The sequence below is a fragment of the Pleurodeles waltl genome, chromosome 9, assembly GCF_031143425.1.
Source record: "Pleurodeles waltl isolate 20211129_DDA chromosome 9, aPleWal1.hap1.20221129, whole genome shotgun sequence".
In the NCBI taxonomy this organism is placed as follows: domain Eukaryota; kingdom Metazoa; phylum Chordata; class Amphibia; order Caudata; family Salamandridae; genus Pleurodeles; species Pleurodeles waltl.
In genome coordinates, this window is record NC_090448.1 from 29,046,436 (window position 1) to 30,199,868 (window position 1,153,433).

The 1,153,433-nt window shown below is 47.2% G+C and overlaps 3 protein-coding genes across 3 annotated transcripts; all 3 read left to right on the plus strand.

Moving 5' to 3' along the window:
- The first annotated feature begins 140,731 nt into the window (after nucleotides 1-140,731).
- Nucleotides 140,732-875,333, plus strand: LOC138258883 (G-protein coupled receptor 22-like). The gene is made up of 6 exons (XM_069206194.1): nucleotides 140,732-142,438; nucleotides 398,263-398,347; nucleotides 578,281-578,392; nucleotides 695,146-695,296; nucleotides 842,033-842,117; nucleotides 872,451-875,333. Exon 6 carries the CDS (start codon nucleotides 872,504-872,506, stop codon nucleotides 873,791-873,793), a length of 1,290 nt encoding a protein of 429 aa, XP_069062295.1. The 5' UTR covers nucleotides 140,732-142,438; nucleotides 398,263-398,347; nucleotides 578,281-578,392; nucleotides 695,146-695,296; nucleotides 842,033-842,117; nucleotides 872,451-872,503; the 3' UTR covers nucleotides 873,794-875,333.
- LOC138259568 (uncharacterized) lies at nucleotides 757,972-758,499 on the plus strand. The gene has a single exon (XM_069207400.1). The coding sequence runs from the start codon at nucleotides 757,972-757,974 to the stop codon at nucleotides 758,497-758,499; it is 528 nt and encodes a 175-aa protein (XP_069063501.1).
- Nucleotides 758,502-759,911, plus strand: LOC138259569 (perilipin-4-like). Its single transcript, XM_069207401.1, has one exon. The coding sequence runs from the start codon at nucleotides 758,502-758,504 to the stop codon at nucleotides 759,909-759,911; it is 1,410 nt and encodes a 469-aa protein (XP_069063502.1).
- Nucleotides 875,334-1,153,433: the final 278,100 nt, after the last annotated feature.

Here is a 1,153,433-nt window from a genome sequence, read left to right on the forward strand (position 1 = left end):
ATGATCGGCTGCCAGGCGAGGGTCTATCGGGCAGGAGCTCTTCCCGATCGTTGCAGTCGTTCACTCTGTCGTCGGGACCTCTCCCGTTGGATCCACGTGTCGCTGATGGGCCCCACGTTTGAGACGCCAATTGTTAAATGGTAGCGGCAGTTTCAGTCGATAACCTTTCAAGTATTGCCCGGCGGTAATCGCCTCTCATACCATTCGATGATTAACCAACAAAAGAGGCAGGCACCGGAGACTGGAAGGCAGGAAACAAAGTTTTATTCCGTCGGAGCATAACACGTCAGATCGGACAGCAAGGTATCGTCTCGAGGTGCTCTGCTCGCATCTCTGAGACCTCGTCTCTTATACACACATTTTTGACTTTATTACCGGTTTATTGTACATGGCACATTCTTGAGATTGCTTTGATACATGAAAGAACATCCTCGGAATCCCCGGCTCGGATCCGCTCCCACACATAACTACAGTGGAAGTCCCCACCCCACCCACAGTAGGAGATGGCTATCACACAGCTGGACATTCCGCCAATTCCCAGGGGTGTGTGCGACTGGTCGGGTCTCAGGGGGTGGGGGCCTTGATCTACTGCAATCCTTTTGATGTGAGGTGTTTCCCTTACAGTAGGGGCAATAAACTGCAACCGCAGGGCTAGGTGATGGCCTGGGATCGGTTCGGACAATCGGGCGCAGAGGAAGGGGGTTATCAGAAGGATGTATGACCATGTATGGGATGAAAGGAGGTGTTGGTCAGGTGCGGGATGTGGTTCCATGGCAGGGTCGCGCAGAAGGAGAGGGTTTTATGGCCCATGTATGAGAGAGCGGGGGCGGCGCGCGGGGGATGTTTGCGGCGCCTGGGGAGAGACAAGATGGCGCAGATAATGTTCAGATACGAACTAAATTTCCACACAGGGAGCCTGTTTTTTAATGTTGATTTTCCTGCTATTACCACAAACATTGCCTGCACCAAACACAAAGACATGCTGTCTCACATACCTTGCAGAAAACTCATACCGCATGTCTTTACCAGTTCAAAACTGATATTAAAATGTCGGCCACTTTTTACGCTATCTGGTTCACTAATGGTGGACCTTTTGTATTTTGGCCTATTTTAGTCCCAGTCCAGCCCTGCTGGCCGCAGCACTCCAGACCCTTAGAGTAGCACCAGACTCTGAGTAAAAACTGGACATGTGTGATGGGTTTAGTGTTCCATCAATCACACACGGTTCTAGCTCTTTGAGAAGAAGTGTTTTAGCTGCCTAAAAGAGAGGTGGAAGCTGAAACTGCACCCCCGCGCCCTCTGTCAGAGTGTTGCAAACCTGCCCCACAACCAGCCAATCACCAGGCCCCGCGCTCACAGACAGTGTTACTGATAGGAGCATATGTCTGCAACATAGCCAATCACCTGCGGTGTGACTGATGTCACAAGGCCCGCTATATGTTTAATTAACATGTAGCTATGGCCATGTGGTGCCTGGTCGTGCTGCAAACCCACACTGTCAGTTACACTGTAAAGGAAAGCTGTTGACCCTCTGGTTTAGATGGACCTGTGGGGAGGTGCCAGAACTGCTCAATGGAGCAAGTGTTTAGCGGATAGGACCAAATGAAAGTGGATTAAACAGGGAATTGATGTGCAAGCATGCCTGGGTCTGTGTGTCTGGCATGTGTCTGAAACACCATTCAGTGGCATCTGTTATCACCCATTGGCATACGGGGGCCACCACTGGCATAGTGGCACCTACTCCTGGCTTAATGTTGGCAGCACCTGGGATAATGACCCTGTTATTGACATGTTTCAGCACCCTGAAATGGCAATAGCAATATCTGACAGATTGTTGACAGTCTTAGATTGCTCATTCCTGGAGTATTGGACTTTCTGGAATAAAAGTGATAGTCTTTGCCTCATTCTGAGCATCCTTGGTAATGGTGCTGACAGCCCCTGTCACGTGATGGTGTACCTAGCATCTCATGGTAAGGCATAGTCATGGTAGCAAAATCTGTCCCTGTGTGTCAGTTGTGAATGTGAGTACTTATGAGTTTCAGGGCTTCCTGTGGGGAAACATCCTGAACAACTAGGTCTAAACCACTACTTGCCTGAACCACTACTGTTAAACAACTAAAAAGTCTCTACAACTAAGTACTGAACAACTACTGTCTAAACAACAATTGTGCCTGAATAACAATTGCCTGAACAACTAATTTTAAGGTAAGCTTTTCTTTTTGTTTTTTATGGTTTATTAGTTGTTTAGAATATATATATATATATATATATATATATATATATATATATTAGTTGTTCAGACAATTGTTATTCAGGCACAGTTGTTGTATAGACAGTAGTTGTTCAGTACTTAGTTGTAGAGACTTTTTAGTTGTTTAGCAGTAGTGGTTTAGGCTATAGTTGTTTAGGACCTAGTTGTTCTGTCACATATTCCTTCCTGTGCATTCTGCAGCACACGGCACCCCAATGTCCTGAGCTGCTGTGTGTCCTGTAGAGTTTGCAATGTCCCAGAGGTGTGCACCCACATCCCATGTGCTTTCCTTCTGTATGACATGTAGCATGGAGCACCACCTTCCTGTTCCACAGCTCCCTGTGCTCGCTGCGGCATGCAGCTCCCCTATGTCCTGCGGCATGCAGCTCCCCTAGCTCCTGCACCAAAGATTCCTCAACTCCTGTGTTTGATGTGTCCTATAGAAGAGTGATTCCCAACCTGTGGTCCAGGGACCACTGAGGGTCCGGGAAGCCTACTCGGGGGGATCCACAAATACTTATAAAATTAAATTATATGTACAGGCTAAATGTATAATTTCAAAGTTTAAAATGGTCTGTAAATGTGGAGACATTTGAAACTGGAGGCTAAGGTTTAAGTTGGTTTCCTGAGATTGATCTGTGAGAGCAGGGCAGGTGCATCATACAGAACAGAGTGGGGATGATTAGTGGCCTCAACTGCAACGCTCCGACCCTCCTATTAAAATTACAATTTTGATTTTTGTTATATTTGATTGTGAATTAAATAAATTATTTCATAATGTGTGTATTTGTTTGGTGAATGCTCGTTTCTGTATTGTTTGCGTATTGTTGAGCGTTTCAAATCATTGAAAATACTCAGACCAGCATCCATGGCTTCCAGTAATAACTCAGTTGGTTCCAGTAATCATTAAGTAGGGGTCTTCAGAAGTCACAAGGCTAAGAACATCTATAGAGCGCCTGGTGACGCGCACCCAGACTCCCCGTGCTTTCCATGTGTTCGGTGTGTAGCACAGAGCCCCGCCCTCCTGTCTCACAGCTCCCTCGGCACCCCTAGTCCATGGACCCCAGTTTCCTCATCTCCTGCCCTTGATGTGCCATGTAGAGTCCACCAACAAACGTCACCTTGTCAAGAATGCGGCAGCCCCTACACTCCTGGGTGTTCCAAGAACTCAGTCGCGCGTCAAGCACGTAATCCTTTGCACTGGTTGGCAGTCAGCTCCAGAACACAGCTCAAGACACTGAGCATGGCACACTGAGCTACACAGAAGCAGGGCCTTGGTATCCTCCATCAGCTGGTTCCCTCCTATCAGCCCTATAGAGATCTCCGATCACAGAATTCAGGTCTCCTTGTTATCCCCAGGGTGGAGAGGACCAGCGGAGGAGGGGGCCCTTTCACTCATCTTGTCCGCAAACTCTAGAACTCATTACCACCTGGTCTGAGATTAAAGAACAATTTAACCAGGTTCAGGAAACATTTTAAAACTCATATTTATCCCTGAACTCTGGTTATTCTTCTCTCCATCGAGCACTCCCAGCGCTGGGAAGCCCGCTCGGGTAGCCGAGCGCTTTACAGCCCCTGGGTGTCTGCTGTGGTATGCAGCACCACAGCTTATGCAGCCCACCCGCCTGATATAGCATCCTGCATCGCTAGCTTATGCGCCCCAGTTTCCTCAGTTCCTGTGAGTGATGTGTCCTGTAGAACATGCAGAGCCCCAGGGGTGTGCGCCCACGCTCGCTGTGCTTTCCTTATGCACGGTACGGTCCGTGGAGCACCCACCTCCCTGTTCTACAGCTCCTGTGCCCGCTGTGGCATCCTGCATCTCTAGCTTATGCGCCCCAGTTTCCTCAGCTCCTGTGAGTGATGTGTCCTGTAGAACATGCAGAGCCCCAGGGGTGTGCGCCCACGCTCCCTGTGCTTTCCTTATGCACGGTACGGTCCGTGGAGCACCCACCTCCCTGTTCTACAGCTCCTGTGCCCGCTGTGGCATCCTGCATCGCTAGCTTATGCGCCCCAGTTTCCTCAGCTCCTGTGAGTGATGTGTCCTGTAGAACATGCAGAGCCCCAGGGGTGTGCGCCCACGCTCCCTGTGCTTTCCTTATGCACGGTACGGTCCGTGGAGCACCCACCTCCCTGTTCTACAGCTCCTGTGCCCGCTGTGGCATCCTGCATCGCTAGCTTATGCACCGAAGAGTCCTCAGTTCCTGTGAGTGATGTGTCCTGTAGAACATGCAGAGCCCCAGGGGTGTGCGCCCACGCTCCCTGTGCTTTCCTTATGCACGGTACGGTCCGTGGAGCACCCACCTCCCTGTTCTACAGCTCCTGTGCCCGCTGTGGCATCCTGCATCGCTAGCTTATGCGCCCCAGTTTCCTCAGCTCCTGTGAGTGATGTGTCCTGTAGAACATGCAGAGCCCCAGGGGTGTGCGCCCACGCTCCCTGTGCTTTCCTTATGCACGGTACGGTCCGTGGAGCACCCACCTCCCTGTTCTACAGCTCCTGTGCCCGCTGTGGCATCCTGCATCGCTAGCTTATGCACCGAAGAGTCCTCAGTTCCTGTGAGTGATGTGTCCTGTAGAACATGCAGAGCCCCAGGGGTGTGCGCCCACGCTCCCTGTGCTTTCCTTATGCACGGTACGGTCCGTGGAGCACCCACCTCCCTGTTCTACAGCTCCTGTGCCCGCTGTGGCATCCTGCATCGCTAGCTTATGCGCCCCAGTTTCCTCAGCTCCTGTGAGTGATGTGTCCTGTAGAACATGCAGAGCCCCAGGGGTGTGCGCCCACGCTCCCTGTGCTTTCCTTATGCACGGTACGGTCCGTGGAGCACCCACCTCCCTGTTCTACAGCTCCTGTGCCCGCTGTGGCATCCTGCATCGCTAGCTTATGCGCCCCAGTTTCCTCAGCTCCTGTGAGTGATGTGTCCTGTAGAACATGCAGAGCCCCAGGGGTGTGCGCCCACGCTCGCTGTGCTTTCCTTATGCACGGTACGGTCCGTGGAGCACCCACCTCCCTGTTCTACAGCTCCTGTGCCCGCTGTGGCATCCTGCATCTCTAGCTTATGCGCCCCAGTTTCCTCAGCTCCTGTGAGTGATGTGTCCTGTAGAACATGCAGAGCCCCAGGGGTGTGCGCCCACGCTCCCTGTGCTTTCCTTATGCACGGTACGGTCCGTGGAGCACCCACCTCCCTGTTCTACAGCTCCTGTGCCCGCTGTGGCATCCTGCATCTCTAGCTTATGCGCCCCAGTTTCCTCAGCTCCTGTGAGTGATGTGTCCTGTAGAACATGCAGAGCCCCAGGGGTGTGCGCCCACGCTCCCTGTGCTTTCCTTATGCACGGTACGGTCCGTGGAGCACCCACCTCCCTGTTCTACAGCTCCTGTGCCCGCTGTGGCATCCTGCATCTCTAGCTTATGCACCGAAGAGTCCTCAGTTCCTGTGAGTGATGTGTCCTGTAGAACATGCAATGCCCCACACTCCCTGTGCTTTCCCACTGGATGGTGCGCACCCATGGAGCACCTACCTCCCTGTGCCACAGCTCCCAGTGCCCTCTGTGCCATCCTGCAGCCCAACCACACTTTTCCCAGCATCCTGGACCCTCTAGACTGTGCATCAACCCTCCCTTATGCATTCAGTCTCCACGGCTCCCTGCAGAATGCAGCTCCCCGTCACCCTTGGGTTCCTCAGCCACCACAGCATGCAGCACCCCCTCCTTGGCACCCACGCCCTGAGGGCTCCTCCACGGGCCCCACAGACCCAGGCAGTATTCCCTAATCCCTCACTGTGCACCTTATGCATGGCACCTACCCCACATCCTTGCATCATCGTCATACACAGGCGGTTTAGGTCCCTGAATGTAGGTCTCTGAAATATGTCTGCATGATATTAATACATATTCAGTTCTTCCACGCTGCCCCCTCCTCCCTATTAATTGTATATCTGACATTGATCTGCGTGGTACAGAAATCGCAGCGGAGAGAGGTTTCCTTCTAAGCGCTTTACTTCACAAACTCCAAGCTATTAGCATTATGAAGAAGTGAAACCGCTGAGGGCTGAGATTCCTTGGAGGCACCGTGTGTACACGACAGTATGCTGTGGATGCGGGTGACTCTTCTGTCAGTAAGGTAGCTCAGTGGGTTGAGTACAAACCTCCAGCTCACAGGGCTGAGCTGAGGTGCAGAGCTCTGAGTATGACCTGCAGCATCTACTCAAACTTTTTTTTTTCCGAGGTCGCTAAAATATGTACTGCTGAGTAAGGTTAAAAGTAACGTATTACTAAGCTCCAAGAAGCAATGCAGTTTGTGTTGAGCGCTATACACATTTTCAATGTGAATTCTGCACTTTCCCACCCTGTCTGTGTCTCAGTGACTGCTTGGCGACCCCCTTTCTCTTCTATCATTAATCATTGCATTCATTTATTTTAGCTGTTTGATACAGCACACAACAAGCAGCACGTAGCAGCTAGGCGCTTTACACAGGGCATTTTATTGCAGCAGGAGCATCTCCTACATAAGGTTCTGCACACTGAGCAGTGTGGTCTGTGAACTGCCTTTCAATGCAAATTACAGGAAATGGTGATGATGAGGAAGAAGCTGGGAACATGCGAAGTCGACTTTTTAATTTACGCAAGTTCAGGCTGGAACTCTCAAACACTGTTCTACCTCAATCAAACACTGTTCCACCTCAATCAAACACCGTTCTACCTCTCTCAAACAATATTCGACCTTTCACACTGTTCTGCCTCCCTCAAACACTGTTCTGCCTCCCTCAAATTCTGTTCTACCTCTCTCAATCACTGTTCTACCTCTCTAAAACACTGTTCCACCTCAAACACTGTTCCACCTCTCTCAAACACTGTTCTACCTCTCTCAAACACTATTCGACCTCTCACAAACACTGTTCTGCCTCCCTCACACACTGTCCTGTCTCCCTAAAATACTGCTCTACCCCAATCAAACACTGTTCTACCTCTCTCAAACACCGTTCTACCTCTCTCAGTGATATACGTCAATACCTCTCTCATATGCTGTTCTGCTTCAATCAAATGCTATTCTACCTCAATCAAACACTCTTCTACCTCTCTGAAACACTGTTCTACTTCAATAAAACACTGTTATACCTCTCTGCAACACTGTTCTCCCTCTCTCAAACACTGTTCCACCTCCCACAAACACTGTTCTACTTCTCTCAAACACTGTTCAGTCAAACACTGTCCTACTTCAAACACTATTCCACCTCTCCCAAACACTGTTCTACTTCAAACACTGTTCTACTTCAATAACACACTGTTCTACATCTCTGCAACACTGTTCTACCTCTCTGAAACACTTTTCTACTTCAAAAAACACTGTTCTACCTTTCTCAAATACTGTTCTTCCTCTCTCAAACACTGTTCCACCCCCCTCAAACACTGGTCTGCCTCTCTCAAACACTGTTCTACCTTAATTAAACACTGTTCTACTTCAAACACTGTTCCACCTCTCTCAAACACTGTTCTACTTCAAACACCGTTTTACCTCTCTCAAACACTGTTCCACCTCTCTCAAACACTGTTCTATCTCAATCAAACACTATTCTATCCCTCTCAAACACTATTCTACCTCCCTCCAACACTGTTCTACCTCAATCAAACACTGTTCTACCACAAGCAAACACATCCTACCTCAATTAAACACAATTGTATCTCTCTCACTGTTCTACCTCTCACAAACAATGTTCTGCCTTTCTCAGACACTGTTTTACTTCAAACACTGTTCTACCTCTCTAAAACACTGTTCTACTTCAAACACCGTTTTACCTCTCTCAAACACTGTTCCACCTCTCTCAAACACTGTTCTATCTCAATCAAACACTATTCTATCCCTCTCAAACACTATTCTACCTCCCTCCAACACTGTTCTACCTCAATCAAACACTGTTCTACCACAATCAAACACATCCTACCTCAATTAAACACAATTGTATCTCTCTCACTGTTCTACCTCTCACAAACAATGTTCTGCCTTTCTCAAACACTGTTTTACTTCAAACACTGTTCTACCTCTCTAAAACACTGTTCTACTTCAAACACCGTTTTACCTCTCTCAAACACTGTTCCACCTCTCTCAAACACTGTTCTATCTCAATCAAACACTATTCTATCCCTCTCAAACACTATTCTACCTCCCTCCAACACTGTTCTACCTCAATCAAACACTGTTCTACCACAATCAAACACATCCTACCTCAATTAAACACAATTGTATCTCTCTCACTGTTCTACCTCTCACAAACAATGTTCTGCCTTTCTCAAACACTGTTTTACTTCAAACACTGTTCTACCTCTCTAAAACACTGTTCTACTTCAAACACCGTTTTACCTCTCTCAAACACTGTTCCACCTCTCTCAAACACTGTTCTATCTCAATCAAACACTATTCTATCCCTCTCAAACACTATTCTACCTCCCTCCAACACTGTTCTACCTCAATCAAACACTGTTCTACCACAAGCAAACACATCCTACCTCAATTAAACACAATTGTATCTCTCTCACTGTTCTACCTCTCACAAACAATGTTCTGCCTTTCTCAGACACTGTTTTACTTCAAACACTGTTCTACCTCTCTCAAACACTGTTCCACCTCAAACACTGTTCCACCTCTCTCAAACACTGTTCTACCTCAATCAGTGTTCTACCTCAATCAAACACTATTCTACCTCAATCAAACACTGTTCTACCTCTCTCAAACACTGTTCTACTTCAAACACCGTTTTACCTCTCTCAAACACTGTTCCACCTCTCTCAAACACTGTTCTATCTTAATCAAACACTATTCTATCCCACTCAAACACTATTCTACCTCCCTCCAACACTGCTCTACCTCAATCAAACACTGTTCTACCACAACCAAACACATCCTACCTCAATTAAACACAATTGTATCTCTCTCACTGTTCTACCTTTCACAAACAATGTTCTGCCTTTCTCAGATACTGTTTTACTTCAAACACTGTTCTACCTCTCTAAAACACTGTTCCACCTCAAACACTGTTCCACCTCTCTCAAACACTGTTCTACCTCAATCAGTGTTCTACCTCAATCAAACACTATTCTACCTAAATCAAACACTGTTCTACCTCTCACAAATACTGTTCTGCCTCTCACAAACACTGTTCTACCTCAATCAAACACTGTTCTACCTCTCTCAAACACGGTCCTACCTCTCAAAAACACTATTCTACCTCTCACAAACACTGTTCTACCTCTCCCAAACACTATTCTACCTCTCAGATACACTACTCTACCTTTCTCTGAAACACTAGTCTACCTCTCACAAACACTATTCTACCTCTCACAAACACTATTCTGCCTCTCACTAACACTTCTACCTCTCTCAAACACTATTCTACCTCTGTCAAACACTTTTCTATCTCTCATTAACACGAGTCTACCTCAATCAAACACTATTCTACCTCAATCAAACACTATTCTAGCTCTCACAAAGATTCTTGTACCTCTCACAAACACTGTTTTAGCTCTCTCAAACACTGTTCTACCTCTCACAAGCACTGCTCTGCCTCTCTCAAACACTGTTTTACCTCTCTCAAACACTATTCTACCTCTCTCAAACACTGATTTACTTCTCTCAAACACCGTTCTACCTCTCACAAACAGTATTCCACCTCAATCAAACACTATTCTACCTGTCTCAAACACTATTCTACCTCAATCAAACACCATTCTACCTCTCTCAAACACGATTATATCTGTCACAAATACTAGTCCACCGCTCTCAAACACTATTCTATCTCTCACAAACATAAGCCTACCTCTCACAAACACTATGCTACCTGAATCAAACACTAATCTACCTGAATCAAACACTGTTCTACCTCAATCAAACACTGTTTTTCCTCTCTCAAACACTGTTCTACCTGAATCAAACAACATTCTACCTCTCTCAAACACTATTCTACCTCAATCAATCGCTGTTCTGCCTCTTTCAAACACTATTCTACCTTAATCAAACATCATTCTACCGCTCTCAAACGTTGTTCTACCTCTCACAAATACTGTTCTGCCTCTCTCAAACACTGTTCTACCTCTCACAAACACTGTTCTACCTCTCACAAACACTATTCTACCTCTCACAAACACTGTTCTACCTCTCCCAAACACTATTCTACCTCTCAGAAACACTATTCTACCTCTCTCTGAAACACTAGTCTACCTCTCACAAACACTATTCTACCACTCGCAAACACTATTCGGCCTCTCACAAACACTTCTACCTCTTTCAAAACTATTCTACCCCTGTCAAACACTTTTCTACCTCTCATTAACACGAGTCTACCTCAATCAAACAATATTCTACCTCAATCAAACACTATTCTAGCTCTCACAAAGACTGTTTTACCTCTCACAAACACTGTTTTTGCTCTCTCAAACACTGTTCTACCTCTCACAAGCACTGCTCTACCTCTCTCAAACACTGATCTACTTCTCTCAAACACCGTTCTACCTCTCACAAACACTATTCCACCTCAATCAAACACTATTCTACCTATCTCAAACACTATTCTACCTCAATAAAACACTATTCTACCTCTCACAAACACCGTTCTACCTCTCTCAAACACTATTACATCTGTCACAAACACTAGTCCACCGCTCTCAAACACTATTCTATCTCTCACAAACACAAAACTACCTCTCACAAACACTATGCTACCTCAATCAAACACTAATCTACCTGAATCAAACACTGTTCTACCTCAATCAAACACTGTTTTTCCTCTCTCCTCTCTCAAACACTGTTCTACCTGAATCAAACAACATTCTACCGCTCACAAACACTGTTCTACCTCAATCAAACATCATTCTACCTCTCAAAAACACTATTCTACCTCAATCAAACACTATTCTGCCGCAATCAAATGCTGTTCTGCCTCTTTCAAACACTATTTTACCTCAATCAAACATCATTCTACCGCTCTCAAACACTGTTCTACCTCAATCAAACATCATTCTACCTCTCACAAACACTATTCTACCGCAATCAATCATCATTCTACCTCTCTCAAACACTGTTCTACCTCAATCAAACATCATTCTACTGCTCTCAAACACTGTTCTACCTCAATCAAACATCATTCTACCTCTCACAAACACTATTCTACCTCTCCCAATCACTACTCTATCTCTCACAAACACTATTCTTCCTCAAAAACTGTTCTACCTCTCACAAACATCATTCTACCTCAATCCAACACTCGTTTACCTCAATAAAACACTAATCTATCTCTCATAAACACTATTCTACCTCAATGAAACACCACTCTACTTCTCACAAACCCTATTCTACCTGTCACAAACACTATTCTACTTCTCACAAACCCTATTCTACCTGTCATAAACCCCTAATACCCCTTACTACCACTATTCTACCTCTATCAAACATTACTCTACCTCTCTGAAACACTATTCTACCTTTTTCAATCACTTTTCAACTTTGGTGAACCCTGTAGTGTGTTTGCTATTGCACCTGCTCCCAAAGCGAGGGTTTATTGCCTTGAGGTAGAGGGAGTTTTTGTCCTGCACATTGGGTGTCATTGCCTGATTTCCCTGCCTCGGCCCACTATGACCGTTCCAGGCAGGAAATGATAGCAACGGTTTCCGCCTCCTAAATAGGGCGGGGGGACCGTCAGAAGACCTGAGGACTGATTGGCTGCCAGATCAGAGATTTACGATGGCTCAGCCAAACAAAGCTCTTCCACTGTAAGCTCAGTGGTCACCCCACCTCTAATGGAGTGGGGGAACCTTGACTTTGATAGGGTGGCATAACATGCCCTAAAAACCATTTACAAAAATAATGTCCGATTGTTTGTAGATTTTCTATTTTTAACTCCAAAGAGGATTTTGTGGACAATATTCAAGGCATCATTTTTATATCAACTAATACCCTGTGGCAGACTCCCCAAGTATATTGGCATATCTGCCTATGAACCTCACGGCACATCAGCACTTGGCCCACTCAGGGGCCATGTGCACCATTCACTCCACTCCTTCATCTGCCTCTGTGGGAGTCTAGGCTACGTCTCTCAAAGACTATTTACCTCTCCCGAAGTCTACACTATGAGAATATGATGATGCATGGAATGTTGAGCGTGGATGCAGTGAGAATGCGATGGAGTATGGAATGTTGAGCATGGATGCTGTGAGAATGAGATGATGGATGGAATATTGAGTGTGGGTACAGGGAAAAAGTGTGGATGCATGGTATATTGTAGGTGAGTTCTGCAAGAATGTATAGAATGTTGGATGCTGTGAGAATGAGATAATGCATGGAATTTTGAGTGTGGATGATGTGGGAATGAAATGATGCATGGAGTGTTGAGTGTGGGTGCTGGAAAATGTGTTGTAGGTGAGTGCTGCGAGAATGTATGGAATGTAGAGCATGGATGCTGTGAGAATGAGATGATGCATGGAATGTTTAGTGTGGGTGCTGGGAACGTGTGATAATACATGCTATGTTGTAGGTAAGTGCTGCAGGAATTATGGAATGCTGAGAATGGATGCTGTGCGAATGTGATGATGCATGGGATTTTGGGTGTGGGTACCGAGAAAGTGTGATGGTGCAGGGTATGTTGTAGGTGAGTGCTGCAAGAATGTGTGGAATGTTGAGCATTGATTCTGTGAGAATGTGATGATGCATGGCGTGTTCGATGTGGGTGCTGGGAAAGTATGATGGTGCAAGGTATGTTGTGGGTGAGTGCTACGAGAATGTATGGAATGTTGAGCGTGGATGCTGTGAGAATGAGATAATGCATGGAATGGTGAGCGTGGATGCCCTGAGAATGAGATGATGCATGGAATGTTGAGTGTGAGTGTTGGGAAAGTGTGATGGCGCAATGTATGTTGTAGGCGAGTGCTGGGAGAATGCATAGAATGTTGAGCATGGATGCTGTGAGAATGAGATGATGCATGGAATGTTCGATGTGGGTGCTGGGAAAGTATGATGGTGCAAGTTATGTTGTAGGTGAGTGGTGCGAGAATGCATGGAATGTTGAGTGTGGATGACGTGAGAATGAGATGATACATAGAATGTTGAGTGTGAGTGCTGGGAAACTGTGATGGTGCAATGTATATTGTAGGTGGCTGCCGAGAGAATGCATGGAATGTTGAGCATGGATGCTGTGAGAATGAGATAATGCATGGAATGTTTAGCGTGGATCCGGTGAGAATGAGATAATGCATAGAATGTTGAGCATGGATGCTGTGAGAATGAGATGATGCATGGAATGTTCGATGTGGGTGCTGGGAAAGTATGATGGTGCAAGTTATGTTGTAGGTGAGTGGTGCAAGAATGCATGGAATGTTGAGTGTGGATGACGTGAGAATGAGATGATACATAGAATGTTGAGTGTGAGTGCTGGGAAACTGTGATGGTGCAATGTATATTGTAGGTGGCTGCCGAGAGAATGCATGGAATGTTGAGCATGGATGCTGTGAGAATTAGATAATGCATGGAATGTTGAGTGTGAGTGCCGGGAAAGTGTGATGGTGAAAGTTATATTTTGGGTGCTCCAAGAATGTGTGGAAGGTTGAGCGTGAAAGTGTGAGAATGTGACATTTTATGGAATGTGGAGCGTGAAAGCTGTGAGAATGTGACAATGTATGGAATGTTGAGCGTGAAAGTTGTGACAATGTGACAATGTATGGAATGTTGAGCGTGAAAGCTACAAGAATGTGACATTGTATGGAATGTTGAGCGTGAAAGCTGTGAGAATGAGATGATATATTGGATCTTGGCGGTTTTGTGCCGAGGAAGCCTTGCGCTAAGTTACAGTTAGAGGAAGAGTAGTACCTCGAGAGGAACTATGATGCCGTGGCTGTAAGTAAGTGCATACCATGAACTATAGAACTTGCCTTATAACTATCTGCCTTCTGACTTATCTGTGCTGAAGACCCTGCCCTCCAACCAAAACATAGAACTTGCTTAGGACATGGGTCATGTGATTTCACATTTCTGCCCTGCCCCCACCCTCACATACATTAGATAGTAAGTACACCCAGCAGCAGTTTTTCCAGTCTCCACCCCTTTCTTCCTGGAGCAGTTCACCTCACTCTGGGTTCTTACCAGAGGGTTGCCTTTCCGTGGCTGGGTCTGTGCTGAAGGCTCAAAGCCTTTAACATGAGCCTGGGCCGGTCAGGGACATCTTAAAGATTGAGGGGGTCCTGGGCAAGGCATATTTTGGGGGGCCCTCCCCGGAACAACTTTGAATTCTAGTAAACATTTTCTACTAAATCAAGCTCAACTCATGTTAAACAATTCTTCGTGATATGCTTAATATATAGTAAAAGGGTCACGCAAAACAGTTAAAATATGTTTTGCCCTTGGCACAAAACTCCTTAAGATGACACTGAGTAGAGTAAGACACAGAGCCTAATTTAGATATTGGCGGATAGGTTACTCCATCACAACAGTGACGCTAAATCTCACAGGATATAATGGGATTTAGATTTCGGCGGACGAGATATCCGTCACCAAGGTGACGGAGTAACCCGTCTGCCAGTACATAAATCAGTCCCAGAGTCAGTGTGAGAAATGGGCAGAGAAGAGGGAGAGACATTAGGTTAAGGGAAAAGGCAACTTGCCCAATTTGCCCATGCCTTAAACTATATCTGGGACCAGTGAGACCTTGTCGGCCTGAGAGTTGTGTGATCTTGGGCACATTTTCCAAGGTTCATCAGCATTTTGGGGTAGTTGTAGCTCTGGACTTTTTCCCTTTGAAGTGCCACTGAAGGCACAGAGTTGCAATAATCTGAGGTGGCGATGAATGTTCTGTGTGCTTCTGATAAAACTGCTACTTCCTCACAGAATCTTAAAGACACAATTAGGGGTTGCATTGACGCAGTTGACCTGTTTGTCCGTTTTCATTTCAGATTGGAAGAAAACTGGATGAATACACTTAGGGCTGAACTGAACAGTCTCATTACACAGTTTAATCTTTTTTTAGCCTTAGTTCCTGGGATATTAGCAGAAGGTCAGCTTTTCCTCCACTAAGACTTAGCCAGTGTGTCCTCATCCTCGCCTGGATGGCCTGGAAAATACGCTGGAAAAAAGATATTTGGCAGGAGATGTTGTTGACTAGCACACTGTCTGGCTTACCCCATAACTGAGTCAGATGATGATATATCATGTTCTATGGATTTGTAGAGTGCTGCTAATCACCCCCTAGGGTATCCAGGCACTGAGGAGGGCAGGTCTGAGGGGGGAGGAGGAGATCAGGCCTGTTTCCTATGGAAGAGCCATGTCTTGAGGTTCCTTCTGAAGTCCTTGAGGGGGGGAGGTTCTGAGGTGTTGTGAGAGGTCGTTCCAGGTCTTGGCTGTGAGGTATTAGAAGGAGCATCCTCTGATTCTGGCCTTCTTGATGCGAGAGAGGTGTGCTCTTGCCTGAGACACAGATCGAAGGTGTCCAGTGGGTTGGTAGAAGTTGAGGCAGTGGTTGAGGTCTGCTGGGCTGCTGTTGTGGAGAGCTTTGTGGGGTAGGTGAGTCGCTTGAACTTACATCTTTCCTGGACTGGGAGCCAGTGGACATTTTTGAGGTGTGGAGAGATGTGGGTATTTCACTGGATGTTCAGGATGAGTCTGGTGCTGCATTCTGGGTGATTTGGAGTTGGCATAAAACATGGACTGGGATTCCGATGTAAAGGGCATTTCCATAGTCAAGTCTACTTGTGATAAGAGCTTGGGTGAATGTGCATCTGGTGTTAACTGGGATCCACTTGAAAATCTTGCGTAGCACATGCAGGATATGGAAGCATGATGAGGCTACATGATGATCTGTCTGCTCATGGACAGGTTGGTGCCTAGGATGATCCAGAAGTTCTTGGCATGGGCTGCAAGGGTTGGTTCGGGCCAAGTTTGGAGGGCCACCAAGATGCATTCCAGGGGGAGTGGTTGTTGCTGAAGATAAGGACGTTAGTTTTGTGAGTGTTGAGCTGGAGGCAGTTGTTATGTGGCACCAGAACCAAGGAAGGGCTCTCTTAGACACCACTTCTAACCGATGAGGGTGAGATGAGGATTGTCCACAGAGACCCTAGTCCTTCTGGTATGAGACCTCTCAAAGCATGAAGTTTGGAATATCAAATAGGCAATATTGAGATGCTTAGCATTGTAGCCAAAATACTCAGGACCAAAAGATTGAGGATGTAAGTGCTATAGGTAAGTAAGTATTTTTAAGGTGTTACCAATATATTATATTATATATATACATCTTTGAGGTATATAGATGTGGAGGTAGGTGTAGAGAAATCTATACATATTTATCTGTCAATATTTATGTCCTCAATATTTTGGCTACGATATTGAGCTATCTGAATATTGCTTACTTGCTATTCCGTACCTGCACCCTCTCTAAACCCTTTCAACTCAGGCTGATGTTCTTGGTATTGAAAGTCACAGAGGAACTTCAACAAAGCTGAGTCACCTTCATTCAGGGATCAATGATAGAATATCGGTTCCAAAAATATCACGTAGACAGAATATTGTGTTGAAAATATCAAGGACCAAAATATCGAGTAGGTAAGAGCAAATAGGTAAGTATAGATTTACTATTCTTAACTTCACATCTATGTACCTTGAGGATATATATATATATCGTCAAGGTGCATATATGTGGAGTTATATATATCTTAAAACTTTGCTTGCTATAGAAACATATCTTCACAGTATTTTGTCCTCAATATTCTTGATGTGATATTTTGTCTACACAATATTTTGTCTCTTATATTTTCCCTAAACACCTCATCCAGAATGCCAAGAAAAGACGATTAATCATGCCGCGGGGTCGTCGTTGCACCTCAGACAACTCTTCCAAGGTGTTGCTCATGTGCAGGAAACCCTAAGGGTGATGTCCGCCTCCCTTCACCAGGATCACAATAACAGAGGAATAGTTCAAATATGATGGTCATTCTCACACCTCAACCAGCTGAAAGATTTCTGGATGAAAGAAGTAACATAAATCTTCTCATGAAATGTGGTGCTAGTTGGATAATTGCTCTAAACATCCAGGAATAATCTTATCTCATGAAACTGTGTCTTATCAGCTAAACATTCCTGCACATGAACCCATCAGTTCACAAACAGGTTTACTGATGAGGGCAAAAGAGACTGCATAAAGCCTGTAAATAGAAAAAAATATAAAAGGACTGGACTGACAGTACTTCTGCTGAATAGGTCCACAGAAACTGACCATGCCATAGCCCTTTATGTACAAGAAAGAAAATATCTCCTTAAGCAGAATGGGGACAGCCTGTGCAATCCTTGTCCAGCTTATAGGAGCAATGTTGTGTATTTGAAATGTTTTCCTTCCCAGTTTTGACTTCTTCTGTAACATTTCCACACAAAAATAATTTAAGTGAGAGAATTCTCTGGAAAAGAAGTTTTTACTAGAAAAATCCTGGCAAAAGAGGTTTTTCTAGATGCTTGCTTCCTGATGAAGTTTCACGAAGTTGACAGAAACTTGTAAACATTGTAAATCCCATGGCAAAATGTACATTATCCCCACTCCAAAATGTAGCCCACAAAATACCTGAGCAACCCTATCTACACTGTTTTTTTTTGCCTAGAAACCACTGTTGAATGAGGAGCATGCCATGCAGAATGAGAATGAAAATGCTGAATACAGACACCCGACATTCAATAAATTAATTAAAACCCTGAGTCACAGTTTTCAAATTATTTATTTCCTGGTTTTCTTTCTATTATGAAGTGCGAAGGTTATTAGACAACCATGTTTTACAGTCCTGGACTTTCACTGAAGAAACCAGCGCATATCTGCCTTGGCTCAGTTAAAGAGAAGTGGTTGAACTGACCCACAGAAACCAGTTATTTGAGGAAGGAAACCTCAGGACTGGTAAAGTTGTTACCTGGTAACATGGAGCCGCCTGGTAACCCTACACACAGGACAACTGACTGAGGCTCCTCTGTATGATCTGGTCATGTGTATATGGTGGCACCTTGTCCTTATTTCTTTGAGGTCCATCTGCACATCCAAGGGGCATGTGGTAATGAAAGTAATGGCCTGCTTGAAGGTAGGGACCATGGGCCAGATGTACATAGCTTTTTCTTGGTCGCAAACGGCCCGGTTCACAGATTCCAGTGTACAAACCCAAATTTGCGATTCGGTAATCTATTTACCGAATCTCAAAATGGGTTTGTGACTCGCTATTCGGAAGGGGTGTGCCAAGGGCGTCCCTTCCTAATAGCGACTCGCAGTGGTATGTATGATTATTTTGTGACCGCAAATGCAGTCTTAAAACAATCCTAGTTATCACCAATTTTAAATTTGTGGTAAGCCATTCGCAAACCAGCTAGGGGTCCCCATCGTGAATGCATGCTAAAACGTTTTTTAAGGGCAAGCAGTGGTCCCACAGACTGCTGTCTACTCTTGAAAAATTAAACTGAAAAGTTTCATTTATTGCTTTTTAAACACATCCTGGAAAATGGGTTGCGTTTAAAAAAAGATTACTTTATTTAAAAGCACTCACAGAGATGGTGGTCTGCTGACCCCAGCAGGCCACAATCACTGTGATTTTTGCGATTCCCAGTGGGTCGCAAATTGTGATCTACCTTATTAATGTTAATGAGGTCGGTCTATTTGCAACTGTAGGAGGCTGGCCTGGCTTATAGCGGGTACCTTGTGGTACTTACACCCTGTGCCAGGTCCAGTTATCCCTTATTAGTGTAGAAGAGGTGTTTCTAGCAGCTTAGGCTGATAGAAGGTAGCTATAGCAGAGCAGCTTAGGCTGAACTAGGAGACATGCAAAGCTCCTACTATACCACTGGTGTCATATGCACAATATCATAAGAAAACACAATACAGAGTTACTAAAAATAAAGGTACTTTATTTTAGTGACAATATGCCAAAAGTATCTCAGAGAATCCCCTCCCTTAGGAGGTAAGTAATATACACAAGTTATATGTACACAAACCCAAAACAGGTAAGTAACAGTAAGAAAAGTAGTGCAAACAATGTAGAATCACAATAGGATGCAATAGGTGAACATAGGTCTGGGGCAACACAAACCATATACTCCAAAAGTGGAATGCGAATCACGAATGGACCCCAGACCTATGGGAGCTGGTAGAGGGTCGCTGGGACTGTAAGAAAACAGTCAGGGTGTCCAAGATACCCCACCCCAAGACCCTGAAAAGTAGGAGTAAAGTTACCCTACTACCCCATAGAGACACAATAGTCGTGATAGGGGGATTCTGCAAGAACCACAAGCACCAGCAAAACACTGAAGACGGATTCCCGGACGTGAGGACTTGCAAGGCAAGAGGACCAAGTCCAAGAGTCGCAATAGTGTCTGGGGGGGCAGGAGCCTAGGAAACCCCGGATGAAGGTGCAAAAGGGCTGCCTCCGGGTGGAAGAAGCAGAAGATTCTGCAACAACTAAAAGGGCTAGGAACTTCTCCTTTGGATGGAATATGTCCTACGGCGTGTTGGATGTTGCAGAGGTGTTTCCACGCAGAAATACCGCAAACAAGCCTTGCTAGCTACAAGGGTCGTGGTAGAGGTTTTTGGGTGCTGCTGGGGACCAGACATGTTACATGGCCATGTTCGGAGTCACCATTGTGACGCTACACATAGGTAGTGACCTATGTGCAGTGCACGCGTGTATTGGTGTCCCCGCACTCACAAAGTTCGGGGAATCTGCCCTGAACAATGTGGGGGTACCTTGGCTAGTGCCAGGGTGCCCACACACTAAGTAACTTGGCACCTAACCTTCACCAAGTGAGGGTTAGACATATAGGTGACTTATAAGTTACTTATGTACAGTGCAAAATGGCTGTGAAATAACGTGGACGTTATTTCACTCAGGCTGCAGTGGCAGGCCTGTGTAAGAATTGTCAGAGCTCCCTATGGGTGGCAAAAGAAATGCTGCAGCCCATAGGGATCTCCTGGAACCCCAATACCCTGGGTACCTCTGTACCATATACTAGGGAATTATATGGGTGTACCAGTATGCCAATGTAAATTGGTGAAATTGGTCACTAGCCTGTTAGTGACAATTTTAGAAAGCAGAGAGAGCATAACCACTGAGGTTCTGGTTAGCAGAGCCTCAGTGAGAGAGTTATGCACCACACAGGGAACACATACAGGGCACACTTATGAGCACTGGGGCCCTGCCTAGCAGGATCCCAGTGACACAGGCAAAAACAAACCTACATACAGTGAAAATGGGGGTAACATGTCAGGCAAGATGGTACTTTCCTACAGCAACCCACTGGAAATTGCAAAAGAAACTCAGTGGGGATTTGTACATTTGGAATTGCGATTTCCTAGCTGAGATTCGCATGGAATCGCAATTAGGAAATAGCAATCCCAAATGCTCGTACATGTGGCCCCACGTCACTATAATACACAAAAATAAATACTTCCAAAAAGATAAATAGAGCAAACAGAGTTTGCTAACTTTGTGCTGATCAAATGGAAGGTCTCAAAATAGACTGGACAAGCTATCGAGAAGATTGCTGATCTAAGACGGTGAAGGTTACTAGATCATCAGGCTTCAGTCTTGTGTCTTAATTTAACAACCCAGTGCTTAATGCTGCATGTTTGTATGTTTATATCTATGTATTTATGCATGTATGTATTTATGTATGTATGCATGTATGTATATTTGTATGTGGCACATGTATAGCCTGAACCTAGCCAAAAGTCAGCGGGTGAGGTACTGGGTCAAAGGCAAGCTTAAAGTCAACGAGCAATTGGAGAGGACACTGGTTTGTGGATGGTAAATGCATGGCAATGTAGTGTTCTGTCAAGAGGTGAGTCTTCAATTTTCTATTAAATTCGAGCAGCGTTGGAGTGGTCCAGAGGGAATCAGGGATGTTGTTCCAGATCCTTGGTGCATAGAGGAAAAGGCCTGTTGTTTTGTTTGTTTTTTTACACTTCATAGTCTATAGTCTGCTGGTCTCCTGGCTGTGGGTGTTGTATAAACCACCAGAGACGGTGAGCTTGTCTGCAAAATATGCGGGGTGCTGGCTGTGGGTGTGTTGAGAACCCCCAAATACAGTGAGCTTGTTTGTTAGATAAGCAGGGGTCCTGGTCGTGCTGAGTTTGTGAATGATTCAGCTGGTTTTGAAGCTGGTGAGGGCCGGATATAGGAGCCAGTGAAGTTCCATCAGGATGAAGATGTTGTGATCATATTTCTTTTGGACCTGGATGGGATGCACAGCAGCATGTTGGATGCAACTAATGGGAGCCAGTGTCGAGTCTAGGAGGCCATACAGCAGAGCATTAGCATCATCCAGATGTGATAATATGAGAGCTTGAACAGTAGTTTTAAAGCCATTTTCTGGCAGTAAAATCCATCTTTGATTATTTGGAGTGTGGTCCTCGAGGGTCAGGATGGTCTTGAGGGTGACTCCAAGCGACCTGGCATTTGGTGAACGCTGGGGTAGAAAACCAACAAGGTTAATGTCATTGAGCCAGGTTTGTACAGTTTCTTGTTAGCTCAGTTTCACAACCCCTTTGAAAGGGGTTCGCACATTGGTGGGAATGGCTCCCACTACCCAGAATCCTTTGAGATTAGACAAGAACACTGAACAGCCAGAGCATCAATGAAGTACACTTCAACCAGAGCTCCAAGGCAGCCCTGGCTTCAAAAATGCAAAAGAAACCCAAAGATTAAAGAATAATCAGTGGTCAGGATAACAAAAGGTCAATAGGAGAATGCAAGCACTAGACAGAACCACAGACAGAAAATGGTTGCACGTTTCATCCTCTTAAGTGCTTGAGCAAATGTGTTTTCAGGGTCGGAAAGGGATGGGAGCACCATCACAATTAGCAGGGAAACAGCAAAAGGGGGGGTTTCATTGAGAAAATATCTCTTTGTTGAGAAACAAATGTTTCAAAGCGCAAATTGCCCTTGCATGACATCTTTAAAATTACACCAAGGTACGCTAACTGTACTTACACGAGCTTTAATGATTATACATGGTAGTAACACGGAACACACATAGTATTCCAGAACTAACATATGGAATCTACCAGCAGTGGTGGAACAATTTCCAAAGGAGTGTCAATGTTACATCACTGAAGTCACAGGGACTGTGAAAAATCCAAGCTCAAAGTACAAGTGCAGCAAATCACTCCCTCCCATTCAGCGGGAGCGTGGTAAGGGTGCAGTATGTAGTCGGCGCTACATATCGGAGCACATTGTAAGAAATATATCACTAAAGGATGGTGTGGTAGCGCTCTGCCATTTACAGGCAGCAGATTTCCACTGAAATAACCACGAAATTCTCACTTCCATGTAGTATTACCGATTGAAATTATGCGGCCCACAAACGATAATGTGCAAAAATCCGTTTTTAGCAAATAATTATTATTTACAAATCATCAAATAAAGTGTATTGATTTGTTCTGATCACATTAACTTCTTTGTTTGCATCACACTTCAGAATAAAATGTGCTTCGCTTGTGCTTTCCTAACTACAGATATATTTTGAAATGTTTGTACAGTTATTTCACAGGTATTCAAATGCTGTTGTGTGTTAGAAATAAATTACATCCTACAACCTTTCCTTTCACACTCCATGTGCCCCAGCAAGATTGCCACATAGTTAATTAAAAAAAAAATCCTCTAACTTTGCAGTCAGAGAAAGAGAAGTAAACACCAATCTCCAGGTTAAACGAATAAGCAGCATTTAGTCAGACGGCATAGCTTGACCCTTGACCTCTGTCTTTCAACACAAGCAAATGTGACATGATAAAACCAAAATGTAAACACCTTTTGTTGCTCATTCACCTTCTGAAATCCAGCATGGTTATCTCGGGAATGCTACAGCACCCCCCCCCCCCCCCCCAACACCACCCTCAGGCGCCAAAGGAATCTACAACTGTGGCACGTTCCTGGGATATTCCTATGATCCTTGGTGAAGTTAGTCACTCCAGAAGTCGTAAAATGAGTCTGTTCATTAACATACGTATTTGTTTTGCTTGCACAGAGCCAGCAGAATAATGACCACTTCTTTTGTGTGCAGAATTGCCACATATTTTCTGCTCCACCCTGCTCATCTTGAAGGGAAGCTTTCCCCTTCTGCACAGTTTGCTGTTACCAGCAGCTGATGAGTAAAGAACTCTCCACAGATGGACTTGTTAAGTCTCTGGTTCCCAAAGCAAAACTAATGTTTCTGATGCTTCAAATGAAAGTCTAGTGTTTGGCAGGTGTGCCCCCACAAGCTCCATAGAGATGCTATTTGTTTTAGGCTCCATAAACTCCCCCCGATTTCCGAGCATGAGAGAGAGCTGGAGCCTGCAGCCTGAGGGACAGTTCACTGAAGGTCACCTGGTCTGCAGCAGGTGTGCAGGAGGTGAGGCACATCACGACAAAAACAGTGGTGGCCCCTTCAGGATCGGTCCCCCTGCTGCCAGCACTGCAAAGGTGAAAAATAAAATGGTAATAAAATTATTTTATTACCATTTTATTTTTCCCTTTCCCCGGTCAGCTGTGTTTGGGGGCAGGGCCACCACCGCTGACTGGCAGCAGGGAAGTGGTGCTCACTCCACCAGTTTAGAGTGCGCATGTCATTTTGGCCAGCTGGTTTGCGGCGGGCAGCCTGACATGCGCACTTTAAACCACTCCATCTACCTGTCTTAAACAAGTTGGGTGGAGGGCAGGCAGAGGCCCACAGTGCCTGTAGGAGTGTTGAGGTAGCCCGTTCCAGCCAATCCTGGTGCTTCTCTTGTGCTGCTTAACGTCAGCAGAATGAAAGCAGCGTCTGGATTGGTGTGGAGACTTCAATCGCTGCAGAGACCACCAGCGCCGAGGGACTGAAGCATAAGGAGGACAGGAGGAGGCGAGCCAGCGAAGTGGGTGAGTACATTTTTTATTTTTTATTTCTTTCCCACTGACAAGCACTGCCTTCATTCTCAACGCCAGAGCTCTCAGTCGCGGCTCATTATCAACACTGTTTATAAAGAGCCATGACTGACAGCTTCGGCGTTGACCTCATGTTGGTCAGTGGTTGGTTGGTTACCACACCAAATATTTAGGGTGCCAGCCGTCAATGTACAGCAAGGAGCATCATACCATGATACTACAGGGGAAATAGAGACCTTGAGATGAACAATTAAAAGTATGGCTGATCTGCTCTGTTACTAACATCCCAAAACTCCTGTAAGGCTAGCCGGACTAGGGGGTGGGAAATCCCAGTCTGTTATCCTTGTCTCTGCTGAGGGGAAGGCTAGGTATCTGCCTCTGGGGGTTCAAGGTAGCAGAGCTACTCAACAATACCAAGAGGAAAAGAGCAGTGCAGCCACTTGAAAACTCACCAACCTTTGGCTATCACACAGTGCACTTGATGACTTCTGACCCCTCGCTGACTCTTCCTAAGGAGGTCCATTTGCAGTCACGACCCAAGCTAAGAGGCAAAGATGTGAGGACACAGTAGGGTAGCAGATGTAATCTGCTCAACAAAAGCAGTGAAGGCAGCAGTGGTGCCTTTATATGAAGATCCACCTACTCTTGGTAAGCAAAGGGTGCACTTTATCACTTCTGGTCTTTGGTTGGGGTCTCACCAGGTTACACCCCAAAAAACTGGGGCACCCTCTATCCCCAAGAACAAGGGTAACTAAAAGTGCTCTGCCAGGAATTGCTGAGCTCAATGCGTCTGCTGATGGGTCAATCTTAACACATATGAAAATTATGTCAAATAGAAAAAAAGACAAGCATGAACTTAAATGATGATGGATGAATTGTATTTCACCAATCAAAATCAAGGTTACAAACTGATCATCATCATGCAATCAAATGTAGGTGCTTCAAGTGATGGCACAGTGTAAGTGCAGTACAGTGAGACATACATTTCAACACGAATGTGACGAATGAAGTCATTACAATATGTACACCGGGTCATTAGAATACATGAGTACATCAAAGACAAACCAAAGATATGGGTGTTTGAGTTTGAAAGTCTGTCAATTAAAGATATGGGTAGATCCATGGAATGTCGACATTCCAACCCACTTACAAAGAATCACCTAGGGCCACCATCAAGACAAAGCAATGATAGCAATCTAACCAGACCAATCTAGAGCAGAATGTCACAAAAATTGTGTGTATCAATTTCTTCAAAACATTACAACCAAAGCACTCTCATAGTCAAGAACATGTAGCATGAAGTCCAGAATATAAGTCTTTCAGAGCAACCCGCCTTGCGTTGCCAGGTCTTCTTTTTATTTGAAAACTTGGATTCAGTTCATATATTCATATAAATTTTTCATTGCAGATGTTCGAACAGCCAACACGTGTTTCGTCACAAAAGTGACTTTATCAAGGCGATAAGTGTTCCAAAAACATTTATCATGGAAAACTTGTAAAAAGTCTAAGCTGACGCTTCGCTGTATAGCGAATCCGGTCAGTAAATAGTGTACTTCAAAGGAATAAGCAAGTATAATGGTCAGTGCCAAGTATGAAAAGGAGATATGTCCTCAACGTGATATGTTTGAGAACTTAATAACTAGAACTCACATAACTAGGCCATGATAAGCCCCGTGATTGTATGTGTCACCTGCTGCCCGGAGTATTCGGCTACGTGCTGTCGGGAACAAAGCAGCACGTGACGACACACGTGTTGGCTGTTCGAACATCTGCAATGAAGAATTTATATGAATATATGAACTGAAACTATGGTTGTAATGTTTTGAATCTATTATGTATTTACAAATACATCCTTCTACCTGTAGGTAGCAAGGTAGACAACCATTTAGCACCTGGGTGGATATTTTGAAATACAGAGTATCCACATATGCACTGTTGGACACTTATGGGAGGTGCAATTAATTATGCCATTGCTACCTTTCTGTTCTATGTTTGCAGTGTATCAATTTCTGTTTAGTCAAGGAGCATGACGGATACAAATCTCACTGCGAAGTTACCGGTCATCTCACCGGGTAGCAGGGAGTCTACAAGGCAGCCACTGCATTTTTTCTCCTGTATTTGGTCATTTGGGAAAGTTTTTAAGGAGATATTCCTTTTTGAATGCTAAAGTCATCAATGACTCTAAGGTTGTTTTTATTGGGGGGACGGCTAAGCTACCAGCTCCTAATTTTGGTCCACTCAGTCATCAGAAGATGGAGAATTATAGAGTCAAGTTGTTCAAATCTTGGCTGGGCTCAAAATCTATTGATTTAGTCACAGAGTGCTTACAAACAGACCGTCACATTCCCACAAAGGGATCCTGTGTGTGATTCAAACACTGCTCCATTTGTCTGAGGCCCTCGATAATGCTAGTAGGGTAAGCAATCACAGGGCAGGGTTTTGTATGAAAGACTCTGAAATGTAAGTCTTGAATGGGATTAAAAGAGGCACAATGGTTCCATGTCCAGCTTGCCCAAACTAGTCTAAAATATGAGTTTATGTCACCTCTCGAGATAGTTCTCAGTTCTCTTACATACTCATGATACCTCAATTGATACACAGGTTCAAGCCTCAAACTGAGCAGTCTTTAAACTGAAACTTCAAACGAATTTTTTGCAAACACTGGTCTCCTCTTTGGGTTTGACTGATTTCAAAATTGACAGACATATAATAGTGCTCTTTCAGGAAGGGTTGTTTGTTCCTTCCCCTCTACTGTAGACAGATTCCCTGCTCTACCTCAATCTTAAATGGACAGTCTGAAAATATTATTTAAAGCGAATATCAGGCCATGGTTTATGTACTTTCTACACATTCTCAGGGCTCTCCGGATACTTTCCATGCTACATCACTTGATCATGAAGGTACTTTAAATATCCAGAAGTCTGCCACTGCCCTCTTTGAGGGCTCTAAACCAGCTTCAGATGGTTCTTGGGAAATGATGGAATTGATGAATCTCAAGCAGCCTCCTCCTCCACTTTCAAGGAAAAATAAAAAGAAGTTAACAATTAAATAACATTGACAGATCAACCCATTTTATTCAGACCTTGAGTAACAAGCTCTGAGATGATGTTTCTAAGAAACATTTTTGGTTATTCAGTTGCCCAGTATTAAGACCAACCACTTTCGCTCAACATTTAATTATCTCTCTGGCAAAATTAGATGACGCTTGTGGTCTGTCCGCAGAAACACCTCTATGAACCATAAGTGAACTATACCTGTGCAGCCAGTTTACACCTGGGATTGTCGCAGTCCTTTGAGGTATTAATGGCTTGAACACTGTCGTATTATCTGGTCCGGAGAGTGCTAAGGGATCGATAAAGCATTCCTAATCCCTGGTGTGTCTAGTACTATGAAAACTTTGTCTCTGCAGAGGGCCCCGGGTTTGTCTCTAGTAACATCCGTTGGCATCCCAGAGGTGAATTCATATGAGCTTGGCATGCTCATCAAAAAATCAATCAATCAATCAAGCATAATTTATAGAGCATGGTTAATCACCTGCGAAGGTTTCCAGGCACTGAGAACATAGTTGCTAAGGGGCTCGGTTGAACAGCCAGGTCTTGAATTCTTTCCTGAATTCCAGAAGTGCATATGATGTCCATTGGTGAAGGGGGAGGTGGTTCCAGGATTTTGCCACGAGGTAGAAGGATTGTCCTGCACTGTTGCTCGGGTGGATGCAGGGTGTGTGTGCAATGGAGAGGGAAGGGAGGCTGATGTATGCAGGTCCGAGCTTGTGAAAGGCTGTGTAGGTGTGGATCAGCATCTTGAATTGACCTCTTCTGAATGGGGAACCAGTGGAGCTTCTTGAGGTGGGGGTGGTGTGGATCTGTTTGTGGAGGTAGAGGATGAGTCTGGCCGCTGAATTCTTTATGGCCTGTAGTATCTTCAGGAAGTGCATGGTGATTCCTACATAAAGAACTATCTGTGCCGTTAGTGCTCTATTTACCAAATCCTGAAAAATGGTGGTGACTAGTATGTCATCAAACTTTGGTTCTGATCAGAACACCAGGATAGCTTACCTTGAGTTGTCTAGCCAAGAGTCAGTAGTCATTGTAAAATGTTATCTGGCTGTGTCACATGGTATACGTAGGGAGGGTAATTGCAATGTGACACATCTGTACACTACTGCGGTTTGCGGAACCCTGGATCTTCTCCACGGTGCATGCACCCTGTGACACGGACTGCAGTAACACACTGGAGCCAATAGGGGAGAATCAGTAATGCTTGTGATTTGCAAATGAGTCAACTAAGATTGAAGGGTTGGCTTAAAATGTAGCAGTGATGATTTGCACTTGTTACAAACAAAAATATTCCACAAACCTATTTTGCCCTGAAGAAGTTCCTCAGGATGGATTGAAACTTGTTGTCTGGGCACATCTACTGAGTATATGAAATGTCTAATGACAATAAAGATTTTTTAGAAGTGTTGAAGAGTTGAAGGTTGAAGTACAGCGGTGGACAACAAATCGTCTGTTTCCCACAGTGCACCGCACTTGAACTCTACTGCGTTTGAATAAGTGCACCCCCAACCATAGTATACATTTTCATGTAAATTTTTAGATGTAACTCCAACAATCGAGTCCACTGGTGGCTGGACTCAGGGAGTCTAACATTTGAATAAGACATGGTGGAAAAACAAGGGGGCAGATTTACAAACCCCTGACACCGCCTTAGCACCATTTTTATGACGCTAAGGTGGAGTTAAAATGGCTATTCCCCTGCGCCATATTTACAAAGTGGCGGAATGCATGCATTGCACCACTTTGCAACCCCTTCTGCCACATTATGACTGTATCAGACATAATGTATGCAAGGAGGTGCATTCCCATGCAGGGAGGCCCACAGAAATGACGCAGTGAAATTTACAAGCTTTCACTGTGCCATTTTTTTCCGTCATTTTTAACACCTGCGCAGGGCAAGCGTTAATGTGACGCACCCATAATAACTATGGGCAACCCTGTACTTTACTTCACTAGCATCAACATTTTTGGCACTAACGCCGCAAGCGCCACAACAGCATAAAAAATTTTCATGCTGTTGTGCTGGGGACCGCCATGGTGCGCTGTATTGTGTCGTTAGGGAAGGCAAAGGGGACGCAAGAAAAGTGGTGTATTCTTGTAAATATGCCCCTAGGTGTTGTGGTGAAACCATCCGTTGCGCTACTGCAAATGTTTTTGTAGAATTGTTTATTCTTACGGTAATTCCTCATTAATTCCCCCCACCCAAGAACTCGTTGATACTGAGGGGTATATGTTTTAATTTTAAGTCAATCGTCCGCTACATGTAAATTGTCAACTTTTTTTAACAATTCTATTAAACAATTGTGTGACAAAAATTATTTTAATATATCTGTGATGACTCGGGTCACTGTTATTGTATGTTGTGTTTTATGACCATTCTAGTTAAACCACAAAAGGTTTGATCAGAAATGCCATCCATCTTAGAATTTTCGAAAGTATTTACAATAACACTAATGTTAGGAGAATCTGCGCAGATAGCTGCTAGTCTCATATGGGAAAACAAAATCTTGAAAAGAAATCTCAAAGATTTAAGTAGAATCTTATTTTAAGAAATATTCATAATGAAAGGCCCTCTTCAGAGCCACAAACTCTACCGAAGAGCACCTTTCATGGTTAAAATGATGGCATGTCCTATTTCCGCGTAATTCACACAGCTCCTTTGATAACTTCACTAGTTCTCTTGGTGGAATGCCCTCACATGTTCCTTGCTTTTTTGTGTAAAAAATGAATTTTTATTTTGAGGCTGCTGCTCCCTTGTCCACAATAATGGTGTTATCCTCCCCGTCCTCTCCTCAGCAGTGGGACATTTTGGCCCTAGTTTATACTTTTTGACGCACACCTGCGCTAACGCAGGTTTGCGTCAAAAAGTATAGCATCGGCTTGCGCAATTCCAGGATGCCAGCCAGACGCAATATTTATGGAATGGCGCAAACTGGCGCAAAGGGTGGTCTAGTGTCATTTTTTTTTACATTAGCCAGGTGGGGTGGCGGTATGAGCGATGGGTGTTTATCACCTAAAAATGACGCTAGGCTGGTTAGAGTAAAAAAGATGACTCTAACCAGATTAGCGTCATTTTATGGCACTAAACCTACCATGCCACATGACTCCTGCCTTAGAAAAGGCAGGAGTCATGCCCACCACCCCAATGGCCAGCACTGGGCAGGGCCATTGCACTCTATGCCATATGGCATTTAAAAAAAGTAAATACTTATCTGTACTTACCTATACTTACCTGGGATGGGGTCCCCCATCCTCTGCTGTCCCTCTGGTGTGGGTGGGGGTGTCCCCGGGGCCTGGGGAGGGCACCTGTGGGCTCTTTACATGGTGTTCCACCATGGAAATGAGCCCACAGGTCCCCTAACGCCTGCCCTGACTCAGGCGTTAAATAATGGTGCAAAGCAAGCTTAGAGCCGTTATTTAGGCTCGCCTCCCTCCCATGCACCATTTTTGCACGGGAGGATAAATAAGGCGCAAGGGCCTTAGAGTCATTTTTTGCCCGGTAACGCCTACCTTGCATCTCATTGGTGCAAGGTAGTTATCCGCAGGCAAAAAATGACTTTAACTCCAATATTTTTACGCTAGACGGGTCTAGCGTCAAAATATAAATATGGAGTTAAGTTTGCGCTGAAATAGCGTAAAATAAAATGACGCTATTACAGTGTAAACAGAGTATAAATATGCCACTTTGTGTCCCACAGAGGGAGCTCCCAGCTGAATAGTTTCAAAGGTCCCTCTGTTGATTAAATAAAAGTACTTTTTCGCTACATGGAGGGCCCTTAAATCAATCATATAGAATACACAGCGGGTGACATGTATCCATGGTCTTAAATATCCATCGAGAACTTCTGGTGGCATCATAAACCTTGAAACCGAAGTCCAAGGGGCTTGTAAGTGTCTCGGGTTCGCTGACTCACTTTTTCTTATTTTCCTCATTTATTGCCAGGAAATGGCACTTCATAAATCAGGCAGATAGCAGGGCTCTTTTAAACCACCCCAAATGGAAGGGACATTTCACTTCGGATTAATGAGAGCATCTCGGCCTCTGCAAGATCACTCTGTGCTCCGACCCGGCCGTGAATCAATAACTTCTAGATGTCATTTGGTTTCGAGAAATTGACTTTTTTTTAGGAAATAAGTTTATCATTTTTCTAAACAGAAGGATTAGAGGGCTTACTTGCTCACCCAATCCAGGATGCTGCGTGCACTCCTTCCGTTGCTAACACTGATGGTATGTGCACGTGCACGCGACCCAGTAAACAAACTAAAGCAGTAGGGTCAGGCACTGGCGGCCGATGGAATAAGTCATGCATTTTGTTTAAAGAGAAGCTCCCTATACGGGGCTTCGAAGCCAAATAGGTAGGTGGCCTCGTGGAGTCTGATAAAAAAATACCTGCAGCCGAATAGGAGACCCTGGAACTATGAAAGTGCTTGAGATGCCGTCAAACCTCGATTCACCTGAATGTTTTGGTATCTGAATTCAATGTGCGGGTTGCCCAGGGCTACTGAACATCATCTGGTTCAATGATTCTCAGCCCACAAAATCAGGTCACTTCACTCTTCAAAAGGCCAGTTGGAGAATCATCTCAATGTCAGTGTCAGAAATGGGGTTTCTGGTTGGCCAGGGTATGCACCTAAGTCAGGCAGACCTCACCACTCTAGTCAGGGCGAGTAAGTTACACACCAAGGATAACCTGACCACCCGCTGGTAGGTTGGCGCCGAGCACTCAGGCTTATCCCCAGGGGTCATGTGCAAAGTGTTTGTGCAACACACTCAGACTAGTGACACAATACACAACAAAAGGGAGACTCTACACAGAAATATATAGAAGTATATGTCTTATAATATTGTGGACCATAGGTGACAGAAGTCATCAGTACTGTGCATATCATGAAATCACTGACATAGTACTGGATGTCTTGGTAAGGCAACACACGTACCCACTGTGCGGGGTGTACACGCTGTAACCATGGAAATCTCATGTATACTTCTATAAGTTAAAGTTTCAAATCTCGAGGCAATCGTATGGGCTGCAGACCACACATATGCTATGGTATGCAATGGAGATATAGGGCCTAGGAGCACACGGACTTCTATTAGATTTTATATGGTAATTTGTTGCCCACACTGAAAACGATTGTAGCTATTAGCAACAAAAGGCAATGGTATGACACTGAGGCACCTGCGTGCCTCGTAAGGTAAATATGGTAATTTTCCCTTGCTCGTGTCCTCAAGCGTACGAGTGGCCTCACGCCACTCTCAGGGCCTTCTCCAGAGGTGCCCCCTCTTGTATTCGTGGAATTATCAGTACTGCTCCTGCGATCCACAGACCTCAACAAAGTACCTCGCAAGGGACAATGCTGGCGGTTCCAGTGGGCTTGGAGTTGCCGCTGTGGTCCTCCTTCAGACCCAGAAGCACTCACACAGTGGCATTCAGCTCAGTTTGGGCTCCGCCCGCTGAGTTTGTGAAGAGCATCGCAGCTGTGCTACCTAGGTCTCCGTCCCTTAGAGGGGTGGGTTGAGGCGGTTCTGGCAGCATGATTTACCACAGGGACCCGCTGGTCCCACTCCCACGGTACACTGGGTGCAAGACGGGGTGATTGCTTTTTAGCGGTTGGGTCCCACCTACAACTGATGTCGGTGAGGGATCTCCTCTCCATGCTGCAGAGGTAGGGGGGACATGCTGAGCTGTCCTCGGTCTGTTGGGACAGGCTCAGAGTCACAACACGGTAGAGCTGGTAATGCAGCGGGTAGGTCAGCAGACCATTCTGTGCTGTTCTCTCATCCTTGAGAAAGCCTTGGTGGTCAGCGATCCACACGGGCAATGCAGGGGCAGGAAGGCTCTCTCACACTCCATTCTGAGCGCTGGTGACTCTAGCCTGGTTAAGAGCAGAGCTAGAGGGTACAAAGTACTCAAGGTCAACGCTGCCCTAGGCTCCAAAGCTACAGCAACACCCCACACAACAGAGGTGCACTAATGTGGAACATATAAAGTGCTATCTGGGCGCTAGTCTCAGACAGAGAAGGGGCAGAAAACAGCGCCCACCACACACTTGGGCCCCTTGGAGAACACTTGAGAAGCCAGGCAGCAGGCAAGCTCATAAAGTAAATGCAGCATGGCAGTCCTTCTAGGAACCTAATAAGTACCAGGGCAGCACAACATGGCAAGTAACTCCAATGGGGATCCCCACTGGCAGTCACACAGTGCCTTGGCAGGACAGGGTCAGGGAGCAGCTGGCAGCAGGGTAACAAGCAGAAAAGCAATCCAGTGAGTTCTTTATGCCACCCAGCAGACAGCAGGGCAACAGCAGTTCTTCTGACAGAGGCTCAGTCCCAGTTCCAAAAGTGCTCTCAAAAGCTTAGGGTCAGAGCCCCGGTACTTATACTCCAAAACGTCTTTGTTCAAGGGTTGCTTCTTAAAGGAACCCTTTCAAGTGTAACACGATCCCTTTCAACCCAGCCATGGCTCCAGCCATCAGGAGGGGGTAAATCAGCCCATTTAGTGAGGAAAGGACACAGCCTATACAGATGTAAGTGTGTGTGGTAGTAAAAGATTCAGTTACATTAGCATTATAGCCAGTCGCATTTATTGGAGCACTTACATGCTCTCCCAATGAACGAAACGCTCTTTCTCGTCTCCGCCGGAAAGAACGTTCCCTTTACAAAATTCTACATTCCCATAATACACACTATTACTGTGTGCCCTGTCACCCTCTCTCCCAGCCCAGGAAGACTATCAGTATGCAGACGGATGCAAATGCCTCTCCTTTCACACCTAGCCCCTCCTGTGCTGTGGCTGTCTGGGAAGTATGCGCAAAGTGTAGCTGTCGCTCAGCCCCAGACGTGGAATGGCGTCAAGCTGCAAAGCACATTGGGCTTCATTTAAGGAAAGTGGAGCAGCACTCAGTGCAGCACCACTTTCCTTGCACCCCTTAGCGTGCCCCTAACGCCAACATGTGTGCACCGTATCAAAGATACGGCTCACCATGGCGGTAGTTAGGGAACTAGTGTCAAAATTATTGATGCTAGTTCCGAGTTTTGCAAGTTAGCGTCAAAAATGTTGACGCTAATCCTGCAAAGCCCATTGAGGGCCATTGTAGACAATGGTGTGCCTCCTTTTAACGCCTGCTCTGAGCAGGTGCAAAAAGGTGGCGAAAAAAATGACGCAAATAAATCTCTTAGATTTCTTTGAGTAATTTTTTCGGCTCCCCCTTAAGGGGGAATGCCCCCTTTGCATACATTATGCCTAGTGCAGGCAAAATGTAGCGTAAAGGGTTACAAAGTGGTGCAATACATGCATTACACCACTTTGTAAATTTGACACAGCAATTTTGGCCTCGTTGGGCCACATTAGCATAAAAATAATGACACTAATGTGGCGGAAGGAGATGCTAGGGGCTCTTAAATCTGCTCCATAGAGTATTAAGCACAGAGAAATGTCCACTTTCTAAAAGTGGCATTTCTAAAATAGTAATGCAATATCCAACTTCACAGTAAGCAGGATTTCTCACTACCTTTCCAAAAATTCCAAATATGCTTCATCCCGATCAGAAATACCACTTCAAAATATTGAAGGGAATTCTCAGTGCTACCCTATGAGAGGAGCAGCCCTCACAGAAGTAAGAAACAAAATAGGTTGTTTGTCACTGGTAGGACATGTGAAACATAAAAGTACAGGCCCTACATTTTACATCCACAGCACCCTGCCCATAGGGCTACCTAGGGCCTCCCTTAGGGCTGACTTATGTGTACTAAAAGGGGAGTTCAGGCCTTGGCAAGTAGCTTGAACTGCCAGTCAAGATGGCAGTAAACTGTGCATGCAGGCACTGGGGTAGCAGGCCTGAGACAAGTCTGAAAGGCTACTTCTGGGGGTGGTACAATCAGCGCTGCAGGCCCTCTAGTAGCATTTAATTTACAGGCTCTGGGTATATGGTATATGTAGGAGGCTGGACTGGCTTGTAGTGAGTACCAAGGGGTACTTGCACCTTGCACCAGGCCCAGTTATCCCTTATTAGTGTATAGGGTGTCTAGCAGCTTAGGCTGATAGATAATGGTAGCTTAGCAGAGCAGCTTAGGCTGAACTAGGAGACGTGTGAAGCTACTACAGTACCACTTAGTGTCATATGCACAATATCATAAGAAAACACAATACACAGTTATACTAAAAATAAAGGTACTTTATTTTTATGACAATATGCCAAAGTATCTTAGAGTGTACCCTCAGTGAGAGGATAGGAAATATACACAAGATATATATACACAATAGCAAAAATATGCAGTATAGTCTTAGAAAACAGTGCAAACAATGTATAGTTACAATAGGATGCAATGGGGAAACATAGGGATAGGGGCAACACAAACCATATACTCCAGAAGTGGAATGCGAACCACGAATGGACCCCAAACCTATGTGACCTTGTAGAGGGTCGCTGGGACTATTAGAAAATAGTGAGAGTTAGCAAAATAACCCTCCCCAAGACCCTGAAAAGTGAGTGCAAAGTGCACTAAAGTTCCCCTAAGGACAAAATAGTCGTGTTAGAGGGAAAATGCAAGGAAAACACAAATCAGCAATGCAACAACGATGGATTCCTGACTGAGGGTACCTGTGGAACAAGGGGACCAAGTCCAAAAGTCACAAGCAGCTCGGAGATGGGCAGATGCCCAAGAAATGCCAGCGGTTGGTGCAAAGAAGCTCTTACTAGGCTGAAGAACTGTGAATACTGCAGGAACGACAAGGGCTAGAGACTTCCCCTTTGGAGGATGGATCCCCCACGCCTTGGAGAGTCGTGCAGAAGTGTTTTCCCGCCGGATGGACACCAACAAGCCTTGCTACACGCAAATCGTGCGTTTGGCGTTTTTGGACGCTGCTGGGGCCCATGAGGGACCAGGAGGTCGCAAATTGGACCTGCAGAGAGAGGGGACGTCGAGCAAGACAATGAGCCCTCACTGAAGCAGTTAGCACCCGGAGAAGTGCCAGAAACAGGCACTACGAGGATGCGTGAAACGGTGCTCGCCGAAGTTGCACAAAGGAGTCCCACGTCGCCGGAGACCAACTTAGAAAGTCGTGCAATGCAGGTTAGAGTGCCGTGGACCCAGGCTTGGTTGTGCACAAAGGATTTCCGCCGGAAGTGCACAGGGGCCGGAGCAGCTGCAAAGTCGCGGTTCCCAGCAATGCAGCCCAGCGAGGTGAGGCAAGGACTTACCTCCACCAAACTTGGGCTGAAGAGTCACTGGACTGTGGGGGTCACTTGGACGGTGTCGCTGGATTCGAGGGACCTCGCTCGTCGTGCTGAGAGGAGACCCAAGGGACCGGTAATGCAGCTTTTTGGTGCCTGCGGTTGCAGGGGGAAGATTCCGTCGACCCACGGGAGATTTCTTCGGAGCTTCTGGTGCAGAGAGGAGGCAGACTACCCCCACAGCATGCACAAGCAGGAAAACAGTCGAGAAGGCGGCAGGATCAGCGTTACAGAGTTGCAGTAGTCGTCTTTGCTACTATGTTGCAGGTTTGCAGGCTTCCAGCGCGGTCAGCGGTCGATTCCTTATCAGAAGGTGAAGAGGGAGATGCAGAGGAACTCGGATGAGCTCTTGCATTCGTTATCTGAAGTTTCCCCAGAGACAGAGACCCTAAATAGCCAGAAAAGAGGGTTTGGCTACCTAGGAGAGAGGAAAGGCTACTAACACCTGAAGGAGCCTATCACAAGGAGTCTCTGACGTCACCTGGTGGCACTGGCCACTCAGAGCAGTCCAGTGTGCCAGCAGCACCTCTGTTTCCAAGATGGCAGAGGTCTGGAGCACACTGGAGGAGCTCTGGACACCTCCCAGGGGAGGTGCAGGTCAGGGGAGTGGTCACTCCCCTTTCCTTTGTCCAGTTTTGCGCCAGAGCAGGGGCTAAGGGGTCCCTGAACCGGTGTAGACTGGCTTATGCAGAATTGGGCACATCTGTGCCCAACAAAGCATTTCCAGAGGCTGGGGGAGGCTACTCCTCCCCTGCCTTCACACCATTTTCCAAAGGGAGAGGGTGTCACACCCTCTCTCAGAGGAAGTTATTTGTTCTGCCATCCTGGGCCAGGCCTGGCTGGACCCCAGGAGGGCAGCTGCCTGTCTGAGGGGTTGGCAGCAGCAGCAGCTGCAGAGAAACCCCAGGAAGGGCAGTCTGGCAGTACCAGGGTCTGTGCTACAGACCACTGGGATCATGGAATTGTACCAACAATGCCAGGATGGCATAGAGGGGGCAATTCCATGATCATAGACATGTTACATGGCCATATTCGGAGTTACCATGGTGAAGCTACATATAGGTAGTGACCTATATGTAGTGCACGCGTGTAATGGTGTCCCCGCACTCCAAAGTTCAGTGGATTGGCTCTGAACAATGTGGGGGCACCTTGGCTAGTGCCAGGGTGCCCTCACACTAAGTAACTTTGCACCTAACCTTTACCAGGTAAAGGTTAGACATATAGGTGACTTATAAGTTACTTAAGTGCAGTGTAAAATGGCTGTGAAATAACGTGGACGTTATTTCACTCAGGCTGCAGTGGCAGGCCTGTGTAAGAATTGTCAGAGCTCCCTATGGGTGGCAAAAGAAATGCTGCAGCCCATAGGGATCTCCTGGAACCCCAATACCCTGGGTACCTCAGTACCATATACTAGGGAATTATAAGGGTGTTCCAGTAAGCCAATGTAAATTGGAAAAAATGGTCACTAGCCTGTTAGTGACAATTTAAAAGTAATGAGAGAGCATAACCACTGAGGTTCTGGTTAGCAGAGCCTCAGTGAGACAGTTAGGCACCACACAGGGAACATATACATGCACACCTATGAGCACTGGGGCCCTGTGTGACAGGGTCCCAGTGACACATACATATAGGCCACAAACCTATGAGCACTGGGGTCCTGACCAGCAGGATCCCAGTGACACATAACAACCATACTGAAAACATAGTGTTTTCACTATGAGCACTGAGGCCTGGCTATCAGGATCCCAGTGAGACAGTGAAAACAGTGACAAACATCCTGACATACACTCACAAACAGGCCAAAAGTGGGGGTAACAAGGCTAGAAAGAGGCTACCTTCTCACAGTATACCACCTTAGAAGGGACTTACAGTTAACTATGCCAAACAGGTGTAAGGCAATCACACCAAGTTTTAGGGAGAGAGCACATGCATGTTAGCACTGATTAGCAGTGGTAAAGTGCCCAGAGTCCTAAAGCCAACAAAAAGAAGGTCAGACAATTAGGATGAGTAAGGCAAAATGTTTGGGGATAACCCTGCAGAAAGGGCCAATTTCAACAGTCAGGTAATTGAAGAAGAACCAGGTGGATTTGGTTTCTCTTCTGCAGCACAAGACAAAGGGCTCTGGAGTGCCCGGTGTCTATTCATCATGGTCAGGGTAGAAGCCATCACACTGCTGCTACATGGCACAGCTAGGGATATAAAGCACAGATAATAACTGATCCAGAGAGACTGGGGTAGATGTAGAGAAATCCACCTCTTTGCAGTGTGACACTCTTTTTCTTCATTTTGGACAACTGTTGTTTTTAATCTCTTAAGTGGCTAGATATCTGCTACCTGGGTGTCAGCCACATGTGCTCCTTTTAAACAAACAATAATTTGTATTACAAAATTGTCATATGGTCTCTGTGGTAGATCACGTTAAGGCCCATATTTATACTTTTTTAGAGCCGCATTTGAGTCATTTTTTGACGCAAAAATAACGCAAACTTACAAAATGCAATCGTATTTTGTAAGTTTGCGCCGATTTTGCGTAAAAAAACGATGCAAATACAGCGTTAAAAAAGTATAAATATGGGCCTAAGTGTGTGCATAGTTTTTTCAAAATTGTGTATATTGCATGTTTATGGTATCAGAGAGATGGGACTATGGGCCTGATTTAGAACTTGGTGGACGGGTTACTCTGTCACAAGGGTGACGGATATCCCATCTGCCAAAATGTAAATCCCATTATCTTCTATGGGATTTAGATCTCGGCGGACAGGACATCCTTCACCATTGTGACAGAGTAACTCTTCTACCAAACTCTAATTCAGGCACATGTGGGCCTGATTTAGGCTTTGGTGGATGGGGTTTCTCTGTCACAAACATGACGGACATCCCATCCACCGTATTACAATCCCATTATATCTAAGGGTGGTCGGACCAAACAGAGTTCTACTCTGCGGAATTCTGCTGAGTTAGGTAAAAACTCAGTGAAATTCCACGGAGTTCCACGTGCAGCGAAATGCCACCTGCCCTAATCAGGCCTGACCCTGCTCAGCGCTTCCAAGATCAGGCACATTCAGGCCAGGGTGGTATGCCGTAGGCAGCAAAAGTTGCAGTTTCAGGCCTCTTGTGCTGACAGCCCACCGGCCTGGAGCCTGCTGCTCTCAACCACACCTGCACACTTCCCTTCACCCACTTCCTCCTTCACAAACTTGCTACGGAGGGCCAAGCACACCCTTGTCTTGTACCAGCTATGCTATTGCTTCCTCTGCACCTACACACAGCCTCAGAGACCGCCCTTTCTAGGGCACAGCACTAGCAGCAGCAATCCAGCTCACCACCAGCAGCCTGGTATTTTAAAGTGCCTAGTTTTACTTGCAGCTGGGCTCTAAGGCACTCTCTGAGGCCACACACATCTCTATCTGTCGGGGGCTGCTGACTACTTACCATTCAGCAGCTTATGCTCCCCCAATCTCCAGCTCTCCCTGTTGGCCTCAGCACCGTACCCCATAACACCTCTTTCTTTCCCAGGGACCCTAGAGAAACAGGTTCTTTTCAAGTGGAGCACTGACTGCAAGTGTCTTTTTTTCCAAGCAAAGACCTCTGTCATATGCAAATCTTGTCCGTGCCCAGTGCAGGCCCCTGCGTGCGCTCAGCAGGCTTGGAGGCATCATACATTAAACTAGGTAGGTTGTGTGATGTCGTTTCAGAGAAGAAATGCTTTCAGTCTCTCCCCAGAATGATGGCGATGTCTGATGTGAAGCTTTGCAGGAGCGCAAAATGCACTACATCACAGCGCCCCAATAAAGAACTATGGGCCTAATGTAGATTTTGAGTTATACTCTGTTACAAACATGACGGATTTACTGTCCACCGCATTACGATCGCCATAGGATTTAATGGGATCGTAATACGGCGGACTGGATATCTGTCACGTTTGTGACGGAGTATCCCCTCCGCCGAGATCTAAATCGGGCCCTGTGTTGCCAAGCAGCCCCTGAATTCCAATGTCGTATGGACATGGAGGCGGCCATTTTGAGTTTTGGCATGTATCTTTCGTCTCACTTTGTATTTGTTGGCAATAGTGATTCTGTGTTTGTGCAGCCAGGACCTTGCTACTTTGGTTCAAAATGTCTTTCGTAAAGAACAGCATCTTTCCTTGGAGTCTGTTTGTGGACATTGGGAATACAGAGAAACATTCTGAAAATCGAGTAATTCTCAGAAAATTAATTTTGAACTACTTTGTTTTTGAACATTTTACTTTGAGCTCGCTTAAGATGTAAGGATTGTTTCATTTGCAGTTTGAAGTTTATTCTTGTGATGGACACGACAGATTCTAATGTTAGGCTATGATTCACACATTATGTACTGTTAATTACCTTTTTAGTGGTACAAAGAGTCAGTTAGTGACAGTGTTCATGCACAGGAATGAGCACAGGTTATGAAGACTGAAGTGTATATAAATATATATATAAGACACATCACTCGTATGTCTTAGTATCAGGAACAGCAAGCTTCATATGACAGCAGAGAGAGTTAGATATACAGTGATATATCTCAGGCACTGCACAGAGAGCTGGTTATACAGAGATACATCTCAGGCACGGCACAGAGAGCTGGTTATACAGAGATACATCTCAGGCACGGCACAGAGAGCTGATTATACAGAGATACATCTCAAGCACGGCACAGAGAGAGAGCTGGTTATACAGAGATACATCTCAGGCACTGCACAGAGAGCTGGTTATACAGAGATACATCTCAGGCAAAGCACAGAGAGCTGGTTATACAGAGATACATCTCAGGCACGGCACAGAGAGCTGGTTATACAGAGATACATCTCAGGCACTGCACAGAGAGCTGGTTATACAGAGATACATCTCAGGCACGGCACAGAGAGCTGGTTATACAGAGATACATCTCAGGCACCGCACAGAGAGATGATTATACAGAGATACATCTCAGGCACCGCACAGAGAGATGGTTATACAGAGATACATCTCAGGCACCGCACAGAGAGCTGGCTATACAGAGATACATCTCAGGCACCGCACAGAGAGATGGTTATACAGAGATACATCTCAGGCACCGCACAGAGAGATGGTTATACAGAGATACATCTCAGGCACGGAGCTGGTTATACAGAGATACATCTCAGGCACCGCACAGAGAGATGGGTATACAGAGATACATCTCAGGCACGGCACAGAGAGCTGGTTATACAGAGATACATCTCAGGCACCGCACAGAGAGATGGGTATACAGAGATACATCTCAGGCACGGCACAGAGAGCTGGTTATACAGAGATACATCTCATGCACCGCACAGAGAGCTGGTTATACAGAGATACAACTCATGCACTGCACAGAGAGTTGGTTATACAGAGATATATCTCAGGCACGGCACAGAGAGCTGGTTATACAGAGATACATCTCAGGCATTGCACAGAGAGCTGGTTATACAGAGATACATCTCAGGCACGGCACAGAGAGGTGGTTATACAGAGATACATCTCAGGCACTGCACAGAGAGCTGGTTATACGAGATACATCTCAGGCACTGCAGAGAGAGCTGGTTATACAGAGATACATCTCAGGCACTGCACAGAGAGCTGGTTATACGAGATACATCTCAGGCACGGCACAGAGAGCTGGTTATACAGAGATACATCTCAGGCACTGCACAGAGAGCTGATTATACAGATATACATCTCAGGCACCGCACAGAGAGCTGGCTATACATAGATACATCTCAGGCACTGCACAGAGAGCTGGTTATACAGAGATACATCTCAGGCACCGCACAGAGAGCTGGCTATACATAGATACATCTCAGGCACTGCACAGAGAGCTGGTTATACAGAGATATATCTCAGGGATAGCATAGAGAGATGGTTATACAGAGATACATCTCAGGCACTGCACAGAGAGCTGGTTATACAGAGCTACATCTCAGGCACGACACAGAGAGCTGGTTATACAGAGATATATCTCAGGCATGGCACAGAGAGCTGGTTATACAGAGATATATCTCAGGCACAGCACAGAGAGATGGTTATACTAAGCTGGTTATACAGAGATACATCTCAGGCACTGCACAGAGAGCTGGTTTTACAGAGATACATCTCATGCACTGCACAGAGAGTTAGTTATACAGAGATATATCTCAGGCACTGCACAGAGAGCTGGTTATACAGAGATACATCTCAGGCACTGCACAGAGAGCTAGTTATACAGAGATACATCTCAGGCATAGCACAGAGAGCTGATTATACAGAGATACATCTCAGGCACGGCACAGAGAGCTGGTTATACAGAGATACATCTCAGGCACTGCACAGAGAGCTGGTTATACAGAGATACATCTCAGGCACCGCACAGAGAGCTGGCTATACATAGATACATCTCAGGCACTGCACTGGGAGCTGGTTATACAGAGATATATCTCAGGGATAGCACAGAGAGATGGTTATACAGAGATACATCTCAGGCACTGCACAGAGAGCTGATTATACAGAGATACATCTCAGGCACGGCACAGAGAGCTGGTTATACAGAGATATATCTCAGGCATAGCACAGAGAGCTGGTTATACAGAGATATATCTCAGGCACAGCACAGAGAGATGGTTATACTAAGCTGGTTATACAGCGATACATCTCAGGCATAGAACAGAGAGCTGATTATACAGAGATACATCTCAGGCACGGCACAGAGAGCTGGTTATACAGAGATACATCTCAGGCACTGCACAGAGAGCTGGTTATACAGAGATACATCTCAAGCACGGCACAGAGAGCCGGTTATACATAGATATATCTCAGGCACGGCACAGAGAGCTGGTTATACAGAGATACATCTCAGGCACTACACAGAGAGATGGTTATACAGAGATACATCTCAGGCACGGCACAGTGAGCTGGTTGTCCAGAGATACATCTCAGGCACTGCACAGAGAGCTAGTTATACAGAGATACATCACAGGCACAGCACAGAGAGCTGGTTATACAGAGATACATCTCAGGCACTGCACAGAGAGCTGGTTATACAGAGATACATCTCAGGCACAGCACAGAGAGCTGGTTATACAGAGATACATCTCAGGCACGGCACAGAGAGCTGGTTATACAGAGATACATCTCAGGCACGGCACAGAGAGCTGGTTATACAGAGATACATCTCAGGCACGGCACAGAGAGCTGGTTATACAGAGATACATCTCAGGCACGGCACAGAGAGCGGCATAGCACAGAGAGCTGGTTATACAGAGATACATCTCAGGCACGGCACAGAGAGCTGGTTATACAGAGATACATCTCAGGCACGGCACAGAGAGCTGGTTATACGAGATACATCTCAGGCACGGCACAGAGAGCTGGTTATACAGAGATACATCTCAGGCACGGCACAGAGAGCTGATTATACAGAGATACATCTCAGGCACGGCACAGAGAGCTGGTTATACAGAGATACATCTCAGGCACGGCACAGAGAGCTGGTTATACAGAGATACATCTCAGGCACGGCACAGAGAGCTGGTTATACAGAGATACATCTCAGGCACTGCACAGAGAGCTGGTTATACAGAGATACATCTCAGGCACGGCACAGAGAGCTGGTTATACAGAGATACATCTCAGGCACTGCACAGAGAGCTGGTTATACAGAGATACATCTCAGGCACGGCACAGAGAGCTGGCTATACATAGATACATCTCAGGCACTGCACAGAGAGCTGGTTATACAGAGATATATCTCAGGGATAGCACAGAGAGATGGTTATACAGAGATACATCTCAGGCACTGCACAGAGAGCTGGTTATACAGAGATACATCTCAGGCACGGCACAGAGAGCTGGTTATACAGAGATATATCTCAGGCATAGCACAGAGAGCTGGTTATATAGAGATATATCTCAGGCACAGCACAGAGAGATGGTTATACTAAGCTGGTTATACAGAGATACATCTCAGGCACTGCACAGAGAGCTGGTTATACAGAGATACATCTCATGCACTGCACAGAGAGTTAGTTATACAGAGATATATCTCAGGCACTGCACAGAGAGCTGGTTATACAGAGATACATCTCAGGCACTGCACAGAGAGCTAGTTATACAGAGATACATCTCAGGCATAGCACAGAGAGCTGATTTTACAGAGATACATCTCAGGCACGGCACAGAGAGCTGGTTATACAGAGATACATCTCCGGCACTGCACAGAGAGCTGGTTATACAGAGATACATCTCAGGCACGGCACAGAGAGCTGGTTATACATAGATATATCTCAGGCACGGCACAGAGAGCTGGTTATACAGAGATACATCTCAGGCACTACACAGAGAGCTGGTTATACAGAGATACATCTCAGGCACGGCACAGTGAGCTGGTTGTCCAGAGATACATCTCAGGCACTGCACAGAGAGCTAGTTATACAGAGATACATCTCAGGCACAGCACAGAGAGCTGGTTATACAGAGATACATCTCAGGCACTGCACAGAGAGCTGGTTATACAGAGATACATCTCAGGCACGGCACAGAGAGCTGGTTATACAGAGATAAATCTCAGGCAAAGCACAGAGAGCTGGTTATACAGAGATACATCTCAGGCACGGCACAGAGAGCTGGTTATACAGAGATACATCTCAGGCACGGCACAGAGAGCTGGTTATACGAGATACATCTCAGGCACGGCACAGAGAGCTGGTTATACAGAGATACATCTCAGGCACGGCACAGAGAGCTGGTTATACAGAGATACATCTCAGGCACTGCATAGAGAGCTGGTTATACAGAGATACATCTCAGGCACGGCACAGAGAGCTGGTTATACAGAGATACATCTCAGGCACGGCACAGAGAGCTGGTTGTACAGAGATACATCTCAGGCACTGCACAGAGAGCTGGTTGTACAGAGATACATCTCAGGCACGGCACAGAGAGCTGGTTATACGAGATACATCTCAGGCACTGCACAGAGAGCTGGCTGTACAGAGATACATCTCAGGCACCGCACAGAGAGCTGGTTATACAGAGATACATCTCAGGCACGGCACAGAGAGGTGGTTATACAGAGATACATCTCAGGCAAAGCACAGAGAGCTGGTTATACAGAGATACATCTCAGGCACGGCAAAGAGATGTGGTTATACAGAGATAAAGCTCAGGCATAGCACAGAGAGCTGCTTATACAGGGATACATCTCAGGCACGGCACAGAGAGGTGGTTATACAGAGATATATCTCAGGCAAAGCACAGAGAGCTGGTTATACAGAGATACATCTCAGGCACGGCACAGAGATATGGTTATACAGAGATAAAGCTCAGGCACGGCACAGAGAGCTGGTTATACAGAGATACATCTCAGGCACGGCACAGAGAGCTGGTTATACAGAGATACATCTCAGGCACGGCACAGAGAGCTGGTTATACAGAGATACATCTCAGGCACTGCACAGAGAGCTGGTTATACAGAGATACATCTCAGGCACGGCACAGAGAGCTGGTTATACATAGATATATCTCAGGCACTGCACAGAGAGCTGGTTATACAGAGATACATCTCAGGCACGGCACAGAGAGCTGGTTATACATAGATATATCTCAGGCACGGTACAGAGAGCTGGTTGTACAGAGATACATCTCAGGCACTACACAGAGAGCTGGTTATACAGAGATACATCTCAGGCACGGCACAGTGAGCTGGTTGTCCAGAGATACATCTCAGGCACGGCACAGAGAGCTGGTTATACGAGATACATCTCAGGCACTGCACAGAGAGCTGGTTATACAGAGATATATCTCAGGGATAGCACAGAGAGCTGGTTATACAGAGATACATCTCAGGCACGGCACAGAGAGCTGATTATACAGAGATATATCTCAGGGATAGCACAGAGAGCTGGTTATACAGAGATACATCTCAGGCATAACACAGAGAGCTGGTTATACAGATATACATCTCAGGCATAGCACAGAGAGCTGGTTATACAGAGATACATCTCAGGCACTGCACAGAGAGCTGATTATACAGAGATACATCCTAGGCACTGCACAGAGAGCTGGTTATACAGAGATACATCTCAGGCATAGCACAGAGAGCTGGGTATACAGAGATACATCTCAGGCATAGCACAGAGAGCTGGTTATACGAGATACATCTCAGGCACTGCACAGAGAGCTGATTATACAGAGATACATCTCAGGCACAGCACAGAGAGATGGTTATACAGAGATACATCTCAGGCACGGCACAGAGAGCTGGTTATACAGAGATACATCTCAGGCATAGCACAGAGAGCTGGTTATACGAGATACATCTCAGGCACTGCACAGAGAGCTGGCTGTACAGAGATAAATCTCATCTTAGGCACCGCACAGAGAGCTGGTTATACAGAGATACATCTCAGGCACAGCACAGAGAGATGGTTATACAGAGATACATCTCAGGCACGGCACAGAGAGCTGGTTATACAGAGATACATCTCAGGCATAGCACAGAGAGCTGGTTATACGAGATACATCTCAGGCACTGCACAGAGAGCTGGCTGTACAGAGATAAATCTCATCTTAGGCACCGCACAGAGAGCTGGTTATACAGAGATACATCTCAGGCACAGCACAGAGAGCTGGTTATACAGATATATATCTCAGGCATAGCACAGAGAGATGGTTATACAGAGATACATCTCAGGCACCGCACAGAGAGCTGGTTATACAGAGATACATCTCAGGGATAGCACAGAGAGCTGGTTATACAGAGATACATCTCAGGTACTGCACAGAGAGCAGGCTATACAGAGATATATCTCAGGCACAGCACAGAGAGATGGTTATACTAAGCTGGTTATACAGAGATGCATCTCAGGCACCGCACAGAGAGCTGATTATGCAGAGATACATCTCAAGCACTGCACAGAGAGCTGGTTATACAGAGATATATCTCAGGGATAGCAAAGAGAGCTGGTTATACAGAGATACATCTCAGACACGGCACAGAGAGCTGGTTATACAGATATCCATCTCAGGCACACTACAGAGAGCTGGGTATTCAGAGATACATCTCAAGCATAGCACAGAGAGCTGGTTATACAGAGATACATCTCAGACACGGCACAGAGAGGTGGTTATACAGAGATATATCTCAGACACGGCACAGACAGCTGGTTATACAGAGATACATCTCAGGGATAGCACAGAGAGCTGGTTATACAGAGATACATCTCAGGCACTGCACAGAGCTGATTAGACAGAGATCTATATCAGGCACGGTACAGAGAGCTGGTTACACAGAGATACATCTCAGGCACTGCACAGAGAGCTGGTTATACAGAGATACATCTTAGGCACTGCACAGAGAGCTGGTTATACAGAGATAAAGCTCAGGCACTGCACAGAGAGCTGGTTATACAGAGATACATATCAGGCACGGCACAGAGAGCTGGTTATACAGAGACACATCTCAGGCACGGCACAGAGAGCTGGTTATACAGATATACATCTCAGGGATAGCACAGAGAGCTGGTTATACAGAGATACATCTCAGGCACAGCACAGAGAGCTAGTTATTCAGAGATACATCTCAGGCACTGCACAGAGAGCTGGTTATACAGAGATACATGTCAGGCACGGCACAGAGAGCTGGTTATACAGAGATATATCTCAGGCACATCCTTTCACTGTATGGTTGGCTGCAAGGCTTTTACAGAAGGTTGCTAATAGATGTCTGTTGAGATTCCAGGAACGCTGACTCTGAAGGCAGGTGTCGGTAACAACTTTATTCGCCAAAAAGTCCAAACAGATACAGAGCCACTTCAAAGTGTGTCCGGCATCTTCCCCAACCGCCTTTTCTCTCCCGCCAGTACTTTCCACATTCCACCCCATGAGGCCCGCATTCCATTGCCCACATTCTACCCACAGGCCCTGCAAGCCAATAAACATCCCTCGTACCCTGGATTACGATACTACAACATAACAATGTCCTGTCTTTAAACCCCCATCTTTGACCTGCAGCATCACTGGAGGCAGAGGGGTGGTGTCAGGTTTTTCTGTTTTGTCTCCTATCTTATTCCAATGTCCCCATTTTTACTGTTGGCTCTCATACATGTGATATAGGTGGACACTGGTGGAGGAAGTGAGAGATGGACAAGTGCAGTGCACCTTTGAATCCGGGGTACAAGGCTCGTGCTTTAATGGAAGAGAAATCCTGAAGTTCCACACACCTCCTGACCTAAGGTGGGAGAAGAGAGCCCGGCATCCACCCAGAACGAGAATCCCCTTGAATTTCCAAGTCCTATAAGACAACAAATAGGTACAAACTGTAGAAAAAGGGTGAAAGAAAAATGCAGCAAAACATAAAGGAACCTGGGCTGTAATGTAGGCCCCTGCAGTGCCGGGAGGCCCCACCCTTCGGAAACACCCTTTTTATGCCCAAGGTCTATGAATAGTTGTGAAATATGGGAGTCTCAGGGCAGCACCCCCTAACCAGGTTCTGTAAGGGAGGGGTCACCATTGTGCCACTGCAGAGACCTAATGCATTGTGACACATCTTCTGCTCATGTTAGCCTCCTTTATATATGCTTCAAACAGGAACTGACATCACAGGAAAAGACAATACTGCATCTTGGACTATGAACCGTAGATAACATTCTATGAACAGACTACCATCATGGAACAGGTAGTCCCGGATTTCATAGCTGTAAGGAAACAAACTCTTTGCAAGTTTCCGCCAATATTTGCACCCATTTGAACTATTAGCTGCTGTTTTTTGACTCTGAGAGTGCACTGAGGTCTGCTGTCTAGACCTCGTGATAGTGTTCAGTCCTTTTACAAATGTTATGTTGAATTGCGTGTCCCCAATTTGCAAGTACTGACTTACTTTTAAGTCCCTAGTATATGGCACCCAGGTACCAAGGGCATGTAAGGCAGCGTGTCCACACAAGGCTGAAGCACTGGTTGCACCACCCGGTGCGTGAGAAAGTGAAAACATGGCTCCCAGTCTGCCACTGCAGACTGGAAAGGCAGTGCCACACTGCAAGTTTGACTTTGCCATTGCAATTAATGACTAAGGGCCTGTTTATAAGTATGGCGGTCCTCGGACAGCCACACTCACATGGCTGTCGCACTGCAGTGGTTGTGGTGGTCCGACCACTACATTACGAGGTTGGTGGGCAACCCCTCCAACCTACCAACGTCTCCACCACGATATTCGATCCCAACGGGCTGACAGTGGCTGAGGTCGAATCAGCCAGGGCGGCGCTGAACTCAGTGCCGCCCTGCTCATGACGACCTGGTTCTCTGACAGCCTTTTCATGGAGGTTTCACAACCATGAAAAGGCTGGTGGAGAACAGGTGCAGTGGGCCACTGGGGGTCCCTGCACTGCCCATACACTTGGAATGGACAGTGCAGGGATCCCTCTGCCCAGCACCCTCTCAATGCTCACTGTGCAGACAGTGAGCATTGCGAGGGTGCTGGTGCACCCTGCGTGCGGCAGCATTTCCACCGGCTCGATTACGAGCCGGCGAGAATGCTGCCTCCACTTTCCCGCGGACGGCGTTTCCTGAGGCTGTGTTAAATCAGTAGAGCAGCCTTGAGCTGTATCGAAAGCAACGTATATGCCACGGGTTACACGGACCGCCGAGAACAAAGTTCAAGGTTGATACCGAACGGATAGCAAAATCAAGTTTATGACAGAGCCTCTGAGGTAAATACAGTAGAATTAATTGGAAACTAATTCTTCAGTTAAAGTACGGATTTCAGATAAAGAGGTGCCAGTGCCCCCTGACAGTCCTGAAGAGGCCAAGAATTGTGAGGCCGAAACGCGTCGACATCGGATAAGCGGGACCAAGGGTTTTGAAACAAAAAATGATATACAAAACTGATGGTGCACTACTCAATACCTTGTAAAAAATAGTTAGGTATTTTACAGCTGGGTGCCAGACCCTTGGTTACCTACAATGGATTGGATCACAGTGTAAATTGTGTTATTGTGACCATAATTGAAAGTCATGTTGATGGGCATTACCCCTCTTGTGGGTTTTTATGTTATGTGTTTTTATGAGTTTTGTAATTAATATGTGAGATGTAAATTTGATGTATATATAATTTATTGTTTGTGTTTCAGTAATTTAATAAGCAATATGTATTGGCATGACGATTTGTATATTGCATTTTATTATTATAAATAAATTTAGTAAGTTTTGGGGTAGTAATTCACCCCCGAAACCAATAGTGAATATTTGGTTGCTTCAAATAACAAGTAAATTTGTCCCTGACTGCTAGTTTTTTGTGATTCCACTTTCCCGCTGGGCTGGCGGGCAGACACCTTGTTTTCTGCCCGTCGGTCCAGCAGGAAAGTCGGATTGGGCCTGGCGGGGAGGTAGTCAGTATGGAGTCAGCCTCCCCGTCGGACATTCGGCAGACGGGTCCTCCCGTCCACCAAACTCGTAATCAACCCCTTAGTCCTCAGGTCCCTTAATAATATTTATAGGTCTCCTCTAAGGAAGGCCTATCAATTCCTTTGGCAAGGAGCTAAATATTATTAAGCAAGAGGTATATAGTTTCATATATGTCTTAGCTGCAAAACCCTGAAAGTTGTTTTGCTGAGGAAAGTTATTAGCCCCCTGGGCTAACAAAGGGTTCCCGGCAGGCAGCTCAGTCTGGCTAACCCTCGAAAAGAAACTACCTAAATGGGTATTCTAAGGTATCAAATTATTCATGGCATTAAATGAGACTTGATGGTCAACTCAACATTTATGTCACTTTTAAAGTTTAATAACTTTTAGGAAGTTGCCACTCAGTGCTCTAGCTAGTCCAGTGGCCTTGCAAAGGCCCTGGCACACAGACAGCTTTCTGCCCACCTGGGGAGACATGTGAACAACTCCCAGGCTCAGGAACGAAGGCAGTTGCCACAGAGTGAGGTGTGACCTCCTCCATCAGGATGGCCACTTGGATGTTAGCCCAAAAGGTGAGCTTCAGAGGGGAAACAGACTTTGATGGGCAAATGCTGATAACATCCCCGAACAGGCTGCGTTTTGTTACTGGTTGAACAGGTTGCAGGCAGGGACAGCGAGTGAAATCCAGTGTCAGAACCGATTTTCCTGTGGTTGTGTAGCCCTTAGGTAGCCACATAGCTGGGGTGGGCTACCAAGCTCCTGATGACCAAGGAAGAATTGTGCCATCTTGAAAGGGGCAAGAATGTTGTGCTCTGGGATAGCTAGATGCCACACAAGACAGGAACTACGTCAACCAAGAGGAGAGGATCTAATAGCCCGCTGGCTAGTGACTGCATTGTCCTATTGGGACTCTTTCCTGAGATAGATATGGCTCCTCTGACACCCTGTCCCTCAGTACACTGTGGATTTAGAGAGAGGAGTGAAGAACGACCATCCTGCTGGCATTGAAAACACACAAAGAGAAGGCTGCATCGTCGGAAGGACTGCACCTTCTGCACTTTGGGCTAGTAAAGTTTGGTTCATATCCATGGCTCCTAGCTCAGGGAAAATTCCCAGCCCCACAACGAAGCAGAGACTCCAAGGGTCAGTCAGCTGCCCCCCCCCTGGAACAGCAACAGGACATTGAAGCCTGAAGATCCCAAACCACCACCACTGCAGATGTTTTTCTGCTACAGAACATCAAGCACTTTGAAAGACTTATCCGAGAGATCCAAAAGTTGCACCTGTCTCTGCTGGACACAGGAGTCTTGTCTGTTCTTGAATTTGTCATCCGAAAGGGACACTAGCCTCCACCAAAGTTTTGCAGCCTCGCCACTCTGTTTCAAGAACCAAAGGTCTGCCTCAGATTCCTGTCTAACATCACAAAGAGGACATTGTGAGACCCCAAGTTCTGGGGCCAATGTCACCCCACCTCACCCATGGGCCGAAGAATCACCAGGAACATACCCTTGTCGACTGCACAGCATCAGGAGCATCCATGAGCATCTTTTTCTCCTGCATCTCCAGCATCAGGACCACTACATTGACACCTATAGCAAAAAGGCTCTGGCAGCCATGAAACAGTCCAAGGTATCCTTACTGGTCTCCTAGACCTCTATCCTGTTGGAATTGGTCACCCAACTTGGGTCAGAGTTCCCGAAGAAACTCTTTCAAACTTTTCAAAAGTTTACAAACTTTATGTTGACCAATGCTTGTTTGCAGTTGACTTAAATAATTATTTAATTCATATCTCTAGAACTCTGCGGTGGATTTTGATGATCAAGGACTCTAAAAATTCCTAAAGATATGCTCTAGTTTTATAAACTGGTGTGTGACTTTCTTATTTAATTATTTGATGCTGTTAAATGCTTTTCACATAATTCCTTTGCCAAGCATCTCTTTTCAAAGCCATAGCTACACAGGGTGGAGCTTAAGGTTAAGTAAACTAGCCTGACTGGACTCAAGACAGTATTTGTGAGTGTTCTGCATGATAAGGCCCCACAACTATATCATATAATACCCCAAAATCCTCACAACTGTGTTCTTTAATCCAGCGAAGAAGACATGCTTTGCATCGCACTGAATTCTGCAGTCCCGCTGTTGCCCTCTATATTCTATGCTCCATGCGACTTCGCTAACACTCTGGGTGACAATGAGTGCAGCGAAGCCAGGTCAATGGAGGGTGCCCAGCCATGAGAGGCACACGGCACTCAAGAACTTTCTTGTGGTGCGGTCCTCCCTCTTCTGAATGTATGAGCTCTCTGATAAGGTCTTGGTACCGCTCTCAGCTCTAAGCATAGATCTAACAGCCAGAAGGTGTCAGTACAACAGAAAGCTCCACAAAAGCCAGGATAGAGAGAAAGAGAATTTGTTTGCCCTCCTGGAACACATCGAACTCTGAAATAATCCTTGCAGTACATTTTTGCACTGAACATTTGAATGCATTGTCTGAGGCATCACATCATGCACTAAGGTGATTACTGGAATCCAAGCAGACAGACCTAAGCCTCCCAGAAGACAGGAGTTCTTGGTATTTATTTATGTCACAAGAACTCCTCCTAATCAGGCCCTGGAGAAATAGAGTACTGGGAAACTGGAAGGAAGAGACACTGAAATACCTCATACTTAGAAGTCTGTTCATTACCTGTAATTAAAAAGCTTTCAACAGCATTTCAGTACCATCTCAGAAATTAACATCACAAATATACTCGTAACATACGACAATCAAGGGCATATTTACAACATATTGGTGTAGGGCAGCGTCGCAAGTCTTCTTGCAGCGATTCCCTATGCCAATGTGAAAGGGCAGCAATGCACTTCACCCACCGCTGGCACATAATTTGGTGCCTAGCAGCAATGCAGACACTGTTGCACCATGGTGCAAGGGTGTCTGTGTTGCATGCTGGATTTTTTTGTGTAGGAAGGGACAACTTCCTGCACAAAAACAAGCCAGAGAGGTGCTTTCCTCTTTCTACGTGTGCTGCAGCAACACACGGAAAGAGGAAAAAATGAGGAGAAATAAAATTATTCCAAAGTTTGTCATTTAGTAAATATGGGGCAGTGTCAATATCCATGGGCGTTGCATAGAAAAACCCTCCACAACGCAAATGGCATTCTTTCAGACGTTGAATAGGGCAACGCAGCCTTGTCTTACTCCATATCTATGAGATCATTCAAAGCCACGCAAAGTGGCTTTGCGTGGCCTCACAGATGTAGGTCTGCGTATTACAACTCGTCCTACCAGAGCCTATGGGCCAGCTTCCATCCTGTGGAGCCTATAGGCCAGCTTGGGCCAGCTTCCATCCTCTGGAGTCTGTGGGGCATCTTCCATCCTCTGGAGCCTGTGGGGCAGCTTCCATCCTCTGGAGCCTATGGCCAGCTTGGGCCAGCTTCCATCCTCCGGAGCCTATGGGCCAGCTTGGGCCAGCTTCCATCCTCCCGAGCCTATGGGCCAGCTTGGACAAGCTTCCATCCTCCGGAGCCTATGGGCCAGCTTCCATCCTCTGGAGCCATGGGCCAGCTTGGGCCAGCTTCCATCCTCTGGAGCCTGTGGGCCAGCTTGGGCCAGCTTCCATCCTCTGGAGCCTGTGGGCCAGCTTCCATCCTCTGCAGCCTGTGGGGCAGCTTCCATCCTCTGGAGCCTGTGGGTCACCATGGGCCAGCTTCCATCCTCCGGAGCCTATGGGCCAGCTTGGACAAGCTTCCATCCTCCAGAGCCTATGGGCCAGCTTCCATCCTCTGGAGCCCATGGGCCAGCTTGGGCCAGCTTCCATCCTCTGGAGCCTGTGGGGCAGCTTCCATCCTCTGGAGCCCATGGGCCAGCTTGGGCCAGCTTCCATCCTCTGGAGCCTATGGGCCAGCTTGGCCCAGTTTCCGTCCTCTGGAGCATGTGGGCCAGCTTCTATCCTCTGGAGGCTATGGGCCAGCTTCCATCCTCTGGAGCCTATGGGCCAGCTTCCATTCTCCGGACCCTTTGGGTCAGCATCGGCCAGCTTCCATCCTCTGGAGCCTGTGGGGCAGCTTCCATCCCCCAGAGCCTATGGACCAGCTTGGGCCAGCTTCTATCCTCCGGAGCCTATGGGCCAGCTTGGGTCAGCTTCCATCCTCCGGAGCCTACGGGCCAGCTTCCATCCTCTGGAGCCTGTGGGGCAGCTTCCATCCTCCGGAGCCTGTGGGGCAGCATGGGCCAGCTTCCATCCTCCGGAGCCTATGGGCCAGCTTGGGCCAGCTTCCATCCTCCGGAGCCTATCGGCCAGCTTCCATCCTCTAGAACTTGTGGCCCAGCTTCCATCCTCTGGAGCCTATGGGCCAGCTTCCATCCTTCGGTGCCTTTCGGCCAGCTTCCATCCTCTGGAGCGTATGGGCCAGCTTCCATCCTCTGGAGCCTATGGGGCAGCTTGGGCCAGCTTCCATCCTCCGGAGCCTATGGGCCAGCTTGGGCCAGCTTCCATTTTCCAGAGCCTATGGGCCAGCTTCCATCCTCCGGAGCCTATAGACCTCCAGAGTGCACTCTATGACCCAGAAACCCCTGACAAGATCCAACTAGTGCAGAAAAGAGGGTCTGGCAGTGACGTAGGGCCCTGCAGGAAGAGAATGCCCCTTGGTTCACATCCGCACCCAAATTGATGGGGAAATGGCTGAACCATGGACCTTAGTGGAGGCCACCCCCAGGGAGCAGACCCCAGACTGGCCGGGGAGTTAAGGCGGGCAAGGAATTTACTGGAGGGGGGCCCTGGGTCCAGCGTGATCGTAAGTTTAGCTGTTGGAATGAGGTTTGGGGTGGAAGGTATTTAAACAAAGGCACCTGGCACGGGCCCTCTTTCTCCTGGGGATTCTTCAGAGGACAGCCACCCATCCTACAGAAGGCAAGGAGCAGAGATTGAGTACACCAGGGGAAACAGTTGCAGGGGCTTAGTAGACTTACAGGAGGTCCTTTTGGTGCAGAGGCCTGGCAGGTTGCTGGAGGGGAGCACACCATAAACAGGTGACAGTCAGGACCCAGGGGGTACTGCAGGCTACCAGAATGGCCTAGTGGGTTGGAAACAATCAAGGGTAGAGCCTGGGGCCCGGAAGAAGTTGGTGTAGAGGTGACTGGGTGAACTGGCAAGGAAGGGTGGAGACTTTCTTCCAGGATATCAATTAATTCTTGGACTGGAAGCAGACACTTGCCCTAAATGAAATGAATAGTGATACCGGAAGTGAATGGTCACCCGGTGGGCTGGAAGCGGACCTTACCCAATAGAATGTGTGGCAGCGCCAGAAGTGAAAGGACACCCGGCTGGGTTGGAAGCATACGCCTACCAGGAAGGAACTGAGTGGTTGCACCGGAATTGAAAGGCCACCTGGTTGGTGCTGGAAGCCGGAATGCGAATGACTGGTTACACCAAGGTGATAGGGCACCTGGGGCAGACTGGTCGGCTCTGAATGTAGGGCAAAGAGCTTGGATGCCATGAAAAGGAGGGCACAGACTCCTTGAATGTTACCTGGTTGGGGCTGGAAGACGCTTGCCCTGAATGTTATGAATGGTTACACCCAAGGTGATAGGGCACCTGGGGCAGACTGGTCGGCACTGAACTTAGTGCACAGTGCTTGGAGCCCATGAAAAGGAGGGCACAGGTTCTTTGAATAAAATGAAATGGTGCTTGGAGGATCGCTTGTAATCTGAAAAATTGCCAAATAAACTGCGGCCTCAATTCTTGCACAAAAGTGAAATTGGTGTGGTCTGAGTATTTGGGATCCGGGAGGGCAGCTAGTTAGGGGGTGCCACCACTATGGGTTGCAGTTGGTTTGGGGTGCTGCTTGTGGATTTGAGCTATTAAGTGTCTGTTCAGAGAAACGCCAGCAGGTGGCAGCCAATATTATTTTCATTTGTAGCTGGATAACCTCCACCAGAGGAGGTACCCTCCACCCAAGATGTGCCTGTCTCATGTCTGTACATGTTATTGTACTGTACCTGTGCATGTTGTATGCACGTCACTGTATCCTACCTGTGTATGTCTGCACGCCCCAGTACACTGCATGTGCCTGTTGTATGCATGTCAGTGTACCCTGACTCTGTCTGTTGTGTGCACGTCACTGTACCCTGTCTGTTGTATGCACATCACTGTACCCTGCCTGTGTCTGTTGTAGGCATGTCACTGCATCCTACCTGTGCATGTATTCACGCCACAGTACACTGCATGTGCCTGTTGTATGCATGTCAGTGTACCCTGACTCTGTCTGTTGTGTGCACCTCACTGTACCCTGCCTGTGTCTGTTGTAGGCATGTCACTGTATCCTACCTGTGCATGTATTCACGCCACAGTACACTGCATGTGCCAGTTGCATGCATGTCACTGTACCCTGCCTGTGTCTGTTGTATGCACGCCACTGTATCCTACCTGTGTATGTATTCACGCCACGGTACACTGCATGTGTCTGTTGTATGCATGTCAGTGTACCCTGTCTGTACCTCTTGTATGCATGTCAGTGTACCCTGACTCTGTCTGTTGTATGCACGTCACTGTACCCTGTCTGTACCTCTTGTATGCATGTCAGTGTGCCCTGACTCTGTATGTTGTATGCACCTCACTGTACCCTGTCTGTGTCTGTTGTATGCACGTCACTGTACCCTGTCTGTGTCTGTTGTATGCATGTTATTGTACTGTACCTGTGTATGTTGTATGCACGTCACTGTAGCCTGGCTATGTCTCTTGCATCCACGTCACTGTACCCTGCCTCTGTCTGTACCCTCTCTGTGCCTGTTGTATGCACGTCACTGTACCCTCTCTGTGTCTGTTGCATGCACATCACTGAACCCTGTCTGTACCTCTTGCATGCATGTGACTGTACCCTGTCTGTGTCTGTTGCATGCATGTTATTGTACTGTACCTGTGTCTTGTATGCACGTCACTATATCCTACCTGTGTATGTCTGCACGCCACAGTACACTGCATGTGCCTGTTGTATGCATGTCACTGTACCCTGACTCTGTCTGTTGTGTGCACCTCACTGTACCCTGCCTGTGTCTGTTGTATGCATGTTATTGTACCCTGACTCTGTCTGTTATATGCACGTCACTGTACCCTGTCTGTACCTCTTGTATGCATGCCAGTGTACCCTGTCTGTGTCTGTTGCATGCATGTTATTGTACTATACCTGTGTCTGTTGTATGCACGTCACTGTATCCTACCTGTGTATGTATGCACGCCACAGTACACTGCATGTGCCTGTTGTATGCATGACAGTGTACCCTGTCTGTGTCTGTAGAGTTCACGTCACTGTACCCTGTCTGTGCCTGTAGAGTTCACGTCACTGTACCCTGTCTGTGCCTGTAGAGTTCACGTCACTGTACCCTGTCTGCGTCTGTTGTATGCACCTCACTGTACCCTCTCTGTGCCTGTTGTATGCACGTCACTGAACCCTGTCTGTACCTCTTGTATGCATGTCAGTGTACCCTGACTCTGTCTGTTGTATGCACGTCACTGTACCCTGTCTGTGCCTGTAGAGTTCACGTCACTGTACCCTGTGCCTGTAGAGTTCACGTCACTGTACCCTGTCTGTGCCTGTTGTATGCACGTCACTGTACCCTGTCTGTGTCTCTTGGGTGCACGTCAGTGTATCCTACCTGGTCCTGTTGTATGCACGTCACTGTACCCTGCCTGTGTCTGTAGAGTGCACATCACTGTACTCTGCCTGAGTCTGTACCCTGCCTGTGTCTATGGAGTGCACGTACCCTGCCTGCGTCATTACGCAGGGCTGGTGCATGATACGCCAGAAGCAGGTGTGCAGATAATGCCCGTGAGCACGTGACTCGGTTTAAATAGACAGTGGTCACGTGGCTGGTTTACATCCCCATGGCACAGGCCTCTTTGTGCCATCACAGTGCTCTGCCAGCTGGCGCCGGCTGATGTGGGCAGTCTGGTGGCACCACTGCAGCCTTGTCAGCCACCCCGTGCTTCTAGGGGGGCCGTGTGGGGCTTGCTGATAATAATCAGTGCATCCCAGTTCCCTCAGCAGGGGGTAGTTACCTGACTCATTAACTCTCTAGTCTTCTGAAATGCAGACTTGTCAGCAGCTACAGGAGTCAGGTCCGGGAATCTCGTAGTCAGAACAAGACTGCCCTCTGTGATCAAAGCTCACTCATTCATGCCTCGTGACGTCATCTGAGCCAGAAGACACACCGTCATTCCTTCTGATCTCAATCCCACTTCATGTCATGTGATTTTTTTTCTGTGACTTCCCTCCAGGATGTTACAGACACTGTGCCCGATTAACAAAGATAAAGTTAGACCAAAAGCCTAGACATGTGGGCCCATATTTATACTTTTTTAGCGCCGCATTTGCGCAAACTTACAAAATACAATTGTATTTGGTAAGTTTGCGCCGCTTTTGCATCAAAAAGTGGCGCAAATGCGGCGCTACAAAAGTATAAATATGGGCCTTGGTCTAACTTTACCTTTGTGAATATCGAAAAGTAGTAAAGTTAGACTTTTGATGTAAGTGAGACTTGTGGTCTTTGTTAGACTTTTGGTCTAACTTTCAGGTCCAGTGTTTCCAGCTCAGAACTTATGTGGGCCAGGCTGATGCATTCTGGGTGTTGTGGTTTTGTTTTCTAACATGCAGCTAATAACATTAATGCCGATCTGTGGGTTCAAAGTTCACGACTGGAGATCTTGCCCATTCTGCTCTGGAGTGAGTTAATCGGCCTAGACACTGTTGTACCAAAGTTTATGTGCTGGAAAAGGTTCTGTTTTAACAATATTAGAAAATCTAAACATTAAGTAAAGAAATGTTCTAAACCTATCTGTTGCCCTTTGCATGTAGCTCCTTGATGCCGGTAAATAGAGCAATGAGCTATATTAGAAGGATTGTCACTTATGAACTTCAAGTAGTATTGTATCTCTGTGACAAATGGGGAACTCACTGAGCTATCTGCATACATTACAATTCTAAGATCTACATGTTACACAGTGTTCTGTGCTCCAGGCCCTCTATGCTACTTTAAGGCGAGTCAAAACTGTGACTAAAGAAAACACACATCTCTCCTGCAAGTGCATGAACCACCACGGCTATCTTGGCATTTTTATCATCCCCTGAAAATTACTGGGCACACAAGTATCTTTGCAGCAGATGCATTAACAGCCATAAAATATTTTAAAGTGCACTCTGGTTCTGACCAATTAATTAGGCCTGAAAAGATTTACTGTCACATTTGTCCTTGTTGCCAATTTCTTTGCTGCAGCGTTTTTAAAAAATAAGCATAAACTGACTGTCAGTCTGCTTTTCCTGACTCCACACCTTCCGCTGCCACTCTTGACACCATGGATGTCAATTCATCAATGTGCCAGGGGTAGGTGGCATCACACCTCATTTCCTCTTTACTTTCACTCACACACACATGCTGACACTACCACACAGTCACAGACCTGCCAACTCACACGGTGCCACCGTATGTCACATGATTTCGGCTATCTTCACTCGGTCACCTGGTGAAGAGGCGAAATCACACAGTAGAAGGTGAAAAGCGCTAGAAACCACTGAAAAGTGTGGATTTCCAGCTCCTCTTTGTAGGCTGTGAACAGCCGATGTCCATTAAGAGGTGTGAAAACACGCCATCGACTGCACCCCAACAACATTTGTGTTTTTGTTTTTTTTAGAGAAGGGGGAAGGAAGTCATTGATGGCAAGGCACGGGGGCAGTCGGGCCTCAAGGGTAGTTCAGCATATCGCCTGCCCCCTCTACAGCCACACCACCTTCTCACACAGCGTGTTTTAGGTCGAGCATTGCAGAGCGCAAGCGCTGATTTTCTGACGTGTTGGTATGTATCTGGGCTTTTAACCACACCCACCTCACGTCCATCACCACCACTCGTTCGTGAGCTTGCCCTTCAAAAATCTTTTGCTGACATTGGTAAATGGTTTGCGTTTGTCCCTCCTTGGGGAGGTTTTGTTACTGCCTTGGCCATCGCCCCTGTTACATGGCTAATTGCACTTTTGCCGATAAGTTTGTCTGTGAGCAAACTTCTTTTTCTTTTTGTGTGTCTCGTCACGCTAATTGATGCTCATGGCGTCCGCGGCTCGCTTATGTCAACCGTTTTACTTTGAATTTTCAGTTTATTTGGCAGGAAAAGTCCAGTTGGGAGTTTACAACGCTAATAGCTCTAACTCGAGCAAATGCGAGACCCGTTGCATTGCAAATGCTTGTTATTTTCAGGTTGGCAGGTCTGCATTCACTCAGACACACCCTTTCTTTTATATAAGCACACTCTTACCTGCAAGCAAGCGCACAACATACACTTAAAAGCGTTTTTGCCTAGCTCCGCTACCAAGGAATGTCATATATAGTCCAGCTAACTGTACTCCACTTTTATTACACTATTCCTGCAACGTTATTTGCTATTAGTGTTATAAAAAATTGACAGAAAACTAAGAAAGTGGGGCCACAACTGACGCCCATAAGGAAGAGCTGCCACGGTGTGCCTGGCACTGATTTTGCCACCTCTGAGGCCAGGGGTTGCAGAGGCAGTGCCGGGGGTCACAAAAGGCAAGCCAAGGGTTGCAGCTGCGACCCCTGGCAACCCTTAAATAACATCCATGCTTGACCCCTAATTTATGGTATTTCAGAGCAGTGGTGTAACCAAACTGAAGGGGCCCCCCTGCAAAAAGCATGGAGCCCCCCACTGGACTCACTCAGGCCAAGTGCTGTGCGTATGGGGCCCCATGGAGCTCAACTCCCTGCACCACAGGGACTGCGGGGGCATTTGTTATGCCAGTGCTTCAGAGTAGTAAGTTTCTATTTTCATCACTGCTGCATATGTAAGTATATGATTTAGGTATAAATGTGGGAGAATGGTAGGAAAATAGGAACTATCTACTCTTAAGTGAGAGAGGGTTAGAAAAATGAATCGTGGGGTTTAGGGAGGGGCATGCTAATGCAAACACGCACCCCATTGCTATTCTACAGTTACAACAGCTCCAAAGGTCCCCAAAAAGGTGCAAATGTACTAACGTCCTGATTTCGAATAAGTCTAGTACCACAAATTGCTATTAACAGGTACTGCAACACACTCCCATAAAAAATAATGGAGTCAGGATTTAAACTAACACCCCATAGGAGATAATGTTAAAATAATTGCATTGCTTCAACTTTGTTTTAGTGTTAACATGTATGGAAAATCAATAATTACTTATGTTGTGATTTTAAAATGTAATAGTTAACTTAATAAACAAAATGCTAGAGATGGTGAGATTTTGTATTATTTATTATTTTAAAATTGATATGTATAAAATAGCAACACATTTAAATTATTTAATAAACATTCATTTAAAGAGTTTCTGTGCTGTAAAATCTTACTGTATTAGCTCTGGTTAAAAAATAATTATTTTAAATAAATATTAATAATAACAACAGTAATAGTAATAAGGACATTGTTACAATTATTATTATTAATAATAATAATGATAATAATAACAATAATATTGTGGATAATAATAATAATAGTAACGATAATAAATCAATAATAATATTGTCAATAATTATAATATCAATTATAACATTGTTAATAATAGTAATAGCAATAATAATAGTAATAATATTAATAACAATCAATCAAAAAACGTATTAAGCGCGCTACTCACCTGATAGGGTCTCAAGGCGCTGTGGAGGGGGAAACGAGTGCGTGCCGTTTACTCCCATAATTATGTTGTCAATAATAATAATAATAATAGTAATGATAACATTGTGAATAATAACAATAATAATAACAATAATAATAGTAATAATAACATTCTTAATAATAACAATAATATTATTAATATTAATATTAATAATAATAACATTCGTAATAACAATAATAGTATTACTATTAATATTAATAATAATAATAACAATAATAATAGTAGTAACATTCTTAATAATAACAATAATAGTATTACTATTAATATTAATAATAGGAATAACAATAATGATAGTACTAATAATAATCCTGTCTGCCTGTCCAGAACATGACGACAGTTGTGATTTGCGGCAGGAGCTTTATTTCCACCCATTAGTCCCGGGAATCTACAGCAATGTTTCTAATACCGCAAACATGGCTGATGGTAATGCTAATACAGAGCCGGACTGTTGATGGCGTGGTTCGGGGAACTTACCACGAGGGTCCAAGGTCCCGATTCAGAGCTTTCCTTGGAACCATGCTGGGGATGACTTATTGGGTTTGAACCCTAGCGGCAGCCCACTCTGCCATATGTGGAAGGGGCCACGTAAAATTAGGAATAACCAGCAGGAACAAGGTTACCCTCGCTCATTTCTGTGCCTGTCCTCCTGTAGCTAAAGACGGCCAGTTCCTGTACATGACCACCAGATGTGTTACCACCCCAAAGCTCAGTAATTTCAATTTCTGAAAATATAGTGCTGCACACCAGAAATAAATGTCCAGTTTCTGGACATGTGTTTCCTGCTCAGCGGCGCTATCAGAGTACTAAAACACCCTACGAATAGATGCTGTTGATGCTGTTTTTCTGCTTTCAGTTTGTATGACTTTTTAGGTTTGGTGTTAGTCAAGACCTTTTGATTTTGCTCAAATTAAATATTTATTATTATTATTTATGGGAGTTTCTGACAGTCTCGTCATTTATTGCTCTGTTGTTGTCTCATCCTTCTTTCACACACTACAGTACACAGCACTGTGCAGTGGATCCGCCCTCCTCTGCCATTGGCTAACTTCACTGTGAGTCACAGCATTCTGCCCTTTCACAAGGAGCACATCCACACTCAATGTAGTCCCATTCTGTACAGGGACTACAGTAGTGATGTATGCTTTCGAAACAAACAAAAATATTTGGAGAGGGCCCGGAAGCTCCCCAATAATAAAGTTTTACAAAAACGGTAACAAAACAAGCATTGACAAAACCAAAAGGCTGGCAGTCAATACAAGAGGAGCCAACTTTGCTAATGCTTAGTCCTCATTTGGTTTACTAGGATGCTAGTGAGACAGTTTAAAAGTTTTGACACATGGAGTTCATAGTGTTTTGTCTGAATGATTAGATACATAGTTCTCGATTCTGCTATTCTGTCTACGCAGTGGTTCAAAGGTGCCGTCAAGTTCACGCTATACAAAACATCTAAACAAACAAACAGGTTATTAGGTACATCTGAGTGCTAAAAATAAAGCTCTCCATCCCTGTTCACGTCAGCTCCAGTGCACTCCGATTGAAGAGGCAGCGTCTGCATTAGGGACTCAAATCAAATAATTATTCTTCATTCGGCTGAATGAGTTCCCAGCTGCTCGGCTCAATCTGTGCTCGTCAATGGCGCCCGGGCCGCCTTCGTCATCTGATCAGAAATACTCCTTAAGTACAGACTAGTTTGCTTATTGCTTTTTAAATATGCATGTGAGTCTGCAGATGCCCTTCACAACAGGAGAAGTCAGTGCTGGGCAGGGGTGCTGGGACAATCTTCAGGGTGGTTGGGTGCTGGCCCTCCACATCACCCACTAAATTCAAAAGGATATTGATGGCTGCTTAAAAAGCAAGTTTACCAAATGAGTCAAACCCATCCAGCTGGGTGGGGGAGAAGTGGCGGGGTGGGGTTGGGGACAAGGTGATACAGAGTTGGTTTGTTACATATATTTGGCTAACATGTGGTTGGATATTGTCATTCATAGAGAGCACACCCTCCAGCTAAATGGTCTCTTTGATGAAATAAAATTACTAGAAACAAGCATGGGAATTGTGAGTCAGGAAGTGTGAGCTCTTAATCCCTTTTCATAACTTGGGGTGGCCTATTTTGAAGACAGATCTGGAAGACCATGTACCTTCTACCTTGAAATAAACAGGTGTTGTACCAACATTGGGGATTGGTCAAAGTCAACAACTAAATTCATCCCTGTCTGTCTTCTGGTTGGTGTTGAGTGTGCTTGCTGGGACTTCTTACGCTTGAATTTGAAGTACCCTGGAGATAATCTGTGCCTGATAGAAGTGGCAAGTGGGAACTGGAATGACAAACCGACATTGGAGCACTCGCTCTCTCTGTCTCACCCTCTGTCTCTCATGTGTCCAGCATTAACCTCTATTTCTAAGCTTCTGGATACCCTCTCGGATGATTAGTGTGCTATTCAACATAACATAACATTTCTTAGGGCCTCATTACAAGTTCGGTGGGTGGGATAACCTGTCCACCGAACTTCCGATGAGGAGGTTGCCGCCATGCTGGCTACCTTCCCGCTAGGCCCATTACGACTTTCCCACTGGGCTGATGTGCAGAAACTACGTTTTCTGCCCATCAGCCCAGTGTGAAAGTGGTGGGAGCATTGTTGCTGTCTCGTAAGCGAGCCGGCGGCAATGATGACCTGGCAGGGTTCACCAGCACCCTCTAAATGTAAAACCGCCATGAAAAGACTAAGGTAGTACCAGGTCATAATCATCAGGGTGGCACTGCATGAAGCACCACCCGGGCTGATAGAGACCTGCACCCACCGTCGACCCGTCGGGATCACGGATGCCGGTGAAGACGGCGGTACCCTGGCGATCCAGAAAACGTCATTGATATGTATAATTTGCATGTTGCTCACACCTCCCTGGAGCCATCAAAGCACCTGCAATGGTTGGTTGGATATGGTGTAGCACCAGCATACATCGTAGTCAGAATATAGAAAATGTAGATGCTATGGGACATTACCGTTGGTAACAATTAATAGGACACATTATTCATGACAACCAATACAGGGTGACTGGAATGTTCTAACGTTCAACCACTGTGGCACTGCCATGATCTCAGGGCCTGATTACGAGTATGGCGGTCCATAGGACTTCCATACCTGTGGCACTTCCATGATCCCGGCAGAGATGGCAGCCTCCTCGCGGTCCAACCGCCAGGATTGTAAATCTGGTGGTGGGACCACCAGCATAGTGGCGGGCCGGCTGCACCTGTGAGTTTGGCGGTTTTAGGATTGCAAAACTTGCAATGAGGGCCTTAGACTGTGCCAACATATCATTTACTTACTGTATCACTCAATTGTCATCTGTAGCACATTTAAAACAAAAGAAGTCAAACAACAGCTAATCCAGCACCAAAAGCATTTTTAGAAATAGACATTCCAGATCATCTTACTTTAACCTTTAATTTAGCATTGCACACAAAAATAAAATCTCTAACACAATGTATTTTATGGCTTATGGATAAAATAGTGAAAACATTCCCACATTGATTTTAACAACTATACATCATCCAGGGGAAATTACAAGTGAACAACATGCCAACATATATGTACTATTACCAACTAAACTACAGTGAACTATTGACCATAATTAAAGAAAATGCAACAACTATTTAGCAAATAAAAAGTAATAGACTTTGGGGGTGATTCCAACCCTGGCGGTCGGTGATAAAGCGGCGGCCAACCCGCCAACAGGCAGGCGGTCCAAGAAATGGAATTCTGACCCTGGCGGGAACCGCCAACACAGACCGCCACTTTAACACTCCGACCGCCACGGCGGGACAGACAAACAGCGCGGCGGTCACCGCCAACAGGCAGGCAGCAGACAATGTACCGCCCACCCTATCACAACTCACCAATCCACCACCTTTTCCGGGGCGGGAGTCCCGCCGATAAAAACACGGCGGAAACAGACTACAAACGGGAAAACACTCACCTATACACACTCCACGAGGAAGGAGGACAGCATGGAACCCGAATTAAACATCCTACCGGCTATTGTCTACTTGCTCATCTATCACGAGTACGAACGCCGGCGCAGACGACAACGGTGAGTACTGCACCTACGACACAGGGGAGGGGGGAGGAGAAAAGGTTACGGGCACACACATACGCGACACACCCACCTCCCCACCCCAAATACCCACACCCCAATGCAGAGCAACAAGTCAGAGTGACACCCCCCAAACCTCCCCGAATAATGCAAAGACATAATTAAAATGAAGTATAAAATGTATGTACGTAATAGCTCTATTGAAGTTATTAGAAATATGCAATATGAAAGATACAAAATAAAGAATGAACATAGTGAAAAATATATACATAGGCAATAAGTCCTGCACATTTAGTCAAAGTTCCATAGTCCGTGGGCCAATGTGCACAAACACATGGGCAAAGCACACACAGGAGACCAGATACCTTTGGAGAGAACACTGCTGGGGCATCAGATGAGAAAACTACAGGCACCTCAGGGGGAAGGTAAGGGGGGGCACCTCAGCCACATGAGTCCACGACGCCAGATCCACGAGGGGCCTCCATGCCCACTGTACCATCCTGGGGAGTGCAAAGCCACAGTCTCTCAAGTCTCTACAGCGGGTGGCTTGCCCACTGTGCCATCCTGGGGAGTGCAAAGCCACAGTCTCTCAAGTCTCTACAGTGGGTGGCTTGCCCACTGTTCCATCCTGGGGAGTGCAAAACCACAGTCTCACAAGTCTCTACAGTGGGTGGGTTGCCCACTTGACCATCCTGGGGAGTGCAAAGCCACAGTCCATCAGACGGATTACCGACTCCACTGGTAATGGAGGAGGCATGGTGCCCAGAGTGCTTCGTGAAGCCCTGCTCGACACAGAACCGGCACTGTCAATGGGCCAGCGGTGCTTGAGACGGCGGGGCCCAGCAGAGCGGTGCTTGACAGGAAGGGCCCAGCGGAGCGGTGCTTGAGATGAAGGGCCCAGCGGAGCGGTGCTTGACAGGAAGGGCCCAGCGGAGCGGTGCTTGAGACGGCGGGGCCCAGCGGAGCGGTGCTTGACAGGAAGAGCCCAGCGGAGCGGTGCTTGAGACGGCTGGGCCCAGCGGAGCGGTGCTTGACAGGAAGGGCCCAGCAAAGCGGTGCTTGAGATGAAGGGCCCAGCGGAGCGGTGCTTGAGACGGCGGGGCCCCGCGGAGCGGTGCTTGACAGGAAGGGCCCAGCGGAGCGGTGCTTGAGACGCCGGGGCCCAGCGGAGCGGTGCTTGACAGGAAGGGCCCAGCGGAGCGGTGCTTGAGATGAAGGGCCCAGCGGAGCGGTGCTTGAGACGGCGGGGCCCAGCGGAGCGGTGCTTGACAGGAAGGGCCCAGCGAAGCGGTGCTTGAGATGAAGGGCCCAGCGGAGTGGTGCTTGAGACGGCGGGGCCCCGCGGAGCGGTGCTTGACAGGAAGGGCCCAGCGGAGCGGTGCTTGAGACGGCGGGGCCCAGCGGAGCGGTGCTTGACAGGAAGGGCCCAGCGGAGCGGTGCTTGAGATGAAGGGCCCAGCGGAGCGGTGCTTGAGACGGCGGGGCCCAGCGGAGCGGTGCTTGACAGGAAGGACCCAGCGGAGCGGTGCTTGAGATGAAGGGCCCAGCGGAGCGGTGCTTGAGACGGCGGGGCCCAGCGGAGCGGTGCTTGACAGGAAGGGCGAAGCGGAGCGGTGCTTGAGATGAAGGGCCCAGCGGAGCGGTGCTTGACAGGAAGGGCCCAGCGGAGCGGTGCTTGACAGGAAGGGCCCAGCGGAGCGGTGCTTGAGATGAAGGGCCCAGCGGAGCGGTGCTTGAGACGGCGGGGCCCAGCGGAGTGGTGCTTGACAGGAAGGGCCCAGCGGAGCGGTGCTTGAGATGAAGGGCCCAGCGGAGCGGTGCTTGAGACGGCGGGGCCCAGCGGAGCGGTGCTTGACAGGAAGGGCGAAGCGGAGCGGTACTTGAGATGAAGGGTCCAGCGGAGTGGTGCTTGACAGGAAGGGCCCAGCGGAGCGGTGCTTGAGACGGCGGGGCCCAGCGGAGCGGTGCTTGACAGGAAGGGCCCAGCGGAGCGGTGCTTGAGACGGCGGGGCCCAGCGGAGCGGTGCTTGACAGGAAGGACCCAGCGGAGCGGTGCTTGAGATGAAGGGCCCAGCGGAGCGGTGCTTGACAGGAAGGGCCCAGCGGAGCGGTGCTTGAGACGGCGGGGCCCAGCGGAGCGGTGCTTGACAGGAAGGGCCCAGCGGAGCGGTGCTTGACAGGAAGGGCCCAGCAGAGCGGTGCTTGACAGGAAGGGCCCAGCGGAGCGGTGCTTGAGATGAAGGGCCCAGCGGAGCGGTGCTTGAGATGAAGGGCCCAGCGGAGCGGTGCTTGACAGGAAGGGCCCAGCGGAGCGGTGCTTGAGACGGCGGGGCCCAGCGGAGCGGTGCTTGACAGGAAGGGCCCAGCGGAGCGGTGCTTGAGACGGCGGGGCCCTGTTCAGCGGTTCTTGTGACGGCGGCCCCTGTTCAGCGGTGCTTCTCACGGCGGGGCCCTGTTCAGCGGTTCTTGTCACGGCGGCCCCTGTTCAGCGGTGCTTGAGACGGCGGGGCCCTGTTCAGCGGTTCTTGTCACGGCGGCCCCTGTTCAGTGGTGCTTCTCACGGCGGGGCCCTGTTTAGCGGTTCTTGTCACGGCGGCCCCTGTTCAGCGGTGCTTCTCACGGCGGTTCCCTGTTCAGCGGTGCCTGTCCTGTGTTTGTAGGGAGCCAGACCTGGCCAATACCTCCCGCTCAGTCGCCATCCGACCTTGCGGTAGCGGGGCCCTCCTGTGATGGAGTCCTGGGCCCGTGGGTGTCGTCCGTTACACCCGGAATGGGGCTGGTGGGGCCCTCCTGGGCAGCTCACCTGCTGCCTGACTTCTCCGCCCTGCTGCCCTTGCCCTCCTTCGCTGAAGCTCTGTGGCCCTTGCCTCCCTTTGATGATGTGGCAGGTGACGGGGCAAGGCTACTGTCCTTGGTGGCAGCCGTCTCAGGCTTGTCGCGCCGGCCCTTTGTTTTTTTGGTCCTCTTCCCAGGGGGTGGGCTGGCTGTCCCCTTGCTGCTGGCCGATGTTCCTGCCCTAGGAGCTGGGGGACTCCAATAGCCCTGCACTATGGTCATAGTAGATGCAGGGCTGGTGGTGGCTGAGGTGCTCTTTGGACTCTTACCAGATGGAGGGGGTGGGTCAGTGGTTGGAAAGAGGTCAAGGTTGGAAAGGAAAAGCAATTTGGAAAGACAGGGACGGGTAGGTGTAGTGGGTATGGGAGTGGAGGAAGAGGATGTGGTTGTAGGAGAGTCAAGTGTGCTGTCTTTGGGTGCAGGTGCTTGTGACGGAGGCTGTCGTGAGGTGGATGGCTGTTGGGTAGGTGGCTGCCTGCGTTTGTGTGGTTTGGAAGAGGGGGTGACAGACACACTGGGAGAGGACACAGGGGACGTGTAAATGGCAGTGGGGGTGGTGACTGCACGTGTGCGGACTGTACTGGAGGGTGTGCTGGAAGTACTGGCTGATGGTGGTGTGCATGCAGGTGTGAGTGGAGACGTCACAGGGAGGGAGGAGGGAGACGAGGAGGTGAGGGACACAGAGGTGGTAGTGACTGTTGGCATGTCTGCTTCTGGATGTTGCTTGGGTGAATGCTTGTGTGATCTGTGGTGCTTATGTCTGGATGAGCTGCCCTTGGGTGTTGAGGTGTGTGCAGGCTGGTCTGATGGTGTGGATGGGATAGGCAGAGGAACAGGAGACTGGGACTGGGTGGAGGGAGTTAGAAGAGGGAGGCTGGAGACAGGGACAATGGCTGCCGTCAGTGCTGAGGCCAGAGCGTTGAACGATCGCTGATGGGCAGCCTGACCCGAATGAATGCCCTCCAGGTATGCATTGCTCCGATGCACCTCCCTTTCTACACCCTGGATGGCATTCAAAAGGGTAGACTGCCCAACAATGATGGTCCTCAGGAGGTCAATGACCTCCTCACTGAGGGCAGCAGGGGTAACAGGGGCAAGGCCTGAGGTGCCTGGGGCGAAGGAGATGGCCGGCTTCCTGGCCGAGCGGGCACGGAGCGAAGGCTGAGGGGCTGCTGGGAGGGCGGGGCTGGTGCGCTGGGTGGTGGCTGTACCTGTTGTGGCGGTGGGCACGGATGTTGCCGCCTCCGCAAGGGAGCTCCCTTCCGAGGACGTGTCGGTGTCGCTGACATCTCCACGGGTCCCCGTTGTGGAGCTCCCCTCACCCTCCGTCTCACTGGTGTACTCGGAGTCTGTTGCATGGCCCTCCGGGGCCATGTGAGATGCAGCTCCCTCGTGCGCCGATGCCACTTCTCCTCCGCCTGATGATGCTAATGCACACATGAACAGGAAGACAAAGAAAAGGGGGGGGGGGAAATGAAGACAGGTTGAGTGCATGCATTGGCAACACCGTTGGCGGAGAGGACAGAGACAGAAGCCCTCAGCACTAGGCCGCGCAATCGGGGTACACTACTCAGTTATTGTGATTAGGCCTACAGGTCTATGGACGACAAATGCACACATGGGTGAGGCCGGACCATGGATAGCTGTACTTGGCACCCTACAGAGGTGTGGGGCGGGGGCACAGGGCCATGCCTAACGGAGGGGCCTAGCCTACAGAATACGCCCTGGCCTAGGGATACCCACAGCCCTCCTCCCCCACCCAGACACCTCCACTGCGCGTAAATATAGCTGAATGTGCTGCTACTCACCCTCTTGTGTCTGCTGTGATGTCCTCACGCGCCCATCCAAATCGGGGTAGGCCACCACCAGGATCTGGGACATCAGGGGGGTCAATTGGCGGCTGGCACCCCTCCTACGTTGGGAGGCCATCCCCAGCAGAGACTCGGCGGTCTTTCTGGTCCTGCGGCGGATGTCCTCCCACCTCTTGCGGCAGTGGGTGCCCCGTCTGTTGTGGACCCCCAGGGCCCGGACGTCCTTGGCGATGGCACGCCAAATATCGATCTTCTGATGGGCGCTGACCTATGTGACATGTACAGGGTGGGAAAGGAAATATCATCACTTTTCTGCCTGGTCAATGTGAGTGGCCCCCCCTCCCCAAACTTGCCATGTGGCACATGCTCTCATCTGTCGTGCGTTGCACTCCTCATTCGCTCACCTCCCCACCATCTTACATCCACCCCACTCAACACAGGCATAGCCCATTCAACGTGCACCCTGTGTACTAACCTGTTGGTCTGGAGGACCGTAGAGTAGCGCATACTGGGGGAGGACCCCATCAACAAGTTTCTCCAATTCTTCTGAAGTGAAGGCAGGGGCCCTTTCCCCAGTCGCAGCAGCCATTGTATCTCCCAGACCGAGGTCACAGCAGCACTTGCAGTATAGGTCCTCTCCTGTGGATGATCAGGTCTTGAGTGATTAAGCAGATAGAAAATGGCGGTCACGCCCGCGGCGTTGCATACCGCCGCGGTGTGTACCGCGACCGCCGGCGCACATCGTCATTGGCTACTGAAACCCATAGGGTTCCATGTTAACCAATGCGGCTTAGCACCGCGGTCTTCGACCGCCTACCGCCACGGTGTGCCACGCCAGTGCATTGACCTCACATCCCACTGTCACACTTCACAGGTCAGGCAGCCGCCATTTCGAGGGCCCACATGGCATAATTTATACTGCGTCACACAGGCCTAGGCCTTGCATTGCCATTCATACTAGCCTTTCAATGCATAGCGATTCGTTTACTGTGCAAGCTGTGTGTACGAACCTGTGGGTTGCTTGACTCTGTGCTCCATGTTGTCCTTCCTAGGCACCGTCCGCTGGGACTTGCGAGGAGAAGGACGAATCCTCCCGTGTACCGACCGCTGGTGGACCTGTCGACAATGGAAGAACGACATATCTTACTTAGATACAGACTTGACCGTGCCACTATACATGAACTGTGTGCCCAGCTGGAGCCAGACCTGATGTCCCCCATCCGCCAACCCACAGGGATTCCCCCTCTGGTGCAGGTTCTGTCAGTACTCCATTTTTTGGCAAGTGGGTCTTTTCAGACAACAGTGGCCATGTCATCAGGGATGTCTCAGCCTATGTTTTCTAAGGTTTTGTCCAGAGTGTTGCCTGCCCTGATTAAATACATGCGGAGCTACATTGTTTTCCCTGAGGTGGGAGATTTGGCTACAGTGAAGGGTGATTTCTATGCCCTTGGACATATCCCCAACATCATTGGTGCCATTGATGGGACCCATGTGGCTTTGGTCCCCCCAAAGAAAGTGAGCAGGTGTACAGGAACAGAAAAAGTTATCATTCGATGAATGTCCAGGTGGTCTGTTTGGCTGACCAGTACATCTCTCATGTAAATGCTAAGTTCCCTGGGTCAGTGCATGACGCGTATGTCGTGCGAAATAGCAGCATCCCTTATGTGATGGAACAGCTACAGAGACACCGTGTGTGGCTATTAGGTGACTCTGGTTACCCCAACCTGTCGTGGCTACTGAACCCAGTGAGGAATCCCCGGACCAGGGCAGAGGAACGGTACAATGAGGCCTATGGGGGAACTAGGAGGATAATAGAAAGGACCTTCGGGCTCCTGAAGGCCAGGTTTAGGTGCCTGCATATGACAGGTGGATCCCTAATGTACTCACCAAAGAAGGTGTGCCATATCATCGTGGCCTGCTGTATGCTTCACAATCTTGCTTTGCGACGCCAGGTGCCTTTCCTGCAGGAGGATGGTCCAGATGGTGGTGTTGTAGCAGCTGTGGAGCCTGTGGAGAGTGAGGAGGAGGAAGACGACGGGGACGACACAGACAACAGGGATACAGTGATACAACAGTATTTTCAGTAGCACACAGGTAAGAATCACCCACGCCATTTTACATTTACTTAAGGCCTCCTGGCTCTCTACTGTCTGTGTTTCCCCCCAGTTCCTGTTAAGTGATTTGTGACTTTCCCTTCCCTTTTCAGAGCTGTATCCCACTGCGGGACTTCTGCTTTGTTTGCCCATGGACTAAAGCTTATTGACATTGGTATGTTGTCATCACAATGTAACTGAAAAATATTGCACCGTTATGTGTAAGACATTTGTTAAGAATACAAGCAGACTCCTGATATTTTAAGTGCAATAAGTGATTTATTTCAAGTGCTAGATATTGGTACATGATTGTAAAACGGTGATGGGTGGGGGTGGAGTAATGTCCATGGCAGAGTCCAGTTCTCAGTCTCACAGGTGCATTGTCCATATGCCTGTGGAAGGTGGAGCAGGGGCAGTTAAAGGTTGGACAGGGTGACAATGTGGGACCGTGGGATGACATCAGGGGGTATCTTATGCTGGCGGGGGTCTTGGCATCCTACTCTGTCTTCTTGTGAGATCTCAGGTTCCGCTTGCGGGGTGGTTCTTCTTCAGCAGGAGGTGGGGTTCTGGTGGCCTGTTGTTGTGTGGGGGCCTCCTGTCCACTAGCGCCGGCGGAGGTGGTAGGCTGTTCCTGGTCTGGGTTAGTGACAGGGGCCCTTTGGGGTGCCACATGGTCCCGCAATGTGGTGACTATCTGGTTAAGGGCCACGACGATGGTCCCCATTGCGGAACCAATGTTCCTCAGTTCCTCTCTGAACCCCATGTACCGTTCCTCCTGCTGTGCCTGGATCTCCTGGAACCTGGCCAGTACCGTCGCCATCGTCTCCTGGGAGTGGTGGTATGCTCCCATGATGGAGGAGAGGGCCTCTTGGAGAGTGGGTTCCCTGGGCCTGTCCCCACCCTGTCGCACAGCAGCCCTCCCAGTTCCCCTGTTTCCCTGGGCCTCTGTCCCCTGGACGGTGTGCCCACTACCACTGCCCCCAGGTCCCTGGGGTTGTTGGGGTGGTAGGTCAACCTGGGTGCCCTGTAGTGGCGGACACACCGCTGATTGACGTGTCCTGGAGACAGAGGCATGGGCCCGCTGGGTGGGAGCTGTGCTGGTGTTCCCAGAGGGGGTTAGGTCTGGTGTAGCCTGTGGCTGTCTGTGGGGAACCGACTGTCCAGAGGTCCCCGATGGGCCGGGCTGGTCATCTGGGTCCAGGGAGACAGAGCTGCTGTCATCGCTGGGGGCCTCTTCTGGGGGTGGGATGGACATCTCTGTACCCTCCGTGGCGGTGTGGTGGCGTTCGGGTCCTGCAGGGGTATAAGGGTATGGTTATAGCTTCTGTGTGTGGCATTTCGTGTGATGGGTGGGTGGCCGTGTTCCCATGTGCAGGCATTCCCTTGTGGGGGCTTTTGTGAGGGTGGCTTGTGGGGGTGATGTGTGTGTGCAGTGGGCATGCTTTGGTGATGGGTGTCCATGGTTTGTGGTCGCATGCAGGGCTTGGTGTTGGGATGGGTGGGTTGTGATGGTGAGCCATTTGCAAGGAGTTGGTGTGATGGGGGTGGGGGTATGTGCTGGCATGCAGGTGGGGTGGGGGTGGGAAGAAGTAGTTAAGATTTGACTTACCAGAGTCCATTCCTCCGCCTACTCCTGCGAGGCCCTCAGGATGCAGGATGTGCAAGACTTCCTCCTCCCATGCTGTAAATTCTGGGGGAGTAGGTGGGGGTCCGCCGCCAGTCTTCTGCACCGCAATGTTGTGCCTTGATACCATGGAACGCACCTTCCCCCGTAGGTCGTTCCAGCGCTTCCTGATGTCATCCCGATTGCGTGGATGCTGTCCCACCGTGTTGACCCTATCCACTATCCTTTGCCATAGCTCCATCTTCCTAGCAATTGTGGTGTGCTGCACCTGTGCCCCGAAGAGCTGGGGCTCTACACAAACTATTTCCTCCACCATGACCCTGAGCTCTGCGTCAGAGAACCTGGGGTGTCTTTGGGGTGCCATGGGGTGGTGTGGATGAGGTGAGGGATGTTGTATGTGTTGTAGAGTGTGATGTGTGTGGTGGTGTATGGTGTTTTATGCGTGGTAATTGTGTGGGTGATGTTGTGATTTGCCTCTGTGTGATGGTCTACTCTAAGCAGTGCTGTCTCTCTCTGTCCTTAATTCGCAAATGTGGTCGTAGGGGTTTGTGGGTGATGTGGGTGTGTGTTTTATATTGTATTGGGTGTGTGGGAGTGGTGTGTGTATGTGTATCAGGTGTGTGTATTTCAAATTGTCCAATGTGGTTGTGTTTTGTAAATGTGTGTGTATTGTGACCGCGGCGGTGTGTACCGCCAATAGACTACCGCGGTTGAAAGACCGCCACGTGGATTCGTGGGTCGGAATGGCATGGGCGTATTTGTGTTGGTGTGACGGTGGAGGTTTGGTCATCGCCATTTGTTCGCTGACCTTTGGTGTGGCGGACTATTGTGGATGTCGGGTTTTTGGAGGTTTTCAAGTAGCGGGTCAGAATGACCGTGGCGGTTTACCGCGACCGCGGCGGTGTTATGGCGGTCTTCTGACCGGCGGTAAGCGCCTTTTACCGCCAAGGTCAGAATGACCCCCTTTGAATTTGTCTTGCTGTGCACTATATCAAACATGTATCCAAACAGTCAAATAAAGGTTTAATTCTAGCACAACAGACCCATCTGAACCATCTTAAAAAGGCTACCTTACATATAGAAGTATTCAACAAAAGCAGGTACCAATTCCAGCTCAAAGAATTATTTGCTCTCACCTTTGTACCACTTAAACAAGTGACCAGATACTGTGACTTGTTAATAGAATCCACATTCTAAAAAGAAGAGTTGACTTGTCTCCTAGACTACTTTGAGGGCACCTGGGTTGGCCATCTACACTGTTCAGGACACAAATGTCAAGCTCTGTCAGGAATTTGTCTTTAACATACCACTGCTAGAGGCCTGGGTGAACAATTCCAGCACTTTGGCTCTGCGAGAGGCTCCACTCACAGATGTTCTTTGCCGGTGCCTGGCTAGCTGGCCACTGTGGTCTTATATTTAACTTTAAGCAGTCATCTCCAACATGGCAAGAGAGGTCTGTGCTAGTCTAAGAGTGGTCTTACGTTTACCTTTCAAAAGGCATCTTCATCCTGGCATCAATGGTATTCTATGTACCTTTAAGCAGGCATCTGTATCTTAGAATGTGGTGGTGGCCTCTGAGTGATCTTGTATTTAACTTTAGACAGGCACCTGTATCTTTGAATGACCATGGTGGTCTATGAGTGATCTTGTATTTAGCTTTAGACAGGCACCTGTATCTTAGAATGAGTGGTGCATGGCAGTCTATGAGTGATCTTGTATTTAACTTTAGACAGGCACCTGTATCTTAGAATGGGTGGTGCATGGTGGTCTATGAGTAGTCTCATATTTAGCTTTGCACAGGCATTTGTTTCTTGCAATGAGTGGTCTAAGTGGTGTATGAGTGGCTTTATAATTTAATTGAGACAGATATCTTCATCTTGGAATGGGAGGTGTATGAGTGGTTTTCTATGTAATTTTACACAAGCATCTGTATCTTGGCATGTTTGGTCTGTGGTGGACTATGTGTAGTCTTGTGTTTAACTTTAGACAGGCACCTGTATCTTAGAATGAGTGGCCCACGGAGGTCTCTGAGTGATTATATATTTAAATTTAGACAGGCATCTTCATCATAGAATGAGTGATCTATGAGTAGTCTTCTATTTGACATAGGCAGGCATCTGTATCTTGGCAAAAGTGGTCCATGGTGGTCTGCAGGTGATCCTATATTAACTTTTAGACAGGCATCTGTTTCTTTGCATGAGTGGTTCATGGTGGTCTATGTGTGGTTTTATATTTACATTTAGACATGCATCTGCATCTTGGAATGAGTGGTCTATGGTGGTCTATGAGTGCTCCTTTATTTATCTTTAGACAAGCATCTGTTTCTTGGAATGAGTGGTACATGGTGGTCTATGATTCGTCCTATATTTAGCTATAGACAGGCATTTGTTTCTTTGCATGAGTGGTTTATGGTGGTCTATGTGTGGTTTTATATTTAAATTTAGACATGCATCTGCATCTTGGAACAACTGTTCTATGGTTGTCTATGAGTGATCTTGTATTTAACTTTAGACAGGCATCTGTATCTTGGAATGAATGGTCTATGGTGGTCTATGACTGATCTTGTATTTAACCGTAGACAGGTACCTGTATCTTAGAGTGAATGGTCTATGGTGGTCTATGAGTAATCTTGTATTTAACTTTAGACAGGCACTTGTATCTTAAAATGAGTGGTCTATGAGTAACATTATATTTAGTTTTAGAAAGGCATTTGTTTCTTGCAATGAGTGGTCTGAGTGGTGTATGAGTGGCTTTATAATGTATTTGAGAAATATCTTCATCTTGGAATGAGCGGTGCATGAGTGGTTTTCTATGTAATTTTACACAAGCATCTTGACATGAGTGGTGTATGGTGGTCTATGAATGATCTCATATCTAACTGTAGACAGGCATCTGTACCTTGGCATGAGTGGTCTATGGTGGTCTATGAATGATCTCATATCTAACTGTAGACAGGCATCTTTACTGTATCTTGGCATGAGTGGTCTATGGTGGTCTATGGGTGATCTCATATCTAACTGTAGACAGGCATCTGCACCTTGGCATGGGTGGTCTATGGTGGTCTATGAATGATCTAATATCTAACTGTAGACAGGCATCTGTACCTTGGCATGAGTGGTCTATGGTGGTCTATGAATGATCTCATATCTAACTGTAGAGAGGCATCTGTATCTTGGCATGGGTGGTCTATGGTGGTCTATAAATGATCTCATATCTAACTGTAGACAGGCATCTGTACCTTGGCATGAGTGGTCTAGGAGTAGTTTCGTATTTACCTGCAGATGAGCACCTGTTTCTTGGCATGAGTGGCCTATGGTGGTCTATGGTGGTTTTCTATTTAGCGTTAGACAGGCATCTGTTGCTTAGCATGAGAGGTCTATGATAGTCTATGAGTGATCTTGTATTTAACTTTAGACAAGTGTCTTCATCGTGGCCTGAGTGGTCCATTTGTGGTTCTTATTTAGCTTTAGACAGGCATCTGTATCTTGGCATGAGCAGTCTATGTTGGTTTATGAGTCATCTCATATTTAACTGCAGATGGGCATCTGTTTCTTGACATGAGTGGTCTATGAGTGGTTTTCTATTTACCTTTCGGGTGGGCATCTGTATCTTGGCATGAGTGGTCTAAGTTGGTCTATGAGTGATCTTGTATTTAACTTTAGACATTCATCTTTATCTTGGCATTAGTGGTCTACGGTGGTTTATGCTGGTTTTGCTATTTACCTTTAGGTGGGCACCTGTTTCTTGGCATGAGTGGTATATGAGAGGTCTTATATTTACCTTTACACCAGCATCTGTTTCTTGGCAGGAGTGGTCAATGATAGTCTTATAATGAAATTTCGATTGGACATGAACGCAGCGTTCATCTTTTCAGCCCCATCCATGGTCAACAAAGGGCTCTGAGGAACAGGACCAGAACCTCCTGTTCTATCATGCACCTTTTCAGGTGCCCATCGGATTGCACATTGGATCCAATAGAGCTCACCTGCAGTTCACTAACATAGGATAGTTTTTAAATTTAGAAAATCTCAAATAACCTTACTCATTTGCCTAACTAGTACATATAATAGTACCTTAGATTTAACCTAAAAAAGGACATAGAGCCTGATTACCAATGTGGCGGTCCTCAGACCACCACACTCGTGGTGGCTGGTGGACCGCTGCGGTTGTGGTGGTCGACCACCACAATACGAGGATGGCGGGCAGCCCCACCAACCTACTGCCGTCTCCGCAGGGATTTTGGATCCCGGCGGGCTGACAGTGGCCCAGATCAGAGAGGCTGGCAGAAAACAGGTGCAGGGGGGCATGGTGCAGACAGTGCGTTCTACGAGGGTGCGGGTGCATCCTGTGGGTGGCAGCATTGCCGCTGGCTCAATTATTAGCTGACGACAATGCTGCCGCCACTTCCCTGCAGGGCTGAGAGACGGAAACCTTGGTTTGTGCCTGTCAGGCCAGCAGGAAAGTCATAATGGACCAGGCAGGGAGGTAGCCAGTAAGGCAGCAGCCTTCCCGTCGGAAGTTCAGCGAATGGGTCATCCCATCCGCCAAACTTGTAATCAGGCCCTTAATCTAAATATACATAAAATGTTATATGGGAACTCATCATCTTTGTTCCATGTTGACAGGTTCAGATACTCCCAGGGACCAGTTCACAAAAAAACTCCTAAACTTACATCCTTACATGTACTCCTGTACACAGGTGAAGATTTACTGATTTTAGAAATTGACCTGTAGTAAGCCTGGAAAGCTGTATAGTCACAGGTTTCCACTTGTAGCACTGGGAATGTCATGCATGTTTCAGAATTGCTGTTTCCCCAATTTGTAGTTATGTGCACATAAAACATTGTATTGTATTTTTTTGTCCACAGGAAAACATTTCTCATTTGTTGTGAACAACCTTCTCCTCCACCCTCATGCATTTGGGGATGCCCTTGTCCCCTTTTCAACCAGGTGGGTGATTTACTCCACCACTTTGCTGGAACAAATCTCCATCCATTTCCAGGGCAGGAAAGGTTTGGAAATAAGTACTCATAAGGTTGTGGGTGTTCACAAACTCTCAAAGCAGACCATTCCTTGATTCACCAACTGCCCACCCCTTCCTTTGCATACGTGTATGCACCTGTAGTATGCAATTGCTTAGTGGTAAGAGTATTGCACCTTCAAGTTACCCTTTTGTGCATTCCTGGTAAGTATAGATGCATCAATTTCCAACTGTAACTAGAGGGTTAAAGTAGAAAATGCCTCTGCCAATAAGGTCCACCCTTTTACTGGCACAGATTTAAGGATGATGTTCGATTGTATTAAACAGTCCAACTTCATCTATGTGTTAATATTTAATACCTCTTGGGCTATTTTAGATTCCTTCTTTAAAACCAGAAGCCATAAACAGCAACACTTCTGTCTGTTACTAATTATTCTTATGAGCAGAGGAAGTACTGTCTGCCAAGAGGAGGGTCAAAAGAAGGAAGTGGGGAGAGAAGGACCGTGGAAAAACACCAGTGGAAAGAGGGAAGGGGGTTCAGGCTCAATCCCCCCCAGTACAGCAAATTATAGGAAGGGAAACATCACCTAGTGACAGGATGTGAAATGAAAAAGGAACAATGCAAAACTTGTAGAGAAAGCCAACAGAGAGAATACTGTTTCAGGATTAAGATGACTGACTGCTTAAAAAATGTAAGTAAAGTGAATTTTAAAAAAATGACTTTCTAGGAATTGTTTTTACTAAATGATAAATGTCGTTAATCTCGAAAATTTCGTTGAAACAGTTTAAGTGAAATTGTTTCTCAGAACTGGCATTCTATACAATTGTTCCTATGGGAATCACACTAGCCTTCTCCTGTTGGGCTGCTGTGGTCGCCAGTTATGTGATATATATGTGCTGTGTTCAATGTATATGAGGTGTTCTGGCTAATGACATCTGCTGGATGCTAGAGAGACCAGTGGGAGCATTGTAGGCAGGGTCAGCAATTTACATGATGTACCTGGAGAGAATGCGCCTGGGGCATTCAGTGAAAAGTGGTAAGTATATTGTTAGGCGTGTCAAGAGGGCAGGGTCAGCACTTTACATGATGTATCTGGTGAGAATGAGCCTGTAGCATCCAGTGTAATGGAGAATATAGTTACTCCGCTCTTAGACCCACTCAGAAATTATATATATATATATATATATATATATATATATATATATATATATATATATATATATATATATATATATATATATATATATATATATATCATAGTTACTCAGGTCTTCGAATCACTCAAAAGTGATGTATGCAGAATAGAGTTACTCAGCTTTTAGCTCCACTCAGAAGTCATATATAGTGAACATAGTTACTCAGCTCTTAGCTCCACTCAGAAGTCATATATAGATTACAACGTTACTTAGCTCCACTCAGAAGTCATATATAGATTACAACGTTACTTAGCTCTTAGGTCCACTCAGAAGTGATATATGCAGAACATAGTTACTCAGCTCTTAGGTCCATTCAGAAGTGACATATACAGAACTTAGTCAGCTCTTAGGTTCACTCTGAAGTGATACATACCTGGCACAGTGACTCAGCTCTTAAGTCCACTCAGAAGTTATAAATACATAACGTAGTTACTCCGCTCTTAGGCCATGCAGAAGCAATATATACAGAACATAATTTCTCAGCTCTTAGGTCCAAACACAAGTGATACATGGAGAACATAGTTACTCAACTCTTCGGTCCACTCCAAAGTAATACATACAGAACACAGTTACCCAGCTCTTAGATCCATACAGAAGTGATATATACAGAACATAGTTACTCAGTTCTTAGGTACACCCAGAACTGATATATACAGAACATAGTTACTCAGCTCTTAGGTCCACTTAGAAGAGATATATCCTGAACACAGTTTCTCAGCTCTTTGGTCCACTCAGAAGTGATATATGGAGAACATAGTCACACAGCTCTTAGGTCCACTCAAAAGTAGTGCATGGGAACATATTTACTCAGCTCTTAGGTCCACTCAAAAGTGATGCATAGGAACATAGTTACTCAGCTCCTAGGTCCACTCAGAAGTGAAATATGGGAATATAGTAACTGTGCTCGTACACACAGAAGTGATACATAGAGAACATAGTTACTAAGCTCTGAGGTCCACTCAGAAGTGATATATGGATATCATAGTTATTCTGCTCTTAGGTCCACTCACCTGTGATATATAGAGAGTAGAGATACTCAACTCTTAGGTCCACTCAGAAGTGATATATAGGAACATAGTTACTCAGCTCTTAGGTCTACTTAGAAGTGATATATACAGAACATAGTTACTAAGCTCTGAGGTCCACTCAGAAGTGATATATGGATATCATAGTTATTCTGCTCTTAGGTCCACTCACCTGTGATATATAGAGAGTAGAGATACTCAACTTTTAGGTCCACTCAGAAGTGATATATAGGAACATAGTTACTCAGCTCTTAGGTCTACTTAGAAGTGATATATACAGAACATAGTTACTCCGCTCTTAGGTCCACTCAGAAGTGATACATGAACAACATATTTATTCAGCTCCTAGGTTCACTCAGATGTGATATATACAGAACACAGGCCCTGATTGATACTTTTTGACACAAACCTGCGCGAACGCAGGTTTGCGTCAAAAAGTTTACCGCTGGCTAGCGCCATTCCTGGACGCCAGCCGGGCGTCATATTTAAGGAATTACGCTATCTGGCGGTAAGGCCCAGTTTGCGTCAAAATAAATGACGCTAACTGGGTGGGGGAGGCATAGGGGAAACAGGAGGTTGTGCGTCAAAGAATGACGCTAGACAAGTTAGAGTCAGAAAAATGACTCTAACCTGACTAGTGTAATTTTTTAACGCACAACCCCCATGGACATGACTCCTGTCTTAGTCAAAACAGGAGTCATGCCCCCCTGCCCAATGGCCATGCCCAGGGGGCTTCTGTCCCCTGGGCTTGGCCATTGGGCACAGTGCCATGTAGGGGGGCCCAAGTTAGGCCCCCCTTTGGCAATTTAAAAAAAAACAAAACTTACCTGGACTTACCTGGGATGGGTCCCCCGATCCTTAGGTGTCCTCCTGGTGGGGGTGGGGGTGGGGGTGGCTGGGGCTGTCCCTGGGGGCAGGGAAGGGCACCTGTGGACTGCTTCCATGGTCTCTGACCATGGAAATGAGCCCACAGGTTCCCTAACACCTGCCCTGACCCAGGTGTTAAATAATAGCGCTAACCAGGCTTAGCACCATTATTTAAGGCCCTCCTTCTCCAGTGCATGATTTTCGTAAGGGAGGATAAATAAGGCGCAAAGGCCTTAGAGTCATTTTTACCCGGGAACACCTACCTTGCATCTCATTGATGCAAGGTAGTTTTCCGCAAGAAAAAAATTACGTTAACTCCAATATTTTGACGCTAGACAGGTCTAGTGTCAAAATACAAATATGGAGTTACATTTGCACCAGATTTCCGTAAAAAAAATTACGCAAATCTGGCACAAACAGAGTGTAAATATGCCCCACAGTTACTCAGCTCTTAAGTCCACTTAGAAGTGGTATATACAGAATATAAGTACTCTTAGGCGGTCATTCTGACCGCGGCGGGCGGCGGTCATTCTGACCGCGGCGGGCGGCGGTCGCCGCCCGCCATGCGGTTCACGCCGAATTACCGCCCGCGGTCAAAAGACCGCAGCGGCCATTCCAACTTTCCCGCTGGGCCGGCGGGCGACCGCCAAAAGGCCGCCCGCCGGCCCAGCGGGAAAGCCCCTGCAACGAGGAAGCCGGCTCCGAATGGAGCCGGCGGAGTTGCAGGGGTGCGACGGGTGCAGTGGCACCTGTCGCGATTTTCACTGTCTGCAAAGCAGACAGTGAAAATCTGTATGGGGCCCTGTGAGGGGGCCCCTGCACTGCCCATGCCAGTGGCATGGGCAGTGCAGGGGCCCCTAGGGGCCCCACGACACCCGTTCCCGCCATCCTGGTTCTGGCGGTGAAGACCGCCAGAAACAGGCTGGCGGGAAGGGGGTCGGAATCCCCATGAGCGCCGCCATGGCGGATTCCCTGGGCCAGGGGAAATCCGGCGGGAAACCGCCGGTTCCCCTTTTCTGACCGCGGCTTTACCGCCGCGGTCAGAATAGCCCAGGAAGCACCGCCAGCCTGTTGCCGGTGCTTCCGCTGCCCTCCGCCCTGGCGGTCATGGACTGCCAGGGTCGGAATGACCCCCTTAGTTCTCTTCGGAATTGATATATGGATGACATAGTTACTCAGTTCTTAGGTCCACTCAGATGTAATACATGGAGAATATAGTTACTCCGCTCTTCGGCCCCCTCAGCAGTGATATTTAGAAGGCAGCATACCTAAGTAAAGCTAGAGAGACATTGGACCCTATTTGTGGCCTGGCTTGGGTCGCATCTCACTTAAGGTTTGCATCTCTCCTGCAACGTGGTGCAGGAGAGAAGCAAGCCTTAAGTGAGAATTATGAAGCCAGGGAAGGCCACCTTGATATATGTTGGCAAATCGCTGTGTTATATTACTCTGCGCCAGGGAGGTGTATCCTTGGGTGTTGCATGGGTGTTCCCGCGCAACATCCTTGGATTTTGACACATTCCCAGATTCACAAGGACTTGTAAACCTGGGAATGTGCAAAAAAGATACGCCTCCCCAGGAGAGGTGCAACGAGCAGGACTATGTTTATTTCTCCTAGTTTTTCCTTTTTCTATGTGTGCTGCATTCTGCCCATTACTGCCCTTTCCCCGTGACGAAAGCGGAGCAATAAGGTGACTTGCTGCGTGCCCCGTGCCACAAATCCCATAAATATGGCATGTAGTCCAGGATTCAGCTGTGGTGCATGCTGGGCGATGGAAGGCGTGCACCCCAAGCAGGTTCCATCAGTGTCCTCTGAGGACAAAAGATTGGGGTTATTTATCTCCTAAAAATGACGGTACTTGCATGTGTCCTTCCCATTGGGTCAAAGAAATGAGACAATGAGACCTTTGGTGCTTTCTGGTCATTGGGTATTTTCAAGCCTCGCAACCTATTAGTATTTCCGGTTTTGGGGAATTCATTCTGTGGGAAATCAAGACAAGTGAAAGAGCTTCTGTGAAAAGACATCTTTCTTCTGACTATTTTTCAGATGATAAAAGAGAAAGTGTGGCAGGAGGGTTTCAATGCTTTCTTCCTGTGCTGACCCTAAACGTCTGGAATCAAAGACATAAAACAATGATTCACCAAGCTGTTTCTGAAGTTCAGGCAGAACAGAGTTAAAAGAAAACGTGAAGAAATCACAGTCCTTCATAGAGATGTGATTCTTCACCCAGTGATTCAGATACAGAGCCCAGAACCTCCACCTCGCAGGTGCTTTAGGAGCGAAGGGGTCAGCCAACTCCTTGGCTTTGTCAGAAGGAATTTGGGTTTTCCAGGGTCCTCATTTGGATAATTCACAAAATGTATTGCCACAAGGTCACAGACCTTTAAACCTGCCTCTTTCTCTGCATGTCTTTCTTGAATAATCTTCAGAGAATGGAAAGACCTGGAACATAGAAAGATCACACATTACTGCAGAGGATGTGTGTGCTGGACAATGCTGAAGAGGTTCTTCCTGGTTTAGCCTAAAGTAGAGTATATTCTGGTTACTTTAGTTGGTAGCACATCAGTCATGAAGACTGCAATGCCTCAGACCCTGTAGATAAAAAGAGAGTGTAATGAAAAGTGTTTTGCAGCTGACATTTTAGCACTTGAAGCAGATACCATGCTGGTTATACATCCCAACCACTGCTAAGAGACTGAGAGGCATATTGATGAGAGTCCTGCCCAAAGTTACACCACTGTTTGTGACGCTCCAGCGGCACAAACCTCTCAACCATATCTATGAGGCCGCGCAAAGCCACTTTACGTGGCTTTTCAATGGCCTGCACAAAAACAATCCTGCCTGCAACACACACACCCTTGCACCATGGTGCAATGGTGTCTGCATTGGTGCTACGCTTCTGAAACAGAGCCCGCGCAGGGGAAAGGACAGGAATGCATGGGATGCTATAGATATGGCGCATTCCGGCCTTTCACTTCGACATAGAACAGCGCAGCAAGGTAGCTTGTTGCTGCCCTGTGCAAATCACCATAAATTTGGACCTGAGTATTTGATGGGTGCCAGGCAAGAAAGAGAAGATTGTTCTGTGTTTTTAGTTCATGTGGAAGAGCATGCCAAATTTTTCATGATAACATCATGACATCGGTACTAGCCTTTGGAGAACCCATTCCGGCCAGGGGATACATGTGGGCAAGGGACAGGAAGGCTGGCATATCTTAAAAGTCATCATTTCTTAAAGTTCTGTTTTTGAGAAGCTTGCTATTTGGAGAACAACTTGATCAGAGAGTATCCAAAGTTTTAAAGAAGAGAAACCAGGACGGGCTCTATAAAGGGAAATCTGGGTCATTATTCCATTCATATCAGGATTCAAAGAGCTATACCTACTTGAGGTCTTCTCGTAGGAAATGTTTTCTGCTGCCGTAAAGTCATAAAAACAGAAATCCAGACTGTCGAGCAAAAGGAGAGGACTAGCATCCCATTGGATTGGTAAATTCAGCTCTTTATGGATAACAGGGAAACAGATGCCATGGGTCTCAGTATCACTCCATGCCCCCAGATTTGGGATAAATCCCTAATTTCTTTCTGAAGAACAAGTGCAAGCTAGAGGTCTTCCGAGAAAGTATTTCATCTTTGGTAAAGATCAATGCATAAAGCCACTTCCTCTTCCAAATTAAGGACAAGGTTTTTACTCAAATCCCTTTTGGGTAGAAAAATGTGTCAGGAGAGTTTAGGCATGTGCTCATCCTGAGGGCAGCTAAGTCCTGACTCAAGGACAACCATGGACAGTTTTCATAAAGTAATTCCAATGGTTTGCCTGGAGACTTTCTCCTTATCCTAGATCTTCATGAAGCCCATCTTCCTTTTCCAGTTTGGCTCAGTCATCAGAACTTCCTAAGGTTGATGGCGAAGAAAAAACTCTCTCAGTTCACTGTCCTCCCATTTTGCCTGACCAAGATATGGAGGGTGAAAGTTACAGTCATTCTGGCTGGTCTCTTTTGGGCCGTTCATCCTGATTGCCTCAGATAACTCAGATTACAGTTTGTCCATAGTGGGTATTCCTGAGGGTTTCTTCTTCCCAAACATATCCACACCTGTCACAAAAGGCTCTTCTTCATCTGCATTTAATGGTTTGGAAGTTAAGCATGTTGGCTTAGAACGAAGGTGTTTGTAAAAGGGACTATCTGATGCTGTTCAAGCTTCCGGAAAGCAACCAACTCTTAAGTCTTTTTCACATCACTGAGTCTTTTAGGAAATTGTGTGAGTCAAGGAGTTTTGATCCTTTATTTTGTGAAGACATTAATGTATTGTTTATTGTTTAGAGTGGTTTCTCAATGGGTCTAAAAGTGGCTGCTTTAAGAAGCCTATGGGCAACCAATAAAATATTTAGCAAAGGTTTAGAGAACATAAAGAATTGTGAATCTTTTTATTTTCGTCTTGATAGGGGTTTAACTGTTCTTCTAGAAGATCATTAGTTCTTAGCTAAGTTCTGTTATTAGATCTGATGCACTCAACGTTTCACCTTTAGAAACTTTGCATTCAGTAGATTTAATGATTTTAGTAAAATAATAAGGGAATTAGGTTCTCTATGTTGTAAATATTCTAATCTCTGGATTCTTACTTGAAGACTAGTTCTGAGACGAGGTCCTTCTTTTGTGCCTAAGATCTCTACTTCTTTCCATTTGAACCTGGAGATTATTATACCAGAATGTATTCCTCCTACGTTTCCAAAGTCAGTCACTATGCATTCTTTGGGTGTGAAAAGTGCACTGTTAAATTCATTGGAATAAGTTTCCTCTTTCTGGACTGCAGATTTTTTGTTTGTTAATATTACCTCAGCTAAGACAGGGTTCAAACCTTTAACCCAGACCTTAAGCCACTGGCTAAAATCTTTGATTAGTTCTCCTTACCAGATACAAGTACTTCCCTGTCATTTATTAGTGCAAGGTCAGCTTACAGGAGGTGTGTCTGCCTCTAGGTTAAGATTTTGGACTAGAGATTTGCAGAGCAACAATTGTCAACCCATTATACCTTTGTTGAGCATTACAGGCTTTCACATGGTGGTCCGTCTGAAAATGCTTTCTTTTAGTATGTAGGCTCTCTCTACTGTGAAGCAGAGAGTTGTTTTTTTGATCCTTATATAATAAATGTTTCTGTTTCACAGCAATGCTATATAATAAATGTTTCTGTTTCACAGCAATGCTATATAATAAATGTTTCTTCTTCACAGCAATGCCATATAATAAATGTTTTTGTTTTACAGCAATGCTATATAATACATGTTTCTGTTTCATAGCAATGTTATATAATAAATGTTTCTGTTTCACAGCAATGCCAAGCTTCAGATATGTGTTATCTACTCATCCTGGGGTCACAGCTTGGGCATTTCCTCAAAACATAATTGTTAGACCTGACAGCCTTAGGGTAGTCACCCCTAACTTTTTGCCTGCCTCCCTCCTCTTTTTGGATACTGTTTTTGCTGGTTTTTAGACTCTGCGCACTTTACCACTGCTAACCAGTGATAAAGTGTATATGCTCTCTCTCTGTAAACATGGTAACTTTGGATCATACCTGATTGAACTATTTAATCTACTTATAAGTCCCCAGTCATGTGCACTCCAGGTGCCTAGGGCATATAGATTAAATGCTACTAGTGGACCTGCAGCACGGATTGTGCCACCCACTTAAGTAGCCCCTTTTCCTTTTCTCAGGCCTACCATTGCTAGGCCTGTGTGTGCAGTTTCACTGCCACCTCGACTTGGCATTTAAAAGTACTTGCCAAGCCTAGAACTCCCCTTTTTCTGCATATAAGTCACCCTTAATGTGTGCCCTGGGTATCCCCTAGAGCAGGGTGCTGTGTAGGTAAAAGACAGGACATGTACCTGTGTAGTTATATGTCCTGGTAGTGTAAAACTCCTAAATTCGTTTTTGCACTGCTGGGAGACCTGCTCCCTTCATAGGCTAACATTGGGGCTGCCCTCATACACTGTTGAAGTGGCAGCTGCTGATCTGAAAGGAGCAGGGAGGTCATATTTAGTATGGCCAGAATGGTAATACAAAATCCTACTGACTGGTGAAGTCGGATTTAATATTACTATTCTAGAAATGCCACTTTTAGAAAGTGAGCATTTCTTTGCACTTAAATCCTTCTGTGCCTTACAATCCACGTCTGGCTAGGTTTAGTTGACAGCTCCTTGTGCATTCACTCAGACACACCCCAAACACAGGGTACTCAGCCTCACTTGCATACATCTGCATTTTGAATGGGTCTTCCTGGGCTGGGAGGGTGGAGGGCCTGCCCTCACACAAAGGACTGCCACACCCCCTACTGGGACCCTGGCAGACAGGATTGAACTGAAAGGGGACCTGGTGCACTTCTTAGCCACTCTTTGAAGTCTCCCCCACTTCAAAGGCACATTTGGGTATAAAACAGGGCCTCTGCCCTACCTCACTAGACACTTGCTGGGGAAGAAACCGGAACCAGAAACTACATCCTGCCAAGAAGAACTGCCTGGCTGCTCAAAGGACTCACCTGTCTGCTTTCTACAAAGGACTGCTGTCTTGCTGTTGCCCTGCTGCCTTGCTGAACTCTTGTCTGGCTGTGAAAGTGCTCTCCAAGGGCTTGGATAGAGCTTGCCTCCTGTTCCTTGAAGTCTCAGGACCAAAAAGACTTCTTCCTTTCACTTGGACGCTCCGTGCGCCGAAAATTTCGACGCACAGCTTGTTTCGCGGCGAGAAAAACGCCGCACACCGACGCTGATCGATGCGACGCCCTCGGGACGATCGAGACTTCGACGCACAACCTCGCAAGGACAAAGCCGCTCGACTTTCCAGGAGAAATCGACGCAACGCCTACCGTGAGTGCGAAACTTTGACGCACGGCCTCGCAAGGACAACGCCGCCCGACTTCCAAGGAGAAATCGACGCCTGCCGTGAGACCAAACTTTCGACGCACGGCCTCGCAAGGACAACGCCGCCCGACTTCCAAGGAGAAATCGACGCGACGCCTACCGTGAGATCGAAACTTCGACGCGCAGCCCCGCAGAACGACGCGCAGCCGGAAAACAAGCAGGAGAATCCACGCACAGACCCGGGACATCTGGTAATCCCCGCGATCCACAAAAAGAGACTGTCTGCGCGCCGGAAAACGACGCCCGACTTCCCCGCGTGGAAAAGAACGACGCAAGTCGGTGTGTGCTGAGAGGAAATCGACGCACACCCCCCTTTTTCCACGCACCTCTTCACCTGTGGCCCTCTGAGGAGATTTTCCACCAGAAACCAGGTACTTTGTGCTTGAAAGACACTTTATTACATTCCAAAGACTTAAGACCCTTTATATCACTTTCCTGTGATAGTTCTACAATTTTCCATTGCATCTTTATTCTTTTTGACCTACAATTATCCTGATAAATATTATATATTTTTCTAAACACTGTGTGGTGTATTTTTGTGGTGCTATATGGTGGTATTGTATGATTTATTGCACAAATATTTTACACATTGCCTTCTAAGTTAAGCCTGACTGCTCGTGCCAAGCTACCAGAGGGTGGGCACAGGATAATCTTGGATAGTGTGTGACTTACCCTGACTAGAGTGAGGGCTTTTGCTTGGACAGGGGATAACCTGACTGCCAACCAAAAACCCCATTTCTAACAATAATTTTCAGAACAGGGATGTGGACGAAGAGGTAATGCTTTAATTACAAGTCATTCTATCACTCTAAGATCATTCGTCCCTCTTCTGATCATTACAACCCTTCCTCCCAAATGTGGTCTCCAGGTTGATGGAGATCGGAGGAGGGATATGTACCTTCTAGCCACGGTGCGCCCAGGGTGGGTGTATCTGTTCACAGTCCCACACCAGAGGGAGGGATTTGTTTCCACATTTGTTTTAAGTGTGATCAGTTTGTTGAAGGCTTGTCTGTTACACATCTCATAACGTAATGATCAGGATAGGATAGACTTGGAGTAATGGAATTACCGGTAAGTAATTAAATAATGTCATACTTTAAACAAAAACTAACAATCTGTATGAGGTTAGTTGTGTTTTTAAAAACCTCTGCCTAGATATTCCACACCCCATCTCTTTCCTCTTCTGCACCCACCTTTTCAGTCTCCTCTGCATCTTCACTTCACCACCCCAAGGACACCAGAGCACACCCACTCTCCTGCGAGCACTGCATGTTCCCTCACTTTCTACCTGTTTCTATTCTGTCAGCCCTGTACCTCCTTCGTACACTGTCCCATAGCATCCCAGTAACAACTGGAGCATGTGCCCACCGCTCTGAGTGCTCTGCAGGAATGCAAGACTAGGTAAAACATGCGAAACTTAAATATGGACAGGAGAGCTGACCTGGATGGCTTCCGTGTTTTTTACACTTATTGTTGAGAGATTGATCAGAGCTTTTGCCTGCAAAGTTGAAGACAAAGATGTGAGGGGCCGATGGGGACCTGTTACAAAGTTAGGGGCATATTTATGTAGGTTATGTGTCATCACCTGGGCACACAAGAGTGGGCACAAGTGCGACGCAAAACCTAAGTCAGATTTGTCAAGCGACGGAAGGCCGCCTTGCGTGGCACTGAGTGGCTTGATAAATCAAGAGTAACGTAACGCTGCGCAAATTGCTGTGTTGCAAAACTCTGCCTCTGGGAGGTGCTTCATGGATAGAGCATGAGTGTTCCCACGCATCCACCCATGAATTTGGCGCATTCGCAGATTTACCAACACTGGTAATCCTGGGAATGCATCAAAATGCTACGCCTCCAATGGGGGGGCGTAATGAGGAAAAATATATTTATTTCCCTTCTTTTCCTCTCTTTCAGCTGTGTGCTGCATTCTGCAGCACACAGAGAAAAAGGAAACACTCCTGTCTCCAATGCAGACACCCTTGCACCAGTCGCGGCTCGCGGGAGTTGCAGGGGGCGGGGCGGCGCGCAGAGGTTAGGGGGGATTAATAAAAATTTTAAAAAATAAATTTAAAAAACGTACTTGCCGCCAATCCTCCGTCGTCTCCTCAGCAGGCAGGCACAGGCTCCCGGCCTTCCTTGTGGCCAATCAAAGCAGTGTCAGGATTGGCTGGGAGCGCCCAGCCAGGGCGCTCCCAGGGAGACTAGGAGCCTGTGCAGGATCTCTCCAGCCCGGCAACACAGTGCCGGGCTAGAGAGACCACAGTGCGCATGTGTGTTTGGCTGGTCCGAGATGGCTGGCCAAACACACATGCGCTCTGAGGGGAGTGCCCAGTGCGCACCCCTCATTGCTCACTGCTCGTCACCCCCAATGCCCTGCCCCTTTAACAATGAAAGAATAATAAACATAGTGTATTATCCTTTCTTTGTGAAAGGTTTGAAGCTTCTGCTGCTGGCGGGGGGCGATGCTAGCCGCCACGGTCTTGCACCATGGCGCAAGGATGCCTGTGTTGGGGCTAGTCTGCCAAAAAGGGTGCCCGCTCCAAGAAAGTACAGGAATGAGTCGTACTATGTTAAATATGGCACAAGCTTGGTTTTAATGTCTGCCGGGTCTAAGACTCCATATAAAGCGCTGGTGGCACAGACTGAACAGACCTTGGTGTTATTATGGAGGGAACCGTCACCACAGAGAGCTCAGGAGAACAAAAATGGTACCTTCAAGCTCACAGGAAGTTTACTTCTTTACAGGACCTCAAACAATGGAAGCAAAAAAAATTACCCAAATAATTTGGAAGAACTGGTCTTTTTTTTTATTGGTCTTTTTTTTTTAATTTGTATCTGAGTTCATTTAGTAAGAAATAGATTGACGGATTGATTGATGAAGGATGTGTGTATGTGTGTATGTATGTATTTATGGTTTTGCATAGCATGAACCAGGTCCAATCGCATGAAACACTACACGGGTTTATAGAAAAACAAAAAGAAATTCCAAATATAAATCAGAACCGGAACTGGTTTTGTTGCCGATGGGACTGTGAGGTCAGAGTTCACTAGATGGGAAGGTCAACAGCTGCAGGATGTTCCATTTCTGTGGCCCACCTCCCCGGAAGTGGACATGAGATGTGGGTCATGAGAAGAACTCGCACTGCAGCTGCTTTTCACAGGAAAACATCGGAAAGTACGTGCAGAAAAACACGTGAAAGCGGCTAGAACTGGAACAAAATGGCACAGCTCCCCTCCAACTCACAGGTCACATCCTCAGCTTCCGAACACCATCTGTGGAAAAGGACCAGGGTCTGGGACGTGGAGCATCGGTGCAGAACCAAGGCGAGACAATCAGTATTCTTTCTTCAGCTGTAGCGCCTGGAAGCCTAGCAACTGCTGGCACTGTGCGCTATATTCTGCGAACAGCTAAGTTCATAAAGGATAACTAAGCTAAGCTAAATTTAACATAACATAACAAGGCACGACATGAGACATACTTCATGGATTTATAGTGACAGATTTCAGCCCCATCCTAGATGCTGTAAAAGAACAGTTGTATGTCACGTGATCAGTGTCACCAGGATTCATCTTTCCTATATTTTCCAGGGAAGTATAGATTTCCTATTTTTCACTCCATGGGCCATGTAGCAAAGGGGCATATTTATGAGCCCCTTGTGCTGCCGTTGCGTCACTTTTTGCGACTCAACAGCAGTGCAAACCTTCCAATTATACCTATGGGGCCACGCGAAGCCACTTTACGTGGCTCTGAATGGCCTCATAGGTATGGGGTAAGCTAAGGCAGCACAAATCGCTGCGTTGCCGTACTCTGCGTCAGGGGAGCGTTCCATGGGCGTTGCTGTGGGTGTTCCCAGGCAACACCCATGGATTTTGACGCATCCCCAGATATACAAGACCTTGTACGCCTGGGGATGCGCCAATCCTTACGCCTCCCCAGGAGAGGCATAACAACAAGAAATATCTTTATTTCTCCCTGTTTTTTCCTCTTTTTATGTGGGCTGCATTCTGGAACAAGCCTCCTAGCATTGTTTTTTGTCCAGAAAGATGCCCGTTCCTGCACAAAATAATCCTGCATGCAGTGCGGGCACCGTTGCACCATGAGGCAAGGGTGCCTGTGTTGGTACTAGGCTGCCGAAACGACACCAGCTCGGGGGAAAGGACAGGACAGGAATGCACTTCTGCCCTTTCACTTTGACACAGGGCAGCGTAAAAGGTTGGTTGCTGCGCTGCCCTATGCCAAATCTCCATAAATTTCAGACAAAGTGGGTACTGGGGGCTCTAAGTTAAGCCAGTCCCCACCACAGCTTTGTCTGACCGGTGGTGTCACTGATGTGCTGGAGCTGTGCTATTTTACCACCATAGGCAGGGGTTAATGGTGGCTTGTCACGCGCACTCTGAAGCCGTGGATGTAATTGTGGATGGAAATGTAGATAGTATTGCAAGAAAGCAACAGAACACAACTCAACGTACACAAAGCAACACTACACAATTTAAACAGAACAGCAGATAACAACAAAAAAGTCAAAAAAGATCTCAACACAATAACCGCAGGACAACACAACAAAATTGCATTGCAAAATTCAGCACCAAAAAACTGAAAAACAACATAACACATTATCACCACAATAAAATTGCACCCAGCAAATGCGCACAAACTTTCTTGTTGCACATAAACACTGTCACAAGCTTGTAAAATGAATTTGGAGCAACTACCTTACGGACTACCAGGGACATGAAATAGAGCTGGTCAAAAATGTTTTGGGGTCCGACCCTATATGTACGTACCTTGACAATATAGTGGTGTTCGATACAGTGATGATGATACTGTTGCACTTCGCCAGTGCTTAATTTGAGCCGGTGTTTGTCGGTGGGGGCCACCATCACTTTTTTTCGGTACTGGACCCTATTTTTCATCATCAGACTTTGGCACAGTCCATGAGAAAGAAAAAACACAAGAGAGGAAGAAGAGAAAGACAGAAAAACAGTGAGGAAGGGAGAAAGCGGGATGAAAAATAATCTGTGAGAGTGAGGTAAAAAGGCAGGGAGTTATATCCAGTGGGTGAAGGAGCCATGAGGTGGAATCAAGACTGGACAGCCTTGGTATACGCCAGTTCCGACATTCGAAAACACTCACTGTCGGCTTCCGAGCTAAACTCTGGGCTCCAGCACTTATTCTTCAACAAATTAAGCACTGCACATCCCTATTGCAACCTTGATATCACGACTCCCACATACAAGCCCTCTCCAGATATGCTATTGAACCTGATCCCAGGGTTTGTTCCTATTACTCAGGCACAGCGGTGGGTTTAGGATCACTGATATGTGGCGTTATGTATAGCAAAGCCTTACCTATAGAAACATAACTGCATGATATTTTCGTCCTCAATATTTTTGACACAATATTCTGTCCCACGATATTTGTGTTTCCGATATTCTGTCTGAACACCGTGGGTCGGACTAGATTTGTAGGATGCAAAGGGCTTGGGATGCACCGGTCTGCGCCAACACTCCTTTCACACTGTGAGGCATCCCTTGAACAGATCGGCCCAACACCTGAACAACACCTAATGCCATCAGAGCATCTAATGTAATAACCACTTGTACGTGTGACAACAGAAGTGCTGTGGCGGGTTATTCCATAGAGCAATAGTTCAATTTACTTCTTAACTCAGCAGTTGGATAAAACATGCATTATTTCTCACCATTTGCTTTGTCCCACAGGACGACACATCATCCAACACAATACATCACACAGAACGTGTCACGCACACGTACCAAAGCTCATGTGTGCCTTAGACTTAGGTATCACAGGCCAACAAACAAGATGCGCTACAAACTGACATGGAACATGTCAAATAGAGGTGGGCGAGCCCTTGAAAGCTCACGCCTGACTCAAGCAAGATGGGTGGCTCAGTCTCAGCGGGGTTCCTCCTGGATGCTGGAGCCCAACAGGATCCGAGCGCGACGCTTCTTAAGAAACTGTGGCTTTAACACTCAACAACTTTCATGCAAAAAGAACACTGAAGAACGTCAAACATTCACCCCCAGTAAGAGATCTGGGCCTAAATCCATCGTTTTTTTGCTCACCAAGCCATTACAGTTTGGGCCAAGCCATATGCAAATCAGTCTTGACCCTTCTACCCTTGGGAAGACTCCAGCCCGAGGTGTCTTCTTTGAGTCTTATGCTAATGCCCTATATTGATTTACTTATAATATTTTTTCCTTCTGTATTGCATTTGCAGTTGCTTGATAATCCTTCATGGGTTCTAACTTTCACTGGCCTGAAGAGGGTGTATTTAATTGATTATGCTGATTTATTTGCTGTCTGTCTGATATCTGTAGGGACATAGGGCCATATGTATGAACATATTTTCCCATAGACACAGAATGGGTAAAACCCTTTGCTACATCTGGCCCATACTGCCTCGTTTGATCTTGAGGACAACACCATCCCGATGCTGTGCACTGGGTAGGTGCTTTATATAAGATTATCTGATAAGAAAGCACCAAGATGTGTGATTGGCGATTGGCTATATATGTAGTTGCCATGTATACTACCTGGAAAGACAGTGAACACATCAGTGAAGTAGCCCCTGGAGACCTCTTGCACGTTGATGGAGTACCAACTGTGTTTGTTGCAGTAAGGGTGTTCACTGTGGCGGTGGTTGAAGTGCCAACTGTGTATAATCAATGGTACCAAGTACACTAGGGAAAGCGTGTAGCTACATAATATTCCCATGCCCCATCACCTTTCTGCCAGCGACTTTGGAAGGGCAATGAACTGGTGCAGCTGGCTTGTGAGACAACTGAGTATCTGCAGCAACTATCCTGATTGGCTGGGCCATGATGTCCCAGTGACCTTCAGGAAGAACTCAGTGGCCACGAAGAGGAGTGGTTCGACACATGAGGGCGTGGCCTGGAAGTGACCTGTAGACGAAGTGAGCTCCTGCTCCCAATCATCAACTTTGTCCAGAATACTTTCAGGTGAGAAGCTCTATCTGACAATGACTGCTTCCCTGCACATGCTAACAATGTCATTTTCTGGCTGTAAATCATCTCTTGCCTCCTTAAATAAATGTTTCTCCAAGTAAGGGGCAAAGCAACAAAGATTTTCACCTTTGTGCTGAAAGGAATCTTTTTCAAGTCTACCTGTTGCTTTCTTATCTAAGCAGGTTGTGTGTAATTACTTGTTGTAAGAATGAGTTCCCCCTGTTGGTGAGTGTGGTGGATACATCATAGGATTATCTGCACTCCCCCTTTTGTAGCTGCAGGTGATTTTTAGTACATTTTAACAATATTTTGGGGATTTAAATGGTTATCTGTGATATTTTGCTAATTTTACATTGTTTTTAGTGTCCTATAACTACTGCATTCAATATTTTTGTAGCTGACATTGTTGCATTTTACACAAGGTTATTAAAAAGTCTACATTTTTGTTGCCAATGTTTTTGCAGTGATATTGTTGTATCACAATATTTTTGTAGTTGATCTGACTTCCATTCGGTGTGCTCAATGATTGGTATGCAGTCAAGAATATTTGTTGAGTCTTGTGGGGTAGAGGAGGATTGAGGAGGGATGAGTAGGGCCAGATGTGTCATTATTTCAAATAGCGATTACCAAATTGTGATTCTATGCGAATCGCAATTAGGTAATCATTATTCTAATTATGACACTCCATGAGTTTTATTTAGCGTTTCCTAATGGGTCCTAACGATTCATATGGCCTTTAGTTTTAGATTTAATATTTATGAGGCAGGTCGCAATTTGCGACCCATTAGGAAACACAAAAATCCCAGGGATGGAGACATGCTGGGCTCAGCAGACCAATCAATCAATCAATTAATTTATAAAGCGCGCTCTTCACCCGTCAGGGTCTCAAGGTGCTGGGGGGGAGAGGGGGGAGAGGGGGTGGGAGCTACTGGTTGAACAGCCATGTCTTGAGGCATTTCCTGAAAGTCAGGAGGTCTTGGGTTTGGAGTAGTAGGAGCGGTAGGTGTAGGAGGCTGGCCTGGCTTGTAGTGGGTACCAAGGGGTACTTACACTCTGTACCAGGTCCAGTTATCCCTTATTAGTGTAGAAGAGGTGTTTCTAGCAGCTTAGGCTGATAGAAGGTAGCTATAGCAGAGCAGCTTAGGCTGAACTAGGAGACATGCAAAGCTCCTACTATACCACTGGTGTCATATGCACAATATCATAAGAAAACACAATACACAGATATACTAAAAATAAAGGTACTTTATTTTTATAACAATATGCCAAAAGTATCTCAGTGAGTACCCTCAGTATGATGATGCCAAATATACACAAGATATCTGTACACAATACCAAAAATATGCAGTAATAGCAAAAGGAAGTAATGCAAGCAATGTAAAGTTACAGTAGATTGCGATAGGAGCACATAGGTATAGGGGCAACACAAACCATATACTCCAAAAGTGGAATGCGAACCACGAATGGACCCCAAACCTATGTGAGCTTGTTGAGGGTCGCTGGGGCTGTAAGAAAACAGTGAGGGTTAGAAAAATAGCCCACCCCAAGACCCTGAAAAGTAGGTGTAAAGTGCACCTATATTCCCCAGAGAGCACAGAAGTCATGATAGGGGAATTCTGCAAGGAAGACCAACACCAGCAAAGCAACCAAAGTGGATTTCCGGACTAGAGTACCTGTGGAACAAGGGGACCAAGTCCAAGCGTCGCGACAAAGTCGAGAGTGGGCAGATGCCCAGGAAATGCCAGCTGAGGATGCAAAGAAGCTGCCACCCGATGGTAGAAGCTGTGGATTCTGCAAGAACTAAGAGGGCTAGAAACTTCCCCTTTGGAGGATGGATGTCCCACGTCGTGAAGAAGCTTGCAGAGGTGTTCCCAGGCAGAACGACCGCAAACAAGCCTTGCTATCTGCAAGGGTCGCGTTTAGGGTTTTTGGATGCTGCTGTGGCCCAGGAGGGACCACGATGTCGCCACTTGGATGAGGAGACAGAGGGGGTGCCCAGCAAGTCAGGGAGCCCTCACAGAAGCAGGCAGCACCCGCAGAAGTACCGGAACAGGCACTTGGAAGAGGAGTGAACCGGAGCTCACCCAAAGACACAAAAGGGAGTCCCACGACGCCAGAGGACAACTCAGGAGGTTGTGCACTGCAGGTTAGAGTGTCCGGGACCCAGGCTTGGCTGTGCACGAAGGAAATCCTGGAAGAGTGCACAGGAGCCGGAGCAGCTGCAAATCACGCGGTACCCAGCAATGCAGTCTAGCGTGGGGAGGCAGGACTTACCTTCACCAAACTTGGACTGAAGAGTCACTGGACTGTGGGAGTCACTTGGACAGAGTTGCTGAGTTCCAGGGACCACGCTCGTCGTGCTGAGAGGGGACCCAGAGGACCGGTGATGCAGTCTTTTGTTGCCTGCGGTTGCAGGGGGAGGATTCCGTCGTCCCACGGGAGATTTCTTCAGAGCTCCTGGAGCTCCTGGTGCAAGAAAGAGGCAGGCTACCCCCAGAGCATGCACCACCAGGAAACAGGCGAGAAAGCGGCAGGATCAGCGATACAAGGTTGCAGTAGTCGTCTTTGCTACTTTGTTGCGGTTTTGCAGGCGTCCTGAGCAGTCAGCGGTCGATCCTTTGGCAGAAGGTGAAGAGAGAGATGCAGAGGAACTCTGATGAGCTCTTGCATTCGTTATCTAAAGAATTCCCCAAAGCAGAGACCCTAAATAGCCAGAAAAGGAGGTTTGGCTACCTAGGAAGGAGGATATGCTAGCAACACAGGTAAGAGCCTATCAGAAGGAGTCTCTAACGTCACCTGCTGGCACTGGCCACTCAGAGCAGTCCAGTGTGCCAGCAACACCTCTGTTTCCAAGATGGCAGAGGTCTGGAGCACACTGGAGGAGCTCTGGGCACCTCCCCTGGGAGGTGCAGGTCAGGGGAGTGGTCACTCCCCTTTCCTTTGTCCAGTTTCGCGCCAGAGCAGGGCTGGGGGATCCCTGAACCGGTGTAGACTGGCTTATGCAGAGATGGGCACCATCTGTGCCCATCAAAGCATTTCCAGAGGCTGGGGGAGGCTACTCCTCCCCAGCCCTGACACCTTTTTCCAAAGGGAGAAGGTGTAACACCCTCTCTCTGAGGAAGTCCTTTGTTCTGCATTCCTGGGCCAGTCCTGGCTGGACCCCAGGAGGGCAGAAACCTGTCTGAGGGGTTGGCAGCAGCAGCAGCTGCAGTGAAACCCCGGGAAAGGCAGCTTGGCAGTACCCGGGTCTGTGCTAGAGACTCGGGGGATCATGGAATTGTCTCCTCAATGCCAGAATGGCATTGGGGTGACAATTCCATGATCTTAGACATGTTACATGGCCATGTTCGGAGTTACCATTGTGACGCTATACATAGTTAGTGACCTATGTATAGTGCACGCGTGTAATGGTGTCCCCGCACTCACAAAGTCTGGGGAATTTGCCCTGAACGATGTGGGGGCACCTTGGCTAGTGCCAGGGTGCCCACACACTAAGTAACTTAGCACCCAACCTTTACCAGGTAAAGGTTAGACATATAGGTGACTTATAAGTTACTTAAGTGCAGTGGTAAATGGCTGTGAAATAACGTGGACGTTATTTCACTCAGGCTGCAGTGGCAGGCCTGTGTAAGAATTGTCAGAGCTCCCTATGGGTGGCAAAAGAAATGCTGCAGCCCATAGGGATCTCCTGGAACCCCAATACCCTGGGTACCTTAGTACCATATACCAGGGAATTATAAGGGTGTTCCATTATGCCAATGTGAATTGGTGAAATTGGTCACTAGCCTGTTAGTGACAATTTGGAAAGCAGAGAGAGCATAACCACTGAGGTTCTGGTTAGCAGAGCCTCAGTGAGACAGTTAGTCATCACACAGGCAACACATACAGGGCGCACTTATGAGCACTGGGGCCCTGGCTGGCAGGGTCCCAGTGACACATACACTAAAACAACATATATACAGTGAAATATGGGGGTAACATGCCAGGCAAGATGGTACTTTCCTACAATAGGTAGTTCCAGGTCTTGGCGGCGAGGTGAGAGAAGGATCTTCCTCTGGCGGTGGTGCGGCGAATGTGGGGGACGGAGGCGAGGGCGAGGCTGGTGGAGCGGAGCTGGTGGACGGGGGTGTGGAAGGTGAGTCTGTCGTTGAGGTAGGCCGGACCTGTGTTGTGGAGGGCTTTGTGTGCGTGGGTAGTAGTTTGAAGGTAATCCTCTTCGATACGGGTAGCCAGTGTAGGTCTCTGAGGTGGCCAGAGATGTGGTTGCGGCGTGGGACGTCAAGGATGAGTCGGGCGGAGGCGTTTTGGATATGTTGCATTTTCATTTGTAGTTTGGCCGTGGTTCCTGCATAGAGGGCGTTGCCGAAGTCCAGTCGGCTGCTGAATAGGGCGTGGGTGACTGTCTTCCTGGTTTCGATGGAAATCCACTTGAAGTTCTTGCGGAGCATGCGGAGGGTGTTGTAACAGGAAGAGGAGACTGCGTTGACCTGCTGAGTCATGCTGAGTGCTGAGTCAAGGATGATGCCCAGGTTCTGTACTTGGGTGATGGGGGTGGGCGCAGCTCCGAGGGAGGTAGGCCACCAGGAGTTGTTCCAGGCGGAGGGGTTGCTGCCGAGGATGAGGACCTCTGTTTTGTCTGTGTTTAGTTTGAGGCGGCTTGATTCCAACCTGTATTTCACTGTGACCCTGTCACCAGGCAGGTCGCTCCCCCCATCTGCCACGCAGCCCCCTGTGGGTTGAACCTCCGTTGCCGCTTTTGCCGCCTGACTACTCGCTCCCTTTTTTCTGTACCCCTGCGCTTGGCCTCTGTGCCACTTCGTTTTTTCATTCTGTGCCCGTGTTTTGCTTTCTGTACCCCTGTGCTCTGTTGTCCCTCTCCCGCCGTCTTTTCCCGACGTTTTTCCCGGGTTTTCCCCTGGGTTTTTCCCCGGGTTTTTCCATTGCTGCTGAGCCCCTGCTGCCCCGCCCCCTTCACTCCCATTGGCCGTCCGGCTCCCCCCTCCCAGCTGCTCCTCCCTCCCTCTGCCCTCATATGGAGGCCGCGAAGCGGGCGCGCCGAAGGCGTGCCTAAGGCAAGCCTGTCTGTGCCCGTCCGCGCCTGGACCGCACCCAGCACCAGAACCCCTGGAACCCACACCCCCCGCAACGCCAGACTGCACTACGACGCAAGCACCCTCCACGCAATCAACACCAGACGAGCCCACCCCTGCTACCGGGCCACCCCGAAACGCACCCAGGGTCCTTTCACCTGCCGGAACTGCAGATTCACCAGCATCCAACCCTCCACACCACCAGCCAGAGAACCCAACCACCTCCGCTGCATCCTCCTCAACACCCGCTCCGCTCTCAAGCACGCCATCGAACTTTGGGACCTGCTAGACTCCACCGCCCCGACGTCGCCTTCCTGACAGAGACCTGGCTGAACGCCACCTCAGCACCAGACATCGCCATAGCCATCCCACAGGGCTACAAGATCTCCCGCAGAGACCGCACCAACGGAGTGGGAGGAGGAATTGCCATCATCCACAAAGACTCCATCAAAATCTCAACAAACACCGATGACACCCTCACCACCGCTGAGCACATGCACTTCCAGATCCACACCGACCCCAACACCACCCTCAGAGGAACTCTCATCTACAGACCTCCCGGACCCCGCCCACAGTTCAGTGACACCATCGCCGACCTCATCAGCACCCATGCCCTCGCTTCCACGGACTACATCCTCCTCGGGGACCTGAACTTCCACCTCGAGAACAACAACGACGCCAACTCCACCGCCCTGATCGCCAACCTCAGACTCAAACAGCTCGTAACGACACCCACTCACGACGCTGGACACACGCTCGACCCCATCTTCTCCGCAAGCCCCCATGTCTCCTTCAACCACACCACCGAACCACACTGGACCGACCACAGATGCGTCCACTTCACCTTCAGAAAACCCACCACATACCACCGCACCCAACAGCTACCACGCTGCTGCTGGGGCAAGGTCACCGAGGACCAACTGACTACCGCCCTCGCCCTGAGACCACCCACCGACCCAGACACCGCCACGACCAACCTCATAGAGTGGATCAACGACTGCGCCAACACCCTCGCCCCTCTCAAGACCTTTACAACCAACCACACCAACAAGAAAGCCGCCTGGTTCACCGAGGACCTCCGGATCTCCAAGCACACCTGTCGGAAGCTGGAGAAGAAATGGCTCCACGACTGAACACCAGACAACCACACAGCCCTCAAGAGCGCCATCCGCAGACATCACCAACTCATCAGGACCGCCAAGAAGACCGCCTTCAAGGACCACCTAGACAACAACGCACACAACACCAAAGAGCTCTTCAGCATCATGAAAGAACTCTCCAACCCCAGCTCCATCACCAACGACATCCAGCCATCTCAAGACCTGTGCGACTCCCTGGCCACTTTCTTCCACCGCAAGATCACAGACATCCACGACAGCTTCAACTCTGACCCCCCCGCACCCACCACCGAGTCCACCACCTCTGCGACTACCATTCGCACCAGTCGCCTGACCGTCTGGTCCAGCGTCAGCGACGAAGACACCATCAAAACCATGAACTCCATCCACTCCGGATCCCCATCGGACCCCTGCCCTCACCACGTCTTCAACAAAGCCAGCGCAGCCATCGCGCCCCACCTCCGGAAAACAATCAACTGTTCCTTCGAGAAGGCAACCTTCCCAGAAAGCTGGAAGCACGCCGAGATCAACGCCCTTCTGAAGAAGCCCAAGGCGGACCCCAAGGACCTCAAGAACTTCCGGCCCATCTCCCTGCTCCCTTTCCCGGCAAAAGTGACCGCGAAGATTGTCAACAAACAGCTGACCCGCTACCTCGAAGTCAACAACATCCTGGACCCTTCCCAATCCGGTTTTCGCAGTAACCACAGCACAGAGACCGCCCTCATCGCCGCCACTGACGACATCCGGACCCTGATGGACAAAGGAGAAACAGCCGCCCTCATCCTTCTGGACCTATCAGCAGCCTTTGACACGGTCTGCCACTGCACCCTATCAGCACGCCTCCATGACGCCGGTATCCAAGAGAAGGCCCTGGCCTGGACCACATCCTTCCTCTCCGGCAGAACCCAGAGCGTCCGCCTCCCACCCTTCCGCTCCAAAACCACTGAGATCATCTGCGGCGTACCACAGGGATCCTCCCTCAGCCCGACACTGTTCAACATCTACATGGCCCCCCTCGCCCACGTTGCATGACAACACAACCTCAACATCATCTCCTACGCCGACGATACCCAGCTGATCATATCCCTCACCGAAGATCCCCACATCGCCAAAGCTAACCTCCACCGAGGAATGAAGGCCATAGCCGACTGGATGAAGGACAGCAGACTGAAGCTGAACTCAGACAAGATGGAGGTCCTCATTCTCGGACCCACCCCATCAGCCTGGGACGACTCTTGGTGGCCCACGTCACTAGGCACAGCCCCGGAACCCACGGACCACGCACGCAACCTGGGGGTCATCCTCGACTCCACTCTCTCCATGACCAGGCAAGTCAATGCCGTCTCTGCATCCTGCTTCAACACCCTCCGTATGCTCCACAGGATCTTCAAATGGATCCCCCTCGACACGAGAAAAGCCGTTACCCAGGCCCTCATCACCAACAGACTCGACTATGGGAACGCCCTCTACTCAGGAACTACAAACAAGCTCCTGAGACGACTCCAACGCATCCAGAACGCCTCGGTCCGACTCATCCTCGATGTCCCCCGCCGCAGCCACATCACACTCCACCTGCGAGGCCTGCACTGGCTCCCCGTCAACAAAAGGATCACCTTCAAGCTCCTGATCCACGCACACAAAGCACTGCACAACACCTGACCCACCTACCTCAACAACCGACTCAGCTTCCACACCCCCACCCGAAGCCTCCGCTCAGCCAACCTCACCCTCGCCACAGTCCCCCGCATCCGAAAAACCACAGCCGGCGGCAGATCCTTCTCCTACCTCGCCGCCAAGACCTGGAACACTCTCCCCACCATCCTACGACAGACCCAGGACCTGCTGGCCTTCAGAAGACTCCTCAAGACCTGGCTCTTCGACCAGTAACAGCCCCCCCCCTCCCCAGCGCCTTGAGACCCTCGCGGGTATGTAGCGCGCTTTACAAATGCAGTGATTGATTGATTGATTGAGTTGGCGATGGCGAGAAGTCCATTGTGGATGTTGTTTCTTGCGGTTGTGGGGTCTTTCGTGAGGGAGATGATCATCTGGGTGTCGTCTGCGTAGCATACTATGTTGATGTGGTGGGATTGTGTGATGTTGGCGAGAGGAGCCATGTAAACATTGAAAAGTGTTGGGCTGAGGGAGGATCCCTGTGGGACGCCACAGAAGGTTTTGGAGGATTCGGACAGGTAGGGCGGAAGGTGGACTCTCTGGGTTCTGCCGGAGAGGAAAGAAGAGATCCAGTCGAGGGCCTTGCCACGGATCCCGGCGTTGTGGAGGCTTGTTCGAAGGGTGTGGTGACAAACGATGTCGAAAGCTGTGGAGAGGTCTAGGAGGATGAGTACTGCGGTTTCGCCTTCGTCGAGCATGGTCCTGATGTCATCTGTGGCAGCAATGAGTGCGGTCTCCATGCTGTGGTTCTTGCGAAATCCAGATTGGGAGGTATCAAGCGCTTTGCTGTCTCCCAGGTAGCGGGATAGTTGACTGTTCACAATTTTTTCAATGACCTTCGCTGGGAAGGGGAGGAGGGAGATGGGCTGGTAGTTTTTGGGGTCCTCTGGATCTGCTTTGGGTTTCTTCAACAGGGCGTTGACGTCAGCGTGTTTCCATCTCTCCGGGAAGGTGGCTGTCTCAAAGGAGCTGTTGATGATGGTGCAGAGGTGGGGGGCGATGATGTCGCTGGCTTTGTTGAAGATCTGGTGTGGGCAGGGGTCCGACGGGGAGCCGGAGTGGATGGAGGCCATGGTGTTGATGGTGTCTTCATTGTTGATGTGGGTCCAGGAGCATAGAGGGTTGGTGTTGCTTGATGCGTTGGGTTCGTGGTTGTCTGTGGTTGGCTGGTGGGTCTGGGGTTTGAAGCTGACGGAAGTGGGTGGCGAGGGAGTTGCAGAGCTCCTGTGATGGCGAGTGTTCGTGGGAGCAGGGCCTGGGGTTGGAGAGTTCTTTGATGATGCCGAAGAGCTTTTTGTTGTTGTGGGCATTGGTGTCTATGCAGCTTTTGTAGTAGATTCTTTGGTAGTGCGATCAGCTGGTGATGTTTGCAGATGGCAGTCTTGAGGGCGGTGTGGTTGGATTCGGTGGGTGCAAGGCGCCAGGTCTTCTCCATTCTTCGACATTCCCGTTTGATGGCCTGCAGGTCGGGAGTGAACCAGCTGGCCTTAGGTCTGTGGTGGGTGTCTGATGGTTGTTTGAGTGGTGCGAGGGTGTTGGCGCAGTCTTCTATCCATTTATGCAGGTGGGTGGTGGCTGTACTGGGGTCCGGGTCCTGGGAGGAGGTGCCTGGGTGAGGGTGGAGATCAGCTGTTCTGTTGAGATTCTGTTCCAGTAGCGGGGGGAGTTGAGTGGTGAGTGACCGGCTTCTGAAAGGAGAAATGGATGCAGCAATGGTCGGTCCAGAGGAGTTCGGTGGTGTGGCTGAAGGAGACGTGGTTGCTGGCTGAGAAGATGGGGTCAAGTGTGTGTCCTGCTGTGTGAGTGGGTGACGTGACGAGTTGCTTGAGGCCGAGATTGGCGAGGTTGTCGATTAGGTTGGTGGTGTTGATATCATTGTTGTTTTCTAGGTGGAAGTTCAGGTCGCCGAGGAGGATGTAGTCCGTTGAGGCGAGGGCTTGGGTGCTGATGGTGTCGCAATGTCGTCGCAGAACTGTGGTCGAGGGCCTGGGAGTCTGTAGACCAGTGTTCCTCTGAGGGTGGTGTTGGCGTTGACGTGGATGTTGAAATGGAGGTGCTCGGCAGATTTGATGGTGTCTTGGGAGATGGTGTTTTTGTGGACTATGGCGATTCTTCCTCCTGGTTTGTTGCTGCGGTCTCTTCTGGTGATCTTGTAGCTTTCCGGTATGGCTATGACTATGTCTGGTTCCGAGGCCGAATTCATCCAAGTTTCTGTGAGGAATGCGACGTCGGGCGAGGATGTGACCAATAGGTCCCAGAGTTCGATTGCATGCTTGTGGACGGAGCGGGTGTTGAGTAGGATGCATCTTAGGAGGCTGTCTGAGGCTTTGAGTTGGAGCTTGGAGGTTAGGTTGCAGGTGAAATTGTAGGCTTTGCAGGAGAAGGGTCCTTTGGTGTGCTTTGGAGTGGATTGGAAGCAGATGAAGGAGCGTCCTGGATTGGGACTGTAGTGGTGATTGGTGGTGCGGGGCGTGTGGGCCAGGGGGACTGGCGCTGGGCGTGGTCTAGGCACGGACGGGCGCAGATGGGCTTGCCTTTGGGGCACCTTCGGCGCGCCAGCGGCGCGTCCGCACCGCAGCTGCCATAAGAGGGGAGGTGGAAGGGAGTGGCAGCTGGGAAGCGGGAGGGGATCGGCAAATGGGAGAGCAGGGGGGTGCGGCCGCAGGGCTCAGCGGTGGGAAATTAGGAGATCCAAGGAGGAGGGAGTGGGGCGGGGACGCAGCGGCTGGGGGTGTGCTGCAGGAAAAGAGAACGGAGGAAAAGGAAGGATGGCACCTGAGTGGAGGCGGCAGAGGCAGCGGTGGAGGGAGCGACCTGCCTGCCAGAAGCACAGACCACCATGCCTCTGATTGTTTTAAATAAAGCTATCTTTTTTTTTTAATGCAGTCCATTTTCTGGAAAGGATAACGGGATGCCTTTAAAAAGAAAAGTGAAAAGTTTTCTTATAATTTTTTAAGGACCACTGCCTGCTCTTAAAATAAGTTTCAGTAGTCGGTAAAATGTGAATGTTTTGTGACCACATTTCAGACACAATGCAATTTGTTATTAAGAAGGGACGCCTTGAATACGTCCCTTCCTCACACCGAATCAGTATGTATTTGCAATTCCAAACCAAAATCCGGTAATATGTTGCAGAATCGCAAATTGGAATTTATACATACCAAAATGCATTTTTGCAGTCGCTAACGGTCTGATGCAAAAATGCATGATACATACGGCCCTTAGTTTTTAGGATTAAATGTGATGCAAAGGGCAGTAAGCCAGGAAGATATTTCAAAGAGAGGAAACCTTCAGATAGCGTTGTGCCTCATCTGTACATTGGTGGTATACTATACCACGCTCTTTAAAGATTTTACCCAGAGGTTTGATATAAAGGTTGAAGAATTCAGGAGCAAGAACAGATCCTTGAGAATCTCCTTAAGATACAGAAACAGAATTTTAGAAGAAGCTGCTGATCATAATGTGCGGTAAATGATCTGTGAGGCAGGACTTGAAGTATTCCAGCAGTTTGAATCCTATTTGATCCTGTAGCGTGTGAATAAATATGTTAATGGCCAATGGCACTGACTGCTGGAGATAAATCTAGCAATATCAGAAGGCAGGAGTCAACGTTGTCCAGGATGCTCGGTGCAACATTGGTGACTTGCTGGGATAGCAATTTCAGTGTTGCATTCTTCTCTAAAGCCTGCTTACCCATCCCCCCAAGGAGTATTATTCTTGGGGCTCTTTTGCATTAGATTCTAAACACAGCTTTTAAGCCCGGCGGCAACAAAGTTTCGTTCTTTGCAGATATCTGGACTTTGTTTATGGACTCCAGTAGAGTGCCACAAAGGGATGGTGACTTCAAATGAGCTAACTGTATCTCTGTGTGCACTGACCTCCAGGGTCCTGGCTGTGTCTTAGAGAACCAGCTCCATGCCATTGGTGGGCTTGGGTTGAACCTTACGGTTGGACTCAGTACAGAGCACCAAGTTCACCTCTTTTGCACTGGACATTCAGAGTAGGGAAGTCGAGGAGTCCCAGGCTCACTAAGGGAAGTGATGTGTGGTTAGAGACCCAGAACTCAATACACTAAGACAAATCAATTATTGAATGTCCGAACAGTGCTCATTCTTTTGAAAAAAAAGAAGTACTTTACTAAAATCACACATGATTTAATATTATACATAAGTGGTTGAGAAGCAGTCATTCAAAAGATGAGCAGTGGTACAACTGTTTGGTGACTACTGCCCGAAGTAGCTAAGCCTACTTCTATGGTTCAATGTTGTGTGATATTTTTGAGCCACCATTTCCTCTCTGGGGCTTTCCCATGGTAGTTCACTCGGAGCTTGGAATTCATAGACAGCTGTTGGGGGCCTGATTACTATATTGGCGGTCTGATCGCCGGACCACCAATACATCGCTGGGGAGGAAGACGCCAAGCTGGCAGCCTCCCCATGGCTGTATTATGATGTTTCTGCTGGGCTGGCCGGCGGAAAAAAAGTGCAACGGCATTGGTTTGTCTCTCGGAGAGGGCCAATGCCGCTGCACACAGCACGCTCGGAATGCGCACTGTCTGCCATGGAAGACAATGCTCCTTGCAATGGCCCCTGCACTGCCCACAACTATGTCCAGGCCACGATGACTGCCCCCCTGTGGCTCCAACTCTGCCTTTCCGCCAGCCTTTTCATGGCGATGACACAACCCTGAAAAGGTTTGTGGAAAGGAAAGTCATGATCAACATTGCGGTGACAAACTCGCACCGCCATGGCTGACCACGGCTTGCACCGCCGCCAACCCGTCGGGATCTCTAATCCTGGCGGTGGCGTGCTGGTGGTCGAACCCCCAGCATCGTAATGTGGAGGTCGGTTGCAGCGGTCCGACCGCCACCATGAGTATGGCAGTCCATGTACTGCTGTATGCATAATCAGGCCCTGGGTCTCTGTTTGGCAGAGGAATGCACCCTGTCCCAGTAGGGACCACAAGCCTAGTCAGGGTAGGTCAGATACACAACCTAAAATAACCTGTTCTCACCTTCTGGTAGCTTGACATAGAGCAGTCAGGCTTAACTTAAGAGACAATGTGTAATGTATTTGTGCAACAACTAAATTATAGTAACACAGTAAAAAACACCACAAAAACACTCCGCACCAGTTTAGAAAAATAGAAAATATGTGAGTAAAACAATACCAAAAACAAAAAAATTAAATAAGTAGAACTCAAGATGTGGGTTTTTAAAGAATAAACTGCAATGTAGTGCTTAGAAGCCAATATCGCTGAAAGGTTACTTGAGGTGGCGCTAGAATGGGGTAACTCAAATGTTCAGGCTGAGTAACGGATCCACGCTGGGTGCGCTGAAAAAGTACCTTGAATGGAACGAGCGTCAGAGCTGAAAACTCGATGCATCAGTTCTGATTTATGCAGTCGGGTAGAAGCGTTGTTGTCGAGCCTCAAAGTCAGGTCCTGCTTCTGTGACGAACCCCTCTAAATGCAGGAAAAAGTACATCATCTAGCCATGGAGCAATGTCCTCAGATCAACATTGTGTTGTTGTCTAACCTCGCAGTCGGATCCTGCGTTGTTATTGAATCAAGACTGCATTGGCACCGAAGGGCACTTCAGCAGTTCTAAGTGGCGCAACGGCCTGGATGAATCAGTTTTTTAAGAAAAACAGCTTCAGAGTCCCCTCTCAGGGCCCAGGACTCGATTGGCGCCTCTTGGCAGGGCAGAACTCCCAGTGGCAAGGACCAGGATCTGAAGCATAGTTGAGGGAAGTCTTTTATGGCCCTCAGACTTCCAGAACACGAGGCAAGCCAGCAAGCCCTTGAAGAACTTGGTTTCAAGGATGTAGAGAGCAGGTCCAGTCGTTCTCACTCCCAGACAAAAAGCAGCAGGCCAACACAGCAAAGCAGGCAGCAAAGTGACAGTCTCTTCTACAGCACAACAATCAGCAGGCAGCAGGCCAACATAGCAACGCAGTTAGCAAAGCGTCAGTCCCTCCTGGCAGCACAACAGCTCTTCCTCCTGTCAGAATGTCCTTGATTCCAGCAGAATTCACCAGAGTGATGCTCCTTTCAGCAGCACAGCAGTCCTTCTTGGCATAATGTCCTCAGGTCCAGAAGTGTACAGATTTGGGGTCCAGTACTTATACCCAGTTAAGCCTTTGAAGTGGGGGAGAATACGAAGACAGGCCTCTGAACCTCACAAGATCCCTTCCTTTCCTCCCCAGGCTCCAGACTCACTATAGGGGGGTTATTCAGCTCTTTGTGTGAGGAGAGACACAGCCCTATTCAGGTGTAAGTATCCGTTCCTCCTTCCCACCTAGTCCAGGAAGACCCATAAGCCTGGTGATGGGCCTTCAGGATGCTAATGTCCCACATAAGCTCCCATTTTTGTGTGAATTTCTAGTCCAGCCAGCAGTTGCCTACCCCAAACATGTATTCAGAGACAGGCAGAGGCACAGGATGGTTAAAGTAAGAAAATGCCAACTTTCTTAAAGTAGCATTTTCAGACTTACAATTTAAAATCTGACTTCACAATAAGGTGTGATTTTAAGCTGTGAGTCCACAGACACCAAACTCAAAATGTCTATGTTTTCCTATTTGGATGTTACACTTAAAGGCTGCTTAAAGGTAACCCCAAAGTTAACCTATGATGGAGATAGGCCTTGCAGTACTGAAAAACAATTTTAATAGTTTTTCACAACCAGGACATGATGAACTTTTTAAATGCATGCACCCTGCCCCTAGGGCTAACTACTGCCTACCTTAGGGGTGGCTTATATTTAATAAAAATGAAGGTTTGGGCCTGACAAGAGGGTGCTCTTACTAGGTGGTCCAAATGGCAGCTTGAAACTGTACAAACAGGCTCTGCGGGGACAGGCCGGAGGCATATTTACTGTGCTATTAAAGTGTGTGGCACAATCAGAGCTGCAGGCCCACTAGTAGTATTTAATTTACAGGTCCTGGGCACATATAATGCACTTTGCAAAAGGTTTGGGGTGACCCTGCAGAAATGGTCATTTCCAACAGCGCCCTTTTTTGGCTCTTTCCCCCTTAGTAGTGATAAGGGCTTTGTGCCAGCCTATTCTGGCCCCATGTTGTGCTCAGAGCCTTTTTGTTGTTGAATTGTTTGTGGTGAAAGATTGACCATCTTGGTGGAACCTATACTCAAGGGTGATGCAGTGAGCAGGGACCTCACCCTGACCTGACTAGCTGGTGTGCGGTTGGCATTCACCACGCCAGTGCAGTTCTTGGGGTAATGGAGACATTACCAGTGCCAATAAGAGAGGCAGCTCAGGGGTCATTCATTTGTGGTTTGATTAATCTTAGGGCACGGGTGGCTTCCTCAGACACAAAACGCCTTGCCAGTCATCTAGGCGTGCACCTCTTCTGAGTACTTCGCTCCTGGGGGCACCCTCTCAGTTATTGTGAGTTTCCACCTCCGCTTGTTACTTGGATCTTGGAAGCTTCAGGGCCATCAAATGTCACTGGGGAACTCAGGCAGGTTGAGTGTCCCAGATTCCCTCCATCTGTGGGGATATGCACTCTGGTGATGTCATGTGAGCACCTCAGGGACCCCCAGGCCTCACCTCCACAGTAGTGGGCATCCTCTCCGTTGCACCACCTTCTTTAGCTCATCCAAGCTTTGGCTTCTCTATGGCCTCCTTCTTCTGAGCAGCATTTCCCCCATACAGTGACACCTCTGCTGTCCTTCCTGGGCAGTTGGTCAGTTGTCTCCTTTGACGCAGAATCCAAGCAGATTTCTGGGCAGTTTAAAGTGAAGCCTCCAGGTTTCTGGTCCTGCATAAGGCAAGGAGACTTTTGGTGAATATCCCAATTCTGTTGCACTGAGTTTCTCTTCACCACTGGTGCGGAGACCCTGGAAACTGGTAGAGAAATCTTAGAACGCTGACTGACAGTTCCTGCCCAATCTTTAAGACATAAGTTGTGTATTCCAGTATTAAGCTTTGCGGCCCTGGGCAGTTACGCCCTTTTCCTTACTCCACTTAGACTGGTCCACCCAGGGTCTTAGTAACTAGGTGTGAGCAGGAGGTGAGGTGGAGCTGGGAGTCTCCAGCCAGGGGAAACCCCAATGAAGGTCAGAAAGGCAAGGGTGGCTGCCCCTCTTCAATCTAACAATCAATCAATTTGTTTTGTTATGGTTAAACAGTCATAACTAGGAAACATACATAACAGTCACAGTTGTAAAATGTCAGTTTAAATTCACAGCTAGATGACCAATACTTATTAAGAATAAGTTCAGTTTGGGAATTTTTCATAGTTTAATTGCTTTATTCTGCTCTACGGCCACCCCAAAACAGATCTGAGGAGCAGACAACATTTTATGTACAAAAATGCAGGTTTACGCAAGGCAAAGTTTTCCATTTTAGCAAAGGCGCTAAATACAGAATATTTATAAAAAATCACAAAAACCATAAAGTGTAACTTAGTTTGCTCTGAGCTGTGGTCGCAGATATGCAGGGCTCACCCAAAGGAGACACCCTTTTGGAAATGGCAGCTGGTGGTGCACATGGCCTGCTCTAAACCTGCTGATCAGATAAGGACTGTATGCATTGTGCACCAGGTTTTGACAAGGCTCTCTGCCAAGACAGGTATTAGTGTCTAGAAATTATCTCACACTGGGATTCACTAATTTACTGGACCCCTGACTAACTGTCTATGCATGAAGTGAAAGTCATAAAATACTCTGCACAGTTTGTGACTAGTATTTTTGCGAGCAGTGTTGTATTTTGTGAACTGGCTTATGTACTAATAGGTTGGTTCACAAAATACCAAATTGTGGTGGGTGGTGACCTGCTATGTTTGCAGCCGTCACAGGGATGGTGGCCTACTATGGTCATTTTTAGGTTGAAGTCTACAACATCTTGGGGACATTCAGAAAGCTTCCCTGAGAATGCCTTTTGCCCGTTGCTTTACTATTGGCTTTGTGGTTCGTACCTCACATTTTCTGGCTTTATTTGTTTTAGTCTGTCCAGCGAAAGCTTGTCCCTCTCAAAGAGGAAAGCCTTTTGCACACTACCTCTTCTCGTATTCTTGCACAAGTGCTCCTTTCTGTAAACAGGCCTGTAAATCTTGGTCTTATCTTGCCACATTTGCTGTGCAATCAAAGACAAAGGTCAATTGTCAGGCTCTCTCTTCCAGGTTGCTGGGTGGTTACTTTTCTTTCTCTGACTTCAAAGTGAGAGGATTTATGTGGCAATCTTGCTCTACACTGGGGAAGGAAGTTTTTTCCTGGCAAACAACACTTAAATGAACCGCAAGCCTTTTAGAATATATCACAAAGAACAAACAAAGCATATTTCTGTTAATTCTGAAGCGTCTTGAAAACAAATATTTTCATATAATCAAAGCAAATCAATTCACTAGGTGATGCTATTTCCACACATTATCATTTGTGTGCTGTGTAGTTTTATTTGTAAAACTGTATGTCTGTGCAAATGTAATCATTATGATGTGTTGTCTGTTATGGCATTGTGCTACCCCAACATGTACACTCCACTCTACACCATTCCACTCTAATTTACACCACTCCACACCACTGCACTCTACTCCACCCTGCACCACTCCACTATTTTCCACTGCACTCTAAGGGCCAGATGTGCAAAGCCAGTTAGCATATCTTAACGCTCTGAATCTCTATTTTGGACGTTAAAAAATGCTAAATTGGCTTTTCAGATGTAAAAAACCCTTTAGGGAATCACAAATTGTGATTTCTACCCAGGAGAAATCACAATTTGCGATCCTCTAAATAGAAAATCTCACATAGGGATTACCTATTTGTGATTCCTATTCAGATGTACAAAGCATTTCCTAAATGTGCATTGGGCATTTAGGAAATGCAATTACCATCGACTCCAAGTTGATTGTAACTATGTGCAATTTAAAAAAGCACTCAAATATACTTTTTTCAAAAGTGCGATGGAGTGCACACATGCCCCTAAAGTTTATGTGTGCTCGACATGTGCACCACTATTTTTGGAGAGCATCATGGGGGGGCTTTTCCCCATAGCCATCCTTGGCTTTGCATTTCCAAAATACGCAACTTTGGAAATGCAAAACTGGCCCGTTGTAACAAATGGCATGGTCTTTCTTAATTATGATTTCTCAATAGGGATTCCGACAATGTAGGAATCACTATTAGGAAATCGGTATTTTGCTGCACATCATTTTGCATTTCCTAAATAGTGATTTCTTTGGAGTCGCAATTTAGGAGATGCAAAATTGCATCTATGTACATCTGGCCCTAAGCCACTTCACGCTACGCCTCTCTACTCTAACCTGTACCGCTCTACTCAGGGCCAATACACTCTTCGTCACTATACTGTGCACCACTGCACTCTGCACCACTTCAGTCTAGGTCACTCCACTCTGCACTGCACAACTCCGCTATACGCCACTCTGCAACACTGCACTTTACGCCACTGCACTCTACACCACTTCAGTCTAGGTCACTCCACTCTGCTCTGCACAACTCCGCTATACGCCACTCTGCAAAACTGCACTCTACTCCACTGCACTCTACACCACTTCAGTCTAGGGCACTCCACTCTGCTCTGCACAGCTCCGCTATACGCCACTCTGCAAAACTGCACTCTACGCCACTGCACTCTTCGCCACTGCACTCTACACCACTTCAGTCTAGGTCACTCCACTCCACTCTGCTCTGCACAACTCCGCTCTACACCACTCTGCAACACTGCACTCTAGGCCACTGCACTCTACACCACTTCAGTCTAGGTCACTCCACTCTGCTCTGCACAACTCCGCTATACGCCACTCTGCAACACTGCACTCTACGCCACTGCACTCTATGCAAATGTACTCTATACCTGTCCACTCTACGCCACTCCATTGTATGCCACTGTACACGACTCCAATCTATGCCACTTCAGTACACGACACTCTGTGCCACTCCACTCTACAATACACTACTGCACTCTTTGCCATTCCACTCTACGACACTCCACGCCACTCTCCTCTGTGCCACTACCTTTCAGCCTTGCCGAAGAGCAGCCACACTGGTGTACAACATGGCTAAAACATACTGGCAAAGCCAATAGCTCTTGCATAGGTGTGTTTCAAATGCAGCCTGTTTTCCTTATAAGAAAAATGAAAAGTTTAGGTAACATTTTTTTAGAGTAGGCAGTGTTCCACGGGACAGCTACCTATCCTAAAAATGTTTCTGTCGCTGACTATACTTGCGTAGTAGGTAAAATAAGAATGCTTCGCAACTGGATTTTGTTAGCAAAACAATAATACATCACATTCCGAATCAGTATTTGTAATGGACGCCGTAAACACGCCTCTTCTGAATTCCGATTCCATATTTAATCACGGACCCAAATTTACAATTTGGTAACATGTTACCAAAGCACAATTTGGGTTTGTTACATGTCTAACGGCCTTTTTGCAGACGCACACGGCCTGATTTTGCAAATCGGACTCTTTGCAAACGTAACACGCCTGTGTAGATCCGGCCATAGGAAGTGTAGAGTGGGCTGAAGGCACTCTGTAACTATTTAGAGCCTCACTTGAGGTGGACAAAAGTGGGGCAGCTACCAGAAATCAGCAGACATCCCTCTGCCAGGGACACTAAAACCAGGGGTGCGGGGGTGCTGCAACCCCCCCCCCCCAGAATAATCTCACAAGAGTTCAAAAGGAGAATAATCAGTAAAGAGCCCTTTCATTGTGTTTTAATCTTGTAGCATTTGCTCTGCATTTAAAGACAGAGGTCAAATGTCAGGCAATGTCTTCTGACAAATAACATGGAGATTGGTGCTTACTTTTCCCTTCTTTTTGCAAAGTGAGTGAATTTTGCAATCGAATGCGAATCCTGGAGTACAAAGAGATTGAAAGAAGGCTGCAGTATAGAGTGAAGGCTTTCTAACACACAGCCAAATTGAAGTACTTCTGAATGAATTGCATAAATGTATCAAAATATATCAGCAACAAGTAAAGAGAGAATAAGGCTGAAGATGTGTCTAGTAAATATTAGAAAAATATACGACTGCAAATGGGGCCTAATATCTAAGTGTGATGAAAACAAAAATCTTAATAGGATGAAAAGAAACCAAGACACTTTACTCCTGTGATAAATATGTGCAGAAACTGAAAAGGTCCACGCATTGCTTCTGTTCCATATACATGTAGCAGTAAACTGCATGCCTGGTGCAAAGTTAAAGTCATTTCAAGAGAACATTTGAATGGAAAGCATGCTCTCTACGTTATTATCCAACCAATCGACGGGCAGATTTAAGAAAAGTGGCGCTACATGCAATGCAGCGCCACTTTTCTTGCGCCCTTTAGCGCCCCCCTAACGCCACCATGTGTGTGTCGTATTAAACATACGGCACACAAATGGCGGTAGTCAGGGAACTAGCATCAAAATTTTTGACGCTAGTTTGATGCTTTGCATGATTTACCGCCAAAAATGTTGATGCTAGTCCTGCAAAGTACATAGAGGCACATTTTTTAAAATGGCGCTAAAAATGGCACAATTTTTTCGCCACCCTAGTGGGGGAACACCCCCCTTGCATACATTATGCCTGGTGCAGGTATAATGTGGCACAAGGGGTTACAAAGCGGCGCAATGCATGCATTGCGCCACTTTGTAAACATAGCGTGGCGATTTATGCAGCCCAATGCCACATTAGCATCAAAAAAAGTATGCTAATGTGGCGCTAGAGCTTCTAGAATCTGGGCCCTGGTGCATCAAAATGTACTACTGAGCGCATACTACAGTCCTACCCTTCTCCCATTGAATGAGGTGGCTCGGTTGCTACACTTGTCCTTTGGGTAGCATTTTGTTTCCTCATACACCCTCTGACTTCAGTGAAGTAACATTGACAGCAGCACCCCCACTTTAAGAACTCTTCCAGTGTCTCTGCCCTCTGCCCGCCTCATGGTTCCTCCGCAGCATCTAAAGTCAGGGAGCTGTTGGTTTTTTAGCCACCAGAGTCTCAGCTGGCTTTGCCTTCAGGGACAGGGCGCCCCATTAACACCCTTATATCTGTTGTTGTCTGTTCACGACCACCATAAGGCTGTGAAGAGAAACAAGTATTGGTAAAGCCAATAGGCTTCCCTTATGCAAAATGTTTTGGCCTTGTCAATGTTTTTTACATGTGCGTTGCTGTGCAACACAGCTTAAAGTTTAAAAAAAGTGCTATGCTGCGGCCAGCGTATGGCTTTTTTTCCTTCAAGCCATGTTGCACAGCAGCCTGTGCTGTTGTGCAACATGTAATAAAACAGAGGCTGTGTTTTGGGAGGACTGCAACACATCGCAGAGCAGCAGGAGGGAAGGTGAGGGTGAACAGCAAGCTAGGGTGGGGTGGTGGGGAAACACAGGCTGGATGAAGGAGAGTTACTTTTGGACATGCACTGAATAAGAGTGAATGCCTAAAAGTAGCAAAGGAGTAGATTATATTAGATTAAAGTATTTGTAGAGCGAATGGCCACCCGGAGGCCTCCCAGCGCAAGTTTGGACCAATCCAGACCAGTGAAGGGGTTAAACTCTAAATAGCAAGGTTTTAAGCAATCTCCGGACGGAGAGTTCATGGCTGGTCAGACGGAGATCAAGGCGGAGGGAATTCCATAGTTTGGCTCCTAGATAGGCCATGGACCTCCCACCTCACCTGGCATGTTTTACCAAAGGAAGCATGGCTAGAGCAGCCGCTGACAATCTGAGAGACCTGAGAGGACTGTAGAAGGAAAACACTGATCTTAGTAGGGAGGGACCTCTGTTGTGTAGTGCCCTGTGTAAAACGCTTTGAACTTTATTTGCTGTTCCACAGGGAGCCAATGGAGAGAGGAAATGGTCGCTTTTGGCAGATTGGTGTCTGGGAATGTTCAGGAGGAGCCGAGCAGAGGCATTCTGAACCACCTAAAATCTTCTGATCACATACTTATGGGAGCTGAGATACCGAACATTGCCATAGTCTAACTGTGAGATGATCAGCGCCTGGACTATGAGTTTTTTTGCTGAGAATGGAAGGGCTTTAAAAACTTTCCTTAAAAGTCTAAGAAGACTTCTTTCTTATCACTTGATGATGCATGGTGAGCCGAGGGTCCAGCCAGACTCCTAGGCTCTTTATGTTATCTTTGGGGGGAGGCAGAATCTTCAGAGAGTCTGGGATGGATGTTTGAGGCCCATGAAGAAAGTGGTTCCCCAACAGCATCACCTTTGTTTTGTCTTCGTTTAATCTGAGTTTACAGTCAGACATCCATCTGGTTACTGCCTGAAGACATGACGTCAAAGAGGAGTGACCAGTATTGGAATTGGTGGAAAAGGAGACGACCAACTGAGTATCATCCGCAAACGACACCAAAGACAGACCATATGGTTTTATGATCTCTGCTAACGGGGACTTATATATAGATTAAACAAAGTGGGGCTTAGGCAGGAGCCCTGGGACACCACACAATTGAGTGAGATGCAATTGGAGAGGAATGAACGGTCTAAAACTTAAAAGGTCCTAGCCTCCAGAAAGCAGGAAAGCCATTTAAATGCACTACCAGTGTTCCCAGCCTCTGTCATTTTCTGGATCAAGATGCAGTGATTGACTATGTCAAAGGCTGCACTGAGATCGGGCTAGATGATAGCCGGAGCACCACCCTGATCGAGGCGTCTTCTAACCTCTTCCATGACCGTGAGCAATGTTGTCTCAGTACTGTGTAGAGGCCTAAAACCCATTTGCGTGGGGTGGAGGATGTTATGGTCTTCAAGAAAGCCTGAGAGTTGGATGTTTACATGTTTTTCAATTACTTTAGACATGGCAGGCAGCAGGAGAGTACCTGCAGGAGCCTGTGGCCAGTGAAGGGTACTGGCTGCAGGAAGCTGTACTTGGTCCATGCTCGACGGCATAGGCAGGTAGAGAAGCCTCAGGAGCAACCTAAGGCGAGAAGGAGGTGCTGTCCAATGGTATGTAAAGAAATGTGAGTGGCATGGGAGCCAACCAATGGTAAGTAAAGGTAGGTAATGGGCGGGCTCTAAGCCCCTTTTAAGATTTTTTTAAAAGAATTATAACTTTTGCAGCAGAGCATGAGCGCTGTAGGTAAAGCCTAAAAACAACATTGCTCACTCTCCTAGGAGGCCCTACTACCAATTTGGGAGAAAATTCCTCCACCATCGTTGCTGCTAGCACTTTGGGGCCCTACAGCCATGCCAAGCTTAGGGATGGAGAGTCAGGAAGTCATGAATAAATGAATACACGGGTTTACATATATAGCGCACTCTTGCAAACTGAATAGCCTCTGGGTGCTCCCATTGTTGGTATAAAAAGGGACTGAGGCTCAGGCAGATTATGTAATTTGCCCAGAATCACACATTAAGATCGAGCCAGCAATTTTAGCTATTTCTCCACATCTCGTCCTTTTAGGCGGTGGGGCAACACTTTGGAAATCCTGCCATTGTGCCTAGAAGATAGATAGATTTTCTTGAACAAGTTTACTCCTAAAGGGATAGTAGTGTGCCAAGCACCAACATCTGAACAGAAAGAGGATAAGAGAATTAGAGATGGCGCCGTGTAGCTCCCTGACAGAGGCTGGGGGGCTCTTGACTCGTTAATTAGCGGTCACTGCGTCAGGGATTATCGATCATGCACGCAGGGCCTTTCGTTTCCGATGGGGAACAACGCTTGATCGCGTCTCCCTGTGTAACCAAAAAGTCACTTTTTTTTAATTTCGCTGTGGGACTGCCATGCACTAGTCGTTACATCAAAGGTGTCAGCTCTCTGTCACGTGACCCCCGCATCCCACCCAAGCCTGAAACCCTGGCGTGCTGCTTAATATTACCATTCTTCCCAAGGTATCGGAGCGCTTTACAAGAGCACCAGTTACATTACACAAAGACATATTTTTTTTTTTAACGCACGGGGACATTACGTGATTTGCCCAAAATCACAGGCTGTTGAGCAGACGCCGAGAATCAAACCTGGTTTCCCAGCTCCAAAGTCGAGGGGTCCTATTATGTCATGTATAACATGATTGTATTTGCAGTGGGCCCTGCCTATTCCCCACGCCTGGGGTGAGGCACATTTTCCATCACAACAGTTTCAGCAGGTTGCACGCTCTCCCGGCGCCTGGGGGCCACAGATAATGGCCCCCGCGAGGGTTGCCTTCAGATATCCTCTCTCCCGGTTCACTTTGCATCCGAGGAAGCCACCCGAGCCTGTGAGGATAAACGTTCCTGGCGATGATGGATCGCTCTTGGCAGCGTCCGAGGTCGCTTGGCGGGAACACCGGGGACTCAGGGGCCTCAGTGGGCGGGGCCTGGGCTGATGCAGAGAGGAAGGATGCTGCGGCCACCACCGAGGGGAGGCAGCGCTGTCTGTAAGACAAAAACTCATCCCAGTCTCTGCAAACCACCCCTGGATAGACAGTTTCCCCGGGTGAGGCCACTAACCCAGGGCCCAGGGCATCTGTTACTCTTCAGTAGCGCCAAGAGACCCTTCGGGGTGAACATGTGCTACAAATATGCCTGCTGGATGGAATGAGAGCCCTGGTGTCCTTTGGCACTGAGATAATATCGGATAATCCAGTCACTCCCTGCGTACACTCCATTCTGTGGAAGCAGCGAGTGGGGCCTGAGCCCCTTATTTATACTTTTTTAGCGCTGCATTTGCGTCATTTTTTTACGCAAAAGCGGCGCAAACTTACAAAATGCAATAGTATTTTGTAAGTTTGCGCCGCTTTTGCGCCAAAAAGCGGTGCAAATGCGGTGCTAAAAAAGTATAAATATGAGCCTCAGTGTTTACGCTCATGGACGTCAACGAAATTCGCATAACTTGCTTTTTTTTAATTATGCAAAATTTCTACAAAAAAAATACACAAAGTGCAAAATCAGCATGTGGTGCAATATTTTAGCGCACTTTGGGCCAGCTGTACAAATGTTTTTAGCAGTCGCAAATTGTCCGATTCGCTGGATTAGGCCCTATGCAACCACTGAAAACCAACTTCCCATGTCTCAACCCCTATTTTGCGATTCTGTAACCTATTACCGAATGGCAAAATGGGTTTGCGATTCGGTATTAGGAAGGGACGTATTAAGGGCGTCCATTCCTAATAGTGACGTGAACTAGTATTTATGTGAATGTTTTGTAACTGAAATGCAGTCGCAAAACATTCACACCCTACTGACTCCTTGAAGGAGGTGGCAACCCATTCGGAAATGGGAAGGGGCCCCCAAAGGTCCCCTTTACCTTTGTTAATGTGAGTGCAAACATTTTTTTAGCTCAGGCAGTGGTCCCACAGACCACTGCCTACTCTTAAAAAATGAAAAGGAAACTTTTCATTTTTGCTTTTCAAATGCGGCCAATTTTTTTCTTTAAAGGAAAACAGGCTGCATTGCAAAAAAAAAATGCTTTGTGTAAAAAGCAATCACAGACATGGTGGTCCGCTGACCTCAGCAGGCCACTACCCCTGTGATTTTCAGTCATTCCCAAAGGGTCGCAAATTGCAGCCTACTTCATGAATATTGATGAGGTAGGTCTATTTGCGTGACCCACTGGGAATTGCAAACAGTGTAAAGCACACTTAAGTAACTCGCTCTTTGTGATTTCCTAGTAGCGAATAGTTAAAATTCACTATTAGGGAACCACAAACCAGCGATTTCATACATCTGACCCAATGTGCCCTCACAACCATTTTTGATACAAAGATACAAAGACGTTTTTCGTGCTAAAAAATAGTGAAAAAACACAAGCGTTGAATGCAGCAGACGTTCCAGTTGGGGCGTTTGCATTGTAAACGTGCACTCACGCTAAACGTATGCAGTGAACAGAGTGTAATAGGACAATGCGGCATGGTAGCTTAATTTCAGGAATTTTGCATAGCAAGTATAAAGCCAATTTACCAAAATTGCACAAGACAACGTCAGTATAAAGAGAAAGTTTGCATGGGCCTTGCACCAATTAGGGCTAGCCATGGGTAACATCTGCTACTCTTCGTATCCCCAGGGACTCCCCTTGCAACACTGGTGTAACAATAGCCCCCGCCGAACAGGTGAACCCTGAGCTCTCGAGGGGCCCCCTCAGCACAGTAAGCTGTGCATGGGTGGCAGGCCCCTGGCCTGAGAGCTCCTGACTGGGTGGAGGAGTGGACCCCTCCAAGTACTTTGCAGGGGGGGTCTCAAGTTTCGTTACACCACTGCCTTGCTACTCCTTGATTCATTTGTCTTGAAGGAAGCGGCAGGAAGTGACCCGCACTTCCTGATTACTTCCTGTGGTGCTCACTCTTTCTCCCGCCTCTAGAATTTCAAATGCAAATAGCAGGCTGTGGCAGGACTAAGGGCCATATGTACGAACACTTTTTCCCATAGACACAGAATGGGTAAAAACCATTGCGACATCTTACCCTAAAAGTGGGGAGGTGAGGGCAAGAAGTCAATCCTGTGATGTAATTGGGGGTCAAAATGTAATATCACTTCTGCTATCCTAAGATTTTGGTGAAGAGCTATCCATGTTTATCAAGTCGTCTGACCTCCCAGCTCTCCTAGCCTCTTCTGCACTCCACGGCCCCCCTTAAAACCCCCACTGGCCAGTGTTAGCCGCACCAGACACTTTCAGCTTTACCTGCCTTGCTGATCTTTTCACCTGTGGGGTCACAAGTCTGTACACTACTTGATTCAAACTGCCTTTCTTGCAAACTCCTAAATGTGTGATCTGTAGAACTCCATAAATTGGTCAATAATATTTCTTATTTACAAAGCTTAGAAATAGCAGAAGTGTGGTATGAGGTTCTGTATAAAAACATGTTATTAACAGTTTAATTTTCATTCTCCAGCCCAAATAAACTTCAGCATTAAACAAACTTTTCAGCCAGTTGTCCTTCTCGTGGCAGTGTAGCGGTGTCATGATGATCCTTGCACCATGAGGAGGACACCAACTTGACCCTATAAGATTTTTTTCTGTGTTTTGACACTGCTACTGTCAAACAGACATATTGCGTACAATCTACACAGAATGGGCTTTGGGTCCCCTCCCAACCACTGATTTCTTTGAGGAGCCTCTTTCAGATATTGGCTTGAGACTTTGTAAATTGAATCTGACTTAGCCCAAACAGTCTTCATCTCCCACCGGTTACCATTGGCTGTTTCAGTGGATCCTCCCTTTTCCGCCCCAGTGCTTGCATCGAACCGCGTGAGGGACCATTTTACAGCCGTAGCCTGTCTAGTGTGTCAGAGCCAGTTTAAGCCAAGGGCACAGTGGGCGATTGCTCATGGCTCCCACCTTCCAAGAGGGGCCTGGTAAATTGATCGAGGCAGGCACAAACAACTGTATGCATAAGAAACATATATATATTTTAATGTAACAGCAGGGAGTGCATGTTCACAAAACCTTCATGTGTGCACATGGCCTGCCCATTCGTAACTCTCATTCTCTTAGGCAGTTGGTCCGAAGTAAACAAACAAATGAAGGATGGATTGCTTGACTTACTCTCAGCCACTGGTAATAATTTGGGTCCAGTGCTCATTCTGCCACTGGAGGAAAGCTGTGCCCGACTGATTAGCTCATAATGGCGAAACTGCTCTTGGGTTGCTTATATTTCAGTTTGGGCAGTCCTTAGCCTGGAATTTCAGGCTGGGCGGTTCCTACTGGAGCAGGGTCAAGACTGATTTGCATACAGGTAGGTACAAACTGAGGTGGCATGTTGGGTAAACTAACGATGGGCTGAGATGTGGCTCGAGCAATTACCAGCGCTTCGGATGAATTAAAGCGTTCCATCCATCAATTTGTTATATACTTCAGTGCGACGCGCTAAGTGGAACAGGTCAGGCCAGAAGCGCACCAGGTGCCACTGGAACCAACCTATACCCGACTGATGAACCCTAATAAGGGCGGAACCAGTCCTGGGCGGCTTGTGTTCCGGTTCAAGGACCCGGCGTGGCAGTTCCGGCTGGAATGTTCCTATTGCAGCAAGGTCAAGACTGATTTGCATACGTCTGGGTCCAGGTTGAGGTGGTATGGTGTGCAAAATAGTGAGGGGCTGGAATGCGGCCTTAGTAATTACCAGTGGCTGAGATTAATACAAGCATTCCATTCATCACTTTGTTTATCCTGAGGCAGTTAGTGTCAATTAAATTAAATGATAACCCCTTTTCTTTCTGTATCTACACCCCCTCTCTTCACTGCTCGGTTTCCCTGTCCTTCTGCACCTCTTATTAGGCGCCTCTCTACCTCACCACACCCTCTCTTGCTTTCTTCTCTCTATTCTTCTCTATTCTTCTCTATCTCACCTCTTTTCTGTCTTCATCTGCCTCGCTCCTCTTCCTGCCTTACCACTCTCTCTTTCCTTGTCACACCCACCCCTCTGCCTTTCCCTCCTCCTGGTCTTTCTCTCTCTTGACCTCCCACCCTCAAGCTAAACTCGACCCATCTGTCTACCTCTCTACCTCTCTTTCTTGACCTATGTGTTCCTCTTTTTATCTCTTTGTATTTTTCCTTCTGATGGCTTCTGCTTTCTTTCTCTGTCCCATTTCTCTCACTCTATTTGTTCTTCTTTTTATTTCTTTGTATTTTTCCTTCTGAAGGCTTCTGCTTTCTCTGTCCCATGTCTCCCACTTACTCTCCATCTCATCTGCAGCTTCACATTCTGACCCCTCTACATCACCTATTTTTTAATTAAAGAATCTGTTTATTGGCATTTTCAACGTACTCCACACAGTACACCAACAGAGGAAACACAGGGCCAAATGTACACGACTGAGAAACACCTGCCAGCTGGCTCCCATCCTCCGACCCCCAAACAAAGTCCAGGCAGTCGGCTCCATACCGTGCACATATACAGCAAGCCCAGGTATCTGGTCGCGCCACCCCCATATCCACGGATTCTCAAAACACAAGTGGCGGAAAACGTCCCCTACTTGTCAATCACCCACCAAGACCTGGAGCCCGGAGCCACCCTTCCACCCATGCCTAGACTATCCTCCCCTGCAAGCCTCGGAGCTCCCCCCACCAGTGGTCAGTCCTCAACCACAGGCCTCCTTGGCTCTTCGGGGATGCCTGGCTCTCTCAAACCTGCAGCAGCAGCCCCTACAGTCATACACCTGCTCCTCCGCCCTCATGCTAAGATCTGATGCCCACCCCCGCAGCATGGGCACCACAGTTCTTACCGCCAAAGCCACATTACAGAAAAGCATGGTGTATCTCCCCAAAGTCTACTCTCCCTAGATGCCCAGTGCAACCAGCTGGACGTGAGCTGTGTCCAGACCTCCACCACCTCAGACAGACGTGACCCCCACTCTCTCCCAATACCTGCGCACCAGTGGGCACTCCCAGATCGAGTCGAGCAAGGTGCTCTTCTGACCACCCCCACTTAGACAGAGGCCAGAGTTACATTGCCCCACTTCATGCAATCTTTCCCTCGTGAAGTGCACCCTCTACAGTAATTTTACCTGGATCAGAAGAAAACCAGCCCAGATCGCCACCTCCCACAGGTAGTGGCAGGCCCTAACACATGCCTCATCCTCCAGCCTACCCAGCCCCCCTTCCAACTACCCTTGGGGGGGCAATTTGGGGAGCCTATGGGCCAGGAGGACCGGTGTACAGCAAGGAGATGGCATATGCACGCAGGGGGGAGTCAGGACCATATACTCCAGGGGGGAGTCCTCTGGCAGATCTTCCAACTTATGACCATAGGTCTTAAAAATATGCTGCATCTGCAGGTATCAGAGTGACACCTCCAATTTGGCCTGCAACTCCAGAAAAGAGACCAACCTCACATCCTCCACCACTGATATGCCCAACATGTTCCACTTTTTTTAGCCCTCAATGTTCCTGAGCCCCTTCTGTGCCTCTGCCTCCCACAGTGGTGTCACCCGTGTAACTCACCCCTTCCACCCCATGAGCTTCTCAGCCCTCCTCCGCACACTAACCACATTAGCTGGGGGTTGCAGGAGCCCTTTAATCCCTGTCCTCATACAGATACTGTAGGTACCCCACCAGGTACAATACTCTCCTATCTGCCATAAGGGAAGGCTCCCTCTGGTCCGAGAAAACCCACTCATTCATCACCACCAAGTGTGCCATCCAATAATGCAGCCTGAGGTCAGGCAAGGCAATCAAGCAATCATTCAAGGATTTGTAAAGCAAGGCTAATCACCCATAGGGTCTCAAGGCGCTGGATGTAGCTGTGCTGCTCAGTCGAACAGCCAGGTCTTGAGGTCCTTCCTGAACTGCTTCAGTGACGCGATCTGCCTGAGCTTGAGAGATAGCGTACATCCTTCCTGAACTGCTTCAGTGACGCGGTCTGCCTGAGCTTGAGAGGTAGCGTGTTCCAAGTCCTTCCTGAACTGCTTCAGTGACTTGGTCTGCCTGAGCTTGAGAGCTAGCGTGTTCCAGTCCTTCCTGAACTGCTTCAGTGACGCGGTCTGCCTGAGCTTGAGAGCTAGCGTGTTCCAGTCCTTCCTGAACTGCTTCAGTGACGCGGTCTGCCTGAGCTTGAGAGCTAGCGTGTTCCAGTTCTTCCTGAACTGCTTCAGTGACGCGGTCTGCCTGAGCCTGAGTGGTAGTGTGTTCCAGTTTTTCCTGAAATGCTTCACTGATGCGGTCTGCCTGAGCTTGAGAGGTAGCGTGTTCCATGTCCTTCCTGAACTGTTTTGGTGACGCGGCCTGCCTGAGCTTGAGAGGTAGCGTATTCCAGTTCTTCCTGAACTGCTTCAGTGACGCGGTCTGCCTGAGCTTGAGAGGTAGCGTGTTCCAGTTTTTCCTGAAATGCTTCAGTGACGCGGTCTGCCTGAGCTTGAGAGGTAGCGTGTTCCAGTTCTTCCTGAACTGCCTCAGTGACGCGGTCTGCCTGAGCTTGAGAGGTAGCGTGTTCCATGTCCTTCCTGAACTGCTTCAGTGATGCGGTCTGCCTGAGCTTGAGAGCCAGCATGTTCCATGTCCTTCCTGAACTGCTTCAGTGACGCGGTCTGCCTGAGCTTGAGAGGTAGCGTGTTCCATGTCCTTCCTGAACTGCTTCAGTGACGCGGTCTGCCTGAGCTTGAGAGCTAGCGTGTTCCAGTTCTTCCTGAACTGCTTCAGTGACGCGGTCTGCCTGAGTGGTAGTGCTTTCCATGTCCGGGCTGCGAGGTAGGAGAAGGATCTTCCTCCTGCTGTGCTTTTCCGGATCTTGGGGACGGCTGCAAGGGTGAGCTGGGAAGAACAGAGTTGTCTGTTGGGTACGTAGAAGGCGAGGCGGTGGTTGAGGTATGCTGGTCTTGTGTTGTGTAGTGCTTTGTAGGTGTGGATCAGGAGTTTGTATGTGATGCGCTTGTTGTCTGGGAGCCAGTGTAGGTCTCTGAGGTGGGAGGGGATTCGGCTGCGTCGGGGGATGTCCAGAATGAGTCTGGCTGCTGCGTTCTGGACCCTTTATACTCTTGATTGTAGTTTCTTGGTAATGCCGGCATAGAGTGCGTTGCCGTAGTCCAGTTGGCTGGTGATGAGTGCGTGGGTGACTGTCTCCCTTGTGTAGGAAAAAAATCCACTTGAAAATCTTCTGCAGGAGACGGAGGGTGTGGAAGCTTGATGAGGAGACGGCATTAACTTGGCAGGTCATCGATGCCCCCATCCCAGGCTTTCCTGGTCAGCGTCATCAGGGTTATGGGCACCCTCCCCACCCCCCATCCCAAAGCTAAATCCTTGTGACCTCATGTACCTGCCAAAAAAACCTGTCTGGCCCGTACAAGGTGTGCTTTGGGGGACATACATGAACTTGGAGAGGTACATCACCTTCCTTGCAACCCTGTTCTCTTTCCCCGGTCACCCGCCTCATGCCATGTATTTGCTCCTCAGCAGAACTGGAGGCCACTGCTTAGCAGAGAAGTGCACACAAGGGGAGAGGGAGCAACGAACTAGGCAGTGGAACAGAGACAAGGAGGAAAATAATCACATTTCACCTGGTGAAATGGCGAAAATCCTCTGAATGATGCTCTGATTTTCACTGTTGCAGTACAAATGCCAAATGTAAAGGTGGTTTTATAGATGATTACCAATATCCATCAATTACGTCTACAATGTCAATTGCTAAGTGCATCTGTCTTATTGTAAGATTATGCACTGGTCCCCAAAATACCTACAAGGTCAGGTCACCCACAGGAACTTCTTACAGGCTAGCTGATCACCGTGTAAGATGCTCTTTACAAGGCAGTGTAGAGCCATAAATAAAATGTCTTCACCAATGGTTGTTTAAACTTTCTTTTGGGGATATTTGGTTGTCAGGCACGGGGCAACTTGATCTTTTGCTCCTTTTGTTGATCTTTGTAAGAAAGTTTAATGTATAATTCGCCACTGTTTGGCATCCCCAGGGCGTGCATTAGTTGAAAATGGGTAACAAATTCAACTTTTTCAAAAAAGGCGCCAGAAAATAAGATTTGTCTTAGTCCCCAAAAATCATTGAGCTGGCACTGCCCCAGGTGTCTCACTCTAATGTGCTAAGACTGTGTGTGGGAGCAGAACAAAATGATACCTATTGACTTTGCCAATGCCTTTTTCTCCCCTTTAACCTATGGACGTAGATGGCATCTCCGTCTGCCCGCCAAACATTAGGTTGGGGCAGAGAGACATGCCCACCGGATCCCTCCTACATCATCCATCTCGTCTCTGCCGACTGTTGTTCACCCCTCTTTTAATGTGCACACCTACAGGATCTGGGGCACCCCAGTTGCTTACCCTAGAAGCATGTACCACACCACAACTTGTTTGCCCTACACACTAGGGCCTATATTTATACTTTTCTAGCGCCGCATTTGCGTCGCTTTTTGACGCAAAAGCGGCGCAAACTTACAAAATACAATTGCATTTTTTAAGTTTGCGCTGCTTTTGTGTCAGAAAATTACGTAAATGCGGCGCTATAAAGTATAAATATGGGCCTAGATGCCCCGTGCCAGCTCCTCTCTAGACCTGCACTCACGAGGCATGTCCTGTTGTGCTGCCCCTTGTGACACAGCTACACCTGGCATCTCTGCTTCACCACTCAGGCCCTGTGCCCTCCATCCGGACATGCTTCCTGTTCTGCTGTCTCACACACAAGCCTTGTGCTGTTCACATGAACACCATAATGTGCCCTCCACCCACCGAGCTCTGCCCACACGCACACTTTTCTTGTGCTGTCCACGTACAAGCCAACCCCTTGCTCTTCATGTGTGTCCTACAACCATTACATGTTCTGTACTTTACACACTCATCCTAAGCTTTTCACGTGCACACCCACTCTGTTCTCCGCATTTCCACGCCCGGTGTCGTGCACAGACACACTCACCCTGCATCCCTTCGTGGGCATCCGTCCTGTGATCCCTGCTTGCACACCCACCCTGCACAGCCCACATGCACACCATTGTGCAGTCACAACCCTCACACATATTCACCCTCTGCTAAGTGTACAGGCCTTTAAGTGGGCTGGGTACCTCCAGGTCTCAGGCTCGGCAGTAATTTAAGATGGACAATGAAACGGGTCCCTATAGGGCCCTATGTTCATGTCTTTAACTTCAATGGCAGAAGCCGGGATCAGTTTCCGAATAATGAATGTAAAAACGTTAAGGTAATCCATGTCAGCGATTTAGTTCTATTTACTTGATAACAATGTCAGCTACTGTCAGTATCTTGTGTGTCTCTAGTGTTTGTCATGTAGCATACAACTCCTGTAAAGTGCATACTTTAACTGAGTGAACATCAGGTGTTTATAAGGCAGTGATGGAGAGCTCTTGGGTTGAGGCTGAAAACAGTGTGACTTTCTCTCAGTACCTGCCAGCGGATCAGAGAGGTGTTCAGAATACATGATCATCCAATCATTGGCCTCTTTCCAGAGCCCACAGAGCGATGATGAAGTATTCCATTTGCAATTGTGATTCCATGCAAATGTGTGCGAAAAACTACACAGTTGTCAAAATACTGACAGTGACAGTGAAAGTAAAGTAGCGTGCAGTGTGTGCAGGTGAGTGCAAGTGTTGTGTGTTTAATGAGGGAGATATAGGGAGGTGCATGCAGTGCTTGCAGGTGAGTGCAAGTGTTGTGTGTTTAATGAAGGAGACATAGGGAGGTACATGCAGTGCTTGCAGGTGAGTGCAAGTGTTGTGTGTTTAATGAAGGAGATGTGAGGAGATACATGCAGTGCTTGCAGGTGAGTGCAAGTGTTGTGTGTTTAATGAAGGAGACATAGGGAGGTACATGCAGTGCTTGCAGGTGAGTGCAAGTGTTGTGTGTTTAACGAAGGAGGTGTGAGGAGGTACATGCAGTGCTTGCAGGTGAGTGCAAGTGTTGTGTGTTTAATGAAGGAGGTGTGAGGAGGTACATGCAGTGCTTGCAGGTGAGTGCAAGTGTTGTGTGTTTAATGAGGGAGATATAGGGAGGTACATGCAGTGCTTGCACGTGAGTGCAAGTGTTGTGTGTTTAATGAAGGAGGTGTGAGGAGGTACATGCAGTGCTTGCAGGTGAGCGCAAGTGTTGTGTGTTTAATGAGGGAGATATAGGGAGGTGCATGCAGTGCTTGCAGGTGAGTGCAAGTGTTGTGTGTTTAATGAAGGAGACATAGGGAGGTACATGCAGTGCTTGCAGGTGAGTGCAAGTGTTGTGTGTTTAATGAAGGAGGTGTGAGGAGGTACATGCAGTGCTTGCAGGTGAGTGCAAGTGTTGTGTGTTTAATGAAGGAGGTGTGAGGAGGTACATGCAGTGCTTGCAGGTGAGTGCAAGTGTTGTGTGTTTAATGAGGGAGATATAGGGAGGTACATGCAGTGCTTGCACGTGAGTGCAAGTGTTGTGTGTTTAATGAAGGAGGTGTGAGGAGGTACATGCAGTGCTTGCAGGTGAGCGCAAGTGTTGTGTGTTTAATGAGGGAGATATAGGGAGGTGCATGCAGTGCTTGCAGGTGAGTGCAAGTGTTGTGTGTTTAATGAAGGAGACATAGGGAGGTACATGCAGTGCTTGCAGGTGAGTGCAAGTGTTGTGTGTTTAATGAAGGAGATGTGAGGAGATACATGCAGTGCTTGCAGGTGAGCGCAAGTGTTGTGTGTTTAATGAGGGAGATATAGGGAGGTGCATGCAGTGCTTGCAGGTGAGTGCAAGTGTTGTGTGTTTAATGAAGGAGGTGTGAGGAGGTACATGCAGTGCTTGCAGGTGAGTGCAAGTGTTGTGTGTTTAATGAGGGAGATATAGGGAGGTACATGCAGTGCTTGCAGGTGAGTGCAAGTGTTGTGTGTTTAACGAAGATGTGAGGAGGTACATGCAGTGCTTGCAGGTGAGTGCAAGTGCTGTGTGTTGAATGAAGGAGACGTGAGGAGGTACATTCAGGAGAGGGTGAGGAGAGTGCTGAACAGGAAAGAGAGGAGGTGTGTGTAGGGTTGGGGTTTACAATGTGCCAGTTCGGCCCCAGCCCATGGCACACACCTTTAGAGGGGCCCTGGGGCTAACTGGAGCAGTTTTCTACCAATGTGGCCCCCAAAGAAAAGTTAGTTTAAAAACTGTTTCTGGAGGCTGCAGCTGCCTCTGCATTTTGACAGGTTTATTCCCATCTCTCCTTTCCCTTGCTCCCCTCACCTCCCCCACCCATCCCATTTTCTCCCAGCACACGGACAGAAAGGATGAACAGGAGGGGGGTGCTAACTTTGGTTTCGCCCAGGGCGCTCTCTACAAAGGCCAGCTCTGGGTGTGAGATATGCAGGTGGGTGAGATATGAACAGAGAAAGGGCTACATGTCTAACATAGAGGGGACATCGCAAGAGTGACCCACGTACTGCGTAGACCGCTACCCCCTCCACAGGGCTCAGTAATGTTCAATTCACAGTCTCACAATTAAAAAATTGAAACATTTTCAATATAAATTAATTCCAACAAAATCATTGTTGTTACTCATTTATCTCTCTAACAAACCATTGACAAAGCCAATAGTCCTGGTTGGGTTTAGGTGTGTGTCCGTTTTGTGTTGTATATCTGCATGCAAGAACAGAAAGCTCAGAGAGGAACCAAAATACAGGTCAGGTGGCACACTCTGGGCATCACAGAAATTAAAAAGGCCAATCCCCTTTGGGAGATCCCTCCTCCCCCAACTTTCTTCATCCCACCTAAAGCCTGGTATTGCACGTCCACCCTGTGGACAGATCTGAAAGCCCATGATATTTTGTGTGATTTCACATGCAACAGGTGCTCTCCATGTTCACACGCACACTGTGCTCTCCATATGCACATGCAGTTGCCCACACACACATTCATCCAGTGTCGCTCACTTCCAAACCCACCCAGTGCCTTAAGCTTGTTTTCTACACCCTCGATGTGTCCTTCATTCGTTTTGCACGCTCACCCTCTGCTCTACACTTGAATCGCAGACACATTGTGATCACCTGGAGGTTTTCACTTACAAAGTTGCACACTCACTTACACATCCATCCAGTGTTATTTGTTTTGCAGTTTTCTATAGTGCAAAAGCGACCCAAAGGTATTGCAGCTCTTTACATAGGCACCAGTTACATTACACAAGGACACATTCATTTTTTTGTAGGTTTGGGGGGATGAAGTGATTGGCCCAGAATTACAGGATGTTGAGGGCTTTTGATGCAGAACAGCATGGCAAGTCACTGTGCCACGTTGCCCTGCGTCAAAAGGACAGGGCATGAGTGTGTTGTATCTATGCAATATAGTGCTTTGCTGTCCTTTCCCACTACGCTGGTGCCGGTTTGGCAGTCTAGCACCAACTCAGGCACCCTTGTACCGTGGTGCAACAGTGTCTGCGTTGTAGGCAGGATTAGTTTTGTGCAGGAAGGAACACCTTCCTGCACAAAAACAATCCTGAAAAGCTTTTTCCTCTTTTTACATGAGGAAAAAGTAAAGAGAACTAAAGATATTTCTCTTAGTTGTGCCTCCCCGGGGGAGGTGTAAGGTTTTGACGCATCCCCAGCTTTACAAGGTCTTGTAAATCTGGGGGTCCATCAAAATCCATGGGTGTTGCGTGGGAGCACCCACTGCAACACCCATGGATCGCCTCCCTGGCGCAGAGTAAGGCAACGCAGCGATTTGCACTGCTTTGCTTCACTCCATTTCTATCAGGCCATGAAAAGCCATGGGTGGCCTCACAGATATGAGTGCAAGGTTTGCCCTCTGTTTTGTCTCAAAACGTGATGCAACAGCAGTGCAACGGCTCATAAATATTCCCCCAGTTGCCCAGCTCCAAAGTTCCCCAGCTCCAAAGTCAGGAGCTCTAGGGATTCTGCTACTTGTGTAACATTAACCCCAGCAGCCCCTGTGGCACGGGGGAGGGGGTGAACGCCAAGGGGGCCCCCTCAGCAGAGTAAACTGTGCAGGGGAGGGCAGGTCCCTGCCTGAAAGCTCATGACTGGGTCAGTGGCTCCCCCTCGACATACTTTGCAGCGGACCCCCTCAAGTTTTGTTACGCCACTGCAGTGCTTAATTTGTAAATGAAAACGTGCAGGTGCCCATAGCTCTCCTCTTAAACACACGGCTGCTGCATTTAACTGTGGGAACACGGAATACTGAGGCAGCGTAATCCTTAAGCAATCTCCGGCCTCTTTCATCCATTTACAGCCACTCCCTGCCCCTTCAGCGCACTCTTGCAGCTTTCTACTTTCACCCTTTTTTGACGCTTTTTAGTTGTTGCTTTCCTCCATCTTTCCAATATGTGTCTTTTGCTCGCAGCAAATGCTTGACGCAGAAGAATAAGCGTGGTGCTCAGCACCGGAAACAACAAGCACAATTTAAGCACTGCACCACTGGGTTACGCCACATCCTCTGCTTGCATTCCCACCCCGTTAGCTCCACCTGCTCACCACCCTGTGTTCCTCACTTGTTTTCACACCATCTTGTGCTTGTGTTTTTTGCGCCCACCCCTGCTTCCTGCTTGCACATCTGACCTGTGATCTCTGGGGAAGCTCTGATTGCACCCCCATCCTACAGGGCTCTCTGCCTTCACCCCCATCCTGTGCATGACCCTTGCACCCTCATCCCACCGGGCTCTCTGCCTTCACCCCCATCCTGTGCAAGCCCCTCGCACACCCACACCTGCTGCCTTCACCCCCCCACCTGTGCATGCCCCTTGCACACCCACACCTGCTGCCTTCACCCCCATCCTGTGCATGCCCCTCGCACACCCACACCTGCTGCCTTCACCCCCATCCTGTGCATGCCCCTTGCACATCCACACCTGCTGCCTTCACCCCCATCCAGTGCATGCCCCTTGCATCCTCATCCTACCGGGCTCTCTGCCTTCACCCCCCCACCTGTGCATGCCCCTTGCACACCCACACCTGCTGCCTTCACCCCCATCCTGTGCAAGCCCCTCGCACACCCACACCTGCTGCCTTCACCCCCATCCTGTGCATGCCCCTTGCATCCTCATCCTACCGGGCTCTCTGCCTTCACCCCCATACTATGCATGCCCCTTGCAAACCCACACCTGCTGCATTCACCTCCCCCCCACAACATGTGTATGCCCCCCACACACTCATCCTACCGGGCTCTCTGCCTTCACCCCCATCCTGTGCATGCCCCTCGCACACTCATCATGCCGGGCTCTTGCCTTCACCCCCCCATCCTGTGCATGCCCCTTGGACACCCACACCTGCTGCATTCACCTCCCCACCAACCTGTGCATGCCCCTGATTGCACCCCCATCCTACCGGGCTCCCTGCCTTCACCCCCATCCTGTGCATGCCCCTCGCACACCCACACCTGCTGCCTTCACCCCCCCACCTGTGCATGCACCCCCCCACCTGTGCATGCCCCTTGCACACCCACACCTGCTGCCTTCACCTCTCCACCTGTGCATGCACCCCCCCACCTGTGCATGTCCCTCGCACACCCACACCTGCTGCCTTCACCCCCATCCTGTGCATGCCCCTCGCACACCCACACCTGCTGCCTTCACCCCAATCCTGTGCATGCCCCTCGCACACCCACACCTACTGCCTTCACCCCCATCCTGTGCATGCCCCTTGCATCCTCATCCTACCGGGCTCTCTGCCTTCACCCCCATCCTGTGCATGACCCTTGCACCCTCATCCTACCGGGCTCTCTGCCTTCACCCCCATCCTGTGCATGCCCCTCACACACTCCTCCTACCGGGCTCTCTGCCTTCACCCCCATCCTGTACATGCCCCTCGCACACCCACACCTGCTGCCTTAACCCCCCCACCTGTGCATGCACCCCCCCACCTGTGCATGCCCCTTGCACACCCACACCTGCTGCCTTCACCCCCATCCTGTGCATGCCCCTCGCACACCCACACCTGCTGCCTTCACCCCCATCCTGTGCATCCCCCTTGCATCCTCATCCTACCGGGCTCTCTGCCTTCACCCCTATCCTGTGCATGCCCCTCACACCCTCATCCTACCGGGCTCTTGCCTTCACCCCCATCCTGTGCATGCCCCTCGACTACCCACACCTGCTACCTTCACCCCCCCACCTGTGCATGCCCCTTGCACACCCACACCTGCTGCATTCACCTCCCCACTAACCTGTGCATGCCCCTGATTGCACCCCCATCCTACTGGGCTCTCCGTCTTCACCCCCATCCTGTGCATGCCTCTCGCATCCTCATCCTACCGGGCTCTCTGCCTTCACCCCCATCCTGTGCATGCCCCTTGCAAACCCACACCTGCTGCCTTCACCCCCATCATGTGCATGCCCCTCGCACACCCACACCTGCTGCATTCACCCCCAACCTGTGCATGCCCCTTGAACACTCACACCTCCTGCATTCACCCCCCATCTGCGCATGCCCCTAGAACACCCACACCTGCTGCCTTCACCCCCATACTGTGCATGCCCCTCGCACACCCACACCTTCTGCATTCTCCCCCCAACCTGTGCATGTCCCTCACACCCTCATGCTGCCGGGCTCTTGCCTTCACCCCCATCCTGTGCATGTCCCTCGCACACCCACACCTGCAGCATTCACCCTCCCCCTACCTGCGCACGCCCCTGATTGCACACTCACCCTACCGGGCTCTCTGCTCTCCCAGGTACTGCGGGGAGCTCGTCAGGAGCACTGAGTGAACAACACCTGCCAGAGATGAAGCGTCCTGCACACTGGGGCTGCAGGGAGCTCTCCCTGAGCAGTGAATATTCAACACCTGCTGGAGCTGACACCACCCAGCACATGGGGGCTGCAGTGAGCTGCAGGGAGCTCTAGTGGAGCAGTGAATGCACAACACCTCCTGGAGCTGACACCTCCTTGCACACTAAGGGCTGCAGTGAGCTGCAGGGAGCTCTAGAGGAGCAGTGAATGCACAACACCTGCTGGAGCTGACACCACCCAGCACATGGGGGCTGCAGTGAGCTGCAGGGAGCTCTAGAGGAGCAGTGAATGCACAACACCTGCTGGAGCTGACACCTCCCTGCACACTGAGGGCTACAGGGAGCGACAGGGAGCTCTAGAGGAGCAGTGAATGCACAACACCTGGAGCTGACACCTCCCTGCACACTGAGGGCTACAGGGAGCTGCAGGGAGCTCTAGGGGAGCAGTGAATGGACAACACCTCCTGGAGCTGACACCTCCCTGCACACTAAGGGCTGCAGTGAGCTGCAGGGAGCTCTAGAGGAGCAGTGAATGCAGAACACCTGCTGGAGCTAACACCACCCAGCACATGGGGGCTGCAGTGGGCTGCAGGGAGCTCTAGTGGAGCAGTGAATGCACAACACCTCCTGGAGCTGACACCTCCTTGCACATTAAGGGCTGCAGTGAGCTCTAGTGGAGCAGTGAATGCACAACACCTCCTGGAGGTGACACCTCCCTGCACACTAAGGGCTGCAGGGAGCTGCAGGGAGCTCTAGAGGAGCATTGAATGCACAACACCCCCTGGGGCTGACACCTCCCTGCACATTGAGGGCTGCAGGGAGCTGCAGGGAGCTCTAGAGGAGCAGTGAATGCACAACACCTCCTGGAGCTGACACCACCCAGCACACAGGGTCTGTAGTGAGCTGCAGGGAGCTCTAGAGGACCAGTGAATGAACAACACCCGCTGGAGCAGACACCTCCCTGCACATTGAGGGCTACAGGGAGCTGCAGGGAGCTCTAGAGGAGCAGTGGATGCACAACACCTCCTGGAGCTGACACCTCCCTGCACACTGGGGCAGCAGGGAGCTCTCCCTGAACAGTGAATGAACAACACCCCCTGGCGCTGACACCTCCCTGCACACTGGGGCTACATGGAGCTCTCCTGCAGCAGTGAATATACAACACCTCCTGGAGGTGACACCTCCCAGCACATGGGGGCTGCAGTGAGCTGCAGGGAGCTCTAGTGGAGCAGTGAATGCACAACACCTCCTGGAGCTGACACCTCCCTGCACACTGAGGGCTACAGGGAGCTGCAGGGAGCTCTAGTGGAGCAGTGAATGCACAACACCTCCTGGAGGTGACACCTCCTTGCACACTGAAGGCTACTGGGAGCTGCAGGGAGCTCTAGTGGAGCAGTGAATGCACAACACCTCCTGGAGGTGACACCTCCATGCACACTAAGGGCTGCAGTGAGCTGCAGGGAGCTCTAGAGGAGCAGTGAATGCACAACACCTCCTGGAGCTGACACCTTCCTGCACACTGAGGGCTACAGGGAGCTGCAGGGAGCTCTAGTGGAGCAGTGAATGCACAACACCTCCTGGAGCTGACACCTCCCTGCACACTGAGGGCTACAGGGAGCTGCAGGGAGCTCTAGTGGAGCAGTGAATGCACAACACCTCCTGGAGGTGACACCTCCCTGCACACTGAGGGCTACAGGGAGCTGCAGGGAGCTCTAGAGGAGCAGTGGATGCACAACACCTCCTGGAGGTGACACCTCCATGCACACTAAGGGCTGCAGTGAGCTGCAGGGAGCTCTAGTGGAGCAGTAAATGCACAACACCTCCTGGAGGTGACACCTCGCTGCACACTGAGGGCTTCCGTGAGCTGCAGGGAGGTCTAGAGCAGTAAATTCCCAACACCTCCTGGAGGTGACACCACCCAGCACACGGGGGCTGCAGTGAGCTGCAGGGAGCTCTAGTGGAGCAGTGAATGCACAACACCTCCTGGAGGTGACACCTCCCTGCACACTAAGGGCTGCATTGAGCTGCAGGGAGCTCTAGAGGAGCAGTGAATGCACAACACCTCCTGGAGCTGACACCTCCCTGCACACTAAGGGCTGCAGTGAGCTGCAGGGAGCTCTAGTGGAGCAGTAAATGCACAACACCTCCTGGAGCTGACACCTCCCTGCACACTAAGGGCTGCAGTGAGCTGCAGGGAGCTCTAGAGGAGCAAAGAATGCACAACACCTCCTGGAGTTGACACCTCCCTGCACACTAAGGGCTGCAGTGAGCTGCAGGGAGCTCTAGAGGAGCAGTGAATGCACAACACCTGCTGGAGCTGACACCACCCAGCACATGGGGGCTGCAGTGAGCTGCAGGGAGCTCTAGTGGAGCAGTGAATGCACAACACCCCCTGGAGCTGACACCTCCCTGCACATTGAGGGCTACAGTGAGCTGCAGGGAGCTCTAGTGGAGCAGTGGATGTACAACACCTCCTGGAGCTGACACCTCCCTGCACACTAAGGGCTGCAGTGAGCTGCAGGGAGCTCTACAGGAGCAGTGAATGAACAACACCCCCTGGAGCTGACACCTCCCTGCACATTGAGGGCTACAGGGAGCTGCAGGGAGCTCTAGAGGAGCAGTGGATGCACAACACCTCCTGGAGTTTACACCTCCCTGCACACTGAGGCAGCAGGGAGCTCTCCCTGAACAGTGAATGAACAACACCCCCTGGAGCTGACACCTCCCTGCACACTGGGGCTACATGGAGCTCTCCTGCAGCAGTGAATGCACAACACCTGCTAAAGCTGAAAGCTATCCGCAAGCTGGGGGCTGCAGGGAGCTGCTGGAAGGTCCCGAGAGCACTGAATGCACAATACCTACCCACATACTAGGAGGTGCATGGGTGCTGCAAGGAACTCTCTCGGTGCAGCGAAGGCACAACAACTGCCAAACGTGAATCCATCCCTGCACAATAGGAGGGTGCAGGGAGCTCTCCCAGAGCAGTGAATACATAACACCTACCAGAGCTGAAGCCTCCTGCACACTGGGGCCTGCAGGGAGTTCTCCCGGGGCAGTGAATGTACAACACCTGCCAGTGCTGAAGCCTCCTGCACACTGGGGCCTGCAGGGAGCTGCAGGGAGCTCTCCCAGAGCAGTGAATGCACAACACCTGCCAGTGCTGAAACTCCCTGCACACTGGGGCCTGCAGGGAGCTCTCCCAGAGCAGTGAATGCACAACACCTGCCAGTGCTGAAACTTCCTGCACACTGGGGCCTGCAGGGGAGCTGCAGGGAGCTCTCCCAGATCAATGAGTGCACAAGACATGCGGGAGCTGAAACCCCCTTCACACTGGGGCCTGCAGGGAGATGCAGGGAGCTCTCCCAGAGCAGTGAATGCACAACACCTGTCAGAGATGAAACCTCCTCCACACTGGGGCCTGCAGGGAACTCTTCTGCAGCAGTGAGTGCACAACACCTGTCAGAGATGAAACCTCCTGCACACTGGGGCCTGCAGGGAACTCTTCTGCAGCAGTGAGTGCACAACACCTGCCAGGGATGAAACCTCCTGCACACTGGGGGCTGCAGGGAGATCTTCCAGGGCAGTGAGTACACATCACTTGCCAGATATAAAACCTCCTGCACACTGGGAGCTGCAGGAAGATCTCCCAGAGCAGTGAGTGCACAACATCCCCTGGAGCTGAAACCTGTTGCCCACTGGGGGCTGCAGGGAGCTCTCCCGGAGCAGTGAGTGCCCAACATCCCCTTGAGCTGAAACCTCCTGCATACTGGGACTGCAGGGGTGCTGCGGAGTTCTCTCCGGACCCCGCACACTCTGCCCCCTGCCCGCACACCAGCCTGCGGGACCCTTCTGGCAGGGTGGTCTCGGCGAAGATCCTGAAAGGAGAGATCTGGGTACCTGCATGAACCACACTCTCCAGGTTGCAGGGACTCTGACCTTCAGCAGATTGTAGAAGGAGACGCTCCAGTACCAGCATGGACTACCCCTGACAACAGATGTCCAGGCTGCAGGAACGCCGCAGGGAGATGTCCAGTTTCTGCGCATGCCCAGCGCGTGAACAGGCTGCAGGTCGTTCTAAGAAGCTCTCCAGGCGCTATAAACGCGCAGCGCCCACCTGGGCTGCAGGAGCGCTGAAGTTTCCCTCGTGCCGCAGGGAGCTTCGCGCACGCGCACGCGCGCTCACGCATACACACACATGCACAGCCTGGATGCTGCAGGAAGCTGGCCGTGCACCATGAATGTACGACACCCGCAGAGGCTGCGCGGGCTCGGGGCTCTCACTGCCGCTGAAGGGAGCTCTCCCTTCATCCTTAATGAGCAAGCATTTCAGATGCTGCGAGAGTCGCGGCCTGGCACGCAACCTGCGCGGAGCTGCTGATGCGCAAAGGATGCTGCCTGGATCTTCCTGGGTACCACTGATGCGCAGCATCCTTCCCGGCTGCGGGGGCTCTGGTCGTTCACGGATGCTGCGTGGAGCTTCTATTGTGCATTGCACGTTGCAGGGAGTTCCCCAAGTACCCTGAATAAACGTCCAGCAGAGGCTGCAGCGTCTATGATTGTTCGTGTACTCTGAGTGTACAGCTCCTACAATATTCTGCAGGGCTTCTAGTCTTTGACGAGCTCCGAAGGATCCCGCGCGGAGCTCCCCAACCTGTCACAGACCCTGCTGCAGGGAGCTCTCCGGGGGGCCCTGAGAGAGCATCCCACCGTCTATGATCGTTCGTGGACTCTGAGTAACAGCTCCCGCACATTCTGCAGGACTTCTAGTGTTTCACCGGATCGGGAGGATTCCCGCCCGGAGCTCCCCAGCCTGCCACAGACCCCGGGATCCTCCTGAGGGTCCCGGATGTGCAGCACCTGCACAGTTTGCAGGAACACTGGCGCTTCATGGATGCTGAGATGATGCTGCAGGGAGTTCTTCGGGTACCCTGAAGGTGCAGTAGTGAACGGGGGTACCGGGAGCTCGCATACCTCTAACTGATGCTGCGATTCTTGGACCGCTCGAGCGTGCCCCGTCTCCTGATCTAGAGTGGATTATGCAGGGAGTTCTGTGACCTTTTCCGGGTGTTGAAGGGAGTCCTATGACCTTTCAAGGATGCTGTAAGAAGCAATCTCTCGCGGATGCTCAAGGAATTCCTCTCTGCTCCCACGGATGCTGCCGGGAGTTCAGTAACCTCCCACGGATGCTGCAGGGAGTTCAGTGATCTCCCACGGATGCTGCAGGGAGTTCAGTGATCTGCCACGGATGCTGCAGGGAGTTCTGTGACCTCTCGTGGATGTTCCGGGGAGTTCCGTGACCCCTCAAGGATGCTGCAGGTAGGTCCGTGACCTCCCACTGATACTGCAGGGAGTTACTTGACCTTTCATGGATGCTGCAGCCATATGAGCACTCACGGATGCTGCAGGGAGTTCAGTGGATGTCCAACGGATGCTGCAGGAAGTTCCTTAACCTCCCAATGATGCTGCAATTAGTTCCTTGACCTCTCAAGGATTCTGCAGGGAGTTCTATGACCTCTCACGGATACTGCATGGAGTTCTGTGACCTCTCAAGGATGCTGCAGGGAGTTCTCTGATCTCTCACGGATGCTGCAGTTCAATGGTGGAAGACACAACGAAAGCAAATTCTGCAGAAAAGAGGAGAGATACAGCCAAAAGGTAAGAGCCCGCTACATAACTACTAACAGCGCCCTGAAGCGTCTCCAATACAGGCGCTGAGCTTTAAGAAGCATACACATAGACAGTCCCCAGGGCAGCGGTAACTGGAAGTTGGTTTTCCTCTCTGTTTTAAGGGTCCGATTTTGCTCATTTTAACTAAGATCACCCATACAATAATTACATTCATGTTATGCCCATGTGGTACCTTAGCCTCACGTGTCAGCTTATCTGCCCTCCCCCCCCAAGTCATTTATGCGAACCCCAAATGGCCCTTCATCTATCCCTCGCAATATCTTACTTTATCCTAAATGCCTCATTTTCTGACCAAATGGCACTTTATCTCACCCTATATGCTCCTTTAATGTAGTGCCACATTGATATAGCGCTTGCTAGCCCTATGTGGGACGCTGAAGCACTTGACCACATGGGTAGCGCGAGTGTGAGGTTGTAGGTGTGTTGTCTTTGTTTTCATCTTGTGTGGGAAGTGTTTCTATGTCATGTCTGATGACCACCGAGGTGCGGTTATCGTGTTATGGGACGCAGCGCTTAGAGGTGCGCTGGATGAACTGTGCAGTGGATGAAGGAGTGTGCGATACAGGCACATAGTTTATGGTTCTCAGTAAGCTGGCAGCTTTCAGCAGCTCTGTTTTGCCACATATCGTGTACACCGACGATTGAATACTACTGTTTCCCCGACTTGCGGAAGAATAGAAGATGCACAACTTGGAAGTACTAATGGCAAATGAAAAATAATATGGCAAATCAAATTTGAAGTCAATTGAGTAGCCCTGAAGAAGTCCTATGTTAAAGGACGAAACGCGTTGGCTGTTGCTGCAATGAATTTATGTACTGTTGGAAAAGAGAAAAGAATAAAAAGAAGATTTGCATAATATTACATCAAAGAATTGGACATTGAAACATTATTAGTAGTGGGGAACTACCATTGTTCTAAATTAAGCTCTGCGGGTCCCTTTAGGTTTTTTTCTTATTTTGACAGTCCACTTCCCTGGTTACTGCACAGGATTAATCATTCTGATATATTTTATTTAAAGTTTATAGTCCTGAGCAGGCTTAAGAGAGAGGAAGACATTGGTCAGAGATCCGCTGGGGTGGACTTTGTACAGATCATTCCATATCTGAGTGTCATTGTGAGATGCAAAGAAGTGGGAGTAGTGTGTAGCTTGTGGGGTGTTACCCTTCAGCATCAACTTATCTGACCCTATGTGACCCGTCATGTGACATCCCTAGTGTCACCTCCTCTGACCTCAAATACCACATTAGCAGACCTGATGCACCTTATCTTACCCAATATGACCCCTAAACCACTTTATGTGACCTCCTTATAATGTGACCAAGCTAGTAACACCGCATCTGACCCTCTAGGCCTCATTATCGGACCCAATGTCACCCTCTTGAACCCTAGATGTCCCATCATCTGACACTCCTGGTCTCACCATACCTAACCCTATGTGTCCCAGTATCTGATTACTAAAGAATTTTATGTGAAACCAAAATGCCTCATAATCTGACCCCCAGAAACACCTTATGCTACCCTACATGCCCCAGTATCTGGCTCGCTGTCACCCTATCCGACCCTGTATGCAACATTATCTGACACCCCAAGTACCACCTTATCTGCACCTATATGCCCCATTATATGTCCTAATGTCACCCTATCTGTCCCTGTATGCAACATTATCTGACACCCCAAGTATCACCTTATCTGCACCTATAAGCCCCATTATCTGACCCAATGTCACCCTATCTGACCCTGTATGCAACATTATCTGACACCCCAACTACCATCTTATCTGAACCTATAAGCCCCATTATCTGACCCAGTGTCACCCTATCTGACCCTGTATGCAACATTATCTGACACCCCAAGTACCACATTATCTGAACCTATAAGCCCCATTATCTGACCCAATGTCACCCTATCTGACCCTGTAGGCAACATTATCTGACACCCCAAGTACCATCTGACCCTGTATGCAACATTATCTGACATCCCAAGTACCACCTTATCTGAACCTATAAGCCCCATTATCTGACCCAATGTCACCCTATCTGACCCTGTATGCAACATTATCTGACACCCCAAGTATCACCTTATCTGAACCTATAAGCCCTATTATCTGACCCAATGTCACTCTATCTGACCCTGTATGCAACATTATCTGACACCCCAAGTACCACCTTATCTGAACCTATAAGCCCCATTATATGTTCTAATGTCATCTTATCTGACCTTGTATGCAACATTATCTGACACACCGAGTACCACCTTATCTGAACCTATAAGCCCCATTATCTGACCCAATGTCACCCTATCTGACCCTGTATGCAACATTATCTGACACCCCAAGTACCACCTGACCCTGTATGCAACATTATCTGACACCCCAAGTACCACCTTATCTGAACCTATAAGCCCCATTATCTGACCCCATGTCACCCTATCTGACGCTGTATGCAACATTATCTGACACCCCAAGTACCATCTTATCTGAACCTATAAGCCCCATTGTCTGACCCAATGTCACCCCATCTGACCCTATATGCAACATTATCTGACACCCCAAGTACCACCTGACCCTGTATGCAACATTATTTGACACACCGAGTACCACCTTATCTGAATCTATAAGCCCCATTATCTGACCTAATGTCATCTTATTTGACCCTGTACACCACAATATCTGGCCCATACGTCACTGTATGTGCCTTTCATATGCCCCATCATCCGACTCTCTCTATTAACACCTTATCTGACCCTATATGTACATTTATTTCAGTAGATGCACCTTACCTGACCCTCTATCCCCCATTATTTGTTCTATAAATCCCTTTATATATACCTCATAATCTGATCCCTGGTAACATATCCCTTTATTTGTCTCAGTGTCACCATATCAGGCACTATACCCCCCATCGTTTGATATTCCGAATATTAGATTATACGAACCTACATGCACCATTCACTGATCGCTAATTCACTTTATGTGAAGTCACTGTGCCTCATAATCTGACCCCAGTAACACAAGTGACCCCGTATGCCCCATTACCTGAGACAAGGTTGCCTTATCTGACCCTATAAGCCCATGATCTGACCCCTAAGTCACTTTGTGAAGTCACTGTGCCTCATAATCTGACCCCAGTAACACAAGTGACCCCGTATGCCCCATTACCTGAGACAAGGTTGCCTGATCTGACCCTATAAGCCCATGTTCTGACCCCTAAATCACTTTGTGAAGTCACTGTGCCTCATAATCTGACCCTCAGTAACACAAGTGACCCTGTATGCTAATTTGACCCCCAATAACACAAGTGACCCTGTATGTCCTATTACCTGAGACAAGGTTGCCTGATCTGACCCTATAAGCCCATGATCAGACCCCTAAATCACTTTGTGAAGTCACTTGGCCCCATAATCAGACCTCCACTAGCACCTCATGTGACCCACTAATACCTCATGTGACCCTGTATGCCCCATTACCCGAGACAAGGTTGCCTTATCTGACCCCATAAGCCCATGATCTGACCCCTAAATCACTTTGTGAAGTCACTGTGCCTCATAATCTGACCCCCAGTTACACCTCATGTGACCCTGTATGCCCCATTACCCGAGACAAGGTTGCCTTATCTGACCCCATAAACCCATGACCTGACCCCTAAGTCACTTTGTGACCTCGTGCCCATCATCTGATGGCCTTTTTGATCCTATCTGACCTCATTTGTCCCATTAACCGGTCCTATAATACCCTGAAGTCCCTTTATTTGACTCAATCTATCCAGTAACTGCCTCTCTCGTCACCCACCCTGACTCGGTACCCCAATGCGTGTCTCGCAGTGCCCCCTTATTTCCTCAACAAGTCCCACTGTGACCCCCACGTTACTCTATCAAACCACTCTGTATTGAGATATAAGCTCCCTGTCACCGGATCAGCCCCCCAATACTTGACCTCACCCAAGTGTCTCCCCTTAAACGCCTTTACATTTGTCACCTCACCTCCATTAGTGTGGATCCCCTTAACCAGCTGGATATGGCCATCTCGTACCCTCCCCCCCAAGATGTCCACAAATCACCCCCCAGTACGGATCTCATTGATCCGCTCTCTGCCCCCGTGGTGCCCACATGCCCCCTTTTTCTTCGCAGCACAGATGCCCCTCTTATCGCCATATAAACATGTTTATTACCCCGGTGTATCTCATCTGTTCTGCCCCATTATCTGCCACCCATCCGTCCATTTATCCATCCATCGTTCCAGCCATCCATCCATGCATCCGTCTACCTATCTACGTATGTTTCCTGAGCTGGCACATATGGACTCCATACATCCTGTTATCAGCTCAGCTGTTGTCTCCATCTCAGGCCCCCATTGGTTCTCGCGTCTGCCTTCTGTCCCCCGCGTGACCCTCTTTCACCTTTTGGGGTTCTGTATGGTCCTCTCCCTGCTTCTGATACCCCTTTAGTTTCTCATGTGGGTTATCATCTGCGCGCCCAGATGCCCCGTTTCTTGGCACTCTGCAGCCTTACCTGTGTCCAGCGAGCCCCCTTTTCAGACCCAAATGTATGTTTTACTTTTATTCAGACCCTGGGTCGCCATACATTGTCCCGATGCACCCCCGACGACCCCCCCCCCCAACTCCTCTGCTAGCCCAGGTCTAGTAACAAGGTTACTGGGCGAGTAAAGATGCTCGGCCCCAATAGCCGTCAGCAGGGGGTAATGTGTTAATATGCTGTTTTACGTGGTATGAGGATACTATGGACGGACTAGTATAGCGCCTATATGGCCCGAGAGCTGTCCTGGGGGCTCTAGCACTGGGCTGGGGATCGCAGGTGTCTGTGACTGACCCCTAATGCTCGTCCCTGGGTGTATTTTCGCCGACGTCGCAGGCAGTGCTGAAGCTTGACTCTCGCAGATCTGTCCTCTCGCGCTGCTGGACAAGCGCCTAGAGGCCAGCTCCTCCTGGACCGTGCACATCCACCTCGCCGGCTCCGGACGCGCGAAGGCGAAACCGCTTCCATGCGATTTCCAGCTGCGAAATGGCTTTGGGCACTGAAGCGTGGTAAAGTCTTAATCCGCGCAGCGCCTCGTGGGAAGCGGTTGTGGAAACGACCCCTGTGGAGGTTACTGCTGCGCGCAGCGCTAGGCAGCGTTGCCGGGGACACAACGGGGAACAGACTGCACAACTCCGCACCATTTAACCTCACACCACTAGCCACCGACCCGTTAATGCACGGCTCCGAGTTGACCTTTTTACTTGTATCTATGTATGTGGTGCTTGCATAGCGCCGACCTAGCCAAAAACGCATCGCAGCGCTATAAAAGGTTCTCTGATATCGCAATGATAAGCCCAGCACATGTTTTGCTATCACAGAAGAGTCTGATTTGGAGAAGGACGTTTGCCATTGTCTTTCCCCCTTTGCCATCTTAAACATTCGTTTTGCTCACTAATTTAAAATAGGGTTTATAAATGCATTTTATTACTAAAATTGAAGATAGAGACGCAACATATAGCAAGTAGCAGACATTGCCATTAGCGGGCGACGTTTTTTGTAATTCCCTTTCTATCGGGGGTGGGGGGCGCCGAGAGAGCGGTAGACTGTATACAAATTCATATATTTTAATGACAGTAGTAAGATATACATTGCTCTGCACGTCACCCAGCCTTCCATGCCCCCACGGTATACCACACCCCTAGAATACTTTAAGAACCCTGAGTAGAGAGTGCTGTGGCCCTGAGTTTCCTACCTCGATGTTAGAAACCTGCTCTCTAGTTGGCAGAGGTATCACCCTGTCCGAATAAGGACCACAGCTCTAGTCAGGGCAAGTCAATGACACATCATAACTTAAATGGCTCTTTAAGAGAAAGTCAGATTTTTTTTAGAAAATATTCAATCCCGTATCTGCATTTCAACACCCCCTTACACAGTTCATGTTACGCTCTGGTGTTCAGCTCAATGCACACTTAGTAAGGAGGTGGGGTCATGCAAGATTTAGTAAATGACACATCATAAATTAGCCTGTGCTCACCCCCTGGTAGCTTGGCGCAGGGCAGGCAAGCCTAACTTGGTGGGCAGAGGTCACGGAGTTCCACTACGTGAAATCCCTCAGACTTGATTTAAAACTCCGTAGAATTCCGCGGAGGCGGAGTTCCGTGAGTGGCGGAGTGCCACCTGCCGAGTGGCACACTGCCCTGAATGTACCCGATCTAGGAAGCGCTAGGCAGGGTCGGGCCAACAAGGCCCGACCCTGCTTAGTGCTTCTCAGATCGGGCGCATTCAGGACAGGGCCGTGGGCAGTGAAAGCTGCTGTTTCAGGCCTCTTGTGCACCGGCCTGCCCTGTGTGCACTGCAAGGCAACAGGCCGGTGCACAAGAGGCCTGAAACGGCCCTGGCCTGAATTCAGACCAGGGCCATAGGCAGCAAAAGCAGCAGTTTCAGGCCTTTTGTGCACCAGCCTGCCCCGCCGTGTGCACACAGAAAAGAAAGGGTAACAAGGGTCTTACCTGGGTCCAGGTCGACTCCAGGGTCCCCGTTGCCGCTTGCCAGCAGCTTCATGCCACTGACATTAGGCCGAGACTGTGCACTGCAGCTCAGTTATGGGCCACACAGCGCAAGTGCAGACTGTCCGCGCTTGCGCTGTGTGGTCCGTACCTGGGCTGCAGTGCGCACGCGGTGAGACCCATTCCAAGGGCGGGGCTAGTGGAGTTTTTAGTCCAACTCCGTGCTTCAAGCAGAGCGCAGAGTGCCAAAAACTCCATTAGCACTGCCAGTGGAGCAGAGCTCACCACCCACCCCTATGTAGGAGGCAATGTGTAAAGTGCTTGTGCCACAGTAACACAATAATCATGCAAGGTACTCCACAGAAAGAGACTTCACATGGGTATACAGAAAAATAAAGCTTGCTTATCTAGACACTTTTAAGTTCAATATGATACAGAAATATTTAGCATTGAAGACTGAAGGTAGTACGATAAATGTGCAACAAAAGAGTAATAGGTCAAAAAGATGATGCCGGGAACTCCTTGGCACGAGTATCCGATGCACATGGTCACGTTCCTACCAGGAGCTTTATGTGGCTATGCAGGGCCAGAGCCGCCGGGTTGAAGTTGATGAAGTGCGAGCAGTGGAGCTGTGCAGGGGCCGCTTGAGTAAAATTGAAGACACGAGAGTGGTGATGCAATGTAGAAACTGCACGGGTGAGGTCGCTGTGGTGAGAGCGGCAAAGCAAGACAGGAGCCACTTGGGTGAAGTTGATGCGTGTGAGCGGCGAAGCAGGGCAGAAGCTACTCGGCTGAAAAGTCAATGCAATGAAAGCGGCACAGTAGGACAGGGGCCGCTCAGGTGAGGTTGATGCGATGCAAGCAGCACAGCAAGGCAGAGGCTGCTCGGGGGAAGTTGATACGATGAAAGCAGCAAAGCAAGGCAGAGGCCGCTCAGATGAAGTTGATGCGATGCATGCGACACAGCAAGGCAGAGGCCGCTCAGATGAAGTTGATGCGATGCAAGTGACACAGCAAGGCAGAGGCCACTCAGATGAAGTTGATGCAATGCAAGCGGCACAGCAAGGCAGAGGCCGCTCAGATAAAGCTGATGCGATGCATGTGGCACAGCAAGGCGGAGGCCGCTCAGATGAAACGGTACAGCAAGGCAGATGAAGCGACAGAGAGGCAGAGCCCGCTCAGATGAAGTTGATGCGATGCAAGCGGCACAGCAAGCCAGAGGCCGCTCAGATGAAGCTGATGCGATGCAAGCGGCACAGCAAGTCAGAGGCCGCTCAGATGAAGTTGATGCGATGCAAGCGGCACAGCAAGGCACATGCCGCTCAGATGAAGTTGATGCGATGCAAACAGCACAGCAAGGCAGAGGCCGCTCAGATGAAGTTGATGCGATGCATGCGGCACAGTAAGGCACAGGCAGCTCAGATGAAGTTGATGGGATGCAAGCGGCACAGCAAGGCAGAGGCCGCTCAGATGAAGTTGATGAGATGCAAGCTGCACAGCCAGGCAGAGGCCGCTCAGATGAAGCTGAAGCAAGCGGCACAGCAAGTCAGAGGCCACTCAGATGAAGCTAATGCGATGCAAGCGGCACAGCAAGGCACAGGCTGCTCAGATGAAGTTGATGCGATGCAAGCGGCACAGCAAGGCAGAGGCTGCTCAGATGAAGCTGATGCGATGCAAGCGTCACAGCAAGGCAGAGTCCGCTCAGATGAAGTTGATGCGATGCAAGCTGCACAGCAAGGCAGAGGCCGCTCAGATGAAGCTGAGGCGATGCAAGCGGCACAGGAAGGCAGAGGCCGCTCAGATCAAGTTGATGCGATGCAAGCGGCACAGCAAGGCAGAGGCCTCTCAGATCAAGTTGATGTGATGCATGCGGCACAGCAAGGCAGAGGCCGCTCCAATGAAGCTGAGGTGATGCAAGCGGTACAGCAAGGCAGAGGCCGCTCAGATGAAGTTGATGCGATGCATGCGGCACAGCAAGGCAGGGGCCACTCAGATGAAGTAGATGGGATGCAAGCGGCACAGCAAGGCAGAGGACGTTCAGATGAAGCTGAAGCGATGCAAGCAGCACAGCAAGGCACAGGCTGCTCAGATGAAGTTGATGCGATGCAAGCGGCAAAGGAAGGCAGAGGCCTCTCAGATGAAGTTGATGCGATGCAAGCTGACCAGCAAGGCAGAGGCCGCTCAGATGAAGTTGATGCGATGCATGCGGCACAGCAAGGCAGAGGCCGCTCAGATGAAGCTGAGATGATGCAAGCGGCACAGCAAGGCAGAGGCGGCTCAGATAAAGTCAATGCGATGCAAGCGGCACAGGCCGCTCAGATGAAGTCGATGCGATGCAAGCGGCACAGCAACGCAGAGGCCGCTCAGATGAAGTCGATGCGATGCAAGCGGCACAGCAAGGCAGAGGCCGCTCAGATGAAGTTGATGCAATGCAAGCGGCACAACAAGGCACAGGCCGCTCAGATGAAGTTGATGGGATGTAAGCAGCACAGCAAGGCAGATGCCACTCAGATGAAGTTGATGTGAGCGGTGAGGGGAAAGCAGGTCTGCTCGGATTCCCTCTGGGCTTGGAGGTTGAGTCTTGGGTTGCTGGGCAGAGATCAGCAGGGTGGCATACCCGAGCAGGGCAGCAGTTACTGACAGCAGTCAGTCCCGGCAGGGAGGCAATCCTGCAACAAAGCAGGATTAGCACTGATCAGCAGTGGTAAAGTGCTCAGAGTCCTAAAGCCAACAAAAAGAAACAGCAACACAACTTGAGGTAAAGGCTGAAAGTCTGGTTGCGGACCACCCTAAGGATGCCAGGTCTAACACTCAATATCTTATCTTCTTAGCTCCCGACCACCAGCTCATTTCTAGTCGGCCACTGAACGAGCAATACATAAAGATGCCTTTGCACAATCGTGTCACATTTGTTGTGTTCTGACGGATTGCTGCTTATTCTTTTAACATGTGGGCTGGCGTTTACTTTTCTTTCTCTGACGGGAAAGTGAGACGGGTTTCTTTAAAGAGAAATATCTGACAATCTTGCTGGGCTGCAAGGAGGGTGAAAGGAAAGGCTGTAGGATGTCATTTTTTTGTAACATTCAACAACATTTAAATACCTGTAGATGAACTGTACACATGTTTCAGACTTTATCAGCAGTTAGGAAAGCAAAAGGGACGCACATGCTTTATAATTCTGAAGTGTGATGGAAACAAAGGTTTTAATGGGACCAAAACAAATCAAGACACATTTACTTGGTGGTGATCCAAACCTGATTTCCACACACAATCATTTGTTTGCTATGTAGTTTTATAAGTCAAACTTTATCTGAGCAGAAATGTAGAGGCCATTTCTATAGAAAATGTTTTGTCTGTAAACGGCAGTGCAGTACCACACCATACTTTAATAATGTATTTGTGACTGTGTGCCCCAAAAATCCATCACCAGCTTCATTCTACACCCTTTCCACTCCCCATCTGAATACACGTGCTACGCTTTATGTTAAGCCAGGATTTTTCTCAATTCCTCTGACTTCAGTGATGCAACTTTGATGTCGGCACTACTACTCTGAAAATTGTTCCCGCACAACTGGTTCAAAAGTTCCAAACTACGTCCCTAAGTCCAGTTTTGAAACAAACCATCACAAGCCAGACTCCGGGTGAACCTTCCAGTATTTTTTGAGGCTGTTTCTTTTTTTCACAAAGTCATTTCAGCTGAGAATGTGCTCACTACACGTAATTATGCACAGTTACCCCACTTGTGTATGACTTTTACACATAAATTGTGAAATATGGATGTGGACTAACGGCCAGAGCTGCCGACTTTGGATCCAGGGAACCAGATTTGAGACCCAGTGTTGGCTCTGAGTAAATCACTTAATTAAAAAAAATTAATCTAACCTTAAGTATTGTAATCTGGTGCTCATGTAAAACAATCAAACACCCTTGGGCAGTATTTGTGCTATATAAAACTGTATTAAGGACGCTGCTATTTATAGGAACATTATCAGTTTACCCCACAGCTTTTTCTTTTGTGCAAGATACTGATTTTTGAGTTACCTCAGAATTCTTAGGGCCACATGTACAAATAATTTTTCTAGTTGCAAATGGGACGAGCCACAGAATCGGCCTGTTTGCGACAAAAAAAATGCTTTCTGGGATGGACAAAGCCCAAATTGTGATTCTGTAACTTGTTTCGGAATCGCAATTTGGGTTTTGCAATACTTTATTTGAAAGGGGCGTGTTCAGGGCGTCCCTTAAATATCAAACCTGAATGGCATGTATGATTGTTTTGTGACTGTGAATGCGGTTGCAAAACTATTGCAGTTAGCACCAACTTCAAACTGGTGTTAACCCGTTTGCAAAGGGGAATGGGTCCCCAAGGTACCCCTTCCCAATTATGAATGCATGCAAAAACGTTTTTTAAGAGCAGGTAGTGGTCCCACAGACCACTACCTACTCTTAAAAAATGAAACTGAAACTGAAACATTTCATTTTTTTCTTTTTAAACTCATCCCGTTTTCCTTTAAGGAAAACAGGCTGTGTTTGGAAAAAAAGATTGCTTTATTTAAAAACAATCACAGACATGGTGATCTGCTGACCCCAGCAGGCCACCATCCCTGTGATTTTTTTAATTCCCAGTGGGTTGCAAATTGTGACCTACCTCATGAATATTACTGAAGCAGGTATATTTGCGACCCACCAGGAATCGCAAATGAAACTCAATGACTTTCTTACATTTGGAATTGAGATTTCCTAATTGCGATTCCCAAATGTTAGTACATGTCACCCTTAGGGCCATATTTATACTTTTTTTGCACTGCATTTTCGTAATTTTTTTACGCAAAATCAGCGCAAACTTACTAAATACAATTATATTTTGTACGTTTGCGCCACTTTTGCATCAAAAAATTGCGCAAATGCGGCACAAAAAAAGTATAAATGGGAGCCATAGTTCTTTGTAGATTTTGGACATTTAACACATTTTTCAAAGATTTCTAAATTCTAGAAAGTACCTGCAGATTTTATGGTTCTACCTGAAGAACATTTGTAGAAGCGGCGGAAAGGAAGAAGAGATGAGGGGCACAGCCTTAGGGGCAGGTGTTGACACAGACTAGACACACTGAAGGCACTGAGTGCGGTGCTCATTCATTTTATTTGACACTCAGGTGAGCTGCGGCTGGGCGGAGCAGCGGTCACCTGCAGAGTGAGTCTTGTAAGAAAGCCGACCGGCCAAAGTCACCTGGGTGCTCTTACCCTCTATAGCCAGGAACACTGGAATTATTCGGCACAGGAGGACCAAGTTCAGCATAACTGATAACTAAATAGCGCGGCAAGAAAAGACAGATCATGTGGTGTAATGTGGCATTTTTGTGACAGTATTACTTTCTTATTTTGTCATTTGTACACAGGTTAACACTGTCTGGGCAAAGGTTTCATCTCATTAGTATCAGTTTGATGAATAAATACAGTAAAAAGACCCTAAAAGATGTCTAGTCAACTTTTGCAAATGGCCTTCCATTGTGTGGGAACATTTGCTGCCGTGCTTTTAGTAACTTCTGGTCTATTTGGGCTGGAACCCACATTTCTTTTTTTGCTAAAATCTGCAGATCATGCAGCAGATGACGGATTATGTGGTAAATGCGGCAAATCCATAATTATGCGGTAAAATGCTGCAGCCAAGGAATCACACCATTCCAGTGGCTATTACTCAATGCAATTTGTGGATGCTATTGGGGTACGAGCATGCCGAAGGGGGGTTAAGGAAAGAGGTGTGAGGGTGCAGATACCCCGGCATCAGGACTCAGGAGAGCTGCTGACAGGTGAATGTAGGCAGGAGGAAAATCACGAACTGGAGCTCCAGAGATGTGCATGAGGTGGACAGAGACCACACACATCTCAATTAGGGTGTTATCTGAACACGCTCAAGAATGCACTTAAGTAGTGTGTGCGCCCCCTGATATACTTTTCTAAAAAATCTTTGTGCAAATGTTGGTATATTCGGGCTCCCGTCATCTAGCTGCCCTTTCAGTGCAGGGAACTACCCCCCTCTCAAATTCAAAGAATATTACAAACATATTTCACCCCTTTCTGAAGATCCCACTTCAGACATTTGTACTGCAGGCCCAGCACTTGTTGACTGTCATTGTTTTTGGGGTAGCCCCCCTCACTACGCAGACCGTACACCCCAAGAACTCATCGCCGTAATAATAATTTGTTCTTTACAAAGCTCTTTATATCACGTTTCTGCTATTTCTAATCACTGTATAATAGATGTTACCATATTTAACCTCGGAAGGCTGAATGTCTGAGTTGGCCTTGCCAGGATTCAAACACAACCTGTCACTCAGAGTCTATGGTAGCGATGATGTAGCTGTCTTGCTAGGTGCTGTTGCCGTGTTTCCCTCATTTACTAGTTTATGCAGGTTGACCTCAAATTTATGTTACTAACTCATTTTGTATGGAGACTCCAACTCACTGGTGCCACCAGCTGGCCACACGGGTAGACTGCATGCTTTCACCTTGGTAACTACAGCTGCAGACCCTCCCAGGCACGCGTCATGACTCACCAAGCATACAACAGGATCCCACTCCGAAATGGTCTCTATCAGTCTGGAGTTTGTAAATGAATAAATGAGTGCAGAGACCAAAGATTTCCTCGGAGCCAGTGCTTAATTTGTGCTTGTTGTTTCCGGTGCTGAGCACCGGCACTTATTCTTGAGGGCCGGCGGCTATTTTTCTGCCTCACGCATTTACTGCTAACAAAAGACACATATGGGAAAGACGGAGGAAGAGAAAAACGAAAAAGTGTCACAAAGGAGAAAGTAGAAAGCTGCAAGAGTGAGCTGAAGGGGCAGGGATTGGCTGTAAATGGATTGAAGAGGCCCGAGATGGCTTCAGGATTAGCCGCCTCAGTATTCCGTGGTCGTACATTTAATTACAGCAGCCGCATGTTTAAGAGGAGGGCTTTGGGCACCGGCACCTTTTTATTTACAAATTAAGCACTGCTTGGAGCCCACCAATGGCACTGACGAAAGCCAGGGTTGCCCAGTACCAATGCTGCAGGGTCTTCGTTCCAGATTTTGCCTCTTTCATTCACCACCCTACACTTCAAGTCTCATCTGACTCCTGCAGGATCTTTTTCATATCTGCTGTCTCCATTTCTAACTGTTTTCCAGTCTTTGCCTTCTGTGTCTTGTTTCTGCCAATCTCTGAGTTTGAGTCAAAGTCTGAGGTTGAAAAATAGGCCCCAGACTGCAAAAATGAGTGCCGGTGCCCACCGCCTGCAACCACTGTCACTAGTTAAATATTAGTGCCTTACCCTGGTTCAAACAATGGTCTCAAACAGGCATCCACTTCCGTGGTGGGCACCTTGGCATGAATCTGACCAGTGTGTAACCAAGTACACGGCCAGCGCTTAACCTAAAGCACCTGGGACCTCCAGCTAGGAACAGCTGTTAGTCCTGGGCTTTTGTGTGATAGCCTGATGCATTCTGGTTATTGTAGTCTTGGTTTGCTTCCACTGAACTACTTGGAAAAACAAACTTTAAATCAATGATTTGTTGGCACAGGACTGGAAGTAGTATCCTTAATAACTGGCGTGAGGTTGTCCCTGTCCAGGTGAAACATTGTTGGGCACCGAAGATGATAGTCCCCCATATCAACGTATGGTTGGTTACATGCTTTGAGAGTGTCACTCTGTAAAATGCAGCCCCCTTGCCAGCACCAGTGGGTGGGGGGTGCTGACAGCCTTATTTTGTGGCCATGGTTAATGGCGTTCATCACAGGTCACCTACAGTGACTTAACAAAGGCCCTCACAGGTCCAGCGATGCAGAGGGGTCCCCGAGCACCAGGGGGCATGCTCAGCATAGTACTCTGGCCTGAGAGCCCCTGCCTGAGTTCGGAGCCCCCCTCCCACCCCCCTATTTACTTTGCAAGGGCCCCCCTCACGTTTCCTTACTCTACTGGTTACATATAGTGTCCAGGAGGCAGGTTTCTAAAATGGGCGTGAAGCCTTGTTCACAATATAGGATGCTAGCATGTATTTAAGGAAATCTCATCCTGTTTTCAACTCCCCACGTTGTGGATCTGCTCAGTTGTTGGCGTCGAATTCATGAAGGGCACCGTGAAGATTCACTCACACGAATGACACTTTCTGTAATTTTCTTCTTTCAGAAATAAATACAGAGAGGAAATACACTGTGTTCTGTCTGTTTTTATCAGTAAAAATCATGAAAAATTGAAAAACTGTGTCCTTAAACTTAAGTTAATGCTGCAGTTACCTGCTCCACTTCACGACTGACGCCTGCCTGCTCCTCGTCTCCTTTCCCAGGGCCCCAGGGCAGTCACGACTGACGCCTGCCTGCTCCTCGTATCCTCTCCCAGGGCCCCAGGGCCCCAGGACAGTCACCACTAGTCGCCACATCTCTTCCAAGAAACCTGTTTCAGTATGGCCAGATAACCCCACACTCTGACCGGTGCGAGACATTACACCAGATGTACATTGTCCTAATCCCAATCCAGGGGCAGGGAGAACAAGAGGGTGAGACAGAGAGAGAGACAGAGGCTCACTCAACAGGGTGAGACAGAGAGAGACAGAAACACCAGGGGGTGTGACAGAGAGAGACAGAGGCACCGGGGGTGTGACAGAGAGAGACAGAGGCACCGGGGGTGTGTGTAGCAGAGAGAGACAGAGGCACCGGGGGTGTGACAGAGAGAGACAGAGGCACCGGGGGTGTGTGTAACAGAGAGAGACAGACGCACCGTGGGGTGTGTGTGACAGAGAGAGGCAGGGGCACCGTCGAGTGTGATAGAGAGAGGGAGAGACATGGCAGGACCTGGTGTGAGAACAAGAGGGTGACCCAGAGAGACAGAGTCAGAGAGTGAGAGTAAGATTGTGCGACAGGGAGAGACAGGGTAAGAGGAATGAGAGTGTGCGGCCGAGATACAAGAACACTGAGGGAACGACAGGGACCAAGTGTGAGAACGCGAGGGAGTGACAAAGAGACAAGGTCACAGGGTCAGATCGAAACAGAGAGAGACAGATAAAGTGTGGAAATAAGAAGGTGTGATAGACGAGTCCCGGGGGTTACCGCCTGGGAAGAAGATACGTACTGGTGAATTCTGGCGGAGCCGGGGGATGGGGTTACTGCATGGGGGGAAGATATGGACTGGTGCATGCTGGCAGAGCCGGGGGTTACTGCCTGTGAAGAAGATATGGACTGGTGCATGCTGGCAGAGCCGGGGGTTACCGCCTGTGAAGAAGATATGGACTGGTGCATGCTGGCAGAGCCGGGGGTTACCGCCTGTGAAGAAGATATGAACTGGTGCATGCTGGCAGAGCCGGGGGTTACCGCCTGTGAAGAAGATATGGACTGGTGCATGCTGGCAGAGCCGGGGGTTACCGCTTGTGAAGAAGATGTGGACTAGTGGATTCTGGCGGAGCTGGCGGATGGGGTTACCGCGTGGGAAGGAGATGTGGACTGGTGCATGCTGGCGGAGCCGGGGGATGGGGTCACTGCATGGGGGGAAGATATGTACTGGTGCATGATGGCCGACCCGGGGGTTACTGCCTGGGAAGAAGATATGGACTGGTGCATGCTGGCAGAGCCGGGGGTTACCACCTGTGAAGAAGATATGGACTGGTGCATGCTGGCAGAGCCGGGGGTTACCGCCTGGGAAGAAGATATGGACTGGTGCATGCTGGCAGAGCCGGGGGTTACCGCCTGGGAAGAAGATATGGACTGGTGCATGCTGGCAGAGCCGGGGGTTACCGCCTGGGAAGAAGATATGGACTGGTGCATGCTGGCAGAGCCGGGGGTTACCGCCAGTGAAGAAGATATGGACTGGTGCATGCTGGCAGAGCCGGGGGTTACCGCCTGTGAAGAAGATATGGACTGGTGCATGCTGGCAGAGCCGGGGGTTACCGCTTGTGAAGAAGATGTGGACTAGTGCATTCTGGCGGAGCTGGCGGATGGGGTTACCGCATGGGAAGGAGATGTGGACTGGTGCATGCTGGCGGAGCCGGGGGATGGGGTCACTGCATGGGGGGAAGATATGTACTGGTGCATGATGGCAGACCCGGGGGTTACTGTCTGGGAAGAAGATATGGACTGGTGCATGCTGACAGAGCCGGGGGTTACCGCCTGTGAAGAAGATATGGACTGGTGCATGCTGGCAGAGCCAGGGGTTACCGTTTGTGAAGAAGATGTGGACTAGTGCATTCTGGCAGAGCTGGCGGATGGGGTTACCGCATGGGAAGGAGATGTGGACTGGTGCATGCTGGCGGAGCCGGGGGATGGGGTCACTGCATGGGGGGAAGATATGTACTGGTGCATGACGGCAGACCCGGGGGTTACTGCCTGGGAAGAAGATATGGACTGGTGCATGCTGGCAGAGCCGGGGTTACCGCCTGTGAAGAAGATATGGACTGGTGCATGCTGGTAGAGCCGGGGGTTACCGCCTGGGAAGAAGATATGGACTGGTGCATGCTGGCAGAGCCGGGGGTTACCGCCTGGGAAGAAGATATGGACTGGTGCATGCTGGCAGAGCCGGGGGTTACCGCCTGGGAAGAAGATATGGACTGGTGCATGCTGGCAGAGCTGGGGGTTACCGCCTGGGAAGAAGATATGGACTAGTGCATTCTGGCGGAGCCTGGGGATGGGGTTACCGCATGGGGAGGAAGATATGTACTGGTGCATGATGGCAGAGCCAGGGGTTACCGCATGGGAAAAACATGTGGGCTGGTGAATCTGGCGGAGCCGGGGGTTACCGGCTGGGAAGAAGATGAGGACTGGTGCACACTGGCAGAGCCCGAGGATGGGGTTAACGCATGGGGGGAAGATATGTACTGGTGCATGCTGGCGGAGCCGGGGGTTACCACCTGAGCAGAATATATGGACTGGTGCATGCTGGCAGAGCCGGGGGTTACCGACTGGGAAGAAAATATGGACTGGTGCATTCTGGCAGAGCCAAGGGATTGGGTTACCGCATGGGGAGGAGATGTGGACTGGTACATGCTGGCGGAGACGGGGCTTACCGCCTAGGAAGAAGATGAGTACTGGTGAATGCTGGCAGAGCTGGGGGTTACCGCCTGGGAAGAAGATTCGTAATGGTGCATGCTTGCAGAGCCGGGGGTTACCGCCTGTGAAGAAGATATGGACTGGTGCATGCTGTCAGAGCCGGGGGTTACCGCCTGTGAAGAAGATGTGGACTGGTGCATTCTGGCGGAGCTGGCGGATGGGGTTACCGCATGGGAAGGAGATGTGGACTGGTGCATGCTGGCGGAGCCGGGGGATGGTGTTACTGCATGGGGGGAAGATATGTACTGGTGCATGATGGCAGACCCGGGGGTTACCGCCTGGGAAGAAGATATGGACTGGTGCATGCTGGCAGAGCCGGGGGTTACCGCCTGGGAAGAAGATATGGACTGGTGCATGCTGGCAGAGCTGGGGGTTACAGCCTGGGAAGAAGATATGGGCTAGTGCATTCTGGCGGAGCCGGGGGATGGGGTTACCGCATGAGGAGGAAGATATGTACTGGTGCATGATGGCAGAGCCGGGGGTTACCGCCTGGGAAGAACATGTGGGCTGGTGCACACTGGCAGAGCCCGGGGATGGGGTTAACGCATTGGGGGAAGATATGTACAGATGCATGCTGGCGGAGCCGGGGGTTACCACCTAGGCAGAATAGATGGACTGGTGCATGCTGGCAGAGCCGGGGGTTACCGCCTGGGAAGAAAATATGGACTGGTGCATTCTGGCAGAGCCAAGGGATGGGGTTACCGCATGGGGAGGAGATGTGGACTGGTACATGCTGGCGGAGACGGGGCTTACCGCCTAGGAAGAAGATGAGTACTGGTGAATGCTGGCGGAGCCGGGGGTTACTGCCTGGGAATAAGATGTGGACTGGTGCACGCTGGCGGAGACGGGGTTGACCACATGGGTGGAAGATATGGACTGGTGAATGCTGGCGGAGCCGGGGGACACTGCCTGGGCAGAAGATATGGGCTGGTGCATGCTGGTGGAGCTGGAGATTACTGGTTGGGCCGAAGATATGGGCTGGTGCATGCCAGCAGACATAGTGGTAACCGCCTGGGCATAAGATATGGGTTACTGCATGCTGGCGGAGCAGTGGGTTACCTCCTGTCCGGAACATATGGACTGGTGCATGCCGGCTGAGCCGCGGGTTACGTCCTGAGGAGAAGATATGGACTGGTGCATGCTGGCGGAGCCGGGGTCTCTGTCTGTGCGAAAGATATGGACTGGTGCATTTTGGCGGAGCCGCGGGTTACCACCTGGGCAGAAGTTAAAGGCTGGTGCAAGCTGGCGAAGTCAGGGGTTACCGCCTGGGCAGAAAATAGTTGCATGCTGGCGGAGCCAGGGATTACCAGTCGGGCAGAAGATATGGACTGGGGCATGCTGGGGGAGCCACAGGTTACCACCTGAGTGCAAGATATGGACCGGTGCATGCTCGCAGAGCCAGAGGTTACCTTCTGGGTGGAATATACGGACTGGTGCATGCTGGCAGAGGCAGGGGCTACTGCCTGGGCTGAAGATATAGGCTGGTGCATGCTGGTGGAGCTGGAGATTAGCGGTTGGGCAAAAGCTATGGGTTGGTACATGCCAGCAGACCCGGAGGTTACTGCCTGGGTGGAAGATATGGGTTAGTGCATGCTGGTGGAGCCACGGGTTACCTCCTGTCTGGAAGAAATGGACTGTTGCATGCAGGCTGAGCCGCGGGTTACCTTCTAGGCAGAACATATGGACTGGTGCATGCTGGTGGAGCTGGGGGTTACCTCCTGGGAAGAAGATATGGACTGGTGCATGCTGGCAGAGCCGGGGGTGACCGCCTGTGAAGAAGATATGGACTGGTGCATGCTGGCAGAGCCGGGGGTTACCGCCTGTGAAGAAGATATGGACTGGTGCATGCTGGCGGAGCCAGGGGTTACCGCCTGGGAAGAAGATATGGACTGGTGCATGCTGGCGGAGCTGGGGGTTACCTCCTGGCCAGAACATATGAACTAGTGCATGCTGGCTGAGCCGCGGGTTACCTCCTGGCTGGAAGATACAGAATGGTGCATGCTGGCAGAGCTGGGGATTAGGCGGAAGATATGAAATGGTGCCTGTGGGCTGAGCCGTGGGGTACCTCCTGGCCAGAAGAAATGGACTGGTGTATGCTGGCGGAGCCGGGGTTTATTGCCTGGGTGGAAAATATGGACTGGTGCACGCTTGCGGAGCCGGGGATTACATCCTGGGTGAAAGATATGGACATGGACATGTGCACGCTGGTGGAGCTTGGGGTTACCTCCTGGCCGGAAGATGTGGACTGGTGCATGCTGGCAGAGAAGCAAGTTACGGAGGCAGGGAATGCCCTAAAACATGGGAGAAAGTGTGAACTCCCTGGCAACGCTTCAGGGGTGTCACTGTCGCTCCATGAGCAATATCAGGAGACTGCATGGGCAGGAGAATGAGTTGGGGTGCGAGTGGGAACAGGAAAGAAGGTGGTGAGGACAAGATCTGGTCATGGGGGAATAGATAACCGGTTAATGCTGATGTAAATTAAGGCGGTCAATGGTTTATTTCTTTGAAACCAAAAACAAATATTTAAAACAAGAGTGTGGTAGAGGGAGCCTGGGCCCCCCACATGGCACTTTTTTAGACAGGAGTCATGTTCATGGGGGTTGTGCGTCAAAAAATGACGCTAGTCACGTCAGAGTCATTTTTTTTACGCTAGTCATGTCAGAGTCATTTTTTTTACTCTAACCTGACTATGCCATTCTTTGACGCACAACCTCCAGTCTTCCCTACGCCTCCCCCACTCAGTTAGCGCCATTTATTTTGACGCTAACCGTGCCTTAGCGCCGGCAAGCGTCATTCCTTAAATATGACACCCAGCTGGCGTCCAGGAATGGCGTCAAAAAGTATAAATCAGGGCCTGAGTGAGAATAAAAGCAGGCAAGAGAGGCACAGAGTGAAAGGCAGAGAAACATAAAAGAAAGAAGAGAGATGGCTGCCCGCGGCCTCAGCATGAGGAGGGTGAGACCCAGCTGGGTGAGAGTTCCATCCTTTATTACAGATTACTGTACCCCAAGAAGTATGTCAGAGAGTTGCACCCTTAATACTGCAGTGCTGACTACAGAGAAGGTTTACATACTGAGAAAACATAAATAAATACCTGGTGTGATGAGGTGCAGATCCCAGAGCCGCTGATGGAGTGTTTCAAGAGCCCATCTTGAGAGTGTGTGGCCTTGGGGAGGGAAGATGCTGGCAGAGGTCAGAGGTCAGACTCGCCACAGATTCAAACCATCTTATGCATAAGTACAGCGAGCGTGCTTTATTGATGTAATTATTATTAGTGTTATTGCTATTATTACTGTTGTTATTGTTATTATTACTTTATTTCTTATTACTTTTATTATTGTTATTATTATTGCGACTACTGCTATTATGATTATTACTGTTCTTCTTCTTATTATTATTATTACTGTTATTATTATTGTTATTACTACTACTGCTATTATGACTATTACTATCATCATTATTATTAATATTACTTCTATTACTGTTAATATTGCTGTTATTATTACTACTACTGCTATTGTGGTTATGATTATTACTGTTGTAATTATTATTAGTGTTGTTATTATTATTATTATTATTATTATTGTTATTGGTATCATTATTATTATTGTTATTATTATTACCACTACTGCTATTATGATTATTATTACTGTTATTGGTATTATTATTAGTAGTATTATTACTGTTAATAATATTGTTATTTCTACTACTACTATTATGATTAGTATTACTGTTATCATGATAATTACTGCTATTTCTGTTATTATTACTACTACTGCTATTATGATTATTATTATTATTATTATTATTATTGTTGTTAGTGTTATTATTAGTATGAAGATTACTATTATTAGTGTTATTATTATTAGTAGTATTATTATTATAATAATTATTATTATTATTGTTATGATTACTACTACTGCTATTATGAATATTATTACTATTATCATTATTATTATTAATAATAAATGTATTATTATTACTACTACTACTACTACTGCTATAGTGATTAATATCACTGCTATCATAATCATTATTACTTCTATGATTACTAGAATTATTATTATCATTAGTAGAAGTATGATTATTATTATGATTGTTTTTATTAATATTAGTACTATTATTAGTAGTATTATTGTTATTACCATTGTTATTATCATTATTAGTAGCAGTAGTAGTAGCATTATTATAAGTATTATTCTTGCTATTATTCTTGTTATTGTTATTATTGATGTTAGCATTAGTATTGTTATTGGCCTTATTATTATGATTATTAATATTATGGTTATTATCATCGCTGCTAATATTGTTATTATTAGTATTATTTTTGTTACTACTGCTACTGCTATTATGATTAACATTACTACTATTATTAGTAGTAGTATTGTTATTATTATTAGTAGTAGTAACAGTAGTAGTAGTAGTAGTAGTATTACTGTTGTTGTCGTTTTTGTATTTTACTCATACAGTACATTATTTTTTACATGTCGTCTTCCCGCCATTGTATAATCAAATTATTGTTATTTTCTTATTAATAAAAATAATTAAAACTCCTACTACTATTAATAATGATGGTACCAAGAAGAAAAAGAGGAAAGTACGGGAGATAAGCACTGCTATGGTGAAAGCCAAGCCTGACAGGCGGCACAGGCTGTACAGTATTCGAGTGACGGCTTCATTTCCTATTAAGAGGCCGGAGGGGCCGGTCCTGTGCCGCGCGTTACCAGCGTGTCCTGATAACGAGACTGTAGAGTGAACAGACACTTCTGTTGTCTTCTTCACGTCGGGCATCTCTGTTCTTGTGTTCAGTGCCCCAGGGGCAGAGCCCTGCTTTCAGACGCGGCGGCACTCAGGCCCTGATTACGATGTTGGCGGATGAAATACTCCATCACAATTCCGTCTGCCGTATTACGATCTCCATAGGATACAAAGGAATTGTAATTTGGCTGACGAGGTATTCGTCACATTTGTGACGGAGTAATCCCATCTGCCAAGATCGTAACCAGGCATAAATGTCTAACTTGTAATGTCTCTCCCTCCCCTTTCCCCCTCTCCTCCTGAGCCCGCCGATGCTGCATCGCCGATCAGGTCCATTTTGCATTCTGCAACACTCTTGAATCTTATTTCAACACCTATTGTGGGGCCTTGGAGTGCCCATAAATCACAGCAGCAGGTTTTACTGGTTTTAATTTGCTGCCGGGTTGCTTTAGCCGTCAAAGGATGAAGTGAGACATACGTTTCCTGGGTGCAAGCTCAGGTGCAGTGTTTGAGGGTTTTAAACAGGAGGGCAGGTGCGAGCTTCAGCGGGTGATACTGGCTGCAGAGAGGTGGACTGCTGGCCACATGCATGGTTTGTGCCCAGGGCTCGAATCAAACACATGGTACCAGTTACTGGCAGGCTAGGATAGCAGCTGCTACACCCGGCTAGCCCTTTTGTGCCCCTGACACTGCCTATGCAAGATCTATTGGCATTGTCAATGTTTACTTTAGCTATATTGTGCAGATAAAATGCTATGATGTGGCAAGCATTGACCGCATCATAGCATGTTTTTTTTCACTTTCAGCCATGCCGCACTATGTGCCAAAATAAAAAAGTACGCAAAGCCAATAGAGCTTGCATAGAAGAGACCTTTTTGCTTTGCAAATGCTTGTTTTTCCTGGCACAAATGGAGATGGCAAGCAGCAATGCCAGAAGGGGCGTGGCAAGCAGGAACGCAGATTCAAGCAAGAACGCACGGGGGTGCACGCCATGCAGGAGGAGGGTGGGGTTATAGTACAAAGAGCAGCGTGAGAGCAGACCAGGACGGGGCAAACAGGGGGAAAAGCGCTTCAACGCCTCGTCATGGGTAGTAAGCTCTATATAAATACAATTACGATAACAATAACTGGGCAACCAATGACAATGGGCAAGAAATGATGAGGCAAGGACAGCAACAGGTCAAGAAACGATAAGACAAGCAACGGGGCAATAACAATGTGTCAGGCAACAAAAACAGAGCAACAACAATGCGGAGCGGGAGGGGAGAGAGGGAGATAGCCGGTAAACACATGCAACCTTATGGAGTGCTACAACTAAAATAGAAAAGTAGCAGTGGAAGGACACTGGGTGCTGAAAGGAAGCAATACATGGGCATGCTTCAGGGGAGGGACAAACACACAAAGAGGAAGTGAAGCTGGCACATGATGACCTAACAGAAGAAAGACAATAAGAGTGATGATAAGACCAACCAATGGTAAGGCTGGGCCGGCCTCAAGCCCCCTGTAAGCTAACATAATGTCTCTCAAGTGATAGCACATGCAATTTCTCAGGTGAGACCTAAAAAAGCTGTATTGTTCTCACTGGGAAATCCAAGACAGATGCTCCTGTGTTTTAATGTCCCTGTCACGCTTCAAAAGGACTTGGTTGTCTATAAAGACCAAATAGTGTCTGTAGATACCCTGAAAAAACACCACCAGTGTGTGATTTCGCAACTATTCCCACTTCATGAATCCAGTAACCAACACAAAGAAATTGAAACAGGTGCCTCATGAGCCCATGTTGAGTCCATGGTTAAAGCCTGGAATCGTGGACTGGATTTACCCCATGCCATCACTGGTACACTTCCTATCCCACTATGGTACACAGCCTCACAATGCCAACACCACCACACAGTGCAGCAAGGATGGTTCTGTCGCCAGTGCTCATTCCTGCAACCACTATCCCTAACTCAAGGTAGTTACTATCTAGGTCAAATCACATTGGTGTTCCCACTGTATACCCTGCCCCTTACTGTGCCAATCCTCGATATTACAGAATGTAAAACAGTGAAGTACTCACTAGCAGAAAAATATCTCAAATTCTAATACTGTGTAAGCTGTCACACAGCACTAGTCTTTAATACTGATTGGTGAAACTACACAGAGAAAGTGGCAAGGGTAAGATCTTACCATTACCAACCAGGTTAACATGTTTCAGCAACACAAAAGGATGATGGACGGAATGCGGAACAATGCAAACACTCACCCCCAGTCACAGATCTGGGTTTAATCCATCGTTCTTTTGCTCACCACGCCACTCCATTTTGGACCCAGCCATGTGCAAATCAGACTTGACCCTATTCCCCCTGGGAACAGTCCAGCCCAAACTGCCAGGCAGGTCCTCCCTGGACCAGAAACAAGCATCCTAGGACCGGTTTCAGGGTATCACCCTTCATCAGCCAGGCTAGCTTGAATCCAGTGGCACAGTGAGCAAGGGACCCACGCCGGGGTATACCCTTCCCATGTTTCAGCACCCATGATATAGTCAGTGGCTTTCATCAGGACCAGAATGAGAGATTTATATTTACAAAGGAGACAAGAGTAAATGACTGCCTAGATAAGCACTCAAATCAGAGGCAGCTACAAGGTGACAATGCCACTTAAACACTTTATAGAATAAACTTCATAGAGCAGTGCACGCCAAATAAATAGCTGGTGTGATAAAAGCATGATTTGAACAAGCTTAGCAAATGAGAAGAAAGGAATTATTGTTAGGCGGATGTAAACATTGTGCACAGGCTTTGTGCGGTCGCTCAAACGGAAGGGGACATTGGGTAACGTGGGCTGACCCACTGCCTCATGCTGTATGCTGTGGTGGGCGATAGCAAAATGTGAATGACAATTTAACAAACCAAGGGGAGAAGCCCAATGACAAACAGCCTCTCTGTGGCAAGACAATTCCCACATAATTTACAAATATTGCACAGATTTTGTTTGCTCTACAACATTTGATATTTGTAGATTAGGTTGACATAAACATATCTCCTAGACCTCAACAAGTAATATTAATGCTGTACTCAGAGTTAAATATGTGGATATTCAGAGATAAGTCAAGCCACTGGAACTTGTATTCAGTCCTGAGGGGAGGGAAGTTTTGGGGGTGTTCATACATACATGAGACTTGCACTATGCCAAGGCCCGCTGATGGGAGCAAGTCTGAGGTAACCTTGGGTGATAGGTCAGCTGGTTAGGATGTAAAGTCTTCTGCAGGTAGTCAGTGGTTTATGGACTGAGTCCATCCTCTGCCTTGGAAGATATGACAAGACTTGAGGCAGAGTGGGATGTGATCTGTGCTGAAGGGGGTGTGATTGACATGGTTTAGGCCATCTGCACAGAGTCCTTTGCAGAGACCTGTCTGAGAATGGCATTACAGGGGATCACGCAGGACTTTGCAACAGCTGTGGCCGGCAGATCGCGTGTGGCCTCATCAGGACTGGGAGGGTGTGGGATAACAATATCAGTATTTTAATGTGGACCCCCAACAACATTGTCTCCACCATATCAACCACCCTTCTACCTCCCTTCTTGGATGATACATATATTATCAAGGTAAGTTAGAGATAGTGCATTGAGGGCCTGATTACAAGTATAGGTGCTAATTAGCTCACCTGATAAACATACCACTGGGTACGTTATTTAAAGGGTGTGATAAAAAAAAAGAAAACTATTAGGAGGTATTGGGGAGTAACATAAGGATTTTTCTTGGTGAGGAGCACTGATGGGAGGAGATGGGGGGCAGATGCTGGTGGGGTGAAAAAAGGCACTAGGGGTGCACACTGTGGAGTAGCAGGGAGGAACCACAAACCTCGGAGAACAATCTCTTGGAGAGTAGGGATAAGCGAGGCATGGGAATAATGTAGGCTTGGAGTATGGCAACTACAGATGTGGGAGTTGGGAAGATGGCGGCTAGGCGCGACGGAGATGAGAGAACTTTGAGCAGGTGGACATGGATGCTGGGAAGACAGACCCTGGCAAAGAAGAGAGATAACTGAGAATCAGGACTAGGCAGGCTACCAGGGGAGGGTGGGCCCTGAGCAGGTGGGGTCTAGAGAAGATGCTGGAGGAAGGAGTCTTCTAGAAGAGGATGGAGACTGCACCCTGGGAAGATCTGAGAGTGAATGAGATTATAAGGATTGAGGCTGTTGGGCATATTGGATGAGGTGAGTCTAGATACTTGGGTTGGAATGAGACAAGGGGGGGACAAGGAGGATGGAAAAAAGGCCGTGGAGCTAGGGATGGTGGCCACCGAGTGGGTGGACACTGAAAGAGAGACTGACTACAAGCAAAGCATGGAACAAACATGGAGAATAGGGAAAGATAGAATGGAGTGTGGAGTGATTTTAGGGATGTGGAGGGATGCTATGGGTCAACCAGGTTTGGCAAGGGGTACTAATGGGGTGGAATCTCCAGTTAAAGGGTAAACCTGCACCAAAATATGGAAATTAAAAGTTTTTCAGCTAGAATGAGAAGTAATGTGGACCAGGGAATGTTGCATCCAATTCTGTGTGCTCTTCCCTGATCCCAAGGACAAACCTGCTGACATTTTCTGATTGCTCACACCAGGCAAAGCATGTCCACGGGAGGGACGGTGGGGGTTGGAGATAGGGTGGGTTTAGGCTGGAGGAGCTTGCTTGCTGCCCCTGTGGGGATGGAGGGGTTGCGCACGGATTGGGCAGTGGTCCTGACTAGGTGCAGATTCATACGCGTACCCATGGCTGCCTATAACTAAGGCTCTCAGTTTTCAGCTTTTACTGATTTTTATGGTAAATACAGACAGAAAACAATGTGTTTACTGCCTGTATTTATTTTTAAAAAGTGTAAAATACTGAAAATTGTGCCTCTTGTGAGTGACTCTCCATGCTGTCCTTTGTGAATTTTAGGACAACAGCTGAGCAGATAGACAGATGAGGAGTAAAAAACAGAATGAGATTTCCTTAAATATAGGCATATGTAAATGTATTTATGAAGTATAATAAGAATATTTACCTGTGTGTGTAACATTTTGTTATATTTGGCTGCTTAATTTGCTAAAACGCAACAGGCATCAAAGTATGAGTGTATGTTGATCAGTTAAATAAATGTAGAAATGCACCATTTTACGACTCCATTTATTCTCAAGCACATAATAGAAAATGGATAATTGCCAATAAGATGGCCAAAATATAAATATGGATAAATATAGACGGAAATGTTCAAAAAATAAATACCATTGAACTGGAAGCCCTACCTATAGTGGCCCGGAGTGGTATCCTACCGACCCTGTTGCCCCGGCTGTTAACGCTCTCGGGACAAATACCACTACTCGTCAGGGGGACCTTAATGAGGAAGTGGAAACTGTAAGACAAAAGGGGAGGGAAAAGGGATTAGAACAGTGTTTAATACTCCATAGATATGTCTGTGATGCTGATCTGTTGTAGTCTGATGCAATAGTTCCAATAATGCTGTTTAAGTGATCCAATGTTATGTATGGATTTATATTTATTTGCTTGCGGTGCGACTCACATCTCTCCCCTTGTTTAGGGGGTGGGGGAAGGGGGATGGGACAAGTTAATGAATTGTAATGTTATTTTGTTTTTCAAATCAATAAATAAAATTTAAATAAAGAACAGTGGAGCCTGACATAGTGATAGTCGAATAAAAATAAGAAAGTGTTGCAGGAATGTCAATGAACGAGCAACAGCATAGATGTGAACGGTGAAGACTGCACCCTGCGGGTTGCTCCCCATCTCAGGAGTCATGAAGGCAGTGACAGGATTAGAAAGTCAACAGCAGTAGTGGCTCCTGCCAGGAAGGGGTGGGGGGAGCTATAAAAAAAAACGTACCTGCCGCCTCGGTGTTCCGCCGCTCCCGCCGTCTTGGTAAAATCTTCTCTTCTTCATCATTTTCCTCCCCTCCCAATCCCAACTCTTCTCTCATGCTGTTACCCAGCATGAGAAAAGCGCCAGGATTTGACTGAGCCAGCTGAAACGCTGCTCAGGGAGGGAATGGGAGACTACGCTTGGTCTCCACCTAGCTGTGAAACACAGCCATGTGGAGATTTCTAAGTGCGCATGTCAGTGGCCGGCCTCAGATGGTCGGCCAAACTGACATGCGTACTTAGACATGCACATACTACTCCTCCCTGTGCTGACACGGAGGATGCTGGCCCTGCCCCGCCCTAAGAAAGCGGAAAAATAGGGCGATAATAAAATACTTTTATTATGACTTTATTTTTCTGCTTTCAGCAGCGGAGTGACGCTCCTCCGCCATGGGAGAGGCAGCGTCCTTGTTAACCAGACCTCTAAGAACACTGGTAGCTTTTTGAAGTTTACGTCCTTTGTCGCCAGTTAAGAGGAGGAATTAAGTGAAGGGGAGGGGGTGCACCCTGTGGTATTATCAGGGTTCATAATGTGTGATGATACTGAGGCAGAGAGAATATACATGAGGGAGAAAGAAATTGAGATGGACAGACAGGAGAGCGTTGAGAGAGAGGGAGATTCACACAAACAGAAAGAAAGAGGACGGAGAATGAGTGGGAGAGTGAGTGAGAGAGAAGGAGAGAGAGAGATAGAGGGAAAAGAAGAGAGGCTGAGAGTGCGCGGGAGAACAACAGAGAAAGAGAGAGAGAGGGAGAACGGCAGAGAGAGACAGGGGGGAGAGAGAGAGATAGTGATAGAGAGACAGATATATGGAAAAGGAGGGAGGGAAGGAGAGAAAAACAGAGAGAGAAAGAGAGAGGCTGGGAGTGTGAGGGAGATCAGGAGAGAGAGAGAGAGACAAAGAGAAAGAGAGATGGATGAAGCCAGAGACACAAAGAGAGAAGGAGAGAGAGAGAGAGAGAGAGAGAGAGAGAGAGAGGGACAGAGAGAGAGAGAAAGAGAGAGAGAGTGATAGAGAGACAGATATAGGGAAAAGGAGGGAGGGAAGCAGAGAGAAACAGAGAGAGAAAGAGAGACGGTGAGAGTGTGAGGGAGAGGTACAGAGACAGACAGAGCGAAAAAGAGAGTGAAAAAGAGGGGAAAAGGCCAGAGGCAGAGAGAGATAGATGGAGAGAGAGTGATAGAGAGACAAATTGGGAGAAAGAGTTATGGAGACATAGAGAGTGCAAAAGAGGGGGTAGGAGAGAAATTGCGCAAGAAAGAGAGATGTGCTGGCAAAGAAAGAGTGAAGGCATGAGGCATAAAGAGAGTGAGAGAGGGAGGGTGAGACAGAGAGAAAGAGAGAGGGAGAAAGCCAGACAGAGAGAGAGAGAGTGAGTGAGAGAGACAGAGAGAGATATATAGATGGAGAGATAGTGATGGACAAAGAAAGAGTGCGGGCATGAGACATAAAGACAGTGAGAGACATAGTGAGAGTAGGAGAGAGACAGGGAGAAAGTGAGAGGGAGAGAGACAGAGACAGAGAGAGAAATATAGATGGAGAGATAGTGATGAACCAAGGAAGAGGGCAGAGCTGAGACATAAAGAGAGTGAGAGACAGAGAGGGAGAGAGATAGACAGAGGGAAAGAGAGAGGGAGAAAGCCAGAGACAGAGAGAGATATATAGATGGAGAGATAGTGATGGACAAAGAAAGAGTGCAGAGATGAGACATAAAGAGAGTGAGAGACAGAGAGGGAGAGAGCGAGACAGAGGGAAAGAGAGAGGGATAAAGCCAGAGACAGAGAGAGATACATAGATGGAGAGATAGTGACGGACAAAGAAAGAGTGCAGAGATGAGACATAAAGAGAGTGAGAGACAGAGAGGGAGAGAGGGAGAGAGCGAGACAGAGGGAAAGAGAGAGGGAGAAAGCCAGAGACAGAGAGAGAGATATAGATGGAGAGATAGTGATGGACAAAGAAAGAGTGCAGGCATAAGACATAGTGAGAGTGAGAGACAAAGAGTGAGAGAGGGAGAGAGAGAGAGACAGAGGGAAAGAGAGACTGAGAAAGCCAGAGAAAGAGAGAGAGATAGTGATAGACAAAGAAAGAGTGCAGGCATGAGACGTAGAGCGAGAGACAGATAGAGAGAGAGGTGCGCTTGTCGAAGAGACAGTGGGGTTAGGAGACATAACGAGGGTGGATTGGGAGGGATGTGAAGATGTAAAAACAAGATCCCACTGAACAAGCGCGGAGGGCGAGACGGCAGATGGGCAGAAGGAGAGAAACCGCCAGCTAGACACAACAGAGGCGAGGCGGACACAGATGGGCATGATTCGCCTTTTCAGATGGAAACGCTCCTTTGTTGGGAAGTGGATTATGGGTAAGGGCAGGAAGGTACCTACACTTAGCGATAGGCCACAAACCCCCACTCGGTCCAGGCAAGGTCTCAAGTAAGTAATCCTGTCTCCACAAGTACTCCCTATTTTCACCATCACTGGTTTCTCTCACTGAGACAACCCTTACCCCTCTCTGTGAGTGCTACTCCATAAAGCACTGGCGAGGATTGGGCACCTTTTTAATTCCCGCACATAGGGCCTCTTGTACCAAGGGTTTTAGCATTAGCGAACCCTCTAAAGGCACAAAAGTCGATTGATGAAGGCTTAAACCCTTTCTCAAATGTACTAAATTCACTTAGTGAATCAGAAAAGGTTTTCCGAATTGGTAAAGGGGTTTAGAAATGGTTTCAGTCACTATTTGCAAAGAGCGTGTTTAAGGCATCCCTTCCAAGTAGTGATTATGCCCCTGATGTATGAATATTGTGCAACTGTAATTCAGTCTTAAAACATTAGAAGTAACTGACTTCCAAGTTAGGGTGGTGACTGATTCGCACTGGGGCCCCCTGGGGACCAGTGGCACAACAAAACATGGATTGGCCTGCGTACAGGACAGGCTGAAGAGGTCCCCCACACTTACATCAGCAGAGGCTGAGGGAGCCCCCTTCAGTATGGGTAAGCCTGGCCACCCCTCACACCTCAGGCTGCAGGGGGGCTCTATTACACCCCTGCTTGGGGTTTCTTTTTGAATCTTGAATAAAGTCCTGTGGACCACTGCCAACTATAAGTAAAACATTTCACAAAAGAAACATTTTTTTTAAACACAGACCTATTTCCTTTAGGGAAAACTTACTGCATTAAAAAACTCTTCATTTAAACACAGTCACAGTGATCTGCTGTCCCTTGCAGGTCACCATTCCTGAGATTGCAGCCAATCGCAGGGGGTCGCAAACTGCAACCTCCCTAATGAAGGAAGCAGGGGGCACATGTACGTACCATTTTTCCTTTTGCAAACGGCCCGATTCGCAGAATCGGACCATTTGCGACTGGAAAAAAACATTTTGGTATGTACAGAGCCTATTTTGTGATTCAGTAATCTATTTACCAAATCGCAAAATAGGTTTGCGAGTTGCAATTAGGAAGGGGCGTTCCCTTCCTAATTGCGAGTCGCAGTGCGATGGAGGATTGTTTTGTGACCGTGAATGCGGTCACAAAACAATCGCAGTTAGCACCAGTTTCAAACTGGTGCTCACCCATTCGCAAACGGGAAGGGGTCCCCATGGGACCCCTTCCCCTTTGTGAATGGAAGCGAAAATGTTTTTTCAGAGCAGGCAGTAGTCCCACGGACCACTGCCTGGTCTGAAAAAATGAAAAGAAAACTTTTCAATTTTGATTTTGTACTGCATCTCGTTTTCCTTTAAGGAAAACAGGCTGCATTTAAAAAAAAACTGCTTTATTTAAAAGCAGTTACAGACATGGTGTTCTACTGTCTCCAGAAGGCCACCATCCCTGTGAGGGCAGCATTCCCAATGGGGTCGCAAATTGCGACCTACCACATGAATATTCATGAGGCAGGTCATTTGCAACCCCATTGGGACCCGCATACAGTGTAAAGTACACTGTTGTACATCCGGTTTTGCTACTCGCAAATTGCGAGTCGCTAAGACTCGCAGTTTGCGAGTCGCAATACAGGATCTTTGTACATGTGGCCCCAGGTCTTTCTGCCAAACCGTGCGCTTTGGTATTTTGTGAACAGACCTATTTGTACAGATCAGTTCACAAGATACTATTCCATTTGCAATTTGGAACCACATTTCATCAATCGAATGATAGTACCTGAGGCCCTAGAAGTCAAAATCCTGGAGTAGTGCGGTTCGGTTTTAGTGCTGTTCAGTTTATTATCGACTCCCCAGAAGGCAGAAGGCTTGATCCTGAGTGGGGGGTCTTGAAAACCCTCTTCTGAATGAAATGCTTCAAAAAGAGGAGAATCCGCGACTAGGAATCGTTCCACCCGATTATTACTGAGAGAGAGCAAAGTCCACAAGTAACATTTCACTAGGTTTAGGCCATGAGGTGCTGCTTTGTGCGCTCACCTGGGAGGGGGTGCTGACCTCAGGTGGGGTGCTGTGTTTAGCAATAACTTACCATTTAAAAACACCTAATGCAGAGTTCCTTGTGCTCCAGCTTTCAGGCAGCAATACAAATGTCAGGCTAACTCTTGTGATCAATGTCACTGCTAGAGAGAGAGACGGAGCTTTGTTTAGTGCCAGTTTCGACTCGCCATACGGTTGTGCAGAGGGTTAATGTGCCTGCTGCAAAGAATGCACACAATGCAGATCACAGATCTGTATTTTATGTGGATAGGTGCTTACTGTTGATGGTCCCTCTTCATGTGATGGAAGCTTGCTTACTTTTGATGGTCCCTCTTCATGTGATGGAAGCTTGCTTACTTTTGATGGTCCCACTTCATGTAGTGGAAGCTTGCTTACTATTGATTGTCCTGCTTCATGTGATGGAAGCTTGCTTACAGCTGATGTTCATGCATCATGTGATTGAAGCTTGCTTACAGCTGGTGTTCACTCTTCATGTGGAGGAAGCTTGCTTACTGTTGATAGTCCAGCTTTATGTGGTGGAAGCTTACTTACAGCTGATGTTTATGCTTCGTGTGATGGACGTTTGCTTACAGTTGATGTTCAACGCTTTGTGTGATGGAAGCTTGCTTACTATTTATGGTTCCGCTTCATGTGGTGGAAACTTGCTTATTGCTGAGGCTCACGCTTTGTGTGATGGACGCTTGCTTACAGCTGATGTTCATGTTTCATGTGATGGAAGCTTGTTTACAGCTGATGTTCATGCTTCATGTGATGGAAGCTTGCTTACAGCTGATGTTCAACACTTTGTGTAGTGGAAGCTTGCTTACTGTTGATGGTTCACGTTTCCTGTGGTAGAAGCTTGCTTACAGCTGATGTTCATGCTTCATGTGGTGGAAGTTTGCTTGCAGCTGATGTTCAAGCTTCATGTGAGGGATGCTCGCTTACAGTGGATGTTCAACACTTTGTGGGGTGGAACCTTTCTTACGGTTGATGGCCCAGCTTCATGTGGTGAAAGCTTGCATACAGCTGATGGTCACGCTTTCTGTGATGGAAGCTTGCTTACAGCTGATGTTCATGCTTTGTGTGATGGAAGCTTGCTTACAGCTGATGTTCAACAGTTTGTGTGGTGGAAGCTTGCTTACAGCTGATGTTCAATGCTTTGTGTTGTGAAAGCTGGCTTGCAGCCACTGTTCGTGCTTCACGTGATGGAAGTTTGCTTACAGCTGATGGTCATGCTTTACATAATGGAAGCTTGCTTACGGCTGATGTTCACGCTTTGTGTGGTGGAAGCTTGCTTACAGCTGAAGTTCATGCTTCATTTGGCGGAAGCTTGCTTACCATTAATGGTCCCACTTCATGTAGGAGAACCTTGCTTACTGCTCATATTCACACTTTGTGTGGTGGATGCTTGCTTACAGCTGATGTTCACGATTTGTGTGGTGGAAGCTTGCTTTCAGCTGATGTTCGTGCTTTGTGTGGTGGAAGCTTGCTCACAGCTGATGTTCGCGCTTCGTGTGGTGGAAGCTTGCTTACTGCTCATGTTCACGCTTTGTGTCGTGGAAGCTTGCTTACAGCTGAAGTTCATGCTTCATTTGGTGGAAGCTTGCTTACCATTAATGGTCCCACTTCATGTAGGAGAACCTTGCTTACTGCTCATATTCATGCTTTGTGTGGTGGAAGCTTGCTTACAGCTGATGTTCGCGCTTTGTGTGGTGGAAGCTTGCTTACTGCTCATGTTCACACTTTGTGTGGTGGAAGCTTGCTTACAGCTGATGTTCACGATTTGTGTGGTGGAAGCTTGCTTTCAGCTGATGTTCGTGCTTTGTGTGGTGGAAGCTTGCTCACAGCTGATGTTCGCGCTTCGTGTGGTGGAAGCTTGCTTACTGCTCATGTTCACACTTCGTGTGCTGGAAGCTTGCTGACAGCTGATGTTCGCGCTTCGTATTGGCCATCATCCTACCCCTAAGTATATGCTTTGATTGACAGCTGACATCAGTACCACTTGTATACAGAAGCAGTGGGATGAAAAGGAGTCGCCCATCAAGTAGTGAGTGGGAGACAAGCACGTGACATGCATCACAGGATCTTCAAGCATTGCTCGCCGCAGACACTTGGGCCTATATTTATACTTTTTTAGCGCCGCATTAGCGTCATTTTTTTATACAAAAGTGGCGCAAACTTACAAAATACAATAATATTTTGTAGGTTTGCGCTGCTTTTGCGTAAACAAAATGACGCAATTGAGACGCTAAAAAAGTATAACTATTGGCTATATGGATTATTTACCACTTTTATTGCACTCCCCCCTAATGACACCATGTGTGCGCCGTTTTTACAATACAGCGCACCATAGCCCACGTTAGGACAATAACGTCAAAGAATTTTGACGCTATTGAGGTTCTTTGCAGTATTAGCGCCCTGGGGCGGCTCCTTCACAATGGCAAAGGAGCGTCGCCCCCCTGGCTAAGCCAGGAGCTGAAAGATAAAACGATATTTCATTATCGTTTTATCTTTCAGCTGCTGGCTCAGCCATCAGAAGGTGCAGGGAGGGGCGGGGCTGGGCCACGGAAGGGAGGAGAGGGGAGTGGAAATTGGTGCACTAAGTGCACATGTGTGTTTGGCTGGTTCTCTCAGATTGGCCAAACACACATGAGCACTTAGGTTTCTCCAACAAGGCTGTGCTACACAGCTGGGCTGGAAAAACTCCACAGGCTCTGGCATAGTGTCTGAGCAGCAGAACAAGCCACTCAGACCAATCCTGGCACAGCTTTCATGCTAGGTTTAGCATGAGAGCAGCACCAGGATTGCTGGGAAGCCTGTGTTGTTGTCTCAGTGAATGCTGGAAGACCAGAATAAGAGGAGAGGAGCAACGTGGCAGACGGCGACAGGAAAAGGTAAGGTTTTTTTTTAATTATTTTTTTATTCCTCCCCGTCACTCCCCCCGCCCCTCTCCTTAAGATTTGCGGCAGCTGTTAGCGCCACAAATTGTGGAGCTAATCCTGCAAAGTAAAGGGAGGCCTATTGAAAGTAATGGGCGTGCCATTTTAACGTCAATTACGCTAAAGTGACGCAGTGAAATGTTGCAAGTTTCACTGCACCCTTTTTACGGGCCTCCCTGCGTGGGAACGCCCCCCTTGCATGCATAATACCTGGCACAGGTATAATGTGGAGCAAGGGGTTACAAAGTGGTGCAATTTTGTAAATATGGAGAAGGAGAATGGCCTCCTTAACACCACATTAGCATAAAAATCATGAAGCTAGTGTGGCGCTAAGAGACGTTAGGGCCTTGTAAATCTAGCCCACCGCATTTTTCCCAGTTTGCTTTTTCTGTCTTTGCAATGAACACCCGAAGCTACAGGTTGCTTTGAAGTGACCTGGTTGATGTGATTCTGAACAGGACTGATTTTCCTGCTTGCACAGGAAGAAGGAAGTGTTGCTTCAGAAGTTGGGGGGCGGGGCTGCTTCCAAATGAACCCCTATGTGCACATCGTTGCTTTAACCAGAAGTCCATATTTGGAACAGAAAACTCGATTCATCATTTTCAAAGGTTAACAAACGTTTCAAGATAAATAATAATTATTCATAATTCAAGACCTCCTTCCCCCACTCTGCAGATCATTTTAAAGGCCACTCAGTGGCCTGGGACTTCTCTGGTACTGATAAAGAGGACATTGCAGCTTGGACTCAGGCTTTTGCTGAAGGGGGTGCAGGGGCTTGGGAATGCCTGGTAAATCCATATATTGAGGGCTTTACAAAAAGGATCTGTAGTGATCTTTCATATCAGCGTAGAGGAAGTTGAGTGCTGATTGCCAGTTTGAAGCATTCACTGAACAACTGGTGAGAGATCAGTACATTTGCAAATATTCAGATAAGACAATACAACAGTGTAGGAGGCTGGCCTGGTTTGTAGTGGTACCAAGGGGTACTTACACTCTGCACCAGGTCCAGTTATCCCTTATTAGTGTAGAAGAGGTGTCTAGCAGCTTAGGCTGATAGAAAAGGGTAGCTTAGCAGAGCAGCTTAGGCTGAACTAGGAGACATGCAAAGCTCCCACTATACCACTGGTGTCATATGCACAATATCATAAGAAAACACAATACACAGATATACTAAAAATAAAGGTACTTTATTTTTATGACAATATGCCAAAAGTATCTCAGTGAGTACCCTCAGTATGAGGATAGCAAATATACACAAGATATATGTACACAATACCAAAAATATGCAGTAATAGCAATAGAAAGAAATGCAAGCAATGTACAGTCACAATAGATTGCAATGAGAGCACATATAGTATAGGGGCAACACAAACCATATACTCCAAAAGTGGAATGCGAACCACGAATGGACCCCAAACCTATGTGAGCTTGTAGAGGGTCGCTGGGACTGTAAGAAAACAGTGAGGGTTAGAAAAATAGCCCACCCCAAGACCCTGAGAAGTAGGTGTAAAGTGCACCTAAGTTCCCCAGAGAGCACAGAAGTCGTGATAGGGGAATTCTGCAAGGAAGACCAACACCAGCAATGCAACAACAATGGATTTCTGGACGAGAGTACCTGTGCAACAAGGGGACCAAGTCCACGAGTCGCGAAAAAGTCGAGATTGGGCAGATGCCCAGGAAATGCCAGCTGAGGGTGCAATGAAGCTGCCACCGGATGGTAGAAGCTGTGGATTCTGCAAGAACAAAGAGGACTAGGAACTTCCCCTTTGGAGGATGGATGTCCCACGTCGTGAAGAAGCTTGCAGAGGTATTCCCACTCAGAAAGACCGCAAACAAGCCTTGCTAGCTGCAAGGGTTGCAGTTAGGGTTTTGGATGCTTCTGTGGCCCAGGAGGAACCAGAATGTCGCCAATTGCGTGAGGAGACAGAGGGGGCACCCAGCAAGACAAAGAGCCCTCTCAGAAGCAGACAGCACCCGCAGAAGTGCCGGAACAGGCACTACAAAGAAGAGTGAACCGGAGCTCACCCGAAGTCACAAAAGGAGATCCCACGACGCCGGAGGACAACTCAGGAGGTTGTGCACTGCAGGTTACAGTGTCGGGCACCCAGGCTTGGCTGTGCACAAAGGAAATCCTGGAAGAGTGCACAGGAGCCGGAGCAGCTGCAAATCACGCGGTACCCAGCAATGCAGTCTAGCATGGGGAGGCAAGGACTTACCTCCACCAAACTTGGACTGAAGAGTCACTGGACTGTGGGAGTCACTTGGACAGAGTTGCTGAGTTCCAGGGACCACGCTCGTTGTGCTGAGAGGGGACCCAGAGGACCGGTGATGCAGTTCTTTTGGTGCCTGCGGTTGCAGGGGGAAGATTCCGTCGACCCACGGGAGATTTCTTCAGAGCATCTAGTGCAGAGAGGAGGCAGACTACCCCCACAGCATGCACCACCAGGAAAACAGTTAAGAAGGCGGCCGGATCAGCGATACAAGGTTGCAGTAGTCATCTTTGCTACTTTGTTGCTGTTTTGCAGGCGTCCAGAGCAGTCAGCGGTCGATTCCTTGGCAGAAGGTGAAGAGAGAGATGCAGAGGAACTCTGATGAGCTCTTGCATTCGTTATCTAAAGAATTCCCCAAAGCAGAGACCCTAAATAGCCAGAAAAGGAGGTTTGGCTACCTAGGAAGGAGGATAGGCTAGCAACACAGGTAAGAGCCTATCAGGAGGAGTCTCTGACGTCACCTGCTGGCACTGGCCACTCAGAGCAGTCCAGTGTGCCAGCAGCAACTCTGTTTCCAAGATGGCAGAGGTCTGGAGCACACTGGAGGAGCTCTGGGCACCTCCCCTGGGAGGTGCAGGTCAGGGGAGTGGTCACTCCCCTTTCCTTTGTCCAGTTTCGCGCCAGAGCAGGGCTGGGGGATCCCTGAACCGGTGCAGACTGGCTTATGCAGAGATGGGCACCATCTTTGCCCATCAAAGCATTTCCAGAGGCTGGGGGAGGCTACTCCTCCCCAGCCCTGACACCTTTTTCCAAAGGGAGAGGGTGTAACACCCTCTCTCTGAGGAAGTCCTTTGTTCTGCCTTCCTGGGCCAAGCCTGGCTGGACCCCAGGAGGGCAGAAACCTGTCTGAGGGGTTGGCAGCAGCAGCAGCTGTAGTAAAACCCCGGGAAAGGTAGTTTGGCAGTACCCGGGTCTGTGCTAGAGACCCGGGGGATCATGGAATTGTCTCCCCAATGCCAGGATGGCATTGGGGTGACAATTCCATGATCTTAGACATGTTACATGGCCATGTTCGGAGTTACCATTGTGACGCTATACATAGGTAGTGACCTATGTATAGTGCACGCGTGTAATGGTGTCCCCGCACTCACAAAGTCTGGGGATTTTGCCCTGAACGATGTGGGGGCACCTTGGCTAGTGCCAGGGTGCCCACACACTAAGTAACTTAGCACCCAACCTTTACCAGGTAAAGGTTAGACATATAGGTGACTTATAAGTTACTTAAGTGTAGTGGTAAATGGCTGTGAAATAACGTGGACGTTATTTCACTCAGGCTGCAGTGGCATGCCTGTGTAAGAATTGTCAGAGCTCCCTATGGGTGGCAAAAGAAATGCTGCAGCCCATAGGGATCTCCTGGAACCCCAATACCCTGGGTACCTCAGTACCATATACTAGGGAATTATAAGGGTGTTCCAGTATGCCAATGTGAATTGGTGAAATTGGTCACTAGCCTGTTAGTGACAATTTGGAAAGCAAAGAGAGAGCATAACCACTGAGGTTCTGGTTAGCAGAGCCTCAGTGAGACAGTTAGTCATCACACAGGGAACACATACAGGGCACACTTATGAGCACTGGGGCCCTGGCTGGCAGGGTCCCAGTGACACATACAACTAAAACAACATATATACAGTGAAATATGGGGGTAACATGCCAGGCAAGATGGTACTTTCCTACAAACAGAATTACTTTCAACGGGAAATCCTATGCTTGAAGAAACAATGCAGACAGCGAAAAGCATAGAATTGTCCAAGGCTTCTGTGAAAGGGTTGAAGGACAAGAGAAATGATAGCGTAGGTGAAGTAAAACTGAGAGAACCTAAAAAAAATGTCGTTCATAGGAATGATAAGAGGACATTTTTCAAACAATGTAATATTCGTTTCAGATGTGGTAATACACCTCATTTTAGAAGCAACAAAGGTTGTCCCACAAGAACAGTTACAGGCAGAGTTGTGGGAAGGTTGGTCATTTTGAAAAAGTTTGCCAAAGTGGTAGACAGGGTGGTGGAGCTGGCCAAATGTTTAAATCACCTAGCAAAAGTACAGATCTTGCCAATGTTTCTGATGCTCTATCATATGATTTAGAGAATGTCCAGAAAATTCAAGATGATGTGAGAGATATGGTGATGGTAGTGAGTCATGAATCCATTGTGGAAGCCGCTGTTTCGTCATGTGTTGATCCCTATACCGAAATTAGTATTGGTGCAAAGAAAGTAAGTCTGTTAGTGGACTCAGGGCATGGATAAGTATGATTACCCAAGAGTTGTTTGAAGAAACATGGCAAAACAGACCATTGAAGCCTCCACATAGAGCGCCTGTCTCATATGAGGGACGAAAGATAGATCTTGCTGGTTTTTTTGAGTATGTCCCAGAGTTCAAAGGCAGGAACATTTTTTGTTAGGTTTATGTCGCAATCAAAGGGTTGTCCATTCTGGGTTGGTTTCACCAGGGGCTTTTCCAGATGGTCCTCAGACCAGGAACAAGTGTCCATCGTGGAATCCAGCGATTTCACTGAAAACATTGTTAACCAGTTTCCAAAGTTTTTTGGTGAAGGGTTAGGATCTATCAAGGGTTTAGTGCTCCAAATCAAAGTTAAGGATCGAGCCATTCCAGTTAAGCACCGTTTGAGGAGCACACCTTTCAGTGTTAGGGACCAATTGGAGCAAGAACTCAAAGGTCTATGTGAAAAGGACATTATTGAACCAATTGATTCTTCCCTGTGGCTTTCTCCATTGGTGGTTCCTAAAAAAAAGAATGGAGATATACGAGTTTGTGTGGACCTTCGTAGCCTGAACAAAAACATGTGGGTGGATTCACATCCTTTACCCAAAATCTCAGAATTGTTGACCACTATCGGTGGTCCAAAATGGTTTACTAAGTTAGATCTGGCTTCTGCTTACCACCAACTGGTACTTGATCCATCGTCCAGACACTTGACAGCTTTCGTTTCTCCAATCAGTACTTTTCAGTATTGTAGAATTCCTTTTTGGCTGGCTTCAGCCGCAGCTGTTTTTCAAAGAGTCATGTTCAACATGTTAAAGGATGTCAGTGGAGTTGTGGTATTCCAAGGCGATGTTCAAATTTACAGTGATACTAGAGAGAAACATGAGAAAACATTGTTACAAGTCCTCAACATCTTGAAAGACAAAAGGGTGGTGTTGAAGAGAGAAAAGTGCCAGTTTTTAAAGAGAAAAGTGGAATATTTGGGGCATGTTGTGTATGATCAAGGTATTGAACCCCGTCCTGGTTTAGTTAATACTCTCTTTGATGCCAAGGCACCTTCAGACAAACCAGGGCTGAAGTCTTTTATTGGACTATGTGAGTTCTATTCTAGGTTTGTTCAGGACTATGCATCCAAAATCCAACCACTTACCTACATGCTGAAAATAAATGTTCCTTTTGTATGGGATAAAGAGTGTCAGGCTATTTTTGAATGGATCAAAGCTCAACTGGTTGGGTCAAAGGTTTTGAAACTGTTTGACCCTAGTGTCAAGTGTACCATCACGGTTGATGCAAGTGGGTTTGGCCTTGGGGCAATCCTGACTCAAAACAAGGATAATGTGGAAAACACGCTGAGTTCTCAGGGGTCTGAAATTGAATTTCTCTGTGATTGAGAAGGAGCTTTTGGCATGTTGGTGGGCTATCAGGAAGTTTCATCCCTATGTCTGGGGTAGGCATTTTGAGTTACACACAGATCACAGCCTCTTAGTATCAATTCTGTCAGGAGACAAGTTCAATGATCATACCCCAAGAATAGCCAGGTTTTCTACCAAACTGTTGCAGTACAATTTCACTGTTACGTATGTTCCTGATAGCAAGAATGGGGGAGCTGATTTTCTGTCTAGATTTCCTGTTGCTGAAACGGAAGGTAGAATTTTTGAGGAAGAAGAGCAGGAAAGTTGTTTTATTGCTTCGGTTGATATGGAAAGCATGTGTGCCATCAGTGAGGAATGGAGAGCTGAAGTATCTAAGGATGAAGTGTTGCTAAAAGTGATGGAGTATGTGAGAGAGGGTGGGCCTAAAGAGAAAAATGTTAGCTATCAGTTTCAGACGTATGTTAAAGTTTCTCTTGAATTATCGATTAAAGATGGCATCCTCATGCGTGGTGGGAAACTGATAAGTCCTGTAAGCTTAAGAATGAGACTGATGCATGGAGCACATGAGGGTCATCTAGGCAAATTTTGACAAAACGTAGGCTTCGAGAAATGTTTTGGTGGCCTTACATGGACAAAGCAGTTGAGGAAGTTGTAGACGATTGTGTGGTGTGCTCCAATTCTGAGAAAGGGTTCAGAGTAAGAACTCCACCCATGCAGCCGGTAGAATACCCAAAAGGACCTTGGGAGAAGCTAGGCATTGACTTAGTGGGCCTGTTCAATATCTTGCCATCTTCTTCAAGATATGCTGTGGTAGTCATTGACTACTACTCAAAGTGGACTGAAATTCGTTTCATGAGTGAACCATGTTAAAAAAATATTGTGGATTTCTTGAAGGACATTTTTTTGAGAGAAGGTTTTCCTTCCTCCATTGTTTGAGATAATGGTGTTCAGTTTTTCAGTATGGAATTTTTAAAAAAAACTAAACAAGGGGGGATTACACACTCTAGAAGCTCTCTGCACCACCCTCAAACCAATGGGTTAGTTGAAAGAATGAATTGTGTATTAAACAATTGTGTGCAATGGGCAATTGCGAGGAAGTGTGTAGTGCAAAATACTCCACACTCTTCGACTAAAGTATTTCCTTTTGAACTGTTAAGGGGTCGGAAACCGTTGACCAAAATTTGTCCGGGATGGATGTCTAAGTGGGTGAAAATGGATGTCATGGATGGAGTAGATGATGTCGTCAGACGGAATGCTGAAAGGTCACAAAAGCTTCAAAAACAGTATTTTGACACTAGGAAAAGAGTTTCTCAACAACAGATTGAGGTGGGTGATGTGCGCATAAAGGCACCTGTTCATATAAGGAAAGGTGTAACTAAATATTATGAACCAAAAGTGGTTGATAACATTTGTGAGAATGCCATCCGAGTTGGGAAAAAGAGTTGGTGGAATAAGTCAAGGGTCTACAAAGTAAAGAATACTGTCACGAATGAGGAAAATGGAAGTAAGTGTAGCTCACACAAGTTTCCTGACACAGAGTTGTAGGAAACACCAGTCCGAGTCCATAGGAGCAGACATCAGATTTTGATTTCACTGAGGTTTGGGCCTTAGTGATCTGAGGGGATAATGTATACATCATTGTCTGTAATAGGTAGGATACATCATTTTCTGCAATAAGTGAGTTCCTTTAGTCATGTCTTTAATTTGCCTTTATCCCATACTGGTTGACGTTATCAATATGTTTCTGTTAGTTCTAGTTTTCTGTTATACTTAGGTTTTATTTTCTTTGTTAGCAACTCTTATTTTGTGTTGAACTGTTTCTGCACTTTTAGGGAAAAAGAAACATGTTTCTTTTTAATGCTATGCTCTTCCAAACATGTTTCTTTTAAATACTATGTACATCCATGAAGGTGTGCCGATTTTTGTTAGTTCAGTTTGGTCCATTATCGTTTATTAGTTTTACTTCATGCTTGCATTTATGAGAAGGAAGAGATAATGTAGTGATCTATGCTGCGTATGTATGCTGCCGCATGTATGCCCCTGTGAGGCATTATGATGTATTAACATTCCAGGTTGGAATTTGAATGCACATGTGAAGCTGGAGGCAGTTGGTGAGGCACGGTTGGTGTACGCAGTTCGAGCTGCAGCGCGGCACCTGTTTTACGAATAAATCTTCTTATGAAACAACTCGTTACTGGAGTCGTTACTACAGGATCCTGGGCCCTGCCACTAGGAGGCATTCAATTCAGGAAACTTCATGTAGAAGAAGTGAGCAGAGAAGGGCTGGTTCTTAGGTGTGACTTGAGAGCGCATCTGTCCCTATACCTATGGCCACTGGAGTTATGTGGCATGAGAGGGCCAAATTATGCGGCAGCGTTTAGTAAATTTTGCGGCAAGAAAAGGCACATTTTGCAGCATAATGCAGCACTTTTTGGAATAGTATTACTTCATTGTTTCATCATTTCATTTTTAAACTTGCTATCCCTGTCTGGGCATTGGTTGCACCTCATTAGTACCATGTTAATACCCAGATATAGCAATAATCAACAGAGAGGTAACCAGTCCAGTTTTGCAAATGGCCTTTCATTACGCTGCAACTCGTGTTGCTGCATTTTAAGTAGCTTTTGAACCATTTGAGCTAGAAACACTTTTTTTGTAAAAATCTGCAGATTATGTGGGACAAAATGGATTTGTAGTTGCTCCCGATAACATCAAGGGGTGGGGATGCGCGCGCGGGAGGAGGGTGTAAATTAAAAAAAAAATGTTAAATAAAAATAAAAACACTTACCTTCTCCACAGCACACCACTCCTCTGTCTGTAATCGCTCCAAACCAGGAAAGCAGGTACAGGCTCCCAGACTGCCCTGCGGCCAATTCTGACGCTGCTCAGAGCAGCATCAGGATTGGCTGGGAGCGCCCAGCTAGGGTGCTCCCAGGCAGACTGGGAGCCTGTGCAGGCTCTCTCAAGCCCAGCTTGTTGCCGGGCTTGAGAGAGCCTCCGGCCAAACATACATGCGCTCTGAGGGGGAATGCTGAGCACTCCCCCTCGCTGCTCTTAACCCCCGTGACCTCGCCCCTTTAAAAGAAAAGGATAATAAACAAGGTTTATTATCCTTTTCTTTTAAAGGTTTTGCAGCTGCTGCTGCTGGCGGTGGGGGATGACGCTCCCCGCCCTAGTGGAGGAGTCGCCCCTGAATGGATTTTGTGGGAAATGTGGCAAGCCTGTAATTATGTGAAAATCAGAGCGGCCACACAATCACATAATTCCAGTTGCCCTGCCTATACCTTATGTGAGCAACAAAAAAGCTTTAAGAAACAACTTACAGTGGAACAATGGGTCTGTGCACATGCTGATTTTCTTGAGTACAACATTAGATTGGACAGATAGCGTGTGCTTCCACTGGAAAAAAGTGCTTGATTAGTAGATTTTACTACATAGGAGAACTTACGTTCAGTACTACAGGGCAGAGTTGGTTATGAAGACAAGTTATTGATCAAGTCTATAGGCATGATCTGTTTACTATTAAAAGTTGCAACAAAGGCTTTAGCCCTGACTTTTTTAATGTGACACATGAGTGAAAGACAACAGGGAATTAAGAGTTGCTAATTAATATACTGTGTCGTGTCCATGGCCTCAAGCACATGCCACATCCAATCCAGCGTCTCTGCAATCAATAATCAAATCGTCATAGTTACCATCTTGAATGTTCATATAGTTTTATTGTTCTTAAAACTCCTGGGTAGCCAACACGTGTTTCGTCGTACTCACAACTTCATCAGAGCTGAAAAATCGAATATAACACCACTGTTGTGATTTCAACCAATGCATCTGATAATAGTGAACCCCCCTCCCCCCATGTGACATGCACATGTGATCACCGTGCTACAAGTTGAATCTATGTAAATCCACAAAAGGAGTAGTGGGAATATTATGAAATATGTGGGTCCAATACTTCATGACATTATCCTGTAAATACTACAAGTACAGATTTATTCCAATACATATGTGCATTCTGAATAAAGTGCAAGATTGCCACTCCGCCACACTGTGTCACGTGCACAAAACAAAACCACATCCCATTACAAAAGCAAGTGCTAAAACATGTTCCAATCCAAAAAGCCACTACATGAGACCATGCATCTAAACACACCCACTCGGTATCTCGTGTCCAACCCAACAAAATCATCCTTACCTGAAAAATACTTTTTAACACATTCTGTAAAAAAGACGATCCTTTGCCTTACGCATTTGGCTTTGTAAGGGCATGTAGGGTGGACATCCTCCCTCGTGGACACCATGAATAGGGTTTTTTCAGATAAGAGTATCTATTTTTAGAGTGTATGCTGTGTTGAAGCCTGTAAACAGCATTTTATTACATGGAATCTTGCGGATTATGGCAGTAGACAAGGGTTTTGGTGCTGATTACTTCCTCAGACAAACCCTGGAGTTGGAGGACTTGCACTGGGAGACTCCATATTAGGCCCTCTTGGAATGGGCTTTTCCAATTGGAATTGTGTACATATTTCTAATTGTAAGACGGCATGCCTCGTGGCTGCCTTTGTGGGGAACCTTATGTTGTAGCTCCGAGCTGGTTATGATGACACGTCAATGATAAAAGCCACAAACATGATTGGTTTATTGTGAACAGTTATGTCTGATGCTAGAGGTCTGATCAGTTTATTGTAAAACGTTATGACAAAGTCAATAAGTCTGATTTAAGTCAATAAGTCTGACTTATATATTGTGAGAAGCATGTTAAAGTCAGTAGGCCTTTAATGATGAATTGGTATTACATCTTCGTTTAAGGATACAGGAATCTCAGATTACCATAGTAGGTAAGGTTTTTAGTGTGGGTTACCCTCTCTGAAACTTTGTGCTCAAATAATCCTTACTAGCCCTCTTAGAAGGTGTTGCATATTATTTTTGCCAGCTGTAATTGTTTACATATTTCAATTTTTATGACTGCATATTAAGCACTCACAAAATCTCATTTACATCTGCATAATCTTGCATAGTTTCCAGAATTTTGTGTTACACCTATTTTGTGAAATGCCTGAGATTACACCATTATGCCAAGTCACATAACTGAGACTGCGTTCGAGTAAAAATCCAATTGCTGGCGCAAGAAAACAAGAAGGAAGCAAATGAGAGTGACGTTTGTTCATGAAGTGTATTTTTGTAACTATTTAAAGGCGCATTGTGCAGGCCTATATCTACACTAAATGCCTCCTCGTGCCAAAAATAAATGCAAGGGTGCATTTTCGATTTGAAAATAATGCACATTGCAGGCTTGGCATTTTACATAATAACCCTTAATTTTGCATTATGTTTTGGGCATTTTGTTTAAGTTCCGCATTGGACTACACTATATCAAAACCTGCACACTGTATTTATTTTAATATAAATTTCACATATGACTGTAGAAGAGTTTTGTTGTTGTTGTTGTTGCCTTCTGAGACAAATCCTGGGTGTAAAATAACTGCACTTTGGAAATCATCATGTGGGTTGTTTAGGAGGGGAGGCATATTTTTGTATTTTGTAAATATTTGTAATTTTATGACTGCATGCCTAATGGTTGCCTTCTGGGAAAGCTTGTGGCTATTTCAGTAGGCCTGAGCTGGTGATGGTGGACAGCCAGTGGTACAGGCCATGAGCTTTATATGTTTATTTGGAAAAGTTATGTCAGATGCCATAGGTCTGGTCTGTTTATTATGAAAAGCAACAAAAAAGACAGTAGGTGTGACTAAAGTTTTATTAAAAGAACATATGTTAAAGATCCTTAAGGATGGACTGATAGTATCCTGTGTCAAAGATTGTGGGTCCGGGAGATTTTCGCTCACGTCTTTTGGGGGGCACTGTTTCAGGTGTCAGAGGCTTTGGCATGTAGGAGCCGTGCCGGCCTGCCTTGGAACATAGGTTGGTTTTCAGGCCATCCTTTGATCAGTCCTTTTGTAACAGATGATGGACTTCTATCCCGCCCTAAGGTATAGGTTCACTCTCCTCATCAAGTCCTGAGGAGCCGCTATGTGATTGGCCGAAACATTCCACAGTACGTACAAGGAGTCTGACAAATGGCAAATTACCTTCATGGCCAATATGGTCAAGACTGGCCCACAGTGAGCGTATATAGGATGGGACTGTGCATGACTTAGGCTGGTCCGTGGACTACCTTGAGGCGGATCCAGAAGGAAAAAATATTACAGGACCACCCTTATAGTTTGAATGAACTTTTAGGAGTCTGTACCCTGTGAAAAAAGATTGTTTTTTGTAGGATTGTAAATAGGCTTTATATTTTTAGGTTTTGGACATGGTGTTCTCACAAAGTGACAATATGTGTATGATGAATATGTGTTCATGTTGCCTTTATAAGTTGAGTATTTGTAATTTATAAGATTGCTGATCATTGATCTTATCTGTTTAACATATGGGAACGAGTCCTACATGGAGATAGTTAAAATCAGCTGTAAATGAAAAAGCTTTTTTAGTCCAAAAATAGTTCGGATGTTATTGTTGACTGATTTATTCATTTATGTTTATCCGTCAAAAACCTACTTTGTTTTTTGTTTGCTGTTCGAGGTGCCCAAGGCTTATGAGGGTTACATGGGCAAACCCGCACCCTCCCGCCCCCCATTTTTCCCCTATTAAAGATTCTGGAAAGGCATTTTGCTACATCAACCTCACAGATTACTGTGGGAGAAAATGTTTTAAGTTCGTTATTCTCTCTGAAAAACTCCGGACTAGAAGACTTGCGCTTTTGATGATCCCTGTGAAATCCTGTCAGGGGGAGCTGTATTGTTTTCCCAGCTGCTATTTTGTACTCGTGTGCTGTTATGATTGCATTCCTGACTTTTGCCCTGTGGGAAAGTGTATGATCAATATGGTAGCCTGAGTTGGTCATGGTGTCAAGCCAAGGACGAGGGCCATAGGCCTGATTGATTAATTGACAACAGTTATGCTGGAGGTTATGGGTCTGATCTGTGTATTATAAATAGTTTTGATAAAGGCAGTAGTCTAGGCTTCCTTATTGTGAAAAGCATGTGTTCAAGACAATAGGACTTCAAGGGTAGATTATTATCACATTGTGTTAAAGCCTATAGACGGGTACTTTGTGATATGGAATCTCGTAGATCACCATAGCAGGCTAAAGCTTTGGTGTTGGTGACCCCCTCTGATGAACCCTGGCCATAGAAGAAAAACAATCTCTGCTAGGCCCTCCTAGGATGAACATCATATTGTTTTCCCATGTTATTGTGCACTTATTCTATGTACGTATACCTTAACTTTGTTTGTGGGAGACCTCATGAAGAATACAAAACGCAAAGGTTGACTATGGTGATAAACCAATGATCTAGGCCAGATTAGTTCATTGGCAAAGTTTTTATGAAATGACAAAGGCAGCAGGCCTGGCTTATTTATTATGAAAAGCATAACTTTAAGGCCATAAGAGGTTATGGGTGGTTAGATCTTGGAGACAGGTATTTTGATATGTGGAATCTCACAGATTACCGTCGTAGGCAATGCTTTGGTTTTGGTTACCCCATCTGACAAACTCTGGAGGCAGAAGATTTGCACTGTGATATTATCAATAATATTATTGATTAATCTTATATAGCGCAGGTACAAAATGAGGTATAGATTGCTTTACAGCATAGCAACAGTGACTTGAAGGTCGTACATTGAAGAAGAAATGGAACCAAAAAGCGGAGAATTAGGAGAATAAACAGAATTAGGAAGAAATGATGGCTAGAAGTGTGCATGAGAGAAGGAATAGAGAGAGAGCGGTAGGGAGTAGCGCGAATAAGAGCGGAGACGATGGAAGGCGCTTGCAAGATGGAGGCTGGAGAAGGGGGGCGAAGGGAGCATGTGGGAGAGGGGGGGAATCAGCAACAAGGCTGTGAGCAGGAGCCCAGAAGAGGGGAACAGAAGAAGTCAAGCAAGTGATTGGTTGAGGAGAGTTAAGGGGGAGGAGAAGTTAAAGGGGTCAGAGGGGAGAGGGAGCACAGGGAGTTGATGCCAGGACCAGAAGACTGGGTTGGGAAAAATAGCTCTGAGGGGCAATTTTTAGAAGAGTGGGGGCAAAAGCAGCTTTATTGTTCTAGAGCCTTGAAGAGAAAGTTTGCCTTTTTTGGGAATCTGATTCATTTTGGGGATCATGGATATCAGGAGGCTGAACAGTGGGTGAAAGGGAGGGAAGCCTGCATCGCTCCAGCAGATCTGCACTGAAAGTCCATTACTGTTTAGGGGAGAACAGGAGGAGCTCAGTCTTGTTAGGACTGACAGGGAGGACTTTCTCCACCATTCAGGTCTCAATGCTCATAAGGACTGCTTGGATTGTAAGAATGTCAAGCGGTGCAATGATCTGTATTAACCCCTCCTATGCTGGCCTGGCAGGTTTGCCTCAAGCCACTGACCAGTCTCAGTGACTTCAGGCAATTTTAACCAACTTTTGCACTGATCCCACCACCCCTCAAATGAGTGGAGGAGAGACCTTATGATGATGCTATTGACTACCAGAACTCCAGTCGTGAATATATCCCGCTGAAGGAGGGTCTCACAATTATCCAGAGGCAACCAGGACTTATTGAGAATGGTGTGGGTGCCCTCCAGTTGATTTTTGCTGATATTCATCCAGGAACCTCATGTTCATGCTTCTTACTCGTTTGATTATTTTGAGGTTTATTTGTCTGCAAGGGCTTTGTCTTCAAGAGATTTTAATTAAAAATTTCTTGCATCTGCGTACATATGTATACATACAGATCAAGAGTTATACATTTCCTGCTTCCACCCACAGCAGCATCCAGCATGGAGCAATCGCTTAGCCCTCTTCAGCCATCGGCGCTATCGACATGTGACGGCGCTTTGCTTGGTCACACATGCACATCCGCGTGAAAGTGACTGCACTTCAGTGCAAGGACTCATGGGCCAGTCTTTTATGTTTCCATTTTCTCCTTTTACAGGTCTAATTTAATTTATTTCCTTCTCCTTTTCATTTTTTTCAGAGCTCCTTTCAGCTCTCCGCTCATTTCATCTGTGTACCGCATCCCTCATTGCTGCTGCGTCTAATGGAAAGTAAAGTATGTGAGTGCGGGCGTCAGTCGGTGGATGATTGAATGCATAAGTGCAAGGATGAGTGACACAGAGCATGCAAGATGACTTATTAAGGGCCTAAACCCACCAATGGCCAAAGAAGCACTTGCTGCTATAAGGCAGACCTATTGCAATCGCCAATGCTTGTTGCCCTGGAGGATGATAAAGATTAGGATCTTCTCTGTTGTCCTCCCCCACATCAGATTTCTCCAAGGACATCCACCCTCAGGCTTTCAGGAGCAGAAACACAAGGAGAGTATCTGGGAGACCTGGCTTGGGTTGGGAGGTGGTCACTGGGCACACGGGGGCTGCTGGCATCTAGGTGTAACAGATGGCACCATTAACCTCTGATGTCCTTGGCCAAGAACACCGCTTATACTCTAGACTTTCAGGAAAGGCAGAGCTGTCCAAGGAGCATCCAGAGAGATGATGAGAGTTAGACACTCAAAAGTCAGAAAAATGCTTTAAAACCACTTAATAAAGCAATGTCCAGTTAGTGCTTTAGTTTTAGATAAAGAAAGAGTTCTTTAACACATAGACACTAGGCACTATAAATTACATGGAGATGTACTATAAATATAGAGCCCTCCATAGCTCCTTTCCAGCTTAAATTCAAACATTTGTAGTATTTGAGGACTAGACACCTTCTTCTGCCTTACAAGAATCCCTGGGGCTTATTTACGAGCCCCCTGTGCCGCTGGTGCGTCACTTTTTGTGACGCACTGGTGTCGGATTGTGCAGGACATATTTACAAAGCCACTTTGCATCACTTTTCATGGCCTCATAGATACGGAGTAAAGTAAGGCAGCGGAAGCCGCTGTGTTGCCTTACGCTGCATCCTGGAGGCGTTCCATGGGCGCTGCAGTGTGTTTTCCCACGCAACACCCATGAGTTTTGGCACGTTCCCAGACTTACAAGGCATTGTAAACGTAGGAATCCATCAAAATCTTACGCCTCCCCAGGGGAGGCGCGTCAAGGACAAATATCTTTCTCCTTGTTTTTTCCTCGTTCCATGTGTGTGCTGCGTACTGCAGCACACATAGAAAGAGGAATATGCCTCCATGGATTCTTTTTATGAAGGAAGGTGCTCCTCCCTGCACAGAAACCACACTGTGCATCACAGGCTTTGCATGCATCGGCGCTAGGCAATCCATTGTGCACCAGCGCAGCGGAAGAGGACAGAAATGTGCCATCTCTTGTAGATACCGTGCATTTCTGCCCTTTCTCGATGGCACAGGGCATGCACATGGCTTGCTGTACCGTCCTGCGCCACGGGGCTGTAAATAAGCGCCCTCTGCTTTCTGATCCCAGCGCAAAAACTAGTTTGCACACGGGTCGGAGTTATAAATTATACAAATGTTATTGCGCCCTGTAATTAATGGGTGTGATAAAGCTTGGTACCTGTTAAACTCTGGAAGGCCAAACCTGCTGGAACCTAACACTTAAAAATGCCTGGTAATGACGGAAGCATGAGGTTTTTGGTACAATAAGCTCACTCGTTCGCTCCCTCCGTTTCTCGCTTCTTCTCTCGACTTCTCTCTCTTTCGTTCACTCCGTCTCTCCTCTTCCTCGTGTCCGGCCACGCACTGCGCTCTACAACTTCACTGGCATTTGTGGAGAACCCTGTTGTCGATAGCTTTGCTGATGAAAGGATGCTGCAGTGTTGCCTCGTGCACACACACACGCACACACACACACACACATGAGGTCGTGTGTGCTGCCCCAGGCATGTTGTCACTTCGCCTGCGTCACAGAACCAGGCTGCTTTCAAAACTGAAAATGATGACCTTTGCTTTGCGAATGAAGTCCTCTGGGCCATTATCACGAGCTGTATTTTTTTTTACATATTACACATGTGGCTCATTAGTATTTGTGAACATTGCATCCTACTATTGTGCAATACTTGTTTTCAGTACACACCATTACTAATGGGACCTGGTGCTAATTCTGGGGATTCTAAGCCAAAAATGACTTGTCCCCCAGCCACCCATACCGGATGCTAACCAGACCTGTGCCTGTCTCCCTGGAGGTTCTGCTGATTCCAGGGGTTCGGTCCACACCCCTGGACCCAGCTCCATCACCTCCCTTCCAACCTGGAGAAATCTGGAGGCTGGTTTCAGCCAGTGCTTGTTTGCTCCTCCTCAAGTCTCCCTCAATGTAAATATGTCTATATGACGCATGTGGTCGTACAGTTATTTTTATTGCTTCACCCAACCTCACCATGCAGACAGACTTACCTGCTGAATTCTAACATAAAACCTTATCAATCAACCAATCATTTATAAAGCGCGGCAATTCACCCATGAGGGTCTCAAGGCGCTGGAGTTGCTAGCTGCTTCGTGCTGCTCTGTTCATTCAAACAGCCAGGTCTGGAGTTCTTTCCATAATTCCCGGAGGGATGCAGCACTCCTGAGGTGCAACGTAGGTCGTTCCAGGCTTTGGCTGCCAGGTGAGAGAAGGAGTGTCCTCCGTTGTTGGATCGGTGGATCGAGGGGAGGAAGGGGGGTCTGGGAAGAAAAGGGAGGCAGATCGCAGGTGTCTGGTCGGTGGTGGAAGGTCATTCGTTTGTTGATGTAAAGCTCACAAAGGGTTAAAATAGTTATGAGGCTTTGCAGCAAACTTTTAGCAGGAGAAAGATGGAACTAATGAGCCCCCTTGAAGAGACAATTCCAAAATCCATTTATTACAGAGTTTGGATTTTGTTTTCCAGAAGGATATCTGAGAACATCACAGATAAAACAACTCCTAGTTAAAATAACAATCAGCTCATATCTTTATAGAAGGTCAGGAAACATATGTAGGGTCAACCTGTTCTGGGTTTGGGATCAGATACAAGGGGAGGAATTACATTTAAAAAAATTACCTCTTTGGTTGCCACCGTTTTCAGCCCCCTCAGTCGTCGCTCCTCTCGTTCTGGTGTCCCAGCATTCACCGGGACACCAGCACAGGATCCCCAGCAATCCTGGCACTGCTCTCATGCTAAACTTAGCATGAACGCAGCATCAGGATTGGTCGAAGTGGCTTGGACTGCTGCTCAGGCACAGCCCTCGGGTCTGAAAAACCTAAGTGCGCATGTGTGTTTGGCCAGCCTGAGACAGCCGGCTAAACACTCAAGCGCACTTAGGTGCACTTATCCCACCTCCCGTGGCCCAGCCTCACCCTTCCCTGCACCCGCTGATGGCTGACCCAGCAGCTGAAAGATAAAACGATAATTAAATATCGGTTTATCGTTCAGTTCCCGGCTTGGATAGAGGTGCCACGGTCCTTCGCCATTGCAAAGGAGCCGCCCCTGTATTGAACTTTCTCTCAGACGATCAGTGCTACACACCACCCGCCACTACTAGTCAGACACTTGTCAACCACTCACTATTCACTCCCCATATTTGGAAATCCCACCCCTCAGGAAGGGTCAACAAATGGGCAAGGAATGGTGGTGTCCAGACTGTGATACCCAGACTATAGTCTAATCTAGTGGTTCCCAAACTTTTGACTTCTGTGGACCCCCACTTTATCATTAACTTCTGTGGACCCCCTCTTTATCATTACTGAAACCCGGGGAATCATTTTTGGAATCCGGGAACCCCTTCACTGAGTCATTACTGAAAGCTGGGGACCTAATCTGTTAATATTATTTAATTTTCTAAGCAGTCACAAACCCCCTGAGGACGCTTTGCAGACCCCCAGGGCCCCAGGACCACAGGTGTGGTAGACACTCCTGGTGTAATGTTTGTGAGGGGCGGGCCCTTATGAAAGTGTCAGAAGATATCTTTATCTGGATAGGATGCACACATTGAGGAGGTCAGACTGGCGTTAATTAGGGCCAATTGCATGCATCCATTGGGCACAAAAAATAGGATCATAAAGAGAACCCTGATAATAACAGGATTCCGTGACTGAGATCTTTAATACTGGCCAGGGGTCTTGCATCTCTTGCTCTAGTCAAGAGCTAGATGGGCACTGTATTCTGAGTAGAGTACCTGAAGATGCCCCAAAGTGGTCTCCCTTTAACGTGTGGCCCCTAAGAAAACATGAATAAATGGACACCTTTACCTGGAACCATAGTTATGGAATCAGAGGAAGAAGTTTGCTTGAGCATCATTGTGTGGTCAAATTTATTGTTGCATGTTATTGATTTATTTTTAGTTTGAGATAGCACGTAGCAGAACCTATGCTGTGGCAAATCAATGTACAGATAAGTGTTGATCTGTTGCCCTCTGATTCTGATATAAAATAAATAATATATTGCAGCAACTAAAGGTGGAATATGCCACCCCGGAAGTTGCAAGGAGGTTAGGGATACTTCTCAGCAACCTTGCACCATGATGGAAGAGCTTCCAGTCCAGCGATATTGAAGCCAGGGGCCCTGCTCGAATTTGTGTTCATTCTTTGGTTCTGCAGTTAGTGCAGGATAACTGGAGTACCCAAAGATTTAGGGAGGTTTGAATTTTGTTGTAATCCACCTTGGATATTTGCTTTGTTTCCACTAGAAAGATAATTGAGATTCAATATAAACCAATTTCCTTAATCCACAGAGGGTCTCCCTTTAGTGTTCTTGACTTAGGACCTGATTTAGAATTCGCCAGACGGGTTACTCTGTTACAGCAGTGACAGATATCCCATCCAACATACTATAAATCTCATTATTTCCATCAAATATAGAACTTTTTACTCTTGTGTAGTGTTTTGAATATCAAGGGTCTACAAACCTTCTCCTCTGTAGATCTCTGCGCCAGAGCAGAGTGGTGGAACAAGACCCATGAGTCAGACTCAAAGGCTGGCATCTAAAAATGAAATGAAAGCTCTGTCTTTTGCTGGATAACGTTACTATAGTAACCTGATGAAAGTGACAGAGAACAGAAGTTGATCTGACGGGATCACGTAGATGTCAGTTTGGCTCATCCAGGAGCCAGAGGCTCCTGCTTCTTTCTCCACACCCATGAAAAGAAAATAATGGTGTGATCTTGGGCAAATGTCACTCTATTGTGACCTGTTGGTCCATGGTCTGCTTAGTACAAAGGGAGATGCTGTTTTCATGCCCCCAGGTGTGCTGTGTATTTCGGAAGCATTTGCACACATGTGGTCAAGCTCAGTCCTTTCGCAGTCTTAAATTTGAACAATTCTTTGACTTGGCCACCTACAATCGCTACTTTTAACTACTTGCAGCGCGCCCACTGCGCTATTGTTTTTGTCTAAACTACCTTCCTTCAGTGACCAAAATACAGGATGGTCTGACATGAGCATTCGTTTGCTCATTAAACTGTAGCTGCAAATTTAGGATGAGCAAAATGGTACTCACAAATGCACTGGCATGGTGTCTAAAAATATATTTCATAGCCAATTTTAAAATCCCTAAATATTTAATAACTTCTGCCAAAACATGTAGAAAGGTTATTTTGTGCCCTCAAATGGGCTAATTCATAGAATCGACCCGTTTGCGAACGCAAAAAGGCTTTTTTATATGTACAAAGCCCTATTTGTGATTCGGTAACCTATTACTGAATCGCAAATTGGGTTTGCGATTCGGTATTAGGAAGGGGTGTGCTTAGGTTATCCCTTCGTAGTACTGAATCGCAGTAGTATGTTTTGCGACCGAAATGTAGTTGCGCATTTTACTGCCTACTTCAAGTAGGTGGTAACAAATTTGCGAATAGAAAGGGGTCCCAAACGGACACATTCTCCTTTGTGAATGTTTGTAAAAATATTTTCTAAGATTAAGTAGGCAGTGGTCCCGGCCACTTTTTCATTTTTTCATTTTTTTTACATGCATCCCGTTTCCTTTAAGGAGAATTGTAGGAGGCTGGACTGGCTTGTAGTGAGTACCAAGGGGTACTTACACCTTGCACCAGGCCCAGTTATCCCTTATTAGTGTATAGGGTGTCTAGGCTGATAGATAATGGTAGCTTAGCAGAGCAGCTTAGGCTGAACTAGGAGACGAGTGAAGCTCCTACAGTACCACTAGTGTCATATGCACAATATCATAAGAAAACACAATACACAGCTATACTAAAAATAAAGGTACTTTATTTTTATGACAATATGCCAAAAGTATCTCAGTGAGTACCCTCAGTATGAGGATAGCAAATATACACAAGATATATGTACACAATACCAAAATATGCAGTAATAGTATTAGAAAACAGTGCAAACAATGTATAGTTGCAATAGGATGCAATGGGGACACATAGGGATAGGGGCAACACAAACCATATACTCCAAAAGTGGAATGCGAACCACGAATGGACCCCAAACCTATGTGACCTTGTAGAGGGTCGCTGGGACTATTAGAAAATAGTAAGGGTTAGAAAAATAGCCCACCCCAAGACCCTGAAAAGTGAGTGCAAAGTGGACTAAAGTTCCCCAAAGGACATAGAAGTCGTGATAGGGGAATTCTGCAGGAAAGACACAAACCAGCAATGCAACAACGATGGATTTCCAGTCGAGGGTACCTGTGGAACAAGGGGACCAAGTCCAAAAGTCACAAGCAAGTCGGAGATGGGCAGATGCCCAGGAAATGCCGGCTGTGGGTGCAAAGAAGCTGCTACTGGACAGTAGAAGCTGAAGGTTCTGCAGGAACCACAAGGGCTAGAGACTTCCCCTTTGGAGGATGGATTCCCCACGCCGTGGAGAGTTATACAGAAGTGTTTTCCTGAAGAAAGACCGCCAACAAGCCTTCCTAGCTGCAAATTGTGCGGTTAGGGTTTTTGGATACTGCTGTGGCCCAGGAGAGACCAGGATGTCGCCAATTGCGTCTGAGGACAGAGGGGGCATCGAGCAAGACAAGGAGCCCTCTCAGAAGCAGGCAGCACCCACAGAAGTGCTAGAACAGGCACTATGAAGTGGAGTGAAACGGTGCTCACCCGAAGTTGCACAAAGGAGTCCCACGTCGCCGGAGGACAACTTAGGAAGTCGTGCAATGCAGGTTAGAGTGCTGTGGACCCAGGCTGGACTGTGCACAAAGGATTTCTGCCGGAAGTGCACGGAGGCCGGAGTAGCTGCAAAAGTCGCGGTTCCCAGCAATGCAGTCTGGTGTGGGGACGCAAGGACTTACCTCCACCAAACTTGGACTGAAGAGTCACTGGACTGTGGGAGTCACTTGGACAGAGTTGCTGGATTCAAGGGACCTCGCTCGTTGTGCTGAGAGGAGACCCAGGGTACCGGTGATGCAGTTCTTTGGTGCCTGCGGTTGCAGGGTGACGATTCCGTCGACCCACGGGAGATTTCTTCGGAGCTTCTAGTGCAGAGAGGAGGCAGACTACCCCCACAGCATGCACCACCAGGAAAACAGTTGAGAAGGCGGCAGGATCAGCGTTACAGAGTCGCAGTAGTCGTCTTTGCTACTTTGTTGCAGTTTTGCAGGCTTCCAGCGCGGTCAGCAGTCGATTCCTTGGCAGAAGATGAAGAGAGAGATGCAGAGGAACTCGGATGAGCTCTTGCATTCGTTATCTAAGGAATCCCCACAGACAGAGACCCTAAATAGCCAGAAAAGAGGGTTTGGCTACCTAGGAGAGAGGATGGGCTAGCAATACCTGAAGGAGCCTATCAGAAGGAGTCTCTGACGTCACCTGGTGGCACTGGCCACTCAGAGCAGTCCAGTGTGCCAGCAGCACCTCTGTTTCCAAGATGGCAGAGGTCTGGAGCACACTGGAGGAGCTCTGGACACCTCCCAGGGGAGGTGCAGGTCAGGGGAGTGGTCACTCCCCTTTCCTTTGTCCAGTTTCGCGCCAGAGCAGGGCTAAGGGGTCCCTGAACCGGTGTAGACTGGCTTATGCAGAAATGGGCACCATATGTGCCCATGAAAGCATTTCCAGAGGCTGGGGGAGGCTACTCCTCCCCTGCCTTCACACCATTTTCCAAAGGGAGAGGGTGTAACACCCTCTCTCAGAGGAAGTCCTTTGTTCTGCCATCCTGGGCCAAGCCTGGCTGGACCTCAGGAGGGCAGAAACCTGTCTGAGGGGTTGGCAGCAGCTGCAGTGAAACCCCAGGAAAGGCAGTTTGGTAGTACCAGGGTCTGTGCTACAGACCACTGGGATCATGGGATTGTGCCAACTATGCCAGGATGGCATAGAGGGGGCAATTCCATGACCATAGACATGTTACATGGCCATATTCGGAGTAACCATTGTGAAGCTACACATAGGTAGTGACCTATGTGTAGTGCACGCGTGTAATGGTGTCCCCGCACTCACAAAGTCCGGGGAATTTGCCCTGAACAATGTGGGGGCACCTTGGCTAGTGCCAGGGTGCCCTCACACTAAGTAACTTTGCACCTAACCTTTACCAGGTAAAGGTTAGACATATAGGTGACTTATAAGTTACTTAAGTGCAGTGGTAAATGGCTGTGAAATAACGTGGACGTTATTTCACTCAGGCTGCAGTGGCAGGCCTGTGTAAGAATTGTCAGAGCTCCCTATGGGTGGCAAAAGAAATGCTGCAGCCCATAGGGATCTCCTGGAACCCCAATACCCTGGGTACCTCAGTACCATATACTAGGGAATTATAAGGGTGTTCCAGTATGCCAATGTAAATTGGTGAAATTGGTCACTAGCCTGTTAGTGACAATTTGTACAGAGAGAGCATAACCACTGAGGTTCTGGTTAGCAGAGCCTCAGTGAGACAGTTAGGCACCACACAGGGAACACATACATATAGGCCACAAACTTATGAGCACTGGGGTCCTGACTAGCAGGGTCCCAGTGACACATAACAAACATACTGAAAACATAGGGTTTTCACTATGAGCACTGGGCCCTGGCTAGCAGGATCCCAGTGAGACAGTGAAAACACCCTGACATACACTCACAAACAGGCCAAAAGTGGGGGTAACAAGGCTAGAAAGAGGCTACTTTCTCACAAGAATGGGATGCATTTAAAAAATGCTTTATTTAAAAGCAATCACAGACGTGGTCTGCAGTCCTCAGCATGCCACCATCCCTGTGAGTTTATTGATTCCCAGTGGGTCGCAAACTGAGACCTACCTCATTAATATTCATGAGGTGGGCCTATCGAATCGCAAAGTGTATCAAAGACACATTTGTGCATTCATGTTTGCAATTACCAAATAGCGAATCACAAATATTTGCTGTTTGCTAAACGCAAAATACTGCCGTTGTACATGCACCTTTGACTTATTTACATGCTTGAAATGCTGTGTCGCAATCATGTCACTTTGTCATTTTTAGGCTGCGCTACTAATGCAACATTTTACAACTCACAAGCATTTTAAAAATAAACCTCTGTTTCCAAGTGTTTCTGTGGACTGCAGATGACTGCTGCACCTACAACAAAATGTGCTTTTGTGCACCAGAATGACTTTCGCTTACATGGTTCTTGGAGAATTGAGTTGGAAGAAGCAAATTGAACGTTTCATTAGTGCATTAATCTGTTGCATTCTCCAAGAGGAACTGCATTCATCTTCATAAAGTGAGCTCAGTCTGAGCAGTCACCAGTTAATAGAGAGTGCTTAGGACAAGTTATAAGAAAGGAGAGAGAGAATTTAAAGAGCCCTTTCCTCCTATGTCGGCGCATAGCTGATGAAGGAGCTGATTAACAGATTTAGTAGAAGACACTGGGCCAGATGTACTAACATTGGGAATAGCTATTTCCAGATTGCAATTTACTCTAAATACCTCATGACTATTAATGAGGTAGGCCACAATTTGTGACCCATTAGGAATCACAACCATCACTGCTGAGGTCATCAGACCACCATGTCTGTGATTGCTTTTAAATAGAGAAATCTTTTTAAATTTGTTTTAACTTAACCCTTAAATGAAAACTGGATACATTTTTTAAAAAGTGCAGCTTCGTTTTTTCTAAAGAGTAGTTAGTAGTCCATAGTAGCACTGCGTACTCTTAAAATATATATTTTTTAACATTCTCAAAGGGGAAGGGTCCACTTCCGGTTTGTGAATGACTTACCACCTCCTCTGAGGAGGTGGAAAAGTATTGCTCGTTTGTGACCAAAATTTGGTTGGAAAACATTACTACATACCATGAGGAATCACTGTTTGGGAGGGACACCCCAAACACTCCTCTTCCAAATAGCTACTCCGTATGATTCCCTAAATCCATTTAGTGATCCGGTAACATGTTACAGAACCGGTACATGGGTTTAGCACATTAGTAGAAGCCAGTGATTTGTACAAACCCTGTGGTTTAGCCAATCACAAGCTTTGTAACCCCTAAATACTTCATACATCTGACCCAGAGTGCTCTAACTGAGCAGGTACTATCAGGTACACAATACCTGCACTACTTTAATGTGGAAGGTAGAGCACTGGCACTGCTCGAATGCTTTTAATAAGAGAGTACCAGTACTTCTCAGCACTGCCCGAATGCTTTTAATAAGAGAGTACCGGTACTTCTCAGCACTGCTCGAATGCTTTTAATAGTATAGTATTGGCACTTCTCAGCACTGCTCGAATGCTTCAATGGGAGAGTACCGGTACTTCTCAGCACTGCTCGAATGCTTTTAATAGGAGAGTACCGGCACTTCTTAGCACTACTCAAGTGCTTTTAATAAGAGGGTACCAGCACTTCTCAGCACTGCTCGAATGCTTCAATGGGAGAGTACCTGCACTTCTCAGCACTGCTCAAATGCTTTTTATGGGAGAGTACCAGAACTTCTCAGCACTGCTGAAATGCTTTTAAAAAGAGAGTACCAGTACTTCTCAGCACTGCTCAAATGCTTTTAATAGTAGAGTACTGGTACTTCTCAGCACTGCTCAAATGCTTTTAATAGGAGAGTACTAGCACTTCTTAGCACTACTCAAATGCTTTTAATAAGAGAGTACCAGTACTTCTCAGCACTGCTCGAATGCTTCAATGGGAGAGTACCAGCACTTCTCAGCATTGCTCAAATGCTTCAATGGGGGAGTACCAGCACTTCTCAGCATTGCTCGATTGCTTCAATGGGAGATTACAGGCACTTCTCAGCACTGCTCGAATACTTCAATGGGAGAGTACAGGCACTTCTCAGCATTGCTCGTATGCTTCAATGGGAGAGTACAGGCACTTCTCAGCATTGCTGGAATGCTTCAGTGGGAGAGTACAGGCACTTCTCAGCACTGCTCAAATGCTTTTTATGGGAGAGTACCAGAACTTCTCACCACTGCTGAAATGCTTTTAATAAGAGAGTACCGGTACTTCTCAGCACTGCTCGAATGCTTTAAATAGGAGAATACCGGCACTTCTCGGCATTGCTCGAATGCTTCAATAGGAGAGTACAGGCACTTCTCAGCACTGCTCAAATGCTTTTTATGGGAGAGTACCGGAACTTCTCAGCACTACTCAAATGCTTTTAATAAGAGAGTACCGGTACTTCTCAGTACTGCTTGAATGCTTTTAATAAAAGAGTACCAGTACTTCTCAGCACTGCTCGAATGCTTTTAATAGGAGAGTACCAGCACTTCTCAGCACTGCTCAAATGGGAGAGTACAGGCACTTCTCAGCACTGCTCAAATGCTTTTAATGGGAGGGTACTGGTGCTTCTCTGCACTGTTCAAATGCTTTTAATGGGAGAGTACCAGAATTCTCAGCAATTCTCGAATACTTTTAACAGGAGAGTACTGTCACTTCTCAGCACTGCTCGAATGCTGTTAATGGGAGAGTACTGGCACTTCTCAGCACTGCTCAACTGATTTTAATGGCAGAGTGCCTGCACTTCTGAGCACTGCTCAAATGCTTTTAATGGGAGAGCTTCAGTGCTTCTCAGCACTGCTCCAGTGCTTTTAATAGGAGAGTACCAGCACTTCTCAGCACTGCTCAACTGTTTTTAATGGGAGAGCTTCGGTGCTTCTCAGCACTGCTCCAGTCCTTTTCATGGCAGAGTACATGCACTTCCCAGCACTGCTGCAATACATTTAATGGGAGAGTACCGACACTTCTCAGCACTGCTCCAGACCTTTTCATGGCAGAGTACTGGCAATTTTCAGCACTGCTGCAGTACATTCAATGGGAGAGTCGCGGCACTTCTCAGACCTTCTCAAACGTGTCTAATGAGAGAGCACCAGGTCTTCTCAGGACTGATAGAATGCTTTTAATAGGAGAGTGCTGGCACTTGTTAGCAGTTCTCCAATGATTTTAATAGGAGAGTGCTGACACTTCTCAGCATTGCTCCAGTGCTTTTAATGGAAGAGTGCCTGCACTTTTCACCACTGGTCCAATGCTTTTTATGGGAGAGTACTGGCACTTCTAAGCACTACTCAAGTGCTTTTAATGGGAGAGTACCGGCACTTCTCAGCACTGCTCTAATGCTTGTAATGGGAGAGTGCCGGCACTTCTCAGCACTGCTCCAGTGCCTGTAATGGGAGAGTGCCGGAGTCCCTTCTCAGCACAAGGGACAAGGAGCATCTGCACTTCTATATTCTAATTTCACGCACTTAGAAGACGTCACTGGGGGGACTGAAGGCGCTATTGTATGATCAGGGAAGTTTTTTCTCATTCCCTCTCTCCTATGTGTTTTTACACTGCTGCTTCTCTGCATGAGCAGGTGAGAGCACCAGTCTCCCATCTGACACAGGTGAGCACAGATCACACACAGAAAATGAGGCATCCTTACCTGGTAATGTACTCCATGAAAGACAATAATGACTCCTCATGGGGTCACTGCTGAGCACTGGTCGTGTACTCTGAGGCAGAAAATACAGAATCTTTAATAGGCAAATGTTGAGTAGCAATCACATATTCTATAACAGAAAATGTGACATCCTCACTTAGCAAATGCTGAGCACAGACCACATATTCTGTCAGAAAATGAAGAATTACTTGCATTTCTCAGACTAGAAATGTTCCAATTATGGCTTCCTTTCTGACCAATTCCATTTGCTCAGTTTCCCTCAATAGACCTGTTCAGCTCTGTCAGCTTCCCAACTACTTATCCTGCAAGCAAAGGTGTTTTTATGTTGGTCACACGCTTAAACCCTAACAGTATATATCGGTGCCCCAGGGGTTGAGGTATATATATTATTGTGTAACCTGCAAGTCACATGTTACTGTCCTGATATATGGCCTGCTTTCTTATGCCTCTATATAAGCAATAATGTATAAGTTTGATTCGTTTAGGGCCACTGACAACTATAAAATATGAGACAGGTGTGTTCATTAACATCTATTAATGGATGCCACACATATTTCAGATTGTTTTCTGTGCTATCCAAATGGAAACTGCTACAATAATTGTGCACACCGGGTCTGGTGGCTTAGTGGACTAAGGCATCCACTGTAGGAACCTGTTTTCGACCTCATGGTCACAGTTTCAAATCCCAGTGGGTCCACTCAGCCTTTCATCCAAAATTCTGAGGTCGATAAAATGAGTACCATTGAGTTGGGTAACAATAAACATCTGTTAATCAGCGCCTACATACCTACGGGTTATGTGCGGTTTACAAATACATATGTTATTTATGGCAACATCACATTGCAAATCCTATGCAATTAACAAGCAATAGATACTCAAAGCCAAAGTTATCATTATTTCACACAACACAACGCAGCCGGATGCCTTGGTGCACTGTGTGGAAGGGAGAGAGCAGGAATGTGCCATATCTACCAAGGTACGGTGCATTCCTGCACAGGTGCACGCACTGCTGCTTAGCGCCAACATATGCGCCGTTGCACTGTGGTGCAAGGTGCCTGTGTTAAAGCAGGAAGGGGGCCTTGCGTGGCTTGGTAAACCTCATTATAGGTTATGCGTCACCCTGCGCCCCCTTGCGTGGAGCAAGAGCGACGCATAGCCCGTGATAAATATGCCCTTCAATATTCAGATGAGTGGAGAAAGTAATAATAGAAGACTTTTATCCCTTCAACTCATACACTTTAAAATACTGTTTTTCATATAAATGTGCAAGAAAAAGGCAGTAAATTAAAAGGCACCTTATATTGTTTACATCTGTCTTCCGTGTGTCACCTTGGAATTCGTACTTTTCCTTCTGATTTGTGCATGTTTTTGCAAGAAAATCTACAGAGGATGTAAGTGCTGTGCAAGAAACCCTAATTTCATGCTCCATGGTAACCAGGGAAGCAATAAGCTATTGTTAGGTGTAAAGGATGTGCACTCCACAGCACACACACAACTGAGGAATAGGAGCAAATATTCTAACAGCCAATGCTGTGTAACCCGCAGAGCCTTGGCTAATTGGAGCCCTCACTAATTATCTCACAAGAAATATCACCTCCCATTGGAGAGAATAGACATGTGGGGCCTATTCACCAAGGTACATTTACATGTGTAAAAGTACTCACGCTTAAATCTAATCCTGGGCCTAGGTGTAGAAAGATACTTTTGGGCTCTTCACCATTTCCCTGTGTAGATTTACAGTCTGGTGTATACTTACATGTCTAGATCACGCAGTCTAAGACTCGCAGCCTGATTTAGAACTCAGTGACAGATATCCTGGCCACTGAAACGTAAATCTTATAGGACATAATGGGATTTAGATTTTGGGGGATGGGCTATCTGTCACCGTGGTGATGCAGCAACCCATCCGCTGAGTTCTAAATCAGGCCCTAAGTGTTTTCCAATCTCCTTACATTTCCCCAAGTGATGTGGAATCTAAAGGCGACAGAATAAGGATAAAAGATGATTGAGCACAGGTCAATAAAATAGGAAAGACCAAGCTGTGAAATAAGTGATGCACTAAGCAGGCTAAGTGAAGATGGTTGGTGTGGAGGGATGTTGGGCCTGAGCCCCCAAGTGTCTTCCGATTCTCCATACAGAAAGAGAGGGTCAACTGGTAAATTTGAGGGGCTTCCTGATTCCTCATTTATCTTTATTCCAATTAAATTATGTATTGGTTTGTGCCATTTAACGTCCTCTCCCTGTTTTTTTTTCTATTTGTGTTTCTTTTTTTCCTGCATCTTCTCTTCCGTTCTTTGGTTCTCTAGGGTGGGGAGAACGGGATTATAAAAGTGTTTTTTCTTGACAGCTATGACTTGTTGTGGAGAGCTGCTGGCTGTGTAGCTGTCTTTTTAATAACCTCATTTCATCAAATTTTTCTTTGAAAGCTGGTGTGTATGTGGTAAAACCCAACAGGTTTGATAAAAAATTGAAAAAAGAAGATTTGAAAATTAAAGGGGTGTCCTATTAAGCAGTACATGTGCAAGCATTTATTTTGTAAAGTTTTTAAACTCCATCCTCACCTCAAGAGAGAGCGGGCGCTACCAAAACCCCAGAAAAAGTAACAAAGGAAAAAAATTTAAAATAACAAAAAATATGTTGCTGAATGGGCTGAATAAAAATGCAGTTGAAATAAAAACAGCCAACAGATTAAAAGAAAAAGGCCGAGGTGACTGATTGAAACTGACATGTTTCACAGGCAGCGACTCTGACTTAGGCAGTGGTGGTTAAAAAAAAGGTTGTTAAACTATATAAAAAAAATAATGATCTGAATGGGAATTATAAAGAACTTGTTCCCTTCAATAAGAAATTAACCAAAGGGTATTGTTTGGGCGCCACTCGATTCATAGGCTACGAGATAACCCTCGGTGCTCGCAATCTCGGGCCCTCTTTCCATCTATATGCAAATGGCGACGAGGTGTATGGCGCGCAGACCCGGAAACTCTTCCGACTGCAGGATTAATTGCATGCCCCTCACAATGGGGCATATTTACAAGCCTCTTGCGCCATCTGAGCCCCGCCATAGTGTCATTTTATTTACGCTAAGGCGGCACTAAGGTGACTCTTCTGTTATGCCATATTTACAAAGTGGCGAAATGCTTGCATTGTGCCATTTTGTGACCCCTTGTGCCACATTATGCCTGCATGTAGTAAAGTGTCACAATAGCGTAAAAAATGTTGACGTTATTGTGCTAACGACCGCCATGGTGTACCACATTGTAAATACGGCGCAACCATGGTGTTGTTAGGTGCCGGTAAGGGCGGGGGGGCACAAGAAAAGTGGCACATCATCTGTGATGCGCCACTTTCTTGCAAATATGCCCCAACGGCTTTTCTCCCCAAAAATTTCCTTCCATTTAAAAAAAATGCCATGCTTGTGTAATATTTGCCATTTGTGAGAAAATAACGTATGGCATCTCAGTAGAACTACCTGTAGGTCATACAAGAATTTTAGCCAAATTCAGCAGCTGAGGGACAGGTTTTCAGGGGTGTACGGCAGAGACATCTTATGGCGTGGGCAAAGTGGGCTCTGGCCCAGGACCCCAGCTTTTCAGGCTCTCGATAGACCCAGCTCTGTCCTGCAGACAGTCTTACCTCGACGACCTTGGATAACTCATAAACAGATTGTTTGAAATACCGTTTTCCTTTAATATATTTTGAATGTGGATGATATATGAGAACCTATTACACACATTTTGCAGAGAAATGTTGTGTTTATGTTTCATGCAACACCCGTAAAAGTTATTTTTAGATCAAAACAGGACATGATATATAAGAAATGGAGAATGTCAGAGAGATTATTTGCAGTAATATTAGTGGGCTGAAGTTTCTGGGTGTACACGCTGCCTGATATTCTAAAAAAGACTCTAATAGACCTGGGGTGTCCAGTATAGGTTCATGAGAGCTGCATTCATGACAGAGTGTTGGATAACCACAGACTGTGTGTGTTCAATTTATTGCGTGTAACTATATCTTGTGTGGACACCCTGAAGATGGGGCGTGGATTCACACTTTGCGGTTCTGGGTTGAACACTCTTGTACTAGAGACACATGCAGTCCTCGCGATTTGTGCATCGCAAAGTTCTAAATTTGAAAAGACCTGAAGGCACGTGCCCGGGGCTTCTAGCTGATAGCTTGAGTACAGAGGGAAGGACCAGCAGTGGAGCCATGAGGACTGGAAGAGTTAACTACAGGCTTTCCTGGGCACCACCAAACAACTGGATGGAGTCAATGGGATGGTTTTAGCTTCCGCCAAAACGGAGATCTTTGGTCTGGCACAGGTGGACAAAGTGAAGCCCATCTTCTCTGCCATGCAGAGCAGCGTGCCAGGGCATCAAAGCTCTCTTTCCATGATCTTGTGGGTGTATCACTCATCTTCTCCACCTTGCAGAGCAGCGTGCCAGGGCATCAAAGCTCTCTTTCCATGATCTTGTGGGTGTATCACTCATCTTCTCCACCTTGCAGAGCAGCGTGCAAGGGCATCAAAGCTCCCTTTCCATGATCTTGTGGGTGTATCACTCATCTTCTCCACCTTGCAGACCAGCATGCCAGGGCATCGGTTTCCATTTCCACCATATCTTGGGTTTCTCGACCATCTTCTCCACCATGCAGAGCAGCGTGCAAGGGCATCAATTTTCCATTCCCATGATCTCTTGGGTTTATCACCCATCTTCTCCACCATGCGGACAGCGAGTCAGCGTCAATTTTCCATTTCCCTAACCTCTTGAGTTTATCACCCTTGACATCCACAGCGACCCTCCTGTTGGGCTGGGGGAACCACCTATGCTGCAAGGGCCTGTGTTACACCCATGTATAGAGTTTGATTGGGTGGACGTTGTTTGCTCCTGCTGACAAAGAGTCCCTGTGTTGTATTGTGACATTTGATGGCACTTGCTAGCTCTGTGAGCCGTCTAAGCACTAACCTACGTGGGTAGCACGCTACACCCTGTCGGGTGAATGGCTGGAGGAGTGCCCTCTTTGATTTCACCCACCATGAGAAGTGTTTTGTGCTGCGGGTGATACCCACCGTGGCACAGTTCTCATGTTGTGGGGCACGGTGACTGGCATTGTGAGGGAAGAGGGAACGTGACAGATACTTTTGTTTATAATTTTATGGAAGGCTGGTATGTTGGTAGCTGTGCCTACCTCTAGAGAAGGGACCTTTATCATGTTTTATAGGGCCAGATGTACGAAGCCTTTTGCATGTTGCAAACTGCGAAAAACGCAGTTTGCGGCATGCAAAAAGCCGAACGCGATGCTCATCCCCAAATTGCGAGTCGGTACCGACTCGCAATTTGGGAATGCGGCTCGCAAATAGGAAGGGGTGTTCCCTTCCTATTTGCGACCGCATCGCCATTCAGAGTTGCTTTGTGATCGTGAATGTGGTCGCAAACCAACTCGCAGTTACCACCAGTGTCACACTGGTGGTAACTCATTCGCAAAAGGGAAGGGATCCCCATGGGACCCCTTCCCCTTTATGAATGCCGAAAAAAACGAAACCAAATGGTTTCGGTTTAGTTTTCATTTTGCAGCTCGTTTTCCTTTAAGGAAAACGGGCTGCAAAATGAAAAAAAAAAACTGCTTTATTTACAAAGCAGTCACAGACATGGAGGTCTGCTGACTACAGCAGGTCACCATTCCTGTGAGTGCAGGGACTCGCTATGGGGTCGCAAACTGCGACCCACCTCATGAATATTGATGAGGTGGGTCTTTGCGACCCCATATCAAGTCACAGAAGGTGTCTGAGACACCTTTCTGTATCCAATTTTGCGAGTTGCAAATTGCGAGTCGGCCCATAGTGTTTTTTGTTGTTTTTTTGTTTTCAATTCAGTGCCCTCAGCTGGTTGAGCGGGAAGTTGTCCATTCTAAGATATTCTGGACCTGGAGGAGGGACCAGGTGTCGGATAAGGGTGAAGGGGGTCAGAGGTCTGCCAGGAAGGACTGGATTACATTCCTCCTCTACTTGATTGCCTGTATGAGTGTCAAATATTGTGATTTGCCAAGATGGGCCGTGTTATGTTCACCCTTCATATCATTCACATAGAGGGATGTCAGTGTTGAGTACATGACTATTTGAGACCTCCAGGGTGGACTATTTTATAGTCCTCCGGCGACCAGCAGTACAGCAGATCTCTTCAGTCACAGCTATCCGTTCAGTTGGTATTTAGTTATTAAATATACCATGCCCTCCAAATTGCCAGCAAAGTTCTAGAGATTCATTCACATATTAGCACATTGGAATGTTGAGTGCTTCATTGAAGACAACGGAGTGCTCCCGGCTTCGCCTGGAGCATCAGCATTCTATAGCCGTGTAGCCTGCTCTAGCGGGCTATACCAGCCATTAAAGGCTCGCTCCACCGTTAAAAGGCCAAGCTGAAACTATAAAGACATAAAGCTATTAGAACATTCCGCCCCCAGAGGGCAGAATGTTCTAAGTAATAAAAGAAAGGCCTCACGGAGGCCGAGGGGGTTGAAGTCCCCTCAGGCTCTGGGAGGCCTTTGTTCACAGCTACTGCTGTGAACAACGAATATTGGGATGTTGAGGCTTCGGGATTTACCAGCTATTAGAAGCCCGGAGCACTCCATTGTCTTCAATGGAGCTCTCAACATTCCAGCGTTCTAATCCATTGCCTTCAATGGAACTCTCAACATTCCAACGTTCTAAACCATTGTCTTCAATGGAGCTCTCAACATTCCAATGTTCTAATCCATTGTCTCTAATGGAGCTACCAACATTCCAATGTTCTAATACTCATAACGCAGACCTTAATATGTTTATGCTATAAGGCTATACTATATGACTGTCCTTTTCATAACAGGGATCAAGGAAGAAGATGGTATACCTTTTCAAATGATGACACAGAGATTACATGAGATTTGCAGAGGAAGAACTGATTCAATAGCTAACTTTACTGTCATTCTTCATGTGGTTGTGATTAGGAAGTGGGCAGACATTATTTATTTTTGGGGTTATCTGTAGGAAGGGACTATACTTTAGAGTCCTCCATCTCATGAGACAGGAAGCAGATTTCAGGTGTCGACAGTTAGGGTATTGGTTGGTGTTGCATATTGCGCAGATGACATAACTAACTCATTGTATCCCACCCATGTCAGGACCGTTGCAGGCCATGTTGTGTGGACAAGTATTCCATCATTGGGAGGGTCCCTGTGGTCTTCTCGCGGTGGTGTATTGGCCGGGACCGTTCCATAGTTCAGTTTCTCACCTGTACTGATGTGTGGGTCATTGGTCCATGTTCAGTCCCAGTATCTGTGGTTGACATAGTCATGTTGGTAAGAACCAGGTTTTCGACTCTCTTTGGAACTTTTTATGTTCCTGGATGCATCACATCTTGGGTGGTAAAGACTCCCAGAGCTTGGCTGGTTGGACCAAGAAAGCGGATCGTCCTGTGAATTTCTTATTGTAAGGCAATATGACAAACTGACGTGCGAGCCACGAGAACAGATTCCTCTTTTGTCTGTGTAATTTAAAGCTGATTTTAAGTGACAGTGGAGCTTTTCCTGAGCAGGATTTGTGGATAATTAAGAGTACCTTAAAAATTGATAGACTAGCTACTGGTAGCCAAGTGGAGTGGGAGCTGGTGGAGGAGAGGCAATGCTGAAGTGTTCTGCATCTTTTATAGTTTAAGTATGATGAACAGGAGAGGCCAGAATATACACTATTAGCATACCCGTGCTTGAAGATTATGTGTGTGTGAGGAAAGCCTGTAATTTTTGTTGACATTCAAGGTATGAGTTGATGCATCGCAGTGTTTTCCTTGTATAGCAGGTGCGCCTAGTGACCTCATTGACCTACGGAATCTGGTATGGGTCTTGGTCCATATAACCCTGAGATTCCTCATCTCTTTTGACTTGGTTGGTGGTCATCCAGTTTCTTGGGCTTGGCAGCTGTCGACTTTTGTTTGTGGCATTCTTCACGGCTCATGATCTCTGACTTTTTAGTGTTGAGCTTTAGGTCTCTCACCATCGAAGCGTCTGTGATACGGAGGCGGTTGTCAAGGCTTCTGGGCCATCCATATTAAGGATGGTTTGTGTGTCATCCCCATAACATGTGACATGTAAGGTTAAACAGTCTTACTAGGTCCAATAGAGAAGTTAGGTAGATGTTGAACAGAAGCGGGGAGAGGATGGGCCCCAATGTTGGGTATTTGAGGTGAAAGCTAGAGGTAGTAGGCACGGGTGTGGCTTGGTCAGTAAGACTTGGGGGGAGATTCAGATATCCCAACAATCATGCTGGTCTATCTTGTTAAGATACATTATCTGAGAAGCAGGATAAGAGGGGGGCTTAGGGTGAAAGTGGAAAGGGAAATAGTGCGGATTGTTAGGGGCACTTAAAACTAAATATTTTGTAAAATAACTAACATTTTGAAGAACTTCAAAACAGCGATGAGAGAGAGTGGGTGCATGTTTTAGTCTGTGTGTGCGTGTAACAATCCTAGGTGAAATCTCACAGACACCTCACCATACCCGACTGTAAGCACCTGTTCCCAACTATTTGCTACCGAAAACATTTACTAGGGGGTGTCGCACCCAATACTCCAACCTGAAGCTATGCTGCTGGTGGTAGGAATACCAGACTTTTTTATTCCTTTCTATCTTTACGGTAGGAGGTAGCTCGTTTTAGAGTGTTTTCACGTATGCTGGGTTGATAGAGCCCATGTGTTTGATGGTGAACATCTCCAAAGCTGCAGATAGCTCCACAAGCAGTATGGCAGCCACTCTGTTCTTGTCCATTGTACGCTTCGGGTTGCCCCATATGGGTACGAAGGTTGACTCAACATCTGTACCTGGTTGGAATCCAGATTGTTGATACAGCAGCAGGTTATTCTCCTCTGTAAAATAGGAGAGTCAGGTAAAAAAATGCTCAGATAACTTACTCAAGAATGAACCATTAGATATGGCCCTGTAGTTTTCTGGGTTGGATGGGTTGGATGGGTCAAGTATGTTTTTATTGAGGAGTGATCTAATGTATGAGGTTGTGAGGTCTGGTTGGAAACATCCTAACGCCAGAAAGCTGTTCAGTTTCTGTCTGGCTACTTCTCTTGCACAGTTTGTCCAAATGTTATCTTTGAAGATCTTTTTCGCATTGACGGTGGACTGGGATTCCGTCTGAAGGGCATCCGGATGGTATGCTTGCATTGGTGATGTCCCAGAATTATTTTCTGGAGAGGAGGTTGAGTGTGGTGTTGCACTTTAAGCCTTATTGGAAAGCTTTTGCTCAGTAGAGTAGGCCTGAATTGCTTGTGGTGGCAATCCAATGATCTCGTATGTCTGATGCCATGGGGCTGACCTGTTTACTATGACAGGATTTGACAAAGGGAGTTGGACTGACATATGTATTATGAAAAGCAGACTTTGAAGATAATGAGCCTTTAAGCGTGGATTGCTATTTGACTGTGTTAAGCCTCTGCATAGGCGTTTTTGTTACAGGGAAGCTCACAGATGACCATAGTTGTCTATGTATTTAGTGTTGATTACCTCCTCACACAAATCCTGGGGGAGAATATTTACAATGTAAGAATCCTTATTAGGTCATCTTAGGAGGAGTTATCTATTCTTTTGTCAACATTATTTCTCCATATTTATAATTGATGACTGCACAGGGACATACAGTCATAGGAAAACCTGTGCTCAACACAGCAGGCCTTGGTTGCTTTTCATGGTGAACAGCCAATGATAAAGGTTGCAGGCCTGACTGGGTAATTTGGAAAAGCCATGCTAAATGCCATATGTATGATCTGTTTCTTATGAAATGTTATGACAAAAGTAGCAGGCCTGATCCATTTACTGTGGAAAGCATTAAGTAAGGCCTGTAAGCCTCTTGTGGAAAGCATAAATTCAAGGGTGGGTTGTTTTTAAATTGTGGTTACAGATGTAGACAGGTGTTTTGTTACATAGAATCCCAGTAATTACTTATTCATAGTAAAAACAATACACAGGCTTTTAAGGGTGGATGGTTATAACACTTTGTTAAAACCTGTATCAGTGTTTACCATTCCAAGATGGCTGACACTTGGCTCCTAAATGTGTCAGCCATGTTGAAGCTCTAAAACTATGATACACTATGCACAATATCATTCCAAGATGGTTGCACACTGCTTTGTTTAATATTTTACTTATTTTTATTCTCCAAGCATATCTGCCACTTCAATGCAGAAATATTTTTACTTTTTCTACTTTTATTCTATTAAACATTTTCCTGCAAATGCTTGTTGAATTTACGTGTATGCTTTTTTGTGGATTACAGTGTGTGACTGCAAAAATGAGTCAACTGGTGGATGAATGGGTGTACAAGTGTAAGGATGAGTGACAGAGTGCATGACTGATTAGTTATTGAGTGCCTAAAGTCACCAGTGAACGAAGAGGCATTTTCAGTCATAAGCCAGACCTATTGGCTTATGCTATTTACTTGCTTGCACCAGTTGTTGTTATTGAGAAGTAGTCACATTGATGTTATGTTGGTGCATTTTTAATCCTATTTTACATATATATGGTAAACACAGCATAAGGTAAGATAATATGGACATTTAAGTAACATATTATAAACAAATAAAACACAAGGTTGAATAACATAACATAACATGGAATAGGATAACAGATCGTAGAATAACATAAGAACATATGATGACATCACATAAGCTAATGTGACAAAGCAAAGTATAGCACAAGAACACATAACATACAATAGTGTAACGTATGGTACTTAAACTAATATAACAGGATAACATGATGCAAACTAACAAAGAACTTACAACTTAAGATAACGTTAAATACCTTGAATAATATAACACGAAAAAATATTTTAAAGTAAGGTACCATTTGATAACAACCCTCGTTAAAGGATTTACTTTGATGGAGGTTTCCGTCTGAGTAAATGTTCTCCAGTGGGTAGGGAACGGGTTTTCCAGAGTTGGAATGCCTTGACAGTTTGTGAACAGGCACACGTTTGTGGGAATTCATAAACCATTATCTGACTCCACCCACAATTGAAAAAGTACAACCTTTTCCAGAGCAGAAAGAACATGAACACCTCCCTAGAGTTGTGGTAGAAGAGGTTTCTACAGAGGGAAATATACTTTCCTTGTGCTCTAATGCTGTCCTCACATGGGAGTATACATATTTATATTCCAACATAGCAAATAGAATTCAGAAAACCATTCCATGATTAAGTGTGGAAAGATATAAGTAGTTGAGGTGTAACTCCAAAAAGTTTGCAAATTCCTGAAATGAGTAAACCTACACCAACGGAAGGTTGTAAACCTCTGGGTGCGGAAGCCTACCAGACAGTGCAGCTGCCTGGTTTGCAAAGACATCTTGGGGACATTCTGAAAGGCTGGGAATCCATTCCACCCATTGCTTACCATTGGTTTTGTGGTTTGTAACTCACATTTGCTTGCTTTTTATTTGCTGGCTTTATTGGTTCTAGGCATCCAGCATGTCTTTGCCCCTCCCGTGGAGCATCACCTGTTTACCATCACTTCTTGTATTCTCCCACGAGTGCTCGCTTTCTGTAAACAGACCTTTATATTTAGTTCTTGTTACATTTGCTGTGCATTCAAAGACAGATGTCAAATGTCAGGCTCTGTCTTCCTTGGTGGTTGGTGTTTTCTATTTTTTCTATGATTTCAAAGTGAGAGGATTTATGTGACAATTCTGCAGGGTTCCCGTTTGAGAGGAAAGACTGTAGGATGCTATTTTTCTAGCACATGACAAAATGTAATAGTCCGTAAATGAACAGTTCAAGTACTTCAGAATAGTGCAGAATTAGAATAGCACAAATGAAACACATTTTTTGTCATTCTGAAGAGTGGTGGAAACAAATATTTTAATACGATCAAAACAAATGAATGCCCTAGGTGATGACATTTCCACCCATTATTGTGTGTGCTGTATACTTCTATCAGTAAACCTGTATGTCTTTGAAAATGTAATGATCATTTCAATGGAAAATGTGTTTTATGTGATGGCGGTGCTCTACCACACCCTGTACACTCTACGCTTCATAACACCAGTGTGTGACATTCTACTCCACTCTATGCCAGTTCACTCCACAGCACTCTTCTCCACGACACTCTGCTCTCCTCTAGACTACGCTACTCTACAGCACTCTACTCTACGACACTATACCCTATGACACTCCACTCTATGACACTCAAAGCCACTTTACTCCACATTATGCCACTCCATGCCACTTTACTCCACTCTATGCTACACCACTCTACGTCACTCTACTCGGTCACTCCACTCCACTCTACGCGTCTCAATGGCACTTTACTCCACTCTATGCTAGCCACTCGAAGCCCCTCCACTCTACATCACTTCACTCTACTCCACTCTATGCCACTCTACACCACTCTGTGCCACTTAGTTCCATTCTATGCTCCTCAACTCTATGCCCCTTCCACTCTATGACACAACAATCTACTCAACTCTATGCCACACTATGCCAATCTATGATGCTCTACTCTACTACTTGACACCCTACCACCCTCCACTCTTCTTCACTCTGCGACACTCCACTCTCTGCCCCTGCACTCCTCTCTATGCCACTCCATTTCCATCCCCTCCATGCCACCAGCCTCTACGCCACACCACTCCCCTCCACACCACTTCACTATATGCCACTCCACCCCACTCTGTGACACTCCACTCTCTGCCACTCCACTCCTCTCTATGCCACTCCACTTCCATCCCCTCTATGCCACCCGCCTCTAAGCCACACCACTCCTCTCCTCTCCACACCACTCCACTCTCTGCCACTCCACTCCTCTCTGTGCCACTCCACTTCCATCCCCTCTATGCCACCCGCCTCTATGCCACACCACTCCTCTCCACACCACTTCACTCTGTGCCACTCTGCTTCACTCTACGGCACTCCACCCCACTCTGTGACACTCCATGACATTCCACTCCACTCTCCTCTGCGCAACAAACTTTTTACCGTGCTGAACAGCAGCCACCCTGGTGTACAACACAGCTAAATCACAATGGCATGGCCGATAGCTCTTGTGTAGGCGAGACCTTTTAGCTTTGCCAATGCTTGCTAAAACGTGATGCCCACTAAAGGCCAGGTTTTAAGTGGATGTGATATTCTGGTGGTTTTTAAAAGAAATTTCTACTATTATGTTAAGTTGAAAACACTTTCAACATAGGTCAGAGCTTCATGGTTTTTACAGCCATCAAGGTAGTGTAATGTTTTCCAAAATACCTAAATACCTTAAAAACCAATGAAGTACCCTTCAATAGTCAGAATTATAGGTACGTGTCCACCGTTGGCAGCACAGAGCTCTCTGGACAGTTTTCAGAAGTCAGCATTAAAAAAGAATTGCTTTGCTGCTGCAGTGTTTTGAATGGAGGCACATATCAGTCTGATGTAACAGTAGAAGTTGTGATACCCTTAGCAGTGACATTTATTTTACATAGGAAGTGACTCACATAGACAGGAAATGACATACATCCAGGTTATGCCACACTTATTTAGGAAGTGACAAAAAAAGAAAATGATTTTGTTGGACAAGTAATCACATATATACAATTTTTAAATACGGGGTGGCGTACATACCCAGAATTTAATATTCAGACGACAATGTGTAAACTTTTCCCAAGTAACCACTTGTCACTATCACCTAAACCACACCAGATTGATTTGAACTCTAACTGCATCTTTTGTGTTTTGAGTGGCTTACGTCATTGTTGATATTTGCAGCTCGTGGTTTTAGAGGGTTCTCCCACCAGTGATGCAGTAATACTCTTGTTTATTCCAGATCTCACATGATACTCTGTACATAGGCATGGTGAACACTCTAGATCGTTTCACCCATTGGGTGACTCGTTTATTCATTTTGGAATTATATTTACAGGATTAGGCATGTGCATTTTACATGTTGATATTTAACCATATACACCGTCCCAGCTTTAAATAAAAGAAAAGTTGGGATACTTTTCAAATATAAGTCATTTTATAGACATTGAACTTAGCAGAATCTCGCCTTATTACTGAAGAACAAAATCAATGTTTACTCATGTTATGCAGCTGCACACCATTTCTCCTATACATCATATATAGTATGATCAATTTTGCAGCTGAAAATATTTTCCTGCCTGAATGTGACCAGCAGCTCAAGTGCATTCACCCTACAAAAAATGTAATTAAGTGCTCCACATCATAGACGTATTGCATTAAATAATGATCCAACGCGTCTTTGTGTCGCTGATGAGAGTGAGTATGTGCCAACTATTCGTTGCAAGACGTGATTGTAAATTAGTCCATTTTTCAATATTATAATTTGTGTTTCAGTATCAACAAAAGAAGAAACAGACAATGCAAATGAGAAAAGATTATGGGTTCGATAAGATGTATTTGTGTTCATTGTTGAGTGCTAACGTTTAACTGAATGAAGTATTTTATTATTTTTTATTTCTTTATTTCTTTGTTTGATATTTTCTTCTTCCGTTACTTAGGTTTTTAATTGTTTAAGTTTGTTGGTGGGTAACTGGATATTTGTTTAGTTAGTTGGTTATTTTGTAAATTAGTTTGTTGAAAGGTTTTTTAATAAGTTGGTTGGTTGGATAGTTTCACGGCCTGATTCACAAAGGTAAAGTTAAACTTTTGGTAAAAGTTTAGACTAAAAGTCTAACTTTAGTACTTTTCGGCATTCACAAAGGTAAGTTAGAAGTAGTATTTTTACGTCCGCAATTGGGGCAGATTCCCCGCACTCGTGGTGGAATCTCTGCACTCAGGGCGGAGACCCTCCCATAGTGCGGAGATTCTGCCCTGAGTGCGGAGATTCCACTCCGGGTGCAGAGATTCCACTCCGGGTGTGGACATAAAGGCCCTCATTAGGACTTTGGTGGTCTTTTTCAAAGACTGCCGGAGCCGCTGCAGCCCGCATTCCGCGAGTTCTGGCAGTATACTGGCCGCCTTCTTAGGAGTTTACCGCTGGGCCAGCGGGCGAAAACAGCGTTTCTGCCCACTGGTCCAGCAGAAAACTCACCACAACATTGAAGCCGGCTCGTAATCAAAATCGTAATTCGGGCAGTGAAAATTGCGATGGGGCTGTCCATGGGGGCCCCTGCACTGCCCATGCCAAGTGAATGGGCAGTGCAAAGCCCACCACGGGGCCCCGGGCACCCCCTTTCCACCAGCCTTTGCATGGCGAGGCTACTGCCATGCAAAGGCTGGAGAAAAGGGGCCTCGTGATCGCCCTGGCAGATTGCGTCCGCCGAGACCATCAGGCTGTTGACAGGTGGCAACCTGGTGGTGCCTGCAGTCAGATTGTGGGCCATCTGGCATGCTCTTAATAGGGCAGCCGGACCGCCCTGTCTGCGGTGGACCGACTGCCATCGTGAGTGTGGCAGTCTTAAGAGGGCCAAAGATGCTACTCGTAATTTACCTTTGTGAATACGGATACAACCTTTTAACTTACCTTTGTAAATATCGAAAGTCGTACACTTAAACTTTTTGTCTAAGTTTACCCTTGGGAATCGGGCACGTAGTTGGTTACTCGGTTAGTTTAAGTAGTTGTTTAGGTGGTTAGTAGCTTGCGTAGATCATTACGTTTTATTGATTGCTTAGTTGATTTCTTATTTCATCAGCAGATTGGTTGGTTACTTAGTTATTTGGGAAACAGCTTACTAGGTTAAGTAGTATATTTTTGAATTTGTTTGTGCCTGGAGTACCCACACTCTGTCCTACACCCACCTGTTGGTGCTTAGAAATAGTAATTAACATGGGCAGATCAAGGTGTTTTTGCAACACTGCAGGAAAACACACAAAGGGCCTGATTTATATCTCCACGGATGGAATACTATGCCACAAACATGACGGATATCCCGTCCGCCTTATTCCGATCCTCATAGGATATAATTGGATCATAATATGGCAGACGGGATATCCGTCACGTTTGTGACAGAATATTCCCCTCTGCTGAGATCTAAATCAGGCCCTTAATCAGGTAACTTGCACCAGGTCTAGCCAATGCTGAGTACAGAGTAGACATGACCTAAGATCCGAGTCCTGGGGCCATTGTAACAGGATGAGCTCTCTTTTCCATCACACAGTGCTGTGGTGGTTTACAGCCAAGGGATTAGGATGTTTCAGAGAGATACCTAGCATCATGAAACAGAGACAGGCAGAACTCAGTCGGTCTTTCTGATGCAGCCTCTGGAGTCTGCTATGAATGTATGTATGTATACCCGTGTATGCGAGGTACACAGGGCCTCTCTTATGGACAGTTGTAGCAGCAAAGCCTGACTTGCCAGAGCCAGAAATCTATTCCTTAACTTGTTTCCTACTTTAGGCATAGAGGTACAGAGGTTATAGGATTCACAAAGATTTCCAGGAGTATCCCTGAATATCAGGGGCATCACTAGATTTTCAAAGGGATTCCTACTTTCCTAAATGTACACATGCACATGTTCTACATGGTACTAAACCATGCAGATTCCTGCATTTGCACAGCTATGTTTTTTTCCATAGGTAAGATACTTTACCTGTGTAAAAACCTTAAAACCCTGTACTGGTGGGTGGTGCTGCTCTTTTCTCCATTACACAACTTTCCTAAGACAAGCAGGAGGGCTTTGACAATCCCAACCCTTGAAGCAGGGAGCAAGGGCAGCCCAGCCAACAGCAGTGAAACCTCACTCCTTGATTCAGCAGCCAGAAAAAATCTTTAGAGAAACTCTGCTGGCCTGAGTCAGGAGTAGACGGAGAACATCAGTGGAACAGATGGGCTACAAACTGCGTGTAGCAAGCGTGTTTAAAGGAAATCAGCATGTGACATTGCATAGGGTGTGCATTAGGTGTGTATTGACTAAACTCAAATTTCTGTGAGATTATGCTTGAATTACGCAAGGAGTTGTTCCTGATTTAGTGCTATTTCTTAGCGCAAAAACGTCCCTTTGCATCCAAAATGGACGCAAGGATGCATTTTGTGCTACAAAACAGCATTAAAGGCAGCAGAACATAAATAGGGAACGGCCGAGTGCACTCACTCGCTTGCACTAGTGTTCGAATTTCCCCCACAATATTACTCTTAATTATAAGAGGAGGAATGATAATGTCATGAATGTGTGTTCATTAGCACACTTGCTCTATATGCTATTTGGCTACATTTATTTTCAATGATATGTTAGAAATTCATAAATATATATTACTGAACGGTGCTTGAAATGTCACGTAACTTCGCCCTGCGCGACAGGTTGCACGACGGTGTGTAGGTAATGCCAAAAATTGTGTAATGCGAAACCTCTACAGTATAATATAAAACCTGAGGTTTCATATTATACAATATATAAATATTAATATAAATATATAAATATCAGTATATTTATGGAATTGCAAGCTAATGACTGAAATATGATGCAAATCTTACATTTGCACATTCTGATGTAGAGCTGCAGTCTTGGGTTGAGATGGAGGAATGTCCTTCACTTAAAAACTTGAACTACCTTTAAAAATGTGGCCTCGAACTTGATCGGCATAATTGAGTACTTGACTTAAGGCCTGATTCAGAGTTTGGCGGAAAGAGTTACTCAGTCACAAACATGGCGGATATCCTGTCCGCCATCTTACGATCTCCTTAGGATATAATGGAACTGTAATACAGCGGATGGGACGTCCATCGTGTTTGTGACAGAGTAACCCCCTTCGTCAAACTCTAAATCAGGCCCTAATTGCCTGACTTAGATCTTGGTGGACGGGTTACTCAGTCACAATGGTGGCCGATGGCCCGTCCGTAGAAATATCAATCCCATTGTATCCTATGGGATTTATATTTCGGCGGACGGGCTATCCGTCACTGTTGTGGCTGTGTAACCCGTCGCTGAAATCTAAATCATGCCCTAACTCCCGAGGGATAAATATGGGTTATAAATAAGAAAAAAAGTTGATTTAGGGGCAAACTTTAATCACTGAGTTGTACACTTTGGCAACAAACTAGATTGGAAAGGTGAACTTGCATTTATCTAATTGTGTGCTAGAATTTACAAAAGGGCTGATGGTAAGTGATGTCTAAGGCATTCAAGTATAACAACCGGAGACGACTGCCGCACCATAAGGTGTGCAAATCTGGGGGCATTTAATATGTTTCCACAAAGCAGGTGACAAAAAAGCAACCAAGGTCATCATTGCCTGCTCAATGCTAGTTTTGTTTCAGGTGCCAACTGCTAAGCTCTTTTCTTGACTTTTGGGACAGTTTGCACTTAAGCCTTTGTGTCGTTTGCCATAAATCATATCCATGCTGCATTTGCATCCTTTTTCCCCACATGTTGGAGTTTGAAACACTACCCTGCATTTTCACTTTACTCTAGAAGGGTCTGGGAAACTGCCAAATTATGGAAAACATACATTGAAAAAAATGCAGTGCAAAAAAGGATGTGTTTTTTTCTTTAAAAAGTGGCATCAATAGTTGCCCTATGGTAGTATTAATATTGCCCTCTTTCTAGCTTTCTTAAACTGGCAGAGAGAAAAAATACCATTGCTTTGTGTTTTTGTGAGTGGTGGGTCAATCATTTTTGTAATATTTTGGTAAGTTCCTAAAAAAAATCAAAGTCAGAAATATTTAATAATATTAGTAAATGGACCACAATCCTACATCCCACAGTACCTCTAATAAAACCGGTATCGCAAATATGTGTGTGGTCCTATTGTGCAAGACAGGAAAAGGCCAGACCCGCAGCCATCACTACTGTGAGTTAGGGAAAAAACACTCATGTGACCTGACCCCATTGGTTGGGTATGGGAAACTTACCAACTTCAGGTGTTTCTGAAAACTAAAGACTCAGGGAGCGACAAGGAGGTGTGAGTCACACGCAGTGCACAGGTTATCATTGGCCACACTACCCTTGAGATGTCAGACTCTGACTAAAATCCTCAATTTCCTCACAGTTAGGCACTGGAAAAGACCATAATTTGTGGCCAATGGGAAATATCCAAATAGCCAACTTTTCGAGGCTACTCCCAATAACAAAGGTACCCTACATGAGTGGGTGGACTTATCGTACTAGAAAGGAAAGGGGCAAACCCAAAACCATGCCTTGAATGATATGAAGAAAAAGAATTAGGGCCTATTTAGATATTGGTGGATGAGTTACTCCATCACAACGGATAGCCCATCCGCCGATTATATCCTATCGGATTTAGATTTCAGTGGATGGGATATCCGTCACCGTTGTGACATAATAACTTGTCTACCGATATCTAAATCAGGCCCTTACTCTTAAACTCTTGTTGAGAATAGCTGCAGTAATGGGGCCTGAAGTTGGCCAGCACCTGAGGAACCCTACCAGGGCAAGCACAGCAATTTCCGAAAACTAGAGACAGCAGAAACCCAGGGAGGTCTGATTAGCGTGGATTTTACCACCTTTTTTTTAAACAATCGCAAACTACAGCAGTCTACTCCCCCCTCTCCCAACCCCCAAGAGGGCAAATATTGCCATTTTGGCAGGCCACAAGCCTTACATTTCAGTGTGCCTGATGGGAACAGGATATTAGCATGCTGTGGTATGGTCAATGGAAGTGCGGATGTCCTGGTGCCTTCATTGCAGGTAGAAATGTTTTTATGAATCGTCAGCTCTCTCCTTGTTCTTGCAGTACAATCGCTCCTTTTTATCCGTCCCAAGTCTCTCTGGCGCCTGTAATGTATCCATCGAGCAGGACTAGCCAGGGATTTTGGAGGTGCTTCAAAATACAGATGCCAGCTGCTGCGAATGTGCTAAAGAATTGTATTATCTTGTCCTCCAGTAAAAAGGCTGACTCGTGAGGAGCTGGCCTCCACATGTTTTATATTGTCCCTTTCCCATTGGACACTGCCCACTTCCTGTCCCTTTCGTGGTTGCGAGGAAGTTCCTGTTAGTGGCTTCTAATCTGCCCTGTATCCTGTATGGAGGAAATTACATCTCCCAACCCCACTTAGAAAATAATTCAATCAATTTCTTCAATGAGTCTTTATGTTTCTTGTCTAGGCGCTTCGACTTGTGGGTGTTGGGAGTGGGATCTGTTGCTGGGGGTGTCTTGCTGGTGAGTGTGTCTTCACTCTTGCACTCGGTGTGGGGGTTTGAGATTCTCGCTCCTATCGCATTTGTCGCGTCATAGTACGGTATTAAATGGGATTTGTTCAGGGTTATTTGCTTGACTCGGTTTTTGGGGGTGACCGTTGTCCTCTTACTCTCCAGTACGTAAAAAGGGCAGGGGTCGTCTCTCATGTTGGTCTTCTTGGCTTGGTGTTGCCTCACCAACACCAAGGCACATGCATGAATGTTGGAGCCTCTAGCCTGTCTATGGCTATCCTCATGTTCTTTCATCTTCTCGTTTGCTTTCGTGTTCTAGGCTTCTATTTGGGCGTGAGCCCTGTGTGTGCGTTCTTGATTCAGCTTGGTATTCTGGTTTGAAGTTCCAGCCTATACATGAGTTTGGCAGGACACAGTCCCCTGGTGCTATGTGGAGTGTTGTGATATGCTCTTTGTGTGGATAGTTTGTTGTAGGGGGTGTGCTATCCCACTCAGACTGTTGCATTGCTTTCCTGAAAGTTCACATGGAATATTCCACCATGCCATTTCCTTTTGGCCATAGGAGAGTGATCTTTTGGTGTTTAAAATCTAGTTGTGTAGTGAACTTGGCAAAGTCTTGCCCATTGAACGGGGCTCCATTGTCTATCCTCACTGTCTCTGGAATGCCGCATTCCACAAATAACTCAACCAGTTTGGGGAATACTAATTTTGTGCTGGTGGATGACATCTGTTTTTCAAAGGGAAATCTTGACTATTCATCCAGCCCAACCAGAATGTACTTTGGACCTCAAGCATCTGGAAAGAAGTCTACTGTATAGCAATGTTGTGCCAGACAGCATCCAGTAGAGCTGACATTTGGAGCAGTGATGGTCTTGAGGTCTCTCTTATCACCTGACATGGATGGCATTCCTTGAGTTTGTCCAATAATAATATATCCAGTCGTGGAAGCCAAACTTGGTCACGTAGGGCTCTCTTTGTTTCTCTACCTACTTCATAGGTGAGATCTACTTCTCTTGATTGGAGTGGTTATCCAGTATCCCAGTATCTCCTAGTGTTATTCCTCAAGGTGTCACGGTTAGTTCATCATGTACTGCAGAAATGAGGATAGGTCTATCTTTCATGTTTGTTCCCTCTTCCACTAATTTGTCTTCCAAGTGTCCTCCAAAAACAAGGCTTGCCTTTACCCCAAAAAAGGTACTATGACATTGTATTAAATGTGGGTAAATATACATATACATTGCAGTATATTTCAGTATCTTGACATAACCATCACCAAAGATCATTTATGTAACTTTAAAAAAATCTGACGCATGGATATGCGTAAACTTCAGTTTAAATATCTTCTAGCTACAGGATTCAGAAAACCCTGAATGAGGGTTGGATCCGTCTTCTCACTTCTTTCCTGGGTGGGTCAGTCCGAGTGGCTTCTTTCATCATGTTCAACAACAGTGATGGTGGTACTGCGTGGCTTATCAGAAAGTTCAGATATTCTTCTTCAGGAGACGGCATGTTCTTCTTCCTCTGGAGTGGGAGGTGAAGCATATAGATCTGTTCCTAGTCTGTGGCGATCTTCTAGACATATTCCCCAGTTTTCAATTCTTGGTGACATTTTGCTCGGGGTTGCCGAAGATTGCACACAAGTGCTTGGAGGTCTGTTTTTATGCCGGAGTGCTTTCCAAAGATGATGATGTGATATTGTTCACATGTCCAGACTACAGCAGGGCTTTCCTTCTCTGCTTGGGAGTAAGACCGTTCGCCATCTGACAAGCTGCGACTGGCATATGACACTATGCGTCTCTCTTCCTTATGTCGACGTTGAGTCGGAATTGCTCCTAAACCTACTGGGCTTGCTTCCACGTTGAGCTCTGTAGGCCACGTTGGTGGTACCACTGACTCTCCTTTTGATTTCTTCAAAGTTTTCTCACAATCCAGAGGCCAGTCGAATATGTGACGTCTCCATGTTAGTTCCCTCAAGGCGGTGCTGATTGTCGCATAGTCCTTGATGTACGGAGCGCAAAACATTTTATTCATTTTGCTCCCAACACGACTATGTCAATGCATTGACAATATTCAAGACAACGTTAAGCCTGAGACTCAAGTCAAGTCAGGTAGAATCAACTTTATTCGGTCCTATAAAATAGACCATAATAGTACGCAAGTACATCGCATTATAAAATAAAACACGGCAATTAACAACGGCCCCCAAAGTAGAGTCATAGTACATACAAAACACAGTCCCAAGGGTTTAGTTCCAAATGTAATGCTAATCAGAGAAGACAACCGCCGTGAGATGTTAACAAGACACAGATTAAAATTCAGCTCTACAACAAAGAATTGTGCAATCAATGGCACTTAATAAGATTACGAGTCTGTGGCTGTGATATATTAAAATGTTACTCTTATTGGCAGAGTGATATGTATAGTTCCTTGAATTGATACCTGGTCACATGGACAAGGCACTAGGTTGCGTCACCAGTCATTGCACTGAGGGGAGGTGACTAGTCTATGAGAAATCTTATGGTGAATCCTAAGGAAAATAAAATGTTTATAGTGCTGTTTGTCAATATGATGTTCCTGAGACTTTCCCTCCCGTCAATTCCTGATAAGCCTTATTTTGTGCCCTGCCTCTAGAGCACCTCACTGGAATACACTGACTTGTCTTGCTGTATTAACGACTCCGAATAATATATCTGTGTCTATCATGTTTCAATAATGGATGTTATAAAGAGGCTTGAGGGAGGTTAAAGCTATGATTTTCAATAGCTCTGCCCTTTGAGCAGGCTCCCAAGGGACCTTTACAGATCTCCTGGTAGTTTGGTGTTTTTAAAGGGCTAGGAAAAGCCAGTTACATGTCATTGCATGTCAGTTACCTAAGGCATGTGCATAACGGACAATCGCTGAATGTAACAGCAACACCTTTAGCCAGCCCTGGCTTCTAAATTATGACTGCGTGGATTCTGGGACTTGTAGTTTAAAATCTTAAATGGGGCTTAAAGCCCGCCCATTACTTACCCATAATTACCATTGGTTGGCTCCCATGTCACTCTCCATTCCAGTCTTCCTATTGGTCAGCTCCCATGTCACTCTCCTTTCCAGTATTCCTATTGGTCAGCAGCTCCTCCTGGGCTCTGTCTGCCTGCTAGGCTTCCAGTCGAGACTTTGTCCATGGAGCTTGGACCAAGTACTCCTTCCAGTAGCTAGTGTCCTTACACTGGCCTCAGGCTCCTGCAGGTACTCCTTTTTACTTTTTGGCATGACACACTCTTTTCATATATTACTTTTAGGCACTCTCCCTCCCCTTTTCTCTTTAACCCCCTCTCTAGCCCATTTTTCGTGCTGGTTTATATTATACGTTTCAGCGCTCGTCCCTGTCCCTCCCACCCCTTTCTGTTTCATTGGAGTCTCTTCCACTCCACTTCCTGCTGTCCCTTCTTCTAACTTTAAGACAAGCTGAACGCTGTGTAACATGTCTAGAAAACCAATATATTTTTCAGAGGCAAAAGCTATTAGCTTTGCCAATGCTTGTTAGCACTGCACGTATGGGACTGGCTGAAGGTGTTACATATGACAAAGGCCACTTCTCAGCTATGCCTGTCACTTACCTTTTCAATCACACCTTACTTTTCAAAAGAACTGGTGTGATAATAAGCCTCCAGTTTTCCTATTGGCAATATCACATTTGTGATACTGTAAGTAGGACATAGACCTTGAAAATCTGTCCCACATTGAGGATTCACAGGTGAACTCACTGCATCTGCCCTCAGATGGCTCAGTGAGTTAAAGGTTTGCTACCGAGATAGCAGGTGATCTGTAGATCACACCTGTCAATCGAAGCAAAGCTTCTGCAATCTAAACAGCAAATTGGGGAATAGCAACGCCTGTTAAGTGCAGCGCTTAGAAATGGCTAGAGTGTGCTATAGCATGCAATGTGCAAACAAGTTATTATTACAATTAGGCACACTATCTAGTTCATTACCAGGGGAGGGGGAGGAGGCGGTTTGAGCATGCTCGGTGGGTCTTTCCAGGAAACGGGGACAGAAGATGCTTCTCTACACAGCCCTTCCCAAAGGATGTTTTCAGAGCCAATTAAGCTTTAATGATATTTTGTTACTCGTCAGTTTCTCTGCCCCTCTTCTGCTCCCCAGAGCTCGAGTGATCCTGGAGCTGCGGCATGTTTTCAGCTGTAGCAAGTCGTGTAAATCCGCCCTTGCTTCAGTTGAATATTCACGCAGGTAGACAGACCTAAGGTGCTTGTTTACGAGCCCCGGGTGCCGCCGTTGCGTGACTTTTTCTGACGTTCTAGCGACGCAGACCTCTCAACCGTATCTATGAGTAGGACGAAAAAGCACAAGTCACTACGTTTTCCCAAGCAACACCCATGGATTTTGATGCTGTCCCAGATGTACAAAGTCACGTAAACCTGGGGATGCGCCAAAACCGTACGACTCCCGAGGTCAGGCGTAATGCAGATAAATATTTTGATTTCTCCTCGTTTTTCTTCTTTCTATGTGTGCAGCATGGAAAAAGGAAAACGCCTCTTTGGATGGTTTTTGTGCTAGCATTGTTCCATGGTGCAAGGGTGCCTGCATTGGCGCGGGGCAGGCAAAATGGTGCCAGGGCAAGAGGAAAGGACAGGAATGCGCAGTATTGCATAAGTACAGTGCATTCCTGCCCTTTCATATTGGCATAGGGCAGTGCAACAACGTGACTTGCGGTGCCGCCTATGCCAATTGCCCATAAATATGCCCCTTAGTTTTTAGGTTGAGCGTGCAGGCACTCTGGCCTGTTGTAATTTATCTGTGGGCTTTTAACCACACCCACTGCACGCCCATCACTATCACTCGATTGTGGGCTTGCCTTTCAAAAAGCCCTTGTTATCATTGGTAAATGCTTTACGTTTGTCCCTCTTTATTTGGTTCTAGAAGCTTTCAAGGGTTGCAGACCTCGCAAAGATCTCCCTACTTCCTGTACGTGTGCATCTCTTCCTGTCTAGGGTTTTTTCTGTGCTTTTGGATCCTCCCTGTTCTGATTTTATAATTAGATAAAGGTCAGGAGAGCCCTGTAGGTGTGTGTGATGATTCCATACGTTAAAATAATTTTCATAAAGATCCTTTGCTAAAATTTCTTATACAAAATATATTTTACAGTAACCTATTTTTCTGTATAATCTATCATTTTGAGCAAACAATTTTTTGGAATAAATTTCATTCTCTGCATGACATATCTTTATTTAATGTGTTTTCTGGGTGTCATACCTAGGTTTCAAAATAATAAAGTATATGGTTTCTCTTACATATGGATTTGTAGGCAGTGACCTGCATCATAGAACGACATGACGAAGGTGTGGGGCTGGCCGCCTTGTGAACATCAGTGAGGGAATCTAACATTGAAAATCATCAACCCTTCACCCAGAGCAGTGGACCCTTGCCTCATGAATGGTTTCTGAGATTGACTGGTCCATCGCCCATCCCGTTATTGTGCCCCCAGTTGCCCCAGCCTGCCTTTACCAGGCTCTCCATCGTAACCATCACCTGGACCCACCAGCACAACTCTTGTCTTAACCCTCCCTGGCACCAACACCTGGTTTCTCTTATCCACAATCCTCTTTGGCTCCAACACCTGGCACCTGGTCTGTCTAATCTTCAATCCTCCCTGGCTCCAACACCTGGTCTGGCGAATCCTCAATCCTCCCTGGCTTCACACCTGGTCTGTCTTGTCCTCAATCTTCCTTAGTTCCACACCTGGTCTGTCTTAAGCTCAATCCTCCCTGGCTCCACACCTGGTCTGTCTTAACCTCAATCCTCCCTGGCTCCACAACTGGTCTGTCTTGTCCTCAATCTTCCTTGGTTCCACATCTGGCCTGTCTTAAGCTCAATCCTCCCTGGCTCCACACCTGGTCTGTCTTAACATCAATCCTCTCTGCGTCCAACACTCGGTCTGTCTTAACCTCAATCCTCCTTGGCTTCATCACCTAGTCTGTCTTATCCTCAATCCTCCCTGGCTCCAAAACCTGGCCCGACGTATCCTCAATCCTCCCTGGCTCCACACCTGGTCTCTCTTATCCTCAATCCTCCCTGACTCCACACCTGGTCTGTCTTATCCTTATCCTCTGAGTCTCCAGCACCCAGTGTGTCTTATCTTCATTCCTCCCTGCCTCCTGGACCTGGTCTGACACAACCTCAATCCTCCCTGGCTCCATCACCTTGTCTGTCTTATCCTCAATCCTCCCTTCCTCCAATGCCTGCTCTGTTGTATCCTCGATCCTTCCTGGCTCCAACACTAGTCTGCCTTATCCTCAATCCTCCCTGGCTCCAACACCTGGTCTGACGTATCCTCAATCCTCCCTGACTCCAACACCTGGTCTGACGTATCCTCAATCCTCCCTGGCTTCAACACCTGGTATGACGTATCCTCAATCCCCCCTGGCTCCAAAACCTGGTCTCTCTTATCCTCAATCCTCCCTGGCTCTAACACCTGGGCTGTCTTAACCTCAATCATTCCTGGCTCCAACACCTGGTCTGCCTTATCATCAGTCCTCCCTGGCTCCATTCCTGGTCTGTCTTATCCTCAATCCTCCCTTCCTCCAATGCCTGCTCTGTTGTATCCTCAATCCTTCCTGGCTCCAACACCTGGTCTGTCTTATCCTCAATCCTCCCTGGCTCCAACACCTTATATGGCGTATCCTCAATCTTCTTTGGCTTCAACGCCTGGTCTGTCTTATCCTCAGTCCTCCCTGGCTCCAACATCTTGTCTGTCTTATCCTCAATCCTCCCTTCCTCCAATGCCTGCTGTGTTGTATCCTCGATCCTCCCTGGCTCCAATTCCTGGTCTGACTTATCCTCAATCCTCAATCCTCCTTTTCTCCACCCTGCTCTGTCTTATCCTCAATTTTACCTGGCTCCGACACCTTGAACAATGTATCTTCAATCCTCCCTCGCTCCACATCTGGTATGTCTTATCCTCAATCCTCCCTCACTCCACATCTGGTCTGTTTTACCTTCAATCCTCCCTGGTTCCAACACCTGGTCTGTTTTATCCTCAGTCCTCCGAGTCTCCAGTATCTAGTCTGTTTTATCTTTAATCCTCCCTGCCTCCAACACCTGGTGTGGCACAGCCTCAATACTCCCTTGATCCAGCACCTGGTCTGTCTTAACCTCAATCATCCCTGGTTCCAACACTTGGACTGTCTTATCCTCAGTCCTACCTGGCTCCAACACCTGGTCGGTCTTAATCTCAATCTTCCCCGGCTCCAACACCTGGTCTGACGTATCCTCAATCTTCCCTGGCTCCAACACCTGGGATGTCTTATCCTCAATCCTCCGATTCTACAGCATCTAGTCTGTCTTATCTTTACTCATCCCTGCCTCCAACACCTGGTGTGGCACAACCTCAATACTCCCTTGATCCAGCACCTGTTCTGTGTTAACCTCAATAATTCCTGGCTCCAACAACTTGTCTGTTTTATAATAATTCCTTCCTGGTACCATCACCTTGTCTGTCTTATCCGCAATCCTCCATGGCTCCATTCCTGGTCTGTCTTATCCTCAATCCTCCCTGGCTCCAACACCTTGTCTGTCTTATCATTAATCCTCCCTTCCTTCAATGCCTGCTCTGTTGTATCCTCAATCCTTCCTGGCTCCATCACCTGGTCTGTCTTAACCTCAATCATTCCTGGCTCCAACACCTGGTCTGCCTTATTATCAGTCCTCCCTGGCTCATTTCCAGGTCTGTCTTATCCTCAATCCTCCCCGACTCCTACACCTGGTCAATTTTATCCTCAGCCATCCCTGGCTCCAACATCTGGTCTGTCCTATCCTCAGTCCTCCCTGGCTTCACACTTGCTCTGTCATCCTCAATTTTCTCTAGCTCCAACACCTGGGCTGTCTTCCTCAATCCCCCCTGGCTTCACATCTGGCCTGTCTTATCCTATATACTCCCTGACTCTACACCAGGTCTGTCTTCTCCTCAGTCATCCCAGGCTACACACCTGGTCTGTTTTATCCTCAATGCTCCCTTGCACCAACACCTGGTCTTTCTTATCCTCAGTCCTACCTGGCTCCAACACCTAGTCCGTTTTATCTTTCTCTGTCTTATCCTCAACGCTCCCTGGCTCCAACACCTGGTCTGTCTTATCCTCAATCCTTCCTGGCTCCAACACCTGGTCTGTCTTATCCTCAATCCTCTCTTGCTCCAACACCTGGTCTGTCTTAACCTCAACCCTCCCTGTCTCCACACCTGCAGCATCTTAACCTCAATCTTACCTGGTTCCACACCTGGTCCGTCTTATTTTCAATCATCCCTGGCTCCACACCTGGTCTGTCTTACACTCAATCGTCCCTGACTCCACACCTGGTCTGTCTTACACTCAATCCTCCCTGACTCTGGCACCTGGTCTGTCTTGACCTCAGCCCTACCTGGCTGTAAAATCTGGTCTGTCTTATCTTCAATCCTCCCTGGCTCCACACCTGGTCTGTCTTATCCTCAAGCCTCCAAGACTAAAGACACAAGACTAGGTAACACTGAGGCAGGATCCAGAATCTGAAACACCCTTAATCCAAACTTCACATCTAAACTGTTTTAGGTTATAACTGTAGTAGCAGGCCAGCGCTGGGGAGCCCTATCTGGGGACTGCTGTGAGCTTTACAAATCTGGAATATAATAGAATAGAATAGAGTAGAATAGAGTAGAACAGAACAGAACATGATAGAATAGACTAGAATAGAGTAGACTAGAAGAGAAATGAAGAGAAGAGAAGAGAAGAGAAGAGAAGAGAAGAGAAGAGAAGAGAAGAGAAGAGAAGAGAAGAGAAGAGAAGAGAAGAGAAGAGAAGAGAGGAGAAGAACTACAAAATATTTTTTAAAAATTAAACAATGGCGTCCTGCCTTTAACTGAACCCACGGAACAGGGGGCACAATTCAGTAACCTTGAACTTGGTCCCACATCCTTCCACCTTGACTGTGACCTTCTCTCCATAGCCCTCTTGCTGCACACACTTCTCATCACTCTATGAAGTGCTCTGAGGTAGCAAAAAGGATACACGCAGCGCTTTACAAAAAGCCTCAGTAAGTGAATGAATAAAGCCACAGCCTTGACACTATCTTCAATGCTTATGATTGGCAGGAAACCCTAATTTAAACTTAGAAACATTGTAGAAACTCTTTTGTTGTTGTGAAGTGTTTTTTTAGTTTATATACACTTTTTTAACTGGAAGGACATTTGATTACCCATTGTATAAATCTGCATATTTATTCAGTTTAATATATCGGTAGTTAATTAATCTAACACATGGATCCGCATTGTTCAATCACAGCTCCTATGCCAGACCCTAAGGGCTGTAATCATTCATAAAGACCTCTTTACAGCACCTGTAAAATCTGCTTACAGCTCTTTGGCCAATGTATTGGGAACATTGCGTTGTAAAATGAAGTTGTGTGTGGGAGGGGCTCACACCCAATGCTCCCGGGGACTGGTAATAAAAGATGCTGAGGGTCTGCTGTGACCACCTGGTCCAGCCATAGGCACTTACAAGAATATCACAGAGCACGACAACATATACTTCCACAGACTCTTCCCTCCTCCATCCTCTTTTACTCATCCCAAACCTAAATCCTATTACCATATACTCCCAATTAACACTTCTGGATTATTTCCTCCGCCACCCCTCCATTACTCCAGTCAATCTAACTAACAAACTCTCATATCCGCGGCTCAAATTAACTCATAATAATACTAAAACTGTACTAATGTTTCCCGATACTAATCCAGCACTAATTCTTGTTGGGTTCCGGAGCAGCGTGCTACTCGCCGAAAAGCACTTCGACGCCTCGTCAGGGGTAGTAAGCGCTGTATAAATACCATTACAATACAATACAATATATATTGTAAGGGCTTGTGGCACACCCAAACACAGAATGTTTAATGACCCTAGATATAGGGCTCACAGAAGAAGGTGTTCCAGCTACTATTGACAGGTTTGGGAGACAATGTGAAAGAAGAGGTTTGGTACCGGAGTATAAGAGCCAAAGTGTGGGCTGGTAGAAGTATCCTGTCCTACACATTGTACACAGAAGCATCATCTGGTTGGGATAATTACTAGAAAATATACACCCAAGTGGATGATATTCTGGCATGCAACCCTGAACTTGGCTCTGGTGGTTCAGTATAATAACGAAATGTAACTAATTGAAAGAGATACACTCGGGGTCCGATTCATAAAGATAAACTTGGACTTTTGGTGTAAGTTTAGACCAAAAGACTTAGGGCCTGATTTAGAGTTTGACAGACGGGTTACTCCATCACAACGTGACAGATATCCTGTCCATTGTATTACCATTTCATTATAGACTATGGCACTCGTAATAGGTTGGATGGGATATCCGTCACCTTTGTGATGGAGTAGCCCCTCCTCCAAACTCTAAATCAGGCCCTAAGTTTAATATTTTTTCAGTATTCATAAAAGTAAGTTACGAGGCGTATGCTTATTGCTGCGGAGTGTCCGCACTCGGGGAGGAGTCTCTACACCCAGAACAGAGCTCTGCTCCACGTGGGGAGACTACACCAGAGTGCAGAGACTCCACAGTTTTAAATTTTTTAGTTGTAACTTACCTTTATGAATATTGAAAAAGTAGTAAACTTAGGCTTTCGGTCTAAACTTAGAGCAAAAGTCTAAGGGCCTCATTTATAAGAATCTGATGCATTGCCATTGATGCGTCAGATTTCTTGTGCTTCCCTCACAATCCCCTAACGACACCATGGATGCGATGGATTTACAGTACAGAGTTCCATGACACACGTTTTCACAGATGCATCAGAAATTCTGATGCATCTGTTGGCGCTAAACTCATGCCTTGCTGGAGTAGCGTTGTTCAACTGACGCAACTCCAGCAATGCAAGGAGTCTCCCATAGGAAAAAGCCCTGCGCCAATTTTACACCTGCTCTGAGCAGGGAGTAAAATTTTGATGCAGTGAAGTCGCAGAATGACATAGTGAAACGTTGCAAATTTGACTGCATCAGTTCTGCTTGGCTTTTCCCGTGGGAATGCCTACCCTGCATACATTATACCTGGCGCAGTATAGTGTGACGCAGGACTTTACAATCTGACGCATTGGGCCCAATGCGTCAGTTTGTAAATATGGAGCAGTGTAGTGCACTGCTAGCACCACCACTGCGTAAAAAAAAATGACGCATCGGTGGCGCAAAGGGCTTGTAGATGAGGCCCTAAGTTTACCTTTGCGAATCGGGCCCTCAGAGGGGTTTTGTGTTCTTAAGGAGCTCTGGGGTTGACTCTCTTCTGTTTTGAGGGCAGACATCTGGGTGGTAAAGTAGAATAACATGTTATTGTCAGTGTACTAATCATAGTCCCTTCAGTTTTCTCAGACATGAAGGGCTCTGGGGCATCCCTCACGTGGGGGGCATGGCAAGAGGTGGAGGGGTCCATCTCTGTGCCTTCTCAGACTCATCCTGGTTGGGTTAGACAGTGGCCTGGAGCTAGGGACACACTCATGGGAACCAGGAAGTCTTCACAGCAGCCATATTCTGGGGGCACATTTATGAGAGACTTGTGCTGCCAGAGAGTCACTTTTTTTGTTATGTTCTCGTGGCGCAAGCCTCCCAACCATATCTATGAGGCCACACAAAGCCACTTTGCATAACTTTTCATGGCTTCAAAGATATGGCGTAAGACAAAGCAGTGCACTATGCTGAGTTGCCTTACTAAGTGTCGGGGGCGTTGCATGGGGGTTGCAGTGGGTTTTCCCACGCAACACCCATAGATTTTGATGCTGCCCCAGATTTACTTAATGACGTAAACCTGGGGCAGCGCCAAAACCTCACGCCTCCCCAGAGCAGGCGCAACGAGGAGAAATATTTTTATTTCTCCTTGTTGTTTCCTCTTTCCATGTGTGCTGCATTCTGCAGCATTCTGCAGCACAGAAGAAAGAGGAAACACCTCTCTGGACTGTTTTTGTGCAAGAAGCTGCCCCTTCCAATACAAAAACAATCCTGCATGCAAACGCCAGCACCCTTGCACCATGGTGCAAGAGTGCCTGCATTGGCGCTAAGATGCCCATTGTGGCCAGCGCAGGAGGATAGGACAGGAATCCACCATATTGCATAAATACGGTGCATTCCTGCCCTTTCACATTGGCGTAGGGCAGTGCAGCCTGAAGATTAGTGCCGCTGCCCTAGGACCATTCCCCATAAATATGCGCCTGGGTTTCTGGAGGAGGAGTTTGGGCGTATTCCGGCCTGAGCTGGACACAGGTTTGGGCGGATGGGCCCGGAGCACATCTTATTGTGTCGATCTGACCAGGGTCCCAATCCCCTCACCCTTTCTGTTGAGCTCAGGGAGAAGGAAGTTGTAGTAGCTTCACTCTGAGTAGCATCTCCTCGTAAGCCACGAGGGGATCTGACTAGGACAGTGGTCTTTTCAGAGAGGAGGGGTGGGGGGTGGCTGATACAGCACCTGAGACAGGTACAGGCAGAGAAGGAAAGGACAGGCAGCTTACAAGATCAACTTTTATGCATGGCATGAATTAAGGTGTTTGCCCTTTTTAGGGTCGAGCACAAAAGCGCTCCCTCCCTTTTGTAATCTCTCTTTGGGCTTGTAACCACACCCATGTAAGGCCTGTCACTTTCATTGGCTCGTGGGCTTGCCTTTTAAAATCTGCTTGCTTTCATTAGTGGAAGGCATGCATACGTCATGCCTTTTCGGGTGTTTAACCCTCGTCCAGCGCACCGGCCAACTACTGAAAACACACTAGGCTCCATGTTTTCAGCCTGATTTCTGCACTACTTTATCTTTTTATATTCCATGCAGCGCAATTGCACTGGGTTTTACATAGCGCGGTCGCGCTCGTTTTTTTTCTTTCATTCTATGTGGCAAGAAAAGTCCGGTTAGGAGTTTACAATGCTAATAGCTTTAACTCGAGTAAATGCGAGACCCGTTGCATTGCAAATGCTTGTTTGCGGTATGTTAACGCACCCCCCCCGTATAGGATCTCACTTTTTGATGAGTTTCAGTTGCATGAGGTTGACCCACCCAAGTTGGTGACATTCACAGTTTAATAGTCAGGAACGGAATGTGTGAAATTATCGATCGACGTCAATAGCAGGTTTGATTCCCCCAGAGGGGTTCTAAGTGAGGTATCAGATGACTAGAGCAAATCTTTATTAATTAATGTATGTATTCATTTATTTAGAGGCTTTGTAGAGTGCTGGACATGTCGCCAGCTCGGGGCCTTGCATTGGCTACGATGGCACCCAAAACTCCGTTATAAACTGCATTTTATTGATAATTCACTGGACTTTTCTTACATTTTTGCTGCCATTTTTATTTTTGGACAGGGTACTCCGTCGCAAAGGCGTAGAGAGGGGACGTAGATATGGTGCTACAGCGCTAAGACACTTTATTTTATCAACCTAATGCATTCTGGGCATTGAAGTCCTGTGCTTCTTGATGTGCTGCAGTTAAGCTGATACTTCTTTAAACAAATACTGTAAAACAAAAGCCTGGGCTGGGAGCACGGAGCCACCCGGCGACCCTTCTTCTTTTATTTATTTAACTATCTGCCAATTCTTTCCTGGGGTCCCACTACACCAAGACCCGATACTGGACTGGCGTGGATACGCCGTGCCTCAACTTCTTCATAAACTCCTATTCTGCAAATACTGAGCGCCTCGTTCCTGTTGTTGGATCGGAGACAGAGGCCCAACAGGGGACCTTTAAACCTTTAAATGGCCTCCGGCCTCCTGCCTCCCAGTTCGAGAAACAGCGTTTTCAGGACCATATTCAAAAGCACTTATTTTTAGCCTGAAACCTGCAAACCTTGGGTTGTCTCCCAGCTTCATCACGTGACCAAAAATCATGTAATTGTGATAAAATGACCGGGTCCCCCAGGGCCCCAAGCTGCACATTTTTAGAATACAAAAGCGAAGGTCCTTAATTAGAGCTGGGCGGCTGCCAGAGATATCTGCCAAATAGTGACGGAAGTCCCGTCCGCTGTGCTGAAAGCGCCTCGATGCCAGCGGAGCGCTGTATGTGGCAAACGAGACAGGAGACCAGTGCTTTAAATGGAAAAATAGAAGTGCGGGTACTCTGTACAAGAGTACCTGCTTGTTTCTGAGAAGTGCCGGTACTCTCCAATTAAAAGTATTACGTTTTTCTTGAGATATGCCGGTACTCTCCCTCTCAAAATAAAAAAGTGCCGGTACTCAGTACCGGAGAGTACCGGCCCATTTAAAGGACTGGACAGGACAGCCGCTACTTTTGCAAGAAGTCCAACTCTACGAAAGTCTAAGTAAGGCCTCACTCTTATTGTGCGCTCTAGAAGTGTTACAATGTCACCCCACATCATTTGGGAATTTGCGCGTAACCCATCAAGCCACCCTGTGTTTCAAAGTTTTGCAGTTAAGGTGCTATGATTGCACCCAGTTCTCGGATTTAATGTCTCATATATACTTAGGCACCAATGCATTATGGTAACTGTAGGTGTTAACGCTGCTCCATTTCCCTGCAACGCATCTCCTGGTGTGTATTGCGCTGTATACATGGTGGTTTCAGGGAGGAACCCACATTATAAGTTGTGATTTCTAGGAGCTAGTGGCATTTCAGCAGTGGTGGGGGGATCCTCTGAAGGAAAGTCTGAACATTGCTGACCCTATCACTTCCTACCCAAGACCCCTCACCCCCTGTATGCCCCTCAGAGACACCCTCTTTTGGTAGGGTATGTGGTGTCGCTGGACCGTGATGTAACCGGCCATCCGACACCGCACAGTACAGTGGGGGAGTCTTATGGTGAGATCCCCGTATGTTTAAATACCGTGTAACCTCTGTTTTGTTCCACTAATGGTTTGCTCCGAGGCCTCCGGCCCGGAGCTATAAAATAAAGAGAGGCGTGGTCGGGGCCGGCAGAGGGAGCGGCCCAGCAAGCAGAGAAACGTCTGCGCGGCCGAAATTGCACCTGTTTAGGCCCGACCCAACCGCATCTTAATAGAACCACTTAAAGTGTGTGCTGAGTGGTTTATTTACACACAGAAGTGTCATCCATATGTTGGTGCCCCTGGAAACCCACAACATAACATTTGGCGACGAGGTAGGCGGACCCACGCCTGGAAATTGCCCTGCAGCGGCCGCTAGTCACGCGGTGCTCATGCGGCGGGCACAATTTCCCATATATGCATAACAGGCAAAGCGGTGGCCGCACATCACGCGGTGCTCGTGACGCTTTGAGGGTGTAAGCTGGTCCACGCCAACACAAGATACCTTTTCTAGCCTCCTGCGGAGTCAGAAGGCTCAGGCTCAACATTTTCAAAGATTCTGGGCACACAGAAAGAAGGATCTCATCAAAGCAGCCAGCACGGACAAAGCTGAGGCAAACCGTGAAGCACATCAAGCCGCAGTGAGTAACTTGGCGCCCCCCAAACCCCGTGCCTAGGGTTTTGGAACCAATCACCGCCACCGGACAAAATTCCCAATACCTGCAGAAATAAGCAGGTCCTGCCCATCATAACTGGCCATAATGTCTGCCATACCTCCAGTAGAACCGTTCATTGTCGAAGGAGCCCCATCCGCGCAAGCCCCAAAATGGAAGGAATGGGTGGAAAGAGTACTTCTTTTCTTCGAGGCCACCAAGGTAGCGAATGACCAGAAGTGTGCCATGCTCATCCACATAGGAGGGAAGGACATATATAAGATATCAAAAACCCTCGTGGAAGATGCGCCCAAAACACACGTAACGCTCATAGCAGCATTAAACAGGCATTTTGAACCCATGGTCAACACTGATTATGAAAGGTTCATATTCAGGCAAGCCAGACAACAAGCGTAGGAGTCGCTAGACGCCTTCCACATGAAGCTGAGAGAGTTAGCGAGCACCTGCAGGTTCAGTGGAGAAACAGAAGAAGTGAGAGAGCAGTTAATCCAAGGTTGTGCCTCCCTAAAGCTCAGGGAACGCATCCTAGAAGAGTCCAGAAAATCCCTGCCGGACATCCTGCAAATGGCGTGCACGAAAGAGCTGTCAAGGGCCCGTGCCTCGCACATGGAGGCAGCCCTACAGCGACCCATAAAAGAAGAGATGGCCAATGCGATCACGGCGCCCACGAACAGACCCAGACAACAACCGAACAAGGCCCGAACGAGGCAGTGTGGGCATTGTGGTGGGATGCCACACAAACCATTAGAGTGCCTGGCAAAAGGAAAAGTATGCTCCAGCTGCGGGAAGATGAATCACTTTGCAAAAGTCTGCAGGGCCAAGAGAACTGGAAGTGCATCCGTCGACACTGCACCGGAGGAGGCCCCTCCAGAAAAGTCGGATCATGGGAGTGACATGGACGATGACGAGGTCGTAATACACGTAGTTCACTCCCTTTTCACCGTCAGGCACACCAACTATCGTCAAGCACAACTTCCAAAGTGCCAGATCTTGATGGGCAAGCATGAGATCGTCGCAGTAGTACACACGGGAGCGTCCATAAACCTACTGCCCGCAGAGGAACACTGCCGGATGGTACCAACTCCGACGCTAACAAAGGCAAACGTAAAGGTCTATGCGTATGGGCAGACTACTCCTTTAGCCATGAGGGGCATGTTCCGAACTACCCTCACACATGGATCGCAGTCCACCCCAGCGAAGGTCTACGTGACCGAGGAAGGAAAAGGAATGCTGTTAGACTTCAAGGCTGCGGAAGAGTTGGCGAATGTAACATTCGCATTCAGCATTCACCAAGAGTCCATAACCGACCTGATAGCCCGATACGACGGAGTATTCGAAGGAATTGGGTGTCTCAGAGGCCGTGAGATCAAACTCCATATTGATCAAATGGTACAGCCAGTAGCACTCCGCTATTGGCGAGTTGCGTTCCACCTTCGGCCCCAAGTGGAGAGAGAACTGGATAACCTTGAAAAGGCAGGAATCATCGAGAAGGTCTCTGGACCCACACCATGGGTCTCACCCATCGTGGTGGCGCGGAAACCCAAACAACCTGTGGAAGTCCGCATATGTGTGGATATGCGCCTCCCCAACGCCGCCATCAAACGGGAAAGGCATATGACCACCACGATTGACGACATCCTGGGAGAACTCAGCGAATCACATTGGTTCTCCAAACTAGACCTCCGGTCCGGATACCACCAGCTTGTGCTAGCAAAAGACTCCTGATACATCACAACATTCTCTACACATGTCGGTCTAAGGAGGTATAAGCGGCTGAGTTTCGGGATATCTAGTGCCGCTGAGGTGTTCCAAAATGTCATACAGGAACTGTTGGCTGACTTACCCGGAACCATCAATGTCAGCGACGATATCCTCGTCCATGCGCCTACCATCGCGGAACACCACTCCCGTCTCCAGAGTGTCCTACAGCGCGTTCAGGATTCCGGACTCACCCTGCACCGCAGAAAATGGGAGTTCCTATGAGACAGGATACAGTTCTTTGGATACACGTTTTCAGCAAGTGGCGTAGCCCCAGATCCGGCCAAGGTGAGCGACATCAAGAAAGCTCCTCCTCCCACCAACATCACAGAAGTCAGGAGTTTTCTAGGAATGGTCAACTACTGTGGCCGTTTTATTAAAGATTTGTCCAACCTCACCCAGGCACTGCGGAGTCTAACCAAAGCCTCTGAGCCATGGAGATGGGGTCCAGCAGAACAAGCTGCTTTTGAAGCCATCAAAGAGGCACTGTCCAGCGAGACCATCCTACGATATTTTGACCTAAAACGAAATACAAAGATCGCTGTCGATGCTGGACCAAGAAGACTAGGTGCCGTATTGTTGCAAGAACAGGCAGAAGGGATGTAGTCCCCAGTTGCCTACGTCAGCAGGTCACTCACTGACACTGAGCAACGATATTCTCAGATAGAAAAGGAAACCATCGCAGTGCACTGGGGCTGTAAGCATTTTCATATCTATGTGTATGGCCGCCCATTCATTGTGACTACCGACCACAAGCCATTACTCCCCCTCGTCACTGGCACAGCATCCAAGCCGCCGCCGAGGATTGAGAAGTGGATGTTACAGTTGCAAGACTATCGGTGTCAATTGGAGTACCGCCCTGGGTCTGAGAACCCGGCAGACTATTTGTCGAGACACCCACGAGCCGCGTCGGACGTAGAGGTTGAGGAAGCGCAAGAGACCGAAGAGTATGTCCGATACATAACCGACCGGTCCAGGCCAATACCCATGTTAATGGACGAAATTGTGCAAGCCACCAAAGATGATGAGGGCTTACAAAAGGTGCTAGTAGCAATGCAGAACAACCAGTGGCACTGTCTAAAAGGACAACTGCCTTTGCTGACCTCCGGATCCCAACGTGTCATAGGGAGTCTGTACAACGTCAGGGACGAACTCACCACTGACGCCGAGGGATGTATCCTGAGAGGGAACAGGTTGGTCATCCCATCATCCCTCACCTCAAGAGCGGTCGAGATGGCCCACAATAGCCAACAAGGTATGGTTAAAACGAAGAGCCGTCTCCGTTCGAAAGTATGGTTTCCCCTTATGGACGAACAGGTTGAGAGCATGGTGAGGTCGTGCGTGTGGTGTCAGGCCACTGGTGAGTCGAGTAGGCCCAACCCCATAGAGACTGAGCCCTCACCGGAATGACCCTGGGTGTCTGCTAGCCTGGATTTCGGAAGCTTGCCTGATGGTCGCCACACCTTAGTCCTCATCGATGATTTTTCCAAGTACCCCGAAGTGGAGATCATCCCGGCCCTCACGGCAGACGTAGTGATCTTGGGTCTAGAGAAAGCCATGGCCACACATGGTCTAATATCTGAGATAAAGACAGACAATGGGCCACCATTCCAAAGCCGGGAGCTAGCTGAATATCTGAGCACCACTGGCACACGTCACCGACGGATTACCCCGCGATGGCCTCAGGCCAATGGGGAGGTCGAGAGATTCATGAGGACGCTGAATAAAGTGATTCGTATTGCCCTCGCTGGTGGTCAGGCTGTTGACTATGCTATCTTCTCATTTCTGCGCAATTACCGACAAACACCCCACTCCACCACCAACCGGGCGCCGAGTCACATTGCATTTGGGAGGGCCTCCATGGACACTATTCCCCATCACTCCTCCTGGAATCCTCCCGCCCTGGCTAGAGACCAGGTCCAAGAGAAACAGCGTGTGTCTAATCAACGTGCGAGCCGTGTTCGAAGAGCAACTCCTTCTGACCTCACTGTGGGGGATCAGGTGTTGCTGAAACAATTCCTACCGGGGAGTAAGTTTCGCACGCCTTTCAGCACCATCCCGTGGACAATTGTTCACAGAAAGGGGTCGGCTGTTGTAGCCCAGCGTGGGAGTGAGACCGTTACCCGCAACATATCATTGTTTAAGAGGTTCTACCCCTCAGGTGAGGCTGTTGAAGAAGGTTTTTGTGACAGTGGTGACAGCGCTCCCTCGTCATTGTTGACTGAAAGTGATAGCCTCAACTCCCGTCCCGCTGGTCATCGCGAAGAGCTTCCAGATCCCACCATGCCTGAACGTTTGGATGTCCCTTTGGGTCCGGATTCCATGCCAAGCCGGTCAGGTGCTACCAGATATAATTTGCGTACCAACCCCTGCCCCTCCACGCATTTGCGTGACCATTTGTGTGAAGGGTGAACATTTGTCTTTGTGTTATGTATTATTTGTTATTTAGAATTTTGTGGAGGAATGTGGTGTCGCTGGTCGGTGATGTAACCGCCCATCCGACACCCCACAGTACAGTGGGGGAGTCTTATGGTGGTGAGATCCCCGTATGTTTCTGTTTTGTTCCACTAATGGTTTGCTCCGAGGACTCCGGCCCGGAGCTATAAAATAAAGAGAGGCTGGTCAGGGCCGGCAGAGGGAGTGGCCCAGCAAGCAGAGAAACGTCTGCGCTGCCGAAATTGCACCTGTTTAGGCCCGACCCAACCGCATCTTAATAGAACCACTTATAGTGTGTGCCGAGTGGTTTATTTACACACCGAAGTGTCATCCATATGTTGGTGCCCCTGGAAACCCACAACATAACAGGGTACCCCATATTCCTCGATAGGCAGCCTGGCGCCTCCCCCACCCCACCTCACTGAGTAGAATATGGCCCTGTCAGTGCAAGTACTCCTGCAGGAGGCTGCAGCTCCCCACCCCAGGACCGCACCTATAGAATCTGTATTCTTTCGCTGTGAGGTCGGCCGTACACTTGCAGGGCACGTACCGTGCGTGGGGGCGGGAGGATCACCCGCCCCCCCTCGCTTATGCTTCCATCCCCCGAGACACGTGGGCTTCTCCGGCCGAGGAAGCCCTCCCTGGACTGAAGGCAGAGCAGACCCCGCCAGCCTCCCCATCACCTCGGGGACAGGCCACACGGATACCCAGACGTGAAGCACTGCCTTCTGCAGCAGGGCAGCCGTGCCAGGGGGGCTGGGGCAGTGCCAGTCACATACTAAAGTACATTGACATAATCTGCCCGAACCCTAACGGCCCATAGCATCACCAGCCCGCCTCTCGACTGCAGCAGGAGTTCATGTTTAACAGGGAAAGTGAGAGTCCCTGGTGATATACTCCGTTAAAGGCCCAAGCGAGAGTCCCAGGTGATATACTCCGTTAAAGTCCCAAGTGAGAGTCCCAGGTGTTATACTCCGTTAAAGGCCCAAGCGAGAGTCCCAGGTGATATACTCCGTTAAAGGCCCAAGCGAGAGTCCCTGGTGATATACTCCGTTAAAGGCCCAAGCGAGAGTCCCTGGTGATATACTCCGTTAAAGTCCCAAGCGAGAGTCCCTGGTGATATACTCCGTTAAAGTCCCAAGTGAGAGTCCCAGGTGTTATACTCCGTTAAAGGCCCAAGCGAGAGTCCCTGGTGATATACTCCGTTAAAGGCCCAAGCGAGAGTCCCAGGTGATATACTCCGTTAAAGGCCCAAGCGAGAGTCCTAGGTGATATACTCCGTTAAAGTCCCAAGCGAGAGTCCCAGGTGATATACTCCTTTAAAGTCCCCTCTGCCATTGTTGCACGTCTGGAGCCAGGGATACTCTAAGGAGTAAAACTCACACCCAGTGAATCATACTACGTTCCAAGGTGTGAGAGTCACACAAAGAATGAGTGAGGCTATGTTCCAGTGTGTGACTCTCACTCTCAATGAGTGAAGTTGTGTTCCAGTGCGTGACTCTCACTCTCAATGAGTGAAGTTGTGTTCCAGTGCGTGACTCTCACTCTCAATGAGTGAAGTTGTGATCCAGTGCGTGACTCTCACACGCGCCAGCGTGTGACTGTCACTGTCAATGAGGGAGTCTATGCTCCAGCATGTGACTCTCACTCTCAGTAAGTGAGGCCACGCTCCAGTGTATGACTCTCAGTGACTGAGGCAATGCTCTAGTGGGTGAATCTCACTCACAGTGAGTGAGGCTACGCTCCTGTGAGTGAGTTTCACTGTCACTGAGTGAGGCTACGCTCCAGTATGTGACTCTCACCCTCAATGAGTGAGGCTACAGTCCAGCATGTAACTGTCACTCTTAGTGAGTGAGGCTGCGCTCCAGTGTGTGACTCTGACTCTCAGTGACTGAGGCTATGCTCCAGTGCATGAATCAGTCTCAGTGAGTGGGGCTACGTTGCAGTACGTGACTCTAACTCTCAGTGAGTGAAGTTGTGATCCAGTATGTGACTCTCACTCTCAGTGAGTGAGGCTTCGCTCCAGCACGTGACTCTCACTCTAACTATCAGTGAGTGAGGCTACGCTCCAGTGTGTGACTGACTCTCAGTGACTGAGGCTAAGCTCCAGTGTGTAAATCTCACTCATAGTGAGTGAGGCTACGCTCGTGTGTGTGAGTTTCACTGTCACTGAGTGAGGCTGCGCTCCAGTGTGTGACTCTGACTCTCAGACAGTGAGGCTACCCCCCAGAGTGTGACTCTCACTCTCTGTTAGTAAGGACACGTTCCACCGTTTGACTCTCACTCTCACTGAATTAGACTATGCTCCAGCATGTGACTCTCAATGAGTAAAGATATGCTCCAGTGTGTGACTCTCACTCTCAGTGAGTGAGACTATACTTCAGCACATGAATGTCACTCTCAGTGAGTAAGGCTATGCTCCAGAGTGTGACTCTCATTCTCAGTGAGCGTGGCTACTCTACAGAGTGTGGCTCTCGCTCTCAGTGAGTGAGGCTACGCAACAGCGTGTGAATCTCACTCTCAGTGAGCGTGGCTACACTATAGATTGGTGCTCTCACTCTCAGTAATTATGGCTACCCTCCAGTGTGGGACTAATACTCTCAGTGAGTGAGGCTGTGCCCCAGAGTGTGACTCTCACTCTCAGTGAGGGAGGCCATGCTCCATCATGTGACTCTCACTTTCAATGAGTAAGACTATGCCCTGGAGTGTGACTCTCACTCTCAGTGAGGTTATGTTCCAGTGCATGACTCTCGCTCTCAACGAGTGAGGACATGCACCAGCATATGACTCTCACTCTCAATGAGTGAGGCTATGCTGCAGTGTGTGACCCTGACTCTCAGTGAGTGAGGCTGCCCTCCAGAGTGTGACTCTCATTCTCTGTTAGTGAGGACACGTTCCAGCGTGTGACTCTCACTCTCACTGAATGAGGCTATGCTCCAGCATGTGACTCTCAATGAGTGCAGATATGCTCCCGTGTGTGACTCTTACTTTCAGTGAGTGAGGCTACACTCCAGCACATGAATCTCACTCTCAGTGAGTGAGGCTACACTCCAGAGTGTGACTCTCGACTCTCATTCTCAGTGAGCATGGCTACTCTACAGAGTGTGGCTCTCGCTCTCAGTGAGTGAGGATACGCCACAGCACGTGAATCTCACTCTCAGTGAGCGTGGCTACACTACAGAGTGGGACTCTCACTCTTAGTAAGTGCGGCTACCCTTCAGTGTGTGACAGTTACTCTCAGTGAGTGAGGGTATGCCTCAGAGTGTGACTTTCAGTGAGGGAGGCTAGGCTCCAGCGTATGACTGTCACTCTCAGTGAGTGAGGCTACGCTCCAGTGTGTGACTTTCACTCTTAGTTAGGGAGGCTACGCTCCAGCGTGTGACTGTCACTCTCAGTGAGTGAGGCTACACTCAAGTTTGTGACTCTCACTCTCAGAGAGTGAGGCCATGCTCCAGTGTGTGGCTCTTACTCTCAGTGAGTGAGGCTATGCTCCAGCATCTGACTTTCACTCTCAATGAGTGAGGCTATGCCCCAGAGTGTGACTCTCACTCTCAGTGAGATTATGTTTCACTGCATGACTCTCACTCTCAGTGAGTGAGGCTACGCTCTAGCGTGTGACTGTCACTCAGTGAGTGAGGCTACACTCAAGTGTGTGACTTTCACTCTCAGTTAGTTAGGCCATGCTCCAGCATGTTACTCTCACTCTCAATGAATAAGGCTGTGCCCTAGAGTGTAACTCTCACTCTCAGTGAGTGAGGTTATGTTCCAGTGCGTGACTCTCACTCTAAACGAGTAAGGCTACGTGCCAGCATGTGGCTGTCATTGTCAATGAATGAGGCTATTCTCTAGTGCATAACTCTCACTCTCAATGAGTGAGGCTACGCTCCAGCGTGTGACTGTCACTCAGTGGCTGCGCTCCAGTGTGTGATTCTCACTCTCAGTGAGTGAGGCTGTGCTCCAGCATGTGACTCACTCTCAATGAGTGAGGCTACGAAGCTGAATGTGACTGTCACCGTCAATGAGGGAGGCTATTCTCCAGTGTGTGACTCTCACTCTAAACGAGTGAGGCTATGTGCCAGCATGTGACTGTCATTGTCAGTGAATGAGGCTATGCTCCAGTGTGTGTCTCTCACTCTCAGTGAGTGAGGCTATGCTCCAGCATGTGACTCTCACTCTCAATGAGTGAGGCTACGCAGCAGCGTGTGACTGTCACAGTCAATGAGTGAGGGTTTTCTCCAGTGTGTGACTCTCACTCTAAACGAGTGAGGCTACGTGCCAGCATGTGACTGTCATTGTCAATGAATGAGGCTATGCTCCAGCATGCGACTCTCACTTTCAGTGAGTGAGGCCATGCTCCAGCATGTGACTCTCACTCTCAATGAGTAAGGCTATGCCCCAGAGTGTGACTCTCACTCTCAATGAGTGAGGTTATGCCCAAAGGTATAACTGTGACACTAAATGACAGAGACTGTGTACCAGTGTGTGAGACCATCACAAGACTATCACCAAACTAGTTCTCTGAGGTGTGAGTCTCCCAATCGATGAATGAGCTGTGTTCGAGAGGGAGAGACTCACACCTAATAGAAGGGTCCAAGGACAATGACTGTGCCCTGTCGCCCCCACACAAAGAGTGGAACGTCTCTCCAAGGCACGAGACTCACAAATAATGAGTTCTGCTGTGGCATGTAGGAACAATTTTAGGGGTACCAATGTGGAGCCTGAGAGGCCATGGATTCCCACCAACCAGAAGTGAGAGCATGAAGGTGTGAACATCAGTTCTGAAGTTGCATTCTGGAAGAAACTGTTACACTTTCTTCAGAAGAGAGAGCTGGGGCCAAACCATCTTTCCTTTATTTTGGCAATGTGTACCCCGAGGGTGAGGTGCCCAGGATGAGTCAAAGTGACTTGGAATTCAGTGAAAGTCAGGGTTTGAAGCCATCAAGGTTCATGTCACTGAACCAGCTTTGTTGTTCTTGGCAAATTACAGGAATTTTGTCTTGAGTGAAACTTCACTCCAAGATGTGAGACTTGTACACAGTGAGTGATACTGTGCGCTGCCACCCCCACCAGTGTCAAAAATCACTCCAAGGTGAAAGGCTCACACTTAATGAGTGAGACTGAACTTTGCTCTCTTCATGCAAAGAGTAGAACTTCGCTCCAAGGTGTGAAGCACATGCATGATGAGTGAGTTGTGCCCTGCTACCCACACTTGAAGAGTGGAACTTTGGTCCGAGGCGTGACACTCCTGTGTAATGAGGGAGACTCTGACACCTCACACAAACAGTGAAACATTGAGGCGTGAATCTTACACACAGTGAGTTAGAATGATCTGCTTTTCCCTAGACAAAGAGTGGAACTTCACTCCAAGGCGTGCGTCTCACATAAAATGAGTGATAGTTTGCTCTGCTGTCCCCAGACAAAGAGTGGAACTTCACTTCAAGGTGTGAAGCACACACATGATGAGTGAGTTGTGCCTTGCTACACCACTCGAAGAGTGGAACTTTGGTCCGAGGTGTGGGACTCATGCGTATTAAGTGAGACTGCGCTCTGACAGCCCACCCAAATAGTGAAACATTGTGGCGTGAATCTTACACACAGTGAGTGAGATTGTGGTCGGCCATCCCCACTCGAAGAGTGGAACTTCGCTTCGAGGGCATGGAACTCATGCATAAGTATGTGACACTGTGCTCTAACAACCCCACCCGAAGAGTGGAATATTAGGGCGTGAATCGTACATGCAGTGAGTGAGACTGTGGTCTGATTTCCCCTAGACAAAGAGTGGAACTTCACTCCAAGGCGTGCGTCTCACATAAAATGAGTGATAGTTTGCTCTGCTGTCCCCAGACAAAGAGTGGAACTTCACTTCAAGGTGTGAAACTCACACATGATGAGTGAGTTGTGCCCTGCTACCCCCACATCGAAGAGTGGAGCTTCACTCCAAGGCATGACACTCATGTGTAATGAGGGAGGCTGTGCTTGACAACCACCCAAACAGTGAAACATTGGGGCGTAAATCTTACATGGCATGAGTGAGATTGTGTTCTGTCATCCCCAATCGAAGAGTGGAACTTCGCTCCGAGACGTGGGACTTATGCGTAATGAGTGAGACTGTGCTCTGCCTTACCCACAGAAGAGTAAAACGTTTGGGCGTCAGTCTTACACGCAATGAGTAAGTCTATGCTCTGCTACCCCTACCCAAAGAGTGAGACTTCACTCCAAGTCTCACACATACTGAGTGTGACTGTGCTGTCCCCATGCCAAGAGTGGAACTTCGCTCTAAGGTGAAAAACTCACACATAATGAGTGAGATTGTGCTCTGCCACCCCATCAATGAGTGGACCTTCCCTCCGAGGCGTGAGGCTCATGCTTAATGAGGGAGACTGTGTTCTGACACCCCACCAGAAGAGTGATGCGTTAGGGCATGAGAATCACACGTATTGGGTGGAAGTGTGCTCTGCCACTCCTATCTGAAAAGTGAAACTTCAAGGTGTGAGATTCACACATAATGTGTGAGACTGTGTTCTGACCACTCATCCCCCCACCCGCCTTAAGAGTTGTACTTCTCTCTGAGGCGTGAGACTCACACATAATGAGTGAGACTGTGCTCTGCCACCCACCCTCCTTAAGAGTGGATCTTCGCTTTGAGGCGTGAGACTCACACATAATGAGTGAGACTGTGTTCTGCCACCCCCGCCAGCCTTAAGAGTGGAACTTCTCTCTGAGGTGTGACACTCATACATAATGAGTGAGACTGCTCTGCCAACTGCAGCTGAAGGGTTGAAGTTCGTGCTAAGGCATGAAACTCACATCCAAGGAGGCTGCTCTTGGAGGTACAAGGATCACAATCAGTGAGTGAGACACAAGTGTGAGATGTTTCTTCTCCAGCAGAGACAGAGGTTGTAGGAGGCTAGATTTTGCACTGATCAGACATGGTTTCCTGTTCGCTGTCTTCCAGTTCAGAGCGCTCTATATTTTGCTCGCCCTGGGAGTTCAGAAGATTGGAGGCAAAGGTGAAAAAATCCACCAGGGAGCCGGTGAAACCACACACACAGGATGTGTGGACCCAGGGGGCGAACACACAGCGACCTGTTCAGGGGGCGGGGCTCCAGGCCGGAAACAGACCTTCTGACAACAAGCCTCCACGAGGACTGGAGCTCAGTCAGCAGAAGTGAGCGCACGTGGCCTGGTGCGGTCCAACTCTCGAACTTTGGCAAAGGAGCATTGGCAATGCCAACCATTTTGTTTGTTTTTTGTGTAGTGAAGGTGTTTGCAAGCTTGAGTGATACATAGAAGAGACACAGCAGCAATGGGTGATGCTTGTTTCTATGCACACGAAGCCTGCAATGCTGCTGCACACCAGGGGCCTAGCATGGTCAGTAAGTTTGGGGTGAGGGAGCTTCAGATTTCTGGACAATCACACTGGCATATAATGTTAAAATACATTATACAACAGGCAGGGAGCATGAGAGGGGCCTTAGGGGGGCAGTGGGAAGGGAAAGGAATGCAGACTGGTAGGAGTACTAAGAGAGAAAACTCAATATTTTGTAAAATAATAAAAAATTTTAGGGCTTTCAAAACAGATGGGAGAGTGTGTGTGTTTTTGTCAGTGTGTGCATGCACAAATCTCAGGTGAAATCCGACAGACACCTCACCATACCTGAATGAGAGCACCTGTGCCCAACTATTCATGAGAAAATAGATATATTAGGAGGGTGTAACACCCCAAACACCCCTCCCGAGGCTACGCCCCTGCTGCACACACTTGGACCTGATCTGTGAATGTGTGAGGAGTACACTGAGCTGCTGCCTGTCCCATAAATGTTCTGTGTGGAAGGAAGCTTGTACTTCTGCTCCCAACGTGGTACCTGTGTTGTATGATAGGGAAGCTTGGTGAACAACTTTTCACTATACAAAAAGCTCACACGATTAGGACTATCGGGTACAGAGAGTTTAGGGTGCAAGGGGAGGGGATGAAAAGGGCGGTGTAAGTTGGACTGCAGAGGGGAGCATGTAAGGGTGTAGTCCTGGACATGCAGTACTGCACTGTGTACGTTCACAAGCAGGATAGTGACAGGCGTGCACCCCAGCCCTTCTGCACCCATCCAACCCAGACTACGTCAAACGCCAGAAATGCTGGCAGAATTACTTTCGATCAAGGACCCATACTTACATACACTAAGGACTTTCCCCTTAGTCTAAAAATCCAAGGTGGTTTCACATCTCTGTGCTTTGTACTTGTCTCTTAGGTACGTTGGTCAGGTAAATGCAGTTCCTACGGGGTATCTGTTCAGGACCAAGCAGGTTCCCTTACGAAGGACACCATTCTCCACATCTCTCCTAAGGCCAGGAAAACTCTGTCCTAATCCACCAGTGTGCCCAGCAGCCATCATCCAATTTCAGGATTTCTGATTCATGGTCGATCCCTTCCCAGAAATAAAATGAAAACCCATATCTTTATTCTTGATTTTAAACCCAATATATATTTTTCTTTTTTTTGCAGTTTTTAAATAGCGCAAATTCGACCCAAAGGTATTGGAGTGCTTTACACAAGGACATATTCATATTTTTTGTAGACAGTCAAGATTACGTGATTTGCCCACAATCACAGGATGTTAAGCTGAAGCCAGGACTCAGGCCTGGTTCCCCAGCTCCAAAGTCGGCAGCTCAGGCTGTTACACCACACCCTCTCTCTAATATATGATACCCAACGGAGACCTGTCTCAAAGACTATTCTAACCAGAGATCTGTCTTGAAGACTTTTCTGGCCCTGACATCGCATACGCCATTCCTATGGCGTCTCCTCCACCCCTCCGCCGAGGTCAGGCTCTGCTTCAAATACGCCGCAGGCAGCCAACCCCACGCTGCAAGGTTGGCCACTAGGTTGGCCGGTTTCCTGCCTCAATTGCGCTGATACGCACAGCGGGGGATTGCAATGATATACCTCAAAGACGACTCTTGCACACTACTAGACAATATTTCCACCCTTTCAAGGGCTTAGAATCTCTGACACCTGTGCCGTCCCAGGGGTGCTGATATATGGCACCTCAAGGTACAGATCAAATTCTCCAAAGCCCTAGCCCCTTTCTTGGAACCCTGAATGAATGAATAATAGCATTTATACCACGCACAGCTACTCCCAAGAGTGTCCCGCTAGAGGATGAGGACGGCTTCAGAACGAGGGCACCGCATCAAAGCCTAAGGAGCCAAGCCGTGAGAGCTTTGCGGTAAACAGATTCATCTTTGATGCCGAACATCTTGACAGGGAGGCAATTCCAAGCTTGTGCAGCCACAGAAGAGAGGACGCGCTGCCTTTCCTAGTCCGGTTAATCATAGGAACCTCAGCGGGTAAATCGTCAGAGGAGCGTAAGGCCCGCGGAAGAGGATAATGAATGAACCTCTCAGTGAGGTATTGTGGACCAGAATCATAGGAGGCCTGGTGCGTGACACCAGGCCTTAAACAGGATCATTTTGTTAATTGGCAACCAATGAAGGGCGATGAGGTGATGAGAGTCATGATCACAGCGAGGAATTTCTAACAGCAAGCGAGCAGCTGCGTTTTGTACCACCTGCAATTGGTTAATCAGTGACAATGCTAAGCTCAGATAAAGAACATTTGCGTAGTCCAATCTCAGAGTAATCAGAGCATGGGCCGCCAGTCTTCTAGCGTGCGGTGGAAGGAGAAAAATAAATTTCTTTAGAAACTGTAGAATAGCAAAGGACACCTGTAGGAAGCTGGTTCTGTATATAGTATATAAAAATGAGATATAGTGTGCACAGAGTCCAGTGGTTCCCCAAGAGGCTTTACAGAGGCAGTAATAGATAATACTAATGCTCTATTTGTGGTAGTGTGGTCGAGCAGTAGGCTTATCAGAGGGTAGTATTAAGCATTTGTTGTACACACACAAGTAATAAATGAGAACACACACTCAATGACTTAACTCCAGGCCAATAGGTTTTTATATAGAAAAATATTATTTTCTTAATTTATTTTAGAACCACAAGATTCAAATTGCAGGTAAGTACATTAAATGTAAGGTACTTTACATAGGTATAGTTAGGACTTTGAACCAAAACAGTAATGTACACAGTTTTTCATAAAATGGCAATAAGCTATTTTAAAAGTGGGCACTGTGCAAAATTCAACAGTTCCTGGGGGAGGTAAGTACAGTTAGGTTATTGTGGCAAGTAAAGCACTTACAAGTTCAGTCTCCAGGGCATAGCTATCCCACCGTTGAGAGATCAAGTCAACCCCAAACACCAAGCACCAGCAACACAGGGCCGGTCAGGTGCAGAGGACAAAGAGGAGCCCAAATAACATGGGCGCCTATGGAGACGGTGTGCTCTTGTTCCGGTATGCTGGCAGGTAAGTACCCGCGTCCTCCGGGAACAGACCAGGGAGGTTTAGTAGAGCACTGGGGGGGTCCCAAGTAGGCACACAAAACACACCCTCAGCGGCACAGTGGTGGCCGGGTGCAGTGGGCAAATGGGGCGTCGGGTTTTCGATAGGTTTCAATGGAGAGACCCAGGGGTCACTCAGACGTTGCAGGCAGGGCACAGGGGGGCTTCTCGGGCCAGCCACCAACTGAGCAAGGGTGAGGGCTGTCTGCTGGTCACTGCTGCACCGTTGGTCGGTTTCTCACGGGCCTGGGGGGGCCACCCTTTGTGAATTTCCAAAAATTGTAAACTTAGACATTTGATCTAAACTTAGACCTGAGGTCTAAGTTTACCTTTGTGAATCGATCTTTTAGGGGCAGTACTGTCCGTTCCACGTGGGGAGCCGAGTCTGGAAAATGCCCAGGTCACCATCAAGAATTTAAGGGCCAGATGGGCAAGGGTTTTTTGAGGTCGCAAACAGTCCTATTTGCAGAATCAGGCCATTTGCGACCGCAGTAGAGCTTTTTTTGATGTATCAAGGCCAAATTGCGATTCAGTAACCTAGCTGTTACTGAGACATAACTTTGGTTTGCAATTCAGTATTTAGGGCATCCCCTCTTAACAATAAATCGCAGTGATGTGAATGTTTTGAGGTGGTAACCCAAGGGACCCCTTCCCCTTTGAGAATGTTGGAAAACATTTTTTTTAAGAGTAGACAGTTGTCCTACAGACCACTGCCTACTCTTGAAAAATTAAAAGAAAACTTTTCATTTTTCTTTTTGAAACGCATCCCATTATCCTTTAAGGAAAACGGACTGCATAAAAAAAGCCTTATTTAAAAGCAACCACAGGCATGGCCACCATCCATGTGATTTTAGCGATTCCCAATGGGTCGCAAACCGAGACCTACCTCATGAATATAAATGAGGTAGGTTTATTTACGACCCACTGGGACTCGCATAATGTGTGGAACACACAGGAGTACACTTGTGTTTGCGATTACCAAATAGCGAATCGTAAAAATTCACTATTTGGTAATAACAAACCATGAGCTAGATACAGCTGGGCCTACGTTCGCTGGTAGTCGTAGAATCATCCTTTCTCACTGAGTTGATCACAGTTTTATTGGCTGTTAGCTCTCTCATCAACCTTTCCAGCATGACGTCTGCCATTTTCTCTGTGCTGCTTTTGATTTCCCCGTCACCGATCCAGCAACAAGAAGTTGACAGGACGATTTGCCCGTAGACATTTGACGTGTATAAATATGTCCAGTTAAGGGTTTATTAAGTACCTTCAACAGACCCCATCATTATCCCAGACAAACAATGATGGGTCTCTATAATGCTGTCCCAAATATGTTCTAGTCCAATACTGCTAGTTCTTATGCAAGGGGGTGGGAGGGCGCAGCGTCGAGCTGGTCATTTGAAGCTCACTGTATCCAGGGGGTGATAGCAGCCCAGCTCAGGCATCAGCAGCCAATGTGACTATATCGTCCATCCCCCTCAGCCCTGGAGTATGCAAATGAACACGCCACACACAGAGCTCTGCAACAGACGTCTTTATTCCTCAGCATACAATCAAACACTGCACTCTGATTACATAGTAACTGTTAACAAGCACACCTTAACACCTCCCAGCATGTTATCTAATTCGTCTGTTGAGTCCGCCCAGAACTGCAAGGGTCCCAGCGCACACAGTCTCACAACACTACAGTGACCTTAGTAAACAGGCTTAAGTCTGTGTCTTTCATGCCACCTGGACATTTCTGTAGGTATCGTCTCTTCCAGGTGCAGTCACTCGCGTGGTCAGTGTCCCGGCAGCTGAACCAGACAAACAGGGTTAATCCCATTGCACAGGGACCTGTCCAAAGCAGCAGGGAGTCAGGTCCTGATGGAGGAGAAACATGGAGCATACATGACCAAGGCAAATGTCGTCTCCGAGGCTATGGAAGAGCCAAAGGAGGTGACCCCAAAAAGAACAGGGGGAACAAGAATGCGGTAGTGTTAGCGCCCACTATTTTGGGTCTGTGTGGTTAGTGATCCCAGGCCCTACCGTAGAACCCATTCAGTGAGCAGGACACCGCTCCAAAAACTTCCACTGCTCATGGACCTCTGTAGCTTGGGTGTCCCAGCTGGACCATTTCCTTTCTTTAGTAATGGTCGACTGTGCCCTAATATGTGTGCCTTCGATTATGGCATAGTGGAGGAATAAAAGTGGGTGCATCACCACAGCTGGGGCCTGCTGTTTGTGTCAATCATTAGTGTGATCACCTTCAAATTTTGTTCACTCCCCCAGTTGTTCTCAGTCTCCACAGGTGTATGAGGGGGATGGCACCCTCTGTTATGATGGGTCTTCCTTCAGTGAGGGACCAGCCAGCCCGTCACTGCCGGACCTGTAGGTTGGACCTGTACGCTGTTGCATCACACGCCACCTTCACTTGCCAAACAGTGCTAGGTCACTGTGTTCTTGATCTCAGGCCTCTATTGCCTCCCCCTCCTTCAGTGTCCTCCAATCCTGCGCAAGCTCTCACGGAAGTAGTAGCAGCAGTTCGGCACCAGGCTGCCCGGAGTCAGCCATCTTGGGTGAGGCCAAGCTCCTCCTCTCTAAATTGTCTTTTAAGATCAGCAAAAAAGGAAAACAGGGACTTCTATCAGGGTTCAGAAGTAGGTCAGTTTCAGATTCGGTTCATAAATTTTGCATACTTGGCAAACAACATATTGATGAAGCTTCTGAAGTTGGAGATCAAGTTCCAAATTTTTCATTTGAGTTGGCATGTTTGTGTGTTGAAGAATATTAACCTGCACACATCTATGAACAATAAACTTTCTACTGATTGTGGGCAAATTCAGTAAACATTTTTGCATCTATTTTTTACTTTAACGAGCAAATGCTCAGGTCTATGGTTTTATAAATAGGACCTGCATACATTTACTCCCAGAAATGGCACGTGAAACTCTGGAAAATCTGCCATGTGGCTTGATATTCAGTAGTGAATTAACATGAGAAAGCTTGGGTGGTCAGTGTCCTCAGAGGAAGGGCAATGGCATTCGGAAATTTGAAAAGCTCCACAAAGGCGGGAATTTTCCACCTAAAACTCACATGGAAATTTACTCCACAGAATGCGTAGAATAAGTATGTACCCTAAATAACTGAGGGACAGCCAACAGTGTATTTGCCTGGTGACAATCAGTAGGTTTGGCATTAGGGAAAGAAGCACATATAGGATTTGCAGCTTTTTGTAGCAGAGGTTAGTTTCCCAGATCCAGCCATGAGTAGCCGGTACACTCCGGGTTTATTCTTGCAATTCTGAAACTTGAGCCCCTCAACAGCATCATTCAAGAAAAAAGTTAAAGTGCTTCTGTCGAACACATTTATGCTCTAGAACTCACAAACTCTACTCCCAGACCCGACACATTGCATTGTCTTCACCCATGTTTATCACTCCCATGTTCTGATCTTATTTGTGGTTTTGCCATCTTGGGCCTTGAGTTGTCTCTTCCTTCACCGGGGAGGCTGTTGCATCTTCTTCTGTCCTCGATTAGGTTGTTGTTTACTGTACCTGTCTCCTCTTTCCATAACACTTGTAAAGCGCTCTGATACCCTCAAGGGTCAGGCATGCACTATACAGAACTATATATATAAATAAATAAATAATTCAATAAGCAGGCCCACAAATCCCAGAAAACAAAGAAAATACATTGGACCTGGTGTGGTGCTCATGTATGGACCTGGGCAACTCAGGAGTTCTGGGGCACATTTCTTGGAGAACACCTGAAAATGTTTGTCAAGCTAGACAATTTAGTAAATATAATGAAATTGTAGATGTATGCCTGTACCTCACGGCCTACATTTTTTTAAGAATGGGCCCTGAACTAACTTAGCAATTATATGTTAGAAATTTGTTGATTGAGATAAGAAATCTGGCATATACTATTTCTGGACAGTCCAGTGGCAGAGTGTGAGAGATCTGGTCAAAACATCTCAACTTGTGATCTTTGGTCCTCGTTGGCGCGTGTACTTAATGTGACACAGAGGCAAAGTCCTGTATTGAAAAGGATGTTGAAGATGCTCATATGTCCTAACCGAACCCTGTCCAGCTCTGTGCATTTCAGCTGTCGTCTGCTTGTGCGATGAGGCAGGACAGGTCGAGCGTGTCAGATGGCCTCCCGCGCGCCTCAATGCAGTTGTCCATCTTCTGATGTCAACCATCCGTGATGGCAAATATTTTCAGAAATATCAGCTTGACTTACCTCATCAAAGGTTAACCAGGCACTGCCAGTTAAAAACAAGACGTCTGAGGGAGATCAAGCAATCTGACACAAAATTGCCCCATTTAATTCTTGAAACTGCCCTATTGAATATTAATATCTGTTATGACCCTCCTTGTGAGGTGTGAAATCATCCATGAGTTTCAAAATAAGCTATAATTCTTGAAATTGCCCCTTGAACTGCAAAATTAGTTAACGATCCTTGAACTTACCCCAGGAGCTTGTTTAATTGATCCATGAAAATAAACAGTGTGTTTTTAGTAAGACAATTGTCCATAAAACCAGTAAACATTACACAAAAATCATTGCAACAATTCATTATCACAGCAATATTCATTGCTAGGCTTCTCCCAGCTCGTAAAAAAGTCTTAACCCAACTGCAACATCTAAGAATAAAATAAAATTGCAAAAAAATATATGGGAGTATCTAATGTTAATACCATATTTTAAGAAGAAAGGTTTTAAAAATGTCTTGCATATTAAAAATGCAATACAATTGACTAAAACATGAATCATAGTACATTTAATTTTTAAAAAGCATATACAACCCCCCCCTTTTCCCTAGTGTTTGAGGCCAAACATACAAGCTCCATGGGGGGTTACAACCTAATCTGTATTTTAAAATGTCATGGCGTAATGAAGGTGTATCAAATGAAACAGATTAGGAAACATGTCCATGTTTTCCTGGGTGAGTCGAGTCATCCCTAGTGATGATTTCCAGGATAAATACATCATGTTCCTTTGTAGGGACAGGATCATCACACCATTGTCAAGCCCCTTCGTAAAGGGGACTGCAGCTGAACCACCAAAAACCTATGAAGGCAGAAAATACTGTTTGATGCTGTTTATTGGTTTCAGAACAGTGGTTTCCAACCTTTTGACTTCTGTGGACCCCCCACTTTATCATTACTGGAATCCTGGGACCCCCACTAAATCATTATTGGAATCCGGGGACCAATAATTTGAACTGCAAAACATTGCACAAAAAATACAGAAACAAGTATTCCATCAAACACATACAGAAATGATAACACATTTTATTTAATTTGCAAACAAATAAAATTCAACAAAATATTTTTAATTAGATAGTTGTAGCTTTTCTAAATTCGATTGAAGCCACACATCATCCATAGTATATTCTGTTTGATGCACCTGCCCTGCTCCCACAAATTAATCTGGGCATACTAATATAATTTTTAGTCTTCAGTTTCAAATTCCTTGACATTTACAGTGCGTTTTAAAATTTTGAATTATACATTTATTTATATAGACGTTATTAACCTGTTCATATTAGTTAATTTTTTAAGCAGTCACGGATCCCCCGAGGAGGCTTTGCGGACCCACAGACCCCCTGAGGAGGCTTCGCCAACCCAGACCACAGTTTAGGAACAATTGTTTTGGAAGGGCCTGTGCTACATTGGCCTTCTAGCCAACAGATTTGAGATATTTCATTTGGGTAAAAATCTAGTGAAAAGGTATTTACAAATTTTGAAAGTCGTATCCCAGCCATGTGTGACCAGAGTAGAAATTTCAGTTTGCAAAGTATGCCATGAATTCTTGATCTTTTTGGCAGGTTTAATGTTCATGGTAGGCACACACACTGTACAGAATCTAAAATATTACTTTTATCAATCCAGAAAAGTTCTGATCCAGAATGTGCTATAGGTAGAATTTTGTACAAAAATGCTTTTGGGAGTTGGGTGAGGGACACCCCCGCCAAACATAGAAATAAAACTCACAAGAGAACTTGCCGGTAAAAGTGTTGTAGTTTTCATAATGTTCAATTGTTCATTAAATTTTACATTTGTTGTAAAATGCAAACCTAAATATTTATATCTTTTAACTTCTTAATCTTTCGTCTTATCTAAAAACCAACTGAAAAGAGACACTTTTTCTCCCAAAACTTAATACTATGTTTTTTCCCTATTTATCTTTAAATAATTTGTCTCACTATATGCACATAAGACATCTTGGGCCTCATTTACAAGGCCCCAGCGGCACACTGCGTCACCAGTGTGTTTTTTTTTTTTTTAACGCTCCGGTGCCGCAGTGTGCCGCAGATATTTACAAGGCCACACAAAGCCACCTTGCTTAGCTTTTCATGGCCTTGTAAATATGGCATCCTTTCACACATAACTCTGCATGAAAGGGGCGTTCCATGGGTGTTGCTCTAGGTGTTCCCACACAGCACCCATGGACTCTGACACATTCCCAGATTTACAAGCCTGGGAATGCGTCAGGTTCCTACGCCACCTCAGGGGTGGTGTTAAAATCGTGCAACGGGGAGAAATAACATTATTTCTCCCTGTTTTTTCCTCTTTCTATGCGTGCTGCATTCTGCAAGACACATAGAAAGAGGAAAACACCATTAATGATTGTTTATGTGCAGGAAGGGATACATTCCTGCACATAAACAATTATCCCTGCAACGCAGGCACCCTTGCACCGTGGTGCAAGGGTTCCTGTGCTGGCGCTAGGCAGCAGTTTGTGCACCAGTGCAGAGGAACTACAGGGATGTGTCGTATCTATGTAAATGAGATGCATCCCTGCACTTTCAAAATGACGCAATATAGCGCAGCAAGCTGGCTTGCAGCACCATTCTGCGTAATTTCTTTGTAAATGAGCCCCCTAGTTTCTTCTGAAGACCCATTGGGGTGAAATCTAACATAACAAGGTCATTGCCATACATGTGAATTGTTCCTATTTTTGGAGAAACATAATTTTATTATCTTAAGGTACTAGGAAAATCAGCCACTTATAGGCTGAAAAGAATTGGATCTAGGAAACAGCCTTGTCACAGTCCATTTCATATGATTATCTTTTCAGTAAGAGACCGTGAGAAATCCATTTCTACTTGTGTCCAATTAAGTATATATACTTCTTAGAGATGGATGTGAAATTGACCCATGTGCTGCAAATATGTTCATATGAACAGTAAAATTGCCCCTATCACTTCTAAAATGTCTCCATGAACAGTCAAAAGCCTCTATCCAAAGTTACTACTTTGCCACATTATCTGCTAAATATCCCTATTGGAGTTCATATTTTCCTTGGGAGGTGTGAAAATGCCACCATGATTGATGAAATCACCCTAGAACTCTGCAATTGTCCCATGATACGCAGCACTCCCGGGGATCTCCATACTGTTGATCTCAGTGAATAAGGGCCTGGTTTAGATCCTGGCAGAGGGGAGTACTCTGTCTCAAATGTAGCAGAAAAAGATTGTGTACCTGGGGCTTTCTAGTACTAGAACGCCAGCACATTCGCTTTGTGTACCTGATGTTCGGGATTTAACTCGGGACCGTAATGAGACAGATTATGCTCTTGTGCTTTTGACCGGCAGTCTACACAATCTGTAGTAATCAAAAATGGACACATATTCCTGATTGTTTCTAGAGCCTTGCGAAAGCCCCAGGTACGCAAAGCGTTTTTGGGCGAAACACGTGTCAGCTGTTGTTTTTTAAGCTTCTGTAATAAAAGGCAGTTGGATTTACCAATATGATTCTGCTCATTAATTGAAAAGACTGCCTGTGAAGATGGGACCCTTACACTTGAACCAGGGTGGCCTCACCAATCTTTTTTTGACACAAGGAACTTACCCGAGAAAAAGTGGCCCACGCCTCATCTGGTGACCCAGATGAAAATGTGTATTTGCTAAATAGAAGAGAGTGTTGGACCATTTGGAGCAATTAATTTGTCTCAAATGTGACAGATATCCTGTCCGCCTTATTACGATCCCATGATATCCTATGGAGATCGTAATAAGGCGGACGGGATATCCGTCACATTTGTAACGGAGTACTCCCTCCACCAAGATCTAAATCAGGACCTAAATTTCCTGCTTTCCGATAAAATTGCACCACAGTCCTTGGTATTGTCAATGAACCTTATATTTGCTCCATGAACTTTCACAGTAGGAAGGGGCAGACAAACATTGAGAAAGCTAACACGCCTGGCTTGTTTTAGGAGCGTTTTTAGTTATAAAAGATATATACTGTTGTGTGATAAAAATGGATGCACAAACAGAAACCCCCTTTTGTTGCTTGTGTGCTTGCAGCTGTGTTGATACTGTGATGGTGGCTGTTGTTGTGGTGGGAGATGGGAGTACTGCAGTGGGTCTCTTTGTTGTAGCAGCTGTTGGTGCTGGTATTGTCCTTGCTGTGGTTGCAACTGCGCTCACTGCAGTTTTCACTGCCTTACAGTTAAATGTTGCAACTATTGTTTTCCTGCCATGGTGACAGTTGTTGTCACTGCTGTTGCTGTTGCTCTGAGTACTATTTTGGCTGTAGCTGTGGGCACCACTGTCATGGCAGCTGCAGTTGCTGGTGTGATCATAGTTTTGTTAGAGGCAGGTCTTTCGGTGGCCTCTAATGATGGAGCGTGTGCTGTTGCCGCTGTGATTATAGTTGTTGTAGTTGTTTCTGTGTCTCTCATGATGGAGTGTGTGCTTTTGCCGTTGTGATTATAGTTGTTGTAGATGCAGTTCTTTTTGTGGTCTTTAATGATGGTGCTGGTGTTGTTCCTGCTGTGATTATTGTTGTTATAGTTGTTGTAAGTGCAGTTGTTTCTGTAGTTCTCAATGACAGAGCAAGTGTTGTTAGTGTGTGATTATAGTTGCTGTAGGTGCAGTGTGTCTGTGGTCCCTAATGACGGAGCAGGTTGTGTTGCTGCTGTGAATATAGTTGTTGTAAGTTCAGTTGTTTCTGTCATCCCCAGTGATGGAGCAGGTGTTATTGCTGCTGTAATTATAGTTGTTGGAGGTGCAGTTGTTTCTGTGGGCCCTAATAATGGAGCAGGTGGTGTTGCTGCTGTGATTGTAGTTGCTGTAGGTGCAGTTGTTTCTGTGGTCCCCAGTGATGGAGAAGGTGTTGCTGCTGCTGTAATTATAGTTGTTGGAGGTGCAGTTGTTTCTGTGGGCCCTAATGATGGAGCAGGTGTTATTGCTGCTGTGATTACAGTTGTTGTAGGTGTAGTTGTTTCTGTGGTCCCGAATGATGGAGCAGGTGTTGTTGTTGCTGTGATGATAGTTGTTGTAGGTGCAGTTGTTTCTGTGGTCTCTGATGATGGAGCAGGTGTTGTTGCTGCTGTGATTATAGTTGTAGGTGCAGTTGTGTTTGTAGTCTATGATGATGGAGCAGGTGGTGTTGCTGCTGTGATTGTAGTTGCTGTAGGTGCAGTTGTTTCTGTGGTCCCCAGTGATGGAGAAGGTGTTGCTGCTGCTGTGGTTATAGTTGTTGTAGGTGCAGTTGTTTCTGTGGTCCCCAGCAATGGAGCAGGTGATGTTGCTTCAATGATTATAGTTGCTGTAGGTGCAGTTGTTTCTGTAGTCCACAGTGATGGAGCAGGTGTTGTTGCTGCTGTGGTTATAGTTGTTGTAGGTGGAGCTGTTTCTGTGGTCCCCAGCGATGGAGCAGGTGTTGTTGCTGCAGTGATCATAGTTGCTGTATGTGCAGTTGTTTCTGTAATCCCCAGGGATGGAGCAGGTGCTGTTGCTGCTGTGCTTATAGTTGTTGTAGGTGCAGTTGTTTTTGTGGTCCCCAGCGATGGAGCAGGTGTTGTTACTGCACTGATTACAGTTCTTGTAGGTGCAGTTGTTCCTGTGGTCCCCAGTGATAGAGCAGGTGTTGTTGCTGCTGTGGTTATAGTTGTTGTAGATACAGTTGTTTCTGTGGTCCCCAGCGATGGAGCAGGTGTTGTTGCTGCTGAGATTATAGTTGTAGGTGCAGTTGATTTTTAAGCTCCCTAATGATGGAGATGGTGTTGTTGCTACTGTGATTGCAGTTGTTGTAGGTGCAGTTGTTTCTGTGGTCCCTAATGATGGAAAAGGTGTTGTTACTGTTGTGATTATAGTTGTAGGTGCAGTTGTGTCCATGGTTTCCGATGAAGGAGCAGGTGTTGTTGCTGCTGTGATTATAGTAGTTGTAGGTGCAGTTGTTTCTGTGGACTGTAAGGATGGAGCAGGTGTTGTTGTTGCTGTGATTATAGTTTTTATAGGTGCAGGTAGTTTCTGTGGTCCCCAGTGATTGTTGCTGCTGTGATGATAGTTGTAGGTGCAATTGTTTCTGCGGTCTCTAAGGATGGAGCATGTGTTGCTGCTGCTGTGAATATAGTAGTTGTAGGTGCAGTTTTTCTGTGGTCGCTAATGATGGAGCAGGAGTTGTTGATGCTTGATTATACTTGTAAGTGCAGTTGTTTCTGTGGACCATAACGATGGAGCGGGTGCTGTTGCCACTGTGATGATAGTTATAGTAGGTGTGGTTGTTTTTGTGGTCCCCAATGATGGAGCAGGTGTTGTTAGTGCTGTGATTATAGTATTTGTAGGTGCAGTTGTTTCTGTGGGCCCTAATGATGGAGCGGGTATTGTTGCCGCTGTGATTATAGTTGTTGGAGGTGCAGTTTTTTCTGTGGTCTCTAAGGATGAGCAGGTGTTGTTGCTGCTGTGATGACAGTTGTAGGTGCAATTGTTTCTGTGGCCTCTAAGGATGGAGCAGGTGTTGTTGCTGCTGTGATTATAGTTTTTGTAGGTGCAGTTGTTTCTGTGGTCTGTAAGGATGAAGCAGGTTCTGTTGTTGCTGTGATTATAGGTTTTGTAGGTGCAGTTGTTTCTGTGGTCCCCAGTGATGGAGCAGGTGTTGTTGCTGCTGTGACGATAGTTGTAGGTGCAATTGTTTCTGTGGTCCCTAAGGAGGGAGCAGGTGCTGTTGCTGCTGTGAATATAGTAGTTGTAGGTGCAGATTTTATGTGGCCGCTAATTATGGAGCAGAAGTTGTTGATGCTGTGATCATACTTGTAAGTGCAGTTGTTTCTGTGGACCATAATGATGGAGCTGGTGCTGTTGCCACTGTGATTATAGTTGCTGTAGGTGTGGTTGTTTCTGTGGTCCCCAGTGATGGAGGAGGTGTTGTTGCTGCTGTGATCATAGTTGTTGTAGGTGCACTTGCTTCTGTGGTCCCTAATGATGGAGCGGGTGCTGTTACTGCTGTGATTATAGTTGTTGGAGGTGCAGTTGGTTCAGTGGTCGCTAACAATGGAGCAGGTGTTGCTGATGCTGTAATTATACTTGTTGTAGGTGCAGTTGCTTCTGTGGCCAGTAATGATAAAGCAGGTGTTGTTGCTGCTGTGATTATAGTTTTTGTAGGTGCAATTGTTTCTGTGGTCCCCAATGATGGTGCAGGTGTTGTTGCTGCTGTCATTATAGTTGTTGTAGGTGCAGTTGTTTCTGTCGTCTCTAAGGATGGAGCAGGTGTTGTTGCTGCTGTTATTATACTTGTTGTAGGTGCAGTTGTTTCTGTGGGCCCTAATGATGGAGCGGGTGCTGTTACTGCTGTGATTATAGTTGTCATAGTTGCAGTTGTTTCTGTGGTCCCTAATGATGGAGCAGGTGTTGTTGCCACTGTTATTATAGTTGTCGTAGGTGCAGTTGTTTCTGTGGGCCCTAATGATGGAGCGGGTATTGTTGGTGCTGTGATTATAGTAGTTGTAGGTGTAGTTGTTTTCTGTGGTTTCTAAGGATGCAGCAGGCGTTGTTACTGCTGTGATTACAGTTGTTGTAGGTGCAGTTGTTTCTGTGGTCGCTAATGATGGAGCGAGTGCTGTTACTGCTGTGATTATAGTTGTCATAGGTGCAGTTGTTTATGTGGTCGCTAATGATGGAGCAGGTGCTGTTACTGCTGTGACTATAGTTGTTGTAGGTGCAGTTGTTTCTGTGGTCCCCAATGATGGAGCAAGTGTTGCTGATGCTGTAATTATACTTGTTGTAATTGCGGTTGTTTCTATGGTCCGTAATGATGAAGCAGGTGTTTCTGTGATTATGCTTGTGGTGGGTGCAGTTGTTTCTGTGGTGTCTAATGATGAAGCAGGTATTGTTGTTGCTGTGCTTATGGTAGTTGTAGGTGCAGTTGTTTCTGAGGCCTCTAATGATGAAGCAGGTGTTGTTGTTGCTGTGCTTATAGTAGTTGTATGTGCAGCGTCTCAGCTGTTGTGACTGGTGTGGCTCACTACTGTTGTTCCTGCTCATGCCTATGCTGGGGTGCCAGATGTGTGGTTGCAGCCATTGTCCCTGCTGTGGTGGCTGCAATCGGTCCTCCTGTCATAGCAGCTGTGTTTGCCACTGTGGTTCCAGCTGTGGTGTTTGCTGGTTTCCCTTCTAGGCTGACAGATGTTGTTGCTGCTGTGTGCCTTGTTGGGATACAACCTGAGGTGGCTGCTGAAGTACCTGTTGTGCTTTCAGCTGGGTTGCTACTACCATCCCTGGTGTGTCTGCAGCTGTTGTTACTGTTTGACCTTGTCATGTCAGCTTTCATTTCTACTGTGAACAGCATTGTGGCAACTATTGACACTACAGTTTGTTCTCGTCATTGCTGCAGCAGCATTTGCTGTTCTGGTTGCATCTGTTTTTGCTGTTGTGTTCCCAGATGTACTGGCAGTTGTCACTGTTTCTGTCTCTGCTGTGTTTGCATCTTTTGTCACCGTGGTGTTCCTTGTTGTTGTTCCACCTGTGGTTGCTGCTGTTGTTTCTGCTGTGGCTGTTGCAGTGATCCCTCTTGTACTGCCTTCTGTAGTGACACATGGATGCTACTGTTGTGATAACTGTTGTTACAGCTGTTGTTCCTGCTCTTGTGGCGACAGTGGTCACAGCTTTCATTCACAGCTTTTATTTAGGGGTGGACAAAGATTCCTCTCTGCTTTCTGCTTGGAGTGCGGAGTTCCTGCAAAACTCCACAAAACACACGTGTTGGAGGTCTTTTTAGCACAGCTTGCCAATATTAGGTTGGCGAGCGCGAGGGAGAATCTACATCCCCTAGTGCGATTTTCGGTGCTAGAACGCCTTACGGCAAGGTTTCTCAATGCGGGTGGTCCCGGCAGGTTGTGACTGTTGACTTTGAGAAAACTGCGACTCGCGTATAGAATCTACACAAGCAGCAGGAAGAAGCAGCGGCCTCTGGCGCTACGTTTGGTGCAGTTCGTGTTACAGCACAGAACAAGCTCCTGACGCTAAAATCAGTGCGAGCGCCGGGACATGCCCGATGTTCTGGCCGCTCCCGACACTCCACAGAATCCCGCTGAGTTTTTATGTAATTCCGTGGAATTCCACAGAGTGAAACTCCACAAGTTCGACCCAGGCCTCCTGTTATTGCTACTGTGTTCCCTTCTTTGGGGGGCGATGTGATTCTTTCTTGGGTGGCATCTCTGGTAGGCGCTGTGGTACGTGCAGTGGTTACAGCTGTGTTCCTGCTGTGGTTCCTTCATATAGTGGCAGTTGTTGCTGCCCCTGATGTTGTTAGATCTGCACTGGCTGTTGATTTCCTGCATGTGGTTGCAGTGGTGTTTTCCGCTGTTATTGTTTTGGTGATGGCAAATGTGAATGTTGCTGTGGTCCACGCTTTTGTGGAAGCTATTTTCTTGCTGCTGTGGTAGCTATGCTGAGCTGGGAACTATTGTTGCTGCTGTGGTAAACGTTATTGTTACTGCTCGTGGTTATCCCTCCTGTGGTCATAGCTGTGGTATTTGCTGTGGTAACTACAGTGTTTACTGCAGTTGCCCCTTTTGTGACAGGAGTTGTGGCCACTCCTGCTGTGGTTGCTGCTATGTTTGTAATTATTGTTAAACCTCTTGTTGCAGTTGTGGTAACAACAGTTGTTGTGGCTACTGCTGTAGTATTCGTTGTTGCTGCTGTCGAATTATCGGTGGGTGGTACTGCTATTGCTGCTACACAACTAGCAACAACTGTGGCAAGCATACCAGGGACTGCAGGTGTACCAGCAGCAGGGACCACAGCAGTGACCACAGCTGTCAGCACTGCAGGGACCACAGCAGCCACAGCAGCAACCACAGCAAGTGCCAGGACAGTGACCAAAGAAGCAATAACATCTGCCAGGAAGGCACAGACAACAGCAGTAACTGCAGTTATACCCACAGCAGGGACAATAACAACTGCTGTTACAACAGTCGGGAAATCAGCAACAGCTGGCATCACAACCGGGCCAGCGATAGCAACCAGAGTTTCAATCACAGCATTAACCACAGCTGCCATCATAACATGGTCCTTAGCGTTGATCACATCTGCAACCTCAATACTAACAACAGCATCATCCAAAGACACCGCCACAGCAGCAACAACAGTGACAAAAGTTTCTACCACTGCAGGGACCACTGGATCAAAAACAGGATACACAACAAATGTGAGAATTGTGACTGCAGCCAATACCAAAGCAGCAACAACTGCAACAGAAGTTTCAAGTGCAGAGAGGTCTACACATGCACTGCTTTAACTACAGCAGGGACCACAGCCGCAACCACAGCTGCTGCCACAAAATGGACAGCAGCCGGCAATACAGGTGTAACCACAGCAAAGACGACAGCTGCTGCAAAGACTGGGAACACAACAATAACAACAACTGGCATCGTAGATGGAACATCTGCCCGAATAGCAAGGACCAAAACAGAAGCCACAACAATAACAACTGTAACAAAAACTTCAACTTCTTCTGCCACAATAGCAAGGACCATAGCAGCAACAGTGGTTGTCACAACACCAATGAGCACAGACACTGCAACAACGGTAATTAGAGCTCCGGCAACAAGTGCTACCATTTTGGCATTGACAACAACAGTCCAAAAACAGCTGGCAGGTGTGAATGAGGCAACTGTTTCTATTGAGAATGGTGCTGTTTCCACTGCTGTCCCTCCTTTGTGGCAGTAGTGGACATTGTTGAAGTCCCTTATGTGCTTACAGTTCTAGCAACTGCTGTTGTTGCTGCTATTATAGTGCTGTTGTTGCTACTTTGGGAGGAGATGTTGTGGCAGTGCTATGGTTTCTGTAATGCCAGCTGTTGTTGCTGCTGTTGTTCTTGCTGTTATAGCAGCAGCTGCCTCTGTGATTCCTTTTCTTCTGTCAGCTGTTGTTGCTACAGTGGTTTGTGCTGTGGTTGCACCCCTGGTTATTGCTGATAGCTGTTGTTGCTGCTGTGGTTCTTACTGTGGTAGCAGCTGCTGTGATTCCTTCTCTTCTGTCAGCTGTTGCTGTTGTTATTGTTCCTGCTGTGGTTACAACCCTGGTTATTGCTGGTAGCTGTTGTTGCTGTTGTGGTTCTTGCTGTGGTACTAGCTGCTGCTGTGATTCCTTCTCTTCTGTCAGCTGTTCTTGCTATTGTTCCTGCTGAGGTTACAACTCTGGCTATTGCTTGTAGGTGTTGTTGCTGCTGTGGTTCTTGCTGTGGTACCAGCTGTTACTGTTTTTGTGATTCCTTCGTTTTTGTCTTTTGTTGTTGTTGCTATTAATTCTGCTGTGGTTACAACTCTGATTATTACTGGTAGCTGTTGCTGCTGCTGTGATTCCTACTTTTTTGTCAGTTGTTGTTGCTATTGTAACTGCTGTGGTTACAACTCTGATTATTGCTAGCAGCTGTTGTTGCTTCTGGGGTTCTTGCTGTGGTACCAGCTGCTGCTGTGATTCCTTATCTTCTGTCAGCTGTAGGTGTTGTTATTGTTCCTGCTGTGGTTACAACTCTCATTATTGCTGGTAGCTGTTGTTGCTGCTGTGGTCCTTGCTGTGGTACCAGCTGCTGCTGTGATTCCTTCTCGTCTGTCAGCTGTAGGTGATGTTATTGTTCATGCTGTGGTTACAACTCTGGATATTGCTGGTAGCTTTTGTTGCTGCTGTGGTTCTTGCTGTGGTACCAGCTGTTGTTGCTGCTGTGATTTCTTCTCTTCTGTCAGCTGTTGTTGTTGCTATTATTCTTGCTTTGGTTACAACTCTTATTATTGCTGGTAGATGTTGTTGCTGCTATGGTTCTTGCTGTGGTACCACCTGCTGCTGTGACTCCTTCTCTTCTGTCAGCTGCTGTTGTTGCTGTGGTTCTTGCTGTGCTACCAGCTGCTGCTGTGACTCCTTTTCTTCTGTCAGCTGCTGTTGTTGCTGCTATTGTTACTGCTTTGGCTACCACTCTGGTTATTGCTGGTAGCTGTTGTTGCTGCTGTGATTCATTCTCTTCTGTCAACTGTTGTTGTTGCTATAGTTCCTGCTGTGGTCACCCCTCTGATTACTGCTGGTAGCTGTTGTTGCTGCTGTTATTTCTCTTATGGTAGCTGCTTGTTTCCTGATCTCCATCTTTCTGCCTGCTTCTCATATTCATCTCTGCTGGTTGTATAATAATATGTGGAGGTCAGTATTCTTGACCTGCTATGATGTTACCTCCAGTACTGCAGCAGTCACTAGATCTTGCCAATTATGTTATATTTGTTTACCTCATATATTCCCTACCTATCAATATTGACTATTCCAATCATCTATTATAATTTCCTACACTCAGGACCACTGGAATAATTTGATTCTGCAGCAGCAATGTTTTCCGCATTATTATAGATTTGCCACATAATCCATCATCTTCTGCAAATTCTGTGTATTTTTTTATAAACAAATTTGGTTGCAGCTCAAAAGAATGAAACGTTACTAAAAAACAATGCAGCAACACATGTTGTCGACTACTAGGAGACCCTTTCCAAGCTTGATTGGTCACCTTTTTGTTTTTCTTGCTGTTGTTTGGGTGTTAACTGCTACTAATGAGGTGAAACCTTTGCCTAGACAGTGTAAACCTGTTAAAATGACAAAATAATGAAGTAATGCTATTACGAAATCTGCCGCTTTGAGTTGCATAATTGTGCCTTTTGTTGCTGCATAATTTACTGAACTCTGCCACATAACGTGGTCCTCTCTTACCACATAATTCCACTTACCTTGTAATGCGGGGATTAGGTCAGTGCAGAGAATGTGATATAGCCAGGTAATATAATGCTTGTGATACAGTGAGGGCAGACCTCTGTGCTTGCTTCCTAATATCTGTGTCTGCCTCCTTGCTGATAGCCATGTCTCCTTGCTTCTTTACATTTACCTGTGCTTCTTGCCTTGTCATCTCCATGCTCGCTCCTTGATATTCATCTCTCGCCTTGCTTCCTGACTCCCAGCCTCCTGATCACCTCCTGGTACGTGGCCCCAATAAGACCTCATCATCTCAGCTCTCAATAACTCCCATGACACCCCCCACCAGCCCTGGACACCTCTCTTACTGTTGTCACATCTATTCAAACCTCATACATTTTTTATTTGTAAACCCAGAGCAGATTAGCTGTCTGCAGGGCACCTGAGTGCGTTGTTCTGACAGTCAGACAGTGGGGGGAGGGATGGGAACAATGCATTTCTGTGTTCACTATTGCACCTTGCAGATGCTGTGGGGTGGGGGGTGGGCTGCTGCATGAGTCCTCCACTGCACTGGCTGTGGGGGATAGGATGCTGAGGCACTTGCCTTTCAGAACAGGAAGAATGAGCTGTCATTCTCTGGAACTGTGACGCTCCGCTGTCAAAAATCATTTCACTCATCCCTGTGGAGCAAAAAATCACTGCTCGTGAGTACCTCAGTCTACGCCCCCCAGCCCCGCACAACCATGTAGGTGTGTGGAAGATGCTAAGGGCCTGATTTAGAACTCGGCAGAGGGGTTACTCCATCGCAACGGTCCTCCAAAATCTAAATCCATAGGATTGGGGTGACCAGCAGTTTAAAGCCCAAAACTGGGATATTTCACAAAAATAGAAGAAGGACTACAATTTTACTTCAAATGGGCACACAGAATGACAGCGGTCATAAGCGTAGAAGTCCAGAAAAGGCAAAATAAAATGCGATTTTTAAAGCCAGTATCATGCCTGTTAATTAATGTACTTTCTTATAACAGCTGCTACCTGTCCCTGCTTTTGAAAACATAAAAAGGCACCTCTCACAGTTTTCAGTCAACCCTCTCAAAAAAACCGTGACATGAGATTCATTTCCTGAAATATGCCGGGACAACTGGTGAAAAACCAGGACGGACTCAGCAAATCCGGGACGCCTGGTCACCCTACATAGGATAGAATGTGATGTACATTTTGGCGGGCAGGATATCCATCACTGTTGGGACGAGTAACTCATCCGCTGAGTTCTAACTCAGGCCCTTAAAGCCTTTAAGAAGCAGTGCTCTGCCTTGAAAGGTACATTGGGACAGGTCAGGAAGACCCTTCAGCCTTGCGTAGGGGAGCTCTGCTGTACCATGGCAGTGAAGGAGCGCCAAGCACGGCCAAAACAACATGGTGCCCACTTGGTGCCCTTGTTTTTTATAATGATTTTTGCTGTTTTTTTAGACCATATCACAACAGAACTATACGAAAACAACACACAAACAAAAGTCGCCGGCAAGCGTAACTCAGTAATAGGACAACTGTGAACAGATAACACAATAAACATACAGCTAAAGGCAATAACAAAACCAGTATAAGGCGACGCATTCCCGTAAAAAGGGTCCCAAAAGACACAGGAGTACTAGTTACACCAAGTGGACACGGACAAGTAAATTCATCCCCCTTCGGGCTGCGCACCACATACAGAGCCCGAGGATGGCGAAAGTAGACAGAGCGCTGAAATAAAGAGAGCTAAGGGCCACCGGGGGGCACTCAAATCCGGACTCATCTCTCCAGTGGAGCCTTCAGACGGAAGGTCCTCCAGCCGCAGCCGGCCTCCTCGGTCCATACTCGGACAAGCTAACAAAATGGTGCCCCATGTGGGCAGCATCAGCCGGACCCCCGAGCCTCTGCCAAGTAAATCACCTCCCGCACGCGGTCCGCCCCCCTCTTCAGTTCCGACCACCGACGATATACATCGGGTCCCCGGGCGGACTTCCAGCTCATAGTGTCTGCGCCTGCCTGGTGCAAACACCGCAGGGGCCGACACACCAAGGAAGTGAAGTCCTCACCTGGGAGGTGATGATGTCATAGGGCTGTGGGCGGGGCCTCCATCAGGGGGGGCATGGTCCCTGCTGAGGATAAATGAACTCTGACTCCTCAATTTCCGCAAATCCTACCAAACACCCGACTTTAATCAGACTGCTTCTATTTAGCAAACTGATGACAGCCTGTTTTTCTAGGGGACATTTGAACTAGTTGCCAAGACAGGAAATGTTTATACCTCTCAGACCTTCTTTTTCCTCATGCCCCCTTTTATATCACAATTAAAACCCCTCATACATGTTTTAATAGCTCTAATACTTAGACATGTGGGCGGGCTGCATGTCAGATCCAAGCATGGCCTTTCATCCTCCCAAGATGAATGGCATGAGTACTGGGTTAACAATATGAGTTATGAATGCCTTGTGTGAAAATGTATGGATAAAAGGGGTACATTAACTTATGTTTTATTACACTAAAAGCTTCAGTTATTCTCTTTGCAGTTAAAGTGGAACTTCACTACTGAGCCCACCTAATGGGAACCTGTGGCAAATGAAATTAGGTAGCAAGGGAGGGTCAAATTATGTGGCAAGAAAAAAAGCCAATTATGTGGCACAGTGTGGCACACTTTGTAAAAGTATTACTTCATTGCTTAGTGTCCAAATCCAGCAAAAAGCAACACAAATGTAACCAGTCAACTTTTGCAAAGGGCCTTGCACTGCATAGCAATACCTGTCACTGCACGTTTGGTAACTTTCGAACCTTTGGAGCAAGAAACAATTTTTTTGTTCAAATCCAAAGATTATGCAGCAGATGATAGATTATGTGGCAAATCTATAGTTATGCGAAAACGCCACAGCCGCACAATCACATATTTCCAGTGGCCCTGGATATTCTGCTGAGTGCTGCCAGTGGTAACATATAGCCAGTGTGTGCTATACCTCTGAAAGCTCCTACTGCTAACATATGGTAAGTGTAGGCTACACTGCTGAGTACTGCCAATAGTAACATATGATCAGAGTGTGCTGTACCTCCGAGCACTGCCACTGGTAACATATGTCAAGTGGGGTCTATAATGCTGAGTGCCGCTCGTGTATGGCGAGTGGAGGATGTACAACTGTACTGTGCAAGTGTTATTATGTGGCAAGTACGTGCTTTATTTACTGTTGTGATTTGTTGGTGTTATTATAGGGTGAGTTTATGCTCCACTCAGCTGCTGTTTTTATGTGGAGAGTGGGTGCTGTAATGCTGTGCTCTACTGGTGTTATTATATGGAGAGCATGTGCTTTACTGCTGCACTCTGCTGGTGTTATTACATGGCTAGTGTATGCTGTACTGCTATGCTCTGCTCGTGTTATTATGTGAGGAGTGGGTGCTGTACTGCTGTAGTCTGCGAGTGTTATCACATTGAGAGTGGGTGCTGTATTCTGCTGGTGTTATTACATGGTGAGCTGATGCAGTACTGCTGTGCTCTGCTGGTGTTATTACATGGTGAGCTGATGCTTTACTGCTGCACTCTGCTGGTGTTATTACATGGCTAGTGTATGCTGTACTGCTATGCTCTGCTCGTGTTATTATGTGAGGAGTGGGTGCTGTACTGCTGTAGTCTGCAAGTGTTATCGCATGGAGAGTGGGTGCTGTAATGCCGTGCTACACTAGAGTTAATACATGGTGAGTGTATGCAGTACTGCTGTACTCTGCTGGTGTTATTATATGGTGAACTGATACTGCCGTACTCTGCTAGTGCTATATGGTGAGGAGTGTATGCTGTACTGCTGTGCTCTGCTGGTGTTGTTATATGGTGAGCAGGTGCAGTACTACAGTACTCTGCTGGTGTTATTATGTGGCAAGCTGATGATGTACTGCTGTACTCTGCTGGTGTTATTATATGGGGGGTGAGTGCTGTACTGCTGTGCTCTGTTGGTGTTATTATATGGTGAGCTGATGCAGTACTGCTGTACTCTGTTGGTGTTAATATATGGTGAGCTGATGCCGTACTGGAGTGCTCTGCTGGTGTTATTATTTGGCGAGCTGATGCCGTACTGTTGTACTGTGCTGGTGTTATTATATGGTGAGCTGATGCCGTACTGGTGTACTCTGTTGGTGTTAATATATGGTGAGCTGATGCAGTACTGGCATGCTCTGCTAATGTTATTATATGGTTAGCTGCTGCAGTACTGCTGTACTCTGCTGGTGTTATTACATGGTGAGCTGATGCACTACTGGTGTGCTCTGCTGGTGTTATTACATGGTAAGTGTGTGCTGTACTCTGCTGGTGTTATTATATGGTGAGCTGATGCACTACTGGTGTGCTGGTGGTGTTATTACATGGTGAGTGTGTGCTGTACTCTGCTAGTGTTATTATATGGTGAGCTGATGCAGTACTGGTGTGCTCTGCTTGTGTTATTACATGGTGATTGTGTGCTGTACTCTGCTGGTGTTATTACATGGTGAGTGTGTGCTGTACTCTGCTAGTGTTATTATATGGTGAGCTGATGCAGTACTGCTGTACTCTGCTGGTGTTATTATATGGTGAGCTGATGCCGTACTGGTGTGCTCTGCTGGTGTAATTACATGGTGAGTGTATGCAGTACTGGTGTACTCTGCTAGTGTTATTATATGGTGAGCTGATGCAGTACTGCTGTACTCCGCTAGTGCTATATGGTGAGTGTGTGCTGTACTGCTGAGCCTTGCTCATGGTAATAACTGGCGAGTGTGGGCTTTGCCTAGCTAATGGTAATGTATGGTGAGTGGGGGCAGTACTGGTGTGCTCTGCTGGTGTTATTACATGGTGAGTGTGTGCTGTGGTCTGTTGGTGTTATTATATGGTGAGCTGATGCATTGCTGGGGTACTCTGTTGGTGTTATTACATGGTGAGCAGATGCAGTACTGCTGTACTCTGCTGGTGTTATTATGTGGCGAGCTGATGCAGTACTGCTGTACTCTGCTGGTGTTATTACTTGGTGAGCTGATGCAGTACTGCTGTACTCCGCTAGTGCTATATGGTGAGTGTGTGCTGTGCTGCTGAGCCTTGCTCATGGTAATAACTGGCGAGTGTGGGCTTTGCCTAGCTAATGATAATGTATGGTGAGTGGGGTTAGTACTGGTGTGCTCTGCTGGTGTTATTACATGGTGAGTGTGTGCTGTGGTCTCTTGGTATTATTACATGGTGAGCTGATGCCGTACTGGTGTACTCTGTTAGTGTTATTACATGGTGAGCTGATGCAGTACTGCTGTACTCTGCTGGTGTTATTATGTGGCGAGCTGATGCAGTACTGCTGTACTCTGCTGGTGTTATTACATGGTGAGCTGATGCAGTACTGGTGTGCTCTGCTTGTGTTATTACATGGTGAGTGTGTGCTGTATTCTGCTAGTGTTATTATATGGTGAGCTGATGCAGTACTGCTGTGATCTGTTGGTGTTATTACATGGTGAGTGTGTGCTGTACTCTGCTAGTGTTATTATATGGTGAGCTGATGCAGTACTGCTGTACTCCGCTAGTGCTGTATGGTGAGTGTGTGCTGTACTGCCGAGCCTTGCTCATGGTAATAACTGGCGTGTGTGGGCTTTACCTAGCTAATGCTAATGTATGGTGAGTGGGGGCAGTACTGCCAAGCCTGTGTCAAATTAACTGTTAGCGAATGGTGCTGTACTGTTAACCCTGATGAAGCTGATGTATAGCTATTCCATACTGCACACTGTTACCTGTCAATAGTAGCATATGGTGAGTGGGTGCTGTACTGCAGTGCTCTGCTGCTGTTATTATATGAGGAGTGGGTGCTGTACTGCTGTGCTGTGCCGGTGTTATTACATGAAGAGTGGGTGCTGTACTGTTGTGCTGTTGTGCTGTGCCGGTGTTATTACATGAGGAGTGGGTGCTCTACTGTTGTGCTGTGCCGGTGTTATTACATGAGGAGTGGGTGCTGTACTGTTGTGCTCTGCCGATGTTATTACATGAGGAGTGGGTGCTATGTCTGTGTTATTATATTAGTGGGTGCTGTACTGCTGTGCTCTGTCGGTGTTATTACATGAAGAGTGGGTGCTGTACTGTTGTGCTCTGCCGGTGTTATTACATGAGGAGTGGGTGCTATGTCTGTGTTATTATATGAGTGGGTGCTGTACACCTGTGCTCTGCCGGTGTTATTACATGGTGAGCTGATGCAGTACTGCTGTACTCTGCTGGTGTTATTACATGGTGAGCTGATGCAGTACTGGTGTACTCTGTTGGTGTTATTACATGGTGAGCTGATGCAGTACTGCTGTACTCTGCTAGTGTTATTATATGGTGAGCTGATGCAGTACTGCTATACTCCGCTAGTGCTATATGGTGAGTGTGTGCTGTACTGCCGAGCCTTGCTCATGGTAATAACTGGCGTGTGTGGGCTTTACCTAGCTAATGGTAATGTATGGTGAGTGGGGGCAGTACTGCCAAGCCTGTGTCAAATTAACTGTTAGCGAATGGTGCTGTACTGTTAACCCTGATGAAGCTGATGTATAGCTAATCCATACTGCACACTGTTACCTGTCAATAGTAGCATATGGTGAGTGGGTGCTGTACTGCAGTGCTCTGCCGCTGTTATTATATGAGGAGTGGGTGCTGTACTGCTGTGCTGTGCTGGTGTTATTACATGAAGAGTGGGTGCTGTACTGTTGTGCTGTGCCGGTGTTATTACATGAGGAGTGGGTGCTCTACTGTTGTGCTGTGCCGGTGTTATTACATGAGGAGTGGGTGCTGTACTGTTGTGCTCTGCCGATGTTATTACATGAGGAGTGGGTGCTATGTCTGTGTTATTATATGAGTGGGTGCTGTACTGCTGTGCTCTGTCGGTGTTATTACATGAAGAGTGGGTGCTGTACTGCTGTGCTCTGCCGGTGTTATTACATGAGGAGTGGGTGCTATGTCTGTGTTATTATATGAGTGGGTGCTGTACACCTGTGCTCTGCCGGTGTTATTACATGGTGAGCTGATGCAGTACTGCTGTACTCTGCTGGTGTTATTACATGGTGAGCTGATGCAGTACTGGTGTACTCTGTTGGTGTTATTACATGGTGAGCTGATGCAGTACTGCTGTACTCTGCTAGTGTTATTATATGGTGAGCTGATGCAGTACTGCTATACTCCGCTAGTGCTATATGGTGAGTGTGTGCTGTACTGCCGAGCCTTGCTCATAGTAATAACTGGCGTGTGTGGGCTTTACCTAGCTAATGGTAATGTATGGTGAGTGGGGGCAGTACTGCCAAGCCTGTGTCAAATTAACTGTTAGCGAATGGTGCTGTACTGTTAACCCTGATGAAGCTGATGTATAGCTAATCCATACTGCACACTGTTACCTGTCAATAGTAGCATATGGTGAGTGGGTGCTGTACTGCGGTGCTCTGCCACTGTTATTATATGAGGAGTGGGTGCTGTTCTACTGTGCTGTGCCGGTGTTATTACATGAAGACTGGGTGCTGTACTCTTGTGCTTTGCCGATGTTATTACATGAGGAGTGGGTGCTGTACTCTGCTGGTGTTATTACTTGGTGAGCTGATGCAGTACTGGTGTGCTCTGCTGGTGTTATTACACAGTGAATGTGTGCTGTACTCTGCTGGTATTATCACATGGTGAGCTGATGCAGTACTGCTATACTCTGCTGGTGTTATTACATGGTGAGCTGATGCACTACTGGTGTGCTCTGCTTGTGTTATTACATGGTGAGTGTGTGCTGTATTCTGCTAGTGTTATTATATGGTGAGCTGATGCAGTACTGCTGTGATCTGTTGGTGTTATTACATGGTGAGTGTGTGCTGTACTCTGCTAGTGTTATTATATGGTGAGCTGATGCAGTACTGCTGTACTCTGCTAGTGTTATTATATGGTGAGCGGATGCAGTACTGCTATACTCCGCTAGTGCTATATGGTGAGTGTGTGCTGTACTGCCGAGCCTTGCTCATGGTAATAACTGGCGTGTGTGGGCTTTACCTAGCTAATGCTAATGTATGGTGAGTGGGGGCAGTACTGCCAAGCCTGTGTCAAATTAACTGTTAGCAAATGGTGCTGTACTGTTAACCCTGATGAAGCTGATGTATAGCTAATCCATACTGCACACTGTTACCTGTCAATAGTACCATATGGTGAGTGGGTGCTGTACTGCGGTGCTCTGCGGCTGTTATTATATGAGGAGTGGGTGCTGTACTGCTGTGCTGTGCTGGTGTTATTACATGAAGAGTGGGTGCTGTACTGTTGTGCTGTTGTGCTGTGCCGGTGTTATTACATGAGGAGTGGGTGCTCTACTGTTGTGCTGTGCCGGTGTTATTACATGAGGAGTGGGTTCTGTACTGTTGTGCTCTGCCAATGTTATTACATGAGGAGTGGGTGCTATGTCTGTGTTATTATATGAGTGGGTGCTGTACTGCTGTGCTCTGTCGGTGTTATTACATGAAGAGTGGGTGCTGTACTGCTGTGCTCTGCCGGTGTTATTACATGAGGAGTGGGTGCTATGTCTGTGTTATTATATGAGTGGGTGCTGTACACCTGTGCTCTGCCGGTGTTATTACATGGTGAGCTGATGCAGTACTGCTGTACTCTGCTGGTGTTATTACATGGTGAGCTGATGCAGTACTGGTGTACTCTGTTGGTGTTATTACATGGTGAGCTGATGCAGTACTGCTGTACTCTGCTAGTGTTATTATATGGTGAGCTGATGCAGTACTGCTATACTCCGCTAGTGCTATATGGTGAGTGTGTGCTGTACTGCCGAGCCTTGCTCATGGTAATAACTGGCGTGTGTGGGCTTTACCTAGCTAATGGTAATGTATGGTGAGTGGGGGCAGTACTGCCAAGCCTGTGTCAAATTAACTGTTAGCGAATGGTGCTGTACTGTTAACCCTGATGAAGCTGATGTATAGCTAATCCATACTGCACACTGTTACCTGTCAATAGTAGCATATGGTGAGTGGGTGCTGTACTGCGGTGCTCTGCCACTGTTATTATATGAGGAGTGGGTGCTGTTCTACTGTGCTGTGCCGGTGTTATTACATGAAGACTGGGTGCTGTACTCTTGTGCTTTGCCGATGTTATTACATGAGGAGTGGGTGCTGTACTCTGCTGGTGTTATTACTTGGTGAGCTGATGCAGTACTGGTGTGCTCTGCTGGTGTTATTACACAGTGAATGTGTGCTGTACTCTGCTGGTATTATCACATGGTGAGCTGATGCAGTACTGCTATACTCTGCTGGTGTTATTACATGGTGAGCTGATGCACTACTGGTGTGCTCTGCTTGTGTTATTACATGGTGAGTGTGTGCTGTATTCTGCTAGTGTTATTATATGGTGAGCTGATGCAGTACTGCTGTGATCTGTTGGTGTTATTACATGGTGAGTGTGTGCTGTACTCTGTTGGTGTTATTACATGGTGAGCTGATGCAGTACTGCTGTACTCTGCTAGTGTTATTATATGGTGAGCTGATGCAGTACTGCTATACTCCGCTAGTGCTATATGGTGAGTGTGTGCTGTACTGCCGAGCCTTGCTCATGGTAATAACTGGCGTGTGTGGGCTTTACCTAGCTAATGGTAATGTATGGTGAGTGGGGGCAGTACTGCCAAGCCTGTGTCAAATTAACTGTTAGCGAATGGTGCTGTACTGTTAACCCTGATGAAGCTGATGTATAGCTAATCCATACTGCACACTGTTACCTGTCAATAGTAGCATATGGTGAGTGGGTGCTGTACTGCAGTGCTCTGCCGCTGTTATTATATGAGGAGTGGGTGCTGTACTGCTGTGCTGTGCTGGTGTTATTACATGAAGAGTGGGTGCTGTACTGTTGTGCTGTGCCGGTGTTATTACATGAGGAGTGGGTGCTCTACTGTTGTGCTGTGCCGGTGTTATTACATGAGGAGTGGGTGCTGTACTGTTGTGCTCTGCCGATGTTATTACATGAGGAGTGGGTGCTATGTCTGTGTTATTATATGAGTGGGTGCTGTACTGCTGTGCTCTGTCGGTGTTATTACATGAAGAGTGGGTGCTGTACTGCTGTGCTCTGCCGGTGTTATTACATGAGGAGTGGGTGCTATGTCTGTGTTATTATATGAGTGGGTGCTGTACACCTGTGCTCTGCCGGTGTTATTACATGGTGAGCTGATGCAGTACTGCTGTACTCTGCTGGTGTTATTACATGGTGAGCTGATGCAGTACTGGTGTACTCTGTTGGTGTTATTACATGGTGAGCTGATGCAGTACTGCTGTACTCTGCTAGTGTTATTATATGGTGAGCTGATGCAGTACTGCTATACTCCGCTAGTGCTATATGGTGAGTGTGTGCTGTACTGCCGAGCCTTGCTCATGGTAATAACTGGCGTGTGTGGGCTTTACCTAGCTAATGGTAATGTATGGTGAGTGGGGGCAGTACTGCCAAGCCTGTGTCAAATTAACTGTTAGCGAATGGTGCTGTACTGTTAACCCTGATGAAGCTGATGTATAGCTAATCCATACTGCACACTGTTACCTGTCAATAGTAGCATATGGTGAGTGGGTGCTGTACTGCGGTGCTCTGCCACTGTTATTATATGAGGAGTGGGTGCTGTTCTACTGTGCTGTGCCGGTGTTATTACATGAAGACTGGGTGCTGTACTCTTGTGCTTTGCCGATGTTATTACATGAGGAGTGGGTGCTGTACTCTGCTGGTGTTATTACTTGGTGAGCTGATGCAGTACTGGTGTGCTCTGCTGGTGTTATTACACAGTGAATGTGTGCTGTACTCTGCTGGTATTATCACATGGTGAGCTGATGCAGTACTGCTATACTCTGCTGGTGTTATTACATGGTGAGCTGATGCACTACTGGTGTGCTCTGCTTGTGTTATTACATGGTGAGTGTGTGCTGTATTCTGCTAGTGTTATTATATGGTGAGCTGATGCAGTACTGCTGTGATCTGTTGGTGTTATTACATGGTGAGTGTGTGCTGTACTCTGTTGGTGTTATTACATGGTGAGCTGATGCAGTACTGCTGTACTCTGCTAGTGTTATTATATGGTGAGCTGATGCAGTACTGCTATACTCCGCTAGTGCTATATGGTGAGTGTGTGCTGTACTGCCGAGCCTTGCTCATGGTAATAACTGGCGTGTGTGGGCTTTACCTAGCTAATGGTAATGTATGGTGAGTGGGGGCAGTACTGCCAAGCCTGTGTCAAATTAACTGTTAGCAAATGGTGCTGTACTGTTAACCCTGATGAAGCTGATGTATAGCTAATCCATACTGCACACTGTTACCTGTCAATAGTAGCATATGGTGAGTGGGTGCTGTACTGCGGTGCTCTGCCGCTGTTATTATATGAGGAGTGGGTGCTGTACTGCTGTGCTGTGCTGGTGTTATTACATGAAGAGTGGGTGCTGTACTGTTGTGCTGTGCCAGTGTTATTACATGAGGAGTGGGTGCTGTACTGTTGTGCTCTGCCGATGTTATTACATGAGGAGTGGGTGCTGTGTCTGTGTTATTATATGAGTGGGTGCTGTACTGCTGTGCTCTGCCTCTGTTATTACATGAAGAGTGGGTGCTGTACCGCTGTGCTCTGTCGGTGTTATTTCATGAAAAGTGGGTTGTGTAGTGTTGTGCTGTGCCAGTGTTATTACATGAGGAGTGGGTGCTGTACTGCTGTGCTCTACCGGTGTTATTACATGAGGAGCGGGTGCTATGTCTGTGTTATTATATGAGTGGGTGCTGTAGTCCTGTCCTCTGCCGGTGTTATTACATGAAAAGTGGGTGCTGTACTGCTGTGCTCTGCTGGTGTTATTACATGAAGAGTGGGTGCTGTACTGCTGTGCTGTGCTGGTGTTATTACATGAAGAGTGGGTGCTGTACTGTGGTGATGTGCTGGTGTTATTACATGAAGAGTGGGTGCTGTACTGCGGTGCTCTTTCGGTGTTATTACATGATGAGTGGGTGCTGTAATGATGTGCTGTGCCGGTGTTATTACATGAAGAATGGGTGCTGTACTGCGGTGCTGTGCCGGTGTCATTACATGAAGAGTGGGTGCTATACTGCGGTGATGTGCAGGTGTTATTACATGAAGAGTGGGTGCTGTACTGCGATGCTCTTTCGGTGTTATTACATGATGAGTGGGTGCTGTAATGTTGTGCTGTGCTGGTGTTACTACATGAAGAGTGGGTGCTGTACTGTGGTGATGTGCTGGTGTTATTACATGAAGAGTGGGTGCTGTACTGCGGTGCTCTTTCGGTGTTATTACATGATGAGTGGGTGCTGTTATGATGTGCTGTGCCGGTGTTATTACATGAAGAATGTGTGCTGTACTGCAGTGCTGTGCCGGTGTTATTGCATGAAGAGTGGGTGCTATACTGCGGTGATGTGCTGGTGTTATCACATGAGAGTGGGTGCTGTACTGCAATGCTCTTTCGGTGTTACTCCATGATGAGTGGGTGCTGTAATGTTGTGCTGTGCTGGTGTTATTACATGAAGAGTGGGTGCTGTATTGCGGTACTGTGCTGGTGTTATTACATGAAGAGTGGGTGCTGTACTGCTTTGCTGTTTCGGTATTATTACATGATGAGTGGGTGCTGTAATGATGTACTGTGCCAATGTTATTACATGAAGAGTGGGTGCTGTACTGCAGTACTCTGGTAATGGTAGTGTATAGGGGGGGTGCTAGTTTACCGCTACTCTGCTAATGTTGACATATAGTGAGAGGGATCTATATTGCTGAGCTCTGCTGACAGTGAGACGTTGAGAGTCGGTGCTGTACAGAGTACGTGACATAGGATTATTTGTCCTACAGGGGTGTACATGGGTGTTGTGCTGCTGTGGTGGTGACGTCAGGTGAATGGGTGCATGCAAAATACTCACTCAACACACTAGAGTGCTGCTTCTCACAAGGCTACTATGTAAAAGTGTGCAACATTTGTAAAGGTCCATGGAAAACTACACAAGCCTTTGTGCATAGAAAGTCTCTGAGAAATGTAAACTTGCAGAGAAAATGTTTGCACACATAAGGTTTGCACACATAAGGTTTGCACACACAAGGTTTGCACACACAAGGTTTGCATACATAAGGTTTGCATACATAAGGTTTGCACACATACGTTTTGCACACATACGTTTTGCACACATAAGGTTTGCACACATAAGGTTTGCATACATAAGGTTTGCACACATAAGGTTTGCACACATAAGGTTTGCACACATAAGGTTTGCACGCATAGGATTTGCACACATAAGGTTTGCACGCATAAGATTTGCACACATACGGTTTGCACACATAAGGTTTGCACACATTAGAATTGCACACAAAAGGGTTGCACACATAAGGTTTGCACACATAAGAATTGCACACATAAGGTTTGCACGCATAAGTTATGAGTGCATAACGTTTGCACACATAAGGTTTGCACTCGTAAGATTTGCACACATGTTTGCTTACATACGGTGTGTATACATTAGGTGTGCCTACGTTTCCCAGCTTGGAATAGCAGTGAAAATAATATACACATAGGAAGCTCCTCAATCATTGGTTGGTGTGTGGCTGGGACGATTTTTCTACTTAGCATGGCTGAGCCGAAAGAAACTTTTGCACGGATGAAGGAAGACTGAGGATTATCGCTCACCTCGTCATGGCAAAAAGGGGCCAACTTTCAGCACTTTGTGGGAAAAAAACCTTTCCTCATACCTAATTTTTACTTAGCATTGGTTGGGTAGTTGTTAGATATGGTGAACAACTACTAGCCAATCAGAAAGCCGGACAGGAGGGTAGTGGCAACTGCCACCAGCCCAGAATCTCCGCCCACATTGTGAACTGAGCTCCAGTCAGAGATTGTGTGCTACTAAGTGCTCCCAGTAAGTCAATCACTAGGCCTCAGTCAGTCAACTAGTCTGAGCTCTTTAGTCAACACCTGTGTCACTGGTAAGAAGAGAGGGCTAGTTGTAGTAAACAAGTTAGCCAAATACCGGTCACTATTTGTGCGACCAGTGTGGCATTTTGTAAACGGAACAGTAAGGTCAGGTCCGTTGTAAGACACTGACTTAACTCATGAATATTAATGAGGTAGGCCACAAATTGTGACCCACTGAGATTGAAGGCCATCACAGGGATGGTGGCCTGCTGGGCTCAGCAGTCCACCATGTCTGTGATTGTATTTTGAAAAACAAAAAGGTTTTTTTATGCAGCCAGCTTCCCTTGCATTTACAGAGATTTTCTTTTTTGTTTAACCTTTTCGGTGCGGGCGTCGGCCACTGGCCGACGCCCACACACCCTCCCTGGTGCGGGTCACGACCAGTGGCCGACACCAGGAAGGTATTCCCGAGGTTTTTTTTTTTTTTTTAAACTTCCCCCGGGAGACACGGAAGCTTCCGTGTCTCCCCCCGCCCCCCACCCGCCCCTTTGTGACGTCAGCGCGCCGCGAGGCGCGCTGACGTTTCAAAGGTGTTTTCCCCATCAAAGCAGGAAGCAGCCTTGCGGCCGCTTCCTGCTTTGATGGGGAAAACGGCCTTTCCCACGTTCGGGAAGGCCTCGTAAGAAAGGGGAGAGTCTCCCCTTTCTTACGAGGCCTTCCTGAAAGTGTTTTCTGGCCCCCGGTCGCAGCTGTGCTGCGATCGGGGGCCAGGAAACACTTTCAGGTTTCCTGGACCCCCGATCGCAGCACAGCAGCGATCGGGGGGCCAGGAAACACTTTGAAAAGGCCTCGTAAGAAAGGGGAGACTCTCCCCTTTCTTACGAGGCCTTCTTAAACTGTTTCTGGCCCCCGATCGCAGCTGTGCCAGGAAACCTGAAAGCAGCTGTGCTGCTGGGGCCAGGAAACACCACTAGACACCAGGGATTTCACTTTGGGGGGGCGGCCCCCCTGGAAAACGGGCCGCCACCCCGGCATAATTTTTATTAAAAAAAAAAAAGGTAGGTGCCCCCTGGGGGGGGGGGGGGGGGGGGGGGGCGATCGCGCCATCCCCCCAGGGGATTTAAAAAAAATAAAATTAAATTTTTTTTTTTTTTTTTTAAATGACAGGGGGTCGCCCGTGGGCAGGGTGACCCCCTGTGGGGGCAATATTTTTTTTAGATGTTGTAGGGTTTCCCTGGGGGCCATTTTGGCCCCCAAGGAAACCATACAACAAAAAAAAAAATAGATGTATATATAGATCTATATATATCTATGTAGATAGATATATCTAGGTACATGGATATATCTATAGATATATCTATGTAGATAGATATATATATATATAGAGGTAGATCTATATCAATCAAAGAGATTTATAAAGCGCGCTACTCACCCGTGAGGGTCTCAAGGCGCTGGGGGGGGGTGACGGGGGGAGGGAAAGGGGCTGGGAGGTTCACTGTTCGAAAAGCCAGGTTTTGAGGCCCTTCCTGAAAAGAAGTAGGTTTTGGGTCTTGCGAAGGTGGGTTGTGAGGGCGTTCCAGGTTTTGGGTGCAAGGTAGGAGAAAGATCTGCCCCCGGTGGTGGTGTGTTTGATGCGGGGGACAGAGGCGAGAGAGAGGTCAGCTGAGCGGACGTTTCGTGTGGGGGTGTGGAAGGTGACTCTCGTTGAGGTAGGCAGGGCCTGTGTTGTGGAGTGATTTGTGTGCGAGGATGAGGATCTTGAAGGTGATCCTTTTGTCAATGGGGAGCCAGTGGAGGGATTTGAGGTGTGGAGAGATGTGTTCGTGTCGGCGGAGGTCGAGGATGAGTCGTGCTGCTGAGTTCTGGATGCGTGTAGTTTGCGCTTGAGTTTTAGAGTGGTGCCGGCGTAGAGGGCGTTTCCGTAATCAAGCCTGCTGCTGATGAGTGCGTGAGTGACAGTTTTTCTGGTCTCTGTGGGGATCCATTTGAATGTTTTTCAGTATACGGAGTGTGTTGAAGCATGAGGAGGTAAGAGCGTTGATTTGTTGGGTCATCGAGAGGGAGGAGTCTAGGATGATGCTGAGGTTGCGTGCGTGGTTGGCGGGGGTGGGTGCAGGGCCTAGCGTGGTGGGCCACCATGAGGGGTCCCAGGTGTTTTTGTGTGGGCCAAAGAGGATTATTTCGGTTTTGCTTGAGTTGAGTTTCAGGTGGTTGGCTGTCATATATATATCACTTTTGTCAATATGTGTGTGGTTTCCCTGGGGGGAAAAGTGTCCGACTTGTCTAGTGGCAGTTTTAGTGCCATAAAGAAGCGCAGAAGGTTTATATGCCTACTGCAAAGAGCAAATCTGTATTTTATGTAAATAGCTGAGTACATTAGTAAAGTCTATGGAGAGATGAAGGGCACTTTTGCTGGGTGGTAATGAGGGAATCCGAGGAGGAGGGAGTGGGAGCACCAATAATGATTGTTGGACTGGGCGCAGGAGGTGCTAAAGACTGTGACGAATGGTATGTGACAAGGTGTTTTTTGAGTGTCTTGAAAGTACGTGCTGATTGAGGGAAGAAGCGCAGGTAAGGTGGCCTCTAATGTTGCACGTATCTCACACACACCATCGATTTTGTGACTGTCTACGTAGGCTAGTGTTTTAGAGCAACAGTTTAGCCAATAGCAGAGATGGCATCTTGATGGATGACTGCTGCCTGCACTCGGGTTATAGAGGACCGCTCTGACATAGGATCAGAGACTGAGACATCAGATACTGAGACAGCATCTGAGGGATAGGACAATGGCGCAGACTCTGGGAGTGATTTTTCAGTCAGAGGAGTCCCATTCGATAACTCCTCTTCCAGTACATTATGAGGGAGGTGATGAGGACAGTCCTGCTGTCCCTTCGCAAGCTGTTCGTGCAACTGGGTAATAGTGGGTTAGGCCAACCCAGAGAGCAGGTGAATGCGGCGGCAAGCAGAGAGAGAGTCCTCTCTTGGGAGCTCCCTAATTTAGTTCAGCCCCAAATTCCACCACCCAAATCATATTGTGGAGACATCAAAATTGTCTATGGCAAAACAAACTGGTTTTGTAAGGCAGGCACCTGTGTTTTTGGTCCTGGATTCGGCGGCCATATAGAGAAACACACTTAACCCAAACATTTCTGGAAACTAGACATTCAGGGGAGTCCACAGAGGTGTGACTTGTGTGGATTCCCCAAAGTTTTCTTACCCAGAATACCCTGCAAAGCTGAAATGTTGAAAAAAAACTCAATTTTTCTCGCATTTCTGTCACACAAACTACAGGAATATGCTGGGATCCACAACATTCCTACCACCCAGTGACTCCTCACCTGTCCTGATAAAAACACTACCCCACTTGAGTGTCTACACCTAGTGTCTGTGTCAGGAATGGATCACCCCAGGGTCAACAGCTGCCTCACGTAAGGACCAACATTGACCGTTGTGTGATCTATTCCTGTCGCAGGCACCAGGCCTAACCACACAAGTGAGGTATCATATTTATCGGGAGACTTGGGGGAACGCTGGGTGGAAGGAAATTTGTGGCTTCTCTCAGATTCCAGAACTTTCTGTCACCGAAATGTGAGGAAAACGTGTTATTTTAGCCACATTTTGAGGTTTGCAAAGGATTCTGGGTAACAGAACCTGGTCCGAGCCCCACAAGTCACCTCATCTTGGATTCCCCTGGGTTTCTAGTTTTCAAAAATGTGCTGGTTTGCTAGGTTTCCACAGGTGCCGGCTGAGCTAGAGGCCAAAATCCACAGGTAGGCACTGTTTTCTATGAAAAAATGTGATGTGTCCACGTTGTGTTTTGGGGCATTTCCTGTCGCGGGCGCTAGGCCTACCCACACAAGTGAGGTATCATTTTTATCGGGAGACTTGGGGGAACGCTGGGTGGAAGGAAATTTGTGGCTTCTCTCAGATTCCAGAACTAGAACTTTCTGTCACCGAAATGTGAGGAAAACTTGTTTTTTTAGCCACTTTTTGAGGTTTGCAAAGGATTCTGGGTAACAGAACCTGGTCCGAGCCCCGCAAGTCACCCCTCCTTGGATTCCCCTAGGTCTCTAGTTTTCAGAAATGCACAGGTTTGGTAGGTTTCCCTAGGTGCCGGCTGAGCTAGAGGCCAAAATATACAGGTAGGCACTTCGCAAAAAACACCTCTGTTTTCTTCCAAAAATTTGGATGAGTCCACGTTGTGCTTTGGGGTGTTTCCTGTCGCGGGCGCTAGGCCTACCCACACAAGTGAGGTATCATTTTTATCGGGAGACTTGGGGGAACGCTACTTGGAAGGAAATTTGAGGCTCCTCTCAGATTCCAGAACTTTCTGTCACCGAAATGTGAGGAAAACTTGTTTTTTTAGCCACTTTTTGAGGTTTGCAAAGGATTCTGGGTAACAGAACCTGGTCCGAGCCCCGTAAGTCACCCCTCCTTGGATTCCCCTAGGTCTCTAGTTTTCAGAAATGCACATGTTTGGTAGGTTTCCCTAGGTGCCAGCTGAGCTAGAGGCCAAAATCTACAGGTAGGCACTTCGCAAAAAACACCTCTGTTTTCTTCCAAAAATTTGTATGTGTCCACGTTGCTCTTTGGGGCGTTTCCTGTCGCAGGCGCTAGGCCTACCCACACAAGTGAGGTATCATTTTTATCGGGAGACTTGGGGGAACGCTGGGTGGAAGGAAATTTGTGGCTCCTCTCAGATTCCAGAACTTTCTGTCACCGAAATGTGAGGAAAACTTGTTTTTTTAGCCACTTTTTGAGGTTTGCAAAGGATTCTGGGTAACAGAACCTGGTCCGAGCCCCGCAAGTCACCCCTCCTTGGATTCCCCTAGGTCTCTAGTTTTCAGAAATGCACAGGTTTGGTAGGTTTCCCTAGGTGCCAGCTGAGCTAGAGGCCAAAATCTACAGGTAGGCACTTTGCAAAAAACACCTCTGTTTTCTTCCAAAAATTTGGATGTGTCCACGTTGCGCTTTGGGGCGTTTCCTGTCGCAGGCGCTAGGCCTACCCACACAAGTGAGGTATCATTTTTATCGGGAGACTTGGGGGAACGCTGGGTGGAAGGAAATTTGTGGCTCCTCTCAGATTCCAGAACTTTCTGTCACCGAAATGTGAGGAAAACTTGTTTTTTTAGCCACTTTTTGAGGTTTGCAAAGGATTCTGGGTAACAGAACCTGGTCCGAGCCCCGCAAGTCACCCCTCCTTGGATTCCCCTAGGTCTCTAGTTTTCAGAAATGCACAGGTTTGGTAGGTTTCCCTAGGTGCCAGCTGAGCTAGAGGCCAAAATCTACAGGTAGGCACTTCGCAAAAAACACCTCTGTTTTCTTCCAAAAATTTGTATGTGTCCACGTTGCGCTTTGGGGAGTTTCCTGTCGCAGGCGCTAGGCCTACCCACACAAGTGAGGTATAATTTTTATCGGGAGACTTGGGGGAAAGCTGGGTGGAAGGAAATTTGTGGCTCCTCTCAGATTCCAGAACTTTCTGTCACCGAAATGTGAGGAAAACTTGTTTTTTTAGCCACTTTTTGAGGTTTGCAAAGGATTCTGGGTAACAGAACCTGGTCCGAGCCCCGCAAGTCACCCCTCCTTGGATTCCCCTAGGTCTCTAGTTTTCAGAAATGCACAGGTTTGGTAGGTTTCCCTAGATGCCGGCTGAGCTAGAGGCCAAAATCTACAGGTAGGCACTTTGGAAAAAACAGCTGTGTTTTCTATAAAAAAAATAGGATGTGTCCATGTTGTGTTTTGGGGTATTTCCTGTCGCGGGCACTAGGCCTACCCACACAAGTGAGGTATCATTTTTATTGGGAGACTTGGGGGAACATAGAATAGCAAAACAAGTGTTATTGCCCCTTATCTTTCTCTACATTTTTTCCTTCCAAATATAAGAGAGTGTGTAAAAAAGACGTCTATTTGAGAAATGCCCTGCAATTCACATGCTAGTATGGGCACCTCGGAATTCAGCGATGTGCAAATAACCACTGCTCCTCAAAACCTTATCTTGATCCCATTTTGGAAATGCAAAGTGTTAGAAATGGGGTTTTTGGTTGGCAGATAGGTTGCCCTCTGTCCAAGCAAGAACCCTCACTCTAGTCAGGGTAAGTCACACACAATCCAAAATCAGCCTGTGCTCACCCTCCGGTAGCTTGGCACGAGCAGTCAGGCTTAACTTAGAAGGCAATGTGTAAAGCATTTGTGCAATAAATCATACAACACCATAGTATAACACCACAAAAATACACCACACAGTGTTTAGAAAAATATAGAATATTTATCTGGATAATTGTAGGTCAAAACGATCAAAGTTGCAATACGAATTTGTAAAGATGTCACTGAAAAGTGATATTAAGAGTCTTTAAGTCTTTAAAAAGCAATAAAGTGTCTTTCAAGCACAGAGTACCTGGTTTCTGGTGGGAAATCTCCTCAGAGGGCCACAGGAGAAGAGATGCGTGGAAAAAGGGGTGTGTGCGTCGTTTTCCGCTCAGCACACACAGACTTGCGTCATTCATTTCCACGCGGGGAAGTCGGGCGTCGTTTTCCGGCGCGCAGACAGTCTCTTTTTGTGGATCGCGGGGATTACCAGATGGCCCGGGTCTGTGCGTGGATTCCCCTGCTTATTTTCCGGCTGCGCGTCGTTCTGCGGGGCTGCGCGTCGAAGTTTCGATCTCACGGTAGGCGTCGCGTCGATTTCTCCTTGGAAGTCGGGCGTCGTTTTCCTTGCGAGGCCGTGCGTCGAAATTTTGGTCTCACGGCAGGCGTCGCGTCGATTTCTCCTTGGAAGTCGGGCGGCGTTGTCCTTGCGAGGCCGTGCGTCAAAGTTTCGCACTCACGGTAGGCGTCGCGTCGATTTCTCCTTGGAAGTCGGGCGGCTTTGTCCTTGCGAGGTTGTGCGTCGAAGTCTCGATCGTCCCGAGGGCGTCGCGTTGATCAGCGTCGGTGTGCGGCGTTTTTCTCGCCGCGAAACAAGCTGTGCGTCGAAATTTTCGGCGCACGGAGCGTCCACGTGAAAGGCAGAAGTCTTTTTGGTCCTGAGACTTCAAGGAACAGGAGGCAAGCTCTATCCAAGCCCTTGGAGAGCACTTTCACAGCCAGACAAGAGTTCAGCAAGGCAGCAGGGCAACAGCAAGACAGCAGTCCTTTGGAGAAAGCAGACAGGTGAGTCCTTTGAGCAGCCAGGCAGTTCTTCTTGGCAGGATGTAGTTTCTGGTTCAGGTTTCTTCTCCAGCAAGTGTCTGATGAGGTAGGGCAGAGGCCCTGTTTTATACTAAGTTGTGCCTTTGAAGTGGGGGTGATTTCAAAGAGTCTCTAAGAAATGCACCAAGTTCCCTTTCAGCTCAATCCTGTCTGCCAGAGTCCCAGTAGGGGGTGTGGCAGTCCTTTGTGTGAGGGCAGGCCCTCCACCCTCCCAGCCCAGGAAGACCCATTCAAAATGCAGATGTATGCAAGTGAGGCTGAGTACCCTGTGTTTGGGGTGTGTCTGAGTGAATGCACAAGGAGCTGTCAACTAAACCTAGCCAGACGTGGATTGAAGGGCACAACAAGTTTTTAGTGCAAAGAAATGCTCACTTTCTAAAAGTGGCATTTCTAGAATAGTAATATTAAATCCGACTTCACCAGTCAGCAGGATTTTAGATTACCATTCTGGCCATACTAAATATGACCTTCCTGCTCCTTTCAGATCAGCAGCTGCCACTTCAACAGTGTATGAGGGCAGCCCCAATGTTAGCCTATGAAGGGAGCAGGCCTCACAGTAGTGTAAAAACGATTTTAGGAGTTTTACACTACCAGGACATCTAACTACACAGGTACATGTCCTGCCTTTTACCCACACAGCACCCTGCTCTAGGGGTTACCTAGGGCACACATTAGGGATGACTTATATGTAGAAAAAGGGGAGTTCTAGGCTTGGCAAGTACTTTTAAATGCCAAGTCGAAGTGGCAGTGAAACTGCACACACAGGCCTTGCAATGGCAGGCCTGAGACAAGGTTAAGGGGCTACTGAGGTGGGTGGCACAACCAGTGCTGCAGGCCCACTAGTAGCATTTAATCTACATGCCCTAGGCACATGTAGTGCACTCTAATAGGGACTTACAGGTAAATTAAATAGTCAATCATGGATAAACCAATCAATAGTACAATTTACACAGAGAGCATATGCACTTTAGCACTGGTTAGCAGTGGTAAAGTGCTCAGAGGTCAAAAGCCAACAACAACAGGTCAGAAAAAATAGGAGGAAGGAGGCAAAAAGTTTGGGGATGTCCCTGTCAAAAAGCCAGGTCCAACATGACCCCCCACCAGCCTAAAGCCAGGGGAGAACAATCACTATCCTGATGTACTTCCCTGTTTGAGGCGACAGAACAAGGACCCAGGCCCACAACAGCAGGGGCATGCTCCAGTTCTTCGCCTTCCTGACTCCAATTGGATCCCTCTGTCCATACTCTCAGGGCCCACTAAGCCCATCCATGGGGAACCTTTCTCCTTTCCTGCGGATCCCATCTGTGCAGCACCTAACCTGACATTGCTCACAGATGTATCCCAGGAGCAGGATAGTACCACCAGGACCAACACAGTGGTGTTACCCATTCTATCCCCGGGGTGTGACACTTGTCCCCTCCCCAGGGATAACTCTGTCCACCCGGACAGCAAGCCACTGTGGTTACTGACAGTTGTCAGGGATGAGAGCCAGGCCCCAGGCCTCTCAAAGCTCTCCCACCACTGTGGCTGTGGAGAGTGGGGGGCGGTAGCCCCAGGTGCTGGGCACCCTTTAACCACTCTCCCTTCCACCAGGTCAGGGATGACAGCCTGAACCTGGTCCTCCCCTCTGGGGCTCTGTACCCTCCCTCCTGGAGCGGTACCCCCAGAGTCCACCATGGTCAGGGTGCTTATAGAAGTCGCCCTGTACCATTCCTCCACCAGTGCAGGGCTGTTAACCTGCAACTGGCCCTCCAACCTGGGGTCTGTACCTTCAGGTTGGACTAGGGCCCGGGGTGAGGCTTCCCTCCCCCTGCCCTCCCTTCTGGGGTCCAGCACTCTCCAACTAGGAGTGGCCTCCTCAGAAGACAATAGGGTAGGGGCACTGTTATCAGTAGCCCCTCTCTCCAGGTCCGGGGGGACACCCTGAACCTGGTCTTCCAGCCCAGGGTCTGTACCCTCAGACTGGATCACTGCCTGGCAAACCAGGACTTTCTGGGGGGCACACCTACCCCCCACCAGGTCAGAGTTTAACCTCTGCACCTGACCATTCAACTCAGAGTCGCCACCCTGAAGTTGAACAATTGCCTGGCACGCCAGGACTTCCTGGAGGGCACACTGACCCTCCACCAGGTCAGAGTTTAACCTCTGAACTGGGCCATTCAACTCAGAGTCACCACCCTGAAGTTGAACAATTGCCTGGCGCACCAGGGCTTTCTGGGAGGCACACCTACCTCCCACCAGGTCAGAGTTTAACCTCTGAGCCTGGTTCTCCAACCCAGGGTCACCACCCTGAGGTTGGGCAATTGCCTGGCACGCCCGGACTTTCTGGGGGGCACACCTACCCCCCACCAGGTCAGAGTTTAACCTCTGAACCTGGTCATCCAACCCAGAGTCAACACCCTGAGGTTGGACAATTGCCTGGCACAGCAGGGCTTCTTGGGAGGCACACCTACCCCCCACCAGGTCAGAGTTTAACCTCTGAACCTGGGTATCCAACCCAGAGTCACCACCCTGAGGTTGAACAATTGCCTGGCACGCCAGGACTTTCTGGGGGGCACACCTACCCCCCACCAGGTCAGAGTTTAACCTCTGAACCTGGATATCCAACCCAGAGTCACCACCCTGAGGTTGAACCATTGCCTGGCAGGCCAGGACTTTCAGGGAGGCACACCTACCTCCCACCAGGTCAGAGTTTAACCTCTGAGCCTGGTTCTCCAACCCAGGGTCACCACCCTGAGGTTGAACCATTGCCTGGTATACCAGGACTTTCTGGGGGGCAAACCTACCCCCCACCAGGTCAGAGTTTGACCTCTGAACCGGGTTAGCCAACCCAGAGTCACCACCCTGAGGTTGGGCAATTGCCTGGCATCCCAGGACTTTCTGGGAGGCACACCTACCTCCCACCAGGTCAGAGTTTAACCTCTGAACCTGGCCATCCAACCCAGAGTCGACACCCTGAGGTTGGACAACTGCCTGGCACGCCAGGACTTTCTGGGGGGCACACCTACCCCCCACCAGGTCAGAGTTTGACCTCTTCACCTGGTAAGCCAACCCAGAGTCACCACCCTGAGGTTGAGCCATTGCCTTGCATTCCAGGACTTTCTGGGGGGCACATCTACCCCCCACCAGGTCAAAGTTTAACCTCTGAACCCGGTTATCCAACCCAGAGTCACCACCCTGAGGTTGAATCTTTGCCTGGCATGCCAGGACTTCCTGGGGGGCACTCTCACCCCCCACAAGGGACACGCCGTCCCCAAGGGCCACACAAGAGTCTGGTTGGCGCAGGTCTCCCGACCTCTGCCCATCCGGCAGAGTCTGGGTTTCCCCCAAACCAGAAACGGTCTCACCTGGGTCATTCCTGGGGGGCTCTGCTCTCAGAGCTGACCCCTGACTTTCAAGATCCTCCACTGGGGTCTGCCACCCCCTCTCAACCCTATGTCTGGACTTCTGCACCCCCTCACTAGGAGTGGTACTGCCAGACACCAGAACTGTTGGGATGCTGTCTACAGTCATCCCCCCAAGTTCTTCTGACACTGCGGGGCTTCCCTCAAAAGGTGGCCCTACGGTACAGGTTAGGCTCTGAGACCTACCTGGGACACTACAATCCTCTCCCACCTCACTTGGTCGCGAACCACCTAGACCACTCCCTTCAGGAGCACCCCCAAATGCCTCTTCAGACTCTCTGGTACTCACCCAAAAGTCTGCCTCCACTGTAAGTTCCCTTGGGTCAGAGAACTCACACTCCACCTGGTGTTGGCATAGCTCTGGAAAATAAGGACTAGACATATGCTCTCCAGCAATTACATCACTCTGCCCTTCACATGTATTAACCACAGTACCCTTCACCCAACCACCCAGTAACTCAGCCTTGGAAAAGCACTCTATGTCACCCTCTTGAGACTGGTGAGACAGTATCTGCCTGTCCCTGACACTCAACCCATACTCTTCTGGGATGTCTCTACACTCTATATCCAGGACGTCCACCAGGGGGGAACCCTTTTCTCTGTCACTCTCTGCTAGAGTCAGTAAAGTGTCCCTCCCCCCAGTAGGAATATGACTCCCTGTGCCAGTTCCCCAATCCTTCTCAGGGACCCTGTGCATAACGGGAACTACCTCATACCCTTGAACTACCTGGGGTGTGTCAACTCCCTTCTTCAAGTTGGGCACCACATCTCTGGGCTTGTGCCCTTCTTCAGCAGTACTAGATGCAAGATTTTTGCTGCCACCATCTGAACTGGACTCAGCCCTTCCGGCCTCCAGTTTCAGCTCTTTACCGCTCAGCTCTTGAGCTGCAATCTTTTCTTCTTCCAGGGCTAAAAGTCTTTTTGCCTCAACCTCTGCAAGATACTCCTCTAATTGTTGCTCCTGTCGCCTTTGACTTCGGAGCCATTCATCTATTTCTGGGTCACTGTCCAACTCTGAGTAGCCCTCCTCCTCATCTGAGTAGTCTTCCTCCTCATCTGAGGGGTACTTAGTCATTTGGTTTCTTGCTGCCTCTCTCTCTGCCCATCTTTCCTCCCCCCAGACTATGTAGTGATGGAGCATCTCCGCTTTAGTAGATCTCCTTGCTACAGGAAGGCCCCATTGTCTGCAAAGCTTCCTTAGGTCAGCCTTAGTGAGGTGGTCAGTACGAACAAAGCATGAGTTGGTAAGCAATCCCATTCTGATAAGATCTTATCAGCAAAAACCAAAATCCAAAGTCCAAAATATCACTAGTATATCCAGGAGGACATCAGAGAACAAAAAGCCAAAAAAGATGAAAAATCAAGTTGACCTTCAACTGTGGGTAGGTAGTGAAATACTTAGCTACTGTATGTCACTGCACAAACACAAGTCCTATCCTCACCGCTGATCACCAATGTTAGAAATGGGGTTTTTGGTTGGCAGATAGGTTGCCCTCTGTCCAAGCAAGAACCCTCACTCTAGTCAGGGTAAGTCACACACAATCCAAAATCAGCCTGTGCTCACCCTCCGGTAGCTTGGCACGAGCAGTCAGGCTTAACTTAGAAGGCAATGTGTAAAGCATTTGTGCAATAAATCATACAACACCATAGTATAACACCACAAAAATACACCACACAGTGTTTAGAAAAATATAGAATATTTATCTGGATAATTGTAGGTCAAAACGATCAAAGTTGCAATACGAATTTGTAAAGATGTCACTGAAAAGTGATATTAAGAGTCTTTAAGTCTTTAAAAAGCAATAAAGTGTCTTTCAAGCACAGAGTACCTGGTTTCTGGTGGGAAATCTCCTCAGAGGGCCACAGGAGAAGAGATGCGTGGAAAAAGGGGTGTGTGCGTCGTTTTCCGCTCAGCACACACAGACTTGCGTCGTTCTTTTCCACGCGGGGAAGTCGGGCGTCGTTTTCCGGCGCGCAGACAGTCTCTTTTTGTGGATCGCGGGGATTACCAGATGGCCCAGGTCTGTGCGTGGATTCCCCTGCTTATTTTCCGGCTGCGCGTCGTTCTGCGGGGCTGCGCGTCGAAGTTTCGATCTCACGGTAGGCGTCGCGTCGATTTCTCCTTGGAAGTCGGGCGTCGTTTTCCTTGCGAGGCCGTGCATCGAAATTTTGGTCTCACGGCAGGCGTCGCGTCGATTTCTCCTTGGAAGTCGGGCGGCGTTGTCCTTGCGAGGCCGTGCGTCAAAGTTTCGCACTCACGGTAGGCGTCGCGTCGATTTCTCCTTGGAAGTCGGGCGGCTTTGTCCTTGCGAGGTTGTGCGTCGAAGTCTCGATCGTCCCGAGGGCGTCGCGTTGATCAGCGTCGGTGTGCGGCGTTTTTCTCGCCGCGAAACAAGCTGTGCGTCGAAATTTTCGGCGCACGGAGCGTCCACGTGAAAGGCAGAAGTCTTTTTGGTCCTGAGACTTCAAGGAACAGGAGGCAAGCTCTATCCAAGCCCTTGGAGAGCACTTTCACAGCCAGACAAGAGTTCAGCAAGGCAGCAGGGCAACAGCAAGACAGCAGTCCTTTGGAGAAAGCAGACAGGTGAGTCCTTTGAGCAGCCAGGCAGTTCTTCTTGGCAGGATGTAGTTTCTGGTTCAGGTTTCTTCTCCAGCAAGTGTCTGATGAGGTAGGGCAGAGGCCCTGTTTTATACTAAGTTGTGCCTTTGAAGTGGGGGTGATTTCAAAGAGTCTCTAAGAAATGCACCAAGTTCCCTTTCAGCTCAATCCTGTCTGCCAGAGTCCCAGTAGGGGGTGTGGCAGTCCTTTGTGTGAGGGCAGGCCCTCCACCCTCCCAGCCCAGGAAGACCCATTCAAAATGCAGATGTATGCAAGTGAGGCTGAGTACCCTGTGTTTGGGGTGTGTCTGAGTGAATGCACAAGGAGCTGTCAACTAAACCTAGCCAGACGTGGATTGAAGGGCACAACAAGTTTTTAGTGCAAAGAAATGCTCACTTTCTAAAAGTGGCATTTCTAGAATAGTAATATTAAATCCGACTTCACCAGTCAGCAGGATTTTAGATTACCATTCTGGCCATACTAAATATGACCTTCCTGCTCCTTTCAGATCAGCAGCTGCCACTTCAACAGTGTATGAGGGTAGCCCCAATGTTAGCCTATGAAGGGAGCAGGCCTCACAGTAGTGTAAAAACGATTTTAGGAGTTTTACACTACCAGGACATCTAACTACACAGGTACATGTCCTGCCTTTTACCTACACAGCACCCTGCTCTAGGGGTTACCTAGGGCACACATTAGGGATGACTTATATGTAGAAAAAGGGGAGTTCTAGGCTTGGCAAGTACTTTTAAATGCCAAGTCGAAGTGGCAGTGAAACTGCACACACAGGCCTTGCAATGGCAGGCCTGAGACAAGGTTAAGGGGCTACTGAGGTGGGTGGCACAACCAGTGCTGCAGGCCCACTAGTAGCATTTAATCTACATGCCCTAGGCACATGTAGTGCACTCTAATAGGGACTTACAGGTAAATTAAATAGTCAATCATGGATAAACCAATCAATAGTACAATTTACACAGAGAGCATATGCACTTTAGCACTGGTTAGCAGTGGTAAAGTGCTCAGAGGTCAAAAGCCAACAACAACAGGTCAGAAAAAATAGGAGGAAGGAGGCAAAAAGTTTGGGGATGTCCCTGTCAAAAAGCCAGGTCCAACACAAAGGTTTTCTTGATACCTCTTTTTCACTCTTCATATTTCAGCAAATGAATTGCTGTATACCCAGTATAGAATGAAAACCAACTGCAGGGTGCAGCTCATTTATTGGCTCTGGGTACCTAGGGTTCTTGATGAACCTACAAGCCCTTTATATCCCCGCAACCAGAAGAGTCCAGCAGACAAAACGGTATATTGCTTTCAGAAATCTGACATCGCAGGAAAAAGTTACAGAGTAAAACATAAAGAAAAATGGCTGTTGTTTTCAGCTCAATTTCAATATTTTTTTATTTCAGCTGTTATTTTCTGTAGGAAAACCTTGTAGGGTCTACACAAATGACCCCTTGCTGAATTCAGAATTTTGTCTAGTGTAGCATTCCGGGATCCAGCATTGGTTTCACACCCATTCCTGTCACTAACTGGAAGGAGGCTGAAAGCACCAAATATAGTAAAAATGGGGTATGTCCCAGTAAAATGCCAAATTTGTGTTGAAAAATGTGGTTTTCTGATTCAAGTCTGCCCGTTCCTGAAAGGTGGGAAGATAGTGATTTCAGCACCAGAAACCCTTTGTTGATGGCATTTTCAGGGAAAAAAACACAAGCCTTCTTCGGCAGCCCTTTTTTCCAATTTTTTGGGAAAAAACTAAATTTTCACTGTATTTTGGCTATTTTCTTGGTCTCCTCCAGGGGAAACCACAAACTCTGGGTACCATTAGAATCCCTAGTATGTTGGAAAAAAAGGACGCAAATTTGGTGTGGTTAGCTTATGTTGACAAAAAGTTATGAAGCCCTAAGCGCGAACTACCCCAAATAGCCAAAAAAGGGCTCAGCACTGGGGGGGAAAAGGCCCAGCAGCTAAGGGGTTAAGAAGAGGCAGTTGTCCTAAGTGAGCCCACTGTTTTTTGCGAATGGGTTACCCCCTCCTTTACGGTGTCCATATAATATCCATGTTTTGCGCCTGGATTTCAGTTGCAAAATATTGATACATAGCATAATGATTCAGTATTCGAAAGGGGGGCCTACAACTCTCTCCTTCCAAATACCAACTCAGGCCCTCATTTCGACCCTGGCGGTCCGAAATCGCCAGGGTCTCGGTCTCACCGCCGAAGACCGCCACATTACGAGTGTGGCGGTTTGGCCTCTGCCAAACCACCACATTCCCGCTGGTACTGCCAGAGCTGTAGGACAGCAGGGCTGGAGGATAGCACCTCCAGGCCGGCTGTCCACTGAAGACCGCCGGCGGTATTAGGAGTCGCCTGTCTGCCAGGGTTTCGCGGCTGTAGCACCTCCATGAAAACCCTGGCGGAAAGGCCAACATGAAATTCCTTTCCTGTCGCTGGCAGATGACTCCCCCACCACCTCCCCTTTCACAGACAGCACATCCCACACCCCCTTCCAAGGCAGCACCACCCTCCCCACATACACGCACACAGACACCCACATGCACCCTGCATATACACATTCACCAACAGGCATACATACACCTATTCACCAACACGCATACATACACGCATTCACTCGCACCAACAGACATGCATTCACACAAACATGCCAACACGCACTAACTTCTACAATCACACATGCATACACACACGCATACACACTTACATTCACACGCATACACACTTACATCCACATACGCATAGACAACATCCCCACCCACCCACCCCCCTCCCCTGTCAGACGATCGACTTACCTTGTCCGGCGAAGAGGTTGTATGCCAGGGAACGGGAACAGGCGCTTCCACCGCTGACAGCACCCCGCCATCAGGACACCGCCACGCCGTATTACTGCTCGTAATACTGCAGGCGGAATCATTGTGGTAATACTGCAGGCGGAATCATTGAGGCTGTGGAGCTGCCTCTGCGCCGCCAACCGCCAGAACGACTGCTGAAGGATATCTGCCCAAACTGTTTGCAGGAATCCCTCAGTACTCGTAATATGGCAGTCTTCTGGCGCCTGCGGCTTCAGCGGTAAAGACCACTGAAGTCAAAATGACCACCTCAGTGCCCATTTCTAAACACGTTTAGCGATTCGGGAAGACTTTTTCAATTTTATAAATATGTTTGGTATACTGGAAAAAGTCTTTAACCCTCGCAAACCACCTGATTTACATATTCAAAGAGTTTCCGAATGCTAACCCCCTTTGCACCTCTGACCCAGAGTGAGGTACCTCGCCAGCCTGTCAGAAAGCCAGACTCCCTTGCCTCATGCACTTTATTATAGGCCCCAGGTTCATCCCTCTTTCTCCTAGAAATAAATTAAATGCCACCCTCTAATGGCGCAGGAAACTGCAAGGCAATTCTCCCATTTTCCGACTCGCCGCTCGCGTTCAGGGTGAAGGATCTGATAGGTTTTAAAAATGCAAGTGCCTTCCCTCGATGTTTGGAAGCTTCTCTTGGTCACCTCCCTCCTGCTTGGAGGGTGCGGTTCCAATGCTTTACTTAAGTCCAAAGGCGGTGCACTCAGCCATGTTGGAACAAAGACACTGTTGTGAGTTGGAGTGGGTTTGGAGAGAGGCTTGGGTGGTCAAACTCTATGACAGTGGTTCCCAACCTGTGGTCCGAGGACCGCCGGGTGTCTACAAAGCCTCCTCAGGATGTCCGTGACTCTCGTGTACACTCGCCATATAATAACACTAGTAGAGCACACAGTACAGCATATTCTCTCCATATAATAACACCAGCAGACAACAGCAGTACAGCACTCACCCTCCATATAATAACACTAGTAGAGTACAGCAGTACAGTGTACACTCGCCATATAATAACACTAGTAGAGCACACAGTACAGCATATTCTCTCCATATAATAACACCAGCAGACAACAGCAGTACAGCACTCACCCTCCATATAATAACACTAGTAGAGTACAGCAGTACAGCGTACACTCGCCATATAATAACACCAGTAGAGCACACAGTACAGCATATTCTCTCCATATAATAACACCAGCAGACAACAGCAGTACAGCACTCACCCTCCATATAATAACACTAGTAGAGTACAGCAGTACAGCGTACACTCGCCATATAATAACACCAGTAGAGCACACAGTACAGCATATTCTCTCCATATAATAACACCAGCAGACAACAGCAGCACAGCACTCACTCGCCATATAATAACACCAGTAGAGCACACAGTACAGCATATTCTCTCCATATAATAACACCAGCAGACAACAGCAGCACAGCACTCACTCGCCATATAATAACACCAGTAGAGCACACAGTACAGCATATTCTCTCCATATAATAACACCAGCAGACAACAGCAGCACAGCACTCACTCGCCATATAATAACACCAGTAGAGCACACAGTACAGCATATTCTCTCCATATAATAACACCAGCAGACAACAGCAGCACAGCACTCACTCGCCATATAATAACACCAGTAGAGCACACAGTACAGCATATTCTCTCCATATAATAACACCAGCAGACAACAGCAGTACAGCACTCACCCTCCAGAAAATTTTATAATATTGAAACATTAATAAAGTGCGTATAAATAAAGTGGACAAATATACAATTGAAACTGTTAAAATGTACTGTAAATGTCAAGTAATTTGAAATTGGAGGTTAAAAATCAAATTAGTACCCTCAGATTGATTAATGGGAGCCGTGCAGGTGCGTCATACAGAATGTAGTGTGAACAATCTGTGGCTTTGGTTGAATTTATAAAAGCTTCAACCTTCCTATTAAAATTATTTATTTATTTTGTATTTATATTTGTTTGTGAATTAAGTAAAATGCTTTATCATTTGTGTATGTGTTTGATAGAATTGTTGTTTCTGTATTTTTTGTATTGTTTTGCTGTTCAAATCATTGCTGATATTTATGCCGGAGTCCCCAGCTTCCAGCAATGACTCAGTGGGGGCGGGGTCCCCGGTTTCTAATAATGATCCAGTGAGGATCCCCGAGTTCCAGTAATGATAAAGTGGGGGTCCACAGAAGTCAAAAGGTTGGGAACCACTGCCCGACGACACTCACTACTTGATTGCCAAATATGATTCACTTTCTGCCTATAGTCATCATACACCTTGAGACATCATTAAAGGTGCTCTCACCCCTGGATCGAGGAGCCAATAACAACCACTCATTTATATGTGTATTTTGGGGAGTCAGAATCTGTGCCGATGCCTGAGTCTGGTCAAGAGATCTGTTCTACAGAATTTCACAAGAATAATAGAAGGAAAACTGGATGATTTTCAGGCCTTATGCAGTATTTTCACATCACCACTAGGAGGTGCTCTAGGAATGCTGTCTGGTATCACCCTATATATGAAAGAACCATGCATTTATTGCTTCACTTCTGCTTCTTTCATGCAGAACGCGTGGGCACCTCTTAGAAAACTCAGCCAGGGTGCCGTGCTCCATTGTTTTATGCAGTTTTGTATAGGACAGTTTAACCAATTCACCACTTTTTGATGCTTTCGGTTCTTGGGAAGACCACTGCTTGCACCCAACATTAATGCTTTGCCCCTCTCAACCCAATTGGTAGCAGGCAGGGCTGGCGAGTCAAGGGGTTGCTCTCAAAGGCTTAGCTCATGTTAAGACTTCCTTCACCTCTGAATATGTTCAGCATCCACTCTGAAATGAAAGATATGTAATGTATCTTTAGTTTTTAAATGATGAGTGAAACTGCTGCTGCATGGCCACCTATAAAAACTACAGTAACATGTGCTTGTTCAACTTTGCCAACTCAGCTTTTTTGGAATAATGGTAATATGTTTGCTAAGAAAGCACCTCCTAATGTATTACTGCAGATTCTGAAAGCAGTAAATAACATCTTACTGTCACCTAGTACATGGTACTCAATTTATGGACCTTCAGGAGAAAAGAAGAAGGTTGAGTCAGCCTTATTGGGATCAAACTGGTAACCTGATAACCTAATGATCACTGCTTCCTCTCATTGAGCTATATTGACCAGGTAGATTCCTGCTAATACAAATGTTGTTTCACAACTTTTTAAAGTCATCCTTCCTAAAGCATTCTTCACTCCTGATCCATTTTGAATTCACTACCTCTCATCGATCTTTAGCCTCATCTCTCACAGCTCTTCCATCATCTTGTTTCTTTGCGCTGTGGATGTAGGGTGGTAAAACAGAAGTGGTCCTCTTTGGGAAATCCACTTCTTGCTGGTCGAGAGCTGGTGACCTGAAGATTTGGGAGTCACTGTCCAACCCACCAACTGCGCCAAGGATTGAGGCAGAATTCTTTATAATAACCTCTCAATGGCAGATCACGCCTGTATTAGCATCCTGTATTGACATCCTTAAAAGGTTTCGAAAGTTGTTTGCACAGCTTCCCATTGACACCCCAAAATGGTCCTGTGCACCAGCCGGATTCATGACAGATTTATAAGATAACTACATTTATCTGAAAGTGGGAATGCTAAATAAAAACCTGGCATGGATCTGGCCCTCCAGGACCGACATTGGAGAACCCTGGTCTAGATTGTGGAAATGCCCACTGTACTTGCATCCCTGCCTATCTCATGAAGAGGGTACAATAATTTAAAATGTGGTGGTGCGAAAGGTCCTAAACCACGCCATTGTGTCCTCTCATCTCAGAGGCCTCTTTTGGCTTTCCATGCGCAGACAATCCCTCTTCAGAGCCATACGCCACACGCAGAGCGCTCTACAGCAAAGGCCCACATTGCTGGAACTGTAGGGTATCCCGCTGTGCACCCCTCATAATTGGCACGTGTTCCTCGCTTCCACCATGCAAGAACTGCAGGGCGGTCCTTTTCCTAATTTGACCCTCACAGTTGGGATTTTCTCCCCTTCCAGTGCCATCTGATCACCAACCTGGCTGTGCTAACTTCTCTGTTCTGTACCACCTTACCTAAGTGGAATCCACTGAATTCTACCCTGTTTAGGATAAGTGACCACTTTTAAACAAATCCACACTGTTTTTAATAGCCCTCAGCACCAAGCAGATGTAACAGTGGCAAATTCTGCTCATGTCATCAGCACAGCCTCCTAAACTTTATTCCAAAAACCCACCCCGCTGATTTGTGCACATGCTGAAAAATGTACCCCTTGACCAGTAGACATGAGCACAGACCCATGTGCTGCAGACCCGGCCCTTTGACATGTGTACATGAGCTGAAGGCCCATCCCTCTGGTATGTGTATGTGCGGTAGAAGCAACCCCTTGATATGTGGAAATACAATTCTGCTAGTGTGCGCACATGCTACACACTCGGCCCCTTTACGTGAGTACATGACCTTCCACGACCGAGGACCAGCATACATCAACCACCGCCTGAACTTCCACCAACCCTCTAGACACTTACACTCCGCCTCCCTCACCCTCGCACACACCCCGCATCCGCCGAAGCTACAGTGGAGAGCATCCTTCTCCCACTCGCCACCAAGTCCTGTAACAACCTTACCTCTCACCTCCGAAATTCATCCTCCCTTCGGCAGTTCAGAAAGGGACTCAAGACCTGGCTTTTTAGCTGCTCCTAGCACCTGGATACCCTCATGAGTGATTAGCTGCGCTCTACAAATCCGAGTTGATTGATTGATTGATAAGCCAAAAAAACATACTGCTGTGTGTGAATATGCTGAAGAATGTACCCCTTGACCTGTGGACATGACTCAAACACCCACTAGGCTTGTGTGCTCACATGCTGCAGAACCAACCCCTTGACATGTGGACAAGAGCTGCAGGCCCCTTCCACTGGTGTGTGCACATGCCGAATAACTTACCCCTTGACATGTGGACATGAGCTGCAGGCCCATTCCACTGGTGTGTGCACATGCTGAAGAACTTACCCTTGACCTCTGGATGTGAGCTGCAGGCCCCTTCCACTGGTGTGTGCACATGCCGAAGAACTTACCTCTTGACATGTGGACATGAGCTGCAGACTCATTCCACTGGTGTGCGCATTTCGAAGATCTTAACCCATGACATGTGGACATGAGCGGCAGACCCATCCACTGGTGTGTGTACATGCTGAAGAACATACCACTTGACATGTTGACATGAGCTGCAGGCCCATTCCACTGGTGCTTGTACATGCTGAGGAACTTACCCCTTGTCATGTGGACATGAGCTGCAGACCCATTCACTGGTGTGTGCACATGCTGAAGAACATACTCCTTGAAATGTGGACACGAGCTGCAGACCTATTCTGCTGGTGTGTGCACATGCCCAAAGAATGAACACTTTAACATGCAGACATGAGCTGCAGACCCATCCCGCTGGTGTGTGCACATGCCCAAAGAATGAGCACTTTAACATGTGGACATGAGCTGCAGACCCATCCCGCTAGTGTGTGCACATGCTGAAGAACATACCCCTTGAGATGTGGACATGAGCTGCAGACCCATCCCGCTGGTGTGTGCACATGCTGAGGAACATACACATTGAGATGTGGACATGAGCTGCAGACCCATCCACTAGTGTGTGTAAATGTTAAAGAACATACCCCTTGAGATGTGGACATGAGCTGTAGACCCATCCCGCTAGTGTGTGTACATGCTGAGGAACATACCCCTTGAGATGTGGACATGAGCTGCAGACCCATCCCACTGGTGCGTGTACATGCTGAAGAACTTACCCCTTGAGATGTGGACATGAGCTGCAGACCCTTCCACTGGTGTGTGCACATGCTGAGGAACATACCCCTTGAGATGTGGACATGAGCTGCAGACCCTTCCCGCTGGTGTGTGCACATGCTGAGGAACATACCCCTTGAGATGTGGACATGAGCTGCAGACCCGTCCCGCTGGTGTGTGCACATGCTGAAGAACTTACCCCTTGAGATGTGGACATGAGCTGCAGACCCGTCCCGCTGGTGTGTGCACATGCTGAAGAACATACCCCTTGAGATGTGGACATGAGCTGCAGACCCATCCCGCTGGTGTGTGCACATGCTGAAGAACTTACCCCTTGAGATGTGGACATGAGCTGCAGACCCATCCCGCTGGTGTGTGCACATGCTGCAGAACATACCCCTTGAGATGTGGACATGAGCTTCAGACCCATCCATTGGTGCATGCACATGCTGCAGATCTTATCCCGTTGCATGTGGACATGAGCTGCAGACCCATCCCCCCGGTGTGCACATGTGTTGCAAATTCAGTCCCACACCTGCAGACACCAACGTTGAGAGGATTTTCAGAATTTTGCTTTCTGGAGTTTCCCCCATACACTGAAAACAGACATTTTATTGGACTTTTGCAATAATGTGCAATGCTGCTGATGCCCCCTATGTGCATGACATGGTTTCTTAGCTACACTTTTGTGTGTAGGATTCAAAGTTTGCACGACCTATGTCTATTTAACTCAACACAAAGTGGCACTAGAACAGCCAATATACTGCTTATTGCCACCCATGTCACTGTTGTGTTGATACCAACACAGTCTTATTCAGGATGGCATGTTAGTAACAAATGGAGTGCAGCCAATCAGTAGAACACTGTGGGTTGGATCACAAAACATTTGTGACTGGCACTGTGGCATGTCCTTGGTCATAAGTTAGGGCAGTGCCTGCTCCAAACTCCTTTTACCACTGTATTATAAAAATAGACTTCTAGTGGTGGTGATGTGTGACAAGAACGTATGTGCATGTTTGTTGTGTGGGATGTTGTTGTGTTGGTGATGCATTCTCTTGTTTTTTCAGCTGCTTTATTTTTCAGCTGCATTTTTGTGATGTGATTTTGTGGTGTTGTCCTGCTTTTTGCATTACATTCTGTTTTGTTGTGCTGCCCCCTCATGTCTTATTTGTGTTATGTTGCTTAATGTACACCATTGTGTTATGTTCTTTGTGTACTTGGGTAGGTCCACAAATGCCGCTGCACTTCCAGCTAAAAGCAGCGCTTGCCTTCAAAGTACCTGCGACAAGCAAAAATGTACTACTGTCCAAGGTGGTAAAATAGCGCTATGCCAGCTCTTCAATGAAGGAAGACACCAGTCGTCCCAAAACTGCGGCAGTGAGTGTCTTAACATAGCACACCCAGGGCTCACTCTATGATAGGCAGGTACACTGGAATTATGTGATTGTCTGGCTACAGCGATTTTAGCATAATTATAGATTTTCCGCATTTACCACATAATCCGTGATCTGCCCCATAATCTATAGATTTTGGCAAAAAAATGTTTTTTAGCTCACACAGTTCAAAAATTTACTAAAATAAGAGAACACGTATTGCTGCACAGTGGAAAGGCCTTAACACAGCTGGACCTGTCATCTTTCTGTTGCGTATTGCTATGTTTGGGTGTTAAACTGGTACCAATGAGGTGCAACCAATGCCAAGAGAGTGTTACCAAGTTTAAAAATGACAAAATAATGAAGTAATACTATTACAAAATGTGCCACATTATGCCACACAATTTGCCTTTTCTTTCCTCATAATTTACTCAACCCTGCCGCTTAATTTGCTCCCTTCCTACTGCATAATTCCAGTGGCCCTGATGCTAGGGCTCTCAGTGTGCACAGAAACAGCCGGGAAACACACTTCTGTCTACAGAGACAAACCACCCCTGAACCACAGCATCAATTATAATCAAGTGCAGAACCACTGCACTGTAAAGGTCAGCTCCATCTTCTATCTAGATTAAATGAAGTGCTGGAATCAAAGTGCTTTTATCGAACCAGCAGAATCCGCTGCATTCGGGAGGCAAAGAAGGTACCAGGGTTTATTCTTATTCATTATCTAGAGAATTACTAAAGATGAACCAAATCTGTCTAGCAATCTGCAGAATATCTCTAATTCAGTCATCATTTCCTCCACCAATCTCCAAAGTTATCATTTCACTAAAGCGCTCAGCACTTGATCAGAGATGTTTTAAGTCATGGGCACAGTGGGCTCCGGCACAGGCCCCAGCCTTTCAGGGGCCCCTGATAGATCCATCTCTGTTCTGTAGAGTGTCCTGTCCTGATGACTTTGAATAATTCTTAAATAGATTGTTTTAAATGCCCTTACCCTTTAATTTATTTTAATGTGGGTTATGTGTGAAAGTCTATTACATACATTTTGCAGATAAATGTTGTGTTTGTTTCATGCAACATCCATAAAAAAAATTCTTTTAGATCAAAACAGGACCTCACATTTGAGAAATTAGAGGGTGTCACATGGATTATTTGCAGTAATAATAGTGAGCTGTTGCTGTGTTACAATATTGAAAACACACCTCACTTTCTCTGAATATTAGATAAAAACACATTTAAAATTTGGATCAGTGTCCTGTGCACTGTCAGTGACCTGGCCAAAGAGGGCATGAAAGAGCTGATATTGGATCATAAATTCAATGGTGTTCTGAACAGAGGACCCTCAAATTCGTTTGGCACAGGGCCGCTAAAATTCTTCAGATGTCCCTGCACTTGATATAGGGGCACGGGGTGCCCACATCTCAGGAATGCAGGCAGAGGTGTGGTCGCACTCAGGTAATGAGCATCTGACCTCTTGCATGTGTGTGCCATCAGGTGAGGTCAATCAATAATGACCTTTCACTCAATAATTCCATGTATTGCTCATGGTTGATGCAGTCTTGGGTTTCAGGTTCCGAGTCATTTTAAAATATTACCCTCGTTCTAGTAACCTCCTGACTATGGGCCTGATTACGATCTTGGCAGATTGGGTTGCTCTGTCACAAATGTGACGGATATCCCGTTCGCCAAATTACAATTCCATTACATCCTATGGAACTCGTAATATAGCGGATAGAACAGGTGAGTATTCCATCCGCTAAGATCGTAATCAAGCCCTATGTCTGAGCTCGTCAGAGGAGCATAGACTGGACCTATGACCAGAGTGGAAGTGCAAGGAGAAGGGAAAAAGGGGGGGAGTCATTGCAACATTCTACCCCTTTCTCCTCTAGCATCAATGTCGTTGGTGTTCTCGGTATGGCAGCCAAAGGCCGGAGACAAACTGGTTGGGATACTTGTTTCAGAAGCCACACGTGATCTCACACAGTGGAAACACCCTTTCTTCTTGGAACAGGTACATCTTGGGCAGACACAGTGCAAGCTTCCCTCCTTTGGAGGACAGGTATAGCTGGGGTCACCTCAGCATAAACTCATCACATCAAAGGATGGATACAATTGAGGCACGTTGTAGTGAAAATAAGCATGTTTGACCACTGACTTTGTATTTCACCACTGTGCATATTAGTTGCTCAATGTTCACCAGTTGCAGATTACATTTTGTATTCAGTTTAGCTGCCTATTGGCTTTATCGTGGCGTTAGACATTACATTTTGTATTCAGTTTAGCTGCCTATTGGCTTTATTGTGGCGTTAGACATTGCAGTTGAGACATTGCAGATGAGCAGTGTTTTTCCACATGGTAAACTAAGCTTGTGTTTTTCGTATTTTCTCTTACCGAACACGATAGCATGATAAGGAAGCGCATATTTTGTATTTTTCTTTAGTGCAGAAAACAGTCTGACCTTGAGGGGCGTGTCTCGAAACAATGACCAGCTTTCAACACATTTCTGTCAAGGTTTACCTAAACAAGCCAGCATTTTTAAATAATTCACATCTGAGAGGGAAGGGCCTTTCAGAAGGCTTTTTCCCATGATTATTTAACCTATAAAAGGTGTCCCTGGGCAGCAGCGAGGGGAATTTTTCTGAGACTTCAGTCAGGATTGGACGTCAAATGCCTGACATCCCGTGAGGGTGGAAAACTCTTTCTCTCAGTTGAACAGGGGTCATCAACTTGCTGGCATGAGAAAGATGAAGAGCAGTGACAGGCCCTACAGTGATGAATTTTGACTTTATTCTTTGCTTTGCAATTATTCTATAATATAATCACATATATTTGCTGTGTACATTGCAGTTGAGAATCACTTTGATATATTTTCCTTTCATTGCTGTGATTATTTTTAAACGTGTGCCTCCAACCAACTAATCTCCTTTCTCAGGAACCTCGTGGTGAATTAATAATAAATGTCTTCTTTAAACTAAGAAGTGCATTCCAGAGATTTTTGTCAGCTCGGTCATTAGTGAAAGCAAAACACACGTGCAGTGCAAGCTTTGTGCCCTCTCAGAAGAGGTGCAGCATGGCAGCTGCAAAGCAAGCTTCCCTCTCATGGATGGCAGCAAGTGCCCTCTTTCATTCACCTCTGAACAGATTCAGCAGGACAGACTAGTACAAGCTTTCATCACCAACAGAACATGTACAGTTAGGACGAGTGACATAGAGGTTACAGATGGATCCCTGGAGCAGATATGTAACTCACTGAGCATGAGCGAGTGAATATGTGAGTTCTGACATCTTTTTCACATAGGTGATGATCCATGTCAGCGTCCTGAAAGTCTTGCTGTGCTCACTTGGACATCCACTTTAACTGTTGTAACTCCTGGTGTCATATCCTGTAGCCTTGCTGCTGTCACTTCCTGTAGATCCATCTTCTGCCATTCACATGCACATCTGTCAATCAACCTTAGATGTAATTGTCTGAACCCTTGCTATGCCAGTACAGAGACTTTACCTTCTTGTGGCATGAAAGTGGGTGAAAGGGGGGACGTGTGCTCAGTGTGGTCCATTTAAATACAACATTGTTAAAGCAAAAAACAACATGCCTGTAGGCTGCTCTTTTGTTGTGTTCCCTCCTGTACAACCTTGTTTCTATTTTCCAATTTCCATTCAATATGCTGTCTCTATCTCTCTCTCTCTCTCTCTCTCTCCCCATCTATCTCGCTCTCTCTCTCTCTCTCTCTCTCTCGCTCTCCTTATCCAGTTTATACCTATATCTATTCTGTCCCAGCCTCCCTTTACAGTCCTCTTTTGTTCCTTCCCTCTCCCTCATGTTCACCTCTTCAACGTACATTTCTCTCTCTTCCCAGTATCGTCTCATTTTCCTTGTCTTTCACCATTTTTTGGTTTTTCATCCTTTTTTCTTCCATTCAACCACCACTTCATTTGCGCCTGCCTTTGTCTCCCACTCACTTCTAGCCCAACATCGGGGCTGATTTAGGTGTTGGCAGAGAGGGAACTCTGTTGCGATGTCGACGGTGACCCCTCCCTGCCAACACAGTGGTCCGTCCGCCCGATTTAAATGCCGACGGTCCATAGCTTTGGCCATGGCGGTGACTGCTTTTTCAGTGCTGTAGCCAAACTTCTCTGATGGCCCGATGGAGTCATGGCAGTGAAGAATTGGCTATATGTCTGTCTGCCCACTTAGGATAGGTGCATATACAGCCGTTTTCTAGCGTTCGTCCCCGCCAGGCAAACCGTGATGATAAGGGACAGTAAAAAACACAAAATACCCCCGCTCTACACGTGAGATGACCCTTGTGGTGAAGGGTGGCAATCTCTTTTATTTTCAAAAATAAAATCCCACTTTGGGATTTTTTTTTAAATATATAAAAAACAGTTTGGCACACGGCTCTGTCACGTTGATGGAGCCCGGCACCAAACTGAGCAAAGAATTGACAGGAGCTGCTGTGATGGCGGTTCCTGCCCATGCTTTTGAAATGACCACCAGCTTAGCAGTCCTTTATAAATTCAGCAGGCGGCATCTCCGTCAGGGCGAAGAAACGGGCCACCTGCGGACACTTAAATCGGCCCCTGGGTTTGTCATCCATAACTTCTGAAAAGGAAGCTGTAGTACATAATCAGGCAATATGAATTTAGAGGCTGTGCTGATGAGGTCTGAATAGAAAATCTTAAGCTGTATTATACACTTAAATCAATGCAGTAATGATTTTCAAATGAATCAGGGATATTTAGTTCTGAAAATTGAGCAAAATGAAGGTCGGGGCAATTTACAGATATCTGGAGTCTGTGTTGATTCTTAGGCTTTTCATCTACTGAGAAACATCCATAGCCTTCTATGTCTTTGTTATATGGAGCAGCCCTGCCACAGCCTAAATAACTATGAACTACCAGGGCACCAGGTGCCAACCTCTTTCAAAAGGTTTTAAATGTGCCTGCACCAGTCCCAGTGCAATCCTAGCCTCAGTGTTTCACCTGTTAAAAAAATATTGAGGATTGTCATCCTCCAAAAACTTTAATTTACAAGCCTTTGGAGTTTGTAAGACTGCTTTGCTTTCTTTTCAGGAGGAAATACTAGATGTGTCATTTCACAAAAGTTCAAAAATAGACACCAGCAGACTTCTTGTGAGTTATAATAGTGGATCTAACTGAGAAACCATTTGCATTGAAAAACACATTTGCCTACACTGAGCAGACATATATGTAGACCTGGTTTCCCTCGTTCACAATACCCACTATGGCACTAGTTGGCGCTGACCAGTACTTGAGGGGGTTTACGTCCTGACTGGGTTATCAGGACCCAGGAGATCTGTATATATGTATCTTATGAATTCCGATAACGACTCGCACTCGGGAGGCGGGGTACCATACTCTGACTACATTGAATGTAATCAGTGTTCCCTTTGCAGCAGTGTCCTCACATCCTTACGGGTGGCAGACAGTCAGCACTGAGACGGCATGGGATGCAGAAGATGCCGTGAGGTTCATCCCCTGAGGCTCCCTAAAGGCAGCCTGTGCTTGAAGTCCGATAGAGGAACCTTGCATGAAACTACCTCAACCCCAAGTCCTGGAGTGGTGAACCCCTACCTACCTTGTTTCACCCAGTGGCCACGGTAGCCCTATCGTTGTTGGACTGTACCACATCACCCAGGTGCAGGAAAACCAGAAGGCATCAGGCCTGAGTTGATCTGACTTCTCGACATCTTCTATGCCTCCTGCTTCATGAACACAAGCGGCAGCAAGGATGTACCCAGGCATCTGCCTACATGTCTCTTAGACCTTGGCTCGTGTCTGACGGCCCAGCCGTTGGGTTCTTCTGAAGAGATGATTTCCCATTTTATTTGCTCACCTCATACTGCTAGGGCTGAAGCTTAACCAGACAGGCCTTTGGGTGGTTCACCCAGGACCTCATTGCTCTGTCTTTCTGCAAAAGATGCTTTGGAATCTTCCAGACCTTTCATACACCCTTTCAGGTAGGCCCCAACAGGTGCACATCCAGGGGACTCCCTGCATGCGCAGTCGATCATGCCTGATGGGTATAACTGGTCACCTCCTCCCTCCTTCCATACAGCAATACATCGCCCTGGCTACAAATCACCTTCCACCAAGACCCGACACCTGCGATCTGCCTCCCTTTTCCTTGCAGACACCACCCTGATCTAGTGATCCGACAGCAGAGGACGATCCTTCTCTCACCTGGCCACCAAAGCCTGGAACAACCTTTCCCTGAGCATCAGGAACACTGCATCGCTCCGGGAATTCAGAAAAGGATTGAAGACATGGTTGTTCAAGTGAACAGAGCACTGTGAAGCAGCAAGCAACTCCAGCGCCTTGAGACCCTCACGGGTGATTAGCCGTGCTTAATAAATCCTGATTGATTGATTGATTGACTGTCTTCTGCCAGGGCTCACTATCAGAGAATGCACACAGACTTGCAGGAACATGGTTCTTGCTGCAACTCACAAGCATGGATTCCACCCAGGGGATGGAAGTTAGCTCCATACATGGATTTTCAAACTGCAAAGGAAATCTCATCCTCTGTTTCAGGCTGTTCGGGACAGACAGGGTTTCATTTATATACTGATATCACATTAAATAAGGAAGAGGTTGAATGTGTTCAAGGGCAGGTATTGGACTCTCTTTTGACCAGGAAGTGTTTTCTGGTTTTAAAAAAACTGCCTGAAGGTAGGACGCTTCACTGCTTCATGTCAGGCCATTCAAGTGCCTGAAGTCAGGCCATTCAAGTGCCTGAAGTCAGGCCATTCAAGTGCCTGAAGTCACGCCATTTAACTGCCTGAAGTCATGCCATTCAGCTGCCTGAAGTCAGGCCACTTAACTGCCTGACATCAAGCCATTTAACTGCCTGAACACAGGCCACTTAACTGCCTGATATCAGGCCATTTAACTGCCTGAAGTCAAGCCATTTAACTGCCCGATGGCAAGCCATTTCCTGGGAAAATTCAAGCCATTCAACTGCCTGAAGTCAAGCCATTCAACTGCCTGAAGTCAGGCTATTTTTCCTTGTATATCACTAAAAGTCTGATAAAGTCGTGGATGCAACTGAATTGTAGTCAAAATGTTGCTAATGTATTTATTTGTATCTATACATAGATTTATAGAGCACTGACATGTCACTAAGGCCAGTGCCTAGTTTTTTATGGTGGTTGTAGGTTCTCATTTTTGGGACCAGGACCCAGAACAAGAGAAATGCATAAAATGGAGAAACCTAGGAAAACAGTAACAAAGGCAGGAAGGAATGGTGAAAGAGAACCTGCATGGAAGAGACAGAGACAGGAAGTTTAGGGTGTTGAAACAAATAGGCACGAGGTAGATTCAAGACTAAGCAGCTGTGGGTTTTGACACCCCTGGCATTCTGCAGTGCTAGTAGAAGGGTCCTAAAGAAACTTCGGGGAAAACGTATTTGTTTTTACAAATTAAACACGTCCTCGGTCGCTGAAGAGTGCTAAAAACATTTGCAAAAGAAGGGATGAGTGTAGGTGTTTGCAGTGTTCCACTTTTATGGAAACCTCTCCGACACGCGGTTGGTATCAGTACACAACCCTTACAATTGACATTCAACAGTGAGTGTGGGGAATTATCTTGGGCCTGGGGCAGTTTCCCAGGGGAGCGATTTATCAGGCGGGATCGTTGGTAGCGTCTCATCTCTGGAGCTGGAGCGCGGGTGCACCAGAGCCGAGACGGTGTTACTGCCAAACGGATCCCACAAGAATATTGGCCAGTTTGCTTTATCTCTGTGTACGCCTTTTTAGACGAAAGTAATTAGGTATTAATGATGTTTCTTCTCCCCTGAATTCTACACCTGTCAGATACTGACGCGCAGAATCCAGCTATCGATTCTGTCTTGGGTGTTTAGCGGTGCTAGCGCATAGACAAGACACAAAAAGGTGTGTCGGAGCAAATGAGATGGTTCGGAATCTTAAATTTCCCCTCTCCGGCCCGATAGGGAAATGGTCTACCAGTCAGAAGCATATCAGATCTTTGGCCTTGTTTGATCATTCTTATTGACTGAAATGAGCACTGGTGGCTAAGGAAGCTGGCACATTATCCCAACAGAAGGTACCAGTGAAAGGCTGATCATCCGCAATAGACAAACATCCGCGGTTCAATGACTGTCCACGCTAACAGGACGATGGAAGGGTTCAAGGAATATTACCCATTTATGTTATGTCATGTGAATATCACTTGTAGAGCGCACTATCACTTCAAGGTGTGTAGGTTCGGTTCTCAATGTAGGTGAGAAAAACTATCCCGGGGACCTATCTTGTTTGCCAAGAGGATGTCTAAAGAGCCATGTCTTTCGGTGGCAGCAAAATTGGAATAGGGAAGTTGCAGGATGTAGGTTTGAGGGTAGAGAATTCAAGAGTTTGGCTCCCGGACCCAGCTCTCCCCATGCTGCTGCACCATTGCTTAATTTGTAAATAATAATGTGCCGGTGCCCAAAGCCCTCCTCCTAAACATGCGGCTGTTGCAATTAAATGTATAAACACGGAATACTGAGACAGCGTAATCCTGAAGCCGTCTCGGGCCTCTTTAATCCATTCAAAGCCATGCCCTGCCCCTTCAGTTCACTCTTGCAGCTTTCTGCTTTCTCCCATTGTGACGCTTTTTAGTTTTTCTCTTGTTCCGTCTTTCCCATATGCGTCTTTTGCTCGCAGTAAATGCTTGAGGCAGAAAAATAAGCCCTGGCCCTCAGAAATAAGCGCCGGCCCTCAGAAATAAGTGCCTGTGCTCCACACCGGAAACAACAAGCACAAATTAAGCACTGTGCTGTACCCCTCTTGCTCCTGTCTTCTTCTTACTTTTTCAGCACATTGAGACTGGGTGATTTGCTGCGCTTTTTAAATCCTTGATGGATTGATTGACAAAACAGCATTGTCACCCTGACCTAGATTTGTAGAATTTAGATTCCCCTACAAAATGAGCATTAGATCTCAATTCATTCCTTGCAATATACACTCAGGGCCTTATTTAGATACTGGCGGACGAGTCCCTCCGTCAGAGTGGTGACGGATATCCCATGTGCCGAATTCTAAATCCCATAGGATATGATGGGATTTAGATTTCTGCGGACGGGATATCTGTTGTGACGGAGTAACACGTCCACCAATATCTAATTCAGGCCCATAGCCCCTTGCAGTTAAATAGTTTGTCTTCCCATGTTGAGTTACTGTCAGAATATTTTGAGCCCAATTTGGTAAAGTTTTTGCTCACCATGTGCCACTTATCTGTGCCATAAAATGCAACTTAATCCAAGAAACCCCAAATACTGATTTTGGGAACCAGCCCTAGCGGAAGTTTTGCAAACGCAAAGTGCACTTATGGGGACAGGACCTTGCCACCGTGGCTGAATTTATGCCATCAGAAGTTTAGAGTGAGGGAAGGAACATAGCACAAAAAGAAATCAGAAATCACTTGTAAAATTATAGCTTTGTGGTTATTCACATTTTTTCCAAGAGAGTGTTTCACTTCATTTACAAACCTAATTCTACTCCAAAAAAATTAACTAGGTATGTAAATGACGTGTGAAAAATACCCAGATCTGTCGATGGTAGTTTTCTTGCTCGGCTGCTGCACATGGGAAAATGCTGATGTGCACCGTGAATAACCACAGACGGATACTCCATCACTTGTAAATGTTCCTGGTTAAACATCCACGCAGGAATCCACCCACACGTTCGTACATTTAGTTAATTTGATCTGGGAATTTTGTGGCTCTCATAAAAGATTCAAATCTACTGAGTTCGCATTAGGAAACCTACAGATGTAATACTTTTAAAATATCTTTATGAGGCTGCCCCCACAAGCATTACTAATATTGTATAACAAACAATGGATACATATAATATATGGCAACATGCATTTATCTTTCTCGGCATGAGCAAAGAAAATCTGTCAACATTTGATCAAAATTCCTTAAAAATGTACATATTCCTTTACTTACAACCTCATCGTCTCTATTGAACGCAATGTGTTTATTTTCCTATTTGTATTTAACCCAAAAGGTCAAGCATATTTAGTTTGAAAGTGCTTAGGGCCAGATTTAAGGAAAGAGGCGCTGCCCCAGTGCATCCCCACTTTCCTTGCACCCCTTAGCACCCCCTAACGGCACCATGTGTGCGCCGTATCTAAAACACGGTGCACCATGGCGGTGGTTAGGGAACTAGCGTGAACATTTTTGATGCTAGTTTGGAGCTTTGCAGGATTAGCGTCAAAAATTCAGAGCAACTCTCCAGCCCGGCAACTGTGTTACCGGGCTGGAGAGAGCCTACTGCGCATGTGTGTTTGGCCAGCCTGAGACAGCCGGCCAAACATACATGCGTGCTGAAGGGGAGTGCTGTACACTTCCCCCTCAGTGCTCGTCCCAACCTGTGGCCCACCCCTTTTCCCAAAAAACAATAATAAACACAGTTTATTATAGTTTTTTGCTAAACGATTTGCAGCTGCAGGCAACCAGGAACGTGCCGGAGTCCCAGAGTGGCTGCTGGAGACCCCCTACTCTAACACCCGTGAAATCCTGAATGGTGGAGGAAAGGGTTATATTCTCCCAACTGATGGCTGGAATTGCAAACCAAGCACTGACTTACATGGGTTCTTTAGGGGCCGTACATGTCAGCGTGACCCGTGGATGATTTTGGTATGTGGGCGGGAGCCTGCTGAGATGAACAAGCCACTGTTGCATGCACACTCATAAGAGCCAATGTCTATAAGGCAGTAGCGCTGAGGCTGTCCGTTCCTTATGCATTTGCAAAACATATGGAGCTATCCAGGAACCCCAGGACCTGGGTAAGGCCCTTATCAAAAACACAAATGGTCCTTAAGAGGAACAAATTTATAGGTTAGAAAAATATCTTATACATGTCAGGAACTTGTTTTGGTTCTGAAAACAAACATAGACCATGTGCTCCCAAAAGTGTAACAGTGCAGTGCAACCGACCAAGTGAATAAATAGAGCACAAGTGTGTGATATTTCGAGTGCTTTCTGCTCCAGCCATATGTCCTTATCAGTCACATGTACACATTTGGACCTTGTATACACTTGTGCACTATTTATTCACTTGATTGCTTGCACCACAAATAAGTTGCTGATGTGTTTAAGCTATTTTTCTAACCAATAAATTTGTTTAAGCATAACCTATCTACTGAAGGTTTGTTAATAATTATTGCTGTGAAAGTCTACAGTTATACTCAGTGGCGTAACAAAGGCCCTCACAGCCCCCACGGTGCGGGGGGGCCCCCAAGCTCCAGTAGCCTCCTCAGCACAGTAACCTAGCTTAGAGCTCCAGAGTGAGTCCAGAAGGGGTCCCTCCATGCACTTTGTGGGGGCCCCCCCAAGTTTCGTTACCCCACTGGTTATACTTCCCTCTTCAGGACCATTTGTGTTTTGTGAATGTTGCATTATGCATGGCGGTCCGGACTGTAACAGCGTGAGCAACTCTGGCAATGGGCACTGAGCTCCATCCGCCGGACAGTTGATAGGGGCACTGTCAGGTCCTGCCTACAGCTGGCTCTTGTGTCAAAGGTGAATTGCAGACAGTACCAATAGTTACACTGTGCTTTGGGACAACCCACTGCTCACCATTGGTTGGCTGTCTCATCAATCTAATTTGCCTGCTTCTTATTTAGTGCCTTTAATTCCCCTTCTTGTGTTTGTCCCTCCCCTGGACCGTAGACGCTTTGCTATTCTGTGGAATGGATAACTTGTATCCTTCCGCTGCTATTTTTCTTTTGCCTTAGGCACGGTAGCGCATGTTTTCTTGCAATCTTCCTGGTGTGCTGTTTTCCCATTGTTAGCCCCGGCGCGCACGGTCCTTGTTGAAAGCTCTTCTGTTGCTCCCGTCTCAACATTTCTTGTCACTTTTTATTTATTTATTCCACCTCTTCTGTCTCGCTCACGGTTTCTGTCTCTGCCCGCAGTATTTATTTTACACACTGTTGACGTCTGCTCCACCTTTGCCCCACAGCCCTCCAAGTTGCGTGATTTGTGAAAACATTTTTTTTATTTTGTTGAAGAGCCCAGCTGCTTCAATTTTCTGTTCAGTTTCTTCCTTTGAAAACAGTGCTTTCATGCACACTTTTTTTTTATCACTGCCCTAAATTTGGCATCCGTCCTTCTCCAACTCTATTTAAAAAACAAACAAAATGGCTGCCTCATTATGACACGTGTATGCTGATGCACGCATACACATACACCGTGAAGCTAAGTTGCTATTGCATTGTGATGTATACGCATGTATGTGTAATCATCCATGCATGTGTACACAGTTACACTTTTCTTTAACCAATGCTTTTACTGATGCTGTTCAGCATCGGAAATAAACATTTTTTTTATTTTTCCCAATGCTCAGCAGTAGCTGCAAAAGGTATTGGCAAAGCCAAAAGATATAACCTACTGACTTTGTCAATGCTTCTTCCTCTTACAGATATGAGCTTGTGTCTAGGTGTTTGAGGCTCTTTGTGTTAAAAGATTCCAGTTTGTTTGAGTCCGGCACCAGTGCCGACTAATCTTCTGCATACCTGAGTAAGGCGCGGCACGGTGGCTCGGATAACTGTAGCCGAAAGTCACAGGATCCAACTTCCAAGTGGGAGACACCACCTTTGATTTTGTGGTACCCACTGAATTGTTATATTGTGCCTCCAGCTCTCCCACACAATATTCCACTGCCGCTCTGCTGGTAATGTGTTGACTCCGGTTGAGTGAATTCCATTTTGAAGTGGCCTCCATGGGCCATCGCTTCTATTACAGAGCAGGTTCAGGCTCATTACATTCCAAACAGCAGTCCATGTTCTACCTCATCTCTCCCCCTGTAAACCTCCCTCATGGTTATCTTCTTCAAGGATAGATCATTCTTGGTGGCAAGTGTTTGTCCGGAGAAACCCTCCCCTCTCACTCAGAAGCCGGCGAATCTTCAGCACCTTCAAAAATACCGATACGCACTCTCTAAGCACCTGGATACTTTCGAGGGTGATTAGTGGCGCTTTAGAAATCCCGTTTGATTGATTGATTGATTGCAAAAATATCTTGGGTATCAACAGTTTGGAAATAAACAACTGTTGTGCTCACCTCAAAATTAGACAAACAGTGCCACCATGTGGCAGACTGTCATACCTGCCAGTGTTGACAATTAAGAGCCGGTGCCTAGCTGTGGAAATCCCTGGCTCAAATTAAGCACTGGTAGTAATTACATGGTGGTGCATGCATACCACAAATTTACAAACAAAGTGGTTGTTACAATGCTTTTCTGAACTGAACTGTGGTCAGCTGCACTGCCACAGTCCTATCAGCCTGTGTAACCTGGCAGATCCTATGGACAACTCTTCACTCTCCATACGCCTCTCCGAGGCCCGTATGTTTTCCAAAACTCTTTTATACATGAGGGCCCTAGTTAGGACCTAATTTTTATAAAATCTTGTATACTCCAATCTTTCTAAAATCGTTTAAAGGCAACATTTTTAGAGGCTTCACAGAATCCTTAATTGCTCCCCAGCATCACTGCCAGAGAAATGTCTGCCTCAAAACCATCCTTTTCTTTTTCTACAGTAGCTCTCCCAATTAGAAGAAGCTTTCACTAAGGTACTGGATGTTTTAGTAGTAGGAAATATCCTTTATATAAGGGAACTATTCAACTAAACAGCCTGCCCTTTCCCACAGGAAATATACAGTCTCCATATCCAGCGATGGAAATGTCATGATTTAAGGGTCAAATATAAATCACAGATTGATGATCTACTTCAGATCAGCTACTAATCCACTATCTGGTTCACCTCATTTGCAGTCATCCTGAGCTCTCTCCCCCAACCCATGGCCCACTGTGGTCTTCAGTGATAGAGACATTCCTCACAACTCACCTTTGGCAATTTCTCCTCCATCATCCCAGGTCACAGGCCACTCTGAAGCACAGATGAGCGGGTTCTTACTACTTTAAAACCTTAATGGGTATTATTTACACCTCTTAATAACTAAAATTCTTATAATCCACAGTCACATTTGAATTCCAATGGACTGCTCTGATCAGTTCTTAATATCTCCTTTGCCTCCTTTGCAACAAATCATAAGCCACCGGTCAAACTAGAAACCGAAAGTCTAGATAAACGGTCAAACTAGAAAGTTTAGATAAGAAGCTTAAAAGAAACCGACAGGTCTTTATAGGTTAATACAATCTCTAAAAATGTATTGAACCAGGAATTAGTACCTGACACAACCGTGACATTAGACCATCATATTTCAATCATAACTGAAATTGAATAAGAACTTGCCCAACTAACAAAAAGGCAGCATACAAACAACTCTTCTCAATGGTTCTCCTGAGAATTACATGCAAAGTGGCAACTATAAAAAGACAGAAATTCTCAATCTTCTTCCATGAAAATAATAGAAAGCTACAGCTCTTAAAGACCTCCAAATAATGTGTTGAATATTTGATGCCTTAACATGTAAACACACAGAGGTGTGGTCTTCAGGGCGCTAGATTTTACAAGCAGATATGACAACGACTATTGTAGATCTTAGCTGAAGGTCTCACTTCCCAGATACTCTCCCAGCCAAGATGGGGAAAGACATGAGCTAATTAATCATATGTACCTAACAACTGAAGTCAAGTCTTCCCTGAGCCAAATTGGCCCAGGAACCCATTACACAAAAAATTGAAAGCACACCCCAAAGATCTGAATAACGTTTGGATGACAGAGAACTGCATTGTAATGCAATTAAAAGTTATTCAAAACCAACATTGTTGATGATCTTCAAACTAGTGGCAGATGCGGTTGCAGCACAGAGTCTGCCTTGTTACACGTGGTGAATGATACACATCCTAGATAAAGGGGAATCCTGTCTACTCATACCTCTGCACCTCTCGGCGGGGCTTGATATGGTCATCCATGGCACACTTTTGAAAACCGTGGACCTGTAGTGGGAATAGTTGGAATCCTATCTGACTAGCCTCTCCCAGCCAATAAAACTGACAAAGTCCCCTTTAAATTCATACCTCCTGCCGCAAAGAGTCTCACAAGTATCTATACTTTCATCAACTCCCTTCATTTTATACATGGAGAACCTCAGCCCGTGCCTAAGGGTGAGAGACAGGAATTCCCTTCCCCCCTACATTAGGACAATCCGTTCATGTAGCTCCTGCACAGATACCTCAAAGTCCCACTCCCCTTCCAGGTTGGAATGTCTAGAGGTGGATCTTCCTACATCTTGAGAATTGACAATTCGGACTAGAGTGTTCTGTAAAAGAGATTCTGTTGCTACTCTTTGCTGTTCTTTCAGGAGATGTTATATGACTTAACAATGAGCTCCCATTGAACATGGCTCAACCTGACAGAAACCATCCCCTTGGCCTCTTAGCTCATGGAGCTAGACAAGATGTCTGCTGGTAGTTTTGATGTTAATGTTGTTGACCTCCCAATTACTGTAGTTTGTATTCTTTTGCAACTTGTAAAGTGTTCCACTACCTCAGTGGGTATGGTTTGTGCTTAAAAAAAAAAATACATGTTGATGGGAAGGATTAGCAGAGACCCACAAAGGGTTTATTATTATTTTGTTTCAGGTAAGCTCTTCCTTAAACTTCTCAAATCAGCAGGAAACAGCTAGAAAACTAGACAACCAGTTATTGGGGTTTACCAAGTATATTTACGAAGAGGGTGAGATAAATTCAAGCCGTCCACACATCACTATTACTTTTTTGGGCCTCATGCAAGGTGTCTACAGTACCTGTAAAGCCTCAAACCCTACCCAAGATCTTGTTGTGAAAAGCAAGCATCATTCTTCACACTGAGCTACTGCCATCCTCAACATCCAGCCTTCATTCTCCAAACGGAGAGTGCTCAGAGAAGGCGGTTCTGGAAGTAAATGTATCGTAAACACCCACCAGACCACCCTGAATTATAACATCCTGCAAATGACTGGTTATACATACACAGATCAACCAACCTCAGGGAGATGTGCATAGTGTGACCTTCATCAGCTTTGCAGTGTGAGCCCAAATACTAGAAGGATAAAAATGTGCGCTGTTGAGTTGTTGGGTAGGATAACATTAACACCTGATATTTGTAATGCTATAACCTTATACAGTGTGATATCAGGCACTTCAAAAATACAAGTTATTAGTTGTAACAAAGTTCTCATTAGCTATGATGCGAATAGATGAGAACATAACTTTTCCCAGACGTTGAACACAGGGTTAGTTTTAAGCAAGTCTTGGATTTTAAGCGACAAGCTTGTATTTTCATGCTGTCCCCTCACAACAAGTTTTCACCGCCTCCCACTTTCCTTGAATCCCATTAAAGCCAGTTTAGTTCTTATTAATGTGATATCCTGGCAGACCTTACAGAATGAGGGTTTTGAGTTGACTCCTGTTTCTTGGCTCTTGAGGGGAAGCTGAAATGTGATTCATTTATCCTTCATGAGCCATAGGAGGACAGACGCTGGCATGCCATGCACAGCGCACTGTATGCACCCTGCCAGCCCGTATACCTCATAAGCCACCTGCTGCATTTCTCTGGCCTGTTAGTGCTTGCCACAGATGCAGGGTGTTGTGCGATGGGTATGGATGTTCATTCTGCAGGTTTGTTGGCACTGGTCGGCTAGTACATTATGCATGGATTTATTAGTTCCAAACTGAGAGGCTTTCCAACAGGCTCATGGTGGTATTTTATCTCTAATAACTGTAAAGCATGCAGGATGGACACCACTTCTGGACCTCTAGACAGAAAGAGATTGTATGCAGAGAGAGAAAGGGTCTTTTGCACAGGAAGAAGCGATTATGCCAGCAAACAAGGAAAGCAGTGCAGGGTAGTAATACATTCTGCTGTTTATCATTGAACACACAACGATATTTCTTGTTTCATGAATTATAAATCTGTAGTATGTAGGATGATCCTGTTTTTCTGTTTGTTTGCAGTGTTATAATATATTTCTTAGCAGTAGGCAAAGATTTAAGCTTTACAGTTTGTAAAGTTTTTTTTTACTTCCCAACTTCGTCCGATTCCTCCTAGGTGAAAAAACATGTCCTCCAAAACAAATCAAAAGATTTTCAAGGACATTTTCTTGCAAAGCCATTCTTTGTGAGACAATTCTCCTGAGAAAGTTAGAGTTTGCCTCTGAAAAGGCTAGTTGTACTAAAGATTTGCTGCTGCAAGTTCTTTAATATTTACACAAACACTGCAAAGAGTAGAGACCTCTCAAACTTGTACATCAGGATTTTTGCAGTGGTAGTAAAGGGGTCAGATTGCTCCAAGCCCCAGACCCAGCCAACATATAGCTCTGCTACTGTTGTGGTATACATTGTAGTTCCTGGTGGAGTTTTGCCATCTGCTCCAGACCTCAGATTCTGGGATGGTCTTGATTATGTGCCTATTGTGTTGGTCAACCAGTGCCGAAGGATACCAGTTGTCCATACATCTAGAAATGCTACTAATCAAGTTTCCGAGTCCATGAGCAGCAGAGGATGCTGGGTGAAGTTGGCTATTTCATCTTGGGTCTCCTCTATTTCCAGTTAGTGGCACTCCCAGGTTGTCCACCCATCAAGGGGGCAGTGGGCTTGATTACATTTCCAGTGTGAGTCAGTTCAAACCCCCAGCTGCCTGATGCAGTGAATTCTGCACCCAGAGCTCAACCCTATAGGAAAAGGTGATAAAAAATGGCCCCAATTCTTGGTGCATCCCTCCTCCGCCTGTGTGCCCTGCCTGGCTACTCTTGCTTTTTCATACCAAATTAAAGCACTTTTGTTAAGTAGCCACTATCACCCTAAGGCTTTTAGGGCCAGATGTATCAAAAAACCAAATTGCATTTCTTAAATAGCGAATTTTAAGAAATCACTATTTAAGGAATGCAAAATGGTCTGTATGAATTTTGCGATTCGGTAATAGCGATTTCTTAAAATTTGCAAATGCTATTACCGAATCACAAATAGAGAATCCATCCCCATTCGCACCTAGGGGCCTGTTGCAAATGTTTTTGCATTTCCCAAATTCTGAATTCCAGTTAGGAATTCGCAATTTAAGAAATGCAAATCCCATGGTGCTGGGGCCTAAGGCCCCCTCTGCTGCACCACGAAAATATTTTTACAGACATGTGAAGCACACACATGCCTTAGGGGCATGTGTGCCCTGCATGTCAATTTTAAAAATGCATTTATAATGCATTTTTAAAATTTGCACATGGTTACCACCAAACTTTAGTTTGTGGTAATGCATTTCCTAAATGCCCAATAGCGCTGTGTAGTAGCTATGGCGCATTCAATGCCAAGGGCCATCTAACCCGGTTTCAGTCCCAGACACTGGGGGTACCACCTAAATGGTCCCCAATAGTCTTTGGGGTATATATATGAGAGGCTTGCACTGCTGTTGCGTCTCTTTTAGTGACGCAGTGGAGGCGTAAACCTATCAACATTATCTATGAGGCCACGCAAAGCCACTTCGCGTGGCTTTCAACGGCGTCATAGATATGGAATAAGGCAAGGCAGAGCAAATCGTTGGGTTGCCGTACTCTGCACCAGGGAGGTGTTCCATGGGCGTTGCGATGGGTGTCCCCACACAACACTCATGGGTTTTGACACATCCCCCAGATTTACACCAGGGGAGGCGCAACAAGGAGAAATATCTTCTTTTCTCCTTGTTTTTCCTCTTTCCATGACAAATATTTACAAGAAAGTGGCGCATCGGTCCAAGTGCGTCACTTTTCTTGCGTTCCCCTGCGCTCCCCTAATGACACCATGGTTGCGCTATATTTACAATACGGTGCACATGGCAGTCATTACCACAACAGCGTCAACATTTTTTACACTATTGTGGCGCTTTGCTGCACTAGTGCCAAAACTTCGGCGCTAGTGCAACAAAGCACTGGGAGGCCCATAGGCCAATACAGGAGCATCACTTTAGCTCCTGTCATGGGCATGCATTAAAAATGACGGAAAAAATGGTGCAGGCATAATGTGGCACAAGGGGTTGCAAAGTGGTACAACGCATGCATTGCGCCACTTTGTAAATATGGCGCAGGGGAATGGCCTACTTATCGTCAAAATAATGTCACTAAGGTGGTACTAAGAAGCGCTAGGGGCTTGTAAATCTGCCCTTATGTGTGCTGTCTTCTGCATTGTTGCTTGGCAGTCACAACGGTGCCAGCGGAGTTGGATGGGACAGGAATGCGCTGTATGCATAGATAGGGCGCATTCCTGCCCTTTCCTTTTGACACAGGGTAGCGCAAGTCCCTGCGCCAAATTCTCATAACTTTGGCCCTTTCTGTCTGGGCCGGTTCCCAAAATGCGTCGAGTTGTTCTTGGCAGTATGCAGCATTGTGAATCCAGTCTGACACCTGCAAGGTGGAGGGGGTCCTCGTCTCCATATCATGGCTCTCGGACGCTTTGCCAACACCAGCAGTAGGGCCATGAGTACCCCGGCTGGGGCATCCTCCTTGACGTATCCCAAGAGGTAAATAAGAGATGAGCACTGGACTTTGAAATAAATCAGCAATCCCAGCAATGACACAGAGTACAGATGTCCACTATGTGGCTAAGGAGGAGAATACTTTAAGCTGGTAGAGGTCTGGGATGAGGGATAAGATGGAGGATGGAAAGAGGACCAGATTTCAATGGAGCTTTGCGTAGGAGCGGGATTAGTCCAAGAAAAAGAGGAATAGGTATGTTTTCAGTTGTTTTCTGAAGGTCAAGAGAGGTGGTTTAGTACAGACATTAGTAAGTATAGATTTCCAAAATGAGACTGCTCTTTAGCGAAGGAGCAGTTTTGGGTGAAGAATATTTTGAATTTGAAGACTTCAATTCTTAAGGCATTCCGGCTGCAAAGGATCCTGATGCCTCCCAAGACAAGGCAGAGAGGTATTAAGAACTAGTCACTTTGATTGGCTCATGAGCCAGGCAGCACATCTTGAAGACTACCCTAGTTCCCAAGGACAGCTGGTGCAACTGTTGTGGGGCTGGAGAGATGCAATCAAATTCCTTCAAGGAAGTCACCAGCCTGGCTGCAGAGTGGATGTAGGGATAATGGCTCTTACCTTTTTGAGGGAACAGCGGAAGCCTTGGCCACATTTTTGATGAGGGTGAAAATTCAGCGAGGGATCCCAGATAAGGCAGAGAGACTTTACAGCTGGTATAAGTGCAGAAGAGAAGACATCTAGTTTCACTTCATCAAGGAAGTTGGAGTTTAGCTTACGTTTCAAGGGGGGGAGGCAGATAAAATTCAGTCATTCTCTTTTGGGCTGAGAAGGCATTTTTCTGACATCCAGTTTTGAAGAGTGTTCAAGCAATATCTGAGGAGGCAGATGTCCATAACCAGGACTGGCCCTGGCAAGGGTGTGATGGGCACAGGGCAGCGACCTTCAGATGGGCGCAGGAGCTGGCTGAATGAAGGTCATGCATGCAGCTGCCTTCCTCGGGCATGACTTCAGTGAGTCACCTTAAACTGTTTTTGTTAATTTCCATATCAATCAATATCATACATCATTATATAACTATCAATGAATCTACCCTCCACAGACTTCAGATTGTTCAAAATGCATCTGCTCGCTTCACTCTGGATGTCCCTAAACTTTGTTCAGTTAGGGATCACATTTGGTCCCTTCACTGACTGCCGATTAACAAGCATGTGACGTCTAAAGCTTTGGGTCTGGTCTACACTGCCCTGCACCTGCAGGGCCCGCTTGTCCTGAGATCTTCTTTACAATGGTGCACTCCTAACAGACCGTTTAGGTCATCCTCTCTTAGGTAGAAGAATACGCCAAGATTTTGTGAAGCCAGATGGGGAGGATGGACCTCTTCAGTAGTTGCAGCTGAGCTGTGGAATGTGGTTCCTCCCGACATTGCTAGTATCACCTCCCAGACAATTTTTCTTAAGAAACTCAAAACCTGGCTTTTCTCCCTCCCGTGATGACTGGTGAATGTTTCCCTCATGTTTATTGCTTCTTCTTTCACTGCTAGCGCTTTGACACTCTCGGGTATCAAACGCTTCAGAAATCTCAAATACAAATATATCCTGCAGGTGCCCATGGTTAACACGCCTTCAACCTTCTTCCTGCCATCTCCCACCCATCATCTGCTGCAAACCCCCCAACCGCCCGCCCCTCAACAACAACTTTGCACTAGTGTGAAGCAGGTGAATGGTGGGTGATTCAGGTGAGGTGAGGTGGGGGACGAGCGGAGATGTTTTGTGTTCAGAGTTCGGTTACTGCCCTACGGTAACCAACCAGGGACAGGCCTGTGTACACAAGGGGTTCCCTGTGCCTCATTATATTCACCATCAGCAACAAGGGCACCAAATGTGGTGGCTCCCAGGGTGCTATCCCAGCAAAGGCCAGAGCTGTCAGTGATGATAGAAGTTTTAAGGCAGAGTTGCATCTCATCCACATATTCATGAAAATATACACCAGAGGCTCATTCTCAGTGGTCCAGGTGTAGCTTGAACAAACAGGATGACACAAAGATTGAGGCTTGTGCAGCATTGCATGACATCTCAGCCTCTCCAGTGGTGAGGTGCCCTAGTTCAGGGGTCTCCAACCTTTTCTGTAGCGAGAGCTACTTCTGATCAGTGAAATTCATTGTGAGCTACTGAAGATTAAACCACAGCGTGCACTGTTACCAGACACCCCCACGCCCAGCTTCATTGACCTTAAGCCTAATGTTCATATACCCATATACTGTGGTTCAACAAAGTACTTTAAGGATGGCAATATGACAAGGCTGCCATGTGTGTCAGTGAGAGCATGGTCTTTGGGGATGTATAAACACGTGTGCATATGAATGTGATGTATATGTAGGGGTGACTGAGAGCCTCTGTGGTATCTAATTGGGGCACAGGATATTTATTTTGTCATGTGCGGTACCGTTTCATGTATAACACAAACATACAACCATTTATTTTATATGGGAGAAATTTAATGTGCAGATAAATGTTCTGCAAAAATGTTCAAAATGAGGAACATTTGAAGGCACTTTAAATTTCTCTCAATAAAAAAATAAATGTCTTTCATTTAAAAAAAATTACTTTATTTTTCAGTTATACATTTGGCACAGTGTCTACAGGGCACTGGGAGCAAGAGACCTGCTACTTGTAAATGTGACTCTTTGAAACAGAAACAATTAAAATGAAGAGTTACTTAATCATTAAGGTAGCTTTTCACTTTATTTTTCTCCCATTTAACAGCATTAGAAACATAATTTTGTTCTCAGTTCCAATATTGCTAAGACAAGGACTTTAGATAAGATTTGAATACCTCAGTGCTTCCGTTCTTCACCTCTGTGCCACAGCCCCAACCTCGATCATTAATCTGACTGAGCACTGCTTGTTAGGGGTTGGTGGAACTCGCAGAGTTTCACTCTGTGGAATTCCATGAGTTCCTTAACAACTCTGCTAGATTCCACGGAATTCCTTGAGTGGCAAAATTTGGCACATCGTGCTGATTTTTAGCGCAAGCAGCTTCTTCAGAGCTGTAAAATCAGCTTTAACTGCACCACCCAGCGTGCCAGAGGGTGCTGAGTCTTTCTGCCGCTCGAGTAGATTTTCTACTTAAGTGGCAGCTTTCTCAAAGTGAACCGAAGCGACCTACCGTCCACGTTGAGAGATCTCGCTGAGAAGCGATTGATCGATCAATTTTCTCGCTTGCACTCACCAACTTAACGTTGATGAGCAGTGCGTGAAAATAAAACTCCGCTATGCGGTGGTTGGCGCAATTTCCCCAAAATTCCATGCTGCAAGCGGAGTGCGGAGTGGGCAAAGCTCTGCTATCCACAGCCTGATTACAATAATGTAAAATAAACATGGCGATGCAAGCTACTCTGAAGGTGTCTGGGAGCGCCTGGTAGCTTGTGATCGACTGGTTGGAGATGCCTGGCTACAGGATGTCCGTGACAAATGAGAGCTGTGCTATAGAGAGCGGGTGGATGAGTGTGGAGGAAAGATGGTGGAATGGACACGAGTGAGAAGGAAGGATAGCGGTGTTGGGAAACCTGCGGAGTGGCATCAGTGAATGGGAGACAGTCGATAGAAGAAAGTATTGGGAGAGACAGAGAGTGAAGGACAGAGACCATGTTCTAGACTGGAAAAAGAAAGATGGTTTTTGAGAGAAGGCGGGGGATGGGAGAGCAGTGAGGGAATAAACTGTTGAGCGTAGGAGGTTACGAAGAAAAAAGAGGGTGGGCAATGAAGAGATGTGTGTTGGGACTGACAGACAGCTTTGGAACATGACTTGGGAGAGACCCAAGAGAAATTTGAGAAAGACTAAACCATAACTTGAGCACCGGCTGGGAGGAGAGTCCTCGGATCCCTCCTCGGTAATATGACACATTCCTTCCCCTCCCTGCCGTTTCCACTGTAATTCATTTTACAATAATAAACACACAATTGTCGCCTTGCATTACCGCTTTCCTTGCTGCTATATTCATAACAAACGGGCCCATTTATCATTTCAAGCGCCTGCTGTTGCAGAAAGGGCCTTCTGTGAGCAGTGACAGCCGCCAGCAGGACCTGGAATGAGAGGCAGGAGAAGCTAGAGCCAAGCCTAGGTCAAACCCGGACTCTAGGCGCCACACAGGGTCCACCCGGGTGCACCCTTACCTCGTTACACAGCCGATCTCAGACCATTATGTATTTGTGCCAATGCTTGTTGACATTCCCGCCCCCTACCTGTCGGCAAGTAGTAATACTATCATTATTATGAAAAAGTGTGTTCTGCCGGCAGCAGTAACCCTTCATCTGGCAGCCAGTTTTCAATTACTGACCCCGAAGAAGCTCTGTGAAGCGGAAGGCTGAGCCCAGGAAGGTATTTTTTAATTAAAATCCTGTCAAGTGCGCAGGGCGCAGCCTCCTGCTGCCGGCTCTGGATAGAAGGCCTCCTGGCAGTGCTGCGCGCAGGCCCAGGAAGGGGCCCGTGTTGGCTTCGGTGGGGATCTGAGCGCTTACCACACTTCCTGGCTTCTCTGACCCTGGTACCCAGGGGCGGCTCCTCTGCTATGGCGGAAGAGCGCACCACCCCGACAGCGGCAGCTGAAAACAATGTTTATTCTTATTTAATTTTTAAAGGGGCGGGCCGTGGGGGGATGACAGCCTCATTGCGCATGTTTGTTTGGCCGGCCGTCTGAGGCCGGCCAAACACACATGCGCACAGGGCTCTCTCCAGCCTGGCACTGTGTTGCCGGGGTGGAGAACGCAGGCAGAGGCTCTCACTCTGCCTTGGAATGTCCAGCCAGGGCGCTCCAGCCAATCCTAACGCTGCTCTGAGCAACATCAGTATTGGCCGCAAGGCAGGCTGGGAGCCTGTGCCTTCAGTGCAGCGGAGAGCGGAGGTGCGGTCAAGGTAAATTTTTATTTTCTTTATTTTATTTTTGTTTTGTTTCCCCCACCCTGCCTCTTTGGCCTTTTGCCAGCCGCGGTTGCTGATACCTGTGTCCTCCAGCGGCCCTGGCAGCTGGGGACCCCCACACACCCTCAGCATCGCTTCCTTAACCTCCCCCACAAGCTCTCGGCCCACATGGAGGTTGCACTACTGAGCATTGACCCTGAAAATATTGTGGCACACTACTATCATGGACTGAATATCGAAGCATAAGTTTGTATATATAGAAGTGTAGATTTCCTGATCCTAACTGCACATCAACGTACCTTGAAGATATATGTACCATACAGGCACATAAATGTGGAGTTTTGTGTAAAAAATATACAGTTACCTATCAGTTGATGTGTATATATATGTATATATATACATATATGTATATTAGCTTCTATTTTATGCCCCATCGATATTCTGGGGTCCACATTCCACAACCACACCCGTAGGTAACTACATCTACTTACTAGCAGCTGCAACCAGAGCCGGCCTTTGCTAAGGTAGCGCCCGGGGTGTGGGCGGAGAGACACGTGGCACCCTTGCTTATGGTAGTGAATTAAATGACTCAGCAGGGGGTCCATTTTGTATTCACTGGTCAATACCTGAATGGGCAGTGACTGGCCACTGGACACAAACATCCCCGCCCCTCCCCAGCTCGCCTTAATCACCCATACCTTAGCTGCCTCACACAGATGATGGTTTTGTTAATATGTGTCAGCAGGGGTCAGAGGGTGAAGGGGGGGAAGGCAGTTTTCTAAAGAGGTGTTAAAAACATCACCTGTGGTATGATAATATAGGACTAAAGCAACTTTAACATCTGTCTGGCAAGTCTGTCTGGCAAGTCAGACAGAAGTGAACAGGGAGGGACACGGACAAGGTTGGCGCAGGATGAGAAGGGACAATGGCAAGGTTGGCGTAAGATGAGATCGGACATGGACAAGGTTGGCGCAGGATGAGACGGGACATGGGCAAGGTTGGGGTAAGATGAGAAGGGACATGGACAAAGTTGGCGTAAGATGAGAAGGGCGCTGCTGTCGGCATAACCTTAATATCACAGCTCTGTGCGCCCCTCAGGATATGGGCGCCCTGGACCTCGGACCAGCTCACCCATGCTAAAGGCCAGCCCTGGCTGTAACCTGCATGTCAGGAGTGACTGTCACCACCCTGGTGGTGATGAGGTGAGGCCTCTCCGCCGCCTCAGTGGGACTCTCCATGCTCAGTCCCAGCATCACTTGAACAATGTCCATTGATTTCAACCTCCCAGGTTCCTGACACTTCCCTGGACTTCCATCTCCTTCTACCCAATATACACTGCTGCCCTCTTCTTCTCTCTGCCCTCACCTCTCCTGTCACCTCTTGCAATACCAAAAGAACACACATTCAAGGTTGATTACCCACAATGCACCGGCTACCTTCGGTGAGCTATTAGTGCCTAGAGGATGCCTGTCCCACCCAGAAGGCTCTCCTCTCACTTCCTCCATCTTCTGCTTCAGTTCCTCTTTTTCAATACTTCTAACCCTCTCAGTTCTGAGAGGACCTTGATGAGTTCTCAAGTTCTACACAGATTGCGACACAACATAAAGCCAGGTAATTCACACCTATGGAGGTGGCTCTTTGACTAGAGCTAGCTAGCTTGAGTTGAAATAATTACCTCCTTCTTAAAACAATTTGGTTTGAGACCCTTATATCACACAATTGACCATCCCAGTTTGCATTTCCTAAATAGCGATTTTTAAGAAATCGCTATTTAAGAAATGCAAAATGGGATGTATGAAAATTGCGATTCGGTAATAGCGATTTCTTGAAATTCGCAATCGTTATTACTGAATTGCAGTTAGGGAATAGGAGCAAATTGTTTTGCATTCCCGAATTTGCAAATTCCTGTTAGGAATTAGCAAATTAGGTAATGCAAACCCCAGGGTGCAGGGGGCCTAAGGCCCCATTTGATGCACCCCAAAAAAATATTTGTGGACATGTGACGCTACATGTCATTTTTTAAAATGCATTTATCATGCATTTTTAAAAATTGCACATGCTTACCACCAACTTGGATTTGGTGGTAATTGCATTTCCTAAATGCCCAATTCGCATTTAGGAAATGCTTGATACATGTGCTTTGGAAGTCGCAGATAGGAATTCCCTATTTGCGATTTCCTATTTTGAGAATCGCAATTTGCGATTCTCTGAATGGAGTCGCAATTTCAGGGAATCGCTATATTAGCGATTCCTTGAAATTGCACAGCGAATGCCTTTCATACATCTCGAAAGGCATTTCTGCATTCGCAAACGGCCAATTTTGCGATTCACACCGTTTGCAAATGCAAAATCGTTTGATACATCTGGCCCTCAGAATCCCGGAACCAGCTGTTGAATTTATTGGTTAACTATTCTCTGAGCACTGTAGTCTATATATGATCTACGCCTCATCAACAGAGTTGTAAAAGGCGGGCTGGCGTGAAGAAGTTTGGCGCTGGGGTTCCGCTGAGAGCGTGGCGTTACCGAGGGAGGAGTATTGCGTGCTACACAAACAACCCATAGCCATCAGCGTCTCTGAAAAGCTGCAATTGCTTCACAGCAATCATCTCTAATACTTTGGTAAAATACTGAATTTTGATATTGGCTAAAAACTAATCTGAAGGTCAGGATTTATGGATTTTTGTGAGGAAAGGGGTCAGAGTATCATGTTTGGAGCTGATTGGCACCTCACACTCCCAGAGAGATTCATTACCAGCTTGTAGACGTAAACCCCAGTCTCCACACTACTCAATATTTGTTCGCATGTAGCCGGTGGCGATGAATCGCGTGAGGAGCTCAAACATTTCCTGGGTTTGATCACTCTTAAGATCTCTTTAAGAGATAATTGATGGAAAACAGATATTGTCTTTCTCCAGGCAAGACACCCACAGAGGGAGGAATCAGAGTCTTGGTGTAAGTAGCTGAAAACCCTAACTTTTTATGTGTAGAGAGAATTTTTCTAATGAAATAGGAGCTAAGACCATAGGGACATCTCAAGGATTTTGGGGGCCCTGGGCCAAGCATATTTTGGAGGCCCCTGTTCAGAACAGTTTTGAATTTATGATCCAATTTCAGCTCTTTCATGCCCTCTTTAGCAAGATCACTGACGGTGACAGACACATTCGTCCAAAATCTAAATGTGTTTACATCTAATATTCAGGGACAGTGGTGTTTGTTTCAAAATTGTAACACATCAGCAGCTCACTAATATTACTGCAAATAATCTGTGACACCCTCCTATTTCTCATATGTGAGGTCCTGTTTTGCTCTGAAAGAAACTTTTTATGGATGTTGCATAAAACATAAACACATTTTTCTACAAAATGTCTATAATAGATTCTCAAAATGAAACAAAGGGAAACGGTATTTAAAAGAATCCCTTTAACATGTTTTCAAGGTCATCAGGGCAAGATTCTCACAGAGCAAGGCTGGCACCATCAGGGGGGCCCTTAAAGGCTGGGGCCCTGGGCCAGAGTCCCCTTTACCCATGTCTTAAAACGTCTCTGAAGGCCATCACATATCTCTTGCATTGAGGAATCATCTGCTTAAGTCTAGGGATTCCAAAATTCATCAATGGTCTTGGAAATCAAAGGTGCTGCTAATCTCTTTGTATTAAACTTCTTTTTAGCTGATGTTATGTCTTGTTCCTAGTTTTTTAGATAAACAACAAGTTTCAATTTTATTCACCAGTGGAATCCTTTCTGTATTTTTTTTTCACCTTTTATTTGATTTTTTTACTTTTAATTTTGTAGAGTAACTTCCAATGAGCTCTTTGGGTAAAGTAGTGGAATGTTTGTCTTGTACCTGAACAGTGAGAGATGAGTCAAACTTAGACACACATCACCTACAGGCTTTTCTGCATTAAGGTCAATATGACAATGCCCTGATGCTCGACTCCAAGTGGGCGTCAACAAGTGTTTCCAGTGGCAAATCCACACACTTTGTTCTCATGGAGTTCGGATAAGAAGTTGTTTCTTCGAATACATCTTAAAAGGGCCAGACGGGGATGTACAATCAGTTAAAAAGGCAAGATGATGTCATCAAACAAAGGAACATTCTGAAATGCAGATTGTTGCTGGTTTCTAGAGGTGAAAACCTAGATTAAGAGAACTATGTGGTCAATGTAGGGTTACATAATTATAAATAATTACAAAGATGAGTGACAGTTGTCAGACTAGGAAAAGAAAAAAGTAACTCCTGCCAACCAAAAATTGTAATTTGAGAAAATCCTATCTAGAGTAGAAGTGGGCGATAAACTCCACCCTGCTGGCAGAATTAGCAAAGTTTTGCCCACTCCTTGCGGGCAGCGAAATTCCAGAAAAATTCTACAAGCCGCCATTAATTTGGCGAGTGCAATCGAGAAAATTGAGAGCTAGATTGCGTCTTGGTGAGATCCCTCAATGAGGCCGGTCATGACAGGTCGCTACCATTCAGGTTGAGAAATAGTAGAAAATCTACTCTAGAGGCAGGAAGAAGCAGCGCCCTTTGGCGTGCCATGTTTGTCCGTCCGCACTGATTTTACAGCGTGGAACAAGCTCCCGCTGCAAAAAATCAGCGCAAGCAGCGCGAGGTGGCGAACTCCGCCTCTTGGAGGACTCCGCGGAATCTAGCAGAGTTTTTCCGGATCTCCGCGGAATTCCATAGAGTGAAACTCCACAGGTTCCACTTCCCCCTAACGCAGAGACGTGCCTAAACAATGAACGATTCCAGGTTCCTGAGTTATGTTTTGGTTTCTTTCTTATAAAGCAAGTGATATCTTCCAGTTGAATAATTAACACTTTCTCAACAGTCAGATATCTGTGATTGATGAAGGTTTCCAGATTGTGTGGAAAATTAGGGAGCCCGTCCGTACATCGATGTAGTAACACACAAACATGGCAGTAATTCGAGGGAAGCGTGCAGTGGATCACTAGTGATCCCCAAAACCACAGAAGTAGTTGGGAGATCTGTGAATATAGTTTTGTCATGAATAGTTCTGTACCACCCCCTGTCACCCGCTCTCGACTGATGGTTTCCAGGTCGTGAAGGAACAACCCAGCTACAATGCCAAAAGATCTTCCTTAAACTGTGTTTCTGTGTCAGAAACTGATCAGTCATGCAGGTAGATCTCAAGCAGTTCAATATTACATAGATATGGCATTGCTTTTGGTTAAACATAGTATGGATCGGCAGGTGGCTATTTTATGCTCTTACTAAAGGTTTGGACTTGGGGTACGTGGGCGGAGTCATTGAAGGATGGTGGGATACGCGCACACACCACAGTTTAGGGGTCTCTGTTCATGCCATGGTTCCTTCATTGTTATATCAACAACTGGGGCAAGAAGGGTAATAAAACGTGAATGAAAATGTGTCTGCCAGGAAATTGTTTGTTATATATAAAGACATAATGGGTCAATTTCCAAGAGGAAGAAAAGAATCCACACAAATGGAGATGTTCAAAACTGTATTCAAAGTGACAAATAAACGATACTGATCATCATATTGTAATCATTCATTTTTGCTTACACGTTGATCCAGATCGTTCTGGCTGGGTAAGATCCAGATCATTGATCCAGATCATACTTCCTCTATCTCCTACTCAGTGAGATTCCCTATCGGCTAAGACTGATCATCTTTGTATTTAATCCTTTAGGTCGCTACCAGTTTCTTGTTCTGATGAAGACCCTGATTGATTTGTCGTAACTGGGGTCGAAACATTGACATTGTAAGGGCCTACCCTGCTCATAACATTGGGTTTTGTGATTGATTTACTCATATATCCATGGGGGACTTGCCCTCTGTATATATTGTATTACACTAATTGTTTGCTTTTACCTTTCCTATTTTTCCTGGCTCACTGTTTTTTACTTGCACTGTTCCGTCACTTGGAGCACCTATCGCTCATTACAATATGATGATCAGCATCATTTATTTCCTGGCAGGAGACTTCTTCACTCACCTGGTTCCTTCATTGGGTTTTGTTGTGCAGTATCAAAGTGATCTCAAGACTTCTAGCTCTGTTCCACATGTACTATGGCATAACATTTTAACTTAAGCAAAATTAAACCAATTTAGCAAAATATTCAACACAATTTAACATATACCTTAATATTTAGTTGTGTTTAATTCTTTTCTTTAGGATTACAACATTTCTGTTACAGTACAGCAGAGGACATATGATAGAGAGTTATACATTGGAAGCACTAATTTGCATAAGCATCATGTATTACCAACAGAAGCAAGTGCGGGCATCACCTTGAACACTAGTACTCCGGCCACTAGTCCTGTCAATCTCAGTGAGCACTGAGGTGTTCAGTGCATCTGAACTAGGGGGTGGCAGCAAATAACTGCAGGACAGTGTCCAAATGTCCTTTGATCTTGAGAATTTGGGCATTGCTTCATTATACGGTTCAGTTTGTTCACTACAGTATGTAAATTCGTGTAGGCCTTGCTCACTAGTCGGTTCTTTTCCACGACCCCAAATTTTGCCACTAATCATTTTTTAGGTAGCAGCGCAAGGATGTCAAATTTAGCGTGTATATGGGAATCTTCGGGATCCAACCCAGAAGTGTGGCGAGTGGGATCGGTTGAATTGTGATTCCTGTCATTTCTTGCAATAATCATCCATTCTGGATCCAAAAGTTGTTAACCACTCCTCATTGCAGAATAAATCTGCTTCCCTCATTTCACATCTTTCACAATTTGAATCAGGCCTCAGGCCCCATTTCTTCAGTCTCCAGGGTGTGTGGTATAGACTGTGGAGGAATATGAAGTGTACTAAGGGTAGCCTGCTGCCAGGAAGAATCTCTCCTGCTATAAGATTTCTTAATATGTACCTGCATACTTGGGCAAATTCACAAATTACGTATTTCGCAAAGAAGTGCCAAGTATTGCCCAATTGTCTCTTAGCTACAGTTAGCCCCATTTCTCCAGCCTGACACTCCAACCAACATGCATAGCCATCAAGATGCAGAAAATGGTTTTGATGAAGCTATTCTCATTCTAAGTTTCCTATCCCGAAAGCTGGTAAACTTTCAAATAAACTGAGTAGGTGTGAGCCATTAATTTGCACAGTGCAAAATGTATGTAGTGCAAACAAATCCCACAATGAAGTGCACAATTTCTCAAATGTACTGATTGGCCAGATGCCACTCAGCTTTATTTCATGCTAAAAGAGGTTACTGGAATAAAAACCACTGCCAAAGTCCACTCTCAATCCCTCTTGAATGCCACCCAGCCCTCTTTCCCACCATCCTTCAGCAGTGGGTCAATCCCACAGGTATATGAACTCTTCAAAGGTCCTCAGCATTCTACCTCACAAAATACTTACCAAAAGGGAAGGAATTTTAATGAGGTAGGAGCTGAAATAAAATCCTTTTGTGACCACAAAGTACCATCATGAGTGTTACTCCTTATATAAATTAAAAACATATTTATATTGCTCTTAGCAACCATGTCCCTTAATTCAATGTAGAATTATCTCTCCTTTGCAGAAAGATCTATACAAATTTTATTTAAAAAAGAATAGATGCCCCTGGCCCTGGCAGGCTGGTGTTGCTTGACTTGGCCGCGGCCTCTTCAAACCAGAATTGGGAGAGTGAATTTTGACGAACGTCTTTGTAAATTTCACAGAATTGGCTTAAGTCTGACTTTTTTTTAAATAATGGAGAAAAATTTGGTAAAAATGTATTTTGCAAAAAAAAAAAAAAAAGAAACTGGCATTTTACTGTTTTAGCACAATATTGTATTTTCTAAAAAATCTGAAAACTTTTTTAGGACAATTTTCCAGGGGAAATTGAAAATTTCAGGAGTGATATAACAGGAAATAAAATAGCGATTTCCTGAAATTGCAAAATGATGCACTCTGCAAAGGTAGATATGCAAAATGATTGCCTCAATCCTTTATTTAGATGCTTACCCAGGACGCGTCACTTTCATCTGATTTAGAATATTTACAATGTCAAGAGAATCAGTGAAGGGGGTACCATTAGCTGAGAAGGTGGGAATACAGTGCCATTAGATGGGAATAATTATCAATTGAGATGATGGTCCTTCCCACAGTCATAGAACAGAACTAGTGATTGTGGAAATGCTTTCTACATAATATTGCGCACAAGTAGGCGTTGGACACCGCCAGTAGTTAGATAGTTGAGTACAGTTTGAATCTGGTTATCTGAACAATGAGATCGTTTCATGGTGTTAGGCTGGATTTGGAAAGATGCCCTTATGGGTCCTTTAAGCAGCTTAAAGATATCCCCTTCAAGAGAATGGAAACAATCTTTCAGACCTGAGCAGGGTTTTAAAGTAGGTTTGACGCCTTAATCTTGGTTGCAGTCTCCAGTTCTCGGTTAGGACTTCTCGCCTGGAAGGTAAATCGGGAAGTGTGAAGTAGGTGTTGAGTTTGTTCCATGAGATGGAGCGATGGGGTTATGCAAGATGCCGATGGAGAGAGGTTGGTTGTTGAGTCTCATCCACAGGCCAGGAGACACTAGGACCAGAGAGCCTCGCCTTAATGTGCCACCCATATATTAGTAACTCAAGCTGAATAGTTTGAATTTTCTCTTGACATCCACATGCCAAGGACCTCAAGTCTTCTACATTTCAATTGGTCCATAAAATCAAACAGTTTCGGCACAGCAGCACAAACACTGGGTCTGTCGCACATAGAATAACATACCTGATGTACTTGTACATCACACGTTCACCCACAAGGAGGCCCCCTGGCACTGTTACCAGATATCTAAGCTGACTATCACACATTCATGGAGGCAACTATCTGATCAGCAGCCTACCCAACTGTGTGCAGTCACCTCCTGAGGCCATCTGTGGATAGCTGCATGTGTTGATTTTAAGGTGGAAAAACAAATTTTTCTCTGCTCCAAACCCCGTTCTGGTTCCCACTAGCCCGTCGCATGACATATCAGGTACGCTGTATTACGTCAAGGTGGTCCATTCCCAGCAACGCTCATTGCTGGCAACACTTTGAAATAGGCAGCAGGGTTAGGTTCCTTAAGTGTCAAAGCCTTACGACAACTGAATCAAGATCAATCTGATCTGTTGTCAACTAACCTCTGACCTATTGGCGTAAGATCCAGAAGAATCAAAGAAGTATGACTACTGATTCAAAATCAAGGTGGTCCTTCCTTAATTACCCTCCTACCTATTGGCGTAAGATGCACAAGAGTGAAAAACTCATGTCAACTGCATCAATCTAAGCGGTCCATCCTCATCAGCTCTCGTACTCATGAAAAACCCCGTAATGGGCGGTAGGCCGGAGACGCTTTGCCAACAACCCATGTTTTTTACGCTTAATCAATGTTGCTTAATTTCCCCTTTTCACATTCACCCTTGCCTGCACCCTGAAAGCATTACCACTGCATCTTAAGATAAGTTCCGCTTGAATCGAATATATGTTAGATGGAAAATTGATGCAGAATTGTTCTCTGCACGCTTACCTTTTGTAGAGAGTTTCTAAACACAGTGGTATTAAGCAAGAGTAGAACACTAAGGGGCATATTTACAAGCCCTTAGCTCCACCTTGCCCTACCCTAGCATAATTTTTTTTACGCTAAAGCGGCGTAAAGGAGGCCTTTCTCCTGCGCCGTATTTACAAAGTGGCACAATGTTTCCATTGCACCACTTTGTAAACCCTTGCGCCACATTATGCCTGCGCGAGGAATAATGTATACGAAGGAGCGTGGTCTGACGCAGCGAGGCCTAAAAAAATGATGCAGCAAAATTTACAAGATTTCACTGCGCCATTTTTTCTGCCATTTTTAATGCCTGCTCAGAGCAGGCGTTAAAATGATGCACCCTTTATATTCAATGGGCCTCCCAGTGCTTTGATGCACTAGCGTCAAAAGTTTTGACGCTAGTGCAGCAAAGCGCCACAATAGCATCAAAAATGTTGACGCTATTATTCTAATGACCGCCAAGGTGCGCCATATTGTAAATACAGTGCAACCATAGTGTCATTAGGTGGGGCGGGGCGACGCAAGAAAAGTGGCGCTTCGGGACCGACGCACCACTTTCTTGTAAATATGCCCCTAAGACCCACATTACCCAATGGTTGGATAGAGTAGACGGTAATTTTATCCAGTGGTAATTCTAATTCTGCAACCTACAGTATTACCACAAGTTGAAATGACTGTCTAATTCTAGTTTCTGAAATCAGACTGAGGTGTAGGTTGTGGTATGGAATTTTGCACAGCGGTTTACTACACATAGGGGGTCATTCCGACTCAGGCGGGCGGCGGTTGCCGCCCGCCTGGCGGGAACCGCCATTTGGCCGTCACGCGGCCAAAATAGCGCTAGCGCCCGCCGGCCCAGCGGGAAGGAGGCCTGCAACACAGAAGCCGGCTCCGAATGGAGCCGGCGGTGTTGCGGGCGTGCGACGGGTGCAGTTGCACCCGTCGCGCTTTTCACTGTCTGCTAAGCAGACAGTGAAAAGCTTCATGGGGCCCTGTTAGGGGGCCCCTGCACTGCCCATGCCAGTGGCACCCATTCCCGCCAGCCTCTTCCTGGCGGTGTTAACCGCCAGAAACAGGCTGGCGGGAAGGGGGTCAGAATCCCCAGGGCTTGCAGCGCTGCCCTGGCGGATTCGCCCAGCTGGGGGAAAACCGGCGGGAAACCGCCGGCCCCGGTTTTCTGACCACGGCTTTACCGCCGCGGTCAGAATGGGCTTGGAAGCACCGCCAGCCTGTTGGCGGTGCTTCCGCCATTCGTGGCCCGCCAGGGTCAGAATGACCCCCATATTCTCTCTTTCCAAACTTGTATGCACTGCATTACCTAACAACATCTGCAAGTGCCAACATCAAAGGAGTGTGGTACGACCACACAAAAGTAATAGAGGGGTTGGATGTAAGGAGTGTTACTGTCCACACCCCGGTATTTCCTAGAAACTTATAATAAGGACCTAACTGGTTTCTGCAAAGAATATCTTATGCAGCCAACTTTGTGTTCAATGAGGATAAGCAGAATGTAAATTGTTGAAAACAGTATACATTTTTAGTCGATGTGGCAAGGCAAAACACTTTCCAACTGCACAAAGTTGCAAAGCTTTCCACAAAGTTTGTAATGGTTACAATTGGTTTTTAACTTCACACACTGCTTGACTTCAGCACCTGTCCACCTCACTTAACTAATCTGTCTGCTTCGCTATGGTCGGGTAACCTTCCACACTACGGGACATGTTAATACTCTGTCAGGTTCACTATGGTCGGGTAACCTTCCATACTACGGGACATGTTAATACTCTGTCAGGTTCACTATGGTCGGGTAACCTTCCATACTACGGGACATGTTAATACTCTGTCAGGTTCACTATGGTCGGGTAACCTTCCACACTTCTGGACATGTTAACACTGTCTGTTTCACTATGTGTGTGTAACCTTCCATACTACTGGACATGTTAACACTCTGTTAGGTTCACTATGGTCGGGTAACCTTCCATACTATGGTACATGTTAATACTCTGTCAGGTTCACTATGGTCGGGTGACCTTCCGCACTACTGGACATGTTAACACTCTGTCAGGTTCACTATGGTCGGGTAATCTTTCGCACTACTGGACATGTTAACACTCTGTCAGGTTCACTATGGTCGGGTGACCTTCCGCACTACTGGACATGTTAACACTCTGTCAGGTTCACTATGGTCGGGTGACCTTCCGCACTACTGGACATGTTAACACTCTGTCAGGTTCACTATGGTCGGGTGACCTTCCGCACTACTGGACATGTTAACACTCTGTCAGGTTCACTATGGTCGGGTGACCTTCCGCACTACTGGACATGTTAACACTCTGTCAGGTTCACTATGGTCGGGTGACCTTCCGCACTACTGGACATGTTAACACTCTGTCAGGTTCACTATGGTCGGGTGACCTTCCGCACTACTGGACATGTTAACACTCTGCCAGGTTCACTAGGGTCGGGTGACCTTTCGCACTACTGGACATGTTAACACTCTGCCAGGTTCACTAGGGTCGGGTGACCTTTCACACTACTGGACATGTTAACACTCTGTCAGGTTCACTAGGGTCGGGTGACCTTTCACACTACTGGACATGTTAAGACTCTGTCAGGTTCACTATGGTCGGGTAACCTTCTGCACTACTGGACATGTTAACACTCTGCCAGGTTCACTAGGGTCGGGTGACCTTTCACACTACTGGACATGTTAACACTCTGTCAGGTTCAATACGGTCGGGTGACCTTTCACACTACTGGACATGTTAACACTCTGCCAGGTTCACTATGGTCGGGTGACCTTCCGCACTACTGGACATGTTAACACTCTGCCAGGTTCACTAGGGTCGGGTGAGCTTCTACACTATTGGACATGTTAACACTCTGTCAGGTTCACTATGGTCGGGTGAGCTTCTACACTATTGGATTCGCTAAGACCAGGTGTTGAACAGGCCTTGTAAAGCGCTTTGCTACCCAGGTGGCTAGACCCATACTGAAGAAGTTGCGCTTACCCTAGGTAATCATGTTAGATAGTTTGACGTCCCATATTACATAGTCTGCTCACATAGGAATATTTGCCCAGTGCGTCTCCGTGTGCCCAAGCACCGTGTCTGTGGGATTATTACACCCAGCTATGGCAATGGCACACCAGTGCCTCCACCCGGTGCCAGTATGGCTGGCACTGCACCAGGACACCACCCACACGCGTCCTCGTGCACAGCTCGGTGCTTGTATTGTGACGCCCAGCCCCCCCTGCACAGCACACCCCATTAACCCCGGCGCGTAGGTGAGCGCGCGTGTACAAGCTTTGCACTTTCCATTAACAGCACGTGCCCGCGGGCGACCACATGGGGCAGATCATCAATGCCAGTCCCTTTTTAATTACCACGTCTCGGGAGTCGATGCACGCGGGGAGGGGGGTTACCCCTGCAGAGAGCCTGTCTGTCCTCACTAATGACAGGGAAATGTGTCCCAGGATGCACTGGGCGCAGGTAAAGAGATGCTAAGAAATAGGGACTTTCTAGACAGAATGACCCCAAATCTTTGCATAAAAATATGAATTAATTTTACCTGAAGCAACCGCTTCACGTGCCACGATCGTAATCTCATGCTTTTTGATTGATTCATTTTATTTCTGCTTTCAGCCAAGACCTTTCGATTCTACCAACATTTTATGCATCATGTACTTAAAAGGGTGTTCAGCCTTCCTTACCCACCCCTTAGTCTGTTATTGGGCCACTCACGGTGTTCTTCCAGCCACTGCAGCATCCAGCCTGGGCAGTGGGCGAGCCTGCTGCAGCCATTGGCTGACTAAGCTGTGATTGACGTCATTCTGCTCTGTCACAATGAACACGTGTACAGAGCGAGGATCTCACTCAGCCTGTCAGTTAAAAATGAGGACCTGTCGATATATTAGTGAAAGAATGAGGTAATCTGTTTCCATCTCTCCCCTTTAAAGTGGTTATTGCTGCATTGGGGTTGCACCTCCAGAAAGGCGGGGGTGGGTTGGGGGTTGTCAGTGCTCACACTTCGAGTCTCCCTAACACATGTGGGGGGGTTAGTGACACCATTTTCCTGACAAATCACCAACCATGATCCAGGGTGACTGACTCCTGCACTGATTGTCAGAGTTAGTCCAGCTGAAGGAGAGCAGTTGAGTGTATAATATATTGTGATCAGAATGATGTGGGTAGAGGGCTCTGTTGTAAAATGTTCACAAGTGGAAAGACATGTGCCCTGCAGTGGTGGGGCAGCTGCCCTGGAAGAATGTCTCATGCTCTGACCTAGGTGTACAAACGAACATGGTTATTACTGAGACTGGGTATCCTTGGACAGATGGGTTTGTAATAGAATAATTAGATAGCACTTGACAAGTCCACTAAAAACATGTTGAGCATCCCACAGGACTCCTCTCTCTGAATTTGTGTTTTAAAGGCACACTGCACCTGGAAGCATCCTCGGTGAACAAGCCTTAGCTAGCCCAGGTCTCAAGCTGAGCAGCTCTGCTGGGGTTGGGATCAGCACCTGTAAAGTCTTGTACCCCATAACTGAGAACCTGTCCCTATAAAACCTGCGCATCCAAAGAGAGCAGCCATCTTAAAATGATGTCTTCAGACACCTTGGCCCATTGATGGAGAACATGTGGCTTTGAATAAAATATGTTCCGTCATCATCAAAAGAGTGTAATATAGTTTAGTCTATTTACATAAATTAAATTTTCTGACAATTTAGAAAACTGTTAAGAATTTGGAAAGAACTGTGAAACACACCATCAAATAATTCCCACAAACGAGTTCTAGGTTAAAATATATCTCCCACAAACAAGTTCTGTGTTAAATTCATCACCCAGCTCTGAATCAGGCCCTTAATTCGTAAAAATGTGGCTTTTTAATCCAACTAATTGAAATACCTGACGTGATTTCATCTGCAATTTTCACAAAAGATGCAGCCTTTAATGCCTTGCGCCTTTGCAGCCTTGATATTTAGTTTGTCCTTTTGGCGAGTGCACTGTGAACATTCTCAGATCCTTATTCACGTCACGCCTAGGGCCTGTGAATATTTGCATGCATAATGTTCCTCTGGTATTTGCAAGCAGGCACATAGCTTTGGCTTCCGCAACCTTACGCATTTCCCGTGCTATTCTGGTTTCTTCTTCTTGGGGCTCAAGAGCCCCCACCCACCCACTCTCTTGCCAACCTTGGGACCCTGTGCATTATTTCCAGTCTCTGAATGCATAATGGACTTCCAGGCGCTATGCAGCGGGGTGAGTCTGCCTGACCCCCTCCATGGTTCATGGAGCGCCTGCCTGCACCGATATGATTACGCGGTAACAAATTTGCTAGCTTGCGGGAAAAGTCAATATCATAAGTAGGAAATATATCAATGAGGTCACTGGAGCGAGCGGAGTGAGCCAGGGGCATTTTTTGTAAATTAAGTCGTTTCATTAGTGTAACATGGCTGAAACATTTATGGAATTATGTGAAAAGAGAGAAATGGAAATGAAGACACGCGGGAACCGCAAAGCCATAATGAGCAAATTCCATAATGGAGAGCTGTATTGATGAAAAAAGTAAGGCAAATTAACACAACATACAACTTCAATAGTTAAAAAATAGCAAACATGAATTAATTGATTACCAGTAGTTGACAATGATAATTGAACTGGCTAACATTTTCTTTCACTAGCCAGACTTACTAGCTTTGCCAATGCTTGTTCATTTGTTGATGCCTAAAAACACTTTTTATAAAATGTTGTAAACCTAAAAAAATAAACCTGCCCAAAGGACATCTGAAGGGGTTAGTTATTTGCATTGGAGATTCGTATACAACTGCAGAAAAGGGAATGATGATTTTAAGGAGATCTATGGCATTTGAAAATACTTTTCCCTCTCAGCCTCTTGTCTGTAAACTCTGTCCTTTCACCCCCCTCCCCCTTGCAGATCAGCAGACAAAGCATTTTCAGTGCGTTATAAATTAGTGCGGCTTCCTGAACTGTGTTAGATGCCAGGAGGAAGTGTGTGGGGATGGGGTCTGCACACTGTCTGGCCCTGTGGTCCATCAGGATGTACAAAATATCACACATCGCCCATTGCAGATCACCCCCAAAGTGACCCTAATAGATAACGGGGATGGCTAAGGTTTCTCACCAAGGGAAAAAGATAATGCTCCTTATTGGTCAAATCATTGGTAAATGTGATGTAGGTGAACGCTGGAGACCGCTGGAGTCCCCGGTGATCCATGCTTAGAGGCATAGGGGCTTATTTATTGGGAACTGGCGTAGGGCAGCACTGGAAGTTTCCATGCCGCACTGCCCTAATCCAGTGTGAACGGGCAGGAATGCATCGTGTTTATGCAATACCGCGCACTCCTGTCCTTTCCTCAGTGCTGGCACACAATGGGTTGCCCAGAGCCAACAAAGGCAACCTCAGGGCACGACACTGCAGAACAAAGTCGGCTAAGCCGGTGGCATCGTGAAAGACTGGGGCCCTGGGCCAAAGCCCACTTTCCCCATGCCTTAAAATGTCTCTGCCTGTTGCCTGGGAGCCTGTGGGTGTGAACCATGCACTCACCAGCACTGCCACTCATGTCTCGTAGCACAAGCTGACTGTAGTTTGTAAGGGGGAAATAAATTCTTCTGAATGCACCAGCTCTGTGTTCAAGTGAAAGAGCACCTCCTACTGGCTAATCAGTGCACACACCCTTTCATGATTTATGGGTCAGGGAATCCCCTGCATAGCAGCAGCTGTATAAAAGAGATGGGTACTTTTTCAAAGGGGCCCATGCCTGCAGGCCAGTGTAGGGCCATGCCTCTACCTGTTGTTATCAGTGTAACCAAAGCCACAACAGACCCCTGGCCCACTAATGTATGCATCAGAGACAAGGCCAATCACCCCTGCCAATACTGTAGAGTGCTTGTGAGTGCAAGTTTCGGCACATGGCAGGAGCACCGTGTACCCAAGAGACTCACTGACAATCTTGCGACTGGTGCACAAGTGCTCCAGCTCTCCTTTTTTGGTGTTTTTGTTCGTATTTAGACAGAATATCAGAAACAAAAATATCGTGGGACAAAATATTGTGTCAAGAATATCGAGGACAAAAATATTGTGAAGGAAAGTTTCAATAGGGAAGGAAAGTTTTACTATATATAACTCCACCTATATGTACTTTAACAACATATATATCTTCCAGATTTGTAGATCTGGAGTTAAGAATACCAAATCTATACTTACCTATTGGCACTTACCTTCTCCATATTTTGGTCCTCGATATTTTTGAGACAATATTCTGTCCACGTGATATTTATGCTTCTGATATTCTGTCAGTGATGCCCTTTCTTTGCTCCATCGTCTGTGCCCGGCCTCCCAGTGCATGCTGTGGAGTGACTGCACCGAAGGTGACAGACTACATCCCTTGCCAGTTCTAACAAAGAGCATTATTGCCTTGTGTTTAGCACATGTAGTCCCAGAGTCTCTCTGCTGGCTGGAGGTTGTGGCATAGGTTATATCTACCAGAGCCGTCTCCAGGGTCTCACATGTCGGGCTGGGCTACTCCTGCTAGGCCCCAATATTCATATGTGCTCAAAACAATGGTTTACCTGTAATTCATTCATACGAACTTTGTAGATAAACAAATAACTATGGGGGTCATTCTGACCCTTGCGGTCTTTGACCGCCAGGGTCGCAAATGATGGAAGCACCGCCAACAGGCTGGCGGTGCTTCCATGCCCACTCTGACCGCGGCAGTAAAGCCGCGGTCAGAAAACCGGGACCGGCGGTTTCCCGCCGGTTTTCCCCGGGCTGGGCGAATCCGCCAGGGCAGCGCTGCAAGCAGCGCTGCCATGGGGATTCTGACCCCCTTCCCGCCAGCCTGTTTCTGGCGGTTGTCACCGCCAGGAAGAGGCTGGCGGGAACGGGTGTCTTGGGGCCCCTGGGGGCCCCTGCACTGCCCATGCCACTGGCATGGGCAGTGCAGGGGCCCCCTAACAGGGCCCCATGATGCTTTTCACTGTCTGCCTAGCAGACAGTGAAAAGCGCGACGGATGCAACTGCACCCGTCGCACCGACTGTTGCGGCCCCCATTCCCGCTGGGCCGGCCGGCGCTAACTTGGTTAGCGCCGGCCGGCCCAGCGGGAATGTCCGAAAGCGGGAAGCGGTATTTTGGCCGCGTGGCGGCCAAATGCCGGTTCCCGCCTGGCAAGCGGCGGTAGAGTCGGAATGAGGGCCTATATTCTAACCATGCAATTAATTTAGTAGATATTGGGAGTTAGCCATTCCTATAGACGTCGCTTCTGTTTCACAGACTAGCTTGGTCAATAGGTCACTGGGTTGGGGTTCTTTCTGTTCGACCCACTCATGGACTTCCTCTGGGTCATGGTTGGGAGTTCCTGGTGGGTGAGTGGCCTAGGATGTGTTCAGTCATTTGAATATTGATATATTCCTGGTTACGCTTCACTTTCTCTTCTGGACGTGACTATTGTGCATTCTTTCTGTGTTTATGACACTTAAAAGGAGTCCAGAATAGGAGTGGGCAATAAATTCCTCTCCACCAGCAGAGTTGGTGTTGGTTTGGCCACTCCGCATTACGAATGTAACGCAGAGTTCTGGGCAAATTCAGCTGACCACTGCGTGGTGGAGTTTTTCTTGCACTTGGCTCAACAAAGGTAAGTTGGTGAGTGAGAACTGGTGTCCCCTAGAAAGATTTTTGGGAACTACGAGAGCCCCCAGCAAGATTTTCCCAACGCGGATGGTTGTGTGTGGCCACAACCATTCGCGATGAGAAAGCGGCCACTCGAGTAGAAAATTAACTCGAGCGACAGCAAAACCAACTTGAGCAGCAGCGCCATCTGGCGTGCTGTATGGTGCTGTTTGTGCTGATTTTTCAGTGCTGAACAAGTTCCTGGCACTAAAAAGTCAGCGCAATCAGCGAGACATGCCGATTTCTGCCTACTTGTGGAACTCTGCAAAATCTTGCGGAGTTTTCATGTAACTCTATGGAATTCTGCAGAGGGAAACTCTGCAACTTCAGTCCACCCCTAGTCCAGAATTTGCAGTGTGACGGTTGTAGACCACCACTTGGCCCCCCCTTCTTGAGGATGTCACTCTGCTAGAGCAGTTGTTGTGTCTGACCCATCTTTGCTGCTTACCCATAGATCTGCCTCTGGATGGGTACATTTTGGTGCCTCTGGTTCACCATCCACTGCCAATCTTCGGAACAAGTGGTTGGTAGGGGCCCTTTGTGTGGTGCTGTGTCAGGTGGTCCGATATATTCTCAGGAACTTGTGGATGGCCCACTCATTGTTGTTATTCTGCTGAACACAATTTGAGCTGTTTTATTTAGCGTTCTCATGAAACACTTAACCTACCTGGTAGCTTGGGGCCAACGCGGGATGATTTTCTGGTGATCCATTACTAGTTCAAGCAAGTATGCTTGCAAGTCTGCCCCTTGAAAGGGGTGTCCTTTCTCATACACAAAGCTCAATTAGCAGCTACACTCAGACATGTCACCCAAAGTCGGGCGAGAGACTAAAAATAGCTAAAGCAGGAAAATGGCAACTTTCCAAAAGTAGCATTTTCAAAACTGTAATTTAAAATCTGACTTCACCATAAATTAAGATTTGTCATTACAATTCCAAAGACAACAAACATGAGATGGTTGCCTGTTCCCATTTGGAAATGACAGATTATTACATGTAGTAAGGTAATTCCAATGTTATCCTTTGGGAGAGGTAGGTCTTGTAGTAGTGAAAAACGAATGTAAGAGTTTTTCATTACCAGGACATGTAAAGCTAAAAAGTACATGGTGGGTCATTCTGACCCTGGCGGTAAAATCCGCCAGGGCCAACGACCGCTGGAGCACCCCCAACAGGCTGGCGGTGCTCCCATGGGCATTCTGACCGCGGCGGTACAGCCGCGGTCAGAAACGGAAAACCGGCGGTGTACCGCCGGTTTCCCGCTGCCCTGGGGAATCCTCCATGGCGGCGCAGCTTGCTGCGCCGCCATGGGGATTCCGACCCCCATACCGCCATCCTGTTCCTGGCGGTTTTGGCCGCCGGGAACAGAATGGCGGTATGGGGTGTCGTGGGGCCCCTGGGGGCCCCTGCAGTGCCCATGCCAATGGCATGGGCACTGCAGGGGCCCCCGTAACAGGGCCCCACAAACCTTTTCAGTGTCTGCCATGCAGACACTGAAAATCGCGACGGGTGCAACTGCACCCGTCGCACCCCTTCCACTCCGCCGGCTCCATTCGGAGCCGGCATCCTCATGGAAGGGTGTTTCCCGCTGGGCTGGCGGGCGGCCTTCTGGCGGTCGCCCGCCAGCCCAGCGGGAAACCCAGAATACCCGCTGCGGTCTTTTGACCGCGCAGCGGTATTCCGGCGGTCACAGCCAGACCGGCGGCTTCCGCCGCCGGCCGGGGTCAGAATGACCACCATGGTCTTCTAGATACACTTCACCCTTCCTTCTGGGCTGTCTGAGGTCTACCATAGGGACGAATCTATCAAAAAGGAAGATTTGGCCTTGCAAAAGATTTAGTTTACCACGTCGACATGGCAATTTTAACAGTGCACACACAGGCTGCAATGGCAGGCCTGAGACACGAGTGCTGCAGGCCCACTAGTAGCATTTAACTTACAATCCCTGGGCACAGGCCGTGCCACTTTACTAGGGACTTAGAAGTAAAGTGAATACACCAAGTGGTTATAGGTCAATTCTACCATGTTTTAGGAGAGAGCACAAGCACTTTAGTATTGGTTAGCAGTGGTATAGTGCATAGAAAGCTAAAGCCAGCAAAAACAAAGTCAGCAAACCGGAGGGCTGAAGGCAAAACGTTAGGGGGGAAACCACTTCAAGGATGCCAGGTCTAACAATGTGCTTTACAAATACATATGGCATGTCTTGTGGTGTTTATGATATGTGTGGGAGGTGAATAGCTGTATTGATACATAAGTAAATGGATTGAGACATGGATGGTGGTGTAAGTGGGTGGACAAGTGGGAGAGTGGGCGGCTGAATGGCCATTGAATTTGTTTTGATGAATGGTGAATTTGAACTACTAGATGGAAAAGTAAATTAATGAAATGTGTGGATGGAGAATGCAGGTGAATAGAAAATGAGGATTGATGGGTATTTGTACAAGGATGGCTGATGGTTAGTTTGTGTGTATGGGTAAAATAAAAGCCACTTCATGTACATGCATGGATGGATCTTGTGTGTGAGTGTATATGTGTGCCCAGATGGATGTGTGTAAATTACCTTATTCTGCTGCAATTGGAGCTGCCCCCCTTATGCACACGCTGAGCTGAAAAAATGAACTAGTGATCTTGAAGGGCATGTACGTCTACCTGCTGGGTGGAGAAGCACAATAAACATCTGTGATGGGGAAGCACTGTTACTGAATCTTACAAAGAATCCTGAAACCACACAGTGATTTCAGGTTGTCTCATGTGCACTTAAGTGTCTTACCCCAGTAATAAAAGATTCTATGTTAACAAACATGATGCCTTTCATTTGACACTGTGGCCTTTGCTGGCTGTAAGAGCAGCTCATAAAAGAAATAACGGCAGAGAGACATCTCAAAATAATGTCCAGTTGTGAGGTCACACGTGGAACTGTGACTCCAGCAATTGTGTTAACAATGTGCCCCGATTTATCAGAGTACATTACTTACAGCACTTCGGAATGACACAACATAAAATGCTGTTATGATGTAAGTGTACCTGTTTCACTGCTATTCCCAAGGTAGATATGGGACCACCACAAACTCTGGCCCTGTGGCACCGGAGATGGACAGGGGAGGGTCCAGGCAGAGCTTTAAAGACCAGGTGGTGCGGTGCTGGGGGCTTTGAAGACCTGACTTGAACCCTGTGAAGAGGAACAAAGCCGGATTTTGTTAGGACCTGACAGCGTCAGATAACATCCCTGGCATGCACATCCCAGGTCTGATACTTCACTTCTCGTACACCTGAGTGGCTAAGGATAGAGGCACACTGATGGATGCGGCAACAAGGAACACAAAACTTAAAAGCCGACTTCCCTTGCTGAAGCTCTGTATCCCAAGTACCCTAATACCACACCCAACCTGAGAGGGTTGTGAAGTTCTGATTCTGTGCATGGCTCAGATCACTGGTGCCATCATCCAGGCAGCCAGTACTTAAAGTGTGAGGAAAGGAGGGGGGTCTATGAAAGTGCTATAACCAAAGAAGTGCAACCAGGAATCCTGTCCAAGAGGCAGGGCCTCTGTAGTTAGGGGTGTGGCTTAAAACATGAAAACTAAACTCCTGTGCTTAGAAAAGGACTCTCTGACCACTATTTGTGTGCCTTTCTGTGAGGTTTATGTTATTACATCCAGACATATAACACATCAATGGATACATGGCAACAACAAGCCAGTGCTTGTTAGCAGAATCAAATAAATGCATAATTAGAAGTAAAAATGTTTGGATTGTGGAAGTTTGAGACTGAATTAAACATTGCTAAGATTTGTGGCAGGAGATGGGCTCTGTGGAGTGTCTCAGTCCCTTCCCTTCTCATTCATGCCACTTTCCTCTGCCGCCTCCCACTCAGTTAGACACTCACTCCCTTTTTATCCCCACATTTTTCTGAAAGCCTCCATCTGTATATCACATGCATTATTTTCCTCTTCACATCGTCTGGGCACTCTCTTCTTGTGCTCATACTTTTGTCCATCTCCTCCACTTTATCACCCCCTAACACACACACACCAACCCCCCCACGGCACTGCAAATTCACAATTACAGTAGGCACTTATCTGACCATGTATCTATGCACTCTACCGAGAGGCCAAGAATTGATTGTGCATGAAGTCTGAACATCAAGATGGCCCACTGATAGACACAGTGAGAAATTCACACTACCTTCAGCCTCATCTCCAGAGCCCTTCATAAAAGAGTCACATGAAAAAACTATAGAATCATAGCATATATTCTAAAACAAACAAGGGGGAGGAGGTTGCGTAATGGCCAGAGCTGCTGACTTTGGAGCTGAGGAACCAGGTTTGAGTCTCGGCGTCAGTTCAACATCCTGTGATTCTGGGCAGATCACTTTATCTCCTCGTGCCTACCGAAAAAATGAATGTGTCCTTGTGTAATGCAACTGGTGCTCATAAAAGCACTCCAATACTTCAGGTTGAGTTTGCACTATATAAAACTGCAAAATAGTACTCTTAGGCAATGAAGGCTAAAATGAAATGTAAATGGTGACTACCTCAAGCCTTTCCACAGTTGTTGTTGGGAAAGCGAGCATTGTTTTTACCTGTAGAGGACGTGTACTTACGTTCGAATAGTGACCCATTTTTATTGCTGCATCTGAGCCCATGAAGGACCCGTCCCACTGACAGCCCTGCAGGCAGCACACTGATGGGGAGTGAGTGACAGGCAGGGGGCCCAATTAGATCCAAGCCCTGAGCCCTGCTTGAGCATCACACACATCTTTGTAGGTCACTCTAACTCCAGGCCCACTCTGAAGTAACTGTGGGTTGTTGCTGTTGGGCCCACAATACTTTTCTAGACTGGCATGTGTGTGTTTTGCATGCTTCTGATGTTATTTCCACCCCTATCCATCACACTAAGGTCACTGTACATCTGGTAAAACATGCTTTTAAATACATTTTGTAATGTATCTAATTGAACTTTGGCCAAATTTGCAGGGATTTGGCACAGGGCAGTGCAGCCAGCCTTCTAGCCGCGCCACCCTACGCCAAAGAGAAAGGGCAGGAATGCACCGTATTTATGCAACATCGCACATCCCTGTCCTTTCCCCCTCCGCTGGCGCCATTTTGGCAGCCTGCAGGATTGTTTTTGTACAGGAAGGGACACCTTCCTGCACAAAGGAAATCCTGAGAGGCGATTTCTCTTTCTATGTGTGCTCCAAAATGCAGCACACAGAGAAAGAGAAAAAAATAAGGAGAAATAAAGATATTTCTCCTTTTTACGCCTCACCTCGGGAGGCGTAGGGTTTTGGTGCTCCCCTAGATGTACATGATTTTGGAAATCTGGGGCAGCATCAAAATCCATGGGTGTTGCATGGTAACACCCACCGCAATGCCCATGGAACGCCTCCCTGGCGCAGAGTAAGGCAACACAGTGACTTGTGCTTGTTTACCTTATCCCATATCTATGAGGCCATTCAAAGACACATAAAGTGGCTTTGCGTGGCGTCCTAGATATGATTGAAAGGGTTGTGTCACCGGAGCGTCATAAAAAGTGATGAAATGGAGGCGCAAGGGGTTCATAAGTATGCCCTTTTTTAGGGTCGAGCAGGCATGCGCTCTGACCTCTGTTGTAATTTCTCTGTTGTTTTTTAACCACTCCCATGTCACGCCCATCAGTTTCATTGGTTGGTGAGCTTGCCTTTTAAAATTTGCTTGCTTTCATTAGCGAAAGGCTTGCATATGTCATGCCTTTTCCTGTTTTGAGCCCTCCTTGAGCGCACCGGTCAACTACTGAAAACATACGAGGCTCCATGTAGTCCAGCTGGCTTCTGGACTACTTTTTCTTTTTATTTCCTACGCAGCACGATCTCGCTGGGCTGTTGCCGAGCGCTTTGCATGACAGTGACCCTATTAGATGGATAATTGCATAACTGCCGATACGTTTGACTGCGAGCGAACTTCTGTTTCCTTATGTGTGCTCCTTCGCGCTCATGGTGTGGGGCTTTAAATCGACTCGCTTAAGAAAAACTGTATTACTTTTCATTTTCAATTTATGAGGTAAGAAAAGTCCAGTTAGGACTTTACAACATTAATAGCTCTAAGTCAAAGAAATGCGAGACCCATTGCAAGGGCTTGTTTCTCTTATGTAAAAGGAGTGGCTGGACAGAGAATCATTCATAACTGTCACATCTTTACCAAGTTGTGAGTCTGTAACCCCACACTCCTCCCTGGGGCTGAAGAGCAGGACAAAGTCCCAGGACAGCAGTGGTCGAAAGCTCTGTTACAGTTCGGCACCAGGTGTGCTCTTGGACTCGTGAAAAAGGCACCTTTTAGCCCTAGCGTCAATGACTTCGGAATGATGTTCATTCAATCAATCAGAATTCATAAAGCGCCTCAAATCAAATCACCCGTGAGGGTCTCAAAGCGTTAAAATGGATGACAGATGGAAATCTGCGTTTTATGTTCTCTTTCATTTCCTTTCTCTCTGTGTCGCTCTCTGTTCCTCCTCCGTTCTCGCCTCCTCTACCCCGCTCACTCTCTGTGTCGCTCCCCAGCTCCTCTTTATCCAGCTCTCTCCCTCCCCATCTCTTGCCCTCTCTCATCCTCTCACATTTCTCCTCATTCTCCAATTTCTAGTCGCGTCTCTTCTTTCTTCCTCTCTACTCGTTCTCTCTTTCTCATTCTGTTTCTCTTTCCCTCTACCCCCTCTGCCCTTATCCATCTTTCCCTTTGACACTCTCTCTCTCTCTTTTCTCTCCACTTCTACCCTCTCTTCTATCACTCTCTATCTCTCCTGTTTGTCTCTCTTTTCCTTCACACGGTTCTTCGTTCTCCATCCTCTCTCTTCCTCCTGGCCCTTCCTCTATTTCTTCATCTCTCTCACCTCTCCATTTACGCCATTTCTCTCGCTCTCTCTCTCGTCTCTCTCGCCTCTTTCCCATCTTTCCGCATCGGTCTCTTTCTCTGCTCTCTTCCTTCCTCTCCTACTGTCTCTATCCATCACTTTCGTCTCACTTCCCTTTTTCCTCTCTCTCTCTCCCTTTTGCGCTCTCTCTCTCTTTCCTTCTCTATCTCTCTCTCTTTCTCTTTCCCTTTCTCTCTCTCTCTTTCCCTTTCACTCTCGCTCTCTTTCCCTCTCTCTCTCTCTCTTTTTCTCTCTCTCTTTCCCTTTCGCGCTCTCTCTCTCTTTCCCTCTCTGTCTCTCACTCTCTCTTTCCCTTTCGCTCTCTTTCCCTTTCTCTCTCTCTCTCTTTCTCTTTTGCTCTCCTTCTTTCTCTCTTTCTCTTTCCCTCTCTCTTTCCCTTTCGCTCTCTCTCTTTCCCTCTCTGTTGCTCTCTCTCTCTTTCCCTCTCGCTCTCTGTCCCTCTCGCTTCCCTTCCCCTCTCCGGTCCCTCTCTCTCTCTCTATCTCTCTCTCTCTATCTCTCTCTCTCCAACACTCTGGCTTTCCCTCTCGCTCTCTGTCCCTCTCGCTTTCCCTTTCGCTCTCTGTCCCTCTCGCTTCCCTTCCCCTCTCCGGTCCCTCTCTCTCTCTCTATCTCTCTCTCTCTCCTTCTCTCTCTATCTCTCTCTCTCCAACACTCTGGGCTTTCCCTCTCGCTCTCTGTCCTTCTCGCTTCCCTTCCCCCCTCCGGTCCCCCTCCAGGTCTCTCTCGATCAGCTCCCCCCCTCCCCTGTTAGTTCTCTCTCTCACAACAAAATGCTCAATTAAACGGCCGCCCGCCTGGGCCCGGCGCACTCCTGTTACTTTGAAGACCGTCCCCCAAGAAGAAAAAAAAATCTCATCAGGGATGTGGGGAATTGGGCCGCTTGTTCCAGGGAAGATGCTGTGAAGGCGCTCCCATGGTTACAGCATCCCCTCCCCCTCCACCTGGTACCCTCGCTCCTGAGACATCTCCATCAGACAGGGAGAGACCGAGAGGGCGCTAATGGCGCGTCCATGAGACATCTCCCCAATGCGGCGTCATCCCGCCGTGACCTTCAGCCTGGTGGTAGAGGGCACCCTATGGATGCAGCTCTGGTACAACCAGTGCAAGGGGGGAGCGGGAGTTGTCCCTGGCACAGAGGCCTCTGCCCACCTATGGTGTCCCCCCTGCACACAGGCCGTGGCAAGGGGGCGCAAAACATCTGAAGTTAGCCTGTTTGTGTCAATCAATCAATCAAAGAGACTTATAGAGCGCGCTACTCACCGGTGAGGTCTCAAGGCGCTGGGGGGGGGGGGGGGGGGGGGGGGGGGGGGGGGGGGGGGGGGGAGAGATCACTGTTCGAAAAATCGAAAAGCCAGGTGTTCTGACAGGAATCCGTGGTCTTGTGGCCAGTGTAGCTAGCTCAAAGACTCCTGCCTTCTAATCACGGCTTCCATGCTGCGCGCGTTTGTGACCCTGAGCAAGTCGTTCATCCATCTGTGCCACGTCCCCTTATCTGTCAAAATTAATCTGCTTTCCTTTTTTATCCATAAAACCATTGACCTGTCTGCTCGCACACTCAATTCATGTTAGGACGCCCCATCTTATCAGCCAGCGTCCAGCGCCCAATATTTCATTCCATTTTCCAATAACACTTCAGCAGATGCGCCTGGAAAGTGGCCCGGAAAGGACAGTTTAGCGGGTCAATAGCTGTCACCAAGATGGACGACTCGTGTGCCCCACCGCGCCAGCCACCGTGCTGGACGAGGCCTCCAGGCTAACTATCGCTCGTGCCCCTTGCGATCATTTAATTTCTATGTACATGTGTTTAATAGCGCTAGGTTGGCACCTTCCAGGCGCTTTGCAGCGCTAGGAAGTTGTTAGGAGTAAGTATTCTCTAGCTGCCTTCCAGTGGGGGCATCAGCTTCGGGTTGGAGGTCAGAGGAAAGTTGAGTGGAGACCCTGAGGTCCAAAGGCCTCCAACTTCTATGGACATTAGCAGAGGGTCAGAGGGTGTGTCAGAGGCTTCTTCCAGCTGTCAGGCTTGATTGATGCTTGACTCCTGGGCTCTCGGGGTTCCTGAGCTATGAGCCTAGAACATGGACCATTCCATCCAAGGCCTTCCATTGACTCTGTTACGGTGATAGGGTTCGCTTTGGCTGGCCCAAGGTTGTGTATGAATGTGTAATATTTGTGCAGAGCACACCTTACAATGGGGTGTGACATTTGTGGGAATTTTGGTAGCCTTCAGGTGACTTTTTAAACATTTTTGAGGAATCCATTGCAGAGTAGAGCCAGGAGTCTGAAAGAGTCTGTTCCTATATCAAGAGAATGTGTCAGCCTCCATTGGTTGAGTGACAACGCTCTTGGTGACTGATGGGCGCGATTGGAGTGTGTCCGGAATCACTTGGCCATCCCTTAGTTTGGTAGTCATTCTCTGTGCCTGGCAGTAGGACAGTAGGCCTTAGTGAGTGTTCTGGGTGCTGTGAAAGCCCATTGATAGCATATTTGTTCTAAGATGTGAGGAATTCTGTCTTCATGTAGTCTGTTTCATGACAGTCGGTGGTGTGGGTGTCAGTCTCTGTTTACGTGTGGGCAGAACTCCACGGAATTCAGTGGTTACATGAAAACTCTGTGAGATTCCGCAGAGTTCCACAAGTGGGCGGAAGTCGCACATGTGCATGTCGCGCAGCCTGTGCTGATTTTTTAGCACAGAGAGCTTGTTCTGCGTTGAAAAATCAGCAAAAGTGCCACCACGTGGGGGGGGGGCTGAGGCCGCTGCTGCTCAGGTTGGTTTTGCTGCCACTCAAGTATATTTTCTACTCGAGCGCGGGCTTTCTCAATGCGAATAGTCGCGACCCGCCCACAACCGACCGTGTTGGGAAAATCTCACCGGGTGCTCTCCTATTGCTTGAAAATTGTGCTATGCGATGTCAATTCTTGCCCATACTCGCCAATTTACTGCACATGAGAAAAAACTCGGCCACGCAGCAGTCGGCGGAATTTAGCTGGAATTCCGCTTTATATTTGTAACGCTGAGTGGCCAAAACTTGCCAACTCCCCCCTTGGAGTGCAATTTTTCACCCACCTCTATCTCTGTTGACACGTCAAGTCATGTTCTGAGCATTTCAAAACACAGCATTGTTTTTAATTGTAAAATCAATTATAGGAGAAATCTGTTCATGGAGTAACTAAGTACCTGATTAATAGTTTGGTGCAGGGGTACTCCATCATATACGTGACGGATAACCAGTCCTCCTTATTTGAAGTACATCACATCCTAACCCACATCTAATAAGGTGGACGGGACATCCGTCACATTTGTGATGGAGTACCTATTGACTGACACTCTAAATCAGTCTCTAAAAACTCAGTAACATCTCAAAGTTGTTGCAGTCAAAGCGCTATAGATGCCAAGACCATCATCTGCCACCTTGTCACTTATTGTCTTTGGTAACAGAGCAGGTCTCCTGACAACGAACAAGGTGTCATGAAGACAGCCTGCCCATCCCTGAATAACAAAGCCATCATTTCCTCCAGATTACCTCTAATAATTCTTTGAATCTTGGCTTCAACATGCATCACATGAGGTGGTTCGTTGGGCATCCCATATCGTTTATATCTCGTGGAACGGGGGATTTCCCTCGTTGAACGCGCCATAACAAACACCTGTGACACCTGACTGAGGGGCGTCCCTCTTACAACTAAGAAAATAATGCTCTGCCCAGGCACGCTCCCTTCACAGTGATGTCATTATTGATGTTATTTCACGTGCAATTGGGATGTCATCAAGATATCACAAGACACGTCAAGAGTGATGTAATATGTGAGGTCATAAGTGAGATTATAAGCGGTGCATGGTGAGCAGGCAAGCTTGAGTTATTTCACTGAAATGTAACTGGTGAATTTTAGTGATTGAGTTTAAAATGATACGTTGTTAACTTATATTTTCACCTAATTGCAACATCATTTTAACCTTTGTTTTTTTCAATGAATTTCTAGGATTTTTTTTCTCACTTAAAGTCATATGTTATTATCATTTCCATTCCTCCGCGGGCAGCTGACCCACCACTGTGCATGGCCTTCAGCCAGGCTCTGTCCCTGCTCCCTCCCCCGTGGGTGCCCAACGCTTCACTGTGTGTGGTATGGGGTTGGCCACAGGACTGACATGCCCTAATGGACACACATTTTTTCAAATGCTTTTCGATCCCACAGGACTCTCACGGGACTAAGTGAGGTCATGCTTGCTCCTATGACTGTCCAGCAGGAACCCCAAAAAAACACTTATTTTAAATTTGGACCGGGTGAGGGAGGTCCCTCAGGTCCACCACACATGGTCCAGGTATGCAGGGTATCCCTACAGTGGCCCATTATACTTAGTTTTTTTCATTTACAGGACATCCGCACCTATTCTTTGTGTCCCGTAATAGCAAGAGCAGTATTCCTCTTCATATTCCCGACTACAACCCTTTTGTAGTGAAGGAAATGTTTGATAAAATATGTCCAGAGTAATTGGAAGGAAAGAGCATAGACATCTTTCTTCCAAAAGGAACCTTGGGCAATAGACAGCTTAGCTTTGTTAAAAGTGCTTGTTGCAAGAAAAGCTCTTTGTTCATATTAAGATGGAGAAATCAGAGAGGTCCACGTTATGATGTATTCTTGTAAGAGGGATGCAGAGCTGGTGGAAAGATGAAGCTGGGTGTGGATTTCTAGTATTCCAGGGTGCTTGGTGATCATATGAGAAAAGTGAAAGTGTATTCTCACATTACTTGGCTACCCTTGTTATGCGGTTCCTACTTTAGTAATAGGACTGCATATTTAGGACAGCAGAACAGCAAAGTATGGGAGACTGAGTCGGTACCTGCCAGCCTAACTCTCGTCCAGCTCCATGTGCCTCACCCGAACCTCCAAACCCACCGTGTTAAAAGATGATTATAGCGACACCCTGACTCCCCATGGAAGCCATTGAAACAGATCTTACCCTTTTCGTGTGGTTACTCATGCATGCCAAGGCAAGACTAGAAGATGCAAGATAGGTCTTCAATGCATTTATTGAAACAATCACAATGTGGCAAATAAAGATTGAGCTGCAATAATTAGGCAGATGAAACAAAGCAAAGTAATCAGCATTACGAACATGCTAAAGAAGATGAACAATCCAACCATGATGTATGTGATTCTCAATGTGCTAGAGGTTCCTCCCTAACCCAATGTCTATGCTGAGAGCATAGCGGGTGTGCCCTTCTGCCTGACCTGATCTAACGGATTAGCCCCAGCCGCATACCTGGAAACAGAGTCAGGAATCAGCCTGTGGGGTAGATGGTAATCCTCTCAGGAAGCTGGAAGATCATCGCCAGCCGTGCTGCATGTCACACACCGTGTGTCCGAGGATAGTCGTGGTTGGAATCCTCTGCCCTCTCTAGGGCAGTGCATCGTTTATATAATAAACCATACCATATCGGAAGTACTGTTCCGATGCAATGCTGTATCTAGGTGATAGAAGCTGTCTCCTGAACAGGCAACACAAAGTAGCATATTGTGTACCGCATTCCTTAGCCTTGTACCGAATGTACTGATTATATGTGATTATATGTATTGCAAAGGATAACTAAACCAGCAGCTTGTTCTTCGATTTCCTAGAATAAAAGCAAGGTGATTAAAATATGTCAAAATCATCGCTAAAAACAGCCTCACTAAAATGAATACAATATGAACTGTAAAACTAAGCTAAAAGAGGGGTGACCAACGCAGGTCCTAGAGGTCATCACAGCACCCTCAGATGCCAAGCAGATTAAGCACAAAAGTACAGGGCTTAACATTTAAGCGAGTGAGGAGTTGAATAAAGTTTGGAGCAAACGGTGCGGGAAGGAATTAAAGAGAGGTGCTATCTGGGTTGGTCCTCACCGTTGAGGTGCAGTTTGAGTCCTGGGATGCGGTGACCACAGGACCTAGGTCTGGGCACATATGTCTCACATAGGTCGTCTCGGTTAAAAAAAGCAAAAAAAAAGTGATGGGTGGAATGCTACTATTATTCTCAGCCTCTTGCCATTATTTGGGCCACATTCCAGTCTGTTATTTTTATGCCCACTATGACGCTCCAGGCAATGATGGGTATGCACAGACCCGGGTCCTCTCGATCACTGCTCACATGTCCAAAGCTGCAACTGACTGACGAGGCTCAATAAGGGTAAAACTTGTCCGGGGTCCTTGTGTTCCCACTCCTAGGGTGCCTGAAGTTAGGACTGGGCTGCTCCTATTGTCAAGGCCGGACTGGCTGTAGCGGGCATCAGGCATTTTCCCAGGAGGTTGGAAGGGTGGGGGGAGGCACTTTTGTTACTGGAAGGGTGGTTTTGTAGCAGTGCATCAGTTGTAAAAGCCCTGCAGAGATCCTTGTATACCAAAAAGTTTTCAGGGAACAATAAAAGTGCCAAGATAACTTTGGTGATTAATGTACCTGCTGGAGAGAGATCCCAGTTTTGTCTAGTTGCACATTTGACTCATCTATGGTAGTGCAGAGGGTTAATATGCCTGCTGCAAAGAACGTGTACTATGCAGATCAAGGAACATTATTTTTCATGCAACATTCAGTGGGATACTGCTTTTGTCACAGAGCTCCTTTTGTTCTGTGTAGTTCATAAATTACATTTATAATCCAGCACAGTGAGCTATGAACTGCCATCAAAGAGCTGCATAAAAACTGCATGGTACAGGTTAGAAAGTTATGTTTTTTCCACATTCTTTGATTATCATAATTTTTCTAAAAATGGGTTTGTTTGGGTAGAAATAAATTGTTATTAGCAAAGTCAACCCTAACCACTGTGTTATTTTCTGAATCCTGAGTTTATGCTTCCCCAGACCAAACACTCTTGAAAAAATAAAATGCCTCCCAGAATGGGTGGCATTCGAATCCCGCACCTTCTAGTCCCCTTTCTCTTATATAACATTTTCTGTACACTGATTTACACACGTATGATTCATTATCTCTGTATGTGTGTGAGATGCAAAGTGCTCCAACGCCCTATGCTGGTAAGAGAGGCGCTATATAACAAATTAAATACATATGAGAGAGGGGCTATGGAGAGATGAGAGCCACTGTTAGAGGGTGATGGCGAGGGAATAATTGAAGAGCCCCAATAAAGATTGCGGTATCCTGATGTTCTGTAAGGTCATCATTTACTTTGCTTTACAATTGAATAATGAAATGTGTGTTGTAGAATGCATTGTTTTTGCCATTTTTCCCCAACTTTTCTTGGGGGGAGAACCCCACCAAAGCCCCATTGTAGTGGTCAGGCTCGTTCACTATATGCACCCTAATGGGGCTGGTCTGACTAAATCTGCCAGGGCTGCTTTGGGTTCCTAGTCCAGCCCTGTGTATTGTAGCAGAGGCTTGGTTGATTGCCATGGGATTGGCCTCTGTTTGTAGCACCACATTGAACAATAAATTGATGGCCTGGAATGCAGCCTGGAGTAGAATTGCTATTGGCTGAGTTTTGTCCAAGAATTCTACCCATAACGTTTAGTTTTGCAGAGTTAAGGAGGTGTTAAGAGTCGCCGGAGTAAGTCATGCAGCAGTAAGGTAGGCACTGTGTGCACCCTTCTGTATCTCTGTACGTGCCTTGTTAGGAGTGGTTTACTCGTCTCGTGGTCAGCATGGATGCCTTGGCTGGTATCTGCTTACCTGAGTATATTGTGCTGGGTGGACTGGTCAGCATGGACACTTTGGCTGGTATCTGCTTACCTGAGTATATTGTCCTGGGTGGACTGGTCAGCATGGACACTTTGGCTGGTATCTGCTTACCAGAGTATATTGTACCTGAGTATATTGTCCTGGGTGGACTGGTCAGCATGGACACCTTGGCTGGTATCTGCATACCTGAGTATATTGTCCTGGGAGGACTGGTCAGCATGGATGCCTTGGCTGGTATCTGCATACCTGAGTATATTGTCCTGGGTGGACTGGTCAGCATGGACACCTTGGCTGGTATCTGCTTACCTGAGTATATTGTCCTGGGTTGACTGGTCAGCATGGACGCCTTGGCCGGTATCTGCTTACCTGAGTATATTGTCCTGGTTTGTCTGGTCAGCATGGACGCCTTGGCTGGTATCTGCTTACCTGAGTAAATTCTCCTGGGTGGACTGGTCAGCATGGACGCCTTGGCTGGTATCTGCTTACCTGAGTATATTGTCCTGGGTGGACTCCTGCGATGGAGATGCTTGACGTAGTTGGCTTTGAACAACATGCTCAATAACTCTTCCTGTCACCCCTAATCCTTCTCAGAGCCATCTTTGTAATGAAATGCTTGTGACATGGTATACAGTGGCTGGTATTGATCTTCTGTCTGTGTCTCTTACCAGTCAAGGGGGAGCTCTGCCAGCCTCGTCCCATTCATCACGTTGTACCTTCATGTACATTTAGAGTTGCATCTGCCTTGTCGTGGCAAGTTAAAGCTACATCTTTCAGGACTTAAAATAAATGGGATGAGGCGTTGACCCCGGTCCCAAGGACACGCCCCCCCACTCCACATGAGCATCTTCACCTCACCCAGCCCTACCGGCCCTTTATTGAGTTTAAAAAAACAGAGACAGCAGCTGCAGAGCTGCCTGGGAGCTAAACCTTGTGGTCTGTGTTAGATTAACTTTTAATGTAATAATACATCCCACATCCAAACTCATTCTACCAAGAAATACAATTTTAATAATTGAGGTTACAAGTGCAGACAAATGGTTGCTTTGACAGCCATTTACTGTTCTGTCCTTGACGTTCACTATGTCTGTATGAATGCATGTATCTATGCATATATGTATGTGGTATTTCTATAGCATGAACCTAGCCAAAAAGCAGCAGAGCGCTTTACAGGGTCAAAGACAAGCATAATGTCAAGGGAGTCATAGGACAGATAGCTGGCTGTGCACGGTTAATGTAGTGTGATGTAGTGTTGTTTAAAGAGGTGACTCCAACTCTTTCCCAAATTGGAGCATCACTGAAGCGGTCCTGATGGATACGCGGATTTTGTTCCAGATCCTGAGTCCATAGATGGGAAGGTCACCCGTCCAATGGTGTCCTGGCTGTGAGTGTCACGAGAGCAACCAGAGATGGTAAGCTTGTCAGCCATGTAATGATTTGTTCTGCAGTCTCCTTCACTCATTCATTCATTCCCAAAAACATCCTAGATAAAGTCTGCAAAATGCTGGAAAAATAATCCTTTGGAAAGTCCATGTTCAACATCCACTGGGCCTGTGCACCTTTGGAGCATGCCTTATTCCAGTCCAAAGTGAGGTCCCTTGATGGTGTAAAACTCCTCTTGGGATGGGGATGACAGCTTCCAAGTTAGCAAATGATACCATCGATCAGAGGGAATGCAGCGCATTGAGTCTAAACTACACCACGTTCATTAACCCATTACTGATTGAGCCCTGGCCAGGAACAGAGCAATTTGCACAGAGATTAGATTTGCACAACTCTATTCCTTAGAGGTCCCGGAGCAGTAGTGGGGATAGACACTTTTTTGGCACTTTAATGTGCTTAATTTGTAAAAGAATACGTGTTTGACCCAAGGTCTGTTTCAGCAGCCCATGATTAGTACTTTCAAACATCCATGGTGTTAAATACCAAGGCTGCGTAGTTTTGATTCCACCTCATGCCTCTTTCATCCACCACCAGACACTTCCTGCCCCTTTATCTCAGTCTTTCCAATTTTTTCATCCCTGCTTTCTTTCTTTGTCACTGTTTTTCTATATGTCTCTTTTCTTTTTTTGTATTTTTTCTTTCTATTGTTCTAGTTCAAATTCTGATCAGGAAAAAAAAAGTGCTTATCTCCAAACAACAATGCTGGTGGCCCCCACCTGAAATTAAACACTGTCCATATTGTGCCTTCATTCTCTGCTCACTGAGCTCACGTTTTGAAGGACTTGATCAGCTTTTTTTTTTTTTTTAATTTGGCTTATTACTAATTATTAAAATATATGTGAAGTAGGCTTTGGTTGAAATGTCTCTCAGCTCATGCTATTGGATTTTTGGGGCATCAATCAGCCTCTTCTGGAGAAATTGCATTGGAATGCAACAGGGAATATTTTACATCTCAAAAGTAGACCAAATCATCAAACATTAAGGGCCACATGTAAGAAAGTTTGAAATAGCGATTTCCTAATTGCGATGACCTGCGAATTGCAATTAAGAAATAACAATTTCAAATGTATGAAACTCTTCTGACTTTCATTTGCAATTCCCAGTGGGTCACAAATAGACCTACCTCATGAATATTAATGAGTTAGGTCTCGCTTTGCGACCCACTGGAAACCACAAAAATCACAGTGATGGTGGCCTGGTTGGGTCAGCAGACTATCATGTCTGTGATTGCTTTTCAATGAGGCACTGTTTTTTTTTTTTTTAATACACCAGTTTTTCCTTAAAGGAAAACAGGATGCATTTAAAAGATATTTCACTCCTTGCTCTCAAAAATGCTTTTACTAACATTCACAAAGGGGATGGAGTCCCTCAGGGGCCCCTTTTTCCACCAGTTTGAAATTGGTGGTAAAATGCAAATGTTTTGCGACTGGAGTTGGATCGCAAAACATTCACACATACCACTGCGATTCAGTATTAGGAAGGTACGCCCTAAACATGCCCCTTCCTAATACCGAATCGCAAACCTAAATTGCGATTCGGTAACAGGTTACTGAATCGCCATTTTAGTTTGGTACATGTCAGAAAGTCCTTTTGTGTTCGCAAATGGGCCGATTCTGCGAATTGGCCTGTTTGCGACCACAATAAGGCGCACATGTGGCCCTAAATACTTTATTTGTTAGATGCATATGTATTTCTATTTTATAAATGCAAGATGCTTTTTTAATACTTTAGTTACGACTCATCTTCAACATCACAAATGTTTATTTCGTAAACATAGGATTCCATAACTTATACATATAAAAATAGAAAGAAAAATACAAAGGATACAAACTATCCAGCCAGAGGCTTTCTAAACACCGAAATACACAAATACAGAAGTGCATATTGTCGAAACCAAAATAAAAGAAAGAGAAAAATCCATCTCAACATTTCTAAGAATAGATTTCCTGGATCCTGATAGACAACATTTATAAATGCACAATATCCTACTTCAACCACAAGAGCCTCCTTCAGAAAGGCCATGCCCTAGGATAAAGTCTGCAGTGAAGACTGAATAAAAGGAGTATTAGTTTTACTATAACTAGATAGACTTTCTTTACTTGAGTTTACTTTAGACATCTTCAAAAACGGTTTCAAGCAGAAAGTTCTTCCCTTACATAGGAAGAACAAAACAAAAGGCAATGCAGGTCATGCCCTAACATCCCACATTACCATACAGTACTTGTGGTCAGCGGAAGACCATCTCAATATAAAACTGGCCACGCGTAAAGTGCCAAGCAAAATTGTTTTGTACGGATTTCTCAGTGCTGATGAAGACAAGATATTCCTCTCTTCTCGTGGATGTTGTAGCAGAAGTACAAGGGACACAAGGATGAGTTACACATTGAACTATTGATCTCCAAGATCATCTTACCTCAATTTGTACTTTGAATAGTTGCCATGCTTTCCTGTAGTATCAAGGATGGGTCTGCCAGGTCTCAATCACTCCTGTGTCCATTAATGACCTTCAATTCTCCTTCGCCTTTTAAAAGAACATTCAAAGATTGTCCCTATAGTGATATTTTTGGGGTTGAGCACAGTTTTGTTCAAAACAAATGGAGGCAAATTAAAAAGTGCCTGCATGAAATGATTTATACTGAATTCTGAACGTGATTAAATAAAGGGGCATATTTACAATAAAGTGACACAGCGCTGTGCCACAATTGCACAATGCAGCACACATAGAGCTAAAAAAGAGGAGAAATAAAAGTATTCCTCCTCGTTGTGCCCTGCTAACGCCACCCCTGGGGTGGCGTTCGGTTTTGGCGCTGCCTCAGACTAACGACATCTTGTAAATCTAGGGCAGCTTCAAAATACATAGGGTGTTGCTGTGGCACGCGCACAGCAACACCCATTGCGCGCCCCTTCCACGCAAAGTGCTGCGTGTGAACTGGCCATGTTTACAAAGTGGCGTTAAGCCACAAAAAGTGGCTTAACGCCACCGTGTAAATAGGACGCAGTGCACAGCGCCACTGGAGCGTCACAAAAAGTGACACTCTGATGGCGCCAGGGGCTTGTTAATATGCCCCAAAGGCTGTTTGAGGGAGGCAACAAAACTGCTTCAAAAAGCATTTTGGGATAATTCTAAAGCCCTCAAACTGGACTGCCACATAGGCCTACAATATCCAAAGGGGAGAGGTGGACCATCCCCAGTTTTGCTCTAGCAACTCTAACCACCTGTTATTTGATATCATCTGTGAACTTTCATGGACCTGGGCTTCATAAATTCCTTTATGGGTAAATCTCAAGCCAAAATATTCAGACTAATCCACCAACAAAACTGTGGAAACGGCTTAAAAGATGCCTTGGTAATAAGTAGAACCTGTAGTGAGAGCCAGACGTATTGGCTCTGACAGTGTTTAAAGGAAGCTTATTCCATGAGGCAAAAACTGCACTAGAAGTTGCAGAGAGATCATACCTGTTAACGAAATGACTGCAAACCTGAGGTCGCGGTCAAGGAGGACAACGTCAAACTACGTATCCCCCAAACTCTGGGGTACGGAAGGTGTCTCTGTGCCTCATAGTCCCATTGAACTGCTGGAAAGAGATATGGATATTCAACTGCTCAGTAACAGTTGAAGCTGGGATGCCACACTTAATGAATCGGTGCTCTTATCTCTCACACAAGCAGACGATAGCGGGAGGCTGCAGTCTTTATCCGTCTGATGAGGCAGCCTCCACAACTTGACCCAAGACTCGGATGAGGCTCCCAGAATCCGCTCAGTATGCCAGGTGAGAGTTCTTACTGAACCACAATTAGGAAATCATAACTCCTAATGTAAAAAACCTTAGAACATTTAATTAGTGATTCCTAGTGGATCGCAAATCGAACTACCTCATGAATATTAATTAGGCACATCGCTGTTTGTGACCAATTAGGAATGATAGACATCACAGGGATGGTGGCCTGCTGGGGTCTATGATTGCTTTTAAATAAAGCATATTTTTCCCCTCAAAGGAAGCAACATATGTTTCAAAAACAGAAGTAGGTTGTGGTCCATGGGACCAGTGCACGTTCTTAAAAAATATTTTATTAAACATTCCCAAAGGAGAATGGGTCCCATGGAAATGATTACCACCTCCTTTGAAGAGTCTGTAAAAAAATAGTGTTTTGCGACCCTAATTCAGTTGCAAAACAATAATATATACCACTTTGATTCGGCATTCGGAAGGAGCACGTCCAACCTGCACCTTCCAGATACCGAATCGCACAGCAAAATTGCAAGTTACAAATCACAATTTGGCTTCTGTACATTTCACAGTGTTTTTTTTGTGGACACAAAAGGCTCGATTCTGGGAATCGGGACGTTTGCGACCCTCAAAAAGATTTACGTAAGAGGCGTTTAGAGACTTAAGGAGCTAACTAATGTGCAAATCAAGGGTCTGATTCAGAAAGGTAAACTTGTACGTTTGTGTAAGTTTACACTGCTTTAGTATTCACATACTGCATTACAATAGTAAACGTACGAGTACGGAGACTCCTCGCTCGGGTGGAGAACACCACACATAAAAAGATAGGCCTATCTTATCCCATCATTTTATGTGCAGAGCTCTCCACCCCAACTGTGGAGGCTTCACACTGTTTGTGTGATCCTTGAATGGATTGTGTTGGAAATAAAATAGCCTCCCCTTTACACTTTTCGGTCACAACAACTCATATTCAAGAGCTCTTTCAACATGATGGCCCTCATTATGAGGGCCATCCTCATAATCCTGCTAGGGTGGCTGCCACCTTCATGGCGACCATCCCACCGGTCCTATGAGGAGTTTCCTGCTCGGCCGGCGGACGAAAACCGAGGTTTCCGCTGGCATAGCGGGAAACAGGCTACAGCATTGTCTCTACTCGTAATTGAGCCTGCGGCAATGCTGTCACCTGCAGGGCATGGCAGATAGTGAACGTTGCCAGGGTGCTGGGCAGGGGGACTCCTGCACTGCCCATGTTATTGCCATGGGCAGTGCAGCAGCCTCCCTATGGCCCCCTGCACCTGTTCTCCACCAGCCTTTTCAGTGAAACCACCATGAAAGGCTGGCAGAGAACGAGGTCGTAATTTGCAGTGCTGCCCTGGTAGATTATGATCTCTGCCACTGTCAACCCGTCAGGATCACCGATCTTGGCAGAGATGGTAGAACCCTGGCAGTCTGACCACCAGGATCCTAACATGGCGGTCAGACCACCACAGCAGCAGCAGTCCTGACTGCCACCGCGGGGCTGGCGGTCTCAAGACCACCAGTTTTGTAATGAGGTCCCACATCTTATGCACCCAACATCCCACACCCCTTGGGATAAGGCAATCAGCTCAGCGCTCGCTATTTGATGTCACTCAGAACCCTTCGGTGAAAAACATCCCCATTATTCACTGTTACCCATCTATAATTCTATATAAGTATCCTGTGTCCAGGGCTCCCGCTCCCGGGTGAATTTCTTCTCCTTCGTACAAGCACTGACCATTGTCTCTCACTGCTGGCTTTGGGGGGGCGTGGGAGGAGGGGCACTCACTCCAACATTAGAGCTGCATTTGGGGCATGCAACTCTCTCATCCCATTTCTGAAGGATGAACGTGGCATTAGGTCCTGCTGGTAACCTTGTGAAGAGCAAAAGTCATTCTTTTTCAGCATGGGCTCTATTGGTCATCGGGTGTTTTCCCTGGAGGTTGGAAGGGTGGGGGACGGTTTTGTGACTAGGGGCCGATTCTGCAGCGGTGCTGCCTTAACGGCCCGAGTAACAAACCCAGCGGCAAGTTTAACAATGGCGAAATAAAAAAAATAAAAGTATTTGAGCACTTGTGGATATCTAATGCTTGTGCAACTTTTCAGGAGTATTCCTGGTCCTCTGTATGAATTATGTAGAGTCGAAAATTGACTGTAAATCGTGAGTAGCCCAATTAGAATAATTTTCCACATTTTCTACTGAACGTGTTGTAAACTGGACCTTGTGCGGTTACACACTGTTGTCCCTCGTCTTTGGCCACTGATGAGCAGCGCTAGATCCCAGGTGCAGCTGTGAAGGTCAGATGTGCCTGTGTTCCTATGATTAGTTGGTATTATATTCCCTCTGGATGGGTGAAACACGAATAGTTTAGTCTTGCTTAAAGGTGGCTTGCTCCACGGATAATTAACCCTGGGGTTTCGCTTCTAGGGGTGGAACTGCTCAAGTCTAAGCTAACTGTAAACTTCGTACTTGTATAGCACACTACTCACCCATTAGGGTCTCAAGGTGCTGTACGCATACCGCTGTGGAACCCCTTCTGGCTTTTCCCTGTGAGGCGCCCACTCCTGGACAGCCCCGGGGTGAAGCCAGGCATCCAAGCGCTGTGAGGGCCGTTGTGGAGATTAAGCAATCTATTGCCCAGAGTTACAGAGTGGGACCCATTAATTAGATTAGGCACCGAGGCGAGAATTATCTGGTCCAAGGGAATTGAGCCCAAGACCCGCCGAGGTGGGAATTGAACCCTGGTCCTGGGCCAGATCTCTGCATCAGGGTCTGTCGCTCTAACCAGTGTCTGCTGCTCTAACCATTGTGCCACACTTCTCCACTTCTCCAAACGTGCAGTTTTTACATAGATTCTTAAACCTCAGGTTAGCTTTTCTCTATTTTATTTACTTTGGAGTATTACACTGCGCTGTGTGCTGCCTCACTGTTACTTCAGAGTGCTGTAACGTCCAAAATGTGAGGCAAGTGGTCAGGGCCGGCTTTAAGACTGGGGGCGCCCTGTGCAACAATTTATTTTGCTCCCCACCCCATGACCTCCTCCTCGGTTTCACTCACTACCACCCGCCAAATATGCCCCTCATCTCCCCATCGCTCCCCTTTCACATACATTCATCCGCTCAGCTAGCCACTTAAAATATAGGGGCATATTTAAGAGCCCCTAGCGCCATTCTAACGCCACATTAGCGTTATTTTTTTATGCTAATGTGGCATTAGAAGGCCAAAAATGCTGTGCCATATTTACAAAGTGGCGCAATGCATGTTCAGAGCAGGCATTAAAAGGAGGCTTCATTGGTTACAATTGGCCTCTGGGTACTTTGCAGGATTAGTGTCAACATTTTTTATGCTAATTCTGCAAAGCACCAGACTAGCATAAAAAATGCTGACACTAGTCCCCTAACTACCAGCATGGTGTGACGTATTTTAAATATGACGCACACATGGTGCTGTTAGGGGGGTGCTAAGGGGTGCAAGAAAAGTGGCGCTGCACTGTCTTAAAGACGCGGCTGCTGCAATTAAATGTGTGAACACGGAATACTGAGGCAGCGCAATCCTGAAGCCATCTCCGGCCTCTTCAATCCATTTACAGGCACTCCCTGCCCCTTCAGCTCACTCTTGCGGAGTTCTGCGTTTTCCCTTTGCGATGCTTTTTCGTTTTTCTTTTCTTCTGTCTTTCCCATATGTGTCTTTTTCTCGCAGTAAATGCTTGAGGCAGAAAAATACATACAAACAAGCACAAATTAAGCACTGCCATAGGGGCAAATTTAAGAGCCCCTAGTGCCATTCTAACGCCACATTAGTCTAATTTATTTTACATTAATGCGGTGTTAGAAGGCCAAAAATGCTGCGCCATATTTACAAAGAGGCGCAATGCATGCATTGCGCCACTTTGTAACCTTTTCCACTACATTGTGCCTGCGCCAGGCATAATGTATGCAACGGGGGCATCCCCCAGTTAGGGGGCCAAAAAAATTACGCAAAGAAATCTGTTGGATTTCTTTGCATCGTTTTTTTTTCGGCACTTTTAACGCCTGCTCAGAGGAGGCATTAAAAGGAGGCTTCCGTTGGTTACAATGGGCCTCTGGGTGCTTTGCAGGATTAGCGTCAACATTTTTTACGCTTATCCAGCAAAGCGCTGGACTAGCATAAAAAAGTCTTCTACTCCCCCCCTGACTACCGCCACGGTGCGCCGTATTTTAATTATGATACACACATGGTGGCGTTAGGGGGGCTCTAAGGCGTGCAAGAAAAGTGGCGCTATGCTGTGGCAGCGTCACTTTTCTTCAATATGCCCCATAGTTCTGTTCTTTGCAGCAGCATATTAACCCTCTATGCTACCTTATGTTGAGTCAAAGCTGCCACTAGGCAAAACTCCCATCTCTCTCCCAGCAGAAACATTAATCACAAGAGGTATCTAGACATTTTAAATGTTTCTTGAAGGATAAACGCACAAGGTACATTTCAGCAGGTGCTTTTAAATTTCAAGTTTCTGAAGTTATTGCTAAACACAGCGTCCCCCTGAGGTCAGCGCCTGGTGCGGTCGCACCACTCGCACTGCTCAAAAGCCGGCCCTGCCAGTGGTCTGATGCTGCCGGGGTGCTGTCGCATGACCTCCGATACTCCTTACACCCCAACATTAACTCTGTGGTTCAGTCAGAGGCCAGTTTAAGTAATTCTGGTTTAGAAGTTTCTTAATGGAAAGATGGTTGGATCCTGCAGTCAGGCCAGATTCAAAATACTCCACGTCTCTGACCCTTGAACTCCTAGCGATCTGCCTCCCTGTTAATTTTAGGGAATGGGTGCACAGGGTGATTAGTTATTTGCCCAGGATCACACAGTTTATTTACATGTTTTTATAAGGACACTTATTTTCTGAGTTAGCCTCATAGCCATCAGACCACACCTGCTACCTGTTCTGTAATTTTTAGTTTTGACTAAATATCAAGTGGTGTCCCAAAAGGGCACCAAATATACAACAGAAACAGCAAAATGTGTGCATTATTTAATGCAATTATTCATCACTCCTACTTTTAGTTTTTTGTGTACTTTTTCTAGAGTATTTCAGCTTTTTTTGTTCCATTGACAGGGACCTCCACAAAGACTGACTCACCATCCTGTTCACCAACTTATTTTCCTCCTGTGACCAATTGCTATGTTTCACGTAGCTGCTTAAACCCTTGGATCCTGGGCCTGTAAGCTCTGTGTTGTGTTGCCCAAAGAAAAGCAGTTTTTGCTTTCTTGAAGTGTGTAAAACCCCCATCCTTTCTCTCTTTGAAGACACTAGGCCTGATTACGAGTTTGTCGGTCGGAAAACCTGACCGCCAGACCTGTGATGAGGAGACCACTGTGGAGCTGGCGGTCTCACCACCGGCCCCATTATGAGATTTCCATTAGGCTGACCAAGGGAATCCAGGTTTCCTCCGGTCAGCCCTGTGGAAAACGTGCAGTGGCATTGGACTTGGCTCCATATGGAGCCGAGTCCAAAGCTGTCGCACAGGGGGTCCCCAGCACCCTTGGAATGCACACGCATTCTGACAGTGCTGGGGAGGGGGGGCCCCTGAACTGCACACAACAATGTTCTGACATTGTCATGGGCAGTGCAAGGGCCCCCGTGGCCCACTGCACTTGTCCTCTGCCAGTCTTTTCATGGCGGTTGAACCACCATGAAAAGGCTGGTGGAGAACGAGGTCATGATCAGCAGGGTGGCACAGACTTCAGCGCCGCCGTGGCTGATTACAACCACGACTGCCGTCATCCCATCGGGATCAGAGATCCTGATGGATACGGTGGTCTTTTGACAGCACCAACCGCCATCTTCTAATGTGGCGGTCTGGCCACCTCAGCCGCGGCGTTCCTGCGACCTCAGCCGCGGTGGTCTGAACTCCACCACCAGTCTGGCGGTCTTCAGACAAGACTCATGATCGGGTCCTCTGTTTTCCTCTCTTCATCCTCCGCTCTGTACTCCCTTTTCCTCTCTACCCCTGCGGTAGCCCCCTGAGCCTTCCTCCATTTTCTAGCTCTGCTCCCCTTTCTTTGCTTTGCTTTACCTATTTGCAGTCTCTCTAATTCTGCCCGTCCCCTCAGGCACCCTACATTTACTGGCTCTGCCCCTCTTTCTTTCCTGTGTGTTCCTTCTTTGTTACCTCTGGTTTCTTTGCCGCCCTGGCTCTCCACTGACATACCTCTGCTGACTACCTGAGTATACTTATACAATACATTACAATACATTTGAAAAGCGCACAGCTGCCTCCAGGGAGGAACGCCCACAAGAACCCGAAGAGAAGTAACTGATGTTAATGCAGGAATCCAAGAGCAGCGTTTTTGGGCCCTTTCTAAAAATAGTTTCAGGTGGGCGACTACTCAGACCAAGAGGAAGCGATTTCCACAACTTGGTGCCAGATGTATGTAGATGGAATTTTGCATTTCCTAAATAGCAACTTCAAAGAAATCGCTAATTAGGAAATGCAAAATGCTATGTACCGGTATACAGATTTCCTAATAGCAACTCCTACAAAGTAGGAATCGCTATTAGGAAATCACAGATAAGGAATCACATTGCATTTGTGTCAATAGGCCGGTTTTGCATTTCCAGAATTCCTATTAAGAAATAGTTATTTGGGAAACGCAAAACCAAGGATGGCAATGGCCAAAAGGTCTCCCTTTTAGGAAATGCTTTGTACATAAGAAAAGGCCGTTTTGCATCTTTTAACGGCCCAAAATACCGATTTGGACCATTAAGAAATGCAAAAGGGCTTTGTACATCTGGCCCTTGGATGCCAGAAAAATAAACGATCATCTACAGGGTTTCTCAGCCGAATAGATGTGTACTCCCTTGACGATAATCAAGTGCTTTTTTTTAGAGATATAGGCCAGCAGTTTTGGTGACAAACTGTGCTTCTGTGAACTCTAAAACTTTGTGAATTTTGTTGTAATTCTGCCCGCCATTAACAAAGCTTACTGCTGCTAGACCCTCTTTTTCCCCCACTTTCCTACTCTCCTTGACCTCTTCCTGCCCATTGTCCCAGGCATAGATGGTGGATTACGAAGCTCAACACACCCCTCCTCCAGGGGAGCTCCTTTGGTGGCTACTAGACAACCTCTTGACAGGGCTTGAAGGTGAGCCTAGAAGGCTGAAAGAGGGACACGCGACTTCACCACCAGTCTTAAAAAGCTCTCTCCTCTAGGGCACCTCAGCCCCGGCATCAAGGCTAAGGGTGGAGAGGTCTAGGGTGACCTGCCTGTTTGAGCCTGGTAGGGCCTAGGGTCAGAAATACTGCCCTTTTGTACCCACAAACCTCCGTTAGGGCACATCCACAACCGTGCATGCACACTCACACCAAACACACACCTATCACTCACAGTAAACAAGGTCAAGTCACACTCCACTCACTTACCAACCACTAGCCACCTTTATGAGACACGCCAACGTACCTTTCTACCCCTGTATCTACACAATGGCCCCTTTCCTCCTACACAAACCACAGCTCTACGACAAACTACATTCAAAACCAGGTATCACCAATAGCCCACACTGCACACAGCCATAATCCTGTCGAAAACCCTCTCCTTTTTCACAAAAAATAATTCCACTACCATTTTCCTACTCCAAACACTGCCCACCGCAGCCCCATCAAACCTTTAATCAACCCTCTAACATACCATCCCCCTACACCACGACCACCTCCCAAAACACAGAACAAGACACCTTCTACCCTCCTCTCAACCACTAAGGCCACCTTTACCCTACTCTGCCTACAACCAACCCTCTGAACTCCCGGTTACTCCCTCTCACACGTCACAAAGGCTTTCCCTAATGCACATCCCACCCGCCATCAACATCCACATATCCCCAGCTCTCCACAGTCAAATCCTACACATGAAGTCCCTACACCAATATCAGATATCACTACCCCACCAAAACAAAAGCAAACACTTTCTTCTCAAAATCAAATCATCACACAGGTACAAACTCCCATCCACCCCAAAATGCACACTTTGCAAACAACAAAGACACCAACCACCCACTTATTAACAATACACAGCAACAAAACTCATTCACCCACCCATCACCCCTTGCAGAATTCAGAGCCAAAAAACCCATGACCCACCTCTTATCAATACATCCTGCAACCTCAACATACCCACAAGAAAGCAACTCCACACCATTGTTCATAACCTTACATCTCCTCGTCTATCATACAACAACGATGCCTTTCAAAAACATCTCCACAGGCCACAGGGAAAGCACTTTTAAATGTTTAACAAATTAGTTAGATTAAAAAACATATGTTTACTTATACAAAATACACATGGGAACAACATATAAATATTATTACATGAATATACATATAGGTTTGTGCACTTAATGAGTTTTGTGTCTTGTGCATAAAATTGCATAATTATAATGTGTTTATGTTTGTATGTATGTACACATATTTCTTTATATTTAGATGTGTCGGTATGTCTCTATATATTTATATATTAATGTTTGCATACTTGGAGATAGGGCAGAAAAAATGTCCCCTTTAACCTCTGCCCCCACCCGCACTCTTCATCGCATCTCAAAGCTCCCGACTACTATGAACTCCCAAACACCCTTTCCAAACTGTTCCCTCCTTATCCAGTTCATCCAACCAACAGGCACACATGTTCACCACACCCAATAACAACTCACATCTTCCCTTTACTAATCCACTTCAATTAATCAATCCCTTTAAAACAATATGGCAGTGCATGAGGTCTCATTGAGCACTAACTTAACACACTTACCACAACTAACCCACAAGAAAATAAGGAAAAAAAACTTTTTACTAATGCAGGAACTTCTTATCCCTGACTTTGGGTTCTGGAGCAACGTGCTACTCGTCGCAAAGACCTTTAATACCTTGTCAAGGGTAGTAAGCGATATATAAATACAATTTGCAGTTATCATGTGTGACATCATCAGCAGGTCTGACTTTTTAGCTAACACAACGTTGCATTCTGGGTAGTTTGTCCTTCAGATAAAAAGCCAGGACTTCAGTATTTGAATGGAGAAATATAAACATCAAACCTGTCTATGCAAAAATCTAAAGAAATTAAATAAATAAAAAATGCCCAAAATCCCCCTCCACCCCTCAGCCCTCACCTCATCTCGCCTCCTCTTCCCTCCCCCCGCGACTCTTTGGTTGTATCAACAGTAGAGCTGCAGCTGACACGGCGTCCTGCGGGGTCGGTTTGTAAGGACACACAGATGGTGTCTCCATACGTCACTGGAGCAATCAGTGCTGGCCAAGGAGCCGCTAAAGAGACCAGAGAGTGCTCATTAGATCTTTTACCTGCTTGTTATCGTAATGCCGCTCGTTCATCACATTAGCGCAATGGGGAGGGGGGAGTGTGCACGCCTCCACCAACTGCATCTTTATCGAAGGCGAGGGAGGTAGCAGTGGCTGTAAGTCACGCACAGGAGTATGAGCATTATTCACTGAAAACTGAGATACATCTAGTGCTGGGAAGCCTTTGGGTGGCCGAGAGCTCTACAAATCCTGAGATACATCTAATGCTGGGAAGCCTTCGGGTAGCCATGCACTCTAAAAATCCTGAGATACATCTAGCGCTGGGAAGCCTTCGGGTGGCCATGCGCTCTACAAATCCTGAGATACATCTAGCGCTGGGAAGCCTTCGGGTAGTCATGCGCTCCACAAATCCTGAGATACATCTAGCGCTGGGAAGCCTTCGGGTAGCCATGCGCTCCACAAATCCTGAGATATATCTAGCACTGGGAAGCCTTTGGGTAGCCATGCGCTCTACAAATCCTCTAAACTAAACTAAAGTAAACTAAACATCGGTTAGCGATAGGCAGGAGTAACTGATTCTACCCCAGTCCTGCTCTTTGGTACTCCTGGCACTGCCCTTCTTGGTGATTGCTCAAAATATCACATTTTTATTGTTGTGATACCTGAATATCTTGTCAACAATATCGTTCAAATAAGTATATTGTCTCACAGAATATCGCTGTCAAAATTATCTTTTTGGAGGGGTAAACAATATTGTTTTTAATCATATTGTTTTATTTAATATTGTTTACTAAAATTTTGTTGTAGAAATATTGTTTTTTAATTAATGTAATATATATTTGTTAAAATATTAATTGTAGGTGTTAGTATTGTTAGTATAATTGTTATTAACTTTTTTAAAGTATAGCTTGTGAGTAAGAATGTTTAATTTTGTTTTTTTTTAACAAGTTAGCAATTGATAATGTAGTATGGGTTGTAGAGGAACAGGATGGGAAGTAAATTAAATTATGATTACTTTTATTTTATTATTAATTAAGTTTGCATTTTAAGTTCAATTTTTAATTTTATGTTAAGAATGTTGTTTTTAGTTGTGAGCTGTTGGGTTTTGGGGGGAAAAAGCATGGCATGTTCATTAAATTATCAGTAATTTTATATTAATAAAAACATTTTTATTTTTAATAATGTAATTTATTAATTATTTAAACTTTTAGTTTTTAATTATTGTTTTATTTAAATTTGTATTTTAAAATTTTAGAGATATATTAATGTTAATTGTTTTTGTAAATAATTTATATTTTAATAGCAGGATGTTCAAATATTTCAATTATTTTGTTAGTTTTTTGTTAAAAGTTTTTATTAATAATGTTGGTAAAATATATTTTTAATTTATTGCATTGTAAGGTTTTCTGTTATGTATTCTTTGTTTTCTTGTATGTAAGTAATTACATATTATTTTAATTATGTTTATTTATTTATTTTTGGTTCATTATTTAGTTTAAAAAAATAATTAACAATATATAATATGTAATTGTATTTATAATATGACAATTTTGTTATATGATATTGGGTATTTAAATTTTGATTAAAATGATTTGGAATGATAAATGTAATCCCATCGAAGTCTAACATCTTCCCTACTGTTTATTAGGATGGAGTGAGAGTTTAAATTAAGCCTTTTTAAAGTACATACTTTATAACAGCATTTATAGTAATTATTTTTTTCTTTTGGTATTTCATACTGTATGTTTTTATTTATCTACTAATGTGTATGCTTTTCTTCATATTCGTTTTGAGAAATATAGGGCCTAATTATGAGTTTTACTGTAGTGGCGGCCTCCCCGCCGGCCCCATTACGACTTTCCAGCTGGGCTGATGGGAGGAAACCAAGGTTTCCGATCGTCAGCCCACCAGAAACGTGGCGGCAACAATCTCGTAATGCGCACTGTCTGCACTGCCCATGCCACAGGCGGGCGGAGAACAAGGTTGTAATCAGCAGGCTGATTTCAACCTGCACCTGCCGTCAGCCCATCGGGATCACCAAACCCAGTGGAGGTGGCGGTACCCTGGCGGTTGGACCACTACAGCAGCAGCAGTCCAGACTGCCACTGCAAGTCTGGAATTCTAATGACCCCCAGACTCGTAATTAGGACCATAGGGTTTGCTTTGAAAATGTTTCATATTAATTATATTCGTTTTAATATTTATCATACCTTGTTATATATGCTTTATAATTGTGTTTTACTGTTAATAATATATTAATTTTTCATGATATTTTTTTTAATTTACATATATTTTACAACTGCTTTGTGAATGCGCCCATTTTCTGTTAAAGGGACATTAATGTTAGGTGAAAATGTCAACTATAACATACCGTTTTAAAAGTACAAAACCACTGCTGAAATTCACCAGTTATATTCATCTCAAGTAACTATAACTTGCACCCTTGCCATGCTCAGAGCTGTCATTGATGTTATTTCAGATCCTGCAGTGATATTATCAATGATCTCATCGAATATGTCACAAGTGATGTAATATGTGTGGTAATTAGCAGTGCATGCATTGGAGCGAGTTGTAGTTACTTAAGGGCACTAGTTATAATTACTTGAGATAACTAAAACTGGTGAATTTTGGTGGTTTTGTGAATGTAAAACAGTATGTTATTACTGCCATTTTCACCTAACTATAACATCCCTTTAACCTTTGTTTTTTTCTGTGAATTTCTAGGTTTTTTCTTTTAGCATAAAGTAATATTTAATTACCTTACATAATGCCAAACCCACATCGTAGGCCGTGCATCCCATGGGGTTGGGCCTCTGGTGGGGAGTTGGGGTTGTTTGGTTTGGGTGGTTTGCATGCAGGGCCTGGTGTGCAAACCACCCAATTCCCCACGGGTGAGCACAGTTGACTATGTGATGTTACAATATAAAGGTTGTAATTTTGAATACAGCAGCCCTACTGGGTTAGACCCAGTGGCTTTGTCAAAAAGTCAGACACCAAAATATAAAAAGTGGGCCTATTAGCTTTATGAATGTGTCAGCATATCAACATACATAAAGCACATCTATTGTCTTTCTAAAAAAATCACCAATAATTATAATCAAATTTATGTTTCACTAATTCACACAGTGCAATGTTTATTAAAAGAGAGTTTGTCAAAAACAAAGCTTTATTAAAACATTAACGTCTTTGAGTTTTTTAAATAAACAATTTGCAAGATACAAAGTGCAGTTACAGACCCAACCACAAGAGGGCTCTGCACTCCAGCTGAAGAGCATAGAGGTTCAGGTAAGAGTGCTTCAAAAAATATGGTACTCTCTCATGAGGTCATTTATTTAATAACCCAGGAGATCTACTACGTTTTACATGTTGCTAACGGGCTAGTGCATGCCCTACAGCCCCCTACAACATTAAAACAAGGCTTTGTGGTGCCCCAACCTCTTGTAGGGACACTACCAAGCTCCCAAAATATATGTAAAGTACTCTTGTAGGGCATTATGGGGCACTTCTTGTAAGGAGCAGTGAATAATTGCTGTTGCTGCTCATTTATTTTTCATTTTTTCTTCAGTTATTCCTTTATTCATGTTTTCACTGCTGCGGCCCGGCGGGGGCAAAGCTCAGTTTTCTGCCCGGGAGAGTGTGGGCAGTGCATGCCCACACTCTCCTGTGGATACAATTGTAGTGTCCCAGGGGATGGCATCCCCAAGTCACTGCAGCTGTATTTGGCCCAAGAGATTAGGGGTCAGATGTAGCAAAGTATTGCAAGTCGCAAATGACCCGAATCGCTATTTGCGACCTCGCAAAATCCGAAATGGGATGCAAAAATCCTAAATGCAAATAGCGATGCGACACAGCACCGACTCTCAAAAATTGCGCCCTGATTTTGCGACCCGCACATAGGAAGTCGCAAATTGCGAGTTGCAAACCATATGCAAAAAGCCAGTCGCAAATTGCGACTAGTCGCAAAAAGCCCGTTTTGCATGTCCAGATTACCACTGATTCAGAGCAGGTGGTAACCAGAACCAAAGTATAAAAGGAGACCCAGAAGGCATCTGGGTGACTCACAATGGCTGGACTGTATGTGATAGCATGGAGGAGGAGAGTCCACGTCGCCCAGCAGAGGAGGAGGAGGCAGAGACAGGAGAGGATATACCGAACCAGGCAGACACTATTCCAACAAACTGAGGAGGAGATATATGACAAATATAGACTGAGCAGTGCTGTAATCTTAGAATTAAGTGAACTACTGAATCCTCAGCATGAACGATAGACAATGCGCGGCAGCGCCATCCCTACACATGTGCAAGTGCTATACTCACTGCACCTCTTGGCCTCGGGTAGCTATCAGGGGGTGATTGCTGTGGCAGGTGGGGTATCCCAAAGGGCACTGTCACGATTCTTCAGATGTTTCCTAGATGCCATACTCACACACATGTCCAGATACATATACCTACAAAGGAATGAGGCAGAAATTAACAGCACCAAGTTGGACTTTTACAGAATTGCCAACTTCCCCATGTCATAGGGTGTGTAGATGGGACACATATACAAATTTGCCCTCCTGCAAATCTGGAATATGTGTTCCGCAATAGGAAATGTACCCACTGGTATGTGATGCCCATAATGTCATTACTGCCATTGTAGCTAAATATCCAGGGAGTACACATGACTCATACATATTCAGGCACAGTGGGATACACCGACGCCGAGAACGTGGGGAGTTTGGAGACGGATATCTATTAGACACCCTGAAGCCTTACATACAGGTCACTGTGTAACCCATTGATGCCCTGCTAAATTTGCCTTTTTTGTCAAACAGGTGACAGTGCATGTGCCCTGAGGTCATGGATGCTCATCCCGTACCTAACACCTGGCAATCAGAACGAGAGGCGATATAACAGTGCACATCGGCGGACCAGAACTGTAGTGGAGAGGACCTTTGGCTTGTTAAAGGCAAGATACAGATGCCTCCACAAAAGTGGAGGTGCACTCCAGTATGCCCCAGAAACAGCATGCAAGATAGTTGCCGCCTTTGCCATCCTACACAACATTGCCACCAGACGTGGCCTACATCTCACCCCTGAAGACACAGACACAGAGGATGAGGAGCAAGACCTACCACACCAACAGCCTGGGGATAGAAGCTTCGCAAATGAGGGCAGACAGAGACGGAACCACATTGCAACCCAATACTTTGGCAGGTACGTGGCACCCGTGACCACACTCACTAATGTCAGACACACATAGCCCAGTTGTGTAGTCACACAAACAAAAACTTTTTATTTCTAAACTATGAAAAAATTTGAATTGTGCTGTATGCCACAGTCTTGAATTGTCAAAAGTCATATAAGACACATTAATTGCATGTGCCTTATTAAGAGTACATTTTGGTGGCTCACAGCCTCCTCCTACTACAGCCACCATGGCTCAATCCTGGTGGGTCCCCTGGCCCCTGCCGTGCACTGCTACTCCGCAGCACACGGGAATCGGTGGCAGACACACTGCTGATGGTCGATCACTCCACGCTCTCCTGCGGGGTATCCCCTGTGCCCCTTGCAGCCTGCCTGGTCTCCATTAGGTCTACCGCATGGCTGATGCGGCCAAGTCCCCATGCCACATACCCTGCGAAATGATCTAGTTCAACCTGCAGGCTGACAGTACGCCTTGACAGGCATGTGGTGTTAGTAGCAAGGCGCCCAATGGATGCTGCCAGTCTGTCAAACCGGGCGGCAGTGTTGTGCTCCCTGCGCCTTGCCTGTGCCCCGTCTGCCACAAGTTCAGTGACCAAATGTTCAATGGCCTGTGTCAAGTTCCCCAGATGTTGGTTCATGTGTTGGAACTGACTGTCCACATTTGCCATCCCATGGGTCATAGTGGTCTGCAGTCTATTGAGATTCCTATTTATTGACCTCAACTGTCTGTTTTGCAGGCGCTGACCCTGAACCAGTGATGCCTCCAGTCCCGCAAACTCTACGTCTGTGACATCATCCCGGGGCACAGACTGCACTCTGCGCCGGCATCTGCCCACTGCTCCAGCGGCTGGCTCTGTGAACCTCTCTGTGGGGCTGGGCCCTGGTGCTACCTGTAGGAGGCTGGCCTGGCTTGTAGTGGGTACCAAGGGGTACTTACACTTTGTACCAGGTCCAGTTATCCCTTATTAGTGTAGAAGAGGTGTCTAGCAGCTTAGGCTGATAGAAAAGGTAACTTAGCAGAGCAGCTTAGGCTGAACTAGGAGACATGCAAAGCTCCTACTATACCACTGGTGTCATATGCACAATATCATAAGAAAACACAATACACAGATATACTAAAAATAAAGGTACTTTATTTTTATGACAATATGCCAAAAGTATCTCAGTGAGTACCCTCAGTATGAGGATAGCAAATATACACAAGATATATGTACACAATACCAAAAATATGCAGTAATAGCAATAGAAAACAGTGCAAGCAATGTATAGTCACAATAGATTGCAATGAGAGCACATAGGTATAGGGGCAACACAAACCATATACTCCAAAAGTGGAATGCGAATAATGTATGGACCCCAAACCTATGTGAGCTTGTAGAGGGTCGCTGGGACTGTAAGAAAGCAGTGAGGGTTAGAAAAATAGCCCACCCCAAGACCCTGAAAAGTAGGTGTAAAGTGCACCTAAGTTCCCCAGAGAGCACAGAAGTCGTGATAGGGGAATTCTGCAAGGAAGACCAACACCAGCAATGCAACAACGGTGGATTTCCGGATGAGAGTATCTGTGGAACAAGGGGACCAAGTCCAAGAGTCACGATCAAGTCGGGAGTGGGCAGATGCCCAGGAAATGCCAGCTGTGGATGTAAAGAAGCTGCCACCGGATGGTAGAAGCTGTGGATTCTGCAAGAACGAAGAGGACTAGAAACTTCCCCTTTGGAGGATGGATGTCCCACGTCGTGAAGAAGCTTGCAGAGGTGTTCCCACGCAGAAAGACCGCAAACAAGCCTTGCTAGCTGCAAGGGTTGTGGTTAGGGTTTTTGGATGCTGCTGTGGCCCAGAAGGGACCAGGATGTCGCCAATTGCGTGAGGAGACAGAGGGGGCACCCAGCAAGACAAGGAGCCCACTCAGAAGCAGGCAGGACCCGCAGAAGTGCCAGAACAGGCACTACGAAGAAGAGTGAACCGGAGCTCACCCGAAGTCACAAAAGAAGGTCCCACGACACCGGAAGAAAACTCAGGAGGTCGTGCACCGCAGGTTAGAGTGTTGGGGACCCAGGCTTGGCTGTGCACAAAGAAAATCCTGGAAGAGTGCACAGGAGCCGGAGCAGCTGCAAATCATGCGGTACCCAGCAATGCAGTCTAGCGTGGGGAGGCAAGGACTTACCTCCACCAAACTTGGACTGAAGAGTCACTGGACTGTGGGAGTCACTTGGACAGAGTTGCTGAGTTCCAGGGACCACGCTCGTCGTGCTGAGAGGGGACCCAGAGGACCGGTGATGCAGTCTTTTGTTGCCTGCGGTTGCAGGGGGAAGATTCCGTTGACCCACGGGAGATTTCTTCGGAGCTTCTAGTGCAGAGAGGATGCAGATTACCCCCACAGCATGCACCACCAGGAAAACAGTCGAGAAGGCGGCAGGATCAGCGATACAAGGTTGCAGTAGTCGTCTTTGCTACTTTGTTGCGGTTTTGCAGAAGTCCTGAGCAGTCAGCGGTCGATTCCGTGGCAGAAGGTGAAGAGAGAGATGCAGAGGAACTCTGATGAGTTCTTGCATTCTTTATCTAAAGAATTCCCCAAAGCAGAGACCCTAAATAGCCAGAAAAGGAGGTTTGGCTACTTCGGAAGGAGGATAGGCTAGCAACACAGGTAAGAGCCTATCAGAAGGACTCTCTGACGTCACCTGCTGGCCCTGGCCACTCAGAGCAGTCCAGTGTGCCAGCAGCACCTCTGTTTCCAAGATGGCAGAGGTCTGGAGCACACTGGAGGAGCTCTGGGCACCTCCCAGGGGAGGTGCAGGTCAGGGGAGTGGTCACTCCCGTTTCCTTTGTCCAGTTTCGCGCCAGAGCAGGGCTGGGGGATCCCTGAACCGGTGTAGACTGGCTTATGCAGAGATGGGCACCATCTGTGCCCAACAAAGCATTTCCAGAGGCTGGGGGAGGCTACTCCTCCCCAGCCCTGACACCTTTTTCCAAAGGGAGAGGGTGTAACACCCTCTCTCTGAGGAAGTCCTTTGTTCTGCCTTCCTGGGCCAAGCCTGGCTGGACCCCAGGAGGGCAGAAACCTGTCTGAGGGGTTGGCAGCAGCAGCTACAGTGAAACCCAGGTAAAGGTAGTTTGGCAGTACCCGGGTCTGTGCTAGAGACTCGGGGGATCATGGAATTGTCTCCCCAATGCCAGAATGGCATTGGGTTGACAATTCCATTATCTTAGACATGTTACATGGCCATGTTCGGAGTTACCATTGTGACGCTTTACATATGTAGTGACATATGTATAGTGCACGCGTGTAATGGTGTCCCCGCACTCACAAAGTCCGGGGAATTTGCCCTGAACAATGTGGGGGCACCTTGGCTGGTGCCAGGGTGCCCACACACTAAGTAACTTAGCACCCAACCTTTACCAGGTAAAGGTTAGACATATAGGTGACTTATAAGTTACTTAAGTGCAGTGGTAAATGGCTGTGAAATAACGTGGACGTTATTTCACTCAGGCTGCAGTGGCAGGCCTGTGTAAGAATTGTCAGAGCTCCCTATGGGTGGCAAAAGAAATGCTGCAGCCCATAGGGATCTCCTGGAACCCCAATACCCTGGGTACCTCAGTACCATATACTAGGGAATTATAAGGGTGTTCCAGTATGCCAATGTAAATTGGTGAAATTGGTCACTAGCCTGTTAGTGACAATTTAGAAAGCAGAGAGAGCATAACCACTGAGGTTCTGGTTAGCAGAGCCTCAGTGAGACAGTTAGTCATCACACAGGGAACACATACAGGGCACACTTATGAGCACTGGGGCCCTGGCTGGCAGGGTCCCAGTGACACATACACTAAAACAACATATATACAGTGAAATATGGGGGTAACATGCCAGGCAAGATGGTACTTTCCTACACTACCCCTGCTGCCTCCATGTCCTGCGTAGGATCTTCCATGGACTCTGGTGGTGTTCTGCTGTGTCACTGGCAGCCTCCTGCTGTGGGTCTGGCCCATGTTCCTCTCCCTGCATGTGTTCACTGCTGGGAGTGCCTTGTGGGAGACCTGTGGGACTTAGGGGATACACTGTCAGTCTTGCACATCTGTTTTATGCTTCATAATAAACATTTGCCTATATTTGAACCACTGTACTACATTGCCCATAATGCACTATCCTAGAGGTTGCTAGATTGGAATGGAGCTAGTCTGGTGGTGCCTGCTGCTGTGTACTGGGATAGTGTGTATACTGCATTTGTGGGTGTCAAAGCATATCTCATGGTACTCACTTTTGGATGTCCCAGGCGCTGAACTGTCCACTTCTCCCATGCCCAGTACGGCCTCTGGCTCCAGTGTCGTCTCAACCATGGTTTCCAGGGCTGTGGGTGGTGGTACGGTGGATGGGCCTCCTCCGGTGCCCCTCATCTCCCTCATGCGCTCCGCAACCCTCTCCTTGGTCCTGGAGCGCAGGTCATACCACCTTTCCCGGATTTCCTCTAGGGTGCTTAAATTCTTTTCTTCTGAGTGTCAGGGACACTCATTGCTGCCTTGCCGAAGAGTCGGTCATGGCACAGGCAGCACTCCTCCGTAAGGACCTCCAACTCCTTGTCTGAGAATTTCAGTTTTTTGAGTGGTTAGATTTACTGTTCCTTCCTTCCGCTTCTGTCCCCCTCTTTTTCTTAACCTGGCAATGCAATATTTGACTTTACTACAATCCTCTGCTCCAGTTCTCTTCTTGTTTCTCATACGGCGCTTCCATCAGTGGTTCCTTTTCCAGTGCAGATATCCATGCGCTGTTCCAGGCTATGCCTCGCCTGTGCTTCGTTCCATTTTCAACTCAAACCCTAACCTGCTCCCATCTCTCTGTACCCTCAGTGCCTCTTTCTTGATGTACGGCAAAATATCGCAGACAAAAATATCAGCAGCAAAAATATCACCAAAATGCAGCAACGACACAAATATTGACTTTATATACCTGGGGCCTAATTATGACCTTGACGTATTACAAGTTCCATTATATCCTATGCAACTTGGAAAACAGCGGGCGGGATATCCGTCATGTTTGTGGCAGAGTACCCATCCGCCAAGGTTGTAATCAGGCCCCAGTATGTAAAGTCACAAATACTGACAACAAAAATATAGAACACCACAATATCCTCACAAAATAGTTTTTAAACTATTGCAAACAATATTAACTTCAATAATAATATTACATTAAAAAAATGTATACTTATATTATTATAAAAAAAGATATAACTTACAAGTAAAAAATACCAATATATGCTTTAAATAATCGCCACACAAAATAATATTAAAAAATATAAAACTATTATTTAAACATAAATGGTACAAAATTCTATTAATAATTACTTATACCTTAAATATTACAAAGTTAAACACATTTCTACAATAACAACATGAAAATAAAAAATAAAAAATATAATTATAAAAATAATTTACCTTAAACTAACTTTAAAAAATGAAACAATACAATATATATAAAACATTTTAAAATAATCAATATAAAAATATTGGACTTGGTGGGGTGAAATTTCCCTGCTCCCCCTCCAACCTGATCAACAGTAGGGAAAGTGTTGGACTGTGCGGGGTCGTATTTATAGTTCCCACTCCAATGTAAGCAACAATAGGGAAGGTTTTGAACTTTGAAGGGGGTCACATTTACTCTTCTCACTTCATCCTGAGAAACAGTAGGGATTGTGATGGGCTTTCAAGGAATCAGAATTACTATTTCCACTGCAGCGTAAGCTACTGGAGGGAAAATGTTGAATTTTAAAATCTCAGATTTAATTTCCCCTATCCTAAATTAATACAAAATAGTTACATCTGCATATACAACAAATAGATATACAATACATTTCCATAAACATATTCAAATACTTTTCCAACTATATAGTTTATGTAAACTATTTAAAAACAAAATTAGCAGATACAATTGTATTTAAAATTGTCAGTTAAGAAAATAAAAATAGATTTAACATACTCCCCACACGAAATTCCAACATCAACAAAAACAGATTGAATTAATAACTGGAAAAAATTATATTATTTTGAAAAATAGTAACAGTATAAAATTATTATACAAAACATACCATAATAAATTACTATTCAATGTATTAAAAATGATTAAATAATTAACCAATTTATAACTAAAAAATGTTTCTATATTTTTAAAAATGTCTAATAAATAACAAAGAAATGTGTACGCAATTCACTATTAAATTACTAAATGGACCTTAATTTAAAAACCTATAACCAATTAAAAAAATAAAGTCACAAAAAATAAAGAATACTCAAAAATAAATACACTTAACATTAAGATAATAATAACTTGCAGAGCAAAAACGAATACACCACAATAAAAAAAGTAAACAAAACAGAATATACAACTGTACTAAAACAATATAAAGTGCCTAAAAATGACATTCTTAACTTTTATGTTCTGTCACATGATATTTTTGAAAGCAGAATATTTTTGACATGATGGTTGAGTCTCAGTATTTTTTAAACACTATTTTGGTGGAACTTTGGGATTCCCTATTGACTAAAGTGCAGAATTCATGTAGTGCCCAGGAGCAGGCAATGAGGGGTGAACAGGTCCAGTATGGACTGCAATGGGAGATGCACCATTTCTGCACCATTTTGTGCAGGTAACTACAGGTGGACAACATGCACCAAGGTGACTGAATTTTTCCCAGCCATTACCCTTGCACTGAGTTTCCCGATTGTCTATTTTTACACACTGTCTCCACTGCTTCTTTTTGATAAACCTATAGTTTGGAACTGAACATCTGCATCCATTCCCCTCCTAGTCTAAGTAAAGGACTAGATAATTCTTACAAAAGATCAACACTTTTGTCATGGTTTTCAGAAATTGATATTTACCCAACTAATGAGCAATTCTCTTGTTGCTGGTTGCTTCATTTTGTTCCCAAATCCACTTTTCCCCATTTTGTTTAGTAATTTTGTTTCTGGTAAAAATGTTGAACCCCTTATCTTTTTCATTTTTGGCTTTATTTTACTTAAACTTTTGTACATTGTAAGTTCTTTATTTCTTACTGAGATAGAAATGTCCTGCCGCTACAGAAACTTTCTCTGCTCATGCTCAGTTATCAAAGGTGAGCAACGGTACCTGTTTATTACCTTAAACCGGTGGTCTCTGATCAACAGGCCAATTCCTCACAATTATGTTATTGGTATTTGTGTGGTACCCCTCTGCCAATGGTCTTGCCTCTTGGCACCGGTTGGCTGTTATGGCTACACTTGCGCTGTCCAGGATGAGAATCACTGCCCTATGTGGTCTCTCTGTGATTTAGTCATAGTGCTCAGGGAGCCTGAAGAACCAGTTCCAATGAGGTTGCCATGGATTGGAGGGGCGTCTTGACTGGAGGTCAATACGATCAGACCAACACGCTCCACTCCATGACCATTAGGATGTGAGGTCCAGTCTGAAGGGTTGACGGTAGGTAGCTGTGTTTTGTTTGAGGCACACCAAGAAAATCTGAAACAAGACCCTGACAATAAGGAGGACATTTCCAAGGACTAATTTACTTTCCAGAAGTCTCTGAACAACCCTAAATGTTCCAGCCATTTGGTCCTCTGTAGGACCAGGCTAAATTTCGTTTAGACTGGCATATTCTTGCATAATTTGTTAATTTCATGTTACACTTATGCACACTTCCTGAAATTATGGTTTTATGCTACATAATTATGTGCAATTTGTGGCTGTGGCAAACATTTAGCGTCAGCACACAAGAACAGGTGAGATGCTAAGTGTAACATCTGCCTGAAACGCCAGCGGAGCAAGTGATGAAACTGGCTTGTCCCCCACCACCATAAAAGCCTTTGATTGCCAAGGCCTGTGACTTCATGCAATAAGCAGAATGTAGGAGATAAAACAATGACCACCCCAAAGGTCTGCTCTTTAGCCATATCCCAGCAAAAAGGTATTTGTTGGTGTGCTTTGGCAGACAAGGTGGGGGGGGGGGTTGGGAGAAACTCTGGAACCGCGGGTGTGGGTATTTAAAGGCGGGGGGAAGCAGGACGTGACAGCAAGAGCAAGAAAATGCATGCACCATTATGGAGTGCTGAGTAAAAAAGAAAACAAGAGCTCCCTGAATGTGAGCAAGAGAAGCAGAAAAGTTATCCATTCAAAAGGGTAGTAAAGAAGCTGGGCTCCATGGGCGGGACAACCAACGGAAGAGGAAGAGAACCCTTTGAAATAGAAGTATGCGATTAGAGTTACAAGAAAGTCAAGCAATGGTAAGCAATGAGCGGGCTTTACGCCACTGGTATGGTCTGCAAAAGGTGTTTCGCAAACAACAAAGTTAAAAGCGGTCTGTAGGCGAGACCTAAAAATTAAGTTATAAGTGGAGTCCTAAAGCAGAAACAAACCAATACACGAGAAGGCACTCTTAGGACAAGTGAATAGAAAGGGACAGCAAAAGGACAGAAAATAGGACTGGAAAAAATAGGGCAGGGATTAGAGAAAAATGAGAAAGATCAAGGAATGACTCTAGAGGGACTGAAGAGTTCAGAGTAACGTTAGGTTTCCTCAGGAGGAAGTGTTTGCACTGCTCCTTCTGCTCTTCTGTAGATCCAGCCCTTGTGTTTGGGGTGGGAAGAATAGCTACATGTTTACCATAATTTGCATATGGGCTGTTGATTCTGCATCCCACACATACCCCACATTAGAGTTAGTGATATTAATTTGTCCTTCAGTACAATTCCTCCATGCACAGCTGCTCATTGGGACATTCTCTAGCCATTTATTTTGGGGGTGATTCTATGTTTTCAATATGTTGTTGCATTAAATATTCAGCTGAAGCTATTTTTAGTGTAAACTGGAGAGAGCTCCTGTCCAAGGCGAAACATGAAACTGTGTGCCTGACCCTGGGGCATGTGCTATCATGGTTGCCTTAAATACACATACTGCGGGCTGACAAGCACAGACTCCCTGCCCTGGGCCCCTCCGGGGTCTGTCCATGGCCTGGGGCGGTGAAGAAGCTGCCATCTTGGGTGGGACAACCTTGGGGTGTGAAGACACAGCTGTCAGCATCAGGCAGTGGTCACAGATCAGCTGCTCGTGTGATGGGCCACTGAGGCTTGTTCGGTCCCTCGGGTGGCTATTAGCCCATGACCCAGCCCCCGGGCCAGCTGGGAGCCTCTCAGTAGGCCACTTACTTGTCTTTGCACAGGAACTTTAATGATGGCTCATGACAGAGCTAAGAGAACGTTGACCCAGATAAGTCAACACTTTTTGAATACACCGAGGGCCCAGTTTATGCTGCCTCTGCCTTGTTATGTGGCTCATATTATTACCTTTTATTAAGGAGACATGTGGGACACTGGCTCAGTTGTCAGGGGTGGAACGAGAACTCACGTCCATTGAACCAAAGTGTGTGATTCTCGGCAAATCTCTTATTATCACTTTGTGCCCCAGTTCCCTGCTCTAGCAAACTTGTAAGTGTAAAGAAATAGGTCGAACATCCGTCTCCAGCTCGAGTCAAGATATTTTTCTCCGTCTCCTACCAGAGTCAAGATATTTTAAAAAAAAATCACACAATTTATGTTGTAGGAAGATGCACTGGGAATGTTTGTGAAAGCCGACAAAGTTCAAACTTTGTGGTTGTTTGCATCTGAATTCCAATTTGCAATGGCTACAGAGTACACATGGAGGAGGGAACTGGACAGGAGCAGGCGACGTCCGTCCAGTCTTTTCAGAGGCGACGTCCGTCCACCCAGGTGTGAGGCCCATGGAGAAGATAATGACGCTTTTTGTTGTTCACCAAGTATTGGCGTCTCCTTGTGTCCTAGCATTACTTCAGTGCACTAGCAATGTGACGTCATGGGCACTGGTCAGACGAATACTAGCTGTTTATTCACAGAGCTTGCTTTTCACTCCTTTAAGGCCACGGCAGGCAGCTGCCTTATGGCAGTACCAGAAAAGGCCACAGGAGGGTGCCAAGTGACACAACAAATTGCCTTATAAAAGGATGTGTTGGGTCCATATTTATCAAGCCCTTGCGTTGCCACGCCACGGGGCGCAAAGACGACTCAATCCTTAAAACAAATTTACCAAGCCACACAGTCACCTTGCGTGGTTTGATAAATCTAGAGTAACGCAAGGCAGTGCAAGTCCCTGCCTTGGCTCACTCTACGTGGGGAAGGTGTTACATGGGTGGATCATGGATGTTCCCACGCATCCACACAGGCTTTTTGTTAAATTCACAGATTATTTAAGAGTACTAACCCTGGGAATGTGTCAAAGTTGTACACCTTCCTGATAGCAGTGCAATAAAGAGAATTTTTCTTAATTTCTCCTCTTTGTACCTCTTTCCATGTGTGCTACATTCTGCAGCACACTTAGGAAGAGGGAAAACCCTCAGAGGATTGTTTTTGTGCAGGAAGGTGGCACTTCCTGCACAAAATCAAACCTGCCTGCAATGCAGGCATCGTTGCACCATGGCGCAATGGTGCCTGCGTTTGTGCTAGGCTGCCCTCGGTACACCAGCGCAAGGAGAGAGCAGGAATGTGCCATGTTTTATTGGACTTGACGCATTCCATCCCTCTCCATTTGACGCAGCGCATAAAGTTGTGATGCTGCATTGCACTGCGTCAAATATTGATAAATCTGGTCCCTGCTTTTCTCCCATCCAAGTTCCCTGCTTTCCCTGGAAACAGACTATCTCTGCTTGCAGTTTAATTCAATACAACTGCATGAGTTAGCAATTGAAGGCATTTCTGCCAAACCTTGGGCACCTGTGCAAGCAAACCTAATGGTAGTAATTTTAGGAGCGGTCAAGATGGGCTTTTGCACAAGTCTTATGCGTCTGTCTTCCGCCGTCTTCAGACTGCTTATAATTTTTGATGCAAAACTGCACTAACGCAGTTTTGCATCAAAAAGTTTAGCACTGGCTCGCGCCATTCCTGAGCGCCAGCCGGGTGCCATATTTATTGAATGGTGCAAGCCGGTGCAAAGCGTGGGCTAGTGTAAAGCAAATGGCGTTAGCCGGGTGGGGGTGGCGGTATGGGAGAAGGAAGTTTTGCACCAAAAGATGTCGTTAGGCTGGTTGGAGGCAAAAATAAATGCTTCTAACCAGCCTAGCATCATTTTCTGATGCAAAAACATCCATACCACATGACTCCTGTCTTAGAAAAGACAGGAGTCATGCCCACCACCCCAATGGCCAGCACAGGGGACCAGTGTCCCCTGGGAATGGCCATTCCACTGTGTGCCATGCAGGGGGCCCCAAGTTGGCCCTCCGATGGCACTTTAATTAAAAAAAAAAAAATACTTACCTATACTTCCCCTACTTACCTGGGAAAGGGTCCCTCATCCTCCGGTGTCCCTCTGGTGTGGGTGGGAGTGTTCCTGATGCTTGAGGAGGGCACCTGTGGACCCATTCCATGGTGTTTAACAATGGAACTGGGTCCACAGGTCCCCTAACGCCTGGTCTGACCCAGACGTTAAATAATGGTGCAAAGGAAGCTTTGCACCATTATTTAGCCCCTCCTCCCACCCGTGCGTCATTTTAGCACGGGGGATAAATATGGGGCTAATGGGATAGCACCATGTTTTAGATGGGAATGCCTAAGTTGCATCTCATTGACGCAAGGTAGGTTCACGCATCTAAAAAATGGTGCAAACTCCAATATTTGGATCTAAGAATAAATATGGAGTTAGTTTTGCAATGAATTTGCATTAAAAAAATGATGCAGATTCGGCACAAATGGAGTATAAATATGCCCCTTTCTGTTTTTATGTAGTGCAAACATTAATGCTACAAAGGTTTTTATCACTAAAATATTATATTCATGGATGCGATAATTGAAACATTGTATTTTTTAACTTTCAGAGCAAAAGACATTTCTCTGCAAGTTCCAGTTATTGATGTGGCTATGCAGGTGGTGTGCCCTCACTAACCCGCAGACACCCGAAATGTAAGTCTCTTTATGAGTTTCTTTAATGATAAGTCTGTACATGCCAAGGAAAAGCTGTGTTTATGGATTTTGGCAACTGCGTGTTTGACTTCTATGATTATCTGTTGGTGTAGCGCCAACTGGCGCACATTATGTTTTTTTAACACTATGAGGATAATTCCTATGCCTCTGTGATGGGCACCACAAAGGTGTAAAAGAAAGGCACTTTGTGCTGAGAGAGAAGTGGACTCTGTGAAAGTGACAATTAGGTATAACAGCATCAGTTACGAGGAAGGGGAATCTGCTCGGATCCATCACCAGAGCGCAGGCCTATAAAAGCAAGCACTGGCAAAGCCAATAGGTCTTGCCTATGAGATGTATTGACAAAGCAAGTAGAGTGAATTTGCTTGAATAAAACTCAAAACAGGAGAGGATTGTGGCGGGTAAGATGGAGAGCAAGCCAATGTGAAAGTGGTGGTGGGGACAATGGGAAGGGACAGAAAGTTGGGAGAAAGTGACAGGAAGGGTGTCGGGCTCAGACAAAAAGGAACAGGAAGATTAGCGGGCCGAGAGAAAAAGCAACAGGAAGGGGGCTGGACGAGAGAAAAAGCAACAGGACGGGTGGCGGGCTGAGAGAAAAAGCAACAGGACGGGTGGCGGGCTGAGAGAAAATGCAACAGGAAGGGTGGCGGGCTGAGAGAAAAAGCAACAGGACGGGTGGCGGGCCGAGAGAAAAAGCAACAGGAAGGGTGGCGGGCTGAGAGAAAATGCAACAGGAAGGGTGGCGGGCTGAGAGAAAATGCAACAGGAAGGGTGGTGGGCTGAGAGAAAAGGGTGGCGGGCCGAGAGAAAAAGCAACAGGGTGGGTGGCGGGCCGAAAGAAAAGCAACAGGAAGGGTGGCGGGTCGAGAGAAAAAGCAACAGGAAGGGTGGAGGGCCGAGAGAAAAAGCAACAGAAAAGGTGGTGGGCCGAGAGAAAAAGCAACAGGAAGGGTGGCGGAGTGACAGAAAAAGCAACAGGAAGGGTGGTGGGCCGAGAGAAAAAGCAACAGGAAGGGTGGCGGGCCGAGAGAAAAAGCAACAGGAAGGGTGGCGGAGTGACAGAAAAAGCAACAGGAAGGGTGGAGGACTGAGAGAAAAGCAACAGGAAGGGTGGTGGGCCGAGAGAAAAAGCAACAGAAAAGGTGGCGGGTTGAGAGAAAAAGCAACAGAAAAGGTGGCGGGTTGAGAGAAAAAGCAACAGGAAGGGTGGCGGGGTGACAGAAAATGCAACAGGAAGGGTGGCGGGCTGAGTGAAAAAGCAACAGGAAGGGTGGCGAGCCGAGAGAAAAAGCAACAGGACGGGTGGCGGGCCGAGAGAAAAAGCAACAGGACGGGTGGCGGGCCGAGAGAAAAAGCAACAGGAAGGGTGGCGGGCTGAGTGAAAATGCAACAGGAAGGGTGGCGGGCCGAGAGAAAAAGCAACAGGACGGGTGGCGGGCCGAGAGAAAAAGCAACAGGAAGGGTGGCGGGCCGAGAGAAAATGCAACAGGAAGGGTGGCGGGCTGAGTGAAAATGCAACAGGAAGGGTGGCGGGCTGAGTGAAAAAGCAACAGGAAGGGTGGCGGGCTGAGAGAAAAAGCAACAGGAAGGAAGGGCGGCCGGGCAGACGTTTGACAGAGGGAGGAGGATAGCAGCACAAAGGCAAGAGTGATGAATGTGGAGCATGAGCTGGAAGACCACATGGAGGGATCGATGTGGACCCACCAGGGTTGGTGCAGGGGGCAAAGGAAGCAAACATGAGTTTGCAGATCACAGAGGTGGAAGTGGGAAGTACATGAGGACGAGACCTGGCAAACACACTTGCACTTTAGTAGAGTGCTATAGCACCTGTGGAGGGGGTGGGGCGGGCCGGTGCATGACGGGGAATTAATTTTTAAAAATCACAAAAAACGTACTTGAATCGCCATTGCCGCTGCCACCTCTGCGCCGCTCCTCTTGCCTTCGTTGCAGACACAGGCTCCCAGCCTGCCCTGCGGCCAATCTGAACGCTGCTGTCATGCTGCTGGCAGTGTTCAGATTGGTTGGAGCACCCAGCCAGGGCACTTCAAGGCAGAGTGGGAGTCTCTGCCTGCTGTCTCCAGCCCGGCAACGCAGTGCCAGGTTGGAGAGAGCCTAGTGCGCATGTGTGTTTGGCTGGCCTGAGACCAGCGCCCAAGACCACCTTCTTGAAGCTGGTGCCGTAATGAGACACCCTATGTCTGCCCCCGTCCCAAATTAGTTTCCGAAGCAGAGCATCTACCTGCCTGACCTGGAGGTTGCGAGGGAGCATCATCATTTTGGAGATGGCAATTCATGCCATTAGTGACAATCCTAAAGATGTCCAGAAGGAGACACAACCCTTGAGAGAGCGGTACACACCCCCATATCCCCTTTGCATAGACTCAATAGTATGGGATGTATGTACACATGAGTACTTACAGGAGGTAGGCAACCATTACAGCCACAAGGGTATATTCTGCGGGCTTGGGGTATCCTTTGCAGACAGGTCTTTGCACGGCTCAGTAGCAGGCCAGACACCCTCCCAAACCCTTCAAGGCGAGTGGTCGCATCATGCGCTGCTCTCGGGCCATCCTCGAAATACAAGAGAAGGTCATCCGCATATAGAGAGATAATATGTTGTTGTCCGTCCACCACAAGGCCACCACCTTCACCCTCACCCCAGAACAGTGCCACCAGTGGTTCTATGGCCAGGGCAAAAAGTACAGGTGACTGCAGGAAGCCCTGCCTCGTCTTTCTAAAAATATCATAAGGGGTAGAGACTGCGGAGCCCATCCTGACCCCGGCTGTCAGTTCAGTACAAAGCAAGGCAACCCATCTAATCCACTCTTCTCCCAGACCCATCGGTCGCATGACTCCTGTTAGGAAGTCCCATCATGTGGAATTAAACGCCTTCTCGAGGTCTACTGAAATGAGTGTTGCGTCAGTCTGGGCCTGCACCCCAGGGTGGTACAGAATATGGAGGAGTCTTCGCAAGTTGAGGGATGTACTACGGTTCAGTATGAACCTGTTCTGGTCCTTGTGAATGAGTGTCTGCATGTAAGGGAGGATTCTACTTGCCAACAATTTACTAAGAATTATACAGTCTATGAAAGAGCTTCCGGACGACCATAAAGGTATCCACAATAGGACCAGAACTCATTATTAATGGGCCCCGGCGAGTATATGTGTGTCCCAGTACAGTCGTTAAGTCTGCCGCTCAGCTCTGGGTGAATAAGCCAAGCTATCACCTCCCAGATGTGCCTTCCACATTCTAGCTACATAGATCTTGCAATCATGGCATCTCATCCTGTCCATGATGGTGTTGTGTTGTTCTTTGGCATCTAAAGGTTCTCGATGTGTGGAGGGGTCAGACCCTTGAGCCGTTTCCAAGGGATGAAGTGGAGCGTCAAGTGTTTGCAATTCATGACTCTCTACAGACACCTACTGGATGACCCAGGCGTAGCAGTAGACAGCAGCAGTGGTCCTCAAGTGCTGGGGGTTGGAGCTGCCACAGGGGGACCACAGGTCTGTCGTCCAGTGGGTCAGTCCCCAAGTGATCTGAGAAGGTGCGCCCCAAATATTCGGTGGACCTCACATATTGGCACAACCTCTCCGAACACAGAAATCTATCCAGTCTGGTGTGAAGATCACGAATATGGGAAAAGTTTGAAAAATCCTGTTCTTGGCCGTGCTGGGTGCGCCAGACATGTGTCAGGGAATTAAAACCCTTCAGGCGTGAATGTTCCGGTGTACTCCATCGATTAATGAGATGCAGAAACAAACTGGCTGCATCTTTGTTCTTTCATAAACCCCAAAATAAATATGGATAAAAAAATAAAAAGAAGATACATGAAGACAGACTGGAATAAGATAAAAATGAATCCCATAAAACCAAAGCCCAACTTACATTATAGATCTGCATGGATCATGTAGGGATATCGGCTGAGCCCTCCCTCTGGGTGATAAGTAAAGAATGACTAGTCATCAGAAAGACCAATTCATGAAGTCTGAATATTGTGCAATTAAGTTAGTACCTAGGGATTGGTTTATGAGGCTGACCAGGATGTGACCTTTGTGTGAGCCAATGAGAGAATAGGGAACACGACAAAAAAACTTATCAGCATTTACAACAGATGAATGATCAGAATCAAAGCAAATTCCGAACTCAAGTATGTCCTTAGCTTTATATTTGTTAAATCCACTGGTTCCAAACAAGATGCAAGCAGATGCTAATGAATCTTCTAAAATGATTCTATCAGCAGCGACCACCGCAATTGTCAGAGGGGGGGGAGACAGAGGGAATAAATAATTAAAAAAAACACTTACCCTTACCGCCGCCCCCGTCTCCTACTACTTCGCTCCTCTGATGTTCTGGTGTCCCAGAATTCACTAGGACACTAGCACAGGCTCCCCAGCAATCCTGGCACTGCTCTCATGCTAAACCTAGCATGAGAGCAGTATCAGGATTGATCTGAGTGGGTTGTACTGCTGCTCAGACACTGCATGTGGAGTTTTTCCAGCCCGGCTGTGCAACACAGTCAGGTTGGAGAAACCTAAGTGCGCATGTGTGTTGGCCAACCAAACACACATGCGCACTTAGTGCAATCCATTTCTCCTCCTCCCCCACTCCCTCCCATGGCCCAGCCCCACCCCTCCCTTCACATGCTGGTTTCATTTTTCTGCTGCTGGCTCTTAGCTTGGGGTGGGGGGAACCTCCTCCGCCATTGTGAAGGAGCCGCCCCTGGATTCTATAACACATAGATTGTCCAGTGCTAGCGTACTTGAGAGCCTGCAATCCGTGTATACAATCCCATTTCTAACTTCCTTATTACAAGCAATTTGTGACATCTCTTGTCGCCTGTACTACAGAAATGGCACAGCTGTTCAAGTGTAATATGTTATTACAGTTCAGTTCTGAGCCACAATGCCTGATTCCAGAGCCAGCACCCAGGGTGAAAGGCAGGCCACAGAGCGTAATTAAAATTGCTGCATAAAAAAGGAGGAGGAAACCTAGATTTTTTTCTTCTGATATGCTTTTCTAAAAAGAAAAATTGATAAACTGAAAGGAGCTATTTATGGAAATGTGTTTATTTGTCCCCTTTTTAGGCAATTATAGGAAAATTCGATTGTGTCTACATGTTTCTGCACATTCTGTGTTACAGCTTTTTTATTCTGATTTACATTAAACTGATTCTAATATATTTTTGCAACAAGTTGCTAGATCCTTCTGGGTTTGCCTAATTTTGCACTCCAGACTCTACTCCTATCCTTCATGTCTTCAAACATCACTTATTTTAAATATGAAAAAGCAACACGCCAAGAGTTTAAATGTTTGGTGGGAAAATTGATTGCATTGCCATGTATTATAAAGAATAAAGTACCCCCTGCAGTGCCTTGTTAGGACATAGCAAGTCACCTCAGAGTTCCATGACCGTATAAATGGACTTGGTCTTCCGTCTGGATGCTGTATGTGTCACGGTACACCTCTGTGACCTCCAATATCTGTCTTGTGTACTGAAGCTGGTACTTCTCACATCTATTTTGAAAAGGTCAAATTAGCCTTACTGAACCTGAGGGGGTGTGACCTCCACCCCTGGGTTTATATAAAGTGCTGTGTCCTACATAAAACCAAAATGAGAAATCCGGGCACACTTATTGATGTCACCAGGTATAGGAACAGTTCATTATGAAGTGGGTGGGTGATCGGATGCTTGGTACATGATTATTATGTGTACATAATCTGGAGATTGGCACTGCCAGAATTTTCCCTGATGGTAAAGATCACCTGCATGTCCTTGTGAAGTGTAGTCTGAGGTTCACCCATTCTATGAATAACTCCATGCAGGCAAGGGATATGCATACTCTGGATAACTCCAATAATATCATTGACAGCTTCTCCCCTTTCCAACAACTCTAGGTGTTGTTCTACACCTCCAGCAAAGCCAGCTTAGTGTTCTGACCTGAACTATAGCCCCCCCGCACCTCAGACAAAGCCCGTTGCTCACCATCTTCAGGAAGAACCTCAAGACGTGGCTCTTCGGATGAGGATTCTCTCCTCCCCCGGCAGCACCTTGAGACCCTTACGGTGAGTAGCCGCGCTTTACAAATACTGATTGATTGATTGATTGTTGATAGCCATACTGAAGATCGCCCATAATATTATCCATATTATAGGCCCTTACCACCTGCTTCGGCTCATAACTTGTCTCATAAAAAATATCAGGACAGCTCATTTAGATTTCTGAAAATATCTATAGTTAAAGGCCAGATTAAGGAATATCTGGTCACAAAATGTTGGTCTCAAACTGAAACCAGTATTTTTGCAACCAGGAAAGATTTTTAAGAACTGCCCTAGAAGCTAATATAGTCAGTTCTTAAAAACCTGAATCATAGTGGTTCAGAATCCAATCTACCTGATGAATATTAATGAGGTAGGTCACAAAGTGCGATTCAATATGATTGGAGGAAATCAAAAGGATGGTGGCTTGCTAGGGTCAGCAGACCACCATGTCTGTGATTGGTTTTCAATAAAGCAAACTTTAAAAAAAAAAAAACTGCAGCCCATTTTCGTTAAAAGAAATGTGAGTTTGCTCAAAATGAAAAGTTTTTTTTTGTCCAAGAGTTGCCAGTGGGATATTGGACAGCTACTTACTCTTCAACAAACTATTTGCTTTTAACAGTCACAAACTTTCCCTTTTGCAAATGTATTACCATCTCCTTTGAGGTGTCAGTAAAATATCACTGTTATGCAACCGGATTTTGGTTAAAAAAAATTGAAACATAACACACCGTGTGGGTATTTCGTAAAGACGCCTATAATATGCCCTTTCCAGGCACCAAATCAGTATCTATTAGGAATCAAATTTTTGAGTCAGAAAAACGTTTCCGACTCCTGAAATGTGATTAGTACATAAGAAAAAAAAAATTAACAGACGCAAACACAGAATTTGAATGTTAAAATGCTTTGTACATCTACTCCGCTAAGTTATTTTATTTAGAAGTCAGTCAGTGAGCAATTAGCATAATTTCTTTGTTTGAAATGTAAATGTTGCTGCCTCATTAGTTTGTCTCGCCTGTCTCTCCTTCCTTCATTTAAATGTCACTATTTCTAATTGATTTCTATCTACACTTTTAGTACTAAACCATAAAAAACTACCAGCCGCATAAAAAGAACAAATAACTCACTACAGTAAATATTACCATTTATTAAGAAAAAGAAAATAAATATGTTATGTTATCACAAATTACAGCATGACTGAGAATTATACATTTTAGACCTTTGGGTGGTGTGTAGAGGTACAGAAGCTTTCACAAATACCCCAGATCTTGCTTCAGCAGCCTAATGAGCAGTCCAAGATGTTAAAAGTCTCAGTGGTAGTCGGCAGTGCTTAACTTGAGCCGGGGGTTTCTGATGCTTGGCAGCGGCACTTAATTGTTAACACCAGCGCTTTTGACAGTCTGCCACAAGGTGGTGCTGTTTGACTAATATAGTCAAACAGTTAAGTATTAATTCAATACACATTATAAATGACTATTGCCTGCCGTCCAAGCCAATCTTATAGCTTTGGGAGTCTGGAAGAGGCCTAATTGTCACACTTGTAAGAGTTTGATGGTTAGTAGTTGTGTTGTTACCAACACTGGCAGCATGACAGGGGCAATGGGTGGTGCAAGCTGCCTTGGCCTCCTGATGAGAGCCCTGGCACTTATATTTTTACAAATTAAGCTCTGGTAGTTGGGGAACGCTTTCAAGGCTGGTTTCAGATGGTGACGTTTCGGGGGGTCCTGGTACATTGCAGCAGCTGGTTCTGCTGTCTGGGCACCCAGTTGGTGCGTTTTTTGAGGTGCTCAGCACAGTTCACACTGGGGTTGTCCATTCATTGGCTGCCACTCGCTGCACTTTGTATGATGAAATGTTAGTAACCTGCTCCAGTCTGTTCCCTGTATGTGAATGCGACACGCCGGGGCTGGTGCTAGGATTCCGTGTGCTGTTTACATGCGTGTGGTCTTAAACGTCACAGGGGGCCTGAGCCCTACCTCTAGCCTGTAATGTTCACATACAGAGCTGCCAGACAATGCACACCAATACCCAGTAACCATGTGGGCATCTAGACTGGCCCCCTAGCCTCACCCACACACTTATAACATATGTGATTATCAATACAGCACATCATATACCCTCTCACTGCCAGATACTCATCACAGATCCTAAACAACACCAGTACCATTAGTACTACAGTAAGTAGAACATCCAGTAGTATTATTACTGTTTGATTTCATGCTGGTACCTCTAGCGCTTACGTGCTGCATTGGACTAGTGTTATTCCTGCTTCTAAGTGCTAGATACAGTACTCAAGCAGTTACCAGCACTGTCACTGAGGAACTAGAACAGCACTACTCTTGGTATTAGTCCTACTACTAAAGGTACAAGCACCACTACTGTTCCTCTTACATTTAATACTGCTATACATACTACTACTGTCATTCGTGTGTTACGGGTTTAGGTGTGTGGGTCTGTCATTCGTGTGTTACGGTTCCAAGTGTGTGTGTCTGTCATTCATGTGTTACAGGCCCAGGCACACAAGTCTGTCATTCATGTGTTACAGGCCCAGGTATACTTCTGTTGTTCATGGGCCTGTCATTTATGTATTACGGGCCCAGTTATATCTCTCTGTCATTCATGTATTACGGGCCCAGGTATATGTGTCTGTCATTCATGGGTCCGTCCTTCATGTCTTACGGGTCCAGGTGTATGAGTCTGTAATTTATGTGTTATGGGTTCAGGTATATGGGTTTGTCATTCATGTGTTACAGGTCCAGGTATATTGGTATGCATTCATGTGTTACTGGTCCAGGTATATTGGTATGGATTCATGTGTTTCAGGTCCAGGTATGTTGGTATGGATTCATGTGTTACAGGTCCAGGTACATAAGTCTGCCATTCATGTGTTACAGGTCCAGGTATGTGGGTCTGTCATTCAAGTGTTACTGGTCAAGTTATATGGGTCTGCCATTCATGTGTTACTGGTCCAGGTATGTTGGTATGGATTCATGTGTTACAGGTCCAGGTACATAAGTCTGCCATTCATGTGTTACAGGTCCAGGTATGTGGGTCTGTCATTCAAGTGTTACTGGTCAAGTTATATGGGTCTGCCATTCATGTGTTACTGGTCCAGGTATATTGGTATGGATTCATGTGTTACAGGTCCAGGTACATAAGTCTGTCATTCATGTGTTACAGGTCCAGGTATGTGGGTCTGTCATTCAAGTGTTACTGGTCAAGTTATATGGGTCTGCCATTCATGTGTTACTGGTCCAGGTATATTGGTATGGATTCATGTGTTACAGGTCCAGGTACATAAGTCTGCCATTCATGTGTTACAGGTCCAGGTATGTGGGTCTGTCATTCAAGTGTTACTGGTCAAGTTATATGGGTCTGCCATTCATGTGTTACTGGTCCAGGTATATTGGTATGGATTCATGTGTTACAGGTCCAGGTACATAAGTCTGTCATTCATGTGTTACAGGTCCAGGTATGTGGGTCTGTCATTCAAGTGTTACTGGTCAAGTTATATGAGTCTGCCATTCATGTGTTACTGGTCCAGGTATATTGGTATGGATTCATGTGTTACAGGTCCAGGTACATAAGTCTGCCATTCATGTGTTACAGGTCCAGGTATGTGGGTCTGTCATTCAAGTGTTACTGGTCAAGTTATATGGGTCTGCCATTCATGTGTTACTGGTCCAGGTATATTGGTATGGATTCATGTGTTACAGGTCCAGGTACATAAGTCTGCCATTCATGTGTTACAGGTCCAGGTATGTGGGTCTGTCATTCAAGTGTTACTGGTCAAGTTATATGGGTCTGCCATTCATGTGTTACAGGCAGTCGCAGCTCGCAGGGGTTTCAGGGGGTGGGTTGATGCGCATAGGGGAGAGGGGGGAATTAATAATATTAGAAACATTTTTTTTTAAACTTACCTGCCCACTGCCCGCCCATCCTCCTTCTCCTCAGCAGCAAGCAGGCACAGGATCCCAGCCTGCCCTGTGGCCAATCCTGACACTGCTCGTTACCGGTCCAGGTATATGAAGTCTGTCATTCTTGTGTTACAGGTCCAGGTATATGAAGTCTGTCATTCATGTGTTAAGGGTCCAGGTATGTGGGTCTGCCATTCATGTGTTACCGGACCAGGTATACAGGTCTGTCATTCATGTGTTATGGGTCCTGTTATATGGGTCTGTCATTCATGTGTTACAGGTCCGCGTATGTGGGTCCGTCATTCATGTGTTATCCGACCAGATATATGGGTCTGTCATTCATGTGTTATGGGTCCTGTTATATGGGTCTGTCATTCATGTGTTACGGGTCCGGGTATGTGGGTCTGTCATTCATGTGCTACTGGACCAAATATATGGATCTGTCATTCATGTGTTACTGGTCCAGTTACATGGGTCTTTCATTCATGTGCTATGGTTAGGGTGACCAGACGTCCCGGATTTCCCCGGACAGTCCCGGTTTTTAGAGGACTGTCCCGGTGTCCCGACACTTCTCTTAATTTTAAACAAATGTCCCGATTTTTGGGACAAAGGTCAAATCATTACATGAATGTCCCTGTTTTTTGGACAAAGGTCAGATCATCGAGGGAAGCATAAGTTAAAGGTCTGCTCTCCTTTAACAGACGCCTACAATGTATGCGGTAATTAAAGTAATTTATCTGTTACTGTCAGGCAACACAGTCCCCTTTCTGGTCCCAGAAGAGAGACGGAGTGGGGAGCAGAGAGAGGTTGGTGGGGGCGGGTTGGGGTGCAGGGTAGGAGCTCAAGCCATAGCTCATTTTATATGTGTGGTGTTGTAAATGTGTTTGTGTGTGTGTGTGTGTGTGCATATAAATAAACACACACCTGAATAGGCACAAATTCACAAAGCTATGTAACAAAACCGGGACATGCCAGATATAAAAGTGAGTGTAAAGTCTTTAGTCCTTCTTTTATGTCTGACCTGCCCCAGTTTTTGCTCCTCAAAATCTGGTCACCGTAGTTACGGTCCTAGTATATGGGTCTGTCATTCATGTGTCACAGGTCCAGGTATATGAAGTCTGTCATTCACTTTAGCTCACCTTCGGCTTATTAATTGAATATTACACCTCGTAATCCCATTCATCCAGTCTTATAGTTTAGTTTAGTTTACAGGATTTATAGACCGCATGGCTACCCAGAGGCCTCCTAGCGCTGATAGAGAGTCACTGGACATGAGAAACAGAACTAAGCAGGGGACAATACAGTTTTCAGTTTTCTACGGAAGGAAAGTACTGACATGTCATGGCGGAGTTCCAAGGGGAAGGAATTCCAAATTTCAGCTGCTCTGCGGGCAAAGGATCTACCCCTCGCACGAAAGGAATTGATTAAAAAAGCTGAAGAGGATCTAAGTGTTCTCCGGGGGGTATAAAGAGTGATCATTTGTCTGAGAAAGACTGGACCCTTGTTTCGGAGCGCTCGGTGAACAAAACACATAGCTTTAAAAATAATGCGTTGTTCAACAGGAAGCCAATGGAGAGAAGCCAAAGCTGGAGTGGCAGATGAATGTCTGGGGGTATCTGTATGTAGGCGAGCCGCAACGTTCCGCACCACTTGAAGTCTCTTTAGGACATACGAGGGAGAACTCAGGAACAATATGTTCCCTTGGTCAAGGCGTGAGAGTATCAGAGCCTGAGTAAGGAGTCTTTTGGCTGAGAATGGATGTAGCTGAAAGATTTTCCTGAGGGTTCTTAGAAAACCGAAACAAGTAGCAGCCAATTTCTTAGAATGGCATTCCATTGTAAGGTGAGGGTCTAACCAAAAGCCCAAACTTTTTATGTTTTTTTTTGGCGGATATAGTTCCTTAAGCAGGTCCACTGCTGGAGATGGGGACCTGAGCAGAGAAGGATTCCCAATCATCATAACTTCTGTTTTCCCATCGTTGAGCTTGAGCTTACTATCTGTCATCCATCTGGCGATATCCGAGAGACAGGAAGATAAAGTAGCCTGTTCTCGGGGATTCTTGGCAGAGAAGGAATAGACCAACTGAGTGTCATCCGCATAGAATATTAGAGATAGTCCATACTTTTCTACACTCTGAAGTTTTGTCCTGGCCTCTACCCTAACACCTTGTAAGTCCTCAAAACATAAATAACATTGATGCCAAAATGTCTGAGCGGGTCATTACTTCCTGCCCATCCGATGCTGCTAGTCCAGTAGTTGAACTCAGGGCTTATCATGATAACAAACCGTGTCCATCTTACTCCCATTGAAACTGGTGTGTCTGGGACACTTCCCGTGCCATTTAGACTGAAGTCACTGCAGCAATCTCCTATATTTCTGGGCTCTGTAAACTGCTTCTGGGTCACTGCTCCTCCTAGGGTTGGGGCAGTGGAACTGAGAGAGACTCTATAAATTACCTCTCTCTCCTCCAGGGCATTTACGCCATCTTGGGTTTCTGAACTTTAACAGTTGTCTGTTCTACGTCTTTCAATGACATTTCAAAGACACAAACAAGGTGTCTTACCATCAAGACCATCAGCCCCGCGGAGGGGATGTTTTCAGGCAGCTTAGGATGTACTCCCCAGCTTTACTCCAACAATGGCTACCCATTGCCTCTAAGAGGCTTCCCAGCTCTCCAGTCTTCCTCATGTCTCCACAATGATGTCTGCGCATGTGTGTGTGCAGTGGAATTTGTGTACCGTGAACTCAGCTGGGGGCAGTAGAGAGCCAAACAGAGTGACATAAATAAATAAATCCCGGATTTGTAAGGTGCAGCAACTCACTGTGAGGGTCTCAAGGTCCTGAATTGTAGGCATGGGGAGATTAACGGGCACATTACAACATTAGCTGTAAGTGCCGCCTACTGCCGTGGTGATGGCCAACAAAAGACCGTCGCCGCGGCCAACATCCGTCCGCCAAATTGTGACCACAGCCAGATTTCCACCACAAGAAGGGCAGAAATCTGGCTGTGGCCATACTGGCGGATGGTGTTAAGGCGGCGCTGTTACTACCACCAGCTCCACGCCAGTAGATTGCCGCCAGCCGTGTTATGAAAAATAATACAGCCTGGCGGTGTTCTGGTGGCGGGCCCTGCAGGCGGTAGCAGCGCCCCGTCCCGTCCCATGCCGGAAGACCCCTGGATGCAGGTAAGTTGGGTTTCCGAGAGGGGATGTGGGTGGGGGAGTGTTGTGTGTGTGTTGGGGTGTGTTCACGAATGTGTGAGTGTGTGCGTGAATGCAAATGTGTGTGTAGTGTAGGCCATGCGGAGGAGCTATACCAGAACTGCGTTCTGTAGTGAGGGAGCGTAGATTCAGGTGTTATGGTAGTTAGTCAGGACACCAAAAGCACTTGGGGCCTTCTAACATGTCAAGGATGTGACTCTCTGAAGAGGTGAGCCTGACGCATCTTCTGAAGTGCGGGAGTGCTGGTGCACACCGGTTATGAGGGGACATTTCCTTCCAGATCCTCAGTGCACTGAGGGAGAACACCTCAAGTTTGGTTGTAATTTTTTTCCACTTGTTGAATTCCACCCTAGTGATGTCAACACTGCTATGGTCAGCCTGGTGAATTCCTGACTCCTAGCGTCATTTCCGTGACAGATGTGGTTAGTTTTCAACCAGGTACGCTGCTGCACTGGTTCATGCTTCCATGAAGATGCAGACATCATCTAATGTGAGCTTGTGCCCAACACAAATACAACCCAGACTAAAAGAATTATTATCATATTAATAAAAAACAAATGGCCTGATTTAGATCTTGGCGGAGGGGAATAAACCACCACAAACGTGACAGATATCCTGTCCGCCAAAATATTAATCCCATAGGGAATAATGGGATTTATATTTCAGCTGACGGAATATCCGTTACCGTTGTGACAGAGTAACCCCTCCACCGAAATCTAAATCAGGGCCTTAGTTTTCGATAAGGAGTAGTTTAGCATTCGGTGAGTGTTAACACTTAAGATTATGATTTTGTGTTCGAGTTGTGGTTAGTAACTACTGTTCACTGACATGTTTATTGTTGAGAATTCCACTGAGAAGGTTATTCATAATGGTATTTCTTCATAAAAGTATTACTTCTTCCAAAATAGATTACCCTATGGGTGACTTCTCACCAGTTTGCAGCACTGTTCCTGGAGCTGGACCAGGGACACGCAAGGACGATGCCACCGACTGGGTTCAAGCTCCGCCCCCTCCCCAGAGCTCCACTCTCTAAAGCTGGACATGACTGAACTTCTCTACTCCCCAAAGTCCAAAATATTTGCATTCTTAGAAATTTGTTAGGAAAGTTCAGATAAGTGATTGGTCTGAGCTCCACTTACCAACACAAACACGATGCTGGTCACATGCCTGAATCCTAGAACAGGCAGATTACCCGGTCACAAATGTAACGGATATCCCATCTGCCGTATTATGATTCCCATAGGATATAATAGGATCGTATTACGGTGGGCGGGATACCCATCACGTTTGTCATGGAGTATCCCCATCTGCCAAACTCTAAATCAGGCCCAAAGTTTCTTATATCACTATATAAATTGTTATTCTTTAAAAAATATCTACAGTATTGTAAAACTAAGCATTTACTCAAAACGCCATTAAATACCCTCTCTGTCTCACTTCTCCCCGTACATTTAGGATGCTCCATAGAAGCCCACCAGAGTACATCACACCTCACCTATTTCCAGCAGTCATCCAATTCACCACCAAGTTCAAAACACTTCTTGATGCAGCTCCTCACCACACTCCAGCGCTGCCCACCTCTACTCTCCGTGCCACGGCTCCCCACACTTAGGGCCTGATTTAAAGTTTAACAATCTCCATAGGCTATTATGGGATTGTAATGTGGCGGATGGGATCTCCGTCACGGTTGTGAAGGAGTAACCCCCTTCACCAAACTCTAAATCAGCCCCTCAGACTTTTTTTAACAAAACACCATTTCCCACCACATCCCATGTCTAACTCATCTTCTCCAGAATGAACATGGCCTCTGACAACCTTTAACTCCTTCTGCTGAAAACAGACGACAATATCGCCAGGTGATCCTCGACCTTCATTGGGGGACTGAGTCCAGGTAATGGAGATGGTAGTGGAACCATGAATAGTTGTTTTAGATGTTCCCATCTTAACATCTGCCTCAATTTATCTGTTCTATGGATAAATGCATTAAAAACATCATATTTTGGGACAGGGCGCCTAGACTCAAACCAACCAAGCACTATTACTCCACCACTGTCTGCTAAGTATGGAGCTCTGCCATCTGGCGCATCAATGATTGCAATCGGTGTACATGTTGTCACATCTAGATCGCCACAGAATGCTCATCCTTGAAGATCTCGCCAACTTCTGACGATCAAAGGTTTTAGGGACATGTGGGCGCTAGCCAACACATGGCTGAATATCTCTGATACCTCCATACGGGAGTGCCACTGTGGTACAATGCTGGTCTCCTATTTGATAGAGAGACATTTAGATGGCACCTCTGAGCTTCTCAAGGTGCTGTCAAAATAGAAGACGTTTCTGAAGAGGATGATTTAAAATCATTTGCAACCCTACAAAAAGAATTATGTCTGCCAGATTCCCAATTCTGGTGGTACCAACAATGATGCTTTGCATGAAGGCCAGATAGGAGGAATCACTCTCTCTCCACTGAATCTCCAACCCTCTCCTACATAGATCAGTGGGGCAGAGTTATATCCGGTATCTACAGCACACGTATTGGCAAACTTTATTAAACCAAAAAGACCTAACATTACACTCAACTACATTGGCAGCTCAATTGTCTTTGGGCCATACAGAGAAGGACCGGTCTTTGGTACCCATCATGCATGAAAAGGTTTGATCATCAGGACTGATATAGGTTGGAGGTGTGTGGCTCCTCGATGTGACCTGAGGCACACATTGTGGTCGCAACCACATGTTTCACAATACTGTTCAGACATATGGAAGGTGCTGGCGATCACCGGTGACCATCCCTTCCGATTCTCACCTACATTGGCTAGACGACACATCAGTATTGACATAGAAACTGCCCCATCACATCGTAGGCGCTGGATGGCAGCCTCACTGTCAGTCCTTATGTCTACTTAGACATGGAGGACGGGGCAGTCACAGTGCCCACTCCAGATATGTGGGTTCTGAAGCTGGTCAGACTGAGGTTCCTGAATGTACTGATTACAGATTGGAAGAACAAATCCCAATTTTTTAATGTTTCCAGGGCTCCTTTTTTAAATGAATCGTCCACTTAAACCGGTTGTGTGGGATTGTACAATTGCGTGGTAAAGCCGTGTTCCAGCACCCAATACGCTATCCATGGTTTTTAAGGGTTTTTTTCTGCTCACTTGCACTGAAGCTCTGTTTTTAAGGGTTTTTTCTGCTCGCTTGCAGTGGAGCTCTGTTTTTAAGGTTTTTTTTCTGCTCACTTGCAGTGGAGCTCTGTTTGTAAGGTTTTTTTGGGCTCACTTGCAGTGAAGCTCTGTTTTTAAGGGTTTTTTTCTGCTCACTTGCAGTGAAGCTCTATTTTTAAGGGTTTTTTCTGCTCACTTGCAGTGAAGCTCTGTTTTTAAGGGTTTTTTTCTGCTCACTTGCAGTGATGCTCTGTTTCTAAGGGTTTTTTTCTGCTCACTTGCAGTGAAGCTCTATTTTAAGGCTTTTTTTCTGCTCACTTGCATTGAAGCTCTGTTTTTAAGGTTTTTTTTCTGCTCACTTGCAGTGAAGCTCTGTTTTTAATGTTTTTTTCTGCTCACTTGTAGTGATGCTCTGTTTTTAAGGGTGTTTTCTGCTCACTTGCAGTGAAGCTCTGTTTTTAAGGGTTTTTTCTGCTCATTTGCAGTGAAGCTCTGTTTTTAAGGGTTTTTTTCTGCTCACTTGCAGTGAAGCTCTGTTTTTAAGGGTTTTTTCTGCTCGCTTGCAGTCAAGCTCTGTTTTTAAGGGTTTTTTCTGCTCACTTGCAGTGAAGCTCTGTTTTTAAGGTTTTTTTTCTGCTCACTTGCAGTCAAGCTCTGTTTTTAAGGGGTTTTTTTCTGCTCACTTGCAGTCAAGCTCTGTTTTTGAGGTATTTTTTCTGCTCACTTGCAGTGAAGCTCTGTTTTTAAGGGTTTTTTTCTGCTAATTTGCAGTGATGCTCTGTTTCTAAGGTTTTTTTTCTGCTCACTTGCAGTGATGCTCTGTCTGTTATTTCTTCCTGAGACTGACAGTATGATGTATTTTAATAGATGTTCAGAGTACTCACAGTACTTAAAGTCACCATCACACTCTGAACTTTTGTGGATGTGACTTGATGGTTATAATACTACTGTAGTGATTTACAAAGATTTCTGTTTGAAACTTTAAATATTGGACTCTAAAAAAGAAAGAACAAAGGGACTTAAGGCCTGATTACGAGTATGGCGGTGTCTTGGATCCACGTCCTCACCTTCGTGGTACGACCGCCAAAATCATAATCACGCCCTAAGTTACTAGTGGGAGAATTATTATATTTTTTTTGTTTTTTTTTAGCCCTCTCTTTAAATTGGTCTGGTGGCTGAGCTTCTGGAAGGCCCGCCGGAGTGGGTAAGGTCAGTCACATGTTTTGCATCATCCTGCCCATGTTTGACTCTGTTGTAGCCCAGACCTACTGGGAATCCAAAACATTTCCAACTTGACTAGTCGGTCACCTTCAGGGGTTCCACACTGACATATCACTCGAGGCACTTTAACCCAGTCATGGCTTTTTAGGCCAATGCAGACTTCATCTGATGTGTAGGATTGCTGCTTCCATCATCGGTATAATCAGAAGGTTGAGATCCACACAATGCAGCTGAACCCCTGGGACCTGTGGCATTAACTGAGACCATGGTGGCTGCAAAGAGAAAATGCTGCTGCATTGAGTAACTCTGATTTAACGAAGCTTAGGTAAAAAAATACATTTATATGTAACATATAAATAAACCTGTATTGGGTTTCCTCTTTGTGGTCTACCTAGCCACATTACTTCTTGCAGAGCTGGACTCTCCACCCAGGGAGTAGCTGAAAAAATAAAATATCCCCACTTTGAGCCACACACAATCTCCAAACATAGTGAGCCATTCATAGGAAGTCCTGGGAAAATTGTATCCCTGAGGGAAAATATGCAGGAAATCTCCAAAATGATTCACAGCGTCAGATTAAAAGAATTTGACCAAAATGCAACATTTTTCAGTATTCACTTTTTCTCACCACCTTTCTTTCCTATCTGTATTTTTCTTTCTTTTCTTCTTCTATGCTCATTCTTTCTATCATTCTTTCCTTCTGCCCATTCTTCTTTCATTTTATATAGGCTTCCGTCCAGCTTTAAATCCTTCTTTAAACTCCTCTTTAATTTTTTCCTTTTTTCCACATTTCTTCCTTCTTTCCATTCTTCTTCTTCCATTCTTTTGTTCCTGCCTTTTTCTTACCATCCTCCTGTCCTTCCTTTATCCCTTATTTCATCCCTCTTTTTATCATTCTTCCACTCATTATTCTATTTTGATTTCTTCTTTCATTTGTTAAATTCTACTTTTCTGCTTTCCTTGTTTCTATCATTTTTCTTTCTTATTCCTTTTGTTTTTGTTGCCCTCCTTTCCAAGCTTACTTCTTCTTTCCCTCTTTTCCCTTCTTTCCTTTCGTCTGTTCCTCTGTTGTACCTATGTTCCATACTTCTTCCTTTTAACTTTCCTAATTTGCGTTCTCCTTTCCTTCCCTCATGCTGTCTAGCTTTATTCGCCTCCTCATTTTTTCTTTAGCATTTTAAAAACTTCTTCTGTCTGTCACTGTTTTAAGCTTCTTTGGCCCTCTATCAGAGGGTTGTGCCAGGGTTATTAATTATCAAGTACTTCTTAGTTTCTCCTTCTGCCTTGAATGACCTGCGAGTCAGAGATGAACATTATGAAGTGCCATAAACCATTCTTTTGTTCCTGCCTTTTTCTTACCATCCTCCTGTCCTTCCTTTACCCCTTATTTCATCCCTCTTTTTATCATTCTTCCACTCATTATTCTTCCTTTCTCTTCGTTCCTTCCATCGCCCTTTCATCTCTTTTTGATTTCTTCTTTCATTTGTTAAATTCTACTTTTCTGCTTTCCTTGTTTCTATCATTTTTCTTTCTTATTCCTTTTGTTTTTGTTGCCCTCCTTTCCAAGCTTACTTCTTCTTTCCCTCTTTTCCCTTCTTTCCTTTCGTCTGTTCCTCTGTTGTACCTATGTTCCATACTTCTTCCTTTTAACTTTCCTAATTTGCGTTCTCCTTTCCTTCCCTCATGCTGTCTAGCTTTATTCGCCTCCTCATTTTTTCTTTAGCATTTTAAAAACTTCTTCTCTCTGTCACTGTTTTAAGCTTCTTTGGCCCTCTATCAGAGGGTTGTGCCAGGGTTATTAATTATCAAGTACTTCTTAGTTTCTCCTTCTGCCTTGAATGACCTGCGAGTCAGAGATGAACATTATGAAGTGCCATAAAACCATTTAAGATGTCCCAGGTGTCCCCCCTTAAGCTGGCATAGCAGGTGGTTCACTACGCCCTTGACTCCACCTCCTTCTGCTCTGAACTAACCCACTGGGGGGGCACAGGTGCTGTGACTGTAAGATACCCAAACTTTTGACTTGGTTTGTGCATCAGGTTAATTGCAGCTCAACTAAAAACAGAGATTGTATATGTCTTCAGCAGTGCTACTGAAATTGTTTAAGGCCTTTCAAAATGAAAAAAGAAATGCATGCTCTGTTGTAAAACAAAAACTTCTAATTCCTGAAGGGCCTGGTTAGCGAAATGACAGATTCTTGCCCAAAAACATGCATTCATGTTGTGCATTGCTTTCTGGCCTCTGGGATGATCTGCTTTGTCAAGAATATTTTTTGTTGTTTCAGATTTGACAGCTGGGCTTGAGGCATGAAGGGGTTGTACATAAACTGTGTTAGTGTGTGTTGCAGACCTTTGATGATATCTTTTAATGTTATGTTTGGCACAATGTGGGACAACGAACATCATTGATTTTATTCCTCTCCTTGTTTTGCAATAGATGGAAAGGGGAAGTTCCTACATCTTCATCCTGTTTAATGCATTTGCTTGCACCCAGGAGGTTACTCTCCTGGTGGAGGTTCATACGTAGGATGACGTTATTTCATCTGCATGAAATGCCCTAGTCTGTTGGACCTCTCCCGATGATGACTATGCCATCTACTTGACCACAGCATGCATTCAGCTTGTGTTGTTGGAGCCCTGCTTCTAGGCTGCCCATTATGAAGCTTGCATATTGTGGCGCCATGCGTGCACCCATAACTGCAGAATACATTCACGCATGCATGTGGAGTTGTCAGTGCTTAATTTGTAAATAAAAACGGGCCGGCGCCCACAGCCCTCCTCTCAAATATGCAGCTTCTGCTATTAAATGTGCGAGCATGGAATACTGAGGCAGCATAATCCTGAAGCCACTGCGACCCTCTTCAATCCATTTACAGGCACTCCCTGCCCCTTCAGCTCACTCTTGCAGCTTTCTGCTTTCTCCCTTTGTGACGCTTTTTCGTTTTTCTCTTCCTCCGTCTTTCCCAAATGTGTCTTTTGCTCCCAGTAAATGCTTGAGGCAGAAAATTAAGCGCCGGCCCTCAAAAATAAGTGCAAAGTGCAAATATTGAATTGGTGAGACAATGTTGGCTGCCCAAAGAGAATGAATCACCTAAGGACATCAACGTCCCAACATTAATTGATGGCAGAACAGGAGATAGCTAAACGCAAAACAGCATGTGACCTAGTGCATTGCAGAGTTGTTCTGTGCATACAACTCTGCATTTGGAACAATGCCACACAGATAACCTATTTCACTAGCTAAACCCTGTTTAGGGTTTGTGGAAACAGCAACACATTCCTTGGTTTGCTACTAGGAATGGGAAATAACGAGTGACATTCCTGCATTATCACTCATTCCATGATGATGCAACAGGTAATACCACACCCAATAAAAAACACACTAGACTGCATCACTACCCATGTCGCGCTACCCCCGCCTTAAGGGCTAGCTCAGAATGTAATGTCCATGGTGGGAAGAATCAAGTTAGAATTCAGCCATCTTCTGATGACGTCTACTGATTCTTAAAGGGGCCAACTAGTGAAGAAGGTCACAATAGGTCTCAACCCAAGCCGACATCATCAAACAGTGGAACACAATAGGATGTTAGTTATTGCTGTAAAAGCTGGTGGTCCCTTTAAATACCACTGCTAGTGTTTGTAACCTGTGGAGTCAGAGGAGGTGTGAGAGTGAAGATATTTTCACTGAGCAAGTTGTGGTGACCAGTGAGCTCTGATATTTAGACCTGGTGGGGCTGGTGGAAAGTGCTGAAGATGTGTTTCCTGGGCCCAGGTCCTTCAGAAGGTGTTGCTCTGTTGCTAGGCGGGTTAGATTTAAGTCAAACTCTTGTTATATTTCTGGACGGTGTCTACTTCTCGACAGTAAGGCCCATATTATTACTTTTATTGCGCCGCATTTGCGTCACTTTTTGACGCAAAAGCGGCGCAAATTCACAAAATACAATTATGGGGCATATTTATACTCTGTTTGCGCCGAATTTGCGTCTTTTTTTTCGACGCAAATTCGACGCAAAACTAACTCCATATTTATACTTTGGCGTTAGACGCGTCTAGCGCCTTGCCCACCCCAGGAGGACACCCAAGGATGGAGGGACCCATCCCAGGGACATTAAGGTAAGTCCAGGTAAGTATTTTTTTTTGTTTTTTTTTGTGGCATAGGGGGGCCTGATTTGTGCCCCCCTACATGCCACTATGCCCAATGACCATGCCCAGGGGACAGAGGTACCCTGGGCATGGCCATTGGGCAAGGGGGCATGACTCCTGTCTTTGCTAAGACAGGAGTCATTTCAATGGGGGATGGGCGTCGTAAAAAAATGGCGCAAATCGGGTTAAGACGATTTTTTTGCCTCAGCCTGACTTGCCCCATTTTTGGACGCCCAAACGCCATTTTTCCCTCCGCCGGCGCTGCCTGGTGTACGTGGTTTTTTTTCACGCACACCAGGCAGCGCCGGTCGGCTAACGCCGGCTAACGCCATTCAATAAATACGGCGCCCGCATGGCGCTTCAGAATGGCGTTAGCCGGTGCAAATTTTTTTGGCGCAAAACTGCGTTAGCGCAGTTTTGCATCAAAAGGTATAAATATGGGCCTATATTTTGTAAATTTGCACCGCTTTTGCATCAAAAAATGTCGCAAATGCGTCGCAAAAAAAGTATAAATATGGGCCTAAGGCGGCGTAAATGCGGGGCTAAAAAAGTATAAGTATGGGCCTAAGTGTCCCGCTGCATCTGCACTACATGAGTCCCAAAGTGGATTTTAAACCTCACCTGCCCTTTAAAATGTGGAATACTGAATAAATATATGCCCATAGTGAAGCCTCCCAGTAAGCTCTCTGTGTGTTTTATAATGTTTTTAAATTGTTGTGTAATCTGCATTTTACAATAGTTTCACTTCTGTGTGCGTGTATTTTATTTTTGTTGTGTAATTAAAGCCACATATTAGTAGGTGTGTCACTTTGGCAATAACTGTTTTTCAAGTGTGTTGTGCTCATTACAATATGTTTTCAACTTCATGTTGACAGTGCTTAATTTGTGCTTGTTGTTTCCGGCGCTGAGCACCGGCACTTACGGGGGTTATTCTTCTGCTTCAAGCAATTGCTGCGAGCAAAAGACACATAAGGGAACAACGGAGGAAAGGAAAAATGAAAAAAGCGTCAGAAAGGGAGAAAGTAGAAAGCTGCAAGAGTGAGTTGAAGGGGCAGGGAGTGGCTGTAAATGGATTGTAGAGGCCCGAGATGGCCTCAGGATCACGCCGCCTCAGTATCCCGTGTTAGCACATTTAATTGCAGCAGCTGCGTGTTTGAGAGGAGGACTTTTTGGCACCAGCGCGTTTTTATTTACAAATGAAGCACTGCATGTTGATCTTTTGTCCAAGAGAAGTCAGGCTCCTTGTTCAGTTCTATACTTCAAAGCACACACTCGTGCACATCTCACGCTTCGGAGCATGCATCTTGTTGAATGTTCCGCTTGGAGAGCGCACGTGTGCCCGATGTCACGCATGAAGGAAACACGCATGTTTGTGCAACGTTACATTTCACTGGTACAAGTCTTCAGCGTTGTGCTCCAGTGGCCCGGGCTCAGGGCAATGTCACACTTCAGTGGCACCGGATTTGTAAAGATTAGGCTTAGGGACACAAGCTTCCTGTCACCATCACACTTGAAGGGCACGTGCTGGTGCACAGCACTGACTTCCCTGTCCTCTACTTTCATCAGTTACCCTCGGAGGGCACGAGGCACTGGTTACTGTGACGCTTTAAGGGCACGTCCTTACCTGGAGATAATGAAAACGACTTAGGTGCCTGTGCGGTGCTGCTATGGACATGATGATGTCATTGTGATGTCCTTGAGGGTCAAAGGACTGTCCGATCACGAGGAGATTCACCCTGCATCTATACTCAGAGTACTTACCACTGTTACAGAGTACTAACCATTGTCCGATCACGAGGAGATTCACCCTGCATCTATACTCCGAGTACTTACCACTGTTACAGAGTACTAACCACTGTCCGATCACGAGGAGATTCACCCTGCATCTATACTCCGAGTACTTACCACTGTTACAGAGTACTAACCATTGTCCGATCACGAGGAGATTCACCCTGCATCTATACTCCAAGTACTTACCACTGTTACAGAGTACTAACCACTGTCCGATCACGAGGAGATTCACCCTGCATCTATACTCCAAGTACTTACCACTGTTACAGAGTACTAACCACTGTCCGATCACGAGGAGATTCACCCTGCATCTATACTCAGAGTACTTACCACTGTCCGATCACGAGGAGATTCACCCTGCATCTATACTCCAAGTACTTACCACTGTTACAGAGTACTAACCACTGTCCGATCACAAGGAGATTCACCCTGCATCTATACTCAGAGTACTTACCACTGTTACAGAGTACTAACCACTGTCCGATCACGAGGAGATTCACCCTGCATCTATACTCCAAGTACTTACCACTGTTACAGAGTACTAACCACTGTCCGATCACGAGGAGATTTACCCTGCATCTATACTCAGAGTACTTACCACTGTTACAGAGTACTAACCACTGTCCGATCACGAGGAGATTCACCCTGCATCTATACTCAGAGTACTTACCACTGTTACAGAGTACTAACCACTGTCCGATCACGAGGAGATTCACCCTGCATCTATACTCCAAGTACTTACCACTGTTACAGAGTACTAACCATTGTCCGATCACGAGGAGATTCACCCTGCATCTATACTCCAAGTACTTACCACTGTTACAGAGTACTAACCACTGTCCGATCACGAGGAGATTCACCCTGCATCTATACTCCGAGTACTTACCACTATTACAGAGTACTAACCACTGTCCGATCACGAGGAGATTCACCCTGCATCTATACTCCAAGTACTTACCACTGTTACAGAGTCCTAACCACTGTCCGATCACGAGGAGATTCACCCTGCATCTATACTCAGAGTACTTACCACTGTTACAGAGTGCTAACCATTGTCCGATCACGAGGAGATTCACCCTGCATCTATACTCCAAGTACTTACCACTGTTACAGAGTACTAACCACTGTCCGATCACGAGGAGATTCACCCTGCATCTATACTCAGAGTACTTACCACTGTTACAGAGTACTAACCACTGTCCGATCACGAGGAGATTCACCCTGCATCTATACTCAGAGTACTTACCACTATTACAGAGTACTAACCACTGTCCGATCACGAGGAGATTCACCCTGCATCTATACTCAGAGTACTTACCACTGTTACAGAGTACTAACCACTGTCCGATCACGAGGAGATTCACCCTGCATCTATACTCCGAGTACTTACCACTGTTACAGAGTACTAACCACTGTCCGATCACGAGGAGATTCACCCTGCATCTATACTCCAAGTACTTACCACTGTTACAGAGTACTAACCACTGTCCGATCACGAGGAGATTCACCCTGCATCTATACTCCGAGTACTTACCACTGTTACAGAGTACTAACCACTGTCCGATCACGAGGAGATTCACCCTGCATCTATACTCCGAGTACTTACCACTGTTACAGAGTACTAACCACTGTCCGATCACGAGGAGATTCACCCTGCATCTATACTCCAAGTACTTACCACTGTTACAGAGTACTAACCACTGTCCGATCACGAGGAGATTCACCCTGCATCTATACTCAGAGTACTTACCACTGTTACAGAGTACTAACCACTGTCCGATCACGAGGAGATTCACCCTGCATCTATACTCCAAGTACTTACCACTGTTACAGAGTACTAACCACTGTCCGATCACGAGGAGATTCACCCTGCATCTATACTCCAAGTACTTACCACTGTTACAGAGTACTAACCACTGTCCGATCACGAGGAGATTCACCCTGCATCTATACTCAGAGTACTTACCACTATTACAGAGTACTAACCACTGTCCGATCACAAGGAGATTCACCCTGCATCTATACTCCAAGTACTTACCACTATTACAGAGTACTAACTACTGTCCAATCACAAGGAGTTTCACCCTGCATCTATACTAAGAGTACTTACCACTATTCGATTACCGACGTGATTCGCCACTTTTTTGGCACAACCCAATGCAAACTCTCGTTTGTTAAATCTCGTAATGTGCTTAGATGTACTCCTGATAGATCAGCTAAAAATGTCTGCGAGGTCTTAATATCTGACGTCACTTCTTGGATGTCACTGTCATGTGATGCCGCATTCGATGTCACGCTCCGTGACGTCATGCACTGTGATGTCACACATCATGATGTCACTTGCTTGTTTAGACCCCCACTTCTTTTTTTTAGAACTTGTGCCCTGGATAGTCTAACTTACAGATTGATCATTTTTCAAACATTTCTTTCAAACAAAAGTTTTCCACCAAAGGTTTTCATCTTTTTCACCTACTTCCACATGTGCAAGTTTGTATCCAGTCTGTAGCTCAGCAGGTTCATACACCTTCTTTGTATTATTCTAAAAATAAAATATATAGAAATTACTTTAAGCTTTGTTTGACTCATTTTTTGGAGTGTGCCAGCACCTTATATTATATATTACAAATGTCACCGAGCGTTTACAGTACACGTGATCTCCTTCATTCTTCGTGTAATGTGCCTGTGGTCCCCCCCGCAGTCCATCTGCGGCTGCCTCGATTGCAGGACATGCATCATGGCCTGTCACGTGAAGCAAGCTTGGAGCTTTCAGTATTCTGGGCACCGCTGACATCACACCCTGGCACGCGCCTTGTTCTGTGCATTGGTATGCGATGCATAGCGTCCATGCTGCCTCCAGTTCATGACTGCATCACTGCAGCTAATGCAGCCGAGGCCTGGAAACCCCGACGAGGCTCGAAGTCAGCGGGGGCGGTGACAAGCTCCAGGCTCTGCAGCTTCAGGCCTCAGGCAGCCTCCGTGGGAAGGGGAATTTGGGGGGCAGCCGACCAGTATAGGTCCTCCCCATAGGGGAGTTTGGGAGATAGTGTAGTTCAGCGACTTCTTTTTATTTGGGCTTTTAGGAAGCACATTTGCAGCCCAGCAGGGTGTACTTGGGCTCCTTTTGGACTCCCTGCCACCATTTTGGGACAAGGTGACCTGGTGGCCGAGTGTCAAGCGGTGGCAACATTTGTATTTCCCGCCCTCTGACCCCTTCTTTTTTAGGGTGCCTGAGGACTGGACTTCTTTGTTGAATTGCCCTTTGGCTTCTTCCTTGGGACAGGTGCCCAAGGGGAGGTGTTTGTGGTGTGGCCTCAGACAGGTGCTGGAAAAGTTTGCAGAAGTTAATTGAAGTTTGATTGGTGTTGCAATTGGGGAAACAAGGGGAAAGGGAGGGTAGGCAGGAATGCAAGGTTAAGGATATGAATTTTAGTTGATTACAGGTTAGTACTTTGAGTCATAGGCGGTAGGCGAAAGTTATGGTTGGAAGTTAAGGTTGAAAATATTGGGAAAATTAAGGTTTAAAAGGTTGAATGTAGCTGCAATATAGCAAAAAAGTTAGTCAGTTAAATAATCTTTATTCAGCCAAATATATATGGCCTAAAAGTACAAGATCAAAATAAATTTCACAATATCAACATCCAAGATACAAAGACTCATAGAATAAATATAACTATATTAAAAACCATAAAAGGCATAAACTTATACATTAAAGTGCATAATTCTTCCTCAACTTCATAGCGGCAGTGATATAACTGAGCAAATGAGTTAATTGCGGGTTGGGGCACGTGGGTGGGACTGTAGGGGTGGTTATCGGTTAGGTTATTTGATGTCTAGGGAGGTGGTAGTTTTGTAAGGCAGTTTTGCCTAGGTTTAGTTGTAATGTACACCTGTTTCAATAAAGCGGCCTTTTTCACACCCTAAAGTGGTCCGTGGTCTCTGCTGCACCCCTGTCGCCTAGGGAGAGAGAGTTTGTTAAGTGGATAACCTCAAAGTTACAGGATCAGAGCCCGCCAAAGGTGTACCACTGCCCTATTGGAGGCAAACACCTCTGGTTCAATGGATAGCTATGGACTGACCCTAAACTCAGGTAACATTCTGTTCCAAAGGTTGAGCTGGGCGCTTTGAACGGATCTGCTCTTTGTAGCTCCCACTGGGGCTCCTGACAGCTCCTGATGAACCACAAGTCTACAACCCAAAACAGAGCTCCACTTTATCTCATCGGGGTCAAGAAAATGATTTAAGGGTTTTGAAGGATGGAACTGGGCAGCTGACATATGCATGTTCTCTGCCATCTTCCACGAAGTCTTTGGCCCATAATTATACTTTTTTAGCACCGCAATTGCGTTATTTTTTGATACATTTTTTGATACATATAATTGTATTTTGTAAGTTTGCGCCGCTTTTGCGTCAAAAAATTATGCAATTGCGGCCCTAAAAAAGTATAAATATGGGCCTTAGTTCTTGAGGACAGGTTGAATCTGGTTACTAGGGCTTTGCACTTGTCTCTGTGACAAAGCCACCTGGAGGCTGTTTATCAGGGTAGGCATACCTGGCATAAATCTCTCTAGTTTAATTGCTCGCAATTTAGGCAAAATTACATGTAATTATGCATAATTACCTGAGAAGCGTAATCCAGGATTTAGTGCCATTTTCTCAGTGCAAAATGCACCCTCATGTCCAAAATCGACCCGAGGATGCATTTCGCGCTAACAAATCAGTAATAAATGCTACAGGACACGATCAGCAGTAACCAGCAGCCAGTCACTCCTAGTTATTTATTCCTGTGCTCCCCCAGTATGATTTTGTGCCCTAAATTACTCTTAATTGCTCAAATTGGTGTAATTGCATAATTTTTGTAATTTCACACGAGTAGTGTTTAATTACTGAAATTCTTCTGATTATTTTGATCAAAGTTTCTCTCAGGCCTACAGTCTACCTCGTGTTTAATGCCACTGCCATGTTTGAGCTGACCTTCTGGAGAACATCAGCTCAGGATTTACAGCCACAACTTCTTGTCCACTGACCCCATCACAACTATGTTTCTGACCAAAGGGCCAAGAAGGCAACAGAAAGGTCCCACTGCTGAAGCCGTTACTCTTTACTTTCAGGAGAAGATGGACCTGGAACCACGCTGGTTGATCTGGGAAAAAGCGCTTTATTTGGGAGCAGTTTAGGCTCACAATGTAAACATCCTTCGACTATGCTGTGCAATTTAAAATGCCCTAAACCCTTGCCCAACACTCGAAACAATTTCGCACCCCTACAATTCCCACACCTTCTCCCTATTAGCTAAATAACTTTCAATAAACTTTTAACCAGGGAGTAACTAGGAAACAAAAAGCAGCCCTAGCAGACATGGTCAAACCAGCCCTGCTCCCTTCATTTCCTGTCATTATCTCCATCCATCCATCCATCCTCCCGTCTGTCTGCCCGTCCATCCAGTTACCACAAAAAGGTATGGGGTTCACCAAAGATGTGGAGCTAAGTTCACGAGAGATTATCCGTGGGCTCCTAGACCTCGCTGGGTTTAGAAAATGCGTGGTGTGGGTGCTGTGTGGGGTGAGGGAGGGAAGGGGGAGTTCCTTTTACAGACTAGGTGGTCTCACACACTATATAGTGTCATGCTTCATCATTTGACCACCTAGCCCCACCCAGGTAGGATAGTACCACCTGGGCGGACTCAACATCACCGTTAAAAGAACGGGACGGAGTGCGTAAATATATTTTATCTGGAGATAATGGGATCCAGCTAAACTACTGGGATATAAAAACACCTAGGCAATTACCTGTGTGTAGTCTACACATTTAATAGTGGTAACTGCTGGTGCAACTAAAAACGGGGCGGGACACCACAGTGAGAACAAGGACTCACTGGGTCACCTCACTAAAAAATTGTCAGACATGTTTCTGCCCTCTACTATGAGCTGTGGAAGGTCTAGGGGCATTCTTCAGGGCCTGGGATCCCTAAGCATCATGCAAGGTGCAGATAGATGAGCCTCCCCTCATAAAAAGGGGGGGGGAGGGGAAATAGGCCCTCTCAATCAATATATACCTTCGCTCTCCCAAGCATTCCTGATGGAGGTGGTGGTTACCTCCCCTCCGCCTCAGGCCTTGTTGTCCCGCAGGGTCTCCCAGACTAACCTGAGAGCACAACTAACGAGCTCTCCTAGCCAGATCTGCTTTTATAAGGGTTGCCCTGTCTCTGGTGTCACTCTCAATCTCTGGGGTGCACAGAAGAACTTTGTAAGCTTCAGTCCCACCCTCTTTATCATTCTTCCGGCCCAGAAGAAGGAAGTAGAGAAAATTCCCTTATTATTCCTGTGCAATGTACGTGAATCCTGTACTTCAGAACTGCCCCCCTAGCCACTCTGAGGGATATTTGAGGGCAACCCCAGGGTTGCTGCCAAACCACAACAATATTCCAACCTCGCTTCAGTGCACACAAGTACATTCACACTCAGCCCAGGTGCAAGTATGATAGTGACTCTCCTCAGGCACAGGAGAACTGCTCCGCTAAAGTCCTGTCCCACACAGAAACAATGAAAAAGCTCCTAGAGTCAGGCCATTGGATCTCTTGTGGCTCCTGCTTGTTATTACAACCAACCCTAAGAAACAACCAGCCTGATTGGATGATAAGACATCAGCAAACTAGTTTCTGTTTGTGCTGCTAAAAGACATGCTGACTTCTATTGAAGCAGGTTTTTATGATCTGGCTTGATAGCACAGCTTTTGCTAGACAATCCTGTGTTCATCACTAGAGAGTGGCTTTGGCTCCACCCACATGTTGGCAGCCAGGAGCGCATCAGTGCTTAATGTGTAAATAAAAACGTGCCAGTGCCCAGAGCTCTCCTCTTAAACTCGCGGCTGCTGCAATTAAATGTGCGAACACGGAATACTGAGGCGGCGCAATCCTGAAGCCATCTCAGGTCTCTCTAATCCATTTACAGCCAGTCCCTGCCCCTTCAGCTCAATCTTGCAGCTTTCTGCTTTCTCTCTTTGTGATGCTTTTTTGTTTTTCTCTTCCTCAGTCTTTCCCATATGTGTCTTTTGCTCGCAGGAAATGCTTGAGGTAGAAAAATAAGTGCCGACCCTCAAAAATTAGTGCAGGTGTCCAACACCGGAAAAAACAAGCACAAATTAAGCACTGGAGTGCATTTTTTTCATAGGGCAGACCTTGTGTGCTTTCACAAAAAAGTGCATGTCCTCCACCAGCTGTGATTATGTTGGTTATTTATCTAGCTGCCTAAGTGTGAACATTCATGGGCACACACATGACATTGAAATGCTATTAAACTGACTTAGATAACTAGAAAACGTATGTTGTTTTTCTCTGACAGCAGCACAGATGGGAAGAGGGCAGTCATCAACCTACATGGATTGTTAGGTCTGATTTGACAGTGCAACTGTTGCGTGATCTTTTAACCTGCACCAATATTATTCTAAAGTTCTTTACTTTCACCCAAATGCATATCTATTCCCACGCTATTTCCTTGTAATGCTTCACATTACCATACAACATTCCTTTAAAGCTAGACCTACTGGCATTGTCAATGATTGTTTAGGATCGTTGTAAAAGTCAAAGTCCAAAAGGAAGTGTGTTAGGCTTCACTAGCATATATTCACTTGGTGCTTTATTGTGTAACAGGAAAAAGAGTCTGGTGTTTCTTCAAAAAGGCTTTAGATTAGATACTAACAGATGGGGAACATGTGTCCATGACCAAACAACATTTGGAGATGGTCCAGGTGTGGCTTGAGTCATGGCATGACGCAGACAAACGCAAACATAGAGTCCAGTGCTTAATTTGTAAATAACGACGTGCCGGTGCCCAAAGCCCTCCTCTGAAGCACGCGGATGCTGTGTTTAAATGTGCAAGCACTGAATACTGAGGCAGCGTAATTCTGAAGCCATCTCGGGACCCTTCAATCCATTTAAAGCCACTCCCTGCCCCTTCAGCTCACTCCTGCAGCTTTCTACTTTCTCCCATTGTGACTCTTTTTCGTTTTTCTCTTCCTCCGGCTTCCCCATATGTGTCTTTTGCTCGCAGTAAATGCTTGAGGCAGAAGAATAAGCCCCGGCCCTCAAAAACAAGTGCCGGTGCTTAGCACCTGAAACAACAAGCACAAATTAAGCACTGGTAGAGTCTATTACATATCATGTATCTTGTTTCTGCCTTGCTCAGGTTTCGTGGTGACTGGCCATGTGTGGTGGTCGGGTCAACTGAGCGGGGAATGCTGGGACAGGGGCTTATGCTGTTCTGGTGCTTCCAGTCAGGAAGCTGATGCGGGTGGAGCAGGCAGTTTGTCCCAGAGGTGCGGACTTCAGAGGTTGAATGGAGAAGTTGTGGAGAAGTGTGGCTCAATGGTTAGGGCGGCAGACCCTGATGCAGAAATCTGGCCCGGGACCAGCGTTCAATTCCCGCCTCGGTGGGTCTTGAGCTCAATTTCCTCAGACCTGATAATTCTCGCATCGGTGCCTAATCTAATTCATGGGTCCCACTCTGTAACTCTGGGCAGTAGCTTGCTTAATCTCCACAATGGCCCCAACAGCGCTGGGATGGCTGGCTTCACCTTGGAGGTTACCCAGGAGTGGGCACCTCACAGGGAAAAGCCAGGAGGGGTTCCACAGTGGTATGCGTACAGCGCCTTGTAACCCTAACGGGTGAGTAGTGTGCTATACAAGTACGAAGTTTTTGAATGTCTGGAAGGTTTGCATCAGGGTTCGAAGGCGGTGAGTAGGTTGTGTTTGGTCAGTCGAAGATTTCTGCCAGGTCTGTAGTAGAAAGAATGTTATAAAGAGTCAAGGAAAAGATTGGTTCAGTGTTTTGGAATAAAGCTTCTGCATTTTTTTTATTCTCTGTTTTTTTGCACATTCAGGGTGGAGTCAGTCCTGGTGCAGGTAGGTGGAAGTGGGTGTAAGCATGGGGGCACATGCATACTGGGGAAGGGTGGATGCTGATCTGATGGTGTTATTGATCATGTAATAGAAGGTGGGTGAAGGAGTGGGACAAGGCGTAATACACATCTGATCGAGGTATGTACGCTTAGGCTTGGTAGTGTGCTCTACAACCAATAGAAGACGTGATTGCAGTGATAGTAAGAGAGAGGAGATCTCTGTATTTTCCTGTGGCATAATGGCCAGAGCTCCTGACTTTGGAGCCAGGGAATCAGGTTAAAGTCTGGGTGTCGGCTTAACATCTTGTGATTCTGGGCAAATCACTTAGGGCCTGATTTAAAGCCTGGCAGGCGGTTTACTCCATCACAACGGCGACGGATTGCAGGTCTGCTGAAATCTAAATTTCATAGAATATAGGCCCTCATTACGACCATGGGGGTTGGCAGAGAAGTGGCGGTCTTACCGCCAACAGGCTGGCGGTAAAAAAATTTGAATTTTGACCATGGCGGTTACCGCCATGGTCATCCGCCACTTCTCCGATCCGACCGCCAGGGCGGAGACGACCGCTGGGCGGGAGACTTGGGTCTCCAGCCCAACTGCCGTCACAAGACCGCCGGCGGTATCAGGACCCGGCTGACCGCCATGGATTTCATGAGGTTGGGAACCGCCATGAGATCCATGACGGTAAGCACCATCAGTGCCAGGGAATTCCTTTGCTGGCACTGATAGGGGTCTCCCCCAACCCCCACCCCCAGCTGCTCCCCAAAGGTGGCAGGACCCCCCTCCCCACCCCTACCCCTGACATCGCTACACAGACACACACCCTACACGCATGCAGACACCTCCAACACACATACCCGCACACATATCAACATACATGTCAACAGACACACACACAGTCATACATGCACACCCATATACAGACATACACGCACACATCCATACAGACATAAATACAGACAGACACGCACACATTTTCAAACACACTACACCCCCAGCATGCATACACGCACTCACACACCCCCTCTACATACTCACACACCCCCATACATGCACACAACACACAACACCCCCCACCCCCCTCCCCTGACGGACGATCAACTTTCCTGGTCCGTTGATCCTCCGGGTGGGGACGGGATCCATGGGGGCTGCTCTGCCGCCAGCACCCTGTCAACAGAACACCGCCACGCCGAATCACAGAACGTGATTCGGTGGGCGGTGTTCTGTTGACGTGGCGGTGGAGGTGGAGCAACCTCCACTTCCTCGCCGACCGCCAGTATGGCTGCTGGCGGCTCGCCGTCCGAAAAAGGACGGAGGGCTGCCAGCAGTCATAATATGCTGCGTGGAAAACCGCCTGCACTAGCGGTCTTCAGCATGGCAGTACCTCGGCGGTCTTGCAAAAAGACCGCTGAGGTTGTAATGACCACCATAATCTCCTCTTGCCTACTAACAATGAATATGTCCTGCTGCTCATGTGAAGCACTCAAATACCTTTTGGTCAAATTTGTGCTATGTACAAACTGCAACAACAAAAAAAAAAAAAAGTGTGTAGGGTAGACTTTTGCACCGAGTAGCTCGTGAGCTGCTGGTAGCTCACCAGCTACCTGTAAGTGGCTCTCCTGTGTTCAACCCAGCCTAGTAAATGAGAAGGTTTGCTTGGTTGAGTTAATATACCTGTACCAAATATGGAATGCATGTATTTGAGATTGAAACATCTGCATTTTCAGAACTCATTAGCTGATGTTTGGAGAAAAATAGTTAAATTAGTAGCTCAGGATAATTTTCATTGAACTTAAGTAGCTCTTATTACAGAAAAGGTTGGAGACCCCTGGTGTGGGTAAGGCACCCCCCCAAAAGATCACAGTAATGCCTGTCAGTGGTTGAGGGGTGCCTGTTGATGAGGGGCTGGCAGGAGAGACTTGACTCTCACACCATGCAGAGTCTGCTGAACGCAGTTTTGCAGCTTGACGTATTAAGATTCAGGTGGCGTGCTTGCGCGTGCCGCTGCTGATCCGAGTGCAGCGAGCTCGTGCAGCTGAATACCGTAATATGAACAGATCATGTGCTAATTAATCAGCTCTCGAATACTAATATCCTCATGTTTTTATTCATGTTTTTATAATCTCTTTATTCATGATTTTTGATGAGCACCGACACTTCCGGGCCCTTGATGCCAGTGGTGTTGATAAACCTAACCGGAAGTGAGCCGGAGACTCTAAAGGGATGGTAGGGTTGGGATAGAGTCAGCCCCTTCTCAAACTCACCTCGGAAATTTCATTTTGGTTGCTGCACGTCGGCAGGGCCTATGCGAGGTAGTCACGTATTGTTATTTTACTCAGTGTAGTTAGCTGCCTGGCTGGGCTTCACTAAGCTGATCATTGTCTCTTTACTCTGAAACCAAGAAACTAATGTACATGTGTACAGTAGCTATTGAGCATCACAGTTACAGGACAAGTGAACTGACCATGAAAGAAGCCCTATTTATTCAGGAAAACAATATTTCATTTATGTAACTGTACTAAACAGCCATGGCATGCTCCTTGCTCTGTAAGTGATCAGTCTGTGCGAGGGAAGCTTGCACTGCAGCTGCCTGTTCTGGAAGTCATCTGTGTGTGCGAGGGAAGCTTGCACTGCAGCTGCCTGTTCTGTAAGTGACCTGTGTGTGCGAGAGAAGCTTGCACTGCACCTGCCTGTTCTGGAAGTCATCTGTGTGTGCGAGGGAAGCTTGCACTGCACCTGCCTGTTCTGTAAGTGACCTGTGTGTGCGAGAGAAGCTTGCACTGAACCTGCCTGTTCTGTAAGTGACCTGTGTGGGTGATATAAGCTTGTACTGCAGCTGCCTGTTCTGTAAGTGACCTGTGTGTGCGAGAGAAGCTTGCACTGCACCTGCCTGTTCTGTAAGTGACCTGTGTGGGTGATATAAGCTTGTACTGCAGCTGCCTGTTCTGTAAGTCATCCGTGTGTGTGAGGAAAGCTTGCACTGCTGCTGCCTGCTGTGTAAGTGATCTGTGTGTGTGAGGAAAGCTTGCACTGCAGCTTTACCTGTGGTACCTATTCTATGTGTTCGGAAAGCATGCACTGCTGCCTGTTGTGTAAGTGATCTGTGTGCGCAAGGGAAGCTTGCACTGCAGCTGTACCTGTCTGTTGTATAAATGATCTGTGTGCAAAGGAACCTTGAACTGCAGCTGTACCTGTTGTACATGTTCTATGTGTGTGGAAAGCATTCACTAATTCTGCCTGTTCTGTAAGTGATCTGTGTGCGAGGGAAGCTTGCACTGCAGCTGCACCTGTTGTACCTGTTCTATGCGTGTGGAAAGCATGCACTGCTGCCTGTTCTGTAAATAATCCTTGTGTGTGAGGGAAGCTTGCACTGCATTCACACCTGTTGTACCTGTTCTATGCGTGTTGAAAGCATGCACTGCTGCCTGTTCTGTAAATGATCCTTGTGCGTGAGGGAAGCTTGCACTGAAGTCACATGTGCTGAACCTGTTCTATGTGTGGAAAGCTTGCACTGCTGCTACCTGTTCTGTAATTGTTCTGTGTGGGTGAGTGAAGCTTGCACTCCAGTCACACCTGTTGTACCTGTTCTATGTGTGTGGAAAGCATGCACTGCTGCTGACTCTTCTGTATGTGATCGGTGTATGTGAGGGAAGCTTGCACTGCTGCTGTACCTCTTGTACTTGTTCTATGTGGGGGAAAAGCATGCACTGCTGCCTGTTCTGTAAGTGATATGAGTGTGAGGGAAGCTTGCACTGCAGTCACACCTGTTGTACCTGTTCTATGTGTGTGGGAAGCTTGCACTGCTGCCACCTGTTCTGTCAGTGGTCTGTGTGCGAGGGAAGCTTGCACTGCAGTGTGCCTGTTGTACCTGTTCTATGTGTGTGGAAAGCATGCACTGCTACTGACTCTTCTGTATGTGATCGGTGTATGTGAGGGAAGCTTGCACTGCAGTGTACCTGTTGTACCTGTTCTTTGTGTGTGAACAGCATGCCCTGTTGCTGCCTGTTCTGTAAGTGATCTGTGCGCGAGGGAAGTTTGCACTGCAGATGCACCTGTTGTACCTTGTCTATGTGTGTGAAAAGCATGCACTGCTGCTGACTCTTCTGTAAGTGATCTGTGTGTGAGGGAAGCTTGCACTGCAGTCACACATGTTGTACCTTGTCTATGTGTGTGAAAAGCAAGCACTACTGCTGCCTGTTCTGTAAGTGATCTGTGTGTGAGGGAAGCTTGCACTGCAGTCACACCTGTTGTACCTGTTCTATGTGTGTGGGAAGCTTGCACTGCTGCCTGTTCTGTAAGTGATCTGTATGTGAGGGAAGCTTGCACTGCAGTCACACCTGTTGTACCTGTTCTATGTGTGTGGGAAGCTTGCACTGCTACCACCTGTTCTGTCAGTGGTCTGTGTGCGAGGGAGGCTTGCACTGCAGTGTACCTGTTGTACCTGTTCTATGTGTGTGAACAGCATGCCCTGTTGCTGCCTGTTCTGTAAGTGATCTGTGCACTGCAGATGCACCTGTTGTACCTTGTCTTTGTGTGTGGAAAGCAAGCACTGCTGCTGTCTGCTCTCTAAGTAATGTGTGTGTGCCAGGAAAGCTTTCACTGCAGTCACACATGTTGTACCTGTTCTATCCGTGTGAAAGGCATGCACTTTTGCTGCCTGTTCTGTAAGTGATCGGTGTACGTGAGGGAAGCTTGCACTGCCGCTGTACCTGTTGTACGTTTTCTGTGTGTGCACAGCATGCACTGCTGCTGACTCGTATGTAAGTGATCTGTGTGCGAGGGAAGCTTGCACTGCAGCTCTACCTGTTGTACCTTGTCTATGTGTGTGGAAAGCCTGCACTGCTGCTGTCTGTTCTGTAAGTGATCTGTGTGCGAGGGAAGCTTATACTGCAGCTGTACCCGTTGTACCTTGTCTATGTGTGAGAAAAGCATGCACTGCTGCTGACTCGTCTGTAAGTGATCTGTGTGTGAGGGAAGCTTGCACTGCAGCTCTACCTGTTGTACCTTGTCTATGTGTGTGGAAAGCCTGCACTGCTGCTGTCTGTTCTGTAAGTGATGTGTGTGTGCATGAGGGAAGCTTGCACTGCATTCACACCTGTTGTACCTTGTCCATGTGTGTGAAAAGCATGCACTGCTGCTGACTCTTCTGTAAGTGTCTGTGTGTGTGGGAAGCTTGCACTGCTGCCACCTGTTCTGTCAGTGACCTGTGTGAGGGAAGCTTGCACTGCAGCTGTACCCGTTGTACCTTGTCTATGTGTGTGAAAAGCATGCACTGCTGCTGACTCTTCTGTAAGTGTTTGTGTGTGTGGGAAGCTTGCACTGCATTCACACCTGTTGTACCTTGTCTATGTGTGTGAAAAGGATGCACTGCTGCTGACTCTTCTGTAAGTGATCTGTGTGCGAGGGAAGCTTGCACTGCATTCACACCTGTTGTACCTTGTCTATGTGTGTGAAAAGGATGCACTGCTGCTGACTCTTCTGTAAGTGTCCGTGTGTGTGGGAAGCTTGCACTGCTGCTACCTGTTCTGTCAGTGATCTGTGTGCGAGGGAAGCTTATACTGCAGCTGTACCCGTTGTACCTTGTCTATGTGTGTGAAAAGCATGCACTGCTGCTGACTCTTCTGTAAGGGATCTGTGTGTGAGGGAAGCTTGCACTGCTGCCACCTGTTCTGTCAGTGATCTGTGTGAGAGGGAAACTTGCACTGCTGCCACCTGTTCTGTCAGTGACCTGTGTGAGGGAAGCTTGCACTGCTGCCACCTGTTCTGTCAGTGACCTGTGTGAGAGGGAAGCTTGCACTGCAGCGGTACCTGTTGTACCTTGTCCGTGTGGGTAGAAAGCTTGCACTGCTGCTGACTCTTCTGCAAGTGATCTGTGTGTGAGGGAAGCTTGCACTGCAGCTGTCCCTGTTGTACCTTGTCTATGTGTGTGGGAATCCTGCACTGCTGCTGACTCTTCTGTCAGTGATCTGTGTGAGAGGGAAGCTTGCACTGCTGCCACCTGTTCTGTCAGTGATCTGTGTGCGAGGGAAGCTTGCACTGCTGCCACCTGTTCTGTCAGTGATCTGTGTGAGAGGGAGGCTTGCACTGCTGCCACCTGTTCTGTCAGTGACCTGTGTGTGAGGGAAGCTTGCACTGCTGCCACCTGTTCTGTCAGTGACCTGTGTGAGAGGGAAGCTTGCACTGCAGCGGTACCTGTTGTACCTTGTCCGTGTGTGTAGAAAGCTTGCACTGCTGCTGACTCTTCTGCAAGTGATCTGTGTGTGAGGGAAGCTTGCACTGCAGCTGTCCCTGTTGTACCTTGTCTATGTGTGTGGGAATCCTGCACTGCTGCTGACTCTTCTGTCAGTGATCTGTGTGCGAGGGAAGCTTGCACTGCTGCCACCTGTTCTGTCAGTGACCTGTGTGAGGGAAGCTTGCACTGCAGCGTTACCTGTTGTACCTTGTCTATGTGTGTAGAAAGCTTGCACTGCTGCTGAGTCTTCTGCAAGTGATCTGTGTGTGAGGGAAGCTTGCACTGCAGCTGTCCCTGTTGTACCTTGTCTATGTGTGTGGGAATGGTGCACTTGCAGGTGTCTGGTCTGTGAATGGTCTGTGTCTGCGAGGGAAGCTTCTGCTCCTGCTCTAGAGGTGATGTGTTAGTGAAGCTTGGTATAAGGCTTTTTTTGCTCCCCGCAACTTACAACAGTATGTCTTGGCGCGCTTGCTGTTGTAGGTGAGCGATGTGTCGGAACTCCAGTTGGCAGGGTCCTTCTTTAAAGGAGCATGAAAGAGCTGCACTTCTGAGAACACTGCGCAAAACGCTGGGCAGAGTGAGCTCATCGTCTGAGATCTTCCTGGCAGTTGGTCCTCCTAGGCACTGCAGTGTTGGCACCAGCAGCAACAGCGACAGCCAACCGCCCACCGTCTTTGTGTCGTCAAGGGCAGGCGATGCTCCTCTGCAGCCACGGCAGGACAGCACACGAAGTGAGATGCAGGGGTAGCTTGGGCATCTCGTAAGACTGATATTTGGGGAGAATTCCGCTGCCCAATGATGTGGTGGTCACTCAGTGAGTTCAACGCTCGCTGCTGATATCTTGCAGATCATGGGCCATATGCACAAACAAATTTTCCCATAGACACAGAATGGGGAAGAACCTTTGATATTCTGGCCCGTGAGTTTTAAACCATGGAAGACCAACTTAGCCACATAGCTCTCCAAGCTTGGTAAATTCAGTACCAATAAATTAAGCAATAGTAACATCTGTCACTTAAAGTGCTCAGAAGCAGAAGAAGTGGTATATAAGAAGTAGGTCATCAGTAAGGCGATGTACACAAATCAGTAAGGTTCCACCAGAGGTGAGAACAACCACGAAGGCCACGCCCTGGGCATCATAGACTATCATCTTGATGCCTTTGTAGGCATCCGGGTTAGTATTACAAGAACTTTAAATTAATGCTAAAGCATCATGCAAGTCAACTGCACCATTTTTGGAGCACTGGAAATAGGGAAAGCAGCAAATAGTATTTTTTGCCATGCCACTTATGGCACAAAATAGGTTGGCAATGTTTTATCTGCTGTGTTTATGTAATAGAAATAAAAAATGATTTTTTTTGTCTTTCATTGAGACAGAGAGCACTATGTTTGAGACACAATCAGTTTGCTCCAGTTTTTGTTTATATAAGTAGAAAAAACAGTGCAAAATCGCTTTCTTTTCAAAAGGTTGTTCATGGACTGTGATTTCTTGGTTCAGCCCTTTATTACACATATTGAATGATCCATGAGCAAAATAAGCAATAAGGGCCTGATTCTGACATAGGTGGTCTGACCGCCAGACTGTGAATACGGCAGTCGGCAGGATGCCGCCGAGCTGGAGGTAGTGTCTGCGGCGGTGTAACTGCGGCGGCATGCCTCAGCCCCAGAAAGTGAGTCTGCACCACATGCTGCAGCAGTACAGCTCCACATGCACCTCAGGGGCATTGTGTGCCATGTACAATCTTGTGCATGGCACACGGTGTACACCGACAGTGCAGGCATAGAGGGGCCCAACAAAGTGCCCCCAACCACACTGCAGTATGGGGTAAATGACCCTGGTGACCTGTTTGGGTTCCCTATCATGCCTTCCCGCTGAGCTTTTCATGATGGGGTCCCCGTCATGAAAAGTTTGGCGGAAAGTCAAGTCGCATTCAGCATGGTTGAACCACCTCCATTGATCTCTGCCACGGGATCCATGATCCTGGCGGTTGTGGCAGTCCTGTGGTGGTCCGACCGTCAGCTTCTTAATCTGGTGGTCGGACCTCCAAGGAAGCCACAGGCGGACCTCCACCGCAGCTACAGCTGTCCCAGGATTGCTGTACTCGTAGTCGGCCCCTATGTATGACTTTCACAGGAAGGTTCTGTCGTTTATCGCAGTGGATATCAACCTTTTGACTTCTGCGGACCCCCACTTTATCATTACTGAAAGCCAAGGACCCCTACTGAATCATTATTGGAAAGCGGGGACCCCCCCTCCACTGACTCACTGCTGGAAGCCTGGGACCCAGGCCTAAACACTGTTGATGATTTGAACTGCAAAACAAAACTCAAAAAATACAGAAATGAGCATTCCATCAAACACATACACGAATGATAAAATATTTTATTTTTTTGCAAACAAATATAAATTTAAAAAACTCAAAGAATTTAATTTTTATAGGAAGGTATGAGGTTTTCTAAATTCAATTGAAGCCACACCTCTTTCGTTCTGTATTCAGTTTGATGCACCTGCTCCCAGAAATCGATCTGAGGATACTAATTACATTTTTAGCCTCGAATTTAAAATTCCTTGACATATATGGTACATTTAAAAAAATTCTGTTGTACATTTAGCCACTTCATTTATATACATTTATTAAGCTGTTCATAATATAACATTTTCTAAGCAGTCGTGAATCCCCTGAGAGGGATTTGCGGACCCCGAGGGGTCCCCGGACCACAGGTTGGGAATCACTGGTTTACACCACAAACCTGGTCACTCAGTGTTGCTGGTGGAAAGGCCCGCCAGACCAGGCTGACATTACTCTGAGAGCCCCTGAGTGCAGCATTGCCTGCCTGCTGGGAAGGGAACCAGAAAGCACAGCTGCAGGAGGGGGGGGGGGGGGGGGGAGGCAGAGAGGGCGGAGGGACTTGAAAGGAATGGCAGGTATGGTATGTATAACTCCTCCATTCACTCCTTGCCACTGCATAGCAGCGGAAAGCAAGGGCAGATGAATCTGGGGGCCACACATAACACACTGTTATAGATAGAAGGGTAAAAACTGAATTACACAGAAGCAAGGTCAGACTATGTAGAACAACAGTGACCTGCAAACAAATACTCGATAATGTCACATTTGTGAAGAAGCATGGGGACCACGAGCCAAAGCCCATTAGAGAAAGCGATGAAGTTCTGGTCACGTGACACATCCCAGGGCAATCTGGGCTAACATTCGTTGCTAGGATACCAGACATAGTAGTAAAAGGGAAATGACGGCCGCGGCTGGATCCGCGAAGTTTCTGCTCCCAGAGAGAGGGGAGATTATAGGACATCAAGCAGTGCAATCTAAAGCTGTCAGTGTCTGCAGGAGGGAAACTGACATGGCACATATAGAGCAGGAGATGGAACCGGCCTGGTATTTACTTAATGGGCTGTGGGGACCCAGCTACCACAGCAAAGAGAGTTCACCTGAAACTGGAGGAATAAATACACGAGAGGAGGTTTAAAGGGGCGAGGCACAAGCAGGTTACACATTCGGGTACATTGGGCACCGGTACATCTTTGAGTCTTTCCGGAAGGATAGCAGTTTGAGGGCGAGCAAGGCCGGACTGGCCATACCGGGCGTCAGGCGTTTCCCTGGTGGGGACCACTTTTGTTACTGGATGCTGGTTTTGTTGCAGTACAGCAGTTTTAAAAACACTGCAGAGTTCCTTGTATATCCAACAGTTTTCAGGCAACAATAAAAGCGCCAAGATAACTCCTGTGATTAGTGTTCCTGTTGGAGAGAGTTTTGTCTAGTGGTAGTTTTGACTCTTCTAAGGTAGCCCAAAAGGTCAATATGCCTGCTGCAAAGAATGTGCACTATGCAGATCATGGAACAGTATTTTACGTGCAATGTTCAGTGGTATACTGCTTTTGTCAGAGAGATCCTTTTGTTACTCTGGAGTCCATTCTTTACAATCAGAGTATAGCACAGCGAGCTATGATCTGCCACCAATGAGCTGCATGCATTGCAAACTCCATTGTACAGGTTAGAAAGTTATGCTTTTTTCCATGTATTTTAGTATCCTAAGTTGCTAAAAAAAAGGTATCTTGGGAAGAAATAAAGTGTTATTTGTAAAGTCAACGCTAACCACTGTGTTACGTTCTGAATCCTAAGTATGCCTTCCCAGACCAAGCACTCTTAAGAAGTGGCTACTAGTAAGGATAGCATGTGAATCCTACCCCGTGTAGACCCCTTTTTCTAATGTATAGTTTCCTATACATTGATTTACACACATATGATTCATTGTATGTGTGTGATGTAAAGTGCTCCGATACTCTACGCTGGTAAGAGAGGCGCTATAAAATAAGTGGAATACATGTGAGAGAGGGGCTATGGAGAGATGAGAGGTGGTGTCAGAGGGTGATAGTGAGGGAATCATTAAAAAGCCCCAACAAAGATTGCAGTATCCTTGTGCACTGCAAGGTCATTATTTAATTGGATCTATAATGAAATATATGTTGTAGAATGCAGTTTTTGAACTTTTTGCCCACATTTTCTTTGGGGGGAGAGAACCCCCCAAGTCCCACTGTAGTGGTCAGGCTCACTCACTATGCACCCTATGGAAGCTGGTCTGACAACATTTGCCAGTGATGCTTTGGGTTCCCAGTCTGGCCCTGAGGTTGAATCTTGGAACAAGGGCCTACTTAGAATGAAGGCTGGTGAAATAACACACACACAAGGAACCAGGTGTGAACCTTGGTCTGGGCTCAGGATCTCGGCAAATGTCCCTGTGCCAAACAAAAAAATTGAATATCATCTTAATTCATTGTGATGGGCTCTAGTGTCCTTGAGCAAGGTTTTGCGCTATATATATATGACAAAAAAATGTGGCTTCTACTTGTCACCCACTCTCTAATCTCAGACGTTAACAATTAAACCCTTTGATTGTGGTTGGATTGCACAGTGTGAAACTGGAAAATCAGGGTAAATCCCAATTTCTATGCTGGGCCAAATTGTGCGATGCTAGGCAAATACTTTATTTCACCAAACCTCATTTTTTGTTCATTAAACATACGAACACATTTTCAACTATATGAATTTAGAAAGTGTGTTGCAGAAAAACCTGTCAATGGCCTACAATATTGCTTCATCTATGATAAGAATTTAAGCTACACATAGGGTACACATGACAACTGACTGGCCTGTTATTTCACTAAGTACATTGTTGTGATGGCTGCGGGATGGGGCAGGAAACTTGCTCTGTAAGGGCGGGCGAAACTCGTGGAGTTTCACTCCACTGAATTCTGCAGAGTTGCATAAAAAGTCAGCAGGATTCTGCGGTGTTTCACCAATGGGTGGAAATATGCATGTCGCACTGCTCGTGGTGCAATTTAGCAACAGTAGAGCAAGCATCTCTGAAAAATTAAAACTAACGGTACCATGCAGTGCACCAGAGCCATTTTAGTTGATTCTGCTGCAGCCCGAGTAGAACATCTACTCGAGCAGCAGCACATCTACTCAAGAAGCAGCCCTTTGATCGGGACAGCCCGCATTCGAATATAGAGCTAGGGGGACATCAAATATCGCTTGTATTTATGAATGCTCGGCTATGCAGTGATTTGCAGAATTTGGCTGGAACTCAGCATTACAAGAGTAATGAAACATTCTGCCCACGCCCTTTCTCAGTTTGTATCTAAAAACTCTCAGTTTTGCAGAGCTATAGGTTCTCATTATGTACACGACGGTCTGGACCGCCATGCCGGCGGTGGCAGTAATTGCTGCCCATGGCATGGCGGTCCAGACCGCCATATAATGAACGTGGCTGAACCGCCACATTTAAAACGCCACCACCGCCAGGCTTCTGCCACCAGACAGCCTGGCGGTGGCAGCGTTTCTGATCCGACTGTGCAGCGCTGCAAGCTGCGCTGCCCGCCGGATAATGAGTCAGATTCCACCAGCCTTTCCCTGGCGGTTTACACCATCAGGGAAAGGCTGGCAGAATGAGTAACTCGGGCCCCCCTGGGGGCCCCTGCACTGCCCATGCCAAGTGCATGGGCAGTGCAGGGGCCCCCATGCACAGCTCCGTCGCACATTTCACTGCCCGATTTACAAGCGGTGAAATGCACGATGGGTGCTGCTGCACCCGCCGCATCGCTACATTGCCGCCGGCTCCAAATGGTCAACGTTCAGGCCCTGCATCCAGCTGGGCCGGCTTGCGGAACCACTGTTTCCGCCTGCCGGCACAGCTGGATGTTCATAATGTGGCCGGCGGGGGGGTTCTGCGCGCTGGCAGTCTTCTGTTGACCGTCAGGGCCAATCTCTGCGGGTTTCCCAGCCGAGATCGTAATGACCCCCATAATCTGAAGTACTAACGTGAAACACTTCAGTGTTTTAGAGAGAATATATATTTTTTTAATTTTGAAGACATCTTGTCTGATTTGAAGATGATCTTTGTTGCATGATTGACAAGACCAAATATTTTCTGGGCTTGCCTTCTGCATGGGCGATACAAGCCAGAGTCGACCCTTGACTCGGCTGTGGCTCGGCTCTCCTTGTTAATTTGTTGTTTCCGCACCATTGGTCTGATGGAATAAGGAGCCATTGGTGTAAGACCATTCAATTGCTCGCCCTATTTAGAGAGGACTGTCTGATGTTCTTTCTGTTCTATTTGGGACTGTCATGGAAACCGTGGTGGTGCTGAACAGAAAAAAAATACTAATGACCCCCACACCCTGGGAGAAAAGTGCCAGCATGTGATGACGCAGAAAATGAAGGTTTTCATTTATTGACGCTTAAACGTAGTGCTGCAATAATCATGTGTGACTTTAACCGAACTAATAAAGATTGTACGGGGACAAAATGTGCCCTCAGAGTAGTTTGCCAACATTTATAAGCGTGCTTTATATAACGTGGTGTATTAGAATTGCACTAATCCGACATAATCATAAACGTGTGCTATGATTTGCTTGTTTGAAATGTTTTAGCTTAGCATTACTTTAATGGAGGCTTCGGCCTAGTTGCCTGGTCTCCCGGTTTAGATGCTCGTATTTTTCCAATGTGCTAATAAACATGTATTTCTGCTTGAAGCTGTACTTTTCCACTGAGATCGTTCACATGCTTATCTTAAGGTTTCGTGCCAGCCTGGCATTTCTCTCCTTGCTCCAAGGTCAATCTGCAGGTGCGGACAATGGGAGCTCTGAAAGTGAGTTAATTGGTATAAAATGTTGCAACTTGCGTACCCGTCTCCAAGGATAATGTATGCTTAAGTAAAAGCTTGAGAACTGTTGTTTTTGATTGGACAATTTGAAGCTAACCTATGAACCCTCCAATGGAAGACCCTACTGGATTTGAACTGTTGTCTATTTAAACCAGGTGCACAAGAAGAAAGTAGCCATTATTGGACATCGCCCATACCCGCCATTTTGCAGGACATTGCAGCTATTATGGCCCACCTTGCTGCGACGCCATTTTGAAAGAGACTTTGATGCTTTCTCTAATCGAGAGAAATAGATTTAAATGATTCTTACCCTAGAGACTTTAACTTTGATCCCTTTGCATGAAGTGGTAGTTTTATCTTGCCGCCGTGAGGCAACTGCCCCGTCCACCCCTGCCCCTTTGCCCTGTCCCATGCTGATCGAGAAACGGTACCTGTGAGACGAAGACTTCCTTGAATGCTGATTGTAATTGGTAAATACGAAAGGAAATTGTACAATTGCATTGTGTTTCTTTTAGGTAACCAACTGCTGATTTTGATAAGAGCCCTAGTTAGGAGTTTTCTAAATTAATGTTGCTAAATTGTTTTTGCATGAAGTCCCACATGCCGATGCTAATTTGAGGTAGATGAGGATTCCTTTTGTTGCACGATGCAATTTGAGACCTTGTTATGCTGACTAAATGTATGCAATTAGCTCATTACAGATTATCGTATTAGTGATTTGCATTGCTATTATCGAATGCCTTGTTATTCAAATGCTGCATAGATTGCATCTTTTCCGCCGTTATGGACAGCTATTAATGTTCATTTACGTTTATCATTTTGTGTTGAGACACATCTATATTGTGCTAGCTTTGTTAATATAGGGAAATAAATTCACTAACTTTGAATAAACTGGTGTGGTTATTCCTGACTGCAAGGTCAGGGTTCGCCGAAATGTATTCTGGATTAATTGTTAAGTGTTATGTTGATCAGGGTATTGCTTATGTTCGTTATTGATTATTGATTTGATTAAATCGACTGATCTCGGGTGAAGAGAGTCCCACTTAGCCAAAAGATTCATCGGCCTAAAGAGCGTCCAAATACAGGTAAATTATTACCACGGAACGCTCTATCACATGTCAGGGTCAATATTAATTTGTTTTCCACAAAATCTCCTACTTTGGGGTGCTATGGCAGTGACCTCTATGAAGGGACAGAGATCACATCCGGGCCAGCGGTGATTTTTAGACGTAGCGGGGATAGTCCATCGGAGTGGTGGACATAATGTCCTCCACCGCCCTGACTGATCCTGGGACCTCTCAATCTTGAGCTCAGGACCACTAAGTTTCTCTCTCCCTCTTGCGCTCTCTATGTCCCCTCTCACTCCCTCTCTCCATTGCTTTCTCTTCTTCTTGGTTGCTACATTTTGTTCTCAGCCTCACTCCCTTGTTCTCTCTCTTTCATTATATCTCTTACGGTGTTTCACACCACTACCTCCCTTTCTCCCTCTCTCCTTTCTCGCTCGCTCCTTCCTCTCTCATCTCTCTTTCTCTCTCTGCTCCTCTCAATCTCACCCCTCCCTCCCTCTCTCTTTCCTCACTCTCTCTGCCTTTCTCTCCTCTCTCTCTTTCCTCCCTCTCTCATATCTCACCTCCCTCTCTCTCTCTGTTCCTCTGTCCCCATCTCCTCTCTCTTCTTCCTCTCTTTCCCATTCTCTCTCTCTCTTGCTCTCTCTCTTCGTATCCCTCAATCTCTCTCCTCTCTCTCACCCTCTCTCTCTATTCCTGTCTCTCTCTTCTCTCCCTCTCTGTTCCTGACTCTCTCTTATCCCTCTCGCCTTCCTCTGTCTCTTATCTTTCTCTCCTTCCTCTCTCTATCTCTCTCTCTTATCTCTCTCTCCTTCCTCTATCTCTCTCTCTCTCTGCCCTCGCTCTCTCTGTCTCTCCTCTATCTCTCTCCTTTCCCCTCTCTTTCTCTCTCCTCTCTCTCTCTGCCCTCTCTCTCTCTCTCTCCTCTCTCGCTCCTTCCTCTCTCATCTCTCTCCTCTCTTTCTCTCTCTGCTCCTCTCAATCTCACTCCTCCCTCCCTCTCTCTTTCCTCACTCTCTCTGCCTTTCTCTCCCCTCTCTCCTTCCTGTCTCAGCTCTCTCTCTCTCTCTGTTCCTGTTTCTCTCTCTCTCTTTCTCTGTCTCTCTATCTCTCTCTCTGTTCCTCTCTCTCTCTTTCCCCTCTTTACTCCCTCTCTCATATCTCACCTCCCTCCCTCTCTCTGTTCCTCTGTCCCCATCTCCTCTCTCTTCTTCCTCTCTTTCCCACTCTCTCTCTCTTGCTCTCTCTCTTCGTGTCCTTCAATCTCTCTCCTCTCTCTCACCCTCTCTCTCTATTCCTGTCTCTCTCTTCTCTCCCTCTCTATTCCTGACTCTCTCTTATCTCTCTCTCCTTCCTCTCTCTCTTATCTATCTCTCCTTCCTTTCTCTCTCTCTTATCTCTCTCTCCTTCCTCTCTCTTTCTCTCTCTCTGTCCTCGCTCTCTCTCTCTCTCTCTCTCTGTCTCTCCTCTATCTCTCTCCTTTCCTCTCTCTTTCTCTCTCCTCTGTCTCTGTCCTCTCTCTCTCTTTCCTCTCTCTCTCCTCTATCTCTCTCCTTTCCTCTGTCTCTTTTTCTCTCTTCTCTCTCTCTCTCTTTCCTCTCTCCTCTCTCTCTCCCTCTCTCTCTCTTCTGTCTCTCTCCTTTCCTCCCTCTCTTTTTCTCTCTCCTCTCTCTCTCGCTTATCTCTCTCTCCTTCCTCTCTCTCTATCCTCTGTCTCTCTCCTTTCCTCTCTCACTCTTTCTCTCTCCTCTCTCTCTCTGTGCTTGTTTTTCTCTTTCCTCTTCTATATGTTCAGTTCTCTATAAAAACATCAGTAATCCCCACACATCTTTAACCCATTGAGTCCATGGGGGTAGATTTATGTGCCCCTTGCGCCATTTTAGCGCCGCCTTAGCATAATTTTTTTTTTTCTGCTAAGGCAGTATTATGATGGCCTTTTTCCCTGCGCCATATTTACAAAGTGGTGCAATGCATTGCGCTACTTTGCGACCCCTTGTGCCACATTATGACTGCGCCGCGCACAATGTATGCAAGGGGGCATTCCAGCACTAGGAGGCATGCAAAAAATGGCACAGTGAAATCTACAAGATTTCATTGCACCATTTTTGGCATCATTTTTAACGCCTTCTCAAAGAAGGCGTAAAAGGACGCACCCATTGTAATCAATGGGCCTCCTTGCACTTTGCTACACCAGCGTCAGACTTTTTGACGCCAGTGGAGCAAAGCACCAAAATAGCATTAAAAATGTTGAGGCTATTGTTCCTAATACCATGGTGTGTCGTATCATAAATATGGCGCACACATGGCGGCGTTAGAGGGGGCGCAAGAAAAGTGTCGCTGCACTGGAAGCAGAGGCAGTCTTTTAAATCCGGCCCCATGTTTTGCTGATGAGCGTCCGTCCCACTCACACCGTGGAAGGCTTCAGTGCGCACTGAGAACTGTTCTTAAGAGACACTGTGCGGGTTCCCTCTCCCTCGGCACCTCTTCCCCCACCCTCCCTGTAATGCCCCTCTTCCCTGGCTCGCCCTCCTCGCCCCATTTCTCAGTCACTGACACATTGCATCTCTCCCAGCGCTTTGGGCTTTGACAGCATTGAAAGTAAAACAAGCATTGGCGAGGATGTGCGGCGTGCATCTCAATGAGGGGGGTTGGAGAGCCGCGGCGGCAGCAGATTGGGGACTGCCCTCAAGGCGCCCTTGGGGAGCCGGGAGCCGAGCATCCGTATGCAGCGGGAGCCTGGCTCCATTCCCAGCCAGCTGCAGAGGTTCCCTCTCTGGGAAGCTGTGGTAACAGATCATGGGCAGCACTTACAGAGATGTCCTGCTGAAGCATCTAGGACTGTGTCTGAATTCCCCTCAATAAACACACCCCTTGATATCCTAAAAACTCTCCTCTTTGGTCCTTCTCAGGGATTTCACACCAGATTTAATCCACAAACAAACCTACTAATATATTAAATTGCACTGAGGAGCTTTAAGCTGTGTTTAGTACGCATAAAAATAAGTGAATTACATGCTGGACAACATTTAAATACTCATTATTATGCAATACCAACAGTATGCATATGGCATATGTCATTACTCAAGAAATACCAACCAAACTGTTCCTCAAAATAATGAATCTAAAGTTAGTGGGAGCCAAGGAATATTTCTTAACAGAAGTACATTGGATAATATCCACTCCATGAAAGTAACTCCGCTGACTAGTTGGACTAGTTAATGGAATGTCATAGTTTAGCAACACAATTGGACTAATTCCAGGCAGGCGATGTTCTGTCATCCAATAACTTCAAGACAGAGTGTACCGTCAAACAACAGAGTCCCATTTCTGCCTCCGATGTCCTTGGAGATGGACCTATCTCTCTTTCTAAATTAACCAGAAATCTTGGATAGTCTGTCTTCAGTGTTCACACACCTGTCTCATTCAAACATCAGCTTACCAGCTCATCATCTTGAGACCCTCTCGGGTGAGTAGTGCGCTTTACAAATTCCTGATTGATTGATTGATTCCCACCCTTCCTCATGATGTCAATGTCTACATAGCCAGCATCTCCACTCCGACACGCAGGTCTGGAATCCAAGACCTTGGTGAGGCTCTCTCAAGCGCAAGATGTGCTGCTAAACCCCACACACCAAACTCTCTTTTTCAAGCAGCAACTGATTTGTGCCAGAAATGAAAGTCCCCATTTACCTGGTCCACTCTTCCCACTGTCTCCACAGTGCTATTGTTATAACACTCTCTCCATAGCACTGACCATGAGCTCCCTGGGCCAAAGTGGTGTAACCATAGCCCCCGCAGCTCCCGCGGTGCGGCAGGCCCCGAGCTCCAGATGGGCCCCCAGCAGCACTGTGCACGGGCAGTGGCCCCTGGCCTGAGAGATCCTGACTCGGTCCGGAGCGTGGGGGGCTCCCATCCATGCATTTAGCAGGGGGGGGGGCTCAAGTTTCATTAGGCCACTGCTTGGCCACATCACCTCAGTTTATAGCTGTCCTCAGGTGGCTTTGTCCTTGCCAGACCTTGCCCGCCCTCCTCTTGGCAAATTGCAGAGGTCACTATCCTCAAATAAATGAACTGCCCCTTCTTATCAATGCCTTCTTTATTTCAGATAAATCCATTGAGCACTTTCACAAAAACATCACCTTTCACCATAGGCTTCTGGAGACACATTAATTCTTCTGCAGATCTTAATTGAAGGAATCCGTCACGGGCCTTCATGTTCACATGAGTGCCTGTTCATGCACACCCCCTTCTGTGCATTGGATCCAGTCCCTAATCACCCCTTTGAGTGACACTTTTCCCTCGTTAAACTATGCAGCATCAATGAACCCTTCTTCTGAGCGCATAAATACATGATAAGCAGCTCCAGTCAATGCTGTCAGGCTGTAATATCACTTTATACCTCAATATAGTCATCCCGGGCTCTGTCGGTGGAGTAACAAAACTTGAGGGGGCCTCCCTGCGAAGTACATGGATGCCTCCCCCCTCTGGACTTACTCAGGAGCTCTCAGGCCCGGGTACTCTGCTGCGGGGCCCCCTGGATCTCAGGTCTGCGGGGGCCCTTGTTACACCACTGGGCTCTCGATTAACCGATTACAGCTTTTGAGTATTAGTTTTTGTCATGTACATTAATGTTGTGCCCTACATATCCTCTGCAAAAATAGTGTCTCCTAAATATCATGAACAAAATATTATAACATTCACAACAATAAATTTTGGGTGTAGATTTTCTAACATGAACTTACACCGGGGGATATTTAAGTAAACAATATTTAGGGCACAATATTTAAGTCAGACAATATTTTGACCTTGTAAGTCCACTACTGTATGGAATACTAACCAGCCCAAGAATCAGCCACATCCCTGCACTGCTTTCTAGAACCAAAGCTTGTTATTTCATCCTCCCAAGCATGTTTGACTTCTGGTAGCTCCTGGTCCCCCTAAGAGCCCTGGCAGGCTGAGGCATAGCTTCGGAGGCTGGCGGGGAGGTGTTTGGGATGTTACACCCCCTTATTAAATGTATTTTCAGACAAATTGTTGGGTGCAAGGGTTTTCAGTCAGGTATGGGTGAGGCGTCTATCGGATTTCACCCTATATTTTTATACACACATTGGGAAGAGGATGTGGTGGAACTGCCAGAGTGGCCAACTTAGGAACGAGGGGAACTAGATTTGAGTCTCGGCGTGAGTTCAACATCCTTTGATTCTGGGCAAATCACTTGATCTCCCCCATGCAGTGCTTCATTTGTAAAAAATAAAGAGGTGCCAGGGCCCTCCCGAGGAGGGCACTGCAACGTGCGCCACCCATTGACCCTGCCTGTGCTACTAGTGACAGTATCAACGTGACTACTAACCATCACACTCTTATAAGTGTGACAATTCAGACTATTTCAGGCCCCCAAAGATATAAGAATGGCTTGGGTGGCAGGCATTAGTCATTATTAATGTGTATTGAATGAATTAACAGCCTGTGTTGTGCTCATACCTAGATTAGACAGAGAGCGCCACCATGTGGCAGATTGTCCTAAGCACTGATGCTGACAATTAAGTACCAGCGCCGAGCACCAGAAGCTGCCAGCTCAAATTAAGCACTGCCTACTATTCACTGCCTTGCAACCCTCATAGATGATTTGCTGTAGTTTACAAATCCAGGATTTATTATTTATTTACAAAACCACACACACTGTTTACTTCACTCTGTTTTGAAAGTCCTAAAAAATGGTAGTTATTTAAAAAAAAAATAAGTTTGTTTCTCGCTTAGTCCTCCAACCAATCCCCAGCCCTCCCCCTTTCCACTACACCTTAGGCCCCTCTCATGCGCCCGCTTGTTGCATAATGTATTTTAACAATATATGCCAGCCTAATTGTTGGAAATCTGCAGCTCACCCCCCCCAATCCTTCTGACCATGTTACGCCCCTGATGGCAGGGCTTGCGGTAGCAGGACTCTTGTTGTACAAACTGGGGTGTGCTGGAAGACCTGACCTCACTATGGATGTTTGCAGTGCTCCCAGGTGTGGTCCCCAATGGGTTGTACTCATAGTAAGGTAGAAGTGGGCAAAGTTTTTGACGAGACCGGGGGTGATCCTAGAAAATTCACTTCGGAATAGTGAGGTTTCCCCGAATATAAATCCACTTCATCCGAGGAAGCGCTGCGTCCTTGTCCAGTTGGTGAGACAACCTGGGCCAGGATGTGTGAAGCGACTTCAAGATGTCAATGCCCTCCCCGGGCAAGAGGCATGGAGGGGGGGTTAGTGCAGAGTACCTGTGTGCCTGGTTTACCGCAGCCGCATTGCAGTGGACTTTTCAGGTCCATCTGGGAGGTCTTCCTTGGGACCAGTGGCGTAACATTGGTCCCTTCACCCTCTGTGGGGCAGAGGGGGACCTCTGAGCTCCAGGGGAGCCCCTCAGCCCTGGCCTGAGAGCTCCTAACTGAGACCAGAGGAGGGGTTCCTCCCTGTACTTTATGGGTGGCTTAATCAAGTTTCATTATGCCACTGCATGGACCTCCTTAGGACCAGGGGGTCAATGGGACTGTAGTGGGCTCTCAGGTCTGGGTAGGGTGGGACTGGGGCACCAGTGGGCTTGGAACAGGCTTCCTGATGCTACAGAGTGCTGCTGAACATGTCCCGGAAAAAAAGCCTTTAAAAAGTCAAGGGACTTCACAATTTTGCAGATCCCTAAAGCAACGTGCTTCGGTGTGGTCTTTCAGATGTGTCACACATCCAGGAAAGGGGTAGTGCTCAAACCATGTTTTACACAATCTAGAAATTCGATCTGCTGGACATTCTGCAAACACACCAATATGAATTGTTCCTGGAGGATGAGGCCTACTCAGGCCTATCCGGAAAAAGGGTCCTAGGTCCCACGTATACTCATTCGAGGAAAGACATGCTTCCTCACTCAGCCCAAGCACCTCCAAAGCATGTGAGGTATGGTCTGCTGGTCAGCATGGGATCACCTAACTCCCATGGGATATGAGTGCCAGATCCTCTAAGCTGCCCTTGGCGAAACCATCCCTGCTGCTTCCATGCCCTGATCTCATATCCGCTCGCGAGGGAAATGGAAGCTTTCCTGCTGGAGAGGCAGTGCAGCCCTGAGGGTCACACTGAGGGAAAACATCCCCCCACCTTATCAAAGGGAACCACCACAGGATTTGGATTACCCATAATGCCTACCATGGGACATCCAGATCTCCGCCTCATAGACCAGACCTTTTACATGACATTCACGGTTCATATGCCATGATGGTAAATGCAGTGTTCTCTGATGCAGAAATGTCAAAGAAAGTAATGATAACACATATCACATGTTCTGCCACACTATGTATGACATGTGGTATTTGTCCGGACACTTCAGTTATGATGGGCAACATTTATTTCATAGTATATTCTTTTAAATGGGCCTAATTTCTCCTCAGGTACAAACATTGTTCTGCTGTGTCCTCTTTGTTTGCTCTGGCCCCATATTGTTCCCAGTGCCACTGGGATGTCTTTCCAGCCGCAGAGGGCTCTGGGAGCTGTGACACATTTTGAAGTAGAACATTTTAAAAGCCTCCATTACAAAATTGTCTCTAAACACCTAACCTGTGAACTGATTTATACACATTGAGTTCTCTTTCTCAGACCCACGTCTATGTCAGGGCCCCATCTTAGAGGGGAGAGGCAGCATATAACCAGGTGTCGGGAACATAAATTCTGTTTATTGTGTACATCAGTGGTTCCCAACCTGTGGTCCGGGACCCCTGGGGGTCCGCGAAGCCTCCTCAGGGGGTCCGCTACTGCTTATAAAATGAAATACTTTAACAGATTAGGTCCCTAGATTTCAGCAATGACTCAGTAGGGGGTCCGTAGATTTAAATAAAGATTCAGTGGCGGTCCCTGGGCTCCAGTAATGATAAAGTGGGGGTCCACAGAAGTCAAAAGGTTGGGAACCACTGGTGTACATGAATCCCATATACATACATTGCAGCACTGACATGCAACATACCTACACATCATGGTGCTTCCAGAAATATTTGCCACCAAAGTACACCCCACACAAGCACATCCAGTGTGGTTTGAACATGCCACATAGCCAGGGCCACAAAAAATATGTGACTGGTGAGGGTCAAATTATGTGGCAGGGTTGATAAATACGCTCCAAGAAAAGGCAAATTATGCGGAGCAACGTGGCACATTTTGTATTCGTAAAACCTAATTATTTTGCAATTTTAACACTATCTGGGCAAAGGCTCCAACTTCTTAGTACTACTTTGACACCAAAATACAGAAATAAGCAGCAAAAAGGTCAGCCTTTGTGAAGGGCCTTCCGGCATGCAGTAACACGTTGCTGCATTTTTAGTTACTTTTGATCCATTTGAGGTAGAATATTTGTTTTTTTCAAATGTGCACATTACGCAGCAGATGACGGATTTGGTGGCAAATGTGGCAGCCCAATATTTTTGTGGAAAACACTACAGCCACAAAATCGCATAATTCCAGTGGCCCTGCACTTAGCCATCAATACTGTCCTCAGACTATGGTCCACTCTTGGCCAGCAGCATTTTACCAATCTTAAGTATGAGTAAGTAATCAGTAAAGCTGCTAAAATACACCTCTTTCAAACCACACAATGCACTCTCAGGTCATTGATTAAGTCATTGGCATTCACCCTGGGGCCTGTGTCTGCCAATGCCCGTGTGTTAGTTTTGTGTACTGGAATTGAGGTACTTTTTTGTTGTTGCCTGCTTGCCCATTGTTGCTTGCACATGCCTGCCTCTTGTCATCGTTTGCCGTCCTCCCACCTCCCGTCGTTGTTGCTTGCCTCCCCCCTCCTGTTGCGTTTGCTTGCACTCCCTTCTTTGTAGGCTGCTTCCCCTCCCCACCCCCTGTTGTCGCTTGCCTCCTCTCCCTTCCTCCTTCCGCCGTTGATGCTTGCCCTCCCGTCATTGTAGTGTACACCCCTCCACACTCTTGTTGTTGCTTACCTCCCCACCCTTTCACCTCCCGCCATGGTTGCATGCCCTCCAGTCGTTGTTGTTTACCCCTCCTCTCCTCTGTCGTTGTTGCTTGTCTTCACTCCACCCCCTTCTGTTATTGTTCCTTGCCCCCCCTCATTTCCACCAGAAACGAAGATCTGCGCTGGTGCCAGCTCTGACTCCTTAGTAGTTCTTGTGGTGTCTTCACCTCAACTTCCTGTGGTTTCTAATTTCTAGCTGTGCTGATGAAGGGAGACACCTCGAACTGGTCCCAGGATGCTTGTTTCCGGTCCAGGTAGGACCTGGCCTGTTCCCATGGGGAGCACCGTCAAGACTGATTTGCACATGGCTGGGTCCAAACTGGAGTGGCGTGGTGTGCAAAAGAATTGATGGATTTAACCCACATCTGTGACTGGGATGAATTGATTCCGCATTGTGTCCATCATGTGTGTCCATCATGTGTGTTTGTTTGCTTTTGTCACCTTAAGTGCGTCAGGTATGCCCAGACGTGGGTCCCCGGTTCACTATGCCACTAGGTTCAAGCTGCTGTGGCTGATGCAGAGTGACGCCCCAAAACCAGTCCCAGGATGCTTGTTTCTGGTCCAGGGTGCACCTGGCCTTGCAGTTTGGCCCGGACTATTCCCATGGGGAGCAGGGTTCAGGCTGATTTGCATATGGCTGGGTCCAAACTGGGCTGGCACGAGAGCAAAAAGACGATGGACTGGGATGTGACCTCGAGCGATTGCCAGCGGCTGAGATTAATAGGCATTCCATCCATCACCATCTTGGTTCTGTATGCAGGGCGCAGGGCTGTCACACCACAGAGGGCCAGCCTGCTTCTTTTGTAGCTCAGGTCTTTTGTGAAGGGTGTCACCAGAGCTGCAAGATTAACAAATGTACAACTTTGTTCCCACAGGGCATGTGCAGGGATGAGTGAGATGCAATCACTGCTCCCCAGAGCATAGGTTTCTCTCTCCCATCACCACTCCATCCCAACTTTTCAATCAACTCGAAAATGCCTTCAGTGAGCTCTTCTGTTTCCAGGAAGCAGCCTGCCGACAGCGGCGGGGACGGAGACGCCCGCTCAGAAAAACTATAAAAAATCTTCCGAAGATCCTTCCAATCTTCGGTGGTCGCCGGGGGTCTTTTTATCATTTCCAGTATTGATGGAACGCTTTGTTCCCCTTCAGCGGAGACGTAATCATTATCTGAGGGGCGTCGTCTATAGACAGAGAGCACGGAAACTTTATGAAAACACAGAAATACTAGACAAACCCCACTGTCGACATCAGAACAGAGCCCACTGGAATGTTCAAGAACACACGTGCCCAACCCGTGTCCAGCGCCAGATATACCCAGGGACACTGGAATAGTGGCCAGCAACGCCAGATATACCCAGGGCCACTGGAATCGTGTCCAGCAATGCCAGACATACCCAGGGACACTGAAATCGTGTCCAGCGCCAGATATACCCAGGGACACTGGAATAGTGGCCAGCAACGCCAGATATACCCAGGGCCACTGGAATCGTGTCCAGCAATGCCAGACATACCCAGGGACACTGAAATCGTGTCCAGCGCCAGATATACCCAGGGACACTGGAATCGTGTCCAGCGCCAGATATACCCAGGGCAACTGGAATAGTGGCCAGCAATGCCAGATATACCCAGGGCCACTGGAATCGTGTCCAGCGCCAGATATACCCTGGGCCACTGGAATCGTGTCCAGCTCCAGATATACCCAGGGACACTGGAATCGTGTCCAGCGCCAGATATACCCAGGGCCACTGGAATAGTGGCCAGCAACGCCAGATATACCCAGGGCCACTGGAATCGTGTCCAGCGCCAGATATACCCAGGGACACTGGAATCGTGTCCAGCGCCAGATATACCCAGGGACACTGAAATCGTGTCCAGCGCCAGATATACCCAGGGACACTGGAATAGTGGCCAGCAACGCCAGATATACCCAGGGCCACTGAAATCGTGTCCAGCAATGCCAGACATACCCAGGGACACTGGAATCGTGTCCAGCGCCAGATATACCCAGGGACACTGGAATAGTGGCCAGCAACGCCAGATATACCCAGGGCCACTGGAATCATGTCCAGCAATGCCAGACATACCCAGGGACACTGGAATCATGTCCAGTGCCAGATATAGCCAGGGACACTGGAATAGTGGCCAGCACCGCCAGATATACCCATGGCCACTGGAATCGTGTCCAGCAATGCCAGACATACCCAGGGACACTGGAATCATGTCCAGCGCCAGATATACCCAGGGACACTGGAATAGTGGCCCGCAACGCCAGATTCCCAGGGCCACTGGAATCGTGTCCAGCAATGCCAGACATACCCAGGGACGCTGGAATCATGTCCAGCGCCAGATACACCCAGGGACACTGGAATAGTGGCCAGCAACGCCAGATATACCCAGGGCCACTGGAATCGTGTCCAGCGCCAGATATACCCAGGGACACTGGAATCGTGTCCAGCGCCAGATATACCCAGGGACACTGGAAAAGTGGCCAGCAAACGCCAGATATACCCAGGGCCACTGGAATAGTGTCCAGCGCCAGATATACCCAGGGACACTGGAATAGTGGCCAGCAACGCCAGATATACCCAGGGCCACTGGAACCGTGTCCAGCGCCAGATATACCCAGGGACACTGGAATCGTGTCCAGCTCCAGATATACCCAGGGACACTGGAATCGTGTACACCGCCAGATATACCCTGGACCACTGGAATAGTGGCCAGCAATGCCAGGCATACCCAGGGCCACTGGAATCGTGTCCAGCGCCAGATATACCCAGGGACACTGGAATCGTGTCCAGCTCCAGGTATACCAAGGGCCACTGGAATTGTGTCCAGCGCCAGATAAACCCAGGGACAATGGAATAGTGGCCAGCAACGCCAGTCATACCCAGGGCCACTGGAATAGTGTCCAGTGCCAGATATACCCAGGGACACTGGAATCGTGTCCGGCGCCAGATATACCCAGGGACACTGGAATAGTGGCCAGCAACGCCAGATATACCCAGGGCCACTGGAATCGTGTCCAGCGCCAGATATACCCAGGGACACTGGAATCGTGTCCAGCTCCAGGTATACCCAGGGCCACTGGAATCGTGTCCAGCGCCAGATATACCCAGGGCCACTGGAATAGTGGCCAGCAACGCCAGGTATACCCAGGGCCACTGGAATCGTGTCCAGCACCAGATATACCCTGGGCCACTGGAATCATGTCCAGCGCCAGACATACCCAGGAACACTGGAATCGTGTCCAGTGCCAGACATACCCAGGAACACTGGAATCGTGTCCAGCGCCAGATATACCCAGAGCCACTGCTGGAATCGTGTCCAGCAACGGCAGGTATACCCAGGGCCACTGGAATCATGTCCAGCAATGCCAGATATACCCAAGGCCACTGGAATCGTGTCCAGCGCCAGATATACCCAGGGCCACTGCTGGAATCTTGTCCAGAAACGCCAGATATACCCAGGGCCACTGGAATCGTGTCCAGCGCCAGATATACCCTGGGCCACTGCTGGAATCGTGTCCAGAAATGCCAGATATACCCAGGGCCACTGGAATCGTGTCCAGCAACGCCAGATATACCCAGGGCCACTGGAATCATGTCCAGCAACGCCAGACATACCCAGGGACACTGGAATCGTGTCCAGCAACACCAGATATACCCAGGGCCACAGCTGGAATCCTGTCCAGCATCGCAGATATACCCAGGGCCACTGGAATCCTGTCCAGCAACGCCACATATACCCAGGGCCACTGGAATCGTGTCCAGCACCAGATATACCCAGGGCCACTGGAATCATGTCCAGCAACGTCAGACATACCCAGGGACACTGGAATCGTGTCCAGCATCGCCAGATATATATACCCAGGGCCACTGGAATCGTGTCCAGCGCCAGATATACCCAGGCCCATCGGAATCGTGTCCAGAGCCAGATATATCCAGGGACACTGGAATCGTGTCCAGCAACGGCAGATATACCCAGGGACACTGGAATTATGCGATTGTGCAGCCACAGCGATTTTTGCATAATTATAAATTTGCCACATTTTCCACATAATCCAGCATCTACTGCATAATCTGCTGATTTAAAAAAATGTTGTTTCCATCTCAAACGGTTCAAAAGTTACTCAATATGCAGTGACACGTGTTGCAGGGCAGTGGAAGGACATTTCCAAAGCTGGACTGGCCATTCTGTTGATAATCGCTATATGTGGATGTTAAACTGGTACTAATGGGGTTCAACCAATGTCCATACAGTGTTAGCAACTTTAAAAATGTTGAATAATGTAGTTATACAATTACAAAATGTGTTGCATTATGCCACATAAGGTGGCCTTTTTGCCACATAATTTACTCAACCCCACCACACAATTTTGCCCTCTCCTGCAGCATATTTCCAGTGGCCCTGGATATACCTCAGAGTCCAAGGATAACCCTTAGTTTTAAATTATTACCATGCCGGATATCTTGAAAATATGACATGGATTTGTGTCCTTTCTTGATGCCGCTCCGAAATTTTCGATTAAGAAAAACATTTTACTAATTTCACACTTATGAGTGGTCAGGGGCATGGTTTGGTCAGTACAATTGGTGGGGACTTCAGGTTTTCCAACAATCACGTTGTCATATAATGTTAAAATACATTATATGACCAGGAGGGCTCATGGGAGGGACTTAAGGGGCAGTGGAAAGGGAGAGAAATGTATATTTGCAGGGTCCTGAGTGAGGAAGACAAAAAACAATATTTTGTAAACTAACCAACATTTTTTAAGACTTTCAAAACAGTGTGCTTTGTGCGTTTTTGTCTGTGTGCATGTCTGAATTATAGGTGAAATCCGACAGAAACGTCACCAAATTCGGCTGTTTCAGGTCCTGAGCTCGCCCCCCACGACCGCAGCACCAACCTGCTGCCTTCTGCCTCTGTCCCACGAGCACGCTGCCGTTTGCGTGTTCGAGGCCCTCCTCCACCCGCAGGCATCCTCCTGCGCCTCATCCCTGGTGGCTCGTGGGCTCACTTGACCCGTGTGCCGCTTCCGCCGTCCTGTAAGTGTTTTTTGGCTTTTTCGTTTTTTCAGCGCCTCGCCGCCGGCGCTTCTGCCCCCTTTGTGCCCCCCTGATTGCTGTCTCCCCGATCGTGTATTGTGCCATTATTGTATTTCTGATTGTATTTCTGATTGTATTTTCTCATTGTAACTGCTTGTAGTTTTGCTAGTTTTTCAGTGTTTTTTGCCCCTTGTGCGCTCCCCGTTCCCTGCCGCTGCCTCCCTGCGGCCCCGCCCCCCTCGCGCCCCCATTTGCCGCTCCCTCCCGCCTCCCGCCTCCCGCCTCCCAGCTGCTCCTTTCTCCCCCGTCCCTTCTTAATGGCTGGCGCTGCGCGTCGCGAGTGAGCGAACTCTGACCTGTTTCAGGTCCTGAGCTCGCCCCCCACGACCGCAGCACCAACCTGCTGCCTTCTGCCTCTGTCCCACGAGCACGCTGCCGTTTGCGTGTTCGAGGCCCTCCTCCACCCGCAGGCATCCTCCTGCGCCTCATCCCTGGTGGCTAGTGGGCTCACTTGACCCGTGTGCCGCTTCCGCCGTCCTGTAAGTGTTTTTTGGCTTTTTCGTTTTTTCAGCGCCTCGCCGCCGGTGCTTCTGCCCCCTTTGTGCCCCCCTGATTGCTGTCTCCCCGATCGTGTATTGTACCATTATTGTATTTCTGATTGTATTTCTGATTGTATTTTCTCATTGTAACTGCTTGTAGTTTTGCTCGTTTTTCAGTGTTTTTTGCCCCTTGTGCGCTCCCCGTTCCCTGCCGCTGCCTCCCTGCGGCCCGCCCCCCTCGCGCCCCCATTTGCCGCTCCCTCCCGCCTCCCAGCTGCTCCTCCCTCCCCCCTCCCTTCTTAATGGCTGGCGCTGCGCGTCGCGAGTGAGCGAACTCTGACCTGTTTCAGGTCCTGAGCTCGCCCCCCACGACCGCAGCACCAACCTGCTGCCTTCTGCCTCTGTCCCACGAGCACGCTGCCGTTTGCGTGTTCGAGGCCCTCCTCCACCCGCAGGCATCCTCCTGCGCCTCATCCCTGGTGGCTAGTGGGCTCACTTGACCCGTGTGCCGCTTCCGCCGTCCTGTAAGTGTTTTTTGGCTTTTTCGTTTTTTCAGCGCCTCGCCGCCGGCGCTTCTGCCCCCTTTGTGCCCCCCTGATTGCTGTCTCCCCGATCGTGTATTGTGCCATTATTGTATTTCTGATTGTATTTCTGATTGTATTTTCTCATTGTAACTGCTTGTAGTTTTGCTCGTTTTTCAGTGTTTTTTGCCCCTTGTGCGCTCCCCGTTCCCTGCCGCTGCCTCCCTGCGGCCCCGCCCCCCTCGCGCCCCCATTTGCCGCTCCCTCCCGCCTCCCGCCTCCCAGGTGCTCCTCCCTCCCCCCTCCCCCCTCCCTTCTTAATGGCTGGTGCTGCGCGTCCGCGCAGCGGGCGCGCCGCTGGCGCGCCGGAGGGGCGCCAGAGGCAAGCCCGTCTGCGCCCGTCCGCGCCTGGACCGCGCCCAGCGCCACACCCCCTGGCCCTCGCGCCCCCCGCATCCGCTACTCGATCAACGAACTCCGCGCCTTCAACCCCGGCCCCTCCACTGAATGCTGCCGGGCATCCCCGAAGCACACTAAAGGACCTTTCTCCTGCCGTACTTGCAACTTCTCCTGCATCAGAACGACCAATCCAACTACTGAAACATTCAACCCCAACCACCTGAACTGCATCCTCATCAACACCCGCTCCGCACGAAAACACGCCATCGAGCTCTGGGATTTGCTCGACACCACTGCTCCTGACGTGGCTTTCCTGACCGAAACCTGGTGGAACGACTCCTCGTCTCCGGACATCGCCATCGCCATACCGGACGGCTACAAAATCACCAGAAGAGATCGAACCAACGGAATCGGCGGCGGAATAGCCATCGCTCACAAAGCTACCCTCAAAATCCACACCCACTCGGACGACACCCTCAGGACAGCCGAACACCTCCACTTCCAGATCCACACGGACCCCAACACGACCCTCAGAGGAACCCTCATATACCGCCCTCCAGGACCAAGAGCCCCCTTCAGCGACACCATCGCCGACCTTGCAAGCACCCACGCCCTCGCTTCCCCGGATTACATCCTCCTGGGAGATCTGAACTACCATCTGGAAAATGCCAACGACGTCAACACCGCATCACTGACCTCCAACCTCCTCAACCTCGGACTCCGCCAGCTAGTCAACACGCCCACCCACATCGCCGGACACACCCTTGACCCCCTCTTCACCTCAAGCAACCACGTTTCCTTCAGCCACACCTCCGAACTCCACTGGACCGACCATCACTGCGTCCATTTCACCTATAAGAAAACCACAGAGCAACACCGCATCCAGCTACCTCCCCACCGCCGCTGGGGCAAAGTCACCCAAGACCAACTGACCAGCACCCTCATCAACAACCTTCCACCCGACGCAACCGACCCGAGCACAGCCGCCATCAACCTCCATCAATGGATCCTCGACTGCGCCAACACCCTTGCCCCTCTCAAGAAACCCACCGCCATCCAAGGAAAGAAAAAACCAGCCTGGTTCACAGACGATCTAACCACCTCCAAAAGCATCTGCCAGAAGCTCAAAAAGAAATGGATCCAAGAACGCACACCCGACAACCTCGCCGCCCTCAAAAACGCCAACCGCGAACACCACCAACGGATCCGCATCGCCAAGCGCGCCCACTTCACCGAACGCATTAACAACAACGCCCACGACTGCAAAGAACTCTTCGGCATCGTGAAGGAACTCTCCAATCCAAAAGCCAACTCCAACGACATCCCGCCCTCCCAGAAACTCTGCGACGACCTCTCCACCTTCTTCCACCAGAAAATCGCTACCATCCACGACAGCTTCAACACCGGTCCACCGCCAGACCCCACCCCCGACGTCTCCTCCCGCGACTGCCGCCTCACCGCCTGGACCCACGTGGACGAGGCAGAAACCATAACAACCATGAACACCATCCACTCAGGCTCCCCCACGGACCCCTGCCCCCATCATGTTTTCAACTCAGCCAACGCCACCATCGCCCCCGAACTCCGCAAGATCATCAACCTCTCCTTCACTTCTGCCACCTTCCCGGACAGCTGGAAACACGCAGAAATCCAACCCCTCCTCAAAAAACCCAAGGCCGACCCCAACGATCTCAAAAACTTCTGTCCGATCTCTCTCCTCCCTTTTCCAGCGAAAGTCATCGAGAAGATCGTCAACACTCAGCTCACCCACTTCCTCGAAGACAATTCCATCCTGGACCCCTCACAATCCGGATTCAGACGAAACCACAGCACTGAGACTGCTCTCCTCGCCGCCACAGATGACATCAGACATCAAATGGACAACGGCGAAACCTCAGCCCTCATCCTCCTCGACCTATCAGCCGCCTTTGACACCGTCTGCCACCGCACCCTACTGACCCGCCTCCAGGAAGCCGGCATCCAAGATAAAGCCCTCCACTGGATCTCATCCTTCCTCTCCGACAGAACGCAGAGAGTCCGTCTCTCCCCTTTCCGCTCCAAAGCCACCAACCTCATCTGCGGCGTCCCCCAAGGATCCTCCCTCAGCCCTACGTTGTTCAACGTCTACATGGCCCCCCTCGCTCAACTGGCCCGCCAACATCATCTCAGCATCATCTCCTACGCCGACGACACCCAGCTCGTCCTCTCCCTGACCAAAGACCCGCTCACCGCCAAAACAAACCTCCACGAGGGACTAAAATCCATCGCCGATTGGATGAACAACAGTCGCCTGAAACTCAACTCCGACAAGACGGAAGTCCTCATCCTCGGGCGCACTCCCTCGGCCTGGAACGACTCATGGTGGCCCTCCGTCCTCGGACCCCCGCCCACCCCTGCCAGCCACGCAAGAAACCTCGGCTTCATCCTGGACTCCGCCCTCACCATGTCCAAACAGGTCAGCGCCGTCTCCTCCTCCTGTTTCAACACCCTTCGAATGCTCCGCAGAATCTTCAAGTGGATTCCAACAGAAACCAGAAAGACGGTGACCCAGGCCCTCGTCAGCAGCAGACTTGACTACGGCAACGCACTCTACACAGGCATCCCAACCAAAGACATCAAACGACTCCAACGTATCCAAAATGCCTCCGCCCGACTGATCCTCGACATACCCCGCCGAAGTCACATCTCCCCTCACCTAAAGGAACTCCACTGGCTCCCGGTAGACAAGAGGATCACCTTTAAACTCCTGACCCACGCTCACAAGGCACTTCACAACACCGGACCCTCCTACCTCAACACCAGACTTAACTTCTACACTCCAACACGTCAACTCCGATCCGCCAACCTCGCCCTCGCCATCGTACCCCGAATCCAGCGCAAGACATCCAGCGGCAGATCCTTCTCCTTCCTCGCCGCCAAGACCTGGAACTCTCTCCCCACATCTATTCGCCAGACCCAGGACCTCCTCGCATTCAGAAGGCTCCTCAAGACCTGGCTCTTCGACCGCTAAATCAGCAGCGCTACCCCCCCCCCCTCAGCGCCTCGAAACCCTGACGGGTACATAGCGCGCTTTATAAATACTATGATTGAAAGCGCCTGTGCCCAACTATTTAGCAGAAAATACATTTATTAGGGGTCTGTAATAACCCAACCGCCCCCCCCCCCCCACACCCGGAGCTACGCCCCTGATTGTAGCAGGGCCACTCTGTTCTTTTACTTTCATGGTTCAGCTCATCTGTGTTGCTTGATTTCTTTGAAGATTTCATTTTATTTTAGATTAAACTGCTTCATTGGATCATTGGAGGTCTGGGGAATGGTTACATTCCTTTGCTTTTTTTTCTTACCATTTTGGCACTGATTTTCATTAGCCAGCCCTGGACATCTTATGTTACATTGTTCACTTCTGCACAGCTCTCATGACCATTTCAAGGACACTTTAGTCCAACGAGGCACAGTTTGAGGTGGAACAGGTTAAAACATCTATTGTGCCGGTGTGAGAATTGCAGAGTATGTTTAATGTTTGGTTGTGACGTAGTTGTGTAGTTCAGTGTGAGGATAAACGTGTAGGTCTTGGGAGCTCATTCCACAGTATTTGAAGAATTGTATTTGTATGAGTGGGTGTATCGAAGGACTATCATGGTGTCCTGCCTTGGCTGGTTGGTTGTCCATTGATCAGCCAGGATATGGTGTTGTCCATCCGTAGATCACAGCTCCAGCTGGTAGTTTTGACGCTGTGATGTGTGCATAAAGGGATGCTGTGTTACACCAGATCACTCTGGTTTCTGGGCTGGTTGTTGCTGGGGTGCTGGGCAGGCCTGTTAGTTTGGCAGAGTTTGGTGACCAGGTGACCCTGGTGTGGGGTGTGCACATGAGGGTAGAAATGGTCAGTTCAAGATACTCTGGGGGTTATTCTAACTTTGGAGGAGTGTTAATCCGTCCCAAAAGTGATGGTAAAGTGACGGATCTACCACCAGCCGTATTACGAGTTCCATAGGATATAATGGACTCGTAATACGGCTGGTGGTAAATCCGTCACTTTTCCGTCACTTTTGGGACGGATTAACACCTCCTCCAAAGTTAGAATAACCCCCTCTGTCTGGTGATGAGCATTTGAAAGATGTCTCTGGAAATTGATGTGTGTCAATGTTAATTATGGGATATCTGACTTATTTCGGGTGGGTGTGGCAAGGACTGTTTATAGAGCTAATTGTCAGCGCTTTGTGGTGGGTCTTGAACAATGGTGATGTGTGAATCCTAAAACTGGCTGTTCTACTGCCCCAGGCTTGTATATCTGTAAGCGTGATGTACAGCAGAGCTTCCTGGATGGAGGTAGAATGTCCATCGTGCAGGAGTAGCCAGAAAAACAAAATACCCCCCACTTTGACCCATCTATAGCAATACATGCCCAAGCAGCTCCTTCGCCATAGCGAAGGAGCGTTGCCCCCATGGCTAAGCCAGCAGCTGAAAGATAAAACAATATCTGAATATCGTTTTATCTTTCAGCTGCTGCCTCAGCCAGCAGTGCAGGGAGGGGCGGGGCTGGGCCACGGGAGGGGGGAGTGGAATCTGTGCACTAAGTGCACATGTGTGTTTGACCGGCTGTCTCAGGCCGGCCAAACACACATGCTCACTTGGGTTTCTCCAACGACTGCACAGCCCCCCCGGGAGTGTCTGAGCAGCAGTCCAAGCTGCTCAGTCCAATCCTGACGCTGCTCTCATGCTAGGTTTAGCATGAGAGCGGCGCCAAGATTTCTGGGGGATCTGTGCTGGTGTCCCAGTGAATGCAGACGAGTGAGGCGGCAGGAGGCGGCGACGGGAACAGGTACTTTTTTAAAAAATGATATTGTTTCATGTGTATTTCGTTCTTTCCTTCAATCTTTCCTGCTGTCTATTCTTCTCTCATTCCATCCGTCTCTTTTACTAGCTTTCTATCCTTCTTTATATGTTATTGTATTATATTTTTCTGCTTTGCTTCTTTCATCTCATTGTTTCTTTATTACTTTGATCTTTCCTTTTCTTCGTCCACTCTTTATTCTTTATTTTCTTCCTTCCTTTTAATCGTTTACACCTTTTTTCCCTATTGGGTCACTAAAAATGGACTTGAATTTGATTTGAAATGAACCCTGCATATATATAATTGTGGTTGCCCTTCCCCTACTTCTCTCCTACTGGATATAATATCAATACGATAGTTTTTTTAAATTTTATTGTTTAACTCAAATATATTCCTATGGGAACCACTGTCTTCAGAAAATATTATTGTCAGTGTGGGCATGCTTTCCTGCATCAGTGAATCTGCACACCTACCCTAGTCTGACAGTGTGTGCAGACACAAAGTTTAAAATAAATTGGAATAAAAGCATTAGGTTGGTGTACAGCATCCAATCAAGATGTCCTGAGGCTATGCACAACATCTCTCAACACTCATTAATATGAATGATTTTTTAGAATGTGCACACTGGCCTTGACTTCAAGACCCAGTAGAATAGGGGTCTTCAAACTGGGACCTAGGTGGGTCTCAAGTTATCCTGAGGGGGCACCAGGCTCTGGCCAAAAGAAGCATTATGCTGATAACAGATCTTTGTTTTAAGTTGAAAAAAATGAGCAGCTGTGAACCGCTCTGTAATGGGCCATCACTGACATGTTTTCTCATTTATATCCAAGCTGGTAGTGTGTATCAAAAAGGAAGGGAATCCAAATACTCTGCAAAACCCTCATTTCCACGTCAAATAATCACACTGTGGATACTTTTACACGTTAGTAACGCCTGCTTGACCAGAATAGTATGTTTGGCATTGTGTATTTGATTGCATTTTTAGAACAGTAACAGAACTTAACTTCAATGTTTAATAAGTCTAGACACATGTAAACATTGGCAATTTAATAGAATAATTGTGAAAAAATCAAAAAATTTGTAAAGGGTCCGCAATATTCTTTTTTTTGTTTCACTGGGGGGAGGGGAGATTGCGGCATTAAAAAGTTTAAAGGCCACTCCTGTAGACTAGCTAATACTGGGTCCACTCAAGGGCTCTTCCTCCAGAAGACAAGTCCACTAGGTTGAGGGCCCTTTAAATTCTTATGTGGCCCTTGGTGCGCAGGAACTGCAGTGTAAAGTCTGGGCATCTCATGTGCTTCTCTGACCATCAACTCTTTTCTTCTGTGTGTGACTGGCTCATCCCCAGACTATCTGTAAACCTCAGAGTGCTGCCCTTCTATCAGGCATGATTGTTTGCCCAGCACCATCCCTAATGGAGTTTATCACAGGTCTGTTCCCTTTTGTATCTGCGCCTCTTGCGATACAAGCCACCTCTTAAAACTAAGCATTGGATGAGAAATGTGACAGCTGTGCGGCTGATCTTGTCGGCGATGAGGATAGAGTGATTTCTAAGCACTCCGCAGTGCGCCTTGAATACCAATAAGCACCCACTTGCTACCACAGCTCTGCGGCACTACCAGGCCTGGTGTTCCTCGGCTTGTACTTGCCACCGCTACAAATGTGGAATAGCAACAAAATGGAGGGTTTTCAGGCAAGTAAAAATGGGTGGAGATATTTAGTGGGGGCATCAAGCCCTTGCATAACACAGACCCTAAACTAATACAAAAAGATAAAATAACGTCACCCCTGATTTAAGTGAATGGTTTCAGGAAATATAAGGTCTAGTAGGGGTGCAATGGCAAAGGCTAGGGACGATGAGATGTAGGAAGTGGACCAGTACAGTACAATACGGTCATGGTGCCGTGTCGCTCTGGGACTAGTTGCATGTTTGCACAATGGTAAACAAACATGTTCTCCCCTGTGTGGATTGTCCACACCGAGGCGCATACAGCCCACCTCATGAACATTAACTCCTTCACTTTCTTTGGACATACAAGTATGCCACCTTCTCATGACTTCAGAGTGCCTTATAACACATGCATATCCCAAGTTCACATTTGAGCATGCAAAAATTTATTTTAGAGTGTTCCTCTATTTGGGGACCCTCACAATATGGGAAAAAGGTGCACGTGGAAGTGACCGTCTGGACATCATTTTTTTGCAAAGAGATCTGCGCACCGTGAAGCTTCCTGAGATAGCCCAATGCTACTTATTAGTACCCTCATACCTATGAGGTGAATTCATGGGACCTGACAGCATACCAAGAGGCCTTGAGAACCGGCTCCACATTCCGACACAGGCCTACCGGGAACCATCAAGGGGGATGTGGTGATAGGGAAGGCTGAGAACAGAGAATCACAGCTTCCAGCCCCCTCTCCTGCCTCACCCTCACACAAGTGTTCTGGTTTGTGGTAGGGATGTGAGAGGAGGCAGAAGGAAGGATGCAGGTCTGACACAGCAGCACCTCTTAACTTCTGACCTGCCCCAGCAACAACATTGAGAGTTGAGAGGTTGACAGAGAAAGTGACGACAGACTGTATCCGAGTGTCTTCACTTGAGGCACCCACATCCCAGAGCTCTTGCTGGGGCTGGAGTGAGAAGTAGCAAGGATAGAGGCTGGGGTGTTGGTCTCCGCTCACGACCCACTCATGGACATGCCCAACTTCTGATGCAGCAAGTTCACACCTGGAATGAGATATGGCCCCCAGCCCTCCCTCCTCCTCCTCTTTCCCCGGCCACATACATGAGGCCTGGATATTGAGGACCAGAAGTGATATCATCGGTACTGCTTCCAGTGCTTTCATTTCCTGTTGACGCCTTCCAGTTTTCAGATTCCTGGCTGGGGTTAGAAGCAGTGGCGGCTGCCACGGAAAAGGGGTCGGGCGGTTGAAAAACATAAAGAAATTAAAAAAAAGCTCTTACCTCTCTTCCGGAGACGTCTCGTCTGTCCTCTTCCCGGCAACATACAGGCACCCAGCCAATCACAGCGCTGCTGCCACCAGCATGACAGCAGCGTCGTGATTGGTCTAGGCGCCCTACTTCAGGCGCTCGCACAGGGAGTGGGAGTCTGTGCACTTTCTCCACCCGGCTGTTCGATACAGCCGGGTAGAGAAATGTAAAGAGCGCATGTCCGTTTGGCCGGCCCAACACGGCCGACCAAAGCGTCATGCGCACTTATGCACACATAGCCTTCCTCGAGCACAGCCCTCCTCCGACCCCCTCCAGCCCAGCCCAGCCCCGCCCTACAGCTTCGCTATTTCATTTTATTTTTCCTTCCCCTTTGGCTTAAAAGCAGCGGGGCGACGCTCCTGGTTAGAAGGGAGTTCGGAGTGAACGTAAGAATGGGGAAGCACTTATTTCTTTTCACCTCCCACCATATCCCAAGAGGGTATCCTAGAGAGGGGAGGAAGGGAGGATAAGAGGCAGTGTTCTTAACCCCCCCAACCTCAGCGCCTCCCTGTGACCTTGAGGGGAATGGTGATGCACTCTCGCGTCTCAGACCCACCAAACAGGGGCGTGGGCAGATGACACATTGTGCGTAAAAGAGCATGGACATTTCGTTGACTTGAGGTATTATAAGACCACTGTAGCGGAAATTGTAATATTGCCTATTTTTTGCACCCCTGCATTTGCTTTGACTACACTTGCCCTTCTCGTCCTGTAAATGAAGCCCATTTCTCTATGTTTTATTGAGGCACCATATGTGGCCATCTTCCCCGATGGCTATTTCTATGTGAGGGAACCAGGAAAAGAAATGCCTCATATTTACAACTTCTTCAAAAAAAGGAATAATGAAAACACCTCGCTTCCTGCAAGCTCTCCTGGCCAGGCCACCAACAGATTCATTAGGTTGTACATAAATGTTGTTCTTTTTACATCTCCCTGTGGCCCTCTGACTGATATAGGTCATTAAAAGACCAGTGCAGGCTAGTCTGTCACAAATTAGTAATTAGTGCAGATATGTCAAACCTAATGAAAACCTGCACCCAACATTTGGTGTTGCTTGATTTCGGATTTTCAGGACAGCCTGTCCTGGGTCCTTGTCGATTATTTGTCTGTTAGAAAAAAGTGACTGACTTTGTTAGAAAACATAAAAAAGTTCACGTTTTGAATGATATCTCCAGGATGAAACTAGATAGTGGCAGAAGGCTGCAGTAACAGGTGTGTGGTCACAAGATCTAAGCCAGTTTGGTTGGCCTAGTGGCAGAATGTTGTACCAGGCTCTGGCACAGCTGGCGCTGAGAGTGGCTAGTAAGCAGTGCTTGGCTAGATGCCTCGCACAGTTATGCGTTGGAGCTACAGGCTTGCTTTGGACAGCAGACCTCCATGTATGCTTTTAGCTGGCAATAGGCCGGCATTGGGGCAGTGCCATGCCTGGGGTCTCAGTGCTTCAGTCAGTGGCTCAGTGTGAAGCAGACATTGAGGAACCATACAGTGGTGTTCTCTGCTCTCAGTACTGGCAGGTGTGCCCAGCACAGTGGAACATGCCCACAATGGACAGTTTTCACTATACAGACAGGTGCAGTCTGCCCAGAGCACATTGCATCTTTCCAGTACGATGACAAGACTGGTATGAAGCATGGACACATTGGACTGAGAGAGTTACAAGTGAGTGGAGGTGTCCCCATGCTATCCATTTCATTTGCTCTCATGAAGGGTTCCCAGTCAAGGCACTGTGACCCGCAGCGACAGGTGTGAACTGAAGTGCCCACATCATGAGCTCTGCATTGGAGCTTTGCACTCTCAGACCCTCACCTTTTCTGTGTGTTGACTTTACAAACTCAAAGACATAATGACACATTTGGATATCTGATGCTAAATGGCTTGTGAATGTAATTGTATTTGTAATTTTTAGAGGCACTTTAATGTTAGAAGCACTTTGCATCTTGACCAGAAGCACTTTTCATAGATCCCAGGAGGGCACATAAGACTAGACAAGTAGACTTACAAAACACCTAGAGGTGTCAGTCGACTGGCAGCTGTGCCGAAGGTGAGATTTAAAGATTGCCTTAAACAGACATTGAGTGATCTGATACAACTGATTTCTATTGGACGGGCATCCCAGTGGTGGGGATCTTCTGATGCATCATGCACGGGAAACCTAATGTCGGCTTATGTGTGTGCTCCCGTAGCCATGAGGGGTATCTGGGTACCATAAGCAGTCCCTATGATCAGGTCTGGATGTCGAACAATGACTTGAAGACCAGGGTCAGGAATTTAGTTCAGCGTGTCTAGCCATCCCGTGTTCTGGCGGTGAGCTCTAGTGAGGATGCAGTAAGGGAAGGTGTGTATGGGACATGTTGCAGTGTTGAATTTCCTGGCAAGTGCTGGAAATGAGAAAAGGACGAGGCTGAAGAAGAGGTCGCAGCAGAGGTCCAGCTCACTGGTACCCACCTTGATACTTGACACCACCAGTGATAGTTGCCTCGGTCTTGGCAGCTCGGTAAGTGGTAAAAAGGACACTTTTGCAGACATTGCCCACTGTAAGGTGAGCACGCCTGGTGGTGGAAGTGATAAAAGAGGTCAGGTGTATTCCTCTCTAAAAATTAATTCCCATGTTAATTAATATTGCTTCATTTTTACTGATGTGAGCACCAGGTAGCATAGGACCACCCTGTGCTTAACTATGAAGAACAGTAATTAGTGCAGCTTCATAGGTCAGGGGTAAGAGTGTACAGAAGATAGATTTGCTTGGTGAAGGAACAAGAAGGAAGGGATGATGCTGCATAGGGAGGCAGACTAGGGAATAAGAGCAGAGGGTCGGGTACCAATCAAAAGGAGGCAGGTGATTTGTTGTTGGTCTGTGATAACAAAGAATGAGAGATGGAAAGACAAGAGAGGAGAGGACACTGAGGCAGAAACGCAGGGCAGATAGGCTCTTGTGGGGAATGTGGTGGCCTATGGTATCGAAGGCTGTGGAGAAGTCACCTATTATCAGGATGGAAGAGAGGTGATGGTGAAATCAGAGATGAGAAGGTCTGAGATAAATGCAAGTGCCAGCTCAGAGAACTACATGTTCTGGAATCCTCCTTGGAGAGTATTGTTATGATGGGGTAGAGCGGTTGTTAGTGCTTTGGTTGAAAATAACCCTTACATGTGCTTTAGCAATGCTTGGAAGGTGGGGAATTGAGTGGTAGTTGGAGGGGTTGTCAGGGTCAGCAGTAGTCATCTTAGTATTTGCGATGATTATAGCAGGCCGGCAGCCATTAAAACCCGAGGAGTTGGGTGTAGAGGTGGGAAAGTGGGAAGTGCAGATGGAACAAGGTTTTTCATTTGGGAAGCAGAGAGGGTAAATGAAATATAATATGGGTTGGCTTTGGGTAGGATGGGGCAGTTGACCGTGGCATGCTTGGTTGAAGGATGCAATTTGAAAAAAGCTAGGGATATCTCAGGGCTTCTGGTAAATCAGGAAGTTGGATTTAGACTTTGGTTGCTAGAGTCACATCTTTTTGAGGTATTTGAGGTTGTGAAGAAGGTGCTGAGAATGAAGTTTGTGGTGATGATGGAAAGAAAGAGGAATGTCTGGAGCATCTACAGGGATCTGTCGGAGTAATGCCATGATAATGATGTCCTATGGGTGATCCAGTGGACAAGGAGAGATTATTTACTCCACCAGCCTTGAGTATGTGCATCAGGGTCTTGAGAGAGGGTGTGCTCGAGAGATGTAGGTCTAGAGCTGTCGCTTGTTCAGAGAAAAGTGCAACCTGGCAATCCAGCTTCAAGAAAGGCTGGAAACTTATGAAGGAAGTCAGTTAAGGTATCTTTGAGAGGGAGAAATTGAAGAGAAGACTAAATGACAGAGACAGGCTAACAAAGTGTGCTGCTGGAGATTTGCACTGGATGAATATTCAATCAATCAATCAGCATTTATAAAGTGCAGCACTATCACTCCTAGGGATATCTGGGCACCGAGGGTACCGTGTCTCCGTCAAAAAGCCAGGTTTTGAGTTTCTTGCTGGAGTTCTCTGGGAAGGGAGCTGTTCGGAGTGGAGGGGCAGGTCATTCTAGACTTTGTGGTGATGTAGGAGAAGGTGCGGCCCCTGTCGTGGGTGTGCGAGTGAGGAGGAATGCAACTGCCTTGTGGGTAGATGGAAGTTCAGTCGATGGTTGATGTAGGATTGTCCTTGATTGAGCAGAGCTGTGTAGGGGTGCGCAAGGATCTTGAACTGGCACCTCTTCTGGATGGGGAGCCAGTGGAGGTTTCTGAGGTGGGGGGTGATGTTGGTCCATTTGGGGAAGGAAGTGAAGGTGGAGAGGAGGACGCAGTCTCCCCAACCATGAGACATATCCATCCCCTGATAAGATTGAGGCTGGATGGGGTGTGGCTGAAGAAGCTTTTTGTTGCGTGAAGTGCTGCAGGAGTGAGTTTGTTATTCTGGGCTGTGACGGAGAATCTCAGTAGTTTAATTGGATGATCACATGGTGGTCCATGGGGGATAGTAGAACTGCAAGACAGCAAAAGCAGGGGTGTGTGGTAAGGCTGTATGCCTGGGGTACAGACATGAGGAAAAGGTTCAGAAGTAGGGGAGCCGGGAAGCGGTGGAGAAAAGTTTGGGGATGTGTATGAGAAGGCAGAAGACTTCAATCGGAGTCATATTGTGTGAGACTCACTTTGCAGCTGCCTCTCCGAGCTGCCTCTGGTCTAAGGAGGCCAAGGTGAACTGTGGATACAGGAGGCTTGGTGAGCGTAGGAACTCATGGCCTCCTATCTCATTCGGCTAAAGCTACTTACTCTGTCTAGGGAGGTGGCTGCTGGTCTGGCATGGCGGTTGAAATGCTGGACTGCGGACATTGTAGACAGCTGCTCCACCCCACCTCCTGTGGGTTCCAGTGTGTGGCCAATTTTCATTGTGTTTTAGGTCTAGGTGTGCATTTGTGGATGGAGGAGACCTTGTAAGGATGAGGACGAAACAGGCTCCTGTTCTGTTGGGTAACAATACTCTAAACCCGCTTGTGCTCAGTTTCTTTCGAGAAAGGAAAGGCTGATGGCAAATACAGAGTATCAGTGCTGTCTGGACTGAAGGTGTGTGTGTATATGTGAATAATGCACTACATGACAGCATCCCACCAATGAACTCCAATTCCCAGCAGGAAATGAGCTCTTGCATAGTGTGGACAAATGGCTACCACCTTGGACATCAGAGTGTCTTGTCTTATGGCCCACGGTGTCTTTGCTAGGTAACCCGGTAGCCAGGACATTGCTGGGCAGAATCCACTTTTCATTGCCAAGACTTGTTTGTTTTGCGATGGATTTGTATTGAAGGACATTGGGAATACAGAGAAGTATTAAGAAAGCTGTGTTGCGGATAGAAACAAACAAACTATTTGTTGAACATTAGCATGAGCTCTTCTAAAATGGGTTTGTTCATTTTACTAAAGCTTATCCTGTGACAGAACAGGAGGGATATTTAGCCTGGACTATTTGACTATGTATAAATGCCAGAGTGTAAGGTATTATGTATTAGAGTTCTAGTATGCTTGTATGAATTGCTAAGAGCAGGGAGCAGCATAATATTAACATTTGTTAATTACCTTGCAGTCCTACAAGAGTCAAGTAGAAACTGTAACTCATCTTCCACAGAGAGTGCATAGTGACAAAGCTTGAGGTAGTTATTCAGGGCAAAGGGAGAAGTGTTAATGAATATAAATGTGCCCTACTAATCCTTTGTACGATTAGATTTCAGAAATTACAAGCTACACATTAAAGTACGGAGAGAAGGTTGCACAGAGATATTGCTACGGTCTGTCCATTCACTATTACAGCCAAGCATAGAAACTTCTGTGGCAAGATGTCTCTCAAGAGATGTCTTTGTCTATAGATAATCACTACATCCTGCTGACATCCTTGATCAAGATAGAGTAGTGGAGTGCAGTCTCCAGTTTCTGTCTCATCACATTCACCTTTCCCTGTTGCTAGGTTCTTCCTCTTGTCATCACATTCTTGTGTGTAAGTGGTCATTGATCAGATGGAAGGGTGCATTGCATCCCAGGAGCACAATTAGTGCATCCAGGAACTGGCTCAATTCTAATATGGGATATTTTTTGGTGGTTGGCGTTTATTTACCCCGCTTTGGACATTTTATTTCTGCTGAAGTGGTCACTGTATAGGATTTTGCTTGGGCCTCTGCTGGTGGCTGGTTTTTGTGGTCTTTAGTATTTCAATGTTTCTACGTGACTTTATCCATATTTATGTTTCGCTTATTTGGTTAGTGTTCATATACACTTACAGAAGGATTAGTGAATAGTATATTTCCTCATTTATTTAACCTTTAAAGGCACACTCACCAGTCATTACTGTCAGATTCTAGCATCAGAAGCATGCATGGCACACTAATACACACAGATGAAAACATCAGTGTTGTAGCACAAGTATGTGCGGCAAACAAGACTCTTCGAAGGTGAAACGCGTTTGTGTTTGTTGGCGTGGATTAAACACTGTTAAGTTTCAGGAGAAATGGAGTGCAGTTGTTTTTCTTTAGATAGATAGATAGATAGATAGATAGATAGATAGATAGATAGATAGATAGATAGATAGATAGATAGATAGAGTTTTGAGTGCGAAGGGTATTTTTAGGTTTTAGGGTGGATATGCGTTTTTGAGGGGAGAAGGAATATTTAGGGTTAGGGTGAGAATAGGTTTTGGGGTGGCAAGGGTATTTTTAGGATTTAGGGTGGCTAAGGGTATGTAGGTGGCCAGGGTACTTTTAGGTTTTTAATTTGGATGGCAAGTCAGACGTGGTTCTATCATACAACCTGTATGTGCACATTTACAGTTATTTCGGCAAAGCTCATCCTTTTTGACTCCCCCCATGTTGATAATCTGCATGGATATTCACCTTGTATTCACGGGTGGCAGCACCGAAAGACACTTAAATGAAGGAATTACTTCTGTATTTTTCTGTATTAAAAAAATTCATACAGATAATTAAACTGTATTTGTGGTGAGCTTTTATGTGGCTGTATTTATGTGTAAAAATCAGTACAAATAGAATAAGGAGACCCTTAGTTAGTGTAAAAGTGAGTGAGAATGCTGATGAAAATACCCTGCGCTTTGTCACAGGTCGGATGATAGGCTGGGCTTCGCTTCCAACGCTGTCTGAAGTGATGCTATTAGAGGCTGCCTTGGACCTGAGAAATATGGCTTAGTGTGTGCCACAGGGAATGGTCTCTGCTCCGTTCCTCTGCACCCTAATGACCAGCAGTGCAAAAAGAAGTCCTGTTTTAGACACAGGGCCCAGAGGAGTCTGGGACGGTGAGCTGGCTGTAATAACTCAAAGCTGCTCCTCCAACAGAAGATTTATTTATTTAGGGCCGGATTACTATCTTGACTGACGGTTACTCCATCACAAACGTGACCGATATCCTGTTTGCCAAATTTTGATCCCATTGTTTCCTATGGAACCTGCAATACAGCAGACGGGATGTCCGTCAAGGTTGTGGTGGAGTATTCCATCCGCCAAGATCGTAATCAGACCCTTAATTATTTATTTCCATGAACTTCATGACATTTCATAATATTTCCATTAAAAAATGTGTCACAAATAACTAAATAATATAATACATTTAGCGATTGGTGGAAAATATGGATAAAATAAACTGGTAATGTGGGTCAGACATTTGTACAGAGATTATGTCTTTGGTTCATAGACAGAAGACAAACACAGCAACCTGTGGAATAATCACATATTTCAGGTATTACAGAAAAACATATAGAGAGGGTCATCTCTAATTATTGTAATGTTACAATTGCATTAGAAGACATTTCATGAAGGGTTTTGAACTCAGCATGTGAGGGGGGCAGCTTTGAACCCGGACACAGTGAGCTCTAAAGGTGTAAACTGGATGTAGAGCAATGTAGAGGGAACACAACATTTTGGGGTTTTTAATCAGGTTGTGGTTGGTGGACTGCAGACGATCCTCTAGTGGATGCACGTCAGGGCCGGCTTAGAGACTCTATTTTTAAATGCATGGTTTTAATTTAGCATTTCTTTTCTGTCTGTAACTCCTTACCTGGCTTCTCGTTTACGTGATACTGTACTGAGAAATCATTGTGCATATTGCTCGTTCCTAGTAAGAAATCTAATCTGTACAGTCTGTCCACGGCTGAGCACACAGAACATGATGCCTGAATATTTTTATTATCCGTGGAGACACTTCCAGGTTTGTAGACACATCACATCGTCAAGCTCGCACCTCTGACACAGTGTGACATGAATGGTGTGTGTATTATAAAATCTGACTACGCACCATATGCGATAGAGGAGCACTCCCTCCGGACTTATCCTGGATTGTGGCTCTCAGTGCCCAAGATGGAGCTTGGCTAACTCTGATGTTGATCCTGAATCTGAACTCTACCCTTCACAGGAAAAATAGCCAGCACTACAGCAGACCGGCTCCCTGGCTTTCCGGTACATCTCACCCAAGTATGGGGGACCAGGTTTTCCCAATAGATCTGGCAGAGGGGTTTTCCCACTATGTTCTCAGCAGTGTAGGTAGTTACAGATAGGAGTGTACCAACACAATCTCAAAACCATGGTTGAACTGTTTATCTTTTGCACCGTTTTGTAATGCTGGTTATAATGTCTCTGTCTCCTTTGCCTCATAATCGCAGCTCATGATTTTTATCCATGAATACGATTACTGCAATAAATGTTCTAAACAACATTTTGGCATTTTTTCTTATGTCTAATCTTGGGTCCTCTGAGTGACAACAAATGTAGAGATTTATTTCCACGATATCCTTGGGAATCTGAGTAGTCCTGTTCGAGGTTGCGGAACCCATCTGTTACCCGGTGTTTAGGGGTTCAGACGGGGCACTGTGAGCCAGCTAAGAATCGTATTAGCATTTCCTGATGGTATATGTGGACTGAGTCCCTATACCCTGACATTTATGTTGGCCAAATACAGTCTTACTTCATTCGTCGGAACAGTATAACAACCCTAGAAGCTGAAAAACGAGTCAGTGTGTTGGCGGGGGATGGCCTGACGTACCTAGAAAACAAATGTAAGCAATTGTAGGTGTCCCCGTTTGTGGCAGGGAGCTATCCTGCCTTGCTACGGAAGGAATGACGGGTTTGTGCCATTGAAGTGAGATCTAGTCACCAGGACAATCAGCTTGTCTATTCATGACTAGGTAAGATTAGAATCCAACAGCTGGAACTTTAAGGTTTCAAATAGTTTGTAAACTGGAGCCATTTTCAAGAATGTCCTTTTGGGGAGATCTGACTGGGAGCAGGAGAACACCCTTGGTTTATCCTACAAATGATTACTATTGAAACTACAATCTGTGCTCCTTCTGTGAAGCACGCAATAAATAGCAAACTTAATTTGGCAAAAAGGAAAACATTTCCTTTCGTGGACTTTTATTTCATTCTTACTTTTTTTGATTTGTATATTTCGGGTTTTGCTTGAGTTTCATATTTCGTTATCCTGTTTCCAATATATACAATGTCTATCCTTAGTGTTCAGGGTTTTTTTTAACTGTGTTTACTGTTGTTGGGCTTATTTATTTGTCAGTGCTATGATGCATTTTTGCTTAGGTGGTGCTTTAATAAACCTATGAATAAAATTTAAATTTATTAACATTTCACCTTAACTTTAAAACGTATTGTGAGAGTAAACCATACTAGATACTACTGCATAACTCTCTGGAACAGGGTGGTTCAGCTGAATGGTTGATTATTTGTCAAAAATATCAAAGGTGATCCATTTTTACAGGCTTACTTCCCTCCTGGTTGGTACTGGAAATATTCTTCTCTTCGGTCCCTGAAATATCCTTGAAGCTGTTTTAAACAACATTTTTAGAGTCCTAGAAGGGAACTATCATCATCTAAAAATCTGAATTATCCCTTCTGGGTGCCACCAAAATTTGTGGGAGGGACTTCCTGTCTCAAGGCATCACTTCCTAGTATGACCAGCAGAGTCAGGAATTCACTCAACATAAATGTGTGTGGTCGGTCCAGTTTGAAACTGAGCTACATATCCGGGCAGGAATTCATACCTCACCACATGAAGCCTGCTTTGTCAGGTGAAGATCCATCACCAATTTCGAGTAGGGATGTTATTAAAAGTTTTGTATACATAAAGAAGTATGCAGATGTTTAAAAGTGGCAGAATTTCCCATTAAATACAGAATTTTACCAAAGTCATCATGATCAGCACAGTGTGTTGCTTCTTTCTATCTGTATGTAGCCCTCTAATATCAACCATGACAATAGTGTCTTCATTAAAGCTGTTTGGAGAGATATTGGTGTCATAAGTGGTTTATTCGTGTCGATAAGGAGTTTGGCAGTACTTATAGCACTATGTCAAGTAGTGGAGCATAGACCACGGCATCAAAATATCTAGTGCTCCAGAGGGAGGGCTACTTGGTTCTCCGCCCCACTTTACCCCGCCGCAGGAGGAATGTGAGGATGTGTCCACCGGGTTGACACTTTACTTGTTGACAGTGCTTAATTTGTGCTTGTTGTTTCAGGTGCTGAGCACCAGCACTTATTTTTGAGACCCGGGGCTTATTTTACTGCCTCAAGCATTTACTGCGAGCAAAAGACACATACGGGAACGACGGAGGAAGGGAAAAACGAAAAAGCGTCACAAAGGGAGAAAGCAGAAAGTTGCAGGATGAGTTGAAGGGGTAGTAAGGTGCTTTATTTGGGTCGTAGAGGCCTGAGATGGGTTCAGGATTATGCCGCTCAGTATTTCGTGTTCACACATTTAATTGCAGCAGCCGCGTGTTTAAGAGGAGGGCTTTGGGCACCGGGATCTTTTTATTTACAAATTAAGCTCCGCCTTTTGATATTAAATCTCAAGAAAAACCACACATGATTTTTAAACATGAATTCATAGTTAAAGGACCCACTCTTGGAGGCAGAAGTGGCCTCCAAGGAGCGCTCCTCTCTCCCGCCCTACAGGTTGCGGGATCCATTTTGGCTCATGAAGCGTGTTTGTGAGTCTCACGACCCCGATACCTCACAGAGGAAGGCCGCCTTCTGGAAGGGGCGGGGCCTTGGCCATCTTTTGAGAGTTTCTGCTCTGCTTTTTATCCTGTCTCTAGCCTGCTCAGGGACGAAGGAGAAAGAGAAGATCCATGGGGCTGAGCTCACTTTTTTTACACATGGCAGCAATATTTCAATGATCATTAATCAGCTCCTGTACATTTTTATCAGTAGCCAGAGACTTAAAAGTCCTGGATTTTAAAACATTCCTATGTTTAGGTTCTTGCAGGTAACAGATAGCCATCTTGTAGGTTTCCTCATCCTCTTGTAATATCCCTGCATTTTTTGAAGTATTTAGATGTTGGTTTGTGGTAGTGCAGTGTGGGAAAAAATGGAGTAAACAACTTTTTTCTCTGGCATTGACTGGCTCACATGTAGTTATGCCTGTTTGTGTTTCCTTATTGATGCTTGTCTTGTTGTAATTTGGGTAGGTTGCATTCTTTAATCCTTCCCAAGTGTGCACATCATCTGCAGCGTTGGTAACTATTTCGGTCAATTAGTGTCAAACAACATTGTGCTGTTCAGATACTTTTATACGTTTAGAGCGTGTTATTTGAGGTGCATTCATATTCATATAAATTGTGATATCATTCCTGTGTGATGTCACTTCTTGTGATGACATCAGAATCAAAGCCTATGTGATGTCACTTCCGGTGATTTCATTACATATGCGAAAAAGGGCACCAACATTTTTGGTCCATGGCAGTTAAATGAAGTATGTTGAAGGTGCCTGTGGGATTTCAAAAGCATATATACTGTGATTCATTCATCTGATTATGGAGTGCATTGTACACCAGAGACAGCATTGTGGCGGTGGGACATGACGTACACACCACAGGACTAACAGAACCAGGAACAGGACTCCCTTATGAGTCTGGGCTGGACGAGCTGTTAAGGTCCCCTCCTGCCCCAAAAACAGCTATAAAGAGCCTAGGAATGTGGTTGGAAAAATCCCTAAATTTTGACTCCTAAGTAGTAAAACCTAGAGCCATCTGCTGCAACATGCTCAGAAAAATACTCCCTCTTCTCCTTCCTACTTCGAAGAGGATTCTTCCCGCCTGGACTACGGCAACTCACTCTACTTGGGAGCTCCAAAAGCTACCATAAGGAAACTGCAGGTGGTACAGAATTCTGTCGCTCGGATATTGTACAACATACCCAGACATCAATCCGCTCGACAAGCTTCGGGCTCCCTCCGTTGGATCCCGGTGGCTGATAGGATCAAATTTAAATCACTCTTTATCGCCCACAGGGCACTCCTTGACTAAGGGCCTTGGATCTTTCATTCTTTGCTGTTGTCCTATTTCCCCAGTAGAACTTTTGATCCTCTAACACACACTTGGCCATAGTACCTACTGTTAGAAGTGCATAGTACGGAGGGCGCTTCTTTGCCTGTATTGCAGCTAATTTATGCAACAGCCTTCCTCATTCTCTGCAATCAGCCAAAAAGGAACATCATTTAATAAACTATTAAAGACTTGGCTATTTCAGAAATAGTTCCCTTTAATTCCCTCCAGCTAGTCTGTGCCGCACTATCAGCGCTAGGAAGCCTACGAGTAGCCATGCGCTTTATAAGTGCTTTATAAGTGCTTTATAGAATAGAAGGTTTATCCTTTCACATAGAAGATGGTATTTGATGCTGTCAGAAACTGCAATTGTCAGCAATCTGATGAAGATGGGCTGGGAGGTTATTCACAGTTGAAGCCCATTGACCTTAAAATTTGATAACATTTTTGGAGCAGGGCAGCTTCTGCAGATAGAGAGCAAGATCTTGAGGGATAATGAAGTCAGAGAAATGAAAAGCACTTCTTAAATGGGCAATCAATCGAGGCAACCGCGCAAAGTGTGAGAAAAGAGACGCGGTCTTACAGGGGAAGACCCCATGCACGAAGAGTCACCACCTCCAGGAACTCAAGGGATAGATCGTTGCTGGAGTCTCTGCCCTTATGTTGATGCTCCAGTGTTATTTGTCTCATCCAACAAACACAACCATTTAAAATTGATTCTCTATATGGAGTTCCTCATTAGATGAGATGATTTATTACAGGTCTTTTTCTTCCTTGAACGCCTGAATGCAACAAGGTACCTTCCATATTAGATGATGAAATGACGCGGATTACGGCGTGATGAATACGGTGAGCATTAGCGGGCGGTAATGTACGTGGCCCATGGGTCCCTTGCCACTGGTTAGAGCACATTCATCGTTGGAACAGTTCGAAAGTACTTTCAGCATTGATTTCACTGACCTTGCTGGGGAAGTGGTCCAGTAATCAGACTTTAAAAGAAAAGCCCAGACTTTGAGGGACAAGTGTGATACAGTGGGATTGAAATAATGAAGCAATGTTTTTCCTTCTGCTTTTATGAGACTGTGAATTGAAGGCGGCCTGAGTTTCTTGTTCCCGCTGCAGCACAAGGGATTAGAACTGAGCCCCCGCGCGTGGCCACGCGGCCCGATCCACGACCTTCTATCTGATTCCCGCTCTTATTGTGATCACAGGCCTGACTCTAATTCATAGCTCTAAGGCATTTCATTATGAAGCCATTCACAGGTGTCAATGAATGCTAATCAATATGCCACTAAATGAACTTGAATGATTTAAGTATATAAAGAGGTTTTAGACAGCTATTTGCAAATTTTTGGGAATAGATTCTCTGTTCTTGTCGCTGCTGTTGTCTGAAGCGATATATGTTGTGCACCAGATTTTGGTTGCTCTGTTATCCCAGATGAATTTGCCAAATCTTTCAAGGGTTTGATGGTTGGAATCAACATTTTATACCCAAATCTGATCCTACCCACATTTAGATTTGTTTCCTAAGATCTGGATGAAGGTTTTGAGTAGGTAGAGAAATCAAGATGATGAGATGTCAGACGTGTATAGTAGTTTTATGATTCCTTAAGCACCGGATGTTACCAGGATCTACACAGCTCACTCCACATCTTCAGCAGCAGAACAGGTTGAGGTAGGGTTACAAGAAGGAAACCAAGGGAGGTGTCAATATTGGAAACGTTCAGGAGAAATGTAAGAGAATCAATTTCCACCCACATGATCTTCAGGAGGTCCACTAACTTTTAAACCTGGTAATTCCCAAGATACTATGATGTGCTGTGCCCCAGAAATTAAAAACGTGAAGTGCATGCATAGTCCTGTTCGTGCTACACCCCCAAACTACTATTTTGGAAATTGGGAAACTCCTGAACGATCAGAAATATTTTACAAATTATTTTGACAAGTATGACATTGACTGGTCCAGTCACCAAGGTCATAAAAAATGTACACAGTCCAGTACTGCAGCTTCTGTGTCATCTTCAGATGTCCTAATGTAGACCATATTTTTAAACCTGTGTGCATGTGCAGTTAAAGGAAATTGTGTCTGACTGGGCTAATTGAAAAGCAAATATTCCATTATACTTGGAGTTCATCAGAGGCATCACTTTGTCCATATACAAAGGAGCATCCGGTATAAGCCATGACAATATCCTTTCAGGCTTAGAGTGGTGCATAAATTATGCAAAAAAGAACACAGGGAACTTTGAGTAGTTCCCAAGGTTTAGGTGGAGAGCAGCTCCTATTAGAGCACCTTACAACACCAGCGACACCCTGAATATTCTCACCTCAATTGTCTGTTTTTCTAGCAGAGTTTTTAGGCATAGGATCCGCACAGGCTGATCCACTCTGAGCTAGAAAGGGACAAAGCCTTTTGCCATATTTACAGCAACGTCTTTAAGCATAGGATTAGGTAGTGTCATTTATGCTGAGCTGAAAAAATAATAAAATCCTTTTACCACTCCAGACGCCATATTACAGCTTTGAATGGTATAGGTTTGTCCAGAATATGGAAAAAGGCTTTGCCACTTTCCTTTCTTTCCCATGGGACAGGCCCTGACCGGCTGGCTGTAACATGAAGAGAAATGTTGTGGCGTCATTTCAGGACGCGAGGACTCGTTCCCCCTGCACTGTGTTTACAAAAAAAGACATACAAAGGGGGCAGGGTTGGGGTACCCTGACCCCTGGCCCTTGTGAAAAAATATTTCATACCCCATGTCCCCTGGGAATCCTGCAGGAACCAGTAAGGTGTCCTGTAAGGTATCACTGGGCTCTCGCAGGACTCTGTGCATCCCTCCGATGTGGTCCAGCGAGTGTACGTGGCATACCGTGGGACCAGACGAGCGTTAACAATTGAAACTTGTGTTGTCCCGCTGTACCTTGGAGTGTCAGTTGTGCAATGGTACTGAGGGAGTACAGCGTTACTGCGAAACAAATATATATTATATATATATATATATATGTCTATCTATCTATCTGTCTATCTATCTATATTCACTGAAAGAAACAAAGGTTGCTGGGACGTTATGGTTAGGTTGACGTTTTACCCCCACAAAACCATGGAAATTCAGCAGCTACAGTTAGACTTATTGTTATCTGAAGAAACTATAACTCATGCCAGAAAGTAACTTTTTAACATATATATATATATTCAATGAAAAACCCAAAGGTTAAAGGGACGTTATAGTTAGGCTCACATTTTAAACGTAAAAAACCATAGAAATTCACCTGTTACAGTTAGAGTTATCTCAAGGAATATAACTCGTGCCCTAAGGTAACTATAACTCCCCCTCCCACCATGCACAGTTTTTTTTGTAAAAAGTTTACTGAAAATATTACATTGATATTATCAGTGAAGTTATCAAAGATGTTATGAGTGCTGTCATTTGTGAGGTAATTAGAAGTGCATGGCGAGGACGCGAGTTATAGTTACCTTAGGGCATGAGTTATATTCCTTGAGATAACTCTAACTATAACAGGTAAATTTATGAATTTCTATGGTTTTGTACATTTAAAATCTGAACCTAACTATAACATCGCTGTAACTTTTGTTTTTTTCGATGAATTTTTATGTTTTTTTAATTCTATTTCCTAACTATAACGTCCCTGTACCCTTTGATTTTTTTCAGTGAATTTCTACGGGTTTTTTAACGTATAGTAATTTTCATTACTGTACGTTAATCCAACCACTGCCACGCACAGCTGGTTGGCCACAGGACCTGGCCTGTGCCAGGTTCTGAGGTCAACTCCCTATAAGCATTCAACCTGGCACGGTGCACAGCCTTCGCCCGTGTGCGGCGGGGGTCTCTTGCAAGGCCCTGGCCATCAGGCAGACCCTGCGGCCAACCCGCCAGCCATCCAACCCTACACTGCGCACGGTCCTTTGGAAGTGTGCAGCAGAAGTTGCCCACAGCTTGTCTCACTGGGTGTGAGAATAGGTGTGAGAGGTTGTTTCTGGGGATGAGAGTGGCTGTGAGAGTCACTGTCTGGGTGTTGAAGTGCGCGCATCAATGTCTTAGTGGGTGCGTCAGTGTCTGTGCAGGTTTGTGAGTGGGTGTGTGAGAGTCTGAGTGGGTGTGTGAGTGGGTGTGTGAGTGTCTGAGTGGGTCTGTGAGTGGGCGCGTGAGGGTCTGAGTGGGGCTGTGAGTGGGTGCGCAAGGATCTGAGTGGGTGTTTGAGTGCATGCGTGTTTTCCGAGCGGGTTTGTGAGTGGCATGTGAGGGTCTGAGTGGGCCTGTGAGTGGTTGCGTGAGGGTCTGACTGGGGCTGTGAGTGTCTGAGTGGGTCTTTGAGTGGGCGCATGAGGGTCTGAGTGGGGCTGTCAGTGGGTGCACAAGGATCTGAGTGGGGCTGTGAGTGGGTGCACAAGGGTCTGAGTGGGTCTGTGAGTGGGTGCGTGAAGGTCTGACTGGAGCTGTGAGTGGGTGTGTGAGGGTCTGACTGGGGCTGCGAGTGGGTGCTTGAGTGTCTGAGTGGGTCTGCGAGTGGGTGCATAAGGGTCTGAGTGGGTCTGTGAGTCAGTGCATGAGGGTCTGACTGCCGCTGTGAGTGTCTGAGTGGGTCTTTGAGTGAGCGCATGAGGGTCTGAGTGGAGCTGTGAGGGGGTGCACAAGGGTCTGAGTGGGGCTGTGAGTGGGTGCACAAGGGTCTGAGTGGGTCTGTGAGTGGGTGCGTGAGGGTCTTACTGGGGCTGTGAGTGGGTGCGTGAGTGTCTGAGTGGGTCTGTGAGTGGGTGCATAAGGGTCTGAGTGGGTCTGTGAGTCAGTGCTTGAGGGTCTGACTGCGGCTGTGAGTGGGTGTGTGAGGGTCTGAGTGGGTCTGTGAGTCAGTACATTAGGGTCTGACTGCGGCTGTGAGTGGGTTGGTGAGGGTCTGACTGGGTTTGTGAGTGGGAGAAAGAGATTGAAAGAGCTAGAGAGAGAAAGAATCAGAGGGCGAGAGATAGAGAGTTTTTAGGCTTTGATGGATAATATACTTAGAATGAGGTATTATTGGACAAATTAAAAAGAAAACCGTATTAGTCAATTAAAAAGAGTGAGATTTTCTTTCACTATGAACCCTAAATGTTTGCAGTATAAAAGAAATTAAAGGAAAAACATGATCATGGACACATCTGGAATAGAACCCTCAACTTTCAGCGTGAGGGTCTGTGACTTTAACCATTAAGCCACAGGTGACTCCTTGATGAACTGTTTCCAGACATACCTATGGCATGCAACCCACACATGTGAGAGGAAAGAAACATGAATGTTCCTTTACTAGGAAGGCTTAACAGTCAGAACCCTCGTAAATAAACACACTGCCAAGTGAAACTCCGATTTGAACCTTCAGCATACTGAGTGACAGCACAAGACCTTGACCATTAGGGCAGCAGTGACTCTGTTCTGCTCTGCATCCAAAGGGAACTATAACATTTGTACCAAACATCTTGCTAGTCTGAATCTTTGAAGTCATTGCACGGAGAGACCATTGCATTGACAATCTCTCTCTCTCTTCATTCCCTGCACAGGGGGGCCACGCAGCCCCACGGCATCACATTTGTGTAAATCCTGGGGGAGGTGGTGGTCCCTAGGGCTCCGGGGGGGGGGGGCGTGCCCCCTGCTTCATATTTCTGTAAAGACCCTGGGAAGCGGAAGTCTCCAGGGCTGCGGGCGGTGCACAGCTTCGTTTTTTTAAAAATAACTTTGCTGGATCTGCAGATCCACTGCAAATCGCAGCAAAGTGTGAAAAAAAGGCTTTTTAGCTCTGGGGAGTTCCCTCTGGTCCTCTACACCAGAGCTCAGGGGTCATGGCGACCCTACCCGGCCCCTTGGTTTTTTTAAAAACTATTTTTGTGGGACTTGGCTTCAGCCGAGTCCCAAGGTGTCTGCCAACACTTCCTGGTTTGAAGTGTTGGCAGCCAATCAGAGCTGTGCATTTGCTGTACACAAGCTCTTAATCTTTGCGAAGTCATCACGGCCGGAAATATACAGATTTGTTTTCCTTTTATTTTCTCAAAAAGTACTGAACAGATTTACACCAAATAAGCGAAAGCTCAATCTGCATACCGAAAGCTAGCTGCCTGCCAAATTTGGTGTAATTCCGTCCAGTGATTCAGGCTGTAGTTGTGCTCAAAAGTCCTATAATAATTAGTGAAGTGCAACTTTTTTGACTTCTCCCTTTTTCTCGGCCCCCACTTGACGGATCACCCCGAAACTTTCTGTGCCCAGCAAGAATCACCGACACACTTTTTGGGGAGAATTCTGTGAAAATTCTTCAGACGGTGCCAAACATATAGACAAGTCAAAAAACGCTTTTTCTATGGAACCTTGGTCCTAACTATAACTATCTAGTGACGACCGACAGTAGGTAATATATATATATATTATTAGTGATTTCATTAATAATTTCACTTAACATGTCATGAGTGATGTAATGTCTGAAATCATAAGCAGTGCATGCTGGGCGCTCAATTTATAGTTAGCTCAGCAAACTATAACGGATGAATTTCAGTGTTTTTCCAGTGTTTTTTTAACCGTTAACGTTTGGATTATTACAAGGTCTAACTATAAAGTCACTTTAAACTATGTTTTTACAGTGACCTCCTAGCGTTTTATTTAATGTGAGCTTAAGTTGTAGTAGCTTACCTAACTATAACATCACTTTAACCATTTGTTTTTTTCAGTGAATATACACACACATATATATATATATATATATATATATATATAATAATCAGGAACACATAACACTCCAGCTGTTTTTAAATGTTCCTAATTATGTAGATATACATAAAGTAGATCTCAATGAATAAAGAGATTTTTTTCATCATCCAAAATCTGATCATGGATTAGAGTTTGCATCTTCTAGTTTCACGGTCAACAATGTAGCCACAAGGCTGAGGGCCTGATTTAGAACTTGGCGGATGGGTTACTCCATCACAGCGGTGACCCAGAAACCTGTTTGCTGAGTCCTAAGTCAGGCCCTGATACTCCTCTTCTATTTATTGCTCACTAGGTCAGATGGCTTCAGCATCCTGTGGCTACATCCACCTTTCCTTGATGAACTTGTCTTTGTCTTGAGCTAAAAGCAAATACAGACCAACCAGTGAGTGAATACTGGGAGTTCACCAGAGTGCACACATGCGCGTCCATGTGTGCGCGGGCCAACCCAAATACACATTCATAAAGGCACCTCCTCAGGGGCTGAAGGACAATCCAATCCTGAGAGAAGATCCATTCCCTGGAGGTGGGATATTCAATTGATGATTATCCCTGGGGATATTGACTAATTCGTTGCTACCCTTCGGACATTGAACATTTGCTTTAATTTCTGTAAGGCTGCTCATATTCATATGACTCGTACAAGGAAGCAATGAGGTGGATAAAACATTTTATTTGCGAACAATAAATCAGGGAAATTGCTTTGGCGCTCAGTGATTGGGAGAGACGCGATCCGCGTCTGTAGAAGATGAACGTCTCGCGTCTGTAGCCCGTCTCCTGCTCTGATCTGCAGAGCCGATGCCAGTGGAGGTTTTAAAGACCAGGAACAAAGAGATTGATGCAGCCTTTATATACTTCCAAGCCGCCTGGCTCAGCCTCATTACCACACCAAAACCTCAGGCATCAAGCAGACAATGGTTACGTCCATTCATTATGTCAGCTTTGTGATGTTGGCGATACAGAGTGTACTTATGGGCTGTCGGAGAAGAAGCGAATGAGATGGAGCTGAGGGCTGCATGTGGTGAGACAAGCTTTTGTCCTATCTTCTTTGGAACGGTTTATAGAATTTCAGAATTCCTGAGGATACAGATGCACAACCAAAAACCTGAGAAGGCCACCACAGTGGAACCATGAACCTGCAGTGCACCTGATGTGGTGGTAGCTTTCAGTGACAGGGATAATGTAGGTTTTTGTTTTGCAGTTTTAATGAGCCTGAAGCAGAACATAAGGGTATCAGAATGGTACCTCACTGAGACATAGAATTTGTGGCCAAAATATAAGGTAGCCCTCTGCCTTCCAGGCCGCCGAGGGATTTAATATGCTGCGTCTAGCTGATCCTGTCTTTGGGGTGAAAGAAAGGGGTCAAGAAAGAGCTTTTGAAGGTTCAAGACATGGTAGCGTGAAGTCACAATGTGAAGGCACCAATAAACTATGCAGTAGCACAGGATGGCAGATGATGTCTCAAAGGAGGATAGGGAAAATATGAATTTGGACTTTTTTCAGTCTTTTAATACAGACTGCTTTACAATGTGCACATGTACACACTCGACTTGTAATCCAAGCCTATCTGTGAGCGTCACTACATGAAACTGCTATGAAGCATTACACCAGAGGAGTTCCTATGCATTCAGAGGAACACTGCAAAGGCCATGGCACGTCCGGTTTGTAGTGCATGTTTGCTCCTGTTGCACCTAGTGTACTATGCTACATCTGTTGACACTGAGCGCACAGGGTAGGGATGCTCACCGAAGATTGCTCATCCAGTGACTCCGGACAGCAACACCCTCCTCCTTTTTGTTGTGTAAGTGTGACTTTGAGACTTGTTCCAGCAGGTCTCTTAAACTGGCAGGGTGGCTCAGTAAGTTAACACTTGCAGACGACATGTGTGATACTCAGGTCACAACAAGGCCAACTCAGCCTTCCATCCTTCTGATGTTGGTGAAGTGAATACCACTAATTGCGTCAGAGCCAGACACATTATTTAAAGTGATCAAAAATGACAGACGTGCCGTGTCTTGTGCTATATGTAAATTATGGTAATATTATTTTTAAATAATGTTCACGAGTTGTTTGGAAATGTCTGATGCCTTCAGTTATAAGAATAAATGACATTAAGGCACAGGAACTGGCCAGGTCTTAAATATTCTACATATCAAAGTATAAAAACGAAAACTTGTAGCTCTGATTTGATTCGGACTTTGATTTCCAGGCCAATTTGCCTCTAGGATTTAACTTTGATATGAATGGCTACAATACTAACCATAAATTTATGTTTACTCACTTGAGACATGAGACAGATGTATAGTTCTTGAAGCAAGACTTCTAGGCACCCGGAGATACATGTATAATTGTGGGGTGAATGTCCTGCTCCAATGTTCCATAAGTAACCAGATGCAACAGGCAGGCAGCTGTCCACTTTAGGTATCAAGTTATTATGATGTGTTAATTAATGTTTCATTATTGTCCAATTTGAGCACAAGATCCCGACAGACAGGCCAGGCCATCTCTGCTTTAATTGAATTGAATTTTATTGAATTTTTAGAGCGCTTTGCCAAAACGCAGTGCAGAATTAAATAGAAAGGTTACAAAAATAATTTCTTGTTTTATTAGAACATTGCAACAAAGACAACACATCACTAACTTTGAGAAACAGAAGCGAGAGAGAGGTGGTTTTAAGGATAAAACTGAAGGTTTCTAAATTGGAGGCACAACACATTGAATGAGGTCAGGACGGAGAGTGGGTTATAGTGGCGGGGACAAGCACACAGAGAACGGAGAGTGGGTGATAGTGATGGGGACAAGCACACGGAGAACGGAGAGTGGGTTGGAGTGGTGGGTACAAGCACACAGAGAACGGAGAGTGGGTGATAGTGGCGGGGACAAGCACACAGGGAACGGAGAGTGGGTTGGAGTGGTGGGGACAAGCACACAGAGAACGGAGAGTGGGTGATAGTGGCGGGGACAAGCACACAGGGAACGGAGAGTGGGTTGGAGTGGTGGGGACAAGCACACAGAGAACGGAGAGTGGGTTACAGTGGCGGGGACAAGCACACAGAGAACGGAGAGTTGGTTATAGTGATGGGGACAAGCACACGGAGAACGGAGAGTGGGTTGGAGCGGTGGGGACAAGCACACAGAGAACGGAGAGTGGGTTGGAGTGGCTGGGACAAGCACACAGAGAACAGAGAGTGGGTGGAGTGGCGGGGACAAGCACACAGAGAACGGAGAGTGGGTTGGAGTGGTGGGTACAAGCACACAGAGAACGCAGAGTGGGTTATAGTGGTGGGGACAAGCACACAGAGAACGCAGAGTGGGTTATAGTGGTGGGGACAAGCACACAGAGAATGGAGAGTGGGTTGGAGTGGTGGGTACAAGCACACAGAGAACGCAGAGTGGGTTATAGTGGTGGGGACAAGCGCACAGAGAACGCAGAGTGGGTTATAGTGGTGGGGACAAGCACCCGGAGAACGCAGAGTGGTTTGGAGTGCCGGGGACAAGCACACAGAGAACGGAGAGTGGGTTATAGTGGTGGGGACAAGCACACAGAATGGAGAGTGAGTTGCTGTAGTGGGGATAAGCACAAAGAGTGGGTTATAGTGGTGGGGACAAGCACACAGAATGGAGAGTGAGTTGCTGTAGTGGGGACAAGCACACAGAGTGGGTTATAGTGGCGGGGACAAGCACACAGAGAACGGAGAGTGGGTTGTAGTGGGGGGGACAAGCACACAGAGAACGGAGAGTGAGTTGCAGTGGCAGGGACAAGCACACAGAGAACGGGGAGTGGGTTAGAGTGACAGGGACAACAAAGAGTGGGTTGGAGCAGTGGGGACAAGCACACAGAGAGCACAGAGTGGGCTGGCGCTGAGAACAGAGAGTGGGTTGGAGCGGTGGGGACAAGCACACAGAGAACGGACAGTGGGTTGCAGTGGTGGGGACAAACACACAGAGAACGGAGAGTGGGTTGCAGTGGTAGGGACAAGCACACACAGAACGGAGAGTGGGTTGCAGTGGTGCGGACAAGCACAGAGAACGGAGAGTGGGTTGCAGTGGTGGGGACACGCACACAGAGAACGGAGAGTGGGTTGGAGTGGCGGGGATGAGCACACAGAGAACGTAGAGTGGGTTGGAGTGGCGGGGATGAGCACACAGAGAACAGAGAGTGGGTTGCAGTGGTGCGGACAAGCACACAGAACGGAGAGTGGGTTGCAGTGGTGGGGACAGGCACACGGAGAGTGGGTTGGAGTGGCGGGGACAAGCACACAGAGAACGGAGAGTGGTTTGGAGTGGCGGGGACAAGCACACGGAGAATGGAGAGTGGGTTGGAGTGGCTGGGACAAGCACACAGAGAACAGAGAGTGGGTAGGAGTGGCGGGGACAAGAAGACAGAGAACGGAGAGTGGGTTGCAGTGGTGGGGACAAGCACACAGAGAACGGAGAGTGGGTTGGAGTGGCGGGGACAAGCACACGGAGAATGGAGAGTGGGTTGGAGTGGCTGGGACAAGCACACAGAGAACAGAGAGTGGGTTGGAGAGGCGGGGACAAGCACACGGAGAATGGAGAGTGGGGTGGAGTGGCAGGGACAAGCACACAGAGAACGGAGAGTGGGTAGAAGTGGCGGGGACAAGAAGACAGAGAACGGAGAGTGGGTTGCAGTGGTGGGGACAAGCACACAGAGAACGGAGAGTGGGTTGTAGTGTGGGGGACAAGCACACAGAGAACGGAGAGTGGGTTGGAGTGGGGGGGACAAGCACACAGAGAACAGAGAGTGGGTTGGAGTGGCGGGGACAAGCACACAGAGAACGGAGTGTGGGTTGCAGTGGTGGGGACATGCACACAGAGAACGGAGAGTGGGTTGTAGTGGGGGGGACAAGCACACTGAGAACCGAGAGTGGGTTGTAGTGGGGGGACAAGCACACAGAGAACAGAGAGTGGGTTGGAGTGGCGGGGACAAGCACACGGAGAATGGAGAGTGGGTTGGAGTGGCAGGGACAACGAAGAGTAGGTTGGAGTGGCTGGGACAAGCACACAGAGAACGGAGAGTGGGTTGGAGTGGCGGGGACAAGCACACGGAGAATGGAGAGTGGGTTGGAGTGGCAGGGACAAGCACACAGAGAACGGAGAGTGCGTTGCAGTGGCGGGGACAAGCACACAGAGAATGGAGAGTGGGTTGGAGTGGCTGGGACAAGCACACAGAGAACGGAGAGTGGGTGGAGTGGCGGGGACAAGCACACAGAGAACGGAGAGTGGGTTGGAGTGGCGGGGACAAGCACACAGAGAACGGAGAGCGGGTTGCAGTGGCAGGGACAACGAAGAGTAGATTGGAGTGGCTGGGACAAGCACACAGAGAACGGAGAGTGTGTTGCAGTGGTGGGGACAAGCACACAGAGAACGGAGAGTGGGTTGCAGTGGTGGGTACAAGCACACAGAGAACGGAGAGTGGGTTACAGTGGCGGGGACAAGCACACAGAGAACGGAGAGTGGGTTATAGTGATGGGGACAAGCACACGGAGAACGGAGAGTGGGTTGGAGCGGTGGGGACAAGCACACAGAGAACGGAGACTGGGTTGGAGTGGCTGGGACAAGCACACAGAGAACAGAGAGTGGGTGGAGTGGCGGGGACAAGCACACAGAGAACGGAGAGTGGGTTGGAGTGGTGGGTACAAGCACACAGAGAACGCAGAGTGGGTTATAGTGGTGGGGACAAGCACACAGAGAACGCAGAGTGGGTTATAGTGGTGGGGACAAGCACACAGAGAATGGAGAGTGGGTTGGAGTGGTGGGTACAAGCACAAAGAGAAGGCAGAGTGGGTTATAGTGGTGGGGACAAGCGCACAGAGAACGCAGAGTGGGTTATAGTGGTGGGGACAAGCACCCAGAGAACGCAGAGTGGTTTGGAGTGCCGGGGACAAGCACACAGAGAACGGAGAGTGGGTTATAGTGGTGGGGACAAGCACACAGAATGGAGAGTGAGTTGCTGTAGTGGGGATAAGCACAAAGAGTGGGTTATAGTGGTGGGGACAAGCACACAGAATGGAGAGTGAGTTGCTGTAGTGGGGACAAGAACACAGAGTGGGTTATAGTGGCGGGGACAAGCACACAGAGAACGGAGAGTGGGTTGTAGTGGGGGGACAAGCACACAGAGAACGGAGAGTGAGTTGCAGTGGCAGGGACAAGCACACAGAGAACGGGGAGTGGGTTAGAGTGACAGGGACAACGAAGAGTGGGTTGGAGCAGTGGGGACATACACACAGAGAGCACAGAGTGGGCTGGCGCTGAGAACAGAGAGTGGGTTGGAGCGGTGGGGACAAGCACACAGAGAACGGACAGTGGGTTGCAGTGGTGGGGACAAACACAGAGAACGGAGAGTGGGTTGCAGTGGTAGGGACAAGCACACACAGAACGGAGAGTGGGTTGCAGTGGTGCGGACAAGCACACAGAACGGAGAGTGGGTTGCAGTGGTGGGGACACGCACACAGAGAACGGAGAGTGGGTTGGAGTGGCGGGGATGAGCACACAGAGAACGTAGAGTGGGTTGGAGTGGCGGGGATGAGCACACAGAGAACAGAGAGTGGGTTGCAGTGGTGCGGACAAGCACACAGAACGGAGAGTGGGTTGCAGTGATGGGGACAGGCACACAGAGAACGGAGAGTGGGTTGGAGTGGCGGGGACAAGCACACAGAGAACGGAGAGTGGGTTGGAGAGGCGGGGACAAGTACACAGAGAACAGAGAGTGGGTTGGAGAGGCGGGGACAAGCACACGGAGAATGGAGAGTGGGGTGGAGTGGCAGGGACAAGCACACAGAGAACGGAGAGTGGGTAGGAGTGGCGGGGACAAGAAGACAGAGAACGGAGAGTGGGTTGCAGTGGTGGGGACAAGCACACAGAGAACGGAGAGTGGGTTGTAGTGTGGGGGACAAGCACACAGAGAACGGAGAGTGGGTTGGAGTGGGGGGGACAAGCACACAGAGAACGGAGAGTGGGTTGGAGTGGCGGGGACAAGCACACAGAGAACGGAGAGTGGGTTGCCGTGGTGGGGACATGCACACAGAGAACGGAGAGTGGGTTGTAGTTGGGGGGGACAAGCACACTGAGAACCAAGAGTGGGCTGTAGTGGGGGGACAAGCACACAGAGAACAGAGAGTGGGTTGGAGTGGCGGGGACAAGCACACAGAGAATGGAGAGTGGGTTGGAGTGGCAGGGACAACGAAGAGTAGGTTGGAGTGGCTGGGACAAGCACACAGAGAACGGAGAGCGGGTTGGAGTGGCGGGGACAAGCACACGGAGAATGGAGAGTGGGTTGGAGTGGCAGGGACAAGCACACAGAGAACAGAGAGTGCGTTGCAGTGGCGGGGACAAGCACACAGAGAACGGAGAGTGGGTTGGAGTGGCTGGGACAAGCACACAGAGAACGGAGAGTGGGTGGAGTGGCGGGGACAAGCACACAGAGAACGGAGAGCGGGTTGGAGTGGCGGGGACAAGCACACAGAGAACGGAGAGCGGGTTGCAGTGGCAGGGACAACGAAGAGTAGGTTGGAGTGGCTGGGACAAGCACACAGAGATCAGAGAGTGGGTTGGAGCGGTGGGGACAAGCACACAGAGAACGGAGAGCGGGTTGGAGTGGTGGGGGCAAGCACATGGACAACGAAAAGTGGGTAGGAGGGGCAAAAGCAAGCACAACGTCAATGGAGGGTCGGTGAGAGGTGCGTGTGGCAAGCAGAGGGTGATAGAGAGCGGCTGAGGTAAGCAGATGGGCAACAGTGGGCAGTCGGGAACGGTTGGCGTAAGCACATGGACAACAGGGGCCTAGGTGGGGGGGGCTGGGACAAGCACACGGACAACGGATGGCACCGGAGCAAGACTGTGGAGGGGAGGAATAATTATTCGAAGGAGACAGCTGAAAAGCACATGCACTCTCGTACAGTTCTTAAACAAAAGGAAAAAAGTAGAGCCTGAGAAACCAAACAGTGGAAGGACACAAGTAATGCAGCCATGCTCCATGGGATGGACAAACACAAGAAGACAGAGGCAGCCTTCACATAAGAAGGAAGCAAATGAGAGTTACAATAGTGCCAGATAATGGATAGCAATGAGCTGCCTCTAAGCCCCCTGTAAGGTATCCAAAGGTTGTGCAAGAAATAGCACATGCTCCGTCTTAGGCAAGACCTAAAAACACGGTGAAGCAAAGTAGGCCGGTGAAATGCATTATGTTCTGCCAAAGAGTGATTCTATTGCTGAGCAGCCGCCATGCAGTACTGCACTGATGTAATTCGAAAGAGTAGATGTGCCATTCAAAAGAGTGGATATGCCATTCGAAAGAGTGAATGTACCATTCGAAAGAGTGGATATGCCATTCGAAAGAGTGGATATGCCATTCGAAAGAGTGGATGTGCCAATCCAAAGAGTGAATATGCCATTCGAAAGAGTGGATGTGCCATTCGAAAGAGTGGATGTGCCAATCCAAAGAGTGGATATGCCATTCAAAAGAGTGGATGTGCCATTCAAAAGAGTGGATGTGCCATTCAAAAGAGTGGATAAGCCATTCGGAAGAGTGGATATGCCATTCGAAAGAGTGGATGTGCCATTCGAAAGAATGGATGTACCATTTGAAAGAGTGGATGTGCCATTCGAAAGAGTGGATGTGCCATTCGAAAGAGTGCATATGCGGTTCGAAAGAGTGCATATGCCATGCCAGATGGTATTAGTTCCAGGAAATTGTGACCTTCACTTATCTGAACAAGAAACCTGAAGGGTTCCTAGAGAATTTTATCTGTGTTATTTACTAGAAATTCGTTTCGTTTTTAATTTGCCAACCTAAAGGATAACCTCCATGGCATGTTTACATCTGTCATTACAGTCATATATCCTTATGCAGGGACACAGACATGGTGGCGTTTTTTAATTTATTGTTTTGATGCTCATTAAAACCCCTTTAGGATTTCCACGCTCCCAGTTATACATTCAGTATTACTCAGGCCTGATGAGGGATGAGCTCTCTCTGGTTCTTACATCCTCAGATAACGCTGGCTCCATCGAAGCCTGGACCAGGACAGAGGAAGCCCTGCTGGGCCTGGATCTGGTGCAATCAGTGACGACCAGATGGGGGCATTTACGCAGAGTGTCACCCTCTGATGGAGAGGTTTCATAAAGTTCATTATAGGAAAAGGCATCAGTAAACACAATTTCTGTGAGCCGGAGGGCCTCAGAACCTAACCAATTGGCAAACAATCAGAAATGAGAATCGATTCTGCCCCGCACGCCCGCTAGTTGGGGGAACTGATGAGATTCTGAAGTCATTTATTGGACATAATACATTAGTTAAATGCATTAGCTGTGAGCTTGAATTTTCCTTTTTCAGTATGAATTAGCTTACACTTTGTTTAGTATCGATGCTGTTTATAGTGTGAGATGCGGGATGTCCTGCCCTTCTTGTAGAGGGAATTCACAAGCTTTCTTGTCAGGATGCTGCCCGTGAAAGGCCGGGAGGGCTGGGAACAAGTCAGCCGCCTGACCTTCATTCCAAAGTTGTTCTGTGGGGAGGATTTTAGACAGTATTCTTTTAGACACCTAAGCACCTCAGGGCTTATTTATAGGGAATTGTCCGAGGACAGCGGCGCACGCCTTCTTGGCGCGCTGCCCTGCGCCAATGTGAAAGGGCAGAAATGCGCAATATTTATGCAATACAGCGCGTCCCTGTCCTTTCCTCTGCGCTGGCGCCCTTCTGGTAGCCTAGCACCAATGCAGGCCCCCTTGCACCATGGTGCAAGGGGGCCTGTGCTGTCCGCAGGATTGTTTCTGTGCCGCAAGGGCCACCTTCCTGCACAAAAACAATCGAGGTGTTCTCCTCTTTCTACAGTATGTGTGCGGCAGAAAGCACCGCACATGGAAAGAGGAAGAAACAAGGACAAATGAAAATATTCTTCCTGGTTACGCCTACTCTGGGGAGGCGTAAGATTTGGGCACATTCCCAGGTTTACGTGATTAAGTAAATCTGAGGCAGCGTCGAAATCCATGGGTGTTGCGTGGGGAAACCCACTGCAACGCCTCCCTGGCACAGAGTACGCCAACACAGCGACGTGCGCTGATTGTCTTACTCCTTATTTGTGAAACCGTGAAAAGCCGCGCAAAGTGGCCTCATAGATATGGTTAAGAGGTCTGTGCTGCCAGCGCATCAAAAACAGTGACACAACTGCAGCGCAAGTCTCTAAGTGTAGCCCCTCGTTTTAGCGGCACAATGAGTGTTTAGTAGCAGCTTGACGGGTTTTGCTGCAGTTGTTGCGCCGCGGGCCACTGAGTTGCATTACATTTTCCCATTTGCATACACGTCATTCTGTGTCTGTTGTAGTTGGCTATAGAGTGGACTCCTTAGAAGGAGTTTTGGGGTTTTGGGGCCGAGAGGGGTGCTCCAGGTGAGTCACTGTGAACCTGCTGCAGCAGTAAACTCGAGTTAAGGTTTAGGGTCAGGTTTGTGAATCCCGCATTAGAGTAAGAAGCTACTCTGCTTGTTGCTCATGGTGGTAGAATGTGGTTTTATGGTGAGGTCTATTTTTGAGTAGCAGTTTAGTATTGAGTGAGGCATGGAGGGGTGCTCAAAATGTTTCACATGAAGTTAAACAGAGATAGGTTGCATATATTTATCATCCAATCCAGCAAGAGTCATGGGGTCCTCTGATGTGCACCCAGGATCAGCTGAGGTGCAACCCAACTTCTCGACACCCACCAAGTATGTGCACCTAGTGGGAGAAGCCACCCTCACTAAGGATGTCTGCCAGCGATCTGAGCTATTGTGTGTAGGGAGGAAGGAATCGTGGCCACCTGAGTGTGGCTGGACATCCCTAGAGTGAGTTGGTTAATTGGCAGGCGTATCAGAAGAAGTGTTTTGCTGGTGACGGAGTAGAACGAGAGGGGAAAAGGGGATGTGCCATTCAATACCCAAAACTGGAGCATCCTATAACAGTGGTTCTCAAACTTTTGACTTCTGTGGACCCCCACATTATCATTACTGGAAGCCGGGGACCCGCTGAATCATTATTGGAATCTGGGACCACCACCGAGTCATTACTGGAAGCCGGGAATCCCCCTGAATCATTATTGGAATCCGGGACTGCCACCGAGTCATTACTGGAAGCCGGGGACCCAGGCCTAAACATTATCAATTATTTGAACCACAAAACACAAATACAGAAACGTGCATTCCATCAAAAACATACATAAGTGATAACACACTTTATTTAATTTGTAAACAAATAAAATAAAGAAATACCATTTTAATTTCAATAGGAAGGTGTTGCAGCTTTCCTAAATTCAACTAAAGCCACACATCATCCATACTATATTCTGTTTGATGCTCCTGCACTGCTCCCACGAATCAATGTCAGGATACGAATTTAGTTTTTAGCCTCCAATTGCAAAATTCCTTGACATTCACAGTATCTTTTTTAATTATCATTTGTACATTTAGCCACTTTATTTATATACACTTTATTAATTTGTTAATATTAGTTCAATTTCTAAGCAGTAAGGGACCCCTCCTGGGGAGACTTCGCAGACCCACAGGGTATCCCGGACCATCGGTTGAGAACCATTGCCCCTCAAAAACACATCCTTAACCTCTCCCCCCTTTCCCAGGGCACCTGGCAGGAAGCTTTGGGGGCAAATGTTATGTAAAAGGTAAAGACCAGAGAGGCATGGATGATCAGGGAGTGGTTTGACCTCTTCTGGTCACATGATCAAGGGCAGGGAGCAGGCCAATTTGAATAAAAATGGAAAACAGACTGCTAGGTAAAGGAAACCCAAACCATACTGAACAGGACTAGTATGTAACTGGCCCACACAAATGCAGGCGTGGCTGCATCAGTAGGAGACGGTTCTGCAGTTACAATCTGTGATCCTTCTGGGTAACTAGGCGTGAGAGTGGTAGTTGAGTGGAAACTAGAGTCGCAGTGTCCAGGTCAAAGCCACATCCCACCTTTGGCTGCCACCACTGTTACTTCGCCTTCCAATATTTTCATTTACGCCTTTGTTTAATGATCTAATCCCACCTTGGACCAGTGCCTAATTTGTGTGGGTGGTTGCGGACTTTGGGCACTGGCAATTGAGTTTGTGGACTGGGAGTTGTTTTCATCAGCAGACTTTGACCCAGAGCAAGAAAGAAAAAAACAAAGAAGGTGGAAAGATGGAAAGAGAGACAGATTGGAAAACAGTGACAAAGGAAGAAACCAGGGGTGAGGAATAATGTGCAAAACTGAGATAAAAAGACAGGAAAAGTAGGGTGGTGATCAAATAGGCAAGATATGGAACCAAGACTAGGACTGCTTGGTGTTCAAGAGATAAAGAGACAGGAACTGGTTGGTGTTCATGAGATAAAGAGACAGGAACTGACAGGTGGTGTAAGAAAGAGGCTTGAGGTGGAATTAGGACAAGGAAGCCTTCTTGTTCATGAGATAAAGAGACAGGAAGTGTAGGGAAATTGAACATAGAGGCATGAGGTAGAATCAAAACCAGGCAGCCTAGGTGTCCATGCGATAAAAAGACAGCAAGAATAGGGTAGTTGAAGAAAGAGGCATGAGATGGAACCAAGACCGGGCAGCCTTGGTATTCATGAGATGTGACCGGAAGTATAGGGTGGTAGAATAAAGGGGCAAAAAGGGGGCATGAGATGAAACCAAGAATAGGCAGTCTTGGTGTTCATGAATTAAAGAGAATGGAAATTTGGGGTGGTAGAAAAAAGAGGCAAGAAATGGAACCAAGACCAGGCAGCCTTAATGTTCATGAGATGCAGAGGCGGGAATTGTAGGGTGGTAGAAAAGAGGCAAAAATTGGAACCAGGACTAGGCCGCCTTAATGTTCATGAGATGCAGAGACGGGAATTGTAGGGTGGTAGAAAAGAGGCTTGAAATGGAACCAGGACTAGGCAGCCTTAATGTTCATGAGATGCAGAGACGGGAATTGTAGGGTGGTAGAAAAGAGGCATGAAATAGAACCAAGACTAGGCAGCCTTAATGTTCATGAGATGCAGAGACGGGAATTGTAGGGTGGTAGAAAAAAGAGGCAAGAAATGGAACCAAGAGTGGGCATCCTTAATGTTCATGAGTTACCGAAACGTCAGGGGGCATATTTATTAAAAGTGGCTCACCATGGCCTGATGTGCCACTTTTCCTGCACCCCCTAACGCCACCATGTGTGCGACATATTTATGATACGGCGCACCCTGGCACACGTTAGGGAACTAGCATCAAAAATGTTGACGCTAATCCTGCAAACTGAAAGGAGGCCCATTGAAAACAATGGAAGCGTCATTTTAATGCGTACCCTGGGCAGGCGTTAAAAATGACACTAAAAATGGCGCAGTGTAATCCCATAGGTTGCACTACGTCATTTTTCTGGGCCTCCTAATGCCGGAACGCCCCCTTGCATACATCATGCCTGGCGAAGGAATAATGTGGCGCAAGGGTTTACAAAGAGGTGCAGTGCGTGCATTGCGCCACTTTGTAAATATGGTGAGGCGTTTTTGCCAACCTAACGCCACATTAGAGTAAAAAAAATGACACTAATGCAGCGCAAGGTGGCGCTAGGGGCTTCTTAAATCTGCCCCAAGTGTAGGCTGGTTGAAGAGCCATGGTAGGAACCAAGACGAGACAGCCTTGGGATTAAACATTCGTGGCATTAGGCAGCACCAGTGGGGGCTCCTGAGAAAAATCATGGGCCCAGCACACATGCTCCTAAATAAATATTCTCTGCAATAGACGGAGTGGGATATTTCATCTGACAAGAGTTGGATTAAATTCATGCCTGTGATGGGATTGAGCATTACCAGGGGCGTAACAAAGGCACCTGCAGCCCCCTTGGTGCGGGGAGGGGCCCCGAGCTCCAGGGAGCCCCCTCAGCACAGTACACTGTGCACGGGCAACAGGCCCCAGAGTCCAGGGCGAAGGGGCCCCCTACAGGTAGTTTGTGGGGGGGTGGAGCTATAAATTTTGTGACGTCACTGAGCATTGCACCTCCACAGTTTGGCACGTGAGCGAGGAGTCTCGTGTAATATCTCGGACGGAAAAGGAAGTTGGGAAGTTCTGTTGGGGTTCACGGCCTCTTGTACCTCTTCCGGGGCAGTCGTCAGACGTTACATCTGCGCAGTTATTGCGAAGAAAATGGTTTGTACTCCTTCCCCACCAATCACCCAATGTCAATGTTGGTTAAACTAATATTTATATAGTTCGTAAATGTCGTGACAGAGTAATATAGAGCCTGGGTGATAAAAAATGGTGCTTTATGGCAACATTTGTGAAATGTTTAATCAGTGCTTAATTTGTAAATAAAAAAGCGCCAGTGCCCAAAGCCCTCCTCCAAAACACAGGGCTGCTACAAACACGGAATACTGAGGCAGCATAAGCCTGAAGCCATCTCTGGCCTCTTCAATCCATTTACAGCCACTCCCTGCCCCTTCAGCTCACTCTTGTAGCTTTCCGCTTTCTCCCTTTGTGACGCTTTTCCGTTTTTCTCTTCCTTCGTCTTTCCCATGTGTCTTTTGCTCACAGTAAATGCTTGAGGTAGAAAAATAAGTGCCAGCTCCCAAATTTAAGTGCTGGTGCCCAGCACCGGCAACCACCGGCCCATATTAAGCACTGTGTATACGCCTCCAAACGTTTACAATAATATCATCAAATTAAGGTTACATATCTCTGTAGCGCACGGTGTCTTGTGTAAAGATAGATCATTGTCCTTTTGTAAAATTGATTTACAAAATAATTCCAGGAATGTTGATCAGAACCTGTCACTGTTGCACACTGCACGACTTTGGAGTACATTTCAACATTTTTGGATTTCACAAACTTAAGAGTAAATTTCCAACTTTTGACAATGATCGAATCCCTATAGAAGTAATTTAGGGCCATATGTACCAAAAAATGTTCCCATAGACACAGAATGGGTAAAACCCTTTGCTACATCTGGCCCTTATTTGGGAAGTACGAGTCTCTCCTAAGCAGTCAGCCAGCCCAGACTCTCCTGTGGTTTAAAAACTGCCCGGCTTGACAACATGTGGGATCAGGAAGACAGGGGAGAATCAAGGGCAGGGGCAGCTTTTTTCGAATTAATTGTCCTTCCCATTCCTTTAGTAAAGACAGATAAAGTTTTCAAAAATTCGATACTTGGAGAGATCACCCCTGTTACAGGTGCCTTCCCTTAGAGCCATCCGAAGAACAACCATTTATCAATGTCAACAAAGCAGGCATCAGCTCCAGCAGGGGACCTCGCCCTGTTGTGCACCAGGTGCCACATTGTCACATGAAATGCTGAGCAGTGACCTAGAATCAGGAGAATCTGAGCTATGTGAAAATAAACAGAGCCTAACTCTGGAAAGCCATTACCACAACCACAAAACACCATCAGCACAAAATGTTAAATTAAATGTGTAATAATCTCAGTACCAACTAAAGAACACCTTCACTGCAAAAAACACCTTCTCGTCTCCCTTTTGTTCCCTCTTCTCCAGTGACTTTTATAACCTCTTTTTGGTGACCTGCTGCACTCTCTCCACAGCCCTCTACTCCCCACACCCTCCCACAGCCACTCACTGCCTTTTTCTTTATATATACACCACTTTTTATTTTTAAAACTAGTAAAGATGTTTTATTATTCTTTTTTGCTGTATTTGTTATTTTTCTGCATGTGCAAATATTTTAATGCAATGTTAGACTTTTTTTATTAAAAGGTATGCTGCTGAGCATATTTATTCCTGAATCTACTGTAATAAATCCTGTTTTTTTTTTTTTTTGCAGCATCTTTAAATGTAAACCTGTTTAACTTACTACCACGACATTTCTCCTCTATTCCTTAAGATAAAATAATAGCGAATATGTTTCCTGTTTAATTTATAACTTTTATAAATCATTCTTAAGACAACTCTTCATTTTGCTTTTGTGGTTATGACTTTAGTGTTGAAAAAGTCAGGATTTTCACACAGTGCCACATCGGCTTCCATCAGCCTCTGTGTGCAAGTGCAGTCTGTTCTGTGATAAGACATGACAATCAACAGGACCGTGGGCACATTGTGCAGTGAACATGCAACTCACACTGACAACATTGCTCAAAATGTGATGTAACAGAACTTTACAGGCAGGCTGGGGGTCCTCCCAAGGAACAGATGACAAAACCCTGGAGTAAAGACTGTCATACCTACGACCCAAGTGTTATATCACAAGAAAATCTAGAACAAGGGATGTGTTGGTGCATGCAGGCAATGTATAATATTTTGGAAATTCCTCAGGAAGAGAAGAGACTGGGGTAGCAGACTATGGGGCTGGAACAACAGCAGTGAAAAGAAAGTGTTGTAACTATCAGTGGCATATTGGATATTCGACCATGTGTGAAAATACAAATCCTGTTGAACTCTGCAGAAGGTTGCCCTCACAGACAGTGCTTCCACTTAAAATGTAATTTATACCCACCTGGGCAGAAAGGCCACATCTAGAAACAAAGGGTAAACATGAGAACATTCCATAGGAATAATGTAGCCACGTGTAGTGCTGGGCTACACCAACCCCCAGTCTTGTATTCTGACACTCAGTGGGCCCTGGCACGTTGTGCAAATACCACGACGCCCCAGGTGGCAGTATCCATACCACACAAGTGTGCACACTCACACAGTGTCCCAGACAGCACAACTTTCTGCTTTCTCTGATACCCTAATTAACAGTTTACATACTTTGAACACTCTGTAATGCTCTGGGTATGCGTGGATGCTAGAATGCATAGTGCCCTAGGAGCATGTGTTTGAGATGTCCATATGGCCCTAGTTAACGCACACTGCATCTTCACTTCCTGCATGAGCTAGATACTATGCCGTCTTCTATCATGTACCATCTGCACACTTTGCTGTTTTCCTGAGGGCTACTGGTTAACACACTTTGAACAGATCTATAATGCATTATTAGCACAATCCTGTGCGTACACTTTACAAACTCCACACTATTCCAGTTACACAAACACATGATTCTGGTTCCAGGTAGATGGGCCCTGGATGGCTAAACCAAGGGAATAGACTGGGGTTAGACTCTGTTTACAGAGCATCAGACTGCCAATGAACTCCTCCACCTTAGGTATGGTGGCCCTGCCAATGTTGTGGTGTGATGGCCGCTGACCTGGTGTGGTACAGGGTCCACTAAAGCAGAAGGCCATGGCATTGGGAGGCTGTGTAAGTAGGGGTGGGTAAAAAATTCTGATCCACTGGTGGAGTTTGCAAAGTTTTGACCACTCCACGTTCTGCTTGGAGCACAAAGGTCCGGCAAAACTCTGCCGACCGCCACGTGGCAGAGTTTTTTCTCATTCATTGCTCTCCAACGTTAAGTTGGCGAGAATTTGCATCCCCTGGCATGATTTTCAGGTGCTGGAACGCCTTGCGGCAAGATTACTCAGCACAGGTGGTCACGGAAGGTCAAAACTGTTCACGCTGAGAAAGGTGCCTCTTCAGTAGAAAATCTACTTGAGCGGCAGAAAGACGCATCACCCTCTGCAGTGCCACATGGTGCCGCATGCGCTGATGTTACAGCCCGGAACAAGCTCCCGGTGCTAAAAATCAGAGCGAGCAGTGCGACGTGCCCTTAAGCAACCTGCTCGCAGAACTCTGCGGAATCTCACAGAATTATATGTAACTCCGTGGAATTCCAAAGAGTGAAGCTCCGCCCAGGCCTGGATGTCAGGTATGGCTGGCACGGCATTTTCAGTGGGATGGTACCATAAGTGGAGCCATTCACTCGCTGCCTCGTCTTCTGGCACTCTACTCTTTGATTGCCATCCAATACCTTCTAGTCTTGACTCCAGCGATGGACCCAAGTGTTTTACCATCACAAGACCATGCAAGTGGTAAATGTGTGTCTTAGAGGTACCAAGCATTAACATCTACTGATCTTGTCCCATGCATTAGCCTGGGAGATGTGCCCGTTGCTGTCCTAAAAGATGCCTTTTAAATGAAGAGTGCATTTTCTCTGAATGTAAACTAGGGATTGGTAAAGCATATCTATTCTTGGAAAGTAGTTTCTCTTCTATTTCTTGCTGTCGTTTTAATCACATATTATCAATTAATTGTTTCCCTTGGTTATAAATATTTTTTACAATATTCATAATTTCATCCTTGGGAGTTGATGATTTAGACTGTTAATACTGTATTGGTAGCTCGGTGTTTATTCTTATAAGATATTATTATTGTTCTATTTGTTTGATCTCCTTTTCTAATTTTTCGGAATGTTTTTTGAACATTGTTGTATCCTTGGTGTGATATTCCATGAATTGGATTGCAGGTATTTGTTTATCCTTATGTACATAATGTTGTATTCTGTTCCTGTTGATATTATGATGTTTTTAGTGGTGTGAAGTGAAATACACATAGGTAATCGATTTAAAGAGTGTATGAATCAAAGGTGAGAATTTTAAACCTTGTCAAAGATGCACCAACTCTCAGATCACACTGGCTTCCGGAGTTAGGACCTGATTAGATTTCAGCAGACTGGTTTCTCTGTCACAACAGCGATGGATATCCCATCCGCTGAAATGTAAATCCCATAGGATATCATGGAATTTATATTTTGGTGGACCGGATATCTGTCACTGCTATGATGGAGTAACCCATCCACCGAACTCTAAATCAAGACCTTAGTCGGGTGAGCATGTTACAGGGAAGGTCTAGGTCCTGAGAAAAGACTTGTTTGGGAGGCTCAGGAGTCATCAAGGGACTTCTTTAAACTAAAAGCTGCTGCGGGGTGGATGAGGTGGAAACATTAGCAGAAATCAACGGGATTTGGTTTGCTACTTTTAAATAATAGTAGCCTAAAAACAAATTTAGAGTTTGTACTTCAGCCTGATAATGAAAATCCACCTTCCCTGCCCATATGGAGAAAATGATGGAGAAAATTCCAGCAGAATCTTTTTTTCTAGATTTGACTCTTCATCCAGAAATCAGATAGAGGATAGTCCTTTAGGATCCAGCTATCCATCAAGGACTTAGCAGGGTCCCATTCTACAGTGGGTGGCGGCCTACGCTATTCTCCTGCAGCTGTCCCCATGGTCATTTCTAAGTCTCAGGTATCTACGACTTGAATCTGGGTACCGAAGGTCACCTTTACAGATATTATCCACACTAAGGTCTCCGCCCACTGAAAACAATTTGCTTCATGAAGGATGACTTTCACATTTCAGCCTCGCGATCAATCTATCTCAAGCCGACTCGTCGCCGCTGTCATATCTGAGCTCCCTTCCTAAGCACTGAAGATGGATCGCAACAATCGGATAAAGATGCTCCCTTCTGCTCGGTTGCGGGGTCCATGGATAAGCTTGCCCTTGACACCCCTCAAGCCTTCTCTGGCTTTCATTGAAGCCCCGTTCGTATTGAAAAATAGAGAAAAGTTTTAAATAAATTCCTTGGGAGGGATTATATTTTTGATTTTGCAAGATAGTACACCCCTGGACAGGGTCAGGTCCAGACTGGCCGTAGCATGCATCAGGCGTTTGCCCGGGAGGCTGTAAGGGTGGGGGCCGGTTTTGCAGCAGTGGGGGCCAGTTTTGTTACTGGGAGTCAGTTTTTCAGCATGATGGAGGAGAATGTATTCTCATCTCCTTTGCAGATCATTATATAGGTTCACAAATCACAACCGAAATAAAGGCTGATACAAAATGGGTGGGATCTTGTAATCCAATTAGGCGAAGAGCTTCGGGGAACATATTGGACCACAGTCAATTCATGTATCTCAAACCCTGGCTACCAATGTAAACCAACAGCATCAACGTCTACAGGGGACTCAACCCATTCTGCAGGGTTACAGTTGAAGTGACCGCCTAATTCTTGATGACAAAATGATGATCTGGGACCCTCACTAGCTGCCAAATGATTACACAATTAAGGACAGCTCCTAAAATGTGAGATCCTATGAGGTCGAAAGTTACTGCAAGAATGTTGTGGACTCAGTAGTGCCCAGTGGGCTGTTCTGTTGTAGATGTGAACCAGAACTTTTCAACTTCACGTTCATAAGAGAGTGCATCCTTTACAGGGAAAACCTAGTGGTCCCAAATAGAAAAAAATAAAAGTAACCCCCACGCCCGGGGAGAAAAGTCCCAGGATGTTATGGTCATTAGTCTTACATCTTTCAGCAACAAACTTTCACTTTAAGAGTTTGTTTTTGGAAAACAAACAAGTTTGATGAGCGTCTGCTTGAAACATGGCCATCGCTTACCAGACTCACGGTGTCTTCAGAGGAGCCGCCATTGCGCAGCTCCTCGAAAGCCAGAGAGATCTGTAAATATAACCAGCTTAGCCGAGGTAATCAATCAATCAATCAATCTTTATAAAGTGCAGCACATCACTCGTGAGGTCATGACCTCCATCACCTTGTCAGACACAGGTCTCTTGCCATACTCTGAAGGAGGCTGTTAGTTTTTGGCATTTATCCCGCAGTGGAGAGATTCCAAAATGGCATTCATGAACCTCTGGCCGGCTTCCCTGAGTGATGATTCTGAGTAATTACACTCTAATTATGTAAAAACTATCTGAGAGCATCACTCCTGGCTAAGGGACAAAGTGCAATCCAGCCATGGCCTCGCTCTGGTGAAGAAGGTGTACATTTTTGAAGAATAGGTTGGACATTCTTGGATTTCTTTTCTCACGGTAGGAGGTGTGAACAGACCCTAAAAGATCAAAGCCATCAAATCTGCCAATTCTCAGAGAGTGTGATGGCACTTAGGTGTTCTCCGGGCATGGCCATCTAACTAAATGGATGGCATTGTCATCAAAGTAAAACTTATACCATATGAGTGACACTGCGCTAAGGGAAGTGAGACTCACACCAAATGAGTGACATTGTGCTAAGGGAAATGAGACTCACACCAAATGTGCAATGCTGTGCTAAGGGAAGTGAAACGTTCATCCAATTAGTGATGCCGCACTAAGGGTAGTGAGACTCACACCAAATGGAAGTGAGACTCACACCAAATGAGTGACGCTGTGCTATGGGCAGTGAGAGTCACACCCAATGAGTGACGCTGCGCTAAGGGAAGTGAGACTCACACCAAATGAGTGACACTGCCCTAAAGGAAGTGGGACTCACACCAAATGACTGACACTCATCTAAGGGAACTGAGACTCACACCAAATGAGTGACACCGTGCTATGGGCAGTGAGAGTCACACCCAATGAGTGACGCTGCGCTAAGGGAAGTGAGACTCACACCAAATAAGTGAGCCTGTACTGGGTGTGCTCTCTTCAAACCCTTGCACCCCCCCCGCCCACACACACACATGTTCCAGTGTTTAGCGCTACAGTAGTCTTTGCTCTGGCGCAGGTGGGTGGGAAGAGTGTTCCACGTTTTGGCGGCGAGGTGCGAGAATGATCTACCGCCAGTTGTAGTTCTGCAGACCAGTGGGACGGTTGCGAGGGCCAGGTCGGCGGAGCGGAGATACCGGGTCTGGGCGTAGGAGGAAAGCCGTCTGTTGAGGTATTCTGGTTCGGTGTTATGCAGTGCTTTGTGAGCGTGGGTGAGGAGTGGAAAGGTGATTCTCTTCAGGAGACAGTTTCACGTGCACACAGGATAAACCCTAACCTGGGCTCTGGAGGTTGGGATTACAGCAGATGTGGTGTCTAAAACACAGTAAAACGGCCTCTGTTGTAAGAGGCTCACAGAGGCTTCTTCTCTGCAAAGTGAAGCCATGAAGAGATGTCTCGACCACCGTAACCTGCTGCTGATAAGCGGTGGTTTCAGTGAGCCCCGCTCACTGTAGTCACTTCTTTTTATAGAAACGGCGTCTTCTTCATGGGGTTGGAGTACTGTTGGACGAAGGGTCCAGATAGCTCTGGAATGAAGCCTCAGGGCGCTACACAATTTGCCCTCAACGTATAATAACTGAGATTTCCCTTTCCAGGGTGCTGTTTGTAGCAGCCCCTGAGGTTCATGTTGGTTCTCAATAATTCTTGTGATCTTGAATATGAGATACTGCTTGTGGGTCTACCGTTTCTGTGTCTTGTCTACCGCTTCTGTGTCTACCACTTCTGTGTCTGCCACTTCTGTGTCTTCTGCGTCTACTGCTTCTATGTCTACCACTTCTACCGCTTCTGTGTCTACCGCTTCTGTGTCTACCACTTCTTTGACTAACGCTTCTGTGTTTACCACGTATGTGTCTTGTCAACCGCTTCTGTGTCTACCACTTCTGTGCCTGCCGCTTCTGTGTCTTGTCTACCGCTTCTGTGTCTACCACTTCTGTGTCTACCGCTTCTGTGTCTGCCACTTCTGTCTCTTGTCTACCGCTTCTGTGTCTACCACTTCTGTGTCTACCACTTCTGTGTCTACTGTTTCTGTGTCTACCACTCCTACCGCTTCTGTGTCTACCGCTTCTGTGTCTACCGCTACTGTGTCTTGTCTACCGCTTCTGTGTCTACCACTTCTGTGTCTACCACTTCTGTGTCTGCCACTTCAGTGTCTACCGCTTCTGTGTCTATCACTCCTCCCGCTTCTGTGTCTATCACTTCTGTGTCTTGTCTACCGCTTCTGTGTCTACCACTTCTGTGTCTAATGCTTCTGTGTCTTCTGTGTTTACCGCTTCTGTCTACCACTCCTACTGCTTCTGTGTCTACCACTTCTGTGTCTACCACGTCTGTGTCTACCGCTTCTGTGCTAACACTTCTGTGTCTGCCGATTCTGTGTCTTGTCTTCAGCTTCTGTGTCTACCACTTCTGTGTCTACTGTTTCTGTGTCTACCGTTTCTGTGTCTTGTCTACCGCTTCTGTGTCTACTGCTTCTGTGTCTACTGTTTCTGTGTCTTGTCTACTGCTTCTTTGTCTACTGCTTCTGTGTCTTCTGTGTCCACCGCTTCTGTGTCTACCACTCCTACGCTTCTGTCTACCCCTTCTGTGTCTACCCCTTCTGTGTCTACCACTTCTGTGCCCTACCGCTTCTGTGTCTGCCGCTTCTGTGTCTGCAGCTTCTGTGTCTACCATGTCTGTTTCTACCATGTCTGTATCAACCGCTTCTGTGTCTACCACTTCTGTCTACCGCTTCTGTGTCTACCACTCCTACCGCTTCTGTGTCTACCACTTCTGTGTCTGCTGCTTCTGTGTCTTGTCCGCCACTTCTGTGTCTGCTGCTTCTGTGTCTTGTCTACCACTTCTGTGTCTACTGCTACTGTGTCTTGTCTACCGCTTCTGTGTCTACCACTTCTGTGTCTGCCGCTTCTGTGTCTTGTCTACCACTTCTGTGTCTACCACTTCTGTGTCTACCGCTTCTGTGTCTTGTCTACCGCTTCTGTGTCTACCACTTCTGTGTCTGCCGCTTCTGTGTCTTGTCTACCGCTTCTGTGTCTACCACTTCTGTGTCTACCGCTTCTGTGTCTATCACTCCTACCGCTTCTGTGTCTATCACTTCTGTGTCTTGTCTACCGCTTCTGTGTCTACCATGTCTGTGTCTTGTCAACCGCTTCTGTGTCTGCCGCTTCTGTGTCTTGTCTACCGCTTCTGTGTCTACCACTCCTACCGCTTCTGGGTCTACCGCTTCTGTGTCTACTACTTCTGTGTCTACCGCTTCTGTGTCTTGTCAACCGCTTCTGTGTCTACCACTTCTGTGTCTACCACTACTGTGTCTTTTCTACCGCTTCTGTGTCCACCACTCCTACCACTTCTGTGTCTACCACTTCTGTGTCTTGTCTACCACTTCTGAGTCTACCACTTCTGTCTGCCGCTTCTGTGTCTTGTCTACCGCTTCTGTGTCTACCACTTCTGTGCCTACCGCTTCTGTGTCTTCTGTGTCTACTGCTTCAGTGTCTACCACTCCTACCACTTCTGTGTCTACCGCTTCTGTGTCTACTACATCTGTGTCTTGTCAACCGCTTCTGTGTCTACCACTTCTGTGTCTACCCCTTCTGTGTCTTGTCTACCGTATCTGTGTCTACCACTTCTGTCTACCGCTTCTGTGTCTACCACGTCTGTGTCTACCGCTTCTATGTCTACCACTTCTGTGTCTTCTGTGTTTACCGCTTCTGTCTACCACTCCTACTGCTTCTGTGTCTACCACTTCTGTGTCTACCACGTCTGTGTCTACCGCTTCTGTGTCTACCGATTCTGTGTCTTGTCTACCGCTTCTGTGTCTACCGCTTCTGTGTCTACCACTTCTGTGTCTACTGTTTCTGTGTCTACCGTTTGTGTCTTGTCTACCGCTTCTGTGTCTACTGCTTCTGTGTCTACTGTTTCTGTGTCTTGTCTACCGCTTCTTTGTCTACTGCTTCTGTGTCTTCTGTGTCCACTGCTTCTGTGTCTACCACTCCTACCGCTTCTGTATACCACTTCTGTGTCTACTGCTTCTGTGTCTACCACTTCTGTGCCGTACCGCTTCTGCCGCTTCTATGTCTGCCGCTTCTGTGTCTACCATGTCTGTATCTACCGCTTCTGTGTCTACCACTTCAGTCTACCCCTCTGTGTCTACCGCTTCTATGTCTTGTCAACTGCTTCTGTGTCTGCCACTTCTATGTCTACCGCTTCTGTGTCTTGTCTACTGCTTCTGTGTCTACCACTTCTGTGTCTGCTGCTTCTGTGTCTTGTCTACCGCTTCTGTGTCTACCGCTACTGTGTCTTGTTTACCGCTTCTGTGTCTACCACTTCTACTGCTTCTGTGTCTACCACTTCTACTGTTTCTGTGCCTACCGCTACTGTGTCTCGTCTACTGCTTCTGTGTCTACCACTCCTACAACTTCTGTGTCTACCGCTTCTGTGTCTTGTCTACCCCTTCTGTGTCTACCGCTTCTGTGTCTGCCACTTCTGTGTCTTGTCTACCGCTTCTGTGTCTACCACTTCTGTGTCTACCGCTTCTGTGTCTATCGCTCCTACCACTTCTGTGTCTACCGCTTTTGTGTCTACCACGTCTGTGTCTTGTCAACCACTTCGGTGTCTAGCACTTCTGTGTCTGCCGCTTCTGTGTCTTGTCTACCGCTCCTGTCTGCCGCTTCTGTGTCTACCACTTCTGTGTCTACCACTTCTGTGTCTTCTGTGTCTACTGCTTCAGTGTCTACCACTCCTACCACTTCTGTGTCTACCGCTTCTGTGCCTACCACATCTGTGTTTTGTCAACCGCTTCTGTGTCTACCACTTCTGTGTCTACCGCTTCTGTGTCTATTGCTTCTGTGTCTACCGCTGCTGTGTCTACCACGTCTGTGTCTACTGCTTCTATGTCTACCACTTCTGTCTCTTCTGTGTTTACCACTTCTGTCTACCACTCCTACCGCTTCTGTGTCTACCACGTCTGTGTGTACCTCTTCTGTGTCTATCGCCTCTGTGTCTACTGCTTCTGTGTCTCACTCCTACTGCTTCTGCATCTAACGCTTCTGTGTCTACCACTTCTGTGCGCTTCTGTGTCTGCCGCTTCCGTGTCTTATCTACTGCTTCTGTGTCTACTGTTTCTACCGCTTCTGTGTCTGCCGCTTCTGTGTCTTGTCTACTGCTTCTGTGTCTACTGCTTCTTTGTCTACTGCTTGTGTCTCCTGTGTCCACCGCTTCTGTCTACCGCTTCTGTGTCTACCACATCTGTGTCTACCACGTCTGTGTCTACCGCTTCTGTGTCTACCACTTCTGTGTCCTACCGCTTCTCTGTCTACCACTTCTGTGTCTACCGCTTCTGTGTCTGCTGCTTCTGTGTCTGCCGCTTCTATGTCTACCGCTTCTGTGTCTACCGCTTCTGTGTCTACCATGTCTGTGTCTAACATGATTGTATCTACCGCTTCTGTGTCTACCATGTCTGTGTCTACAGCTTCTGTGTCTACCACTTATGTGTCTGCCGCTTCTGTGTCTTGTCTATGACTTCTGTGTCTACTGCTTTTGTGTCTTTTGTGTCTACCGCTTTTGTGTCTACCACTTCTGTGTCTACCGCTTCTACTGCTTCTGTGTCTAACGCTTCTGTATCAACCACGTCTGTGTCTACCGCTTCTGTGTCTACCATGTCAGTGTCTACCTCTTCTGACTACCACTTTTACTGCTTTTGTGTCTACCTCTTCTGTGTCTACCATGTCTGTGTCTACCGCTTCCATGTCTACCGCTTGCCTGCCTTCCAGTGGGCATAGTGTCCAGGACCCATGAGGCAGGCATTTCATGGTGTGAAGCTACCACTGGTGTGCCAGGGAAGAGAGGGCCCACAGGACTGAATATAAAACTTCAAGCACATTTTCAGACATAAAGGAAAAAATAAGGGTAAAAAATCCTGAAGTTCTGCAGTGAGCTGTGACCTCAAAAAAACACCTGGAGGTCCCATTAGTGGCGGCTGGTGACTTTAAAATGTGGTGGGCGTAACCCCTGGCTCAAATTCCAAAAAGCTTTTTTCTGAGAGGGTTCTCACGGTTTCTTGCAGTAAGTTTACTGTCTCACTCTGACTCACTTGGTCTCACAAATTCATGCAGTCTCACACATTCTGGCCCACTCTGTCTCACTCAGTCCCACTCATTCACAATCATTCTGAATTACTCACTCTTACTGTGACACATTCTCACACAGACTAACACTCAGTTGCACTCATTGTCATTCTCTCTCACTCACTCACATTCATTCTCACACATACTCGTCCTTACCGTCACTCATTGTCACTCACTTTCACTCACTCCTTCACTGACTCTCTCTCTCACTTTAACTCACTCACATAGTCACACAGACCTGGTCGCAGTGCTGGGATTTCACAGCTCAGAACAGTATCTCTGATGGCTGACGAAGGCACATTCACGCACACGTGTCCGCAATCAGGCAATGCCACTAGCTGCCTCAGTTTCTTGCTGGACCCGAAGCCGGTCTGCATCTTATTTTTTATTATTTCAAGAGTGAGTAATTATTCACTCTTGATACAATAAAAATGGACCACCAAACAAGGAAGGTGTAGTGTAGCTGTGGAGCCCGTAAGGGAGAGCCGTCACCGGTCCAGAGACACCCATCCATCAAACAAATCAATCCACTCAGTCATTCATCCTTTCACTTACCACCCCCTTTCATCCATCCATTCATCCAACATTTCAATCGTCCATCCACCCTTTCGCTCCATCTATCCATCCTTTGACTCCATACATCCATCATCCTCCCTTTGGCTCATCCGTCCATCTACCCTTTCTCTCTGCTATCCATCCTTACACCCGATCCATCCACCATCCACCCTTTGTCCCATCCATCCATCAATTCATACATCCCTCTATCTACCCTTTCACTCAGCCATCTATCCTTTCACCCATTTATCCATATAGTTATCCATTCAGCAAGTCACCCTTTCACTCATCTATCCTTTCATGCAGACAAACATCTACCCTTTCACTCATCCATGCATTGTTTTACTCATCCATCTTTACATACATCCTTTCACTCATTCATCCTTTCGCTCATCCATCCATACTTTCATTCCATCTGTCCATCATCCACTCATCCATCCATTTACCATTCCACTCATCCATTCATCTTTTCACCCATTATACCATCCATCCATCCTTTCTCTCATCATCCATCAACTCATCCATCCGCCCACCCTCCCTTTCTCTCATATAGCCTCTCACCCTTTCACTCATGCGCCCTCTCCCTTTCACTCTTTCATCCATCCTGTCACTCATGCATCTATCCATCCACCATTTCATCCGTCCGCCCTTCCATCCGCCCATCCTTCCTTTCACTCACTCACCCTCCCAAGTTAAGAATGAGCCTTTGTCTGCCGAGCTGCAGACAGAAGAGACCCATCAACAACCCTACCCCACTGTAGCCACTATGGGGGTGGGGGAGGTGATGATGCCCCTGCTGCAGAAGGTTAACTGCACACTTATCCTTTAGTCCACTAGTGCCCTTGCTTTTTGCAGCTGTCTCCTTCCCTCTCTTGGGCCTCTACAGAGTTGAGATAAGGATAATGTTTTTTCCAAAGTCAAAGCAAATGCAGTATTAAACATGTGTTACTGCCAGGAGCAGTCAGCGCTCGCAGATCTTAAAAGGGGCGGGTGCAGCATGACGGGGAGGGGAAGGGGGAGCAGGGGGAGGAAGGAGCGTGGGAGGGGGTACGGTAAATTATTTTAAAAAATAAAATAAAAACGTACCTTAACTCGCCGCGCGCCGCTCCTCCGTCGCAGGCTGCAAGCATAGGCTCCTAGCCTGCCCTGCACCAATCCTGACGTTGCTCAGAGTAGCATCAGGATTGGCTGCGAGCGCCCAGCCAGGGCACTCCCAGGCAGACTGGGAGCCTCTGCAGGCTCTCTCCAGCCCTGCAACTGTGTTGTCGGGCTGCAAACAGTCTACTACGCATGTGTGTTTGGCCGGCCCAAGACGGCCGGCCAAACACACCTGCGCTCTGAGGGAGAGTGCTGTGCACTCTCCCTCAGTGCACGTCACCATCGAGGCCCCGCCCCTTTCAGAACGAAAGGATAACAAACATCGTATATTATCCTTTAGTTCGGAAAGGTTTGCAGCTTCTGCTGCTGGCGGGGGCTACACTCCTCTGCCTTTATGGAGGAGACTCCGCTGGCCAGGAGCGCAGCCCCTGCACCCTTCCTACGGCCTGCCTCTCTGTGATGGTTGTTGCCACCCACTCTTCCCTGTCAATCAATCAATCAATCACTTGTTAAGCCTGCTACTCACCCATTAGGGTCTCAAGGCGCTAGGGGGGAGGAAGGGTTGCTACTGCTCTAATAGCCAGGTCTTGAGATGTTTTCTGAAGGTCAGGAGGTCCTGGGTCAGACGTAGGTTGACGGGGAGGGAGTTCCAGGTTTTGGCGGCGAGGTGGGAGAAGGATCTGCCGCCGGTTGTGGTACGGTGGATGTGGGGGACGGTGGCGAGGGCGAGGTTGGTGGAGCGGAGCTGGCGGGTGGGAACGTGGAAGCTGAGACGCTTGTTGAGGTAGGCCGGGCCTGGGTCCTGGAGAGCCTTGTGATTGTGGATCAGGAGTTTGAAGATGATCCTCTTGTTGACGGGGAGCCAGTGAAGGTCTCTGAGGTGGCCTGAGATGTGTTTGTGGCGTCGGAGGTTGAGGATGAGGCATGCGGAGGCGTTCTGAATGCGCTGGCGTTTCCTCTGGAGCTTGCCCGTTGTTCCCATGTAGAGTGCGTTGCCAAGTCTAGTCTGCTGCTGACGAGGGTGTGGGTGACCGTTCTTCTGGTTTCGATAGGGATCCATCTGAAGATCTTGCGAAGCATGCAGAGAGTGTTGAAACATGAGGATGAGATGGCGTTGACTTGCTGGATCATGGTGAGCGTGGGTGGTGGGAGTTGGGGCGGTTCCTAGTGTGGCAGGCCACCAGGAGTCGTCCCATGCTGATCGGTTGGAGCCGAGGACGAGGATCTCCATCTCATCCGAGTTCAGTTTGAGACGGCTTATCTCCATCCAGTTGGCGATGGCATGAAGTCCGTTGTCCTCATCGGCCTGCCCCATCCCCTGCCATTGGAGTGAATGGAGCTTTGTAACACCTCCCAGGGTTTATGTGCCGCCCCAAAAGGAACCAGATCCATGGCTTTCTAATTCAGCCCTCCATCTCCTATGATGTCACTGCTGTACCTAGTGCCTGCAGGTGGAAGAAAACTGGAGCTTGCGCAGTAGGACATCTGCAAAGCTCACTAGAGTTCACCCAAGCGATTCGGCACACTGTCTCCCAGCAGTGATTTCTTTTAAGCTGCTCTGTCTTTATTTCCCTGTTCTTGCCTCTCCCCCAAAAGGTGGCAGGGCAGCACCACTTGTGCCTATTAGCCAGTGCTTAATTTGTAAATAAAGAGGTGCCGGTGCTCAAAGCCCTTCTCTTAAACAGGAGGCTGCTGTAATTAAATCTGCCAGCACTGAATACTGAGGCAGCGTAATCCTGAAGCCATCTCGGGCCTCTTCAATCCATTTACGGCCACTCCCTGCCCTTTCAGCTGATCCTGTAACTTTCTACTTTTTCCCTCTATGACGCTTTTAAGTTTTTCCTTTTTCCGTCTTTCCCATCTGTGTCTTTTGCTCGCAGCAAATGCTTGAGGCATAAGAATAAGCCCCGGCCCTCACAAATAAGTGCCGGTGCCCAGCACCGGAAACAACAAGCACAAATTAAGCACTGCTATTAGCACCAGTTGCGCTTGGGTCCCAATTACATTAACTTGCGATAGACGCAGTATCATCTTGTACGACACGTATCATAATTCTAAGTTTCGAGGTCTATACCACACCCTGCAATTTTTTCCACCAGCAAATTTCAAAAGGTCTAACATGCCTTAATTTACCACCAGAAAACAGCTGGTAAATGCCAATGTATTGGGAATTTCGTGAGATAAGCACAACATTCTGGCTCTTATGTCTTATGCAAAACCAGATTAGGCGTATTTCAGTATTTACTACACTCTTCAGTACAAGAGCAGGTAATACCTCCCCCACCGTTCCCTAAAGTGGTCCCTCGGTGTGTGTAAGGGTGTACTAATCCCCCTGACCCTCTCCAAGTGAATTCTCAGCCATATTGTGACTTATAATTTACCTGGAAGCTACAGAATGTGAAACTAGTTGGCAGTGAAGGGTGAACTCAGGGGAGGTGTTTCACATATGATCTGCCATGCCAAGCAGCAGACTATCTTTTGAAGGCTCACAAGGCTTAGCAGACCGCGACATATTGGGATATTTCCCACATCCATTTACATCATCCTCAGTTGTCATTTTCACAAAGACTCATTGGTGGGTTTTTGGATGCCAAACGCTTGGGATAGAAATGTGTGCTTCACTGGTGTTAGAAATGGGGTCTTTGGTTGACAGTCAGGTTACCCCCTGTTCAAGCAAGGACCCTCACTCTAGTCAGGGTAAAAGAGAATCACCCTCAGCTAACCCCTGCTTACCCCCTTGGTAGCTTGGCAGAGCAGTAGGCTTAACCTCAGAGTGCTAGGTGTAAAGTATTTGTACCAACACACACAGTAACTTAATGAAAACACTACAAAATGACACAACACCAGTTTAGAAAAATAGGAAATATTTTTCTAAACAAAACAAGACCAAAACGACAAAAATCCAACATACACAAGTCAAGTTATGAATTTTTAAAGATTAAACTCAAAAATAGCGCTTAGAAACAAAAATGCTTCGATGAGATGTTAATACGGTGTCGTGACGGAGTCGTTCCCAACAAGCCAACACCAGTGGCGCCGGACACGGAGTCGTGTAGACCCCCAAGTACAGTACCTTTGGTGAAGAGTGAAAACAAGCCGATGCGCGAAGTCGGGGATCGCGGCGTCTGTGCGAAACGTTGAATCCGTGCACTTCGAGCGGCGTCGGTCACAACTTGGTGCGGCGACTTCAACGGAGTCGCAGACTTCAGCGGGGCTGCTGCGGCGTCGGCCCTGCGAAGAGCGTCGCGTTCCAGCGAAGGTCACGGCGTCAGGTGCAGGCGGCGTTACCGGATTCAGCAGCGGCATCGGTCCGGAGTCGTCCGAAGTCGATTTCTTTGGATTTCCACCAGCTTTCCTTTCAAGGGCCCAGGGACTGGATAGGGCACCACTTGTCAGAGCAGGAGTCTCTCCAGAGACTCCAGGTGCTGGCAGAGAGAAGTCTTTGCTGTCCCTGAGACTTCAAACAACAGGAGGCAAGTTCTAACTCAAGCCCTTGGAGATTTCTTCACAAGATGGAAGGCACACAAAGTCCAGTCTTTGCCCTCTTACTCTGGCAGAAGCAGCACTGCAGGAAAGCTCCACAAAGCACAGTCACAGGCAGGGCAGCACTTCTTCCTCAGCTATCAGCTCTTCTCCAGGCAGAGGTTCCTCTTGGTTCCAGAAGTGTTTCTCAAGTCTGTAGATTTGGATGCCCTTCTTATACCCATTTTAGTCTTTGAAGTCACCTTTCTTCAAAGGGGACTCACACCTACTTGTGAAATCCTGCCTTGCCCAGGCAAGGCCTCAGACACACACCAGGGGGTTGGAGCCGGCATTGTCAGAGGCAGGCACAGTCCTTTCAGATGAGAGTGACCACTCCACCCCTCCCTCCTAGCAGAGATGGCTAATCAGGAAATGCAGGTTACACCCCAGCCCCCTTCGTGTCACTGTCTGGTGTGAGGTGAAAAACAACCCAACTGTCAAACTGACCCAGACAGGGAATCCACAAACAAGGCAGAGTCACAGAATGGTTTAAGCAAGAAAATGCTCACTTTCTAAAAGTGGCATTTTCAAACGCACAATCTTAAAATCAACTTTACTAAAAGATGTATTTTTAAATTGTGAGTTCAGGGACCCCAAACTCCACATGTCCATCTACTCTCTAAGGGAATCTATACTTTAATCATATTTAAAGGTAGCCCCCATGTTATCCTATGAGAGAGACAGGCCTTGCAACAGTGAAAAACGAAGTTGGCAGTATTTCACTGTCAGGACATATAAACCACATTACTATGGGGGTCATTCTGACTTAAAGTCCCGCCGGCAGAATACCGCTGCAGCGTCAAAAGACCGCCGCGGTAATTCTGAGTTTCCCGCTGGGATGGCGGGCGACCGGCAGAAGGCCGCCCGCCAGCCCAGCGGGAAACCCCCTTCCATGAGGATGCCGGCTCCGAATGGAGCCGGCGGAGTGGAAGGGGTGCGACGGGTGCAGTTGCACCCGTCGCGATTTTCAGTGTCTGCCTGGCAGACACTGAAAATCTTTGTGGGGCCCTGTTACGGGGGCCCCTGCAGTGCCCATTGGCATGGGCACTGCAGGGGCCCCCAGGGGCCCCACGACACCCCATACCGCCATCCTGTGCCTGGCGGCCAAAACCGCCAGGAACAGGATGGCGGTATGGGGGTCGGAATCCCCATGGCGGCGCAGCAAGCTGCACCACCATGGAGGATTCCCCAGGGCAGGGGAAACCCGGCGGTACACCGCCGGTTTTCCGTTTCTGACCGCGGCAGAATGCCCAAGGGAGCACCGCCAGCCTGTTGGCGGTGCTCCCGCGGTCGTTGGCCCTGGCGGATTTTACCGCCAGGGTCAGAATGACCCCCTATATGTCCTACCTTATCCATACACTGCACCCTGCCCTTGGGGCTACCTAGGGCCTACCTTAGGGGTGCCTTACATGTAAGAAAAGGGAAGGTTTAGGCCTGGCAAGTGGGTACACTTGCCAAGTCGAATTTACAGTGTAAAAATACACACACAGACACTGCAGTGGCAGGTCTGAGACATGATTACAGGGTTACTTATGTGAGTGGCACAACCAGTGCTGCAGGCCCACTAGTAACAGTTGATTTACAGGCCCTGGGCACCTCTAGTGCACTTTACTAGGGACTTAACAGTAAAACAAATATGCCAATCATGGAGAACCAATTACATACAATTTACACAGAGAGCATATGCACTTTAGCATTGGTTAGCAGTGGTAAAGTGCTCAGAGTTGAAAAGCCAAGAGCAACAGGTTAGAAAAAAATAGGAGGCAGGAGGCAAAAAGACTGGGGATGACCCTGTATAAGCAAAAGTCCAACAACTGGGGTTTTGTGATACTGGATGCAAATGTGTGCCCAACTTGTGCATCTCCAAAACCAGCATGTGGAAACTGATAGGCTGGCACATCAGTCCAAGCCAAGCTGTACCTGACCAATGCTTCTGGCTGCAGTTATGTTGGGGATGTTTGATCAAATACCACCTTGGCGTTAGTCAAACACTCAAACGTGTGTGTCATTGTGTGTTTGGTGTGAGGTGAGTGTGTCTGTGTGTTTTTGGTGTTTGTGTGTGTTTGGTGAGTGTTTGGTGTGTGTCATGTGTGTGTGTGTTTATTGTGTGTGTTTGGTGATTGTGTGTGTTTAGTGTGTCTGTGTTTGGTGTGTTTGTGTGTGTGTATGTGTGTATTTGGTATGTGTCTACGTGTTTTTAGTATGTGTGAGTGTGTGGCTTGGGTGGTGTGTGTGTGTGTATGCGTGTGTATGTCTTTTGTTTGGATGTTTTTAAGGTTGTCTGCTTATATTTTTGCTCATAATAACTGCTGTCAGCTGTAACTTGTTTCATGAAGTATTATCTACTTTAGGTATATTCCAAGATTGGCCTCAGTAAGTTTGTGCTAGGCCTGGCCCTACCCTGAAGGCTTGTCCTACAGCTGTCTGTTGTTTAGCTGCATTGCATGGTGAGGGATGTTTGCACCCCTGCTGCCCCGGCTCTGCCTGTCCCATGACTATGGTCGAAGCCTGCTTTGCCTCAGCCCATGCAGTCCTGATCTCTGTGACCGAGTGAGCCTCCCAATCATAGCCGTGCCTATTCATGTGGGGGAGTGACTGACATTGAGAGCTGTAATTGGACAGTTTGGATTGTAATTGCTCAGCTTAGCATGGTGGTTTGGCCAATAATGGCTGCCCGTGGGTATATGGTGGCTGAACTCCTCATACGGTAGCAGCCCTCTTCGTGCATGGGTAATAACTAAAAATCTCCTCTGCACTTTAATTAATGTTACACTTCTTGTACTTTATATCATTACCTCCTGTGATATCATTCTAGGTCAAAGGGTATTTACGCCACTTCTGCTACTCTTGGCATTAGAAAATGCAATCAAAAAAGTTTTTGACACACATGGTTTGATGTCTGGATTTTCTCACACCGGCAAAAGCTGGCAAACTTTTTGGACTACATGAGGTCTGGTAATGTCCATCAAATTTAAATTCTGTTCACCATCACCCCTAATTACTCTGCGTCACGCACCTTAACAGATCAGATCACCCTAGCAGCGCCAGGAGATCAAGTGCGTGATTTAAAGTTCGACGCACTGGTTACTCCGCCACAAGCGTGACAGATATCCCCCGTCAGCATTACAAGTGTCATTGAACATCGTACGGTGGACAGGACATGCGTCACAGTTGTGATGGAGTAACCCGCCCCACAAACTCTAAATCGGACCCAAAGTTTGCACATACGTGGATGAAGGCTAGACCGCGATTTATGTACTGTGTCCTGTTCGTGCTTTAAGGATGCATCGTATGATTATGTACATTCGTGGAGGTTAAAATATTTTTACCCAATGTGTGTCCTTCTTCCAGTTTTAGGACCGTTGCGGATGCCTGCAGTGCATTGTGGGCCTCTCCAATTCATCTGAAATAATTAACTGCCATTAGGCCCATTAATTCATTCTTCAAAATAGCTGGTAAATTGCTGTGGACTCACTGGTTCCAATTAAACCGCACATTGAGAGTTCGTTGTCGGCGCTCGGGGGGGAAGCGTGCGGTACTTGGCGGTAGCCTTGCCGCGCGTGGCTCGCTCAGTGGCCAGCCTATGAACATTGCTCTTTCTGTTTTTACACTAAGGTCCTGATTACAAGTTGTGCAGAATAGCATGAGGTATTTACCAACCCCATAAATATGATTAGCCCCGCGTGAGGTATCTACCGGGTGAAATAAAGAACACCTGTATTTATCACACTTAATTGCCCATGTTTTGCCTTTTTTCCACGACTTTTCACCAGATAAATGTTGGCAGGTTTAAGGTGGTGAAATCTGGCAGGGGAAGAGAGTGATAATGATCTCACAGTTCAGCAGCTCTGCTTGTAGAGGGAAAGGAATGGAGCCCTGAGTTTGTAACTCAGGCATTAGTCTCCATAGCAGCTTGTGCCCTTTCAAAGCATGGCCTCTCCTCCGTGGGAATCTGCACACACACACCTTTTGTAGTCGCCCTCAACTTAGGTGGAACCGCAAATTAAGAACTGTAGGGGGCGCTCTTCTCTACAGCTCACTTCAGTGCACGGTGCCCTTCCATTTTAGCTTCATTTTGACAAATCATCATTTTGTTTTAGGAATTCTAACCTAATTCCTAATATATACTACAAAGGTATTGTGGGGTAGTGATTTAGGGCCTGATTTAGAGCTTAACGGTGGTGAGTGATCCATCACGAACGTGACAGATATCCTGTCTGACATATTACGATCCCATGATATTCTACGGAGATCGTGATACAGGGATGGGCTATCCCTCACATTTGTGACGGAGTATTTCATCCACCAATATGTAAATCACACCCTTAATGTTGTCCCTTAATCTCCTGCCATAATCCCCAACACCTGAAATACTTAAAAGACCCCCCCCTTTTACTTTTCCCTTCTGTACATCATTTTTTCATCCCTCCTCTTCTGTTTGTCAGACTTGCACCATCCCGTCTAGGCTGGCGGAAATCTCCTCGCCCATATCTGCATTGGTTAACATGATGTCTTTGCTGATGTTATTGGTGCAATGTCTGTCCATCTAATTGTCTTAAATGTGAATATATTGTCTGCTTACTATATTTGTACAATATGTAATGCCCTCGCCTTTTTATAAAGCGCTCATGTCCATTTGGACTTTGTCTACACCATACAAAAAACTACTAGATATATTGAAACTAAAACACTATTTCCATGCGACTGATGCACCTGCTCCTCTAAAATGAGTTCTGCATCCTGCTTGGGGAAGAGTTACTTGAATGACAGCCCTGTCCGGGTGACTTATTCCTCCTCAGCGTCTGATCAGGGAATGTTTCCAAGACCCAACCCAACCCAAGACAGCACTGTCCAAGCTCACACTGGAAACCAAAATCAGCCGTAAGAGCAGTGTTCCAGTATGCCCCACTCTGCATGAGCGCCAGAGCTTAATTTGTAAAACAAGAGTTGCCGGTTCCCAAAGTTTTGCTCGAAATCCCGCAGCTGGTGATATCCAGTGTTGGGTGTGCTGAACCCCAAGGTTGCATAGTTCTGATTCCACCTCATGCCTCTTTCATCCCCCACCAGACACTCCCTTTCCATTTATCCCACTCGTGCATGTTATTTTTCAATCCCTGCCTTCTCCTTTTGTCAATGTTTTTCCATCGATCTATTCTCCGTTATTTTCTCCTTTTGTATTTTTCTCTCTCTTGCTCTGTAGCAAAGGCTGTTGAGAAAAAATAAGTGGTGGTCCCCAAAAATGAGTGCTGGTGGGCCCCAATTGCAACCACCTCTCAAATTAAGCACTGATGAGGGCGCTACCAGAATGAGGCCATGGGGGCATGGTTGGGCCATGGCCTCCTTCTCTCCTCTGAAAGCAGACCCCCTAGCATGCCATCTACCAGGGAGGTGCCACAGGGCCAGAATGGCCAATGTGGTCTCCGGGTGATTGCCTCAATCCACGAATCCTCAAACTTGTCTGTCTTTGCATAACACAAAATGATGGGTTCCCTCCTGCAGAATGTGATGAAGTGCCCCTTAGTCTTATATAACTTAGAGATATTCAGGCTGCAGGGTGTGTAATGCCACTGGCCCCCCCTTAGCTCATTCCCCCCCCCCCCAAACCCCCTGAGGGTGACAAGGGTTAATGTTAAGTCACTGCCTATCTGCCTAGGTCATGTTTTCCTTAGCCAGTGTTCCTGTAATGGTGATACGGCTCAGATGTATCAGGAAATCCATGCCCCAAAGAAAATGAGAGAATGCCACTTCACAATGCGTGGGTGCAAAATGTGTACCTGGGCAGTGCATACCACAGAAAGGAGTCTGCAAGCATCCTTGGACTCTGTGTGCAACACGAGTGCTTCAGGAGGGCGAAGACAAGTACTGAACACTCTACCTGGACACTCTGGGGCCGATTATGAGTTTGACGGACGCGAAAGCCCATCCACCAAACTCCCGACAGAATGGCCGCCACCTTTGTGGCGACCACCTCGCCGGACCTATTAGGAGTTTCCCACTAGGCCGGCGACCAGAAACCTCGGTTTCTGGCTGCCGGCCTAGCGGGAAACAGGCTACAGCATTGTCTCTGGTTCGGCAGACAGTGAACGGTGCTGGGCAGGAGGACTCCTGCATTGCCCGTGCCAAGTGCATGGGCAGTGCTGGGGACCCTGTGGGGCCCCCATGGACCTGTTCTCTGCCAGCCTTTTTATGGAGGATGGACACAGGAAAAGGGATTACAGGTTGGTAGCAGGTAGGAGTTTTCACTGGTTACAATCAAACACCTGATTGATTTGAAGATCTTATGCCTTGTGCACATGGCCTTTAATGGACTCAAAGTCTTTCCATTCGTAGCTTGTTTTTCACCTTATAGGCCTAAATTAAATCTCCGATCGAAAAGTACCCTGATGTTTTGCATCCCTAAATTTCATAGGTCCAAACTTTGGAGGTAGAGCGTTGAGGGTGATTGGCCCACATGAAACAGGTTTCTGTTGAATTTGAAAGGTATACAATAGCACTTTAGCTTCAGGAATGCTCTTAAAACATTTTTTCTGCTACGATTTTGGTCTCTTTGTCTGCCACTCAACTCTTACCACATAAATTATCCTATTGCAAAGATGACCTGGATTGAGTATGTTCACGCTTTATAAGCGTAATATTCATTCTTTATATCAAATACTTGAGTGCCTCATTGGCCATGGAGACTCTACACTGGCACCCCTTAGGGGCACCCTAACGCCCGCAGCATGTCTCACCATGGCCTGAAGAAATATGATGACATCACCCCAATTTTTATGGAACTCTATTGGCTCTCCTTGCCAGCCCCACCATCTTCAAAGCCACCTTCATCATTTTCAAAGGCACCCTCTTCAGTGGTTTGCGGTGTGCCTGCAGCCAGGACACAATCAGACTGGAGACACAGAAGTGAAAAAAGAAAAAAGGCTGCAGGCTCTTTCTTGTATGCACCTGGGTCCAGAAACAGCATCCCTGTGTCTACCAGGATCACCCCAAAGCTTCCCAATTCAGGAAACAGGTGAAGACTCACCTCACAATTAATTCACCGGCCACAACTCAGCTTCTTCTCCGGTTACTCATTGCCTTGATTCTTCTCTCTGATCATGTTCAGTGCTCCACTGCCTTTTGGCTAGGTTTCCACTATAGAAATACCAAACATATAGCTATATTTCCCTTTATGATGCCTGTTTTGCTTTTAAGTCCAGAAAGTCCTGTGTGCAATGATATTTACCTGGCTTCGAGATTCCAGAAGGTCCTTTTGATCGTGTCTGATTGTGTTTTCTCCTTTTGTTTGATGAAATCTGGTTGGATTTTAGGTTCCAGAATTTCCTTGTGCTTGATGTCAGGTTGGGTTTGAAATTGCTGAATGTCCTTTTGATTGATGATGCAAGGTTGGGTTTTAGTCTATGGAATGTATGATGGTGGATGGCGTTCATCAGGGATTGAGACCTGTTGTGATATCATTCATCAGGTGGCCCCCAATACTCACACTGTCACTGCTTTAGCTTGTGACTTGGTTCTGAAATGGTAACATTTGTTGGATGGCTGGTACTGGACGCAGAGTGATGGTGGAGGTAGGACCATGGGCCTACGCAATCGTGGGGAGTACTTCTCTATGCCACCTTACAGTGGATGCTTTATCAATCCATTTACACAAGTTAATATCAAAGGTTTTGAGGATAACAAATATAAGACCACAAAGGTCAGGTGAGAAGCAGGGATGTGTGAAACATGCGTAATTTGCTTCAGTGTTTCTACAGCAAAATTCTGGGAAATTATGCGTAATTACGCAAATGCAGTCCATCAATTTGTGTTATTTATTTTGCGCGAAGTGTATTCTCACAACAATTTTTGGTGCAAAGTCACATTGAAAAATTAGCACTGTGAACAACAGGCGTTCACATTCTGTCGTTCTTGTGCATTTGTGGTACATTTTTACTGCAAAAGGTGCCATTTGCCATAAATTGTCACAACGAATGGCACATAATTACACAAAGGTGCATAGTGGCGTAATTTCTGGAATTTCACATAACAAGCGTAACACAAAGTTGCTCAAATCATGTAGGTATAGTTTACATTTTGCTCAGGCCAAGTAAGAGGCTTGGCACCAGCAGATGGCTTTTATGTTTTCTTATTTATCCTAAAGTGTTCCATTCTCTGGACTCCATGACTCACACTTTCCAAAGTCAGCTATTTACAGAAATAAGCAGTGAGAGTATCATCCAGTCTGTATCATTTAAGGGACAGGGAGCGATGTCTCCATTAATGAGGATCATCCATGGGTCAGTCGTGAACTAAAAGCCTTCTGGGAAGTCTAGTGAACCATAAGACAGACTGAACATGATCTCTTGCCGGCAGACGGTGGCTGTGCAGGAACATTTGCTGTGAATCATTCTCATTAAGGCTTGAAATAAATTCCCTGTGTCCATCTCCTCATTTCACCACCGTAAAGTGGAATTTTTCACAAACAAATTAATTTTTCACAAATGTATTTTTACTTTGTTTTTGCAACTCGTTATTGGTGGGGGATAGATATTCCAAATTTGGATTAGTCAGGTGTGTCTTTCATGTAAGAACTTCACAGCATGATTAATACTGATCCGCCTATCATGGTATGATTGTATTAGAAAGTGTGTTTTATAACATCCAGATTAACAACCTGCTGGTGGAGGCAGGTGGTCATATATGCCAGTGGAGGCCACCTTTGAAGTGTAAAAGGCACACACCCGGCTCACCTCTGCAGATGTTTGCTGGACTGGGGAAGGAGAGAGGAGTGTGTCGGTGCAAGGAAACAATTAGTCCACATGCACAGGAAGCAGACCCAGTAAAATGGAAATGACATCACTTGCAAGACAACTGTGCATGCTTGCCAACAGTCCCGATTCAGACGGGAGGAACCCGATTTTAGAAGCAAGAATTGCCTTATTTTAGCTGTCTCCCACATGTAACTGCCTCTGCGTCAATAGAAGTCAAAGGAGGAAATACCCCCCCACCCCACATAAAAACAAAAAAATATCTCCACTTTCTACTTCTGAAATGTTAGCATGTATGATCGTGCTACCACATTTGCGAACACATGTACATACATTAGAAATTGCGAGTTTCTAATTGCAATTCCATGTGGATCGCAATGAGGAAGTCATAATTTCAAATGTATGAAACTCTATTGAGTTTCATTTGCGATTTCCAGAGGTTCGCAAATAGACCGACCTCATAAATATTCATGAGGTAGGTCTTGCTTTGCGATACATTGGGAATCGCAAAAATCACAGGGATGGTGGCCTGTTTGGGTCAACAGACCACCATGTCTGTGATTGCTTTTCAATAAAGCAATCTTCTTCTTTTTTTAAATGCAGCATTTAAAACAGAAAAATAAAAGTTTTCTTTTCATTTTCAAAGAGTAGGCAGTGGTCCCTGGGACTGCGTTTTGGTCAGAAAACATTCAAACATACCACTGCGATTGGTTATTAGGCAGGGACGCCCTTAACACGCCCCTTTCGAATACTTAATTACAAATCCAAATTGTGATTCAGTAACAGGTCATAATTTTGCATTGGTAGATACCAAAAAGCTTTTTAGCGGTCGCAAACGGCCCGATTCTGCTCTGTACATCTGGCCCTTAATTAGCCTATGAAGGTAGGTGGCCTTAACAGAACAGAAATTACAAGTCAATTGAGCCAGGAAAATGTTTCTTTTCTCCAGGGCCGTCATAGAGGGGGCGGAGGAGGCATCATTCCCTCTGGGCACCATGTGCTCCTGCCACATCTGGAAGTAGATTTCTACAGCAGCCATGAACAGTTTAGTTAAGACATGGCAGCAAACAAGGCCTACATGTAGAATGTGCCGGATGCTGGCAGGGGCGTAGGTTGGGGGAAGGTGTTCGGGGTGTTACACCCCCCTAATAAATGTATTTTCTGGTAAATAGTTGGGTACAGGTGCTTCCAGTGGGCAAGGTGAGGAGGCTGTCGGATTTCACCAGAAATGTTCACATATACACAGACAAAAATGCACACCCCCATTTCAAAAGTGTTAAAACGTGTTGGTTATTTTACAAAATATTGTATTTTCTTCCAACTCCTACCCGACCAATCCACATTCGTTTCCCTTTCCATAGCCCCTCTCAGCGTCCTGCTTGCAGGAAATCTGAATCTCACACCCCCTAATGTTGCCAAAGTGCGCCCCTGGCTGCTGGAGCAGATGCATTTTCCAGAAGGCACATTTTCAATGCGGGGGTTTCAAGGCGGAGGCTTTTACCCTTTTCTGTGGCATACCTCAGGGATCGACTCTAAGTCCAACTCTTTGTAATGTGTACGTTGCTTCTCTGGCGGCTCTGGTTCGTTTGGATTCAAAGCACAATCTACACTGATGACACTCAAATTTTTGTGTCTGTCTCTAACGATCTGACCTCGGTTGCTGTGAATTTCATTCACTGTATGTCCAGCATTAGTAAATGGATGAACGATAACGCCCTTAAACTTAATGCTGGCAAGACAGAGGTGCTGGTTTTTGGCACCCAGGAATCAGCCTGGTCTAACATCTGGTGGCGGGGGGAATGTGGACCTCTTCCCAACCTGGTCAAATCAGCCAAAAACCTGGGAATTGTATTTGACAACACTGAGTTTTGATACCCAGGTCAATCGTACATCGAGCACGTGTTTCCATGCCAACAGAATCCTGAGGAACATCTTTCCTCACATCCCGGAGGGTCTACACCAGGCTGTTGTTACTGCACTTACTACATCACATTTGGACTATTGTTATTCTCTTTACCTTGACATCAACATGTCTTGTGTCAACAAACTGCGGGTTGTGCAGAATGCAGCTGCTTGCCTCATTCTGAGTATCCCAAGACATGCTTCGGTCAGAGAGGATATAGGTCTCTCCACTGGCTCCCAGTCAAAAGAGGGTTGCTTGTAGTGCTCTCTGTATGGCCTTCCTGGCCCTACACCAACAAAGTTCGGACCAGTCGAACTCTTTATTTCACTGGTATTCCCCAGGCAGACTGCTTAGGTCCTCCTCTTGGAAAAGAGTGCACGTCCAAAGCAAGTGGCAGAGGCAGGGCCCTCTCGGTGCCTGCCGCAAAGCTCTAGAACAGATCGCAGACATGGGGTCCTTTACGGTTTTAAAAAACAGCTGAAAACATAGCTCTTTAACCTCCATCTTCTGCTCTCATCATCTGCATCCGTGTTCTCCTAGGGCACCTGGACCACAATGTTTAACTCCTAGGACATTATATGCAGGGCCCCTGGAATTATGTAAATGTGAGGCCGCAGCGTTTTTCGTATAATTTGAGATTTGCCTCATTTGCCGCGTAATCATCATATTTTAACAAAAAAGTTGTTTCTAGCTCAAACGGTTCAAAAGTTACTAAAAATGCAGTGACTTGTTGCTATGCATGGAAAACCCTTTTGCAAAGTATCTTTTTGTTGCATTTTCGATATGATTGGGTATTAAAATTGTACTAATGAGGTGCAGCCAATGCCCAGACAGTGTTACCAAGTTTAAAAATGCTGAATAATGAAGTAAAACTATTACAAAATGTGTCCCATTATGCTGTTTAACTAGCCTTTTCTTGCTGTGTAATTCACTCAACCCTGCCACATAATTCAACCCCCTCATGCCGCATAACTCCAGTGGCCCTGATTGTATGGTCAACGTATGACAGTAGATTTAATGCTTCAGGGATTCCCTTGTCTTTGTCGTGAGACCTGCCCCAGCATCAGTCTCAAACCCCACCCAAGTGACTCCAGTGCCAGGTATTGGCACTATGGGAGCACCCACATTAAATGCTGTGATCATCTTGCCAGAGGTTCAAGGCCTGCAGGTGCCACTTTGCCATCGGGACCTGATGAGGGGGAAGAGAGCCAGCCAGCTACATGGATGCTGCTCTTGCTTTTCCATCCAGGACCTTCCTGCATAAAAAAGCAGAAACAAATGCGCATATTTATGGGGCTTTGGAGTAGGCAGTGCTGCAATTCACTCCCTGCCCTGTGTCAAGGGGAAAGGGCAGGAATGCACCGTATCTATGGTGTACAGCACTTCCTGTCCTTTCCCCCCATGCTGGTGCTGTATCGTCTGATCCGCACCAACATAGGCACCCCTGCACTATGGTGCAAGGGTGCCTGCATTGCATGCAGGACTGCCTTTCGTGCTGGAAGGGGCACCTTCCTGCACAAAAACTGTCCGGGATGCTTTTGCCTCTTTCTATGTGTGCTCCTTGTTGCACCTCCCCTGGGGATGCATAAGGTTTTGGTGCGGCTCCAAGTTTATATGATTTTGTAAATCTGGGGATGCGTCAAAATCCATGGGTGTTACATGGGAACACCTACCCCAATGCCCATGGAGCACCCCTCGGCACAGAGTGATGCAACGCAGCGATTTGCATGGCCTTGCCTTACTCCGTATCTATGAGGCCGCTCAAAGCCGCAAAAGTGGCTTTGCGTGGCCTCATAGATATGGTAGAAACGTTTGCACCCCCGCTGCATCACTTAAAGTGCTGCAACGGGGGCATAAGCCTCTCACAAATATGCCCCTCAGGGCCTGATACTTTGCAGTGCTCTGGCTTCCTTGAGCCGTGTAGGCCTCAAGAGGGGGGTAGCACTGCTGATGTCCACAGTCTTCTGCCCAACAGCACCCGTAGGAGCAGTATTGACCAGTGCTTAAGTTGAGCCAGCGGTTGCTGTTGGAAGCCAACAGCACTCCTTTTTGGGGACCAGCACTTATATTTCTTCTTCAGACATTTCTCAAGAGAAGAGAGGGGAAAACCCACAAAAAGGAAAGAAGGCAGAAGAAAAAGATGGAAAAACCACCACAAAGGGAGCAAACAAGAACCCGCAAGGGTGAGGTGGAGGGGCAGGGAGTGTCTGGCAGTGGATTAAAGAGGACAGAGGTGGATTTAGGACTAAACAGCCTTGGTATTCTGCACGCTGACATTTAAAAACGCTGCAGGCAGGCTTTGAGCAGAGCTTTGGGCACAAGCATTCACTCATTTGCAAACTAACCACTGGTATTGACAGCTGAGGGCCTTGAAGCCCACGACTTAGACAGCAGAATTGTGCGAGCAGGGGCGGGTGCATTCATCTGACTCGTGGGAAACTTTAGATATTTTATCCAGGCTCAGACAGGTGGGCAACAGGCTACTCCCAGGGTGTGTGTGTGCATCCTCGAAATTCAAAGGATCCAGCCAATCGGGTTGGAGCACATCTCATCTCTTCTCTTCCCTCCCCTCCCTCCCCTCCCCACCTGTCCTCTTCCCTCCCCTCCCCTTCTCTCCTCTCCTCTCCCCTCCTCTCCTATCCCTTTCCCTCCTTCCCCTCCCCTCCTGTCCTCTCCCCTCCTTTCCCCCTCCCCTCCTCTCCTCTCGTCCCCTCCTCTCCTCTCCTCTCCCCTCCCCACCACTCCCTCCCCTCCACACCTGTCCTCTCCCCACCTGTCCTCTCCCCTGCCCTGTAGGAAAGTGCCATCTTACCTGGCATGTTACCCCCATCTTTCACTGTATATATGTTGTTTTAGTGTATGTGTCACTGGGACCCTGCCAGCCAGGGCCCCAGTGCTCATAAGTGTGCCCTGTATGTGTTCCCTGTGTGATGACTAACTGTCTCACTGAGGCTCTGCTAATCAGAACCTCAGTGGTTCTGCACTCTCTGCTTTCTAAATTGTCACTAACAGGCTAGTGACCAATTTCACCAATTCACATTGGCATACTGGAACACCCTTATAATTCCCTAGTATATGGTACTGAGGTACCCAGGGTATTGGGGTTCCAGGAGATCCCTATGGGCTGCAGCATTTCTTTTGCCACCCATAGGGAGCTCTGACAATTCTTACACAGGCCTGCCACTGCAGCTTGAGTGAAATAACATCCACGTTATTTCACAGCCATTTACCACTGCACTTAAGTAACTTATAAGTCACCTATATGTCTGACCTTTACCTGGTAAAGGTTGGGTGCTAAGTTACTTAGTGTGTGGGCACCCTGGCACTAGCCAAGGTGCCCCCACATCGTTCAGGGCAAATTCCCCGGACTTTGTGAGTGCGGGGACACCATTTCACGCGTGCACTATACATAGGTCACTACCTATGTATAACGTCACAATGGTAACTCCGAACATGGCCATGTAACATGTCTAAGATTATGGAATTGTCACCCCAATGCCATTCTGGCATTGGGGAGACAATTCCATGATCCCCTGAGTCTCTAGCACAGACCCGGGTACTGCCAAACTACCTTTCCCGGGGTTTCACTGCAGCTGCTGCTGCTGCCAACCCCTCAGACAGGTTTCTGCCCTCCTGGGGTCCAGCCAGGCCTGGCCCAGAAAGGCAGAACAAAGGACTTCCTCAGAGAGAGGGTGTTACACCCTCTCCCTTTGGAAAAAGGTGTCAGGGCTGGGGATGAGTAGCCTCCCCCAGCCTCTTGAAATGCGTTGATGGGCACATATGGTGCCCATCTCTGCATAAGCCAGTCTACACCGGTTCAGGGATCCTCCAGCCCAGCTCTGACGCAAAACTGGACAAAGGAAAGGGGAGTGACCACTCACCCGACCTGCACCTCCCAGGGGAGGTGCCCAGAGCTCCTCCAGTGTGCTCCAGACCTCTGCCATCTTGGAAACAGAGGTGCTGCTGGCACACTGGACTGCTCTGAGTGGCCAGTGCCAGCAGGTGATGTCAGAGACTACTTCTCATAGGCTCTTACCTGTGTTGCTAGCCTATCCTCCTTCCTAGGTAGCCAAACCTCCTTTTCTGGCTATTTAGGGTCTCTGCTTTGGGGAATTCTTTAGATAACAAATGCAAGAGCTCATCAGAGTTCCTCTGCATCTCTCTCTTCACCTTCTGCCAAAGGATCGACCGCTGACTGCTCAGGATGCCTGCAAAACCGCAACAAAGTAGCAAAGACGACTACTGCAACCTTGTATCGCTGATCCTCCCGCTTTCTCGCCTGTTTCCTGGTGGTGCATGCTCTGGGGGTAGCCTGCCTCCTTCTTGCACCAGGAGCTCTGAAGAAATCTCCCGTGGGTCGACGGAATCTTCCCCCAGCAACCGCAGGCAACAAAAGACTGCATCACCGGTCCTCTGGGCCCCCTCTCAGCACGACAAGTGTGGTTCCTGGAACTCAGCAACTCTGTCCAAGTGACTCCCACAGTCCAGTGACTCTTCAGTCCAAGTTTGATGGAGGTAAGTCCTTGCCTCCCCACGCTAGACTGCATTGCTGGGCACCGCGTGATTTGCAGCTGTTCCGGCTCCTGTGCACTCTTCCAGGATTTCCTTCTTGCACAGCCAAGCCTGGGTCCCCGACACTCTAACCTGCAGTGCACAACCTCCTGAGTTGTCCTCTGGCGTCGTGGGACTTCCTTTTGTGTCTTCGGGTAAGCTCTGGTTCACTCCTCTTCCAAGTGCCTGTTCCGGTACTTCTGCGGGTGCTGCCTGCTTTTGTGAGAGCTCCCTGACTTGCTAGGCGCCCCCTCTGTCTCCTCATCCAAGTGGCGACATCCTGGTCCTTCCTGGGCCACAGCAGCATCCAAAAACCCTAACCGTGACCCTTGCAGCTAGCAAGGCTTGTTTGCAGTCTTTCTGCTTGGGAACACCTCTGCAAGTTTCTTCACGACGTGGGACATCCATCCTCCAAAGGGGAAGTTTGTAGCCCTCTTCGTTCTTACAGAATCTACAGCTTCTACCATCCAATGGCAGCTTCCTTGCACCCTCAGCTGGCATTTCCTGGGCATCTACCCACTCTCGACTTTGTCGCGATTCTTGGACTTGGTCCCCTTGTTCCACAGGTACTCTCGTCCAGAAATCCACTTTGGTTGCATTGCTGGTGTTGGTCTTCCTTGCAGAATTCCCCTATCACAACTTCTGTGCTCTCTGGGGAATATAGGTGCACTTTACACCTACTTTTCAGGGTCTTGGGGTGGGCTATTTTTCTAACCCTCACTGTTTTCTTACAGCCCCAGCGACCCTCTACAAGCTCACATAGGTTTGGGGTCCATTCGTGATTTGCATTCCACTTTTGGAGTACATGGTTTGTGTTGCCCCTATACCTATGTGCTCTCATTGCAATCTATTGTGACTATACATTGCTTGCATTACTTCCTTTTGCTATTACTGCATATTTTTGGTATTGTGTACATATATCTTGTGTATATTTGCTATCCTCATACTGAGGGTACTCACTGAGATACTTTTGGCATATTGTCATAAAAATAAAGTACCTTTATTTTTAGTATATCTGTGTATTGTGTTTTCTTATGATATTGTGCATATGAAAACAGTGGTATAGTAGGAGCTTTGCATGTCTCCTAGTTCAGCCTAAGCTGCTTTGCTATAGCTACCTTCTATCAGCCTAAACTGCTAGAAACACCTCTTCTACACTAATAAGGGATAACTGGACCTGGTACAGAGTGTAAGTACCCCTTGGTACCCACTACAAGCCAGGCCAGCCTCCTACATTGGTTGTGCCACGGTGGGATAAGTACTTGTAACTACTTACCACTTTGTCATTTTGTACTTTTCATAAGAGAATAATATACAAAACAAGTTCAGTGTATGTACACCTAACCAAAAAGTTTTGCTTTTCTTCTCTTACAATATTTGCTAAGTGTTGAAAAGTACTCCTAAACTTTCTAAAAGTTTCTAAAAAGTAGAAAAAGTTTTTTTCTGTTTCCTTAAAAAGTCCTGAAACTTTTTCTCTCTTTTATCTGTCCCTAAACCTTTCTTCTATCATGTCTGATGTAGAAACTTCAAATAACTTGGTCAGCTCAGCTTATGACCACCTTAACTGGAAGGGTTTAAGGAGTCTCTGCACTGATAGAGGTTTAGGGGTGGGAAAGAATCCCTCTAGAGAATTGTTATGTAACATGCTTATTGAGAATGATAAGGCCTTAGCTGGCACATTCATTGAGACGTTAGGAGATGGTTCACACTCTGACTCAGGGGCACCCCCAGTAAGAGTGTTAGAAGGTGACCTTCCCAACCTGCCCCTTAGCAGACCACCTAGCATAGCTGGTAGTAATGTGAGCTCACATCACAGTAGGAATGTTATTCCTGCAGGCCAGGTTGTTAGGGTGCCAACTGTTAGGGAAAGGTCTCCCTCTGTTCATTCACATCATTCTTCTGTGCCAAAGCATGCCCAACCCACCCACCCTGATGACAGATTGTTAGAAAGGGAACTCAATAGCTTGAGAGTGGAAGAGTCCAGGCTGAAGCTTAAACAGCAACAGCTGGCTCTAGACAGGGAATTTTAGACTTAGAGAAAGAGAGACAGAGGTTGGGGTTAGGACCCCATGGTGGCAGCAGCAGTATTCCAGATAGTAATCCTGTGAAAGAGCATGATTCTAGGAATCTGCATAAGATAGTTCCCTCTTACAAGGAGGGGGATAACATTAACAAGTTGTTTGCTTCACTTGAGAGGGCCTGTGTTGTACAGGGGGACCCTCAAAGGCAGTGGGCTGCTATCCTATGGCTATCTTTCAGTGGAAAGGCTAGGGATAGGATCCTTACTGTGAAGGAAAGTGATGCCAATAATTTTACAGTTTTGAAGAATGCACTCTTGGATGGATTTGGCTTAACCACTGAACAATACAGGATTAAGTTCAGAGAAACCAGAAAAGAGTCCTCACAAGACTGGGTAGACTTTGGGGGTGATTCTGAGTCTGGCGGGCGGCAGAGGCCGCCCGCCAGACTTCCCCCTCCAAAATACCGCTCCGCGGTCGAAAGACCGCTGAGGGTATTTTGGGTTTTACACTGGGCTGGCGGGCGACCGCCCGCCAGCCCAGTGTAAAACTACCTTCCCACTAGGACGCCGGCTCAGAATTGAGCCGGCGGAGTGGGAAGGTGCGACGGGTGCAGTTGCACCCGTCGCGAATTTCAGTGTCTGCAAAGCAGACACTGAAATTCTTTTTGGGGCCCTCTTACGGGGGCCCCAAGACACCCCATACCGCCATCCTGTTCCTGGCGGGAGAACCGGCAGGAACAGGATGGCGGTATGGGCTGTCAGATTCTCCATGGCGGGCAGCATGCTGCGCCGCCATGGAGGATCCATTTGGGCAGCGGAAAACCGGCGGGAGACCGCCGGTTTTCCGCATCTGACCGCGGCCAAACTGCCACGGTCAGAATGCCCTGCGGGGCACCGCCAGCCTGTTGGCGGTGCTCCCGCCAACCCTTGCCCCGGCGGTCCATGACCGCCGGGGTCAGAATGACCCCCTTTGTTGACTATTCAGTGAAGGCCTTGGAGGGGTGGTTACATGGCAGTACAGTTTCTGACTATGAAAGCCTGTATAATCTGATCCTGAGAGAGCATATTCTGAATAACTGTGTGTCTGATTTGTTACACCAATATCTAGTGGACTCAGATCTGACTCTCCCCAAGAATTGGGAAAGAAGGCAGACAAATGGGTCAGAACAAGAGTGAACAGAAAAGTTCATACAGGGGGTGACAAGGATGGCAAGAAGAAGGATGGTAAGTCTTCAGACAAGGGTGGGGACAAATCTAAAAATGAGTCTTCATCAGGCCCACAAAACGCTCTGGTGGGGGTGGTGGGTCCAAATCCTATTCTAATCAAGTAAAAAAACCATGGTGCTATTTATGTAAAGTAAAAGGCCATTGGACAACTGATGCCAGTTGTCCAAAGAAAAGCACCAAGCCTCCCACTACCACAACCCCTACTGCTACACCTAGTGCCCCTAGTAATAGCAGTGGTGGTGGGAGCAAACCTACTAATAGCCAAACCAAGGGAGTAGCTGGGCTCACTTTTGGTAATTTAGTTGTGGTTGGTCTTGTTAGGGAGACCACAGAGGCTGTGTTAGTCTCTGAAGGTGACATTGATTTGGCCACCTTGGTTGCTTGTCCCCTTAATATGGATAAGTACAAGCAACTTCCCCTAATCAATGGTGTTGAGGTTCAGGCCTACAGGGACACAGGTGCCAGTGTTACCATGGTAATAGAGAAACTGGTACACCCTGAACAACACCTACTTGGTCACCAGTACCAAGTGCCAGACGCTCATAACAACACTCTTAGCCACCCCATGGCTGTTGTGAATCTCAAGTGGGGGGGGGGGAGTTACTGGTCCAAAGAAAGTTGTGGTTGCCTCACATTTACCTGTAGACTGTCTACTAGGGAATGATTTAGAGACATTGCCTTGGGCAGAAGTGGAGTTGGAGGCTCATGCAGCAATGCTGGGCATTCCTTGGCATATTTTTGCTTTAACCAGGGCTCAGGCCAAAAAGCAAAAAGGACAGGGTGACTTGGATCCTGGAACAATGGACCAAGTGTTCCCTAAAGCTAGGATTAGTAAGGGTAAATCCCTACCCCCTATCCCTCTCTCTACAGATGATTCTACTTCTGAGGAAGAAGAATTTCCCCCCTGTGCAGAACCTTCACCAGAGGAGCTGGAAGCAGACACTGCTGAGCTTTTGGGTGGAGGGGGGCCTGCCAGGGAGGAGCTGAGTGTGGCACAGCAAACCTGTCCCACATTAGAGGGTCTAAGACAGCAAGCTGTCAAACAGCAAAAAGAGGATGTCAGTGACTCACATAGAGTTTACTGGGAGGACAACCTCTTGTATACAAAGGCAAGGGACATCAAAAACCTGGAGCAGCCAGGAGATTGGTCATTCCCCTGCAATACAGAGAGTTCCTCCTAACTCTAGCCCACGACATTCCCTTGGCTGGACATTTGGGTCAAATTAAAACATGGGAAAGGCTTGTCCCCCTGTTTCATTGGCCTAGGATGTCAGAGGACACAAAATACTTTTGTAAGTCCTGTGTGACCTGCCAAGCCAGTGGCAAGACTGGTGGCACTCCAAAGGCTCCGCTTATTCCACTGCCTGTGGTTGGGGTTCCCTTTGAAAGGGTAGGGGTTGACATTGTTGGCCCCCTTGACCCTCCTACTGCTTCAGGCAATAGGTTTATCTTGGTGGTAGTGGACCATGCCACAAGATATCCTGAAGCAATTCCTCTAAGGACCACTACAGCTCCTGCAGTGGCAAAGGCCCTCCTGGTAAACTTTTCCAGGGTGGGTTTCCCAAAAGAGGTGGTATCAGACAGGGGTAGCAACTTTATGTCTGCATACTTGAAGGTCATGTGGAAGGAATGTGGTGTAACATACAAATTCACCACACCTTATCATCCACAAACCAATGGACTGGTAGAGAGGTTTAATAAAACTCTCAAAGGAATGATAATGGGACTCCCTGAAAAACTCAGGAGGAGATGGGATGTCCTGTTACCTTGCCTCCTTTTTGCTTACAGGGAGGTACCCCAGAAAGGAGTGGGCTTCAGCCCCTTTGAACTCCTATTTGGACACCCTGTAAGAGGTCCTCTAACACTTGTGAAGGAGGGTTGGGAACAACCTTTAAAAGCTCCCAAGCAAGACATAGTGGACTATGTACTCGGCCTAATATCCAGAATGGCTGAGTACATGAAAAAGGTCAGTAAAAACCTTCAGGCCAGCCAAGAGCTCCAAAAGCAATAGCATGACCAGAAGGCTGTTCTGATTCAGTACCAACCAGGACAGAAGGTGTGGGTCTTGGAGCCTGTGGCCCCAAGAGCACTCCAAGACAAATGGAGTGGAACCCACATCATTGATGAAAAGAAGGGAGAAGTCACCTACTTGGTTGACTTGGGCACTGCCAGGAATCCCCTTAGGGTGCTCCATGTCAATCGCCTAAAACCCTACTATGACAGGGCTGATCTCACCCTGCTCATGGCAACAGATGAAGGACAGGAAGAAGAGAGTGACCCTCTCCCTGATCTCTTCTCTTCCACAGAACAAGATGCTCTACTGGAAGGTGTAGTTTTGGCAGACTGTCTTACTGCTGAGCAGAAAGACAACTGCATAAATCTCCTGAGTCAGTTTTCTGAACTCTTTTCTACTGTGCCAGGCACCACTTCTTGGGGTGAGCACACTATAGATACTGGAGACAGCATGCCTGTCAAAAATAAGATCTATAGGCAGCCTGGCCATGTCAGAGACTGCATAAAACAAGAAGTTTAGAAAATGCTTGAACTGGGAGTGGTTGAACATTCTGAAAGCCCATGGGCCTCTCCTGTGGTGTTTGTACCAAAGCCTCATTCCAAAGATGGAAAAAGGGAAATTAGGTTTTGTGTAGATTACAGAGGTCTCAACCAGGTAACAAAAACTGATGCTCACCCTATACCCAGGTCAAATGAGCTCATAGATACACTGGCATCTGCCAAGTATCTAAGCACCTTTGATTTGACTGCAGGGTATTGGCAGATCAAGTTATCAGAGGATGCTAAAGCAAAAACTGAATTTTCGACTATTGGAGGGCACTACCAATTCAGAGTAATGCCCTTTGGTTTGAAAAATGCACCTGCCACTTTTCAGAGGTTGGTGAATACAGTCCTGCAAGGGTTGGAGGCTTTTAGTGCAGCATATCTAGATACAAAAGGCAGGCCTCACTATCAAGGATTCAAAGTGCCAGATAGGGCAGGGGAAAGTGGTTTATCTGGGACACCTTGTAGGTGGAGAACAGATTGCACCACTTCAGGGGAAAATCCAAACTATCATGGATTGGGTTCCCCCTACAACTCAGACCCAGGTGAGAGCCTTTTTAGGCCTCACTGGGTACTACAGGCGGTTCATTAAAAAACATGGCTCCATTGCAGCCCCACTTAATGACCTCACCTCCAAGAAAATGCCTAAAAAGGTATTGTGAACAGCTAGCTGTCAGAAAGCTTTTGAGGAACTGAAACAGGCCATGGGCACTGCACCTGTCCTAAAAAGCCCATGTTACTCCAAGAAATTCATTGTTCAAACTGATGCATCTGAATTAGGGGTAGGGGCAGTCTTATCACAACTCAATTCTGAGGGCCAGGATCAACCTGTTGCTTTTATCAGCAGGAGGTTGACCCCTAGAGAAAAGCGTTGGTCTGCCATAGAGAGGGAGGCCTTTGCTGTGGTCTGGGCACTGAAGAAGTTGAGGCCATACCTGTTTGGGACTCACTTCATTGTTCAGACAGACCACAAACCTCTACTTTGGCTAAAACAAATGAAAGGTGCAAACCCTAAATCGTTGAGGTGGTCCATATCTCTACAGGGAATGGACTATACAGTGGAACATAGACCTGGGAGTACCCACTCCAATGCAGATGGACTCTCCAGATATTTCCACTTAGACAATGAAGACTCATCAGGTCATGGCTAGTCTTATTGTCCTTCGTTTGGTGGGGGGGGGGGTTGTGTAGGAAAATACCATCTTGCCTGGCATGTTACCCCCATATTTCACTGTATATATGTTGTTTTAGTGTATGTGTCACTGGGACCCTGCCAGCCAGGGCCCCAGTGCTCATAAGTGTGCCCTGTATGTGTTCCCTGTGTGATGACTATCTGTCTCACTGAGGCTCTGCTAATCAGAACCTCAGTGGTTATGCTCTCTCTGCTTTCTAAATTGTCACTAACAGGCTAGTGATCAATTTCACCAATTCACATTGGCATACTGGAACACCCTTATAATTGCCTAGTATATGGTACTGAGGTACCCAGCGTATTGGGGTTCCAGGAGATCCCTATGGGCTGCAGCATTTCTTTTGCCACCCATAGGGAGCTCTGACAATTCTTACACAGGACTGCCTCTGCAGCCTGAGTGAAATAACGTCCACGTTATTTCACAGCCATTTACCACTGCACTTAAGTAACTTATAAGTCACCTATATGTCTAACCTTTACCTGGTAAAGGTTGGGTGCTAAGTTACTTAGTGTGTGGGCACCCTGGCACTAGCCAAGGTGCCCCCACATAGTTCAGGGCAAATTCCCCGGACTTTGTGAGTGCGGGACACCATTTCACGCGTGCACTATACATAGGTCACTACCTATGTATAGCGTCACAATGGTAACTCCGAACATGGAAATGTAACATGTCTAAGACCATGGAATTGTCACCCCAATGCCATTCTGGCATTGGGGAGACAATTCCATGATCCCCGAGTCTCTAGCACAGACCCGGGAACTGCCAAACTACCTTTCCCAGGGTTTCACTGCAGCTGCTGCCAACCCCTCAGACAGGTTTCTGCCCTCCTGGCGTACAGTCAGGCCTGGCCCAGGAAGGCAGAACAAAGGACTTTCTAAGAGAGAGGGTGTTACACTCTCTCCCTTTGGAAAAAGGTGTCAGGGCTGGGGAGGAGTAGCCTCCCCCAGCCTCTGGAAATGCTTTCATGGGCACAGATGGTGCCCATTTCTGCATAAGCCAGTCTACATCGGTTCAGGGAACCCTCAGCCCTGCTCTGGTGCGAAACTGGACAAAGGAAAGGGGAGTGACCACTACCCTGACCTGCACCTCCCAGGGGAGGTGCCCAGAGCTCCTCCAGTGTGCTCCAGACCTCTGCCATCTTGGAAACAGAGGTGCTGCTGGCACACTGGACTGCTCTGAGTGGCCAGTGCCAGCAGGTGACGTCAGAGACTCCTTCTGATAGGCTCTTACCTGTGTTGCTAGCCTATCCTCCTTCCTAGGTAGCAAAACCTCCTTTTCCGGCTATTTAGGGTCTCTGCTTTGGGGAATTCTTTAGATAACAAATGCAAGAGCTCATCAGAGTTCCTCTGCATCTCCCTCTTCACCTTCTGCCAAAGGATCGACCGCTGACTGCTCAGGACGCCTGCAAAACCGCAACAAAGTAGCAAAGACGACTACTTCAACCTTGTATCGCTGATCCTGCTGCTTTCTCACCTGTTTCCTGGTGGTGCATGCTCTGGGGGTAGCCTGCCTCCTTCTTGCACCAGGAGCTCTGAAAAAATCTCCCGTGGGTCAACGGAATCTTCCCCCTGCAACGGCAGGCAACAAAAGACTGCATCACCGGTCCTCTGGGTCCCCTCTCAGCATGACGAGCATGGTCCCTGGAACTCAGCAACTCTGTCCAAGTGACTCCCACAGTCCAGTGACTCTTCAGTCCAAGTTTGGTGGAGGTAAGTCCTTGCCTCCCCACGCCAGACTGCATTGCTGGGTACCGCGTGATTTGCAGCTGTTCCGGCTCCTGTGCACTCTTCCAGGATTTCCTTCGTGCACAGCCAAGCCTGGGTCCCCGACACTCTAACCTGCAGTGCACAACCTCTTGAGTTGTCCTCCGGCGTCGTGGGACTTCCTTTTGTGTCTTCGGGTGAGCTCCGGTTCACTCCTCTTCCAAGTGCCTGTTCCAGTACTTCTGCAGGTGCTGCCTGCTTCTGTGAGGGCTCCCTGACTTGCTGGGTGACCCCTCTGTCTCCTCATCCAAGTGGCGACATCCTGGTCCCTCCTGGGCCACAGCAGCATCCAAAAACCCTAACCGCAACCCTTGCAGCTAGCAAGGCTTGTTTGCGGTCTTTCTGCGTGGCAATACCTCTGCAAGCTTCTTCACGACGTGGGACATCCATCCTCCAAAGGGGAAGTTTCTAGCCCTCTTTGTTCTTGCAGAATCCACAGCTTCTACCATCTGGTGGCAGCTTCCTTGCACCCTCAGCTGGCATTTTCTGGGCATCTGCCCACTCTCGACTTTGTCGCGACTCTTGGACTTGGTCCCCTTGTTCCACAGGTACTCTCGTCCGGAAATCCACTTTGGTTGCATTGCTGGTGTTGGTCTTCCTTGCTGAATTCCCCTATCACGACTCCTGTGCTTTCTGGGGAATATTGGTGCACTTTACACCTACTTTTCAGGGTCTTTTTCTAACCCTCACTGTTTTCTTACAGCCCCAGCGACCCTCTACAAGCTCACATAGGTTTGGGGTCCATTCGTGGTTGGTATTCCACTTCTAGAGTATATGGTTTGTGTTGCCCCTATACCTATGTGCCCTTATTGCAATCTACTGTAACTTTACTTTGCTTGCATTACTTCCTTTTGCTATTACTGCATATTTTTGGTATTGTGTACATATATCTTGTGTATATTTGGCATCCTCATACTGAGGGTACTCACTGAGATACTTTTGGCATATTGTCATAAAAATAAAGTACCTTTATTTGTAGTATATCTGTGTATTGTGTTTTCTTATGATCTTATGCATATGACACCAGTGGTATAGTAGGAGCTTTACATGTCTCCTAGTTCAGCCTAAGCTGCTTTGCCATAGCTACCTTCTATCAGCCTACGCTGCTAGAAACACCTCTTCTACACTAATAAGGGATAACTGGACCTGGTACAGAGTGTAAGTACCCCTTGGTACCCACTACAAGCCAGGCCAGCCTCCTACATGCCTTCCCCTCCTGTTCTCTCCCCTCCCATCCTCTCCTCTTCACTTAATTTCGCTCCTCTCCTCTCCTCTCCTCTTCACTTCATTTCGCTCCTCTCCTCTTCACTTCATTTCACTCCTCTCCTCTCCTCTTCATTTCGCTCCTCTCCTCTCTTCTCCTCTCCACTTCATTTTGCTCCTCTCCTCTTCACTTCATTTTGCTCCTCTCCTCTCCTCTCCATTTCACTCCTCTCCTCTCCTCTCCTCTCTTCTCCTCTTCATTTCGCTCCTCTCCTCTCCTCTCCATTTCGCTCCTCTCCTCTCCTCTCCTCTTCATTTCGCTCCTCTCCTCTTCATTTCGCTCCTCTCCTCTCCTCTCCTCTTCATTTCGCTCCTCTCCTCTCCTCTTCATTTCGCTCCTCTCCTCTCCTTTCCTCTCCTCTTCATTTCGCTCCTCTCCTCTTCATTTCGCTCCTCTCCTCTCTTCTCCTCTTCATTTCGCTCCTCTCCTCTCCTCTTCATTTCGCTCATCTCCTCTCCTCTCCTCTCCATTTCGCTCCTCTTCATTTTGCTCCTCTCCTCTCCTCTCCTCTTCTCCTCTGCACTTGTCTCCTCTTCTCTTCTCTTCTCTTCTCTTCTCTTCTCTTCTCTTCTCTTCTCTTCTCTTCTCTTCACTTCTCTTCACTTCTCTCCTCTCCACTCCTCTCCTCTGCACTCCTCTCCTCTCTTCTCCTCTCCTCTCCTCTCTCTCCTCTCCTCTCTTCTCCTCTCCTCTCCTGTCTTCTCCTCATCTTCAAGCCGTCTCCCAAGAAAGCCCCACGGTGCTCCGTGCCTGTCTGCAGCTGGACAGATAGACCTTCCAGGGTCTGTTCCGGTGGAAAGCCTCATCCATCCTCTCAACCCTAAAAAAACAAACAGACAGAGATGAAGGATGTGCGGGTTGTTCTTTGAGGGCACCCCCAACCCTTCGGCTGCAGCCCCCATTCTTCCAAAAGAGACTGCTGGCAGTGAGCCACAGGTCACCCACAGGAGAACACCTGTAAGTTCGCAGCCACGAGCAGGGGCTGTGGTGATGGCTTAAATGGGGAGGGGGAGCCACATCTTGAGACTCGAGGGCGGTGGGACCAACTGAGGGTCTCTCCTCTCAGAGTGCCCCAAAAAGGTGTCATTCAAAACTGTAAACTTTGCACTTGTATAGCGCACTACTCACCCGTTAGGGTCTCAAGGCACTGTACTCATACCGCTATGGAACCCCTCCTGGCTTTTCCATGTGAGGTGCCCACTCCTGGGCACCCCCAGGGTGAAGCCTGGCATCCAAGCGCTGTTGGGGCCTGTTGTGGAGATTAAGCAAGCTATTGCCCAGAGTTGCAGAGTGGGACCCATTAATTAGATAAGGCACCGAGGCGAGAATTATCTGGTCCAAGGGAATTGAGCCCAAGACCTGCCGAAGCGGGACTTGAACCCTGGTCTTGAGCCAGATATCTGCTTCAGGGTCTGCCACTCTAACCATTGTGCCACACTTCTCCACTAGGCGTCAAATTGGCACGTGACGAGTCCCTGGGAATCAGGTCCTCAGAAACTTAAAACCAAAACAGACAGAAAAAGCCTTCAGGGATCCAGGAATGATGGGAGGTGCGCAAAGGCCGAGACCGTCTGGGGCTGTTATCTTTTCAACAACATTCTCTTCACACATCAAAGTTGTCAAGAGACGCGTGTGTGTCTAACACACATAGACACAAACCCGGCCAAGGACCCATCTTAGCCACTCACCCACAAATCCGGAGCAAAACACGAGTTGAAATCTGGGGGTGCGCACAAGCAGACGAACTCTCAAAGAGAAGAAGTGATGCAATGAACCATCTCCGAGCTGGAGATAAAACACCCCTCATTTCTGCGTTTTCAAACGGAATGAAAATAGAGACCTGTCCCTTCACAACAACAAAGACATTTTTTTACTTTGATCTTAGTATCTTTTCAGATGTAGTGAATTGCAAAGAATATGTGTCGACCAGTAGCATTAACCAGGGAATGTTATTAAACGCTTCTCACAGTTGACTGTGGGCTTTATCCACATGCAATAAAGTGACAGTGTGTGTCCTTATAATTAAGTTCCAGGTCTTCAGCGTGGAGCCAGAGAATCGGAGGGGATCAGAGCCTGAAATAATAATAATCTGACATCCGGGGGGAGGCTTCTGTCTACTTCCTGTGAAAAGGCGTTTTTTTTATTTTTCTAGAACTCTGTTCCACCTGGGTGGGTCAGCTAATGTCCAGCATGTCGGATATGGTGCAGTTCTGTCCAGGAGACAAAAAGTTGGGGAAGCAAAGGGCAGCTGGGTAAAACAGCAAGCAATTCAGCAGAGTGCCAGGGGGACCGGAGGTGACATCAAACACTGTTTGACCTTCACTTTTACTCTCACACACATGCAGATACATGCACACTCTCACATAAACACACTCACCCTCAGGCGCGCACACAACATATGTTTAAAAAAATTTCATAAAATTCACAGAAAAAAACAAAGGGTACAGGGCAGTGCTTAATTTTTGCTTGTTGTTTCCGGTGCTGAGCACCGGCACTTATTTTTGAGGGCCGGGGCTTATTCTTCTGCCTAAAGCATTTGCTGCGAGCAAAAGCCTCATATCGGAAAGACGGAGGAAGGGAAAAACGAAAAAGCTTCACAAAGGGAGAAAGTAGAAAGCTGCAAGAGTGAGCTGAAGGGGCAGGGAGAGGATGTAAATGGATTAAAGAGGCCCAAATGTCTTCAGGATTACGCCGCCTCAGTATTCTGTGTTCCCACATTTAATTGTAGCAGCCGCATGTTTAGGAGGAGGGCTTTGGGCACCGGCACATTTATATTTACAAATTAAACATTGGTACAGGGTTACACTGCAGTTATAGTTAGGGTCTGAATTTCCTTGCACAAAACTATAGAAAATCAGCAGTTATAGTTATGGTTAACTCAAGTAACTATAAGTTATGGTTAACTCAAGTAACTATATAAGGTAACTATAACTTGTGCCCCTGCCATACACAGTATTCTCATCAAAAAAGTTATTGCAAATGTTGCAGTGATAATATCAAGATGCCACAGAAGGTGTCATCAGTATTGCAATATGTAAAGTAATTACATGTGCACGGTAAAGGCACAAGTTAGGCTCATATTTCAAATATACAAAACCATTCAAGTCCAGTAGTTATAGTTAGAGTTATTTCAAGTAACTATAACTCGCTGCCTAAGGTAACTATAACTCACGTCCCCACCACGCACATTTTTTTCTTCAATTATTTGACTCACATTTAAAACATACCAAACCATGGAAATTCAGCAGTTAGAGTTAGAGTTATCTCAAGTAACTATAACTCGTGCCCTAAGGTAACTTTAACTTGCACCCCCGCCATACACAGTTTTTTTGTCAAAACTTTTACTGTACTGCAAATATTACATTGATATTATCAATGATACTATCAATGAGGTCATGAGTCCCGTAATTTGTAGGGCAACCAGCAGAGCATGGCGAGGGCACGCGTTACAGTTACCTTAGGGCACCAAACATTACGCCATGGGGGCGGGCCCTGGGGGTGGCAGTCCCCCTGGCTATTAATGGTTCCTTGAGGAGGGCCGCTTGACGGATCACCTCAAAACTTTCCAGACAGCAGCTGATGTGAGCATTGTGTTTTTTCTAAAAGTTTTGTGAAGATTCTTCAACCGGCGCCAAAGATATAGGCAAGTAAAAAAACGCTTTTTCTATACAAACTAGGTCCTGTCTCTGTGAAGTCATTGCATGGTGAGGCCATTGCCATGACAATCTCTCTCTCTCTTCCATCCATCCTGAAGGCCCCTGCGGTACTAGCTGGCTCCCGAGATCCTGTGGGAGCCGTCATTGCTCCCAAAAGCAGGGAGCTGCTTAAAATAGCAGCTCCCTGCTTTTGGGAGCAATGTTTTCATCTGTTTCCCTGCAGGCATATTTGCGTGCCGGTAAACAAACGAAAACGTCACTTTCTGCAAGTGAGAGCTCTTTGACAGCTGCCAGTCCCTGCAGCCAACCCCTTAACTACCCAACCCTGAGAGAAAGAGATTAAGAGAGAGAGATAGTGAGAGACTGAGGGAGAGAGAGATTTAGGGTTTGATTAATTATATACTTAGAATGAGATATTTCCAGACACATTGACAAGAAAAATGTTTTTATCAATTAAAAAAAGTGGGATCACCTTGCAGTATGAACCTTAACATTTTGAAGTTTAAAATAAATTAAAGAAGGAAACAACCATGGGCACACCTGAAGTAGAACCCTCAACTTTCAGGGCAAGGATCTAGGACCTTAACCTTTTGGCTATAGTTGTTTCCTCACTATAATGCTTCTAGACATACCTATGACAGTGAACCCACACGTGATTGGAAAGAAACGTGAATGTTCCATCATTGGGAAGGTTTAACAGTGAAAACACTAGTGTTGGAAAATGGCCTTTGCTGCAGTTACGTCCCCACTGTTTGCCTGATATTGATGCTGAATTGACTGAGAGTGTGCTGGGACCCTGCTAACCAGGTCCCAGCACCAATGTTCTTTCACTAAACATGTACCATTGCTTAAAAAATTGGCACACCCAAGGCACACAGATAAGTCCATTGTAAAAGGTACCAGTGGTACCAAGGGCCCTGTGACCAGGGAAGGTCCCTAAGGGTGGCAGCATGTGTTGTGCAACCCTAAGGGACCTCTCACCTAACACATGTACACTGCCATTGCAGATTGTGTGTTGAAGGGGAGAAAAAGGCAAAGTCGACATGGCATCCCCCTCAGGATGCCATGCACACAAAATACTGCCTGTGGCATAGGTAAGTCACCCCTCTAGCAGGCCTTACAGCCCTAAGGCAGGGTGCACTATACCACAGGTGAGGGCATAGCTGCATGAGCAATATGCCCCTACAGTGTCTAAGTCCATTCTTAGACATTGTAAGTACAGTGTGGCCATATTAAGTATAGGGTCTGGGAGTTTGTTAAAACAAACTCCACAGTTCCATAATGGCTACCCTGAACACTGGGAAGTCTTGTATCAAACTTCTCAGAATAATAAACCCACACTGATGCCAGTGTTGGATTTATTAAAACATGCACATAGAGGGCATCTTAGAGATACCCCCTGTATTTTACCCAATCCTTCAGTGCAGGACTGACTGGTCTGTGCCAGCCTGCCACTAAGAGACAGGTTTCTGACTTGCCCTCGCCCCTGCAGGAATTGTAACACCTAGCAGTGAGCCTCAAATGCTCAGGCTTTGTTTTACAATACCCTAGGGCACTCCATCTAGTGGAGATGCCCAGCCCCCCGGCAAAGCCCCACTTTTGGTGGCAGGTCCAGGGGAGATAATGAGAAAAACAAGGAGGAATCACCCCCTCAGCCAGGACCACCCCTAAGGTGACCAGAGCTGAAGTGACTCCCTCTTTGAGAAATCCTCCATCTTGCTGTGGAGGATTAGGCTCAATAGGGATAGGGATGTGCACCCCTCCCCAAAGGGAGTGGGCACAAGAAGGGTGTAGCCACCCTCAGGGACAGCAGCCATTGGCTACTGCCCTCTAGCCCTAACACACCCCTAAATTTAGTATTTAGGGGTGACCCTGAAGCCAGCGCTTCAGATTCCTGATGACCTACAAAGAAGAAGGCTGTGTCCACAGGAGGGAGTTCCAGGAGCTGGACGATAGGTATACTTACCGGCATTCCCTTTGATGTGAGTGTGACTACAAGGGAAACCCTCCCTCTGGCAACTTCCAGACCAGAGGCAACTCGCCTTATGCCCTGGGGCCTACCCTAATATGAACGAACTGTTCAGGTAGGCTACTTACTCTTTTCTTCACCATCTGTGGAGCATGTAGCCATGCTTTTACCCCTAGGGGATCAATGACCCTGATGAATGCCCCTGAGCTTCCAGCACATAGAGAGGGCAGAAACATGTTGGTCCTTGCAGTTTTTTAGACTTTATGAGTCATCAAGCTCAACTAAGTCCCGAATATAAGTTTTAACCTTACCTACATACACCTTGATTAAAGTATCTTTCTAACTGTGACAGGTGACTTGTAAGGTAATTTTATCCACACCTCATCTGGATCCCTGCAAAATATCCATTCAGATAGACATTTCAGCACTCCCTCTGTAGTTCCTTTAACAACGAGGTCGAGTCCGCCCAGGTAGTATCATCTTACCTGGGTGGGAATAGGTGGTTAAATGATGAAGCATGACACTATAATGTGTGTGAGACCACCTAGTCCATAAAGGGAGCTCCCTCCTGTGAACACAGCCACAATCACATCCACCCTACACTTAGCCCTGCACCCAGAAATTATGCGCGTATCCAGCGCTTCTTGAACAGGGTTCTTTAACCGAGTTCCTCCTAACCCACTGCCCCACACCTTTAGTGGTATATTAACCTCCTTAGTCTTTTCGGGAGCAAGTGTGGGGTAGTACCTCTCCCGTTACTCTCTTTTTGTGTTGTAGTACTACAAAGAAGAAGGACTGCTTAGCTGAAAAACCCAGCAGAGAAGGGGGAAGACGACAACTGCTTTGGCCCCAGCCCTACCGGCCTGTCTCCAACTTCAGAGAACCTGCACCAGTGACACATCCTGCGGGCCCAGCGACCTCTGCCGACTCAGAGGACTGCCCTGCAACTACAAAGGATCAAGAACTCCAGAGGACAGCGGCTCTGTTTAACCAAGCAAGAAGAAACCATTTTTAAAGGGACTTTCACCTCACTCCAGGTGAAAAAGTCTGTCTACCACAAGCAAAACATCAAGCAGCGTGGATTATGGTGTGTGTTTTGCATCAGCAAATTTAACAGTCTTTCCGGGTTTGTCTTTGCTGAATCATAACTACCCTCCGTGTTTTTGCAGAAAAAAATCCAAGCAGCAGCAGCTCCATGCACAGGTGCTGACACATGCACACCTAACCCTCAGTGAGGAGTTTGGATGCTGTTTGGACTTTTTTGTTAATGACAAAACAGGGGAGGAGAGTATAACAAATATGCTAAAGTGCCTTTTCTGCTGCGCCATATTTGCAAAGTGGTGCAATGCTTGCATTGTGCCACTTTGTAAACCCTTGCGCCACATTATGACTATGCCATGCATAATGTATGCAATGGGGGTGCTCTGGCACTGGGGGGCACGCAAAAATGGCGCAGTGAGATTTAACTGTGCCATTTTCGCATCATTTTTAACGCCTGCTCAGATCAGGAATTAAAATGACGCACCCATTGAAATCAATGGGCCTCCTTGCACTTTGCTACACTAGCGGCAACATTTTTGATGCTAGTGTAGCAACCAGCAACAATAGTGTCAAAAATATTGATGCTATTGACCTAACGTGCGCCATGGTGCACGCTATTGTAAATACAGCACAACCATGGTGTAGTCAGGTGCTGGTAGGGGGAGCACAGTAAAAGTGGCGCATCAGCTCTGAAGCGCCACTTTTTCATAAATATGGGCCATACTTTTCATACTTTCTATATGTATTAAGAAGTATTTATGTTGCTCAAACCTAGGCAAAAGACAGAAAAGCATTGTGCAGGTCAAAAACAAGCATAACATCAACAAATCAAATGAACAGTGCACAGTGCACAGTGCACAACAAACAGTGATTCTGACACAATTGTGTGATCTGTGCTGCCATTACATAATTGTGCCACTGCATCCCCTCCAAAAATCCACACATATTTGATATTACTAGACTCCAGACATTTAGGGTAAAATTTCCTTTTTTAGCGTCTGGGGACTTATGTTTGCCTATTTGAGAAATGCAACAAAATTCTGTGCAAATTTGTTAAAACACATCACCACATTTTCATTATGTCTTCATTGTGCAAAGAGATACTGAGGCAGGGTTGACACTAATGCATAGCCCTGAACATATAAAAAAACTAAACATAAAGGGCTTAATTACGACTACATCGGTCCTTTCACAGGACCGCCGAAGCTGCTGCAGGCAAAAGATGCCAGTAATGGAGGTCTTTTGCCCGCCATATTAGGAGTGTTCCGCTGGGCCAGCTGGCGAAAACAGTGTTTTTGCCGGCTGGCTAGTGGAACACTCACTACAACATTGACGCCAGCTCGTAATTGAGCCAGCGGCAATGTTGTGGTGCATCGGGTGCAGCAGCACCCGACGTGCATTTCACTGCCCGTAATTCGGGCAGTGAAATGTGTGATGGGACTGTGGATGGGGAACTCTGCACTGCCCATGCCAAGTGCATGGGCAGTGCAGGGGCCCCCAGGGACCCCCCGACAACCCTTTCCGCCAGCCTTTCCATGGCTGTGTTTACCGCCATGGAAAGGCTGGTGGATGGGTACTCGTAATTCCAACGGATTACAACCACCGAGACCGTCAGGCTGTAGGCTGTCTGCAGCCTGGCAGTGTCGGCGGTTTGACTGTTGCGCTCCGCCACGGTCATAATGGGGCAGTCGGACCGCCCTGTCTGCGGCAGTCGGACCGCCATCGCGAGGCTGGTGGTCTTCAGACTGCCAGCCTCGTAGTGAGGCCTATAGATCGGATCCATGCACAAAGAGACCAAAGAGGTGCATGTGCTTGAACCACCTAATGCTGAAAGGAACACCCCGGAAGGCAAAGCATTGAACACACCTGTAAAACAAGCCCTTTGCACAACTATATTAGATTTAGGTTCACAAATGGCTTAGTAAATCAGGCCCTCTGTTAGTTGTAAGGCTGTACATGGAGCTAAGGAAAACATAAAGGTGTTGAGTGGAAAGCTTACAAATGTCTCAGCCAATGGCAGTTGCGCTCCTGGCTTCATTCCAGTCCATTGTTTTTCACCCACTGTGCCACTGCAGACAGAGACCAACCATATCCAAATCAGACGTGGTGCTGCTCTGTTTGAAGCAGAATAAGCTTCATTCTCAGTTCTGCGACAGTGGTAATGCAACAAGTAACTGTGATTGCAGCCATTGAGAAGCACATTAATTTCTTCTGTAATTATCAATGTAAAAGAAGAAAAAATAATTTCACCTGGAGAAGTTTGTGTAGTTGTGCTTTCACAATTATTCAAGGTGATTTTCTCCTGTCATGTGACATTTCTTAACACTTCGTGTCTATGGCAAAATCGCCCGACTAGCAAAGCTATTTTGCAGTAGGTAAATGACTTGAAAGGGCTTCCTCGCTCTCACGGTGAAACACCCCTGGTTTGCACATCTCGAGGCATGCAGCTGGCCTCGATGGCTGTGTGGTAAAACATTGTGCATGGAGCACTGGCTTCAAAAATGCCCTGCAGTCAGTGGCGGCTACTTCTCAACTGGGGTGGCGGGGGTATATAAAAAAATAACATTTTTTTTTTTTAACTTACCTTTTACGTCAGGGGAGACGGTTCCATTTCTCTTTCATCCGCTTCTCTTCCCAGCCTCCCGGAAGCACACAGTCTTCCAGACTCCCCTCCAATCACGTCGCTGCTGTCATCAGAATAACAGCAGTGTCATGATGGTCTGAGCGGTCTACTTTGGCACTCAGACAGGGAGTGGGACCCTGTGAACTTTCTCCTCCCAGCTGTGCAATACAGCCAGGTAAAGAAAAGTGTGCATAGGCGGCTGGCCAAACGGTCATGCGCAAATATGGTGCACCCACCACTCCTCCTCCAGCCCTCCTCCTCCATCCTAGCCCAGCCACACCCAACCTGGCTCCCTGAGAAAAAATAAAATGACAACAACATTGCGTTATTATCATTTTTTTTATTATTTTTTTCACTGCACAAAGCAGTGGTGCAACGCTCCTCCGGCTTGGCGGAGGAGCTGCTGCCTGCAGTCTCATGGAATACGAGTACGGGTGTGCTGAAAAACATAACACTTTGTTCTGCAAAGGAACTTGGAGTAGGCATGCATCCACTGCATGCCCACTATAAATATTTTGTTAAAATTTGACACAGATTTTTAATATGTTATAAACCATTCATATAAACTAAAAAAATGCTAGAACACAAAAAAAAAAAATACAATGCAAAGGGTTTTATTGTGAGAATAAAGGATCAATGTAACAGTTGAATGTTTTGACTCACCTATAAATCTAGCCACATAAATGACAAAAACAGACAAACTCATGAGAAGCCATGATGGCCCAATGTTTTTCAAAGCATTTAGGGCCATATGTACGAAAGGATTTAGCACTTCTTAACTGACCAAATTGCAATTTCGGTCCATTAAGAAATGCTAAATTGCCTTCCCATATGTACAAACGCCAATAGGGAATCGCAAAATTATATTTTACTCAGTGGAAATTGCATTTTGCGATTCCCTAAATAGGAAATGTCAAATAGGGATGTCGTACATGTACAAAGCATTTCCTTAATGCAAAATGGGTATTTAGGAAATGCCATTACTTCAACTCCAAGTCGATGGTAACCATGTGCAGTTTTAAAAAATGCACACAAAATGCATTTTTTTTAAGTGCTGTGTAGCATTTCTGCACTTTACATATGCACCATTTTTTGGGGGGTGGTGCATCAAGGGAAGGCGTAGGCCTATAAGCACCTTTAGTTTTACATGTCCTAATCTGCAATTTCCTCTTAGGAAATTGCAAATGCAAAAACATTTGTACCGTTTAGGCCCATAAGTACGAATGTCTTAGCATTTCCTAAATAGCGATTCTTACAGAATCTCTGTAAGAATCGCTATTAGGAAATCTTTATTGTTTTACATTCCATTTTGCATTTCCTAACTAGCAATTTCTCAGGATTGGCTATTTAGGAAATGTAAAAGTAGAATTTCGGGCCAGATGTACGAAGCATTTTTCTGGCTGCAATCACCTTGTGACCGGAAAACTGCTTTTTCCTATGTACTAAAGGCAACATATGACTCAGTAACTTGTTACCAAATAACATTTTGCTTTGCGATTCGGTATTAGGAAGGGGCGTGTTGCGGGCCTCCCTTCCAAATAGGAAATAGCACCGGTATGTATTAATGTTTTGCGACCAGAATGCGGTCACAAAACATTCATATTTTACCAACTCTGTAGAGACTTTTCATTTTTGTTTTTGTAATGCATCCCATTTTCCTTTTAGGGCTGCATTACAGATAAAATGGCTTTATTTAAAAGCAATCACAGACATGATGGTCTGCTGACCCCAGCAGTCCACCACCCCTGTGATTGTGGCAATGGGTCGCTAACTGAGACCTTCCTCATGAACATTAATGAGACAGTCCCTTGCGACATATTTGGGAATCACAAACGGTGTCTGAGTCACTGTAGTACACAGTTTGCGATTTCCTAATAGAAAATCGCAAAAATTCACTATTGGAAAATCGCAAACCACTTTTTTCGTACATCTGACCCTTCATAGATGTGGCCTTTATCCTCGTCTGGCTGATTGTCTACGGCAGAGACTCATACCTGGAAAAACGCCGCATCGTGTAAGGGCCAGGGTCCCCCCGCGGTGGCTACTCCTGTACATTAGGAGGGTTTAGCGACTGCATTGTCCACTTTGATGAAATAGGGGAGCCATTTAAGGGAGGGTAAAGGGGTGCATTTTTCCAGGGTGGTGAGAGACAAGCGCAAATAAGTGTCACAAGTAAAAAATGGGGGAAAATGAGTCCTCTGGGCACTTGTTGGAAAATTGGGTTACAGAAAAGTAAGTAAACATTTTGATCAATATGCCTGCAAGCTAGCTGATAAAAAATATCACCAGACTGACAGGATTTCATAGCTTCTGCTTCAGCTAATTGTGAGCGATGTCTGGATTAGGCGCCAGGAAGTGTCTCCTCGAATAAACTGCGTAGACTACAAATTATCCAGATTAAAAAGCGTGCATGCAAATGATGGAATAACCTTATTAGAAACGGTTTCAATTTCAACTGATGGAGATATTTTTTTTTCGTAAATGCAGCTGTTATTTCAAACATATTAAAAGAGGAGCCCAAACCTCATTTTACTACTGAGATCTCCCTAATCCCTTTCTAAAGACTCTTCCCTCCGCCGTCTCTCCTTTTACTCGCCCAAAACCTCATCTTACTGCTATGATCTCCCAAACATCCCTACTAAATTCTTCCCTCATGTATCTCTCCTTTTACTCAACCCAAACCTCATCCTACTAGTATGATCGCCCAACTAACATTTTTTAGACCCTTCCCTATTCTATCCCTCCTCTATCCTGTTCAATCCAACAAAAAGACTCGAATGTCCATCGCTCAAATTAAGAATTTATATTTCCCAATACTAATCCACCACTAATCCTTTTGAGTCCTGGAGTAGCGTGCTACTCGCCAAAAAGCACTCCAACACCTTCTCAGACATAGTAAGTGCTATATCAATACAATTACAATTACAAATGGCAAATAGATATTTTGAAGTAACTCAAGAATTCGCAAAGCCAGTAAAGTCACCTTTTTAATGAGAGTACCAAGCTATTGGCTTGCACGTTGCTTGTTTGTAAACCATTGTTTAAAGCACAAAAAAAAAAAGAAATACAATTCTTCTTAAAATACTGGAGAAAAATAAAACTTATATCTTAAGGTATCTCAAAAATGTCCACTGAATTAAATGTTTTCATTAATTATAAATGGGTTTATTTATTTATTAATGAGTCGGTCACTCAATATTCACACTTGCCATGCGTCGTGTCATTTGTCCTTGTGTGTGCTTGTGTGTTACATAAGTTGGTACCCTCTGTTCATCACTCATGTTCATCCCCTTCCCTGTGCTGTCAAACAGAGCTTATTTAACCAGTTTCAGGGTTTGCAGCAAGCCACTTCAGAAGGAAGGAGGCCTGACCCCCACTAGCACTCTCTGCTAAGACTATGTGCATACCACACTCAAATGTAGCAGCTAGGACAAAAAATGTTTACTTTTTTTTATTAGTATTAAATAGGCAACTGACTATGAAACAAACCATAAGCCTTTAGGATGCCAAATGGATACCCACCTCTGTGTTATAGTGAAAAAACAAAAGGGAGCGTGACCTTGCAGAGCACTGTATTGTTCAGTATAGAAGGATGTTTGCACATAAATCTCTGTGTGGCGCAGATCCTGTCCAACGTTTTTTAAAGGACATATGGAAATGTTCTCAGAAGACTTCCCATGTTTAACTACAGTTGTCACCGTGCAACTATCAGCCAACTCTACACCATAAAAGTAAGTAGATATGGAGTTAGGAATTGTAAATCTATACTTCCCTGTATATACTTACCATGCCAATATCCTGGGAGTTGGTACTGTGGATGCAATGGGTTGGCAGGTAGATATTTTGACTGGACTACTGTGGCATTTAATATTAACAGTTCAAAATATCAAGGGCCTGATTTAGACTTTGGAGGAGGCGTTACTCTGTCACAACCGCAACAGATATCTCGGCCGCCAAATTCTAAATCCCATAGGATATTATGAGGCTTAGATTATAGCAAACGGGCTATCCGTCACCGTTGTGACAGAGTAACGCTCCGGTAAACTCTAAACCAGGTCCTAAATCTCTTCTTGAGTTAAGAATAGTAAATCTGAATTTACTCACATGTCTTTACTTTGTCAATATATTGGTAGTTGATATGGTGACTGAGGTGCTCATTCCGGCGGTCTTCTGGTGAGACTGCTTAAGTCGCAGACGCCAGAGGACTGCGGTCCTCCGACTGCCAAATTCCGAGTACTGAAGGACTTCCACCTCAATCTGGGGGGAAATCCTCCAGTATTCGTGCTGGTGGTCGTCGGTGCAGAGGCGAGCCCACCGCCGGCCACACCCCACCAAAAGGACTCCGCCAGCCATTCTACACCTGTAATACGGCCTGGTGGTTTCCTGATGGTGGTGCGGGGCTTGTGGTGGGAGAGCCGGGTCCTGTCCCCTCGGGGAGGAGCACCTCGTCGGACGAAGTAATTGTCCTCCGCAAGGGGAGGGGGATGGGGTGTGTGAATGGGTGTGTGTGAGTGTGTGTATGCGTGTAATGCATGGGGGGCGGGAGGGGAGTGTTTGTATGTGCGTGTGTGTGTCTGTGTGTAATTGTGGTGATGTGAGTGTGTGCGCATGTGTGTAAGGGTGTTGTGAGTGTGTGTATGTGTCAGGGTGTTCGCATGTGTATTTGGCGGGGCGGGGTTCAGTATGGGGATCAGGGGGTGGGGAGTCTCTACTAGGGGAGTAGGAGGTTCACTACTGAGAGTGGGGGGGGGGGGGAGTCATCTACCGGCAACAGGAATGCAAATTCCTGTTGCCGGTAGCCTTTCAGCCAGGGATTTCGCGGCGGTGCTCCTGGCACGGAATCCCTTGTGGAACGGGGACTCGGAATACCGGGGTGGCCCTCAGGGTCGGAGATGCTCGTCTCTGGCCCGGCGGGTCCAGCCGCCCTGGCGGTAGCAACGGGAATATGGCGGTTTGGCACAGGCCAAACCGCCACACTCGTTATTTGGCGGTCTGCACTACCGCCGGTGTGGCGGTTCAGTTTCCACCGAAGTCAGAATGAGCACCTGAATTTTTTGTAGGTAGACATTTTGCCTGTCATTCACTGACCAACAAACCTAATAGTGTTTTTACCCAATCTGTACCTCTCTGTAACTGTGAAAGAGTTTCTTATTATTAAACAAGTAAAGATGAACGGCAATGTGCATTATATGATCTATGTAAATCCTCTTCCACTCACGCGTGTAGTCCCCCTTTTAAACTCCCCTTCTTTCTCATTTTTATTTGTATTGCTTGCCTTTGTAATTTAATTTTTCTTGTATGTCTTGTGTTCTATTAACTTTAATTTAATAACTCTGCTGCAAAGCGCTCCCTCGCGTGCATTACCAAGGCAAGGTTCACAGGGCATGTACAGCACAGGTACCAGCAGGGCAGACTTCCATCACACACAGGGCATGTACAAGTGAGAGCCTACACATGGTCATCAGTAATGCATGTTTACAAACACTGTAGACTATCCATACAGGAGGGCTCCACCCATCTGTCTCGCTTTGGCCTCCAACCACTTCCCCCATTTGTGGGCGGGTCTTAAAGAGGAAGTGCAAGATGACGTGTGCCACCGCTTCTAATGAGAACTGTCATGAATGTCGTGCAGCTGGTGTGGAACCAGGGATGCCACTGGGGTGGATGTGGTGGTGTTGTGGAGGAGACCATCTCCCAGAACTCAGTCCTCGCTTTGAACAGGAGCCATCAAGAGCTGGAGTGGATGTGGTGGTGTTGTGGAGGAGACTACCACCCAGAACTCAGCCTCTGCTTTGAACAGGAGCCACCAAGAGCTGGAGTGGATGTGGTGGTGTTGTGGAGGAGACTACCACCCAGAACTCAGCCTCTGCTTTGAACAGGAGCCACCAAGAGCTGGAGTGGATGTGATGGTGTTGTGGAGGAGACCATCACCCAGAACTCAGCCTCTGCTTTGAACAGGAGCCACCAAGAGCTGGAGTGGATGTGGTGGTGAACTCAGCCTCTGCTTTGAACAGGAGCCACCAAGAGCTGGAGTGGATGTGGTGGTGTTGTGGAGGACACCATCACCCAGAACTCAGCCTCTGCTTTGAACAGGAGCCACCAAGAGCTGGAGTGGATGTGGTGGTGTTGTGGAGGACACCATCACCCAGACCTCAGCCTCTGCTTTGAACAGGAGATATTAAGAGCTGGAGTGGATGTGGTGGTGTTGTGGAGGAGACTACCACCCAGAACCCAGCCTCTGCTTTGAACAGGAGCACCAAAAGCTTTCCTGAGCCACAAGTTGTTTCACACTGGTAAGGGCTTTGCAAGCTTCCCCTTTAAGCAGAACACATCTGTCAGTAGTGCACGTGGGTTCAAGTGACTGGTGAGTCATCTACAGGCCTCAATGTGGAGTGAGATAGATGCCTGATCTTTTCTCATGACCAACCACCTTCTAAGGGTGCCAAGGTGGCAGCAGCAGCAGAGCGGCGAGCCCGTCTCTCCTGACCCACCGATTTGGTGCTCCCAGCTGCAGTAATAAGAGATACCTTAGCAGTCAGTGTTCCAGCCACTCAAGTGAGTCACAGGAGGGCAGCATTAATCTGCATTAAAGTCTATCAGTGTGTCATGTTTTCACAAGTGTGAACTGCTTTTTCTGTGCACTCTTTAGAGAAGGTACAAAATGTGAAAGTGTCACTCCTGACCCACATTTTTTTAGGATGTGGTTCACCTAACTAACTCAAGAATTTGCACAGCCAGTGAAGTCACCTTGATAACGGGAGTATCAAGCTATTGGCTTTGACATTGCTTCTTTGTAAAACATTGTTCAAAATAGTAAAAGAAAAAACTAAAATACTTTTAAAATACTGGAGACAAATAAAGCACATATCTTAAGGAATCTCAAAACTTCCCACTGAATTAAATGTTTTCATTCATTATAAATGGGAAGGTTTATTTTTCAAGTACCTTTTAATCAGGAAAGTCTGAACAGGAATTTGAAATAATAAGAAAGATTACATGAAAATGTTTGCCAAGGCCTAATTTACTTTCCACAGGACTCAGAACTGACACATGCTCCAGCCATTTGGACCCCTGCAGTAACTCTAACAGCAGATTCATGGGTCTTTAGAAGAGGAGAGAGGTCCTTTTCAGTCTTGGTAATTACATCTTCCTCCTTAAATGCCAGCTGAGAGAGTACAGCTGCCGGCCCCACACCCAGTGCCAGAAAAGCCTTTGTATGCCAAGGCCTGAGTTTTTGTGCAACATTTGGAATGCCGGAGGAGACAAAACAAAACATCTCCTAAAGCCTGATCTGTAGATTTACCCTGGAAAATGTACCTGTGCTTTTTCTGTTTTAATTTTATTTTAATTCCCAACCCCCACCCCCTCCCCCGCGTGCCGCCCCGCCCCTTCTACTTGCAGCGAGCCGCTCCTGCAACAAAACCTGCTAATGTTAAGCAGTGGACGGGCTCTAAACTCATTGTAAGTTTTTGGTGATGTCCCCTAGAATCTCCTCTACAAACAGCGAAGAGCTCTTTTGCAGGCGAGACCTAAAAATGGCTTAGATAAGCATTCAGATGTGGTAGCCTGGTTTGTGTCAGGGCAACAGGCTTGGTATTTCAGGAATAAATTGTACATGTGTAGTGAAATAAACCTTTTGTGTTTGTTAAGGTAGTAGAGCTGAAACTACCATGTGCTTTGATATTTACTGTTAAAATGATGCCACCTTAACACGCTTCCTGTGTGATTGGTTTGAGGTAGAAATCGCTTCTGCGTTACCAGGGGTGGCAAGCTCTCAAACCCTGCCTTACAGCAGCTTAAACAGAACTCCATTCACTTGTCTTTGATATTATGGTTTCAAGTGCCAGCAGCAGAAATCTGATTTTAACTTGTCAGTCAAGGCACGCCCAATTTAGGGGCTGGATACAATTGCATCAGAAATCCCAATTCGGGCACAAATTTACTGCAGCTCTCTGAGGGCTCCCCAACGATTCAGAATCAAGGGCTAGATGTACGAAGATTGGTAACTGAGATGACCAAATAGCAATTTTTTCTATGAATCGCTACTTGGTAATTGTTATTACAAATTCACTGAAGTGATAAGTGGCCCATTAGGGATTGGTAGTGGAAATATACCTTTCTCATGAATATTAATGTGGTGGGTCGCTATTTGTGATCCATAAGTGTGAGAAAGTAGCCTCTTTCTAGCCTTGTTACCCCCACTTTTGGCCTGTTTGTGAGTGTATGTCGGGGTGTTTTCACTGTCTCACTGGGATCCTGCTAGCCAGGGCCCAGTGCTCATAGTGAACACCCTATGTTTTCAGTATGTTTGTTATGTGTCACTGGGACCCTGCTAGTCAGGACCCCAGTGCTCATAAGTTTGTGGCCTATATGTATGTGTTACCTGTGTGGTGCCTAACTGTCTCACTGAGGCTCTGCTAACCAGAAGCTCAGTGGTTATGCTCTCTCACTTCTTTCAAATTGTCACTAACAGGCTAGTGACCAATTTTACCAATTTACATTGGCTTACTGGAACACCCATATAATTCCCTAGTATATGGCACTGAGGTACCCAGAGTATTGGGGTTCCAGGAGATCCCTATGGGCTGCAGCATTTCTTTTGCCACCCATAGGGAGATCTGACAATTCTTACACAGGCCTGCCACTGCAGCCTGAGTGAAATAACGTCCACGTTATTTCACAGCCATTTTACACTGCACTTAAGTAACTTATAAGTCACCTATATGTCTAACCTTTACCTGGTAAAGGTTAGATGCAAAGTTACTTAGTGTGAGGGCACCCTGGCACTAGCCAAGGTGCCCCCACATTGTTCAGGGCCAATTCCCCGGACTTTGTGAGTGCGGGGACACCATTACACGCGTGCACTACATATAGGTCACTACCTATATGTAGCTTCACAATGGTAACTCCGAATATGGCCATGTAACATGTCTATGATCATGGAATTGCCCCCTCTATGCCATCCTGGCATAGTTGGCACAATCCCATGATCCCAGTGGTCTGTAGCACAGACCCTGGTACTGCCAAACTGCCCTTCCTGGGGTTTCACTGCAGCTGCTGCTGCTGCCAACCCCTCGGACAGGCATCTGCCCTCCTGGGGTCCAGCCAGGCCTGGCCCAGGATGGCAGAACAAAGGACTTTCTCTGAGAGAGGGTGTTACACCCTCTCCCTTTGGAAAATGGTGTGAAGGCAGGGGAGGAGTAGCCTCCCCCAGCCTCTGGAAATGCTTTCTTGGGCACAGATGTGCCCAATTCTGCATAAGCCAGTCTACACCGGTTCAGGGGACCCCTTAGCCCTGCTCTGGCGCGAAAATGGACAAAGGAAAGGGGAGTGACCACTCCCCTGACCTGCACTTCCCCTGGGAGGTGTCCAGAGCTCCTCCAGTGTGCTCCAGACCTCTGCCATCTTGGAAACAGAGGTGCTGCTGGCACACTGGACTGCTCTGAGTGGCCAGTGCCACCAGGTGACGTCAGAGACTCCTTCTGATAGGCTCTTTCAGGTGTTAGTAGCCTATCCTCTCTCCTAGGTAGCCAAACCCTCTTTTCTGGCTATTTAGGGTCTCTGTCTCTGGGGAAACTTTAGATAACGAATGCAAGAGCTCATCTGAGTTCCTCTGCATCTCTCTCTTCACCTTCTGCCAAGGAATCGACTGCTGACCGCGCTGGAAGCCTGCAAACCTGCAACATAGTAGCAAAGACGACTACTGCAACTCTGTAACGCTGATCCTGCCGCCTTCTCGACTGTTTTCCTGGTGGTGCATGCTGTGGGGGTAGTCTGCCTCCTCTCTGCACTAGAAGCTCCGAAGAAATCTCCCGTGGGTCGACGGAATCTTCCCCCTGCAACCGCAGGCACCAAAAAGCTGCATTACCGGTCCCTTGGGTCTCCTCTCAGCACGATGAGGGAGGTCCCTCGAATCCAGCAACTCTGTCCAAGTGACCCCCACAGTCCAGTGACTCTTCAGTCCAGGTTTGGTGGAGGTAAGTCCTTGCCTCACCTCGCTAGACTGCATTGCTGGGAACCGCGACTTTTGCAGCTACTCCGGCCTCCGTGCACTTCCGGCGGAAATCCTTTGTGCACAGCCAAGCCTGGGTCCACGGCACTCTAACCTGCATTGCACGACTTTCTAAGTTGGTCTCCGGCGACGTGGGACTCCTTTGTGTAACTTCGGGTGAGCACCATTTCACGCACCCTTGTAGTGCCTGTTTCTGGCACTTCTCTGGGTGCTACCTGCTGCTAAGAGGGCTCCTTGTCTTGCTCGACGTCCCCTCTACCTCCTGGTCTAATTTGCGACCTCCTGGTCCCTCCTGGGCCACAGCAGCGTCCAAAAACGCTAACTGCACAATTTGCAGGTAGCAAGGTTTGTTGCCATTCTTTTGGCGGGAAAACACGTCTGCACGACTCTCCACGGTCAGAGGGATCAGTCCACCAAAGGGGAAGTCTCTAGCCTTTTTTGTTCCTGCAGAAACCTCAGCTTCTTCTGTCCAGTAGAAGCTTCTTTGCACCCACAGCTGGCATTTCCTGGGCATATGCCCATCTCCGACTTGCTTGTGACTTTTGGACTTGGTCCCCTTGTTCCACAGGTACCCTAGATTGGAAATCCATCGTTGTTGCATTGTTGGTTTGTGTCTTTCCTGCATTATTCCTCTAACACGACTTCTTTGTACTTAGGGGAACTTTAGTGCACTTTGCACTCACTTTTCAGGGTCTTGGGGAGGGTTATTTTTCTAACTCTCACTATTTTCTAATAGTCCCAGCGACCCTCTACAAGGTCACATAGGTTTGGGGTCCATTCGTGGTTCGCATTCCACTTTTGGAGTATATGGTTTGTGTTGCCCCTATCCCTATGTGTCCCCATTGCATCCTATTGTAACTATACATTGTTTGCACTGTTTTCTAAGACTATACTGCATATTTTTGCTATTGTGTATATATATCTTGTGTATATTTCCTATCCTCTCACTGAAGGTACACTCTAAGATACTTTGGCATATTGTCATAAAAATAAAGTACCTTTATTTTTAGTATAACTGTGTATTGTGTTTTCTTATGATATTGTGCATATGACACTAAGTGGTACTGTAGTAGCTTCACACGTCTCCTAGTTCAGCCTAAGCTGCTCTGCTAAGCTACCATTATCTATCAGCCTAAGCTGCTAGACACCCTATACACTAATAAGGGATAACTGGGCCTGGTGCAAGGTGCAAGTACCCCTTGGTACTCACTACAAGCCAGTCCAGCCTCCTACATTGGTTGTGCAGTGGTGGGATAAGTGCTTGAGACTACTTACCACTCTTGTCATTGTACTTTTCATAAGAGAAAAATATACAAAACAAGTTCAGTGTATATACACATAGCCAAAAAGTTTTGCATTTCCTCTTTTCACTCTTTTCTAAGTGCTGAAAAGTACTTCTAACTTTCTAAAATGTTCTAAAAAGTTTTAAAAGTTTTTTTCTCTGTCTCTCTAAAAACTCTGACAAACTTTTTTCTCTTTTTCTATCACTTTAACTCTCTCTAAAAATGTCTGGCACAGGCCAAAATGTTGATCTGTCCAAACTTGCATATGATCACCTTAGCTGGAAAGGAGCAAGGAGTCTCTGCATAGAGAGAGGTTTGAGTGTAGGGAAGAATCCTTCCTTGGAATTGTTACTTAACATGCTTAGAGAACAAGATAAGGCAAGAAGTGCCCCATCTGTTGAAAAAGTAGCTAATGGTTCCCAATCTGATCCAGGGACTCCCCCAGGAAAAGATTCAGGAAAGAAACTTCCAAGCCTGCCCATTACTAGACAGTCTAGCATAGTTGGTAATGATGAAGAGCCACACCATACAAATAGTGTTGTCTCACATCATAGCAAAAGCATTTATTCACACCACAGTGGTACTGATGTTTCTGTTAGCCAAGCTGTTAGGGTGCCCTCTGTAAGGGACAGGTCTCCTTCTGCTCATTCCCATCATACCTCTGTATCTAGAAATGTCCCTCCCACCCACCCTGATGACAGATTGTTAGAAAGGGAGCTCAATAGATTGAGAGTGGAACAAACCAGACTGAAGCTCAAGAAGCAACAGCTGGATTTGGATAGACAGACTTTAGAAGTAGAGAAGGAGAGACAGAAACTGGGTTTAGAAACCCATGGTGGCAGCAGCAGTATTCCCCATAGTCATCCTGCAAAAGAGCATGATTCCAGGAATCTGCATAAGATAGTTCCCCCTTATAAGGAGGGGGATGACATTAACAAGTGGTTTGCTGCACTTGAGAGGGCCTGTGTTGTACAGGATGTCCCTCAAAGGCAGTGGGCTGCTATCCTATGGCTATCATTTAGTGGAAAAGGTAGGGATAGGCTCCTTACTGTGAAAGAAAGTGATGCCAATAATTTTACAGTTCTTAAGAATGCACTCCTGGATGGTTATGGCTTAACCACTGAACAATACAGGATAAAGTTCAGAGAGACCAAAAAGGAGTCTTCACAAGACTAGGTTGATTTCATTGACCATTCAGTGAAGGCCTTGGAGGGGTGGTTACATGGCAGTAAAGTTACTGATTATGACAGCCTGTATAACTTGATCCTGAGAGAGCATATTCTTAATAATTGTGTGTCTGATTTGTTGCACCAGTACTTGGTGGACTCTGATCTGACCTCTCCCCAAGAATTGGGAAAGAAGGCAGACAAATGGGTCAGAACAAGGGTGAACAGAAAAGTTCATACAGGAAGTGACAAAGATGGCAATCAGAAGAAAGATGGTGAAAAATCTCAAGATAAGCATGGGGATAAGGGTAAAACCAAAGATCCCACTTCAAATCTTAAACACTCTTCAGGGGGTGGGGATAAAACAAATTCTTCCTCTTCTTCTCAACCTACACAATTTAAAAAGCCTTGGTGCTTTGTGTGTAAAAATAGAGGCCATAGGCCAGGGGATAAGTCCTGTCCAGGTAAACCCCCTGAGCCTACCACCACTAATACATCAAGCTCTAGTGCCCCTAGCAGTAGTGGTACTAGTGGTGGGACTGCTGGCAACAGTCAAGTTAAGGGTGTAGTTGGGTTCACTTATGGGTCCATAGTAGAAACTGGGGTAGTCAGTCCCAAGACAGTTTCTGTCACACCTAGTGGCATTGGCCTTGCCACACTGGCTGCTTGTCCCCTTACAATGGATAAGTACAGGCAGACAGTTTCAATAAATGGTGTTGAGACCTTGGCCTACAGGGACACAGGTGCCAGTATCACTTTGGTGACTGAAAACCTAGTGGCTCCTGAACAACACATCATTGGACAACCGTATAAAATTATTGATGTCCATAACTCCACTAAGTTTCTTCCCTTAGCTATAATTCAGTTTAGTTGGGGTGGAGTTACTGGCCCTAAGCAGGTGGTGGTATCACCTAGCTTACCTGTAGACTGTCTCTTAGGTAATGACCTAGAGGCCTCAGGTTGGGCTGATGTAGAGTTTTATGCCCATGCAGCCATGCTGGGCATCCCTGAGGAATTGTTCCCTCTCATTTCTACTGAAATGAAAAAGCAAAGGAGAGAAGGCCTGAAAACTCAGGATCCCTCTCCATCAACAGGTAAAAAGGGTATCACAGTATCCCCTTACCACCCTACCATTCAGGATACCATTCCTGTGGTGGGAGAAACCTCTCCTGGGGTGGCACCTGTTCCAAGGGAATCATCAGCTGGCAAAGCTGGACTCCCTGAGGTAGAAGTACCTCTCTGTGGGATAACTAACATTGGTGAGAAAAAGAGCACCATTTTAGTTAACATGGAGCATCCCTCCAACCCTCCCAGAGAAACTTTAGTGCAGAAACTCTGCACTGCCTCACAACACTTAGGACAGCATCCCTGCCCTAGTGTGGAGCTCATAGGACAGCATCCCTGGCCTGCTCCAACTCAAGAGAAACAGCATCCCTGTTCTCTCTTCCAGCCATATGGACAAAGTTTTGCCCAGCTATGGCTTTACTGAGACAGCATCCCTGTCTGGCATTTCCATCATTACAAATAGGTTCAGTGGACAATTCCCACTGCTCTAAACTAAAACTTACTGATAGAAACTCTGAAAATACATCTTCACATTGTTGCTTAGCTAAAAAACTTCAAACAGGGTGGTTTACATCCCCGCTGGGAAGTAACCATATAGTGGATGATAAAGGGAGTAACCAGTCTATTGCAGAGCTACTCTCTACTTATCACCACTTAGACAATAAAGTCTCAACTGGCCAAGGTTAGCCTTATTGTCCTTCATTTGGGGGGGGGTTGTGTGAGAAAGTAGCCTCTTTCTAGCCTTGTTACCCCCACTTTTGGCCTGTTTGTGAGTATATGTCAGGGTGTTTTCACTGTCTCATTGGGATCCTGCTAGCCAGGGCCCAGTGCTCATAGTGAAAACCCTATGTTTTCAGTATGTTTGTTATGTGTCACTGGGACCCTGCTAGTCAGGACCCCAGTGCTCATAAGTTTGTGGCCTATATGTATGTGTTCCCTGTGTGGTGCCTAACTGTCTCACTGAGGCTCTGCTAATCAGAACCTCAGTGGCTATGCTCCCTCATTTCTTTCAAAATTGTCACTAACAGGCTAGTGACTAATTTTACCAATTTACATTGGCTTACTGGAACACCCTTATAAGTCCTTAGTATATGGTACTGAGGGACCCAGGGTATTGGGGTTCCAGGAGATCCCTATGGGCTGCAGCATTTCTTTTGCCACCCATAGGGAGCTCTGACAATTCTTACACCGGCCTGCCACTGCAGCCTGAGTGAAATTACGTCCACGTTATTTCACAGCCATTTTTACACTGCACTTAAGTAACTTATAAATCACCTATATGTCTAACCTTTACCTGGTAAAGGTTAGGTGCAAAGTTACTTAGTGTGAGGGCACCCTGGCACTAGCCAAGGTGCCCCCACATTGTTCAGGGCCAATTCCCCGGACTTTGTGAGTGCGGGGACACCATTACACGCGTGCACTACATATAGGTCACTACCTATATGTAGCTTCACAATGGTAACTCCGAATATGGCCATGTAACATGTCTATGATCATGGAATTGCCCCCTCTATGCCATCCTGGCATAGTTGGCACAATCCCATGATCCCAGTGGTCTGTAGCACAGACCCTGGTACTGCCAAACTGCCCTTCCTGGGGTTTCACTGCAGCTGCTGCTGCTGCCAACCCCTCAGACAGGCATCTGCCCTCCTGGGGTCCAGCCAGGCCTGGCCCAGGATGGCAGAACAAAGGACTTCCTCTGAGAGAGGGTGTTACACCCTCTCCCTTTGGAAAATGGTGTGAAGGCAGGGGAGGAGTAGCCTCCCCCAGCCTCTGGAAATGCTTTCTTGGGCACAGATGTGCCCAATTCTGCATAAGCCAGTCTACACCGGTTCAGGGGACCCCTTAGCCCTGCTCTGGCGTGAAACTGGACAAAGGAAAGGGGAGTGACCACTCCCCTGACCTGCACCTCCCGTGGGAGGTGTCCAGAGCTCCTCCAGTGTGCTCCAGACCTCTGCCATCTTGGAAACAGAGGTGCTGCTGGCACACTGGACCGCTCTGAGTGGCCAGTGCCACCAGGTGACGTCAGAGACTCCTTCTGATAGGCTCCTTCAGGTGTTAGTAGCCTATCCTCTCTCCTAGGTAGCCAAACCCTCTTTTCTGGCTATTTAGGGTCTCTGTCTCTGGGGAAACTTTAGATAACGAATGCAAGAGCTCATCCGAGTTCCTCTGCATCTCTCTCTTCACCTTCTGCCAAGGAATCGACTGCTGACCGCGCTGGAAGCCTGCAAACCTGCAACATAGTAGCAAAGACGACTACTGCAACTCTGTAACGCTGATCCTGCTGCCTTCTCGACTGTTTTCCTGGTGGTGCATGCTGTGGGGGTAGTCTGCCTCCTCTCTGCTCTAGAAGCTCCGAAGAAATCTCCCGTGGGTCGACGGAATCTTCCCCCTGCAACCGCAGGCACCAAAAAGCTGCATTACCGGTCCCTTGGGTCTCCTCTCAGCACGACGAGCGAGGTCCCTCGAATCCAGCAACTCTGTCCAAGTGACCCCCACAGTCCAGTGACTCTTCAGTCCAAGTTTGGTGGAGGTTAAGTCCTTGCCTCACCTTGCTAGACTGCATTGCTGGGAACAGCGACTTTTGCAGCTACTCCGGCCTCCGTGCACTTCCGGCGGAAATCCTTTGTGCACAGCCAAGCCTGGGTCCACGCACTCTAACCTGCATTGCACGACTTTCTAAGTTGGTCTCCGGCGACGTGGGACTCCTTTGTGTAACTTCGGGTGAGCACCATTTCACGCATCCTTGTAGTGCCTGTTTCTGGCACTTCTCTGGGTGTTACCTGCTGCTAAGAGGGCTCCTTGTCTTGCTCGATGTCCCCTCTACCTCCTGGTCTAATTTGCGACCTCCTGGTCCCTTTTGGACCACAGCAGCGTCCAAAAACGCTAACCGCACGATTTGCAGCTAGCAAGGCTTGTTGGCATTCTTTCGGAGGGAAAACACTTCTGCTCGACTCTCCACTGCGAGGGGGATCCGTCCACCAAAAGGGAAGTCTCTAGCCCTTTTCGTTCCTGCAGAAACCTCAGCTTCTTCTGTCCAGTAGAAGCTTCTTTGCACCCACAGCTGGCATTTCCTGGGCATATGCCCATCTCCGACTTGCTTGTGACTTTTGGACTTGGTCCCCTTGTTCCACAGGTACCCTAGATTGGAAATCCATCGTTGTTGCATTGTTGGTTTGTGTCTTTCCTGCATTATTCCTCTAACACGACTTCTTTGTCCTTAGGGGAACTTTAGTGCACTTTGCACTCACTTTTCAGGGTCTTGGGGAGGGTTATTTTTCTAACTCTCACTATTTTCTAATAGTCCCAGCGACCCTCTACAAGGTCACATAGGTTTGGGGTCCATTCGTGGTTCGCATTCTACTTTTGGAGTATATGGTTTGTGTTGCCCCTATCCCTATGTGTCCCCATTGCATCCTATTGTAACTATACATTGTTTGCACTGTTTTCTAAGACTATACTGCATATTTTTGCTATTGTGTATATATATCTTGTGTATATTTCCTATCCTCTCACTGAGGGTACACTCTAAGATACTTTGGCATATTGTCATAAAAATAAAGTACCTTTATTTTTAGTATAACTGTGTATTGTGTTTTCTTATGATATTGTGCATATGACACTAAGTGGTACTGTAGTAGCTTCACACGTCTCCTAGTTCAGCCTAAGCTGCTCTGCTAAGCTACCATTATCTATCAGCCTAAGCTGCTAGACACCCTATACACTAATAAGGGATAACTGGGCCTGGTGCAAGGTGCAAGTACCCCTTGGTACTCACTACAAGCCAGTCCAGCCTCCTACTATAAGGTTTTGCTGCCATTACAGGGATGGTGGCCTGCTGGGGTCAGCAGACCACCACGTCTGAGATTGCTTTTAAATATAGCACCATTTTTTAAATGTAGCCCATTTTCCTTAAAGGAAAACAGGATGTGTTTAAGAATAAAGTTTCATTATTATTTTTTTAAGTGTAGACACTGGTCCATGGGACCCCTGCCTATTAAAAAATATTTTGTAAACATTCTCAAAGGGGAACAGGTCCCCTGGAGACCTCTTTCCATTTGCAAATGGGTTACCATCAACTTTAAGTTGATAGTAAATTGCGAATGTTTTGCAACCGCATTTCAGGTCAGAAAACATTCATACAGCCCAATCTGATTTGGTATTTGGAAGGGACGCCCTAAACACACCCCTTTTCAAATACCGAGGCGGTATGTAATCGTAATTCTAAATTGTGGTTTGGTAACATGTTACTGAATCACAAATTGGGTTTCATACATACCAAAACGCATTTTGCGAACGGAAATGTCCCGATTCAGCTAATAGGGCTGTTTACAACAGCACAAATGTATTGTACATCTTGGCCACAGTGGTAATACCGATATGGGGGAATACTGCACACCCCTTTACCGGTAATATCAAGACAATCATACCTTATTTGAATACCGTGCCAGTTGTGCCAAAGCCCAAATTATTTAGGCTGCAAGGTCCAGAAAACGTACCACTGTGTTAGCTAATAGTAGCTTCTGTTCCCACAATATGTAGGTAACTCTTGAATTTACTAATGTGGGAATAAGGCAATCTGCTGGTATTATTGTCACAAGACCTCCTGCAGGACTCCAGCATTTCCACAAAAAATCCCGCCATGACCTGAACCAGTAAATTAAAATGTCTTCCGCGCACCAGCTTCCTGGCTGACGATGACGCAGTTCGTGCAGGCTTAATAGGTGCATTAAATATTGAAATATTAATGCTAATGAGCTGACAGTAAGTAATTCCCTCCACCTATCAAGACAAATAGGCATGGTTTATCCCACTCTAACATCCCAGTATCACTAGCTGACAGTTCTAATGGCCAGCTATCAATAACATTTGCAATAAACCCAAAAGGTGGATTTTTTTTGAGTCTGTGAATCAGCTTTCCAGGGAGGGCGGTTGGGATTATTTAATTCCCTTGACAAACACTTGCAATCAAAATAACGGATGGAAATAATAACACTGTTCTTTCAGATCAAACATTTTTTAAGATTTTGTGATATTAAGACCATATATCAGCGCCTCCGGGACCGACCGCAGAAACAGCGGTCGATATCGAGTCCGCGGCGGGGCGGTCCGTAGAGTCACGCAGCAGCTTCTACGCGAACTTGACAGGACTTTGTTATTGAAGGTGGACCTCAGTTCTGAGAGACGCTGATGATCACTTGCAGGAGCTTCCAAGAATGAGATATTGGCAAAAACGGTGTTGACCCGTCACAATGGTGAATGTTATTATATATGGGATACAGTATCCCCCGCAGTATATTAAAGGGATATTGCAAGCGGCTTAGACTGCAGAACGAGCTCCTTTATAAGACTTTGGACTCATATAGACTTGCAATATACTTTTAATGTACCGCTGGGGGTATTTTATTCCTTATAATACAAGGCCACACCATCACCCTTTCCACAAACTTCTTAAATCCTTGGTGTCTTTCTCTTTTATGTCCATTGCAGACAAGAATTTAAAAGCAAAATCTGTACTTCGAAACACACCAAAAAGAATTTAGTATTTTTTGAAAGAAGATATTCAATTCAGAGTAATGTAAATCAGTTTAACAATGCTGTAGCTGAAATTGTGAAGAGAAATACAGAGATTCAGTCTGTGGTGTAAGGACCTATAGCATGAAAAAACTAAACATGTTGCCATAAATATCTCTTTTTTGCTCATCACTTTTTCTTTTTAGAGAAACCCATCAGAAGAAGGAAAAGCGAGTCCCTGTTTTCCTTGTTTAAACTGCATCTGCAGTGATGCTCCGTGACTTTCATTGCACTCTGGCTGCTAGCTCTGGGAGTTGGCCCTGTGATGTCAAAACCCAACTGTAATAACTTTCTACAGTCGAACAGCTGCGTCATTCCTATATTACCGGTGACTCCATATGTCACAACTCAACTGTAGTAAGGAAATTAGAGAAAGGCTTTTACACAAGGATTGCAGCCACCCATGTCTTACAGTCTTGTTCTGACTGTGGGTGTGGTAAGAGGGGGGGATGATGGTGGGGACAGCATATGTGTCCAAGGATATGGAGTCATCCTGGCAAAAATAAACTACTACATGGTTTGGCATTTGCCAATCCTTGACCTTTGTTGACCTTAAAATTTCATCCAGATCCTTGACATCAAATGATGTCCATTGCACCACATTGACTGTCCTCAAGCAGGAAGAATTGTCTGTAAATTGTGGAGTATTTGAGAAGTGTACATTATTCGCCAACGAGACTATGCTTCAAGAAGGGGGAGTGCCTTTCCAAGATGTTTCTTGAGATCATTGTAGCTTGAAAGTTGGTTTGTGTGACCCTAGAAGAAAGGTGCATATCACAGCTATTGCTCCTTGGTGGAATTGTGGTTTCAATTCCCTTGATGAGGGGCTTCATGGACTCTCTCTGTGATATGTAGACCAGCAGGGTCCAAAGTTGAGGGTTGAATCCATACCAGACTTTCAAGATTTCCACATAAGATGGTTTCACAAGCATTGAATAGCAGCGGCCCTTACATTGTCAGTGGTTATGCTGAAAATGTGCCACGGATCCAGCCATCTTGGACCAATGTTGGGCTCTTCTCATGTAGATGCTGACAGAGAAAATGTATTCTTGCTATAAAGCACAATTAATGTTTGTTGACACTTATGTATTGCCACTGTCATTGGAGATGTTTGCTATTATACATTCAGGCTTGCTTTTAACCCAAGTTTCTACCAACATGGAAAGAGTAAATGGGCTTTGAGGTAAGATGTATCAAAGTGTTTCGTCCTTTAAAATAAATGTCAGCGTTGCCTAGAACCCAATGGATCCCCGAGGCAGACAGTAATATGTGGAATACTTGCCTTAATTCCAGCCACTTGCAATTATTCAGGAAAGCATTCCAGTTTCACCATGTTCTTTCTGTGCCACTGCAGGAAAGGATCAAGCCTATGGAAATAAACCACGGCAAATGCAAAATCCAGCACAAACTGTTAGTCTAAAAGAGTATTAAACCAATGCCAAGTTCCCTCCATACAAGAATACATGGAACCACAGGCATGCTTCAGCCTTATACGCCCTCATCAGTGAGAAGCATTTTTAGTTCTGTGTCATGGTTAGTTACAAGACCCATGTCTTGGGATACCTAAGGCATGCAGGGTGACTCACTGAGAAAAACAAAAAGTCATTGATGCAGGACTTAATTTAATTTCAGCCATTGGTAATTACTGTGTGCAGCATTCCACTCCAATGTTTTGTTGCTCACTGTGCCACCACAGACAAGAACCAGGTATATGCAGCTCAATCTTGGTCAAGCCCAAGAAAAGACTGTCCAACCTGAGCTATTAACACATGGTCCCTCTGTGTGAGGACACAAGCAAGATTTCCTGCCATCACTTTTTGTTTTTCTCAGTGACAACGCAATGGATGGCAGTAACTGCCGACAGCATTTATAGAAAGTCTTGAGCTGGTTTAACCACAGAAAGCAAAGCCAGTTGTGTCTCGGCATTGCTTTGTTTTCAGTAGACACATTTAAATGAAATTACATTCCTGCAGGCAAAGGGCTGTGAAGATGACAAACTCAGCAACATCATGACGTTGTGATGTCAGCCGAAAAAACTTCTAACAAAGAAAATATGTTTTTCAGAAGAGTCTTCCTATAAATATTAGTGCGGGCTGAGAGGTTTAGGCATTGACCTTATTCTCAAAATTTCTCACTGTGACTGGGCAGATGGTGTAGACCTAACTTCCAATAGCAAAAATCTTACTTTCATTGATGAAGAACTTATTTCCAATGGCAGGACAATACTTCCAACAGCGAAGATCTAACTTAAAGCCATGAAGACCTTAATTCCAATGGAAGGACCATACTTCCAATGTCGAAGATCTAACTTCAAGCGATGAAGACCTTAATTCCAATGAAAACACCATACTTCCAACAGCAAAAGTCTTCCAACGACGAAGGTCTTACTTCCTACGATGAAGACCTTACTACCAATGGCAAAGACCAGACTTCCAATGGCAAATATCTTACTTCCAATGATGAAGACCTTATTACCAATGGCAAAGACCATACTTCCAATGGCAAAGATCTTACTTCCAGCGTCAAAGATCTAAATTCCAGCAATGAAGAACTTTGTTACAATGGAAAGACCATACTTCCAACAGTGAAGATCTAACTTCAAGCGATGAAGACCTTACTTCCAATGGAAAGACCGTACTTCCAACAGGAAAAGTCTTACGTCCAACGATAGGACCTTACTACCAATGGCAAAGACCATACTTCCAATGGCAAAGATCTTACTTCCAACGGTGAAGATCTTACTTCCAACTATGAAGTTCCTACTTCCAACGGCTAATACCTTACTTCCAACAACAAAGACCATACTTCCAACAGCAAAGATCTAACTTCCAGAGATGAAGACCTCACTTCCAATGGAAAGCCCATACTTCCAATGGGGAAGATCTTATTTCCAACAACGAAGACCTTACCTCCAACAGCACTTCCTTATGTACACTCTAGAGCACCCCAAGGTATTACAGTAAATGAGTTTGACTTTCACAGACATGCTGGGGGAGTAAAGCTTATCCATGTACAACTCAACCTATCAGAACCCCACACCCCATCTCAGTCAACAGTTTGTGTACTTCTGAGTTATCCTGAGTGATGATGAACTAGAGCAAAACCAAGTGAGATTGAGCTGATGGTTGGGGTTGGTGGGGCTCATTAAGGTGTTGGTGCCCCCTTTGAAGAAGACCCTTCTGCAAAGTCTCTGCATAGCCAGGGCCAGGGCAATGGAGCATGCATGATGCACAGACTCTACCACTCCACAGAGGCTTCCCTCTGTCAATTTGGCCCCAACACCAGACTAGAGGCATGCCTGACATGTGACATCCAGTCCCCTACCTCTAGAGTAGGTGCATGGCTGACATGTCACACCTGGACCACCACCCCTAGAGTAGATGCATGCCTGACATATCACACCCAGACTACCACCCCCAAGGTAGATGCATGCCTGACATGTCACACCCGGACTACCACCCCCAAAGTAGATGCATGCCTGACATGTCACATCCAGTCCCCTACCTCTAGAGTAGGTGCATGCCTGACATATCACACCCAGACTACCACCCCCAAGGTAGATGCATGCCTGACATGTCACATCCAGTCCCCTACTCCTAGAGTGGATGCATGCCTGACATGTCACACCCGGACTACCACCCCCAAAGTAGATGCATGCCTGACATGTCACACCCGGTCCTAGCCAAGCTGGCAATTCAGACAATAGTATTGGCTAGTTGAGGAGCTATATGGCTAACAATATAATCAGAAACTTGCTTCCCAATGCTGAACAACCATAAATGATGGCACAACCTTCACATCAATGACGCATACTGCGCCCATTAAGTGCTACTCTCCCCAGCTGCCCGCGCGCAGATGATCAGCGCTGTTCTGCTGTACGCTGCTCCTCAGGTAGGGTTGCTATTAACTCTCTGAGCCTCTCCTAGTGATTCATGATTCAGAGTGAGGCAGTGATCCATCTCTCTGTAAATCGATATCATTTTACCATTCGCCGCGCACGCTCCAGGGCAACTGAAAAGAGGAGGCAGGAGCCTCAGCCACTGCTGTCTAAACTCAGTAAAGATATATATATTTTTTGCTGCATTCGAGAAATTGAGGCATTTTTCCCCATTATGCATTGTTTGACGGAACTAGTCATTTGTCACAAGCGCGGGCCAGGTGCCGGTTTCAATGTGTTACCAATCTTGAAGTTCAGAGCCAATTAAGGGAACCAGAGAACATCCATCTTTCAACGCTGATTGGTACGGAAGAAAACCATCATTTTCTCGTGACCCTAGACTCAGCTCCCCGCCTCCCTCTGGAACGACATGTCAAGAATCTTCACTGCAAAATTAGAGCATGTGGATAAATGCATAGATGTCACCTCCTGAAGAGCCACTGAGAAGTAGGGATCAAGCAATGTGACCTGATCAATATGTCATACAATACTGAAATGTGAATAATGGTGATGGTGGAGAAGGTGCCCTACTATTAAACAATCACGCAACTGTAACCCGATTAAACTTGCATCTTAAAGTCTTTTGAGCCTGTGGCTAGACTGAACTGCTGTTGGTCTCAGTGGCCATCAGAAGACCTCCATGCGCTGTCTAGAAGGTTTGACCTAAAGAAGCAGGAAGGAAAAGCATCTTTTAGATAACATCAGAGGGATTGAAAGGTCCTGAAATAGAGGCACCTGTTGATTACTTGAAACTTAGCATTTCTTGTGGCCTTTGAAACAAAATTTTAAACTCATGGTTTAAGTGATCATATCTTCGCAACAAACACACAAACTGTATTGGGAGGAAACTTGCAACAAGTCTAACCACTGGCAATTGCTCAGGGTAGCATTTCAACCTATCTGTTTTTTTGGCAACCATGCCAACTCATATTAGACTCAGCCATATGCAAATCAATCTTGGTCCTGCACCAATAGGAGCAGTTCAGGCCGAAGTGACAAGCCTGGTCCTCTGTGGACCGGACCACAAGCAACCTGACGGGTTCCGCCCTCATTGGAGGTCGTCAGTAATATCTTTCCAACGCATCACCATAACCACCCTGACTATACGTTTAACTTGGCTGGTCTTCTGCTCTAAAAGGCCAAAACTGGTTTTATTTGTACGGATCGTGTAACATGAAGTCATACTGGGCGAGGGTGGGCAAGCCCAGTACCACTTTTGAATTTTGTCACATTTTTTTAACATGTTTGGGTCTCTCCACTAGAGGGCAGTAGGAATGGATCCATGACGCAAACCTGTATTGGGGAAAACTACATTTTGGGGTAAATTGTTCTTATAAGAGGCAAAACACTTCGTTGATGACTTGTGCTAGTATGTGTCAGTTTTCAAAATATGCTTCTTGATACAAGTGTGGTGTGTTTGTGTCTTTTTGTGTTTTACTCTGGTGCACTGCTCGCTTTACTGCCCTCTGTTTACATTTCCTTCATTGAACTGGCATCTTGTTTCCTTCCAGCGGAATATGAGCTGTATCGGCGCTATAGACATGGCTTCTAACGAATAGTGAATGAATGAACAGCGCAAGACATCCTAGCAGAAGGTGCAAAAGCTATGACTGTCCTTGTCTGGTAAGATGTCTGTTGCTCATGTGTCTGGAAAGATGATAAAAATATTACTAAAAAAAGACCTTACATATGTTTATAGCCAGAGGTTGTGCCCTATCACATAATACATGACAGAAAGACAATATTAATAGAATTAATGAATGCAAATATATTGTACTTAACGGTTCACCCACTTGCTGCCCCCCCACAAAGATTCAACAATAAGATTTTCCATTTGAAAGCCAAATGTTTCATAGTCCTTATGCAATATCATAGTTATGCCATGTCATACAATAATGTTATGAGATGCATGTTTGCACAGCACTAGATCTCCATTGGGGACACCAGCGTTGCATTGTGGGTTCCACCAAAGCTGTGTAGCGCTTGGGCACGTGTGGCTCTTGAGTTGTGTCACTAAGCGTGTTGGGTTGGGTTGCTTCTTGTGTGCCACAGAAGGTGCCCAAGGTGACAGGGCCTCAGGACCAGACTGATCACCCACCTCTGGTGGACCCGAAGAAGCAAGAAGTGCAGCAGGTGATGGAGGTGGAGCGTAGGGTGATTTGGGCTGCTGAAGAGATGGTTTTTCTTGTGCATGATAGGGTGCCACGTCAGGTTTTGTGGTATTGTGAGGCGGCGAGGATCTGTGCAGTTGCAGCACAGGGGTGACATGGATTCTCTTCTCTGTTGAGGTGATGACTCTAGTTATGTCATAGTGTCTCTTCCACAATGAGGTGACCACTTCCAAGTGGGACCTTGCAGTAGTGTGGATTTCATCCACTTATGGTGCTTGCTCGAAAAGCCATGTGGCAAACGCCTCGCAAGGATGCACACTTGTTGCCAGAAGAACATTTTGTCATTTTTCTACAATGGAAGGAGCTCAGAAGCCAGCTGAGCTCTAGTGTTTCTACATAATAACTTTATAGGTTTTTTCAATATTCTATTTTTTACCTCATCTTATCAACTAGTATTGCTGGAGCAGGTGTTTTCGGTTTCCTTCCTAAAATCACTCAAAACTTTATTGATATTAAAAGGGTGAAAGATTTACTAAACCTGGTGAAATGCAGATCTGCGACATTCGGCCTTCATCCAGGCCATAATATACCATCTTAGTAGACAAATTCCTCCCAAAGCTTGGTGGGACAGAGGTGGAGAGTTCTTTGCTACCAGGCACTTGTCTGTAGGGCTAGATTATCAGCATCTGCTTGGTCAAGAGATCTCTGTGGTCAGTATCTGTCCTATGGCCTCCAGAGCCTTCCCAACTTCCCAGCACACAGCTCCTTGAAGCAGGCTCTTTTTACCCAGTGCTTAGTAGAACAGACAAGCCCTCCCATGACCCCGATGAGAGACCTGGCACCCCGGTTTCTAAATCAAGGATAGGACCAAGATCTGCGAGTGATCCCATAGGATCCCCCTGACTCTGTGGCAGCAACAATTTCTTTGTTTAATAAGAGTGTTATGAATGTTCCTAACTGCAATGTATATGTTGCAAATCTTTACATCGAGGGCCAGTGTAATTTGTGTGAAGATTACAAGGGATATTTTTTCTTTAGTTTTATATGGAGCGAGCTCGACCCGAAGGTATTGTAGCGCTTTACATGAGCACCAGTTACCTTACGCAAGCACATACTTGGGTTGTTTTAGGCTACGGGGTGATGAAGTGATTTGACTAGGGTGACCAGAATTTTAAATCTAAAAACCAGGACATTTCATAAAAATAGAAAAAGGGCTACAATTCAACTAGAAGCGAGTGCGCAGAATGACAGCGCTCATCAGCACAGATTTACAGCAGAGGCACTAAGGACATAAATGAAATCCAATTGTTAAAGCCAGTATGATGCCTTTTAATTAAACTGCTTTCATATAAGAGCTGCTAACTCTCCCTGCTTTGGAAAACATAAAAAGGCACCTCCCACCGTTTTCAGTTGATCCTCCATAAAAACCAGGACATGAGCTAAATTTCCATATATCTGCAGGGACAGCTGGTGAAAAACCAGAAATTTCCCAGCACATTCGGGACGTCTGGTCACCCTATATTTGCCCCAAATCACAGGATGTTGAGCTGACGCCGAGACTCAAACCTGGTTCTGTGGTTCCAAAGTTGGCACATCCTAGTCAGAACCCCTTCCCACCCCCCTTCTTCCCTCTTGTGCTGCAGTTGAGTAGGCCTTGGAGCAACAGGGTGGTTGTTTCAGCCACTCTGATGTGGCCAGAAGCTTATTCTGTCACAATCCACATCGTTTTGTTCCAAGCTAGGCCGGAAGTCTGAGCCAGAGAGAAAGAAGCGGGACCCTTGAGATGTTTCCCTTTCACTTACTTCTTTTCAAGTTCCATACCCCTGATGAAAGGTGGATCACTGATGTATAAAGAGTTTAAGGACTGCTTCAGACCTCTATTCCCCTCACCCAAGTCATGTACTCATACCTTCAGACAGAGATCTCTCAGGTTCTGCATGCCTGTGGGACATTAGCTTTTAGAGACCACATCTCCCTGCCAGAGGCATGAAGTTTAATACTTTGGGAACTTGACCACCTCAATTTTAGATTTCTTAGGACCTCGCTGCATTGAAGTGAGATCTGAACGAGGTATTTCACAGCCTTCTGGGCTGGTAATAAAAAAGGGGGTAAGTGAACTATTTGACATCTGCCAGGCAGTTTCTGTCTGGCTGTCCATAGCACAACTGGGTAGAAATTACATGTCAGAACATGGGGAGATCGCGTGATGTGGTTCCCCCCCCTCTTCAGCCACCCCTAACCTGGATAAAGTTGGGGAGTTGTATAAGACGCCCCCATCAGGCCCCCGAACAACCCTTAGAACCAGACAACCAAAAGTCTGGTTATATTCTCTCAACGTTGTCCCTTCCATTGCTGTCACTGAAATATTTAATAAAGTGTCACACTTTCTAAATCTCTGCCCTAGCACCGCTGAGTATTAAAATGCAATCCGCTTAATAATGTGGAATATCTTACCATCGAAGTATAGCAGTGGTTCCCAACCTGTGGTCCGGGGACCCCTGGGAGTCCGCGAAGCCTTCTCAAGGGGTCCGTGACTGCTTAGAAAATAAAAAAATATTAACAGATTAGGTCCCCAGCTTTCAGTAATGACTCAGTGGGGGGGGCCCGATTCCAATTATGATTCAGTAGGGGTCCCCGGGTGCCAGTAATGATTAAAGTGGGGGTCCACAGAAGTCAAAAGGTTGGGAACCACTGAAGTATAGCATTCCAAAGGTTACTACAGCAAAAAAACTGTAGAGATGACTTATTTTCCTTTCCCCTCCGCCCTCCCGAAACATTTTTTGCAATAAGCACTGCATAAGGCAAAAATTTCCATAAATGAAATTAATGTTGTATCCTTCTCACAATAATGTTTAAGTTAGCATTAAACCCTTGAAGGTGATGTATTCTCAAAGCAGGACCCAGCCCTAGTCGGAGGGTCTGATTTAGATATTGACAGACGCGTCACTCCGTCACAACGGTGAGGGATATCCCATGCACCAAAATCTAAATCCCATAGAAATTAATGGGATCTATATTTTAGCGGACAGGATATCCATCACCATTGTGACGCAGTAACCCGTCCGTCAATATCTAAATCAGGCCCTTAGTGATGTTGATGTATCAGCCTCTTTACGTTGTTCATAAACCTTGGCCTTCTCCAGGTGACATCCTTTTAGGTGATCCTGCACGTCAATCAGAACACTTTATGCTATCTTCATGTAATCAGACTGAGTTCAGGTGCCGTTGTTGCATGTCCTCCGGTGTCCTCAGTCCCTCTGGCGGTGTCTTCCTTAGTTAGTTTCATCAATTACTGTGCTTAGTTGGGCGTTCGGCAGTGACGCCCCTTGTTGAGTTGCTTGAAATGATCTGGCATTTTGCTGTCTTTCGGTGATTAGCTGTTGTTATTTTGGACTGACTATGATTACCACAGGGCTCAGTCACATGCTTTTCATCCCTGGATAATGAGCCCGTCTGGCCTCAGTTTTGGGAGGCGATGGCGGAGGCGTGACAGGCTGGTCGGACATTTAATGGTTTTCTCCCTCCCAGGCTCCCTTGATTGCAGCAGGAGGGGTTCATTTGAGATAGGACATGCATGTAATTATCTCTGCTCAGTGGGAAGCCTGCTTGTCATGTGTGAGGATCCTACGATCTTTAAAATTGATTTACGTGGGCTGGGACGTCATGTGGAGATCTCCCCAGTCTAACGGTCAACCGGAGCAGAGATCTGGGGACTTCTTGTTCACAGACCCTACCTGCAAAGGTACTATGGGCCAGATCTACAAAGCCAGTTAGCATTTTGTGACGATCCGAATCACTACTTCCGACCGCGATGAAATGCTAAATGGGCTTTTCAGATGTACAAAGCCCTTTAGGAAATCACGAATTGGGATTTTTGCCCAGTAGAAATTGCAATTTGTGATCCTCTAAATAGGGATTACCAATTTGCGATTCATATTCAAATCTACGCATTTCCTAAATGCAAATTGGGCATTTAAGAAATGGAGTTATCATTGACTTGAAGTCGATGGTAAACATGTGCAATTTTAAAAAAGCCCCCAAAGATGCTTTTTGTAAAGTGCAATATAGCACACACATGCCCCTAAAGCATATGTGTGCTCTACATGTGCACCACTATTTTTGGGGGGCATCACGGCGGGCCTTTTGCCCATAGCCATCTTTGGTTTTACATTTCCAAAACAGCGATTTCCTAGCAGGAAATCGCTATTTTGGAAATGCAAAACAAGCTCATTGTCACTAATGGCATGGGATTTCTTAGTTGCGAATTCCTAATAGCGATTCCTACTTCAGCTGAATAGTAATCATTATTAGGAAATCATTATTTTGATACATATAATTTTGCATTTCATATATAGTGATTTCTATGGAGTCGCTATTTAGGGGATGCAAAATTGCATCTACTTACATCTGGCACTATTTCTCTGGTAACACCTACATTTTTTTTACTGTGCATCCGGATTCTGTCGAAACACTGGTCTCATCAATTTATTTTCTTCTGCTAGGGAACAAGTCCCTGGGGTTCTGCTTCCTGCTTAAAAGTAGTGCTCTTTCCGCCCTGCCAGGCTCTAATATGTGGTGCATAAGTGAACTTCTAGCCAGCAGCATCTACTGAAGCGGATTCGGCTAAAGTGTGATATAAAATGCCTGAGCGAGTTGCCCATGGATCATGTGTGAACTTCAGAGGGACATCTGGTTGCACTTGAAGATTCCAGGAAGTGGAGAACTGACAACAAGTGATGTTAATAAAGTGTGGAGTTAGGTATGGACGTGCCCTTTGTTGTTTAATATCTATATCAATGACGCACGGGGAAGCAGGGGGATTCAGGAGGATGACCAGCACAGCCATAGCATCTTCTATCAAGCTAGTGTCCTACTTTCGGATGTTGCCCCAGTTGGGTGCATCGTGATATAAACTACTTCATGAAAAAATCTCAGACAATCATCTAGTTACAAATATGCCAGCCCAGAGTAACCGGTATCTTACCAGCAACATGCACAACTCATTTCTAGTTGTAACTATCCGGGATTACAGATCGAATATAAATTGGCAATGTTGGTATTCAGGAAATGGGTGGCAATTAGGGGTGGACAAAAAAATTGCACTCCACCGGTGGAGTTCAGGGCCTTTTGCCCACCCCGCATTCCACTTGGAGCACGGAGTTCCAGCAAAGCTCTGCCAACCGCTGTGTGGCAGAGTTTCTTTCTCACATGTGGCTTGCCTACATTAGGTTGGTGAGCACGAGCGAGAATTTGAGTCCCCTAGCACAATTTTCTGCAGCTAGAATAACTCTTAGAGTGATTTCTCAACGCAGCTGCTCGCACTGAGAAAGCTGCCACTTGAGTAGAAAATCTACTCGAGTGACATGAAGGACCAGCGACTTCTGCCGTGCCGCGTGGGACGAGCTCCTGGAGCTAAAAATAAGTGTGAGCAGTGCGACATACTGAAATTCCACAGCTCAGTGGAGTTTTTGGGTAATTCCACAGAATTCTGCCGAGTGAAACTCTGTGAGTTCTGCCCAAGCCTAGTGGCAATTGCACTGATGGGGAAACTTGAATGGTTCAATGAAAGGCACGACAAAGCCTCATATATCTAATAGGTGTGTGCGGTGAGTCCATGTTCACTCCCTGAGGATGTCTGTCTGGTGTTCTTGAGAGAGAATGGATGTTTGTAGCTCTTCACACCAATTGTACTTACCTTTGTTGTACCAGCGAGTCACGAGTGCTCCCTTGGTCCAACGTAGCGCAGAAAAACAACACATTGCACCACAGGCCTCAGATACGTATTATCATTATCATTCAGGTGAATAGTACACAGGGGCGTAGCTTGATCAGTAAGACTGAGGGGGGGTGAGCTTCAGATTTTCCGGCAATCGGGATGGCATATAGGCCCTCATTACAAGGCTGGCGGTCTTAAGTCCGCAGCCTCGCGATGGCGGTCGGACCACCGCAGACAGGGTCTGACCACTCCATTATGACCGTGGAGGAGCCGCCACAGTAAAATCGCCGACACCGGCAGCCTGGCGTTCCCAGCGGTTGTAATACACAAGCAGCGTTGCCCTGGGGATATAGCGAGTACCCATCCGCCAGATTTTCCATGGCAGTAAACACTGCCATGGAAAGGCTGGCAGAATGGGTGTGTCAGGGGCCCCCATACAGAGCCCCATCGCGCATTTCACTGTCCCAGAGTTCAATTGCATGTTTGTGGACGGAGCGGGTGTTAAGTAGGATGCATCTTAGGCGGTTGTCTGTTTTGATTTGGAGTTTGGAGGTTAGGTTGCAGGTGAAATTGCAGGCTTTTCAGAAGAAGGGTCCTTTGGTGCGCGTCGGTGTGGACTGGAAGCAGATGGAGGAGCGTCCTGGATGAAGGGCGTGGAGTTCGTTGGCAGTGTAAAGGTGTTCTGTGGCACGGGAGGCGTGTTGGCCAGGGGTCTGGAACTGGGCGCGGTCTTGGCGCGGACGGGCACAGACGGGCTTGCCTTTGGCACGCCTTCGGTGCACCAGCGGCGCGTCCTTGCTGCGGCCGGCATAAGAGGGGAGGTATTTTTGTATCTACTGCTACAAGCAGAGGAAGGGATGTGGAATAAAAGATAGAAACTCTCAAGCTAATTCAAGTTGGAATGGTTGACCGAAGAGGGGGATCTTCAACTACTTTTTGAATTCCCTGAAGTCAGCATGAAATGGAAAGTTCAAGACAAGAAGGTGCAGAGAGAGAGGCTCTTGGGTGCATTGACCATCCCCTGCACCAGTCGTGTCCTGATCACAGCAGCGAAGGACTGGGCTAGGAGTACGGCCAGTTGGTAGTGGGGGAACAGCTTAGGAAGGTCCTTTGTAACTTTGCCGTGCAATACTTTGCTGACTAGCCAGGGGGTTGTAAATCCAATACTTTGTTTTACCTTCCTCCAATAGAGTCACATCTGCAAAGAGGACGCGTGGGCAGACTATTTTAAAGTAAGAATCAGTGGCGCTATGAGATTTTGAGCTCTTCAGAGATCTCATCCTTTCTGCGGGCAGACCTCCATCGTCTCTGAACCACAGCAAGGAAGAGAGCTGTTCGACGACAGGCCAGCAGCAAGTGTCAACTCCAACAGAGGCCAAAACTGTCAAAGATGTTGCTGAAGGTCTTATTGATAAATCAGAGGTTAAACGATAACTCTTGAGTCAAAGATTTCCAGCTGAACCTGAAGGTGTCATCAGACAACCCATCGTAATGGACCACTCAAAGAGGAGCACCTGAGGTTCCCGAAGACTGCCACCAAAACTTGCCAGCTGCACATAGGAAATGCCCTCATTGTCTGGACAGCAACTTCACAGATCTTTCTGAATTCTTATATGTAACATCGGTATACATGTGCTATCTAATGCTATGGCCCTGGGGACGCGCGTGAGAGATTTGAACTATGCATTGGAGAGGCCTGGATGGGGGTGATAGGATCAGCGATGAGAGGTATCAAGTCATCCATAGCAACCCAAGGAGGACTGGAAGTAGACGCCTCACTGCATCCTGTCCACCCTATGTAGAGTGTCCGGAGGCCCTATGCACTCTAAATAAGGTGCATGGGACATCCATCACTTTTTGGTGAATGTCCATCATCAGCCAAACTCTAAATAAGGCCCTAAGTTTCTCTCGTTCAGGCAGATATGGTACCATCGCACCAGGAGCTGATGTGCTGTGCCTCGGAGAGAAGGCAGAAGAAGAGACCAGTTCCACAACACTGGGCCTGTGTATCCTAACGACCGACTTCAACTCTACCATCCAGCCAGACAGCCACGCTCAGCCTCACTCGCCCTCACACGTGTCCCCCGCATCCGCAGAAGCAAATCAGGAGGGCGATGAGTTGCACCATTCAAATCGACCTAACATAACATAACATATGCTCTCTGCTGGTAGACTGTGGATAAATGAGCTGGGTCTAGGGTGGGTTTTGTACCCTACGGTGCTTCAGCGACTCCTTGCAGGGGGGGTGGGGTGTGAGAACCGCCCCCGCCTGCTTGCTCACTTTCTGTCACCTGTCACTACAAGGGCTGGTAGAGTCTCCCCAGGAGGGAGGAGATGTTGTTTACTTGTAGGAGCAAAATAATGATTTTTTTTTTTGCATTGACTGAATGCAGAACAATTCTCCCATCAATCACAGCCAGGGCGGAGGACTTAAGTACAGCCGATGACGATAACAGTCATAACAGTAATAATAATGGTAATACTGATGAAGATGATGACTATAAAGCAAGAACCTAGTGTTTATTTATTCATTTATTTATGCATTTTTTCATACCACAGCCAGACCCACCAGGGTAGCAAATCGCTTTACAGGGGAGCGTGAGGTTGCACAAGTACAATATGAAAAAGACAAAAACTACAATAATATGCATAGGCAAAGCCTATAGGTCGACCTTTCGGCAATTCTTGTTTCGGTATGGTTTTTGCAAAACTTTAATTATTCTGGAAGCTGCTAGGCCTTTATCAATCTAGAGTAAAATTGGCTAAAGGTAAAAATGTTTCTTTAGTCTCAAAGGGAGTGCTGTTTTGTATGTGGATGTGCTTCTTGTGAAAGGGCAACATGTGGTGACTCAGTGAATGACTGAAGGGGGTGACATGCTGACTCAACCGCAGGTGAATGGATGAGGTGTGGTTGAAAACCCCTATGAGTAACTATGTCATACACATACTTTTAGTAAAATGAAAAGAAAGATGAAAGGCAAGAAAAAAGAAGAAAGCAAAAAGAAAGAAAGAAAATCAAGAAAGAATGAAAGAAAATGAAAAAGGAAGAAAGAAAGCAACAAAGAAAGAAAGGAAAAATCAAGAAAAAATGAAGAATAAAAGAAAAAGAAAAAATGAAGAAAGAAAGAAAGAAGTAAAGAAGTAAAGAAACTAACAAACAAACAAAGAAAGGAATAAAGATAGAAATAAAGACAGAAGGAAGCAAAGAAAGACAAAAGTGTTACAACTGTTGCAAATTAAACCTGATAAAGACTGTTTTATCCTGGAAAGGATTATTAAAGAATCATAGGTGAAACTGAATCCAGAATGAATGGTTTATGAAGAATTGTTCACTTATGACAGTTTCAAATGGAAAGAATCTGATGTGATGTGAACTAAATAACAAAGAACACGTCAAAAGGAATTTACAACAGCATTGGCAGGAGACAGGAACGAATAAACCTGGAATGTGCCCTCTGCTCACATCTGGTGGAAAGCTCCCGCTATCATATCAGACTCTACACGCAAAGGCAACACGAAAGCAATTACCAGTAAAAACAAAAACGCTGGCACTGAAGGGAACTACTTTTTGTGTGTGGATGTGCATCCAATCACAGTGAAGTTAACCAATGGTTTAAGTTGGCTGACCCACTGCCCCAAGCTGGACGCTGTAGTGGGCTGAAGCTAAATGTGGATGAGACAACAACAGATCAATGGATGAAGGAAGCCCCTGTAAGTACGTATATTTTGCAAATAATTTTAGCAAAACCAAAGGGTCTTGGCTAACGCCAGTCCTAAATAAAAATGATGAGGTTAGAGGCAGTGGGATTGGCGCTATATGGTACAGATGTTTGTGTATGGGGAATCATCAACTTCTAAGGTAGTTTAAACAGTGGTGTAACAATAGCCCTGCAGCTCCCGCGGGGAGCCCCAAGCTCCTGGGGGCCTCCTCCAGCACTGTGCACGGGCTCCTGGATGAGAGATCCTGACTAGGTCTAGAGCGTGGAGGCACCCTCCATGTTTTTTTCAGGGGGGGGCCCTCAAGTTTTATTATGCCACGGAGTTGAACGTTGTATACAATAGTAAGGACTATTAAAGAAAATTATCAGATGTTTCCTCTGTGATTTAGTGCCTACTCTCAAAAGACAGCAGCTTCAAAGCACTGTATAAGGTATATATTTTTTATTTTTAAGGATTATCATCCTTACAAAGTCCACTAAATCATTTGCTGTTGCCACACTTTTTTAGTGGAGCTCTGCTTTGAGGGCAACCACTCAGCTCGAGACCACCAACTTGGTAGCAGACATGGGTTCTATGCAACCACTCATGTTAAAGTGGTCATCGAGTGTTTGCCAGCTTCCATTGTGTGCACAATTATAATGCTAACCATGATGCCCTTGCACCTAATATCTTGTGTCCCTGTGCAAATGTCCTTGATGACATAAGAGAAGTCTTGCATCAGGTCAGGGACTCTTCAAATGTGGGGCCTGAACTGTAGTCCCATTGTGGGGAACATTTCAAGACCCACAATCCATCGACAGGTCCCCTGCCCTGCTAACCCTCCAGTAGCTCCCCATTGAAGCGTGGGTCCAAATCAAAATTGCCTGCATTACACACGGAGCGCTGCACTCCTCCTCACCCTCCTATCTAAACGAGAAACTGAAAATCTTCTGAGTAAATAGGGGTTCCAGAAATGTCCAATCCCTGATTGTGGAACCCCCAACCTTCAGGGAGAACGATACATGAACCAGTTCTTCTCTGGAAGTCACTGCCCCCCTCACTCCATCTAACCACCTGCCTAGCAACCGTCAAAAAGAACCTCAAGCTGCTCCTATTTGACAGACATCTTGGATAATTCATCCTCATCCAGACTTATTTACTTTCTCCACTGTGCCCTGATCTGCCTTCGTTTAGCCGTTCATGTCCTCTACCCTATTGTTGCAACTGTCTCTTGTGGTAATCCCTGTATAACTACTTTGACGTAAATATCCAAGTTCACTGGCTATTAATGTAACCCGATTTAACTCTGTGTTCTGTGTGTTGTAAAGCGGTCTGATGCCTTCGGGCCATGTCCGCGCTATATAAAATTGTGACAATAAATAAATAAGAAGAAACCTCAGCAAGCGGGAAGAGTCATCGCAGGAAGGTTGTGGGAAGGGGTGGAGTCATGGAGTAGGTAAGCTGGAGACCCCAAGGTTAGAGTGATAGGATGATGGGCGGTGGAGCAGTTTGGAGGTAATGGGGCATGAGGTTGCCAGCCATCACTCACCAAAATCGTTTTCAGGCCCCCACCACAGACAGCTTTTAGCCATCTCTGAAGGAAAGCCTCCTGTGGACCAGACCAAAGCCTTACAGAGGGCCTAGGGTCAGCCTATTGCTTACCACTGGCTGGCTTCACCATCACTCACATTTGCTTGCTTCCTATTCGCCGTCTTGGCTTCCTGTTCTTGCATGGTTACTCGCATCGTGGCTATTGTGATTCTAGATGGGAATATTGGAGAGGCTAATAATAGTTATTAATACGGTTGTGAATATTACTGTTATTAAATCTGTTTGTAATACAGCATAATTAATACAACCACTAGTGCAATTGTAAAAATATGTTGTTAGTACAGCGTTATTAACTTCTGTTATTATTGCAGATAGCATTAACAAAGGTTTTATCAATACAGGTAATAATGCATGTATATTTAGCACAGCTGTTACCACTGGTATTATTACAGCTATTGTTAATGCAGGTACTTTACTACAGCAGTATAATACAACTATTGCTAAAATCCCGGGACACCTCTGTTGCATAATGAAAGCTGATGATGGCTCCGGCAACCCGCTACTTACCCAGCATGCATTGCTTCCCAGTGGTTCCTGCTCCCGGCGCACCACAGCAGCCTGACATTGGCATGGTGGAGGTGCTATGACCCACTCCTGGCTTGGTCAACCTCCTTTCTTCCGTGCCCCCAGGGCTTTAAGTGGAATGAAAAACTGGGAGGAGGGGTCTCTCAAAGGGGCGTGGCCGGTGTAATTAAGGGTGTGGCTTGAAAACACATAAGCTAAACATCCTTGCTAAGCATATTCAGCCACCCTACTGGTATTTTGCTGCTTCTTTCTGTCATTGCATCCAGATATATATAATACAACAGTAACATTACACCTACAATACGCCAGGACTATTGGCTTTGTCAATGGCTGTTAGTTGCATAAGATGAACACATAGCAACAATGGTTTCATTGCATAGAATATTGCCAATGCTTCAGCTCTGAAATGATGAGACTGTGAATGAATTATATAACAAGTCTCTTTGAAGCTACATCAAAAGCAGTGAAGGGCGGTTCTGCTGCAGTTAAGATTTCTTTGTTAACCCCGAGGGTGAGGGCAATAATGGGAAGCCTGACAGGGACCCGTCTCAGCACCTGCTTTTTAGAATTACCTGTGCTGAGCGCCAGCAGGACCCGGCCCACATAAAGCCCTGCATGCCCCTCCAACCGAGAGCATCAACATGAGCTATCCATTCCCCAGTGGCACAACAAAGCCTTGGGTGGCCCCACTGCAATGAGCCATTCAGAAAAACAGTGAGGGGTGGGGCTCAAATGTTGATCCAGCTGGATAATGTTTAGCATATAGTTTGCATTATTAAATAATCTGAAAGAGTGAGCTCAATCAAATAAGGCTTGTTAGCAGCCAGGCACTGATATTGAATAGTATGAGGAACAGGGCGGAGCCCTGGAGGGATGGAGAAGGCAACATTAGAAGATACTGTGTTGAGTTATCACTGACAGGGCATGAGTTCCGATCCTCACGCGACCAAATGTCTCTCACCTGGGGGTGGAATGGAGGAAATATTACTAGATCCTTATGTCAATTTCCTAAAGTTGATGGAAGTTTGATGGAGAAGACAGCCATATGTTGAAATGACATGGCACATGTTGAAATCTGGAGGTATGCTATGCTATTAGCACTTAGATTCCACACTGCCATGCAGCACAGATAACAGTCCAGTGACTTTCCAGAAAGTTATTGGTTAATGTCAGATTGATGCCTCTAAAATGCCAGCAGGGCCGGGGCAGAGTAAATCACTTGTGGAGGCTTTTGCCAGATGGGTCAAAGTCAACCCCAGCCTTGATGACCTTTCAGAAGTTCTAATCTGTTGTGAAAAACCTTTGGATTTCCAGATAGGTTAGTCCCCATCAGCTGAAAGTGGCTTGTTGACCTCACAAGGATGAGACTTGATAGATCTTAGAGTCTGAAGGCTACAACTTGAGATCAAGGATCACCATGTGCAGAAGAGCTGGTCCCTTGAGTTGGCACACACATACCCTACATGTTTACCCTACAGGGTGATCCTACGTCTCGAGGCTTTGAAACAGACGAGGCTGTTAGTGTGTGCACAGGGTGATCATATGGTTTCTAAATATATCTGACTTGAAATCACACTGTGTGCCTGAAGTAGAGCTGAGATCTGACTCCATCTCCTCTGAATAGGTGTTGCCTTCTATTGAGGAGCTAGCTGTGAATGCTGGCTTTTCTAGCGCTGAGTTATCCATCCATCCATCCATCCATCCATCTATCCATCTGGCTCAGGCCAGGGGTGAGGAGCCTGTCAGATCAACAGCTGTATTGTACACTATATATGGTCTGGAGTTTCACTTCCTGACCCCTCCCTGTCTCCCTCTCTGCCCATCTTTTCCTCTGAAGTCACCCTGAAAACCCAGCCCCCAAGTTGGGTCGATTGTCTCCAGAGCTTTTTTGGTCACATTTTTAAAATCACATATAATGCAGAAAAGAAGGTGAAAGTAATGTCGATGTATTTTGTGTTGTATGTAGCCAGAAGTAAGTACTGATTTGGGAAATAAACTTAAAATAGTTGTAGAGCAGGTTCTATTTAGTGAAAGATGGACCTTTTCAGCGCATGTGAATATGCTGAAATACATCACAGGTACCAACCCAAAGCTATGGGGTGTTTGCAAAATGTTGGGATATTTATGCGTATTTACCTGAGATGCAGATCCAGTATTAAGCACTTAGGGCCTGATTTCGGAAAAGTTTTCGCCACCTTAGCCTCATTTATTGATGTAAAAGCGGCGCAAATTTACAAAATATAATTGTATTTTGTAAGTTTTTGCGTCAAAAAATGACACGAAGGCGGCGCAAACTTTTCATAAATCAGGCCCAAATTTTAGAGTAAAATGCTTCCTTGGATCCATTTGGGTCAAAGCAGAGTCGGTTTACGGCATAGGCAAAGTGGGCTCTGGCCCAGGCCCCCAACCTTTGAGGGGGGCCCCACAGAACCAGATCTGTGCTGCAAAGAGTCTTGTCCTGATGACCTTCAATAATTCTTAAACAGACTGTTTTAAATACCGTTTTCCTTTATTTTTAATGTGGGTGATGTGTGAGAGTCTATTACAGACATTTTTCATAGAGCAATGTTGTGTTTATGTTTCATGCAATCTACATAAACCAGTTTATTTTACATCAAAACAGGACCTCACATATGAGAAATGCGAGAGGATATCAGAGATTATTTGCAGTAATATTAGTGAGGTGCTGCTGTGTATCTCTGAATATTAGATGTGAACACATTCAGAATTTGGACCAGTGCATCTGTCACTGTCAGTGAACTGGCCAAAGGGGGCATGAAAGAGCTGAAACTGGATCATTAATTCAAAGCTGTTCCAAAAAGGGGGCCCCAACATATGCTTGGGTCAGGGTCCCCAAATCCCTTAAGATGACCCTGGGTCAAAGACAATTTTCTCGCTAAAAATGAGTGTCAAAAGGTGCCCTCAACAACAGCTGCTTGTTTGTGGGCTCCTGCACCTTCATTACATTTAATTACAGTGTAATTAGGCGAAGGCGTGTAATAGTGTAACTTGGGTACAGTGCAGTGGTACAGTCTGGGCCCCACTGCCCATCGAGGTGCTGTGCAGTGGGTGATGCTGCCCATCAGAGTGGCAGCAGTCCCAGGCAGTGGATGAATAATAAAGTATCAAAGGCTCGTTTTCTGGTCATTATCGGTGGATAATTGACCCCCTATCAACGTATTGTTAGTCAGACCGAAGTGAGTAGGTGGATTTATCCATCAAAAAGACTCGATGTGTAGTTATGGTAATGGACTTACGTCATGCAAGTCGCATAACGCACAAGACTCCATCCATCTAACCAGGAGTCCGCAAATGAGGGCTTTTAATACCAGTTAATGCCTGCGTTGCCTAAACCCTGATTCCTTCACAGCAACTCGGTGTTCCCTTCCAAGTTCTAGTGACATGGATTCATGCAGTTGAGTAAAATGCATTTTGTGACAATCGCCTCAAATACTAAAGCCACCAGAGATAGCGGAAGTGACACCGTCACCTCCTGATGACGTTACGAGGAGTGACGTTCGAAGTCTGCTCAGTTCCCAGGAAGTGATGTCACATGACCTTTGTCCCTGAGGCAATCACAGGAAGTATCAGCACTGAAGTTAAAACCTTTAAAACTGTAAGAATAATATAGTAAAAAATATATATATTAAAAGACCAAATATTGGTCTAGGTAAGTTACCACCCAACTCAACAGGAAGGTTCTGCCATGATGTGCCATGGATGCAGGCGCAGAATGCCAGAGGTGCAGCCCTCGCATACCCAGGTATGCCCATCATAGGCTGTACAAAGCTATGATATGGCCTGGGGCAGCTTTTAAGGGCATGTCCCAGTCTCAAAAGGCTAGACCTAGCGCTAGGAGCTCGGATACTTGTACATCTAGGGGGATGGATCCATACTGGTTTCAGAAGTGCATGCCATAGAGCATGGTTCTCAACCTTTTTACTTCTTGGGACCCCAACTTAATCTTTACTGGAACCCAAGGACCTCCATTTAATCATTACCGGAACCCTGGGACTACCACGAAATCATTATTGGAATCTTGGTCCCCGCACTGAGTCATTAGTGGAAGACAGGGACCCACACTGAATCGTTATTGGAATTTGGGGACCCCCACTGACTCATTATTGGAAACCAGGGACCCCAACTGAATCATTGTTGGAAAATGTGGACTCCCACTGAGTCATTACTGGAAGCAGGGGACCCCCACTGAGTCGTTATTATAATCTGGGGACCCCCACTGAGTCATTATTGGAATCCAGGTACCCCCACTGAGTCATTAGTGGAAGCCGGGGACCCCCACTGAATAATGATTAGAATCTGGGGGCCCCCACTGAATCAATATTGGAATCCAGGTACCCCCACTGAGTCATTAGTGGAAGCTGCGGACTCCCACTGAATATTTTTTAGAATCCGGGGGCCCCCACAGAGTCATTACTGGAATTCGGGTACCCCCACCGAGTCATTAGTGTAAGCCCACCCCAAGCATTTCCCATGATTTGAACCACAAAACAATACACAAACAATAAAATATTTGATTTAATTCACAAAAATTAAAAACATCCAAATGTAAATTTTATTGTAAAGGTTGGAGCTTTTTAAAATTCAGTTGAGAACACTCATCATCCATACTATGTACAGTTTGACGCACCTGCACGGCTCCCACAAAACAACCTGAGGATACTAACTTAATTTAAGCCTCCAATTTCAAATGACTTCAAATTTTTCTAAGCAGTTGTGGACCCCTTGAGTAGGCTTTGCGCACCCCAGGGGTCCCTGGACCACAGGTTAAGAGCCACTGCCATTGAGTACTGAAGGCTTGGACCTGGCCTTAGCTGGTCAGTGTTCAGTAGCTGTCCCAGGCCGTCCATCACTTGTTGTTTTTGCTTTGTCGCCCTAAGTGGGAAGGGTATACCCAGACGTGGGTCCCGTGCTTCCCATGCCACTGGATTCAAGCTAGCCTGGCTGACGAGGGGTGAAACCCCGAAACCGGTCCCAGGATGCTTGTTTCCGGTCCAGTGAGGACCTGGCTTGGCAGTTCGGTCTGGACAATTCCCATGAGGAACAGGGTCAAGACTGATTTGCATATGGCTGGGTCCAAACTGGGGTGGCATGGTGAGCAAAAGAACGATGGATTAAACCCAGATCTATGACTGGGGGTGAGTGTTTGACAATGTTCAGCATTCCGTCCATCACTTGTTGTTTTTGCTTTGTCGCCCTAAGTGGGAAGGGTATGCCCAGACGTGGGTCCCGTGCTTCCCATGCCACTGGATTCAAGCTAGCCTGGCTGACGAGGGGTGAAACCCCGAAACCGGTCCCAGGATGCTTGTTTCCGGTCCAGTGAGGACCTGGCCTAGCAGTTCAGTCTGGACTGTTCCCATGAGGAACAGGGTCAAGACTGATTTGCATATGACTGGGTCCAAACTGGGGTGCATGGTGAGCAAAAGAACGATAGATTAAACCCAGATCACAAATCTTACTTTGCTAGTTATACAACGGTGAGTTTTTAGGGGCTTTGAAAATTACAGGAGATCGGAATAATGTTTAGGTTTCTTGGCGCTTGGAATTAGTGTTTTTGCTTTAAAATCTTTGGGGCATATTTAAGAGCCCATAGCGCCACCTTAGTGCTGCATAGCGTAATTTTTTTTAACGAAAAGGCGGCGCTCAAGGGGCCTTTCTGCTGCGCTATATTTACAAAGTATCACAATGCTTGCATTGCACCACTTTGTAACCCCTTGTGCCACATTATGCCTGCCCCATTCAAAATGTATGCAAGGGGGGCGTTCCAGCACTAGGAGGCACAGTGTAATTTAAAAGATTTTACTGCGCCATTTTTGGTGTCATTTTTAACTGCTGCTCAGAGCAGGTGTTGCACTGACGCACCCTTTGAAATCAATGCGCTTCCTTGCACTTTTCTGAAAAAGTGCCAAAATTTTTGACTCTAGTGTAGCAAAGAGCCACAATAGCGTAAAAAAAGTTGATGCTATTCTGCTAACAACCGCATGTTGTGCCGAATTATAAACGCGGCGCAACCATGGCGCCGTTAGGTGCCGGTAGGGTGGGGTGTAAGTATATTGGCCTTTGTTTTTATGTTTTTAGGATCCCAGTCAGAGGCTAGTTTTGTCTTTAGTGTTCCTTTCACCTCCTGAGGTGGAAAGTTTGAAATGCAGGTACCTGAGCTGGGCCAGATGGAGCATTTTGTGTGTGATCCAAGCCTCTTTAAAGTTTACTCTGGCTTCCATGAACGAATGTGTAAATCAGTGGCTGAATGAGAGGATTAGTGAGTATATAGGCAAGTGAATGAGTGGGTTATTGCATGAGTGCGTAAAGGAGTGGTTGAATGGATAAGTAAATGAGTAGATGAATTAATGGGTGAATGAAATAAGCGGGTAAACAAATGAGTGACTGAATGAGTAAATGAGTGGTGAGTGGGTTAGTTAGTGAGTAAATAGGTGAACGAGTGAACTATCATATGAGTCCGTAGCTGAATGAGTGAGTAAACGAGTAGGTGAATTGCTGGGTGATTAAATGAGTGGTTAAATGAATGGGTGCCTAAACTAGCAAAGTGAGTGGGTTAATGAATGGGTGAGTGAATGAGTGGGTGGGTGGGGGAAAGATTGAGTAAGAGAGTGGGTGAATGAATGAGGGTCAGGCATACTTGGGGGACCGTTGGGAGAGGAGGACTGTGGCAGGGATTCTAATTGCAGCACTTGCCACCTTGGCTAGTCTGGGGCTTAGAGGCGACCCAAAGGTCTCATGGAGGCTTCGCGGCCATTAAAGGGAAGACCATTCTGGCTTTGAAGGCCCTGTTTACCTTCTCTTCATGGAGCTTCCTTGTGACCTTTGTATTGGGTCACACCGGGGCACCCAGATGTAGCATGGTGATTGCCAGCACCTACATACTAGCCAGTGGCAGCTTGTGGGAGAGAAAAGGGGCAGGGCGGCGCGTGCCGGGGGTGGGAAGAGAAATACAATAAAATTATATATAAAAAAACTTACCTTAATTCTGCGCTGCTCTGCTCCTCTATCCTCGAGTGCAGGCACAGGCTCCCGGCCTGCCCTGCGCCCAATCCTGACGCTGCTCAGAGCTGTGTCAGGATTGGCTGAGAGCGCACAGCCAGGGCACTCCCAGGCAGACTGGGAGCCTGTGCCTACTCTCTCCAGCCCTGCAACACAGTGCGGACTGGAGAGAGTCTACTGCGCATGTGTGTTTAGCCGGCCCGAGACGGCCGGCCAAACACACATGCACTCCCCTCATCCTCGTCACAGTCCAGTCCGTGGCCCCGCCCCTTTTAATACAAAACAATAATAAACATAGTTTATTCTCGTATTGTATTAAAGGGTTTGCAGCTCCTGCTGCTGGCGGGGGGCGACGCTCCTCCGTCCTAGCGGAGGAGCCGCCCCTGATACTAGCCCTGCCCACCCCTACACAATGCTCAGGGAGCAGTGGACCTTTCTAGCACTTTCATTAGTTATGTTGCCGGTTTTAATAGTTGCCAAGGCACCCCTGACCTCAAACCCTTGTTGCCAGCCCTACTATCCTAAAACATGAGGGCCGATTGCTGCGAGTCACGGAGGAGCGCAGAAGGTTTGCACCCGAAAGACTCAACCTCTTGGACTCGCAGGAGCAAAGACACAAAACAAATTCTCAGTGCCAGGATTATCTCCACAATGGAAACTCAGTTGAAAACTTAATTCACATCTTCCTCAAATGTGAGTGGTACTCAAAGCCCAGAGAGACAATTCTAGAAACTTTGATAAAACAAATGTGTGGGAAGAGTAAAAAAGCACCTTGAGACCAAATCAGGGGTATTACAAACCTGAAGCCACTCAGAAATCTGTATCCTTCCTCATGGTAGGTTGGGAAATGAGAAAATCCAAAATGTTGTTGCTAGCGTCATCCATGATGGAGTAATCATGTGGGTAGAAAACTCCAGTCTCTGACAAATGTGCAACCCTTGACTGTGGGACACAGGTAAGAGGAGAAATCTGGGTACAGACATTAAACTCAAGCTAAACCCTGGCATACACCAGGGAAACCTTCATGCTCTAGAGCAGTGGTTCCCAACCTTTTGACTTCTGTGGACCCCCACTTTAACATTGATGGAACCCAGGGACCCCCACTGAATCATAATCGGAATCCAGGGACCCCCGCCTGTTTAATTACTGGAAGCTGGGGACCTAATTTGTCAATATTTGTTCATATTTGTCTATTTTCTAGGCTCTCGCGGACCCCCTGAGAAGGCTTCGCGGACCCCCAGGAGTCCCCGGACCACAGGTTGGGAACCACTGCTCTAGAGATGTTTTAAAGCATGGGCAAAGTGGGCTCCGGCCCAGGGCCCCAGCCTTTCAGGGGCACGATAGAGCCAGCTCTGTTCTGCAGAGAGCCTTTCTCAGATGACCTTGAATAATTCTGAAACAGATTGTTTTAAATACAGTTTTCATTCAATTTATTTTTATTGTGGGTGATGTGTGAGAGTCTATGGAACATCCATAAAAAAGTTTCTTTTAAGTCAAAAGAGGACTTTGCATATAAGAAATGAGAGGATGTCACAGGGATTATCTGAATTAATACTAGTGAACTGCTGCTGTGTTACAATATTGAAAACACGCGTCACTATCCCTAAATAATAGATGTAAACACTTTTAGAATTTGGATCAGTGTGGCCGTGCACTGTAGTGGCCAAAGAGGGCATGAAAGAGCTGAAACCGGATTATAAATTCAAAGCTGTTCCAAGCAGGGGCCCCAAAAATATGTTTGGAACAGGGCCCGCAAAATCTTTATAATGTTCATGTGACATTTACTCATCTATTCTGTGTGCCAGGGACCACCAGCGCCTCCTAGGAAGACTATCAGAACCAAACAGTGGAAAAAACTGGGCAAGTTTAGGGAAACCAGTGGTAGAGTGATGCACACACAGGAAAACATGACCAGAGCCACTGGAATTATGCGGCAGGAGTGGGCCAAATTATGCAGCAGGGTTGAGTAAATTATGCAGGAAGAAAACACAATTTATGCTGCATAATGCACCACATCTTCTAATAGCATCACTTAATTATTTTGTTATTTTTAAACTTGTTAACACTGCCTGGGTCTTGTTTACACCTTATTAGTACAGATTTAACCACAAAATATATCAAAAATCAACAGAAAAGTGACAAGTCCAGTTTTGCAAAGGTTCTTCCACCACATGGCAACATGTGTTGCTGCATTTTTTGTAATTTTTGAACCGAACCGAAATTAGAAACCAATTTTTGTTGCTAACATTTGCAGATTATGTGGCAGATGATGGATTACTGCAGCAAATCTATAATTATGGAAAAATTGCAGAGTCTGCACAATTGCAAAATTCCAGTGGCCCTGAACATGACCTGTGACTGACACTGGTCAGGGCTCTCCGAACCCCGTATAAAGAGACAACCACTCATGGCTGCTGTAGAGAAGCTGTAGCCATGTGTGACCTTGGTCAGGAGGCATCTTCATGGGGTCTGGGCCCATCACGTGCATTTTTTAAATTTTATTTTCTGCGGTTTTACATACCACGAACTTGACCCAAAGGTATTGGAGCGCTTTACAAGAGCACCAGTTACATTACACAAGGACACTTTAATTTTTTGGTAGGCACAGTGAGATTAAATGATTTGTCCAGAATCACAGGAAGTTGTGGTGACTCCGAGCCTCGAGCCTGGTTCCCCAGCTCCAAAGTCGACAGCGCTGGCCGTTACGTCACATACTAACCATCTGCCTAGCAGCCTTCAAAACTGACCTCAAGCTCCTCCTATTCCATAGACGTGTTGGTTAATTCACCCTCGACCAGACTTATTTACTTTCTCCAATGCCTCCTGATCTGCTTCGTTTACCTGTTCATGTCCTCCGCCCTGTTGTTGTAACTGTCTCCTGTGATAATTTCTGTATACGTACATTAGCATAAACGTCCAAGTTCAATTACTATAAATGTAACCCGATGTTACTCTGTATTGTGTGTGTTATAAAGCGCTCTGGGCCCTTTGGGCCATGTTTATGCTATATAAAATTGCAAATAAATAAATAAAAATAGAGAATGTACATACATGTATGTCTGGCAGCCTACAGACCTCACTACCCAGGGGATCTTAGGCAGTCCATCCCCAGCCACTAATCCCCCCTCGACCCCAGCAACACTCCCCACCACACCTACAGATCTCCATTAAATCTCTAAATGTTTTTATCATTTGTGTGGAAAACGTCTGAGTGACCGGAGAGTAGGTAAAGTGAAAAGAGTGCCCTGTTGGCAACTTGGCACCGCTGCGCATGAACACTCAGCCATGGGCCGCATGCCCTCGGAGGGGGAGCGCGGCTTTTAGTGGTGCCTCGTGCGGTAAAACACTCTATACTTATAACAATTGCCCAGTGGAGTGCACCAGACAAATGGACCCCACCTTGAGATGTAAAAAGCCGCTAGAAGCCAGTGAAGCGTCATCACTCGGAAGAGGGCATCGCAGGGCGCGCGAGGTACTGCGGTACCTGCTCTAAAGTGAGTAAATAGGTGAACCCTGGCGGCTGCTCTGCACATTTACTTCCTCTGGTCCCTGGCAACCTGGGTGCATCGTTGGCAGGAGTGGCGAACACGTGCTTGGCTGCTAGGATGGTGCGGTGGCCCTCTCCTAAAAGCGCGTGCCCGTTGCGTCACTGCGAATGTTATAGCCGCCAGAGTCGAGCTATATGTCCCAGGTGCCATCCTATACCACATGGGAGTCAAGCTTACACATGCACTTTTACACACTCTCTCTCACATAAACACACTCTCACCCTCAAGCATGAATACAACATATATTAGCCACCAGAGAGGGTCATATTCCAGCTAATTGTACTCAATTAATCATTACACGAATAGCGAATAATATTAACTAATATGGGCCAGATGTATCAAGCGCTTTTGAATTCGCAAACGGTGCGAATGGCTGTTTGCGAATGCAAAAATGCCTTTCAGTATGTATGAAAGGCATTCGCACCGCAAATTGAAGGAATCGCTAAAATAGCGATTCCTTAAACTTGCGACCCCGTTTAGAGATTTGCAAATTGTGATTCTCTAAATAAGAAATCGCAAATAAGGAATCCTTATTTGCGATTTCTAAACCACATGTATCAAGCTTTTCCTTAATGCAAATTGGGCATTAAGGAATCGCTATTACCACCAAGTCAAACTTGGTGGTAACCATGTGCAAATTTAAAAAATGCATTTATAAAATTGACATGTAACGCACACATGCCTCTTTGGCGTGTGTGCACCTTACATGTCATTAAAAACATTATTGGGGTGCAGCAGAGGGGGCCTTAGGCCCCCAGCACCCTGGGTTCTGCATTTCCCAAATTTGCGAATTCCAGTTAGGAATTCGCACTTTGGAAAATGCAAAAAATTTGCAAATATGGGCCAACAGGCCCATAGGTGCAAAAGGGGCCGGTATCGCAATTTGCGATTCGGTAATAGCATTTGCGATTTTTAAGAAATCGCTATTACCGAATCACAAATATGAGACATACCATTTTGCGATTCAGAAATAGCGATTTCTTTAAAATCGCTATTAGAGAATCGCAAAATGGTTTGTTGATACATCTGGCCCATTATTTCCTATTTGAGGAGGGTGAACAGGCGTCACAGATTTGCTGGGACAGTCCCTGTTTTTTTCAGCTGTCCCGGAAGATTTCGGGAAATGTAGTTCATGTCCCGGTTTTTAGAGAGGGTCGACGTACAACGGCGGGAGGCGCTGTTTTATGTTTTCCAAAGCAGGGAACGTTAGCTGCTGTTACAAGAAAGCAATTTAGTTAAAAGGCATGAATTGCCTTTAAAAATTGCATTTTGCTTACGTTCTTAGCGCCTCTTTTGTAATTCTACGCTGGTCAGTGCTGTCACTCTGCGTGCTCGGTTGAAGTAAAATTGTAGTCCTTCTATTTTTTGTGAAATGTCCCGGTTTTTGGCTTTAAAATTCTGGTCACCCTAAATGGACAGAAAACCAGGAACTGAAGCCCCTACCAGCTTCTCCTGTGTCCCAGGCACTCATTATGTAACATCTGAGGCAAGGGGTCGCAAAGGCAGTGCCAGGCGTCACAAGGGGCAGGACAGGGGTCACAGCTGCAACCTCTGGCGATCCCTAAATGATGTCCATGCTGTGCCATGGCATACCTTGCAAGGCTCCTTTTTCTTCATTCAATAATTGATTGCTAGAGCTTCCCTGAGAAAATGTCTCTAGGTGCTTACTGCCAGCAGAAATCCTGCATGAGCCCAAGAAAATAAACGTGATTTTAAAAATAGATTTAAGCCAATAAAAAGTTAGCATCAGTCTAATATGATCAGGGGAATGGTGACACATAGGAATGTCAGGATCAAACAAATCTTTACCTCCCAGACTAGCAGGTGATTGGCTACAGAACACGAAAGGCCATTATTGGACAAGATTAACGCCTGATTGCTGGTAAGGACAGCCTGGTTGGAGAAACCTAAGTGTGCATGTGTGTTTGGCCGGGCTGAGACGGCCGGCCAAACACTCATGCACACTAAAGTGCACTCTCTCCTCATCCCACCTCCCGTGGCCCAGCCTGCCCTGCGGGGTGAGCCAACAGATGAAAAATAAAACAATAGTAAACTATCTTTTTATTTTCCATTTCCTGGCTCTGAGCCGGGGGGGGGGGGCGACGCCCCTCTGCCATCGCGGGGGGAGCTACCCTTGCTGAAAAGTGCTCAGTGTCTCAATGGCCATGAGAGGAATACCAAATGGCAAGATGCATTTTTTTTTTTCCAAAAAGAAAATCATCCTCTGGGATTTTCTTTTTGAAAATTTAAAAAACAATTGTAACTTTGCCGTATGGCTCCGTCATGTTTAATGGAGTTGTCCCTCAAAGTTACAGTGCATCGGACGGATCCGCCACATGCTTGCCCACAGGAACCTTACCTCTGGCCTCCCTGGTTCTCCCTACCTCTCGCCCCCCAGGACCCTTGCCTTTGGCAGCCCTGGTTCTCCCTACCTCACGGACCCTCGCCTATGTCATCCCTGGTTCTCCCTACCTCTCGCCCCCAGGACCCTCACCTTCATCAGCCCTGGTTCTCCCTACCTCTCGCCCCCAGGACCCTGACCTATGTCATCCCTGGTTCTCCCTACCTCTCGCCCCTGGGACCCTCGCCTATGTCAGCCCTGGTTCTCCTTACCTCTCGCCCCAGGACCCTCACCTATGTCAGCCCTGGTTCTCCCTACCTCTCGCCCCCAGTACCCTCGCCTTTAGCAGCCCTGGTTCTCCCTACCTCTCACCCACAGAAAGCTTACCTTTGTCAGCCCTGGTTCTCCCTACCTCTCGCCGACCGGACCCTCGCTTTTGTCAGCCCTGGTTCTTCCTACCTCTCGTCCCCAGAACCCTTGCCTATGTCAGTCCTATGTCAGCAGGCACGTCGCTTCCTGCTCACCACTGCTCCAGTAAGTGCTGCCATTGTTTTGGGCTTGTTTGGGCTTGTCTGGGCTTATTTGGGCTTGTTTGGGCTTTTTGGCTTCTCCTCTCCCGGAAGGCCCGCCCCCCTCCCCCCTCCTCGGAACTCTTCCCGCTCCTGACTCCTGCTGTCCCTGCCCCCCGCACTCCCATTGGAGGTTTCCCTCCCTCCTCCCAGCTGCCACTCCCTCCCACCTCCCCTCTTATGCCAGCCGCAGCGCGGACGTGCCGCTGGCGCGCCAAAGGCAAGCCAGAATCTGCGCCCGTCCGCGCCAAGACCGCGCACAGCGCCAGACCCCCTGGCCAACACGCCTCCCGCGCCACCGAACACCTTTACACTGCCAACGAACTCCACGCCCTTAATTCAGGACGCTCCTCCATCTGCTTCCAGTCCACACCGACGCGCACCAAAGGACCCTTCTCCTGCAAAGCCTGCAATTTCACCTGGAACCTAACCTCCAAACTCCAAATCAAAACAGACAACCGCCTAAGATGCATCCTACTTAACACCCTCTCCATCCACAAACATGCAATTGAACTCTGGGACCTCCTGACCACATATTCGCCCGACGTCGCATTCCTCACCAAAACCTGGATGAATTCGGCCTCGGAACCAGACGTAGCCATAGCCATACCAGAAACCTACAAGATAACCAGAAGAGACCGAATCAACAGACCAGGAGGATGAATCGCCTTAGTCCACAAAAACACCATAAGAGTCTTCACCAACTCCCACGACACCGTCAACTCCGCCGAGCACCTCCACTTCAAAATCCACATCAACGCCAACAACACACTCAGAGGAACACTGGTCTACAGACCCCCTGGCCCCAGACCGCAGTTCTGCGATGACATCACCGACGCCATCAGCTCCCAAGCCCTCACCTCAACAGACTTCATTCTCCTTGGTGACCTAAACTTCCACCTAGAAAATAACAACGATATCAACACCACCAACCTAATCAACAACCTCGCCAACTTCGGCCTCAAGCAACTCGTCACTACAACCACCCACTCCGCAGGCCACACACTCGAACCCATCTTCTCAGCCAGCTAACAACGTCTCTTTCAACTGATCCGCACCACCAAAAGGACCCACTTCAAAAACCGCATCGACGCCAACAACAGTAAAGAGCTCTTCGGCATCGTCAATGAGCTCTCCACCCCCAGGACCTGCTCCAACGAACCTGCGCCATCACAGGAGTTCTGCAACTCACTGGCAACCCACTTCCGTCGAAAGATAGAAGAAATCCACAATAGCTTCAAACCCCAGACCCACCAGCTGGCTACAAACACCCAAGAACCCAACACTCCAAGCAACACCCACCTCTTCCACACCTGGACCCCAGTCAACATAGAGGACACCACCACCACCATGGCCTCCATCCACTCTGGATCACCATCGGACCCCTGCCCACACCATATCTTCAATAAGGCAAACATCATCATCACCCCCCACCTCTGCAAAACCATCAACAGCTCCTTCGAGTCAGCCACCTTCCCAGAAAGATGGAAGCACGCAGAAATCAACGCCCTGCTGAAGAAACCAAAGGCAGACCCAGACAACCCCAAGAACTACCGGCCGATCTCCCTTCTCCCCTTCCCAGCCAAGGTCATCGAAAAAATCATAAACAGCCAACTATCCCGGTTCCTGGAAGACAGCAAGGTTTTCGACACCTCCCAATCCGGATTCCGCAGAAACCACAACACAGAGACTGCACTCATTGCTGCCACAGACGACATTAGGACCATGCTCGACGAAGGAGAAACAGCAGCACTCATCCTCCTGGACCTCTCCGCAGCTTTCGACACGGTATGTCATCACACTCTCCGCACATGCCTCCACAACGCTGGAATCTGCGACAAGGCACTCGACTGGATCTCGTCATTTCTCTCAGGCAGAACCCAGAGAGTCCGCCTCCCACCGTTCCTGTCAGAAGCCTCCAGAATCATCTGTGGCGTTCCCCAAGGATCTTTGCTCAGCCCCACGCTCTTCAATGTTTACATGGCCCCACTCGCCAACATCACACGAACCCACCACATCAACATAGTTTCCTAAGCAGACGACACTCAGCTCATCCTCTCCTTCACGAAAGACCCTACAACTGTAAAGAACAACCTCCACAATGGACTTCACGCCATCGCCAGCTGGATGGAATCAAGCCACCTCAAGTTAAACACAGACAAGACAGAAATCCTCATCTTTGGCACCAACCCCTCAACTTGGAATGACTCCTGGTGGCCCACCTCCCTAGGAACCACGCCCTCACCCACCACCCACGCACGCAACCTAGACTTCATCTTGGACTGCACACTCAGCATGACTCAGCAGGTCAATGCCATCTCCTCTTCCTGCCACAACACTCTCCGCATGCTCCACAAAATCTTCAATTGGATTCCCGACGAAACCAGGAAAACTGTCACCCACGCCCTGGTCAGCAGCCGATTGGACTACGGAAACTCCCTATATGCAGGAATAACAACCAAACTCCTAACAAAGCTGCAAAGAATCTAGAACGCATCCGCCCGCCTCATTTTGGACATCCCACGCCACAACCACATTTCCCCCCACCTCAGAGACCTTCATTGGCTACCAGTATCAAAGAGGATCACCTTCAAACTCCTCATCCACGCACACAAGGCCCTCTATGACACAGGTCCAGCCTACCTCAACGACAGACTCACCTTCCACACCCTCAGCCGCAATCTTCGCTCTGCCAGCCTCGCCCTTGCCTCCGTCCCCCGCATCCGCCGCACCACCGCCAGAGGAAGATCCTTCTCTCACCTAGCCGCCAGGACCTGGAACTCCCTACCACTCCACCTCTGCCAGACCCAAGACCTCTTGACTTTCAGGAAACGCCTCAAGACATGGCTCTACGACCAGTAGCTCCCCCCCCCCAGTGCCTTGAGACCCTAACAAGTGATTAGTGCGCTCTATAAATCCTTGAATTATTGATTGATTGAGTCCTGGTTCTCCCTACCTCTTACACCCAAGACTCTCACCTTCATCAGCCCTGAGTCTAACAACCTTTACCCGCCCCTTTGCCATTCCACGTGCTATTTAATGAGCCGTCTCTCCCTCTTATGCAATTTTCCCTCTTTGTTCACCACTGTGCTTTTAAGTATGGGTTCATGCTCAATAATACATTATACATCATGCATACATATATACATGCATGCATAATACATGCCTACATGCCCACAGAAAATATGAGGAAGTCTACTGATAGATCGCAGATTGGGTTGTTTTGATTTAGAGCACAATAGGGCGCTTTTTGTATTAAAATGTTTTCTGAAAACCCTTTGAAAAATCCTTTGCAGAGAAGGCTGGAGGTGGTCAGGTATGAAATATATAGTTCCTTTATTGCATGTTACTTCAGGTTTTTAGTAGGTAAGAGAGTTAGGTCCCCAGCAGTAGTGATGACACAAGGAACAGATGGCCAGACATCACATCCCCTACATCAACCTAATGCATTGTTAGGTACATTTAGTGTTCCTGTTCATAACTATATGTATCTCCCAAAGCAAGTATGAGATAGTAAATACATAGTTATTTTAGAATGTAGTGGTTTGTCGATATAGTGAATGCAATATTATTGTAGGTTGAGATTAGTAACCTCGATATAGTGTCATTCAACCCCCAGATGTTGGTGGGGACGGTACTGTTCCTGTGGCTCTTCAGTTACTTGCCTCTGTGTCTTTCATGTGACAAGTCTCATATAGTTTGTCATTTATTTTGTGTCTGCTTGAGGACTCCGGGCCTGATTTACAAAGTTAAACATACACTTTTGGGTAAGTGACGATTGTTTGCTATTCACAAAGGTATTTACGAGTAGTATCTTTACAAGAGACTCCACAGTCACCAACACAAAACACCACACACGTTCTCCTCATACTGACGACCCTGAGGCCAGGTGTAGTGCAACACTGACTGGTTGCAAAGAGTACACTACTTGTTATCTGGGGACCATGCCTAAACGGGAGGGAGTTGCATTTGTCTTCTGAGAATGTGGGAGGAACATAGAACTTCATTCGAAGTCTAGATTCCATTCAGAACTAATTTGGTAAAAATGTGACTTACGACAGGAATTTTAGAGAGGGAGGAGTTTCAGTTTTTATGCCTCTCCAGCTACTCAACCCTTCTGATGAAAACACATATTGATGAAAAGACCAACAAGGTAGTTTAAATCTGAGGAAAATATATGAAACTGCAGAAAAAAACACATTTCTGCCTGGAGAGCCTAATACATTTGAGAGAACAGAGCTGAGAACATTAATCAATGTTTCCTAGACAAATTCCAAAAATAATAAAAAGGTTCAACCAACTGTACTCGTTGTGTTCATTTTCACCATTTTAGAATATGTAGAAACAAGCTTAGAGAAATATGTAGGATGTCTGTCCCTCGCACGCACATCTGGGTGGACGCCATAGAATTTCTCTGGCAACATAATCGCAGCACCGTAGAAATTGGGCTCCTGTCACTATTGCAGTCTCTGGGTCCTAACATGCCAGGGCCGGACTGGCCAGACGAAGCCCGTCCCCATACGGTGCGTGGCAACCGAGCGCGGCAAGCAAGACTGACCACTAGGTGGGGGGTGGGAGGGTGGCAGGGTAGGAGGAGCTTTCCCTCCAAGAATATTAGGGAAAAAATGGCAAAAATTGTGCAGTCTACAACTCATTTTTCTTTATTTATTCAATTGTATTAGCTTTCAAAGCAAGTAAATGATGACCTTACAGTGCACCAGGATACCCAGCCATAACCACAGACATTCTTGTGGAGAACACAAAAAATAAGATGTCAAGCATGAAATATGAATTTAAATACAACATCAGTGTACAAATACAGTATTAAGCACAGCCAGGAAGCTGAGAACTCAATGAAAGATCATTTTGAAGGAGATTGGCATCGTCCACTTCAAAAAGCGGCCTGACTTGGCTGGCTTTAGGGCGGGTGGCTTGCCATGGAACAATATTTTTGGGCACCCCCCCCGATCTCCTCCATAGACTTCATCACTATCACTCTCCAACAGTGCCCTTCATCTCTCCACAGCCCCTCTCTCACATGTATTTCATTTGTTTTATAGCGCCTATCATACCGGCGTAGGGTGTCAGAGCACTTTACATCACATACATATACAGAGGCAATGATTCATACGTGTGTACATCAGTATATAGAACATGTTATATGAGAGAATGGTGTAGGATTTAAATGTCATCCATACTGGCAGGTATTTTCCAAAGTGCTTGGTCTGGGGAAGCATAATCTCTGGATTCAGAATGTGACACAGTGGTTAGGGTTGGCTTTGCTAATAATAATGTATTTCTACCCAAACAAACCCTTTTTAGCAACATTATTATATTGAAAGACTGGGGAAAAAACATGAATTCCTACTCTGTATTATGCACTTTGCATGCAGCTCCTTGATGGCAGTTCATAGCTCACTGAGCGATATTACGATTGTAACTTATGAAGTGCACAGTAACAAAAGCTAGCCACATAAAATACAGTTCTGTGATCTGCATGGTACAAGTTCTTCGCCGCAGGCATGTTAACCCTCTATGCTACTTTAGATGAGTCAAAACTGCCACTAGACAAAACTCTAATCTCTCCAGCAGGCTTTTCTTGACATTTTTATTGTTGCCTGAAAGCTGCTGGATAACAAAGGAGCTTGGTAGGGGTGTTTTCAAAACCATAACAATTTGTAAAATACAGTGCCCCCAGCACAGCACTAACCCATTCTCCAGTGACAAAACCGGCTTCCAGGTATAAATGCGGCCCCCAACCTTCCAGCCTTCCGGGGAAACGCCCGATGCCTGGAACGGCTAGTCCGGCCTTGAACATGCCACCTGGACCTGAGCTTCTGCCACTACTGAAGAACTTTCTACAGTTTCTCTGTAGCTGTGAGGGACTCAGTTGCTGTCCCCCTGATTAGCCCCATACAGTGGTGTAACAAAGGCCCCAGCAGCCACTGCAGTGTAGTGGGGGCACTGAGCTCCATGCCCCTCATCCATCGGCACAGCATCTGGCCTCAGTAAGTCAAGAGGGCAGCCCCCTCCATATTCTTTGCAGGGGGGCGTCCTCCAGTTTTGTTACACCAGTGACCCCATACGTTATAAAATACATACAATCTCATTGAAACAAAACATTGTAAGACAGATATGCTCCTGGGCTCGCACAAACATAGGAATATGGAGAAAAATCATAGAATTCTACAGAGTGTGCAGTCTTTGAAATGACAAATTCTTCCATTCGCTTATTTTATACATTACGTGGTATTACATTCATTTCATCTTGTGGTATGTACCCCTCTTGTATGTAAGGGCAGCGGGGGCTCTTCTGCTATGGCAGAGGAGCATTGCCCCCCCCCCTTCACCTGCCAGCAGCAGCGGCTGCAAACTGACGACAAGGTAAGAAAGGTCTTCCTTTCATTGGCTGACCTTTAACAAGGTCATTAATGACAGGAGGCGGTGGTTTCCAGTGCTTAATTTGTAAATAGAAACGTACCGGTGCCCAAAGGCAGCGTAATCCTGAAGCCATCCCGGGCCTCTTTAATCCATTTACAGCCACTCCCTGCCCCTTCAGCTCACTCTTGCAGCTTTCTGCTTTCTCCCATTGCGACGCTTTTTTGTTTTTCTCTTCCTCCGTTTTTCCCATATGTGTCTTTTGCTCGCAGTAAATGCTTGAGGCAGAAAAATAAGCGCCGGCCCTCAAAAATAAGTGCTGGTGCCCCGCCCCGGAAACAACAAGCACACATTATGAACTGGTGGTATCTTTTTAAGCCCCTTCCTTCAGGAAACAAAAGAGGCTTAACTCCCTCCACCCGAGATGCGACTGGTATGTTTTATTTTTTGTATTGCTGGTTGCGTGCATGCATGTGTGTGAATGATTGTGCATGCAGTCTTTGAATGAGCGTGTGTGTGCTGGGTGTGAGTACGTGTGTGCAGGAGAGTGTGCATGTGTGTGCCCACCCCTGCTGTTCATTACAGGCTGCCACTGTTTTTGGTGCAAGGTAATACACACCGTAATCCGGGGTTGGAGGTAGGCGGTGAAGCATGGCTAGAAAACAGCCATGTTTTGTTGTATGCTTTGGTCCTGTATCTCAGTCAGAACAAACTGGTCAGACAGCAGGAAGTGGCCTGCAGAGTGCCTGAAAGTGAGATGTCTCAGCTGCTGACACTATCTTATAGAGTCCATCAAATCTCCGGGCAGGAGCAAATCTGTACAGACACTCGTGGCGTGGCTGAACTAAAGAACCATCCCTTGGGTAAAAGAATAATCCACTCCCTCGCAGTTCCTCGGCTCCCTGAGGTGCCATTGTGTTCACTGAGCAGGCACAATGTGTCGAGCAGGCGAGCCGCTGCCAGGAGCAGCCATTACCACCAACTTCTATATGAAACTCATCGCCATAATAAGTAGCCCATGGGCATGCGTCCCAGGGGCGTCAGCAATTGCTTTGTGAATTCAGAGCAGAGTGCTCCGCAGGGGTGTAGGGGGCGCCTGCGTCCCAGGAGCAGCAGTAAATTCTTTCTGAACTCATGGCCACGCTGAGTGCCCCAGGGGGATCTTCCTTCCCAGGGCATCGGGAAGTTGAATGTGAATTCACAGCCGCACTGGCTCCCCAGGAGGACCTGCCTCCCAGGGGCGGAAGTAACCTGAACTTGAACACGTGGACGCGCTCATCTCTCAGGGACCTGCCTCCCAGGGGCGTAAGTAACCTGTACTTGAACCCATGGACGCGCTCATCCCTCAGGGGAACCTGCCTCCCAGGGGCGTAAGTAACCTGAACTTGACTCATGGCCACGCTGACTCCCCAGGAGGACCTGCCTCCCAGGGGCGTAAGTAACCAGTACTTGAACTCATGGACGCGCTCATCCCTCAGGGACCTGCCTCCCAGGGGCGTAAGTAACCTGTACTTGAACTCATGGCCGCACTGGCTCCCCAGGAGGACCTGCCTCCCAGGGGCGTAAGTACCTGTACTTGAAATCATGGCCGCGCTGACTTCCCAGGAGGACCTGCCTCCCAGGGGCGTAAGTAACCTGAACTTGAACTCATTGCCAAACTGATCCCTCAGTGAAACCTGCCTCCCAGAGGCATAAGTAACCTGTACTTGAACTCATGGACGCGCTCATCCCTCAGGGGAACCTGCCTCCCAGGGGCGGAAGTAACCTGAACTTGAAATCATGGCCGCGCTGACTCCCCAGGAGGACCTGCCTCCCAGGGGCATAAGTAACCAGTACTTGAACTCATGGCCGCACTGACTCCCCAGGAGAACCTGCCTCCCAGGGGCGTAAGTAACCTGTACTTGAACTCATGGACGCGCTCATCCCTCAGGGACCTGCCTCCCAGGGGCGTAAGTAACCTGTACTTGAAATCATGGCCGCGCTGACTCCCCAGGAGGACCTGCCTCCCAGGGGCGTAAGTAACCTGAACTTGAACTCATGGCCATGCTGACTCCCCAGGAGGACCTGCCTCCCAGGGGCGTAAGTAACCTGAACTTGACTCATGGCCACGCTGACTCCCCAGGAGGACCTGCCTCCCAGGGGCGTAAGTAACCTGAACTTGACTCATGGCCACGCTGACTCCCCAGGAGGACCTGCCTCCCAGGGGCGTAAGTAACCTGAACTTGACTCATGGCCGCGCTGACTCCCCAGGGGAACCTGCCTCCCAGGGGTGTAAGTAACCTGTACTTGAACTCATTGCCAAACTGATCCCTCAGTGAAACCTGCCTCCCAAAGGCGTAAGTAACCTGTACTTGAACCCATGGACGCGCTCATCCCTCAGGGGAACCTGCCTCCCAGGGGCGTAAGTAACCAGTACTTGAACTCATGGCCGCGCTGACTCCCCAGGAGAACCTGCCTCCTAGGGGCGTAAGTAACCAGTACTTGAACTCATTGCCAAACTGATCCCTCAGTGAAACCTGCCTCCAAGAGGCGTAAGTAACCTGTACTTGAATCCATGGACGTGCTCATCCCTCAGGGGAACCTGCCTCCCAGGGGTGTAAGTAACCAGTACTTGAACTCATTGCCAAACTGATCCCTCAGTGAAACCTGCCTCCCAGAGGCGTAAGTAACCTGTACTTGAACCCATGGACGCGCTCATCCCTCAGGGGAACCTGCCTCCCAGGGGCGTAAGTAACCTGTACTTGAACTCATGTCCAGCTGATTTCTAGGGGGGACCTTTGTCCCAGGGGCGTAAGTAACCCATCAAACTCATTGCTGCGCTGATTTCTCAGGGGAATCTGCATCCCAGGGGCGTAAGTAACCTGTACTTGAACCCATGGACACGCTCATCCCTCAGGGACCTGCCTCCCAGGGGCGTAAGTAACCTGTACTTGAACTCATGTCCAGCTGATTTCTAGGGGGGACCTTTGTCCCAGGGGCGTAAGTAACCCATACTTAAACTCATTGCTGCGCTGATTTCTCAGGGGAATCTGCATCCCAGGGGCGTAAGTAACCTGTACTCGAATTCATGGATACGCTGATTTCTCAAAGGGACCTGCCTCCCAGGGGTGTAAGTAACCTGTACTTGACTTCATGGCCGCACTGACTCCCCAGGAGAACCTGCCTCCCAGGGGCCTAAGTAACCCGTACTTGAACTCATTGCCATGCTGATTTCTCAGGAGGACCTGCCTCCCAGGGGCGTAAGTAACCTGTACTTGAATTCATGGATACGCTGATTTCTCAGGGGGACCTCCCTCCCAAGGGCGTATGTAGCCTGTACTTGAATTTATGGATACGCTGATTTCTCAAAGGGACCTGCCTCCCAGGGGCGTAAGTAACCTCTACTTGACTTCATGGCCGCACTGACTCCCCAGGAGAACCTGCCTCCCAGGGGCGTAAGTAACCTCTACTTGACTTCATGGCCGCACTGACTCCCCAGGAGAACCTGCCTCCTAGGCGCATAAGTAACCTGTACTTGCATTCATGGCCACGCTGATTCCTAAGGGGAACCTGCCTCCCAGGGGCATAAGTAGCCTGTACTTGAACTCATTGCAATACTGATTTCTCAGGGGGACCTGCCTCCCAGGGGCGTAAGTACCTTTACTTGAATTCATGGCTACGCTGACTCCTCGGGAGGACCTGCCTCCCAGGGGCATAAGTAACCAGTGCTTCAACTTATGGCCACAATATATCTGCCGGTGGACCTGGCTCCCAGTGTCTTACGTCAGTTGTAAGTGAATTCATGGCTATTCTGAGGGCCTGGGGACATGGGGACCGTTCCACCGTGGTGTCAGTAGGTTGTTGAAGAACTCATGATAGCTCTTGGGGTACTGTGTAGGAATGTATACCTGGACTTCATCTTACGCGACGTATCACATGGCGCTAACAGTACATCACAACAGCAACCCAACCATTACATCATGAGGTAAGATTAACAGGAGGTAACAGTAGTAATTAAATGCTTACCTCTTAAGGTGCCCCTCAGGGGCCCATTGATTCCTGACAATCCTGGACTTTACTACGCCAGCAGCAGTCAAAGGAGTCATTTTCATTGCTTGCACCATGGTCCATGGCATCCTTGTTACCGGGACTGGGTGTAACTCGCATAATTCTGTGTAGCGTAATCACGTAGAATTCCTTAAAAATTCAGCAAGGTTACACTGAATTACGTGAGAAGAGCAATTCTGCAGTTAGCACTATTTTCTTAGTGCATGCATGACATGAGGGTGCATATTGTGCTAAGAAATAGCATGAAATGCAACGGATCATGAATAGGGACCGCAAGCGGCCGCTTGCTGTCGCTACATGTGCACTTGGGGTAGAATTTTCCTCCAACTTACTTCCTGCATTTAGCGTTAGTTTCTTAGAACAAAATGCACCCTTGTGTACATAATGGACACAAGAATGAATTTAGTGCCAAAAAACTAGTGCTGAATGGAACAGAACATAAACAGCAACACGAGCAGATGCTCGCTAAATGTGCTCTCGCGGTAGGACTTTACCCCAAATTACTCTTAATTATGCAAGCAGGTATAATTACTTTATTGTTAGTAATTCCATTTCAAAGAATAACCAGAAATTACCAAAATTACTCCAATTACTCTGGTGTAATTAACATTACACCCAGGCCTACTTGCTACGCCACTGCTACGCCACTGCTTGTCTCTCTCTAAGCGTCGTGAGGCCGTGCACCGCCGTGCTCTGCCGTGCTCCGCCGTGTTCCTTCACCGTAGCCAAACTGCCAAGCGCTCCCACACTTGCACCAGCATCAGATGCTAAGACGAGCAGACGGGGGCGCTGCAGCGGGGCTACGGGCTGGTGCTTTTGAGCCCCCAGCAATTTGTTGCCCTCCTGCCAAGACTTAAATAGCCCATACATGCCAGGCAGGCATGATTCTGCAGATCATGGAAAGGCAATAATTGCATGCAAGTGTCTTGCACTCTTTATTCATGGATGCATATGAAACACAAAGTCATCATTGATGCCATTTAGGGGTCGCCAGGGGTCACCGCTGCGACTCCTAGCTTGCCCTTTGCTATCCGGGCACTGCCTTGGTGATCTCTGGTCTCAGAGGTGGCAAATTCAGTGCCAGGAACACAGTGGCAGCTCGTCCTTATTGATGTCAATGAGGTTTGGAAAATGGCCTTTACTATGCAGTTGAAGCCACGCAAACCTAACCACGCAAGCGTTAGCACGCTTGCCCTGAACCACGCATGTGCCTGAACCATGCAAATGCGTGGTTAAGGCACCATGTATATGCGTGTTCAGGCACATAGCAGGGAGAGGAACGTGGCAGCATGGTAAGTGGGGCTGGGGTGGGGGCGGGGTTTAACGGCAGAGTGGGGTCAGAGGGGCAGTTTTTTGAGGGGTTCAGTTTTTTTTTGTTATAAGGGGTTGCTGTTGGGGCTCAGGGTGGCGGGAGGCCGGGGTAGTTTTTCGGTCGGGGTGGGATTTGAGGGCTGAGGGCGGGGGGAAGGGGCAGTTTTGGGGGGCAGTTTTAGGCCTCAGGGTGGGGGGGGGTCTGGGGCCAGGTTTTGGGGGTTGGTGAAGTTTTTTCAGGGTGGGGGAATGTTTTAGGGCTTAGGGCGGGTGTGGATGGTGGGGTTATTTTGTTGTAAGTGTGGGGGAAAGTTTTAGTCCTTTTGGCGGTTGGGGCATTCGGGTATTTTTTTTTTAACAAAGCCCATGGTTTTGGGAGGGGTTCAGGGTACTTTTTTTATTTTTGTGGAGGCAGGGTTTTAGGGCTTAGGGCGGGGAGGACCTAGGCTTTAATTTCGGGGAGGGGGGGGAGGTTTTTAGAGGTGGGATAGTTTTAGGCCCAAGGGCGGGTGGGGGTGTTGGGGTACTTTTTTCAGTTAAGGGGGAGGGTTGTATAGCTGAACCACCCATGTGTTTACCACACATACCTTTACTAGTCATGCTTTTACAACGAAATTCACTGTAAAGGCATGCGTGGTAAAGGCATGCGTGGTAAAGGCATGCGCGGTAGAGGCAAGTGTGGTAAAGATGCGGTTGTGGTTCCGACCGTGCTGTTCAACCATGCGTGGTTCAGTCATACAACCGCGAGGCTTCAGTCTCTTTGTCTTCTGTCAATCTGTATTCCAGTAATAGTGAACATTAACATATTACTCACTATTAGTGTAATAAAAATGGGGTACAATTAGCTGGAATATGCCCTCCATGGCAGCTGAGGTAAGTAAAAATGCTTTTAAATGTATGTTGTGTGCGTGCTGCGGGTGAGAGTGTGTTTATGTGAGACAGTGTGTGTGTGTGTGTAAGTGTGAATTTGTGTGTATGTGTAAGTATGTGTGAGGGTGAAAGGGGAGGTCAAAGGGCACGTGACGTCACTTCCTCTACCCCTGGCTTTTTGTTGAATTGAGACAGTCACCGTGAGCAAAGAGACAGGATTGTGGGGCACTGTCGCTCCACAAATACCCCAGTGTCAGGAATCAGCAGTCTATCCCAGCAGCTGTGCTGCTTGTGGGCAGAGACCTTACCCCCACCACACCTGGACTCCACTCCCACCCGGCCAGCGGCCACCAAAGGAAACAGAGGAACCCAGCTGGGCAAAAGGTCAACTGATGGACAAGCATTCTGTTTTTTGAAGCTCTCTAACAGAAGACAAAGGATTAACCAAAGAAGATGAAAAGTAAACGAAATGGGTGGCTTTATTCTAGAAGAACAAGGAGGGACAGAATCTATTCCTTGCTCCCAGCAATGTTACAACTGGTGTTCAAAACATGACAAATAGATCACGTGCATGCAATAAGGTGCTTATGTATGAATATAGCACTGATTACATTTTTGCAAAGTGAAAAGGAAATTACATTGATATTAAACAATAAGTGTTAATTTCAACTGTATGGTCCTAGTGTTCTGGATCTCAGCTGAATCAAAGTTTGGGTTCTGCCTGCAAGGGTTCAAGCTCATGCCTTGTGGTTCCTTGCAGGAGGTTTCTGCAGGCGCATAACCCACTTACCAGGAAAGGGACCTGTAGGGTGGGTTTCTTTAAACAACATGAATGTCCAAACAACTTAGTAACAAGTATATATACAATGGATGTTTCAAGTTATCCCACTTTTTTAAAAGTTACCACTTGTAAATCACATTGCACTGACTTTATTGAATAGAATTCTTCCTTGCTTACCTAGACTGGGTAAAATATAAGGTGACCATAAAAACCGAACTCTTTCCAAATAACCAGTACATGAAAGAGTTTTGGTTTGAACACTGACAGTTCTCTCATAATAGACAAATCTTATTATCTTTACAAGAACAACAGACTGTTCTTGCAGCTTGCACTGAGAAAGAAGTGCCTCCTACTGAGTTCTTATGGTAAGGTGCTATGATGGTGCAAACCTAAAGTCCAGTGTTCTGCTTGGTTTGTAATGCATGAATTTAACCTGTACGTATAGCCGTCCTTATCCTTGGGAGACATGGAGGACAAACAGAGTGCCTTAAACATTGCCTTTCGAGCTAGAAGTTGTAGAGAAATTGCAGGTCTGGGGCCACGCATTCTCGTGGGTGCACGTGTAAAAGAAGCCATGAGGTAGCATTTTGGATGAGTTGTATTTTGCGTATAATGAATGCGTTGGCGTAGTCAAGCTTGGAGGTTATGAGCGTGAGGATGGCTTGCTTTTTATGTTGGTGTGCAAAGTGTGAGAGGATGCTATGTAGTGTTTTCATTGTGTAGAATGAGGCATCAAGGATAACTCTAAAGACGTGGTTACTGCTAGGTTTCTAAGTTCTCTTGCTGTTGTCAGAGAGTCTATAAATTCCTTAGGCCATATGGCAGTAGGCTGGTAGTTTTGCATCTGTCCGCATGTCCTAATCTCTCTCTTTGATATTGAGCAGTAGATGATTATTCAGCATCCATGTATTTATGCACGAAGGCAGTCATCAGGTTTTGAATTTTAGAGGTTTTTGGTGCTATCCATTTCTAAAGTGATTTGGGTGTAACCTATTGTTATAACAGGTGAGGTTGTATGATGTAATCAGATTTTGTGGGCCGTTTCAGTAGATGTTGAATGATGCAGCACATATGATGGACCCCGAGGAACGCCGCAGTGCTGTGTGTGAGGGTGTGATGTGAAAGGAGGCAGGTAGACTGCACTTTTTCTGTGTGTAACGTAGGAAGCAAACTATCGTAAAGCAATTTCATGAATTCCGATATTGTGAAGCCTTCGCAATAGCATATGATGCTTGACATTGTCGAGTGCAGCCGATAAATCCAGAACTAATAAGGCAGCTACTCTGATTCTGAGTTTTGGATCATCCCAGATGGATTTTATGAACATGAAAATGTGCATGACCCTAAGTAAGTAAAAGAGGATGTTAAAATTAGTTGTATGTAGGAAATGTTAAGCTTAGGGTTTTGACCTAATCAAAAGGCGGGAACACTGTACTCAAACAGTTAAAAAGTGTGCCAATGGCAGAATGAAATATTCAAGTATTCATAAAACTGGCATTGTGTCCTTTAAGCTTCCATTTGAGCCACAGGGAGATGAACGGATCTGCACAGGATCACACAGACTGTGGGCAAGTTGGAAAGTCAGAATGGACACAGCAGTTCCTGTATCCAGAGTCACTAACTCAACCACTAGACCGCTCTACCTTTCCCCAAAGCAGACATCCCAGGGCTACCTACCAAAGCAATGGCTACTAAGAGTTTTGGAGCAAAGTTTGACATTAAGCAGAATATGTATAGATTTCTGAATCGGCTGGTGCTCTGAAGGGTCCTCATGAAATCTGCCTGAATGTGCCCCTGCCTTTGAGGGGCGCTTGGCTGTCACGCGATCCCTTCATACCCCCAAAGTCCAGTCTAGTTCAGGAAGCCCCAATGTCACCCCTTTTTCACATTAGTCTGCTTCTCCTGTTTACAGCCCGGAAGCGTGAAAACATTGCTCGCGTAGGAAAATATCCTGAATTATTTAGAAGTCACCTGAAATTCCCTGCCTGGAGTAGAGACAGCTTGACAGCCTCTGTGCGCCGCCTTTGTTTAATGAAGGTAGTGATGCAGGTTCAGTAGCGGGTCCTGACAGGACCCGGAGCATGAATCATGGACGGTGGGGGGGGGAGGGAGGGGGGGGACCGCATCTACGTGCTGTTGTGTTGTTCACTCACATCTCTTACACTTTTCACTTTAATAAGACTCTAATGCTTAACATTTAAGAAAACCTCAGAGGGCCGGATTACGAGTGGGTCGGTTAATTCCAACCCGCGCCCGAACCCCTCTTTACGCATGGGTCAGAATTACTAGTTTGGCTGCATTTATGCCCTCCAGTTATTATCGGATACGTTAAATGCCTCACCCGTTGTTAAATTTCAGCAGATCAAACCTGATGAAATTTAAGGTGGGAAAGTCAAATGGTATTTACCGTACTATATGGATTTTGGTGCATTAAAGACCACAATTCATATTGTATTCGCCACCAACTCATAGTAGGCGTTATTTATTGCATCCGATAAATAACTTACCCGTTGTGTTCAGGTGTGATAAATAGAAATTATACTCATCATCACGGCCATAGTGGTATCTAAACAGTGGTGCCTGGTGAACTTTTAAAGTGTTGGGGTGTCAATAGCTGGTATGGATTTTAACGAGGGGAAAAACCTCACTCCTCCATAGGTCGTTAGAGGACAGGACTTCCACAGAGGAAAGAGGCTGCTCCCTCCTCATCATGTCAGACGTCAATTAGCCTGCTCGTTCCCGCCCTCCAGCAAACTCCGTACACTGATCACCACCTGCTCACTACAGCTCTAGAAGGACTTAAACTCATGGGGGCCTGTGTTTGCCACAGGGCCACCCACCATACCGGTTACACCTGCTGCTCAGACCCCATATCGTGACAGCTGGGGTCTCAGAACTTGTGACTCGTGTCTCAAGGGCCAGATGGATGGTGGTCTGTTCTTGCTGTAGGAGTCACGTGGAAGAGGTGGACCCATCATAGGTGGGCTCTCACTGTTTAGCTGTGTTTGGGCTCTGGGTGCAGGCTCTCGGCCACTGAGTCTACCCACTTGGGGAGCTGAGAAGGACGGACGTACCGCAGGTTGAGCTGAGCCCGGATGTTAGTAGCTGATGTTTTGGTGCCTTTTGGTGAAACTTTGGAGCAGCGGTGGTGGACCAATTGGACTGCGACTCATGGAAATTCACTGAAATTGGCATTTGTGTAGGTGAGTTGGTACACCTAATTGTATAATGATTAACTAAAAAACTTACAGGTTGGTGATGACTTGGCAGCAGTAGGGCACTGAGGGAGGAGGCAAGAGGATCACTCTTCACCTTTCAGTTTATTTGAGCAAAATTAGATGTAAAAATAAGGAGGTTTTGGATTCATCAAGGAACAATAAATATATCCCCCGCTCTAGAGCAATGCATATGTTTCCTACTGAGCATTTCAGCATAAGCTCTAAGCCAGCCAATGTAGACGAGGGGGGAGGTCTGGGAGGAAATATGGTAACCTGTGAGCTTGTAGTAAATAAAGGCATTTTTGAAGGAATTGTGGACACTGTTTTACTGACTAATTTGGAAGTAGTTCCAGATTATCCTCCTCTCCATCTTTATATCCTTCTGTCCATGTCACAGACATCATGGATTATGATCAAAGAAGGAGTCTATCAGTGTTAGACTCAAAGATGGAGTCTATCAGTGTTAGACTCAAAGTCTATCAGTTTTAGACTCAAAGAGGGAGTCTATCAGTTTTAGACTCAAAGAGGGAGTCTATCAGTTTTAGATTCAAAGAGAGTCTATCGGTGTTAGACTCAAAGAGAGTCTACCAGTGTTAGACTCAAAGAGGGAGTCTATCAGTGTTAGACTCAAAGATGGAGTCTATCAGTGTTATACTCAAAGTTTATCTGCATTAGACTCAAAGAGGGAGTCTACGAGTGTTACACTCAAAGAGGGAGTCTATCAGTGTTAGACTCAAAGAAGGAGTCCATCAGTGTTAAACTCAAAGAAGGAGTCTATCAGTGTTAGACCCAAAGAGCGAGTCTATCAGTTGTAGACTAAAAGAGGGAGCCTAGCATATTTAGACTCAGGAAGGGAATATGTCAGTGTTAAACTCAAAGAGGGAGTCTATCAGTGTTAGAGTCAAAGAGGGAGGGAGTCTATCAGTATTAGACTCAAAGAGGGAGCCTATTGATGCTAGACTGAAAGAGGAAGTCTATCAGTGGTAGTCTCAAAGAGGGAGTCTATCAGGTTTAGACTCAAAGAGGGAGTATATTAGTGTTAGACTCAAAGAGGGAGTATATTAGTGTTAGACTCAAAGAGGGAGTCTATCAGTGGCAGAGTCCATTAGTGGTAGAGTCAAAGAGGGAGTCTATCAGTGTTAGACTCAAAGAGGGAGTCTATCAGTGGCAGAGTCTATCAGTGGTAGAATCAAAGAGGGAGTCTATCAGTGTTAAACTAAAAAAGGGAGTCTATCGGTGTTAAACGCAAAGAGGGAGTCTGTCAGTGTTAGACTCAAAGAGGGAGTCTATCAGTGTTAGAGTCAAAGAGGGAGGGAGTCTATCAGTATTAGACTCAAAGAGGGAGCCTATTGATGCTAGACTGAAAGAGGAAGTCTATCAGTAATAGACTCAAAGAGGGAGTCTATCAGTGTTAGACTCAAAGAGGGAGTATATTAGTGTTAGACTCAAAGAGGGAGTATATTAGTGTTAGACTCAAAGAGGGAGTCTATCAGTGGCAGAGTCCATTAGTGGTAGAGTCAAAGAGGGAGTCTATCAGTGTTAGACTCAAAGAGGGAGTCTATCAGTGGCAGAGTCTATCAGTGGTAGAATCAAAGAGGGAGTCTATCAGTGTTAAACTAAAAAAGGGAGTCTATCGGTGTTAAACGCAAAGAGGGAGTCTGTCAGTGTTAGACTCAAAGAGGGAGTCTATCAGTGTTAGAGTCAAAGAGGGAGGGAGTCTATCAGTATTAGACTCAAAGAGGGAGCCTATTGATGCTAGACTGAAAGAGGAAGTCTATCAGTAATAGACTCAAAGAGGGAGTCTATCAGTGTTAGACTCAAAGAGGGAGTATATTAGTTTTAGACTCAAAGAGGGAGTATATTAGTGTTAGACTCAAAGAGGGAGTCTATCAGTGGCAGAGTCCATTAGTGGTAGAGTCAAAGAGGGAGTCTATCAGTGGCAGAGTCTATCAGTGGTAGAATCAAAGAGGAAGTCTATCAGTGTTAAACTAAAAAAGTGAGTCTATCTGTGTTAAACGCAAAGAGGGAGTCTGTCAGTGTTAGACTCAAAGAGGGAGTCTATCAGTGTTAGACTCAAAGAGGGAGTCTATCAGTGTTAAACTCAAAGAAGGAGTGTATCAGTGGTAGACATTTCTCCACCGTTACTTCCCTCCCCAAAATCTGGGGTCAAACATTATTATTCATGCGTAATCCATTAAGGGGAAAAAGCTAAGAAACTGCGTCCATTAAAAAGATCTAAATTGCTTTCCTTTTTAAATAAATCTCATTACTCTCTAAGATATCATCAGGGCTCCTAGTTCATGTGGATTTTCAAGTGGAAAAACATTATGAATTTGGGGTCTACTATAAAAACTCCAGTCGATTGAGGCGTAAAAGAGATCAATTCAAATTATACCCTAAACCATCTTGAAGGCTTGACCTCAAAACAGGAAGGGTTCGCTTACTTTTGTTCAGCAAGCAGATTGATGCCCCCATAATGATCTTAACACTATCAGTATAATAAATGAACGACAAATGAAAATGTGAGGAATTTTCTATCAAATTAAATAGCTGAGACTATTCAAGACCTATTTCCAGATATGAAGACAGTAATTGTTTTGCATCCTCTGCAATGCACCAGGACGGTCAATATTCGGCCGTCTGGGCAGATGACGAACACAACTTGGAGTTCTCTCGTAACCTAAAAAGTTTAAGTTGGAACATTCATGGCTATGAAAGAACTTAACAGGGAGGTCATAAAGAATCCATATCAGATGATTACCACATCATTCTCTTGCAGGAAAGCTGGAGAGAATACCAACCTAAATGGTTATAGCCATTAGTAGCCTAGGGTTTACGCGAGGCAAAGGTCAATTATTTGGGGATCTGTTAATGCTAATCCCCACCAAAATAATCAGGAGTGTTATAGAGAGGGTCATGGATTCAAGTGGAATTCAAATATCAGTGGTAGAGATGCTGGGAACTAGTAAGGAAATAAGAGTCAATGCATATATCCGTAGATTTGAACTCTTGGAATTTGACGAAAGGACTGAAGATATCAAATTTGTGCTAAGTAATGTTTTAATAAATAATATCCCAGCATTCGCGGACCACGGACTGGAGGTTACCGCGGTGTTGGGAGATACCCACCCATCTCGACTGTCCATCTACTGTAATGTTTGTATGCCTGGTTACCCCTACTGCAACAGGCGTTGGGGATGTAGCGGGGAGCTCCTGTTAATGGAAACCTGCTGTTGGTATCTGCTGACTGCCACTGCTAGTTTCTTGTTGATGTACTATTGTTGTTTGATGATACTCAAATAGAAAGTTATATTCGATGGGCTTCAGGGCTGCCCACATGATCCGCCTAGACTATGTATTGGAACTTCATCACTTTTGTATAATACAAAATGCAAATGTACTGTTTTTCCTGTGCCGCGTGTAATACACTGAACATAATAAACATGTTAAAAAAACAATGTTATTATTATGGTTACGGCAGGTGGTTTTAATGTTGACTGTTCCCTCCAAGATTTACTGGGACATTATAATGTGCCAGAGGCTGTTTCCACTGCAGGCTCCAGCTCACAAGAGGCAGATATCCTGGGCAGATGGTTGGCTAAAAATTGCTTTGATTTGCTTGAATTGTCATCTTACAACTGATATTTCACCTGCTCAAACTTTTAAATCCGGCCAGCATCCTTGTCCTATCGATTATATTTCTGCGTTTACATGGCAATGTGTTATTTTTTAAAGATTTATTTTTGGGTTTATATGGCAATTTGTTATTTTTAAAGATGTTCATTTATTGGATCTTAAGGGAAGTGATCATCCAGAGATTGTGTCGAATTTAAGCTTTAGCGAATCACCCGCTCCAGAGAAAGGTCTTACCCTTGTAGTAAGGTATCCCAGGAGACTTACCGCTTGGTTGGAGCCCCTACACTTTCAGCACACTGCTTGCTACCAGGCCTTCTACCCTAGAGACCTGGGGCCATGTGTCTCGAGATAAGCAAGTGTGAGTTCCAACTTTTTTTTTTTTTTTTACCAAATCATAATTGGGAAATTGCAATGTCTAACGTTTTGAAGTTTTAGATTTAAATTAGCGATTCCTTGTGGTTCGCAAATTGACCTAGCTCGGGAATACTATTGAGGTAGGTTGAAATTTGAGATCCAATAGGAATCGCTGCCATCATAGCAATGGTAGCCTGCTTGGGTCAGTAGACCACCATGTCTGTGACTGCTTTTTAATAAAACAATATGTTTCCCTTAAAGGAAAAGTTTTTTTTTTAAAGAACACATAGTGGTCCCATGGACCACTGCCTCCTCTAAAACAAACTTTTTTTTTTACATTCACATTAGGAGATGGGGTTCCTATGGGACCCATTCCCATTTGTGAATGGGTTAACACTACATGCATGTAGTCTGTCAAATATTAATGCCTTGTGGCTGAAATTTGATTGCAAAATATTAATACATTTCATTCTAATTCGGTATTTGGAAGAGATGTCCCTTTTGCTGCAAAGTCAGATTGCAATTTGGTTATATGTTACTGAATCGCATTTTGGGTTTCAGACATGCCAAAATGCATTTTTGGGGGGTCACAAACTGGCCCGTTTGCAAATGCAAAAAATCGTAATGCTTCTGGCCTATGTACTCAAGAATGTATGAGGGTAAAGTCACCTGGTTCGCAGCTCAGATAGACAATGTGTTAACCTGCATACAAATTAATGTAAACAAGCATCCATCAGGGGAAGCGGGAATCAAGAGTATCCCCGCAGCAGTAGTATTATAAACTTTGCCAGAAATCAAATTTAATTACCGGAAGGTACAAAAATGGCGCAGGCAAGGTTTACCCAGCATTACTAAAGAAGTAGTGAATCAGTTAAAAAAAAATGGTTATAAAGAGCATATCACATTAAAGAAAATAGAGATTTTTTGCTATTGCCGGAGTGAAATAATTGAGGGGATCCAATTATGCAAAAATTACTATCCAAGGATCATGATGAAGATGCCTGGAGATGGTATATCAACAGTCTGTATGGCCCCCATGCCACGCATGTTGCCCCCTCATTCTTACGATGGTGATCAAACCAACTGGGGTTCACTGAAAGGCATCTAAACCACACTTGCAGCTCTGAGGTTAACTAGAGCTCAGGCCCAGACAATATCCCGGTGGTAATTATTAAGTCCAATAGTGACCTGTGGTCAAGAAGCGTTAGGGACCTGTTTCAATGGATAGCTAAAACCGGTTTACTGCCGGATTCAAGGAGGGGTTCTGTAGTAAAACTCATTGTAAAACAAAGTCATGGAAGCTTACCAACAAATCATCGATTACAAAGTTTACTGGATGTGTCTGTGAACTTTTCTTTTTCAAAAAGGTTATTAAATCACCTAGAAGAATGGGTTCTTCCAATTAAACTGGGTGGATTTTGGAAGGGCCATCCAACCATCGACCATTGTTTTGCCCTGCGAGCAGTTGTTAAGAAATCTTTAGCCCTTAATCAAAGCTAGGCAGTCGTTTTATTGACTTGTGCACAGCCTTTGACACTGTTAAAGAGGGTGGCTTTGGGAGAGATTGAGAGGTTGGAATATTCTTGATGGGCTTTCAGTGGCGGAAGCCACAAATCTCTAGGAGAGGGCGGTGGCAGGGGCAGGGGGGGAAAGGGTGGGGGAACACTGGGGAAACAAAATTAAAAATAAAAATAAAAACGTACCTGTCCTGCCGCTGCTGTCGCTAGCCGCCTCACTCCTCTTCTCTCCGATGGTGTCCCAGCAGTCCCTGGGACACCAGCACAGGCTCCCCATGCAATTCTGGCGCTGCTCTTATGCTATGATTAGCATGGGAGCAGCTCCAGGATTGTTCTGAGCGGCTTGGTCTGCCACTCAGACAGTGCATGGGAGTCTGTGCTGTTTCTCCAACCCCGTATGCAACACAGCAGGGTTGATGAAACCTAAGTGCGCATGTCAGTTTGGCTGGCCTAAGACAGCCGGCCAAACTGACATGCGCACTTAAGTGCACTCCACTCAACTCCTCCTCCCCCCTCCCATGGCCCAGCCCTGCCCCTCCCTGCACATGCTGGCTCAGCCAGCAGCTGAAAAAATAAAACAGTGACAAAATATTGTTTTATTTTTCAGCTGCTGGCTTGTAGCCAGTGGGGCAACGCTCCTTCGCCATTGCGCAGGAGCCGCCCCTGTGGCCTTCTATCTTTATTACAGGCATTGCCTGCTTCCAATTGAAGACAGGTGGAATTTGATCCTTCAGGACGCCTCTCTGAGAAAATCAAAGTGTTGACTGGCCTGCATCAAAGCTCCATCCTGGCACCACCCCTTCTTATTTTTTATGTGCACATCTGCCCACCGCCCTAAAAGTAAGAAATCAATTGCACCCATAAGGGGCTCCACGCACATTTTGTGTCTTCTCTATGCAAACAACTTGATACTTTTAGACTACACAGCCAAACCTGAAGCCTTATCCAGTCATTGCAGAGATTAAAAAAAATTGGAGTATGGTTGTACTTGATGCAGATTGAAGTAGTGAACTTTTACAAAAACCTAGAGCTGCTTTTCACCAAAAAGTTGAAATAGGATGATCATATGATATCGGCAAAGGCCAGAGATGTACCCTAGACAGGGTCTCTTCTGAAAGTTAACCATGCTTAAGGGGGTTCCCTTTGGAAACCTTATAGGAGTAAAATCCCTGCCTAGATTAGCATGGTGCAGATGTTTTGTTTTTAGAATCTCAGAATTACTGGGAGCATGTTGAGAGTGTGGCTTTAAAACGTATAGTTAGTCCACCTGTGGGGACCAAGGTTCGAAGCATTCATTGTCAATTGAATCTTATATCTTGGTACCGCATGGCTGGCTCCCATTTTCTAAGGTTTCACAATCAATTATTCTTATGTGGGCCTTTGACAAAATACCTAGGATAAGCTGGGAGGAAATCATATCTAGTGAAAGAAAACGTGCCATGGTTTGGTCAAAAACATTAAGGCAATTAAATCCAATTTGTGTCTGTAGGAACATGAGATCTGTTTCCAAATAAATATAATTTGAATGACTCCACCTATCAAGAGTGCCAACATCTGGATACAATAATTTTCTATCATGTGTACATTCAATACATTAAGCATTGTGGCTTAGTTTCCTTGCCTTACAAATTTACGTGATCTCAAGCTGAATATTGACGTCTTTAAGATATGGCTTGGTCATAATCCAATCTTTTTTAGATCCGAATTGTATAAGAGTATATCGGGGAAACACTGGTGTGTGTTCAGGCTGGCTAAATACCAAAAGCTTGATATGTCATGTTGTTATTGACTGTTCTTTTCATGTACCTGCTTGTAGGAAGTTTTTAGAGCCAGTTTTTTTAAAGTATCCTCTATGGCCAGGATATGAGACAATTACACTTTTTGGTAATATCCACTTTGTTGATGTTGGGATCACATGATTTATAACTTTTATCAAATATAGAAATTTGGATTAGGCTATCCTGTTCACTTTAAGTTTGCTGTACTACGTGATGGTAATTTTCATTGTTCCTACTGTATATTCATGGTATCGCATTTTAACCCGTTTAATAGACATACATCCTAATAAACTTAAATTAATTTCTACCCCAAATTGTCCATGACATGGTACAATTTTTAAATAAATGGGCCAGTAAGGCACATATTTTACTGCAGTTCTGAAGGGACACTGATACAGTATTTCAGTGTTTTCTTTGCCTGGCAAGCAAGCCTGGCCCTTTCAGTGGCACAGGGAGATGATTGGGAGAGAGAATTCTGCATCATGTAAACTAAAAACTGGGGGCAAAATAGTGCATTCCTTCTGCCCATTGCCTCCAAAATTGGCTAAAAAGCCCTGGATCTCAGAGGTAATTCATATTTTCTTGTTACATAATTTGACTGGCAGGGAGACATGGACACCAGAGTCTAAGGTCACCTTATGCAAGGGAGTGTTAGCTGCATGATGCCCGGTGGTGGCCACCATAAACGTAAGTAAACAGGCAAATATAAATTAGTTCAGGCAAATGTATTCACATGCGCATTTGCACAAAGACACACACACAAATAGAAATGTGACTACCCACTTAGACTCACATTGCTACACACACACAATTAACACTTTCTGGACTCTTCCCCCCACTATGCCTCCATTATTCTATTCAATCCAAGAGACTGGTATGTCCACCACTCAAATTATCTCACATTTCCCTATACTAATCCATCACTAATCCTTTTGGGTTCCAAAGTAGCGTGCTACTCGCTGAAAAGCGCTTAGACGCCTCGTCAGGGGTAGTAAGCGCTGTAGAAATACAATTACTTTTACAATAACATGGCGGCTTCTTCTCAGCTAACCCTCTCCTACCGGCAGGGGGCCAGCACCCTTCTCCTCCGTGTCACACAGAGTGTGACTGGCAGCAGGGGTCCTGCAATACTTGGCCAACCAGCATGTGCCTTTCAGTGCGCACTTTGGTCATTGGTCATAAGTTACATGGCTCTCACATAAGAAATAGATCTTTTATGTGGTTTCAAGGATTATTATGCGTTTTGAGTGTTCTTAAATATTTTGCGCAGATTCTGTTTTTATAAGCTGTGCTACATCACTTATGATGTGCTTTGAAGGTTCTGTAACTGGCACTAGGCGCTGTCAATCATAGGATGTACAGGGCACAGCTTGCTGGTGACAGGGGCGTGGAGGAATATTTTATTGCCAAAGCCTGTACTTTTCTTAGCAGAGAGACGCAGAGTACGCATCAGCCTGCTTGTCACCATTTTTCCCTGTTGACCAGGCCAACTACATTGCCCCTTTCTGTTGGCGGTCTAGTTGTTGCCGTTCTGGTCACATGTAGGCAGGAAGAGGCCTACACAGGATGATAGCTGCATGACGGCGCTGTGGACATGTGCAGCTGCTGTGTAGGCAGTGTGCTGAAGGAGTACCAAAGGCAAGCCCATCTGCACCCATCTGCTCTCCGGTTGCGCTCAGTGCCAGCTACTCTCCCTTTTTCCCACTCAACTTAATCTGAATAGCCAAGGCGAATAATCAAGGAATTGTTTACTTAATCTAGGTAGGAAATGGCTGGCTCTAGGCAGTTTGCTGCTTGCTTCGAACCCCTTGAAGTCCACAAAGAAATTCTTAAGACTGGTCAGAGGAAGGGGTCAGTGAATTGTGAAGTGGATTGCCTGACAGGTTTTGACCTAAAATCTCTACAACCTAATAGTGAAATATGAATGGCAGAGGGAAGGGGGGTGCGGGGGGGTACAGTGTGTTTCGGACAGGCAGGTCTTCCTGTCCTAGGTCATCAGGCCCTTGTTAAGTGACCACTGAGGAGCGCCTTGATCAATGTCCGGTCCACCTTGAAACAAGTGATGGAAATCTTTGATTTGTTTCGTTCGCGTGGGCTGAAAATCTTATTCTTGACTGAAACATGGCTATCAGGCGCATCATTCCTTGATACTTCCACAATATGTCCGGTAGGTTACAATATTTTGCACTCCACCCACAGAAACTGGGGTCTGGAGTGGCAGTTATAGTAAATTCTGATTTTTTCATTAAGGAAATCACTCTCCAGGACTTCCCTCCAGCAGAATTACTGGACTTCCCCATTTCATCCCCAGGCTCTGTCCTGGAGAGTGGCATCCTACATTCCCAACTGACCAGACCCCTTGTGACCTCCTCAGATACCCTTGCGGATCTTTTGTTACCCTTATCCTTGCCCCATACGTCTTTTATAGTGGTGGAGAAATTAAACATTTGGGCAGGATTCCCTTTTAGTTATCAGGCTTTGAGATTCATTGATTGGATGACAGCCTTACAGCTGTGTCAAATGGTAACTTGCCCGACACATCAGAAAGGCCATTCACTGGATCTGATTTTTGGCCCAGGAAGTATAATGCATAGTCAGGAAGTCTTAACACAGGAATGGCAGATCACTTGTTGGTCAAATTCAGTGTCACATATTGCAGCAATAATGACTGTGAGCTCAGATCTAATGGTTCAAAGATGAGGCCCGCTTGAGCTAAACCATCTATTCCTTAATTTGTCGATAGCCTTAGGACAACTGTACTAGGCCATAAAATGGGCTGACATGGATAACTACAAGAAGCATGCTCAGTGGGTTAACTCAGCCTTGGACACGGTGCGGCCTCTCAAGGCTGCGCACAGGTGTGTTAGGCCCTCGGCCCCTTGGGTACAATATCTCTTTGAGAGAGGCCAAGTGGGACTATAAGAAACTGGACATGGTCTTGCATCTGGATTATTCCTCAAGTACTCAAGGTGGGTAAAGAACCCCTCTGAAGGCCTATAGGAGAATGGTGGTTATAATCAAAGCAGATTTCTACGCTAAAAATATCATGGTTGCTCAGAATTCCTCAAAAGACTTCTTTGTAATAGTTCGATCTCTGGCCACACCGATGTGCTCAATATACGCTGTTGAGCATTCCCATGGACCTGAAGATGAGCTTTCGAACTGCTTCGAGGATAAAATTGTTGCTATCTACAGCTCTCTTGCACCAGATTCGACATTGGAAATAGGGACCTTAGCTGGGCATATTTCGACTTTTAGCATGTCTGAGCTGGCGGCATGCAACAATTGTCGTGTCTTGTGAGTATGGATCCTGAAAGACTCCGTAGAGCGATGACTTAAGTTTTAGAACGTAGTGAAGTGAATGCAGGCTTAGAATGTTGAGCTCGCAGTTACACGCTGAAGAATAAAGACGTGCAATACAAAACTCTGTGCCGCGTAATCGTTTGCTGATACCCAGGCTGCGGAGGACGCTACAGTGATGACCATTCGATGTCTAACGGAACTTTATCTGTAGTGCCATAATTAGATCATCTGTATTTGCTCTCATGGAACAGTTTATAGATATTGCGCGTACCATCTCATCCAGCTCCCCTTTGGACCCCATTCCACCTCAATGTTGGAAAGATGCCGCGACTGAGCCAGCTATCCTCTGTTGGGTGTGTGTTATAGCCCCTTAATGAATGCCTCTGTCTCTCTGCTGAATGGAAAAGGGTGCTGGAAAACCTAATGCTGACCAAACTGTTTGTTCCAAATTTCATCCTGTTCAATTGCTGCTCTTCCCACTAAAATAATCTTGAGAAGCACGGTAATAGCTCATCTCAGGTTTTTCGGAGCAGTATCAGATCCTAAAACCCGGATAGTCTGGCTTTCGACCAGCACACACCACAGAGTCATCTCTGGTGTTGGTTCCTGATGATCTTAGAAGGTCGCCAGCCAAAGGGCATCATGTGACTGAGTTGTTATTGAATTTGTCTGCCACATTCAACACAGTCTCACATTCCATCTTGCTGACCAAATTGACAAAAGCCAGAATTTGTGAATCGGAATTCAATGGTTTGAATCTTATTTGGTGCGCAGATGTCAGGCGGTTCACCTGCCTCCTTTTTTATCAGAATTTGAGGTGTGGAACCGGGGTGTGCCTGAGTGGTTGGTGCTGAGCCCCACCCTCTACAATCTATATATCCGTCCACATGCAAAATTAGTGAGATCTTGCAGCCTTAGCTGTATGAATTATGCAAGTGACACACAATTATAGCAATGGATCATTCTGATAAAACTGACGGGTTGTGGTTTAGTAATAATCAATCTATTTGACCATCCCTCCTGGCTGTTGGTCTACGTCTTCGTTTAACCCTTTATGCCCGGCAGGACTAGGGGAAGATTCTGGACTTCTACCTTGAAACAGGGACACCTTCTGCCTCTCACCTATTTCTTTCTTCTTCGGCTGCTGAGGAAAATTCTTCCACTTTGTCCCCAATCCACGCGTCCTGTGGTGATCCAGGTGATCACTTTGAGTCGACGAGACTCCTGTAATGCTCTTTTGCTGGAATCCATTATAGAACTTCTGCCAAGGCTTCAATGCATTCAAAATGCAGATTCTAAGTTGGTCCTTGGTGTATCACCTCACACCTCTGCTTTACCTCAGTGGACTTACTACATTGGTTTCCAGTGGCTAAAAGAATTAGGGGGTCATTATGACCTTGCGGTGGCGGTCTGACAACCAGCACCTCCAATTTTCCTCCACAGTAGGGACTGGCAATGCAGGCGGTCCTAATCCACCAGGGCAGCGCTGCATGCAACGCCACCCTGGGGATTACGACGCCCCTCTCCGCTATCCTTTACATGGCTGTAGCACCGCCATGTAAAGGCTGGCACTTGGCATGGGCAGTACAGGAGCCCCCATGGCCAGGCCCATCACGCTGTTGCCGCCGGCCTTTTCCGTCCATAAGACTCATAATGACCCCCTTAGTGTTAAATCATTGTGCTGTTTATTAAGCTTTCTATGACACTGGACCTATTTCAGGAAGGTAAATAGGCCAACCTTAACCAGAACCTTTGATCTACTGATGCGTCCCTATTGATGGTACCCAGGTTTGATCAGGAGGCAGGTCCTTGTCTATCCCACCTGGTAAATTCTGGAATGCACTTCAAGTGGCACTGCACGAATCACATGATGTGCTGCACTTCCAGAGGGCCTTAAAAACCTGGGTGTAAACACAACAGTCTTCACTGTGTTCCAGTTTCAGAAGAACCCTATGCCTCATGCTTACACACATACAACCACACACGCATTCACACAACTCAACATACACACACTCACACCCACAAACATGTACACACATACAACACCAACACACACCAGCATGCACGCACAGACATACACCCCCACACACACACACACACACAACACCCCCTACCCCACCCCTGTCGGAGCACCCTACTTACCTGCTGTCAGGGGGTCCTCCGGCAGGAGACAGGATGGGGCGCTGCTGCCAGCAGCAGCGTCCGCCAGCAGAACACCGCCAGGCTGTATCATGGGTTATGATAAGGTCTGCACAGCAGCGCCACCTTACTGCCATCCGCCGGCATGGCCACAGCCGGATTTCCGCCATCTTTCTGGCGGAAATCCGGCTGTGGTCATAATCCGGCTGACGGCTGGTAGCTGCGGCGACAGTCTTTTGGCGGCCGTCGCCGTGGCGGTAGGCGGTATTTACCGCCATTGTTGTAATGAGGGCCTATAACACCATGAATGTGTGATCACTTGATTTGCCCAGTCTAACAAAGCAGTGTTATTGACTGGGCCAGTGGGACACCTTCTACTGCCACACAGATCCCTGAGTGTTCCTTCCATCCCAAAAAGTTAACAGCATATGTGTGATTGACTACCTGGCCCACCGAACATGCATGTCTTAATTTATTTTAAAAAAAAACATTGGGAGATGGTTACTACTGTGCTCTCCACTTCCAGAACTCGACTGGCCACTTGCAAAGTAAAACAAGCATTGGCAAAGCCAATAGGTCTTGCTTTCCCAGGAACTATTGGCTTTGTCAATGTCTTTCTGCCAAGTTGTAGAGCTACATGGCTGCTGTGAAGGAGGCCTGAAATTTATGTTAAAAAAAGCGATATGGCGTGCTTTTTATCTGGTGGGATATGAGGGGGCAAGCAACAACGCAGGAGTGGGGAAGCAACAATGTGGGAGTGATGGATGGGGCAAGTGACAACGCGGGATGGCATATGAGGGAGTGGCATGAGCGACACAGCAAGCAACAATGCGCGAGGGTGCAGGAGGGAGAGGCCAAGCCACAAAGGTGGAGGGAATGGGAGGACGGAGCAAGCAACAACGCAGGAGGGGCAGGAGGAATGGGGCAAGCAACAACATGGGGGGTGGGAGACAAGGGAGAATGCTGGAGTGTGGCAAGTGAAAGGGCAAGTAACAATGTGGGAGGGACAGAGGAAGCAGCAATGCAGGAGAGGGGCAGGGTGGGCAGGGAAAGCAACATTTCTGGAGGGGATGGAGTAAACAACAACGCAGTGACAGCAGAAGAGGTGGGGCAAGCAACAAAGCAGGAGGGGCTCGGATGGATGGGGAAGCAACGCCGATGGAAGCAGGAGGGACAGGTTGAACGACAGTGTGGGAGAGTGGAGAGAGGAACGGGGCAAGAACCAATATGGGAGGGGGTGGGAGGTCAGGGGCAAGCAACAACATGAGAACTCAAAGGAAAAACTCTGGACTGAAGCAGCACAACACACATGGACCTGGGAAATTTGGCAGCTTGGATTATTTGTCAAGGAAGGGGTGTAATTTCCAAGTTTTATGCTTGGTAGAGGCATTTATGGCAAAGGAAACCTGAGAGCCAGTAATGGCTTGGGATGTGCACCACCTCTCCTTGGGGACAGGCTGTGACCCCTGAAGAGACCACTGACTTTTGAACCAGATTCTCAAAGCGATGACACCAAACTAAAGGGCTCGGCTGTGAATAATGAAGCATCCTGGTGGTTTATTTCACCAATTGTAGAATGTTTCTTTGGTCGATGAAGTTTACTTAATTTTTATTTTCCTGCATGCCCTTTTCAATCCGTCAAATCAATCAATCAGGATTTGTAAAGCAGGGCTAAACAGCCAACAGGGTATCCAGGCACTTGCAGGTCCTAGATGCTCATTCGAACAGCCAGTCTTGAGGGCCCTTCGGAGTTCCCAAAGTGAGGTGATGGTACAGAGTTGCGTGGGGAAGATGCACATAAAGGGGGGAAAAAGTAAGGTGAAAGCAGTGAAAATGAGGGAAACGCTAGGAGAAGGCACACAAACAATGGTGGGGGAGCAAGGAGAAGCAGTGAAAAAGAGGGAAAATCACGGATGGCGCAGCAAAAATGAGAGAAAAGTAAGGAGAAGCTACACAAAAATGGGGGAAAGCAAGGAGAAAGCAGTGAGAACGCGTGCAAAGCAAGTAGAAGGCAGAAGCAAGAGTGATGCAGCAGCATGGGGAGACCTGGGGCCTGCTTTTTTGCTGACCTTTGTTCAGGGCTACTGGAATCAGGCGGTACAGGAGCATTAAATTATGCAACAAAATTGACTAAATTACGCGGCAAGTAAAGGAAAATTATGCAGCACATTTTTTGATAGCACTACTTAATTTGTTTGTCATTTTTTCACCCGATAATAGTGTCTGGGCAAATATTTCACCTCATTAGTACCTGTTTAACAACCAAATAGAGAAATAAGAGCAAGAAAAATGATCAATTAATGTTTGCGAAATGCCTTCCACTACGCGCAAACACACGCTGCCACGTTTTTAATAACTTTTGAGTTGCTTTATCTAAAAACTTTTTTTGTTAAAATTTGCAGGTTATGCAACACATGATGGATTTTGGAAGATGGAGCAAATCCATAATTGAGCTAAAAAAAAGCTTTGGCCGCAGAATCCCATAATTTCAGTGGCCCTAACTATGCCCCGCCTCTGACATCTGCCAAATAACCACAGAAAGGCATTACATATCTGTGAAAATTGGTGCTTTTTCGTTCAATGTTTTTCTCTGTTTTGTTGCAAACAAAATTGTCTATAGAATCTCCCATGGTTAGTTTAAAAAAATACTTCGGCCATATTTACAAACCACTAGCGCCTTCCTCGGTCACATTAGCATCATTTATTTTAACGCTGGTGTGGCTTTAGGAAGGCTTTTTTGCTGCGCTGTATTTACAAAGTGGCGCAATGCGAGCATTGGGCTACTTTGCACCCCCATACCCCACATTATGCTTGCGCCAGGCATAATGTATGCAACGGGGGCGTCTCAGCGCTAGAAAGCCCCCAAAAATGGTGCAGTGAAATCTATAAGGTTTCCGTGCACCATTTTTGGCGTCATTTTTAATGCCTGCTCAGAGCAGGCGTTAAACTGATGCACCCCTAGAAATTCATCGTCCTCCTTGCACTTTTACAGCAAGGCGCCATATTAGGGTAAAAAATGTTGACACTATTGGCCTAACGACCGCCATTGTACACCATATTGTAAATACGGCGCACCCATGGTGTCGTTAGGTGGGGCAGGGGCGACTCAAGAAAAATGGCGCTTCAGCACTGATGCCCCTGTTTCTTGTAAATATGCCCCCTCGTTTGTGATCCCTCTTTTTACAAGCCTTGATATGTCTAAAATTTGGTGTACATTGGTCAAAGGTACAAATATGGGCTTTTCTTATGTGGCGGGCTGCGTTAGCAACAGAAACCTCCCAAAGATGTTGGAGAACCTCAGACGTGTGATCTCCTGCACCTGCAGAGGGTGGCCAGGCCTCGCTGCCTCACCTGGCCTCCTGCGGTGGTGCCCCACAGGAGCTGCGAGGGGTGCATCCTGCCACAGCGCCCTCGTTAGGCAGCGTTGGCTATGTTGCCACCGGATGCCAGCTTTAGACCTGCCATGTTCTGAGCAGGCTGGCTGGCGGGCAGGTGCGCCTTGCCCGGCTGTCAGCTGGTGGCCGCATCCCAGAGCCGGTAACAAGGCTCCCACCTGGGGCCCTGAGATGGGGCTGCTGCTGATGAAAGATGTAAACACGGAAGGCTCTCCTCCGGTGTGTGTGTGTGCCTCTGGCTCCGTGTGTAAGGAGGGCTGGGGCGGCTAATGCCGGTGGGCGGGATTGTGCCAGGAACAAGCTAAGCAGGTGTTCTTGGGGGAACCATTTCTAGTTTTGTCTGGGGCTGATGGGAGATGAAGGCTTTCGCTGTCTTCTCTAAAACAAGCATCAGCAAAGCCAGTAGGTCTCCATTTAGTGACAATGTGGCTTTGAGGCAGTGTTTAATGTGTGCTTGTTGTTTCCGGTGCTCAAGCACCGGCACTTATTTTTTAGGGCTGGGGCTTATTCTTCTGCCCCCCAAGCATTTGCTGCACGCAAAAGCCTCATAAGGGAACGACGGAGGAAGGTTAAAATGAACAAGCGTCGCAAAAGGAGAAAGTAGAAAGCTGCAAGAGTGAGCGGAAGGGGCAGGGAGTGGCTGTAAATGGATTAAAGAGGCCCGAGATCGCTTCAAGATTACACGCCTCAGTATTTCGTGTTCCCACATTTAATTGCAGCAGCCGTGTGTTTAGGAGGAGGGCTTTGGGCACTGGCACTGGCACGTTTATATTTACAAATTAAGCACTGCTTTGAGGATATTTTTAGTTGATACTAAAAAAAGGCACCTGCCGCTGGTGGCGGCCACATCATTCCCTAGACATGCACAAGTGTGATGACGTATGTGCGCGTTTGCGGCGCCTCCCGCGCCGCTTTAGGAATAATGTGGCATGTTTTTTATTCACTGATCCAAGAATGCGGAGCTCGCCTGGACTGGTAAATGAAAAAAATAATTTTAGTAACACAAAAGCAGTTTTAGCAGAGCTGAACGGCACCAGAAGTAAATGTGAAATGCCTAAAAAAATAAATAATAATAATTTTTTAAATAATGTATGGAGATTCAGGGAGCAACTGAAGGGAGGGGAGGGGGTGTGAAGGAATCGCACAGAGTGTTCACGGACGAGGAAGCAAAGGTGTTTGCAACTGGGCCTTAACAAAAAAAAAAAAGGCCTTATGAGATTGGGGAGAGGGATGAGGGGGCGACATAGAGTAGGGGTGGTGCGGACCACTATTTCGAGGGGAGCAGCACAAGCGGGAGAGAGTTGAAAACACAAGCGCTCTCATGGAGTAAGAGGGAAGGAAAAAAATTCCCTTGTGGAAGGATACTAGTCAGCTACTAAAAGGATGGTAAAAAGGTCTAGCTGCTCCAGGGGAGGGCTAACACAAGAAGAAGACAGAAAGCCAACCAATAAGAAGCAAGTAAATGAGAGTGACACGAAAGCCGACCAATGGTAGACAATTGGTGGACTCCAAACCCGCTGTAAGTTTCCAATATCTTCTACAAAAGGGTTTTGCCTCCAGACTGCTGAAAGCTGTGTTATAGGTGAAACCTAAAAATAACCCTTTTGGGTGCATGTCCAAAGGCTTCCGCTTTGATGGTATTTATTTATTTTTAAAATTTCCATCTGTATTTATCCATATTCAAGTTTTGGCCATCTTATAGGTATTTATCCGCACTTATCATGTGTTTTGAGAATAAATGGAGTCATAAAACAGTGTATTTCCACATGTATTTAACTGATAAACATGCACTCATACTTTGATGCATGCCAAGTTTTAAAAAATTAAGTAGCCAAATATAACAAAACACTACACCCACAGGTAAATATTAGCATTATGTACAAGTGCATGTTACCATATACTTTTATTTAAGGAGATTTCATCCTGTTTTAACTCCCCACGCTGTCTTATCTGCTCAGCCGTTGGCCTAGAATTCAAGAAGGACAGCATGGGGAGTCACTCACAAGAAGCACAATATTTTGTATTTTTCCACTTTTAAAAATAAATACAGCCAGGAAACATTATTTTCTGTGTGTATTTATCTGTAAAAATGGAAAACTGGCAGCCTTAGTGGTATGGCATCTTTTCCTGTCACTAAACTGAAGCCTGGGGGTGATGGGATGAAGGTCATGGGTTGAGCCTCCTCCTTGCTTTCATGTATGGCAATGAACATACATCAACCTGGTCACTTGTCATGTACACATTCTTTATTTTCTGTGTGCAAAAAAGGGAAGAGGAGAAATACTAAGGTCACTAATTCTTCCTTCTTATCAAAACAAAGTTTGGGGATCCAAATGTATGCTGACAACCAACTACCAACGTGCAAAATAGGGACTGCGACTTGCAATTAGGAAGGGGCTTTCCAAGGGCGTCCCTTCCTAATTGCGAGTCGCAGGAGGATGTATGATTGTTTTGTGACCACAATTGAGGTTGCAAAGCAATCACAGTGGAAAGGTTCCCCAAGGGTCCCCTTTGTGAATGGAAGCAAACACACTTTTTCAGAGCAGGTAGTGGTCCCACAGACCACTGCCTACTCTGAAAAAAGAAAAAGAAAACTTCAGGAACTTTAAGGAAAACGGGCTGCATAAACAAAACAGCTTTATTTAAAAAGCAGTCACAGACATGGTGGTCTGCTGTCTAGACCTGGGCGGAGTTCACGGAGTCCGACTCTGCGGAATTCCATGGAGTTGAAAAAATACTCTGTGAAATTTTGCGAAGGCGGAGTTCCGTAACCCGCACAGTCCTGAATGGGCCCGATCTTGGAAGCGCTAAGCAGGGATCAGGCAGGGTCAGCCAGGCCCGACCCTGCTTAGTGCTTCAGAGATCAGGCGCATTCAGGAGAGGGCCATAGGCAGTGGAAGCTGCTGTTTCAGGCCTCTTGTACACCGGCCTGTCCCACAAACAAGAACTGCAACGCGGGCTTTCGCTGCCTACGGCCCGGGCTTGATTTCAGGCTAGGGCGGCTGGCAGTGAAAGCTGCCGTTTCAGGCCTCTTGTGCACCGGTCTGTCCCATGTGCACTGCACAAGAGGCCTGAAACGGCAGCTTTCACTGACTGCGGCCCTAGCCTGAAATCAAGCCCGGGCCGTAGGCAGCGAAAGCCGGCGTTGCAGCCCTTGCTTGTGCAGCAGTGTGCACAAACAATGATAAAAGAGATGAAAACTTACCTTGGTCTTCCCGGGAGTCCTCCTCTCCTCGTCATCTGATGGAGACGAGTCTCTCCCTGCAGCAACTGCCTCCCTCTGTGCTATGGTGCACGCTGCAGCCCAGTTATGGCGTGGACAGCGCAAGCGCAGACTGTCTGCACTTGCGCTGTGCAGCCCATACTGGTCTGCAGTGTGCACCAGGTGAGCTCTGCTCCTCTGGCGGTGCTAGGGGAGTTTATGGACTTCTTCCGCGGTCCAAGCGGAGCACGGAGTTCCAAAAACTCTGTTAGCTCCGCCAGTGAAGCAGAGCTCCCCACACATCCCTACTGCTGTCCTAATGGGGTCGCAAATTGTGACCTACCTCATGAATATTGATGATGTAGGTAATTTGCGACCCCATTGGGAATCGAAAACAATGTGGTTGACACTGTTGTACATTCCAGTTTGCGACTTGCAATAAAATGCAATCTGTAATGGTCGCACATCTGGCCCTATATGTTAAACAAGCTGGAATGCAGTCATGCAAGACCAGTTAAAATCTTAAGTTGCCTGTCGATGGACACCATTCATAAAGAAGCAAACAAAACTTTGAACAAACATTGATAAATCAATTTTTTTGCATGTGGATACTGTTAACAAGAATATTTTATGGTCCTGTAACAATAATATTTTTTATATTGGATTTAGTGTCAAACCAGCCTGTATTCACCATTTTAGAAAACAGAACCTGTGGGTGACTTGGTGTATGTTTATATTAAAATTAAACATATGCATATAGTGATTGAAACTGCAGCTTTTATTGCAGAGTATTTGTAAACACAAATAAATACCCCTTCACAACTGGAATTCTCGCTGCAACGGTGACAATCAAAGCACTACTTTGAGGATTTTCGCATGTCCATGACCCGTAAAGTCAACGCGTTTCATCGTCAAGCTTCCACACTGTCCCCCTCCTCCGGAAGATTTTCAAGTGGATCCCCACTGAGGCAAGAAGAACGGTCACCCAGGCACTTGTCAGCAGCCTACTGGACTATGGCAACACCCTCTATGCCGGCATCACGAAGAAGCTCCAAGGAAGACTCCAGAGAATCCAGAACGCAGAGAAATGCAGTATCTTCCAATCAACAAGCGCATCACATTCAAACTCCTGACACATGCCTCCAAGGCCCTGCACAATATCAGACCGGCATACCTCAACCACGGCCTGTTGTTCTACACCCCACCAGAAAAACTCTGATCTTCTCAACCTGCCCTCGCCCCTAGAATCAGGAAGAGCACAGTGGGAGGCAGATCCTTCTCCTACCTCGCAGTGCAGACCTGGAACACGCGACCTATCCACCTCAGGCAGGCCCCCTCACTGAATCAGTTCAAGAAGGACCTCAAGACATGGCTCTTTGACTAATCAGCACCCCTACAACATCGCCTTGAGACCCCCTGGCTGGAAAGCAGCGCTATACAAATTGCTGATTGATTGATTGGTTGAATGCCATCTGGTGAAATGTAATAATTGTCTCCATATTTCTCTTCCTCTGCCCTTTCTCTCACTTTCTGTGTGGACACTTCTCTAGCTAAAGAGTGAACTCTGACTCTGCTGTGTAAGAGACATGCGGTTGGGGAGAGAGAAGGTCAGAGCCGTAAAGAGATGATACAGCAAGAGAGATGAAGGCAACCAAGAAAGAGGGAGAGAAACAGAAGAGGCAAAGAGACATACAGGTTAGGGAAAGGCATCAGGTACAGAGAGAAAGGTGTGGTAGCCAAAAAGAAAGATAGAGAGAGACAGGGAAAGAGAACTAGAGAGAAAGTTACTTTTTAAAATGAAGTAGAAAAGGCTACAGATTAGGCCTGGGCGGAGTTTACGGAGTTCTGCTACGTGGAACTCCGCAAAGTGACCAAAAAACTCCACCGCGCTACGTTGAGCTCAGCAAGTGGTGGAGTGTGTTAGGTTGCACCGTTCTCACTGATTTTTAGCACTGGGTGCTTACCCCGCACTGAAAAATCAGTGAGAATGGCACCAAGCGCAGCGCAAGAGGGCGCTACTTCTTTTCTGCCACTCGAGTAGATTTTCTACTCGAGAAGCAGCTTCCTCAATGCGAACAGAAGGTATTTGAACGCGAGCAGTAGCGGCTATCCGTGACCGCCCGCGTTGAGAAATCTCACTGGGAGGTGGTCTGGAGTAAGATTTTCCTTGCTCTCACTCGCCAACTTAACGTTGGCAAGCACGAATGAGGAAAAAAACTCCGCTACAGGAAGTTGTTCAGAACTCCGCTCTCTAAGCGGATCGTGGAGTGGGAAAAACTCTGCAAACTCCACGAACGGAGCGGAGTTTACCGCCCACCCCTATCAGAGATAGAAAGGATGGAATGTAGTGAGAAGGATGGGTTTTACTGCGGGTGGGGCTGAGGTAGCGCGAGAGGTAATGTATTGAGAAATGTACAATCTTTCACCTTTGGGGCATTATGGTGATGAATAACTGATGTACAGAGACATGCAAGGGGTGGGGGTAGTAAGAGGGGCAAAATGAGATGAGACAAAGAAAGAGTTCAAGTAAAAAGAGTCATGAAACAAAGAGCAAGGCAGAGAAAGGAATGAAGAGTAGAAAGAGACATGAGATGTAGATGGAACAAAAATTAAGTAAAAACACAAAGATGAGTCTGAGAAAGCTGAAGGTCTTACAGAAATAGAAAAAGAGAGAAAGGGAGAGGTGGAGCATGAGACTTGTAAGGATGAGACAAAGGTAGAGACAGAGAGGTGCGCATAATGAGAAAGGTGAGGTAGCCAGAGAGAGAAACTTGGTGTTGAGAAAAATTAGGTAGAAGAAGATCTGTGAGCTGTGAGAAAGAGAGAATAATGGCTAGAGACAGGTTAGATCTAGAGTGGTGAGATAGAGGGAAGAGGAGGAGAAAGATCACGTATGAAGAGCTGAAGATAGAAATAGAGAAGTGAGGTATGGAGCAAGATGAGTTTGGAAATAGAGGCGTGCGAAATTGTGGGCCTGATTTAGAGTTTGACAGACAGGTTACTCCGTCAAAACCATGACGGATATCCCGTCCGCCATATTACGATCTCCATAGGATATAACGGGTCTTACTATGGAGGACGGGATATCCGTCACATTTGTAAAAGACTAAAACTATCCGCCAAACGTTAAATCAGGCCCTATATCACTTTTCGCAAAATTCCATAAACTTTGAGCAAAATTAAGAGACAATTATGGGCCCATATTTATACTCCTTTTGGGCCGAATTTACATCATTTTTGTTTACACAAATTCAGCGCAAACATAACTCCATATTTATATTTTGACGTTAGACACGTGAGTGAACCTACCTTGTATCAATGAGATGCAAGGTAGGCGTTCCCGTCCAAAAAATGGTGCTATCCCCACACCCCCATATTTATCCCCATGCTAAAATGACACATGGGTGGGAGGAGGGGCTAAATAATTGTGCTAAGCTCCTTATTATTTGACGCCTGGGTCAGACCAGGCGTTAGGGGACCTGTGGACCAATTTTCATGGTTAAACACCATGGAATTTGTCTATAGGTGCCCTCCCCAAGCCCCAGGAACACCCCCACCACCACCAGAGGGACACCGAAGGATGGGGGACCCCATCCCAGGTAAGTCCAGGTAAGTATTTTTTTAATATATTTTTTTTTGCCATCAGGGGCCCTAACTTGGGGCCCCCTGCATGGCACAGGGTGCAGTGGCGATGCCCAGGGGAAACTTGTCCCCTGTGCTGGCCATTGGGGTGGTGGGCATGACTCCTGTCTTTATTAAGACAGGAGTCATGTGTTTGGTGGTTGTGCGCCAGGAAATAGCGCTAATCTGGTTAGAGGCATTTTTTTGCCTCTAACCAGGCTAGTGTAATTTTTTGACGCACAACCCCCTCCTTCCCTATTGCCACCCCCACTCGGCTAGTGACTTTTTAAAAAGATGCTAGACCATGTTTAGCGTCAGCTTGCGCCATTCTATGAATACGGCGCCCGGCTGGTGCTGTAAAATGACGCAAGTGGGCACTATACGTTTTGGTGCAAAACTGCGTTCCCGTAGTTTTGCACCAAGAAGTATAAATTCGGGCATGGTTTGCTGGTATCTGATGTGTTTTTTTCTCGTGAATGCACACTTCAGGGAAAAAAGTCTAAAGAGGTATGGACAGGGGGTTGGTTCAAGCAAGAAATGTGTCTCAGTAAGGCATTTTCTGTGTGAATGAGCCTCTTCAATGCAAAAACAACAACAGCGAGTTGATTAATATGAATGTTCCCACATTTCACATATATATATATATATATAGTTCAGAAATTATGTAAATGTTTCTGACTCAATTAAAATTTGGCCCATGACCTGTTGGGAGAGAAATGAAATAAACAGGAAATATATGGAGAGATGAGTGTGGAAAAGAGCAGAAGAGTGCAGAGAGAGGGGTGAGGCAGTGAGAGGATTAAGAGGGGGTGGCAGAGAAGTAGAGAGTGGCACCAACAGTGGTAAAGAACTGGTGAGGTGGTGTAGGAGGCTGGCCTCTATGTAGTGTGCAAAGCTAGGCACACTGTGCAGAGTCCGGGCAACCACGCGCTGGTTTACAGGGGTAAAATCTACACCGCCTAATGCTCTAATTATTAAGGAAGCTTGTTCGAGCAGTTACGCTAATCTTGGAGAAGTGCAAAGCATTTGTAATACTCACAGTATCAATAAATGAGACAACACTCTCACAAGAATAACTGGAGACCAATTTACAAAAATACATCAAATGTTTTATAAACTTTTTAAGACCAAGGTCATCAAAATCGGGTAAGTACTTTTTAAGCTATGAATGTTTTAGCAAAAAAAGTCTTTTGTGCTTAATTACGCACCATAGGAATCAGTGGAGAAATAGTTTTAAAATGCATATAAAATTAGGCAATGCGTTTACCAATCTCTCCTTCTGCAGGTATTTCGAGGTCATTGGTGGGCACTATGGACCAGCTGGATTAGTTTGGGCGGTTTCGGCAGATGCAGCTGCAGAAAGTCGTTAGAGCTGGTGCCAGGCCACTGCAGGGGACCACTTAGAAAAGCACTGCACAGGTGGACTTAAGGGTAAGTCTGGTGGGTTCCCTTGTTGTGTTGAGGTCACAAGGGGTGGGGGACCCTTAGGGCACAGCTCAGTCTTCGGTGCAGGGCACAAGGCGGCCAGGTACAGAGCGAATCGGTGAGTCAGGAGCTGTGCGCAAAGGTGCCCTTGGATGCAGGAGGTAGGTCACTTTGAGGGTCGCTTGCAGGTCAGAAGGGGTACTCTGGTGGGAGGTCCTGGTGGCTCCTGAAATCCCTCAACTGGCGCTTTCTCTTGGTCCTTTTACAGTCCGGAATGGACTGTCCTTCTGGTTGTCCAACATTAGGTGACCATTACCTGGGGCAATAGTGTGGTTCGGCCGCTGGAGGGTGCAGTGTTACCAAACATGACACAATTGCAGGGTTTGTCCTCATGGTCCATCAGGTGGAATTTGGTCTGGCTGCGGCATCTGGTTCCTCGGACCGCAGCTGGTGAGGGAAGTGGCCTTCACTGGGTCTTTGTGTGCATGAGAGTGATGCCTTCACTCTGGAGGGAGATCTTCGGCAATTTTCTGGTGTTTTGTAGAGTCCATCCAGTGTCCAAGCAACCCCTCAGTGGTGATTGTCAAGTCCTGGGTGCAGCAGGCAGGGTTTGGCACCTTTTCTTTGTGCAGCAGAACTTCAGTTCTCAAGCCTTGAGTCTTCTTTGTTGCTGGACTTCTTGTGTCCTTGGAATCTGAATCTCTGGTCCAGGGGTGCCCACTGAATACTGTATTTAGTAGTTGTTTAGGGGAGTAGCTAGTAGTGACCAATGGGGCATCTACCTTATGGTAGCTACACTCACTAAGTGACCACTTCCGATGGGCAGAGGCCACTTCTCTACAACTGATTGGCTATTTTCCTTTCATGCAAGATGGAGGAAAATGAAATAGAGGGGTCACCTTGCATGCAGCACCTTAGGGGTGGTGCAAGCTGGGGCTGGCCACTCCTCCTGTCCCGTGTGTGTTTTCCCGCCGTTGTTCCCACCAAAAGTGTGGGTTTGCAATAGGGGCCATCTGCTGCCAGCAGCAGGCTTGGGGGTCAAGTTTCAAGGGTTGGAAGCCATTTGAATCTCGCTAGCAGGGCAGTGCACATTCCTGAGGGAGGGGGTGTTTGCACCTCTACCCAGGAAGGGCTTTATTCTGGGACCCAGAGAGCAGAATCTCTCACCCCAGGGTTTCAAAATCTTGTCTAGTGGTGGCAGGCTGGTTGTGCCCGGCCAGCAACCATGCCAGGGTACTTAGCTTTTTCAGGGGGCACCTCTAAGGTGACCCCTGGGTAAATTTTTGTAATAACTCAAATACTGGTACCAGTTTGGATTTATCATTCTGAGTTCTTTGATACCAAACAACCCAGGGTTCAGAGTGGCCATCATGTAGCTGTGAAACGTGTACTGAGCAGTGTCCAGCACATGCATTAAAATGGCTGCTATGTTCACTTACTATGTCCTAGGTTTGGCAAGGACACAGTAGAGGCATATTGCTCATGCATCTATGCTCACACATACAGTATAGTGCACCCCAACTTAGGACTGGAAGGCCTGCCAAAGGAGTGACTTACCTATATTGCATATAGTGTATACTGGACAGGGCACACAGGCTGTGTGCCATGTCGGGTTTGTCTTTTAGGATTGCATCAGAACACTCAGCCTGCAATGGCAGTGCTGGATGCTTCTGGATGCATGGCCCTAGGGGGTGGCACAATCTGTGCTGCTGCCCTCAGGGGCCTACCTTTAGTACCCTATGCCCTGGATACCTAAGTGCCATTTCCTAGGGCCGTACAGTATAGTGCCAATTGTGCCAATGCATCACAGCAGTTTAGGAAAGAGCTCTGGCCCAGGGAACCTGGTTAGCAGGGACGCTGGGCACTAACAACTTTGAGACTACATCAGATACCAAGCAAAAAGTGGGGGCTAACCATGACAAAAGAGGCCGTTTCTCACAGGTGGTTAGACAGAGTTTTACTGTGAGACAACTCACATAAATATAGATAACAGAGAGAGAACTGAGATACAGGGAAGATACAAAGGTGTGGGAATAGGAAAAGAGACTGAGAGAAGTAAAACAACTTTTTTTCTTCCAAATATTTTATTAATTTTTAGAAAACACAAACAAATAAGAATAAAGCATATAGAAATGTCAAGAGAAGAGGTGTGATCGAATGTGAATATGCTCCACCTGTTAGAAAATATCAAAACAGTTTGATCGGATAAAGATACGGCCTTTCTGGACCACCTCTTGGTGGTGGCAGTTAAAGTTATCTTGTTAGAATGGAAAGCACTGAATAACGTCTACTTTCATACGTGGTGGGCATTAGAAGTACACGTAAAACAATTATTTTTTTATGTTGTTGTTCGCTGCCTGCATGGGTTTAGGTTGGCCCGGGAAGGCACGTGCAACAAACATCTGGGAAGCGTGCACCCACAGCTTTCAAATAAAGAAAGACTCTTGTTATTCTTGAATTACCGCCAAATCACTTCACCTGGGGCCCTTGCAAGGTATTACCCTGGCTAGCTGCCACTTTGCCCAGGCTTTAAAATGACTATATCCAAAGATGAGAATGAAACAGAGGCACACTTGGTAAGTAATCAGAGTGACAGTGAGGAAGGGGATGGGGAGGGGGCAAGCAGGGTGCAAACTTGAAGTGCATGACCCCAGTGCTTAATTTGTAAAATAATGAGTGCCGGTGCCCAAAGCTCTGCTCAGAAGACCACGGACAGCGCAATTAAATGTCAGAGCACCAAATAAAAGCTGCATAGTCTTCAATCCAACTGATGCCTCTTTAATCCACCACCAGACTATTCCTGCCCTTTTATCTCACTCTTGCGGGTTCCTGCTTCCTCCACCATTCCACTTTGTATTTCCATCTCTTACTCTCAGTAAATGTCTAATGCAGAACAATACGTGCTGGTCCGCAAAAATGAGTGCCGGTGGCCCCCACCTGCAACCACTGGCTGAAATTAGGCACTGCCAGACCCACAGCCTTGTACTTAGGGATGAGATGTACTAAGAATCAGCAATAACATTGCAGGTGCGTGGTCTTGTTCACACTGACTGAGTGACTTCTCCTGAAGCAGCCGTGCACTGTATAACTGAGGTTGATTGATTGATTGAGGTTTGCTGGACTTCAGTTTTTATTACGCATGGTCTTGGACTTCTGGAAAGTACGAGAAGGTGTGGCAATCCCCCTGGCTGGAGGACCACAGCCACTTCTACCCAGCAGTCTTCAACACTGGACTGGCAGAATTTATGAGAAGCAGAGACAGTGTGGGGTCATTTTAGAGGGGGCGTGGTTTAAGTTTGGCAGAATATCACTAGGGAAAACTTATGACAGAAATATCGGGGATATTTATAAGAAAGTGGCGCATCAAAGATGATGCACCACTTTTCTTGCGCCCCCCCCCTACCGGCACCTAACGACACCATGGCTGTGCCGTATTTACAATACAGGACGCTATTGTGGTGCTTTGCTAAACTAGCGTCAAAAAGTTTGATGCTAGTGCAGCAAAGCACAGGGAGGCATTAAAAAAGACAGAAAATTTGGTGCAGTGAAATTGTGTATATTTCACTCTGCCATTTCTTCAGGCCTCCCTGCGTGGGAACGCCCCCCCTGCAAACATTACGCCTGGCGTAGGAATAATATGGTGCAAGGGGTTGCAAAGAGGTGCATTGCAAACATTGCTCCACTTCGTAAATATGACGCAGTAAAAAAGCCACCTTAGCGCCAACTTAACATAAAAAATGACGCTTTGGCTGCACTGAGGTGGCGCAAGGGGCTTGTAAATAGGCCCCATTGTGTCCTAAATATCATTTACAAAAATGGCCTCCGTGGATGCAGTTTCTATTATTAACTCCAGACTTTTTTTGTTTTGTAAACAATGTTTAGAACACAATATTTCTCTTGGGTGATATTTTGGTTATGAGATTCTGGTACTATACCACGATTTAATACCTACTGAGCTAGTATTGAAAAGGATTCTCCCCACTGAGTATTGAAAACAGGATGGCAAAGCATTCACTTAAGAGGAGTGTGTCTGGGGATGTGAGCCATTTTCTGTCATCAAAAAACAAGGGGGGAGCTCAAAAGTCGTGAGATTCGGAAAAATGAACCTGGTCCTGTGTATAGTACTCCCATTTAAATCACAATACAATGAATACACAGTTCCATTGAGGAGAAGAAAAAAGACAGGATCCCTGGAGAAACCCGGGGGCAGAAAGACAAGAAGAGGTCCCTGGGGGTCCAAATGTAATGGAACAAGAGCCCTCACTCACCAATGGGTGACATGCTTCATCATCGTCTGTCACCTGTACTGGTATTAAAAGGGATGTTGAGCACATCAAAGGTAGTTGGTTTTTCAGATTGAGAGGAGAAGATGTTTAAAGTCTGCGTATTATCATTTTTTTAGGGTCCTGCAAATGTTAACAAAGGGTTTCCATGTTTGTCAGGGATGATATTGACATCTAACAAGATGAACTGTGCAAAAGACTAATCTGATCTAAAACAGAACAACCAGAGGTCTTTGAGAGCTGCGATTGAGGTCCAAGCCATGGGGACTTGATTTACATCTTGGTGGTGTGGATACTCTGTTGCAATGGTGACGGATTTACCGTACCGCCAAGACTGTAGTCCTGTTGCCCGATTTAAATACGGGCGGACCTTTAGTTTAATCACGGCGGAGACTATCTCTAGCATGATGAAACACCGCCGATAGACTAAGAGAACTTTGGAGGCTGACCTCTACTTCTGCCCTCCTAATTTAGATGGGTGGAATTAGAGGTCAGTTTTCACTGCCCATCATCATCAGGAAAACCCTGGCGGTAAGGGAAAGTGAAAACTACAAAATGCGCCCCTCTCCATGGGATAGGACTCCCCTGGCAAAGGGAGGATTGTGGTTTTTATTCTCGAAAAATAAACTCTAATTGCAAAAAAAAAGAAAATAATTTGCCATACTGCTCGGTCATACTTGACGAAGCTGTGAGTCAGAACGGAAAAGCAGTAATAGGAATTGCCATAATAGCAGTTCCTGGCGCTAAAAACTAAAGTTTGGTGAACAGGTGGAGCCATTTCTGAGTCTCAGCCATTTAGAACACCTCACCTCTGTGTGACTCCTGCATAGTGGTAATGTGTAGAGGTGGGCGTAACTCATTATTCGGTGTAGCATAATCAGGCGGAATTACCTAAAACAATTCTGTGAGATTACACATATTTACATGGAAAGAATAATTCTACATTTAGCACTATATTATAGTGCATAACTGTCCATTTGCATCCAAAATGGGTGCGAGAATGCATTTTGTGCTAAGAAATACCACTAAATGCGACAGAACATAAATAAACCGCTGCTTGCACTCACCAAGTGTGCTCTTGGGCTAGGAGTTTCCCCCAACTTACTCCTAGCATTTAGCACTATTTTCTTAGTGCAAAATGCACCCTTGAGTCCAAAATGGATGTGAGGATGCATTTTGTGCTAAGAAGTTGCACTGAATCCAGCAGAAAACTTATAGCAAGCGCAAGTGGCTATGTGCACTTGCTAAACGTGCTCTTTGCGCAGGATCTTTCCTTGCAAATTACCCGTAATTATGTGAGCAGGAGTAATCACATTATTATTGGTAATTCAGCATCAAAGTGTAATGCAGAATTACTGAAATTACTTGATTACTCTGGACTAATTGAAATTCCACCAGGGCCAAGTAATGTGGTGTCACTGTACTGGCTGATTGGCCCACCTGTTCTTTCAGATCCACGGTCGAAGACAGGGTTCCTGTGAAAGGAAATATCCACAGCAAGGTCAAGGCTACATCTACAAGCATTCCAAACCCTTCCAAGCCCAACACAGTGAGTCCTGAACCACATACACGTCCCAGTTCATGCAGCTCTAGTCGGGCAGTTTGCAGCCATCTTCACCCAACTGTCTTCATTCTGCTCAACATCTCCAAACAAGAGGGGATATCTCTGACCAATTAAAAAAGGTCCCTCAATCACTGCATTAGAGTAGATCACTCACTAAGTCCCTCATTACGACTTCGGCGGACAGAAAAGCCTGTTCGCCTAAGCCGTGCGGTCAGAAAACCGCCAGAGCAGTGACCTCACCGCAAGGGCTATTACGAGTTTCCCGCTGGGTCGGCGGGTGGAAACAGAGATTCCGCTTACCAGCCCAGCGGGAAACAACTCACAACATTGACGCCGGCTCATAATAGAGCTGGCGGCAATGTTGAGGTGCAGACAGTGAAAAGTGCAACAGGGCTGTCCATGGGGTCCCCTGCACTGCCCATGCCAAGTGCATGGGCAGTGCAGGGGCCCCCATAGGGCCCCGGTGCCCCGTCTCAGAGGAACGCTGCTTGCGGATTGAGACTGCCGGTACCGCCAGGCCGTCGGCTGGTGAAATAGTGGCAGCATTGGAGGTGGTCCCACCGCCACCGCGAGTCTGGCAGTCCTAGGACCGTCAGACTCGTAATGAGGGCCTAAGTGTCCAGTTCCAGCACAGTATTTTGAAAACCTTCTCATTAAAATGAAAGTTTTCATTTTTTATATTTTTTTGTGAATTAAATCAAATATTTCATCATTTGTGTTTTTGTTTGATGAATGTCTCTTTCTGGATTTTTGTGTATTGTGTGAGGTTCGTATAATCAAATTTCCTTAAACCGGGGTCGGCTTCATCCAGTAATGAATGAATGGGGGTCCCCGGATTTCAGTAATGATTAGGTGGTGATCCACAGAAGTCAAAAGGTTAAGAGTCACTGTATTAGTGCAAACCCCCCTTTGAGAGCAGAAGTTCTAACTAAGGCAGAAGAGTTGCTGAAATGCAGGAACATAAAGTTTATTGAAGTGATTATCAGATGAAGGACCACTCTCCATATCTACTGATCCCTACCTGGTGGGGTTCTTCATGCTGTGAAGGGAGCCGACACCATGATGGCTCCTTTCAAAGCAATCAAGTTTGGTGAGTGGGCTCCATGTTGGAAGCTGGTATTTGATTCTTGAAAACTAAAAATCTTTTCCTTGCATGTGGGGGCCGTTAATGCTTTTTTTCCTTAACCCTGTCCACCATAGATGGAATGAGAAATGATTGGTGGTCATGGACGTCATTTGATAGTCGCCAGGTGACGTAGCTGCGACCCCTGGTTTGCTCCTGCACTGCTCTTGCAACCCCTGGCCTCAGAGGTTTCAAAGACAACACAAGTCACAAAGTGGTTGGACTCTCTGGGAGCAGAAAACAATAAAATAAATGTAAACTTGCTTCATTTTTTTTCTCATATATGTAAAAAAAACATAAGCAGGTGCTCCAGGCCGCTGCTGGCTGTGGAACAGGCAACATTTCAAACTTGTTACTTTTTTTAAAAAGTTTGAAATGCTTCCTGTTCAGCAGACTGGGGAATCTGCTGATGTGGAACAGAAAACATTTCAAACTTTTCAAAAAGAGTAACAAGTTTGAAATGTTTCCTGTTCCACAGCCAGCCGCAGCCTGGGGAATCTGCTGATGTGGAACAGAAAACATTTCAAACTTTTTTTTAAAAGTAACAAGTTTGAAATGTTTCCTGTTCCACAGCCAGCTGCAGCCTGGGGAATCTGCTGATGTAGAACAGAAAACATTTCAAATTTGTTACTTTTTTTTCAATTTGCCAGACAGCAAAGGTCCCTTCAAAGGCCTTGCAGGCCCCATGCTCCCCTAAACACTGTGTAAGTTTGCCCTGCAGAATAGGGATTTTGATGTTTTTCTCCACTCCTCTTTAGTACAAAAGGTAGGAATTAGAAGGACGTAGCTTCAGTAGCTTTCTTGTTTTACAGCTCTGCTGGAAGGAGCAGCCATTATTTGGCCATATGCTACCAAAAGTTTAAGAATAAAAAGTTTTCTAGCATTTGTGACAAGAATCTTCAATTCTATTAAGGACACAGAGGCGAGGATTATGTTTTCTGTTTCTTTTACTGTCAACACACAGCAGCCAATGAAAACAATAAACATAAACTACATATACCATCAGCTTTACTGCCTCGCTATGACCCCCCCAATCAGGACCTGCCATCTCCTATATAGTCCTTAAACACTATAGTCCTTCCTCTTTCTTTGCTCATCGCAATTTAAGGATAACCTGATAAAGAACCATCACCTAGTGCAACGAACTCCAGAACAGAACCATGTTCCTCTTCATGATGGAGAAGTGAACCAGTACAATTTAGAATCGACTTTTCATCCGTCACATCTCATGGAGACATCATCTGGTATCTCTTCAAGTAGCTTTGTCTTCTGCAAAAAAGAAAATATTGACGTAACAACCCACAACCAAAACACATAAGTTCTTATAACATCAAGAGGGTAATACATTAATTATGATATCATATAGAGACAACTTATAAATCATATCTCGGGAGGATAATCCTCGCCTCCGTGTCCTTAATACAATTGAAAATTCTTGTTGCGAATACTAGAATTTTTTTAATTCTATGTCAGGACCGGAGGCTTCGGATTATGCTAGTTTAAAGTTGAGTGATAACCCCTGAAGCCACATCAACAATGGGTTTGTGATAAAACAATTTAAATGTAGAGTCTGACGACCAATCTGCCGCTGCCATAGTATCTTCTAGCCTAGACCCTGCATTAAATGCTTTAGACGCCATAGCACCTCTTACAGAATGGGCCCCAAAAATGGAAGTATCTATGCCTGCTTCTTGCAACAACCATCTGATCCATCTCGCCAGAGTCACTGAGGACACAGGTCCAAACGGCTTCTGCAAGGAAATCAACAGTTGTCCAGCATGCTCTCTGCAAAGCACACGAGTAACATCTTCATATACTTTTAAGCAGTTTACCACACACAACTTAGAATTATCTCTAAAGCTTGGATAACTAATACATTTTTAATTTGATTTTGTGCGTTTAGAAATACGAAAAGCAACCCCCATAGGAGTAAAAACTCTACCTGCAATGTCCAATGCTATGACGTCAGAGACTCATCCTCAGGATATCAAGCAAAGCAAAATGGTCAATTTCGCTGACAATTGTTTCTGTGAAAGACCTGCATTGGTCAGCCAAGCCACCAACAATCTTAACATCCCAAAGAAATGAATATTTTGACATAGGAGGACGAAGCAGCCACACTCCAAGAAGGAGTTTGCAAATTAATGGGTGTTCTCCCACTGCCTTACCTTCGACCTGAGGATGTTTGGCTGAAATAAATGATCTAAAGTTATTAATTGTCTTATAGGCTAGCCCTTGAGCTGCCAAATGAGATAAAAAAATTGTGATCATCTGCACTGATGTCCCCAAGGGATCCACACTCCTCTGACTGCACCAATCAACCCATCGCCTTCATGCGGAGGCATATTTCTTATGTGTACTAGGCGCCAAGGATTGAGGGAGAAAGAACCTTGTGTCCTCCGATATTCCTGCATTTTGTCTTGATTCCCTGAAATCCTCCATGCCATGAGCGATAATTGCTACTCCACAATCAGCGGATGTGGATGTCTTATCGGATCGTCTAAGAGATCTTCTGATGTGAGGATGCACACCGGGGCAGTACAACATAGATTCAGCGTCACCGGATACCATGACTGTGCTCTGCAGCATGGTGTTACTAGAATCAACTCCACTCTTTGACGAAGGACCTGGGAGAGAACTCGATGGATCATGAAGAAAGGGGGAAACGCATAGTTCAATTACTCTGTCCAGGATTGCAGGAACGCATCTGAGCAGAAAGCCTGCGGATCCGGTTTCCAGCTGTAGAAGCGAGGAAGCTGGGAGTTCTGGCAGGACGCAAACAGGCCCACCTTGCATGGACCCCACAGCTGATTCAGGAACTGAAATACTCTGGGGTGGAGACGCCAATCGCTGGCATCTCGAAGATACCTCAAATTTCAATCTGCCACCACATTTATTTTGCCCGGAATATATTCTGCTGAGATTGAAATCTGACGTTCTAGACAGAAATGCCAAAAGTCCTTCGCTATCTCCGCTAGCATTCGAGACCGTGTCCCCCCAACTTGTTGATATACCTCACTGCCAAAATATTGTCCATCTTCAAGAGAATACAACATTTCATCTTGTAAGGTGACAGAGTCTTCACTGCAAAAGAGCCCACCAGAAGCTCCAGACAATTGATATGCAGTCGAAGTTCCTCCAGGGACCACCGGCCCCCTGTCTCCATTTGTCCGCATCTGGCTCTCCACCCTCATCTGCTGGCGTCTGACTCTATTACCACTTCTGGAACTGAGGCGAAAATTGCCTTGCCATTCCAAGCATCCATATGAGTCAACCACCACTGAAGCTCTGTCCGAGCTTCCTTCGATAACACAATCAATTCTGAGTAGGCAAGGCCTCTGCAGAGATGAATAATTTTTAACCTCTGAAGAGCTCGATAATATAGAGGGCCCGGGAAAATGGCTTTAATAGATGAAGCTAGAAGGCCTACCAATCGGGCAAGTACACTCAAGGAAATCGAAGGAGCAGACAAAGCTTTCCTCAATTCCTTCTTGACAGCTAGTCTCTTGGTCAAAGGAAGCTTTAACTTAGTCAGAAAGGAGTCTATCTTGCAACCCAGGAACTTTATATTCTGGACAGGATCCAACTGTGATTTCCCTTTGTGGATAATGAAGCCCAGATCTTGAAGATGTTGACTTGTCCAGAAGAGATGAAGAAGGACCAAAATCTCCTCTTGTGCCATGATCAGAATATCATCGAGATAGATTATGAGACGCACACCTTTCTCCCTAAGCCGTTGCATGACTGGATGCATGACTTTGGTAAAGCACCAAGGGGCAGACGAGAGCCCAAATTGAAGGGCTGAGAACTCGTAACATTGGTTTAGCCAAAATAAATGAAGGAATCTGCGGTGAGGGGCAGATGTAGGAATGGTCAGATATGCATCTTTGAGGTCCAAACTAACCATCCAATCCCCTTCTAGAAAGAGGTCTCGAAGAAGGTGAATACCTTCCATTTTGAAATGCCTGTAGACCATCCGAGAATTGAATTGTTGGAGGTTGAGCACCAAGCGAGAGCCTCCTCCCTTTTTATGAACCAGGAAGATGGTACTGATAAACCCTCTGGGGTGAGAGTGAGAAGGGACAATGGCTCCTTTCCAAAGGAGGGGTTCCACCTCTAGATCTATAAAAGTACTCTCTAGATGGGAAAAACTGAGAGGAGGAGGAATCTCCGTTTGGCAGGCAGTTGAGTAAAACTCTAGGCAATAACCCGCTATCGTGTCTAGCACCCTTGATCTTGCATAAACAATGACCAATTTTGAACAAACTCACTCACTATTCCCCCCAGAAGAACTTCCCCAGAAGGAATAATTGTTACCTGTTTGAGAGGAATTCTGGTTGTAATATCCTCCCCTGTGCGGTCCTCTTGGATTACGGTTTCTATAATGGCGCCTTCTTGTCGGATAGAAGTTGGCGTTCGATTGATAACTGGCGTCTCCTCTGCCCCTCTGGTATGAGCGAGAGTTCTGGGAGCTGAACCGGCCAGACACTTGACCTCTGAAGCGCCCGGCCTGGTGAAAAAGGCCACTGTTGAAGACCTTCTTGATAGAAGTTTGGGCTTTATTCAAAGCCAAGGATGTGGCCACATATTTGGCTAAGTCTTTGACGATCGTATCGCCAAACAAAAGTCCATTAGCTGCTGGACCAGCATCGAAGGGGGCCAGTTCAGCTAACTTTGGGTCAATGCGTAGGAGGAGTATCACTGTGCACTGCTGGCCCCTTGGGACAGGTCCCCAGGTCAAAGGTTTACACTGGGGTGCCAGGAAAGGCTCTGTGGGTGTAAATGAACACTGAGCCTTCTCCCAGTCTTTATAGAGGGGGAAACCACGAGTTGGGGAGGCCTGACCCACACCCATTTACACCCCTGCTCCTTCTTCACCAATTTGTAAATTAGGCCCTCTGCCCTCCCTGCTAAAGTTTTTATGTTTACTTTTTACTTCGCAAAACACTTATCCAATGAATACTTGTGTTAGAAATCATCATTGGTTTCTAAAAGAACAATTCCAGACAGGCTTTGCAAAAAGCGTGGAAAGGACATTCACTAGAAATCCGCACACATTTATGAGCAGCTTCTGTTCCCCAAAGACGGGATTAAAGTTTAATCCTTCGGCAGGCTGAGTGTTGGTGTGCGCCCAGATGTCCTTGGCTGCATCAGATCATACATTGTTAATACCCTGTGGTGCCTAGAGGCCTCGGATGGAAGGAGCTGGGCAGAGCGTACGATCCAGCTTCAGCAAGCCTGGCTCAAGCCTGCAAACGACACAGCACATAGGTCAGGCTATAAAAGGCTTTCATATAGCGCACTTTTTTCTTTAGTTTTGTTATAGCGCGAACTCGACCCTAAGGTATTGGAGCGCTTTACATGAGTAGTAGTTATGTTACACAAGGAAACATTCATTTTTTGTGTTTTTTAGGCAGAGATTAAGAATCACAGGGTGTTGAGCCAAAGTTGAGATTCGAACCTGGTTCCCCAGTTCCAAAATTGACAGCTCTGGAATTAGTGCCATGTCCCATTCCCACTCACATCTACTTACGTTTCATGGCACTATATCCACTGCTTAAGGTACCACATTTTAGGCCTGTGGTTCCAACCCTGTAGTCCGGGGACCCCTGATGCATCTGTGACTGCTTAGAAAATTAAATAATATTAACAGATTATGTACCCAGATTTCAGTAATGACTCAGTGGGGGTGCTTAGAATCTGATAATGATTCAGTGGGGGTCCCTGGGTTCCAGTAATGATAAAGTGGGGGTCCACAGAAGTAAAAAGGTTGGGAACCACTGTAATACAGGCCATTGAAAGCAGGCATGTTTAAAAGGGCTTGTGAAATGTCATCGCCACTTGTGGTTCAACCTTGGGTAGGTAACACATTCAACAGGGAGGGAGCTTGAACTGAAAATCCCCTCTCCACAAGTTTCTGTCTCTTGAAATGGAGGACCCTAAAAGGGACCTTAAGAAGTAGTGACTGGGGATCCTGAATGGTCTCTCCGGGTGGTAATGTTGCATCTGGTTACAGATGAAGGTAGGGGGCGCTGTCATAGAGCTCTTTGTATGGCACTGTAATGTGATTGCATTTATATAGTGCTTGCTAACCCTGACGAGGCTTCGAAGCACTTAATGGTGAGAAGAATGCTACTTCAGACTCAAAGGTTAGTGAGTCATTTAGTGGTTTCTGATTTCTGAGTGTAGTCCCATGTTCGGACAAGAAACACTTAGGGCCAGATGCCAAAGCATTTTTCCGGTCGCAAACAGCCTGATTCGCAGAATTTGCTTCTGGACAAATGCTTTTTCTGATGTACTAAATAGAAAATGCTATTCGGTAACTTTTTACTTATTAGCAATTTGCATTTGCGATTTGATATTAGGAAGGGTCATGCTTTGGGAGTCCCTTACAAATACACAATCAGTATTGTGTGAATTACTGTTTGCGACCATGCTCCGGTTGCAAAACAGTAATACTTTAATAACCATTTAAAAAGTGGTGGTAACCCATTCGCAAATGCGAAGGGGTCCTCTTGGGACCACTATGCCTTTGAGAATGTAGAAAAAATATTTTTAAGAGAAGGCAGTGGTCCCACAGACCTCTTAAAAAATGAAAATTAAACGTTTCATTTTTTTTTTAATGCACCCGGTTTTCCATTAAGGAAAATGGGCTGCATTTAAAAAAATGCTTTATTTAAAAGCAATTACAGACATGGTGGTCTGCTGACCTCAGCAGGCCATCATCCCTGTGATGGCAACGAATCACAGTGGGTCGCAAATTGTGACCTGCCTCATTAACGTGCATGAGGTAGGTCTATTTGCAACCCATTAAGAATCACTAATGAAACTCAAAAGAGTTTCATACATTAGGAAAGACGATTTCCTAATTGCAATTTGCAGAAAATCCCAATAAGGTCATCACTATTCCTAATCTTCATACGTCTGGCCCTTGATTGCCTTGCCAGAGTTTGTTTATGATGGAATCAGAGGGAGTTTCAATTCATAACTAGTGGGGGAGAGGGGATATGTTAGTTCACATGAGTGAATGTTGGGGTGATAGATAGCTTAGATAAGCGCCTCCAACTATGGACATAGATGTCAACACTAGCGGGGTTAGGGGCCTATTAGTTTGTGTGAATGACTGGTTGGATGAATGGATAGGGTAGTTAGTGTTGTCTGGTTGGGTGAATGGCTAGGGTAGTTAGTCTTGGCTGTTTGAATAAATGGATAGGTTAGTTAGCTTTAGCTGGTTGGATGAATGGATAAGGTAGTTAGTCTTGGCTGGCTGGGTGAATAGATAGGGTAGTTAGTGTTGGCTGGTTGGATGAATGGATAGGGTAGTTAGTCTTGGCTGGTTGGGTGAATGGATAGGGTAGTTAGTCTTGGCTGTTTGGATAAATGAATAGGTTAGTTAGTTTTGGCTGGTTGGGTGAATAGACAGGGTAGTTAGTCTTGGCTGGCTTGGTGAATAGATAGGGTAGTTAGTGATGGCTGGTTGGATGAATGGATAGGGTAGTTAGTCTTGGCTGGTTGGGTGAATGGATAGGGTAGTTAGTCTTGGCTGGTTGGATGAATGGATTGGATAGTTAGTGTTGGCTGGTTGGGTGAATGAAAAGGGTAGTTAGTGTTGGCTGCTAGAATTAACGTATAGAGCAGTTAGTGTTGGCTGGTTGGGTGAATGGATTAGGTAGTTAGTGACCATTATGGTCAGTTATGAAATTACCAGCTCTTAACCATGCTTCTAATTTCCACATGGTTGTCAGTCACTCTATTTGTGTTGGGAGGTACTTGTGAGCTGTGTGTGGTACCTGCAGTGGTATTCTTAACTAATTAGGAGCCTGTGCCAGCGCAGTAGAAAAGGACACCCAGTGTCAATCCAGCTACAAAGACTCGGCATAACTTGAAGCTTGAAGGTGTTGAAGTATTGAGGTAAAACCAAGGGTCACCGACCGTAATATCAATTGCAGAATATATATCTTTCAAAATCTATGCCTATATCGATATCTAATTCCATATATATATATATATATATATATATATATATATATATATATATATATATATATTTTTTTTTTTTTTCACTGAAAAAAACAAAGATGAAATCACATTCTAGGTGGTCATTACAACCCTGGCGGATGGTGTTAAAGCGGCGGTAAGACCGCCAACAGGCCGGCAGTAAAAAAATTGCAATTACGACCGTGGCGGAAACCGCCAACAAAGATAGCCACTTTAACACTCAGACTGCCACGGCGGTACAAACACACAGCGCAGAGGTCACCGCCAACAGACAGGCGGGAGACAATGTACCGCCCACAGTGTTACAACAGGCCAATCCGCCACCTTTTCCGGGGCGGATTCACCGCGGATAAAAACATAGCGGAAACAGGAATCCCGAAGGGAAAACGCCCACCTCTACACACCCCACGAGGAACAAGGATACCATGGAGCCGGAACTCCAAATTCTACCTGCGATAGTCTTCGTGCTCCTCTACCAGGAGCAGGAACGCCGGCGGCGAACACCACGGTGAGTACTGCACCTACGACACAGGGGAGGGGGAGGGAAAAACAGGGACATACACATGCAACACCCGCACCCTCTCCCACTACAACACACACACTAATGCAAATCAATACATCACAGTTACACCCCCCAAACCCTCCGGAAAAATGCAAAGACAATAGAAAATGAGTGTAACCTTTGTAATATATTAAAAGCAAGTAGGCAGAAATATATATATATATATATACACCATGTACAAAATATATACCAAGCTAGTAGTCCAGGTAGTGCTCTAAGAAAGTCCGTGGAACACTGGGCCCACACGGTATGGGCGAGGCCCACACAAGATCCCCGACCATGACGGAGGGAACACTGCAGGGGCATCAGAGAGCAACTAAACAGGCACCTCAGGGGGAGGGAAAGGGGGAGCACCTCAGCCGCTTGAGCGCACGACGCCAAATCCACGAGGAGGCCACATGCCCACTGTTCCATCCTGGGGAGTGCAAAGCCACAGTCTCTCAAGTCTCTCCAGTGGGTGGTTTGCCCACTGCTTTATCATGGGGAGTGCAAAGCCACAGTCTCTCAAGTCTCTCCAGTGGGTGGTTTGCCCACTGCTTTATCCTGGGGAGTGCAAAGCCACAGTCTCTCAAGTCTCTCCAGTGGGTGGTTTGCCCACTGCTTTATCCTGGGGAGTGCAAAGCCACAGTCTCTCAAATCTCTACAGTGGGTGGGTTGCCCACTGCCATATACTGGGGAGTGCAAAGCCACAGTCTCTCAAGTCTCTACCGTGGGTGGTTTGCCCACTGCCATATCCTGGGGAGGGCAAAGCCACAGTCTCTCAAGTCTCTACAGTGGGTGGGGTGCCCACTGCCATATCCTGGGGAGTGCAAAGCCACAGACTCTCAAGTGGATAACAGTCTCCACTGGTTCTGGAGGGGGCTTGGTGCCCAGAGTGCTTCATCCTGCCAAGGACTGAGGTAGTGGATGTGAATCTCCACTGGTTCTGGAGGGGGCATGGTGCCCAGAGTGCATCATTCACCCCGTGACGGACTCAGTTGTGTCATTGCCCTTGCCGCTCATGGGCCAGCGGTGCTTGAGACAGCGGTGCCCTGTTCAGCTGTGCTTGAGACGGCGGTGCCCTGTTCAGCGGTGCTTGAGACAGCGGTGCCCTGTTCAGTGGTGCTTGAGATGGCGGTGCCCTGTTCAGCGGTGCTTGAGATGGCGGTGCCCTGTTCAGCGGTGCTTGAGGCGGCGGTCTCCATTGCAGGGACTCAGCTGCTGGCGGTCCTTCATGGCCCAGCGGGGCTTGTGCTGGCGGTCCTTCATGGCCCAGCGGGGCTTGTGCTGGCTGTCCTTCATGGCCCAGCTGGCCTTGTGCTGGCGGTGGCCTCCTGGGCAGGTGGGCTGGTGCTGGCGGGCCCCTCCTGGGCAGCTGGGCTTGTGCTGGCGGTCCTGTCTTGGGTAGCTGGGCTTGTGCTGGCGGTCCTGTCCTGGGAAGCTGGGCTTGTGCTGGCGGGCCTGTCCTGGGCAGCTGGGCTTGTGCTGGCGGTGGCCTCCTGGGCAGCGGGGATGATGGCGGTCTTCTCCGCCGTGCTGCTCTTCCCAGACTTGCCGGGTTTCTTGTGGCCCTTCCCCACCTTGGAAGGTGTCACAGCTGACTCCACACTCCCACCGGGACCCCTGGGAGCGGCTTTGGTGGCTGGAGTCTTCCCCCTCTCCCGCCGGGCACTGGCCAACTGCTGATGCTTCACAGGTGGGGGACTGCTCCGTGCCGCACTGACTACAGGCACCACTGGTCCCGGAGATGTTGTGGCTGAGGTGCTAGTTCGGGACCTATGAGATGGACGGGGTGGGGGAGGTGGGGGAAACAGCTCAAGGTTGGACAGGAAAAGTTTTTGGGACACACTGGGATGGGTAGCTGGAGGGGGTTTGGGAGTGGAGGAAGAGGTTGTGGTTGTAGGAGTTGTACGTTTGGTGACTTTGGGTAGAGGTGCATGCGCTGGAGGCTGTCATTAGGTGGATGGCTGTTGGGTGGGTGTGTGCCTGCATTTGTGTATCTTGGGAGGGGGCGTCACAGACACACTGGGAGAGGACACAGGGGATGTGTGAATGGTAGTGGGGGTGGTGACTGCACGTGAGCGGGGTGTGGTGGTGGGTGTGCTGGAGAGGGACGTAGTGGCTGTAGAGGTAGTGCATGCAGGTGTGAGTGTACACGAGACTGGGAGGGAGGAGGGAGACGAGGAGGAGGGGGACACAGTGGAGGCAGTGGATGTTGGTGTGTCTGTATGTGTGTGATGCTTGCGTGAGTGCCTGTGGGATGTGTGGTGCTTATGTTTGCCAGAGCTTCCCTTGTGTTGACGTGTGTGCATGTTGGTCTAGAGGTGTGCTTGGGATAAGATGAGGTACAGGGGATTGGGTCGGGGTGGAGGAAGTTGGAGGGGGGGAGGCTAGACACAGGGACAATGGCTGCCATCAGTGCTGAGGCCAGAGTCTGAAAAGATCGCTGAAGGGCCGCCTGACCAGAGTGAATGCCCTCCAGGAATGCATTGGTTTGTTGCAACTGCCTTTCTACACCCTGGATGGCATTCAAAATGGTAGACTGCCCAACAGTGAGGGACCTGAGGAGGTCAACGGCCTCCTCACTGAGGGCAGCAGGGGTGACTGGGGCAGGGCCTGAGGTGCCTGGGGCGAAGGTGATGCCCACCCTCCCGGGTGAGCGGGCACGGGGCGAAGGCTGAGGGGCTGCTGGGAGGGCGGTGCTGGAAGGGGGGGTGGCGGCTGTACCTGTAGATGGGGGTGGCACAGATGTTGCCACCACCACAAGGGAGCTCCCATCAGAGGACGAGTCTGTGTCACTGGTCTCAGCTCCTGTCCCCGCCGTGGAGCTCCCCTCACCCTCCGTCCCACTGGTGAACTCCGAGTCCATAGTGTGGCCCTCCATGGCCATGTGGAATGCAGCCCCCTGGTGCTCCAGTGCCACTGCTCCTCCACCTGATGATGCTAATGCACACAAGAACAGGGAGACCACAAAAAGGGGGGGACGACAGAAGAAAGACATGTTGAGTGCATGCATTACCACTACCGTTGGCGGACACGACAGACACAGAAGCCCCCTGCACTACGCCGCGCTCTTGGGCTCCACTGTCCAATTCCTGGGAAATGGCCTACAAGGCTATGGACGACATCTGCACACATAGATGACACAGGGGCATGACTAGGTGTACTTGGCACTCTACAGAGGTGGGGTGGGGTGCCACATGACCTGCCTTACGGAGGGGCCTTGCCTAAGGAACTCGCTCTGGCCTAGGGAAACCCACTGCCCACCTCCCCCACCCAGACACCTACAATGCGCGCTGAATCAGCAGAATACGAGTGTACTCACCCCCTTGTGGCTGCTGTGATGCCCTCAAGCGCCCATCCAACTTCAGGTAGGCCACCGCCAGGATCCTGAACATCCGGGGGGTCATGGTGCGACGGGCACCGCTCCCACGTTGGGAGGCCATCCCCAGCTGAGCCTCCGCCGTCTTCTTGCTCCAGTGGCGAATGTCCTACCACTTTTTCCAGCAGTGGGTGCTCCGTCTGTGGTAGACCCCCAGGGTCCGGACGTCCTTGGCGATGGCACGCCAAATATATTTTTTCTGGTGGGTGCTGACCTACATGAAATGTACAGGGGAAGAAGAGAAGTCATTACCAACTGCACCGTCAAAGTGATTGGCCCCCATCCCTACCCTTGCCATGTGGCACAAGCACCCACCGTCTTTCATGCATGCAGAACTCTGCCCCCTTCCTTCTCACATCCAGCCCTCTCCACACAGGCATAGCCCATACGACATGCTCCCTGTGTACATACCTGTTTGTCTGGAGGACAGTAGAGTAGCGTGTACTGGGGGAGGACCCCATCCACGAGTTTCTCCATCTCTTCCGATGTGAAGGTAGAGGCCCTTTCCCCAGTCGCTCGAGCCATTGTCTCTTCCAGACCGAGATCACAGCAGCGCTTGCAGTGTAGGTCCTCTCCTGTCGAAGATCAGGTATCGAGTGATTGAACAGATAGAAAATGGCGGTCACGTCCGAGGCGGTGCGTACCGTCACCGCCGGCGTACATCGTCATTGGCTCCTGGGACCCATAGGGTCCAATGTTAACCAATGCAGCATTGCGCCGTGGTTTTTGACCACCTACCGCGACGGTGTACAACGCCAGCGCAGTTACCTCACATCCCATTGTCCCACTTTAGAGGTCAGGCAGCCGCCATTTCAGGGGCCCACATGGCTTCATTTTCAACTGTGTCACACATACCTGGCCCTAGACTCAACACACCTACAGGCCACCTATGGTGTATGAATGGTGTTCTGTGTAAACTGTGGGTACGTACCTCTGAGTTGTTTGACTGTGTGCTCGCTGTTGTCCTTCATAGGCACCGTCCGCTGGGACATGTGAGGAGATGGCGGCATCCTCCGGTGTACCGACCGTTGGTGGACCTGTCTACATTGGAGGAGCGACATGTGATTATCACATACAGGCTTGACTGTGCCACAATCCAGGAACTGTGTACCCAGTTGGAGCCAGACCTGATGTCAGCAATCCGCCATCCCACAGAAATCCCCCCTCAAGTGCAGGTGCTGTCAGTGCTCCATTTCCTTGCAAGTGGGTCATTTCAAACAACAGTGGCCCTAGCATCAGGGATGTCCCAGCCCATGTTTTCAAACGTTTTGTCCAGAGTGTTGTCTGCCCTTCTGAAACACATGCGGAGCTACATCGTTTTTCCTCAGGTGGAGGATTTGCCTACAGTGAAAGGTGATTTCTATGCCCTGGGACACATCCCCAACATCATAGGTGCCACTGATGGGACCCATGTGGCTTTGGTCCCCCCCCACAGGAGTGAACAGTTGTACAGAAACCAGAAGAGTTATCATTCGATGAATGTACAGATAGTATGTTTGGCAGACCAGTACATCTCCCATGGAAATGCCATGTTCCCTGGCTCAGTGCATGACGCCTACACCCTGCGGAATAGCAGCATCCCTTATGGGATGGGTCAACTCCAGAGGCACCGTGTGTGGCTATTAGGTGAGCACCTGGAAGCAAGACAGTGGGAATGGTTGTCTGGGTCTGGGGATATCCCTCCAGGTAAGTGCATGTCTAACAGTTGTCCCTCGCCATTTGCAGGTGACTCTGGTTACCCCAACCTGTCATGGCTACTGACCACAGTGAGGAATCCCAGGACAAGGGCAGAGGAACGCTACCATGAGGCCCATGGGCGAACTAGGAGGGTGATCGAGCGGACCTTCGGCCTCCTGAAGGCCAGGTTCTGGTGCCTCCATATACCAGGTGGATCTCTATTCTACTCACCAAAGAAGGTGTGCCAGATCATCGTGGTCTGCTGTATGCTTCACAACTTGGCTTTGCGACGACAGGTGCCTTTTCTGCAGGAGGATGGTCCAGATGGCGGTGTTGTGGCAGCTGTGGAGCCTGTGGACAGTGAAGACAAGGAAGCAGAGGAAAAAGACATGAACAACAGGGACTCAGTGATCCAGCAATATTTCCAGTGAGACACAGGTAAGAGTACAGACCTGCCTACTACATGTACTTTAACACTACTACCTCTCTACTGTGTGTCGTTTTCACCCAGTGTATGGTCACTGAGTTATCACTTTCCCTTACTATTTCACAGATGTGGGTCCCACTGTGTGACATCTGCTTAGATTCCTCATGGACTAGAGCTGTGTGACATAGGTATGTTGACATTACAATTGAAAGAGCATTTTGTCACTGTAATTGCTAATACACTATTTCGAAATCACAGACAGACTCCAGATTGTTTTGTGCTTTAAGGGTGTTTATTTAAGTGCTCAGTATTGGAGGGTGCCGTAAATTGGTGAGGGGTGATGGTGGAGGAATGTCCATGGCATAGTCCAGTCTATTAGTATCACAGGTGCATTGCCCATATGGGCATAGGAAGTGGAGCTGGGGCAGTTTAAGTATGGACAGGGTGACAAAGTGGGACAGTAGGATGACAATCAGGGTGGTCTCATTTCTTGGCGGGGGTCTTGGCATTGTGCTCTGTCTTGTTCCTGGATCTCAGGGACCGTTTGCGGGGTGGTTCTCCCTCTGCAGGGGGTGGGGTGCTGGTGTGGTGGTCCTGTGGCGGGGCGTCCTGTCCACTAGCGCCGGCGGAGGTGGTGAGCAGTTTATCGTCCATGCTAGTGTCAGGGGCCCCTTGTAGTGCCACAGTGTCCCTCCTGGTGTTCACGAGTTCCTTCAGCACCCCTACGATGGTGCCCAGGGTGGAGTTGATGGTTCTGAGTTCCTCCCTGAAGCCCAGATACTGTTCCTCCTGCATGCGCTGGGTCTACTGAAACTTGGCCAGGACCGTTGCCATCATTTCCTGGGAGTGGTGGTATGCTCCCATGATGGAGGAGAGGGCCTCGTGAAGAGTGGGTTCCCTTGGCCTGTCCGCCCCCTGTCGCACAGCAGCCCTCCCAGTTCCCCTGTGTTCCTGGTCCTCCGTCCCCTGGACCGTGTGCCCACTACCACTGCCCCCAGGTCCCTGTTGTTGTTGGGGTGGTGGGTTAGCCTGGGTTCCCTGTAGTCGTGGACACACAGCTGATTGACGTGTCCTGGGGACGGAGGTATGGGCCCGCTGGGTGGGTGCTGTGCTGGTGGTTCCAGAGGGGGGAAGGTCTGTGGTGGCCTGTGACTGGGTGAGGGCAACCGACTGTCCAGAGGTCCCCGATGGGCCGGGCTGGTCATCTAGATCCAGTTGGACAGAGCTGCTGTCATCACTGTGGGCCTCTTCTGTTGGTGGTGTGGACATGTGTGGACCCTCCTATCCGGTCACGTTGGGTAGGGGTCCTGCAGGGGTATAAAAGGATGGTTATTACATCTGTGTGTGTCATGGTGTGCAATGGGTGGGTGACCATGTACCCCAGTGCTTAAATTCCTGTGTGGGACCTTGTGTGATGATGGTTTAGGGGGTGTATGGGTATGTGCAGAGGGCATGCTTTAGTGATGGGTGTCCATGCTTTGTTGTTGCATGCAGGTCTTGGTGTTGGGATGGGTGGTTTGTGATGTTGGGACAAATATATGAGGAGTTGGAGTGCTGGGGGTGAGGGTGGGGGTATGTGATGACATGCAGGTAGGGTGGGGGATGTAATAGTTAAGATTTGTCTTACCAGAGTCTATTCCTCCAGCTACTCCTCCGAGGCCCTCAGGATGCAGAATCGCCAAGACCTGCTCCTCCCATGTTGTTAGTTGTGGGGGAGGAGGTGGGGGTCCACCGCCAGTCAGCTGAACTGCCAGGTGGTGTCTTGAGACCACGGAACGCACCTTCCCCCGTAGGTCGTTCCACCTCTTCCTGATGTCCTCCCGATTTCTTGGGTGCTGTCACACTACGTTAACCCTGTCCACTATTCTTCGCCATAGCTCCATCTTCCTTGCAATTGAGGTGTGCTGCACCTGTGATCCAAATAGCTGTGGCTCTACCCGGACGATTTCCTCCACCATGACCCTGAGCTCCTCCTCCGAGAACCTGGGGTGTCTTTGCCGTGCCATGGGGTGGTGTAGGTGATGTGTGGGGTGGAGTGTGTGGTGATAAGTGTGCCAATATGTAGTGGGGTGTTGTGTGAGGTGCGTGGAAGTTCTGTGGGTGATGGTGTTGTGTGCCTGTGGATGCTGTTGTTCTTGCTGGTGCTGTCTCTCTCTCTGTGCTTCTTTCGGAATGTTTGGTAGTAGGGGTTTGTGGGTGATGTGGGTGTGTGTTTTATATTGTAATGGGTGTGTAGGTGAGGTGTGTGTATGTGTATCAGGTGTGTGTGTTTTGAATTGTCCAATGTGGTTGTGTTTTGTAAGTGTGTGTGTATTTTGAGCGCAGCGGTGTGTACCGCCAATGGAATACCACGGTTGAAAGACCGCCACGTGGATTCGTGTGTCGTGATAGTGTGGGCATATTTCTGTTGGCGTGACGGTGGAGGTTTTGTTTTCACCAGTTTATCACTGACCTTTGGTGTGGCGGACTTGTGTGGGTGTCTGGATTTTGGCGGATTCCGTGCTGTGGGTCATAATAGCTGTGGCGGAATTCCGCGGCCGCGGCGGTGGGTTGGCGGTCTTCTGCACGGCGGTAAGCGGCTTTTACCACCAATGTTGTAATGAGGGCCATAGTTAGGTATTGCAATGAGTAAAAACTTATGTTTAAAAACCAAAACACCCTGAAATTCACCAGTTAAGGTTTTAGTTAACTAACTATAACTTTGAGCTCACTGGCACTTCTGACTTGTCCTCACGTGAGCCTGCAGCCCAACAGTCCTGCCTTCATGCGTTGAGGTCACAACCCTCACGGCACAGGCACATATCCACCCAAATCTTTTGAAGTGTTGATTTTGACTACACCTTACCTCTGTTTCACAACACTAACCCAGTGCTCACAAGCCGAGCCGGCAAAAGCAAAGAGAGTAGCATGCATGAAGACGGAGCCTTTGGCTTTGGACAAGACACCTAAGAGAAGTATTTCAGAATTTAAAATTGTGCTTCCAAGAGAAGCTTTCACTCATGTCGTGGTCAGCTAGAAGGAAATTTACAGACACAAAATATCAAACTCTCCTTGCTGTGATGGAGAGAGCATGGCAAAGACCAATAGTCCTTTATGTATTCTCCCTCCCACATCACTTTAACCAAGCTCAGGTCAAATAGATGCTCAAAAAATCCTCCCTAAATCATTCCGACCCCTTACAACTTCTGAACTCAAATATTCCAATATCCCCTGGAGCGACATATCTGGACCCAACACACGAGACACAAAGTATCTCACTCTGTGCTTGATCCAGCACAAGCCGGACTCAGAAAAACCGAATCCGATTTTGTCTCTATATGGGATGACCTAAAAGCCATAACAGGTGATGATAACACGAGGATCATAATCCACCTGGACCTCTCCGCAGCATTCGACACTGTAAACCATTGGATTCCGCTCAAAAGAGTGAGCGCCTGGAAGATCAGTGGCTCAAACAATGCGCATGTACCCTCACTGAGTAGAGAATAGTCTATTGACCCCCACTTTTCAATCCCCTCATGACCCCACTGATCTCACTCATCCTCTGACATACAGTTATAAATATACCAAAGACACACAGATCATCTACAAAACTAGGAAACCCACCGGTATCAAATGCTAAAACCCTCCTGCACAAGATCAATTTCTGGATGATTAAAAATCATTTTAGACTCAGCCCGACAAAACAGACATATTGATCTGTTACGGCAGTGGAGCAGTGACAATCTACACTCGGCCACTCAGCGTGGACCCATGCTGGCGAGTAGTCTTGGGGTAATTGTGGATACAGAACTCTCCTTCGGGCCCCATCGTAACAAAGTCGCACAAACATGTTTCTATCATCTTCACACCCTCCACTTCTTATCCCACCACATGGCGTACCAGGCTGCAATAACTCTCATCCGCTCTGGACTAGACTGTTGAAATGTACTCTTCCTCTGCCTATCAACACACCTCCAGGAAGACTTCAAAAAGTGCAAAATGCAGTATCTAGGCTATTCCATCATCTCAGCTCATCTCCTCCAGTCCTCAAAACCTTACATAGGCTCACAGTCACACAGTCAGATCCATCTCCCTAACTCTGCCCTCAGGGTGACACAAACCCACTCCTGTAGGCCTTGTCCCCACAGCAGTATGAAGAGAACACCTGCCCAGTGGATGGTAATACCAAGATGTTTGTCAGCACGTCCAGTGGTTCACACTGGTCACAGGAGCCCCTGTATGAATGTAAGCATGTATGTTATGGCCACTGTACAGCACTGGATAGCAAGAGAGGACTCAACAGTAGTCGAGAGCCCAGGAAAGCTCTGACCTTACCAGCTGCAGGACCTATAAGGCTCAGCAGATTTATTAAGAACTGCTGGTCTGTTTCTCTTCTCACATACCTAGTGGCATGAAGACCTTGGACTTATGTTGGGCTTTGTAAGTCAGTTACTCACTCACCCATCATGGACACTGATTAAAGAGGCCGGTATACCCATGTGTGCCGCTGCCTACCCATGGCCGAACCCTTCTAGGGTCCCCAGGTCATATCCTAAAGCCTTCATGAGTCTCACACTGCTTCTTGTGGGCAGTAATATTGCCCTCCCCACCGACAGAAGACAACGCAGCAGACTCGAGCAGAACTTCGAGACTACTCCTAGAGTGAGACCAGATGTACCTCTCCTCCACAAAGGACCCCACCCCCCAGCGACAGCTCACAGAAGGCTAACATTGATGCTGGATCACAGACTTGTCATCTGAAGCTGATAAAAGCTCAGAAATGTTTTATTTCACTGGATTTAACCATGGCAGAAAGCCATGGATCTTTGGCACTATGAGAAGGGAAGACATGAAGCCCTCTTCTTATGGATGCAGTAATCTTTTGTGGGACGTTACAGGAAGGAAGAATGCTCTATTTCTTCAAAGCAAGAATTTCATCCCCAAGAAGTGAAATGTCATGATTTTTTTAAAGTTTTGAAAGACCAGGTTGTGTAGGCAAAAATCACCTGGAAAGGCTGGGAGGGTATCATCAAAGGGAAACCGAGACCAATGACCAGTTGTTCAAAAGTATGTGAAACATTTGCAAACTCAGCAGCAAGGGTTTCAAGTTTATGCTGGAAACTGGCTGAAACTCTGAGCATTGGCCTTTCATTGAGGACAAAACACATGGGTGGAAAGCAACTGTGCACATTTACTCACAAAGAAGAAGTGACAACAACAGGCCCAGCTGCACAGAATATTAGTATATATAATGATTCTCTTGGGACAGTCCAATCCAAGTGCTGTGTGACTACAGTGGTGAGCTTTGCATGTCTCCTAGATAAGCCTTGGCTGCTCATTCACAGATACCTCTAGAGAGCCAGGCTTCTAGACACTGCCTGCATTTCACTGAGAGGGGATACCTGGACCTGGTATAAGGTGTAATTACCATAGGTACCCACCACACACCAGGCCAGCTTCCTACAGCACCCTCGGCTTCAGACCTACCATGGGTAAAATCAGCCCCCAGGAAACACCCGGGAAGGCAAACTCTTCAAAATGAAGTGGCAAGGCTTTAACTGAATATTCCTAAGTGGCATTCGGTGTCGAAGGGTATACGAGAATTGCACTGGCTTCCGGTAGAGAAGCGTATTCAGTTTAAGGCACTGTGTACTGTACATAAAGCTCTTAACACGGCAAGCCCAGCTGACATCAAAGTCATGTTCCAGTAGTGTGAGCCTGCCAGAAGTCTCCGCTCAGCACCCCAAAACTGAGCTATGGTCCCCAGAGTCCAGAAGAAGAAATGGGGCGACAGAGCCTTACTCAGTCGCAGCTGCAAGTCTCTGGAATACTCTCCCCCCATCTTACATCCTTGAAGTTGCATTTCCCTTTTAGAAAGGCCCTAAAATCTGGTTATTCATCTTCTGGGGGGCACAGTACAATTAAGAAGTTTTTAACAGTTCATCATGCAGCTAGCAAGACTACAGCACCTAGACGCCCATGGACCTTTGTTGCGCTTTATAAATCTTGTTCAAATTGGTCAAGGCTTCCTGAGGGGCAAATTTACCTGGCTGCAAAGACTCTAGAATCAGGCAGACAGAGTACACCTCAAATTACGAACATTGTAAACATCTCAAAGCTGCCTTGAAAGTGGTACATTGGCTCCCAGTGGACACAAGAATCAATAGACAAAGAACAGTAATAATTTTCCAGACAGGATGAATAATTAAAAGGTAGAGTCTTAAGGTGTTTTAAGGTAAGTAGAGAACTCCAGAGGAAGTTTGTTGGTTTCCTTCAGGGCTGTAGCCGAAAAGAAGGTCTTGTCACCAAATTAGGCTATTTTGATCGTAGTTTCATGTCATTAAATTGCTCTTTTGAATCAGAAAGAAATTCAAATTTAAATATATATATATATATATATATATATATATATATAGAGAGAGAGAGAGAGAGAGAGAGAGAGAGAGAGCTAGGTCAGAGTTTCCATAGGAAAGGCCTCTGGGGAGTTTGAGCTGGAGGAATTGCCCTTTGCCAAGCAGGTTCCGTGTCGGGTATCCTGTGAGACAGAGTCTGGTATAGCCCGTGCCTGAGGCTCTGTGAGTGGTACCCACAGGTTTGAATCTGACTGTGTGACTGCCAGCCCATGTAAGGGTTTAAGGGCTGGAGGAGATGTGTTCTCTGCATCTGAGGAGATGGAAGAGCCTTGATGCTGCATTTTGCACTTTTTGGAGTCTTCCTGGCAGATCTGTTGTTAGGTTGAAGAAGAGTACATTTTAGCAGTCTAGTCCAGAGAGGACGGGTGAGGTTACATCCTGGAGACTTTGAAAGTACGCCAAGTAGGGGATATGCAATGGCGGAGCTGGATATAATTGAAACATATTGTACTACTGTGTTAACATGGAGTTCAAGGGAGAATTCTGAATCCATACTTACCTCACAGTTTCTCATTGTTTTAGGCGGGGTGATGGGCCCAGGCTGAGGGGCAAGATAAGATCATCACCACACCAATCATGTCTAGAGAGATCAAGATAAGATCTTCACCATGCCAGTCATGTCATGAGATATCAGGATAAGATCGTCACCGTGCCAGTCATGTAATGAGAGGTCAGGATAAGATCATCACCATGCCACTCATGTCATGTGATATAAGGATAAGATTGTCAACGTGCCAGTCATGTCATGACAGATCAGCATAAGATCGTCATCACGCCTCTCATGGCATTAGATGCCATGAGAGATCTCGATAAGATCGTCACTGTGCTATATCATGTCATGACAGATCAGGATAAGATTGTCACTGTGCCAGTCATTTCATGAGAGATCAGGATGAGATCGTCACCATGCCAGTAATGTCATGAGAGATCAGGATAGGATTGTCACCATGCCACTCATGTCATGAGATATCAGGATAAGATTGTCAGTGTGCCAGTCATGTCATGACAGATCAGCATAAGATCCTCACCACGCCAATCATGGCATAAGATGTCATGACAGATCAGCATAAGATTGTCACCACGCAAATCATGGCATGAGATGTCATGAGAGATCAGGATAAGATCGTCACCGTGCCATTCATGTCACGAGAGATCAGGATAAGATTGTCACCGTGCCAGTCATGTCATGAGAGATCAAGAAAAGATCTTCACTGTGCCACTCATGTCATGAGAGATCAGGATAAGATCGTCACCATTCCACTCATGTCATGAGATATCAAGATAAGATTGTCAGCGTGCCAGTCATGTCATGACAGATCAGCCTAAGATCATCACCACGCCAATCATGGCATGAGATGTCATGAGGGATCAAGAAAAGATCTTCACCATGCCAGTCATGTCATGAGAGATCAGGATAAGATTGTCACCGTGCTAGTCATGTCATGACAGATCAGGATAAGATTGTCACTGTGCCAGTCATGTCATGAGAGATCAGGATGAGATCGTCACCATGCCAGTCATGTCATGAGAGATCAAGATAAGATTGTCACCTTGCCAGTCATGTCATGAGAGATCAGGATAAGATCTTCACTGTGCCAGTCATGTCATGAGAGATCAGGATAAGATTGTCACCATGCCACTCATGTCATCAGATATCAGGATAAGATTGTCACCGTGCCAGTCATGTCATGACAGATCAGCATAAGATTGTCACCACGCAAATCATGGCGTGAGATGTCATGAGAGATCAGGATAAGATCGTCACCTTGCCGGTCATGTCACAAGAGATCAGGATAAGATTGTCACCATGCTAGTCATGTCATGAGAGATCAAGATAAGATCTTCACTGTGCCAGGCATGTCATGAGTGATCAGGATAAGATCGTCACCATGCCAGTCATGTCATGACAGGTCAGGATAAGATCGTCACCACGCCAATCATGGCATGAGATGTCATGAGAGATCAGGATAAGATCATCACTGTGCCAGTCATGTCATGAGAGATCAGGATAAGATGATCACCGTGCCAGTCATGTCATGAGAGATCAAGTTAAGAACTTCACTGTGCCAGTCATATCATGAGAGATCAGGATAAGATCGTCACCGTACCAGTCCTGTCATGAGAGATCAGGATAAGATCATCACTGTGCCAGTCATTTCTTGACAGATCATGATAAGATCATCACTGTGCCAGTCATGTCATGCGAGATCAGGATAAGATGATCACCGTGCCAGTCATGTCATGAGAGATCAAGATAAAATCCTCACTGTGCCAGTCATATCATGAGAGATTAGGATAAGATTGTTACCGTGCCAGTCATGTCATGACAGATCAGGATAAGATCATCACTGTGCCAGTCATGTCATGAGAGATCAGGGTAAGATCGCCACCACACCAATCATGGCATGAGAAATCTTGATAAGATTGTCACCATGCTAGTCACGTCATGAGAGATCAGGATAAGATTGTCACCAATCCCCTCCTGTGGTGACAGATCAGGATGTCTATTTTATTTATGCTGAGTTTAAGAGGATTCTTGATCATCCAAAAATTGATCTCATACAGGCATTGGAGAAGAGTTTTGGCACTGATTCGGCTTGGTTTACTATTTCTGTAGATGATCTATGTGCCTTCACCACTGGTATAATTCTACATGTCACACCAAAATGATGATCTGTGTATCCTTGGTGTAGTTATACATCGTAGGATGAGTGAGATGAACCATGTAATGAAGGAATTGAAAAGTGGCAATGCTAAGTTCGACAACTGGCGTACTCCGCGGGTCAATGGACTATTCTCTAAGAGATGAGGGTCCATGCGAATGGTTTGAGCTGTGTTTGAGAGGAAAGATGTGAACCAGGATGGACCAGATCCCTTGATCCTCACATCGACCTGACATATCAAATCCATCCTTGATTCTTGTACTCTCAATCTTTTGAACAGAATGCAATGGTTTATAGTTTTGAATGCTGCTGAGAGGTCCAGCGGATAAGGATCCCTGAATCTTCATCGTCTGTTACAGCTTTTTGATCAAGCCATATAGAGACCAACTCTGATTCTCTTCTTCTGAATCCTGCTTGCCCTGGATCGAGGACAGAGTGAGATTCGAAGTTTAAGATGAGGTGAAGACACATCGCTCTAGTGAATATTGGAATATTGGAGATCATTAGTTGGAAGGGATCTGTAGGCTTTAGGGATGATTTTTGTGTACATCGGTTTGACTTGAACTTGTTTAAGTTGATGTGGGAGGAAGAATACATAAAGGACCACTCGTATGTCCATCCTGTCTCCATCACAGCGAAGACAGTTTGGCATGGTGTGTCTGTGAACCTCCATGCAGTTGACTAAAAACACAAGTGAAAGTGTCTCCCCTCTGAAGCATAGTTTTTAAAATCTGAAATACATCTCTGCCGTGCCTTGTCACGAAACCATCAGCTCCGTCTTCATGCAAGTTACTCACGTGTTTTTGTTGGAATGCATGTTACTCACTTTGTTTTTGTTGGAATGCATGTTACTCACTTGTTTTTGTTGGAATGCATGTTACTCACTTTGTTTTTGTTGGAATGCATGTTACTCACTTTGTTTTTGTTGGAATGCATGTTACTCACTTTGTTTTTGTTGGAATGCATGTTACTCACTTTGTTTTTGTTGGTTTGGCTGTGTGAGGGTTGTGGGAGTGCTGTATAATAAAGAAATGGTGTTAATCAAAATCAACTCTTCAAAGGTTCATAAGGACATGAGCCTGGGTGATGAATTTGCTGACCCTCACCCCAAGAATCCAGATCTGAAGTGGAGAATCTTGCATAATGCATCCACATGAAGACAAGCCACAGGTGCTAGTAAGCTCCACAAATACTGCAGTCTTGGAACTGAAAGTTCACACCCCAACCCCATCCCATTCTTGGCCTCTTTGATGGGTCTGCCTTAAGTGGTGATAACTTTTGATTCTGGGGATGGGAGTTTTCAAGAGCAACATACGTGAAGGGTGATATGTATGTGGCAGAAGACAGACTATACAAAAAGAAAAAAAGGAACACTATAGGTCTGATTTACAGCAATCAATCAATCAGTGCTTGTAAAATGCAACTACTCACCTGATAGGGTCTCAAGGCGCGGGGGGATATGAGGGAAGGAGAAGCGTATACCGGTGAGGTGGTTATTAGAAAAGCCATGTCTTCAGTTCCTTCGTGAAGCTGAGGAGGGAGGTGGTTTGTCTGATGTGGAGAGGAAGGGTGTTCCAGGCGGTGGCTGCGAGGTAGAAAAAGGATTGTCCTCCTGTTCTGGTTTTCCTGATGCGGGGTACTTCTGCGAGAGAGAGCTGGGCTGAGCGTAGGGCCCTGTGGGGTACATGGAAGTTGAGTTGCTGGTTCAGGTATGCTGGTCCGGTGTTGTGGAGGGCTTTGTGTGCGTGGGGGAGGATTTGAAGGTGATTCTTTTCTCTATGGGAAGCCAGTGCAGTGTACGCAGGTGTTGCGAGATGTGGCAGTGTCAAGGTAGGTCGAGGATCGGTCTGGCGGCGGCATTGTGGATGTTTTGTAGCTTGCGGGTGAGTTTCTTATTGATTCAGGCATAGATTGCGTAGCCGTAGTCCAGTCTGCTAGTGATCAAGGCGTGTGTGCGGGTCTTTCTATGTTTGAAGGGGATCCACTTGAAGGACTTGCGTAGGAGGCGGGGTGCAGAAGCAGGTAGGGGTGATTTAGATTTCAATGGATGGGATATCCATCACGGCTGCGACTGACTAACCCATGGGTACTCACAAACTTTTTCTCGGGGGCCAAAATTGCAGCATGGTTTGTGGCCGAGGGCCGCACTGAAGTGACAGTGGGGGGGCGGGGCTTAGAGGGGGCGGGGCTTAGAGGGGCTAGATTTGGCACGGATAGACTGCTTGCTCCTGTCACCCTGATGGACACAGATGGCACAGCTCGGAAACACAAATATCACGTGCTCCCGGGGCCATTTTACGATCCTGTTTTCGCTGCTTCATCGTGTAGAAAGGGTCTGCTGTTCGTGTTTGTCCAGCGCGTGCATTAACTCGAGAAAACTCCCACTGTGCATGAGCTGCAGACAGCCACTGCCTCTTTGCATCAAAATAGAGCACTTTTAACTATTTTGGATGCTAGTGGTAGAAAAGTGAATATGATTCATAAGGGAAATTCTGTCACGCTTGCTCTGGGTGGATTGTGAGAAAGCGTGAGCCTCACAGCATAGTTGACCATGTAATTGGCATTAACAAGGAACCATAAACACCACAGAATTCATGGAAGGGTTGGTAAGGGCTGACTCTGGTTGACAGTTCACTATTATTACGGATACATATTTTTCTGTAACGAGGAAATGAAAAAAAAGAACAAAATGATATAGGGTCTTTAATGTTTGAGAACAGTAGGATGCGAATTATTAGATTCTAAGTATTTAGTATTTGTTCACAAAATCTGTAGATGTTTGATAAACGTTATTTGACAAAATGGGGAACGACCCGGGGAATCCGGCTATTAGAGCTGAACTAGAGCCGAAAATGCCCGTGTACTGCATGAGCACTGGTGAAGCTGGTGTTGAGTACATTCTTAACAGGTATACAAAACTTTCCTGCAGCGAGTTAGCGAAAGTTGAGAGTGTTTCACACTCTACTTAACTACTCAAAAATCATTACAAGAAAAGACCACTGGAGCGGGTAATTGAAAAATGTGATGCTTCCGGGTGGATTTATTACTTTCTATGGGGCTTACAAATATGTAAGGATGCCACTCACTCGCGGGCCGCCAAGATAGGTCCGTGGGGCCGCTGGCGGCCCGCGGGCCGTACTTTGAGTAACGTCGCTCTGAAGCGTTGTTTTTTTTTTTGGTGTTGGTTTTGGGAGGCGGTGATTTAAAGTGCATCAGGCTGTGCTCAGGACAAAGCCCCGCCCGCTCCAAGACCCCGCCCCCACCTCACACAGTGAAAGTTTTTCAGAAGGTAGCAGGTCTGCCACTATCATGGTCTCACAGTGCTAATGTGTCTAACATTGATGCAGTCTAGAGTGTGTAGCTCCGATTGGGAGAGGGTGCAGCTGGCGAATGGCCTAGGTGGGGAGAACTTGATGGTGTGTGCTCGGCATCTACGAGCGCTGTACACAGATGCTGCGCACAAGTCTACTTCTGTGGAGAGGATTGAGAGGCAGATCTAAGCTTACGGTCTTATAAGGTGAAGACCAGTGTTTAATTTGAGCCGGTGGTTTCCGGTGCTCGGCACCAGCATTTAATTGTCAGCACCAGCTCTAGTGATGGTCCACCACATGGGGGTGCTGTAAGCTCAGTTCTGCGATGAGCACAATAAGAGGGTTTATTAAGTCAATATACATTAAAAAAGCACATTACCTGCTGTTCATGCCATTATTATATCTTTGGTTGGCCGAAAATAGGCTAAATTATCATACTTGTAGGGTGGATGGTTAGTAGTTTTGTTAATACTGTCAATGGCAGAGCTAATCGGGGCAATGAGTGGTGCATGCTGCAATGGCCTCCCAAGAAGGGCCCTGGAACTTACTTTTTTACTAATTAAGCACTGGTGAAGGCAGATACTAGTACACTAAACACACACCCATCTCTACAGATATACATAAATGCTCCGGAAGCCCTCAAAGATATGACAAGGGCTTATAAAGAGGAAATGTTCTGTTGTTAGAAAGGATGACTCTGAAATGAGGTCTGAGTGGATGTTAAGACCCATGGAAGTTATGCTGGTCTTGAGAAAGTTTCAACCATTCACGTGTCACACTGGCTTCACATGCAGTGACTAATATCATTTGAGGAGGGAGGGTTAAGAAGTTTTATATCTCATTTATAAAAAAGGTTTTTGATGTCTCTGGAGTGGGTGTTCAGAAGTCCAGATGAAGAATGCATCTTTAGTTATGAACATGACTGGTGCAATATTCAGAGACAGGAAAAAGCATGGGTATGCAATTTTATTTTTTTACCTTTTTGGAAGGATCCTCTCCATTTAAACTAATTTTTTGAGGCATGAAAAATACTCCTATTGCCTTTTTGTATGTGTCGCCGTGATGACCCCCAAATGCAGGGTAAAAATGTAGTCTAAATCCAAGATGGCCGCCTTGAGCACGCTCATCAAAACACAAAACTTAAAAAAAGCTCAAGTCAAATCAACAACCAAGCAATTTTACATCTGGTAACTTCATTTCCACTTGGATAGTCTCATTTGGAATCTGTTTCCTATCACCAGAGAGTGTTTTGTGTTTATTTGATGTTTTATTTAATAGGCGGCTGATGGTGTGGTGGCAGAAGTATGCCACATGAGCGCTCTCCTGAAAATGTAATATCTCATTCCAGCTCCAAGGATGGGTCTAGGTCAGGCCATCACCTGGGGGGCTGCTTAGGACTCCTTCAGCAAGGGGCAGCACACTCAAACCCTCCCCTTTCCCCACCACACAAGCAGAAAAGATAGTGTAGCCATATACAAGACAGTCTAGCGGGGAGAAAATATCACAGCTTGCAGTGCAACAAAAAAAACCTAACTGGCTAGGTCACCCTGGTTCAGAGTTTTCTGTTTCCACTCTACACCGCTCATGTTTCTCCTATGAATTTTTCAATTATATTATGTTGTTGTAATGTTTTCTGGTTTTGTTGTAAAATATACATTAACTTGCAGCATTTGTCCTATACATTTTTGATTTCTATAGACTGAAAGGTCCACAGAAGGCCGGTGGTAGCCATGATTCTGCTCCCTGAAGCTGTAAGAGACTCCCGGCTACACACCATATGCAAACCAATGCAATACTAGGCCTCGGCAAATTTTTTATTACTCCTGAGTAATCACAGTAATTTCAGTAATTACGCATTACTCTTGTGAAATTACCAAAATCATGCTATTATGCCAGCTGGAGTAATTAAGAGAAATTTGAGGCCAAAATCCTACCTCAGGAGCACACGAAGAACAAACTACGAGCAGGGAGCGGCTGCCGGCTACTGCTGTTCATGTCCTTTAGTATTTAGTGCTATTCTTTTAGTACAAAATGAGTCCCTGGGCCCATTTTGGTTATAAGGGAGCATTTTGTACTAAGAAAATAACGCTAAATGTTGGATTACGCTTCTCACATAATTACGCATAATTACGTGTATTCCTGCACAAAACAAATCCTGAGAGGCGTTTTCCTCTTTCTATGTGGGCTAAGAGGAAAAATCGAGGATAAATAAAAATATTTCTCCTTGTTATGTCTCACCTTGGGAGGCGTAAGGTTTTGGCTCTTCCCCAGGTTTACATGGTTTTGTAAATCTAGGGATGCGTCAAAATCCATAGGGTGTTCGGTGGCAACACCCACGCAATGCCCAAGGAACGCCTCCCTGACACAGTGTAAGGCAACGCAGTGACTTGCGCTGCATTGCCTTACACCATAACTGCAAGGACATGAAAAGCCACGCAAAGTGGCTTTGCGTGACCTCGTAGATATGGGTCTGCACCCTGCGCTGCTGGAGCGTCATAAAAAGCGACGCACCGGGGCCGCAAGGGGCTTGACAATATGCCCCTTCGTTTGTCTGGTGGCTGCGAAGTGCATGACAATATCTAGGATTTGACTTCAGTCACTCAGCGTTTGCCACCCACAGCTCACTCTTGAGGTGAGAAGCAGGGGCAGGGCACCGGTGAATACCCCACCACTGGCAACACAGTTGGGTGGAAGTGTCACCGCCCTTCCAGCTTTCCAATTCCATAGAGGATATCTGAAAACTGCTCTTTTGTGCCCCCGTCCCCTGTCGTTTAAGAGGTAACAGCGGGATCAGAAGAAATTAATTCAGCGGAACCTTCACATAATGAGCTGTAATTTTGTAACGTCGAGTTTTTAATTAAATTAGCCTGATGTGTTTATGTGTTTCTCCCTGCTTGAGCCTCTGGTAGGGCGGTGCACACTCCTCAGAGCAAGTCCTCAAAGCTGACTTCAAAAAATTAAGTTTCTAATGTATGAAGAGAAAAGGGGAAACTTAAGGAGGACATCTATGAAGGTCAAGTCATTCATGGTAATACCACGATCCAAGGAATGGTATTACCGCACATGATAATTATCTTGCCACAAATTTAGAATTAAATACCAAATAATATTCAAAGAAATCCTTCACCTGTTGATCTACATTTAAAAGTGAGCGATTGCCCAGGGGCAGGCATAACCCATGCAGTGAAATGGTATTACCACATTTTTCACCACAAAAATTGAGGTAAATGCACGAAAAACTGCTTTCTACACATTTAATAAGATTCCTCCAATGAAGGATTAAGGCCCTCATTATGTCTTTGGGGTAAAAAATGCCTACCGCCGCGGCAACGGCTGCCAAAAGACCATCACCGTGGCTACCACCCGTTCGCAAAATCATGACCACAGCTGGATTTCCGCCACAAGAAGGTTTTTAAAAAAAGAGAAAAAAGTCGTTCCCAAACCATTCAAGTTCCAGTCTAGTATAATAACACAAAGTTTGACCCTGTGACTGGTTGCCTGAAGGATGGAAGTACCAAATTGTTCTTAAAATATATGGGTTAGATATACCAAGGCTTTGCAACTTTGGAAAAAACATTTTCAAAATTTGCCAAAGACCCGATCAAGGTGGTACAACATCTGTGTGTGGCTAGCCCCTGTTCACAATCTCTGCGCTGTACGGTGAACACGTTTTACTCAGCAAAATTTATAAATTGAAAAAAATAGCAGTATTTTCTAATTGTTATGTACTGCCATTTAGCCAGGATTTGCAATTTATAGATTTAATTCAGGTTCTGTATATCCTAAAATGAGATGGAAACTTTAAGCAAACCATGACCATCGCTTTAGTCCCAACTCATGATCGATGTGCTGAGATCAGTGTATTTCAGAAGAGCTGGGCAGAAAGCAGCTTTGGTGAAGAAGGCACTGAGCAGTTGTGTCTTTTATGGTCCGACCACATTCTTAAAAATCACTGAACGGGGGTGGTGGGTCAGAGATTAAAAAAATAAAAAAATACAACTTTTTTTTTTTAAACCCACTTACCTGGTCAGGTTGGGAGACACGTTTGTCTCCTCTGTTCTCCTCTTTGTCCGGAAGCACACAGGTTTCCAGACTCCTCTCAGCCAATCACGACGGTGCTGTCACCAGCATGACAGCAGCACCATGATTGGTGTGAGCAGCCTGGTTTGGCGCGCACAGAGGGAGTGGCATCCTGTGCACTTTTTTCTCCCGGCTGTGAAATGCAGCCGGGTGGAGAAATGCAAAGTGCGCATGTCTGTTTGGCCAGCCCAACACAGCTGGCCAAACAGACATGCGCACTTAGGGTGCACATACCACCACTCCTCCCTCTAGCCCCGTCCCACCCTATTCTGGCTCAACAAAAAATAAAATGATAATAACGATCCGTTATTATCATTTTAATTTTCTTCTGCTGAAAGCACGGGGCAATACTCCTCCGCCTTAGCAGAGGAGCTGCCCTTGATGAAATTATGAAACAAGAGAAATAGTCAAAATATCACTGTGTCACTATCTTAGGTTGCAACTTGTAATCTCAGAGCCTCCAGATTTAAGGGAGACAATACAATTCCCAAGGATCCTCCCTTGCCACGTCCACATGGCTAAGCCATGGCTTTCTAACCAACCTGTGCCCAAAATTAAGTTTAGATGACAAAAGTTCCTTTCTGATCAGTCCGTCCACAAGGTCGTGAATTTATCTGTCGCTCCACACACAGACATGTCAAATGTGTACGGAAGCCCATTCTGCCTAACCCGCTGACTGTCCCGTGGACTCTGGGAAGTAGCCTCTCGGTGCTAGAGTGTCAAATTGTAATTGTATTTATATAGCGCTTACTATCCCTGGCGAGACTTCAGATCGCTTTTTGTCTGTTAGTTGGATTGAATAGGATTATGGACGGATAGAAGAGGGACAGGTTTAGTAAGTGTTATTTGGGAGATCATAAGACTAAGATGAGGTTTGGGATGAGTAAAGGAGAAATGGAGGAGGGACGAGTCTGTAGAAAGGGATTAGGGAGATTATAGTAGTAAAATGTGTTTGTTTGGGATGAGCCAAATATATCATTTGATAAATTTCTATCTTCTGATATTTTGAACAACATCCCCATATCCATCAGAAGCACGCCAACCCTGATCCAACTTAGGAAAGAACTGAAGATGCACGTCTTTGAATAACATCAGCTCTTAGAACCCAGCTATGTCACCTGTTGGGTTTTTTTTTATAACACTTTCTTTAACAAATAAAATTAGAACAAAATGATAAAAATCCAATAGGTAGAACAAGAGATATTAAAGTTAAAAAGTTTTAGTGAAATTACCACCAAAAAGCACAAAACTCGAACTGTGGGTATCAGGTTGTGCCAGACCAGGACAAAGCCACAATCTCAGGCCATGGAGGAATGGCCGACTACAAGGGCCCAGTTAGGCCCAATGAACAAAAGTACCTTAAAATCTGGTTTAGGGAGTGTTGCAGGGATCCGCATTGAAGATGTGTCACACAGCCAAAGGGGCTTGTAATGCAAAGTCTGCATTGATGATGCAGAGTGAAGTCTGGGCTATGCATTGGTTGCAAAGAGCTGCAAGGCTGCAATGCAAAGTTGTCGTCAAGGCTGCTGTTGATAAGGGGTGCGAGGGCCTGTGCCAAGGATGCATCATGCAATGGCAGATCCAAAGGCGTTGCGTACCTTTCCTGTTGAACGATGACTGGATCCTTCTCTCTGAACCTGTATTGTGCTCCACTGCCTTTTAGCCAGGTTCGTGCTATAGAAATACCAGATGCATACAATCATGCAAGAGGATGGTGGCCCACTTCAACAGACACAGCAAGAAGAGACATTGAGATTGTGCAGCTTGAAGTTGAGTTGCTCAGAGGCTTGTGCATGTGTCAGTCTTGCTAGAGCCCTGGTGGGTGCAAATGAGGAATAACCACTGGGTCATGGGGAAGAAACAGGCTGGAGTGACTGTCAGGAGGCCAAAATGTGAACGAAAATATGAACAGTGCAACTCCTAGAGCAGTGGTTGTCAACCTTTTTGACTTCTGTGGACCCCCACTTTATCACTACTGGAACTCAGGGACCCCCCACTAAATCCTTATTAGAATCTGGGGACCCCGGGCTGAGTCATCACTGGAAGCTGGGGCATCCCAGCCTTAACATTGTCGATGATTTGAACCGCAAAACAATACACAAAAAATACAGAAACAAGCATTCATCGAATACTTACACAAAACGATAACATTTTCTTTAATTTACAAACAAATATAAATAAAAACAAATTTTATTAGGAAGGGTGGAGCTTTTCTAAACTCAGTTGAAGCCACACATCATCCATACTATATTCTGTTAGGTGCACCTGCACGGCCCCCACGAATCAATCTGAGGATACTAATTAAATTTTTAGCCTCCAACTTCAAATTCCTTGGCACTTACAGTACTTTCAACATTTTTCAATTGAACATTTTGCCACTTTATTTATATACACTTTATTAATCTGTTAATATTTAATTTTCTAAGTAGTCACGGATCCCCTGAGTAGGCTTAGTGGACCCCCAGGGGTCTCGGAGCACAGGCTGGGAAACACTCTCCCCTGTGTTGTGTAAAGGGAGCTGGGGGAGGAGTGTTGGAGTAAAATGGGGGTGGGCTGATGGGAGGGGAGAAGGGTACACCATACGCTGTGCTAGCTGGACTTTTAAGGTCATGCTTACATGTTCTCCAATTGGGCAAAGCTCATGGTTTTTGTAAGCTCTGTCCTTCAGTGGTCTATAATGCTACTCTGACGGCTCCTGCTCAAGGGCTACATTTGTAAGTTTTTTTTGTATTCCAAGAATAATTCCATTGTCCTTCACCAGGTCATGCATTTTAACTCAGTCCCTGTGTTTCCTGTTTTTTACTCTACGTGTGTTCTGACCCGCAACATCCTGACTTTTTCACTTTCCCGCCTTTCGACTATTTAAATTTTCTGATGAATACAGGTTGGAGGAGGCCCAACACCAGCAGTATCAATCCATAACCTAACAACGGAAGCATCTGGAAAACATCCAAGGTGCCCCATGAACCTTGGCAGTGAGGGGTGGTCCAAGGCTCTACACTCAGAGGCAGGGCAATGTTGCCAATGGCCTCTTTCAAAGCAAGGAACATGGCTCCCCCCACTGCTTGTTAGCTGGTAAAGTATGGCAATTTATCAGGGTTTCAGTGGCCTCCTTAGGACTGTGAGTCCTGGTGCCCCTGCACCTGATGCACCCTTTACAGCTATGGCACAGACTACATTGGAGGAAGAGGGTGGACGGGTGAGCTGGAGGGAATCAAATTTAAGACCTGAATACACACAGCTCAAGAGAATGTAGATGAAGATCCTGTAAAATATAGATCAGAGGGTGGAGAAGGGAGCCTCAGAAGTAATATCACTGCATATCTTTTATTTCAAAGGGCAGGGGATCCATGGGCCAGACCCACTCGCACCCAGGACAGGGGAGAGGAGTTGTAAGCAGGGACTGAATATAGAAGAGCATGAACCAGGCACAAGAGAGGGGTAGTACTGATTAAACAAGCATAAAGTTGGAAGCCATGTTGGGTTCAAATATCAACATCAGGCAAGAAACTGAGGAAACAGAAGGTGGTAATCAGGCCTCATAAGTTGCAAAAGTCAGTATCCTTTTTGTGTTACTACCATGGGCCTTATTATGCAATGCCCGGTAATTACATGGGGAGATACCTCGAGCAGGTATCTCTGTCCCTGTTCTCAGGCACAGCAGGTTTGTGACTCCAGAATTGGGAATAACATTGTAGACCCAGAAATACAAGGTCCTTTATATGGTCTGTCTTGACAGCACAGCTGTCACCAGACAATTATGTGAGCATTCCTAGAGAGGGGCTTTGATCTACCCCCATGTTAGGAGGCAGGTTTACATGTTTTGATTGGGCAGATGTTGTGTGCTTCCACACAAAAAAGTGCTTGCCCTCTACACAGCTGTGATCATTTTGTTTGTTAATCCAGCTGCATAAGTGTGAACTTTCAGGGACACACACATCCCACTGCAAGAATATTAAAGTGTCGTAGATAACTAGATAATGTGTGGTGATTTCTATGGCAGCAGCACAGATGAGAGGAGGATGGTCAATCAATCAATCAAGCATTTGTAAAACGCACTACTCACCCGGGAGGGTCTCAAGGCGCTGATGGGGGTGGGGGGCTGCAACTGATCGAACAGCTAAGTCTTGAGGTGTCTCCTGAAGGTAAGTAGGTCATGTGTCTGCCGTAGGTGGGTGGGAAGAGTGTTCCACGTCTTGGCGGCGAGGTGGGAGAACGATCTGCCACTGGCGGTCGTTCTGTGGATGCGTGGGGTGGTGGCGAGGGCAAGGTCAGCGGAGCGAAGCTGTCGGGTCGGGGTGTAGAATGAGAGCCGTCTGTTGAGGTATTCTGGTCCAGTGTTGTGCAGTGCCTTGTGAGCATGGGTGAGGAGTTTGAACGTGATTTTCTTGTTGACGGGGAGCCAGTGCAGTTCTCTCAGGTGAGCTGTGATGTGGCTGTGGTGGGGGATGTCCAGGATGAGGTGTGCGGAGGCGTTCTGTGTGCGTTGCAGTCTTTTCCGTAGTCCAGTTTGCTGCTTACGAGGGCTTGGGTGACCGTCCTTCTGGTTCCAGTGGGGATCCATTTGTAGATCTTCCGAAGCATGCGGAGGGTGTTGAAGCTGGAGGAAGAGACAGCGTTGACTTACTGGGTCATTGATAGCGATGAGTCCAGGATGAATCCCAGGTTGCGTGCGTGGTCGGTGGGGGTCAGTGTGGTTCCCAGTGTGGCAGGCCACCAGGAGTCGTCCCATGCGGAGGGGGTGGCGCCGAGGATGAGGACCTCAGTTTTGTCAGAATTAAGTTTCAGGCAGCTGTTCTTCATCCATTCGGCGATGGCCTTCATTCCTTCATGGAGGTTGGTTTTGGCGGTGGCGGGGTCCTTCGTGAGGAAGAGGATCAGCTGGGTGTCATCGATGTATGAGACGATGTTGAGGTTGTGAGATTGGGCGGTTTGCTAGCGGTCAGCTGAGGGACGATCCCTGGGGTACGCCGCAGATGATTTTGGTGGCTTCAGAGTGGAATGGAGGGAGGTGGACTCTCTGAGTTCTGCCCGTGAGGAAGGAGGTGATCCAGTCCAGGACTCTGTCGCGGATCCCTGCGTCGTTGAGGCGTGTGCGTAGGGTGTGGTGGCAGACGGTGTTGAACGCGGCCAAGAGGTCCAGGAGGATGAGGGCCATGGTTTTGCCGTTGTCAAGTATGGTCCTGATATCGTCGGTGGCAGCGATGAGGGCGGTTTCGGTGCTGTGGTTGCTACATAGATTTTTAGGTATTAACCTACATAGATTTTAAGGTCTGGCTTGACAGTGCAATTGTCACCTGAGCCTTTAACCTACACCAGTATCATCCTACAGTTTCCTTCCACACAAATACATATCTATTCCCATGCTAGTTTCTTGTAGTGCTTAACTTTACAATACAACATTCCTTTAAAGCCAGGCCTATTGGCATTGCCAATGCTGGTTTTGCATGTGATTCCTGATTCCAGGACATTTTCCACTAACATTTTTCACCTACTTTCAATCACTAGAAAATGTCAATAAAAATATTTAACCTTTAGGGCTGTGGGACCACACCAAGTAAAATCCTTAATGGGGTGGAATCTCTCATTTCCTCCCTGAGGGAAGTGCTTAATTTGAGCCTGTGGTTTCCGGTGCTCAGCACCGGAATTTAATTGTCATCACTGGTGCTTATGACAGTCTGCCACATGGCGGCGCTATCTACTTAATTTAGATATGAGGACAACAGCATCTGTTTCTGAAATCAATATACATTGGCAATGACTACTACCTGCCAGCCAAGCCACTCTTACAGCTTTGGGGGCCTGGAATAATCTGAATTGTCACATTTGTAGGAGCGTGATGTTAGTAGTTGGGTTGGTACTGGCAGGGGCAAGCTGTAGTGTCCTCCCAACGAGGGCCCTGGAACTTATTGTTTTACAAATTAAGCACTGCACGTGGGGGTACCGCTCTGCTCAACTTGTAAGGAGGGCCTACTGTGTTGTTCCAGAATCTTTCTTCCAAGCAGGGGCGGGTCCTTTAATGAGACAAGCACATGCATAAGATGCATCGTGAAGCGACTAACACCAGCCTACAGGAGAAGGATGATGTTGTCCCAGGGTCTCACCTTAAGGCCCGCCCCCTTCAGGAAGATGCCTTTCATGTCTGGTTTGGTTTCCTAGCAGTGTCTTCAGAAAGCAGTTGTTATTTCCTTTTATCTTCACATAAAAGGGAACGGGCTCCCCTGGGATGCAATCAAGGAAGAGTATGTTGTGCTTGCGGGCATCAGCTTGGCACAGATGCAGAAAACAGAAACCTTGACAAAGCCAAGAGTGCAGGTTCTTGAATGTGAAAATGGCACTCAGAAATTTCACTGGAATCGCAACAGTACATGTTTTCCTCACACACAGAGGAAGTATGTATGCGCAGCAGCAGTGCATGCCTCCGTCACACACAGAGGAACCACGGCATACACAGCAGCAGTGCATTCCTCTGTCACACACAGAGGAAGTACAGCATATGGTGCAGAAGTGCATACATCCATCACACACAGAGGAAGTACATCATATGATGCAGCAGTGCATGCCTAAATCACACACAGAGGAAGTGCAGCATCCACAGCAGCACAGCATGCCTCAGTCACACACTGAGGAACTACGGGTGACACAGCCATAGTGCATGCCTCCTTCACACACAGAAGAAGTACAGCATACTCAGCAGCATCGCATGCCTCCATTACACACAGAGGAAGTACAGCATACTCACCAGCACCGCATGCCTCCATCACACACAGAGGAAGTACAGCATACTCAGCAGCATCGCATGCCTCCGTTACACACAGAAGAAGTACAGCATACACAGCAGCTGTGCATGTCTCTGTCACACAGAGAGGAAGTAAGACATACCCAGAAGCAGTGCATGCCTCCACCACATGCAGAGAAAGTACAACATATTCAGTAGTAGTACATGCCTCCATTACACACAGAGGAAGTAGGGCATACACAGCAGCACTGCATGCCTCCATCGCACACAGAGGAAGTACATGATATGATGCAGCAGTGCATGCCTAAATCACACACAGAGGAAGTGCAGCATCCACAGCAGCACCGCATGCCTCAGTCACACACCGAGGAACTACGGGTGACACAGCCATAGTGCATGCCTCCTTCACACACAGAGGAAGTACAGCATACTCAGCAGCATCGCATGCCTCCATTACACACAGAGGAAGTAAGGCACACACAGGAGCAGTGCATGCCCTCTTCACACACAGAGGAAGTACAGCATACACAGCAGCTGTGCATGCCTCCGTCACACAGAGAGGAAGTACGGGTGACACAGCAGTAGTGCATGCCTCATTCACACACTTAGGAAGTACAGCATACCCAGCAGCATCGCATGCCTTCGTTACACACAGAAGAAGTAAGGGATACACAGCAGCAGTGCATGCCTCCATCACACACATAGGAAGTACGGCATACACAGCAGCAGTGCATGCCTCTGTCACACACAGAGGAAGTAAGGCAGTGCATGCCTCCATCACACACAGAGGAAGTACAGCATACACAGCAACAGTGCATGTCTCCATCACACACAGAGGAACTACGGGTGACACAGCCATAGTGCATGCCTCCTTCACACACAGAGGAAGTACAGCATACTCAGCAGCATCGCATGCCTCCATTACACACAGAGGGAGTAAGGCACACACAGGAGCAGTGCATGCCTCTGTCACACAGAGAGGAAGTACAGCATACACAGCAGCTGTGCATGCCTCCGTCACACAGAGAGGAAGTACGGGTGACACAGCAGTAGTGCATGCCTTCATCACACACAGAGGAAGTACTGCATAAACAGCAGCAGTGCGTGCCTCCATCACACACAGAGGAAGTACTGCATAAACAGCAGCAGTGCATGCCTCCATCACACACAGAGGAAGTACGGCATACACAGCAGCAATGCATGCCTCCATCACACACAGAGGAAGTACAGCATCCACAGCAGCACCGCATGCCTCAGTCACACACTGAGGAACTACGGGTGACACAGCCATAGTGCATGCCTCCATCACACACAGAGGAAGTACAGCATCCTCACCAGCATCGCATGCCTCCATTACACACAGAGGAAGTACGGGTGGCACAGCAGAAGTGCATGCCTCTGTCACACAGAGAGGAAGTAAGACATACCCAGAAGCAGTGCATGCCTCCATCACATGCAGAGAAAGTACAACATATTCAGCAGTAGTACATGCCTCCATTACACACAGAGGAAGTAGGGCATACACAGCAGCACTGCATGCCTCCATCGCACACAGAGGAAGTGCAGCATACACAGCAGCACCGCATGCCTCCATTACACACAGAGGAAGTACTGCATATGATGCAGCAGCAGTGCATGCCTCCATCACACACAGAGGAAGTACAGCATACACAGCAGCACTGCATGCCTCCATCGCACACAGAGGAAGTACAGCATACACAGCAGCACCGCATGCCTCAGTCACACACCGAGGAACTACGGGTGACACAGCCATAGTGCATGCCTCCATCACACACAGAGGAAGTACAGCATACTCAGCAGCATCGCATGCCTCCATTACACACAGAGGAAGTAAGGCACACACAGGAGCAGTGCATGCCCTCTTCACACACAGAGGAAGTACAGCATACACAGCAGCAGTGCATGCCTCCATCACACACAGAGGAAGTACAGCATACTCAGCAGCATCGCATGCCTCCATTACACACAGAGGAAGTAAGGCACACACAGGAGCAGTGCATGCCCTCTTCACACACAGAGGAAGTACAGCATACACAGCAGCTGTGCATGCCTCCGTCACACAGAGAGGAAGTACGGGTGACACAGCAGTAGTGCATGCCTCATTCACACACATAGGAAGTACAGCATACCCAGCAGCATCCCATGCCTTCGTTACACACAGAAGAAGTAAGGGATACACAGCAGCAGTGCATGCCTCCATCACACACAGAGGAAGTACGGCATACACAGCAGCAGTGCATGCCTCCATCACACACAGAGGAAGTACGGCATACACAGCAGCAGTGCATGCCTCCGTTACACACAGAGGAAGTTAGGCATACACAGCAGCACCGCATGCCTCCATCACACACAGAGTAAGTACAGCATAAACAGCAGCAGTGCATGCCTCCATCACACACAGAGGAAGTACAGCATACACAGCAACAGTGCATGTCTCCATCACACACAGAGGAACTACGGCAGACACACGCAGCAGTGCATGCCTCCGTTACACACAGAGGAAGTTAGGCATACACAGCAGCAGTGCATGCCTCCATCACACACAGAGGAAGTATGGCATACAGAGCAGCAGTGCATGCCTCCATCACACATAGAGGAAGTACAGAAAACATCAGCACCACGTGCCTCATCACACACAGAGGAAGTAAGGCATACACAGCAGCAGTGCATGCCTCCATCACACACAGAGGAACTACCGCAGACACACGCAGCAGTGCATGCCTCCGTTACACACAATGAAAGTAAGGCATACACAGCAGCAGTGCATGCCTCCTTCACACATAGAGGAAGTACGGCATACCCAGCAGCAGTGCATGCATCCGTCACACACAGAGGAAGTACGGCATGCCCAGCAGCGGTGGATGCCTCTATCACACACAGAGGAAGTACGGCATGCCCAGCAGCAGTGCATGCGTCCGTCACACACAGAGGAAGTACAGCATACCCAGCAACACACACATACTTACAGCTGGTGCAACACTGGCAGCAGTGCCAGCTTCACACACACTTAGAGCAGGTGCAGCACTAGCAGCAGCACAAGGTTTACACATACTGACAGCAGGTGCAGCATTGGAAGCAGTGCAAGCATCACACACACAGAGGAAGTGTAGCATTGGCAGCGATGCAAGCTTCCCACACACTTAGAGCCCCTGGGTGCACCACTGGCAACAGTGCAAGCTTCACACACACACATACAGCAGGTGCAGCACTGGCAGCCATACAAGCTTCACACACACACAACAGGTCCAGCACTGGCAGCCATGCAAGCTTCACACACACACAACAGGTCCAGCACTGGCAGCCATGCAAGCTTCGCACACACTTAGAGCAGGTGCAGCACTGGCAGCAGCACAAGGGATTACACATACTGACAGCAAGTGCAGCATTGGAATTAGTGCAAGCTTCACACACACACAGAAAGTGTAGCATTGGCAGCGATGCAAGCTTCGCACACACTTAGAGCCCCTGGGTGCACCACTGGCAACAGTGCAAGCTTCACGCACACACATACAGCAGGTGCAGCACTGGCAGCCATACAAGCTTCACACACACACAGCAGCACTGGCAGCCATGCAAGCTTCGCACACACTTAGAGCAGATGCAGGGTTGGCAGCCATGCAGGCTTCACACACACTTAGAGCAGATGCAGGGTTGGCAGCAGCACAGGCTTAACACACACATAGAGCAGATGCAGGGTTGGCAGCAATGCAAGCTTCACACACACAGAGCAGGTGCAGCACTGGCAGCCATGCAAGCGTCACACACACTTAGAGCAGGTGCTGCGTTGGCAGTGGTGCAAGCTTCACACACACTTAGAGCAGATGCAGGGTTGGCAGCCATGCAAACTTCACACACACAGAACAGGTGCAGCACTGGCAGCCATGCAAGCTTCACACACACTTGGAGCAGGTGCAGCATTGGCACCGGTGCAAGCTTCACACACACTTAGAGCAGATGCAGGGTTGGCAGCAGCACGAGCTTCACACACACTTGGAGCAGGTGCAGCACTGGCAGCCATGCAAGCTTCACACACACTTAGAGCAGGTGCAGCATTGGCAGCGGTGCAAGCTTCACACACACTTGGAGCAGGTGCAGCACTGGCAGCGTTGCAAGCTTCACACACACTTAGAGCAGGTGCAGCATTGGCAGCGGTGCAAGCTTCACACACACTTAGAGCAGATGCAGGGGTGGCTGCAGCGCTAGTTTCACACACACTTAGAGCAGATTCAGGGTTGGCAGCCATGCAAGCTTCACACACACAGAGCAGGTCCGGCACTGGCAGCCATGAAAGCTTCACACACACAGAGCAGGTGCAGCGTTGGCAGCGGTGCAAGCTTCACACACACAGAGCAGGTGCAGCACTGGCAGCCGTGAAAGCTTCACACACACTTAGAGCAGGTGCAGCGTTGGCAGCGGTGCAAGCTTCACACACACTTAGAGCAGATGCAGGGTTGGCAGCAGCGCGAGCTTCACACACACAGAGCAGGTGCAGCACTGGCAGCCATGCAAGCTTCACACACACTTAGAGCAGATGCAGGGTTGGCAGCGGTGCAAGCTTCACACACACACTTAGAGCAGATGCAGGGTTGGTAGCCATGCAAGCTTCACACACACAGAACAGGTGCAGCACTGGCAGTAGTGCAAGCTTCACACACACTTGGAGCAGGTGCAGCAATGACAGCAGTGCAAGCTTCACGCACACACCGCAGGTGCAGCACTTGCAGCAGTGCAAGCTTCACACACACACAGAACAGGTGCAGCACTGGCAGTAGTGCTAGCTTCACACACACACACAGGATGTGCAGCAATGACAGCAGTGCAAGCTTCACGCACACACAGCAGGTGCAGCACTGGCAGTAGTGCAAGCTTCCCACACACACACACAGGATATGCAGCAATGACAGCAGTGCAAGCTTCACGCACACACAGCAGGTGCAGCACTGGCAGCAGTAAACTGGGAGCAAATCCATCCGCAGATGTGAGCCCAGGGCGTTTGCGCAAACTATACTGGGCTTCGATGAAGAGTTTTTTCTATGTATTGATATATGTTGCTCATATTCCGTGACCCCAGAAGCACCTGGCAAAGGTCACTGGATAAGGAGGGAAACTGATAGAAAAGCGATTGGCGCTCTCTAGCTCGGAGGTTTCAGCTGCTTCCAAAATGTTCATTTGGGTGCTGACAACTTTCTAACTTTTGATGACAGCTTCACATGCATCACCCAGATGAAGTTTATACATAGAAGTGGACGAGCAATCTTGGAGCAAGTGTGTTTTGTGGGAATGACCGTCCACAGCAGAACACTTCAAGGTTTACTTCTAGGTTTGATGCAAATTTGTGACTTTTGTGGGATTCATCAAACATCCCTAGAGAATTGTCTATCACAATATCAGTGTCGAATGTATAGACCTGCAGCATTATTAATATTATTACAGGTCTATACACTTCAACCAGGGTGCTCCTCCCCCGCCCCCCCCCCCCGCCCCCACCCACCTCTCCCCCCAGTATCCTTCGGAGGAGGGACTCATGCAGATTCTCGAGAATTCAGCACCAATCACATGAAAAGTGACATTGTGTGCACATTCAAACATATGTCTACGTCACCATAGTGTAACAGCACTTTAAAAAAACTGTTTGTTTCCTAAAAATTAAATCGTTTTTCTCTTAGGGATCCCTTCCCCCAGCCCCCAGCGGTGTTGGGGTTATCCCCCTCCCAGTTTTAACCCGGGTGCGGATGCACTACTGATTGCCACAGAAGTCGTTTCCCGACCATGTCCGAACAGGCAGTTTGTGATTGTTTTCAAACATCTGCCCTTGCTGTCCCGCCCCTGACAGACGTTCTCACATTTGTAAATATGTTTACAGTGCAAAATACATATTTTGTAAACTCCAAGTCTATTTTTCACTCATGAACCTGCCAGGTTGGAATTACTTGCACAAGTGACCCAAGGTGAGTGCATCTCTTGTGAACGTCACGCCAGGGCTGTGGCAGGTCGCACAGTGAACTGATGCCGGACTGCACTGAACAGCAGACTGATGTCCATCCCGTGTTTTCTTGTTAGGCTGCTTCCGGTTGAGAGACAGACCAGCGCTACACAGACTTCTCTGCGCTGCGTGACAGAGCCGGAGACAGGAGAGAGGGACCCACGGGCCCAGATTCGCAAACTGTGAGGGAAGACCCCAAGCATTCTCCGTCGGCACAGAGGGAACGAGGTGAGTGATGCACATTTCCACATCATTCTTTTTTTCACAGTTTTTACTTTTCCTGTGGGATGACGTCAGAGCTGTTCAGTGGATTGTTTTTCAATCATCGTCCAAGTTTACATTTTCCCTGCTTTCTAATGAACATTTGTGGGGGCACAAAGTGGCCCAAAAAGTATGATTGTGAATGGGGGCATCTTTTGAACCAAGCCAGTCCACCATGCCAGCCTTCAACCTCTTTGAATGTCCTGGCCACCCAGTGGAGACTTTGAGCCATGGAACTGGTGCAGAGAAACACTTAGGTAGACCACACACCGCATTATTTCTCTCACGCCCTTGGCGTCAGGATCTATGCCCTTCCTATGATTTCATATGTTCCTCTCAGCTCTTCCTGTCACGTGACAGTGAGAGAGTGCATTTGTCAATCCCTCCTTATTTGTATAAATTTTGACTTTCAAGAGAGTTAAGAATCCCTCGAGCCAGACCTAAAAGCACCCTTTACCAGCAAGCCTTGCTCGTGCACTCGTCAGGAAACGCCGTAAGACAACAACTGGTTTGAGAATGAACACATCGGAGGTTATGCAGCTATCGGGACACTGATTGGTGAACATCAGAATGTGAGAGTTAATACCTCGAAGCCTCTACTCGGGGTGGGTTACAAGGACGTCACCTATGTATGCATCATATGTGCTGCTATATCTTATGTATATTATCTATATCCAGTGCCGGCTTTAGCGCTGGTGGCGCCGGGGGCCACAAACTTTCCAGGCGCCACACCCCTCCTCATGACTCCCTCCTTGGATTCCCTCACTACCACCCTGCAAAATTGCCCCTCATACCTCCATAGCGCCTCCCTCACATACATTGTATTTGTTTTAAAGCGCTTGTAAAGGCTGGCTTTACTAATCCACTCAGCTATCCACATAAAATACAGATCTGTCCTTCGCAGCAGGCACATTAACCGGCTGCGCTACTTTATGTGGAGTCACAACTGTCACTGGACAAAACTTAGATCTCTCTCTAGCAAGCATATTGATCACAAGAGTTATCTTGGCATTTATGGCTGCCTGAATGCTTGATTGCAAGGAGCTCTGCAGAAGGTGCTTTTAAATAGTAAGTTATTGCTCAATACAGAGCCCCCCAGGAGGTCAGTGACCCCTCCAGGTCAGTGCCCAGTGCAGCCACACCTGTCACACTGCCCTAAGGCCAGGCCTGTCCATATCTTATGTGGTAGTGCAAATTCAAAAATCACAAAGGTAAGCTACTCCTAGTAAATTACATTTTTGTGAATTTTTGTTAAATTAAGTTTACTGGTGGTAACTTATGTTTGTGAATACCGAAAAGTAGTGAAGTTAGACTTTTGGTCTAAGTTAGACTTTTGGTCCAAACTTAAACTTCAGGTAGAACTTAGACTTCAGGTGTAAAGTTAGACTTTGGGTGTAAAGTTAGACTTTAGGTCAAAACTTAGACTTTAGGTCTAAACTCAGATGTCAGGTGTAAAGTTAGACTTTAGGTCTAAACTTTGACTTAAGTTCTAAAGTCAGACTTTTGGTCTAACTTTACCTTTGTGAGTCAGGCCCATAGAGTTGTGCAGACAGGGCACTCCGTCTGCCAAACCCTGGGTCTGAGTGCAGTATTAGGAGTCCAGCGGACCATAAGTATTCTTTCCAAGGAGTCCCCGTTGGCTCCGCCAACAGAATACTTCCTCAAAGGGCTGATTACGTAGGGGCTGCTGGAGGAAGGAGATTACGCCGCATGCCCTATTTAGGGTGGATGATGTAAATTCTTTTGTTTTCTGTCGGTCAGAACCATGACAACTCTGGCAGTAAGAGGCAAGAAAAAACACAATAATGACACCCAAATCCTGGGAGAAACCTCCCAGGGTGGAAGCGCCATTATTGTTTTATTTTTCAAAAACAAACTCCAGCTTTTGGAGTTTGTTTTTGAGAAACAAAAAACACTTTCGAGAAGTTTCATGGCTGGTTCCTGCTAATGGAATGTGTTGTCTGCAGGGCTGACTGTTATCTCTAAATTTGGCAAGTGGAGGTCTCACAGGATGGCGAAATGTTTTTCTCTCCCATCCCAGTGAAGTACATTTTGTCAGCCAAACTGGAATCAGACCCTATGATCTTGGGACACCCTTTTTGGCAAAGGCAGGGAAAGACAGTGACCTCAAAGTTTACCATGGTGCTTTGGGAATATGGTAAAAACAGCCTTTTTGCCAGTGCTTATTTTGTGGTAAAGGAAGTGCCAGGTCCCTAGTCAGAAGGTCACTACAGCTTGCACAACACAATATTCCTACCAGCACTGCCAAGGGAAGTCCCAACACAACTACGGACATTATAGTCATACCAGTGTGACAGTTCAGAATATTCCAGGCCCGGAATCTATAATAATGTCTTGGGGAGCAAATATTAGTCATTTTTAATTTACATTGAATTAATAAACAACTATTGTTGTGCGCATCCCTAAAATAGACAGACAGCACCACCATGTGGCAGACTGTCATAAGTGCCGGTGTTGATAATTAAGTGCTGGTGCAGAGCACCAGAAACCACTGGTTCAAATTAAGCAGTGCTTTTTACCCTCTGCAGATTCTCTCCAAGCCTTCCCAACACCTAGACAATGGTGTCCGCTGTTGGTCAGTGCTGGCAGGGCCCGCCACACGCTTCTTGACAGGCCACGTGTAAAGGTGGCCGCGAGCACTGCCACCCAATCCTTGCAATGTAGGTTTTGCATTAGTATGGGCGTAGTCAGAGAAACTGCCATCTGATTGGTGGCACCCTCCTGCACCCGCCCTGTAATTAGAAGGTGAGCAGTGGGAGGCGGAAGTGCGCTGGTGGAAGGGTCCATTCCCTCAACCAATAGAGGCCACAGTGTGAAAATGTCTGCGTTGTGATTGGAGAGGGAGAGTGGGGGGAGCTGTTTATTCTCTGTGTCCCCCAAGGCTCTTCTGTTTATTGGGTGACGGTGAAAGGTCACACACATACACAGAGTACTCTCCTATTCTCCGCTCTGGTGTGGGTAATCCCAGACCTGCATCTGTATTTTGTATTCATATTGAGTTAAGAGCTTAAAATACCTAAACCTTTCCCCCATCCCACCTTCCCACTGAGAAACTGCAGTTATTATTGGTGCACTTAAATGCTCTCGTTGTGTCAACCTTGAAAGGATGAAAGGCGGAGTTGTCAGCCTGTGATCTCCTGGGTACTCAGGTACCATCAAGATGAACTACAAAGCTGCTCTGCTCAGACTGGAACTTGTTTCCAGCAGTGACAAGCAGATCTATCAGTATCAGCCCCCCACCCCCCTTCACACCCCCAGCAGCCCTGCAGGGATGGGAGCCTGTCCCTTGCAGGGTAAAGGACCTCTCACAGCAACCTGAGCTGTCTCCCTGTGATGGGGATATGTGCCCGGCAGGTACATGAACACCCCTGCGGATGCACGTGGGCCCCACTGCCTCTCTAAGCAGCATTAGCAAGCGAGGGCAACAGGTTCCATGTACATCTGCTGCAAGTGCCTTGACCAGGCGTTCTAGCTCATCGATAGAGGTTACACAGGCCTCTCTGCGCTAGCCTCGTTTGACCCCTTTGACCTACCGGATAAACAGGACCTCTGTGTGGACAATCAGCCCCTCGAGAGATCCCCATCTCTGTCTCATCTGGGTAAGTCACTGGTCTGTTACCAGCTCATAGTAAGCTGCGGGCACTGGTGACCTGTGTATGTACAGGTCACGATATAGGCATGTCTCTGCGTTGCATTAAAAGTGCACGGATTGAAAGAGGTGTGTTGTGTGACCTCTGAAGGTTTCAGTACAGATCCCTGTGCAGGCCGTGGCAGGGGATGCATGTGGTTCTTAGGAGTTCTGCAGATTCTCAGGGTTGTGAATGGTGCAATGCATGGATAGAAAGAGGTGTGTTGTGTGAATCTGAAGGTTTCAGTACAGATCCCTGTGCAGGCCGTGGCAGGGGATGCATGTGGATCTTGGGAGTTCTGCAGATTCTCAGGGTTGTGAATGGTGCAATGCATGGATAGAAAGAGGTGTGTTGTGTGAATCTGAAGGTTTCAGTACAGATCCCTGTGCAGGCCGTGGCAGAGAATGCATGTGGTTCTTGGGAGTTCTGCAGATTCTCAGGGTTGTGAATGGTGCAATGCATGGATAGAAAGAGGTGTGTTGTGTGAATCTGAAGGTTTCAGTACAGATCCCTGTGCAGGCCGTGGCAGGGGATGCATGTGGATCTTGGGAGTTCTGCAGATTCTCAGGGTTGTGGAATACTGCAATGCATGGATAGAAAGAGGTGTGTTGTGTGAATCTGAAGGTTTCAGTACAGATCCCTGTGCAGGCCGTGGCAGGGGATGCATGTGGTTCTTGGGAGTTCTGCAGATTCTCAGGGTTTTGAATGGTGCAATGCATGGATAGAAAGAGGTGTGTTGTGTGAATCTGAAGGTTTCAGTACAGATCCCTGTGCAGGCCGTGGCAGAGAATGCATGTGGATCTTGGGAGTTCTGCAGATTCTCAGGGTTGTGAATGGTGCAATGCATGGATAGAAAGAGGTGTGTTGTGTGAATCTGAAGGTTTCAGTACAGATCCCTGTGCAGGCCGTGGCAGGGGATGCATGTGGTTCTTGGGAGTTCTGCAGATTCTCAGGGTTGTGAATACTGCAATGCACGGATAGAAAGAGGTGTGTTGTGTGAATCTGAAGGTTTCAGTACAGATCCCTGTGCAGGCCGTGGCAGGGGATGCATGTGGTTCTTGGGAGTTCTGCAGATTCTCAGGGTTGTGAATACTGCAATGCATGGATAGAAAGAGGTGTGTTGTGTGAATCTGAAGGTTTCAGTACAGATCCCTGTGCAGGCCGCGGCAGGGGATGCATGTGGTTCTTGGGAGTTCTGCAGATTCTCAGGGTTGTGAAATAGTGCAATGCACGGATTGGAGAGGTGCGTTATATGGACTCTGAAGGCCTCAGTAGAGAGCGATCCCTCTGCATATCGTAGCTCCGAAATCATGAGTTATGAGCGTTCTGCAAATGTGTTATTTTTAGAATAAGCGTGCAATGCACGAAACTGGAAAAGGTGCGTCGTGTAAACTCCGAAGTTCTCAGTGGAGATCCCTGTGCATGCTTTAGCTCCAAGAACATGTACATTATGAGAGTTCCGCAAGCGCCTCACTTTTAGAATAAGTGTGCAATGCACAAGACTATAAAAGGTGCCTCGTGTAAACTCTGAAGTTCTCAGTAGGGACGTACTTGTGCACGTTGTAGCTCAGAATAGTTGTGCATTGTGAGGGTTCTGATGCTACCTCAGTGTTGGAGAATTAGTGCTTTGCACAACTTTGCAGCAATGAAAGACGTGTGTTGTGTAGGCTCCAGAGACCCCCGTACAGATATCCTTGTGCAAGTGTCACAATATTGCAATAATAGTGCTTTGCACAGGCATGGGACCGGTATGCTGCGTCACCCATATGTATTTCAGCTGATGGAGATCTGCACATGGTGTAGCACAGAATAGCTGTGCATTATGAGTATTTACACCTCTCAGTGTTGGAATGTTTGTGCAATGCACAGGATTGTGAGGTCTGTTGTGAACTCTGACTGTCTCAGTAGAGATCTCTGTGCGGGTGTCACACATATTAGATGTGCTTTGTGATAATGCTGCACACGTCTGTATGTTGAATTAATAGTTGCTTGACCTGTCGGCCATAGGGTGCTTTCCCCCAAAACCGTTTGCCTTTACTCTCCACATTTGCTGAAATTTGTCACTTTTAGCTCTGGGACTCTGTGCACTTTACCAATGCTACCAGTGCTAAAGTTCCTATGCACTCTCCTTTAAACATGATAAAACTGGCTTACGCATGATTGGCATATTTAATTCACTTATAAGTCCCTTGTAGAGTGGTATTCCATACACCCAGAGCTGGTAAATTACACCCTACTAGTGGGTCTACAACAGTTATTGTGCCTCCCAGTTAAGTAGGCCCTTAAAACAAATCCCAGCTCTGCTTTTGCAACCTGAATGCAGTTATAAACTGCCAATTTGGCTTTTCAATATAACCCCCCTGGCAAGCCTTAAACTGCCCATTTATTGCATATAATTCACCCCTAAATTAACCCCTAGGTATCCCATAGGGCAGGGTTCATTTTAAATAAAAAGATGGACATGTCGTTTTAAGTTTAACATGCCCTTGTAGTGAAAAAACGACTAAATTCGCTTTTCACCATTGTGAGGCCTACCTCTCCCACAGGATAACATTGGGTTGCATTATTACATGTAATAAGAACTAACTTTTGATTGGGAACAGATTTACATTCCATGTTTGGTGTCTGAGAGATTGTAATTAAAATCCACTTTAATGGTAAAGTCAGATTTTAAGTTACAATTTTGAAACTGCTACTTTTAGAAAGTGCAATTTTCCTGCACTATCTGGTGCTTGCAGCCTCTTCTTCGGTCACATTGCTGGGTGTAGTTGACAGTTGGACTTTGGTTATTCCTCCCAAACCGTTACACAATAGAGGGTTTAGGTGTGCCTGGATGGACTATCAACAGGCAGGATGAGGATGGGGGGGGGGGGTTAGAGCTGGGCACATCCCCTCTTGCAACTGAATAGGCTGTTCTCTGACTTCACACAAAGGACTTGGCACCAACGTATTGTTTATGCAGACAGCCAAGAGCTACTGCAGGGGAAGCAGGGAGCATCAAATCATTCAAAGGGATTGCTCTAGAAACGTCTCCTTCAAAGAAGTCACCAAGTGTAAAAATAGGACCCTCAGATCTATTCTTCAGTTCACTTTCTGGACCCGTGGAAGGACCGTGGAAAGATTACTGCCTGCCTCTGTGGCCTGCTGTGTACTTTACAAGACTGCTGTGCTGCCTGAAGCCTGCCTTGAACCCTCAGAGTCCTGCCTTGCTGTTTGAGTCCTGTTTTACTACTCAACCAAGGACTACCAGAATGACTCCAAGTGCTAATTCGCTGGCCTCCTGAGCAGAGTCTTAGGACAGAAATGGCTCCAACAAATTTTAACCCACACCTGAACCCTTCCTGGGTAAGTCCTAAACCCCCAAGTGGTGCCGGTCCAATCCTAGACCCTTGGTGGTGATGCTAAAGGTGCCTGGAGAGCCAAAATCCAGAACTTGGAATTTAGCAAATATTTGGATAAAAACTGCTCTGAGAACCGAGAGAAGACAGGGACCAACCTCGTCTGTCTGCCCAAAGTGCTTCTCTGGTCCGCCTAACTTCATGGTAGCTCCCGCTATGGATTTCTCTGCCACAGCAAATCCTTTTTAGCGGTCCTTCACCCAAGGGGTGTCCGGCCTCGTGGAACTCTTGTCCGCTCCAGCCCTGTCCCGCTTGAGATTTTAAACTTCCCAAAAAGACACTAACGCCCTCATTATGAACACTGACCGCCAGCGACCCCGGAACCCCACCGGCCAAATAATGAACATTTCTGTGGGCCGGCAGGCGGAAACATTGTTTCCGCCCGCCGGCTCACAGAAAGGCCCGGCCAGGACATTGACGCATTGACACTGAAAATTGGGCAGTGACCTGCGCGACGGGGCAGTGCACCGGGGCCCCTGCACTGCCCAAGTGCATGGGCACCCTCTCCACCAGCCTTTCCATGGCGGGATAACCCGCCATGGAAAGGCTGGTGGATCAGGTAGCATTATCCGAGGGGTAGAGCAGCTACCCTGTCAGATAGTGTTTCCACTCACCGCCAGGCTGCCTGACGGCGGAAGCCTGGCGGTGAGTGAGGACTGCCGATGGCGGTCCTCAACAAGTACAAAATATGGCGGTTCAGACCGCCATGCCGGTGGCGGTATTTACCACCGCCGCCGGCATGGCGGTCTGAACTGCCAGGTTCAGAATGACCGCCGAAGTCCAAACGTAGAAATCTTCAAAATGACTTCGGCCAACGGCTCCCTGACGACGATGCCTTGTGCTGTGTTTTCACTTTATTACTGTTTGTGCGCTGCATGAATACATTACAACTTGTCTCTAAATGAAGCCTGGCTGCTTTTGTGCTAAACTACCAGAGGGTGAAGCACAGGTTAATTTAGTGACTTTTGTGCTTCACCCTGACAGGGATTGGGGCTCTTGCTGAAGCAGGGTTGACATCCCAGACAGCGAACAACCCACTTTCTCACTATAGTACAATGCACAGCACTGAGATGTGTGTCGTGTGAACATTGAAGGTCTTAGTAGAGACCCCTGTGCAGGTGTAGCACAGAATAGATGTGTTTTAAGAGTGTTCTGCACATGTCTCAGTGTTGGAATAATAGTGCAATGCACAGGATTGAGAGGTGTGTGTTGTGTGAACTCTGAAGGCCTCAGTAGAGATCCCTGTGCAGGTGTATCACAGAATAGATGTGTTTTAAGAGTGTTCTGCACATGTCTCAGTGTTGGAATAATAGTGCAATGCACAGCACTGAGATGTGTGTCGTGTGAACTCTGAAGGCCTCAGTAGAGATCCCTGTGCAGGTGTAGCACAGAATAGATGTGTTTTAAGAGTGTTATGCACACGTCTCAGTGTTGGAATAATAGTGCAATGCACAGGATTGAGAGGTGTGTGTTGTGTGAACTCTGAAGGCCTCAGTAGAGATCCCCGTGCAGGTGTAGCACAGAATAGATGTGTTTTAAGAGTGTTCTGCACATGTCTCAGTGTTGGAATAATAGTGCAATGCACAGGATTGAGAGGTGTGTGTTGTGTGAACTCTGAAGGCCTCAGTAGAGATCCCTGTGCAGGTGTAGCACAGAATAGATGTGTTTTAAGAGTGTTCTGCACATGTCTCAGTGTTGGAATAATAGTGCAATGCACAGGATTGAGAGGTGTGTGTTGTGTGAACTCTGAAGGCCTCAGTAGAGATCCCTGTGCAGGTGTAGCACAGAATAGATGTGTTTTAAGAGTGTTCTGCTCATGTCTCAGTGTTGGAATAACAGTGCAATGCACAGGATTGAGAGGTGTGTGTTGTCTGAACTCTGAAGGACTCAGTAGAGATCCATGTGCAAGTGTAGCACAGAATAGATGTGTTTTAAGAGTGTTCTGCACGTCTCAGTGTTGGAATAATAGTGCAATGCACAGCACTGAGATGTGTGTCGTGTGAACTCTGAAGGCCTCAGTAGAGATCCCCGTGCAGGTGTAGCACAGAATAGATGTGTTTTAAGAGTGTTCTGCACATGTCTCAGTGTTGGAATATTAGTGCAATGCACAGGATTGAGAGGTGTGTGTTGTGTGAACTCTGAAGGCCTCAGTAGAGATCCCTGTGCAGGTGTAGCACAGAATAGATGTGTTTTAAGAGTGTTCTGCACATGTCTCAGTGTTGGAATAATAGTGCAATGCACAGGATTGAGAGGTGTGTTTTGTGTGAACTCTGAAGGCCTCAGTAGAGATCCCCGTGCAGGTGTAGCACAGAATAGATGTGTTTTAAGAGTGTTCTGCACATGTCTCAGTGTTGGAATAATAGTGCAATGCACAGCACTGAGATGTGTGTCGTGTGAACTCTGAAGGCCTCAGTAGAGATCCCCGTGCAGGTGTAGCACAGAATAGATGTGTTTTAAGAGTGTTCTGCACATGTCTCAGTGTTGGAATATTAGTGCAATGCACAGGATTGAGAGGTGTGTGTTGTGTGAACTCTGAAGGCCTCAGTAGAGATCCCTGTGCAGGTGTAGCACAGAATAGATGTGTTTTAAGAGTGTTCTGCACATGTCTCAGTGTTGGAATAATAGTGCAATGCACAGGATTGAGAGGTGTGTTTTGTGTGAACTCTGAAGGCCTCAGTAGAGATCCCCGTGCAGGTGTAGCACAGAATAGATGTGTTTTAAGAGTGTTCTGCACATGTCTCAGTGTTGGAATAATAGTGCAATGCACAGGATTGAGAGGTGTGTGTCGTGTGAACTCTGAAGGCCTCAGTAGAGATCCCCGTGCAGGTGTAGCACAGAATAGATGTGTTTTAAGAGTGTTCTGCACATGTCTCAGTGTTGGAATAATAGTGCAATGCACAGGATTGAGAGGTGTGTGTTGTGTGAACTCTGAAGGCCTCAGTAGAGATCCCCGTGCAGGTGTAGCAAAGAATAGATGTGCTTTAAGAGTGTTCTGCACATGTCTCAGTGTTGGAATATTAGTGCAATGCACAGGACTGAGAGGTGTGTTGTGTGACCTCTGATGGTGCATCTCAGGGTTGTGCAAATACAGTGCACTATGCACATCCAGCTTGTCTCTGTGCTGTGCTCAGTGCACCTCCTCTAGCTTGTGTTTGTACTGTTTACACTGTTTCTGTGGCTTGTGTTGCTGCTGTACACAGTGCACCCTGGCTTGTGTGCCATCCATCCTTAACTTATCTCAGTTCTGTGCACAGTATCCCTCCAGCTTGTGTCATTGCTATGCACAGTTTGCCTGGGGCATGTATACGTGAATGCACAGTGCACAGCTCGCCTGTCTCAGAGCTGTAGGCACTGCAGCTCAAGTGCATGTGGATGATGTGCACAATGGATCACTAACTTCTTTCCATGCTGGTTACAGTGCAACAATGGCTTAAGTCAGTGGCACAAACAATGCAGCTCTGGTTTGTGTGACTTTTGTACATAGCGCACCCCTGGATTGTTTGAGGGCTGGCCACAGTGTACCTGTGAATTGTGTCAGTATAGTGCACAATGCACCACTACTTCGAGTGTGCACTGCACATGGTGAGTTTCTATTTGTATTGGTGCAGTGTCTGACCATAAATTGTGCAAAACGCACCCTTGGAGTGTGACACAGCTGTTCATGGCTTGTTAGTGCACTCTTGATTGTGTGAAGAGCATCCAATACATCTGTTTTTCCCCTGAACTGTTAAAAATGTGCCTCTGGCTTGTGTTCATTTTGTTCACAATGCACGTATGACTTGTGTTAGTGCTGTAGACAATGCAGCCCGGCCTTATGTGAATGCTGCACAGAGTGCACCTGAGGCTTGTCTCAGTGCTCTGCAAAGCTCCACTCTGGGATATGGCAGTGCTGTGCACGGTGCATCACTGGCTTGTGTGGACACTGGTCGCTTTGCACGCTTGACTTATCTCAGTGAAGTGTAGCATTGCATTGGCAGTGCTGTGCACGGTGCATCACTGGCTTGTGTGGACACTGGTCGCTTTGCACGCTTGACTTATCTCAGTGAAGTGTAGCATTGCATTGGCAGTGCTGTGCACGGTGCATCACTGGCTTGTGTGGACACTGGTCTCTTTGCTTGCACGCTTGACTTATCTCAGTGAAGTGTAGCATTGCATTGGCAGTGCTGTGCACGGTGCATCACTGGCTTGTGTGGACACTGGTCGCTTTGCACGCTTGACTTATCTCAGTGAAGTGTAGCATTGCATTGGCAGTGCTGTGCACGGTGCATCACTGGCTTGTGTGGACACTGGTCGCTTTGCACGCTTGACTTATCTCAGTGAAGTGCATTGGCAGTGCTGTGCAGAATGCATTGCTACTTTGTGTGCGCACTCTGGACGGCGAGTCGCTATCCATGATGGTACTGTGCCAGCCTTGGACCCAAATGGTGAGCCATGCACCGTTGGTTTGTGTCAAGCCTGTACAGAATGCAATGTTGGCATGTGTTAGTAAGGGGGGCGCCAAAAAAGACCATATCACAGGGCTCCACCAGCGCTAAAGCCGGCCCTGTATGTAGTGGTGAGTGAAGATTCACTCTTACAAACATTGAGAATGCATTTTCCAGATACCTACAGGTGGAGTTAGGAACAGTACATCTCGGGTTACCTACATACTCCTACCTTGGGGTTATAGTGGGGGTCGATCCTCTGGACTCAGTGGCCCTGATTCACAAAGGTAAACTTAGACCAAAAGTCTAAGTTTAGATCTGAAGTCTAAGTTTAGACCAAAAGTCTAAGTTTAGATCAAAAGTTAAAGTTTAGACCTAAATTCTAAGTTTAGAACAAAAGTCTAAGTTTAGATCTGAATTCTAAGTTTAGACCAAAAGTCTAAGTTTAGATCAAAAGTCTAAGTTTAGAGCTAAATTCTAAGTTTAGAACAAAAGTCTAAGTTTAAATCTAAAATGTCACTTTACACTTTGTAAAGTTAGACTTTTGGTCTAAACTTAGACTTCAGATCTAAACTTAGACTTTTGGTCCAAGTTTACCTTTGTGAATCGGCCCCACTGAGTCCACAGTATCGACTCCCACTATAACCCCAAGGTAGGAGTATGTAGGTAAGCCTAGATTTACTATTTTCACAGGATGATACAACTGTCCTCGATATTATGGTGTACTACCCCTCTCTGAACATGTGTCACTACTGGAGTACTGTGCACGACTCAGTACCTGTACTGGGATATCAGTGCATATCAGCTCTCGGAGAGCTGTGCATGTCTCAGTACTGGGATATCAGTGCATGTCAGAGTCCTTGAATATCACTGCATGGCTCATTACTAGGATATCAGTGTATGTTGCAGCCCACGAATAGCCGTGCACGTCTAAGTACTGGGATCTCAGTGCATGTCCCAACCCTCAGAGAGACACGCATGTCTCAGTACTATGATATTAGTGCATGTCTCAGTCCTCTGTGAGCCGTGCAAATATCAGTACTGAGAAAGCAGTGCATGTCTCAACCCTTGCAAAACACTGTGTGACTCAGTACTGGGATATCAGTGCATGTCTCAGTCCATGGAGAGCCGTGCACGACTCAGTACTGGGATATCAGTGCATTCCCCACCTCTTGGATAGCACTGCAAATCACAGTACTAGGATATCTGTGCATGTCCCAGCCCTCGGAAAGCTGGGCACATCTCAATACTGGGATGTCAGTGCATGTCTCAGCCCTCGCAAACCCGTGCATGTCTCAGTACTGGGATATCAGTACATGCCTCAGTCCACGAATAGCTGTGCAAACCTCAGTTCTGGGATATCAGTGCAGGTCCCAGCCCTCGGATAGCCGTGCACGCCTCAGTACTGGGATATCAGTCCATGTCTCAATCCTCAAGTAGCAATTCACATCTCAGTACTAGAGTATCAGTGCATGTCTCAGCCTACAGAAAGCCATACGTTTATCAGTACTAAGAGACCAGTGCGTGTCTCAGTCTTCAGATAGCATTGCATGTCTTCGTACTAGAATATCAGTGCAAGTCTCAGCCCACGGATAGCTGTGCACATCTCAGTGTTAAGATATCAGTGTATGTCTCAGCCCACGGATAGCAGTGTGCGTCTCAGTACTGGTATATTAGTACATGTCTCAGTCCTCAGGTAGTACTAGAATATCAGTGCATGTACCAGCCCTCAAAGAGCCGTGCATGTCTCATTACTAGGTTAAATCAGTGCATGTACCAGCCCTCAAAGAGCCGTGCATGTCTCAGTACTAGGATAAATCAGTGCATGTCCCAGCCTTCGGAGAGCCGTGCATGTCTCAGTACTAGGATAAATCAGTGCATGTACCAGCCCTCGGAGAGCCGTGCATGTCTCAGTACTAGGATAAATCAGTGCATGTCCCAGCCTTCGGAGAGCCGTGCATGTCTCAGTACTAGGATAAATCAGTGCATGTACCAGCCCTCATAGAGCCGTGCATGTCTCAGTAGTGGGATAGGTCAATGCATGTTTCAGCCGACGGATAGCCATGCAAGTCCCAGTACTGGGATATCAGTGTCTGTCTCAGCCCCCAGAGAGCTTTGCGCATCTCAGTACTAGGATATCAGGGCATGTCTCAGCCCACAAATAGCAGTGTTTGTCTTAGTTTTAGGATATCAGTGCATGGTGCAGGTGTGAATAGAGGTGCCTGTGTGAACTCTCTTGAACTTCCGGTGTGGGACAGTGGTGCACGTCTCAGTACTGGGATATATCAGTGCGTGGTTCAGATATGAATAGAGGTGCCTGGTGTGAACTCTCTTGAACTCCCGTAGGTGGGACAGTGGTGCACGTCTCAGTACTGTGATATATCAGTGCGTGGTGCAGGTCTGAACAGCGGTGCCTGTGTGAACTCTCTTGAACCTCCGGTGATGGGACAGCGGTGCAAATCTCAGTACTATGACATACTAGTGCATGGTGCAGATATAAATAGAGGTGCCTGGTGTGAACTCTCTTGAACTCCTGGTGTGGGACAGCGGTGCACGTCTCAGTACTGTGATATATCAGTGCGTGGTGCAGGTCTGAACAGCGGTGCCTGTGTGAACTCTCTTGAACTCCCGGTGTGGGACAGCAGTGCACGTCTCAGTACTGTGATATATCAGTGCGTGGTGCAGGTCTGAACAGCGGTGCCTGTGTGAACTCTCTTGAACTCCCGGTGTGGGACAGCGGTGCACGTCTCAGTACTGTAACATATCAGTGCGTGGTGCAGGTCTGAACAGCGGTGCCTGTGTGAACTCTCTTGAACCTCCGGTGATGGGACAGCGGTGCAAATCTCAGTACTATGACATACTAGTGCATGGTGCAGATATGAATAGAGGTGCCTGGTGTGAAGTCTCTTGAACTCCCGGAGGTGGGACAGTGGTGCACGTCTCAGTACTGTGATATGTCAGTGCGTGGTGCAGGTCTGAACAGCGGTGCCTGTGTGAACTTCCTTGAACTCCCGGTGATGGGACAGCGTTGCAAATCTCAGTACTATGACATACTAGTGCATGGTGCAGATATGAATAGAGGTGCCTGGTGTGAACTCTCTTGAACTCGGGTGTGGGACAGCGGTGCACGTCTCAGTACTGTGATATGTCAGTGCGTGGTGCAGGTCTGAACAGCGGTGCCTGTGTGAACTTTCTTGAACTCCCGGTGATGGGACAGCGTTGCAAATCTCAGTACTATGACATACTAGTGCATGGTGCAGATATGAATAGAGGTGCCTGGTGTGAACTCTCTTGAACTCCCGGTGTGGGACAGTGGTGCACGTCTCAGTACTGTGATATATCAGTGCGTGGTGCAGGTCTGAACAGAGGTGCCTGTGTGAACTCTCTTGAACCTCCGGTGATAGGACAGCAGTGCAAATCTCAGTACTATGACATACTAGTGCAAGGTGCAGATATGAATAGAGGTGCCTGTGTGAACTGTCCTAAACTCCTGGTGTGGGACAGTGGTGCACGTCTCAGTACTGTGATATATCAGTGCGTGGTGCAGGTCTGAACAGAGGTGCCTGTGTGAACTCTCTTGAACCTCCGGTGATAGGACAGCAGTGCAAATCTCAGTACTATGACATACTAGTGCAAGGTGCAGATATGAATAGAGGTGCCTGTGTGAACTGTCCTAAACTCCCGGTGTGGGACAGTGGTGCACGTCTCAGTACTGTGATATATCAGTGCATGGTGCAGGTCTGAACAGTGGTGCCTGTGTGAACTCTCTTGAACCTGCGGTGATGGGACAGCGGTGCAAATCTCAGTACTGTGACATACTAGTGCAAGGTGCAGATATGAATAGAGGTGCCTGTGTGAACTGTCCTAAACTCCCGGTGTGGGACAGTGGTGCACGTCTCAGTACTGTGATATATCAGTGCATGGTGCAGGTCTGAACAGTGGTGCCTGTGTGAACTCTCTTGAACCTCCGGTGATGGGACAGCGGTGCAAATCTCAGTACTATGAAATACTAGTGCATGGTGCAGATATGAATAGAGGTGCCTGGTGTGAACTCTCTTGAACCTCCGGTGATGGGACAGCGGTGCAATTCTCAGTACTATGACATACTAGTGCATGGTGCAGATATGAATAGAGGGGCCTGTGTGAACTTTCTGGAACTCCCGGTGTGGGACAGTGGTGCTTGTCTCAGTACTGTGATATATCAGTGCGTGGTGCAGGTCTGAACAGCGGTGCCTGTGTGAACTCTCTTGACCTCCCGGTGTGGGACAGTGGTGCACGTCTCAGTACTGTGATATATCAGTGCGTGGTGCAAGTCTGAACAGCGGTGCCTGTGTGAATTCTCTTGAACCTCCGGTGATGGGACAGCAGTGCAAATCTCAGTACTATGACATACTAGTACATGGTGCAGATATGAATAGAGGTGCCTGGTGTGAACTCTCTTGGACTCCCGGTGGTGGGACAGTGGTGCACGTCTCAGTACTGTGATATATCAGTGCGTGGTGCAGATCTGAACAGCGGTGCCTGTGTGAACTCTCTTGAACCTCCGATGATGAGACAGCGGTGCAAATCTCAGTACTATGACATACTAGTGCAAGGTGCAGATATGAATAGAGGTGCCTGTGTGAACTCTCTTGAACTCCCGGTGTGGGACAGTGGTGTACGTCTCAGTACTGTGATATATCAGTGCGTGGTGCAGATATGAATAGAGGTGCCTGGTGTGAACTCTCTTGAACTCCCGGTGTGGGACAGTGGTGCACGTCTCAGTACTGTGATATATCAGTGCGTGGTGCAGGTCTGAACAGAGGTGCCTGTGTGAACTCTCTTGAACCTCCGGTGATAGGACAGCAGTGCAAATCTCAGTACTATGACATACTAGTGCAAGGTGCAGATATGAATAGAGGTGCCTGTGTGAACTGTCCTAAACTCCTGGTGTGGGACAGTGGTGCACGTCTCAGTACTGTGATATATCAGTGCGTGGTGCAGGTCTGAACAGAGGTGCCTGTGTGAACTCTCTTGAACCTCCGGTGATAGGACAGCAGTGCAAATCTCAGTACTATGACATACTAGTGCAAGGTGCAGATATGAATAGAGGTGCCTGTGTGAACTGTCCTAAACTCCCGGTGTGGGACAGTGGTGCACGTCTCAGTACTGTGATATATCAGTGCATGGTGCAGGTCTGAACAGTGGTGCCTGTGTGAACTCTCTTGAACCTGCGGTGATGGGACAGCGGTGCAAATCTCAGTACTGTGACATACTAGTGCAAGGTGCAGATATGAATAGAGGTGCCTGTGTGAACTGTCCTAAACTCCCGGTGTGGGACAGTGGTGCACGTCTCAGTACTGTGATATATCAGTGCATGGTGCAGGTCTGAACAGTGGTGCCTGTGTGAACTCTCTTGAACCTCCGGTGATGGGACAGCGGTGCAAATCTCAGTACTATGAAATACTAGTGCATGGTGCAGATATGAATAGAGGTGCCTGGTGTGAACTCTCTTGAACCTCCGGTGATGGGACAGCGGTGCAATTCTCAGTACTATGACATACTAGTGCATGGTGCAGATATGAATAGAGGGGCCTGTGTGAACTTTCTGGAACTCCCGGTGTGGGACAGTGGTGCTTGTCTCAGTACTGTGATATATCAGTGCGTGGTGCAGGTCTGAACAGCGGTGCCTGTGTGAACTCTCTTGACCTCCCGGTGTGGGACAGTGGTGTACGTCTCAGTACTGTGATATATCAGTGCGTGGTGCAGGTCTGAACAGCGGTGCCTGTGTGAACTCTCTTGAACTCCCGGTGTGGGACAGTGGTGCACGTCTCAGTACTGTGATATATCAGTGCGTGGTGCAGGTCTGAACAGCGGTGCCTGTGTGAATTCTCTTGAACCTCCGGTGATGGGACAGCAGTGCAAATCTCAGTACTATGACATACTAGTACATGGTGCAGATATGAATAGAGGTGCCTGGTGTGAACTCTCTTGGACTCCCGGTGGTGGGACAGTGGTGCACGTCTCAGTACTGTGATATATCAGTGCGTGGTGCAGATCTGAACAGCGGTGCCTGTGTGAACTCTCTTGAACCTCCGATGATGAGACAGCGGTGCAAATCTCAGTACTATGACATACTAGTGCAAGGTGCAGATATGAATAGAGGTGCCTGTGTGAACTGTCCTAAACTCCCGGTGGTGGGACGGCAGTGCTTGTCTCAGTACTGTGATATATCAGTGCATGGTACAGGTCTGTACAGCGGTGCCTGTGTGAACTCTCTTGAACCTCCGGTGATGGGACAGCGGTGCAAATCTCAGTACTATGACATACTAGTGCATGGTGCAGATATGAATAGAGGTGCCTGGTGTGAACTCTCTTGAACTCCCGGTGTGGGACAGTGGTGCACGTCTCAGTACTGTGATATATCAGTGCGTGGTGCAGGTCTGAACAGCGGTGCCTGTGTGAACTCTCTTGAACTCCCGGTGTGGGACAGTGGTGCACGTCTCAGTACTGTGATATATCAGTGCGTGGTGCAGGTCTGAACAGCGGTGCCTGTGTGAACTCTATTGAACTCCCGGTGTGGAACAGCGGTGCAAATCTCAGTACTATGACATACTAGTGCATGGTGCAGATATGAATAGAGGTGCCTGTGTGAACTCTCTTGAACTCCCAGTGGTGGGACAGTGGTGCTTGTCTCAGTACTGTGATATATCAGTGCGTGGTGCAGGTCTGAACAGCGGTGCCTGTGTGAACTCTCTTGAACTCCCGGTGTGGGACAGTGGTGCTTGTCTCAGTACTGTGATATATCAGTGCGTGGTGCAGGTCTGAACAGCAGGCCTGTGTGAACTCTCTTGAACCTCCAGTGATGGGACTGTGGTGCAAATCTCAGTACTATGACATACTAGTGCATGGTGCAGCTATGAATAGAGGTGCCTGTGTGAACTCTCTTGAACTCCCGGTGTGGGACAGCGGTGCACGTCTCAGTACTGTGATATATCAGTGCGTGGTGCAGGTCTGAACAGCGGTGCCTGTGTGAACTCTCTTGAACTCCCGGTGTGGGACAGCGGTGCACGTCTCAGTACTGTAACATATCAGTGCGTGGTGCAGGTCTGAACAGCGGTGCCTGTGTGAACTCTCTTGAACCTCCGGTGATGGGACAGCGGTGCAAATCTCAGTACTATGACATACTAGTGCATGGTGCAGATATAAATAGAGGTGCCTGGTGTGAACTCTCTTGAACTCCCGGTGTGGGACAGAGGTGCACGTCTCAGTACTGTGATATATCAGTGCGTGGTGCAGGTCTGAACAGCGGGCCTGTGTGAACTCTCTTGAACCTCCGGTGATGGGACAGCGGTGCAAATCTCAGTACTATGACATACTAGTGCATGGTGCAGATATGAATAGAGGTGCCTGGTGTGAACTCTCTTGAACTCCCGGTGTGGGACAGCGGTGCACGTCTCAGTACTGTGATATATCAGTGCGTGGTGCAGGTCTGAACAGCGGTGCCTGTGTGAACTCTCTTGAACTCCCGGTGTGGGACAGTGGTGCACTTCTCAGTACTGTGATATATCAGTGTAGGAGGCTGGTTCTCTTTACAGTGTACGAAAATGACGTTCACCATGCAGAGAGTCCAAGCGACCCCACTTTGGTATCCAGAGGTAAAAATAGACCACCTAATGTTCTATGTTTGTTATAATGTGGTCGAGCATTAGACTGATCCAGGAGATGTGCTAAGCATTTGTTGTAACCCCAGCATCAGTAAATGAAGCCGCACACTCAGAAGAATTTTTCAAACTTTAGAAAATGTTCAGTTCTTGTGTGTAATTACGCACCTTAGGAATCAATGGGAAAAAAATAAAAAATGCACATAAAATCTGGCAGTGCTCGCACAAGTGTCACCTTTTACTTTTAGGTCGAGGTCGTAGAGCTGTCCGATGGTCCAGCTGGAGAAGTTCAGGCAGTTCCCAGTTTGAGCGGGAGCAGCGGTTGAAGGTCTTGGAGCTGGTGCCAAAAGGAGAAGGGGATCACTTGGAAACACGCTGCATAGAGGGACTTAGAGGTAAGTCCCCCGGGTCACCTTATACGGTGGAGGTCGCAATGGCTTGAGGACCATGTGGGCACAGCTTGTCCATCGGTGCAGGGGCCAAGGAGGCCTGGTGCAGCACAGATAGGTCAACCAGGTGTTGTGCATCTGAGGGCGCTTGCAGTCAGGGGCAAGCTTCTTCAATGGTGGATTGCAGGTCAGCAGGGCCACTCGGGGTGGATCTTGGGTGTCCTGATGTCCCTTGACTGGCGCATGCTTCTGGACTTTCTTCTTGGTGTCCTACATTGGGGCTCTGGCACATCTGGTAATGGTATGCCTCAGTTCAGGAAAGTCCTAGTGCCACCAAACTTGGCACAGTGACAGGTCTTGTCCTCTGGAGGTGATGTACAGATTTTAGCTTGGCTGCTGCGTCTGGTTCTTCAGTCAGTAGCTGGTCACTTAACCAAAGTTTGTGGGTTCCTTACCTGCGGTCATGCAGGCAGTGGTTCCTTCACTCAGAGGGAGGTTCTTGCTGATTTTCAGAAGTCTGCAGGTGCTCTGGGCTTTCTTAGAGTCCTTCAGCGATCCAGGCGACAGCTCAGCAGCGATTGTCGAGGCCTTGGAGCAGCAATCAGGTTTTGACATCTCTTTCTTGGTGCAGCAGGACTTCAGTTATCGTGCCTTGGGTCTTCTTTGTTCCTGGTCTTCTTGTATCTGTTGAATCTGAGGTCTTGGTCTAGGGATTCCCTTTAAATACTGTATTTAGGGGGCATTATGGGAGTACCTGGTAGTGGGCAATAGGCCACCTACCTTAGGATGGCTATTTCCACTAAGTGACCACTTCCTGTGGGAAGGGGACACATCCCTGATTGGCTATATTCCTATAATCCAAGATAGAGGAAAATGAAATGGAGTGGTCATTTTGCCTGCCACAACTGGGGGGTGGGGGAGGAGTTGGCGCAGGCTGAGGGTGGCCACTCCTCCTATTCTTCCTAAGTTTTTCCACCTGTTTTCCCACCCAAAGTTGGGGAAAACCGTTGGGCTGCCTTCTGTTGCCAGCTGTAGAGGCAGGGTCAGATTTCAAAGACAGCAAGGCCTTTTACGGTGACAGCTGGTGCAGGGTGCCTGCCTAGGGCAGGAGGTGTGACACCTCAACCCAAGAAAGGCTTTGTGTTCTGGCTCCGCAGAGCAAAAGGCTCTCACCCCAGGAGTCCAGAATTATGTCTGGTGGTGGCAGGCTGGATAGGACCAGTCAGCAACCATACAAGGGCTGTTAGATTTTTCAAGAGCCACCTCTAAGATGCCCTCTGGGTACATTTTATAATAAATCCTGCACTGGCATCAGTGTAGGCTTATTATTCTGAGTTGTTTAATACCAAACAACCCAGTGTTCAGAGAGGCCATCATGTAGCTGGGTAACTCGTAATGACCAGTGTCCAGCACATGCATTGGCTATGGCTTCCCTGTACACTTACAATGTCTAAGAGTTATCAAAGCCACAGAAGGGGCATATTTGCACATGCACACATATGCCCTCACATGCATTATAGTACACCCTATCTTACGGCTGCCAGGCCTGCCATAGGGGTACTTATCTATAGCGCATGCAGTGCTAGTTGACATGGCACCCTTGGTGAGTGCCATGCCGAGTTTGCAAATTTGGGGTACAGCTTTCCATGCACTTGCAAAAGCAGGCTGCATAAGGCTGGTGTGGGGCCTTTCAGAGTGGCAAAATTAGTGCTGCAGCTCTGAGGGCCCCTCTTCAATACCCACACCCTAGTTACCAGGGGTACCATTTACTGGGGACTTACAAGGGTGGCTGAAGTGCTAACATGTAGTACAGTGTTGGAGAAATATATCTGGCTCTCAGACCCTGTTTAGCAGGGGCCTAGGGCACTTACAGTTTGAAACCATCTCATTTTCTAGGCAAAAAGTGGAGGGGGGACTAACCATCTCAAAAGAGGCCCTTCTCACAATCAGTGCATGGTGCAGGTATGAATAGAGGTGGTGAGGACTCTCCTGAACTCCTGGTGGTGGGGTGACAGTCCTTGTATCAGTACTGTGATATTTCAGTGCATGGTGCAAGTCTGAATAGAAGTGCCTTGTGTGAACTCTCCCCTCCCCAACCCCCGCCTGTGGTAAGACAGAGGTGCATATTGCAGGTCAGCATGTGCATTATTAGCATGTTACTGTCAGACAGGCGCAGCTGCTGCAGATAGCTAGATCTAAATAAGACACACCAGCTAGCCCTGCAACAGGCTCTTGGCCAGTAATACCACCCTTGAGAAAGGACAGGTGAGCCCATGAATTAATAGCAAGACAAAAAGGGTCCAAACTAGGGTGTCATGACAAGCAAAACAACAATGGATTAAACCCAGATCTGTGACTGGGGGCAAGTGTTTGAAAAGTTTCAGCACTCCGTCGCTCATTTTATTTTGTGGCGTTGCTATGTGCGGCAAAGTGGTCAGGGTATGTCCAGACATGGGTCACAGGCTTACTGTGCCACTGGATTCAAGCTAGCCTGGCAGAAGAAGGATGACACCCTGAAACCGGTCCCAGGATGCTTGTTTACCGTCTAGGGAGCATCTGGCCTGGCAGTTCGGGCTGGACTGTTCTGATGGGTAACAGAGTCAAGACTGATTTGCATATGGCTGGGTCCAAACTGGGGTGGCTTGGTGAGCAAAAGAACAATGGATTAAACCTAGATCTGTGACTAAGGGTGAGTGTTTGAAACGTTTTAACACTCTGTCCATCATTTTATTTGGTGGTGTTGCCATGCCCGGCATAAGTGGACAGGGTATACCCAGACATGGGTCCCTTGCTCACTGTGCCACTGGATTTAAGCTCGCCTGGCTGATGAGGGGGTGATACCTCGAAACAGGTCCCAGGATGTTTGTTTGCGGCCCAGGAAGGACCTGGCTTTACCTTTCGGGCTGGACTGTTCCCATGGAGAACAGGGTCAAGACTGATTCCCATATGGATGGGTTCAAACTGGGGTGAGGTAGTGAGTAAAATACCAACGGATTCAACCCAGATCTGCAACTGCGGGTGCGTGGCTCACTCGGTCCATCATTTTATTTTGTGGTGTTGCTTTGAGCTGATGAATGTCCCAGTTCCCCCACTGCCCCTCCCCTTCCTTTCTGACAGCGCTGCTGCTTTAAACATTGTCTTTACATGGTTTTTGATTTTAAGCTTCCCTTCCTCAGACAGATCAATAGATATTGACAGCTGATAAGGACCCCCCCAGAACCTCAAAGTGTGCCAATTTATCTGCCTGCGTCATCACCACATACTCTACTTGGACCTCCACTGGTGCCTCACTCTGTGTTTGTGCAAATCAACAGTCTGCTGTCGCAAGCTGTTGTTTACACATCTTCAGTTGTGCATCAAAGAGAGATCTATATGTCTGAAGTGATGTGAATGGAAATAAAAGCATTGATGTTACTCCAACAGAATGCCCGGGGTAGTGACGTCAAGCAGAAGACAGAGGGTTTAATCCTTGTGCCAGCCTGACTGGTGAGGAGCAGCAGGAACGACTGATGGATGAGAAGGAGACATGATGACGCGTGTGCCCCAGAAGTCCACGGTTACCCCAGTATAACCGGTATTATAAGGTCGGAGACTGCACAAAGGCCTGATTTAGAGTTGGACCGGCTACTCTTTCATCGAGGTGGGCGATCAATTGAAAGCTGGAGCCAGGCTTGAGTCTGAAACCTGGCTCAGCTCGAGGTCCTGTTGGAACCTCAAGCCCGTAAAGAGCCGAGCTTTGATGTGACTTCTGCCTGCCGCCCTTCCTCTACCCATCATGTGGCGTTAGGGCCAGAGCTGCTGACCTTGGACCTGGGAGCCATATTTGAGAAAACCTGGGCGAATCACAGCTTCCCTGCTTAGATTATGTGATCTTAGGCAAATATTTCATTTTACCAAAACTCCTTTTTCTTCATATTTGGTACGAAAGCACTTTTAACGGCGTGGGTTTGGAATATCAGCTGTAAAAAATCTATTCTGTTAATAAATTATAATGTTGGTCTATGATAATTTGGGTCACATACATGGTTCACATGACAATTGTCTTGCCTCTTGGTTCCCTAATGGCACTGTCACAAGGGTGGGAGCGGGGTCAGGAATGGTTCTAAGTTCATGTTTAAAAACAATCACCATTAATAGGTACATCTCAGTGCAGTGCTGTAATGCGTTGTAATAACGTCAACGCTCCCATGTGTTAAAGAAATTCACTTTGGGTTTTGAAGAGACTTTCTCATACTTTACATGCTGTTTGTTGTTTGGTTTACATGGCCAACATTTTCAGGACGCGGCTCGTGCAAAGGGCTCTAAGAGCCAAGCCATACCCTTCGTTCAGCTCTGGCTCTGCTCCCCCTAAGTTGCTGCCTTGCTCACCTCAACTCCTTCTCAAATGCGACGGATATCCTGCCCGCCTTATTACAAGTGCATTTTATCCTAAAATCCTGTAAACCAGGCCTTTGTCTCATTAGCAGCCCTGCTTAGCAAAGGGTCTTTCACTACAAATGTGGGGTGCATTACAGTAAATAGATACCCGCAGGCGTACAGAGACCTGTTTGGTGTTGGAAGCTTGGGGAAAGGTAAAGCAGGAGGGTCCCATAGTTCCACCAGTTAGAGATGTAAAGGTCCAGCTTTGAGTAATATATGGGGGAACCCAGCACAGATTCAGGGCATAAATGAAAGATGTGAATGAACATAAAAGGTTCCCACTGAGACACATTAAGAGGAGAGGTAACATGCAATTTTCTAACCTAAACAACACTATCGGGACCATCAGAGGGCGACAGGGGCAACCACCTAAATCATAATTGTGAGAATACAAAGGTCAGCATGTGACATAGAATAAGAGGGAGAACCATGAAACAAATGCACAAATAAACAGCAGTTCAGAGTTCCAAGCTGTCTGAGCCATAAGCCAGAGAGAAAAGAAGAATCATCTCGGGAGCCAACATGTGAAGGAGAAAGAGATCCCATCGCAGCAGACCCACTTTCTGAAGGTTTTGTTGTGTGCAAGTTCACCAGTAAGGGAGAAATTAAAATATAAATCCATGAAAGCCCAATGGAATAAACTACAGGTTCAGCAATGCTCAATTAGTGCGGTGGTTGCTGGTAGGCACCACCTGCACATACTTCAGGAGACAGGACTCTTTGTCCCAGTCCCCGTCCTCTGTTCTGTAGTTGCCTTAACATTCAGCATCTAGCGACAGCAGCTGAGGCCCTGTTTCATTTCCGCTTAAGTCATGGAAACAGAGGAAGGACCACCAGTACAATGATCCTTAACAATCCAGTGCACTGGTTCCCAACCTGTGGTCCGGGGACCGCTGGGGGTCCGCAAAGGCTCCTCAGGGGGTCTGTGACCACTGAGAAAATTAAATAATATTAACAGATTAGATCCCCAGCTTTCATTAATGACTCAGTGGGGGGGTCCCCAGATTCCAGTAATGATCCAGGGGGGTCCCGGGTTCCACTATTGATAAAGTGGGGGTCCACAGAAATCAAAAGGTTGGGAACCACTGATCCAGTGTATTGCCAACCCTTCTTCTATTTTCTCAAACCACAATGGAAATGAAAGAAAAACTGTTGCTCACACTTCTGGACTGTGAGTAGGACCCGCAAAATAGGGTTTGTGAGTAGGTATTAGGAAGGGGCGTATTCAGGGAGTCCTTTCCTAATAGCGAGTCGCAGGAACATGAATGAATGTTTTGCGACCGGAATGCAGTCACAAAACATTCATATTTTACAAACTCCATGAAAGAGGTGGTAACCCATTCGCAAAAGGGAAGGGGTCTCCAAGGATCCCCTTCCCCTTTGTGAATGTGGGCACCAACGTTTTTCAAGAGCAGGCAGTGGTCCCAAGGACCACTTCTGAGTCTTCAAAATTAGAAGAAAACGTTTCATTTTTCATTTTGAAATGCATCCCATTTTCCTTTTAGGAAAACGGGATGCATTTTTTAAAAAATTGCTTTATTAAAAAAGCAATCACAGACGTGGTGGTCTACTGACCCCAACAGGCCACCATCCCTGTGATTACAGGACATTTACAGTGGGTCTCAAATTGCGGCCTGCCTCATGAATATTGATGAGGCAGGTCCATTTGCTAACCAATGGGAATCGCAACCGGTGTCTGAGACACTGTTGTACATCGCAGCTTGAGACTTCCTAATTGTAAGTTGCAAAAAGTCACAATTAGGAAGTTGCAAAATCCAGCAACAGTACGTGTGGCCTTTAGATGCTCGAAGCTGTCTGCACACATGTCATGCAGTGGTATCCCTCAAACCTGGCTGCAAAGAAAAGTGCGTCTAAACATTGTTTCAGTAGGCTGACAGTATGTCTTCATCCTGCAGCCCTGTACTACAGACCCTGGGACTAGGAGGTTGTATGACAGCCTCACCCTCAAAACAGCAGATTTTAGGAGGGTGGTGAAGGGTGCCAAATTGGGTTTCGCCCAGGGAGCCGGCTGAGCAAAGCCCAGCCCATGCAACAGTGGTAGTGCAGCTGCAGTGAAGGGAAGGCCTGCCCCTGTGGCAGTCTCCCCCTCCTCATTCAGCCTCGCAAGATTTTTGGGGACCAATAATTATTATTAATTTATTTTTCACAAAGTACTAGCGCTCTGTTGCACCAGGTTGTAAATATACCAGAGGAAGCAAGAAGTAATGGCTCAAATGTCTTATCTGTCAAGGTATGTATGATGTATACATCAATGAAACCTGTGATGGAGATGAGATTCTGGAAGGTTCTGCAGCTGACAGGGTTGTTCTAGGGCAGCCATTTTGCTTTTGTTCATTTAATGAAGTTAATTTTAAAATATCCCATCTTTTTTTAACTTCATGGAAATGTTTGTTTTTATAAAACAGGGAGTTTATCAAAGCGAAACCTATTCATGAGTATGGACATCTAGAGTAACAATGCAACAGGATACGCAGCTCTGGGTGAAGATGAAACCATAAGGTTAGGAGCAGTGCTGGGTGCAATAGCACACACAGGTGAACACAGTACAACAACACAGTGTGGGCCAAGTTGAGGGAGGACACACAAGAAATACGTTCGCCGCCCGTATGACAGAAGTCGCTAATTTGATGAAGGTCATCTGTGTGAAGCTCAACACAGACAAGACAGCAGTAGTGATCTTCAGCAAGAACAACTCCCCATTGGACTCCAACTGGTGGTCGACCAAACTGAGACTCACACCCAGAACCCAAACCAAGAAGACAGGAATAATCATCGGCAGCAAACTGGACATGACCGCACAAGTCAACTCGGCCACTGCCCCACGCTTCCACACCCTAAAGACAATGAGGAAGATGTTTAAATGGCTCCCAAGGAACACAAGAAAATCTGTAGTTCATACACCATTCAACAGCAAGTTGGACTATAGGAACGCCCTCTACACCGGGATCATCAAACAACTCACTGGAAGGTTACAAATCACCCAGAACTCAAAAGCCAAAATCACACCACACCCCAGGGAGCTCCGCCGGCTCCTGATGCACGATTGTGCTCAATTCAACTTCCTCACACACACATTCAAGGCAGTACACAACCCAGGCCCCACCTACCTGAAAAGTCGCATCTCCTTCCACCTACCACTCAGACACCTCTGCTCTGTAGGACTCTAACTCACGCATATGAGGATGGGCGTTCTCTTACATCACTCGTGAACCGTTGAACATCCTCCCACTCCTCATCTGAGCTTCCTCCTCTCTTCTTGAATTCTGCAAGAAGCTAAAGACATGTTTTTTCAATTAACCAACGTACCACAGGCAGGGCTAGGCACACACACCTGCACAGGGCGTTTATCAAAGCGAAACCTATTCATGAGTATGGACATCTAGAGTAACAATGCAACAGGATACGCAGCTCTGGGTGAAGATGAAACCATAAGGTTAGGAGCAGTGCTGGGTGCAATAGCACACACAGGTGAACACAGTACAACAACACAGTGTGGGCCAAGTTGAGGGAGGACACACAAGAAATACGTTCGCCGCCCGTATGACAGAAGTCGCTAATTTGATGAAGGTCATCTGTGTGAAGCTCAACACAGACAAGACAGCAGTAGTGATCTTCAGCAAGAACAACTCCCCATTGGACTCCAACTGGTGGTCGACCAAACTGAGACTCACACCCAGAACCCAAACCAAGAAGACGGGAATAATCATCGGCAGCAAACTGGACATGACCGCACAAGTCAACTCGGCCACTGCCCCACGCTTCCACACCCTAAAGACAATGAGGAAGATGTTTAAATGGCTCCCAAGGAACACAAGAAAATCTGTAGTTCATACACCATTCAACAGCAAGTTGGACTATAGTAACGCCCTCTACACCGGGATCATCAAACAACTCACTGGAAGGTTACAAATCACCCAGAACTCAAAAGCCAAAATCACACCACACCCCAGGGAGCTCCGCCGGCTCCTGATGCACGATTGTGCTCAATTCAACTTCCCCACACACACATTCAAGGCAGTACACAACCCAGGCCCCACCTACCTGAAAAGTCGCATCTCCTTCCACCTACCACTCAGACACCTCTGCTCTGTAGGACTCTAACTCACGCATATGAGGATGGGCGTTCTCTTACATCACTCGTGAACCGTTGAACATCCTCCCACTCCTCATCTGAGCTTCCTCCTCTCTTCTTGAATTCTGCAAGAAGCTAAAGACATGTTTTTTCAATTAACCAACGTACCACAGGCAGGGCTAGGCACACACACCTGCACAGGGCCAGGATACCCTCACAGGTGATAGAGCACTTTCCAAGTGCACATAACACGCAACAAGCCTTCAGGGTGGACAAGGGGATAGAAGGTGTGGCCGACTGCTTGACCACAATGACCAGAAGACGGCACCTTGCTCTGGGTGTGGCTGGCAAGGAGGGTCTGTACTGTATGTTGCCTTCTCTTTTTCATTGTGATCCCAGGTCACACAACTTTGATTTTTGAGTCCATACCCTATTTGCAGGCTCTTGAAAATACGCTATAAATCTCTTGCTTTAGCCCTGCTCTGTAAGGGTTGTTTAATAACTACTCCAGGGCTCCCTGGACAGAGTGGTGTGAGAGAAGACAGGTTTGTCCTTGCTGAAAGAAGAGAGAGGCAATTAATTTTGTTAAAGGCCTTTCCTCGTGTCCTCGTGACGCCTCCCTGTGCAGCCTCAGCTTCATGGGGTCACAACATGCACCTCTTCTGTAGCTCAGCTCAGGGGTGAGGGGTGCTTGATCAGTGCGATGGATGAGTAGTGTTATGTCATCAAGATCGTACCCTTTGTTAGAAGGGACACAAATGAACTAATGTCATGCCTATATGTTCTCTAAAACTAAAACATGCTGCTGGAGTCTGCTAGTATGAAGGGCAAAACGTGGAGATGAATGCTGCTGTTTAACAAAAATATGAACAAACCTGGCCTCAATCAAGAACTAAGGCCCTCATCTATCATTGGGCAGGTTGCAGATAGGTTGGTGAAAATACCACATCGACCTTTTGCGACCTCACCAACAGATGGGACTAATGTAATAACCTGATTTGCAGAGGTTGCAAAAGCTCCTGCCTATTTAGCATTAAAAAGACCTTTGAATGCAGGACTGGAAGCCTACACTGGACAGCAGATCACTATTCCTTTCTTTGCATTCCTGGCTAGGAAATTGTAATCATATATAAGCAGCCTAGATCCCCTGAATGGACGGGTGCAGGTTAAAAAAAACTCCCTATGAGCAATGGCATCCTGGGAGCATGTTGTGAGGCCTTCAGTGATGATTCCCAAAGTGAAGGCAGTACCCTGGAGCCAACCTCCCCTTTGCTCAGACATAGGCCGAAGCCAGGTTTCCATATCTGATCAACAGTGCAACTCTACCTGCAGTCCTAAGGCACTGATACATTTCGTTGCAACCCCAAAATGGGAGCGGGGACGTCTTTATCAGGCCTCCTCATATCTATGCTTAAAAATGAGCTGCTAAACTCCTTTTAAGAGTTTATGAGTGAAAGGCCTAGATGTACAAAACATTTTTGAGGCTGTTTGTGACCGCAAAAGATGTTTTTATAAATACACAAACACCAGCTTGTTACAGAATCGCAGTTCGGGGTTGCGACCAGGTAGCAATTTGGGATTTGGAAGGGGTGTGATGCATCACTTCCAAATTTCGAATCGTAGCGGTATGTATTAATGTTTTGCGACTGAAATTCTGTTGCAAAACATTATTATTTTAATAACACCTCAAAGGAGGTGGTAACCCGTTTGCAAAGGTCAGTGCCGGATTACCAAATAGGCAAAGTAGGCACCGGCCTATGGGCCCCACTCCTTCTAGGGGCCCGCAACAACGGGTCAAAATAATATTGATTTGATCTTGAAAGAAAATTAAAATCACTCTTTCTTAAATTGTTTCCAAAAGATAGAAAAAATGATTCAACTCAAAGAAACAAAAACTTTACATTAAAGACCCTATAGAGAAAATACTGTATTAAAGTAATGTACTCATTAGCAACTTAAAGTACATAAACCATAGACATCAGATTCACATAACAGCCATATTGTTCTTTGATTTTTGGGAGCTTCATTTTGATATTTGTCACTCATGTGGTATAGTACTCACTGGTCTGAGGGTAGGGAAATTATAAATTACAGCTGTAGATGCAACATATTCAAGCTGCTGCCACAACCGGACATACCAGTGTAGGAGGCTGGCCTGGCTTGTAGTGGGTACCAGAGGTACTTACACCTTGTGCCAGGTCCAGTTATCCCTTATTAGTGTAGAAGAGGTGTTTCTAGCAGCATAGGCTGATGGAAGGTAGCTATGGCAAAGCAGCTTAGGCTGAACTAGGAGACATGTAAAGCTCCTACTATACCACTGGTGTCATATGCACAATATCATAAGAAAACACAATACACAGAGTTACTAAAAATAAAGGTACTTTATTTTTATGACAATATGCCAAAAATATCTCAGTGAGTACTCTCAGTATGAGGATAAGTTAAATACACAAGATATATGTACACAAACCAAAATTAGGTAAGTAATAGCAAGAAAAGTAATGCAAACAGTGTAGAATTACAATAGATTGCAATAGGAGCACATAGGTATAGGGGCAACACAAACCATATACTCCAAAAGTGGAATGCGAACCATGAATGGACCCCAAACCTATGTGAGCTTGTAGAGGGTCGCTGGGACTGTAAGAAAACAGTGAGGGTTAGAAAAATAGCCCACCCCAAGACCCTGAAAGGTAGGAGTAAAGTGCACCTACTACCCCCAGAGAGCACAGAAGTCGTGATAGGGGGATTCTGCAGGAAGAACAAACACCAGCAATGCAACAACAGTGGATTTCCAGACCTGAGTACCTGTAAGACAAGGGGACCAAGTCCAATAGTCGCAACAGTGTCGAGAGTAGGCAGGAGCCCAGGAAATGCCAGCTGAGGGTGCAAGGAAGCTGCCACCTGTTGGAAGAAGCTTGGAGTTCTGCAAGAAAGAAAGCCTAGGAACTTCTCCTTTGGAGGATGGATATCCCACGTCGCAATGAAGCTTGCAGAGGTGTTCCCATGTAGAAAGACCGCAAACAAGCCTTGCTAGCTGCAAGGGTTGCGGTAGAGGTTTTTGGGTGCTGCTGTGGCCCAGGAGGGACTAGAATGTCGCCACTTGGAGGAGGAGACAGAGGGGGTGCCCAGCTCAGGGAGCCCTCACAGAAGCAGGCAGCAGGAGTCCCACAACGCCAGAGGACAACTCAGAAGGCTGTGCACTGCAGGAAGGAGTGCTGGGGACCCAGGCTTGGCTGTGCACGAAGGAAATCCTGGAAGAGTGCACAGGAGCCGGAGCAGCTGCAAATAACTCAGTACCCAGCAATGCAGGCTAGCTTAGGGAGGCAAGGACTTACCTCCACCAAACTTGGACTGAAGAGTCACTGGACTGTGGAAGTCACTTGGACAGAGTTGCTGAGTTCCAGGGACCACGCTCGTCAGGATGAGAGGGGACCCAGAGGACAAGTGTTGCAGTCTTTTGGTGCCTGCGTTAGCAGGGGGAAGAGTCCGTCGACCCACGGGAGATTTCGTCGGAGCTTCTGGTGCAGGGTGAAGGCAGGCTACCCCCAGAGCATGCACCACCTGGAAACAGTCGAGAAAGCCAGCAGGATGAGGGGCTACAATGTTGCTAGTAGTCGTCTTGCTACTTTGTTGTGGTTTTGCAGGCGTCCTGAGCAGTCAGCGGTCGATCCTTTGGTAGAAGGTGAAGAGGGAAATGCAGAGGAACTCTGGTGAGCTCTTGCATTCGTTATCTGAAGAATTCCCCAAAGCAGAGACCCTAAATAGCCAGACAAGGAGGTTTGGCTACCAAGTTAGAAGGATTGGCTACCAAGAGAGATAAGAGCCTATCAGAAGGAGCCTCTGACGTCACCTGCTGGCACTGGCCACTCAGAGCAGTCCAGTGTGCCCCCAACACCTCTGTTTCCAAGAATTCAGAGGTCTGGGACACACTGGAGGAGCTCTGGGCACCTCCCCTGGGAGGTGCAGGTCATGGGAGTGGTCACTCCCCTTTCCTTTGTCCAGTTGTGCGCCAGAGCAGGGCTGGGGGATCCCTGAACCGGTGTAGACTGGCTTATGCAGAGATGGGCACCATCTGTGCCCATCAAAGCATTTCCAGAGGCTGGGGGAGGCTACTCCTCCCCAGCCCTTCACATCTATTTCCAAAGTGAGAGGGTGTAACACCCTCTCTCAGAGGAAATCCTTTGTTCTGCCTTCCTGGGCTAGGGCTGCCTGGACCCCAGGAGGGCAGAAACCTGTCTGAGGGGTTGGCAGCAGCAGCAGCAGCTGCAGTGGAGACCCCGGAAAGGCAGTTTGGCAGTACCCGGGTACTGTGCTAGAGACCCAGGGGATCATGGAATTGTCCCCCCAATACCAGAATGGTATTGGGGTGACAATTCCATGATCTTAGACATGTTACATGGCCATGTTCGTAGTTACCATTGTGACGCTACACATAAGTAGTGACCTATGTGTAGTGCACGCGTGTAATGGTGTCCCTGCACTCACAAAGTCCGGGGAATTTGCCCTGAACGATGTGGGGGCACCTTGGCTAGTGCCAGGGTGCCCACACACTAAGTAACTTTGCACCCAACCTTCACCAGGTGAAGGTTAGACATATAGGTGACTTATAAATTACTTAAGTGAAGTGGTAAATAGCTGTGAAATAACGTGGACGTTATTTCACTCAGGCTGCAATGGCAGGCCTGTGTAAGAATTGTCAGAGCTCCCTATGGGTGGCTAAAGAAATGCTGCAGCCCATAGGGATCTCCTGGAACCCCAATAACCTGGGTACCTCAGTACCATATACTAGGGAATTATATGGGTGTACCAGTATGCCAATGTGAATTGGTAAATTTAGTCACTAGCCTGTTAGTGACAAATTTGGAAAGCAGAGAGAGCATAAACACTAAGGTTCTGGTTAGCAGAGCCTCAGTGAGACAGTTAGGCATCACACAGGGAACACATACAGGGCACATACTTATGAGCACTGGGGCCCTGTCTGGCAGGGTCCCAGTGACACATAGACTAAAACAACATATATACAGTGAAATATGGGGGTAACATGCCACGCAAGATGGTACTTTCCTACAAACCCCCCCTCCCCCCAAACACAGGACAATAATACTAGCCATGACCTGATGAGTCTTCATTGTCTAAGTGGAAATATATGGAGAGTCCATCTGCATTGGAGTGGGTACTCCCAGGGCTATGTTCCACTGTATAGTCCATTCCCTTTAGAGATATGGACCACCTCAACAATTTAGGGTTTTCACCTTTCATTTGTTTTAGCCAAAGTAGAGGTTTGTGGTCTGTCTGAACAATAAAGTGAGTGCCAAACAGGTATGGCCTCAACTTTTTCAGTGCCCAGACCACAGCAAAGGCCTCCCTCTCAATGGCAGACCAACGCTTTTCTCTAGGGGTCAACCTTCTGCTGATAAAAGCAACTGGTTGATGCTGGCCCTCAGAATTCAGTTGTGATAAGACTGCCCCTACCCCTAATTCAGATGCATCAGTTTGAACAACAAATTTCTTGGAGTAACATGGGCTTTTTAGGAAAGGTGCAGAGCACATGGCCTGTTTGAGCTCCTCAAAAGCTTTCTGACAGCTAGCTGTCCACAATACCTTTTTAGGCATCTTCTTACTTGTGAGATCATTAAGAGGGGCTGCTATAGAGCCATCGTTTTTAATGAATCTCCTGTAATACCCAGCGAGGCCTAAGAAGGGTCTCACCTGGGTCTGTGTTGTAGGGGGAACCCAATCCATGATTGTCTGGATTTTCCCCTGAAGTGGTGCAATCTGTTCTCCACCTACCAGGTGTCCCAGATAAACCACCTTTCCTTGCCCTATCTGGCACTTTGAAGCCTTGATAGTGAGGCCTGCCTTTTGCAGGGCCTCCAAAACTTTCCAAAGGTGGACCAGGTGCTCATCCCAGGTGGAGCTAAAGACAGCTATATCATCTAGATATGCTGCACTAAAAGCCTCCAACCCTTGCAGTACTGTGTTCACCAACCTCTGAAAAGTGGCAGGTGCATTCTTCAAACCAAAGGGCATTCCTGTAAATTGGTAGTGCCCTCCTATAGTTGAAAATGCAGTTTTAGGTTTAGCATCCTCAGCCAATTTGATCTGCCAATACCCTGCAGTCAAATCAAAGGTGCTTAGATACTTGGCAGATGCCAGTGTATTAATGAGATCATCTGCCCTGGGTATAGGGTGAGCATAAGTTTTTGTTACCTGATTGAGACCTCTATAGTCTACACAAAACCTCATCTCCCTTTTTCCATCTTTTGAGTGAGGCTTTGGTACAAGCACCACAGGACTCGCCAAGGTGCTTTCAGAAGGTTCAACCACTCCTAGATCAAGCATTTTCTGCACCTCTTGTTTTATGCAGTCCCTGACATGGTCAGGCTGCCTATAGATCTTACTTTTGACAGGCAAGCTGTCTCCAGTATCAATTGTGTGTTCACACCAGGATGTGGTACCTGGCACAATTGAAAAGAGGTCAGAGAATTGTCCAAGGAGATTTATGCAGTTGTCTTTCTGTTCTGCAGTAAGACAGTCTGCCAAAACTACTCCCTCCACTAAAGCATCAGATTTAGTGGTGGAAAAGAGATCAGGGAGAGGGTCACTCTCTTCTTCCTGTCCCTCACCTGTTGCCATGAGCAGGGTGAGATCAGACCTGTCATAGTAGGGTTTTAGGCGGTTGAGATGAATCACCCTAAGGGGACTCCTGGCAGTGCCTAGGTCTACCAAATAGGTGACCTCGCCCTTTTTCTCAACAATTAGATGGGGTCCACTCCATTTGTCCTGGAGTGTTCTTGGGGCCATAGGCTCCAATACCCACACCTTCTGTCCTGGTTGGTACTGAATCAGAACAGCCTTCTGGTCATGCCATTGCTTCTGGAGCTCTTGGCTGGCCTGAAGGTTTTTACTGCCCTTTTTCATGTACTCGGCCATTCTGGATCTTAGGCCAAGTACATAGTCCATTATGTCCTGTTTGGGAGCTTTTAAAGGTTGTTCCCAACCCTCCTTCACAAAAGTTAGTGGACCTCTTACAGGGTGTCCAAAGAGGAGTTCAAAGGGGCTGAAGCCCACTACTTTCTGGGGTACCTCCCTGTAAGCAAAAAGGAGGCAAGGTAACAAGACATCCCATCTCCTCCTGAGTTTTTCAGGGAGTCCCATTATCATACCTTTGAGAGTTTTATAAAACCTCTCTACCAGTCCATTAGTCTGTGGATGATAAGGAGTGGTGAATTTGTAGGTTACACCACATTCCTTCCACATTGCTTTCAAGTATGAAGACATGAAGTTGCTACCCCTGTCTGATACAACCTCTTTAGGGAAACCCACCCTGGAAAAGATTCCCAGGAGGGCATTTGCCACTGCAGGAGCTGTAGTAGTCCTTAGAGGAATTGCTTCAGGATTTCTTGTGGCTTGGTCCACAACCACCAAGATAAACCTATTGCCTGAAGCAGTAGGAGGGTCAAGGGGGCCAACTATGTCAACCCCTACCCTTTCAAAGGGAACCCCAACCACAGGTAGTGAAATAAGGGGTGCCTTTGGAGTGCCACCAGTCTTGCCACTGGCTTGGCAGGTCACACAAGACTTGCAAAAATCTTTAGTGTCCTCTGACATCCTAGGCCAGTGAAACAGGGGGACAAGTCTTTCCTATGTTTTGATCTGGCCCAAATGACCAGCCAAAGGAATGCCATGTGCAAGAGTTAGGAGGAACTCTCTGTACTGCAGGGGAATGACCAGTCTCCTGGCTGCACCAGGTTTTGGGTCCCTTGCCTCGGAGTACAAGAGGTTGTCCTCCCAGTAAACTCTATGTGAGTCACTGACATCCCCATTTTGCTGTTTGAGACCCTCTAATGTGGGACAGGTTTGCTGTGCCACACTCAGCTCTTCCCTGGCAGGCCCCCCTCCACCCAAAAGCTCAGCAGTGTCTGCTGCCAGCTCATCTGGTGAAGGTTCTGCACAGGGAGGAAATTCTTCTTCCTCAGAAGGAGAATCATCTGTAGAGGGAGGGATAGTGGGTAGGGATTTACCCTTTCTACCCCTAGCTTTAGGGAGCACTTGGTCCATTGTTCCAGGATCCAAGTTACCCTGTCCTTTTTGCTTTTTGGCCTGAGCCCTTGTCAAAGCACAAATATGCCCAGGAATGCCCAGCATTGCTGCATGAACTTCCAACTCCACTTCTGCCCAAGCTGATGTCTCTAAATCGTTCCCTAGTAGACAGTCTACAGGTAAATCTGAGGCAACCACAACTTCCTTTGGACCAGTAACCCCCCCAGTTGAGATTCACAACAGCCATGGGGTGGCTAAGAGTGTTGTTATGAGCGTCTGTCACTTGGTACTGCTGACCAAGTAGGTGTTGTTCAGGGTGGACCAGTTTCTCTATCACCATGGTAACACTGGCACCTGTGTCCCTGTAGGCCTGAACCTCAACACCATTTATTAGGGGAAGTTGCTTGTACTTATCCATATTAAGGGGACAAGCAACCAAGGTGGCCAAATCAATGGCACCTTCAGAGACTAACACAGCCTCTGTGGTCTCCCTAACAAGACCAACCCGAACTACATTACCAATAGTGAGCCCAGCTACTCCCTTGGATTGGCTATTTGTAGGTTTGCTCCCACCACCACTGCTATCACTAGGGGCACTAGAATTTGCAGCAGGGGTTGTGGTAGTGGGAGGTTTGGTGTTTTTCTTTGGACAACTGGCATCAGTTGTCCAATGGCCTTTGACTTTACACAAATAACACCAAGGCTTTTTAGGTTGATTATTGGAAGAGGATTTGGACCCACCACCCCCACCAGAGGATTTTTGTGGGCCTGATGAAGACTCAGTTTTACTTTTGTCCCCACCCTTGTCAGAAGACTTACCATCCTTCTTCTGACATCCTTGTAACCCCCTGTATGAACTTTTCTGTTCACTCTTGTTCTGACCCATTTGTCTGCCTTCTTTCCCAATTCTTGGGGAGAGGTCAGATCTGAGTCCACTAGATATTGGTGTAACAAGTCAGACACACAGTTATTCAGAATATGCTCTCTCAGAATAAGATTATACAGGCTTTCATAGTCAGATACTCTACTGCCATGTAACCACCCCTCCAAGGCCTTCACTGAACAGTCTACAAAGTCTGTCCAGTCTTGTGAGGACTCTTTTCTGGTGTCTCTGAACTTAATCCTGTATTGTTCAGTGGTTAAGTCAAATCCATCCAAGAGTGCATCCTTCAAAACTGCAAAATTGTTAGCATCACTTTCTCTAACAGTAAGGAGCCTATCCCTACCCTTTCCAGTGAAAGATAGCCACAATATAGCAGCCCGCTGCCTTTGAGGGACCCCATGTACCATACAGGCCCTCTCAAGTGCAGCAAACCACTTGTTGATGTCATCCCCCTCCTTGTAAGGGGGGACTATCTTGTGCAGATTCCTGGAATCATGCTCTCTAACAGGATTACTATCAGGAATACTGCTGCTGCCACCATGGGGTCCAAACTCCAGTCTCTGTCTTTCCTTCTCCAGGTCTAGGGATTCCCTATCTAAGGCCAGCTGTTGCTGTTTAAGCTTCAGTCTGGTCTCTTCAACCCTCAACGTTTTGAGTTCCCTTTCTAGCAAGTTATCCTCAGGGTGGGTGAGTTGGGAATGCTTGGACACAGAAGACACATTGGAAACAACAGAGGGGGATCTGTCCCTAACTGACTGGACCCTAGCACCTTGGCCTCTAGGAATAAAGACTTCCCTACTGTGATGGGAACCTCCATTACTACCAACATTACTGGGTGTCCTGCTAGGGGGCAGATCCTGTTCAGAACCCCACCCCACCTCCCTCAAGGAGATCCCCTGAGTCAGAATGGGAACCTTCTATTAACCTCTCATTTGATGTGCCAGCTTGGGACTCATCGTTTACAATAAGTATGTTAAATAGAAACTCTTTTGTAGGGTTCTTTCCTATCACTAAACCTCTATCTAATCAGAGACTCCTTAGCCTCTTGTAATTCAAATTGTCATAAGTTGTATTGACCATTTGAAGAGCTGACTCTACTACAGACATGATAGCAAAAGGTTTAGAAATAGTGAGAAGGAACAAAAAGTTTCAGAACTTTTTAAAGAACAGAGAAAAAAACTTTTTCTAACTTTTAGAAAACTTTTAGAAGTTTTAGAATACTTTTCAGCACTTTGTAAAAAGTTTGAGAGAAGAAAAGCAAAACTTTTTGGTTAGGTATACATACACCGAACTGTTTTGTATATTATTCTCTTATGAAAAGTACACAATGACAAAGTGGTAAGTAGTTACAAGTACTTATCCCACTGCTGCACAACCAATGAAGGAGGCTGGCTTGTAGTGGGTACCAGAGGTACTTACACCTTGTGTCAGGTCCAGTTATCCCTTATTAGTGTAGAAGAGGTGTTTCTAGAAGCTTAGGCTGATAGAAGGTAGCTATGGCAAAGCAGCTTAGGCTTAACTAGGAGACATGTAAAGCTCCTACTATACCACTGGTATCATATGCACAATATCATAAGAAAACACAATAAACAGAGTTACTAAAAATAAAGGTACTTTATTTTTATGACAATATGCCAAAAGTATCTCAGTGAGTACCCTCAGTATGAGGATAAGTTATATACACAAGATATATGTACACAAACCAAAATTAGGTAAGTAATAGCAAGAAAAGTAATGCAAACAGTGTAGAATTACAATAGATTGCAATAGGAGCACATAGGTATAGGGGCAACACAAACCATATACTCCAAAAGTGGAATGCGAACCATGAATGGACCCCAAACCTATGTGAGCTTGTAGAGGGTCGCTGGGACTGTAAGAAAACAGTGAGGGTTAGAAAAATAGCCCACCCCAAGACCCTGAAAGGTAGGAGTAAAGTGCACCTACTACCCCCAGAGAGCACAGAAGTCGTGATAGGGGGATTCTGCAGGAAGAACAAACACCAGCAATGCAACAACAGTGGATTTCCAGACCTGAGTACCTGTAAGACAAGGGGACCAAGTCCAATAGTCGCAACAGTGTCGAGAGTAGGCAGGAGCCCAGGAAATGCCAGCTGAGGGTGCAAGGAAGCTGCCACCTGTTGGAAGAAGCTTGGAGTTCTGCAAGAAAGAAAGCCTAGGAACTTCTCCTTTGGAGGATGGATGTCCCACGTCGCGTTGAAGCTTGCAGAGGTGTTCCCACGCAGAAAGACCGCAAACAAGCCTTGCTAGCTGCAAGGGTTGCGGTAGAGGTTTTTGGGTGCTGATGTGGCCCAGGAGGGACTAGGATGTCGCCACTTGGAGGAGGAGACAGAAGGGGGCGCCAAACAACTCAGCCCTCACAGAAGCAGACAGCACCCGCAAAAGTACCTGAACAGGCACTTGGAAGGAAAGTGAACCGGAGTCCATGCGAAGTCACAAAAGGGAGTCCCACAACGCCGGAGGACAACTCAGAAGGTTTTGCACTGCAGGAAGGAGTGCCGGGGACCCAGGCTTGGCTGTGCATGAAGGAAATCCTGGAAGAGTGCACAGGAGCTGGAGCAGCTGCAAATCACGTGGTACCCAGCAATGCAGTCTAGCGTGGGGTGGCAAGGACTTACCTCCATCAAACTTGGACTGAAGAGTCACTGGACTGTGGGAGTCACATGGACAGAGTTGCTGAGTTCCAGGGGCCACGCTCGTCAGGATGAGAGGGGACCCAGAGGACCAGTGTTGCAGCCTTTTGGTGCCTGCGTTAGCAGGGGGAAGATTCCGTCGACCCACGGGAGAGTTCTTCGGAGGTTCTGGTGCAGGGTGAAGGCAGGCTACCCCCAGAGCATGCACCACCTGGAAACAGTCGAGAAAGCCGGCAGGATGAGGCGCTACAATGTTGCGAGTAGTCGTCTTGCTACTTTGTTACGGTTTTGCAGGCGTGCTGAGCAGTCAGTGGTCAATCCTTTGGTAGAAGGTGAAGAGGGAGATGCAGAGGAACTCTGGTGAGCTCTTGCATTCGTTATCTGAAGAATTCCCCAAAGCAGAGACCCTAAATAGCCAGAAAAGGAGGTTTGGCTACCAAGTTAGGAGGATTGGCTACCAAGAGAGGTAAGAGCCTATCAGAAGGAGCCTCTGACGTCACCTGCTGGCACTTGCCACTCAGAGCAGTCCAGTGTGCCCCCAACACCTCTGTTTCCAAGATGGCAGATGTCTGGGACACACTGGAGGAGCTCTGGGCACCTCCCCTGGGAGGTGCAGGTCATGGGAATGGTCACTCTCCTTTCCTTTGTCCAGTTTCGTGCCAGCGCAGGGCTGGGGGATCCCTGAACCGGTGTAGACTGGCTTATGCAGAGATGGGCACCATCTGTGCCCATCAAAGCATTTCCAGAGGCTGGGGGAGGCTACTCCTCCCCAGCCCTTCACACCTATTTCCAAAGGGAGAGGGTGTAACACCCTCTCTCAGAGGAAGTCCTTTGTTCTGCCTTCCTGGGCCACGGCTGCCTGGACCCCAGGAGGGCAGAAACCTGTCTGAGGGGTTGGCAGCAGCAGCAGCTGCAGTGGAGACCCAGGAAAGGCAGTTTGTCAGTACCCAGGTACTGTGCTAGAGACCCGTGGGATCATGGAATTGTCCCCCCAATACCAGGATGGTATTGGGGTGACAATTCCATTATCCTAGACATGTTACATGGCCATGTTCGGAGTTACCATTGTGACGCTACACATAGGTAGTGACCTATGTGTAGTGCACGCTGGTGTCCCCGCACTCACAAAGTCCGGGGAATTTGCCCTGAACGATGTGGGGGCACCTTGGCTCGTGCCAGTGTGCCCACATACTAAGTAACTTTGCACCCAACCTTCACCAGGTGAAGGTTGGACATATAGGTGACTTATAAGTTACTTAAGTGCAGTGGTAAATGGCTGTGAAATAACGTGGGCGTTATTTCACTCAGGCTGCACTGGCAGGCCTGTGTAAGAATTGTCAGAGCTCCCTATGGGTGGCAAAAGAAATGCTGCAGCCCAAAGGGATCTCCTGGAACCCCAATACCCTGGGTACCTCAGTACCATATACTAGGGAATTATATGGGTGTACCAGTATGCCAATGTGAATTGGTAAATTTAGTCACTAGCCTGTTAGTGACAAATTTGGAAAGCAGAGAGAGCATAACCACTGAGGTTCTGGTTAGCAGAGCCTCAGTGAGACAGTTAGGCATCACACAGGGAACACATACAGGGCACATACTTATGAGCACTGGGTCCCTGTCTGGCAGGGTCCCAGTGACACATAGACTAAAACAACATATATACAGTGAAATATGGGGGTAACATGCCAGGCAAGATGGTACTTTCCTACAACCAGGCTTCCAGAAAGAAGTGACCAGGTCTCACCAACCTATTTCACAGGTGTTGATTTGTAGGTATTAAAAGTTACTTCCCAAATGGGAACTCAGCTGGGGAACAAGCGTATAGGTGAGAACTTGCGTTATTTAAACATTGCCTCCATAATAGATATTTGAGTTTTCCACTACAGTATTGTGATAATATTGAGATGAGAATGTGTTCTTCCACACTATCTTGAAGGTAAGTGCACATTTAGTGTGCCTCCAAATCTTTGATGTTTTTGCAATCTTCTTATAATTTAGATGAGTTGAATGGAGGGATCACCCTTTAATTGCTTCTATTGGATAGGATGTGCCTTGATATCCGCCATTCAGCTGAGACCTGAGGAGTGAGCATGCAAGGGCAACTTGTGATGGAGCTGAGAGGTTATCTCAGGAGGCTTCTAAGGGTCATCTGCTTGTCTAACAAGTATTGGCAAACCCAACCAGTTAAGAGTTGGCTGCCGAACCGTTGGCTTTCTCATTGCTTGTTTAGTTTTGTCATATTTGTTGACAAACTTTATTATTGGAGGAGCTGCTGGGCCCTTGACAATGATAAAAAAAATTGGCTAGAAGCAAAGAAACAAATATTTTTTTTCTTAAAAGCACACGTCGCCATAGTAGACCCTGCCCTCTAGGTAACATCTTTTTTTACAGATGTGCCTCATGCGAAGAGCAGAATCATGTCACTCACAGTCAAGTTAGTCAATAGCTGAAGTAGGCTGACCTATTGCCCCTTACTGTACACAGTGGACAGAAGCAAAATGTGACTGACACAACAAAAGACCAATGGACGATGAAGGCTTGCTGAAATCCCCTGTAAGTAAATATGACACAGTGGCAGTCACCACTGTGTAGTTACAGTTCAGTCAGCATTTAATTAGGAAAATAGTTTTTTCTTTTGCTAATAACTTTGGCACCATTGACAAATCTTTGCAAAACCTTAGCAAAAAAGTACATTATCCTCAACTCCTTCCTGGAAACTTTTGGGGTGATCTGTCACACAGGAGACCAAGAGTTTCCATGTTGATTTGCCTAGGAAACCTTTGATACAGAAAAATGACTGAACAGAATTACATCAATCTCGGCAAAAAGAACTTTACTCTGAAAGCATGCTTCGTGGTATTTGGTATAAATCCACTCAGCCATTTTCAAGAAATTTGTGTTTAAAGAGGTGATGTGGGTCACATGAAGTGACTGAAAAATTAGATATACCTGGACGGTTGATCCAGCTGGATTCCCGCAGGAGTCCAGTGATACTTAAAATTCAGAATTCTGATGAACCGAGGAAGCTTCTTTCCTCATCAGCTACTGCAGTCCAGCAGGACTGGTACCCATCCCGTGGAAGTGAGCAATCAAAGAAAAAAGCTGCGGCTGCCATTACAGGAGTCAGGTGCTCAATCGCACATGTCCTGCATTTGTGTAAAAATAAAACAGATCAGGGGGCAGGGTAACAACCCTGTGACTCCAAGGCATTCGTGAGTGGGCACAGAGGGATCTGTCCACCCTCCAGGGACCCACAGCATAATCTTCACCGCCATGGTCCTGTAGGGCAGTACAAGCTTCATTGAGTGAAGCTTGCACAGTTCTGCTTTACCATGGAGGTGAAGCTTGAATGTTGGTACCACCGGAGTACTGCAGAGCCAATAATTAAAAAAAAAAAAAAAAAGTACTTAAATAACTAAGAGAAATGTGAGGTGGGATTGGCAGGAGGATAGGAATCTACATAGGTTGGGCGTACAGCCGGCCGGAGGCTGGGCCTTGCATTCAACCCCCCAGTGGTGCAGGGCTAGGGGTACATCCACTGACTGATCCATCCATCATCCTTTTGTGTTGATAAAGTTGCCCTAAGTGGGCAGGGTATGCCCAGACATGGGTCCCATACTCACTGTACCACTGGATTCAAGCTAGCCTGGCTGATGAAGGGTGAAACCGGTCCTAGGATGCTTGTTTCCAGTCCAGGGAGGACCTGGCCTGGCAGTTCGGGCGGGACTGTTCCCATGAGGAACAGGGTCAAGACTGATTTGCATATGGCTGGGTCCAAACTAGGGTGGCATGGTGAGCAAAAGAATGATGGATTAAACCCAGATCTGTGACGGTGTGAGTGGTTAAAAGGTTTCAGCACTCCGTCCATCATCCTTCTGTGTTGCTAGATGTTTGCCTCAGGGACTTGCTTCGCTGTGCAAGGGCAAAAGGCTGAGCCCAGCAAGAGTTTAACCGCCAGCTGAGATGTGGGAGCAGGGCCTGGCCTTTGGCCCCCAACTCCACACTTCGCACAGCGAAGTTAGAAAAGTGTATAGCAAACTCATATTCATTGGATGATTTAATCAGTGATGCAATCAGTGAAGTCATGTTAATGAGTCATTTAACATTTCACAAGTTGTATTATGTGTGTATTCTTAAGCTGTGCATGGAAGAGGCACAAGTTATAGTTAGCTCAGTAAACTATAACTAGTGAATTTCATTCTTTTTTTGCTTTTGAAATGTTACTTTTTTATGTTATTTCCACACCTAACTATAAAGTCACTTTAAACTTTATTTTTTTCCAGTGGATTTCGGAATTTTTTTAAATGTATGATAAGATATTATTGACATTCCTAAATAGAGCATCACTTTCACCTTTGCTTTTTTTGAATCATGATCAGTTTTCCATTTGTTTCTCATGATTGTCTTGTCTTTTAGTTTATTTTTATATTGCCGGGGTCTAACAACACATGGGAGCATTCTGACTTCACATAGGAGTTGTCATGGTGTGCCACTGTGTGCAAGTTACAAACGCACAGGTGGACATGGGCAAAAACTAACAGTGCTTACATCAGTATTTAGGGAATAAGAAAGTCAGTATCAGTGTTACTGTATGTCATAGTTTGTGCATTTACAGTGGTTGATGTATTGGCATGCTGATGCAGGGACACCTAAGGATTTTGGGGGCCCTGGACCAGATGGATTTTCGGGGCCCCTGTTCACAGCAGCTTTGAATTTATGATCCAATTTCAGCTCTTTCATTCCCTCTTTGGCCCCGGTCCCTGACAGTGCACAAGCACACTTGTGCAAATTCTAAATGTGTCAATAATGTAACACAGCAGCACCTCACTAATATTACTGCAAAAAATCTCTGTGACACCCTCCCGTTTCTCATATGTGAGGTTCTGTTTTGATCTAAAAGAAACTTTTTTATGGATGTTGCATGAAACATAAGCTCGGCAAGTCTCTGCAAAATAACCATAATAGACTCCCACAATTCACCCACATTAAAAATAAATTAAAGGAAAAAGGTATTTAAAACACTCTGGCCCAGTTTTATAAGAATCTGGCGCATCAGTATTGGTGCGCCAGATTTCTTGAGCCACCGCCACCTAACGACACCATGGTGGCACTGTCTTTACAATATGGCATACCATGGCGCATGTAAGGCCAATAACGTCAAAATCGTTGATGCTATTTTGGCGCTTTGTTCCACTAGCATCAAAAATGTTAATGCTAGTGGAGCAAAGTGCAAGGAGGCCCGTTGATTTCAATGGGTACGTCATTTTAACCCCTGCTTTGAGCAGGCGTTAAAAATGACGCCAAAACCGGCACAATAACATCTTGTAGATTTCATTGCGTCATTTTTGCGGGCCTCCTGACGCCGGACCACCCCCCTTGCATACATTACACTGGCGCAGGCATAATGTGGCTCAAGGGATCACAAAGTGGCACAATGCATGCATTGCACCACTTTCTAAATATGACGCAGCAATTTTTGCCTCGTTGAGCCACACTAGCATCAAAAGCAAATGACGCTAATGTGGCGCAAGGAGACGCTAGGGCCTTGTAAATCTGGCCCTCTGTTTAAGAATTACTCAAGGTAATCAGGGCAATAGCACTTTGCCCATACCTTCAAATGCCTCTGTGCTGATGGCAGTCATTGTACATGCTACACGCTTGCTGTGGTCACCGCTGGATAGAATCAGAGGATTGGGACATACTCCGAAAAGAGGCGGGTCTTTCCTGGAAGATAGGAGACGGTGCCATTAGCAGTGGCGATAGGAGAACGGTACTTCCAAGCCAGAGAGTTAAGAAGGATGAAGATGGTTTCTTGTTTTCTCTTTTATGATGGTCGACTGCCAGGATTAGTTAGTGCTGAGGATGGTTTGGGTGCGGCCAACAAAGGAGACGTCTTAGTGTTACCTAGTCAGGTTTTTCTCTCATGGTTTTGTAAATGATGCACAGCAAATGAAGTGCCTGATTTAGCGTTTGGTGGACGGGTTACTCGTCACACGTGACGGATATCCCGCCCGCCATATTGCGTTCTCCATACGCTATAATGGAATTATAATACAGCGGACGGCATATCTGTCACATTTCTGACGAGGTAACCCCTCCGCCAAACTCTAAATGAGGCCTACATTTTATGTGTCTCAGGTGAGCGAGCCATTGGAGGTCTCTGAGTGCATGAGCAATGTTACAGCTGGGTGGAAAGCAGCTGTGAGTGCCAATGAATGTGATGTTTCCGAGACAGGAGAGTGGAGAATTGCCCCTGACCTGGAAGAGAGGCTGACGGCTTGTGTGGTCTTGCAGAAATGGGGGCTGGGGGAAACTTGTTATGGTTCATTGAAAAGGGTAAGAAGCTGGGTAAGGAATGACCTCCCACTCCACGTAAGAGCCGCCCCCTCTCTTCTTGAACTCCACAAGAAGCTGAAGGCCTGGGCCTACCCCAGGCAGAGCTAGGCGCACATCTGCTCACGCCCAGGTTACTTTGTGGGTGAGGTTGTGCTTTACAAATACCCAAAACACAATGCAAGGGGCGAGGGCCGGTGGTCTATGATGTACCTTTTCTCTACATGTGCGCTGTGGGGCTTCAGTGAAGAGTGATCTGAGATCCACGCACGAACTCCCTCCCTGTTTATCTCACTCGTGCAGTTTTTTCATCCCTGTTTTCTTTCCTCGTCACTGTTTTTCTGTCTTTCACTCCCACTCCCCCACCCCCACCCTTGCGTGGTTCTTTCTCTTGCTCTGGATCAAAGCCTGTTGAGGAAGAATAAGTGTTGGCCCCCAAAAATGAGTGCCGGTGGGCCCCACCTGCAACCCCTGGCTCAAATTAAGCACTGACCAAAGCAGAGGAGTGTAAATGAGGATCTGTGTAATTTAACTTGCCCCCTGAGTTCTGCAGTCGGAGCCAATAGAAACAACTGTTGTGTGAGGGTCAGTATCTGTGTGTCTGGAGGGGAGGGCGGTGCGACTGGTGCAGCTGCACCTGGCTGACTTTGGTGGGCTGCGCCTTGTTTGAAAATAGCCATTGGCTTAAAAGTATGTGAACTTCTTTGTGCCTACAGCAGTTTTCAAGCAACAACAAAAATGTTAAGGCAACTCTGGTGATTAATGTTCCTACCTGTGAGAGACTGGAATTTTGCCTGCTGCAAAGAAGGTGTACCATGCAGATCACAGAACTGAGTGTGTTACAATAATTGAAATGTATGTCAGAGAGAGGGACTGTGGAGAGATGAGGGGCACTGAGGGAATTCATGAAGAAGGAGGTAATGTGGGCCGGCCCTGCTGGTGGATATGAAAGGTTCCTTCCCTTGCAAGGTTGTTATATTTTAACACACTTTCCCTGTGCTGTCGAAATGTCCGCGGGGGCCGCGAGTGCATTTACAGAAGCCAGCAGGGGGGTTATACCAGGCTAGGGGGGAAGGGGGGCAGAATGAACCTTTTTACGAGCCAGCCTGCCTGGACCGCTTGCCCCACAGCAAACTCCCGGAGAGCGAATGATTACTCTCCCCTGTGGGCTGCGCGGAGTTTCAGAAGTGTTGGCATCAAGTCACTGTATTAAACTAAAAATAGAAACACAGCAAAAGCAATGGAAGAAAATTGTTTGAAATTATTTCGGCTCTAAATCTGCATTTTTAAGGGGCCAGATTGTTTTTTTATTTTTTTTACTATTATTTTGTTCTTTTTTTCTTGCTCTATGCTGCCTTCCCCATTCTTTCTATATTTTCTGTGCCCACGTTCCAGGCTGGCACAAGGTCTAATCACTCCGGCTTACAGGTAGAAAACCATTGCTGGCGCTGCTTTCTCCATTCGAGCCCCCAAACTCTGGATTCCTCACATCCAGATCTGACAGCCTCTGAGAATTTCTTAGAGTTCAGAAGAATGGTTATGAGTTGGTTATTCCCAACATAATCCATCAGAGGATCTGTATGATTTTGTTGCCACAGAGGAGTGGCACACAAAGCTTGTCTTTGCCTGCTACAAATCGATGGCAGGAATGTGCCATATTTAATATCATATAGCGCATTCCCGTTGTTCCCTGGCACACTTTTGGCTGCCCAGGGTCAACGCAGGCATCCTTGCGTCATGTTGCAAGGCTGTTGCATTGTAGGGGCACCTTCCTGCACAAAAAACAGTCCTCAGAGCCAGTTTCCTCTTTCTATGCATGCTGCAGAATGCAGCCCACATACAAAGCAGAACAAAATGGAGGAATGAAGATATTTCTCCTTGTTGCGCCTCCCCTGGGGGATGCATTCTCCGGTGTACCCCTAATGGTAAATCTGGAAACGCGCCAAACTCCGTGGGTGGATGCTTGGGAACACCCAACCTCCACCCATGGAACGCATCCGATATGCGCTGCGTTGGCTCACTCTAGATTCATCAAGCCACATAGGGCCACACAAGGTGGCCTTGCGTGGCTTGATAAATCTCACTTAGGTTTTGCGTCACGCTTGCTCCCCTTGCGTGGCACAAGGGTGACACAAAACTTTGATAAATATGGGTCCTGAGTATTTTTGCAAGCTTCATTTCAGTTTTTGTTGAGGCATTGGTGTTTCTGTGCATAATTTTACATGTCTCAGAGTATTGGGCTACCTGTGTGGCTAGAAACTTAGGCACCTCATATGAGGTGAGTGAGCATAGTACAAATGCTACTGTACATATGCAAATAATATTTTTTTGATATATTAAAGAAAACACCCCCATCTTACCATGTTCTACTTCAGAAATCAAATCAACATATTATTAACGCTCAGAAAAACTCAATCTTTGTACATACACTTTATTACTTACTAATTTTTAAATGTATTATATAGCAAAATAAATTTCTACAGTCTGCATCACATCAGTTGCATCACATCAATTACACATCTTAACAGAATACCTCAAAATTCACGACAATCTTTAATAAGCAAATATCTACAGAGCACATCCCATAAAACCTTTTTCAACACACTCCCCATCACTCACTCACCACAACCAACCACCCTCATTCACTACAACCTTTCATTCTAATAAAAATGTACACATCTATAATACATCCGTAAGCCAGGACACTATGAAAATAATATAAAAATAATAAAAAACTGTCAATTATCTTTTCACAATTTTTCAATAACTCAATGTTTATTTGCCTGTATCCTTCAAAGGCAGTGGAACTATATATTTATTTGGTGGCTACAGATATGACTCACAGCCCCCAGCCCTGGAAGGATATATGGAATAAATGAGTGAAAATAAATATTCACTGACATCTGATTTCCACACATTATCATTTGTGTGCTATATAGTTTGAACTATAAAACGTTATGTCTGTGCAAAGTTAGTGACCATTTCAGTGAAAATGTGCTGCCTGTAAATGGACAGTGGGCTGCCCCTGATGTCGTATTACATTAAAAGTCACCCGCCTCCTGTACATTAAAGCTGGGAGGGTTGTACTAAAAAGTGGGCATTGCTTCTAAAACGTTTGGGAAGCACTGCTGTAGAGTGAGTAAGAAGTCCCTGGTCACCTGTCCTAGTGCCCTTGACTTCAGCTAGGACAGTGGCCACGCTGTAAAGAGGCAGTCCCTGGTCACCTGTCCTAGTGCCCTAGACTTCAACTAGGACAGTGGCGACGCTGTAGAGTGAGTAGGAAGTCCCTGGTCACCTGTCCTAGTGCCCTAGACTTCAACTAGGACAGTGGCCACGCTGTAAAGAGGCAGTCCCTGGTCACCTGTCCTAGTGCCCTAGACTTCAACTAGGACAGTGGCGACGCTGTAGAGTGAGTAGGAAGTCCCTGGTCACCTGTGGCGACACTGTAGAGTGAGTAGGAAGTCCCTGGTCACCTGTCCTAGTGCCCTAGACTTCAACTAGGACAGTGACCACACTGTAGAGCAAATAGTCAGTCTCTGGTCGCCTGTACTATTGCCCTAGATGACGACTCGGACAGTGGTCACACTGTAGACTGAGGAGGAAGTCCCTAGTCACCTGTCCTAGTGCCCTAGACTTCAACTAGGACAGTGGCCGCACTGTAGAGTGAAGAGGAAGTCGCTGGTCACCTGTCCTGGTGCTCTAAACTACGACTATGACAGAGGCCACACTGTAGAGTGAGGAGGAAGTCCCTAGTCACCTGTCCTAGTGCCCTAGACTTCAACTAGGACAGTGGCCACCCTGGAGAGTACAGAGGGAGTCTCTGGCCACCTGTCCTAGTGCCCCGGGCGCTCACACCAGGCATTGATGAGCTCGGGACAGTGGCCACACTGAAGAGTGAGGAGGAAGTCCCTGCTCAGGGACAGTCAGGGCAGTGCACAGATCTGTCCCAGGAACAGGGACAACAGTGACGTCACGAACTGCAGCCTCGACTCTTAACCCAGTGGATGCATCTCTGTGGCAAGTCACTCAATGGTCAATACGTTACGTGGGTGCAGAACCCTGTGCTCCATTGTACGTCCTCCTCTTACGCTGGTCACTTATTTTCAAGACTTAGGCCCATATTTATCCTTTTTTATTGCCGCATTTGCATAATTTTTTGATGTAAAAGCGGCGCAAACTTACAAAATACAATTGTATTTTGTATGTTTGCGCAGCTTTTGCGTCAAAAAGCAGCGCAAATGCGGTGCTAAAAAAATATAAATATGGGCCTTAATTTGTAAAAAAAAATAAAAAAAATACGTGCCAAGGCCCACTGGCATAACAAAGGCCCCTGCAGCGCCCGCATTGAGGGGAAGTGGGGGGCAGAGCTCCAGCCCCCGCCCCCCCTCCGCACAGCATCTGGCCTGAGTGAGTCCAGAGGGGCCCCCCCCATGTTCATTGCAGGGGGGTCTCCTCCAGTTTCATTATGCCACTGCCAGGGCCCAAGGTATTTTGCGGCCGGCCAGTGCATCTCGCGCCATACACTGCCCCTGCCAAATACCAGTGCACAGTTACCTACTCACCATCACTCCAATGACTGTGTCAATTTGGATTAGTCTCTGTCACACAAACCTGGGAAAATGGCCTGCGCAAGGAATTATTATTTAAACTGTAGTTTATATTGAATTTTGAACAATATTATTCGGATGTACTCTGCACAAAAATGGTCAGACAGCGCCACAACATGATTATGTGAAATAAGTGCAAATGCAGAGAAAGAAGTGCGGGTGCTGTGCACCAGCTAACACCGGCACAAATTAAGTACTGCTTATTGGACAGCGGAAAGCCGTAGCGCTGCCCTGAATGACCTCTCATCAAAATGGCACTCTGACTGTGTGGTCGGGGTTTGCTTGGACGGGGGGCATTGATGTTGCCAGGAGGCGCTCAGCCTCCCTGCCACGCCTGCTAAAACGGTGCCCTCTGGGTGCTGTAACCAGGCAGGGAACAGGGCAGTGTACGGGGCGACTTTTGAAGTGGACTTTGTGGTACGGAAGCTCAAGTCGCCTCAGCTTGGGCTCCCCAAGATCGCACAGAAATATCACATCAATCAATCAACCAATCAATCAGGATTTATAAAGCGAGGCAAATCACACATGAGGGTCTCGAGGCTCACTAGGTCCCAGGGGGGTGGGCTGTGACTGTGAGGCACAGGTACCAATAAAAGTGCACAGGCTCGAAGGTGGTCTGTACGCAGAGGAGACCAGGGCACATTTCCCCCCGTTCTGAAGTTTGCTCTGCTGCCAGTCGCAGACGGTGCAGGAGAGGGCGCCGTTGAGCAGGCTGGCAGCAGGGTTTAAGTGGGCCGGGTCCTTCCAGGTCTCATTAAAAACAGACTTTGAAACGGGTCTCTACGGGGCCCTATGCTCATTTCCTTAATGTAAATAGCAAATTCACCCAGTCAAATACTTGGGGCCTACTTTAGAGTTTAGCGGAGGGGGTTACTCTTTCACAAACGTGATGGATATTTTATCTGCCGTATTACAATCCCATTATATCTTACGGGGTTCGTAATACGGCGGATGGGTTACCCATCAGGCTTGTGACAGAGTAACCCGTCTGCCAAACTCTGAATCAGTCCCTTAGTTTCCGTTCATGCTTCTCATGTTTACTTAATCTTGCATTTCCAAAGAGTTTTTGCTAATTCCAGGATGATGTTTCTGTTTTTTTCATGTGTGTCATATTACTCTTGTACAGTGCATACTCTGAACTGAGTCGCCTCCAGGTGTATATAACGCCCACGATTGAGAGCTCTGGAGTTGAGGCTGAAGGCAGTGTGGCTTTCTCTCAGTGCCTTTCAGTGGCTCAGAAAGGTGTTCAGAATTCATGGTCATCCAATCCTTGGCCTCTCTGCACAGCGCACAGAGCAGTGCTGACGGATTCTGTCCAAATATGAGTGAGGGAGGTACACAGTTGTCAAAATATTAACAAGGTGAAAGTAAAAAAATGCAGTGCTTACAGGTGAGTGTGTGCACGGTGTGTTTAGGGGGTGCTGAAGTGGTGAGATGAAAAGCGTGCATTCAGGAGAGAGAGAAAATAGGGTGCAGAAGAATAAAGAGGCGAGGTGTAAAAAGGAGAGAAAAATGGCGCACATGTGTAACATAGAGTGAACATAACAGGAGTGATCGAAACCATGTAGACCGCTACCCCCTCCACAGCTCCAAGTAATGTTTAATTCACAGCCCTCACAGTGTCAGATTTGAAGCATTTTCAATATTAATTATTTACAACAAAACCGTTGTTGTGACTCATTTATATTAAACATCTAACGACCACTGACAAAGCCAGTAGCCCTGGCTCATCTTAGGTGTAGGTCAGTTTTTGTGTTGTATATCTGTATGCAAGAACAGAAAGCTCAGAGAGGAACCAATATACAGGTCGAGTGGCACACTGTGGGAATCACAGAAATTAAAGCCACGCCCTTTATCACAGAGGCCACGCCCCTTTAAGAGACACCTTCCTCAATTGTTTTCAATCCACTTAAAGCCCTTCCTGGCAGTGCAGAGATGTACCCACAAGAAGATGGCGGCGGCCAGCAAGGTTTTTTGAGGCAGTCTTGAACCAGATTTTGCTTTCTTACTGAAATGCCCAAGTTCAGGAGTATAGTTTCTCGAGTCTGATAAAAAGATTGTATAAAACAGCAGACAGTGCAGCCTCCCCCCACCCTCCCGGCCCCCACTTCCAACAACTCAGTGAATGCAGCTGAAAATCTAGGTCACTCGTAAACCAAGCTGCAGCTCACTGCATAAAGGAAAATAAACCAAAAATTAGAAATGATTCCTCCCCCATTCATGCGATTTAAGAATCTTCTATAACAGACCCCCCACCGTGGGAGAGATGTGCAGCCATAACAATACAGTTTTTGAACAGTATCAGAGTGTATCCTAATTTTCGCACTGAATAAATCCAAAAAATACTTTACAAATATATTTTTCGTGGAGTGTGTGGCGTGGCTCTCAGAAGTGGGGCTACGCTCGGAGAATGGCGTGCCAGCAAAGACAACGCAGCTCACTCGTAGATTTTTATTGTCAGGGTAACCGCGCAGGCATGCGCGTACCCTTCGTTTTATTACCTTCTGCCACGTCCTCCTCCCACGGGCTCACCTGTGGATACATTGTGTAGGAGAGCCCGAGTGGCTCTGTACATCCCTCCAAGGCTTTATTCAAATAAACCAAACCCCAACTGGAAAACATAACCCGCCAAGGGCCAACTATAAACATACCACTACATTAATACAGCAAAACCAAGTCCACCGGACCCGGAGTGTTCAGTTTAGTATTTAGCACACAAAATCTCTGAGTCTTCGGCTAGGGGCAGGATTAGGCCTATATCTCTCACCTCTGCCTCCCCGATCAACCAGTCGCATTGCACCAGGGACCGGCTGAGGACTTGGACTTGAGCTTTGGTCGTTCCTCAGATCCTCGCTGGGTTCCATCTTGTGGTCTGCTACGTCATCCACTTCCACCGCATCCACGGGAGTGTCATCAGGCCGTTCCACCCTCTTGTACCTAGACACATTCCGGGTGACCCTCTGGTCACCTCTCTGGGCAGTCACCATCGTCCCTTGCACATCAACCACGCTCCACCCGACTGGGTTCATAGGGAGTTCTGAATTTCCAACCCGGATGTCTTTGACTACGACAATATCCCCCACACACATATCTGGACACCGGGTTCTTCGTCGGGCACTGGCTTTCTGATTGGTCCTCCTTCTCCTTTCCTGAGCACTTTCTGGTTCAAATTCATCAGGCTTCCAGCTTGACTCAGAAGGATTACAGTCCCTGGGAGGTTGCTTAAACATCAACACTGCAGGGGTGCTCCCCAGAGTGCTATGCGGGGTCTGCCGGTAAGCTCTCAGAAGTTGTTGCATAAACCCCTCCAAATCTTCCCCTTGCTCTACACCTATTCTCAGGGCCCTGTTCAAAGTTCGCATAAATCTTTCCACATCGCCGTTAGCCTGCGGCCAGTGCAGGGGCATGGGTCGATGACGTACCACTAAACCGCCCAAATATTCCTAGAATTCTTGCCCATGAAATGGCGGGCCATTATCAGTCCTTATCTCCTCACCAAACAACGCAAAAGTCTTTTCCAACATAGGTCGTACATTGTCAAACGCTGTTGAGAAAAGTAACTCCACTACTGGGAATTTCGAGTGAGAGTCCATAAGAACTAGCGTCCGTTGCCCATCCAGGAAACTGCCAAAATCCATGCTGACCTTCGACCATGGACAGGTGCTGGGCACTTGGCTGATCACCGGAGCGGTCGGCTGTTCAATAGCAGTGATAGCACAAGGATGGCATCTGCCCACTCATTCATCAACCATAGAATCCTTGCCAGGGAACCACACCTTACTTCGAAGGCGAGCCTTTGTCTTAGCGGCCTCTTGGTGGCCCTGGTGGGCCAACTCAATCACCCGGTCCCACAAACTGCGGGAATTATCAACTTCTGTCCTCATAAGAGCAGTCCATCTGTCCCTACGGACAGCTCATCAAGCAGCCTTCCACACAACCTGCATGGCTGCCCATTCCTCCTGGTCCAGATGCCTCGCACCTTCCAGGAACTTCTTCCACTGCCTTCGATCCAGAGCTTCCTTCGCCTGGCTTATGATCAAGTCTTTGTGGGAGGCTTCAGCTATCTCCTGCAGGGTGAGAGCCACCAGGCAAGCAGCCTGCACCACCATTCTCACGAAGCTCTCCATTCCGTCCCCTTCCTCTCCTATCTCACCTTCCGAGAGGGGCATGGCGGGATGTCGTGAAAGGTAGTCCGCGGGGTTGTTAACCCACGGACGGTAGATGACCTTAAAATGGTAAAGCTGCAAGAGGACAGCCCATCTTCCAATTCTTGGGGAGCCAGCCGCGTTGACCCCACAAACATCGAGATAGAGGCTTGTGGTCGGTGATGATTTGAAATTCCTGTCCATATATATACAAATGAAAATGCTTGCATGCCAATTGAATGGCCAACGCCTCTCTCTCAACCTGTGCATATCAAGTCTTCACGGCTTACAAGGCCCGGCTTGCATACACCACGGGCACCAACTCCTGATTCCTGTGCTCCTGTAGTAACACAACACCCAATCCCATGGGACTGGCATCCACTACCACCTCCATCCTTCATCCGGGGTTGAAATAGCCCATTGTAGCCTTGTCCAGCAAAACCCCTTTTATGGCATTGAAGGCAACATCCGCCTCATGGCTCCTGTTCCAATGCATCTTCGCCCTGGTGAGGTGTCGCAACAGTTCTGCCATGGTCGCCAACAGAGGGATGAACATGCCACAGTACATGGCCATGCCAAGAAAACTGCGTACCTCTGTGGCATTCTGTGGTATGGGTGCAAAGCGGATGGTGTCTGCCTGTTTAGGGTCCACCTGTAACCCCTCGCGGGAAAAGATATGTCTGAAAAAGTCAATCAAGTTTTGGTAGAACGCACGCTTTTTCTTATGCAGCATGAGACCCACATCTGAGAGCCGTTGAAGTGTTGCATGCAGCCTGAGATGGTGTTCTTCCAGAGTCTCTGAAAAAATGAGGATATCATCACTAAGGTTAAGCACTTCAGCGAGGCCAGACAACGTTTCCCTTATGGCATTTTGAAATATCTCTCCGGTGGAGGACACCTCAAAACTCAGGGGGTCATTTTGACCCCGGCAGGCGGCGGTCGCCGCCCGCCTGGAGGGAACCGCCATATGGCCGCTCCGCGGTCGAAAGACCGCGGAGGCCATTCTGGCTTTCCCGCTGGGCTGGCGGGCGACCGCCAGAAGGCCGCCCGCCAGCCCAGCGGGAAACCCCTCCCCACGAGGAAGCCGGCTCCGAATGGAGCCGGCGGAGTGGGCATGTGCGACGGGTGCAGTTTGCACCCGTCGCGTATTTCAGTGTCTGCTAGGCAGACACTGAAATACACAGTGGGGCCCTCTTACGGGGGCCCCTGCCGTGCCCATGCCATTGGCATGGGCACGGCAGGGGCCCCCAGGGGCCCCGCGGCACCCCCTACCGCCATCCTATTCCTGGCGGGCGAACCGCCAGGAACAGGATGGCGGTAGGGGGTGTCAGAATCCCCCATGGCGGCGCAGCAAGCTGCACCGCCATGGGGGATTCCAAGGGCAGCGGTAAACCGGCGGGAGACCGCCGGTTTACCCTTTCTGGCCGCGGCAGAACCGCCGTGGTCAGAATGCCCTTTGGAGCACCGCCGGTCTGTCGGCGGTGCTCCCGTGGCCGGTGACCCTGGCGGTCACCGGCCGCCAGGGTCTGAATCAGGCCCTCAGTCTTTTCAACCTCCTCAGCCCTGCATGCGTAGAGAAGGTAGAAATGTTCCTGCTCTCTGGATCTAGTTCAAGCTGGTGATACCCAGAGTTTAGGTCGAATTTCAAAAACCACTGGGCCCCATTCAGATCCGCCACAATGTCATTCATGGTGGGCGTGATATGTCTTTCCCTCTTTATAGGGCGGTTGGGCAGCCTCATGTCAACACAGAGACTGATGGCGCCAGACTGCTTGGGTTTGGGTGCTATTACCAATGGCGACACCCATGGGGTGGGGCACGTGATCTTTTCAATCACCCCCTGGTCCTGCAGCACCTGTAGCTCCTTCTCCACTGTCCGCCGGAGGTGAAATGGCACCCTTCGGTGTCGCAGCGCCGTGGGTGTCACAGCCGGATCAATATGTAGCTTGAACTGTTTCCCCTTGAGCTTTTCAAGCCCCCAAAACAGTTGAGGAAAGTTGTTCAGCATGGAGTCGGCGTGAGCTTCGTGGACCTGTCATGCAAAAAAAACTAGTTTACGGTGTTCAGCCATGTGGCACTCTAGAAGGGTCCCACGGTCCCCTTTGGCAACATGGAACTTGGCTTGGGTCGAGCGGCCCTGGCTAGTGATAATCACTTCAAGGGTAGTGGGTAGTGGGTCACGCCCATCATAGGGATATATTTTTATGGTGCAGGGTGTCAACAATGGTCACGGTGACAGCTGGTCATATAATATATCGTCCATCACGTTGACAGATGCCCCGGTGTCGATAAGTACCACTGCGGGGTGCCCTGTATGTCCACCGTGCACATGGGGGGTGGGTGTCACCTCTGGTGTCCTCTACCTACGAATGAGATGATGAAGACATCTTCCCCTTTATCCTCGATATACCACGTGATTCCTCCTTCCCCTGTGACACCATCTGCACTTGCCCTCAACTCTAGCACCAGCTGTCTTACTGCTGCTGTGTTCTCTGTCGCCACCGTCTGTTTAATTCAGCCACCCCGACACACGTTTGCGAAGTGATTCGCTCTCCCACACTTGTTGCAGCTTTTTCTTTTCGCAGGGCACACCCCTGGCGTCCTGTGTTCCAGCCCACAGCTGCTACAGTCTCTTCTGCTGGTCCTGGAAGGTCGTGGAGGATGCTGCAAATCCAGACATGTTTGCAGGGCGTCCACCTGTTCCTGTTTGAGGGTCACTGGGCGGAGCATTCCTGATGCACCCACGGAATGTCCTTGCACCGCAGCCATGTCATCGGCCCGACTGGCCGAAAGTTTGTAAGAGCGCGCTAGAATCAAAATATTATCTAGTGTGATGCCAGGCTGTTGCAATATGAGTTTTCGCAGCATGTTGGAATGGCACCCTTGGATGACCTGCGCTATGATCTCTTTGTGCTGGTTGATGCCTACGCAGGTGCTGGTCAGCTTCCTCAACCTGGTGTAAAACATGTCCACTGATTCCATATCAGTTTGCTGCACTTGTCGAAGTTTCAACCTCTCGTAATCAGGGTTCAGCTGGGGTCAAAATATAAGTTGAGGGCTGCTACCATCGCGTTGAAATCAGCCGCTCCTGTATTGGGAAGTGTGCTAAAGAGCTCATACAGCTCATCCCCTCCCATATGCAACATGAGCAAACGTCACACAGCGCCATCAGTCTCTCTTGTGGCACAGAAATAGTTGTCCTGCTTGCCAAGCCAATGGCTCCACCTTGGTGCTGCCGTGGCAGGGTCTGCCAGTTGACTGAAAGGTGGTAGGGCTGCAACTGACAAATGCCCCCCCCCGCTGGTTGGTGGTGACTGATGATCACGGTGCTCCTGGGAGGAACTCATTGTGCCATGAAAGATTTATTGGGCTGCCCTATATCTCTGCACTCTTCCACTGGTTTCAAATACATGGTCTCTTTTTACTTTATTCCTCTTTTCTTTTCTTTTTTGTTTTCTTTCTCTCTTTTCTTTTTCAGCTGGCTACTCCACAATTAGTGCTGCCAGCATGATGGGCCGTGCGTGTGTAAACTCTCGTGCAGTAGCGGTGGGGATCATCACTGGAACCATGTTGCCATCGTGGCCACTCACCATAAACAACTCCCGTTGCCAGAATCACTGGATCTGCGGCCTCGCGTCAGACCTGGGCTGACCCGCGCTGACAGCCATGTGACCCTTCTCACCCGGGGCGCTCAGCGCGAGTATGCCAGAGACAGGCACACCTTTCACAGCCACTGGGCGGAGCAGGGGCCTTTTCCCTCATGCTGCCAGCCGTCGCTCCCACAAGGCAGCAGACGCACCTCTGCGAGGATGGGTCCGCGGTGGGCGGGCTCACGCGACTCCCAGAGAGCTGTCTGCTCCCCTGATCCCGATGCGGTGATGACTCCTGTTCGCACTGTTCGCAGGTAGGACTGCCCTTCCAACCGGGCTGTGTCGGTTTCCTGCCGGCACTCTCGCCGCACGGCTCCTGCCGCGCGGCTCTGTCGATTCTGCAGGGGGCACATGCCACATGCCACTGGACGGTACACCGTAGGGGTCCAGTTTCCTCTCGTTGCCAATGTGGCATGGCCCTTAGTCGTGTGGCCATGCTTGGAAAATGTCGCGCCAGCAAAGATGACACAGCACACTCGTAGATTTTTACTGTCAGGGTAACTGCACAGGCACGGCGTGTTCCCTTCCTTTTATTACCTTACGCAACCTACTCCTCCCACGGACTCACCGGTGGATACATTGTGTAGGAGAGTCCGAGTGGCTCTCTACAGAGTGAACCACTGTGCTCACCTTGATGCAAGGCCTCTGGAAATATTCGATTCTGCAGCCCCAGCGAGCTCCCTATAATTATAAATGGAACAGGTTTGCCTCATAAAATCGACCATCTGCTGCATGATTTGCAGTTTTCAACCCAAAAATATATTTCTAGTTCAAACAGGTAAAAAATGACAAAATCGTGCCACAGCTGGTGTTGTTCTGTGACTGACCTTTTGTGAAGGTCAAATGCTCACCTGTAGTCGCTGGCTGCTGTGATCTGTTGTTAAACTGCTGCTAATTGCCCAGACAGATCTAAAGTGTGCTGAAAAGAAAACATAGTGAAATAACACTACCAAAGAAAGTGACATATTGTTTCATATTTTGTCTTTTCTTGCTGCATGTTCAGAGTGCCCTGAGCAAAATCTGTTCCTGCATTGTACATAACTTCAGTGACCTTCCCTGTAGTGGAATAAGAATTAACAATCTTTAGTAGACACGGGCAAAATTGTATTTACACTACTAAGTTCGTGTAGTTTCCATATCTGGTACAATTAATAATTTTCATAAATACCTCTCCAAGAGATATAGGTGGTCATAATGAACACGGCGGTCGAAACCGCCGTGTTCATGCTGGCGGTCTAAACACTGACCACCAGCGTCCCCGGATCCCTGCCGGCCGTATTATGAACATTCCTGTGGGCTGGTGGGAGGAAACAATGTTTCCGCCCGCCGGCCCACAGGAATGCCTGGCCGGGACATTGACGGCGGCTCCACATGGAGCCGCCGTCAATGCCTCTGTGCGGCGGGTGCAGCTGCACCCGTCATGCAGATCACTGCTCAAAAATCGGCCAGTGACCTGTGCGATGGGGCACTGTACAGGGGCCCCTGCACTACCCATGCCAAGTGCATGGGCAGTGCAGGGGCACCCCCTTCGCCAGCCTTTCCCTACTGGGTTTCCCCACCAGGGAAAGGCTGGAGGATTATGGATCATTATCCGAGGGGCAGCAGCGCTGCCATGTCGGATAATGATTCCGACCACCCCCAGGCTGCCTGACGGAGGCAGCCTGGCGGTGAGTGAGGGCTGCCGATGGCGGCCCTCAAGGTGTTCTTTATGTGGTGGTGTGGCCCGCCATGCCGGCTGGCGGGTTTTCCCGCCACAGCCGGCATGGCGGGCCACACCGCCAACTTCATAATGAGCACCATGATCTGATTGTTTCTTACTTGTCCCAAACAACATGACTGATATGGAATAAATCCTTTAACGTTCTAGATTAGAAGAACTTGAACATTACCTGTTCTGTTGAAAATCAATGACATGGTTTTATTTTATTTTTTAAAATCAGTCTCGTGCCAGTATCTTTTAGGACTTTTTAATGCAAAGTGAACACTCACGAGAAGAAAGTAATGTGAGACATCAGAAAGTCTAATTTCACTCCACAAGAGATATTTATCAAAAATTGTACGGTATTTTGCAAAATTGTGCAGAAAACAATGTTGTGTTTTTGCTCGATGACTGATAGATGCCTTTTGGGATATCTGGTCCCACAATGTTTGGATTGTGGACGCTGGAGTCATCAGGATTGTCACGTACACAAAGACAGCCAAGCCTTTAAGGGAACCTGGAACTTGGGGCCATCTCTCCACCTGGCTGGTTTCCCGGTCTTTCCCCTGAATGGTGCATTGGCTCTAGAGGACTAGTAGAGATGAAAGGGGCTTTTACACATGGTGCAGAGGGTGCTAAGTTTTACCTGCACCACCATCTCTCCAGTGTAGAGTGACCCAGTCTGTTTTATAGCCAGGTGGGCCAATATTTACTGTTGATTTCCATGAAATTGCCACAAGCATTGCCTGCAGCAAAATAAAATGCATTCAGTCTCCCATCCCTTGGAAAACACCCATATAGCGTAGTTTTAAAAGTTCAAATTTGGCCTGATTGGCAAATTTTGGCCACTTATTTAACTATCTGGTTTGCTAAATGAGGACACTTTTATTAAGGTACCCAGGCTTATTTTTGTCCCAGTCTGACCCTGCCTGATAGAAAGGACATGCACTCTCAGGGCATGGAGACAAGCACCCCTAGTGTGACCTGGGGCATCTCTCCTCCTGGCTAGTTATCAGATCTGCAATCTAAAGACCCCGTGTAGAGGCTGGGAGTCCACCACAGATGGAAGGGGTTTGCAGTCTGTTTAGGTCCCAACTAGGCAATGCTTGTGCTGTCCCTGGGAGACATGTTGTATATGTTTTGTGGGCTGACATGCTACCCATAGGCTTCACATTTGCTGCCTCCATTGTCGCTCTCCTATTCTTTCTCCCCATTTGTCCATGGCATGCATTTGTCATGCCTCTTGCTGTGTTTAGCCCTCCACAAGATCAGGGACTAAGTACTACATTAATACACTGGTCACAATTTTAGCATATGTTTTCAGGACTACTTTCTTCTTTCTTGAAAAGCAATTGACACAATTGGTCCTGTTTTCAGTCCCTTCGAGCTCCTCTGTAAACAGGCCAATTCTTATCTCCTCACATTTGCTATGCATTCCAAGACTGAGGTTAAATGTGAGATACTGTTTGCCTGTTTTCGGTGCGTGTTCAGCACCCGTCGCTGCTTGTTTATTAAGGATTTTCTGTGGCTGTTGCTTACACTGCTGATGCTACATTACTTGATGTGCCAGGATGGAAAGGTCTGCATGTGTGCATGGTATGTGCAGTATGATACAGCAATCTCAAAACAGCGAGACAAATGGTACACACCAACCTTGCATGTGTGCTCTAAATTTGAGATCGAAGATCTCGATCGTTGATCAAATACAGAAAATATCCTTTTGTAACAAGGCGCAAAGACATTTCCAAAATATTAAAAAAAAATTTGTTTTCCAGACAATAACAGGCCTGTGTTTAACCCTGGGCATTTCACATCACATGCAGGAATTAACCTATAATAATGGAACCTTGGTACACGAACGGTGGCCTTGTGTTACTATGGACTTTTTCAGTCAACATATCGAGCAGCGCATTTAAAGAGGACATTGCTGCAGCCTTAACACACAGCTAAATGCATCTGACAGCAACATTCACCCAGCATTAACCTGATGAACCATGCATGATAGATACAGGGAGAGGGAGAGCTGACCTCATAAATACGATCAGCCAGAGATCTACAAAAAGGATCTACAAACTACTACCACAAGCAAATAGATGCACTCTGTAGACTGGCATACTGCCAGATTCCAACAATGCTACCATACGCTGACTGATCTCAGTCTAGAGTCTGACACAACAACGCACAGTCACAGTGCTGCATTCTCGGGCCTGCCTATCTATCTATCTATCTATCTATCTATCTATCTATCTATCTATCTATCTATCTATCATTTATCTTTCTATCTATATTTTATCTATCTATTTATTTTTAAGTCACTTAAGCACTTACTGTTTCATATCCTCTCAGTTTTTGAGTAGCTTAAAACATAGTCCAAAAGTTTACTGTTAGAGGGACTATGGCTAAACATGGCTAAAAAACATTGACATTGACAACATCAATGTCAAAACCTCTGGGGTTGCCAAGATCAATTGGCTTTGCCAGTGCTTGTTTTGTTTTACTTCCTTGGATGTTCAGTGATGGCAGATGGCTGCAGTGCGGCCCTGGGGTACATGGGGTTATGAGGCCTCTCCTGTGGTACCCCTTTGGGGCAGAAATGGCCCACTTACCACCATGGGCATGAAAACAAGTGCATGTGAGACCAGCAAGTGTCATCGCACGGACATGACAACTGCATGTGAGACCAGCAAAGGCTTGACAAGTGCACTTGAGACCAGCAAAGGCATGACAACAAGCACACATGAGACCAGCATGGGCATGAAAACAAGTGTACATGAAACCAGCATGGACATGACAAGTGCATGTGAGGCCAGCAAAGGCATGACAACAGGTTCACCTGAGACCAGCAAAGGCATGACAACTGGTTCACCTGAGACCAGCAAAAGCATGACAACAAGCACACCTGCGACCAGCAAAGGCATGACAACAAGTGCACATAAGACCAAGGGCATAACAACAAGTGCACGTGAGATCAGCAAAGGAATGAGCAGAGAATGTGAGACCAGCAAGGGCATGACAAGTGCATGTGTGTCCAGCAAATGCCATCACAAGGACATGACAACTGCATGTGAGACCAGCAAAGGCATGACAAGAGCACCTGAGACCAGCAAAGGCATGCTGGTGAGGCGAGCAAGGGAATAACAATGAGTGCACCTGAAACCAGCAAGGGCCTGACAACAAGTGCACGTGAGACCAGCAAAGGCATGACAACAAGTGCACATGAGACCAGCAAGGGAATGACAACAAGTGCACATGAGTCCAGCAAAGGCATGACAACAAGTGCGCATGAGACCACCAAGGGCATGACAACAAGTGCACATGAGACCAGCAAGGGAATGACAAGAAGTGTATATGAGACCAGCAAAGGCATGGCAACAAGTGCACGTGAGACCAGCAAAGACATGACAACAAGTGCACGTGAGACCAGCAAAGACATGACAACAAGTGCACGTGAGACCAGCAAAGTCATGACAACAAGTGCACGTGAGACCAGCAAAGGCATGACAACAAGTGCACATGAGACCAGCAAGGGCATGACAACAAGTGAACGTGAGACCAGCAAGGGAATGACAACAAGTGCACATGAGTCCAGCAAAGGCATGACAACAAGTGCGCATGAGACCACCAAGGGCATGACAACAAGTGCACATGAGACCAGCAAGGGAATGACAAGAAGTGTATATGAGACCAGCAAAGGCATGGCAACAAGTGCACGTGAGACCAGCAAAGACATGACAACAAGTGCACGTGAGACCAGCAAAGACATGACAACAAGTGCACGTGAGACCAGCAAAGTCATGACAACAAGTGCACGTGAGACCAGCAAAGGCATGACAACAAGTGCACATGAGACCAGCAAGGGCATGACAACAAGTGAACGTGAGACCAGCAAGGGAATGACAACAAGTGCACATGAGACCAGCAAGGGCATGACAACAAGTGCACGTGAGACCAGCAAAGGCATGACAACAAGTGCACATGAGACCAGCAAGGGAATGACAACAAGTGCACATGAGTCCAGCAAAGGCATGACAACAAGTGCGCATGAGACCACCAAGGGCATGACAACAAGTGCACATGAGACCAGCAAGGGAATGACAAGAAGTGTATATGAGACCAGCAAAGGCATGGCAACAAGTGCACGTGAGACCAGCAAAGGCACGACAACAAGTGCACCTGAGACCAGCAAAGTCATGACAACAAGTGCACGTGAGACCAGCAAGGGCATGACAACAAGTGAACGTGAGACCAGCAAGGGAATGACAACAAGTGCACATGAGACCAGCAAGGGCATGACAACAAGTGCATGTGAGACCAGCAAGGGCATGACAAGTGCACGTGAGACCAGCAAAGGCATGACAACAAGTGCACGTGAGACCAGCAAAGGCATGACAACAAGTGCACGTGAGACCAGCAAAGGCTTGACAACAAGTGCACATGAGACCAGCAAGGGCATGACAGCAAGTGCACGTGAGACCAGCAAGGGCATGACAAGTGCACGTAAGACCAGCAAAGGCATGACAACAAGTGCACGTGAGACCAGAAAGGCATGACAACAAGTGCACGTGAGACCAGCAAAGGCTTGACAAGTGCACTTGAGACCAGCAGAGGCATGACAGCAAGGGAATGACAAGATGTGCACAAGAGACCAGCAAAGGCATGGCAACAAGTGCACATGAGACCAGCAAGGGAAGGACAACAAGTGCGCATGAGTCCAGCAAAGGCATGACAACAAGTGCACATGAGTCCAGCAAAGGCATGACAACAAGTGCACATGAGACCAGCAAAGGCTTGACAACAAGTGCACATGAGACCAGCAAGGGCATGACAGCAAGTGCACGTGAGACCAGCAAGGGCATGACAAGTGCACGTAAGACCAGCAAAGGCATGACAACAAGTGCATGTGAGACCAGAAAGGCATGACAACAAGTGCACGTGAGACCAGCAAAGGCTTGACAAGTGCACTTGAGACCAGCAGAGGCATGACAGCAAGGGAATGACAAGATGTGCACAAGAGACCAGCAAAGGCATGGCAACAAGTGCACATGAGACCAGCAAGGGAAGGACAACAAGTGCGCATGAGTCCAGCAAAGGCATGACAACAAGTGCACATGAGTCCAGCAAAGGCATGACAACAAGTGCACATGAGACCAGCAAGGGCATGACAACAACACACTTGAGACCAGCAAGGGCATGACAAGTGCACTTGAGACCAGCAAGGACATGACAACAAGCGCACATGAGACCACCAAGGGCATGACAAGTGCACCTGAGACCAAGGATGTGAGAATAAAGGCATGTGAGACCAGTAAGGACATGACAACTGCACCTGAGACCAAGGATGTGAGAATAAGGGCATGTGAGACCAGTAAGGGCATGACAAGTGCACGTGAGACCAAGGATGTGAGAATAAGGGCATGTGAGACCAGTAAGGGCATGACAAGTGCACCTGAGACCAAGGATGTGAGAATAAGGGCATGTGAGACCAGTAAGGGCATGACAAGTTCACTTGAGACCAGGAAGAACATGACAACGAGTGCAGATGAAACCAGCAAGGGCATGGCAAAGATACGAGGGAGCAAGGATGTGACAATAAGTGCACATGAGACCAGCAAGGGCATGACATGTTCACGTGAGATCAGGAAGGGCATGACAACAAGTGCATGTGAGACCAAGGGCGTGACAACAAGTGCATGTCAGACCAGCAAGGGCATGACAATAAGTGCACGTGAGACCAGGAAGGGCATGACAATAAGTGCACATGCAACCAAGGATGTGACAACAAGTGCATGTGAGATCAGCAAGGACATGACAAAAAGAGCACATGAGACCAGAAAGAGCATGACAACAAGTGCATGTGAGACTAGCAAAGGTGTGACAAGTATATGTGAGACCAAGAAGGGCATGACAACAAGTGCATGTGAGACCAAGGACGTGACAACAAGTGCACGTGAGACCAGCAAGGACATGACAAGTGCACGTGAGGCCAGCAAATGCATGACAAGCTCACTTGAGGCCAGCAAAGGCATGACAACAACTGCGCATGAAACCAGCAAAGGCATGACAGCAAGTGCATATGAGACCAGCAAAGGCATGACAACAAGTGCACATGAGACTAGCAAAAGCATGACAACAAGTGCACATGAGGCTAGCAAACAAATGACAAGTGCGTGTGAGACCAAAATAGGCATGACAAGAGCACTTGAGACCAGCAAGGACAAGACAACAAGTGCATGTGAGACCAGCAAGGGCATGATAAGTGCATGTGAGAGCATTAAGGGCGTGACATGTTCACGTGAGGCCCGCAAGGGCATGACAATAAGTGCATGTGAGACCTAGGGCGTGACAGCAAGTGCATGTCAGACCAGCAAGGGCAAGACAACAAGTGCACGTGAGACCAGCAAGGGCATGATAAGTGCATGTGAGAGCAAGGATGTGACAATAAGGACATGTGAGACCAGTAAGGGCATGACAAGTACACGTGAGACCAGGAAGAACATGACAACAAGTGCAGATGAAACCAGCAAGGGCATGACAAAGAGTGTATGTGAGATGAGCAAGGGCATGACAAGTGCACGTGAGGAGCAGAGGCCAATGCCACCACACTGTTTCCACTGGGTTGCCCGGCAGAAACCTCGGACTATCTGCCAGTCAGCCAAGTGAAAATGTTGTACGTGGGCCAGGGAAGAGACCTCCAGCCTCGTGGTGGTCTCATCCCCACGGGTCATGTGGTCTGCTTGTCGGACTGCCGAACTCCTAATAAGGCCCCTAGTCTCCCCGTGCTCAACATCCTGCGGTTCTGGGCAAATCACTTAATGTCCCCGTGCCTATGGACAGAGCCTGGATACCCTCATAGCTGATTAGCCGTCCTATACAAATCCAAATAATATTAATATTATTAAGGGACCGCCATCATTTTTGCATTTAGACTTATTTCTGCTGATGCCTTCCCAAATGCAACAACGTAACGTACTTTCTTTGCTATATCTTATTTTATGCATCAGTTTACAGTAAGCAGAATGTTGAGTAATCTCAGCCTTGTTTTTAAGGAATTCAAGCTGATTTGCGACTGGGCTGAGCTCGGATGCAGCCTACAAATTTGCCTGCAGGTTTTGCAGGTTAGTTGGCAATTGAAGAGGGAAATGTGGCAAGGAGGTACACTAATGAAGGCAGGGCTTTGTTCTTCCTCTCACTTGTAGAAGAGCTGAGAGTGATGGTCACTGGAGGTTTGTTGATAGTGTCCTGTAGACCAGAATCAAAGTGTTGCCTTTTTGCGTTAATGGGTTCAGGTGAGACCTAAAGGTTCCTCAGCCATACAAAAGTACGGCTGTGTACTGTTCCTAATTTCATGTTGTGAAAATACCAAGCACATTTTTTTTTAAAAATGCCCTCCCAATTATCATTGCTTTTGGTTTGTGGATGTTAATTTCTAGTTTGTTGAAATCACAATAAGAGCCTAAGCAGTATAATGATCTTTACAGACCCACAGGGGTTTTACTGAGTAAGATCATGTCATCTGCATACTGCAGGACCGTCAGGGCCCAGTTAGCAAGCTTAGGTGGATCCACCTGTACCTGGTGATCGACTCATACAAATTCACATATGTAGAGATTAAATAAGGCGGGGGCTAAAACACAGCCTTGTTTCAGCCCTTTCTAAGTCTGTATCTGTTCCGAACATTGTCCCATTACAGCCAATTTCACAGTATATGGATGATGCTCGTAGTGGGGCTGGCATAGTCCATCTTTGTAGTTTTTGCAAGAGAATATGACGCTGGACCTTATCGAAAGCTGCCTAAAAGTCTATAAACATGGATTATAGTGTTGACTTGATGGTTTTTCCCACTAACATGGATAAGGGTAAGATGTTGAGCTCCGTTCCTCACCCGAGACGAACGCTGGTCTGGACAAAGCAGATGCCAGATTGATTTTAAGCCCATCCTTTTAGATCTTATAACGTGCAGTTTGTATAATATTTTGCTTCCATATCTATCAGGGCTATGAGCTTGCAGTTTGCTGGATTTTCAGGGTCTCCTTTTTAGGGTCGAGCACACAAGAGCTCTGGCCTGTTGTAATCTCTTTGTGGGCTTTTAACCCCGCTCATTCGTGCTATTCAGTCTTTGTTGTACTTGTCTTAAATGCTTCATTTTTATTGGTGCATTTTGTGAAATGTCCCTCCTTTGTGTGCTGCGTTCCCTCCCCCGGCTATTTAACTAACTGAACATTTTTGTTGGCAATCACACTACGTCACACATCCTCCTGTTACAGCGTGTAATGGCCCCTCCTCTGGTTCTGTTTTGCCTTTCATCCCAGCCATGATCCTTTCTAGACATTCACGCAGGCAGCCAATAACTCTTGCGCTCATGCTCATGGTGGCCGTGGCGCTGTGAATCAGCTCGCTCCTGTCAACTCTTTTACTTTTCATTTTCAATTTATGTTGCAAGAAAAGTCCAGTTAGGAATTTACAAAGCTAATAGCTCTAACTTGAGCAAACGCGAGACCCATTGCATTGCAAATGCTTGATTATAAATTAGCCGTGTGACTGATCCTTGCCAACTTTTTGGAATAACTTGCTTTGTTAAGCAGATGTTAAAGTAAGGTGTAAGAATCCTTCCCCAGTATTATCCTTTGCCTTTATAAAGTGCTGCGGGAAGTGCCCGGCCTTCGCTTTTTTACTGTGGTGAGCACTGATATATCATTTATCCTATACGGAACTCTTTATGCTGTAATATTTATACCAATATAATTTCAAACTGCGTTGATATTGTATTTGTCTATTGACCTATCGTATTTGTGTTTTCGCCATAAGGTGACTTTATAAATCGATACCAACCTTCCTTCGTAATGTCTTGCATCTGCAAGGTGACTCGATTATTTGATTAAAAATTAATTGCGATCCAGAAACTCCTTGGATATCTTTTTAATACTCGCTGCATGCAGTTTGTTCCATACCCTGGACCTTGCCATGTGCTTTGCAGATCATATTGCTTTTTCATAATGAGCTAGGGACTTTTTGGCATTAATTGTGAGGGAATGGTCTTGTTGGAATGTTTGTTGTTTTCTAACCAATCTATGGCTCTCCCTTTTCTTCTCCTTAGGAGTCTTACTGAACCAAGAGGCACCATGGCTCGAGCCTCTCTAGAAAGGTATGTCTATGTTTGCCTGTAGGCGCCATAGACCAGTACAAGTTCTTCTGTAAATTCGTACCAAATGGATTGTTCGATCTGGTTACTACTTTGGACCCTGTATTATTTTCTACTGAATCGGTTAATATAGCAGATCTGAAGCTTCATGTGACAGAAGGTTTAAGACTTCCTTCCTATTTGGGGTCTGATTTAGAGTTTGCGGAGGGGTTTCTCTGACACATCTGTGACAGATATCCCGTCCACCAAAATCTAAATCCCATAGGACCTAACCCCTGTGTCGGAGTGACCCCTCCACCAAACTTTAAATCAGGCTCGGAGTCTTTTTAGATTGATTGAATAAGTGTTTTCCAATTTTGTAGGGAACCTTTCCACAACAGAACTCTGCATGAGGATGGCGAACGTCTGAGGTGTGGGATCACTTTCCAATCTCTTTCGTATGTGGAAATTTGAAATCACACAGAAAACAATTAGCATTTGCTAATGTATGGCCTTAAATATACCCTCTTGTTGATGTGTACAAAGATGGATTGGATGGTAGGTCTAGATTCTGTGTTCTATTGACTGTTGAGTTGCTAATAAATTTTCTCCGCGTTTGCCTTTCCGTGATGCTGAAGATATTCTTTTCGGGGGTTAGCTAGTGAGAATTTTGTATGATGACATTGCCCTCCGAGCTGGAACTGGCTTGGCATTAGAAGAATAAGTGCATATAAGACAACATCCAGTCACAATTGCACTTTGTCTTTTTCTGTGTTTATATAGTGTTCCGGTAAAATCCATATTAGCCCCTCTGCCTAGAACCCTTGATATGAGATCATCTAGACCAGGGCTATTGTATCTCCAACTACTACAAACTGAACTGGTATCACATTCAGTTAATAGGTTCATTGCAGCCTCTGTTAGACTGCACAAAGCAGTGGGGAAATAATATTTACCTAGTAGAACCTCTGGATCAAAGGGCTTCGAAGATTCCATTGGCTGCGATTCTTGTGAAAACCCGGCCTCTCATTGGCTGTGAATGATGTGCACCTGCACGCGGCCTGATGGTGGCTGCCTCCATTCCATTGCTGATATTGTGGTACCCCGGTGAGTCAGGCCTTCTTATTATCCTGTTAATGTATTTGTTATTTGCTGCCTACAACTGACTGTAATTGCAGTGGAACTTGAACTATAGGTCTTGGATATTAGCTTTGCCATAATTTTATGCTGTACCTTGCACTGGTATTTTAATTTATGTTTCATGCTATTTTCTAGCTCATTGCATTTAAATTTAAAAGGTTCCTTCCTTGGGGACACTTCTTCACCACTCTGACGTTGCCCATGCCTCGTCGGCTGTTCCAGGACCTACAAGACCTACTTTTAGAACTGATCTACGGGACAGGTGGGCATAGGGTTGCACCAACAAAATTGCAGTGCCCTGTGGCACACGAAGGGCTGGCAGTGCCTGACCTAGAGTCTTATTACTTAGCTGCCCAACTGCAATGGTTAAACCAGTGGGTTTCCTGCAGAATGAATCCAGGAGAGGAGGGTATCATTGCAGCCTAACTTGCGGAGTTATTGCAGGTCCTCCTGGTTCCCTGGTGACATTAACTTGCAGTCTCTCAGGAGCTCCTAGTAATACAGCAGTGCTGGAGACACTGTCTACAGTGGACTCAAGTTCAGGTGCCTTATTTTAAGTGGTTGAAAATAGTGGCTCGCATAGGAGTGTTAGTGGGTTGGAGTGGTGGGCTGGTTATGGAGTTAGTCGTTTAGGGGATTTGTACCGGGATGGAGTACTGCTTGTGTTTGAAGACTTTTCTGTAGAATTCGGTATACCAGGAGGCCAAACACGATTGCACAGGGCAGTTGTTGCCACGATTAGGAATCACTCGGGAATGGAGGTGCTGAACCTTTAACATACCAAGAGTGTCCGTTGCTCTGTACAATGTCGGGTCAGGTAAAAGCGGTCATGTGTCGATATCGTGCTATTCGTGCTGCGGTTCCTACTCCCCTCACTGATCTGAAAGAGAAACGAGGCACAGAGCTAGAGCCTCAGATTACTGAAATGGACTGGGAGAGGATCTTAGCACATGTTGTTCTTGTAATGCCAGGTTCAAATGAATTAATTTTTATATTCTTCACAGAGCTTACTTTACACCTGCTGCAATCAATAGGTTTTCTGCGAATGCTACTGCGAAATGTCCAAGATGTGGGGTGAAAGGGGCAGAAATGTTCCATATGGTATAGTCCTGTCAATCCTTGGTGGACTTCTAGGAAGACGTAATGAACTGTGTTTATAACATAACTTTATGAGCGATACCTTGTGCACCCTTGGCCTGTATACTTGGGGGATCCCCTCACCCCAAAAAGAGGAAAACCACTACTAAATGTATTGACTTAACATTGACTCTGGCAAAGCGACACTTGACAATGCATTGAAAGTCAATGCGAGGCCCTCGGATAATCAAATGGTGAGAAGAACTGGTTTAATGTTCTTGTCTTGAGTGTGCTGTGTTATTTCAAGAGCTGAAAAGAGGGCGGGACGATTTAAAGGGCTAGGGCACGGGAACACCTTGTGGATTGCTTGTTGGCCCCGAATGATGACACAGACATGTCGAATAGCTCCATGATTTCTCAGGAGGATCTGGAGGGTGGTAATAACTGACCTTGCATTGTCTTGCGTGGGATTTGGAACCGCTGTGGTGAATTTTGAAGATGTTGACCACTGCGGCGCTCTACATATGAGAGCTTGGCATGGGGTAGTTGTAGGTGGGGAGTTAGTTATTGTTGTTTACTAGTAAGAAGCCGCAGTGGGCTAATGATATGATTGAATATGTTTTGCACTCAGACTGTACTTGCTTGCTTGTCATTTTCAACCTATTTATTACAAGTGCTTGCGCTTGTCATGTTTAACCTATTTATAATATGTATTTACTTGCTTGTCAGTTTTTAATCTAGTTACTATGTGTAGGAAAGTACCATCTTGCCTGGCATGTTACCCCCATTTTTCACTGTATATATGTTGTTTTAGTTGTATGTGTCACTGGGACCCTGGTAACCCAGGGCCCCAGTGCTCATAAGTGTGCCCGAATGTGTTACCTGTGTAGTGACTAACTGTCTCACTGAGGCTCTGCTAATCAGAACCTCAGTGGTTATGCTCTCTCATTTCTTTCTAAATTGCCACTAACAGGCTAGTGACCAATTTTACCAATTTACATTGGCTTACTGGAACACCCTTATAATTCCCTAGTATATGGTACTGAGGTACCCAGGGTATTGGGGTTCCAGGAGATCCCTATGGGCTGCAGCATTTCTTTTGCCACCCATAGGGAGCTCTGACAATTCTTACACAGGCCTGCCACTGCAGCCTGAGTGAAATAACGTCCACGTTATTTCACAGCCATTTTACACTGCACTTAAGTAACTTATAAGTCACCTATATGTCTAACCTTTACCTGGTAAAGGTTAGGTGCAAAGTTACTTAGTGTGAGGGCACCCTGGCACTAGCCAAGGTGCCCCCACATTGTTCAGAGCCAATTCACTGAACTTTGTGAGTGCGGGGACACCATTACACGCGTGCACTACATATAGGTCACTACCTATATGTAGCTTCACCATGGTAACTCCGAATATGGCCATGTAACATGTCTATGATCATGGAATTGCCCCCTCTATGCCATCCTGGCATTGTTGGTACAATTCCATGATCCCAGTGGTCTGTAGCACAGACCCTGGTACTGCCAGACTGCCCTTCCTGGTGTTTCTCTGCAGCTGCTGCTGCTGCCAACCCCTCAGACAGGCAGCTGCCCTCCTGGGGTCCAGCCAGGCCTGGCCCAGGATGGCAGAACAAAGAACTTCCTCTGAGAGAGGGTGTGACACCCTCTCCCTTTGGAAAATGGTGTGAAGGCAGGGGAGGAGTAGCCTCCCCCAGCCTCTGGAAATGCTTTGTTGGGCACAGATGTGCCCAATTCTGCATAAGCCAGTCTACACCGGTTCAGGGACCCCTTAGCCCCTGCTCTGGCGCGAAACTGGACAAAGGAAAGGGGAGTGACCACTCCCCTGACCTGCACCTCCCCTGGTAGGTGTCCAGAGCTCCTCCAGTGTGCTCCAGACCTCTGCCATCTTGGAAACAGAGGTGCTGCTGGCACACTGGACTGCTCTGAGTGGCCAGTGCCACCAGGTGACGTCAGAGACTCCTTGTGATAGGCTCCTTCAGGTGTTAGTAGCCTTTCCTCTCTCCTAGGTAGCCAAACCCTCTTTTCTGGCTATTTAGGGTCTCTGTCTCTGGGGAAACTTTAGATAACGAATGCATGAGCTCAGCCGAGTTCCTCTGCATCTCCCTCTTCACCTTCTGATAAGGAATCGACCGCTGACCGCGCTGGAAGCCTGCAAACCTGCAACATAGTAGCAAAGACGACTACTGCAACTCTGTAACGCTGATCCTGCCGCCTTCTCGACTGTTTTCCTGCTTGTGCATGCTGTGGGGGTAGTCTGCCTCCTCTCTGCACCAGAAGCTCCGAAGAAATCTCCCGTGGGTCGACGGAATCTTCCCCCTGCAACCGCAGGCACCAAAAAGCTGCATTACCGGTCCCTTGGGTCTCCTCTCAGCACGACGAGCGAGGTCCCTCGAATCCAGCGACACCGTCCAAGTGACCCCCACAGTCCAGTGACTCTTCAGCCCAAGTTTGGTGGAGGTAAGTCCTTGCCTCACCTCGCTGGGCTGCACTGCTGGGAACTGCGACTTTGCAAGCTACTCCGGCCCCTGTGCACTTCCGGCGGAAATCCTTCGTGCACAGCCAAGCCTGGGTCCACGGCACTCTAACCTGCATTGCACGACTTTCTAAGTTGGTCTCGGGCGACGTGGGACTCCTTTGTGCAACTTCGGCGAGCACCGTTTCACGCATCCTCGTAGTGCCTGTTTCTGGCACTTCTCCGGCTGCTACCTGCTTCAGTGAGGGCTCTTTGTCTTGCTCGACGTCCCCTCTCTCTGCAGGTCCAATTTGCGACCTCCTGGTCCCTCCTGGGCCCCAGCAGCATCCAAAAACGCCAAACGCACGATTTGCGTGTAGCAAGGCTTGTTGGCGTCCATCCGGCGGGAAAACACTTCTGCACGACTCTCCAAGGCGTGGGGGATCCATCCTCCAAAGGGGAAGTCTCTAGACCTTGTCGTTCCTGCAGTATTCACAGTTCTTCAGCCTAGTAAGAGCTTCTTTGCACCAACCGCTGGCATTTCTTGGGCATCTGCCCATCTCCGAGTGGCTTGTGACTTTTGGACTTGGTCCCCTTGTTCCACAGGTACCCTCAGTCAGGAATCCATTGTTGTTGCATTACTGATTTGTGTTTTCCTTGCATTTTTCCTCTAACACGACTATTTTGTCCTTAGGGGAACTTTAGTGCACTTTGCACTCACTTTTCAGGGTCTTGGGGAGGGTTATTTTGCTAACTCTCACTATTTTCTAATAGTCCCAGCGACCCTCTACAAGGTCACATAGGTTTGGGGTCCATTCGTGGTTCGCATTCCACTTTTGGAGTATATGGTTTGTGTTGCCCCTATCCCTATGTTTCCCCATTGCATCCTATTGTAACTTTACATTGTTTGCACTGTTTTCTATGACTATACTGCATATTTTTGCTATTGTGTATATATATCTTGTGTATATTTCCTATCCTCTCACTGAGGGTACACTCTAAGATACTTTGGCATATTGTCATAAAAATAAAGTACCTTTATTTTTAGTATAACTGTGTATTGTGTTTTCTTATGATATTGTGCATATGACACTAAGTGGTACTGTAGTAGCTTCACACGTCTCCTAGTTCAGCCTAAGCTGCTCTGCTAAGCTACCATTATCTATCAGCCTAAGCTGCTAGACACCCTATACACTAATAAGGGATAACTGGGCCTGGTGCAAGGTGCAAGTACCCCTTGGTACTCACTACAAGCCAGTCCAGCCTCCTACATTGGTTGTGCAGCGGTGGGATAAGTGCTTTGAGACTACTTACCACTCTTGTCATTGTACTTTTCATAAGAGAAAAATATACAAAACAAGGTCAGTGTATATACACATAGCCAAAAAGTTTTGCATTTCCTCTTTTCAGTCTTTTCTAAGTGCTGAAAAGTACTTCTAAACTTTCAAAAAGTTCTTAAAAGTTTAAAAAGTTTTTTCTGTCTTTCCAAAAAGTTCTGAAAACTTTTTTCTCTTTGTCTATCACTTTAACTCTCTCTAAAAATGTCTGGCACAGGCCAAAAAGTTGAACTGTCCAAACTTGCATATGATCACCTTAGCTGGAAAGGAGCAAGGAGTCTCTGCATAGAGAGAGGTTTGAGTGTAGGGAAGAATCCTTCCTTAGAACTGTTAATTAATATGCTTAGAGTACAGGATAAGGCCATAAGTGCCCAATCTGTAGAAAAAGTAGCTAATGGTTCTCAATCTGATCCAGGGACTCCCTCAGGAAAAGGTTCAGGAAAGAAACTTCTCAGCCTGCCCATTACTAGACAGTCTAGCATAGTTGGTACAGAGGTTGAATCACATCATACTGATGATGTGCTCTCACATTATGCTGGTAGCCAAGCTGTTAGGGTGCCCTTGGTAAGGGACAGGTCTCCTTCTGATCATTCCCATCATACCTCTGTATCTAGAAATGTCCCTCCCACCCACCCTGATGACAGATTGTTAGAAAGGGAGCTCAATAGATTGAGAGTGGAGCAAACCAGACTGAAGCTCAAGAAGCAACAGCTGGATTTGGATAGACAGTCTTTAGAAATAGAGAGGGAAAGACAGAAGATGGGTTTAGATACCCATGGTGGCAGCAGCAGTATTCCCCATAGTCATCCTGCAAAAGAGCATGATTCCAGGAATCTGCATAAGATAGTTCCCCCTTACAAGGAGGGGGATGACATTAACAAGTGGTTTGCTGCACTTGAGAGGGCCTGTGCTGTACAGGATGTCCCTCAAAAGCAGTGGGCTGCTATCCTATGGCTATCATTTACTGGAAAAGGTAGGGATAGGCTCCTTACTGTAAAAGAAAATGATGCTAACAATTTCCAAGTTCTTAAGAATGCACTCCTGGATGGTTATGGCTTAACCACTGAACAGTACAGGATAAAGTTCAGAGATACCAAAAAGGAGTCTTCACAAGACTGGGTTGATTTCATTGACCAGGCAGTGAAGGCCTTGGAGGGGTGGTTACATGGCAGTAAGGTTACTGATTATGACAGCCTGTATAACTTGATCCTGAGAGAGCATATTCTTAATAATTGTGTGTCTGATTTGTTGCACCAGTACTTGGTGGACTCTGATCTGACCTCTCCCCAAGAATTGGGAAAGAAGGCAGACAAATGGGTCAGAACAAGAGTGAACAGAAAAGTTCATACAGGGGGTGACAAAGATGGCAACAAAAAGAAGGATGGTAAGTCTTCTGACAAGGGTGGGGACAAATCTAAAAATGAGTCTTCATCAGGCCCACAAAAACACTCTGGTGGGGGTGGTGGGCCCAAATCCTCCTTTAATCAGAACAAGGAAAAGAAACCATGGTGCTATTTATGTAAAATAAAAGGCCATTGGACAACAGATCCCAGTTGTCCAAAGAAAGGCACCACAGCTCCTACCACTACAACCCCTACTGCTACACCTAGTGTCCCTACTAATAGCAGTGGTGGTGGGAGCAAACCTACTAATAGCCAATCCAAGGGAGTAGCTGGGCTCACTTTTGGTAATTTAGTTGGGGTTGGTCTGATTAGGGAGACCACAGAGGCTACTTTAGTCTCTGAAGGGGCTATTGACTTAGCCACTTTGGTTGCTTGCCCCCATAACTTGGAGAAGTACAATCAACTAACCCTAATAAATGGTGTTGAGGTCCAGGCCTACAGGGACACAGGTGCCAGTGTCACAATGGTGATTGAGAAACTGGTGCACCCTGAACAACACATACTTGGACACCAGTACCAAGTGACCGATGCTCACAACATAACACAAAGCCACCCCATGGCTGTTGTAAATCTCAACTGGGGGGGGGTATCTGGTCCAAAGAAAGTTGTGGTAGCTTCAGATTTACCTGTAGACTGTCTATTAGGGAACGATTTGGAGACATCAGCTTGGTCAGATGTGGAGTTGGAGGCCCATGCAGCAATGCTGGGCATCCCAGGGCATATTTTTGCTTTGACAAGGGCTCAGGCCAAAAAGCAAAAAGGACAGGGAAGCTTGGATCCTGGAACAATGGACCAAGTGCTCCCTAAAGCTAGGGCTAGTAGAAGCAAACCACTTCCTACTATCCCTCCCTCTACAGTGGATTCTACTTCTGAGGAAGAAGAATTCCCTCCCTGTGCAGAACCTACACCAGAGGAGCTGGAAGCAGACACTGCTGAGCTTTTGGGTGAAGGGGGGCCTGCCAGAGAGGAGCTGAGTGTGGCACAGCAAACCTGTCCCACATTAGAGGGTCTCAGACAGCAAGCTGTCAAACAGGCTAATGGGGATGTCAGTGACTCACACAGAGTTTACTGGGAGGACAACCTCTTGTACACTGAGCATAGGGATCCTAAACCTGGAGCTGCCAGGAGATTAGTGATTCCTCAGGAGTACAGAAAGTTCCTCCTAACACTGGCACATGACATTCCCTTAGCTGGGCACCTGGGTCAAATGAAAACTTGGGACAGATTGGTACCATTGTTTCATTGGCCTAGGATGTCTGAGGACACAAAAGAATTTTGCAAGTCCTGTGAAACCTGGCAAGCCAGTGGCAAGACAGGTGGCACTCCAAAGGCACCCCTTATCCCACTGCCTGTGGTTGGGGTTCCCTTTGAAAGGGTAGGGGTTGACATAGTTGGCCCCCTTGACCCTCCTACTGCTTCAGGCAATAGGTTTATCTTGGTGGTAGTGGACCATGCCACAAGATATCCTGAAGCTATTCCTTTAAGGACCACTACAGCTCCTGCAGTGGCAAAGGCCCTCCTGGGAATATTTTCCAGGGTGGGCTTCCCAAAGGAAGTAGTATCAGACAGGGGAAGCAATTTCATGTCTGCATACTTAAAGGCCATGTGGAAGGAGTGTGGTGTAACTTACAAGTTCACAACACCCTATCATCCACAAACAAATGGACTGGTGGAGAGATTTAATAAAACTCTCAAAGGCATGATTATGGGACTCCCTGAAAAACTCCGCAGGAGATGGGATATCCTTCTACCATGCCTCCTTTTTGCCTACAGGGAGGTACCCCAGAAAGGAGTGGGCTTCAGCCCCTTTGAACTTCTTTTTGGACACCCTGTTAGGGGTCCACTCACACTTGTAAAGGAGGGTTGGGAACAACCTTTAAAAGCTCCTAAGCAGGATATTGTGGACTATGTACTTGGCCTCAGATCAAGGATGGCTGAGTACATGAAAAAGGCCAGTAAAAACCTTCAGGCCAGCCAAGAGCTCCAGAAGCAATGGCATGATCAGAAGGCTGTTTTGGTTCAGTACCAACCAGGGCAAAAAGTGTGGGTCTTGGAGCCTGTGGCCCCAAGAGCACTCCAAGATAAATGGAGTGGTCCACACACAATTGTTGAAAAGAAGGGTGAAGTCACCTACTTGGTTGACTTAGGCACTGCCAGGAGTCCCCTTAGGGTGCTCCATGTCAACCGCCTGAAACCCTACTATGACAGGGCTGATCTCACCCTGCTCATGGCAACAGATGAGGGACAGGAAGAAGACAGTGATCCTCTACCTGATCTCTTCTCTTCCACAGAACAAGATGCTCTTGTGGAAGGTGTAGTTTTGGCTGATTGTCTTACTGCTGAGCAGAAAGATAATTGCATAAATCTCCTAGGACAATTTTCAGAACTCTTCTCCATTGTGCCAGGCACCACTTCTTGGTGTGAGCACACTATAGATACTGGAGACAGTTTACCTGTCAAAAGTAAGATCTATAGGCAGCCTGACCATGTCAGGGACTGCATAAAGCAAGAAGTTCAGAAGATGTTGGAACTAGGAGTGGTTGAGCACTCCGACAGTCCATGGGCTTCTCCTGTGGTACTGGTACCAAAACCCAATTCTAAAGATGGAAAGAAGGAAATGAGGTTTTGTGTCGACTATAGAGGTCTCAACTTGGTAACCAAAACTGATGCTCACCCTATACCCAGGGCAGATGAGCTCATAGATACACTGGCATCTGCCAAGTATCTAAGCACTTTTGATTTGACTGCAGGGTATTGGCAGATCAAATTGTCAGAAGATGCTAAATCTAAGACTGCATTTTCTACCATTGGAGGACATTACCAGTTTACTGTAATGCCTTTTGGTCTGAAAAATGCACCTGCCACTTTTCAGAGGTTGGTGAACACAGTCCTGCAAGGGCTGGAAGCTTTCAGTGCAGCATATTTGGATGATATAGCTGTCTTTAGCTCCAGCTGGGATGATCACCTGGTCCACCTTTGGAAAGTTTTGGAGGCCCTGCAAAAGGCAGGCCTCACTATCAAGGCTTCAAAGTGCCAGATAGGGCAGGGTAAGGTGGTTTATCTGGGACACCTTGTTGGTGGGGAACAGATTGCACCACTTCAGGGGAAAATCCAAACTATTATTGATTGGGTTCCCCCTACCACTCAGACTCAGGTGAGAGCCTTCCTAGGCCTCACTGGGTATTACAGGAGGTTCATTAAGAACTATGGCTCCATTGCAGCCCCTCTTAATGACCTCACATCCAAGAAAATGCCTAAAAAGGTATTATGGACAGCAAACTGTCAGAAAGCTTTTGAGGAGCTGAAGCAGGCCATGTGCTCTGCACCTGTCCTGAAAAGCCCTTGTTACTCTAAAAAATTCTATGTCCAAACTGATGCATCTGAATTAGGAGTAGGGGCAGTCCTATCACAACTTAATTCTGAGGGCCAGGATCAACCTGTTGCTTTTATTAGTAGAAGGTTGACCCCTAGAGAAAAGTGTTGGTCTGCCATTAAGAGGGAGGCCTTTGCTGTGGTCTGGGCTCTGAAGAAGTTGAGGCCATACCTGTTTGGCACTCACTTCATTGTTCAGACAGACCACAAACCTCTACTTTGGCTAAAACAAATGAAAGGTGAAAATCCTAAATTGTTGAGGTGGTCCATATCCCTACAGGGAATGGACTATACAGTGGAACATAGACCTGGGAGTAGCCACTCCAATGCAGATGGACTCTCCAGATATTTCCACTTAGACAATGAAGACTCATCAGGTAATGGCTAGTCTTATTGTCCTTCGTTTGGGGGGGGGGTTGTGTAGGAAAGTACCATCTTGCCTGGCATGTTACCCCCATTTTTCACTGTATATATGTTGTTTTAGTTGTATGTGTCACTGAGACCCTGGTAACCCAGGGCCCCAGTGCTCATAAGTGTGCCTGAATGTGTTACCTGTGTAGTGACTAACTGTCTCACTGAGGCTCTGCCAATCAGAACCTCAGTGGTTATGCTCTCTCATTTCTTTCTAAATTGTCACTAACAGGCTAGTGACCAATTTTACCAATTTACATTGGCTTACTGGAACACCCTTATAATTCCCTAGTATATGGTACTGAGGTACCCAGGGTATTGGGGTTCCAGGAGATCCCTATGGGCTGCAGCATTTCTTTTGCCACCCATAGGGAGCTCTGACAATTCTTACACAGGCCTGCCACTGCAGCCTGAGTGAAATAACGTCCACGTTATTTCACAGCCATTTTACACTGCACTTAAGTAACTTATAAGTCACCTATATGTCTAACCTTTACCTGGTAAAGGTTAGGTGCAAAGTTACTTAGTGTGAGGGCACCCTGGCACTAGCCAAGGTGCCCCCACATTGTTCAGAGCCAATTCACTGAACTTTGTGAGTGCGGGGACACCATTACACGCGTGCACTACATATAGGTCACTACCTATATGTAGCTTCACCATGGTAACTCCGAATATGGCCATGTAACATGTCTATGATCATGGAATTGCCCCCTCTATGCCATCCTGGTATTGTTGGTACAATTCCATGATCCCAGTGGTCTGTAGCACAGACCCTGGTACTGCCAGACTGCCCTTCCTGGGGTTTCTCTGCAGCTGCTGCTGCTGCCAACCCCTCAGACAGGCAGCTGCCCTCCTGGGGTCCAGCCAGGCCTGGCCCAGGATGGCAGAACAAAGAACTTCCTCTGAGAGAGGGTGTGACACCCTCTCCCTTTGGAAAATGGTGTGAAGGCAGGGGAGGAGTAGCCTCCCCCAGCCTCTGGAAATGCTTTGTTGGGCACAGATGTGCCCAATTCTGCATAAGCCAGTCTACACCGGTTCAGGGACCCCTTAGCCCCTGCTCTGGCGCGAAACTGGACAAAGGAAAGGGGAGTGACCACTCCCCTGACCTGCACCTCCCCTGGGAGGTGTCCAGAGCTCCTCCAGTGTGCTCCAGACCTCTGCCATCTTGGAAACAGAGGTGCTGCTGGCACACTGGACTGCTCTGAGTGGCCAGTGCCACCAGGTGACGTCAGAGACTCCTTGTGATAGGCTCCTTCAGGTGTTAGTAGCCTTTCCTCTCTCCTAGGTAGCCAAACCCTCTTTTCTGGCTATTTAGGGTCTCTGTCTCTGGGGAAACTTTAGATAACGAATGCATGAGCTCAGCCGAGTTCCTCTGCATCTCCCTCTTCACCTTCTGATAAGGAATCGACCGCTGACCGCGCTGGAAGCCTGCAAACCTGCAACATAGTAGCAAAGACGACTACTGCAACTCTGTAACGCTGATCCTGCCGCCTTCTCGACTGTTTTCCTGCTTGTGCATGCTGTGGGGGTAGTCTGCCTCCTCTCTGCACCAGAAGCTCCGAAGAAATCTCCCGTGGGTCGACGGAATCTTCCCCCTGCAACCGCAGGCACCAAAAAGCTGCATTACCGGTCCCTTGGGTCTCCTCTCAGCACGACGAGCGAGGTCCCTCGAATCCAGCGACACCGTCCAAGTGACCCCCACAGTCCAGTGACTCTTCAGCCCAAGTTTGGTGGAGGTAAGTCCTTGCCTCACCTCGCTGGGCTGCATTGCTGGGAACCGCGACTTTGCAAGCTACTCCGGCCCCTGTGCACTTCCGGCGGAAATCCTTCGTGCACAGCCAAGCCTGGGTCCACGGCACTCTAACCTGCATTGCACGACTTTCTAAGTTGGTCTCCGGCGACGTGGGACTCCTTTGTGCAACTTCGGCGAGCACCGTTTCACGCATCCTCGTAGTGCCTGTTTCTGGCACTTCTCCGGGTGCTACCTGCTTCAGTGAGGGCTCTTTGTCTTGCTCGACGTCCCCTCTCTCTGCAGGTCCAATTTGCGACCTCCTGGTCCCTCCTGGTCCCCAGCAGCGTCCAAAAACGCCAAACGCACGATTTGCGTGTAGCAAGGCTTGTTGGCGTCCATCCGGCGGGAAAATACTTCTGCACGACTCTCCAAGGCGTGGGGGATCCATCCTCCAAAGGGGAAGTCTCTAGCCCTTGTCGTTCCTGCAGTATTCACAAATCTTCAGCCTAGTAAGAGCTTCTTTGCACCAACCGCTGGCATTTCTTGGGCATCTGCCCATCTCCGAGCTGCTTGTGACTTTTGGACTTGGTCCCCTTGTTCCACAGGTACCCTCAGTCAGGAATCCATCGTTGTTGCATTGCTGATTTGTGTTTTCCTTGCATTTTCCCTCTAACACGACTATTTTGTCCTTAGGGGAACTTTAGTGCACTTTGCACTCACTTTTCAGGGTCTTGGGGAGGGTTATTTTGCTAACTCTCACTATTTTCTAATAGTCCCAGCGACCCTCTACAAGGTCACATAGGTTTGGGGTCCATTCGTGGTTCGCATTCCACTTTTGGAGTATATGGTTTGTGTTGCCCCTATCCCTATGTTTCCCCATTGCATCCTATTGTAACTATACATTGTTTGCTCTGTTTTCTAAGACTATACTGCATATTTTTGCTATTGTGTATATATATCTTGTGTATATTTCCTATCCTCTCACTGAGGGTACACTCTAAGATACTTTGGCATATTGTCATAAAAATAAAGTACCTTTATTTTTAGTATAACTGTGTATTGTGTTTTCTTATGATATTGTGCATATGACACTAAGTGGTACTGTAGTAGCTTCACACGTCTCCTAGTTCAGCCTAAGCTGCTCTGCTAAGCTACCATTATCTATCAGCCTAAGCTGCTAGACACCCTATACACTAATAAGGGATAACTGGGCCTGGTGCAAGGTGCAAGTACCCCTTGGTACTCACTACAAGCCAGTCCAGCCTCCTACACTATGTATGTCGTTGTGCATTATTCATTATTTGTAATGTATCCTGGCAGCTATGTGTTTTTATTTAAAAACAATAAAATCTTGTTTAAATTAAAAAAAATTGTCTGCACATATTAGAGCTTTTAATAAAGAGCCTTAAACAGCAGTAGCTATGCACAACCTTGATTTTGTGTTTTGTTGAGTTTAAATGTTTTCTTATAAGTGCACCTGAGGGTGTTTATATCACTGAAGCCTGTGAGGCGTTCAGGCATAAGCCCACATTTTTTCGGTTAAATAAATGTAGATTTATACCCGCTTCAGCTTCATTTTTTTCACAAAACCCAAAATAAATATGGATAAATACAGATGGAAATGTCAAAAAAAGAAATACCATAAACCCAGGAGCCATATTTCTAATCAGAAGCAGACATAATTGCCACTCCACACCACTCCATGCACAAGCAGAGGAACATTTGACATGATAAGATCACCTCTCGGGTCATCACGACCGCGACAACCCAATCCACTTCCAATATCGCTAATAGTGTGAACCTGCACACATCCAACCGGGCACAGGCTGTGGAGTACCACACTACAGATCCTCTGAGAGCTTTGGGCGCCTCCTCAGAGTACAGTATGCAGGGGCGGCTCCTCCATAAGGGCGGAGCAGCATCACCCCTCCCGCCAGCAGCAACCGCTGCAAACCCTTTCACAAGGAATGGATAAGAAACAGTTTTTATTATCCCTTCCTTGTGAAAGGGGCAGGACCACGGGGTGACGAGCAGAGGGGAGTGCTATGCACTCCTCTCAGAGCACATGTGTGTTTGGCCGGCCATCTCAAGCCGGCCAAACACACATGCGCACAGGGCTCTCACCAGCCCAGCAACACAGTTGCCGGGGTGCAGAGAGCCTGCACAGGCTCTCAGGCGCTCCCAGCCAATCCTGACACTGCTCTGAGCAACATCAGGATTGGCCGCAAGGCAGGCTGGGTGCCTGTGCCTTCAGCATCCGGTGATGAAGGAGAGAAGCGGTGCGGGAGCAGAGGTACGTTTTTAAAAAATGCTGTTATCAGCCCCCCAATGCTGTCCCTCCCCCTGCGCACCGCCCCACCCCCAGGAATCCGCAACTGACAATACCTATCCATTCTTGGCAGCTTAACACATCAAAATCCTGTTATAGAGATGTCTCAATGAGCCTATGTTTAGGTTGATCAATATCAAATGAATGAAGGAATGATAAAGGCCTTATGACCCTATTTCACAAAGCCTCCCCCAAAAAGTGGTAAATTACTCAAGGAGCATGCCAAAGTTAGCTAAATTGACTCACAAATATATCTGCAAAGTGTTGCCACCTCAACAGTGCATCTCTAGCTAAGCCACTGCAACGTCATAGTTGGACCATACCGCACCCACTCATGTGCACCGTGGCACCCAAGCCACAACACCCTAAGAGCAAAACCCCACTACTCCTATCCCAGTGAACCATCGGAACATGGGAGCTAACCAACACTTCACCCACTCAAGCACAACACTGCACCATAGCAATGCAGATGGCAACCCAACAGCAAAGACGCATCACACCAAGTGATGGGCAGGTGTTCAAACTCCTGGAATGGAATGAAAGAGGAGCAACTATGGCACATGCCCTTAAACAGTATCCACCACACAGACCTCTTGTAGGATCGTGCACATTCTAATTATCCGCTCAACACATTCCAAGCTATTACTAACCAGAACATTTAACAGTCGACACTGATGGCCACAGACCTCCATCACTCCAGTCAATAAAAAGCCCAGATCAGTGCGGAAAGGACGCCCAGACCTCCAAAAGCCTCCCGAAGCAGCAAGGATGGTAGGAGTGCACTCTTATAGTGCTAGTCAAATAACAAAGTGTAGCGCTATGCTACTCTGCGCTACCCTAGGATATAAAGCTCTGTGACGCCCAGAGAGTCCTGGCTCCATCGAGTGAAAGAAGACAAGTCTGACACAGGGACACTTTTTTGAGTCATTTGCTATTTCTTAGCCCTCTCTTTCTGACGGATGGTTAAAAAAATGCAAACCTTTAAGGTAGAATATTTCCGAGCTTTTTGGTCTTTAAGAGTATTACTGGAGTACTGCAGAGTACCTGGGACAGCCATTGGTTCGCCGGATTTTTAGAGTTTTTTTTGCGAATTCAAAACTGCTCACCGACGAAGGCACTTTGTCATGCATACTAGGCATAATCGGTGTATTTACACAGGTGTAAATTCTTTGCAAAAGTTAATTATTCTCCATCTTGAAAATATCTCACTTGCACGGTTACTCTCCATGTACATCTCTACAGCACATCTCTTTTGTTTTTCACAGCCACCTGGATGCTGTGTTTAATTTGTGCCGGTGGTTGCAGGCGCTGTAGACCTCCAGCATTTATGGGGACAGGTACTTATCTTTTATCGTCAGACTTTGACCTAGATCGAGAATAAAAAGGTGAAAAATGGAGAACAAAGGCAGAGAAAGAAAAAAGAGAACATTGATTAACATAGAAAGATGGGGAAAAGAAGAAGAGTGAGGTTTAGGTCTGTGGTGGTGAAAAACAGAGGCATGAGGTGGACCCAAGTCTAGGCACTTTTGTTTTTCGACATCCCGGCATTCAGTAGAGCAGCCCTGGGCTTGTAAAACAAAGTTTGAGCCCTGCACTTTTTTATTTTCTTTTTGATTGTTTATTTATTTACAAATAAAACACTTCCATAATGGCTTATCAATATTTCAGCAGGCACCTCGCGACCCCGGCATTTCTATTCATCTATTACTTGAAATCAATAAGGAATTTGAAGCCAATAAATAAGTAAAGAGCCTAGTAACCACCAACCGCTCAGAAGACCTTGCGTCAATGCTCCCCGGAGACACAGCGCAGAGAATTGAGGACGCGCAATCACCCGGTGGGGCATTGTCCAAGAACGGGGCAGCTGGCGATGACGGAGCTGGGTGTCTACGGGGATCCCGTGCTCCGGTCCCCTGTGAGATGTCTCCGAACATGAAAGAGAAATGCCAGAATGACCTGAATGGAGCCACAAAGCAGGTGTCTAAGGAGGTCTGCGCTAACTAGGCCCTGGTGGGGCGATCTTGCATTTAGCCCAAGGCAGTGCAGTTGTCATCAATGGATCAATTTCCTCTAGGTGGAAAAGTGATCCATCTAGTGTGTGAAAATGTATCCATGATGTTTTACCCTCGAGGTCCCCACCAACCCCTCAGTATACCTTGGCTGATGCCCCCCGGGGACACAGGACGCACGATGATTCGGTGGGACATTTCCAAAGAATGGGGCAGCTGGCGATGCTATGGCAAGAAGTCTCCAGGAAGCGTCTCCACCCGGTCCCCTGTGAGATGTCTCTAAACATCAAATAGAAATGCAAGAATTGCCCGAATGGAGCCACAAAGCAGGTGTCTAAGGAGGTCTGCGCTAACTAGGCCCTGGTGGGGCGATCTTGCATTTAGCCCAAGGCAGTGCAGTTGTCATCAATGGATCAATTTCCTCTAGGTGGAAAAGTGATCCATCTAGTGTGTGAAAATGTATCCATGATGTTTTACCCTCGAGGTCCCCACCAACCCCTCAGTATACCTTGGCTGATGCCCCCCGGGGACACAGGACGCACGATGATTCGGTGGGACATTTCCAAAGAATGGGGCAGCTGGCGATGCTATGGCAAGAAGTCTCCAGGAAGCGTCTCCACCCGGTCCCCTGTGAGATGTCTCTAAACATCAAATAGAAATGCAAGAATTGCCCGAATGGAGCCACAAAGCAGGTGTCTAAGGAGGTCTGCGCTAACTAGGCCCTGGTGGGGCGATCTTGCATTTAGCCCAAGGCAGTGCAGTTGTCATCAATGGATCAATTTCCTCTAGGTGGAAAAGTGATCCATCTAGTGTGTGAAAATGTATCCATGATGTTTTACCCTCGAGGTCCCCACCAACCCCTCAGTATACCTTGGCTGATGCCCCCCGGGGACACAGGACGCACGATGATTCGGTGGGACATTTCCAAAGAATGGGGCAGCTGGCGATGCTATGGCAAGAAGTCTCCAGGAAGCGTCTCCACCCGGTCCCCTGTGAGATGTCTCTAAACATCAAATAGAAATGCAAGAATTGCCCGAATGGAGCCACAAAGCAGGTGTCTAAGGAGGTCTGCGCTAACTAGGCCCTGGTGGGGCGATCTTGCATTTAGCCCAAGGCAGTGCAGTTGTCATCAATGGATCAATTTCCTCTAGGTGGAAAAGGGATCCATCTAGTGTGTGAAAATGTATCCATGATGTTTTACCCTCGAGGTCCCCACCAACCCCTCAGTATACCTTGGCTGATGCCCCCCGGGGACACAGGACGCACGATGATTCGGTGGGACATTTCCAAAGAATGGGGCAGCTGGCGATGCTATGGCAAGAAGTCTCCAGGAAGCGTCTCCACCCGGTCCCCTGTGAGATGTCTCTAAACATCAAATAGAAATGCAAGAATTGCCCGAATGGAGCCACAAAGCAGGTGTCTAAGGAGGTCTCGCTAACTAGGCCCTGGTGGGGCGATCTTGCATTTAGCCCAAGGCAGTGCAGTTGTCATCAATGGATCAATTTCCTCTAGGTGGAAAAGTGATCCATCTAGTGTGTGAAAATGTATCCATGATGTTTTACCCTCGAGGTCCCCACCAACCCCTCAGTATACCTTGGCTGATGCCCCCCGGGGACACAGGACGCACGATGATTCGGTGGGACATTTCCAAAGAATGGGGCAGCTGGTGATGCTATGGCAAGAAGTCTCATGGAAGCGTCTCCACCCGGTCCCCTGTGAGATGTCTCTAAACATCAAATAGAAATGCAAGAATTGCCCGAATGGAGCCACAAAGCAGGTGTCTAAGGAGGTCTGCGCTAACTAGGCCCTGGTGGGGCGATCTTGCATTTAGCCCAAGGCAGTGCAGTTGTCATCAATGGATCAATTTCCTCTAGGTGGAAAAGTGATCCGTCTAGTGTGTGAAAATGTATCCATGAAGTTTTACCCTCGAGGTCCCATGTTAGTGGAGATGTCATTCCCGCTCCCTTGGCGTGGATCAGGCAGATGTGTGTTAAAGATGCATCAGAGACGGAAACACAGACGGCACTTCCGCAGGGACCACCGTTTGTAATTTAAAGGTCCCTCTGCGGGTGAAAGCGACGGCCTGGCGGAGGGGGAGACTTCACAGAGCCCTGGTACTAAGCAGGAACCGGGGTGAAGCCTGTCAATCCGAGCAGAAAAAACCGCAGGCGCTACATTGGCGACGACGATCGTGAAGGGCTCCGGGGGACCAATTAGGACAACCAACTGGAGGGCTGAGGCTGCAAGAAGCAGGTCCGGAGGAGGCTGTCTTTGTGTTGCAAAAGCAATCATATAAGAAGAAGAAAACGAGAACAACAATAATATTATTAAATGTGCTTACTGCTAATGATAAGAACAAAACACATTGATGATACTATTGTAAGGAGAATAGAAGTAATAATAATAACTCAAGTAGCAAAGATGATGATGCTAATAACACCAATAATAGCAAAAGTAACAATATTGACATCAGCAACAATGATAATAACAAAAACACCAATAATAACATCAACAAATATGACAATATTGTCAGCAACAGCACCACCATCACCAACAATACTAATAACAGTAACAATAATACTACTACTAATAATAATAATAATAATCATAAGAAGAAGAATCGCTGTTACTATCATCAGTCAGAAGCATAAAACATACTTTTAACTAGAGTGACAACAATGATAATGTTACTAAAATTAAATTGCTTTTGTAATTACTTTTCATTCCTGTAGGAAAGTAGCCTCTTTCTAGCCTTGTTACCCCCACTTTTGGCCTGTTTGTGAGTGTATGTCAGGGTGTTTTCACTGTCTCACTGGGATCCTGCTAGCCAGGGCCCAGTGCTCATAGTGAAAACCCTATGTTGTCAGTATGTTTGTTATGTGTCACTGGGACCCTGCTAGTCAGGACCCCAGTGCTCATAAGTTTGTGACCTATATGTATGTGTTCCCTGTGTGGTGCCTAACTGTCTCACTGAGGCTCTGCTAACCAGAACCTCAGTGGTTATGCTCTCTCTGCTTTCCAAATTTGTCACTAAGAGGCTAGTGACTAAATTTACCAATTCACATTGGCATACTGGTACACCCATATAATTCCCTAGTATATGGTACTGAGGTGCCCAGGGTATTGGGGTTCCAGGAGATCCCTATGGGCTGCAGCATTTCTTTTGCCACCCATAGGGAGCTCTGACAATTCTTACACAGGCCTGCCACTGCAGCCTGCGTGAAATAACGTCCACGTTATTTCACAGCCATTTACCACTGCACTTAAGTAACTTATAAGTCACCTATATGTCTAACCTTCACCTGGTGAAGGTTGGGTGCAAAGTTACTTAGGGGGTTATTACAACTTTGGAGGAGGTGTTAATCTGTCCCAAATGTGACGGATATACCACCATCCGTATTATGAGTTCCATAGGATATAATGGACTCGTAATACGGCTGGTGGTATATCCGTCACTTTACTGTCACTTTTGGGACAGATTAACACCTCCTCCAAAGTTGTAATAACCCCCTTAGTGTGTGGGCACCCTGGCACTAGCCAAGGTGCCCCCACATCGTTCAGGGCAAATTCCCCGGACTTTGTGAGTGCGGGGACACCATTACACGCGTGCCCTGCACATAGGGCACCACCTATGTGTAGCGTCACAATGGTAACTCCGAACATGGCCATGTAACATGTCTAAGATCATGGAATTGTCCCCCCAATGCCATTCTGGCATTGGGGAGACAATTCCATGATCCCCCAGGTCTCTAGCACAGAACCCGGGTACTGCCAAACTGCCTTTCCGGGATTTCCACTGCAGCTGCTGCTGCTGCCAACCCCTCCAACAGGATTCTGCCCTCCTGGGGTCTGGGCAGCCCCCGCCCAGGAAGGCAGAACAAAGGATTTCCTCTGAGAGAGGGTGCTACACCCTCTCCCTTTGGAAATAGGTGTGAAGGGCTGGGGAGGAGTAGCCTCCCCCAGCCTCTGGAAATGCTTTGATGGGCACAGATGGTGTCCATCTCTGCATAAGCCAGTCTACACCGGTTTAGGGATCCCCCAGCCCTGCTCTGGCGTGAAACTGGGCAAAGGAAAGGGGAGTGACCACTCGGTGCCCAGGGCTCCTCCAGTGTGTCCCAGACCTCTGCCATCTTGGATTCAGAGGTGTTGGGGGCACACTGGACTGCTCTGAGTGGCCAGTGCCAGCAGGTGACGTCAGAGACCCCTCCTGATAGGTTTTTACCTCTCTTGGTAGCCAAACCTCCTTTCTTGGTAGCCAAACCTCCTTTTCTGGCTATTTAGGGTCTCTCCTCTGGGGTATTCTTCAGATAACGAATGCAAGAGCTCACCAGAGTTCCTCTGCACTTCCCTCTTCGACATCTGCCAAGGATCGACCGCTGACTGCTCTAGGACGCCTGCAAAACCGCAACAAAGTAGCAAGACGACTACTGGCAACATTGTAGCACCTCATCCTGCCGGCTTTCTCGACTGTTTCCTGGTGGTGCATGTTCTGAGGGCTGTCTGCTTTCACCCTGCACTGGAAGCCAAGAAGAAATCTCCCGTGGGTCGACGGAATCTTCCCCCTGGTAACGCAGGCACCAAAAGACTGAACACAGGAGCTGGATCCAAGTGACCCCCACTGTCCAGTGATCCTTCAGTCCAAGTTTGGTGGAGGTAAGTACTTGACTTCCCACACCAGACAGCAAACCTGTGTACTGCGTGATTTGCAGCTGCTCCGGCTTCTGTGCACTTCACCAAGGATTCCTTTGTGCACAGCCTAGCCTGGGTCCCCAGCAGTCCGTCCTGAGGGCTCAACCCTCTGAGTTGGACTCCGATGTCGTGGGACCCTCCTTTGTGACTCTGAGCCAGCTCCGGTTCACAAATCTTCTAAGTGCCTGCTCCGGTACTTCTGCGGCTGCTGCCTGCTGCTGTGGGGGCTCTCTGAGTTGCTGAGTGCCCCCTCTGTCTCCTTCTCCAAGGGACGACATCCTGGTCCTTCCTGGTCCCCAGCAGCACCCAAAAACCTCTACCGCGACCCTTGCAGCTAGCAAGGCTTGTTTGCGGTATTCCTGCGTAGAAACACTTCTGCAACATCCAGCACACCGTGGGACATCTTTCATCCAAAGGAGAAATTCCTAGCCCTTTTCGTTGTTGCTGAATTTTCAGCTTCTTCCACCCGGAGGCAGCTCTTTTGCACCTTCATTCGGGGTTTCCTGGGCTCCTGTCCCCCATGGACACTATTGCAACTCTTGGACTTGGTCCCCTTGCCTTGCAGGTCCTCACGTCCAGGAATCCGTCTTCAGTGTTTTGCTGGTGCTTGTGGTTCTTGCAGAATCCCCCTATCACGACTATTGTGTCTTTCTGGGGTAGAAGGGTAACTTTACTCCTACTTTTCAGGGTCTTGGGGTGGGGTATCTTGGACACCCTGTCTGTTTTCTTAGAGTCCCAGCGACCCTTTACAAGCTCCCATAGGTCTGGGGTCCATTTGTGATTCGCATTCCACTTTTGGAGTATATGGTTTGTGTTGGCCCTAGACCTACGTTCACTTATTGCATCCTATTGTGATTCTACATTGTTTGCACTACTTTTCTTACTGTTACTTACATGTTTTGGGTTTGTGTACATATAACTTGTGCATATTACTTACCTTCTTACTGAGGGTACTCACTGAGATACTTGTGGCATATTGTCATAAAAATAAAGTACCTTTATTTTTAGTAACTCTGTGTATTGTGTTTTCTTATGATATTGTGCATATGATATAAGTGGTATAGTAGGAGCTTTGCATGTCTCCTAGTTCAGCCTAAGGTGCTCTGCTATAGCTACCTCGATCAGCCTAAGCTGCTAGAAACACCTCTATTCTACTAATATGGGATAACTGGACCTGGCACAGGGTGTAAGTACCACAAGGTACCCACTATAAGCCAGGCCAGCCTCCTACAATTCCACTTTCCTATACTGTTTAAGACTGAAAGCGATAGACTTTAATGCCACCGGCCACACTTTCCGAATCATTCTGTTCAGTTTCAGAAGTTTTGCATCTACAGATCTAAAGTGCCACCCCATAAAACACAGTGAGCATCGTCAGCAGGTGCATTGACTCACCGAGCTGTGCTCACTTTTCTACAGCCTGATAAATAAATCCATTTAGCAGCCCAGTGTTTGTCAGGACTGTATCTTTTGCTACTCATCCTTAATGACTGGGCTGTGTCTGTCCTACCAGATGGCTGCTTTACAACTGTTCTTCAGAAGGGCTAGTGGGGTGAGCAGGATGGGGTCAGGATCAGCAATAAAGTCCTCAGGGGAGGTTGAGATTTCATAAATTATCTACTTGGCCAAGTGAAGGGATGCTTCAGAAATCTACTTGTCCTGTAAACAATCCACTTGGGCCCTTTGGTGCTGTGCATGAAGCTGAAACATCATAGCAGTGTTCTTATAGCACCAGAGCTTGGATAATCGCCTGGTTGTGTCAGGACTCACCTTGAGGTTTGGGCACTAACAAGGCATTGATTCTGCTACAAATCTATAGACGGGTTGGAAGTAGGTGGGAAGCAGCTGTTCCAGGCTTGGAACACCTTGCGAGTCTGTGTGCACCCACAAACATACATGTTTAAGAGTACTCACCAGCTCCTCTCTAATCTCTTTCCACACTGGAGACAGTTGGAAATTTACTCCTACTGAGGGCAGGAGTAAACATTTTCCATGTCTGATGAAAAAGGGGCATGGGAGAAGAGAATTTGCAATCCCTCTGCAGATTTTCACATAGACAAATATATGGTGTATGTTTGCTGAACTGTAATTCACAGACTTCTGCTAGGAGTATTTTGTTCCAAGCCTACTTTGTAAATTCTTCTGAGTTCCTGAAATGGGACTTAGAAAAAAATTCAACTTTTGAATACATCTGCACCAATGCAAGGACATATAATTGAAAGTCCACTTTGTGACTTTCTTTAACCAATTGGAATAGAAGAGAGACTCATTTGTATATTGAAATCAGTCGTCTAGCGGCCTGGTACCACTGGGAAGTGAGCATCAGTTTTGTCTGTACCACTATTGATCAGATGCTTTTGTCCCCACTCGCTCTTCTGGGCTGCCAGACAAACAAGCATTGGTAAAGCCAGTAGATTTGATGTTTTTACCATTAAAACAAGCCCTATCTGCACAGCACAGACACGAAACCTAATGTTAGGGCTGACAAGTGATTCCCACAGTCGCATCCCACTGCTTAACGAGGTGTCCCTAGAAAGAAGCATTGCTCTGAATATTAATCTATTCGTGGCAGAGCTAAAACCACACTTCATCCGGCCACTTGAGCATCTCTCGTGATCAGGCCTGCTCCCTTCTTGAACTATACCTCTCTAGAGCAGGGTAAAGCCACCTCTGTGCAGATACGCATGGTTAGCTACCTGCTGAACCTATGTTACATGGTAACAGACCTCAGCACTGTGGTGCATCTAAGAGCAGGAGCGTGGTCAGCTGGTCATGAGCGCACCATGAGCTGGCCCTCTACTGGATGCTGTCTACAAGGAGGGACCAAGATGAAGCATGGTTTGTGGAGCATGCTCCATTGGTCCCTAGGCATTAGTCATTTCCTCACTATGTCCATTGACCTTGAAGCATCAATGTCTCCACCTCAGCATTTCAGGCTTGGAAATCAATTAACATCTGAGATCTCTGACTTGTCCTTTGATTTCCCTGACCCTGCCCTTGATGCCAAGGTCTCAGGGGTTACCCGTGCAGCATTAGGAAGAGTATGAGGACAGGTTTCCAAGGGCTACCTCTTCACCTGTCCATAGCTGCACAGCTGCAAACCTGGCTTTTCTCACGCATGTTTGTACTTAATGAGCTCTGTTTCTTGCCATAGCGCTTAGATACCCTTGGGTTTATGCTCTCTATAAATTCATATTTAACTTATTTTCAAATAGGAGGATACAGAGAGAAGAGTGACATGGGCTCATCACTGCAGTGCCACCGGAGGATAAAAGGCTGCTTTTCGTCTCTTTTGCTGTCCATGGCCTTTTGATAAATTGGCATCTATGCCTATATTCCTGTCTGAGAAACCAGCTTCCAAAAGGACCTTGGGGTTTCATTTTACCTGCTCCAGCTATGACGAACCCCCTTCTGCTGTGTAAAAGAAATTAGGTGCAGGTCCCCAAAAGTATTTCAGAGGAGCCTATTACTGCGCTGCAGAATGCCATGTTTGCCCAGTACCAAGGCTGCCTTACCTTCATTCCACCTCATATCAGTTTCCTACTCCACCTTACACTTTGTGTCTCTTTATCTCATGAATACAGAGGCAGCCTATTCTTGCCTCCCATGCCTCTCCATTTCATGCCTCTTTCTTCCAGCTCACCACACTTTCAGTCTCTTTATCTCAAGAATACAGAGGCTGCCTCCTGTGCCTCTCCATTTCATGCCACTTTCTTCCAGCTCCCTAGACTTTCTTTTGCTTTATCTCATGAATACAAAGACAGTCTATTCTTGCCTCTCATGCTTCTTTACATTTCATGCCTCTTTCTTCCAGCTCACCACATTTTCAGTCTCTTTATCTCATGAATACAGAGGCAGCCTACTCTTGCCTCTTGTGCCTCTCAATCTCATGCCTGTTTCTTCCAGCTCCCCATACTTCTTGTCTCTTTGTCTCATGAATACAGAGGCAGCCTACTCTTGCCTCAAATGCCTCTTTCTATTCCATGCCTCTTTCTTCCAGCTCCCCATATGTCCTGTCTCTTTATCTCATGAATACAGAGGCAGCCTACTCTTGCCTCAAATGCCTCGTTCCATTCCATGCCTCTTTCTTCCACCATCCTACACATACTATCTCTATATCGCATGATTACAAAGGCTGCCTAGTGTCAATTACACCTTATAGCACTTGCGCCCCCTTGCTCCTCCTCTTTATCTCATGAATTCCAAGGTTGCCCAGTCTTGATTCCACCTCTTGCCTCTTACTTCTACCACCCACTTCTTGACTCTTCATCTCACGAATAGCACGCCTGTCTACTCTTGATTCCACCTGGTCCCGCTGTCTTCCCACAGCCTCGGCTGCCTTTCCCATTATCCCACTCCTGCAGGTTGGTTTTCGCTCCTTTGATGATGTTTTCTTATCCTTCTGTTTCTCCTGCTTTATCCCTTTTCTGTCCACCTTTCTCTTGCCTTTAGTGTAAGTCTGATGATAAAAAAGAAGTCCTGGTCCCAAAGTGAGTGCCTTGTCCCCCTCAGAAAACCACAGGCACAAATTAGGCACGTTCTGTGCGGAGTTAGTGTGACTGTTTCACACCTGAGTGATCTGTGGAGCTTGTGGTCTAGAGAGTGCCAACAGCATTTTAGTACTGGCCTCCAATGAGAGACGACCATGGGAGAGCAGATCTCAAGTATTATCATACAAAAAATGAAATTTAGCACAGAAGCTGCAGCACTCAAAACAATGTTCATAATAAAGATGTCCTCCAGCTGAGTTGGTTGTAGTGGATTCCTTTAATTATTAGCCAACGGCATCAAAAGAGATGGGTTGAGCATTGATCCATAAATACAGCCAAGCAGTCAGTTGAGCATAGTTCCATATACACAGCCAACACTTGTTTTGTCACAACAGGTGACTTTTTCAAGGCTGCAAAATATACAGAGATGTAGTTTCCCAGTCCAATAAATCAAAATAGAGGACGACAGCGAAGTGGTTGCACGTGTGAATTCACTTAATAAGGCATGCGTCTATAATCAAGTGAAGGACAGGTGTTGATGTGCCTGTGCAAATCTGCACAAAGTGGCTTTGAAATAAAGCAATCGAACCAGAGTAACCTGTGTAAGTTAGCAAGAGCTACAAAACATGAAAATGGTTGTCAGGAGATGAGTGAGTGGATCACCAGATGTGTGATGCATGCATAGGTCTCACCTTGAATTCCAACATGCATTAACTGAGGGCCGGTGGCTGTTGGGACCACCTTAGCTCACCTGTCAAGAGGGGAAGCAGCAAGGCCCTTAACTGTTAGAGGCTTTGGTTACGCCAGTCTTTCTGCTGCTCTTTCCGTAAGGCGGCCACCGGGGAAGGTAACTGAGAAGGCAAAAATTCCATTTACAGGCCCAGGAGTGGGCTGAATGCAGAAGAGCCTGACAAGAATACAAAGTGGTGTCTTTACGCAGCTGTCCTCTTTCATTACTCTGTCTCCTGCTGTCAGCTGCCTAACATCCACAAAATGTTCCCCACCTCAAGATATATTCTGCCAAGACCCCAATTAATGTACCTGTTACTTGTAATCTTTATCACTCCAGTTACCCCTTCTCTTCCTGGAACTTACTACTTTGAGGTGGGTCCATCTACCCCAAGGGGGCAGGTGATCAAAGGACTATTAAAAAAAAATATTAGCAAAATCAATATGTCAGGCGCCAATCGGTGGACGGGTGGGGTTCATAGGACAGACTGGGGCAACTGAGCTCCAAATATGGAGGCTGAGTCTGAGGTCCTCTGTTGTGCCCTACTAAGGCTGTGCAAACTGGGTCAAGTACAACTTGACTCTCAGGGTGGCAAGGGTGAACAGTCACAGGTTGCTCATGGAGGTAGTGTGGGAGGCCTGGATCTTATAACTCAACAATCAGTCAACAGACACAAAAACTTACTGTCCAGTTCAGTGCTTGTCTTAATGTGAAAGAAAGTACTTTTAATCACAAAGCAGAAGTAAATATTATGTGGTAAAATTAAGTTATCGAATACAGTGTGGTACCTGGTTATACTCTCTCGTGGGTGCTGCAGCTCCAGCCTCGCCAGTGGTCCCTCCCGTCCAGGAGACCCTATCACATATAGAAGTGCCCAGTATTCTCTGGCACAGGCATGAAATAGGTGCAAGTACAGATTACTTTATGCTGAGCCCATGGGTTCTGAAATGTAATCAGTTTGCTTGTTCTTAGCCCCGATATAGATATGAGCAGAACAATTTCAAGTGCTCATGCTTGAGTCTTCAGCGGGTATTGTGTCTATCGTCCACACTGATGTGGAGGCACGTGTTGCTTCCTTGTTAATCCTGCACAGGCAGTAGGTGGCAAGCCGTGGGCAGCCTCTGCCTTCAGCGTGCATGATAGTCTCCTTTCAGAACAAGATTTGCAAGATGACTGCGTCACAGTGTTTTCTGCTGCAGCAGTCACAGCGTCTTTGGCTGAATTTAGCTGGGTCTTACTGAAAGGCAGTTGCAACCCCTCACTTGACCGATTGATCAGCGAGGATGTGTCCCTGGTAGCTGCCGACTTCCCAGTCTGACCGGCTCAACCTCATTAGCGACACAGCTTCTTCCGACATCTGTGACGGCAGGATAAGATCATGATCTGCAGGTCATATCAGGCAGACATGATGGTTGTTGAAGTTGTGCAGTCTTTAAGTGATGGTATCAGCAGGAAAGGTGGAGAGATATTCAGGGAGACACTGACAGTCTGGGTTGCTCAAGGCTTCGCTCTCTCTAGTTGTCCACTTTCTCTGGGTGCTCCTCATATTGAACCCACATTGGGCACCACAGTTCTTGACATGTTACTTTTTGCAAGTCCAGACAGACTCTTTCCCTATCTCAAAAGACAGATAGGCTTCTTGACAATAGACAGACCTTCAGCTCCTCCAGCAGAATGTGCATACTTCAGGAGATGTCCCAGGTGATGTCCCATGACCTCAGGTAGACTGGCAGTCAGAAAGACACTAACCCTGGTCACAAAACAACCCTTTACGCCGTCTTAGGAGCACTTCCAACCTTGGTCATGAAGAACTTGGAAGAGATATCTTTTGTGCTGAGATACTCACTACTGTTTAATGCCAGGTTTGCTGCATGTAAGCGGCCATTTGATGGAAGGTGTATGAATATTGTTGGGAAGAGATAATAAATATAATTGAAGAACTTGGAACAGGAACAAAGGGGGTGGTTTGGATCCCACATTTATACACATTTTCCAGACAGGGATATGGATCCACCGCGTCATGCTTCAGAACCAGTTTTTTCATTGACAGGCCGCTCTCCAGACACACCCATTGCCTAAAGTGAAGCTTGTGGCAGCAGATGATAATGGGCCTGGCTCAAAGCACAGAATAACCATTAAGTGGTTACAATAAACTGTGAGCTCTCTGCACCAGGGTCCTAAGAACCTCTGTGAAGAAGTAATCAGGGACAGACAAAAGGGCAGGCCTGGCCTAGAGTGTTCCTCACCATGGACAACAGCTCCTACCTCTCCCATCAGGGAGCCACTTACTAGCAAAGTATTGATGGAACAGTAGCCCTGTACCCAGTCTCCTCACTTCTAAGCCTTTCCCCACCTTCCAGTAACAGGAATGCAGGCAATACACTTCCACTGTCTGGGAAAGCCTTCCTCCTCCATCCTGTGTCATACCAAACTAGGGGCGCCCAAGATCATTCCTACTAGGTTCAGTTCTCAGACTCATGGCCACATAGAGTCCTAGTACTGCTATCACATGCTCACTGCACACACACACACACAAGCACGCAAACAAAAAGTTATGGGTTTCACCCAACAACATAACCTACATGAGAGTCAGTGATCCATCATCTAACTGACACAAAGAAAAAATATCTGGTCAAACTATAAATCACAAAATGCAGTAGGCCTGCAACACAGCTTTACATGCTACATCAAGCACAGGGACAGCAGCCTTCTGTCTTTATAGGGCTTAGTGTGCCCCTATGGGTCATGGACAGGTCATGGACCTCACATTGTCACGGACAGGCATATGTCTCTGCACACACACTACATTAGCGTGGCTCTAGGGCCAAAATTAAAGGTAGGATACCAGTTTTCTTATGCAGTCAGGCACTCAGGGCAGAGTAATACCTCCATTCCCCATGCTGGTGACATTCCCACCACTGCACAACAGGTCTTGTCCGTTAAAACGTTTGGCTTTGCAAATGTTTTTTTTTTTTCCAAAATGGCTTCTGGGTGTAAGCACTGGAGCAGCCGTCAGTGTTGACTGAATTTTCTTCTGCTTTGAAAGTATCAATTCAAAGAGGGCAAATGTTTGTGCATCTTTAAAGGAATTTCTTAAAATAGAAGAAAAACCATTTAAAGATGGCTGCAGCCCTTGCTCATGGGTTGGCATCATGCAATAGTTAAAACCATTTTAAGGTGATGCCCTCTGATACAGTAACAAATGACACTGAGTATGTGAGGAGGCTGAGGGGGCAGGATTGCCCTAGGCGGTTGCATTTTAACAAGCGTAGGAGGTGGGTGGGAGCAGGGGTCTGCAGGAAAAGCTAGGGGGGGGAAATTGTTCTTCATGTGTATTGCTGTGCGAGGTCTGATGTCAGCAGTGGAAGGATATATGGCATCCATTTAAAACACAATGAGACCAAACACATGCGGTAACTGGGCTGGCGTTGTGCAGCGTCGCGGTAGGCGGTCGAAGACAATGAGACCAAACACATGAGAAGGGAGGAAAGCTTTCGAATTAGTAGCCGCGAAGATAGATAGACGTGAAAGCATCCAGTCATGAGCAAGGCCATTTCTATGTATTGTATTGTTCACAATAGGTCTTCATCACCTAAAAACAGCCCTTCTCACTCGGCTGTACCACCATAGGTCCCTCAAAAGGAGGGACCACAAACAGGAGGCCCAGCCACATCGCACCCTAATAACACAGCCGCACATGCTCATGCACAACACAATAGGAAGTAACAGGAGGGGAGGGTAATTAAATGTAGCTCACCTGCGACTGTCTCCAAAGAAAGCTCAATTGTGCATTAAATTAGTAATTAATTTTGCTGTGCGCTGATTTAATAATGAGTGACTCAAAAAGCCTTGATGATGGGTTTATACAAATTACAATGGAACCTCATAATTAAATGAAGCTAAACAAGTATTTCATTGAAACGCATTGGTGGATGACTAGAATATAAAAAAAATACAAGTATAACATATTGATTCCTTGCATTCTCTTTTCATTTTATGTGACATTAAAAGGGATCTGCCAACCGTGACATTATGTTTAATGTGAGACGAGGAGGAGGGGCCTTGGAAACGCAGAGCCTGGAGAGGAGGCAGGGTCCTGTGCTGATCACTGCCCTTCCAGTCAAGAAGGATCCTTGGAGGGTGGGGACGCCAAGTAGGGGTGTGGCTTAGAGACCAGCAAGTCTCAAAGAAACCCTCCTACCCTCACCCCAAAATACACATAAAAGTTCATGAGATTGCTGCCGCTCTCTGGAGAGGTTGCAAAACCCATGATGGATTTCAGCTTTGTAGAGTGCCTGACCCTGAGTTGGAAACTGACTATGTGCAGGACTTTCCAGCTCATCTAGTGCACGCCCTGTGATACCAGCTGTTCACCGTGTGACGGGAGCCAATATCCTGTGACACACGGTGACACTGTGTGATATCAGTTCTTCACTAGATGACCATGTGAAGAGAGCCAATATTGTGTGACACACGGTGACACAGTGTGATATCTGCTCTTCAGCAGATGACCATATGTAGGAAGCCAATATCATGTATCGCACAGTGACACAATGTGATATCAGTTCTTCACCAGATGACCGTGTGAAGAGAGCCAATATTGTGTGACACACGGTGACACAGTGTGATATCTGCTCTTCAGCAGATGACCATATGTAGGAAGCCAATATCATGTATCGCACAGTGACACAATGTGATATCAGTTCTTCACCAGATGACCGTGTGAAGAGAGCCAATATTGTGTGACACACGGTGACACAGTGTGATATCTGCTCTTCAGCAGATGACCATATGTAGGAAGCCAATATCATGTATCGCACAGTGACACAATGTGATATCAGTTCTTCACCAGATGACCGTGTGAAGGGAGCCAATATCCTGTGACACACGGTGACACTGTGTGATATCAGTTCTTCACTAGATGACCATGTGAAGAGAGCCAATATTGTGTGACACACGGTGACACAGTGTGATATCTGCTCTTCAGCAGATGACCATATGTAGGAAGCCAATATCATGTATCGCACAGTGACACAATGTGATATCAGTTCTTCACCAGATGACCGTGTGAAGAGAGCCAATATTGTGTGACACACGGTGACACAGTGTGATATCTGCTCTTCAGCAGATGACCATATGTAGGAAGCCAATATCATGTATCGCACAGTGACACAATGTGATATCAGTTCTTCACCAGATGACCGTGTGAAGAGAGCCAATATTGTGTGACACACGGTGACACAGTGTGATATCTGCTCTTCAGCAGATGACCATATGTAGGAAGCCAATATCATGTATCGCACAGTGACACAATGTGATATCAGTTCTTCACCAGATGACCGTGTGAAGAGAGCCAATATTGTGTGACACACGGTGACACAGTGTGATATCTGCTCTTCAGCAGATGACCATATGTAGGAAGCCAATATCATGTATCGCACAGTGACACAATGTGATATCAGTTCTTCACCAGATGACCGTGTGAAGAGAGCCAATATAGTGTGAAATGCAGTGGCACAGTGTGATATCGTTTCTTGACCAGATGACCATGTGTAGGGAGCCAATAATGTGTGGCACATGGTGACACAGTGTGATATCTGCTCTTCAGCAGATCACCATGTGTAGGGAGCAATATCTTGTAACACCCAGTGACAGTGTGATATCATTTCTGGACCAAATAGCAATCTGCAGGGAGCCAATATTAAGTATCACACGGCAACAGTGAGATGTATGCTCTTAAGCAGATGCCCATGTGGAGGGAGCCAATATCATGCAACACATGGTGACACAATGTGATATAATTTCAGGACCAGATGGCAATGTGCAGGGAGCCAATATTGTGTATCACACGGCAGCATGTGATATCTGCTCTTCAGCAGGTGACCATAGCAGGAAGCCAATATTGTGTCTCACAAAGTGACACAGTGTAATATCTGCTCTTCCGCAGATGACCATATATAGGAAGCCAATATTGTGTATCACATGACGTGTGATATCGTTTCTTGACCAGATGACCATGTGTAGGGAACCAATAATGTGTGGCACATGGTGACACAGTATGATATCTGCTCTTCAGCAGATGACCATGTGTAGGGAGCTAATATCATGTAACACCCAGTGACAGTGTGATATCGTTTCTGGACCGATGACCTTTTGTAGGGAGCCAATATCGTGTATCACACAGCAACAGTGTGATATCTGCTCTTCAGCAGATGACCATATTAGGATGACAATATCTTGTATCACATGGTGACACAGTGTGGTATAGTTTATTTGCGAGAGGACCATGTGTCGGGAGCCAAGACCATATGACACACAATGATACAGTGTGAGTTGACACATCTGTCAATATGCACTTACCACTGCAGGCGATGCTCGCAGTAGACTACGGCAACATTCAGAGGCCCACTCTCAATGAACAGTGACTGGCTGGCATCAAGGTGCAAACAGCTGAGCTTTCCAAAACAAAAGACAGCCCTTGTAAATATTACAAAATGTTTACCTGACTGCAGTGCTTAAGCTTGAAAACTAGCATTACTATTTAGAAACTGTACATAATACTATAACCATCAAGTACATATTACTAATAGCATAAGCACAGTTTTACTCTGCCACTGTAAGCCACTCCACCAGCTGCAAAAGTCTCCTGTAACGTTTAAAATCCTCACAGAGTGAAGTTGTGGATCAATTATATAAGGGATGATGTACTTTCTGCCGTACATTATAAGGATATTGCAAGTCACAGAGGAGTTCAGTACCCATAAAGAGGAATGAGGCTGCAGGCCGAGTTTCTTTATAAGGTTATGGAAGTCAAGGTGACATGTAATATCCTTATCGTGTACGCCAGGGGGTACTTCATCCCAAATAATACATGGTCACACCATCACCTTTCCCACAAACCACTTAAAATCTTGATGAGTAAAGAGCAAGCATGTTTGTAAACATGAAAAATAAAACTGACACCTCTGGTACAAAATTAAACACATCAAAAACTTGTGAGATAATTGTGGCAAATAGTTATTAGAAGCAGTTCAATACAAGTCCGTTCTTTAAAAAAAAAAAAAAAAGCTGCAGCAGCTCGGAATGTGTAGAAACACGCACAAAGATTCTGGCTTTTCTCTATCTAAGGAATTAAAAAATAAATATATTCTCTCTGCTTGTCATTGTAAGCTGCTAAAATAGAGCAGAAGAAAGAAAAGCAACTTCTATCCTTGCTTTAAACAGCTGCTTCAATTATGCTCGGAACACGACCTGCCATTCACCCGTGCTGCTGGCAGCAGAACTCAACTGTAATAACTTATAATAGTTGAGTTCTGACCTCTTTTCTTTATAATCAGCAACTGAGTGCGTCACAGGTCACCAGTGAAACCGCTGATTATACAGGAATCGCAGAACGCCAAGCATTATAATGTGTATAATTTAAGGGAGATGTTTGCGGCTGCCTACTGCCACCTGAATGATGATTCCAACGTCAGCCACTACAACCTCCAAAGCATTTGGGCTGAAGTTTTTCAGCAAGCGCATGGAGTAGGATGTCAGCTAAAGGAGGAGGCCAGTGACGTACAGGGATGATACTTGACTATGTAGGACCAGACTCCCTCGCGGCCCACAATGATGCTGTTATGAAAGCATCTTTGATGCATCAGCCATCTTACACAATCACAAACTACATTCTAAGCTCTAGTGCAAGGATTTGCAGAACCCCAGGCTGCCTGTAGAGGCCCTTAAAGAGCATAGCATGGAAGTCCATGCTGGGAGAAACTGCACAGCTCATGAAAACATGGTGGTGGAGAGTAACAAAAGACATGCTGGTATCTTACAAGATTATCCAAAAGAACTGAGCTTCTTTCCTACAAGATCTTTCAGAAGCAGATGAATATCTCATCAAAGCAATTTGCCCTGCTGTGTCAGTGTCAGACTGAAGAACAGAATCTCCTTTCTATTGAGGAAGAGGATATCTTTGCTCGCCTGATACCTTTCACTTTGTTCCACAGTTGCATAGAATTTAAATGTCAAATCTAGTTTTTCTGTCTCCAGTACAAGCTTGTACGTTTGTGACGTTGACTCTTGGGGTTTCTCTTCAATGCAAACCATGGGTGTTTTGATGCACTGTCATGAAAGGATGTTTGCTGGAACAGGAACGTCCCCTGGATGGCTCTGGGAAGTGTAGGCTCCTACTGTCTGTTGGACTGGTAGTGAAATCACAGGACGGCTCTGCGGCTTTTTCATGTTCCCCTCAGTGAACCTGAATACCACACATGTGCAATGAGGGTCTCCTGTGAAAAGGGCAGAGACCCCAGACGACGGAAGTAAGGACAATATTCACACATGGAGGGGGACAGCCCCTTTTGCCTTCCACCTCCTGAGGAGAGATGCATCCTAGCTTCTTCTGTAAAAAAAAAAAAAAAAAAAAAAAAAAAGTTTGCCTAGTCCCCACCAATCGAGTCCTTCCCTCCATCTGCTTGGAACATGGATGAGGAGTGAATGTACAGTCCCATTGCAGACGCCTGGGCCAATGATGACTGTGTATGTGTGGGACTCACTGTGGGTGGGAACCCATCTTGGGAATGCCCTGCATGAGCTGGGGACAATCGAGAACTAAGATGAGCCTTCTCAGGTCCCTTGTTGGGAGAAGGTGTTGGAATATTTCTAAACCGCCCCCCTCCCCCGTAATGTCCCTAAACCTCCCCTGTAAGTGACCTTGGTTTTAGAACATTCCTAAACCTCCCCTGTGAGTGAACTTGGTTTTGGAACATTCCTAAACCTTCCCTGTAAGGTGAGCTTGGTTTTGGAACATTCCGAAACCTGCTCTGTAAAGTGAGCTTAGTTTTGGAAAGTCCCTAAACCTCCCCTGTAAGTGACCTTGGTTTTGGAACATTCCTAAACTTCCCTATGAGTGAACTTGGTTTTGGAACATTCCTAAAACTCCCTGTGAGTGAGCTTGGTTTTGGAACATTCCTAAACCTCCCCTGTAAAGTGAGCTTGGTTTTGGACCATTCCCAAATCCTCCCTTGTTTCTTTTTCAGGCGGACAGTCAGCACACCCCCTTTAATATGTAAAGGACGCCCCTACATATTCTCATATCCCGAAAGGTGCCACAGCAGACAGTTTTGTGTAGTTGCTGGTTGGGAACGCCTCTCCCTTTTTGTCCCTTGGGGCCTCATTATGACATTGGGGGTCCGTGAAGCCTCCTCTGGGGGTCCGTGTCTGCTGAGAAAATGAAATAATATTAACAGATTAGGTCCCCAGCTTTCAGAAATGACTCAGTGGGGGTCCCTGGATTCCAATAATGATTCAGTGGGGGGTCCCCGGGTTCCAGTATTGCTAAAGTGGGGGTCCACAGAAGTCAAAAGGTTGGGAACCACTGCAGTAGGGGACCACAGGGCCAGGCTGGAGGAATGTGGAATTAATGAGTCTGAAAAAGAAATTATAGGGTCTTTTTGTGATGCCCATTTCTTGCACGGGTTGCTGTGTGTCTCTGTTTATCCAAGAGCAGTGTGTACAACAGGTATGCCAGACTAGGGTCTTGTGCTCACTGTGCAACCGTTCAAGCTGACTCTTGCTGAGGAGCACCAACTTAGGTGAAACTGGCCTGGGGTTGCTGGTTTTTCCGAGTGGACGGGGTCTAGCCTGTGAGTTCGGGATCGACTCTTCCTATTGGAGCACGACCAAGATTGACTTACACTAGGAGTGGGCAAAATTTTCCGCTCCGCTGGTGGAACAGGTGGAATTTTGGTGACTCTCTGTTACTCTTGTAACACAGAGTTCCGGCCAAAATCTGCTAATCGCCTGTGGTGGAAATATTTCTTCCGTGCATGACAAAAAAGGTAAGTTGGTGAGTAGGATTTGGCATTCCCTAGCATGATTTTCGGGTGCTAGGAAGACATTGGGTGAGATTTTTCCAATGCGGGCAGTCTTAACCATTCGTGGTCAGAAGGCTGCCACTCAAGGAGAAAATCTACTGGAGCGGCAGCAAAATCAGCATGAGTAGCTGTGCCTTCTGGAACGCTACATGGTGCCTCTCGTGTTGATTTTTTAGCGCAGAATGCATTCGTGGTGCTAAATCACAGTGCGAGCAGGGTAACATGCCTATTTCCACTGCCCGTTGGCGGAACTCTGCAGAATCTCGCAGAGTTTTTTGTAACGCTGCAGAATTCCACTGAGTCAAATTCCACAAGTTCTGCCCACCCCAAATTTTCACATGGCTGGTCATTGTCTAGAGTGCACGATGGGCATAAAAAGATGGAATGAAATGCGGCTTGAGCAATTGCCAGTGGGTGCAGTTCATGTATTTAGCATATTTAACCCAGAATGCACGTGGATATTAAATTCAACAGGAAAATGCACATATTAATACAATGAACTAAAAGGTATTACTATCTACTTTGGAATTTTCCACTCTCTGTCTGTTTCAGGAACATGTTAGGACAATTGTAGCAATTAAGAGCGATTTCGGGGTGTTTTATGCATGTTATGGAGTTTAGGTTGATAGCAGGGAGATTTATGTCCAGCAGGGAAACGCCCTGTGGCTTTTGGGTGACAAGGATTGCCTGCGCAGTCTGTGTGTATTTGCGATTAGTGCTATAGCGCTAGGGGGCGAGACATGCCATGAAAGCGCTATCTGTGTATATTTGCGATTAGTGACATAGCGCTAGGGGGCGAGGCAGGCCATGGATGCGCTGTCTGTGTGTACTTGCGATTACTGCTATAGCGCTAGGGGGCGAGACATGCCACGAAAGCGTTGTCTGTCACAGCCAGCCAAAGACCGCTGATTGACAGGTGACAAGTGATGGGAGGCTTCCGGCCTTTATCCAGTTAGCTGGTTCTCTAGAGGCTTCTGCCCGAACACAGCCCTGTAAGGAGATCCCAACTGCCTTTAAAGGGCACTAGAGTGACTGGCAAAGAGCAGGCGTAGCGGGTTGCATGGAGTGACCAGCATTACCTAATTCATGGCTTTACGGGGTGCACGACCGCCCTACATTTGGTGAAGAGTGCAGAAGTCCGCAGGGGAAAGGTGGCCACTTGCTTCTGCAATGTGTCAGGCGCTGTGTGGCATTCCCTGTCAAGGGAGCTCCCCGAAAATCGAAACACCCCCACTTGAAATATACCTCTCTTATCACCAAGCATGCAAAGCAAGCAAACCAGGCCCTCCTTATAGGAGTTCCTTCCATCTCCTTCCCAACCATCTATACATCCACCCAATCACCATTCCATTTAGTTATCCATCCATCTGCCCATTCTTAAACCTTTCCATCTACCCATGCACCACTATTAATTCCATCCAACCATCCACGTGTCCATCCATCCATGTATTCATCCATCTAGACTTCCTTCCATCCATCCATCCATGTAGTCATCCATCTGTCCTTCCTTCCTTCTATCCACCAATCCATCTATGTATTCATCCATCTATCCTTCCTTCCTTCTATCCATCCATCTATGTATTCATCCATCTATCCTTCCTTCCTTCCTTCCATCCATCCATGTATCCATGGATCCTTCATCCATCCATGTATCCTTCCATCTATCCATCCATCCATGTATCCTTCCTGCCATCCATCCACATATAATTCCATCTATCCATGTATCTATCTATGTATTCATCCATCTATCCTTCCTTCCTTGCTTCCTTCCATCCATCCATCCATGGATCCTTCATCCATCCATGGATCCTTCCATCTATCCATCCAGCCATGTATCCTTCCTTCCTTCCATCCATTCCCATATAATTCCATCTATCCATGTATCCTTCCATCCATCCTTGTATCCTTCAATCTTTCCATTCATGTATACTTCCATCCATCCTTTCACAGTTATCCGTCTGTTCATTCTTACATCCATTCACCCTTTCACCTTTTTACTGTTTTATTCTTCCATCCACCTTTTCATTCTTCTCTTTTCACCCTTTTACATTTACATCCGTTCATTCTTTCACTGTTCTATCATTTCACGTTTTTTTCTTTTCATTGTTTAGTCCATCCTCCTTCTCTTCTTTCTTCCCCTTTCTATCTACCCACTTTTGTCTCTCTGATGCTTTCTTTTTCTTTCTAATACATGGGTAAGGTGACCCCCTCACTCCAGGTCACTGTATACATGGGTGAGGTGACCCCCTCGCTCCAGGTCACTGTACACATGGGTAAGGTGACCCCCTCACTCCAGGTCACTGTATACATGGGTAAGGTGACCCCCTCGCTCCAGGTCACTGTATACATGAGTAAGGTGACCCCCTCACTCCAGGTCACTTTATACATGGGTAAGGTACCCCCTCACTCCAGGTCACTGTATACATGGGTACGGTGACATCCTCACTGCAGGTCACTGTATACATGGGTAAGGTGACCCCCTAACTGCAGGTCACTGTATACATGGGTAAGGTACCCCCTCACTCCAGGTCACTGTATACATGGGTAAGGTGACCCCCTAACTGCAGGTCACTGTATACATGGGTAAGGTACCCCCTCACTCCAGGTCACTGTATACATGGGTAAGGTGACCCCCTAACTGCAGGTCACTGTATACATGGGTAAGGTGACCCCCTCACTCCAGGTCACTGTATACATGGGTAAGGTGACCCCCTCGCTCCAGGTCACTGTGTACATGGGTAAGGTAACCCCCTCGCTCCAGGTCACTGTGTACATGGGTAAGGTACCCCCTCACTCCAGGTCACTGTATACATGGGTAAGGTACCCCCTCACTCCAGGTCACTGTGTACATGGGTAAGGTGACCCCCTCACTCCAGGTCACTGTATACATGGGTGAGGTGACCCCCTCGCTCCAGGTCACTGTACACATGGGTAAGGTGACCCCCTCACTCCAGGTCACTGTATACATGGGTAAGGTGACCCCCTCGCTCCAGGTCACTGTATACATGAGTAAGGTGACCCCCTCACTCCAGGTCACTGTATACATGGGTAAGGTACCCCCTCACTCCAGGTCACTGTATACATGGGTACGGTGACATCCTCACTGCAGGTCACTGTATACATGGGTAAGGTGACCCCCTAACTGCAGGTCACTGTATACATGGGTAAGGTACCCCCTCACTCCAGGTCACTGTATACATGGGTAAGGTGACCCCCTAACTGCAGGTCACTGTATACATGGGTAAGGTACCCCCTCACTCCAGGTCACTGTATACATGGGTAAGGTGACCCCCTAACTGCAGGTCACTGTATACATGGGTAAGGTGACCCCCTCACTCCAGGTCACTGTATACATGGGTAAGGTGACCCCCTCGCTCCAGGTCACTGTGTACATGGGTAAGGTAACCCCCTCGCTCCAGGTCACTGTGTACATGGGTAAGGTACCCCCTCACTCCAGGTCACTGTATACATGGGTAAGGTACCCCCTCACTCCAGGTCACTGTATACATGGGTAAGGTACCCCCTCACTCCAGGTCACTGTATACATGGGTAAGGTGACCCCCTCGCTCCAGGTCACTGTGTACATGGGTGAGGTGACCCCCTAACTCCAGGTCACTGTATACATGGGTAAGGTGACCCCCTCACTCCAGGTCACTGTATACATGGGTAAGGTGACCCCCTCGCTCCAGGTCACTGTATACATGGGTAAGGTGACCCCCTAACTCCAGGTCACTGTATACATGGGTAAGGTGACCCCCTCGCTCCAGGTCACTGTATACATGAGTAAGGTGACCCCCTCACTCCAGGTCACTGTATACATGGGTAATATGACCCCCTCGCTCCAGGTCACTGTATACATGGGTAAGGTGACCCCCTCACTCCAGGTCACTGTATACATGGGTAAGGTGACTCTCTAACTCCAGGTCACTGTAAACATGGGTACGGTGACATCCTCACTGCAGGTCACTGTATACATGGGTAAGGTGACCCCCTAACTGCAGGTCACTGTATACATGAGTAAGGTGACCCCCTCACTCCAGGTCACTGTATACATGGGTAAGGTACCCCCTCATTCCAGGTCAGTGTACACATGAGTAAGGTGACCCCCTCACTCCAGGACACTGTATAGGTACCCCTCACTCCAGGTCACTATATACACGGGTAAGGTGACCCCCTAACTCCAGCTCACTGTATACATGGGTAAGGTGATCCCCTTGCTCCAGGTCACTATATACATGGGTGAGGTGACCCCCTCACTCCAGGTCACTGTACACATGGGTAAGGTGACCCCCTCGCTCCAGGTCACTGTACACATGGGTAAGGTGACCTCCTCACTCCAGGTCGCTGTATACATGGGGAAGGTACTCCCTCACTTCAGATCACTGTATACATGGGTAAGGTGACCCCCTCGTTGCAGGTCACTGTATACATGGGTAAGGTGACCCCCTCACTCCAGGTCAGTGTATACATGGGTAGGTGACACCCTCACTCCAGGTCACTGTATACATGGGTAAGGTACCCCCTTACATGGGCAAGGTGATCCCCTCACTCGAGGTCACTGTATACATGGGTAAGGTGACCTCCTCACTCCAGGTCAGTGTATACATGGGTAAGGTGACCCCCTCACTCCAGGTCAGTGTATACATGGGTAAGGTGACACCCTCACTCCAGGTCACTGTATACATGGGTAAGGTACCCCCTTACATGGGTAAGGTGATCCCCTCACTCCAGGTCACTGTATACATGGGTAAGGTGACCTCCTCACTCCAGGTCACTGTATACATGGGTAAGGTGACCTCCTCACTCCAGGTCGCTGTATACATGGGTAAGGTACCCCCTCACTTCAGGTCACTGTATACATGGGTAAGGTGACACCCTCGTTGCAGGTCACTGTCTACATGGGTAAGGTGACCCCCTAACTCCAGGTCACTGTATACATGGGTAAGGTACCCCCTCATTCCAGGTCACTGTATACATGGGTAAGGTGACCCCCTCGCTCCAGGTCACTTTATGCATGGGTAAGGTGACCCGCTCGCTCCAGGTCAGTGTATACATGGGTAAGGTGACCCCTCACTCCAGGTCAGTGTATACATGGTTAGGTGACACCCTGACTCCAGGTCACTGTATACATGGGTAAGGTACCCCCTCACTCCAGGTCACTGTATACATGGGTAAGGTGACACCCTCACTCCAGGTCACTGTATACATGGGTAAGGTGACCCCCTCGCTTCGGCCACTGTATACATGGGTAAGGTACCCCCTCACTCCAGGTCACTGTACACATGGGTAAGGTGACCCCCCTCGCTCCAGGTCACTGTACACATGGGTAAGGTGACCCCCTCACTCCAGGTCAGTGTATACATGGGTAAGGTGACACCCTCACTCCAGGTCACTGTATACATGGGTAAGGTACCCCCTCACTCCAGGTCACTGTATACATGGGTAAGGTGATCTCCTCACTCCAGGTCACTGTATACATGAGTAAGGTGACCTCCTCACTCCAGGTCACTGTATACATGGGTAAGGTACCCCCTCACTTCAGGTCACTGTATACATTGGTAAGGTGACCCCCTCATTGCAGGTCACTGTATACATGGGTAAGGTGACCCCCTAACTGCAGGTCACTGTATACATGGGTAAGGTGACCCCCTAACTCCAGGTCACTGTATGTGGACCTCATTCCAGGTCACTGTATACATGGGTAAGGTGACCCCCTCACTCCAGGTCACTGTATACATGGGTAAGGTGACACCCTCACTCCAGGTCACTGTGTACATGGGTAAGGTGACACCCTCACTCCAGGTCACTGTATACATGGGTAAGGTGACCCCCTCGCTTCGGTTACTGTATACATGGGTAAGGTGACCCCCTCACTCCAGGTCACTGTATACATGGGTAAGGTGACCCCCTCGCTCCAGGTCACTGTACACATGGGTAAGGTGACCCCCTCGCTCCAGGTCAGTGTATACATGGGTAAGGTGACCCCCTCGCTCCAGGTCACTTTATACATGGGTAAGGTGACCCCGCTCGCTCCAGGTCAGTGAATACATGGGTAAGGTGACCCCTCACTCCAGGTCAGTGTATACATGGTTAGGTGACACCCTCACTCCAGGTCACTGTATACATGGGTAAGGTACCCCCTCACTCCAGGTCACTGTATACATGGGTAAGGTGACCCCCTCGCTCCAGGTCACTTTATACATGGGTAAGGTGACCCTCTCGCTCCAGGTCACTGTATACATGGGTAAGGTGACCCCCTCGCTCCAGGTCACTGTATACATGGGTAAGGTGACCCCCTTGCTCCAGGTCACTGTATAAATGGGTAAGGTGACCCCCTCACTCCAGGTCACTGTATACATGGGTAAGGTGACCCCGCTCGATCCAGGTCAGTGTATACATTGGTAAGGTGACCCCCTCACTCCAGGTCACTGCATACATGGGTAAGGTGACACCCTAACTCCAGGTCACTGTATACATGGGTAAGGTGACCTCCTCACTCCAGGTCGCTGTATACATGGGTAAGGTACCCCCTCACTTCAGGTCACTGTATACATGGGTAAGATGACCCCCTCATTGCAGGTCACTGTATACATGGGGAAGGTGACCCCCTAACTGCAGGTCACTGTATAAATGGGTAAGGTGACCCTCTCACTCCAGGTCACTGTGTACATGCGTAAGGTGACACCCTCACTCCAGGTCACTGTATACATGGGTAAGGTGACCCCCTCGCTTCGGTTACTGTATACATGGGTAAGATGACCCCCTCCCTCCAGGTCACTGTGTACATGGGTAAGGTGACCCCCTCGCTCCAGGTCACTGTATACATGGGTAAGGTGACCCCCTCGCTCCAGGTCACTGTATACATGGGTAAGGTGACCCCCTCACTCCAGGTCACTGTATACATCGGTAAGGTGACACCCTCGCTCCAGGTCACTGTATACATGGGTAAGGTACCCCCTCACTCCAGGTCACTGTATACATGGGTAAGGTGACACCCTCGCTCCAGGTCACTGTATACATGGGTAAGGTGACCCCCTCACTTCGGTCACTGTATACATGGGTAAGGTGACCCCCTCGCTCCAGGTCACTGTATACATGGGTAAGGTGACCCCCTCGCTCCAGGTCACTGTACACATGGGTAAGGTGACCCCCTCGCTCCAGGTCAGTGTATACATGGGTAAGGTGACCCCCTCGCTCCAGGTCACTTTATACATGGGTAAGGTGACCCCGCTCGCTCCAGGTCAGTGTATACATGGGTAAGGTGACCCCTCACTCCAGGTCAGTGTATACATGGTTAGGTGACACCCTCACTCCAGGTCACTGTATACATGGGTAAGGTACCCCCTCACTCCAGGTCACTGTATACATGGGTAAGGTGAGCCCCTCGCTCCAGGTCACTTTATACATGGGTAAGGTGACCCGGCTCGCTCCAGGTCAGTGTATACATGGGTAAGGTGACCCCTCACTCCAGGTCAGTGTATACATGGTTAGGTGACACCCTCACTCCAGGTCACTGTATACATGGGTAAGGTACCCCCTCACTCCAGGTCACTGTATACATGGGTAAGGTGACACCCTCACTCCAGGTCACTGTATACATGGGTAAGGTGACCCCCTCGCTTCGGCCACTGTATACATGGGTAAGGTACCCCCTCACTCCAGGTCACTGTACACATGGGTAAGGTGACCCCCCTCGCTCCAGGTCACTGTACACATGGGTAAGGTGACCCCCTCACTCCAGGTCAGTGTATACATGGGTAAGGTGACACCCTCACTCCAGGTCACTGTATACATGGGTAAGGTACCCCCTCACTCCAGGTCACTGTATACATGAGTAAGGTGACCTCCTCACTCCAGGTCGCTGTATACATGGGTAAGGTACCCCCTCACTTCAGGTCACTGTATACATTGGTAAGGTGACCCCCTCATTGCAGGTCACTGTATACATGGGTAAGGTGACCCCCTAACTGCAGGTCACTGTATACATGGGTAAGGTGACCCCCTAACTCCAGGTCACTGTATGTGGACCTCATTCCAGGTCACTGTATACATGGGTAAGGTGACCCCCTCACTCCAGGTCACTGTATACATGGGTAAGGTGACACCCTCACTCCAGGTCACTGTGTACATGGGTAAGGTGACACCCTCACTCCAGGTCACTGTATACATGGGTAAAGTGACCCCCTCGCTTCGGTTACTGTATACATGGGTAAGGTGACCCCCTCACTCCAGGTCACTGTGTACATGGGTAAGGTGACCCTCTCGCTCCAGGTCACTGTATACATGGGTAAGGTGACCCCCTCGCTCCAGGTCACTGTATACATGGGTAAGGTGACCCCCATGCTGCAGGTCACTGTATAAATGGGTAAGGTGACCCCCTCACTCCAGGTCACTGTATACATGGGTAAGGTGACCCCGCTCGATCCAGGTCAGTGTATACATTGGTAAGGTGACCCCCTCACTCCAGGTCACTGTATACATGGGTAAGGTGACACCCTCACTCCAGGTCACTGTATACATGGGTAAGGTGACCTCCTCACTCCAGGTCGCTGTATACATGGGTAAGGTACCCCCTCACTTCAGGTCACTGTATACATGGGTAAGATGACCCCCTCATTGCAGGTCACTGTATACATGGGGAAGGTGACCCCCTAACTGCAGGTCACTGTATAAATGGGTAAGGTGACCCCCTCACTCCAGGTCACTGTGTACATGGGTAAGGTGACACCCTCACTCCAGGTCACTGTATACATGGGTAAGGTGACCCCCTCGCTTCGGTTACTGTATACATGGGTAAGGTGACCCCCTCACTCCAGGTCACTGTGTACATGGGTAAGGTGACCCCCTCGCTCCAGGTCACTGTATACATGGGTAAGGTGACCCCCTCACTCCAGGTCACTGTATACATCGGTAAGGTGACACCCTCACTCCAGGTCACTGTATACATGGGTAAGGTACCCCCTCACTCCAGGTCACTGTATACATGGGTAAGGTGACACCCTCGCTCCAGGTCACTGTATACATGGGTAAGGTGACCCCCTCACTTCGGTCACTGTATACATGGTTAAGGTGACCCCCCCGCTCCAGGTCACTGTATACATGGGTAAGGTGACCCCCTCGCTCCAGGTCACTGTACACATGGGTAAGGTGACCCCCTCGCTCCAGGTCAGTGTATACATGGGTAAGGTGACCCCCTCGCTCCAGGTCACTTTATACATGGGTAAGGTGACCCCGCTCGCTCCAGGTCAGTGTATACATGGGTAAGGTGACCCCTCACTCCAGGTCAGTGTATACATGGTTAGGTGACACCCTCACTCCAGGTCACTGTATACATGGGTAAGGTACCCCCTCACTCCAGGTCACTGTATACATGGGTAAGGTGACCCCCTCGCTCCAGGTCACTTTATACATGGGTAAGGTGACCCCGCTCGCTCCAGGTCAGTGTATACATGGGTAAGGTGACCCCTCACTCCAGGTCAGTGTATTCATGGTTAGGTGACACCCTCACTCCAGGTCACTGTATACATGGGTAAGGTACCCCCTCACTCCAGGTCACTGTATACATGGGTAAGGTGACACCCTCACTCCAGGTCACTGTATACATGGGTAAGGTGACCCCCTCGCTTCGGCCACTGTATACATGGGTAAGGTGACCCCCTCACTCCAGGTCACTGTATACATGGGTAAGGTGACACCCTCACTCCAGGTCACTGTATACATGGGTAAGGTACCCCCTCACTCCAGGTCACTGTATACATGGGTAAGGTGACCCCCTCGCTCCAGGTCACTTTATACATGGGTAAGGTGACCCCGCTCGCTCCAGGTCAGTGTATACATGGGTAAGGTGACCCCTCACTCCAGGTCAGTGTATTCATGGTTAGGTGACACCCTCACTCCAGGTCACTGTATACATGGGTAAGGTACCCCCTCACTCCAGGTCACTGTATACATGGGTAAGGTGACACCCTCACTCCAGGTCACTGTATACATGGGTAAGGTGACCCCCTCGCTTCGGCCACTGTATACATGGGTAAGGTACCCCCTCACTCCAGGTCACTGTACACATGGGTAAGGTGACCCCCCTCGCTCCAGGTCACTGTACACATGGGTAAGGTGACCCCCTCACTCCAGGTCAGTGTATACATGGGTAAGGTGACACCCTCACTCCAGGTCACTGTATACATGGGTAAGGTACCCCCTCACTCCAGGTCACTGTATACATGGGTAAGGTGATCTCCTCACTCCAGGTCACTGTATACATGAGTAAGGTGACCTCCTCACTCCAGGTCGCTGTATACATGGGTAAGGTACCCCCTCACTTCAGGTCACTGTATACATTGGTAAGGTGACCCCCTCATTGCAGGTCACTGTATACATGGGTAAGGTGACCCCCTAACTCCAGGTCACTGTATGTGGACCTCATTCCAGGTCACTGTATACATGGGTAAGGTGACCCCCTCACTCCAGGTCACTGTATACATGGGTAAGGTGACACCCTCACTCCAGGTCACTGTGTACATGGGTAAGGTGACACCCTCACTCCAGGTCACTGTATACATGGGTAAGGTGACCCCCTCGCTTCGGTTACTGTATACATGGGTAAGGTGACCCCCTCACTCCAGGTCACTGTGTACATGGGTAAGGTGACCCTCTCGCTCCAGGTCACTGTATACATGGGTAAGGTGACCCCCTCGCTCCAGGTCACTGTATACATGGGTAAGGTGACCCCCTTGCTCCAGGTCACTGTATAAATGGGTAAGGTGACCCCCTCACTCCAGGTCACTGTATACATGGGTAAGGTGACCCCGCTCGATCCAGGTCAGTGTATACATTGGTAAGGTGACCCCCTCACTCCAGGTCACTGTATACATGGGTAAGGTGACACCCTCACTCCAGGTCACTGTATACATGGGTAAGGTGACCTCCTCACTCCAGGTCGCTGTATACATGGGTAAGGTACCCCCTCACTTCAGGTCACTGTATACATGGGTAAGATGACCCCCTAATTGCAGGTCACTGTATACATGGGGAAGGTGACCCCCTAACTGCAGGTCACTGTATAAATGGGTAAGGTGACCCCCTCACTCCAGGTCACTGTGTACATGGGTAAGGTGACACCCTCACTCCAGGTCACTGTATACATGGGTAAGGTGACCCCCTCGCTTCGGTTACTGTATACATGGGTAAGGTGACCCCCACACTCCAGGTCACTGTGTACATGGGTAAGGTGACCCCCTCGCTCCAGGTCACTGTATACATGGGTAAGGTGACCCCCTCACTACAGGTAACTGTATACATCGGTAAGGTGACACCCTCACTCCAGGTCACTGTATACATGGGTAAGGTACCCCCTCACTCCAGGTCACTGTATATATGGGTAAGGTGACACCCTCGCTCCAGGTCACTGTATACATGGGTAAGGTGACCCCCTCACTTCGGTCACTGTATACATGGGTAAGGTGACCCCCTCGCTCCAGGTCACTGTATACATGGGTAAGGTGACCCCCTCGCTCCAGGTCACTGTATACATGGGTAAGGTGACCCCCTCGCTCCAGGTCACTGTACACATGGGTAAGGTGACCCCCTCGCTCCATTTCAGTGTATACATGGGTAAGGTGACCTCCTCGCTCCAGGTCACTGTATACATGGGTAAGGTGACTTCCTCGCTCCAGGTCACTGTGTACATGGGTAAGGTGACCCCCTCGCTCCAGGTCACTGTATACATGGGTAAGGTGACCCCCTCGCTCCAGGTCACTGTATACATGGGTAAGGTGGCCCGCTCGCTCCAGGTCAGTGTATACATGGGTAAGGTGATCCCCCTCGCTCCAGGTCAGTGTATACATGGGTAAGGTGACCCACTCGCTCCAGGTCACTGTATACATGGGTAAGGTGACCCCCTCGCTCCAGGTCACTGTGTACATGGGTAAGGTGACCCCCTCGCTCCAGGTCACTGTATACATGGGTAAGGTGACCCCCTCGCTCCAGGTCACTGTATACATGGGTAAGGTGACCCCCTCGCTCCAGGTCACTGTATACATGGGTAAGGTGACCCCCTCGCTCCAGGTCACTGTATACATGGGTAAGGTGACCCCCTTGCTCCAGGTCTCTGTATAAATGGGTAAGGTGACCCCCTCACTCCAGGTCACTGTATACATGAGTAAGGTGACCCCGCTCGATCCAGGTCAGTGTATACATTGGTAAGGTGACCCCCTCACTCCAGGTCACTGTATACATGGGTAAGGTGACACCCTCACTCCAGGTCACTGTATACATGGGTAAGGTACCCCCTCACTCCAGGTCACTGTATACATGGGTAAGGTGACACCCTCACTCCAGGTCACTGTATACATGGGTAAGGTGATCACTGTATACATGGGTAAGGTGACCCCCTCACTTCGGTCACTGTATACATGGGTAAGGTCACCCTCTCGATCCAGGTCACTGTATACATGGGTAAGGTGACCCCCTCACTCCAGGTCACTGTATACATGGGTAAGGTGACCCCCTCGCTCCACGTCACTGTACACATGGGTAAGGTGACCCCCTCGCTCCAGGTCAGTGTATACATGGGTAAGGTGACCTCCTCACTCCAGGTCACTGTATACATGGGTAAGGTGACTCCCTCACTCCAGGTCACTGTGTACATGGGTAAGGTGACCCCCTCACTCCAGGTCACTGTATACATGGGTAAGGTGACCCCCTCACTCCAGGTCACTGTATACATGGGTAAGGTGGCCCGCTCGCTCCAGGTCACTGTATACATGGGTAAGGTGACCCCCTCGCTCCAGGTCACTGTATACATGGGTAAGGTGACCCCCTTGCTCCAGGTCACTGTATAAATGGGTAAGGTGACCCCCTCACTCCAGGTCACTGTATACATGGGTAAGGTGACCCCGCTCGATCCAGGTCAGTGTATACATTGGTAAGGTGACCCCCTCACTCCAGGTCACTGTATACATGGGTAAGGTGACACCCTCACTCCAGGTCACTATATACATGGGTACGGTGACCTCCTCACTCCAGGTCGCTGTATACATGGGTAAGGTACCTCCTCACTTCAGGTCACTGTATACATGGGTAAGATGACCCCCTCATTGCAGGTCACTGTATACATGGGGAAGGTGACCCCCTAACTGCAGGTCACTGTATACATGGGTACGGTGACCCCCTAACTCCAGGTCACTGTATGTGGACCTCATTCCAGGTCACTGTATACATGGGTAAGGTGACCCCCTCACTCCAGGTCACTGTATACATGGGTAAGGTGACCCCCTCACTCCAGGTCACTGTGTACATGGGTAAGGTGACACCCTCACTCCAGGTCACTGTATACATGGGTAAGGTGACCCCCTCGTTTCGGTTACTGTATACATGGGTAAGGTGACCCCCTCACTCCAGGTCACTGTGTACATGGGTAAGGTGACCCCCTCGCTCCAGGTCACTGTATACATGGGTAAGGTGACCCCCTCGCTCCAGGTCACTGTATACATGGGTAAGGTGACCCCCTCGCTCCAGGTCTCTGTATACATGGGTAAGGTGACACCCTCACTCCAGGTCACTGTATACATGGGTAAGGTACCCCCTCACTCCAGGTCACTGTACACATGGGTAAGGTGACACCCTCACTCCAGGTCACTGTATACATGGGTAAGGTGACCCCCTCACTTCGGTCACTGTATACATGGGTAAGGTGACCCCCTCGCTCCAGGTCACTGTATACATGGGTAAGGTGACCCCCTCGCTCCAGGTCACTGTATACATGGGTAAGGTGACCCCCTCGCTCCAGGTCACTGTACACATGGGTAAGGTGACCCCCTCGCTCCAGGTCAGTGTACACATGGGTAAGGTGACCTCCTCACTCCAGGTCACTGTATACATGGGTAAGGTGACTCCCTCACTCCAGGTCACTGTGTACATGGGTAAGGTGACCCCCTCGCTCCAGGTCACTGTATACATGGGTAAGGTGACCCCCTCGCTCCAGGTCACTGTATACATGGGTAAGGTGGCCCGCTCGCTCCAGGTCAGTGTATACATGGGTAAGGTGATCCCCCTCGCTCCAGGTCACTGTATACATGGGTAAGGTGACCCCCTCGCTCCAGGTCACTGTATACATGGGTAAGGTGACCCCCTCGCTCCAGGTCACTGTATACATGGGTAAGGTGACCACCTTGCTCCAGGTCACTGTATACATGGGTAAGGTGACCCCGCTTGCTCCAGGTCAGTGTATACATGGGTAAGGTGACCCCCTCACTCCAGGTCCGTGTATACATGGGTAAGGTGACTCCCTCACTCCAGGTTACTGTATACATGGGTAAGGTGACCCCCTCACTCCAGGTCACTGTGTACATGGGTAAGGTGACACCCTCACTCCAGGTCACTGTATACATGGGTAAGGTAATCCCCTCACTCCAGGTCACTGTATACATGGGTAAGGTGACCCCCTCACTCCAGGTCACTGTATACATGGGTAAGGTGGCCCGCTCGCTCCAGGTCAGTGTATACATGGGTAAGGTGATCCCCCTCGCTCCAGGTCAGTGTATACATGGGTAAGGTGACCCACTCACTCCAGGTCACTGTATACATGGGTAAGGTGACCCCCTCGCTCCAGGTCACTGTGTACATGGGTAAGGTGACCCCCTCGCTCCAGGTCACTGTATACATGGGTAAGGTGACCCCCTCGCTCCAGGTCACTGTATACATGGGTAAGGTGACCCCCTCGCTCCAGGTCACTGTATACTTGGGTAAGGTGACCCCCTCGCTCCAGGTCACTGTATAAATGGGTAAGGTGACCCCCTCACTCCAGGTCACTGTATACATGGGTAAGGTGACCCCGCTCGATCCAGGTCAGTGTATACATTGGTAAGGTGACCCCCTCACTCCAGGTCACTGTATACATGGTTAAGGTGACACCCTCACTCCAGGTCACTGTATACATGGGTAAGGTACCCCCTCACTCCAGGTCACTGTATACATGGGTAAGGTGACACCCTCACTCCAGGTCACTGTATACATGGGTAAGGTGATCACTGTATACATGGGTAAGGTGACCCCCTCACTTCGGTCACTGTATACATGGGTAAGGTGACCCCCTCACTCCAGGTCACTGTATACATGGGTAAGGTGACCCCCTCACTCCAGGTCACTGTATACATGGGTAAGGTGACCCCCTCGCTCCAGGTCACTGTACACATGGGTAAGGTGACCCCCTCGCTCCAGGTCAGTGTATACATGGGTAAGGTGACCCCCTCGCTCCAGGTCACTGTATACATGGGTAAGGTGACTCCCTCACTCCAGGTCACTGTGTACATGGGTAAGGTGACCCCCTCACTCCAGGTCACTGTATACATGGGTAAGGTGACCCCCTCACTCCAGGTCACTGTATACATGGGTAAGGTGGCCCGCTCGCTCCTGGTCAGTGTATACAAGGGTAAGGTGATCCCCCTCACTCCAGGTCAGTGTATACATGGGTAAGGTGACCCACTCACTCCAGGTCACTGTATACATGGGTAAGGTGACCCCCTCACTCCAGGTCACTGTGTATATGGGTAAGGTGACCCCCTCACTCCAGGTCACTGTATACATGGGTAAGGTGACCCCCTCGCTCCAGGTCACTGTATACATGGGTAAGGTGACCCCCTCGCACCAGGTCACTGTATACATGGTTAAGGTGACCCCCTTGCTCCAGGTCACTGTATACATGGGTAAGGTGACCCCGCTCGCTCCAGGTCAGATTATACATGGGTAAGGTGACCCCCTCACTCCAGGTCCGTGTATACATGGGTAAGGTGACTCCCTCACTCCAGGTCACTGTATACATGGGTAAGGTGACCCCCTCACTCCAGGTCACTGTATACATGGGTAAGATGACCCCCTCGCTCCAGGTCACTGTATACATGGGTAAGGTGACCCCCTCACTCCAGGTCACTGTATACATGGGTAAGATTACCCCCTCGCTCCAGGTCACTGTAAACATGGGTACGGTGACATCCTCACTACAGGTCACTGTATACATGGGTAAGGTGACCCCCTAACTGCAGGTCACTGTATACATGAGTAAGGTGACCTCCTCACTCCAGGTCACTGTATACATGGGTAAGGTACCACCTCATTCCAGGTCAGTGTACACATGAGTAAGGTGACCCCCTCACTCCAGGACACTGTATAGGTACCCCTCACTCCAGGTCACTATATACATGGGTAAGGTGACCCCCTAACTCCAGCTCACTGTATACATGGGTAAGGTGATCCCCTTGCTCCAGGTCACTATATACATGGGTGAGGTGACCCCCTCACTCCAGGTCACTGTACACATGGGTAAGGTGACCCCCTCGCTCCAGGTCACTGTACACATGGGTAAGGTGACCTCCTCACTCCAGGTCGCTGTATACATGGGTAAGGTACCCCCTCACTTCAGATCACTGTATACATGGGTAAGGTGACCCCCTCGTTGCAGGTCACTGTATACATGGGTAAGGTGACCCCCTAACTGCAGGTCACTGTATACATGGGTAAGGTGACCCCCTAACTCCAGGTCACTGTATACATGGGTTAGGTACCCCCTCATTCCAGGTCACTGTATACATGGATAAGGTGACCCCCTCGCTCCAGGTCACTTTATACATGGGTAAGGTGACCCCCTCACTCCAGGTCAGTGTATACATGGGTAAGGTGACCCCTCACTCCAGGTCAGTGTATACATGGGTAAGGTACCCCCTTACATGGGTAAGGTGATCCCCTCACTCCAGGTCACTGTATACGTGGGTAAGGTGACCTCCTCACTCCAGGTCAGTGTATACATGGGTAAGGTGACCCCCTCACTCCAGGTCAGTGTATACATGGGTAAGGTGACACCCTCACTCCAGGTCAGTGTATACATGGGTAAGGTGACCCCCTCACTCCAGGTCAGTGTATACATGGGTAAGGTGACACCCTCACTCCAGGTCACTGTATACATGGGTAAGGTACCCCCTTACATGGGTAAGGTGATCCCCTCACTCCAGCTCACTGTATACATGGGTAAGGTGACCTCCTCACTCCAGGTCACTGTATACATGGGTAAGGTGACCTCCTCACTCCAGGTCGCTGTATACATGGGTAAAGTACCCCCTCATTTCAGGTCACTGTATACATGGGTAAGGTGACCCCCTCGTTGCAGGTCACTGTCTACATGGGTAAGGTGACCCCCTAACTGCAGGTCACTGTATACATGGGTAAGGTGACTCCGCTCGCTCCAGGTCAGTGTATACATGGGTAAGGTGACCCCTCACTCCAGGTCTGTGTATACATGGGTAGGTGACACCCTCACTCCAGGTCACTGTATACATGGGTAAGGTACCCCCTCACTCCAGGTCACTGTATACATGGGTAAGGTGACACCCTCACTCCAGGTCACTGTATGCATGGGTAAGGTGACCCCCTCGCTTCGGCCACTGTATACATGGGTAAGGTACCCCCTCACTCCAGGTCACTGTACACATGGGTAAGGTGACCCCCCTCGCTCCAGGTCACTGTACACATGGGTAAGGTGACCCCCTCGCTCCAGGTCAGTGTATACATGGGTAAGGTGACCCCCTCACTCCAGGTCAGTGTATACATGGGTAAGGTGACACCCTCACTCCAGGTCACTGTATACATGGGTAAGGTACCCCCTCACTCCAGGTCACTGTATACATGGGTAAGGTGATCTCCTCACTCCAGGTCACTGTATACATGGGTAAGGTGACCTCCTCACTCCAGGTCGCTGTATACATGGGTAAGGTACCCCCTCACTTCAGGTCACTGTATACATGGGTAAGGTGACTCCCTCATTGCAGGTCACTGTATACATGGGTAAGGTGACCCCCTAACTGCAGGTCACTGTATACATGGGTAAGGTGACCCCCTAACTCCAGGCCACTGTATGTGGACCTCATTCCAGGTCACTGTATACATGGGTAAGGTGACCCCCTCACTCCAGGTCACTGTGTACATGGGTAAGGTGACACCCTCACTCCAGGTCACTGTATACATGGGTAAGGTGACCCCCTCGCTTCGGTTACTGTATACATGGGTAAGGTGACCCCCTCACTCCAGGTCACTGTGTACATGGGTAAGGTGACCCCCTCGCTCCAGGTCACTGTATACATGGGTAAGGTGACCCCCTCGCTCCAGGTCACTGTATACATGGGTAAGGTGACCCCCTTGCTCCAGGTCACTGTATAAATGGGTAAGGTGACCCCATCACTCCAGGTCACTGTATACATGGTTAAGGTGACCCCGCTCGATCCAGGTCAGTGTATACATTGGTAAGGTGACCCCCTCACTCCAGGTCACTGTATACATGGGTAAGGTGACACCCTCACTCCAGGTCACTGTATACATGGGTAAGGTACCCCCTCACTCCAGGTCACTGTATACATGGGTAAGGTGACCCCCTCACTCCAGGTCACTGTATACATGGGTAAGGTGACCCCCTCACTTCGGTCACTGTATACATGGGTAAGGTGACCCCCTCGCTCCAGGTCACTGTCTACATGGGTAAGGTGACCCCCTCGCTCCAGGTCACTGTACACATGGGTAAGGTGACCCCCTCGCTCCAGGTCAGTGTATACATGGGTAAGGTAACCTCCTCACTCCAGGTCACTGTATACATCGGTAAGGTGACTCCCTCACTCCAGGTCACTGTGTACATGGGTAAGGTGACCCCCTCACTCCGGGTCACTGTATACATGGGTAAGGTGACCCCCTCACTCCAGGTCACTGTATACATGGGTAAGGTGGCCCGCTCGCTCCAGGTCAGTGTATACATGGGTAAGGTGATCCCCCTCACTCCAGGTCAGTGTATACATGGGTAAGGTGACCCACTCACTCCAGGTCACTGTATACATGGGTAAAGTGACCCCCTCACTCCAGGTCACTGTGTACATGGGTAAGGTGACCCCCTCGCTCCAGGTCACTGTATACATGGGTAAGGTGACCCCCTCGCTCCAGGTCACTGTATACATGGGTAAGGTGACCCCCTCGCTCCAGGTCACTGTACACATGGTTAAGGTGACTCCCTCACTCCAGGTCACTGTATACATGGGTAAGGTGACCCCGCTTGCTCCAGGTCAGTGTATACATGGGTAAGGTGACCCCCTCACTCCAGGTCCGTGTATACATGGGTAAGGTGACTCCCTCACTCCAGGTCACTGTATACATGGGTAAGGTGACCCCCTCACTCCAGGTCACTGTGTACATGGGTAAGGTGACACCCTCACTCCAGGTCACTGTATACATGGGTAAGGTAATCCCCTCACTCCAGGTCACTGTATACATGGGTAAGGTGACCCCCTCACTCTAGGTCACTGTACACATGGGTAAGGTGACTCTCTAACTCCAGGTCACTGTATACATGGGTAACGTGACTCCCTAACTCCAGGTCACTGTATACATGGGTAAAGTGACCCACTCGCTCCAGGTCACTGTATACACTGCCTCCGGTCCTGAACATTTTACCTTTCAATCACTTTGTTCAGGTGTGTTTGTCCAAGTAGATAAATGGAAGTACAAACAGACTGCAACACCAAAAAGTCAAAGATTGCAAACAGTACATGTAATCTCTTGTGGTGGGAGGGCATGGGCCTGTCCCATAAATGTGGGCAATCCATAATTATTCAGGAAAAAATGGGGGCCAAGGGAGATAACAAAAGTAGTCATAAACATGCCTGCCCTCTTGCTGAAATGATGACAAATGACAAAAATTCTAATTCAAAACATCTGCTTTTCTAGTCTCTCTTCTAAGATTGTGGCTGACATTCTAGTCTGTCTTCTATGTTTGCATGACTTCTAACACTGATTCATCCCTGAAATTCAAGGGTTAGTGCTAACTCATAATATATGGATTATATGAGCTGGACAATGTTCCAAATGCTTCTGTAACACCATAATTCATGCTGTTTATTTCTGTTACTTGAAATTAGGGCTCCCTGTTTTCTGCTATTTATTTTTTGACATTTACATGTGTAGTTATCCATATTTATTTTTGCTAATTTTTTAAATATATTTATCTTTATTTATTTTGTGTTTAGTGTAAACATGAAGCTGCAATGGGTACACTTCCACGTTTATTTAACCAATAAAAGTATACTCACATTTGAATATCCAAAGTGTTGTAGAACTTTCAGGTACAACGCAATCATCTGTAAACATTTCTATTGTAGAACGGCTCAAAAATATGTACATCTGCAGTTATTTAAACTTAATTAGGAAATCTTTTTTTTTTCTTTTTTCAAACCCTGCTACCTGTCAATCTGCGCAGCTGGCACACATGAGAGACAATAGTAAGAATTGTCAAAAACAACACTTTTTTTTCTAACTTTTTCATTATTTCAAAATAACTGACAGGAAAATTAATGTTTTTCTTCACTTTGTATCTGTAAATGCACAAATTGATATTGACAGCAGTTTGTAGATATGCCCAGCATCCTTCACCCTTGGACATCGAGAAGCTCTCCAGCCACTCAATTCACAGATCTTAGAGTTTGGACCAATCAGGGGTGAGACCGCTGTGCGTATCAATAATAGCCTGGCCGCCCAGTCAATAACCCGTGCTCATCACGCAGCGCTCTTTACAGGTGAGATGGTATAGAAAGATCCTTTGGTATTATTGGTGCGAATCAGTGACCGCTGGGCTTCACTTTGAAAATTGGGGGTTATATGGTAAGAAAAGGCAAATTATGCAACATATTATGCAGTTAGAGCAAAAACATGGCAAATTCGGAAGCATAATTTGACAATTGTTTCAGACATGGATACACAAGAGATTCAAAAACTATAGAAAATATACAGGGTTGAAGAAAGAAAACTATATTTAATAAGCAGATCTTCCCACTTGTTATATACTATTTTGGGAAAGTGTTTTTAAGATCTAATACACAAGACCTCAAAAGAAATACAAAAATGTTAGAAGTCATTTAAACTCTGAGTACACTCTTGAACTAAGGGCTGCCTTGAGAACACTGCAATGTAAACATTAATCTGAATGAATAGTGAAACAATCCATTTTCATGAGGAAGAACTTCCCACTTTGGTTGAATTACATTTCTGGAAGTTTTTGATTCCTGTTGTGGAGTAAGACTCCTACCAAACACCATCAATGAGGGATATTAACACCATGTGGGAAAAGTAATCACCTCTTAAAATGAATGAAGCAATCAACAAGTGAAGGGCAACTGGCTATTTTGTTTTCAAAGTGTTGCACAGCTTGTATAATGTTTTAGTAACTTGTGACCTATTAAGTTTGGTTTTTCTTAAAAACTGCAAATCAAGCTCAAACTGTTGGACTATGTGCCAAGTACATAGATGCACAATTACATGTAACACATTTTAGAGTCACAGAATGCTATAGGCCCTGCTTAGATGCCAAGGTCAATTTTGCTCAATTGGTCATAAAGTACTTTTATGCAAGTCTTTCTCTACTCATCAATCACCAGATGGTATCAGGTATCTTATGATAAAAGGTCCCTGTTTTCCGTTTTTACTGATTTTTACGGATAAATACAGACAGAAAGCAATTTAGTTTCCTGTCTAAGTTTACTTTTAAATGTGGATAAAAATGGAAGTTAAGTTGTTTTTTGAGTGATTCTAAATGCTGTAAATCATGACTGCCAGGCCAATAGCTGTATGGCGTGACAAGTAAGGGGGGGGTAAAAAAAAGAAACAAATTTAAATAATAAGGCTTAAAAAGTAGTATATATGCACAAGGTTCATACTAAAGTGTGCATTATTTCATAAAATTGTATAGATTTGTCATCTGTGAGTATTCATATTATTGGAACTGGTCAGGAACCTAAGTAAAGGTGTACATTTAAAGGTTAAACAAACGTGGAAATATACTAGTTTGAGCTTAATTTTTTCTTTCACAAAACCCAAAATTAATATGGATAAATTCAGATGAAATTAGCAAAATTTACATATGGAGATATACAGACACAAACGTCAAAAAATAAATACCAAAAAACTGTGAGCACTACTTATAATGCTGGCTGCTACCATGGTTAATTGTGTGTGTTTGTTGATGCACCTGTAACAAGAGTCGTATTTCAGTCTTCCTTTTCAGGTTGTAGTTGACTGGACATTCCTCTATGTGAGATCTTTCAGGAAACAGTCTCCTGCTATTAATAGTAGATTTCTGTTTCTGTTTCCACAATTGTTCAGTGTCATCACACAAGTCTTTGGGGAGGGAACAATAGGGAATTCTCTGTTCAGAAAATGAAATGTTTGTCATGGAGTTTATGTCAGTTGCTTTGTTTATATAACTACTCAAGCAGAGGCAAGTCCCCATGTGAATCCATTGGACAGTACACAGCAGATATTACAAGAACATTTCTTCTTAAGTGCCCATTTTATTTTTTCAGTTTTCTCACAGAAGTGTAAGTACGCTCTTTCTGTTTTGATGGAAAAGTTTCAGGCAGGCAGAAGAGTGTAAAACACTAAAACCCTCTCCTAGGAATTAACTTCCATACTTTGCTTATTTGTTTGCCAGAGAAGATTTCCATTGGCAGAAAACCACTCTAGCATTCCTAGACTTTCTTATTTCCCTTTCGGCTGCTCCCAAAGTACCTCAAGTTTCGAAACATGCCCTGGTCCTAACATAAAGAACATCTAGCAGACCCCAAATATCCTGACAAAGATGGTCCAATTTCTCTTCCACCCCAATCTTCTAAACTTTTAGAGAAATAAATCGATAAACAACTTTCAGGCTATCTTGAAATCGACTTGATTTTTCATTCAGGCTTCGGTCTCTGGCACACTGCAGAAGGCGCTCTGCTGGCCACTGGTGATGATCTAAAGATGACCCTGGACAAGATGGTTTGGCTACCATGGTCCTACTTGGCTTGTGATTAATTCAAGCATTTCATCAATCACTTTTTGTATACTTCAGTGCAATGCTGTAAGTGGGTAGTGTATGCCCAGATACTGGTCCCAGTTATGCTGTGCCACTGGAACCAAGCTATACCTGGCTGATGAGCCATAATAAAGGCTGGACTGTTCCGTTTGTATCAGGATCAAGACAGATTTGCATGTGGCTGGGTCCAAACTCAGGTGGCATGGTGGGCGCAAAATAATGATGGACTGGGATGCAGCCCAAGTAATTACCAGTGGCTGAGATTAATTCAAGCTTTGCATTCACGGCCAGACTGGCTGTACCATTCATCAGGCGTTTCCCCTGGAGGCTGGAGAGGTGGGGGCCACTTTTGTTACTGGGGGGGGGCAGTTTTATAGCAGTGCAGCAGTTTTAGAAGCACTGCACAGTTTCTTGTATAGCAAACAGTTTTCGGGCAACAATAAAAGTGCCACAATAACTGGTGATTAATGTACCTGCTGGAGAGAGATTTGGGTTTTTGTCTAGTATCAGTTTTGGCTCATCTAAGGTAGCGCAGAGGGTTAATATGTCTGCTGCAAAGAATGTGTACCATGCAGATCACAGATCTGGATTGTATGTGCATAGCTCAGTGGGTTACTGTTTTTGTCACAGAGATCCTTTTGTTACTGTGCAGTTAATGATTTACATTCATAATCTAGCACAGTGAGCTGTGAGCTGCCATCAGAGAGCTGCATGCAAACTGCATGGTGCAGGTCAGAAAGTGATGTTGTTTCCCAGTCTTAGATTATCCTACATTTGCTTAAAAGGTTTTTTTTGGGTAGAAATAAATTGTTATGAGTATAGTCAGCCCTACGCACTGTTACGTTCTGAATCCTGAGTTTATGCTTCAACAGTCCAAGCACTCTTAAAAAATGCCTACCAGTGCGGATGACATGTGAATTCTAATTCTCACAGTCCCTTTTGTCTTATGTAATATCTGCTATACACTGATTTTCACACATATGATTAATTGTCTCTTTATGTGTGTGGGATGTAAAGTGCTCCAACACCCTATGTTGGTAAGAGAGGCGCTATGAAACAAATGAAATACATGTGAGAGAGGGGCCATGGAGAGATGAGAGGCGCTGTTATAGGGTGATGGTGAGGGAATCATTGAAGAGCCCCAATAAAGATTGCCATATCCCGGTGCATTGTAAGGTCATCATTTTTGAAAACCAGTACAGTTGAATATATAACGAAACATGTTGTAGAATGAATTGTTTTTGCCATGTTTGTCCCAAGTTTTCTTGGGGGAGCGGAGAACTCTCCCCCCCCATGCCAAATTGTAGTCGTCAGGTTTGTTCGCTATGCATCCTATGGAGACTGACCAGACAACATTTGCCAGGGCTGCTTTGGGTTCCTAGTCAAGCACTGATTGCATTCATAATTCTTTTGCATACGACTTGACCTATCTGTGGCATTTGACACAGGACCACACTGTGCTCTTCTTGCCTGCGTGTTCTGTGGCTTCAACCAAGCCCTTACATTTATTTGCACCTTTCATTCATCAAGAACTCAAGCAACCTTCCTCTCTCCCTTGGCTCTAATTAATCACCTGCTTGGTGTGGAGTCCCCAGGGCTCCTCCTTGAGCTCAACTCTCTTCTACCGAAGCCAAATTCCATTCTGGCATGACGGCTGTAGCTACCTGGATCAAGCCGAACTGCCTAAATTTTATTAGCGACAAAACAGTAAGTGCTTATGTTCAATAAACACGCCTACATGTGGTCCACGTCCTGGTGGCCATTAGAACTAGGACCTACCCTGGGCCCTGTAACCTCCATCAGGAACATAGGTGTCCTTATTGATTATGATCTATCCATGATACAACAAGTCAACCGGTTTGCCTCTACATCTCTCAGGATGCGGAGAGTTCTGCACTCTCAGGATGCTGAGAAAAGTCTTAGGTATCCCATCACTATCCTCATGCAAGACTATCATTCAAGCACTTATTAACTTTTGGCTTGATTACAGCAACTCCATCAGCTGTAGGTGGTAAAATATCAGCTGCCCGCCTTATACTCAACCTTCCACAAGACACTCATATATCTTCACATCTCCAGGATTCGCACTGGCTCCCTGTTCACAGATTAGCACGTTTAAGACCTTAAGTTTTGCACTCAGAGCCTTATATTATCAAGGCCCTTTATCTCAGTCTACAGCCCTGCCAGTGTCCTCCATTCCTCCTAGCTCTGGGTTGGCCACTCTTTCCTTGATCCATCAGTATCGTAGTTGTGTTTTTTTTCCTTGTAGTTAGTGGCCAAAAATTGGAATGACTTGCCATTTCCCATAGGTCACTAGACTAGGTCTGGGCACAATTTCTGTTACCCCGGTGTAATCAGCATAATTTGAGCAATTTTGCATTACTCTTATTATTTAAAATTCCTGAAAATTATATTATTTCACCCTATCTTGTAATTACGCGCCATTTGCAGTAAAAATGTACCACAAATATGCTGTTCTCTGTAAAAATGTGCAGAGAACACAGAGGAAGAATACAAAAGAACAGAGCGACAGTAGCTAATGTTTGAGGTGCTCTTGTTTCTTCTTGTTTTTGCCAAATGCCAGTTTGCCATTTTCCATAATTATGCGGAAATTTCCCAAAATTTTGCATAATTACACACAAGCAAGTTATGCAAATTTTGCACAACTCTACAGTTGACCGACCAACTGCTCAGGTTAAGAAGAAATTAAAAACCTGGTTATCATAGAAGTCCTAAGCGTACACAGGTTGATATTTGTACCTTTGAGGCCAGGATTCTCCTGTTTGTGGTAAAAGGTGCAATTTACAAATTGCATACAATTACAAATTAATACCAGACCATCCACATGCTGCAGAATCTGTAGTTGGTGTGAGCCTAATTTTGGGTGCATTGATGTTGTTTTTAATAATGATCCCCTAATATCTGCTATGTAAAGGATAAAAAGGAGTGGTGCTAACACCACCTCGCTTCAATCTGTTGTTTGTATGGATCCAATGGGAGATACACCATACTTCGCAGACTTAACCTGCGCCAACAATCCCTCATAAAGTGATTTTATTAATTTTAATAAACTGGTGAATGCCCCATGCTTCCAGCTGTGCCCAAAGCAGCCCACGACCCACTCAGTCATAAACAGTGTCTGTGCCTACTTTGTAAAAAAAATAAGTAACCTGGCCCTCGTCCGTAGGCCACTGCAGCTTGCACCATCCACTGCCCCTACAAGCGCTGCCGTTAACAGTACCAACACAAATATTAACCACCACACTGCTGCAACTGTGCCAATTCAAACTATTCCAGGCCGCCAAAGCTGTAAGAATGGCTTGAGTGGCAGGTGTTAGTCACTTTTAATGTATAGTGAATTAAAAAACAGCTGTTGTTTTCCTTATCTCTAAATTAGACAAATGGTGCCCCCGTGTGGCAGATTGTCATATATGCACTAGTGTTGACAATTAAGTACCGGTGCCGAGCACTGGAAACCACTGGCTCTAATTAAGCACTGAACAGTGCTGTAATCCACAACACAGGCAAATAGGCATGCCCCTGAGGTGTGACTCACCTGACTGATCAGCAACAAAATTACCAGGATATTATGCATGGCAGTATATTGAGCTCTAAACATAGTTGCGTATGATGGTATTGGAGCTCTGTCTTTCATCCATGTCTCCAGTTTATTCAGTAGTATTCTTATGTATCCCTTTTCATTCACATCCAAGAGGGCAACTCATCAGTAATTGCTGGGAATGGGTGGATCACCTTTCTTGAATAGTGGAGGCAATATAGGTTCCTGCCGTGAGTCTAGGATCATAGCGTATAGAAAAGATGCTGAATAAACCTGTGTCAAAATCCATGATCAAAGAATGGTGCCATATTTAAACAGATCATTGGGAAGCAGTTCGTGCTAGGTGCATCTTATGTTTTTTTAAATAATTTTCACTGTCATAAAATTGAAGGGCTTATCAAGCTTGAGGTCACCACTGCTTTGCAAGGAGCATCACACTTTTCATGCCTTTTCCAAATACACCTAATGTATTCTCTTGATCTAAAGTGTTAATGAAGGTTCATTCAATGTGCATACCCAGGTGGCCATTTTTGGAATGTTTATTGTCACAAAGAATAAACAAGTCCTTCAAACATGGCCACCTGTTTGTGTATATGCGAGCACGTGCACAAGCAGACATCTTGGAATGGTTTCTGCTGTCGCTTAAAACAAGGAATACCATTACAAGATGGACACTTTTCTAATGTCAGCAAGTGGAGAGGGGAGCTGTGGCGAGAGAGAGAGCTGGCGTGGAGAGGGGAAGAGGATGATCACCATATATGCAGGGGTTGTGAAACAGGGAATGAGAGTGCTGAGGCACCAATGGGAGGGGTGAGAGCGCAGTGGTGTTTGGCTTTGAGTGAAGAGGGAACAGGGCACGAATCAGAGAAACACGGGGAAATAAAACAGTTTAACATGCACTGCAATTCAAGCTCTCCATTCCAGACGGGAGGAAAAGAAAACAAGCATTTGCAATGCAATGGGTCTCGTGTTCGCTCGAGTTAGAGCAATGAGCGTTGTAAATTCCTATCTGGACTTTTCTTGCCGCACAAACTGAAAATAGAAGGTAAGACAGTTGATATAAGTGAGCTGATTCAAAGCGCCACGGCCACCATATGCATGAGCACAAAGGAGAGACACAAAAGGAAAAAGAAGTTTGTTCGCAGTCGGCAAACATGCAATTATCCATGTAACAGAGTCGATGGCCGAGGCGGTAACAAAACTGCCGAAAGGAGGGACAAACATAATTTACCAATCATAACAAAGGATTTTTAAAAGGTGATAGTGATGGGCGTGGTTAAAAGCCCAGATACATACCAACACGTCAGAAAAGCAGCGCATTCGCCCTGCTATGGTTGACCTAACAGCCAAATGCATTTGGTGAGGCAGCAAGAAGCATGTGGGCTGGTCAAAGATATGACGTCAGTGTCTCAAGCAAGTGGTTGACAGAAATATCCAATGACCTCTTAGTATAGTGGTAACAGGAGGTCTTTCCACAACAGGTGACCAAAGCTAATTGGAGGCGAGACTAAGGGGCATATTTATACTCTGTTTGCGCCAGAATTGCGTTGTTTTTTTTAACGCAAATCCGACGCAAAGTTAACTCCATATTTATACTTTGGCGTTAGACCCGTCTAGCGCCAAAGATCTTGGAGTTTGCGTCATTTTTTCACGTGGACACCTACCTTGCGTTAATGATATGCAAGGTAGGCGTTCCCGTCTAAAAAATGACTCCAAGGCATGTGCGCCTTATTTAAACTCCCGTGCAAAAATGACGCACAGGAGTGGGCGGGTCAAAAAAAATGACGTCCAGCCGCTTTTGCGTCATTTTTTAACGCCTGGTCAGGGCAGGCGTTAAGGGACCTGTGGGCTCGGAAGGAGCCCAGAGGTGCCCTCCCATGCCGCCAGGGACACCCCCTGCCACCCTTGCCCACCCCAGGAGGACGCCCAAGGATGGAGGGACCCATCCCAGGGAACTTAAGGTAAGTTCAGGTAAGTATTTATTTTATTATTTTTTTGTGGCATAGGGGGGCCTGATTTGTGCCCCCCTACATGCCACTATGCCCAATGGCCATGCCCAGGGGACATAAGTCCCCTGGGCATGGCCATTGGGCAAGGGGGCATGACTCCTGTCTGTGCTAAGACAGGAGTCATTTCAATGGGGGTTGGGAGTCAAAAAAAATGGCGCAAATCGGGTTGAGGCCAATATTTTGCCTCAGACCTGACTTGCCCCATTTTTTGACGCCCAAGCTCCATTTTCCCCTACGCCGGCGCTGCCTGGTGTGGGTCATTTTTTTTTACGCACACCAGTCAGCTGCGCCGGCTAACGTAATTCCATAAATAAGGCGCCCGCATGGCGCTTTGGAATGGCGTTAGCCGGCGTTAAAATTTTTGACGCACAACTGCGTTGGTGCAGTTGTGCGTCAAAAAGTATAAATATGGCCCTAAGATTTTTTCGCCTTTTTACCTACATTTAAATCTTGCAGAAATTCATTTTCAGGGTTATTTTCACACAGTGTTTTTCTGAAACTGCACACAATTTTGGAATGTGTTTGTAAGCGGTCTCACAATTTTGCTCTCTCCTGGTGTATGTTAACTTTAAATACATTTCGCAGCTGCAAATGACTAATGGAACATGCTGCGGGTTTTGGCAGACATGCGTGCACTCATTCCTGACTCACTCAGTCCTCCTGAGACCTCAGTAACAAGCTAAGGACTTATGGCCATGTTTGGAATTGGTGCTACGAAGCATTCAATGTGTGTCCTGCATCTTGAAGGTAGAAACGATATAAAACAATATGCAACTGTTTATTTCTTGTTTGTACTTTGTGTGACCTCACTCAGGGTTCAGTCCGCCCATGGTCTGGTGCAGAATCCAGTCCTCCCCACAATTCCAGGCTGAAGTCCTGTCTGCATCTGAAAGTGCGGCTAATCACAGCGGTCAGAGTGAGAAGTGACCTCCAGCTGGCTGCCAATCAGGGCTATTTCTAGCTAAGAACACTGATAGTTAGGGGTGGGCTTGTCAGCTCCAAACATGTGCTGGCAGCTGGTAGTACTTCTGGGAGAAGGTCAGAGAGAGAGGAGAGGCAGAGAGGGAAACAGAAATAGAAAGGTATACAGAGAAAGAAGAGAAAGGGAGATTGAAAAAGATGAAAGTGAAGAGAGAGAATGAGAGACGAAGAGAGGCTGAGAGAGATGAACAGGAATGGAGAGATGTACAGAGGGAGAAGAGAAAGAGAGATTGATTGAAAAAGATGAAAGTGAAAATAGGTTAAGAGAGGCTGAGAGAGATGAACAGGAATAGAGAGATAAGCACAGAAAGAAGAGAAAGAGAGATTGATTGAAAAAGATGAAAGTGAAAATAGGTTAAGGGAGGCGAAGAGAGAGGCTGAAAGAGATGAACAGGAATAGAGAGACAGACACAGGGAGAAGAGAAAGGGAGATTGAAAAAGATGAAAGTGAAGAGAGAGAAAAAGAGACAAAGAGACAGGCTGAGAGAGATGGACAGGAATAGAAAGCTGTATAGAGGGAGATTAAAAAAGAGATGAAAGGAAAGAGACGAAGAGAGGGGCTGAGAAAGATAAAAAAGAAAGAGAGATATATACAGAGGGAGAAGAGAGAGATTGAAACAGATGAATGGGAAGAGAGCGAAAGGGAGACGACAAGAGAGGCGAGAGAGATAAACAAAAATAGAAAGATAGACAGAGGGAGAAGAGAAATAGAGACTGGGAAATAGAGAAACGAATGGGAAGTTAGACAGAGAGAAAAAGACAGAGGCTGAGACAGAGATAGGAGAATGACCGAGAGACAGAGGGGCATAGATAGGAAAGAGATAGCAAGAGAACGAGAAAGAGACAGACATACAGAGAAAATGAAGAAGTGAGAGAGAGAGAGAGAAAGAGAGAGAGACAGAGAGAGAGCGAGAGAGACTGAGAGGGAGACAAAGAGGGAGGGAGAGAGAGAGGCTGTGTGAGGCACAATTAGGAGGAGAGTGCACATAGAGAGAGAGGGACGAGGATCTGAGAGAGGAAGACTGAAAGAGCGATGGAGTGAAGAAGAGAGTGACAGAGAAGGCAGCAAAGAGGAGCGGAGAGTGAAGGAGAAAAATATGTTACGTGCGAGATCTGTTAAGAATGAGTTAAAGGAATGAGTGAGAGAGCGGGACTGAGTACTAGAATATATAGTGAGAGACTGAAAATTATGTACAAAGAGAGAGTAAAATAAAGGAAGAGAGTGGGAAAGAAAATGAAAAAGTGAAAAAGAAATAGAAGGAATAAGACGCGAGCAGGGAAGATTAGGAGAGAGTCAACGAGAGAGGGGTAGAGAGAAAGGGAGATTGAGGAAGAAATGTTCAGATAGGAATAGAGACTGAAATGGACACAAAAGGAGTTCAGTAAGAAGGGAAGGGGGATGGGAAAGAGAAAAGGAGACAAAGGGTCTATTAGAGACACATAGAGAGAATGCTCAAGGCAGCAGGAGAAGCCTGCCTTTGGCACTGCCAGAGATCGAGATGCTCATATGCAGAGCTCTGCCACAGTTCCCATAATTGTGCAAAGCTTTGGCAATACTTGGGGACCACCAGAGTATGCCACAGAGCATGAATGAGTGGAGCAGAAAGAGAGGGTTGGAGACAAAGACACTCAGAGATGGATGGAGAGAGTAAAAGAGAGAACCAGCCAGGGAAAGAGAGCTAAAGACAAGATACAAGGGAGAATGGGCGAAAAAGAGAGACAAAATGTAAGAAAAACAAAGATATTTAATATAGTAAAGAGATGAGAGAGAAAAGGTGGCAGGAGAAAGCGAGAGACATACAGAGAGAGACTAAAGCGAGGAAGGACAAAAGGGAAAGCGGTTTGGAAAACAGAGATGGAAGAGAGGGGGAGTGTCAGAGAGAGGTAAAGAAACTGACCGAGGTAAATAAGGGAGAGAGAGATGGCGGGGTGAAGGGAAAACATACAAGAGAGAGTAATAGCTAAAGAGAGACTGACCATAAGAGAGAAAGATGGACAGAGAGGGATATTTAGAGTACGATGGAGGGGGAAAAGTTCATGGAGCGAGAGTAAGGGGGGAACAAAGAAAGACAGACAAACAACCAGAGGTACGGATGGAAGGATGGGGAGAGTGAGATGGAGCAAAAGAGAAACAGGCGTAAAGGCAAATGGTACAAGCGAAAAACTCTCCAAAAAACAGGGAAAGCTGAGACACATTGTACTTGAGTCTGCTGTTGAAAGAAAACAAAGAAAAGTGTGTCTGGACTGTGGAACACCAAAACAGAAGAAAGTGCTATATACCAAACCGAAAGAACTCAGAAACAAGCTTTGGAATAGCCAAAAGGGCTAAGGTTGCCTGTCAACCTTGTGGCTTTGTCAATACTTCTTTTGTCATGGTTTTTGCAAAACATTCTTGTTGAGGAAGCTGCCTGGCCCTCGACAATCTGAAAAAAAGAAATATTGGTTAAAAGCAAAAATATTTTTGGCCTCAAAAACCACACATTGCCACAGCAGTTTCTGAAACTGAAGGGAACTATTTTGTGCTCTGCTCCCTGCGGAAGAAAACAGTCCCATCACTCACAGTGAAGTTTGCCATTGGCTGGAATGGGCTGGCCCACTGCCTGTGCTATATTCTGTAGTGGGTAGAACAAAAATGTGAATGTCATATTAACAAACCAATGGATGAAGAGACAATGGCCCTCATTACGAGGCTGGAGGTCATGAGACCACCAGCCACGCCGTGGTAGTCCTAGCCCCGTGGCCAATGGCAAGCACCTCCAACACAGCGTGCCGTCCGGATTACAAGGCTGCAAACCACCAGGCTTTCCGTGGTGGTCACCCTGCCACAAAAATCCTGGTGCTCACGCTCCCAGCAACAGGAATCTCCATTCCTGTCACCGGCACACACATGCACACATGTCCCCACACATGCACACACCCCCCTACCCATCCACACACTCACAAACGCACCCCCAGCCCTTCACGCACGCATGCCTTCACATACACACCCATTCCGCATATGCATACATGCACTCAGACACCCCCACTCCCTCACATTCAACCCAGATACCCCTGTACACGTGCACATACACACACACACACATTCACTCACATACATGCACGCATTCACTACCCCCCCTCCGTAGACACATATGCACTCACACACACAGACCCCCTCCTCCCCTTTTCAGATGCCCACTTACCTTCTCCATCGAGGAGGACATCCGGGAGGGGATGGGTTCTGGCGGTCTTGCATCGCCAGCACCACCACGCCAGCAGGACTCCGCCAAGCCGTATTACGGCTTGTAATATGGCAGGTGGAGTCCTGCTACTGTGGTGAGGGTGGCGATGCGCCCCCTCTGCACCACCATCACAAATATGGCGGACGGCTGCCAGCACTTGTAGTATGGCAGTCTACAGACCGCCAGCACTGGCGGTCTAGTGGAGGGTTTGACTTTGGCGGTCAGGGAAATTGACCGCCAAAGCCAAAATGAGGGCCAATGGATGAAATCCCCTATAAGTAAGTAGATTATACATATAATTTTTGTAAAATCAAAAAGTCTTGGCTAAGGTCAGACCATAACAGATGACTAAAGACCAAATACAGGATCAACGACCACATGCTATAGATCTAACAAGTGTTGGCAAAACCAATAGGTCTTGCCTTTGGTGGATATTAGCTTTGCCAATGCCTTTTGACAATGATGTACAGCATCAACAAGAAGGGAAAAAGAAAGAAAAAAGGCAGAATGACACAGCTGCAGCATATAGTCGGAGCATGCATGCTCCCAAAATAAATAAATAAATATAAAAACAACTGGACCATGGGCGTGGGAGGAGCAAGTTGAGGGAGAAGTGCACATAAAGCAACATACAAGGGACAGAACAAGTTGGAGCATAGTGCTTGAAAGAGGGAGGAGAGAGAGAGAGAGAGAGAAAGAAAAAAAAAAAAAAAAAAAACACCGGGCGCAGGGGAGAACCACAGGAGAGAGAGATCTGGAAAACACTTGCCTCCTCATGGAGTGCTTAATCAAAAACAAACAAGAGGTTCCATAACAGTGGTTAGTGGAAGGATGAAAGTCAGCCAATCAAAAGTGTGGTAAAGGGGCTTTGCTGCATGGGAGGGACAAACTCAAGAAGAGGAAGGCAAACCAACAAATAAGAAGCAAGCAATCGAGAGTGACAATTAAGTCAGCCCATGGTAGACAATGGGTGTTTTGTAAGCCGATCATAAGTTCTTTACCCACAACATGTTCATTCCAACCAGACAGCTTGAGCTGGCTTTTTAGGAGAAAGTATGTCACAAACAGGCATGGAAAGGAAGAGAAAATTGAATATGTCATCTATGTGACCTACACCTCAAAGAAAGCAAGATACATTTTCTTATGCATTTCCCCAAATATGAAGATGAAATTACTGCTATTTTAAGGAATTTTTCTGTAAGATCTATAAACTCTCAATGCTTGAGAATGAAATCCGGGCACATTTCAAGAAGAGTCAGAGATGAGGAAAAGGAACAGGTGACACCATCAGACACCGACTGAGGCGACACCATCAGACACCGACTGAGGCGACACCATCAAACACCGACTGAGGGGACACCATCAGACACCGACTGAGGCGACACCATCAGACACCGACTGAGGGGACACCATCAGACACTGACTGAGGGGACACCATCAGACACTGACTGAGGCAACACCATCAGACACCGACTGAGGTGACACCATCAGACACCAACTGCAGTACATTTAAAACCTATAAGGAATATCTAGGGGCCTAAAATGATTTGGCAAAACCTGCAAACGAACTCAAGCCAATTAAATTGAGTGGAAAAGTGGGGAAGTGAGAAAGAAAAAGTTAAAGAAAGGGTGAGCGAATGCAAAAGTAAAAAAAGTGTTAGAAACCATTAAAATGAATGCAGAGGATTTCAACATACAAGGGATCTCCCAAAGAAGCAAGCAAAATGCAGACACCATACCTAAATCTGTTAGCAAAAGAAAATAAACATGCATTGGCAAAATCAATAGGTTTGACACTAGCTGCTGGCCTTCAGGCTTTGCCAGTGAATATTTTGTTTCTGAATTGTTTTTGTACGAAGGCACGCATTGTACAAAAACAGACATCGCCTGAAAGGCAAAATACATATATATTTTTTTATGTAAAAGCACACATTACACCTGTAGTCCCTGGCACTGAAAGATACTTGTTATTGTGCGGATGTGCACATTGTGTAGGGGCACAGTGCTGTCATTCACTGTCAGGTAAGCCAATAGCTGAAGTGGGCCGAACCTGTGCCCTATGGTGTGCTATGATGCAGGTGAATGACACTACAGCAGACCAGTGGATGAAGAGGGCTGACTAAAAGCCCCTCTAAGTATGTATAGTTTGTATAGTTTTATACATGTGTAGAGAACTAATGGGCATATATATGATCAACTAACACATGCTAGAGACTGAAAAAGAATAACAAAGAAACCTGGAGTCAGAAGAAGATTGAATATGTCAGTAATGCATCCTGGGTCTCATAGAAAGTAAAATGTATTCCCTCAAGCATCACTGGCACAACTGCAGGCACACCTCAGACAAATTCCTAGGGAAGCATCTAGGATTGGCACTAGGACAGCAGAAAAAGAAGTAAGAACAAGAGGGTATGGATTAGGGGACAACTGAGGCAGCAGAGAAACTGTGTGTGTGTTTGTGAGAGAGAGAAAGAGAGACAGTGAGAGAGAGAGAGAGAGAGAGAGACAGAGAGTGAGTGAGACAGAGAGTGTTATATACTCACCTTGATATAGCAGAGTGACATGTGTAGTATGTTTAGAATAAAACCAGTAGTCATTTTTTACAGAGCACACATGATTGGGGTCCTTTATAGAGCTGAAGCTCCTTGGGTATGCAGAGCAATAAAATGCTAGAATGAAAGCCAATGACTTTTTTTAGCACTGTCAGTTTATTCTCTACTTTCGAAGGTATGACATTTTGTATGTCCAGGGAATGTGTTGTACTTCATTAAACTAACTAATATCACCCAACTGGACCCAAAAATGATGCCTTGATGAAAGACGTCATTGTGACAAAGTACCCTTATTCGTAGACTGCGCTTCAGTCAGCGCTGTGGGGGAGGGGCTCGATGCAGGAGGTATAGCTGTTGCGGCTGGGAGCTTTCTATAATCTCCCTGTAGCTGTGTTAGACCCTATTTATGGCTGGAGACATTTACACTCATCAGCGAAGCATTCATGGGAGCACAAGATGGCGGCGCTCACTGGGCGCGCGGTCCACTGCCCACTCGAATCGCTCCTCTCCGGCAGAAAGGCCACTTGAGATGTCACATCCAATTTACAAGGAAAAGACATGAAGGATCTCAACAGTTTCTGCTCTCGTCTTTTCCCGCAAGTGCCTTATTTTAGCCAGAAGACGTGCAGCTGCTGTAATGTGACTCTAGCCTATATGAAATATTTAAAAAGAAAAAGATTAAGCAGTAGGATGAAAAGAAAATCTGGTCCTTAGTGGTGTAATTTTCATGCAGGGTTTTTATTCTAATAAGAGAAATGGAGAGGCAGAGTTCTGAAAACTTATCTCATGGTATGATTGTGGTCCTTATTATTCTTATTGTGGTTGGTTGTGGTTGTTGTGGTGTTATTACTATTTTTGTTTTTTATTTAATCATTGGCATTTTATTGTTAATGTTGCTGGTTGTGGTGGTGGTATTACTATTGTTATTATTTTTTTAAATTATCATGGGAATTTTATTATTTTTGCTGTTGGTTGTGGTCGTTGTGGTGGTGGTATTATTATTGTTATTTATTTTGTATATTATCATGGGAATTTTATTATAATTATTGTTGGCTGTGGTTGTTGTGGTGGTATCACTATTGTTATTGATTTTCTATATTATCATGGGAATTTTATTATTTTTGTCGTTGGTTGTGGTCATTGTGGTGGTGGTATTAATAATGTTGTTGATTTTCTATATTATCATGGGCATTTTATTATAATTGTTGTTGGTTTTGGTTGTTGTGGTGATGGTATTACTATTGTTATTGATTTTCTATATTATCACGGGCATTTAATTAATATTGTTTGTTGGTTGTTATGGTGGTGGTATTACTATTGTTATTTATTTTCTATATTATCATGGGAATGTTATTATTGTTGCTTGTTGTGGTGGTGTTATTACTATTCTTATTGTTTTTTTATATTATGGGAATTGTATTATTAGTTTTGGTGGTGGTTATGGTGTTATTACTATTGTTATTATTTTTTTTTATATCATAATAGGAATTTTATTATTGTTGGTGTTGGTTGTGGTGGTGGTGGTGTTACTACTATTCTTATTTTTTTAAAATTTTATCATGGGCATTTTTATTATTATTATTGTTGGTTGTGGTGGAGTTATTATGATTGTTATTGTTCTTATATTATCATTGGCATTTTATTATTATTGCAGGTGCCTGTGCTAGTGATGTTGTTATTACTATTGTATAATTTGTTATATTGTCATGGGCATTTGATTATTGTTGTTTTTGGTGGTGGTTGTGGTGGTGTTGTTATTACTATTGTTATCATTTTTTATATTATTACGGGCATTTGATCATTGTTTTTGGTGGTGGTGGTTATGGTGGTGGTGTTGTTACTGATATTGTTATATTTTTTATATTATCATTTATATTTATATATTTTTTTATTTAATCATGCTTCTTAGGAAGAGCAGTAGTAATATTATCATTTCTACTACCCTTTGTTAATAACAAAAACACATACCATGCATGACTATAGGCAAATCATTTTATTTAGTATTCTATGTGTGGCAATCGCTATTATCGCTGTATAATGCGAGGACGACTGTAATACCTGTATAATTCATTAAAGCCTGCAATAAATGTATAATATCCTGACTCTGATTTTCTTATTACAGTCTTCTTCTGACATCAGTAGTCAATTGTCATACGAAAATGACATAGAATATGAACAATATGTGTCCTCGGTACTGAGAACAGCATGTTACTGAAAACAAGCCCCTCAATATCGTCCGATCTGGATTCCCTACATGCCATAGCAACGAAACTGCCATGCTGGTAATTGTTCACGTTGCTGTGGCAAAGAAGACTTCTGTTTGTGGATCCTCCTGGGCTAACCCTCAGTCTTTGGCACTGTTGATCATAAGCTCGCCCCGGCACCCGTAGCATCCTTGGCCATGACTAGGTTTCAAAGGTAACCTTCTACATTGGCTTTCCTCCTTCCAAGTCCTCCAGTCCTAGCAGTGAGGACTGACAACTGTTTTTTTCTGTCTGATTCTTCTTTCTCTGGGAACGCCTCATGCTCCGTCATAGTTCCCTTACTGTCCAGTCTTGATGAACCGTTACATGTCTCCAGAATGTCTGAACATCAACAATGCAGGTTAATCTAAGGGTTTACTCTTAAGATGTATCCATAACATTCTCCAAAGTCCTAAATACCTCTCAAGTCCTGGATGTCTCAATATAACCTCAGGCTCAACACTTATAAGTCTGAATTGGTCTTCTTTTGGACTGGATCTCTACATGGCAGCTGAAAAAGTCTCCTGCAAATGTAGGGGATACCACGTATGGTTTGGGGCAATTGGATAAATTAATATGGTTTAGACCCTGTAGAAGAGGCAGTGGACTCTCTATTGTGACGCCAATCCCAACAGGTACCGTACTGTCAATGGGGTTATCCATACATGTCATTCGTCCTGGGCGGTGTTTCCAGACACCATGTACTGCATTGTATATGCGTATGCTTTTACTGTCCGACTTCCCTCTGATGTATATCTGTTCAGGGTGCGGGTTCTCGCCCTAGTTTGATGTTTATCATTAGCATAATAAAATAAAGATATGAAATTAAAAAGAATTTGTCTTCTGTTCTTTGCACAATCTCCCCAGATGTCCCTTCAGGTCTTGGCCTTTCTCCTTCACTCTTATGAACTCAGTCCCTCACTCTCCAACAACATGAAGTCCTTGGGTTAATCCTGAACGCCAAACTACAGCTCTGTGTAAGTCAGACAGCTAAGAGATCCTGTTATCAGCCGAGGCTCATGAAAGGCATCTTAGCTACATCTCTGATGCAGACTTTCAGATGACCATCCAAGTTCAACTCCTCTCCAGAAGAAAATTAGGTAACATCCTCCTGATAGTCCCACCTATAACTCACAGCGCCTTCGTAAAGCTGCCCTCCCTCCTGCAGCCCGTCTTGTAACAGGGGCCGGACAATTTGGCCATATTACCCTGTCTTGTTTTCCTTGCACAGGCTCCCCCCGGATGTCAGAACTTTCCTAACACAACAATCTACTCTACCAAACACTCTACTTGGTAGGCAAACAGGTCCTTTATGGCTAGCATCATCAACTCAGAATGCTATGACTTCAGACTCGACTTTGTAAGAAACAACCTATGCTGAACTAATCTCTATAACAAGCTGCTACCATAAATATAGGACCTCATTTTGACTTCGGCGGATGGAAAAGCCCGCCCGCCGAAGTTCCGATGGTGAGGTTGCCGCCAGTGTGGCAGTCTCCCCGTTGGGCCCATTACGAGTTTCCCGTTTTCAGTTTCCCCCCGCTGACCCAGCGGGAAATGCCTACAGCATTGACTCCGACTCGTAATAGAGCCGGCAGCAATTCTGTAGTGCGTAGGGTGCACCAGCAACCATTGCAATGTTCACTGTCTGCAAAGCTGGCCGGGGGGACCCATGCACTGCCCTTGCCCCCCTCGGGTCCCCTGCACCCCGTGTCCGCCAGCCTTTTGAAATCGCTGGCATAGAAGGGGGTTGTAATCCCCAGGGCAGCGCTGCACTGGCGGATTAGGACCGCCACGACTGCCAGACCGCTGGCACAACTAACCCTGGCGGTGCTGGCGGTCCGACTGCAGCATGACCGCCGCAGTCATAATGTGTCAGTCGGACCGCCACATTGGGGATGATCTGACCGCCACCACGAGTGTGGCAGTCAGTATACCACCAGACTCATAATGATGCCCACAGTGTGCAAATTATTGTTGACATATCGTTCCTGTTTGTGTAGAATTTCTATTATTGACTACAGGGGCAAAAATATCGCTCCGGTGGGTGCAGAGGTTCTATGATTGACTTTATCAAAGTAAAAATGTAGCTCCATTATGTGTAGATTTTCTACTGATGACTCCTGGGGTGAAAATATCGCTGAAAATATCTCTCCATTGTGTGTAGATTTTTTATGATTGTTGATCGAAGTGAAAATATCTCTCCATTGTGTGTAGATTTTCTATGATTGTTGATCGAAGTGAAAATATTGCTCCAATGTGTGTAGATTTTGTATGATTGACTCTATCGTGTGTAAGTATCGCTCTATTATGTGTAGGATTTCAACTATTGACTACCGGGCTGAAGATATCTCTCCATTGTGTGCCTCAGTGTGTGAGATTTTCTATTACTGACTCTACTGGGGTGAAAATACATTCCATTATGTGTGGACAACTGACTTTACTGAAGTTATAATGTTGCGCCATTGTGTGTATATGTTATGTTAATAACTCTAGTAGGTCAATATTTTTGTAAACAATATTTAGAACACAATATTTATGGCAGGGGATATTCTGACTATGATGTTTCAGTACCACACCCTCTGCCTGACCACTCAGTCTTGCTGTGACTCTGCTTTGTTACTGCACATATTCCTTGTGTTCATCTTCTAATTCTGTGTTCCCTCACACTGCCTTTCTCTGGGCATCTTGTCTTCAAAGGTCTCTATAGTGGTTTAAATATTTCTTGTAACATATCTTTCACTCTAGATCTCATGTTTTATACACTGTACTTTGCTTCACACACCCTCCCCTGGCTCAACCTTTGTCCTTCCATGTTTGTACAGCTCTCTGATGCCAATACGTTTTTGCCTGGTGCGTGCTTAATAAAAACAGAAATAAATGAGTAAATATTGTAATAACGTATACAGTTGAGTTCTGGTGCCACAAAGCCTGCTACCAGTCTGATGCCAGCAGATATTGAAAGGAAATTCAGAGCATATTACAACTAAAACTTAAAAGCTTTATTTCCCTTAATATGAAAAGTCACTATGAGAGAGGTGACATAATATGATTATTTTTTTTGCAGAGTAAGAGTTTGGAGTTTGAGAGGAGTCTACCTGCCTTCTACAAAATACTTTGAACAACAACTAACATCCTTTAAACTACTTATGGTATGTTTCTACTACATATTTCTTGTAAGGTTCCCTACTACTTCTAAAAGGATTGTGTCCTTTTCTGCTAAGTTGAGTCATGCCCTGGTGAAGATCTCGTTAAGTTAAGATCCCGATTCACACAGGTCGAAACACATTGGCATATCACTAAAGTTTGAGGAGCTTGAATCCAATTATTTTCAAAATACAAACTCTTTTGCAGAGCTTAAAAGCTGGGATGTATATAGGCCTTACATTTGTTTAATTGTTTGGTGTTGACACTATGGCCCTCATTATGAACATGGCGGCCACCGGCATGGCGGTCCGGACCGCCATATAATGTACATGGTGAGACCGCCACAGGTGGAACTCTGCCAGGCTACCACCGTCAGGCAGCCTGGTGATGGCAGAGTTCTTTATCCGACAGGGCAGTGCTGCAAGCAACGGATAATGAACCCGTTTTCCCCCAGCCTTTCCCTGGTTTTTTAGCCCGCCAGGGAAAGGCTGGGGGAATGGGTGCCCCCATGTACATCCCCGTTGTGCATGTCACTGCCCGATTTATGGGCAGTGATATGCGCAACGGGTGCCGCTACACCCGCCGCACTGCTACATTGCCGACGGCTCCATGTGGAGCCATCGGCAATGTACAGGCCCAGAAGAACGTTGTTTATTGGGCCGACGGGTCTTCAAACTGCTCGCGGTCATTGTTTCGATTTCCCGCCGAGTTCTTAATGAGGGCCTATATCTATATATATATGTATATTTTCTTTGAATGTCTTTTTATACTGTACAATTTATCAATGTGAGGAAGCTATCACAAAAAACCATGTGCAAAAAATGAATCAAAATACTTTTGATAAACACAATGAATAATTTATGTGTGTCTTGATTAATTAATACTTGTTTCGTCTATGCCAATGGTGGGGGGGTCAGTATTATTGTTTGCATTGTAACTGACCCCTCCCCCATGGCCCCTAACTGAATCAAACCTTGTTTTGTGTGAGCCTTTCTATCAAGGGGCAACACTTTTTAGGGATCCTCATGCAGGCATTACAACATGTTTTGCACCATATGCAATATTGATCCAGAGATCTTGTGTATAGAAGGCTATCACGCTGCTATCATATATCATAGAAAGCATTCCTTTATTTAAGATACATAATGAATTTAGATTACTCTGAGGTTCACAGTCTGATATACCACTATCTTAACTATGGGCCTCATTTATAGTTTGGCCGATGGGGTTACTCCGTCATAAATGTGACGGATATCTGTCCATCGTATTACGATTCCATAATATCCTATGCAACTCATAATATGGCAAATGGAATATCCGTGATTATTGTGACAGAGTAACCCGTCTGCCAAACTTGAAATCAGGCCTTAGATGATCAACTGTCCTCCACGTTAGCAGATACAACTGAACAGGTTAATATTTCTGACCCAACAGTCCCAACAGCAGGGCTTATTCAATTGGAGGCCTCCTGAAAAACATCAACCTCCTTGTAAATGTTTCAATCAGTCTTCCCAGACTATTTCAATCAAATAGTCAATCTATAAAAGTTTCAGGTTTTGTGTCAGTTTTGTGGATTTACACAGTTGGTCCTCGATGAGAAGCCCAAATTTCCCCACAGATGTAGACCGGAACGGTTAGTAGAAACCTATTTCCTGGGATTTACTCTGTAAGGATTAGAACATGCTCTGCGTGTTAAGTAGGCATGTTTACCTATTTTAAGTTCTTGGCTGCGTGTACCTTTTATCCTTACTTTTGTTTTTTGTGCCTGGTGTCCTGTTAAACTAATACATGTGCAGTGATTTAGACCTGGCCATGACTATCACGGGTCCTTGACTTGTCCTGAAGGGGTACACCAAGCACGTCCTCATCTGAGGCGTAGGACTCCTGCCCCATCATCGCACTTAGCATATACAGAGTTGGTGGAAAAATAGGAGTTTTAAGGATCTGTGAAGTGGAGGCCTGCCAGGCCACTCGTGTAAAATTGCACGTCTGTGTGCTCAACGAGTTCCTTAGTTTAACATCCCAAGTGCATTTTTAACACATTGGTGTGAGTTGCCGGTGTAGTACATACATGGTGGGTGTGAGAATTGCAAGAGTAATGGAGGCCAGTGGGATCTCTTTAAGATGTTCCTGGCCTTACCCAGGATGGAGGATGACAGTGGACGTATATTGCTCACATTCCTGTAGTTGGAGACCTAGGCACTGAAATGAGTGGAGCTGAGAGAGGGCTTTTTTAGGTATCCGATGGGCGATTTTGCTTTGCAAGAAGCTGCTGATCTGATGTAAGTTAGGACTGAGGTGGACCTTCAAACTCTGGTGTGCAAGATAAGGACGCATTCAGGTGAGGTCAGGCCTTTTGTCTTTCCCTGACTACATCTTCAGTTGGGCTAGTGGCACTCAGGCACAGAACCCTCACACTTCCTTGTGCATCTGTTGTGGATGCTCCAGGATGAAGTCTGCCCTACTGTGAGGGGCATCACTTTACACAAAGTCTGTGTCTGGAGAACAGCCTGGAAAGTACAAATTAAAGGCAAATTACATTAAACGCGTTCTTCAGTTTGTCAGTTGTGTATAAAAGTGGGATCCAAACTACTCCACTTTGTTCCGGTTCAAGTTCCTCGATGACCAAGGAAGGGAAAGCTCCACAGAGGACTACTGAGCAACCAGGACTAGTGTCTGCCTGACAGCCAGTCCCCCACAGGAGAGGAAATAGCACCTGAAGTCTGAATATTTTGCTGGAAAGGCCGTGCACCTATCCTGAAGTGCCTTGAAGCCTTCCTACTTGCTGCGAGGAGGAAGGAGCCTTCTTGCCTTGCCGAAGGAGAATATTACCAGAAAGGGGAGATGGTTTGCATGTTCCCAGTGGCTGTGGGGCTCTCAGAAGAAGCTGACTGCTGGAGACTGATCTGGGAGAACATGGGTGTCAAAGGGCTTGGTGAGTCCTTCCCAATGGGTCCAGAAGAGAACAGCGACTCAGTCACAGTGTGATTGCTGAGCCCGGTCAGGGCTGTGATTGCATATTGGTAATCGGCCTATGTGGGGCTGCATTGGCTGAATCCGTGATTGGCCTATATGAGACAGCCCTTGCACCGTGCTTAATTTGTAAATGAATGAGTTCCGGTGCCCTGAGTTCTGCTCAGAAGCCCATGACCCATACAATTAAATGTTGCCACGCCGAATAGCAAGGCGTGGTAGTCTGAAATCAACCTTACAACATATGAAAGTTGCAAGGCTTGTTGTTGGCTGACCCCGCCTTGATGGCCCAGGAACCTGTCCGGTGCTACCCCTCCCCGTCCTGTGCCTCCTGAGTTACACCTCTCGCTTGTGCCCCCGCCTGAGCAAGCCCATTCCAGTGGTGCTGCTGTGCCGCTACTGTTCTGTGTGAGTTCTTTGCTTAGTTTGTGAGCTGCTCTGCATGTCAGAAAGAGTCTAAGGGCCTGATTTAGTTTGGCAGACGGTTTACTCCATCACAACAGTGACGGATAGCCCATCTGCCGAAATCTAAATCCCATAGGATATTATGTGATTTATATTTTGGCGGACATGACATCCGTCACAGTTGTGACAGAGTAACCCATCCACAGAAATCTAAATCAGGGTCTAAGTGACTTATTAGTATCACTCTATGACTCCTTATCCTAAGCCGTAGACATTTAGTTATCCATCAGATTACTGTGCAGTCATAATGTCACTGGCCACGCTGCCCTGGTATTTAAATCACACCCTGGCCCAGTATGTAATGTACTCAATGCCAGGAAACTTTCAACATTGCCCTAGTATATTAAGTACACACTACCATGTCAGTTTCTATGTTTACTCAGTATTTACAACACATACTACCAGTTCAGTTTCCTCACTGGTCCAGTAGGTTAAGCACACACTGCATTACAATTCATTTACTACGCCACTGATGTAGTGCCAGGACAGTGTTCATGATGCTCAATGTATACATCACCTCTTGACATGCTAACTTCCATATTTCCTAAATATGCAAAGCTTACATTGCCATACCATTTTCTGCAATACCCACAACTTAAAACAATCATTTCCAAGTCAGTTGCACGATTTCCAGGTATAATATGTGCGCACCTTCTTTCAAATATTGCAATTGTCCATATGTACAAAACACATTTCCACGCCAGCAGCTGCGTTATCTTAGTATTGTCATCAATGCCTCTTAATTGATGTATTCTTCGAGTGTAAAGCACAGGGCTTTAAGCTTAAATACTGCTGTGGGCGGGCAGTCAATGTAAAGAGACTTGGGGGAACCATTAACATGCTTTTGCGTCGTCCGTGCGCCACGCAAGGACACGCAAGGGTGACGCAAAACCTAAGTCAGATTTTTCAAGCCACGCAAGGCCACCTTGCGTGGCACTCCATGGCTTGATAAATCTGGAGTAACTCAAGGCAGCCCAAATTGCTGCCTTGCACTACTCTGTCCCAGGGAGGCATTCCATGGGTGTTGGCCTTTGGTGTATTCCCAGATTTACCAAGACTGGTGAACCTGGCAATGCATTAAAATTCTGCGCCTTCCCAGGGGAGAAGTATCTTTATTCCTCCTTGTTTTTTCCTCTTTCTAAGTGTGCTGCAGAAAGAGCAAAATGCTTCTCATGATTGCTCTTCTGCAGGAAGGTGCCCATTTAGCACAAAACAATCCTGCCATGGTGCAAGGGTGCCTGCGTTGGCACAAGGCAGCACATTGTGCGCCATCGCAAGGAAAGGACAGGAACACGCTGTATCATGTTAAATACGGCACAGTCCTGCCCTTTCACGCAGCGCAGCAAGGTTGGTGGAGGGGTCCCAAACAGCAGCATTTTGAATTGTAGGTACTCAGAAAGATGGAAGCCGGGCACGCCAGGGTAGGTAGAATTGCAGTGATCTGGCTGTGAAAGGATAAATGCTGACCCACACTTTGACAAGCTAAGAGCAGAGAAAAGGCATAAAGCAGACGGCGATGATGAAAACAAGAAGATGAGATCTTAGCAATTTGAGGGGCACGAGACAGCCACTGAATGTGGAAGCCCACATTGAGGGACAGAGATGGAGGCGGGAGCAAGTTCAGGAAGCCACCAATGAGAAGAGCAGATTGGAGTCTCCTTAAAGAGAAGGAGCTCTGTTTTGTCAGTGTTCATTTCCAAAGAATTCAGATACATCCACACTACGCCCCCAAGAGGCAGGAAGCTGACTTCAGATGGATTTGAAGCTCAGAAGAACCGTGATGGATAAAATCTGAATGTCACCATAAGTTACAAGTAAAAGCCATATGAGCGAATGAGGGACGTGAGCTGAGTAACATGTACATTAAACAGTACTTAGCTGCTACATTATTAGTCTGCCTTTGTGGGACATTTCAAGTTATCAAATGCGCTTATGTGCATTGCTTAGTTTGTAAAAAAAGAAAAGGAGTGCCAGGGCCCTCGCCAGGAGGTGACTGCAGCCTGCACCACACATTTCCCCTGCCAGTGACAGTAATTATACAACTACTAACTTTCACACTCGTACTAGTGTACAATACAGACCGTTCCAGGCACCCACACCTATAAGAATGGCTTGGTCAGCAGGTATTAGTCACTTTTAATATATATTGAATGAATAAATAACTATTGTTGTGGTCATATCAAAAGCAGACAAACAGCGCCACCATGTGGCAGACTGGCATAACTGCCGGAGTTGGAAACCACCAGCTCAAATTAAGCACTGCTTATGTGTGATATTTTAAGGCCTTACATGTGACACTCTAGTGACACTTTATCATGCATGGGACAAAGCAGTTATAACTGTGAAATAAGAGAAGCATCAGAAACCAATTTGCACAATAAAATGGTTTAGGAATGGCCTGAAACCAACAGCGTACAAAGTGGTCTTTATAAAATATACTCTGTCGGAGGACGGTTGTGTAAGGGTTAGTTTTGAGTACTGTTTGAAAAATGCAACAAAGGTGCTTGTACATCTTCTGACTTTTCTGCTCAATGGGTGAATGACACTCAAAAATATGTCATACTCCTGTCATATGATATATGATGAAAAATCAATAGAGATTATTAAAAAAAAGAGAGATGGTGTCGAAGGCAGCAAACACAAATGGTCCTCTTCCTCTCCTGCTTCGGACAATCACTTGTCGTCAGTCGTGCTGGGTAGCACCTCTTGGCTGCAGACAGAGCAGGAGACCATGGGTCTCAGCCCTGACCCAAGGCCAGGTGCTGCTGCCCGTGTTTTCTGAATACTTACCCTTGTTCCCGCGCTAGCCAATCGAGCTGCATTTTAATTGCCCAGCAAGAAATGTATTGTTAAATACAATGTTTAGGTAATTTAGTAGGAACAGAAGTGTGTGCCTAGCTGTGCCAAGGGACATTTATATTTACAACGACTACAATTCTTTGGAAGATAATCACAGACTTTACGGTATAACCTCAAAGTCAGTGCATTCAGTAAGGTTGGGAGTATACCTTTACACCAAGTCGATCCACAGAGAATTTGTGGCTGTGAAACATCTCTCCCTTGGATTCATCCCTAAGAAGGGAATATCCTTTGTCTTTTGTGGTACATATTTTTCAAAATTAATTTATAAATAATGCATTAACGTCTGTGGAAGTCAAATTCTAAACCTACTTTTAAGTAATGTTGTTTGAAAAATATTGCTGAAAAGAAAAATTGTTGCCATATGCCATTTTATTAGTCCACTGGTGGAGTGGTATTTATTTTCAAAATCAAGGTCAGTGGCATTTAGTGGCCCAAGGCAACACACTGTACGCAGGAACCACCAACAAACATATGAGAAGGATACAGAATTCAGTAGCCAGACCGATCCTCAACCTTCTCGAACAAACCCACATCACCCAGCACTTGAGGAACCTCCACTGATTCACCGTCCAGAAAAGATGCCAATTCAAACTACTGGCACATGCCTACAAGGCCGCCCACCTCCAAGAAGCAGCATACCTGAACCACCGCCTGAACTTCCACCAACCATCCAGAAACCTTGGCTCCACCTCCCTCACTCTGGCTCAGACTCCACGCATCAGCCGTGGCCACAGCAGAGGACCCTCCTTCTCCCATCTCGCCACCAAGTCCTGGAACTCTCCACCTATGAACATCACCCTCGCTGACAGACTTCAGAAAGAGACTCAAGACAAGGCTCTTCAACTACACCTAGCGGCCCAGGACCTGGATACCCTTACGGTTGATAACCACACTCTACAATTATTGATTGATTGATTGATTTCAAAATCTGTAAATTTGATCTGCCGGGGTACTCAAAGAAGCCCAGATTTTGTGCCTGAATCGAGAAAACTACTTCTGCTAGTAGTGCCCAAGTTTGCCAAGACCCAATAAAAGAAGCCCAAGACGGGTAGGCTACCCACAATTATTATGACAGGCTAATCTGATTGGCCATTCTTTCAACCAATTAGAATAGGACCCTCTGTTATGTCATGAGCAGAACAGCCCATCAATCTGGCATCAGTCTCACAGGGGTCGGTGGACTGCTGCAAAGCCATGCCTTCTCCTCGGGGGTTTTTAGTGAATCTTAGGCGGAAGTGGCGCCCCAAAAACTGCACTTGGCTCGGTATTAGCTTCCATTTACCATAGACTAAAAAATATACAGTAGCCCCGCCCTTCTCTTCAAGCGTAAAGCCTAATGACCCCCTTCGGCGACTGATCACTTTTTGATTTCTTCAAATATGATTTTATTGAGAACTTGCACCTGTGGACGTTGTTTTACTTTCTACATGTTTTGTTTTACTGTTATTTTTTTTCTTTCTCTTAGTTAGAATGTCAATTTAATAATGTTACGTTTAGGCCACGTTTATTTCACATGGAAGTGCGTTTATTTTAATTATGGAACCTGTTTGTACTGGGTATATAATGTGTGCTATTAATTTCACGCATGTCGAAAATAATATATATTTTAAATCCATTTTACATTTTTTATAATATAAATGTTCCTGCCAGCGGACGCCCATTCATCACGTCCCCTCTTAAAAGAACCTGCTGAATGCACCTCTAAAATGTCCTCTTTCAGAGCCTGAGGGCAGAACAAAGCCCCGGCTTCCGGTGGAGGAACACACAGACCGGAAGGGGGCACTCAAACAATGGATAGAAGAGGCACCTGGAGCCCTTGAATCGAAGTGAGAATTTACAATGCAGACGCCATGGAATAAACCCCTCCAGGCGGCAGCCTGTGCCTTCCTCTCCTATTATGATCATTTGCTTGGCACTATTATCCCTATTAACAAAAAGTTCGGACATCAGAGGGCGCCAGCTCTTTCAGCCGAACCGAAGAGCATTCACTGGAAACCCTCGGCACTTACTGTTCCATTTTTATCCTGTGCATTCTGGTTTCTTAACTTTGGTTTCCAAGACTACAACCGTGTAATTTTTCTTGCCTTCTCTTGGGACGTTCTTATCAAGCCAATTGACAGGCTTCTCTGGAACGGGGTGCATTTATCTTGTCACGTTGCTGACAGTGAGGGACTAACAGACAGCCAAGCTCAAAGTAGGGCAGAGAACACAGAGTCCCAGTGCCTCCCCTGAACTCCAGAAACACTCTCAGCCCCAGCTAAAATAACTCTGCCCATCACTGGTCCGGGCGTTTTAATGTAGGTTCAGTTGGTACAAATGCTCTGTCTCTCAAAAGCATGATCAGGGAAAAACAGAAACCATCAAAGAGGCATTCTGTTATCAAACCCCCAACCTGATATCATAAAAAAATGAATAGTCTGGGATTTAAACCCCAGCCAGACGTCCTCCAACAAAGAGAATTTAAAACCCACTGGCATCATTGAATAAAAGGAACTTTCTGGAGTTCCATCTCCACCAGTGCCCGCCGTCAAACAAAGGGAAATCTAGGTATTCCAAACCCCTCTTATTACCATCAAACAAACAAAAATTCTAGAATCTAAACCATCACTAGACTTCATCAATCAAATATAAAATATGGAACCTGAAATCCAAGCAGGCATGATGAAACAAAAATACATTCTGGAATCTAAACCCAAACCAAATGTTATCAAACAAAGGGACATTCTAGAATCCAAAGCCAACCACTTGTAAAAGAAAGACCTGTCTCAAACGTAAAACTCATAAGGCATCACCAAAGACATAGACTGGCCGTCACAACCCCACAAGACATCAGCAGATAAACTGAGAATGTAAAACGAAAACAGGCGTCACCAACCCAATGGGCATTCTAGAATCTAAACCCATCCAAATGCTGTCAAACAAAGGGACATTCTGGAATCTCAACCCATCCACAACCTGTAAAGGAAAGACCTGTCTCAAATGTAAAACCCAAACGGTATCATCAAAGAGCTAAACTGCCAGCCAAACCCCACAAGACAACAGAAAGCAAACTACAAAACTTTCTGCAATGTAAAACACAAGCAGTCATCACAAACCAGGTGGAGACTCCAGAATGTGAAACCTAATCAGACATCATTAGAGATTTTCTGCACTGTTAACCCAAGCAGATACCATGTAACAAAACAAACATTGCCAAAACCAATATATCTTGCCCTTCTGGTCTAGTGGCTTTGCCAAAGCTTTTTGCTGATGTTGCACAGCATTACCACAAAGAAAAAGTGCTGATGCTGTACAGCTTGAAGAAAAAAGACTAGGGCTGTTGGCAGCTCACCGCAACCTGCGGCAACGTCCGTAGGCATGCTGATGTAGGTGTGGTCATGCTTCCCCACACATGCTTGCACGTATGGAATGACGAGGGCGCCATTTTCTTTGGTTTTTTCATTTACTGATCCAAGATAGCAGACAACACTTACAATGGTAAATAAATCAAATACATTTTACTTTCATGAACACACATTGTGGCATATGGAGCGGCCTAGCAGCAAATGGCGGCTGCTGAGCCTCCCAAAAGTCTCATATCTACAAAATAAGTTAGAAGGTATCAAGCCGTGGGGAGGAATGGACGCGGTTGGGGAACTGATAGGGGTACAACAGGGAGTGGGCGGTTTCAGGGAGTAAGTAAGGCACCTGAGATTACAGAATAATAAAAAAAAAAATAGAAACAAAAGCCAGCGCGCGGTAGGGAAAGTAAAGGGTAATAGGGAACAGCAAGGAGCATGCACAGATGCAGATGTTTGCAAGGGGAAAGCAGCACACCAAAGGAGAGAGCTAAAAACGTACACTCTCATGCTGAAAGACAACAAGACAGGCGCGGCTCCTCTGCTAGGGCGGAGGAGCGTCGGCCCCGCCAGAAGCAGCAGCAGCTACAAACCTTTTACCAAAAAACTATAATAAACTTTGTTTATTATCGTTTTTTGATAAAAGGGGTGGGGACACAGGCTGTGACACATGTATGTTTGGCCGGCTGTCTCGGGCTGGCCAAACGCGCATGTGCAGTAGGCTCTCTCTAGCCCGTCACTGTGTTGCCTGGCTGGGGAAAGGATGCACAGGTTTCCAGTCTGCCTGGGAGCGCCTTGACTGGACGCTCCCAGCCAATCCTAGCGCTGCTCTGAGCAGCATCAGGATTGGCCCCAGGGCAGGCTGGGAGCCTGTGCCTGCAGCGTGTCTGCAGAGGAGAGGAGAGGAGCAGCGCGGTGACGGCTGCGGCAGCACAGGTACTTTTTTATAGTTAATTCCCCCCACTCGCGAGCACACTGCCCCACCCCTTTTTAGTACCGCGAGCCGCTCCTGCAACAAGAAGGTGGCAAACCATTGGATAAGAAGCAAGGAAATGACAGGGGCAATAAAGCCAACCGATGGTAAGCAATAGGAGGGCTGTAAGCTCACGCTAAGTTTTTGATAAGGGGCAAACCCAGACAGCTAGAAGCTGTGAGACCTAATGACAGTCTTAAACAATTATACTTAGTGACTGTTGGTGAGACAGTCTACAATGACAACACCTGTTTTCTATTTTTTTAAACATATAGGCCCTTTTCAGGGTGATTCCAATAATGCGTCAAACTTTTGTTCCAGTCTAGTTTATTTGTTGTTTCGGTGCCTATCCTGAAACTGCCACTCTCCTTCCTATCGAAAAAGTGAGGGGCAGCCTATGTGTACCTGAAAGAATGATGACTCATTGTGTGCAAAAGAGATGAGCTAGCGCAGAACAATGAAGAACCCTATTCCTGGACTTTCCCCACAAAATACTTCAGTTGCAGTGCATGATGCTACAATGCACATTGCTCGAAGTATAGTAAAATTATTCTGTGTGACAATGCATCACTATCATTTTGGAAAGGTTGGTACTCTTTTCTATCAATGGGAGCAGAAGTAATTCCACATTTTAGTCCCCTCTCTATGTTTGCTGGCCCATGCAGAGCCAGTTCTAGTGCTTGAGGGGCTCTGTGCCTCATCACCTACCCAGACCCAGCCATACGCCTTTTGCAGCATCTGGGGTTGCCCTCCTTTTACTCCTCCCATCCACCAAAACCCACTGGAAACAGCATAGGTCATAAGCAACAGCTATCAGTGCCTTTCCTGGCCATGTGACTCCACTCCCCTTCACCTCTGACCCTGTGGCCACAGTCATCCTTCCATAACAGCACCCTGAAGCCCCTGATGCAAATTATAATTTAAATTAGCTGGTGGCTATAGTTCACGCCCAAAGTTCCCAACTAGGGTTCATGGTTTCTATTAGCAGAGATTTACGTGGAGGGTTTGTGTTACAGATAGTCCAGTTGGTGGAGCCTAAAGGGAGTACGGGTCTGATTTAGAGTTTGATGGATTGGGTTACTCTGTCACAAACGTGAGGGATATCCCGTCCGCCGTAGTACAATCCCATTATAACTATGCAAATCGCAACAAAGCGGATGGGTATTCTGTCCTGTTTGTGGTGGAGTAACCCGACAGATGAACTCTACATCAGGCCCTAAAACACTTAGGAAGCTACATAACACCAACCTAGAAGGGCAATAGGGTACAATGTGTACATACAACAAAAGATGTGTTAATCTACTACAATTGAATGTTTGCAGAGTACTGCACGCTGTAATCAGATGATATCCTTTAATCAAACAGAACAGCACAAATCCTATCTCAGGGGTTCCTAGTAAGTGACCAAGCATGTGTACAAAGGGTGATGTGTGGATAAACTCGCCTTTCTTCAACAGGGTAATGGAAGTATTTTTTGTATCAATTTCTTTGGACTGGAGTTGTAGAAGGCATCCCAACAGAAGTGCTTGTGAACATCGAAAGAATGAGCAAAACATTTATATAGGCCCTCCACAACGTCTATACTGGTAGATGGTGTTCAGTGGCAGTCTGTGGGAGTCTGCGAAGATCTACGATTTTATGTGGTGGTCCCTGGGAAACCCTGGTGATTCTCTGTGGTTGTGGCGGTGGTGTTGTATGGTGGTGTACCGTGGTCTACATTGGTCTATAGGGGCCTTAGGCAAACTGTGATTGTTTGTGCCTTATGTCTTGTCCGTGCTGATCCGTAGTGGTATACATCGGTCTGGAATGGTCTCTGTCAAAGTGTGGTGAATTGCTGTGGTGTATAGCTGACTGGGGCACTGGTGTATTGTGGTCAGTGGCTGCTTACATTGTTCTGTGGTGGTACTTGCCAGACTATAATGATAATTTGCAGTCTATGGCTGTCTATGGTGGCACATGTTGGTCTATGGTGGTCTTTTGCAAAGTATAGTGGATCTTAGTGATCTATGTGCTGAAGCATTCTGCCCTCTGGTTCCCCAATGCCAAACCTTTGGAAGTAGTCAGTTATCAACATATCTCTGGTATGGCCTGGTATGAATCAGGGAGTCTTGGTTACACAGAAGAAGGCCTGGTATGAATCAAGGAGTCTTGGTTACACAGAAGGAGGCCTGGCCTGAATCAAGGAGTCTTGGTTAGACAGGAGGATTCTTGGTATGAATCAAGGAGTCTTCGTTAGACAGGAGGATGCTTGGTATGAATCAAGGAGTCTTTGTTAGACAAGAGGAGCCGTGTATGAATCAAGGAGTCTTTGTTAGACAAGAGGAGCCGTGTATGAATCAAGGAGTCTTTGTTAGACAAGAGGAGCCGTGTATGAATCAAGGAGTCTTAGTTAGACAGAAGGGGGCTTGGTGTAAAACTAGGAGACTTGACATGAAGCAAATGAGCTTTGTGTGAAGACAAAGTGGGCTTAGTGTGACAAAAGAGGCCTGGAGTAAAGCAAGCAAGAAGCCCTTCTGTTTACAGAAAGAAGGCCTGCTGTGAAGGGAGGCCCCAGGCATGACTTTGGAAGTGCTGGTATGAAGAAAAGATGTTACCAAAAGTTAGAGAGGCCTATAGTGAAACATGAAGGTTGTACAGCATTAGAATACATTGAGGTCCATTTATAATCTCAGGTAAAGCAGAGGCCAGCCAGTATCTGGCAGGAGGCATGATCAGAATACAACTGGACAACATCACATCTGTCATCGTTTACCGCTAAAAGCATAACTCATACGTGTCTGCTTGTGCAATAACTGATCTGATCTCTAACACTCATAATAAACTCCCCAACAACTGCAATGACTGAATAAATATGTGGCTAATAATTAGCATTACAGGAGTTTGAGATGTAGTGCGTAACCAATGCCCTACATTGACCGGGGCAGGAGAACCCTGCATTAATCTCTGCATTTACTCCATGCTTCAGGGCTGATGTGACTCACTCAGAATGCTAAGGAGCTGCCTTCATGCTGAAAAGACAAAGTGCCCATCATTAGCACGTCCAAAGCCACCGCACATGGCGGCGATGAAGACGCGTCGAGTAGACACACACGCTTTTCATTTTACATCGTCGGGGGAGTACCAAGAGACCAACCCTTATCAGCAGCTCCTTCATAATGGAAATGTACCCATTAATCTTGCGTTAGCTTCCACAAAGCGTACACGGGTTGCGTTCTTCTGCATATCTCAGGGGGGAACGACACAGAGCGGCGTGATGCTGTAGTAGGACGCAGACCCTCCATACATGTTACGAGAAGATAGCAGGTGTGTACTCTGAGTCTAAGGACGCCTCTGTACTTTATATCAGGATTTATTCCTTGCAAATCATTATTAATAAGTATAATTCTTTTGTGAGTGTATATTATGTATATTACTACACACATAGGTAGATCCAGATGGGTGAGTATAACTGTATAAATGAATATATGCTTTTTCTATTTCAGTTATAGAGTTTCAGCCCCCCTAACGGGGGGAACGCCCCCCTTATATATAGAGTTATAGAGTTATAGTAAAAAGGGAAATAAATTATATATATATGCAAATATCTATATATATATATGTATATATATATATATATATATAGATATATATATATATAGATATATACACACATATATATGACTTTTTTGCATTACATATATATGCATGTCATAGTACCTACTAAATACATCATACTTACATAACATATAAGTGGACCAGTGTGTGTATATGGTGTTATGCATCTTTCTGTTAAACCACAAGTATGTCACAGTATGTAAATCTGATTATAGGGAACATACCAGTAAGAGTAGTACAATATATTTAGATACAAAAATAAACAAAACAAGCTTTGCATACTTACCCACAAGATGCATGTCTGTATCAGAGCATGTACATGTTTCTATGTACATACGGGTCTCTATATATCTTTTCTTATGTTCAGCTACGGTTACTATACATTTTGGCCCTCATTATGAACACAGCGGTGTTTACCGCCCTGTTCAGGCCGGCGGTCATTTAACTGATCGCCAGCCCCCCTGAGACCCCGCCGGCCGCAATATGAACATTTTGCTGGGCCGGTAGGCGGAAACATTGTTTCCGCCCGCCAGCCCCAATGCCTCTGTGTGGTGGGTGCAGCTGCACCCCTCGCGCAGATCACTGCCCGTAAATCGGGCAGAGACCTGTGCGATGGGGCACTGCACAAGGTCCCCTGCACTGCCCATGTCAAGTGCATGGGCAGTGCAGGGGCCCCCAAGGGGGCTCCGGAGCACCCCTTCCGCCAGCCTTTCCCTGGCGGGTGAACCCACCAGGGAAAGGATGGGGGCAGTAGGGATCATTATCCGCTGCCCTGTCGGACAATGATTCCTTCCATCGTCAGGCTGCCTGTCGGAGGCAGCCTGGCGGTGGAGGAGGGCTGCCTATGGCAGCCCGCCATGCCGGTGGCAGGTTTTTCACCCGCCGCCGGCATGGCGGGCTGGGCCGCCGGGGTTCATAATGACCCCCTTTGTTTCTAAAAGCTGCCCTCTGGGAGACTATTTCTACCATTTTGTGAGGTGTAATTTGCAAACTAGGGGGGGGATTTAGGAGGCCATAGCGCCACCTTAGCGCCACCATAGCATCATTTTTTTTACGCTAAGGCAGTGTTAAAGCGTAATTTTTACCGCACCATATTTACAAAGTAGTGCAATGCATGCATTGCATGACTTTGTAAACCCCTGAGCCACACTATGCCTGCGCCAGGGATAATGGGCACGTTCCAGGGGCGCGTTCCCCCGTTAGGGGGGCTGAAATAATGGTGTAAAGAAATCTCAGAGATTTCCTTGCGCCATTTTTGTCGGCACTTTTAACGCTTGCTCAGAGCAGGCGTTAAAAGGGGGCTTCCATTATTTGGAATGTGCCCCTGTGTACTCTGCAGGAGTAGCGCCAACATTTTGGCGCTACCCCTGCAGAGTACATCAATAGCCTAAAAACAATTACGCTACTGCCCCCTACCCTGCGCCATGGTGCAGCGTATTTTAAATACAACGCAAACATGGTGGCGGTAGGGGGGCTCTAAGGGGTGCAAGGAAATTGACGCTGCACTGGGTGTAGCGCCACTTTCCATAAATCCGCCCCTAGTTTTCACTGGCCTCAAGCCACCTTTTCCTGCATTGATAAAACTAATTAACCTACTTTTCGCCATGACAGTCCTACTGAGCACACCCATGGCTGCTTTCTCCAATTATCAGTGATGTCAACTACTCTCTTGCTTTGGCCATGTACTCCTTATTAAATGTGACCTTTTAAGCAATTGACCTTCTCTGCATTCTGACTGTTTTGCATGTTCGCTTCTACAGTTCCACATTGCCCCCCCTTTACTGTTTTACTGAAATACAATAGACTTTCCAATTCATTATACAATTTACATTTCATCATCTGTTCAAGACCCCTCCGGTCCCCCATGTTCCATCTATTTTACTTAGACCTAAACAGTGGCCATTTCTATTTTTCTCAGTTTGCACCTGTGGTTTATTACTTAGGGTTGCTTTTATTTTTATTACCTATTTTTTCTGATTTATTTACCAAAACCCAATTTTATCATTAATTGCACGTTCTTTCTTGCCTTTTTTCTCAATATTAAAAGCTACTATATTGGTGCCTATTTATTATAAATATATTTGAGCCTTGAGAAACACGTGTCGATGAACATCCCCTATATATGCATCCTCTTGATGCATCAATTACTGGATTCACAACTCACCTTTCTACAATCAAAGCACCTGACGTAAGAAAAGTGGCGCTTCATCCAATGCAGCGACACCTTTCTTGCGCCCCTTAGCTACCCCCTACCGCCACCGTGTGTGCGCTGTATTTAATATACGGCGCACCAGGGCTTTGGGTGGGGGCAATAGCGTCTCAATTTTTGATTCTATCGATGTACTGTATAGGATTAGCGCCAAAATTAAATCTCCTTTTAACGCCTGCTCTGCGCAGGTGTTAAAAATGCAGCAAATAATGACGCAGTGGAATCTCTTAGATTGCACTTTACCGTTTTGTGGTCCCCCTAACAGAGGAACGCCCCCCCTTGCATACATTATGCCTGGCGCAGCCATAATGTGGCTCAAGGGGTACAAAGTGGGCAAAACATGCATTGTGCCACTTTGTAAATCTGGTGCAGCGATTTTGGTCTTGTTGGGCCACATTAGCGTAAAAAGAATAGTGCTAATGTGGCCCAAGGAGGCTCGAGGCCCTCTTAAATCTGGGCCAAAGTCCTTTAATCTTGGGCTATTAGGCAGGAGACGTTCCTTGTGGCTCTTTTGGATACTTGAGCTGTGCAGCCAAGTACGTCTCTTTGGGGGACAGGGCATTTTTCAAGCACCCCCTTGATCATTGTAAACCTCAATGGTAGGTAGTAGCAGGGACATCTGAATGATTTTCGGGGGCCCTGTTCAGAACAGCTTTGCATTTATGATCCAGTTTCAGCTCTTTCATGCTCTCTTTGACCAGGTCACTAACAGGGCACAGGACCCTTGGTCCAAATTCTAAACGTGTTTACATCTAATATTCAGGGACACTGACGTGTGTTTACAATATTGTAACACAGCAGCAGCTCACTAATATTACTACAAACAATCTCTGTGACCCCCTCCCATTTCTCACATTTGTAGTTCTGTTTTGCTCTAAAATAAACTTTTTTTCTGGATGTTTCATGAAACATAAAGACAACATTTCTCTGCAAAATGTCTGTAAAAGACTCACACAACACCGACATTAAAAATAAATGAAAGGAAAATGGTATTTGAAGCAATACGTTTAAGAATTAGTCAAGCTCATCAGGGCAGGACTCTGGAGGACAGAGCTGGGCTATGGGGTTCTGAAAGGCTGGGGCCCTGGGCCAGACCCCACTTTGCCCTGGCCTTAAAACGAGTCTAGCATTTCGAGCCTCTTTACAATGTATTCCTCTGCCTCCCCCTGCTTTCAAGAGGCAGTATAGATACTATGGGGTATTTCTATGTGTCCTCTCCAATATTGAAATAAAGCACAGAAATACGCCTTTAACTTAGCCTCAGAAAAGTTCAGACGGTGTCAGGCTCCTTGCTGGGGCACAGACGTGCGTGAAGCCTGTGGGCGTCATGAGCCAATAGAAACTTTAAACATGTCTGTTACCCCCACACTCAAGAGACCCAGGAGAACAAAGCTGGGGGTCAAGCCTTAAGGATATAAAAATGTGCAAGGCATGACAAACGTCATGTTCAGTAGGTTCCTCTCTCCAGCCACTCATGGAAGTGGAGATCTTGCTTGCGCCAATAGATTCCTTAGGTCCTACAGAATTAGAAAATATATAGGCCCATATATGAGAAAAAGTAGCGCACCAGAGCTCATGCGCCCCTTTTTCAGCCCCCCCCTTACCGCTCCTAACGACACCATGTTTGCACCGTATTTATAATACAGCGCACCATGGCGGTCGTTGGCACAATAGTGTCAAAACATTTTACGCTGTTGTAGCGCTTTGCAACACTAGCGTCAAAAATTTGACGCTGATGTAGCAAAGAGCAAGGAGGCCCATAGTTTTTTATGGGGTTTCATTTTAATGCGTTCTCTGAGCAGTTGTTAGTACTGATACCATAAATGGCGCAGTGCAATCTGTTACATTTCACTGCACCATTTTTGCGCGCCTCCTAGCACCGGAACGCACCCCTTGCATACATTATGCCTGGCGCAGTCATAATATGGTGCAAGGGTTTACAAAGTGGCGCAATGCACGCATTGCGGCACTTTGTAAATATGACGCAGGGAAAAAGCCACTTGAGCGCCGCCTTAGCGTAAAACAAATGACACTGTGGTGGCACTAAGGTGGCGCTGGGGGTTTTAAATATGCCCCATATAGTTCTTATACTTTCTTAAGCATAAACAGTGACTCAGCCACTGTTTTGTCACCTGCCCAAATATTACATAATTACATAACTGATTGATAATTAATTGTGCAGACTACATTCCATGGGAAATTCCAAACATATCGGGTATAACCGGACATCAAACATTCAGGTGAACTTGTCCCTGGTTAGAGTTTGTCTATTTGAGAAATGCAACACAATATTCTCCTAATCTCATCCTTTTCATTATATCTTCAGGCTGCAGTGAGAAACTGAGGCAGTGTTTGCACCAATACAGAGCCGTGAATATGGTAAAAACATATTGGAGCCTATTCACAAGCTGCATTTTGTAGTATGTTTAGAAGTACCACAACAGTACTGCTAACGTACTCCAAAATACTACACACTAACCTACGTATAGAGGTGTAAGCCTCCGCCTCGCCTATGCTTTATATGGCGAGATCTCTGCTCATATAGGTAAACATTTTAGTTGTAAATGTGAGAGGAACGGTGGAATGGCTGGAAAATGGGGAATAGTTACTACTAAATGGGAGAGATTTTAAGAGGAGTAAGAAGGGGTTAAGGAAAAGATAGAGAGGGGGGTTAGGGAGGGACAAAAGAGTGAGTCTACTGCCATTCACAAACTGTACGTCTATTAGTTACTACAGCCATAAAGGACAGTCGTACATGTGCTCCAGCTTAGAGCTGGAGTAAGTCCAGCAGCACACATGACCAACCACAGGTACTGCAACGCACACGGATAGAAATTAACGGAGATAGCGAATAAAAAAAAAAACCTTAAGTAATAATGTAAAAAGAAATTTGATAATTTAAGCTTTTTTAAAATCTGTATAATTTATTTTAATGGCAAATAAATAAAAACTACACTTAGTAAATATTATTTTATTAAAACATATTTTAATCTATTTCCAAATTTAAAATACATGTAAATTGTTTTACTAAGGTAAACTAAATTAATTTAAATAAATTCTATACATAACTTTTAGCACTGTTTAATGTGTAAGATAAAATTTGACTTTAGTTGGGTGTTATTATATTAATACAACTTTAGAGAAATAATTTTAATTTAATATACCTTAATAAAATGTGTAATTTAAAATTTTGTTAAAAGTGCAGTGGTTTGTTTTAAAATTTAACCTACATTTAAAATAAGTATAAACAATTATTTATATTAGCAATTAAAATACAAATAAAATGTCACTTTCTTTACCCTAGGCAGAGCTCTGCCATGATTGCAGAGGTCTCCACTGAGTGTGCAGAATGTCAAGTATGGTCATACTAAGAGTACCTTTACAGACGCGTATGACATTTTTACTGACCCCACCTAGTGTTTCAGGGAGTGGGAACAATCAAGTTTACATGTTTGAGTATCTTTATACTCGTAATTAGTGAATACCCAAAAGTAGTAATGTTACTCAAAGGAGTAAGAGTAAGCATACTTTTAAATGTTCAAGCTCAGGGTTATTTTCGATAAACCTCTTTATTCAAAAGTCGTACAAGATATCTATATCGGCCTATCCACGCAGCAGTCCTGTCACCTCCAGCTCTCCCCTCAACTGTCAACCTTCGCTCTCTCTCCTAGAATTCTAAATTCTCTTTAGAATGAGAATGAATATAACACATACATGTGCAGATTTACTCTTGTGTGTGCTTTCGTGACTAGGCCCCATGGTTTGTAAGGATTCACTTAAAGACCAAAGAGGTGCATGGTTAAACATGCTAATGCCTAGTTGTTGTTTTTAAATGGAAGCTCCAGCACAGAGGTGTGCAAACATCACCGTAGTGAAGGGTTATCTATTTGACATGATACAATAACAACTAAATGCAAACCAACAGACAATTACGTTTCTTTTAGTGGTGACTCATCTCATACCATGTTCCATATGATGTGCTATTGTTTCTATGAAAACATTTCAGGTTGTGTAGTGTTTCTTTGCATATTATTACAAGATGCTGTTGCCATAGTGAAGTTCTCTCCATCAGAGAGTTCTCAAAAGAATGTTTAGAATTGAATGTGGGAGAGGCAATGAGATGTAGTCACCTGGGGCTTTGTGTGACTGTGGCTGGAGTTTCTTTCACCAGTAAATCTCACTGTTACAACCTATTTTGTCTGGAGTAAGATCTGAAGACAGTCTTCACTGTCTGGGATCCTGAAGTCTATTTACAACAGTTGTAAACTGAATCGGGAATCTACACAGTTAGAAACGTCCTAATAGCAGGAGCTATTTTAAGCAAAATTGTTCTTTAGCATAGCAGGCCATTAGTTTCCTTTCTCTCTCATTGGCTGAGCACTATATTTCCTGTTGGCAATATTAACCTTAAAGATGGCCCAGGCCATGCATATAAGTTTCTGTAGCAGTGGCAGCCGGTAATTTTAGGAGGGAGGGGGCGGGCAGGGGGGCGGGCAGGCGGACGGGACACACAGGCACACATGCACACTCATTCACATACACACACACATCTATTCACAACACTCATTATCAAATATTCAAACGTACACACATGCATGCACGTACCAAACATTCATTTAAAAATCACACACACACTTACCTTCAACTCTGGAGGTTCTGGGAGTGTTGGGACTGCTGCCTTCCCTCACTGGCTAACCTAAGGTCAGCCAGTGAGGGAAGGCAGTGGTCCTAGCTCGTCACAGAGTGGGATGGGGTCAGTGAGGCCAGGGCGGAGGAGCGTTCCCCCCCACCAGCAGCAGAAGCTGCAAACCTTTCAGACCGAAAGGATGATAAACTATGTCTGAAAGGGGCAGGCCACAGGGGTGACATGCTCTGAGGGAGAGTGCTCAGCACTCTCCCTCAGTGCATGTGTGTTTGGCCGGCTGTCTCGGGCTGGCCAAACACACATGCGCAGTAGACTCTCCGGCAACTGTGTTGTCGGGCTGGAGAGAGCCTGCACAGGCTCCCAGTCTGCATGGGAGTGCCCTGGCTGAGCGCTCCCAGCCAATCCAGGCGATGCTCTGAGCTCCATCAGGATTGGCCGTAGGGCAGGCTGGGAGCCTGTGCCTGCAGCTGGAGCGATGAGGGACAGAGGAGCGGCAGCAACGGAGGAGGTACGTGTTTTCCTTTCTTTTTCTTTTTCTTTTTTTTCTAAATTAAATGTGTCCCCCCCGCACCACCACCCACCTCCCTGCCTGCCATACACGCCCCTCCCCTTTAAATAGGAGTGAGCCGTGACTGGAATTGGGCCCTTAGACTTCAGGTCTAAGCTTAGACTTCAGGTATAACTTTACCTTTGTGACTTGGGCCTTCAGACTTCAGGTCTAAACTTCGACTGCATTTCTAAGTTTACCTTTTTGACTTGGGCCTTCAGACTTCAGATCTAAGCTTAGACTGCATTTCTAAGTTTACCTTTGTGACTTGGGCCTTTAGACTTCAGATCTAAGCTTAGACTGCATTTCTAAGTTTACCTTTGTGACTTGGGCCTTTAGACTTCAGATCTAAGCTGAGACTGCATTTCTAAGTTTACCTTTGTGACTTGGGCCTTCAGACTTCAGATCTAAGCTGAGACTGTATTTCTAAGTTTATCTTTGTGACTTGGGCCTTCAGACTTCAGATCTAAGCTTAGACTTCAGGTCTAAGTTTACCTTTGTGAATCGGGTCCAAAGTGACTGCTCACAAACCATTGTGAAAAAACTGCCCCCCCGGCTAGGCAGTAACATGGGCTATACCCTGAACGATTCCACATTTAATCAACCAATGTAAATTCAAATGCGTGAAACATGGAGGGGCAGATCCTTTGAAATTAAAAGGCATAAGTTGTGGAATATTTTGAACCCCAACTTGAGAGCTAGATCAAAATGTGTGCGTTTCATAACTTGAAGACCATGCAAACAGGGTCCACGTCTCACCCAATCATTCTTTTGCGCTAAATGCATGCTCAAACTGGGTTTTACTGGTTAGACTTTCAGCACTTTGAACTAACTGAAAGGGGACCAGCTAATTTTATTTCTTTATTATTTGTGGAACAGCATAAAAAACTATTAAGAACAAATGCTGACTCTAGCACAGGTTATGCAGCACCTAGGCAGTTGTCTTGTTGGGAATATGAAGAGGACTATGTTGGCTTGGTGGGTGACGGATAGCTGATGTGAACAAGACACTAGAAAGTCCTATAGACATGGCAGCCAATGCATTGGGAAGGAGAGAATGATGTGTTGTTGGAATGTGCCCTTGAAGAAGGTCACCAATGAGGTAGAACTTGTTTGAGCTGAGAAAAGCTCCCCAGCAGGCGTTGGAGCCCCAGTAAGCTGAAAGACCTGAGCCTGGAAACTTCGCAAAGTGATCTGAGGGGTGACCACGAGCTGAGGACACACTGGGACAGATCTGCGCAGGATTGAGGAACGGTACATCAGGAGAAGCCTGTTTTGCCTTTGAAGGTCACTATCTGTACCTTAGAACAAGAACTTTTCTTAGGTAGGGCTGAGCCAGCCAGCTCGGTAACTCCGCTTGTAGTGTGTGTTGGGAACAACATAAAAGGTCCTTGTGGCAATGATCAGTACCTTGTCTCTCTGGGACAAAGAACTGCTGCAGCAGTCAAGTTTGTTGAGGAAAACTGAGGCTACCAGTGTCTATACAAGTTCAAATAAATACTGATTACGAATATTATTATGAAAAATGTGTTGCTGTCGTTACTACTAATATTAGTGTCTACAAAGATACATCACCATTTCCTAGGCACTGCAAAAGAGGTTCCCAGGGGTTGCAGTTGCGACCCCTGGCTTACCTCCTGCGACCCCTGGCTTACCCCTTGCGATCCCTGACACTGCCTTTGCGACCCCTGGCTTACCTCCTGCGACCCCTGGCTTACCCCTTGCGATCCCTGGCACTGCCTTTGCGACCCCTGGCTTACCTCCTGCGACCCCTGGCTTACCCCTTGCGATCCCTGGCACTGCCTTTGCGACCCCTGGCCTCGGAGGAGGCTAAAACACAGGCATTAACACAAGGACAGCTCCACTTTCCTTGCTTTTTGTCAGTGTTTTTATTAATCTAATGGTGAATATTTTGTTATTATTGAAAATTCATGTAATTGAGAATGGAGTACAATTAGCTGGAATATGACCCTGCCCGGCAGCTGAGGTAAGTAAAAAATGATTTTAAATGTACGTCGTGCGAGTGCTTGTGGCTGAGAGTGTGTTTAAGTGAGAATGTGTATGTGTAAATCTGTGTGTGCATGCGTAAGCATGCGTGTGAGTGAAAAAAGAGGTTCAAGGGCGTGTGAAGTCGCCTCGCTACCCCTGGTATTTTGATGACTTGGTGTTCATGGAGAGAAGTGAGATTTAGAAGAAAGCTTGCATCACTTGCACCGGGACAGCCAGTGGGCCAGAGAGGTCTTTGGAAACTATGGGCCTCATTTACTTAAAACTGGTTTTTCATTGGTGCTAAAATTAGCTGCCTAGCGCCAACACACGCACCCTTGCACCATAGTGCAAGGGTGCCTGCATTGCATTGCAGGGAATGATTGTTTATGTGCAGGAAGGTGTCCCTTCCTGCACATAAACAACCAATAATGGCGATTTGCTAGTCCTAAGTTTGCTACACAATGCAGCACACATTGGAGTAGAAAACTGTCCTTATTTAATGATTGTTTATGTGCAGGAAGGGACACCTTCCTGCACATAAATCATTAATGGTGTTTTGCTCTTCCTATGTGTGCTGCAGAATTCAAGCACACATAGGAAAAGTAAAAACAAGGAGAAATGAAAGTATTTCTCCTTGTAGCACCATGCTAATGCCATCCCTGGGATGGCGTTAGTTTTTGGCGCTGCCTCAGGTTTATGAATCATCATAAATTCGGGGCAACATCAAAATACAATAGGTTTTGCAGTAGAACGCCCACAGCAACACCCATTACACCCCTCTTTGCCGCAGAAAACTGCGTTGGGGGGGCCATATTTACAAGGCGGCATTAAGGCACGCAAAGTGGCTTAACACTGCCTTGTAAATATGGAAAATGGCACAGCACCACATGAGTGCCACTAACAGGGATGCTCTGGTGGAGCTAGGGCCTCGTTGTAGGAGGCTGGCCTGGCTTGTAGTGGGTACCAAGGGGTACTTACACTCTGTACCAGGTCCAGTTATCCCTTATTAGTGTAGAAGAGGTGTTTCTAGCAGCTTAGGCTGATAGAAGGTAGCTATAGCAGAGCAGCTTAGGCTGAACTAGGGGACATGCAAAGCTCCTACTATACCACTGGTGTCATATGCACAATATCATAAGAAAACACAGTACACAGATATACTAAAAATAAAGGTACTTTATTTTTATGACAATATGCCAAAAGTATCTCAGTGAGTACCCTCAGTATGAGGATGACAAATATACACAAGATATATGTACACAATACCAAAAATATGCAGTAATAGCAAAAGGAAGTAATGCAAGCAGTGTAAAGTTTCAGTAGATTGCAATAGGAGCACATAGGTATAGGGGCAACACAAACCATATACTCCAAAAGTGGAATGAGAACCGCAAATAGACCCCAAACCTATGTGAGCTTGTAGAGGGTCGCTGGGACTGTAAGAAAACAGTGAGGGTTAGAAAAATAGCCCACCCCAAGACCCTGAAAGGTAGGTGTAAAGTACACCTACAACCCCCAGAGAGCACAGAAGTCGTGATGGGGGATTCTGCAAGGAAGACCAACACCAGCAAAGCAACAACAGTGGATTTCCAGACCTGAGTACCTGTAAAACAAGGGGACCAAGTCCAAGAGTCGAGACAGTGTTGAGAGTGGGCAGATGCCCAGGAAATGCCAGCTGAGGATGCAAGGAAGCTGCCACCGGGTGAAAGAAGCTTGGTGTTCTGCAAGAACAAAGAGGTCTAGGAACTTCCCCTTTGGAGGATGATTGTCCCACGTCGTGAAGAAGCTTGCAGAGGTGTTCCCAAAAGACTGCAAACAAGCCTTGCTAGCTGCAAGGGTCATGGTTAGGGTTTTTGGATGCTGCTGTGGCCCAGGAGGGACCAGGACGTCGCCACTTGGATGAGGAGACAGAGGGGACGCCCAGCAAGTCAGGGAGCCCTCACAGAAGCAGGCAGCACCTGCAGAAGTGCCGGATCAAGCACTTAGAAGAGGAGTGAACCGGAGTCCACCCGAAGTCAGAAAAGGGAGTCCCACGACCCCGGAGGACAACTCAGAAGGTTGTGCACTGCAGGTTAGAGTGTTGGGGACCCAGGCTTGGCTGTGCACGAAGGAAATCCTGGAAGAGTCCACAGGAGCCGGAGCAGCTGCAAATCATGCGGTACCCAACAATGCAGTCTAGCGTGGGGAGGCAAGGACTTACCTCCACCAAACTTGGACTGAAGAGTCACTGGACTGTGGGAGTCACTTGGACAGAGTTGCTGAGTTCCAGGGACCACACTCGTCGTGCTGAGAGGGGACCCAGAGGACCGGTGATGCAGTCTTTTGTTGCCTGAGGTTGCAGGGGGAAGATTCCGTCGACCCACGGGAGATTTCTTCAGAGCTCCTGGTGCAAGAAGGAGGCAGGCTACCCCCAGAGCATGCACCACCAGGAAACAGGTGAGAAAGCCGGCAGGATGAAGCAATACAAGGTTGCAGTAGTCGTCTTTGCTACTTTGTTGCGGTTTTGCAGGCGTCCTGAGCAGTCAGCGGTCGATCCTTTGGCAGAAGGTGAAGAGGGAGATGCAGAGGAACTCTGGTGAGCTCTTGCATTCGTTATCTGAAGAATTCCCCAAAGCAGAGACCCTAAATAGCCAGAAAAGGAGGTTTGGCTACCTAGGAAGGAGGATAGGCTAGTAAGAAAGGTAAGAGCCTATCAGAAGGAGTCTCTGATGTCACCTGCTGGCACTGGCCACTCAGAGCAGTCCAGTGTGCCAGCAACACCTCTGTTTCCAAGATGGCAGAGGTCTGGGGCACACTGGAGGAGCTCTGGGCACCTCCCCTGGGAGGTCAGGGGAGTAGTCACTCCCCTTTCCTTTGTCCAGTTTCGCGCCAGAGCAGGGCTGGGGGATCCCTGAACCGGTGTAGACTGGCTTATGCAGAGATGGGCACCATCTGTGCCCATCAAAGCATTTCCAGAGGCTGGGGGAGGCTACTCCTCCCCAGCCTTCACACCTATTTCCAAAGGGAGAGGGTGTGACACCCTCTCTCAGAGGAAATCCTTTGTTCTGCCTTCCTGGACCAGGGCAGCCTGGACCCCAGGGGGGCAGAAACCTGTCTGAAGGGTTGGCAGCAGCAGCAGCTACAGTGCGAACCCTGAAAAGGCAGTTTGGCAGTACCCGGGTTCTGTGCTAGAGACCCGGTGGATCATGGAATTTTCATGCAATTCCATGATCTTAGACATGTTACATGGCCATGTTCGGAGTTACCATTGTGACGCTATACATAGGTAATGACCTATGTATAGTGCACGCATGTAACGGTGTCCCCGCACTCACAAAGTCCGGGGAATTCACCCTGAACGATGTGGGGGCACCTTGGCTAGTGCCAGGGTGCCCTCACACTAAGTAACTTTGCACCCAACCTTCACCAGGTGAAGGTTAGACATATAGGTGACTTATAGGTTACTTAAGTGAAGTGGTAAATGGCTGTGAAATAACGTGGACGTTATTCCACTCAGGCTGCACTGGCAGGCCTGTGTAAGAATTGTCAGATCTCCCTATGGGTAGCAAAAGAAATGCTGCAGCCCATAGGGATCTCCTGGAACCCCAATGCCCTGGGTACCTCAGTACCATATACTAGGGAATTATATGGGTGTACCAGTATGCCAATGTGAATTGGTGAAATTGGTCTCTAGCCTGTTAGTGACAATTTGGAAATCAGAGAGAGCATAACCACTGAGGTTCTGGTTAGCAGAGCCTCAGTGAGACAGTTAGGCATCACACAGGGAACACATACATATAGGTCACAAACTTATGAGCACTGGTGTCCTGGCTAGCAGGGTCCCAGTGACACATAACAAACATACTGACAACATAGGGTTTTCACTATGAGCACTGGGCCCTGGCTAGCAGGATCCCAGTGAGACAGTGAAAACACCCTGACATACACTCACAAACAGGCCCAAAGTGGGGGTAACAAGGCTAGAAAGAGGCTACTTTCTCACACTCGTAAATGAGGCTCTTTGAGTGAGAGAAGCTGGCCGGGGTGGACCTTGCAGGTAAAGGAGTTACTGAATCAGAAGGTGATGAGTAACGAGGGCGGTCTCAAGGGAGAGCGTCAAGGGTTCTCTGGCACAACCTGAGAAGGAGCGTAGAGGGCTAGACTCAGAAAGTAGCAAAACTACACTCAGAAGCTTACATCTACATCCAAGTGTATGTTTACTGCTTTGTGGAGTTCACAAAATTAATTTGGAATTTGCCACATCCCAGACCAGGAGATCTGACCTTTCTTGACACTAGACCAGTGGTCTTCAAACTTTTTATTGTCGCATGTATGCAGTAAAAAAAAAATGTGTCGGGCCCCCGCCAAATTTTTCACAATTTTTCTATTTACTTGCCAATGTTTAAATGGGTCTAGATTTATTTAAACATTGCAGTTAAGTTATGGTACTGTTTTAATAACGCAATCAAATACATGATGCCAAGCATACTATTGTGGTTAGGCAGGCCTTACTAAAGTGTAAAAGTATCCACAGTGTGATTATTCAAAGTGGGAGATAGAATGCGGGTTTTGAAGAGTATTTGGAGTCCCTTCCTACTCCCAGCTTGGATATAAATGACAAACCATGTCAGTGATGGCCCATTACAGAGAGGTTCATTGCGGCTCATTTTGTATCCTAAAATAAAGCCTTGTTATCAGCATAATGCTTCTTCTGCCTCCGGGATCACCTGAGGCCCTCCTAAAGCACTCCCCCTCCCCCTGCCCAGTTTGAAGACCCTGCATTAGAGGACCGAGCAGAGAGGACTCCACACACACTACTGAAGACCCTGAAACAACTTTTAAAAGGCCCGACTTCCTTTCTTAACAGGAACATGATCAGGATCTACAGTCTTAAAACCGGGACTTCCAAGAGACTCGTTCGAAAATTTAGGGCATTTGACCTTGACAAGGATACCTGTAAGCCTTGAAAAGGCCCCAGGCCTGTGCGCCGCTGTGGAGCGAAACACGTGTCGGCTGTTATCACATCAGTTGAAGAACATAGAATAAACCCTAACCCTACAACACACTGGATTTCTACCACTTTCTCTTGTTCTATGCAATATGATGAATGCAGTAATTCTTGTATAGAATGAGATAAGCTATTGTGTTTCTTTTAAGCTATTTGGCTACTGTATATATATATATATATATATATATATATATATATATATATATATATATATATACACATATATATATATATATTCCAGCACTCACTTCTTTCTCTTCTCCTGAAAAGAAGTACATCGACTCCTAGTTGTAGTACTTTCAAACGCGTTGGGTTAGTGAGCTACCCTGCAGCGTATCTCCATGTTTAATAAAGCGCTTGAAACTACCACGACTAGGAGTCGATGTGTCTGCTTTCATACTCTATAATGTTTTCCATGGATATAGGAACCCAGACCACACATAACAACTGACCTAGCGCTTAGTTCACTATTGGCATTGTTGTCAGTTGGGGCGGGGGTAGAATGATTATTCCATAGGTTAAGCAGTGCAAGATACCCTAGTTACTTCCTTCCTTAAACTTTAATTAACCTTCAAATAAATGTTTCCCATTTATTTAACATCTTTTTATTATTAGTGCTGAGTTCAGTAAACAGCAGCCCTGGGCTGCTGGAGGGCCGTATGCTGCCCCCCAGGCTGTAGACTGAATATCACTGTGTTAGCTCAACCATGAGACTTTTCCCAGTGCCGGCCACCAGAGGTCACCACCGTTCAGGGCAGGACTATGAGCCGGTGCACATACACTGGATTAGCAAAAAGTGGTTGCAATTTGCACAGAAGCTTTTAGCAAATCCAGCGGTATTTTGTGAACCGACCTATGTACAAATAGGTTTGTAAAATACCAAATCGTCCTGGGTTGCAATTCGACCAATCTCATATTAGTATGGTACCTTGCAAATTGCAACCCACTATGATTCGCTGCTATCCCAGCGACGGTGCCTGTTGGGGTCAGCAGATCACCATGTCTGTGATTGCTTTTAAATAAAGAAAATAAAGCCATCTTTTTTTAATGCAGCCTATTTTCCTTGAAGAAGGAGAAAGGTCAGTCTAACCAATTTTAAAAGACCGTGATTCAGTTACAAAACACTAATACAGACCATGAGGAATAGCTGTTTGGAAGGGACACCCTAAACAACCAGCGATTCCTCATGATTTTCCTAACCCATTTAGCGATTCAGTAAAATGTTACAGAATCATTTACGGCATTCAAAAATCACATTTTCTTGTCGTACACCCGCGCCTTACCGAATAGCAGAGTTTGTAGCAAGAGGCTGTGTTTGTGCATCTGTTCCTTAGTTTGTAAGGTTGGGCTGTGGAGGGGAGGAACACCACATTGTCTCCGGCGCTTACCAACGTGGCAAACGCCCTTGCACCAGCTCTGGCTGATGGCCATTAACGGTGGAGTGCTGTTGCACTTTAAACACATAAACATTCCTCCTGAAAGAGTGTTGCTTGTTAGATGGCTGCCCCTTTACCAACAAACCTGACATCATGTTCAAACAGTGATTGAGAATTGTTGTAACTAAAGGCATTCACAGAGTGGGGTTGAATTTGATAACAAATGGAGACCATTTAGGGTTTTCTGTAAAGAGCAGGAAGAAATTGGGCTTTGAGTGTGGCCATGCTGGTCCTGATCCACCTTCATGGTCCATGTTTGTATTCAAATGTATGATGTCATCCATTGGCTTCAGTCTAACACATGTGTATTCCGTTTCTCGCAGATACGTGTCCTGAAGAACATCCACATCACTGGGACTATGCAGATGAGCCCAGAATGGTGTCAGCCATGGAGACCGACATTTATGACACGATCCTGGAGACCACTGATGGAGCCAGTGCCGATGCTGGCTGGTACATACCGTACCCGTTGGGCTTCCAAGTTACGCTTACGAGCTTCCTCATGCTGGAGATTGTTCTTGGCTTCAGCAGCAACCTCACCGTCCTGGTGCTCTACTGCATGCAGTCCAACCTGGTGGACTCGGTCAGCAACATGGTGACCATGAACCTCCACGTGCTGGACATCATCATCTGCGTGGTCTGTGTCCCACTGACCATTGTCATCATTCTGATCCCGCTGGAGCACAACATTGCCTTGGTGTGCTGCTTCCACGAGGCCTGTGTGACATTCAGCAGCATTGCCACCGCCATTAATGTGCTGGTGATCAGCCTGGACAGGTATGACATCTCAGTGAGACCGGCCAATCGAGTCCTTACGCCGAGCCGGATGGTGCTGCTCCTATCCTGCGTCTGGTTTGCATCCCTCATGGTCTTCTTCATCCCGTTCTTTGAGGTTGAGTTTTTTGGGGATCCAGACCACATGGCCACGTGGCAGAATAAGACCCTACTCTGCGTGAGTGTCAACGAGTACCACACAGAGATGGGCATGTATTACCACCTTGTCATCCAGATTCCCATTTTCTTTGCTGCCGTGGCGGTCATGTTGGTTACATACTCCAAAATCCTGCAGGCTCTGAACATCAAAATCGGCAACCACTTCAAGAGGAGTCAACGCCGTAAAACCAAGAGGCGGAAGAAGAGGAAACCTTCTGACCAGAGCAGCCTAGGAGAAACAAAAAGACTTACGCAGCCTCCAGCGGCTGCCAACGCCCCCATGAGAGTGCAGGCTTCTGTCTCCGTTATAATCGCATTGAGGCGTGCTGTCAAGCGGCACAGAGACAGGCGCGAACGCCAGAAACGTGTCTTCCGGATGTCGCTTATAATTATCACCTCCTTCCTGTTGTGTTGGGCTCCCATCTCGGTTGTGAACCTTCTCATCCTCTGTGTGGGGCCAAGCGACTTGCTAGTCAAGATGCGCATCTGCTTCATCACCATGGCCTACGGCACCACCATCTTCCACCCGCTCCTCTACGCCTTCACACGGCAAAAGTTCCGCAATGTCTTGAAGAGCAAAATGAAAAAGAGGGTGGTCTCCGTCCTGCAGGTCGATCCTGTTCCTGGGGGCACAGTTATACACAACTCCTGGATAGAACCCAAAAAAAGGAGATCCAAGTTGGAATGCAGCGACGCAACCGATCGCTGCCTGACTGACGCAGTGAAAGAATGACCACGCCTCCAGTCAGGCAAAAGATTTGACTTTTCGTAGACAAATGAGGGGCAGCTGGGTCACAGTGTAACCTGATTATTTCTCAGTGTGAAACCTGTACAACCAAGCCAGATACAGAGGGTGGTGAGCTCGTGGTTCAGATTATCCTAGAATAAATCCTTGATCCACGCTTCATGCACTGCCGTTTCACCTCTGTTGCCTGGTTTCAGCAAAGGTACCACCACACTTGGCCCACCAAACCAAGCAGATGTTTCCACTTGTAGATGGGTACTCACAGAGCTGATAACAGTAGAAGCTACCGACGACAAATTTGCTCAATTCCAAAATGGCCACTGTGTCTAATTTGTTATCTAGATTAGAAAATATTGTGAATTGTCAGAAAAATGATGATCATTGTGTGGTTCAAAACTGAAGTGTTTTTACTTGCAAGAAGGGGAAAGGCAATTGCGGGAAGGAGGTGCACTGAACTAGTTCACCCAACAGGAGACCGCTGTGTTGTGAAGCCGGCGGTGACACCCCGATGTTAGCGGGCAGGAGCCGGTCAGGCGGGTTCAGAAAAGAATACCAGCAGAAATGTTTATTTTTTAGAAGATTCTTTTACATTTTTTTCTTTGAAGTTGTACAAGTAGGAGTCACTGCAAGTTTGGATTGATCCTTGCAGGCCTAGTTTAGGAAATTGAAGATGTGCCCATTTCCATTAGAAAAAAGTTGTTTGTTGTCGTTGAATAATTGTAATGAACTTTGAACTAAGAAATCTGAGCACTGTAGAACGATTCTGAATGATGTTTTGCTGTGTTCACAGGTGAGAACTTCTCAGTTGTTCATTGCTGTTTTCTTCCACTGTCTTGTTTACTAAAACACAGTCTGTCGGCAACATTTAAGTCAAACTAAAGGATACATGAGTGTTCAGCTTCGCCTTGTCCTCATTCACTTACAATTACTGTTTTCATCCATAGAGGTCTATTTTCATCTGTAGAGGTCTTTCTTGTGTTTCCACCATCTGGGCTCATGATGTATCTCATGGTGAATCACTAACAGGAAGACGCTGATTGCCGACTGATGCCCGACAAAGAACGCTCTACTGAGTCGTCGTCAGCGGGTAATGGCAGCGGGGAAGGCCAGAGGGCTGAATGGAGAGACATGTTCTTCAGAGTCTGCATTTTAGAAGGAAGATGACTCAGGGAGTGATGAATCATTGGAAAAATCGAAACAAGTTAAGAAAATGTAGTTGTGTTTTTTTCAAGGAAAGCGTGTGTAATGGAAATTTCCCACTGGTGGCCGATGCAATAAATGGTGCACCAGAGCTGTAGGGTGATGGACCTTAACCTTGCCAGAGACTTTAGAGAGCCATCAAATACACACCATATCATGCATTAAAGGATCACTTTCTCTATGTTCCCTAATAAATATCAGATACTTTTGCTGAGACAGAGCATTGATCCCTTATTTCCTCATTCCGGATGGCCGTGGTTGCTGGCGACACGCTGATGCGATTGATTATTTGTTATTAAAGTTCAGACTCACAATCTGAGAGGTGGTGAATGATTGTGTAAGTTTCCAAATGTGGTCAATGAATAGAACAATCAACCTGGTCTTGAAAAGAGCAAGCATGCAATCCTCACTGGCAAGAAAATTTACAACTGTTGGGCAAGGCATTTGGAACTTAACCCAAGGATGTGGGCCAGTTCCAGCTTCTGGCCTAGCCGCCAGCCACAAGGCTGTCTATTGGTCCAGACTTCACACACTAAAGATGTCACTGGCATGTTATTGAGCATCTACACCCTCATCACTAAATACAATGACCAGAAGATACATCACCCTTCAAATTAGAACATAAAGGCCATCTGCCACCTTTCTTGAGTATTTTTAGCCACATAAGCCAAAAGCTGCATGGGCTCGGCTACGCCTTAAACAATACCTCTGAGTCTGGTTTCTGGCTCTTTGGTAACATGAAAAATAATATTGTTTTTAAACACAGCCTAGAGGATGTGCCCTGGGACCACCCATTCTGCTCCCCTTGCATGACGCCAGCGAGTTGAAGAGCCGTCTGCAGCTTTTTCAGGGTGTGTACAAGAAGCAGGCTGGGGATGGGATTTTTTTGGCACTTAGGAAGCACCACTTTTAGACACATTAACTTACAGTTTCCAAACCTATTGGGGCAGATTTACAAGAAAGTGGTGCGTCGTTCCTGATGCGCCACTTTTCTTGCGTCGCCCCTGCCCCACCTGACACCGTGGTTGCGCCGTATTTACAATACAGTGAACCATGGCGGTCGTTAGGACAATAGCGTAAAAAATTTTTACGCTATTGCGGCGCTTTGCTGCAGTAGCATCAAAAAGTTTGACGCTAGTGCAGCAAAGCACATGGAGGCCCATTGATTAAAATGGGTGCGTCAGTTTAACGCCTGCTCTGAGAAGGCATTGAGAATGACAGAAAAAATGGCGGAATGAAATGCTGTAAATTTCACTGTATTTATTCGGGCCTCCCTGCGTCGGAACGCCCCCCTTGCATACATTATGCCTGGCCCAGGCATAATGTGGTGCAAGGGTTTGCAAAGTGGCGCAATGCAAGCATTGCCCCACTTTGTAAATACGGCGCAGGAGAAAAGCCTCCTTAACACCACCTTAGCGTAAAAACAAATGGCAAAAGGGCGACGCAAGGTGGTGCTGAGGCTTGTAAATATGCCGCATTGTCTTTTAAACTGCCTCAGAAATGCCAGCCTTGGCTGCAGCCTGTTAATGCAGAAGCATTCAAGTGCAGGAGAGACCCTGGTCTCCTTCTGAGCTCATCAGAGGGGAGGGAGTTGGTGGGCTTCAGACTCTGTTGTTGCTAGAAGTGGTTTCCTGGATGAAACAATCGGGGTTCGAGTGTTTTTAAGTGTGGGTTGAGGTTACAGAAGGTCCCTTGAGGGGTGTACAGTGCTGAGACTTTGTGAGACTACAGCTTAGTTCTCAGTAAGAGATTTGTACAAATTTAGGTTCAAGGAAAGATGGTAAAGTATTCGAGATATGAAATAAGAAACAATTAAGGAGGCTCATGCCAATCCAGACAGAACTCTGCCATTTAAAAACTATGAAATGTCAGGCAGCCTCCTAACTCAGCAGACATGAGATACATTGGAGCCACCACCCATTGCCATCCTGCACAAACACACACATGACATTCACATGTTCAAAAGGGGCACACCCACATCAGGGATACACGTATTCAAAAGCACAGGCATTTGCGATGGCCTTTTGTTTAAATGTGGGGCATAACAATCATCAATGTGTATTTTGAGAGCATTTTGGCAGACTGAACTAATTAAAGCATGCAATAAAATCCATGAACATAAAATAGCATTTCACCTCCAAAACCCCATCTTAAAAATGCCCTCACTGCGTTTGTGTACTGCAGTAGCATAATTTTTTAAGCTAAGGCAGCGCTGAAGTGGCTTTTTCCACGCGCCGTATTTACAATGCGTGCATCGCGCCACTTTGTAAACCCTTGCGCCACATTATGCCTGCGCCAGGCATTATGTATGCAAGGGAGGGCATTCCGTTGCTAGGACACGCGCAGAAATGACGCAGTGAAATTTAACAGATTCCACTGTGCCATTTTTGGCATCATTTTTAACGCCTGTTCGGAGCAGGAGCTAAAATGACGCACCCATAGAAACCTACGGGCCTCCTTGCACTTTGCTACTCAGGCGTCAAAATGTTTGACGCTAGCGTAGCAAAGTGCCACAATAACATCAAAAATGTTGACACTATTGAACTAACGACCGCCATGCTGCGCCATATCATAAATATGGCGCAACCATGGTGTCGTTAGGTGCCAGTAGCGGGAGCAGAAAAAGTGACGCATCATCTCTGATGCGCCACTTTTTCTTAAATATGGGCCTAAGTGATCTAAAGCTTTCAAGAACCTCATACTTTGATTTTTGCAGCTGAAAGTTATCACTTCCTTTTGAACCTATCTAAAGATTCAGCAAAAGCAGAAAATTAGCGAAAACCTTTCCTTGCCTCCAAAAAAAGTGGTCTGAAAAGAAACCATCAGGCATTTTTGTGAAGGTTGAATCTCTGTGGTTATATTTGTGCATATCACACAAAAAACGATATATTTAGGTTGGATTTGCAATATCTAGCTGGATAGACATTGCCAACCTGGGCACTGATTAGAAAACTGCATTGAGCTTTTTAATCGATTATTTAAAAATAGTTGATAATTTACGGTTTAGTTTCATTCTGAAGTAGGCCCAATAAGATTTAACCAACCAAAACATATTAAAAATGTGTCAAAGCTGGTTTGCACTTAAAAACCTTTAATTGTGCACTCATACATTGAGTAGTAGGTAGTTAAATCTCAAAGGGATCAACTGGCAAAAGTATTTGCACAGCCAGGGGATGCTTAAGAGTGAAAATAGCATAATTTCGAATTGCAAATTCGTGATTCATAAAAATAAGGATTTTAGCATGTAAATGGTTTCGCTCACTCTTAAAATGACACAGTAAGTTATAATTTTAAAATGAAAATAAGTCTCATTATTGGGCCGGCTTGTGGGATGTCCTGGCAGGATTACCTGAAAATGTTGGAGGCATATACAAGCCTGCACATTTGTGTCTGTTCTCAAATGGTTTGCAAACTGTTCACCAAAGGTGACAGGTGTTCATGGGCACAGGGGGCCTGTCCTGCCACCTTCAGGAGAGAGGCAAGAACAGGGAAATAAAGACAGAGCAGCTGAAAGGAAATTACAGCTGGGAGACAGTGCTGAATCTCTTGGGTGAACTCTAGTGAATTTTGCAGATGTCCTACTGTACAAGTGTCAGTCGGTGAACCTGCAGCACAAGCTACAGCAGAGACATCACAGGAGAGGGAGGGCTGAATTATAATGCACGGATCCGGTTGCTTTTGGGGCCATAAACAGTGACCCTGGGAGGAGTTAGCAAGGGTCCATTCACTTCAATGGCTGGGGGTGGGGCAGGCTGATGAGGACAGGGAGGGAGGGGGTGGCAACAATTTGTTGGTCATCACAGAGGGACAAGCTGTAGGAGGGGTGCAGGGGACTGCTCTCCTGGCAGTATTGTGTTTAGTGCTGCATTTGCTCTCACTTTGAAAAACACTGTTATGGAGCTGAGCAGGACAGAGAGCTCCTGATCTCCACTTCCTAGAGGCCCAAGAGGGGGAAGGGACCAGCTGCAGACAACAAGTGCACTAGAGCACTAGGAAGAGGTAAGTGTGCAGTTAAGCTTAAGGGGCATCAAAAACCCCACCCTGCTTTAGCAGATTGGGGGCAGGGTTCTTGAGAGGCCTCTTCTGTCTGCAGCTCCACAGACAAATGAACTTGGGGGGGAGTGACTGAAAGGAAGGATGGGTGGATGAATGGATGAATGCAATGGTGGATGTGCAGATGCATGGATGAATGAGTGAAAGGTTGGATGGATGAGTGGAAGTGTAAGAGGATAGATGAGTAGATGAAGGGATGGAGTAAAAATACGGATGGATGAGCAAAAGGATGGATGAGAAAGGATGGATGTAAAGATGGATGAGTGAAAGGCAGGGTAGATGGATGTCTGGATGAAAGGACGGATGGATGAGTGAAAGGGTAAATTGATGGATGAGTGATTGAAAGGATCAATGGCTGAGTGAAAGGGAAAACGGAGGATTGCACGAGTGGATGGATGGATGGGACGAAGGGCGGATGGATGGGTGTAACGATGGATGGCTGACTGAAAGGGTGGATAAATGGATGTGACAAAGGGGGGATGATGGATGAATGAAATGAAAGGATGAATAGATGGAGCGAAAGGGCGCATGGATGAGCAAAAGGATGGATTGATGAATCGATGGGTGAAAGGGAAGTAGATGAATGAAAGGATGGACAATTGAGTGGATGGAATGGTTTGATGGATGGATGTCCCTGGACCAGCGGAGGCTCTTATTTATGGGCTCCACAGCTACACTACACCCTCCTTGTTTTGTACTCTATTTTTTTTTTAATCAAGAGTGTATAATTAATCACTCTTGGTAACCTAAAAATAAAATGCAGACCCGCTTCGGGTCTAGCAACAAACTCAGGCAGCTAGTGGCATTGTCTGATCGCTGACACAGGTGCGTGAAGCTGCTGGTGCCATTCCAACTCTGTCAGCATGTCTGTGTGACTCTGTGTGAGTTAAAGTGAGAGAGAGTCAGCGAAGGAGTGAGTGAGAGTGAGTGAGAATGAGTGACAGTAATGACGATTATGTGTGAGAATGAATGTGAGTGAGAGAGGGAGAATGACAGTGAGTGTAACTGAATGTTACTGTGTGTAAGACTGAGTCACCAAATTCAGAATGAGTGAGAATGAGTGGGACTGAGTCAGACAGAGTAGAGTAGAATGAGTGAGACTATGTGAATTAGTGAGACAGAGTAAGACTGAGTGAGTCAAAGTGAGACAGTAAACTTAGGGGGTTATTTACGAGAGGCCTGGGGTGCTGGAGCATCACTTTTTTAGCTGCTGCGGTGGCTCACGCCTCTCGATCATATCTATGAGGCAACGCAGAGCCGCCCTGCGTGGCTATGCATGGCTTCATAGATACGGAGTAAGGCAAGGCCGCGCAAAGCTCTGTGTTGCCTTACTCTGTGTCAAGGAAGCGTTCCATGGGCGTAATGGTGGGTGTTCCCACACAACACCCATGGATTTTGATGCTCCCCAGATTTTCAAAGTCACGTAAACCTGGGGCAGCGACAAAACCTTATGCCTCCCCAGAGCAGGCATAACGAGGAGAAATGTTTTCATTTCTCCTAGTTTTTTTCCTCTTTCCATGTGTGCTGCGTTCTGCAACACACACAGAACCAGGAAAACGCCTCCATTGATTGTTTTTGTGAAGGAAGGTGTCCCATCCTGCACAAAAACAATCCTGGCAACAATGCAGAACAGAGGTGCCTGCGTTGGTGCTAGGCACCAACGTGTGACCGGCGCTGGCTGAAAGGACAGGAATGCACCGTGTCGCGCGGATATGGTCCATTCCAGCCCTTTGGATATGGCGTAGGGCAGTCCAGCAAAAAGACTTACGGTGCTGCAGCGCTGCCCTGAGCCCAATCTTTGTAGATGAGGCCCTTAGTGCAAGAAAGTGTGAGAGGACCCTTCAAGAAGACGTTCATTGGAATTCGAACCAAGGTTTACGCCCCACCACCATTAAAGGTCACCAGCCACCACTGTTAATGGCCTTACATTTACGCCAAAGAAGGGCAGGAATACATTTGTTTTCAGGGTGAAAAGATGGACAGAACTGCTCGGTGTACAGAATAAGGGTTTTAGAAGGACAAATTTATGCTAATAAGTGCAAATGTAATCATGCATTATGGTTCATAATTCAAGAATGTGCACGTTACATTTCTAAAAGAAAAAAACTTTATATGGGTGAGCACTCCTGAGAAGGTGCAAATGTCCTTTCATCCCTGGAGTACCGGAAGTCTTCCTGAATCCCAAGATAGTCCTGAGATATCCTAATAAAACATTTTTTACAGAGTTGTTCTTGAATCAGGCATATGTACTGTGTTTAAACGAATCTTTGGCAAGTTATCCTATTTTGTGTAATTTTTTTCTATTTTTGCAACTGTTAAGTTTGCAGATGATATCATCATTTTGAGAGAATAACAGTTCATGGTTGTGTGTTGAAACTCTAGTACTCTTTCAGAGTCTGCAGGTAACTCTGAAATGCAAAGGAATTAGAAACACCACAGGGAATTACAGAATTTGTGGCATTCCCCAATAATGTCCTATTCTGTATGATCCATGCAGTCATTCTGCCACATTTAAAGTGAGTCAGTAACACTTACACACCTGAGAATGTCCCACAAAAAGCAAGAACCAAAAGCAGACAATTAACACTTGCCACACTTACAAATACTAAGGGTAAGTGCCCAAATTACAGACATTAGCAGGCGGGAAACAGGTGTTACCGCTACAAGCAGATAAGCTGGTGGTATTTCCTATATTTGCATATGGAGATGCCCTGAACCTGGATCCCAAGAGGAAGAAGACATTGTTTCACATAATGCAGGTAAGTTCCTGGGCACTGCTGTTATCAACATGGTGTTCATTCATTGCCATAGAGGTCACTTACTACTTAGGCAGTGCTGAAGTGTGTGCTAAAGCATGCAGAGTAAGAAATGTTCTATTACTTACAGGTAATCTTCATTAATCCTGGTCCGGTTGTCCTCGTACCGGTCATCACTAATTGGAGATAACTATCTCCACGAAAGAAAAAAAGAACAAACAAAGGCTTCGTATTGAGATATGATAGCTTCAGGAGACAACTTCCTGGACACACTTTCCATCCATATACCGCAAGTGGATTCTTTAGAGATCCCATGTCGAAATAACTACAACTTGCCTTCTCTGACCTAGTTCCATCAACTGAGGGAAATTTGCCTCTGTATTCCTATCTAAAGTATACAGGGGCATATTTACAAGCCCCATGCACCACCTTAGAGCCGCCATGGCGTAATTTGTTTGACGCTAAGGCGCACTGAGGTGGCTTTTCTGCCACGCTGATTTACAAAGTAGCCCAATGCATGCATTGCGCCACTTTGCAACCCCTTGTGCCACATCATGCCTGCGTCAGGCATAATGTATGCGAGGGGGGCATTCCGGCGCAGGGAGGCCCGAAAAATGTCACAGTGAAATTTTCAGCATTTCACTGTGCCATTTTGTCTGTCATATTTAACGCCTGCTCCGAGCTGGTGTTAAGATGACACACCCATGATATTCAATGGGCCTCCTGTGCTTTGCTGCACCAGCGTAAATTTTGGACGCTAGTGTAGCAAAGCGCCACAATAGCATCAAAGCTATTGTGCTAACGACCACCACGGTGCGCCGTATTGTAAACATGGTGCAACCATGGTGTCTTTAGGTGCGGTGGGGGGGCTCAAGAAAAGTGGTGTATCATCTATGATGCACCACTTCCTTGTAAATATGCCCCTCAGTATTTTATTCTATTTTCTCTGAGCACAGAGCAATATGAAATAACCAACAAAAATGTAAAAAGTGACCTGAGATAAAGTATAAGCAATCACAGAATAAGACGCACCTTGAACTTTTGTTGCACAGGTGTGTTGTAATGTCTCATCCTCTAAAATGCCTCAGAGAGCTCTCCCTCTTTTATCAGACTCGCCTTAATTAAACATTGGATCAAGAATAGGCCAGCTTACGTCCTACTCCAAGGCAACGTATGATCTGAATATACCCAGACGCAACCTCGGCATTGAAATCACCAGACAAATTGGAAATATCACCCAAAAGTGCTGCAGAAACTAAGGGCCTGATTTAGAGTTTGGCGGATGGGGTAACTCCGTCAGAAACGTGACAGATATCACATCCGCTGTGTTACGATTTCCATAGGATATAATGGGATCGTAAAACGACAGACGGGAGATCGTCACGTTTGTGATGGCGTAACCCGTCGGCCAAACTCTAAATCAGGCCCTTACTTCCAGATCATTGAGAGGAGATCTAGAACGATCTTTTCCAGGGTAAAATAATAATTGACGATCGTCATATTTAGTTTAGCGTCGTCCACGCCAACCAAGATGCTGGATCGAGTAGCTCATAAATTGGAAACTAGGAACACTACTTCAGATATGTTCAAAATAGGGACTGAAAAGCAGCTCTTCGGGCAGGCGACCCTTCCTACTACAAAGTAAAGACCTGGAACATCTGACATGATGCTGAAGAAGTATCTAGATTGAAGCCCAAGGATCTTGGAGAATGAGAAGAAAACATTCAGATTGTGACAAGACAAAACTGCATCATTACAGGAAGAACCAGAAGCTTGGGGCAATTCAATGCGAAGGATCAGAATACGCGGCCTCTGAACTGAACTAGGCGGATGGGAGTACTGACAAGTGCAAATTTATCAACTCAATGGCTGGAAGATGAGCCCCTGTGCCCACCCTCCTGCAATAGACATTGTAAATGCTAAAACAAACGCCTGTGGGAAACTGTAGTACAACACACAAACCATCAGGGGAAGCAAGGTCAATTTCTTTGACCAAACATAGCAGGGAAGTTTTAACCCATATAGCAAGCCCCCCCTTGAGGGCCGACCTTTCTCTGAAGAACGTGCGGGGCAATCAAAATGAGCAAACCCACAACTAAATCAGGGTTTAGTAGCCCAGGTCTCCTGAAACAAGCATAGGTTGAAGCGATCAACAAAGTTTCCCCACACTGGGCGGGCCAGCTTGTTGTTTTTCCCAGTAATGTTCTATAAAATAACTCTAGTTCCAGGATAGTCCTGGGACCAAGCACTCCCAGCATTAATTATGGGCACATCAACTGTCGACAGATGCTGTGCACCGTCTCCCTCCAACCCGCTAACTACTAAGGGGGAGGGACCAGCATCGACATGGCCAGTCAGCTCACTGGGAGCAGGCGTACTAGGTCCCCCTGCCTATTGGAAATTTGTTATTAATTAGAACAGCTGGGGGATTCACGCTATCCAGACTTGGTGACTGGGACCTACGGTCCTGAAGCCCTTTAGGAAGGACTGGTTTGTAAAAATATCCTAGACGAAGAGTGTTGATAGCAGCACCACCCACCGATCTACCCTCCTTGCGTCCTGTTGTAAGCAAACGTGACGCCAATGCTGGATACCTCCAGTTAATCACAACACAATCCCCTCCAATTGACTTTACTGAACGACCAAGCCAGCCCACCCTCCGGACTAAAAGGATGTCATTATAATCATGGGTCCGTATTTATACTTTTTTAGCGTCACATTTGCGTCATTTTTTTATGCAAAAGCAGCACAAACTTCCAAAACACAATTGTACTTTGTACTTTTGCACCGATTTTGCATCAAAAAACAACGCAAATGTGGTGCTAAAAAATTATAAATACGTGCCGTGGTTTGAAAAGTTTGCATTCCAAGTTAACCAATGGCATACTTTGTTTTTCAAAGCCAATGATGGAACTCCAGCTAACACTACCACATATGGACAACAGGCCGGTAGTAAGTCCAAACCAAGGAGAGAACCCCCTGGTTGTAATTGTTGGAAGCTGTATTGCAACATGGAATATCGGATCTACCCCCAGATGCCCCTCGATCCCGCTGTCCACTCCTTACTGGGCCAGGATTCTCAGTTGGCCTGCTCAATGACTCCCCTTGCTGAAGCATTGGATGTAGAAAACACTCTGTCATGGGGTATTGTCTTCTTAGCCGAAGTACACCTGGGCTCTTTCGAAGCAGCCTGAGCAATTACTGGAGCCCATGTGGACGGACGCAACATGGCTGCAGGTGGCATCAGAGAGTCATGTTTGCTTGCAAGAGCTGTTACTGTTTCCTTAAGCTCATTGATCTTAAGAGCCAAAGGATTCTTTAACAAAGCCACTGCAAATTCAACCTTAGCCACAAGAGCGTCCAATGCAGTTGCTAAAACCTTGTCCAACTCTTTACTAGTCACCCCGAGTTGTAATAGACTGCTGGTCAGTGGGAGACCTTGGCTTTGGGGAGCCTTTTAAGCGGGTGACCTCAGGAACTTGGTTTTTGGTCAACAGGCCCGTGCCTAGTCTTCGTTTTCTTCCTTACGGCAGGATCATCAGAACTGGTAATGCGGCAGGCAAGACCAGCCAACACGGTAGAGTTACTACACACTGTCGAAGATTCGCTAGAGTCAGCTGCACTGGACAAGCTCGATGGACTGAAGGGAGCATCACTAGATGGGGCTAAAAGTGTCGGCTTACAACAAGACGGCAATACACATGGCTCGACATCCAGATCAAGAGACAGCCGGCTTTCCGCTAGGTCTATCTCCTTCGTAATCACTCCTACCGCATGGGCAAGAAATTAATCAAGCGCGGTTCCTGTTTGACTTCCTGTTTGGATCTAGCAATGAAGTTGCCTTTCTCACCAGTCACTTTTCTCTTGCCCATAGTCCTTGCTCCATCTGCAGACCCCACCGTTATTGCTATAGGAAAGGACCAATATAACTCACCAATGTCCATGAAGAAATAGTACAACCAATGAGGGTGGCCCAGCCTCCTCCAGGCGATGACGGCGAAGATAGGCCCGTCCTTGGCACAGCGGGCCTGTGCAGCGGGGCTGTTCAGGCGCTAAGCAGAGCTTTCCTGTAGGCGCGGCAGTATAGGAGACTGGGATACGTAGTCCCCTGCGATGAGTACACCTGCGGCATCCCCCCGACACAGCAGAATGGCATTGCAGCCCCGTTAGCAGCGGGAATGTGCAAGAACTAAGTAGCGCTTTCCAGTAGGCGTGGCAGGCAGGCGTGGCAGTAGAGGAGACCGGAACAGGTAGTCCGCCGTGATGAGTACACCTGCGGCGTCCCCCTGACACAGCAGAATGACGTTGTAGCCCCTAAAAAGGACATCTCTTGCTGGCGAATCAGTGTTCGGCTGCAGTGGTCGTGGAGGTCCTGAAGAAGGCCCCTGAGAGGGCCCTGCTGCCGCACCGTCCATCACTCCACCTGCTCAGTCCGCCTATGGGAGGGGCTAAGGACCTCAACGCACACCTCCCTTCCTCCCATGCACAAGTCCGCACCTGCTGCTGGGCTATATAAGCAGGGCCACTGGAATAACATAATTCTGTGGCATTTTCCATATAATTATGGATTTGAGAAATAATTCACCATCTGCTGAATAATTTTCAGATTTCAACCAAAAAAAACTGTTTCTAGCTAAAAATGAATCAAAAGTTTTTTGTTTTTAATTTTAGTGGCAAAGCCCTGTTCCACACAATGGCAGACCTTTAGCAAATGTTAACTGATGAGCTTTATGTGACTAATTGTTGCATTTACCTGGCAAACTGGTACTAATGAGGTGCAACCTTTACCACACAAATGACAAATGACAAAATAACAAAACAATACTGTCACAGATTTGCCGCATTCTTGCAGCATAATTTTGTCAACCCTGCGTGATAATTTGGTCAGCCAGTGGTGCATAATTCCAGTGGCCATGGCCTGCAAAACCAGCCCACGCAAGCAGGTCTTGGGGCACTTCTTGAGAGTTGTAGTCCAATGGGCTGACAAGTATCATAGGCTTGTGGACTACAACCCCCAAGAAGCAGCAGTGTTCCCACTTCATTGAGTAGCAAATTGAACTGGAGCTGTTTCTCAAGACTTGAAAAGCATCCCTGGGTTCAGCTCACTGCCCTGAGGCATGTTGGTGATCCTTTTAAGTAAATAAACATTTTTTTTTTTTAAACAGCCTATTTTTCTCAAAGGAAATGGTTCCGTGTTCACAAAAAGTTTACTTTTTTTAAAAAGTTTCTTTAAGAGTTGTTCCTCTGAACCACTGCCTACTCTCCAACAACTTTTTTTTTCTCCATTCCCAAAGATGAACCCTTGTCCTTCCCTTTTGTGAATATGTAACCACCTCAACTCAGAAGTTGACGGGCAATGGATGAAAAACATGAATATATATCACATACTGATTCGTTATTTATATGGTATGCCCATCACACGTCATTTCGAAATATCAACTCAGTCTAGGCTCACAACCCATTTTAGGAGTCGGTAAAAATATACCAACTCCTAAAATAGAATTCATACATTATAAAAAGCAATTTTGCAGCTGCAAACTCAGTATCAGAATGTTTGTGATCGCAAAAATACTTTGGGCCAGATTTACAAGGCCTTAGAGCCTCCATGCTCCACACTAGTGTCATTTTTTTTACGCTAATGTGACTCAAGGAAGAAATTTTCGCAGCGCCATATTTACAAGTGGTGCCATGCATGCATTGATCCACTTTGCGACCCCTTGCGCCACATTATGCCTGCGTCAGGCATAATGTATGAAAAGGGGGTGTTCCGGTGTTAGGAGGCCCACACTTATGGCGCAGTGAAATCTACAAGATTTTGTTGCAGCATCTTTGGCGTCATTTTTAAAGCCTGCTTAGGGCAGGCGTTAAAATGACGCACCCATTTTAAGCAGGGGGCCTCCTTGGTCTTTGCTGCACTAGCGTCAACATTTTTGACACTAGTGCAGCAAAGCGCCACAGAAATGTTGACACTATTGGCCTAACGTGCGCCACGGTGCGCGTATTGAAAATACAGTGCATCCATGGTGTCGTTAGGTGGGGCGGGGCAACGCAAGAAAACTGGCGCCTAAGCACTGATGCGCCAGTTTCTTGTAAATATGCCCCTTTGTATATTTGCCCCTAAAAAACAACTGTGCATGATTTTAGTGCCAAGCTGCAAGGGGTTAACTGTACGTCCCAGGTTTTCTTGTGTCTCGAGCAGTGGGGGAGCTTTAATTGACTGATTCTTGCTTTCACTTGTTGGCAAATGGACAGGTGTTGCTAATATCCCATATCTGATTAAAAAAATCAATTTAAATTCCCGAAGCAGTTCATTAACGCAGCCCCCACCACAATCCACCTTCCTCTTTCCCGTCTCGTGGTGCACTTGCGCTGCAGGAGATGGTGGGGGGGGGGGGGGGGGGGGGGAAGCAGAGCTCTGCATCCGCTCTGCAGGGGTTTTTGAGTGGCATATGTTAATGCCATCATTCCAGACCCACAATGCACTGCGCGCCTATGAGGCCAAAGGGGGCGGGGTGCTGAGTCGAACCATCCTGTTGTTCCCTTGCACCCCACCCCCTGCTGCTCAGGCAAGAGGAGCTCCCTGAGGTAGGAGCTTTAACTGTCCTGAAGGCATGCTTCAAAATTGCTTTCCTTCAATGAGAATGTGCGGGAAACTGCTGCCAATGTACAGAGAGAGGAAGAAATGTAATTTTAAAGCATGCCTGAAGCGTAATAAATCCGCATCTGCTAGCAAAGCCCTGCGCCTGTAAGTAATACGAGAAACTGGATCACAGTCTGTCTTCAATGGAGCAGATATTGGCTGCTCTGAAAGTGAAAGCGAAACCAACAAGGTGAAGGATGGAATGCTTGATGTAACCTCAGCCTCTGGCAAGCGCTCGGGCCCCATTCCAATCTATCCTTTTTTTGCTCATCATGCCACCCCAGTTTGGACTCAGTCCTATGCAGATCAGTCCTGACCCTGCTCCCCATGGGAACAGTTCAGCCTGAACTGCCAGGCCAGGTCCACCTTGGGCCAGAAACAAGACTCCTGGGTTCGGTTTCGGGGTATCACCCCTCATCAGTCAGGCTAGCTTGAATCCAGTGATAGCGGAAGTGAGGGCTTTAGCAGCATTTCTCTGAAGGTGCTGCTGAGGATACAGATCATCAGCCGAAGTGCATTCTGGATCAGGAAGTCACTCAGAAAGTCTGGTTTGTTGGAGAGGTTTATCAGAACACCTAGGAGCATGATGGGAACTCTGCCAGAGAACCTCAGGAGAAAGTGGGAACTTCTCTTGCCAAGTCTTTTGTTTGCCTACAGAGAGATTCTATAGAAGAAAGGTGGGTTCACTCCCTTTAAATATCAGTATGGACACCCGGTGCAGGGTCCACTCACCAAAGTACAAGAAGGTTAAAATTCTGCAATAAGAGGCAGATTAATTAAAAACTAGTTGTAACAAAACTGGTGGTAATTTGCGACCAATATATTTTGGGGGGGAACTCACCTATGTACCAATAGTTCAGAGTGTAAAGTTTCAGTTGGGCATTCATTGCAAACTCACCGGCCTCATGTATATTAATGAGGTAGGTCACAATTTGCTCACTCTGACTGGTGGACATAGTAAGGATGCAAGCCTGCTAGGGTCAACAGACTATCATGCAGGTGATCGACTTTCAGTTAAGTAGGATACGGTGGGCTATTTGATTGGCCTCAGGAAGCTAAGAGCACAATACATGAGCCAATCAAAGGAAACCCTTCAGGCTAGCCAAGTGTTGATGAAGGAATGGTACGAGCAGAAGCTACACTGACTGGGCATCAGGAGAGGCAGGAGGTATTGGTGTTGGCCTCTATTTGTCACTGAGCTCTGGAAGACAAATGGTGTGGGCAATCAAAAGTGGTTCAGAAGGTTTCTGAATTTAACAACTTGATGGACACAGGTGGCACAACGGAACCCAAGATGGAGATCCATGTGAACGAAGTGAAGCTTTACCTTCAAATAGATTATGTACTGAATATCATGGTTTTGGCAGGGGACATTGAAGGAGACAGAGAGGCTCTCCCAGAGCTGTTCATAGTGATGTGAAGGACAGCACTGTGCAAATGGTGCAGGTAGCCCCTGAGTAAATGCCTTAGCAGTGGAGGGAACGTATAGAGGTGTTGGGATCGTTTTCCAACCGCGTCCTGATGACTCCAGGGTTGGCACTTCTCTGTGTGCATGACAGACACAGGAGACAGTCTGCCAGTGAAGGGCAGGAACACAGAAGGTCTGACTAGGTTCAGGCAGTGCTTAATTTGTGCATGTTGTTTCCGGTGCTGAGCACCAGCACTTATTTTTGAGGGCCGGGGCTTATTCTTTTGCCTCAAACATTTGCTGAGAGCCAAAGACACATATGGGACAGACGGAGGGAGGGAAAAAGAAAAAAGCGTCACAAAGGGAGAAAGTAGAACGCTGCAAGAGTAAGCTGAAGGGGCAGGGATTGGCTTTATATGGATTGAAGAGACCCGAGATGGCTTCAGGATTACGCTGCCTCAGTATTCTGTGTTCAAACATTTAATTGATGCAGCTGCGAATTTAAGAGGAGGGCTTTGGGCACCGGCACCTTTTTACTTACAAATTAAGCACTGGGTTCAGGAATGCATTAAAGTGGAAGTTGGCAAAATGCTGCACGTGGGGGTTATTGAGCGATCTCAAATCCATGGCCTGGTCTTGTGGGTCTAGTACCAAAGCAAGCGTTTAATGACCTGCGGTTCGGTGCGGACTATCGAGCCCTCAATGAGGTGGCTATGTCTGATGCCCAGCCAACCGAGAGAGCAGATGAGCTTGTGGATCCAGTTGTTGCTGCAAGGTACTTGGGCACCTTCATTTGACCACTTTAGTGCCTGGTGCCACGGAGAAGACTGCATTTACACAGGAGGGGTTGTAACATTTAAAAGGTGTGCCTAGGGGTTGAAGAATACTGCCACGTTTCAGCACCTGATGAACCATGCTCTCCGTGTGCAGGAGGAGTTCTGAGTGGCCTACCTGGATGATATCACAGTACAAGACCTTGTCTGCCACATTTCGCTATGGTGCACTTTGACTTATAAAGAAGCCATTGTGGGACTTGTAAGACTCAAGCGCATTAGCGCAATCTGTCATAAATGGGGAATAACCACTGTCAGTAGACGGGTAAGTGGAATCCAGGAGCCTGTCCAGATAATGTTAAAGCGCCGTCCTTCGAAGGGATGTGTATATTCATGGTGTGTTGTATTTCACTTTGTGTTTGTATATAAATATGACTTCTGTCATAAAAGCAAGAATCTGGCTGGAGATTCATGTATTGAGTTTCCTGGATGGATTTTGATTCTTCATCCTGTGTTCACCTTGGACCTACCTCCTCCCTGAGAAGTCTTGAACTGCTCAACACATGCTCTCACTGAAAGTCAAGTGCTGAAAACTGTAAACTTTGCACTTGTATAGCGCACTACCCACCTGTTAGGGTCTCAAGGCGCTGTATGCATACCACTGTGGAGCCCCTCCTGGCTTTTCCCTCTGAGGTGCCCACTCCTGGACAGCCACAGGGTGAAGCCAAGCATCCAAGCACTGTGAAGATTAAGCAAGCTATTGCCCAGAGTTACAGAGTGGGACCCATTAATTCGATTAGGCACCAAGGTGCAAATTATCTGGTCCAATGGAATTGAGCCCAAGACCTGCCAAGGTGGGAATTGAACCCTGGTCCCAGACCAGATCTTTGCATCAGGGTCTGCCACTCTAACCACTGTGCCACACTTTTCCAGGGGTACATATCGCCTAAGACCCATTGAAGGCCAGGCCCTGGAGCATCAGGAGTAAAGGCCTCAACCACCACAGTTGGGCCCAGTAACCCACGCTTGCACCCTGGCCCCCAGAAGGGGGATTGAGAAAAGTTTACATATTGTTATGTTTTTAGGTTGTTACATATGGCAGCTGCACTCAGGGGAGGGTGTCACTGCATTTGAGAAAGGGCAAAATAAATAAGAGGGGTACTGTACAATACCATGCAACAGGCAGAGGCCAGACAAACAGAGTGATGCAGAAACAAAGATGTAATAAGAATGGCCAATAAGAAGGCTGAGGTGCTGAAGCTGGAGAAAGGTATCTAGCAACAGCAAAGACCAAAATGAGACATGCATCTTTTCACTTGTCTCATTTCAGCTCCCATGATGTGAGTGCTCTTGGCCTCCCTCTGTGGGGAATCCTTTCTATCCCATCTGATATACACGTAGGCTGTGCAGCCCTGCCAAGGTTTTACAAGATCCATGCATGATGTGACACTCCAGTCTAGATTTACACTTTGCATTCTGGGAATTGTAGTCTTATTTAGTCTATGATAAAACAGAACTACAAGTCGCAGAATTCAAAGAAAAAAACTGGGGCTTGAGCAGCGCATCACGCATGAACATGGGAAAAATGGGAGCTGTGGTGGTGATCGCTTAACTCTCCCAAGTGGCTAAGGAGAAGACTCTAGGCACTTTGGGCCCGATTACGACCTTGGCAGATGAGATAAATTAGAGGTAAAGGGGCAGCATCACCTGATAGTGACAAGGGTGTTGTGAACCCCGCTTTAGCATCTACAGAGCAGACAAAAGCTCATCATTAAGACTGGAATACAGCGCCAACAAAAGACAAACAGGGGCAAGGAAAAACAACAACTGGATAAATAGAACAAGTAAAGAAGAAGCAATATTGGAAGGGAGGGTAAAAAGAAGGAAATATGAATGAATGCGTGGGTAGATGAATGAAGGGATGAGTGAATGATAGGTGGATGGACATGTGAAAGGATGTCAAAGTAAAGTAATGAGTCAACGGGTGGAATAATCGATGTATGGCAGTGAATGGATAGGTGGATGGATAGGCAAAATGATGACCGAGTAAGGGTTGGATAGGTGAAAGGAGGGCAGATGAATGGATGTGTGGGTGAAAAGATGAGCAAATTGATGGCATAATGGAAGGATGGATGGATGGATGGCAGAGTGGATAGATGGATGATGGATGCATGGCAAGATAAATGGATGAGTGGCAGAGTTGACGATTGCATGGTTTGATGGATGGATGGATGGGTGGCAGAATGGATGCATTGATGGATGAATGGCAGAGTGGATGGGTGAATGGATGGCAGAGTAAATAGATGGATGTCAGAGTGGATGGATAGATGAAATGATGGATTGCAGAGTGTCTGGATGGATGGATGGATTGCAGGATGAACGGATGGAGGGCAGAGTGGATAAATGAATGGCAGAGTGGATGGGTGGATGAGTTCACGGATGACAGATTGGATGGAGGGGTGGATGAATGATGGATTGGGAAAAGTTTGAATGATGGATGGAATAATGAATGGACGACAGACTATAAAAGCGAAGCAGGTGGATGAACGGGTGAGTAAATTAATAGATAGATGCAAGGAAGATAAAGACAAGGAAGCTGTTTTAGAGAGGGTTCGACTCACTTGCTGCACTTGCTTGGTGGCATCAGCATTTTCATTCAAAGTGGGGGCTATTTTCATTTTCTGGCTACTCCCTTGGGTAGTGGATGGAAGAGGTCTGAGATGAATTCAACACTTGGCAACTTTTGTATTCTCTGCCAGAGCAAAGCTTTAGGCACCAGCACTCATCCTTTTACAAATCAAGCACTGGGGAAAACCCTAGGGCCCCTATTTATACTTTTTTAGCGCCGCATTTGCACCGCTTTTTCATGCAAAAGCGGCACAAACTTACAAAATACAACTGTGTTTTGTAAGTTTGTGACGCTTTTGGATCAAAAAATGACGCAAATGCGGCGCTAAAAAAGTATAAATATGGGCCTAGGTGTCTACTGGGCTCATAAGAAGTTGGTTCTGCCTCATCGGCTTGTCAATCTTTGAGAGTACAATAGAACATGTGAGGCTGCACTCCAAATCAGCCGGAGGCAGACAGGATGGAATAACCACCCTGCTGCTAGCAACAAGGGCTGGACAGGCCTTTTATACGACCAGGCAATTCCCGGGTGGGCTGGATCCCTTGGAGTTTGGTTTGGTCACAGTTTAGGGCAAATTTCTATTTAAAAAAGTCAGGCAACACTATACAGAAAGACAACTTGCTGTGCGGCATTGCGTGACAGGGAGAGAGCAGAAATGTGCCATATCTACTAATATGCGATGCATTCCAGGTCTCTCTCTATATTTGCGCACTGAGTGCTGTCTAGCTCAAATGGAGGTACTCATGCGTCATGATGCAAGGGTGCATGCGTTATGGGCAGGAATGTTTTTGTGCTGAAAGAGACACCCACCTACACAAAAACAGTCCTTGGCAGCATTTGCAGGACACATAGAAAGAGGAAATAATGAGGAGAAGTGAAGAAAAATACTTTTTTATCCTTGTTATACCATTGTTCCGAAGGCGTACCATTTTGACAAAATCCCAGGTTTATTAATCTTAGTAAATCTGGGATTGCGTCAAAAACCATGGGTGGATGCATGCCCATGCTCCACCCATGGAATGCTTTCCCAACATAGAGTAACGCAAAGCAGTGATCTGCACTACCTAGTGTTGCACTCTGGATTTACTAAGCCACACAGAGCCACACTAGGTGGCTTTGCGTAGTTTAATAAATCCCACTAAGGGCTTGCGTTGCCTTGCGTCACCTTGTCTGACGCATGGCAGTGTCGTAACAAAACTTGAGGGGGCTCCCCTCCATGGAAAATGGAGGGACCGCCTCCGGACTCAGTCAGGTGCTCTCAGGCCAGAGTGATGTGCTGAGGGGGCCCCCTGGAGCCCAGGGCCCCCCACACTGCTGGGGCTGCAGGGGCATATGTTACACCACTGACCCGAAAGCAACATAAGCCCTTTGTAAATCTGGGCCTTGTTGTGCCTCTGTCAGTTGTCCCAACTAAGTGGCGTAACAAAACAGGATGGAGCCCCTGCAAAGCACAAGGAGGGGCCCCACTCCGGGATCACCCAGGAGCTCTCAGGCCAGGGTGCTGTGCTGAGGGGGCCCCCTGGAGCTTGCCCCTTCCCACACCCCTGGCACCGCATGGGCTGCGGGGGCCTTTGTTACACCACTGCCCGGGAGTCTTCAAGACAGAGGGAAGGAGAGGGAAGGATGGGGGAGGTAGAGAGAAAGCTATCAGAGACAGAGAAGGGAAAGAAGGAAAAAGGATGGTTGGAAAGAGCGAGATTGCGAGAGAAGATAAAAGGAGTGGGGCTGGTTTGAGCATTTGGCCAGAGTTGCTGTTGGTTTCTCAGTCTGGCCCTTCCAGCGGTGCAAATCACTTTGAATTGGGCCCCCAGAGCATGCTCCCTCCGCCTTCTCACAGCGCATCCCTGATGGCGGCTGCAGGCCACGCCCTTTCGTTAACTTCCCCTATTAGCACAGACCCGCTCTGATCCCTTCTGGCTCAGCGCCATCTCTCCCTGCATCACCCCAAGCAGCTCTCCCTGCCAGTTCTCTAATTGCTGTTTCAGCTGCAAAATGATTCCAACGCGCAAAGCCAATTATCCCAAAGTCGTCTTCATACCGAGTAACAGTTATGTCAGGTCTGAGCTGAGTTAAAACACCAGCAACAACCGCTGGATTTTGACACCCAGCGCCAAAATTCTCGAAAACCAGTTGCTACACGGTATGTCTTGACAGATTTTTGTTACATTACTTTCTTCCACATTCAAGTGTCTGCTTCCTGCCTATTTTTATTTTATTTTGCAGTTTTTTATGGTTCAACTCAGCCCAAGGGCAGACATTAGCGCGCTGTACATGAGCACCAGTTACATTACACAAGGTCATATTTATTTTGTCTTTTTTTTGGCACAAGTCTCTGAAGGGCAGATTTACTTAGAATTCATGCAACGCAGTGCAGTAAGACAAGTTTCTACAAAAATCTCACCTATGGGAGAGGGGGGCGGATCATGGAAGGGATGAGGCCTGGTGCCGAGAAGTACCTAAGAGCCCCTTCTGCCCCCAATCCGCCCTCAAGCCCTCTCTTCCAAAAAACAAAAAGCTTGCCGAGGCTGGTGCCAATGTTTTGGGGTGTTTTCAAACCCCTTAATGGACATTCAGCAGTTCAAAGCTTGCAAGAAGGAGTTGCAAATCCACTATTTACAGTGGTTTTCACCTCATTTTCCCTGCAACCATGTGAGATCGGCTCCTCACCGGGTGACTGTGTGATGGGAGCCGATATCAGGTGCCACACAGTGGCATCACGTGAGTTGGCAGGTCTGCAAGTTGCTCCGCTGCATTGCCTGAATGCATTGGCATAACAAAACTTGAGGGGGCCCCCTGCACAGTTATTGGAGGGATCCCCCTCCAGACTCACTCAGGAGCTCTCAGGCCAGGGTACTGTGCTGAGGGTGCCCCGTGGAGCTCGGGGCACCGCACCGCAGGGGCTGCGGGGGTCTTTGTTACGCCACTGCCTGAATGGGAGAAAGCTGAGAATCACCATGCCTACTAACATATGATGCTCTTCAGCACTCTCCGTGCACTGGCTGTCTAGTGGCAACACAGGCTTCCTTGCGCCACTGTGCATCAGTGCCTGTGTTATGCACAACGCAGCACACAGAGAAAGAAGAGGCAAAGAGGAAACAAAGTATTTCTCCTTGTTACACCTCACTGGGAAAGGAGTAGAATTTTCATGCCTCCTGGGTTTACTAGCTATACTAAACCTGAAAATGTGCCACAATCTATGGGTGACTGCATGGGAACCCCCATGCTCCACCCATGGAACACCTTCCCAACATAAGGTAAGGTACGAAAAGGCAGCGCTAAGAGCTGCCCTGTGTTACTCTGTATTTACTAAACCACGCAAAGTGGTTTTCCATGGCTTAGTGAGCACTAAAAATGATTTTGTGTCTGGGATGCACCACAAAAGGGATGCAACCCCGGTGCAAAATCCTAGTAAATCACTGGATGCTGAGTCAACACCAATTCTCGAACCTCGCCAGAAAAATAAGGCCAGAGATGAATCATGGGTGCGAATTACAAAGATCTAATGCACAGACATCAAGTTATGGGTGTTATATAAACAATGTTCAATTTATATCTGGGCAGGTGCAGGCATAGTGTATGAATATTTAGCTACATTCATTTAGCAAGCGTAAATTATGCCTGGTGTAATTGTGTGCCTAACTGAATAGTATTCACATATACGGGCAATGTATACCCATTTTCCATACCATGCGTTTTCAAGTGTATATAGAGTGTATAGCACCCGACCCTTCTTAAGGGTTAGGAAGTGGGGTGCATGTCATTACTTTTCACCGTACATAGTGACCATCTTCAATTTAATTTGTTCAGAAAACCATCCTTTCCTACACAAGTCCTATGATTACTCGAAAGATCACTGATCTGTCCCACATTTAAACACTACTTATGCCTAGGAGATCACAGTGCACTTTAAAAACAAAACATTTTCGGGTGTTTTTTTTTTTAATTGCACATGGTTACCATCAACTTAAAGTTGATGGTAATTGCATTACCAAAAAGCTCATTTTGCATTTAGGAAATGCTTTGTACATGTGCCAAGAAATCACAAACAGGAAATCCCTATTTCAATTTCCTATTTAGGGGATCGCAAAATGTGATTTCTAGAGGGTAGAAATTGCATTTTGCGATTCTCTGAAGGCATTTGTACATAGGAAAAGGCTGTTTTGCATTTCTTTACAGGCCAAAATTGCGATTCGGCCCATTAGGAAATTAAAAAGGCCTTTGTACGTCTGGCCCTAGATGATTTAAAGTAAGAAAATGCCAACCTTCTAAAAGAGAGATTTTCAGAATTAGAATTTAAAATTGGACTTCACCATAGCTGTGATTTTAAAATGTGATCCCAGAGACACAAACGTTGGGTTCCCATCTGTTCCCAATTTGAAATTACACTTATGAAATGTAATAAGGTAATCCCAATATCAACATATGTGAGAGATAGGCTTTGAAGTAGTGAAAAACTAATTTAAGAGTTTTTCTGTACCTGGACATGTCCAACTTTTTAAATACACTGTTTGGGACTGTCTAGGGCCTACTTTATGGGTTACCTATATGTATTAAAAAGGAAGGTTTGGGCCTGGCAAGAAGGTTAGCTTACCAGCCATGACAGTTTAAAACTGCACACACAGGTTCTGCAATCGCAGGCCTCAATCATGTTCAAAGGGCTACTAAAGTGGGTGGCACAAACAGTGCTGCAAGCCCACCAGTAACATTTAATGTACAGGCCCTTGGCACATGTAGTGCACTTTGCTACAGACTTATAGGTGAATGTAATATGCTAATCATGGGTAAGCCACTGGCAACATGTTTTAGGGAAAGTGCACACACACTTTCACCCTGGTCAGCAGTGGTAAAGTGCTGACAGTCATAAAGCCAGCAAAAACAAAGTCAATAATCAGGAGGTCAGAAGGCAAACAAGTCAGGGGAGACCATGTCAAGTATGTCAAGTCTAACATTGATCAATTGAACCCCATAAATAGTCAAACGATTTTTCTTCTGCGGTGAGGCTCAGGTACCAAGCCACCTACAGCCAACTCCAAGTTCCAGGGCTAGATTTAGGAGAAAATAAGTTTGTAACTATAAAGAAAAAAAGAAAACTACCTCCCGAAGGTAGGATTGTGCAAAAGTACAAAGTGTAAGTGCAGGCTAGCAGCAGACTTTTTCAACAGATGATAAGTCACAGTGCGAAGTGCGAAATAGCAACAGACTTTTATCTGCAGCTGTTGGTTGTGGGGGCCAGCTATTCCCTTTCAAAGCTGAAACATAGGCCCAGATTTCTGGGCTTTTGATACAGGGCAGCAGGTCACCTTGCTGTAGTGCCCTGCGTCAAAGGGAAAGTGCATGAGTGTGCCATATCTATGCAATGCGGCATATTCCTATCCTAACCCACTGCTCTGGTGCTGTTTTGGCTGCGTAGAGCTAATGCAGGCACCTTTGCACCACAATGCAAGGGTGTCTGCATTGTAGGCAGGATTGCTTTTGTGCAGGAAAGGGAACCTTCCTTCACAAAAACAATCCCAGGATGTTTTTTTTCTCTTTTTATGTGTGCTGCAAAAGGCAACACACTTAGAAAGAGTAAAAAACGAGGAGAGATAAACATACTTCTCCTTGTTGTGTCTCCCCTAGTGAAGCATAAGGTTTTGGCATATCCCCTGATTTACGGGTTCTTATAAATCTGGGGATGCATCAAAATCTATGGGTGGTGCATGGGAACACCCACTGCAACGCCCATGGAACACCTCCCTAGCGCAGAGTAAGGCAACGCAGCGATTTGTGCTGCCTTGTCTTACTCCATATCTATAAGGCCATTCAAAGCCACACAAAGTCACAAAAAGTGACACAATGGCAGCAAAAGGGCCTCATAAATATGCCCCATAGTTTGACTCAATGTGCCATAAATATATACACGTACACAAAACTATTTGCATGATACTATAAAATGGGAATTTCATAAGCAAGTTCCACTGTAAAAAGAAGATTAAAAATAACACCAGTGCAGGAGGGAGACTGTGCAGAGCAGAGTTGAGTTAAGGGCAAAAATATTAACACATTTGGCAGCTGCCCATTCGTTTGAGCATGATCCACTATTCTTAGATCGTTCAACTGGACAAGTTTGCCTCTGTGTGCCATAGAGCTGATGCTACATGATATAAGATGCTTGGACTTGTGGCTGATGCCGCACCACAGGTTGTGTTCTCCCTACTTAACAGCTAGGGCCACAATCTTGACCAGCAGGATGTTCATAGTGCCGTTGATTGGAGTAGGGGGCAGATTAAAAAGCCCATTGCGCCATCTAATGATGCAATAGAGTAATTATTTTGGCGCTAATGTGGCGTTAGATGGCCAAAAAGCCACACCAGATTTACAAAGTGGTTCAATGCATTCATTGCACCACTTAGTAACCCTTTGTGTTACATCATCATGCATGTGCCATGCATAATGTATGAAACTGGGGCGTTCCCCTGTTAGAGGGGGCTGAAAAAATGGCGCAAAGAAATCTAGAAGATTTCTTTGTGTCATTTTTTGGGGGGAATTTTAATGCCTGCTCAGAGCCGGCGCTAAAAGGAGGCACACCATTATTCGTAATGGGCCTCAATGGGCTTTGCAGGGTTAGCATGAAAAATGGTGACGCTAATTCTGCAAAGCTCCGAACTAGCATCAAAAATGTGGATGCTAGTTCCCTAACTACCGCCATGGTGCGCCGTATCTTGGATACGGTGCACACATGGTGGCTTTAGGGGGGGCGCTAAGGGGCGCAAGAAAAGTGGTGCTGTACTGTGTGCAGCGCCAGGTTTCTTAAATCTGGCCCTAAGTACTTTGATGATGGCCTACTGGCATGTGCAAATGCCTAGTTTGTTCCATTCTGGCCTTAAGAGTTACTTCCCTTCCTCTAACAGAGCAAGGCAGCTGCAAACGATGCGTTGGAAGGATTCCTCATGGGCACTGCAGCTCCTGCACGTTATTGCTTCTGAAGGCCTACACTACCTGGCTATATGTTTCCAAAACAGCCAGTCCCCTAGCTTAAGAGCCATAAACTTTGTTTTTTCTGTGTTTAGTGTACATGCAGGACAAGCAGGGTTGTCGATGCCTTAGCTGGTAAGAGTTGATAAGTCCCCAAGAGTGTGAACACTTCACCAGTGTATGCATGTGATAACGCATCCAAACCTTGTTAATTTAACTAACAAGGGGACTCGTTTTAGGCCAATGAATCTTTTAACCGCGTTTGAGGACTTCCCAGAACCAGATGTCCGCCTAGCATTTCAATCAATAGGTCAATAACCTAATCAATATTAACAATAACCAGTCAATCAAAACTAATCAATAACAAGGAGTAAGAATGAAACACACCATGACCTTTCAGCCATGAATAACCACACAAATCTAGTAAGCTTTAGGATATTTATTCCCTATTAGTTACACTCTAGTATCATATTAATTAGTTGCAATATCGATAAGCATATCAAAACCACTATAACTTGGCAACTCGAGTAAGACTTTATCAAAGCATAGGTCATGAACATTAGAATAAAGCACAACGTTAATATGAGTCTACTTTAGCAGAGTATCATTAGTACATTATTCAACAAAGCAAGAATTCAGTCATTTGTCTTTTTGCATCCGATATTAGTGAACTCCTATAACTAACCTCGAATTAGCATCAGCATGTTGGGCTTCATGCAAAACAATTTAGCAACATGAATTTGGAAAACATCTAACTATGGCCTCTATCAAAAGAGCAGTTGGTACCTAGAAAGAAAAGGCAAACAGACAATTACAGTTTATCAGCAGATAGTTACCGATCCGAATGAGTCAGCATGCAGGATCAGTCTTCGTCCTCAGGCCACCAGTTGATTCGCCATCAGCCAGGATAAAACAGGTAAGTCTCAGTAGGGCATAGCAAGAAACCCTTCCCTCATAAGGAGGAGAAGTGCGTATCAGGCAAGGGATAGGATGAGGATGGTTTAAAGTATAAGATAAAGTCTCTCAGAAGGCAAAGTATGGCAGAGTAAGAATGGCTAAGAATGGCAAAGTAATGGCTGATTTCTCCTTGGGTCACGCCGTTATATCAAAGTTGTCGAACAAGTCTCTAATTTCCCATTGGGCAATATTTGGTGCATCGTTATCTCTGTCCAGTAATCCATCACACACCTTTCTAGAATCTTCACCTAAGACAGTTCTCATGCAGTTTATTGGCTCCTGTGATTGACGTCTTCAACAGGTAGAATGTCAGGTAAGAAAAGTTACACTTGTCGCTCCAGTCAGTAGTTCCATTGTCTTCTCCTAGTCCAGGCGACCTTGCACTTGTTGCGAATTACACTGTTGCATTCGGCAAGAATGTCTCCTTGGGCAAGTCGGGTCCCATGAGAAAGAATTTACTACAGCTACACACATATCTCTAGCTTTTGGAAAAGTACAGCTTCGCGTCCTTCAGGAAAGCAGCACATTGCCCTTTAGAAAACACAGTTAATATGAGACCAGGCAGCTAGGCCCAGACCCTTGCTAACTAAGGCCTAGTGATTAATTTAGCAAAACCTTAATACATAACTCTAATTATGATACGTTATTACAAACCATACATGAGTACATTATTAATTCATTATTAGTCAGTTTAATTAATCATTGTATACATTGGTGGCCACTCCCCGTGGGCACATTTCAAACGCGTACATTAGTACCACATTAACACATTTTATGCGGTTTCATTAGAGATTACATTGCAAGCTTTTCATGTTAATATTGATTATAAAAGTCACATTCCAACACATGTGACGCTGGCGTGAGAGAAGTCGTACTCACCTTCTGATGCTTTGCTTGAAGGAGTCTTGGGACACGGGAGAGGCCCAGAGCTGTCTGGCATTCAACAGGTTACAGCACTCCTAGAGGTTCAGGGAGTGAGTTGTCTGCTCCACCTGATTGAATGTCATCCCATAGTAGGGCCTCCAAACCTTTCCCCCCAACAAGCCAGAGTTTTTGACAAAAAGCACCTGCCCATGTGACCCGTTGAGCAAGGAGGCCAAGTTCCAATCGGATCTGCTCAGCTGATGAGGGTCTCGGCAAGCGAAGAGTGGTCTTCTAAATCCTAGTATTTAGAAGTTTGCTATCCCTCCCCAGCAGGATCTCGCTAACCTTAGCCAAGTAAGAGATGAATTTGGCCCTTGTTACCTTCAGAAGTGGATCGAGGCTCATCCCCCACAGTGAGCTGGACGGTTTTGAGAAGAAGGACAGGAAGGCCGGGGCCTTTGTTTCTACAGCCTCCATATGGTGGACACAAGAGCACCTTGCATCACTTGCAATGTCAAGATATTTGTATGCCTGTTCTCTGGAGATCTTATTGCCATTGATAGTCTGATCTGTCCCACGTTTAAGCACTACTTATGCCTAAGCAGACATATGGGGCACTAAAAAGTCTCCATGAAGACCTGGGTGAAGATTGTGCGTAACATGGACTTGGCCACCTAATGGGACTTGGGTGTCTTAAGGGAGTGGCCTCTTTGTGAAGAGCTGTGCTGGTTTGTAGAGTACATTGAACAGCACTAGCTTGGATACAGAATTCGACAGGGTGTGTTGATAAGAAAGGCGCTCACAAATATCCCACTCCAAATTTTGGAAAGAATGCGAAACGTATCACACGGTGCACCTGGAAGGAGAACCCACCCCACTCCTCCATAAAATTTCATAGAAGAAAAAGCAATACACAGTCCAAGGCACTCATGTCAAATTAATTGATCATTGCCATATTCCTGTGTTCACCAAAACAATTATTGTTTATTTTCATCAGTGATGTTGTCAATATGTCATTTGAGATCTCCTCAATGATGTCATCAATCATGTAATTGAACACATTATGAATGATTAAATATGTCAGGTCATAAACAGTGCATGGTGGGGACACAAGTTATTGTTAGCTGAGTAAACTATGGGGCATATTTATACTCTGTTTGCGCCGTATGTGCGTCATTTTTGTTTACGCAACAACGGCGCAAACTTAACTCCATATTTATATTTTGATGCTAGACCCGTCTAGTATCAAAATATTGGAGTTAACGTCATTTTTTGGATGCGTGAACCCACCTAGCGTCAATGAGATGCAAGGTAGGCGTTCCTGTCCAAAAAATGACTCTAAGCCCATAGCACCATATTTATCCCCCGTGCAAAAATGGCGCATGGGTGGGAGGCGGGCTAAATAATGGCGCTAAGCCTGCTTAGCGTCATTATTTAAAGCCTGGGTCAGACCAGGCATTAGGGGACCTGTGGACCCATTTCCATGGCCAAACACCATGGAATGGGCCCACAGGTGCCCACCCCAAGCCCCAGGAACACCCCCACCCACACCAGAGGGACACCAGTGGACGGAGGACCCCACCGCAGGTGAATAAGGTAAGTATTTGTTAATTTTGTTTGTAAAGTGCCATTGGGGGCCCTACCATGGGCACCCCTGCATGGCACTGGGTTCAATGGCCATGCCTCGTCCCCTGGGCATGGCCACTGGGGTGGTGGGCATGACTCCTCTCTTTGCTAAAACAGGAGTCATTTTTGGGTGCTATTGCATCAAGAAATGACGCTAGGCTGGTTAACGACATATATGTTGGTGTTAACCAGCCTAGAGTTATTTCTGGTGCCCTAATGCCATTTCCCCCTACCGCCATCCCCCCGGGCTAGCGTATTTTCTTTTGACGCTAGCAAATCCTTACCTATGGCTTGCACCATTCCATAAATATGGTGCCCCGCTTGTGCTCAGGAATGGCGCAAGCCGGCAGTAAACGTTTTGACACAAAACAGCGTTTGCACAGTTTTGTATCAAAAAGTATAAATATGGACCTATTACTGTTAAATTTCAGCAATGGTTTTGTTTTGAAACACTAGTTTTTATATCATTAAAAGACCTAACTATAACGTCACTTTAACCTTTGTTTTTCTCCATGGATTCCTAGGGATTTTGTAATGTACTCTAAATTCTTACTATCTACAATGTGACTTTAACATTTGTTTTTTTCAGTGATTTTAAGAGTTTTTTTCACCATACAGGAACCTATTATTGGTAACTTTAACCTTAGTTTTTTTAGTGAATTTATTTTTTAGTTTATGATAAAGTAAGATCTCATTACCTTACCTAACTATAACATAGCTTTAAGATTTAATTTCTGTGGATTTTTTATCATATTTGCCCAACTGCCCCATTCAGCATATACTTTGACCATGGGCAGTAGAGAGTTGGACACAGCTCCTGGACACAGGACCAGGCCCAGCCCCCTGCAGGCAGCCAATCCCCCGACAAGGACAACTTTTTTTTTGTTTTTTATGTTCCCAGTTCCGCAGTACTCCCAAGGTACTCCTGCGGTACTCCAGCTACAGAACACGTGTGGCCGAGCAGGATCCCCACGGAACTCCAGTGGCACCTCACCGGTGGTTCCATGGGACTGGCTGGACTAATTATTTGTTTGGTGTCCTTCTGGTACCCCGCCTATGCAAGGCCCAGGGAGTCATGCTACTCCTATCCTACGACCTTACATTCTATTTATTAGTCAAATTCCCAACATGGACAGAGTTTGTGTGCCCTGTAATGTCAACTACAACATTTTTCTCAATCTTACTGCCAGCCAATCAGATTGTGCAGTACCTCAGAACCGGCACCGAGACTGCTGAGTGGAAGAAAATATGGTCCCTCAGCCAATCAGAAAGCTCTATTTTTTTTTTTATTTGCAATCATGCCGAATACTTGCAGAACCAACGCTCCATATAACTCTATTTTTGAACCTTCGTTTACCAAAAATGGCTGAACAGATCACAAAAAGCTCGCTGTCTGAGTAAAGATCTAGATTGCTACCAAATTTGGTGTAATTCTGCTCAATCGTTTTTTCTGCATCAGTGTTTATAATTCCTATAGTAAATTGCATGGCCAAAATGTGTTTTGTGGTTCCCTCTATTTCTTGCCCTCCTCCCACTTGACAGATCACCCTGAAACTGTATAGGAAGGGGCTGAGGAGTTGCCGCAACTGGCGCAATGTCACAGATCCCTCGCGGACCCCTTCCTGCACCCCTTCTACAACCTGGGAGGAGAAACAATCGGAGCCTCCCTCACAGAGCTCCTCAAACACCTACATCTCCACCGCCACCATCCCCGGCACCTGGAAGCACGCCAAGGTCAAACAACCCTCCTGAAGAAACCCTCAGCCTACCCCAGCGAGCTCAAAAACTACCGTTCCATCTCGCTCCTCCCATTTCCTGCCAAAGTATCATCCCTCCCTACGTCTCTGCACCCAAAGACAACATCTGTGGCATCCCCCAGGGCTCCTCCCTCAGCCCCACCCTCTTCAATATGTACATGACTCCACTGGCAGACATCGCACGCACCCACTGACTCAACATCGTTTCCTACGTCGACCACACCTAGCTCGTCCTGTCCCTCTCAGACGGCACTGCCACCACTCAAACCTACTTTCAAAACACTATCAAGCTAAACTCAGACAAAACAGAGATATCATCTTCGGGAACAAGCTCTCCCTTGGGATGACACGTGGTGGCCCTGCTCCCTTGGTCCCCCACCCCCACCAACCATGCACGCATCCTCTGGATTATCCTAGACACCCAACTGACCATGAAGCAACAGATCAACACCGTCTCTTCTGCCTGCTTCCACACCCACCACTCGCTCCGCAAGATCTTCAAATGGATCCCTATCTCTACCAGGAAAAAAGTCCCCCCGGTCCTCATCTGCAGCCGACTCGACTACAGCAATGCAGTCTATGCCCGAACCACTAAACAGCTCATGAACCGCCTCCAGACCATCCAGAACGTGGCAGCAAGACTCGTCCTCAACGTCCCCAGAAGAGCCAGCACCACCTCAGGGCCCTCCACTGGCTCCCCCTCCAGGAAAGATGCTTCTTCAAGCTCCTCATGCATGCATATAAGGCCTTCCACAACGCCGGACCCGCCTACATGAACAACCACCTCACTTTCCATGCAGCCTTCCTCACCCTGGCCATTGCCCCCCTGCATCCACCATGAACGCTGTGGAAATCGCTCCTTCTCCCACCTCGCTGCCAGATCCTGGAACAACGTCCCCCTCCACCTGCACACCCCCCCCTGCCTGAAGGAGTTCAGAAAGCAGCTCAAGACATGGCTCTTCGACCGCCAGCACTAGCCAGATGAGGTGGGCAGCAACCCCCCCACCCAACGCCTAGTGCTCCCCTGGGGTGACAAGCTTCCACTACATAAGACCACATGATTGATTGATTGATGGCCTTTTTTTGGGTTGTTTTGTGAAGTTTCATCAAATAGCACCAAAGTTATTAGCAAAAGTAAAAAAGCTCTTCCTATGGAAAAGCTGACCTAACTATACTTACATAGTGATTACTGTTACTATATAGGGTTTATAATTTAAATTAATTTAAGAAATAACGTTTAACAAACTTTAAAATATATTATATAACAATGCTATAGTGCAGTGGTTCCCAACCTTTTGACTCCAGAGGACCCCCACTGAATCACTGTTGAAAGCCGGGGACCCCCAAGCAATTTGTACAATTTAAATTTCAAGAATTAAAACAGTAATTTGCAAAAAATATACAAACAAGAACCCACCAAACAAATACTTAAATTACTAAAGATATAATTATTTTATTTTGAAAATATGCACAAAAATCAAAAGATTTTAATGGGAAGGTCGATACTGCATCTCAATGACTAACTTTTCAATGTTTGGTTTTATGTAGGGAATCAGAATCCTCTGGTCAGATTCTGCATTTCCCAAGCCATTTGTTTCTATTTTTAGGTACATAAGATCTGAGAAGCTTTTTCACATATAAATGTGGTGTGGAAAGGAAGTAAAACCACAAGGGCCTCTCTTCTCTCCATAACCTCTCTGTCACATGTAATTCATTTGTTTAACAGCACCTCTCATACCACTGTAGGGTGTCGGAGCGCTTTACAGTGGACTACAAAGTGTAGTATTCACATGTCATCTATACTTGAAGGCATTTTGTAAGCGTGCTTAGTTTGGAGATGTGCAAACTCGGGATTCAGAACATAACACTGTGGTTAGCGTTGACTTTAATAATAAGAATGTATGCCTATGCAAGCAAACATTTTTTAACACAAATTGCTAATTTCTGCCAGGCGGGTTGCATGCAGCTCTTTGACCGCAGTTCATAGCTCTCTGTGCTACATTACGCTTGTAATTTATGAAATGCACAGTGACAAAATAATCTGTCACAAAAGCAGTAACCCACTGTGCTGTGCACATAAAATATTGTTCTTTGCTTAATGTACGTTCTTTGCAGCAGGCATGTTAACCCTCTGCGCTACCTTAGATGAGTCAGAACTATCGCTAGTCAAACCTCCCATCTCTCTCCTGCAGGAACATTAATCATATGAGTTCTTTTGACCTTTTTTATTTTTTGCGTGAAGGTTGGTGGATGAATTTGAAGTGCTTTTTAAACTGCTGCATAAATAACATAATGAATAGAAAAACACGCTTGTGTTTCTGGGAGGCCCCAGCTGGAGAGGTGTCTTCCTGCCAGCTCAGGCCTGCGGACCCCCTGGGAATGTGTCACGGACCCCTGAGGGTCCGCGGACCATAGGTTGGGAACCACTGCTATAGTGGATCAGATTTTTTTAACAATATGTAAGAAATATCAAGTTTTGATATAAATAAATATATTTAAATTAATAATTCAATACACATTAAATTTAAGTAGTTTACGTTGTTATATTTTATTTTATAAGTTCTGTGTTAGTAATAAATATTTTACATTCATTTTTGTTTTACAATATTGTTAATTTTATTAAAGGAATAATAAAGTTAAAAACTGTGCATATACTTTCCCATAGGAAGATCTGAGCCACTGTGGCAGAGATCTCCATCTATGTGTTAAGAGTTAGTAATAATAACTTCACAGTTGTAAATGTAGTCTTAGATGCCTTTACCCCGGAACCAAACGAGTGGTGACATACAAGCTACACCTAGGTGCAAGTCTACACTTGGAAATGGTGAAAAGCGCAAACGTTTTGATTTATACCTGGTGCAGGAGTTGAGTTACACATGAGTAAATTTACACATATAAATTCACCTCTGTGAATAGGACCCTACTGCCATACAGGTATCATATGCCCACTGTGTAAACACATAGACACACACACACACACACAAAGACACTCACAGACAAAGACACACACACACATAACTTTCACACAGGATTTCACACAAAGTACTGGGTTTCACATAACAGTAGCACTTTACATGACAGGTGTCAGTAGACCAGGCCCTCACTGACAGAGAAAAGGGCCTGCTCAAACTATAAATCAATAACTAAGAACAAAACTTAAATATAGTGAGAAAAAGTGCACCCCAAGTGAAAAAAAAACAAATTAAATACATAGAGTTTTCTTATTATATACAGTTATTGGTGTATTGATGCAACATAGAAAAGACATCCAATTCTGATAAGAGAGGTATAGCCACAGGGCATCCCCCAGGTCATCGTGCGTCCTAATAAGATCCCTGTATTCAGGGGGGGTCGAAACGTCGTCGACAAATAATAAACGACAGACTATATGAATGCTCATTCCACGAGGTAAAACTGCCCTGAGCTATACCTCAGATTTGGCTGTTTTTTAACTACTTTCAGGTTGAAATTTAAACCGAAGGGAGTTTTACGTGGGCCTGTGTATGTAGCCTTAGAATTTATACCCAGGTTCACAAGGAACATATGGGTTGCTCTTGTATTGTGTGAACTCATTGAGGTGAAGCATAGATAGGCTGATGCTGTAAAATTAAATATATTTTCAAGAAGTCGGTCGGATTACAGACCTGACAGAGACTGTGAGCCGTCGGCTGCGGCGATGAGTCTCCGGCAGCCCGGTCCAATCGCATGGCATGAGCAGCGGCATGAGCAGCGGCGCGAGCAGCGGCGCGAGCAGCGGCGCGAGCAGCGGCGCGAGCAGCGGCACGAGCAGCGGCCGAGCAGCGGCGCTTGCAAAACTAAACTGAGAAACATAAGTGCCACATGCTCGCCCGGCCCCGCCCACTAGTGACTTAAATCCGGTCTCGACAAATAAATGGACAATGTTGCAGTCATGGGATGCCATGGCAGATGAGATTTCATGTAAGCTTTATTAGTATAAATTCAACACCAGGAGGGCAGAGCAGTGCACTGCAGAATGGAGTCACACACTTTGCTGCTGTTAGAGCAGCGCGTGGTCCGTCATGCTTTGCTCAGCGTGCAAATTGCAGTCCTCCCGTCTCCCACTCATCAGCAACTCCATGAAGCGCTATAAATGGGTGACTGCATTTTATTGCAGTTATGCGGACCACCTCACTAAAATGCGTTAGTCTAACACCTGATGCGTGGTACTGGACAGTGCTGAATGCACCCCGCTGCATGTGTCCCGGTATTGGGAAAATTGCATCGGGTCAAAATGATTCTCTGGGGCCGGCCTGGAATCCGGATCCAGTGCACAAACCCTGATAGTTCCCGTTTTGTTCCAACACTGAAGCCAGCCATCATTCAGTCATCTTCAGCTGCTGCAGATCAACCTCTCACCACGCTGCCTATACACAGCGGGAGCCTGTGAACTGTTTCATCCGATGACGTGAAACTTGAGCATTAATGCACAATGAAAATCAATGGGACCCTCGGAATTACGCAGCATCCTTTCAAGTAAAGCAATCACTCGACTTTCCTGCGTGCTCTTCATACGCAATCAATACAAAAGACTCTTAGACACACAATCACGGTTGGGAAGCAGGAAAAACACTGCCACAGAGAGCATGCTCTCCGGCGGCCTTTTTGTTCCAGTTTGAATGAGTTCAGTGAATTAGCTTCACGCGAAGGAATCACAGATCAACACTTTATGAAATACTTGTATAACATAATTACTGCTGTGAAACGCAGCAACCGGCAGTGTTACGCAGGTGCGACTGGAGACAGACGCCGGCGAGGAGCAGATAAGTGCCGCTTGGCTGCTTTTGTTCTCCAAGCCATGAGCGGGCCGACTCTGTAGTTGGAGCCAGTGGCATGTGCTGTTTCAAATGCTGAATCTTCACCCAGGGAATTTACAAAAAAATACCTAGAAAACATATTTTGGGAAATAATGTTGTTGGCTTGACAGGCCGAGTCATAGCTGCCAACTTTTCAGATTGCTTATGTGTTACATTTCCATGGTTTCAATGCACTTATGAGTGACATTCCACTGCCACTTAGAGTGACACTTTCTCGCAAGTGAAACAAAGCAATTAAGTGCAATGAAAGAGCTAAGTATCCAGAATTGCAACCTTTTGAGCAATGACAAACTCTAAAAACTTCTTGAACCAAATGGAAAGCTCCTGAAATGGAAGGTCACTAACATACAGCCTGTTTGTAAGATGGCAGTCCTGGAAACAATTGTGTTCCATCATTCATTACAATTAAGACACACCATGGGAAGGTTTGCGGGAGTTGGGGGGTTGAGCTGGGTGCTTACCCTGACAAGACATCAATCGTGGATCAACACTATGCAGAAGGCACCGAATACGTTTTAGAGACCAGTGTGCCTCAAAATATAATGAAATTAAGAACAATTTGCCTCTTGTTTTGGGTACAAATTAACTAAAACTTGAAGGGCAGCCAAGTACGTTAATGCACATGCTGCAGAGATGATGGAAGTTCAGTGCGGAGAGCGCGCATGACTCACCTGACTAGACTGTGCCACCAGAAGTGCCTAGAGACTGCATCTGCCAGGATGAGCACCTGACCTGAGCATCTTCCAAGTCCTTTGGCTGGGATGGGCGCAGGGGCCACCAGGTGGCAGTAGCAGGCAGTGCTGATTAATGGAAGTAGAAGAGTTGTGGGTGGTCCAGTCCTGAGGCGTCAGAAAGCTCACCTGTGTCTGTCAGACAGACCAGACAGGACAGGCCCGGGCCGGGACAGGAAATAAGCCCAGGCACCAAAATAAAAGACCCCCCCCCCATTAGCAAATTAGACAGCTAAAAGAGTGGCCCACATTTGCAAATAGAAACAATTTTAAACTTGTCGAGAGATGCTCTATAGGCAATTTTCAAGGTTTGTGCGACTGTGTGCATTTGTGCGTGCTGTAAAGCAGAGTTTGCAGTAATATCATGGAAAAAACAACAATTAAAACTCAATGCACCCAGGCACACCAACTGCCAAAAAAAACATCAGCCCACACACTGACCTGTCACACCTAACCTTGGGGGACTTTATAGGCAGTGGGCAAGGCAATGCAAAAGAAAGCTGTCCCCTCCACTTCATACGCTCTATGGGTGTTTGCAATCACTCCTTGCATGTAAGCTTGATGCAGGCAAGCACCGGGTTGTTGTGATATCAGGGATATCAGCACTAAAAACCCGGCACCCCAGAGCCCAACAGGCCCACAATCAGCCAAATCGTGCGAGGGTGTGGCGTAACGGCCTGAGCTGCCATCTTCGAGCTGGGTAAAACAGGTTCGAGTCTCGGCGTCGGCTCAACATCCTGTGATTCTGGGCACATCACTTAATCTCCTGTGCCAACTATTCAGTGCCATGAGCCCCTCATGGGTGATTTGCCGCGCTTTACAAATCCTGGATTTAAAAAGCAGCTCACACACTGACCTGCAACACCTAACCTTGGAGACCGGACTGCACTGGACACTGAAAGGGAGATGAAACCTGCCACCCACTGCCTCAGTATCTGAGGGGCAAAACAACACTGTGTGGGCGGTCACACCTATGTTTGTTTATACCATGCACGGGTGCTGATAGACCACGTGGTATGCTTGCGCGAGACCAGGCACAGGTTTAAGGAGGGCTACAGGAGGCTGCTCTCCCTGCAGTAACGTGGTTAGTGCTGCATTTGCTTTCACTTTGGAAAAATCATAATGCAGCTGAGCATGAAAGAGAGCTCCAAGGGAAGGAAAGAACCAGCTGCCAGCAACAATTGCACTAGTGGACTAAGAGGGAAGTGTGCAGTTAAGCTTCTGCATCAGGGGCATCATCAACCTCCCCCGGGGCATCATCAACCTCCCCCAGGGGCATCATCAACCTCCCCCAGGGGCATCATCAACCTCCCCTGCCCACTTTAACAGCTACAGGGGGTTCTTGATGGGCCTCTTCTATCTGCAGCTCGGCAGACAAAGGCTCATAATCAACTTGGCAGGATGAGTGAGTGAAAGGAAGGATGGAGGGATGAATGGGTAACATGGTGGATGGATAGAAGCATGGATGAATGAAAGGATGGATGTAAGAATGAAAGTTTTAAAGGGAGAGAGGGTGTATGAATGAAAGGGAGAGTGCATGGATGGGTGGAATGAAAGGATGGGTCGACGGATGATGAGAGAAAAGATGGATGTTTGGTAAAGTGAATGAAAGAATGGGTGAATGAGTGGGTGGATGGAGTGAAAGTATGGATTGATGAGCAAAAGGATGAATGAGTGAAATGATGTAGGTAAAGATCGATGAGTAAAACAGTGGATGGATGAGTGAAAGGCAGGGTAGATGGATGTCTGGGTGAAAGGATGGATGGATGAGTGAAAGGGTGAATTGATGAATGGTTGAATAGATGGATGTATGAGTGAGTGAAAGTATGCATGGCTGAGTGAAACGGTAAATGGAGGGATACATGAATGGATAGACAGATGAGACAAAGGGTGAATGGCTGCTTGTAAGGGTGGATGGCTGAATGAAAGGGTGGATATATGGATGAGCCAAAGGGAGGATGATGGATGGATGGAGTGAAAGGATGGATAGATGGAGCGAAAGGGTAGATGGATGAGCAAAAGGATGGATGGATGATTGAAAGGATGGGTGACTGAATGGAAGAAAGAGGGTGGATAAGTGAGATGATGATGATTGAGTGGATGGATTGGTTTGATGGATAGGTGTCCCTGGACCAGTGGTGGCTCTCCATTATGGGCGCCACATCTACACTACGCCCTCCTTCTTTTATGGTCCATTTTTATTGTATCAAGAGTGAATAATGTTTTACTCTTCATATAAGAAAAGTAAAATGCAGACCCGCTTTGGGTGCAGCAACAAACGGAGGCAGCTAGTGACATTGCCTGATTGCTGACACAGGTGCATGAACGTGCCTGGCCCAGCCATCAGAGATACTGTTCTGAGCTGTGAAATCCCAGCGCTGCAATCATGTCTGTGTGACTATGTGCGTGAGTTAAGGTGAGGAGAGAGTCAGTGAAGGAGTGAATGAAAGAGAGTGAGAATGAGTGACACTAAGGGCGAGTATGTACGAGAATGAATGTGACTGAGTGAGAGAGAAGGACAGTGTGAGTGTAATTGAGTGTTACTGTGTGTGAGACTGAGTACCAGTAAGATTGAGTAATTCAGAATGAGTGTGAATGAGTGGTACTGAGTGAGACAGAGTGGGCCTAGTATAATGCGTGAGACTGCATGAATTAGTGGGACCAAGTGAGTCAGAGTGAGACAGTAAACACTTCAAGAAAAAGCTCTTTGGAAATCGAGCCAAGGATTACTCCCACCACTGTTAAAGGTCACCAGACGCCGCTGAACTATAGTGCATTGGCCGGCTGGTTGTGAGTTTAGGCCACAGTGTATTTGAGACAGCAGACTGGCTGACAGCAGAGAGTGCACTAACTAGCAGCACACTGGGTGATTAAGCAAAGCTCCTCGGTGAAAGTGCCTCGCACGCATGGGGTGATCAGGTCACTCTAAATGCGTGACTAATGCATGTTAGTGCAGCAATGTGAACATCACACTAAGATGTGTTAGTCTAACTCCTGATGCAGACTTGGCAGTGCTGGAGAGGAGCAGTGTGCGGTGATTTTAAGAGAAAGGCTTAACTCAAGTGGGTTCCCTTCAATGCATGCCAAGCCACCACTTATCTGGGTTTGTATTGTTTTAGAAAACCCCTGAGAACACTGTCAGACATTCCTACACTCTCAGGGTTGGATGTGCAGGATAGGAGGGCTACAGCGGGTTACAGTGAGCACTGGGCTCAAGTCTGGGTGTATCTGTCACATTTAGGATGTCCCAGTGAACCACAGGGCTCAAACTGCACACTACAAACAAGGCCCAAAAAGGCTGAAACCAGTCTGGATTCCTTTAGTTCCTGTTCAGAGGAGACCTTGCCTGGCAGATCGGGATGAACTGTTTCTATTGGAGCAGAACTAAGGCTGATTTGCATATGGGTGGCTCCTGTCTGGAGCGGTATTTTGGATCAAAAACAATGAGCTGGATTGTGGCCCAGATTAATTTACCTGTGGCTGAGACGATTTCAAGCAGTCCACCCATCATTTTTTTTGTTTAACTCAGTGCAACATCTTAAGTGTGGCTGGTATACCGTGTCGTGGATCCTATGTATTACAGGATTTAAACTGCACTTTACTGACAAGGCGCATTTAGACACAAATAAATCTGCGGTTACTTCTGTTCCTGCCCGGATGTGACCTGCCCTAGCACTTTGGCCTGGACTGTTTCTACAGGGCAGGACCAAGACCATTTGCATACAGCTGGTTCCTGTCTGAGGTGAAAGCACTGAAGGCCTTGAAAGCATATCATGCCCAGATTAAAGTGTCCAAAAAGGCCTTCTTTAGTATCCAGATTACTGACGCTCAATTTTACCAGAAAACTATTTTTAAGATTATTAAATCTTTCTTACTCCCAAAGGCTCTCAACAGGGACATTCCACCTTCCCAAACCCTTTGTGACCAAATGTCTGTGTTCTTTCAGGAGAAAATACACACTCTTGAATGGGATTTCCCACCTTTAACACCTCCGATAAACACTAATCTAGGGAATCTCCACCCCCCTCAAAATCAGCCGCATTAACCTTAACTTCTTTTCAAGAAATCACTCCAGCCCAATCTCGCCGGCCATCCTTTCATGTAAATCAGGATCCCCAAATTACCGCTGTCCCCCCTTGGTGCTCCACACTGTGGTGGACATTGTGAATCCCATGATTAACAAAACCATGAGCTCCTCGCTGGCTAGTGCAGGGGTTCCATCAGAATGAAAATTGGCAGTCATCAAACCACTTAAAAAAAGCCTCTAGCAGACCCCACCATGCTATCCAACCTTCGCCCCATCTCTCTCCTTCCCTCCCTGAGCAAAATGCTAAAATATTTGGTCAGCCAACACTTAATTTGTCTTCTGGAGCCAGCCAATGTGCTTCATCCAAGACAATCCGGTGTTCGTCCTTGACACTCTACTGAATCAGTATCACTAGAAGTTGAGGACACCTTAAAGCTGACTCTAGATGTGGGAAAAAAATGATATTAGATTTATCTGCTGCATTTGACACCATCTCACATGATATTCTGCTTCAACAGATTAGGGTTTGTGGAATCTCCAAACTTGCCCTGGAGTGGATCGACTCTTTTCTAACTAACCATCACCAATCAGTGTTACTACGACCCTTTCATTCTTCAGAAAGAAGTGTAACATCGGGGGTGCCGCAGGGTTCATTACTCAGCCCAGCCGTATTTAATGCATACATGACCCCTTTCATTTCTCTATCTTCTCCTTCAGAATAGGAACAACATCATATGCGGATGATACGCAGTTAATTCTATCGCTAGAAAAAGCATTCATCGGATCTGAACTCAACTTAAAAAATTGTCTTGCTGAGGTCATCCGCTGGATGGAAGCCGACAAGTTAAAATGCAACTCTGATGAACCAGAGACTTTGCTGTTTGGAAAGTCCAGCTCCTTTGCGCCTGCTCAATGGTGGCCGGACTCTGTGCTCAACCCCCACCCCAAGCCAGCCCCTGTGGAGGTCACAAGAAATCTCAGAGTAAAATTTGCTGCTGCCCTGTCTTTCCGCCCTCAAGTTACAGCTGTAGCTGGCATGTGTCGTACCCTTATAAAATCTTTGAGAACATCTTTTGACTATCTCCCACCTGCCGCAAGGATAACAGTGGCCTTCATCCTTAGAGCCTCCAGAATAGATGACTGTAACAGTCTTTATGCAGGGTCTTCAAAGCAAACCATTCATAAACTGCAGGTGGCCCAGCATGCAGCCGCCAGACTGGCACTGAAACTTCCTAGACGGTCATCTGCCTCGGCTGCACTGAAGGCCTTACACTGGCTTCCAGTGCATATAAGGGTCCTCTTTAAAATGCTGCTACTGGCGTTTAGAGCATTCAGAGCGATGGGGCCTGGATCTCTTACATCCAGAATTACCCACTACACCACCTCAAGAACAATTAGGTCCTCACATGAAAACTTTCGAAAACCCCCTTTGGCAAACTGAAACCGCGAGGTGAAAAGCCTTGTCATTCCTGGGCACCAAGGCATGGAACCAACTTCCCAGGCATCTCAGATTCATTGAAGGTGAAGTAGTGTTCAAAAAGCAATTAAAGGCATGGCCCCAGATGAGCTGTGCTACTCACTGATCCTTTACCTACCTAACTCCTGCTACCCCTCTCAGAATTGTCACAAGTAGGATGCCCGTGTTAACGCCAGGATGCTCCATGTCAGAGTGGCAATGCACTTTACAGGTATAAAATTCAATTAAATTCAGGTGATTTAGGAGCAAAAGGGGACTGGTTTGCACCTCAGAGTGTTTACCAGTAACTGAGAGTAATTCATGCAATCCATCCATCACTTTTTTAGCTTTCCTCAGTGCAATGCTTAACTGAAGATGCCCAAATAGACCACAAGTAGTCTAGCAAGAGACCTTCAAATAAGTGTTGAATAGAGGGATTAGGAAGATCTCCCTCCCTCAAGACAAGACTACTCTGTCGAAGGTCTCATGCGTGGATGCTGTTGAATAATTATAGTAGCCTGAAAATACAACCAGAGCACGGATCATGATACCCAATCTAGTTAAAGCATAAATGTATTGCTTTTTAGGTTTGGATGTCTGCCGCCACTTGACCACATACCACACTTGACCACATACCACATGGGTTAAAAACTGGAGAGCTTATTTATGGGGAATTGGCGTGGGCATCGCCGCAAGTCACGTTGTTGCACTGCCCTACGCCAATAAGGAAGGGAATGAATGCTCTGTATTTATGCAATACGTGCATACCTGTCCTTTCCCACTGCGCTGGTGCACAATTGCCTGCCTTGCGCCAACGCACGCACCCTTGCACCATTGTCCAAGGGTGTCTGGTTTGCATGCAGGATTGTTTTTGTGCAGGAAGAGGCACCTTCCTGCAAAATAACTATCCTGAGAGGTGTTTTCCGCTTTCTATGTGTGCTGCAAAATGCAGCACACATGGAAAGAGTAAGGAAAAATTAGAAGAAATTAAAATATTTTTCCTTGTTACACCTACTGTGGGTAAGGTTTCGGTGATGTCCTAGGTTTACATGAGTACGTTAATCTGGGGCAGCATCAAAAGCCATGGAACACCTCCCTGGAGCAGAGTAAGGCAACGCAGCGACTTGCGCTGCTTCCTCTTACTCCATATGTATGAGGCCGTTCAAAGCCACACAAAGTGGCTGTGCGTGGCCTCATGGATATGATCGAGAGGTTTGCGCCGCCTGAGCCTAAACAAAAGTGATGCACCGGCGGCGCAGGCCTCTTATAAATATGCCCCTAGGGAAATAGGGAGTGCAGACTATACGGTAACACCCAGGAAGACTTGATACACTTGGGGGGTCATTATGATGTCGACGGGATGCCCTGCCAATAACCGCGCTGACAGTCGACAGAAGACCGCCAGCGAGGCGAAGCCCCCACTGGCCCTATAATGATTTTGCCGCTGGGCCGGCGGTGGGAAACAGGGCCTTTATATTGGCGCCGGCTCCAAATGGAGCTGGTGCCAATGTGGCAGTGCGGGGGGTGCAGCAGCGCCCGTCGCGCATTTCACTGCCCGTAATTCGGGCAGTGAAATGCATGCTGGGGCTCTGCCAACTTTTCCCTGGCCGTGTAAGCCTTCCAGGAAAAGGCCGGCGGAATGGGACTCATAATCTTCAGGGCAGCGCTCCTGCAGGGCTGCCCTGTAGGATCTGAAACGCCGCCACCTCCTGGCTGCCTGGTGGCGGCAGCCTGGCGACGGCGGCGTTTCCATTGTGGCGTTTCCGCCACATTCATAATAGGGCGGCTGGACTGCCACTACTGCGGCGGCCCTCCTGCCACCGTGAGGCTGGCGGTCCATGGAACGCCAGACTCATAATGAGGGCCTTGGTCTGCATCTGTCCTTCTCTTATGGACAACAGAAGAGTCACTACGTTCAGCTTCTGCCCAACATCTGCACATACACACAAGCCTCTATGGCCTGTTTTAATCAAAAGGACGCAATGCTGAACTGTCAATTCACAAAATTCTTGAATTAAACTGAAAAAAGAATTTAAAGGGACATACATGAACTTCCTGTGGTGCATGTTGATGCAGAAACACTCCAGATAGGACTCTATAAACAAGTGCGGAAAAACTGATTTTAACTTTATAATTTTGAACTATTCTTTTTTTTTATACTGTAACTCTCATTATTAAATTCTTGCTTTTATGTTTTTTTGTACTGTATTTTGTAGATGCAATGAGTGCAATTAATTATGCATAATAAAATAAAATGCTCAAATACATATTTGACTTAGAGGGCTCTGGCTTACTTTTTAGGTCTGGCCTGACAGCTCGGCTATCTGCAGGACCTATTGTTACTAATTGTTTCAAATATAAATAGCGTAGGCTGTGGCTGCACCTAGAGGAGTACTACCTTCTCGCCTCATGCTATTGGCTATTTGGTGTATCATTCCGCCTTCAGGAAAGTGTTTCCACTGGAAGGGATGAAGGACTATTTAAAAGTATCACGTATTTATCACATTTGTTCACTATACATTCACCCTTCGTTCCATCCATCTATCCACTCATACATCCCTCCATTTACCGTTTCACTCAGCCATCCAACCTTTCACTCACTCATCCATCTATTAATCCATCCATCAATTCACCCTTTCACTCATTCATCCATCCATCCATCCAGACATCTATCAACTCTGCCTTTCACTCATCCATCCATTGTTTTACCTATTCATCTTTACATACCTCCTTTCACTTATCCATCCTTTCACTCATCCATCCATATTTCCACTCCATCCATTCATTCACTCATCCATCCTTTTGCACTTACACTCATCCACCCAACCTTTCACTCATTCTTCCAACCAGCCATCCTTTCTCTCATCATCCATAGATGCATTCTTTCACTACTCCATTCATCCACCTTTTCATCCATCCATCCACCCTCCCATCCTCTCTTTCACTCATATACCCTCTTTCCCTTTCACTTTTCCCTTCTTACATCCACCATTTCACTCATTCATGCATGCATCTATCCATCCACCATTTCATCCATCCCTCCACCAATCCTTCCTTTCACTCACTCACCCTCCCAAGTTAATTATGATCCTTTGTCTGCCGAGCTGCAGACAGAACAGGCCCTTCCAGAACTGTGGCTGTTAAAGCAGGGAGGGGGTTGGTATGGAGAGGGGATGACATGCATCTGAGGCAGAAGCTTAACTGCACACTTATCTCTTAGTCCACTAGTACAACTGGTGTCTGCAGCTGGATCCTTAGGCCTCTACAGAGTCGAGTCGAGAAAAGGAGCACTCTATGTGCTCAGCTCCATAATGTTTTTTCAAAGTGAAACCAAATGCAGTACTAAACAGGTGTTACTCAGTGCCTAATTTGTAAATAAAAACAGAAGCACTCCTCTGAAACACACGGCTGCTGCATTTAAAATGTGCAAGCACAGAATACTGAGGCAGTGAAATCCTAAAGCCATCTCGGGCCTCTTTAATCCATTTACAGGGTCCATGCATTATAATTCAGCCCTCCCTCTCCTGTGATGTCACTCCTGTAGCTTGTGCTCCAGGTCGAAGAAACCCTTGCCCAGATAGAACTTTTGCAGTAGAAATCTGCAAAGTTCACTAGAGTTCACCCTGGAGCTTCAGCACACTGTCTCCCAGCAGTCATTTATTTTCAGCTGCTCTGTGTTTTTTTTCCCTGTTTGCCTCTCCCCGAGGGTGGCAGGGCAACACCCCTTGTGACCATGAGCACCAGTCACTCCTGGTATGGAAGAGATGCTGACATTGCTCTGCTGTGACGCACCTCTGATATGAAACACCTTTATTGACATACCTACGGGTGGAAGTGATGCTCTCTGTTAAATATTTCATGTGCAGGTATTTTCCTAATATCTAGCACCTTGAAGTCTACACTTGGAGTGCACTTCCCAAGAAGGAATTATTAAGGTCCAGATGTACAAAGCTATTTAGCATTTCTTAACAGACCAAATTGCTATATCGGGCTGTTAAGAAACTCTAAATAGCATTTCTTTATGTACAAAAGCTTGGAATGCGATTGCAACACGCGATTTCTACCCAGTGGAAATCAGTGCCCTGTAGAGCGGTCACTCGCCGCTGTACATGAGCACCACCTTTTAGGTAAGTATGTTTAAGAGGGGGCGAAGGCCCCTAGGTACGAAGGGATTTGCTTTTCAAAAATTGTGATTTCCTAATAGCGCTTTCGACTGCATAGGAATCGCTATTAGGAAATCGCAATTGTCTTACATTCCATTTTGTATTTCCTAAATAGCGATTTCTTAGGATTCGCTATTTAAGAACTTTCGTACATAAGGGTCATAGGGACAGATCAACAAGAAAGTGGCGCATTGGTCCAGATGCGCCACACCTACATCACCATGGGTATGGCGTATTTAAAATACGGCGCACCATGGTGCTCGTTTTCATAATAGCGTCATAATTTATGATGCTATTGTGGCGCTTTGCTGGAGTAGCGCCTTAAATCATGGCACAAGTGCAGCAAAGCACTAGGGAGGCCCATAGGTTCCCATGGGCCCGACACTTTAAAACCTGCCCCAGGCAGGCATTAGAAATGACGGTAAAAAATGTTGCAGTGAAATCTTTCACAGTGCCATTTTTTGCTGCCTCCCTGCGTGAGAGAGCCCCCCTTGCATACATTATACCTGGTGCAGATATAATGTGGCGGAAAGGGTTACAAAGTGGCGCAATGCTAGCATTGCGCCACTGTGTACATATGGTGTGGGGAAATGGCCTCCTTGCCGTCACATTAGCATAAAACAATTTAAGCTAGTGTGGCGCAAGGAGGCGCAAAGGTCTTGTAGATCTGGCCCATAGTGTTTTAGTCTTCTTAAAAGGTGGATTTTCGACAAAAGGGGTGTGTTCTTTTACCTTCGAGTGCATAAGGATGCAGGCATCCCAACAATGAGTCTATAAGTAAGCTTATCCCTTCCCCAGAATCCAAAGAATGCGACTCATGGCCTGGTGTGCTCTCTAGATGCAGAATGCAAACAGGGTGACCACCTCACTCTGTCATCACTGATGTTGTTTCTAATCTTGTTCCTGAAACCCACAGGTCATTGGTATCAGGTGTGTAAGTCTAACTCAGTGGAAGCAATCTAATATAATACTACACCTCCCAGAATGCATTAGCTTATCAAATGAGAGCCCAGGACTGGAACCTGTGTCCGTGATGACATGGAGCAAGGAGTCCACCATAATGCTTGAAAACTTCTCAAAGGAATTGGTGAGAACTGAACAGAAGGAAGGTGTTGCTGCAACACGGATTTAGGGCCACATGTAGCAAAGTTCCGATTTGCGACTCGCAATTTGCGAGTGAGAGAGACTTGCAATTTGTAAGCCGCAAATCTGAATGTATGGTAGTGTCCTTGACACTAATTGCGACTCGCAAGGGGGTCGCAAATGCCCATCTCATGAATATTCATAAGGTAGGTTGCAATTTGCGACCCCCTTGCGAATGACAGCCCTCACAGGGATAGTGGCCTTCTGCGGTCAGCAGACCACCATGTCTGTGACTGCCTTTCAATAAAGCAGTTTTTTTTTTTGTAATGCAGCCCGTTTTCCTTAAAGGAAAACAAGATGCATTACAAAAACAAAAAAATGAAACGTTTTTGTTTCATTTTTTCAGAGTAGGCAGTGCTCCGTAGAACCACTGCCTGCTCTGAAAAAATGTTTTCAGTGACATTCACAAAGGGGAAGGGTTCCCATGGGGGACCCCTTCCCATTTGCGAATGTGTTACAGCGGTCACAAAACAATCCTACATCGCACTGCGTGTCGCAATTAGGAAGGGAACACCCCTTCCTAATTGCGAGTCGCAATCCCGTTTTGCGATTCGGTAACAATGATACTGAATCGCAAAACTGGGTTTGTGCATCGGGAAGTGCTTTTTGCACGTCGCAAACAGCCAGATTCGCTGTTTGCGACGTGCAAAAAGCACCCTACATGTGGCCCTTAGTCCTTTAATGGTTCCAGCCCGAATTATGATTGAGCATGCCGAAATGAAAACTAGAAACAAAAGCCTGGCGATGGTGATTAAAGAAAAGATTTGGCATACATGTCAGGAGAGTACTTCTTCTACTTCTAGTATACACCAAAACGGGATGTGTCCTGCACTGCCACACACTGCTTCCTCTTCTTCATACTTGTAACACATTTAGCAGCACTCACAACCACTGAGAACCACAGTCATTACACACATGCCTTTACCACAAACACCTTCACCAGGCATGTGTTACAGCATATTGACCCTTACTCAACGCTGTATTACATTGTGGTACTTTACCATGCATTATATGCATGTTTATCTAGGGAACACCCCAAAACACCCTTTTTTTTAAACCTCTTACCTCCCTTTACCACTACTCAACCCTGAACCCTAAAAGCCCATTACCATCTATTACCATTATTCACTTCTGAACCCTAAAGCCCCCTTACCATCCTTTATAACTAATGTTGGAACTGGCCCTTTTTGCAGGGTTATGCCCAAATGTTTTGCCTCTGACCGCCTGTTTTTGACTGTGGGTTGCATTTCATTTCTGCTGTGTTTAGGACTCTGGGCACTTTACCACTGACTGACCAGTGCTAAAGTGCAAGTGCTCTCTGTCTAAATTGCATTGGTGATTGGTTTATCCATGATTGGCATATGTGGTTTACTAGCAAGTGCCTAGTATAGTGCACCATGTGTGCCCAAGGCCTGTAAATCAAATGCTACTAGTGGGCCTACAGCACTGTAAACATGATTCAGACCTGCCACAGCAGTGTCTTTGTGTGTAGTTTTAAACTGCCATTTCAACCTGGCAAGATTTATTTTGCTACAAGTAAGTCGTCCCTAAGGTATGCCCTAGGCAGCCCCATAGGCAGGGTGTAGTGTATTTAAAAGGTAGGACATTTTCTGGTGTGTTTTGCATGTGCTGATAGTGAAATACTGCTAAATTCGGTTTTCACTATTGCAAGGCCTCTCTCTCTAATGGGGTGACATGGGGATTGCCTTGAAATATATTTTACGCGTAATTTCCAATTGGGAGCAGGTAGAGATGTGGAGTTTGGGTCTCTGAACTCACAATTTAAAAATACATCTTTTGGTGAAGTTGGTTTTTAGATTGTGAGTTTGAAAATGCCACTTTTAAAAAGTGGGCATTTTCTTGAGGTTAAACTTGGTGAGAACAGTAGAGGACCAGCCTCCACCCTCCTACCACCGACCTCCCCGGCGGCGCAGAGTCCCAAGGCTGACACCACCCGCACGCGAGGGAGGCCCTTCTGGGTGGAGTGATGACCACCAGAGTTTTCATAAGATTGTTTATCCTCCAGGACGCTAAGTAGATGGAAAACAAACCACACTGAAGTCTAAGAAAGATAGTGTTCTCACATTGAACCACCTAACGCGTGCTGAATAGAGCTTACGACACACTTGGAGGTGTTGATCTATACCTACTATAAATCCAGTATTACCTTGGAAATCAGGGTATTTCATTTTTTCCTGTGACTTAGTTTTAAAGGAATGTTTCGCACACCCAGTTATTTACATCAGTTACTATCTTGTGAGTGTGCGATCCTTATAATAGACAACGCAATAGAATATGTGAGTCGAATGACTAATTCACTTTTACTTCTGATGGTTACATGTAACGTTTTAATGTTGAACCCCCTTTTGATATGTTAACTAATGTCCAGCTATTTTGCCATAATTCTCATTGTTTACGACTACCAATACCCAGAACGTCAGTTCCAGCTTTTGACTAGCGATCCCAAGGAGCTCTCTCCTAAAACCGGGGATGGTAAGCTGTATTCTTTTAAAATGTTTTTTGACACGAGTGGTGCACTATATCACTTTGTTCACTTTGTTGGTTGTACTATACAATTTGCATTTATTATTGTATTTTCTACGATCACTTTTTATTTGTAGGGCGACCTTTTTTGACATAACAGACGCACTAAAGTAAGTGACTGTTTGATTATCCTTTGTCCCGAATAGGGTATTATTAGTTTTTGTTGGAGAAGTTCTTGTTATCTTTGGTCCTGCTGAAACGCCAGCGGACCCTGTTGGGCCAATAGGCGCGAAACATGTAGACCCTATCAAATAGGACGACAACTAGGCAGTCCTCTTGTTTAAATGCTGAGAGCCCGTGAGCATTATCACTCACCTTTGTCTCTCTCTGTTTTTAACCTTGGTCTCCATCTTATCACAACTGATTAAAAATCATGATTAATAAGTAGATGGGTAACCAATTTTATAATTTTTTTCTCTCCATTATTGCGTGAGCACTTAATTCCATCTGCAATACGGTTAAGAGCTCCCCTTGGGGAGCCCGTTAGGCATTGCAACACCGGCCTAACGAGGAGTGTTTCCCGATGATGATACCTTGCATCCAATGCGATGCTTGAGGGCTCTTACTCCTGTAGATAAAGGTTCCTCTTCCTTCCCTTTTTGGAACAGTGTACTACTGTATTTACTAGATGTTATTTGGGAGACTGTACACTGGACCACTAATCTCCCGGTCCCTCTTCTGTGATTTCCGTCAGATGTCAGGAGCCTGCATTTGGTATGTTTTTTTTTTTTTCACATTGTAACCCCTTTATAAACAGCATTGATAAGGCCACCAAGCCTGCCTTTGTAATATTATTTTTTAAGAAAAGCTTATAACTAGCTTTTTGCAGGCGCATTACTAATGTTGCAGTGTTTGTTTCTTGCTAAGGGCAGCCAGGCGCAGACTGTAAACACTGCACCGTTTCTATCATCTCCTTTATGTGGAAACATGGAACAGACTTTTTATTTTGAGTTTCAATTCTTTATTTATTTTGAAAACAGATATAAATAAAATAGATATTAACTGAAGTAAAAAATACACTCCAAGTAATTAAAACAAAGGTGTACCAATAATGAATTTCCATAATAAACTGTAAACTTTGCACTTGTATAGCGCACTACTCACCCGTTAGGGTCTCAAGGCGCTGTACGCATACCGCTGTGGAACCCCTCCTGGCTTTTTCCTGTGAGGCACCCACTCCTGGACAGCCCCAGGGTGAAGCCAGGCATCCAAGCGCTGTGAGGGCCGTTGTGGAGATTAAGCAAGCTATTGCCAGAGTTACATAGTGGGACTCATTAATTAGATTAGGCACGGAGGCGAGAATTATCTGGTCCAAGGGAATGGAGCCCAAGACTCACTGAGGGGAGGAATTGAACGCTGGTCCTGGGCCAGATCTCTGCATCAGGGTCTGCCCTCTAACCATTGTGCCACACTTCTCCACTGAATAATAGAAAAGAAAAGAAAAAACACAATAACTAAATATTGAGGTAGAAGAGGAAGAAATCATATTCAAATATTAATTTTGCAGAGATAAAGAGTAATATCCAATAAACTTTTAAGAAAGTTGAGTATCCGTTTGTTCACTACATGAGGGAATGTGACATCCGACGACTTCCTGTTATGGGAACTTTTGCCTCTCTAGACTTCCTGTAATGAGCTTCGGTGCTGTTCCTCGGGCCACAGTAGTCTGGGTGAACAGCTAACACTCCTTCTAGCCAGACCTAAATGATAAGCCTGACCTCGTGTCGGGGATAGACAACTCCTCGGGAAATTGACTTAAGAGAGCCTGGCAGCTGCTGAGAGATGCTACTGAGATTATGGTGACGTAGGCGCCATCTCAGTAATACTTTCTATTGGCAGATACCATTTGTATAACTGGCCCTGGCTGAGAAACTGAGAAACATTCAACACCCCTGGGAGGGAACTATCAGGCAGTCATTTTTGAGAGTCCATTTCTCAGGAACTGCATGAGAGTAAATCACAGGCTGGAGAGCGATGTAATATTCTGTTTAAATAATTATATCTTCTAGAGAACACTTACACCCTCAGCAGTCCACGTAGGAAATATGTATGTGCAATTATCACCCAATCAAGAGAGGCTTGTTGCATTCAGCTCAGAAGAAGGTTTAAGTCGCCCCCCCACCTCCTAGAATTCGGATCTCACACATACATCTATGTCATTTCATCCATGTCACTTTCAGAGCAATGCTATTTCACAGACGCACTTTCATTTCACAGAAATAGTTATATTGTGCTGTGCCTGGAATTAAATAAAGGCTTTTCAGGGAAAAGTATTTGGCTGAAAGAAGTTTCATTGAAAAATGTCATTTATATTCATGAAAAGACCTTGCCTCTGCAACATCTGTCTTCACCGAAACGTGTTTAGAGACGCCTTGGAATCCAACCCTTTACTTCATCACCCTAAACCCAACTCTAAAGTTTATCTTAGTTGTGAGCCTGATTAAAAACATGACCCCGACATGTCCGGAGCCGTTCCTTGAAACTGACACAAGTCCGACCTTTCACCCTTCTCATACCCTGCCCTAAACTCCAATTCATGCCCCACTTACCACACCCTTGTCATTGTATGTCAATATCTCCATGTGCACTACATCAGCGTACAACCACACCCACCACCGCTAAGAAAGACACCAAACATTTGTAAATTAATATTAAATTAATGTAACACAATGTATTTAAAAAGTCAGCTCCAGCCCCAATCCTTAGTTGATAAATTAGTTATTTGATTTAAATGAGTAGCCTCGGGGGAGTCTGACCGATGCCTCTCAGGGTTTCTAGGGCGCACTGGGTTTGTTCAGATGGTTCTGGATCCCTCTCACTCTAGGGGCATTTTCAAGAAATGTTATTCACCATGACTACTCATCTCTCCCCCGCCTTATGCTGAAACCCCTTTTCTAGACCAATTGTTCCCTGATCAGCTTCTAGTTAGTATCACACCTGTCTGCAAGGTGGCTTGGCTCACTCTTGGCAAAGTCCCACCTAGGAAATGGTGGGATATTCACCCTCATGCCAATCTCTTGATGTTGTCTAGTTCATATCAAGACCCTGATGACTCCGGCAATGCTTGTAAATAGACTTCTGGCTTTACAGCTCCCTCTAGACCTGGCACATCGTCTTGACCCTCTCTGTACCACACCCTTTGAAGTCCGCATGGTGCTTATTCGAACGAATAGTTTATACCTGAATGTCCAGCTGTAAGCCTCAAGGTGAAACACGCTGAACATTGATGGGTAACATAACTTTGACTTCTCTTCAAAAGCATTCTGAAGCATTATGAATGATGTTGTGTTGTCCTCTTCTAGTGTCTCCTGTGAGCTCTGCATGATCGTTACCTCCTTCCATCACCACAGTGTCTCTTCTTCGGCCATCGTACAATCTCATGTATTTTGTGACAACTTAGTTAAATTAATTGAATTGAAAATTGTCAGTGTCTATGATGATATCAAAGTGAAAAATGAAGTATCCCTTCAGACACCCTAGCTATTTCCATCTCTCACGCATCAGGACACCCACCCACAGCTGTAATTTGCTCCCTGCCTCTGATGAGTGAGGTGGAAGTCTGTCTTGCCTTGATTACCATTGAGTCAAGGTCTCTTGACAGTCCATGCCAAGTGGCCGCTCTTCAAGCCTTCAGCCTTTCAGCTGCAATAAACTGAGTCGGGTTATTAACACCTTGTAGATTCATGGAATTGACCCAGATTGATACCAAATTCCACCATCACAACCCTGATTTAAAGCATGGTCTGGATGCCTCTGACTTGACAAACTTTCATCCTACTATCCTGCTATTGGCTGTTGCCAAACTTCTAGAAAAGGATCATACCAGATGGTGAACAACCCTCATGAGAACCAGGTGAAGGTGAAGCTGGCTTTCAGCCAGGTCATAGCACAGATTCCGTGCCAGTAATTGGCCTTGATGACCTATGGACTTGGCAAGACAAGGGTGCTACTGCTTATCGCTTGTTGCTGAACCTTTCTGGGGCATTTATAATAGGAAAACATTCCATTCTGATTGGCCATCTGAACACAGTGGGGCTGCAAGGCCTTGCACTGTTTCTGGTCCAACAAATGAACCTCCCACCATTTTGGTGTCTCAAAATGAGGGTGGGTGCCTCCCAAAGCTCCCTATTTTTGCTGTATTCTTTCATCTGTATGCCCAGCCTCTCTGTGGGCTTATTGACTCATTCTCCTTCGATACTGAGTCCTACTACAGTGACACCCACATTTCCTCATGTTTGACCCCCAGTCTGCCGGTTCCACTGGGTTACTTCGAGACCCTGTGCTGGATATACAATGCTGGATAGCTCTGATTTCTTTTAAAGAGGGAGCTCCTTGCATTTGTGGAGGACACTTCTGGTAGGTCTCTAGACATCTGGCCACTGTGAGTTGGTCCTCTTCTCTTCTGGTGAGAAACAAAGGCATTCATTTTGAGTGAAGTTTATCCTTTTTACCCCAAAACCAAAACGTTTGGTCTGCGGGTTTTCATAAACTTCAGAACCTCCCTTTTTCCTATTTCACAAGCATGCAACAGAGATGGGGGTTTGGAAGCTGCTTCATCCAGACTATCGCAATCCTGCATAATTTGGTCTCTGACTATCCCTGAGTAAGCATCCGCGCCTCAAAAATATGTCAGTAAGTTTGGAGTGTGAACTATTAAATAACAGGATTTAACCCAGGCCTGCTGCGCCTGCCTATTGCTTCCCGCAAAACAGAGGATAGAATGTAATGCTCTTTGTGTTTCTCATCATGCCTTTTTTCATAGACCCAAACCCCCTTCCAATCGTCTTTTTCAGTACTTGGTGGTCCAATTCCCTCCAGGTTTTTAAGGTACCTTGCTTTATGCACCCCTTATTGGGGATACAGCTTTTTGGTCACTAGACACGTTTCTATTCAAAGCTCTCCCTGTTCAGGTAAGTTCTCCAATGTCTGTTAGTGTGATGCTGCCATTGAAATACATCTATTATGCTAGTGTCTTCAGCCACACCCTTTCTGCTTCCTTTTTGGCATTGTTTCCTATCACAAAGATGGGAATAGGCCCTCCATGAATGAATTATTAAATAACTAAATACATGTGCCTTATATTCAATTAAAACACCTGGCCATTATTAATTACAATGAAATTCAACAACAATTCATTCCCTTGCCCTAACACGAACCCGGTCCCTTTCCACAAGTTATTTCTATTTTAATTATTCTAAATAGGAAGTAAACTTAATGTAACACAATGACAATCCAAACTCTGGTGCTCGAATAATTTATTATATATAACATAAATTATACATATAACCAAAGGGATTTCATTTTACACTTATGAAATTATGAAATTTAAAACTCAATTTATTTAATTTATAATGATGTAAATCTAATTAAAATAGAAAAGCAACCTTAGCCTAACCGTAACCTTAATCTAACCCTAATGTAATGTCAACCTTAACTCAAAACCTTAATTAGTTAAAATTACATTAAATATTTTTAAATAATAAAAGCATTACCTACACAGAAAGGTGAGATGCTTTACTACAATTCTGCTGGGTCTTTCTAGTTGATAGACATTAATAGCTGCGTATGCACAGTAAGTTTCTAATTCTGAAGGTCTAAATAATTTTTTATGTGGGAAGAGCTAGAAGGATCAAATTTGAGAACTAACATCCTTTTGTTTCAAGTCCTCTGCTTTAATTGCAAGAAAAGGCATAGGTCTCCGGTGTTGTGGATACAGATAGCACCTCTGATCCCTCTATAAAATAACACAGACAATAAATATATGTCCTATAGCTCAATGACTTCAAGTGCAGTATGCTGCAAGGGAAACCTGTCTATCTCTGATAAAAAGACAAAGAAGGACTTTATAGCGCCATCTATGTTTCCTCCTCCCTTAACTCTGGAGGATTTAGTAGGAGAAATGAAGGCTCTGAAACCTCTTATGGTGATCTCTAATAACCACTTTAGAGTGAACTGAAGAAAAATGGTCTTCTCCGAAAAGAGAGTTTCTGAAGTGGAGCAAAGAGTGAGTGATGTGCAGGTTGTCGTGAAGATGGTTAAGAAGATGAATAAAGAAATTGAATACGTGAAGCATTAAATAGAGGATTTCAAAAATAGGTATAGAATGATTAATCTTTGTTCATATGGTGTTCCAGAAAGGTTTGACGGTCAAGATATGTTTACCTTTTCCAAACAGAATATTTCCAAGAGGGATGGCATGTTTAACCCTGAGATCTTAACATCAAAGGAATGCATTGAATTGGACAGAGGAAATATTTGTTTAATAACAGCTCTAGACCTAGAGGAGTCCTTAATGAACAATCATCACTCTTTTCCTTAAGTATATTGACTTAATGGGGTACTTTCTGTAGCAAAAGAATGGCAGTAGATGCTATGGCCAGGAAATTAACTTTATATTTCACAGTATGTTTGTACAGTGACAGTGTCCACAACAAAATAAATTATTGAGCTGCTTTCAGCACTGCGATTCATGAATGCCAGATATTGATTGCTTCTTCCATGTTTATTGAGAGTGGCATATACAGACACATCATACACATTTGAGGAGTTTGTGAGATTGAAAGAATGTATTTACCTAACCAAAGAGGAGAATAAGATGTTTGAAACAATGATTTTAGTAAAGTACTTCTATGCTATTTACATTTTGAGTTTTTCAGGAGGTCTATTCTGGTCCTGTTGTTTTTGAGTTATTTTAAGGTGTTTGCGCTTGGGAGTTATTTGGATTTGCCATGATATTCTTCATTTCCTCATTCTTTATGGGTAAGTGTTTCTATATTTTTCTTTGTTTATACTTGTCTTTTTCTAAATTTCAAATGTCCTTATCTTTTATCAACATTACTCATTAATTGAAGCAAGAGTCCTGTTAGGTAGATGCAGTTTACTTTTCTTTTCCTATGATCATTCTCCTTAGATAAGTCTGTATTTATATTTTTCTTGAGGTAGTGTTGTTGGTTGAAGGGTGGACAGTCATTCATTCTATTTTAGCTTCTCACTGCTTTTTTTTCACTGCGTTTTCTTTTTTTTTGTACTTACCGTTAAGGCTCTTTGGGACTCTGACTACACTTTATTTCATATTTTCTGGGAGTAGCTTATGATTCCTATTTTAGTATCTGTTTTTGTTGTTTTACTCCTTCCTTGTTGCTGTTTCATCTGTACACGTTTCTATGTTGCTCCAATTTTCAACATTATTGTTTTTACTTTCTTCATATTATATAATGCAGGTTTTTCAGGTTAATGTTTTATCTTATTTACACACAGGTTATATGTAATGGCTTGCAATGTTGAGATCCTAGCTAAACCAGTAAAACTCTAAAGGAAATGGAATCACTTATCTAAGTTACAATATTACATTTCCTTGCTGAAGAGGAGCTGTTTATCTAGAAGTGGTGTACATTACGTAAGCCTTTGGTAGGGGAAATGTTTAATTCGTCATTTTTAACTACAGCAATGGTGCAGTGGTCTATAAATTTGGAACTAGATAAACTTGAGACAGGGATTGAAGGGAGATGTTTTTTCTTGAATTTGAACCTGCATAGGGTATAGATACCTATCCTGAACATATATGTCGCATATAATTTTTATGTTTTTGGGAAACAATATCTTCTAAATTGATGTAGTGCTGTCATGATTTATCGTTGGAGGTCTCTGCAACCAATGAATGGACTCATTTGTTGATAGACCATTTAAAGTTAAATATGTTCCAAATATGAGGCAGTCTGTATTGAAGAGAGTTATCTCACACAGAGCATTGTTTGACTTGTAGAAAATGTATAATTCTGATGTTAAGAAGTGTACCTTTTATTTTCTGTTCACAAGTCTCAATTGAGATTTGATTATATTATTCTGAGTAGGTGTCTCGGTCAAAGTTTAACGACCATGATTCCGGCAATTTTTAATTCTGCTCATACCTCAGTAGTCATTGGTTTGGAATATTTTACCTGGAAATATGAAGATACAATGCTTTAATAATCATGTGTTAAAAGATGACCACTTTGTTGAAAGGTTTCAGAGGTTCACAAATTATTTTAGTTCAATACGTTAAAAGATACTTCAATTACCACAATTTAGAATTCTTTTGAAGCAGCTGTAATGGGATTTATCATTATTTATGTCTCATTTAAGAAAAAGAAAGCAGAACAAGAATGTAAAATTACAATGACCAACATCAAAAAATTAAATTAAATTAAATCAAAAGAAGGGCCAAGGCCATCAACACCGCACCTTACCACACTAGTAAAAAACTTTTTTTTTATCTTTTAAATCCCCCTATGGAAATGGGGCACGGGTCTTGAAGACCAGCCCTCCTAGTCCCCACTACCCCAGGACAAAGCCCTGGAAATTCAATATCCACATAGGACTCAGCACTCATATAGGTTCTGTAACATGATAAAGAGTTCAACAAAGTCTGATTCCAAAATTATGGATGGCACAGATTCTCAAAGCTTTCTTCTTTGATGAAACAAATTATTTTTATTCATAAATGTTCATAAAACCATCCTCCTCTGTAGTTAATGGTAGCCTAAGTAACCGCAATTCATAGCAACCATAGTAGCCAACACATTTCGTCCACACGGACTTCTTCAGGGCTCAATCGCAGCCAGAGGGGCAGAGGGAGACTAATTAAATTAATATGTACTTGCTAGCACCCTTATGACTCTTGTTTGCTGCCTTATAATTCGGCAGTCCGTGGCATGCCGTAACTTCCTTGTTGCTGTGTGGAGCATCGCCAAAGTACAGATTAATTTAATTAGTGAATACATTAATAATGAATAATGAATAAAAATAATTTGTTTCATCAAAGAAGAAAGTTTTTAGAATCTGTGCCATCCATAATGTTGGAATCAGACTTTGTTGAACTCTTTATTATGTTATAGAACCTATATGAGTGCTGAGTCCTGTGGGAACAATACAAAATTAGAACATTAAACTTTTCTTTCTAATAGTAAGGATTCCTTTTTAATAAAAGATCCACTGAAAGTACTTGTGTGTTTCTGTTAAAAGTAAATGTTAGATATCCAGGGGTACAACAGATCTTGTAAATTGCTGGCAAATTTTCTTCAATTAAATAAAATGATTCTCTAAAGTTAACAGTTTTGGAAATTTCTATAAACGATTCTGTACTCAGTAATTTACTCCTTTAATTTATTCATTAGATTATATCTTTGAGTCTGTACCTAAATATGAGTAAAAACAGTTAACTTGTAGCCAATAGAGGAGGATATTTGGACACATATTAGTTCAACCCTCAATACATTTTAAAAGGGAAAGGTTCCTGGGTTCTAGGTGGATTTCTAGTTGAATTTCTCTTACAGTTTTTGAAGTTTCTACTACCTAAATTTGGTAAAACTAAAAGTACATTTTTAAAGGAAGTATTGTTCTTAATTACAAAAAAGATTGAAATCATGTGTTCTGTAAGAATTATAGGCACACTTTGCTTATTAATTTGGATTACAAGTTTCCAGCAACAATGTAGGCTGTCTGTCTAGAGTGGTTCACACAAGAATTGGTGGGTATGGAGCAGTCAAATTTTGTCAAAGGTGTTATGTTTTTAACAAATCTAGGACTCTTTTTAACACTATTGCTGGGGCCTCTAAACATAAGGTTTCAGTGAAAGCTATAACCTTATATGCCAAGAAAGCTTTTCATTGAGTTAGGTGAGAGTTCATGGTGACGGCACTGAAATGACAAGGTGCTGAGCTACACAACTCTTAAATTCATCATTGCTTTGCTCTGTAGTTCCCTTAGGGAGTCTGTTTTTGTAAATAGCATTCAAGCACTCTATTTGTCACTTAAAAGAAGAACAATGCAAGGTTTCCTACTTCTTATTTGTTATTAATTTTAACCCTTGTGGCCTTTTTAGAAAAAAGTACGACATTCTAACTTTAAGTCTGGTTAAATTATGCAGAAATGAAGGTTGAAGTGTCAGAATAAGTTTATGATATTCTTTTTTTATATATCTCAGCCAGATACTACATAAACTGCTCTTCTTTGAGAAATAACATGAATTTGCTATGGATGCTGGTTGAAGTACTAGAGAAATCTGAAGTTTAAAATTTGAATATATTTTGCCATAAGGAGTTATTTCAACATTTTGGGTTAGTATGGAACACTAATTGTGGTGATGTTAATCTTCCAAAGTTTGTAAGATAGCATAATGTCTTTGGCCTGGGATAGATTGGTGATGGTCTCTTTAAAATATTGAATAGTACTAAGATTGTATGGCAAGGTAGATAATGGTCATCCTTTTCCTATGCACTTTATGGAAACTGTTGATATGTCACAAAGATGTTGATTTTTGTTGTCTCGTATTCTAACATGCTCCTCTTCTTAAATTAAACATTTTACATTTGATATTCATTCAAAAAGACAACATTTTTCAACTCTACTTTATAGTACCTTAATAAAAAAATGGAATAACGTTATTAATTGGAAAAGACAGACAAAGAGTAGATTGTGTTGGATATCTGAAATTGTTCAGGGTCAATAGGAAATTCCTTTCCAAGAATTAAAACAAATGTATGATATTTCTGAAGGTTTTAGGGGGTGAATATGACAATTTCTCAATACCCCTAAATCAATTTTTGAAGATTAATTATAAAATTGGGGTTTAAAACTCTTGTTACTTCTAGTGTTTTCTCTGAAAGAACATTCAGAGAAAGGGTTTCCTTTATTTAAAACAATATTAGATCCCATCATGTTTACAGAGCTAGGTCGCAGTCAAAATTCAATCATAGTCAGATAGAAAAAGAAACATGGTCCACTAGTTTTATTACTTCTAACTGGAAACATTCAGGAAAAGTTTCTTTTAAAATATTGTGGAATGCAACATCTCATAATCATAAACTGGATAGGGTTAATTCTACTCCGGTTCAATTCCATCTAATCAAATTCTTTGAGTCTTTTGTCTATTAAGGAAGAAGAAAAAAGTTATTAAACATCCTCGAGATATTTATCTACAGATGGTCCTTTATTATTATCTATGCATATTATTTTATCACTTTTATATTGTATTTCTACGCAGCTTAATTTATAGTATTTGATATTGCATTAGCAGTAATTTTCTAATGAATTTGGAAGTCTTTTTCTGCCTTCCTGTTTTCTTATTGCTCCTTTATCTTTTCCTCTTCTTCATAGGTTATAACCGTTATTTCTAGTCTTAAGTTTATTTTAGGGCTGCATTCATTCATAAGAAATAGGAAAAAATGTTAGTTTATTTTTTCATTTGCTTTAACTTATTATTTTCAAGTTTCTACATGCATTATCATCATAATATTGTTTGAATTGTTATTTTTCATCATTACTTTTCTTTTTTTCTTATCTATATACTATATGCATGTTTAAATTATTAGGATCTCTATTCAGAGATTGTTATTATTGTTGTCAGAGCGCTCTGCTATTCAGAGATAAAGCAGTTTTAGAAGGGTTACATTTCAGGGAATCGGTGGACATTCAGTTCTCATTATAAAAAGGACAGTACTCTAGCTGCAGCTACTTATATCTGACACTTTAATTGTAGAGTTGAACATCCCCAGCATATTGGTGAATGAAGAAGTCTGCAACTTATAGGAGGTCCCCAAGCACTTCATTTAGATTTTAGTGATATGGAGACATAAACGAACACTGGGGCCCTCTGTGAAGCTCAAGAGAAGGGCTAGATTGGAAAAAATTGAATACAGCCTCAGTGGAAGGAAGGGAACTTCTCAAAAACCAGGCGCCACTGCCATATGAACACCATGGCAACAAGTGTATTGTTTATGGCAGTTAGACAGATGGAGGTATCGCCAAACCTGTTAATTTCACTCTTTCTTAAGTTGTTTTTGTTTTGGGACTTTCTATTGAATCACAGTAAGATGCGTCTGGTGAAATACACCATCCAGGGAGCATTTTAGATGCAATCCCTGATATCATTTATGCCTTCCAGTTTAGGAGTTGTACTCCTGACTGTGATAGTGTGCAATGTTTCCCTATCTTTGGCCTCCCACTCAACCTGCCTGTTACCTGTTCAGAGCAGGAGCCTGGTACTAGCTTTAATTGATGTGATGTAAACTAACTGTGTAGCTCCCTCTTCTGACAGATCCTTTCGTAGTTTCAGTTGGAGCCAGTAACCCCGGATTGCATGCACTGAGCTTATTTTCAGACACACTGGATACAAGTAGCTGAAAATGAGCTTTATAAGGACCTAGAGACCCTGTGGACACATATGGTTTGAAGACCCTTGGATTAACATTTAGATTTCAGTGTTAGAAGTTACACATACATAGAGGGCAGATAAGTGAGTCAACCTGTACATATAGAAGAAAGTCTACAATGGCAAAGATATCGGAGTTGTGCTTAGTTTTATTTATTTTAGCAAAAGAGGGAGTTTATTTCACATTTGTATTCCTTACACATTTGATAAGAATAGGCAATAGTGTAAAGCTGTTTAATGCAGAGTTGTTTGTGTTTCTTTTTTTGTAATTTGTCAACTGCAGAACTCAATTGCTTCTTGGGCCTACGGCAGTTACATTATCATAGTTACTGTTATGCACTCAGTCTGTGCCTAGTTAAATTACCCCAGCTTTTTGTGTATTAACGCATATAGTACACATGGGAGATATACAATGACGGAATCAGAAAGTCTTTCATAATGGAATAATTTGTCTTCTTACAAGTGTCTTATAGGTTCGTACCCCGTACCTGCCCTTGAATTACACATATTTTACAGACTGACGCAACAAATCCTCACATTACAGAGATCCTATTGGCACAGGTCTCAGTGTAGCCGCACTTGTTACACCTAATTTCAGAGGCTCAGACAATTCCCCACATTAGAGAAAGACTATGGGCTCAGGTGTAAAAGCAGCCCATCAAGTTATGCATATTTGTTAGGCCCATGTAACAATTACCACATTACAGAGGTCCTATTGGCTCAGGTCCCAAGACAGCCCTGCCAGTTACACATATTTTACAGGCTCAGGTAACAGTTCCTTGTGAAAACTGCTGGACATTAAAGGGGCATATTTACTATTACAACCTCATTGGGGTAGACGTTAAACACTAAAACGTTCATATGTACAGCTTAACTTTAAAAAGTGATTAAACATGTTATCTTGAAATATTTTTTTAACTCTAATATAAAGTCTGTACAGGTTTCCAGCTTAGACAGAGTTCAAGGCAATTAGAAGACACTTGAAGATTTTATTTTTGAATAGCAGAGCCTAATATTTTACAAAAAGGTTAATATATTTAAAAACAAACTTTAAAAATTGCATTAATTAACCAAATACCTCTCTTTATCCTTCTCAAACAGAGGTCTACAAAATATTTCTGAAAGAGTTTTAAAAAAAGTTTCTGCAAGAAATAGAAATAATAAACATCAAACTATTACTAAAGCATTTATATAATCCCCAAGGCTGAAGGTTCCCTTCTAAATAAGAATAACAATCAATATCCCAAACGAAGCACATATCTCAGCATACTTCTAAAGTCTCCTCTACAAGGTAAGTACCACTATAAATGCCACTCAACAAATCATTAGCCAATGTTCTAATCCCTAAGAGCATAATACCTTTTAATGTTATTTTTTACAGCAATATTCCACTCATTTAAGAAAAAACAAGTGCGTAAAATAAACAACAGCTGGAAGAAGCAGTAATACTAAAATAATCCGAAACAAATTTTGCCTGAAAATTACAATAGTTTTCTAATTTTCAGTAATTCACTTTATGAAAAACCAACAACAAGCACAATATATACAATCCTAAAGAGGACACTGTCTTTTAAAGTATTGTGGGTACATTTATTGTAGGGAGAGACTTCCTGAGCCCAGGAGTCATTGTGGGTGTGTTGACTATTTCTGGCACCTTGCAATTGCAGAGTAACACCCCTGTAGCTTTTGTTGAAAGAACCACTGCGCACAACCACTCTGCCTCTGCAATGGAATTAGACGTTAGAGAACATGTACAACATATAAAGACACTTGGGCCCTCATTATGAGCTTAGCGGTCCAATGACCGCCAAGCCCGCGGTGGCAGTTGGACCACTGCGTTCCTGGCGGTCCGACTGCCAGATTAGGACCCTGGCCGTGGGAACCCAAAGGACCAATGCCACTGCTAGGATCATGGACCCCGACAAGGTGACGGCAGTCAGAGGCGTGGTCAGCCACGCCGGCACCGAGTTCAGCCTCACCGTGCTGATCACAAATCCTCTTTCCACCAGTCTTTTTCATGGCTGGCCCCTGCCATTAAAATGCTGGTGGAAAGCCAGCGCAGGGGGCACCGGGGGGCCCCTGCACTGCCCATGCGCATGGCATGCGTAGTGCATGGGCCCCCTTGCCAGGACCCACAAAACGTGCACTGTCTGTTGTGCAGACAGTACGCATTCCGAGGATTCCGTTGTGCGAGGACATTGGCCTCAGCTCCCATAAGAGAGCCAAGGCCAATGCGGTGACACTGTTTCCACCGGGCAGACTGGCGAAAACGACGTAATACGATGTTTCTGCCGGTCAGCACAGTGGAAAAATTGTAATACGACTGGGGGGGAGGCCCCTGGCATGACAGCCCCCTCCTCCCCGTGGCTTTGGCAGTCAACTCGTCCAACCACTAAAGTCATAATGAGGCCCTTGGTGAAACCCCTTATGAACCCTGTAGCTCAGTACCGAGGAAGGAAGCCCAAAAAATCCCCATGTATGTTGCTAGAGGTATGCCCACAATCTCAAATTTGTGAAGAAAGGTATAAATAAAAAGACAGGCAAGTAATTAACACTTACGAACCCTTCAAACATTTTCTGATATTACCATTCCCCTTGAACTAGGAGAATCATTAAAAAAATTAACTTTTCCTTCTCTATGATAACAAACATCCTCAAAAACATATACTAATATGTGCAATCCTACATAAAATGGTTACTCTTTAAAATAGTGACATTTGGATGATGGATGGTAAATTTAAGTCCAACCTCCATCCATTTCGCCCAAATTTACACTACACATGGTAACATAAATAATACTACCATACCACTAATGTATGTTTTACTAATAGACAAACCATTTTCAACATATGTTGAATTTTGATCAGTAATAAAATCTAAAACTGTAACAAAACTTCTAGGAAAGTAATTGACTTTAAATTGCAAGTGATAAATAATATTATTATGATTTATCCAAATGCACACATTTAAGGATGATTTTTTTATTTTTCCCTGACAAGTGTCTAGTACATTTTGAGCTAAGGAAACTAACAACTTTGTGATGTGTGCCTACTAAATGTGTAGCTGACTTCTATATATCAATTGTACAATCAGAATATTTTACACAAAATGACTCGAAATTGGCACCACTCTTAAATTACTTTGAAGAGACATGGATTGGCCATTTAAACAAGTCAGGTCACAGGAGAAAACTACAATTTCCAATTGAAACATGGAACTGCTGCTCGACCTGCTTAATGGGAGGTGGCTATATAAACAATACTATTGGGGGTTGGTATAATTCGTTTAACAGTTCCATCAGTGATTTCACCCCAAGCCATATAATTTCCTGGACTTTTTGAAAAAATAACAAAGTACTCAGCAAAAGAGACACACACAATTATAGACAGGTAGTCTGAAACCTCCAATTTTAAAAAGAAGCAAAATGTCTGGAAGACTATTGGCCAAAATCCAGCAGTTTTCTTTTTGGGAGCATCAGACTACCTTGATGATATGGCATCTATCTTATAATACTAACAATATTACTACATAAAATGCATTACTCTCTTGTTTTGGAAACTTAACTGAATTAAATTGTCATTTTTCCAAATTTATAAAATGTATTTTGTCATACCTCGTGTTGTTGTCACTCTTCAACTCTCAATACTAAGGGTGGGCGGAAAATTCTGTGAATGGGGGGAAATTGGCACGAAACTCTGCTTGCGCTGATTTTTAGTGCCAGGAGCTCGTTCTGCGCTGAAAAATCAGCGCAAATGGCACCACGAAGCACACCAGTGGGCACTACTGCTCAAGTTGATTTTGTTGCAGCTTGAATAGATTTTATACTCAAGAGGGAGCTTTCTCACCGCAAAAGGTAGTGACCACCTGCGACCGCTTGCTTGCAGTGAGAAAAACTCGCCAGGAGCCTTCGCAGTAGCCGCAAATAGCACAATGGCATGCCAATTCCCGCTTGCCAACTTACAGTTGATGAGTCACATGCAAGAAAAAACTCTGGCCCGTATTTATACTTTTTTTGCGCCGCATTTGCGTCGTTTTTTGATGCAAAAACAGCGCAAACTTGCAAAATACCATTGTATTTTGTAGGTTTGCGCCGTTTTGCGTCAAAAAGCGGCGCAAATGCGGCGCTAAAAAAAGTATAAATACGGGCCTCTGTCACTTGGCAGTTGGTGGAATTTGCCCGGAACTCTGCATTTCAAGCAGAATGCGGAGTAACTAAAATCCCACCAACTCCGTCAGCAGAGCAAAATTTATTACCCGCTCCTAGTGAATACCTTGCCCTCCACTCACCAGGAGTCTTCAGTAATCCAAAAATTCAGTAAAGGTAACGACAAGCTACAAACTGTAAAAAGCAGTTAAAATAAAAAATATCAATGCAAAACATAATCTATGATGTAATCTTCTTTGTTTCGTAATGGCTCTAAATCAAATTCATATCAATGTCCCTGCGGACCAGATAATTTTTGAAACAACACTGGGCCCGTTTTACAAGCGCCACACTAGGGTCGTTTTTTTTTACACTAATGTGGTGTTAAGGAGGCCATTCTCTTTTGCCATGCTTACAAAATGGAGCAAAGTTTGCATTGCACCACTTTGTGCCCCCTTGTGCCACATTATGCCTGCGCCAGGCATAATGTATGCAAAGGGGTGTTCTCCCGCAGGGAGAACTGGAAAAATGGCACAGTGAAATTTATATTTCACTGTGCCATTTTTAGCGTCATTTTTAACACCTGCTCAGAGCAGGCGTTAAAATGATGTGTCCATTACTTTCAATGGGACTCGCTTTAATTTACAGGATTAGGGCCACAATTTATGGTGCTAATCCTGCAAAGTACCACAATAGCGTTAAATAAATTTCGACGCTATTGTCCTATAGTGTGCCATGGTGCACCGTATTGTAAATACGGCGCACACATGGTGTTGTTAGGGGGCGTAAGTAGGCGCAAAAAAAATGGCACATCACAGCTGATGCGCCCCTTTCTTGTAAATTTAGTCAATAGTTCTTTTAAAATAGGAGTGGAACAATCCAGTAATTCTATCTTCTTAGACTGTGTTTTTTGATTCATAAAAAAAAAATTGTAACCTGATTAAAAAAACAACGAAAAAAAAAGGTTGCCTTTGTTTGTTCTTTTTGGTTAAAAACCAAAAATTAAATCTATTTTTAAACCCTTTTCTTAAATAAAAAAAAAGCCAACCTATCCGATGTGCACATAAGAACACAACCTATAAACACAAAATACACAATATGCTCTTTTATTTAACAATTGACTACCTCCCTTTTTCTCTCCTTACAGTAAATGTCCTAACCTATCTGTTATTTTAAGTAAATCAATCATTTATATATAAAGCGCTACACTTTCACCCCACAGGGTATCCGGGCGCTGAGGTTTCGCTGGTCTTGGTCGAAAAGCTAGGTCTTAAGTCTCCTTCTAAAGTCAGCCAGGGAGGGTGCTGTTCGTAGGTGGAGGCCGTTCTAGGCCTTTGTGGCAAGGAAGGTGAAGGAGCGACCACTGCTGTGGCTGCGATGAATGCAGAGGGTGTGTGCGAGGGCCAGAGAGGTGGGACTCAGGTGTCTGATGTGTTGGTGGAAATTCATGTAGTGGTTGATGTACGCTAGTCCCTGGTCGTGTAGGGCTTTGTACATGTGTGTCAGTAGCTTGAACGGGCATCTCTTCTGGTTCTTGAGGGAGGGGAGATGTGACTTTGTTTGGGGAGGTTGAGGATGAGTCTGGCGGCTGCGTTCTGTGAGTCTCTTGAGGAGTTGGGTGGTGATACCAGAGTAGAGTGTGTTACCGTAGTGAAGCCGTCTGCTGATGAGGGCCTGGGTGACAGTCTTTTTGTTGTTGAAGGAGATCCATCTGAAGATTCCTCAGAGCATGTGGAGGGTGTGGAAGCAGAAGGATGCAAATGCATTGATTTGCTGCTTCATAGTGATTTTACTGTTCAGGGTGATGCCTAGGTGCGGGTGCAGTCTGTAGGTGTGGGTCCAAGCTTGGAGGGCCAATAGCTGCTGTCCAATGGGGAGATGTTCTTTTTAAAGATCAGCACTTCCATCTTCTCTGTGTTGAACTTCAGGCAGTTGGTCTCATCCAGTCGATGACACTAGTCATGGCGTTGCAGAAGTTTGTTCTAGTGGTGGTAGTGTAATCGGTGAGCAAGAGGATGATTTGCGTGTCATCTGCGTAGGACATGATGTTGAGTCTGTAGGTTCTGAGGCTGTCAGCGCGGGGTGCCATGTAGGTGTTGAACAGGTGGGGCTGAGGGACAATCCTTAGAGTATGCCGCAGATGATGCTCTTGGGTTCGGAGGTGAAGGGTGGCAGGCAGATTCTCTGAGCTCATCCTGTGAGGAAGGATGCAATCCACTTGAGGATGTTACCCTGGACACCAATGCTGTTGAGCCTGTTGATACGGTGTTGAAAGCCACTGAGAGGTCGATGAGGATAAGGGCTGCTGTTTCACTGCAGTTGAGGAGGGCTCTGATGTTGTCAGCGGCAGTGATCAGGGTGGTCTCAGTGCTGTGGTTGGTGCAGAAGCCAGATTGGGAGGCATCGAGCAGGTTGTGTTTTTCTAGGTGTTCTGTGAGCTGGTGGTTGATGGCCTCCTCAAGGACTTTGGCGGGGAATGGAAGCAGTGAAATGAGGCAGTCGGTGGCTGTCGGGCAGTAGAACTTCCTGACTATGTTGAAGATTTCCTTTGTGCGGTTGGCACTTGTTTCTATGCAGTCTGTGAGGGCTTCTCTTTTTGTGTCCTTGATGCGTTGGTGGTACTTGCTGAGGGCTGATTTGAAGGCAGTTCCAACGGTGGGGTCTTTGATGGTGCACCATTGTTTCTCTGGTCATTTGCAGTTGTGCTTGATGGTTTTGAGATCTAGTGAATACCAGCTGGCTTGTCTTGAGGCTCTGTTGGTTTAGGCTGGCTTCATGCGGGTGACTCTGCTGGTGCATTTGGTGATCCGGACGGAGAAGTTCTGGAAGGCCTGCTCCAGGTCTGATGCTGCTTCAGGCTGGGTCGTGTTGAGGGCCTTCGTGTCACTGGGTCTCCGTCACCTTGTTCCAGCTGCAGTGACAAAAGCTAGAGGGCTTGGTGGTGCTTAAGGAACCTGTGATGGTGAAGTGAACGATGGTGTGGTCAGTCCAAGTGCGTTCGGTGGTCTGGCTGTACTTGACTCTGTCACTGGATATGAAGATCGGGTCCAGAGTGTGTCCTGCCCTGTGTGTGGCGTCGGTGAATAGTTGGGTGAGGCCGATGTTGCTCATGCTTTCCAGGAGATTGGTGGAGTTGGTGTTGTTGGGGTCGTTGAGATGGAATTTGAGGTCACTGAGTATGAAGTAGTGCTTGGAGTCAATAGCTAGTGTGGAAATGAATTCAGAGTTTGTCGTCACAGAATGCAGGTCGAGGTCCCAAGGCTCTGTACTCAAGGGTGCCCCTGATGGTCATCCCGGCATCGGTTAGGAGTTGGAAGTTGAGGTGTTCCATGATTGGTGTGGAGTCGTCTCCTGTTGCGGTGCATCAGCTAGTTTCCTTGTGGATGATGGAGATGCTTCCTCCATGTTTGTTGGTGCAGCCTCGGTGTATTCTCTTGTAGCCATCTGACATTGCGGTGGCAATGTCGGGGTTTGAGGAGGGGTTGCACTATGTCTCTGTGATGAAGATCACGTTGGGGGTGAGGGAGGTGATGCTGTCCCAGATTTCCAGGGAGAATTTTCAGAGGGACTGGGCATTGAGCAGAATGCACTGAAGCAGTTCCAGGGTGTTCATGGCTTTCTGGGTGGGTGTTGTGGGGGTTCCTGTGCAAGTAGGCGGTCTTGTGTTGCAAGAGAAGTGGCATCGGTGGCAGGAGAAGGTTCCTTCGGTTGATCGGGGAGGTGATGTAACAGCTGTTGTTGTGATGCCTGACATCCAGGGCCCTGAGCTTGATGGCGGAGTATTGGTGGGTGACCAGACAGTCATGGTTCCTGGCATTGGGCCCAGTCCCGCACAGAGGGGCACAGACGGGGTTGCCTTTGGTGCACCATTGGTGTAACAGCAGCGCACCCACTGCACGTGCCAGCTGTGGCCCATGCTGCAGCCTCCATTAAGCAGGTCCTGGGGATGGGAGGGGTGCTGTGGGTGGGAGGTGGGAGAGGTGGAAATGGAGGGAAACGAGTGGCAATGCTGGCCGGCTCAGTAACAGGACAGCAGGCAAAATACCAGCAAACTAAACATGAACGCTAATCTGGCACAGGTATTACTAACACAGGCTGACTAAACATGAAGGCTAATCTAGCACAGGAATACAACAGGGCGAACGGAGCACAATTAAGCAAACATACAATGCACAAATAACAGGAGACCTGGACTGGACTGGCACAGAAGAGAAGTTCCGAGCAAAGTGACCAGAGTAAGGCGTGAGCACAGGCCATGCTCAATGGAATTGGGCTGCTACCTCCATTAAGTAGGTCCTGGGGGTGGGAGGGTCACTGGGGGGGCTGATGTAAATTAGATTGTTCTTACCTGACCATATCTCCTCCATGCTTTCAATCTTGCCCGCAATGCTCAATTGACTTTAGAAACAGATGCACAACCATGAAATTCAACAGAAAAGTAAAAACAAATAAATTTGATTTTTCCAATAGCAATGAAAGGTAATCTGTGGGAAAATATTTAACTAGTTTTGTTTTAATATTAATACATTTTCAAATAAATGTTTGTTTACTTTTTAAAAATAGATTTTCAAATAAACTATTAATATGAAAATAATAGTGTTATGTGCTTTATTAGTTTCTATTATTAATTTAAAAAAAATTCATTTTAATAATTTTCACAATAGTATTTTGTATTTATTTTATTATAAAAAATATGTAACTATCTTCTGCACTTTTTTTATTTCCCTAAAAATAATTATTTAATTTGTAATCTATTATTAGTACCTAGGTAGTAGTTATTAACACCTGAGTATTAACACACTTTCCCACACATAACACCTAGATTCCTTACATCCCACTCCTAAAAACTATTTTGCGTATTTTACTCACAGAAGGACTGTAATATAAATTTACATAATTGGTGCACTATTATTTTACTTAATACCTGAGATTTAATACACTTTCCCACTCCTAAAAACTTTAACATCCCACTCCTAAAAACTAATTTGGCATATCTTAATCAACTATGGTTTGTAATTCTAAAAAAATCCAAAAGAATTTACATAATTACTGTTGGACTTTTGCTTATGCAGGGTCATCCCCAGTCTTTTTTCGCCTCCTGCCTCCTATTTTTTTCTGACATGTTGCTGTTGGCTTTTCAACTCTGAGCACTTTACCACTGCTAACCAGTGCTAAAGTGCAAGTGCTCCTGTTTAAATTGTATGTAAGTGGTTCATCCATGATTGGCATATTTGAATTACTAGTAAGTCCCTAGTAATGTGCACTAGAGGTGCCAGGGCCTGTAAATCAAATGCTACTAGTGGGCCTGCAGCACTGGTTGTGCCACCCACATAAGTAGCTCTGTAATCATGTCTCAGACCTGCCCCTGCAGTGTCTGTATGTGTATTTTTACACTGTAAATTCGACTTGGCAAGTGTACCCACTTGCCAGGCCTAAACCTTCCCTTTCCTTACATGTAAGGCACCCCTAAGGTAGGCCCTAGGTAGCCCCAAGGGCAGGGTGCAGTGTATGGATAAGGTAGGACATATAGTAATGTGGTTTATATGTCCTGACAGTGAAATACTGCCAATTTCGTTTTCACTGTTGCAAGGTCTGTCTCTCTCTCATAGGATAATATGGGGGCTACCTTTAAATATGATTAAAGTGTAGATTCCCCTAGAGAGTAGATGGACATGTGGAGTTTGGGATCCCTGAACTCACAATTTAAAAATACATCTTTTAGTAAAGTTGATTTTAAGATTGTGCGTTTGGAAATGCCACTTTTAGAAAGTGAGCATTTTCTTGCTTAAACCATTCTGTGACTCTGCCTGGTTTGTGGATTCCCTGTCTGGGTCAGTTTGACAGTTGGGTTGTTTTTCACCTCACACCAGACAGTGACACCAAGGGAGCTGGGGTGTGATCTGCATTTCCTGATTAGCCATCTCTGCTAGGAGGGAGGGGTGGAGTGGTCACTCTCATCTGAAAGGACTGTGCCTGCCTCTGACAATGCTGTCTCCAGCCCCCTGGTGTGTGTCTGAGGCCTTGCCTGGGCAAGGCAGGATTTCACAAGAAGGTGTGAGTCCCCTTTGAAGAAAGGTGACTTCAAAGACTAAAATGGGTATAAGAAGGGCACCCAAACTTACAAACTTTAGAAACACTTCTGGAATCAAGAGGAACCTCTGCCTGGAGAAGAGCTGATCGCTGAGGAACAAGTGCTGCCCTGCCTGTGACTGTGCTTTGTGGAGCTTTCCTGCAGTGCTGCTTCTGCCTGAGTAAGAGGGCAAAGACTGGACTTTGTGTGCCTTCCATCTTGAAGAAGAAATCTCCAAGGGCTTGATGTAGAGCTTGCCTCCTGTTGTTGAAGTCTCAGGGATAGCAAAGACTTCTTCCTGCCAGCACCTGGAGTCTCTGGAGAGACCCCTACTCTGCTCTGTGGTGCCCTTCCAGTTCCTGGGACCCTGAAAGGAGAGGCTGGCAGCCTAAGGACAAAAATACACGCACCGAGCACCGTGCGGAGAAAAGATCGACGCGAATCCGATCGCGGCTGAGAAATCGACGCGACGCCGGTTCCGCAGCTGAGAAACGACGCCGCAGGAAACGCGACCGAAAAACCGACGCCCGGAGCAGGAGAAACGACGCGCAGCATCGCTGACGGAGGCTGAGAGATCGCACCCTGCGCCGCGGGACTTTCGGATCGTCGTGTGGCTGGCTTTTTCAACGCGCACCGCCGTGCCGAGTTGTTTTCGACGCACACAGCCGTGCAGGGTTACTTTCGACGCACACCGCCCGTGCGGGGTTATTTTTGACGCAAACCAGGTACATTTTCACGCTAGCAGCGCTAGTGTGGTGTTACAACTACCTAAAGACTCTTTTTATTTTAAACCTTTAAAAAATCATAACTTGACTTGTGTATGTTGGATTTTTGTCGTTTTGGTCTTGTTTTGTCTAGATAAATATTTCCTATTTTTCTAAACTGGTGTTGTGTCATTTTGTAGTGTTTTCATTAAGTTACTGTGTGTGTTGGTACAAATACTTTACGCCCAGCACTCTGAGGTTAAGCCTACTGCTCTGCCAAGCTACCAAGGGGGTAAGCAGGGGTTAGCTGAGGGTGATTCTCTTTTATCCTAACTAGAGTGAGGGTCCTTGCTTGAACAGGGGGTAACCTGACTGTCAACCAAAGACCCCATTTCTAACATTGGTGACCAGCGGTCGGGATTTGGACTTGTATTTGTACTTGACATACAGTGATTAAGTGTACACTACTGTTTTGATCTCAGACCACTACGTGACCACATACTACTTGTCTTGTGATTCTGCTTTTTGTTCTCTGATGTCCTCCTGGAAGTATTGATAATATTTTTGGACTTTGTTTTTTGGTTGTGAAGCCTTTGCAGAATGGAAGTCAATTTCTGGCACCTATTTATGTATAAAAAGTGGCAGCTTAAAGCATTCTGCATGGAAAGGGGACTGGCTGTGAACAAGGAATCCAGAAGGGAGGATCTTGAGTCAGCCCTGTTTCAGGATGAATTGAAACGTTGTCAGGCAACACCACCAAATGAGTCTGAGGAGGATAACTACTCTGAGGAGGAGGACTACTCCAAAGAGGAGGGCAGTGGCCCTGAGGAGGGAACAGAAAGAGATGATAGGCTCCTAGCTCGAATCCGGAGTCTGGAAGAGCTAGAGGCAGAGCTTAAGAGGGCTGAGGAGAAGAGAGCCTTAGTCCTGGAAGAAAGGAGGAGGGACTTAGAGATTAAAAAAATGATTTATGCTTACGAGCTTAAATTGAAAGAGCTGGAAGTCATGAGGGCTGAGTCCAGCTGGAATGGTGGCAGCAACAATTGTATATCCAGTGATGCTGCAGAAGTGCACATGCCCAGAGAGGTGGTGCCCTACTTGAAGGAGGGAGTTAACACACGCCAGGAGGTTCAGGGGTATGAGGTAGCTCCAGTGATGCACAGGGTCTCTGAGGTGGATTGGGGAACTGGCATGGGCAGTCATATTCCTACTGGTGGGAGGGACACTCTACTGACTCTAGGTGAGAGTGACAGGGAGAGGGGTTCCCCCCAGGTAGAAGTCCTGGTTATGGAGTGTGAAGACATCCCAGAAGAGTGTGGGTTGAGTGTCAGGGACAGTCAGGTACTGTCTCACCAGTCTCAGGAGGGTGATGTGGGGTGCTTTTTCAAGGCAGAGTCACTGGATGGTTGGGTGAAGGGTACTTTGGTTAATTCATGTGAGGGGCTGAGTGATGTAATTGCTGGAGAGCATATGTCTAGTCCTTATTTTCCAGAGCTATGCCAACACCAGGTGGAGTGTGAGTTCTCTGACCCCAGGGAGCTTACAATGGAGGCAGACTTCTGGGTGAGTACCAGAGAGTCTGAAGAGGCATTTGGGGGTGCTCCTGAGAGGAGTGGTCTAGGTAGTTCCCAACCAGGTGAGGTAGGGAAGGATTGTAGTGTCCCAGGTAGGTCCCAGTGTAGTGGGATGGGTGAGGGACCCCATGTCCAGTCTCAGAGGAGAGGGAATGGGGATGGGTTGAGGCCCAAGGTGCCCGAGATCCGGTCCCAGGTCCTGGAGGGTTCCCTGCGGGAACACCAGGAGGGGAGCCTAGCCTGTACCATAGGGCCATCTGTTGAGGGAGACCCCACAGTGTCAGGAGAACTTGGGGGGGCGGCTGTAGCCAGCGTCCCACCAGTTCTGGTGTCTGGCAGTACCACTCCTAGTGAGGGGGTGCAGAAGTCCAGACAGAGGGTTGAGAGGGGGTTGCGGACCCCAGTGGAGAACCTGGAGGGTCAGGGGTCAGCTCTGAGAGCAGAGCCCCCCATGAATGACCTTGGTGAGACCATTTCTGGGCTGGGGGGAATCCAGACTCTGTCAGATGGGCAGAGGTCAGGAGACCTGCGCCAGCCAGACTCTTGTGTGGCCCTTCGGGACAGTGTGTCCCTTGAGGGGGGTAAGTGTGCCCCCCTGGAAGTCCTGGTGTGCCAGGCAATGGTTCAACCGCAGGGTGGTGACTCTGGGTTGAATGATCAGGTTCAGGGGGTAAACTCTGACCTGATGGGGGGTAAGTGTGCTCCCAAAGAAGTCCTGGTGTGCCAGGCAATGGTTCAACCGCAGGGTGGTGACTCTGGGTTGAATAATCAGGTTCAGGGGGTAAACTCTGACCTGATGGGGGGTAAGTGTGCTCCCAAAGAAGTCCTGGTGTGCCAGGCAATGGTTCAACCGCAGGGTGGTGACTCTGGGTTGAATAATCAGGTTCAGGGGGTAAACTCTGACCTGATGGGGGGTAAGTGTGCTCCCAAGGAAGTCCTGGTGTGCCAGGCAGTGGTTCAACCGCAGGGTGGTGACCCTAGGTTGGATGACCAGGTTCAGAGGGTAAACTCTGACCTGGTAGGGGGTAGGTATGCCCCCCAGGAAGTCCTGGGTTGCCAGGCAGTGATCCAGTCTGTGGGTACAGACCCTGGATTGGGAGGCCAGGTTAAGGGTGTCTCCCCTGACCTGGAGGAAGGGGCTACTGCTAACAGTGCCCCTACCATGTTGTCTTCTGGGGGGGCCACTCCTAGTTGGGTGGTTCAGGACCCCAGAAGAGAGGGCAGGGGGAGGGAAGCCTCACCCCTGGCCCTGGTCCAACCTGAAGGTACAGACCCCAGGTTGGAGGATCAGTTGCAGGTTAACATCCCTGCACTGATGGAAGAATTGTGCAGGACTGCTTCTACAAGCACCCTGACAGTTTTTGACTCTGGGGGTGCCGCTTCTGCAGGGAGGGTACAGAGCCCCAGAGGGGAGGACCAGGGTCAGGTTGTCATCCCTGACCTGGTGGAAGAGAGAGTGGTCAAAGGGTGCCAGGCACCTGGGGCTACCACCCTCCACTCTCCACAGTCACAGTGGTTAGAGAGGCCTGAGGTCGGGCTCTCATCCCTGACAGTTGTCTGGGGCCACTGTGGCTTGCTGTCCTGGTGGACAGAGTTGCCCCTGGGGGGGGGAGGACGAGAGTCACACCCCGGGGGTGGAGTGGGCAACACCACTGTGTTGGCCCTGGTGGTACTATCTGCCCATTGCAATACATCTGTGAACAAAGTAAAGTTAGGTGTTGCACAGATGGTGTCTGTAGATGTGGAGAAGGATTCCCCATGGGTTAGCTTAGTGGGCCCTGAGAGTATGGACAGAGGGATCCAACTGGAGTCAGGAAGGCGTAGAACTGGAACATGCCCCTGCTGTTGTGGGCCTGGGTCCCTGTTCTATCGCCCCAATCAGGGAAGTACATCAAGGTATTGATTGTTCTCCCCTGGCTTTAGGCTGGTAGGGGGTCGTGTTGGACTTTTGCTTATGCAGGGTCATCCCCAGTCTTTTTTCGCCTCCTGCCTCCTATTTTTTTCTGACATGTTGCTGTTGGCTTTTCAACTCTGAGCACTTTACCACTGCTAACCAGTGCTAAAGTGCAAGTGCTCCTGTTTAAATTGTATGTAAGTGGTTCATCCATGATTGGCATATTTGAATTACTAGTAAGTCCCTAGTAATGTGCACTAGAGGTGCCAGGGCCTGTAAATCAAATGCTACTAGTGGGCCTGCAGCACTGGTTGTGCCACCCACATAAGTAGCTCTGTAATCATGTCTCAGACCTGCCCCTGCTGTGTCTGTATGTGTATTTTTACACTGTAAATTCGACTTGGCAAGTGTACCCACTTGCCAGGCCTAAACCTTCCCTTTCCTTACATGTAAGGCACCCCTAAGGTAGGCCCTAGGTAGCCCCAAGGGCAGGGTGCAGTGTATGGATAAGGTAGGACATATAGTAATGTGGTTTATATGTCCTGACAGTGAAATACTGCCAATTTCGTTTTCACTGTTGCAAGGTCTGTCTCTCTCTCATAGGATAATATGGGGGCTACCTTTAAATATGATTAAAGTGTAGATTCCCCTAGAGAGTAGATGGACATGTAGAGTTTGGGATCCCTGAACTCACAATTTAAAAATACATCTTTTAGTAAAGTTGATTTTAAGATTGTGCGTTTGGAAATGCCACTTTTAGAAAGTGAGCATTTTCTTGCTTAAACCATTCTGTGACTCTGCCTGGTTTGTGGATTCCCTGTCTGGGTCAGTTTGACAGTTGGGTTGTTTTTCACCTCACACCAGACAGTGACACAAAGGGAGCTGGGGTGTGATCTGCATTTCCTGATTAGCCATCTCTGCTAGGAGGGAGGGGTGGAGTGGTCACTCTCATCTGAAAGGACTGTGCCTGCCTCTGACAATGCTGTCTCCAGCCCCCTGGTGTGTGTCTGAGGCCTTGCCTGGGCAAGGCAGGATTTCACAAGAAGGTGTGAGTCCCCTTTGAAGAAAGGTGACTTCAAAGACTAAAATGGGTATAAGAAGGGCACCCAAACTTACAAACTTTAGAAACACTTCTGGAATCAAGAGGAACCTCTGCCTGGAGAAGAGCTGATCGCTGAGGAACAAGTGCTGCCCTGCCTGTGACTGTGCTTTGTGGAGCTTTCCTGCAGTGCTGCTTCTGCCTGAGTAAGAGGGCAAAGACTGGACTTTGTGTGCCTTCCATCTTGAAGAAGAAATCTCCAAGGGCTTGATGTAGAGCTTGCCTCCTGTTGTTGAAGTCTCAGGGATAGCAAAGACTTCTTCCTGCCAGCACCTGGAGTCTCTGGAGAGACCCCTACTCTGCTCTGTGGTGCCCTTCCAGTTCCTGGGACCCTGAAAGGAGAGGCTGGCAGCCTAAGGACAAAAATACACGCACCGAGCACCGTGCGGAGATAAGATCGATGCGAATCCGATCGCGGCTGAGAAATCGACGCGACGCCGGTTCCGCAGCTGAGAAACGACGCCGCAGGAAACGCGACCGAAAAACCGACGCCCGGAGCAGGAGAAACGACGCGCAGCATCGCTGACGGAGGCTGAGAGATCGCACCCTGCGCCGCGGGACTTTCGGATCGTCGTGTGGCTGGCTTTTTCAACGCGCACCGCCGTGCCGAGTTGTTTTCGACGCACACAGCCGTGCAGGGTTACTTTCGACGCACACCGCCCGTGCGGGGTTATTTTTGACGCAAACCAGGTACATTTTCACGCTAGCAGCGCTAGTGTGGTGTTACAACTACCTAAAGACTCTTTTTATTTTAAACCTTTAAAAAATCATAACTTGACTTGTGTATGTTGGATTTTTGTCGTTTTGGTCTTGTTTTGTCTAGATAAATATTTCCTATTTTTCTAAACTGGTGTTGTGTCATTTTGTAGTGTTTTCATTAAGTTACTGTGTGTGTTGGTACAAATACTTTACGCCCAGCACTCTGAGGTTAAGCCTACTGCTCTGCCAAGCTACCAAGGGGGTAAGCAGGGGTTAGCTGAGGGTGATTCTCTTTTATCCTAACTAGAGTGAGGGTCCTTGCTTGAACAGGGGGTAACCTGACTGTCAACCAAAGACCCCATTTCTAACAATTACCATGCAAGTATTTGATTAATACCTGATTATTAATTCCCCCCCACCCATGTCCCCTAGGTGTCTTTCATCCCACTCCTAAAAATAATTTGCATGTTTTAATCAAATATGTATTTCAATTGAAAAAAACATTAAATAACTAACATAATTAATATACAAGTATTTTCATAAATACCCGAGTTGTAATGCAGTTTCCCGTGCATTACAACTATATCACTTTCATCCCGCTCCTATAACAATATTTTGCATATTTAATACATATATGTATTCTAATTAAATAATTCACATTTATTTTCAAAAAGTTTAGAATTAAATTAATTAATTAAAAATGTAATTTGATCCTAAATATTACAGAATAATGCAATAGCACATAGTTATCTATTCCTAGCCATACTTACAGTTATGCGTGTTAAAGACATACGTGGCATAGACAGGCATGGTAAAGGCACGCAAGACCTATGCACTGTAAAGAACTGTGTCGAAAAGGCACTTCATGGTAAGGTCTGCGCGGTAAAGGTTGTTTCCCATATTTTACGGACTTAGGTTGCAGTCTGTCTTACAGAAGCCAGGCTCAGGTGTCGAGATGCCTCTGCAGTCACAGTGTCTCAGCCTTCAGGCAGCAGAGCTATTCTGCTTGTCACACAGATATAAACAACAAAGCTATCCCTCAGGTTACAGAGATTCTACAGGCCAGGGTCTCAGACAGAAATATTCCTCAATTCAGATTTCACATGTTTTGGGCAAAAAAAGTTACCTTTTATGTGACATCCATTTTGACAGGCTGAGGCATCTGGCAGAAAATGTACCCCTAGGGACACAAAGATATTACAGGTTCAGGTGTGTGACAGCAGAGTTATACTTCAGGAGCTTGTGCAGCCTGAGGCATCTGACATCAAAGCTATCACTAGGTTACACAGACCTTACAAGTTCAAGCCTATGAAAGGAGCCCTATATTCATGGAGATGTGTGGCACAATGGTTAGAGGGCAGACCCTGATGCAGAGATCTGGCCCGGGACCAGGGTTCAATTCCCACCTCAGCGGGAGTTGGGCTCACTTCCCTTGGACTAGATAATTCTCGCCTCAGTGCCTCATCTAATTAATGGGTCTATCTCTGGGCAATAGCTTGCTTAATCTCCAAAATATCCCTCACAGCGCTTGGATGCCTGGCTTCACCCTGTGGATGTCTCACAGGGAAAAGCCAGGAGGGGTTCCACAGCAGTAACGTACAGCGCCTTGAGACCCTAAGGGTGAGTTGTGCACTATACAAGTGCAAAGTTTACAGTTTGTGGTTCCAGAAATCTCATAGGCTGAGACCTGTACACACAGAGGGGCAGATTTATCAAGGAGTTGCTTTGCCCTTGTGCAATGCAAGGAGGGGTGCAGGGCATTGCAACTAGTAAGTAAGATTCTCAAGCCACACAAGGCCACCTTGTGTGGTCCTGTGTAGCTTGATATATCCAGAGTAACAAAATGCAGTGCAAATGGTGGCATTACATTACTCTGCCCCAGGGAGGTGTTCCATGGGTGGAGCATGAGAGTTCCCACTCATCCACCCATAGATTTTGGCACATTCTCAGATTTACCAAGACTGGTAGACCTAGGAAAGGCCCCAGCTCCTCCGTTAAGGCGGAGGAGCGTCGCCCCACTGCTCTCACAGCATTAAAAATGTGAAAAATAAAATGATAATCACACAGGTTATTATCATTTTATTTTTCCTGCTGAGTCGAGTCAAGAGCAGGGCGGGCGGGAATGGGCCATCATGATGACAGCAGCAGGGGGAGGAGTGATGGGCACTGCTGCAAGTGCGCATGACGGTTTGGCCAGCCGTCTTAGGATGGCCAAACCGACATGCGCACTTGGATCTCTCCTCCTGAGCTGAGGTGCACAGCCAGGTAGAGACAAAGCACAGACTCCTAGGGCCTGTCTGACCGTCAAACCAAACCACTCAGGCCAATTATAGCGTTGCTCTCATGCTGGTAAATAGTATTACAAGATTCAGAGCAGCATGTGAATTGGTGTTTGTAGGAAGCTGGCCTGGTGTGTGGTGGGTACCCAAGGTACTTACACCTTATACCAGTCCAGGTATCCCCTATTAGTGTAGTGTAGTCAGTGTCTAGAAGCCAGGCTCTCTAGAGGTAGCTGTGGATGAGCTGCCAAGGCTTATCTAGGAGACATGCAAAGCTCATGCAATACCACTGTAGTCACACAGCACTTACATACATGAAAGAAAACACTCAGGCCCTCATTATGACATTAGCGGCAAATGCTGCGTACCGCCACACCGACGGCCGCCAACATACCGTCAATGTGGCTACCAACCGTCCATGGCATTATGACCGTAGACGGAATTCCTCCAGAAGGCTGGCAGAATTCCATCTACGGTCATGGCGGAGGACAGTGGTAAGGTCCTGCCAGCAAAACACCACCTACTGTATCATGTTCCATGATACGGCCTGGCGGCGTTTTGCTGGGTTCTCCGACAGGAGGGGGGGGTGTGAGTGTGTGTGAATCTGTGCATGCGTGTGTAATGCGTGTGTGCATGGGTGGGTGTGAGTGTACGGCCATGTTGTGTCATGAAATTGCATGTGTGCCTGGATGTATGTTCTTGAGTGTTGCTGTGAGTGTGTATGAATGTATGAATGCGTGGGTAAATGGGTGTGTATGTATGTGCGTGTATGTGTGTAAATGTTTGGGGGGTCGGGAGTGGGAGGGTGGGGGAGGACTCTGGGGAGGGGGGCAGGGGAGACCCCTATCAGTGCCAGGGAAGGAATTCCCTGGCACTGATAGTGCCTACCGCCACAGTTTTACCACATACAGAAACCACTGAAAACATGGCGGTAGGTGGGGTCAAAATGCCATGGGCGGTCTAGTGACGGTGGCCGGGCTGGAAACTGTAGTCTCCGGCCTGGCGGTCGTTACTGCCGTGGCGGTCTGACTTGGCGGTTTGGCTTTGGCCAAACCGCCAATGTAAAGCCAAACTGCCAATGTCATAATAGTGGACGTAGGTACCGCCAGACTGTTGGCGGTAATACCTCCACTATTCCACTGATCGCCGAGGTCATAATGACCCCTCTCAGTGTTACAAAAACAAAGGTATTTTACTTTAGCGACACAATTACCAAAAAGTACTAGAGCGGCAACCCTCCAATAGGAGGTAACTCACACACTAGATATGTACACTGGTAATCAGAAATAGGCATAGAAAGCGATAAAAAACAGTGCAACTAGCAATAGACAATAGTGACCCTAGGAGAAGCCCAAACCATATACTAAAAAAATGGAATGCGAATGCAGGACCCCCCACCTAGGTAAGTGGAATGTGTAGAGGGGAGCTGGAGGAACTAGGAAACCCCAAAGGTAAGTACCACAGTGCCCCCCAGCGACCAGGAAGAAAGGAGTAAGTTATTGGCCTTTCTCCAAACCACCCAAAAGGAAGAAAAAGAAGATATTGCAACACCCAGACAAGACTGGAAGAAACCAGCGGTGGATTCCTGAAGAGGAAGACCTGTGGAAGAAGGGGACCAAGTCCAGAAGTCACAGAAGTGTCCGGTGGGGACAGGAGCCACTACTCACCCGACTGTGGTTGCAGGAGTTGGTCGACGGTAGGACAACAACGGTCAGCAATGCAGCCCTGGATTCGGTGAAGAGTTCCTGGAGGATGCCTTCCTGGGCTTGAGCTGTTCAAGCAGCAGGAGGGCAGACACCTGTCTGAGGGGTGGCAGCAGCTTGGGCTGGCCGGAAAACCACAGAAGGCTGGTAGGAGCAGTGCTGGGGTCTTCTAAGGAGCCCCAAGAGTGCATGGCATCTTACTTTCAATACTGGCAACAGTACTAGGGTATGATTCCAACATGTTTGATACCAATCATGCCCAGGTTCGGAGTTACCCCTATGTAGCTGGACATAGGGAGTGACCTATGTCCAGTACACACATAAAATGGCATCCCCCGCACTCACGATGTCCAGGAAAATGGAGCTGGAGTTTGTGGGGGCACCTCTGCTAGTGCAGGGGAGCCCTCATACACAGATACCTGCACCCTGCCCTCTGGGCTGGAAGGACCTGCCATAGGGGTGACTTACAGTGACCTGGTGCAGTGACCTGTAGTAAAAAGGGTGCATGCACCCTTTCATGCAGGCAACAATGGCAGACCTGCAGACACACTTTGCATGGGCTCCCCATGGGCGGCATAACACCTGCTGAAGCACATGGGGATCCCCTAGCACTCCAATGCCCTAGGTACCTGGGTACCATATACTAAGGACTTACATGGGGGCACCAGCATGCCAAATGAGGGGTGTATGTGGTTCAAGTAACCACGTCTAAAGGGAGAGAGCATAATCACTGGGGTCCTGGTAAGCAGGATCCCAGTGAACACAGTTAAACACAATGACAACAGGCAGAAAATGGGGGTAACCATGCCAAGAAAGAGGGTACTTTCCTACAAAACCCCCTCCCCCCAAATGAAGGATAATAAGGCTAACCTTGTCCAGTTGAGTCTTCATTGTCTAAGTGGAAATATTTGGAGAGTCAACCTGCATTGGAATGGTTACTCCCAGGTCTATTTTCCACTGTGTAGTTAATTCCCTGTAGGGATATGCATCACCTTAACAGTTTGGGATTTTCACCTTTCATCTGTCTGAGCCAAAGAAGGGGCATGTGGTCTGTCTGAACAAGGAAGTTGGTACCAAACAATTTTGGCCTCAGCTTCTTCAAGGCCCAAACCACAGCAAATGCCTCCCTCTCTAAGGCAGACCAACACTTTTCCCTGGGGGTCAACCTTCTGCTTATAAAAGCTACAGGTTGGTCCTGGCCCTCAGTGTTAAGTTGTGATAACACTGCCCCAGCCCCTACCCCAGAAGCATCTTTCTGAAGTATGAACTGCTTGGAATAGTCAGGGCTTCTTAAAGTAGGTGCAGAGCACATGGCCTGTTTAAGATTCTCAAAAGCTTTTTGACAGCTAGCTGTATAAAAAACTTTCTTGGGCATTCTCTTTGAGGTGAGGTCATTAAGAAGGGCTACAACGGAGCCATAGTTCTTAATGCATCTCCTGTAATACCCAGTAAGGCCTAAAAAGGCTCTCACCTGAGTCCGAGTAGTAGGGGGAGTCCAATCCAAAATGGTTTGAATCTTCCCCTGCAATGGTTGAATCTGGTCTCGACCTACCAGGTGGCCCAGATATACAACCTTCTCCTGCCCTACCTGGCGCTTAGAAGCCTTGATAGTGAGGCCTGCTTTCTGTGGAGCCTCTAAAACATTCCACAGGTGGACAGGTGATCTTCCAGGTGAAGCTAAAGACAGCTATGCCATCCAGATATGCTATACTATAGGCATCCAATCCTTGGAGGGCTGTATTCACTGGCCTCTGAAATGCGACAGGTGCATTTTTCAGACCAAAGGGCATCACTGTAAAGTGATAATGCCCCCCCAATGGTTGAAAATGCTGTCTTGGGTTTGCATTATTTGATAACTTGATCTGCCAATATCCAGCAGTCAGATCAAATGGGCTCAGATACTTGGCAGATGCCAGTGTAACTATTAGCTCACCTGCCGCAGGGATAGGATGAGCATCTGTATTTGTGACAGTGTTGAGCCCTCTATAGCCAACACAAAACCCCATTTCCCTTTTCCCATTCTGGGAGTGAGGTTTTGGGACCTGGACCACTGGGCTAGCCCAGGGGCTGTCTGAGTGCTCAGTTACTCCTAGGTCCAGCATCTTTTGCATTCTGCTTCGATGCAGTCTCTAACATGGTCAGGTTGCCTACAGATTTAACACTTTATGGGAAAACTGTCTCCTGTATCAATGGTGTGTTCACACTATGTGGTCTGTTCAGGTGTTAGAGAGAACATTTCTGAGAACTATCCTAGTAGGTTCCTGCAGGCTTCTTTCTGTGACTCAGAAAGGCAGTCAGCAAGGACTACCCCATCAACTGAGCCATCAGCTGCAGTGTTGGAGAAGAGGCCAGGGAGAGGGTCACTCTCTTCTTCATGTCTCTCATCAGTGGCCATGAGCAGGGTCATATCAGCCCTGTCATAGTAGGGCTTCAGGCGGTTCACATGAAGCACCCTGAGGGGGCTTCTGGGAGTGCCTAGGCCTACCAAGTAGGTGACCTTACCCTTCTTTTCCACTACTTTGTGGTGACCACTCCACTTGTCCTGGAGTGCCCTAGGAGCCACAGGACCCACACATTCGGCCCTGACTGGTAAACAGGCAAAACAGCCTTCTGGTCATGCCACTGCTTCTGCAGTTCCTGGCTGGCCTGAAGGTTTTTAGTTGCCTTTTTCATGTACTCAGCCATCCTTGATCTGAGGCCAAGTACATAGTCCAATATGTACTGTTTAGGGGGCTTGAGAGGTTGCTCCCAGCCCTCTCTCACAAGAGCAGGAGGACACCTAACAGAGTGCCCAAACAGAAGTTCAAAGGGGCTGTAGCCCACTCTCTTCTGAGGCACCTCCTTGTTGGCAAAAAGGAGGCATGGCAGTAGGTCATCCCATCTCCTCCTGAGTTTTTCAGAAAGTCCCATGATCATGCCTTTGAGAGTTTTGTTAAACCTCTCTACCAAACCATTGGTTTGGGGGTGGTAAAGGGTGGTGAACTTGTAAGTAACACCACATTCCTTCCACATTGCTTTTAGGGATACCGACATGAAGTTTGCATCTGTGTCTGACACCCCCTCTTTAGGAAAACCTACTCTTGAAAAAATTGCTAGGAGGGCTTTTGCCACTGCAGGAGCAGTGGTTGTCCTCAGAGGAATATCTTCTGGGTACCTGGTGGCATGGTCCGCCAGAAAAAATATGTTCCCAGAGGCTGTGGGTGGGTCTAGGGGGCCAACAATATCCACCCCAACCCTCTCAAAGAGGACACCAACCACTGGACGTGGAATTAAGGGGACATTTGGGGTGACCCCTGTCTTGCCACTGGCTTGAGCGACAAAATTCCTTAGTGTCTTCTGACGTGTGTAAGTACTGTGTGACTACAGTGGTATTGCATAAGCTTTGCATGTCTCCTAGATAAGCCTTAGCTGCTCATCCACAGCTACCTCTGGAGAGCCTGGCTTCTAGACACTGCCTACTCTACACTAATAGGGGATACCCGGACCTGGTGTAAGGTGTAAGTACCTTAGGTGCCCATCACACACCAGGCCAGCTTCCTACAGCTTTGGGGCCTGGGAGCCTTGCTCTGGGCTACCGGGAGTTGAGAGAAGAGGTGCAGAAGAGCACCGAGGCAGCTTCCAGAAGGTTAGTGTTTTTTGTATTTATTTATTTTTTATTATTTTTCTCCCCCGCCCTCACTGCCTCCCTCTTCCCCTTGTGCTACCCCACCACTTTTTTTTTTCACTGCAGCCACCACTGCCTGGGAATGCGTCAAAATGCTACGCCTTCCCAGGTGAGGATTAATGAGGAGAAGTATCATGTCTCCTAGTTTTTTTCCTCCTTCTACGTGCGCTGCATTCTGCGACACACAAAGAAAGAGGAAAAAAGCCTCCCAGGACTGTTTTTGTGCAGGAAGGTGTCCCATGCACCATGGAGCAAGGGTGCCTGTGTTGGTATTCGGCAGCACATTGTGCGCCAGCGCAGGGAAAGAACAGGATTGCGCTGTATAATGTTAAATGCAGTGCATTCCTGCCCTTTCCCTTACATGTAGCGCTGCAAGGTGGCTCACTGCACTGTGCTACACGAAGGTTTGATAAAGATGCCCCAGAGTCAGGCCTTACCGGTGCAGTCTTCTGACAATCTTCTAGTCACCGAGCTCTTGAAAGGCCAAAGCAGCAGACATTTAAGCTACCCCTGGTATTACCCAGATCTAGAAGGCCCAGACCTCTGACCGCACTACTGTCTCTCAGATTACAGAGCGCTTGCTGGCATTTCACAGCCAAGGCACTCACATGTTCCCCAAAAACGCAGAGCTATCCTTCAGATTACAGAGCTCTTAGGGACTCAGGCATCTGAAAAACTGTCCTCTAGACTATCTGCCTCATGAGAGCTATCTATGGAGTCACAGAGTCCCTCTAGGTTCGGGAATCCTACAAAAAAGGTGTCACGCTTTGGACAACGCTAACCCTTGCCCTCACTTTTCAGAACCATTGTAGTCATTGGTCTCAAGCAGATGACTTGAAATGCAAGGATGGAGACATCTTAGAGGCCCAAGCTTCTGACAGCAAAACCTAATCCATAGCCCACACAGTTCACACAGGATCAGAAATCTGCAGACACCTGGTCTGGAGCTGCACAGATCCTACTCTCTCGTGCCTCTGACAGCACAGCTGTGCTTCAGCATTAAAAAATGTGTCTGACTGGTGACAGTGCCATATCTCAAGTTACCTAGGCTTTAAACTCTCAGGCTGCTAATTACTCATCCCCAAAGCTCTTGCAGGCCCAGCTATCTGGAGACCAGCTATCTCTCAAGCTACAAGGGCCTTTAAGTCTCAGGCTTGTCACTGATCAGCTGTTTCAGGTTAGAGAGCTCTTGCAGGTTCCGAGGACAAGGCTATCTCTCAAGTTACACAGGTCTTAAAGTCTCAGGGCCACATTATGAGTTTGGAGGATGGAAAACTTTGTCCCCCAAACTCCCAACAAGGTGGCCGCCGCCTACGTCTGAAGCTATTATGGGTTTCCAGCTAGGTCAGTGGGTGGAAACTTATGTTTCTGCTTGCCGGCCTAGCGGGAAAAAGGCTACAGAATTGTCTCCGGCTTGTAATCGGGTCGGCGGCAATGCTGTAGCCCACAGGGTGCACCAGAGCCCTCGCAAAGCAGACAGTGAACATTGCGATGGTGCTGGCCCGGGAGGCCCCTGCACTGCCCATGCCAAGCGGTGCAGGGGCTCCCCTGTGGCCCCCTGCTCCTGTTTTCCGCCAGCATTTCAACTGCTGACGGAGAACGAGGTTGTAATTCCCCAGGATCTCCGCCACCGCCTCCAAGATCCTGGTGGAGCGGCGGGGTTGTAATGTGGCAGTCGGACCACTGCATTGGTGGCGGTCCAGACCGCCTCCACGAGTGTGGTGTGTATAAACCACCACACTCGTAATGAGGCCCTCTGTCTTGTAACCGCTCAGCTCTGTTTCAGGGTACAGAGCTCCTGCAGGCTCGGGTATCCGAGGACAGAGCTATCTCTCAAGTTACACAGGCCTTAAGATCTCAGGCTTGAAATCCCTCAGCTCTGTTTCAGGGTACAGAGCTTAGGCAGGCTCAGGTATCCGAGGATAGAGCTATCTCTCAAGTTACACAGCCCTTGAAGTCTCAGGCTTGTAACCGCTCAGCTCTGGTTCAGGTCATAGAGCTCTCGCAGACTCAGGTATCCGGGAACAGAGCTATCTCTCAAGTTACAGAGGCCGTAAAGTCTCAGGCTTGTAACCGCTCAGCTCTGGTTCAGGGTACAGAGCTCCTGCAGGCTCGGGTATCCGAGGACAGAGCTATCTCTCAAGTTACACAGCCCTTTAAGTCTCAGTCTTGAAACCGCTCAGCTCTGGTTCAGGTCATAGAGCTCTTGCAGGGTCAGGTATCCGGGGACAGAGCTATCTCTCAAGTTACACAGGCCTTAAAGTCTCAGGCGTGAAACATCGCAGCTCTATTTCAGGTCATAGAGCTCCTGTAGGCCCAGGTATACAGGGACAGAGCTATCTCTCAAGTTACACAGGCCCAAAGTATTATGTTTGTAACCATTCAGCTCTGGTTCAGGTCATAGAGCTCTTGCAGGGTCTGGCAATGCAGCTGCTGCCCCCCCCCCCCCCCCCCCCAATATCACACAGGTCACGCGGTCTCAGTTATATAATAACAGAACTATATTTAGTGCAGAGTAGCCTACAGGCCAGGGGTGAGGGCGAGAGGTTGTTAGGTGGGAAACTGCCGCCCCCACGGGGTGCAGACTTTCAACGACTGCCTGAGTCCTGGGTTTTAAGCACTGTTCTGGAAGTTTCATTTAACAATGAACACAACGTGCAGATGCAACTGATCCACGCCTAAAACTTGAAAGAAACAAGAAATCGGTGTGAAAAACGTCAACCAGCTGATGTAGGAGGCGCATCCGTCAATCTGCTAGAATTAGGGCGCTTAGACAGTGTTTGTGGACCAGCGAGATGAAAGCCGTTTTTAAAAGATTTAACAAAAATATTTTCATGTAATGACCAGCATGTATAGTTCCATGAAGCCCTGCTGTCTGTATGAGCGCAGAGCGCTTTATAAAAAGGTTTAACACGAGATCAAGCAAAGTGATATACTGTAATTTAAATACAACTGAACATACCATAACTTGAGGGTACAATAGTGAGACAGTATATTTGTAAAAAAGACACGTTTGTGCAGAAATCCTCACAGTCTGAAAGTTGTGCGAAGCTTGGAATCTCAAGAAACTGCACCAGTCACGAAGTGCGACTCTTAACCTCCCCCACCTTATGGGCGATGACTGGGCCTGCCTCCTAATCAACTAATGAGCACAAATAATTCGTAAAGATGGGTGATAAGCACCCGGACGCAATGACGCTCCAATGTAAATGTGTTCTTCCCCCCCGGATATTTTAATGAAAACCGATCAGGTCCAATAAACAGTGGCATGCATTAAAAATTAAAGCGCTATTAGGGACTTTTACAAGGAGAATGAGGCGTTCTAAGAGACCCAACAGAGACAGGAGAGATGCACGCTGAGCACACACAGCTGCAGACATGGGGGGTACATGAATAAAGAGACCATTATATTTTATTTATATAACTATGGTTAAGGAGCACAGAGCGGTGATCTCCAAACACCTAGAAATTATACTTCTACTCAAAGTCCAACACTTTTAATTTCAAATAAAACAAAAAAAATACCTTTCATCAAGTACAATAAAATATTTCTCGTTATTTATGGTAGAATCAGGGTCCGGAAAATTATGCGGCAAGGGGGGTATACATTAAACGGCAAACCTGACTAAATTACCACTGAAAGGAAATACCCATTTTGCATTTTTCTGCGATAAAGTCCTCAAATCACGCAACCAGTGTTTATTACGTGGCAAGTTTATCAAATGCATAATTATGCGGTAAATTCTATGGCATGGAGCAGTTTACAGGGTAACAAACACAATAGCCTGTTATATTTTTCATACTCGTGGTTCGCCATCAACGTGACATGGAAGCCATAGCGCACTAATACGGTATGCATTACTTGTAACACCACTTCCCGGAACGCATTCTTTGCACACAATGCCCTGACAGGAGCTGTTAGCAGAAGATGCCCCCCAGAAAGCTGGCATCTTTGCCAACAAAGAATGGCACCCCCGTGATTGATTGTTCACCTGCTCTAAGAATCCTTTTCTGGCTCCCGTACCAGCTATTTCTGGCTTTGCTGTCGGTGATGCTTGGCCCAGTCTGAGCTGCTGAGACTCTGAGCAGCTGAAAACAGTTGTGCAACATGAGATAAGGGGCTCGCTAATTGCTCCCCATGTTTAATTGGTTTTATTGAGCAGAGAAAGCTGAGCCGGCTTGGTACTGGCTGCCAAGAAGAAAACGCCTCCTGGGGGTCACCCACACCCAGGTGTGTGGCACACGCGCAGGACTGGGCTAAAACAATTCAGCAGCAATGAGCCGGGCAGGTGTGAGCTGGGAGGCCTGAGGATGCTGACGAAACCGAGAGATTCTGCACCACGCACGGACTGCAGGGCTGGGGCCGAGTCAGGCACGCGCCTGGAGTTTTTAATTATATTTCTAGTAAAGTGACAAGTTGCTTGGAATAAAGATTCTAAATGTACCCAGGGTTTGTGGATTCCCCTGGAGTGGACTGAGAAATTAGCTAAAATACAGCAACATTTTGAGTTTTGGGGAAAAATGGGAAAAAAGTGCTGCTGAAGAAAACATCTGTTTTTTATCCTGCAAATGGCATCAACAAAGGGTTTGCAGTGCTAGAATCACCATCTCCCCAGCTTTCAGGAACAGGCAGACTCGAATCCGAAAACCACATTTTTCAACACAGTTCTGCAATTTTACTGGGAGATACCCCATTTTTGCATTTTTTGTGCTTTCTACCTCTGTCCAGTCAGTGGTACAAATGGGTGTAAAACGAATAGTGGATCCTGGAAAGCTATACATTTCTGAAAAGTAGACAAGATTCAGAATTCAGTAAGGGGTCATTTGTGTAGGTCATTCAAGGTTTTTCTATAGAAAGTAACAGTTGAAATAAAAAAAATATTGAAATTGAGTTGAAGAAAACAGCCATGTTTGTCTATGTTTTCATCTGTAACTTCTTCTGACTAAGGCAGATTTTCAAAAGCAATATACCATTACATCTGCTGGACTCTTCTAGTGGCCAGGATACGTAGGGCTTGTAGGTTCTCCACAAACCCAAGGTACCCAGAGCCAGTAACCGAGCTGCACCATGCAATGGCTTCTCACTGTGTACCCGGTATACAGCAATTCATTTGGTAAAATATAAAGAGTGAAAAATAGGTATCATGGACACCTTTGTATCCCTAATATTGGCATAAGAAATGGAGCTTAGAAGGAGTGGTTATTTGCACATCTCTGAATTTGGGGGTCCCCATACTAGCTTGTGAATTACAGGGCATTTCTCAAAATGACTTCTTCCTTACTCATTGTCTTACATTGGAAGGCACAAATGTGGAGAAAGACAATTGGTAATAATGCTTGTTCTACTAATCTGTGTTCCCCTGAGTCTCCTGATAAAAATGGTACACCACATGTGTGGGTAGGACTAGTGCCCGCAACAGGAAACAGCCCAAAACACAACCTGGACACAGCACATTTTTCCACTGCAAAACTGACTTTTTGTTTTGCAATGTGCCTACCTGTGGATTTTGGGCTCTAGCTTAGCCAGCACCTAGGGAAACCTAGCAAGCCTGTACATTTTTTAAAACTAGACACCTAGAGGAATGCAGGATGGTGTGAAATGTGTGGCGCTCATTAGTTTCTGTTACCCAGAATCCCTTGCAAACCTCAAACCTACCTAACAAAACACATTTTCCTTACATTTCTGTAATGAGAAGTTCTGGAAACTGAGGAGAGCCACAAACGTCCTCCACCAAGCATTCCTCTAAGAATCCTGATAAAAATAGTACCTCACTTGTGTGGGTAGGCCTATTGCCGGCGACAGGAAACAGCCGTAAATGAAACACGGTCACATCACATTTTACCACCCAAAACTGACTTGCTTTTTGCAAAGCGCCTAGCTGTGGATTTTGGGCCCTATCTCAGCCGGCACTTTAAGAAACCTAGCACACCTTACATTTTTTTAAACTAGACACCTAGGGGAATCATGGATGGGGTGACTTGTGGGGGCTCTCACTGTGTGCTGTTACCCAGAATCCATTGCAAGCCTCAAAATGTGTATAAAAAACAAATTTTCCTCACATTTCTGTGATGGAATGTTCTGGGATCAACTAATTTCCTACCACTCAGCATTCCCCCAGGTCTCCTGATACAATGGTTACCTAACTTGTATGGGTGGGCCAAGTGCCCGTGACAGAGAAGGGCCCAAAACTTAATGTGGAGACATTAAAATGATCTGTCACAAAATGGCCTGGTTTTACAAGGGGATAACCTGTGTTTTTGGTCCTGGGCTCAGCAGCCTCCTAAGGAAACCTACCAAACCCAGACATTTCTGAAAACTAGACACCTGGGGGAGTCCAGGGAGGTGTGGCTTGCATGGCTTGCCAACGTTATCTTACCCAGAATCCCCTACAAACCTCAAATTTTGCTAAAAATGACATTTTACTCACATTTCTGTGTGAGATCACAGCGTCGGCACAAATTTCCTACCACCTAGCGTTCCCCTCAGTCTCCCGCTAAAAATGATACCAAATCAACAGTAAAATCCATTAAGGTATTCCATGTCAGCAATTAAATCCCTGTTTACATTTCACAGGTCACGTTTTATTCATCTTGCATTCTGTAGCAGAATTTGCTTTTTTGAAGATGTTGTGAATCTGTAGTTTTTTTCATGCAATATATGACTTTTGATTAGTGCACGCTTTAAACTGGAAGCCTCAAGGTATCTGAGTGAATTCAGGTTGTCAGTTTATGATGACAAAGAACTGAGAGCCCTGAAGGTGAGGCAGAAGGCCATGCCAGTTTCTCTCAGTGGGTCATAGGTCATGTGAGCAGACCACATGCACATCCAATCCTTGGCCTCTCTACAGAGCGCACAGAGCAATAGTCATACATGTGTCATGGAAATTGTGGAAAAGTGTGGGGTGTGCAGATGGAGAATTTCAGAAGGATGTGGGGAGAATGAGACCACAAGAGTCTCATGGAGTGAGAGGCGGCAGAGGAGAGTGGCGGGCAGGGGAGGACGGGAGCGTCTGAGACCGCCACCCTTTCTGCAAGCCTTAGAAATGTTTAATTCACAATCACATATCTTCCAAGCTGAAACATTTTTAAATCTAATTGTTCACAAGAAAATCATTGCTATTCATGTATGTGACAGGTCTAACAAGCATTGGGAAAGCCAACAGGTCTTGATTTTCTAAGGCGCGCCTGCTTATTGTCGTATGACATGTCTGGATCCAAATACACCAAACACATGACGAGGCAACCAGATGCTGGTCAGTTGGAACGCTGTGTAAACCACTGGACTATTGTTTACAATATTTAAGCCACACTTTTAATTACATAAGCCACACCAGTGGCTCTCAGCTGCCACCCTTAGATCAGGCTCCCAGCCCCTCCGGTTCATGGCCTCATCACCCCGCTCTCTCCGGGTCATTAATCCAATGCCAAGCCTGCATATCACCTGCACACGTCCCCTTCAATATGGTGGCAACATGTCTGAGGCATTTACAGTTTGGCATACAACAGGGGCTTATTCAGATCTGAAAAGAGAAAGCGTCTTCGTGTGTTAATTGATGCGCTCCTGCCACCTACTGGACAAGAGGGAAACATGTCACCGTGGATGCGCTGACTGCTTCTCAGTCATTTACTGTTACTCGGTGCATTAATACTGTAAAAAAATGATCACACTTGTCATCCGCCCAAAAAGGGGGGGAGGGGCTCGGGTCGTGGGTATTAGAGGAAGGGTGTGCAAACATTCCCGGATTAAGTTTTTCTTATATATATGTGTGTGTGTATATATATATATATATATATATATATATATTTCAAATTATTTATCAGATGAATTTATCAGAAGTGGTAATCAGTTCGCCCACTGAGATTCCAAAAATGCGTAATTCACTTGAGATATGTGTAGGGCTGCGTGAGAACTGACCGGATGTAACTAACTCCATATGTTTTTTCTAGTTCTTTAGTGACTCTTTTTATGATGGGGAAAAACCCCTTTATACACACATGCCTATTCACTTGCATGGTCATACAATAGTGTTGCTGTTTGTTTTTCTTCGCCTTCTGATGTCATGATTTTTAAAACTAGGGGGTATATTTACAGGAGAGTTGTGCCATGTTTGCACCATGCAGAGGGGTACATGCGTGGCGCCAATTTCTAAGTCATATTTTTGAAGCCACGCATAGCCACTTTGCGTGGCTTCGAATGGCTCCAAAAATATGGAGTAATGCACGGCAGCGCAAATCGCTGAGTTGCACTACTCTGCGCAAAGAGAGGAGTTTCATGGGGGTTGCATGGGTGTTCCCACGCAACTCCCATGGTTTTTGACACATTCAAAAATTTACAAGACCTTGTAGACCTAGGATTGCACCAAAAAGATACGCCTCCCCACGGGAGACGTAACTAGTGCTTAATTTGAGCCCGTGGTTTCCGGTGAGGGGCACAAGTACTTATTTTTGAGGGCCAGCACTTATTTTTCTGCCTAAAGCATTTACTGTGAGCAAAAGACGCATATGGGCAAGACGGAGGAAGGAAAAAGACTAAAAAGCGTCACAAAGGGAGAAAGCAGAAAGCTGCAAGAGTGAGCTGAAGGGGCAGGGAGTGGCTGAAAATTAATTAAAGAGGCCCGAGATGCCTTCAGGATTACGCTGCCTCAGTGTTTCGTGCTTTCACATTTAATTGCATCAGCCGCATGTTTCAGAGGAGGGCTTTGGGCACCAGCATGTTTGTATTTGCAAATTAAGCACTGAGCGCAATGAGGAGAAATATTTTTATTTCTCCTTGTTTTTCTTCGTTATATATCTGCTGCAGTATGCAGCACACATAGAAAGAGGAAAAAGACTCCCAGGATTGTTTTTGTGTGGTAAGGTGCACCTTTCTGCATAAAAACAATCCGGCCTACAACACAGCACCCTTGCACCAGCGCAAGGGGAAAAGATGGGAACGCACTGTATTGCATTAAAATGGCGCATCTCTTACCCTTCCCTGTGACGCAGTGCAGCACAGCAAGGTGATTGGTGCACTGTCCTGCACCACTAAAATCGTAAATATGCCCCTAAGTAGGCTGGGGAGTGTATGGAATGGTGCATCTTACATACGAATTGTGTGGACTCCCAGCCGTAGCCTTCAATGAACAATGAGCATCGAAACACCCCAATGAAAACCCATTTTTTAAATCGATGTTAGAAGGTGGTCCAAGCAGGGTCCAGTTAAGATGTCCCCATTCCCAGCCCTCCTAGAAAGGCTAACGTTGGTTTTACTTTTTGAAGAGAACTACCACAGGGCCCATCTCAGGAAGGGCAGTTCCAAGAACATCTATTTCAAAACTATCCATAGAAAGATTATAATAAAACACTGTTGGTTTCATTTGTTTGCATGTAAGGGCGTTCCTCTTTTTGTTAATACAAAAGTGCAGTTTGTAAATAACGAAAAGTAGTAAACTTGCTCAAAAGTGCAAACTCACGTTAAAGTGTAAGTTATGTTTGTGAATCAGGCACTCTGTCTTCTTGCTTACTAAACAATGACACTGCCAGAATGAGCCTGCAGCGTTGAATGATGAATGGGCCTCTCCATTGGGGATATGAACAATCAATAGGCGCACGGAAAAAGGAGCAGGCAAAAATAACTAAAGCGCCTAGGACTGTATGGAAACAGAATAAATCAAACACAATCAAAAATTGTCAAATCAGAGGGCTAATTAAGTCAGTCTAGATACAACTGAGGCTGCATCAGTCAAGAATATATTTCACAATACCAGCCATTTTTGTGTGACCCGTAGATGTACAATGACATACCACGGAGGTTCATGAGGATCTGACAAGGTAAAACATTTTTTTATGTCATCATTGGCATCACCTTCTCTGTAGATGTCGCACAAGCACAAAAGGTAGGAAGGAAGAGTAATCAGAAGGGCAAGAGACTACAGAAGTGTCTCTGACATCACTATGTATGCACAGATGGGCTCAGAAACACTTTGTGGTGCTCTGTTATCCTGACGTTCATTTAGGGCCTCATTACGAGTCTGGCAGTCCGAGGACCACTAGACTAACGGTGGCCAAAGTGGCAATCCGACCTCCACATTACTACCATGGCGAAAGCGCCACGGTCCGACCGCCGGCACCGCCACATTTTTCACTGGCCAACGGCCTGGTGGTGCCAGCGGTCTTAATCGACCAGGGCAGTGCTGCAGGCAGCGCTGTCCTGGGGATTACGAGTCCCGTGTCCACCAGCTTTGGCATGGCTGTTCCACCGCCATGCAAAGGCTGGCAGAGATGGGGTGCCGGGGGCCCTATTGGGGCCCCTGCACTGCCCATGCACTTGGCATGGGCAGTGCATGGGCCCCCATGGATAGCCCGTCACGCGCGAGCGGGTGCTGTCACACCCAATGCACCGCAACATTGCCACTGGCTCGATTACGCGCTGGCTTCAATGTTGTGGGTAGTTTTCCACTGGGCCAGTGGGCGGAAGTGCTGTTTCCACCCGCTGGCCCAGCGAAAAAGTCATAATAGGGCCAGCGGGCGGAAGACCAGAGTGGCGGTCTTCAAACCCAGAGAGTTTGGGGGGCGGCCTCTGCCGTCTGCCAAACTCACAGTGAGGCCCTTAGTATTGAAAATCAAATGAATTTGTGTCCCCTGAATGTTGTATCACATAGGTGTTTGTGATAAGCTTTCAGCTTTGTGTGAGGAGACGGCCGGGGAAAGCCACATGGTGAGACACTGCTGCTGGGGGACTACAATCCCCATCATCCCCTGCCCTAAGGAGCGACGACCAGTGCTTAAGAAGTGAGCCGCAACACCGCTGTGTGGGATGGGCAAGGGCAAAGCCGAGGCCAAGGGTGGGCCCGTTTGTGCCCATCCGAGACTGGATGAGGCGAGGCTTGTACCCCGCACCCCCGACATTGACCATTTTGGGCCAAGACTCCACTTTTGCAGTTTTCTCTCCTTTTCTTCTAAGGAAGTGGGTCTGTGTGCCCCCAAGAGAGACTTTCCCTAGGACATTGCTCGCCTAAATGTATCGAATGTCTGGTGCTTGTATCGCACTAGGGGATATTCTGATTCTTGTTTGCTGCTTGCCGAACTGGTCAAACTATGGTTAAAAGAAAGTTACCTGGGGGAATCCCAGTCCAGAGTCCCCCTGCAAAACATACAGCGATTGACCACATTTTGGAAAGAGCCATAGGGATGCTAAACACCATATTGAGCTCTAGGACAGAAGGCTCTCCTTGGGCCTTGGTACTGCCCCGCAAAATGCATCACTGGGTCAGGAAAACACTCAAGCCACCACCTTTGCTCCCACAAGTGATTTGATCAATATGTCTGAAATGGCCGTGTGTTTGGACAACCAGGGCCCAGGACTAAGTCCAATATTGAGTAAAAGGTCTAAGGGTTTAACCTAAGCTAAACTCACAGATAAGAGTCAAGAAGTACATAAGCCTATTCAGCCGCTGCAGAAAACCAAGGGTCGGCAAAAGTCACCGCTTCTCCATACCAATCTACAGGTGAAGACATGGAGTCCTGTGTCGTTAACCAAGGCCTTATGGGCTGTTTTCTCGAAAAAATTAGAGTGTTTTAGAGATGTTATCAAGCAGAAGCTCACCCTTTCTTGCACGCCAGATGCTATGGAGTCCCAAATAGTGGATTTAAGCAGTAGGTTAGAAGAAAGGCAGGTAACTCAGTTATTGAGGACCTCTGTTGACCAACATGATCCCAGGATCACAGTGCAACAGTCTGGGGGACAGGATGCAATGGGGACCTCTGGTGGGGTGACAGACACAACATATGACCCCATACCCTCCCGACATCTAACCAGCCAATAGGCTCAATCAGTCCAATTGTTATTGACAACTCAGAGACACAAGAAAAAGTACATGGGAAGGCCCAATGCCCCATGTTAGACTTTTCATCCTTGGCGTGGCCTCCCTTAACTTTTTGCCTCTGTTTCCCAGGTTGTTTGTGTGTGCTGGACTCTGATTTTACTGTTTTTGTTACTCTGGGCACTTTACCACTGCTAACCAGTGCTAAAGTGCAAGTGCTCCTGTACAAATTGTGTATATAATTGGTTCATCCATGATTGGCATATTTGATTTACTGGTAAGTCCCTAGTACAGTGCACTAGAGGTGCTCAGGGCCTGTAAATCAAATGCTACTAGTGGGCCTGCAACACTGGTTGTGCCACCCACATTAGTAGCTCTGTAAACATGGCTCAGACCTGCCACTGCAGTGTCTGTGTGTGCAGTTTTAAACTGCCAATTCTACTTGGCAAGTGTACCCACTTGCCATGCCTAAACCTTCCCTTTTCTTACATATAAGACACCCCTAAGGTAGGCCCTAGGTAGCCCCATGGGCAGGGTGTATTGTATGTTTAAGGTAGGACATATACTAATGTGTTTTATATGTCCTAACAGTAAAATACTGCCAAATTCAGTTTTCACTGTTGCAAGGCCTGTCCCTCTCATAGGTTAACATGGGGGCTGCTTTTAAATATTATTAAAGTGTAGATTCCCTTTGAGAGCGGATAGACATTTGGAGTTTGGGGTCTCTGGGCTCACAATTTAAAAATACATATGTTAGCAAAGCTGATTTTAAGACTGTGTGTTTGAAAATGCCACTTTTAGAAAGTGAGCATTTTCTTGCTTAAACCATTCTGTGACTCTGCCTGTTTGTGGATTCCCTGTCTGGGTCAGTTTGACAGCTGGGCTGTCTGCACCTCTCTCTAGACAGGGACACAAAGGGAGCTGGGGTGTAGCCTGCAAATCCTGATGAGTTATCTGTGCTAGGAGGGAGGGGAGGAGTGGTCACTCACACCTGAAAGGGCTGTGCCTGCCCTCTCACAATGTAGTCTCCAACCCCCTGGTGAGTGTCTTGGGCCTGGCCTGGGCAAGGCAGGATTTCACAAACAAGAGAGACTTTTCTTTGAAGTAAGCCTACTTCAAAGGGCAAAATGGATATAAGAAGGGCACCCAAAACCACAGACTTTAGATCACTTCTGGAAACCAAGAGGAACCTCTGCCTGGAGAAGAGCTGAAGAGCTGAGGAAGAAGAGCTGCCCTGCCTGTGACTGTGCTTTGTGGAGCTATCCTTCAGTTGCTGCTTCTGCCTGTGTAAGAGGACAAAGACTGGACTTTGTGTGCCTTGCCTTCCTGCTTGTGAAGAACTCTCCAAGGGCTTGAAACTGAACTTGCCGCCTGTTGTTGAAGTCTCAGGGACAGCAAGGACTTCTCTCTGCCAGCACCTAGAGCCTCTGCTGAGACTCCTGCCCTGCCAAGAGGTGCCCTATCCAGTTCCTGGGGCCTTGACAGGTGAAGCTGGTGGACCAAGGTTGGAAATCCAAGCACAGATCGCTGTGCAGGAAATTTCGGACGCAACCTCCGTGAGCAGCTAAAGAAACAACGCCCTGCCGGCCCTGCAGCTGAAATCGACGCAGCGCTTGCAGCGCGGCTGTGAAATCGATGCACACGGCTGGAGAAACAACGCTTGGCATCGATGACGGAGGCTGCAACGATGCAACATTGCTGGGTGCTGAAAAACAACGCAAGCCTGCCCGGACCCGAGGTGCTTTATCTGGATTGACGCATCTCTCTCCTGCTAGGAAAGAAACGACGCACGCCGATCGGACCGGAGAAGGCAAAAAGACACACGACCTCGCTTGCGGGTGAGAAATCGACGCACTGCTTACCTTTTTCGATGCACACTCGCCCGTGCTGGTTATTTTGACGCGAACCAGGTACATTTTCACGCTAACAGCGTTAGCGTTGTGTTTAAAAGAACATGAAGACTCTTTTTGCATTTTAATTAATAACTTGACTTCGGTATGGTGGATTTTTGGTCTTGTTTTGTTTAGATAAATATTTTCTATTTTTCTAAACATGTGTTGTGTCATTTTGTAGTGTTTTCATTGAAATACTGTGTGTTTTGGTGCAAATACTTTACGTTAAGCCTGCCTGCTTGTGCCAAGCTACCAAGGGGGTGAGCGGGGGTTAACTAAGGGTGACTCTCCTTTACCCTGACTAGAGTGAGGGTCCTTGCCTTGCCTGGACAGGGGGTAACCTGACTGCCAACCAAAGACCCCATTTCTAACACCCCACTAAGGGTTTACCCTTCATATCATTGTATTAAAAGATGTCCAGGAGCTATCACATGAAAATAGAGTTATACAGCACTGAAAAACAAGTCAGTACACTGGCTGAAAACAAACTCTGGATGGCTGGGACTTGGCACGAGAGGTGGTGCACATAAAGAGGACACCGTGTTTGGGAGCTCACCAAAAAAAGACAGCAAGTGATTGTATAATAGTACATTTTAGAAGGCCATGCATCGTCGAACTATTATTGCAGGGCCTCGCACAAATGACCCCTTGTATGAGCAATTATATGAGCAGCCCTGGAGATTTTAACACAGGTAAATGTCAGTGCTCCAACAGTGCAGTGAGCAGCTTTCCAGATTGCTTTGGGACTGAGTAACACCATTTCACCCATGATCCATATGGGGACCCATTAAAACTGGGACTGATAGAACAGGAAATAGGAGAAAATGGATCTGTGTTGCCAACCTTTTATGGAAATGGTCATTCCTCCACTATTGACCACATAATGATCTCAGTAAAAGATCCGAATCTGACAAAAACCTTTAAAATTGAAAGTACAGTGCTTAGAAATCATGCAGTGCTTAAACTTAATTGGGAAATGCGGCCCCTATTAAACCTGTGGGTAGAAACGGTGTCATCATAACATGTGCTGGCGTCAATGAGCCATAAATGCATGAAACTATAGTCACGGAGCACTGGGAAACTCTTGTCACATGTACAGATCTGGGGTGGGTTCTGAAAGGCTGGTGGAGGCATTTCATAAAATAACTTCAGCAATAGCAGAAAAATCTGAAAATTCTGGTTAAAGATCTAGGGAAAACAAGAACAGATCAAGGGTCGGTTTAACTCTCTCTGTACAAGAGCAAATCAGGCCCTAAGGAGGCTTTGGAAGAATCTCAGAGAAATGGGGAAAGGATCAAGGAGCTAAGAAGGAACTATAAGGCAGCGCTAGATGGAAGGAAAAAGGAACTTCAGGAGCAGGCGAGGGAGAGCAGGAATGAGCAGCAGAAACCGGCGACTGTGACCTATTCTCAAAGGTAATTCTGTGCCAGCTATGGAGGCCTCAGCTCCACCAGACGCTTGGTTTACACACTTTGGTGGGATCTTTAATCCAAAAAAGGCAGCCATTGATGTGCCCCAGGGTCTCAATGACGTAACCAATGTTGATCCCTTGAAGCCAATAACTGAGGAGGAGGTTAGCATAGCTTAAAGACTAGTGCTAAAGCCACGGGGCATGATGGGGTCCCAATGGACGCATTCAAATCACACACATCTTTATGGGTACGATACTAACCCACATTTTGAATGTGGCTGCAAAAGATTACACCCCGAAATCCTGGAGCAATAGTGACATCTTTCCTATATTTAAAAAGGGGGGCAGAGGTGATGCTAGATGTTATCGACCAATATTGTTACTGGACTCCTCTGTGAACACCATGGGAAGGGTGATTCTAGGTAGGTTGGAGTCCTGGGCCCAGGAATAACGCATATTGACAGAGTCGCCATACAGGTTCAGGGACGAGATAGGTTCCGTGGTGCAGGGCGTAAACCCCATGACTAGCAAATACCCAAGGGTACGTGAGGGGCACATGCACCTGTGTCGTGCCGACTTGGCCAGTGATTTTGATCTTGTGAACCATCCACAACTGTGGCAGGTGCCAAGTGATACTCCTACAGATATTATACGTCATCTTTCTCATGTGTGCACAACTTTAGCATCTTGCATTCGGTTTGGAAAGTATGGGGAATCAGGCAGGATTGCGTGCTTGTACAGCTCTTGTTCTCTGTACATAAACGGGGTGCACGCCCCTTGAGAGGGACCCGGTGTTACTGCAACTCTGCTATAGGCAGACGACGCCGTGCTCTAATGTAGGACGACAAATGGCCCCAGCACATGATAAACAACTTCGTGGCTTTTATGGAGGGCAGAGACCTAAAACTTAATCTAACCAAAACGTATGTGGTGGTTTGTGGCAAAAGAAGGAAAAAGGGGAAAAGCCATTATGTCCAGGGCCAAAAGTTATAAGTAAAGGCCGTTAGATACCTAGGTATACTATTCTCACAGAGAGGAGACTGGACATCACATTTGAAAACTGCTAAACTAAAATTTATAAGGACCACTTACGATGTTCTTAGTTTTGTGAAAGAAAAAATAGGCAGTTAACCTATGAGAGAAATCATGGAATTACATCAAAGTAAGGCCCATATTTATACTTTCTTAGCACCGCATTTGCGTCATTTTTTTACACAAAAGCGGCGCAAACTTACAATATACAATTGTATTTTGTAAGTTCGTGCCGCTTTTGCGTCAAAAAGCGGCGCAAATGTGGCGTAAAAAATGAATAAATATGGGCCTAAATGTCTCCCAGTTGCATAATATGAATCCCCAGTAACCTGCTACAGATACAGGAAAACATCTTCTTATGTAGGCTTCTGGCTGTGCCAAGATCAACCCCTTCCTATATTGTACATAGAGAACATGACATTGAGTATATGGAAAATGCCATCAACCTTAACACACTAACTAGGTGGCACAGTATGTGGATAAAACAAGGCACCAAGGCCCAAATTTAACAAGGGCCTAGCGCCACCTGGTGCCACATTAGTATCATTGTTTTTATGCTAATGTGGAGTTGGGTTGGCAAAAATGCAAGCGCCAAATCTACAGAGTGATGCAATGCACTTATTGCACTGTGTCAACCCTTGCGCCACATTATGACTGCGTTAGGAGGCCCAGAAAAATGGAGCAGTGGAATCTATAAGATTACACTGCAACATTTTTTGCATCATTTTTAACGCCTGCTCAGTGCGGGCGTTCTATTGAGGCACACAATTGTTGATAATGGGCCTCAATGTACTTTGCAGGATTAGCACCAACATTTTTGCACTAATCCTGCAATGTACCACAATAGCATCAGAAATGATGACGCTATTGACCCTAACATGCGCCATGGTGCGCCGTATCATTATTACGGCGCACACATGGTGGCGTTAGGGGGACGCAAAGGGGCGCAAGAAAAGTGGCGCTTCATGTAATGAAGTGCCAAGTTCACTAGGGATATTATAAGGGATTGCCTGGGACTTGATCATTATGACAAGATACCATGGCGCCAATACGTAAACAATTTATTACGAGAACTGGGCAAAAGCCTTAGCAGTTTAGACCCACGCAGTATCTTACAGTTTAGTAAAAAGGCAATAAGATCTATTTTTGGGAGAAAAGAGAGGTCATTACAGAGTCCCAGAAAAGAATCAAGCCCACAGTGGTTAGATGCTGCATGGGTTCACCACAAGAGGGGATCCAAGTATACTTGGTAAATGTGAACAACACTCAGGAAGATTCCTGTTAACTAGATTACACTAGGGCTGCTTCACCAGCTAGTGACATTCCCCAAATCAGATTTGTGACTTTTGAACCTCCCACCGTGCCCATGCGATGGAAAGGTCAGGCAAACGACAAATCACTTTATGTTGTTCTGTAAAAAAATTTAAGAGATTAGCTCTTGTACATTACGTCCCCTTTTTGTGACACAGGTCTTTATCTATCATCAGGAGGCCTTCAATTTCTTAGGAAACCTAACACCCAAATATGTTGTATAATTCTTGTTTACATAAACAAGGGTGTACTGAGACATAAGTCATTAACACATTTAGGGGCATATTTATAAGTCCCTAGCACCACCGACACGCCACTTTTTGTGAATCTCCAGTGGCATTCTGCATTGCGTCGTATTTACAAGGCAGCGCTAAGCCGCTTTTTGTGGCTTAACGCCACCTTGTAAATATGCCCCCTTCACATGCAGCATTTTGCGTGGAAGAGACGTGCAATGGGTGTTGCTGTGGGCGTGCCACAGCAACACCCATTGCATTTTGATGCTCCTCAGATTTACAAAAAAACGTAAATCTGAGGCGGGGCCAAAACCCCAGGGGTGGCATTAGCATGACGCAACTAGGAGAATTGCTTTCATTTCTCCTCGTTGTTTGCTTTTTCCATGAAGAGGCAAAATGCCATGGGTAATTGTTTATGTGCAGGAAGGTGTCTCTTCCTGCACATAAACAATTATTCCAAAATGATGCTTTGGTACTTCTATTTGTGCTGCAGTATGCAGCACACATAGAAGTGCCAAATCACCATTATAGATTGTTTATGTGCAGGAAGAGACACCTTCCTGCATATAAACAATCACTCTGCTCAACGCAGACACCCTTGTACTATGGTGCAAGGGTGCCTACGTTGGCGCAGGCAGCTTAATTCAGCACTGGCGCAGGGGGAAACGCCAGTAAATACGGCACATCCCTGCGTTTCAAAAGTGGAGCAGCACGGCACAGCTATTTTTTACGCAGCACCGTGCTGCACGACTTTTGTATAAATCAGGGGCTATATTTTTTAGATTGAAAAGGACCCAGCAGCTTCCGCAACAATCAGGTTTTGTAAAAAAAAAAAGTATAATGCAAAACAAAACAAGCGCTGGCAAAGACAAATGGATCGTAGCCAATGCCAGAACTATTGGCTTTCCCATGCTTGTTTAATATAGGCTTCTAGTGACGTCACTTTAGTAAGAACATTAGTGACATGTTTTATACTGTTATTATATACATCACCTGTATATAGTATATGAAACTTTAAGAATATCTACATGTTATTTATCATATCAGCTGCTGGATCCTGGGTAATAGTTAAAAACATGAATTCATTACATTTATAGTAGAGTTCACCAGGTGGATAACCATGGCCTACTAGACTACTGTAGTGGGCACTTTCAAGCAACTGGCTTCCAAAGGTTCAAAACCAAGCAGCAAGTTTAGCCCTAGACTGAAAGAATTGTGATCACATCCAACCCACCTTAAAAGGTCTCCCCAGGCTCCTGATGAAAGACAAGACTTAGTTTAAAGGGTTGTATCCTGGGTGCCACCATTCTGCAAGGCACGAGATCCTAAAAAATGTCCTTAAGCTATGCCCAACAAGGAACCTCCACTCTGCAGTGGTGCAAGCCATCTGCCAACCAAAGGTGAAAGGGCAGAAACACAGTAACAGATCCATGTAAGATCAGGGCCAAAGTTCTGGAAAACTCTTGCCCCACTCTTGAGAGCACAGCCGATCTGGACACCCTTCGGAAACTGTGTGGAGCTGTTCAGATAATCATATAACTGAATAAAAGAACTGTGGACAGGGCAGAGAAGAGAGAAGCACCATAAAGAAGCATTGAAGACTGACTTAAACTTTATTCGACAATTACTCTATGTAGGAGGCTGGACTGGCTTGTAGTGAGTACCAAGGGGTACTTGCACCTTGCACCAGGCCCAGTTATCCCTTATTAGTGTATAGGGTGTCTAGCAGCTTAGGCTGATAGATAATGGTAGCTTAGCAGAGCAGCTTAGGCTGAACTAGGAGACGTGTGAAGCTACTACAGTACCACTTAGTGTCATATGCACAATATCATAAGAAAACACAATACACAGTTATACTAAAAATAAAGGTACTTTATTTTTATGACAATATGCCAAAGTATCTTAGAGTGTACCCTCAGTGAGAGGATAGGAAATATACACAAGATATATATACACAATAGCAAAAATATGCAGTATAGTCTTAGAAAACAGTGCAAACAATGTATAGTTACAATAGGATGCAATGGGGAAACATAGGGATAGGGGCAACACAAACCATATACTCCAAAAGTGGAATGCGAACCACGAATGGACCCCAAACCTATGTGACCTTGTAGAGGGTCGCTGGGACTATTAGAAAATAGTGAGAGTTAGCAAAATAACCCTCCCCAAGACCCTGAAAAGTGAGTGCAAAGTGCACCAAAGTTCCCCTAAGGACAAAATAGTCGTGTTAGAGGGAGAATGCAAGGAAAACACAAATCAGCAATGCAACAACGATGGATTCCTGTCTGAGGGTACCTGTGGAACAAGGGGACCAAGTCCAAAAGTCACAAGCAGCTCGGAGATGGGCAGATGCCCAAGAAATGCCAGCGGTTGGTGCAAAGAAGCTCTTACTAGGCTGAAGAACTGTGAATACTGCAGGAACGACAAGGGCTAGAGACTTCCCCTTTGGAGGATGGATCCCCCACGCCTTGGAGAGTCGTGCAGAAGTGTTTTCCCGCCGGATGGACGCCAACAAGCCTTGCTACACGCAAATCATGTGTTTGGCGTTTTTGGACGCTGCTGGGGCCCAGGAGGGACCAGAAGGTCGCAAATTGGACCTGCAGAGAGAGGGGACGTCGAGCAAGACAAAGAGCCCTCACTGAAGCAGGTAGCACCCGGAGAAGTGCCAGAAACAGGCACTACGAGGATGCGTGAAACGGTGCTCGCCGAAGTTGCACAAAGGAGTCCCACGTCGCCGGAGACCAACTTAGAAAGTCGTGCAATGCAGGTTAGAGTGCCGTGGACCCAGGCTTGGCTGTGCACGAAGGATTTCCGCCGGAAGTGCACAGGGGCCGGAGTAGCTTGCAAAGTCGCGGTTCCCAGCAATGCAGCCCAGCGAGGTGAGGCAAGGACTTACCTCCACCAAACTTGGGCTGAAGAGTCACTGGACTGTGGGGGTCACTTGGACGGTGTCGCTGGATTCGAGGGACCTCGCTCGTCGTGCTGAGAGGAGACCCAAGGGACCGGTAATGCAGCTTTTTGGTGCCTGCGGTTGCAGGGGGAAGATTCCGTCGACCCACGGGAGATTTCTTCGGAGCTTCTGGTGCAGAGAGGAGGCAGACTACCCCCACAGCATGCACAAGCAGGAAAACAGTCGAGAAGGCGGCAGGATCAGCGTTACAGAGTTGCAGTAGTCGTCTTTGCTACTATGTTGCAGGTTTGCAGGCTTCCAGCGCGGTCAGCGGTCGATTCCTTATCAGAAGGTGAAGAGGGAGATGCAGAGGAACTCGGCTGAGCTCATGCATTCGTTATCTGAAGTTTCCCCAGAGACAGAGACCCTAAATAGCCAGAAAAGAGGGTTTGGCTACCTAGGAGAGAGGAAAGGCTACTAACACCTGAAGGAGCCTATCACAAGGAGTCTCTGACGTCACCTGGTGGCACTGGCCACTCAGAGCAGTCCAGTGTGCCAGCAGCACCTCTGTTTCCAAGATGGCAGAGGTCTGGAGCACACTGGAGGAGCTCTGGACACCTCCCAGGGGAGGTGCAGGTCAGGGGAGTGGTCACTCCCCTTTCCTTTGTCCAGTTTCGCGCCAGAGCAGGGGCTAAGGGGTCCCTGAACCAGTGTAGACTGGCTTATGCAGAATTGGGCACATCTGTGCCCAACAAAGCATTTCCAGAGGCTGGGGGAGGCTACTCCTCCCCTGCCTTCGCACCATTTTCCAAAGGGAGAGGGTGTCACACCCTCTCTCAGAGGAAGTTCTTTGTTCTGCCATCCTGGGCCAGGCCTGGCTGGACCCCAGGAGGGCAGCTGCCTGTCTGAGGGGTTGGCAGCAGCAGCAGCTGCAGAGAAACCCCAGGAAGGGCAGTCTGGCAGTACCAGGGTCTGTGCTACAGACCACTGGGATCATGGAATTGTACCAACAATGCCAGGATGGCATAGAGGGGGCAATTCCATGATCATAGACATGTTACATGGCCATATTCGGAGTTACCATGGTGAAGCTACATATAGGTAGTGACCTATATGTAGTGCACGCGTGTAATGGTGTCCCCGCACTCACAAAGTTCAGTGAATTGGCTCTGAACAATGTGGGGGCACCTTGGCTAGTGCCAGGGTGCCCTCACACTAAGTAACTTTGCACCTAACCTTTACCAGGTAAAGGTTAGACATATAGGTGACTTATAAGTTACTTAAGTGCAGTGTAAAATGGCTGTGAAATAACGTGGACGTTATTTCACTCAGGCTGCAGTGGCAGGCCTGTGTAAGAATTGTCAGAGCTCCCTATGGGTGGCAAAAGAAATGCTGCAGCCCATAGGGATCTCCTGGAACCCCAATACCCTGGGTACCTCAGTACCATATACTAGGGAATTATAAGGGTGTTCCAGTAAGCCAATGTAAATTGGTAAAAATGGTCACTAGCCTGCCAGTGACAATTTGGAAAGAAATGAGAGAGCATAACCACTGAGGTTCTGATTAGCAGAGCCTCAGTGAGACAGTTAGTCACTACACAGGTAACACATTCAGGCACACTTATGAGCACTGGGGCCCTGGGTTACCAGGGTCCCAGTGACACATACAACTAAAACAACATATATACAGTGAAAAATGGGGGTAACATGCCAGGCAAGATGGTACTTTCCTACACAACCCCCCCCCAAACGAAGGACAATAAGACTAGCCATTACCTGATGAGTCTTCATTGTCTAAGTGGAAATATCTGGAGAGTCCATCTGCATTGGAGTGGCTACTCCCAGGTCTATGTTCCACTGTATAGTCCATTCCCTGTAGGGATATGGACCACCTCAACAATTTAGGATTTTCACCTTTCATTTGTTTTAGCCAAAGTAGAGGTTTGTGGTCTGTCTGAACAATGAAGTGAGTGCCAAACAGGTATGGCCTCAACTTCTTCAGAGCCCAGACCACAGCAAAGGCCTCCCTCTCAATGGCAGACCAACGCTTTTCTCTAGGGTTCAACCTTCTACTAATAAAAGCAACAGGTTGATCCTGGCCCTCAGAATTAAGTTGTGATAGGACTGCCCCTACTCCTAATTCAGATGCATCAGTTTGGACATAGAATTTTTTAGAGTAACAAGGGCTTTTCAGGACAGGTGCAGAGCACATGGCCTGCTTCAGCTCCTCAAAAGCTTTCTGACAGTTTGCTGTCCATAATACCTTTTTAGGCATTTTCTTGGATGTGAGGTCATTAAGAGGGGCTGCAATGGAGCCATAGTTCTTAATGAACCTCCTGTAATACCCAGTGAGGCCTAGGAAGGCTCTCACCTGAGTCTGAGTGGTAGGGGGAATCCAATCAATGATAGTTTGGATTTTCCCCTGAAGTGGTGCAATCTGTTCCCCACCAACAAGGTGTCCCAGATAAACCACCTTACCCTGCCCTATCTGGCACTTTGAAGCCTTGATAGTGAGGCCTGCCTTTTGCAGGGCCTCCAAAACTTTCCATAGGTGGACCAGGTGATCATCCCAGCTGGAGCTAAAGACAGCTATATCATCCAAATATGCTGCACTGAAAGCTTCCAGCCCTTGCAGGACTGTGTTCACCAACCTCTGAAAAGTGGCAGGTGCATTTTTCAAACCAAAAGGCATTACAGTAAACTGGTAATGTCCTCCAATGGTAGAAAATGCAGTCTTAGATTTAGCATCTTCTGACAATTTGATCTGCCAATACCCTGCAGTCAAATCAAAAGTGCTTAGATACTTGGCAGATGCCAGTGTATCTATTAGCTCATCTGCCCTGGGTATAGGGTGAGCATCAGTTTTGGTTACCAAGTTGAGACCTCTATAGTCTACACAAAACCTCATTTCCTTCTTTCCATCTTTAGAATTGGGTTTTGCTACCAGTACCACAGGAGAAGCCCATGGACTGTCAGAGTGCTCAACCACTCCTAGTTCCAACATCTTCTGAACTTCTTGCTTTATGCAGTCCCTGACATGGTCAGGCTGCCTATAGATCTTACTTTTGACAGGTAAACTGTCTCCAGTATCTATAGTGTGCTCACACCAAGAAGTGGTGCCTGGCACAATGGAGAAGAGTTCTGAAAATTGTCCTAGGAGATTTATGCAATTATCTTTCTGCTCAGCAGTAAGACAATCAGCCAAAACTACCCCTTCCACAAGAGCATCTTGTTCTGTGGAAGAGAAGAGATCAGGTAGAGGATCACTGTCTTCTTCCTGTCCCTCATCTGTTGCCATGAGCAGGGTGAGATCAGCCCTGTCATAGTAGGGTTTCAGGCGGTTGACATGGAGCACCCTAAGGGGACTCCTGGCAGTGCCTAAGTCAACCAAGTAGGTGACTTCACCCTTCTTTTCAACAATTGTGTGGGGTCCACTCCATTTATCTTGGAGTGCTCTTGGGGCCACAGGCTCCAAGACCCACACTTTCTGCCCTGGTTGGTACTGAACCAAAACAGCCTTCTGATCATGCCATTGCTTCTGGAGCTCTTGGCTGGCCTGAAGGTTTTTACTGGCCTTTTTCATGTACTCAGCCATCCTTGATCTGAGGCCAAGTACATAGTCCACAATATCCTGCTTAGGAGCTTTTAAAGGTTGTTCCCAACCCTCCTTTACAAGTGTGAGTGGACCCCTAACAGGGTGTCCAAAAAGAAGTTCAAAGGGGCTGAAGCCCACTCCTTTCTGGGGTACCTCCCTGTAGGCAAAAAGGAGGCATGGTAGAAGGATATCCCATCTCCTGCGGAGTTTTTCAGGGAGTCCCATAATCATGCCTTTGAGAGTTTTATTAAATCTCTCCACCAGTCCATTTGTTTGTGGATGATAGGGTGTTGTGAACTTGTAAGTTACACCACACTCCTTCCACATGGCCTTTAAGTATGCAGACATGAAATTGCTTCCTCTGTCTGATACTACTTCCTTTGGGAAGCCCACCCTGGAAAATATTCCCAGGAGGGCCTTTGCCACTGCAGGAGCTGTAGTGGTCCTTAAAGGAATAGCTTCAGGATATCTTGTGGCATGGTCCACTACCACCAAGATAAACCTATTGCCTGAAGCAGTAGGAGGGTCAAGGGGGCCAACTATGTCAACCCCTACCCTTTCAAATGGAACCCCAACCACAGGCAGTGGGATAAGGGGTGCCTTTGGAGTGCCACCTGTCTTGCCACTGGCTTGACAGGTTTCACAGGACTTGCAAAATTCTTTTGTGTCCTCAGACATCCTAGGCCAAAGAAACAATGGTACCAATCTGTCCCAAGTTTTCATTTGACCCAGGTGCCCAGCTAAGGGAATGTCATGTGCCAGTGTTAGGAGGAACTTTCTGTACTCCTGAGGAATCACTAATCTCCTGGCAGCTCCAGGTTTAGGATCCCTATGCTCAGTGTACAAGAGGTTGTCCTCCCAGTAAACTCTGTGTGAGTCACTGACATCCCCATTAGCCTGTTTGACAGCTTGCTGTCTGAGACCCTCTAATGTGGGACAGGTTTGCTGTGCCACACTCAGCTCCTCTCTGGCAGGCCCCCCTTCACCCAAAAGCTCAGCAGTGTCTGCTTCCAGCTCCTCTGGTGTAGGTTCTGCACAGGGAGGGAATTCTTCTTCCTCAGAAGTAGAATCCACTGTAGAGGGAGGGATAGTAGGAAGTGGTTTGCTTCTACTAGCCCTAGCTTTAGGGAGCACTTGGTCCATTGTTCCAGGATCCAAGCTTCCCTGTCCTTTTTGCTTTTTGGCCTGAGCCCTTGTCAAAGCAAAAATATGCCCTGGGATGCCCAGCATTGCTGCATGGGCCTCCAACTCCACATCTGACCAAGCTGATGTCTCCAAATCGTTCCCTAATAGACAGTCTACAGGTAAATCTGAAGCTACCACAACTTTCTTTGGACCAGATACCCCCCCCCAGTTGAGATTTACAACAGCCATGGGGTGGCTTTGTGTTATGTTGTGAGCATCGGTTACTTGGTACTGGTGTCCAAGTATGTGTTGTTCAGGGTGCACCAGTTTCTCAATCACCATTGTGACACTGGCACCTGTGTCCCTGTAGGCCTGGACCTCAACACCATTTATTAGGGTTAGTTGCTTGTACTTCTCCAAGTTATGGGGGCAAGCAACCAAAGTGGCTAAGTCAATAGCCCCTTCAGAGACTAAAGTAGCCTCTGTGGTCTCCCTAATCAGACCAACCCCAACTAAATTACCAAAAGTGAGCCCAGCTACTCCCTTGGATTGGCTATTAGTAGGTTTGCTCCCACCACCACTGCTATTAGTAGGGACACTAGGTGTAGCAGTAGGGGTTGTAGTGGTAGGAGCTGTGGTGCCTTTCTTTGGACAACTGGGATCTGTTGTCCAATGGCCTTTTATTTTACATAAATAGCACCATGGTTTCTTTTCCTTGTTCTGATTAAAGGAGGATTTGGGCCCACCACCCCCACCAGAGTGTTTTTGTGGGCCTGATGAAGACTCTTGTTTAGATTTGTCCCCACCCTTGTCAGAAGACTTACCATCCTTCTTTTTGTTGCCATCTTTGTCACCCCCTGTATGAACTTTTCTGTTCACTCTTGTTCTGACCCATTTGTCTGCCTTCTTTCCCAATTCTTGGGGAGAGGTCAGATCAGAGTCCACCAAGTACTGGTGCAACAAATCAGACACACAATTATTAAGAATATGCTCTCTCAGGATCAAGTTATACAGGCTGTCATAATCAGTAACTTTACTGCCATGTAACCACCCCTCCAAGGCCTTCACTGCCTGGTCAATGAAATCAACCCAGTCTTGTGAAGACTCCTTTTTGGTATCTCTGAACTTTATCCTGTACTGTTCAGTGGTTAAGCCATAACCATCCAGGAGTGCATTCTTAAGAACTTGGAAATTGTTAGCATCATTTTCTTTTACAGTAAGGAGCCTATCCCTACCTTTTCCAGTAAATGATAGCCATAGGATAGCAGCCCACTGCTTTTGAGGGACATCCTGTACAGCACAGGCCCTCTCAAGTGCAGCAAACCACTTGTTAATGTCATCCCCCTCCTTGTAAGGGGGAACTATCTTATGCAGATTCCTGGAATCATGCTCTTTTGCAGGATGACTATGGGGAATACTGCTGCTGCCACCATGGGTATCTAAACCCATCTTCTGTCTTTCCCTCTCTATTTCTAAAGACCGTCTATCCAAATCCAGCTGTTGCTTCTTGAGCTTCAGTCTGGTTTGCTCCACTCTCAATCTATTGAGCTCCCTTTCTAACAATCTGTCATCAGGGTGGGTGGGAGGGACATTTCTAGATACAGAGGTATGATGGGAATGAACAGAAGGAGACCTGTCCCTTACCAAGGGCACCCTAACAGCTTGGCTACCAGCATAATGTGAGAGCACATCATCAGTATGATGTGATTCAACCTCTGTACCAACTATGCTAGACTGTCTAGTAATGGGCAGGCTGAGAAGTTTCTTTCCTGAACCTTTTCCTGGGGGAGTCCCTGGATCAGATTGAGAACCATTAGCTACTTTTTCTACAGATTGGGCACTTATGGCCTTATCCTGTACTCTAAGCATATTAATTAACAGTTCTAAGGAAGGATTCTTCCCTACACTCAAACCTCTCTCTATGCAGAGACTCCTTGCTCCTTTCCAGCTAAGGTGATCATATGCAAGTTTGGACAGTTCAACTTTTTGGCCTGTGCCAGACATTTTTAGAGAGAGTTAAAGTGATAGACAAAGAGAAAAAAGTTTTCAGAACTTTTTGGAAAGACAGAAAAAACTTTTTAAACTTTTAAGAACTTTTTGAAAGTTTAGAAGTACTTTTCAGCACTTAGAAAAGAGTGAAAAGAGGAAATGCAAAACTTTTTGGCTATGTGTATATACACTGACCTTGTTTTGTATATTTTTCTCTTATGAAAAGTACAATGACAAGAGTGGTAAGTAGTCTCAAAGCACTTATCCCACCGCTGCACAACCAATGTAGGAGGCTGGACTGGCTTGTAGTGAGTACCAAGGGGTACTTGCACCTTGCACCAGGCCCAGTTATCCCTTATTAGTGTATAGGGTGTCTAGCAGCTTAGGCTGATAGATAATGGTAGCTTAGCAGAGCAGCTTAGGCTGAACTAGGAGACGTGTGAAGCTACTACAGTACCACTTAGTGTCATATGCACAATATCATAAGAAAACACAATACACAGTTATACTAAAAATAAAGGTACTTTATTTTTATGACAATATGCCAAAGTATCTTAGAGTGTACCCTCAGTGAGAGGATAGGAAATATACACAAGATATATATACACAATAGCAAAAATATGCAGTATAGTCTTAGAAAACAGTGCAAACAATGTATAGTTACAATAGGATGCAATGGGGAAACATAGGGATAGGGGCAACACAAACCATATACTCCAAAAGTGGAATGCGAACCACGAATGGACCCCAAACCTATGTGACCTTGTAGAGGGTCGCTGGGACTATTAGAAAATAGTGAGAGTTAGCAAAATAACTCTCCCCAAGACCCTGAAAAGTGAGTGCAAAGTGCACCAAAGTTCCCCTAAGGACAAAATAGTCGTGTTAGAGGGAGAATGCAAGGAAAACACAAATCAGCAATGCAACAACGATGGATTCCTGTCTGAGGGTACCTGTGGAACAAGGGGACCAAGTCCAAAAGTCACAAGCAGCTCGGAGATGGGCAGATGCCCAAGAAATGCCAGCGGTTGGTGCAAAGAAGCTCTTACTAGGCTGAAGAACTGTGAATACTGCAGGAACGACAAGGGCTAGAGACTTCCCCTTTGGAGGATGGATCCCCCACGCCTTGGAGAGTCGTGCAGAAGTGTTTTCCCGCCGGATGGACGCCAACAAGCCTTGCTACACGCAAATCATGCGTTTGGCGTTTTTGGACGCTGCTGGGGCTCAGGAGGGACCAGAAGGTCGCAAATTAGACCTGCAAAGAGAGGGGACGTCGAGCAAGACAAAGAGCCCTCACTGAAGCAGGTAGCACCCGGAGAAGTGCCAGAAACAGGCACTACGAAGATGCGTGAAACGGTGCTCGCCGAAGTTGCACAAAGGAGTCCCACGTCGCCGGAGACCAACTTAGAAAGTCGTGCAATGCAGGTTAGAGTGCCGTGGACCCAGGCTTGGCTGTGCACAAAGGATTTCCGCCGGAAGTGCACAGGGGCCGGAGTAGCTTGCAAAGTCGCGGTTCCCAGCAATGCAGCCCAGCGAGGTGAGGCAAGGACTTACCTCCACCAAACTTGGGCTGAAGAGTCACTGGACTGTGGGGGTCACTTGGACGGTGTCGCTGGATTCGAGGGACCTCGCTCGTCGTGCTGAGAGGAGACCCAAGGGACCGGTAATGCAGCTTTTTGGTGCCTGCGGTTGCAGGGGGAAGATTCCGTCGACCCACGGGAGATTTCTTCGGAGCTTCTGGTGCAGAGAGGAGGCAGACTACCCCCACAGCATGCACAAGCAGGAAAACAGTCGAGAAGGCGGCAGGATCAGCGTTACAGAGTTGCAGTAGTCGTCTTTGCTACTATGTTGCAGGTTTGCAGGCTTCCAGCGCGGTCAGCGGTCGATTCCTTATCAGAAGGTGAAGAGGGAGATGCAGAGGAACTCGGCTGAGCTCATGCATTCGTTATCTGAAGTTTCCCCAGAGACAGAGACCCTAAATAGCCAGAAAAGAGGGTTTGGCTACCTAGGAGAGAGGAAAGGCTACTAACACCTGAAGGAGCCTATCACAAGGAGTCTCTGACGTCACCTGGTGGCACTGGCCACTCAGAGCAGTCCAGTGTGCCAGCAGCACCTCTGTTTCCAAGATGGCAGAGGTCTGGAGCACACTGGAGGAGCTCTGGACACCTCCCAGGGGAGGTGCAGGTCAGGGGAGTGGTCACTCCCCTTTCCTTTGTCCAGTTTCGCGCCAGAGCAGGGGCTAAGGGGTCCCTGAACCAGTGTAGACTGGCTTATGCAGAATTGGGCACATCTGTGCCCAACAAAGCATTTCCAGAGGCTGGGGGAGGCTACTCCTCCCCTGCCTTCGCACCATTTTCCAAAGGGAGAGGGTGTCACACCCTCTCTCAGAGGAAGTTCTTTGTTCTGCCATCCTGGGCCAGGCCTGGCTGGACCCCAGGAGGGCAGCTGCCTGTCTGAGGGGTTGGCAGCAGCTGCAGAGAAACCCCAGGAAGGGCAGTCTGGCAGTACCAGGGTCTGTGCTACAGACCACTGGGATCATGGAATTGTACCAACAATGCCAGGATGGCATAGAGGGGGCAATTCCATGATCATAGACATGTTACATGGCCATATTCGGAGTTACCATGGTGAAGCTACATATAGGTAGTGACCTATATGTAGTGCACGCGTGTAATGGTGTCCCCGCACTCACAAAGTTCAGTGAATTGGCTCTGAACAATGTGGGGGCACCTTGGCTAGTGCCAGGGTGCCCTCACACTAAGTAACTTTGCACCTAACCTTTACCAGGTAAAGGTTAGACATATAGGTGACTTATAAGTTACTTAAGTGCAGTGTAAAATGGCTGTGAAATAACGTGGACGTTATTTCACTCAGGCTGCAGTGGCAGGCCTGTGTAAGAATTGTCAGAGCTCCCTATGGGTGGCAAAAGAAATGCTGCAGCCCATAGGGATCTCCTGGAACCCCAATACCCTGGGTACCTCAGTACCATATACTAGGGAATTATAAGGGTGTTCCAGTAAGCCAATGTAAATTGGTAAAAATGGTCACTAGCCTGTCAGTGACAATTTGGAAAGAAATGAGAGAGCATAACCACTGAGGTTCTGATTAGCAGAGCCTCAGTGAGACAGTTAGTCACTACACAGGTAACACATTCAGGCACACTTATGAGCACTGGGGCCCTGGGTTACCAGGGTCCCAGTGACACATACAACTAAAACAACATATATACAGTGAAAAATGGGGGTAACATGCCAGGCAAGATGGTACTTTCCTACACTCTACGCCTCCTATGCAGAACCTTTCCTGATAACCTGATTGCAAACTACTTACCATCCAGAGCATCATCATAACTTACCCTGTTGCCCAGACGGCTGCTGTCCTCAACCTATCGCGCACGTAACAATAGCACTGGTGGCTGCCAGCAACACCCGCCACTGTTCGCTCCTGGATTGCATGGAGACGGCTGCTGTCCTCAACCTATCGGCACGTAACAATAGCACTGGTGACTGCCAGCAACACCCACCACTGTTCGCTCCTGGATTGCATGGAGACGTCTGCTGTCCTCAACCTGTCGGCAGGTAACAATAGCACTGGTGACTGCCAGCAACACCCACCACTGTTCGCGCCTGGATTGCATGGAGACGGCTGCTGTCCCCAACCTATCGGCAGGTAACAATAGCACTGGTGACTGCCAGCAACACCCACCACTGTTCGCTCCTGGATTGCATGGAGACGGCTGCTGTCCTCAACCTGTCGGCAGGTAACAATAGCACTGGTGACTGCCAGCAACACCCACCATTGTTCGCTCCTGGATTGCATGGAGACGGCTGCTGTCCTCAACCTATCGGCAGGTAACAATAGCACTGGTGGCTGCCAGCAACACCCACCACTGTTCGCGCCTGGATTGCATGGAGACGGCTGCTGTCCTCAACCTATTGGCAGGTAACAATAGCACTGGTGACTGCCAGCAACACCCACCACTGTTCGGTAATGGATTGCATGGAGACATCTGCTATCCTCAACCTATCGCACATGTAACAATAGCATTGGTGACTGCCAACAACACCCACCACTGTTCACGCCTGGATTGCATGGAGACGGCTGCTGTCCTCAACCTATTGCGTATGTAACAATAGCACTGGTGACTGCCAGCAACACCCACCTCTGTTCGCCAATGGATTCCATGGGATCCAAAATGGCTGACAAGGTGCGCATGAGCATATGATAAAACGGCAAAATAAATGAATGAGTGCAGCTGTGTCCATCACAAAGGTCTCAACTAAATGGATACAAGAAATCCATGGCCCATGTGAGTGTGGCACAATAAGCCTCTGTCACTAAGATGGCTGCCATGGGGGGAAGCGTGTCACTAAGATGGCTGCCACGGGCTGAAGCATTTCACTAAGATGGATGCCACGGGGTAAAGAATCTGAGATGTGTCAAATGTGCACCCAGGACATGAGAGCCTCGTACATGAACAGAGCAACGGAAATGAACAGAGCAATAGACAGAGCCTTACATCTGGTGAGCATGCATGTATGAATGGCTACCTATAAATGCACAGAGAGCTCTCTGCTGCTCAGCAGACGGTGGTGTTAGCTCTGTTGATGCTGACGTGTTGTGTGTGCCTTTGGTTTCTTTCCAACTGTGGTCTTGCTGCTATATTCAGCAGTCAGTGGGGTTTCTTGTTATGTTGTTATGTTCTGCAGATTTGTGTGAGCCTAAGCACAAATAGAGCCTAGTGGGGCTACTCGACAAGTCAGGTCTTCAGCTTCTTGCGGAATTCAAGACGTGAGGAGGAGGCTCTTATGCGTAGCGTCAGGTCGTACCACGCATTAGGAGGGATGTAGGAGAAGGCGCAACCATCAGTTCTGGCTTTCCACATGTGTGGGATGCGTGCAGGAAGGATTGTGGACAAGTGGAAGTGTCTGAAATGTTGGTGAAAGCAGATGCAATTGTTGGCGCATGCTGGGCCAGTGTTATGTAGCGCCTTGAAAGTGGGGGTGAGGAGTTTGAATTGTGCTTGTTTGTGTATGGGGAGCCAGTGTAGCTTCTGCAGGTGTGGTGTGATGTGAGGGCATCTTGGGAGGTTGAGAGTGATTCTGCCTGCTGAGTTCTGAATGGTCTGCAGCCTTCTGATGACTTTCTTGTTGATCCCTGTATATACCGTGGTCCCATAGTCCATCTTGCTTGTGACCATAGCATGAGTGAAAGTTTTCCGGGTGCGGATTGGGAGCCATTTGAAAATCTTCCTCAGCCCTATCAGGGTTTGGAAGTATGAGGCGGTGATGGCACTGATTTCTTCAAAACAATGATGGGGAAGTCTTGAGTTTGCCAGGTTCGTAGATGCCATCACAGAAGTCCATGAGTAACGCATGTTGATGTTAGTATATACAGCATGGACTAATTCCCTTTCTATACTCAATCAGAGCCAATGCAACTATAAGGCCACTGCAAGAAGTTGCCATACAAAGCAATAACAAGGGACGACTAGCGTGCACCAGATTGCAATCAAAGGCCTTAAGTAAAGGTTTGCTGCTAGGTGAAATTGAGCACCCCAAAGGGGAAATATCATTTTCTATGGATGTCTGAAAATCCTAACTCCGGGGCGAGCAGAACTCAATAAAGCACTTTGCAGAATAGGCTAAGACTGTGTGACATCTGCATAATTATTAAAGGAGAAGTGACAACAGGTGAGAGATACGTTGCAGTAGCAAAGAAGGAGTCTATGAAAGGGGTTTGTATGAAGGAGGAAAGGAAGCGTAGGTTCAACATGAGAGGCTGAGTTCTCACACTGGAAGAACTATAGACAAAGTGTTATCGCTGACGTTGAGTTCACTGACATCACAAGTAGTCTCTGATACATTGTTACAGTTATTACATCAGAGTTAACTTGTAACAACATCATATTAGACAGCAAACTCACCAAGAAGAGCCCGGTCAATGCTATCTCCTCTGCCTGCTTCCTCAACCTCCGCAGACTTCAAAACATCTCCAAATGGCTCCCAGTCTCCATCAGACAAATTGTCACTCAAGCCATCGTCACCAGCTGCCTGGACTATGGCAACACTCCACATGCTGGAATCACTTGACATTTCCTGAAAAGACTACAGACCATCCAGAACAAAGCTGCCAGACTCAACCTGACCTCCCCAGATGGACCTACATCACTCTCCAACTGTAGAAACTTCTCTGGCTCCTCATACAGAGGAGATGCCAATTCAAGATGCTGATGCACAACTACAAAGCCCTTCACAATCAAGGACCAGCTTACATCAACCACTGCCTGGGCTTCCACTGACCCTACAGACTCCTGCACTCTGTCTCGCTCTCCCTCGCTCACACCCCAACATCCGCCGCAGCAACAGTAGAGATCATTCCTTCTCCTACCTTGCAGTGAAATCCTGGAACAGCGCCCCATCTACCTTCAGATATCTCCCTCCCTCCAGGAGTTTAGAAGGAGACTCAAGAGCTGACTGTAGGAGGCTGGACTGGCTTGTAGTGAGTACCTAGGGGTACTTGCACCTTGCACCAGGCCCAGTTATCCCTTATTAGTGTATATGGTGTCTAGCAGCATAGGCTGATAGATAATGGTAGCTTAGCAGAGCAGCTTAGGCTGAACTAGGAGACGAGTGAAGCTCCTACAGTACCACCTAGTGTCATATGCACAATATCATAAGAAAACACAATACACAGATATACTAAAAATAAAGGTACTTTATTTTTATGACAATATGCCAGAAGTATCTCAGTGAGTACCCTCAGTATGAGGATAGCACATTTACACAAGATATACGTACACAATACCAAAATATGCAGTAATAGTATTAGAAAACAGTGCAAACAATGTATAGTTACAATAGGATGCAATGGAGACACATAGGGATAGGGGCAACACAAACCATATACTCCAAAAGTGGAATGCGAACCACGAATGGACCCCAAACCTATGTGACCTTGTAGAGGGTCGCTGGGACTATTAGAAAAAAGTGAGGGTTAGAAAAATAGCCCACCCCAAGACCCTGAAAAGTGAGTGCAAAGTGCACTAACGTTCCCCAAAGGACATAGAAGTCGTGATAGGGGAATTCTGCAGGAAAGACACAAACCAGCAATGCAACAACGATGGATTTCCAGTCGAGGGTACCTGTGGAACAAGGGGACCAAGTCCAAAAGTCACAAGCAAGTCGGAGATGGGCAGATGCCCAGGAAATGCCAGCTGTGGGTGCAAAGATGCTGCTACTGGACAGTAGAAGCGTAGGTTTCTGCAAGAACGACAAGGGCTAGAGACTTCCCCTTTGGAGGACGAATCCCTCACGCCGTGAAAAGTCGTGCAGAAGTGTTTTCCCGCCAAAAGACTGCCTACAAGCCTTGCTAGCTGCAAATCGTGCGGTAAGGGTTTTTGGATGCTGCTGTGGCCCAGGAGGGGCCAGGATATCGCAAATTGCGTCAGGGGACAGAGGGGGCGTCGAGCAAGACAAGGAGCCTCTCAGCAGCAGGCAGCACCCGCAGAAGTGCCAGAAACAGGCACTACGAGGATGCATGAAACAGTGCTCACCCGAAGTCGCACAAAGGAGTCCCACGTCGCCGGAGAACAACTTAGGAGGTCGTGCAATGCAGGTTAGAGTGCCGTGGACCCAGGCTGGACTGTGCACAAAGGATTTCCACCGGAAGTGCACGGAGGCCGGAGTAGCTGCAAAAGTCGCGGTTCCCAGCAATGCAGTCTGGTGTGGGGAGGCAAGGACTTACCTCCACCAAACTTGGACTAAAGAGTCACTGGACTGTGGTCACTTGGACAGAGTTGCTGGATTCAAGGGACCTCGCTCGTTGTGCTGAGAGGAGACCCAAGGTACCGGTTGTAGGAGGCTGGACTGGCTTGTAGTGAGTACCAAGGGGTACTTGCACCTTGCACCAGGCCCAGTTATCCCTTATTAGTGTATAGGGTGTCTAGCAGCTTAGGCTGATAGATAATGGTAGCTTAGCAGAGCAGCTTAGGCTGAACTAGGAGACGTGTGAAGCTACTACAGTACCACTTAGTGTCATATGCACAATATCATAAGAAAACACAATACACAGTTATACTAAAAATAAAGGTACTTTATTTTTATGACAATATGCCAAAGTATCTTAGAGTGTACCCTCAGTGAGAGGATAGGAAATATACACAAGATATATATACACAATAGCAAAAATATGCAGTATAGTCTTAGAAAACAGTGCAAACAATGTATAGTTACAATAGGATGCAATGGGGAAACATAGGGATAGGGGCAACACAAACCATATACTCCAAAAGTGGAATGCGAACCACGAATGGACCCCAAACCTATGTGACCTTGTAGAGGGTCGCTGGGACTATTAGAAAATAGTGAGAGTTAGAAAAATAACCCTCCCCAAGACCCTGAAAAGTGAGTGCAAAGTGTACTAAAGTTCCCCTAAGGACAAAGTAGTCGTGTTAGAGGAATAATGCAGGAAAGACACAAACCAGCAATGCAACAACTGTGGATTTCCAATCTAGGGTACCTGTGGAACAAGGGGACCAAGTCCAAAAGTCAAAAGTAAGTCGGAGATGGGCAGATGCCCAGGAAATGCCAGCTGCGGGTGCAAAGAAGCTTCGACTGGACAGAAGAAGCTGAGGTTTCTGCAGGAACGAAAAGGGCTAGAGACTTCCCCTTTGGTGGACGGATCCCGCTCGCCGTGGAGAGTCGTGCAGAAGTATTTTCCTGCCAAAAGAACGCCAACAAGCCTTGCTAGCCGTAAATCGTGCGTTTGGCGTTTTTGGACGCTGCTGGGGCCCAGGAGGGACCAGGAGGTCGCAAATTGAACCTGAAGAGAGAGGTGACGACGAGCAAAAAAAAGAGCCCTCACTGAAGCAGGTAGCACCCGGAGAAGTGCCAGAAACAGGCACTAAAACGATGCGTGAAACGGTGCTCGCCGAAGTTGCACAAAGGAGTCCCACGTCGCCGGAGACCAACTTAGAAAGTTGTGCAATGCAGGTTAGAGTGCCGTGGACCCAGGCTTGGCTGTGCACAAAGGATTTCCGCCGGAAGTGCACAGGGGCCGGAGTAGCTGCAAAGTCGCGGTTCCCAGCAATGCAGCCCAGCGAGGTGAGGCAAGGACTTACCTCCACCAAACTTGGACTGAAGAGTCACTGGACTGTGGGGGTCACTTGGACAGAGTTGCTGGATTCGAGGGACCTCGCTCGTCGTGCTGAGAGGAGACCCAAGGGACCGGTAATGCAGCTTTTTGGTGCCTGCGGTTGCAGGGGGAAGATTCCGTCGACCCACGGGAGATTTCTTCTGAGCTTCTGGTGCAGAGAGGAGGCAGACTACCCCCACAGCATGCACAAGCAGGAAAACAGTCGAGAAGGCGGCAGGATCAGCGTTACAGAGTTGCAGTAGTCGTCTTTGCTACTATGTTGCAGGTTTGCAGGCTTCCAGCGCGGTCAGCAGTCGATTCCTTATCAGAAGGTGAAGAGAGAGATGCAGAGGAACTCGGCTGAGCTCATGCATTCATTATCTAAAGTTTCCCCAGAGACAGAGACCCTAAATAGCCAGAAAAGAGGGTTTGGCTACCTAGGAGAGAGGATAGGCTACTAACACCTGAAGGAGCCTATCAGCAGGAGTCTCTGACGTCACCTGGTGGCACTGGCCACTCAGAGCAGTCCAGTGTGCCAGCAGCACCTCTGTTTCCAAACTGGCAGAGGTCTGGAGCACACTGGAGGAGCTCTGGACACCTCCCAGGGGAGGTGCAGGTCAGGGGAGTGGTCACTCCCCTTTCCTTTGTCCAGTTTCGCGCCAGAGCAGGGGCTAAGGGGTCCCTGAACCGGTGTAGACTGGCTTATGCAGAATTGGGCACATCTGTGCCCAACAAAGCATTTCCAGAGGCTGGGGGAGGCTACTCCTCCCCTGCCTTCACACCATTTTCCAAAGGGAGAGGGTGTCACACCCTCTCTCAGAGGAAGTTCTTTGTTCTGCCATCCTGGGCCAGGCCTGGCTGGACCCCAGGAGGGCAGCTGCCTGTCTGAGGGGTTGGCAGCAGCAGCAGCTGCAGTGAAACCCCAGGAAGGGCAGTTTGGCAGTACCAGGGTCTGTGCTACAGACCACTGGGATCATGGGATTGTGCCAACTATGCCAGGATGGCATAGAGGGGGCAATTCCATGATCATAGACATGTTACATGGCCATATTCGGAGTTACCATTGTGAAGCTACATATAGGCAGTGACCTATATGTAGTGCACGCGTGTAATGGTGTCCCCGCACTCACAAAGTTCAGGGAATTGGCTCTGAACAATGTGGGGGCACCTTGGCTAGTGCCAGGGTGCCCTCACACTAAGTAACTTTGCACCTAACCTTAACCAGGTAAAGGTTAGACATATAGGTGACTTATAAGTTACTTAAGTGCAGTGTAAAATGGCTGTGAAATAACGTGGACGTTATTTCACTCAGGCTGCAGTGGCAGGCCTGTGTAAGAATTGTCAGAGCTCCCTATGGGTGGCAAAAGAAATGCTGCAGCCCATAGGGATCTCCTGGAACCCCAATACCCTGGGTACCTCAGTACCATATACTAGGGAATTATAAGGGTGTTCCAGTAAGCCAATGTAAATTGGTAAAAATGGTCACTAGCCTGTCAGTGACAATTTGGAAAGAAATGAGAGAGCATAACCACTGAGGTTCTGGTTAGCAGAGCCTCAGTGAGACAGTTAGTCACTACACAGGTAACACATTCAGGCACACTTATGAGCAGTGGGGCCCTGGGTTACCAGGGTGCCAGTGACACATACAACTAAAACAACATATATACAGTGAAAAATGGGGGTAACATGCCAGGCAAGATGGTACTATCCTACACCGGTGATGCAGTTCTTTGGTGCCTGCGGTTGCAGGGGGATGATTCCGTCGACCCACGGGAGATTTCTTCGGAGCTTCTAGTGCAGAGAGGAGGCAGACTACCCCCACAGCATGCACCATCAGGAAAACAGTTGAGAAGGCGGCAGGATCAGCGTTACAGAGTTGCAGTAGTCGTCTTTGCTACTATGTTGCAGTTTTGCAGGCTTCCAGCGCGGTCAGCAGTCGATTCCTTGGCAGAAGGTGAAGAGAGAGATGCAGAGGAACTCGGATGAGCTCTTGCATTCGTTATCTAAGGAATCCCAAGAGACAGATACCCTAAATAGCCAGAAAAGAGGGTATTGCTACCTAGGAGAGAGGATAGGCTAGCAACACCTGAAGGAGCCTATCAGAAGGAGTCTCTGACGTCACCTGATGGCACTGGCCACTCAGAGCAGTCCAGTGTGCCAGCAGCACCTTTGTTTCCAAGATGGCAGAGGTCTGGAGCACACTGGAGGAGCTCTGGGCACCTCCCAGGGGAGGTACAGGTCAGGGGAGTGGTCACTCCCCTTCCCTTTGTCCAGTTTCGCGCCAGAGCAGGGCTAAGGGGTCCCTGAACTGGTGTAGACTGGCTTATGCAGAAATGGGCACCAAATGTGCCCATGAAAGCATTTCCAGAGGCTGGGGGAGGCTACTCCTCCCCTGCCTTCACACCATTTTCCAAAGGGAGAGGGTGTAACACCCTCTCTCAGAGGAAGTCCTTTGTTCTGCCATCCTGGGCCAGGCCTGGCTGGACCCCAGGAGGGCAGATGCCTGTCTGAGGGGTTGGCAGCAGCAGCAGCTGCAGTGAAACCCCGGGAAAGGCAGTTTGGCAGTACCAGGGTCTGTGCTACAGACCACTGGGATCATGGGATTGTGCCAGCTATGCCAGGATGGTATAGAGGGGGCAATTCCATGATCATAGACATATTACATGGCCATATTCGGAGTTACCATTGTGAAGCTACATATAGGTAGTGACCTATATGTAGTGCACGCGTGTAATGGTGTCCCCGCACTCACAAAGTCCGGGGAATTGGCCCTGAACAATGGGGGGGCACCTTGGCTAGTGCCAGGGTGCCCTCACACTAAGTAACTTAGCACCCAACCTTTACCAGGTAAAGGTTAGACATATAGGTGACTTATAAGTTACTTAAGTGCAGTGTAAAATGGCTGTGAAATAACGTGGACGTTATTTCACTCAGGCTGCAGTGGCAGGCCTGTGTAAGAATTGTCAGAGCTCCCTATGGGTGGCAAAAGAAATGCTGCAGCCCATAGGGATCTCCTGGAACCCCAATACCCTGGGTACCTTAGTACCATATACTAGGGAATTATAAGGGTGTTCCAGTATGCCAATGTAAATTGGTAAAATTGGTCACTAGCCTGTTAGTGACAATTTGTAAGTAATGAGAGAGCATAACCACTGAGGTTCTGGTTAGCAGAGCCTCAGTGAGACAGTTAGGCATCACACAGGGAACACATACCTATAGGTCACAAACTTATGAGCACTGGGGTCCTGACTAGCAGGGTCCCAGTGACACATAACAAACATACTGAAAACATAGGGTTTTCACTATGAGCACTGGGCCCTGGCTGGCAGGATCCCAGTGAGACAGTGAAAACACCCTGACACACACTCACAAACAGGCCTAAAGTGGGGGTAACAAGGCTAGAAAGAGGCTACTTTCTCACACAACCCCCCCCCCAAACGAAGAACAATAAGGCTAACCTTGGCCAGTTGAGACTTTATTGTCTAAGTGGTGATAAGTAGAGAGGAGCTCTGCAATAGACTGGTTACTCCCTTTATCATCCACTATATGGTTACTTCCCTGTGGGGATGTAAACCACCCTGTTTGAAGTTTTTTAGCTAAGTAACAATGTGAAGATGTATTTTCAGAGTTTCTATCAGTAAGTTTTAGTTTAGAGCAGTGGGAATTGTCCACTGAACCTATTTGTAGTGATGGAAATGCCAGACAGGGATGCTGTCTCAGAAAAGTGATAGCTGGTCAAAAACTTTGTCCATATGGCTGGAAGAGAGAACAGGGATGCTGTTTCTCTTGAGTTGGAGCAGGGCAGGGATGCTGTCCTATGAGCTCCACCCTAGGGCAGGGATGCTGTCCTAAGTGTTGTGAGGCAGTGCAGGGTTTCTGCACTAAAGTTTCTCTGGGAGGGTTGGAGGGATGCTCCATGTTAACTAAAATGGTGCTCTTTTTCTCACCAATGTTAGTTATCCTACAGAGAGGTACTTCTACCTCAGGGAGTCCAGCTTTGCCAGCTGATGATTCCCTTGGAACAGGTGCCACCCCAGGAGAGGTTTCTCCCACCACAGGAATGTTATCCTGAATGGTAGGGTGGTTAGGGGATACTGTGATACCCTTTTTACCTGTTGATGGAGAGGGATCCTGAGTTTTCAGGCCTTCTCTCCTTTGCTTTTTCATTTCAGTAGAAATTAGAGGGAACAATTCCTCAGGGATGCCCAGCATGGCTGCATGGGCATAAAACTCTACATCAGCCCAACCTGGGGCCTCTAGGTCATTACCTAAGAGACAGTCTACAGGTAAGCTAGGTGATACCACCACCTGCTTAGGGCCAGTAACTCCACCCCAACTAAACTGAATTATAGCTAAGGGAAGAAACTTAGTGGAGTTATGGACATCAATAATCTTATACTGTTGTCCAATGATGTGTTGATCAGGGTGCGCTAGGTTTTCAGTCACCAAAGTGATACTGGCACCTGTGTCCCTGTAGGCCAAGGCCTCAACACGATTTATTGAAACTGTCTGCCTGTACTTATCCATTGTAAGGGGACAAGCAGCCAGTGTGGTAAGGCCAATGCCACTAGGTGTGACAGAAACTGTCTTGGGACTGACTACCCCAGTTTCTATTATGGACCCATAAGTGAACCCAACTACACCCTTAACTTGACTGTTGCCAGCAGTCCCACCACTAGTACCACTACTGCTAGGGGCACTAGAGCTTGATGTATTAGTGGTGGTAGGCTCAGGGGGTTTACCTGGACAGGACTTATCCCCTGGCCTATGGCCTCTGTTTTTACACACAAAGCACCAAGGCTTTTTAATGTGTGCAGGTTGAGAAGAGGAAGAATTTGTTTTATCCCCACCCTCTGAAGAGTGTTTAAGATTTGAAGTGGGATCTTTGGTTTTACCCTTATCCCCATGCTTATCTTGAGATTTTTCACCATCTTTCTTCTTATTGCCATCTTTGTCACCACCTGTATGAACTTTTCTGTTCACCCTTGTTCTGACCCATTTGTCTGCCTTCTTTCCCAATTCTTGGGGAGAGGTCAGATCAGAGTCCACCAAGTACTGGTGCAACAAATCAGACACACAATTATTAAGAATATGCTCTCTCAGGATCAAGTTATACAGGCTGCCATAATCAGTAACTTTACTGCCCTGTAACCACCCCTCCAAGGCCTTCACTGAATGGTCAATGAAATCAACCCAGTCTTGTGAAGACTCCTTTTTGGTCTCTCTGAACTTTATCCTGTATTGTTCAGTGGTTAAGCCATAACCATCCAGGAGTGCATTTTTAAGAACTGTAAAATTATTGGCATCACTTTCTTTCACAGTAAGGAGCCTATCCCTACCCTTTCCACTAAATGATAGCCATAGAATAGCAGCCCACTGCCTTTGAGGGACATCCTGTACAACACAGGCCCTCTCAAGTGCAGCAAACCACTTGTTAATGTCATCCCCCTCCTTATAAGGGGGAACTATCTTGTGCAGATTCCTAGAATCATGCTCTTTTGCAGGATGACTATTGGGAATACTGCTGCTGCCACCATGGGTTTCTAAACCCAGTTTCTGTCTCTCCTTCTCTACTTCTAAGGACTGTCTATCCAAATCCAGCTGTTGCTTCTTGAGCTTCAGTCTGGTTTGTTCCACTCTCAATCTATTGAGCTCCCTTTCTAACAATCTGTCATCAGGGTGGGTGGGAGGGACATTCCTTGAAACAGAAGTATGGTGAGAATGGACAGAAGGAGACCTGTCCCTTACAGAGGGCACCCTAACAGCTTGGTTAACAGAAACATCAGTTCTACTGTGGTGAGAATGAATGCTCTTGCTATGATGTGAGACAACACTATCTGTATGGTGTGACTCAACATCAGTACCAACTATGCTAGACTGTCTAGTAATGGGCAGGCTAGGAAGTTTCTTTCCTGAATCTTTTTCTAGGGGAGTCCCTGGATCAGATTGGGAACCATTAGCTGCTTTTTCAACAGATGGGGCCCTTGTGGCCTTATCTTGTTCTCTAAGCATGTTAAGCAATAATTCCAAGGAAGGATTCTTCCCTACACTCAAACCTCTTTCTACACAGAGACTCCTTGCTCCTTTCCAGCTAAGGTGGACATATGCAAGTTTGGACAGATCAACATGTTGGCCTGTGCCAGACATTTTAGAAAGAGTTTAAGTGACAGAAAAAGTTAGAAAAAGTTTTTAGAGCTTTTAGAAAGACACAAAAAAAAAACTTTTTACACTTTTTAAGAATTTTTAGAAAGTTTCGAGAGTACTTTTCAGCACTTTAGAAAAGAGTGAAAAGAGGAAATGCAAAACTTTTTAGTTATGTGTACATACACTGAACTTGTTTTGTATATTTTTCTCTTATGAAAAGTACAATGACAAGAGTGGTAAGTAGTCTCAAAGCACTTATCCCACCGCTGCACAACCAATGTAGGAGGCTGGACTGGCTTGTAGTGAGTACCTAGGGGTACTTGCACCTTGCACCAGGCCCAGTTATCCCTTATTAGTGTATAGGGTGTCTAGCAGCATAGGCTAATACATAATGGTAGCTTAGCAGAGCAGCTTAGGCTGAACTAGGAGACGAGTGAAGCTCCTACAGTACCACCTAGTGTCATATGCACAATATCATAAGAAAACACAATACACAGATATACTAAAAATAAAGGTACTTTATTTTTATGACAATATGCCAAAAATATCTCAGTGAGTACCCTCAGTATGAGGATAGCAAATATACACAAGATATATGTACACAATACCAAAATATGCAGTAATAGTATTAGAAAACAGTGCAAACAATGTATAGTTACAATAGGATGCAATGGAGAAACATAGGGATAGGGGCAACACAAACCATATACTCCAAAAGTGGAATGCGAACCACGAATGGACCCCAAACCTATGTGACCTTGTAGAGGGTCGCTGGGACTATTAGAAAATAGTGAGGGTTAGAAAAATAGCCCACCCCAAGACCCTGAAAAGTGAGTGCAAAGTGCACTAACGTTCCCCAAAGGACATAGAAGTCGTGATAGGGGAATTCTGCAGGAAAGACACAAACCAGCAATGCAACAACAATGGATTTCCAGTCTAGGGTACCTGTGGAACAAGGGGACCAAGTCCAAAAGTCACAAGCAAGTCAGAGATGGGCAGATGCCCAGGAAATGCCAGCTGTGGGTGCAAAGATGCTGCTACTGGACAGTAGAAGCGTAGGTTTCTGCAAGAACGACAAGGGCTAGAGACTTCCCCTTTGGAGGACGGATCCCTCACGCCGTGGAGAGTCGTGCAGAAGTGTTTTCCCGCCGAAAGACCGCCTACAAGCCTTGCTAGCTGCAAATCGTGCGGTAAGGCCCAGGAGGGACCAGGATGTCGCAAATTGCGTCAGGGGACAGAGGGGGCGTCGAGCAAGACAAGGAGCCCTCTCAGCAGCAGGCAGCACCCGCAGAAGTGCCAGAAACAGGCACTACAAGGATGCGTGAAACGGTGCTCACCTGAAGTCGCACAAAGGAGTCCCACGTCGCCGGAGAACAACTTAGGAGGTCGCGCAATGCAGGTTAGAGTGCCGTGGTCCCAGGCTGGACTGTGCACAAAGGATTTCTGCCGGAAGTGCACGGAGGCCGGAGTAGCTGCAAAAGTCGCGGTTCCCAGCAATGCAGTCTGGCGTGGGGAGGCAAGGACTTATCTCCACCAAACTTGGACTGAAGAGTCACTGGACTGTGGGGGTCACTTGGACAGAGTTGCTGGATTCAAGGGACCTCGCTCGTCGTGCTGAGAGGAGACCCAAGGTACCGGTGATGCAGTTCTTTGGTGCCTGCGGTTGCAGGGGGACGATTCCGTCGACCCACGGGAGATTTCTTCGGAGCTTCTAGTGCAGAGAGGAGGCAGACTACCCCCACAGCATGCACCACCAGGAAAACAGTCGAGAAGGCGGCAGGATCAGCGTTACAGAGTTGCAGTAGTCGTCTTTGCTACTATGTTGCAGTTTTGCAGGCTTCCAGCGCGGTCAGCAGTCGATTTCTTGGCAGAAGGTGAAGAGAGAGATGCAGAGGAACTCGGATGAGCTCTTGCATTCGTTATCTAAGGAATCCCAAGAGACAGAGACCATAAATAGCCAGAAAAGAGGGTTTGGCTACCTAGGAGACAGGATAGGCTAGCAACACCTGAAGGAGCCTATCAGAAGGAGTCTCTGACGTCACCTGATGGCACTGGCCACTCAGAGCAGTCCAGTGTGCCAGCAGCACCTTTGTTTCCAAGATGGCAGAGGTCTGGAGCACACTGGAGGAGCTCTGGGCACCTCCCAGGGGAGGTACAGGTCAGGGGAGTGGTCACTCCCCTTCTCTTTGTCCAGTTTCGCGCCAGAGCAGGGCTAAGGGGTCCCTGAACCGGTGTAGACTGGCTTATGCAGAAATGGGCACCAAATGTGCCCATGAAAGCATTTCCAGAGGCTGGGGGAGGCTACTCCTCCCCTGCCTTCACACCATTTTCCAAAGGGAGAGGGTGTAACACCCTCTCTCAGAGGAAGTCCTTTGTTCTGCCATCCTGGGCCAGGCCTGGCTGGACCCCAGGAGGGCAGATGCCTGTCTGAGGGGTTGGCAGCAGCAGCAGCTGCAGTGAAACCCCGGGAAAGGCAGTTTGGCAGTACCAGGGTCTGTGCTACAGACCACTGGGATCATGGGATTGTGCCAACTATGCCAGGATGGTATAGAGGGGGCAATTCCATGATCATAGACATATTACATGGCCATATTCGGAGTTACCATTGTGAAGCTACATATAGGTAGTGACCTATATGTAGTGCACGCGTGTAATGGTGTCCCCGCACTCACAAAGTCCGGGGAATTGGCCCTGAACAATGTGGGGGCACCTTGGCTAGTGCCGGGGTGCCCTCACACTAAGTAACTTAGCACCCAACCTTTACCAGGTAAAGGTTAGACATATAGGTGACTTATAAGTTACTTAAGTGCAGTGTAAAATGGCTGTGAAATAACGTGGACGTTATTTCACTCAGGCTGCAGTGGCAGGCCTGTGTAAGAATTGTCAGAGCTCCCTATGGGTGGCAAAAGAAATGCTGCAGCCCATAGGGATCTCCTGGAACCTCAATACCCTGGGTACCTTAGTACCATATACTAGGGAATTATAAGGGTGTTCCAGTATGCCAATGTAAATTGGTAAAATTGGTCACTAGCCTGTTAGTGACAATTTGTAAGTAATGAGAGAGCATAACCACTGAGGTTCTGGTTAGCAGAGCCTCAGTGAGACAGTTAGGCATCACACAGGGAACACATACCTATAGGTCACAAACTTATGAGCACTGGGGTCCTGACTAGCAGGGTCCCAGTGACACATAACAAACATACTGAAAACATAGGGTTTTCACTATGAGCACTGGGCCCTGGCTGGCAGGATCCCAGTGAGACAGTGAAAACACCCTGACACACACTCACAAACAGGCCTAAAGTGGGGGTAACAAGGCTAGAAAGAGGATACTTTCTCACACTGACTTTTTGACTGAAGCCCCCCAAGCAGCCTGAACCAGGTGCCTGGATAGCCTCACAGGTGATTAGTGCGCTGTACACATCCGGTGTGATTGATTGATTAACAATGTATTACGTCACGGTTGAGTTACATACTGCTGGAGTGGTGGGTCAGTACACTTGGGCCCTCGTTACGAGTGGGGAGAATTTGTCTGTGGAGATACCGGAAGGTTGGAATTTATAATTCTAACCGGTATCTTCACACGTAAAGCTGCCTATTTTAAGGTAATATCCACAGAATGGGGAATAACTTTTCATGCCCAGTTTTTACAAGCAGTATTACACACAGAATCACCAATTCCCTTGGGGATCAACGCTCACATTTACCACCTGTTTACACTAGGTGGCAGATGTGAGTGGGGTGCCGGCACACGGCAGGGGAGGAGTTTGGGGTGGGCACCCAGGTAGGGGCTCGGCCAGGGACTTAGGACCTCCTGCACTTGTGACCCATTCCAAAAGTTATTTTACAGGCCAGTAATACTGGGTTCAGTGTTCCAGCACCCAGAAAATCCAGGTGCAGAAACACAAAGCCACTTATAATTAAGCAGAATTATATCTCTCCCGGGGATAACACTATTCTCAGCTCGTAGTCAAGGACATAGGGTGCATTTTTGCAGGGTTTCCTGGCACTACTGTGGACAAACATCACTACCTCTCAGCGAACTTGTGGCCAATGGAGTGCTGGGTCAAGGGTTACCGCTGGTGGAGTCAGTAAAGGCTCTGTATAAGATAACCTAGGCCCATATTTATCGGCTTTTGACGCACAGCAGCACAGCAGGTCACCTTGCTGTGCTGTCCTGCATCAAAGAGAAAGGCAGGAATGCGCTGTATATAGGCAATATGGTGCATTCCTCTACTTTCCCACTGTGTGGTGCCGTTTGGGCAGCCTAGCTCCAACGCACTCACCCTTGCATCATGGTGCAAGGGTGCCTGCGTTGTAGGCAAGATTGTTCTTGAGCAGGAAGGGGCACCTTCCTGCGCAAAAACAATCCTGGGAGGCTTTTTCCTCATTATATGTGTGCTGAAGGATGTAGAATGCAGCACACATAGAAAGAGGAAAAAATAGGAGAAATAAAGATATGTCTCCTCATTGAGCCTCCCACAGGGGAGAAGTAAGGTTTTGATACTTTCCCAGGTCTGCAAGCTCATGTAAGTCTGAGGATGCATCAAAATCCAAGGGTGTTGCGTGGGAACACCCACCGCAATGCCCATGGAACGCCTCCCTAATGCAGAGCGAGGCAAACCAGCGATTTGCCTTGCCTTGTGCAGGAGGCTGGCCTGGTTTGTAGTGGGTACCACAGGTACTTACACCTTATACCAGGTCCAGTGATCCCTTGTTAGTGAAATGTAGTCAGTGCCTAGAAGTCAGGCTCTCTAGGGGTAGTGTGGATGAGCAGCCAAAGCTGAACTAGGAGACATGCAAAGCTCCTGGAATACCACTGTAGTCACACAGTACTCACACACATGAAAGAAAATACTCAGTGTTACAAAAATAAAGGTACTTTATTTTGGTGACACAAATTCCAAAAATACCTTAGCGAGAGACTATACTCCCTTAAGAGGTAAGTAATATACACAATATATACACTGGTATCTAAAAACAGGTGAGTAAACAGTTAGACAACAGTGCAAATATTGAAAATCACAATAGGTTGCAATGGGCCTAAAGGGAACACAAACCATAAACTAAAATAGTGGAATGCGAAAGTTGGTTTCCCACCTAGGCAAGTGTAGTGTGTAGAGGGGCATTGGGAGTGTAAACAAACACAAAAGGTAAGTAATAGAACCCACCCCAGAGCCCAGGAAAACAGGAGTAAATCACAGTAAGTTTCCTGAAACACACAAGAAGTCGTGATAGAAGATTATTTAAGAACCAGAAGAGACTGCAAGACACCAATGATGGATTACTGGACCTGAAGACCTGTGGAAGAAGGGGACCAAGTCCAAGAAGTACTAAAGAGTCCAGGAACAACAGGAGTCCCTGCTAACCTGGATGAAGGTGCAAAAGAACAACCACTGGTGAGAAGAAAAAAGTCAGTTATGCACCCAAGAAGACAGATGCGGGTTCCTGGTTGGTGCAGAAGATGTCCCACGCCAGATGGATGATTGCAGTCTGGTTTGTGTCGCTGGTATCTGCCAACAAGCCTTGGCACACGCAAAGCTTGCAGTTAGTGGAAATTGGCACTGCCTGGGACTAGAAGGGACCTGGTGGCCTCTACCCAGGAGGGGGAGATAGAGGGGGCTGTCAGCAACTCAGAGAGTGCTTAAGACCAGGCAACGTGCACAGGAGTCTCACAGCATGGGGACAAAGAAGGTGGAAATGGAGGCCCATGCAGCACAACACAAAGGGATCCCACACCGCCAGAGAACCACTCAGGAAGCTGTGCGTCGCAGGATGAAGTGCTGGGGGCCTAAGCTGTGCTGTGCATCAAGAACTTCTTGGAAGGTCGCACACAAGCCTTGGCAACTGCAAGTCACGCGATGCATAGGGGCTCTGTCTTGCGTGGGGAAGCAAGCTCTTACCTCCAACAAAGTTGGACAGCTGGGCATTGGGACTGTCGGGGTCACTTTAGTCCACCACCCATGTTGCTGGATCAATGCTTGTCATGTGGAGAGGGGACCCATGCAATAGGTTGTCACTGTAGAGAGGTGCCTGCTGAAGCAGGGAAGTGACTCCGTCACTCCACAGGAGATTCCTTTGGTTCTTCTGGTGTAGGCTGAAGACAGGCAGTCCTTGGAGGATGCACAATCTAGAAACAGTTGCAGTTGCTGGCAGGAGCTGAAGATACAATATTGCAGAAGTCGTCTTTGCTTCTTTGTTTCACTTTTGTAGAGTTCCTGGAGTAGTCAGCGATTGATCCGTCGGTAGAAGATGAAGTAGGGGTTGCAGAGGATTCCTGCTGCAGTCTTGCAATCGGAATCTGAAGAAACACCCAGAGGAGAAACCCTAAATAGCCCTGAAAGGGGCATTAGTCACCTAACCAGGTCAAGCAGCTATCAGGGGAGGGCTCTGACGTCACTGCTCAAGCAACAGGAGGGCAGAAACCTGTCTGTGAGGCTGCCTGGAAAACCTCTGAAGGCTGGTATGGCAGTACTTGGGGTCCACTGTGGAGCCCCCATGGTGCATGGGATTGTACAACCAATACTAGAATCAGTACTGGGGTACAATTCTCAGTTGTTAGACACCTTACATGGCCATATTTGGGGTTACCTTTGTGAAGCTGGACATAGGTATTGACCGAGGTCCAGGGCACGTGTAAAATGGCGTCCCCGCACTCACGAAGTCTGGGAAAATGGTCCTGGACGACGTGGGGGCACCTCTGCTAGTGCAGGGGTGCCCTCACATACAGGTACTTTGCACCCAGCCTTCAGGGTTGGAAGGCCTGACATATAGGTGACTTATAAGTGCTCTGGTGGAGTGAAAATGGCTGTGAAAGGGTCATGCATCATTTCACGCAGGCTGCAATGGCAGTCCTGCGGAAGCCTTTGCACGGGCTCCCTATGGGTGGCAAAAGTAATGCTGCAGCCCATAGGGATCCCCTGGAACCCCAATGCCCTGGGCACCTAAGTACCATATACTAGGGACTTATAAGGGGTGACCAGTATGCCAATTTGGGATGAAATACTGGGTTACCAGTATGTAGTGATCAATCTGAGAACAGAGAGAGCATAAGCACTGGGGTCCTGGTTAGCAGGACTCCAGTGACACAGTCAAGCATAATGACAAAACAGTATAACATACTGACAAGTAGGTCACAAACCATAAGCATTGGGGTCCCGGCTAGCAGGGTCCCAGTGACACAGTCAAAACACACTGCCATCAGGCAGAAATTGGGGGTAACACGCCAAAAAGAGGGTACTTTCCTACACCTTGCCTTACTCCATATCTATGATGCCATGAAAAGCCACGCAAAGTGACTTTGTGTCATCTTATAGATATGATTTGGAGGTCTGCGCTGCGTTGCATCACATAAAATGACGCAACGAGGTGCAAGGGGCTCCTAAATATGCCCTCCAGTGTTTACCCCAACTCTAAATAAAGTGAGAACCCGCAGGTTTGGTAGGGCAGCAGGATGCTTCCCCCACTCTTCCCAACCCTAACTAAGGCCCATGGTCTAAAATTGTGTGTCTGGTTAACTTGGTGGTTTGCGCATTATGCGAGGTACAAAGTTTTTGTATTTATTTGAGGATATCAAGCACTTGGTTGAGTTATGTTCTGCTGTTAACTTCTCTGTGTAGAGTTGTTCATCCCTGTTCTGCTGTGACTTTTTCCATGAACATTTTAGTGTTTAATTTCCATAATTTGTTTTCTTTGATTTGGGAGAAAACCACCATTGTGGAGAGGAGGAGATCTTTTATTAAATTTCTTTTGATGGTGTTTGGTTATTGTTGAGAATTTGTTATTGTGCACTTAAACAAATTCTTCTGTGCCTGTTTAGTCAGAGGAGCCAAGAGGGAAGTCTTTAATTGGATATTGCAGACCTTTTATGTTTGGCTGGAGTTTCAGGTTTGTTGGGTCCAGAAAAGAGTTGCAATGCACCTGGTGACAATGAAAAAAATGATTCTGAATTCCACTAACCAATGAGTAGTTCACAGTGCCTTCTTGGTTTGGAGGTAGTTAAGTGGCAGAATGTGAATCCAGTCCATAGCATCCATTAACGTAGATCTCTTGGATGAGATCCAATGTTCTGAGGTCATTGACTAGGCTTGCAGTGGTTGGTTGATTTTAAACTCCGACCCACAGGTTAAAGCCTCACAAGACTATTAGGGCCTGATTGAGACCTTGGTGGACTAGGTACTCTGTCATAATGGTGACAGATATCACATCTACCAAAAAATAAATCCCATAGTCACAATGGTAACGGATATCCCGTCAGCCCAAATATAAATCCCTTAGGATATAATAGGATTAATATTTCAGTGAATGGGATATCCATCACCGTTGTGACGGAGTAATTCATCTGCCAAGATCTCAATCATGTCATTAATCTTATCAGGACTCACCTGAAATCTTCCTCCATTTCCAATCCCTAACAATGGAGACAACCCCAGGACAAGCAAAGATATGGGACTGCGGGAGTAGGTAGGATGCGGCATTGTTGATGAAGTGGGAGATGAGGCAATGATGGCCAGAGAACTCATGGCGGGTGTGAGGCCGGGGACATTAAGAAAGCTGGGAAAGGGATTGTCCTTCCCAAAACAAAATGGCCGCTAATACTAGACTATTGGATTGAGACCAACCATTACAAACTTGCACTGCATATGGGTTTACTTCCTCTTACAGATTAAAAGTGGCAGGGAAGCTTAAAAAATAATCAGGATTTTACTTCCCTGCCTGTGAATTAAGTACCTGATTAACTGTATGGGAGTGTGTACTCTGTCCGCCAAGGTGGTGGGGGACATTACATCCACCATCCTGAAAGATAGATGGCCATCACATTTAGAGATCACACCTGGCCAACTGGTGATCTCTGTACCTTTAGAGGAACTGCAGTCACCGTCAGTTCCTCTGAAGGTACTAAAGGTTTGGTAGACAGCCACCATCATTTTTGACAGCTGTCCATCAAACTTTTTGCTTTAAAAAAAAAAAAACGCTGAAATTCTGAGTTTTTAAAATAACTAATAAATAATGACCTCCACAACCAGGGAGGTTGTTCCCTTCGGGTGGGAGTCATTATTTGTATTTTTCTGTATAACACATCACTAGGTTTCCATGGCAGTGATAGCTATAAACAAAATCTGACTGTCAGACCTAAATAGAGTGGGTGTGTGATGCTCTTACTCCAAGAGCCAGCACTACGTCAGGTCATCAAAGTAAGCTTCACATTAAAGGAGCCAACAGGAGTACCGCAGGCAGAAACCCGGCGGTCCACCTGGCCCTAAACTGGAAGGGCTGAGTGGTTGCCGGACAGAGTACCCCGTCACATTCGTGAAGGAGTAAGTTGTACACCAAGCACTGAATCTTGCCGTAAGCATATTGGTGGAGTTGTTAAGTTTCGCTCCTAGTCACACCCTACTTTCCCTTTCATTGCACCTTTGCTGTGTTCCCGCTCCCTCGGGTTCACCTCTCATTCAAAATGTTCCTCTTTGTAACTTGCAATATCCTTTAAATGTATGGTAGAGGGTATTTTATTCCTTATAATGCAGGGTTACACCACCACCCTTCCCATAACCAGTTTAAACACTTAGGCCCTCATTACAACCCTGGCGGTCGGTGAAACAGTGGCGGTAATACCGCCAACGGGCCGGCGGTGACTACCGCCAAATTATGACCATGGCGGTGAGAACTCAGATAGACAGCCATTTAACCACACCAACCGCTAGGGCTGAAACAGGCTCCACAGCAGTAGCCGCCATCAGCCAGGCGGAAGTCAATGTTCCGCCCACCGTATTATGAGACAGGAAACTGCCACCTTTTCCGGGGAGGTACCAACGATATCAAAAGCCTGGCGGAAAAACTGCACAGAAGGGAAAGTACTCACCTTTGGAAACACAGGGAAGAACCACGCCGCCATGGAGCCCGAACTGCAAATATTTCCAATGATTTTCTACGTCCTGCTCCACCGCGAACACCAACAACGGCGAAGCTACCAACGGTGAATACAGCCGCCTAGCACACACAGGAGGAGGGGGGGAAGTGTGTGACACACACACGCAACACACACACCCCAGCCCCCAACACCATACACACAATCAATTGCAGTAATAAAACATATTTACCCCGTACCCGTGAGGAATACTGCAAAGGAATGTGCTAAAGTGAGTGTAATAATAACAACACAGTAGAAATACGAAAATGCAATTTAATGGTATCTACATATGTACAATTCAAGGGACACTGCCCAGTCCTCATTGTGCGTGAGCCACAGGGCCACAGGCCAAAGTGCAAGGCCCCACTTGTCACCTGCACCAACACGGAGAGAACACTGCAGGGGCATCAGTTGGAAAATAGGCAGGCATCTAAGGGGGATGGGCAACGGGGGGCACCTCAGCCGGCAGATGGAACAGGACCAATGGTTCTGGAGGGGACAACATGCCCTGTGCTTTGTCCTGGGGAGTGCAAGGCCACAGTCTCTTAAGTGAGTTACTTGCCCACATGCTCTGGAGGGGGCAACATGCCCTGTGCTCTGTCCTGCGGAGTGCAAGGCCACAGTCTCTCAGGTGGGTGTCTTACCCACTGGTTCTGGAGGGGGCATCGTGCCCTATGCTCCTGATCCTGGGGAGGCTGGGGTTGGTGGGTGTCTTACCCACTGGTTCTGGGGGGGGGGGGCATCATGCCCTGTGCTCATGATCCTGGGGAGGCTGGGGTTGGTGGGTGTCTTACCCACTGGTTCTGGAGGGGGCACCGTGCCCTGTGCTCTTGATCCTGGGGAGACTGAGGTTGGTGGGTGTCTTACCCACTGGTTCTGGGGGGAGGGGGGGCATTGTGCCCTGTGCTCATGATCCTGGGGAGGCTGGGGTTGGTGGGTGTCTTACCCACTGGTTCTGGAGGGGGCATTGTGCCCTGTGCTCATGATCCTGGGGAGGCTGGGGTTGGTGGGTGTCTTACCCACTGGTTCTGGAGGGGGCACCGTGCCCTGTGCTCTTGATCCTGGGGAGGCTGGGGTTGGTGGGTGTCTTACCCACTGGATTTGCAGGGGCAGGCCACACAGCAGCCCATGGAGGCAGGACTACAAACCGTCCGCCGCCAGTGATGGCTGTTCAATGGTGGTGGTGCTGCTGCTGCTGGTGGGGGGAAGCTCCAGCCCATCCCCTGCAACCTCAGACGGCTGCCCACTGGTGGTGGTGGTGCTGGTGGTGGTGGTGCTGGTGCTGGTGGTGGTGGTGGGGGGAAGCTCCCGTGCATCCCCTGCATCCTCGGATGGCTGCACAACTATGGTTGGTGGTGGGGGCTCCGTCTGTGTCCCTGCACCAGGGCCCATGTCCTTCCTGCCTGATGGTGCAGGCTCCTTGCCCTTCCGGGCAGCAGCTGGGCAGGCACCCTTTCGTTGAGGCTGCCTGGTGCCCTGTATCCTTTCCCACCACAAGTGGGTGTGGAGACTACTGGGCCCGTGGACTGGGTGGCTGAGGTGCTTGCCTGGGTTTTTGCCACCCTGGCCAGATGTGAAGGACGGGGGGAAGGGTAGAGAAGTGGTCAATGGTGGAGAGGAATAACTTCTTAGGGACATTGGGGTGGGGAGAGGGAGAAGGTTTGGGAGTGGAGGAAGAGGGAGTGGTTGTAGGAGGTGTCTGTCTGCTGTGTTTTGGGTGCAGGTGCATGGGCTGGATGCTGTTGTGAGGTGGATGGCTGTTAGGTGTCTGAATGTTTGCGTTTGTGTACTGTAGGAGGGGGACAGATATATTGGGAGAGGACACACGGGACGTGTGCATGGCTGTTGTGGAGGTGTCTGCCAGTGAGGTGTGTGTTCTGCTAGGTGTGGTGGTGATGCTGGTAGTGGATGAGGATGTAGTGCATGCAGGTGTGAGTGTAGACGCAACTGGGAGGGAGGTGGAGGAGGGGTAGGGGGAGACACTGGAAATAGTGGATGTTGGTATGTCTGCACCTGGAAAGTGTTTGCGTGAGTGCCTGTGGGTTGATGTGTAGTGCTTGTGTTTGCCTGTGCCACTCTTGGGTGTTGTCTTGTGTGCATGCGTGTCTGCCTGAGTGCTTGGGATAGGTTGGGGTTGAGGGGAATGGGATTGGGAAGAGGACGTTGGAGGGTGGAAACAGGGACAATGGCTACCATCAGAGAGGAGACCAGAGCCTGGATCGATCTCTGTTGGGCCGCCAAGCCAGTGTGAATGCCCTCCAGGAATGCATTAGCCTGTTGCATCTGGGATGCCAGCCCCTGGATGGCATTCACAATGGTTGACTGCCCTACAGCGATGGATCTCAGGAGGTCAATAGCCTCCTCACTCAGGGCAGCAGGGCTAACTGGGGCAGGGCCTGAGGTGCCTGGGGCAAAGAAGATGCCCACCATCCTGGGTGAGCGGGCACAGGCAACTCAATGAGGGGCTGCTGGGAGGGCGGTGCTGGTACGGGGTGGTGGCTGTACCTGTAGCTGGGATGGGCACAGAGGTGTCCGCCACCACCAGGGAGCTCCCATCGGAGGAGGTATTTGTGTCCGAGCTGTCCCCTGCAGTCTCCGCTGTGGTGCTCCCCCTCCCTCTGTCTCACTGGTGCCCTCACCGTCGCTGGACTTTGCCTCCTAGGTCCTGCGGGATGCAGCTCCCTCCGTCGCCGGTGCCTCTGCTCTTCCGCCAGATGATGCTAATGCACATAAGGACAGGGTGACAAAACAAAAAGGGGGGGAAGAGACAAAGGATACACTGGGTCAATGGCTGCACCAACACCACCGTTGGTGTACACACCGCACTCACACACAGGGAACAGCCTTACGTACTATGCATTGCACTACCAGTTATAATGCTAGCCACCAAGGCATGGGGGGGCACACACCGCTAAATGCAGCACACCTGGGACCCACACAGCACTGACCAGTTGTGGATGCCTACAAGCTAGGTAGCACGATTATCACTTCAGAACCCTATCCAACATGGGACCTACTCTGCAATGTCAGGCCTGGCCTAGGGGCACTCACTGACACACATCCCCTACCTGTGTACCCCCCTTACATGCGTAAGTTGTAATGATGGGCAATGTACTCACCCCCTTGTGGCTTCTGTGATGCCCTCAAGCGCCCATCCAGCTCCGGATAGGTCACCGCCAGTATGCGGGCCATCAGGGGTGTCAGGGTTCGACGGCTGGGCCTCTGCCTTCTTCCATGCCCAGCGTCTCAGGTCCTCCCCCGTTTCCGACAGTGGGTGCTCCGCCTGCCGTAGACCCCCAGGGTCCGCACGTCCTTGGCGATGGCACGCCATATACCCTTCTTTTGATGGGTGCTGACCTGCATAGAAAAACACACAAGAAATGGTATCAGTCAGACGGTCCTGACTGTTACACTTATGACCCACCATACCCCTTCACATCACCATTTACACACACATGGCCCAACACACAAGCTGTACGCCGCCTAGGGGACATCAACCCTCCCCCCCTACACGAGGCCTTCACACTCACTACCCCAAGCATTCATGCCACATGCATCGTGCCTACTGTGTACTCACCTGTTGGTCTGGAGGCCCAAACAGCAGTCTCTAATGGGGTAGGACCCCATCCACCAGTCGCTTCAACTCCGCTGAGGTGGGTACGCTGGGTGGGTGCTGTGATGGTGTTTCCTGATGGGGGAGGCTCTGTGGTGGTGTGTGACTGGGCCTGGGTAACCGACTGCCCAGAGGTCCCTGATGGGGCAGGTTGGTCACCCAGATCCAGGCGACCAGTGTTGCTGTCATCACTGTGGGCCTCTTCAGTTGGGGGACTGGATAGTGCTGGCACCTCTTCTCCGCTGACATTGGCTGGGATACGTGTGGGGATGTAAATTAAGTGTTATTGTTTCTGTGTGTGACATATTGTGCATTGGTGGGTTGCCCTCTTTGTTTGTATTTGCCCTGGCAGCTTTCACTTGTGTTTGTTGGTGTATGGTGGGATGGTTAGTTCTCTCTAGTGTGCATGCTTTAGTGATAGGTGTCCATGCATTAGTATGGCATGCAGGGCTTGGCATTGGGATGAGTGAGATGTGATGGTGGGGAGTGTTGGATGCGGTGATGTGATGGGGCTGAGGGTGAGGGTGGGGGTATGTGATGGCATGCAGGTAGGGGGGTGATAATAGTAGAGAGTTGCCTTACCAGAGTCCAGTCCTCCTGCTACTCCTGCGAGGCCCTCAGGATGCATGATCGCCAAGACTTGCTCCTTCCATGTTGTTAGTTGTGGGAGAGGAGGTGGGAGTCCACCGCCAGTCCTCTGTACAGCTATCTGGTGTCTGGATACCACGGAATGCACCTTCCCCCGAAGGTCATTCCACCTCTTCCTGATGTCATCCCTTGTTCTTGGGTGCTGTCCCACGGCGTTGACCCTGTCCACGACTCTCCACCATAGCTCCATCTTCCTGGCAATGGACATCTGTTGCACCTGTGATCCGAATAGCTGTGGCTCAACCCGGATGATTTCCTCCACCATGACCCTTAGCTCCTCCTCTGAGAACCTGGGGTATCGTTGTGGTGCCATGGGTGTTGTGTAAGGTGTGTAGGTGAGGGTGTGTAGGGTGATGTGTTGGAGTGTGTGATGTGGGGTGCGTGGGTGGTGTATAGGTGTAGGTGGTGTGTGGTTCTGGTTTTGTCTGTAGTAGTGGTGTCTCTCTGGTGGCAATGCTTTGTAGTCGTAAAGGGTTGTGGGTAATGTGGGAGTGTGCTTTATAGTGGTGTGGGTGTGTGTTTGGGTGTCAGGTGTGGGTTGTTTGAAATGTCCAATGTGGTGTTGTTTTGTTTGAGTGTGTGTGTTTTGAGCGCGGCTGTATGTAGCCCCAATGGTTCACAGCCATTGAATGTCCGCTGTGGTGATTCGTGGGTCATAATGTGATGTGCGTAGTTCTGTTGGCGTAACGGTGTGGGTTTTGATACTGCCAGTTTATCACTGACCTTTGGTGTGGCAGACTTTTGTCTATGGCAGTATTCTGTCGGATTGGTGTGTGTGGGTCATAATATGGTGCACGGATATCCGCCACGGCAGCAGTATGTTGGCGGCAGTCAGCGTGACGGTAAGTGGGATTTACCGCCAATGTCATAATGAGGCTCTTAGAGTCTTACTGTTTCATGTGGAAGAGATGATCTGGCTTTAGACATTATAAATAAAAGCAAAGTCAGTGGTGGGAAACTAAGCACACTAAAAAACGATAGCCGTAATGATGCTCGGTGACCTTGCTTTCTAATTGTCTACTGGCTCTGACAGCAGGCATTATGACATCACAACTCAGATGTAATAACCTATTACATTTCAACTGCTGAGTACTTTTTCATGTATTATTGAAACATAAAATTCTGAGAATGATTTAATAAAATCAGTGTAAAACAAACGCTTGCTTGCATACAGTGACTTGCTGCCATCTAGTGGCAAATGTTCAGCAAATCAACATTGAACACTGTAGCACAATATTGTGCATGTTTTTGCACTGACGGTCTGCAAAGAGACATATAGCAAGCCTGTCAACATACACCGTGCCAGAGTGTGCCACACGATAATGGCTCCCTTCACATGATCTGCTAGCGAGGAGCCAATATCACACAATGGATCAATGGTGGGCAGACCCCTGCACAGGCCTCTGCACAGCCTATGTCCATTTCAGGGTGTGAAGATACCCCAGGATATTAGTGGCAGACTGGGAAGCTTTGCGGTATTTTTGGGCCTAAAAGCCCACTCCTCTAACAACCCACCTACCGAGTGATTTTGCAAAGGCCCGCATAGCCCCTGAGATGGAGGGGCCCCCGAGCTCCAGAGTGCCCCCTCAGCACAGTATTCATGTCTGGGAGCTCCTGCGTGAGTCCGAAGTGGGCCCCTCCCTGTACAGAGCAGGGAGGGGCCTTCACGTTTCATTACAGCACTGCCCCTGCACCCCCTTCACACGGTAAAAAAAGTTTTATAAGAGGTCAGGTCTGATGTAGAAAGCTCAATCATGCAAAGAGGGGACTTGGTATGGAGGGGTCATGGACAGTTTGGAGGAGGGGGATAATTGCCCTCCAAAGTCAATGGCTCATCGGCTACACTAAATCCATAGTTTCTCGTCTCATTTGCAGGTGAAGAACTGTCTGGTGTCTGATAGAAGAGGCTCAGCTCCATTACCATGCTTCCGCTTGGTCAGCATGTGCTGTCCCTCCCCTGGAGCATGGCCCAAGTACTACTTTCTTGCCCAGTGTCCTTCCACTGCTCCTGCTTTCAGAGCTACTTTTTTCTTTTAGTTGTAGCACTCCATAAGCGTGCAAGTGTTTGTAGGCCATCACCCCCACTCATGTCCTGCTCTGTTGCTTGCGTCCAACCCCCTGCCCCATGCTCCCTCCAACATTGTTGCATGACCTCCCTCCCGCTTCTCCATGTTGTTGTTGCTTGCCCCATCGCTATCACATCCTCCCACATTGGTTTTGCTGGTCCCTGTACTCCAACAGCAGCCGCACTGCTGTACAACATGGCTAAAAGACTTTCACAAAGCCAATAGCTCTTGCATAGGTGAAACCTATTGGCTTTGCCAATGGTTTTTATATACTTTAACCAACCTTGTTTGGGTGGAACATTTCCCCAGAATGCGGAAGCTTTGTGAGGTATGGAGGACTGGAGCGGCACTATATGGTCTTCGTAGGGGAGACGCTGCGTTGGGGTGTGGTTGCAGGGTGGGTAGAGGTTTATAGAATTGGGGTTTCTGGGAGCACAGTTAGCGTTATCTGCCCTTTGCCCTCAGAGGGTTACAATAGTGTCTGTTATTGCGTTACCACTTCCAGCCGCGCTTGTAGAGTGGAGCCCAATGGACAGCATGCCTGTATCTATCACACTAGTCACATGGCTAGCCCTGGGGTGGCCAGAGACATGGACCTGATGGCTATGTCCTGGAAGACCAGGAAGGGCCTCGGAAGACTAAGATGGCCCTCCTAGGTAGCAAGACCAGGAGAAGGGTCAGTGAATTTGGGCTAGGCAGATGAGGAACACATGAAGAGGGGGGTCTGGGGAAGGGAGAAACAGACCACAGAGTACCAGAAGGACCAGAAGTAAGGGGGAGAGGGTGTTGTGGACCAGGATGACAAGGACCAGGAGGGCAAGAAAAAGGCAAACCAGGGAAACTAGGGGCATGATTACCAATGCTCAGATGATATGGGTTAATGGGGCCAGTAACAAGTGGACTGCACGCAGAAGGAGGACCAGGAGGGCCACCTAGTCAGAAGACGGAGTGCTAGAACAGGCGCGACCAGCACTATATGAGGACCAAGACCACCAAGAAGACCAGGACAGAACCAGCAGAAGGATCAGGAAGGCAAGGGCCAGGAATAATAGAACCACGATGACCAGAATGACCAGAAGGACGAACTAACATAAGAGAAGGATGACCAGGAAATGGAGGTCCTGCAGTGGATCAAAACCAGAAGGATTAAAAGTTCTTGTAGGCCACATGTTCTTAGGACATGCCCTCAGTTACAGAGACTATGGGAGTCATTCTGACCCTGGCGGTCGGTGATAAAGCGGCGGCCAACCCGCAAACAGGCCGGCGGTCAAAAAAATTGTATTCTAACTCCGGCGGGAACCACCAACACAGGCCGCCACATTAACACTCCGACCGCCACGGCGGGACCGACAAACAGCGCGGCGGTCACCGCCAACAGGCAGGCGGCAGACAATGTACCGCCCACCCTATCACAACTCACCAATCCGCCACCTTTTCCGGGGCGGGAGCCCCGCCGATAAAAACACGCCGGAAACAGACTACGAACGGGAAAACGCTCACCTATACACACTCCACGAGGACGGAGGACAGCATGGAGCCCGAATTACACATCCTACCAGCTATTGTCTACCTGCTCATCTACCAGGAGTACGAACGCCGGCGCAGACGACAACGGTGAGTACTGCACCTACGACACAGGGGATGGGGGAGGAGAAAAGCTTACGGGCACACACATGCGCCATACACCCCCCCCCCACCACAAATACCTACACCCCAATGCCGAGCAACAAGTCAGAGTGAAACCACACAAACCCCCCGGAATAATGCAAAGACACAATTTAAATTATCTATAAAATATATGTATAAATAGCTCCATTGAAGGAATGGTAAATATGCCATATAAAAGATACAAAAATAAGGAATGAACATAGTCAACAAGATATCCATAGGCAAAAAGTCCTGCACATTCCGTCAAAGTTCCATAGTCCGTGGGCCAATGTGCACAAACACATGGGCAAAACCCACACAGGAGACCAGATACCATTGGAGAGAACACTGCAGGGGCATCAGATGATAAAACTACAGGCACCTCAGGGGGAAGGAAAGGGGGGGCACCTCAGCCACATGAGTCCACGACGACAGATCCACGAGGGGCCTCCATGCCCACTGTCCCATCCTGGGGGGTGCAAAGCCACAGTCCATCAGATGGATTACCGACTCCACTGTTATTGGAGGAGGCATGGTGCCCCGAGTTTTTCCTGAAGCCCTGCTCGACATAGAACCGGCACTGTCAATGGGCCAGCGGTGATTGAGATGAAGGGCCCAGCGGAGCGGTGCTTGCGATGAGGGCCCAGCGGAGCGGTGCTTGAGATGAAGGGCCCAGCGGAGCAGTGCTTGAGATGAAGGGCCCAGCGGAGCAGTGCTTGAGATGAAGGGCCCAGCGGAGCGGTGCTTGACAGGAAGGGCCCAGCGGAGCGGTACTTGAGATGAAGGGCCTAGCGGAGCGGTGCTTGACAGGAAGGGCCCAGCGGAGCGGTGCTTGACAGGAAGGGCCCAGCGGAGCGGTGCTTGAGATGAAGGGCCCAGCGGAGCGATGCTTGACAGGAAGTGCCCAGCGGAGCGGTGCTTGACAGGAAGGGCCCAGCGGAGCGGTGCTTGAGACGGCGGGGCCCAGCGGAGCGGTGCTTGACAGGAAGGGCCCAGCGGAGCGGTGCTTGAGACGGCGGGGCCCAGCGGAGCGGTGCTTGAGACGGCAGTGCCCAGCGGAGCGGTGCTTGAGATGAAGGGCGGAGCGGTGCTTGACAGGAAGGGCCCAGCGTAGCGGTGCTTGACAGGAAGGGCCCAGCGGAGTGGTGCATGAGATGAAGGGCCCAGCGGAGCGGTGCTTGCGATGAAGGGCCCAGCGGAGCGGTGCTTGAGATGAAGGGCCCAGCGGAGCGGTGCTTGAGATGAAGGGCCCAGCGGAGCGGTGCTTGACAGGAAGGGCCCAGCGGAGCGGTGCTTGACAGGAAGGGCCCAGCGGAGCGGTGCTTGAGATGAAGGGCCCAGCGGAGCGGTGCTTGAGACGGCGGGGCCCAGCGGAGCGGTGCTTGACAGGAAGGGCCCAGCGGAGCGGTGCTTGAGACTGCGGGGCCCAGCGGAGCGGTGCTTGACAGGAAGGGCCCAGTGGAGCGGTGCTTGAGATGAAGGGTCCAGCGGAGCGGTGCTTGAGATGAAGGGCCCAGCGGAGCGGTGCTTGAGATGAAGGGCCCAGCGTAGCGGTGCTTGACAGGAAGGGCCCAGCGGAGCGGTGCTTGAGATGAAGGGCCCAGCGGAGCGGTGCTTGAGAGGAAGGGCCCAGCGGAGCGGTGCTTGAGATGAAGGGCCCAGCGGAGCGGTGCTTGACAGGAAGGGCCCAGCGGAGCGGTGCTTGAGATGAAGGGCCCAGCGGAGCGGTGCTTGACAGGAAGGGCCCAGCGGAGCGGTGCTTAACAGAAAGGGCCCAGCGGAGCGGTGATTGAGATGAAGGGCCCAGCGGAGCGATGCTTGAGACGGCGGGGCCCAGCGGAGCGGTGCTTGACTGGAAGGGCCCGCGTAGCGGTGCTTGACAGGAAGGGCCCAGCGGAGCGGTGCCTGACAGGAAGGGCCCAGCGGAGCGGTGCTTGAGATGAAGGGCCCAGCGGAGCGGTGCTTGAGACGGCGGGGCCCAGAGGAGCGGTGCTTGACAGGAAGGGCCCAGTGGAGCGGTGCTTGAGACGGCGGGGCACAGTTCAGCGGTTCTTGTCCCGGCGGGGCCTGTTCAGCGGTTCTTGTCCCAGCGGGGCCTGTTCAGCGGTTCTTGTCCCGGCGGGGCCCTGTTCAGCGGTGCTCCTCCCGGCGGGGCCCATTCAGCGGTTCTTGTCCCGGCGGGGCCCTGTACTGCGGTGCTCCTCCCAGCGGGTCCCTGTTCTGCGGTGCTCCTCCCAGTGAGGCCCGTTCAGCGGTTCTTGTCCCGGCGGGCCTGTTCAGTGGTTCTTGTCCCGGCAGGGCCCTGTTCAGCGGTGCTCCTCCCGGCGGGGCCCTGTTCAGCGGTGCTCCTCCCGGCGGGGCCCGTTCAGCGGTTCTTGTCCCGGCAGGGCCCTGTTCAGCGGTGCTCCTCCCGGCGGGGCCCGTTCAGCGGTTATTGTCCCGGCGGGGCCCGTTCAGCGGTGCTTGTCCTGTGTGTCTAGGGAGCCAGACCTGGGCAAGACTTCCCGCTCATTCACCATCCGAACTTGCGGTCGCGGCACCCTCCTGTGATGGAGTCCTGGGCCCGTGGGTGTCGTCCGTCACACCCGGAATGGGGCTGGTGGGGCCCTCCTGGGCAGCTCGCCTGCTGCCTGACTTCTCCGCCCTGCTGCCCTTGCCCTCCTTCGCTGGAGCTCTGTGGCCCTTGCCTCCCTTGGATGATGTGGCAGGTGACAGGGCAAGGCTACTGTCCTTGGTGGCAGCCGTCTCAGGCTTGTCGCGCCGGGCCTTTTTCTTTTTTGTCCTCTTCCCAGGGGGTGGGCTGGCTGTCCCCTTGCTGCTGGCTGATGTTCCTGCCTAGGATCTGGTGGACTCCAATAGCCCTGCACTTTGGTCACAGTAGATGCAGGGCTGGTGGTGGCTGAGGTGCTTTTTTTTACTCTTACCAGATGGAGGGGGTGGGTCAGTGATTGGAACGAGCTCAAGGTTGGAAAGGAAAAGGACTTGGGGAGGACAGGGACGGGTAGGTGTAGTGGGTTTGGGAGTGGAGGAAGAGGATGTGGTTGTAGGAGAGTCAAGTGTGCTGTCTTTGGGTGCAGGTGCTTGTGACGCAGGCTGTCGTGAGGTGAATGGCTGTTGGGTGGGTGGCTGCCTGCGTTTGTGTGCTTTGGAAGAGGGGGTGACAGACACACTGGGAGAGGACACAGGGGACGTGTAAATGGCAGTGGGGGTGGTGACTGCACGTGTGCAGACTGTAATGGAGGGTGTGCTGGTGATGGAAGTACTGGCTGATCGTGGTGTGCATGCAGGTGTGAGTGGAGACGTCACAGGGAGGGAGGAGGGAGATGAGGAGGTGGGGGACACAGAGGTGGTAGTGACTGTTGGCATGTCTGCATCTGGATGTTGCTTGGGTGAATGCTTGTGGGATCTGTGGTGCTTATGTCTGGATGAGCTGCCCTTGGGTGTAGAGGTGTGTGCAGGCTGGTCTGATGGTGTGGATGGGATAGGCAGAGGAACAGGAGACTGGGACTGGGTGGAGGGAGGCAGAAGAGGGAGGCTGGAGACAGGGACAATGGCTGCCGTCAGTGCTGAGGCCAGAGCGTTGAACGATCGCTGATGGGCAGCCTGACCCGAATGAATGCCCTCCAGGTATGCATTGCTCCGATGCACCTCCCTTTCTACACCCTGGATGGCATTCAAAAGGGTAGACTGCCCAACAATGAGTGTCCTGAGGAGGTCAATGACCTCCTCACTGAGGGCAGCAGGAGTAACTGGGGCAGGGCCTGAGGTGCCTGGGGCGAAGGAGATGCCCGCCTTCCTGGGCGAGCGGGCACGGAGCGAAGGCTGAGGGGCTGCTGGGAGGGCGGGGCTGGTGCGCTGGGTGGCGGCTGTACCTGTTGTGGCGGTGGGCACGGATGTTGCCGCCACCGCTAGGGAGCTCCCTTCCGAGGACGTGTCGGTGTCGCTGACGTCTCCATGGGTCCCCGTTGTGGAGCTCCACTCGCCCTCCGTCTCACTGGTGTACTCGGAGTCTGTTGTATGGCCCTCCGGGGCCATGTGAGATGCAGCTCCCTCGTGCTCCAATGCCACTTCTCCTCCGCCAGATGATGCTAATGCACACATGAACAGGAAGACAAAGAAAATTGGGGGGGGGGAGAAATGAAGACAGGTTGAGTGCATGCATTGGCAACACCGTTGTCGGAGAGGACAGACACAGAAGCCCCCTGAACTAGGCCGCGCAATGGGGGTACACTACTCAGTTATTGTGACTAGTCCTACGGGTCTATGAACGACAAATGCACACATGGGTGAGGCCGGACCATGGATAGCTGTACTTGGCTTACTACAGAGGTGGGGGGCGGGGGCACAGGGCCATGTCTAACAGAGGGGCCTAGCCTACAGAATGCGCCCTGGCCTGGAGATAGCCACAGCCCTCCTCCCCCACCCAGACACCTTCACTGCGCGCAAAGATAGCAGAATGTGCTGATACTCACCCCCTTGTGTCTGCTGTGATGTCCTCACGCGCCCATCCAAATCGGGGTAGGCCACCGCCAGGATCCGGGACATCAGGGGGGTCTATTGGCGGCTGGCACCCCTTCTACGTTGGGAGGCCATCCCCAGCAGAGACTCAGCGGTCTTTTTGGTCCCGCGGCGGATGTACTCCCACCTCTTTCGGCAGTGGGTGCCCCGTCTGTTGTGGACCCCCAGGGCCCAGACGTCCTTGGCGATGGCACGCCAAATGTCGATCTTCTGATGGGCGCTGACCTATGTGACATGTACAGGGTGGTAAAAGAAATCGCATCAGTTTTCTGCCTGGTCAATGTGAGTGCCCCCCCCCTCTCCAACCTTGCCATGTGGCACATGCTCTCATCTTTCGTGCGTTGCACTCCTCATTCGCTCCCCTCCCCACCATCTTACATACACCCCACTCAACACAGGCATAGCCCATTCAACGTGCACCCTTTGTACTAACCTGTTGGTCTGGAGGACCGTAGAGTAGCGCATACTGGGGTAGGACCCCATCAACAAGTTCCTCCAATTCTTCGGCAGTGAAGGCAGGGGCCCTTTCCCCAGTCGCAGCAGCCATTGTATCTCCCAGACCGAGGTCACAGCAGCACTTGCAGTATAGGTCCTCTCCTGTGGATGATCAGGTCTCGAGTGAATAATCAGATAGAAAATGGCGGTCACGCCCGCGGCGGTGCGTACCGCGGCGGTGCGTACCGCGTCCGTCGGCGCACATCATCATTGGCTCCTGAGACCCATAGGGTTCAATGTTAACCAATGCTGCTTTGCGCCGCGGTCTTCGACCGCCTACCGCCACGGTGTGCCACGCCAGCGCAGTGACCTCACATCCCACTGTCACACTTCACAGGTCAGGCAGCTGCCATTTCAAGGGCCCACATGGCATGATTTCTACTGCGTCACACAGGCCTAGGCCTTGCATAGCCACTCATACAAGCCGTTCCATGCATAGCGATTCGTGTACTGTGCAAGCTGTGTGAATTAACCTGTGGGTTGCTTGACTCTGTGCGCCATGTTGTCCTTCCTAGGCACCGTCCGCTGGGACTTGCGAGGAGAAGGATGAATCCTCCCGTGTACCGACCGCTGGTGGACCTGTCGACAATGGAAGAACGACATATCATACTTACATACCGGCTTGACAGAGCAACTATACATGAACTATGTGCCCAGCTGGAGCCAGACCTGATGTCCCCCATCCGCCAACCCACGGGGATTCCCCCTCTGGTGCAGGTTCTGTCAGTACTCCATTTTTTGGCAAGTGGGTCTTTTCAGACAACAGTGGCCATGTCATCTGGGATGTCTCAGCTTATGTTTTCTAAGGTTTTGTCCAGAGTGTTGTCTGCCCTGATGAAATACATGCGGAGCTACATTATTTTCCCTGAGGTGGGCGAATTGGCTACAGTGAAGGGTGATTTCTATGCCCTTGGACATATCCCCAACATCATTGGTGCCATTGATGGGACCCATGTGGCTTTGGTTCCCCCCAAAGACAGTGAGCAGGTGTACAGAAACCAAAAAAAAGTTATCATTCGATGAATGTCCAGGTGGTCTGTTTGGTTGACCAGTACATCTCCCATGTAAATGCCAAGTTCCCTGGGTCAGTGCATGACGCGTATGTCATGCGAAATAGCAGCATCCCTTAAGTGATGGAACAGCTACAGAGACACCGTGTGTGGCTAATTGGTGACTCTGGTTACCCCAACCTGTCGTGGCTACTGACCCCAGTGAGGAATCCCCAGACCAGGGCAGAGGAACGGTACAATGAGGCCCATGGGTGATCTAGGAGGATCATAGAAAGGACCTTCGGGGTCCTGAAGGCCAGGTTTAGGTGCCTGCATATGACAGGGGGATCCCTCATGTACTCACCAAAGAAGGTGTGCCAGATCATCGTGGCCTGCTGTATGCTTCACAATCTTGCATTGCGACGCCAGGTGCCTTTTCTGCAGGAGGATGGTCCAGGTGGTGGTGTTGTTGCAGCTGTGGAGCCTGTGGAGAGTGAAGAGGAGGAAGACGACGGGGATGACACGGACAACAGGGATACAGTCATACAACAATACTTTCAGTAGCACACAGGTAAGAAACAGCCACCCCAATTTACATTTACTTGAGGCCTCATGCGTCTCCACTGTCTGTGTTTCCCCCCAGTTCCTGTTAACTGATTTGTGACTTTCCCTTCCCTTTTCAGAGCTGTATGACCCACTGCCTGACTTCAGCTTTGTTTGCCCATGGACTAAAGCTTATTGAAATTGGTATGTTGTCATCACAAAGTAACTGGCCACTATTGCACCGTTATGTGTAATACATTTGTTAAGAATACAAGCAGACTCCTGTTTTTTTAAGTGGAATAAGTTATTTATTTTAAGTGCTACATATAGGTAAATGATTGGGAAGCGGGGATGGGTGGGGGTGGAGTAATGTCCATGGCAGAGTCCAGTTCTCAGTCGCACAGGTGCATTGTCCATATGCCTGTGGAAGGATGGAGCAAGGGCAGTTCAAGGTTGGACAGGGTGACAATGTGGGACAGTGGGATGACATCAGGGGGTATCTTAGGCTGGCGGGGGTCTTGCAATCCTACTCTGTCTTCTTGTGAGATCTCAGGTTCCGCTTGCGGGTGGTTCTTCTTCTGCAGGAGGTGGGGTTCTGGTGGCCTGTCGTTGTGTGGGGGCCTCCTGTCCACTAGTGCCGGCGGAGGTGGTAGGCTGTTCCTGGCCTGGGCTAGTGACAGGGGCCCTTTGGGGTGCCACATGGTCCCGCAATGTGGTGACGATCTGGGTAAGGGCCAGGACGATGGTCCCCATTGCGGAACCGATGTTCCTCAGTTCCTCCCTGAACCCCATGTACCGTTCCTCCTGCAGTTCCTGGATCTCCTGGAACCGCGCCAGTACCGTCGCCATCGTCTCCTGGGAGCGGTGGTATGCTCCCATGATGATGGAGAGGGCCTCTTGCAGAGTCGGTTCCCCGGGCCTGTCCCCCCCCTGTCGCAGAGCAGCCCTCCCAGTTCCCCTGTGTTCCTGGGCCTCTGTCCCCTGGACGGCGTGCCCACTACCACTGCCCCCAGGTCCCTGTTGTTGTTGGGGTGGTGGGTCAACCTGGGTGCCCTGTAGTGGTGGACACACCGCTGATTTACGTGTCCTGGAGACAGAGGCATGGGCCCGCTGGGTGGGAGCTGTGCTGGTGTTCCCAGAGGTGGTTGGGTCTGGTGTAGCCTGTGGCTGTCTGTGGGGAACCGACTGTCCAGAGGACCCCGATGGGCCGGGCTGGTCGTCTGGCTCCAGGGAGACAGAGCTGCTGTCATCACTGGGGGCCTCTTCTGGGGGTGGGATGGACATCTCTGGACCCTCCGTGGCGGTGTGGTGGCGTTCAGGTCCTGCAGGGGTATAAAGGTATGGTTATTGCTTCTGTGTGTGGCATTTCGTGTGATGGGTGGGTGTCCGTGTACCCATGTGCAGGCATTTCCTTGTGGGGGCTTTTGTGAGGGTGGCTTGTGGGGTTGATGTGTGTGTGCAGTGGGCATGCTTTGGTGATGGGTGTCCATGCTTTGTGGTCGCATGCAGGGCTTGGTGTTGGGATGGGTGGGTTGTGATGGTGAGCCTTTTGCTAGGGGTTGGTGTGATGGGGTGAGGGCGGGGGTATGATTTGGCATGCAGGTGGGGTGGGGGTGGGAAGCAGTAGTGAAGATTTGCCTTACCAGAGTCCATTCCTCCGGCTACTCCTGCGAGGCCCTCAGGATGCAGGATGTGCAAGACTTCCTCCTCCCACGCGGTAAATTCTGGGGGAGTAGGCGGGGGTCCGCCGCCAGTCTTCTGCACCGCAATGTTGTGCCTTGATACCATGGAACACACCTTCCCCCGTAGGTCGTTCCATCTCTTCCTGATGTCCTCCCGATTGCGTGGATGCTGTCCCACCGCGTTAACCCTGTCCACTATCCTTTGCCATAGCTCCATCTTCCTGGCAATTGTGGTGTGCTGCACCTGTGCCCCGAAGAGCTGGGGCTCTACACGGACTATTTCCTCCACCATGACCCTGGGTTCGGCGTCACTGAACCTGGGATGTCTTTGGGGTGCCATGGGGTGGTGTGGTTGAGGTGTGGGGTGGCGTTTGTGGTGATGAGTGTGGTGCGTGTGGTGGTGTGTGGTGTTTGGTGCGTGGATTCTGTGTGGGTGATGGTGTTGTGTGCCTCTGTGTTGTGGGATTCTCTATTCTGTGCACTGTCTCTCACCTTCATCAATGATTTTGGGTCGTAGGGGCTTGTGGGTGATGTGGGTGTGTGCTTTATATTGTGTTGGGTGTGTGGGAGTGGTGTTAGTATGTGTATCAGGTGTGCGTATTTCGAACTGACCAATGTTGCTGAGTTTTCTATGTGTGTGTGTATTTTGACCGCGGCGGTGTGTACCGCCAATGGAATACCGCGTTTGAAAGACCGCCACGTGGATTTGTGGGTCGGAATGGTATGGGCGTTTTTCTGTTGGCGTGACGGTGGAGGTTTGGTCAGCGCCATTTTTTCGCTGACCTTTGGTGTGGTGGATTTTTGAGGATGTCGGGTTTTTGGCGGTTTGCCAGTTGCGGGTCAGAATGACCGTGGCGGTTTACCGCGGCCGCGGCGGTGTTATGGCGGCCTTCTGGCCGGCGGTAAGTGACTTTTACCGCCGATGTCAGAATGACCCCCTATGGCTCTTGCAAACTGTACTTAGATAAGCTTCATGGGTCAGATCCCTTGAACGGCCCCTCCCTTTCTCAGCTTACTTAAAGAACACTCCTGAATGCATACAAGCTGGAATTGAGAACCAGTAGAGATAACTGAAAAGCTCTGAAGCATAGTTGACATGTGTTTGGTTTGCTTATATATGACATTTCCATCTCGTCGTTGGGCTTTCATTGCCTTGCATGTGATATTTCGAGTTACATTTCACATTGTGGCTATAACCAATCTATTACATCCGTGTAAAGAGATACATTTCCAAAATTGACCCTTTCAGACAACGGGATAATTTAGACTGAGCTCAAAGATATCCTCAACCTCAAACAGAAGAAAACTAAAAGCAGCACATTTTAGGTCTTGCTACAAAAAGCCTTTAGCTGTCTATTGTTGAAGACCTATTGTTGAACTACCAATACTTACAGTGGGATTTGGGCCACTCCAGTGCATACCAGTGATTCACTTTCATGTCAATCTCAGCTGCTTGCTCGTTATTTGATGGTTTTCCTTCCTTTTTACCATCCATTAGATGACTTGCAGCATTCCACTGCTTTTATTCAGAGAACTACATTTTTTGCTCAGCACTGTCTACTTGCTGTCTTACTCCATGTGCTGTTTCCTCTCTGAAATCCCTGCCACCTGAATGTCTGTAATACTGCATACTGCCCCCTTCCTTACCCGCTGCTTTTCCAGCCCCTCTGTATCCCTTCCATTTTTTGGTTTCTTTTTTTCGGTCTCGTCTACCGGACAGAGTAAGCTGTCAGGCTGGGGAAGAATGATTGTGGGCTTATGAAGACCTTGCAGTGGGTTTACAGCCTGCTGATTAGTTACCATTGGTTGACCTTACTGTCACTCTCACTTTGCTTGCTTCTCATTCGATGGCTCTCCTTGTACATCTTGTACTTGTCCTTCCCCTGGAACATAGCCTCTTTACCATCCTTTGGATTGGATGACTTGTATCCTTCCACTGCTCACTTCTAGAGAATTACTTTTTATTTATTTTTTCTTAAGCACTCCATGAAAGTGCACACCTTCCCAGCTTTTTATTCGTGTGCTTCCCACCCACCAAATGTCTACACCGTGTTCTTTGTGTTGCTGTCTCTCTCGTGGGGTAAGCTCAAGCTCTCCCATGTGTGATTCTCTCCCTCCCCATGCTCTCCCTTTCTGTGCTCTATGTTGCTTTCTCGCTCATGTGCTTCTCACCTGCCCACGTTGCTCGCCCTGGTGTGTTGCTTTTTCATTACCCACGCCCGCTCCCTATTACGTGCTCTCATCTGTTTCTCCATTGCTTCCCCCCCCCATTTTTTATGCATATTCTATTTTATTTTGGGAGGGAGACCAGGCATCAAAATGCTCAGATGGTCAATGTTTGAGGGTGATATAATAAAAGCTGTTGCAATGCAGCAGGATAACCAAAGTTGCTGCACTGCGGTGCGTGAGGAGTGAGCAGAACAGCGTCATTCTACTAAGATATGGGCACTGTCCTGCTCCCTCTGGACTGCCGCCCACTCTAGCTGCGTAGCGCCGAACGTACACTTTTGCACCATAGAGCAGTGGTGTCTGCATTATGTCTAGCATTGGTTGTGGACCTTCCAGTACAAAATAATATCTCTAGCCAAACTTACAACTTTTCCTAATTTAGATTTGTAAAGAGACTGTAGCACGGTGCAGCACACATGCAAAGTCAGAATTGTTTAAGGAATGAAAGCATTTCTCCTTTTCAACACTTGCCTCGAAGAGGTCGTATATTTAGTTAGTAGATACAGCTTTTCAGGAAGGTGCATATCAAATCAAATTTGCAGTCAATTTTTTTTACTGTACCGTTATTTAAAACCTTAACAAACAGGCAAAGTAGCTCAGAATTTACAGCACCACATTATTAAAAATAAATATATATTAAAAGAAATGTACAGCTACTAACTGCACAAGGCCTGGACCCTTTGTGGCGCTGGCACATCCTTAAGCTGGACAGGAGAAGGGACGGGTTACACAGGTGACTTGCTCCGGGTAACTCTGATGCAGGGCTAAGTAGCAGAATTTAAAAGGTACGAATAATAAAACCAAAGGGAAACAACATCCAGCACCAAATATAAGACAACCATTCAAAATGTTACCTTGTAATGCAAAGTGCAATGTGCAATATAGGCCATGGGGAGCCGGACAGAAAATGACTGCTATTGTAACTTAGGAACAAAGTGCAAGATGTGCTGAGGCATAAGTGGGCCTAGCACGTTGACAACGTGCTGATTGGTTGATACACTCAAGCATGCGCAATACGCAGTTACAACCATGGAAGAGCTGTCAGTAAGCACCATCTGTGAAAATAGAGGTACACTGCGCAGGGTAAGTTGGAGGCATAAGTGGGCCTGGAACATTGACAATGTGCTATACAGACTGGTCGATACATGCAGGCATGCGCAATGCACATACAAGAACCGTCAGTAAGCGCCATCTATGAAAACAGAAGTACAATGGACAGGATAAGTTGGAGGCATAAGTGGGCCTGGAACATTGACAATGTGCTATACAGACTGGTCGATACATGCAGGCATGCGCAATGCACCTACAAGAACCGTCAGTAAGCGCCATCTATGAAAACAGAGGTACAATGTGCAGGGTAAGTTGGAGGCATAAGTGGGCCTGGAACATTGACAATGTGCTGTACTGACTGGTCGATACACGCAGGCATGCGCAATGCACCTACAAGAACCGTCAGTAAGCGCCATCTATGAAAACAGAGGTACACTGCGCAGGGTAAGTTGGAGGCATAAGTGGGCCTGGAACATTGACAATGTGCTATACAGACTGGTCGATACATGCAGGCATGCGCAATGCACATACAAGAACCGTCAGTAAGCGCCATCTATGAAAACAGAAGTACAATGGACAGGATAAGTTGGAGGCATAAGTGGGCCTGGAACATTGACAATGTGCTGTACTGACTGGTCGATACACGCAGGCATGCGCAATGCACCTACAAGAACCGTCAGTAAGCGCCATCTATGAAAACAGAGGTACAATGTGCAGGGTAAGTTGGAGGTGTAGATAGACACAGCCCATTTGCAGCCTACTATTACAAACTAAGGGCCTCACTATGACTTCAGCGGTCTACCACATAGAACGCCGAAGTCCCGCCAGCCACAAGACCGTCCTGGATGGCGGTCTTCAGACCGCCAAATTATGACTGCTGGCGGCTCTCTGCCAGAATTTGGGCGAAGAGTCACCAGCAGCCATACTGGTGGTCGGCGGTGCAGTGGAGGCTGCTCCGCTTGCACCGCCACGTCATCACAACACCGCCACGCCTATTACGAGTTGGTAATAGGCGTGGCGGTGTTGTGGTGACGGGGCAGTGCCGCAAAGCAGGCCCCAAGGATCCCGTCCCCTCCTGAACGCTCACTGTGAAAAGGTAAGTGCCCGCTCTAAAGGGGAGGGTGGTGATGAGTGGTGTGTGCGTGCATGGGGGTGTGCGTTTGTGTGATTGGAGGGGGGTGGTGTTTGTGTGCGTTTATGTGTGTGATTGTGAGTATCTGTGTGGGTGTGTGAATGGATGTGGGGGTGGGGGTGTGTACAAGTGTATATGTGTGTCCCTATGAGTGCATGAATGATTGATTGCATGTGTGTGCATGTGTGTGTGTGTGTGGTGCGTGCATGCTTGGATAGGGTGGGAGGGGGTCTCTACGGGTGTTGGGGATCCCAATGGGCTTAGGGGAGACTGTGGCTGTGAGGGGGGGGGGCGCTGGGGAGAGTCGCATACCGGTGACAGGAATGTAAATTTCTGTTGCCAGTATCCTGGCGGAAAGGAGACTCCAAAAACCGTCGGTGGTCTATGGTGTACTGCCCTGGTGGTACAGGCGGTGAACTGGCTGGTTTGCAGTCTGTTCACCGCTGTGGTCATAATCTGGCGGTCCAGCACCGCCACGCCGTCGACGGTGTTACCGCCACCCCCAGCGTGGCGGAGCTGGACCGCCAATGTCATAATGAGGGCCTAATTGTTTAAAAGCCGTATACAGCACGCAGACCTGGCCATTAACGACCGAGGTACGGTGTGCAGGGTGAATTAGAAGCATATATAGACCCAGCCCGTTTGCAGCACACTATTACAAACTAATCGTTTAAAAACAGTATTCAGCATAGAAAATGGCCGTTAAGGACCAAACAGTAGGCAGCTCCTGTTTAAGTGTAAGGTGCAGAGTATGCCGAAGGGGTGGGTGAAACCGCCCATTTGCTGCATGCAGGGCAAAAGCAATGCAAATCCTCATTGGACAGCTGCGTATAGGACATGGCAAATGAGGCATGCACTGTATAAGACATATATAATGCCACATTAGCAGCGGGCTATCACGGGGCTGGACAGGTTGGCTTTATCCAGTTTGATCGCAACCATCCGGAGAAACTTAAAAGTTCTAACATTTAGAAGAGTGTTAGTGGGATCTAGGCTGGCAATGACTGTCTGGTGGCACGCGCGGACTCCAAGACGAATAAATTCAAGGCGTAGAAAGAGTCTTCTTTGCTGCAACACTGCAGGGCAGATACATAGGATGGAGATTAGCGGTTTCTTTTTCTTGGTGGCAAAGACGGCATCTTAAATCATGAGATACTCAACGCCACCATGCTGGAAGATGAGCGCAGATTCCACTCGCCCAGCCTTAATGCTACGAGCCTAGCCTTAGTCCACTCAGGACAAGTGCATGTGATGTAGTTCTGATAACTGACCATGCATGAGAGCGCTTGCCTAAAACTGCCAGATCCTCCAGTTCTGACAGGTTTTTTGCTGTAAATTATGTTAGTTTCTTGAAAGCCTGGTGCGCCAGATGTTTGCTCCAAGCCTCAGGCAGTGAGAATTTGGACAGTTTGTCATCTAGATGCTGCCTATACGCCGCCCTCTAGTTCGCTCCAAATTTGGCCGAGCATTGACTCTTGGGTGCAGATCTAAGCCTGTGGCAGAAGTTCACAAAACAACTGCCTCCGACCCAGGACTGTTTTATGATGTTATATTCAAGTCTAACTTGCGCTGGGGACGCTTTCTTTGGTAGCCGAGGGGCGGCTTTGTATATTCTGGTGATCATCTTGTCAGCTGTCCAAGCCTCCCTGCACAAGGTAATTTTGCTTTCATAGGTTAGCGTTGGGATGACCTTTGACTTCATCACCTGAAGAAGAGGGGGTGAGGCTTGGACCTTGTAGTTTCATGGCAACAGCCCAAACAGCAAACATTAGGCTAGAGCCTTTGTTGTTCATAGAGCGCAAGTGGGGTGTAAATGAGCCTTTGCTGTCCAAGAGAATGCCCACATATTTGTAGTCATTGCTATGGCAGAGACATATGGCATTCCGCTGCCACCTGTTGTGCCTGGTTGTTCTTGGTCCGAATGTAACGTCATGGTTTTTGCTTGGTTGATTTCCACCCTTTTCTTGACAGTATAGGCATGAAGGGTGGAGAGTAGCCGCTGCAGGCCGATCCTTGTCCGGCTAAGGAGCACAAGATCATCGACATATAACAAGCGGGTCATGGGGTAACCTCCCACTTTAGGCGGGTGACAATTTACTTCATCCAGGAGCTTCGACATGTCAGATATGTATAGATTGAAAAAGCAAGGGAGTAAGCAAGCAGCCTTGCTTCAATCCTGGTTTTGTAGGAATCTTCCTCGAAATGTGGGATCCATCTCATGATTTGACACACACCCGGGTGTTTGTGTGCAGCTGTTCGATTGCTCTCAGCAGTGCTCCTGGCATGCCCCAGTCCCGCAGTTCACACCACAGGGGACCTCTCGATATGCTGTCAAAAGCGGCTTTGAGGTCCACGAAGCGGGAGTGAAGCACCTGTTTATTCCTGGTTGCTTTATCGTACATGAGGGCCAATGCCACCAGATTTGAGGTGGTACCACTGTCATCTCTATAGCCGCATTGATTCCTTGGGATGATCTGACATCCTCTGCCCAGGCTCTGAGATCGTCAAGTAACAAGTTTGCGTAGAGCTTTGCGTCATTGTCAATTAGGGCAATGAGACGATAATGGCGGGGGTCAGATTTCATGTCCCCTTCATAAATAGGCTGGATAATGGACTCTCTCCAAGAATCTGGGATGTAATAAACAGGGGAGTTAGCCCCTTAACCCCAAATTCCGACTCGGATGGAAAGAGAGCAGCAGGGAGCCCGTTGGGGCCAAGGCCCCCATCTTTCCCAACCTTGTCAACTTCAATGTACAGCGTTGCTCTGTTTGACTAAGCATATAAGGGGGGGCTGGGGGCCGGCTTTGAGCAGGTCCATTGCTGGCATTTTTGTAGCCTCCATCGTGGCAGGGAAGTCTATTGTCGACTGTGGGCAGGTTCGATGAGCAGGCAGTGGGCATGCGATTGAAAATGAGCCCTCAGGAATGAGACCCACGCAGATTCTGTGATATTTGCATGAGAGCCCCTGTTATTCCCAATTGTAGTTTGATTAATCAAGGACCAGAATCCTTCTGGGTTCTTTTCCTTGCTTGTGAACAACAGTGGGAACCAGAAGCTGTTAGTTCTTCCTTTCTTCCAGATCGCTCTCCGAAAAAGGCGCCCTGCTTTGCTTAGATTGAGTTTTGCAACCAGTGAAGGCGGCTGCTTTGCAGAGTTCGCATTTTGCGGTTAACTTCATCTCTCAAGGCTTTCAAGGATTCCATCATTTTAACTTTGGAAGACAGAGGGTCGCAGAACTCAGTGCGTGGCGGATAAATAGCCGGAAAATCCTGAATGATTTGGGCAGAAAAAGACACAGGGGAGTTTCCTGGCCCTATGGATACCTCATATTGAGCGTGTATCCGTGGCACAGCGTCCCTGCCAATGTCCTTGACCCATTTTACGTGTTTGAGATTTCCAGTCCTTACCCTGGTGCTGGTGGACGAAGCCACTGCCAGGTTGGATGGACCGATGGAAAAAATAACATGCTGCGGCCTGTGATCGCTGTCAAAACTGGACCCTTGGAAACAATTATTAATATGTTTGGAAAGTCTGACTGTGCATAGGATGTAATCAATAAAAGAGATAGACTTTCCCTCATCCAGCCGGGGGAGTATCACCGCTAAGGCGCCCATTTAGGACTCTTGGATCTAAGGGATCACACTCTGTTAAAAAAACCTCCACTAATTTACACGGATGATTTCCACTGGTAGGCTTTGCGATAGGAGGACATATTCTATGTCTGGACAGTCAGCCTGGTATTAAAGTCACCGGATAGAAGGATATTCACTAACAGTAATTTTAACTTGAGATCTGTGAGAATTGATACCAGGGTCCTAAAAATCTCCCTTTTCTCAGACTTGGAGGGATTAATATAGACACTGACAATCAGAAGTAAAAACTTCCCTTAGGCAGTACACTGAGATGCATTGCTTAAGCCCATGTTACTTTCAGGGCAATCTCCTCCGTCAAGTGATGTGCTGAAGTACAAATATAAACTGGTAGACCACCCATTGGGCGGCCGTGCCTTAGGTGTTAGTGGCTGGTTTCTGAAATTCGACATAACCAGTTAACAGAACTGGTGTTTGAGTCTGTGTTTCTTGTGACACATGAAAATCAAAGTCCCTCCAGTGTGTTGAGACATCATCATCCTCCAATTTTTGCGAGAGGCCATGTATGTTCCACGAGCATAGGCTGGGACTGGCCCTGCCTGAACAGACTGGCATAACTTACGGCCAGATGTAGTAAGCCGTTTGCATGTTGCAAACTGCAAAAATCGCAGTTTGCGGCATGCAAACGGCCGAACGCAATGCACATTCAAAAATTGCGAGTCGGTACCGACTCGCAATTTGTGAATGCGACTCGCAAATAGGAAGGGGTGTTCCCTTCCTATTTGCGACTCGCATCGCAATTCAGACTCGCTTTGTGACCACGAATGCGGTCGCAAAGCAACTCGCAGCTACCACCAGTGTCACACTGGTGGTAACCCATTCGCAAAAGGGAAGGGGCCCCCATTTAGCAGAAGGTCGCAGAAGGTGTCTGAGACACCATTCTGCATTCGTTTTTGCGACTTGCAAATTGCGAGTCGCTCAGACTTGCAATTTGCAAGTCGCAAAAACGGATTTTGCTACGTCTGGCCCTTAGTTCGTTCTGTCACAGTCAGTTCCGGGGCGGAAGGGCAGGCCACAGCCAATCACAGACAGATGTGTCAGACTCTGGGGATCCTAGGCTGGGTAATCGTGCGGGACGGCGGAATGCACATTTTTTGGCCTTGAGATCCTTGTGTATTCTTTTGCAAAGGAATAGGTTGGAGGGTTGCGCCGGTGCAGGAGCACAGTTGGATACCCTTTAACCTTTAGTCTAAATTTTTATGCCCCAAGTTTAAAAAACTGCAAGTTTCGCCGAGATCGGTTCTACCCATATTGAAGAGAGAATTGTCACTTGGGTGGGTTCTGGTTCGCGATCCCTTATTGGCTCTAAAAACTCGATCGCAAGGATATCTGCTGAATGTATGTGTTGTAGGTCAGGAATCGACTGCAGCACAAGAATAACGTTGCCCCTATTTAGGGTGTCATGGGCCCCCGTTGTTTGATATTCAGGTATAAAGACCAGCTGCTTGGGTCCGGGGGGGGGTTGGACGGACAATTAGTGAAGTCCCAAACTTTTGGCTTCGGCGAAGGACGGGTTTGGAGAGGATTATCAGTTTGACTGCGTTCAGTTGGCAGGACTCTGTTAGGTGAAATAGACATAGAAGAAGGACCTTGAAGGGCGTCTAGTCTATTGCAGATCCCGCCTAGTTCCTGTTCCTCATTGAGCATGATTTTAGGATTGGTTAAGATGACTGGCTGCATGGATTCTTTCGGAGAGACCTGAAGTAACTCTTCGTGATTGGTTGGAGTTTACATTTTGTGCTGATCTGCTTCACTTCTGGGAACTAAACCCACCACAAAATGTTAGTAAATCTCCCCCTAAATGTCTTTGAAAGTTTAGTGTAAGGACAAGGCCTAGAAAGCAGGATTGCTTATCTAAATGATGAAGCAAATAAAATATGTGCCATTTTTTCTGAGACTCACTCTAACAGGCGCAGAAGGAAAGTTCTATTCTCTGACGCCCTTTCATTAGAGTGGCAGCTGAAAATGGCAATAAATAGAAATGACCTCGTTGGTTCCATCTTATACCATGAAGGAAGAAATTAGCAGTGGGCTTCTGGTACTATTACATTTTGCACAAAAAGCAGTGTTCATTATTATTTGTAACAAAAGGGAAGCCAAGCATGAGGTGACTATCTCATTCCCCACAGCATCCCTGCATAAGAAAGGTAAACAGAATACTGGTGCAGTGGCACAGAGGAACACAAGGATCGGCTGAGAGAAAACATGGATTTCCAACTCCCGGCGTGAGGCACAGTAGGGTACGCGGGTAGGATGTACATGACATAGCATATTAATATACAGTAATACAGCTATAGTGTTAGACATTCATAACTTAGAACTCAGATTACTGGGTTAAGGATGTGTAATAAAAAGTTATTGGGGCACGTCTAACCTTTGCCGTAACATTTACAATTGCAGAGTTTTTCACAATCCGCAGAATTGTTTTAATGCATGTGATTTGCAGGTGACTAGTGTCAAATAAACAGAGATATTGTGTTAAGTTCCAACTCCTGTAAATGTGGGTGCACTGAATTCAGGGTTCGGGCAGGGCTCTGTATATCCCAATACTGATAAAACAGTCTCTGACATGTTTTTCTGAATCCTAACTCTTTAACCTATGTGAATGAAGTGAGTAAGGGTGAGAGACATCTGACAGTTTTCTTTTTCCCAAAAAGTTCAAAACTTTTTGGGGGGGCTCAGGAAATCTACAGGATATGACTCCAATAATTTGGGTGCAACCCCAGCAGCCCAAGTGAGACCCCCCCTCCCAGTGCCTTGACACCCTACCGGGTGAGTAGTGCACTTAAGAAATTATTTGATTGATTGATTGATTGAAGTGAGACGATTTAGGAAAGTGGGTCCCCTCTCGTCCCCAGTTGTTCTGAAGAAGTCGCTCCCTCCAGTTGCTCTTCCAACAATCAACAGATGGTTATTCACTTCCACTCATGAGATCTCAGTAGTCATGGATTATTCTTGTGTTTATCCATCACACACTTCCCACTACATGTTCTGTAGAAAGAGTGAATGGAGCAGATCTGTGGGGTATTGGCGAAGGACAGCCCCACAAGTCTTCTTGTTGTGCCGCCCTACACCAATGTGAAAGGGCAGGAATGCACCATATCTATGAAATACGGTGCATTCCTGTCCTTTCCCCTTGTGCTGATGTGCAATTGGCTGCCTAGCCCCAACGCAGGCATCCTTTCCCCATGGGACACCTTCCTGCACAAAAACAATCCATGGCGGTGGTATTCTCGTTCTATGCGTGCTGTAGAATGCAGCACACACAGAAAGAGGAAAAAATGAGGGGTGCTGCCCCACGTTTACGTCATTAAGTAAATCTGGGGCAGCATCAAAATCCATGGGGGTTGGGTGGGAAAACCCACCGCAGGCTCATGGGACACCCCTTGCCCCCTCCCATCCCCCCTCCGGGTGCAGACTACGGCAGCGCAGTGACTTGCACTGCTTTCTCTTACTTCTTATTTATGAGACCGTGAAAAGCCACACAAAGTGGCTCTGTGTGGCCTCATAGATATGTTCGAGAGGCTTGCGCTACTGGCACATAAAAATAAATGTTCCTCCTCTATTTTTAAATGTTATTTTTTTGTTTCACTTTTTTAACAGTGCTTTGTAAAAATGAATTGGCAAAGCCAGTAGCTCACTGACATTCTGAAGGTGAGAACTATTGGCTTTGGCATAGTGTTCTAAGTATGTGAGCTGTCTCAAATGTAAACTGAATTTCCTCTCATACTCCACGTTTGGCAGATCAGGGAACTAAAGGTACACGAATGCATAGGACCGCACACTGTGGTGGATGGGGAAGCTCTCCTCTGAAACATGCAGCTGATGCAATTAAATGTGCGAGCACGGAACACTGAGGCAGCGTAATCCTGAAGCCACTGCGGCCCTCTTCAATCCATTTACAGCCACTCCCTGTCCCTTCAGCTCACTCTTGCAGCTTTCTGCTTTCTCCTTTTGTGATGCTTTTTCATTTTTCTCTTCCTCCATCTTTCCCATATGTGTCTTTTGCTGGCATTACATGCCTGATGCAGAAAACGAAGTGTCAGCCCTCAAAAATAGGTGCCGGTGTCCCACACCGGAAATCACCGGCTCAAATTAAGCACTGCAGGACATAGGCCGTTACATGTGGCAATTTTTTTCAAACTCAACCCAACATTTTTAGCCATTTATTAGTTTTTGCAGTTTTATGTGGTGTGAACTTGGCCCATGGGAATGCTTTACATCAGCACCAGATTGCATCACTCAAGGTCTCATTCGTTTTTTTAAGAATAGGGAAATTAAATGATCTGCTCAGAATAACCGGATTCTGAGGCGAGATCCAGTTTCGAACAAGGTTCTCCAGTTCCAAAGTTGGCAGCTCTGGCCGTTAGACCACATGATAAAACTAAAGTATGTTCTGGAACTCGCATTCTGGGTGATTGTTTGTGAAGTGAGACTGGGATAAGAGAATTATGCATTTTGTTCTTTCACTAAATGGTCCATTGAATCTGGTTAGGCCAAAGCACTTTATAAATGAAAATGCAGAGGTGCAGGGGGGTGAATAGTGTGTGCAAAGAAGACGACAGCCGAGGCAGTCAGAAGGGTGAGTCGGAAGAGATACTTTTCAACTTCTTAGCTGATGCATTTCGTACATTTTCTTGTGAATAAAAAAAAAATCTAAGATTTGTAAAGCAAGACAAATCACACCTGAGGCTCTCAAGGTGCTGAATCGTAGGCACGGAGAGATTACGTGATTTGCCCAGAATCACAGGATGTTGAGCTGAAGCTGAGACTCGAACCTGGTTCCCCAGCTCCTAAAATAGTAGCTCAGGCCGTTATGCCATATCCAAATGAAGTCGGTAATCGAGATATTCAATAGTTTTTAGAGTTATCGCTTTAAAGTAAATGGATGAAGATAACGATCAACTTTACTTTTCAACAACCGCATTTTTCTGAGTGTATGCATCTGAGTATAATTGGCAAAACGAACCTTGATGGGGGCCCTCCCTGCAAAGTACATGGAGGAGCCTTCACAAACTCAGTCAGGAGCTCTCAGGCCAGGGGCCCGCCACCTGTGCACAGGGATGGCTCTGCTGATGGGGCCCTGGGGAGCTCAGGGGCCCACCCCCACCGCGGGGCTGTGGGGCCTAATGTTATACGTGCTGACTACATCTGAGTCCGGGGCACACTTTAGCACTGGAGGCGCCCAATCTATGTTGGTGCCCCTACCCCCAAAACCTGCTCCTCCACGAATTTGCTCACTACCATCCCCCACCAGTGCCTCTCCTCTCTCCATAACCCCTCCCTCTCTCACTTGCATTTCATTTGTTTTATCGCACTACTCATACCAGCTCAGGGTGAGAGCATTTTACATCACACAAATTATACAGAGATAACGACTCATACGTATGTAAATCAGTCTACAGGAAATGTTAAGTAAGACAGTGAGGATTACAAGGTGTAGGAATCACATCATCCATACTAGTAGGCGCTATGTTTTAAGAGTGTTTGGTCTGGAGAAGCACAAACTCAGGATTGAAAAACACCACCGTTGTTGGCTTTACTAATAAGAATGTATTTCTACCCAAAATGTTTTTATCAACATTAGGATCATGAAAGACTGGTGAAAAAAACATAGGCCCTCATTATGAACTCGAGGGGAAAACCCGCCGAGTTCGGCGCTGGGAGTCTACAAAAGACCGCCAGCACGTTGAAGAGCCCGCCGGCCACATAATGACCATTCCACTGTGCGGAAACAGTGTTTCCGCCAGCCAGCACAGCGGAATGCAGGGCCTGTACATTGCCGCCGGCTCCACATGCAGCCGGCGACAATGTAGCAGTGCAGCAGGTGCAGCAGCACCCATCGCGCATATCGGGAAGTGACCTGAGCGACGGGGCTGTGCACGGGGGCCCCTGCACTGCCCATGCCAAGTGCATGGGCAGGACGGGGCCCCCAGGGGGGCCCGAGGCACCCATTCCGACAACCTTTCCCTGGCGCGGTGAACCGCCACGGAAAGGCTGGTGGAATCAGGTACATTATCCGGTGGGCAGCGCTGCTTGCATGTATGAGATATGTAACTCCGCCATAGCCAGTCTGTCTGGTGGCAGAAGCTTAGCGGTGTCGTGGTTACACCACTGGCGTTTTTGCCACATCCATTATATGGCGGTCTGGGACGCCATGCCGGATGTCGGTAATTACCGCCTCCGCCGGCATGGCGGCACGGACCGCCATGTTCATAATGACACCCATAGTGTTCTAACCTGTACCACACAGTTTGCTTGCAGCTGTTGGATGACTTCATGGCTCACTGTGGTGTATTAGGCTGTAACTTATGAACTTGTGACAAAAGCAGTAACTCACTGACTGATCCACATAAAATACAGTTCAGTAATGTGTGCCGTACTTGTCTTTACAACAGGCATAGTAACCCTCTGCATTACTTTATCATGAGGGGAAACTGCCACTAGACAAAACTCCATCTCTCTCCAGCAGGAATATTAATCACCAGATTTATCTTTACATTTGTATTGTTGCTTGAAAACTGCTGGATACCCGAAGAACTCTGAAGCAGGTGCTTTTTAAAACCCTTTTATTTCTTAACACGGCTCTCCCACCCACCCTTACCAGACGCTGTTTACAGTTACAGTGGTGCACCTCAGTGATCACTTTCACTGTGTTTCTCTGTAGCTCCTCTTTGTAAAGCGCTATAGTCCATGATGCAGCCTTCTAGTACAGAAACGTGGAGTCGCCATTAGGCGGTGAATGACCTGGAGAACCTTTGTCCAGCGAATTTCTATTGAAGTTCTGATTACAAGTAGCGTTGTCTTCCTATGGCCAGCAGATGGCACTGTTGCATTAGTACACACTTCGCATTTCGCCAAACCCACAACTGATTCTCAAACTTTTTTGTTTTCAAAGTCTGGCTTCAGAGAGTTTTCAGCTTTGATTTAGTTGTCTAAGATATACCTATAGGGTTGTTCAGAGGAGGATCTGTCTCTCACCGCGATGCTATTGGGTCTTTGGGGTTTCATTCTGCCTCTTAGAGAGTGCTTCCATTGCAGTGCATGAGAGGCCTCGCTTTCAGGAGCAACAAACCACAAGGTGATGGGAAAGGGCTCAAGATGCCCACTAGTGACGTCGGCCAAAGAGGCTGAAACTGGTCTGGGGTAGCATGTGCTTGTTTCAGGAAGGGTCCTTGCCTGGACGTTCGACCGTTCCCGTGAGAAACAGTGTCAGCACTGATGTGCACAAGGAGGCATGGTGGGTGAAAAATGATGGACTGATGAGTGACCACAAGCAAATTGCCACTGGCTGAGACACATTCAAACCATTACCCTGTTGTTTTTGCAGTTGACTCTCTAAGGTAGATGGGTGAGCCCAGAAGTGGGTCACGGGCGGTCTCTGCCAGACTCAACAGGGAGTAGGGTCAGTAGTGATCTTAATAAGGCGGGCTTCTGTCAACAGCAGAATACAGGCAAGAAATGATAGGCTGGAATGTGGCCCAATCGAGGCACAGTGATTGAGATTATTTCAGGCAATCCATCCATCACCCTGCTGTTGTTGTAGTTGCTGGCCGAGAGAGTTTGATGATAGCAGAAGCCATTTGGCAAAGAGTCTTTCTGCAACTAAACAGGGGAAGCCCTTCTATGTGGTTTTGAGGAGCGTCACCCCGCCAACAAAATGCCCCCCCAATAGCGGAAAACTAAAATGGTAATAAACTTTGTTCATTACCATTTTATTTTTCAGCGCCATGTCCTGAACTGAGTATCAGGACGGGGCATGGCAATTTCTGCCGAGTGGCAACAGGGAGCTGTACACTTAAAGTGCGCATGTCCATTTGGCCAGCCGTCTTGCGACAGCCAGCCTGACATGCACACTTTAAACATCTCTAACCTCCAGCACTCTGGTGAGTGCTGAGAGAGCCCGCTCCCACCAATCCTGACGCTTCTTTCATGCTGGTTATCAACATGAAACGAGCATCAGGATTGGCTTGTGCAGTTTCCTGGGTCCCATGACTGTTGCGTGTCAGATCTGGGAGAGACGACGCAATGCGAGGAGAGAAGATCATCAAGAGGTCGGTGCCTTTTTAAATTTTATTATTATTGTATCCCTTCTCCTGCACGCCGCTCTCCATCATAAATACGAGCTAGCCACCACTGCGACTAAAACCAATGCATCACACCTCATAAACAAACACACACTTGAGGTTTGGCCTCTACAAGTACGTAAATGCACCATAATATTTGTTAGTGACATTTTTTATAACTTAATTTCATTTTATGGAAAAATCTCTACCTACAAACAATAAGAAACATATAACTTTATTCGTCAATAAGGCTTGATAAAAGCATGTTTACATACTTACTTAGGTAATGCGTAAAGCAGCTGGGGTTTTTCAGTTTATTTTGCTTGCAGTATTGGAAGCTTTCTTTTATATGATTTCCCTGACCCTATGACATGGTTCTAAGAGCTTGGTCCCATTCCAAGCTCACCTTACACACCAACAGGGTTGCAATCTTTTAATTGCAAATACCACTAGAGTGAAGAAAGACTGAAAAACCTGAATGCGCGTTTCAGCCTATTTCTTATTTAAAGTAGAGTTATATGGTTACAGTTATTTGTAATATATATTTCACGGATTTCATGGGTGATCGCTATCTCAGGCGCCTGTTTCGCTTAATTTGTTTTTAATGTTGGTGCCACCGAGTATTGCATTAGAGAAACAGGTTACCTAAAAGTGTTAATGCGGTGTAGAGTTTGAATTGGAGAAGGAGGCATCTCAGCTATCAGCCTGTTTTTTGTTGCGGTGCCATGACATGGAAGTTACACTGCTCTCATTCGAAGATGGGGCGTCGACTCTTGCCAGCTGCCCAGTTTCCACTTCTGGGCCACAGCGCCCCGACACGTACTCAGTGGCGGGTCCTCCATTAGGGCGGAGGAGCATCGCCCCCACGCAGCAGCTGCAAACCTTTTCCCAAAGAATGATAATAAACTGTGTTTATTATTGTTTTTTGGGTGAAGGGGTGGGGGCTCGGGGGTTACGAGCAGTGAGGGGGAGTGCTGTGCACTCCCCCTCAAAGGGCATGTGTGTTTGGCCGGCTGGCTCGGGACATCCAAACACACATGCGCAGTGGGCTAGCTCCAGCCCAGCAACACAGTTGCAGGACTGGAAAGAGCCTCACAGGCTCCCAGTCTATCTGGGAGCGCCTGGGCTGGGCGCTCCCAGCCAATCCTAACACTGCTCTAAGCAGCGTCAGGATTGGCGCAGGGCAGGCTGGGAGCCTGTGCCTGCAGAGGAGCGGATGGAGCAGCGGCGGCAGAGGTAAGTTTTTTTTGCATGCCACGAGCTGCGACTGCATGTGGATTTGTGACTACGGATAGCCAGTGAGTCCTTCAAGGCTCAAGTCTGGATTGAGCCAGGATCTTGTCTCTGACTCAGCTCTAGATTCTCCTGGGCCGTCGAGCCCAAAACGAGCTGAGCCTGGTCCCCCTTGGTGGTACAACTATGATATCTGGCATTTGGCACGTCAAAGCCTCGACCCTCCGCTTTCTTCTCTCCTATCCTCGTCTTTTCGCTCGTGGCTTCCTCTAATCCACTGCTGGTGACAGTCGTAGCAAGAGGCACCAATGTCCCACTGCAAGATGGTGCCCAGTCCAGGTGTCTCCGGGGCACCAATGCCCTTGGCAGTACCTGCCCAGAAGTATCACACTTTGGTAGGGTATTAGAGGGTACCTATGCAACAGCAAGTGGGAAGGAAAGCAACAGCTGATGAATCCTGCTTTTATTGTTACCCAAGTCCCTAGTACCATGTTACTGACCGACCTTGAAAGTATGAAACACTGAGTTGGCCCAGCTGAGATACAATTTCATCCAGTCCACGTCAACAAAATAGGCACTGCTATGTGGGTTAGAAAGAGCACATGTGACTGAAAAAAGGCAATAATTTACTACAAATACATACATATCCAAAGGTGTGGATACAAATGCAGACAGCACCTTAAGCCTGAAGCCAGTTACTCCTTTAAGGTTGTGCACAATATTCCTGATTCACATGCTGATTTTTTATTTTATTTTATTTTATTTCATTTTATGTTATTTTATTTGTGCTGCCTTTCCACATATTTCGGCTCTAGGGTCACATATACAAAGGTATTCATTTGTGATTACCAAAGAGCGAATGTTTGCAATCCGCTATTTGGTAATCGCAAACACAAATGTACAAATGCGTCTTTGGCACATTTTTTAATTCCCACTGGGTCGCAAATAGACCTACCTCGTGAGTATTAATGATCTCTAAAATATCACAGGGATGGTGGCCTGCTAGGGTCAGCAAACCACCGTCTGTAATTGCTTTTAAATAAAGATGTTTTTTTAATGCAGCCTTAAAGGAAAATGAGTTTTTTTTTTTTTTTAAATGAAAAGTTTTCCTTTCATTTTTTAAGAGTAGGCACTGGTCCGTAGTACCCCTGCTTCCTTTTAAAAATGTTTTTTTATAAATATTCAGAAAGGGGAAGGGGCCACCACCTTGAAGTAGGTGGTAAAATGCAAATATTTTACAATCATGTTTCTGTTGCAAAACATTCACACATATGACTGCAATTCGGCATTAGGAAGGGACTTCCTAATACTGAATTGCAAACCCAATTTGTGATTCAGTAATAGGTTATCGAGGGGCGGCTCCTCCATTTGGGGGGAGGAGCGTTGCCCCCCTCGCCAGCAGCTGCCAAACTTCTACACTACAGCGACAATAAACTATGTTTATTATCGTTGTAGTGTAGAAGGGGTGGGGCCACGGGCCAGGACAAGCACAAAGGGAGAGTGCTCAACACTCCCCCTCAGAACGCATGTATGTTTGGCCGGCCAAACATACATGCGCACTAAGCTCTGCCCGGCTTGGAGAGAGCAGGCAGACTCTCCCAGTCTGCAAAGGAGCGCCCTGACTGGCCGCTCCGACCAATTCGCGCCTAAGGCTCGGCTCTTCGCATGAATTCTCAGGCCTGCCCACTTCTGTTTAAGGCTGTGCCCGCCAGGCAGGCGGGTGGTACACAAATCAGGAGACGGCCTGGAAGGCGCTTTGTCAGGCACTGTGACAGCAGAAACATGCATCCAACCATTGACTCCTCACATTCATTCATTCATTCATAAACTTTACAATCAGTGCAAACTCGCGTTCATGTATGAAATAGTCAGAACTCCTTGCATTGCTTAAGCGCTGCCTGCTACGGAACCCGGGAGGGTCCAAAAAAGAAACATCACTTCATGGCTGGTGTCCAATAACCTGCAGAATTGTTCGGCCAACTTCGATAAACCTTCTAGTTGTAAACGCTGGATTCTTATACTACCAGCAGGTGTCAGTGTTGTCCTGGGCCACACTTAGGCATCATGTCATTCTATAAAGTATAACAAACATGTTTTTTATTTTTTTATTCAGTTGGTGCATGACAAAATAACGGTTCGTGTAAACCTAAGATGGTAAAATGTGCAAACAGCACAACTTCTTAGGAGTCTCGGAGGCTCTCAGGACGCACCCCTCAGAGGCGCCGCCGCAGGTGCACGAGCCTGCAGAGTTACGCCGCTTCTCAGCACTTGTCTAACTAACCTGATGGCGCTGCCCCCGGCATCGAGCAACCCTCGAGGTGTCGCCAGCTTTCATGCCAGGGAGAAAAGATTCAAAGCACTAGAAACACGGGACTGGCCTTTTGGGACCTGCCCCAGAAGTTGGTATTTATCCTTCTAGGGACGGAGGGCTCGGTCCCCAGGAGGGCTCTCTGTCAAAGGAGGGCTCATTTCCTAGGAGGGCTCGGTCCCCAGGAGGGCTCTGGCCCTAGGAAGGCTCTGTCTCCAAGAGGGCTCAGTTCCTAGGAGGGCTCGGTCCCCAGGAGGGCTCTGTCCCCAGGAGGGCTTTCTCTCCAGGAGGGCTCATTTCCTAGGAGGGCTCGGTCCCCAGGAGGGCTCGGTCCCCAGGAGGGCTCTGGCCCTAGGAAGGCTCTGTCTCCAAGAGGGCTCATTTCCTAGGAGGGCTCGGTCCCCAGGAGGGCTCGGTCCCCAGGAGGGCTCTCTCTCCAGGAGGGCTCATTTCCTAGGAGGGCTCGGTCCCCAGGAGGGCTCTGGCCCTAGGAAGGCTCTGTCTCCAAGAGGGCTCAGTTCCTAGGAGGGCTCGGTCCCCAGGAGGGCTCTGTCCCCAGGAGGGCTTTCTCTCCAGGAGGGCTCATTTCCTAGGAGGGCTCGGTCCCCAGGAGAGCTCTGTCCCCAGGAGGGCTCTCTCTCCAGGAGGGCTCATTTCCTAGGAGGGCTCGGTCCCCAGCAGAGCTCTGTCCCCAGGAGGGAGAGCTCTGTCCCCAGGAGGGCTCTGTCTCCAGGAGGGCTCATTTCCTAGGAGGGCTCAGTCCCCAGCAGAGCTCTGTCCCCAGGAGGGCTCATTTCCTAGGAGGGCTCATTTCCTAGGAGGGCTCGGTCCCCAGGAGGGCTCTGGCCCTAGGAAGGCTCTGTCTCCAAGAGGGCTCATTTCCTAGGAGGGCTCGGTCCCCAGGAGGGCTCTCTCTCCAGGAGGGCTCAATTCCTAGGAGGGCTCGGTCCCCAGGAGGGCTCTGGCCCTAGGAAGGCTCTCTCTCCAAGAGGGCTCAGTTCCTAGGAGGGCTCGGTCCCCAGGAGGGCTCTGTCCCCAGGAGGGCTTTCCCTCCAGGAGGGCTCATTTCCTAGGAGGGCTCGGTCCCCAGGAGAGCTCTGTCCTCAGGAGGGCTCTCTCTCCAGGAGGGCTTATTTCCTAGGAGGGCTCGGTCCCCAGGAGAGCTCTGTCCCCAGGAGGGCTCTCTCTCTCCAGGAGGGCTCATTTCCTAGGAGGGCTCAGTCCCCAGCAGAGCTCTGTCCCCAGGAGGGCTCTCTCTCCAGGAGGGCTCATTTCCTACGAGGGCTCGGTCCCCAGGAGGGCTCTGGCCCTAGGAAGGCTCTGTCCCCAGGAGGGCTCAGTTCCTAGGAGGGCTCGGTCCCCAGGAGGGCTTTGTCCCCAGGAGGGCTCTCTCTCCAGGAGGGCTCATTTCCTGGGAGGGCTCCATCCCCAGATGGGCTCGGTCCCCAGGAGGGCTCGGTCCCCAGGAGGGCTCTCTCTCCAGGAGGGCTCGTTTCCTAGGAGGGCTCGGTTCCCAGGATGGCTCGGTCCCTAAGATGGCTCTGTCCCCAGGAGGGCTCATTTCCTGGGAGGGCTCAGTCCCCAGGAGGGCTCTGTCCCCAGGAGGGCTCTGGCCCTAGGAAGGCTCTGTCTCCAAGAGGGCTCATTTCCTAGGAGGGCTCTGTCCCCAGGAGGGCTCTCTCTCCATGAGGGCTCATGTCCTAGGAGGGCTCGGTCCCCTGGAGGGCTCTGGCCCTAGGAAGGCTCTGTCTCCAAGAGGGCTCATTTCCTAGGAGGGCTCTCTCTCCAGGAGGGCTCATTTCCTAGGAGGGCTCGGTCCCCAGGAGGGCTTGGTCCCCAGGAGGGCTCTCTCTCCAGGAGGGCTCATTTCCTAGGAGGGCTCGGTCCCCAGGAGAGCTCTGTCCCCAGGAGGGCTCTCTCTCCAGGAGGGCTCATTTCCTAGGAGGGCTCAGTCCCCAGGAGGGCTCTGGCCCTAGGAAGGCTCTGTCCCCAGGAGGGCTCAGTTCCTAGGAGGGCTCGGTCCCAAGGAGGGCTCTGTCCCCAGGAGGGTTCTCTCTCCAGGAGGGCTCATTTCCTGGGAGGGCTCGGTCCCCAGGAGGGCTCGGTCCGCAGGAGGGCTCTGTCCCCAGGAGGGCTCTCTCTCTCCAGGAGGGCTCATTTCCTAGGAGGACTCGGTCCCCAGGAGGGCTCGGTCCCTAAGATGGCTCTGTCCCCAGGAGGGCTCATTTCCTGAGAGGGCTCGGTCCCCAGGAGAGCTCTGTCCCCAGGAGGGCTCTCTCTCCAGGAGGGCTCATTTCCTAGGAGGGCTCGGTCCCCAGGAGGGCTCTGGCCCTAGGAAGGCTCTGTCTCCAAGAGGGCTCATTTCCTAGGAGGGCTCGGTCCCCAGGAGGGCTCGGTCCCCAGGAGGGCTCTCTTTCCAGGAGGGCTCATTTCCTAGTAGGGCTCGGTCCCCAGGAGAGCTCTGTCCCCATGAGGGCTCTCTCTCCAGGAGGGCTCATTTCCTAGGAGGGCTCGGTCCCCAGGAGGGCTCTCTCTCCAGGAGGGCTCATTTCCTAGGAGGGCTCGGTCCCCAGGAAGGCTCTGGCCCTAGGAAGGCTGTGTCTCCAAGAGGGCTCATGTCCTAGCAGGGCTCGGTCCCCAGGAGGGCTCGGTCCCCAGGAGGGCTCTGGCCCTAGGAAGGCTCTGTCCCCAGGAGGGCTCAGTTCCTAGGAGGGCTCGGTCCCCAGGAGGGCTCTGTCCCCAGGAGGGCTTTCTCTCCAGGAGGGCTCATTTCCTAGGAGGGCTCAGTCCCCAGGAGAGCTCTGTCCCCAGGAGGGCTCTCTCTCCAGGAGGGCTCATTTACTAGGAGGGCTCTGTCCCCAGGAGGTCTCTGGCCCTAGGAAGGCTCTGTCTCCAAAAGGGCTCATTTCCTAGGAGGGCTCGGTCCCCAGGAGGGCTCTGGTCCTAGGAAGGCTCTGTCCAAAGGAGGGCTCTGGTCCTAGGAAGGCTCGGTCCCCAGGAGAGCTCTGTCCCCAGGAGGGCTCTCTCTCCAGGGTTCTCATTTCCTAGGAGGGCTCGGTCCCCAGGAGGGCTCTGTCCCCAGGAGGGCTCTCTCTCCAGGAGGGCTCATTTCCTGGGAGGGCTCGGCCCCCAGATGGGCTCTGTCCCCAGGAGAGCTCTGTCCCCAGGAGGGCTCTCTCTCCAGGAGGGCTCATTTCCTAGGAGGGCTCAGTCCCCAGCAGAGCTCTGTCCCCAGGAGGGCTCTCTCTCCAGGAGGGCTCATTTCCTAGGAGGGCTCGGTCCCCAGGAGGGCTCTGGCCCTAGGAAGGCTCTGTCCCCAGGAGGGCTCAGTTCCTAGGAGGGCTCGGTCCCCAGGAGGGCTTTGTCCCCAGGAGGGCTCTCTCTCCAGGAGGGCTCATTTCCTAGGAGGGCTCAGTCCCCCGCAGAGCTCTGTCCCCAGGAGGGCTCTCTCTCCAGGAGGGCTCATTTCCTAGGAGGGCTCGGTCCCCAGGAGGGCTCTGGCCCTAGGAAGGCTCTGTCCCCAGGAGGGCTCAGTTCCTAGGAGGGCTCGGTCCCCAGGAGGGCTCTGTCCCCAGGAGGGCTCTCTCTCCAGGAGGGCTCGTTTCCTAGGAGGGCTCGGTTCCCAGGAGGGCTCGGTCCCTAAGATGGCTCTGTCCCCAGGAGGGCTCATTTCCTGGGAGGGCTCAGTCCCCAGGAGGGCTCTGTCCCCAGGAGGGCTCTGGCCCTAGGAAGGCTCTGTCTCCAAGAGGGCTCATTTCCTAGGAGGGCTCTGTCCCCAGGAGGGCTCTCTCTCCAGGAGGGCTCATGTCCTAGGAGGGCTCGGTCCCCTGGAGGGCTCTGGCCCTAGGAAGGCTCTGTCTCCAAGAGGGCTCATTTCCTAGGAGGGCTCTGTCTCCAGGAGGGCTCATTTCCTAGGAGGGCTCGGTCCCCAGGAGGGCTTGGTCCCCAGGAGGGCTCTCTCTCCAGGAGGGCTCATTTCCTAGGAGGGCTCGGTCCCCAGGAGAGCTCTGTCCCCAGGAGGGCTCTCTCTCCAGGAGGGCTCATTTCCTAGGAGGGCCAGTCCCCAGGAGGGCTCTGGCCCTAGGAAGGCTCTGTCCCCAGGAGGGCTCAGTTCCTAGGAGGGCTCGGTCCCCAGGAGGGCTCTGTCCCCAGGAGGGCTCTCTCTCCAGGAGGGCTCATTTCCTGGGAGGGCTCGGTCCCCAAGAGGGCTCGGTCCGCAGGAGGGCTCTGTCCCCAGGAGGGCTCTCTCTCCAGGAGGGCTCATTTCCTAGGAGGGCTCGGTCCCTAAGATGGCTCTGTCCCCAGGAGGGCTCATTTCCTGAGAGGGCTCGATCCCCAGGAGAGCTCTGTCCCCAGGAGGGCTCTCTCTCCAGGAGGGCTCATTTCCTAGGAGGGCTCGGTCCCCAGGAGGGCTCTGGCCCTAGGAGGGCTCATTTCCTAGGAGGGCTCGGTCCCCAGGAGGGCTCTGGCCCTAGGAAGGCTCTGTCCCCCGGAGGGCTCAGTTCCTAGGAGGGCTCGGTCCCCAGGAGGGCTTTCTCTCCAGGAGGGCTCATTTCCTAGGAGGGCTCAGTCCCCAGGAGAGCTCTGTCCCCAGGAGGGCTCTCTCTCCAGGAGGGCTCATTTACTAGGAGGGTTCGGTCCCCAGGAGGGCTCTGGCCCTAGGAAGGCTCTGTCTCCAAGAGGGCTCATTTCCTACGAGGGCTCGGTCCCCAGAAGGGCTCGGTCCCCAGGAGGGAGAGCTCTGTCCGTAGGAGGGCTCTCTCTCCAGGAGGGCTCATTTCCTAGGAGGGCTCAGTCCCCAGCAGAGCTCTGTCCCCAGGAGGGCTCTCTCTCCAGGAGGGCTCATTTCCTAGGAGGGCTCGGTCCCCAGGAGGGCTCTGGTCCTAGGAAGGCTCTGTCCCCAGGAGGGCTCTGGTCCTAGGAAGGCTCGGTCCCCAGGAGAGCTCTGTCCCCAGGAGGGCTCTCTCTCCAGGGTTCTCATTTCCTAGGAGGGCTCGGTCCCCAGGAAGGCTCTGGCCCTAGGAAGGCTCTGTCTCCCAGAGGGCTCATTTCCTAGGAGGGCTCGGTCCCCAGGAGGGCTCGGTCCCCAGGAGGGCTCTCTCTCCAGGAGGGCTCATTTCCTAGGAGGGCTCGGTCCCCAGGAGGGCTCTGGCCCTAGGAAGGCTCTGTCCCCAGGAGGGCTCAGTTCCTAGGAGGGCTCGGTCCCCAGGAGGGCTCTGACCCCAGGAGGGCTTTCTCTCCAGGAGGGCTCATTTCCTAGGAGGGCTCGGTCCCCAGGAGAGCTCTGTCCCCAGGACGGCTCTCTCTCCAGGAGGGCTCATTTACTAGGAGGGCTCGGACCCCAGGAGGGCTCGGTCCCCAGGAGGGCTCATTTCCTAGGAGGGCTCGGTCCCCAGGAGGGCTCTGGCCCTAGGAAGGCTCTGTCCCCAGGAGGGCTCAGTTCCTAGGAGGGCTCAGTCCCCAGGAGGGCTCTGTCCCCAGGAGGACTTTCTCTCCAGGAGGGCTCATTTCCTAGGAGGGCTCGGTCCCCAGGAGAGCTCTGTCCCCAGGAGGGCTCTCTCTCCAGGAGGGCTCATTTACTAGGAGGGCTCGGTCCCCAGGAGGGCTTGGTCCCTAAGATGGCTCTGTCCCCAGGAGGGCTCATTTCCTAGGAGGGCTCGGTCCCCAGGAGGGCTCTCTCTCCAGGAGGGCTCATTTCCTAGGAGGGCTCGGTCCCGAGGAGGGCTCTGGCCCTAGGAAGGCTCTGTCTCCAAGAGGGCTCATTTCCTAGGAGGGCTCGGTCCACAGGAGGGCTCTCTCTCCAGGAGGGCTCATTTCCTAGGAGGGCTCGGTCCCCAGGAAAGCTCTGTCCCCATGAGGGCTCTCTCTCCAGGAGGGCTCATTTCCTAGGAGGGCTCGGTCCCCAGGAGAGCTCTGTCCCCAGGAGGGCTCTCTCTCCAGGAGCACTCATTTCCTAGGAGGGCTCGGTCCCCAGGAGGGCTCTGGCCCTAGGAAGGCTCTGTCTCCAAGAGGGCTCATTTCCTAGGAGGGCTCGGTCCCCAGGAGGGCTCTCTCTCCAGGAGGGCTAATTTCCTAGGAGGGCTCGGTCCCCAGGAGGGCTCTCTCTCCAGGAGGGCTCATTTCCTAGGAGGGCTCGGTCCCCAGGAGGGCTTGGTCCCCAGGAGGGCTCTCTCTCCAGGAGGGCTCATTTCCTAGGAGGGCTCGGTCTGCAGGAGGGCTCTGTCCCCAGGAGGGCTCTCTCTCCAGGAGGGCTCATTTCCTAGGAGGGCTCGGTCCCCAGGAGGGCTCGGTCCCTAAGGTGGCTCTGTCCCCAGGAGGGCTCATTTCCTAAGAGGGCTCGGTCCCCAGGAGAGCTCTGTCCCCAGGAGGGCTCTCTCTCCAGGAGGGCTCATTTCCTAGGAGGGTTCGGTCCCCAGGAGGGCTCTGGCCTTAGGAAGGCTCTGTCTCCAAGAGGGCTCATTTCCTAGGAGGGCTCGGTCCCCAGGAGGGCTCGGTCCCCAGGAGGGCTCATTTGCTAGTAGGGCTCGGTCCCCAGGAGAGCTCTGTCCCCATGAGGGCTCTCTCTCCAGGAGGGCTCATTTCCTAGGAGGGCTCGGTCCCCAGGAGAGCTCTGTCCCCAGGAGGGCTCTCTCTCCAGGAGGGCTCATTTCCTAGGAGGGCTCGGTCCCCAGGAGGGCTCTGGCCCTAGGAGGGCTCATTTCCTAGGAGGGCTCGGTCCCCAGGAGGGCTCTGGCCCTAGGAAGGCTCTGTCCCCAGGAGGGCTCAGTTCCTAGGAGGGCTCGGTCCCCAGGAGGGCTTTCTCTCCAGGAGGGCTCATTTCCTAGGAGGGCTCAGTCCCCAGGAGAGCTCTGTCCCCAGGAGGGCTCTCTCTCCAGGAGGGCTCATTTACTAGGAGGGTTCGGTCCCCAGGAGGGCTCTGGCCCTAGGAAGGCTCTGTCTCCAAGAGGGCTCATTTCCTACGAGGGCTCGGTCCCCAGAAGGGCTCGGTCCCCAGGAGGGAGAGCTCTGTCCGTAGGAGGGCTCTCTCTCCAGGAGGGCTCATTTCCTAGGAGGGCTCAGTCCCCAGCAGAGCTCTTTTCCCCAGGAGGGCTCTCTCTCCAGGAGGGCTCATTTCCTAGGAGGGCTCGGTCCCCAGGAGGGCTCTGGTCCTAGGAAGGCTCTGTCCCCAGGAGGGCTCTGGTCCTAGGAAGGCTCGGTCCCCAGGAGAGCTCTGTCCCCAGGAGGGCTCTCTCTCCAGGGTTCTCATTTCCTAGGAGGGCTCGGTCCCCAGGAAGGCTCTGGCCCTAGGAAGGCTCTGTCTCCAAGAGGGCTCATTTCCTAGGAGGGCTCGGTCCCCAGGAGGGCTCGGTCCCCAGGAGGGCTCTCTCTCCAGGAGGGCTCATTTCCTAGGAGGGCTCGGTCCCCAGGAGGGCTCTGGCCCTAGGAAGGCTCTGTCCCCAGGAGGGCTCAGTTCCTAGGAGGGCTCGATCCCCAGGAGGGCTCTGTCCCCAGGAGGGCTTTCTCTCCAGGAGGGCTCATTTCCTAGGAGGGCTCGGTCCCCAGGAGAGCTCTGTCCCCAGGACGGCTCTCTCTCCAGGAGGGCTCATTTACTAGGAGGGCTCGGACCCCAGGAGGGCTCGGTCCCCAGGAGGGCTCATTTCCTAGGAGGGCTCGGTCCCCAGGAGGGCTCTGGCCCTAGGAAGGCTCTGTCCCCAGGAGGGCTCAGTTCCTAGGAGGGCTCAGTCCCCAGGAGGGCTCTGTCCCCAGGAGGACTTTCTCTCCAGGAGGGCTCGTTTCCTAGGAGGGCTCGGTCCCCAGGAGAGCTCTGTCCCCAGGAGGGCTCTCTCTCCAGGAGGGCTCATTTACTAGGAGGGCTCGGTCCCCAGGAGGGCTCTGACCCTAGGAAGGCTCTGTCTCCAAGAGGGCTCATTTCCTAGGAGGGCTCGGTCCCCAGGAGGGCTTGGTCCCTAAGATGGCTCTGTCCCCAGGAGGGCTCATTTCCTAGGAGGGCTCGGTCCCCAGGAGGGCTCTCTCTCCAGGAGGGCTCATTTCCTAGGAGGGCTCGGTCCCGAGGAGGGCTCTGGCCCTAGGAAGGCTCTGTCTCCAAGAGGGCTCATTTCCTAGGAGGGCTCGGTCCACAGGAGGGCTCTCTCTCCAGGAGGGCTCATTTCCTAGGAGGGCTCGGTCCCCAGGAAAGCTCTGTCCCCATGAGGGCTCTCTCTCCAGGAGGGCTCATTTCCTAGGAGGGCTCGGTCCCCAGGAGAGCTCTGTCCCCAGGAGGGCTCTCTCTCCAGGAGCACTAATTTCCTAGGAGGGCTCGGTCCCCAGGAGGGCTCTGGCCCTAGGAAGGCTCTGTCTCCAAGAGGGCTCATTTCCTAGGAGGGCTCGGTCCCCAGGAGGGCTCTCTCTCCAGGAGGGCTAATTTCCTAGGAGGGCTCGGTCCCCAGGAGGGCTCTCTCTCCAGGAGGGCTCATTTCCTAGGAGGGCTCGGTCCCCAGGAGGGCTTGGTCCCCAGGAGGGCTCTCTCTCCAGGAGGGCTCATTTCCTAGGAGGGCTCGGTCCCCAGGAGAGCTCTGTCCCCAGGAGGGCTCTCTCTCCAGAAGGGCTCATTTCCTAGGAGGGCTCAGTCCCCAGGAGGGCTCTGTCCCCAGGAGGGCTCTCTCTCCAGGAGGGCTCATTTCCTGGGAGGGCTCGGTCCCCAGGAGGGCTCGGTCTGCAGGAGGGCTCTGTCCCCAGGAGGGCTCTCTCTCCAGGAGGGCTCATTTCCTAGGAGGGCTCGGTCCCCAGGAGGGCTCGGTCCCTAAGGTGGCTCTGTCCCCAGGAGGGCTCATTTCCTAAGAGGGCTCGGTCCCCAGTAGAGCTCTGTCCCCAGGAGGGCTCTCTCTCCAGGAGGGCTCATTTCCTAGGAGGGTTCGGTCCCCAGGAGGGCTCTGGCCTTAGGAAGGCTCTGTCTCCAAGAGGGCTCATTTCCTAGGAGGGCTCGGTCCCCAGGAGGGCTCGGTCCCCAGGAGGGCTCATTTGCTAGTAGGGCTCGGTCCCCAGGAGAGCTCTGTCCCCATGAGGGCTCTCTCTCCAGGAGGGCTCATTTCCTAGGAGGGCTCGGTCCCCAGGAGAGCTCTGTCCCCAGGAGGGCTCTCTCTCCAGGAGGGCTCATTTCCTAGGAGGGCTCGGTCCTCAGGAGGGCTCTGGCCCTAGGAAGGCTCTGTCTCCAAGAGGGCTCATTTCCTAGGAGGGCTCGGTCCCAGGAGGGCTCGGTCCCCAGGAGGGCTCTCTCTCCAGGAGGGCTCATTTCCTAGGAGGGCTCGGTCCCCAGGAGGGCTCTGGCCCTAGGAAGGCTCTGTCCCCAGGAGGGCTCAGTTCCTAGGAGGGCTCGGTCCCCAAGAGGGCTCTGTCCCCAGGAGGGCTTTCTCTCCAGGAGGGCTCATTTCCTAGGAGGGCTCGGTCCCCAGGAGAGCTCTGTCCCCAGGAGGGCTCTCTCTCCAGGAGGGCTCATTTACTAGGAGGGCTCGGTCACCAGGAGGGCTCGGTCCCCAGGAGGGCTCTCTCTCCAGGAGGGCTCATTTCCTAGGAGGGCTCGGTCCCCAGGAGGGCTCTGGCCCTATGAAGGCTCTGTCCCCAGGAGGGCTCAGTTCCTAGGAGGGCTCGGTCCCCAGGAGGGCTCTGTCCCCAGGAGGGCTTTCTCTCCAGGAGAGCTCATTTCCTAGGAGGGCTCGGTCCCCAGGAGAGCTCTGTCCCCAGGAGGGCTCTCTCTCCAGGAGGGCTCATTTACTAGGAGGGCTCTGGCCCTAGGAAGGCTCTGTCTCCAAGAAGCCTCATTTCCTAGGAGGGCTCGGTCCCCAGGAGGGCTCGGTCCCCAGGAGGGAGAGCTCTGTCCCTAGGAGGGCTCTCTCTCCAGGAGGGCTCATTTCCTAGGAGGGCTCAGTCCCCAGCAGAGCTCTGTCCCCAGGAGGGCTCATTTCCTAGGAGGGCTCGGTCCTCAGGAGGGCTCTGGTCCTAGGAAGGCTCTGTCCCCAGGAGGGCTCAGTTCCTAGGAGGGCTCGGTCCCCAGGAGGGCTCTGTCCCCAGGAGGGCTCTCTCTCCAGGAGGGCTCATTTCCTGGGAGGGCTCGGCCCCCAGATGGGCTCGGTCCCCAGGAGGGCTCTGTCCCCAGGAGGGCTCTCTCTCCAGGAGGGCTCGTTTCCTAGGAGGGCTCGGTCCCCAGGAGGGCTCTGGCCCTAGGAAGGCTCTGTCTCCAAGAGGGCTCATTTCCTAGGAGGGCTCGGTCCCCAGGAGGGCTCTCTCTCCAGGAGGGCTCATTTCCTAGGAGGGCTTGGTCCCCAGGAAAGCTCTGTCCCCATGAGGGCTCTCTCTCCAGGAGGGCTCATTTCCTAGGAGGGCTCGGTCCCCAGGAGAGCTCTGTCCCCAGGAGGGCTCTCTCTCCAGGAGGGCTCATTTCCTAGGAGGGCTCGGTCCCCAGGAGGGCTCTGGCCCTAGGAAGGCTCTGTCTCCAAGAGGGCTCATTTCCTAGGAGGGCTCGGTCCCCAGGAGGGCTCTCTCTCCAGGAGGGCTCATTTCCTGGGAGAGCTCGGTCCCCAGGAGGGCTCTGTCCCCAGGAGGGCTCTCTCTCCAGGAGGGCTCGTTTCCTAGGAGGGCTCGGTCCTCAGGAGGGCTCGGACCCCAGGAGGGCTCTGTCCCCAGGAGGGCTCTCTCTCCAGGAGGGCTCGTTTCCTAGGAGGGCTCGGTCCCCACGTTGGCTTGGTCTCCAGTTCGGTTCCCAGACGGGCTCGGTGCTAAGGACGGCTCTGTCCCCAGCAGGGCTTGGCCCTTGATCAAGTAGGGGGATTGGATGTCAATGGTTACCCTGGAGGGGCCACACCTACAACTACATACATGCATTGTTTACAAACTGCCCCAAAACGCATCAACAGAGAAATAGTGCAGATAGCTCAGATGGTCAATGCGCGTGGTACAGAGATATGGTACAATCTGTGGTTGCAGGTTTGAATTATACTAGAAGGTTAATTGCAGCACAGCACTGTCTCACCTGCACCTTGCATATTTGTATTCTTTCTACGATAGCTCAGTAAACTAATGTGTGCTTTGTTTTTGCAGAATTCTTTGTGTATTTTTAGGTGAAAAGTCCCAATCCCGGTAAAACGATTAAGGGGCAATGCAACTAATACATACAACCTGTAAGGTACAAATTTAGATCCTTGCAGGATTGAACTAACTCTTTTAATGAATTCTCTAAAGTCGATAACATGGGCCCTATCTCATTTAGATGTAATAAACACTGTTGGTAAGCCCCAAAGTCAAGCTATGCTATGTGTACTATATAAATGCCAGTTATAAATGTATTGGCACAGTTAGAACCTCATGCTATACATAGAAAGCTTGAAAAAAATAAGCCACTGTCTAGTTTATGTTTGCCAACTTGTGAAGAGACAAGCACAGTGCCTGTTGGACGGGTGCTGAGTGTTGTGGCACGTGTGAGGGCGTACCTGCTCGCAAAACATTCAGCTCTGCCAGCGGAGTCGTACCCACTCCCCGTTCCTCTTGGAGCGCAGAGTTCCAGCAAAACTCCACCAACCGCAATGTGGCGGTGTTTTTTCTCACGTGCGGCTTGCCAATTTTAAGTTGACAAAGAAGAATTTGCATCCCCTAACGTGATCATCGGGCCCCAGCCTCCTGGCGCTATTTCTCACCACGGGTGGTCGCGGCAGGTCACTACCTCTCACCTTGACAAGGCCGTTGCTCGAGTAGAAAATCTACTCGAGCGGGAGGAAGCAGCAGCGCCACCTGGCGTGCCGCGTGGTGCCGTTCGCGCTGATTTTACAATACGAGACACGCCAGTTGCATGGTGCTGGCAGGTCTCCAGTGCCCACGGACGCTGCTGCTGCTGTGCATGGCACTCGATGGATGTGCATTGGAGCTGTGCCCATGTCCTGGCATCAACACACAGCACTGCAGCTCAGTCGGGTGATGTTCTGGGCTTGGCCCAGTACCTTGTTTCAGCGTAATTCCAGTTCCCACTGTGCAGGAATAGAGGCCACGATAATCTTACCTTAGATTTCATAAACTTGTTGGACGGTCGAGGCTGTACAAGTTTACAGATTCTGTCATTCCAATAACTTTGATTGTCTGAATGATGCTTAATAAACTTCAACAAGATGGGCACAAGTTTCTCTCAGCTAGATCCATTTCTCAAGCATGTGCTCAGCTGGGCTGAACTTGTTCCCCTCAAACTGTGAAAGATGAAATACAGTACAAAGCCATCACGACCAGCACCCTTGCTTATCTCGTGGACAAGATCACCATCTCTGGTGGGTCTAGGCACACCCCCAGCCAGGACACCATCAGACTGCAGACTGAGGGCCTGGTTACGTTTCAGGCAGAACTACCTGATGGAATTCCGCTCTGCTTGATTCCAAGTTGGTCGGGTGGTGCATACCTCTTTTTTCCATCAGTGGGAGAACTAGATCCAATTTTACCATGCGGTAACTATGGACGGTGTAAATACATGAGGCTTTGGGTACAAGACCAGCCAAGCCTCCTTTCCCTTCTTTTCTGACAGTAGAGCATGAAATGCCCTCCCCTGCCAGAAAATACCTTCACTTTCCCTCCCCTAATCCCTCCTCCCCATCCCCCATCTCGCACCCCACCCAGAGGCACCCAAATGCATTTACCATATGCTCAGAGCTGATGCTAAATGTATGCGTTAAACCTCACAGAATTGACAATTTAGGGCCTGATTACAACTTTGGATGACGGTGTTAATCCGTTCCAAATATGACGGATATACCACCAGCCGTATTACGAGTTCCATAGGATATAATGGACTCGTAATACGGCTGGTGGTATATCCGTCACATTTGGGATGGATTAACACCTTCCTCCAAAGTTGTAATGAGGCCCTTAGTATGCTTTTGAGACATAAAAAATTAGCCCCAGGTAGTAATTCCACAATCCATGGGGTGAAACTGTAATTGCACGGTACTGGGGCAGATTTACCACGTAGAAACAATAAAAAGACGTGCTTTTTACTCTCCCCTGAGCAACTTGCAACTCAGAGTAGATATGAAAGGAGTGTAAAAAATTAAAAAAATAAAACAGCAAGCTTTTTCCATCTACGCACAAGAAATGGAACAAAATCCCCATGCCCATGAGGAAATACAAAATGCTGATCCGATTTTGGAAAGAGCTGAAGACGCACCTCTTTAAAGAACACTACATCACTCTGCAGTAACAGGCGAATAACAGCCTCTCACTTGTTCACCATGTGCTGACCTTTAACCCTGTGCAATACTCTTCTACCGTTTTGGCTAGGTTTGCACTATACAAATACCAAATACACAGAAATATTTTGGACATTCTGACTTCCGGGACTGGGTGGATGAACATTTGCATCATAATTAAGTAGTTTTAGAGTTGAGAAGTTCTCTTTCCATTAATTCCACGGTTGTGGGGACAAGCCCTCCTGCATCTCTTTGAGGGCTCTTCCCTGGTCCCAGGGCAGTAAGCGGGTATTGGACATTAGCTGGTAAGGCAAATACCACTTACCAGTGGTGTTCTGGGGCCACAACATGTCATCAATCTATCAGAATTTATAAAGCGTGGCAAATCATCCATGAAGGTATCAAAGCGCTGGAGTTGCTAGCCGCTTCGCGGTGCTCTGTTCTTCGAACAGCCATATGCTGAGTCCTTTCCTGATTTCCTGGAGCTATGTGGCATTCATGAGGTGCAGGGGAGGGGCGTTCCAAGCTTTTGGCAGCCAGGGGAGAGAAGGAGCGCCCTCCGCTGTTGGATCAGTGCCTGTAAGGAAGGGGATGGCAGATCACAGGTGTCTGGTTGGTTAGTAGAAGGTCATTCGCTTGTTGATGTATGCTGGTCCTTTGTTGTGCAGGGCTTTGCATGCGTGGGTCAGCATCATGAACTGGCATCTTCTGGATCAGAAGACAGTGGAGCTTCGTGGGGTGCGGGGTGATGTGAGTCCATCTAGGGAGGTCAAGGACGAGTCTTGCCGCTGAGTTTTGCTTAAACCCCACCATCCAGAGGGGGAAGTTTCCACCTACAAATACATTCTGTGGGTGCTTCTGAGCTCATCCCAGTGTGGTCCCTGAGCCAACAGGGGTCTGTCACTGGTGTATGGATGGAAGCTGAAGTCCTTTCCTGTAGCCCAACAATCCAGGATCGCAGGGCCACCTAGGGGACACTGCTGGCTAGGACCCCAGTTCCCCTCAAGACCCTGATTCATATGACTTCCGAGCCCTGTGCACACACACGTGTGCAAATACATGAGACATCTGAGTTCTGTGATGATTATCAGACCCCACTGCCCCAGGCCAGACTTTGTCAGGTTAACCTGCCCAAATGTATTACATGAAAATGTACATTAAAAAGGTTAAATATGTATTTCAGTTCTGTAAATACCAAATGCACCAGATAAAAGGTATTTACCACACCCAGCAAATACCTTACCCTAGGGTATCAGTATTTACCAGGTGTTGTTATTACCACATTCTTTTTCAACATACTCTCGATCAGAGGGTGGGTGTCCCTTTAGTTGGTGGGCAAGCTGCCTGTATCTCAGGAAAAAGTGGCTGTGAAAGACATAGGGGGTCATTCCGACCCTGGCGGTAAATACCGCCAGGGCCGGGGACCGCGGGAGCACCGCCAACAGGCTGGCGGTGCTCCCTTGGGCATTCTGACCGCGGCGGTTCGGCCGCCATGGGGGATTCCGACCCCCGCGGTTCCGCCCGCCAGGAACAGGATGGCGGTGAGGGGTGTCGTGGGGCCCCTGGGGGCCCCTGCAGTGCCCATGCCAATGGCATGGGCACTGCAGGGGCCCCCGTAAGAGGGCCCCACTTTGTATTTCAGTGTCTGCATTGCAGACACTGAAATACGCGACGGGTGCCACTGCACCCGTCGCACATCCTCCACTCCGCCGGCTCCATTCGGAGCCGGCATCCTCATGGAGGGCTGTTTCCCACTGGGCTGGCGGGCGGCCTTTTGGCGGTCGCCCGCCAGCCCAGTGGGAAACCCAGAATGACCGCCGCGGTCTTTTGACCGCGGTACGGTCTTCTGGCGGTTCCCTCCAGGCGGGCGGCTCCCGCCGCCCGCCGGGGTCAGAATGACCCCCATAGTGGAGGGTCATCACCCTCTGGCCGGGGGCATTCACCATTGGCATTGAAAAGCACAGCGGCTATTTAGCTGCCAGCCTGTGCAATGGGATCAGGACAGAGGGCTCAAAACATGACTTTTCTGGATCCACTTGGGCTAGAAATATCATTCAAGTGGTTCTGGAATCAGAAAGATCTAGGCTAAGGCTTGAAGTTAGGACCTGTCAAAACTCCCAGAGTGAGGCTGGACTGGTTACGTACAGGTGTCCCAGGTGTACAGGTGCCCCAGGGGTACAGGGAGGGTTGTCGATGAGGGAGGTTCATCATTCTCCAGTGTAAAGGAGATGGGGTCCCTCTTTGAGCCACAAGGTGTAGTTGGTTCCTGGCAGCTGGGTGGCTCAGCTTGTGGCTGACACATTTCCTTTCTTCTAGACTGACTTTTTGGTTCTATTCAGCTGTAATCCTGGCCATGTCTCTCAGCTCCTCTTGGGGCAGGTAAGTTCTTCCTTACTCCACCGGACCAGAAGCCATATGACTCCACTGTCACCCCAAACTTAGGATGAGTATGAAGAAAGAATGGCAAAGCAACAGTAGTCCCAATCCAGGCCCTTATTTCCCCTGCTTTGGGGTTGTAGGAGGCTGGACTGGCTTGTAGTGAGTACCAAGGGGTACTTACACCTTGCACCAGGCCCAGGTATCCCTTATTAGTGTAGAGGGGTGTCTAGCAGCTTAGGCTGATAGAAAAGGTAGCTTAGCAGAGCAGCTTAGGCTGAACTAGGAGACGAGTGAAGCTCCTACAGTACCACTAGTGTCATATGCACAATATCATAAGAAAACACAATACACAGATATACTAAAAATAAAGGTACTTTATTTTTATATCAATATGCCAAAGTATCTCAGTGAGTACCCTCAGTATGAGGATAACAAATATACACAAGATATATGTACACAATACCAAAATATGCAGTAATAGCAATAGAAAACAGTGCAAACAATGTATAGTCACAATAGAATGCAATGGGGGCACATAGGGATAGGGGCAACACAAACCATATACTCTAGAAGTGGAATGCAAACCACAAATGGACCCCAAACCTATGTGACCTCGTAGAGGGTCGCTGGGACTGTAAGGAAACAGTGAGGGTTAGAAAAATAGCCCACCCCAAGACCCTGAAAAGTGGGTGCAAAGTGCACCTAAGTTCCCCAAAGAGCACAGAAGTCGTGATAGGGGAATTCTGCCGGAAAGACCAACACCAGCAATGCAGCAACAATGGATTTCCAGACGAGAGTACCTGTGGAACAAGGAGACCAAGTCCAAAAGTCACTATCAAGTCGGGAGTGGGCAGATGCCCAGGAAATGCCAGCTGTGGGTGCAAAGAAGCTGCCACCGGATGGTAGAAGCTATGGATTCTGCAAGAACGACAAGGGCTAGAAACTTCCCCTTTGGAGGATGGATGTCACACGTCGTGAAGAGTCGTGCAGAAGTGTATTCCCGCAGAAAGACCGCAAACAAGCCTTGCTACCTGCAAGGGTCACGGTTAGGGTTTTTGGATGCTGCTGTGGCCCAGGAGGGACCAGGATGTCGCCAATTGCGTAAGGAGACAGAGGGGGCATCCAGCAAGACAAGGAGCCCACTCAGAAGCAAGCAGCACCCGGAGAAGTGCCGGAACAGGCACTACAAAGTGGAGTGAATTGGTGCTCACCCGAAGTTGCACAAGAGAGTCCCACGACGCCGGAGGACAACTCAGGAGGTCGTGCAATGCAGGTTAGAGTGCCGGGGACCCAGGTTTGGCTGTGCACAAAGGAAATCCTGGAAGAGTGCACAGGAGCCGGAGTAGCTGCAAAACACGCGGTTCCCAGCAATGCAGTCTAGCGTGGGGAGACAAGGACTTACCTCCACCAAACTTGGACTGAAGAGTCACTGGACTGTTGGAATCACTTGGACAGAGTTGCTGAGTTCAAGGGACCTCGCTCCTTGTGCTGAGAGGAGACCCAGAGGACCGGTGATGCAGTTCTTTGGTGCCTGCGGTTGCAGGGGGAAGATTCCGTCGACCCACGGGAGATTTCTTCGGAGCTTCTAGTGCAGAGAGGAGGCAGACTACCCCCACGGCATGCACCACCAGGAAAACAGTCGAGAAGGCGGCAGGATCAGCGTTACAAGGTCGCAGTAGTCGTCTTTGCTACTTTGTTGCAGTTTTGCAGGCTTCCAGCGCGGTCAGCAGTCGATTCCTTGGCAGAAGATGAAGAGAGAGATGCAGAGGAACTCTGATGAGCTCTTGCATTCGTTATCTAAGGAATTCCCCAAAGCAGAGACCCTAAATAGCCAGAAAAGGAGGTTTGGCTACTTAGGAGAGAGGATAGGCTAGCAACACCTGAAGGAGCCTATCAGAAGGAGTCTCTGACGTCACCTGCTGGCACTGGCCACTCAGAGCAGTCCAGTGTGCCAGCAGCACCTCTGTTTCCAAGATGGCAGAGGTCTGGAGCACACTGGAGGAGCTCTGGGCACCTCCCAGGGGAGGTGCAGGTCAGGGGAGTGGTCACTCCCCTTTCCTTTGTCCAGTTTCGCGCCAGAGCAGGGCTGAGGGATCCCTGAACCGGTGCATACTGGTTTATGCAGAGATGGGCACAATCTGTGCCCATCAAAGCATTTCCAGAGGCTGGGGGAGGCTACTCCTCCCCAGCCCTGACACCTTTTTCCAAAGGGAGAGGGTGTAACACCCTCTCTCTGAGGAAGTCCTTTGTTCTGCCTTCCTGGGCCAAGCCTGGCTGGACCCCAGGAGGGCAGAAACCTGTCTGAGGGGTTGGCAGCAGCAGCAGCTGCAGTGAAACCCCGGGAAAGGTAGTTTGGCAGTACCCGGGTCTGAGCTAGAGACTCGGGGGATCATGGAATTGTCTCCCCAATGCCAGAATGGCATTGGGGTGACAATTCCATGATCCTAGACATGTTACATGGCCATGTTCGGAGTTACCATTGTGACACTATACATAAGTCGTGACATATGTATAGTGCACGCGTGTAATGGTGTCCCCGCACTCACAAAGTCCGGGGAATTTGCTCTGAACAATGTGGGAGCACCTTGGCTAGTACCAGGGTGCCCACACACTAATTAACTTAGCACCCAACCTTTACCAGGTAAAGGTTAGACATATAGGTGACTTATAAGTTACTTAAGTGCAGTGGTAAATGGCTGTGAAATAACGTGGACGTTATTTCACTCAGGCTGCACTGGCAGGCCTGTGTAAGAATTGTCAGATCTCCCTATGGGTGGCGCAAGAAATGCTGCAGCCCATAGGGATCTCCTGGAACCCCAATACCCTGGGTACCTCAGTACCATATACTAGGGAATTATAAGGGTGTTCCAGTATGCCAATGTAAATTGGTGAAATTGGTCACTAGCCTGTTAGTGACAATTCGTAAAGAAATGAGAGAGCATAATCACTGAGGTTCTGAATAGCAGAGCCTCAGTGAGACAGTTAGTCATAACACAGATAACACATACAGGGCACACTTATGAGCACTGGGGCCCTGGCTGGCAGGGTCCCAGTGACACATACAACTAAAACAACATATATACAGTGAAATATGGGGGTAACATGCCAGGCAAGATGGTACTTTCCTACAGGGGTTCAGTTTGTCTTTGGAGATGAGTGGGGATGCTGAGCAAACTGCAGATGAGAAGGCTAGTAAATATCCTCCCTGGTGGCCAGGCCTGGCCAGTGATATAGGTTGCATCCTTTGAATTTCATAGTGCTCCTGGAGAGCTGTGTTCCGGACATGATCACCATGAAGAGAGGGCATGTAGCAGGGGCTGGTGCCCCTGGGACTGGTTAGGTTTCTCCTGGTATCTGCAATGGATCCAGATGGGTGGTCAGTGCACAAGGGGTGACAATGACAGAAAGTCTTTACTTGGTAGTGGGAGGTTTGGCAACAGCAAAGGGATCAGGCTGGCTACCTCCACTCAACCACAGAAACAATAGGTATCCTGCAGGACATGTTTATGTGCAGGACCAATATTCAAAGCAGGGAATGGCAACCCAGCATGAAGATGGCTACCGTCCTGCACAGCCCACTGCCACTCACCATCCCGGCACACATGTAAATCCACACATGCAAACGTATAGGGTCCTTTGATGCATGTCTCACATATCAAGAAGGCATAGGATTGAGTTAAGTCAGAATGGGCCTACTTTGCCCCAGGTAGATGGGAGAGAACCCACCCCAAGGGGGAGAGGTAAAAAGGCCTGGACCCCAGACTAAGAATTAAGTTGCCATCGCTATCAGTCCCCACACAGCCTGGGTGGAGGGCAGAGTGGTCACCCTCAGAGCGACGGGTGCACAGAGGATCCCCTTTGAACCTCAGAGTCCAGCAGGGAACTCTCACAGCCGTTAACAAGAGACGCCACCCAAACATCAGGCTCTTTGGGGAGACAAAGGTAGGCAAAGCCACAATTTAGATTACATCGGAGTAATTGGAGTAATTGTGGTAATTCCGCATTACTCTTTGATACGAAATTACCAATAACTTCGTGATTACTCCTTCCCATGCAACTAAGAGTAATTTTAGGGAAAAACTCCTATGGCGAGAGCACATTTAGGCCCATATTTATACTTTTTAGCGCCGCATTTGCGCCGCTTTTTGACACAAAAACAGCACAAACTTACAAAATACAATTGTATTTTGCAAGTTTGCGCTTTTTTTGCTTCACAAAATGACGCAAATGATGCGCTAAAAAAGTATAAATATGGGCCTTAGTGAGTGTGAGTGGCCACTCATGCTTGCTATTTATAATCTGCTGCATTTAGTGGGTTTCTTAGCACAAAATGCATCCCTCTCGTTCATTTTGGAAGCAAAGGTGCATTTTTTGCTACAAACATAGCTCTAAATGTCGGTAGTAAGTTGAGGAAAACTCCAGCCGCCAGAGCACATTTAGCAAGCGAGAGCTTGAGCTCTCTATTTGTGTTGTGCTGCATCACGCATTATTTCCTAGCCCAAAATGCATCCTCGTGTCCACTTTAGATATAAGTGGGCATATCTGTGCTAAGCAATAGCTCTAAACGCAGAATTACTCTTCTCGTGTAATGCAAGTGTAATCTCGCTCAATTCCTAGATAATTCTGCATGATTACACTATACAGAACTAAGCAAGTTACGCCCGACCCTAGAAAAAGGCATAGGATCGGTCAGAAACAGACGAGAGCTGTGCAGCACAGCTTTACCAAGCCAAGAAGAGCCCTAGCATGTGCCTTCCACTAAGTTTCTTGAACAACTATTAGATGTAAAAAAAAAACTTGCAGCTCCTGTTAGTGGATGTGTTGTTATAATGTTTGCAGAGGTTATCAAACTCACCTCCTGCAGTATTTGCTTACACTTGTATTCTGACCATCAAGGGGCGCAGTGACCTGAGGGCCGCAGCTCTGTCTGGGTACACTGACCATGAGGTTCAGTATCCAGGTCCTCGTCGGCCTGCCCCAAACTGTCATAAAGCAGGGCGGCCCAAGTGGTATCAGCTTGACCGAGGTCAACCGTCCTACCGATAACTCCACAGCTCCACCATCGTAGGGCACAGTGACCAAGGGCCACAGTGACCAAGGGCACCAGGACCCCCCCTACACCCTCCACCAGTAGCAGCAGCTGCAAAACGTTCACAGTAACAACTTAATAAACTATGTGTATTATCGTTTTGTAGTAAAAGGGGTGGGGGATTGGGGATGTCAGCCACGCAGGGAAGTGCACAGAGCACTCCCCTCAGTGAAACATGTATGTTTGGCCGGCCGTCTGTGGCCGGCTAAACACACATGCGCAGTAGGCTCTCTCCAGCCCGCCACTGTGTTGCCGGGCTGGAGAGAGCCTGCACAGGCTCCCAGTCTGCCTGGGAGCGCCTTGGCTGGGCACTCCCAGCCAATCCTGACGCTGCTCTGAGCAGCGTCAGGACTGGCCACGGGGCAGGCTGGGAGCCTGTGCCTGCACTGCAAGACGGAGGAGCGGCGCGCGGCGAGAAGCGGAACAGAGGTAAGTTCTTTTTATTATTTTCATTTTTTAAGTTTATTCAAATTCCACCCCTTACCCCACCCCCGCATGCTGCCCACCCCCTGTAACTCCGGCGAGCCACGACTGCTGTCCAGGCACTGTGACCATGAGGCTTAATACATCTCTTCCGAGATAAACGTCAAACTGTCTCAAAGCTTAGCAGCCCAAGAGGTATCAGCTCGACCCAGGCAAACGGTCCTACCGTGACAGAGCACAGTAAGCCAAGGAGCTGCATCTCCAGCCGGGTCTTATCTTCACTGTCATACTGCACAGTGGCTCTCAGGTGCACATCTCTTCCGTGTACCTCGTCCTGTCTTTCACCCATTCCAGGGTCCTGGCATCCACTCATCATCCGGGCTTCCTTTCCATCGTCCCAGGTTACAAGTTAGGTGCCAGCCATGGCTTGTCCTGCCTCCCACTATCCCAGGGAACAGAAGCCCACAAACTCACAGCTCTGACTCTGCCCGCCGTGGACCCTCAAACGACAGACCAACCTATTTTAAAGGGCCACTGGAATTATGTGATAGTGTGGCGGCCACGGTTTCCACCTGAATATGGATTTTCTGTATTTGCCACATAATCCACCATCTGCTGCATAGTCTGCAGATTTTAACAAAAAAACATTTGTTTCTAGCTCAAACGGATCAAACGTTTCATCCACCCTACACATGGGGGGTCATTCTGACCCCGGCCGGCGGCGGAAGCCGCCGGCCTGGCTGGAACCGCCAGAATGCCGCTGCGCGGTCAAAAGACCGCCGCGGGTATTCTGGGTTTCCTGCTGGGCTGGCGGGCGACCGCCAGAAGGCCGCCCGCCAGCCCAGCGGGAAACATCCTTCCATGAGGATGCCGGCTCCGAATGGAGCCGGCGGAGTGGAAGGGGTGCGACGGGTGCAGTTGCACCCGTCGCGATTTTCAGTGTCTGCATGGCAGACACTGAAAATCTTTGTGGGGCCCTGTTACGGGGGCCCCTGCAGTGCCCATGCCATTGGCATGGGCACTGAAGGGTCCCCCAGGGGCCCCACGACACCCCATACCGCCATTCTGTTCCTGGGGGCCAAAACCGCCAGGAACAGGATGGCGGTATGGGGGTCGGAATCCCCATGGTGGCGCAGCAAGCTGCGCCGCCATGGAGGATTCCCCAGGGCAGCAGGAAACCGGCGGTACACCGCCGGTTTTCCGTTTCTGACCGCGGCTGTACCGCCGCGGTCAGAATGCCCATGGGAGCACCGCCAGCCTGTTGGCGGTGCTCCCGCGGTCGTTGGCCCTGGCGGATTTTACCACCAGGGTCAGAATGACCCCCATGGTCTTGCCAAAACGACCAGTGTCAGGACACTGTAAACCAAAGGATGTGATCTTTGATTATCCATCGCTTGGACTGCAAGGCATCCGTTCAACCCTTTAAAGGCTTACTTCCAATAGCTCTGCTACTGTAGGAAATAGATTCTTGACTCGAAAAAGAGTTTTAGTGAAATAGTTTGCTTCGGTAGCATCAATGTTCCGCAGGTGCGTTACCGCTGAGACCAAATCACCTGGAGTCAATGCCAGGGTTATAGACTATGTCAGTGCAGTCCTTCACCTCTTGTGAAGATCCAGCCAGGGGCAGGAACCACTGCTCTAAGTGCTGTGATGTGTTGTACGTAGGGCTCCCAGTTTTCAATTTTTACTGATTTTACAGATAAATACAGAGAGAAAACTATTTATTTTCCTGCCTGTATTTATTTTAAAATACAGACAATAGGCCTTCTTTGGATTATTTATTTCTACTGCTAGTCATGAGTGCCAGGTCTGTAGGGGTACAGATTAAGAGAAGGGAAATGAAAAAAGACAATGGATTTCCTAATTAAGCTTAAGTGCAGATATACAGTTATTAATGTTATTCTACAATACAAGTGTTTTAAGATAAGGCTATTGCATTGTATACCGCTGAAACATTTTGGACATTCAAGTGTGAGTACACATTTATCGGTCAAATAAATATGGAAAAATAACTATTGCAGCTTCATTTATATGGTAAACAGAAAATAAAAATGGATCAATACAGAAAAAATGAGCAAAAATTAAATATGGATAAATACAGACGGAAATGTTGAAAAAATAAATACCATAAAACAACCTTTTGACTTCCGTGGACCCCCACTTTATCATTACTGGAACTCGGGGACCCCCACTGAAACCTTATTGAAATCCAGGGACCCCCCCCCACTGAGTCATTACTGAAAGCTGGGGACCTAATCTGTTAATATTATTTAATTTTCTAAGCAGTTGCGGACCCCCTAAGGAGGCTTCATGGCCCCCAGGGGTCCTCGGACCACAGGTTCGGAACCACTGTGTAAGGTACATCACTTGGTCAATGTCTGTAGAAGTCTGCTTGAGGGCCACTGGTACCTTCTCTGCTTGGGATCACAAGAGGCACCTTCAGTGGTCAGCAACGCCTACCCGGCCAGATCTGTCGGTCAGCCGGAGCACAGAAGGGTTGTCGTGCTGTGGCAATTGTCCTGGCATTTAATTGAAACCCCGAGGTGTCCTGGCACTTGTAGTCAAGGACAGTTTTGTGCACGGTACAAGTATATGGCAAGCACCTTTTATGGAATCATCGTGCTTAGAAAACTGTCACAAACCACTACTTTTTTGCCTGCATTCTATGTCGAGTGAGCACGCGAAGAGGGCACAGACCAGACTGGGAGAGTGGGGATGTGTGTGTGTCTGTGTTGTTTGAAATAAGTTTTAAGAGTTGTTGCACCCTCCCCTTCATATCAGGCCCATAATTGTGAACCAGGTAACTAATGACAATTAATGGAGGGCGGGGCCAATAACTCCTAATTAGAACACTGGAATGTTGGGAGCCCAGTTGTAAACAATAGTGTGGCAGAAGGCCCATGAGGGCGGAGCTAGACCTGCTCCAACCCTCCAATGCTTGTTGTCTGTCTCTGTTTAACTTAGAGCACTGTAAAATACAGTGTACAGTTAGGGCGGTGAGACTGTTGCCATCGCACAGGGCGCCAAGGTCAAGGGGACACTCACTGCATGACAGGCTCAACTAAGAGCAGAGATCTTTGTTGGCTGGCAGTTTTCAGGGTATAATCACAACAGCAAGCTAACTCTGGTGGTTCATGCACTTGAGGGAGAGATCAGCCATCTGGCTAGTCACAGCTTGACTCATGATATAACAGCACAGCGGGTTAATGCTCCTGCTGCAAAGTGTGCCATGCAGATCACAGAATGGTATTTTTCGTAGATAGCTCAGTGAGTTATTGCTTTTGTCACAAAGATGCTTTTGCTACTTGGAGTCCTAAGTAACAAACCACTTAACGTAGGATATAGCGCTATGAACTAGCATCGAAGTGCTACATGTAAAATAGAAGTCGGAGGTTTAGAACCTTATGGTTTTTTTCTCCTCACTGTTACTGTTATTCTAAGGTTGCAACAAAGGGCTCTTTTCGTGGCCATAAAAAAATACCCCACGGAGTGGCAAGCAAAAAATAGTTTTCAACTACGGTTAAACTATGACTTCAGAATGTGTAAGTGGCGCCCAGCCAACTAGAGGGTACACAACCGATGCTGAAGAATAAAAATATTTACATAGTATTTAAAAATATCTTCTGTTCTAACAAAAGGCCAATTAAACGTGGCTACCAGTGAGAAAACAATGAGAAACTATCTATTTCCCTGTAAGCGTGCCTGCCGCCTGCCAAGGGCCAACAACATGTTTTTAACTTTTTGGAGTTTCCTTTGAACAAAGGTATTTTCATTTTTCTGGCCCCATAACAGGAAACCGGAAGCAGCAGAGGCCCAGCGCAGTGGATAACACGGCGACACACTGTCCCAGGCTGGCCACCGAGAGGGGCCCCGCTTGTGCCGCCCCCCCTGCCGGGGCTCCGAGGGGCAGGGGGGGCGGCCCCAGCCCTGTTTACTCCACTAATACAAAGGAAATTCCGCCCTGCCTCGTGCAAGGGCTAAAAATAACAAAAATCAGGAATGTGCCAAGGTTTGTCGGCGACAGAGGGTTCTGGAATTAGAGCCTCCCTCGAGGGGGCAGATTCAGGGAACGGCTGTCTTGGGGTCCCAGTTGCGGCTGGAGCCACTGGTCCCTGGCAGCCCCGGGGCGGGCCCTCGCTGCCTCCAGACAGAAGGCCTTGGGGTGCCACAATGAGGGGTGATGACAGTACATCTTATCACCGGGGTTAAACGTGCAGAGACACAGGCGGGTTCGCTGTGACTAAGGCTGTTCTTGACAATAGATTTGTTTTTTTTGTTTAATCCCTTTTATACTTTAATTGGTCTGCGTACTTTCCCGGAACTTATTTTATGCGTCGTTCAGTTTTGTTGCTGGTGGGAGAGGGTAGAAATCGAGCATGTGCTTTGAAATCCGACCTTTGGTCGTGTTGAAAAAACTTGAACAACCATAATAACGTGTTCCATATCAATACTTCATTGCCGCGGTTTTTGCAGGTTCTAAGTAACACGTGTTGCTCCTAACCAAGTTAATGGTACTCACCTTATGGTCCTTGAAAGATGAAATGCCGAATTGGCCCTGCCAGGGTTTGACTATGTAACCTGCAGGCCGCGTCAGAAGTCAGCATCCCAGCCAGACACAGACCTGCAGAAGGCCAGCCCACCTCTGTCAACAAATGAAACAAGCATTGGCAAAGCAGATAAATCGCACTGTTGGTTTAAAGCGAAGCTGCACAGTTTCCCTGATGACGAGCAGCATGGCTAAAGAACAATTAAATAAAAGTCCACGATGCGGCTGACAGCGTCATTTAGAATGACGCACCGTTTTTTTCCTTCTTTTTATCTACCGTTCCTAATTGGATTGGTAAATAAAACAAAAATGCAGCAACAGCTTTTTTTCTCTTTTTAAAAGTGGTGGGGGGAGCAACAAACGGTGGTGGAAGCAACACAGAGTGGATAAAACAGCAGCGTGGAGTTGGGGGAGCAACACAGTGGGACAGCAACGTGGGGGTGGGGGGTATCACCCGTCCCGAGGGTGAGCACATCTTGGAGAAGATGCGGACGAAGTACACAGGGTGAGAGAGAGTGACATGGAGCACTTGGGTGAGAAGCACACAAGGGAGACAGCTGAAAAACACATGCACGCTCCTAGAGAAAAAAGTAGTTCCCAAAGTGGAAGGACACAAGTGAACTGGACGAGCTTCAAGGGAGGGGCAGACACAAGATGGACAAGGCAAGCCATTGAATAAGAAGCAGGCAAATTAGAGTGACAGTAAAGCCAGCCAATGGTAAGCATAGGGCAGGCCGCCAAAGCCTCTATGTTGTTGGGAAACCCTATGCTGTCTCCTAGGATCGACCTATAAAGGAGGCCGTTGGCCACCTACAGACATATCTGGAACCTTGTGAGCACATAGGCACCCGTGCAATACAGGTACCGCCCCTAAAGTGTTAAACTAATCCGGGATGGTGAACTGCTTCAAGAAGGTGGAGTCAAGTGTGCCTTATCACCTTACTCCCTCTGTCCATCCTTGACGAAGTGGACCATGGCAACCTGCTCTGCCAGGTCTCCTGGTTCAGTGGGCTAATGAATCCACTCCAGGAATCTGTGCTTGATCAGATGGCCACAGGATTGAATCCGAGCCAGACCACCCAGCTTCTAATCTTCCTGAGGTCGATAAAAGATGTACACTTGAATTAGGTAACATTAAATATCTGTTGTTCACACCAAGACGCACCAAGAGGTGAATGTGCATTTTACAAATATGTGTTATGTTCCATCATCCCTCTGCTCCTTTGGGCGGAAGGGGTATTAATAGTTACATTCTGCAAAGGTTTAATTCTGCCTCAGATCAAAGGCAGCAGTAGATGGACTTCCAACCCGACCAATGTACCTGGAATGATCAAAGGGGTCCAGTGATGAGTTAAAGTTAAAAAGAGCTTTGTTAAGCACATAGAGCAAGGGAATTGCTTCCAGCTGCAGGAGCGGGAATCTCCAGTCCGTCAGCTTCCAGGAGGGACATTCATGTCTGGTACCACAAAGGAAAAGGAGCACGGAGCCAGCGGGACGCACAAAGATTTATAATGCACTTTAAATCTTCCCGGTTGCAGGAAGCACTCTGGAAGTCTGACTACCTTCCCTTTCACTCCACTTGCTGCCAAGATGCTCACTCTCACAAGCTGGACAGCTTCTGAGAAACATAATCACTCTGTACCTCACCCCCGCCCCTCTTCACTCTCTCCCAATCACCAATGCAAAAACCACTGCAAGAGCCACATTGGCACCCACCTGGAATCAGCCTCAACTGCTTCATCTTCTAAAACACCTTCACAAAACTTCCTTATTTACCTTGACCTACAAAGAGTCATTTATTTCCTACCTTTCATCATTAAGCCCACAAAAGCTTCTTAGGCAAAACTATCAAGTCACCCTCTTAGCAAAATGTCAGGATGAAAACTGTTCCACCTCAACAAGGCCAGTCACTTGAGGACAAGAGAGATGCCAGGATGTGTTCCACACCCTTCCCTCTGAGATATTCCTTGGTGTCTTTGGAAACCAACTGTACCCCATTGTACATCACTAAGAATTCAAGAAGACCCCTCTGAAGAACATTAAAAAAAAAATCCATAATAATATTGGTGGTAACCTGAATCACAAACTTCACTTTAGCCAATACTAGTAATATTGTAGTACCGCAGTGGTAACCTTAGCCATCTCCCCTCCACCAACCCGCAGAAGGGGCCAGAAATATCAAGAGACCATTTCCTTCAGGGTCCTCCACTGCACTTTGCCGCCAGAGGAGGGTAATCAATGGTCTTCTGCGGCTTGCCACTGTAGGCACCAGGGACACAGATCCCTTTGTTCTTTTCCACATCCCCATCTAGTTCAGGCCACCAAAGGCTTTCTCTTCTGTGAAATGTACTTCCACTCACACCCACATGTCTCTCGTGAGCGACGGCAAGGAGTCTTTCCCTCAGCATACCTGGCAGAACGAGGATCCTTCTTGAACAGCACACCCCCTTCCTGTGGCATTTCCACACATTTCTGAACGTTTATACACCTTCAGGAAGCCCTTTTTGGCCATCCAGAACACGCTTAATAGCATCCTTCTGATAGAACAACATCCTGCTTTACAGCTGGAACCCACTTCTCTTACAAAATGTGCCCCATTGTCACTTCCTATAAATGGCCAACCACCCATTCTTCGGTAACATCAAACGCCATCTCTTGACCTCTCTTCTAGCAGCTTAGACAGACAATTTAACACATTTACTTCTGTGTCTTGTATTCCACTCTGAAGAACTATTCCTCCAAACTCAGTAACCACCTCCATATCCTCACCGTAGCCCTTCCTGCAACTTTAGTGGTATACACACCAGCCAAAGGAGGATGGTCTGTCCTTACAGCAAACTCTGTACCCCCACCATACCTCCTGAAGGAGACCATCCCCACCGGGGTGCCGGACTTTGTACCCCCACCATGCCTCCTGAAGGAGACCACCCCCACCGGGGTGCCGGACTCTGTACCCCCACCATACCTCCTGAAGGAGACCACCCCCACCGGGGTGCCGGACTCTGTATCCCCACCATACCTCCTGAAGTAGACCACCCCCACCAGGGGGCCGGTGCTTCCTTTTCAACAGTGAAGGTATTTCCTCCACAACTGTATGAATCTGGATTATTATTTGGGGTGGGTGACTACCCACCTCAAGAAATAATTACAAACCTTGTCGGGGTGAACCCTTAAAGTTACCAAATTAACCTGAGCTCAACACCCTGATAGCTATGGCACAGAGCAGGCAGGCTTAACCCGGGGCAATTTATGCAGTACCAAAACACTAATAAAGTCAAAATCCATATCAATAAAACATCCCAATCAAATTGGAAAAATAGAGTAAAATGTAATCAACAAAATTATACCAAAATGACCAAAAAAATTAATAATGGGACCTGACTTTTTATAAGTTTTAAGAATGAATAGCACCAAGAAGAACAGAGTGCCAATGATAGTCAATCGTCCAGGTAGAACGGGAGCCATGCACATTTTGAGGTTGGCCACGATAGAGAACAGGTCGGATACACCCACCAAGTTTGTCCTGGTCAAAGATTTCAACTTCTAGCTTATTCCTTTAACACCTGATTCTCCACAGGAGAACACCTCTAAAGCCCCTCCCATGACCTCAGGAGAGGTAGTTAGAGACTCACAGTTCTCAGACAGAGGTCAACAGCTGGGTCCTGTCCAGGACAGTTGCCAGTGGTCAGCTGAGCAGTTGCAGGAGTGGTCTTCCGTAGCTTGTTGTATCTCTGTAGCTTGGGCAGGGGTTGAACCTTCTAACCCTTGGAGTCCACTTCTTTGTTGTGGGTACAAGAGGACAGCAGTGTTCTGAAATAAGTGCCTGGAGATGCCACAATTATGCCTGGAACCAGCTAGTGGGTAGGAATGACTCCTGGTCATGCACTAACCAATAGGGTAAAAGTTCCTGGGCCAACCCTACCCACTTTGGGTATTTTCTAGATAGAAAAAGTCTTCGACCACACTAATCCTGGGCTCTGAGGACTGGGGGCAGTGTCTAGAGTGTACTATGGTAATCCCAGTGCCCTCCCTCATCTAACACTAAAATCCTGTTTAAAGCAGCCCGATTATCTGTAGTAAACCCAGAGACAGAAGTCTGGCAGGACAAAAGCATGATTCTTCAGCAACCAGAGTGTGGATACACAAGCAATGCCTTAATATCCTGTTTCCTACTTTTCAAGTGCACCCCAAGTGTTAGATGTAAAACTCATACACAGAAGTCTGGTAGGACAAAGCAGGGTCCTTCAGCAACCAGACAGTGGGTAGACAATAATTGTTCCCTTTCTTTTAACTATGCCCTAAGTATTACGTGTGAACCCAGTAGACCTGTCAAACAGGATCTGACATTCAAGTAGGATTTGACACTGTAGTGTCAAAAAGGATACCCAGAGCCCTCACCCTGCATATTCTGCAGAGTACAGATGAGCCATATCTGCCTATTTAAGTCAGCCTAATGTTTCCTCCTGGGAGGCATTTCAGACCTGTTCAGATCTCTTAAAGGCTAATTACTGGCTGGTAGTAGCTACAGAGCCAATGAAAATTAGCATACGGAAACTTCAGCCAGGGAAATGGTACATTTCTAAAAGGTATTTTTCCTTAACATTTATTAAAAATCAGACTTCACAACTGAATTGGACATTAAATAACTATTAAAATTGTTGTTTAATTATATTTCTAGCTGGTCCCATTCCCGATGTACTTTAATCTGTGCTCTGGTTTTCTAGATAAGACAGGTAGGCCTGTCATAGTGAAAATAGCCTTTGGGTGATAGTCACCCTAAGAATATGTCAACTTTACATTTCTAAATGTCCTATTTTTAAATACTATGCAGCCGGCCTTGTGAGCTACAATTTGTATAATGGGTGACTTATTAATATTTAAAATGTAAGTTTGACAAGTCTAAAGTGTTTTTTTTTAAATGGCTAAATTGCAGTTTTTGCACAGCGACAGCCAAGCTACAATGGTAAGCCTGAAGTCATGTGTGCACTGCCACTATAGTGTATAGCAGAATAGATGCTGCAGTCCACTAGTTGCATTGAATTTCAAGGCCCTGGGTAAATTTTATGCTATATAGTAGGGACTTATAGGCAAGCTTAATATACCTACCGGGAATATGCCAATTCTGCCATGTTAAAAGTGGGTGCCTGGGCATAGCAGGGCAAAGTGCACAAAGTTCTAAGCCCAGAAAAAATATGGGACGCAGGTAAGGTGGATCTCTTACAGTAATGATCGCTTGGGACCAGCGGGGCGCTTAGCAACAACTTGTAGAATATATAATTTTCTAGCTGACACATCAAGAATTTTCAATTCTATTAAGGACACAGAGGCAAGGATTATGCTTCTCAATCTTTACTGAAAAATGACCATGGAGTAGTGCAATTTAGGACTCCATCCTTTAAATGTTATCATGGTGCAATTACGCATTTATTTTTGACATTGTATTTACTGTGTGCCCTAATAATATTAACGTGTGCGCAACATTTCAATGCATTAATGAAATGTAACCACTTAGAAACTAATGTTCATTTAAAGTGTTCCCATGTATTCATTTCTCACATTTTATAGTTACATTTCAAGTTATTTTGTATAAGTAAACATACATGCTTTTATTCAAGTTTTGCATTTATTTTGAAATTTACATATGTGCATATACAATCTTGTATTCAAAATAAGCATTAGTCAGGCTAACTTTAACTGACTAAAGGCCCCAGTTGAAATGTATCTTGCTTGGTCAGCGTGTTCTTTCTTTTGCAGGTGCGCTTTCATGATTTCATTAGCTAGAGAAAGGAAGTATTGTTGTATGTATTAGTTTACTGGTTGTAAGGCCTGAGAAGAGAAATCTTGGCAAGAAACATGGAAGACCTAATGAGCAGATGAAGCCTCCTAGTCATGGGGTATCAGGAACAGGAGATGCTCAAGGTTGCAGTATCTGCCTGGACTTCTATGGGATGGGAAACTTTGGTGATGCTGTAAAGGCCTACCAGGAGAACTGAATTGATTGATTCCTGGTGACGTGGAAAGAGACACGAATATTCCTGAAGCTTCTGTCTGTTTCAATTAATGTTCACCTTGGTAGAAGTGAGATCAGATTCCCCTAGATTTGGAAGAGAGCAGATTCCTTTAACCTTTGTGGGGTAAAAACCTCTCTGATTCCTTTATTCTTGCAAGTGCGAAGCTTTATGCTAAACACTTGTTCCAATTCTGAAGACTTCTACTCAAGTCTTCACTATACTGACACCTTCTCGCATGTTCGAATTTCTTTGAGATCTCTTTACAAATCATCCCAATTTTTAATGTAGAAACCATTCTCATTTTTAATTTAGAACCTAGATAGATGACTTTAGAACTTATTCATGTTAGGAGAGAGTTGGAGTTTCTTGGTGGAGCACCTATTTCCAGTTCTCAGTTTCTGTATTGTAGTGGCTGTGACTATTTTGTATCTTGTTTTAGTGTGACTGAACCTGTTGTGAAATTTCAGCTTTCAAGCTGTAATCTTGTACCTAGTGAGTATACACCGACATGTTTTACACTGGATTGATTATTAGCTGGAAATAAAATTACTTACCTTAAATGATTGATTCCTGGTCCTAATTGTAGGTTTGAATTTATTTCACAAAATTTGAAATGTTTTATCGTTCTAACTCCCTTTGTGTCTCACTCAAATTAAAAAGGACCAATAGATCAGAGATTGTAAATCACGCACCTGCGCGCTCTAGACAGCAGCTGATTAAAACATTACATTTTATAAACTACTTTTCTCACAACCATTTTCTGACTTGTCATGGCATCCGTCCATGAATCAGGCAGTACACGCTCCTTAAATATGAGAGAGTTCATGCTCCCTCCTCTTTCTCTGCTCAACTGTTGATCATTAAAATGACGATAACTTGTTACTCGTTATTCCAACCGACTGTCCATCAGTAGTGGCTCCTCCGCTATGATGGAGGAGCGTCGCCCCACCCGCCAGCAGCAGCAGCTGCAAACCATTTACTGCAAAACGATAATAAACACGTTTATTATAATTTTCTAGTAAAAGTGGCGGGGCTTTGGGGATGACAGCACGGAGAGGGAGTGCTCAGCACTCCCCCTCATTGCTCATGTATGTTTGGCCGGCCGCCTCCGGCAAGCCAAACGTACATGCGCTGTAGGCTTTCTCCAGCTCGGCACTGTGTTGCCGGGCTGGAGAGAGCCTCCACGGGCTCCCAGTCTGCCTGGGAGCGCCCAGCCAGGGCGCTCCCAGCCAAACCTGACGCTGCTTTGAGTAGCATCAGGATTGGCCGCAGGGCAGGCTGGGAGCCTGTGCCTTCTGTGAGGAAGAAGGTGCGGCGGCATGGAGCGGAGGTACGTTTAAAAAAAAAATTATTAATATTCCCCAACCCCCCCCCCCCACCCAGGCGCCCTGCCCCACCACCTGCAACCCCAGCGAGCCGCGAGTGCTGTCCATTAGGTCTGCCCAGTCCACCGATCCAACCTGCCAACATGTCAACTCCAAATCTTGAACCCCGATTGCTCCTTTTGGCTGATTTGCGCTGTCAGCGGAAACACATTTTACTCTTCAGATTCTTTTCTGAACAAACAAATCTCATGCTTACTTCTCTTTGTTCTCTGAAATAAAAGAGAACCTAGCAGTAACTTTAGATAACAAAGAATGCCCTAAGTCAATCCAAACTTCAACCGGGCAAGTCAAACTATACATGTATACATAGAAATACAGGCCCATATTTATACTTTTTTAGCGCCACATTTGCGTAATTTTGTGACGCAAAAGCATCACAAACTTACAAAATACAATTGTGAACGGGTCCAAACTTCTCTTTCAAAGCTTTCATGTGTGGTTGTCTGGACATATTCTGCAGGTTCTGACTTAGTCGGATGGACAATGCTGTTTGAGTTCAAATCTAAAACTCTCATAGCATCCTTGGGCCCCTGGGATAAGGAGTCCAAACACCCACCTTTCCCCTTGCTCAGCCTGGTTCCTTGCCCTTATATTCGCAGTTAGAATGCAAGGATTTGTCGGTATCATGTCGGGATCATCAGAGTAATCTCTGTTGCGTTGTTAAGAGACTTAGAACTGGAGGTGTCGGGTAACCCGGTTGTGCAATAGGTGTGATCCTTAAGCTATCCATTGGTCAGCTTTTTCAATGCCTCTGTGTATGGTCATATCCGTGACACAACTTTGGCCTTTGAAGATTTGTGGTTTCCAGGGCCTTTAGGTTGTGAAGAATTTCTCAGCACCTTCTGTGGCTTCCTTGTGTTGGACATATCACTGTTGATGTTTAATAAAGGGTTGTACAGCTACAGCCAGCAACCTATTAAGTGATTACTGGACACTGGTGTGTAGGGTGTCCACCAACACCTCTCACCCCTGTTCCAGCTCTTCGTTGTATCCATTGTGGTCATCCTCAAATGGCTGGTATTGTGGCATAATCACCAGTACTTTTTAGCAGACCTGCTATAATCCATGGGAGGATATTCCCAGCATCAGGCAACTGAGATCAAGTTTGAGTGTAGAGACAGCAGCCTGAATGACACTCCCATGGATGAGCACTGACATTTTTACAACCGTACATGGACTCTGCATGTTTAGGGCATCTTGGGGGAGCAATCCCTTTTGCTAAATCTCACACAGAGCAGAAGCCTTATTGTTCTGAGGTAGAAACCCCACGTTCAACAACCAGAGTTGTGACTCAGTTTCCGTGTTCAAGGGACGCGAGTATCCCAGCGCACATGCGCACGCGGCAGAATGGGTATAGAAAGAAAGCGACACCTGCTGGGTTCTTGGCCAGTGCACCCCGGACTCCCCAGCTCCTGCTCTGCAAGAAATCTACACCATGCATTTCAATAGACCCTATTCAGGCGGGATATTCCTGAATTTCAAAGCCCAAAATGTCTTTATTTTGCCTGAAATTGCCTCTGTTTCATTAGAAGTGAATGAGAAAAATACATTCTCACGATTATTTTTTTTTAAACTCCCACTTTCCTCTTCTAAAATGTTGCATACATGCTACAGCATCTTCTGCAGGATAGCTACTGATGATTGAAACACTTAATGCGTGTGGAGCAGACCGCAAGGCGTGAAACAATATTGCCACAAAGCATTACAAACCTGCCACCCTGGGAAAGAAGCAGCTCCTTTAGGGAAGTGCATTGTGATCTAAGTGCTCTTAACTCTTTATAGTTTGCATTCAATACACTTAAGATCATCTAGGAAATAATCATGCAGGAGTCTTAACTCGGCTGCACAGCAGCAAAGAAAGAGGAGGGAACATGTTGTATTTATCATTTAAGGAGACATTAACTGCCTGAGTGGTTGATGGGGCCATGACAAGGCCGAAAATGGACATGGGAAATGTAGTTTATGAAATGTAATGTTTTATTTGGCTGCTGTCTTTTTGCAGTAAAGATTGAGAAGCATAATCGGAGCTTCTCGTCCTCACATAGCATTGGCTTCGGGCAGTGTGCAGTGCTGAAGCAATCACTATGTTGGCTGGTTTGAATATCTTAAGAGAGACTACAGTGTGTGATGGTTAACACGAAAATTGTGCAATGAGACATTATCACGCATTATTCGCATCAATTCCTTTGTTGAGAAAGACAGCGCATCGAGGTAGCTCGCACGAGTTGAGATGTGCGCCCCCCCCAGGCACTCAGGCCATGCAAGGGTGCTGATGGAGCGTTTGGACTGGCTTCCATAAATCTGCAAGTGATGGGTCTTGTTTTGTCGAAGGAAGAGATTAAAGGAGTTAGCTCTCAACCAAGTCAACATTAACTTTTCTGGTAACAAAGGTGGCTATATAATAAGGACACAAATTGGAAATAAAGTTAAAGATTTTATTACAAGCTAACAGTCAGGTTAATATAGACAAATCTCAAAAACATGCTATAGAGATGCAGAATTACAACAGGATAACCAAATCTCCTGAAGTAATTTGGATGAATTAGCATAAGGCAAACCAAAAGTTCAGTGTCAGCAATACAAAATATCAGCAATAAAATTTGATGTTCAGAGAAAAGTATTCAGTCTTCTCTCCTATACATGTGTACAATCAAGGACCATCTACATAAATGAATCTATAAAAATGATGGGGAAAAAGTCTAAAAAATTTGGGATATTATGTCAAAAAGGGGGAATATATGCATAAGCAAATAGGGAAGAAGGTGTCAGCATTTCAGAAGCTCTGTGTAAAGAGAATCAAGTGTTAGCCTAAGCCACACTCAGCAAAGAATAGGGACAAGGGAAAGTCGGAGGTCTGTACCCCCCAAAGTCTAAAGGGATAGTGTCCGAAATAAATCAGTGAGAACACTAGTAAATATTACACAAATTAGTTAGGTAACACACACATTATCACACCATCAGGCGCTCTATTGTCTTTTCCAGTTTCACGTTGCAAAGTGTAATATTCATAGTTTCCCCCAGACAAGTTCTGAGAACGATGCTGTCCTTGGTCGTCTGGTAACACGTTTCTCCATGTTTCTTCATCAAGATCTCTTTCACAGACTCTTTATTACTAGCATAATAGCACATCTATTTCCAAATTAACATTTTCATGTGAATGCACTTGCAAAGAAAATACACGCAAGCAGAAATGGAAAACAGTTTCTGACACTGAAAGAAACACATGCCCAGTTAGGTAAGCTTTAGAATATTATTCACTAATCCACATTTCATTTCATTTTAGTTATGCACATCTAAATTTCAAATAAATGCAAATGTTAGTTACACAATCTCAAATAAAACTCCATGATATATTTAGAATAAATGCAATGCGTATGAATACATGAACATAAATGCAACTGAGAACTAAGGGCCAGATGTAGCAAAAATAAAAATTGCGACTCGCATTTTGCGAGTTGATGCGACTCGCAAAATGCGAGTCGCAATTTGGAATGCCAGAAAAAAAAACGATCCGATTTTGCGACTCGCAGCCGGACTCGCAACGCTGTGTGCGAGTCCGCAGATTGCGAGGTCGCTGTTTGCGAGTGTGCAAAAAACGAACTCGCAATTAGCGAGTCGGTGTCGCAAATTGCGACTACCTTCAAAATTGCTTACAGGTGCAGCAGAACACTCCAGAAAGCACACCAGAACACTCTGTAAACACTTCCTGGCACATGATGATGACATCACAGCCAGGAAGTTAACAAATACACCTGGGAGGAGGCTGGACCACACCCTTTTATAACTGCCAGTCTTCACACTGAACAAGCAGCAGCAGCCATGGAGGGAACCCCACGAAGAAGAAAACTCAAATTTTCTGAGAGGGAGCTGGAGGTGCTGACAGAGGAATGCTGTCAGCACCATGATGAGCTTTTTGGGAGAGCAGCCCTCACTTTTCCTGAGGCCACCAAAAAGAAACTCTGGCAGGACATTCAAGAAAAAATTAATTCCCTGGGTGTGAGCCACAGGACAATTGAGGACATAAAGAAGAGGTGGTATGACCTCCGCTCCCGGACCAAGGAGAGGGTGGCAGAAAGGCTCCGGGAGATGAGAGGCACTGGAGGGGGACCATCATCTGTGCCACCACCCACACCCCTGGAAGAAAGGGTGGAGGAAACATTGGAGCAGGAGGCAGTGTGTGGATTTGGGGACCTGGACACCTCAGAGCCCAGTACATCCACCGGTGAGTACCATGTGATAAGCCTGTACCCCTATCAATGTCATACCCCACCCACCATGTACACAGGTGCATGCACAACCAAGATAGCTCCATTACAGGGTAGAAAAAGCCTGAATGATGCATTATGGGAAATGTAGTCAAATAGGCAGTTCATAGGTAAATGTTTATTAGGAATTGTGCAATAGATACTAGACACTGACAGTGTGTTCCCCATGTCCCACAGGTCTCCAGCAAGACACCCCCAACACCCCAACCACCCAGGCCCAGGAGGATACCCCAGGACCCGCCAGCACCCCCACCTGCACAGTCAGCAGCATTCCTGCATTAGTAACGCCTGCTGCAACAATCACGCCAGAAGCTGCCCCAGCAACAGGCAGGGAGGATACAGGTGGGAGCACAGGGCAGCCACCGCTGCGCAGGCGTCGCAGGGCAAGACCATCTGGATCCGGGATACTTCCTCCAACCAGCAGTGAGGCACATCTGCTGCGGGGTCAGCGCCTGCAGAACAGAACATTGGGCAGGATTAGTGGTGTGCTTTGTTAGACACAACCATGCAAGCATGCAGCACCTCAACAGACGCATTGACATGATGTGCCAGAACACTGGGGACATTGCCCTTGCCATTAGGGAACTGGCGGGCGGACTGCTGGGCCAGGCAGAGGCTGGGCGGCGCAGAGATCGCCAGACAATGCAACGACTGGACAGGATGGCCACATCGATCGGCAGGCTAGCCATTAATACAACAGGCCTGTCGAGGAGGACAGTTGGCCTGCAAATAGAGATGGGCCATTTTGCTGGGGATGTTGCCAGGGACCTGGGACGTCTCACCCACATAATTGAACTTATGGAGACACGGGAAATGTCAAGGGCCACCGGGGAAACACCCCAAGACAGTGAGGAGGGCTCAACAGTGAGCAGTGTATCTGCCACTGACAGCAGGGTGCTGAGGAGTGGTAGGCACAGCACCACGGACGCAGCAGGGACCAGCCAGGCTGGCAGGAGGGGCAGGAGAACATCGATGACACCCAGGACCAATAAATGTGGCACATGGTGTTAATGTGCCACATGACTGGTTGGCATTTCCCTGCCCATGGACAATTTCAACTTGTATATAGTTTCTCAATTACAGTAATAAAACAGTTATTTTTGTTCCATTTAACAAATGGAGTTTTTGGTTAATAGGTGAGCATGGTGGGAGTTGACACGTACCGTCCAAAATATTGTGTTGCAATGTGTTCCCGTCTCAGTCTGCCTTGATTAGCTAGACTCCTATCCCCATGATGGCGATGTGGTTGTTCTTGCTCTTCATCATCAGGATCTGGGTCTGCAGGGGTGAGAGGTAGCCCACGTCGGGTGGCTATGTTGTGGAGGATGGCGCATGCGACCACAATTTTGAATGCGGTAATGGGGTGTATTGGAGGGCGCCTCCACTGCGGTGGAGGCATCTGAATCTTGCCTTCTGGAGTCCGAAGGTGCGCTCTATCAGGTTCCTGGTCCTCTTATGCGCACTGTTGTATTGCCTCTCAGATTCAGTTCTGGGTGTTAAAAACGGAGTCATGATCCAAGGCCTGAGAGCATATGCACTGTCACCTGTTGGGCACAAAATTACACGGTTAGGAAGTCCAGATTGTCGTGCACAGTGACCTGTGTGTATGTCTGCAAGTGTCTGTGGCTCTACCTAGGAGGTAACCGTCTCCGAATTCCCCACGTTCCAGGCGTTGATGTATCCCACTATGCCTAAAAATGTATGAGTCATGGGTACTGCCTGGAAACTTAGCTATGATGTCCGTGATGACATAATGGGCATCACAAACGACCTGTATGTTGAGTGAGTGGGTACACTTTCTGTTGCGGAAAATGTGTTCCAGATTAGCAGGGGGGCATATTTGAATGTGTGTCCCATCTACACACCCTATGACATGGGGAAAGTGGGCAATGCGGTAAAAGTCCAGCTTGGTGCTGTTGATTTCTGCCTCATTCCTTGGTAAGTATATGAAGTGAGACATGTGCGTGACTAAGGCATCTAGGAAGGCCCTGAGGAACCTTGACACTGCACTTTGGGATACCCCACCTGCCACAGCAATGACCCCCTGATAGCTCCCTGAGGCCAAGAGGTGCAGTGAGCATAGTACTTGCACATGCGTAGGAATGGCGCAGCCACGCAGAGTCTGGTGTTCTAGCTGTGGTTTCAGTAAATCAATTAATTCTAGGATGGCTGCGCTGCTAAGGCGGTATTTGTCATAGATCTCCTCTTCAGTTTGCTGAAAAAGAGTCTGCCTGGTTCTATATATCTTCTCCTGTCTGTGGCCCCTCCTCCTCCTCTGCTGGGCTGCGTAGACTCTCCTCCTCACTGCTATCAGGTTTATCTCCGCCATCTTGGGTAACCCAGATGGCTTCTGGGTCCCCTTTTATACTTTGGTAATGGTTACCACCTGCTCTGAGTTAGTGGTAAATGGGACATGCAAACTGGGCTTTTTGCGACTAGTCGCAATTTGCGAGTTGCAATTGCATAAGGTTTGCGACTCGCAAATTGCGACTTGCTATTTGCGGGTCGCAAAATGGGGTCGCACCGGATGCGACTCGCAAACGGGTCCCATCGCTTTTTGCGAGTCGGAAATGGGCTTTTTGCATCCCATTTCCGATTTTGCACTGTCGCAAATTGCGATTCTGCCCGTTTGCGAGTCGCAAACGTTTGCTACATCTGGCCCTAAGTTCTTCAGTCGAACTGCAATACATTAGTGAACACGTCTACAGAAATTTCTCTTCTTTCTAAGGAATATACACTTCATTAATGCAGAGATAGCTTCTAATTACCTTCAAATTATTACATTTCATTTAATAAGGTTAAGGCACACAATGTATATGATTCACTAGGTCTACAGTGAATGTACTTCTTTACCGAATTCTAGTGCATCACTTTACTATAATAACGTTAGAACACATATTATTTATCATATTACATATACATGTAGGTTGAAATTGTGATGTCAGGGGTTGGAACTAAAATCTATGCTGCACCAGTTCCTAGATGTCTCACAGGCCAGAAGTGAGATCAGGTGCTCAGAATTAAAAGATGCCAACTTCTAATTAATGGTTATTAAACACAAGTGATGGCCCAGTAAACAAGAGCACCTAAGGGAACGCCTTGAAGGGATTCACCTGAAAAAGCCTCTGAAACAATGGAGATTGTACAGGCCGCTAGAGCAGTCTGCGCGATTTTTGTGACAATGCAGCGTTGGTTGCTGGCCTGTCTGCAGATAAGGAAATCCTGGCAGAGGGGTTCTCTTTCCTGGGGACTTACTGTCACAGAGGAATGATTAAGGGGTCCAACGATAAGTAAACAAAGGAGCTTTTTTAAATATATGGGAACAGAGAGGGAATCACAGCAAACTGCTGGAGCAGGAATCCTCAGTCCATAAGCTCCCACGTAGAACATTCAAGTAGGTTTCCATAACGAAAACAAGCATTTGCAAAACCAGTAAGTATTGTCTATGCAAGAGCTACTGGCTTAGCCAATGTCTTTTGTCCATATGGCACAGCAGAGAGGCTGCTGTTCAGCATGGCTAAAAATTAGTGACATTACATGGAGGAGAGTGGTGTGGAGGAGAGTGGCATAGAGGAGAGTGGTGGAGAGTGCCATAGAGTGGAATGGGGAAGAGTGGCGTGGAGTGACATAGAGTCGAGTAATGTAGAGTGGAGTGGTGTAGAGTAGAGTGGCATAGAGTGGAGGGGCGTAGACTGGACTCACACAGAGTGGAGTGGAATAGAGTAGAGTAGCGTAGAGTGGAATGGAGTGGTGTAGAGTAGAGTGGCATAGAGTGGATTGGCATAGAGTGGACTAACATACAGTGGAGAGGCATAGAGTAGAGTGGAGTGGCATACAGTGGAGAGGCATAGAGTAGAGTAGAGTGGAGAGACATAGAGTAGAGTAGAGTGGAGTGGCATACCGTGGAGTGGCTTAGAGTGGTGGCATAAAGTAGAGTGGCATTGAATGGAGCGGCGCAGAGTGTTCTAGTGTAGAGTGGAGTGGCATACAGTGGAGTGGCATGGAATGGAAAGGAGTGAAGTGGCTTAGAGTGACGTGGAGTGGAGTGACATAGAGTAGCGTAGAGTGGAGTGGTGTAGAGTAGAGTGGCATAGAGTGGAGGGGCGTAGACTGGACTCACACAGAGTGGAGTGGCATAGAGTAGAGTAGCGTAGAGTGGAATGGAGTGGTGTAGAATAGAGTGGCATACAGTGGAGTGGCATAGAGTGGACTGACATAGAGTGGAGTGGCATAGAGTAGAGTAGCGTAGAGTGGAATGGAGTGGTTTAGAGTAGAGTGGCATAGAGTGGAGTGGCGTAGACTGGACTTACACAGAGTGGAGTGGCATAGAGTACAGTAGTGTAAAGTGGAATGGAGTGGTGTAGAGTAGAGTGGGTGGAGTGGCATAGAGTGGTCTGACATACAGTGGAGAGGCATAGAGTAGAGTGGAGTGGCATACAGTGGAGTGGCTTAGAGTGGTGGCATAAAGTAGAGTGGCATTGAATGGAGTGGCGCAGATTGGTCTAGTGTAGAGTGGAGTGGCATGGAATGGAAAGGAGTAAAGTGGCTTAGAGTGACGTGAAGTGACATAGAGGGGAATGGCATAAAGTAGAGTGACACAGAATAGAGTGGCATAGAGTTGAGTGACAGAGCGAGGTGGCATAGAATGGAGCAGTATAGAGTGGAGTAGAGTGTCGTAGAATACCGTGGCATAGAGGGGAATGGTATAGAGCAGAGTGGTGTAGAGTTGAGTCGCATTGTGTGGGGTGTAGTAGTACAGCGTGCCGTAAAGTAGAATTGTGTGGAGTGAATTGGAATGGCACGGGGTGGTGGATTTGAGTGATGTAGAGTGGGAGTGGAGTAGAGTGGAGTAGAGTGGCTTAGAGTAGAGTGGAGTGGCGTAGAGTATAGTGGCTTAGAGTAGGCCTGGGCAGAATTTCGATTAAACCCTGAGTAATAGGAGTAATTCCAGTAATTCCATGTTACTCTTTAATGTTGAATTGCTGATAATTACGTGATTACTCCTGCTGGCAAAATTAGGAGTAATTTGTGGGAAATATCCTACTGCAAGAGCACATTTAGCTGCTAGTCTCGATATTAATGTTCTGCTGCATTTTAGTACTGTTTCCTAGTGCAAAATGCATCTTTGTGTTCAATTTGGGCACAAGGGTGCATTTTGTACTAAGAAAATAGCACTAAATGCTGGTAGTAAGTTGGGGAAAAATCCTACCCCAAGAGCACATTTATGGAGGATTTGTAGGTGTTTGCTATTGCTATTTCTGTTCTCTTGCATTTAGCGATATTTCTTAATGCAAAATGCATTTTGAATCCATTTTGGATGCAAGGGGTCACTTATGTGCTACGATATAGCACTAAACATAGAATTACTCTTCTCGCGTAAACCTGTGTAATCTTGTGGAATTATTTGGTAACTCCAAATGAATGTGCTACACAGAATTACACAAGTTACACCCACCCCTCGCATAGAGTAGAGTGGCGTACAGTAGAGTGGTATGAGGTGGCATAGCATAGATTGGCATGGCGTAAGGTGGATTCCTGTAGGGTGAAGTTGAGTAGAGAAGTATGGACTGACTTGGAGTAGTACAGTTGTGGGTGAAAGTAACTATAGGAAGGAACCAATCTTAAAATCAACGCAAAGGTTCGAGCCATAAAGGGGAATGAAGGAAGCAGTAGCACTACAGGAAACAGAGGAAGTGTCCAGAAACACATATGGGAACAGTGATAACCAATATAAAAATATTAAAAAGATGTATATGGAAGTGCAGCACTGAAAGAAATAGTACTTCAATCACAGCGCCATCAGTGGATGGCACTAATCAAGAGGAAGCAATCTGGGCTTGGTCCATGCTCCACAGAACGAAAAGCAAGAGACTACTGGCACGGGTTGGCCAATCAGGAGGCAGCAAAGAACAGTGTCAATGAAGCCAACAAATGGTAAGCCCTAGGCGGCCTCCAAGCCCCTTATTGTAAACAATACCCCTCACAAGCGAGAGTGCATGAAACCCTAGTGACCATAGGGAACTCAGGAGCAAGTGGGGGACTCCTTGCAAGCCTCGTAGCTGAAAGTAAATCCTTCCCAAGGCCCCAGATTGGAGCCTTCATCTAGCAGTGGATATCCAAGAGCCTGGTTCCTGACACTGACAGCTATCAGTGACCTCTATTGTTTTTTGACCTTTTCCGCAGAGCTTTTCCTAAGTTTAAGACAGACGTCTGATCTAGGGGGCAAAATGGGCCACATAACTTTGTTTGTCATGGTGGTACTGTCTGCTTACTGGAATGTACCTGCAAGCTAGCCACGGTTAGTTACCTCACAGGTGGAGTCCACAGGTGTGGAGAGTGTTCCTCATAAAAAGGGTTAGTGACTCAGGAAGATTTCGACAGAGGGATACAGGTAGGTTTAGAGGGGCATAGAACAGACAGGAGCACTCGCAGAGGTGGCACATCATCCACATTCTATTGCCTAAGCAGTAAACCCCATAAGGGGTTTGATTTTTCTACCATAGCTCTTGACTGGGGGTGGCCTGCGCTGGAAATCCACTGTAGGAAGTTGGCTCTGTATGTGCTATTTCAAAGTAAGGAATAGCATGCACAGAGTCCAAGGGTTCCCCTTAGAGGTAAAATAGTGGTAAAAATAGATAATACCAATGCTCTATTTTGTGGTAGTGTGGTCGAGCAGTAGGCTTATCCAAGGAGTAGTGTTAAGCATTTGTTGTACATACACATAGACAATAAATGAGGTACACACACTCAGAGACAAATCCAGCCAATAGGTTTTTATATAGAAAAATATATTTTCTTAGTTTATTTTAAGAACCACAGGTTCAAATTCTACATGTAATATCTCATTCGAAAGGTATTGCAGGTAAGTACTTTAGGAACTTAAAATCATCAAAATTGCATGTATACTTTTCAAGTTATTCACAAATAGCTGTTTTAAAAGTGGACACAGTGCAATTTTCACAGTTCCTAGGGGAGGTAAGTATTTGTTAGGTTAACCAGGTAAGTAAGACACTTACAGGGCTTAGTTCTTGGTCCAAGGTAGCCCACCGTTGGGGGTTCAGAGCAACCCCAAAGTCACCACACCAGCAGCTCAGGGCCGGTCAGGTGCAGAGTTCAAAGTGGTGCCCAAAACACATAGGCTAGAATGGAGAGAAGGGGGTGCCCCGGTTCCGGTCTGCTTGCAGGTAAGTACCCGCGTCTTCGGAGGGCAGACCAGGGGGGTTTTGTAGGGCACCGGGGGGGACACAAGCCCACACAGAAATTTCACCCTCAGCGGCGCGGGGGCGGCCGGGTGCAGTGTAGAAACAAGCGTCGGGTTCGCAATGTTAGTCTATGAGAGATCTCGGGATCTCTTCAGCGCTGCAGGCAGGCAAGGGGGGGGTTCCTCGGGGAATCCTCCACTTGATCAAGGGAGAGGGACTCCTGGGGGTCACTCCTCCAGTGAAAGTCCGGTCCTTCAGGTCCTGGGGGCTGCGGGTGCAGGGTCTCTCCCAGGTGTCGGGACTTTGGATTCAAAGAGTCGCGGTCAGGGGAAGCCTCGGGATTCCCTCTGCAGGCGGCGCTGTGGGGGCTCAGGGGGGACAGGTTTTTGTACTCACAGTCTTAGAGTAGTCCTGGGGTCCCGCCTGAGGTGTTGGATCGCCACCAGCCGAGTCGGGGTCGCCGGGTGCAGTGTTGCAAGTCTCACGCTTCTTGCGGGGAGCTTGCAGGGATCTTTAAAGCTGCTGGAAACAAAGTTGCAGCTTTTCTTGGAGCAGGTCCGCTGTACTCGGGAGTTTCTTGTCTTTTCGAAGCAGGGGCAGTCCTCAGAGGATGTCGAGGTCGCTGGTCCCTTTGGAAGGCGTCGCTGGAGCAGGATCTTTGGAAGGCAGGAGACAGGCCGGTGAGTTTCTGGAGCCAAGGCAGTTGTCGTCTTCAGGTCTTCCGCTGCAGGGGTTTTCAGCTAGGCAGTCCTTCTTCTTGTAGTTGCAGGAATCTAATTTTCTAGGGTTCAGGGTAGCCCTTAAATACTAAATTTAAGGGCGTGTTTAGGTCTGGGGGGTTAGTAGCCAATGGCTACTAGCCCTGAGGGTGGGTACACCCTCTTTGTGCCTCCTCCCAAGGGGAGGGGGTCACAATCCTAACCCTATTGGGGGAATCCTCCATCTGCAAGATGGAGGATTTCTAAAAGTTAGAGTCACTTCAGCTCAGGACACCTTAGGGGCTGTCCTGACTGGCCAGTGACTCCTCCTTGTTTTTCTCATTATTTTCTCCGGCCTTGCCGCCAAAAGTGGGGCCTGGCCGGAGGGGGCGGGCAACTCCACTAGCTGGAGTGTCCTGCTGGGTTGGCACAAAGGAGGTGAGCCTTTGAGGCTCACCGCCAGGTGTGACAATTCCTGCCTGGGGGAGGTGTTAGCATCTCCACCCAGTGCAGGCTTTGTTACTGGCCTCAGAGTGACAAAGGCACTCTCCCCATGGGGCCAGCAACATGTCTCGGTTTGTGGCAGGCTGCTAAAACTAGTCAGCCTACACAGATAGTCGGTTAAGTTTCAGGGGGCACCTCTAAGGTGCCCTCTGGGGTGCATTTTATAATAAAATGTACACTGGCATCAGTGTGCATTTATTGTGCTGAGAAGTTTGATACCAAACTTCCCAGTTTTCAGTGTAGCCATTATGGTGCTGTGGAGTTCGTGTTTGACAGACTCCCAGACCATATACTCTTATGGCTACCCTGCACTTACAATGTCTAAGGTTTTGTTTAGACACTGTAGGGGTACCATGCTCATGCACTGGTACCCTCACCTATGGTATAGTGCACCCTGCCTTAGGGCTGTAAGGCCTGCTAGAGGGGTGTCTTACCTATACTGCATAGGCAGTGAGAGGCTGGCATGGCACCCTGAGGGGAGTGCCATGTCGACTTACTCGTTTTGTCCTCACTAGCACACACAAGCTGGCAAGCAGTGTGTCTGTGATGAGTGAGAGGTCTCTAGGGTGGCATCAGACATGCTGCAGCCCTTAGAGACCTTCCTTGGCATCAGGGCCCTTGGTACTAGAAGTACCAGTTACAAGGGACTTATCTGGATGCCAGGGTCTGCCAATTGTGGATACAAAAGTACAGGTTAGGGAAAGAACACTGGTGCTGGGGCCTGGTTAGCAGGCCTCAGCACACTTTCAATTGTAAACATAGCATCAGCAAAGGCAAAAAGTCAGGGGGCAACCATGCCAAGGAGGCATTTCCTTACACAACCCCCCCCAAACGAAAGAGGATGAGACTAACCTTTCCCAAGAGAGTCTTCATTTTCTAAGTGGAAGAACCTGGAAAGGCCATCTGCATTGGCATGGGCAGTCCCAGGTCTGTGTTCCACTATAAAGTCCATTTCCTGTAGGGAGATGGACCACCTCAACAGTTTAGGATTTTCACCTTTTATTTGCATCAGCCATTTGAGAGGTCTGTGGTCAGTTTGAACTAGGAAGTGAGTCCCAAAGAGGTATGGTCTCAGCTTCTTCAGGGACCAAACCACAGCAAAGGCCTCCCTCTCAATGGCACTCCAACGCTGCTCCCTGGGGAGTAACCTCCTGCTAATGAAAGCAACAGGCTGGTCAAGGCCATCATCATTTGTTTGGGACAAAACTGCCCCTATCCCATGTTCAGAGGCATCAGTCTGCACAATGAACTGCTTAGAATAATCTGGAGCTTTTAGAACTGGTGCTGAGCACATTGCTTGTTTCAGGGTGTCAAAGGCCTGTTGGCATTCCACAGTCCAGTTCACTTTCTTGGGCATTTTCTTGGAGGTGAGTTCAGTGAGGGCTGTCACAATGGATCCATATCCCTTCACAAACCTCCTGTAATACCCAGTCAAGCCAAGGAATGCCCTGACTTGAGTCTGGGTTTTTGGAGCTACCCAGTCCAGAATAGTCTGGATCTTGGGTTGGAGTGGCTGAACTTGGCCTCCACCTACAAGGTGGCCCAAGTAAACCACAGTTCCCTGCCCTATCTGGCATTTGGATGCCTTGATAGAGAGGCCTGCAGATTGCAGAGCCTTCAAAACCTTCTTCAGGTGGACCAGGTGATCCTGCCAGGTGGAGCTAAAGACAGCAATATCATCAAGATAAGCTGTGCTAAAGGACTCCAAGCCAGCAAGGACTTGATTCACCAACCTTTGGAAGGTGGCAGGGGCATTCTTTAAACCAAAGGGCATAACAGTAAACTGATAATGCCCATCAGGGGTGGAGAATGCTGTTTTCTCTTTTGCTCCAGGTGGCATTTTTATTTGCCAGTACCCTGCTGTCAAGTCAAAGGTACTTAAGAATTTGGCAGCACCTAATTTATCTATGAGCTCATCAGCTCTTGGAATTGGATGAGCATCTGTCTTGGTGACAGAATTGAGCCCTCTGTAGTCCACACAAAACCTCATCTCTTTCTTTCCATCTTTGGTGTGAGGTTTGGGGACTAAGACCACTGGGCTAGCCCAGGGGCTGTCAGAGCGCTCAATGACTCCCAATTCCAGCATCTTGTGGACTTCCACCTTGATGCTTTCCTTAACATGGTCAGACTGTCTAAAGATTTTGTTTTTGACAGGCATGCTGTCTCCTGTGTCCACATCATGGGTACACAGGTGTGTCTGACCAGGGGTTAAGGAGAAGAGTTCAGGAAACTGTTGTAGGACTCTCCTACAATCAGCTTGCTGTTGGCCAGAGAGGGTGTCTGAGTAGATCACTCCATCTACTGTGCCATCTTTTGGGTCTGATGACAGAAGATCAGGGAGAGGTTCACTCTCTGCCTCCTGATCCTCATCTGTTACCATCAACAGATTTACATCAGCCCTGTCATGGAAGAGCTTAAGGCGGTTCACATGGATCACCCTCTTGGGGCTCCTGCTTGTGCCCAGGTCCACCAGGTAGGTGACCTGACTCTTCCTTTCTAGCACTGGGTAAGGGCCACTCCATTTGTCCTGGAGTGCCCTGGGAGCCACAGGCTCCAGAACCCAGACTTTCTGCCCTGGTTGGAACTCAACCAGTGCAGCCTTTTGGTCATACCAAAACTTCTGGAGCTGTTGGCTGGCCTCAAGGTTTTTGGTTGCCTTTTCCATGTACTCTGCCATTCTAGAGCGAAGGCCAAGTACATAGTCCACTATGTCCTGTTTAGGCTCATGGAGAGGTCTCTCCCAGCCTTCTTTAACAAGGGCAAGTGGTCCCCTTACAGGATGACCAAACAGAAGTTCAAAGGGTGAGAATCCTACTCCCTTCTGTGGCACCTCTCTGTAAGCGAAAAGCAGGCATGGCAAGAGGACATCCCATCTCCTTTTGAGTTTTTCTGGGAGCCCCATGATCATGCCCTTTAATGTCTTGTTGAATCTCTCAACTAAGCCATTAGTTTGTGGATGGTATGGTGTAGTGAATTTATAAGTCACCCCACACTCATTCCACATGTGCTTTAGGTATGCTGACATGAAGTTGGTACCTCTGTCAGACACCACCTCCTTAGGGAAACCCACTCTGGTAAAGATACCAATGAGGGCCTTGGCTACTGCAGGGGCAGTAGTCGACCTAAGGGGAATAGCTTCAGGGTACCTGGTAGCATGATCCACTACTACCAGGATATACATATTTCCTGAGGCGGTGGGAGGTTCTAGTGGACCAACTATGTCCACACCCACTCTTTCAAAGGGAACCCCCACCACTGGAAGTGGAATGAGGGGGGCCTTTGGATGCCCACGTGTCTTACCACTGGCTTGACAGGTGGGGCAGGAGAGGCAAAACTCCTTAACCATGTTGGACATATTGGGCCAGTAGAAGTGGTTGACTAACCTCTCCCACGTCTTGGTTTGTCCCAAATGCCCAGCAAGGGGAATGTCATGGGCTAATGTTAGGATGAACTCTCTGAACAGCTGAGGCACTACCACTCTCCTAGTGGCACCAGGTTTGGGGTCTCTGGCCTCAGTGTACAGGAGTCCATCTTCCCAATAGACCCTATGGGTTCCAGTTTTCTTGCCCTTGGACTCTTCAGCAGCTTGCTGCCTAAGGCCTTCAAGAGAGGGACAGGTTTCTTGTCCCTTACACAGCTCCTCCCTTGAGGGTCCCCCTGGGCCCAAGAGCTCAACCTGATAAGGTTCAAGCTCCAAAGGCTCAGTTCCCTCAGAGGGCAGAACTTCTTCCTGAGAAGAGAGGTTCCCTTTCTTTTGCTGTGTTGCAGTTGGTTTCCCAACTGACTTTCCTGTTCTCTTGGTAGGCTGGGCCATTCTTCCAGACTCCAGCTCTACTTGTTCACCCTGTGCCTTGCACTGTGCTCTTGTTTTCACACACACCAGTTCAGGGATACCCAGCATTGCTGCATGGGTTTTTAGTTCTACCTCAGCCCATGCTGAGGACTCCAGGTCATTTCCAAGCAGACAGTCCACTGGGATATTTGAGGAGACCACCACCTGTTTCAGGCCATTGACCCCTCCCCATTCTAAAGTAACCATTGCCATGGGATGTACTTTTCTCTGATTGTCAGCGTTGGTGACTGTGTAAGTTTTTCCAGTCAGGTATTGGCCAGGGGAAACCAGTTTCTCTGTCACCATGGTGACACTGGCACCTGTATCCCTTAGGCCCTCTATTCTAGTCCCATTAATTAAGAGTTGCTGTCTGTATTTTTGCATGTTAGGCGGCCAGACAGCTAGTGTGGCTAAATCCACCCCACCCTCAGAAACTAGAGTAGCTTCAGTGTGGACCCTGATTTGCTCTGGGCACACTGTTGATCCCACTTGGAGACTAGCCATACCAGTGTTACCTGGATGGGAGTTTGGAGTGGAACCTTTCTTGGGACAGGCCTTGTCTCCAGTTTGGTGTCCATGCTGTTTACAGCTATGACACCAGGCCTTTTTGGGATCAAAGTTTTTACCCTTGTACCCATTGTTTTGTGAAGAGGCTCTGGGCCCACCCTCCTGTGCAGGTTTTTGGGGGCCTGTAGAAGACTCTTTACTATTTTTAGTTTTGGTTGTCTCATCACCCTTCCCCTGGGGAGTCTTTGTGACCCCTTTCTTTTGGTCACCCCCTGTTGAAGTCTTGGACACCCTTGTCTTGACCCAATGGTCCGCCTTCTTTCCCAATTCTTGGGGAGAAATTGGTCCTAGGTCTACCAGATGCTGATGCAGTTTATCATTGAAACAATTACTCAATAGGTGTTCTTTCACAAATAAATTGTACAGCCCATCATAATTACTTACACCACTGCCTTGAATCCAACCATCTAGTGTTTTCACTGAGTAGTCAACAAAGTCAACCCAGGTCTGGCTCGAGGATTTTTGAGCCCCCCTGAACCTAATCCTGTACTCCTCAGTGGAGAATCCAAAGCCCTCAATCAGGGTACCCTTCATGAGGTCATAAGATTCTGCATCTTTTCCAGAGAGTGTGAGGAGTCTATCCCTACACTTTCCAGTGAACATTTCCCAAAGGAGAGCACCCCAGTGAGATCTGTTCACTTTTCTGGTTACACAAGCCCTCTCAAAAGCTGTGAACCATTTGGTGATGTCATCACCATCTTCATATTTTGTCACAATCCCTTTGGGGATTTTTAACATGTCAGGAGAATCTCTGACCCTATTTATATTGCTGCCACCATTGATGGGTCCTAGGCCCATCTCTTGTCTTTCCCTTTCTATGGCTAGGAGCTGTCTCTCTAAAGCCAATCTTTTGGCCATCCTGGCTAACAGGAGGTCATCTTCACTGAGAGCATCCTCAGTGATTTCAGAAATGTGGGACCCTCCTGTGAGGGACTCACTATTTCTGACTAACACAGTTGGAGACAGGACTTGAGGGGTCCTGTTCTCCCTATTTAGGACTGGAGGAGGGACATTGGCCTCCAAGTCACTAATTTCTTCCTCTGTGAGGTCATCATCAGAGGGGTTGGCTTTTTCAAACTCTGCCAACAGCTCCTGGAGCTGAATTTTGGTAGGTCTGGAGCCAATGGTTATTTTTTTGATATTACAGAGAGACCTTAGCTCCCTCATCTTAAGATGGAGGTAAGGGGTGGTGTCGAGTTCCACCACCTGCATCTCTGTATCAGACATTATTCTGCTAAGAGTTGGAATACTTTTTTAAGAATCTAAAACTGTTTCTAGAATCTAATTCAAACTTTTAACAAACTTTTAAACTCTAAAAAGACAATGCTAAACAGGGACTTAACACACAAGGCCCTAGCAGGACTTTTAAGAATTTAGAAAAATTTCAAATTGCAAAAATGAATTTCTAATGACAATTTTGGAATTTGTCGTGTGATCAGGTATTGGCTGAGTAGCAATGCAAATGCAAAGTCTTGTATCCCACCGCTGCCACCAATGTAGGAAGTTGGCTCTGTATGTGCTATTTCAAAGTAAGGAATAGCATGCACAGAGTCCAAGGGTTCCCCTTAGAGGTAAAATAGTGGTAAAAATAGATAATACCAATGCTCTATTTTGTGGTAGTGTGGTCGAGCAGTAGGCTTATCCAAGGAGTAGTGTTAAGCATTTGTTGTACATACACATAGACAATAAATGAGGTACACACACTCAGAGACAAATCCAGCCAATAGGTTTTTATATAGAAAAATATATTTTCTTAGTTTATTTTAAGAACCACAGGTTCAAATTCTACATGTAATATCTCATTCGAAAGGTATTGCAGGTAAGTACTTTAGGAACTTAAAATCATCAAAATTGCATGTATACTTTTCAAGTTATTCACAAATAGCTGTTTTAAAAGTGGACACAGTGCAATTTTCACAGTTCCTAGGGGAGGTAAGTATTTGTTAGGTTAACCAGGTAAGTAAGACACTTACAGGGCTTAGTTCTTGGTCCAAGGTAGCCCACCGTTGGGGGTTCAGAGCAACCCCAAAGTCACCACACCAGCAGCTCAGGGCCGGTCAGGTGCAGAGTTCAAAGTGGTGCCCAAAACACATAGGCTAGAATGGAGAGAAGGGGGTGCCCCGGTTCCGGTCTGCTTGCAGGTAAGTACCCGCGTCTTCGGAGGGCAGACCAGGGGGGTTTTGTAGGGCACCGGGGGGGACACAAGCCCACACAGAAATTTCACCCTCAGCGGCGCGGGGGCGGCCGGGTGCAGTGTAGAAACAAGCGTCGGGTTCGCAATGTTAGTCTATGAGAGATCTCGGGATCTCTTCAGCGCTGCAGGCAGGCAAGGGGGGGGTTCCTCGGGGAATCCTCCACTTGATCAAGGGAGAGGGACTCCTGGGGGTCACTCCTCCAGTGAAAGTCCGGTCCTTCAGGTCCTGGGGGCTGCGGGTGCAGGGTCTCTCCCAGGTGTCGGGACTTTGGATTCAAAGAGTCGCGGTCAGGGGAAGCCTCGGGATTCCCTCTGCAGGCGGCGCTGTGGGGGCTCAGGGGGGACAGGTTTTTGTACTCACAGTCTTAGAGTAGTCCTGGGGTCCCGCCTGAGGTGTTGGATCGCCACCAGCCGAGTCGGGGTCGCCGGGTGCAGTGTTGCAAGTCTCACGCTTCTTGCGGGGAGCTTGCAGGGATCTTTAAAGCTGCTGGAAACAAAGTTGCAGCTTTTCTTGGAGCAGGTCCGCTGTCCTCGGGAGTTTCTTGTCTTTTCGAAGCAGGGGCAGTCCTCAGAGGATGTCGAGGTCGCTGGTCCCTTTGGAAGGCGTCGCTGGAGCAGGATCTTTGGAAGGCAGGAGACAGGCCGGTGAGTTTCTGGAGCCAAGGCAGTTGTCGTCTTCAGGTCTTCCGCTGCAGGGGTTTTCAGCTAGGCAGTCCTTCTTCTTGTAGTTGCAGGAATCTAATTTTCTAGGGTTCAGGGTAGCCCTTAAATACTAAATTTAAGGGCGTGTTTAGGTCTGGGGGGTTAGTAGCCAATGGCTACTAGCCCTGAGGGTGGGTACACCCTCTTTGTGCCTCCTCCCAAGGGGAGGGGGTCACAATCCTAACCCTATTGGGGGAATCCTCCATCTGCAAGATGGAGGATTTCTAAAAGTTAGAGTCACTTCAGCTCAGGACACCTTAGGGGCTGTCCTGACTGGCCAGTGACTCCTCCTTGTTTTTCTCATTATTTTCTCCGGCCTTGCCGCCAAAAGTGGGGCCTGGCCAGAGGGGGCGGGCAACTCCACTAGCTGGAGTGTCCTGCTGGGTTGGCACAAAGGAGGTGAGCCTTTGAGGCTCACCGCCAGGTGTGACAATTCCTGCCTGGGGGAGGTGTTAGCATCTCCACCCAGTGCAGGCTTTGTTACTGGCCTCAGAGTGACAAAGGCACTCTCCCCATGGGGCCAGCAACATGTCTCGGTTTGTGGCAGGCTGCTAAAACTAGTCAGCCTACACAGATAGTCGGTTAAGTTTCAGGGGGCACCTCTAAGGTGCCCTCTGGGGTGCATTTTATAATAAAATGTACACTGGCATCAGTGTGCATTTATTGTGCTGAGAAGTTTGATACCAAACTTCCCAGTTTTCAGTGTAGCCATTATGGTGCTGTGGAGTTCGTGTTTGACAGACTCCCAGACCATATACTCTTATGGCTACCCTGCACTTACAATGTCTAAGGTTTTGTTTAGACACTGTAGGGGTACCATGCTCATGCACTGGTACCCTCACCTATGGTATAGTGCACCCTGCCTTAGGGCTGTAAGGCCTGCTAGAGGGGTGTCTTACCTATACTGCATAGGCAGTGAGAGGCTGGCATGGCACCCTGAGGGGAGTGCCATGTCGACTTACTTGTTTTGTCCTCACTAGCACACACAAGCTGGCAAGCAGTGTGTCTGTGCTGAGTGAGAGGTCTCTAGGGTGGCATCAGACATGCTGCAGCCCTTAGAGACCTTCCTTGGCATCAGGGCCCTTGGTACTAGAAGTACCAGTTACAAGGGACTTATCTGGATGCCAGGGTCTGCCAATTGTGGATACAAAAGTACAGGTTAGGGAAAGAACACTGGTGCTGGGGCCTGGTTAGCAGGCCTCAGCACACTTTCAATTGTAAACATAGCATCAGCAAAGGCAAAAAGTCAGGGGGCAACCATGCCAAGGAGGCATTTCCTTACATCCACCTTTTCTGTGTTCACCCCAGATTATTATCCTATTGCTGGATCCTTTTTTTGCTGACTTCAGAACTCTGTGCACGTCAACCCTCCTGACCAGTGCTAAATTGCCTGTACTCCCACTTTAAACATGGTTGAATTGGCATACTTCTAATTGGTGCATTTAGCTTGCCTATAAGTCCCTACTATATGGTGCAAAATGTACCCAAGGGCCTGGAAGTTAAATGCCACCGATGGACTGCAGCACCTATTGTGCCATCCACTATAGTGGCAGTGCAAACATGGCTTATGGCCTACCACTGTAGCCTGTCTGTAACCATGGAAAATAAGCACTGCATCTCTCAAAGTAAATACTATATGACAGGTAAAAACTTTCCTTTCAAATATTAATAAGTCATCCTATATATGCATTGTAGCCTACAGATCAGGGTGCATGGTATTTCAAAGTGGGACAAGTAGAAATATAATGCTAAAGTGTCCTTCCAGTTACTAGCATTCAAAAGCTATTTTCACTGTAGTAGGCCTTGCTGGTCTATATAGAAAACCAGAGTATGCTTTAAAATACTAATACTGTATATCTGGAATGGGACCAGCTAGAGAAATAATTGAGCAACTATTTTTATTTTTAATAGTTATTGGTGTGAATGATGAAGTTGGATATTTAATAAATATTAAGAAAAAGTTACTTTTAAAAAGTTACCTTTTCCCTGCCTGACATTCCTGGAGGCTAATTTGCATTGGTTGTCTAGCTTGTCCCAATCAGTGATTAGCCTTTTAATAGGTGTGAAATGTCTCCCCAGACTAAACAACGGGCTAACCTGAAGGGGCAGAGATGACTTCTCCGATATGCAGGGTAGTGGCTGCATGCATCTTTTTTTGACTCAACAATGCAAAATCCTGCTTGAGTGTATTATCCTACTTGGCAACTTGTTGTTTTGTTATGTGTATTTATAAACCACACTATCACCCGCGACAGTATCCTGGCACTAAGCAGGTATGTGTGCCTTCCCCTGCTTACTGTAGGCTGGTTAATTAAAAAGCCAGGCCTTCAACTTCTTCTCGCGGAATTCAAAAAGAGAGGAGGGTCTAATGTGCAGTGAGATGGTGTTCCACGCTTTGGCAGCGATGGCCATCCTCCTGACCTGGTTCTGCGTACGCGCAGGATGCGTATGAGTAGGAGTGCTGCAGAGCAGAGGTGTCTGGGTAGTTGGTGGAGAGAGATGTGACTGTTCAGGTAGGTGGGGCCTACGTTGTGTAGTGCCCTGAAGGTGTGTGTGAAGAGTTTGAATTGAGCGTGTTTGTGCATCGGGAGCCTGTAGAGCCCCCTGAGGTCTGGTGCGATGTGAGTTCTGTGTGTGAAGTTGAGGATCAGCCTGGCTGCTAAGTTCTGGATGGTATGAAGTCTTCTAGTGAGAGTGGAGAGTGTTCCCATTGTCCAACTTGCTGATTACTAGGATGTGAGTGACAGTTTTTCTATTGTTGCTTGGGAGACATTTGAAGATCTGTCTAAGCATTCACAGATCTGTTGAGTTCACATATAACACTTCTGTCCCTAGGCTTATTGTGTGTACAGTGGCTGCCGCAAACGGGATTTTAGTGTTAGATGTGGGAAAACACTAGGATTACCGTAGCACACTCCCCCCATACCCCCAGGCCTCAGAGCCCAAGTTTAGTGTGGCTGGAGACTATTGTCATCTTGAAAATGCCCAAATGGGTATGGCTGACCCCTTGAAGTTTTTCCTCATTCGTGGCACCACTAGGCACCAACTTTAGAACACCTGCTGGATCTGTGGAAGATCAGAAGGGGACTGGACCTGCTGTTTGTGACTTGAGAGGAACTCTGAAGGATTAGACATGCTCCCTCTTGTACCTAGCACAAAAAAAGTGATTTCAAGGTTATAGGGCTGACCTTCTGTTCAAGCAATAGGGATACAAAAAACTACAAGAGTCCTTTTCCTGGAAGTACCCAGCTGACCACTGTCAACTGGACCTGGCCTAGACCTTGCTGTTGGTTTGTACTTTACACCCTGTGAGCCTCCATGTCCCTTCCCTGAGGTCTTGGGGATGCTCGAGAAGGGTACTCCTGCGGTGGATTTGGACTTAAAGGACTAAGGTGCTAATTTAGAGCTTGGCTGGTGGAGGAAAGTCTGTTGGTATGGTGAAGTGCTTTACTCCTGCCGTACCTAAGCCCTTCGTCCCACCAAATTTAGAGTTGTCAAGCAGCCCTGATTACAAGTTTTTCACACATAAAATCCTAAAGCAGAATTTAGTTTTTGCACAAAAAAAATAATGACCCTAAGCCATGGGAGCTTTCTCCAATGGTGTAGGGGGTATTTTAAATGTTTTTAATGTTCCTTACCACATTTTGTAAGGGAGAGTAAAAACTTGCCATTCACCTGCCTGCTCTAAATTGGGCAGTCAAATGGCTTAACCTCCAACGGCCCTTACTCTGTTGTGCCATCAGATGAGCATCCCAGAGAAGGAAATGGAATAGTCTCTGTCGCTGACATATTAAAAGTCTGCCTTCCTGTAAATCAGTAGGTTGGACCTTCAGCTTGGCAGAGAGGGTACTCTGGCCCAGTTGTGATGAAGTACCCTCTTGGCCAAAGTCTGAATCAACTCCTAAGTCAAAACCTAAAATATTTGACCACTATGAACCTAGTTAGTGTTTACAACAAGTGCTTCATCACAGTAAGCCTCAACTTGCACCAAGGTCCTGGTCTTTCATTGTGCTTTTTGGTACTATTTCTACTTAACATTGTTCAAATTCATATTCCCGGTTCCCTTTCTATTGTTGAGCGTGCAAGCGCTCTGTCCCTGCTGTAATCTCTCTGTGGGCTTTTAACCACGCACACTGCACGCCCATCAGTTTCGTTGGTTTGTAGGCTTGCCTTTTAATATTTGCTTGATTTCATTAGAGAAAGGCATGCATATGTCATGCCTTTTCCGGTGTTTATCCCTCCTCAAGCGCACCGGCCAACTACTGAAAACATAAGAGGCTCCATCTTTTCCGACTGGCTTCGAGCCTACTTCTTTTTTAATTTCCTATGCAGCGCAATCTCGCTGGGCAGTAGTTGAGTGCTTTGCATGACAGCGACCCTGTTACATGGATAATTGCATAACTGCTGATACGTTTCACTGCAAGCAAACTTCTGTTTCCTTTTGTGTGCTCCTTCACGCTCATGCTCATGGCATGGCGCTTTAAACCACTTGCTTAGGTACAACTGTATTACTTTTCATTTTCAATTTATGTGGCAAGGAAAGTCTGGTTAGGACCTTACAATGCTAATAGCTCTAAGTCTAGGAAATGCGAGACACATTACATTGCACATGCGTGTTTAGATTGTTGTCATTTTGGTGTTGTTTCTTTATTACATTGTTTATTTTTCTAATTCAGTTTTGGGGTTTTATTGTTTTACATTTTGACTTTATTACTGTTAAGGTAGTGTATAGATATTTCACACTTTGCCCTAAATTATGCCTGTATGCTGTGTGCTATAGCTACCAGGGAGTTGAGTCCATGTTCATTTAGTGACTTTAAGGATTCACCTTGACAAGGATCGTGATTATTCCCTGGGGTCGGTAGTTGACCACTGTAAGGAAATGCCTCCTTGGCATGGTTGCCCCCTGACTTTTTGCCTTTGCTGATGCTATGTTTACAATTGAAAGTGTGCTGAGGCCTGCTAACCAGGCCCCAGCACCAGTGTTCTTTCCCTAACCTGTACTTTTGTATCCACAATTGGCAGACCCTGGCATCCAGATAAGTCCCTTGTAACTGGTACTTCTAGTACCAAGGGCCCTGATGCCAAGGAAGGTCTCTAAGGGCTGCAGCATGTCTTATGCCACCCTGGAGACCTCTCACTCAGCACAGACACACTGCTTGCCAGCTTGTGTGTGCTAGTGAGGACAAAACGAGTAAGTCGACATGGCACTCCCCTCAGGGTGCCATGCCAGCCTCTCACTGCCTATGCAGTATAGGTAAGACACCCCTCTAGCAGGCCTTACAGCCCTAAGGCAGGGTGCACTATACCATAGGTGAGGGTACCAGTGCATGAGCATGGTACCCCTACAGTGTCTAAACAAAACATTAGACATTGTAAGTGCAGGGTAGCCATAAGAGTATATGGTCTGGGAGTCTGTCAAACACGAACTCCACAGCACCATAATGGCTACACTGAAAACTGGGAAGTTTGGTATCAAACTTCCCAGCACAATAAATGCACACTGATGCCAGTGTACATTTTATTGTAAAATACACCACAGAGGGCACCTTAGAGGTGCCCCCTGAAACTTAACCGACTATCTGTGTAGGCTGACTAGTTCCAGCAGCCTGCCACACTAGAGACATGTTGCTGGCCCCATGGGGAGAGTGCCTTTGTCACTCTGAGGCCAGTAACAAAGCCTGCACTGGGTGGAGATGCTAACACCTCCCCCAGGCAGGAGCTGTGACACCTGGCGGTGAGCCTCAAAGGCTCACCCCTTTGTCACAGCCCAGCAGGGCACTCCAGCTTAGTGGAGTTGCCCGCCCCCTCCGGCCACGGCCCCCACTTTTGGCGGCAAGGCTGGAGGGAACAAAGAAAGCAACAAGGAGGAGTCACTGGCCAGTCAGGACAGCCCCTAAGGTGTCCTGAGCTGAAGTGGCTCTAACTTTTAGAAATCCTCCATCTTGCAGATGGAGGATTCCCCCAATAGGGTTAGGATTGTGACCCCCTCCCCTTGGGAGGAGGCACAAAGAGGGTGTACCCACCCTCAGGGCTAGTAGCCATTGGCTACTAACCCCCCAGACCTAAACACGCCCTTAAATTTAGTATTTAAGGGCTACCCTGAACCCTAGAAAATTAGATTCCTGCAACTACAAGAAGAAGGACTGCCTAGCTGAAAACCCCTGCAGAGGAAGACCAGAAGACGACAACTGCCTTGGCTCCAGAAACTCACCGGCCTGTCTCCTGCCTTCCAAAGATCCTGCTCCAGCGACGCCTTCCAAAGGGACCAGCGACCTCGACATCCTCTGAGGACTGCCCCTGCTTCGAAAAGACCAGAAACTCCCGAGGACAGCGGACCTGCTCCAAGAAAGGCTGCAACTTTGTTTCCAGCAGCTTTGAAAGAACCCTGCAAGCTCCCCGCAAGAAGCGTGAGACTTGCAACACTGCACCCGGCGACCCCGACTCGGCTGGTGGAGATCCAACACCTCAGGAGGGACCCCAGGACTACTCTAAGACTGTGAGTACCAAAACCTGTCCCCCCTGAGCTCCCACTGCGCCGCCTGCAGAGGGAATCCCGAGGCTTCCCCTGACCGCGACTCTTTGAATCCTAAGTCCCGACGCCTGGGAGAGACCCTGCACCCGCAGCCCCCAGGACCTGAAGGACCGAACTTTCACTGGAGAAGTGACCCCCAGGAGTCCCTCTCCCTTGCCCAAGTGGAGGTTTCCCCGAGGAACCCCCCCCTTGCCTGCCTGCAGCGCTGAAGAGATCCCGAGATCTCTCATAGACTAACATTGCGAACCCGACGCTTGTCTCTACACTGCACCCGGCCGCCCCCGCGCCACTGAGGGTGAAATTTCTGTGTGGGCTTGTGTCCCCCCCGGTGCCCTACAAAACCCCCCTGGTCTGCCCTCCGAAGACGCGGGTACTTACCTGCAAGCAGACCGGAACCGGGGCACCCCCTTCTCTCCATTCTAGCCTATGCGTTTTGGGCACCACTTTGAACTCTGCACCTGACCGGCCCTGAGCTGCTGGTGTGGTGACTTTGGGGTTGCTCTGAACCCCCAACGGTGGGCTACCTTGGACCAAGAACTGAACCCTGTAAGTGTCTTACTTACCTGGTAAAACTAACAAAAACTTACCTCCCCCAGGAACTGTGAAAATTGCACTGTGTCCACTTTTAAAGTAGCTATTTGTCAATAACTTGAAAAGTATACATGCAATTGAAATGATTCAAAGTTCCTAATGTACTTACCTGCAATACCTTTCAAACAAGATATTACATGTTAAATTTGAACCTGTGGTTCTTAAAATAAACTAAGAAAAGATATTTTTCTATAACAAAACCTATTGGCTGGATTTGTCTCTGAGTGTGTGTACCTCATTTATTGTCTATGTGTATGTACAACAAATGCTTAACACTACTCCTTGGATAAGCCTACTGCTCGACCACACTACCACAAAATAGAGCATTAGTATTATCTATTTTTACCACTATTTTACCTCTAAGGGGAACCCTTGGACTCTGTGCATGCTATTCCTTACTTTGAAATAGCACATACAGAGCCAACTTCCTACAACCACCACAAATAATAATCCCATTTCACATTTGGTGACTCCCAGAGTGTAGATCCCCTAGGGCCCATGTCTCGTAGTGCTGGTTTCTCCCAATGGCTCTACCTCCGAGTACTAGTGTCTCCCAGTGTCCGTGTCTCTTAGAACCAGTTTCTCAATTGCTCGTCTTTCCTATACCAGGGTCTCCTAGTATCTGTGTCCCGGACTCAGCCTCTCAATACCAGCATCCATATTTCAGAATCAACAGGTAGAACTTGATAAAGGTTGAGCCAAAGTGGTGGGATTCTGAAAACCCAGTGTCTCCAGAAGGGACAATCTGCCTATCGTCGGCATAGGACATCACAGGAAAGCCATGGGATCGAAGTCGTTTTGCCAAGGGGGTAACGTAGATGTTAAATAGCGCTGGGGATATTGATGATCCATGTGGTACCCCACATGGAAGCGAGAATGAATCAGTGGTGTACCCACCGAACACCCCAGTTTATTCTCTGTTTGATATAAAGGAACTGAGGATGGTCAGAGCTGCTCCCCTGATCCCCACCTTCTCTGGCCTGTTGATGAGTACTAGATGGTCACCATATCCAATGCGGCTGAGAGGTCCAGGAGGATCAGTGCATCCGTCCCTCCCTTGTCCATCTGTCTTTGAACCTCCACGGTAGAGACGAATAAAGCCTAAAGCTGATTCTGTGCAATGCTGCGGCCTGAAACCATGTTGCGATGAGTCCAGAATATTGATGTCCTCCAAAAAGACCATCAAGTTTTCTCTTATAGCTTTTTCTACGGTCTTAGCTGGGAGTAGTAAACGAGAGATAGGCTGATAGTTTTTAAAATCCACAGGATACTGGGAAGGTCTTTTTAAAACAGGACGCACCAAGGCCTTTTTTCATATTAATCAGCACTTTATTTAAAAGTTTCACAAGCTGGTCCGCAAACATATTAGGGACCAATTGCCAGACATGTGGCAAACACGGGTCCATAGTGGAACCAAATGTAATGGTTTCCAGCAGACTTTTACTCTATCTTCAATATATAAGGTAAAGTTGTCCAAATTTTTCACTATATCGTTAAGTTCTTCACGGGGCCTTAAAACCGAGGATTGGGAAAGGTCGACTTTGCAACTTGTTTTCTGGTTAGCAGATAATGCCACATAGACATTGTTTACTTCCTTTTGAAAAAACTCGGCAAGTTGATTACAAAAAACTTGATCAGACATGAAAAGTTTGCTCTGCCCAAAGTTTGAACAGGCGATTACAGTTTTAAAAAGTTCTCTTGTAGAGTTTTCAGCCATGCTTATTTTCTCAATTAAGTATTTCGTTTTTAGTTAATTGCAGTTTTGTACTCATCAACAGCTACTTTATATTTATTTTTCTCCCCTGCATCATATCTTTTCCTCCACCTCCACTCTTGGAACCTACATATTAATTTTTAAGTCAGGTGAATACCAAGGAGCAGATGGATTTTTCCTAATAAAGAATTTGTGCAGAATTTGATAAACCAAGGCAGCCATTTTATACCTGCAGCTTGCCTCAGTAGGTGGCTATCGCAAGGTACTGAGTACAGAGTGATGTGGTCAAAATGATGGGTCAATAAGAGAAGAGGGGCCATAGCATGCAGGGCAGCCTTTGAGGAGACCATATGGAATTTAGGGATCCATTTGAGAAGAAACTTTCCTTAATCCTATCTCAGCAACACCAGCGTATGTACTGAGGTCATGAAATCCTGCTCAGGGAGGGAGCCCTCCATAGCTCGCTGAAGCCAGAGTTGGAGTCAGGTGTTTTAGAAGTCGAATGGTAAACCTCTCATCAAAGATGATTAAAGGGGTGCGTTTAAGTCATTGATAGACCTGGGGTTCAAGGGTGTTCGGGAAACCTCGCCCAGATTGGATATGGACATAAGAAGAGAAGGAACAATGAGCAAAACTCAGTCTAGGACCTAAACAGGGAGGATGTGCAAGCTTTCTTCTTCCTTAGCCTTGTTTATGCCTTGATGCACATTCTCTAAACAAAGTTGGTCTCACTGTTCATTTGGCCAATAGACATAAAAAACAGACTGTGCCTCGTAGCTTGTTTTTGAATCATAGACAGTGAGGAATGACTATCCCTTTTTAATGTCTCAGTCTGAATAGACCGTCACACCACTGACTGTTCAAGGAAATAATTTTTTATCCTGAAAACTTTGATCTGATTTGGTGTTTGTTTCATTTATTTTTAGAAAACAGACTAATATTCAAAAGGGATCATGGGGCTAAATAACCTCCAGAAAGAACAAAACAAGCAAGTTTATTTTTAACTAATAGACATCATCAGTAACCGTCTGTATAAGGGGAGGTTTTAGCAATCACCACCAAGAGAACCTACCTCCCTTTTCCAAGTGTCCGAAATCCAAACTTTTTAGTTGACTCTTTATAGATCTAAGGGCCATGGTCGAGATGGATAATGAACTTTGTCTCAGATGGATCTGGCCTTCATTGGCTTGGGTCCGATGACAGATACACAGAAACTTAAAGAGAACCTGACTCTCCACAGAGAGCTAGTGTAACTTCATACGGCAGCCATCCTGGACCACATCTTATACCTCCCGGCCCACATGCACCACCCTCTGTCAATTCATGATGTTCTACCTTCTGAAGCGGCAGGTATAGAGGAGCACCACAACACAGTAAGGTAAACAAGAACATTACTTTATATGTACCAGTCATGTGGTAGAACAATGCGTAATATATCCTGTCAGGCTTGTGGCTTCTACTGGAAGTGTGCCAAATGGCACTTCCACCAGCCACCAGAAGATACCATCTCCCGACATTCCATTCACGCACACTGACCTAGTGGTTCAGTCAGCCAGGATATAACACCTTTCCGTGGTGGCCATTTTGTTCCATGCTGGCCACGTTGTTCTATGGTGGCCTTTTTAGGTTGAGCACGCAAGCGCTTTGACCTGTTGTAATCTCTCTGTAGGCTTTTAGCCACGCCCACCGCCCACCAACCACACTCACTCGTTCGTGGACTTGCCTTTCAAAAATCCTTTGCTATCATAGGTAAATGCTTTACTTTTGTCCCTCCTTGGGGCGGTTTTGTTACTGATTTGGACACCGACCCTGTTACATGGATAATTGCAAATTTGCCAAAACATTTGACTGCGAGCGAACGTCTTTTTCCTTTTGTGTCTCTCCTTCGCGCTCATGCTCAGTGCAGCCATTGCGCTTTGAATCAGCTCACTTATGTCAACTGTTTTATTTTTAATTTATGCGGCAAGAAACGTCCAGTTGGGAATTTGCAACTAATAGCTCTAACTCGAGCAAACGCGAGACCCATTGCATTGCAAATGCTTGTTGTTCCAAGGTGGCCCTTTTGGTTTGGATCCAACCCCTGTAGGTGGATGGCACTCTCTCAACTTCAGCCCACCGCCGAACGGCACTCTGTTAGGCCATGTGGCAAAGCACTTTGAACCAGAAAGCATACCAGGCAGCAAAATGCGAATTAGCACTTTATGAAAGGTTTGAAGCCGCCTTCATGGCACTTAGAAATGCAGCCAATGCGACGCAATAGCCAGTAGCGATTGTGGGGTGACGCGTGGTATGGCGACCACATGCGTTTGTGGAATGCGCTTTGCTTTCACGACAGATCACTGATAGATGCTGCAAAATGCTGTGGACGGAAAAAGTCCCACAAAAGCACTTCTTGCCGAGATCTCAGGCAGGCGCTGGAGTTTATTTTTAAAAACTAGAAATCCCATGGATAGTAAATGCTTCTCGTCGCTGTACAGCCCCCCCCACCACCCCCACTTTGAAGGTTTTTATCACCAGGGCGGCACGCATTGCCTTTTCCTCCCCCGAGGGCCCCCTGGTCGGCAGAAGCGTGCCGCTGACAGGAAAGTGAAATATATCCATGTCAGGAAGTTTGACTCATATTTTTTTTTTGGGGGGGTGGAGGAAAGAGGGTGGCGGCGGGCTGCTGCCTGCGATCAATCAGGAGAGAGACTAAAATAGCCCTAAAGAGTTAAACAGCTGGAAAGAAAAACAAGTGACGGCAAAGGGTCCCCCATCATTTATTCTCTAGTAGGGTCCTTTTTTCTTTTTGGACAAATTCTCTTCTGTGTCTCCTGGTTGTGCCCTTAACTCACGAGTGCACACAACGGGTGGGGTGTTGACAGTACATATTACCGGACGGGTTTCATCTGCAGACAGACTGGCGGGTCAGCCGGTCACTGGTGTTATACTCGAGGAGGGATTTATTTTTCCTAATTCTTTTCTTGTCTGTGAAGGTTCCCGGTAAGTACCATGTATGCGTCATAGTGTTGTGTCCCTGGCAGGCATCAGAGGGCGGGAACAGACTTTCATTGTCCTGAATAACACTGGCCATTCCTAACTGAGGGCCGAGTAGCCTTGCTCAATAAGATACCGGTCCTGATAAGGAAAAAACCATTGCACTCTGCGTCGAAGGACCTCAGAAGGATGAGAGTGTGAATTGGCCTTACCCCCTGTGAGCTAAGGGGCACGAGGGTCGGTGCAGAGGTCACTCAGCTGTCTCAGGGCCTGGATGGTGCAGGTACACACCTTCACGGCCCCGGCCTGAGAGAAGATGTGACTGAGGGCTCATTATTCAGGCTTCCAGGGATGTCCTAAGAATGAGCGGAGTACGTCGCCTCTAATACCTGGGATGCGTTTGGCCTTTGACCTCCACTTTCACTCACACACACTCACACATACACGCAAATGTACACTTACATACACTCACATAAACACTCTCACGCACAAGCGTGCACACAACATGCATTTAAAAGTATCTTTTATTAACCACAGCTGCCATGCAAAGGGCATATTCTAGCTAATTGTACTGCATTTTTATTACATTAATAGTGAATAATGTTTTAATAACAATTGACCAGTGACGTAATGAAACTTGAGGCCCCCCTGCAAACTACCTGGAGGTGGGCCCTACCCCTGGACCCAGTCGGGACCTGCCTCCCCTGCACAGTATATTGTGCTGAGGGGGCCCTCTGGACCTCGGGGGGCCCCACACTCCGAGGGAGCTGCGTGGGGCCTTTGTAACTTATAGAATACAAAGAGAGTGGAGCCCCAACTGACATCCACAAGGAGCTGCCTTTGAGTTCCTGGCACTGAATCTGCCACCTCTGAGGCCAGGGGTCGCAAACGCAGTGCCAGGGGTCGCAAGGGCAAGCCAGGGGTCGCCCCTGGGGACCTCTAAATGAGGTCCAGGCTTAGAAGCTCTCCTCAGTCACTTGTGGTTTTCTCTGGTTTACTTTGGCCAGATAGTCCTTGTTATTAGCTAAGTGCTCGTATAACACGCAGTTTTCCTCCTTGGTCGGCCTCTGTTTGTTCCAAGTGTTTTTCCCTGACGTCATCTCCTCAATATTTTCCCAGCAAGTCCCGTTTGCTCTTTTTCTTTGTGTCTTGTGTCCTCTCTGTTGCCCTGTACCCCACTTCTTGAGTATGGTATTCTAGCCTCGTCAACTCATCCAGTGTTGTTTATGGCTCTGATTCCCAGCTGTTCTTGAAGCTAGAGAACTTTCTACATGTCGGTTTCCCTGCGCACTTCCGTTCTTCAGGGCCCAATAAAAAAAAGCTCTTTCTTACTAGTGGGAGCGACTTCCTTTCGACAAAGCCTCGAGCCCTCCTGTTCGACTTCTTTGGAGGACGCCTCACCTCTGTTGGTCTGATTGTGGGCGTGGCCTTGCGATGTATGCAGTGCCCCTTGCTAACAAACTCTTCAAGGAATTCCTAAAAGGATCCCTTTCCACCCTCTTTGCTTCAGTGCCTGTATCACCCCCCCCCCCGCAACCACAGGAAAGCAATATACTTCCATTTTATATGGAATCTGTCCTCTTCCTCCATCTTGTGCCATGCTAAATAAGGGGCATCCAACACGGATCCCGTTGGCTTCAGTACTCAGACATACACAAACCTAGGGGCATATTTATGAGAGCTTTGCGTCATGTTTGCACCACGCAATGTGGCACCTGCCGGACGCATACCTCTAATTCAGATTTTTTAAGCTATGCAATACCACCTTGCATGCCGTTGAATGGCTTCAAAAATCTGGAGTAATGCAGCTCAGCGCAAATCACTGCGTTGCATGACTCTGTCCAAGGGAGTCATTCCATGGGCACTGAGTGGGTGTTCCCATATAATTCCCATGGTTTTTGATGCATTCCCAGATTTTACAAACCTGGTAAGCCCGGGAATGCGTCAAAAAGATACGCCTCACCAGGAGAGTGTGACGAGAAGAAATATCTATACTTCTCCCCGTTACTTCCTCTTTCTATCGGTGCTGCATTCTGCAGCACTCATAGACAGAGGAGTATGCCTGTAAGGATTGTTTTTGTGCAGGAAGTTGCCCCTTCCTGCACAAAAACAATCCTGCATGCAACACCAATACTGTTCCATAAAACACCAAGAAAAAATACAAGTGCAAGAAAAATGCATGTTGCACGGTATCAGCACTGTTGCATGTTTTATTTCATGCTAAATTGGTACAGGTGCTAACATTTGCAAGCCCCAATTTTACCTGTGGAGAAATGAAAGGCAAATATATTGCACGCACAATCAATACACATGCACAAAAATCCTGAAATTGTGGCCTGGGATCATAAAGAAAGTGTGTAGGAGGATTGATATTGCGGCATTAGGGACTCAGAGTCACCCACTGAGATACTTCATGGCAACTGTATCACATCATAGTAACAAGGTTGAGGGAGTTATAAAACAATCAGGACCATTTGTCTAAATGCGGTTTATTATTGAGCCTAACCTCTCATTCGATTCACTGGTCGGATTCTTCCAAAACTTGGAATAGACGCCTCACCCACTGAATAGTGGCATGCTTCATCATCGGCTGTCTATCATAACCCCAGTAAGATGATATTACCGGAGCGGACTTAACCAAGAACTTTTGGGAGTACTATATAAAGTGTCAACTAGACAATAGCAGGGATCCAGATCATACTTAAAAATACCTATTGGTATACCCCAAGATTTTTTGTTTATTATAGGGTACCATAGGTATGGATAAAAACAAGTTATTTTTTGTTTCCTGTGGGTTATCAATATTCCCTGGACACATTAATCCAAAGCCAACATGTTTCGGCCCTCTCTAAGAGCCCAATTGGGTCTAGGGCCCTTCGTCAGGACCAATAACCTCTTTCCATGCCTCACACACCAAAGTATCATTCATACGTGTGAGGCCTATTGTTCTCACCTGATTTTAAGACGCCTTCACTATTTGAAGCACCCTGTCCAAGGGCTAGTCATAAATTATGCGTGTCTGGCAGAGGTGTGATCCTGTAGTCACACGTTCGTCAAGGATCACGCACCACCATCGAACCTATAGCCACCGTCACAAACCGCCATTTTATAACTCACTCAACCTAGTTACTGTGATGTAATATAGTTCACTGTGGGGGAGAACGTGTCCAGGTGGTTTTCTATCACTCTCAATTAGCACACTTCATCTCAACCCTGCACCCTTATTCTTCCCCCCAAACCTGCTGTGCATAAGAGGGGACTATTTTGGAAGTCAGCATGCAGTGCCACCCTCAGGCACACACAGAACATTTCATACATCAATACCACTAAACATCTGACAGAATATCAAGTCCAAAATATTGTGTGAACAAAATATTGTGTCAAGAATATTGAGGACAAGAATATCATGAAGGTAAGTTTCTATGGGTATGCAAGATTTTTCTATACTTAATTCCACACATATGTACCTTGACAATATGTATATCTTCAAGGTATGTAGATGTTGAGTTAAGAAGAGTAAATCTATACTTACCTATCACAATATTTTGTCCTCAATATTCTGTCAGTGGTCTCATCTGCCAATAGGCAGTGAAAACTGAAGTTCAAAGATGAAGAACTTTGAGCACCTGTCAGAGGGGGTGGTCAAAGAGTCAGAAAAGCTCTTTGACGGCATGGTAACAAGGGCATCTTCCAAGGAGGGATGAAGGCCAGTATCTCAGATAAGCTTACCTGCATGTCTGTTCACCTCTGGGAGGTGGATAAAGTGAAGACTTTGTGCAATAACCTGAAGCAGAGTTCAAGGGTCATCGTCGCCAAGCATGGCTACAGCACCTTGGCTACCAGTGGTGGTAGTCCATCCCAAATGACCCCTAATGACCTTTCAACCACAGGGGGAGAGGGCCCTGATATTCCTGGACATGTAAGGCATTGAAGGGGTCTGTGGAGGAGTAGAAGCTGGAGGCACCTTGCAAGTTCACTGTACATCCCGTTTAGAAGATTACATCATCAAGGTGGTGTTATTTTGTAATGGGCTCATTGTGGGTTGGGCGCTAAATGCCATCTGTGCTACAAAAAGTGATTTTTCACATTTACACAATCAATGTTGTGGTCAAAGCACTTGCCCAGGCGTTGGATCCATGCACATACCTCCAGGCATCACCAGTAGGAATGTCCACAATTAAAACATTTTAGAGATCGGGGTCCCATGTGGCTTCAACTTTCTATAAGACCACACGTTTACTGTATCCCCCATTCTGATGGGTACAAGTACTAACTGGAAGGTTGTATTACCCAGGGCAAGCTCACAATGGTGCATCATCCGTGCGTTGGAGGTCCAGAATGATAAGCTGTATTCAGGGAGAGGGGAATAGGTGCACTTCGGACACACACCAATCACCACATCCTCTCTCTTTGAAGGCATAGGTGTGAAGAGGACCCCTACACTCATCACCACCTGCATCCAATGTGAGAGGATCAAGTTGGCTTACTACAGCTGCCACCAATAAAGGTGCCACCATCACAGCTGCCAACACCAGACCTAGCACCACCACAGCTGCCAGCATAATTGCCACCACCACAACTGCCACTAACTCACCTGTAGCTACCGCCGTAGCTGATGTTACCACTATCTTGTAGTGTCTTGGATGTCACCGATGATGGAGTCAGTCACCTGCTGCAGGCGGACACCTTCTTCCTTAGCCGGAAGTGATAAACAGTACATGATTTCTCCTGCTTGGGTGAATCCAGTGACAGAGAGATTGAGAGTCCCTGTGGGTCAATGGCCCACACAACACTCATGCTGCATCCAGCATGACGCTAATTGTGTGCAATGTGGATAGTTAGGAAACGTTCATTAGGAAGATAAGTGGCCTTTCAAATTTTCCCTCCACAGGGCAAATGCTATTTAATGCCAAGGAATCACAGTCCCTCCACTTCCTGAAAATTGAAGAGCATATTTATACCCAATATTCCCATTTACACCGGCATTTTGTTGCATTGAAATTGTGTGAAGTAAGTGTGACTGCACACAGGCAATCTTTGGGAGCACCCACAAATTTGCAACCTTAGAGGATGATACTGCGAGCAGAATCTTCAATTCCCTGGAGGCTTGGGTGTTCTCCTGAACTTTCAGAAGAGACAAAGCACCTCCTGTGGGTGCTGACGTGTCACGTGTGCCCTATGACTCCATCACCTTACGCAATAAAAGTGAGTCGTTGAGGAAAATAATCTCTGTCACCAGCTCGTGCTAGCGTGCACAGTTGCACCACTGTTGGGATCTCACACAGAGTGCAGCAGAGTGTAGAGATGCTGAGCAGTGGCCATCTTGGATTGGGACAGTGCAGTGCCTGCGAGCAGACATAGGTGTTTCCAATCAACTGACATGAAGCACGAACTTGCCACGCCATTTTGGACAGTACCAGTCTTGGTGCATAGTGTAGCGTCTTCCCTATCCTGGGTACCCGCCAATGACTAGGCCACACACGGAGCTGTAAATCACATCTTTATTAATGAAACATTCTAAACCAAGCATTCATTACATTACATTCTAGCAATTACATCACACCGATACAGGTGTCTGCTGGGAGCCAGAAAGGTTCCGTTCTAAATCATGCCAGACACTACACAGAGGAGTCATGGCGCCCTTAGAAGAGTGACACAGTGGCATAAGTTGGCTAATGGACACACTAAGAAAGTGTTGGTAAAGTGAAGTGTTGGCAGCGTATTTTGTTATTGTTACACTTTCTCTGGCTGACTGGTTCAATTTCCTTTAAAGCCATTTCTGTTGTTACTGTTAAGTGTCCTCAATGATGGGCCCTGAGTCGCTCAAATTTCAACAACACTACACTGGGGTTGCTGCTTTCGGTGTGGTGGGGCTGGTGCACTCACACAATGGCCCCGTCTAGTGTTTTTGTGTAGCAGTCTCCGTGCAATCAAGCAATTGGCTTTCTACAAAGCTACATTGGTGTTGGAACATTCCAGAAACTGTACTGGAGTACACCCTGACTTAGAGAAGCCTCATAAATAACATGCAAAGCATCTGAAATGTCACAGCCACCTCTGTTCCTTTGGGAGATTCACTCTTTCTTAGAAACAGTTGAAAAAACTCTTTAATTACTGCCTCATTTCCACTGGGGGAGAAAATTCTCTACTGTCAGAAAGCAGAGTCCACTGTTGCACAATTTGGATATTGAGGGGAGGAGTGTTTATAAAAGCATAGATCAGTGGTTCCCAATCTGTGGTCCGGGGACCCCTGGGGGTCCGCAAAGCCTCCTCAGGGGGTCCGCGACTGCTTAGAAAATTAAATAATATTAACAGGTTAGGGCCCCAGCTTCCAGGAAAGACTCAGCGGGGGGGTCCCCGGATCACAGTAATGATTCAGTGGGGGTCTCCGAGTTCCAGTAATGATAAAGTGGGGGTCCACAGAAGTCAAAAGGATGGGAATCACTGGCATAGACAATCTACTGATTGGAGTGGGGAAAGAGAGCCAAAGGATGTGTAAGTCTGTAAATATGCTTGAGGCACTCGTATCAATGTGGGTTTAGAGCACATTCATTCTTTGCAAGAATGCAAGGGAAGAAAGAAAGCTGGTAGCTTTCTGCCCTGTTTGAGGGTGTAAGAAACATGTATGAGTTTGGGGACCTAATTGGTTCCTCGATTAGGGATCAGGTAATGAGGTGTACCCCTAGTTCAAGAGTTCAAAAAAAAATATTAGTGAAAAAAACACAGCCTCAAAGAAGCAATGTGGCGATTGTGTATGGGGTGGAAAACATTACAGGCTGGGTAAGGGGGATGCAGGGATGCCTTAGCCCAGGGTTCTGCAAAGTCGGTCCTGGAGAGCCGAGTCCATGCCAGATTTTTAGCATTTCCACATTTAGAAAAATGTAGATTTCTGAAACATCTTTATTCTAAATGTGGATATGCTAAAAATCTGGCATGGACCCGGCTCTCCAGGACCGACTTTGCAGAACCCTGCCCTAGCCAGGAGGAAGGCATAGTGAGTGGACTAGCAACCTGCACGGAAGCTTTTGAGGCAGATGACAGGTGTGTATGGAAGGGTGTATTGGGCTATGCTGTTATGAGACTGCAGTTCAGAGACAGGGAAACTGTAGGTTAGAAAGCGGTGGGACAACTTGTTAGGGTGGCGCTACCAGAGGGACAAAGGCATATCCCAGTTCATCAGAGCAGGTCTTATTAGTAGCAAATATGGGAGAGGAAGTAGACATTTGGAAGGAGCTCTCTATGGTCTACTCAGGGTAGAACTAGGGCCCTCCTGTACAAAGATTACATGTGCAGTAAGATGGCGTAAATTGTGCACCGACTTTTAGTGAACACAATCTGATTATGTGAGCCGACCTATATGTACAAACAGGTCGGTTCACAAAATATTAACTTACAGAGCGGTACAGAACGACCTGCCTAATTTATTTACTTGAGACAGGTCGAAATTTGTGACCCCCTGCGATTGAACACAATCACATGGTTGGTGGCCTACAAGGGTAACCAGATCACATTGCCTTTGATTGTGTTTAAATAATATATTTTTTAAAGGTAACCTACCTCCTTTATAGGAAACAGGAATATGTTTTTAAAAAGTTTGCAATTTTTAAAAAGTTTTACTGAGAGTTGGCACTGGTTTTGTGGACCACTGCCTACTCTTCGTAAAACTGTTTTTTGAGATTCACAAAGGGGGAGGGGTCCAAAGGTGATTCCTTCCTCTTTCCAATTTAGATACTATCCCATTTGAGGTGTCAGGATCTGGTCCATGGTTTGCAACAGCAATTGTGGTCATAAACAATTGATACATTCCTCTTTGACTCCTAAATATAATTTTACGACTCATAAAGTTCTTTTGTACATAAAGAAGAGTCCTTTTGTGGTCACAAACCCTGTAGTTTTGTGAATCGCAGGGTTTGCAATCACAAAAATGCTCTATACATGAGACTCTGGTGGTCATTCTGACCTCTGCGGTAAAAGGCGCCTACCGCCGGTCAGAAATCCTCCATAATTCCGCCGCGGTCGCGGTAACCCGCCACGGTCATTCTGACCCGCAGCAGCCAAACCTCCGAAAATCCGACAGCCACAACAGACCGCCAGACCAGCGGTCGGCGGGAAAGTGGAGGTGACCAAACCTCCACCGTCACGCCAACAGAAATACGCCCATGCCATTACGACCCACGAATCCACGCGGCGGCCTTTCAAACGCGGTTTTCCATTGGCGGTACACACCGCCGCGGTCAGAATACACACAAACGAACAAAACTCAGCCACATTGGCCGATTTGAATTCCACACACCTGATACACATACACACACCACTCCCACACACACAATACAATATAAAACACACACCCACATCACCCACAAACCCCTTCGACCAAAATCCTAAAAGAAGCACTGAGAGACACATCAGCGATCACAGAATACCATCACACAGAGGCACACTACACCATCACCCACACAATATCCACACACAAAACAACACACACCACCACACTCAACACACTTAACTACACATACTCCACCCCACCCATCATACACACCACTCCATGGCACCCCAAAGACACCCCCGCTTCTCAGACGAAGAACTCAGGGTCATGGTGGAGGAAATCGTTCGGGTAGAGCCCCAGCTCTTCGGCACACAGATCCAATACACCAGCATTGCCCGGAGGACGGAGCTATGGCAGAGGATTGTCGACAGGGTCAACGCTGTGGGACAGCACCCCAGAAATCGGGAAGACATCAGGAAGCGATGGAACGACCTACGGGGGAAGGTGCGTTCCATGGTATCCAGGCACAACATCGCCGTGCAGAAGACTGGCGGAGGACCCCCACCTCAACCCCCACAATTTACAACATGGGAGGAGGAAGTCTTGAACATCCTGCATCCTGACGGCCTCGCAGGAGTCGGCGGAGGAATGGATTCTGGTAAGTTGAAGCTTCACTACTGCTTCCCCCCCACCTGCATGCCAAATCATACCCCAACCCTCACCCCCATCCTCGAACCCCACCCTCACCCCCACTCCCATCCTCACCCCCACCCTCACCCTCACCCCCACCACCATCCTCACCCCCACCACCATCCTCACCCCCACCCCCAGCACACCTATTCCCTGCCAATGTCTCACCATCACAACCCACACATCCCAAAACCTAGGCCTGCATGCGTCCACTAAGCATGGACACCCATCACCAAAGCATGCCCAATGCATATACACATCCCCCCCACAAGCCACCCTCACCAAAGCCCCCACACACGAATGCCAGCACTTGGGGACACGGGAACCCACAGATACACCCATATGCCACACATTGAAACTATAACCATACCTCTATACCCCTGCAGGACCCGACCGTCAACACACCGCCACGGAGGGCCCAGAATTCTCCACACCCCCCACCCAAGAGGCCGTCAGCGATGACAGCAGCTCTGTCGACCTGGACACTGATGACCAGCCCGGACCATCGGGGACCTCTGGACAGTCGGTTCCCCTCACACAGGCACAGGCCACTACAGACCCAAACCCCTCTGGGAACACCAGCACAGCTCCCACCCCGCGGGCCCATGCCTCTGTCTCCAGGGCGCGTCAATCTGCGGTGTGTCTACCACTACAGGGCACCCAGGATAACCCACCACCCCAACAACAACAGGGACCTGGGGGCAGTGGTAGTGGGCACACCGGCCAGGGGGCAGAGGCCCAGGGAAACAGGGCAACTCGGAGGGCAGCTGTGCGACAGGGGGGGGACGGGCCCAGGGAACCCACTCTCCACGAGGCCCTCACCACCATCATGGGAGCAAACAACCGCTCCCAGGAGACGATGGCGACGGTACTGGCCCGGTTCCAGGAGATCCAGGTACTGCAGGAGGAACACTATCGGGGGTACAGGGAGGACATCAGAGCCCTCACCTCCACCCTGGTTATCATGGTAGGGCTGCTGCAGGAACTCATCAACACCAGGACGGACACTCAACAACAACAAAGGGCCCCTGCCACTAGCCTGGACCAAGAACAGCCAACCACCTCCGCCGGCGCTAGTGGACAGGAGGCCCCCGCACAACAGCAGCCCACCAGACCCCCACCTCCTGCAGGAGAAGAACCACCCCGCAAGAGGGCCCTGAGATCTCGCAAGAAGACAGAGTAGGATGTCAAGACCCCCGCCAGCAAAGGATACCACCTGATGTCATCCCACTGTCCCACATTGTCACCCTGTCCATCCTTGAACTGCCCATGCTCCATCTCTCCACAGGCCTATGGACAATGCACCTGTGTGACTGCTACTCTGGACTCTGCCATGGACATTCCTTCACCATAGCCCCCACCCACTTGAAACCACCCATCCCATTTTGAGCACTGAAATAAACACCTATTTTGCACAAAACTATCTGGAGTCTGGCTGTGATTTCAAAATATTGTAATTGACATGACAGTGCAAATATGTCCTTGTACATAGTGAAGTCAACAAACAGCTGCCACAAAGCTGTAGTCCATGGGGAAACGAAGCACAGGACTCGTAGTGGGGACCCCAGATCTGAAATAGGGAGGGAAAAGCCACAACTCAGTCATCATACACTGGGGCAAATAGACAGGCAGCAGAGATGCTGGAGAGTAGTTTACATTAACAAAATTATGTTTGAATTGTTACCTGTGTCCTATTGGAAGTACTGTGCAATGATTCTGTCCCTGTTGTCTGTTTCAGCCCCGTCGTCTTCCTCCTCTTCACTCTCCACAGGTTCCCCAGCTGCCACAACACCACCATCTGGACCATCCTCCTGCAGGAAAGGCACCTGGCGGCGCAAAGCCAGGTTGTGAAGCATGCAGCAGGCCACGATGATGTGACACACCTTCTTAGGTGAGTACATTAGGGATCCACCTGTCATATGCAGGCACCGAAACCTGGCCTTTAGGAGGCCGAAGGTGCGTTCGATCACCCTCCTAGTACGTCCATGGGCCTCATTGTACCGTTCCTCTGCCCTGGTCCGGGGATTCCTTACTGGGGTCAGTAGCCACGACAGGTTGGGGTACCCAGAGTCCCCCAATAGCCATACACGGTGTCTCTCTAGCTGTTCCATCACGTAAGGGATGCTGCTATTCCTTAGGATGTAGGCGTCATGCACTGACCCTGGGAATTTGGCATTTACATGCGAGATGTACTGGTCAGCCAAACACACCACCTGGATGTTCATGGAATGGTAACTTTTTCTGTTCCTGTACACCTGCTCCCTGTCTCTTGGGGGAACCAAAGCCACATGGGTCCCATCAATGGCACCAATGACTTTGGGAATATGTCCAAGGGCATAGAAATCACCCTTCACTGCAGCCAATTCGCCCACCTCAGGGAAAAGGATGTAGCTCCTCATGTATTTCATCAGGGCCGACAACACTCTGGATAACACCTTCGAAAACATGGGCTGAGACATCCCAGAAGCAATTCCCACTGTTGTCTGAAATGACCCACTTGCCAAGAAGTGGAGTACTGACAGGACCTGCACCAGAGGGGGAATCCCTGTGGGTTGGCGGATGGGGGACATCAGGTCGGGCTCCAGCTGCGCACACAGTTCATGTATAGTGGCACGGTCAAGCCGGTAGGTCAGGATAATGTGGCGTGTTTCCATTGTCGACAGGTCCACCAGCGGCCTGTACACGGGAGGATTCATCCGTCTCCTCGCCAAACCCAGCGGACGGTGTCTAGGAAGGACAACATGGAGCACACAGTCAAGCAACCCACAGGTACGTACTCACAGCTTGCACAGTAAACGATTCTCTATGCAGTGAATGGCGTGTCTGAGTGGCTATGCAAGGCCTAGGCCTGTGTGACGCAGTTGAAATTGAGCCATGTGGACCCTCGAAATGGCGGCTGCCTGGCCTGTGAAGTGTGACAATGGGATGTGAGGTCAATGCGCTGGCGTGGCACACCGCGGCGGTCGAAGACCGCGGCGCGAAGCCGCATTGGTTAACATTGAAGCCTATGGGTTTCAGGAGCCAATGGCGAAGGGCGCTGGCGGTGGCGGTACGCACCGCCGCGGTACGCACCGCCGCGGACGTGACCGCCATTTTCTATCTACTTATTCACTTGCGACTTGAACTTTCACAGGAGAGGACCTATACTGCAAGTGTTGCTGTGACCTCGGTCTGGAAGGGACAATGGCTGCTGCGCCTGGGGAAAGGGCTCCTGCCTTCACTGGAGAAGAGTTGGAGAAACTTGTGGATGGGGTCCTCCCCCAGTATGCGCTACTCTACGGTCCTCCAGACCAACAAGTGAGTTTAATTCAATATGGATTTGGGGCCACTGGCTGGCTTGGGGGCATGGCGGGGGCCTGGCGGGGGGCCTGGCGGGGATGGGGGGCATGTTGGGCCTGGCGGGGGGCCTGGTGGGGGGCCTGGCGGGGATGGGGGGCATGTTGGGCCTGGCGGGGGGCATGGCGGGGGGCCTGGCGGGGATGGGGGGCATGTTGGGCCTGGCGGGGGGCATGGCGGGGGGCCTGGCGGGGATGGGGGGCATGTTGGGCCTGGCGGGGATGGGGGGCATGTTGGGCCTGGCGGGGGGCCTGGCGGGGATGGGGGGCATGTTGGGCCTGGCGGGGGGCATGGCGGGGGCCTGGCGGGGATGGGGGGCATGTTGGGCCTGGCAGGGGGCCTGGCGGGGGGCCTGGCAGGGATGGGGGGCATGTTGGGCCTGGCGGGGGGGCCTGGCGGGGGGCCTGGCGGGGATGGGGGGCATGTTGGGCCTGGCGGGGGGCCTGGCGGGGGGCCTGGCGGGGATGGGGGGCGTTGGGCCACTGGCAACGAAAATGCAGACAAACTTGAACGTGGTATTTCTCCCTCCCTGTACGTGTCACATAGGTCCGCGCCCATGAGAAGATCGGGATTTGGCGTGCCATCGCCAAGGAAGTCCGGACCCTGGAGGTCCACCATCGACGGGGCACCCACTGCCGCAAGAGGTGGGAGGACATCCGCCGCGGGACCAAGAAGACCGCCGAGTCTCTGCTGGGGATGGCCTCCCAACGTAGGCGGGGTGCCTGCCGTCAACTGACCCCCCTGATGTTCCGGATCCTGGCGGTGGCCTACCCTGATTTGGATGGGCGCGTGAGGGCAGCACAGCAGACACAAGGGGGTGAGTACAAGCATTATCTACTCTGTTGTCGCGCAGTGGAGGTGTCTGGGTGGGGGAGGAGGGCTGTGGGTCCCCCTAGGCCAGGGCGATATCTGTAGGCTGGGCACCCCCGTAAGCCCCTGTGTCCCCAGCCACCACCCTCAGTAGTGTGCCAGTACAGCCATCCCTGGGCCGTGTCATCCATGGGTGCAGTTGTCAACTCTAGGCGTGTAGGGCATGTTCCACGGAATGCGTAGGGGACCCCAAGTGCGCAACTTAGTGCAGGGGGCATCTGTGTCTGTCATGTCCGCTAACTGTACAGGTGATCCATGTACTCAAAATCTCTTTATTTCTCTCTCCCCCCCCCTTTTTGTTTGTCTTTCTGTGCTTGTGTGCATCAGCATCATCAGGCGGAGGAGAAGTGGCATCGGGGCAGGAGGGAGCTGCATCTCACATGGCCCAGGAGGGCCATGCCACAGAGTCTGACTGGACCAGTGAGACGGAGGGCGAGGGGAGCTCCACAACGGGGACGACTGGACCCTGCAGCGACACGGACACGTCCTCGGAAGGGAGCTCCCTTGCGGGGGTGGCACCATCCGTGCCCCCCGCCATTACAGGTACAGCCGCCACCCAGCGCACCATCTCCGCCCTCCCAGCAGCCCCTCAGCGTTCGCCCTGTGCCCGCTCTGCCAGGAAGCCGGGCATCTCCTTCGCCCCAGGCACCTCAGGCCCTGCCCCTGTTACCCCTGCTGCCCTCAGTGAGGAGGTCATTGACCTCCTCCGAACGCTCATTGTTGGGCAGACTACCCTTTTGAATGCCATCCAGGGGGTGGAGAGGGAGGTTCATCGCAGCAATGCGTACCTGGAGGGCATTCATTCGGGTCAGGCTGCCCATCAGCGATCGTTCCAGGCTCTGGCCTCAGCACTGACGGCAGCCATTGTCCCTGTCTCCTGCCTCCCTCTACTAACTCCCTCCTCCCAGTCTCCTGTTCCTCTGCCTGTCCCACCCACACCATCAGACCAGCCTGCACACACCTCAACACCCAAGAGCAGCTCATCCAAACATAAGCACCACAGATCATGCAGACATTCACACAAGCAACATTCCGATGCAGACATGCCAACAGTCACTACCACCTCTGTGACCCCCACCTCCTCGTCTCCCTCCTCCCTCCCTGTGACGTCTACACTCACACCTTCATTCACCTCACCATCAGCCAGTGTTTCCATCACCAGCACACCCTCCAGTACAGTCCGCACACCTGCAGTCACCACCCCCACTGCCATTTACACGTCCCCTGTGTCCTCTCCCACTGTGTCTGTCACCCCCTCTTCCACACCACACAAACGCAGCCACCCACCCACCCAACAGCCATCCACCTCACGACAGCCTCCCGCTCCTGCACCTGCACCCAAAGACAGCAAACTTGTCTCGCCTACAACCACATCCTCTCCCTCCACTCCCATTCCCACTGTACCTACCACTATCCATTGTCCCAGGAAAATCTATCTCTCTACTGCTACCTTCTTTCCTGACCCTGAGCCCCCCCCTCCTTCTCGTCGGGGTAAGAAGAGCACCTCAGCCACCACCAGCCCTGCAGCCCCCTTGACAAGGGTGCAGGGGTATTGGAGCCCACCAGCCCGCAGGTCTGGATCTTCGCCCAGCAGCAAGGGGACAGCCAGCCCACCCCCTGGGAAGAGGAGCAGAAGGCGGAAGGGCCGCCGCCGGAGCCCGGGTTCTATATCCCCCCAGGACACTAGCCAGCCACCGTCAACAGCCACAGCTCCAAAGGGAGGAAAGGGCCACAGACTCCCGACTAAGGAGGGCAAGGGCAGCAAGGCGGAGAAGTCAGGCAGCAGGCCTGCTGCCCATGGAGGACCCGTCACAGCTGCCCAGGAGGAGCCCGCAACCCCCATAGCCGCTGCCCAGGGAGGAACCGGCACAGCTGCCCCGGGAGAGCCCACCACCCCCATAGCCGCTGCCCAGGGAGGACCCAGCCCAGCTGGCCAGGAGGGCCCCACCACCCACAGCCCAGGTGGGCATTGAAGGAGCACCATCCCCGCTGCCCAGGAGGGCACCACCAGGCAATGAGCAGTTGGCCATAGAATGGCCGCCGTCTCCAGCACCGCTCCGCTGGGGACCGCCGTCTCAAGAACCGCTGAACTGGGCCCTTCAAGGCAAGAACCACTGAACTGGGCCCGCCGTCTCCAGCACCGCTCCGCTGGGGACCGCCGTCTCAAGAACCGCTGAACTGGGCCCCGCCGTCTCCAGCACCGCTCCGCTGGGGACCGCCGTCTCAAGAACCGCTGAACTGGGCCCTTCAAGGCAAGGACCGCTGAACTGGGCCCTTCAAGGCAAGAACCGCTGAACTGGGCCCTTCAAGGCAAGAACCGCTGAACTGGGCCCCGCCGTCTCCAGCACCGCTCCGCTGGGGACCGCCGTCTCAAGAACCGCTGAACTGGGCCCTTCAAGGCAAGGACCGCTGAACTGGGCCCTTCAAGGCAAGGACCGCTGAACTGGGCCCTTCAAGGCAGGAACCGCTGAACTGGGCCCTTCAAGGCAAGAACCGCTGAACTGGGCCCCGCCGTCTCCAGCACCGCTCCGCTGGGGACCGCCGTCTCAAGAACCGCTGAACTGGGCCCTTCAAGGCAAGAACCGCTGAACTGGGCCCTTCCAGGCAGGAACTGCTGGCCCTTTGGCAGACGTGGCAGGGCAGGATCTGTCTCGGGCAGGGCTGCAGGATGTCCTCTGGCCAACATGCCTCCTCCAGTGGCAGTGGAGTCTGTTATGGACTGTTTGGACTGTGGCTTTGCACTCCCCAGGATGGCCCAGTGGGCAGGCCACCCACTGTATGGACTGTATGGACTGTGGCTTTGCTCTCCCCAGGATGGCCCAGTGGGCAGGCCACCCACTGTATGGACTGTTTGGACTGTGGCTTTGCTCTCCCCAGGATGGCCCAGTGGGCAGGCCACCCACTGTATGGACTGTATGGACTGTGGCTTTGCTCTCCCCAGGATGGCCCAGTGGGCAGGCCACCCACTGTATGGACTGTATGGACTGTGGCTTTGCTCTCCCCAGGATGGCCCAGTGGGCAGGCCACCCACTGTATGGACTGTTTGGACTGTGGCTTTGCTCTCCCCAGGATGGCCCAGTGGGCAGGCCACCCACTGTATGGACTGTATGGACTGTGGCTTTGCACTCCCCAGGATGGCCCAGTGGGCAGGCCACCCACTGTATGGACTGTATGGACTGTGGCTTTGCTCTCCCTAGGATGGCCCAGTGGGCAGGCCACCCACTGTATGGACTGTTTGGACTGTGGCTTTGCTCTCCCCAGGATGGCCCAGTGGGCAGGCCACCCACTGTATGGACTGTATGGACTGTGGCTTTGCTCTCCCCAGGATGGGCCAGTGGTCATGGAGTCCCCTCGTGGATCTGGCGTCGTGTACTCAAGTGGCTGAGGTGCCCCCCCTTCCCTTCCCCCTGAGGTGCCTGTCCTTTTTTCTTTCTGATGCCCCTGCAGTGTTCTCTCCGTGGAGTTCTTGTCGTGGGACTGGGCCTTGCCCCTTTGCTCAGGACCCCTGTGGTCCACGGACAGTGGTTGGACTACATTTAGTAGATGTATATATTTTGTACATAGTTTATTTATTTATTGGGATTACTGCTGTCCATTTTTCAATATATCTGCCCGTTTAAGATCTCTTCTTTTGGTCTTTGCATTATTTCGGAGGGGGGGGTTTGTGGGTTGTGACAGTGATCTGTGGGAATGCATTGATATGTGTGTTGTAGTGGGTGTGGGTGGGTGGGTGTGTGCCGGTAATCTTTTCCCTCCCCTGTGTCGTAGGTGCAGTACTCACCGATGTCTTCCGCGCCGCCGGGCGTGCTCCTGGTACAGGAGCAGGTATAGGAGTGCGGGGATGACCTGCAACTCGGGTTCCATACTGCTGGAATCTCGCGTGGAGTATGTGGAGGTGAGCGTTTTCCCGTTCGTAGTCTGTTTCCGCCGTGTTTTTATCGGCGGTGCTCCCGCCCCGGAAAAGGTGGCGGATTGGTGGGTCGTGATAGGGTGGGCGGTACATTGTCTGCCGCCTGGCTGTTGGCGGGGACCGCCGCGCTGTTTGTTGGTTCCGCCGTGGCGGGCGGAGTGTTAATGCGGCGGGCTGTGTTGGCGGTTCCCGCCAGGGTCAGAATTGCATATTTTGGACCGCCGGCCTGTTGGCGGGTTGGCCGCCGCTTTATCACCGACCGCCAGGGTCAGAATGAGGGCCTCTATGTTTGATAAGGAATTTTGAACATATGATTGTTCTGAAGAACAATGCCAGACCACGCATCCACAGTGTCAAGAGGGTCCCTAATTTGATGGTAGACCCTCTTAAGGAGGAAATTCAAAGACTGCTGAACTTAGGAGTAATTGAGGAAATTGAGTTATAGGAATGGCTTGCGTCAGTCATTCTGGTAGCGAAGGATGGAAGAAAACACATGAGGATGTGCATTGATCTTCATGATCCATCTAAGTGCACATGGGTGGATAGACAACTATTTCCAAACATCCAAGGTATGCTAGCAGTTTTGGGAGAGGCCAAGATATTCAGCATCATGGATTTATCATCTGCCAATACGTCATGATGCACAATGAATCTAATACTTAGGCCCTCATTATGACATTGGCAGGTGGCGGAGGCTGTCTGCCAATGTCATTCTGCCATCAGGCCACACGGGCAGCCTGAACCCTGCCGGCCCTAATTTGAGTTCCCTGCTGGGCTGGTGGGGAACAGGGCCTTAACATTGCAGCCGGCTCCTAATGGAGCCGGCGGCAATGTGGCGGTTCAGCGGGTGCAGCAGCACCAGTTGTGCATTCCACTGCCCGTAATTCAGGCAGTGGAATGTGCGATGGGGCTGTGTGTGGGGGCCTCTGCACCTTTACATGTTAAGTGCATGGGCAGTGCAGGGGCCCCCAGGGGCCCCCGAGTCCCCATTCTGCCAGCTACACTGCCATGGACAGGCAGATTACAACCGCCAGGCTGCAGGGTGGCTGCAGCCTGGCGGTGTCGGCAGCTAGACCGTAGCGGCTCCGCCACGGTCATAATGTGGCAGTCGGACCACCACGACCGCAGCAGTCCGACCGCCACCGTGATCCCTTTACTGTCCAGTGAACTTTATATCAAAACTCCCTCTGGTAGGTCCGAACCAGATGGTTGAGTCCGCCCTTGTGACATTGTTCTACAAGGGTAGGTAGGGGTGGTCTATGATGAAGCATGACACTACGAAGTGTGTGAGACCACCCCTTCCACAAAGGAAACTTTACTTTGTCTTTCTCATACACAGAGGTATTTCATAAAGAATCTTCTCTCCAGTAAGGGTGTCCGTTAGGATAACATATCTTCAACCTTTGGTAGTATGAGCTCTGACACCCATTGGGTGTGCCTCAAATTGAGAACACTTTACTGGGGTACTTTTTCTGGTTTTTCCTCCTCCCCCCACACACCTTTGTGTGTACATAGGCAATGCCCAATCTTCTATGCAGCTTCCTGGACACAAAGGGGCATATATAGGGGCCCCTAGCGCCACCTTAGTGCCGTAATAGTGTAATTTTTTTTTTTACACTAAGGCGGTGCTAAAGAGTTTTTTTCCCCGTGCCATATTCACAAAGTGGCGCAAAGCAGGCATTGCGCCACTTTGTAAAGCGTTGCACCACATTATGCCTGCTCCAGGCATAATGGATGCAAGAGGGGCATTCCGGTGCTAGGTGACCCACAAAAATGGCGCAGTAAATGTAACAGATTTCACTCCGCCATTTTTCGTGTCATCTTTAACGCCTGCTCAGACCAGGCGTTAAAATGACGCACCTGTAGAAACCTATGGGTCTCCCTGTGCTTTGCTGCACTAGCATCCAAATTTTGGACGCTAGTGTAGCAAAGCGCTGCAATAGCGTGAAAAATGTTGACGCTATTGTGCTATCGACCGCCGTGGTGCTCTGTATTATAAATATGGAACAACCATGGTGTCGTTAGGGGGGCGCAGAAAAAGTGGCGCATCAGCGTAGATGCGCCACGTTTCCTTAAATATGGCCAAAGTCTGTGATGTGGCGTCTTACCTCAGACATAGTGCTAATCCGAGACTGAGAAAAATACTCTGCTGGAGGAAGTACCTTGTGATGTCTTAGTGGTTCTTTTCTGGGAACAGTTTTTGGCTTTGCATTTGTGTGTTGTTTTATTCTCTGTTCCACTTCCATTTACACCTTTCCCACTCCTCTTTCCCTTTGTTAGGCTCCAAATCCCACCCCTTCTTTGCCTGTTGCTCCTTCTGATTCCTGTCCTTTGTTACTGTCCTGTAAAGGGAGGAGGTGTACAGAGGTTTATTCCATGTCCTCCTGTCTATTGTTAGAATCTTACTATGCCATGGAACCCACCTTTGTCATATAGAGTGTACTTCAAGCAGGATCCTCATTTTGTCAGCTGAGAGTCAGCAGGTGGAGTGGGCTACTGTGTTCCCTCTAAGGTGTGGTTATGCTCTCTCTTTGTTTCCCCCATGTCTTACCTCCCCTGAGGTTCTGGCCTTTGGAACCTTGGGAGTCCGTAAAGTGCATCACGGTTTAGCCACCCGCTAACATTCTTCCCCCTGTGGCTTTGGTGCTGGTAAGCTGTACCTTTGCACGTGAATAAATACTTTCATTTTTTACCTGTGCATCGTCTTTCTCCTGATTACAACACTTCTTTTTGACTACAAGGATCCTACAGGGAAGGCGTCTAGGATGTACGTAGCTATTTTCTGCCCGCAAACGGCCCAATTCGCAGAATCAGGTCGCTTGCGACCAGAAAATAGCATTTTGGTATGTACCAATGCTACTTTGCGATTCGGTAATCTATTTACCGAATCACAAAATAGGTTTGTGAGTTGCTATTTGGAAGGGGCGTACCGAGGGCGTCCCTTCCAAATAGCGAGTCACAGTGGTATTTACGATTGTTTTGTGACCGTGAATGCAGTCGCAAAACAATTGCAGCTACCACCAACTTCCCCTTTGTGAATGGGAGCACCAACATTTTTTCAGAGCAGGCAGTGGACCCACAGACCACTGCTTACTTCTGAAAAAATGAAAAGGAAACTTTCAATGTTTTTGTTTGTAGTGCATCCCGATTTTCTTTCAGGAAAATGGGCTGCATTACAAAAAAGAATTGCTTTATTTAAAAAACAGTCACTAACATGGTGGTCTGCTGTCCCCAGCAGGCCACCATCCCTGTGAGTGTGGCCATTCCCAATGGGGTCACAAATTGCGACCTACCTCATGAATATTATATTCCCATTGGGAATCGCTAAATGTGTCTGAGACATATTTGTACATTTCATTTTGTGAGTCTCTAATTGCGATTCGCAATGAATCGCAATTAGAGACTTGCAAAAAGAAATGGTCGTACATCTGGCCCCTAGTTCACTGCCATCAATTGCCAAAGCCAAGCACACACACTTTCTCCAAGTTACGGCTTTTACACATGAAGGTTTGTAGGCTGTACATATATCTTATTCCAAGCCGATCTGCCCTTAAATGCTACTTTGCTTTAAAAGTATCCTAAGTAATCAATCTTCCAACCATTGGAGGTACCAGTTTTTATATTCGGTTCCATTATCTTTCCTTGTGACAATTGCCAATAGGGACCCTTCATCAGCCATAAGGGTTAATTCCTCCAGTTATACGGGAGAATCTCATGTAACATGTATGGGATATTAACCACTTCTGTGACTTTATTTTGGGTAATACACTGCGGAAACAATTTTTATTATTACAACAATAAGCCAACAATAAGTCACACTGAAATTTGACTGCAGGCCCCTTTGAGGCCCAGTATATATCATGTTTATTAGACCAGTATTAAGAAACATTACAAACCAGCAAAGGGACAACCTAACAGGTCAGGAAATTTCATATAGAATCCAGCCCCCCTCCTTCACCCCACTTGCTCCATATTTTCTGATATTTAGTTGGGCGACCCCCGGCTTTGTACAAGGATTTCTCCTATTGTGCACACCAGTCCACCCCGCGCCTCCATTGTGATATCGTTGGCGGCCTTCCAATGGGCTGCGATATCCCGCTTCAGTACCATCAGTACAGTTCCCAACAATGCCCTGTCCGCGCGTGTCTCTTCCTACCCCATCCAACACTCCCAAATGGATCACCAACGTGAATGGCACAATCTCCAGATTTAGAACGCCGGGCGGCCACGCTAGCACTGATTACCCGTATTTTGTCGAAGCGGGACAAGTCCATGTCATATGAAAGAAATCAGCGGGGCTATATGGGCAAAGAAAGCAGGCCGGTGTGGCCATCAGACCTGCCCTGTGGAGCTGGTCGGGTGAGAGGTATGCAGTGTGTAGGTAGTATGTTTGCACCAAATTAAGTTTGGATGCGATTGTGATCGTCCTGGGGGGCCGTTAAGGTTTCTCTCCAGTCCGCATCATCGATGGGCCCCAGCCAACTCGTCCAACGCACTCTGGTAGTCGCCAGTGTGTCCGGGGTTTTATTAACCAGTGTGCGGTATTTAGGTTGCAAAGGTCCATATTTTGTCACAGGGTCCATGTTGACATCTACTGCTTGGATAACCCATTCAACTGTATTCAGTCAATTCGGAACTCGGAAAATACATGAACTACAACTTCGACATCACCCCGATTGGGACACGGCAAAACGTAGAGCTGAAGGAATTGCCAAACAAATAAAAATAAAGGGGACTTCCTATTTTTCTACGTACTGAATAATAACTTCACTATAACAACAAAAGCACCGTATGGCTTGAACAAGCCGCACAAATAAGAGAATTTCCTATAGATACAGACATACAAATTGGTGAAAGTTACCAAGAAAAGTTTCATTGCACATGATGGCAATCCTTGGAATGCCAAGAAGGTCCCTAAGTGTGACCACAACCTGCTGAGTGATAAAGATGCTGAAGCCTTTCCCATGAGCCAAGAGCAGAGTATTGATGAAGGTCCATCTTCAACTGGGGGTGAGGGAATTACTCAAAAGGAAAGTACTGCAAGGAGGGTCAGGTCTCTAGTGTGCAAGGCAACATTGACTCTACTCATGACATTGAGGACTACTCAGTGCGTGATGATGATGCCATCAGCTGACAGGTGATGATAACACTTCTTTACTGACGGAGGGAGAGGTGTCGTATCTAAAAGGTTCAGCCGCCTGTTAACATTTTTCCTGATGTGGTTTTGGTGCTGATAACTCCTACTTTTGCACTTGAATAAATACTTTAAGTTCTTACCAGAACAGTTTCTTTAAAATAATGCTGGAAAACGTCTGTAAGGCTATCACGCATGTGCTGATCACCATGTCTTGACTACACCAACATATTGCACTTACGCCTACCACACTACCTGATGCAATGCGTAGAGCTGGTCCAGGATGCGGCAGAGACTCCAGCTGAACCTGCCAGGACAAGAGACAGTTACCAGACACCTTGAGGCCCTGCATTGGCTTCCAGTGCTCGAACCCATCGAGGCATATTTACAAGCCTATTCTGCCACCTTAGCGCCCACATAGCTTTATTTGTTTGACGTGAAGGTGGCTTTTCTGCTGCACCATATTTACAAAGTGGCACGATGCTTGCATTGCACCAATTTGCGACCCCTTGGGCCACATTATGCTTTTGTCAGGCATAATGTATGCAAAGGGGGTGTTCCGGCCAGGGTGGCCCAAATAAATTGCGCAGTGAAATTTCCAACATTTCACTGCACCATTTTTTCCATCTTTTTTAACACCTACTTAGAGCAGGCATTAAGATGACGCACCCGTTATACTCAATGGGCCTCACTGTACTTTGCTGCACTAGCGTCAAACAATTTTATGCTCGTGCAGCAAATCACCACAATAGCATCAAAAATGTTGACGCTATTGTGCTAACAACCACCATAGTGTGCGGTATTGTAACTACTATGCAACCATGATGTTGTTAGGTGCCAGTAGGGGGGGTGCACGAAAAGTGGTGCATCATATGTGATGCACCACCTTCATGTAAATATGACCCATTGTCTTTAAATGTCTGCTGATGACGTTTCAGGCATATCATGATAAAAGGCACAAAATACATTAAGGAAAGCAGTATCCCTTGTCAGCCATCCATACCTCTCAGATCCTCCAGCCAGCTTCTTCTACACGCACCCAGAATGAGATCTACTCGAGTGGGTTGCCGTTCCTTCTCTGCTCTGGTCCCTCAATGATGGAACAGGCTTCCATTGACCATCCAAAGCTGTGAGTCAGAACAGAGTTTTAAAGCTCAGCTAAAGACCTGGCTTTTCTGCACCAACTAATCTCTACAATGTAGTCTTCTCTGCTTATTTGTGCCGGGACACGCTTTGGGGCAGCTGACCGCTCTATAAATGTCCTCATTTATTCATTCATTCTTCATTAAAGGTTCCACATCATTCACCAACACGTGTGTGTGTCTATTGAGTGAGTGGCGCAACACAAAATGATGGGTCCTACCTGCAGAGTGCGATGAGGACCCCCACAGCCTCCTGTATCTCACAGACATACATTGGAGTTTGAGTGGGGGCTCCCTGATGGTTTGGGGGTCCCTTGAAGAGTTGAGGACACACTTGTGCGGCAGGGGCCTGCATTACACCCCTGCATTAAGTGAAGGAACATACAGTGCAAGAGTCTTGACGAGTCGCATCAGGTAGTTTGCTCCCTCCAACCACAAACAAATCCTGGGGTGGGTAAGGATGGGCATGGATGGCTGGCCACGCTCATGCAGGGACTCTGGCCACAGGCTAAGCTTGCACCCTGTGTATGTATCTGCTCTCTTGGGACTGCCTTTCCCTGATACAAATCCTGGGGTGGGTAAGGATGGGCCTGGATGTCTGACCACGCTCATGCAGAGACCCTGCCACACGCTACTTGCACCCTGTGTGGGTCTGCTCTCCTGGGACTGCCTTTCCCTGATACAAATACTGGGGTGGGTAGGTCTGGGCATGGAAGTCTGACCACGCTCATGCAGGGACTCTGCCACAGGCTAAGCTTGCACCCTGTGTGGGTCTGCTCTCTTGGGACTGCCTTTCCCTGATACAAATACTGGGCTGGGTAAAGGATGGGCATGGAAGTCTGACCACGCCCATGCAGAGACTCTGCCACAGGCTAAGCTTGCACCCTGTGTGGGTCTGCTCTCTTGGGACTGCCTTTCCCTGATACAAATACTGGGCTGGGTGAGGATGGGCATGGAAGTCTGACCACACTCATGCAGGGACTCTGCCACAGGCCAAGCTTGCACCCTGTGTATGTATCTGCTCTCTTGGGACTGTCTTTCTCTGAAACAAATACTGGGGTGGGTAAGGAAGGGCCTGGATGTCTGACCACACTCATGCAGGTACTCTGCCACATGCGAAGCTTTGCACCCTGTGTGGGTCTGCTCTCTTGGGACTGCCTTCCCCTGATACAAATACTGGGGTGGGTAGGTCTGGCAATGGATGTTTGACCACACTCATGCAGGGACTCTGGCCATAATCTAAGCTTTCACCCTGTGTGGGTCTGCTCTCTTGGGACTGCCTTTCCCAGATGCAAATACTGGGGTGGGTAGGTCTGGGCATTGAAGTCTGACCACGCTCATGCAGGGACTCTGGCCACAGGCTAAGCTTGTACCCTGTGTGGGTCTGCTCTCTTGGGACTGCCTTTCCCTGATACATGTTTCTAGCAAAGGTGCAATTGAATTTTGCCATTAGGAGTCCACCAAATGCACTGAAAAGATCATTTCCGGACCTTTTCTCAGTACTTTGGCATTGATCCTAGGCGCGACACAAAGGTTGCTGCCTCTGCGACTTATGCAAGCACCAGCCCTGAATATATCTAAAAACACAATTCTATGCCTCTGCCTTAGTCCGAAGGGTTGGAGACCTGAACTCGAGGGTCACTGGAAAGGACACCCCAAACCAACAAAGAGGAGAAGCTGCCAAACCACGGTCAGAGGCTCTGGAGGCCTGGCAGAGAGAATGCCAATATGTGTGAGGGGCTTTGGAAGCATGGCACAGAGGCTGCCAACCCATGAATGAGAGGCGCTAGAGGTTTGCAAAGACGCTGCCAACCCACGAGTGAGAGGCTCTGAAGGCATGGCAAAGACGCTGCCAACCCACAAGTGAGAGGTGCTCGAGGCTTGGCAAAAAGATGCCAACAACTGAGCAAGAGGCACTGGAAGTGTGGCACAGAGGCTGCCAACCCATGAGTGAGAGGCGCTAGAGGCTTGGCAGAGAAAATGCCAACCCACAAGTGAGAGGCTCTGAAGGCATGGCAAAGACGCTGTCAACCCACGAGTGAGAGGCTCTGAAGGCATGGCAAAGGCGCTGCCAACCCATGAGTGGGAGGATCTAGTGGCTTGGCAAAGAAGATGTTAACTTCTGGCTCAGAGGCACTGGAAGCATGGCACAGAGGCTGCCAACCCATGAGTGAGAGGCGCTAGAGGCTTGGCCAAGACACTGCCAACCCATGAGTGAGAGGCTCTGAAGGCATGGCAAAGACGCTGCCAACCCACGAGTGAGAGGCTCTGAAGACATAGCAAAGACGCTGCCAACCCATGAGTGAGAGGCGCTAGAGGCTTGGCAAAGAAGATACCAACTCCTGAGCAAGAGGCACTGGAAGCATGGCACAGATGCTGCCAACCCATGAGTCGGAGGCGTTAGAGGTACGGCAAAGAGGCTGGCACCCCATCGGTAGGATTATCTGGAAGCATGGCACAGAGGCTGCCAACCCATGAATCAGAGGCGCTAGAGGCTTGGCAAAGAAGATGCCAACTCCTGAGCCAGAGGCCCTGGAAGCATAGCACAGAGGCTGCCAACCCATGTGTCAGAGGCACTGGAGGAATTGCAAAGAGGTTGGCACCCCATCGGTAGGATGGTCTGGAAGCATGGCACAGAGGCTGCCAACCCATGAGTCAGAGGCGTTAGAGGCATGGCAAAGAGGTTGGCACCCCACCGGTGGGATGGTCTGGAAGCATGGCACAGAGGCTGCCAACCCATGAGTCGGAGGCGTTAGAGGCATGGCAAAGAGGTTGGCACCCCACCGGTGGGATGGTCTGGAAGCATGGCACAGAGGGTGCCAACCCATGAGTCGGAGGCGCTAGAGGCATGGCAAAGAGGTTGGCACCCCACAGGTGGGACGGTCTGGAAGCATGGCACAGAGGCTGCCAACCCATGAGTCGGAGGTGCTAGAGGCATGGCAAAGAGGTTGGCACCTGACCGGTGGGACGGTCTGGAAGCATGGCACAGAGGCTGCCAACCCATGAGTCAGAGGCGCTAGAGGCATGGCAAAGAGGTTGGCACCCCACCGGTGTGACGGTCTGGAAGCATGGCACAGAGGCTGCCAACCCATGAGTCAGAGGCGTTAGAGGCATGGCAAAGAGGTTGGCACTCCACAGGTGGGACGGACTGGAAGCATGGCACAGAGGCTGTCAACCCATGAGTCAGCGGCGTTAGCGGCATGGCAAAGAGGTTGGCACCCCACTGGTGGGACGGACTGGAAGCATGCCAGAGAGGCTGCCAACTCATGAGTCACAAGCGTTAGAGCGTTGGCAAAGAAGTTGGCACCCCACAGGTGGGACGGTCTGGAAGCACGGCACAGAGGCTGCCAACCCATGAGTCAGAGGCGTTAGACCATTGGCAAAGAGGTTGGCACCCCACAGGTGGGACGTCTGGAACCATGGCACAGAGGCTGCCAACCCATGAGTCAGAGGCGTTAGCGGCATGGCAAAGAGGTTGGCACCCCATTGGTGGGATGGACTGGAAGCATGGCACAGAGGCTGCCAACCCATGAGTCACAAGCGTTAGAGCGTTGTCAAAGAAGTTGGCACCCCACAGGTGGGACGGTCTGGAAGCACTGCACAGAGGCTGCCAACCCATGAGTCAGAGGCGTTAGACCATTGGCAAAGAGGTTGGCACCCCACAGGTGGGACGTCTGGAACCATGGCACAGAGGCTGCCAACCCATGAGTCAGAGGTGCTAGAGGCATGGCAAAGAGGTTGGTACTCCATCGGTGGGACGGTCTGGAAGCATAGCACATAGGCTGCCAACCCATGACTCAGAGGCGTTAGAGGCATGGCAAAGAGGTTGGCACCCCATCGGTGGGACGGACTGGAAGCATGGCAGAGACGCTGCCAACCCATGAGTCAGAGGCGCTAGAGGCATGGCAAAGAGGTTGGCATCCCACCGGTGGGATGGACTGGAAGCATGGCACAGAGGCCACCCCTCTGCGAGTGAGCAGTGCCCGAGGCGTGGCAAGGAACCTCCCAACTTACAGGTGAGAGGCATTGGAGGCTTGGCAGAGAGGCTGCCAACCCAGGGTTGACAGGCACTGCTGACTTTGCAGAGAAGCTTCCATTCCGTAAGTAAGAGGCGCTGGAGGCGTGGAAAATCGGCTGCCAGCCCCTGAGTGAGAGACACTGCAGGCTTGACCAACAAGCTGCCAACCCTCGGGGTGAGACGTGCTGCAGGCTTGGCAAAGACGCTGCCAACCCGTGAGTGAGAAGAGCTGGCAGAGAAGCTGCCAAGGACACAGCCCCAGTGTTTGAGCTCAGACGGATGCAGTCTCTCTCCAGGAGCCCTGGTACTGCACACAGGCCCAGGTGCCTCTGCCAAGCAGACACCAGCTCTTTCTGGAGTGCAGGGTGTGCCCATCCCAGACGCTGCTCCCTTCCTCAGAATCCATCTGAATTCCTTCCGAGCGGCCCCGCTGCAGGATCACCTCTCCTTTTTGGGTTGTGAATGTGAGGGGTGAGGTGTCTGTAGGGCTTGGCATGCCTTCCTGCCAGGGGAGTTTAATAAAGCAGTGATTGATGGCAGCTGTGGCCGAGCAACACTTTACCTTCTTGCCCTGGGTGCTGGCAGCCTGTGCTAATGGGGTGCGGTTTACATGTGTCTAACTGGGTCTCATGCTTGCAGGGGCAGCTCAAGAACTTTGGGGGCCCTGGGTCAAACATCTTTTGGGGCCCCTATTCGGAACACCTTCTGATGATCCAATTTCATCTCTTTCATGCCCTCTTTGGCCAGGTCACTGACAGTGACATCTGCACTGGTTCAAAATCTAAATCATCTAATATTCAAGGATAGGGAGGTGTGTTTTCAATATTGTATCACAGCATCAGATCACTAATATTACTGCAAATAATCTCTGGGACACCCTCGCATTTCTCATGTGAGGCCCTGTTTTGAGCTAAAAGAAACTTTTTTTAATGAATGTTGCATGAAACATAAACAAAACATTTCTCTGCAAAATGCATATATTAGACTCCCACACTTCAGCCACATTAAAAACAAATGAAAAGAAACCGGTATTTAAAAGAATCTGTTTAAGAATCAGTCAAGGTCATTGGGCAAGACTCTCTGCAAGCAGAGATGGCTCTATAAGGGCCCCCTTAGATAGGGTGACCAGAATTTTAAAGCCAAAAACCGGGACATTTTACGAAAATAGAAGGACAACAATTTTACTTCAACCGAGCGCGCAGAATGACCGCGCGCATCAGAGTAGAATTACAGCAGAGGCGCTAATAACATAAATAAAATGCAATTTTTGAAGCCAGTATTATGCCTGGTAATTAATTTGCTTTCTTACAACAGATGCTAGCTCACCTTCCTTCGGAAAACATAAAAAGGCACCTCCCACTGTTTTCAGTCGACCCTCTCAAAAAACCGGGACGTGAGTTAAATTTCCCAGAATCTACTGGAACAGCTGGTGAAAAACCGGGACTGTCCTGGCAAATCTGGGACGTCTGGTCACCGTTCCCTTAGACGCTGGGGCCTTGGGCCAGAGCCCACGTTGCCCAGGTGTGAGAAAGTAGCCTCTTTCTAGCCTTGTTACCCCCACTTTTGGCCTGTTTGTGAGTGTATGTCAGGGTGTTTTCACTGTCTCACTGGGATCCTGCTAGCCAGGGCCCAGTGCTCATAGTGAAAACCCTATGTTTTCAGTATGTTTGTTATGTGTCACTGGGACCCTGCTAGTCAGGACCCCAGTGCTCATAAGTTTGTGGCCTATATGTATGTGTTCCCTGTGTGATGCCTAACTGTCTCACTGAGGCTCTGCTAACCAGAACCTCAGTGGTTATGCTCTCTCATTTCTTTCCAAATTGTCACTAACAGGCTAGTGACCATTTTTACCAATTTACATTGGCTTACTGGAACACCCTTATAATTCCCTAGTATATGGTACTGAGGTACACAGGGTATTGGGGTTCCAGGAGATCCCTATGGGCTGCAGCATTTCTTTTTCCACCCATAGGGAGCTCTGACAATTCTTACACAGGCCTGCCACTGCAGCCTGAGTGAAATAACGTCCACGTTATTTCACAGCCATTTTACACTGCACTTAAGTAACTTATAAGTCACCTATATGTCTAACCCTTACCTGGTAAAGGTTAGGTGCAAAGTTACTTAGTGTGAGGGCACCCTGGCACTAGCCAAGGTGCCCCCACATTGTTCAGAGCCAATTCCCTGAACTTTGTGAGTGCGGGGACACCATTACACGCGTGCACTACATATAGATCACTACCTATATGTAGCTTCACAATGGTAACTCCGAATATGGCCATGTAACATGTCTAAGATCATGGAATTGCCCCCTCTATGCCATCCTGGCATAGTTGGCACAATCCCATGATCCCAGTGGTCTGTAGCACAGACCCTGGTACTGCCAAACTGCCCTTCCTGGGGTTTCACTGCAGCTGCGGCTGCTGCCAACCCCTCAGACAGGCATCTGCCCTCCTGGGGTCCAGCCAGGCCTGGCCCAGGATGGCAGAACAAAGAACTTCCTCTGAGAGAGGGTGTGACACCCTCTCCCTTTGGAAAATGGTGTGAAGGCAGGGGAGGAGTAGCCTCCCCCAGCCTCTGGAAATGCTTTGTTGGGCACAGAGGTGCCCAATTCTGCATAAGCCAGTCTACACCGGTTCAGGGGACCCCTTAGCCCTGCTCTGGCGCGAAACTGGACAAAGGAAAGGGGAGTGACCACCCCCCTGACCTGCACCTCCCCTGGGAGGTGTCCAGAGCTCCTCCAGTGTGCTCCAGACCTCTGCCATCTTGGAAACAGAGGTGCTGCTGGCACACTGGACTGCTCTGAGTGGCCAGTGCCACCAGGTGACGTCAGAGACTCCTTGTGATAGGATCCTTCAGGTGTTGCTAGCCTATCCTCTCTCCTAAGTAGCCAAACCCTCTTTTCTGGCTATTTAGGGTCTCTGTCTCTGGGGAAACTTCAGATAACGAATGCAAGAGCTCATCCGAGTTCCTCTGCATCTCTCTCTTCACCTTCTGCCAAGGAATCGACTGCTGACCGCGCTGGAAGCCTGCAAACCTGCAACATAGTAGCAAAGACGACTACTGCAACTCTGTAACGCTGATCCTGCCGCCTTCTCGACTGTTTTCCTGCTTGTGCCTGCTGTGGGGGTAGTCTGCCTCCTCTCTGCACCAGAAGCTCCGAAGAAATCTCCCGTGGGTCGACGGAATCTTCCTCCTGTAACCGCAGGCACCAAAAAGCTGCATTATCCGTCCCTTGGGTCTCCTCTCAGCATGACGAGCGAGGTCCCTCGAATCCAGCGACTCTGTCCAAGTGACCCCCACAGTCCAGTGACTCTTCAGTCCAAGTTTGGTGGAGGTAAGTCCTTGCCTTACCTCGCTGGGCTGCATTGCTGGGAACTGCGACTTTTGCAGCTACTCCGGCCCCTGTGCACTTCCGGCGGAAATCCTTTGTGCACAGCCAAGCCTGGGTCCACGGCACTCTAACCTGCATTGCACGACTTTCTAAGTTGGTCTCCGGCGACGTGGGACTCCTTTGTGCAACTTCGGCGAGCACCATTTCACGCATCCTCATAGTGCCTGTTTCTGGCACTTCTCTGGGTGCTACTGGCTTCAGAGAGGGCTCCTTGTCTTGCTCGACGTCCCCTCTCTCTGCTGGTCCAATTTGCGACCTCCTGGTCCCTCCTGGGCCTCAGCAGCGTCCAAAAACGCTAACGGCACGATTTGTAGCTAGCAAGGCTTGTTGGCATTCTTTCGGCAGGAAAACACTTCTGCACGACTCTCCACGGCGAGAGGGATCCGTCCACCAAAGGGGAAGTCTCTAGCCCTTTTTTTTCCTGCAGAAACCTCAGCTTCTTCTGTCCAGTAGAAGCTTCTTTGCACCCGCAGCTGGCATTTCCTGGGCATTTGCCCATCTCCGACTTGCTTGTGACTTTTGGACTTGGTCCCCTTGTTCCACAGGTACCCTAGATTGGAAATCCACAGTTGTTGCATTGCTGGTTTGTGTCTTTCCTGCATTATTCCTCTAACACGACTTCTTTGTCCTTAGGGGAACTTTAGTGCACTTTGCACTCACTTTTCAGGGTCTTGGGGAGGGTTATTTTTCTAACTCTCACTATTTTCTAATAGTCCCAGCGACCCTCTACAAGGTCACATAGGTTTGGGGTCCATTCGTGGTTCGCATTCCACTTTTGGAGTATATGGTTTGTGTCACGTTGTAGGTACTCCTCAGACTCGGTGTGATGCAAATAAGGTCCACCTCCCGACACCACCAAGTCACCGATAAAAACCACGGTGTATTGGAGTCATCAGGTGAGGGAAGGAAGGGGAAGGAACAGCAGGGACGGGATAACTGTAAAGAAAAAATACACAGTGTTAATTATCACATTGCCTATCTATTCTCATAAAGTCTCACTAAAATACCCACGACCGTCCCTGCCCATAACTCAGGTGGGCAGAACTAGTCCAACGCCTGTCTATTCTCCACCTAAATCATCGATGGATGCCCAGGCCGACTACGAACACCACTAGTCACTTAAGGGTTTTTCAAAACCCGATGTTTATGCAAATTAATCCTGTAGCTAGGTTGCAACAAAAAAGAGAAAAAAAAAATATATAATAAGGAAAAGAACTTGTCCCGCACTTCTTCTTTGGATTCAATTAAAACATTGAGCCTCTAAGTAATGTCACGCACTTGAAGAAGTCACCCCTTCCTAATTCATAGAATAAGATAAACGGACAAATGTTCCCGGCTGTTTGACTTCTGCAAACAGTACGTCTTGATCCTGAGTTGCCACGAAGAAAACAAAGGTTCTGTCCTGAACTACCACCAAGGTTCTGTCCTGAACTACCACCATTCATGTTTCACGAGGATCTCTAATTTTTGTGCACCATCTCGGAAGTACACCAAATGTCGGATCACTAGATCCAAAACCATACCGGAAGGCGAAAGCCTCTGGCAAGAAACCGGCTCGCCTCTTACCACCGGTTCCAATTCTCGAAGGGAGGCAGCTCGTATCTCCAGCTGCCTTGAAATGCTGATCTCCGTGAGGGTTCCGGATGCCTTCAGTTCGTCATTGTGGACGTGGTGACTTCCCCCATGGGAACGCCGTCCACCCTGCCCTCGTTGTGCCTCCGACGGGGAATGCGGAAAGAATAACGCGCAACCGCTTCCGGGAAGTGCCGGAGTTATGCGGTCTTCCCGCGCGAAGCGTCATGGGATATGTAGTCCCTAAGGACTACAAAATCCCGATCGGCCAGGTAGGCGCCTGTTACCCCCTGACAGTACGCCCCCCTCCAACGCGCCTCCTAGGGCCAGGTTTAGTGGGATGGCGAGCATGAAACCGTTGCACCGCCCTAGGGGCATGGATATTGCCCTCCGGCTCCCATGAATCCTCCTCGGCAGTGTACCCTTTCCATGAAACCAAGTACCATAACTTACCCCCTCTCCGCTTGGAATCTAACACACTGCGCACTTCATACTCCAGCTGCCCATCTCTAACCACCGGAGGTACCGCCCGTTGGGCCGTTGAAAGAGCTGGTTTCAAAAGGCTGCAGTGAAACACCGGATGGATCCTTAAGGAAGCAGGTAAGTTAAGACGGTAAGCCACAGGGTTTACCTGGCGTGATACCACATAGGGACCAATGTAACGAGGATGAAAGACGCTACGTATCTTGAAGCGTATATACTTGGTGGAAAGCCACACTCGATCCCCTGGTTGATACACCGGCGCCTCACGCCGGTGCTCATCACCCCATTTCTTATACTGTTCCTTGGCCTTCTCCAGATTGAATCGTATCTTTTTGTGCATGGATTGGAGGTTCTTAATCATAGCATGGACCGTAGGTTGATCCGTGACATTCCGAGGTATGATTAAAGGTAACATCTCCGCGTGGAATCCCGTGTTAGCACGGAAAGGAGACTCCTTTATTGAGCTATGCCAAGCATTGTTGTATGATAGTTCGGCCAGCCACAGCAACGCTACCCAAGATTCCTGGGCGTCCTTTGCATAGCATCTCAGATATTTCTTCAGGGTTTGGTTGAGGCGCTCCGTCTGGCCATCGGTTTGTGGGTGGAAACTGGTGGATAGGGCGGATTCAATGCGCAGAACCTTGCACCACATGCGCCAAAACCTAGCGACGAACTGGGGGCCTCTGTCCGAAATAATGGTTCTTGGTAGGCCATGTAACCGCACCACTTGCGACAGAATTAGATGGGCGGTTTGGCTTGCTGTAGGTAGGTTTCTGCAAGGGAGAAAGTGACCCATCTTGGTAAGACTATCGATTACCACCATGATAGCGTTGTACCCCTGATCCATTGGTAATCCCACCACAAAATCCACGCTGATGGTTTGCCAGGGTTTCTCCGGAGTGGGCAAAGGCATCAACTTGCCCTGGCTTTTTGCGTTTTCTCCCTTGGCTCGAGCACATATCTCACACCGAGCCACCCATGTCGCAACGTCTTTAGCCCAACCTTCCCACCGGAAATGTCGTTGAACTATTTGCGCGGTTTTGGTGTATCCTGGATGACCAGCCGTTACTGCATCATGACACCACTTGAGGGCTTGTATTCGGAGTTCATGTGTTGGTAAATATAAACGATTACCTTGCAACGGTATTCCATGCTTAAGGGTACGGTCCTGACTTACTTCGGCCCATTTCTTCCATTGAGCAGCAGACTTATGCTTCGAAACCTTTTCTAGGAAATGGGAGACATGAAGGGCACAAATCACTCTTTCAGGTTGGATGATTGCTTCATCAGGTCTTGAAGCGATTTCTTTCACATCCTCTTGTCGAGACAGTGAATCTGCCTTGCGATTATCAACCCCAGGACGGAAAGTGACTACAAACTCATATTCTGAAAAAAACAGCATCCACCTCATTTGTCGCTGGGTAAGCTGCCTAGCCTCCTTCATATACTGAAGGTTTCGGTGATCAGTATATACCGTGACCGGGTGTTGGGCCCCCCACAGATAGTGTCGCCATTCCTGAAAAGCCTTTTTTATGGCTAGCAGTTCCTTTTCTGCTACCGTATAGTTGAGTTCCGCAGCGGATAGCTTCCTAGATAGAAATGCAACAGGATGAAGCTGTCCGGTGGTTTTGTTTCTTTGGGATAACACAGCCCCAATCGCTATGTCCGAGGCATCTGCTTCGACTATAAAAGGTACGTCTGGCTGTGGATGTTGAAGTATAGTTGCTGAGCAAAAGGCCTGTTTTAAAAAGCAAAAGGCCTTCTCTGCCTCCTCTGACCAAACAAAAGACACACCCTTTCTTAGCAACCTTGTTATAGGTGACACAATGTGGGAAAAACGACAAATGAATCTCCTGTAATAATTGGAGAACCCAAGGAAGCACTGCACGTCTCTCACACTAGTGGGTACTGGCCACCCTTGAACGGCCTGTATTTTTCTTGTCGACATGCCGAACCCTTCAGGGCTTAAATCCACTCCCAAGAACTCAACCTTCTGGACATGGAACTCGCATTTGCTCAGTTTGCAATAAAGACTGTGATGTCGCAATGCTTGAAGTACTAAGGAAACATGTTCAAGGTGGCGCTCCAAGGATGTAGAATACACCAGAATGTCATCTATATAAACGATCACGAAATGGTCTATGTATTCTTTGAGAACATCGTTCAGAAAATACTGGAAAGCCGCCGGGGCGTTACACAACCCGAACGGCATTACCAAGTACTCAAACAGGCCATAGCGAGTTTTGAACGCTGTCTTCCACTCATCCCCTTCGCGGATTCTGACCAGATGGTAAGCTCCCTTCAGGTCCAACCTTGTATATATTACTGCCTCTTTCACCTGTTCCAATAGCACAGGAATGAGGGGAAGAGGGTATCTATTCCTTATCGTGTTCTTGTTCAACATTCGATAATCGATGCAGGTTCTCAACTCTTTATTAGCCTTAGCTATGAAAAAGAGTGGGGAGGCTGCCGGAGAACAAGAGGGTCTAATGAACCCGATTTCCAGGAAGTGGTCCAAATAATTTCTCAAATGCTTGGTTTCTGGGTTGGATAGAGCATATACCCTACAAGAAGGAAGGAGTGCTCCAGGAATCAGATCTATCTTGCAGTCATATATACGATGGGGTGGCAACGTCTCAGCCTGACCTTCGTCAAACAAATCCTTGAACTCGGCATACACAGAGGGTAATATCACTGCTTTCTCCACCACTGTGGCCAACTGTAGCCCTTGAGCCAATGCTAACGTGGGGGGATTGTCGCACAAGAAACAGACGCTCTCACACCTCAAGGACTGAAAACTAACCGTCTTGGTTTGCCAATTGATAACAGGATTGTGTATTCTTAACCAAGGCATCCCCAAAATTATTTCATACTGAGGAGCCTCTATTATATCTAGCCTGATCCTTTCTTTATGGGCAGGAGATACCCCTTTAAAAACCAATTCAACGTCCTCAGTTTGTTCTGTAAGGGGTCCAGATTTCAGTGGTGTACCATCAACTGCCAGTACTATTTCGGGTTCCTTCCTGGGAATGCTAGGAAGTCCCAGTCTCTTAACCAAACCTGCATCTATGAAATTTCCCGTGGCTCCGGAGTCTATCATTGCCCTTACTGGATAGTTTCGATCTCGGGACCCCAGCTCTACTGCTAACAAGAGATGTGACGCCTTTTCCTCTTGTGGAGCAAGGGTTAAAGAAGTTAACCGTAACCCCGGTTGAAAATCTATACGAGACAAATCCTCTTTCTCTGAAGTCTTCCCTGAAGTAACCGCTGCCTTTTGAGTGGGGAAGTAGGATAACCTTTTTTTTGGTTTTTGGGGACACTCTCTCACATAATGACCCTTCCTGCCACAGTACATGCACAACCCCTGTACCCTCCTGGTCTCCTTCTCGGTCTTTGACAGGGGTGCCCTAACGGCTCCCACTTCCATAGGTTCCCCACTCAAATCATTGGGATTAGGAACTGGTTGCCCCTCCTTTTCTGGAATGACAGGTCGCCGATCACCTGCTCTACGCTCAACTCTTCGTTCTGCTATTCTGTGATTCAATCTTAGAGTAAGATTCACAAGATCCGTACAAGTGGAAGGCTGCGGATCTATTTGAGCTAGTATGTCTTTCATGTCGTCTCGTAAGCCTTGATAATAGAGAGACATTCGCTTCTCCTCTGGCCACCCTGATTCCGCCACCAGTCTATTGAAGGTCGTAAGATAAGTGACCAGGTCAGATCTCCCCTGTCTCAGCTCCAATAATTCCCTATCAGCGCTAAAGGTGGTTGTTCTATGATCAAACACCCTCTCGAAGGCCGCCCGAAAGGCATTCCAATCCGCTAATAAGGGGTCATCGTTTCTGACTAACGGCACTGCCCAGTTAGCTGCGTCTCCCGAGAGATAAGAAATAGCGAACATTACCCGGGAAAGGTTAGAGGGAAAAGACGCAGGCTTACAAGAGAATTGAAGAGACAACTGGGTTAAAAAGGCCTGAACTCTCCTGGGGTCCCCTGAAAACCGTTCCGGACTGGCCAAAGGGATTGGAGGGGAGACGTTCACGGTTATCTGCGGTGTAGATGTTGAGGCATCGAAGGGATTCCTAGTAAGCCTTTCTACTTTTTCCCTTAGGGTCGCCGTCTCGGCCCTAGAATTAGCTAACTCTTGTTGCACCACCACCAACGCCTGTAATACGTCATCCATAGATGCCATTTTGCATTACACCGAGCGGGAGGAGTATTATTCGTGGGCGCGTTATTCTGTCACGTTGTAGGTACTCCTCAGACTCGGTGTGATGCAAATAAGGTCCACCTCCCGACACCACCAAGTCACCGATAAAAACCACGGTGTATTGGAGTCATCAGGTGAGGGAAGGAAGGGGAAGGAACAGCAGGGACGGGATAACTGTAAAGAAAAAATACACAGTGTTAATTATCACATTGCCTATCTATTCTCATAAAGTCTCACTAAAATACCCACGACCGTCCCTGCCCATAACTCAGGTGGGCAGAACTAGTCCAACGCCTGTCTATTCTCCACCTAAATCATCGATGGATGCCCAGGCCGACTACGAACACCACTAGTCACTTAAGGGTTTTTCAAAACCCGATGTTTATGCAAATTAATCCTGTAGCTAGGTTGCAACAAAAAAGAGAAAAAAAAAATATATAATAAGGAAAAGAACTTGTCCCGCACTTCTTCTTTGGATTCAATTAAAACATTGAGCCTCTAAGTAATGTCACGCACTTGAAGAAGTCACCCCTTCCTAATTCATAGAATAAGATAAACGGACAAATGTTCCCGGCTGTTTGACTTCTGCAAACAGTACGTCTTGATCCTGAGTTGCCACGAAGAAAACAAAGGTTCTGTCCTGAACTACCACCAAGGTTCTGTCCTGAACTACCACCATTCATGTTTCACGAGGATCTCTAATTTTTGTGCACCATCTCGGAAGTACACCAAATGTCGGATCACTAGATCCAAAACCATACCGGAAGGCGAAAGCCTCTGGCAAGAAACCGGCTCGCCTCTTACCACCGGTTCCAATTCTCGAAGGGAGGCAGCTCGTATCTCCAGCTGCCTTGAAATGCTGATCTCCGTGAGGGTTCCGGATGCCTTCAGTTCGTCATTGTGGACGTGGTGACTTCCCCCATGGGAACGCCGTCCACCCTGCCCTCGTTGTGCCTCCGACGGGGAATGCGGAAAGAATAACGCGCAACCGCTTCCGGGAAGTGCCGGAGTTATGCGGTCTTCCCGCGCGAAGCGTCATGGGATATGTAGTCCCTAAGGACTACAAAATCCCGATCGGCCAGGTAGGCGCCTGTTACCCCCTGACAGTTTGTGTTGCCCCTATCCCTATGTTTCCCCATTGCATCCTATTGTAACTATACATTGTTTGCACTGTTTTCTAAGACTATACTGCATATTTTTGCTATTGTGTATATATATCTTGTGTATATTTCCTATCCTCTCACTGAGGGTACACTCTAAGATACTTTGGCATATTGTCATAAAAATAAAGTACCTTTATTTTTAGTATAACTGTGTATTGTGTTTTCTTATGATATTGTTCATATGACACTAGGTGGTACTGTAGTAGCTTCACACGTCTCCTAGTTCTGCCTAAGCTGCTCTGCTAAGCTACCATTATCTATCAGCCTAAGCTGCTAGACACCCTATACACTAATAAGGGATAACTGGGCCTGGTGCAAGGTGCAAGTACCCCTTGGTACTCACTACAAGCCAGTCCAGCCTCCTACATTGGTGGCAGCGGTGGGGATAAAACTAATTCTTCCTCTTCTTCTCAACCTGCACACATTAAAAAGCCGTGGTGCTTTGTGTGTAAAAACAGAGGCCATAGGCCAGGGGATAAGTCCTGTCCAGGTAAATCCCCTGAGCCTACCACCACTAATACATCAAGCTCTAGTGCCCCTAGCAGTAGTGGCACTAGTGGTGGGACTGCTGGCAACAGTCAAGTTAAGGGTGTAGTTGGGTTCACTTTTGGGTCCATAGTAGAAACTGGGGTAGTCACTCCCAAGACAGTTTCTGTCACACCTAGTGGCATTGGCCTTGCCACACTGGCTGCTTGTCCCCTTACAATGGATAAGTACAGGCAGACAGTTTCAATAAATGGTGTTGAGGCCTTGGCCTACAGGGACACAGGTGCCAGTATCACTTTGGTGACTGAAAACCTAGTGGCTCCTGAACAACACATCATTGGACAACAGTATAAAATTATTGATGTCCATAACTCCACTAAGTTTCTTCCCTTAGCTATAATTTAGTTTAGTTGGGGTGGAGTTACTGGCCCTAAGCAGGTGGTGGTATCCCCTAGCTTACCTGTAGATTGTCTCTTAGGTAATGACCTAGAGGCCTCAGGTTGGGCTGATGTAGAGTTTTATGCCCATGCAGCCATGCTGGGCATCCCTGAGGAATTGTTCCCTCTCATTTCTACTGAAATGAAAAAGCAAAGGAGAGAAGGCCTGAAAACTCAGGATCCCTCTCCATCAACAGGTAAAAAGGATATCACAGTATCCCCTAACCACCCTGCCATTCAGGATACCATTCCTGTGGTGGGAGAAACCTCTCCTGGGGTGGCACCTGTTCCAAGGGAAGCATCAGCTGGCAAAGCTGTACTCCCTGAGGTAGAAGTACACCTCTGTGGGATAACTAACATTGGTGACAAAAAGAGCACCATTTTAGTTAACATGGAGCATCCCTCCAACCCTCCCAGAGAAACTTTAGTGCAGAAACCCTGCACTGCCTCACAACACTTAGGACAGTATCCCTGCCCTAGTGTGGAGCTCATAGGACAGCATCCCTGCCCTGCTCCAACACAAGAGAAACAGCATCCCTGTTCTCTCTTTCAGCCATATGGACAAAGTTGTTGCCCAGCCATGGCTTTTCTGAGACAGCATCCCTGTCTGGCATTTCCATCACTACAAATAGGTTCAGTGGACAATTCCCACTGCGCTAAACTAAAACTTACTGATAGAAACTCTGAAAATACATCTTCACATTGTTGCTTAGCTAAAAAACTTCAAACAGGGTGGTTTACATCCCCACAGGGAAGTAACCATATAGTGGATGATAAAGGGAGTAACCAGTCTATTGCAGAGCTACTCTCTACTTATCACCACTTAGACAATAAAGTCTCAA

Coding starts and splice junctions, on each gene's coding strand:
- LOC138259568 (XM_069207400.1), top strand. CDS start 757,972: ATGGGCATGAAAACAAGTGCATGTGAGACCAGCAAGTGTCATCGCACG.
- LOC138259569 (XM_069207401.1), top strand. CDS start 758,502: ATGAGTGCACCTGAAACCAGCAAGGGCCTGACAACAAGTGCACGTGAG.
- LOC138258883 (XM_069206194.1), top strand. CDS start 872,504: ATGGTGTCAGCCATGGAGACCGACATTTATGACACGATCCTGGAGACC.